Raw genomic sequence first — 1153433 nt, forward strand, 5'->3', positions numbered from 1 at the left:
ACACTGTCCCCATCAAACACTCCCAGGACAGGTACAGCACGGGGTTAGATACAGAGTAAAGCTCCCTCTACACTGTCCGCATCACACACTCCCAGGATAGGCACAGCGCGGGGTTAGATACAGTGTAAAGCTCCCCCTACACTGTCCTCATCAAACACTCCCAGCACAGGTACAGCACGGGGTTAAAGACAGAGTAAAGCTCCCTCTACACTGTCCCCATCAAACACTCGCAGGGCAGGTACAGCAAGGGGTTAGATACAGAGTAAAGCTCCCCCTACACTGTCCCCATCAAACACTCTCAGGACAGGTGAAGCACGGGGTTAGATACAGAGTAAAGCTCCCTCGACACTGTCCCCATCAAACACTCCCAGGACAGGTACAGCACAGGGTTAGATACAGAGTAAAGCTCTCTCTACACTGTCCCCATCAAACACTCGCAGGACAGGTACAGAACGGGGTTAGATACAGAATCAAGCTCCCTCTACACTGTCCCCAGCAAACACTCCCAGGACAGGTACAGCACGGCGTTAGATACAGAGTAAAGCTCCCTCTACACTGTCCCCAGCAAACACTCCCAGGACAGGTACAGCACGGCGTTAGATACAGAGTAAAGCTCCCTCTACACTGTCCCCATCAAACACTCCCAGGACAGGTACAGCACGGGGTTAGATACAGAGTAAAGCTCCCTCTACACTGTCCCTATCAAGCACTCCCAGGACAGGTACAGCACAGGGTTATATACAGAGTAAAGCTCCCTCTACACTGTCTCCATCAAACACTCGCAGGGCAGATACAGCAAGGGGTTAGATACAGAGTAAAGCTCCCCCTACACTGTCCCCATCAAACACTCCCAGGACAGGTGCAGCACGGGGTTAGATACAGAGTAAAGCTCCCTCGACACTGTCCCCATCAAACACTCCCAGGACAGGTACAGCACGGGGCTAGATACAGAGTAAAGCTCCCTCGACACTGTCCCCATCAAACACTCCCAGGACAGGTACAGCACAGGGTTAGATACAGAGTAAAGCTCTCTCTACACTGTCCCCATCAAACACTCGCAGGACAGGTACAGCACGGGGTTAGATACAGAGTAAAGCTCTCTCTACACTGTCCCCATCAAACACTCGCAGGACAGGTACAGCACGGGGTTAGATACAGAGTAAAGCTCCCTCGACACTGTCCCCATCAAACACTCGCAGGACAGGTACAGCACGGGGTTAGATACAGAGTAAAGCTCTCTCTACACTGTTCCCATCAAACACTCCCAGGACAGGTACAGCACGGGGCTAGATACAGAGTAAAGCTCCCTCGACACTGTCCCCATCAAACACTCCCAGGACAGGTACAGCACAGGGTTAGATACAGAGTAAAGCTCTCTCTACACTGTCCCCATCAAACACTCGCAGGACAGGTACAGCACGGGGTTAGATACAGAGTAAAGCTCCCTCTACACTGTCCCAATCAAACACTCCCAGGACAGGTACAGCACAGGGTTAGATACAGAGTAAAGCTCCCTCTACACTGTCCCCATCAAACACCCCCAGGACAGGTACAGCACAGGGTTAGATACAGAGTAAAGCTCCCTCTACACTGTCCCCATCAAACACCCCCAGGACAGGTACAGCACGGGGTTAGACACAGAGTAAAGCTCCCTCTACACTGTCCCCATCAAACACTCCCAGGACAGGTACAGCACGGGGTTAGATACAGAGTAAAGCTCCCTCTACACTGTCCCCATCAAACACTCCCAGGACAGGTACAGCACGGGGTTTGATACAGAGTAAAGCTCCCTCGACACTGTCCCCATCAAACACTCCCAGGACAGGTACAGCACGCGGTTATATACAGAGTAAAGCTCCCTCTACACTGTCCCCATCAAACACTCCCAGGACAGGTACAGCACGGTGTTAGATAGAGAGTAAATCTCCCTCTACACTGTCCCCATCAATCACTCCCAGGACAGATACAGCACGGGGTTAGATACAGAGTAAAGCTCCCTCTACACTGTCCCTATCAAACACTCCCAGGACAGGTACAGCACAGGGTTATATACAGAGTAAAGCACCCTCTACACTGTCCCCATCAAACACTCGCAGGACAGGTACAGCAAGGGGTTAGATACAGAGTAAAGCTCCCCCTACACTGTCCCCATCAAACACTCCCAGGACAGGTACAGCACGGGGTTAGATACAGAGTAAATCGCCCTCTACACTGTCCCCATCAATCACTCCCAGGACAGATACAGCACGGGGTTAGATACAGAGTAAAGCTCCCTCTACACTGTCCCTATCAAACACTCCCAGGACAGGTACAGCACAGGGTTATATACAGAGTAAAGTTCCCTCTACACTGTACCCATCAAACACTCGCAGGACAGGTACAGCAAGGGGTTAGATACAGAGTAAAGCTCCCCCTACACTGTCCCCATCAAACACTACCAGGACAGGTACAGCACGGGGTTAGATACAGAGTAAAGCTCCCTCTACACTGTCCCCATCAAACACCCCCAGGACAGGTACAGCACGGGGTTAGATTCAGAGTAAAGCTCCCTCTACACTGACCCCATCAAACACTCCCAGGACAGGTACAGCACAGGGTTAGATACAGAGTAAAGCTCCCTCTACACTGTCCCCATCAAACACTCCCAGGACAGGTACAGCACGGGGTTAGATACAGAGTAAAGCTCCCTCTACACTCTCCCCATCAAACACTCCCAGGACAGGTACAGCACAGGGTTAGATACAGAGTAAAGCTCCCTCTACACTGTCCCCATCAAACACTCCCAGGACAGGTACAGCACGGGGTTAGATACAGAGTAAAGCTCCCTTTACACTCTCCCCATCAAACACTCCCAGGACAGGTACAGCACGGGGTTAGATACAGAGTAAAGCTCCCTCTACACTGTCCCCATCAAACACTCCCAGGACAGGTACAGATCGGGGTTAGATACAGAGTAAAGCTCCCTCTACACTGTCCCCATCAAACACTCCCAGGACAGGTACAGCACGGGGTTAGATACAGAGTAAAGCTACCTCTACAATGTCCCCATCAAACACTCCCAGGACAGGTACAGCACGGGGTTAGATACAGAGTAAAGCTCCCTCTACACTGTCCCCATCAAACACTCCCAGGACAGGTACAGCACGGGGTTAGATACAGAGTAAAGCTCCCTCTACACTGTCCCCATCAAACACTCCCAGGACAGGTACAGCACGGGGTTAGATACAGAGTAAAGCTCCCTCTACACTGTCCCCATCAAACACTCCCAGGACAGGTACAGCACGGGGTTAGATACAGAGTAAAGCTCCCTCTACACTGTCCCCATCAAACACTCCCAGGACAGGTACAGCACGGGGTTAGATACAGAGTAAAGCTCCCTCTACACTCTCCCCATCAAACACTCCCAGGACAGGTACAGCACGGGGTTAGATACAGAGTAAAGCTCCCTCTACACTGTCCCCATCAAACACTCCCAGGACAGGTACAGATCGGGGTTAGATACAGAGTAAAGCTCCCTCTACACTGTCCCCATCAAACACTCCCAGGACAGGTACAGCACGGGGTTAGATACAGAGTAAAGCTCCCTCTACACTGTCCCCAGCAAACACTCCCAGGACAGGTACAGCACGGCGTTAGATACAGAGTAAAGCTCCCTCTACACTGTCCCCATCAAACACTCCCAGGACAGGTACAGCACGGGGTTAGATACAGAGTAAAGCTCCCTCTACACTGTCCCTATCAAGCACTCCCAGGACAGGTACAGCACAGGGTTATATACAGAGTAAAGCTCCCTCTACACTGTCCCCATCAAACACTCGCAGGGCAGATACAGCAAGGGGTTAGATACAGAGTAAAGCTCCCCCTACACTGTCCCCATCAAACACTCCCAGGACAGTTGCAGCATGGGGTTAGATACAGAGTAAAGCTCCCTCGACACTGTCCCCATCAAACACTTCCAGGACAGGTACAGCACAGGGTTAGATACAGAGTAAAGCTCTCTCTACACTGTCCCCATCAAACACTCGCAGGACAGGTACAGCACGGGGTTAGATACAGAGTAAAGCTCTCTCTACACTGTCCCCATCAAACACTCGCAGGACAGGTACAGCACGGGGTTAGATACAGAGTAAAGCTCCCTCGACACTGTCCCCATCAAACACTCGCAGGACAGGTACAGCACGGGGTTAGATACAGAGTAAAGCTCTCTCTACACTGTCCCCATCAAACACTCCCAGGACAGGTACAGCACGGGGCTAGATACAGAGTAAAGCTCCCTCGACACTGTCCCCATCAAACACTCCCAGGACAGGTACAGCACAGGGTTAGATACAGAGTAAAGCTCTCTCTACACTGTCCCCATCAAACACTCGCAGGACAGGTACAGCACGGGGTTAGATACAGAGTAAAGCTCCCTCTACACTGTCCCAATCAAACACTCCCAGGACAGGTACAGCACAGGGTTAGATACAGAGTAAAGCTCCCTCTACACTGTCCCCATCAAACACCCCCAGCACAGGTACAGCACAGGGTTAGATACAGAGTAAAGCTCCCTCTACACTGTCCCCATCAAACACCCCCAGGACAGGTACAGCACGGGGTTAGACACAGAGTAAAGCTCCCTCTACACTGTCCCCATCAAACACTCCCAGGACAGGTACAGCACGGGGTTAGATACAGAGTAAAGCTCCCTCTACACTGTCCCCATCAAACACTCCCAGGACAGGTACAGATCGGGGTTAGATACAGAGTAAAGCTCCCTCTACACTGTCCCCATCAAACACTCCCAGGACAGGTACAGCACGGGGTTAGATACAGAGTAAAGCTCCCTCTACACTGTCCCCAGCAAACACTCCCAGGACAGGTACAGCACGGCGTTAGATACAGAGTAAAGCTCCCTCTACACTGTCCCCATCAAACACTCCCAGGACAGGTACAGCACGGGGTTAGATACAGAGTAAAGCTCCCTCTACACTGTCCCTATCAAGCACTCCCAGGACAGGTACAGCACAGGGTTACATACAGAGTAAAGCTCCCTCTACACTGTCCCCATCAAACACTCGCAGGGCAGATACAGCAAGGGGTTAGATACAGAGTAAAGCTCCCCCTACACTGTCCCCATCAAACACTCCCAGGACAGTTGCAGCACGGGGTTAGATACAGAGTAAAGCTCCCTCGACACTGTCCCCATCAAACACTCCCAGGACAGGTACAGCACAGGGTTAGATACAGAGTAAAGCTCTCTCTACACTGTCCCCATCAAACACTCGCAGGACAGGTACAGCACGGGGTTAGATACAGAGTAAAGCTCTCTCTACACTGTCCCCATCAAACACTCGCAGGACAGGTACAGCACGGGGTTAGATACAGAGTAAAGCTCCCTCGACACTGTCCCCATCAAACACTCGCAGGACAGGTACAGCACGGGGTTAGATACAGAGTAAAGCTCTCTCTACACTGTCCCCATCAAACACTCCCAGGACAGGTACAGCACGGGGCTAGATACAGAGTAAAGCTCCCTCGACACTGTCCCCATCAAACACTCCCAGGACAGGTACAGCACAGGGTTAGATACAGAGTAAAGCTCTCTCTACACTGTCCCCATCAAACACTCGCAGGACAGGTACAGCACGGGGTTAGATACAGAGTAAAGCTCCCTCTACACTGTCCCAATCAAACACTCCCAGGACAGGTACAGCACAGGGTTAGATACAGAGTAAAGCTCCCTCTACACTGTCCCCATCAAACACCCCCAGGACAGGTACAGCACAGGGTTAGATACAGAGTAAAGCTCCCTCTACACTGTCCCCATCAAACACCCCCAGGACAGGTACAGCACGGGGTTAGACACAGAGTAAAGCTCCCTCTACACTGTCCCCATCAAACACTCCCAGGACAGGTACAGCACGGGGTTAGATACAGAGTAAAGCTCCCTCTACACTGTCCCCATCAAACACTCCCAGGACAGGTACAGCACGGGGTTTGATACAGAGTAAAGCTCCCTCGACACTGTCCCCATCAAACACTCCCAGGACAGGTACAGCACGCGGTTATATACAGAGTAAAGCTCCCTCTACACTGTCCCCATCAAACACTCCCAGGACAGGTACAGCACGGTGTTAGATACAGAGTAAATCTCCCTCTACACTGTCCCCATCAATCACTCCCAGGACAGATACAGCACGGGGTTAGATACAGAGTAAAGCTCCCTCTACACTGTCCCTATCAAACACTCCCAGGACAGGTACAGCACAGGGTTATATACAGAGTAAAGCACCCTCTACACTGTCCCCATCAAACACTCGCAGGACAGGTACAGCAAGGGGTTAGATACAGAGTAAAGCTCCCCCTACACTGTCCCCATCAAACACTCCCAGGACAGGTACAGCACGGGGTTAGATACAGAGTAAATCTCCCTCTACACTGTCCCCATCAATCACTCCCAGGACAGATACAGCACGGGGTTAGATACAGAGTAAAGCTCCCTCTGCACTGTCCCTATCAAACACTCCCAGGACAGGTACAGCACAGGGTTATATACAGAGTAAAGCTCCCTCTACACTGTACCCATCAAACACTCGCAGGACAGGTACAGCAAGGGGTTAGATACAGAGTAAAGCTCCCCCTACACTGTCCCCATCAAACACTCCCAGGACAGGTACAGCACGGGGTTAGATACAGAGTAAAGCTCCCTCTACACTGTCCCCATCAAACACCCCCAGGACAGGTACAGCACGGGGTTAGATACAGAGTAAAGCTCCCTCTACACTGACCCCATCAAACACTCCCAGGACAGGTACAGCACAGGGTTAGATACAGAGTAAAGCTCCCTCTACACTGTCCCCATCAAACACTCCCAGGACAGGTACAGCACGGGGTTAGATACAGAGTAAAGCTCCCTCTACACTCTCCCCATCAAACACTCCCAGGACAGGTACAGCACAGGGTTAGATCCAGAGTAAAGCTCCCTCTACACTGTCCCCATCAAACACTCCCAGGACAGGTACAGCACGGGGTTAGATACAGAGTAAAGCTCCCTCTACACTCTCCCCATCAAACACTCCCAGGACAGGTACAGCACGGGGTTAGATACAGAGTAAAGCTCCCTCTACACTGTCCCCATCAAACACTCCCAGGACAGGTACAGATCGGGGTTAGATACAGAGTAAAGCTCCCTCTACACTGTCCCCATCAAACACTCCCAGGACAGGTACAGCACGGGGTTAGATACAGAGTAAAGCTCCCTCTACACTGTCCCCATCAAACACTCCCAGGACAGGTACAGCACGGGGTTAGATACAGAGTAAAGCTCCCTCTACACTGTCCCCATCAAACACTCCCAGGACAGGTACAGCACGGGGTTAGATACAGAGTAAAGCTCCCTCTACACTGTCCCCATCAAACACTCCCAGGACAGGTACAGCACGGGGTTAGATACAGAGTAAAGCTCCCTCTACACTGTCCCCATCAAACACTCCCAGGACAGGTACAGCACGGGGTTAGATACAGAGTAAAGCTCCCTCTACACTGTCCCCATCAAACACTCCCAGGACAGGTACAGCACGGGGCTAGATACAGAGTAAAGCTCCCTCTACACTCTCCCCATCAAACACTCCCAGGACAGGTACAGCACGGGGTTAGATACAGAGTAAAGCTCCCTCTACACTGTCCCCATCAAACACTCCCAGGACAGGTACAGATCGGGGTTAGATACAGAGTAAAGCTCCCTCTACACTGTCCGCATCACACACTCCCAGGATAGGCACAGCGCGGGGTTAGATACAGTGTAAAGCTCCCCCTACACTGTCCTCATCAAACACTCCCAGCACAGGTACAGCACGGGGTTAAAGACAGAGTAAAGCTCCCTCTACACTGTCCCCATCAAACACTCGCAGGGCAGGTACAGCAAGGGGTTAGATACAGAGTAAAGCTCCCCCTACACTGTCCCCATCAAACACTCTCAGGACAGGTGAAGCACGGGGTTAGATACAGAGTAAAGCTCCCTCGACACTGTCCCCATCAAACACTCCCAGGACAGGTACAGCACAGGGTTAGATACAGAGTAAAGCTCTCTCTACACTGTCCCCATCAAACACTCGCAGGACAGGTACAGAACGGGGTTAGATACAGAATCAAGCTCCCTCTACACTGTCCCCAGCAAACACTCCCAGGACAGGTACAGCACGGCGTTAGATACAGAGTAAAGCTCCCTCTACACTGTCCCCAGCAAACACTCCCAGGACAGGTACAGCACGGCGTTAGATACAGAGTAAAGCTCCCTCTACACTGTCCCCATCAAACACTCCCAGGACAGGTACAGCACGGGGTTAGATACAGAGTAAAGCTCCCTCTACACTGTCCCTATCAAGCACTCCCAGGACAGGTACAGCACAGGGTTAGATACAGAGTAAAGCTCCCTCTACACTGTCTCCATCAAACACTCGCAGGGCAGATACAGCAAGGGGTTAGATACAGAGTAAAGCTCCCCCTACACTGTCCCCATCAAACACTCCCAGGACAGGTGCAGCACGGGGTTAGATACAGAGTAAAGCTCCCTCGACACTGTCCCCATCAAACACTCCCAGGACAGGTACAGCACAGGGTTAGATACAGAGTAAAGCTCTCTCTACACTGTCCCCATCAAACACTCGCAGGACAGGTACAGCACGGGGTTAGATACAGAGTAAAGCTCTCTCTACACTGTCCGCATCAAACACTCCCAGGACAGGTACAGCACGGGGCTAGATACAGAGTAAAGCTCCCTCGACACTGTCCCCATCAAACACTCCCAGGACAGGTACAGCACAGGGTTAGATACAGAGTAAAGCTCTCTCTACACTGTCCCCATCAAACACTCGCAGGACAGGTACAGCACGGGGTTAGATACAGAGTAAAGCTCCCTCTACATTGTCCCAATCAAACACTCCCAGGACAGGTACAGCACAGGGTTAGATACAGAGTAAAGCTCCCTCTACACTGTCCCCATCAAACACCCCCAGGACAGGTACAGCACAGGGTTAGATACAGAGTAAAGCTCCCTCTACACTGTCCCCATCAAACACCCCCAGGACAGGTACAGCACGGGGTTAGACACAGAGTAAAGCTCCCTCTACACTGTCCCCATCAAACACTCCCAGGACAGGTACAGCACGGGGTTAGATACAGAGTAAAGCTCCCTCTACACTGTCCCCATCAAACACTCCCAGGACAGGTACAGCACGGTGTTTGATACAGAGTAAAGCTCCCTCGACACTGTCCCCATCAAACACTCCCAGGACAGGTACAGCACGCGGTTATATACAGAGTAAAGCTCCCTCTACACTGTCCCCATCAAACACTCCCAGGACAGGTACAGCACGGTGTTAGATACAGAGTAAATCTCCCTCTACACTGTCCCCATCAATCACTCCCAGGACAGATACAGCACGGGGTTAGATACAGAGTAAAGCTCCCTCTACACTGTCCCTATCAAACACTCCCAGGACAGGTACAGCACAGGGTTATATACAGAGTAAAGCACCCTCTACACTGTCCCCATCAAACACTCGCAGGACAGGTACAGCAAGGGGTTAGATACAGAGTAAAGCTCCCCCTACACTGTCCCCATCAAACACTCCCAGGACAGGTACAGCACGGGGTTAGATACAGAGTAAATCTCCCTCTACACTGTCCCCATCAATCACTCCCAGGACAGATACAGCACGGGGTTAGATACAGAGTAAAGCTCCCTCTACACTGTCCCTATCAAACACTCCCAGGACAGGTACAGCACAGGGTTATATACAGAGTAAAGCTCCCTCTACACTGTACCCATCAAACACTCGCAGGACAGGTACAGCAAGGGGTTAGATACAGAGTAAAGCTCCCCCTACACTGTCCCCATCAAACACTCCCAGGACAGGTACAGCACGGGGTTAGATACAGAGTAAAGCTCCCTCTACACTGTCCCCATCAAACACCCCCAGGACAGGTACAGCACGGGGTTAGATACAGAGTAAAGCTCCCTCTACACTGACCCCATCAAACACTCCCAGGACAGGTACAGCACAGGGTTAGATACAGAGTAAAGCTCCCTCTACACTGTCCCCATCAAACACTCCCAGGACAGGTACAGCACGGGGTTAGATACAGAGTAAAGCTCCCTCTACACTCTCCCCATCAAACACTCCCAGGACAGGTACAGCACAGGGTTAGATACAGAGTAAAGCTCCCTCTACACTGTCCCCATCAAACACTCCCAGGACAGGTACAGCACGGGGTTAGATACAGAGTAAAGCTCCCTCTACACTCTCCCCATCAAACACTCCCAGGACAGGTACAGCACGGGGTTAGATACAGAGTAAAGCTCCCTCTACACTGTCCCCATCAAACACTCCCAGGACAGGTACAGATCGGGGTTAGATACAGAGTAAAGCTCCCTCTACACTGTCCCCATCAAACACTCCCAGGACAGGTACAGCACGGGGTTAGATACAGAGTAAAGCTCCCTCTACACTGTCCCCATCAAACACTCCCAGGACAGGTACAGCACGGGGTTAGATACAGAGTAAAGCTCCCTCTACACTGTCCCCATCAAACACTCCCAGGACAGGTACAGCACGGGGTTAGATACAGAGTAAAGCTCCCTCTACACTGTCCCCATCAAACACTCCCAGGACAGGTACAGCACGGGGTTAGATACAGAGTAAAGCTCCCTCTACACTGTCACCATCAAACACTCCCAGGACAGGTACAGCACGGGGTTAGATACAGAGTAAAGCTCCCTCTACACTGTCCCCATCAAACACACCCAGGACAGGTACAGCACGGGGTTAGATACAGAGTAAAGCTCCCTCTACACTCTCCCCATCAAACACTCCCAGGACAGGTACAGCACGGGGTTAGATACAGAGTAAAGCTCCCTCTACACTGTCCCCATCAAACACTCCCAGGACAGGTACAGATCGGGGTTAGATACAGAGTAAAGCTCCCTCTACACTGTCCGCATCACACACTCCCAGGATAGGCACAGCGCGGGGTTAGATACAGTGTAAAGCTCCCCCTACACTGTCCTCATCAAACACTCCCAGCACAGGTACAGCACGGGGTTAAAGACAGAGTAAAGCTCCCTCTACACTGTCCCCATCAAACACTCGCAGGGCAGGTACAGCAAGGGGTTAGATACAGAGTAAAGCTCCCCCTACACTGTCCCCATCAAACACTCTCAGGACAGGTGAAGCACGGGGTTAGATACAGAGTAAAGCTCCCTCGACACTGTCCCCATCAAACACTCCCAGGACAGGTACAGCACAGGGTTCGATACAGAGTAAAGCTCTCTCTACACTGTCCCCATCAAACACTCGCAGGACAGGTACAGAACGGGGTTAGATACAGAATCAAGCTCCCTCTACACTGTCCCCAGCAAACACTCCCAGGACAGGTACAGCACGGCGTTAGATACAGAGTAAAGCTCCCTCTACACTGTCCCCAGCAAACACTCCCAGGACAGGTACAGCACGGCGTTAGATACAGAGTAAAGCTCCCTCTACACTGTCCCCATCAAACACTCCCAGGACAGGTACAGCACGGGGTTAGATACAGAGTAAAGCTCCCTCTACACTGTCCCTATCAAGCACTCCCAGGACAGGTACAGCACAGGGTTATATACAGAGTAAAGCTCCCTCTACACTGTCTCCATCAAACACTCGCAGGGCAGATACAGCAAGGGGTTAGATACAGAGTAAAGCTCCCCCTACACTGTCCCCATCAAACACTCCCAGGACAGGTGCAGCACGGGGTTAGATACAGAGTAAAGCTCCCTCGACACTGTCCCCATCAAACACTCCCAGGACAGGTACAGCACAGGGTTAGATACAGAGTAAAGCTCTCTCTACACTGTCCCCATCAAACACTCGCAGGACAGGTACAGCACGGGGTTAGATACAGAGTAAAGCTCTCTCTACACTGTCCCCATCAAACACTCGCAGGACAGGTACAGCACGGGGTTAGATACAGAGTAAAGCTCCCTCGACACTGTCCCCATCAAACACTCGCAGGACAGGTACAGCACGGGGTTAGATACAGAGTAAAGCTCTCTCTACACTGTCCCCATCAAACACTCCCAGGACAGGTACAGCACGGGGCTAGATACAGAGTAAAGCTCCCTCGACACTGTCCCCATCAAACACTCCCAGGACAGGTACAGCACAGGGTTAGATACAGAGTAAAGCTCTCTCTACACTGTCCCCATCAAACACTCGCAGGACAGGTACAGCACGGGGTTAGATACAGAGTAAAGCTCCCTCTACACTGTCCCAATCAAACACTCCCAGGACAGGTACAGCACAGGGTTAGATACAGAGTAAAGCTCCCTCTACACTGTCCCCATCAAACACCCCCAGGACAGGTACAGCACAGGGTTAGATACAGAGTAAAGCTCCCTCTACACTGTCCCCATCAAACACTCCCAGGACAGGTACAGCACGGGGTTTGATACAGAGTAAAGCTCCCTCGACACTGTCCCCATCAAACACTCCCAGGACAGGTACAGCACGCGGTTATATACAGAGTAAAGCTCCCTCTACACTGTCCCCATCAAACACTCCCAGGACAGGTACAGCACGGTGTTAGATACAGAGAAAATCTCCCTCTACACTGTCCCCATCAATCACTCCCAGGACAGATACAGCACGGGGTTAGATACAGAGTAAAGCTCCCTCTACACTGTCCCTATCAAACACTCCCAGGACAGGTACAGCACAGGGTTATATACAGAGTAAAGCACCCTCTACACTGTCCCCATCAAACACTCGCAGGACAGGTACAGCAAGGGGTTAGATACAGAGTAAAGCTCCCCCTACACTGTCCCCATCAAACACTCCCAGGACAGGTACAGCACGGGGTTAAATACAGAGTAAATCTCCCTCTACACTGTCCCCATCAATCACTCCCAGGACAGATACAGCACGGGGTTAGATACAGAGTAAAGCTCCCTCTACACTGTCCCTATCAAACACTCCCAGGACAGGTACAGCACAGGGTTATATACAGAGTAAAGCTCCCTCTACACTGTACCCATCAAACACTCGCAGGACAGGTACAGCAAGGGGTTAGATACAGAGTAAAGCTCCCCCTACACTGTCCCCATCAAACACTCCCAGGACAGGTACAGCACGGGGTTAGATACAGAGTAAAGCTCCCTCTACACTGTCCCCATCAAACACCCCCAGGACAGGTACAGCACGGGGTTAGATACAGAGTAAAGCTCCCTCTACACTGACCCCATCAAACACTCCCAGGACAGGTACAGCACAGGGTTAGATACAGAGTAAAGCTCCCTCTACACTGTCCCCATCAAACACTCCCAGGACAGGTACAGCACGGGGTTAGATACAGAGTAAAGCTCCCTCTACACTCTCCCCATCAAACACTCCCAGGACAGGTACAGCACAGGGTTAGATACAGAGTAAAGCTCCCTCTACACTGTCCCCATCAAACACTCCCAGGACAGGTACAGCACGGGGTTAGATACAGAGTAAAGCTCCCTCTACACTCTCCCCATCAAACACTCCCAGGACAGGTACAGCACGGGGTTAGATACAGAGTAAAGCTCCCTCTACACTGTCCCCATCAAACACTCCCAGGACAGGTACAGATCGGGGTTAGATACAGAGTAAAGCTCCCTCTACACTGTCCCCATCAAACACTCCCAGGACAGGTACAGCACGGGGTTAGATACAGAGTAAAGCTCCCTCTACACTGTCCCCATCAAACACTCCCAGGACAGGTACAGCACGGGGTTAGATACAGAGTAAAGCTCCCTCTACACTGTCCCCATCAAACACTCCCAGGACAGGTACAGCACGGGGTTAGATACAGAGTAAAGCTCCCTCTACACTGTCCCCATCAAACACTCCCAGGACAGGTACAGCACGGGGTTAGATACAGAGTAAAGCTCCCTCTACACTGTCACCATCAAACACTCCCAGGACAGGTACAGCACGGGGTTAGATACAGAGTAAAGCTCCCTCTACACTGTCCCCATCAAACACTCCCAGGACAGGTACAGCACGGGGTTAGATACAGAGTAAAGCTCCCTCTACACTCTCCCCATCAAACACTCCCAGGACAGGTACAGCACGGGGTTAGATACAGAGTAAAGCTCCCTCTACACTGTCCCCATCAAACACTCCCAGGACAGGTACAGATCGGGGTTAGATACAGAGTAAAGCTCCCTCTACACTGTCCGCATCACACACTCCCAGGATAGGCACAGCGCGGGGTTAGATACAGTGTAAAGCTCCCCCTACACTGTCCTCATCAAACACTCCCAGCACAGGTACAGCACGGGGTTAAAGACAGAGTAAAGCTCCCTCTACACTGTCCCCATCAAACACTCGCAGGGCAGGTACAGCAAGGGGTTAGATACAGAGTAAAGCTCCCCCTACACTGTCCCCATCAAACACTCTCAGGACAGGTGAAGCACGGGGTTAGATACAGAGTAAAGCTCCCTCGACACTGTCCCCATCAAACACTCCCAGGACAGGTACAGCACAGGGTTAGATACAGAGTAAAGCTCTCTCTACACTGTCCCCATCAAACACTCGCAGGACAGGTACAGAACGGGGTTAGATACAGAATCAAGCTCCCTCTACACTGTCCCCAGCAAACACTCCCAGGACAGGTACAGCACGGCGTTAGATACAGAGTAAAGCTCCCTCTACACTGTCCCCAGCAAACACTCCCAGGACAGGTACAGCACGGCGTTAGATACAGAGTAAAGCTCCCTCTACACTGTCCCCATCAAACACTCCCAGGACAGGTACAGCACGGGGTTAGATACAGAGTAAAGCTCCCTCTACACTGTCCCTATCAAGCACTCCCAGGACAGGTACAGCACAGGGTTATATACAGAGTAAAGCTCCCTCTACACTGTCTCCATCAAACACTCGCAGGGCAGATACAGCAAGGGGTTAGATACAGAGTAAAGCTCCCCCAACACTGTCCCCATCAAACACTCCCAGGACAGGTGCAGCACGGGGTTAGATACAGAGTAAAGCTCCCTCGACACTGTCCCCATCAAACACTCCCAGGACAGGTACAGCACAGGGTTAGATACAGAGTAAAGCTCTCTCTACACTGTCCCCATCAAACACTCGCAGGACAGGTACAGCACGGGGTTAGATACAGAGTAAAGCTCTCTCTACACTGTCCCCATCAAACACTCGCAGGACAGGTACAGCACGGGGTTAGATACAGAGTAAAGCTCCCTCGACACTGTCCCCATCAAACACTCGCAGGACAGGTACAGCACGGGGTTAGATACAGAGTAAAGCTCTCTCTACACTGTCCCCATCAAACACTCCCAGGACAGGTACAGCACGGGGCTAGATACAGAGTAAAGCTCCCTCGACACTGTCCCCATCAAACACTCCCAGGACAGGTACAGCACAGGGTTAGATACAGAGTAAAGCTCTCTCTACACTGTCCCCATCAAACACTCGCAGGACAGGTACAGCACGGGGTTAGATACAGAGTAAAGCTCCCTCTACACTGTCCCAATCAAACACTCCCAGGACAGGTACAGCACAGGGTTAGATACAGAGTAAAGCTCCCTCTACACTGTCCCCATCAAACACCCCCAGGACAGGTACAGCACAGGGTTAGATACAGAGTAAAGCTCCCTCTACACTGTCCCCATCAAACACCCCCAGGACAGGTACAGCACGGGGTTAGACACAGAGTAAAGCTCCCTCTACACTGTCCCTATCAAGCACTCCCAGGACAGGTACAGCACAGGGTTATATACAGAGTAAAGCTCCCTCTACACTGTCTCCATCAAACACTCGCAGGGCAGATACAGCAAGGGGTTAGATACAGAGTAAAGCTCCCCCAACACTGTCCCCATCAAACACTCCCAGGACAGGTGCAGCACGGGGTTAGATACAGAGTAAAGCTCCCTCGACACTGTCCCCATCAAACACTCCCAGGACAGGTACAGCACAGGGTTAGATACAGAGTAAAGCTCTCTCTACACTGTCCCCATCAAACACTCGCAGGACAGGTACAGCACGGGGTTAGATACAGAGTAAAGCTCTCTCTACACTGTCCCCATCAAACACTCGCAGGACAGGTACAGCACGGGGTTAGATACAGAGTAAAGCTCCCTCGACACTGTCCCCATCAAACACTCGCAGGACAGGTACAGCACGGGGTTAGATACAGAGTAAAGCTCTCTCTACACTGTCCCCATCAAACACTCCCAGGACAGGTACAGCACGGGGCTAGATACAGAGTAAAGCTCCCTCGACACTGTCCCCATCAAACACTCCCAGGACAGGTACAGCACAGGGTTAGATACAGAGTAAAGCTCTCTCTACACTGTCCCCATCAAACACTCGCAGGACAGGTACAGCACGGGGTTAGGTACAGAGTAAAGCTCCCTCTACACTGTCCCAATCAAACACTCCCAGGACAGGTACAGCACAGGGTTAGATACAGAGTAAAGCTCCCTCTACACTGTCCCCATCAAACACCCCCAGGACAGGTACAGCACAGGGTTAGATACAGAGTAAAGCTCCCTCTACACTGTCCCCATCAAACACCCCCAGGACAGGTACAGCACGGGGTTAGACACAGAGTAAAGCTCCCTCTACACTGTCCCCATCAAACACTCCCAGGACAGGTACAGCACGGGGTTAGATACAGAGTAAAGCTCCCTCTACACTGTCCCCATCAAACACTCCCAGGACAGGTACAGCACGGGGTTTGATACAGAGTAAAGCTCCCTCGACACTGTCCCCATCAAACACTCCCAGGACAGGTACAGCACGCGGTTATATACAGAGTAAAGCTCCCTCTACACTGTCCCCATCAAACACTCCCAGGACAGGTACAGCACGGTGTTAGATACAGAGTAAATCTCCCTCTACACTGTCCCCATCAATCACTCCCAGGACAGATACAGCACGGGGTTAGATACAGAGTAAAGCTCCCTCTACACTGTCCCTATCAAACACTCCCAGGACAGGTACAGCACAGGGTTATATACAGAGTAAAGCACCCTCTACACTGTCCCCATCAAACACTCGCAGGACAGGTACAGCAAGGGGTTAGATACAGAGTAAAGCTCCCCCTACACTGTCCCCATCAAACACTCCCAGGACAGGTACAGCACGGGGTTAGATACAGAGTAAATCTCCCTCTACACTGTCCCCATCAATCACTCCCAGGACAGATACAGCACGGGGTTAGATACAGAGTAAAGCTCCCTCTACACTGTCCCTATCAAACACTCCCAGGACAGGTACAGCACAGGGTTATATACAGAGTAAAGCTCCCTCTACACTGTACCCATCAAACACTCGCAGGACAGGTACAGCAAGGGGTTAGATACAGAGTAAAGCTCCCCCTACACTGTCCCCATCAAACACTACCAGGACAGGTACAGCACGGGGTTAGATACAGAGTAAAGCTCCCTCTACACTGTCCCCATCAAACACCCCCAGGACAGGTACAGCACGGGGTTAGATACAGAGTAAAGCTCCCTCTACACTGACCCCATCAAACACTCCCAGGACAGGTACAGCACAGGGTTAGATACAGAGTAAAGCTCCCTCTACACTGTCCCCATCAAACACTCCCAGGACAGGTACAGCACGGGGTTAGATACAGAGTAAAGCTCCCTCTACACTCTCCCCATCAAACACTCCCAGGACAGGTACAGCACAGGGTTAGATACAGAGTAAAGCTCCCTCTACACTGTCCCCATCAAACACTCCCAGGACAGGTACAGCACGGGGTTAGATACAGAGTAAAGCTCCCTCTACACTCTCCCCATCAAACACTCCCAGGACAGGTACAGCACGGGGTTAGATACAGAGTAAAGCTCCCTCTACACTGTCCCCATCAAACACTCCCAGGACAGGTACAGATCGGGGTTAGATACAGAGTAAAGCTCCCTCTACACTGTCCCCATCAAACACTCCCAGGACAGGTACAGCACGGCGTTAGATACAGAGTAAAGCTCCCTCTACACTGTCCCCATCAAACACTCCCAGGACAGGTACAGCACGGGGTTAGATACAGAGTAAAGCCCCCTCTACACTGTCCCCATCAAACACTCCCAGGACAGGTACAGCACGGGGTTAGATACAGAGTAAAGCTCCCTCTACACTGTCCCCATCAAACACTCCCAGGACAGGTACAGCACGGGGTTAGATACAGAGTAAAGCTCCCTCTACACTGTCCCCATCAAACACTCCCAGGACAGGTACAGCACGGGGTTAGATACAGAGTAAAGCTCCCTCTACACTGTCCCCATCAAACACTCCCAGGACAGGTACAGCACGGGGTTAGATACAGAGTAAAGCTCCCTCTACACTCTCCCCATCAAACACTCCCAGGACAGGTACAGCACGGGGTTAGGTACAGAGTAAAGCTCCCTCTACACTGTCCCCATCAAACACTCCCAGGACAGGTACAGATCGGGGTTAGATACAGAGTAAAGCTCCCTCTACACTGTCCCCATCAAACACTCCCAGGACAGGTACAGCACGGGGTTAGATACAGAGTAAAGCTCCCTCTACACTGTCCCCAGCAAACACTCCCAGGACAGGTACAGCACGGCGTTAGATACAGAGTAAAGCTCCCTCTACACTGTCCCCATCAAACACTCCCAGGACAGGTACAGCACGGGGTTAGATACAGAGTAAAGCTCCCTCTACACTGTCCCTATCAAGCACTCCCAGGACAGGTACAGCACAGGGTTATATACAGAGTAAAGCTCCCTCTACACTGTCCCCATCAAACACTCGCAGGGCAGATACAGCAAGGGGTTAGATACAGAGTAAAGCTCCCCCTACACTGTCCCCATCAAACACTCCCAGGACAGGTGCAGCACGGGGTTAGATACAGAGTAAAGCTCCCTCGACACTGTCCCCATCAAACACTCCCAGGACAGGTACAGCACAGGGTTAGATACAGAGTAAAGCTCTCTTTACACTGTCCCCATCAAACACTCGCAGGACAGGTACAGCACGGGGTTAGATACAGAGTAAAGCTCTCTCTACACTGTCCCCATCAAACACTCGCAGGACAGGTACAGCACGGGGTTAGATACAGAGTAAAGCTCCCTCGACACTGTCCCCATCAAACACTCGCAGGACAGGTACAGCACGGGGTTAGATACAGAGTAAAGCTCTCTCTACACTGTCCCCATCAAACACTCCCAGGACAGGTACAGCACGGGGCTAGATACAGAGTAAAGCTCCCTCGACACTGTCCCCATCAAACACTCCCAGGACAGGTACAGCACAGGGTTAGATACAGAGTAAAGCTCTCTCTACACTGTCCCCATCAAACACTCGCAGGACAGGTACAGCACGGGGTTAGATACAGAGTAAAGCTCCCTCTACACTGTCCCAATCAAACACTCCCAGGACAGGTACAGCACAGGGTTAGATACAGAGTAAAGCTCCCTCTACACTGTCCCCATCAAACACCCCCAGGACAGGTACAGCACAGGGTTAGATACAGAGTAAAGCTCCCTCTACACTGTCCCCATCAAACACCCCCAGGACAGGTACAGCACGGGGTTAGACACAGAGTAAAGCTCCCTCTACACTGTCCCCATCAAACACTCCCAGGACAGGTACAGCACGGGGTTAGATACAGAGTAAAGCTCCCTCTACACTGTCCCCATCAAACACTCCCAGGACAGGTACAGCACGGGGTTTGATACAGAGTAAAGCTCCCTCGACACTGTCCCCATCAAACACTCCCAGGACAGGTACAGCACGCGGTTATATACAGAGTAAAGCTCCCTCTACACTGTCCCCATCAAACACTCCCAGGACAGGTACAGCACGGTGTTAGATACAGAGTAAATCTCCCTCTACACTGTCCCCATCAATCACTCCCAGGACAGATACAGCACGGGGTTAGATACAGAGTAAAGCTCCCTCTACACTGTCCCTATCAAACACTCCCAGGACAGGTACAGCACAGGGTTATATACAGAGTAAAGCACCCTCTACACTGTCCCCATCAAACACTCGCAGGACAGGTACAGCAAGGGGTTAGATACAGAGTAAAGCTCCCCCTACACTGTCCCCATTAAACACTCCCAGGACAGGTACAGCACGGGGTTAGATACAGAGTAAATCTCCCTCTACACTGTCCCCATCAATCACTCCCAGGACAGATACAGCACGGGGTTAGATACAGAGTAAAGCTCCCTCTACACTGTCCCTATCAAACACTCCCAGGACAGGTACAGCACAGGGTTATATACAGAGTAAAGCTCCCTCTACACTGTACCCATCAAACACTCGCAGGACAGGTACAGCAAGGGGTTAGATACAGAGTAAAGCTCCCCCTACACTGTCCCCATCAAACACTCCCAGGACAGGTACAGCACGGGGTTAGATACAGAGTAAAGCTCCCTCTACACTGTCCCCATCAAACACCCCCAGGACAGGTACAGCACGGGGTTAGATACAGAGTAAAGCTCCCTCTACACTGACCCCATCAAAAACTCCCAGGACAGGTACAGCACAGGGTTAGATACAGAGTAAAGCTCCCGCTACACTGTCCCCATCAAACACTCCCAGGACAGGTACAGCACGGGGTTAGATACAGAGTAAAGCTCCCTCTACACTCTCCCCATCAAACACTCCCAGGACAGGTACAGCACAGGGTTAGATACAGAGTAAAGCTCCCTCTACACTGTCCCCATCAAACACTCCCAGGACAGGTACAGCACGGGGTTAGATACAGAGTAAAGCTCCCTCTACACTCTCCCCATCAAACACTCCCAGGACAGGTACAGCACGGGGTTAGATACAGAGTAAAGCTCCCTCTACACTGTCCCCATCAAACACTCCCAGGACAGGTACAGATCGGGGTTAGATACAGAGTAAAGCTCCCTCTACACTGTCCCCATCAAACACTCCCAGGACAGGTACAGCACGGGGTTAGATACAGAGTAAAGCTCCCTCTACACTGTCCCCATCAAACACTCCCAGGACAGGTACAGCACGGGGTTAGATACAGAGTAAAGCTCCCTCTACACTGTCCCCATCAAACACTCCCAGGACAGGTACAGCACGGGGTTAGATACAGAGTAAAGCTCCCTCTACACTGTCCCCATCAAACACTCCCAGGACAGGTACAGCACGGGGTTAGATACAGAGTAAAGCTCCCTCTACACTGTCCCCATCAAACACTCCCAGGACAGGTACAGCACGGGGTTAGATACAGAGTAAAGCTCCCTCTACACTGTCCCCATCAAACACTCCCAGGACAGGTACAGCACGGGGTTAGATACAGAGTAAAGCTCCCTCTACACTCTCCCCATCAAACACTCCCAGGACAGGTACAGCACGGGGTTAGATACAGAGTAAAGCTCCCTCTACACTGTCCCCATCAAACACTCCCAGGACAGGTACAGATCGGGGTTAGATACAGAGTAAAGCTCCCTCTACACTGTCCCCATCAAACACTCCCAGGACAGGTACAGCACGGGGTTAGATACAGAGTAAAGCTCCCTCTACACTGTCCCCATCAAACACTCCCAGGACAGGTACAGCACGGGGTTAGATACAGAGTAAAGCTCCCTCTACACTGTCCCCATCAAACACTCCCAGGACAGGTACAGCACGGGGTTAGATACAGAGTAAAGCTCCCGCTACACTGTCCCCATCAAACACTCCCAGGACAGGTACAGCATGGGGTGTAGCTACACTACCCATTCAAAAACCAGTGGAAAGGTGGAGGGAGAATGATTCCCCCCCCCTACCCCCCCAGTCCTCTTCCCACCTCCCGTGCTGACAGCTGACTTGCCTCCAGGGCCTAGGTACAATAGTGGTTGAATGCTGGATTTGCTGCACAAAGCAGGCAGCCTGTATGGAGAATAGTTCAGCCTGATGTGCTGACTCAGTTTCCCTTGGGCACAGTTCCAGTGCAGAAGGCACCCCGTCGGCAGAAATCACTGCCGTTGTTTTCCGACAAGTTGCCCGTTTCCACTTTTTAATTACCTGCCTCTGACATTGACAGTCACTGTAACACACTGGGTTCCAGTACCGGTGGGGACGGGTCTGTCCCTGTATAACACTGGGGTTCAGTACTGGTGGGGACGGGTCTGTCACTGTAACACACTGGCGTACAGTACCGGTGGGGACGGGTCTGTCACTGTAACACACTGGGGTACAGTACCAGTGGGGACGGGTCTGTCCCTGTATAACACTGGGGTACAGTACTGGTGGGGACGGGTCTGTCACTGTAACACACTGGGGTACAGTACTGGTGGGGACGGGTCTGTCAGTGTATAACACTGGGGTACAGTCCTGGTGGGGACGGGTCTGTCACTGTATAACACTGGGGTACAGTACTGGTGGGGATGGGTCTGTTACTGTATAACACTGGGGCACAGTACTGGTGGGGACGGGTCTGTCATTGTATAACACTGGGGTACAGTACTGGTGGGGACGGGTCTGTCACTGTATAACACTGGGGTACAGTACTGGTGGGGTCAGGTTTGTCACTGTATAACACTGGGGCACAGTACTGGTGGGGACAGGTTTGTCACTGTATAACACTGGGGTACAGTACTGGTGGGGATGGGTCTGTCACTGTATAACACTGGGGTGCAGTACTGGTGGGGACGGGTCTGTCGCTGTACAACACTGGGGTACAGTACTGGTGGGGACGGGTCTGTCACTGTATAACACTGGGGTACAGTACTGGTGGGGACGGGTCTGTCACTGTATAACACTGGGGTACAGTACTGGTCGGGACGGGTCTGTCACTGTATAACACTGGGGTACAGTACTGGTGGGGACGGGTCTGTTACTGTATAACACTGGGCTACAGTACTCGTGGGGACGGGTCTGTCACTGTATAACACAGGGGTACAGTACTGGTGGGGACGGGACTGTCACTGTATAACACTGGGGTACAGTACTGGTGGGGACGGGTCTGTCACTGTATAACACTGGGATACAGTACTGGTGGGGACGGGTCTGTCACTGTATAACACTGGGGTACAGTACTGGTGTGGACGCGACTGTCACTGTATAACACTGGGGTACAGTACTGGTGGGGACGGGTCTGTCACTGTAACACACTGGGATGCAGTACTGGCGGGGACGGGTCTGTTACTGTATAACACTGGGGTACAGTACTGGTGGGGACGGGTCGGTCACTGTATAACACTGGGATGCAGTACTGGTGAGGACGGGTCTGTCACTGTATAACACTGGGGTACAGTACTGGTCGGGACGGGTCTGTCACTGTATAACACTGGGGTACAGTACTGGTGGGGACGGGTCTGTCACTGTATAACACTGGGGTACAGTACTGGTGGGGACGGTCTGTCACTGTATAACACTGGGGTACAGTACTGGTGAGGACGGGTCTGTCACTGTATAACACTGGGGTACAGTACTGGTGGGGACGGGTCTGTCACAGTTTAACACTGGGGTACAGTACTGGTGGGGATGGGTCTGTCACTGTATAACACTGGGGTACAGTACTGGTGGGGACGGTCTGTCACTGTATAACACTGGGGTACAGTACTGGTGGGGACGGGTCTGTCACTGTAACACACTGGGATGCAGTACTGGCGGGGACGGGTCTGTCACTGTATAACACTGGGGTACAGTACTGGTGGGGACGGGTCTGTCACTGTGTAACACTGGGGTACAGTACTGGTGGGGACGGGTCTGTTACTGTATAACACTGGGATGCAGTACTGGCGGGGATGGGTCTGTCACTGTATAACACTGGGGTACAGTACTGGTGGGGACGGGTCTGTCACTGTATAACACTGGGATGCAGTACTGGCGGGGATGGGTCTGTCACTGTATAACACTGGGGTACAGTACTGGTGGGGACGGGTCTGTTACTGTATAACACTGGGATGCAGTACTGGCGGGGACGGGTCTGTTACTGTATAACACTGGGGTACAGTACTGGTGGGGAGGGGTCTGTCACTGTATAACACTGGGGTGCAGTACTGGTGGAGACGGGTCTGTCCCTGTATAACACTGGGGTACAGTACTGGTGGGGACGGGTCTGTCCCTGTATAACACTGGGGTACAGTACTGGTGGGGACGGGTCTGTTACTGTATAACACTGCGATGCAGTACTGGTGGGGATGGGTCTGTCACTGTATAACACTGGGGTACAGTACTGGTGGAGACGGGTCTGTCCCTGTATAACACTGGGGTACAGTACTGGTGGGGACGGGTCTGTCCCTGTATAACACTGGGGTACAGTACTGGTGGGGAGGGGTCTGTCACTGTATAACACTGGGGTGCAGTACTGGTGGAGACGGGTCTGTCCCTGTATAACACTGGGGTACAGTACTGGTGGGGACGGGCCTGTCACTGTATAACACTGGGGTACAGTACTGGTGGGGACGGGTCTGTCACTGTATAACACGGGTACAGTACTGGTGGGGACGGGTCTGTCCCTGTATAACACTGGGGTACAGTACTGGTGGGGACGGGCCTGTCACTGTATAACACTGGGGTACAGTACTGGTGGGGACGGGTCTGTCACTGTATAACAATGGGGTACAGTACTGGTGGGGACGGGTCTGTCACTGTATAACACTGGGGTACAGTACTGGTGGGGACGGGTCTGTCACTGTATAACACTGGGATGCAGTACTGGTGGGGACGGGTCTGTCACTGTATAACACTGGGGTACAGTACTGGTGGGGACGGGTCTGTCACTGTATAACACTGGGGTACAGTACTGGTGGGGAGGGGTCTGTCACTGTATAACACTGGGATGCAGTACTGGTGGGGACGGGTCTGTCACTGTATAACACTGGGATGCAGTACTGGTGGGGACGGGTCTGTCACTGTATAACACTGGGGTACAGTACTGGTGGGGACGGGTCGGTCACTGTATAACACTGGGGTACAGTACTGGTGGGGACGGGTCTGTCACTGTATAACACTGGGGTACAGTACTGGTGGGGACGGGTCTGTCACTGTATAACACTGGGGTACAGTACTGGTGGGGATGGGTCTGTCACTGTATAACACTGGGGTACAGTACTGGTGGGGACGGGTCTGTCACTGTATAACACTGGGGTACAGTACTGGTGGGGACGGGTCTGTTACTGTATAACACTGGGGTGCAGTACTGGTGGGGATGGGTCTGTCACTGTATAACACTGGGATGCAGTACTGGCGGGGACGGGTCTGTCACTGTATAACACTGGGGTACAGTACTGGTGGGGACGGGTCTGTCACTGTATAACACTGGGGTACAGTACTGGTGGGGACGGGTCTGTCACTGTAAATCACTGGGATACAGTACTGGTGGGGACGGGTCTGTCACTGTATAACACTGGGGTACAGTACTGGTGGGGACGGGTCTGTCACTGTATAACACTGGGGTACAGTACTGGTGGGGACGGGTCTGTCACTGTATAACACTGGGGTACAGTACTGGTGGGGACGGGTCTGTTACTGTATAACACTGGGATACAGTACTGGTGGGGACGGGTCTGTCACTGTATAACACTGGGGTACAGTACTGGTGGGGACGGGACTGTCACTGTATAACACTGGGGTACAGTACTGGTGGGGACGGGTCTGTCACTGTATAACACTGGGATACAGTCCTGGTGGGGACGGGTCTGTCACTGTATAACACTGGGGTACAGTACTGGTGGGGACGGGACTGTCACTGTATAACACTGGGGTACAGTACTGGTGGGGACGGGTCTGTCACTGTAACACACTGGGATGCAGTACTGGCGGGGACGGGTCTGTTACTGTATAACACTGGGGTACAGTACTGGTGGGGACGGGTCTGTCACTGTATAACACTGGGATGCAGTACTGGTGAGGACGGGTCTGTCACTGTATAACACTGGGGTACAGTACTGGTGGGGACGGGTCTGTCACTGTATAACACTGGGGTACAGTACTGGTGGGGACGGGTCTGTCACTGTATAACACTGGGGTACAGTACTGGTGGGGACGGTCTGTCACTGTATAACACTGGGGTACAGTACTGGTGAGGACTGGTCTGTCACTGTATAACACTGGGGTACAGTACTGGTGGGGACGGGTCTGTCACAGTTTAACACTGGGGTACAGTACTGGTGGGGATGGGTCTGTCACTGTATAACACTGGGGTACAGTACTGGTGGGGACGGTCTGTCACTGTATAACACTGGGGTACAGTACTGGTGGGGACGGGACTGTCACTGTATTACACTGGGATGCAGTACTTGCGGGGACGGGTCTGTCACTGTATAACACTGGGGTACAGTACTGGTGGGGACGGGTCTGTCACTGTATAACACTGGGGTACAGTACTGGTGGGGATGGGTCTGTCACTGTATAACACTGGGGTACAGTACTGGTGGGGATGGGTCTGTCACTGTATACCACTAGGATACGGTACTGGTGGGGACGGGTCTGTGTCTGTATAACACTGGGGTACAGTACTGGTGGGGATAGGTCTGTGTCTGTATAACACTGGGGCACAGTACTGGTGGGGACGGGTCTGTCACTGTAACACACTGGGATGCAGTACTGGCGGGGACAGGTCTGTCACTGTATAACACTGGGGCACAGTACTGGTGGGGACGGGTCTGTCACTGTAACACACTGGGGTACAGTACTGGTGGGGATGGGTCTGTCACCGTATAACACTGGGGCACAGTACTGGTGGGGACGGGTCTGTCACTGTATAACACTGGGATGCAGTACTGGCGGGGACGGGTCTGTCACTGTATAACACTGGGATGCAGTACTGGTGGGGATGGGTCTGTCACTGTAACACACTGGGATGCAGTACTGGCGGGGACGGGTCTGTTACTGTATGACACTGGGGTACAGTACTGGTGGGGACGGGTCTGTCACTGTAACACACTGGGATACAGTACTGGCGGGGACGGGTCTGTCACTGTATAACACTGGGGTACAGTACTGGTGGGGACGGGTCTGTCACTGTATAACACTGGGGTATAGTACTGGTGGGGACGGGTCTGTCACTGTATAACACTGGGGTACAGTACTGGTGGGGACGAGTCTGTCACTGTATAACACTGGGGTACAGTACTGGTGGGGACGGGTCTGTCACTGTATAACACTGGGGTACAGTACTGGTGGGGACGGGTCTGTCACTGTATAACACTGGGGTACAGTACTGGTGGAGATTGGTCTGTCACTGTAACACACTGGGGTACAGTACTGGTGGGGACGGGTCTGTCACTGTATAACACTGGGGTACAGTACTGGTGGGGACGGGTCTGTCACTGTAACACACTGGGATACAGTACTGGCGGGGACGGGTCTGTCACTGTATAACACTGGGGTACAGTACTGGTGGGGACGGGTCTGTCACTGTATAACACTGGGGTACAGTACTGGTGGGGACGGGTCTGTAACTGTATAACACTGGGGTACAGTACTGGTGGGGACGGGTCTGTCACTGTATAACACTGGGGTACAGTACTGGTGGGGACGGGTCTGTCACTGTATAACACTGGGGTACAGTACTGGTGGGGATGGGTCTGTCACTGTATAACACTGGGGTACAGTACTGGTGGGGATGGGTCTGTCACTGTATACCACTAGGATACGGTACTGGTGGGGACGGGTCTGTGTCTGTATAACACTGGGGTACAGTACTGGTGGGGATAGGTCTGTGTCTGTATAACACTGGGGCACAGTACTGGTGGGGACGGGTCTGTCACTGTATAACACTGGGATGCAGTACTGGCGGGGACAGGTCTGTCACTGTATAACACTGGGGCACAGTACTGGTGGGGACGGGTCTGTCACTGTAACACACTGGGGTACAGTACTGGTGGGGATGGGTCTGTCACCGTATAACACTGGGGCACAGTACTGGTGGGGACGGGTCTGTCACTGTATAACACTGGGATGCAGTACTGGCGGGGACGGGTCTGTCACTGTATAACACTGGGATGCAGTACTGGCGGGGACGGGTCTGTCACTGTAACACACTGGGATGCAGTACTGGCGGGGACGGGTCTGTTGCTGTATAACACTGGGGTACAGTACTGGTGGGGACGGGTCTGTCACTGTAACACACTGGGATACAGTACTGGCGGGGACGGGTCTGTCACTGTATAACACTGGGGTACAGTACTGGTGGGGACGGGTCTGTCACTGTATAACACTGGGGTATAGTACTGGTGGGGACGGGTCTGTCACTGTATAACACTGGGGTACAGTACTGGTGGGGACGGGTCTGTCACTGTATAACACTGGGGTACAGTACTGGTGGGGACGGGTCTGTCACTGTAACACACTGGGATACAGTACTGGCGGGGACGGGTCTGTCACTGTAACACACTAGGGTACAGTACTGGTGGGGACGGGTCTGTCACTATATAACACTGGGGTACAGTACTGGTGGGGACGGGTCTGTCACTGTAACACACTGGGATACAGTACTGGCGGGGACGGGTCTGTCACTGTATAACACTGGGGTACAGTACTGGTGGGGACGGGTCTGTCACTGTATAACACTGGGGTATAGTACTGGTGGGGACGGGTCTGTCACTGTATAACACTGGGGTACAGTACTGGTGGGGACGGGTCTGTCACTGTATAACACTGGGGTACAGTACTGGTGGGGAGGGGTCTGTCACTGTAACACACTGGGAAACAGTACTGGCGGGGACGGGTCTGTCACTGTATAACACTGGGGTACAGTACTGGTGGGGACGGGTCTGTCACTGTATAACACTGGGGTACAGTACTGGTGGGGATGGGTCTGTCACTGTAACACACTGGGGTACAGTACTGGTGGGGACGGGTCTGTCACTGTATAACACTGGGGTACAGTACTGGTGGGGACGGGTCTGTCACTGTAACACACTGGGATACAGTACTGGCGGGGACGGGTCTGTCACTGTATAACACTGGGGTACAGTACTGGTGGGGACGGGTCTGTCACTGTAACACACTGGGATGCAGTACTGGTGGGGACAGGTCTGTCACTGTATAACACTGGGGTACAGTACTGGTGGGGACGGGTCTGTCACTGTAACACACTGGGGTACAGTACTGGTGGGGACAGGTCTGTCACTGTATAACACTGGGGTACAGTACTGGTGGGGACGGGTCTGTCACTGTAACACACTGGGATGCAGTACTGGCGGGGACGGGTCTGTCACAGTATAACACTGGGGTACAGTACTGATGGGGATGGGTCTGTCACTGTAACACACTGGGGTACAGTACTGGTGGGGATGGGTCTGTCACTGTATAACACTGGGGTACAGTACTGGTGGGGATGGGTCTGTCACTGTATAACACTGGGGTACAGTACTGGTGGGGACGGGACTGTCACTGTATAACACTGGGGTACAGTACTGGTGGGGACGGGTCTGTCACTGTAACACACTGGGGTACAGTACTGGTGGGGACGGGTCTGTCACTGTATAACACTGGGGTACAGTACTGGTGGGGACGGGTCTGTCACTGTAACACACTGGGATACAGTACTGGCGGGGACGGGTCTGTCACTGTATAACACTGGGGTACAGTACTGGTGGGGACGGGTCTGTCACTGTATAACACTGGGGTACAGTACTGGTGGGGACGGGTCTGTAACTGTATAACACTGGGGTACAGTACTGGTGGGGACGGGTCTGTCACTGTATAACACTGGGGTACAGTACTGGTGGGGACGGGTCTGTCACTGTATAACACTGGGGTACAGTACTGGTGGGGATGGGTCTGTCACTGTATAACACTGGGGTACAGTACTGGTGGGGATGGGTCTGTCACTGTATACCACTAGGATACGGTACTGGTGGGGACGGGTCTGTGTCTGTATAACACTGGGGTACAGTACTGGTGGGGATAGGTCTGTGTCTGTATAACACTGGGGCACAGTACTGGTGGGGACGGGTCTGTCACTGTATAACACTGGGATGCAGTACTGGCGGGGACAGGTCTGTCACTGTATAACACTGGGGCACAGTACTGGTGGGGACGGGTCTGTCACTGTAACACACTGGGGTACAGTACTGGTGGGGATGGGTCTGTCACCGTATAACACTGGGGCACAGTACTGGTGGGGACGGGTCTGTCACTGTATAACACTGGGATGCAGTACTGGCGGGGACGGGTCTGTCACTGTATAACACTGGGATGCAGTACTGGCGGGGACGGGTCTGTCACTGTAACACACTGGGATGCAGTACTGGCGGGGACGGGTCTGTTGCTGTATAACACTGGGGTACAGTACTGGTGGGGACGGGTCTGTCACTGTAACACACTGGGATACAGTACTGGCGGGGACGGGTCTGTCACTGTATAACACTGGGGTACAGTACTGGTGGGGACGGGTCTGTCACTGTATAACACTGGGGTATAGTACTGGTGGGGACGGGTCTGTCACTGTATAACACTGGGGTACAGTACTGGTGGGGACGGGTCTGTCACTGTATAACACTGGGGTACAGTACTGGTGGGGACGGGTCTGTCACTGTAACACACTGGGATACAGTACTGGCGGGGACGGGTCTGTCACTGTAACACACTAGGGTACAGTACTGGTGGGGACGGGTCTGTCACTATATAACACTGGGGTACAGTACTGGTGGGGACGGGTCTGTCACTGTAACACACTGGGATACAGTACTGGCGGGGACGGGTCTGTCACTGTATAACACTGGGGTACAGTACTGGTGGGGACGGGTCTGTCACTGTATAACACTGGGGTATAGTACTGGTGGGGACGGGTCTGTCACTGTATAACACTGGGGTACAGTACTGGTGGGGACGGGTCTGTCACTGTATAACACTGGGGTACAGTACTGGTGGGGAGGGGTCTGTCACTGTAACACACTGGGAAACAGTACTGGCGGGGACGGGTCTGTCACTGTATAACACTGGGGTACAGTACTGGTGGGGACGGGTCTGTCACTGTATAACACTGGGGTACAGTACTGGTGGGGATGGGTCTGTCACTGTAACACACTGGGGTACAGTACTGGTGGGGACGGGTCTGTCACTGTATAACACTGGGGTACAGTACTGGTGGGGACGGGTCTGTCACTGTAACACACTGGGATACAGTACTGGCGGGGACGGGTCTGTCACTGTATAACACTGGGGTACAGTACTGGTGGGGACGGGTCTGTCACTGTAACACACTGGGATGCAGTACTGGTGGGGACAGGTCTGTCACTGTATAACACTGGGGTACAGTACTGGTGGGGACGGGTCTGTCACTGTAACACACTGGGGTACAGTACTGGTGGGGACAGGTCTGTCACTGTATAACACTGGGGTACAGTACTGGTGGGGACGGGTCTGTCACTGTAACACACTGGGATGCAGTACTGGCGGGGACGGGTCTGTCACAGTATAACACTGGGGTACAGTACTGATGGGGATGGGTCTGTCACTGTAACACACTGGGGTACAGTACTGGTGGGGATGGGTCTGTCACTGTATAACACTGGGGTACAGTACTGGTGGGGATGGGTCTGTCACTGTATAACACTGGGGTACAGTACTGGTGGGGACGGGACTGTCACTGTATAACACTGGGGTACAGTACTGGTGGGGACGGGTCTGTCACTGTAACACACTGGGGCACAGTACTGGTGGGGATGGGTCTGTCACTGTAACACACTGGGATGCAGTACTGGCGGGGACGGGTCTGTCACAGTATAACACTGGGGTACAGTACTGGTGGGGATGGGTCTGTCACTGTAACACACTGGGGTACAGTACTGGTGGGGATGGGTCTGTCACTGTATAACACTGGGGTACAGTACTGGTGGGGACGGGTCTGTCACTGTATAACACTGGGGCACAGTACTGGTGGGGATGGGTCTGTCACTGTATTACACTGGGGTACAGTACTGGTGGGGACGGGTCTGTCACTGGATAACACTGGGATGCAGTACTGGTGGGGATGGGTCTGTCACTGTAACACACTGGGATGCAGTACTGGCGGGGACGGGTCTGTCACTGTATAACACTGGGGTACAGTACTGGTGGGGACGGGTCTGTCACTGTATAACACTGTGGTACAGTACTGGCGGGGACGGGTCTGTCACTGTATAACACTGGGGTACAGTACTGGCGGGGACAGGTCTGTTGCTGTATTACACTGGGATGCAGTACTGGCGGGGATGGGTCTGTCACTGTATTACACTGGGATGCAGTACTGGCGGGGACGGGTCTGTCACTGTATAACACTGGGGTACAGTACTGGTGGGGACGGGTCTGTCACTGTATAACACTGGGGTACAGTACTGGTGGGGACGGGTCTGTTACTGTATAACACTGGGATACAGTACTGGTGGGGACGGGTCTGTCACTGTATAACACTGGGATGCAGTACTGGCGGGGACGGGTCTGTCACTGTATAACACTGGGGTACAGTACTGGTGGGGACGGGTCTGTTACTGTATAACACTGGGGTACAGTACTGGTGGGGACGGGTCTGTTACTGTATAACAGTGGGGTACAGTACTCGTGGGGACGGGTCTGTCACTGTATAACACTGGGGTACAGTACTGGTGGGGACGGGACTGTCACTGTATAACACTGGGGTACAGTACTGGTGGGGACGGGTCTGTCACTGTATAACACTGGGATACAGTACTGGTGGGGACGGGTCTGTCACTGTATAACACAGGGGTACAGTACTGGTGGGGACGGGACTGTCACTGTAACACACTGGGATGCAGTACTGGCGGGGACGGGTCTGTTACTGTATAACACTGGGGTACAGTACTGGTGGGGACGGGTCTGTCACTGTATAACACTGGGATGCACTACTGGTGAGGACGGGTCTGTCACTGTATAACACTGGGGTACAGTACTGGTGGGGACGGGTCTGTAACTGTATAACACTGGGGTACAGTACTGGTGGGGACGGGTCTGTCACTGTATAACACTGGGGTACAGTACTGGTGGGGACGGTCTGTCACTATAACACTGAGGTACAGTACTGGTGGGGACGGGTCAGTCACAGTTTAACACTGGGGTACAGTACTGGTCTGGATGGGTCTGTCACTGTATAACACTGGGGTACAGTACTGGTGGGGACGGGTCTGTCACTGTATAACACTGGGGTACAGTACTGGTGGGGACGGGTCTGTCACTGTATAACACTGGGGTACAGTACTGGTGGGGACGGGTCTGTCACTGTATAACACTGGGGTACAGTACTGGTGGGGACGGGTCTGTCACTGTATAACACTGGGGTACAGTACTGGTGGGGATGGGTCTGTCACTGTATAACACTGGGATACAGTACTGGTGGGGACGGGTCTGTCACTCTATAACACTGGGATACAGTACTGGTGGGGATGGGTCTGTCACTGTATACCACTAGGATACGGTACTGGTGGGGACGGGTCTGTGTCTGTATAACACTGGGGTACAGTACTGGTGGGGACAGGTCTGTCACTGTATAACACTGGGGTACAGTACTGGTGGGGATAGGTCTGTGTCTGTATAACACTGGGGCACAGTACTGGTGGGGATGTGTCTGTCACTGTATAACACTGGGGTACAGTACTGGTGGGGACGGGTCTGTCACAGTTTAACACTGGGGTACAGTACTGGTGGGGATGGGTCTGTCACTGTATAACACTGGGGTACAGTATTGGTGGGGACGGTCTGTCACTGTATAACACTGGGGTACAGTACTGGTGGGGACGGGTCTGTCACAGTTTAACACTGGGGTACAGTACTGGTGGGGATGTGTCTGTCACTGTATAACACTGGGGTACAGTACTGGTGGGGACGGGTCTGTCACTGTCTAACACTGGGGTACAGTACTGGTGGGGACAGGTCTGTCACTGTATAACATTGGGGTACAGTACTGGTGGGGACGGGTCTGTCACTGCATAACACTGGGATACAGTACTGGTGGGGACGGGTCTGTCACTGTATAACACTGGGGTACAGTACTGGTGGGGACGGGTCTGTCACTGTATAACACTGGGGTACAGTACTGGTGGGGACGGGTCTCACTGTATAACACTGAGGTACAGTACTGGTGGGGACGGGTCTGTCACTGTATAACACTGGGGTACAGTACTGGTGGGGACGGGTCTGTCACTGTATAACACTGGGGTACAGTACTGGTGGGGACGGGTCTGTCACTGTATAACACTGGGGTACAGTACTGGTGGGGACGGGTCTGTCACTGTATAACACTGGGGTACAGTACTGGTGGGGACGGGTCTGTCACTGTATACCACTGGGATACGGTACTGGTGGGGACGGGTCTGTGTCTGTATAACACTGGGGTACAGTACTGGTGGGGATAGGTCTGTGTCTGTATAACACTGGGGCACAGTACTGGTGGGGATGGGTCTGTCACTGTATAACACTGGGATACAGTACTGGTGGGGATGAGTCTGTCACTGTATAATACTGGGGTACAGTACTGGTGGGGACTGGTCTGTCACTGTATGACACTGGGGCACAGTACTGGTGGGGACTGGTCTGTCACTGTATAACACTGGGGTACAGTACTGGTGGGGATGGGTCTGTGTCTGTATAACACTGGGGTACAGTACTGGTGGAGACGGGTCTGTCACTGTATAACACTGGGGTACAGTACTGGTGGGGACGGGTCTGTCACTGTATAACACTGGGGTACAGTACTGGTGGGGTCGGGTCTGTCACTGTATAACACTGGGATACAGTACTGGCGGGGACGGGTCTGTCACTGTATAACACTGGGGTACAGTACTGGTGGGGACTGGTCTGTCACTGTATAACGCTGGGGTACAGTACTGGTGGGGACGGGTCTGTCACTGTATAACACTGGGGTACAGTACTGGTGGGGATGGGTCTGTCCCTGTATAACACTGGGGTACAGTACTGGTGGGGATGTGTCTGTCACTGTATAACACTGGGATGCAGCACTGGTGGGGATGGGTCTGTCACTGTATAACACTGGGGTACAGTACTGGTGGGGACGGGTCTGTCACTGTATAACACTGGAGTACAGTACTGGTGGGGATGGGCCTGTCACTGTATAACACTGGGGTACAGTACTGGTGGGGACGGGTCTGTCGCTGTATAACACTGGGGTACAGTACTGGTGGGGATGGGCCTGTCACTGTATAACACTGGGGTACAGTACTGGTGGGGTCGGGTCTGTCACTGTATAACACTGGGGTACAGTACTGGTGGGGACGGGTCTGTCACTGTATAACACTGGGGTACAGTACTGGTGGGGATGGGTCTGTCACTGTGTAACACTGGGGTACAGTACTGGTGGGGACGGGTCTGTCACTGTATAACACTGGGGTACAGTACTGGTGGGGATGTGTCTGTCACTGTATAACACTGGGATGCAGCACTGGTGGGGATGGGTCTGTCACTGTATAACACTGGGGTACAGTACTGGTGGGGACGGGTCTGTCACTGTATAACACTGGGATACAGTACTGGTGGGGATGGGTCTGTCACTGTATAATACTTGGGTACAGTACTGGTGGGGACGGGTCTGTCACTGTATAACACTGGGGTACAGTACTGGTGGGGACGGGTCTGTCACTGTATAACACTGGGGTACAGTACTGGTGGGGACGTGTCTGTCACTGTATAACACTGGGATGCAGCACTGGTGGGGACGGGTCTGTCCCTGTATAACACTGGGGTACAGTACTGGTGGGGACGTGTCTGTCACTGTATAACACTGGGATGCAGCACTGGTGGGGATGGGTCTGTCACTGTATAACACTGGGGTACAGTACTGGTGAGGACGGGTCTGTTGCTGTATAACACCTGGGTACAGTACTGGTGGGGACGGGTCTGTCACTGTAAAACACTGGGGTACAGTACTGGTGGGGACGGGTCTGTCACTGTATAACACTTGGGTACAGTACTGGTGGGGACGGGTCTGTCACTGTATAATACTTGGGCACAGTACTGGTGGGGACGGGTCTGTCACTGTATAATACTGGGGTACAGTACTGGTGGGGACGGGTCTGTCACTGTAAAACACTGGGGTACAGTACTGGTGGGGATGGGTCTGTCACTGTATAATACTGGGGTACAGTACTGGTGGGGACGGGTCTGTCACTGTATAATACTGGGGTACAGTACTGGTGGGGACGGGTCTGTCACTGTATAATACTGGGGTACAGTACTGGTGGGGACGGGTCTGTCACTGTATAACACTGGGGTACAGTACTGGTGGGGATGGGTCTGTCCCTGTATAACACTGGGGTACAGTACTGGTGGGGACGGGTCTGTCACTGTATAATACTTGGGCACAGTACTGGTGGGGATGGGTCTGTCACTGTATAACACTGGGGTACAGTACTGGTGGGGATGGGTCTGTCACTGTATAACACTGGGGTACAGTACTGGTGGGGACGGGTCTGTCATTGTATAACACTGGGGTACAGTACTGGTGGGGATGGGTCTGTCAGTGTATAACACTGGGGTACAGTACTGGTGGGGATGGGTCTGTCACTGTATAATACTGGGGTACAGTACTGGTGGGGACGGGTCTGTCACTGTATAATACTGGGGTACAGTACTGGTGGGGACGGGTCTGTCACTGTATAATACTTGGGCACAGTACTGGTGGGGATGGGTCTGTCACTGTATAACACTGGGGTACAGTACTGGTGGGGACGGGTCTGTCACTGTATAACACTGGGGTACAGTACTGGTGGGGATGGGTCTGTGTCTGTATAACACTGGGGTACAGTACTGGTGGAGACGGGTCTGTCACTGTATAACACTGGGGTACAGTACTGGTGGGGACGGGTCTGTCACTGTATAACACTGGGGTACAGTACTGGTGGGGTCGGGTCTGTCACTGTATAACACTGGGATACAGTACTGGCGGGGACGGGTCTGTCACTGTATAACACTGGGGTACAGTACTGGTGGGGACTGGTCTGTCACTGTATAACGCTGGGGTACAGTACTGGTGGGGACGGGTCTGTCACTGTATAACACTGGGGTACAGTACTGGTGGGGATGGGTCTGTCCCTGTATAACACTGGGGTACAGTACTGGTGGGGATGTGTCTGTCACTGTATAACACTGGGATGCAGCACTGGTGGGGATGGGTCTGTCACTGTATAACACTGGGGTACAGTACTGGTGGGGACGGGTCTGTCACTGTATAACACTGGGGTACAGTACTGGTGGGGACGGGTCTGTCACTGTATAATACTGGGGTACAGTACTGGTGGGGACTGGTCTGTCACTGTATAACACTGGGGTACAGTACTGGTGGGGACAGGTCTGTCACTGTATAATACTGGGGTACAGTACTGGTGGGGACGGGTCTGCTGCTGGTGTGTTTTCTGTGAGATGGCAAAACCATTATTTTACGCAATTCCATTGTATTTGTTGGATTCCCCCAACGTGGCCTGAAATATAGCCAGTGTCATTACACACACAACAAACATTTTACAAGTATGTTTGTGGCAGACCCTTCAATTAAAATGCTTTTCAGATCCTGTTCAACATGACTCGGAGTGCGAGGGTGATAGATCCCTCCCAGTTTTGGAAGCAGTCTCTGTGAAATCAGAATGTGCATCTTCACCCAGCTTTCGAAAGTTGGACCCGCTGTGTCAGCGTGATACTGATTTGGCATCCACACACACATGCCCAGCCAGAAAATTAGTAACATTCAAAACCAATACTTATTGCTGAAAAACATTGTTGGACAGTATCAAGGGAGCTTTGCCCTGTATTAAACCTCGAGAGGAGCCTATCCACAGATTTGCATCAACTCTAAGACCGCATATTGCCACCTCCTTAATGTCGCCACATCTCAGCTCATCTGCCACAGGAGCCTTCACTCGCGCCTTTGTTTCCTGGAGATTTGAATATTTCCCATTCTCCTGGCGGGTCTCCCAACATTCTGCCATCTGTAAACTGAGTTCATTGAAAAACTGCAGCCTGTGACCTAACCTGCAGCAAACGTTGTTTACTTACAACTGTCCTTGCTGACCTGCACCATAGCCAGCTTCAACATTCTCATCCCTGTTCTCAACTCCCCACTGTGGCTTTGCCTCGCCCGATCTTTGTAATCTCCTTCAGCTCACATCCCTCTGAGACAACTGCACTCAAACTAATTCTGACCTCTTGTCCATCCCAATTTTAATTGTTCCACTATTGGCAGGCTATAAACTCTGAAATTCCCTCCCTGCACCTCTCGTATCTCAACCTCATTTCCCCCGTCAGACTCCCCGTATAACCCAACTCTGAACAATGTCTTTGTCATCTGACCCAATATCCCCCAATGTGGCTACCAAGTTGCAGGTTGTTTTATAAAGATTCTGTCAGGCACCCTGGGATGTTCTGTTAGGTTAAACAACGCAACATAAAAATAAAGAAAAAGAGAAAATGCTGTAGAAGGACAGCAGGTCTGGCAGGATCTGTAGAGATAAACAATTAACGGTTACAATAACTCTGTTCCTCTCTCCAAAATGCTGCCAGACCTGCTGAATTTCTTCAGCATTATCCGTATTTATTTTAGATTGCCAGCATCTGCAGTGTTTCGCTTTAATTTTGCGACATAAATATACATTATTGTTTCTGTTTTATCAACAAATGCTGTACCTGTCCTGGGAGTGTTTGATGGGGACAGTGTAGAGGGAGCTTTACTCTGTATCTAACCCCGTGCTGTACCTGTCCTGGGAGTGTTTGATGGGGACAGTGTAGAGGGAGCTTTACTCTGTATCTAACCCCGTGCTGTACCTTCCTGGGTGTGTTTGATGGGGACAGTATAGCAGGAGCTTTACTCTGTATCTATCCCCGTGCTGTACCTGTCCTGGGAGTGTTTGATGGGGACAGTGTAGAGGGAGCTTTACTCTGTATCTAACCCCGTGCTGTACCTGTCCTGGGAGTGTTTGATGGGGACAGTATGGAGGGAGCTTTACTCTGTATCTAACCCCGTGCTGTACCTGTCCTGGATGTGTTTGATGGGGACAGTGTAGAGGGAGCTTTACTCTGTATCTAACCCCGTGCTGTACCTGTCCTGGGAGTGTTTGATGGGGGCAGTGTAGAGGGAGTTTTACTCTGTATCTAACCCCGTGCTGTACCTGTCCTGGGAGTGTTTTATGGGGACAGTGTAGAAGGAGCTTTACTCTGTATCTAACCCCGTGCTGTACCTGTCCTGGGAGTGTTTGATAGGGACAGTGTAGAGGGAGCTTTACTCTGTATCCAACCCCGTGCTGTACCTGTCCTGGATGTGTTTGATGGGGACAGTGTAGAGGGAGCTTTACTCTGTATCTAACCCCGTGCTGTACCTGTCCTGGGAGTGTTTGACGGGGGCAGTGTAGAGGGAGCTTTACTCTGTATCTAACCCTGTGCTGTACATGTCGTGGGAGTGATTGATGGGGACAGTGTAGAAGGAGCTTTACTCTGTATCTAACCCCGTGCTGTACCTGTCCTGGGAGTGTTTGATAGGGACAGTGTAGAGGGAGCTTTACTCTGTATCCAACCCCGTGCTGTACCTGTCCTGGGAGAGTTTGATGGGGACAGTGTAGAGGGAGCTTTACTCTGTATCGAACCCCGTGCTGTGCCTGTCCTGGGAGTGTTTGATAGGGACAGTGTAGAGGGAGCTTTACTCTATATCTAACCCCGTGCTGTACCTGTCCTGGGAGTGTTTGATGGGGACAGTGTAGAGGGAGCTTTACTCTATATCTAACCCCGTGCTGTACCTGTCCTGGGAGTGTTTGATGGGGACAGTGTAGAGGGAGCTTTACTCTATATCTAACCCCGTGCTGTACCTGTCCTGGGAGTGTTTGATGGGGACAGTGTAGAGGGAGCTTTCCTCTGTATCTAACCCCGTGCTGTATCTGTCCTGGGAGTGTTTGATGGGGACAGTGTAGAGGGAGCTTTACTCTGTATCTAACCCCGTGCTGTACCTGTCCTGGGAGTGTTTGATGGGGACAGTGTAGAGGGAGCTTTACTCTATATGTAACCCCGTGCTGTACCTGTCCTGGGAGTGTTTGATGGGGACAGTGTAGAGGGAGCTTTCCTCTGTATCTAACCCCGTGCTGTATCTGTCCTGGGAGTGATTGATGGGGACAATGTAGAGGGAGCTTTACTCTGTATCTAACCCTGTGCTGTCCATGTCCTGGGAGTGTTTGATGGGGACAGTGTAGGGGGATCTTTACTCTGTATCTGGCCCCGTGCTTTGTCTGTCCTGGGAGAGTTTGATCGGCACAGTGTAGAGGGAGCTTTACTTTGTATCTAACCCCGTGCTGTACCTGTCCTGGGAGTGTTTGATAGGGACAGGATAGAGGGAGCTTTACTCTGTATCTAACCCTGTGCTGTACCTGTCCTGGGAGAGTTTGATGGGGACAGTGTAGAGGGAGCTTTACTCTGTATTCAACCCCATGCTCTCCCTGTCCTGGGGGTATTTGATTCTGAAACTGGTGCTTAAATTGGAAAGTAATCCAGTCCCAGCACTCAACATACACTCTGTGATAAAACATTTTCCATATATTTAGTGTTTAAAATGATCCACCATTATATTTGGGAGAGTAGAGAGCAGAGTGTGAGTGACCCTAAAATTAAAATCTGTCTGGTTCCATCTGTACTCACATGAACTCATTTTCAGTTTTCGAAGACATTTCATTCCAGCACGGGGACTGGGTGGGGTCTCTATCACTTTGGAGCTGGCTTCTAATTTTCTCTGTGTCTTCTTGCATCACTTGGCTACAATGCCAAATGCAACGTCCGGTGTTGTACCAAGGCAAACACAACAACATGTATTTATGTAGCACCTTAAGTGTAATAAAATATCCCAAGATGCTTCACAGAGCACGAGGAAACAGAATGTGACACCAAGTCACATCAGGATTATGAGGGCAGGCAACCAATCACAGCAGGACTTACAGCCCAATCCTGGTCAGCACTGAGCTGTTTGACCCAGACTGGTTTGGAATGGCCTAGTCGATATGGACTGAACTGGGCTGTTGTTCAACAAAGAATCACCGAATATACAGTGCAGAAGATTCCCTTCCGCGCATCGACTCTGCACCAACATTTGAAAGACACCTGGCCCACCTACCGAATCCCATTGGCCAGCATTTGGCCAATAGGCTTGAATGTTAAGACCTGCCAAGTGCTCACCCAGATACTTTTTAAAAGGATGTGAGGCAACCCACCTCTACCGCCCTCCCAGGCAGCGCGTTCCAGACCGCCATCTCTGGGTAAAAAGGTTTTTCCTCACCTCCCCTGCCCCTAAACCTCCTGCCCCTCACCTTGAACTTGTGTCCCCCTCGTACCGGTCTCTTCAACTGAGGGGAACAGCTGCTCCCTCTCCACCCTGTCCATGCCCCTCATAATCCTGTCCACGCCCCTCATAATCCTGTCCACCTCCATCAGGTCGCCCCTCAGTCTTCTCTGCTCCAGCGAAAACAACCCAAGCCTCTCCAACCTCTCTTCATAACTTATGTTCCATCCCAGGCGACATCCCGGTGAATCGCCCCTGCACCCCCTCCAGTGCAATGAAAAAAAAATGAAATGAAAATCACTTATTTAAAAAAAAACATTTTTATTCAAATTTTTCGGTCAAACAAAGACAGTACAAAATTTTCCCTTTTGCAACTTTAAAACAATATAAATAATGATGGTGACTGTTTTTTTTAAAAGAATAAATAATATATTAACTAGACGGCAACTGCCAGCAACAAAAATAAAAACTAGCCAATATCCAAAATAATAAAGTCACAAAAACCAATATAAATAACTCATATACAAACACCTGTACAAAACCCCTGAGGGCCCGGATGGGCCCTCCCCTCCCCCCTGGGTTGCTGTTGCTACCTTTCCCATTTCCCTTATCGTTCTGCGAGATAGTCGAGGAACGGTTGCCACCGCCTGGTGAACCCTTGAGCCGAACCTCTTAGTGCGTATTTTATCTGCTCCAGTTTTATAAACCCCGCCATGTCGTTTATCCAGGCCTCCACGCCTGGGGGTTTAGCTTCTTTCCACATAAGTAATATCCTTCGCCGGGCTACTAGGGACGCAAAGGCTAAAACATCAGCCTCTCTCGCCTCCTGCACTCCCGGCTCGTCCGCAACCCCAAATATCGCCAACCCCCAGTCTGGCTCGACCCGGACCCCCACCACCCTTGAAAGCACATTCGCCACCCCCACCCAGAACCCATGCAGTACCGGGCATGACCAAAACATGTGGGTGTGGTTCGCTGGGCTTCCCGCACATCTCCCACACCTATCCTCCACTCCAAAAAATCTACTTAACCTTGCTCCAGTCATGTGCGCCCTATGTAGAACCTTGAATTGTATCAGGCTGAGCCTGGCGCATGAGGACGAAGAGTTTACCCTACTTAAGGCATCTGCCCACAGCCCCTCCTCAATCTCTTCCCCCAGCTCCTCCTCCCATTTTCCCTTCAGCTCCTCCACCATCGTCTCCCCCTCGTCTCTCATTTCTCTGTATATATCTGACACCCTACCATCCCCCACCCATGCCCCCAAAATCACTCTGTCCTGAATCTCTTGCGCCGGGAGCCGCGGAAATTCCCTCACCTGTTGCCTCGCAAAAGCCCTCAGTTGCATATATCGAAATGCATTCCCCGGTGGCAACCCATATTTTTCTGTCAGTGCTCCCAGACTCGCAAACGTCCCGCCTAGGAACAAATCCTTCAATTTCACAATCCCTGCTCTCTGCCAGACTTTAAATCCCCCATCTATCTTCCCCGGGACGAACCTGTGGTTGTTCCTTATCGGGGACCTCACCGAGGCACCCGTCACTCCCTTATGTCGTCTCCACTGCCCCCAAATATTCAGCGTTGCCACCACCACTGGACTTGTGGAGTATTTTTTCGGGGAGAACGGTAAAGGCGCCGTCGCTAATGCTTTTAGGCTGGTTCCCCTACAGGTCGCCATCTCTAGTCTTTTCCACGCCGCTCCCTCCCCTTCCCCCATCCACTTGCATACCATTGATATGTTGGCGGCCCAATAATAGTCACTTAAACTCGGCAGTGCCAGTCCCCCCCTATCCCTACTATGCTGCAGGAACCCCCTCTTCACTCTTGGGGTCTTCCCAGCCCACACAAAACTCATAATGCTCTTATCCACTTTCTTGAAAAAGGCCTTTGTAATCATCACAGGGAGGCACTGGAACACAAAAAGAAACCGCGGAAGGACCACCATTTTAAGCGCCTGCACCCTACCCGCCAGTGACGGGGCACCATGTCCCATCTCCTAAAGTCCTCTTCCATCTGCTCCACCAATCTTACTAAATTAAGCTTATGCAAGGTTCCCCAGTTCCTGGCCATCTGGATCCCTCGGTACCGAAAATCCCTTGTTACTCTCCTCAACGGCAAATCATCTATTCCCCTGCCCTGTTCCCCAGGGTGCATCACAAACAGCTCACTCTTCCCCATATTCAATTTATATCCTAAAATTCCCCAAACTCCCTGAGTGTCTGCATTATCTCGGGCATCCCCTCCACTGGGTCCGTGACATACAACAACAAATCATCCGCGTATAGTGACACCCGGTGCTCTTCTCCTCCCCCAAGTACTCCCCTCCACTTCCTAGAGCCCCTCAGCGCTATGGCCAGTGGCTCAATTGCCAACGCAAACAGTAACGGGGACAGAGGACATCCCTGTCTTGTCCCTCTGTATAGACGGAAGTGGTCAGATCTCTGCCTATTTGCAATCACATTTGCCACCGGGGCCCCGTATAGAAGCTGAACCCATCTAATGAACCCCTCTCCAAATCCAAATCTCCGCAACACTTCCCACAGGTAATCCCACTCCACTCTATCAAATGCTTTCTCAACGTCCATCGCCACCACTATCTCCGCCTCCCCCTCCGGCGGGGGCATCATCATCACACCCAGCAGCCTCCGTATGTTAGTGTTCAATTGTCTCCCCTTAACAAACCCCGTTTGATCCTCGTGAACCACCCCCTGGACACAATCCTCCATCCTCGTCGCCATCACCTTGGCTAAAAGCTTGACATCTACATTCAGGAGGGAAATAGGCCTGTAAGACCCGCACTGCAGCGGGTCTTTGTCCCTTTTCAAGAGCAGCGATATCGTCGCCTCCGACATCGTCGGGGGCAATGTCCCCCTTTCCTTGGCCTCATTAAAGGTTCTCGTCAGAAGCGGGGCCAGCAGGTCCACGTATTTCCTGTGAAATTCCACCGGGAACCCATCCGGTCCCGGGGCCTTCCCTGCCTGCATGCTCCCAATCCCTTTTACCACCTCCTCCACCTCAATCTGTGCTCCCAGTCCTGTCCTCTCCTGCTCCTCAACCTTCGGGAATTCCAACTGGTCTAGGAAGTGCATCATTCCCTCCTTCCCTTCCGGGGGCTGAGCCTTATACAGCCTCTCATAAAATGCCTAAACACCCCGTTCACCCTCTCCGCTCCCCGTTCCATCTCACCCTCCTCGTCCCTAACCCCTCCAATCTCCCTCGCCGCCCCCCTCTTCCTCAGTTGTTGGGCCAGTAACCAGTTCGCCTTCTCTCCGTACTCATACTGCACTCCCTGTGCCTTCCTCCATTGTGCCTCCGCCTTGCCCGTGGTCAACAAATCAAATTCCGTGTGCAACCTTCGTCTTTCCCTGTATAGTCCTTCATCCGGGGCCACCGCATACTGCTTATCCACCCTCAAAATTTCTCTCAACAATCTCTCCCTCTCTTTGCTCTCTTGTTTCCCCTTATGGGCCCTTATGGAGATCAGTTCCCCTCTGACCACCGCCTTCAGTACTTCCCAGACCACTCCCACCTAAACCTCTCCGCCGTCATTAATCTCCAGATACCTTTCGATACATCTCCTTACCCTTACACACACCCCCTCGTCCACCAACAATCCCATATCTAATCTCCACAGTGGGTGCTGTTCCTTTTCCTCTCCTACTTCCAGATCTACCCAATGTGGGGCATGGTCCGAAATGGCTATAGCCGAGTACTCCGTCCCGGCCACCTTCGGGATCAGTGCCCTTCCCAGGACAAAGAAGTCTATCCGAGAATACACCTTGTGGACATGGGAGAAGAAGAGAACTCTTTACTCCTAGGCCTAGTAAATCTCCAGGGATCCACTCCTCCCATCTGCTCCATGAAGCCCTTAAGCACCTTGGCCGCTGCCGGCCTCCTCCCGGTCCTAGACCTGGACCGGTCCAGCCCTGGATCCTGCACCGTGTTGAAATCTCCCCCCATTACCAACTTTCCCGCCTCCAGGCCCGGGATACGCCCCAGCATACGCTTCATGAAGTTGGCATCATCCCAGTTCGGGGCATATACGTTCACCAGAACCACCGCCTCACCTTGTAATCTGCCACTCACCATCACGTATCTACCCCCACTGTCCGCCACTATGGTCCACGTCTCAAACAATACCCGTTTCCCCACTAATATTGCCACCCCTCTATTTTTCGCATCCAAGCCCGAGTGGAATACCTGTCCCACCCATCCTTTTCGTAATCTGACCTGATCCGCCAGTTTCAGATGCTTCTCCTGCAGCATGACCACATCTGCCTTTAATTTCTTTAGGTTCGCAAGTACCCTTGCCCTCTTAATCGGCCCATTCAGCCCTCTCACGTTCCACGTGATCAACCGGGTTGGGGGGCTCTTTACCCCCCCCCCTGTCGACTAGCCATCCCCTTTTTTAAACCAGCTCCTCACCCGGTTCCCACGCACCCACTTGTCCCCCCAACGGTGTCCTCCCGTCCCGACCATCCCATCCCGTAGCAGCTCCCCCTTCCCCTTAACAGCAGCAACCCAGTTACCACCCCCACCCCCCGCCCGCTAGATTCCCCTCTAGCGTGATTGCTCCCCCCATGTTGCTTCCAGAAGTCAGCAAAATCTGGCTGACCTCGGCTTCCCCCGTTTATCCTCAGCCTCCCATTGTGTAAGGCCCCCACCTTCCTGTGCCCCTTTTTCCCGCCACAATTACCATAGCGCGGGAGCAAAGCCCGCGCATCCCACTTGGCCCCGCCCCTAATGGCGCAGCTCCCTCTCTCCTTCCCCCTCTCCTTCCCCACCGGCGCCCACAGTTCATCATACCCCCCCCAATCGAGGGGAAAGAGAAAATTCCCCCCCCTTCCGATTCCCAGTCCCACGCAGTCACACCACTACTTGATTACAAAAGTTCTTTCTCTCTCCAGTCTAGTCCAGCTTCTCCTCTTCAATGAATGTCCACGCCTCTTCTGCCGTCTCGAAGTAGTGGTGTTTCCCTTGATGTGTAACCCACAGTCTCGCCGGCTGCAGCATACCAAATGTAACTTTCTTTCTATGGAGCACCGCCTTGGCCCGATTGAAACTCGCCCTCCTTCTCGCCACCTCCGCACTCCAATCCTGGTACACGCGGATCACCGCGTTCTCCCACCTGCAGCTCCGTGTCTTTTTCGCCCATCTCAGGACCATCTCCCTGTCTTTATAGCGGTGAAGCCTCACCACTATAGCTCGAGGTATTTCTCCCGCCTTCGGTCTTCTCGCAAGGACTCGATATGCTCCCTCCACTTCCAAGGGGCCCGTCGGGGCCTCCGGTCCCATTAAGGAATGAAGCATCGTGCTCACATATGCCCCGACGTCCGTTCCCTCTGCACCTTCGGGAAGACCCAAAACTCTTAGGTTCTTCCTCCTCGAACTATTTTCCAGGGCTTCCAGCCTTTCCATACACCTCTTATGCAGTGCCTCGTGCGTCTCCGTCTTCACCACCAGGCCCTATATTTCGTCCTCATTTTCGGCAGCCTTTGCCTTCACGCCACGAAGCTCCAATTCTTGGGTCTTCTGCGCCTCCTTTAGCCCCTCAAATCGCCTGCAGCATCGGGGCCAGCACCTCCTTCTTTAGCTCCTCAACACATCTCCGAAGGAACTCTTGCTGTTCTGGGCCCCATACCAAACGGCCTCCCTCCGCCGCCATCTTGCTTCGTGCTTCCCTTCCTTGCCGCTGCTCCAGAGGATCCTCTGCAATCTGGCCACTATTATCTCCTTTCTCCATGTACATCCGGGGGGGATTCCCTTCTGTTTCACCGCACAATGGGTTTAGCCGTCAAAAATTGCCGTTGGGGCTCCCAATAAGAGCCCAAAAGTTTGTTCAAACGGGCGGTGCCGAAACGTGCGACCTAGCTGGTCATCGCCGCACCCGGAAGTCGAAAATCACTTATTGTCACACGTAGGCTTCAAATTAAGTTACTGTGAAAAGCCCCTAGTCGCCACATTCCGGCGCCTGTTCGGGGAGGCTGGTACGGGAATTGAACCGTGCTGCTGGCCTGCCTTGGTCTGCTTTAAAAGCCAGTTATTTAGCCCTGTGCTAAACCATCGTAATCCAATCACCTCCTTCCTATAATGTGGTGACCAGAATTGCACACAGTACTCCAGCTGTGGCCTCACCAAAGTTCTGTACAACTCTAACGTGACCTCCCTGCTTTGGTAATCTATGTCTCGATTGATAAAGGCAAGTGTCCCATCTGCCTTTTTCACCACCCTACTAACCTGCCCTTCTGACTTTGGAGATCTATGGCCAAACACTTCAAGGTCCTTTTGTTCCTTCGAACGTACCAGTGTCAGGCCATTCTTTGAATACTTCTTTGTCACATTACTCCTTCCGAAGTGTATCACCTCACACTTTTCAGGGTTAAATTCCATCTGCCACTTATCTGCCCATTTGACCATCCCGTCTAAATCTTCCTGTAACCCAAGACACTGAACCTCACTGTTAACCACCCGGCCAGAAGGAAATGAAATGAAATGAAAATCGTTCATTGAGAAGGAAGAAAATCAGACTGAAATCTATTGGGTTCAGTGATCACGAGAGGTGAATGTGTATTAATGCTGAGAGGGGATGCGGTCTGTCACGACTGTGATGCCATATGTAGTTGAATAGCCCACCTACATGCACTGTCCCAGGCTGACGGGGGAGAGTGGGGCAAAGGGCATTTGAGGGGGGAGGAAGGGTCGATGGAGCGTGTGAGACAAATCCAAGAGGGTCGAAAGTGTTAAATTTTAAAGAAAATATTTCTCAGTGAAATTGCAATCCACAGCGAACCACCATCACCATGACAACAGACTGGCAGATTTCCATAGCCCAGTGGGTCAAGTTTCTTCATCCACTGACATTGCAGACAGTGTGAGAATCCTGGACCACACCCCTCCCCCTGACGACACCGGAGGTGGACATAACACCCGCCTGGGTCTCGTTGACTGTCCAGGAATTCCAAGCGTGTTGATCAGAATTTCCTGATAACACTCTCTCTTCAAGTGTTTCTCCTCCCCTGGGGGAAGAGGGGCAGAGGTGAGGGAAAAAGAGGATGGGGGTGAGGGTGAGGGTGAGGGGGAAAGAGGGCAGGGGTGAGGGTGAGGCGGGGGGAAAGAGAGGGGGGGAAGAAGAGAGGGGGGGAAGAAGAGAGGGGGGGGAAGAGAGGGGGGGGGAAGAGAGGGGGGGGAAGAGAGGGGGGGGAGAAGAGAGGGGGGGGAGAAGAGAGGGGGGGGAGAAGAGAGGGGGGGGAGAAGAGAGGGGGGGGAGAAGAGAGGGGGGGGGAGAAGAGAGGGGGGGGGGGAGAAGAGAGGGGGGGGGGAGAAGAGAGGGGGGGGAGAAGAGAGGGGGGGGAGAAGAGAGGGGGGGGAGAAGAGAGGGGGGGGAGAAGAGAGGGGGGGGGAAGAGAGGGGGGGGGAAGAGAGGGGGGGGGAAGAGAGGGGGGGGGAAGAGAGGGGGGGGGAAGAGAGGGGGGGGGAAGAGAGGGGGGGGGAAGAGAGGGGGGGGGAAGAGAGGGGGGGGGAAGAGAGGGGGGGGGAAGAGAGGGGGGGGAAGAGAGGGGGGGGAAGAGAGGGGGGGGAAGAGAGGGGGGGGGAAGAGAGGGGGGGGAAGAGAGGGGGGGGAAGAGAGGGGGGGGAAGAGAGGGGGGGGAAGAGAGGGGGGGGGAAGAGAGGGGGGGGGAAGAGAGGGGGGGGGAAGAGAGGGGGGGGGAAGAGAGGGGGGGGGAAGAGAGGGGGGGGAAGAGAGGGGGGGGAAGAGAGGGGGGGGAAGAGAGGGGGGGGAAGAGAGGGGGGGAAGAGAGGGGGGGGAAGAGAGGGGGGGGAAGAGAGGGGGGGGGGAAGAGAGGGGGGGAAGAGAGGGGGGGGAAGAGAGGGGGGGGGAAGAGAGGGGGGGGAAGAGAGGGGGGGGAAGAGGGGGGGGGGAAGAGGGGGGGGGGAAGAGGGGGGGGGGAAGAGGGGGGGGGCGGGGGGGGGAAGAGAGGGGGCGGAAGAGGGGGGGGGCGGAAGAGGGGGGGGGGCGGAAGAGGGGGGGGCGGAAGAGGGGGGGGGCGGAAGGGGGGGGGGCGGAAGAGGGGGGGGGCGGAAGAGGGGGGGGGGCGGAAGAGGGGGGGGGCGGAAGAGGGGGGGGGCGGAAGGGGGGGGCGGAAGGGGGGGGGCGGAAGAGGGGGGGGGCGGAAGAGGGGGGGGGCGGAAGAGGGGGGGGGCGGAAGAGGGGGGGGGCGGAAGAGGGGGGGGGCGGAAGAGGGGGGGGGCGGAAGAGGGGGGGGGCGGAAGAGGGGGGGGGCGGAAGAGGGGGGGGCGGAAGAGGGGGGGGCGGAAGAGGGGGGGGGCGGAAGAGGGGGGGGGCGGAAGAGGGGGGGGGCGGAAGAGGGGGGGGCGGAAGAGGGGGGGGGGCGGAAGAGGGGGGGGGGCGGAAGAGGGGGGGGCGGAAGAGGGGGGGGGCGGAAGAGGGGGGGGCGGAAGAGGGGGGGGGCGGAAGAGGGGGGGGGCGGAAGAGGGGGGGGGCGGAAGAGGGGGGGGGCGGAAGAGGGGGGGGGCGGAAGAGGGGGGGGGCGGAAGAGGGGGGGGGCGGAAGAGGGGGGGGGCGGAAGAGGGGGGGGCGGAAGAGGGGGGGGCGGAAGAGGGGGGGGCGGAAGAGGGGGGGGCGGAAGAGGGGGGGGAGGAAGAGGGGGGGGGAGGAAGAGGGGGGGGGGAGGAAGAGGGGGGGGGGAGGAAGAGGGGGGGGGAGGAAGAGGGGGGGGAGGAAGAGGGGGGGAGGAAGAGGGGGGAGGAAGAGGGGGGGCGAAAGAGGGGGGGCGAAAGAGGGGGGAATGGAGGGGGGGGAATGGAGGGGGGGAATGGAGGAGGGGGAATGGAGGGGGGGAATGGGGGGAGGGAGAGTAGGGGAGGTGGGAATGGGGGGCGGAGGTGGGAATGGGGGGCGGAGGTGGGAATGGGGGGCGGAGGTGGGAATGGGGGGCGGAGGGGAGGGGGGAATGGGGGGGTAGGGGAGGGGGGAATGGGGGGGTAGGGGAGGGGGGAATGGGGGGGAGTGGGGGGGGGGAGGGGGGAGTGGGGGGGGGTGGGGGGGCTCTTCAGATGTTTCAGAGACGAAACCGTCTCCTTCCTGACCTTGTTACTGCCGCTCCAGAGTGCAACATGAGTGATGTACATTTCAGCATTGTGCTGGGACACAAATCCTGCCTGTTTGTAATGTCTGTCACCAAGCAGCTCAGAGAGCCGTGTGATCTTTGTAGAAAACGGGAATATCATTGCAACTTTCTCGTCGTGACAATTTGACGGATTTGGTCATGATTTCTTCCAGATTATTTATGAATAAAGTATGGGGGGAAAAAACCGACTCTGCTGGTGCCCAGAACCAAACTCCTCCTGGCCTCGGATTTCTGTCCAGCTCCTTCCATCTTTGTGGCCTCTTCTTTTCACCAGCTTGCAGCTTTCTGGCTTCTGCTCATTCATCACCCGAGTTGCCAACCGGGCTATTGAGCCAGAGGGGGCATCGCTCCGGGGGGCGGGGACACACCCAAGGAGTCATTTGAATGAACTCAAGGCTCTCGGTAAACAGGGGCTGGGGACGTCAGCTGGGCTGCACCGGGCCACCTCAGCAGCTCAGAGTGATAGAGAGCTCGTCTAACCCTCCACAGGACCCTCCCAGTTTAAACAACCCACTCAGCTCTTTATCACAGCGCAACTGTAGGGAGGGAGCCCCCTCAATGACTTCAATCCAATTAAAACACATCGTCAGTTATCCCCTTACCGTGCCGTGTGGGTGGTCAGCAGAACGGACGGGAAATCAAGACAAAGAATATTCACGCTGCAAAAACCCCACCACCCCTTTAAAAACCCGATTGCAAAGGAGAGATAAGGGGAAGACGGGATTTCCAAGGCAATGCTCTTTATACCTAATCTGCAGGAACCAAACTGGCAGAGATACAGTGACACATCTCACCCCCTCCCTGTGCAAGGTGGGGTGACAGAGGGTGTTTGCCCCCCCCTCCCCTGGGGGTAAGGAGTTATTGAGTGCCCTTACCTGGGCTCCAGGCTAAGCAGCGGCCGCCGCGATCCTGCGGATTTGTTACATTCACCAGTGGAACTTTGATACATTCCCTGCTTGTCTGTTACATTGTGTCAGCCTCCCTGCGTCATGACCTCAGCACGTAAACTCCAGGGTCCTGACCATATTCGGGAGAAGACTGGGTGTTGGGAGAGGCGGGTTGGAAAGTCGGGCCGTCCTGGAAAGTCCTGACAGTTTTAATCGTTGCCCTGGAAACGGTGCATGTTACTGAGCACCCAGGAAGTTCCTGTGCCAGCATGCGCTTTTACATGTATGTTGCAGTCTGGAGCAGGATCCAACATTCCTTCTCCATTACATGGCTGCCCAGGAATCTCTCCCACTCTTGCCATCGGTGTGTGTTTGGGAGGGTTTACAGGTTGACACACTCAACCTGTTTGGCTGCGTTATGAACGCACCTTCCTTGTTCATCAAGCCCTGGGGTGGGAATCGAACCCAGAGCTCCTGGCTCAGAAGCAGAGACGCTAACCCACTGCACCACATACCTCCTGGAAACATTGTACATGTATGTAAAAATTAATATCACCTCCCCCCCACAACCCAGGAATTCAAAGTTACAATTCTCTCGGGTTCCAAAGCCTCCCAAAATGCAATAGTCCCACCAAGGGGCTCCCACTTGTCGGAAGGCTGCTGTGTCATGGTACGACAGTATGTTGGAGGAAAGGACAGAGTTATCCATGGAACCCAGATCCAGTATCAAGAGTATAATTTTATAATAACCTTGAGCTCCCTCTCTCTCTCTGCTTGACTCCTACCTGGAGCTCTGTTTTCAACATAGGGCCTGAGCCACATCCTTCCCCAGCGGCCTCATCTCTCCAATAGTTGTTCTGAGTGCTTTAAGTTTAAGGACATTGATTCAACCTGTCAAATATCTACTTGCCCAGTTGCCCGATGGAGGGATACAGGAAATAAAGAACTTGCATTTCTGTAGAACCTTTGACATGTGAACTTGTCTACTTTTGCAGGAAGACTAGTGAAGCAGTTTCTTATTTAAATGGAGAAAGATTGTAAAACTCTTCATTGCAGAGGGATCTGGGCGTTCTGGTACATGAATCACAAAACGTTTGCCTGTAAGTACAGCAAGTGATTAAGAAGGTAAATGGCAGGTAGCATGGTGGCACAGTGGTTAGCACTGTGCCTCACAGCACCGGGGTCCCAGGTTCGACCCTGGCCCTGGGTCACTGTCCGTGTGGAGTTTGCACATTCTCCCCGTGTTTGCGTGGGTTTCGTCCCCTGTGGTATTATAGGTATTACGGTACCTGATAGGCGAAAGCCTTTCCCCTAAGTGGAAACTGTATGCTTTCTATTGGTTAGAATGCATGATAGCTCCGTCCTGCTAGATGGGGTATAAGAACCAGTGCCGCCCCAGCAGCCTTCATTCTGTACCTGAGCTGCTGGGGGAAACATCAATGTTATTAAAGCCTTCAGTTGGACTACAACCTCGCTTTAGTGGTCATTGATCGTGTATCAATTTAATAAGCTTTTTTTTTTAAGAAAGGATGGAGTTCCGAATCAAGCAGGAGTGTCTGCAACTTAGCCCCCATGCGGCAAACTCAGCGGCAATCTTTAAGCACTGGCAGGCGTGCTTTAAAGGGTATCTTGGGATGGCCGCAAATGCACCCACGGGAGAGCAGAAACTGAACGTCCTGCACTCAAGGGTGAGCCCGGAGATTTACACTCTCATCGAGGAAGCGGAAGACTTCAATGCAGCAATTCAGAGCTGCTAAAAGGACACTATATTCGCCCGGTAAACCAGGCCCGCAGGTTTCGGCGAGCGAACACACAGAACTCTTAGTCCGGGAAGCTTTCGTGGCAGGTATGCTATCTTCACAAATCCGCCAGCGTCTGTTGGAATAGGACACCGTGGGTCTCAGGGAGGCACGGGCCCTTGCAGGCTCCCTGGATGTGGCCTCCAGGAACGCCCGCACTTAGGTTCCCGACCACGCGGTAGCCCCCTGGGCAGCGTGGAACCCCTCCGCGGCCGACCCCGAGACTTCCCCCATCCCCCCACAGGCCAGCGCTGCAAGGCGGCCTGGCAACCCCGAGGAGCCCCGCTGCTACTTTTGCGGGCAGGCCAAGCACCCCCGCCAGCGCTGCCCGGCCCCCGCATCCACCTGCAAGGGATGCGACAAAAAGGGCCATTTTGTGGGGGTATGTCAGGCGGTTGCCGCGGTCTCCGGCGGCGAATGCGGACCGCAACCACAAACCTCTCCACGGGCCCCGTGCGGCCAGCGGTCGCCACCATCTTCATATCCCAGGGCCACGTGCGGACCCCGGGCGCCGCCATCTTGTTCCGCGGATGCCACGTTGGAGGGATGGGCGACGCCATTTTGAGCACCCCCAGCCATGTGCGACCAATTTGAGCCGCCATCTTGGATGGACCCCAGCTCGGCTGACCACGCACTGCCCGAAGAGAACTCTCAACTGCTGCGATTAGCCTCGGTGACTCTGGATCAGTCCCGGCCTCGAACACTCAACTGCTACGACGACCGTATTCATCAACAGGCACGAGACGTCCTGCCTAATCGACTCTGGGAGCACGGAGAGCATCATACACCCTGACACGGTAAGGCGCTGTTCTCTCCTCATCCACACCATTAACCAAAAAATCTCCCTGGCCTCCGGTTCCCACTCAGTGGAGATAGAACATAGAACATAGAAAATACAGCACAGAACAGGCCCTTCGGCCCACGATGTTGTGCCGAACCTTTGTCCTAGATTAATCATAGATTATCATTGAATTTACAGTGCAGAAGGAGGCCATTCGGCCCTTTGAGTCTGCACCGGCTCTTGGAAAGAGCACCCTACCCAAACTCAACACCTTCACCCAACACCAAGGGCAATTTGGACATTAAGGGCAATTTATCATTGGCCAATTCACCTAACCTGCACATCTTTGGATTGTGGGAGGAAACCGGAGCACCCGGAGGAAACCCACGCAGACACGGGGAGGACGTACAGACTCCGCACAGTCAGTGACCCAAGCCGGAATCGAACCTGGGACCCTGGAGCTGTGAAGCAATTGTGCTATCCACAATGCTACCGTGCTGCCCTTGAGAACAAATAAATCTACACTATATCATTTAACCGTAATCCATGTACCTATCCAATAGCTGCTTGAAGGTCCCTAATGTTTCCGACTCAACTACTTCCACAGGCAGTGCATTCCATGCCCCCACTACTCTCTGGGTAAAGAACCTACCTCTGATATCCCTCCTATATCTTCCACCTTTCACCTTAAATTTATGTCCCCTTGTAATGGTTTGTTCCACCCGGGGAAAAAGTCTCTGACTGTCTACTCTATCTATTCCCCTGATCATCTTATAAACCTCTATCAAGTCGCCCCTCATCCTTCTCCGTTCTAATGAGAAAAGGCCTAGCACCCTCAACCTTTCCTCGTAAGACCTACTCTCCATTCCAGGCAACATCCTGGTAAATCTTCTTTGCACCTTTTCCAAAGCTTCCACATCCTTCCTAAAATGAGGCGACCAGAACTGTACACAGTACTCCAAATGTGGCCTTACCAAAGTTTTGTACAGCTGCATCATCACCTCACGGCTCTTAAATTCAATCCCTCTGTTAATGAACGCGAGCACACCATAGGCCTTCTTCACAGCTCTATCCACTTGAGTGGCAACTTTCAAAGATGTATGAACATAGACCCCAAGATCTCTCTGCTCCTCCACATTGCCAAGAACTCTACCGTTAACCCTGTATTCCGCATTCATATTTGTCCTTCCAAAATGGACAACCTCACACTTTTCAGGGTTAAACTCCATCTGCCACTTCTCAGCCCAGCTCTGCATCCTATCTATGTCTCTTTGCAGCCGACAACAGCCCTCCTTACTATCCACAACTCCACCAATCTTCGTATCATCTGCAAATTTACTGACCCACCCTTCAACTCCCTCATCCAAGTCATTAATGAAAATCACAAACAGCAGAGGACCCAGAACTGATCCCTGCGGTACGCCACTGGTAACTGGGATCCAGGCTGAATATTTGCCATCCACCACCACTCTCTGACTTCTATCGGTTAGCCAGTTCGTTATCCAACTGGCCAAATTTCCCACTATCCCATGCCTCCTTACTTTCTGCATAAGCCTACCATGGGGAACTTTATCAAATGCCTTACTAAAATCCATGTACACTACATCCACTGCTTTACCTTCATCCACATGCTTGGTCACCTCCTCAAAGAATTCAATAAGATTTGTAAGGCAAGACCTACCCCTCACAAATCCGTGCTGACTATCCCTAATCAAGCAGTGTCTTTCCAGATGCTCAGAAATCCTATCCTTCAGTACCCTTTCCATTACTTTGCCTACCACCGAAGTAAGACTAACTGGCCTGTAATTCCCAGGGTTATCCCTAGTCCCTTTTTTGAACAGGGGCACGACATTCGCCACTCTCCAATCCCCTGGTACCACCCCTGTTGACAGTGAGGACGAAAAGATCATTGCCAACGGCTCTGCAATTTCATCTCTTGCTTCCCATAGAATCCTTGGATATATCCCGTCAGGCCCGGGGGACTTGTCTATCCTCAAGTTTTTCAAAATGCCCAACACATCTTCCTTCCTAACAAGTATTTCCTCGAGCTTACCAATCTGTTTCACACTGTCCTCTCCAACAATATCGCCCCTCTCATTTGTAAATACAGAAGAAAAGTACTCGTTCAAGACCTCTCCTATCTCTTCAGACTCAATACACAATCTCCCGCTACTGTCCTTGATCGGACCTACCCTCGCTCTAGTCATTCTCATATTTCTCACATATGTGTAAAAGGCCTTGGGGTTTTCCTTGATCCTACCCGCCAAAGATTGTTCATGCCCTCTCTTAGCTCTCCTAATCCCTTTCTTCAGTTCCCTCCTGGCTATCTTGTATCCCTCCAATGCCCTGTCTGAACCTTGTTTCCTCAGCCTTACATAAGTCACCTTTTTCCTCTTAACAAGACATTCAACCTCTCTTGTCAACCATGGTTCCCTCACTCGACCATCTCTTCCCTGCCTGACAGGGACATACATATCAAGGACACGTAGCACCTGTTCCTTGAACAAGTTCCACATTTCATTTGTGTCCTTCCCTGCCAGCCTATGTTCCCAACTTATGCACTTCAATTCTTGTCTGACAACATCGTATTTACCCTTCCCCCAATTGTAAACCTTGCCCTGTTGCACGTACCTATCCCTCTCCATTACTAAAGTGAAAGTCACAGAATTGTGGTCACTATCTCCAAAATGCTCCCCCACTAACAAATCTATCACTTGCCCTGGCTCATTACCCAGTACTAAATCCAATATTGCCCCTCCTCTGGTCGGACAGTCTACATACTGCGTTAGAAAAGCTTCCTGGACACACTGCACAAACACCACCCCATCCAAACTATTTGATCTAAAGAGTTTCCACTCAATATTTGGGAAGTTAAAGTCGCCCATGACTACTACCCTATGACTTCTGCACCTTTCCAAAATCTGTTTCCCAATCTGTTCCTCCACATCTCTGCTACTATTGGGGGGCCTATAGAAAACTCCTAACAAGGTGACTGCTCCTTTCCTATTTCTGACTTCAACCCATACTACCTCAGTAGGCTGATACTCCTCGAACTGCCTTTCTGCAGCTGTTATACTATCTCTAATTAATAATGCCACCCCCCCACCTCTTTTACCACCCTCCCTAATCTTATTGAAACATCTATAACCAGGGACCTCCAACAACCATTTCTGCCCCTCTTCTATCCAAGTTTCCGTGATGGCCACCACATCGTAGTCCCAAGTACCGATCCATGCCTTAAGTTCACCCACCTTATTCCTGATGCTTCTTGCGTTGAAGTATACACACTTCAACCCCTCTCCGTGCCTGCAAGTACTCTCCTTTGTCAGTGTTCCCTTCCCCACTGCCTCATTACACGCTTTCGCGTCCTGAATATCGGCTACCTTAGTTGCTGGACTACAAATCCGGTTCCCATTCCCCTGCCAAATTAGTTTAAAAATAAAGATAAAGGGGTTTTGTGTAGCAAACCTCACAGTCCAGGGAAGGGAGTTCAAAAATTTCTGTCTCTACGTCCTTCCCCACCTCTGTGCGGCTACACTCCTGGGTTTATACTTCCAGTGTTCCCTTCAAAGTCTGACCTTCCAATTCGGCGGCCCTATACCCCCCCTTACTGTCTGTGGCCTCGCGACCCTTAAGGTCGACCCGCCTTCCCTGTTTGCGAACCTCACCCCGGATTGCAAACCCATCGCCTCCAGGATCAGACGCTACAGTGCCCAGGACCGGATCTTTATTAGGTCAGAGGTCCAAAGGCTACTGAGGGAAGGGGTCATTGAAGCCAGTAACAGCCCCTGGAGAGCTCAAGTAGTGGTGGTAAAGACCGGGGAGAAGCATAGGATGGTCATCGGCTACAGTCAGACCATCAACAGGTTTACGCAGCTGGACGCGTACCCTCTCCCCATTATTGCCGACCTGGTAAACAGGATAGCGCATTATAAAGTCTTCTCCACGGTGGATCTCAAGTCCGCCTACCACCAGCTCCCCATCCGTACTAGGGACCGCAAATACACTGTCTTCGAGGCAGATGTAAAAAAATGTTTTTATTCTCCATTTTCACATTTTCCTTCAAATTTTACACCCCACCCACAAACAGTAAATGGTAACAAATACAAAATCAATCCCCTTAACAATACCAACGATCCCATCCTCCCACCACCCCAAACAACGGCCCACCTGTCAATATATGCATCCAATAAAACAAACCCTCCCACGGTGGCAACAAAAAACAAAGGAGAAAAAGAAAAAGGAGTCTGGGACCGCCCATGGTCACCATTAACCTATAGAGTCCCCCCCACCCCCTACACTCAACACCCTGTTCTGCCAGGCTCCGATGGCCGCAGCCCCTCCCCCCACCTCACTCCCATTCACTGGCCGGCTTAAACCAGCCAGCATGGAGGCCCCCGCCCGGGTCCCTTTCCCCCTTGCCCGGCCCTAGGAAAGCCCAAAGATCCCCTTTTAGCGCACAAACCCCGCATATCCACCTACACCCCAAAGAACCCTCATTTCGAGTGAAAGTCCCGTCCCTTCCCTTGTCCAAATATATACAACATTGGATCCTTTAGTCTCTACACCCGCGCGCAGTGAAGCAAAAAAAAAGAAAATACAGTCATGAGGTTACATCGGCACATGGCCATTCCTCAGTTTGTCAGTTCTGCCACAGTCCTTCTGCCTTCGCAAACTCCTCCGCTGCTTCCGCCGTTCCAAAATAAAAGTCCCTGAGCTTGTCAATTACTAGGGGGCATAGGTTTAAGGTGAGAGGGGCAAGGTTTAGAGTAGATGTACGAGGCAAGTTTTTTACGCAGAGGGTAGTGGGTACCTGGAACTCGCTACCGGAGGAGGTAGTGGAAGCAGGGACGATAGGGACATTTAAGGGACATCTTGACAAATATATGAATAGGATGGGAATAGGAGGATACGGACCCAGGAAGTGTAGAAGATTGTAGTTTAGTCGGGCAGTATGGTCGGCACGGGCTTGGAGGGCCGAAGGGCCTGTTCCTGTGCTGTACATTTCTTTGTTCTTTGTTTGTTCTTTGTAAGTCACCCTCAGCTTCGCTGGATATACAATGCCGCACCGCACCTTGCTAATGTACAGTGCCCTCTTCACCTGGTTGAAGGCAGCCCACCTCCTCGCCAGCTCCATCGTAAAGTCCTGGTATACACGTATACCAGCTCCAGCCCACTGCACCACCCGCTTCTGCTTGGCCCAGCTCAGGACCTTCTCCTTCACTCTGTACCTACGGAAGCACAGAGTCACTGCCCTTGGCGGCTCACTCGCCTTTGGTACAGGCCTCCACGACCGATGAGCCCGATCCAGTTCATATCGGGAGGGATCCTCCCCCTCCCCCAATAGTTTCGCCAACATCGCGGCAAAATACTCAGTCGGCTTCGGTCCTTCAACTCCTTCGGGCAGCCCCACAATCCTCAAGTTCTGTCGCCTGGATCTGTTTTCCAGGTCTTCCATTTTCCCTCGCAGATCCTTGTTAGTATCCATCACCTTCCGCATCTCCTTCCCCATCGAGGCAAGTTGATCACCGTGCTGCAATAACGTCTCCTCCACTTCCTTCAGTGCCTCCCCTTGCTCTCGCGCCTCCCCTTGCTCTCGCACCTCCGCCACTGCGCTCACCACCGCCGTCTTCAACGGGGAAACCGCCTCCTCCACCAGCGCACTCAAAACCTCCCTCATCTCCTTCCTCACAGTCTCCATGCATTTTGTAAACTGCCTTTCGAATTCCACGGCCATCACCTTAGTTATTTCTTCAGCCGTAAGCACTGCGGCCTCCCCGGGTGCTCCAGCCTCCATTTTCCTTGGTGACCCCGTGGTGACCTTTCCACTCCCCGACGGACCTTCAGCTGTTTTCTTTACGGATGATTTTTTGCTCACCCTCGACATTTTTCTTCACTGTGCCTTCACTGTTTCTTCCTGCTTTTGCCGCCTCCGTGGACCCTGGGACCGGGCTTAAAGCCCCGAAAATGCCGTTCCCGAACGGGAGCCCTCCATTGTGCGGCCGCCTCCCGCCCGCCGTCACCAGAAGTCCGGCTCTATCACTTCTTAAAGGTTCCCTTCGGTGTCACCAACAGGGTCTCGTCTTCCAGCGCGAGATGGACCGAATGGTTGACCGGTACGGTTTACGGGCAACATTCCTGTATCTCGATGATGTCACCATCTGCGGCCATGACCAGCAGGACCACGACACCAACCTCCGAAAATTTCTCCAGACCGCTAAAATCCTTAACCTTACATACAACAAGGATAAATGCGTGTTTAGCACCGACCATCTAGCCATCCTCGGCTACGTAGTGCGAAATGGAGTTATAGGCCCCGACCCTGAACGCATGCACCCCCTTATGGAGTTCCCCCTCCCTCACTGCTCCAAGGACCTGAAACGTTGCCTAGGGTTTTTTAGCTACTACGCCCAGTGGGTCCCCAACTACGCGGACAAGGCCCGTCCCCTGATCCAATCCACAGTTTTTCCCCCGTCGATAGAGGCCCGCCAGGCCTTCAGCAGCATCAAAGCAGACATTTCAAAGGCCACGATGCGCGCCATCGACGAGTCCCTCCCCTTCCAGGTCGGGAGCGATGCGTCCGACGTAGCTCTGGCGGCCACCCTCAACCAAGTGGGCAGACCTTCTTCTCTCGTACACTCCATGCTTCCGACATTGGAGGCATGACCTAGCCGGCAGGAGATTCACTCTCCTCACGGACCAACGGTCGGTTGCTTTCATGTTCGATAATGCACAGCGGGGCAAGATAAAAAACGACAAGATCTTGTGGTGGAGGATCGAACTCTCCACCTACAACTATGAGATCTTGTACCGTCCGGGGAAGCTAAACGAGCCTCCTGATGCCCTGCCCCGCGACACATGTGCCACCGCACAAGTGGACCGCCTCCGAGCCCTCCACGAGAACCTCTGCCACCCGGGGGTCACTCGCTTTTTCCATTTTGTCAAGACCCGCAACCTGCCTTACTCCATCGAGGAGGTCAGGACAGCCACCATGGACTGCCAAATCTGCGCGGAGTGCAAACCGCACTTCTACCGACCAGAGAAAGCGCACCTGATAAAGGCTTCCCGTCCCTTTGAACGCCTCAGCATGGACTTCAAAGACCCCCTCCCCTCCACCGACCGCAACACGTACTTCCTGAACATGATTGACGAGTACTCCCTTTCGCCATCCCCTGCCCCGACATGACCGCAACCACCATCATCAAGGCCCTCCATAGCATCTTTGCAGTGTTCGGGTTCCCGCTTACATACATAGTGATAGGGGGTCCTCCTTTATGAGTGACGAACTGCGTCAATTCCTGCTCAGCAAGGACATCACCTCGAGCAGGACGACCAGTTACAACCCCCGGGGTAATGGACAGGTAGAGAGGGAGAACAGAACGGTCTGGAAGACCGTCCTACTGGCCCTACGTTCCAGGAAACTCCCAGTCTCCCGCTGGCAAGAAGTCCTCCCGGATGCCCTCCACTCCATCCGGTCACTGCTTTGTACGACCACCAATCAGACACCTCACGAACGTCTCCTTATCTTCCCCAGGAAGTCCTCCTCTGCGACCTCGCTCCCGACCTGGCTCGCAGCACCCGGACCCATCCTGCTCCGAAAACACGTGCGGGCGCACAAGTCGGACCCGTTGGTCGAGAGGGTCCATCTGCTCCATGCTAACCCCCAGTACGCCTACTTGGCGTACCCCGACGGCCGACAAGATACGGTCTCCCTAGGGGACCTGGCGCCCGCCGGAACCCCGCGCACATCCCAGCCACCAGTCCCACCCTCCACTCCACCGCAGCACCTTACAGGAGGATCGGTCCTTCCGCCGCCCCTGTCTAGGCCCCCCCCACCCACCCTCCGACGCCCCCCGCAGGCGTTCCCTTCCCAGGTCAACCGTTTTCCCCACCAGTGCCGTCTAGGGGTGCCAAAGCTGCCATGGAGATCGAAGCCACGCTCCCAGAGTCACAGATGCCCGAGCCTCCACCGGAGTCACCACCGAGGCTCCGACGATTACAAAGGACGACCAGGGCCCCCGATCGACTGATTGCTTCATTTTAATTGTAAACTGTAAATATAAACCATCAAATGTACATAGCTATCAGAATTGTAAATAGTTACTAAACACTGTACGGAGGTATTACGGTACCTCCATAACTAATTATACCATGATGCTATGTTTTGTAGTTTCAGGCCACCAACCCCGCCGGACTCTTTTTTTAACAGGGGGTGAATGTGGTATTTTGGTATTACGGTACCTGATAGGCTGGAGCACCATTGGTGGAAACTGTATGCTTTCTATTGGTTAGGATGTATGATAGCTCTGCCCTGCAAGGCGGGGTATAAGAACCCGTGCCGCCCCAGCAGCCTTCATTCTGTACCTGAGCTGCTGGGGGAAACATCCAGCTTATTAAAGCCTTCAGTTGGACTACAACCTCGCTTTCGTGGTCATTGATCGTGCATCATCCCCACAACCCAAAAGATGTGCAGGCTAGCTGGATTGGCCATGCTAAATTGCCCCTTAATTGGAAAAAAATAATTGGGTACTCTAAAATTTAAAAAAAAGAAGGTAAATGGGAACATTGGTGTTTATTGCAAAGGGGAAGAATGGAATATAAAAAGTAGGGAAGTGTTGCTACAGCTGTACAGGGTGTTGGTGACGCCACATCTGGAGTTCGACAGGCAGTTTTGGTCTCTTTAGAGAAGAAAGGGCATAATTGCATTAGACACAGTTCAGAGAAGGTTCACTCTACTGATTCCTGGAATGAGGAAAGGTCAGACAAGTTGGGCCTGTCTTTAATGGAGATTAGAAGAATGAACAGCAATCTTATTGAAATATAAGACCATGTGAGGAATGGACAGGGTGGATCCTGAGAGGGTGCTTCTCCTTATGGGAGAGACTAGAATTAGGGGGCGCAGCATAAAACTTAAAGGGTCTCCCATTTTTGCTACAGAGATGAGGAGAAATCTTTCTCTCAGAGGGCCGTTAGTCTGTGGCATTCTCTTCGCGAGAGTGCAATGGAGACTGGGTCACTGGATATTATTAAGGCAGAGCTGGATAGATTCTTGATTAACAAGGGGGTGAAAAAGTTATGGGGCAGGAATGTGGGGTTGGAGTTACAACCAGATCAGCCAATGGTCTTATTGAATGGTGGAGCAGGTTCGAGGGGCCAAGTGGCCTACTCCTGCTCCTAATTTGCATGCTCATTTGTTTGTACATCATCAGGACATTCCAAAGCACTTTACAGCCAATGGAGTGTTTTCAAAGTGCAGTCACTGGAAGGCAGGAAACGGGGCTGTCAATTTGTGGACAGCAAGCTCCCTGCAAACAACAACACTCTTGATTAAAGAAGATATTGACGCAATATTGGGGAAAGACATTAGCACAGACAATGTTGCATCACTATGGGTCAAGTTAAGAAACACCCCGTGTGGAGTTTGCACATTCTCCCCGTGTCTGCGTGGGTCTCATCCCCACAACCCAAAGATGTGCAGGCTAGGTGGATTGGCCACGCTGAATTGCCCCTTAATTGGAACAAAAGGAATTGGGGACTCTAAATTTATTTTTTTAAAGTTAAGGAACACCAAGGGGCAAAATACATTCGTACGGGTGGTATTCAGACCACAAGTGGCTGGACAGTTGCTTCATGATGCAGAGCGAGGCCAGCAGCGAGGGTCCAATCCCCGTACTGGCTCAGGTTATTCATGAAGACCCCAGCCTTCTCAACCTCGCCCCTCGCCTGAGGTGTGGTGACCCTCAGGTTAAATCACCACCAGTCAGTTCCCTCCCTCAAAGGGGAAAGCAGCCTATGGTCACCTGGGACTATGGCGACTTTACTTTTACTGTATGCTGCAGTGGTAATGTTGGGAATAGCATTAGACAGGAAATCAGATATGCATGTGATAAAGGGCCATCTGTGATTATGGGTGACTTTAATCTGCACACAGATTGGGTGAGTCAAATTAGTCACAGTACAATAGAGGAGGAATTTCTGGAGTGCATACGGGATGGTTTTCTGGACCAATATGTTGAGGAACCAACAAGGGAACAGGCCATCTTGGACTGAGTGTTGTTCAATGAGAAAGGATTAGGTGGCAATCTAGTTGTGTGAGAACCATTGGGGATGAGTGACCATAATATGGTAGAATTTTTTATCAAGGTGAATAGTGAGGTCGTTGATTCTGAGATTCGGGGCGAAATTCTCCCGAAACGGCGCGATGTCCGCCGACTGGCGCCCAAACCGGCGCCAATCAGACGGGCATCGTGCCGTCCCAAAGGTCCGGAATGCTCCGCATCTTTGGGGGCCGAGCCCCAACATTGAGGGGCTAGGCCGACGCCGGAGGAATTTCTGCCCCGCCAGCTGGCGGAAACGGCCTTTGTTGCCCCGCCAGCTGGCACGGAAATGACATCTCGGGGTGGCGCATGCGCGGGAGCGTCAGCGGCAAATTCGGCAACGTCAACCCCCTCGACCACCTGTCCCTCTGCAAAAACACTGTCCAAATCCCGAGGTGTCTCTCCTGCCCAAACAAACTCTGAAATCAGCTTATTAATCTTCCCCAAAAAAGATTTAGGTAAAAAGATCTGGAGATTCTGGAAAATGATTAAGAATTTTGGGAGGACCGTCATTTTCATCATTTGATCCCGCCCTGCCAACGATAGTGGCAGAACATCCCGCCTCTTCAAATCTCCCTTCTCCCCTTCTACCAGACTGGCTAATTCAGCTTATGCAACAATGCCCAGACGCAAAGTCACCTGTGCTCCCAAATACCTGAAGCTCGACCTAGCCAGTCGAAATGGCAGCTTCTCCAGACTCCTCCCTGTCCTGAGGGCTCACTGAAAACATCTCACTACTTCACACACTAATTCGATACCCCAAATAGGAGCTAAACTTACTTAACACCTCCATAATCCTTCCCATACTGGAGAGGGGGTCTGTTACGTGCAACAGCAAGTCATCTGTGTACAGGGACACTTAGTGTTCCATACCTCCCCTCTCTATACCCCTACACTCACCGGTCGAACCTTTTCTCTGCATCCAGGGAGATTATTAACTCCGGCTCCGAAGCCAAGGGAGCGACATTGCCACATTCAATAATCTCCTTATATTGGCCGACAATTGTTGGCCTTTCACAAACCCCGTCTGATCCTCAGCTACTACCCCCGCGGACATTCCTCCTAGCACGTTGCCAGCACCTTGGCCAATAACTTTGCATCTGCATTTCAATAGAGATATGGGCCGATATGACCCACACTCTCTTGGGTCCTTCTCCTTTTTCAGGATTAGAGAGATAGAGGCCTGTGCCAATGTGGTTGGCAACTCTCCCGGGATAACAACTCATTAAACGTCTCCCTTAGATGAGGTCCCAGCTCCGTTGCAAATTTTAAATAAAACTCCACTGGGAATCCGTTCAAGCTCGGATCCTTCCCAGACTGCATGGAACCGATGTACCTGACCACCTCCCCCAGCCCAAGCACAGTCCCCAGCTCCTGTACTTTCTCCTCCTCTAACACCAGGAAGCCTAATCCATCCAAGAACTGTGCAGTGTCCGAGTCCCTCTCCGGGAGCTCCGACATTTACAACGCCCGGTAAAAGGTCTCAAACATCCCATTTGCCTTTTCTGGATCAGAACCCCCCCCCCCCCCCCCCCCACCCCCAGGTCCTTCATGTGCACTATCTCTTTGCAGGGTCGACGTGGCTGGTTTTCCGATTGCTGTTTCCAGTGCTTAGCTCGATGCCAGGCGGTCTGTCTGGCTTTGTTCCTTATTGACTTTTCTCTCTCAGTTTGATGCAATGGAACGGCTCGTTGGGTCTTTTCAGAGGGTAGTTAAGAGTCAACCACATTGCTGTGGGTCTGGAGTCACGTGTAGGCCGGACCGGGTAAGGACGGCAGATTTCCTTCCCTCAAGGACATTAGTGAACCTGTTGGGTTTTTACAACAATCGACAACGGTTCACAATGGGATCTTTTACATCCACGTGAGGGGTCAGGTGGGACCTCAGTTTAAAGTCACACCCAAAAGACTGCGCCTCCGACAGTGCAGCACTCCCTCAGCACTGCACTGGGAGCACGAGCCATGTACTCAAGTCTCTAAAGTGTGGTTCAGTCCTCCTGCCTCGGAGCTGAGCTACCCACTGAGCCAGACATGACAACAGGTCACATTCCGAGTGTAGCCTTTGCTGCTGATTATTTATAGACCCGCCAACGTCCACAGTGTAACAACGGCAAGTTTCATTTCCCAAACCACTGGGTTATTGACAAAGCTTTCTGTGTCATTTGCAGACCAGCTCCGTGTACGGGAGCAGACAGCAGCCAACTACAAACTCACTCACAATTCAAATCACCGCAATGGAGCCGCGCACAGGATGCGGGCAGTATTTCAGCCACAGAACATTCCAATTGGTGGCACAACAGTGGAGCAGCGAAGGGGAAGAGAAATCAGCTGTCTGGCCACTTTATTACAGCTGGCAGCGACAGCACAGAGTTAGGTACAGAATGGTTACAACTCAGAAAGAGGCCATTCGGCACATAGTGTCTGCACCAGCTCTCCAAACGAGCTTCATGACTTTGTGTCATTCCCCTGCCCACGCCGCCTCGAACGCCTCGATTGAACCTCCCTCCACCACACTTCCAGGCTGTGCATTCCGGACCCCAGCCACTCGCTGGGTGAGAAGGTTTTTTTCTCGCATCACATTTGCTTCTTTTGCAAATCACCTTGAAACTGTGCCCCTCTCGTTCTCGAGCCTTATACCCGAGCGGGAACAGTTACTCCCTAACTACTCTGCCCAGCCCCTCATGATTTTGAATATCTCTATCAAATCTCCTCAGTCTTCTGCTCTCTAAAGAGAACAACCTCTCCAACTAATCCTCAGAACTGAAGTTTCTCCTCCCTGGAACCATTCCTGTCAACCTCTTCCGCACCCTCTCCAATGTGTCCACCTCCTTCCTACATTGTGGCCCCCAGAACGGTGCACAATTCCCCACCTGAGATCTAACTAGTGTCTTGTGTAAGTTCAGCATAACCTCCTCGCTCTTGTACTCAATGCCCCTATTAATAAAGCCCATGGTACTCAACATTTTATTAATTGCTCTCTCCACCTGTCCACAGAGTAAAGCTCCCTCTACGCTGTCCCCACCAAACACTCCCAGGACAGGAACAGCATGGGGTTAGATACAGAGTAAAACTCCCTCCACACTGTCCCCATCAAACACTCCCAGGAAAGGTACAGCACGGGGTTAGATACAGAGTAAAGCTCCCTTTACACTGTCCCCATCAAACACTCACAGGACAGGTACAGCCCGGGGTTAGATACAGAGTAAAGCTCCCTCTACACTGTCCCCATCAAACACTCCCAGGACAGGTACAGCACGGGGTTAGATACAGAGTAATGCTCCCTCCACACTGTCCCCATCAAACACTCCCAGGACAGGTACAGCACAGGGTCAGATATAGAGTAAAGCTCCCTCTGCAGTGTCCCCATCAAAGACTCCCAGGACAGGTACAGCACGGGGTTAGATACAGAGTAAAGCGCCTTTTACACTGTCCCCATCAAACACTCACAGGACAGGTACAGCACGTGGTTAGATACAGAGTAAAGCTCCCTCTACACTGTCCCCATCAAACACTCACAGGACAGGTACAGCACGGGGTTAGATACAGAGTAAAGCTCCCTCTACACTGTCCCCATCAAACACTCACAGGACAGGTATAGCACGGGGACAGACACAGAGTAAAGCTCCCTCTACACTGTCGCCATCAAACACTCCCAGGACAGGTACAGCACAGTGTTAGATACAGAGTAAAGCTCCCTCTACGCTGTCCCCATCAAACACTCCCAGGACAGGTACAGCACGGTGTTAGATATAGAGTAAAGCTCCCTCTACACTGTCCCCATCAAACGCTCCCAGGACAGGTACAGCAAGGGGTTAGATACAGAGTAAAGCTCCTTCTACACTGTTCCATCAAACACTCCCAGGACAGGTACAGCACGGGGTTAGATACAGAGTAAAGCTCCCTCCACACTGTCCCCATCAAACACTCCCAGGACAGGTACAGCACAGGGTTAGATACAGAGTAAAGCTCCTTCTACACTGTCCGCATCAAACACTCCCAGGACAGGTACAGCACGGGGTGAGATACAGGGTAAACACTCCCAGGGAGAGCTGTAGTGTGATTGGCTGAACAGTCTCTCCATGCTCAATAATTCCAGGCTTCTAACCTTGGACCAATCAAATGATGGTCAGAGTCACTTGACTACTCTGATTATGTTGGTCAAGGAATGGATGATCCCATCCAATGACAACTTATGCATTGTGTCACTTGAGCCTTTACATTAATAATGACGTTAACATTAAATATCAGTTTCGTAGTTCATTTTTAACACAAACAACGACTTGTATAGCCGTTCAAAATTCAAGGGTTAAAATCAAAGATCTAAATAATAATAATCTTTCTTAGTGTAAGAAGTAGGAAATGGAATAACTCAGAAAGAGCAGTGATAAGTCGGAGTATCCATGGGGAAGGATCCAGGACGGCATGGTTAGCTCTGCTGCCTCACAGTGCCAAGGACCTGGATTTGATTCCGGTCGTGGGTCACTGTCTGTGCGGAGTCTGCACGTTCTCCCCGTGTGTGCGTGGGTTTCCTCCGGATGCTCCGGTTTCCTCCCACAGCCCAAAGATGTGCAGCTTCGATATATTGGACATGATAAATTGTCCCTTAGTGTCCAAAAAGGTTGGTGGGGCTGTGGGAATAGGGCGGTGGCGTTGGCCTAGGTGGGGTGGTCCTTCGAAGGGTTGGCGCAGACTCGATGAGCCGAATGGCCTCCTTTTGTACTGTACGGATTCTACGATTCAGTGTGAGCTGACCTGGCAGAACGGGAAGGGGCGGGGAAAATGGTGCTTCACGTGTCACAGAGATCACTGTGTTTTCAGCCCCAACCCCCACATATGTTGTCATGGAAACGGCTAAAACAAAGATGTCTTGTTTTTAGCACGGCTGAAAGAAATCGTCAAATAACTGTAAACCCCTCGGCAGTGTTGGAAATGGGGTGATGTCACAAAGTGTTGTGTGAAAACAGGCCAACAGCAAAGATGTGTTTTGGAAAAGAAGCCTTCAGCGTAGGCCTCAGGTCATCTGAACTGAACACTCACCTCACAACCGGGGGTTGCCAACCCTCCAGAATTGCCCTGGAGCAGTCCGAAATTGAAGATTCATCTCCCCAAACACGGAATCATACAAAACCCAGGGAGAAAAGTCAATGAGGATATAAAATAATTCATTTGTCTTGTTAGAAACATTTGTTCATTAATTATAATAATATAGAAGGAGGTTTGACCAACAGTGAAGAATCGTCCAATGGGAGGATGACAAAGAGTTCAGCTGCTTCCGGATTGGCGGTGGCAATGACAGATATGTTGGGTGACCAATGGCAGAAGCTGGAGGTGATAGGATCAGGCTCCAGGAATCAGTCCAGTGAGTTGTGAACCCCCGCTTGCGGCTTAAACGAGGAAAAGCAGAATTTTAACGTTGAAACAGAAAGCACATACAGTAAACACTTAAAGATAAATGGTCTCGGTTTGGATGTTCTTGCTCAGGCGGAGTTCTCCCAGGAGTTTCCAGCCCCGTCACTTCCCTGGCACCCCTTCATGGCGGGCGGTCGAGTGAAAAGTGTTTGAAGAGCGAGTGAGTCGGAGGGAGGACGTGGGGAGGGTTGGCGTTCCGTGCCCGTGGAGACGGTGTCGAGGGCGCCGATGTTCCTTTGGCCTCTGGGATCCCTCTCCGGTCGCCCGTGGACCCACTCTGTGAAGGGTCGCTCTGCTGGTGGCGATCGGTGAGAGCAAGATGTTGGGCGAACCGGTGCTGTGCGCAACTGCTTTTGACACCAAATGGAAATCCACCTGGGAAGAGATCAGATTTTTTTTTTTACAAGTCGAGGAGAAATTCAGGCGCGCACTGAAGAAGCAGAGTTAAATTCTTGCCTCAGAAGACCAGAAAAGAACAGCTTGCATTTACATAGCGCCTTCAAAGTTGCAAAACATCCTAATATGGTTCACGGGAGCACTCAAGTAAGAAAAACATGACAGCCAGTCGTAAAAGGAAACATCAAGACGTAACCAATAGCCCTTGTCGTTAAGGAGGAGAAGTGGAACAGAGAGTTGGAGAGGTTTGGCGATGGAGTCACGACCAACGGTGGGGCAATTTAAAGTCAGGAATGTTGAATGAGTCCAGAATTGGAGAGGCACAGAGATCCAAAAGGACTGCAGATTGGAGGAGGTCACAGAGACAGGGAAGGAGCGATGTCATGGAGGGGTTTGAAAAGAAGGGCGAGAATTTGAAAACATGCACTGCCAGAACAGAAGATGTGGAGATGCCGGCGTTGGACTGGGGTGAGCACAGTAAGAAGTCTTACTACAACACCAGGTTAAAGTCCAACAGGTTTGTTTCGAACCACTAGCTTTCGGAGCACTGCTCCTTCCTCAGGTGAATGAAGAGGTATGTCCAGAAACACATATATAGACAGATTCAAAGATGCCAGACAATGCTTGGAATGCGAGCATTAGCAGGTGATTAACTCTTTACAGATCCAGAGATGGGGTAACCCCAGGTTAAAGAGGTGTGAATTGTCTCAAGCCAGGACAGTTGGTAGGATTTCGCAGGCCAGATGGTGGGGGATGAATGTAATGTGACATGAATCCCAGGTCCCGGTTGAGGCCGCACTCATGTGTGCGGAACTTGGCTATAAGCTTCTGCTCGGCGATTCTGCGTTGTCGCGGGTCCTGAAGGCCGCCTTGGAGAACGCTTACCCGGAGATCAGAGGCTGAATGCCCTTGACTGCTGAAGTGTTCCCCGATAGCATGGGTCATGGAGCATGAGGGTGAAGGGGACTTGCCGTGACTCAGGACAGGGGGCAGCAAGGGTTTGTACGAGGTGAAGTTTACAGAGAGTAGAATGTGGGAGTGCAGCTGTGGAGTGTGTTGGGATAAGTGGCGGCTCTGTGTCGAACCTTCTCTGATAATAAGACTGCAAAGTGCCTCAGGACAGCATCCTGCATTAGAGGTGCTATATAAATAAAGATTGTTGCTGTGGGGATCAATAAATAAATATCGGGAAGAATGACTCACCAACGTTGCTTCATTGGCGCCAACATCAACCACAATGGCTTGGTCCTGATAACCTGGCGCCGACACGGTGACCGCATATTCGCCCGGCAACAACAGACGGAAATAGTCCCCACCGATACCTGGAAACAAAACAAAACTATCTTTACCCAAATGTATCTTGGAGTGGAGGCTCCCTGCATTGTACAAACCAGTGGGGAAACTGGGATAATTCCCAGCTCTCCAAGCTGCAAGATTAAGTATGAACATAGAAACAAACAAATTAATTAGGAGGAGTTGGCCATTCAGCCCCTCGAGCCTGCTCTGCCGTTCAATAAGATCGTGGCTGAGGTGATTGTGATCTCACCTCACATTCCCACCACCCCCAAGGTCCTTTTGAGTCCCTCGCCAGTCAAGAATCTATCTAAATCAGCCTTTAAAATATTCAACGAAGCAGGCTCCAAATTTCTCTGGGGAAGAAAGTTCCTCAGCCTAACATCAGAGGAAAGTTTCTGTCAGCTGCGTCTAAACTAGGAAACTATGTCCCCTATTTCTACACTCTCCCACAAGATAGCACAGTGGTTAGCACTGCTGCCTCAGAACTCCAGGGACCCAGGTTCGATTCCCGGCTTGGGTCACTGTCTGTGCGGGGTCTGCACGTTCTCCCTGTGTCTGCGTGGGTTTCCTCCGGGTGCTCCGGTTTCCTCCCACAGTCCAAAGAGGTGCAGGTTAGGTCGATTGACCGTGCTAAATTGTTCTCTAGTGTCCAAAAGGTTAGGTGGGGTTAGGGGGATAAGGCAGGGGTGTGGGCCTAGGTCGGATATTCTTTCGAAAGGGCTCCTGCACTGTAGCGATTCTGTGATTCCATCCACACTGTCAACTCCCCTCAGGATCATGTATGTTTCAATAAGATCACCTCTCAATCTTCTAAACTCCAATGGAGACAGGACAAGCCTATGCAACCTTTCCTCACAGATTAACTTCCCATTCTGTTCCTGTGCTGTATTTGTTCTTTGCTCTCACAGCGAAAGAAGATGGCCCAGGAACACTCTGAGGCTGAACAATGGGCTTCCTCGATGGTACTGAATCTGGGAGGTCCACCTGTTGATACTCCCCACCCCCACGCTGCGGTGGTCTTCCAGGGTCCAGGGGTGCTGTCAGTCTCCATCCCAAGCTCTGGAGGCAATCCCAGGCATTGTTCGGTGACCCCGCCCCGTTGTGTGATCTCGCAACGTCTCGCGAGATTACGTTGAACCAGTTTGTGAGAACGATAGGACCAAGGCCTGATGGGAAGTTACATCCTCCTGTTTCCTCTCAGCTGTCCCAGACGGTCATGGCCTTTGCCTGGGATTTTCTCACTTGGAAGATGTTTCAGAGGATGTGGGCGTCGCTGGCGAGACCAGCGTTTATTGTCCATCCCTAATTGCCCTCGGGAAGGTGGTGGGTGAGCTGCCTTCTTGAACCGTTGCAGTCCTTGTGGTGTAGGTACACTCACAGTGCAGTTAGGCAGGGAGCTCCAGGGTTTTGAATATATTTCCAAGTCGGGATGGTGAGTGACTTGGAGGGGAACCTCCAGGTGGTGGGTGTAGCACCATTGATCACACACGAGGCGAGACGTAAAGAACTTCAATCGAGGCTTTATTGAGCAGACTTGTTCAGACTTGTTCCCCAGCAGCTCAGTCACAGAATGCAGCTGCGGGGATTAACCCAGGGTCTTATACCCCGCCTATCTGGGTGGAGCCCAGTAGGCGGCAGATCCAATCAGGACCCAGCATCTGTCCTCCAATAGCTCCTCGGCATTCATGGTGTACCGTATTACCCCTAATACATACCACCACATTCTCCCCTTGTTAAAAAGGAACCCGGCGGGGTGGTGGGTGGTATGGTGGTAGGGGTTTACAGGGTCGGTGCCTTAACCATTGAACTATATACAATCATGCCGCTTTTACTGGGCCACTGAATTATTCACATTTTACCCGATTTGCAGCGTTAACTATTTACAACAATGCCGCTTTACTGGGCCACTGAATTATATACATCTTAAGTCGATTCGATGAGTCAAGATGGTGCTCTGGTCGCCCTTTCCGATCGTCCCAGCCCGGGTGGTGGTGGTGGTGCTGGCTCGGGTCCGGTCGACTCTGGGAGCATCGCGCTGTCCCCCTCTGTCTCCTTACTCCTGGACGGGCCTGGGAGGAGAACTGATCCCCCGGGAAGGAGGTGGCTGTGGGGTGCACCGGCGGGAGTGAGGGGGAGGTGATTGGTGTTGGGGGGGTGTGGGGAGCTCCGGCGGGCGGCAGGTCCCGCAGAGAGACCATGCCCTGTCGGCCGTCTGGGTACGCCATGTAGGCGTACTGCGGGTTTGCGTGGAGTAGATGTACCTTCTCCACCAGTGGGTCTGATTTGTGCGCCCGCACATGTTTCCGGAGCAGAATTGGTCCCGGGGCTGCCAGCCAGGTCGGAAGTGACGTTCCAGAGGAGGACTTCCTGGGAAAGAGGAGGAGGCGCTCGTGAGGCGTTTGGTTAGTGGTGGTACACAGCAGGGACCGGATAGAATGAAGGGCATCCGGGAGTACTTCCTGCCAGCGGGAAGTTGGGAGACTCCTAGACCATAGGGCCAGTAGGATGGTCTTCCAGACCGTTCCATTCTCCCTCTCTACCTGCCCGTTCTCCCGGGGGTTGTAGCTGGTCGTCCTGCTCGAGGCTATGCCCTTACTGAGCAGGAATTGACGCAGCTCGTCACTCATGAAGGAGGACCCCCTATCGCTCTAGATGTAGGCGGGGAAACCGAACAGGGTAAAGATGGTGCATAGAGCTTTAATGACCGTGGCCGCGGTCATGTCGGGGCAGGGGATGGCGAAGGGGAAACGGGAGTATTCGTCAACGATGCTAAGAAATTCCGTGTTGCGATCGGTGGAGGGGGGGGGGGGGGGGGAGGGGGGGGGCCTTTGCAGTCCAAACTGAGGCGTTCAAAGGGATGGGAAGCCTTTATCAGGTGCGCTCTATCTGGCTGAAAATGTGCGGTTTGCACTCTGCGCAGATTTGGCAGTTCCTGGTGACTGTTCGGACCTCCTCGACGGAGTACGGGAGGTTGCGGGCCTTTATGAAGTGGTAGAAACGAGTGACCCCCGGGTGGCAGAGGTCCTCGTGGAGGGCTTGGAGACGGTCCACTTGTGCGTTGGCACAAGTGCCGCGAGATAGGGCATCGGACGGCTCGCTCAGCTTTCCGGGACGATACAAGATCTCATAATTGTAGGTGGAGAGTTCGATCCTCCACCGCAGGATCATGTCGTTTTTTATCTTGCCCCGCTGTGCATTATCGAACATGAAGGCTACCGACCGTTGGTCAGTGAGGAGAGTGAATCTCCTACCGGCCAGGTAATGCCTCCAATGTCGCACAGCTTCCACTATGGCTTGGGCCTCCTTTTCCACTGAGGAGTGGCGAATTTCTGAAGCGTGGAGGGTCGGGGAGAAAAAGGCCACGGGTCTGCCCGCTTGGTTAAGGGTGGCCGCCAGAGCTATGTCGGATGCGTCGCTCTCGACTTGGAAGGGGAGGGACTCGTTGATGGCGTGCATCATGGCCTTTGCGATATCCGCTTTGATGCGGCTGAAGGCATGGCGGGCCTCTGTCGACAGGGGAAAAGTAGTGGACTGGATTAGTGGGCGGGCCTTGTCTGCGTACTGGGGAACCCACTGGGCGTAATAAGAAAAGAAGCCCAGGCAGCGTTTCAGGGCTTTGGCACAGTGGGGGAGAGGGAACTCCATGAGGGGGCGCATGCGTTCGGGGTCAGGGTCTATCACTCCATTACGCACTATGTAGCCAAGGATGGCTAGACGGTCGGTGCTAAACACGCATTTTTCCTCATTGTAGGTGAGGTTGAGGGCGTTAGTGGTCTGGAGGAATTTGCGGAGGTTGGCGTCGTGGTCCTGCTGGTCGTGGCCACAGATGGTGACATTGTCGAGGTACGGGAACGTGGCCCGTAAACCGTGCTGGTCGACCATTCGGTCCATCTCCCGTTGGAAGACTGAGACTCCGTTCGTGACGCCGATGGAACCCTTAAGAAGTGGTATAGCTGCCCATCTGCTTCGAAGGCAGTGTACTTGCGGTCACCGGGGCGAATGGGGAGCTGGTGGTAGGCAGACTTAAGATCCACGATGGAGAAGACCTTATACTGTGCAATCCGATTGACCATGTCGGATATGCGGGGGAGAGGGTACCTATCTAGCTGCGTGTACCTGTTGATGGTCTGACTGTAGTCTACGACCATCCTTTGCTTCTCCCCTGTCTTCACTACTACCACCTGGGCTCTCCAGGGACTATTGCTGGCCTGGATTATGCCTTCCTTCAGCAGCCGCTGGACTTCGGACCTGATAAACGTCCGGTCCTGGGTGCTGTACCGTCTGCTCCCTGTGGCGACGGGTTTGCAATCCGGGGTGAGGTTCGCAAACAAGGAGGGCGGTTCGACCTTGAGTGTCGCGAGGCCGCAGATAGTCAGTGGGGGTATTGGGCCGCCAAATTTGAATGTTAAGCTCTGGAGGTTGCATTGGAAGTCCAACCCCAGGAGGGTGGGAGCGCAGAGGTGGGGAAGGACGTACAGCCGGTAATTTTTGAACTCTCTCCCCTGCACCGTTAGGTTTGCGATGCAGAACCCTTTGATTGCAACGGAGTGGGACCCCGCCGCCAGGAAAATTTTTTGGGTGCTTGGCCGAATTACAAGGGAACAGCGTCTTACCGTGTCCGGGTGAATAAAACTCTCCGTGCTCCCCGAGTCGATCAAACACGGCGTCTCGTGCCCGTTCACCAGCACCTTTGTCGTTGTCGTCTGGAGCGTCCGGGGCCGCGACTGGTCGAGGGTCACCGATGTCAAACGTGGTTGGTGCATCTGATCGTTGTCTTCAGGCAGTGTGGAGCCGTCCACGCTGGGGTCCTTGCCTGCCAGCCAAGATGGCGGCTTCCATGGATCGCACGTGGCCGGGGGTGGACAAAATGGCTGCTCCCATGGATCGCACGCGGCCCGTGGGTAGTAAGATGGCAGCGCCCGTCCCCCCGTCGTGGTGTCCGGGGCCCAAAATGGCGGCGCCCGTTGGCCGCCCGTGGGTCGCTGGGGGGGTTGAGTCCGTGGTCCCGTTTCTTCCCCGGAGATAGCGGCGACCCCACGGGACTGGCACACCGCTGCGTAGTGCCCCTTTTTACCGCAGCTTTTACAGGTGGCCGAGCAGGCCGGGCAGCGCTGGCGGGGGTGTTTCGGCTGCCCGCAAAAATAGCAGTGGGGCCCCCCCGGGTGGTCTGGGATTCTGGCTGCGCACGCTTGCGGAGGGGCGGGGGGTGCCGGGGGGTCGGTCGCGTCGGGGGTCCACGGAGCCCAAGGGGCTGTAGTGCGGTCGGGGGCATAGGCGTGGGCGTTTTGGGAGGCCACGTCGAGGGAGGCTGCAAGGGCCCGTACCTCTGTGAGTCCGAGAGAGTCTTTCTCTAAAAGTCTCTGGCGAATTTGCGACGATGCCAAACCTGCTACGTAAGCGTCTCTGATCAGGAGGTCCGTATGTTCGTTCGCCGTAACCGCTGGGCAGTTGCAGTTTCGTCCCAGGATCGTTAAAGCATTGAAGAAATCGTCTAGCGATTCCCCGGGGATTTGTCGTCTCGTCGCGAGCTGGTAGCGTGCGTAGACCTGGTTGACGGGCCTAATGTAGATCTCCTTCAGCAAGTTGATCGCCGCTGGGAATTCTTCCGTGTCCTCAATGAGTGAGTAGATTTCGGGACTCACCCTGGAATGCAGGACCTGCATCTTCTGGTCTTCTGTTGGTCTGCCAGGGGCCGTTCGGAGGTATCCCTCAAAGCACGCCAGCCAGTGTTTAAACGCCGATGTTGCGTTAGCTGCTTGGGGGCCGATTCGCAGGCACTCCGGGGCGATCCGGAGCTCCATATTCCCTTTTAAGTCTGCTCAATAAATTGTAGCACCATCGATCACACACGAGGCGAGACGTAAAGAACTTCAATCGAGGCTTTATTGAGCAGACTTGTTCAGACTCGTTCCCCAGCAGCTCAGTTACAGAATGCAGCTGCGGGGATTAACCCAGGTTCTTATACCCCGCCTATCTGGGTGGAGCCCAGTAGGTGGCAGATCCAATCGGGACCCAGCATCTGTCCTCCAATAGCTCCTCGGCATTCATGGTGTACCGTATTACCCTTAATACATACCACCACAGTGGGGTTCCCAGGTATCTGCAGCTCTTGTCCTTCGAGATGGTCGTGGTCGTGGGTTTGGAAGGTGCTGTCGAAGGACCCTTGGTGAGTTGCTAAAGTGCATCTTGCAGATGGTACACACAGCTGCCACTGTGCGTAGGTGGGGGAGGGTTTGCCAATCAAATCGGCTGCTTTACTTGGATCGTGCCAGTCTTTGGCCAAAGGGTAGCAATACAAGCCATGGATCGAGTCATTAATGATGCATTGAGAAGGTGAAGTGGAGGCAAGGGAAGTACTTCCACAGGAGAATTCAGTATTGAAGCAGATCGCATGAACCTGGCACCCACCTGAGGTAACATCGTGATTGATACCAGAAACTGAAATAACAGCCTTGTGAATTCCATTGTTATTTTCATCCAGGACCATCCCTTTAATCCCCTTGTGAACCTGGAACAAATACAAAATGTACAGGCGGTAATCATCTATCATCTTGCAATTGACAAATCCACACAGAGCATCAGAGTGAAACTCCCTCTACACTGTCCCCTCAAACGTTCCCAGGACAGGTACAGCACGGGGTTAGATACAGAGTAAAGCTTCCTCTACACTGTCCCCATCAAACACTCCCAGGACAGGTATAGCACGGGGTTAGATACAGAGTAAAGCTCCCTCTACACTGTCCCCATCAAACACTCCCAGGACAGGTACAGCACGGGGTTAGATACAGAGTAAAGCTCCCTCTACACTGTCCCCAACAAACACTCCCAGGACAGGTACAGCACGGGGTTAGATACAGAGTAAAGCTCCCTCTACACTGTCCCCATCAAATACTACCAGGACCAGGTACAGCACGGGGTTAGATACAGAGTAAAGCTCCCTCTACACTGTCCCCATCAAACACTCCCAGGACGGGCACAGCACGGGGTTAGATACAGAGTAAAGCTCCCTCTACACTGTCCCCATCAAACACTCCCAGGACAGGTACAGCACGGGGTTAGATAAAGAGTAAAGCTCCCTCTACACTGTCCCTATCAAACACTACCAGGACAGGTACAGCACGGGGTTAGATACAGAGTAAATCTCCCTCTACACTGTCACCATCAAACACTCCCAGGACAGGTACAGCACGGGGTTAGATACAGAGTTAAGCTCCCTCAACACTGTCCCCAGCAAACACTCCCAGGACAGGTACTGCACGGGGTTAGAGACAGAATAAAGCTCCCTCTACACTGTCCCCATCAAACACTCCCAGGACAGGTACAGCATGGGGTTAGATACAGAATAAAGCTCCCTCTGCACTGTCCCCATCAAACACTCCCAGGACAGGTACAGCACGGGGTTAGGTACAGAGTAAAGCTCCCTCTACACTGTCCCCATCAGACATTCCCAGGACAGGTACAGCACGGGGTTAGATAGCGAGTAAAGCTCCATCTACACTGTCCCCATCAAACACTCCCAGGACAGGTACAGCACGGGGTTAGATACAGAGTAAAGCTCCCTCTACACTGTCCCCATCAAACACTCCCAGGATAGGTACAGCACAGGGTTAGATACAGAGTGAAGCTCCCTCTACACTGTCCCCATCAAACATTCCCAGGACAGGTACAGCACGGGGTTAGATACAGGGTAAAGCTCCCTCTACACAGTCCCCATCAAACACTCCCAGGGCAGGTACAGCACGGGGTTAGATACAGGGTAAAGCTCCCTCTACACAGTCCCCATCAAACACTCCCAGGACAGGTGCAGCACAGGGTTAGATAGAGAGTAATGCTCCCTCTACACTTTCCCCATCAAACACTCCCAGGACAGGTACAGCACGGGGTTAGATACAGAGTAAAGCTCCCTCTACACTGTCCCCATCAAACACTCCCAGGATAGGTACAGCACAGGGTTAGATACAGAGTGAAGCTCCCTCTACACTGTCGCCATCAAACATTCCCAGGACAGGTACAGCACGGGGTTAGATACAGGGTAAAGCTCCCTCTACACAGTCCCCATCAAACACTCCCAGGACAGGTACAGCACGGGGTTAGATACAGAGTAAAGCTCCCTCTACACTGTCCCCATCAAACACTCCCATGATAGGTACAGCACAGGGTTAGATACAGAGTGAAGCTCCCTCTACACTGTCCCCATCAAACATTCCCAGGACAGGTACAGCACGGGGTTAGATACAGGGTAAAGCTCCCTCTACACAGTCCCCATCAAACACTCCCAGGGCAGGTACAGCACGGGGTTAGATACAGGGTAAAGCTCCCTCTCCACAGTCCCCATCAAACACTCCCAGGACAGGTGCAGCACAGGGTTAGATACAGAGCAAAGCTCCCTCTACACTGTCCCCATCAAACACTCCCAGGACAGGTACAGCACGGGGTTAGATGCAGAGTAAAGCTCCCTCGACACTGTCTCCATCAAACACTCCCAGGACAGGTACAGCATGGGGATAGATACAGAGTAAAGCTCCCTCTACACTGTCCCCATCAAACACTCCCAGGACAGGTACAGCACGGGGTTAGATGCAGAGTAAAGCTCCCTCGACACTGTCTCCATCAAACACTCCCACGTCAGGTCCAGCATGGGGTTAGATCCAGAATAAAGCTGTCTTTACACTGACACATCATATACTAGCAGCAAAGACATAGTGTCAGATTAACACAAGTTTAGAAATGAAGTGTTATTGTTAATTCTATTCTCAGTTTGGAGCCAACAGTCCAAGTTTCCAGCTTGTTAAGTTTTGATGTTTATAGCAATGGAAAGTTGTGACATCTCTCAATGTTTCCGACAGTGCAGCAGGGACAGGCTCTGTGCTGACACATTTTCCTGTATTGTTGCAGTAACATATTACACACAGATATTATGTAAAAACATAGATATTATATTACACACAGATGGTGTATTACACACAGATAGTGTATTACACACAGATTACAGGACAGCATTCTCAATTGAATAGAGCAAAGCAGCTGACATGGCCCCATCAGGCTGATAAATAGGATTACTTTGGTCTTTGAAATTCTGGCTGAGATTGTGCCTGTATTTGTTTTAAGTCAAAGAGCCTGACAGTTATCCCACTGGTTGTCATGATATGCAGACATGCAGATAATGATATACAGACAGGCAGCTCATGAACACAGAGAACAGGACATGACCAATGAGCAGGCAGGACACTCAGGGGTGGCATCTCACTATAAAAGGCACGAGGCACTCACACTCCGCCTCTTTCCGCTGATGAACACGAGCAGCACGATAGCACTGTGGCTTCACAGCGCCAGGGTCCCAGGTTCGATTCCCTGCTGGGTCATTGTGTGGAGTCTGCACGTTCTCCCCGTGTGTGCGTGGGTTTCCTCCGGCTGCTCCGGTTTCCTCCCACAGTCCAAAGATGTGCAGGTTACGTGGATTGGCCATGATAAAATTGCCCTTTGTGACCAAAAAGGTTAGATGGGGTTATTGGGTTACGGGGATAGGGTGGAAGTGAGGGCTATGTGGGTTGGTGCAGACGATGGGCCGAATGGCCTCCTTCTGCACTGTGTGTTAAAATTGGAAACATCTACAGAGTGAGTCAGGGTGTATGTACAGTATCACACCTCCAACACGTGGCTAAGAGCTAGTCTGGTTCAGTCAGACAGAGTAACCACACTTAGGTTAGCAGAGAGTCGAACTCATAGAGATCTGTGCTAACTGTGCTACTGGTTCAATAAATCAGATTGAACTAACTTCAAGGTCTGGAGTATCTTTTGGTTAAAGCTGCATCCAGTTGCAGCCTGTGTTATCCCAGAGTACATAACACGACACAGGTGAGTGTATTGATCTCGAACTTGCCAACTCCTTTGTGCCAATAATCAAACCGAGGTGTTGGATTATCTCTGATTCGGAATCATCAACTCAATCGATCGAGAAACCCGGAGCCATCTCAGCTTCTCACCTCCTCAATGAAGGCCAGTAGCGCCTCTCGATTTCCGTACCACTCTCTCTGCAGCTCACTCTCTGGTGGGAACTTCTTGCAGCTTAGCTCCAACGTGATTTCAAAGCAGTTGGTGTGTAGGTAGTTGAAGTCCTGCATCCCTGCGCCAACAGGGCCCAAGGGGGAGAAGAGCTTGATAACCGAGGTACAGTGGAAATGTGAAGAATTAAGATACAAAATCACCCAAGCAACACAATTGAAGTCGATATCTGCAAGACCCCCCAAGCCCCCCGCCACACACACATGGCGTGGTGTTGGGTTGATGTCCCGGGGGCCAGGGTGTGGTTGACGGCGTGGTGTTAGACCACGCTGGTTGTCAGCTGGTACAGCAGGAGTGACATCTCTGAACTTTGAGGGAAAACAAGATTGTTGGATGAATTGTAGGACAGGGGGGGGGGGAATTGGACATGAAGAGAGTGGAGATTACAGCCTTAAAATTGGACCATTCCAATGGCATCGATAATAATAATAATCTTTATTATTGTCACAAGTAGGCTCACATTAACACTGCAATGAAGTTACTGTGAAAATCCCCTCGTCGCCAAACTCCGGCGCCTGTTCGGGTACACAGAGGGAGAATTCAGAATGTCCAATTCACCAAACAGCACGTCTTTCGGGACTTGTGGGAGGAAACCGGAGCACCCGGAGGAAACACACGCAGACACGGGGAGAACGTGCAGACCCCGCACAGACAGTGACCCAGCCGGGAATCGAACCTGGGACCCTGACGCTGTGAAGCAACAGTGCTAACCACTGTGCCATGTGTCGGGGGAACAGAACAGCTGATTGAACCGGAGGGCATATTGATTTTGGCAGCGGGAAGTTGGTGGGATGTTTCCTGCCCATGCCCGCACACCCCAGGAGGTGCTTTGGGGGGGGGGGGGGGGGGGGGGGGTGGTGGTACTTACAGAATCCCAAACATACACACCCAGGACTGACCCAGTGAGACAACATCTGCAAAGTCCTGGGCACGTGTTCGCACTGGGACTGAAACTAGGCTGAAAGTTGGAATTTCACTCACTGAGGCCTCATTGCCCCCTGGACAGGACCTTGTGGCTCCCGAGTATCTGCGTCCCCACGCTTACCCTCGTCCGCACACCTGGCTCAAGGCCGGCTCAGCAGCTCGGGTGTCTGAGGAAGCGGAGAGACCTGCCCTCTGCCCCCCCCCCCCCCCCCCGCTAGCCACTGTTCAACGACTCTGCCTCCCCCAGGGCTGGGTGAATGGGGGTTTTGCCTCGGCACATCCCCAGAACGGGCCGCTGCCTGGGCTGGCATGGTGCACGATGGGCTAAACTGGCTCATTCTCTGCAGGAAAGGTTGGAAGATGCTCGAAGCAGAGGGAGGGGGTGACGCCTCACCTCTCGAAAGCGAATACCAACTGGCACCATTTGTGATCCCATCAGGAAAGTAGTCTCCGCAATTGGTTCCGCTGTGCATCCAGCCATGAGAGTAGGAATAGACCTTCGCGAGCTGAAACGAGAGGGAACTTTATCGGGGACAGAAAGAAGCAAAGTCCGCATCATGCAGCAGCATTGAGATTTCCACACAAAAAACCCCCTCAATTATTCAAAGTTGAAACTCCTTCGTCGTATGTTGTTGCTTCACTGAAACCCGGGGGTGATGGTCACAAACTGCCCCACTCAGGGGGCGCGATTTTCCGAACTGGAGACAGAGTGTTCGCTCCGTCGTGAAGGCCGTCGCGGTTCACAAAGGTGCGAAATGGGCGCGGGCAGTAGCGATTCTGGCCCCCATAGGCGCTGGAGCGGTTCAAGCTGCCGCAGCCTCCCTTCCTGGCATCAACAGGGCGCCGCGCCAACCCGTGCATGCGCGGGGGACGTCTCCGACGCCCCGACCCAACATGGCGTGGGGGTTCAGGGACCGGCCGCATAATAAAATAGGGCCAGGGTGGAGAGGCCGGCCCGTCGATCAGTAGACACCGATCATGACCCAGACCCCATCGGAGGGCCCCCCCCCCCCCCCCCCCCGGTGAAGGAGCTCCTCTCCGCCCCCCCCCCCCCACAGGCCGCCCCCCCCCCTCCCCGGGGACGGAGCCCCCCCCCCCACAGGCCGCCCCCCCCCCTCCCCGGGGACGGAGCCACCCTCCCCCACAGGCCGCACCCCCCAGGGACGGAGGCCCCCCCCCCCACAGGCCGCCCCCACCCCGGGGACGGAGCCCCCCCCCCCCACAGGCCGCACCCCCCAGGGACGGAGGCCCCCCCCCCCCACAGGCCGCCCCCACCCCGGGGACGGAGCCCCCCCCCCCACAGGCCGCACCCCCCAGGGACGGAGGCCCCCCCCCCCCCACAGGCCGCACCCCCCAGGGACGGAGGCCCCCCCCCCCAAAGGCCGCCCCCCCCCCCTCCCGGGGACGGAGCCCCCCTCCCCCCCCACAGGCCGCCCCCCCACCCGGGGACGGAGCCCCCCCCCGCCACAGGCCGCCGCCCCCCCCGGGGACGGAGCCCCCCCCCCACAGGCCGCCCCCCCCCCCTCCCCGGGGACGGAGCCCCCCCCCCCACAGGCCGCCCCCCCCCCTCCCCGGGGACGGAGCCCCCCCCCCACAGGCCGCCCCCCCACCCGGGGACGGAGCCCCCCCCGCCACAGGCCGCCGCCCCCCCCCGGGGACGGAGCCCCCCCCCCACAGGCCGCCCCCCGACCCTTTGCGCAGAGTTCCCGCCGGCAGCGACCGGGTGTGAATGGCGCCGGCCGGACTCTGCTTTCTCTGCATGGCCGCTCGGCCCATCCGGGCTGGAGAATCGGCGGCCTCGCTTCGCACAGCGGCCCGCCACCGGAGGCGTGCCAAACGCACCGGCGCAAATGGCTCTTGCACAATCGCGCTCCGGCGTCGGGGTGGCGTGGTGTCGTTGCGGCGATTCTCCGGCCCGGTCCGGCTCGGGGAGAATCACGCCCAGGGGTTCTGGAATAAAAACTCTCAAACAGCAATACAGCTGCTCCCTCTGGTGGACAATAGAAATACAGCAGGCGCAGGGAGTGCACTTCTGTGAAATATTTGACCCAAGAATTCCAGCAAAACACACGGTTAACATCAATCTTTACGGAAACGGATCTGTTATTCAATATAAAAAACACCCTTGATTAGATTTCAGTCAGTAACTCACCCCCAGGTATCTGTTATTCTATATATAAACCACCCTGAACCCCTCGATTAGATTCCAGTCAGTAGCTCACCCCCAGGTATCTGTTATTCTATATATAAACCACCCCGAATCCCTCGATTAGATTCCAGTCTGTAACTCACTCCCAGGGATCTGTTATTCTATATATAAACCACCCAAACCCCCCGATTAGATTCCAGTCTGTAACTCACTCGCAGGTATCTGTTATTCTATATATAAACCACCGCGAACCACTTAATTAGATTCCAGTCTGTAACTCACTCCCGGGTATCTGTTATTCTATATATAAACCCCCTGAACCCCTCAATTAGATTCCAGTCTGTAACTCACTCCCGGGTATCTGTTATTCTATATAGATTTCATCTAATTTACAGTGCAGAAGGAGGCCATTCGGCCCATCGAGCCTGCACCGGCTCTTGGAAAGAGCGACCTACCCAAGGTCCACACCTCCACCCTATCCCCATAACCCAGCAACCCCACCCAACATTATGGGCAATGTTGGACATTAAGGGCAATTTAGCATAGCCAATCCACCGAACCTGCACATCTTTGGACTGTGGGAGGAAACCGGAGCACCCGGGGGAAACCCACGCACACACGGGGAGGATGTGCAGACTCCGCACAGACAGTGACCCAAGCCAGAATCGAACCTGGGACCCTGGAGCTGTGAAGGAATTGTGCTATCCACAATGCTACCGTGCTGCCCTGTAACTCACTCCCGGGTATCTGTTATTCTATATATAAACCACCCAAACACCTTGATTAGATTCCAGTCTGTAACTCACTCCTGGGTATCTGTTATTCTATATATAAACCACCCAAACCCCTCGATTAGATTCCAGTCTGTAACTCACTCCCGGGTACCTGTTATTCTATATATAAACCACCCAAACCCCTCGATTAGATTCCAGTCTGTAACTCACTCCCGGGTATCTGTTATTCTATATATAAACCACCCTGAACCCCTCGATTAGATTCCAGTCTGTAACTCACTCCCAGGTATCTGTTATTCTATATATAAACCACCCCGAACCCCTCGATTAGATTCCAGTCTGTAACTCACTCCCGGGTATCTGTTATTCTATATATAAACCACCCCGAACCCCTCGATTAGATTCCAGTCTGTAACTCACTCCCGGGTATCTGTTATTCTATATATAAACCACCCAAACCCCTTGATTAGATTCCAGTCTGTAACTCACTCCCGGGTATCTGTTATTCTATATATAAACCACCCAAACCCCTCGATTAGATTCCAGTCTGTAACTCACTCCCGGGTATCTGTTATTCTATATATAAACCGCCCCAAACCCCTCGATTAGATTCCAGTCTGTAACTCACTCCCGGGTATCTGTTATTCTATATATAAACCACCCAAACCCCTCGATTAGATTCCAGTCTGTAACTCACTCCCGGGTATCTGTTATTCTATATATAAACCGCCCCAAACCCCTCGATTAGATTCCAGTCTGTAACTCACTCCCGGGTCTCTGTTATTCTATATATAAACCACCGTGAACCCCTCGATTAGATTCCAGTCTGTAACTCACTCCTGGGCATCTGTTATTCTATATATAAACCACCCAAACCCCTCGATTAGATTCCAGTCTGTAACTCACTCCCGGGTATCTGTTATTCTATATATAAACCACCCAAACCCCTCGATTAGATTCCAGTCTGTAACTCACTCCCGGGTATCTGTTATTCTATATATAAACCACCCAAACCCCTCGATTAGATTCCAGTCTGTAACTCACTCCCGGGTATCTGTTATTCTATATATAAACCACCCAAACCCCTCGATTAGATTCCAGTCTGTAACTCACTCCCGGGTATCTGTTATTCTATATATAAACCACCCAAACCCCTCGATTAGATTCCAGTCTGTAACTCACTCCCGGGTATCTGTTATTCTATATATAAACCGCCCCAAACCCCTCGATTAGATTCCAGTCTGTCACTCACTCCCGGGTATCTGTTATTCTATATATAAACCGCCCCAAACCCCTCGATTAGATTCCAGTCTGTCACTCACTCCCGGGTATCTGTTATTCTATATATAAACCACCCTAAACCCCTCGATTAGATTCCAGTCTGTCACTCACTCCCGGGTATCTGTTATTCTATATATAAACCACCAAAACCCCTCGATTAGATTCCAGTCTGTAACTCACTCCCGGGTATCTGTTATTCTATATATAAATCACCCCGAACCCCTCGATTAGATTCCAGTCTGTAACTCACTCCCGGGTATCTGTTATTCTATATATAAACCACGCCGAACCCCTCGATTAGATTCCAGTCTGTAACTCACTCCCGGGTATCGGTTATTCTATATATAAACCACCCCGAACCCCTCGATTAGATTCCAGTCTGTAACTCACTCCCGGGTATCTGTTATTCTATATATAAACCACCCAAACCCCTCGATTAGATTCCAGTCTGTAACTCACTCCCGGGGATCTGTTATTCTATATATAAACCACTCCAAACCCCTCGATTAGATTCCAGTCTGTAACTCACTCCCGGGTATCTGTTATTCAATATATAAACAACTCCAAACCCCTCGATTAGATTCCAGTCTGTAACTCACTCCCGGGTATCTGTTATTCTATATATAAACCACCCGAACCCCTCGATTAGATTCCAGTCTGTAACTCACTCCCGGGTATCTGTTATTCTATATATAAACCACTCCAAACCCCTCGATTAGATTCCAGTCTGTAATTCACTCCCGGGTATCTGTTATTCTATATATAAACCACTCCAAACCCCTCGATTAGATTCCAGTCTGTAACTCACTCCCGGGTATCTGTTATTCTATATATAAACCGCCCCAAACCCCTCGATTAGATTCCAGTCTGTAACTCACTCCCGGGTCTCTGTTATTCTATATATAAACCACCGTGAACCCCTCGATTAGATTCCAGTCTGTAACTCACTCCTGGGTATCTGTTATTCTATATATAAACCACCCAAACCCCTCGATTAGATTCCAGTCTGTAACTCACTCCCGGGTATCTGTTATTCTATATATAAACCACCCAAACCCCTCGATTAGATTCCAGTCTGTAACTCACTCCCGGGTATCTGTTATTCTATATATAAACCACCCAAACCCCTCGATTAGATTCCAGTCTGTAACTCACTCCCGGGTATCTGTTATTCTATATATAAACCACCCAAACCCCTCGATTAGATTCCAGTCTGTAACTCACTCCCGGGTATCTGTTATTCTATATATAAACCACCCAAACCCCTCGATTAGATTCCAGTCTGTAACTCACTCCCGGGTATCTGTTATTCTATATATAAACCGCCCCAAACCCCTCGATTAGATTCCAGTCTGTCACTCACTCCCGGGTATCTGTTATTCTATATATAAACCGCCCCAAACCCCTCGATTAGATTCCAGTCTGTCACTCACTCCCGGGTATCTGTTATTCTATATATAAACCACCCTAAACCCCTCGATTAGATTCCAGTCTGTCACTCACTCCCGGGTATCTGTTATTCTATATATAAACCACCAAAACCCCTCGATTAGATTCCAGTCTGTAACTCACTCCCGGGTATCTGTTATTCTATATATAAATCACCCCGAACCACTCGCTTAGATTCCAGTCTGTAACTCACTCCCGGGTATCTGTTATTCTATATATAAACCACTCCGAACCCCTCGATTAGATTCCAGTCTGTAACTCACTCCCGGGTATCTGTTATTCTATATATAAACCACCCCGAACCCCTCGATTAGATTCCAGTCTGTAACTCACTCCCGGGTATCTGTTATTCTATATATAAACCACCCAAACCCCTCGATTAGATTCCAGTCTGTAACTCACTCCCGGGGATCTGTTATTCTATATATAAACCACTCCAAACCCCTCGATTAGATTCCAGTCTGTAACTCACTCCCGGGTATCTGTTATTCTATATATAAACCACCCGAACCCCTCGATTAGATTCCAGTCTGTAACTCACTCCCGGGTATCTGTTATTCTATATATAAACCACTCCAAACCCCTCGATTAGATTCCAGTCTGTAATTCACTCCCGGGTATCTGTTATTCTATATATAAACCACTCCAAACCCCTCGATTAGATTCCAGTCTGTAACTCACTCCCGGGTATCTGTTATTCTATATATAAACCACCCTGAACCCCTCGATTAGATTCCAGTCTGTAACTCACTCCCGGGTATCTGTTATTCTATATATAAACCACTCCAAACCCCTCGATTAGATTCCAGTCTGTAACTCACTCCCGGGGATCTGTTATTCTATATATAAACCACTCCAAACCCCTCGATTAGATTCCAGTCTGTAACTCACTCCCGGGTATCTGTTATTCGAGATATAAACCACTCCAAACCCCTCGTTTAGATTCCACGCTGTAACTCACTCCCGGGTATCTGTTATTCTATATATAAACCACCCGAACCCCTCGATTAGAATCCAGTCTGTAACTCACTCCCGGGTATCTGTTATTCTATATATAAACCACTCCAAACCCCTCGATTAGATTCCAGTCTGTAACTCACTCCCGGGTATCTGTTATTCTATATATAAACCTCCCGAAACCCCTCGATTAGATTCCAGTCTGTAACTCACTCCCGGGTATCTGTTATTCTATATATAAACCACCCAAACCCCTCGATTAGATTCCAGTCTGTAACTCACTCCCGGGTATCTGTTATTCTATATATAAACCACCCAAACCCCTCGATTAGATTCCAGTCTGTAACTCACTCCCGGGTATCTGTTATTCTATATATAAACCACCCAAACCCCTCGATTAGATTCCAGTCTGTAACTCACTCCCGGGTATCTGTTATTCTATATATAAACCACCCAAACCCCTCGATTAGATTCCAGTCTGTAACTCACTCCCGGGTATCTGTTATTCTATATATAAACCGCCCCAAACCCCTCGATTAGATTCCAGTCTGTCACTCACTCCCGGGTATCTGTTATTCTATATATAAACCGCCCCAAACCCCTCGATTAGATTCCAGTCTGTCACTCACTCCCGGGTATCTGTTATTCTATATATAAACCACCCTAAACCCCTCGATTAGATTCCAGTCTGTCACTCACTCCCGGGTATCTGTTATTCTATATATAAACCACCCAAACCCCTCGATTAGATTCCAGTCTGTAACTCACTCCCGGGGATCTGTTATTCTATATATAAACCACTCCAAACCCCTCGATTAGATTCCAGTCTGTAACTCACTCCCGGGTATCTGTTATTCTATATATAAACCACTCCAAACCCCTCGATTAGATTCCAGTCTGTAACTCACTCCCGGGTATCTGTTATTCTATATATAAACCACCAGAACCCCTCGATTAGATTCCAGTCTGTAACTCACTCCCGGGTATCTGTTATTCTATATATAAACCACTCCGAACCCCTCGATTAGATTCCAGTCTGTAACTCACTCCCGGGTATCTGTTATTCTATATATAAACCACCCAAACCCCTCGATTAGATTCCAGTCTGTAACTCACTCCCGGGGATCTGTTATTCTATATATAAACCACTCCAAACCCCTCGATTAGATTCCAGTCTGTAACTCACTCCCGGGTATCTGTTATTCTATATATAAACCACTCCAAACCCCTCGATTAGATTCCAGTCTGTAACTCACTCCCGGGTATCTGTTATTCTATATATAAACCACCAGAACCCCTCGATTAGATTCCAGTCTGTAACTCACTCCCGGGTATCTGTTATTCTATATATAAACCACTCCAAACCCCTCGATTAGATTCCAGTCTGTAATTCACTCCCGGGTATCTGTTATTCTATATATAAACCACTCCAAACCCCTCGATTAGATTCCAGTCTGTAACTCACTCCCGGGTATCTGTTATTCTATATATAAACCACCCTGAACCCCTTGATTAGATTCCAGTCTGTAACTCACTCCCGGGTATCTGTTATTCTATATATAAACCACTCCAAACCCCTCGATTAGATTCCAGTCTGTAACTCACTCCCGGGGATCTGTTATTCTATATATAAACCACTCCAAACCCCTCGACTAGATTCCAGTCTGTAACTCACTCCCGGGTATCTGTTATTCTATATATAAACCACTCCAAACCCCTCGATTAGATTCCAGGCTGTAACTCACTCCCGGGTATCTGTTATTCTATATATAAACCACCCGAACCCCTCGATTAGAATCCTGTCTGTAACTCACTCCCGGGTATCTGTTATTCTATATATAAACCACTCCAAACCCCTCGATTAGATTCCAGTCTGTAACTCACTCCCGGGTATCTGTTATTCTATATATAAACCACTCCAAACCCCTCGATTAGATTCCAGTCTGTAACTCACTCCCGGGTATCTGTTATTCTATATATAAACCACCCTGAACCCCTCGGTTAGATTCCAGTCTGTAACTCACTCCCGGGTATCTGTTATTCTATATATAAACCACCCGAACCCCTCGATTAGATTCCAGTCTGTAACTCACTCCCGGGTATCGGTTATTCTATATATAAACCACCCCAACCCCTCGATTAGATTCCAGTCTGTAACTCACTCCCGGGTATCTGTTATTCTATATATAAACCTCCCGAAACCCCTCGATTAGATTCCAGTCTGTAACTCACTCCCGGGTATCTGTTATTCTATATATAAACCACCCAAACCCCTCGATTAGATTCCAGTCTGTAACTCACTCCCGGGTATCTGTTATTCTATATATAAACCACCCAAACCCCTCGATTAGATTCCAGTCTGTAACTCACTCCCGGGTATCTGTTATTCTATATATAAACCACCCAAACCCCTCGATTAGATTCCAGTCTGTAACTCACTCCCGGGTATCTGTTATTCTATATATAAACCACCCAAACCCCTCGATTAGATTCCAGTCTGTAACTCACTCCCGGGTATCTGTTATTCTATATATAAACCGCCCCAAACCCCTCGATTAGATTCCAGTCTGTCACTCACTCCCGGGTATCGGTTATTCTATATATAAACCACCCTGAACCCCTTGATTAGATTCCAGTCTGTAACTCACTCCCGGGTATCTGTTATTCTATATATAAACCACTCCAAACCCCTCGATTAGATTCCAGTCTGTAACTCACTCCCGGGGATCTGTTATTCTATATATAAACCACTCCAAACCCCTCGACTAGATTCCAGTCTGTAACTCACTCCCGGGTATCTGTTATTCTATATATAAACCACTCCAAACCCCTCGATTAGATTCCAGGCTGTAACTCACTCCCGGGTATCTGTTATTCTATATATAAACCACCCGAACCCCTCGATTAGAATCCTGTCTGTAACTCACTCCCGGGTATCTGTTATTCTATATATAAACCACTCCAAACCCCTCGATTAGATTCCAGTCTGTAACTCACTCCCGGGTATCTGTTATTCTATATATAAACCACTCCAAACCCCTCGATTAGATTCCAGTCTGTAACTCACTCCCGGGTATCTGTTATTCTATATATAAACCACCCTGAACCCCTCGATTAGATTCCAGTCTGTAACTCACTCCCGGGTATCTGTTATTCTATATATAAACCACCCGAACCCCTCGATTAGATTCCAGTCTGTAACTCACTCCCGGGTATCGGTTATTCTATATATAAACCACCCCAACCCCTCGATTAGATTCCAGTCTGTAACTCACTCCCGGGTATCTGTTATTCTATATATAAACCTCCCGAAACCCCTCGATTAGATTCCAGTCTGTAACTCACTCCCGGGTATCTGTTATTCTATATATAAACCACCCAAACCCCTCGATTAGATTCCAGTCTGTAACTCACTCCCGGGTATCTGTTATTCTATATATAAACCACCCAAACCCCTCGATTAGATTCCAGTCTGTAACTCACTCCCGGGTATCTGTTATTCTATATATAAACCACCCAAACCCCTCGATTAGATTCCAGTCTGTAACTCACTCCCGGGTATCTGTTATTCTATATATAAACCACCCAAACCCCTCGATTAGATTCCAGTCTGTAACTCACTCCCGGGTATCTGTTATTCTATATATAAACCGCCCCAAACCCCTCGATTAGATTCCAGTCTGTCACTCACTCCCGGGTATCTGTTATTCTATATATAAACCGCCCCAAACCCCTCGATTAGATTCCAGTCTGTCACTCACTCCCGGGTATCTGTTATTCTATATATAAACCACCCTAAACCCCTCGATTAGATTCCAGTCTGTCACTCACTCCCGGGTATCTGTTATTCTATATATAAACCACCAAAACCCCTCGATTAGATTCCAGTCTGTAACTGACTCCCGGGTATCTGTTATTCTATATATAAACCACCCCGAACCCCTCGATTAGATTCCAGTCTGTAACTCACTCCCGGGTATCTGTTATTCTATATATAAACCACTCCGAACCCCTCGATTAGATTCCAGTCTGTAACTCACTCCCGGGTATCTGTTATTCTATATATAAACCACCCCGAACCCCTCGATTAGATTCCAGTCTGTAATTCACTCCCGGGGATCTGTTATTCTATATATAAACCACTCCAAACCCCTCGATTAGATTCCAGTCTGTAACTCACTCCCGGGTATCTGTTATTCTATATATAAACCACTCCAAACCCCTCGATTAGATTCCAGTCTGTAACTCACTCCCGGGTATCTGTTATTCTATATATAAACCACCCGAACCCCTCGATTAGATTCCAGTCTGTAACTCACTCCCGGGTATCTGTTATTCTATATATAAACCACCCGAACCCCTCGATTAGATTCCAGTCTGTAGCTCACTCCCGGGTATCTGTTATTCTATATATAAACCACCCTGAACCCCTCGATTAGATTCCAGTCTGTAACTCACTCCCGGGTATCTGTTATTCTATATATAAACCACCCTGAACCCCTCGATTAGATTCCAGTCTGTAACTCACTCCCGGGTATCTGTTATTCTATATATAAACCACCCGAACCCCTCGATTAGATTCCAGTCTGTAACTCACTCCCGGGTATCTGTTATTCTATATATAAAGCACCCTGAACCCCTCGATTAGATTCCAGTCTGTAACTCACTCCCGGGTATCTGTTATTCTGTACATAAACCACCCAAACCCCTCGATTAGATTCCAGTCTGTAACTCACTCCCGGGTATCTGTTATTCTATATATATACCACCCAAACCCCTCGATTAGATTCCAGTCTGTATCTCACTCCCGGGTATCTGTTATTCTATATATATACCACCCAAACCCCTCGATTAGATTCCAGTCTGTAACTCACTCCCGGGTATCTGTTATTCTATATATATACCACCCAAACCCCTCGATTAGATTCCAGTCTGTAACTCACTCCCGGGTATCTGTTATTCTATATATATACCACCCAAACCCCTCGATTAGATTCCAGTCTGTAACTCACTCCCGGGTATCTGTTATTCTATATATATACCACCCAAACCCCTCGATTAGATTCCAGTCTGTATCTCACTCCCGGGTATCTGTTATTCTATATATAAACCACCCGAACCCCTCGATTAGATTCCAGTCTGTATCTCACTCCCGGGTATCTGTTATTCTATATATAAACCACCCGAACCCCTCGATTAGATTCCAGTCTGCCACACAGAATGTATATGAACCATCTTAGTTCTGCCTTGTGATATTTGGCAGTTTATATTCCAGGCTGACTCTCCAAGTGCAGCACTGGGGGCGTGCTGCAGTGTCAGAGGTTAAACCAAGGCTGTGTCCCCCCTTTTAAGTGGATGTGAAAGAGGTCACTACTTTGAAGAAAATTACCGCTAAAAGAGGTAATGTGGTCATTGTCACATTGTTATTTGTGGGATCTAACTGTGCACAAATTGGCTGCAATGTTTCCTAGATTTCATCGGTAATCACTTCAAAACTACTTCATCAGCTGTGAAGCCATTTGAGAAGGCCTGAGGATGTGAACGGTGCTATTGAAATGCATAGTATTCTTTACCTTTTGGAAGAGGTTGTGGTCAGGTGTGATGGAGACGGTCGATCTGTATGGGCTGCGGCCGAGCGCTTCCTGGGCCTTGTCAAATGGGTAATTTGCCACCACGGCCCCTCCGTGCAGGTTTGCCGACAGGATAAAGTTGTAACTCTGCATCCAGCGGATCACAGCAAAGGTTTCCTGTTCAATCTGAGAGAAATTCGTCCACTGAAAATGTGGTCACTGACCCCTCCCCTCCCCCACCTCACCCCTCCGCCACCCCTCCCCTCCCCCACCCCTCCCCCCCCCCACCCTCACCCCTCCCCCACTCCTCCCCAACCCCTCCCCTCAATCGAACCCTAACACACTCCTCCTCTCCCACCTCAACCCAACCCTAACGCACTCTGCCTCCCCAACTTTGCCCCTCCCCTCCCCAACGCTGTCCTAATGCACACCCCACCCTCTTCCGAACCCCAAGCTTTCTCCACCCACTCCCTTATCCAACCCTTATACTCTCCCCCTCATTCTCCCCACCCTTCCCCCCACCCCACCCTTCCCCTCCCCGGCCCCAACAGTAGTGATATCATAGTTTTGTTGTCATTCACTGACTTCATTAGTATATAAGTGAATGTCAGAGTCAAGTGACCTCAGACTGACTAGGGAGCTGGGAGAGAGGATGTTTGTGCATGGTCATACTGTTGTTTATCTATTGTTTGTATATATTTGATCCACAGTTAATGTTAATAAATCATTTATAGCTTAAGCTACAAGTGTTCTTGTAATATAAATCAGGCCATCTGACAGGAACATTACATCAACCACACCCTGTCTCCGTTCACACCCCCTACCCAGCCATCCCCACTACCCCTGCCCGACCCATTCCCTAATGCCTCCCCCCCCCCCCATGAACAACTCCCACACCCCTCCCCAGTCCCAATCACAGACCCTCCATCCCATCCTCTACCCAACCCACAGCCCCTTCCCTATACCCAACCCCACCCGCTCCGAGGTACAGCACGGGGTTAGACACAGAGTAAAGCTCCCTCTACACTGTCCCCATCAAGCACTCCCAGGACAGGCACAGCACGGGGTTAGATACAGAGTAAAGCTCCCTCTACACTGTCCCCATCAAACACTCCCAGGACAGGCACAGCACGGGGTTAGATACAGAGTAAAGCTCCCTCTACACTGTCCCCATCAAACACTCCCAGGACAGATACAGCACGGGGTTAGATACAGAGTAAAGCTCCCTCTACACTGTCCCCATCAAACACTCCCAGGACAGGTACAGCACGGGGTTAGATACAGAGTAAAGCTCCCTCTACACTGTCCCCATCAAACACTCCCAGGACAGGTACAGCACGGGGTTAGATACAGAGTAAAGCTCCCTCTACACTGTCCCCATCAAACACTCCCAGGACAGGTACAGCACGGGGTTAGATACAGAGTAAAGCTCCCTCTACACTGTCCCCATCAAACACTCCCAGGACAGGTACAGCACGGATTAAGAATTAGGGATCTGCTCCCACCTCACATGTCGGTCGGTCAGTGTGAACTACTGCCTTGTGCTCTGTGCCACTTGTGGTGATGTGCATCAATGTAAATGCATGTAGCTAGCTAGACACTAGAGGGAGTACCAGAAAAATCACACACACACACACTCAACCAATAGACATGTTAGATAGGACACAACCAATGGACATTCACGATACACACAGAGGTGACACCACCACCGGGGGGTATTACACCAACCCATATATAAAAGACACCACACACATGATCTGCGTCTTTCCAGTGGAGACAGTCAGTGAGTACAGACACAGGGTTGATTCAATATTACACCCACCACGTGGATTGCAGCAGCTGGTTAGTCAGTCTGGGTAGCTATAGTAGGATTAGCAGTAGTGTCGAACCCGAGTAATACAAGTGTAAATAGTTTAATAAACGTGTTGAAGTTATCTCCACGTCTGAACCTTCCTTTGTCAAGTGCACCACCAGGAAGCCGCTTATATTACACCTACAACATAACAAATCATGGTACCAGGACTGAACTGTTTCAATCGGGCAGCACGGTAGCCTTGTGGATAGCACAATTGCTTCACAGCGCCAGGGTCCCAGGTTCGATTCTGGCTTGGGTCACTGTCTGTGCGGAGTCTGCACATCCTCCCCGTGTCTGCGTGGGTTTCCTCCGGGTGCTCCGGTTTCCTCCCACAGTCCAAAGATGTGCAGGTTAGGTGGATTGGCCGTGATAAATTGCCCTTAGTGTCCAAAATTGCCCTTAGTGGTGGGTGGGGTTACTGGGTTATGGGGATAGGGTGGCGGTGTTGACCTTGGGTAGGGTGCTCTTTCCAAGAGCCGGTGCAGACTCGATGGGCCGAATGGCCTCCTTCTGCACTGTAAATTCTATGTTCTATGTTCTAATCCAGATAGCCATACCTCAGCGTACAGTGACAACCAGCAACGATACCCAGGCAAGATGGTTGAGATCCGGGTTCCGCAGCAGCTCCAGTGCCACGGCGATCTCCGCGAAAACTGGCGGGCATTCCGGCAAATATTTGAAATCATCCTGGTGGCAGCCGAACTAGAAGAAGTGGCCGATCCTGAAAAAACAGAGCTTCTCCTCACCATCGCCGGTGCCAGAGCAGGAGAAATCTTTTAAAAATTCAAGTTCTCCAAGGGGCAAAACAGGAGCGACTTCCAGGCAGTCCTGGACAAATTTGGCAAATACTGTGAGGAAAACACACTCCAACCAGCAAGAAAAGTTAAGAGAAGCGCCAGTACTCACCTCGAGGCCAAAATCCTGGAGCAGAGAACAAGTTTGATCTGCGGCCATCTTTCTAAAGGGACTGCACTTGCGCAGTGGCGAGGCATCGCGCTTGCGCAATCACAAAAACGGCCCCCGGTACAGGAACAGTGATTTGCACATGTGCAAACGCTTCCTACGTGTGATGTCACATGCGTCATGACGTTTGAAGCCCCGAACCACGCCCATTTAAAGGGGAAACGTCCCAATTCAAAGAAAAAATCTTTTAAAGCCGTAAAACAACCTTCCTTCACCTGGAATGACAGCACAATGCCTCAAATTGAACCAGGGAATGAAATTAATCTCCGAAGAATCCTGCAACAAGCAGTTACCTATTCCCAAACCGATGACTCCGACCTTGAATACTTCACATTTTCTCTGGACTTCGCGAGCCCAATGTCAGCTCCGACGCAATCAGTGATGATATGGTCCTAGAAGACTACGACTCGGACAAACCTTTCACTTTGGGAGGCTACCCCAGTACCAAATCCGAACCGCAACTAGACGTGTTGCACATTGGTGACCCCCGATTCGAATCCGACGCAGACGCGGATTCGTTCTTCGGATTTGAGGATCAGATATGACATCCCGACTCGTGAGTGCAGGATGATGCTGCGGCCTGAAGCCAAGAGACAGAGAGCGGTACAAGCCCACAGAGAGCAGCCTGCTGCCACACAGAGCGTGGCCCACGCACCGCTCCGGGTTCCCGACTCTACGAAAGAAGACACGCAAGACTCCACACCGCAGTCCTTGCATGAACAAGAAGTGACTCCAGTGTCACAAGCCTCCACAGCAAGCTCGTGGACAGCCTCCACGATAGAAGCAATGCAAGACTCCGACGCGCAGTCCGTGCAGGAACAAGACCATGAGGGTCTAGCAACCTCCTCTGGCCAACTAGCGGCAGATGATGCAAGTCTGCCATGCTCAAGTAAACAGCAAGAAGGCTGTGACAGTCTACCATGCTCCAGTGCACAGCAGGACGACCATGACGGTCTATCATGCTACAGTGAAGAACAAAGCGACGATGACAGTCCAAGCCCAAATGAAGGACAACAGCAAGACAAGGACAGTCCACCCACATTGTTTGCACCACCAGATGAAGACTCTGACAATTTACCCAACCCAAGTGAAAAACAAGCAGCTACTGAGGATCTACCCACGGTATGTGAGACGAGTGACGACAGCATCCCACTTCCCATGCAAGATGTGCAAAGTGACAGACCTCAGCTAGTGTGTACAGAGGCACTCGACGATCACTGTGAGACCACTGGTGACTCCGGTGACACCACGATTCTTCCACCCTCATTCGCTCAAACCTCTCCACAAGTCAATGCATTCCTGCATGTTCCGACTCCAGACGTGCAGCTTCAAGAAATCTCAGCTGACTCCAGTGAACCTGCTAAGATTCCAGACGGGGAGCATCAACAATCCAACACTGACTCAGTTAAAACAGACCAGGCTCCAGATGGGGAGCAACCAAACGCCGACTCTGATTCACATAAGCCGGATTTTACTCCAGACAGGGAGTGCCGCAACCTCAGTGATGGCACGCTCAGGGTGACAGCAGATGCCACAACGACAGGAAATGGATCACTTAACAATTACACTGGGTCAGTAATAACAAGCAGCGGCTACAGTCCAAGAGGAATACACCAATATTCACCACAGCTATATCCACACATTGTTTCCACACCAACAGTGCAGCCAATGACAGCTCATGCTGGACAAACCCAGTATTCAGGCATGCAGCAGCCAGCAGTCTATGCAGCATATTCTCAAACAGGCCAGCACTGCGGATTGCCCACTAATGGAATCAAGACCGAAGGAGGACTACCGCAAGTGCAATCTGCACTACAGACTGGATGCCTTAGTTACAGCCCAGGATTTGCTGCACCCCAGCCTGGCCTGACGGCATATTCCTATCAGATTCAAGGTTCTAGTTTCACAACATCACCAGGTATTTATGCCAGCAGCAATTCTGTTTCCAATTCGACAAGCTTCAACGGTTCTCAGCAGGATCACCCTTCCAGCACAGCACGTGGCCAGAACCAGTATGTACAGTCTTATCCAACTTCTACATATGGCACATCCATGACCTCGAATGATACTGTTGATGGTACCTTTTCAACATCACCACCTTATCAGCCACAAGATGCCATCCGACAGCACCATCACAAACATCGAAAAACGAAAGGGACTCCGAATCAGACAGCGAAGTGATTTGACCACTTCTTGGTTCCTGTGGCACAAGGACGTTGATGGCGTTCATAACCAAGAGAGACATTTGACCATGATGATTGATGGTTTTTGGACTCACACAAATGATTTGGACTTATTGTTTAATCACTGTTCCCATGACTTGTATGTACCTTAACCTATCTACCTGTTTTTTGTTCAATTTTCTTAAAGTGTACAGAAACTATGTAACATATAAAAAAGGGGGATGTGGTGATGTGCATCAATGTAAATGCATGTAGGCTAGCTAGACACTAGAGGGAGCACCAGAAACATCACACACACACACTCAACCAATAGATCAGGTAGATAGGACACGACCAATGGACATACACACGGAAGTGACTCGGCCACAGGGGGGCATTACACCAACCCATATATAAAGGACACCACACACATGATCTGCCGCTTTCCAGTGGAGTCAGTCAGTGAGTAGAGACACAGGGTTGATTCAATATTACACCCACCATGTGGATTGCAGCAGCTGGTTAGTCAGTCTGGGTAGCTATAGTAGGATTAGCAGTAGTGTCGAACCCGAGTAATACAAGTGTAAATAGTTTAATAAACATGTTGAAGTTATCTCCACGTCTGAACCTTCCTTTGTCAAGTGCACCACAAGGAAGCCGCTTATGTTATACCTACAACATAACAAATCAGCACTGACCTGTGCCTGCCAGTTGGAAGCGAGTGAGACATGGTGGTTTCTGTGTTGCTGCTTCTGGAGGGCAAGGTGGAGATCAGGAAAGTTACGGTTCAGATCCACCCCTCGGGCGTTGGCACGGCCTGTCAGGTAGGTGTTAGCCTCGGAGCCCTGGGGAGTGAAAGATAGAAAGAGCAGCCAGAAACAGAAAGAAATGTGGGGCAGGAGCCAGTGTCTTTGTGACACCTCCCTAGACAGCACATAGCTCCTATTCCCCCCACCCCCTCACTGATCCACATCGACTCGCCGTCCAGCAAAAATCCCGGGTTTAAGCTTTTCCATGGAGCAGAGAGGGAGATTTCCTGGAATAGGAGGACTGGTTTGATGACCCCAGTACATAGCAAATTACAGCCAATGACTTTTTAAACTGTAATTGTTGCTGGGAAAGGGGGAGCCGGGGCAAGCTCCCACAAACAGCAATAGATTAACCTTTCCCGAGATGTTGATTGGGGCATAAATATTGGCTCAGGACATCGGGGGAACTCCCCTGCTTTTCCATGACGCAGCTCCATGGGATCTTTTACATTCACCCGAGGAGGGGGTGGGGGTCAGGGCCACAGCTTAATGCCTCTTCAGGAAGATGCCGGGTAATCGGAGAAACCAGGGTTCTTCTTCCGAGAGCCGATGGGGAACGGGAAATGTAATAGGTTCAAACTCAGGAAGAACGTTGATCGAGTCAGAGAAATTGTCTCCGGCGCTGGAGGGTTGGTACCGACAGATTAAAAAATAATTGGATAAGAAACCTAGTGGGTGGAGGATGAAGGTAATTTGCTTTTATTGAATAATTTTCTGGGCGGCCGAGTGACAGGGGAGGTTCAATGTGCGTTTCGCCGCTAGTTGCCGGCACTGGCAGTGCTGACAAACACGTGGCTATTCAACGTGACCCGGGTTGAATAATGGGCCTGAATGGGGATCGCGCGGCCGAGGTCGCACACAGCCCCGTTTCGTACAGTGGGGAGCTCCGCTCGCCGGAACACCCCCGTGTGGCGAGAGACCGATCGCCGAAGCCTCCGAAACAATCCTCGTGCTCCCCCCCCACCCCCCACACAATATGGGAGGGTCCCCCGTCCCAGCTGCAACCCCCGCAACATCCATGCAGGGCAACCCCGGTCCGATCAAGTGTGCAGAAAATGCCAGCTTGGCACCTTGGTAGTGCCAACATAGCACCCTGGCAGTGCCCTTGCCAGTTACCCGGGTGCCAGGATGGCACTGCCAGGGTGCGCACGTGGCACCAGCAATGCCAGGGCACCGCCTTGCCCAGGGGGCACGCCCCTCTGGGCCTCCGATCTCGTGGGAGACCCCCATGGGTGCCGTTCTGTCTTGTCCCCATTTGTGACCGCACGCTAATATGCAGATTTGCTAAAAGGTGATCCTGCCCATTGTGAGCGGGATTCACATTGCAACGTGTCGGGAGGGGTTGCAAGCCGGGTAGATCCTGGGGCAGGGATAGATCCCGGAAGTGGGGTAGATCCCAGGAGCGGGGTAGATCTCGGGAGCCGGTTAGGTCACGGGAGCGGGATACATCCTGGCGGTGGGGTAGATCCCGGGAGCAGGGTAGATCCTGGGAGCCGGCTAGATCCCGGGAGCAGGGTAGATCCCGGGTGCTGGGTAGATCCTGGGAGCGGGTAGATTCCGGGAGCGGGATGGGTCCTGGAAGCGGGATAGATCCCGGGGGTGGTGTAGATCCTGGGAGCAGGTTGATCCCGGGAGCAGGGTAGATCCCGGGTGCCGGGTAGATCCCGGGAGCGGGTAGATTCCGGGAGCGGGATGGGTCCTGGAAGCGGGGTTGATCCCTGGGGTGGTGTAGATCCTGGGAGCAGGGTAGGTCCCGGGAGCAGGGTAGATCCTGGGAGCGGGGTAGATCCCGGGAGCGGGGTAGATCCCGGGAACGGGATGGGTCCTGGGAGCGGGATAGATGCTGGGGGCGGGGTAAATCCCGGGAGCGGGATAGATCCTGGGGGCGGGGTAGATCCCGGGAGGTGGTAGATCCCAAAACGAGTTAGATCCCAGGAGCGGGGTAGTTCCCAGGAGCGGGGTAGATCCTGGGAGCGGGATAGATGCCGGGGGTGGTGTAGATCCTGGGAGCAGGGTAGATCCCGGGAGCGGGGTAATCCTGGGAGCGGGGTAGATCCCGGGAGCAGGGCAGATCCCGGGAGCGGGGTAGATCCTGGGGGTGGTGTAGATCCCGGGAGCAGGGTAGATCCCGGGAGCGGGGTAATCCCGGGAGCGGGGTAATCCCGGGAGCGGGGCAGTTCCCGGGAGCGGGGTAGTTCCCGGGAGCGGGGTAGATCCCGGGGGTGGTGTAGATCCCAGGGGTGGTGTAGATCCCAGGGGCGGGGTAGATCCTGGGAGCGGGGTAATCCTGGGAGCAGGGTAGTTCCCGGGAGCGGGGTAATCCCGGGAGCAGGGTAGTTCCCAGGAGCGGGGTAATCCCGGGAGCGGGGTCTCCCAGTTTTCCACAGCAATGCTGCGCCGCAGTGAGCTGCTGTTCGGGCGCAGAGTGACCGTAGGATTAGGCCCTTAGAATTATTTCCGTCATTGAGGAGCTGAACTCACTGGCCAGACAGAGAGCATATGAGGCCGGATCCTCAGAGATCACTGGCCAGACCGGATCCTCAGAGATCACTGGCCAGACCGGATCCTCAGAGATCACTGGCCAGACCGGATCCTCAGAGATCACTGGCCAGACCGGATCCTCAGAGATCCGTCCGCCCTTTTGAAAGGGTGTCCCCATCTCTAAGTGAGATTGTGGGCCCCCCACACCTCCCACACACATGGGCAATGTCACCCTCCACACACATGGGCACACACCAACGCACCCCAAGTGATGACACCCTGGAGTTGCTGAGGGCCCCCCCCCTTTCAGGCCATCCCCCTCCCATTTTCGGTGGAGGCCTTTTCAGGTCCCCCCCTTTCACGGCCCCCCCCACTCTGGCCCTGATCCTTGGCCATGCCACCTGGGCACCCTAACAGTGCTCCTGTAGGGCTTGCACTGCCACCCAACACCTTGGCAGTGCCAGTGTAGAAACACCAAGGTGCCCGCATTCCAGGGCGACACCCAGGCATCACACTGCCCTGACCAGAGGCCACCGATGGCCCGGGAGACCCCCCTGGGTGCCATTCTGCCGGGCTGGGGTCTTTCTGGGGAGGCTGTTAGACAAGTGGGTCCTTCCCATTAACGATATGCAGATTGGCCTTAACTGGTGATTAATGGTTTCTCGCCACGTCAGGGCGGGGTCCGGATCGGGACACTGGAGCGAGCCGGTTAGATCAGAAACTGATCGGTCTCGATTTGGACCTTTCCTGCGATCTGACCAGCTTGCTCCAATTTGCACCGAGCGTAAGACGGCCTTTAAATCACACCTAATATACAGGGTACTGCTCTAAGTGGGTGCAGGGGCAAAGGGACCGAGCGGTAAATGTGAACAAAGCATTGAAGGCAGCAGGTAGGTTGAGGGAGCAGCATACGATATCCTAGGCTTTATTAATAGAGGCATTGAGTACAAGAGCAAGCTGGTAATGTTGAACTTGTCGAAGTCACCAGTTCAACCTCAGCTGCATCATTGTCTCCAGTTCTGTGCATCACATTTCAGGAGAGATGTGAAGGTGTTGGAGCGAGTCAAGGAAAAAAAAATCAGAAATATAATTCTGCGGTGAGGAGCTTCAGTTATGAAGGTAGATTGCAGAAGGTGGAACTGTTTTCCTTGGCAAAGAGAAGGCTGAGAGGAGATTTTGATGGAGGTGTTCAAAACCATGAGGGGTCTGGATAGAGTAGACAGGGAGAAACCGTCCCCAGTGGAGGGAGGATCGAGACAAGAGGCAGAGACAGAGGGCAGAGACAGAGAGCAGGGACAGAGAGTAGGGACAGAGAGCAGGGACAGAGAGCAGAGACAGAGAGCAGTGACAGAGAGCAGAGACAGAGAGCAGGGACAAAGTGCAGAGACAGAGAGCAGTGACAGAGAGCAGAGACAGAGAGCAGGCACAGAGAGGAGAGACAGAGAGCAGGGACAGAGAGCAGGGACAGAGAGTAGGGACAGAGAGCAGGGACAGAGAGCAGAGGCAGAGAGCAGGGAGAGAGAGAACAGACAAAGAGCACAGACAGAGAGCAGAGAGAGAGAGCAGGGACAGAGAGCAGGGACAGAGAGCAGGGACAAAGTGCAGAGACAGAGAGCAGTGACAGAGAGCAGAGACAGAGAGCAGACACAGAGAGTAGAGACAGAGAGCAGGGACAGAGAGCAGGGACAGAGAGTAGGGACGGAGAGCAGGGACAGAGAGCAGAGGCAGAGAGCAGAGAGAGAGAGCAGGGACAGAGAGCAGAGACAGAGAGCAGGGACAGAGATCAGGGGCATAGTGCAGAGAGAGCAGAGACAGAGAGCAGAGACAGAGTGCAGAGAGAGCAGCGACGGAGAGCAGAGACAGAGAGCAGAGACAGAGAGCAGGGACAGAGAGCAGGGACAGGGAACGGGGACAGAGAGCAGGGACAGAAAGCAGGGAAAGAGAGCAGAGTCAGAGAGCAGGGACAGAAAGCAGGGAAAGAGAGCAGAGTCAGAGGGCAGAGACAGAGAGCAGGGACAGAGAGCAGGGACAGAGAGCGGGGACAGAGAGCGGGGACAGAGAGCTGAATCAGAGAGCAGGGACAGAGAGCAGAGACAGACAGCAGAGACAGAGTGCGTGTACAGAGGGCGTGGACACAGAGCAGGGACAGAGAGCAGTGACAGAGAGCAGAGACAGAGAGCAGAGAGAGCACAGACAGAGAGCAGGAACAGAGAGCAGAGAAAGAGAGAAGAGACTGAGAGCAGGGACAGAGAGCAGGGACAGAGAGCAGGGAGAGAGAGCAGGGACAGAATGCAGAGACAGAAAGCAGAGATAGAGAGCAGAGACAGAGTGCAGAGAGAGCAGAGACAGAGAGAAGAGACAGAGTGCAGAGAAAGTAGAGACAGAGAGCAGAGACAGAGTGCAGAGAGAGCAGAGACAGAGAGCACGGATAGAGAGCAGAGACAGAGAGCAGAGACAGAGAGCAGAGACAGAGTGCAGAGAGAGCAGAGACAGAGAGCAGGGACAGAGAGCAGGGACAGGGAGCAGGACAGAGAGCAGAGAGAGCAGAGACAGAGTGCAGAGAGAGCAGGGACAGAGAGCAGGGACAGAGAGCAGAGACAGAGAGCGGGGACAGAGAGCGGGGACAGAGAGCGGGGACAGAGAGCGGGGACAGAGAGCACAGAGAGAGAGAGCAGGGACAGAGAGCGGAGACAGAGAGCAGAGACAGAGAGCAGAGACAGAGAGAAGAGAATGAGAGCAGAGACAGAGAACAGAGACAGAGAGAAAAGACTGAGAGCAGAGACAGAGAGTAGAGACAGAGAGCAGAGAGAGCAGAGACAGAGAGCAGAGAGAGCAGAGACAGAGACAGAATGCAGAGACAGAGAGCAGGGACAGAGAGCAGAGATAGAGAGCACGGACAGAGAGCAGGGACAGAGAGCAGAGACAGAGAGCAGGGACAGAGAGCGGGGACAGAGAGCGGGGACAGAGAGCGGGGACAGAGAGCACAGAGAGAGAGCAGGGACAGAGAGCGGAGACAGAGAGCAGAGACAGAGAGCAGAGACAGAGAGCGGAGACAGAGAGCAGAGACAGAGAGCAGAGACAGAGAGCAGAGAATGAGAGCAGAGACAGAGAGCAGAGACAGAGAGCAGAGAGAGCAGAGACAGAGAGCAGAGAGAGCAGAGACAGAGACAATGCTGAGACAGAGAGCAGGGACAGAGAGTAGGGACGGAGAGCAGGGACAGAGAGCAGAGGCAGAGAGCAGAGAGAGAGAGCAGGGACAGAGAGCAGAGACAGAGAGCAGGGACAGAGATCAGGGGCATAGTGCAGAGAGAGCAGAGACAGAGAGCAGAGACAGAGTGCAGAGAGAGCAGCGACGGAGAGCAGAGACAGAGAGCAGAGACAGAGAGCAGGGACAGAGAGCAGGGACAGGGAACGGGGACAGAGAGCAGGGACAGAAAGCAGGGAAAGAGAGCAGAGTCAGAGAGCAGGGACAGAAAGCAGGGAAAGAGAGCAGAGTCAGAGGGCAGAGACAGAGAGCAGGGACAGAGAGCAGGGACAGAGAGCGGGGACAGAGAGCGGGGACAGAGAGCTGAATCAGAGAGCAGGGACAGAGAGCAGAGACAGACAGCAGAGACAGAGTGCGTGTACAGAGGGCGTGGACACAGAGCAGGGACAGAGAGCAGTGACAGAGAGCAGAGACAGAGAGCAGAGAGAGCACAGACAGAGAGCAGGAACAGAGAGCAGAGAAAGAGAGAAGAGACTGAGAGCAGGGACAGAGAGCAGGGACAGAGAGCAGGGAGAGAGAGCAGGGACAGAATGCAGAGACAGAAAGCAGAGACAGAGAGCAGAGACAGAGTGCAGAGAGAGCAGAGACAGAGAGAAGAGACAGAGTGCAGAGAAAGTAGAGACAGAGAGCAGAGACAGAGTGCAGAGAGAGCAGAGACAGAGAGCACGGATAGAGAGCAGAGACAGAGAGCAGAGACAGAGAGCAGAGACAGAGTGCAGAGAGAGCAGAGACAGAGAGCAGGGACAGAGAGCAGGGACAGGGAGCAGGACAGAGAGCAGAGAGAGCAGAGACAGAGTGCAGAGAGAGCAGGGACAGAGAGCAGGGACAGAGAGCAGAGACAGAGAGCGGGGACAGAGAGCGGGGACAGAGAGCGGGGACAGAGAGCGGGGACAGAGAGCACAGAGAGAGAGAGCAGGGACAGAGAGCGGAGACAGAGAGCAGAGACAGAGAGCAGAGACAGAGAGAAGAGAATGAGAGCAGAGACAGAGAACAGAGACAGAGAGAAAAGACTGAGAGCAGAGACAGAGAGTAGAGACAGAGAGCAGAGAGAGCAGAGACAGAGAGCAGAGAGAGCAGAGACAGAGACAGAATGCAGAGACAGAGAGCAGGGACAGAGAGCAGAGATAGAGAGCACGGACAGAGAGCAGGGACAGAGAGCAGAGACAGAGAGCAGGGACAGAGAGCGGGGACAGAGAGCGGGGACAGAGAGCGGGGACAGAGAGCACAGAGAGAGAGCAGGGACAGAGAGCGGAGACAGAGAGCAGAGACAGAGAGCAGAGACAGAGAGCGGAGACAGAGAGCAGAGACAGAGAGCAGAGACAGAGAGCAGAGAATGAGAGCAGAGACAGAGAGCAGAGACAGAGAGCAGAGAGAGCAGAGACAGAGAGCAGAGAGAGCAGAGACAGAGACAATGCTGAGACAGAGAGCAGGGACAGAGAGCAGAGATAGAGAGCACGGACAGAGAGCAGAGACAGAGAGAGCAGGGACAGAGAGCAGAAATAGACAGTGGGAACAGTGAGTGGAGACAGAGAGCAGGGACAGAGAGCAGAGACAGAGAGCAGGGACTGGGAGCAGGGACAGAGAGCAGAGACAGAGAGCAGTCACTGTCTCTGCTCTCTATCTCTGCGCTCTGTCTCCGTTCTGTGTCCCTGCTCTCTGTCTCTGCTCTCATCTCTGCTCTCTGTCCCTGCTCTCTATCCCTGCACTCTGTCTCTACTCGCTGTCCCTGCTCTCTGTCTCTGCTCTCTGTCTCTGCTCTCTCTGCACTCTGTCTCTACTCTCTGTCTCTGCTCTCTGTCCCTGCTCTCTGTCCCTGCTCTCTGTCCCTGCACTCTGTCTCTGCTCTCTGTCCCTGGTCTCTGTCTGTGCTCTCTGTGTCTCTGCTCTCTGTCCCTGCACTCTGTCCCTGCTCTCTGTGCCTGCTCTCTGTCTCTGCTCTCTGTCGCTGTTCTCTATGTACTCTGTCTCTGATCTCTGTCTCTGCTCTCCGTCTCCGTTCTCTGTCTCTGCTCTCTGTCTATGCTCTTTGTCCCTGCTCTCTATCCCTGCTCTCTGTCTCTGCTCTCTGTCCCTGCTCTCTGCCTCTGCTCTCAGTCTCTGCTCTCTATCCCCGTTCTCTGTCTCAGCTCTCTGTCTCTGCTCTCTGTCTCTGCTCTCTGTCTCTGCTCTCTGCCTCTGCCTCTGCTCCTGCTCTCTGTCTCTGCCCCTGTCTCTCTGTCTCTGCTCTCTGTCCCTGCTCTCTGTCCCTGCTCTCTGTCTCTGCTCTCTGTCTCTGCTCTCTGTCTCTGCTCTCTGTCCCTGCTCTCTGTCTCTGCTCTCTGTCCCTGCTCTCTGTCCCTGCTCTCTGTCCCTGCTCTCTGTCCCTGCTCTCTGTCCCTGCTCTCTGCCTCTGCTCTCTGTCCCTGCTCTCTGTCTCTGCTCTCTGTCTCTGCTCACTGTCTATGCTCTCTGTCCATGCTCTCTATCCCTGCTCTCTGTCTCTGCTCTCTGTCTCTGCTCTCATCTCTGCTCTCTGTCCCTGCTCTCTATCCCTGCACTCTGTCTCTACTCGCTGTCCCTGCTCTCTGTCTCTGCTCTCTGTCTCTGCTCTCTCTGCACTCGGTCTCTACTCTCTGTCTCTGCTCTCTGTCCCTGCTCTCTGTCCCTGCTCTCTGTCCCTGCACTCTGTCTCTGCTCTCTGTCCCTGGTCTCTGTCTGTGCTCTCTGTGTCTCTGCTCTCTGTCCCTGCACTCTGTCCCTGCTCTCTGTCCCTGCTCGCTGTCTCTGCTCTCTGTCGCTGTTCTCTCTGTACTCTATCTCTGATCTCTGTCTCTGCTCTCCGTCTCTGCTCTCCGTCTCCGTTCTCAGTCTCTGCTCTCTTTCTATGCTCTCTGTCCCTGCTCTCTATCCCTGCTCTCTGTCTCTGCTCTCTGTCCCTGCTCTCTGCCTCTGCTCTCAGTCTCTGCTCTCTATCCCCGTTCTCTGTCTCAGCTCTCTGTCTCTGCTCTCTGTCTCTGCTCTCTGTCTCTGCTCTCTGTCTCTGACTCTGCTCCTGCTCTCTGTCTCTGCCCCTGTCTCTCTGTCTCTGCTCTCTGTCCCTGCTCTCTGTCCCTGCTCTCTGTCTCTGCTCTCTGTCTCTGCTCTCTGTCTCTGCTCTCTGTCCCTGCTCTCTGTCCATGCTCTCTGTCTCTGCTCTCTGTCGCTGTTCTCTCTGCACTCTGTCTCTGATCTCTGTCTCTGCTCTCTGTCCCTGTCTCTCTGTCTCTGCTCTCTGTCCCTGCTCTCTGTCCCTGCTCTCTGCCTCTGCTCTCTGTCCCTGCTCTCTGTCTCTGCTCTCTGTCTCTGCTCTCTGTCTATGCTCTCTGTCCCTGCTCTCTATCCCTGCTCTCTGTCTCTGCTCTCTGTCTCTGCTCTCATCTCTGCTCTCTGTCCCTGCTCTCTATCCCTGCACTCTGTCTCTACTCGCTGTCCCTGCTCTCTGTCTCAGCTCTCTGTCTCTGCTCTCTCTGCACTCTGTCTCTACTCTCTGTCTCTGCTCTCTGTCCCTGCTCTCTGTCCCTGCACTCTGTCTCTGCTCTCTGTCCCTGGTCTCTGTCTGTGCTCTCTGTGTCTTGGCTCTCTGTCCCTGCACTCTGTCCCTGCTCTCTGTCCCTGCTCTCTGTCTCTGCTCTCTGTCGCTGTTCTCTCTGTACTCTGTCTCTGATCTCTGTCTCTGCTCTCCGTCTCCGTTCTCTGTCTCTGCTCTCTGTCTATGCTCTCTGTCCCTGCTCTCTATCCCTGCTCTCTGTCTCTGCTCTCTGTCCCTGCTCTCTGCCTCTGCTCTCAGTCTCTGCTCTCTGTCTCTGCTCTCTGTCTCTGCTCTCTGTCTCTGCTCTCTGTCTCTGCCTCTGCTCCTGCTCTCTGTCTCTGCCCCTGTCTCTCTGTCTCTGCTCTCTGTCCCTGCTCTCTGTCCCTGCTCTCTGTCTCTGCTCTCTGTCTCTGCTCCCTGTCCCTGCCCTCTGTCTCTGCTCTCTGTCCCTACCCTCTGCCTCTGCTCTCTGTCCCTGCTCTCTGTCTCTGCTCTCTGTCTCTGATCTCTGTCTCTGCTCACTGTCCCTGCTCTCTCTCTCTGTCTCTGCTCTGCCTCCCTGCTCTCTGTATCTGCTCTCTGTCCCTGCTCTCTGTCTCTGCTCTCTGTCCCTGCTCTCTGTCTCTGCTCTCTGTCCCTGCTCTCTGTCCCTGCTCTCTGTATCTGCTCTCTGTCTCTGCTCTCTGTCCTTGCTCTCTGTCCCTGCTCTCTGTCTCTGCTCTCTGTCTCTGCTCTCTGTCTATGCTCTCTGTCTCTGCTCTCTGTCCCTGCTCTCTGACCCTGCTCTCTGTCTCTGCTCTCTCTGCTCTCTGTCTCTGCTCTCTGTCCCTGCTCTCTGTCCCCGCTCTCTGTCCCCGCTCTATGTCTCTGCTCTCTGTCTCTGCTCTCTGTCTCTGCTCTCTGTCCTTGCTCTATCGCTCTGCTCTCTGTCTCTGCTCTCTGTCCCTGCTCTCTGTCTCTGCTCTCTGTACCCGCTCTCTGTCCCCTCTCGATGTCCCTGCTCTCTGTCTCTGCTCTCTCTGCTCTCTGTCTCTGCTTCCTGTCCCTGCTCTCTCTCTCTGCTCTCTCTCTCTGATCTCACTCTCTGCTCTCTCTCTCTGCTCTCTCGCTCCGCTCTCTATCGCTGGTCTCTGTCTCTGCTCTCTGTCCCTGCTCTCTGTCCCAGCTCTCTGTCCCAGCTCTCTGTCCCTGCTCTCTGGCTCCGTTCTCTGTCTCCGCTCTCTGTCTCTGTCTCTGCTCTCTGTCTCTGTCCCTGATCTCTGTCCCTGCTCTCTGTCTCCGTTCTCTGTCTCCGCTCTCTGTGTCTACTCTCTGTCCCTTCATCTGTCTCTGTTCTCTGTCTGTGCTCTCTGTCCCTGCTCTCTGTCTCTGCTCTCTGTCCCTGCTCTCTGTCCCTGCTCTCTGTCCCTGCTCTCTGTCCATGCTCTCTGTCTCTGCTCTCTGTCGCTGTTCTCTCTGCACTCTGTCTCTGATCTCTGTCTCTGCTCTCTGTCCCTGTCTTTCTGTCTCTGCTCTCTGTCCCTGCTCTCTGTCCCTGCCCTCTGTCTCTGCTCTCTGTCCCTACCCTCTGCCTCTGCTCTCTGTCCCTGCTCTCTGTCTCTGCTCTCTGTCTCTGCTCTCTGGCTCTGCTCATTGTCCCTGCTCTCTCTCTCTGTCTCTGCTCTGCCTCCCTGCTCTCTGTATCTGCTCTCTGTCCCTGCTCTCTGTCTCTGCTCTCTGTCCCTGCTCTCTGTCCCTGCTCTCTGTATCTGCTCTCTGTCTCTGCTCTCTGTCTCTGCTCTCTGTCCCTGCTCTCTGTCCCTGCTCTCTGTCTCTGCTCTCTGTCTCTTCACTCTGTCTATGCTCTCTGTCTCTGCTCTCTGTCCCTGCTCTCTGTCCCTGCTCTCTGTCTCTGCTCTCTGTCTCTGCTCTCTGTCCCTGCTCTCTGTCCCCGCTCTCTGTCCCCGCTCTGTGTCTCTGCTCTCTGTCTCTCTCTCTGCTCTCTCTCCCTGCTCTCTCTCTCTCTGCTCTCTGTCTCTGCTCTCTGTCTCTGCTCTCTGTCTCTGCTCTCTGTCCCCGCTCTCTGTCCCCACTCTCTGTCCCCTGTCTCTGTCACTGCTCTCTGTCCCTGCTCTCTGTCTCTGCTCTCTGTCCCTGCTCTCTGTCCCTGCTCTCTGTCCCTGCTCTCTGCCCCTGCCCTCTGTCCCTGCTCTCTATCTCTGTTCTCTGTCTCTGCTCCCTGTCTCTGTTCTCTGTCTCCGCTCTCTGTCCCCTCTCTCTGTCACTGCTCTCTGCTCTCTGTCCCTGCTCTCTCTCTCTGCTCTCTGTCCCTGCTCTCTCTCTCTGCTCTCTGTCTCTGCTCTCTGTCTCTGCCTCTGCTCTCTGTCCCTGCTCTCTGTCCCTGCTCTCTGTCCCTGCTCTATGTTCCTGCTGTCTGTCTCTGCTCTCTGTCCCTGCTCTCTGTCTCTGCTCTCTGTCTCTGCTCTCTGTCTCAGCCCTCTGTCTCTGCTCTCTGTCCCTGCTCTCTGTCTCAGCTCTATGTCTCTACTCTCTGTCTCTGCTCTCTGCTCTCTGTCCCTGCTCTCTGTCCCTGCTCTCTGTCCCTGCTCTCTGTCTCTGCTCTCTGTCTCAGCCCTCTGTCTCTGCTCTCTGTCCCTGCTCTCTGTCTCAGCTCTATGTCTCTACTCTCTGTCTCTGCTCTCTGCTCTCTGTCCCTGCTCTCTGTCCCTGCTCTCTGTCCCTGCTCTCTGTCTCTGCTCTCTGTCCCTGCTCTCTGTCTCTGCTCTCTGTCCATGCTCTCTGTCTCTGCTCTCTGTCGCTGTTCTCTCTGCACTCTGTCTCTGATCTCTGTCTCTGCTCTCTGTCCCTGTCTTTCTGTCTCTGCTCTCTGTCCCTGCTCTCTGTCCCTGCTCTCTGTCTCTGCTCTCTGTCCCTGCCCTCTGTCTCTGCTCTCTGTCCCTACCCTCTGCCTCTGCTCTCTGTCCCTGCTCTCTGTCTCTGCTCTCTGTCTCTGCTCTCTGGCTCTGCTCATTGTCCCTGCTCTCTCTCTCTGTCTCTGCTCTGCCTCCCTGCTCTCTGTATCTGCTCTCTGTCCCTGCTCTCTGTCTCTGCTCTCTGTCCCTGCTCTCTGTCCCTGCTCTCTGTATCTGCTCTCTGTCTCTGCTCTCTGTCTCTGCTCTCTGTCCCTGCTCTCTGTCCCTGCTCTCTGTCTCTTCTCTCTATCTATGCTCTCTGTCTCTGCTCTCTGTCCCTGCTCTCTGTCCCTGCTCTCTGTCTCTGCTCTCTGTCTCTGCTCTCTGTCCCTGCTCTCTGTCCCCGCTCTCTGTCCCCGCTCTGTGTCTCTGCTCTCTGTCTCTCTCTCTGCTCTCTGTCCCTGCTCTCTCTCTCTCTGCTCTCTGTCTCTGCTCTCTGTCTCTGCTCTCTGTCCCCGCTCTCTGTCCCCACTCTCTGTCCCCTGTCTCTGTCACTGCTCTCTGTCCCTGCTCTCTGTCTCTGCTCTCTGTCCCTGCTCTCTGTCCCTGCTCTCTGTCCCTGCTCTCTGCCCCTGCCCTCTGTCCCTGCTCTCTATCTCTGTTCTCTGTCTCTGCTCTCTGTCTCTGGTCTCTGTCTCCGCTCTCTGTCCCCTCTCTCTGTCACTGCTCTCTGCTCTCTGTCCCTGCTCTCTCTCTCTGTTCTCTGTCCCTGCTCTCTCTCTCTGCTCTCTGCTCTCTGTCTCTGCTCTCTGTCTCTGCCTCTGCTCTCTGTCCCTGCTCTCTGTCCCTGCTCTCTGTCCCTGCTCTCTGTCCCTGCTCTATGTTCCTGCTGTCTGTCTCTGCTCTCTGTCCCTGCTCTCTGTCCCTGCTCTCTGTCTCTGCTCTCTGTCTCAGCCCTCTGTCTCTGCTCTCTGCCCCTGCTCTCTGTCTCAGCTCTATGACTCTACTCTCTGTCTCTGCTCTGTCTCTCCCTCTGCTCTCTGTCCCTGCTCTCTGTCCCTGCTCTCTGTCTCTGCTCTCTGTCCCTGCTCTCTGTCTCAGCTCTCTGTCTCTGCTCTCTGTCTCTGCTCTCTGTCTCTGTCCCTGCTCTCTGTCTCTGCTCTCTCTCTCTGCTCTCTGTCCCTACTCTCTGTCTCTGCTCTCTGTCCCCTCTCTCTGTCCCTGCTCTCTGTCTCTGCTCTCTGTCCCTGCTCTCTCTCTCTGCTCTCTCTCTGCTCTCTGTCTCTGTTCTCTGTCTCTGCTCTCTGTCCCTGCTCTCTGTCCCAGCTCTCTGTCCCTGCTCTCTGTCTCCGTTCTCTGACTCCGCTCTCTGACTCTGTCTCTGCTCTCTGTCTCTGTCCCTGTTCTCTGTCTCTATTCTCTGTCTCCGCTCTCTGTCTCTGCTCTCTGTCCCTTCTCTCTGTCTCTGCTCTCTGTCTCTGCTCTCTGCTCTCTGTCTCTGCTCTCTGTCCTCGCTCTCTGTCCCCGCTCTCTGTCCCCTCTCTCTGTCACTGCTCTCTGTCCCTGCTCTCTGTCTCAGCTCTCTGTCTCTGCTCTCTGTCCCTGCTCTCTGTCCCTGCTATCTGTCCCTGCTCTCTGCCCCTGCCCTCTGTCCCTGCTCTCTATCTCTGTTCTCTGTCTCTGCTCTCTGTCTCTGTTCTCTGTCTACGCTCTCTGTCCCCTCTCTCTGTCACTGCTCTCTGTCTCTGCTCTCTGTCTCTGCTCTCTGTCCCTGCTCTCTCTCTCTGTCCCTGCTCTCTCTCTCTGCTCTCTGTCTCTGCTCTCTGTCTCTGCACTCTCTCTCTGCTCTCTGTCCCTACTCTCTCTCTCTGCTCTCTGTCTCTGCTCTCTGTCTCTTCACTCTGTCTATGCTCTCTGTCTCTGCTCTCTGTCCCTGCTCTCTGTCCCTGCTCTCTGTCTCTGCTCTCTGTCTCTGCTCTCTGTCCCTGCTCTCTGTCCCCGCTCTGTGTCTCTGCTCTCTGTCTCTCTCTCTGCTCTCTCTCCCTGCTCTCTCTCTCTCTGCTCTCTGTCTCTGCTCTCTGTCTCTGCTCTCTGTCTCTGCTCTCTGTCCCCGCTCTCTGTCCCCACTCTCTGTCCCCTGTCTCTGTCACTGCTCTCTGTCCCTGCTCTCTGTCTCTGCTCTCTGTCCCTGCTCTCTGTCCCTGCTCTCTGTCCCTGCTCTCTGCCCCTGCCCTCTGTCCCTGCTCTCTATCTCTGTTCTCTGCTCCCTGTCTCTGTTCTCTGTCTCCGCTCTCTGTCCCCTCTCTCTGTCACTGCTCTCTGCTCTCTGTCACTGCTCTCTCTCTCTGCTCTCTGTCCCTGCTCTCTCTCTCTGCTCTCTGTCTCTGCTCTCTGTCTCTGCCTCTGCTCTTTGTCCCTGCTCTCTGTCCCTGCTCTCTGTCCCTGCTCTCTGTCCCTGCTCTATGTTCCTGCTGTCTGTCTCTGCTCTCTGTCCCTGCTCTCTGTCTCTGCTCTCTGTCTCAGCCCTCTGTCTCTGCTCTCTGTCCCTGCTCTCTGTCTCAGCTCTATGTCTCTACTCTCTGTCTCTGCTCTCTGCTCTCTGTCCCTGCTCTCTGTCCCTGCTCTCTGTCCCTGCTCTCTGTCTCTGCTCTCTGTCTCAGCCCTCTGTCTCTGCTCTCTGTCCCTGCTCTCTGTCTCAGCTCTATGTCTCTACTCTCTGTCTTTGCTCTCTGCTCTCTGTCCCTGCTCTCTGTCCCTGCTCTCTGTCCCTGCTCTCTGTCTCTGCTCTCTGTCCCTGCTCTCTGTCTCAGGTCTCTGTCTCTGCTCTCTGTCCATGCTCTCTGTCTCTGCTCTCTGTCGCTGTTCTCTCTGCACTCTGTCTCTGATCTCTGTCTCTGCTCTCTGTCCCTGTCTTTCTGTCTCTGCTCTCTGTCCCTGCTCTCTGTCCCTGCTCTCTGTCTCTGCTCTCTGTCCCTGCCCTCTGTCTCTGCTCTCTGTCCCTACCCTCTGCCTCTGCTCTCTGTCCCTGCTCTCTGTCTCTGCTCTCTGTCTCTGCTCTCTGGCTCTGCTCATTGTCCCTGCTCTCTCTCTCTGTCTCTGCTCTGCCTCCCTGCTCTCTGTATCTGCTCTCTGTCCCTGCTCTCTGTCTCTGCTCTCTGTCCCTGCTCTCTGTCCCTGCTCTCTGTATCTGCTCTCTGTCTCTGCTCTCTGTCTCTGCTCTCTGTCCCTGCTCTCTGTCTCTTCTCTCTATCTATGCTCTCTGTCTCTGCTCTCTGTCCCTGCTCTCTGTCCCTGCTCTCTGTCTCTGCTCTCTGTCTCTGCTCTCTGTCCCTGCTCTCTGTCCCCGCTCTCTGTCCCCGCTCTGTGTCTCTGCTCTCTGTCTCTCTCTCTGCTCTCTGTCCCTGCTCTCTCTCTCTCTGCTCTCTGTCTCTGCTCTCTGTCTCTGCTCTCTGTCCCCGCTCTCTGTCCCCACTCTCTGTCCCCTGTCTCTGTCACTGCTCTCTGTCCCTGCTCTCTGTCTCTGCTCTCTGTCCCTGCTCTCTGTCCCTGCTCTCTGTCCCTGCTCTCTGCCCCTGCCCTCTGTCCCTGCTCTCTATCTCTGTTCTCTGTCTCTGCTCTCTGTCTCTGTTCTCTGTCTCCGCTCTCTGTCCCCTCTCTCTGTCACTGCTCTCTGCTCTCTGTCCCTGCTCTCTCTCTCTGTTCTCTGACCCTGCTCTCTCTCTCTGCTCTCTGCTCTCTGTCTCTGCTCTCTGTCTCTGCCTCTGCTCTCTGTCCCTGCTCTCTGTCCCTGCTCTCTGTCCCTGCTCTCTGTCCCTGCTCTATGTTCCTGCTGTCTGTCTCTGCTCTCTGTCCCTGCTCTCTGTCCCTGCTCTCTGTCTCTGCTCTCTGTCTCAGCCCTCTGTCTCTGCTCTCTGTCCCTGCTCTCTGTCTCAGCTCTATGTCTCTACTCTCTGTCTCTGCTCTGTCTCTCCCTCTGCTCTCTGTCCCTGCTCTCTGTCCCTGCTCTCTGTCTCTGCTCTCTGTCCCTGCTCTCTGTCTCAGCTCTCTGTCTCTGCTCTCTGTCTCTGCTCTCTGTCTCTGTCCCTGCTCTCTGTCTCTGCTCTCTCTCTCTGCTCTCTGTCCATACTCTCTGTCTCTGCTCTCTGTCCCCTCTCTCTGTCCCTGCTCTCTGTCTCTGCTCTCTGTCCCTGCTCTCTCTCTCTGCTCTCTCTCTGCTCTCTGTCTCTGTTCTCTGTCTCTGCTCTCTGTCCCTGCTCTCTGTCCCAGCTCTCTGTCCCTGCTCTCTGTCTCCGTTCTCTGACTCCGCTCTCTGACTCTGTCTCTGCTCTCTGTCTCTGTCCCTGTTCTCTGTCTCTATTCTCTGTCTCCGCTCTCTGTCTCTGCTCTCTGTCCCTTCTCTCTGTCTCTGCTCTCTGTCTCTGCTCTCTGCTCTCTGTCTCTGCTCTCTGTCCTCGCTCTCTGTCCCCGCTCTCTGTCCCCTCTCTCTGTCACTGCTCTCTGTCCCTGCTCTCTGTCTCAGCTCTCTGTCTCTGCTCTCTGTCCCTGCTCTCTGTCCCTGCTATCTGTCCCTGCTCTCTGCCCCTGCCCTCTGTCCCTGCTCTCTATCTCTGTTCTCTGTCTCTGCTCTCTGTCTCTGTTCTCTGTCTACGCTCTCTGTCCCCTCTCTCTGTCACTGCTCTCTGTCTCTGCTCTCTGTCTCTGCTCTCTGTCCCTGCTCTCTCTCTCTGTCCCTGCTCTCTCTCTCTGCTCTCTGTCTCTGCTCTCTGTCTCTGCACTCTCTCTCTGCTCTCTGTCCCTACTCTCTCTCTCTGCTCTCTGTCTCTGCTCTCTGTCTCTGCTCTCTGTCTCTGTTCTCTGTCTCCGCTCTCTGTCCCCTCTCTCTGTCTCTGCTCTCTGTCTCTGCTCTCTGTCCCTGCTCTCTCTCTCTGCTCTCTGTCCCTGCTCTCTCTCTCTGCTCTCTCTCTCTGCTCTCTGTCTCTGCTCTCTGTCTCTGCTCTCTGTCCCCGCTCTCTGTCCCCACTCTCTGTCCCCTCTCTCTCTGTCACTGCTCTCTGTCCCTGCTCTCTGTCTCTGCTCTCTGTCCCTGCTCTCTGTCCCTGCTCTCTGTGCCTGCTCTCTGCCCCTGCCCTCTGTCCCTGCTCTCTATCTCTGTTCTCTGTCTCTGCTCTCTGTCTCTGTTCTCTGTCTACGCTCTCTGTCCCCTCTCTCTGTCACTGCTCTCTGTCTCTGCTCTCTGTCTCTGCTCTCTGTCCCTGCTCTCTCTCTCTGTCCCTGCTCTCTCTCTCTGCTCTCTGTCTCTGCTCTCTGTCTCTGCTCTCTGTCCCTGCACTCTCTCTCTGCTCTCTGTCCCTACTCTCTTTCTCTGCTCTCTGTCTCTGCTCTCTGTCTCTGCTCTCTGTCTCTGTCCTCTGTCTCCGCTCTCTGTCCCCTCTCTCTGTCTCTGCTCTCTGTCTCTGCTCTCTGTCCCTGCTCTCTCTCTCTGCTCTCTATCCCTGCTCTCTCTCTCTGCTCTCTCTCTCTGCTCTCTGTGTCTGCTCTCTGTGTCTGATCTCTGTCCCTGCTCTCTGTCCCCACTCTCTGTCCCCTCTCTCTGTCACTGCTCTCTGTCCCTGCTCTCTGTCACTGCTCTCTGTCCCTGCTCTCTGCCCCTGCCCTCTGTCCCTGCCCTCTGTCCCTGCTCTCTATCTCTGTTCTCTGTCTCTGCTCTCTGTCTCTTTTCTCTGTCTCCGCTCTCTGTCCCCTCTCTCTGTCACTGCTCTCTGTCTCTGCTCTCTGCTCTCTGTCCCTGCTCTCACTCTCTGCTCTCTGTCACTGCTCTCTCTCTCTGCTCTCTGTCTCTGCTCTCTGTCTCTGTCCTCTGTCTCCGCTCTCTGTCCCCTCTCTCTGTCTCTGCTCTCTGTCTCTGCTCTCTGTCCCTGCTCTCTCTCTCTGCTCTCTATCCCTGCTCTCTCTCTCTGCTCTCTCTCTCTGCTCTCTGTCTCTGCTCTCTGTGTCTGATCTCTGTCCCCGCTCTCTGTCCCCACTCTCTGTCCCCTCTCTCTGTCACTGCTCTCTGTCCCTGCTCTCTGTCACTGCTCTCTGTCCCTGCTCTCTGCCCCTGCCCTCTGTCCCTGCCCTCTGTCCCTGCTCTCTATCTCTGTTCTCTGTCTCTGCTCTCTGTCTCTTTTCTCTGTCTCCGCTCTCTGTCCCCTCTCTCTGTCACTGCTCTCTGTCTCTGCTCTCTGCTCTCTGTCCCTGCCCTCACTCTCTGCTCTCTGTCACTGCTCTCTCTCTCTGCTCTCTGTCTCTGCCTCTGCTCTCTGTCCCTGCTCTCTCTCCCTGCTCTCTGTCCCTGCTCTCTGTCCCTGCTCTATGTTCCTGCTGTCTGTCTCTGCTCTCTGTCTCTGCTCTCTGTCCCTGCTCTCTGTCCCTGCTATCTGTCTCTGCTCTCTGTCTCAGCACCCTGTCTCTGCTCTCTGTCCCTGCTCTCTGTCTCAGCTCTATGTCTCTGTCTCTCTGTCTCTGCTCTCTGTCTCTCCCTCTGCTCTCTGTCCCTGCTCTCTGTCCCTGCTCTCTGTCCCTGCTCTCTGTCTCTGTCCCTGCTCTCTGTCTCTGCTCTCTCTCTCTGCTCTCTGTCCCTACTTTCTGTCTCTGCTCTCTGTCCCCGCTCTCTGTCCCCTCTCTGTGTCCCTGCTCTCTGTCTCTGCTCTCTGTCCCTGCTCTCTCTCTCTGCTCTCTCTCTGCTCTCTGTCTCTGTTCTCTGTCTCCGCTCTCTGTCCCTGCTCTCTGTCCCCGCTCTCTGTCCCCGCTCTGTGTCTCTGCTCTCTGTCTCTCTCTCTGCTCTCTCTCCCTGCTCTCTCTCTCTCTGCTCTCTGTCTCTGCTCTCTGTCTCTGCTCTCTGTCTCTGCTCTCTGTCCCCGCTCTCTGTCCCCACTCTCTGTCCCCTGTCTCTGTCACTGCTCTCTGTCCCTGCTCTCTGTCTCTGCTCTCTGTCCCTGCTCTCTGTCCCTGCTCTCTGTCCCTGCTCTCTGCCCCTGCCCTCTGTCCCTGCTCTCTATCTCTGTTCTCTGTCTCTGCTCCCTGTCTCTGTTCTCTGTCTCCGCTCTCTGTCCCCTCTCTCTGTCACTGCTCTCTGCTCTCTGTCCCTGCTCTCTCTCTCTGCTCTCTGTCCCTGCTCTCTCTCTCTGCTCTCTGTCTCTGCTCTCTGTCTCTGCCTCTGCTCTCTGTCCCTGCTCTCTGTCCCTGCTCTCTGTCCCTGCTCTCTGTCCCTGCTCTATGTTCCTGCTGTCTGTCTCTGCTCTCTGTCCCTGCTCTCTGTCTCTGCTCTCTGTCTCAGCCCTCTGTCTCTGCTCTCTGTCCCTGCTCTCTGTCTCAGCTCTATGTCTCTACTCTCTGTCTCTGCTCTCTGTCCCTGCTCTCTGTCCCTGCTCTCTGTCCCTGCTCTCTGTCTCTGCTCTCTGTCTCAGCCCTCTGTCTCTGCTCTCTGGCCCTGCTCTCTGTCTCAGCTCTATGTCTCTACTCTCTGTCTCTGCTCTCTGCTCCCTGTCCCTGCTCTCTGTCCCTGCTCTCTGTCCCTGCTCTCTGTCTCTGCTCTCTGTCCCTGCTCTCTGTCTCAGGTCTCTGTCTCTGCTCTCTGTCCATGCTCTCTGTCTCTGCTCTCTGTCGCTGTTCTCTCTGCACTCTGTCTCTGATCTCTGTCTCTGCTCTCTGTCCCTGTCTTTCTGTCTCTGCTCTCTGTCCCTGCTCTCTGTCCCTGCTCTCTGTCTCTGCTCTCTGTCCCTGCCCTCTGTCTCTGCTCTCTGTCCCTACCCTCTGCCTCTGCTCTCTGTCCCTGCTCTCTGTCTCTGCTCTCTGTCTCTGCTCTCTGGCTCTGCTCATTGTCCCTGCTCTCTCTCTCTGTCTCTGCTCTGCCTCCCTGCTCTCTGTATCTGCTCTCTGTCCCTGCTCTCTGTCTCTGCTCTCTGTCCCTGCTCTCTGTCCCTGCTCTCTGTATCTGCTCTCTGTCTCTGCTCTCTGTCTCTGCTCTCTGTCCCTGCTCTCTGTCCCTGCTCTCTGTCTCTTCTCTCTATCTATGCTCTCTGTCTCTGCTCTCTGTCCCTGCTCTCTGTCCCTGCTCTCTGTCTCTGCTCTCTGTCTCTGCTCTCTGTCCCTGCTCTCTGTCCCCGCTCTCTGTCCCCGCTCTGTGTCTCTGCTCTCTGTCTCTCTCTCTGCTCTCTGTCCCTGCTCTCTCTCTCTCTGCTCTCTGTCTCTGCTCTCTGTCTCTGCTCTCTGTCCCCGCTCTCTGTCCCCACTCTCTGTCCCCTGTCTCTGTCACTGCTTTCTGTCCCTGCTCTCTGTCTCTGCTCTCTGTCCCTGCTCTCTGTCCCTGCTCTCTGCTCTCTGTCTCTGCTCTCTGTCCTCGCTCTCTGTCCCCGCTCTCTGTCCCCTCTCTCTGTCACTGCTCTCTGTCCCTGCTCTCTGTCTCAGCTCTCTGTCTCTGCTCTCTGTCCCTGCTCTCTGTCCCTGCTATCTGTCCCTGCTCTCTGCCCCTGCCCTCTGTCCCTGCTCTCTATCTCTGTTCCCTGTCTCTGCTCTCTGTCTCTGTTCTCTGTCTACGCTCTCTGTCCCCTCTCTCTGTCACTGCTCTCTGTCTCTGCTCTCTGTCTCTGCTCTCTGTCCCTGCTCTCTCTCTCTGTCCCTGCTCTCTCTCTCTGCTCTCTGTCTCTGCTCTCTGTCTCTGCACTCTCTCTCTGCTCTCTGTCCCTACTCTCTCTCTCTGCTCTCTGTCTCTGCTCTCTGTCTCTGCTCTCTGTCTCTGTTCTCTGTCTCCGCTCTCTGTCCCCTCTCTCTGTCTCTGCTCTCTGTCTCTGCTCTCTGTCCCTGCTCTCTCTCTCTGCTCTCTGTCCCTGCTCTCTCTCTCTGCTCTCTCTCTCTGCTCTCTGTCTCTGCTCTCTGTCTCTGCTCTCTGTCCCCGCTCTCTGTCCCCACTCTCTGTCCCCTCTCTCTCTGTCACTGCTCTCTGTCCCTGCTCTCTGTCTCTGCTCTCTGTCCCTGCTCTCTGTCCCTGCTCTCTGTGCCTGCTCTCTGCCCCTGCCCTCTGTCCCTGCTCTCTATCTCTGTTCTCTGTCTCTGCTCTCTGTCTCTGTTCTCTGTCTACGCTCTCTGTCCCCTCTCTCTGTCACTGCTCTCTGTCTCTGCTCTCTGTCTCTGCTCTCTGTCCCTGCTCTCTCTCTCTGTCCCTGCTCTCTCTCTCTGCTCTCTGTCTCTGCTCTCTGTCTCTGCTCTCTGTCCCTGCACTCTCTCTCTGCTCTCTGTCCCTACTCTCTTTCTCTGCTCTCTGTCTCTGCTCTCTGTCTCTGCTCTCTGTCTCTGTCCTCTGTCTCCGCTCTCAGTCCCCTCTCTCTGTCTCTGCTCTCTGTCTCTGCTCTCTGTCCCTGCTCTCTCTCTCTGCTCTCTATCCCTGCTCTCTCTCTCTGCTCTCTCTCTCTGCTCTCTGTCTCTGCTCTCTGTGTCTGATCTCTGTCCCTGCTCTCTGTCCCCACTCTCTGTCCCCTCTCTCTGTCACTGCTCTCTGTCCCTGCTCTCTGTCACTGCTCTCTGTCCCTGCTCTCTGCCCCTGCCCTCTGTCCCTGCCCTCTGTCCCTGCTCTCTATCTCTGTTCTCTGTCTCTGCTCTCTGTCTCTTTTCTCTGTCTCCGCTCTCTGTCCCCTCTCTCTGTCACTGCTCTCTGTCTCTGCTCTCTGCTCTCTGTCCCTGCTCTCACTCTCTGCTCTCTGTCACTGCTCTCTCTCTCTGCTCTCTGTCTCTGCTCTCTGTCTCTGTCCTCTGTCTCCGCTCTCTGTCCCCTCTCTCTGTCTCTGCTCTCTGTCTCTGCTCTCTGTCCCTGCTCTCTCTCTCTGCTCTCTATCCCTGCTCTCTCTCTCTGCTCTCTCTCTCTGCTCTCTGTCTCTGCTCTCTGTGTCTGATCTCTGTCCCCGCTCTCTGTCCCCACTCTCTGTCCCCTCTCTCTGTCACTGCTCTCTGTCCCTGCTCTCTGTCACTGCTCTCTGTCCCTGCTCTCTGCCCCTGCCCTCTGTCCCTGCCCTCTGTCCCTGCTCTCTATCTCTGTTCTCTGTCTCTGCTCTCTGTCTCTTTTCTCTGTCTCCGCTCTCTGTCCCCTCTCTCTGTCACTGCTCTCTGTCTCTGCTCTCTGCTCTCTGTCCCTGCCCTCACTCTCTGCTCTCTGTCACTGCTCTCTCTCTCTGCTCTCTGTCTCTGCCTCTGCTCTCTGTCCCTGCTCTCTCTCCCTGCTCTCTGTCCCTGCTCTCTGTCCCTGCTCTATGTTCCTGCTGTCTGTCTCTGCTCTCTGTCTCTGCTCTCTGTCCCTGCTCTCTGTCCCTGCTATCTGTCTCTGCTCTCTGTCTCAGCACCCTGTCTCTGCTCTCTGTCCCTGCTCTCTGTCTCAGCTCTATGTCTCTGTCTCTCTGTCTCTGCTCTCTGTCTCTCCCTCTGCTCTCTGTCCCTGCTCTCTGTCCCTGCTCTCTGTCCCTGCTCTCTGTCTCTGTCCCTGCTCTCTGTCTCTGCTCTCTCTCTCTGCTCTCTGTCCCTACTTTCTGTCTCTGCTCTCTGTCCCCGCTCTCTGTCCCCTCTCTGTGTCCCTGCTCTCTGTCTCTGCTCTCTGTCCCTGCTCTCTCTCTCTGCTCTCTCTCTGCTCTCTGTCTCTGTTCTCTGTCTCCGCTCTCTGTCCCTGCTCTCTGTCCCCGCTCTCTGTCCCCGCTCTGTGTCTCTGCTCTCTGTCTCTCTCTCTGCTCTCTCTCCCTGCTCTCTCTCTCTCTGCTCTCTGTCTCTGCTCTCTGTCTCTGCTCTCTGTCTCTGCTCTCTGTCCCCGCTCTCTGTCCCCACTCTCTGTCCCCTGTCTCTGTCACTGCTCTCTGTCCCTGCTCTCTGTCTCTGCTCTCTGTCCCTGCTCTCTGTCCCTGCTCTCTGTCCCTGCTCTCTGCCCCTGCCCTCTGTCCCTGCTCTCTATCTCTGTTCTCTGTCTCTGCTCCCTGTCTCTGTTCTCTGTCTCCGCTCTCTGTCCCCTCTCTCTGTCACTGCTCTCTGCTCTCTGTCCCTGCTCTCTCTCTCTGCTCTCTGTCCCTGCTCTCTCTCTCTGCTCTCTGTCTCTGCTCTCTGTCTCTGCCTCTGCTCTCTGTCCCTGCTCTCTGTCCCTGCTCTCTGTCCCTGCTCTCTGTCCCTGCTCTATGTTCCTGCTGTCTGTCTCTGCTCTCTGTCCCTGCTCTCTGTCTCTGCTCTCTGTCTCAGCCCTCTGTCTCTGCTCTCTGTCCCTGCTCTCTGTCTCAGCTCTATGTCTCTACTCTCTGTCTCTGCTCTCTGTCCCTGCTCTCTGTCCCTGCTCTCTGTCCCTGCTCTCTGTCTCTGCTCTCTGTCTCAGCCCTCTGTCTCTGCTCTCTGGCCCTGCTCTCTGTCTCAGCTCTATGTCTCTACTCTCTGTCTCTGCTCTCTGCTCCCTGTCCCTGCTCTCTGTCCCTGCTCTCTGTCTCTGCTCTCTGTCCCTGCTCTCTGTCTCAGGTCTCTGTCTCTGCTCTCTGTCCATGCTCTCTGTCTCTGCTCTCTGTCGCTGTTCTCTCTGCACTCTGTCTCTGATCTCTGTCTCTGCTCTCTGTCCCTGTCTTTCTGTCTCTGCTCTCTGTCCCTGCTCTCTGTCCCTGCTCTCTGTCTCTGCTCTCTGTCTCTGCTCTCTGTCCCTGCCCTCTGTCTCTGCTCTCTGTCCCTACCCTCTGCCTCTGCTCTCTGTCCCTGCTCTCTGTCTCTGCTCTCTGTCTCTGCTCTCTGGCTCTGCTCATTGTCCCTGCTCTCTCTCTCTGTCTCTGCTCTGCCTCCCTGCTCTCTGTATCTGCTCTCTGTCCCTGCTCTCTGTCTCTGCTCTCTGTCCCTGCTCTCTGTCCCTGCTCTCTGTATCTGCTCTCTGTCTCTGCTCTCTGTCTCTGCTCTCTGTCCCTGCTCTCTGTCCCTGCTCTCTGTCTCTTCTCTCTATCTATGCTCTCTGTCTCTGCTCTCTGTCCCTGCTCTCTGTCCCTGCTCTCTGTCTCTGCTCTCTGTCTCTGCTCTCTGTCCCTGCTCTCTGTCCCCGCTCTCTGTCCCCGCTCTGTGTCTCTGCTCTCTGTCTCTCTCTTTGCTCTCTGTCCCTGCTCTCTCTCTCTCTGCTCTCTGTCTCTGCTCTCTGTCTCTGCTCTCTGTCCCCGCTCTCTGTCCCCACTCTCTGTCCCCTGTCTCTGTCACTGCTTTCTGTCCCTGCTCTCTGTCTCTGCTCTCTGTCCCTGCTCTCTGTCCCTGCTCTCTGCTCTCTGTCTCTGCTCTCTGTCCTCGCTCTCTGTCCCCGCTCTCTGTCCCCTCTCTCTGTCACTGCTCTCTGTCCCTGCTCTCTGTCTCAGCTCTCTGTCTCTGCTCTCTGTCCCTGCTCTCTGTCCCTGCTATCTGTCCCTGCTCTCTGCCCCTGCCCTCTGTCCCTGCTCTCTATCTCTGTTCTCTGTCTCTGCTCTCTGTCTCTGTTCTCTGTCTATGCTCTCTGTCCCCTCTCTCTGTCACTGCTCTCTGTCTCTGCTCTCTGTCTCTGCTCTCTGTCCCTGCTCTCTCTCTCTGTCCCTGCTCTCTCTCTCTGCTCTCTGTCTCTGCTCTCTGTCTCTGCACTCTCTCTCTGCTCTCTGTCCCTACTCTCTCTCTCTGCTCTCTGTCTCTGCTCTCTGTCTCTGCTCTCTGTCTCTGTTCTCTGTCTCCGCTCTCTGTCCCCTCTCTCTGTCTCTGCTCTCTGTCTCTGCTCTCTGTCCCTGCTCTCTCTCTCTGCTCTCTGTCCCTGCTCTCTCTCTCTGCTCTCTCTCTCTGCTCTCTGTCTCTGCTCTCTGTCTCTGCTCTCTGTCCCCGCTCTCTGTCCCCACTCTCTGTCCCCTCTCTCTCTGTCACTGCTCTCTGTCCCTGCTCTCTGTCTCTGCTCTCTGTCCCTGCTCTCTGTCCCTGCTCTCTGTGCCTGCTCTCTGCCCCTGCCCTCTGTCCCTGCTCTCTATCTCTGTTCTCTGTCTCTGCTCTCTGTCTCTGTTCTCTGTCTACGCTCTCTGTCCCCTCTCTCTGTCACTGCTCTCTGTCTCTGCTCTCTGTCTCTGCTCTCTGTCCCTGCTCTCTCTCTCTGTCCCTGCTCTCTCTCTCTGCTCTCTGTCTCTGCTCTCTGTCTCTGCTCTCTGTCCCTGCACTCTCTCTCTGCTCTCTGTCCCTACTCTCTTTCTCTGCTCTCTGTCTCTGCTCTCTGTCTCTGCTCTCTGTCTCTGTCCTCTGTCTCCGCTCTCAGTCCCCTCTCTCTGTCTCTGCTCTCTGTCTCTGCTCTCTGTCCCTGCTCTCTCTCTCTGCTCTCTATCCCTGCTCTCTCTCTCTGCTCTCTCTCTCTGCTCTCTGTCTCTGCTCTCTGTGTCTGATCTCTGTCCCTGCTCTCTGTCCCCACTCTCTGTCCCCTCTCTCTGTCACTGCTCTCTGTCCCTGCTCTCTGTCACTGCTCTCTGTCCCTGCTCTCTGCCCCTGCCCTCTGTCCCTGCCCTCTGTCCCTGCTCTCTATCTCTGTTCTCTGTCTCTGCTCTCTGTCTCTTTTCTCTGTCTCCGCTCTCTGTCCCCTCTCTCTGTCACTGCTCTCTGTCTCTGCTCTCTGCTCTCTGTCCCTGCTCTCACTCTCTGCTCTCTGTCACTGCTCTCTCTCTCTGCTCTCTGTCTCTGCTCTCTGTCTCTGTCCTCTGTCTCCGCTCTCTGTCCCCTCTCTCTGTCTCTGCTCTCTGTCTCTGCTCTCTGTCCCTGCTCTCTCTCTCTGCTCTCTATCCCTGCTCTCTCTCTCTGCTCTCTCTCTCTGCTCTCTGTCTCTGCTCTCTGTGTCTGATCTCTGTCCCCGCTCTCTGTCCCCACTCTCTGTCCCCTCTCTCTGTCACTGCTCTCTGTCCCTGCTCTCTGTCACTGCTCTCTGTCCCTGCTCTCTGCCCCTGCCCTCTGTCCCTGCCCTCTGTCCCTGCTCTCTATCTCTGTTCTCTGTCTCTGCTCTCTGTCTCTTTTCTCTGTCTCCGCTCTCTGTCCCCTCTCTCTGTCACTGCTCTCTGTCTCTGCTCTCTGCTCTCTGTCCCTGCCCTCACTCTCTGCTCTCTGTCACTGCTCTCTCTCTCTGCTCTCTGTCTCTGCTCTCTGTCTCTGCCTCTGCTCTCTGTCCCTGCTCTCTCTCCCTGCTCTCTGTCCCTGCTCTCTGTCCCTGCTCTATGTTCCTGCTGTCTGTCTCTGCTCTCTGTCTCTGCTCTCTGTCCCTGCTCTCTGTCCCTGCTATCTGTCTCTGCTCTCTGTCTCAGCACCCTGTCTCTGCTCTCTGTCCCTGCTCTCTGTCTCAGCTCTATGTCTCTGTCTCTCTGTCTCTGCTCTCTGTCTCTCCCTCTGCTCTCTGTCCCTGCTCTCTGTCCCTGCTCTCTGTCCCTGCTCTCTGTCTCTGTCCCTGCTCTCTGTCTCTGCTCTCTCTCTCTGCTCTCTGTCCCTACTTTCTGTCTCTGCTCTCTGTCCCCGCTCTCTGTCCCCTCTCTGTGTCCCTGCTCTCTGTCTCTGCTCTCTGTCCCTGCTCTCTCTCTCTGCTCTCTCTCTGCTCTCTGTCTCTGTTCTCTGTCTCCGCTCTCTGTCCCTGCTCTCTGTCCCCGCTCTCTGTCCCCGCTCTGTGTCTCTGCTCTCTGTCTCTCTCTCTGCTCTCTCTCCCTGCTCTCTCTCTCTCTGCTCTCTGTCTCTGCTCTCTGTCTCTGCTCTCTGTCTCTGCTCTCTGTCCCCGCTCTCTGTCCCCACTCTCTGTCCCCTGTCTCTGTCACTGCTCTCTGTCCCTGCTCTCTGTCTCTGCTCTCTGTCCCTGCTCTCTGTCCCTGCTCTCTGTCCCTGCTCTCTGCCCCTGCCCTCTGTCCCTGCTCTCTATCTCTGTTCTCTGTCTCTGCTCCCTGTCTCTGTTCTCTGTCTCCGCTCTCTGTCCCCTCTCTCTGTCACTGCTCTCTGCTCTCTGTCCCTGCTCTCTCTCTCTGCTCTCTGTCCCTGCTCTCTCTCTCTGCTCTCTGTCTCTGCTCTCTGTCTCTGCCTCTGCTCTCTGTCCCTGCTCTCTGTCCCTGCTCTCTGTCCCTGCTCTCTGTCCCTGCTCTATGTTCCTGCTGTCTGTCTCTGCTCTCTGTCCCTGCTCTCTGCCTCTGCTCTCTGTCTCAGCCCTCTGTCTCTGCTCTCTGTCCCTGCTCTCTGTCTCAGCTCTATGTCTCTACTCTCTGTCTCTGCTCTCTGTCCCTGCTCTCTGTCCCTGCTCTCTGTCCCTGCTCTCTGTCTCTGCTCTCTGTCTCAGCCCTCTGTCTCTGCTCTCTGGCCCTGCTCTCTGTCTCAGCTCTATGTCTCTACTCTCTGTCTCTGCTCTCTGCTCCCTGTCCCTGCTCTCTGTCCCTGCTCTCTGTCCCTGCTCTCTGTCTCTGCTCTCTGTCCCTGCTCTCTGTCTCAGGTCTCTGTCTCTGCTCTCTGTCTCTGCTCTCTGTCTCTGCTCTCTGTCTCTGTCCTCTGTCTCCGCTCTCTGTCCCCTCTCTCTGTCTCTGCTCTCTGTCTCTGCTCTCTGTCCCTGCTCTCTCTCTCTGCTCTCTATCCCTGCTCTCTCTCTCTGCTCTCTCTCTCTGCTCTCTGTCTCTGCTCTCTGTGTCTGATCTCTGTCCCTGCTCTCTGTCCCCACTCTCTGTCCCCTCTCTCTGTCACTGCTCTCTGTCCCTGCTCTCTGTCACTGCTCTCTGTCCCTGCTCTCTGCCCCTGCCCTCTGTCCCTGCCCTCTGTCCCTGCTCTCTATCTCTGTTCTCTGTCTCTGCTCTCTGTCTCTTTTCTCTGTCTCCGCTCTCTGTCCCCTCTCTCTGTCACTGCTCTCTGTCTCTGCTCTCTGCTCTCTGTCCCTGCTCTCACTCTCTGCTCTCTGTCACTGCTCTCTCTCTCTGCTCTCTGTCTCTGCTCTCTGTCTCTGTCCTCTGTCTCCGCTCTCTGTCCCCTCTCTCTGTCTCTGCTCTCTGTCTCTGCTCTCTGTCCCTGCTCTCTCTCTCTGCTCTCTATCCCTGCTCTCTCTCTCTGCTCTCTCTCTCTGCTCTCTGTCTCTGCTCTCTGTGTCTGATCTCTGTCCCCGCTCTCTGTCCCCACTCTCTGTCCCCTCTCTCTGTCACTGCTCTCTGTCCCTGCTCTCTGTCACTGCTCTCTGTCCCTGCTCTCTGCCCCTGCCCTCTGTCCCTGCCCTCTGTCCCTGCTCTCTATCTCTGTTCTCTGTCTCTGCTCTCTGTCTCTTTTCTCTGTCTCCGCTCTCTGTCCCCTCTCTCTGTCACTGCTCTCTGTCTCTGCTCTCTGCTCTCTGTCCCTGCCCTCACTCTCTGCTCTCTGTCACTGCTCTCTCTCTCTGCTCTCTGTCTCTGCTCTCTGTCTCTGCCTCTGCTCTCTGTCCCTGCTCTCTCTCCCTGCTCTCTGTCCCTGCTCTCTGTCCCTGCTCTATGTTCCTGCTGTCTGTCTCTGCTCTCTGTCTCTGCTCTCTGTCCCTGCTCTCTGTCCCTGCTATCTGTCTCTGCTCTCTGTCTCAGCACCCTGTCTCTGCTCTCTGTCCCTGCTCTCTGTCTCAGCTCTATGTCTCTGTCTCTCTGTCTCTGCTCTCTGTCTCTCCCTCTGCTCTCTGTCCCTGCTCTCTGTCCCTGCTCTCTGTCCCTGCTCTCTGTCTCTGTCCCTGCTCTCTGTCTCTGCTCTCTCTCTCTGCTCTCTGTCCCTACTTTCTGTCTCTGCTCTCTGTCCCCTATCTCTGTCCCCTCTCTGTGTCCCTGCTCTCTGTCTCTGCTCTCTGTCCCTGCTCTCTCTCTCTGCTCTCTCTCTGCTCTCTGTCTCTGTTCTCTGTCTCCGCTCTCTGTCCCTGCTCTCTGTCCCCGCTCTCTGTCCCCGCTCTGTGTCTCTGCTCTCTGTCTCTCTCTCTGCTCTCTCTCCCTGCTCTCTCTCTCTCTGCTCTCTGTCTCTGCTCTCTGTCTCTGCTCTCTGTCTCTGCTCTCTGTCCCCGCTCTCTGTCCCCACTCTCTGTCCCCTGTCTCTGTCACTGCTCTCTGTCCCTGCTCTCTGTCTCTGCTCTCTGTCCCTGCTCTCTGTCCCTGCTCTCTGTCCCTGCTCTCTGCCCCTGCCCTCTGTCCCTGCTCTCTATCTCTGTTCTCTGTCTCTGCTCCCTGTCTCTGTTCTCTGTCTCCGCTCTCTGTCCCCTCTCTCTGTCACTGCTCTCTGCTCTCTGTCCCTGCTCTCTCTCTCTGCTCTCTGTCCCTGCTCTCTCTCTCTGCTCTCTGTCTCTGCTCTCTGTCTCTGCCTCTGCTCTCTGTCCCTGCTCTCTGTCCCTGCTCTCTGTCCCTGCTCTCTGTCCCTGCTCTATGTTCCTGCTGTCTGTCTCTGCTCTCTGTCCCTGCTCTCTGTCTCTGCTCTCTGTCTCAGCCCTCTGTCTCTGCTCTCTGTCCCTGCTCTCTGTCTCAGCTCTATGTCTCTACTCTCTGTCTCTGCTCTCTGTCCCTGCTCTCTGTCCCTGCTCTCTGTCCCTGCTCTCTGTCTCTGCTCTCTGTCTCAGCCCTCTGTCTCTGCTCTCTGGCCCTGCTCTCTGTCTCAGCTCTATGTCTCTACTCTCTGTCTCTGCTCTCTGCTCCCTGTCCCTGCTCTCTGTCCCTGCTCTCTGTCTCTGCTCTCTGTCCCTGCTCTCTGTCTCAGGTCTCTGTCTCTGCTCTTTGTCCATGCTCTCTGTCTCTGCTCTCTGTCGCTGTTCTCTCTGCACTCTGTCTCTGATCTCTGTCTCTGCTCTCTGTCCCTGTCTTTCTGTCTCTGCTCTCTGTCCCTGCTCTCTGTCCCTGCTCTCTGTCTCTGCTCTCTGTCCCTGCCCTCTGTCTCTGCTCTCTGTCCCTACCCTCTGCCTCTGCTCTCTGTCCCTGCTCTCTGTCTCTGCTCTCTGTCTCTGCTCTCTGGCTCTGCTCATTGTCCCTGCTCTCTCTCTCTGTCTCTGCTCTGCCTCCCTGCTCTCTGTATCTGCTCTCTGTCCCTGCTCTCTGTCTCTGCTCTCTGTCCCTGCTCTCTGTCCCTGCTCTCTGTATCTGCTCTCTGTCTCTGCTCTCTGTCTCTGCTCTCTGTCCCTGCTCTCTGTCCCTGCTCTCTGTCTCTTCTCTCTATCTATGCTCTCTGTCTCTGCTCTCTGTCCCTGCTCTCTGTCCCTGCTCTCTGTCTCTGCTCTCTGTCTCTGCTCTCTGTCCCTGCTCTCTGTCCCCGCTCTCTGTCCCCGCTCTGTGTCTCTGCTCTCTGTCTCTCTCTCTGCTCTCTGTCCCTGCTCTCTCTCTCTCTGCTCTCTGTCTCTGCTCTCTGTCTCTGCTCTCTGTCCCCGCTCTCTGTCCCCACTCTCTGTCCCCTGTCTCTGTCACTGCTTTCTGTCCCTGCTCTCTGTCTCTGCTCTCTGTCCCTGCTCTCTGTCCCTGCTCTCTGTCCCTGCTCTCTGCCCCTGCCCTCTGTCCCTGCTCTCTATCTCTGTTCTCTGTCTCTGCTCTCTGTCTCTGTTCTCTGTCTCCGCTCTCTGTCCCCTCTCTCTGTCACTGCTCTCTGCTCTCTGTCCCTGCTCTCTCTCTCTGTTCTCTGTCCCTGCTCACTCTCTCTGCTCTCTGCTCTCTGTCTCTGCTCTCTGTCTCTGCCTCTGCTCTCTGTCCCTGCTCTCTGTCCCTGCTCTCTGTCCCTGCTCTCTGTCCCTGCTCTATGTTCCTGCTGTCTGTCTCTGCTCTCTGTCCCTGCTCTCTGTCCCTGCTCTCTGTCTCTGCTCTCTGTCTCAGCCCTCTGTCTCTGCTCTCTGTCCCTGCTCTCTGTCTCAGCTCTATGTCTCTACTCTCTGTCTCTGCTCTGTCTCTCCCTCTGCTCTCTGTCCCTGCTCTCTGTCCCTGCTCTCTGTCTCTGCTCTCTGTCCCTGCTCTCTGTCTCAGCTCTCTGTCTCTGCTCTCTGTCTCTGCTCTCTGTCTCTGTCCCTGCTCTCTGTCTCTGCTCTCTCTCTCTCTGCTCTCTGTCCATACTCTCTGTCTCTGCTCTCTGTCCCCTCTCTCTGTCCCTGCTCTCTGTCTCTGCTCTCTGTCCCTGCTCTCTCTCTCTGCTCTCTCTCTGCTCTCTGTCTCTGTTCTCTGTCTACGCTCTCTGTCCCCTCTCTCTGTCACTGCTCTCTGTCTCTGCTCTCTGTCTCTGCTCTCTGTCCCTGCTCTCTCTCTCTGTCCATGCTCTCTCTCTCTGCTCTCTGTCTCTGCTCTCTGTCTCTGCACTCTCTCTCTGCTCTCTGTCCCTACTCTCTCTCTCTGCTCTCTGTCTCTGCTCTCTGTCTCTGCTCTCTGTCTCTGTTCTCTGTCTCCGCTCTCTGTCCCCACTCTCTGTCTCTGCTCTCTGTCTCTGCTCTCTGTCCCTGCTCTCTCTCTCTGCTCTCTGTCCCTGCTCTCTCTCTCTGCTCTCTCTCTCTGCTCTCTGTCTCTGCTCTCTGTCTCTGCCCTCTGTCCCCGCTCTCTGTCCCCACTCTCTGTCCCCTCTCTCTCTGTCACTGCTCTCTGTCCCTGCTCTCTGTCTCTGCTCTCTGTCCCTGCTCTCTGTCCCTGCTCTCTGTGCCTGCTCTCTGCCCCTGCCCTCTGTCCCTGCTCTCTATCTCTGTTCTCTGTCTCTGCTCTCTGTCTCTGTTCTCTGTCTACGCTCTCTGTCCCCTCTCTCTGTCACTGCTCTCTGTCTCTGCTCTCTGTCTCTGCTCTCTGTCCCTGCTCTCTCTCTCTGTCCCTGCTCTCTCTCTCTGCTCTCTGTCTCTGCTCTCTGTCTCTGCTCTCTGTCCCTGCACTCTCTCTCTGCTCTCTGTCCCTACTCTCTTTCTCTGCTCTCTGTCTCTGCTCTCTGTCTCTGCTCTCTGTCTCTGTCCTCTGTCTCCGCTGTCTGTCCCCTCTCTCTGTCTCTGCTCTCTGTCTCTGCTCTCTGTCCCTGCTCTCTCTCTCTGCTCTCTATCCCTGCTCTCTCTCTCTGCTCTCTCTCTCTGCTCTCTGTCTCTGCTCTCTGTGTCTGATCTCTGTCCCTGCTCTCTGTCCCCACTCTCTGTCCCCTCTCTCTGTCACTGCTCTCTGTCCCTGCTCTCTGTCACTGCTCTCTGTCCCTGCTCTCTGCCCCTGCCCTCTGTCCCTGCCCTCTGTCCCTGCTCTCTATCTCTGTTCTCTGTCTCTGCTCTCTGTCTCTTTTCTCTGTCTCCGCTCTCTGTCCCCTCTCTCTGTCACTGCTCTCTGTCTCTGCTCTCTGTCCCTGCTCTCACTCTCTGCTCTCTGTCCCTGCTCTCACTCTCTGCTCTCTGTCACTGCTCTCTCTCTCTGCTCTCTGTCTCTGCTCTCTGTCTCTGTCCTCTGTCTCCGCTCTCTGTCCCCTCTCTCTGTCTCTGCTCTCTGTCTCTGCTCTCTGTCCCTGCTCTCTCTCTCTGCTCTCTATCCCTGCTCTCTCTCTCTGCTCTCTCTCACTGCTCTCTGTCTCTGCTCTCTGTGTCTGATCTCTGTCCCCGCTCTCTGTCCCCACTCTCTGTCCCCTCTCTCTGTCACTGCTCTCTGTCCCTGCTCTCTGTCACTGCTCTCTGTCCCTGCTCTCTGCCCCTGCCCTCTGTCCCTGCCCTCTGTCCCTGCTCTCTATCTCTGTTCTCTGTCTCTGCTCTCTGTCTCTTTTCTCTGTCTCCGCTCTCTGTCCCCTCTCTCTGTCACTGCTCTCTGTCTCTGCTCTCTGCTCTCTGTCCCTGCCCTCACTCTCTGCTCTCTGTCACTGCTCTCTCTCTCTGCTCTCTGTCTCTGCTCTCTGTCTCTGCCTCTGCTCTCTGTCCCTGCTCTCTGTCCCTGCTCTATGTTCCTGCTGTCTGTCTCTGCTCTCTGTCCCTGCTCTCTGTCCCTGCTATCTGTCTCTGCTCTCTGTCTCAGCACCCTGTCTCTGCTCTCTGTCCGTGCTCTCTGTCTCAGCTCTATGTCTCTACTCTCTGTCTCTGCTCTCTGTCTCTCCCTCTGCTCTCTGTCCCTGCTCTCTGTCCCTGCTCTCTGTCCCTGCTCTCTGTCTCTGTCCCTGCTCTCTGTCTCTGCTCTCTCTCTCTGCTCTCTGTCCCTACTTTCTGTCTCTGCTCTCTGTCCCCGCTCTCTGTCCCCTCTCTGTGTCCCTGCTCTCTGTCTCTGCTCTCTGTCCCTGCTCTCTCTCTCTGCTCTCTCTCTGCTCTCTGTCTCTGTTCTCTGTCTCCGCTCTCTGTCCCTGCTCTCTGTCCCCGCTCTCTGTCCCCGCTCTGTGTCTCTGCTCTCTGTCTCTCTCTCTGCTCTCTCTCCCTGCTCTCTCTCTCTCTGCTCTCTGTCTCTGCTCTCTGTCTCTGCTCTCTGTCTCTGCTCTCTGTCCCCGCTCTCTGTCCCCACTCTCTGTCCCCTGTCTCTGTCACTGCTCTCTGTCCCTGCTCTCTGTCTCTGCTCTCTGTCCCTGCTCTCTGTCCCTGCTCTCTGTCCCTGCTCTCTGCCCCTGCCCTCTGTCCCTGCTCTCTATCTCTGTTCTCTGTCTCTGCTCCCTGTCTCTGTTCTCTGTCTCCGCTCTCTGTCCCCTCTCTCTGTCACTGCTCTCTGCTCTCTGTCCCTGCTCTCTCTCTCTGCTCTCTGTCCCTGCTCTCTCTCTCTGCTCTCTGTCTCTGCTCTCTGTCTCTGCCTCTGCTCTCTGTCCCTGCTCTCTGTCCCTGCTCTCTGTCCCTGCTCTATGTTCCTGCTGTCTGTCTCTGCTCTCTGTCCCTGCTCTCTGTCTCTGCTCTCTGTCTCAGCCCTCTGTCTCTGCTCTCTGTCCCTGCTCTCTGTCTCAGCTCTATGTCTCTACTCTCTGTCTCTGCTCTCTGCTCTCTGTCCCTGCTCTCTGTCCCTGCTCTCTGTCCCTGCTCTCTGTCTCTGCTCTCTGTCTCAGCCCTCTGTCTCTGCTCTCTGTCCCTGCTCTCTGTCTCAGCTCTATGTCTCTACTCTCTGTCTCTGCTCTCTGCTCTCTGTCCCTGCTCTCTGTCCCTGCTCTCTGTCCCTGCTCTCTGTCTCTGCTCTCTGTCCCTGCTCTCTGTCTCAGGTCTCTGTCTCTGCTCTCTGTCCATGCTCTCTGTCTCTGCTCTCTGTCGCTGTTCTCTCTGCACTCTGTCTCTGATCTCTGTCTCTGCTCTCTGTCCCTGTCTTTCTGTCTCTGCTCTCTGTCCCTGCTCTCTGTCCCTGCTCTCTGTCTCTGCTCTCTGTCCCTGCCCTCTGTCTCTGCTCTCTGTCCCTACCCTCTGCCTCTGCTCTCTGTCCCTGCTCTCTGTCTCTGCTCTCTGTCTCTGCTCTCTGGCTCTGCTCATTGTCCCTGCTCTCTCTCTCTGTCTCTGCTCTGCCTCCCTGCTCTCTGTATCTGCTCTCTGTCCCTGCTCTCTGTCTCTGCTCTCTGTCCCTGCTCTCTGTCCCTGCTCTCTGTATCTGCTCTCTGTCTCTGCTCTCTGTCTCTGCTCTCTGTCCCTGCTCTCTGTCCCTGCTCTCTGTCTCTTCTCTCTATCTATGCTCTCTGTCTCTGCTCTCTGTCCCTGCTCTCTGTCCCTGCTCTCTGTCTCTGCTCTCTGTCTCTGCTCTCTGTCCCTGCTCTCTGTCCCCGCTCTCTGTCCCCGCTCTGTGTCTCTGCTCTCTGTCTCTCTCTCTGCTCTCTGTCCCTGCTCTCTCTCTCTCTGCTCTCTGTCTCTGCTCTCTGTCTCTGCTCTCTGTCCCCGCTCTCTGTCCCCACTCTCTGTCCCCTGTCTCTGTCACTGCTCTCTGTCCCTGCTCTCTGTCTCTGCTCTCTGTCCCTGCTCTCTGTCCCTGCTCTCTGTCCCTGCTCTCTGCCCCTGCCCTCTGTCCCTGCTCTCTATCTCTGTTCTCTGTCTCTGCTCTCTGTCTCTGTTCTCTGTCTCCGCTCTCTGTCCCCTCTCTCTGTCACTGCTCTCTGCTCTCTGTCCCTGCTCTCTCTCTCTGTTCTCTGTCCCTGCTCACTCTCTCTGCTCTCTGCTCTCTGTCTCTGCTCTCTGTCTCTGCCTCTGCTCTCTGTCCCTGCTCTCTGTCCCTGCTCTCTGTCCCTGCTCTCTGTCCCTGCTCTATGTTCCTGCTGTCTGTCTCTGCTCTCTGTCCCTGCTCTCTGTCCCTGCTCTCTGTCTCTGCTCTCTGTCTCAGCCCTCTGTCTCTGCTCTCTGTCCCTGCTCTCTGTCTCAGCTCTATGTCTCTACACTCTGTCTCTGCTCTGTCTCTCCCTCTGCTCTCTGTCCCTGCTCTCTGTCCCTGCTCTCTGTCTCTGCTCTCTGTCCCTGCTCTCTGTCTCAGCTCTCTGTCTCTGCTCTCTGTCTCTGCTCTCTGTCTCTGTCCCTGCTCTCTGTCTCTGCTCTCTCTCTCTGCTCTCTGTCCCTACTCTCTGTCTCTGCTCTCTGTCCCCTCTCTCTGTCCCTGCTCTCTGTCTCTGCTCTCTGTCCCTGCTCTCTCTCTCTGCTCTCTCTCTGCTCTCTGTCTCTGTTCTCTGTCTCTGCTCTCTGTCCCTGCTCTCTGTCCCAGCTCTCTGTCCCTGCTCTCTGTCTCCGTTCTCTGACTCCGCTCTCTGACTCTGTCTCTGCTCTCTGTCTCTGTCCCTGTTCTCTGTCTCTATTCTCTGTCTCCGCTCTCTGTCTCTGCTCTCTGTCCCTTCTCTCTGTCTCTGCTCTCTGTCTCTGCTCTCTGCTCTCTGTCTCTGCTCTCTGTCCTCGCTCTCTGTCCCCGCTCTCTGTCCCCTCTCTCTGTCACTGCTCTCTGTCCCTGCTCTCTGTCTCAGCTCTCTGTCTCTGCTCTCTGTCCCTGCTCTCTGTCCCTGCTATCTGTCCCTGCTCTCTGCCCCTGCCCTCTGTCCCTGCTCTCTATCTCTGTTCTCTGTCTCTGCTCTCTGTCTCTGTTCTCTGTCTACGCTCTCTGTCCCCTCTCTCTGTCACTGCTCTCTGTCTCTGCTCTCTGTCTCTGCTCTCTGTCCCTGCTCTCTCTCTCTGTCCCTGCTCTCTCTCTCTGCTCTCTGTCTCTGCTCTCTGTCTCTGCACTCTCTCTCTGCTCTCTGTCCCTACTCTCTCTCTCTGCTCTCTGTCTCTGCTCTCTGTCTCTGCTCTCTGTCTCTGTTCTCTGTCTCCGCTCTCTGTCCCTGCTCTCTCTCTCTGCTCTCTGTCTCTGCTCTCTGTCTCTGCACTCTCTCTCTGCTCTCTGTCCCTACTCTCTCTCTCTGCTCTCTGTCTCTGCTCTCTGTCTCTGCTCTCTGTCTCTGTTCTCTGTCTCCGCTCTCTGTCCCCTCTCTCTGTCTCTGCTCTCTGTCTCTGCTCTCTGTCTCTGCACTCTCTCTCTGCTCTCTGTCCCTACTCTCTCTCTCTGCTCTCTGTCTCTGCTCTCTGTCTCTGCTCTCTGTCTCTGTTCTCTGTCTCCGCTCTCTGTCCCCTCTCTCTGTCTCTGCTCTCTGTCTCTGCTCTCTGTCTCTGCTCTCTCTCTCTGCTCTCTGTCCCTGCTCTCTCTCTCTGCTCTCTCTCTCTGCTCTCTGTCTCTGCTCTCTGTCTCTGCTCTCTGTCCCCGCTCTCTGTCCCCACTCTCTGTCCCCTCTCTCTCTGTCACTGCTCTCTGTCCCTGCTCTCTGTCTCTGCTCTCTGTCCCTGCTCTCTGTCCCTGCTCTCTGTGCCTGCTCTCTGCCCCTGCCCTCTGTCCCTGCTCTCTATCTCTGTTCTCTGTCTCTGCTCTCTGTCTCTGTTCTCTGTCTACGCTCTCTGTCCCCTCTCTCTGTCACTGCTCTCTGTCTCTGCTCTCTGTCTCTGCTCTCTGTCCCTGCTCTCTCTCTCTGTCCCTGCTCTCTCTCTCTGCTCTCTGTCTCTGCTCTCTGTCTCTGCTCTCTGTCCCTGCTCTCTCTCTCTGCTCTCTATCCCTGCTCTCTCTCTCTGCTCTCTCTCTCTGCTCTCTGTCTCTGCTCTCTGTGTCTGATCTCTGTCCCCGCTCTCTGTCCCCTCTCTCTGTCACTGCTCTCTGTCCCTGCTCTCTGTCACTGCTCTCTGTCCCTGCTCTCTGCCCCTGCCCTCTGTCCCTGCCCTCTGTCCCTGCTCTCTATCTCTGTTCTCTGTCTCTGCTCTCTGTCTCTTTTCTCTGTCTCCGCTCTCTGTCCCCTCTCTCTGTCACTGCTCTCTGTCTCTGCTCTCTGCTCTCTGTCCCTGCTCTCACTCTCTGCTCTCTGTCACTGCTCTCTCTCTCTGCTCTCTGTCTCTGCTCTCTGTCTCTGTCCTCTGTCTCCGCTCTCTGTCCCCTCTCTCTGTCTCTGCTCTCTGTCTCTGCTCTCTGTCCCTGCTCTCTCTCTCTGCTCTCTATCCCTGCTCTCTCTCTCTGCTCTCTCTCTCTGCTCTCTGTCTCTGCTCTCTGTGTCTGATCTCTGTCCCCGCTCTCTGTCCCCACTCTCTGTCCCCTCTCTCTGTCCCTGCTCTCTGTCACTGCTCTCTGTCCCTGCTCTCTGCCCCTGCCCTCTGTCCCTGCCCTCTGTCCCTGCTCTCTATCTCTGTTCTCTGTCTCTGCTCTCTGTCTCTTTTCTCTGTCTCCGCTCTGTCCCCTCTCTCTGTCACTGCTCTCTGTCTCTGCTCTCTGCTCTCTGTCCCTGCCCTCACTCTCTGCTCTCTGTCACTGCTCTCTCTCTCTGCTCTCTGTCTCTGCTCTCTGTCTCTGCCTCTGCTCTCTGTCCCTGCTCTCTGTCCCTGCTCTCTGTCCCTGCTCTCTGTCCCTGCTCTATGTTCCTGCTGTCTGTCTCTGCTCTCTGTCTCTGCTCTCTGTCCCTGCTCTCTGTCCCTGCTATCTGTCTCTGCTCTCTGTCTCAGCACCCTGTCTCTGCTCTCTGTCCCTGCTCTCTGTCTCAGCTCTATGTCTCTACTCTCTGTCTCTGCTCTCTGTCTCTCCCTCTGCTCTCTGTCCCTGCTCTCTGTCCCTGCTCTCTGTCCCTGCTCTCTGTCTCTGTCCCTGCTCTCTGTCTCTGCTCTCTCTCTCTGCTCTCTGTCCCTACTTTCTGTCTCTGCTCTCTGTCCCCGCTCTCTGTCCCCTCTCTGTGTCCCTGCTCTCTGTCTCTGCTCTCTGTCCCTGCTCTCTCTCTCTGCTCTCTCTCTGCTCTCTGTCTCTGTTCTCTGTCTCCGCTCTCTGTCTCTCCCTCTGCTCTCTGTCCTTGCTCTCTGTCACTGCTCTCTGTCTCTGCTCTCTGTCCCTGCTCTCTGTCTCAGCTCTCTGTCTCTGCTCTCTGTCTCTGCTCTCTGTCTCTGCTCTCTGTCTCTGTCTCTGCTCTCTGTCTCTGTCTCTGCTCTCTCTCTCTGCTCTCTGTCCCTACTCTCTGTCTCTGCTCTCTGTCCCCGCTCTCTGTCCCCTCTCTCTGTCTCTGCTCTATGGCTCTGCTCATTGTCCCTGCTCTCTCTCTCTGTCTCTGCTCTGCCTCCCTGCTCTCTGTATCTGCTCTCTGTCCCTGCTCTCTGTCTCTGCTCTCTGTCCCTGCTCTCTGTCCCTGCTCTCTGAATCTGCTCTCTGTCTCTGCTCTCTGTCTCTGCTCTCTGTCCCTGCTCTCTGTCCCTGCTCTCTGTCTCTTCTCTCTATCTATGCTCTCTGTCTCTGCTCTCTGTCCCTGCTCTCTGTCCCTGCTCTCTGTCTCTGCTCTCTGTCTCTGCTCTCTGTCCCTGCTCTCTGTCCCCGCTCTCTGTCCCCGCTCTGTGTCTCTGCTCTCTGTCTCTCTCTCTGCTCTCTGTCCCTGCTCTCTCTCTCTGCTCTCTGTCTCTGCTCTCTGTATCTGCTCTCTGTCCCCGCTCTCTGTCCCCACTCTCTGTCCCCTGTCTCTGTCACTGCTCTCTGTCCCTGCTCTCTGTCTCTGCTCTCTGTCCCTGCTCTCTGTCCCTGCTCTCTGTCCCTGCTCTCTGCCCCTGCCCTCTGTCCCTGCTCTCTATCTCTGTTCTCTGTCTCTGCTCTCTGTCTCTGTTCTCTGTCTCCGCTCTCTGTCCCCTCTCTCTGTCACTGCTCTCTGCTCTCTGTCCCTGCTCTCTCTCTGTTCTCTGTCCCTGCTCTCTCTCTCTGCTCTCTGCTCTCTGTCTCTGCTCTCTGTCTCTGCCTCTGCTCTCTGTCCCTGCTCTCTGTCCCTGCTCTCTGTCCCTGCTCTATGTTCCTGCTGTCTGTCTCTGCTCTCTGTCCCTGCTCTCTGTCCCTGCTCTCTGTCTCTGCTCTCTGTCTCTGTCCCTGCTCTCTGTCTCTGCTCTCTCTCTCTGCTCTCTGTCCATACTCTCTGTCTCTGCTCTCTGTCCCCTCTCTCTGTCCCTGCTCTCTGTCTCTGCTCTCTGTCCCTGCTCTCTCTCTCTGCTCTCTCTCTGCTCTCTGTCTCTGTTCTCTGTCTCTGCTCTCTGTCCCTGCTCTCTGTCCCAGCTCTCTGTCCCTGCTCTCTGTCTCCGTTCTCTGACTCCGCTCTCTGACTCTGTCTCTGCTCTCTGTCTCTGTCCCTGTTCTCTGTCTCTATTCTCTGTCTCCGCTCTCTGTCTCTGCTCTCTGTCCCTTCTCTCTGTCTCTGCTCTCTGTCTCTGCTCTCTGCTCTCTGTCTCTGCTCTCTGTCCTCGCTCTCTGTCCCCGCTCTCTGTCCCCTCTCTCTGTCACTGCTCTCTGTCCCTGCTCTCTGTCTCAGCTCTCTGTCTCTGCTCTCTGTCCCTGCTCTCTGTCCCTGCTATCTGTCCCTGCTCTCTGCCCCTGCCCTCTGTCCCTGCTCTCTATCTCTGTTCTCTGTCTCTGCTCTCTGTCTCTGCTCTCTGTCCCCGCTCTCTGTCCCCACTCTCTGTCCCCTCTCTCTCTGTCACTGCTCTCTGTCCCTGCTCTCTGTCTCTGCTCTCTGTCCCTGCTCTCTGTCCCTGCTCTCTGTGCCTGCTCTCTGCCCCTGCCCTCTGTCCCTGCTCTCTATCTCTGTTCTCTGTCTCTGCTCTCTGTCTCTGTTCTCTGTCTACGCTCTCTGTCCCCTCTCTCTGTCACTGCTCTCTGTCTCTGCTCTCTGTCTCTGCTCTCTGTCCCTGCTCTCTCTCTCTGTCCCTGCTCTCTCTCTCTGCTCTCTGTCTCTGCTCTCTGTCTCTGCTCTCTGTCCCTGCTCTCTCTCTCTGCTCTCTATCCCTGCTCTCTCTCTCTGCTCTCTCTCTCTGCTCTCTGTCTCTGCTCTCTGTGTCTGATCTCTGTCCCCGCTCTCTGTCCCCTCTCTCTGTCACTGCTCTCTGTCCCTGCTCTCTGTCACTGCTCTCTGTCCCTGCTCTCTGCCCCTGCCCTCTGTCCCTGCCCTCTGTCCCTGCTCTCTATCTCTGTTCTCTGTCTCTGCTCTCTGTCTCTTTTCTCTGTCTCCGCTCTCTGTCCCCTCTCTCTGTCACTGCTCTCTGTCTCTGCTCTCTGCTCTCTGTCCCTGCTCTCACTCTCTGCTCTCTGTCACTGCTCTCTCTCTCTGCTCTCTGTCTCTGCTCTCTGTCTCTGTCCTCTGTCTCCGCTCTCTGTCCCCTCTCTCTGTCTCTGCTCTCTGTCTCTGCTCTCTGTCCCTGCTCTCTCTCTCTGCTCTCTATCCCTGCTCTCTCTCTCTGCTCTCTCTCTCTGCTCTCTGTCTCTGCTCTCTGTGTCTGATCTCTGTCCCCGCTCTCTGTCCCCACTCTCTGTCCCCTCTCTCTGTCCCTGCTCTCTGTCACTGCTCTCTGTCCCTGCTCTCTGCCCCTGCCCTCTGTCCCTGCCCTCTGTCCCTGCTCTCTATCTCTGTTCTCTGTCTCTGCTCTCTGTCTCTTTTCTCTGTCTCCGCTCTCTGTCCCCTCTCTCTGTCACTGCTCTCTGTCTCTGCTCTCTGCTCTCTGTCCCTGCCCTCACTCTCTGCTCTCTGTCACTGCTCTCTCTCTCTGCTCTCTGTCTCTGCTCTCTGTCTCTGCCTCTGCTCTCTGTCCCTGCTCTCTGTCCCTGCTCTCTGTCCCTGCTCTCTGTCCCTGCTCTATGTTCCTGCTGTCTGTCTCTGCTCTCTGTCTCTGCTCTCTGTCCCTGCTCTCTGTCCCTGCTATCTGTCTCTGCTCTCTGTCTCAGCACCCTGTCTCTGCTCTCTGTCCCTGCTCTCTGTCTCAGCTCTATGTCTCTACTCTCTGTCTCTGCTCTCTGTCTCTCCCTCTGCTCTCTGTCCCTGCTCTCTGTCCCTGCTCTCTGTCCCTGCTCTCTGTCTCTGTCCCTGCTCTCTGTCTCTGCTCTCTCTCTCTGCTCTCTGTCCCTACTTTCTGTCTCTGCTCTCTGTCCCCGCTCTCTGTCCCCTCTCTGTGTCCCTGCTCTCTGTCTCTGCTCTCTGTCCCTGCTCTCTCTCTCTGCTCTCTCTCTGCTCTCTGTCTCTGTTCTCTGTCTCCGCTCTCTGTCTCTCCCTCTGCTCTCTGTCCTTGCTCTCTGTCACTGCTCTCTGTCTCTGCTCTCTGTCCCTGCTCTCTGTCTCAGCTCTCTGTCTCTGCTCTCTGTCTCTGCTCTCTGTCTCTGCTCTCTGTCTCTGTCTCTGCTCTCTGTCTCTGTCTCTGCTCTCTCTCTCTGCTCTCTGTCCCTACTCTCTGTCTCTGCTCTCTGTCCCCGCTCTCTGTCCCCTCTCTCTGTCTCTGCTCTATGGCTCTGCTCATTGTCCCTGCTCTCTCTCTCTGTCTCTGCTCTGCCTCCCTGCTCTCTGTATCTGCTCTCTGTCCCTGCTCTCTGTCTCTGCTCTCTGTCCCTGCTCTCTGTCCCTGCTCTCTGAATCTGCTCTCTGTCTCTGCTCTCTGTCTCTGCTCTCTGTCCCTGCTCTCTGTCCCTGCTCTCTGTCTCTTCTCTCTATCTATGCTCTCTGTCTCTGCTCTCTGTCCCTGCTCTCTGTCCCTGCTCTCTGTCTCTGCTCTCTGTCTCTGCTCTCTGTCCCTGCTCTCTGTCCCCGCTCTCTGTCCCCGCTCTGTGTCTCTGCTCTCTGTCTCTCTCTCTGCTCTCTGTCCCTGCTCTCTCTCTCTGCTCTCTGTCTCTGCTCTCTGTATCTGCTCTCTGTCCCCGCTCTCTGTCCCCACTCTCTGTCCCCTGTCTCTGTCACTGCTCTCTGTCCCTGCTCTCTGTCTCTGCTCTCTGTCCCTGCTCTCTGTCCCTGCTCTCTGTCCCTGCTCTCTGCCCCTGCCCTCTGTCCCTGCTCTCTATCTCTGTTCTCTGTCTCTGCTCTCTGTCTCTGTTCTCTGTCTCCGCTCTCTGTCCCCTCTCTCTGTCACTGCTCTCTGCTCTCTGTCCCTGCTCTCTCTCTGTTCTCTGTCCCTGCTCTCTCTCTCTGCTCTCTGCTCTCTGTCTCTGCTCTCTGTCTCTGCCTCTGCTCTCTGTCCCTGCTCTCTGTCCCTGCTCTCTGTCCCTGCTCTATGTTCCTGCTGTCTGTCTCTGCTCTCTGTCCCTGCTCTCTGTCCCTGCTCTCTGTCTCTGCTCTCTGTCTCTGTCCCTGCTCTCTGTCTCTGCTCTCTCTCTCTGCTCTCTGTCCATACTCTCTGTCTCTGCTCTCTGTCCCCTCTCTCTGTCCCTGCTCTCTGTCTCTGCTCTCTGTCCCTGCTCTCTCTCTCTGCTCTCTCTCTGCTCTCTGTCTCTGTTCTCTGTCTCTGCTCTCTGTCCCTGCTCTCTGTCCCAGCTCTCTGTCCCTGCTCTCTGTCTCCGTTCTCTGACTCCGCTCTCTGACTCTGTCTCTGCTCTCTGTCTCTGTCCCTGTTCTCTGTCTCTATTCTCTGTCTCCGCTCTCTGTCTCTGCTCTCTGTCCCTTCTCTCTGTCTCTGCTCTCTGTCTCTGCTCTCTGCTCTCTGTCTCTGCTCTCTGTCCTCGCTCTCTGTCCCCGCTCTCTGTCCCCTCTCTCTGTCACTGCTCTCTGTCCCTGCTCTCTGTCTCAGCTCTCTGTCTCTGCTCTCTGTCCCTGCTCTCTGTCCCTGCTATCTGTCCCTGCTCTCTGCCCCTGCCCTCTGTCCCTGCTCTCTATCTCTGTTCTCTGTCTCTGTTCTCTGTCCCTGCTCTCTGTCTCTGCTCTCTGTCCCTGCTCTCTGTCCCTGCTCTCTGTGCCTGCTCTCTGCCCCTGCCCTCTGTCCCTGCTCTCTATCTCTGTTCTCTGTCTCTGCTCTCTGTCTCTGTTCTCTGTCTACGCTCTCTGTCCCCTCTCTCTGTCACTGCTCTCTGTCTCTGCTCTCTGTCTCTGCTCTCTGTCCCTGCTCTCTCTCTCTGTCCCTGCTCTCTCTCTCTGCTCTCTGTCTCTGCTCTCTGTCTCTGCTCTCTGTCCCTGCTCTCTCTCTCTGCTCTCTATCCCTGCTCTCTCTCTCTGCTCTCTCTCTCTGCTCTCTGTCTCTGCTCTCTGTGTCTGATCTCTGTCCCCGCTCTCTGTCCCCTCTCTCTGTCACTGCTCTCTGTCCCTGCTCTCTGTCACTGCTCTCTGTCCCTGCTCTCTGCCCCTGCCCTCTGTCCCTGCCCTCTGTCCCTGCTCTCTATCTCTGTTCTCTGTCTCTGCTCTCTGTCTCTTTTCTCTGTCTCCGCTCTCTGTCCCCTCTCTCTGTCACTGCTCTCTGTCTCTGCTCTCTGCTCTCTGTCCCTGCTCTCACTCTCTGCTCTCTGTCACTGCTCTCTCTCTCTGCTCTCTGTCTCTGCTCTCTGTCTCTGTCCTCTGTCTCCGCTCTCTGTCCCCTCTCTCTGTCTCTGCTCTCTGTCTCTGCTCTCTGTCCCTGCTCTCTCTCTCTGCTCTCTATCCCTGCTCTCTCTCTCTGCTCTCTCTCTCTGCTCTCTGTCTCTGCTCTCTGTGTCTGATCTCTGTCCCCGCTCTCTGTCCCCACTCTCTGTCCCCTCTCTCTGTCACTGCTCTCTGTCCCTGCTCTCTGTCACTGCTCTCTGCCCCTGCTCTCTGCCCCTGCCCTCTGTCCCTGCCCTCTGTCCCTGCTCTCTATCTCTGTTCTCTGTCTCTGCTCTCTGTCTCTTTTCTCTGTCTCCGCTCTCTGTCCCCTCTCTCTGTCACTGCTCTCTGTCTCTGCTCTCTGCTCTCTGTCCCTGCCCTCACTCTCTGCTCTCTGTCACTGCTCTCTCTCTCTGCTCTCTGTCTCTGCTCTCTGTCTCTGCCTCTGCTCTCTGTCCCTGCTCTCTGTCCCTGCTCTCTGTCCCTGCTCTCTGTCCCTGCTCTATGTTCCTGCTGTCTGTCTCTGCTCTCTGTCTCTGCTCTCTGTCCCTGCTCTCTGTCCCTGCTATCTGTCTCTGCTCTCTGTCTCAGCACCCTGTCTCTGCTCTCTGTCCCTGCTCTCTGTCTCAGCTCTATGTCTCTACTCTCTGTCTCTGCTCTCTGTCTCTCCCTCTGCTCTCTGTCCCTGCTCTCTGTCCCTGCTCTCTGTCCCTGCTCTCTGTCTCTGTCCCTGCTCTCTGTCTCTGCTCTCTCTCTCTGCTCTCTGTCCCTACTTTCTGTCTCTGCTCTCTGTCCCCGCTCTCTGTCCCCTCTCTGTGTCCCTGCTCTCTGTCTCTGCTCTCTGTCCCTGCTCTCTCTCTCTGCTCTCTCTCTGCTCTCTGTCTCTGTTCTCTGTCTCCGCTCTCTGTCTCTCCCTCTGCTCTCTGTCCCTGCTCTCTGTCACTGCTCTCTGTCTCTGCTCTCTGTCCCTGCTCTCTGTCTCAGCTCTCTGTCTCTGCTCTCTGTCTCTGCTCTCTGTCTCTGCTCTCTGTCTCTGTCTCTGCTCTCTGTCTCTGTCTCTGCTCTCTCTCTCTGCTCTCTGTCCCTACTCTCTGTCTCTGCTCTCTGTCCCCGCTCTCTGTCCCCTCTCTCTGTCTCTGCTCTATGGCTCTGCTCATTGTCCCTGCTCTCTCTCTCTGTCTCTGCTCTGCCTCCCTGCTCTCTGTATCTGCTCTCTGTCCCTGCTCTCTGTCTCTGCTCTCTGTCCCTGCTCTCTGTCCCTGCTCTCTGTATCTGCTCTCTGTCTCTGCTCTCTGTCTCTGCTCTCTGTCCCTGCTCTCTGTCCCTGCTCTCTGTCTCTTCTCTCTATCTATGCTCTCTGTCTCTGCTCTCTGTCCCTGCTCTCTGTCCCTGCTCTCTGTCTCTGCTCTCTGTCTCTGCTCTCTGTCCCTGCTCTCTGTCCCCGCTCTCTGTCCCCGCTCTGTGTCTCTGCTCTCTGTCTCTCTCTCTGCTCTCTGTCCCTGCTCTCTCTCTCTCTGCTCTCTGTCTCTGCTCTCTGTATCTGCTCTCTGTCCCCGCTCTCTGTCCCCACTCTCTGTCCCCTGTCTCTGTCACTGCTCTCTGTCCCTGCTCTCTGTCTCTGCTCTCTGTCCCTGCTCTCTGTCCCTGCTCTCTGTCCCTGCTCTCTGCCCCTGCCCTCTGTCCCTGCTCTCTATCTCTGTTCTCTGTCTCTGCTCTCTGTCTCTGTTCTCTGTCTCCGCTCTCTGTCCCCTCTCTCTGTCACTGCTCTCTGCTCTCTGTCCCTGCTCTCTCTCTCTGTTCTCTGTCCCTGCTCTCTCTCTCTGCTCTCTGCTCTCTGTCTCTGCTCTCTGTCTCTGCCTCTGCTCTCTGTCCCTGCTCTCTGTCCCTGCTCTCTGTCCCTGCTCTCTGTCCCTGCTCTATGTTCCTGCTGTCTGTCTCTGCTCTCTGTCCCTGCTCTCTGTCCCTGCTCTCTGTCTCTGCTCTCTGTCTCAGCCCTCTGTCTCTGCTCTCTGTCCCTGCTCTCTGTCTCAGCTCTATGTCTCTACTCTCTGTCTCTGCTCTGTCTCTCCCTCTGCTCTCTGTCCCTGCTCTCTGTCCCTGCTCTCTGTCTCTGCTCTCTGTCCCTGCTCTCTGTCTCAGCTCTCTGTCTCTGCTCTCTGTCTCTGCTCTCTGTCTCTGTCCCTGCTCTCTGTCTCTGCTCTCTCTCTCTGCTCTCTGTCCCTACTCTCTGTCTCTGCTCTCTGTCCCCTCTCTCTGTCCCTGCTCTCTGTCTCTGCTCTCTGTCCCTGCTCTCTCTCTCTGCTCTCTCTCTGCTCTCTGTCTCTGTTCTCTGTCTCTGCTCTCTGTCCCTGCTCTCTGTCCCAGCTCTCTGTCCCTGCTCTCTGTCTCCGTTCTCTGACTCCGCTCTCTGACTCTGCTCTCTGTCTCTGTCCCTGTTCTCTGTCTCTATTCTCTGTCTCCGCTCTCTGTCTCTGCTCTCTGTCCCTTCTCTTTGTCTCTGCTCTCTGTCCTCGCTCTCTGTCCCCGCTCTCTGTCCCCTCTCTCTGTCACTGCTCTCTGTCCCTGCTCTCTGTCTCAGCTCTCTGTCTCGGCTCTCTGTCCCGGCTCTCTGTCCCTGCTATCTGTCCCTGCTCTCTGCCCCTGCCCTCTGTCCCTGCTCTCTATCTCTGTTCTCTGTCTCTGCTCTCTGTCTCTGTTCTCTGTCTACGCTCTCTGTCCCCTCTCTCTGTCACTGCTCTCTGTCTCTGCTCTCTGTCTCTGCTCTCTGTCCCTGCTCTCTCTCTCTGTCCCTGCTCTCTCTCTCTGCTCTCTGTCTCTGCTCTCTGTCTCTGCACTCTCTCTCTGCTCTCTGTCCCTACTCTCTCTCTCTGCTCTCTGTCTCTGCTCTCTGTCTCTGCTCTCTGTCTCTGTTCTCTGTCTCCGCTCTCTGTCCCCTCTCTCTGTCTCTGCTCTCTGTCTCTGCTCTCTGTCCCTGCTCTCTCTCTCTGCTCTCTGTCCCTGCTCTCTCTCACTGCTCTCTCTCTCTGCTCTCTGTCTCTGCTCTCTGTCCCCGCTCTCTGTCCCCACTCTCTGTCCCCTCTCTCTCTGTCACTGCTCTCTGTCCCTGCTCTCTGTCTCTGCTCTCTGTCCCTGCTCTCTGTCCCTGCTCTCTGTGCCTGCTCTCTGCCCCTGCCCTCTGTCCCTGCTCTCTATCTCTGTTCTCTGTCTCTGCTCTCTGTCTCTGTTCTCTGTCTACGCTCTCTGTCCCCTCTCTCTGTCACTGCTCTCTGTCTCTGCTCTCTGTCTCTGCTCTCTGTCCCTGCTCTCTCTCTCTGTCCATGCTCTCTCTCTCTGCTCTCTGTCTCTGCTCTCTGTCTCTCCTCTCTGTCCCTGCACTCTCTCTCTGCTCTCTGTCCCTACTCTCTCTCTCTGCTCTCTGTCTCTGCTCTCTGTCTCTGCTCTCTGTCTCTGTCCTCTGTCTCCGCTCTCTGTCCCCTCTCTCTGTCTCTGCTCTCTGTCTCTGCTCTCTGTCCCTGCTCTCTCTCTCTGCTCTCTATCCCTGCTCTCTCTCTCTGCTCTCTCTCTCTGCTCTCTGTCTCTGCTCTCTGTGTCTGATCTCTGTCCCCGCTCTCTGTCCCCACTCTCTGTCCCCTCTCTCTGTCACTGCTCTCTGTCCCTGCTCTCTGTCACTGCTCTCTGTCCCTGCTCTCTGCCCCTGCCCTCTGTCCCTGCCCTCTGTCCCTGCTCTCTATCTCTGTTCTCTGTCTCTGCTCTCTGTCTCTTTTCTCTGTCTCCGCTCTCTGTCCCCTCTCTCTGTCACTGCTCTCTGTCTCTGCTCTCTGCTCTCTGTCCCTGCTCTCACTCTCTGCTCTCTGTCACTGCTCTCTCTCTCTGCTCTCTGTCTCTGCTCTCTGTCTCTGTCCTCTGTCTCCGCTCTCTGTCCCCTCTCTCTGTCTCTGCTCTCTGTCTCTGCTCTCTGTCAATGCTCTCTCTCTCTCTGCTCTCTATCCCTGCTCTCTCTCTCTGCTCTCTCTATCTGCTCTCTGTCTCTGCTCTCTGTGTCTGATCTCTGTCCCCGCTCTCTGTCCCCACTCTCTGTCCCCTCTCTCTGTCACTGCTCTCTGTGTCTGCTCTCTGTCACTGCTCTCTGTCCCTGCTCTCTGCCCCTGCCCTCTGTCCCTGCCCTCTGTCCCTGCTCTCTATCTCTGTTCTCTGTCCCTGCTCTCTGTCTCTTTTCTCTGTCTCCGCTCTCTGTCCCCTCTCTCTGTCACTGCTCTCTGTCTCTGCTCTCTGCTCTCTGTCCCTGCTCTCACTCTCTGCGCTCTGTCACTGCTCTCTCTCTCTGCTCTCTGTCTCTGCTCTCTGTCTCTGCCTCTGCTCTCTGTCCCTGCTCTCTGTCCCTGCTCTCTGTCCCTGCTCTATGTTCCTTCTGTCTGTCTCTGCTCTCTGTCTCTGCTCTCTGTCCCTGCTCTCTGTCCCTGCTATCTGTCTCTGCTCTCTGTCTCAGCACCCTGTCTCTGCTCTCTGTCCCTGCTCTCTGTCTCAGCTCTATGTCTCTACTCTCTGTCTCTGCTCTCTGTCTCTCCCTCTGCTCTCTGTCCCTGCTCTCTGTCCCTGCTCTCTGTCTCTGTCCCTGCTCTCTGTCTCTGCTCTCTCTCTCTGCTCTCTGTCCCTACTTTCTGTCTCTGCTCTCTGTCCCCGCTCTCTGTCCCCTCTCTGTGTCCCTGCTCTCTGTCTCTGCTCTCTGTCCCTGCTCTCTCTCTCTGCTCTCTCTCTGCTCTCTGTCTCTGTTCTCTGTCTCCGCTCTCTGGCCCTGCTCTCTGTCTCTGCTCTCTGTCCCGGCTCTCTGTCCCTGCTCTCTGTCTCTGCTCTCTGTCTCAGCTCTCTGTCTCTTCTCTCTGTCCCTGCTCTCTGTCTCAGCTCTCTGTCTCTACTCTCTGTCTCTGCTCTCTGTCTCTCCCTCTGCTCTCTGTCCCTGCTCTCTGTCACTGCTCTCTGTCTCTGCTCTCTGTCCCTGCTCTCTGTCTCAGCTCTCTGTCTCTGCTCTCTGTCTCTGCTCTCTGTCTCTGCTCTCTGTCTCTGTCTCTGCTCTCTCTCTCTGCTCTCTGTCCCTACTCTCTGTCTCTGCTCTCTGTCCCCGCTCTCTGTCCCCTCTCTCTGTCCCTGCTCTCTGTCTCTGCTCTCTGTCCCTGCTCTCTCTCTCTGCTCTCTCTCTGCTCTCCGTCTCTGTTCTCTGTCTCCGCTCTCAGTCCCTGCTCTCTGTCTCTGCTCTCTGTCCCTGCTCTCTGTCTCTGCTCTCTGTCTCCGCTCTCTGTCCCTGCTCTCTGTCCATGCTCTCTGTCTCTGCTCTCTGTCTCAGCTCTCTGTCTCTGCTCTCTGTCCCTGCTCTCTGTCTCAGCACTCTGTCTCTACTCTCAGTCTCTGCTCTCTGTCTCTCCCTCTGCTCTCTGTCCCTGCTCTCTGTCCCTGCTCTCTGTCCCTGCTCTCTGTCCCTGCTCTCTGTCTCAGCTCTCTGTCTCTGCTCTCTGTCTCTGCCCTCTGTCTCTGTCCCTGCTCCCTCTCTCTGCTCTCTGTCCCTACTCTCTGTCTCCGCTCTCTGTCCCCGCTCTCTGTCCCCTCTCTCTGTCCCTGCTCTCTGTCTCTGCTCTCTGTCCCTGCTCTCTCTCTCTGCTCTCTCTCTGCTCTCTGTCTCTGTTCTCTGTCTCCGCTCTCTGTCCCTGCTCTCTGTCTCTGCTCTCTGTCCCTGCTCTCTGTCCCAGCTCTCTGTCCCTGCTCTCTGTCTCCGTTCTCTGTCTCCGCTCTCTGACTCTGTCTCTGCTCTCTGTCTCTGTCCCTGCTCTCTGACCCTGCTCTCTGTCTCCATTCTCTGTCTCCGCTCTCTGTCTCTGCTCTCTGTCCCTTCTCTCTGTCTCTACTCTCTGTCTCTGCTCTCTGTCTCTGCTCTCTGTCTCTGCTCTCTGTCCCCGCTCTCTGTCCCCTCTCTCTGTCACTGCTCTCTGTCCCTGCTCTCTGTCTCAGCTCTCTGTCTCTGCTCTCTGTCCCCGCTCTCTGTCCCCACTCTCTGTCCCCTGTCTCTGTCACTGCTCTCTGTCCCTGCTCTCTGTCTCTGCTCTCTGTCCCTGCTCTCTGTCCCTGCTCTCTGTCCCTGCTCTCTGCCCCTGCCCTCTGTCCCTGCTCTCTATCTCTGTTCTCTGTCTCTGCTCTCTGTCTCTGTTCTCTGTCTCCGCTCTCTGTCCCCTCTCTCTGTCACTGCTCTCTGCTCTCTGTCCCTGCTCTCTCTCTCTGCTCTCTGTCCCTGCTCTCTCTCTCTGCTCTCTGCTCTCTGTCTCTGCTCTCTGTCTCTGCCTCTGCTCTCTGTCCCTGCTCTCTGTCCCTGCTCTCTGTCCCTGCTCTATGTTCCTGCTGTCTGTCTCTGCTCTCTGTCCCTGCTCTCTGTCCCTGCTCTCTGTCTCTGCTCTCTGTCTCAGCCCCCTGTCTCTGCTCTCTGTCCCTGCTCTCTGTCTCAGCTCTATGTCTCTACTCTCTGTCTCTGCTCTCTGTCTCTCCCTCTGCTCTCTGTCCCTGCTCTCTGTCCCTGCTCTCTGTCTCTGCTCTCTGTCCCTGCTCTCTGTCTCAGCTCTCTGTCTCTGTTCTCTGTCTCTACTCTCTGTCTCTGCTCTCTGTCTCTGTCCCTGCTCTCTGTCTCTGCTCTCCCTCTCTGCTCTCTGTCCCTACTCTCTGTCTCTGCTCTCTGTCCCCTCTCTCTGTCTCTGTTCTCTGTCGCTGCTCTCTGTCCCTGCTCTCTGTCCCAGCTCTCTGTCCCTGCTCTCTGTCTCCGTTCTCTGACTCTGTCTCCGCTCTCTGACTCTGTCTCTGCTCTCTGTCTCTGTCCCTGCTCTCTGTCTCCATTCTCTGTCTCCGCTCTCTGTCTCTGCTCTCTGTCCCTTCTCTCTGTCTCTGCTCTCTGTCTCTGCTCTCTGTCTCTGCTCTCTGTCCTCGCTCTCTGTCCCCGCTCTCTGTCCCCTCTCTCTGTCACTGCTCTCTGTCCCTGCTCTCTGTCTCAGCTCTCTGCCTCTGCTCTCTGTCCCTGCTCTCTGTCCCTGCTATCTGTCCCTGCTCTCTGCCCCTGCCCTCTGTCCCTGCTCTCTATCTCTGTTCTCTGTCTCTGCTCTCTGTCTCTGTTCTCTGTCTACGCTCTCTGTCCCCTCTCTATGTCACTGCTCTCTGTCTCTGCTCTCTGTCCCTGCTCTCTCTCTCTGTCCCTGCTCTCTCTCTCTGCTCTCTGTCTCTGCTCTCTGTCTCTGCACTCTCTCTCTGCTCTCTGTCCCTACTCTCTCTCTCTGCTTTCTGTCTCTGCTCTCTGTCTCTGCTCTCTGTCTCTGTTCTCTCTCTCCGCTCTCTGTCCCCTCTCTCTGTCTCTGCTCTCTGTCTCTACTCTCTGTCCCTGCTCTCTCTCTCTGCTCTCTGTCCCTGCTCTCTCTCTGCTCTCTCTCTCTGCTCTCTGTCTCTGCTCTCTGTCTCTGCTCTCTGTCCCCGCTCTCTGTCCCCACTCTCTGTCCCCTCTCTCTGTCACTGCTCTCTGTCCCTGCTCTCTGTCTCTGCTCTCTGTCCCTGCTCTCTGTCCCTGCTCTCTGCCCCTGCCCTCTGTCCCTGCTCTCTATCTCTGTTCTCTGTCTCTGCTCTCTGTCTCTGTTCTCTGTCTACGCTCTCTGTCCCCTCTCTCTGTCACTGCTCTCTGTCTCTGCTCTCTGTCTCTGCTCTCTGTCCCTGCTCTCTCTCTCTGTCCCTGCTCTCTCTCTCTGCTCTCTGTCTCTGCTCTCTGTCTCTGCTCTCTGTCCCTGCACTCTCACTCTGCTCTCTGTCCCTACTCTCTCTCTCTGCTCTCTGTCTCTGCTCTCTGTCTCTGTTCTATGTCTCCGCTCTCTGTCCCCTCTCTCTGTCTCTGCTCTCTGTCTCTGCTCTCTGTCCCTGCTCTCACTCTCTGCTCTCTGTCCCTGCTCTCTCTCTCTGCTCTCTCTCTCTGCTCTCTGTCTCCGCTCTCTGTCTCTGCTCTCTGTCCCTTCTCTCTGTCTCTGCTCTCTGTCTCTGCTCTCTGTCTCTGCTCTCTGTCCTCGCTCTCTGTCCCCGCTCTCTGTCCCCTCTCTCCGTCACTGCTCTCTGTCCCTGCTCTCTGTCTCAGCTCTCTGTCTCTGCTCTCTGTCCCTGCTCTCTGTCCCTGCTATCTGTCCCTGCTCTCTGCCCCTGCCCTCTGTCCCTGCTCTCTATCTCTGTTCTCTGTCTCTGCTCTCTGTCTCTGTTCTCTGTCTACGCTCTCTTTCCCCTCTCTCTGTCACTGCTCTCTGTCTCTGCTCTCTGTCTCTGCTCTCTGTCTCTGTTCTCTGTCTCCGCTCTCTGTCCCCTCTCTCAGTCTCTGCTCTCTGTCTCTGCTCTCTATCCCTGCTCTCTCTCTCTGCTCTCTGTCCCTGCTCTCTCTCTCTGCTCTCTCTCTCTGCTCTCTGTCTCTGCTCTCCGTCTCTGTTCTCTGTCTCCGCTCTCAGTCCCTGCTCTCTGTCTCTGCTCTCTGTCCCTGCTCTCTGTCTCTGCTCTCTGTCTCCGCTCTCTGTCCCTGCTCTCTGTCCATGCTCTCTGTCTCTGCTCTCTGTCTCAGCTCTCTGTCTCTGCTCTCTGTCCCTGCTCTCTGTCTCAGCACTCTGTCTCTACTCTCAGTCTCTGCTCTCTGTCTCTCCCTCTGCTCTCTGTCCCTGCTCTCTGTCCCTGCTCTCTGTCCCTGCTCTCTGTCCCTGCTCTCTGTCTCAGCTCTCTGTCTCTGCTCTCTGTCTCTGCCCTCTGTCTCTGTCCCTGCTCCCTCTCTCTGCTCTCTGTCCCTACTCTCTGTCTCCGCTCTCTGTCCCCGCTCCCTGTCCCCTCTCTCTGTCCCTGCTCTCTGTCTCTGCTCTCTGTCCCTGCTCTCTGTCCCAGCTCTCTGTCCCTGCTCTCTGTCTCCGTTCTCTGTCTCCGCTCTCTGACTCTGTCTCTGCTCTCTGTCTCTGTCCCTGCTCTCTGACCCTGCTCTCTGTCTCCATTCTCTGTCTCCGCTCTCTGTCTCTGCTCTCTGTCCCTTCTCTCTGTCTCTACTCTCTGTCTCTGCTCTCTGTCTCTGCTCTCTGTCTCTGCTCTCTGTCCCCGCTCTCTGTCCCCTCTCTCTGTCACTGCTCTCTGTCCCTGCTCTCTGTCTCAGCTCTCTGTCTCTGCTCTCTGTCCCCGCTCTCTGTCCCCACTCTCTGTCCCCTGTCTCTGTCACTGCTCTCTGTCCCTGCTCTCTGTCTCTGCTCTCTGTCCCTGCTCTCTGTCCCTGCTCTCTGTCCCTGCTCTCTGCCCCTGCCCTCTGTCCCTGCTCTCAATCTCTGTTCTCTGTCTCTGCTCTCTGTCTCTGTTCTCTGTCTCCGCTCTCTGTCCCCTCTCTCTGTCACTGCTCTCTGCTCTCTGTCCCTGCTCTCTCTCTCTGCTCTCTGTCCCTGCTCTCTCTCTCTGCTCTCTGCTCTCTGTCTCTGCTCTCTGTCTCTGCCTCTGCTCTCTGTCCCTGCTCTCTGTCCCTGCTCTCTGTCCCTGCTCTATGTTCCTGCTGTCTGTCTCTGCTCTCTGTCCCTGCTCTCTGTCCCTGCTCTCTGTCTCTGCTCTCTGTCTCAGCCCCCTGTCTCTGCTCTCTGTCCCTGCTCTCTGTCTCAGCTCTATGTCTCTACTCTCTGTCTCTGCTCTCTGTCTCTCCCTCTGCTCTCTGTCCCTGCTCTCTGTCCCTGCTCTCTGTCTCTGCTCTCTGTCCCTGCTCTCTGTCTCAGCTCTCTGTCTCTGCTCTCTGTCTCTGCTCTCTGTCTCTGCTCTCTGTCTCTGTCCCTGCTCTCTGTCTCTGCTCTCCCTCTCTGCTCTCTGTCCCTACTCTCTGTCTCTGCTCTCTGTCCCCTCTCTCTGTCTCTGTTCTCTGTCGCTGCTCTCTGTCCCTGCTCTCTGTCCCAGCTCTCTGTCCCTGCTCTCTGTCTCCGTTCTCTGACTCTGTCTCCGCTCTCTGACTCTGTCTCTGCTCTCTGTCTCTGTCCCTGCTCTCTGTCTCCATTCTCTGTCTCCGCTCTCTGTCTCTGCTCTCTGTCCCTTCTCTCTGTCTCTGCTCTCTGTCTCTGCTCTCTGTCTCTGCTCTCTGTCCTCGCTCTCTGTCCCCGGTCTCTGTCCCCTCTCTCTGTCACTGCTCTCTGTCCCTGCTCTCTGTCTCAGCTCTCTGCCTCTGCTCTCTGTCCCTGCTCTCTGTCCCTGCTATCTGTCCCTGCTCTCTGCCCCTGCCCTCTGTCCCTGCTCTCTATCTCTGTTCTCTGTCTCTGCTCTCTGTCTCTGTTCTCTGTCTACGCTCTCTGTCCCCTCTCTCTGTCACTGCTCTCTGTCTCTGCTCTCTGTCCCTGCTCTCTCTCTCTGTCCCTGCTCTCTCTCTCTGCTCTCTGTCTCTGCTCTCTGTCTCTGCACTCTCTCTCTGCTCTCTGTCCCTACTCTCTCTCTCTGCTCTCTGTCTCTGCTCTCTGTCTCTGCTCTCTGTCTCTGTTCTCTCTCTCCGCTCTCTGTCCCCTCTCTCTGTCTCTGCTCTCTGTCTCTGCTCTCTGTCCCTGCTCTCTCTCTCTGCTCTCTGTCCCTGCTCTCTCTCTGCTCTCTCTCTCTGCTCTCTGTCTCTGCTCTCTGTCTCTGCTCTCTGTCCCCGCTCTCTGTCCCCACTCTCTGTCCCCTCTCTCTGTCACTGCTCTCTGTCCCTGCTCTCTGTCTCTGCTCTCTGTCCCTGCTCTCTGTCCCTGCTCTCTGCCCCTGCCCTCTGTCCCTGCTCTCTATCTCTGTTCTCTGTCTCTGCTCTCTGTCTCGGTTCTCTGTCTACGCTCTCTGTCCCCTCTCTCTGTCACTGCTCTCTGTCTCTGCTCTCTGTCTCTGCTCTCTGTCCCTGCTCTCTCTCTCTGTCCCTGCTCTCTCTCTCTGCTCTCTGTCTCTGCTCTCTGTCTCTGCTCTCTGTCCCTGCACTCTCTCTCTGCTCTCTGTCCCTACTCTCTCTCTCTGCTCTCTGTCTCTGCTCTCTGTCTCTGTTCTATGTCTCCGCTCTCTGTCCCCTCTCTCTGTCTCTGCTCTCTGTCTCTGCTCTCTGTCCCTGCTCTCTCTCTCTGCTCTCTGTCCCTGCTCTCTCTCTCTGCTCTCTCTCTCTGCTCTCTGTCTCCGCTCTCTGTCTCTGCTCTCTGTCCCTTCTCTCTGTCTCTGCTCTCTGTCTCTGCTCTCTGTCTCTGCTCTCTGTCCTCGCTCTCTGTCCCCGCTCTCTGTCCCCTCTCTCTGTCACTGCTCTCTGTCCCTGCTCTCTGTCTCAGCTCTCTGTCTCTGCTCTCTGTCCCTGCTCTCTGTCCCTGCTATCTGTCCCTGCTCTCTGCCCCTGCCCTCTGTCCCTGCTCTCTATCTCTGTTCTCTGTCTCTGCTCTCTGTCTCTGTTCTCTGTCTACGCTCTCTTTCCCCTCTCTCTGTCACTGCTCTCTGTCTCTGCTCTCTGTCTCTGCTCTCTGTCTCTGTTCTCTGTCTCCGCTCTCTGTCCCCTCTCTCAGTCTCTGCTCTCTGTCTCTGCTCTCTGTCCCTGCTCTCTCTCTCTGCTCTCTGTCCCTGCTCTCTCTCTCTGCTCTCTCTCTCTGCTCTCTGTCTCTGCTCTCTGTCTCTGCTCTCTGTCCCCGCTCTCTGTCCCCACTCTCTGTCCCCTCTCTCTGTCACTGCTCTCTGTCCCGGCCCTCTGTCCCTGCTCTCTGTCCCTGCTCTCTGCCCCTGCCCTCTGTCCCTGCTCTCTATCTCTGTTCTCTGTCTCTGCACTCTGTCTCTGTTCTCTGTCTACGCTCTCTGTCCCCTCTCTCTGTCACTGCTCTCTGTCTCTGCTCTCTGTCTCAGCTCTCTGTCCCTGCTCTCTGTCCCTGCTCTCTCTCTCTGCTCTCTGTCTCTGCTCTCTGTCTCTGCTCTCTGTCCCTGCACTCTCTCTCTGCTCTCTGTCCCTACTCTCTCTCTCTGCTCTCTGATCTGCTCTCTGTCTCTGCTCTCTGTCTCTGTTCTCTGTCTCCGCTCTCTGTCCCCTCTCTCTGTCTCTGCTCTCTGTCTCTGCTCTCTGTCCCTGCTCTCTCTCTCTGCTCTCTGTCCCTGCTCTCTCTCTCTGCTCTCTCTCTCTGCTCTCTGTCTCTGCTCTCTGTGTCTGATCTCTGTCCCCGCTCTCTGTCCCCACTCTCTGTCCCCTCTCTCTGTCACTGCTCTCTGTCCCTGCTCTCTGTCTCTGCTCTCTGTCCCTGCTCTCTGTCCCTGCTCTCTGTCCCTGCTCTCTGCCCCTGCCCTCTGTCCCTGCCTTCTCTCCCTGCTCTCTATCTCTGTTCTCTGTCTCTGCTCTCTGTCTCTTTTCTCTGTCTCTTTTCTCTGTCTCCGCTCTCTGTCCCCTCTCTCTGTCACTGCTCTCTGTCTCTGCTCTCTGCTCTCTGTCCCTGCTCTCACTCTCTGCTCTCTGTCACTGCTCTCTCTCTCTGCTCTCTGTCTCTGCTCTCTGTCTCTGCCTCTGCTCTCTGTCCCTGCTCTCTGTCCCTGCTCTCTGTCCCTGCTCTCTGTCCCTGCTCTCTGTCCCTGCTCTATGTTCCTGCTGTCTGTCTCTGCTCTCTGTCTCTGCTCTCTGTCCCTGCTCTCTGTCCCTGCTATCTGTCTCTGCTCTCTGTCTCAGCACCCTGTCTCTGCTCTCTGTCCCTGCTCTCTGTCTCAGCTCTATGTCTCTACTCTCTGTCTCTGCTCTCTGCTCTCTGTCCCTGCTCTCGGTCCCTGCTCTCTGTCCCTGCTCTCTGTCCCTGCTCTCTGTCCCTGCCCCTGCTCTCTGTCTCTGCTCTCTCTCTCTGCTCTCTGTCCCTACTTTCTGTCTCTGCTCTCTGTCCCCGCTCTCTGTCCCCTCTCTCTGTCCCTGCTCTCTGTCTCTGCTCTCTGTCCCTGCTCTCGCTCTCTGCTCTCTCTCTGCTCTCTGTCTCTGTTCTCTGTCTCCGCTCTCTGGCCCTGCTCTCTGTCTCTGCTCTCTGTCCCGGCTCTCTCTGTCCCTGCTCTCGCTCTCTGCTCTCTCTCTGCTCTCTGTCTCTGTTCTCTGTCTCCGCTCTCTGGCCCTGCTCTCTGTCTCTGCTCTCTGTCTCAGCTCTCTGTCTCTTCTCTCTGTCCCTGCTCTCTGTTTCAGCTCTCTGTCTCTACTCTCTGTCTCTGCTCTCTGTCTCTCCCTCTGCTCTCTGTCCCTGCTCTCTGTCACTGCTCTCTGTCTCTGCTCTCTGTCCCTGCTCTCTGTCTCAGCTCTCTGTCTCTGCTCTCTGTCTCTGCTCTCTGTCTCTGCTCTCTGTCTCTGTCTCTGCTCTCTCTCTCTGCTCTCTGTCCCTACTCTCTGTCTCTGCTCTCTGTCCCCGCTCTCTGTCCCCTCTCTCTGTCCCTGCTCTCTGTCTCTGCTCTCTGTCCCTGCTCTCTCTCTCTCTGCTCTCTCTCTGCTCTCCGTCTCTGTTCTCTGTCTCCGCTCTCAGTCCCTGCTCTCTGTCTCTGCTCTCTCTCCCTGCTCTCTGTCTCTGCTCTCTGTCCGCGCTCTCTGTCCCTGCTCTCTGTCCCTGCTCTCTGTCTCTGCTCTCTGTCTCTGCTCTCTGTCTCTGCTCTCTGTCCCTGCTCTCTGTCTCAGCTCTCTGTCTCTACTCTCAGTCTCTGCTCTCTGTCTCTCCCTCTGCTCTCTGTCCCTGCTCTCTGTCCCTGCTCTCTGTCCCTGCTCTCTGTCCCTGCTCTCTGTCCCTGCTCTCTGTCTCAGCTCTCTGTCTCTGCTCTCTGTCTCTGCTCTCTGTCTCTGTCCCTGCTCTCTCTCTCTGCTCTCTGTCCCTACTCTCTGTCTCTGCTCTCTGTCCCCGCTCTCTGTCCCCTCTCTCTGTCCCTGCTCTCTGTCTCTGCTCTCTGTCCCTGCTCTCTCTCTCTGCTCTCTCTCTGCTCTCTGTCTCTGTTCTCTGTCTCCGCTCTCTGTCCCTGCTCTCTGTCTCTGCTCTCTGTCCCTGCTCTCTGTCCCAGCTCTCTGTCCCTGCTCTCTGTCTCCATTCTCTGTCTCCGCTCTCTGTCTCTGCTCTCTGTCCCTTCTCTCTGTCTCTGCTCTCTGTCTCTGCTCTCTGTCTCTGCTCTCTGTCCTCGCTCTCTGTTCCCGCTCTCTGTCCCCTCTCTCTGTCACTGCTCTCTGTCCCTGCTCTCTGTCTCAGCTCTCTGCCTCTGCTCTCTGTCCCTGCTCTCTGTCCCTGCTATCTGTCCCTGCTCTCTGCCCCTGCCCTCTGTCCCTGCTCTCTATCTCTGTTCTCTGTCTCTGCTCTCTGTCTCTGTTCTCTGTCTACGCTCTCTGTCCCCTCTCTCTGTCACTGCTCTCTGTCTCTGCTCTCTGTCCCTGCTCTCTCTCTCTGTCCCTGCTCTCTCTCTCTGTCCCTGCTCTCTCTCTCTGCTCTCTGTCTCTGTCCCTGCTCTCTGTCCCTGCTCTCTGTCCCTGCTCTCTGTCCCTGCTCTCTGTCTCTGTCCCTGCTCTCTGTCTCTGCTCTCTCTCTCTGCTCTCTGTCCCTACTTTCTGTCTCTGCTCTCTGTCCCCGCTCTCTGTCCCCTCTCTCTGTCCCTGCTCTCTGTCTCTGCTCTCTGTCCCTGCTCTCGCTCTCTGCTCTCTCTCTGCTCTCTGTCTCTGTTCTCTGTCTCCGCTCTCTGGCCCTGCTCTCTGTCTCTGCTCTCTGTCCCGGCTCTCTCTGTCCCTGCTCTCGCTCTCTGCTCTCTCTCTGCTCTCTGTCTCTGTTCTCTGTCTCCGCTCTCTGGCCCTGCTCTCTGTCTCTGCTCTCTGTCTCAGCTCTCTGTCTCTTCTCTCTGTCCCTGCTCTCTGTTTCAGCTCTCTGTCTCTACTCTCTGTCTCTGCTCTCTGTCTCTCCCTCTGCTCTCTGTCCCTGCTCTCTGTCACTGCTCTCTGTCTCTGCTCTCTGTCCCTGCTCTCTGTCTCAGCTCTCTGTCTCTGCTCTCTGTCTCTGCTCTCTGTCTCTGCTCTCTGTCTCTGTCTCTGCTCTCTCTCTCTGCTCTCTGTCCCTACTCTCTGTCTCTGCTCTCTGTCCCCGCTCTCTGTCCCCTCTCTCTGTCCCTGCTCTCTGTCTCTGCTCTCTGTCCCTGCTCTCTCTCTCTCTGCTCTCTCTCTGCTCTCCGTCTCTGTTCTCTGTCTCCGCTCTCAGTCCCTGCTCTCTGTCTCTGCTCTCTCTCCCTGCTCTCTGTCTCTGCTCTCTGTCCGCGCTCTCTGTCCCTGCTCTCTGTCCCTGCTCTCTGTCTCTGCTCTCTGTCTCTGCTCTCTGTCTCTGCTCTCTGTCCCTGCTCTCTGTCTCAGCTCTCTGTCTCTACTCTCAGTCTCTGCTCTCTGTCTCTCCCTCTGCTCTCTGTCCCTGCTCTCTGTCCCTGCTCTCTGTCCCTGCTCTCTGTCCCTGCTCTCTGTCCCTGCTCTCTGTCTCAGCTCTCTGTCTCTGCTCTCTGTCTCTGCTCTCTGTCTCTGTCCCTGCTCTCTCTCTCTGCTCTCTGTCCCTACTCTCTGTCTCTGCTCTCTGTCCCCGCTCTCTGTCCCCTCTCTCTGTCCCTGCTCTCTGTCTCTGCTCTCTGTCCCTGCTCTCTCTCTCTGCTCTCTCTCTGCTCTCTGTCTCTGTTCTCTGTCTCCGCTCTCTGTCCCTGCTCTCTGTCTCTGCTCTCTGTCCCTGCTCTCTGTCCCAGCTCTCTGTCCCTGCTCTCTGTCTCCATTCTCTGTCTCCGCTCTCTGTCTCTGCTCTCTGTCCCTTCTCTCTGTCTCTGCTCTCTGTCTCTGCTCTCTGTCTCTGCTCTCTGTCCTCGCTCTCTGTTCCCGCTCTCTGTCCCCTCTCTCTGTCACTGCTCTCTGTCCCTGCTCTCTGTCTCAGCTCTCTGCCTCTGCTCTCTGTCCCTGCTCTCTGTCCCTGCTATCTGTCCCTGCTCTCTGCCCCTGCCCTCTGTCCCTGCTCTCTATCTCTGTTCTCTGTCTCTGCTCTCTGTCTCTGTTCTCTGTCTACGCTCTCTGTCCCCTCTCTCTGTCACTGCTCTCTGTCTCTGCTCTCTGTCCCTGCTCTCTCTCTCTGTCCCTGCTCTCTCTCTCTGCTCTCTGTCTCTGCTCTCTGTCTCTGCACTCTCTCTCTGCTCCCTGTCCCTACTCTCTCTCTCTGCTCTCTGTCTCTGCTCTCTGTCTCTGTTCTCTCTCTCCGCTCTCTGTCCCCTCTCTCTGTCTCTGCTCTCTGTCTCTGCTCTCTGTCCCTGCTCTCTCTCTCTGCTCTCTGTCCCTGCTCTCTCTCTGCTCTCTCTCTCTGCTCTCTGTCTCTGCTCTCTGTCTCTGCTCTCTGTCCCCGCTCTCTGTCCCCACTCTCTGTCCCCTCTCTCTGTCACTGCTCTCTGTCCCTGCTCTCTGTCTCTGCTCTCTGTCCCTTCTCTCTGTCCCTGCTCTCTGCCCCTGCCCTCTGTCCCTGCTCTCTATCTCTGTTCTCTGTCTCTGCTCTCTGTCTCTGTTCTCTGTCTACGCTCTCTGTCCCCTCTCTCTGTCACTGCTCTCTGTCTCTGCTCTCTGTCTCTGCTCTCTGTCCCTGCTCTCTCTCTCTGTCCCTGCTCTCTCTCTCTGCTCTCTGTCTCTGCTCTCTGTCTCTGCTCTCTGTCCCTGCACTCTCTCTCTGCTCTCTGTCCCTACTCTCTCTCTCTGCTCTCTGTCTCTGCTCTCTGTCTCTGTTCTATGTCTCCGCTCTCTGTGCCCTCTCTCTGTCTCTGCTCTCTGTCTCTGCTCTCTGTCCCTGCTCTCTCTCTCTGCTCTCTGTCCCTGCTCTCTCTCTCTGCTCTCTCTCTCTCTGCTCTCTGTCTCCGCTCTCTGTCTCTGCTCTCTGTCCCTTCTCTCTGTCTCTGCTCTCTGTCTCTGCTCTCTGTCTCTGCTCTCTGTCCTCGCTCTCTGTCCCCGCTCTCTGTCCCCTCTCTCTGTCACTGCTCTCTGTCCCTGCTCTCTGTCTCAGCTCTCTGTCTCTGCTCTCTGTCCCTGCTCTCTGTCCCTGCTATCTGTCCCTGCTCTCTGCCCCTGCCCTCTGTCCCTGCTCTCTATCTCTGTTCTCTGTCTCTGCTCTCTGTCTCTGTTCTCTGTCTACGCTCTCTTTCCCCTCTCTCTGTCACTGCTCTCTGTCTCTGCTCTCTGTCTCTGCTCTCTGTCTCTGTTCTCTGTCTCCGCTCTCTGTCCCCTCTCTCAGTCTCTGCTCTCTGTCTCTGCTCTCTGTCCCTGCTCTCTCTCTCTGCTCACTGTCCCTGCTCTCTCTCTCTGCTCTCTCTCTCTGCTCTCTGTCTCTGCTCTCTGTCTCTGCTCTCTGTCCCCGCTCTCTGTCCCCACTCTCTGTCCCCTCTCTCTGTCACTGCTCTCTGTCCCTGCCCTCTGTCCCTGCTCTCTGTCCCTGCTCTCTGCCCCTGCCCTCTGTCCCTGCTCTCTATCTCTGTTCTCTGTCTCTGCACTCTGTCTCTGTTCTCTGTCTACGCTCTCTGTCCCCTCTCTCTGTCACTGCTCTCTGTCTCTGCTCTCTGTCTCTGCTCTCTGTCCCTGCTCTCTCTCTCTGTCCCTGCTCTCTCTCTCTGCTCTCTGTCTCTGCTCTCTGTCTCTGCTCTCTGTCCCTGCACTCTCTCTCTGCTCTCTGTCCCTACTCTCTCTCTCTGCTCTCTGTCTCTGCTCTCTGTCTCTGCTCTCTGTCTCTGTTCTCTGTCTCCGCTCTCTGTCCCCTCTCTCTGTCTCTGCTCTCTGTCTCTGCTCTCTGTCCCTGCTCTCTGTCCCTGCTCTCTGTCCCTGCTCTCTCTCTCTGCTCTCTCTCTCTGCTCTCTGTCTCTGCTCTCTGTGTCTGATCTCTGTCCCCGCTCTCTGTCCCCACTCTCTGTCCCCTCTCTCTGTCACTGCTCTCTGTCCCTGCTCTCTGTCTCTGCTCTCTGTCCCTGCTCTCTGTCCCTGCTCTCTGTCCCTGCTCTCTGCCCCTGCCCTCTGTCCCTGCCCTCTGTCCCTGCTCTCTATCTCTGTTCTCTGTCTCTGCTCTCTGTCTCTTTTCTCTGTCTCCGCTCTCTGTCCCCTCTCTCTGTCACTGCTCTCTGTCTCTGCTCTCTGCTCTCTGTCCCTGCTCTCACTCTCTGCTCTCTGTCACTGCTCTCTCTCTCTGCTCTCTGTCTCTGCTCTCTGTCTCTGCCTCTGCTGTCTGTCCCTGCTCTCTGTCCCTCCTCTCTGTCCCTGCTCTCTGTCCCTGCTCTCTGTCCCTGCTCTATGTTCCTGCTGTCTGTCTCTGCTCTCTGTCTCTGCTCTCTGTCCCTGCTCTCTGTCCCTGCTATCTGTCTCTGCTCTCTGTCTCAGCACCCTGTCTCTGCTCTCTGTCCCTGCTCTCTGTCTCAGCTCTATGTCTCTACTCTCTGTCTCTGCTCTCTGTCTCTCCCTCTGCTCTCTGTCCCTGCTCTCTGTCCCTGCTCTCTGTCCCTGCTCTCTGTCTCTGTCCCTGCTCTCTGTCTCTGCTCTCTCTCTCTGCTCTCTGTCCCTACTTTCTGTCTCTGCTCTCTGTCCCCGCTCTCTGTCCCCTCTCTCTGTCCCTGCTCTCTGTCTCTGCTCTCTGTCCCTGCTCTCGCTCTCTGCTCTCTCTCTGCTCTCTGTCTCTGTTTTCTGTCTCCGCTCTCTGGCCCTGCTCTCTGTCTCTGCTCTCTGTCCCGGCTCTCTCTGTCCCTGCTCTCTGTCTCTGCTCTCTGTCTCAGCTCTCTGTCTCTTCTCTCTGTCCCTGCTCTCTGTTTCAGCTCTCTGTCTCTACTCTCTGTCTCTGCTCTCTGTCTCTCCCTCTGCTCTCTGTCCCTGCTCTCTGTCACTGCTCTCTGTCTCTGCTCTCTGTCCCTGCTCTCTGTCTCAGCTCTCTGTCTCTGCTCTCTGTCTCTGCTCTCTGTCTCTGCTCTCTGTCTCTGTCTCTGCTCTCTCTCTCTGCTCTCTGTCCCTACTCTCTGTCTCTGCTCTCTGTCCCCGCTCTCTGTCCCCTCTCTCTGTCCCTGCTCTCTGTCTCTGCTCTCTGTCCCTGCTCTCTCTCTCTCTGCTCTCTCTCTGCTCTCCGTCTCTGTTCTCTGTCTCCGCTCTCAGTCCCTGCTCTCTGTCTCTGCTCTCTCTCCCTGCTCTCTGTCTCTGCTCTCTGTCCGCGCTCTCTGTCCCTGCTCTCTGTCCCTGCTCTCTGTCTCTGCTCTCTGTCTCTGCTCTCTGTCTCTGCTCTCTGTCCCTGCTCTCTGTCTCAGCTCTCTGTCTCTACTCTCAGTCTCTGCTCTCTGTCTCTCCCTCTGCTCTCTGTCCCTGCTCTCTGTCCCTGCTCTCTGTCCCTGCTCTCTGTCCCTGCTCTCTGTCCCTGCTCTCTGTCTCAGCTCTTTGTCTCTGCTCTCTGTCTCTGCTCTCTGTCTCTGTCCCTGCTCTCTCTCTCTGCTCTCTGTCCCTACTCTCTGTCTCTGCTCTCTGTCCCCGCTCTCTGTCCCCTCTCTCTGTCCCTGCTCTCTGTCTCTGCTCTCTGTCCCTGCTCTCTCTCTCTGCTCTCTCTCTGCTCTCTGTCTCTGATCTCTGTCTCCGCTCTCTGTCCCTGCTCCCTGCTCTCTGTCTCCGTTCTCTGTCTCCGCTCTCTGACTCTGTCTCTGCTCTCTGTCTCTGTCCCTGCTCTCTGACCCTGCTCTCTGTCTCCATTCTCTGTCTCCGCTCTCTGTCTCTGCTCTCTGTCCCTACTCTCTGTCTCTACTCTCTGTCTCTGCTCTCTGTCTCTGCTCTCTGTCTCTGCTCTCTGTCCCCGCTCTCTGTCCCCTCTCTCTGTCACTGCTCTCTGTCCCTGCTCTCTGTCTCAGCTCTCTGTCTCTGCTCTCTGTCCCCGCTCTCTGTCCCCACTCTCTGTCCCCTGTCTCTGTCACTGCTCTCTGTCCCTGCTCTCTGTCTCTGCTCTCTGTCCCTGCTCTCTGTCCCTGCTCTCTGTCCCTGCTCTCTGCCCCTGCCCTCTGTCCCTGCTCTCTATCTCTGTTCTCTGTCTCTGCTCTCTGTCTCTGTTCTCTGTCTCCGCTCTCTGTCCCCTCTCTCTGTCACTGCTCTCTGCTCTCTGTCCCTGCTCTCTCTCTCTGCTCTCTGCTCTCTGTCTCTGCTCTCTGTCTCTGCCTCTGCTCTCTGTCCCTGCTCTCTGTCCCTGCTCTCTGTCCCTGCTCTATGTTCCTGCTGTCTGTCTCTGCTCTCTGTCCCTGCTCTCTGTCTCTGCTCTCTGTCTCAGCCCTCTGTCTCTGCTCTCTGTCCCTGCTCTCTGTCTCAGCTCTATGTCTCTACTCTCTGTCTCTGCTCTCTGTCTCTCCCTCTGCTCTCTGTCCCTGCTCTCTGTCCCTGCTCTCTGTCTCTGCTCTCTGTCCCTGCTCTCTGTCTCAGCTCTCTGTCTCTGCTCTCTGGCTCTGCTCTCTGTCTCTGTCCCTGCTCTCTGTCTCTGCTCTCTCTCTCTGCTCTCTGTCCCTACTCTCTGTCTCTGCTCTCTGTCCCCTCTCTCTGTCCCTGCTCTCTGTCTCTGCTCTCTGTCCCTGCTCTCTCTCTCTGCTCTCTCTCTGCTCTCTGTCTCTGTTCTCTGTCTCTGCTCTCTGTCCCTGCTCTCTGTCCCAGCGCTCTGTCCCTGATCTCTGTCTCCGTTCTCTGACTCTGTCTCCGCTCTCTGACTCTGTCTCTGCTCTCTGTCTCTGTCCCTGCCCTCTGTCTCCATTCTCTGTCTCCGCTCTCTGTCTCTGCTCTCTGTCCCTTCTCTCTGTCTCTGCTCTCTGTCTCTGCTCTCTGTCTCTGCTCTCTGTCCTCGCTCTCTGTCCCCGCTCTCTGTCCCCTCTCTCTGTCACTGCTCTCTGTCCCTGCTCTCTGTCTCAGCTCTCTGTCTCTGCTCTCTCTCTCTGCTCTCTGTCCCTGCTCTCTCTCTCTGTTCTCTGTCTCCGCTCTCTGTCCCCTCTCTCTGTCTCTGCTCTCTGTCTCTGCTCTCTGTCTCTGCTCTCTGTCCCTGCTCTCTCTCTCTGCTCTCTGTCCCTGCTCTCTCTCTCTGCTCTCTCTCTCTGCTCTCTGTCTCTGCTCTCTGTCTCTGCTCTCTGTCTCTGCTCTCTGTCCCCGCTCTCTGACCCCACTCTCTGTCCCCTCTCTCTGTCACTGCTCTCTGTCCCTGCTCTCTGTCTCTGCTCTCTGTCACTGCTCTCTGTCCCTGCTCTCTGCCCCTGCCCTCTATCTCTGTTCTCTGTCTCTGCTCTCTGTTCTCTGTCTACGCTCTCTGTCCCCTCTCTCTGTCACTGCTCTCTGTCTCTGCTCTCTGTCTCTGCTCTCTGTCCCTGCTCTCTCTCTCTGTCCCTGCTCTCTCTCTCTGCTCTCTGTCTCTGCTCTCTGTCTCTGCTCTCTGTCCCTGCACTCTCTCTCTGCTCTCTGTCCCTACTCTCTCTCTCTGCTCTCTGTCTCTGCTCTCTGTCCCCTCTCTCTGTCTCTGCTCTCTGTCTCTGCTCTCTGTCCCTGCTCTCTCTCTCTGCTCTCTGTCCCTGCTCTCTCTCTCTGCTCTCTCTCTCTGCTCTCTGTCTCTGATCTCTGTCCCCGCTCTCTGTCTCCACTCTCTGTCCCCTCTCTCTGTCCCCTCTCTCTGTCACTGCTCTCTGTCCCTGCTCTCTGTCTCTGCTCTCTGTCCCTGCTCTCTGTCCCTGCTCTCTGCCCCTGCCCTCTGTCCCTGCCCTCTGTCCCTGCCCTCTGTCCCTGCTCTCTATCTCTGTTCTCTGTCTCTGCTCTCTGTCTCTTTTCTCTGTCTCCGCTCTCTGTCCCCTCTCTCTGTCACTGCTCTCTGTCTCTGCTCTCTGTCCCTGCTCTCACTCTCTGCTCTCTGTCACTGCTCTCTCTCTCTGCTCTCTGTCTCTGCTCTCTGTCTCTGCCTCTGCTCTCTGTCCCTGCTCTCTGTCCCTGCTCTCTGTCCTTGCTCTCTGTCCCTGATCTATGTTCCTGCTGTCTGTCTCTGCTCTCTGTCTCTGCTCTCTGTCCCTGCTCTCTGTCCCTGCTATCTGTCTCTGCTCTCTGTCTCAGCACCCTGTCTCTGCTCTCTGTCCCTGCTCTCTGTCTCAGCTCTATGTCTCTACTCTCTGTCTCTGCTCTCTGTCTCTCCCTCTGCTCTCTGTCCCTGCTCTCTGTCCCTGCTCTCTGTCCCTGCTCTCTGTCTCTGTCCCTGCTCTCTGTCTCTGCTCTCTCTGCTCTCTCTCCCTACTTTCTGTCTCTGCTCTCTGTCCCCGCTCTCTGTCCCCTCTCTCTGTCCCTGCTCTCTGTCTCTGCTCTCTGTCCCTGCTCTCTCTCTCTGCTCTCTCTCTGCTCTCCGTCTCTGTTCTCTGTCTCCGCTCTCAGTCCCTGCTCTCTGTCTCTGCTCTCTGTCCCTGCTCTCTGTCTCTGCTCTCTGTCTCCGCTCTCTGTCCCTGCTCTCTGTCCCTGCTCTCTGTCTCTGCTCTCTGTCTCAGCTCTCTGTCTCTGCTCTCTGTCCCTGCTCTCTGTCTCAGCTCTCTGTCTCTACTCTCAGTCTCTGCTCTCTGTCTCTCCCTCTGCTCTCTGTCCCTGCTCTCTGTCCCTGCTCTCTGTCCCTGCTCTCTGTCCCTGCTCTCTGTCTCGGCTCTCTGTCTCTGCTCTCTGTCTCTGCTCTCTGTCTCTGTCCCTGCTCTCTCTCTCTGCTCTCTGTCCCTACTCTCTGTCTCTGCTCTCTGTCCCCGCTCTCTGTCCCCTCTCTCTGTCCCTGCTCTCTGTCTCTGCTCTCTGTCCCTGCTCTCTCTCTCTGCTCTCTCTCTGCTCTCTGTCTCTGTTCTCTGTCTCCGCTCTCTGTCCCTGCTCTCTGTCTCTGCTCTCTGTCCCTGCTCTCTGTCCCAGCTCTCTGTCCCTGCTCTCTGTCTCCGTTCTCTGTCTCCGCTCTCTGACTCTGTCTCTGCTCTCTGTCTCTGTCCCTGCTCTCTGACCCTGCTCTCTGTCTCTGCTCTCTGTCTCTGCTCTCTGTGTCAGCTCTCTGTCTCTGCTCTCTGTCCCTGCTCTCTGTCTCAGCTCTCTGTCTCTACTCTCTGTCTCTGCTCTCTGTCTCTCCCTCTGCTCTCTGTCCCTGCTCTCTGTCCCTGCTCTCTGTCCCTGCTCTCAGTCTCAGCTCTCTGTCTCTCCCTCTGCTCTCTGTCCCTGCTCTCTGTCCCTGCTCTGTCTCTGCTCTCTGTCCCTCCTCTCTGTCTCTACTCTCTGTCTCTCCTCTCTGTCCCCGCTTTTTTTCCCTTCTCTCTGTCCCTGCTCTCTGTCCGTGCTCTCTGTCCCTGCTCTCTGTCTCTGCTCTCTGCTCTCTGTCCCTGCTCTCGGTCCCTGCTCACTGTCACTGCTCTCTGTCCCTGCTGTCTGTCTCTGCTCTCTGTCTCTGCTCTCTGTCTCCACTCGCTGTCCCTGCTCTCAGTCCCAGCTCTCTGTCCCTGCTCTCTGTCCCTGCTCTCTGTCTCTGCTCTCTGTCTCCGCTCTCTGTCTCCGCTCTCTGTCTCCACTCTCTGTCTCAGCCTCTGCTCGCTGTCCCTGCTCTCTGTCCCTGCTCTCTGTCCCTGCTCTCTGTCCCTGCTCTCTGTCCCTGCTCTATGTCCCTGCTCTATGTTCCTGCTGTCTGTCTCTGCTCTCTGTCTCTGCTCTCTGTCCAGGCTCTCTGTCCCTGCTCTCTGTCTTAGCTCCCTGTCTCTGCTCTCTGTCTCTGCTCTCTGTCTCTGCTCTCTGTCTCTGTCTCTGCTCTCTCTCTCTGCTCTCTGTCCCTACTCTCTGTCTCTGCTCTCTGTCCCCGCTCTCTGTCCCTGCTCTCTATCTCTGTTCTCTGTCTCTGCTCTCTGTCTCTGCTCTCTGTCCCTGCTCTCTGTCTCTGCTCTCTGTCTCAGCCCTCTGTCTCTGCTCTCTGTCCCTGCTCTCTGTCTCAGCTCTATGTCTCTACTCTCTGTCTCTGCTCTCTGTCTCTCCCTCTGCTCTCTGTCCCTGCTCTCTGTCCCTGCTCTCTGTCTCTGCTCTCTGTCCCTGCTCTCTGTCTCAGCTCTCTGTCTCTGCTCTCTGTCTCTGCTCTCTGTCTCTGTCCCTGCTCTCTGTCTCTGCTCTCTCTCTCTGCTATCTGTCCCTACTCTCTGTCTCTGCTCTCTGTCCCCGCTCTCTGTCCCCTCTCTCTGTCCTTGCTCTCTGTCCCTGCTCTCTGTCCCTGCTCTCTCTCTCTGCTCTCTCTCTGCTCTCTGTCCCTGTTCTCTGTCTCCGCTCTCTGTCCCTGCTCTCTGTCTCTGCTCTCTGTCCCTGCTCTCAGTCTCTGCTCTCTGTCTCTGCTCTCTGTCCCTGCTCTATGTCTCTGCTCTCTGTCTCAGCTCTCTGTCTCTGCTCTCTGTCGCTGCTCTCTGTCTCAGCTCTCTGTCTCTACTCTCTGTCTCTGCTCTATGTCTCTCCCTCTGCTCTCTGTCCCTGCTCTCTGTCCCTGCTCTGTCTCTGCTCTCTGTCCCTGCTCTCTGTTTCAGCTCTCTGACTCTGCTCTCTGTCTCTGCTCTCTGTGTCCCTGCTCTCTGTCTCTGCTCTCTCTCTCTGCTCTCCGTCTCTACTCTCTGTCTCTGCTCTCTGTCCCTGCTCTCTGTCCCCTCTCTCTGTCCCTGCTCTCTGTCCCTGCTCTCTGTCCCTGCTCTCTGTCCCTGCTCTCTGTCTCTGCTCTCTGTCTCTCCCTCTGCTCTCTGTCCCTGCGCTCTGTCCCTGCTCTGTCTCTGCTCTCTGTCCCTGCTCTCTGTTTCAGCTCTATGACTCTGCTCTCTGTCTCTGGTCTCTGTCTCTGTCCCTGCTCTCTGTCTCTGCTCTCTCTCTCTGCTCTCTGTCTCTACTCTCTGTCTCTGCTCTCAGTCCCCGGTCTCTGTCCCCTCTCTCTGTCCCTGCTCTCTGTCTCTGCTCTCTGTACCTGCTCTCTCTCTCTGCTCTCTCTCTGTCTCTGTTCTCTGTCTCCGCTCTCTGTCCCTGCTCTCTGTCTCTGCTCTCTGTCCCTGCTCTCTGTCTCAGCTCTCTGTCACCGTTCTCTGTCTCCGCTCTCTGACTCTGTCTCTGCTCTCTGTCTCTGTCCCTGCTCTCTGACCCTGCTCTCTGTCTCCATTCTCTGTCTCCGCTCTCTGTCTCTGCTCTCTGCCCCTTCTCTATGTCTCTGCTCTCTGTCTCTGCTCTCCCTCCCTGCTCTCTGTCTCTGCTCTCTGTCCCTGCTCTCTGCTCTCTGTCCCTGCTCTCTGTCCCTGCTCTCTGTATTTGCTCTCTGTCTCTGCTCTCTGTCCCTGCTCTCTGTCCCTGCTCTCTGTCCCTTCTCTCTGTCTCTTCTCTCTGTCTATGCTCTCTGACTCTGCTCTCTGTCCCTGCGCTCTGTCCCTGCTCTCTGTCCCTGCTCTCTGTCTCTGCTCTCTCTGCTCTCTGTCTCTGCTCTCTTTCCCTGCTCTCTGTCCCTGCTCTCTGTCCCCGCTCTCTGTCCCCGCTCTCTGTCTCTGCTCTCTGTCTCTGCTCTCTGTCTCTGCTCTCTGTCCTTGCTCTATTGCTCTGCTCTCTGTCTCTGCTCTCTGTCCCTGCTCTCTGTCTCTGCTCTCTGTCCCTGCCCTCTGTCCCTGCTCTCTATCTCTGTTCTCTGTCTCTGCTCTCAGTCTCTGTTCTCTGTCTACGCTCTCTGTCCCCTCTCTCTGTCACTGCTCTCTGTCTCTGCTCTCTGTCTCTGCTCTCTGACCCTGCTCTCTCTCTGTGTCCCTGCTCTCTCTCTCTGCTCTCTGTCTCTGCTCTCTGTCTCTGCTCTCTGTCCCTGCACTCTCTCTCCGCTCTCTGTCCCTACTCTCTCTCTCTGCTCTCTGTCTCTGCTCTCTGTCTCTGCTCTCTGTCTCTGTTCTCTGTCTCCGCTCTCTGTCTCTGCTCTCTGTCTCTGCTCTCTGTCCCTGCTCTCTCTCTCTGCTCTCTGTCCCTGCTCTCTCTCTCTGCTCTCTCTCTCTGCTCTCTGTCTCTGCTCTCTGTGTCTGATCTCTGTCCCCGCTCTCTGTCCCCACACTCTGGCCCCTCTCTCTGTCACTGCTCTCTGTCCCTGCTCTCTGTCTCTGCTCTCTGTCCCTGCTCTCTGTCCCTGCTCTCTGTCCCTGCTCTCTGCCCCTGCCCTCTGTCCCTGCCCTCTGTCCCTGCTCTCTATCTCTGTTCTCTGTCTCTGCTCTCTGTCTCTGTTCTCTGTCTCCGCTCTCTGTCCCCTCTCTCTGTCACTGCTCTCTGTCTCTGCTCTCTGTCCCTGCTCTCACTCCCTGCTCTCTGTCACTGCTCTCTCTCTCTGCTCTCTGTCTCTGCTCTCTGTCTCTGCCTCTGCTCTCTGTCCCTGCTCTCTGTCCCTGCTCTCTGTCCCTGCTCTCTGTCCCTGCTCTATATTCCTGCTCTCTGTCTCTGCTCTCTGTCCCTGCTCTCTGTCCCTGCTCTCTGTCCCTGCTCTCTGTCCCTGCTATCTCTCTCTGCTATCTGTCTCTCCTCTCTGTCTCAGCACCCTGTCTCTGCTCTCTGTCCCTGCTCTCTGTCTCAGCTCTATGTCTCTACTCTCTGTCTCTGCTCTCTGTCTCTCCCTCTGCTCTCTGTCCCTGCTCTCTGTCCCTGCTCTCTGTCTCTGCTCTCTGTCCCTGCTCTCTGTCTCTGCTCTCTGTCTCTGTCCCTGCTCTCTGTCTCTGCTCTCTCTCTCTGCTCTCTGTCCCTACTTTCTGTCTCTGCTCTCTGTCCCCGCTCTCTGTCCCCTCTCTCTGTCCCTGCTCTCTGTCTCTGCTCTCTGTCCCTGCTCTCACTCTCTGCTCTCTGTCCCTGCTCTAAGTTCCTGCTGTCTGTCTCTGCTCTCTGTCTCTGCTCTCTGTCTCTGTTCTCTGTCTCCGCTCTCTGGCCCTGCGCTCTGTCTCTGCTCTCTGTCCCGGCTCTCTGTCCCCGCTCTCTGTCTCTGCTCTCTGTCTCAGCTCTCTGTCTCTTCTCTCTGTCCCTGCTCTCTGTCTCAGCTCTCTGTCTCTGCTCTCTGTCTCTCCCTCTGCTCTCTGTCCCTGCTCTCTGTCACTGCTCTCTGTCTCTGCTCTCTGTCCCTGCTCTCTGTCTCTGCTCTCTGTCTCTGCTCTCTGTCTCTGCTCTCTGTCTCTGCTCTCTGTCTCTGTCTCTGCTCTCTCTCTCTGCTCTCTGTCCCCGCTCTCTGTCCCCTCTCTCTGTCCCTGCTCTCTGTCTCTGCTCTCTGTCCCTGCTCTCTCTCTCTGCTCTCTCTCTGCTCTCCGTCTCTATTCTCTGTCTCCGCTCTCAGTCCCTGCTCTCTGTCTCTGCTCTCTGTCCCTGCTCTCTGTCTCTGCTCTCTGTCTCTGCTCTCTGTCCCTGCTCTCTGTCCCTGCTCTCTGTCTCTGCTCTCTGTCTCAGCTCTCTGTCTCTGCTCTCTGTCCCTGCTCTCTGTCTCAGCTCTCTGTCTCTACTCTCAGTCTCTGCTCTCTGTCTCTCCCTCTGCTCTCTGTCCCTGCTCTCTGTCTCTACTCTCTGTCCCTGCACTCTCTCTCTGCTCTCTGTCCCTACTCTCTCTCTCTGCTCTCTGTCTCTGCTCTCTGTCTCTGCTCTCTGTCTCTGTTCTCTGTCTCCGCTCTCTGTCCCCTCTCTCTGTCTCTGCTCTCTGTCTCTGCTCTCTGTCCCTGCTCTCTCTCTCTGCTCTCTGTCCCTGCTCTCTCTCTCTGCTCTCTCTCTCTGCTCTCTGTCTCTGCTCTCTGTGTCTGATCTCTGTCCCCACTCTCTGTCCCCACTCTCTGTCCCCTCTCTCTGTCACTGCTCTCTGTCCCTGCTCTCTGTCTCTGCTCTCTGTCCCTGCTCTCTGTCTCTGCTCTCTGTCCCTGCTCTCTGTCCCTGCTCTCTGTCCCTGCTCTCTGCCCCTGCCCTCTGTCCCTGCCCTCTGTCCCTGCTCTCTATCTCTGTTCTCTGTCTCTGCTCTCTGTCTCTTTTCTCTGTCTCCGCTCTCTGTCCCCTCTCTCTGTCACTGCTCTCTGTCTCTGCTCTCTGCTCTCTGTCCCTGCTCTCACTCTCTGCTCTCTGTCACTGCTCTCTCACTCTGCTCTCTGTCTCTGCTCTCTGTCTCTGCCTCTGCTCTCTGTCCCTGCTCTCTGTCCCTGCTCTCTGTCCCTGCTCTCTGTCCCTGCTCTCTGTCCCTGCTCTCTGTCCCTGCTCTATGTTCCTGCTGTCTGTCTCTGCTCTCTGTCTCTGCTCTCTGTCTCTGCTCTCTGTCCCTGCTCTCTGACCCTGCTCTCTGTCCCTGCTATCTGTCTCTGCTCTCTGTCTCAGCACCCTGTCTCTGCTCTCTGTCCCTGCTGTCTGTCTCAGCTCTATGTCTCTACTCTCTGTCTCTGCTCTCTGTCTCTCCCTCTGCTCTCTGTCCCTGCTCTCTGTCCCTGCTCTCTGTCTCTGCTCTCTGTCCCTGCTTTCTGTCTCTGCTCTCTGTCTCTGTCCCTGCTCTCTGTCTCTGCTCTCTCTCTCTGCTCTCTGTCCCTACTTTCTGTCTCTGCTCTCTGTCCCCGCTCTCTGTCCCCTCTCTCTGTCCCTGCTCTCTGTCTCTGCTCTCTGTCCCTGCTTTCTCTCTCTGCTCTCTCTCTGCTCTCCGTCTCTGTTCTCTGTCTCCGCTCTCAGTCCCTGCTCTCTGTCTCTGCTCTCTGTCCCTGCTCTCTGTCTCTGCTCTCTGTCTCAGCTCTCTGTCTCTGCTCTCTGTCCCTGCTCTCTGTCTCAGCTCTCTGTCTCTACTCTCAGTCTCTGCTCTCTGTCTCTCCCTCTGCTCTCTGTCCCTGCTCTCTGTCCCTGCTCTCTGTCTCTACTCTCTGTCCCTGCTCTCTGTCTCAGCTCTCGGTCTCTGCTCTATGTCTCTGCTCTCTGTCTCTGTCCCTGCTCTCTGTCTCTGCTCTCTCTCTCTGCTCTCTGTCTCTACTCTCTGTCCCTGCTCTCTGTCCCCGCTCTCTGTCCCCTCTCTCTGTCCCTGCTCTCTGTCTCTGCTCTCTGTCCCTGCTCTCTCTCTCTGCTCTCTGTCTCTACTCTCTGTCCCTGCTCTCTGTCTCAGCTCTCTGTCTCTGCTCTCTGTCTCTGCTCTCTGTCTCTGTCCCTGCTCTCTGTCTCTGCTCTCTCTCTCTGCTCTCTGTCCCTACTCTCTGTCTATGCTCTCTGTCCCCGCTCTCTGTCCCCTCTCTCTGTCCCTGCTCTCTGTCTTTGCTCTCTGTCCCAGCTCTCTGTCCCTGCTCTCTGTCTCCGTTCTCTGTCTCCGCTCTCTGACTCTGTCTCTGCTCTCTGTCTCTGTCCCTGCTCTCTGACCCTGCTCTCTGTCTCCATTCTCTGTCTCCGCTCTCTGTCTCTGCTCTGTGTCCCTTCTCTCTGTCTCTACTCTCTGTCTCTGCTCTCTGTCTCTGCTCTCTGTCCCCGCTCTCTGTCCCCTCTCTCTGTCACTGCTCTCTGTCCCTCCTCTCTGTATCAGCTCTCTGTCTCTGCTCTCTGTCCCTGCTCTCTGCCCCTGCCCTCTGTCCCTGCTCTTTATCTCTCTTCTCTGTCTCTGCTCTCTGTCTCTGTTCTCTGTCTCCGCTCTCTGTCCCCTCTCTCTGTCACTGCTCTCTGTCTCTGCTCTCTGTCTCTGCTCTCTGTCCCTGCTCTCTCTCTCTGTCCCTGCTCTCTCTCTCTCTCTGCTCTCTGTCTCTGCTCTCTGTCCCTGCTCTCTGTCTCTGCTCTCTGTCCCTGCTCTCTGTCCCTGCTCTCTGTCCCTGCTCTCTGCCCCTGCCCTCTGTCCCTGCCCTCTGTCCCTGCTCTCTATCTCTGTTCTCTGTCTCTGCTCTCTGTCTCTTTTCTCTGTCTCCGCTCTCTGTCCCCTCTCTCTGTCACTGCTCTCTGTCTCTGCTCTCTGCTCTCTGTCCCTGCTCTCACTCTCTGCTCTCTGTCACTGCTCTCTCACTCTGCTCTCTGTCTCTGCTCTCTGTCTCTGCCTCTGCTCTCTGTCCCTGCTCTCTGCCCCTGCTCTCTGTCCCTGCTCTCTGTCCCTGCTCTCTGTCCCTGCTCTATGTTCCTGCTGTCTGTCTCTGCTCTCTGTCTCTGCTCTCTGTCTCTGCTCTCTGTCCCTGCTCTCTGACCCTGCTCTCTGTCCCTGCTATCTGTCTCTGCTCTCTGTCTCAGCACCCTGTCTCTGCTCTCTGTCCCTGCTCTCTGTCTCAGCTCTATGTCTCTACTCTCTGTCTCTGCTCTCTGTCTCTCCCTCTGCTCTCTGTCCCTGCTCTCTGTCCCTGCTCTCTGTCTCTGCTCTCTGTCCCTGCTTTCTGTCTCTGCTCTCTGTCTCTGTCCCTGCTCTCTGTCTCTGCTCTCTCTCTCTGCTCTCTGTCCCTACTTTCTGTCTCTGCTCTCTGTCCCCGCTCTCTGTCCCCTCTCTCTGTCCCTGCTCTCTGTCTCTGCTCTCTGTCCCTGCTTTCTCTCTCTGGTCTCTCTCTGCTCTCTGTCTCTGTTCTCTGTCTCCGCTCTCTGGCCCTGGTCTCTGTCTCTACTCACTGTCCCGTCTCTCTGTCCCTGCTATCTGTCTCTGCTCTCTGTCTCAGCTCTCTGTCCCTGCTCTCTGTCTCAGCTCTCTGTCTCTACTCTCTGTCTCTGCTCTCTGTCTCTCCCTCTGCTCTCTGTCCCTGCTCTCTGTCACTGCTCTCTGTCTCTGCTCTCTGTCCCTGCTCTCTGTCTCAGCTCCCTGTCTCTGCTCTCTGTCTCTGCTCTCTGTCTCTGCTCTCTGTCTCTGTCTCTGCTCTCTGTCTCTGCTCTCTCTCTCTGCTCTCTGTCCTTATTCTCTGTCTCTGCTCGCTGTCCCCGCTCTCTGTCCCCTCTCTCTGTCCCTGCTCTCTGTCTCTGCTCTCTGTCCCTGCTCTCTCTCTCTGCTCTCTCTCTGCTCTCCGTCTCTGTTCTCTGTCTCCGCTCTCAGTCCCTGCTCTCTGTCTCTGCTCTCTGTCCCTGCTCTCTGTCTCTGCTCTCTGTCTCAGCTCTCTGTCTCTGCTCTCTGTCCCTGCTCTCTGTCTCAGCTCTCTGTCTCTACTCTCAGTCTCTGCTCTCTGTCTCTCCCTCTGCTCTCTGTCCCTGCTCTCTGTCCCTGCTCTCTGTCTCTACTCTCTGTCCCTGCTCTCTGTCTCAGCTCTCTGTCTCTGCTCTCTGTCTCTGCTCTCTGTCTCTGTCCCTGCTCTCTGTCTCTGCTCTCTCTCTCTGCTCTCTGTCTCTACTCTCTGTCCCTGCTCTCTGTCCCCGCTCTCTGTCCCCTCTCTCTGTCCCTGCTCTCTGTCTCTGCTCTCTGTCCCTGCTCTCTCTCTCTGCTCTCTGTCTCTACTCTCTGTCCCTTCTCTCTGTCTCAGCTCTCTGTCTCTGCTCTCTGTCTCTGCTCTCTGTCTCTGCTCTCTGTCTCTGTCCCTGCTCTCTGTCTCTGCTCTCTCTCTCTGCTCTCTGTCCCTACTCTCTGTCCATGCTCTCTGTCCCCGCTCTCTGTCCCCTCTCTCTGTCCCTGCTCTCTGTCTTTGCTCTCTGTCCCAGCTCTCTGTCCCTGCTCTCTGTCTCCGTTCTCTGTCTCCGCTCTCTGACTCTGTCTCTGCTCTCTGTCTCTGTCCCTGCTCTCTGACCCTGCTCTCTGTCTCCATTCTCTGTCTCCGCTCTCTGTCTCTGCTCTGTGTCCCTTCTCTCTGTCTCTACTCTCTGTCTCTGCTCTCTGTCTCTGCTCTCTGTCCCCGCTCTCTGTCCCCTCTCTCTGTCACTGCTCTCTGTCCCTCCTCTCTGTATCAGCTCTCTGTCTCTGCTCTCTGTCCCTGCTCTCTGTCCCTGCTATCTGTCCCTGCTCTCTGCCCCTGCCCTCTGTCCCTGCTCTTTATCTCTCTTCTCTGTCTCTGCTCTCTGTCTCTGTTCTCTGTCTCCGCTCTCTGTCCCCTCTCTCTGTCACTGCTCTCTGTCTCTGCTCTCTGTCTCTGCTCTCTGTCCCTGCTCTCTCTCTCTGTCCCTGCTCTCTCTCTCTCTCTGCTCTCTGTCTCTGCTCTCTGTCTCTGCTCTCTGTCCCTGCTCTCTCTCTCTGCTCTCTATCCCTGCTCTCTCTCTCTGCTCTCTGTCTCTGATCTCTGTCTCTGCTCTCTGTCTCTGTTCTCTGTCTCCGCTCTCTGTCGCCTCTCTCTGTCTCTGCTCTCTGTCTCTGCTCTCTGTCCCTGCTCTCTCTCTCTGCTCTCTGTCCCTGCTCTCTCTCTCTGCTCTCTCTCTCTCTGCTCTGTGTCTCTGCTCTCTGTCTCTGCTCTCTGTCTCTGCTCTCTGTCCCCGCTCTCTGTCCCCACTCTCTGTCCCCTGTCTCTGTCACTGCTCTCTGTCCCTGCTCTCTGTCTCTGCTCTCTGTCCCTGCTCTCTGTCCCTGCTCTCTGTCCCTGCTCTCTGCCCCTGCCCTCTGTCCCTGCTCTCTATCTCTGTTCTCTGTCTCTGCTCTCTGTCTCTGCTCTCTGTCTCTGCTCTCTGTCCCTGCTCTCTCTCTCTGCTCTCTGTCCCTGCTCTCTCTCTCTGCTCTCTGTCCCTGCTCTCTCTCTCTGCTCGCTGTCTCTGCTCTCTGTCTCTGCCTCTGCTCTCTGTCCCTGCTCTCTGTCTCTGCTCTCTGTCCCTGCTCTCTCTCTCTGCTCTCTGTCCCTGCTCTCTCTCTCTGCTCTCTGTCCCTGCTCTCTCTCTCTGCTCGCTGTCTCTGCTCTCTGTCTCTGCCTCTGCTCTCTGTCCCTGCTCTCTGTCCCTGCTCTCTGTCCCTGCTCTATGTTCCTGCTGTCTGTCTCTGCTCTCTGTCTCTGCTCTCTGTCCCTGCTCTCTGTCTCTGCTCTCTGTCTCTGCCCTCTGTCTCTGCTCTCTGTCCCTGCCCTCTGTCTCAGCTCTATGTCTCTACTCTCTGTCTCTGCTCTCTGTCTCTCCCTCTGCTCTCTGTCCCTGCTCTCTGTCTCTGCTCTCTGTCCCTGCTCTCTCTCTCAGCTCTCTGTCTCTGCTCTCTGTCTCTGCTCTCTCTCTCTGCTCTCTGTCCCTACTCTCTGTCTCTGCTCTCTGGCCCCGCTCTCTGTCCCCTCTCTCTGTCCCTGCTCTCTGTCTCTGCTCTCTGTCCCTGCTCTCTCTCTCTGCTCTCTCTCTGCTCTCTGTCTCTGTTCTCTGTCTCCGCTCTCTGTCCCTGCTCTCTGTCTCTGCTCTCTGTCCCTGCTCTCTGTCTCTGCTCTCTGTCTCTGCTCTCTGTCCCTGCTCTCTGTCCCTGCTCTCGGTCTCTGCTCTCTGTCTCTGCTCTCTGTCTCAGCTCTCTGTCTCTGCTCTCTGTCCCAGCTCTCTGACTCAGCTCTCTGTCTCTACTCTCTGTCTCTGCTCTCTGCCTCTCCCTCTGCTCTCTGTCCCTGCTCTCTGTCCCTGCTCTGTCTCTGCTCTCTGTCCCTGCTCTCTGTCCCTGCTCTGTCTCTGCTCTCTGTCCCTGCTCTCTGTCTCAGCACCCTGTCTCTGCTCTCTGTCCCTGCTCTCTGTCTCAGCTCTATGTCTCTACTCTCTGTCTCTGCTCTCTGTCTCTCCCTCTGCTCTCTGTCCCTGCTCTCTGTCCCTGCTCTCTGTCTCTGCTCTCTGTCCCTGCTCTCTGTCTCTGCTCTCTGTCTCTGTCCCTGCTCTCTGTCTCTGCTCTCTCTCTCTGCTCTCTGTCCCTACTTTCTGTCTCTGCTCTCTGTCCCCGCTCTCTGTCCCCTCTCTCTGTCCCTGCTCTCTGTCTCTGCTCTCAGTCCCTGCTCTCACTCTCTGCTCTCTCTCTGCTCTCTTTCTCTGTTCTCTGTCTCCGCTCTCTGGCCCTGCTCTCTGTCTCGGCTCTCTGTCCCGGCTCTCTGTCCCCGCTCTCTGTCTCTGCTCTCTGTCTCTGCTCTCTGTCTCAGCTCTCTGTCTCTTCTCTCTGTCCCTGCTCTCTGTCTCAGCTCTCTGTCTCTGCTCTCTGTCTCTCCCTCTGCTCTCTGTCCCTGCTCTCTGTCACTGCTCTCTGTCTCTGCTCTCTGTCCCTGCTCTCTGTCTCTGCTCTCTGTCTCTGCTCTCTGTCTCTGCTCTCTGTCTCTGCTCTCTGTCTCTGTCTCTGCTCTCTCTCTCTGCTCTCTGTCCCTACTCTCTGTCTCTGCTCTCTGTCCCCGCTCTCTGTCCCCTCTCTCTGTCCCTGCTCTCTGTCTCTGCTCTCTGTCCCTGCTCTCTCTCTCTGCTCTCTCTCTGCTCTCCGTCTCTGTTCTCTGTCTCCGCTCTCAGTCCCTGCTCTCTGTCTCTGCTCTCTGTCCCTCCTCTCTGTCTCTGCTCTCTGTCTCTGCTCTCTGTCCCTGCTCTCTGTCCCTGCTCTCTGTCTCTGCTCTCTGTCTCAGCTCTCTGTCTCTGCTCTCTGTCTCAGTTCTCTGTCTCTACTCTCAGTCTCTGCTCTCTGTCTCTCCCTCTGCTCTCTGTCCCTGCTCTCTGTCTCTACTCTCTGTCCCTGCACTCTCTCTCTGCTCTCTGTCCCTACTCTCTCTCTCTGCTCTCTGTCTCTGCTCTCTGTCTCTGCTCTCTGTCTCTGTTCTCTGTCTCCGCTCTCTGTCCCCTCTCTCTCTCTGCTCTCTGTCTCTGCTCTCTGTCCCTGCTCTCTCTCTCTGCTCTCTGTCCCTGCTCTCTCTCTCTGCTCTCTCTCTCTGCTCTCTGTCTCTGCTCTCTGTGTCTGATCTCTGTCCCCGCTCTCTGTCCCCACTCTCTGTCCCCTCTCTCTGTCACTGCTCTCTGTCCCTGCTCTCTGTCTCTGCTCTCTGTCCCTGCTCTCTGTCCCTGCTCTCTGTCCCTGCTCTCTGCCCCTGCCCTCTGTCCCTGCCTTCTGTCCCTGCTCTCTATCTCTGTTCTCTGTCTCTGCTCTCTGTCTCTTTTCTCTGTCTCCGCTCTCTGTCCCCTCTCTCTGTCACTGCTCTCTGTCTCTGCTCTCTGCTCTCTGTCCCTCCTCTCACTCTCTGCTCTCTATCACTGCTCTCTCACTCTGCTCTCTGTCTCTGCTCTCTGTCTCTGCCTCTGCTCTCTGTCCCTGCTCTCTGTCCCTGCTCTCTGTCCCTGCTCTCTGTCCCTGCTCTCTGTCCCTGCTCTATGTTCCTGCTGTCTGTCTCTGCTCTCTGTCTCTGCTCTCTGTCTCTGCTCTCTGTCCCTGCTCTCTGTCCCTGCTCTCTGTCCCTGCTATCTGTCTCTGCTCTCTGTCTCAGCACCCTGTATCTGCTCTCTGTCCCTGCTCTCTGTCTCAGCTCTATGTCTCTACTCTCTGTCTCTGCTCTCTGTCTCTCCCTCTGCTCTCTGTCCCTGCTCTCTGTCCCTGCTCTCTGTCTCTGCTCTCTGTCCCTGCTTTCTGTCTCTGCTCTCTGTCTCTGTCCCTGCTCTCTGTCTCTGCTCTCTCTCTCTGCTCTCTGTCCCTACTTTCTGTCTCTGCTCTCTGTCCCCGCTCTCTGTCCCCTCTCTCTGTCCCTGCTCTCTGTCTCTGCTCTCTCTCTCTGCTCTCTCTCTGCTCTCTGTCTCTGTTCTCTGTCTCCGCTCTCTGGCCCTGCTCTCTGTCTCTGCTCACTGTCCCGGCTCTCTGTCCCTGCTATCTGTTTCTGCTCTCTGTCTCAGCTCTCTGTCCCTGCTCTCTGTCTCAGCTCTCTGTCTCTACTCTCTGTCTCTGCTCTCTGTCTCTCCCTCTGCTCTCTGTCCCTGCTCTCTGTCACTGCTCTCTGTCTCTGCTCTCTGTCCCTGCTCTCTGTCTCAGCTCCCTGTCTCAGCTCTCTGTCTCTGCTCTCTGTCTCTGCTCTCTGTCTCTGTCTCTGCTCTCTGTCTCTGCTCTCTCTCTCTGCTCTCTGTCCTTATTCTCTGTCTCTGCTCTCTGTCCCCGCTCTCTGTCCCCTCTCTCTGTCCCTGCTCTCTGTCTCTGCTCTCTGTCCCTGCTCTCTCTCTCTGCTCTCTTTCTGCTCTCCGTCTCTGTTCTCTGTCTCCGCTCTCAGTCCCTGCTCTCTGTCTCTGCTCTCTGTCCCTGCTCTCTGTCTCTGCTCTCTGTCTCAGCTCTCTGTCTCTGCTCTCTGTCCCTGCTCTCTGTCTCAGCTCTCTGTCTCTACTCTCAGTCTCTGCTCTCTACCTCTCCGTCTGCTCTCTGTCCCTGCTCTCTGTCCCTGCTCTCTGTCTCTACTCTCTGTCCCTGCTCTCTGTCTCAGCTCTCTGTCTCTGCTCTCTGTCTCTGCTCTCTGTCTCTGTCCCTGCTCTCTGTCTCTGCTCTCTCTCTCTGCTCTCTGTCCCTACTCTCTGTCCCTGCTCTCTGTCCCCGCTCTCTGTCCCCCTCTCTCTGTCCCTGCTCTCTGTCTCTGCTCTCTGTCCCTGCTCTCTCTCTCTGCTCTCTGTCTCTACTCTCTGTCCCTGCTCTCTGTCTCAGCTCTCTGTCTCTGCTCTCTGTCTCTGCTCTCTGTCTCTGTCCCTGCTCTCTGTCTCTGCTCTCTCTCTCTGCTCTCTGTCCCTACTCTCTGTCTATGCTCTCTGTCCCCGCTCTCTGTCCCCTCTCTCTGTCCCTGCTCTCTGTCTTTGCTCTCTGTCTTTGCTCTCTGTCCCAGCTCTCTGTCCCTGCTCTCTGTCTCCGTTCTCTGTCTCCGCTCTCTGACTCTGTCTCTGCTCTCTGTCTCTGTCCCTGCTCTCTGACCCTGCTCTCTGTCTCCATTCTCTGTCTCCGCTCTCTGTCTCTGCTCTGTGTCCCTTCTCTCTGTCTCTACTCTCTGTCTCTGCTCTCTGTCTCTGCTCTCTGTCCCCGCTCTCTGTCCCCTCTCTCTGTCACTGCTCTCTGTCCCTGCTCTCTGTCCCAGCTATCTGTCCCTGCTCTCTGCCCCTGCCCTCTGTCCCTGCTCTTTATCTCTGTTCTCTGTCTCTGCTCTCTGTCTCAGCTCTCTGTCTCTTCTCTCTGTCCCTGCTCTCTGTCTCAGCTCTCTGGCTCTGCTCTCTGTCTCTCCCTCTGCTCTCTGTCCCTTCTCTCTGTCACTGCTCTCTGTCTCTGCTCTCTGTCCCTGCTCTCTGTCTCTGCTCTCTGTCTCTGCTCTCTGTCTCTGCTCTCTGTCTCTGCTCTCTGTCTCTGCTCTCTGTCTCTGTCTCTGCTCTCTCTCTCTGCTCTCTGTCCCTACTCTCTGTCTCTGCTCTCTGTCCCCGCTCTCTGTCCCCTCTCTCTGTCCCTGCTCTCTGTCTCTGCTCTCTGTCCCTGCTCTCTCTCTCTGCTCTCTGTCTCTGCTCTCTGTCTCTGCTCTCTGTCTCTGTCCCTGCTCTCTGTCTCTGCTCTCTCTCTCTGCTCTCTGTCCCTACTCTCTGTCTATGCTCTCTGTCCCCGCTCTCTGTCCCCTCTCTCTGTCCCTGCTCTCTGTCTTTGCTCTCTGTCTTTGCTCTCTGTCCCAGCTCTCTGTCCCTGCTCTCTGTCTCCGTTCTCTGTCTCCGCTCTCTGACTCTGTCTCTGCTCTCTGTCTCTGTCCCTGCTCTCTGACCCTGCTCTCTGTCTCCATTCTCTGTCTCCGCTCTCTGTCTCTGCTCTGTGTCCCTTCTCTCTGTCTCTACTCTCTGTCTCTGCTCTCTGTCTCTGCTCTCTGTCCCCGCTCTCTGTCCCCTCTCTCTGTCACTGCTCTCTGTCCCTGCTCTCTGTCCCAGCTATCTGTCCCTGCTCTCTGCCCCTGCCCTCTGTCCCTGCTCTTTATCTCTGTTCTCTGTCTCTGCTCTCTGTCTCAGCTCTCTGTCTCTTCTCTCTGTCCCTGCTCTCTGTCTCAGCTCTCTGTCTCTGCTCTCTGTCTCTCCCTCTGCTCTCTGTCCCTTCTCTCTGTCACTGCTCTCTGTCTCTGCTCTCTGTCTCAGCTCTCTGTCTCTGCTCTCTGTCTCAGTTCTCTGTCTCTACTCTCAGTCTCTGCTCTCTGTCTCTCCCTCTGCTCTCTGTCCCTGCTCTCTGTCTCTACTCTCTGTCCCTGCACTCTCTCTCTGCTCTCTGTCCCTACTCTCTCTCTCTGCTCTCTGTCTCTGCTCTCTGTCTCTGCTCTCTGTCTCTGTTCTCTGTCTCCGCTCTCTGTCCCCTCTCTCTCTCTGCTCTCTGTCTCTGCTCTCTGTCCCTGCTCTCTCTCTCTGCTCTCTGTCCCTGCTCTCTCTCTCTGCTCTCTCTCTCTGCTCTCTGTCTCTGCTCTCTGTGTCTGATCTCTGTCCCCGCTCTCTGTCCCCACTCTCTGTCCCCTCTCTCTGTCACTGCTCTCTGTCCCTGCTCTCTGTCTCTGCTCTCTGTCCCTGCTCTCTGTCCCTGCTCTCTGTCCCTGCTCTCTGCCCCTGCCCTCTGTCCCTGCCTTCTGTCCCTGCTCTCTATCTCTGTTCTCTGTCTCTGCTCTCTGTCTCTTTTCTCTGTCTCCGCTCTCTGTCCCCTCTCTCTGTCACTGCTCTCTGTCTCTGCTCTCTGCTCTCTGTCCCTCCTCTCACTCTCTGCTCTCTATCACTGCTCTCTCACTCTGCTCTCTGTCTCTGCTCTCTGTCTCTGCCTCTGCTCTCTGTCCCTGCTCTCTGTCCCTGCTCTCTGTCCCTGCTCTCTGTCCCTGCTCTCTGTCCCTGCTCTATGTTCCTGCTGTCTGTCTCTGCTCTCTGTCTCTGCTCTCTGTCTCTGCTCTCTGTCCCTGCTCTCTGTCCCTGCTCTCTGTCCCTGCTATCTGTCTCTGCTCTCTGTCTCAGCACCCTGTCTCTGCTCTCTGTCCCTGCTCTCTGTCTCAGCTCTATGTCTCTACTCTCTGTCTCTGCTCTCTGTCTCTCCCTCTGCTCTCTGTCCCTGCTCTCTGTCCCTGCTCTCTGTCTCTGCTCTCTGTCCCTGCTTTCTGTCTCTGCTCTCTGTCTCTGTCCCTGCTCTCTGTCTCTGCTCTCTCTCTCTGCTCTCTGTCCCTACTTTCTGTCTCTGCTCTCTGTCCCCGCTCTCTGTCCCCTCTCTCTGTCCCTGCTCTCTGTCTCTGCTCTCTCTCTCTGCTCTCTCTCTGCTCTCTGTCTCTGTTCTCTGTCTCCGCTCTCTGGCCCTGCTCTCTGTCTCTGCTCACTGTCCCGGCTCTCTGTCCCTGCTATCTGTTTCTGCTCTCTGTCTCAGCTCTCTGTCCCTGCTCTCTGTCTCAGCTCTCTGTCTCTACTCTCTGTCTCTGCTCTCTGTCTCTCCCTCTGCTCTCTGTCCCTGCTCTCTGTCACTGCTCTCTGTCTCTGCTCTCTGTCCCTGCTCTCTGTCTCAGCTCCCTGTCTCAGCTCTCTGTCTCTGCTCTCTGTCTCTGCTCTCTGTCTCTGTCTCTGCTCTCTGTCTCTGCTCTCTCTCTCTGCTCTCTGTCCTTATTCTCTGTCTCTGCTCTCTGTCCCCGCTCTCTGTCCCCTCTCTCTGTCCCTGCTCTCTGTCTCTGCTCTCTGTCCCTGCTCTCTCTCTCTGCTCTCTTTCTGCTCTCCGTCTCTGTTCTCTGTCTCCGCTCTCAGTCCCTGCTCTCTGTCTCTGCTCTCTGTCCCTGCTCTCTGTCTCTGCTCTCTGTCTCAGCTCTCTGTCTCTGCTCTCTGTCCCTGCTCTCTGTCTCAGCTCTCTGTCTCTACTCTCAGTCTCTGCTCTCTATCTCTCCGTCTGCTCTCTGTCCCTGCTCTCTGTCCCTGCTCTCTGTCTCTACTCTCTGTCCCTGCTCTCTGTCTCAGCTCTCTGTCTCTGCTCTCTGTCTCTGCTCTCTGTCTCTGTCCCTGCTCTCTGTCTCTGCTCTCTCTCTCTGCTCTCTGTCCCTACTCTCTGTCCCTGCTCTCTGTCCCCGCTCTCTGTCCCCCTCTCTCTGTCCCTGCTCTCTGTCTCTGCTCTCTGTCCCTGCTCTCTCTCTCTGCTCTCTGTCTCTACTCTCTGTCCCTGCTCTCTGTCTCAGCTCTCTGTCTCTGCTCTCTGTCTCTGCTCTCTGTCTCTGTCCCTGCTCTCTGTCTCTGCTCTCTCTCTCTGCTCTCTGTCCCTACTCTCTGTCTATGCTCTCTGTCCCCGCTCTCTGTCCCCTCTCTCTGTCCCTGCTCTCTGTCTTTGCTCTCTGTCTTTGCTCTCTGTCCCAGCTCTCTGTCCCTGCTCTCTGTCTCCGTTCTCTGTCTCCGCTCTCTGACTCTGTCTCTGCTCTCTGTCTCTGTCCCTGCTCTCTGACCCTGCTCTCTGTCTCCATTCTCTGTCTCCGCTCTCTGTCTCTGCTCTGTGTCCCTTCTCTCTGTCTCTACTCTCTGTCTCTGCTCTCTGTCTCTGCTCTCTGTCCCCGCTCTCTGTCCCCTCTCTCTGTCACTGCTCTCTGTCCCTGCTCTCTGTCCCAGCTATCTGTCCCTGCTCTCTGCCCCTGCCCTCTGTCCCTGCTCTTTATCTCTGTTCTCTGTCTCTGCTCTCTGTCTCAGCTCTCTGTCTCTTCTCTCTGTCCCTGCTCTCTGTCTCAGCTCTCTGTCTCTGCTCTCTGTCTCTCCCTCTGCTCTCTGTCCCTTCTCTCTGTCACTGCTCTCTGTCTCTGCTCTCTGTCCCTGCTCTCTGTCTCTGCTCTCTGTCTCTGCTCTCTGTCTCTGCTCTCTGTCTCTGCTCTCTGTCTCTGTCTCTGCTCTCTCTCTCTGCTCTCTGTCCCTACTCTCTGTCTCTGCTCTCTGTCCCCGCTCTCTGTCCCCTCTCTCTGTCCCTGCTCTCTGTCTCTGCTCTCTGTCCCTGCTCTCTCTCTCTGCTCTCTGTCTCTGCTCTCTGTCTCTGCTCTCTGTCTCTGTCCCTGCTCTCTGTCTCTGCTCTCTCTCTCTGCTCTCTGTCCCTACTCTCTGTCTATGCTCTCTGTCCCCGCTCTCTGTCCCCTCTCTCTGTCCCTGCTCTCTGTCTTTGCTCTCTGTCTTTGCTCTCTGTCCCAGCTCTCTGTCCCTGCTCTCTGTCTCCGTTCTCTGTCTCCGCTCTCTGACTCTGTCTCTGCTCTCTGTCTCTGTCCCTGCTCTCTGACCCTGCTCTCTGTCTCCATTCTCTGTCTCCGCTCTCTGTCTCTGCTCTGTGTCCCTTCTCTCTGTCTCTACTCTCTGTCTCTGCTCTCTGTCTCTGCTCTCTGTCCCCGCTCTCTGTCCCCTCTCTCTGTCACTGCTCTCTGTCCCTGCTCTCTGTCCCAGCTATCTGTCCCTGCTCTCTGCCCCTGCCCTCTGTCCCTGCTCTTTATCTCTGTTCTCTGTCTCTGCTCTCTGTCTCAGCTCTCTGTCTCTTCTCTCTGTCCCTGCTCTCTGTCTCAGCTCTCTGTCTCTGCTCTCTGTCTCTCCCTCTGCTCTCTGTCCCTTCTCTCTGTCACTGCTCTCTGTCTCTGCTCTCTGTCCCTGCTCTCTGTCTCTGCTCTCTGTCTCTGCTCTCTGTCTCTGCTCTCTGTCTCTGCTCTCTGTCTCTGTCTCTGCTCTCTCTCTCTGCTCTCTGTCCCTACTCTCTGTCTCTGCTCTCTGTCCCCGCTCTCTGTCCCCTCTCTCTGTCCCTGCTCTCTGTCTCTGCTCTCTGTCCCTGCTCTCTCTCTCTGCTCTCTCTCTGCTCTCCGTCTCTGTTCTCTGTCTCCGCTCTCAGTCCCTGCTCTCTGTCTCTGCTCTCTGTCCCTGCTCTCTGTCTCTGCTCTCTGTATCAGCTCTCTGTCTCTGCTCTCTGTCCCTGCTCTCTGTCTCAGCTCTCTGTCTCTACTCTCAGTCTCTGCTCTCTGTCTCTCCCTCTGCTCTCTGTCCCTGCTCTCTGTCTCTACTCTCTGTCCCTGCACTCTCTCTCTGCTCTCTGTCCCTACTCTCTCTCTCTGCTCTCTGTCTCTGCTCTCTGTCTCAGCTCTCTGTCTCTGTTCTCTGTCTCCGCTCTCTGTCCCCTCTCTCTGTCTCTGCTCTCTGTCTCTGCTCTCTGTCCCTGCTCTCTCTCTCTGCTCTCTGGCCCTGCTCTCTCTCTCTGCTCTCTCTCTCTGCTCTCTGTCTCTGCTCTCTGTGTCTGATCTCTGTCCCCGCTCTCTGTCCCCACTCTCTGTCCCCTCTCTCTGTCACTGCTCTCTGTCCCTGCTCTCTGTCTCTGCTCTCTGTCCCTGCTCTCTGTCCCTGCTCTCTGTCCCTGCTCTCTGCCCCTGCCCTCTGTCCCTGCCCTCTATCCCTGCTCTCTATCTCTGTTCTCTGTCTCTGCTCTCTGTCTCTTTTCTCTGTCTCCGCTCTCTGTCCCCTCTCTCTGTCACTGCTCTCTGTCTCTGCTCTCTGCTCTCTGTCCCTCCTCTCACTCTCTGCTCTCTGTCACTGCTCTCTCACTCTGCTCTCTGTCTCTGCCTCTGCTCTCTGTCCCTGCTCTCTGTCCCTGCTCTCTGTCCCTGCTCTCTGTCCCTGCTCTCTGTCCCTGCTCTATGTTCCTGCTGTCTGTCTCTGCTCTCTGTCTCTGCTCTCTGTCTCTGCTCTCTGTCCCTGCTCTCTGTCCCTGCTATCTGTCTCTGCTCTCTGTCTCAGCACCCTGTCTCTGCTCTCTGTCCCTGCTCTCTGTCTCAGCTCTATGTCTCTACTCTCTGTCTCTGCTCTCTGTCTCTCCCTCTGCTCTCTGACCCTGCTCTCTGTCCCTGCTCTCTGTCTCTGCTCTCTGTCCCTGCTTTCTGTCTCTGCTCTCGGTCTCTGTCCCTGCTCTCTGTCTCTGCTCTCTCTCTCTGCTCTCTGTCCCTACTTTCTGTCTCTGCTCTCTGTCCCCGCTCTCTGTCCCCTCTCTCTGTCCCTGCTCTCTGTCTCTGCTCTCTGTCCCTGCTCTCTCTCTCTGCTCTCTCTCTGCTCTCTGTCTCTGTTCTCTGTCTCCGCTCTCTGGCCCTGCTCTCTGTCTCTGCTCACTGTCCCGGCTCTCTGTCCCTGCTATCTGTCTCTGCTCTCTGTCTCAGCTCTCTGTCCCTGCTCTCTGTCTCAGCTCTCTGTCTCTACTCTCTGTCTCTCCCTCTGCTCTCTGTCCCTGCTCTCTGTCACTGCTCTCTGTCTCTGCTCTCTGTCCCTGCTCTCTGTCTCAGATCCCTGTCTCAGCTCTCTGTCTCTGCTCTCTGTCTCTGCTCTCTGTCTCTGTCTCTGCTCTCTGTCTCTGCTCTCTCTCTCTGCTCTCTGTCCTTATTCTCTGTCTCTGCTCTCTGTCCCCGCTCTCTGTCCCCTCTCTCTGTCCCTGCTCTCTGTCTCTGCTCTCTGTCCCTGCTCTCTCTCTCTGCTCTCTCTCTGCTCTCCGTCTCTGTTCTCTGTCTCCGCTCTCAGTCCCTGCTCTCTGTCTCTGCTCTCTGTCCCTGCTCTCTGTCCCTGCTCTCTCTCTCTGCTCTCTGTCCCTGCTCTCTCTCTCTGCTCTCTCTCTCTGCTCTCTGTCTCTGCTCTCTGTGTCTGATCTCTGTCCCCGCTCTCTGTCCCCACTCTCTGTCCCCTCTCTCTGTCACTGCTCTCTGTCCCTGCTCTCTGTCTCTGCTCTCTGTCCCTGCTCTCTGTCCCTGCTCTCTGTCCCTGCTCTCTGCCCCTGCCCTCTGTCCCTGCTCTCTGTCCCTGCTCTCGATCTCTGTTCTCTGTCTCTGCTCTCTGTCTCTTTTCTCTGTCTCCGCTCTCTGTCCCCTCTCTCTGTCACTGCTCTCTGTCTCTGCTCTCTGCTCTCTGTCCCTCCTCTCACTCTCTGCTCTCTGTCACTGCTCTCTCACTCTGCTCTCTGTCTCTGCTCTCTGTCTCTGCCTCTGCTCTCTGTCCCTGCTCTCTGTCCCTGCTCTCTGTCCCTGCTCTCTGTCCCTGCTCTCTGTCCCTGCTCTATGTTCCTGCTGTCTGTCTCTGCTCTCTGTCTCTGCTCTCTGTCTCTGCTCTCTGTCCCTGCTCTCTGTCCCTGCTATCTGTCTCTGCTCTCTGTCTCAGCACCCTGTCTCTGCTCTCTGTCCCTGCTCTCTGTCTCAGCTCTATGTCTCTACTCTCTGTCTCTGCTCTCTGTCTCTCCCTCTGCTCTCTGTCCCTGCTCTCTATCCCTGCTCTCTGTCCCTGCTTTCTGTCTCTGCTCTCTGTCTCTGTCCCTGCTCTCTGTCTCTGCTCTCTCTCTCTGCTCTCTGTCCCTACTTTCTGTCTCTGCTCTCTGTCCCCGCTCTCTGTCCCCTCTCTCTGTCCCTGCTCTCTGTCTCTGCTCTCTGTCCCTGCTTTCTCTCTCTGCTCTCTCTCTGCTCTCTGTCTCTGTTCTCTGTCTCCGCTCTCTGGCCCTGCTCTCTGTCTCTGCTCACTGTCCCGGCTCTCTGTCCCTGCTATCTGTCTCTGCTCTCTGTCTCAGCTCTCTGTCCCTGCTCTCTGTCTCAGCTCTCTGTCTCTACTCTCTGTCTCTGCTCTCTGTCTCTCCCTCTGCTCTCTGTCCCTGCTCTCTGTCACTGCTCTCTGTCTCTGCTCTCTGTCCCTGCTCTCTGTCTCAGCTCCCTGTCTCAGCTCTCTGTCTCTGCTCTCTGTCTCTGCTCTCTGTCTCTGTCTCTGCTCTCTGTCTCTGCTCTCTCTCTCTGCTCTCTGTCCTTATTCTCTGTCTCTGCTCTCTGTCCCCGCTCTCTGTCCCCTCTCTCTGTCCCTGCTCTCTGTCTCTGCTCTCTGTCCCTGCTCTCTCTCTCTGCTCTCTCTCTGCTCTCCGTCTCTGTTCTCTGTCTCCGCTCTCAGTCCCTGCTCTCTGTCTCTGCTCTCTGTCCCTGCTCTCTGTCTCTGCTCTCTGTCTCAGCTCTCTGTCCCTGCTCTCTGTCTCAGCTCTCTGTCTCTACTCTCAGTCTCTGCTCTCTGTCTCTCCCTCTGCTCTCTGTCCCTGCTCTCTGTCCCCGCTCTCTGTCCCCACTCTCTGTCCCCTGTCTCTGTCACTGCTCTCTGTCCCTGCTCTCTGTCTCTGCTCTCTGTCCCTGCTCTCTGTCCCTGCTCTCTGTCCCTGCTCTCTGCCCCTGCCCTCTGTCCCTGCTCTCTATCTCTGTTCTCTGTCTCTGCTCTCTGTCTCTGCTCTCTGTCCCCTCTCTCTGTCACTGCTCTCTGTCTCTGCTCTCTGTCTCTGCTCTCTGTCCCTGCTCTCTCTCTCTGCTCTCTGTCCCTTCTCTCTCTCTCTGCTCTCTGTCCCTGCTCTCTCTCTGCTCTCTGTCTCTGCTCTCTGTCTCTGCCTCTGCTCTCTGTCCCTGCTCTCTGTCCCTGCTCTCTGTCCCTGCTCTATGTTCCTGCTGTCTGTCTCTGCTCTCTGTCTCTGGTCTCTGTCCCTGCTCTCTGTCCCTGCTCCCTGTCTCTGCTCTCTGTCTCTGCCCTCTGTCTCTGCTCTCTGTCCCTGCCCTCTGTCTCAGCTCTATGTCTCTACTCTCTGTCTCTGCTCTCTGTCTCTCCCTCTGCTCTCTGTCCCTGCTCTCTGTCTCTGCTCTCTGTCCCTGCTCTCTCTCTCAGCTCTCTGTCTCTGCTCTCTGTCTCTGCTCTCTCTCTCTGCTCTCTGTCCCTACTCTCTGTCTCTGCTCTCTGGCCCCGCTCTCTGTCCCCTCTCTCTGTCCCTGCTCTCTGTCTCTGCTCTCTGTCCCTGCTCACTCTCTCTGCTCTCTCTCTGCTCTCTGTCTCTGTTCTCTGTCTCCGCTCTCTGTCCCTGCTCTCTGTCTCTGCTCTCTGTCCCTGCTCTCTGTCTCTGCTCTCTGTCTCTGCTCTCTGTCCCTGCTCTCTGTCCCTGCTCTCTGTCTCTGCTCTCTGTCTCAGCTCTCTGTCTCTGCTCTCTGTCCCTGCTCTCTGACTCAGCTCTCTGTCTCTACTCTCTGTCTCTGCTCTCTGTCTCTCCCTCTGCTCTCTGTCCCTGCTCTCTGTCCCTGCTCTGTCTCTGCTCTCTGTCCCTGCTCTCAGTCTCAGCTCTCTGTCTCTGCTCTCTGTCTCTCCCTCTGCTCTCTGTCCCTGCTCTCTGTCCCTGCTCTGTCTCTGCTCTCTGTCCCTGCTCTCTGTCTCTACTCTCTGTCTCTACTCTCTGTCTCTGCTCTCTGTCTCTCCCTCTGCTCTCTGTCCCTGCTCTCTGTCCCTGCTCTGTCCCTGCTCTCTGTCTCTGCTCTCTCTCTCTGCTCTCTGTCCCTACTCTCTGTCTATGCTCTCTGTCCCCGCTCTCTGTCCCCTCTCTCTGTCCCTGCTCTCTGTCTTTGCTCTCTGTCCCAGCTCTCTGTCCCAGCTCTCTGTCCCTGCTCTCTGTCTCCGTTCTCTGTCTCCGCTCTCTGACTCTGTCTCTGCTCTCTGTCTCTGTCCCTGCTCTCTGACCCTGCTCTCTGTCTCCATTCTCTGTCTCCGCTCTCTGTCTCTGCTCTGTGTCCCTTCTCTCTGTCTCTACTCTCTGTCTCTGCTCTCTGTCTCTGCTCTCTGTCCCCGCTCTCTGTCCCCTCTCTCTGTCACTGCTCTCTGTCCCTGCTCTCTGTCTCAGCTCTCTGTCTCTGCTCTCTGTCCCTGCTCTCTGTCCCTGCTATCTGTCCCTGCTCTCTGCCCCTGCCCTCTGTCCCTGCTCTTTATCTCTGTTCTCTGTCTCTGCTCTCTGTCTCTGTTCTCTGTCTCCGCTCTCTGTCCCCTCTCTCTGTCACTGCTCTCTGTCTCTGCTCTCTGTCTCTGCTCTCTGTCCCTGCTCTCTCTCTCTGCTCTCTCTCTGCTCTCCGTCTCTGTTCTCTGTCTCCGCTCTCAGTCCCTGCTCTCTGTCTCTGCTCTCTGTCCCTGCTCTCTGTCCCTGCTCTCTCTCTCTGCTCTCTGTCCCTGCTCTCTCTCTCTGCTCTCTCTCTCTGCTCTCTGTCTCTGCTCTCTGTGTCTGATCTCTGTCCCCGCTCTCTGTCCCCACTCTCTGTCCCCTCTCTCTGTCACTGCTCTCTGTCCCTGCTCTCTGTCTCTGCTCTCTGTCCCTGCTCTCTGTCCCTGCTCTCTGTCCCTGCTCTCTGCCCCTGCCCTCTGTCCCTGCTCTCTGTCCCTGCTCTCGATCTCTGTTCTCTGTCTCTGCTCTCTGTCTCTTTTCTCTGTCTCCGCTCTCTGTCCCCTCTCTCTGTCACTGCTCTCTGTCTCTGCTCTCTGCTCTCTGTCCCTCCTCTCACTCTCTGCTCTCTGTCACTGCTCTCTCACTCTGCTCTCTGTCTCTGCTCTCTGTCTCTGCCTCTGCTCTCTGTCCCTGCTCTCTGTCCCTGCTCTCTGTCCCTGCTCTCTGTCCCTGCTCTCTGTCCCTGCTCTATGTTCCTGCTGTCTGTCTCTGCTCTCTGTCTCTGCTCTCTGTCTCTGCTCTCTGTCCCTGCTCTCTGTCCCTGCTATCTGTCTCTGCTCTCTGTCTCAGCACCCTGTCTCTGCTCTCTGTCCCTGCTCTCTGTCTCAGCTCTATGTCTCTACTCTCTGTCTCTGCTCTCTGTCTCTCCCTCTGCTCTCTGTCCCTGCTCTCTATCCCTGCTCTCTGTCCCTGCTTTCTGTCTCTGCTCTCTGTCTCTGTCCCTGCTCTCTGTCTCTGCTCTCTCTCTCTGCTCTCTGTCCCTACTTTCTGTCTCTGCTCTCTGTCCCCGCTCTCTGTCCCCTCTCTCTGTCCCTGCTCTCTGTCTCTGCTCTCTGTCCCTGCTTTCTCTCTCTGCTCTCTCTCTGCTCTCTGTCTCTGTTCTCTGTCTCCGCTCTCTGGCCCTGCTCTCTGTCTCTGCTCACTGTCCCGGCTCTCTGTCCCTGCTATCTGTCTCTGCTCTCTGTCTCAGCTCTCTGTCCCTGCTCTCTGTCTCAGCTCTCTGTCTCTACTCTCTGTCTCTGCTCTCTGTCTCTCCCTCTGCTCTCTGTCCCTGCTCTCTGTCACTGCTCTCTGTCTCTGCTCTCTGTCCCTGCTCTCTGTCTCAGCTCCCTGTCTCAGCTCTCTGTCTCTGCTCTCTGTCTCTGCTCTCTGTCTCTGTCTCTGCTCTCTGTCTCTGCTCTCTCTCTCTGCTCTCTGTCCTTATTCTCTGTCTCTGCTCTCTGTCCCCGCTCTCTGTCCCCTCTCTCTGTCCCTGCTCTCTGTCTCTGCTCTCTGTCCCTGCTCTCTCTCTCTGCTCTCTCTCTGCTCTCCGTCTCTGTTCTCTGTCTCCGCTCTCAGTCCCTGCTCTCTGTCTCTGCTCTCTGTCCCTGCTCTCTGTCTCTGCTCTCTGTCTCAGCTCTCTGTCCCTGCTCTCTGTCTCAGCTCTCTGTCTCTACTCTCAGTCTCTGCTCTCTGTCTCTCCCTCTGCTCTCTGTCCCTGCTCTCTGTCCCCGCTCTCTGTCCCCACTCTCTGTCCCCTGTCTCTGTCACTGCTCTCTGTCCCTGCTCTCTGTCTCTGCTCTCTGTCCCTGCTCTCTGTCCCTGCTCTCTGTCCCTGCTCTCTGCCCCTGCCCTCTGTCCCTGCTCTCTATCTCTGTTCTCTGTCTCTGCTCTCTGTCTCTGCTCTCTGTCCCCTCTCTCTGTCACTGCTCTCTGTCTCTGCTCTCTGTCTCTGCTCTCTGTCCCTGCTCTCTCTCTCTGCTCTCTGTCCCTTCTCTCTCTCTCTGCTCTCTGTCCCTGCTCTCTCTCTGCTCTCTGTCTCTGCTCTCTGTCTCTGCCTCTGCTCTCTGTCCCTGCTCTCTGTCCCTGCTCTCTGTCCCTGCTCTATGTTCCTGCTGTCTGTCTCTGCTCTCTGTCTCTGGTCTCTGTCCCTGCTCTCTGTCCCTGCTCCCTGTCTCTGCTCTCTGTCTCTGCCCTCTGTCTCTGCTCTCTGTCCCTGCCCTCTGTCTCAGCTCTATGTCTCTACTCTCTGTCTCTGCTCTCTGTCTCTCCCTCTGCTCTCTGTCCCTGCTCTCTGTCTCTGCTCTCTGTCCCTGCTCTCTCTCTCAGCTCTCTGTCTCTGCTCTCTGTCTCTGCTCTCTCTCTCTGCTCTCTGTCCCTACTCTCTGTCTCTGCTCTCTGGCCCCGCTCTCTGTCCCCTCTCTCTGTCCCTGCTCTCTGTCTCTGCTCTCTGTCCCTGCTCACTCTCTCTGCTCTCTCTCTGCTCTCTGTCTCTGTTCTCTGTCTCCGCTCTCTGTCCCTGCTCTCTGTCTCTGCTCTCTGTCCCTGCTCTCTGTCTCTGCTCTCTGTCTCTGCTCTCTGTCCCTGCTCTCTGTCCCTGCTCTCTGTCTCTGCTCTCTGTCTCAGCTCTCTGTCTCTGCTCTCTGTCCCTGCTCTCTGACTCAGCTCTCTGTCTCTACTCTCTGTCTCTGCTCTCTGTCTCTCCCTCTGCTCTCTGTCCCTGCTCTCTGTCCCTGCTCTGTCTCTGCTCTCTGTCCCTGCTCTCAGTCTCAGCTCTCTGTCTCTGCTCTCTGTCTCTCCCTCTGCTCTCTGTCCCTGCTCTCTGTCCCTGCTCTGTCTCTGCTCTCTGTCCCTGCTCTCTGTCTCTACTCTCTGTCTCTACTCTCTGTCTCTGCTCTCTGTCTCTCCCTCTGCTCTCTGTCCCTGCTCTCTGTCCCTGCTCTGTCCCTGCTCTCTGTCTCTGCTCTCTCTCTCTGCTCTCTGTCCCTACTCTCTGTCTATGCTCTCTGTCCCCGCTCTCTGTCCCCTCTCTCTGTCCCTGCTCTCTGTCTTTGCTCTCTGTCCCAGCTCTCTGTCCCAGCTCTCTGTCCCTGCTCTCTGTCTCCGTTCTCTGTCTCCGCTCTCTGACTCTGTCTCTGCTCTCTGTCTCTGTCCCTGCTCTCTGACCCTGCTCTCTGTCTCCATTCTCTGTCTCCGCTCTCTGTCTCTGCTCTGTGTCCCTTCTCTCTGTCTCTACTCTCTGTCTCTGCTCTCTGTCTCTGCTCTCTGTCCCCGCTCTCTGTCCCCTCTCTCTGTCACTGCTCTCTGTCCCTGCTCTCTGTCTCAGCTCTCTGTCTCTGCTCTCTGTCCCTGCTCTCTGTCCCTGCTATCTGTCCCTGCTCTCTGCCCCTGCCCTCTGTCCCTGCTCTTTATCTCTGTTCTCTGTCTCTGCTCTCTGTCTCTGTTCTCTGTCTCCGCTCTCTGTCCCCTCTCTCTGTCACTGCTCTCTGTCTCTGCTCTCTGTCTCTGCTCTCTGTCCCTGCTCTCTCTCTCTGTCCCTGCTCTCTCTCTCTCTCTGCTCTCTGTCTCTGCTCTCTGTCTCTGCTCTCTGTCCCTGCTCTCTCTCTCTGCTCTCTGTCCCTGCTCTCTCTCTCTGCTCTCTGTCTCTGATCTCTGTCTCTGCTCTCTGTCCCTGTTCTCTGTCTCCGCTCTCTGTCCCCTCTCTCTGTCTCTGCTCTCTGTCTCTGCTCTCTGTCCCTGCTCTCTCTCTCTGCTCTCTGTCCCTGCTCTCTCTCTCTGCTCTCTCTCTCTCTGCTCTCTGTCTCTGCTCTCTGTCTCTGCTCTCTGTCTCTGCTCTCTGTCCCCGCTCTCTGTCCCCACTCTCTGTCCCCTGTCTCTGTCACTGCTCTCTGTCCCTGCTCTCTGTCTCTGCTCTCTGTCCCTGCTCTCTGTCCCTGCTCTCTGTCCCTGCTCTCTGCCCCTGCCCTCTGTCCCTGCTCTCTATCTCTGTTCTCTGTCTCTGCTCTCTGTCTCTGCTCTCTGTCCCCTCTCTCTGTCACTGCTCTCTGTCTCTGCTCTCTGTCTCTGCTCTCTGTCCCTGCTCTCTCTCTCTGCTCTCTGTCCCTGCTCTCTCTCTCTGCTCTCTGTCCCTGCTCTCTCTCTGCTCTCTGTCTCTGCTCTCTGTCTCTGCCTCTGCTCTCTGTCCCTGCTCTCTGTCCCTGCTCTCTGTCCCTGCTCTATGTTCCTGCTGTCTGTCTCTGCTCTCTGTCTCTGCTCTCTGTCCCTGCTCTCTGTCCCTGCTCCCTGTCTCTGCTCTCTGTCTCTGCCCTCTGTCTCTGCTCTCTGTCCCTGCCCTCTGTCTCAGCTCTATGTCTCTACTCTCTGTCTCTGCTCTCTGTCTCTCCCTCTGCTCTCTGTCCCTGCTCTCTGTCTCTGCTCTCTGTCCCTGCTCTCTCTCTCAGCTCTCTGTCTCTGCTCTCTGTCTCTGCTCTCTCTCTCTGCTCTCTGTCCCTACTCTCTGTCTCTGCTCTCTGGCCCCGCTCTCTGTCCCCTCTCTCTGTCCCTGCTCTCTGTCTCTGCTCTCTGTCCCTGCTCACTCTCTCTGCTCTCTCTCTGCTCTCTGTCTCTGTTCTCTGTCCCTGCTCTCTGTCTCTGCTCTCTGTCCCTGCTCTCTGTCTCTGCTCTCTGTCTCTGCTCTCTGTCCCTGCTCTCTGTCCCTGCTCTCTGACTCAGCTCTCTGTCTCTACTCTCTGTCTCTGCTCTCTGTCTCTCCCTCTGCTCTCTGTCCCTGCTCTCTGTCCCTGCTCTGTCTCTGCTCTCTGTCCCTGCTCTCAGTCTCAGCTCTCTGTCTCTGCTCTCTGTCTCTCCCTCTGCTCTCTGTCCCTGCTCTCTGTCCCTGCTCTGTCTCTGCTCTCTGTCCCTGCTCTCTGTCTCTACTCTCTGTCTCTACTCTCTGTCCCCGCTCTCTGTCCCCTCTCTCTGTCCCTGCTCTATGTCCGTGCTCTCTGTCCCTGCTCTCTGTCTCTGCTCTCTGCTCTCTGTCCCTGCTCTCTGTCCCTGCTCACTGTCACTGCTCTCTGTCCCTGCTGTCTGTCTCTGCTCTCTGTCTCTGCTCTCTGTCTCCACTCGCTGTCCCTGCTCTCAGTCCCAGCTCTCTGTCCCTGCTCTCTGTCCCTGCACTCTGTCTCTGCTCTCTGTCTCCGCTCTCTGTCTCCGCCCTCTGTCTCTGCTCTCTGTCTCTGCCTCTGCTCGCTGTCCCTGCTCTCTGTCCCTGCTCTCTGTCCCTGCTCTCTGTCCCTGCTCTCTGTCCCTGCTCTCTGTCCCTGCTCTCTGTCTCCGCTCTCTGTCTCCGCTCTCTGTCTCCGCTCTCTGTCTCCACTCTCTGCTCTCTGTCTCTGCTCTCTGTCCCGGCTCTCTGTCCCTGCTCTCTGTCTCTGCTCTCTGTCTCAGCTCTCTGTCTCTTCTCTCTGTCCCTGCTCTCTGTCTCAGCTCTCTGCCTCTACTCTCTGTCTCTGCTCTCTGTCTCTCCCTCTGCTCTCTGTCCCTGCTCTCTGTCAATGCTCTCTGTCTCTGCTCTCTGTCCCTGCTCTCTGTCTCAGCTCTCTGTCTCTGCTCTCTGTCTCTGCTCTCTGTCTCTGCTCTCTGTCTCTGCTCTCTCTCTCTGCTCTCTGTCCCTACTCTCTGTCTCTGCTCTCTGTCCCCGCTCTCTGTCCCCTCTCTCTGTCCCTGCTCTCTGTCTCTGCTCTCTGTCCCTGCTCTATCTCTCTGCTCTCTCTCTGCTCTCCGTCTCTGTTCTCTGTCTCCGCTCTCTGTCCCTGCTCTCTGTCTCTGCACTCTGTCCCTGCTCTCTGTCTCTGCTCTCTGTCTCCGCTCTCTGTCCCTGCTCTCTGTCCCTGCTCTCTGACCCTGCTCTCTGTCTCAGCTCTCTGTCTCTGCTCTCTGTCCCTGCTCTCTGTCTCAGCTCTCTGTCTCTACTCTCAGTCTCTGCTCTCTGGCTCTCCCTCTGCTCTCTGTCCCTGCTCTCTGTCCCTGCTCTCTGTCTCTACTCTCTGTCCCTGCTCTCTGTCTCAGCTCTCTGTCTCTGCTCTCTGTCTCTGCTCTCTGTCTCTGTCCCTGCTCTCTGTCTCTGCTCTCTCTCTCTGCTCTCTGTCCCTACTCTCTGTCTCTGCACTCTGTACCCGCTCTCTGTCCCCTCTCTCTGTCCCTGCCCTCTGTCTCTGCTCTCTGTCCCTGCTCTCTCTCTCTGCTCTCTCTCTGCTCTCTGTCTCTGTTCTCTGTCTCCGCTCTCTGTCTCTGCTCTCTGTCCCAGCTCTCTGTCCCTGCTCTCTGTCTCCGTTCTCTGTCTCCGCTCTCTGACTCTGTCTCTGCTCTCTGTCTCTGTCCCTGCTCTCTGACCCTGCTCTCTGTCTCCATTCTCTGTCTCCGCTCTCTGTCTCTGCTCTCTGTCCCTTCTCTCTGTCTCTACTCTCTGTCTCTGCTCTCTGTCTCTGCTCTCTGTCTCTGCTCTCTGTCCCCGCTCTCTGTCCCCTCTCTCTGTCACTGCTCTCTGTCCCTGCTCTCTGTCTCAGCTCTCTGTCTCTGCTCTCTGTCCCTGCTCTCTGTCCCTGCTATCTGTCCCTGCTCTCTGCCCCTGCCCTCTGTCCCTGCTCTTTATCTCTGTTCTCTGTCTCTGCTCTCTGTCTCTGTTCTCTGTCTCCGCTCTCTGTCCCCTCTCTCTGTCACTGCTCTCTGTCTCTGCTCTCTGTCCCTGCTCTCTGTCCCTGCTCTCTCTCTCTCTCCCTGCTCTCTCTCTCTCTCTCTGCTCTCTGTCTCTGCTCTCTGTCTCTGCTCTCTGTCCCTGCTCTCTCTCTCTGCTCTCTGTCCCTGCTCTCTCTCTCTGCTCTCTGTCTCTGCTCTCTGTCTCTGCTCTCTGTCTCTGCTCTCTGTCTCTGCTCCCTGTCTCTGTTCTCTGTCTCCGCTCTCTGTCCCCTCTCTCTGTCTCTGCTCTCTGTCTCTGCTCTCTGTCCCTGCTCTCTCTCTCTGCTCTCTGTCCCTGCTCTCTCTCTCTGCTCTCTCTCTCTCTGCTCTCTGTCTCTGCTCTCTGTCTCTGCTCTCTGTCTCTGCTCTCTGTCCCCGCTCTCTGTCCCCACTCTCTGTCCCCTGTCTCTGTCCCTGCTCTCTGTCCCTGCTCTCTGTCTCTACTCTCTGTCCCTGCTCTCTGTCCCTGCTCTCTGTCCATGCTCTCTGCCCCTGCCCTCTGTCCCTGCTCTCTATCTCTGTTCTCTGTCACTGCTCTCTGTCTCTGCTCTCTGTCCCCTCTCTCTGTCACTGCTCTCTGTCTCTGCTCTCTGTCTCTGCTCTCTGTCCCTGCTCTCTCTCTCTGCTCTCTGTCCCTGCTCTCTCTCTCTGCTCTCTGTCCCTGCTCTCTCTCTCTGCTCTCTGTCTCTGCTCTCTGTCTCTGCCTCTGCTCTCTGTCCCTGCTCTCTGTCCCTGCTCTATGTTCCTGCTGTCTGTCTCTGCTCTCTGTCTCTGCTCTCTGTCCCTGCTCTCTGTCCCTGCTCTCTGTCTCTGCTCTCTGTCTCAGCTCTATGTCTCTACTCTCTGTCTCTGCTCTCTGTCTCTCCCTCTGCTCTCTGTCCCTGCTCTCTGTCCCTGCTCTCTCTCTCAGCTCTCTGTCTCTGCTCTCTGTCTCTGCTCTCTGTCTCTGTCCCTGCTCTCTGTCTCTGCTCTCTCTCTCTGCTCTCTGTCCCTACTCTCTGTCTCTGCTCTCTGTCCCCGCTCTCTGTCCCCTCTCTCTGTCCCTGCTCTCTGTCTCTGCTCTCTGTCCCTGCTCTCTCTCTCTGCTCTCTCTCTGCTCTCTGTCTCTGTTCTCTGTCTCCGCTCCCTGTCCCTGCTCTCTGTCTCTGCTCTCTGTCCCTGCTCTCTGTCTCTGCTCTCTGTCTCTGCTCTCTGTCCCTGCTCTCTGTCCCTGCTCTCTGTCTCTGCTCTCTGTCTCAGCTCTCTGTCTCTGCTCTCTGTCCCTGCTCTCTGTCTCTGCTCTCTGTCTCTCCCTCTGCTCTCAGTCCCTGCTCTCTGTCCCTGCTCTGTCTCTGCTCTCTGTCCCTGCTCTCAGTCTCAGCTCTCTGTCTCTGCTCTCTGTCTCTCCCTCTGCTCTCTGTCCCTGCTCTCTGTCCCTGCTCTGTCTCTGCTCTCTGTCCCTGCTCTCTGTCTCTACTCTCTGTCTCTCCTCTCTGTCCCCGCTCTCTGTCCCCTCTCTCTGTCCCTGCTCTCTGTCTCTGCTCTCTGTCCCTGCTCTCTCTCTCTGCTCTCTCTCTGCTCTCTGTCTCTGTTCTCTGTCTCCGCTCTCTGTCCCTGCTCTCTGTCTCTGCTCTCTGTCCCTGCTCTCTGTCCCAGCTCTCTGTCCCTGCTCTCTGTCTCCGTTCTCTGTCTCCGCTCTCTGACTCTGTCTCTGCTCTCTGTCTCTGTCCCTGCTCTCTGACCCTGCTCTCTGTCTCCATTCTCTGTCTCCGCTCTCTGTCTCTGCTCTCTGTCCCTTCTCTCTGTCTCTGCTCTCTGTCTCTGCTCTCCCTCCCTGCTCTCTGTCTCTGTTCTCTGTCCCTGCTCTCTGCTCTCTGTCCCTGGTCTCTGTCCCTGCTCTCTGTCCCTGCTCTCTGTCCCTGCTCTCTGTCCCTGCTCTCTGTCCCTGCTCTCTGTCCCTGCTCCTGGTCTCTGCTCTCTGTCTCTTCTCTCTGTCTATGCTCTCTGACTCGGCTCTCTGTCACTGCTCTCTGTCCCTGCTCTCTGTCCCTGCTCTCTCTGCTCTCTGTCTCTGCTCTCTTTCCCTGCTCTCTGTCCCTGCTCTCTGTCCCCGCTCTCTGTCCCCGCTCTCTGTCTCTGCTCTCTGTCTCTGCTCTCTGTCTCTGCTCTATCGCTCTGCTCTCTGACTCTGCTCTCTGTCCCTGCTCTCTGTCTCTGCTCTCTGTCCCCGCTCTCTGTCCCCTCTCTCTGTCCCTGCACTCTGTCTCTGCTCTCTCTCCCTGCTCTCTCTCTCTGATCTCTGTCTCTGCTTCCTGTCCCTGCTTCCTGTCCCTGCTCTCTCTCTCTGCTCTCTCTCTCTGCTCTCTCTCTCTGCTCTCTGTCTCCGCTCTCTGTCCCTGCTCTCTGCCCCTGCTCTCTGTCCCTGCTCTCTGTCTCTGCTCTCTGTCCCTGCTCTCTGTCTCTGCTCTCTGTCTCTGCTCTCTGTCCCCGCTCTCTGTCCCCTCTCTCTGCCCCTGCTCTCTATCTCTGTTCTCTGTCTCACACATTTAGACTCTGTATTCAGTTCTTGCTCGCTATCTGCCTCCCCCTCAATCTCCAGGTTACCATTCACATCGCCGTGCATCCCTCACTTCCCTCTCTGTTCATTGGCCTATTCTGCCCACTTCCCATCTCTGCCATCCCCCTCCCCCTCTCTGTCCCTCCTGACTCTGTACCTTACCCACATCATCCTTCCCAATCTCCCTCGTCCATCCCATCTGCGACTGTGACCCTTTCATCTGTCACCTCCCCCAGCACAACTCGTCCTATCATCAATCCAACCACCTCCACTGCCTTGTTCCTCCTTTCCTCTCCTCCACCTCATTCCTCGCCCCCCCCCCCCCCGCCCCCCCCCCACCCCCGACGTGCCCCCCCCCACCCACCTCCCCCAGCTCCTCTCTCCGTTACCACATACTGGAGAAACAGCTTGAACATATCTAACAGTGAATTAAACCTGTAATTTTAACACTGCATGTCGAAGGTTGTGTCAGAGAGGAGCTGCCGGCTGCAGAGAGAGAGAGAGAGAGAGAGAGAGCAGCATTTAATCTGCTAAAATCCAACTGCGATGATGGGGTCAAAGATTGTGTGAGCTGAATGAAAGTGGAAGAATTTTAATCCAGCGATAAATTCCAGCGTACAGCCCCATGGATTTGGGGACGGGGAGATGTGGGGTAGGGAGTGTCCGGAGGGTTCTATAGCTCCAGTGAAAGATGAATTCCAGAGCGATGGTGCAGTGGGTTTTGATTCGTGTGAGGCTGTTTAATTGGTGTCCAGATGCAACTGGGGAAAGTGGTGGTAGTTGCACTGACGGATGAGGAGAGATCGAGTCGATTAGGATTATATTCACTGGAGTATAGAAGAATGAGCGATATCTCATAACCTATAAAACTTTAACAGGACTGGACAGGGTAGATACAGGAAGGATGTTCCCAATAGCGGGAGCCCATAGCCAAGGGTCATAGTCTAAGTTACTGGGTCAACTAGTTAGGACTGAGATGAAGAGAAATGTCTTCACTCAGAGAGTGGTCGGCCTGTGGAATTCGTCATCACAGAAAGCAGTTGAGGCTAAAGCATTGATTGGATTGGATTTGTTTATTGTCACGTGTACCGAGGTACAGTGAAAAGTATTTTTCTGCGAGCAGCTCAACAGATCATTAAGTACATGAGAAGAAAAGGGAATAAAAGAAAATACATAATAGGGCAACACAACATATACAATGTAATTACATAAGCACTGGCATCGGGTGAAGCGTACAGGGTGTAGTATTAATGAGGTCAGTCCATTAGAGGGTCATTTAGGAGTCTGGTGACAGTGGGGAAGAAGCTGTTTTTGGGTCTGTTCGTGCGTGCTCTCAGACTTCCGTATCTCCTGCCCGCTGGAAGAAGTTGGAAGAGTGAGTAAGCCGGGTGGGAGGGATCTTTGATTATGCTGCCCGCTTTCCCCAGGCAGCTGGTGGTGTAGATGGAGTCAATGGATGGGAGGCAGGTTTGTGTGATGGACTGGGTGGTGTTCACGACTCTCTGAAGTTTCTTGCGGTCCTGGGCCGAGCAGTTGCCATACCAGGCTGTGATGCAGCCCGATAGGATGCTTTCTATGGTGCATCTGTAAAAGTTGGTAAGAAGGAGTTTGGTACAATACTTGGGCCGAAGGGGATCTAAGGATATAGGGGTTGTGGGGGGGGGGGGGGGGGGGGAGTGGAAGTGGGAACAGATTACGGAGTTGGATGATCTGCTATGATCACAATGAATGGCGGAGCAGGCTCGAAGGGCCCAATCCTACTCCGATGTTCCGCGTTTCTACGTTCAATGAGGGTAGTGTTTGTGATGAGGGAGAGACAAGTTGGAGTGAGTTTGGGGCTGGAGGAAAGAGCTGGGCTGTTCCCCTTTTGTCTGAACCAGAATCTCTGGGTTCGAGCATTCAGAATGTGGCCCAAACCTGTCCGGTATCAACCTGCAAATCCCTCTTAACCCACACATGGCTGGGAGTGGGAGAGATTCCTGGTCAGCGATGCTTGGCGGAGATGGCACCCCTCAAGCCATAGTTTCCAGCTTCAGGTTAGTGACCCGTGCCGAGGAGAATGAGACGGGGAAAATGAACGCAAGCATGTGCGCAGTCTGAATCTCGCACCTTTAAACGTGGGAAGTCTTCGAAGTCCCGAGGCCTGTCAGCCGGAGTATTTGACCAGAGTTATTGAATGGTGGAGCCTGCTCGAGGGCCGGGTTTCCTAATTCTGCTCTTAATCCGTATGTTTGTACGTAAACAAGTAGTTACCTGATGGGCTGCCACCTCGTAACCATCGGGGTTCATGGAGGGGAGGATGTGTATGCGGGTCTGGTGGATGAGGTGGGTGATCCGCGGGTTCCGAAGGTTGTATTCCTCGCACAGGTACTGTGCCAACTGGATCAACAGCTCACGTCCCAGCACCTCGTTACCGTGCATATTGCCAACGTACTTAAACTCTGGTTCCACTGCAAACACAGCAAGTTACACACCGTCAACAGCAACGCCTGCCTGTTGGTCTCTTGCCAACTTCCTTCCCCCTCCCCCAGAGAATCTTACAGCACAGGAGGCCAATCAGCCCATTGTGTGTGTGCTAGCTCTCTGAAAATGCAATCTCTGAAAGTGGGTACTCTTTTCCCGCCACTTGTCAATGGGGTCTCCCATCTTTTATTCGCTTTTATTGGTAGAGGGATTGAGTTTCGGAGCCATGAGGTCCTGTTGCAGCTGTACAAAACTCTGGTGCGGCCGCATTTGGAGTATTGCATGCAATTCTGGTCACCGCATTATAGGAAGGATGTGGAAGCATTGGAAAGGGTGCAGAGGAGATTTACCAGAATGTTGCCTGGTATGGAGGGAAGATCTTATGAGGAAAGGCTGAGGGACTTGAGGCTGTTTTCGTTCGAGAGAAGAAGGTTAAGAGGTGACTTAATTGAGGCATACAAGATGATCAGAGGATTGGATAGGGTGGACAGTGAGAGCCTTTTTCCTCGGATGGTGATGTCTAGCACGAGGGGACATAGCTTTAAATTGAGGGGAGATAGATATAAGACAGATGTCAGAGGTAGGTTCTTTACTCAGAGAGTAGTAAGGGCGTGGAATGCCCTGCCTGTAACAATAGTGGACTCGCCAACACTCAGGGCATTCAAATGGTCATTGGATAGACATATGGACGATAAGGGAATAGTGTAGATGGGCTTTAGAGTGGTTTCACAGATCGGCACAACATCGAGGGCCGAAGGGCCTGTACTGCGCTGTAATGTTCTATGTTCTATCTTACGCCATCCGGAAACCTGCGGCCGGGGGGATGCGCTGCTAGTGGGGTAAGCGAATCCTGTGAATTCCGGCACCGATCTCTGGTTACTAACTCTCCTGCCATCAGAAACTGTCTCTTCTCATTTAACCGATCAAAACTCTTCCTGATTCCTGATCACCTCTTCACTCACCCTCCTCCGTTCTAAGGAGAACAATCGCAGCTTGTCCAGTCAACCCGCATCGACCAAAGACCCTCATCCCTGCTATCAATCCGGTACATCTCCTCTGTACCTCTACAAAACCTCCACATGCTTCCTAACAACTGGAGCGACGTCCTGGAGAACTGAGCTGGAACTTTTAATGCGGCTTCCTTTGACTTGCTTCTTGGGGGAGAGTTCCTGATTCTCCTCCCTCCCCTCCCCCCGCCTCCTCTTCCCTCCCACCCGAGGCTGATGCAAAGATCGCACCATTCAGGGCATTTTCTACTGAGGTGGGGTGTAGCAAGCCGGGAAATCTCCCGACTGGAGACACCCGCTTCAGTAGCAAAGCCCGGATCGGTAGGAGAACTGGGAACTCAGGATAAAGGAGACTGTGTTTTCTCTGGTGAGGGAGTGGTGTAGTGGTAGTGTCACTGGAGTAGTAATCCAGAGGCCCAGTGTAATGCTCTGGGGACCCGGGTTCGAATCTCGCCATGGCAGATGGTGAAATTTGAATTAAAAGTTTAATGGTAACCATGAAGCCATTGTCGGTTGTTGTAAAAACCCATCTGGTTCACCAATGTCCTTTCGGGAAGGAAATCTGCCGTCCTTACCCGGTCTGGCCTACCTGTGACTCCAGACCCACAGCAATGTGGTTGACTCTTAAATTCCCTTTGGGATGGACAATAAATGCCGACCCAGCCAGAGACGCCCACATCCCATAAACGAATAAAGGAAAAAAAGTTGCTGCAATAGAACGTTCTTCACTCAAAGGGTCGTTAATCTTTGGAATTATCTACCTCAGGGGCTGTGGATGTGTTAATGGAATATATTCAGACACAGACTATAGATATTTGCATTCTAAGGGAATTAAAGGGATGTGGGGATAATGCAGGAAGCTGGAGTTAAAGTGGAAGATCAGCCGGGATCTTTCTGAGTGCAGAACTGGATGGAGGGGCCGAATGGCCCCCTCATAATTCTAAACCTGATGTTCTTCTCATTCACCCGAGGGAGGAGCAGCGCTCCGAAAGCTAGTGACATTGAAACAAACCTGTTGGACTTTAACCTGGTGTTGCAAGACTTCTTACTGTGCCCACCCTAGTCCAACGCCGGCATCTCCACATCATGATGTTCTTGTGGTACTATTCCTCCAGCGAGATTGCCGATGTTAGAAATAAGAGTTTGTGTGTTTGCCCCTGACCTCAGTGACTCTACCTCCAGTCCCCAAATAAGGGCAGCAACAGACAGGTAGGGGCTTTGTGTAGCTTTCGTTTCCTGCCAATCTGCTCAGCCTGCCAGACAGACTCATTCCGAGACAGTGATCCCTTTATATCAGGCACACAGGGACTTCACTGCAGGGTTCTGGAGCAGGGAAGCCAGGAGTGAGACATCAGTGTGGCTGGAGTCCAGCCTGGATTTGGGTCGGCCAACCAGATGCTGAACAGGAGGGGCAGAAATATCCTGTGTTAAAATAAAAAAGGCACAGTTCAGCCTGTGCCCCCCCCAGTGAGTAACAGCACCATCCAATGTGGTGTTGCTCTTTACAGACCAGGGTCTGATCTCTAGGGTCCACTTGTTGAGTTTTCCTGGGTGCAATACCCTATTCCTACGTTAGGGCATCTTTCCCCCCCACCCCCCCCGTCTTTATACATTGCCATTCCCCTGGTAGTACTTCAGTGCTCCCTGATAAACAAACACACACAGGAGCATTTGGGCCACTGCATCGTGGATTCAGCCCTGTTTAGGTTGAATGTGTGGTTTTCCAATGACTCATTCTGTGATTGTTGGTCACCTATCAGCCAAGCTGCCTGGTGAGGATCCTCAAATCCGAGCTGTCCTCCAGACCCAATAAATCCCCTCCACGGTCACAAACTTCCCCCAGGAGCTCCCTTGCCCAAGGGATTGAGATGCTGCATCAATCACACACACCAGCCAACATCACCCAACTCGCAGAGTAGATTTGAATAGAGAGGAGCAGGAGACCATCTGAGACGGGCAGCAGTCTGCCTCAATGCACCCACAGAGTCAGGCACGCACTAGTGTGTAAATCAGTGCAAGGCTCCATGTCCCTGTCTACTGGTCAGAGTAAGGGGAACACTGCCCTCTGTCCCTGGCTTTTCTCACCTTTCTGTTTTATCAGTGTGGTTCCTGCTTCTCTCACATGAAACAACCTTTCATATAGCACCAATGGTTCATCACCCCCCCCCCCCCCCCCCGCCCCGCCCCCCCTCAACAGGGACTTGATTAGACAGGCACCATTTACATTACCAGAGCTGATTAGTGATGATTCACAGGGATCCTTGTTGGGGTCTCATTATTCTGAATGTTTTAATAACTTAGCTGATGGGACAAGGAACCAAAAGTCAAAATAAACTGGTTGTGTAAAGCGAGGCAGCTCTGTAAACAGCAGCATCAAATTACAGATTACGTGCCTGGGCAAAACGGTGACCAGCGAATTCAGTAAAGGTCAATGTGGATTCCCCACTTTGGATCACTGGCCTCGGTGGGAATGCGATGTGGATTTACCAGAATGGTGCCTGGACACCTTAGCTTGAATTAGGAGTGATGATGTGGAGATGCCGGCGTTGGACTGGGGTGAGCACAGTGAGAAGTCTAACAACACCAGGTTAAAGTCCAACAGGTTTGTTTCCATGTCACTAGCTTTCGGAGCGCTGCTCCTTCCTCAGGTGAATGAAGAGGTATGTTCCAGAAACACATATATAGACAAATTCAAAGATGCCAAACAATGCTTGGAATGCGAGCATTAGCAGGTGATTAAATCTTTACAGATCCAGAGATGGGGTAACCCCAGGTTAAAGAGGTGTGAATTGTCTCAAGCCAGGACAGTTGGTAGGATTTCGCAGGCCAGATGGTGGGGGATGAATGTAATGTGACATGAATCCCAGGTCCCGGTTGAGGCCGCACTCGTGTGTGCGGAACTTGGCTATAAGTTTCTGCTCGGCGATTCTGCGTTGTCGCGCGTCCCGAAGGCCGCCTTGGAGATCGCTTACCCAGAGATTGAATTATGAGGTTAGATTACACAGACGAGAGGTTGCATTGACTAGAATTGAGAAGGTTAAAGGATGATTGGATTACGTTTTTCAAGGTACTGAAGGGAACAGATTGGGGATACGGGGAGAAACTACTTCTGTTGGGTTGGGGAACTGAGGTTCAAGGGGCAGAGTGTAAAAATTAAAGCCAGGCTCCTCCAGGGTGAAATTAGGAAGCTTTTCACACATAGGCTGACTCTATTCTGGAAACAAATTGGCATTGGATCAACGGTTAATTTGAAAGCAGAGATTGGTCAACTCTATCAAAAACAAACCTCTAATCAAAGATATTAAGGAGGAACGGTGAGCATATGGAATTAGATCACAAATTAGCCATGATCTTATCGAATATGGGGACAGGCTTGAGGAGCTGAACTGCTCCTGTTCACAGGTAGCTCAACAAACTCTGTCTTCCTTACATCACCTTTCAGTTTAATTTCCTCCGCTTGCGTTTAAGATCTCGTTCACTGTTAATAATCAGCTGTTATGAACCCAAATCTCTCCCATGACCTGGGTATCAGAAATCATCTCTGCTTTTCCCAGCTCTCAGTTCAATCAGTAATTTGGTAACATTGGAAAGTCCCTGGTCTTAAACCACATTCGAAGCATCTGTTAGAATTAGAGCAAGGATCTAGTCAGCCATTGCTTCTCTCACCGCACCCCCCCCCCCTCTCCCCCCCTCTCTCTATCAATGGCCAGGGATTTTTAAAATACATTTGTTGTAAAAACCCATCTGGTTCACCAATGTCCTTTCGGGAAGGAAATCTGCCGTCCTTACCCGGTCTGGCCTACCTGTGACTCCAGACCCACAGCAATGTGGTTGACTCTTAAATTCCCTTTGGGATGGACAATAAATGCCGACCCAGCCAGAGACGCCCACATCCCATAAACGAATAAAGGAAAAAAAGTTGCTGCAATAGAACGTTCTTCACTCAAAGGGTCGTTAATCTTTGGAATTATCTACCTCAGGGGCTGTGGATGTGTTAATGGAATATATTCAGACACAGACTATAGATATTTGCATTCTAAGGGAATTAAAGGGATGTGGGGATAATGCAGGAAGCTGGAGTTAAAGTGGAAGATCAGCCGGGATCTTTCTGAGTGCAGAACTGGATGGAGGGGCCGAATGGCCCCCTCATAATTCTAAACCTGATGTTCTTCTCATTCACCCGAGGGAGGAGCAGCGCTCCGAAAGCTAGTGACATCGAAACAAACCTGTTGGACTAAGTTTGCAGACGACACAAAGGTTGGTGGAATTGCGGATAGCGATGAGGACTGTCTGAGGATACAGCAGGATTTAGATTGTCTGGAGACTTGGGCGGAGAGATGGCAGATGGAGTTTAACCTGGACAAATGTGAGGTAATGCATTTTGGAAGGGCTAATGCAGGTAGGGAATATACAGTGAATGGTAGAACCCTCAAGAGTATTGAAAGTCAAAGAGATCTAGGAGTACAGGTCCACAGATCACTGAAAGGGGCTACACAGGTGGAGAAGGTAGTCAAGAAGGCATACGGCATGCTTGCCTTCATTGGCCGGGGCATTGAGTATAAGAATTGGCAAGTCATGTTGCAGCTGTATAGAACCTTAGTTAGGCCACACTTGGAGTATAGTGTTCAATTCTGGTCGCCACACTACCAGAAGGATGTGGAGGCTTTAGAGAGGGTGCAGAAGAGATTTACCAGAATGTTGCCTGGTATGGAGGGCATAAGCTATGAGGAGCGATTGAATAAACTCGGTTTGTTCTCACTGGAACGAAGGAGGTTGAGGGGCGACCTGATAGAGGTATACAAAATTATGAGGGGCATAGACAGAGTGGATAGTCAGAGGCTTTTCCCCAGGGTAGAGGGATCAATTACTAGGGGGCATAGGTTTAAGGTGAGAGGGGCAAAGTTTAGAGTAGATGTACGAGGCAAGTTTTTTACGCAGAGGGTAGTGGGTGCCTGGAACTCACTACCGGAGGAGGTAGTGGAGGCAGGGACGATAGGGACATTTAAGGGGCATCTTGACAAATATATGAATAGGATGGGAATAGAAGGATACGGACCCAGGAAGTGTAGAAGATTGTAGTTTAGTCGGGCAGTATGGTCGGCACGGGCTTGGAGGGCCGAAGGGCCTGTTCCTGTGCTGTACATTTCTTTGTTCTTTGTTCTTTGTTCTTGCCCAATTCTTTGTTTTCCAATTAAGGGTCAATTTAACATGGCCATCCACCTACCCTGCACATGTTTGGGTTGTGGGGGTGAGACCCACGCAGACATGGGGAGAATGTGCAAACTCCACACGGACAGTGACCCAGGGCTGGGATCGAACCCGGGTTCTCAGCGCCGTAAGGCAGCAGTGCTAACCACTGCGCCACTGAGCCTCCGTTCAAAGGCCAGAGTTTTTTTTTTCCAGTTCAAGACTAGTTATTTAATGTTGAATAAACTGTGGGCAAACTGAACCATTGCTAACCAAACTGTGGATCTTTAACCAAGCTTCTAACTGTTTCTGTAACTCTGATCGCGACTCTGAATGGCCAGAGTTGTACATTACTCAGAAGGGTACGTGCCTGATCTGGAAGTGTGTAAAGTTGTGTGAGAAGGTGCTGGGCGTGTGCCCGACATTGCGCACTCACACAATAGTCCGGTCGGCAGGTGCACACAAACATCTTATGTGTGTTTGCTGACAATCAAGCAGGCAATTTAGCCCATTAAGGGGCCAATTGAATGCTATTTTACGCTTTCCGTGACTGGCACCGCAGGGGTTGGGGTGCTTTATTTGACCCCTTTGATTGCCCTCTTATTTGATGTTTCAAGTTTCTGTTGGTCGTTGTTATGTTCGGGCAGTGCCCCTAACAGGAGCGGCCTTTTTTTTGGTTTTGTCCCTAAGTTTGTTTCTGTTCTTGCGTTTTGTTGGCGGACCTCAAAAGAGTGACCCGTCTGCTTTTCGGGTTGGTGGATGGGCTGATTGGCCAAGAGGCCTTTACGTTTTAGCTGCAACCTCGATCCAGAGTGGGATGAACTGTCAGGGCAGAAATAAAATTCATAAATGTGCCTGGGAGCTGAGGTGTCCATCTGATTGTGTTGCCTCGAGACCCGTGGCATAGTTCACATTAGGAATGTCAGCCCTCACCCTCCCTGTTCACCAGCCCACTCCCCTCCCTCCCTCGCCGGCATCCCTCGGCTTTCACAAAGCCTGTTTGTGCTCCGGGGACAACTGTGGCTGGGAACATGTTTCAAGTCTGTTTCTGGGCCCGCTGTGTATGCGAGCCTAGTGGGTGAGAAATTCTGGCCAATGTCTAAGAAAGAGATTTCCCTGATCAGCACTTGGTGGCGGTACCAGCACACACATTACACACAGCGGAGACTCTTCCCGTACCAGCCTCCCCGAACAGGCGCCGGAATGTGGCGACTAGGGGCTTTTCACAGTAACTTCATTTGAAGCCTACTTGTGACGATAAGCGATTTTCATTTCATTTCTTCATTATCATGGCTACCCCTATGAACATTACCCCCTCTTGTTCATCCTGGGTTCCAACTCCTTTGTCTCTCACACACCCTCACCCAGCTCCAATTCGTAGAACACAGCTCGACACTATCTCCTTTGCCAACTCAGTCTTCCCCAGTATCTCCATTCGAAAGAACTCCAGTCCCGCCCCCAGAGATCTTCTGAAGCTGGGGGTGAATCGAAAATTCCGAAACTAAGAATGACAGATTTTTTTTTTTTGTTAAGAAAGAACATTGAAGGTGACGGAACCAAGACAGGTTCGTGACCAGGTCAGCCACCACCTAATTAAATGGTGGGACAGGTTGGAGGAGCTGAACGATCTCTTTCTATTTCTCTGTTTTGCATTTGACCCTTGAGCTAGATTTCTCAATGGTAGAATATCAACAGTTTTGCAATCTGTTGTTTAAATCAGCTACACCGAGAGCAAAGAAGTTGGTTTGAAGGCAAGCTGATGGAATATATTATTGTCACAGCCAGCTTTAAGAACGACATTGAAACTAGATCACTTTGAGGAACATTTGTGGGACTCCGATTAATAACCAGGCACCAAGCCCATTAAGGTTTGCAGCTCTTGCACTGTGCTGGGGGAATCATTGAATTTACAGTGCAGAAGGAGGCCATTCGGCCCATCGAGTCTGCACCGGCTCTTTGAAAGAGCACCCTACCCAAGCCTACACCTCCACCCTATCCCCATAACCCAGTAACCCCACCCAACACTAAGGGCAATTTTGGACACTAAGGGCAATTTATCATGGCCAATCCACCTAACCTGCACATCTTTGGACTGTGGGAGGAAACCGGAGCACCCGGAGGAAACGGGGAGGATGTGCAGACTCCGCACAGACAGTGACCCAAGCCGGGAATCGAACCTGGGACCCTGGAGTTGTGAAGCAATTGTGCTAACCACTATGCTACCGTGCTGCTGTGCTGCTGGTGGCGGGAGCAGAGATGGGGGGTGGGAAGGGAGCAGAGATGGGGGTGGGGGTGGGAAGGGAGCAGAGATGGGGGGTGGGAAGGGAGCACAGATGGGGGGGGGGGGGAGCAGACATGGGGGGGGGGGAGGGAAGAGCAGATTTTGGGGGGAGTTTCAGACATGGGGGGTGAGCAAACATGGGGAGCAGGGTGGGATCTGACATAGGGGGATGTTCTTGGGCCTGACCTCCCTCCCCCCCCCCCCCCCGGCCCCACACACACACACACACACTCCCCCCTCCCTCTCCCCCTCCCCCGGTACTTACACAGCTCATGCAGCCCGGGGTTGTCACTGAGCTCCAGGACATAGAGGTGCCTGCCCTGTGCGCTGCGGCCGATGCTGTAGAGGCGGCTGATGAAGGGACAGTCTCTCTGGACCCCGAGCAGCGCTTTAACCAGATCATTGTACCGATGATGCTTAAACTCAAGAGTCAGAGCCAAGTGCAGCAGCGCAGAGAGCAAGCCCAGGTTAAAGAGAGCAGCCATAGAGTGCGAACTCCTGTCCGCCTGCTCTTCCCAAACACCTCCCTCCCTCTCTCCCACTGACCATTGACAGGAAACCGGAGCAACAATCAGTGGGAAGGAAGCGAGTAACCCCTCCCTGGGGGGAGCAGGTCCCTGCACAGCAACAGCGCTGGAAGTGACAAAGATCAACTTGCAACACAGGGTCAATCTCTACTCCCCCCCCCCCCCCCCCGCCCCTCAATCACCCTCCTCACCCCTCTCACTCCCCTTCAACCTCCTCACTCCCTCACCCCCCTCACTCCCCCCACCCTCCCTCACTCCCCCTCACCCTCCTCATTCCCCCTCACCCTCCTCACTCCCCCTCACCCTCCTCACTCCCCCCCAGCACCCTCACTCCCCCTCAACCCCCCTCATTCCCCCTCAACCCCCTCACTCCCCCTCACTCTCCTCACTCCCCCTCACCCCCTCACTCTCCTCACTCCCCCTCAACCCCCTCACCCCCCACACCCCCTCAACCCCCTCACCCTCCCTCACCCCCCCACACCCCACTCACTCCACCTCACCCTCCTCACTCCCTCTCACCCCCCCTCACTCCCCCTCACCCTCCTCCTCACTCCCCCTCACCCCCCTCACTCCCTCTCACCCTCCTCACTCCCCCTCACCCTCCTCACACCCCCTCACCCTCCTCACTCCCCCTCACCCTCCTCACTCCCCCTCACCCCCCTCACTCCCCCTCACCCTCCTCACTCCCCCTCACTCCCCCTCACTCCCTCACCCCCCTCACTCCCCCTCACTCTCCTCACTCCCTCAGCCCCCACACTCTCCTCACTCCCCCTCACCCTCCCTCACTCCCCCTCACTCTCCTCACTCCCCCTCACCCCCCTCACCCTCCCTCACTCCCCCTCACTCTCCTCACTCCCTCACCCCCCTCACTCCCCCACACTCTCCTCACTCCCCCTCACCCTCCCTCACTCCCCCTCACTCTCCTCACTCCCCCTCACACCCCTCACCCTCCCTCACTCCCCCTCACCCTCCTCACTCCCCCTCACCCTCCTCACTCCCCCTCACCCTCCTCACTCCCCCTCACCCTCCTCACTCCCCCTCACTCCCCCTCGACCCCCTCACTCCCCCTCACCCCCCTCACTCTCCCTCACCCCGCTCACTCCCCCTCACCCCCCTCACTCCCCCCCAACCCCCTCCCTCCCCCCACCTCCCTCCCTCCCCCTCACCCTCCTCACTCCCCGTCACCCCCTCACTCCCCCTCACCCCCCTCACCCCCTCACTCCCCCTCACTCCCCGTCACCCCCTCACTCCCCCTCACCACCTCACTCCCTCTCACCCCCCTCACTCCCCCTCACTCCCCCTCACCCTCCTCACTCCCCCTCCTCACACCCCCTCACCCCCCTCACACCCCCTCATCCTCCTCACTCCCCCTCACTCCCCGCCACCCCCCTCACTCCCCTCACTCACCCTCACCCCCCCTCAGTCCCCCTCACCCTCCTCACTCCCCCTCCTCACTCCCCCTCACACCCTCACTCCCCCCCTCACTCCCCCTCACCCTCCTCACTCACCCTCACCCTCCTCACTGCCCCTCCTCACTCCCCCTCACCCTTCTCACTCCCCCTCACCCCCTCACTCCCACTCACCCCCTCACTCCCTCTCCCCCTCCTCACTCCCCCTCACCCCCTCACTCCCCCTCACCCTTCTCACTCACCCTCACCCTCCTCACTCCCCCTCCTCACTCCCCCCTCACCCTCCTCACTCCCCCTCACCCCACCCGCCCTCCTCACTCCCCCTCACCCTCCTGACTCCCCCTCCTCACTCCCCCTCACACTCCTCACTCACCCTCACCCCCTCACCCTCCTCACGCACCCTCACCCCCCTCACTCCCCTCCTCACTCCCCCTGACCCTCCTCACTCCCCCTCACCCTCCTCACTCCCCCTCACCCTCCTCACTCCCCCTCACCCCCTCACCCTCCTCACTCACTCTCACCCTCCTCACTCCCCCTCACCCCCTCACTCCCCTTCAACCTCCTCACTCACTCTCACCCTCCTCACTCCCCCTCACCCCCTCACTCCCCCTCACCCCTCACTCCCCTTCACCCTCCTCACTCACTCTCACACGCCTCACTCCCCCTCCCCCTCCTCACTCCCCCTCACCCCCCTTTCTCCCCCTCAACCCCCTCACTCCCCCTCACCCTCATCACTCCCACTCACCCTCCTTACTCCCCCTCACCCTCCTTACTCCCCCTCACCCCCTCACTCCCCCTCACCTTCCTCACTCACTCTGACCCTCCTCACACCCGCTCACCCCCTCACTCCCCCTTACCGTCCTCACTGTCTCTGACCCTCCTCACTCCCCCTCACCCCACTCACTCCACCTCACCCTCCTCACTCCCCCTTACCCCCTCACTCTCCCTCACCCCCTCACTCCCCCTCACCCTCCTCACTCCCCCTCACCCTCCTCGCTCCCCCTCACCCTCCTCGCTCCCCGTCACCCTCCTCACTCCCCCTCACCCTCCTCACTCCCCCTCACCCCCCTCACTCCCCCTCACCCCCCTCACTGCCCCTCATCCCCTCACTCCCCCTCACCCTCCTCACTCACCCTCACCCTCCTCACTCCCCCTCACCCTCCTCACTCCCCCTCACCCTCCTCACTCCCCCTCGCCCCCTCACTCCCCCTCACCCCCCTCACTCACCCTCACCCTCCTCACTCCCCCTCACCCCCTCACCCTCCTCACTCACTCTCACCCTCCTCACTCCCCCTCATCCCCTCACTCCCCTTCAACCTCGTCACTCACTCTCACACTCATCACTCCCCCTCACCCCCTGACTCCCCCTCACCCCCTGACTCCCCCTCACCCCCTCACTCCCCCTCACCCTCCTCACTCCCCCTCACCCTCCTCACTGCCCCTCACCCCCTCACTCCCCCTCACCCTCCTCACTCCCCCTCACCCTCCTCTCTCCCCCTCACCCTCCTCACTCCCCCTCACCCTCCTCACTCCCCTGACCCTCCTCACTCCACCTCACCCTCCTCACTCACCCTCACCCTCCTCACTCCCCCTCCTCACTCCCCCTCACCCTCCTCACTCCCCCTCACCCCCTCACCCTCCTCACTCCCCCTCCCCCTCCTCACTCCTCCTCCCCCTCCTCACCCCTCTCCTCACTCCCCCGCACCCTCCTCACTCCCCCTCACCCTCCTCACATGCTCACCCTCCTGACTCCCCCTCTTCACTCCCCCTCACCCTCCTCACTCCCCCTCACCCCCCTCACTCACCCTCACCCTCCTCACTCCCCCTCACCCCCTCACCCTCCTCACTCACTCTCACCGTCCTCACTCCCCCTCATCCCCTCACTCCCCTTCAACCTCCTCACTCACTCTCACACTCATCACTCCCCCTCACCCCCTGACTCCCCCTCACCCCCTCACTCCCCCTCACCCCCTCACTCCCCCTCACCCTCCTCACTCCCCCTCACCCTCCTCACTGCCCCTCACCCCCTCACTCCCCCTCACCCTCCTCACTCCCCCTCACCCTCCTCTCTCCCCCTCACCCTCCTCACTCCCCCTCACCCTCCTCACTCCCCTGACCCTCCTCACTCCACCTCACCCTCCTCACTCACCCTCACCCTCCTCACTCCCCCTCCTCACTCCCCCTCACCCCCTCACTCACCCTCACCCCCTCACTCACTCTCACCCTCCTCACTCCCCCTCAGCCCCTCACTCCCCCTCACCCCCTCACCCCCCCTCACCCTCCTCACTCCCTCTCACCCTCCTCACTCCCCCTCACCCCCTCACTACCCCTCACCCTCCTCACTCACTCTCACCCTCCTCACTCCCCCTCACCCTCCTCACTCCCCCTCACCCCCTCACTCCCCCTCACCCCCTCACTCCCCCTCACCCTCCTCACTCCTGCTCACCCTCCTCACTCCCCCTCACCCCCTCACTCCCCCTCACCCCCTCACTCCCCCTCACCCTCCTCGCTCACTCTGACCCTCCTCACTCCCCCTCACCCCCTCACTCCCCCTCACCGACTCTGACCCTCCTCACTCCCCCTCACCCCACTCACTCCACCTCACCCTCCTCACTCCCCCTCAACCCCCTCACTCTCCCTCACCCTCCTCACTCACCCTCACCCCCTCACTCCCCCCTCACCCTCCTCACTCACTCTCACCCTCCTCACTCCCCCTCACCCCCTCACTCCCCCTCACCCCCCTCACTCACCCTCTATCTCCTCACTCCCCCCTCACCCTCCTCACTCACTCTGACCCTCCTCACTCCCTCACCCCCTCACTCCCCCACACTCTCCTCACTCCCCCTCACCCTCCCTCACTCCCCCTCACTCTCCTCACTCCCCCTCACCCCCCTCACCCTCCCTCACTCCCCCTCACTCTCCTCACTCCCTCACCCCCCTCACTCCCCCACACTCTCCTCACTCCCCCTCACCCTCCCTCACTCCCCCTCACTCTCCTCACTCCCCCTCACACCCCTCACCCTCCCTCACTCCCCCTCACCCTCCTCACTCCCCCTCACCCTCCTCACTCCCCCTCACCCTCCTCACTCCCCCTCACCCTCCTCACTCCCCCTCACTCCCCCTCGACCCCCTCACTCTCCCTCACCCCGCTCACTCCCCCTCACCCCCCTCACTCCCCCCCAACCCCCTCCCTCCCCCCACCTCCCTCCCTCCCCCTCACCCTCCTCACTCCCCGTCACCCCCTCACTCCCCCTCACCCCCCTCACCCCCTCACTCCCCCTCACCCCCCTCACCCCCTCACTCCCCCTCGCTCCCCCTCACTCCCCGTCACCCCCTCACTCCCCCTCACCACCTCACTCCCTCTCACCCCCCTCACTCCCCCTCACTCCCCCTCACCCTCCTCACTCCCCCTCCTCACACCCCCTCACCCCCCTCACACCCCCTCATCCTCCTCACTCCCCCGAACTCCCCGCCACCCCCCTCACTCCCCTCACTCACCCTCACCCCCCCTCAGTCCCCCTCACCCTCCTCACTCCCCCTCCTCACTCCCCCTCACACCCTCACTCCCCCCCTCACTCCCCCTCACCCTCCTCACTCACCCTCACCCTCCTCACTGCCCCTCCTCACTCCCCCTCACCCTTCTCACTCCCCCTCACCCCCTCACTCCCACTCACCCCCTCACTCCCTCTCCCCCTCCTCACTCCCCCTCACCCCCTCACTCCCCCTCACCCTTCTCACTCACCCTCACCCTCCTCACTCCCCCTCCTCACTCCCCCCTCACCCTCCTCACTCCCCCTCACCCCACCCGCCCTCCTCACTCCCCCTCACCCTCCTGACTCCCCCTCCTCACTCCCCCTCACACTCCTCACTCACCCTCACCCCCTCACCCTCCTCACGCACCCTCACCCCCCTCACTCCCCTCCTCACTCCCCCTGACCCTCCTCACTCCCCCTCACCCTCCTCACTCCCCCTCACCCTCCTCACTCCCCCTCACCCCCTCACCCTCCTCACTCACTCTCACCCTCCTCACTCCCCCTCACCCCCTCACTCCCCTTCAACCTCCTCACTCACTCTCACCCTCCTCACTCCCCCTCACCCCCTCACTCCCCCTCACCCCTCACTCCCCTTCACCCTCCTCACTCACTCTCACACGCCTCACTCCCCCTCCCCCTCCTCACTCCCCCTCACCCCCCTTTCTCCCCCTCAACCCCCTCACTCCCCCTCACCCTCATCACTCCCACTCACCCTCCTTACTCCCCCTCACCCTCCTTACTCCCCCTCACCCCCTCACTCCCCCTCACCTTCCTCACTCACTCTGACCCTCCTCACACCCGCTCACCCCCTCACTCCCCCTTACCGTCCTCACTGTCTCTGACCCTCCTCACTCCCCCTCACCCCACTCACTCCACCTCACCCTCCTCACTCCCCCTTACCCCCTCACTCTCCCTCACCCCCTCACTCCCCCTCACCCTCCTCACTCCCCCTCACCCTCCTCGCTCCCCCTCACCCTCCTCGCTCCCCGTCACCCTCCTCACTCCCCCTCACCCTCCTCACTCCCCCTCACCCCCCTCACTCCCCCTCACCCCCCTCACTGCCCCTCATCCCCTCACTCCCCCTCACCCTCCTCACTCACCCTCACCCTCCTCACTCCCCCTCACCCTCCTCACTCCCCCTCACCCTCCTCACTCCCCCTCGCCCCCTCACTCCCCCTCACCCCCCTCACTCACCCTCACCCTCCTCACTCCCCCTCACCCCCTCACCCTCCTCACTCACTCTCACCCTCCTCACTCCCCCTCATCCCCTCACTCCCCTTCAACCTCCTCACTCACTCTCACACTCATCACTCCCCCTCACCCCCTGACTCCCCCTCACCCCCTGACTCCCCCCACCCCCTCACTCCCCCTCACCCTCCTCACTCCCCCTCACCCTCCTCACTGCCCCTCACCCCCTCACTCCCCCTCACCCTCCTCACTCCCCCTCACCCTCCTCTCTCCCCCTCACCCTCCTCACTCCCCCTCACCCTCCTCACTCCCCTGACCCTCCTCACTCCACCTCACCCTCCTCACTCACCCTCACCCTCCTCACTCCCCCTCCTCACTCCCCCTCACCCTCCTCACTCCCCCTCACCCCCTCACCCTCCTCACTCCCCCTCCCCCTCCTCACTCCTCCTCCCCCTCCTCACCCCTCTCACTCCCCCGCACCCTCCTCACTCCCCCTCACCCTCCTCACATGCTCACCCTCCTGACTCCCCCTCTTCACTCCCCCTCACCCTCCTTACTCCCCCTCACCCCCCTCACTCACCCTCACCCTCCTCACTCCCCCTCACCCCCTCACCCTCCTCACTCACTCTCACCGTCCTCACTCCCCCTCATCCCCTCACTCCCCTTCAACCTCCTCACTCACTCTCACACTCATCACTCCCCCTCACCCCCTGACTCCCCCTCACCCCCTCACTCCCCCTCACCCCCTCACTCCCCCTCACCCTCCTCACTCCCCCTCACCCTCCTCACTGCCCCTCACCCCCTCACTCCCCCTCACCCTCCTCGCTCCCCCTCACCCTCCTCTCTCCCCCTCACCCTCCTCACTCCCCCTCACCCTCCTCACTCCCCTGACCCTCCTCACTCCACCTCACCCTCCTCACTCACCCTCACCCTCCTCACTCCCCCTCCTCACTCCCCCTCACCCCCCTCACTCACCCTCACCCCCTCACTCACTCTCACCCTCCTCACTCCCCCTCAGCCCCTCACTCCCCCTCACCCCCTCACTCCCCCTCACCCTCCTCACTCCCTCTCACCCTCCTCACTCCCCCTCACCCCCTCACTACCCCTCACCCTCCTCACTCACTCTCACCCTCCTCACTCCCCCTCACCCTCCTCACTCCCCCTCACCCCCTCACTCCCCCTCACCCCCTCACTCCCCCTCACCCTCCTCACTCCTGCTCACCCTCCTCACTCCCCCTCACCCCCTCACTCCCCCTCACCCCCTCACTCCCCCTCACCCTCCTCGCTCACTCTGACCCTCCTCACTCCCCCTCACCCCCTCACTCCCCCTCACCGACTCTGACCCTCCTCACTCCCCCTCACCCCACTCACTCCACCTCACCCTCCTCACTCCCCCTCAACCCCCTCACTCTCCCTCACCCTCCTCACTCACCCTCACCCCCTCACTCCCCCCTCACCCTCCTCACTCACTCTCACCCTCCTCACTCCCCCTCACCCCCTCACTCCCCCTCACCCCCCTCACTCACCCTCTATCTCCTCACTCCCCCCTCACCCTCCTCACTCACTCTGACCCTCCTCACTCACTCTGACCCTCCTCACTCACCCTCACATGCCTCACTCACCCTGGCACTCCCCCCTCCCCCTCCTCACTCACCCGGACCCTCCTCACTTCCACCCTGACTCTCCTAACTCACCCTGACCCTCCTCACTCCCCCCTCACTCCCACCTTCACCCTCCTCACTGAGTGACCCTCCTCACTCACTCTGACCCTCCTCACTCACTCTGACCCTCCTCACTCACCCTCTCACTCCTCACTCCCCCCTCACCCTCCTCACTCACTCTGACCCTCCTCACTCACTCTGACCCTCCTCACTCACTCTAACCCTCCTCTCACCCTCACCCCCCTCTCTCCGACCCTCACACGTCTCACTCACCCTGACCATCCCCCCTCCCCCTCCTCACTCACCCGGACCCTCCTCACTCACCCTGACCCTCACTCACTCTGACCCTCCTCACTCACTCTGACCCTCCTCACTCCCACCCTCCTCACTCACCCTCACCCTCCTCACTCACTCCCACCCTCACCCTCCTCACTCACTCTGACCCTCCTCACTCAACCTGACCCTCCTCACTCCTCCTCCGTACAGTGTATTTGTATAGCGCCTTTAACATGACAAACTGCTCAGCAGCGAGTATAAAACAATATCTGACACAACACACAGAGAAACAATCAGACAAGTGGACAGGAACTTGGTCAGAGCTAATTTCTAAAGAGTGTCATAAAGGAGGGGAATGGGTGGAGAAGGTTTATATATAAAACCTATATAAATATTATCAGATACGCGGGAGTGAGTTACAGACTGGAATCTAATCGAGGGGTTTGGGTGGATTATATATTGAATAATAGATACCCGGGAGTGAGTTACAGACTGGAATCTAATCGAGGGGTTCGGGGTGGTTTATATATAGACTAACAGATACCCGGGAGTGAGTTACAGACTGGAATCTAATCGAGGGGTTCGGAGTGGTTTATATATAGAATAACAGATACCCGGGAGTGAGTGACAGACTGGAATCTAATCGAGGGGTTCGGGGTGGTTTTTATATAGAATAACAGATACCCGGGAGTGAGTTACAGACTGGAATCTAATCGAGGGGTTCAGGGTGGTTTATATATAGAACAATAGATACCCGGGAGTGAGTTACAGACTGGAATCTAATCAAGGGTTGGGTGGTTTATATACAGAATAACAGATACCCGGCAGTGAGTTACAGACTGGAATCTAATCGAGGGGTTTGGGTGGTTTATATATAGAATAACAGATACCCGGGAGTGAGTTACAGACTGGAATCTAATCGAGGGGTTTGGGGTGGTTTATATATAGAATAACAGATACCCAGGAGTGAGTTACAGACTGGAATCTAATCGAGGGGGTTGGGTGGTTTATATACAGAATAACAGATACCCGGGAGTGAGTTACAGACTAGAATCTAATCGAGGGGTCTGGGTGGTTTATATATAGAATAACAGATACCCGGGAGTGAGTTACAGACTGGAGTCTAATCGAGGGGTTCGGGTGGTTTATATATCGAATAACAGATACACGGGAGTGAGTTACAGACTGGAATCTAATCAAGGGGTTCAGGGAGGTTTATATATAGAATAACAGATACCCTGGAGTGAGTTACAGACTGGAATCTAATCGAGGGGTTTGGGGTGGTTTATGTATAGAATAACAGATATCCGGGAGTGAGTTACAGACTGGAATCTAATCGAGGGGTTTGGGGTGGTTTATGTATAGAATAACAGATATCCGGGAGTGAGTTACAGACTGGAATCTAATCGAGGGGTTCAGGGTGGTTTAGATATAGAATAACAGATACCCGGGAGTGAGTTACAGACTGGAATCTAATCGAGGGGTTCGGGGTGGTTTATATGTAGAATAACAGATACCCGGGAGTGAGTTACAGACTGGAATCTAATCGAGGGGTTTGGGTGGATTATATATTGAATAATAGATACCCGGGAGTGAGTTACAGACTGGAATCTAATCGAGGGGTTCGGGGTGGTTTATATATAGACTAACAGATACCCGGGAGTGAGTTACAGACTGGAATCTAATCGAGGGGTTCGGAGTGGTTTATATATAGAATAACAGATACCCGGGAGTGAGTGACAGACTGGAATCTAATCGAGGGGTTCAGGGTGGTTTATATATAGAACAATAGATACCCGGGAGTGAGTTACAGACTGGAATCTAATCAAGGGTTGGGTGGTTTATATATAGAATAACAGATACCCGGGAGTGAGTTACAGACTGGAATCTAATCGAGGGGTTTGGGGTGGTTTATATATAGAATAACAGATACCCAGGAGTGAGTTACAGACTGGAATCTAATCGAGGGGGTTGGGTGGTTTATATACAGAATAACAGATACCCGGGAGTGAGTTACAGACTAGAATCTAATCGAGGGGTCTGGGTGGTTTATATATAGAATAACAGATACCCGGGAGTGAGTTACAGACTGGAGTCTAATCGAGGGGTTCGGGTGGTTTATATATCGAATAACAGATACACGGGAGTGAGTTACAGACTGGAATCTAATCAAGGGGTTCAGGGAGGTTTATATATAGAATAACAGATACCCGGGAGTGAGTTACAGACTGGAGTCTAATTGAGGGGTTCGGGTGGTTTATATATCGAATAACAGATACACGGGAGTGAGTTACAGACTGGAATCTAATCAAGGGGTTCAGGGAGGTTTATATATAGAATAACAGATACCCTGGAGTGAGTTACAGACTGGAATCTAATCGAGGGGTTTGGGGTGGTTTATGTATAAAATAACAGATATCCGGGAGTGAGTTACAGACTGGAATCTAATCGAGGGGTTTGGGGTGGTTTATGTATAGAATAACAGATATCCGGGAGTGAGTTACAGACTGGAATCTAATCGAGGGGTTCAGGGTGGTTTAGATATAGAATAACAGATACCCGGGAGTGAGTTACAGACTGGAATCTAATCGAGGGGTTCGGGGTGGTTTATATGTAGAATAACAGATACCCGGGAGTGAGTTTACAGACTGGAATCTAATCGAGGGGTTTGGGTGGTTTATATATAGAGTAACAGATACCCGGGAGTGAGTTCCAGACTGGAATCTAATTGAGGGGTTTGGGTGGTTTATATATAGAATAACAGATACCCGGGAGTGAGTTACAGACTGGAATCTAATCGAGGGGTTCAGGGTGGTTTATATATAGAATAATAGATATCCGGGAGTGAGTTACAGACAGGAATCTAATCGAGGGGTTTGGGGTGGTTTATATATAGAATAACAGATACCAGGGAGTGAGTTACAGACTGGAATCTAATCGAGGGGTTCGGGTGGTTAACGCAAGCCTAAATGTGATTATGTGATGTGTTGTTTACTGCGCTGTAGAACCGAGTTTACTTTCGATCGCAAGGCCGCTGGTAATGACGTTGCAGTGAATGTTTGACGAAGGTTCAACAGTTGGCTGATGGCTTGAACTCATCGTCACAACAGAAAAGATTAACCCTTTAAGGCCTGCAGCTAATCAAATGGTGTTTTCTAAAATTCAGGATCTATGTTCCAAGGACATTGTGTGAGTAAAGGGGCCAACGCTGAATGGGTGTCCTGACAGAATATTGTGAGAGTAGGTATCATGACCTACGCTCCATTGGAATAGTCTTTAACCCTTAGTGCATTCAGTGCTCTGCTGTCTCAGTTTATCAACAATCCCTACATTGTTAGGTGAATTGGACATGCTGATTCTCCCACGTACAGAAAGCCTCTTCGCGCATCGTCTTCTGCATCGTGGGTAAGTCGGTGCTTCCAGGAATCGTAAGCACGGAATATTCTGTGATACTAATCGTGGACCATGCACCACACTACATGCATGTGAGGTTGGAGATGAGCTGGGCCCAGCGCCCCCCATGAAGGCTGGATACAGCCCTCCTCAGCAACAAGGCGTTCTGCGGGAGAATGTCACAAGTCATCGATGGGTAGGTAACGTGCAGCCAGAATGGGGAGGTCTCTCTCTCTCCACGGGCGAAATTCTCCCCCAACGGCGGGATGCCCGCCGACTGGCGCCAAAGCCGGCGCCAATCAGACGGACATCGCGCCGGCAAAAAGGTGCGGAAGTCTCCGCATCTTTGGCGGCCTAGCCCCAACATTGAGGGGCTAGGCCGACGCCGGAGGGATTTCCGCCCCGCCAGCTGGCGGAAATGGCGTTTGTTGCCCCGCCAGCTGGCGCGGAAATGCGGCGCATGCGCGGGAGCGTCAGCGGCCGCTGTCAGTTTCCCAGCGCATGCGCGGGAGCGTCAGCGGCTGCTGTCAGTTTCCCGCGCATGCGCAGTGGGGAGAGTCTCTTCCGCCTCCGCCATGGTGGAGGCTGTAGCGGAGGCGGAAGGGAAAGAGTGCCCCCACGGCACAGGCCCGCCCGCGGATCGGTGGGCCCCGATCGCGGGCCAGGCCACCATGGGGACACCCCCCGGGGTCAGATCGCCCCGTGCCCCCCCCCCCCCAGGACCCCGGAGCCCGCCCACGCCGCCTGGTCCCGCCGGTAAATACCAGGTTTGATTTACGCCGGCGGGACAGGCAATTCCTGGGCGGGGCTTCAGCCCATCCGGGCCGGAGAATCCAGCGGGGGGTCCCACCAACCGGCGCGGCCGGATTCCTGCCCCCGCCCAATCTCCGGGAGCGGAGACTTCGGCGGGGGCGGGGGCGGGGGCGGGATTCACGGCGGCCAACGGCCATTCTCCGACCTGGCGGGGGGTCGGAGAATGACGCCCCACGTTCTTGGAGGCATTGAAGGCAGTGATAAGAGGGGAAATAATAGCTGTAGAGCGCTTAGAGACAGGAGGGAAAGGGCGGCTAGGCAACGCCTGATCAGCTCCACATTGGCTGTGTATCGGCAGTACGCCGCAGACCCGTCCGTGGAATCACTGGCGGAGAGGAAAAGCTACAAATGGAATTTTGCTTGCTCTCCACTGGGAAAGCAGTGCACCAACTCCACCAGACATGGGGGGCCTTTTATGAGCACGGACACAAGTCCAGCCATTGCTGGCACACCAGCTGAGAAAGCAGGCGGCCACGAGGGAGGTAGCACAGGCAAGCTTCGGGAACGGTAGGGTAGTCACAGCTCCAGGCGAGCTCAACGGGACCATCACTAACCTTTTCTGGGGACTGTACACCTCCAAACCCCCAGTGGGGGACTGGTAGATGGATCAGTTCCTCGACGGGCTGGACATACCAGTCGCAGGGGAGGAAAGGAGACTGGGACTGGAAGCACCGCGAGGGTTGGAAGAGGTTATGGAATGCATTAATTCCATGCAGTCAGGGAAGGCACTGGGACTGGTCGGGGCCCCGGTGGATTTCTACAAGTCGTTCATGGCAGCGTTGGGCCTGTACCTAGGGGAGATGTTCAATGACTCGATGTCGAGAGGGGTTCTGCCACCCACGCTGGCACAGGCCTCAATCTCAACCCAAAAAAGACAAAGACCCGACGGAGTGCGGGTAATACAGACCCATCTCACTCCTGAACACTGACACTAAAGTTCTGGTGAAAGTTCTGGCGGGGGGACTGGTGAGCAGCCTGCCAGGAGTGACTGCGGAAAATCAGACCGGGTTTGTCAAGGACAAAGTGCTAACAACAAACAGCAGACGCCTGCTGAATGTGATCATGACCCCACCTGGGGAGGGGACACCCGGAGTGATCATCTCCCTGGACGCTGAGGAATCTTTTGATGGGATAGAATGGAGGTACCTCATGGTGGTGCTTGAATGGTTTGAGTTTGGGCTTGGGCTCACCTCCTGGGTGAAACCACTGTTGTACATTGCTCCCATGGCGAGCGTGCGGATGAACACCATCAGCTCTGAATATTTCTGGCTACACAGAGGCACGAGGCAGTGATGCATGTTGCCCCCGCTGCTGTTCGCACTGGCAATTGATCCACTGGCCATCGCTCTTAGATCAGCAAAGGGATGGACGGGCATCCAGAGAGGGGCGAGTAGGCACAAAGTCTCACTTTGTGTGGATGACGGGCAGCTCCAAGTCTCGAACCCTTTGGTCAACATGGACAGGTTAATGGAACTCCTGAGTGAGTTCAGCGCCTTCACAGATTACAAGCTCAACCTGAGCAAGAGCGAAATCTACCTGTGAGTCCCCGGGGGGGGGGGGGGGGGGGGGGGAGCAGAACTGGCGGAGTGCCGTTCAAACTGGCCCAAACCAAGTTCAGGTACCCGGGGATCCAGATCGCCCACGACTGGACAAGACTCCGCAACTGGAACCTGTCCAGCATGGTGGAGGTGGTCAACAGGGACCTGTGGAGATGGGACTCGCTCTCACTCTCCCTTGCAGGAAGAGTGCAGATGGTAAAAATGAACGTGCTGCCAAGATTCCTTATCCTATTCAAATCATCCCTAAATCCTTCTTCACCAGGGTCGATGAACTAACCATAGCCTTTGTCTGGGTAAGAAAGAACTCTAGAATTTCAGCGTCGGCTAATGGAGAATTCCGCCTATTGTATTTAGCCTGAGTGAGATGATGTAGTTAATGGAGGGAGCCAGGGATTGAAGGAATCAGGTGTCGAGTTCAATTAAATATCTGTCTGGAAACAGACTAACAACCTCTCTCAAAACAATGCGCTGAGATTTTGCCTGTGAACAGAATAGCAATTTCTGAAATGGCTGGCAGGTTAAACAATAGTGTGACACAGGCAAGAACATGCAAGCTGGTTCCTGAAAGATCTCTCTCTCTCTCAAAGCTGTTATCCAAGACAATTCTTTACAGCAAGTATTCCTGCATTTGCTAACTGTATATAAAAGTGGATTTTGACCGGAGATGGGTTTTGCTTGAGTGGAGACAAAAGAGTTAGGAGTTAGTGTTTTATTTTATTGTTAAGCATTGTTCGACTGGTAATTGTAAGTTATTTTCTTGCATGGTATTAAAGTGATTTTAATCCTGTGTTAGTAATAAAGTTTGGTGCGATATACCATGGGCTGGATTCTCCACAGCCCCGTGCCAAAATCGCGTTTGGCGCGGGGCGGAGAATCTAATTAGGTGTCGAAATCGGGCCCGGCGCCGGTCTGGTGATTCTCCAGGACCCGAAAATCGGCGTATGCGCGTAGTACTATGCGCGGCTGGGGGGCCATTGCCAGACGACCGCCCAGCGATCCTCCGCTCCCGACCGGCCGAGTTCCCGACGGCGGGGAACTAACATGCTATGGCCGGACGGGATGCTCGCGTAGCTGCTGCGGACTCAGTCCGCGGCCGCTCAGGTGGAGGGCGAGGAGATCGGGCACCGGGGGTGGGGCCGGGGATTGCTTGTGCACGATCGGATGCAGGGGGACGCAGCCGATTGGGGGAGGCCCACATTTCGAAGCTGCCTCCACGGTCCGAGTCAGTCATGGCGTTCAGCGGGCCGCTGGAGGCTCCCGCCGTGCGCATGCGCGGACTCCAGACCGGACGTGCGGGGGCCCCTATCCACAGCTAAAGCTGAGTGAATCACTCTGGGCCCCTGCTAGTCCCCTGCAGGTAAGTGAATCGACTGTTCTTTTTTATTGGAAACTCAGGAGTCAAACGCCAGCATTTTTACACCGGCATGGGGACATAGCCCATTTTGGGAGAATCCAGCCCCATATTCCTATTTGTGCATGGAATCACTTCTGGAACGAAGTATCTTTTCCTCACAGTCTTACAAAGTTAAAATAAAATATTGGGGTTGCTGTCCAGCATCCTAACCACTGGTCTGGAATCGTAATACTGGGGGTCAGAATTCCACATACTAATGACCCTCATCTCAAGCTTAAACAGTAGACGTCTTGTTAAACCTGCACCCCTGGTTCCAGCCTCTCCCACGGAGGAAACATCCTCCTGATATCTACCCTATCAATTCCCCTCAGTATCTGATATGCTCCAATAAGATCATCTTTCATTCTTCTGCACTCACCCAGGCAAGTGGAGAATATTCCATCATCACTCCTGACTTTTGTCTTGTAGATGAGGGAGTCAGGAGGTGAGTCCCTCATCACAGAATTGCCAGACTCAAGGAGTGACAGATTACATGGGCAATTTCCAATGCAAATGTTTACATAGAAAATCATAATGGAAAGAAGTTTAAAAAAATAATAATTTGGAGGACCCAATTTTTTTTCTTTCTTCCTAATTAAGGGGCAATTTAGCGCGGCCAATCCACCTAACCTGCACGTCTTTTGGGTTGTGGGGGTGAGACCCACGCAGACACGGGAAGAATGTGCAAACTCCACACACTCAGTGACCCGGGACCAGGATCGAACCCGGGTCCTCAGCGCCGTGAGGCAGCAGTGCTAACCACTGTGCCGCACGGAAATAAGTTGACAGGAAATGCACAACTTTTTCATAAAACATTGCAAAATGTTGTGCGCGAGCACAGTTTGTAAAGAAAACAGGAAGCTTTTCTTTGCATAGCAATTGTAATTTTTATTTATTTTTCTTACAAAATATACATATTTGGACGGATAAGCGTTGAATCTAGCTAGCGTAGCGAAGGAGATTATTGCACAATTAAATTACAGAGGAACCTCAGTAGAAGATCAGAACAGTGCATGCCATCACAAACACTTATATACGGTTTGTGAGTGAGATTCTGGATGCAGGGTGGGTAGTACAGGAAATAGATACGCCACGGATTCAATGAAACTCTTGGCAGAGGTGGGTGTTCTGTTCGTGCATCTTGTGGGAAGAAGTGTAGTTGGTGGGATGGGTTGCTGCGTGGCCAGCAATGGAGGAGCTTGGCATTAGGAGCCTGTGTTTGGATCTTTCCATGTACACTTGTGCGTCAGAGCAACATGATTTATTCTTCAGTTAAGGGAGGGGTGGAAGTGGCTCTCATGTAACCTCTTGGCCAATTCTGCCAGACAGATCATGGTGATTTGCGAGGTAAATGTAGTGCCCACCTTGGGAGGGGGGAGAGGATATTTCCAGTGACAGCACTGCCTTACAGAGTTAATGCACTGCCGTCTTAAAGGGACCGTTCACTCTCGTTAACCCACTCCGCCAACCCCCATGAATTAAATCATCGCTCCGATCGCAGGGAGAGAGCGTTGTGTGATTCCGCCCCACTTTATCTCCACTGGTCCAGCCTATGTCCTGCTGGTTTTCCTGGATCGCTCAGAGTCCCTGGAATATTTACAGTGAAAGGTCACATCCGTCATTCCAACTGGGAATGATGAAGGTGTTTCCTACATTTGCAGTGTGCAACTGCACAGTACAGTCCCTTCCCTCCTCCCCACGGAAACACCATTCGATCACCGCAGGAGGTGAAAATCAGCATTTATGTTTTGCACAATTTTGCTTTTATCATACAGTAATGGAAAATAGTACCCAGGGATTTGATACAGTAAAGCTCCCTGTCCCCATCACACTCTCCCAGGACAGGGACAGCACAGGGTAAGAAACAGAGTAAAGATCCCTGTCCCCATCACACACTCACAGGGCAGGTACAGCACGGGGTTAGATATAGAGTAAAGCTCCTCGACACTGTCCCCATCAAACACTCCCAGGACAGGTACAGCATGGGGTTCGACACAGAGTAAAGCTCCCTCTACACTGTCCCCATCAAACACTCCCAGGACAGGTACAGCGTGGCGTTAGACACAGCGTAAAGCTCCCTTTACACTGTCCCCATCAGACACTCCCAGGACAGGTACAGCACGGGGTTAGATACAGGGTAAAGTTCCCTCTACACTGTCCCCATCAAACACTCCCAGGACAGGTACAGCATGGAGTTAGACACAGAGTAAAGCTCCCTCTACACTGTCCCCATCAAACACTCCCAGAACAGGTATAGCACGGGGTTAGATACAGAGTAAAACTCCCTCCACAATGTCCCCATCAAACACTCCCAGGACAGGTACAGCATGGGGTTAGATACAGAGTAAAGCTCCCTCTACACTGTCCCCATCAATCACTCCCAGGACAGGACAAGTACAGCACGGGGTTAGATACAGAGTAAAGCTCCCTCTACACTGTCCCCATCAAACACTCCCAGGACAGGTACAGCACGGGGTTAGATACAGGGTAAAGTTCCCTCTACACTGTCCCCATCAAACACTCCCAGGACAGGTACAGCACGGGGTAAGATGCAGAGTAAAGCTCCCTCTACACTGTCCCCATCAAACACTCCCAGGACACGTATAGCACGGGGTTAGATACAGAGTAAAGCTCCCTCTACACTGTCCCCATCAAACACTCCCAGGACAGGTACAGCACGGGGTTAGATACAGAGTAAAGCTCCCTCTACACTGTCCCCATCAAACACTCCCAGGACAGGTACAGCACGGGGTTAGATACAGAGTAAAGCTCTCTCTACACTGCCCCCATCAAACACTCCCAGGACAGGTCGAGCACGGGGTTAGATACAGGGTAAACGTAGAACTGTACAACACAGTACAGGCCCTTAGTAAAGCTCCCTCTACATTGTTCCCATCAAATACTTCCTGTTAATGAAGAATCTGTTTGGATCGCAATAGTGTGTGGGATGGTGGGGCATCTTGGGGATAGACTTGTCAGGTGACCAATAGGAGAGAGGTGGTTCGAATCAGGAAGTCATGTGACGAAACCCCGAGAATCTGTCCAACCAACCCAACATGTCACAGGGTGCAAACGTTCCTCGCTGAATGATGGAATGATGCTGCTGCAGAGATAAACCATTTAGTCAGCAGGCCGCTGGCTCTTTCTGAGACCTATCCGATTAGTCCCAACTCTGCAAATCATTCCTTCGTGGGTGTTTACAGAGTTCCCTTTTGGAAGTTACAATTGAATCTGCTTCCAGCACCCTTTTGAGGTCCAGCATTGCTGATGATCACAACTCACTGTGTAAAATTATGTTTCCTCATGTCGCCTCTGGTCCTTTTGTCAGTCACCTTCAATCAGTGTCACTCTGCTCACTTCAATTGATATTCTCTGGTTCCCAACCCTTCGGCCTACTCTGTCTGCACCCCTCATGAATTCCAAGCGCCTCTCGACCTTCCGAGATTCTTCCCCCCCCCCCCCCCCCCCCCCCCCCCCCCCCTCAGCTTCTCCAATCGAAGACAAGCCCCTCATCTCTGGAATGGGTGGTTTCATTCTTCACTCTCAACTCCTTAATGTATCCTGTGTCCCAAGTGCCTAAGATTCAGCTCACCAAAAATCAGCTCAGGATTGTCGCACTGTCGTTCAAATATCCGGCTGGAAGATCTCTAAAGAATCAGCCAGAGTGGCTGATCTGAAATTTCCTCCGCCCCCACCTTCCATTCATTCCAACCTAAATTCTGCCATGATTTGGTTTCCTGTGTTGATTAACATCAAGGCCCCACAGGAAGATCTATGGATAAAGAAACGTGGATCGGTGGGCCCCGGCTGAAACCTTGGTCTGTAGTGCAGAGCAGGTGCAGGAGTTGTGGAATTTCTGTGGAGGGTAACGGCAGGAAATGCAATCAAATGGTTAAAATTTGTAAACACACCAATCAATAATTTGGAATGCGTTACTCACCCAAACTATCGATTCGTCTGTCGCAATTCAGGTTCATATTTTGGAGTGTTATAAATACAACATGAACCTGAGTGTAACCTTCAAAACTGGAGAATTAGTGGAAAACAGATTGTTAAAAACAAATTGTGCGAATGCAGCTTTTGAAGTTTCCTTCACTCTTGCAAAACCCAGTCCCTGCTTTTCTTTATGAAGAGTCCTCCCGCAGCCCATCCGGGCAACATTCCTTCCATTCCTTTTCCTTGCCGGTGCAGAACGTGAATCTCGCTGAAAAGAGTGACGTGTCGCGGAAGCTTTTCATCTGACACTCATCAGGACAAAGGCAGGAATATCAAATTTCAAACACTCGCCACAATTTATGCTGCAGAAGCAAAGGGTGCTGATGGGTTGGTGAGTCAATTCTGATTGGTCAAGGCATTAGCCATGGAGAAGACAACAGGGAAGTATTTTGAAATTTGGTATTCTTGTATTTGTCCAGATGAATGCCAGATGAAAAGATTCAACAACCTGTCTCTCTCTTCAGCGATGCTCCCGTCTTAACTTCAACTTCCTTAAGTTTTACCTGTATCCGTTGAGATTCATACATCCTCTGGACATGATCAGTCTTTACCAGGTGTCTCGCTCACTTGGCGTTCGGTGAGAGAGGAAATACTCTGTCAGTAGATTGTCTATCATGATCTTCAATTAGGGACGGGACTCTCTTAACTTGTATTCCATGAAAGCCGCAGCATGGGTTAGATGGTAAAGTGTTTTCTTTGTTTCATAAATAGTCAAGGATTTGTCTCTCGAAGCGACATGCCTTTGAGTTCTTCAAGTTCCCTCACTCCAAGTTGACAATTCTAGTTTGTGTTCAAATTCCTCATGGCTTTGCCCCTCCCTATCTCTGTGATCCCTTCCAACCCTCTGAGACCTCTACATTCCTCCAATTCTGGCCTGTTGTGAATCCCTCACCTTCTAACTCCACCATTGGCAGCTGCGCCTTCAGTCACTTTGCCTCTGAGCCCAGGAACTCCCTCTTTAAACCCCTCGTTCTCCGCCTCTCCTTCAAAATGTGCCTTGTATCCTACAGATATCACCTGTGCCAACATCTCTTCATGTAGATCAAATGTTGTTCGATAACGCTCTTGTAAAAAGCCTTGAGAAGTTTGACAATGTTGAAGGTGCGATGTGAATGCAAGATGCGGTTGTATAAAATCATAGATTTTTACAGCACAAAGGAGGACGTTCGGCCCATCGTGTTTGCACTGGCCCCCGAAAGAGATACCCAGCTAGCCCCATTCCCCAGCCCTATCTCCGTAGCCCTCTAAATTCACCACTTTCAAATATATATCAAATATATATTTTGAAACCTCCTATGGAATCCACCTCCTCCACTCTCCCAGGCAGCGCATTCCAAACCCCAACAGCTCTCTGGGTAAAGAAGTTTCTCCTCAGCGCACTCCTCCCTCTCTTGCTGGCCATCTTCAAATTGTGGCCACACTATTATTTTTAATTCCCCAAGTGATGGTCATCTTTTGTCTAACCAATAATAAAACCTCCATTTCATATAGACATCAAAGTTTAAGGATATTGCTAAATTCACAATGCAATTCCCCTACCACCCAGCTGGACTCTGAATTGTTGTACATCAGCTGACTGCTGTTGCCAACACAAGCAGAGGTTAGTGTCAGATACAGGCAGGCTCCACTCACACAACAGCTGAGGGAAAGAAATTCCAGCAAAATGCAAGACAAATATAAGATTGGAAAACTCTGATTAAACTTTTCTATTTTTTTCAGTCCCAGAATGGGATATCAGTGCAGAGGATGGAAGCACTTGCTTTTTTAAGCACCAAATGTCATCATTTACACTCCCAGAGAAGATTACGAAATTAATGAATCTCCCTGTATACAGACCCCATTAAACACTCTCAGGGCAGGTACAGCATAGGGTTAGATACAGAATAAAACTCCCTCTACACTGTCCCCATCAAACACTCCCGGGACAGTTACAGCACGGGGTTAGATACAGAGTAAAGCTCCCGCTACATTGTCCCCATCAAACTCTCGCACGCAGGTACAGCACAGGGTTAGATACAGAGTAAAGCTCCCTCTACACTGTCCCCTTCAAACACCCCCAGGACAGGTACAGCACGGGGTTAGATACAGAGTAAAGCTCCCTCTACACTGTCCCCATCAAACACCCCCAGGACAGGTACAGCACGGGGTTAGATACAGAGTAAAGCTCCCTCTACACTGTCCCCATCAGACATTCCCAGGACAGGTACAGCACGGGGTTAGATACAGAGTAAAGCTCCCTCTACACTGTCCCCATCAAACACCCCCAGGTCAGGTACAGCACGGGGTTAGATACAGAGTAAAGCAACCTCTACACTGTCCCCATCAAACATTCCCAGGACAGGTACAGCATGGGGTTCGATACAGAGTAAAGCTCACTCTACACTGTCCCCATCAAACATTCCCAGGACAGGTACAGCACGGGGTTAGATACAGAGTAAAGCTCCCTCTACACTGTCCCCATCAAACACCCCCAGGACAGGTACAGCACGGGGTTAGATACAGAGTAAAGCTCCCTCTATGCTGTCCCCATCAAACACTCCCAGGACAGCTACAGCACGGGGTTAGATACAGAGTAAAGCTCCCTCTACACAAACACTCCCAGGGCAGGCACAGCACGGGGTTAGATACAGAGTAAAGCTCCCTCGACACTGTCCCCTTCAAACACCCCCAGGACAGGTACAGCACGGGGTTAGATACAGAGTAAAGCTCCCTCTACACTGTCCCCATCAAACACCCCCAGGACAGGTACAGCACGGGGTTAGATACAGAGTAAAGCAACCTCTACACTGTCCCCATCAAACACTCCCAGGACAGGTACAGCATGGGGTTAGATACAGAGTAAAGCTCACTCTACACTGTCCCCATCAAACACTCCCAGGACAGGTACAGCACGGGGTTAGATACAGAGTAAAGCTCCCTCTACACTGTCCCCATCAAACACTCCCTGGACAGGTACAGCATGGGGTTAGATACAGAGTAAAGCTCCCTCTAAACTGTCCACAACAAACACTCCCAGGACAGGTACAGCACGGGGTTAGATACAGAGTAAAGCTCCCTCTACACTGTCCCCATCAAACACTCCCAGGACAGGTACAGCACGGGGTTAGATACAGAGTAAAGCTCCCTCTACACTGTCCCCATCAAACACTCCCAGGACAGGTACAGCACGGGGTTAGATACAGAGTAAAGCTCCCTCTACACTGTCCCCATCAAACACTCCCAGGACAGGTACAGCACGGGGTTAGATACAAAGTAAAGCTCCCTCTACACTGTCCCCTTCAAACACTCCCAGGACAGGTACAGCACGGGGTTAGATACAGAGTAAAGCTCCTTCTACACTGGCCCCATTAAACACTCCCAGGACAGTGTTGGTTTGCCGCTCTCGGTAGTTTTTGAGGAGGAAGCTGGAAGGGCAGTGAAGCTTTTTTGACAAAGGGAGGTTTTAGTTTGTTGACCCAATGTTTTAGAGCAGTTAATGTGACAGGTGGAACACATAACGGGGGTTTGACTATTTTTGGTACCATTATATCCAGTATTATTGTATAAAGATGCTTATAGTGTAATACAGTAACATGCTGTGAAGAGCAGCGTGTCGTCCGCGCTCTGAGATCAGGACATGTTAGTCTCACAGCCTCATTTCCATGAAGATTCTTGATGTCACACCCTTCACGTTCTCAGGCTGTTCATGGGGTCGGAGAAAGGTACAATCTGTGCGTTGCATAGGTCCTTCCCCCTCCCCCCTCTCTCTGTGGAACGTCCGACAATCAAACTCTGCCCCCCACAACCAAATTAATTATGATCGGAGAAGGTGTAGCTCCCCATTGGTCAAGTCCAAGACACAAGGTCCATTAATCAAGGTGTCTGTCAAGGGAGGAGGGCAAGGAGTCAGAGGTCAACCCACTGTTGACCTCAGCTCCACTCCGACCTCTAGATGACGTTCTCGAAAAGCTGCATCGACTTCATTATATTTTCATCCTGCGCAAAAAAATTAAGAGGTTAAACAATTAATGATTAACATTTACGCACAAACTCACATTCCTTCACGCATCCAGACAATCTCACTCCCATTCATATACACACTCCCCACACACACTCCCATACACAAACACTCCCCACACACACAAACTCCCGACACACACTCCCACACTCCCCAAATACACATTTCAGAACACGCAAATTGCCATTCACCCCCCCCCCCCCCCGCCCCCCCCCCCACCCCCACCCCCAACACACACAAACGTGGCAGTCACACACACCCTTGAAGAGGAACACTATGGAGGCAGTGCTGCACTGTCAGAGCGTCAGTACTGAGGGAGTGCGGCACTGTCAGAGGGTCAGTACTGAGGGAGTGCTGCATTGTCAGAAGGTCAGTACTGAGGGAGTGCTGCACTGTCAGAGGGTCAGTACTGAGGGAGTGCTGCACTGTCAGAGAGTCAGTACTGAGGGAGCGCCGCACTGTCAGAGGGTCAGGACTGAGGGAGTGCCGCACTGTCAGAGGGTCAGTTCTGAGAGAGTGCTGCACTGTCAGAGGGTCAGTACTGAGGGAGTGCTGCACTGTCAGAGGGTCAGTACTGAGGGAGTGCTGCATTGTCAGAGGTTCAGTACTGAGGGAGTGCTGCACTGTCAGAGAGTCAGTACTGAGGGAGCGCCGCACTGTCAGAGGGTCAGTACTGAGGGAGTGCTGCACTGTCACAGAGTCAGTACTGAGGGAGCGCCGCACTGTCAGAGGGTCAGTACTGAGGGAGTGCTGCACTGTCAGAGGGTCAGTACTGAGGGAGTGCTGCATTGTCAGAGGGTCAGTACTGAGGGAGTGCTGCACTGTCAGAGGGTCAGTACTGAGGGAGTGCTGCACTGTCAGAGAGTCAGTACTGAGGGAGCGCCGCACTGTCAGAGGTTCAATACTGAGGGAGTGCTGCACTGTCACAGGGTCAGTACTGAGGGAGCGCCGCACTGTCACAGGGTCAGTACTGAGGGAGTGCTGCACTGTCAGAGGGTCAGTACTGAGAGAGTGCTGCACTGTCAGAGGGTCAGTACTGAGGGAGTGCTGCACTGTCAGAGGGTCAGTACTGAGGGAGTGCTGCATTGTCAGAGGTTCAGTACTGAGGGAGTGCTGCACTGTCAGAGAGTCAGTACTGAGGGAGCGCCGCACTGTCAGAGGGTCAGTACTGAGGGAGTGCTGCACTGTCACAGGGTCAGTACTGAGGGAGTGCTGCACTGTCAGAGGGTCAGTACTGAGAGAGTGCTGCACTGTCAGAGGGTCAGTACTGAGGGAGTGCTGCACTGTCAGGGGGTCAGTACTGAGGGAGTGCTGCACTGTGGGAGGAGCCAGGCGTGGGACAGACGGACAGCTAAAGAGCGATATTGTTTTCTGCAGGCACAGAGTTTGTTTGTCCTTGTGGGTTTGATCTGAGGTGCCTCTCCAATCATTTAATTATTCTGTCCATATATTGCCCTGGGGTCTACAGTCGATTCCTGTATCCACATGAATCCTGCAGGCATCAGGACAAAATGCAAGGATTGATGTCTCATAACGTGCAGAATGAAGAGATGGTTTGCGGAGGGGCATTCCCCAGTTTTCAGATTGACTCGGGCTGTGTGAGTGCTGAGCTTTGAGTCTCTCAGTGAAGGTGCAAATGCACATTGTCGAGGTTGTGGGAACAACAGGAGAGCACAAATCAGAATTGGAAGGAGCAGAACCATCTCGATGAGGGGGAATGGGGTGAGCAAGTCCAGCAGGTTGTAGTTTGAAAGTGCAGCGATATCGCTTTCTGAGATTAAAACCCAGATAACTCTACAGGTCTTCCTCCGTCTCACCGTCCCTGAGTCCTATGTTGCTCTGCTTAACTCAGCTGGATACAGGTAGTACACCTGGGGTTTATCATCTCACCTTTTGGCAGGTTTCGATAAACTCCTCAATCGTAACCACACCATCCTGGTTCTTGTCCATTTTCTGTGAAAGGAAGAGAGATAGAGAATGAAATGACAATGTAGTTAATCACGGTCACTCAATATCACATTGTTGCAGATTTCAAAATTCAGCCTTGCTCCTCATTCTGTCTGCCTCACAAAATCATCAAACACTCCCAGGACAGGTACAGCACGGGGTTAGATACAGAGTAAAGCTCCCTCTACACTGTCCGCATCAAACACTCCCAGGACAGGTACGGCACGGGGTTAGATACAGAGTAAAGCTCCCTCTACACTGTCCGCATCAAACGCTCCCAGGACAGATACAGCACGGGATTAGATACAGAGTAAAACTCCCTCTACACTGTCCGCATCAAACACTCCCAGGACAGGTACAGCACGGGGTTAGATACAGAGTAAAGCTCCCTCTACACTGTCCGCATCAAACACTCCCAGGACAGATACAGCACGGGATTAGATGCAGAGTAAAACTCCCTCTACACTGTCCCCATCAAACACTCCCAGGACAGGTACAGCACGGGGTTAGATACAGAGTAAAGCTCCCTCTACACTGTCCCCATCAAACACTCCCAGGACAGGTACAGCACGGGGTTAGATACAGAGTAAAACTCCCTCTACACAGTCCCCATCAAACACTCCCAGGACAGGTACAGCACGGGGTTAGATACAGAGTAAAGCTCCCTCCACACTGTCCCCATCAAACACTCCCAGGACAGATACAGCACAGGGTGAGATACAGAGTAAAGCTCCCTTTACACTGTCCCCATCAAACACTCCCAGGACAGTTACAGCACGGTGTTAGATACAGAGTAAAGCTCCCTCTACACTGTCCCCATCAAACAGTCCCAGGACAGGTACAGCACAGGGTTAGATACAGAGTAAAGCTCCCTCTACACTGTCCCCATCAAACACTCCCAGGACAGGTACAGCACGGGGTTAGATACAGGTTAAAGCTCCCTCTACATTGCCCCATCAAACACTCCCAGGACAGGTACAGCACGGGGTTAGGTACAGAGTAAAGCTCCCTCTACACTGTCCCCATCAAACGCTCCCAGGACAGATACAGCACGGGGTTCGATACAGTGTAAAGCTCCCTCTTCACTGTCCGAATCAAACACTCCCAGGACAGGTACAGCACGGGGTTAGATACAGAGTAAAACTCCCTCTACACAGTCCCCACCAAACACTCCCAGGACAGGTACAGCACGGGGTTAGGTACAGAGTGAAGATCCCTCTACACTGTCCCCATCAAACACACCCAGGACAGATACAGCACGGGGTTCGATACAGTGTAAAGCTCCCTCTACACTGTCCCCATCAAACACTCCCAGGACAGGTACAGCACGGGGTTAGATACAAAGTAAAGCTCCCTCTACACTGTCCCCACCAAACACTCCCAGGACAGGTACAACACGGGGTTAGGTACAGAGTAAAGCTCCCTCTATACTGTCCCCATCAAACACTCCCAGGACAGGTACAGCACGGGGTTAGATACAGAGTAAAGCTCCCTCTACACTGTCCCCACCAAACACTCCCAGGACAGGTACAGCACGGGGTTAGGTACAGAGTGAAGATCCCTCTACACTGTCCCCATCAAACACTCCCAGGACAGATACAGCACAGGGTTCGATACAGTGTAAAGCTCCCTCTACACTGTCCCCATCAAACACTCCCAGGACAGGTACAGCACGGGGTTAGATACAAAGTAAAGCTCCCTCTACACTGTCCCCACCAAACACTCCCAGGACAGGTACAACACGGGGTTAGGTACAGAGTAAAGCTCCCTCTCTACTGTCCCCATCAAACACTCCCAGGACAGGTACAGCACGGGGTTAGGTACAGAGCGAAGATCCCTCTACACTGTCCCCATCAAACGCTCCCAGGACAGATACAGCACGGGGTTCGATACAGTGTAAAGCTCCCTCTTCACTGTCCCAATCAAACACTCCCAGGACAGGTACAGCACGGAGTTAGATACAGAGTAAAGCTCCCTCTACACTGTCCCCACCAAACACTCCCAGGACAGGTACAGCACGGGGTTAGGTACAGAGTGAAGATCCCTCTACACTGTCCCCATCAAACACTCCCAGGACAGATACAGCACGGGGTTCGATACAGTGTAAAGCTCCCTCTACACTGTCCCCATCAAACACTCCCAGGACAGGTACAGCACGGGGTTAGATACAAAGTAAAGCTCCCTCTACACTGTCCCCACCAAACACTCCCAGGACAGGTACAACACGGGGTTAGGTACAGAGTAAAGCTCCCTCTATACTGTCCCCATCAAACACTCCCAGGACAGGTACAGCACGGGGTTAGATACAGAGTAAAGCTCCCTCTACACTGTCCCCACCAAACACTCCCAGGACAGGTACAGCACGGGGTTAGGTACAGAGTGAAGATCCCTCTACACTGTCCCCATCAAACACTCCCAGGACAGATACAGCACGGGGTTCGATACAGTGTAAAGCTCCCTCTACACTGTCCCCATCAAACACTCGCAGGACAGGTACAGCACGGGGTTAGATACAAAGTAAAGCTCCCTTTACACTGTCCCCACCAAACACTCCCAGGACAGGTACAACACGGGGTTAGGTACAGAGTGAAGATCCCTCTACACTGTCCCCATCAAACACTCCCAGGACAGATACAGCACGGGGTTCGATACAGTGTAAAGCTCCCTCTACACTGTCCCCATCAAACACTCGCAGGACAGGTACAGCACGGGGTTAGATACAAAGTAAAGCTCCCTCTACACTGTCCCCATCAAACACTCCCAGGACAGGTACAGCACGAGGTTAGATACAGAGTAAAGCTCCCTCTATACTGTCCCCATCAAACACTCCCAGGACAGGTACAGCACGGGATTAGATACAGAGTAAAGCTCCCACTACACTGTCCCCATCAAACACTCCCCAGGACAGGTACAGCACGGGGTTAGATACAGAGTAAAGCTCCCTCCACACTGTCCCCATCAAACACTCCCAGGACAGGTACAGCACGGGGTTAGGTACAGAGTAAAGCTCCCTCTACAATGGTCCAGTTTGCTAAATGTTCTCAGTGTTACACATCTTACCTGGAAGAAGGTTTCCACATGCTCCTGTGGTGAATCATCCTTCACTGTTGGGTACGTGTATTTCCCCATCATATCATAAATCGATTTCATAATATCCAACATTTCCTAAAGAAATCAGATCAAAAAGGAAGATTGACGAGTAAATTGCCATTTCCCTTCCTATCAACTCTAATCCCCCTGTGAGGCCTTCGTGCAGAACACATTGGCGTCAATGTCATCAGGAAATTCTACTGATTCCTCAGTGTAGCATCGGCAGGTGCCTCAGTTCAGGCACCCAACTGGGATATCTGCTCCCTCCCGAGGAAACTGCAACATTCCCAATGTTGATGTTTCAGTTCCATTCTCCAAGACTGTCTTTATAATGCAGCTATAAATATTAAAGCATCACACGCACTTCACAGGAGATTTAGCAACTTAATCTGCCCCGAGTTGCTTAAGGAGGTATTGGGACAGATAAACAGACAATTGGTCAAAGGAGTAGAATTTAAGGAGCATCTTTAAGCCGGAGAGCGTGTTGGAGCGGTTTAGGGAGGGGATTGATGAGCCTCGAGTCCCAAACTGATAAAGACGCAGCCGCCAATGTGGGCGCGATTAAAATTGGGGACACTGAGAGAGCTAGAAGTGGACACGTTCAGATCGTTTGGGGCTGGAGAAGCTACCAGGGCTAGGACGGGCTGGGAGTGTGAAGAATGTAAATTTTAAGGTCAAGGAAATGGGAATTCTAACTGGAATAACACCACTCACAACGTCAGGACAAAGCGTTTTGCAGCCTTTTCCACAGGCCTGTCACAATGTTGTCAGGGAGGAAACATAGGAATGAACCCGTGCACAGCAAGCTCCCAGAAACAGCAACGTGATCATCATCTGATTGTCTGTTCAATGAAGAATAAATATCAGTCAGGACACTGGGGAGAACTTCCTTCGCTATGGAATATTTTACCTCCATTTGGGAGACCAGGTGGCTGGGTTACAAACTCACCTGAGAGACCGCACTCCTGACAGGGCAGCACTTCCTGTGTCGAGCACTGGGAATTCTACCCTGAATGATCTGCTCGAGTTTCAGGAATGGAATGTGAAGCCAGCAACCTGTGACTCGGGTAAGGGAGCCTCTCACTGAGTCACAGCTGATGCCACAGCAGAGAAGGTGATGTATATCGAAGCTACTCTCCAGATGGATACTCACCCAGGATCCAATTTAGGGTGGAATCTAATGGAGGCCAGATGGAGGGCTGGTGGGAGTCTCGTTTTGCCTCTTTCCAGCAAGGTCTTCCGCATCATGGGTCAATCAAGCACCCGACAAGCTGGCGGCGGGCCTAACCCCCTACCCCCAGATCAAGGACTCAGGGGTGAAAGACACACCCAATTGGCGCTGCCGGACAATCTGAGGCTGGTTGTTCTGTTGAATGGCAGCTCCACGGGGGAGGCCCTGTCAAAGGCTGGAGGTCATCACTGGATCTCAGAGCAGACGTGAGTGATGGAGAGGGGGGGGGGGGGGGGGGGGGGGAGTGTCAGCAGCAAGGGCATGGGGGTGGCTCTCAGCTTCCTTTCCAAGGCCGCGTTCCTTGATCAGGTACTGAGTGTCTTGGAAAGGGCCCCCCTCGCCCCCTGGGAGCCCAAAAGCAAACACGCACAGGTTAATACCCTTGTGCAGGCTCAAGTCAGAGGTGGGGTGGATAGGCCATCCTCAGGCCTTCCCTCTGCGGACTTAATTGGGGTGATGTGGAGATGCCAGCGTTGGAAAGTCCAAGAGGTTTGTTTCAAATCACTAGCTTTCAAAGCACTGCTCCTTCCTCGGGTGAATGAAGAGGTATGTTCCAGAAACATATATAGAGACAAAGTCAAAGGTGCAAGATGATGCATTGAGTGCGAGCATTTGAAGGTAATTAAGTGAAAATGAAAATGAAATGAAAATCACTTATTGTCACAAGTAGGCTTCAAATGAAGTTACTGTAAAAAGCCCCTAGTCGCCACATTCCGGTGCCTGTTCGGGGAGGCTGTTACGGGAATTGAACCATGCTGCTGGCCTGCCTTAGTCTGCTTTCAAAGCCAGTGATTTAGCCCTGTGCTAAACCAGCCCCGCTGGTCTGTACAGATCCAGAGATAGGGATAACCACAGGTTTAGGAGGTGTGAATTGTCTCAAGCCAGGACAGTTGGTAGGATTTTGCAAGCCCAGGCCAGATGGTGGGGGGTGAATGTAATGCGACATGAATCCAAGGTCCCGGTTGAGATCGTACTCATGTGTGCGGAACTTGGCTGTAAGTTTCTGCTCGGCGATTCTGCGTTGTCGCGCGTCCTGAAGGCCGCCTTGGAGAACGCTTACCCGGAGATCAGAGGCTGAATGCCCTTGACTGCTGATGTGTTCCCCGACTGGAAGGGAACATTCCTGCCTGGTGATGGTCGCGCGATGTCCGTTCATCCGTTGTCGCAGCGTCTGCATGGTCTCGCCAATGTACCATGCTTTGGGACATCCTTTCCTGCAGCGTACGAGGTCGACAACGTTGGCCGAGTCACATGGGGTGGGGGAGGGAAGTCAGCTGAGTCCCCACCTGGCACCCTCCTGCCTGATTAAATATACCCCACCCAACAAGAGAAGGCCAGATTCCACCCACAGATATCTTGCTAATCCTGTTTCTTATATTGCAGTCAGACCCTTACTAACGCTTCTCTGGCTTTCCCGCACATTACAACTACATTTCAAAAGTATTTCATCGGCTCCGAAGGGTTTTGGGATGTCCCAGTATTGTGAAAGAAACAATATAAATACAAAGGAATGTTTTTTTTCCTCTCGCTCTCTCCCCCTCCTGTGTTAAAGAGGGAATAACAAGTATCCAATCCATGTGCTCCCCTGTTTCCAGTTTACCTCTCTGGTTATGCAGCCATCTTTATTTAAATCATACAGGTTGAACGCCCAGCTGAGTTTGTCGTCGATAGTCCCACGCAGGATCACGGATAAACCTGTCACAAAGTTCTGCGAGAGAAGGAGAGAAGATGTGAAACAATGAGAGGGGCTCAGTCGACAGGGAGAATGTCTGGGGTGAACAGTTAACAACTGGAGCATTCCCCAGCTCCCCACAATCTCTTTGCTCAGACTGAGCGTGATCTGTACTCAACCTCGTTCCCACATCTTTGCTCTGAATCATCTAAGACAAAGTTAGCGCCCAGCCTGAAATTATCAATATCCTCCCCCCACCCCCCCTCCCCAACATCCACAACCTTTCATGGGACAGAGTTTCAAATTCCCATCATGTCTGTTTTGATGCTTTTGTTATCCATCAGAGGGACAACCCGAATCCCACCTCCTCACCACCAAACCCAGGAGAACTCACTGACCTCGAAACTGACGGAGCCGTTCTGGTCTGTGTCGAATGCGTTGAATAGAAAGTGTGCGTACATACTGGAGTCTGCAGAGAAAAAACTTCTGTCAGGAGACAACAAGTTCATTCATTCACTTATTTCGAAGGCACAAGGTGAAGGGGTTTCCCTCGACACTGTCCCCATCAAACACTCCCAGGACAGGTACAGCACGGGGTTAGATACAGAGTAAAGCTCCCTCTACACTGCCCCCATCAAACACTCCCAGGACAGGTACAGCACGGGGTTAGATACAAAGTAAAGCTCCCTCTACACAGTCCCCACCAAACACTCCCAGGACAGGTACAGCACGGGGTTAGATGCAGAGTGAGGCTCCCTCTACACTGTCCCCATCAAACACTCCCAGGGCAGGTACAGCATGGGGTTAGATACAGAGTAAAGCTCACTCTACACTGTCCCCAACAAACACTCCCAGGACAGGTACAGCACAGGGTTAGAAACAGAGTTAAGCTCCCTCTACACTGTCCCCATCAAACACATCCAGGACAGGTACAGCACGGGGTTAGATACAGAGTAAAGCTCCCTCTACACTATCCCCATCAAACACTCCCAGGACAGGTACAGCACGGGGTTAGATACAGAGTAAATCTCCCTCTACACTGTCCCCATCAAACACTCCCAGGACAGGTACAGCACAGGGTTAGATACAAAGTAAAGCTCCCTCTACACTGTCCCCATCAAACACTCCCAGGGCAGGTACAGCATGGGGTTAGATACAGAGTAAAGCTCCCTCTACACTGTCCCCATCAAACACTCCCAGGACAGGTACAGCACGGGGTTAGATACAGAGTAAAGCTCCCTCTACACTGTCCCCATCAAACACTCCCAGGACAGGTACAACACGGGGTTAGATACAGAGTAAAGCTCCCTCTACACTGTCCCCATCAAACACTCCCAGGACAGGTACAGCACGGGGTTAGATACAGAGTAAAGCTCCCTCTACACTGTCCCCATCAAACTCTCCCAAGACAGGTACAGCATGGGGTTAGATACAGAGTAAAGCTCCCTCTACACTGTCCCCATCAAACACTCCCAGGACAGGTACAGTACGGGGGTAGATACAGAGTAAAGCTCCCTCTACACTGTCCCCATCAAACTCTCCCAAGACAGGTACAGCATGGGGTTAGATACAGAGTAAAGCTCCCTCTAAACTGTCCCCATCAAACTCTCCCAAGACAGGTACAGCACGGGGTTAGATACAGAGTAAAGCTCCCTCTACACTGACCCCATCAAACACTCCCAGGACAGATACAGCACGGGGTTAGATACAGAGTAAAGCTCCCTCTACACTGTCCCCATCAAACACTCCCAGGACAGGTACAGCACGGGGTTAGATACAGAGTAAAGCTCCCTCTACACTGTCCCCATCAAACACTCCCAATGATTTTGATCAGCCATTTTAGAGGCTGATTCAGAGCCCACCACATTTGAAGTGGGCCTGGATTCACTTCTAGACACAGTGCAGACGAGACATATCCTTCCCCAGAGGGACATCACTGAATACCTTTCAGATAATGACATTGAGGCAGCTGCGCAGGTGCGGTTACTGAGGCTAGCTTATCGCTTCATTAGTTTTTAATAAACAGAGTTCCAGTTCTCAAACTGCCACTGGGGGGATTTGAAGTCACATTCCCTGGATTGTTAGTCAAGGCCTCTGTGTCAGTAGATCAGTAAAATAACATTGACAGTATTGTAGAACCCAGTGTTTACACTCACCGCCTTGAGGAAAGAATTGGGAATAAATCTGTTTAAACGTGTCTTCGTTAACAACACCACTGGGACATTCCTGGCAGCCAAGGGTAAAAGAAATATCAAATTCAGTTTGCAATCCATTTGGATTTGAATGTAACAATATGAATCTCAGCAGCTTCTTTCATGGAGTTAGGGAATTGAAAGGAGAAATATGGAGAATGAGAATTCGTGTCCAGTCACATTGAAAAGAACAAACTTGTATTGCTCGGGTTTCCTCCCACAGTCCCGAAAGATGTGCTGTTCGGTGAATTGGACATTCTGAATTCTCCCTCTGTGTACCCGAACAGGCGCCGGAGTGTGGCGACTGGGGGATTTCACAGCAACTTCACTGCAGTGTTAATGTAAGACTATTTGTGACACTAATAAAGATTATTATAATATTATTACACCTTTCACAGCCTTAGGATTCTTGATAGCCCTTCACAGACTATGAAGCACTTTTGAAATGTGGGTCACAATCGCAATGTAGGAAACAGGGTGGCCAATTTGTGCACAGCAAGCTCCCACAAGCAGCAATATGGTCAGGAGAAGGTCAGCAGTTTTTGTGATATTGATTGAAGGGTAAATATTGAGCAGGGCACCAGGGAGAACTCTCCTTTTCTGCTTCAAATATAGTGTCATGGGATCTTTCCCGTCCACCCGAGAGCAGACATGGCCTCAGTTTGTCCCATTTAAGAGGTGGTACCTCTGACAGTGCGGCATTCCCTCAGTACCGCACTCCAGAGTCAGCCTGAATCGTGTATTCAGGTCTCTGGTGTGGGCCCTGAGCCCACAACCTCCTGACTCGGAGGGTGTTTACAGTTATCGGAATCAATGGTTGTCCACCCCAGTCAAGAGCCGGAGGCTCACTTGATTCAGCCAGGAACTCACAGTTTTGAAGCCCCGATAGAGGACTTGGAGTTCCTTCTTGGTGAACTTTGTTTGCCCCTGAAGCTGTTCCAGGCCCTCAGGTCGGTGACACACTGTGGAAGGCTCAAATTCATCCTCGATGCTGTCTGTGAGGAGAAAAAGGAGCGACAAAAAAAGGCAAGAGAGTTAGAAATGAAAATGAAGGGTATCCTGTTGGCTGGCAAACTGGTAAAATGGACGTGAAATGGGTGAATGAACAATGGCTTTGTTGTCTACTCAAGTGCTAATTCTTATGAAAAAGATCGCAGGGTTTTTGGTCTGAGAGTGAGGTAATAGAGTCATAGAATGATACATCACAGAAAAACGCCACTCAGCCCATCGTGTTTGAACAGGCTCTTTTGTAGAGCTCCCCATTTAAACTGTCGTGTTTGTGGCATCTGTCCCTTTAAGACAGTTTAGCCAGAAAGGTTCACCTAACTTGAGGGACCAATGGGAACCAAGAGTGAATCATCGAAGCATGGAATTTACAGTGCAGAAGGAGGCCATTCGGCCCATCAAGTCTGCACTGGCTCTTGGAAAGAGCACCCCACTTAAGCCCACACCTCCACCCTATCCCCGTAACCCAGTAACGCCACCTAACCTTTTTGGTCACTAAGGGCAATTTATCATGGCCAATCCACCTAACCTGCACATCTTTGGACTGTGGGAGGAAACCGGAGCACCCGGAGGAAACCCACGCAGACACGGGGAGCACGTGCAGACTCCACACAGACAGTGACCCAAGCCAGGAATCGAACCTGGGACCCTGGAGCTGTGAAACAACTGTGCTAACCATTGTGCTACCGTGAGTGATCACCCCAGAGGGTGGAGTCCTCTCTTGGGCAGAATATATCTAGCAGCCATGTAGTAACCTTGTTAGGACTGTGCTCCAAGGCAGTTTAATGCTGCAATACCTCTTGTAAGTTACTCTTTATTAATAAACACCTTCTTGTTCCTAACAAAGTCTGAAGTCTCTTGGCAATGCAGAAGTGCACCACAATACATCACATTAACCCACTCCTCTGCTCTTAACGTCTTGTATTTTTTTCCCATTTAAATACGATTCTCTTTGGAAAGTTAGGATTGAACCTGTTTACACCCCCCTTTCAGGTAGCACCTTCCAGATCACAATAACTCACTCAATAAACATTCTCCTTTCCCCTCGTTAATTTACCAATTACCTTCAAACTGCTACCCTCTGCTCACTGAGCCTGCTGCCACTGGCAACCACGTCTCCTTATTTACTGCATCAAAGCTCTTCTTGATTTTCATCACCCCGAAGAAACCTCATCCCAACCGTTTCTGCTCTAAGGGCAACAATCTCAGCTTGTCCAGTGTCGGCAGTTAACTAACGTCCCTCATCCTCTGGTACCATTCTAGTAAATCTCCTCTGTACCATCGTCATGGCTGTAATAATGTTTTTTGGAAATATTTTTATTGAATATTTTTTGTATGTACAAAACAAAGAAAAGAACCCCCCCCCCCCCCCCCTGCACCCTCTCCCCCGCCCCCCCCCCCCCCAAAAAAAATTTGACAATGACCAGTTCCTTGAAATACGTGACAAATGGCTGACATCCAGTATAAAAGCTCCCAATTCAGTCTCTCAGCGTCTATTTAATTTTCTTATGATATGAAAACTCCATGAGATCCCCAGCCACGCCGAGGCACGGGGTGGAGTAACTGACCTCCACTCCAACAGAACCCGTCTGCGAGCGATCAGCGAGGCGAATGCTAAGAAGTCTGCCCCCACCCTCGCCTGCAGTTCCGGCTGGTCTGACACCCCGAAAATGGCCTCTATGGGGATCAGGCCCTAATTCCATTTGTAAGATCACCGACACGGTGCTGAAGAAGGAGCCCCAGATGTTCGCCAGCTTAGGACATGCCCAGAACATGTGTACATGATTTGCTGGGCCCCTCCCACACCGCGCACACTTATCCCCAACCCCCTCAAACAACTCATGCTAGCCAATGTTAGGTGTGCCCGATGAACCACTTCTAACTGTATGAGCCCGAGCCTCTCATCGGGCAACGTGGCATTCACTCTCCGTAGGGCTACGCACCTCACCCCCTCCTCCACCTCACCCCCTCCTCCACCTCACCCCCTCCTACACCTCACCCCCTCCTCCACCTCACCCCCTCCTCCACACCACCCCCTCCTCCACCTCACCCCCTCCTCCACCTCACTCCCATCTCCTCCTCCACCTCACCCCCTCCTCCACCTCACCCCTCTTCCACCTCACCCCCTCCTCCACCTCACCCCCTCCTCCACCTCACTCCCTCCTCCACCTCACTCCCTCCTCCACCTCACCCCCTCCTCCACCCCACCCCCTGCTCCACCTCACCCCCTCCTCCACCTCACTCCCTCCTCCACCTCACCCCCTCCTCCACCTCACCCCCTCCTCCACCTCACTCCCTCCTCCACCTCACCCCCTCCTCCACCTCACTCCCTCCTCCACCTCACCCCCTCCTCCACCTCACCCCCTCCTCCACCTCACCCCTCCTCCACCTCACCCCCTCCTCCACCTCACCCCCTCCTCCACATCACCCCCTCCTCCAACTTACCCCCTCCTCCATCTCACCCCCTGCTCCACCTCACTCCCTCCTACACCTCACCCCCTCCTCCACCTTACCCCCTCCTCCACCGCACCCCCTGCTCCACCTCACCCCCTCCTCCACCACACCCCCTCCTCCATCTCCCCTCCCAACTCTAATGGCTGTAACAATCTTAACATGGATTTCATTGCCTTATATACTTGAGACCACCTCCCTCCTGTTCACCAGTGGAGAGCATGTTTACTGAGTGCCCTTGACATCTTTGGGGAGGAAGAGAGTGAAAATGTTGTAACAACAAAACATTACCACTCATGAGGATTGCTATTGGACAGTTGGCAACTTGCTAAACAGCATGTTTTTTTTATAATTATACTTTCAACCACTTGATTAAAAAGCAGCATTGATTCCTCAGTAGGTTATTTGATAGATTGGCCAAAACATAAAATCCCAAAAGATCCCAGATCAAAGCTCTGGCCCCTGCTGAGTCTGCCAGTGCTCCAACCAGAGCCTTCCTGTCCTGGGCTGGGAAAGGGAGGACAGCAGCCAAGGTACTGATGGGTCGAATGGCCTCCTCCTGCACTGTAATAGTCTGTGGTTCTGTGAAGTGTACAAAGCGAGGGCAGCATCAGGATCTGAGGTGGTGCTCCTGCTCGGGAGGAGAGCCTAGTCTGGCATGAAATCCAAGGATCTGCAATCACCGGAAGGCTGGTGGCTGTTGGCGAAGGTCAAGGCATTGTACAGCAATTGGCTCATATCCCGACTACCCAAAGCCCCTTCAGCACCTACAAACTGTGATGGTGTCAAAGTCGAACCATCTTCCCTTGACATTCAATGGCATTATCACCAAATCCCCCACTATCAACATGCAGGGATCAGCATTGACCAGAAACTCAACTGAAGCAACTACCAGAGCTGGTCAGAGGCTGGGAATCCTGCGGAGAGTAACTCACCTCCTGACACCCCCCCCACAAAATCCTGTCCACCATCTACAAGGCACAAGTCAGGAGTGCGATGGAATACTCTCCACTTGCCTGGATGAGCGCAGCTCCAACAACACTCAAGAAGCTCAACACCATCCAGGACAAAGCAGCCCCGCTTGATTGCTCCCCCTTCCACCATCTTAAACATCCATTCCCTCCAATGCTGACTCTCAGTGGCAGCCGTGTGCACCATCTGCAAAATGCACTGTAGAAACTCAGCAAGCCTCTTCAATGCTTCCTTTTAAATCTGTGACTTCTATCATCTAGAAGGACAAGGGCAGCAGAAAGCTGGGAACCCCACCACCTGGCGGTTCCCCTCCAAGTCACTCACCATCCTGACTTGGAAATGTATCAGCCGTCCCTTCACTGTCGCTGGGGCAACATCCTGGAACTGCCTCCCAACAGCACAGTGGGTGTACCTACACCACATGGACTGCAGAGGCTCAAGAAGGCGGCTCACCACCATCTTCTAAAGGGCAGTATGGGAAGGGCAATAGATGCTGGCCCAGCCAGTGAGGCCCACTCCTGTGAGAGTATTACAACAAAGGAAAGAAAAATCGAGGCTCTCATGGGCTACCCACATCATTGTGACGAGAGAAATTAACTCTTCCTTTCTCTCAACACCAGCCATCCTGCCCTTTGGCCCAGTGCGGGGTGTCTGCTATGGTACCGTGGGGGATGGGCACTGCGTATCCATGGAAACCAACTGGATAAAGACCACAGGATTTCTCACAGGACACCTCACAGAGCTTCCACCCCCTCTGCTCCGCGATTTCTGCCACATAACTGAAAAGTACCTTAATTTCACGGCGGAGCTGCGAGAACATTCTGGAACCTCTGCAGAGGTTAAAGCACAAAAGTACCAGGTATGAATGTAAAATGGAAGGTATATTTGTCATCAACCAGTGGCTGATTGGGAAAGTTGAATGAACCGGGAAACATGGAAACATTGGGACGAGGAGTAGGAAGAGGCCGTTCGGTCCTTCAAGCCTGTTTTGCCATTCAATATGCTTGTGGCTGATCCTCTATCTCAATGTCATATTCCTGCTCTCTCCCGCACCCCTTAGTGCCACTAAAAATCTAAAATACTATCAACCTCTTTCTTGAATTCAGTGACTTGGCTTCTGCAGCCTTCTGTGATGGAGAATTTCACAGGTTCACTACCCTTTGAGAGAAGAAATGTTTCCTCATCTCAGTCCTAAATGGGCTATCCCGTATCCTGAGACTGTGTCCCCTGGTTCTAAATTCCCTAACCAGGGAAAAAATCCTCCTCACATCTAGTCTGTCCAACCTTGTTGGGATTTTAGATGTTTCCATCAGATCTCCTTTCATCCTTCTAAACTCTCGTGACCACAGGCCCAGTCAAACCAATCTCTCCTCATAGGACAATCCCGCCAACCCTGGTATCAGCCCTGCGAGCCTGCGCTGCACTCCCTCTATCAGATGAATGTCATGGGAATGTCCCTTTGAGAAAGGTTTTTGTATTATCACATGGCTTCAGTGATGTCATTTGTGTGGGTGGAGCTGGGCTGTGGCTCTGTGAGTTTTTACCTTTTGGACTGGTTTGAACTGCACAGGTTGAAAGAAGTGTCTCTCTCTATCTTCATTTTCAAAAGCTGTTTCCAGACTACTTGGTAACTTAAAAGAGATAATTGCTTTTTGGAAGGAATTCAAACCTGCTGTTTGAAAAGGGGAACAGAGTATCACTACCACATCTTATACCATTGAGAATGCCGTGTGCTCGGCCACGCCTTTGAAAATGGGTTTCTGGTTTTACTTGGATTTTGTTATTGAATTGGAACAGTTAAGGGGGAATTCATTAAAGTTTTATATATTACATATATTACTGTAGCTGGGCGGGGTCTTTATGTTTATAAGTTGGCGGAGTTACAACAGAAAGAAATAGAAATTAAACGGATTTTTCAGAAAGCATACACGGAAGAGGAATTTGAATGTATATCAGAATGTTATTACCTTAAAAATTATGTCTTACTGAGTAAATGGAGACCTTTACATATATGCAGGTGGATGAAAAGTGGGCAGAAGTTCATTAAGTGGTATTGCCGGTAGGCTATAGAAAGGAGGTGTTGCGAGTAGCACATGAGGTACCAGTGGGAGGTCATTTGGGAGTCAGGAAAACTTAAACTAAATTACAAAAACAATTCTTAAAGGGACACTCCCCTGACATGAATCAGGGGATGAGGAAATTGAAACAAGCAGGAGTTGGAGAAGAACATTCACTTCCTCACTGGGATCCCGATTTTCTTCATATCATCCCAACTTTATCCAAGGCACTTTGAGTCTGACCATTCTAGTTCAGATTCCGGGTCAAAGGCCCACAGGGATTGGGGGGGTGGGGGGGGGTGGCAGGGAACGCACAATCCTTCGTTCCCTCAGAGATGTTATGTAGGTTGGTACTGAGATGCCTCAGGACGTTGGCCACTTGAGGACAGAGCTCTGGTGAGGACCCACTGGAGCAGTTGTGTTTCGCTCTGGGTGTCACAGGAAGGTTCTCTTGGCCTTGGAGGGAGAGCAGTGCAATGTCAACTGAATAAAACTGGGGTTAAAAGAGTTAATCTAAGAATTGCCGAGATTGGGATTGCATTCCCTTGAATATTGAATATTGCAGGTGATCTAATCGAGGTTGTTGAGATGATTAAAGGATTTGATCGAGTCAAATCTGCTGGTGGGGACAAAACTGTGATTGATATGTTTTTTTTGGTAGACTTTTGGGGATTAAGGGTTCCAGAATCAAAAGGGTAAGATGATGCTAAGCTATCGATCAGCCTTGATCTGGCTGGGTGATGGAACATATTTGAGCAGCTAAATGACTCCTTTAGTTCCATGGAGCAAGACCTCCTCGACTGGCACTAAGTAAGCTTTTCACAGAACCAACTGCTTTTCCAATAATGCACCAGAAACATTAGCCAATTCTTCCTCTTCCAGGTGAATCTGTGAATCTCCAGGATTCTAATGGTGGAACATAAATCTCACCGTTCAACTTGCTCCAAAAACACGAGGTTCGCTATTTAGTTATTTGTCAGATTTTTAACCACCGTCAGTCCCAGCAGGGGAGTACAGGCAAATATCCCGAATAGGAATACTGTCCATCAGAGCAGTCCCACCCTGCACCCTTCAAAGGAAGTCCAAACCACTTATCCAGCCCCTGGCTCTAACCACAGGCAGGTGATGGTGGCAGACAGAATATGTTAACACGGCTTAGAGGAGGGATGAAAACAGAAGGAGAGGAGATAGTAGGAGGGAAAATGGAGGGCGAGGAAGAGGTATGGCTGGGGGTCAGGAACGGACGACAGGTAGGGGAGGAGCAGGGTCAGGAGGGGAAGGCAGAGGAGTGGTAAACGGTGAGGAGAGAGGTGGGTCGAGCAGGGAAGATGGAGGTGCGGGAGAGAGGAGATGCTCGGAGGTGACAGGAGGGGAAAGGAGGAGAGGGGACAGGAGCGAGATGGTAGTATGGGGAATGAAGGACGACGAGAGTAGGACTAGTGAGTGCAGGTGGAAAGGGGAGAAGGGAATTATACCCAAAGAACCTGACATCTGTCACCCGTTAGCAAATAATGACAGGTTGAATCTTCCGAGGCCTTGGCATTATGGCACAGCTGAGGCCAGACAAACTCCTGGGGTAATAACAAGACCAGCTGCTGAGAGTGAGCAATTGGGAGCCAGATGGAGAATAAAAGTTGGGAGAGAATGAGCTGGCAGATCACACGCGCACAGAGGGTTAGCAGCACAGCCTCAAGGTGGGGCCGCCACATCTGTTATATTCTCCGCCTTGGATTTGTTATTTTTAGCTGCATATCTTAAACTATCACATATCCTAATTCACAGGGAGACTGCTAAAGGGAGAAACATTAAACAGTCACTCACACTGCAAGTTAGACTTTGCCCACCTGTCACGCCAAGAAGGCATAAAGAAAATATCAATATTTAGATAATCCTGACTACTTTATAAGATTCTTTTTTTCTTCTTTTTAAAAAAATTTAAAGTACCCAATTAATTTTTCCAATTCAGGGGCAATTTATCGAGGCCAAGCCACCTACCCTGCACATCTTTAGGTTGTGGGGGCGAAACCCACGCAAATACGGGGAGAATGTGCAAACTCCACACGGACAGTGACCCACAGCTGGGATCGAACCTGGGACCTCGGCGCCATGAGGCAGCAGGGCTAACCCACTGCGCCACCGTGCTGCCTCGGAGAATGATAATGGAGAAAAGCTTCACACTGCCTGAAGCCATGCCTGGCTGTGGCCCACATAAAATAATTTCTAGCCTTCAGAAAACTACAACTACCTCGTTATTTCTAAAGACATGCTAATGAGCTCTGTGATTACAGAAATCAAATTCCAAGAGATGCACAAAAGCACTTTACATTTATAAGGCAGACCCGAGCCAATAGAAATGATTTCTCAGCGCGGACAAAGGACCCAGAAGCCTTTGGTAAACTTCTGAATGGGTGAAACATTTGAAGGATCCACACCAGGAACATATATCCTTGTCCAGAACGAGGCAAAGAAATGGGAGTTATGCCACAAGATGCCCACCCAGCTGCCAGAACCAGTAATATTGCCTTGTGCAGCTAAACGAGGCAATATTTAAATGCGGGACAGGCATTTTAGCGGGGGGACTTCGGCCCATTCGGGCCGGAGAATCGCGGGGGGTGGCCCCTCCAACCGGCGCGGCGCGATTCCCACCCCCGCCGAATCTCCGGTGCCGGAGAATTCGGCATCTGGCGGGGGCGGGATTCGCGGCAGCCCCCGGCGATTCTCCGACCCGGCGGGGGGTCGGAGAATCTCGCCCCTGATTCTGGACTCTGAACTCACTTGGAGCAGCAATTCTTATTTTGTCTGTGTCTTTGCCAGGTACCCCTTAGCCCTCTTTTATTGGATGAAAGTACTGGGGGTCACCGGGCGATATCCCTTCCGCCCCTGTGTGTAAAATAAAATCTCTCTGATTTTACCCGATGCTTTTAGTTTATGAATAACAGACTGGATCACTCCAAGATCTGGGGACAATCGGCTAGCACCTGGAAAGGTAGAGGTCAAAAATCGGAAATACCCTACCATTTAGCAACAGGCGATGAGGAGAGAAATCAATCAGTTTAGTTAAACCCCTCCTGTCTGTAACACTAACCCCATGCTGTGCCTGTCCTGGGAGTGTTTGATGGGGACAGTGTAGAGGAAGCTTTACCCTGTATCTAACCCCGTGCTATACCTGTCCTGGGGGTGTTTGATGGGGACAGTGTAGAGGGAGCTTTACCCTGTATCTAACCCCGTGCTGTACCTGTCCTGGGAGTGTTTGATGGGGACAGTGTAGAGGAAGCTTTACTCTGTATCTAACCCCGTGCTGTACCTGTCCTGGGGGTGTTTGATGGGGACGGTGTAGAGGGAGCTTTACTCTGTGTCTAACCCCGTGCTGTACCTGTCCTGGGAGTGTTTGATGGGGACAGTGTAGAGGGAGCTTTACTCTGTATCTAACCCCGTGCTGTACCTGTCCTGGGAGTGTTTGATGGGGACAGTGTAGAGGCAGCTTTACTCTGTATCTAACCCCGTGCTGTACCTGTCCTGGGAGTGTTTGATGGGGACGGTGTAGAGGGAGCTTTACTCTGTGTCTAACCCCGTGCTGTACCTGTCCTGGGAGTGTTTGATGGGGACAGTGTAGAGGGAGCTTTACTCTGTATCTAACCCCGTGCTGTACCTGTCCTGGGAGTGTTTGATGGGGACAGTGTAGAGGCAGCTTTACTCTGTATCTAACCCCGTGCTGTACCTGTCCTGGGAGTGTTTGATGAGGACGGTGTAGAGGGAGCTTTACTCTGTATCTAACCCCGTGCTGTACCTGTCCTGGGAGTGCTTGATGGGGACAGTGTAGAGGGAGCTTTACTCTGTATCTAACCCCATGCTGTACCTGTCCTGGGAGTGTTTGATGGGGACAGTGTAGAGGGAGCTTTACTCTGTATCTAACCCCGTGCTGTACCTGTCCTGGGAGTGTTTGATGGGGACAGTGTAGAGGGAGCTTTACTCTGTATCTAACCCCGTGCTGTACCTGTCCTGGGAGTGTTTGATGGGGACAGTGTAGAGGGAGCTTTACTCTGTATCTAACCCCGTGCTGTACCTGTCCTGTGAGTGTTTGATGGGGACAGTGTAGAGGGAGCTTTACTCTGTATCTAACCCCGTGCTGTACCTGTCCTGGGAGTGTTTGATGGGGACAGTGTAGAGGGAGCTTTACTCTGTATCTAACCCCGTGCTGTACCTGTCCTGGGAGTGCTTGATGGGGACAGTGTAGAGGGAGCTTTACTCTGTATCTAACCCCGTGCTGTACATGTCCTGGGAGTGTTTGATGGGGACAGTGTAGAGGGAGCTTTACTCTGTATCTAACCCCATGCTGTACCTGTCCTGGGAGTGTTTGATGTGGACAGTGTAGTGGGAGATTTACTCTGTATCTAACCCCGTGCTGTACGTGTCCTGGGAGTATTTGAAGGGGATAGTGTAGAGGGAGCTGTGGTATTACCATAACTATCAGCATTGCAAGGGTTAATGTAGTGTCGAGAGTAGCCACTAGAGGGAGCTACAGTTACAACTATACAAGGCAGTGATGCTAGACATTAGGGGAGGTGCGTATGCAGGAGTTAGCTAGTGAAGATTAGAAGAGCAGATAGTGCAAGTGAGTGTAGATCATAGATTAACCAGTAGTGAGAGTAGTTGCAGATGAGTGAAGTTTAGATGTTATTAATCATGTGTGTATTCTTAAGGAGTACGTGTCGAATCCAAGTTAATAGTGGAAATAAATTCATAGCTTTGTTTAAGTTAAAGCTACTTTGTGGTCTTTGTGAACACTATGCCAACCATCCAGAAATAAGAACACCACAGGAGCTTTACTCTGTATCTAACCCCGTGCTGTACCTGGCCTGGGAGTGTTTGTTGGGGACAGTGTAGAGGGAGCTTTACTCTGTATCTAACCCCATGCTGTGCCTGTCCTGGGAGTGTTTGATGGGGACAGTATAGAGGGAGCTTTACTCTGTATCTAACCCCATGCTGTGCCTGTCCTGGGAGTGTTTGATGGGGACAGGTAGAGGGAGCTTTACTCTTTGTCTAACCCCATGCTGTACCTGTCCTGGGAGTGTTTGATGGGGACAGTATAGAGGGAGCTTTACTCTGTATCTAACCACGTGCCGTACCTGTCTTGGGAGTGTTTGATGGGGACAGGTAGAGGGAGCTTTACTCTGTATCTAACCCCGTAATATACCTGTCCTGGGAGTGTTTGATGGGGACAGGTAGAGGGAGCTTTACTCTTTGTCTAACCCCATGCTGTACCTGTCCTGGGAGTGTTTGATGGGGACAGTGTAGAGGGAGCTTTACTCTGTATCTAACCCCATGCTGTAAGTGTCCTCGGTGTGTTTGATGGGGACAGTGTAGAGGGAACTTTACTCTGTATCTAACCCTGTGCTGGACCTCTCCTGGGACTATTTGAAAGGGACCATATAGCAGGAGCTTTGCTCTATATGTAACATCGTGTTGTACCAAAACAGAATAGTTGTGATGCATTCAAGGGTGAAAGGAAAGGTAGATCAATAATCTACCAAGCACCTGTCTCTGGAGTAATAAAATTGTCAATCACTGGCTAATGCAATGTATTGGTGTGTGAAATTGAATGGAAGATTTGAATTAACGGCTGCCATGGGACTTGAAGCCCTTTGAAGTTACTGGACTTTGGAGGAGGGCTATGACACTTAAAAAATAATAATTTAGAGTACCCAATTCATTTTTTCCAATTAAGGGGCCATTTAGCGTGGCAAACCACCTACCCTGCACATCTTTGGGTTGTGGGGGCGAAACCCACGCAGACACGGGGAGAATGTGCAAACTCCACACGGACAGTGACCCAGGGCTGGGACGATCCCGGGACCTCGGCGCCGTGAGGCAGCAGTGCTAACCCACTGCGCCACCATGCTGCCCTGGGCTATGACACTTTTAACAACATCTGCTTTCTTGGAACTTACAGTGCAGAAGGAGGCCACTCGGCCCATTGCATCTGCTCCGGCCCTTGGAAAGCGCACCCGACATAAGCCCATGCCTCCAACCTATCCCCGCAACCCAGTAACACCACCTAATCTTTTGGACACTAAGGGCAATTTAGCATGGCCAATCCACCGAACCTTCACACCTTTGGACTGTGAGAGGAAACCGGAGCCCCCGGAGGAAACCCATACAGAGACGGGAAGAACACTCAAATTCCAAAGTCACCTGGGGCCGGAACTGAACCGGGGTCCCTTGCGCTGTGAGGCAGCAGTGCTAATCGCTCAAAATTTATTCTGCTGCCTCTCCAACCTGCTCAACTCTCCTTGTCAATAAATTAAAGTAGAACTTGATTTTCCTGTGGACGTAACTGTTTGACTCTCTTTATTCTCAACTTTTCTCCCCTGTCCTCTTAATTTCTTAAGATTTCATCCTCGGGAAATGCATGTCGTTGATAATTCCGGCATTTATTGCCCGTCTTCAGTTGTCCTTTGATAAAGTGGTGGTGGGACAGCTTGAATCTCTAAGTAATGAGTTGTACAACCAAGTGGTTTGGTCGACACTCCAGAGGATGGTTACGGGTCAACCCCCTCACCGTGAGGATTGGAATTACACAACATCCAAAAGGACCAGGCTAGTGGGCTTCCTTTACATTCTCCCATTGGGGAAACTAGCGAACCAGCGGGCAACTGACACTTTCATGGTCCCTTTTACCGATATATTAGGGGCTGGAATTCTCGCCATCGGGAAACACGTGGCTGGGAGGCCGGAGAATCGCGCCTTCGGTGTTTCATTTACAACAAAAGCTCATCGATCTCTAACGGCCCTTCTCTGCGGGCGCTGCCTGACCTGCTCAGTGTTCCCAGTGGTTTCGGTTTTCATTCTAATTTACCTTTTATTTTTTATGAAAACTGAATTTGAATTCACAACCTACCCTTCATGCACAAGTTTGAACAGGACCTACTCACCGCACAGGACCTTCAACCGACGTTATACACCAGATACATCGATGACATTTTTTTCCTTTGGACCCACGGCGAAGAATCACTGAAACGACTACACGATGACATTAATAAGTTCCATCCAACCATCAGACTCACCATGGACTACTCTCCAAAATCAGTTGCACTCTTGGACACACTCGTCTCCATCAAGGACGGTCACCTCAGAGCATCACATTACCGCAAGCCCACGGATAGCCTCGCGATGCTCCACTTCTCCAGCTTCCACCCTAAACACATTAAAGAAGCCATCCCCTATGGACAAACGCTCCGTATACACAGGATCTGCTCAGACGAGGCGGAGCGTAACAGACATCTACAGACGTTGAAAGATGCCCTCGAACGAACGGGATATGGCACTCAACTCATCGATCGACAGTTCCAACGCGCCACAGCAAAAAACCGGACCGACCTCCTCAGAAGACAAACATGGGGCACAACCGACAGAATACCCTTCGTCGTCCAGTACTTCCCCGGAGCGGAGAAACTACGTCATCTTCTTCACAGCCTTCAACACGTCATTGATGACGATGAACATCTTGCCAAGGTCATCCCCACACCCCCACTACTTGCCTTCAAACAACCGCGCAACCTCAAACGAACCATTGTTTGCAGCAAACTACCCAGTCTTCAGAACAGTGACTACGACACCACACAACCCTGTCGTGGCAATCTCTGCAAGACCTGCCAGATCATCGACATGGATACCACTATTACACGTGAGAACACCACCCACCAGGTACGCGGTACATACTCGTGCGACTCGGCCAACGTTGTCTACCTCATACGCTGCAGGAAAGGATGTCCCGAAGCGTGGTACATTGGCGAGACCATGCAGACGCTGCGACAACGAATGAACGGACATCGCGCAACAATCACCAGGCAGGAATGTTCCCTTCCAGTCGGGGAACGCTTCAGCAGTCAAGGGCATTCAGCCTCTGATCTCCGGGTAAGCGTTCTCCAAGGCGGCCTTCAGGACCCGCGACAACGCAGAATCGCCGAGCAGAAACTTATAGCCGAGTTCCGCACACATGAGTGCGGCCTCAACCGGGACCTGGGATTCATGTCACATTACATTCATCCCCCACCATCTGGCCTGCGAAATCCTACCAACTGTCCTGGCTTGATACAATTCACACCTCTTTAACCTGGGGTTACCCCATCTCTGGATCTGTAAAGATTTAATCACCTGCTAATGCTCGCATTCCTAGCATTGTTTGGCATCTTTGAATTTGTCTATATATGTGTTTCTGGAACAGACCTCTTCATTCACCTGAGGAAGGAGCAGCGCTCCGAAAGCTAGTGACATCGAAACAAACCTGTTGGACTTTAACCTGGTGTTGTAAGACTTCGTACTGTACCCAGATGTGGGATTTGAACTCACGTTCCACTGGAGCATTTTTCTTGGCAGCTGGATGAATAGCACATGGGCGGCACGGTAGCAGAGTGGTTAGCACTGTTGCTTCACAGCGCCAAAGACCCGGGTTCGATTCCCGTCTCGGGTCACTGTCTGTGCGGAGTCTGCACGTTCTCCCCGTGTCTGCGTGGGTTTCTCCGGGTGCTCTGGTTTCCTCCCACAAGTCCCGAAAGACGTGCTGTTAGGTAATTTGGACATTCTGAATTCTCCCTCCGTATACATGAACAGGCGCCATAGTGGGGCGACTAGGGGATTTTCACAGTAACTTCATTGCACTGGTCATAGAAACATAGAATCATAGAATTTACAGTGCAGAAGGAGGCCGTTCGGCCCATCGGGACTGCACCGGCACTTGGAAAGAGCACCCTACTTAAGCCCATGCCTCCACCCTATTCCCATAACCCAGTAACCCCACCTAACCTTTTCTCGACGTTAAGGGCAATTTATCATGGCCAATCCACCTAACCTGCACATCTTTGGACTGTGGAAGGAAACCGGAGCACCCGGAGGAAACCCACGCAGACACGGGGAGAACGTGCAGACTCCGCACTGACAGTGACCCAAGCCGGGAATCGAACCTGGGACCCTGGAACTGTGAAGCAACTGCGCTAACCACTGTGCTACCGTGCTGCCCCTAGCTGTGTTAATGTAAGCCGACTTGTGAGAAGAATAAAGATTATTCTAAATTCTAAGTTCCGCACCACCCAACCTCAAAAGGTGGATTCTTCTGCTCTCAGAGATCAATCATATCCTCTGCCTGATTAAGTGCCCACAGGGTACACACTGGTCCCATTTTTAGTTCCAGGTTACGCCAATCCAGTGACAATATTAACTTCTGGTTGATCCAACGCAATAGACCAAAGCTAACGCAACTGGGCTCATTGATGGTTGCAGATAGTGACACCACTACCCCACCCCCCCCCCCCCCCCCCCCCCCCACCGCCCCCCCGCCAGAATGTAGATGACGGAATATTTCCCCTGACATATCATCCCACTGTAGTAGCTAACTGGGATTACTGTTGTACACTCACTGCATCCTGCTGGAGAAATCACTCTGCATTTATCGGGAGGCCCACTTCAGTTTTGGCCAATTTAGTCTGTTTGCTGTAGTTCATTGAGACTCATTGTAAGTAGATTCTGTAGACTGTCAGCTGTAATCTCTAGAGACTCATTGTAAGTAGATTCTGTAGACTGTTAGCTGTAATCTGTAGAGACTCATTGTAAATAGACTCTTTAGACTGTCAGCTGTAATCTCTAGAGACTCATTGTAAATAGACTCTGTAGGCTGTTAGCTGTAACTTGTAGAGACCCATTGTAAATAGACTCTGTAGACTGTTAGCTGCAACTTGTAGCGACCCATTGTAAATAGACTCTGTAGACTGTTAGCTGTAACTTGTAGAGACTCATTGTAAATAGACTCTGTAGGCTGTTAGCTGTAATCTGTAGAGACTCATCGTAAATAGATTCTGCAGACTGTCAGCTGTAATCTGTAGAGATTCAATGTAAATAGATTGTGCAGACTGTCAGCTCTAATCTCTAGAGTCTCATTGTAAATAGACTCTGTAGACTGTTAGCTGCAATCTGTAGAGACTCATTGTAAATAGACTCTTTAGACTGTCAGCTGTAATCTCTAGAGACTCATTGTAAATAGACTCTGTAGACTGTTAGCTGCAACTTGTAGCGACCCATTGTAAATAGACTCTGTAGACTGTTAGCTGTAACTTGTAGAGACTCATTGTAAATAGACTCTGTAGACTGTTAGCTGTAATCTGTAGAGACTCATTGTAAATAGACTCTTTAGACTGTTAGCTGTAATCTGTAGAGACTCATTGTAAATTGACTCTGTAGACTGTTAGCTGTAATCTATAGAGACTCATTGTAAATAGACTCTGTAGACTTTCAGATGTAATCTGTAGAGACGCATTGTAAATAGACTCTGTAGACTGTTAGCTGTAACTTGTAGAGACCCATTGTAAATAGACTCTGTAGACTGTTAGCTGTAACTTGTAGAGACTCATTGTAAATAGACTCTGTAGACTGTTAGCTGTAACTTGTAGCGACCCATTGTAAATAGACTCTGTAAACTGTTAGCTGTAACTTGTAGAGACCCATTGTAAATAGACTCTTTAGACTGTTAGCTGTAATCTGTAGAGACTCATTGTAAATAGACTCTTTAGACTGTTAGCTGTAATCTGTAGAGACTCATTGTAAATAGACTATGTAGACTGTTAGCTGTAATCTATAGAGACTCATTGTAAATAGACTCTGTAGACTTTTAGCTGTAATCTGTAGAGACTCATTGTAAATAGACTATGTAGACTGTTAGCTGTAACTTGTAGAGACTCATTGTAAATAGACTTTGTAGACTGTTAGCTGTAATCTATAGAGACTCATTGTAATAGACTCTGTAGACTTTCAGCTGTAATCTGTAGAGACTCATTGTATATAGACTCTGTTGACTGTTAGCTGTAATCTGTAAAGACTAATTGCAAATAGACTCTGCAGACTATTTGGTCCAGTGCCCTTTGAAAGTAGACCTTGCTTTCTTGGTACACAGAATTTACTTGCAGCAAATCAGATTGTTTCCTGCCGCAAGGTCCACCCCACCTCCAGCTCATTGGCTGAGACAGTCATGTCAATAGACACCCTGCGCATCGTTAGCCCCGGGGTGCTCCTGACATTGGGGGCACATCCACGCAAGAACGCACTGTGCGGATTGAGAGAAGTAAAAACACAACGGCATCATCATTTTAAAACAAAGACTTTGCAAGAAGAATGTGGATAGAAGGTTTCACTTGCATTCACTGAGTGAGGGGATCAGCCTAGGCCGACAGCAGGGTAAGATTTTCAGGAAACGCTGCCTTAGTGCTTTTGTGCTGTGACGAGGCTGGTTGCCTGAAAGTCATCAAAAAAAAATAACAAGAAAATTAACCAAAAACTAAAGGAAAAAATAAAATTAACCACCATCCCCCCCACTCTTAATTCTCTTTTAGAAAAGCAGAAATTTCAAATGTTTTGTGATATTTGCTGAGCGGAATATTGAACGAGACATGTCCACTGGCTTTCGAATCCCCTGGCACTTATTGTAGGGGAAGAAGCAGATACCAGGACTAATCATGCAGATGGTGCTTCCCTTTTTTCTTGGTACCACTGGATGTGACATTGCTCATTTCCATTGCAGTTCTGGAGGACGTTCAGGATGTTTAGCCGCTAACCCATGATGTCCCCTTTAAGGTCACTGCTCTGATTGGGCAAATTCAGCAATAGGGTGTGAATCATTTTGGCCAATAGGAATCTGGTGGGAAATTTCTGACTGCAGATCAATGGATTAGGTTTTCTTCCCCTTGGCTCATAATTGTTTTACCTCCGGGTCTGGTGCCCAGGATTGGATATTAACCCAGAGGTGGACACGTTCTCCCCGTGTGTGCGTGGGTTTCCTCCGGGTGCTCCAGTTTCCTCCCACAGTCCAAAGACGCGCAGGTTAGGTGGATTGGCCGTGGTCAATTGCCCCTTAGTGTCCAAAAACAAAAGATTAGGTGGGGTTACTGGGTTACGGAGATGGGGTGGAGGTGTGGGCTTGGGTGGCATGCTGCTTCCAAGGGCCGACGCAGACTCGATGGGCCAAGTGGCCATCTTCTGCACTGTAAATTCAATAAAAGATTCTATGAATGTGGGGTTGGGGTGCAATTGGGAGGGGTGGGGTATTCTGCGGAGGGGGGTGGGTGGGGGGGATTTGGAAGGGTCGGGGGGACTGGAAGGCTCAGGGGGGTATTGAAAGTGTCTGGGGTGGGTTGGAAGGGTCGTGGGGAGATTGTAAGGATGGGGAGTTTAGAATGTATGTGGGTGGGTTTGGAAAGATTGGGAGGGATTACAAGAGTCGGGGTGATTGGAAGTGTCAGGGGAATTGGAAGGATCAGGATGGATTTCAAGGATTGGGGGGGAGATTGAAAGGGAGGTGGGATTGATTCAGGTCAAGGGGGAATTGGAATAGTCAGGCAGGAGATTGAGGAGGATTCAAGGGGTTGGTGCGGTGGGATTGGAAGCATCAGTGGTGGCTTTGGAAGGTTCAGGGAGATTGGAAGGGTCATGGGAAAATTGGAAAGTTCCGGGTGGACAGCAAGGGTTGAGATTACAATGGTTAGAGGGATTGATAGTGTTGGGGGTGGGATTAAAAGGGTCGGGGGCGATTTTAAGGGTTGGTGGGGGAGATTGGAAGGGCTGGGGGTGGGGTTTGAAAGGTTCGGGGGGGTCATTGAAAAGGTCAGGGAGGATTGGAAGGGTTCGGGGGGGGGGGGGGGGGGGGCAATGGAAGAGTTGGGTGGGGATTAGAAGGTTTGGGGGTGGATTGCAAGGGTTGGATGTTGCAAGGGTCGGAGGTGATTGAAACTTTCGGTGGTGAACTGCATGGGCCAGGGAGCAGGATTGGAGAGGTCAAGAGAATCGAAAGGGTCGGAAGGTTGGAAGGGGCGGGGGCAATTGCAAGGTTTGGGGGGATTGGAAAGTTCAGGGGGGTGATTGCAAGGGTCTGGGGGGGGGATTGAAAGTTTCGTTGAGGGGGGGGATTGGAAGCATCCAGGGTTGTGATTGGATGATTTGGGTGGGATTGGAGGGGTCGGATGGGGGGCGGGGCAAGGGTCAGAGGCAGGATTGGAAGGGTTTGGGGCAGATTGAAAGGGAGGGGGGTGGGTTGGAAAGGTTGTGGGAGATTGGAAAGGTCGGGGTGGGTTGGAAAGGTTGTGGGAGATTGGAAGGGTCAGGGTGGGTTGGAAAGATCGGGGTGGGTTGGAAGGGTCGTGGAAGATTGGAAGGGTCAGGGTGGATTGGAAAGGTCGGGGTGGGTTGGAAAGGTCGGGGTGGGTTGGAACGGTCGGGGGGGATTGGAAAGGTCGGGGTGCGTTGGAAGGGTCGTGGGAGATTGGAAGGGTCAGGGTGGATTGGAAAGGTCGGGGGGGATTGGAAAGGTTGGGGTGGGTTGGTAAGGTCGTGGTGGGTTGGAAAGGTCGGGGGGGGGTTGGAAAGGTCAGGGTGCGTTGGAAGGGTTGGGGATATTAATAAGGGGATCAGGGATTATGGGGAGAAGGCAGAAGAATGGGGATGAGAAAAATATCAGCCATGAATGAATGGCGAAGAAGACTCGATGGGCCGAGTGGCCTACTTCTGCTCCTATGTCTTATGTTCTTATGGGGGGATTGGAAGAATGGGGGGGGCTGCAAGGGTCAGGGTTGCAAGGGTCGGAGGGGATTGAAATGGTCAGCGGCGAACTGCATGTGTCAGGGAGCAGGATTGGAGGGGTCAGGGGAATTGAAAGGTTCGGGAGTAATGGAAGGGTCGGGGGGGCACCTGGAAGGTGGGGGGGATTGTAAAGCTCAGTGTGGGGGGAATGGAAGGGTCAGGGATGTGATTGGAAGGATCAGAGGTCGATTGGAAAGGTTGGGGGGGATTGTAAGGGTCATGGGGATTGGATGAGTCCAGAGGAATTGTAAAGGTTGGCCGTGGATTGCAAACGTTGGTGAGGGGGATGTTGGGCAAGGTTCCGGGGGATTGGAAGAGTTGGGCTGGACTTCAGGGGGGATTGTGTGGGGCGAAGGTTTGGAAGGGTGTGTGTGGGGGGGGGGGGGGGGTGGAATTGGAAGTTGGAAGGGACGGGGGGGGGGGTGCATTGGAAGAATCGAGGTCGAGTTGGGGGAGATTGGAAGGGTTGGAAGGGTTAGGAGGTATTGGAAGGGGCTTGGGGCATTCGAATGGCTGGGGGATTGGAAGGGTTGGGGGGATGTGACAGCTTGGGGGGGATAGGATGTGTCAGGAGAAATGTGACGGGTTGGAGGAGATTGGAAGGATTGAAAATGAATGAAATGAAAATGGCTTATTGTCACAAGTAGGCTTCAATGAAGTTACTGTGAAAAGCCCATAGTCGCCACATTCCGGCACCTGTTCGGGGAGGCTGTTACGGGGGATTCGAATGGCTGGGGGATTGGAAGGGTTGATGGGAGGTTGGAAGAGCTGGTGGGGCTTTGAAAGGTTGGAGGAGTTTGGAAAGGTTGGGGTGGTTTTGGAAGGGTCGCGGCAGAGTGGTAGGGTTGGAAGTTAGTAATAAAAACGATTGGATGTTTGGGGGAGGTGCCTAAGATTGGTGGTGGAATTAGTAAAGGTCGCTGAGGGGATTATTATGGGTTGGTGGGGCAGTTTGGAAGGTTTGGTGTAATTGGAGGGGTTTGTAGTGGAATAGTTTGGAAGGAGAACAATAATGTTGGGTTGGGTGAAATACCTGGATTCAGATAAGTGGAAGTTACCTTCTGGTTCCAGAAGTCCTTGTCTCCATTTAGCTGCCAGGTTTCCCCAGGCCTTGCCTCCATTTAGCTGCCAGGTTTACCCGGGCCTTGGAGTGGGCAGGTTGAAAGTTGGTTTTAGATTTTTGATATTTTTTACAACACACTCAACCCAAACCCACCCATTAACAGCGATGAAAGTCCTTCCCAGAATCTGGTGGACCTGGAAAGGGGTCATTTATTTCTAAATAAGAGTCTTGATCAGACCAGGTAGGTGTCTTCTTCCTTTGCCCACCTACTCTGGGTGGACAAAGGGGAGAGTGATTCTTTCCCCAAGTTGGAGTAGTTATTTGACTGCTGGGTTTGCAACGTGCTGACGAAGGAGCCTTGGTGAGTTGCTTCAGTGAATGTCACACACGGCTGCTGGTGGATGGTGGAGAGAGTGATGGTTTAAGATGGTGGAAGGGGTGTCGATGAAGTGGGCTGCTTTGTCCTGGATGGTGTCGATTTTTTTCAGTGTTGTTGGAGCTGCTGTCCAATAACACTGAACATAGAACATACAGTGCAAAAGGAGGCCATTCGGCCCATCGACATTGCACCGACCCGCTTAAGCCCTCACTTCCACCCTAACCCCGTAACCCAATAACCCCTCCTAACTTTTTTGGACACTAAGGGTAATTCATCATGGCCAATCCACCTAACCTGCACGTCTTTGGACTGTGGGAGGAACCCGGAGCACCCGGAGGAAACCCACGCAGACACGGGGAGAACGTGCAGACTCCGCACAGACAGTGACCCAGCGGGGAATCGAACCTGGGATCCTGGCGCTGTGAAGCCACAATGCTATCCACTTGTGCTACCATGCTGCCCAGCTGGGGGACAGGCTTTGAGGAGTCAGGGGGTGAGTTACTTACCTCAGAATTCCCAGCTTCTGACCCGCTCGTGTTGCCAAAGTATTTCCTGGTGGCTCAACTCCAGAGCACACGAGAAGGCCATCACACAGTGGGGGGCAGGGAATGGGATTTTACCAGCTCACCAATGACCAGAATGTCTCAACTCATTTGCACAACTTGCCCTGTTGGAACTCAGCTGTCGCTCTGGAACCTGAACTACGACCCAGTGAAGCTGCTCGCAGGAAGTCTGCTGGGTGATCGGGGGCCGTCCTGTTCTCGTTTGCAGTTTTGGGCGAAAGGAGGGGAACATCTTTGTCGTGACGTGTGCGACAATTCTCACCCACCAAACACAAATACCCAAGAGCAATTGAAAGCCAGTGGACTCAGACATCCAATAATGAAAGCAACACTCAACACAACTTGTCTTTAAAGCAGTAAATCCCCGTTATCTTTCATTTGTTTCATTTTATCACATTTAACTAATTCAGATTTTTCTCTCTAACAGTCCCTCCTTCCTCGGGGTGTTGACTCCTTGCTGGGGTAGGTAGCTGGGTGGGGAGTGTGTGTGTGTGTGTGTTACAGGGCATAGGGCGGGAATGGAAGAGCTTGGTCACTGTCCTCCCCAAACTCAATCACATGACCATTCTGGATGGTGAGTGTAGGTTGGGCTGTTCAACAGCACAGGGCATCACAGCCTTGCTGGCTCCAGTTGTGTTGCGATGAAGTTGCAATGTATCTTTTATTATTTACATGTTCAAATCACAACCCTAAATCTGTCCACCATCACCCCGGTCATTCCGAGCAGTTGGGTCTGTCGGCCTTTTCATTGTCCATAATGCCGCCACACTGTGACCATCCCCTCTTTATCAATGTGACCAGTTGTGTATTGGAATCACTGCACAAAACAGGATCGAGATCTCACTGCTCTTACAGTTCACAATAACCAGGAGCAGTTTGGACTAAGGTGCTAACTCCCAACATGGAAATGTATGAATGGTAAAAGACCATTCAGTCCTTCCAGCTGCTTTGGCCATTGGTGAACATCAGGGCCGATCTGCTTCCTGTTCCATCTGCATTACTAATCTTAATTTGCACAGAAATATTCACTTGCCTGTGAGCTTCACAGCACAATGGAGGACAGAGCTCCAGTTTTCTTCTATTCTGTGCATGGAGAGTGAGCTTTACTCTGTATCTAACCCCGTGTTGTACCTGTCCTGGAAGTGTCTGATGGGGACAGAGTAGAGGGAGCTTTACTCTGTATCTAACCCCGTGCTGTACCTGTCCTGGGAGTGTTTGATGGGGACAGTGTCGAGGGAGTTTACTCTGTATCTAACCCCGTGCTGTACCTGTCCTGGGAGTGTTTGATGGGGACAGTGTAGAGGGAGCTTTACTCTGTCTCTAACCCTGTGCTGTACCTGTCCTGGGAGTGTTTCATGGGGACAGTGTGGAGGGAGCTTTACTCTGTATCTAACCCCGTGCTGTACCTGTCTTGGGAGTGTCTGATTGAGACAGTGTAGAGGGAGCTTTACTCTGTATCTAACCTCGTGCAGTACCTGTTCTGGGAGAGTTTGATGGGGTCAGTGTAGAGGGAGCTTTACTCTGTATCTAACCCCATGCTGTACCTGTCCTGGGAGTGTCTGATGGGGACAGTGTAGAGGGAGCTTTACTCTGTATCTAACCCCGTGCTGGACCTGTCCTGGGAGTGTTTGATGGGGACAGTGTAGATGGAGGTTTACTCTGTATCTAACCCCATGCTGTACCTGTCCTGGGAGTGTTTGATGGGGATAGTGTAGAGGGAGGTTTACTTTGTATCTTACCCCGTGCTGGACCTGTCCTGGGAGTGTTTGATGGGGACAGTGTAGAGGGAGCTTTATTCTGTATCTAACCCCGTGCTGTACCTGTTCTGGGAGTGTTTGATGGGGTCAGTGTAGAGGGAGCTTTACTCTGTATCTAACCCTGTGCTGTACCTGTCCTGGGGGTGTTTCGTGGGGACAGTGTGGAGGGAGCTTTACTCTGTATCTAACCACATGCTGTACCTGTCCTGGGAGCGTTTGATGGGGACAGTGTAGAGGGAGCATTACTCTGTATCTAACCCTGTGCTGTACCTGTCCTGGGAGCGTTTGATGGGGACAGTGTAGATGGAGCTTAACTCTGTATCTAACCCCGTGCTGTACCTGTCCTGGGAATGATTGATGAGGACAGTGTAGAGGGAGCTTTACTCAACCCCGTGCTGTACTGGTCCTTGGAGTGTTTGATGGGGACAGTGTAGAGGGAGCTTAACTCTGTATCTACCCCTGTGCTGTACCTGTCCTGGGAGTGTTTGATGGGGACAGTGTAGAGGAAGTTTTACTCTGTATCTAACCCCATGCTGTACCTGTCCTGGGAGTGTTTGATCGGGATAGTATAGAGGGAGCTTTACTCTGTATCTAACCCCGTGCTGTACCTGTCCTGGGAGTGTTGGATGGGGACAGTGTAGAGGGAGCTTTACTCTGTGTCTAACCCCGTGCTGTACCTGTCCTGGGAGTGTTTGATAGGGACAGTGTAGAGGGAGCTTAACTCTGTTTCTAAGCCCATGCTGTACCTGTCTTGGGAGTGTTTGATAGGGACAGTGTAGAGGGAGCTTAACTCTGTTTCTAACCCCGTGCTGTACCTGTCCTGGGAGTGTTTGATGGGGACAGTGTAGAGGGAGCTTTACTCTGTATCTAACCCCGTGCTGTACCTGTCCTGGGAGTGTTTGATGGGGACAGTGTAGAGGGAGCTTAACTCTGTATCTAACCCTGTGCTGTACCTGTCTTGGGAGTGTTTGATGGGGACAGTGTAGAGGGAGCTTTACTCTGTATCTAACCCCGTGCTGTACCTGTCCTAGGAGTGTTTGATGGGGACAGTGTAGAGGGAGCTTTACTCTGTATCTAACCCCGTGCTGTACCTGTCTCTGGGAGTGTTTGATGGGGACAGTGTAGAGGGAGATTTACTCTGTATCTAACCCCATGCTGTACCTGTCCTGGGAGTCTTTGATCGGGACAGTGTAGAGGGAGCTTTACTCTGTATCTAACTCCGTGCTGTACCTGCCCTGGGAGTGTTTGATGGGGACAGTGTAGAGGGAGTTTTACTCTGTATCTAACCCCGTGCTGTACCTGTCCTGGGAGTGTTTGATGGGGACAGTGTAGAGGGAGCTTTACTCTGTATCTAACTCCGTGCTGTACCTGTCCTGGGAGTGTTTGATGGGGACAGTGTAGAGGGAGCTTAACTCTGTTTCTTACCCCGTGCTGTACCTGTCTTGGGAGTGAGGGAATCAGTTCTCGACCCGCTTCCCTCACTCAGTGACAGGTTCTAACTGAGAAGGCAACAGCACTCCAATCAGATACCAACTGTCAATATTTGTTTCGGCAATTCACGTTAAGTTTGATCAGTGACCTGTCATTCCACCCTATCCCAAAGGGCAGCTGTTTCGCAACAGCTCCCTTGTATCAGCCGTGTGGCAATGGGTGGTGATGATGGGCAACCTGTGCTGACTGTCGAGTAAGCAAAGTCCGGCAAGCATTCAGACCCTTTACCAAAGCAGCCTTGAGCATTTCAAGCCCAGCATCCCCTCCCCGACAATCTTTTAGGTTTGATTGGACTTTTGCAACGCTGCAATCTGTGGAGAGAGGAAATGAAACAAAGAATATTTCTAATGGTGGGCCGTGGAACCAACATGTTTAAGCCTGGAGGGGGGATCTCACATTTGGTGTCCGAGAGGGTGGATTGAACAGGGAGGCCGGTTAGTTAAGCTCGATGGTCAGCATGTTGATCAGATTAACAACAAGAGCAACAGGATTCAAACCCTCCTGCAGCTGAGCTTGACCCAGGGCCTGGCTCCTCACCCAACCCGAGTAAAAACCCAACTCCCTTTGCCATACTTCGGCAAGTCATCGCCAAGGAAGCTGTCTTCAGGCAGAGAGACCAAGAATTGGGGTGAATTGAACCAGGCAGGGAGGGGAAGGTTTAATGCTGAGCACCGAGAGATTTTGGCAGAGGAAATGCAGCATATTAGTGGCATCTTTATTGGTTATAATTTATTCAAATGCCAAGCCTATTCATTTGACTCTCATGATTGTCCTCTATACATACACGAGGGAGTCTGGAATAATCGCAGTGACGGGGAATGGTCACTCTGCATCTGTCAAACCTGGAGGTTAGACCCTGCACACAAGCAGAAAGAATTTCACCCACTTCCACTTTTTAAGGTGCCTGCAGCTCGTGGGCGCCTCTTACAGGTTGTCCGTGGTACTGCAGTGACTGGCCACTCACTCAGCTTGGAGCGACAGAGCTGGCAGGGGGAATGGAGCGGGTGATAATTGAATAAGGAGGGGGGGCAGCAGAAAGAAAAAAAAAAATCAATGCATCACAAATTAGCAGCGTCAGTGCAAAGATGCACAATTGGGGTGGCAATAACAGACTGAAGGGCAGCTCAGAGAATGAGTACCCACAGGGAATTGCAGAAACACAATCAATCGACCATGGGGAGTGATAGAGAGACGCTATCAAACACATGCAGCACTCAGCAAACAGGAACTTTAATGACAAGTTGTGCTTGTTTTCCATCTTTTTCAATCTCCACAATGTTTCCCTTTAATACAGAAATCCCCCCCGTTAATCCCGACAAACAAATACTGCGTTGAAAACCATTAGAAACATGCAGGGAGGGGAGTTTGAGACAGCCAGGAAACACAAAGCTGAAAAATGAGGTGGGGGTGGGGTGGGGGAGCCTTTTGGAATCAGAGCAGGCCCAGGTTTCACACTTCGTCCCAGTGAGAAAATTCAGGTCAGAACGCCGGTTGCCAACTCTGGTTGGGAACATCCCTGGAGATTTTGCGACGTGATCGCCACCTTCCAACTGCCCCACCACCCCCGTCCCCAACTCTCACCCCATTGTTCGGCCGACACGTCCATCATTGCAACCCCCTGCCTTCCGCTGCCAATGAGACGGTGAGGTCTCGTCCATTGAATAGTTCTTGACCTGGCCTGGTGTTGGGACGAGGCCGTTGAACCTCGCGAGAAGCCTCTCATGGGATTCGCCCCGCTCCAAAACGTTTTGCGTGTTTCAACCGGACTTGGCGAGACGTTGTGGTCTGGATCTCGCCTTCGCTGGGTGCCCGGGTGGCACTGCCAGGCTGACAAGGACACTGCCAAGATACCAGAGTGGCAGCGCCAGGGCGCCCAGGTACCAGACTGGCACTGTCAAGGTCCAGGGCCTGAGGCGGGCCATGCCTTTGAAAGGGAGGATGGGGGGAGGGAATTATGAAGTGTGGAGGGGAGGGCGGGGGGGGAGGGGGGGGGGAATGAAGGGCTGAAGGGGGAGGAACTCCCAAAGGCCCCCAAAAATGACTTAGGGCTCAATCTAACGGAAATTAGAGTCCCATGTCGAGCATGTTTAGTCGGGTGTGTCCTGGTGCTCACAGTGCCTGCTATCTAACTGGACTCTGTGTTATTTCGGTGTCTCAGCGGCCAATGCCCCACCGAGGCTGCTCCTAGTCTCATTTCCAGATCTCGAGACTCCCCAAGGTGACCCCGGACCCCCCCCCCCCCCCCTCCCCAATCCACCCAAAAGTGGGTCAGTGAGCACCCCCCCCTCCCCACATCCCACCTAACGAGGGCAGGGAGCCCCCGGGCCTGATCCCCAGCACCATGACACTACCAGCCTGGTACCCGGTACTGCACCCACCAGGCTGGCAGTGCACCTGGGAACCCTGGCAATGCTGAGGTGGCACCCGGGTGGCACTGCCAGGGTGTCCACGTTGCATCAGGGGTGCCAACCACCCTGCCCAAAGCGCTGCGACCCGGGGGCCCCCCCGAGTGAGGGGCGCTGCTCCCTTTACTATGCAAATTTCCCAAATATGGATCCCGCCCACAAGATCCCATTAGATCTCACGACGTGGCGAGTCGGGTAAATCCCGCATGGGGCCTCTCGCAAGATTTACCCGGCTGGGTCGCGCCCCGAGTCTGGCGCGGCACAGCCGTTAGACCGCGCCCTAAATGTGGGTGAATACCGGTGTGGGTCTCTCCCAGAACGGCAGGGGGGGAAATACCCCACCAAACTCACCCAAAATGGCACTTACATGTTTTGGTTGAATTCCACCCAAAGCAAAATCTTCTTGAGCCAAATCAGTAATGAGGCCTGTGTGACGGGCAGCAGTCGGCCTAGTTCCTGCACAGTGCATGGCAAGTTGTTTGGCACTTTTCCAAAACTTGAGCTCTCAGAACTTTAATTCACTAATTAACAAAAACTCTTTCTCATTTAGATCACTGTTGAAACTGCCGGTGATTTAATAAACTGAAATTAAGCTGCCACTTCAGCTAGATTACGAGTTCCTACCATGGCATTAATTAATATTTTCCTGCAAGTTTAATTTTAAAGCTAACCTGACAAGAGATAAACCTCCCCCCCAGAAAGATTCTTTCACACCTCTTGCTGTCTGCTCTTCTGCTGTCACGAGTATCTGTTCCACATGCACCGACCACCCACCTCCATCTCAGCCCCAAATGTTTGCTCTTCGCCTGTGATTCCGAGAGGCGAAGAGGTCGTGGGCTGTTTGACTATCGGGGGCATCGCGGCCGAGCCTGATCCCATCTGGGCTTTCCCAGGATTGGATTCTCGTCTTCCTCCTCTCCCTCAGCACTCGGATTCCCGAGAGCCAGCTAACATCACCAGCTGGGATGGATGAGGGGTCCTTTAAGTGATCTCCATCATGTCTGGATTTCAACCCTTCAGGATTGTCCAGGAATTAAAGTTTATTCTTCTCAGACACTGATCTGAGCAAAAAAGACCTCAGGGGAATAATCATTAAAAAATGTACTTGGAAAAACATATTCCTCAAAGAGTTTATTTTTTAGTTACTAAAATATTGGAGATTTTGTGGGGAAACAGCATTTGTTGGACAGTCTGCTTGCTTTCCAATTGGCTGCAGTAAGTCGGGATGTGATGAAGATGGACCAATGAAAGGAGAGTGATGGGGTAAGTGGGGGGGGGGGGAATGTTTCCCGGTCATGTGATGAAACCTCCAGGAATATGTCTCACCAGAGTTGGCAACCCATACGCCACCATGTCTAATCGAGTGGCTGGTATTTCCGCTGTCTCAAAGCTCTCGCGCTTGGCATGCACGTGGGATCACTTCAAGCCAAATACAGCTTACAACACACGCCTTGCCCAACCTGCCAGTCAAGAAGCAAGAGGTGTTTATCCAGAAGGCACACTGTGACAGCAGACGGCGAGACAGGAGCAGACCCACCGGCTTCAACCAGAATCCAGTTGGACTGAACGCAACACAGAGGGGACAGACGATTGGTGAAATAAAAGGAGGACGACAGACAGCTTGGATTGAGATTGGGATGTGAAACCACAAGAGACAACGTCAGATGTCTTTTGTGATTATCATAGGATAGAATTGTTTGTTGCTGAGGAGACCATTCGGCCCATTGTTCATGTGCTGGTTCTTTGAGAGAGCCATCCAATCAGTACCACTCTCCCCCCCCCCCCCCCCCCCCCCCTCCAATTTCTTCCCCTTCCAGTATTTGTCCAATTCCCTTTTGAAAGTTCCGACTGAATGTGCTTCCCCTGCCCTTTCAGGCAGCACCTTCCCGATCGCACCATCGCTGTGTCAAAACAAAAACCTCCCGTGATTATCGTGCTCATAGCCTTTTGGCAGTTCTCTCGTGTGCCTGCCACATGGGCGGCACGGTAGCACGGTGGTTAGCACTGTGGCTTCACAGCGCCAGGGACCCGGGTTCGATTCCCGGCTCGGGTCACTGTGCGGAGTCTGCACGTTCTCCCTGTGTCTGCGTGGGTTTCCTCCGGGTGCTCCGGTTTCCTCCCACAAGTCCCGAAAGACGTGCTGCTCGGTAAATTGGACATTCTGAATTCTCCCTCTGTGTACCCGAACAGACGCCGGAATGTGGCGACGAGGGGCTTCTCACAGTAACTTCATTGCAGTGTTAATGTAAACCTACTTGTGACAATAATTATTATTATTACTATTTCTAATCTATACTCTTCCAGTATTAACCTGGTTTGCTGTTAGTTCCCTCTCTGCTTTGTTCCCAGAGCACCAGTCCACACTGCGAACATCCTCTCTCGAAGGTGCCAAATATCACTGAGGTAGCTTCCACAGACAGCGACCATTCTCCAAAGGCTGTTCGACCAGGTGAGCCTCTCACTAAGAGGCCAATCTTGATTTCAGCGGACATCCAAGTACCGGACATTTCCTGGCAGGAACCATCGGATGCGACAGACAGACAGAGAGGTCTGCAGCACAGAAATAGTCCATCGGCCCATCGCGACTGCGCCGGTCAAAAACAACCATTTTCCTATTCTAACCCCAAACAGGTCGTGGGAGTGAAAGCTGACCTTCCCTTCCTGGTGGGGTAATTGTGTCTGTCCACCCGCTGCACCCCCTCCCCCCAGCCCCGTAATTCCACCCCCATTCCCTCCCCTTCACTGTCCGGGGTCAGCTCCCTCAGCATGGACTGGGCGCTGCAACTGTGACCCTCAGGGGTCAGTGTGTGCTACTTCGAACAATGGCTTGCGGCCTGGCGGTCGGCATCATCTCAGGGTGCTGGAATCTCGATCGGTGGGGATTGAGAGAGATCGGCAATGCGGCAGACGGCAACAGGGCGAAGGGGAAAAGGGCCACCGGAAACCAGAACAAAATAGAGAAAACGGAAGGAGCAGAGGCAGGGGAACTGAAACAAATAAAACATCGAGAGGGAGAGAGAGAAAGATGGAACGAAGGAGAAGCACAGAAAAGGGAGATAGACAGAGAGAAAGAATGAGGGAGGCAAGGGGAGAGGAATAAAGAAGAGAGTTGGCACCAGAGAGTTAGCAAGAAAGTGACGGGGAGTAGAACAGGTTCTCAGTTTACCGCCGCGAAGATCGGGAATCCCGATTGGGCGGCGAATGGAGCATCGCCCGGGAAATGAGCAAAAATGAGCACCCGAAAGACAGGGCGAAATCGCTGGCTTTGAAAGCAGACCAAGGCAGGCCAGCAGCACGGTTCAATTCCCGTACCAGCCTCCCCGAACAGGCGCCGGAATGTGGCGACTAGGGGCTTTTCACAGTAACTTCATTTGAAGCCGACTCGTGACAATAAGCCATTTTCATTTCATTTCTAATGGGTTTAGTGCCGGGCACCAGTCCCATTGCCATTCTCTGTTCCTCCGCTGCCAGTCACAGCACCCGACCCACCCAGTGCCGACGGGAACTTGCAAAAAAAGTGATTTGTAATAAATTTGAATCTGCTTAACGGGCTGGAGACGCCCTGATGTCTCAGCGGTATAATCGGGGGATGGGCCTGGCCATGCTGAATCACCAGTTCAGCTGTTGGTCCTCATTGCACGGCCTAGATGCACAGCTCCACCCAGGAAGAAGCAGGGGGTGATCAAAGGACTGTGATGAACGGTTACTGTGTTACTGTACCCTTGTCATCATGTAAGGTGATGTCCCCTTTAAGACCGGGCTTGGAACCCTGGGGGACTCCGCCTCCGGTCCCGCCCATCTGGGAGCCGTATATAAGGGGCCGCCTGGTGGGCGGCACCCAGTTAGCACCCGTCTCGGCACCAGGCTAGTTCTTAGCTTATTAAAGCCTTCTTTACCGTTTACACTCTAAGCGCCGTTTTTGAGGGTACAACAAGGACACACGCACCAGTGCCACTGGGACCCTCCTTGGCACATTTGCCACACTCACTGCCTCACGAGCGAGACTATCCGCCAACCCTCTCCTCAGGATCTGGGTGTCCCCAGGCTTTGCCAGGCTGCCGGGCCCCATTGTTACCATCCCGGACCCGGCCAGGAACCTGACCAGATCCCTGTCACAACCTCTGTGTGAAATCCAAGCTCCACATCACACTGCAGCTCAGCTCCCAGCAAAGGCCCACATCCCTCGGTTACCCCCACCTGTAGGACGTGCCCGCCCGCACACCAGTCTCTCAGCACGGGCCGCGTGCCTGGTCAGTCTGAGTGTCTCCACCAACAACCAGCAGCCACCCGTCTGGCGGGAAGGCACAAGGGTCACCCAATGAGGACACCCTCAGTTGGCCTCACAGGGAGGGACAGGACAGGGGCCACAGAGCCCATCGCTAACATCTGCTGTGGCAGCCAGCGATTGCCCAGTTGGCAGGAACGGGCAGTGAGGACAGAGACTCCCCACCCCAAGGGCTGGGTGTCAATCACTGATGGGGACAGGGAGGCAGTTAGGACGACATGATGACGAAGGGCCCAGGGGAGGAGGGGGAAGGGGTGTGCCAAATGTTGAGCGTGGCACAGCCAGAGTGACCATATGGTCTGATGGCTTTGGATGGTCAAGCGAATGCTCACCTTGATGACAGTCCCTGGCTCTCCCCCACAGGGTAATGGCATTTGGAACTCAGCCAGCTATGCTCGCGATCGACCTGGTCACTGCTACTGCTGTCGGAATGCATGGGGTCAGGGCCAGCCCGGGGAAGACCCTGCAAAACAGGATCCTTCCCTAGGATAGCAGGGGGCCGCTGGTGAAGCTCAAGTACCGACCATACTCCAGGCCGAGGGGGAGGTTCGAAGACGGCAGTGCATCAGCTAACGTTTATACTGTTGCCGTTTGTCGTTCGAGGAGCTGCCCCCGTCTCCGGCTCTCCAAGCAGACAGTGTGCCAACAGTGCCAGGGTTAGGAGGAGGATACCCGCTCCTGGTGGCCATCGGGTTGATGGTGGCCCTAATCTCTGGCTCGTTCCAGGGCTCGAGCGGGGACGTGTATGGGATCTGACAATTGTCCACTCACAGGTGCATCCGAGATGTGGTGCATGCCCGATTCACCTGGGCATCTATCTACATCCACTTCAACTTGGACCAGGTCCACCGAGATGCCCGGACGCATTTGCTGCCATCGCTGGAATGCCCCATGTCCAGGGGGTTATTGATGGCACGGATGTCACCCTCAGATCACCAGCTCGACAGAGGGTGCCCTTCATTACAGCACCTCCCCTGCAGAAGACACTGGCATGGGCCTCATCACTGCCTCCTTAGTCGGGGAGCTCTCTGGCCCCGGGCTACTCCATGGGATGGAGGTGGGGCCGGAGTAAGCTCTGGAGGCGCTATCATCACCTGGTACTGCCAGTCCTGAAAGCCTGACCTTGTCTGAATCATGATGTTAATACCCTCAGCCATGGTGCACTGAGAAGGGGACATATCCTGCAGTGAGTGAGCCATGTCCCTCACTACCTCAGTCATGTCCCTCATTGCCTCGGTCAAGTCTGCGACTGGCCAAGGTCAGTCAGCACCCAGTCAATGTTTTCAATGCCCTCAGCCTTTGTGGGCCTCGCTCTGCAGCGCTGCAGCAATGTCCATGTGTCAGGACATGTCTGCCTGTGACTGGGCTCTCCTGTCCTGCTCTTTCAGCCATGGACAGCACAGTGTGCCCCAAGCCTTGGACATCCAGTCACATCGCTTTGACGTCATGCCCCAGGCCTTGCACCGCGGACGCCACCCTCTCAGTGTTGCCCTGGGTGCCACGCACTGTCGGCACCACCTTTTGCGCCCGAAGGCGGCTGGACTCCTCCCGCTGGAGGTGCAGGCACTGGAACGTTGCTGACACCCCCTCCTGTAGATTCTGGCTCTGCCTCTGCACCAGCGATGGGATCACCTCTCCAGAAGCGTAGTATCTGCCTGGGCGACAGATGTTCCCTGGAATCAGGCAGCTCTCTGACCGTCTGCTCTCTCGGTAGTCCCTGCCTCCACCCGATGTGCTGCAGCATGTGTGTGGTGTTCATCAGAGGGTGACACAGGAGCCTAATCACTAACATTGCCCACCGAGGTGATAGTCTCCGCGATGGTGAATGGTGCTGGTGAAAGCAGTGACAAGGCGTCATTGTCTTTCCCGGAGTTGTGAGTGTACCGACGGTCTGGAGGAGGTCTGCGATTCCAGACGTCCCGGCCTCGACTGATTGGGATCCCGGAAGATGCGGATGGGGTGGGATCTCGGGAAGGACAGGCCTGTGGGAGAGGATAGACTGACTGGAGATCAGATCTGCGTTGCATTGGACTTTCACTACCTTGCCGCATGCTGAACTCCATGTCAGCCACTGCCCTCTCCTCGGCCACCCCACGAGATCCATGACCCTTTCTTCAAAGGGGGTGTGGACCCGAATATCTGGAATCGCTCCGCTGTCTTCTGATGTTCCCACCTATTATGCCCAGCATTATCATTGGGGGCACATTAAGGGCATAGTGGGAGTTTGGCATGCCAGTTTAACGGGTGGAGGTTTCTAGCTGGTGCCATGTGTGGGCAAGGTTCCTGGCCAAAGAAGGCAGGGCATGGTGTTGGAGGTTCGTGGAGGGTGGGTTCTAGGGGAAATGTAGGTAGTTGAGGTATTGCTGGCATCTAGGGGATTGGGGGCAGATATGAGGGGTCCAGGGCGAGAGTGATGCCAGGGGGCACAGGGGGTGATTTCTCACCCGAGCTGCTCAAAGGAGGTCGTTCACTGTCTTGTGGCATTGCATGCCCAGCCCTCTTGGCGAGGCTGCCAACACTCACTGCCTCTGTCACCTCCTCCCAGGCTCTGGTCATTATTGATGGCTGCTGCCTCCGCCCCGCCCTGGGGAAGAGAGTGTCTCTCCTCTCCTCCACGGCGACAAGCATCTTGTTGCTATCAGCATCCAGAAATTTGGGAGTCGGTCTGTTCCCAGCTACCCTGTTGGTTGATATGGAGTGTGGGCTGGGTGGAGCATTTAACAGTGGCTCCAGTCTGTCAGCTCCCCGACACTAATCCCAGTTCCAGCGAATCAGCCGCCTGGGGATCCGGGACTCGGGTGGGTCGCATGTGGTCCATTTACATGCTGTGAATCGCTCCTCCCCGACGCTGCTGGGGGCAGCGCAAACTTGTTCTCTGATAGCGGGAGCACTTCCACTCCCGAATGGAGAATCCCAACCCGAATAAAAATTGGGACTCAAGCAAGAGAAACAAAGGTCAGGGAGAAAGAGAGAGAGGAAGAGAGAGAGAGAGAGAGGGTGGGGGGGGGGGGGGGGGGGGAAGAGAGAGAGAAATAATAAGAACGAATAATCGGGAGACACAGCACAAGACAGAAAGGAAGGGGACAAAAGATCAACTTCGGAAGCTCTTGCAGAGAAAATGAGATGATGGTCTCACCTGAATGAGTGATACACCTTCAATACATATCCAAACAGGTGCAAAATATACACACATAGACACGGGATACAGTCAACAGCAGATAACAACACCTTTACCTGTTAGAAACACTGAGCCACTTCAATTGAACATCATGCAAACAATTCCTTCAGGGATCGGAGTACCCTGGGCACATGCAGTCAAGGGAATTGTAATGAGATTATTTGCTGTCCAGGTTTATATAGAAATCTTTAAACTCTGCTTTATTTCGTAGGCACATGTCACCAACACAGCATCAAGAACAGGGTAACAAAGGCCAATTGCTACATCGATCCTGGTCCTCCCACAGCCCATACGCCTCAGTACCATGGACTCTACACACACATTTAACCTCACCCCACAGCCCAATCACAGTCCCCTCTCAACATGGGTTCATTCATTTAATATCCCCCGTGAAAAACCTCTATGAATATTCCCTGATGGTCAACCTTTACAGATGTTCATATTGGAAATACTATTGGAAAATAAACATACAGATTAGGGGTAAGAGGAGGCCATTCGGCCCCTCGAGCCTGCTCCACCATTCACTGATAGCATGGCTGACCTGATTGTGCCCTCAATTCCACTTTTCTTCCTGCCCCCCATAGCCTTTGACCCCCAATTGTCAGTGAAAAATCTATCTACTGTCGCCTTCAAAATATTCAGTGATTCTGCCTCCACCGCTCTCCTTGGGGAAAAGCGTTCCACTGCCCCCCGGCCCTCTGAGAGATAAAACTTCTCCTCATCTCCATCTTAAATGGAAGATCCCTTATATTTAAACATGTCCCCTTGTTCTAGTCTGTCCCACAAGGGGAAACAAGCTCTAAGCCTCCACTCTTGTCAGTCCCCTCAGTATCTTATATGTTTCAATAAGGTCAACTCTCATTCTTCTAAATTCCAACGGATAGGCTAAACCTATCCAAACTTTCCTCGTAAGATAAACTCCCATTCCATGGTAGGTGAGAACATTTATATGTTCCATCATATATTCTGTAATAACAGTGAGCAGATAAGAAGGGCCCTAGTTGATATTAGTTAATACTGGTTAATATTATTTGATATCAAATGATTAGGTTAACTTGCAGAGTAAGACATGGCAGGAGAGCTCCAAGCCATGATCTGCTCTACTTGCTGCATGTGGGAGACGAAGAATATTTCCTGTTCCCAGGACCAGCATGTGTGCAGGAAGTGTCTCCAGCCGCAACGACTGGCAACCCGAGTTTCGGAGCTGGAGCGGCGCCTGGGGACACCGTGGAGCATCCGCGAGTCGGAGAGTATCGTGGATAGCATGTAGAGAGAGATGGTCACACCGCAGGCTCAGAATCCACAGGCAGGAAGGGAATGGGTGACCACCAGGCAGAACAAGAGAGCGCGGCAGGCAGTGCAGGAATCTCCTATGGCCATTCCCCTGCAAAACGGATATACCGTTTTGGATACTGTTGAGGGGAATGACCTCTCAGGGGGTAACAGCAACAGCCAAATTTGTTGCACCATGCTGCTCAGGGGTGGAGCAAAAGGTGTAGAAATGCAATAGTTATAGAGGATTCAATTGAGAGGGGGAAAGATAGGCATTTCTGTTGAATTAGATATTGCTTTTGGGTTAAAAAGATCAAGAGATATGGGGGGAAGGCGGGATCAGGATATTGAACATGATGATCAGGTCATTTAAAAAAAAAAAATTGGAGTACCTAATTCATTTTTTCCAATTAAGGGGCAATTTAGCGTGGCCAATCCACCTGCAGTGCACATCTTTGGGTTGTGGGGGCGAAACCCACGCAAACAAGGGGGAGAATGTGCAAACTCCACACGGACAGTGACCTAGAGCCGGGATCGAACCTGGGACCTCGGCGCCGTGAGGCAGCAGTTTGATGATCAGCCATGATCATAATGAATGGCGGAGCAGGTTTGAAGGGCCGAATGGCCTCCTCCTGCTTCTATTTTCTATGTAAGTTTCTATGCAAGATAAGCTCCCATTCCCAGGCATCAGATGAGTGAACAGCTTCTATCGCAATTATATCCTTTTAAAAAAAGGAGGCCAAAAATGTACACAGCACTCGAGATGTGGCCGCACCAACGTCCTGTACAACTGTAGCAAGACATCCCTACTTATATATTCCATTCCCTTTGCAATAAACATTCCATTTGCCTTCCTAATCACCTGCTGACTAACATTTTGTAATTCATGTACCAGGCCACCTAGATCCCTCTGTACCTCAGAGTTCTGCAATCTCTCCCCTTTTTAAACAATAGACTGCTGTTTTATTATTCTTGCCAAAGGGGATAGGTGGATATGTTCATATTTTTCTACACTATACTCCATCTGCCAAATCGTTGGCCGCTCACTTAACCTATCCACGACCATCATTGTGTCCCATTTACAACTATTGTCCCTACCTATCTTTGTGTCATCAGCAGATTTAGCTGCTGTACATTTGCTTTCTTCATTAAAGTCATTAAATAGATTGTAAATAGTTGAGGCCCCAGCACTGATCCCTGTAGCACTCCACTCATTACATCGCCCCAACTTGAAAATGACCTATTATGCCCACTCTCTGTTTACTGTTAGCTAAACAATCCTCTATCCATATTAATATGCTACCTCCAACACCATTGTTTTGAGTTGTAACCTTTGATGTAAAAAGATGTTAGCTTCAGATGGCTGCCACAAGTCACCTGATACATTGCATTATGGGGAGGCAGTGGTGTAGTGGTATTGTCACTCGACTAGTAATCCAGAGGCCCAGGGTAATTCTCAGAGGTCCTGGGTTCGAATCCCACCACGGCAAATGGTAAAGTTTGAATTCAATAAAAATCTGGAATTAAACGTCCAACGATGACCATGAAATCATTGTCGATTGTCATTAAAACCCTTCTGGTTCACTAATGTCCTTTGGGGAAGTAAATCTGCCGTCCTTACCTGGCCTGACCTACATTTGGCCTTCCAGATCCACAGCAATGTGGTTGACTCTTAAATAAATGTCTTCTGAAATGGCCTAGCACATCACCCAGTTCAAGGGCAATTAAGGATGGGCAACAAATGTTGGCCAGCCAACGATGCCCACATCCCATGAATGAATTTTTAAAAAGGTTGCCATATTTCTGTAAGTTTCAATGTGAATTACAATTAAGACACATTAAGACTACGTCCTACAGAATTTCACACCTGCTGACATCAAGAATTACTTCAAAGGATGAACTAAAATTGCACTGTTTCTCACCAATAGCATTTATAGAAAACTACCTTTTAAGCAGAGACAGAAAATTTACCAGGACAATATCTATATGGAAGGTGTTTCTTCCTATCTCATCAAGGTAGATGATGGATCATTCAGAAGTTAATGGTTGGGACATTACAGAATTTTATTACTCAAACTTTAAAACAATAGCTATGGTCTATCCAGCCATGAACTAATCAATTACCACCTGAAATCATTACAGGGAGCAAGGTCACGGGACAAATGTATTTTATTTCAACACCCAACCTGTTAAGCGGCAGTCTGGAGCAACTCTACTCAGGGAGCAGCAACACCATAATCTCTCTCTCTTCTTTCCTAAGTTCAGAAGCCAGGATTTCAGCTCCCATGATAGGTTTTCCCATGGTGGACGCAGCGAGCCATTTGCCACCAACAGGATCTTCTGGTCCCGCCAGAGTCTATGGGTCTTTGTATGGCTTGCCTGCCCCGCCACTGGGGAACCTGCCTTACGGGGCTGGATTCAGTGGGACTGAAAAATTCTGCTCGCGGTGAGAGCCAGAAAATCCCACCCCTATCTCTATTACAATTTGAATCCAGCACAGAGATATAGAATTTTCAAATCAAAGAAACATCAGTTTCAAAAATCATTGACTTCTGGAATAGAAGTTTAAAGAAGAGACTTTCCCCAGAAATTGCAGTTACTGAACAAAGAACTATAACAAATTAGTCAAACATGATTTCCAATATAAAATCATGTTGACCCTGCTTGATTGCATCACGATTTTCTAGTTAACCCACTATAACTTCCTTAATAACAGATTCCAGCATTTCCCCTATGACAGATGTTAAGCTAGCTGGTCTGTAATTTACTTTTTCCTGTCGCCCTCCTTTTGTGAATGGAGAAGTCATATTTACTATTTTCCAATCTGATGGGACCTTTCCAGAATCTGGGGAATTTGGGAAAAGTAAAACCATCAACCACTTCTATTAAGATCCCAGATGAAGTTCATTAGGACCTGAGTTTTTTCATAGCGGTTAAGTTACGGGTCAGGAAGCTACGAATCAGCACTTTGCAGTAGCGTGGAAAATTGTAATATTTAATTCAATAAGCTGATAAGTTGTAAAACGGAAATGCAATCAACTCGATTGTCATAAAAAGCAACTAATACACTATTATCCTTCAGAGAGTTCACTCTGTTCCAGTCTGGGTAGATATTTCGAGAGACTTGGATATCCGCGTAGGTGGAGTGCACAAAGTTAACATACAAGTACAATTGACCTGTTGGCCTCTATTGCAAGGGGAATTAAGTACAGGAATAAAAACGTGGAGTTTATAGGATTGAGAGGTGATCTGAAACATATGAGATTCTTAATGGGTTTGACAGGGTAGACACAGGAGTTTAGGAATGGAGAACAGGGTTTTTCAAACAGCAGGCCGCAACTGGGCCGGGCCGGGTGTCGGGAGGGTCGCGGAGCGATCAGTCATGTCGTACCCGATTTATGAGAAGGGCCCAATGGCCGCAACTGGCTTTTAAATTGAGAATGCAAGAGTGGTGTGATGGCTCAGTGGTTAGCACTGCTGCCTCACGGCGCTGAGGACCCGAGTTCGATCCCGGACCCGGGTCACTGTCCGTGTGGAGTTTGCACATTCAACCCGTGTCTGCCTGGGTCCCACCCCCACAACCTAAAAGATATGCAGGGTAGGTGGATTGGGAAACCTAAATTTCCCATTAATTGAAAAATTAATTTTCAAACGAGAATGCGGCCGCGGCAGGCTTTTAATTGGAGCAACGTAGTCTTCCGGCCAGATGCAGCAGCAGAGAGTAGGTCATGTGTCCTGTACATCTGTACTTGTGGCACGGAATCATGAAGGAGAGATTCCTCCATTTTTGAGCTGCGAGCAAGCAAGGCAACAGACTTTGAAGATTGTTTTGTTATAGTGAAGAGAGGGACACAGACACAAACAGGCCAGGAGCTCACAACTGAATCTGCTGGAGAGAGCTGCTCAGGAGAGTCCACGGCAGGACAAAGCAGAGCTACTGTCAGCTGAAAATGGGAAAAAAGCAGAATACAGGTGATTTATTGGGGTACGGCTTTGTTAATTGTGCCAAAGCAAATCAGGATTCAATGCCCATGTGTGTAATATGCAGGGAAGCAAGTGAGAGTTTAAAAGCCTCAAAACTTCAAAAGCATTTGAAGACTAAGGCGTGGTAAGTTTGAGGACACACTTCTTGATTTTGAAAAGACTGGTAAGCCTTATTCAATTGCATCTGGCTGCGCTGGGGAACTGTTTCTGCAGCTACTTTTCCGAGGGAAGCTTCAGATTTTGAAAGAGAAGAGGTGAGTGAAAAATTCTTTTGCGTTTGAGACCCCGGAGTCAGTTATTAACTTACAGCTGACTCCAAGTAAAGAGACTGAACTTCTGCGCCTCACCTGTGACAGCACATTAAAACACAGCACAAGTCCATGAGGCTGTCAGCATTCTGGAGCAGAATCTCCAAGAAGTGTCCAGTGCTGAGTAAAACAAGCATTTTGTTGCTATTTCCCTTCACAATGACCTACATGTGTGCGAGGTTGGATTTTCCGTTCTCACAAAGGTGAAGACAGCACCAGGGAACTGGCTGAAGTCTGCCCCTGATATGCGCATTGACGTCTCCTCCTGTGAACCTGATTGGAGTGTGATCGTGAGGCCCAAGCAGGCTCACCTGCCGCATTAAAGAGAAGCAAAAATACTGTGTTGCGAAGATCAACCGGCATGGGCCATGGAGGTCACCCGGCATGGGTCGATAAGATCAGCTTGTAAAAGTGGGTGCCGGGGAAAAAAGTTTTTTTAAATATTAGTTCATGGGATGTGGGCGTCGCAGGCTGGGCAGGCATTGGTTGCCCATCCCTAATTGCCCTTGAGGGGGCAGTTAAGAGTCAATCACATTGGTGTGAGTCTGGAGTCACATGTAGGCCAGACCAGGTAAGGACGGCAGATTTCGTTCCCTAACGGACATTAGTGAACCAGATGGGTTTTCGCGACAATCGACAACGGTTTCATGCTCATCATTAGACTTTTAATTCCAGGTTTTTACTGAATTCAAATTTCACCCTCTGCAGTGGGGGGATTCGAACCTGGGTCCCCAGAGCATTACTCTGGGTCAATGGTTTATTAGTCCAGTGACAATACCAGTACATCACCACCTCGCCTCTTTGAAAAACACTAATTTGGAGTATTGGGGAACAGTTGTAGGGTTAGGGGATGACCAATTAGGACTGAGAGGAGGATACATTTCATCACATAGAATCGTGAATCTTTGGAATTCACTTTCCCCGAGTGTTGTGGATTCTCCTTTGTGGAATATTTTTAAGGCTTGGGAAGATAGATTTTTGGTCTCTCAAGGGATAAGGACACCGAGTAAAATAAAGAAATGTAGTTTTATTTAAAACGTGATATGTACTCTGCCCGGTAGATCTCCATCAGGTTCCTCTTCTGGTTGGTACCTTACTGGTCGACCTTTTATACAAAGGTTAACAGAGGTCCCGCGCCCCCTAGTGGGAGAGCTCGTGCAAGGAGTACAGAGAAGATAATCATCCCAATCCTGACGGTCCCATGCGGGATATTACACCAAGGATATGGGGAATGGGTGAGAAAATGGAGTTAAAGGACAATGATCAGTGACCATGGTGACGCAGTGGTTAGCACTGCTGTCTCACTGCGCCAGGGGCCCGGGTTCAATTCCAGCTTCAGGTGATTGTCTGTGTGGAGTTTGCACGTTCTCCCCGTGTCTGCGTGGGTTTCCTCCGGGTGCTCCGTATTCCTCCCACGGCCCAAAGATGTGCAGGTTAGGTGGGGTTACGGGGATAGGGAGAGGGAGTGGTGCTCTTTCAGAGGGTCGGTGCAAACTCGATGGGCTGAATGGCCTCCTTCTGCACTGTAGGGATTCTGTTGTTCTATGGATGGCTGAGCAGGCTCGATGGGCTGAATGGTCCACCCCTACTTATTATGCTCTTGTGCCTTGCTGTGAATCTGCATTGCTTCCTGTTCTATCTCAAAAAGGTTTGGCAACACCAACACCCGACTCTATACGGAATGTGTCCAAATGTCACCAAACTGCCTCTGGCTGGCTCACCAACATATAGGCAACAGGTAGTTGCCTCCAGGCATTAATAATTCATGACTTGTCAAACTAATTAACATATGAGTGATTCTATGGTAAACAGCTGCAAACATTTCCTTTCTCCAAGTCACTTTTAATTGCACTCAATCAGTCACTTCCTCTGAAGGGAGCAGCACGTAACTCATCCCAGCAAGGCCAGTACTAGAGTCATAGGCACCGAGATGGACCTCCAGCTCCCCCTAGAATTAACTTCAAAAGTGAATATTGTACATTAGTATGAAGAAAAATTCTACCTTCATAATTACAGATTTATTTTAAGAATAGAGAATAGATTGTACTTTCCCATTATCTTGAACTATTCACAGATTATGTAGCAGGCAAAATGCAGATTATAATGTGTAATATTACTCACACGATTTAATACTCTGTATTCCTGCAAGAGTTACTGGATGATTTTACACACCATTTGCACATCAATAATCATTATGGTAGAGTGGGATGGACCAAATGACCTTCTTTGATACTATTTTCTGGTTTGTAGTTTTGGAAGGGTCGTGTAGATGTACACATTTGTAAAACTGTCACATAAGCAGAATGAGGAACAGAGCATGAAATTTCAGGAAAGACTGCAATGTAAATAGCCAGAAATCTACGTGTACATCAGTGTGTGTGGGAGTATATCAGGAGATCGAGACATTGCGTTCCCACTGCTGAAGCCTGTCTGTTTACTCGTGTAGTTTCATGAATGGTTCATTCAAGGCCCCCCCCCCCAGGTTTTCCAACTCCTGGCAGCTCGATTTAGTTTGCCTGGTGGCTGCATTGGCCACGTCGAGACTCCCTCAGTCAAACACTGAAACTGCCCATTATTAACTATTTGGAGAGGAAATCTTGCTGATTGCAGGGCAGTGAGATCACAGGACTAAACCTACCCAAATGATGCGAAGAACAAGATTTGCCACACCGACCCCCCCCCCCCCCCCCCCCCCCCCAGAATGTGCACAGACTGTTATGCACAGCAGGAGTTTAACTGCTTTAGTCCCCCAATCCTTAAATTCTTAAGGAGAATGTGAGCGTATGCATATCAGAGTGTGGCTGTGTGTACCTGTGTGTGTGTGTTTGAGTGTGTGTGCACATGTGCGTGTGTCGGCGTGTGCGTGTGTCGGTGTGTGCGCATGTGTGTGTGTCGGTGTGTGCGCATGTGCGTGTGTCGGTGTTTGCGTGTGTCGGTGTGTGTGCATGTGTGTGTGTCGGTGTGTGCGCATGTGTGTGCGCATGTGTGTGTCGGTGTGTGCGCATGTGTGTGTGTCGGTGTGTGCGCATGTGTGTGTCGGTGTGTGCGCATGTGTGTGTGTCGGTGTGTGCGCATGTGTGTGTGTACGGTTTGTGCGCATGTGTGTGTGTTGGTGTGTGCGCATGTGCGTGTGTCGGTGTGTGCGCATGTGTGTGTGTCGGTGTGTGCGCATGTGTGTGTGTCGGTGTGCGCGCATGTGTGTGTCGGTGTGTGCGCATGTGTGTGTGTCGGTGTGTGCGCATGTGTGTGCGCATGTGTGTGTCGGTGTGTGCGCATGTGTGTGTGTCGGTGTGTGCGCATGTGTGTGCGCATATGTGTGTCGGTGTGTGCGCATGTGTGTGTGTCGGTGTGTGCGCATGTGCGTGCGCATGTGTGTGTCGGTGTGTGCGTGTGTGTGTGTGTCGGTGTGCGCGTGTGTGTGTGTCGGTGTGCGCGTGTGTGTGAGTCGGTGTGTGCGCATGTGTGTGTGTCGGTGTGTGTGCATGTGTGTGTGTGTCGGTGTGTGCGCATGTGTGTGTGTCGGTGTGTGCGCATGTGTGTGCGCATGTGTGTGTCGGTGTGTGCGCATGTGTGTGTGTCGGTGTGTGCGCATGTGTGTGTCGGTGTGTGCGCATGTGTGTGTCGGTGTGTGCGCATGTGTGTGTGTCAGTGTGTGCGCATGTGTGTGTGTCGTTGTGTGCGCATGTGTGTGTGTCGGTGTGTGCGCATGTGTGTGTGTTGGTGTGTGCGCATGTGTGTGTGTACGGTGTGTGCGCATGTGTGTGTGTCGGTGTGTGCGCGTGTGTGTGTGTCAGTGTGTGTGCATGTGTGTGTGCGCATGTGTGTGAGTCGGTGTGTGCGCATGTGTATGTGTCGGTGTGTGTGCATGTGTGTGTGTCGGTGTGTGCGCATGTGTGTGTGTACGGTGTGTGCGCATGTGTGTGTGTACGGTGTGTGCGCATGTGATTGTGTCGGTGTGTGCGCATGTGTGTGTGTCGGTGTGTGCACATGTGTGTGTGTACGGTGTGTGCGCATATGTGTGTGTACGGTGTGTGCGCATGTGATTGTGTCGGTGTGTGCGCATGTGTGTGTGTCGGTGTGTGCGCATGAGTGTGTGTCGGTGTGTGTGCATGTGTGTGTGTGTCGGTGTGTGCACATGTGTGTGTGTCGGTGTGTGTGCATGTGTGTGTGTCGGTGTGTGCGCATGTGATTGTGTCGGTGTGTGCGCATGTGTGTGTGTCGGTGTGTGCGCATGTGTGTGTGTACGGTGTGTGCGCATGTGTGTGTGTACGGTGTGTGCGCATGTGATTGTGTCGGTGTGTGCGCATGTGTGTGTGTCGGTGTGTGCGCATGAGTGTGTGTCGGTGTGTGTGCATGTGTGTGTGTGTCGGTGTGTGCACATGTGTGTGTGTCGGTGTGTGTGCATGTGTGTGTCGGTGTGTGCACATGTGTGTGTGTCGGTGTGTGTGCATGTCTGTGTGTCGGTGTGTGCGCATGTGCGTGTGTCGGTGTGTGCGCATGTGTGTGTGTACGGTGTGTGTGCATGTGTGTGTGTGTCGGTGTGTACACATGTGCGTGTGTCGGTGTGTGTGCATGTGTGTGTGTCGGTGTGTGTGCATGTGTGTGTGTGTGCGCATGTGTGTGTGTCGGTGGTGTGCGCATGTGTGTGTGTCGGTGTGTGCGCATGTATGTGTGTCGGTATGTGCGCATGTGTGTGTGTCGGTGTGTGCGCATGTGTGTGTGTTGGTGTGTGCGCATGTGTGTGCACATGTGCATGTGTCGGTGGTGTGCGCATGTGTGTGTATCGGTGTGTGCGCATGTATGTGTGTCGGTATGTGCGCATGTGTGTGTGTCGGTATGTGCGCATGTGTGTGTTGGTGTGTGCGCATGTGTGTGCGCATGTGTGTGTGTCGGTGTGTGCGCATGTCTGTGTGTCGGTGTGTGTGTCGGTGTGTGTGCATGTGTGTGCGTTGGTGTGTGCGCATGTGTGTGTGTCGGTGTGTGCGCATGTCTGTGTGTCGGTGTTTGCGCATGTGTGTGTGTACGGTGTGTGCGCATGTGTGTGTGTCGGTGTGTGCGCATGTGTGTGTGTCGGTGTGTGCGCATGTGTGTGTGTCGGTGTGTGCGCATGTGTGTGTGACGGTGTGCGCATGTGTGTGTGTACGGTGTGTGCGCATGTGTGTGTGTACGGTGTGTGCGCATGTGTGTGTGTCGGTGTGTGCGCATGTGTGTGTGTCGGTGTGTGCGCATGTGTGTGTGTCGGTGTGTGCGCATGTGTGTGTGTCGGTGTGTGCGCATGTGTGTGTGACGGTGTGCGCATGTGTGTGTGTCGGTGTGTGCGCATGTCTGTGTGTCGGTGTGTGTGTCGGTGTGTGTGCATGTGTGTGCGTTGGTGTGTGCGCATGTGTGTGTGTCGGTGTGTGCGCATGTCTGTGTGTCGGTGTTTGCGCATGTGTGTGTGTACGGTGTGTGCGCATGTGTGTGTCGGTGTGTGCGCATGTCTGTGTGTCGGTGTTTGCGCATGTGTGTGTGTCGGTGTGTGCGCATGTGTGTGTCGGTGTGTGCGCATGTGTTTGTGTCGGTGTGCGCGCATGTGTGTGTGTCGGTGTGTGCGCATGTGTGTGTGTCCGTGTGCGTGTGTGTGTGTCGGTGTGTGCGCATGTATGTGGATAGAACCATAGAATCATAGAAAAGTTACAGCACAGAAGGAGGCCATTCGGCCCATCTTGACCATGCCAGCCCGAGTCCACGCAGGTGTCCTTTCTAACCCCACCTTCCTGCACCCGGTCCATCGCCCTGTAGCGTACAGCACTGAAGGTGTAGATCCGCTTTTTAAATGAGTTTAGGGTCTCTGCCTCCACCACCAACCCGGGCAGCGAATTCCAGACTCCCACCACCCTCTTGTGTAAAAAGGTTCTTCCTCATGTCCTCTCCACACCTTCTGACTCTTATCTTGAATCCATGTTCCCTGGTTCTAGAATTCTCCACCAAGGGAAACAATTTAACTCAGTCCACCCTATCTCTTCTCCTCATAATTTGATGTACGGACAGCGCGCGACAATCGCCAGGCAGGAATGTTCCCTTCCAGTCGGGGAACACTTCAGCAGTCAAGGGAATTCAGCCTCTGATCTTCGCCTATGCGCTGTCCAAGGCGGCCTTCAGGCCGCGCGACAACGCAGAATCGCAGAGCAGAAACTTATAGCCAAGTTCCGCACACATGAGTGCGGCCTCAACCGGGACCTTGGATTCATGTCTCATTACATTCACCCCCCCCCCACCATCCGGTCTGAGCTTGCAAAATCCTACCAACTGTCCTGGCTTGAGACAATTCACATCTCTTTAACCTGGGGTTACCCCTCTCTCCAGTCGCACCGTCTGGACCTGTAAAGACTTAATTACCTGCAAAGACTCACATTCAAAGTATCGTCGTGCATCATTGACTTTGTCTATATACGTGTTTCTGGAACTCACCTCTTCATTCACCTGAGGAAGGAGCTGTGCTCCGAAAGCTAGTGATTCGAAAGTTGGACTTTAAGCTGGTGTTGTAAGATTGCTTACTGTACATCACACCTCATAATTTTGAACACTTCAATCAAGTCACCCCTCAGCTTTCTTTGTTCCAAGGAAAATAACTCCAACCTACCCAATCTCTCCTGGTAGCTACACTTTTCCTGCCTTGGCAACATTCTTGTAAACCTCCTCAGCACCCTCTCCAGAGCAATAACGTCCTTCCTGTAATGTGGTGACCGGAACTGCCCACAATACTCCAGTTGTGGCCTCACAGGGTTTTATACAATTCCAACATTATATCCTTACTTTTATATTCTATACTCTGCCAATGAAGATGAGCATTCCATAAGCTTTCTTAACAACCTTGTCTACTTGAACTGCTGCCTTTAGGGACCTGTGCACCTGTACACCAAGATCTCTCACTTCATCTACCCCTCCTGGTATATTCCCGTTTATTGTGTACTCCCTATAGCTGCTTGACCTCCGTAAATGCATGACCTCACACCTCTCTGTGTTAAATTCCATCTGCCACTTTCTCACTCACTCCACCAATCCATTTATATGTGAGTGTGCTTGTGTTTCTGAGTGAGTGTGCATGTGTGTTTGTGTGTGTGTGTGTGTGTGCGTTTGTGTGTGTGTGTGTGTGTGTGTATGTGAGTGTGTGTGTTTGTGTAAGTGTGAGTGAGTGTATGTGAGTGTTTGTGTTAGTGTGAGTGTGTGTGAGTGTATGTGAGTGTTTGTGTAAGTGTGAGTGTATGTGAGTGTGTGCCTGTTTGTGTAAGTGTGAGTGTGTGTGTGAGTGTATGTGAGTGTATGTTTGTGTAAGTGTGAGTGTGTGTGTGAGTGTATGTGAGTGTATGTTTGTGTAAGTGTGAGTGTGTGTGCGTGTGTGAGTGTTTGTGTAAGTGTGAGTGTGTGTGTGAGTGTATGTGAGTGTGTGAGTGTGTATGTAAGTGTGAGTGTGAGTGTGTGTGTGTGAGTGTACAAGGTGTGTTTGATATAAATATCTAAAATCTACATTAAAAATTTCCACTTTCAATTTGCTTTCCTCACGAACAAAGCACCGCTAGAAGATCGGTGAACACTCACTATCTGGAGCGTCCACCAATCCTACTCATAACATACAAGATCAAATGATATCGGAGCAGGGAGCTGATGATTCAGCCTCTGCAGTCTGAGCCACTAAAGAAAATCAAAAGATCTACAACCTAGGACAAAAGCAGCAGATACCTGGGAACATCGCCACCTGGAGGTTCCCCTCCAAACCACTCACCATCCTGACTTGGAAATACATTGGATTGGATTGGATTGGATTTGTTTATTGTCACGTGTACCGAGGTACAGTGAAAAGTATTTTTCTGCGAGCAGCTCAAACAGATCATTTAGTACATGGGAAGAAAATACATAATAGGGCAACACAACGGACACAAGGTACATCACCGTTCCTTCACTGTCGCTGGGTCAAAACCCTGGAACTCCCTCCCCACCAGCACTGTGGGTGTACCTACACCTGGACTGCAGCAGTTCAAGAAGGCAGCTCACCACCGCCCCCCTAAGGGATAATTAGGTATGTGCAACAAATGCTGACCCAGCCAGCGACACCCACAGCCCTTGAAAACATCCCTGCTTGTCCCCCATAACCTTAAACTCCCTTGTCAACCTCCCGAACTCAACCTTGACTCGGCCCAGCTGCTCGCTGGGAAAGAGAACTCAAATACGATGGTCGATCCTCCACTCTGAGGCCCCTTTGTATTAGAGTCCCGTGGGGCTGTCACACACATTTTGGAGGAGTGAGGGGGGGGCGAGGAAGATACCCCAGGACTGATGTTAATGGCTTTAATCTGCTCCCCCCCCCCGCAAGGCAGCGAACATTACCACAGTTAATCCAGTTGTTTTCATGAGGCCATTAAAAGATTAAAGTCTGAAGTTTCCAACTACCAACAAGGTTATCTCTGACAGGAACATTCATTAGCTAAATTGCAGACTTTATTTCACATAGCTCCAGTAGTTACCGTTGCAGGCCTATTTATTAATATAATACACTGGGCGGGACACAAACCTAATTTATTATCCATCTGCAGTAACATTGCAGGTGCCGCACTGAGGGAGTGCTGCATTGGCTGCAGTGCTGCCTTACTGAGGTTCTGCACTGAGATTCCCTCTGCCTTCACAGTGGGGGAGCAGATCCCACAGCGCGATTTGAAGCAGAGCAGAGAGCACACCCCAGTGTCCCGGGGCCAATTTCTATCCCTCAATCACTCTCACTGTAAACAGATAATCCAGTTATTTATTGCGTTGCTGTTTGTGGGAGATTTCTGAGTACCACATTCCCCAGGTCATAACAGCGGCCACACTTCAAACATATTTCACTAGTTGCAAAACGCTTTGGGACGTCCTGAGGTAGTGCCTGGCGCTATATAAATGAAGGCCCCCTCCTGCCTTAGAGAGGAAAGTGACCAGGGATTTCTGCTGCTGGTCACAATACATCAACCCCTTTAGCAGAACTCCAGGTGGCAGACAGCTATTTGCCTGCGGCAGGCATCGTAACTGAGCCCAGTCAGGTGACAACAGCACCAGAGTCTGACTGTCCAACTGGGTACCTGGAGGTGGCACAGGACGATTCGCAGGCGCTGGGATCCGTGCTCCGTCTGAGGAGCCAGCACCCACAGGAAGGCACTCAAGACAAGTTATTTAAACCCCAAAGTGATTACCATAGTGATTACCAGGCAGAGTTTTGCTTTGGGTGCTACAAGTTACAGCTGCTGCCCCTGGTGCCCTAGCAACATTCCATGGTTAAAATGAAGGCGGCACTTACGTTTAGCCCTCTTGCGAACCCGGTTGGGCAGCAGGATTCGAATGGTTTTGAAGAGGACTCCAGCTGTTTGAGGGATCAGAGCCATTTTGCCTCCAAAACCAGAGAGAAGCACCCAGAGAAACAAAATCAACACTGCCACTCTGCTGCCACGTTCAAACGGCACCGAAAACCACCCAGGAACCCCCCCTTTAGTTATCCCTCTGCCACCTTCCCTTTCTCCTTCCTGCTGGCTCTATCTTTCTCTGGGTCAGCCCAATCTCTTTCTCTATCTCTCTCTCTACCTTAGTCTCTCCACACTCCTCTCTTTCCCTCCCAACCTCTCTCTTTGGATTTTCCTTCCCTTCCTTTATTTGAAAGTTATTGTGCCCCTGTCTGTGCCTCCGTGTCTTTTCCTCTATGCCCTGTTTTCTGACCTTCCCTTTCTCCGTATCCTTAGTTTTATTGTCAGTCACTGTCTCTCTCTCTGTCTTTCTCTCCCTCTCTCTCGCTCCCTCTCTCTGTGTCTCCAGTGATGTTTTCTCCAATATTACCTGTTGCTGTGCTGTTGACTTTTCCAGTCTCTGATTTACTTTGTTTTTCTCTCTGTTTTTCTCACCACCTGTGTTTCTCCCTCTACTGCGACCTCCTCTCCATATCCATCTCTCTCTCTATCTCTGTCTCTCTCACTCTCTCTGTCTCCCTCAGGCTTTATCTACTTCTGTCTGTCTCTGCCTCCCCGTGAGTCTCACTCTGCCTCAGTTTCTCACTGTCGTTCTCGCTCTCTCTATCTCTGCCCCTCTGTTTCTCTCTGTCCATCCATCTCTGCCTACCTTAGTCCATCACCCTGTTTCTCTGTCTCCTTATCACTCTTTCTATCACCCTGGCTCTATCTATCCCCGTTTCTCTGTAAAGTTCTGTCTCTTTATCTCAGTCTCTCCTCCCTCAGGACAAGTCAGTGCGAGGTGTCTGACACGCTCGGCCCCTGCAATGCTTTTCTGTGTCACACATTCAGTAATAACTGCAGCAGTGAGGTGACACTGATTGAGAATCTCTGCTGCACCCGGAGAGGAGAGCAGGTGATGGTGTCATTGCAGACCACTGAGGGAGTGTTCGGATTAAATATAGCAACATTTAGCATGAGAGACGTGTTAAAAATAGAATCAAATGTGCAATATTAAAAAGAAAATGAGGGCATTGCCAAATATTGAAAAATACCAAGACTTTCAGAGTTACTCGATTATAAAAGGCCAATCAAAACAAGAGCACAAAATAGATTTGGGTGCGTGCCTGATGTTTTAGAGAAGTGATCACAGACTGACACTGCACGCTGATAATCAACAGAAGAAATAGGCGCAGGACGAGGCCACATTACCCCTCGAAGCTGCTCCACCATTCAAAATGATCGTGGCGAATCTGATCTCGGCTCAACCCCATTTTCTCGTGTCTTCCCCATAATCCTTTACTCCCATCAGGACTAAAAAACAAAAAAAAAATTTAGAGTACCCAATTCATTTTTTCCCATTAAGGGGCAATTTAGCGTGGCCAATCCACCCGCCCTGCACATCTTTGGGTTGTGGGGGTGAAACCCACGCAAACATGGGGAGAATGTGCAAACTCCACACGGACAGTGACCCAGAGCCGGGATCGAACCTGGGACCTCTGCGCCGTCAGGCAGCAGTGCTAACCACTGCGCCACCGTGCTGCCCTTGACTCCCCTCAAGACTTGACCATCTTCACTGACTCAGACTCCAAGGTTTAGAGGAGATGTACAAGGCAAGCTTTTGACACAGAGGGTAGTGGGTGCCTGGAACTCGCTGCCGGAGGAGGTGGTGAAAGCAGGGACGATAGTGGCGTTTAAGGGGACCCAGGAAGTGTACAAGATTTTAGTTTAGTCGGGCAGCATGGTCGGCACGGGCTTGGAGGGCCGAAGGGCCTGTTCCTGTGCTGTACTTTTCTTTGTTTGTTCTTCGTTCTAACCTGCACATCTTTGGGGTGTAGGGGTGAAACCTACGCAGACATGGGGAGAATGTGCAAACTCCCCACGGGCAGTGACCCAGGGCCGGTATTCAAACCCGGGACCTCAGCGCCGCAGTCCCAGTGCTAACCACTGCGCCACGTGCCGCTCATGCTATGATTTTCTAAGTACATTGCTAAGACTTCCTTAATAATAGATTAGGAGCTCAGTTGGCTGGATGGCTAGCGTGTGGTTTTAGATTTATGCGGACTGCAAATGTTTGATTCCTGCTCCGTTGAGGTAGACTTGGGATTTGCCCCTTTTTTTGTATTTATTCAAAGGGTGTGGGTTCCCCTAGCTGGAGCAGCATTTATTGGCCACCCTTAATTGTCCTTGAGAAGGTACCTTCTTGAACCATTGCAGTCCATGTGGTGTCGGTACACCCACTGTGCTGTTAGGGAGGGAGTTCCAGGATGTTGCCCCAGCGACAGTGAAGGAGCGGTGATATATTTCCAAGTCAGGATGGTGAGTGACTTGGAGAGGACCTTCCAGGTGGTGGGTTCCCAGGTATCTGCTGCTCTTATCCTTCTAGATGATAGTGGTCCTGGGTTTGGAAGATGTTGTCCAAGGAACCTTGGTGAGTTGCTGCAGTGCAGTGTAGATGGTACACACAGCTGCTACTGTGTGTCGGTGGTGGAGGGAGTGAATGCTTGTGGAAGGGGGAGCAATCAGCTTTGTCCTGGATCAGGGCAGTACGGTGGCACAGTGGGTTAGTCCTGCTGCCTCACGGCACCGAGGTCCCAGGTTCGATCCCGGCTCTGGGTCACTGTCCATGTGGAGTTTGCACATTCTCCCCATGTTTGCATGGGTTTCACCCCCACAACCCAAAGATGTGCAGGGTAGGTGGGTTGGCCACGCTAAATTACCCCTTAATTGGAAAAAATGAATTGGGTACTCTAAATTAAAAAAAAAAACTTTGTCCTGAATGGTGTCGAGCTTCTTGAGTGTTGTTGGAGCTGCACTCATCCAGGAAAGTGGAGAGTATTCCATTGCACTCCGGACTTGTGCCTTGTAGATGGTGGACAGGCTTTGGGGAGTCAGGAGGTGAGTTACTCTCCGCAGGATTCCCAGCCTCTGACCAGCTCTGGTAGCCACAATATTTCACACAATCTTTGCAGTGAGAAGGAAACCATTCGACCCATTGAGTCTGTTCTGGCTCGCTGAAAGAGCATTCTACCTCATCTAACTCCCAGGCTTATCCCCATAACGATGCACATTCTCTCTTTTGAGATAGCAATTCAATTCCCTTTTCAATATTGCCAATAAACCTGCCTCCACCACCTACTCAGGAAATTCATTCCAGATTCCAACCAGCCACTGGGTGAAAAAAAAGTTTCCCTCACATCATTTTGTCCATTATGTTGAATCTGTGTCTAGTTCTTGATGCTCTCTTTTTTTTTTATAAATGTTTTATTGAAATTTTTTTCCCAAACAACAATTTTTCCCCTCTTACAAAGCAAACGCAACAATAACAATACAGAAATTTTAAACAATACACAAGTAACAAAACCTCTTTATCTTTGACCTAAACTAACCCCCCCCCCCCCCCCCCCCCCTGGGTTGCTGCTGCTGGTCATCTGTCTTCCCTCTAACGTTCCCCTAGGTAGTCGAGAAATGGCTGCCACCGCCTGGTGAACCCTTGAGCCGATCCTCTCAGGGCAAACTTTATCTGCTCCAGTTTAATGAACCCCGCCATATCATTTACCCAGGCCTCCAGTCCGGGGGGTTTCGCCTCCTTCCACATGAGTAGGATCCTGCGCCGGGCTACTAGGGACGCAAAGGCCACAACGTCGGCCTCTTTCGCAACTCCAAATAGAGCTAACCCCCAGCCTGGTTTGACCCGGGCCTTCACCACCCGCGAAATCACTCCCGTCACTCCCTTCCAATACCCTTCCAGTGCCGGGCATGCCCAAAACATATGTGCGTGGTTTGCCGGGCTCCCACCACACCTCCCACATTTGTCCTCCACTCCAAAGAACCTGCTCAATCTTGCTCCCGTTATGTGTGCTCTATGTAGCACCTTAAATTGAATCAGGCTAAGCCTGGCGCATGAGGAAGAGGAATTTACCCTGCTTAGGGCATCAGCCCACATACCCTCCTCTATCTCCTCCCCTAGTTCTTCTTCCCACTTTCCTTTTAGTTCGCCCACCGACTCTCTTCCCTCATCTCTCGGTAAATCTCTGACACCTTGCCCTCTCCGACCCACACCCCTGAAAGCACCCTGTCCTGTATCCCCTGTGTCGGGAGCAACGGAAATTCCCTCACCTGTTGTCTAGTAAATGCCCTCACCTGCATATATCTCAAGAAATTTCCCCGGGGCAACTTATACTTTTCCTCCAATGCTCCCAAGCTCGCAAAAGTCCCATCTATAAATAAATCTCCCACCCTCCTAATTCCCAACTGGAACCAGCTCTGAAATCCTCCATCCATTCTTCCTGGGGCGAACCTATGGTTGTTCCTGATTGGGGACCCCACCAGGGCTCCCCGCACCCCTCTCTGTCGCCTCCACTGTCCCCAGATATTCAATGTTGCCGCCACCACCGGGTTTGTGGTAAACTTTTTAGGTGAGATCGGTAGCGGCGCCGTCACCAGCGCCTCTAAACTCGTCCCTTTACAGGACTTTCTCTCCAGTCTTTCCCACGCCGCTCCCTCACCCTCCATCATCCATTTACGTATCATTGCCACATTGGCGGCCCAATAGTAATCGCCCAAGTTCGGTAGTGCCAATCCTCCTCTGTCCCTACTACGCTGAAGGAACCCCCTCCTTACTCTCGGAACTTTCCCTGCCCACACGAAGCTCGTGATGCTCCTGTCTATTTTATTAAAAAAGGTCTTAGTGATTAGTATAGGGAGACATTGAAATACAAATAAGAACCTCGGGAGGACCATCATCTTAATTGCTTGCACCCTGCCCGCCAGCGATAGAGGCTGCATGTCCCACCTCTTGAAGTCCTCCTCCATTTGTTCTACCAACCGTGTCAGATTAAGTCTGTGCAAGGTTCCCCAACTCCTAGCGATCTGAATCCCCAGGTATCGGAAGTTTCTTTCCACTTTCCTTAGAGGCAAGCCTTCTATCTCTCTACTCTGGTCCCCTGGATGTATCACAAATAATTCACTCTTCCCCATGTTTAGCCTATACCCCGAGAAATCCCCGAACCCCCTCAAAATTCGCATAACCTCTATCATTCCCCCCGCTGGGTCCGACACGTATAACAATAGGTCATCCGCATATAACGAGACTCGGTGTTCTTCTCCCCCTCTAATCACCCCTCTCCATTTCCTGGAGTCTCTCAACGCCATGGCCAGAGGTTCAATTGCCAACGCGAACAACAATGGAGACAGCGGGCATCCCTGTCTTGTTCCCCTATATAGTCGGAAATACTCCGATCTATGTCGACCTGTAACTATGCTTGCCGTTGGAGCCCCATAAAGAAGTCTAACCCAGCTAATAAACCCGTTCCCAAACCCAAACCTCTTTAACACTTCCCATAAATACTCCCACTCCACCCTATCAAATGCCTTCTCTGCGTCCATTGCCGCCACTATCTCTGCCTCCCCCTCCACTGGGGGCATCATTATCACCCCTAATAGTCGTCGCACGTTAACATTCAGTTGTCTCCCTTTTACGAACCCTGTCTGATCTTCGTGCACCACCCCCGGGACACAGTCCTCTATCCTCGATGCCAGTACCTTTGCCAACAATTTGGCGTCCACGTTCAACAATGAAATGGGTCTATAGGACCCGCACTGCAACGGATCTTTATCCCTCTTCAAAATTAACGATATCGTTGCCTCCGACATCGTCGGGGGTAGAGTCCCCCCTTTCCTGGCCTCATTGAACGTCCTCACCATCAACGGGGCCAACAAGTCCACATATTTTCTGTAATACTCCACCGGGAACCCGTCTGGTCCTGGGGCCTTCCCTGCTTGCATGCTTCCCAGTCCCTTAATAACCTCGTCCACCCCAATCGGTGCCCCCAGGCCTACCACCCCCCGCTCCTCCACTTTCGGGAACCTCAATTGGTCCAGGAACTGCCGCATCCCCTCCTCTCCCTCTGGGGGTTGAGACCTATACAGTTCCTCATAGAAGGTCTTGAACACCTCATTTATCTTTCCTGCCCTTCGCACCGTGTCTCCCCTTTCGTCTCTAATTCCTCCTATCTCCCTCGCTGCTGCCCTCTTTCGCAATTGATGAGCCAACAGGCGACTCGCCTTTTCCCCATATTCATACCTCCTCCCCTGTGCCTTCCTCCACAGTACCTCCGCCTTTCTGGTGGTCAGAAGGTCAAATTCCGTCTGGAGTCGTCTCCTCTCCCTGTACAATTCCTCCTCCGGGGTCTCTGCAAATTCCCTATCCACCCTTAAAATCTCCCCCATTAATCTTTCCCTTTCCTTGGCCTCTGTTTTCCTTTTGTGGGCCCCAATGGAGATCAGCTCTCCTCTGACCACCGCTTTTAGTGCTTCCCATACCACTCCCACAGGGACCTCGCCGTCGTCATTGACCTCCAGATATCTCTCAATACACCCCCGCACTCTTGCACACACTCCCTCATCCGCCATCAGTCCCACATCTAATCGCCAGAGTGTTCTCTGCTCCCTTTCCTCTCCTAATTCCAGGTCCACCCAATGTGGGGCATGATCCGAAACCGCTATGGCTGAGTACTCAGCTTCTTCCACCCTAGAGATCAACGACCTTCCCAAAACAAAAAAATCTATCCGGGAGTACACTTTATGGACATGGGAGAAGAAGGAAAACTCCCTAGCCCTAGGTCTAAGAAATCGCCATGGATCCACTCCCCCCATTTGGTCCATAAACCCCTTAAGTACCTTGGCCGCTGCCGGCCTTCTTCCGGTCCTTGAGCTGGATCTATCTAGCCCCGGGTCCAGCACCGTATTAAAGTCCCCTCCTAAAATCAAGTTTCCTACCTCCAGGTCCGGTATACGCCCCAGCATCCGTCTCATAAATCCCGCATCGTCCCAGTTTGGGGCATACACGTTAACCAACACGACCTCCATTCCCTCCAGCCTGCCACTCACCATTACATATCTACCTCCGCTATCTGCTACGATGTTCTTTGCTTCAAATGCGACCTGTTTCCCCACCAAAATGGCCACCCCTCTATTCTTTGCGTCCAGTCCTGAGTGGAACACCTGTCCCACCCATCCTTTCCTTAGCCTAACTTGGTCCGCCACCTTTAGGTGCGTCTCTTGGAGCATAACCACGTCTGCCCTTAGTCCTTTCAAATGCGCGAGCACTCTGGCCCTTTTTATCGGTCCGTTCAGGCCTCTCACGTTCCACGTGATCAGCCTCACTAGGGGGCTACCTGCCCCCCTCCCGTGTCGACTAGCCATTACCTTCTCTAGGCCAGTCCCATATCCCGCCTCCGCGTTCCCGCTCGCTCCCCCAGCGTCGCACACCATCCCCGCCCACCCACTCTTTAGCCATTTCCTTTTGGATTTCCGCAGCAGCAACCCAGTTGTCCCCCACCCGCCCTCCCCTCCCTCCCCCCCTCCCCGCTAGATCTCTTTCTAGCATGATTGCTCCCCCCATATTACTTCCGTAAGTCAGCTGACTTCAACTGACCCCGGCTACTCCTGCTCACTCCTCGACCCCCCCCATGTGGGGAACTCCCATCCGCCTTGCGCCTGTCTTCCCGCCTTATTCTTTCTGGTGCGGGAACATCCCTTTACCTGACCCGCCTCTTATGGCGCAGCTCCCTTTCCCCTCCCCCTCCCCTTCCCCATTCTCCAACTATGTCCCGTCTTTCCCCCCTCACCGGCGCCCACATTTCCCCAATGTCTCCCCCCTTCCCTGTTTACTTCTCAATTAACTTCCACCGTAACATTAACAATAACATTTCCTGCAGCATCAGTCCCTCAGTTCCGATCCAATTTCTCTTCTTTGATGAAGGTCCATGCTTCCTCCGCCGTCTCGAAATAATGGTGTCTCTCCTGATACGTGACCCATAGTCTTGCCGGCTGCAGCATCCCGAACTTCACCTTCCTTTTATGCAACACCTCTTTGGCTCGGTTGAAGCTCGCCCTCCTTCTCGCCACCTCCGCACTCCAATCCTGGTATACCCGTACCACTGCATTCTCCCATCTGCTACTCCGCACCTTTTTAGCCCATCTCAGGACCTCTTCTCTATCCTTAAGGCGGTAAAATCGCACGATTATCGCCCTGGGTGGTTCTCCCGCTTTTGGTCTTCTCGCCGGAATCCGATTTGCCCACTCCACCTCCAAGGGGCCCGTAGGGGCCTCAGCACCCATCAGTGAGCTCAGCATCGTACTTGCGTACGCTCCACAGTCCACTCCTTCCACACCCTCAGGGAGACCCAGTATCCGAAAGTTCTTCCTTCGCGCTCCATTTTCTAGGGCTTCGATCCTTTCAGTACACTTTTTATGAAGTGCCTCGTGCGTCTGTGTCTTAACCGCCAGGCCCAGGATCTCGTCCTCAATATCTGTCACCTTCTGCTCCACCACGCGGAGCTCTGTCTCCTGGGTCTTTAATGTCTCCTTGAGCCCCTCAATTGCCTGTAGCAACGGGGTCAGCACCTCCCTCTTCAGCAGCTCCATGCACCGTCTCACAATTTCATGCTCCGGCCCCCATATCGCCTGCGCTTTCTCCGCCGCCATCTTGTACTTCTCTCTTTCTGACCCTTTGGTCGACGATTCCTCGCGCTGCAGCCGCCGCCGCCGGTTTTTTCCTCCTTCGTTTGGGGGGGACTCCCTTCTCACACACCCCACACCGGGTTGCGTCGTCGAAAAATTCCCCGTTGGGGCTCTTAAAAGAGCCCGAAGGTCCGTCGGAGCTGGAGCCGCCGAAGCGTGCGGCTAGCTCGGCATCGCCGCAACCGGAAGTCCCTTCAGTGGCCTTGATGAGGTCTTTTCACAGTTGTTCCCTCTGCTGCTAGAATTCACTTTTGATACAGGCCCTCAGGTCAGCTTGCAGCTTTAAGCTTGCCCTTCCCCCGCCTGCATGCTGGAAGAGGCCCTGTTTATCCTGCAGTTGCAGCCAAATCTTTTACTGTTTCTGCGTGTGTCTGGCAACCAAGAGACATACCCTTCCTGGGGGACACTGTCGGGGGAATATTGCAGCCTTCTTTCCACACCGGGAAATGTCAAACAAGTGCCGTGGGGGCCCTGTAAAAGAGCCCAAAAGTCCGTTCCAAGCAGGAGCTGCCGAATATGCGACCTAGCTCTGCATAGCCGCACCCGGAAGTCGTTCTTGATGCTCTCTTGAGAGGCAACAGCTTATCGCTTGTCCTGACCTCTCAGGATTTTAAATTCCTCTATCAAGTCTCCTCTCGGCCTTCATTTCTCCAAGAAAAAGAGTCCCAACCTTCCCAATCTATCCTCATAGCTACAATTCTGGAACCTTTCTTGTGAATCTTCTCTCTATTTTCTCCAAAGCCTTCACGTTCCAATCCCTCAAGGACAGTGCCCACAACTGGACGCAGTCTCAAGAAGGAGCCTAGCTAGTGTTTTATACAAGTTGAACATGACCTCCTTACATTTGTACTCAATGCTCCTATTAATAAAGCCCAATATACTATGTGCTTTCTGAACTGCTCTCTCCAATGCCCTGCCACCTTCATTGACTTATGTACACATACACCGAGGTCCCTCTGTTCCTGCACATTCTTTAGAGTTTCTCCCTTCATTGCACACATTCTTCCTGACAAAATGAATCACCTCATTCCTCTCTGTATTGAACTTCATCTGCCACTTGTTTGCCCAATCCACCAACAAGTTTGAGACTGTCCGCATCACAGTTTAGGACACTTCCAATCTTCGTATCATCTGCAAATTTTGAAATCATGCCCTGCACATCACAGTCTAGGTCATTAATATGAATCAGGAAGCGCAGGATACGGTGGTACAGAGGGATTCGGGGCCCCTTGTACATAGAACAAAGAACAAAGAAAAGTACAGCATAGGAACAGGCCCTTCGGCCCTCCAAGCCTGTGCCGACCATGTTGCCCGTCTAAACTAAAATCTTCTACACTTCCTGGGTCCGTATCCCTCTATTCCCATCCTATTCATGTATTTGTCAAGATGCCCCTTAAATGTCACTATCATCCCTGCTTCCACCACCTCCTCTGGCAGCAAGTTCCAGGCACCCACTACCCTCTGTGTAAAAAACTTGCCTTGTACATCTACTCTAAACCTTGCCCCTCTCACATTAAACCTATGCCCCCTAGTAATTGACCCCTCTACCCTGGGGAAAAGTCTCTGACTATCCACTCTGTCTATGCCACTCATAATTTTGTAGACCTCTATCAGGTCGCCCCTCAACCTCCGTCATTCCAGTGAGAACAAACTGAGTTTATTCAACCGCTCCTCATAGCCAATGCCCTCCATACCAGGCAACATTCTGGTAAATCTCTTCTGCATCCTCTCTAAAGCCTCCACATCCTTCTGGTAGCGTGACGACCAGAATTGAACACTATACTCCAAGTGTGGACTAACTAAGGTTCTATACAGCTGCAACATGACTTGCCAATTCTTATACTCAATGCCCCAGCCAATGAAGGCAAGCATGCCGTATGCCTTCTTGACTACCTTCTCCACCTGTGTTGCCCCTTTCAGTGACCTGTGGACCTGTACACCTAGATCTCTCTGACTTTCAATACTCTTGAGGGTTCTACCATTCACTGTATATTCTCTAGCTGCATTAGACCTTCCAAAATGCATTACTTCACATTTGTCCGGATTAAACTCCATCTGCCATCTCTCCGCCCAAGTCGCCAAACAATCTAAATCCTGCTGTATCCTCTGACAGTCCTCATCGCTATCCGCAATTCCACTAACCTTTGTGTCGTCTGCAAACTTACTAATCAGACCAGTTACATTTTCCTCCAAATCATTTATATATACTATGAACAGCAAAGGTCCCAGCACTGATCGCTGCGGAACACCACTAGTTACAGCCCTCCAATCAGAAAAGCACCCTTCCATTGCTACTCTCTGCCTTCTATGACCTAGCCAGTTCTGTATCCATCTTGCCAGCTCACCCCTGATCCCATGTGACTTCACCTTTTGTACCAGTCTACCATGAGGGACCTTGTCAAAGGCCTTACTGAAGTCCATATAGACAACATCCACTGCCCTGCCCGCATCAATCATTTTTGTGACATCCTCGAAAAACTCTTATCAAGTTAGTGAGACACGACCTCCCCTTCACAAAACCATGCTGCATCTCGCTAATACATCCATTCTCTCCAGTAATTTCCCTACCACTGACGTAAGGCTCACCGGCCTGTAGTTCCCTGGATTATCCTTGCTACCCTTCTTAAACAAAGGAACAACGTTTGCTATTCTCCAGGCCTCCGGGACATCACCTGAAGACAGTGAGGATCCAAAGATTTCTGTCAAGGCCTCAGCAGTTTCCTCTCCAGCCTCCTTCAGTGTTCTGGGGTGGATCCCATCAGGCCCTGGGGACTTATCTACCGTAATATTTTTCAGGACGCCCAACACCTCGTCTTTTTGGATCTCAATGTGACCCAGGCTATCTACACACCCTTCTCCAGACTCGACATCCACCAATTCCTTCTCTTTGGTGAATACTGATGCAAAGTATTCATTTAGTACCTCGCCCATTTCCTCTGGCTCCACACATAGATTCCCTTGCCTATCCTTCAGTGGGCTAACCCTTTCCCTGGCTACCCTCTTGCTTTTTATGTACGTGTAGAAAGCCTTGGGATTTTCCTTAACCCTATTTGCCAATGACTTTTCGTTATAGACCTCCTAACTCCTTGCTTAAGTTGAAATGAAATGAAAATAGCTTATTGTCACAAGTAGGCTTCAATTAAGTTACTGTGAAAAGCCCCTAGTCGCCACATTCCGGCGCCTGTTCGGGGAGGCTGGTACGGGAATTGAACCGTGCTGCTGGCCTGCCTTGGTCTGCTTTCAAAGCCAGCTCTTTAGCCCTGTGCTAAACCAGCCCCTACTTCCTTCCTACTTTCCTTATATTCCACTCAGGCTTCGTCTGTTCCCAGCCTTCGGGCCCTGACAAATGCCTCCTTTTTCTGTTTGACGAGGCCTACAATGTCTCTCGTTATCCAAGGTTCCCGAAATTTGCCGTATTTATCCTTCTTCCTCACAGGAACATGCCGGTCCTGAATTCCTTTCAACTGACACTTGAAAGCCTCCCACATGCCAGATGTTGATTTATCCTCAAACATCCGCCCCCAATCTAGGTTCTTCAATTCCCGCGTAATATTGTTATAATTAGCCTTCCCCCAATTTAGCACATTCACTCTAGGACCACTCTTATCCTTGTCCACCAGCACTTTAAAACTTACTGAATTGTGGTCACTGTTCCCGAAATGCACCTACTGAAACTTCTACCACCTGGCCGGGCTCATTCCCCAATACCAGGTCCAGTACAGCCCCTTCCCTAGTCTGACTATCTACATATTGTTTTAAGAAGCCCTCCTGGATGCTCCTTACAAACTCTGCCCTGTCTAAGCCCCTGGTACTAAGTGAGTCCCAGTCAATATTGAGGAAGTTGAAGTCTCCCATCACAACAATCCTGTTGGTTTTACTCATTTCCAAAATCTGTCTACCTATCTGCTCCTCTATCTCCCACTGGCTGTTGGGAGGCCTATAGAAAAACCCCAACATTGTGACTGCACCCTTCTTATTCCTGATCTCTACCCATATAGCCTCACTGCCCTCTGAGGTGTCCTCCCGTAGTACAGCTGTGATATTCTCCCTAACCAGTAGCGCAACTCCGCCACCCCTTTTACATCCCTCTCTATCCCGCCTGAAACATCTAAATCCTGGAACGTTTAGCTGCCAATCCTGTCCTTCCCTCAACCAGGTCTCTGTAATGGCAACAACATCATAGTTCCAAGTACTAATCCAAGCTCTAAGTTCATCTGCCTTACCCGTAATACTTCTTGCATTAAAACATATGCACTTCAGGCCACCAGACCTGCTGTTTTCAGCGACATCTCCCTGTCTGCTCTTCCTCAGAGCCCCACTGTCCCTATTCCCTAGTTCTCCCTCAATGCTTTCACCTTCTGACCTATTGCTCCGGTACCCACCCCCTGCCATACTAGTTTAAACCCTCCCGTGTGCCACTAGCAAACCTTGCGGTCAGGATATTTATGCCTCTCCAGTTTAGATGCAACCCGTCCTTCATATACAGGTCACACCTGCCCCGGAAGAGCTCTCAGTGGCCCAGATAACGGAAACCCTCTCTCCTACACCAGCTGTTTAGCCACGTGTTTAGCTGCTCTATCTTCCTATTTCTAGCCTCACTGGCATGTGGCACAGGGAGTAATCCTGAGATTACAACTCCAGAGGTCCTGTCTTTTAACTTTATGCCTTGCTCCCTGAACTCCTGCTGCAGGACCTCATGCCCCTTCCTGCCTATGTCATTAGTACCAATATGTACAACGACCTCTGCCTGTTTGCCCTCCCCCTTCAGGATGCCCACTACCCGTTCTGAGACATCCTGGACCCTGGCACCAGGGAGGCAACATACCATCCTGGAATGTTGTTCACGTCCATAGAAGCGCCTATTTGTGCCCCTGACTATAGAGACCCCTATGACTATTGCTCTTCTGCGCTTTGACCCTCCCTGCTGGACATCAGAGCCAGCCGTGGTGCCACTGCTCTGGCTGCTGCTGTTTTCCCCTGATAGGCTATTCACCCCAACAGTATCCAAAGCGGTATACCTGTTCGAGAGGGGGACAACCACAGGGGATTCCTGCACTGACTGCCTGCCCCTTCTGGTGGTCACCCATTTCTCTGCCTGCACCTTGGGTGTGACCACATTTATATGACTGCTATCTCTGACGTTTTCCGCCACCTGCATGCTCCTAAGTGCATCCAACTGCTGCTCCAACTGAAGCATGCGGTCTGTGAGGAGCTCCAGTTAGGTGCACTTTCTGCAGATGAAGCCATCCGGGACGCTGGAAGCCTCCTGGACCTGCCACACCTCACAGTCAGAGCACTGCACCCTATAATTGACTTTGCGTTAATTAATTAGTAAATTAAATTTAAATTTAAAAAAAAAAAGTTACTGTTAACTATATGTTACCTAGCACTACATTTCTACTATAAATGTGAAAGCTAAAGACAGTACTTTCTGATCTCATTTCAATTTTCATTTCATTTCTTTTCATGCTCCCTTCTTGCTTTTCTGATTATTTTTTTCACATCCCCTCCCCCTGCTTCTTCTATATTCAGCCTGATTCCCCATTGTATTTTCTACCTGCCACCATCCCTTCTTCCTTTTCATCGTCACTTTTATCTCTCTTGTTATCTCGGGTGTTCTAGATTTCTTTGTCCTACCTTTCCCCTTCACGGGAATACACCTTGACGTTTCCTGCAACATTCTCTCTTTGAAGGTGGCCCATTGTTCAGCTGCCGTCTTTTCCACCAACATTTGATTCCAACTCACTCGATTCAGATACATTCTCATCCCATCAAAGTTGGCTTTCCCACAATTAATTATTCATTCTCTGGATTGCTCCATGTCCTTTTCCATGGTCAACCTGAACCTTATGACACAATGGTCACTGTCCCCTAAACGCTCTTCCACTGATATTTGATCCACTTTGGACCAACTCATTGCCCAGAACCAGGTCCAACAGTGCCTGCCCTCTCATTGGGCCGGAAACATCTTGCTGCAGAAACCTATAGAACATAGAAAAATACAGCACAGAACAGGCCCTTCGGCCCACGATGTTGTGCTGAACCTTTGTCCTAGATTAGTCATAGATTATCACAGAACTTACAGTGCAGAAGGAGGCCATTCGGCCCATTGAGCACTGGCTCTTGGAAAGAGCACCCTACCCAAGGTCAACACCTCCACCCAACACTAAGGGCAATTTTGGACACTAAGGGCAATTTATCATGGCCAATCCACCTAACCTGCACATCTTTGGACTGTGGGAGGAAACTGGAGCACCCAGAGGAAACCCACACACACACGGGGAGGATGTGCAGACTCCGCACAGACAGTGACCCAAGCCGGAATCGAACTTGGGACCCTGGAGCTGTGAAGCAATTGTGCTATCCACAATGCTACCGTGCTGCCCTAAGAACAAATTAATCTACACTATATCATTCTACCGTAATCCATGTACCTATCCAATAGCTGCTTGAAGGTCCCTAATGTTTCCGACTCAACTACTTCCACAGACAGTGCATTCCATGCCCCCACTACTCTCTGGGTAAAGAACCTACCTCTGACATCCCCCCTATATCTTCCACCATTCACCTTAAATTAATTTCCCCTTGTAATGGTTTGTTCCACCCGGGGAAAAAGTCTCTGACTGTCTACTCTATCTATTCCACTGATCATCTTATAAACCTCTATCAAGTCGCCCCTCATCCTTCTCCGTTCTAATTAGAAAAGGCCTAGCACCCTCAACCTTTCCTCGTAAGACCTACTCTCCATTCCAGGCAACATCCTGGTAAATCTCCTTTGCACCTTTTCCAAAGCTTCCACATCCTTTCTAAAATGAGGCGACCAGAACTGTACACAGTACTCCAAATGTGGCCTTACCAAAGTTTTGTACAGCTGCATCATCACCTCACGGCTCTTAAATTCAATCCTTCTGTTAATGAACGCTAGCACACCATAGGCCTTCTTCACAGCTCTATCCACTTGAGTGGCAACTTTCAAAGACGTATGAACATAGACCCCAAGATCTCTCTGCTCCTCCACATTGCCAAGAACTCTACCGTTAACCCTGTATTGCACATTCGTAATTGTCCTTCCAAAATGGACAACTCACACTTTTCAGGGTTAAACTCCATCTGCCACTTCTCAGCCCAGCTCTGCATCCTATCTATGTCTCTTTGCAGCCGACAACAGCCCTCCTCACTATCCACAACTCCACCAATCTTCGTATCGTCTGCAAATTTACTGACCCACCCTTCAACTCCCTCATCCAAGTCATTACTGAAAATCACAAACAGCAGAGGACCCAGAACTGATCCCTGCGGTACGCCACTCGTAACTGGGATCCAGGCTGAATATTTGCCATCCACCACCACTCTCTGACTTCTATCGGTTAGCCAGTTCGTTATCCAACTGGCCAAATTTCCCACTATCCCATGCCTCCTTACTTTCTGCATAAGCCTACCATGGGGAACCTTATCAAATGCCTTACTAAAATCCATGTACACTACATCCACTGCTTTACCTTCATCCATATGCTTGGTCACCTCCTCAAAGAATTCAATAAGATTTGTAAGGCAAGACCTACCCCTCACAAATCCGTGCTGACTATCCCTAATCAAGCAGTGTCTTTCCAGATGCTCAGAAATCCTATCCCTCAATCCCTTTCCATTACTTTGCCTACCACCGAAGTAAGACTAACTGGCCTGTAATTCCCAGGGTTATCCTCTTTTTTGAACAGGGGCACGACATTCGCCACTCTCCAATCCCCTGGTACCACCCCTGTTGACAGTGAGGACAAAAAGATAATTGCCAACGGCTCTGCAATTTCATCTCTTGCTTCCCATAGAATCCTTGGATATATCCCGTCAGGCCCGGGGGACCTGTCTATCCTCAACTTTTTCAAAATGCACAACACATCTTCCTTCCTAACAAGTATTTCCTCGAGCTTGCCAATCTGTTTCACACTGTCCTCTCCAACAATATGGCCCCTCTCATTTGTAAATACTGAAGAAAGGTACTCGTTCAAGACCTCTCCTATCTCTTCAGACTCAATACTCAATCTCCCGCTACTGTCCTTGATCGGACCTACCCTCGCTCTAGTCATTCTCATATTTCTCACACATGTGTAAAAGGCCTTGGGGTTTTCCTTGATTATTCCCGCCAAAGATTTTTCATGCCCTCTCTTAGCTCTCTTAATCCCTTTCTTCAGTTCCCTCTTGGCTATCTTGTATCCCTCCAGCACCCTGTCTGAACCTTGTTTCCTCAGCCTTACATAAGTCTCCTTCTTCCTCTTAACAAGACATTCACCCTCTCTTCTCAACCATGGTTCTCTCACTCGACCCTGCCTGACAGGGACATACATATCAAGGACACGTAGTACCTGTTCCTTGAACAAGTTCCACACTTCACTTGTGTCCTTCCCTGACAGCCTATGTTCCCAACTTATGCACTTCAATTCTTGTCTGACAGCATTGTATTTACCCTTCCCCCAATTGTAAACCTTGCCCTGTTGCACGCACCTATCCCTCTCCATTACTAAAGTGAAAGTCACAGAAATGTGGTCACTATCTCCAAAATGCTCCCCCACAAACAAATCTATCACTTGCCCTGGCTCATTACCCAGTACTAAATCCAATATTGCCCCTCCTCTGGTCGGACAATCTACATACTGTGTTAGAAAAGCTTCCTGGACACACTGCACAAACACCACCCCATCCAAACTATTTGATCTAAAGAGTTTCCACTCAATGTTTGGGAAGTGAATGCTGAGGAAGGAGCAGTGCTCCGAAAGCTAATGATTTGAAACAAACCCGTTGGACTTTAACCTGGTGTTGTAAGACTTCTTACTATATTTGGATAATTGAAATCCCCCATTATAATTGCTCTATAATTCTTGCTCCTCTCTGTAATTTCTTCATATTACCAGTCCAGTTAAGTTTCTGGTCAATGGTAATCCTCACAACCTGCCCCTGAGAATGGAAGGCAAAGGCAAACGATTACCGACAAAGAAAATGGCTCAGGGTGAAGCTTCGGCAGACAATTAGCCAAAGATCAGCCTGTGTTTTCCCGCTGCCACTGACTGATGTCCTGCTCCTTGTTTCCCCTCTCCCTCCTTTCTCTGAATGGATACAGGTTCAAATTAGCACAGGGCTAAATCGCTGGCTTTTAAAGCAGACCAAGGCAGGCCAGCTGCACGGTTCAATCCCCGGACCAGCCTCCCTGAACAGGCGCCGGAATGTGGCGACGAGGGGCTTTTCACAGTAACTTCATTTGAAGCCTACTTGTGACAATAAGCAATTTTCATTTCAGTTCATTTCACCACAGCAGCTGGTAGAATCCAAATCCAATTAATCAATAAATCTTGAATATGAAGCTTGTCTCAGTAATGGCGACCAAGAAACTATCATCAATTGTCGTAAAATAAAAACATCTGGTTCACTCATGTCCTTTAGGGAATCTGCCGTCCTCACCCGGTCTGGCCTACACGTGACTCCAGACCCACAACAATGTGGTTGACTCTTAACAGCCCCTCTGAAATGGCCCAGCGAGCCTCTCAGTTCAAGGGCAATTAGGAATGGGCAACAATTAGCGAATCCCATGAAATAATTCAAAAACCTCCAATTTGTGGGATTGTTCCAGAAACAAGGGAATTTTCAAAAATCGTTATTACTGCATCCGCTACCTCTATTAGAAACCTCGAATGTAGGCCATCAGGTCCTGGGGATGTGATGAATCTTTGTCCCTCAAACTTCTCTGATACTTTTTCTCCAATTACCTTAATTTTCCCACTCTTTTTAGCCCCAGTGTTATCTTGGACTGACATAGTATGATTATAGATTACCAACAAGAAGCATTTGTGTCTGTCTAATATCACAGTTTATATTTAAGCTACTATTTATAAGTCTTCAGAAGTTCCTTAAACTGGGTTAACCTAGAAAAGTCAGAGAATAATAAATGAGGTGGCTCTCCCTGTCTGCCACTGCTTCCTACCTTCACTCGCGAAGTCAATTAGCCCCAGGAAATGCAACAGCTTCAGAGAACTTACGGCAAGAAAGACAATTCCTACAGTCTGCAGTCCTTCAGACTCCCATTCAGTATTTAAAACCATTCTGATAGCCCGCTCTCATCAGGTATAGGGACGGCACACGAGACAGGGACACAAAATCAACACAAAGGCACTCACTCTGTGTCAGAGACAGAATAAGAGATACAGAGTGAGAAATTCACAGTAGGGGATATAGAGAGACACACAGGGCGAGAGATATAGAATGATGAGCTCTCAGAGTGAAAGACAGATTGAGACACAGACAGAGCAAGAGACACAGAATGGCACACAGACAGGGAGATATGCAAACAAGAGATACAGAGCTTGACAGAGTCAAATGAGTAACTCTGAGAGGCACAGAAACAATGACAAAATGAGAGGCACACACAAGAGGAATGAGAAACAAAGAGATACACACACAGAGCGAGAGTCAGAGTGAGAGTCAGAAACAGACAACACAGAGTGATAAGCAGAGAGGCACACACAGAGTGAGAAACAGAGTGAGACAGAGACAGAAAGCACAGAGTGAGAGACAAGGAGACTCAAGGAGAAAAGTGAAAGACAGAGATGCAGAAGAGAGAGGGATCAACCGTGAGAAATACACACAGAGTTAGGGCCACAGACAGGGTGAGAGACAGAGAGTGAGAGGCTGATGAACTGTTAGAAGATGAGAGGATGCATTTCATCGTTGACAGATCTTTCTGCGCCTGCACCTTGTGCTGAAACATTCAGCAGCTGAGTCAGATTTCCCCTTTGGCAATTCCTGTTTCAAAGGAGCTGAGTTTCCTGCCAGTACCCGCACACTCTGCTGTGGCATTTCAGCAGCCTTTCACTCTGAAAGGTCTTTCCTCTTGAGAGAAGGTGGGTTCTTTGTGAAAGTTACTGCGTGACTCAGTGAAGGGCAAGAAGCTCGACCAGCCTCTGAACTGGAACTTTGGAGCAGAAGATCTAAAGGAAGCAAGAAGACAAAAAGCCTGTGGGCATCGGAGCAACGGAAGAAAGAACGGAAGTAGAGATGGACGTGCCCAGCAGGGCTCACAGCTTGAGAGAAAAGAAATGTCACTTTTGTCCAGAGCACTGAGAGAGTGGGGGAGAGGGACAGCTAAATGCATTAACAGGTAACCTCCAGCATGGTTATTAACCCCATGTACATCCTCCGTGTACCAAAACCACGCACATTGAACCTCTGCCCTATAACCTACTGGATGTCCTTCCTATCATTCTGTATATTTGACCTGTTCCTCTCTGAAAGCGATCGACGGATAGTGCTGGAAATATTAACTTTTCTTTTCTCTGTTAAGAGGTGATACATATACAGGATTTTCCAAACTTCTGCTGCCGGCATAATAATTCCCCTATCTTAACGCCATTCCCATTCCCCTATCTTAACGCCATTCCCATTCCCCTATCTTAACGCCATTCCCATTCCCCTATCCTAACGCCATTCTCATTCCCCTATCCTAACGTCATTCCCATTCCCCTATCCTAAACCATTCCCCTATCCTAAACCATTCCCGTTCCCCAATACTAACCCCATTCCCATTCCCCTATCCTAACGCCATTCCCATTCCCCTATCCTAACGCCATTCCCATTCCCCTATCCTAAACCATTCCCATTCCCCTATACTAACCCCATTCCCATTCCCCTATCCTAACGTCATTCCCATTCCCCTATCCTAAACCATTCCCCTATCCTAAACCATTCCCGTTCCCCAATACTAACCCCATTCCCATTCCCCTATCCTAATGCCATTCCCATTCCCCTATCCTAACGCCATTCACATTCCCCTATCCTAACGCCATTCCCATTCCCCTATCCTAAACCATTCCCATTCCCCTATACTAACCCCATTCCCATTCCCCTATCCTAACGTCATTCCCATTCCCCTATCCTAAACCATTCCCCTATCCTAAACCATTCCCGTTCCCCAATACTAACCCCATTCCCATTCCCCTATCCTAATGCCATTCCCATTCCCCTATCCTAACGCCATTCCCATTCCTCTATCCTGAACCATTCCCGTTCCCCTATCCTAAACCATTCCCGTTCCCCTATACTAACACCATTCCCATTCCCCTATCCTAACGCCATTCCCATTCCCCTATCCTAACGCCATTCCCATTCCCCTATTCTAACGCCATTCCCGTTCCCCTATCCTAAACCATTCCCGTTCCCCTATCCTAACGCCATTCCCATTCCCCTATCCTAACGCCATTCCCATTCCCCTATCCTAAAACATTCCCATTCCCGTATCCTAACGCCATTCCCATTCCCCTATCCTAACGCCATTCCCATTCCCCTATACTAACGCCATTCCCATTCCCCTATCCTAAAACATTCCCATTCCCGTATCCTAACGCCATTCCCATTCCCCTATCCTAAACCATTCCCGTTCCCCAATACTAACCCCATTCCCATTCCCCTATCCTAATGCCATTCCCATTCCCCTATCCTAACGCCATTCCCATTCCCCTATCCTAACGCCATTCCCATTCCCCTATCCTAAACCATTCCCATTCCCCTATACTAACCCCATTCCCATTCCCCTATCCTAACGTCATTCCCATTCCCCTATCCTAAACCATTCCCCTATCCTAAACCATTCCCGTTCCCCAATACTAACCCCATTCCCATTCCCCTATCCTAATGCCATTCCCATTCCCCTATCCTAACGCCATTCACATTCCCCTATCCTAACGCCATTCCCATTCCCCTATCCTAAACCATTCCCATTCCCCTATACTAACCCCATTCCCATTCCCCTATCCTAACGTCATTCCCATTCCCCTATCCAAACCATTCCCCTATCCTAAACCATTCCCGTTCCCCAATACTAACCCCATTCCCATTCCCCTATCCTAATGCCATTCCCATTCCCCTATCCTAACGCCATTCCCATTCCTCTATCCTGAACCATTCCCGTTCCCCTATCCTAAACCATTCCCGTTCCCCTATACTAACACCATTCCCATTCCCCTATCCTAACGCCATTCCCATTCCCCTATCCTAACGCCATTCCCATTCCCCTATTCTAACGCCATTCCCGTTCCCCTATCCTAAACCATTCCCGTTCCCCTATCCTAACGCCATTCCCATTCCCCTATCCTAACGCCATTCCCATTCCCCTATCCTAAAACATTCCCATTCCCGTATCCTAACGCCATTCCCATTCCCCTATCCTAACGCCATTCCCATTCCCCTATACTAACGCCATTTCCATTCCCCTATCCTAAAACATTCCCATTCCCGTATCCTAACGCCATTCCCATTCCCCTATCCTAAACCATTCCCATTCCCCTATCCTAAACCATTCCCATTCCCCTATACTAACCCCATTCCCATTCCCCTATCCTAACACCATTCCCATTCCCCTATCCTAACGCCATTCCCATTCCCCTATCCTAAACCATTCCCGGTCCCCTTTCCTAAACCATTCCCATTCCCCTATCCTAACGCCATTCCCATTCCCCTATCCTAAACCATTCCCATTCCCCTATCCTAAACCATTCCCATTCCCCTATACTAACCCCATTCCCATTCCCCTATCCTAACGCCATTCCCATTCCCCTATCCAAATGCCATTCCCATTCCCCTATCCTAACGCCATTCCCATCCCCCTATCCTAAACCATTCCCATTCCCCTATCCTAACGCCATTCCCATTCCCCAATCCTAACGCCATTCCCATTCCCCTATTCTAACCCCATTCCATTTCCCCTATCCTAACGCCATTCCCATTCCCCTATTCTAACCCCATTCCATTTCCCCTATCCTAACGTCATTCCCATTCCCCTATCCTAAACCATTCCCATTCCCCTATCCTGAACCATTCCCGTTCCCCTATACTAACCCCATTCCCATTCCCCTATCCTAACCCCATTCCCATTCCCCTATCCTAAGGCCATTCCCATTCCCCTATCCTAACACCATTCCCATTCCCCTATACTAACCCCATTCCCATTCCCCTATCCTAACGCCATTCCCATTCCCCTATCCTAACGCCATTCCCATTCCCCTATCCTAACGCCATTCCCATTCCCCTATCCTAAACCATTCCCGTTCCCCTATACTAACCCCATTCCCATTCCCCTATACTAACCCCATTCCCATTCCCCTATCCTAAACCATTCCCGTTCCACTATACTAGCCCCATTCCCATTCCCCTATCCTAAACCATTCCCGTTCCCATATACTAACGCCATTCCCATTCCCCTATCCTAACACCATTCCCATTCCCCTATCCTAACGCCATTCCCTTTCCCCTATCCTAAACCATTCCTGTTCCCCTATCCTAACGCCATTCCCATTCCCCTATCCAAACGCCATTCCCATTCCCCTATCCTAACGCCATTCCCATTCCCCTAGCCTAAACCATTCCCATTCCCCTATCCTAACGCCATTCCCATTCCCCAATCCTAACGCCATTCCCATTCCCCTATTCTAACCCCATTCCCATTCAATATCCTAACCCCATTCCCATTCCCCTATCCTAATGCCATTCCCATTCCCCTATCCTAACGCCATTCCCATTCCCCTATCCTAAACCATTCCCGTTCCCCTATACTAACCCCATTCCCATTCCCCTATACTAACCCCATTCCCATTCCCCTATCCTAAACCAATCCTGTTCCCCTCTACTAAACCCATTCCCATCCCACTAATCTAACCCCATTCCCATTCCCCTATCCTAACCCCATTCCCATTCCCCTATCCTAACCCCATTCCCGTTCCCCTATCCTAAACCAATCCTGTTCCCCTATCCAATCTCCATTCCCGTTACCCTATCCTAACCCATTCCTGTTCCCCTTTCCTAACCACCTTCCCGTTCCCCTATCCTAACCCCCCTTCCCATTTCCCTATCCTAACCCCATTCCCGATCCTAACCCCAATGCCATTTCACTATCCTAATTTCATTCCCATATCCTAATTCCATTCCTGTTCCCCTATCCTAACATTTATTGCTGTCCCCATATCCTAATTCCACTCCCGTTCCCCTATCCTAACCCCATTCCCGTTCTCCTATCCTAATTTCATTCCCGTTTCCCTATCCTAACACCATTCCCGTTCCCCTATCCGAATTCCATTCTCGTTCCCTTATCCTAACCCCATTCCCATTCCCCTATCCTAACCCCATTCTCATTCCCCTATCCTAACTCTGACCCCTCATATATACAGACACAAACACTCCCCTTTCACATACACACAAACACACACTCACTCTCTTACACACACAATCACACACTGTTATGGGCGAGGCGTTTTCAGAACCCCAAAATGTATCATGGAGATCAACCAACCTCTCCCTTTAATGGATTGTTGCTTTTGAAGCACACGGCTTGTTCCCCAGGTGTGATATTACAATTATGGACACGTGGTTTTTAACACAAAACAATGTTTATTCCATGAACTCAACTTAACCTCTTCAATAAACATTGCATCCCTTAACACCCCTTACTTCAAAATTAACCCTGAAAATGATACAACACTAAATAATCCCTCAAAATGTTCCTTCAAACATCCAAAAGCCTTCAAACCTTCAAAACAGTAACACACCAGATCACAGAATATATATATGTTCTGTTTGATGGCAGAGATATATCAGCTTGGTTGACTTCAGCTCCAGCGCCTTGCTTTTCTTCCTGCAGCTCTCTGGAAACACACAGACACACACAAGCTACTTTTTCAAACCGAAACCAAAAGCAGAAGTGAGCTCAGCTCCCCCCAACCTCTGACATCACTTCAGTAATATGATCATCTCCATTCCTTAAAGGTACATTGCTTAAACATCCATTTCTTAAAGGTACTCTCACATGACACCTCCCCCCAAGAAAAAAAATAAACCATCAACTTCAAGATGGTTTCATTTTTCACTTTTGCACCATCCACTAAGAAATGTACACAGTAAATATACCTTTTCGTTTTTCAAAACAAACACACGCAAACAGGCATAATAATATAGTCCATCTTTCCCGTTGTTCTTCCAGCTCCAACCGAAATCCTTCTCTATTGACAGTCTCTTTGAACAAGAAAGTCTCTGCACGATCCATCCATTCCTCTACTCCTCGGCATTTCTCTTTAGAATCAGATACTTTAGTTCAATCCGACCACAGAGACCCTTGCTATTCTCCAATACAGGAGCATTGGTGATCACAGCTTTCAGGCAGTCAAATGCCTGTTGAAAGTCCCCCGTCCATTGAAATTTTAAAAGTTTCTTCAGCAATTCCATCAGTGGAGCAACCACGCTACAAATCTTTTGCACAAAGGTGCGATCAAATTCATTCATGCTACGAGATCGCATTATTTCCCTTCGTCTTGAGGGTATCGGAAACTCCTCAAGGAAAGTGATTCGGGCTTCTCCAAATTGGTAGACTCATTAGGTGCATCCCTAATTGCAGTGGAAAAGAGATAAAAAGTTTCAACTGTTTTCACTGTAATAAACTAGGCTATGTAAAGTCACAGTGTTGGTGGTTGAAGAAAAGCACTGGGAAGGCTGATGTGGTAAAACAGGATAAGATAGTGGGGTTTGTTAGAGTGGTAAAGGAAAGCCCAAGGGAAGCGAAGGAGGTGCAAACAATTGGACAGCCTGTTCAAGAAGTAATTGTTCAGAAGGTGCCAGATGTCTTTAAAGAATTTACTTGTGTGGGTAAAGTTTACTCATGTGTATCAGGAGGAGCAGGTAAAGAAGTTACAATTTTAAGAGATACAGGGGCTAGTCAATCTTTAATGGTAAGAGCTGAGGAATTATGTAGTTTGGGAAGAATGTTGCCAAAAAGGTGGTGATATGTGGAATTCAGGGTGAGAGGTGTAGAGTTCCATTATATAAGGTAAGGTTGGAAAGTCCAGTGAAGAGTGGTGAAGTGGTAGTAGGAGTAATAGATAAACTATCTTGTCCAGGAATACAGTTTATCTTGGGTAATAATATAGCTGGATCGCAGGTGGGAGTGATGCCTACTGTGGTTGATAAGACAGTGGAAAATCAGACAACTGAAGGGTTGAAGGACGAATATCCTGGGATTTTTCTGGATTGTGTAGTGACAACAATACAGATTATTATTATCCAAGCAAAAATGTAAACCTAAACTGCCTGCTACAGACTTGGCACCTCTCATTAATTACATGATCTTTATCCTACTCAGACCCCGTGACCTACTTTCCTAAGTCTAAACACAATCCCTCAATTATCTAAACCTCAGGTTCTATAAAACAAATTCCATTAGCCCTATATAGTTAAACAATTTACATGGTTGGAATGAATGATGACCTCACTTTTATGACATTTTAATTGTACCTTTGAAGCTACAGAGTAGAGGGAGCTTTACTCTGTATCTATAAGATGCCTTAACCTAAATTCTTTAATAATATTACTGTAATGGATATATATATCTGAACAAAGGCTTTTAAAAACATTACTGCAACAGATCTAAAATATAATATATATACACCAGTCTCTTACATTCATCACAGTACACATATGCATGCATACACCCAGAAACACACACACAGAAACAGACATGCATGGACACATGCACTTGCATACATACACATGCACACACAGATATGCACACACAAGCCTCCTTTACACCTACTTACACACACAACTGCATACACGCATGCGCACACACACATACACATACATAAGCTTGTACACAGTTAATGCTAAAATCCATCTTCAATAAGAGTTTTAGCTTTAAGTAATCCCGATGTATTTCGGTGCCTGGGCGAAAGGGGAAAATCTGACGAAAAACTCTCCATTAAACTACTTTAAAAATACTGCATTTGGTTCCTGTATGTGACACGTTTTGCAGATAGCAGAATGTCAGTGCGAGGTACAAGGAATCATTACATTTATTTGTGCACATTGTCTCAATCAAACACTCCCAGGACAGGTACAGCACAGGGTTAGATACAGAGTAAAGCTCCCTCTACACTGTCTCAATCAGCCACTCCCGGGACAGGTACAGCACAGGGTTAGATACAGAGTAAAGCCCCCTCTACACTGTCCTCATCAACCATTCCCAGGACAGGTACAGCACGGGGTTAGATACAGAGTAAAGCTCCCTCTACACTGTCCCCATAAAACACTCCCAGGGCAGGTACAGCACGGGGTTAGATACAGAGTAAAGCTCCCTCTACACTGTCTCAATCAGACACTCCCGGGACAGGTACAGCACAGGGTTAGATACAGAGTAAAGCCCCCTCTGCACTGTCCTCATCAACCATTCCCAGGACAGGTACAGCACAGGGTTAGATACAGATAAAGCTCCCTCTACACTGTCCCCATCAAACACTCTCAGGACAGGTACAGCACGGGGTTAGATACAGAGTGAAGCTCCCTCTACAATGTCCCCATCAAACATTCCCAGGATAGGTAGAGCACGGGTTTATAGACAGAGTGAATCTCCCTCTACACTGTCCCCATCAAACACTCCCAGGACAGGTACAGCACGGGGTTAGATACAGAGTAAAGCTCCCTCTACACTGTCTCAATCAGACACTCCCGTGACAGGTACAGCACGGGGTTAGATACAGAGTAAAGCTCCCTCTACACTGTCCCCATCAACCATTCCCAGGACAGGTACAGCACGGGTGCTGAATTAACTCAAAAGTTGCTGTTTGGTTTAGAAGAAGGTGAATTTTCAATCAGCTTTAAACAAGCTTCTACTTGTAGGCATTTGCAGCTGGAGCTTGTTAATTAGTGAATTGGATTAGGCCAGTTTTCAGAGGCTCGATTCACAGTATAAAAGTGATCCCCGACAGTGCAGACTTTGTTTGCACTGAGTGCTGAATTTGGTGCATTTTGAGTGCTATAGTAAGAGTTTGGTGACCGAGGGAGTATAAGGCTTCATTTTTATTTAAAGTTTAGTCTTTCTTTTATTTAGTTAATTAACTTAAAAGTTGCTGTTTGGTTGAGAAGAAGGTGACTTTTCAATCAGCTTTAAACAAGCTTCTACTTGTAGGCACTTGCAGCTGGAGCTTGTTAATTAGTTAATTGGGTTAGGCCAGTTTTCAGAGGCTAGATTCACAGTATAAAAGTGATCCCCTACAGTGCAGACTTTGTTTGCACTGAGTGCTGAATTTGGTGCATTTTGAGTGCTATAGTAAGAGTTTGGTGACCGAGGGAGTGCTGAATTTGGTGCATTTTGAGTGCTATAGTAAGAGTTTGGTGACCGAGGGAGTGCTGAATTTGGTGCCTTTTGAGTGCTATAGTAAGAGTTTGGTGACCGAGGGAGTGCTGAATTTGGTGCATTTTAAGTGCTATAGTAAGAGTTTGGTGACCGAGGGAGTTAGGTGAGGAGGGAGTAAGGTGCTCCTTTCATTTTGTTTCCGACATTTCCGCAAAGAGTGAGAAGAGAGCCAGGAGTTTACAGAAAGTTTAGCTGACTGGGAGCAGAGTCGGAGGGCGGAGATCTAGTTAGTCCACAGGGCAGCTATATTCTGTCAGGTAAGAGGAGATGGAGGCTAGGCCAGTTGCATGCTCCTCCTGTAGGATGTGGGTGGTGAGGGATACCACCGGTGTCCCCGCTGACTATACCTGCGGGAAGTGCACCCAACTTCAGCTCCTCAAAGACCGTGTTAGGGAACTGGAGCTGAAGATGGATGAACTTCGGATCATCCGGGAGGCAGAGGGGGTGATTGAGAAGAGTTACAGGGAGGTAACCACACCCAAGGTACAGGACAAGAATAGCTGGGTTACAGTCAGGGGAAAAAAACAAACAGGCAGACAGTGCAGGGATCCCTCGTGGCCGTTCCCCTTCAAAACAAGTATACCGTTTTGGATGCTGTTGGGGGGGAATGACATACCGGGGGAAGGCCCTAGCGGCCAGGTCTCCAGGGCTCAGAAGGGAAGGGGGAAGAATAGAAAAGCAATAGTTGTAGGAGATTCAATGGTTAGGGGAATAGATAGGAGATTCTGTGGTCGCGAGCAAGACTCCCGGAAGGTATGTTGCCTCCCGGGTGCCAGGGCCAGGGATGTCTCGGATCGTGTCTTCAGGATCCTTAAGGGGGAGGGGGAGCAGCCAGAAGTCGTGGTGCACATTGGTACCAACAACATAGGTAGGAAAAGGGGTGTGGAGGTAATAAACAAGTTTAGGGAGTTAGGCTGGAAGTTAAAAGCCAGGACAGACAGAGTTGTCATCTCTGGTTTGTTGCCGGTGCCACGTGATAGCGAGGCTAGGAATAGGGAGAGAGTGCAGTTGAACACGTGGCTGCAGGAATGGTGTAGGAGGGAGGGCTTCAGGTATTTGGATAATTGGAGCGCATTCTGGGGAAGGTGGGACCTGTACAAGCAGGACGGGTTGCATCTGAACCAGAGGGGCACCAATATCCTGGGAGGGAGGTTTTCTAGTACTCTTCGGGAGGGTTTAAACTAATTTGGCAGGGGAATGGGAGCCGGATTTGTAGTCCAGCAACTAAGGTAGCCGATATTCAGGACGCCAAAGCGTGTAATGAGGCAGTGGGGAAGGGAACACTGACAAAGGAGAGTACTTGCAGGCACGGAGATGGGTTGAAGTGTGTATACTTCAACGCAAGAAGCATCAGGAATAAGGTGGGTGAACTTAAGGCATGGATCGGTACTTGGGACTACGATGTGGTGGCCATCACGGAAACTTGGATAGAAGAGGGGCAGAAATGGTTGTTGGAGGTCTCTGGTTATAGATGTTTCAATAAGATTAGGGAGGGTGGTAAAAGAGGTGGGGGGGGGGCATTGTTAATTAGAGATAGTATAACAGCTGCAGAAAGGCAGTTCGAGGAATATCACCCTAATGAGGTAGTATGGGTTGAAGTTAGAAATAGGAAAGGAGCAGTCACCTTGTTAGGAGTTTTCTATAGGCCCCCCAATAGTAGCAGTGATGTGGAGGAACAGATTGGGAAACAGATTTTGGAAAGGTGCAGAAGTCACAGGGTAGTAGTCATGGGTGACTTTAACTTCCCAAATATTGAGTGGAAACTCTTTAGATCAAATAGTTTGGATGGGGTGATGTTTGCAGTGTGTCCAGGTAGCTTTTCTAACACAGTATGTAGATTGTCCGACCAGAGGAGGGGCAATATTGGATTTAGTACTTGGTAATGAACCAGGGTAAGTGATAGATTTGTTAGTGGGGGAGCATTTTGGAGATAGTGACCACAATTCTGTGACTTTCACTTTAGTAATGGAGAGGGATAGGTGCGTGCAACAGGGCAAGGTTTACAATTGGGGGAAGGGTAAATACGATGTTGTCAGACAAGAATTGAAGTGCATAAGTTGGGAACATAGGCTGTCAGGGAAGGACACAAGTGAAATGTGGAACTTGATCAAGGAACAGATACTACGTGTCCTTGATATGTATGTCCCTGTCAGGCAGGGAAGAGATGGTCGAGTGAGGGAACCATGGTTGACAAGAGAGGTTGAATGTCTTGTTAAGAGGAAAAAGGAGACTTATGTAAGGCTGAGGAAACAAGGTTCAGACAGGGCATTGGAGGGATACAAGATAGCCAGGAGGGAACTGAAGAAAGGGATTAGGAGAGCTAAGAGAGGGCATGAACAATCTTTGGCGGGTAGCATCAAGGAAAACCCCAAGGACTTTTACACATATGTGAGAAATATGAGAATGACTAGAGCGAGGGTAGGTCCGATCAAGGTCAGTAGCGGGAGATTGTGTATTGAGTCTGAAGAGATAGGAGAGGTCTTGAACGAGTACTTTTCTTCTGTATTTACAAATGAGAGGGGTGATATTGTTGGAGAGGACAGTGTGAAACAGACTGGTAAGCTCGAGGAAATACTTGTTAGGAAGGAAGATGTGTTGGGCATTTTGAAAAACTTGAGGATAGACAGGTCCCCCGGGCCTGATGGGATATATCCAAGGATTCTATGGGAAGCAAGAGATGAAATTGCAGAGCCGTTGGCAATGATCTTTTCGTCCTCACTGTCAACAGGGGTGGTACCAGGGGATTGGAGAGTGGCGAATGTCGTGCCCCTGTTCAAAAAAGGGACTAGTGATAACCCTGGGAATAACAGGCCAGTTAGTCTTACTTCAGTGGTAGGCAAAGTAATGGAAAGGGTACTGAAGGATAGGATTTCTGAGCATCTGGAAAGACACTGCTTGATTAGGGACAGTCAGCACGGATTTGTGAGGGGTAGGTCTTGCCTTACAAATCTTATTGAATTCTTTGAGGAGGTGACCAAGCATGTGGATGAAGGTAAAGCAGTGGATGTAGTGTACATGGATTTTAGTAAGGCATTTGATAACGTTCCCCATGGTAGGCTTCTGCAGAAAGTAAGGAGGCATGGGATAGTGGGAAATTTGGTCGCCTCATTTTAGGAAGGATGTGGAAGCTTTGGAAAAGGTGCAAAGGAGATTTACCAGAATGTTGCCTGGAATGGAGAGTAGGTCTTACGAGGAAAGGTTGAGGGTGCTAGGCCTTTTCTCATTAGAATGGAGAAGGATGAGGGGCGACTTGATAGAGGTTTATAAGATGATCAGGGGAATAGATAGAGTAGACAGTCAGAGACTTTTTCCCCGGGTGGAACAAGCCATTACAAGGGGACATAAATTTAAGGTGAATGGTGGAAGATATAGGGGGGATGTCAGAGGTAGGTTCTTTACCCAGAGAGTAGTGGGGGCATGGAATGCACTGCCTGTGGAAGTAGTTGAGTCGGAAACATTAGGGACCTTCAAGCAGCTATTGGATAGGTACATGGATTACGGCAAAATGATAGAGTGTAGATTTATTTGTTCTTAAGGGCAGCACGGTAGCATTGTGGATAGCACAATTGCTTCACAGCTCCAGGATCCCAGGTTCGATTCCGGCTTGGGTCACTGTCTGTGCGGAGTCTGCATGTCCTCCCCGTGTCTGCGTGGGTTTCCTCCGGGTGCTCCGGTTTCCTTCCACAGTCCAAAGATGTGCAGGTTAGGTGGATTGGCCATGATAGGGTGCTCTTTCCAAGAGCCGGTGCAGACTCAAAGGGCCGAATGGCCTCCTTCTGCACTGTAAATTCAATGATAATCTATGATTAATCTAGGACAAAGGTTCGGCACAACATTGTGGACCGAAGGGCCTGTTCTGTGCTGTATTTTCTATGTTCTATGTTCTAGAGTAAAGCTCCCTCTACACTGTCCCCATCAAACACTCTCAGGACAGGTACTGCACGGGGTTAGATATAGAGTAAAGCTCCCTCTACGCTGTCCCCATCAAACATTCCCTGGTCAGGTACAGCACGGGGTGAGATACAGAGTAAAGCTCCCTCTACACTGTCCCCATCAAACACTCTCAGGACAGGTACTGCACGGGGTTAGATACAGAGTAAAGCTCTCTCTACGCTATCTCAATCAGACACTCCCAGGACAGGTACAGCACGGGGTTAGATACAGAGTAAAGCTCCCTCTACACTGTCCCCAGCAAACACTCCCAGGACAGGTACAGCACGGGGTTAGATACAGAGTAAAGCTCCGTCTACACTGTCTCAATCAGACAGTCCCGGGACAGGTACAGCACGGGGTTAGATACAGAGTAAAGCTCCCTCTACACTGTCCCCATCAAACACTCCCAGGACAGGTACATCACAGGGTTAGATACAGAATAAAGCTCCCTCTACACTGTCTCAATCAAACACTCCCGGGACAGGTACAGCACGGGGTTAGATACAGAATAAAGCTCCCTTGAAAGTGTCCCAATCAAACACTCACAGGACAGGTACAGCATGGGGTTAGATACAGAGTAAAGCTCCCACTACACTGTCCCAATCAAACACTCCCAGGACAGATACAGCACGTGGTTAGATACAGAGTAAAGCTCCCTCTACACTGTCCCCATCAAACACTCCCAGGACAGGTACAGCATGGGGTTAGATACAGAGTAAAGCTCCCTCTACACTGACCCCATCAAACACTCCCAGGAGATTGAAAGAGTTTAAATATATCAGATGGATACATTCCCATGTCTGAGCAGAAAATGTTCTCTACCTGGTGGGTCCCTGAACCCTTAAAATTATAGAACCATATGTGGGTAAGAATGGAACTAAACTCCGGGATGGAAATTAACATCCGGGATGCCAAGAGAGAATATCAAACCAAGCTAGAGACACAGACAGACTCTCGGCGGTTGTGGCAAGGACTAAACAACATAACGGGCTACAAAGCGAAGTCGAGCAGTATCTCTGGCAGCAGCGCACCCCTCCCCGATGAACTCAATGCATTCTATGCTCGGTTCGAGCAGGTAACCAACAATCCACTGGCGAGTGCCCCAGCAGCCCATAATTCACCCATACCCACCATCACAGCTTCCGAAGTCAGATTGGCCTTCCTGAAAGTGAACCCTCGGAAGGCGACGGGCCCGGACGGGATCCCTGGTCATGCACTCAGAGCCTGCGCGGACCAGCTGGCAGAGGTATTCGCGGACATCTTTAACCTGTCCCTACTCCACTCCGAGGTCCCCACCTGCTTCAAGAAGACCACCATCATACCGGTACCAAAGAAGAACCAGGTAACGTGCCTCAATGACTACCGACCAGTGGCCCTGACTTCAGTCGTAATGAAGTGCTTCGAGAGGTTGATCATGAAGCGCATCACCTCCATACTCCCAGAACGCCTTGATCCACTGCAATTCGCATACCGCTGCAACCGGTCCACATCAGACACCATTTCCCTGGCCCTACACTCATCCCTAGAGCACCTCGGAAACAAGGACTCCTACATTAGACTCCTATTTATTGATTACAGCTCCGCCTTCAACACCATAATCCCAGCCAAGCTCATATCAAAGCTCCAAAACCTAGGACTTGGCTCCCCACTCTGCAACTGGATCCTCGATTTTCTGACCAACAGACCACAATCAGTAAGAATGAACAACACCACCTCCTCCACAATAGTCCTCAACACCGGCACCCCGCAAGGCTGCGTACTTAGCCCCCTACTCTACTCCCTGTACACACACGACTGCGTGGCAAACTTGGTTCCAACTCCATCTACAAGTTTGCTGACGATACGACCATAGTGGGCCGGATCTCGAATAACGACTAGTCCGAATACAGGAGGGAGATAGAGAACCTAGTGGAGTGGTATAGCGACAACAATCTCTCCCTCAATGCCAGCAAAACTAAAGAGCTGGTCATTGACTTCAGGAAACAAAGTACTGTACACACCCGTCAGCATCAACGGGGCCGAGGTGGAGATGGTTAGCAGTTTCAAATTCCTAGGGGTGCACATCTCCAAAAATCTGTCCTGGTCCACCCACGTCGACGCTACCACCAAGAAAGCACAACAGCGCCTATACTTCCTCAGGAAACTAAGGAAATTCGGCATGTCCACATTAACCCTCAACCAACTTTTACAGATGCACCATAGAAAGCATCCTATCGGGCTGCATCACAGCCTGGTATGGCAACTGCTCAGCCCAGGACCGCAAGAAACTTCAGAGAGTCGTGAATACCGCCCAGTCCGTCACACGAACCTGCCTCTCATCCATTGACTCCATCTACACCTCCCGCTGCCTGGGGAAAGCGGGCAGTATAATCAAAGATCCCTCCCACCCGGCTTCCTCACTCTTCCAACTTCTTCCATCGGGCAGGAGATACAGAAGTCTGAGAACACGCACGAACAGACTCAAAAACAGCTTCTTCCCCACTGTCACCAGACTCCTCAATGACCCTCTTATGGACTGACCTCATTAACACTACACCCTGTATGCTTCATCCGACGCCAGTGCTTATGTAGTTACATTGTAGATGTTGTGTTGCCCTGTTATGTATTTCGGTACACGTGACAATAAACAAATCCAATCCAATCCAATCCTGGTGGAACCATCGCCGCTAAACAATCAGAAAGATGTCAGCTCAACTAACCATTTTAAATCAGAGTTTGAGAGCTTTCAGCTTTCAGGGTATTGGGGGATATGACTCCAGGACGGGTGTTTGGAGTTAAAGTACTGGAATGGGTGAATGGCAGGATCAGCCTCGAGGGGCCGAATGGCCTCCTCCAGGTCTCATTATCTTATCTGCACTGAGTTGTCAGTCAGTTGCCAATGGGAAGCGATGCTGAAGGTTAAGCAGCTGTGTGCCCTTTACTGAGTGAGATATTGGGAATGCCATCTCGTGTTATCAATATTGACATATCTGTGGAAATATCATCTTTATCTCCACAGTGTGGGGATCACAGAGCTGGCATCGAATGGAAGGTCCCAGCTGGCAGCTTCGATGCTTTGTCTGGAATCAGCTCCCTAAACAAATTCTGCTCTGTCTCCCAATCATAAGACAATAAGACAGCACGGTGGCGCAGTGGGTTAGCCCTGCTGCCTCACGGCGCCGAGGTCCCAGGTTCAATCCCGGCTCTGGGTCACTGTCAGTGTGAAGTTTGCACATTCTCCCCGTGTTTACGTGGGTCGCGCCCCCACAACCCAAAGCTGTACAGGCTAGGTGGATTGGCCACGCTAAATTGCCCCTTAATTGGAAAAAATGAATGGGGTACTGTAAATTAAACAAATATATAAGACCATAAGACATAGGAGCAGAATTAGGCCACTCGGCCCATCGAGTCTGCTCCGCCATTCAATCATGGCTTTTCACAGTAACTTCATTTGAAGCCTACTTGTGACAATAAGCAATTTTCATTTCATTTCATGGCTGATATTTTTCTCATCCCCATTCTCCTGACTTCTCCCATAACCCCTGATCCCCTTATTAATCAAGAACCTATCTATCTCGGTCTTAAAGATACTTAGTGATTTCGCCTCCACAGCCTTCTGCGGCAAAGAGCTCCACAGATTCACCACTCTCTGGCTGAAGAAATTCCTCCTCATCTCTGTTTTAAAGGATCGTCCCTTTAGTCTGAGATGGTGTCCTCTGGTTCTAGTTTTTCCTACAAGTGGAAACATCCTCCCCACATCCAGTCTATACAGGCCTCGCAGTATCCTGTAAGTTTCAATAAGATCCTCCCTCGTCCTTCTAAACTCCAACGAGTACAAACCCAGAGTCCTCAACTGTTCCTCATACGACAAGCTCTTCATTCCAGGGATCATTCTTGTGAACCTCATCTGGACCCTTTCCAAGGCCAGCACATCCTTCCTTAGACACGGGGCCCAAAACTGCTCACAATACTCCAAATGGGGTCTGACCAGAGCCTTATACAGCCTCAGAAATACATCCCTGCTCTTGCATTCTAGCCCTCTTGAACCTCCAACTGCGCCAAAAAAGACACCTGCTCCAGGCGTCCTCCTTAATTAGGTGTGAGCACTGCCGCTGTGGTCACAAACTAAGTCCGTATTTGTGGACACAAGACTCACCCCAGAGATTTGAGGACAGAATGCAGGTTTGCAGTCCGCGTGGCAACACTGCGAGAGTGCTGCATTGTTGGAGGTGCCGTCTTTCAACTGAGACATTGAGCCAAGCTCCCACTAGCCCTTCAGTGTGGATATGAATGATCCCTTGGCACTATCTCGAGGAAGAGCTGAGTTGCCCTGCCCAGCACCCTGGCCAGTATTTCTTCCTCAAGCACTAAGCAAACAGATTATCTGGGTCATTATCACATTGTGGGATCTTGCTGTGCATAAATGGGCTGCCAACTTTCCTACATCACAACAGTGGCTGCCCCTCAAGGAAGGTATTTCATTGGCTGCAAAGCACTTCTATGTGTTTGGAAGGTGCTGTCTAAGGAGCCTTGGTGAGTTATTGCAGTGCATCTTGTAGATGGTACACACGGCTGCCACTCTGCTTCGGTAGTGGAGGGTATGAATGTTTGTGGAAGGGGGAGCAATCAAGTGGATGCTTTGTCCTGGAGGGTATCGAGCTTCTTGAGTGTTGTTGGAGCTGCACTCATCCAGGCAAGTGGGGAGTATTCCATCACACTCCTGACTTGTGCCTTGTAGATGGTGAACAGGCTTTGGGGAGTCAGGAGGTGAGTTACTCGCCCCAGGATTCCTAGCATCTGACCTGCCCTGGTAGCCACAGTATTAATGTGGCTAGTCCAGTTCAGTTTCTGATCAATGCAGCAACTCCCCAAGGTTCCTTAGAGAGCACCTTCCAAACCTGGGACCACTACCATCTAGAAGGACAAGGGCAGCAGATACCTGGGAACCCCACCACCTGGAATCTCTCCCCCTCAAGCCACCCAGTCTCCCGACTTGGAAATATATCGCTGTTCCTTCACTGCCGCTGGGTCAGAATCCAGGAACTCCCTCCCTAACAGCACAGTGGGTGTACCTACACCACATGGACTGCAGCGGCTCAAGAAGGAAGCTCACCACCACCTTCTGGAGGCCAATTCGGGATGGGCGACAATTGCTAACCACTTGCTCCTTCAAGCTGTGGTCATCCGTCACACCAGAGCATAACTTCCAGTGATGTACTAAGAGCTTTAAACACATGATCCCTGGCTCTGGGATGGTTCAGTTGCTCCCCATAACCGGGGAATGGGGGGGTGGGGAGGCATGGGATTAGCGGATCCCCTAACCAGCCCTGGGCTAGAAAGAGGGAGAGGCAACCAGAGTTTCCCCTCACGATCACTATTGAGGGGCTGCTGGTAGAAGCCACAGACAGGATCTGTCTCTGATTGAATGACCCCATGCTGATATTGGCAGAAAATAGTCACAGCAAAACTCTGGTGCGGCCGCATTTGGAGTTTGCGTGCAATTCTGGTCGCCGCATTATAGGAAGGATGTGGAAGCATTGGAAAGGGTGCAGAGGAGATTTACCAGAATGTTGCCTGGTATGGAGGGAAGATCTTATGAGGGAAGGCTGAGGGACTTGAGGCTGTTTTCATTAGAGAGAAGAAGGTTAAGAGGTGACTTAATTGAGACATACAAGATGATGAGAGGATTGGTTAGGGCGGACAGTGAGAGCCTTTTTCCTCGGATGGTGATGTCTAGCACGAGGGGACACAGCTTTAAATTGAGGGGAGATAGATATAAGACAGACGTCAGAGGTACGTTCTTTACTCAGAGAGTAGTAAGGGCGTGGAATGCCCTGCCTGCAACAGTAGTGGACTCGCCAACACTAAGGGCATTCAAATGGCCATTGGATAGACATATGGACGATAAGGGAATAGTGTAGATGGGCTTTAGAGTGGTTTCACAGGTCGGCGCAACATCGAGGGCCGAAGGGACTGTACTGCGCTGTAATGTTCTATGTTCCATGTTCTAGGTGGAGGAAGGATGGTTCCCAGGAAAGTGAAGTCTCTCTCTGTGAAATTTGCAGCTCTGCACCTGTATTTCTGCCCACTGGCCACCAGGTGTCACCACGATGACAGTTGCCCCACAGACAGTATAACTGGGCCACGATTCCACAGGAGCAGTAAACAGAACAATTATTCTTGTACAATAAACTAGTTCTTCACTGCATTTGTCAAAAACCCTCACGTGGGCCATGCAGAACAAACATTGATCTCCCTGTGAGACTTGTGGAGTACCAGCTCCCCGGGTAGGGGGCGACAGCCAACCACCCGGGGCTCATTATGAGCAAAGGTTAACAGCCAGCCCAGCTCGGGGACGGTGAGATACATCGTTCCAGCTAATAATAATAATCGCTTATTGTCACAAGTAGGCTTTAGTGAAGTTACTGTGAAAAGCCCCTAGTCGCCACATTCCGGCGCCTGTTTGGGGAGGCTGGTACGGGAATTGAACCTGCGCTGCTGGCATTGTTCTGCATTACAAACCAGCCGTTTAGCCCACTGTGCTAAACCAGCTAGGATTACACTGGGAGTGAGATGCTGTGTTATGCAGACCATTGTAAATAAATCTACCTTACATTTACCGTCAGCATCAGGATATTATTCCAATACCTTCGCTCGGATCCTTATACCTCGATCCCCAACTCACAATACCGCAGAGACCTATACCCTGAATATTGAGAGCCTCCTCTTTGTAAACTAGAGTGGGTTTTGAACCCACAACCTCCTGCCCCTGCGGTGAGAGTGTTACCCAGCGAGGTTAAACTGGCACTGTGAAGGTTAAGCTGAAAGAGTGACAGCGATACTGTGTCTGGCCTCACTGAATTCCCGAGGGAATTTGTTCGCTTAGCTGTGCTCGTGCTCTGCCTTTCTGGTGGCTGAGCACATCGAGGTTCTGTGAAATTACAATTTTTTTCAGCTGTGAAACACAAAACAATCTTTTGAAATAGCTCATCGATGTCTGGTCTGTTTGTCGGTTCCAGCACATTCTGTAGCACTGCTTGGTAATAGATGAAGGTGTGCGGAGTGTGCAGGGACAATACTATACAGGTCCCCGTGTGGTAAATGCTGAGATTGAGTGTAGACCCGGGAAATAGACTCCCCATGGTGAATAACAATCAGAGACAGATTCAGCTGCCTGATAACGGGCATGGTATTTGATGCCGTCAATTGCAAATATCCCAGGGTGTTCATTCACAAAAAGGGCAACAGCTGTTCAGCCAGATGTGGTGAAGTTGACATTAAGTCGAGGCAAACTGAGGCTAGAGTTATCCCATAATACTGGTGGGATGAAGGTCCCCAGCCAGACTGGGGGTGCAGCAGTAAATCCTCCACATCGGGGAGATTTTACCCACCAGCAACATAAGAAACAGGAGCAGGAGGAGGCCCCTTGAGCCTGTGCCTTGGTTCAATAAGATCATGGCTGACCCCTGACCTCACCTCCACCTTCCTACACCCTCTCTTGTCTCTCATTTCCCGAAGAGTGGACAAATCTGTCCATCACTCAGTTTTGAATATAAATGACCGAGCAGCTCCAGCTTCCTGGGTGGAGAATTCCAAAGGTTCACAATCCCCTGAATGAACCCTCCTCACTATAACCCTAAATGATCTTCCTTTACCCTGACATTGTACCCTGGGTTGTAGACAACAGCCAAGAGGAAACATGCTGCCAGAATTTACCCTGCCAAGCCCCTTAATATTTTGAATAAGCTTTGTATTTTGCAAATTAAGGTGCCCCCCCCCCCCCCCCCTGCTGAGCAGTGGTGAATCTGCCGTCAACACTCAGACTCTTTCACTGCAATAGTTGGGTCTGTACTAAGTGAAGATTAATTTGATTTAAATATGTAAATGTGTGCATTTCTGAATCATATTCAAACATAAAACATAGCGCACGATTGGCTAAGTGTCTGGGATCTTGGCAGATTGGAAAGTGCTTTGTAAATTTCAGTTTTAAGTTAATGAAATCTCCTGAGTGATCTTCATCAGGGGAACAATTGGGGTGTGAACATCGAGTGTGTGCGATCCACGAGCACACAGCCAAGTAATAATAATCGCTTATTGTCACAAGTCGGCTTCAATTAAGTTACTGTGAAAAGCCCCCAGTCGCTACATTCCGGCGCCTATTCAGGGAGGCTAGTACGGGAATTGAACCGTGCTGCTGGCTTGTTCTGCATTACAAGCCAGCTGTTTAGCCCACTGTGCTAAACCAGCCCCAGGACCCAGCCTCCTTCCCAGCTCTGTAACAGCAGCCAACACAACGTCTGCCACAACAGATTGACACCCTGCCCCCCCCCCCCCCCCCCCCCATCATTCTAAGCTCTTCTAGCCCGATAACCATCCGAGGCTCCACATTTCTCTCATTTGTTTTTAACATTTCGAGTACCCAATTCGTGTTCCCAATTAAGGGGAAATTTAGCGTGTTCAATCCACCTACCCTGCACATTTTTGGGTTGTGGGGGCGAAATCCACGCAGACACGAGGAGAATGTGCAAACTCCACACGGCAGTGACCCAGAGCCGGTATCGAACCTGGGACCTCGGCACTGCGAGGCAGCAGGGCTAACCCACTGCACCACCCGTGCTGCATGTTTCTCTCATTTTAATCTCTTCTCCATCCCAACAAGGCCCCTGGCACTGGAATTCACTCATTAAACCTTGCTCCTTATTCCTCACTTAAAATGCTCCTTAAAACTTACCATGCCTGGGTGAGAATTTACTTGTGCATCACATGGCTCACAGGATAGGTACAGCATGGGGTGAGATGCAGAGTAAAGCTCCCTCGACACTGTCCCCATCAAACACTCCCAGGACAGGTAAAGCACGGGGTTAGATACAGAGTAAAGCTCCCTCGACACTGTCCCCATCAAACACTCCCAGGACAGGTACAGCACGGGGTGAGATACAGAGTAAAGCTCCCTCTACACTGTCCCCATCAAACACGCCCAGGACAGGTACAGCACGGGGTGAGATACAGAGTAAAGCTCCCTCTACACTGTCCCCATCAAACACTCCCAGGACAGGTACAGCACGGGGATAGATACAGAGTAAAGTTCCCTCTACACTGTCCCCATCAAACACTCCCAGGGCAGGTACAGCACGGGGTTAGATACAAAGTAAAGCTCCCTCTACACTGTCCCCATCAAACACTCCCAGGACAGGTACAGCACGGGGTGAGATACAGAGCAAAGCTCCCTCTACACTGTCTCCATCAAACACTCCCAGGATAGGTACAGCACGGGTTTAGATACAGAGTAAAGCTCCCTCTACACTGCCCCCATCGAACACTCTCAGGACAGGTACAGCACAGGGTGAGATACAGAGTAAAGCTCCCTCTAAACTGTGTGCATCAAACACTCCCAGACAGGTACAGCACGGGGTTCGATAGAGTAAAGCTCCCTCTACAATGTCCCCAACAAACACTCCCAGGACAGGTACAGCACGGGGTGAGATACGGAGTAAAGCTCCCTCTACACTGTCCCCATCAATCACTCCCAGGACAGGTACAGCACGGGGTTAGATACAGAGTAAAGCTCCGTCCACACTGTCCCCATCAATCACTCCCAGGACAGGTACAGCACTGGGTTCGATAGAGTAAAGCTCCCTCTACACTGTCCCCATCAAACACTCCCAGGACAGGTACAGCACGGGGTGAGATACGGAGTAAAGCTCCCTCTACACTCTCCCCATCAATCACTCCCAGGACAGGTACAGCACGGGGTTAGTTACAGAGTGTGGTAGTCTGTGTAGAGGTATTACATTATCTGGTAATGCTGGAACACCATTGGTAGATATTGTATGTTTCCTATTGGTCAAGCTGTATGGTAGCTCCGCCCTGCAAGGTGGGGTATAAGAGCCCGTGCCGCCCCAGCAGCCTTCATTCTGTACCTGAGCTGCTGGGGGAAACATCCAGCTTATTAAAGCCTTCAGTTGGACTACAATCTCGCTTTAGTGGTCATTGATCGTGCATCACAGAGTAAAGCTCCCTCTACACTGTCCCCATCAAACACTCCCAGGACAGGTACAGCACGGGGTTAGATATAGAGTGAAGCTCCCTCCACACTGTCTCCATCAAACACTCCCAGGACAGGTACAGCACGGGGTTAGATACAGAGTAAAGCTCCCTCTACACTGTCCCCATCAAACACTCCCAGGACAGGTACAGCACGGGGTTAGATACAGAGTGAAGCTCCCTCCACACTGTCCCCATCAAACACTCCCAGGACAGGTACAGCACGGGGTTAGATACAGAGTAAAGCTCCCTCTACACTGTCCCCATCAAACACTCCCAGGACAGGTACAGCACGGGGTTAGATACAGAGTAAAGCTCCCTCTACACTGTCCCCATCAAACACTCCCAGGACAGGTACAGCATGGGGTTAGATACAGAGTAAAGCTCCCTCTACACTGTCCCCATCAAACACTCCCAGGACAGGTACAGCACGGGGATAGATACAGAGTAAAGTTCCCTCTACACTGTCCCCATCAAACACTCCCAGGGCAGGTACAGCACGGGGTTAGATACAAAGTAAAGCTCCCTTTACACTGTCCCCATCAAACACTCCCAGGACAGGTACAGCACGGGGTGAGATACAGAGCAAAGCTCCCTCTACACTGTCTCCGTCAAACACTCCCAGGCCAGGTACAGCACGGGGTTAGATACAGGTTAAAGCTTCGTCTACACTGTAGCCATCAAACACTCCCAGGACAGGTACAGCACGGGTTTAGATACAGAGTAAAGCTCCCTCTACACTGTCCCCATCAAACACTCCCAGGACAGGTACAGCACGGGGTTAGATACAGAGTAAAGCTCCCTCCACACTGTCCCCTTCAAACACTCCCAGGACAGGTACAGCACGGGGTTAGATACAGAGTAAAGCTCCCTCCACACTGTCCCCATCAAACACTCCCAGGACAGGTACAGCACGGGGTTAGATACAGAGTAAAGCTCCCTCTACACTGCCCCCATCAAACACTCCCAGGACAGGTACAGCACGGGGTTAGATACAGAGTAAAGCTCCCTCTACACTGTCCCCATCAAACACACCCAGGACAGGCACAGCGCATGGTTAGATACAGAGTAAAGCTCCCTCTACACTGTCCCCATCAAACACTCCCAGGACAGGTACAGCATGGGGTTAGATACAGAGTAAAGCTCCCTCTACACTGTCCCCATCAAACACTCCCAGGACAGGTACAGCACGGGGATAGATACAGAGTAAAGTTCCCTCTACACTGTCCCCATCAAACACTCCCAGGGCAGGTACAGCACGGGGTTAGATACAAAGTAAAGCTCCCTTTACACTGTCCCCATCAAACACTCCCAGGACAGGTACAGCACGGGGTGAGATACAGAGCAAAGCTCCCTCTACACTGTCTCCATCAAACACTCCCAGGCCAGGTACAGCACGGGATTAGATACAGGTTAAAGCTCCGTCTACACTGTAGCCATCAAACACTCCCAGGACAGGTACAGCACGGGTTTAGATACAGAGTAAAGCTCCCTCTACACTGCCCCCATCGAACACTCTCTGGACAGGTACAGCACAGGGTGAGATACAGAGTAAAGCTCCCTCTAAACTGTGTGCATCAAACACTCCCAGACAGGTACAGCACGGGGTTCGATAGAGTAAAGCTCCCTCTACAATGTCCCCAACAAACACTCCCAGGACAGATACAGCACGGGGTGAGATACGGAGTAAAGCTCCCTCTACACTGTCCCCATCAATCACTCCCAGGACAGGTACAGCACGGGGTTAGATACAGAGTAAAGCTCACTCTATACTGTCCCCATCAAACACTCCCAGGACAGGTACAGCACGGGGTTAGATACAGAGTAAAGCTCCGTCCACACTGTCCCCATCAATCACTCCCAGGACAGGTACAGCACTGGGTTCGATAGAGTAAAGCTCCCTCTACACTGTCCCCATCAAACGCTCCCAGGACAGGTACAGCACGGGGTGAGATACGGAGTAAAGCTCCCTCTACACTCTCCCCATCAATCACTCCTAGGACAGGTACAGCACGGGGTTAGTTACAGAGTGTGGTAGTCTGTGTAGAGGTATTACGTTATCTGGTAATGCTGGAACACCATTGGTAGATATTGTATGTTTCCTATTGGTCAAGCTGTATGGTAGCTCCGCCCTGCAAGGTGGGGTATAAGTGCCCGTGCCGCCCCAGCAGCCTTCATTCTGTACCTGAGCTGCTGGGGGAAACATCCAGCTTATTAAAGCCTTCAGTTGGACTACAACCTCGCTTTAGTGGTCATTGATCGTGCATCACAGAGTAAAGCTCCCTCTACACTGTCCCCATCAAACACTCCCAGGACAGGTACAGCACGGGGTTAGATACAGAGTGAAGCTCCCTCCACACTGTCTCCATCAAACACTCCCAGGACAGGTACAGCACGGGGTTAGATACAGAGTAAAGCTCCCTCCACACTGTCCCCATCAAACACTCCCAGGACAGGTACAGCATGGGGTTAGATACAGAGTAAAGCTCCCTCTACACTGTCCCCATCAAACACTCCCAGGACAGATACAGCACGGGGTTAGATACAGAGTAAAGCTCCCTCTACACTGCCCCCATCAAACACTCCCAGGACAGGTACAGCACGGGGTTAGATACAGAGTAAAGCTCCCTCTACACTGTCCCCATCAAACACACCCAGGACAGGTACAGCGCATGGTTAGATACAGAGTAAAGCTCCCTCTACACTGTCCCCATCAAACACTCCCAGGACAGGTACAGCACGGGGTTAGATACAGAGTAAAGCTCCCTCTACACTGTCCCCATCAAACACCCCCAGGATAGGCACAGCACTGGGTTAGATACAGAGTAAAGCTCCCTCTACACTGTCCCCATCAAACACTCCCAGGACAGGTACAGCCCGGGGTTAGACAAAGAATAAAGCTCCCTCTACACTGTCCCCATCAAACACTCCCAGGACAGGTACAGCGCATGGTTAGATACAGAGTAAAGCTCCCTCTACACTGTCCCCATCACACACTCCCAGAACAGGTACAGCACGGGGTTATACAAAGAGTAAAGCTCCCTCTACACTGTCCCCATCAAACACTCCCAGGACAGGTACAGCCCGGGGTTAGACAAAGAGTAAAGCTCCCAGGACTGGAAGTAAGCTAAGGTCAGTTTGTGAGCCTTTCTTCAATGGCTGTCGGATCTTCTCCATCCAGCTTAGCAGACTGATCGGACCATGGTTTAATACCCATCTGAAAGATGTTGCTGCTCCTCAGGCTCATTCGCAGACCAACAGGGTGTGATGTGAATGCCGCTTCCATTCCAGAAACCCCCTCGGTCTCCGTTCAAGCCAGGACAGTCCCATTTAGTGGGGGATTTCTGAGCTTCGCACAACTTGTATGATGAGGTGGCTGGAGACACCCACACTCTTGGGGCACCGGCATCCTGTGGAACGGCGAATCAACATTCTGATCCAGAACTGCAGTCTCCACTTGTTGCAACGTTCTAGGTGGGATTCAAAACTCTCTTCTGCTGACTCAGAATGGGGGAACGCCAGCCTGAGATAATGGCCCACATCACTAACTCAGCTTCCTGGAGCTAACACAAACCAGTGTTGTCATTAATCGATAAACAGACCTCTCAAACCTTGAGGCAAGATGATTGATCCAGGATGGATCACAAAATCAGCAAGATGAACTCAAATCAAACTGGATGTCTTGGCATTTGTGGAGTTTGTCAGCACAGGGAGGTTCTGAGGGAGGCCTGTAAGTGACTACGTGGAACCTCCCACACTCTGACTCAAGGTAATGTCCTTGTTGTCTGACCTCTTGTCTGTTCTTTCAGATCAATAACAGCAAGGCGAGCCAGAGAGGAATGGTCGATCGCTGTTGGCACGATTCAGGAAAAGACAGTCATCCCTGAAATTTCTTCCTGGTCACCTTGACCGACTGGCGATCGGCTTCCTGCAGTCAATACCCCCAAGAGGCAGAGGGTTGCTGTTTTGCAAACCCCACACCCCCGGCTTCCCACATCCATTACTCTGTGCCTAACTCCATACCGGCTGAGGGTATTCCTCAGGGCCCAACCTTCTCAACTTTGCCCCTCACTTGAGGTGTGTCGATCTTCAAATTAAGTTACCACCAGTCAGCTATCCCCCTCAAAGGGAAAACCAGCCAATGGTCATCTAGGACTAAGGAGAGTTTTCTTACGCTGTATCTAACCCCGTGTTGTACCTGTCCTGGGAGTGTTTGATGGGGACAGTGTAGAGGGAACTTTACTCTGTATCTAACCCCGTGCTGTACCTGTCTCTGGGAGTGTTTGATGGGGACAGTGTAGAGGGAGCTTTACTCTGTATCTAACCCCGTGCTGTACCTGTCCTGGGAGTGTTTGATGGGGACAGTGTAGAGGGAACTTTACTCTGTATCTAACCCCGTGCTGTACCTGTCCTGGGAGTGTTTGATGGGGACAGTGTAGAGGGAACTTTACTCTGTATCTAACCCCGTGTTGTACCTGTCCTGGGAGTGTTTGATGGGGACAGTGTAGAGGGAGCTTTACTCTGTATCTAACCCCGTGCTGTACCTGTCCTGGGAGTGTTTGATGGGGACAGTGTAGAGGGAGCTTCACTCTGTATCTAACCCCGTGCTGTACCTGTCCTGGGAGTGTTTGATGGGGACAGTGTAGAGGGAGCTTTACTCTGTATCTAACCCCGTGCTGTACCTGTCCTGGGAGTGTTTGATGGGGTCAGTGTAGAGGGAGCTTTACTCTGTATCTAACCCCGTGCTGTACCTGTCCTGGGAGTGTTTGATGGGGACAGTATGGAGGGAGCTTTACTCTATCTAACCCCGTGCTGTACCTGTCCTGGGAGTGTTTGATGGGGACAGTGTAGAGGGAGCTTTACTCTGTATCTAACCCCGTGCTGTACCTATCCTGGGAGTGTTTGATGGGGACAGTGTAGAGGGAGCTTTACTCTGTATCTAACCCCGTGCTGTACCTGTCCTGGGAGTGTTTGATGGGGACAGTGTAGAGGGAGCTTTACTCTGTATCTAACCCCGTGCTGTACCTGTCCTGGGAGTGTTTGATGGGGACAGTGTAGAGGGAGATTTACTCTGTATTTAACCCCGTGCTGTACCTGTCCTGGGAGTGTTTGATGGGGACAGTATGGAGGGAGCTTTACTCTATCTAACCCCGTGCTGTACCTGTCCTGGGAGTGTTTGATGGGGACAGTGTAGAGGGAGCTTTACTCTGTATCTAACCCCGTGCTGTACCTGTCCTGGGAGTGTTTGATGGGGAGAGTATGGAGGGAGCTTTACTCTGTATCTAACCCCGTGCTGTACCTGTCCTGGGAGTGTTTGATGGGGACAGTGTAGAGGGAGCTTTACTCTGTATCAAACCTGTGCTGTACCTGTCCTGGGAGTGTTTGATGGGGACAGTGTAGAGGGAGCTTTACTCTGTATCTAACCCCGTGCTGTACCTGTCCTGGGAGTGTTTGATGGGGACAGTGTAGAGGGAGCTTTACTCTGTATCGAACCCCGTGCTGTACCTGTCCTGGGAGTGTTTGATGGGGACAGTATGGAGGGAGCTTTACTCTATCTAACCCCGTGCTGTACCTGTCCCGGGAGTGTTTGATGGGGACAGTGTAGAGGGAGCTTTACTCTGTCTCTAACCCCGTGCTGTACCTGCCCTGGGAGTGTTTGATGGGGACAGTGTAGAGGGAGCTTTACTCTGTATCTAACCCCGTGCTGTACTTGTCCTGGGAGTGTTTGATGGGGACAGTGTAGAGGGAGCTTTACTCTGTATTTAACCCCGTGCTGTACCTGTCCTGGGAGTGTTTGATGGGGACAGTATGGAGGGAGCTTTACTCTATCTAACCCCGTGCTGTACCTGTCCTGGGAGTGTTTGATGGGGACAGTATAGAGGGAGCTTTACTCTATCTAACCCCGTGCTGTACCTGTCCTGGGAGTGTTTGATGGGGACAGTGTAGAGGGAGCTTTACTCTATCGAACCCCGTGCTGTACCTGCCCTGCGGGTGTTTGATGGGGACAGCGTAGAGGGAGCTTTGCTCTCTATCTAACCCCATGCTGTAACTGTCCTGGGAATGTTTGTTGGGGACAGTGTAGAGGGAGCTTTACTCTGTATCTAACCCCGTGCCCTGGGAGTGTTTGATGGGGATGGTGTGGAGGGAGCTTTACTCTATCTAACCCCGTGCTGTACCTGCCCTGGGATTGCTTGATGGAGACATTGTAGAGGGAGCTTTACCCTGTAGCGAACCCCGTGCTGTACCTGTCCTGGGAGTGTTTGATGGGGACAGTATAGAGGGAGCATTACGCTGTATCTAACCCCGTGCTGTACCTGTCGGAGTATTTGATGGGGACAGTGTAGAGGGAGCTTTACTCTGTATCTAACCCCGTGCTGTACCTATCCTGGGAGTGTTTGATGGGGACAGTGTAGAGGGAGCTTGACTCTGTGTCTAACCCCGTGCTGTACCTGTCCTGGGAGTGTTTGATGGGGACAGTGTAGAGGGAGCTTTACTCTGTGTCTAACCCCGTGCTGTACCTGTCCTGGGAATGTTTGATGGGGACAGTGTGGAGTGATTGGGGATGGTAGGGGTGAGGGGAATGACAAGGGGGAATATTAATGACTTGTTTAAACAAGTTGCTTTTTTAAAGACCAGAGGCTGACATGGCCAGATGTTTAAATATTCATGACAGGCTGCTTGGGAACATCTGCTATGAAAGTTTAATGCTACAGATAGTTGTGGGTCTATCAGACAGACTTTGTTTAATGTGTACGGTACTTTAATTTGTCTATCACCTGCTGTTAAAAGCTCTCGCAATTAGTTCACAGCCAGAGTTCAACATGTCTCCAGTTTCAGTTTGTTCGGTCTTTACATCTCCTGCTTCCAAACCCATCAACTCTACATCCAGGAGAACAAGGCTGCGGATAACTGGGAACACCACCTGAAATCTCTCCTCCAAGTCACTCACCATCCTGACTTGGAAATATATCGCCATTACTTCACTGTCGCTGGGACAAATCCCTGGAACTCCCTCCCTAACAGCACAGTGGGTGTACCTGCACCACATGGAATGCAGCGGTTCAAGAAGGCAGCTCACCACCACCACAGGATAAATACGGCAATTTTCGGAAACCTTGGATAACGAGAGATATTGTAGGCCTCATCAAAAAGAAAAAGGAGGCATTTGTCAGGGCTAAAAGCCTGGGAACAGACGAAGCCTGTGTGGAATATAAGGAAAGTAGGAAGGAACTTAAGCAAGGAGTCAGGAGGGCTAGAAGGGGTCACGAAAAGTCATTGGCAAATAGGGTTAAGGAAAATCCCAAGGCTTTTTACACGTACATAAAAAGCAAGAGGGTAGCCAGGGAAAGGGTTGGCCCACTGAAGGATAGTCAAGGGAATCTATGTGTGGAGCCAGAGGAAATGGGCGAGGTACGAAATGAATACTTTGCATCAGTATTCACCAAAGAGAATGAATTGGTAGATGTTGAGTCTGGATGTTGGGTCACATTGAGATCCAAAAAGACGAGGTGTTGGGCGTCTTAAAAAATATTAAGGTAGGTACGTCCCCAGGGCCTGATGGGATCTACCCCAGAATACTGAAGGAGGCCGGAGAGGAAATTGCTGAGGCCTTGACAGAAATCTTTGGATCCTCACTGTCTTCAGGTGATGTCCCGGAGGACTGGAGAATAGCCAATGTTGTTCCTCTGTTTAGGAAGGGTAGCAAGGATAATCCAGGGAACTACAGGCCGGTGAGCCTTACGTCAGTGGTCGGGAAATTACTGGAGAGAATTCTTCGAGACAGGATCTACTCCCATTTGGAAGCAAATGGACGTATTAGTGAGAGGCAGCATGATTTTGTGAAGGGAGGTTGTGTCTCACTAACTTGATAGAGTTTTTCGAGGAGGTCACAAAGATGATTGATGCAAGTAGGGCAGTGGATGTTGTCTATATGGACTTCAGTAAGGCCTTCGACAAGGTCCCTCATGGTAGACTAGTACAAAAGGTGAAGTCACACGGGATCAGGGGTGAGCTGACAAGGTGGATACAGAACTGGCTAGGTCATAGAAGGCAGAGAGTGGCAATGGAAGGATGCTTTTCTCATTGGAGGGCTGTGACCAGTGATGTTCCGCAGGGATCAGTGCTGGGACCTTTGCTGTTTGTAGTATATATAAATGATTTGGAGGAAAATGTAACTGGTCTGATTAGTAAGTTTGCAGACGACACAAAGGTTAGCGGAATTGCGGATAGCGATGAGGACTGTCAGAGGACACAGCAGGATTTAGATTGTTTGGAGACTTGGGCGGAGAGATGGCAGATGGAGTTTAATCCGGACAAATGTGAGGTCATGCATTTTGGAAGGTCTAATGCAGGTAAGGAATATACAGTGAATGGTAGAACCCTCAAGAGTATTGAAAGTCAGAGAGATCTAGGTGTACAGGTCCACAGGTCACTGAAAGGGGCAACACAGGTGGAGAAGGTAGTCAAGAAGGCATACGGCATGCTTGCCTTCATTGGCCGGGGCATTGAGTATAAGAATTGGCAAGTCATGTTGCAGCTGTATAGAACCATAGTTAGGCCACACTTGGAGTATAGTGTTCAATTCTGGTCGCCACACTACCAGAAGGATGTGGAGGCTTTCGAGAGGGTGCAGAAGAGATTTACCAGAATGTTGCCTGGTATGGAGGGCATTAGCTATGAGGAGCGGTTGAATAAACTCGGTTTGTTCTCACTGGAACGACGGAGGTGGAGGGGCGACCTGATAGAGGTTTACAAAATTATGAGGGACATAGACAGAGTGGATAGTCAGAGGCTTTTCCCCGGGGTAGAGGGGTCAATTACTAGGGGGGCATAGGTTTAAGGCGAGAGGGGCAAGGTTTAGAGTAGATGTACGAGGAAAGTTTTTTACACAGAGGGTAGTGGGTGCCTGGAACTCGCTGCCGGAGGAGGTGGTGGAAGCAGGGACGATAGTAACATTTAAGGGGCATCTTGACAAATACATGAATAGGATGGGAATAGAGGGATATGGACCCAGGAAGTGTAGAAGATTGTAGTTTAATCGGGCAGCATGGTCGGCACGGGCTTGGAGGGCCGAAGGGCCTGTTCCTGTGCTGTACATTTCTTTGTTCTTGTTCTTTGTTCTCAAGGGCAACTAGGGATGGGCAACATATCCTGATCGAGCCAGCGACGCCCACATCACGCATAAGAATAAAAGGGAAGTGAGCTTTAATCGGGCCAAGGCGGTGCTTCATAAAAAGAAGATCAAATTTGGAATGCTGCAGCCGGCAAGACTGTGGGTCACATATCAAGGGAAGCACCACTACTTTGAAACGGCGGATGAGGCGTGGACATTTATTGTTGAAGAGAAATTGGAATGAATGGGTTTCTTAAAAAAGAACGTTTGAGACAAAGTGGTGGGGCGAATATGGGGGGCGAAGAGGGGGGAAAAAGGGGGAGAGATGATTTTTATGTTGTTAATCCTGCGACCCGGTAACTTTTCTCTCTTCCACAGGTTGTGGGGGAGGGAGGAAGGGAGGTGGAGGAGTTGGGGGCGTTGGCCATTGGGGGCGGGGCCAAAAGGGAAGCGCGGGCTTTGTTCCCGCGCTATGATAATTATGGCGAGAATAGGGAAGCAGGAAGGAGGGGGCGTCGCACGGTGCGAGCCGAGGTCACGGGGGGAAGCCGAGGTCGGCCAGAGTTTGCTGACTTCTGGGAGCAACATGGGGGGTGTAACTACGCTAGTGGGGGATCTAGCGGGGGGGCTGGGAGGGGGGGATTTACTGGGTTGCTGCTGCTGGCGAGAAGGGGGAGCTGGGATGGGGTGGGGTGGGCGGGGTGGGGGGGGCACCGCCTGGGGGGGACACAGCTGCGTGGGAACCGGGTGAGGAGCTGGGTGAAAGGGGATGGCTAATCGACAAGGGTGGGGGGGGGGTAAAGATCCCCCCAACCCGGCTGATCACGTGGAATGTGAGAGGGCTGAACGGGCCGATAAAGAGGGCACGGGTACTCGCACACCTAAAGAAACTTAAGGCAGATGTGGTTATGTTACAGGAGACGCATTTGAAACTGATAGACCAGGTTAGACTACGCAAAGGATGGGTGGGGCAGGTGTTTCATTCGGGGCTAGATGCGAAAAAGAGGGGGGTGGCTATATTAGTGGGGAAGCGGGTAATGTTTGAGGCAAAGACCATAGTGGCGGATAGTGGGGGCAGATACGTGATGGTGAGTGGCAAATTACAGGGGGAGGCGGTGGTCTTAGTGAACGTATATGCCCCGAACTGGGATGATGCCAACTTTATGAGGCGCATGTTAGGACGTATCCCGGACCTAGAGGTGGGGAAGTTGGTAATGGGTGGAGATTTTAACACGGTGCTGGAACCAGGACTGGACAGATCGAGGTCCAGGACTGGAAGGAGGCCGGCAGCAGCCAAGGTGCTTAAAGACTTTATGGAGCAGATGGGAGGAGTAGACCCATGGAGATTTAGTAGACCTAGGAGTAAGGAGTTTTCGTTTTTCTCCTATGTCCACAAAGTTTATTCGCGAATAGACTTTTTTGTTTTGGGAAGGGCGTTGATCCCGAAGGTGAGGGGGACGGAGTATATGGCTATAGCTATCTCGGATCACGCTCCACATTGGGTGGACTTGGAGATAGGGGAGGAAAAAGAACGGCGTCCACCCTGGGGAATGGACATGGGACTAATGTCGGATGAGGGGGTGTGTCTAAGGGTGAGGGGGTGTATTGAAAAGTACTTGGAACTCAATGATAATGGGGAGGTCCAGGTGGGAGTGGTCTGGGGGGCGCTGAAGGCAGTGGTTAGAGGGGAGCTGATATCAATCAGGGCACATAAAGGAAAGCAGGAGAGTAGGGAACGGGAGCGGTTGCTGCAAGAACTTCTGAGGGTGGACAGGCAATATGCAGAGGCACCGGAGGAGGGACTGTACAGGGAAAGGCAAAGGCTACACGTAGAATTTAATTTGCTGACTACGGGTACTGCAGAGGCACAGTGGAGGAAGGCACAGGGTGTACAATACGAATATGGGGAGAAGGCGAGCAGGTTGCTGGCCCACCAATTGAGGAAAAGGGGAGCAGCGAGGGAAATAGGGGGAGTGAGGGATGAGGAGGGAGAGATGGAGCTGGGAGCGGAGAGAGTGAATGGAGTGTTCAAGGCATTCTATGAAAGATTATATGAAGCTCAGCCCCCGGAAGGGAAGGAGAGAATGATGTGTTTTCTGGACCAGCTGGAATTTCCTAAGGTGGAGGAGCAGGAGAGGGTGGGACTGGGAGCACAGATGGAGGAAGTAGTGAAAGGGATTAGGAGCATGCAGGCGGGGAAGGCTCCGGGACCGGATGGATTCCCAGTTGAATTTTACAGGAAATATGTGGACTTGCTCGCCCCGCTACTGATGAGAACCTTTAATGAGGCGAAGGAAAGGGGACAGCTGCCCCCGACTATGTCAGAGGCAACGATATCGCTTCTCCTAAAGAAAGAAAAAGACCCGCTGCAATGCGGGTCCTATAGGCCTATTTCCCTCCTGAATGTAGACGCTAGGATTCTGGCCAAGGTAATGGCAATGAGGATAGAGGATTGTGTCCCGGAGGTGGTCCATGAGGACCAAACTGGGTTTGTGAAGGGGAGACAGCTGAATACGAATATACGGAGGCTGCTAGGGGTAATGATGATGCCCCCACCAGAGGGGAAAGCGGAGATAGTGGTGGCGATGGATGCCGAGAAAGCATTTGATAGAGTGGAGTGGGATTATTTGTGGGAGGTGTTGAGGAGATTTGGCTTTGGAGATGAGTATATTAGATGGGTACAGCTGCTGTATAGGGCCCCGATGGCGAGCGTGGTCACGAATGGATGGGGGTCTGCATATTTTCGGCTCCATAGAGGGACGAGGCAGGGATGTCCTCTGTCCCCATTATTGTTTGCACTGGCGATTGAGCCCCTGGCAATAGCATTGAGGGGTTCCAGGAAGTGGAGGGGAGTACTCAGGGGAGGAGAAGAACACTGGGTATCTCTGTATGCGGACGATTTGTTGTTGTATGTGGCGGACCTGGCGGAGGGGATGCCAGAGATAATGCAGATACTTGGGGAGTTTGGAGAATTTTCAGGATATAAACTGAACATGGGGAAAAGTGAGTTGTTTGTGGTGCATCCAGGGGGGGCAGAGCAGAGAAATAGAGGACTTACCGCTGAGGAAGGTAACAAGGGACTTTCGCTACTTGGGGATCCAGATAGCCAAGAATTGGGGTACATTGCATCGGTTAAATTTTACGCGGTTGGTGGAACAGATGGAGGAGGACTTCAAGAGATGGGACATGGTATCCCTGTCATTGGCAGGGAGGGTGCAGGCGGTTAAAATGGTGGTCCTCCCGAGATTCCTTTTTGTGTTTCAGTGCCTCCCGGTGGTGATCACGAAGGCTTTTTTCAAAAGGATTGAGAAGAATATCATGAGTTTTGAGTGGGCCGGGAAGACCCCGAGAGTGAGGAGGGGATTTTTGCAGCATAGTAGGGATAGGGGGGGACTGGCACTACCGAGCCTAAGTGAGTACTACTGGGCCGCCAATATCTCAATGGTATACAAGTGGATGGGAGAAGAGGAGGGAGCGGCGTGGAAGAGATTGGAGAGGGCATCCTGCAGGGGGACTAGCCTACAAGCTATGGTGACGGCGCCGTTGCCGTTCTCACCGAAGAAATACACCACAAGCCCGGTGGTGGTGGCTACTCTGAAAATCTGGGGGCAGTGGAGACGGCATAGGGGTAAGACGGGAGCCTCGGGGTGGTCCCCGATAAGAAATAACCATAGGTTTGCTCCGGGGAGAATGGATGGGGGATTTGGAACATGGCAAGGAGCAGGAGTAACACAATTGAGAGATCTGTTTGTAGATGGGACGTTTGCAAGTCTGGGAGCGCTGACCGAAAAATATGGGTTGCCCCAAGGGAATACATTCCGGTATATGCAACTCAGGGCTTTTGCGAGGCAACAGGTGAGGGAATTCCCGCAGCTCCTGACGCAGGAGGTGCAGGACAGAGTGATCTCAAAGACATGGGTGGGGGACGGTAAGGTATCAGATATATATAGGGAAATGAGGGACGAGGGGGAGATTATGGTAGATGAGCTGAAAGGGAAATGGCAAGAGGAGCTGGGGGAGGAGATTGAGGAGGGGCTGTGGGCTGATGCCCTAAGTAGGGTAAACTCATCGTCCTCGTGTGCCAGGCTAAGCCTGATACAATTTAAGGTGTTACACAGGGCGCATATGACTGGAGCACGGCTCAGTAAATTTTTTGGAGTAGAGGATAGGTGTGCGAGATGCTCGAGAAGCCCAGCGAATCACACCCACATGTTCTGGTCATGTCCGGCACTACAGGGGTTTTGGGTGGGGGTGACAAAGGTGCTTTCGAAGGTGGTGGGGGTCCAGGTCGAACCAAGCTGGGGGTTGGCTATATTCGGGGTTGCAGAGGAGTTGGGAGTGCAGGAGGCGAAAGAGGCTGATGTTTTGGCCTTTGCGTCCCTAGTAGCCCGGCGCAGGATACTGTTGATGTGGAAGGAAGCCAAGCCCCCGGGTGTGGAGACCTGGATAAATGACATGGCAGGGTTTATAAAGTTGGAACGGATTAAGTTCGTCCTAAGGGGATCGGCTCAAGGGTTCACCAGGTGGTGGCAACCGTTCGCCGAATACCTCACAGAAAGATAGAGGGAATGGAAAAGAAAGAAAAGAAGAAGACAGCAGCAGCAACCCGGGGGGGGGGGGGGGGGGGGGGTAGGGGGGGAGGGGGGTTAGGGGAGAGGGGGGGGGGGAGGAACCAGAAGGACTCTCAGGGATGTTAGTATACATGTATAATATGTATAGGTTGTTGTTATAGGTAATTGTATATTGGACTGTTGAATTGTATTTTCGGAGAGTATTTATTTGGGACAAGGCAGTTGCCATTTAGTTTTGTTTTTTAATTTTGATGTTGTTTATATATTATTTATTTCTTGCTTAAAACTGGCCATTGTTATTTATATTGTTATATTACTGTGTAAAGGATACACAATGTACTGTCATGGTTGGCCAAAAATTTTGAATAAAATATATATTTTTAAAAAGAATAAAAGGGAAGCGGTTTGTAGCAGGCCAAGAACATGACATGTGGGCATGGGAGCAGGGTTTTTTGTTAAAATGGCAAGCAACAGGAAGGTCAGGGTCCTGAATGCGCACAGACCGATGTTCCAGTGAAGCTCAACGCAAACTGGAGCAACAACATCTCATCTTCCAGTTAGGCACGCTACAGACTTCCGGTCTCAACATCAAATTCAACAACTTCAGATGATCAGCTCTACCCCACCTCGACCCATTTGTTTTCATTTCATTTTAACTGTCTTTTACCATTTCTTTCTTTCTTAATATATAATTAAATCCCCCCCCAATCTTATCCACCTTTCCTTCATCTTTCTCCTCTTTCCTTCCCCTCCCCCACATCTACAGTTCACCCTCTGATGTTAGTTTCTCTGCTGTTTGATCTTTCACACCTTTTGTTCTCTGGGGACTGCCATTAGCACTCTGTCCCCTTGGTTTCTGTGGCCATTAGCACCCGGTTTCCCTGGGTTTCTGTGGCTATGTCTCATCTTTCATTCTCACTCCACAGTATAAATATTTCCCACTTTCTCTGTCTGTTAGCTTTGACAAAGAGTCATTGGACTCGAAACGTTAGCTCTTTTCTCTCCCTACAGATGCTGCCAGACCTGCTGAGATTTTCCAGCATTTTCTCTTTCGTTTATTACAGTGCTAACCATTGTGCCACCGTGGACCTTGTTTTGAGAGATGGTCTCTATCTGAGGTCTTCTCCAATTTTTCTGTCCATAGCCGTTTGTTCCTTTTTCTGGTTGCCCCGGTAAGTACATTGCCACATTAAATGCATTACCTCTTTAAGACTCCCACCATTTTTCAGCTGTCACCAGATGCTGGGGCCGGGATTCGCCGACACGGCACCGGGTCAGAGAATCCCCAGGGGGCGCGAGAATCGCACCCCACCGCCCTGACGTCGGCTTCCCCATTCTCCGGCGCCGTTCCGGGCGCCGGCAGGAGTGCCGCCGCCAAACCCCCCCTCCCCCCCCCCCCGGTATTCTCTGGGCCCCGATGGGCCGAGTGGCCGATGAGTTCGGCCGACTCCCGCCGGCATGGATTACTCACCTCCCACATGGTGGGACCCGGAAGGCAATTGTGCGGGGGCCGAACTGGCGGGGGGGGGGGGGTGGCGGGGGGGGGGGAGGGGGGACGACCCGACCCCGGGGGGAGGTGGGGGGCCACGGTGCACTGGCCTGCGATTAGGGCCTACCGATCGGCGGGCTGGCTGGTTCCATGGGGCTTACTTTACACCATGCCACGCCCCTGTAGGGCTCCGCCATATTGCCCGGGGGCCGGCGCGGAGAAGGGAACCCCCCGCGCATGCGCGGAAATACGCCGGCCGTTCCCTGCCGGTGGAGCTGCGGGGACCACTCCGGCGGCAACCTAGCTCCCTAGAAAGGTGAGAATTCCTCACTTTCGGGGGCCGTTGACGCCGGAGTCGTTGACGCCGGTTTTCTCCCTGCATGGGGACATAGCCCCATTGTTAGAGAATCCCACCATGGTTCTCTGTTTTTTCCAGTCTTTTGAAGTTTTGGCGGGACTGGAAGGTTGTTGTTGTGTTTGGTCGTTTGTACTTTGTGAAGGAACACACCAAACACTGCGACTTGTCCAAACCAGAATCTTTTATAGAGTCTCGTGTGGTAAGATAGCAATCTGATACAGGGCATTTTATCATGGAGTCTGCTAACTACTCCTCTGGAACTTGCACCTAGCACTGACCATTCACATGTCTGTCTTATTACCCTCTCAGTCTTCTTCTAAAGGTGGCCGGATGTGTCTCCCTTTATATCCGAGTCACAAGTCACATGACCTTGGTCTAGCGACTGCATGGTGTGTCTGTACCACCACCTGCTGGTTGGAGGTCGCACACCATCCAACAATGAAATGGCCTGTAGGCATATCACCACAGTTGTTTCCAGTGGGGTTCCGCGGGGCTCAGTACTGGGTCCCCTGTTTTTGGTGGTGGGTATTAATGATTTGGATGTAGTTGTAGGGGAATCATTAAGGAGTTTGCAGATGGCACAAACATTGGCCGTGGGAGAGGCAGCCAGCAGGATCGCTGTAGACTGCAGGAAAATATCAATGGACTGGTCAGGGGGCCGAAAAATGGAATTCAACCCCGAGAGGTGAGGGCATCTGGGGAGGTCAAACCAGGCAAAGGATTAAATGGACGGATACTGAGAGGGGGAGAGAGAGTGAGGGACCTTGGAGTGAATGTCATCAGAGAAGGTGCAGGTCAGGTTGATAAAGTGGTTAAGAAGGCCTCGGGAAGCCTTTCATTAATTAGCTGAGGTGTAGAATATAAGAGCAGCGAGGTTGTTCTGGAAAGATATAAAAGACGAGTTGGACCACAATTTGGGTTCCGTGTGTGCAGATCCGGTCAGCTCATTACAGAGAGGATGGGATTGCATTGGAGAGGGTGCGGAGGAGATTAGTGAGGGTGTTGCCAGGGCTGGAGACTTGCAGCTATGAGGAAAGATTGGACAGGCTGGGGTTGTTCTCCTTGGAGCAGCGGAGGCTGAGGGCAGATTTGATTGAGATGTGGGAAGTTGTGAGGAGCCTGGTTAGAGTGGGTGGGAAAGGGAATGATGTACCTCAGCAGAGAGGTCAGAGACCGGGAGGCATAGATTTAAAATGATTGGTGGAAAGATCAGAGGGAAGACCATAGAATTAGCATAGAATTTACAGTGCAGAAGGAGGCCATTCGGCCCATCGAGTCTGCACCGCCCTTACAAAGAGCAACCCACTCAAGCCCACGTATCTACCCTATCCCCGCAACCCAGCAACCCCCACTTAGCCTTTTTGGACACTAAGGGCAATTTATCATGGCCAATCCACCTAACCTGCACATCTTTGGCCTGTGGGAGGAAACCGGAGCACCCGGAGGAAACCCACGCACACACGGGGAGAACGTGCAGACTCCGCACAGACAGTGATCCAAGCCAGGAATCGAACCTGGGACCCTGGAGCTGTGAAGCAACTGTGCTAACCACTGTGCTACCGTACTGAGACATGGAAAAGGTTTTTCACCCAGAGGGTTGTTGGGGCTCAGGAACTGAAAGGGGGGAGAGGCAGAAACCCTCAATCCCCGGATTTTCAGTCAGGGCAGGGTGGAAAATCAAAGACTATTTCTGTAAGTACAAACAGCAAGATAGGCGCAAAGTGTCACAAAATCCAGAAAATGTGACCCATGCCAGAAAGGTCAGGAACCTCATTATCAAATAAATGATAATGTAATTAAAGGGCTTCCCTCCACATAAGAACATAAGAACTAGGAGCAGGAGTAGGCCATCTGGCCCCTCGAGCCTACTCCGCCATTCAATGAGATCATGGCTGATCTTTTGTGGACTCAGCTCCACTTTCTGGCCCGAACACCATAACCCTTTATTCCTCTATTCTTCAAAAAACTATCTATCTTTATCTTAAAAACATTTATTGAAGGAGCCTCAACTGCTTCACTGGGCAAGGAATTCCATAGATTCACAACCCTTTGGGTGAAGAAGTTCCTCCTAAACTCAGTCCTAAATCTACTTCCCCTTATTTTGAGGCTATGCCCCCTAGTTCTGCTTTCACCCGCCAGTGGAAACAACCTGCCCGCATCTATCCTATCTATTCCCTTCATAATCTTATATGTTTCTATCAGATCCCCCCTCATCCTTCTAAATTCCAACAAGTACAGTCCCAGTCTACTCAACCTCTCCTCGTAATCCAACCACTTCTGATCTGGGATTAACCACATTGGGATCAAATTTTTAAAACGGGAACTAGGTGAAGGGAAATTGCCGGGAAAATTGAGGTAAATATAGACCCAGTGGAGAGGATGCTACAGCGAGGCGGGAAGACCTGGCTGTGCCCTCCCTAACAGCATTGCGGGTGTACCTACACCTCAGGGGCTGCAGCGGTTCAAGAAGGCAGCTCACCCCCACCTTCTCCAGGGCCACTCGGGAGGGGAAATAAATGCTGGCCTTGTGAGCGCTGGCCACATCCCATAAACAAACAAAATAAATGAAATGAAAATCGCTTATTGTCACAAGTAGGCTTCAAATTAAGTTACTGTGAAAAGCCCCTAGTCGCCACATTCCGGCGCCTGTTTGGGAGGCTGGTACGGGAATTGAACTGTGCTGCTGGCGTTCCTTGGTCTGCTTTCAAAGCCAGCTATTTAGCCCAGTGTGCTAAACCAGCCTCTGGTTAAAGCAGCAATATGCCCTTCACAAATCAATTCCCCTTTAATGCCACATTCTCCCACCCCTCTTTTGTGCTTCCTTTGTAGTCCTTTCATTTTTTTTTAGTATTAACTCTGTGTTTATTTGAGTATATTTGACTGAGAAATAAGGATCATAAAATCTCCTCAGAATAAAACTGTCTGCCTTTGGAATTGATGTCAAGGGAATGTATGAGTTCCAAATAGATGCATTAGCATTGCATCCACATTACTGCACCTTCCACAGACTGTGAATTAACACCAGCTAAACACAGGCTGGACAATCAGGTTGTGATGGCTTTGGGGTAGGCTTTTACACAAGGGTAATAAATAACAATAAGGGATCGCTCATTTTCTTCTGCTGCAAGTCATGACAATGAAACTCAAGCCTGCGAGATTCACGTCACAGAAACCTGCAAGCTTTCCTGACGCTATCCATCATTCTGCACAATCTGCGAGCAGCAGTTTCAGACTGAGGAATCCTCCAGTTCAGGTTTCTGATTCCAAAATGACCCACTCTGCTTGGAGAGGGTGAATGAGAAGGAGAAAAAGTCAAGGGAAGTGGAAAATTTTTGCTCTGAATTCATTAAATGGGTTGCAGGACCATCCATCACTCGATGAGGGGTCAAGGAGAAACGTCACTATCCTCTGCTTCAGTGTTGTCCAGTATTTGGTCAATGTCACATGGAGCTGATGAAACTTGCTGATTAGTGGAGAAAGAATGAGGAACAGACACTGTCGCTGGGCAAACATCTGGGGTCAACATTGAACCGTGAGCCAAAATCACCAAAGCCGACCTTTGCTGTTTGTGGGATCTTGCTCTGCACAAATTGGCTGCCTCGTTTTCCACTTGGCAAAAAAGACTATTTGCCAAAAAGGCTCCCATTGGCTGTAAAGCACTTTGGCACACCCTGAAAGGTGCTATATAAATGCAAGTCTTTCTTTCAATGAGAATGTGAACTTTAACCTTCTTGGTATAATGCGCACCTCAGCAATATTCAATGATCGCTGTGAGAGGCTTGCTTACTGAATGGTGGCCCATGTCGAGTAAATGTACACATTTTCCTGTGTTATGAAGCAGGCTGTGGAGGTATAAACATTTCATCATCAAAGTGTTAATCTCTCCATCGTGTCACGCAAGTGAAGAGTGTAAAGATGCAAAAAACATCATCCTATATTGGATTCTATATTGAATGTGGTGTGACAGGGGGGTAGACAACATTGCAAGTCAACCTCGAAAGACTTCCGGGTGCGGCGATGACCAGCTGAGTCGCACGTTTCGGCAGCTCCCTGTGAAACGGACTTTTGGGCTCTTGATAGGAGCCCCAACGGCAATTTTGACGGCTAAAAACACTGTGCGGTAAACCAGAAGGGAATCCCCCCTGGATACGGATGGAAAAAGGAGGAGAGAGTGGCCAGATTGCAGTGGATCCTTTAGAACAGCGGCAAGGAAGGCAAGCAAAAACCAAGATGGCGTCGGAAGGTGGCAGTTTAACATGGGGCCCTGAACAACAAGAGTTCTTGAAATGCTGTGTGGAAGAGATCAAAAAGGAAATGAAGAAAGAGCTGTTGGCCCCGATACTACAGGCGATCGAAGGGCTAAAGGAGGAACAAAAGACCCAGGAGCGGGAGCTTCGGGTTGTGAAGGCAAAGGCAGCCGAGAATGAGGACGATATACAGGGCCTGGTGGTGAAGACGGAGACGCAGGAGGCACATCAGAAACGATGTGTGGAAAGGTTGGAGGCACTGGAAAACAACGCAAGGAGGAACAACCTGAGGATTCTTGGTCTTCCTGAAGGTGTGGAGGGAGCGGACGTCGGGGCATATGTGAGCACGATGCTGCACTCGTTAATGGGAGCGGAGGCCCCGGCGGGTCCGTTGGAGGTGGAGGGAGCATACCGAGTGATGGCGCGAGGACCGAGAGCAGGAGAAATTCCCAGAGCCATAGTGGTGAGATTCCTCCGTTTTAAGGATAGAGAAATGGTCCTTAGATGGGCGAAGAAAACTCGGAGCAGTAAATGGGAGAACGCGGTGATCCGCGTTTATCAAGACTGGAGTGCGGAGGTGGCGAGAAGGAGGGCGAGCTTTAATCGGGCCAAGGCGGTGCTTCATAAAAAGAAGATAAAATTTGGAATGCTGCAACCGGCAAGACTGTGGGTCACATATCGAGGGAGGCACCACTACTTTGAGACGGCGGATGAAGCGTGGACTTTTATTGTGGAAGAAAAACTGGAATGAGCGGGTTATTAAAAAGAACGTTCGAACAAAGTGGTGGGGCGAATGTGGGGAGCAAAGAGGGGTTTTATGTACTAATCCTGCGATGTGGTAACTTTTCTCTCTCCCACAGGTGGTGATGGGGGGAGGAGGGGAGGTGGAGGAGATGGGGCGTTGGCCATTGGGGGCGGGGCCAAGGGAGAAGCGCGGGCTTGGTTCCCGTGCTATGATAATCATGGCGGGAATAGAGAAGCAGGAAGGAGGGGGCGTCGCACGGTGCGAGCCGAGGTCACGGGGGGAAGCCGAGGTCAGCCAGAGTTTGCTGACTTCTGGGAGCAACATGGGGGGAGTAATTACGCTAGCGGGGGATCTAGCGGGGGGGGGTGGGAGGGGGGAATTACTGGGTTGCTGCTGCTGGGGAGAGGGGGGAGCTGGTATGGGAGAGGATGGGCGGGGGGGGCACCGCCTGGGGGAGATACAGCTGCGTGGGAACCGGGTGAGGAGCTGGAAAAAGGTGATGGCTAATCGACAAGGGGGGGGGGGGTAGGAAGCCCCCCAACTCGGCTGATCACGTGGAACGTGAGAGGGCTGAACGGGCCGATAAAGAGGGCACGGGTACTCGCACACCTTAAGAAACTTAAGGCAGATGTGGTTATGTTACAGGAAACGCACCTGAAACTGATAGACCAGGTTAGGCTACGCAAAGGATGGGTGGGGCAGGTGTTCCATTCGGGGCTAGATGCGAAAAACAGGGGGGTGGCTATATTAGTGGGGAAGCGGGTAATGTTCGAGGCAAAGACTATAGTGGCGGATAACGGGGGCAGATACGTGATGGTGAGTGGCAAACTACAGGGGGAGACGGTGGTTTTGGTAAACGTATATGCCCCGAACTGGGATGGTGCCAATTTTATGAGGCGGATGCTAGGACGCATTCCGGACCTAGAGATGGGAAAGCTGATAATGGGGGGAGATTTTAATACGGTGTTGGAACCAGGGCTGGATAGGTCGAAGTCCAGGACTGGAAGGAGGCCGGCAGCAGCCAAGGTACTTAAAGATTTTATGGAGCAGATGGGAGGTGTAGACCCGTGGAGATTTAGCAAACCTAGGAGTAAGGAGTTCTCGTTTTTCTCCTATGTCCATAAAGTCTACTCGCGAATAGACTTTTTTGTGCTGGGTAGGGCATTGATCCCGAAGGTGAGGGGAACGGAGTATACGGCTATAGCCATTTCGGATCACGCTCCACACTGGGTGGACTTGGAGATAGGGGAGGAAACAGGAGGGCGCCCACCCTGGAGAATGGACATGGGACTAATGGCAGATGAGGGGGTGTGTCTAAGGGTGAGGGGGTGCATTGAAAAGTACTTGGAACTCAATGATAATGGGGAGGTCCAGGTGGGAGTGGTCTGGGAGGCGTTGAAGGCGGTGGTTAGAGGGGAGCTGATATCAATAAGGGTACATAAAGGGAAGCAGGAGAGTAAGGAACGGGAGCGGTTGCTGCAAGATCTTTTGAGGGTGGACAGACAATATGCGGAAGCACCGGAGGAGGGACTGTACAGGGAAAGGCAAAGGCTACATGTAGAATTTGACTTGCTGACTACAGGCACTGCAGAGGCACAATGGAGGAAGGCACAGGGTGTACAGTACGAATATGGGGAGAAGGCGAGCAGGTTGCTGGCACACCAATTGAGGAAAAGGGGAGCAGCGAGGGAAATAGGGGGAGTGAGGGATGAGGAAGGAGAGATGGAGCGGGGAGCGGAGAGAGTGAATGGAGTGTTCAAGACATTTCATAAAAAATTATATGAAGCTCAACCCCCGGATGGGAGGGAGAGAATGATGGGCTTCTTGGATCGGCTGGAATTTCCCAAGGTGGAAGAGCAGGAAAGGGTGGGACTGGGAGCACAGATCGAGGTAGAAGAAGTGGTGAAAGGAATTAGGAGCATGCACGCGGGAAAGGCCCCGGGACCGGTTGGATTCCCAGTCGAATTCTATAGAAAATATGTGGACTTGCTCGCCCCGGTACTGACGAGGACCTTTAATGAGGCAAAGGAAAGGGGACAACTGCCCCCGACTATGTCTGAAGCAACGATATCGCTTCTCTTAAAGAAGGAAAAGGACCCGCTACAATGCGGGTCCTATAGACCTATTTTCCTCCTAAATGTAGATGCCAAGGTCCTGGCCAAGGTAATGGCAATGAGAATAGAGGAATGTGTCCCGGGGGTGGTCCACGAGAACCAAACTGGGTTTGTGAAGGGGAGACAGCTGAACACGAATATACGGAGGTTGTTAGGGGTAATGATGATGGCCCCACCAGAGGGAGAAACGGAGATAGTAGTGGCGATGGATGCCGAGAAAGCATTTGATAGAGTGGAGTGGGATTATTTGTGGGAGGTGTTGAGGAGATTTGGTTTTGGAGAGGGGTATGTTAGATGGGTGCAGCTGTTGTATTGGGCCCCAGTGGCGAGCGTGGTCACGAATGGACGGGGATCTGCATATTTTCGGCTCCATAGAGGGACAAGGCAGGGATGCCCTCTGTCCCCATTATTGTTTGCACTGGCGATTGAGCCCCTGGCGATAGCGTTGAGGGGTTCCAAGAAGTGGAGGGGAGTACTTAGGGGAGGAGAAGAGCACCGGGTATCTTTGTATGCGGACGATTTGTTACTATATGTGGCAGACCCGGCGGAGGGGATGCCAGAAATAATGCGGATACTTGGGGAGTTTGGGGATTTTTCAGGGTATAAATTGAACATGGGGAAAAGTGAGTTGTTTGTGGTGCATCCAGGGGAGCAGAGTAGAGAAATCGAGGACCTACCGTTGAGGAAGGTAACAAGGGACTTTTGTTACCTGGGGATCCAGATAGCTAAGAATTGGGGCACATTGCATAGGTTAAATTTAACGCGGTTGGTGGAACAGATGAAGGAGGATTTCAAGAGATGGGATATGGTATCCCTGTCAATGGCAGGGAGGGTGCAGGCGGTTAAGATGGTGGTCCTCCCGAGATTCCTCTTTGTGTTTCAGTGCCTCCCGGTGGTGATCACGAAGGCTTTTTTTAAAAGGATTGAAAAGAGCATCATGGGTTTTGTGTGGGCCGGGGAGACCCCGAGAGTGAGGAAGGGATTCTTACAGCGTAGCAGGGATAGGGGGGGGGCTGGCACTACCGAGCCTAAGTGAGTATTATTGGGCCGCTAATATTTCAATGGTGAGTAAGTGGATGGGAGAGGAGGAGGGAGCGGCGTGGAAGAGATTAGAGAGGGCGTCCTGTAGGGGGACTAGCCTACAGGCTATGGTGACAGCCCCATTGCCGTTCTCACCGAGGAACTACACCACAAGCCCGGTGGTGGTGGCTACACTGAAGATTTGGGGACAGTGGAGACGGCATAGGGGAAAGACTGGAGTCTTGGGGGGGTCCCCGATAAGAAACAACCATAGGTTTGCCCCGGGGGGAATGGATGGGGGATATGGAATGTGGCAAAGAGCAGGAATAACGCAACTGAAAGATCTGTTTGTGGATGGGAAGTTCGCGAGTCTGGGAGCGCTGACCGAGAAATATGGGTTGCCCCAAGGGAATGCATTCAGGTATATGCAACTGAGGGCTTTTGCGAGGCAACAGGTGAGGGAATTCCCGCAGCTCCCGACACAAGAGGTGCAGGACAGAGTGATCTCAAAGACATGGGTGGGGGATGGTAAGGTGTCAGATATATATAGGGAAATGAGGGATGAAGGGGAGACTATGGTAGATGAACTAAAAGGGAAATGGGAAGAAGAGCTGGGGGAGGAGATCGAGGAGGGGCTGTGGGCAGATGCCCTAAGCAGGGTAAACTCGTCGTCCTCGTGTGCCAGGCTAAGCCTGATTCAGTTTAAGGTATTACACAGGGCACATATGACTAGAGCACGGCTCAGTAAATTTTTTGGGGTGGAGGATAGGTGTGCGAGGTGCTCGAGAAGCCCAGCGAATCATACCCATATGTTTTGGTCATGCCCGGCACTACAGGGGTTTTGGATGGGGGTGACAAAGGTGCTTTCAAAAGTAGTAGGAGTCCGGGTCGAACCAAGCTGGGGGTTGGCTATATTTGGGGTTGCACAAGAGCCGGGAGTGCAGGGGGCGAGAGAGGCTGATGTTTTGGCCTTTGCGTCCCTAGTAGCCCGGCGCAGGATATTGCTAATGTGGAAAGAAGCCAAGCCCCCGGGGGTGGAGACCTGGATAAATGACATGGCGGGGTTTATAAAGCTAGAGCGGATTAAGTTCGTCCTAAGGGGGTCGGCTCAAGGGTTCACCAGGCGGTGGCAACCGTTCGTCGAATACCTCGCAGAAAGATAGACGGAATGGGAAAAAGAAGGCAGCAGCAGCAGCCCAGGATCGGGGGGTGGGGGGGGGTGGGGGGGGGGGGGGGTGGGGGGGGGGGGGAGGAGGAACCAGAAGGACTCTCAGGGTTGTTAATATATACTGTATAGTATGTATAGGTCGTTGCTACAGATAATTATATATTGGACTGTTAAATTATATTTTTGGAGAGTGTTACTTGTGACAAGGCAGTTGCCAATTAGGGCTAGTTTTCATTTTTGTTATTTATTATTTATTCATTTTTTGTTTATAAAATAGGTCATTGTTATTTGTGTTGTTATAATATTGTGTAAAGGATGCACAATGTACTGTGTTGGTTGACCAAAAATTTTCAATAAAATATTTAATTAAAAAAAAAAAGTCAACCTCGAAAGCAAAAGAAAGAGATGGGATAAAACAGGGAATCTTCACGCACTGTTTCTCTCCTGGGTCAGCGCCTTTGTGCTCTGCAGTTCGAGGATTGGGTCAGTCACTCCTGGCTGAAGTTGGACACTGTGGGAGTGCTGTACTGTCAGAGGTGCTGCCTTTAAGACGAAATGTTTAATTCTGCCCCCCCCACCCCTCCAACTTCAAACATACCTAATTGCTCGCAAAGTGCTTTGTTGGAAGGTTCCTGATGAGAATAGGCTTCTTTAAACAGGATGTTGCTGGGAAGCTTTACTCCACCCTCCATCCCGTAATTCCCACTGCAAGGTGAATTCCCTGAACTTTATGGTTATGAGTGAAGTTTTCCTTTAGTCTGACCAACAGTACGTGCTCACAGAGTTATTCTACTGGTTCATGTTATTCCGCAATTGAGCAGATGCATTTTCGCTTTAAGTACTTTGAACTCTCCACTCAGACACTCTCTCCAGATGAAGGAGATTGTAGTCCAGCGATGTTTGTAACAGACTCTGTGTCTCCAACCCCATTCATTATCCTCCTCTTTCTGCACATTTCTTGTCAACTGCACTTTCACTTCTGGCCTCTATCTGTGGCCATGTGGGAAGTTATAATAAATGCAAATCACTGGCTCCATGACAATCTCTTTCTGAAAGTAGACTTGCTGTTAGAATCCCGATTCCAATGTATCAACAGCCCCCCCACCATGTTAAAGAAAACCTCCTTTATCAGACCCCTTCTAATGCGGGGCCCTAATGATTCGATTCCTTGTTAAAATGGGGGGTGCGATTCTCCCGTGCCGCGCCGTATGGGAGAATCGCCGTTCGCGCCATTTCTTCCCACGGCGCCGGTCTGACACCGGCAGGCGATTCTCCGAGGAGCGGAGAATCGGTGCCATTTGTGCCGGCGGGTTTGGTGCGGCGCCGGTCGCGGGCCGCTGTCCGGGGCCGGGCCGCGGATTCTCCGGCCGCGATGCGCCGAGCGGCCGTGCGGAAACGGCAGAGTCCCGCCGGCGCCGTCCACACCTGCTCGCAGCCGGCGGGAACTCTGCGCGTAGGGTCGGGGGGGGGGGGGGGGTGGCCTGTGGGGCGGGGAAAAGCGCTCCTTTACCGGGGGAGGGCCTCCGATGAGGTCTGGCCCGCAATCGGGGCCTGCCGATTGGCAGGCCAGCCGCTCCAGCCCCGGCCCTATTTTATTAGGCGGTCGGCCCCTGAACCCCCACACCATGTTGCGTCGGGGCCGGCACACTGAGGAAGTCCCCCCCGCGCATTCGCGGTTTGGTGTGACGCCCATTTGGCGCCGGGAAGGCAGGCTGGAGCGGCGACGGCATTCACAACGGTGCGAACACTCTGTCTCCATTTCGGAGAATCGCCCCCGGGGTCTTTAGAATCCTCAGTGTTATGACCCCGCCAGGAGGTCACAGTATAAGGACTATCAGATTCCCGTGACCTCCACGGAACATGAACTTCCCTGGTAACAGGGATTGGGGGGGGGGGGGGGCGGGTGGATGGGGGGGTGGGGGGGGGGGTGGGGGCGGGTGGGGGGGGGGGTTGACTGCAGCAGCTGAAGAAGGCAGCACAAAGGGTAATAAGGGAATGGAAAATAAATGCTGGACTAGCCAGCGATGCCTTCATCCAATGAAAGAATAAATAAAGTTTCCATGTTTAAGGAAAACACCGCCTTTCGACTTGCTGTTAAAGGCTTTTCTCATTATAAGCCGCTCTGTGTGGGGCTGTCTATCCCTGAGACTTGTGGACATAACGGTGGGTTGGGCGAGAAGTTTTGGAGAACTGTTAAAAGCCAATGGCTCTCCAAATTCTCTCGTCCCGTCCATGGTAGCATCTGCTGGCGTTGGGGCCAGAAAATCCCGCCCATCAGCCCAGAGAAGGCCGCATCGCTCTCTGTGGCCGATCGCTGTGCGCAATTAGCGACCGCGATTCCCTAGTGCAACAATGAACACACTCGGCAAGCATTTCATTGGCTGTTGAGCACTTTGGAATATCTGGAGGTTGGGGAAAATGTTCCAGGGTGGAGGACCTGACATCGTTAGGCACCGGCAGCCCAATATGGGATCACCCTGACCCGGACATGAGACCATGGCCACGGCTGGGGCCTGCAGTTTTAAGGACTCTTTTGGATGGTCGAGCAGATCTCTCTCCTGGTAGCTGGTGTATTGAAGGGCACCAAGAACAGAGACGGGAAAGGAACGGATGTAAATATAACCACGAGAGTCACTACATTCTTTTTTTCTGATGTGGAGATGCCGGCGTTGGACTGGGGTGAGCACAGTACGAAGTCTTACAACACCAGGTTAAAGTCCAGCAGGTTTGTTTCGATGTCACTAGCTTTCGGAGCGCTGCTCCTTCCTCAGGTGAATGAAGAGGTCTGTTCCAGAAACACATATATAGACAAATTCAAAGATGCCAAACAATGCCAGGAATGCGAGCATTAGCAGGTGATTAAATCTTTACAGATCCAGAGATGGGGTAACCCCAGGTTAAAGAGGTGTGAATTGTCTCAAGCCAGGACAGCTGGTAGGATTTCGCAGGCCAGATGGTGGGGGATGAATGTAATGCGACATGAATCCCAGGTCCCGGTTGAGGCCGCACTCATGTGTGCGGAACTTGGCTATAAGTTTCTGCTCGGCGATTCTGTGTTGTCGCGGGTCCTGAAGGCCGCCTTGGAGAACGCTTACCCGGAGATCAGAGGCTGAATGCCCTTGACTGCTGAAGTGTTCCCCGACTGGAAGGGAACATTCCTGCCTGGTGATTGTTGCGCGATGTCCGTTCATTCATTGTCGCAGCGTCTGCATGGTCTCGCCAATGTACCACGCTTCGGGACATCCTTTCCTGCAGCGTATGAGGTAGACAACGTTGGCCGAGTTGCACGAGTATGTACCGCGTACCTGGTGGGTGGTGTTCTCACGTGTAATAGTGGTATCCATGTCGATGATCTGGCATGTCTTGCAGAGATTACCATGAAAGGGTTGTGTGGTGTCGTGGTCACTGTTCTGAAGACTGGGTAGTTTGCTGCAAACAATGGTTTGTTTGAGGTTGCGCGGTTGTTTGAAGGCAAGTAGTGGGGGTGTGGGGATGACCTTGGCAAGATGTTCATCGTCATCAATGACGTGTTGAAGGCTGTGAAGAAGATGACGTAGTTTCTCCGCTCCGGGGAAGTACTGGACGACGAAGGGTATTCTGTCGGTTTTGTCCCATGTTTGTCTTCTGAGGAGGTCGGTCCGGTTTTTCGCTGTGGCGCGTTGGAACTGTCGATCGATGAGTCGAGTGCCATATCCCGTTCATACGAGGGCATCTTTCAACGTCTGTAGATGTCTGTTACGCTCCTCCTCGTCTGAGCAGATCCTGTGTATACGGAGCGCTTGTCCATAGGGGATGGCTTCTTTAATGTGTTTAGGGTGGAAGCTGGAGAAGTGGAGCATCATGAGGTTATCCGTGGGTTTGCGGTAAAGCGAAGTGCTGAGGTGACCGTCCTTGATGGAGACGAGTGTGTCCAAGAATGCAACTGATTTTGGAGAGTAGTCCATGGTGAGTCTGATGGTGGGATGGAACTTATTAATGTCATTGTGTAGTCGTTTCAGTGATTCTTCGCCGTGGGTCCAAAGGAAAAAAATGTCATCGATGTATCTGGTGTATAACATCGGTTGAAGGTCCTGTGCGGTGAGTAGGTCCTGTTCAAACTTGTGCATGAAGATGTTGGCGTATTGGGGTGTGAATTTGGTCCCCATGGCTGTTCCGTGCGTCTGAATGAAGAACTTGTTGTCGAAGGTGAAGACGTTGTGATCCAGAATGAAGCGGATGAGTTGCAGAATTGCGTCTGGAGATTGGCAGTTGTCGGTGTTGAGTACTGAGGCTGTTGCAGCAATGCCGTCGTCATGGGGGATGCTGGTGTAGAATGCCGAGACGTCCATTGTGACGAGGAATGTTCCTGGTTCAACTGGTCCATGGGTGCTGAGTTTCTGTAGGAAGTCCGTCGTGTCGCGACAGAAGCTGGGTGTACCTTGTACGATGGTGGGGGATGTGCATCTTCATGCACAAGTTTTAACAGGACCTACTCACCGCACAGGACCTTCAACCGATGTTATACACCAGATACATCGATGACATTTTTTTCCTTTGGACCCACGGCGAAGAATCACTGAAACGACTACACGATGACATTAATAAGTTCCATCCAACCATCAGACTCACCATGGACTACTCTCCAAAATCAGTTGCATTCTTGGACACACTCGTCTCCATCAAGGACGGTCACCTCAGCACTTTGCTTTACCGCAAACCCACGGATAACCTCATGATGCTCCACTTCTCCAGCTTCCACCCTAAACACATTAAAGAAGCCATCCCCTATGGACAAGCGCTCCGTATACACAGGATCTGCTCAGACGAGGAGGAGCGTAACAGACATCTACAGACGTTGAAAGATGCCCTCGTACGAACGGGATATGGCACTCGACTCATCGATCGACAGTTCCAACGCGCCACAGCGAAAAACCGGACCGACCTCCTCAGAAGACAAACATGGGACACAACCGACAGAATACCCTTCGTCGTCCAGTACTTCCCCGGAGCGGAGAAACTACGTCATCTTCTTCACAGCCTTCAACACGTCATTGATGACGATGAACATCTTGCCAAGGTCATCTCCACACCCCCACTACTTGCCTTCAAACAACCGCGCAACCTCAAACGAACCATTGTTTGCAGCAAACTACCCAGTCTTCAGAACAGTGACCACGACACCACACAACCCTTTCATGGTAATCTCTGCAAGACGTGCCAGATCATCGACATGGATACCACTATCACACATGAGAACACCACCCACCAGGTACGCGGTACATACTCGTGCGACTCGGCCAACGTTGTCTACCTCATACGCTGCAGGAAAGGATGTCCCGAAGCGTGGTATATTGGCGAGACCATGCAGACGCTGCGACAACGAATGAACGGACATCGCGCAACAATCACCAGGCAGGAATGTTCCCTTCCAGTCGGGGAACACTTCAGCAGTCAAGGGCATTCAGCCTCTGATCTCCGGGTAAGCGTTCTCCAAGGCGGCCTTCAGGACCCGTGACAACGCAGAATCGCCGAGCAGAAACTTATAGCCAAGTTCCGCACACATGAGTGCGGCCTCAACCGGGACCTGGGATTCATGTCACATTACATTCATCCCCCACCATCTGGCCTGCGAAATCCTACCAATTGTCCTGGCTTGAGACAATTCACACCTCTTTAACCGGGGGTTACCCCATCTCTGGATCTGTAAAGATTTAATCACCTGCTAATGCTCGCATTCCTAGCATTGTTTGGCATCTTTGAATTTGTCTATATATGTGTTTCTGGAACAGACCTCTTCATTCACCTGAGGAAGGAGCAGCGCTCCGAAAGCTAGTGACATCGAAACAAACCTGTTGGACTTTAACCTGGTGTTGTAAGACTTCGTACTGTTTTTTTCTGAAATGGATAATATTTAGATCACATTAGCACATCTCGAAACCATAAAGTGCACTTAATACCAAATATCATTAAAGTGAAATCCAATACTCATCAACACAGCTGCTTCAGTTTGAACACATTTTTTAAACTCTTTCAGCGCTGTCAGTGACAAACCCGGCTTCACACGGATTCCATCCTGCCCTATTGATGTTAGCTCCTTTTAACCGTCATTCTGCACTCACACACACACACGCAAAAACAGACACACACACACACACAGACAGACACACACACGCAAAGACAGACAGACATACACACACACACGCAAAGACATGATGTGGAGATGCCGGCGTTGGACTGGGGTGAGCACAGTACGAAGTCTTACAACGCCAGGTTAAAGTCCAACAGGTTTGTTTCGATGTCACTAGCTTTCGGAGCGCTGCTCCTTCCTCAGGTGAATCACACGCACGCAAAGACAGACAGACATACACACAAAGGCACAAAAATGATCTGCCTGGACTGTACGCAGAACAATACTTTTCACTGTACGTCGGTTCACGTGACATACACAATCAAAGAATCATAGAATTTCTAGTGCAGAAGGAGGCCATTCGGCCCATCGAGTCGGCACCAGCTCTTGGAAAGAGTACTCTACTTAAGCCCACGTCTCCACCCTATCCCAGTAACCCCACCTAACCTTTTTCTTTGGACACTAAGGCAACTTAGCATGGCCAATCCACCTAATTCAGACATCTTTGGACTGTGGGAGGAAACCGGAGCACCCGGAGGAAACCCACGCAGACACGGGGAGAACGTGCAGACTCCGCACAGACAGTGACCCAAGCCGGGAATCGAACCTGGGACCCTGGAGCTGTGAGGCAACTGTGCTACCCACAATGACAGACACACGCACACACACAGGCACACTCACAGACACACAAAGACAAACACATACACAAAGGCAGCCCACACACAGGCAAAGACACACAAATACACATAAAGACAGACACACACAGACAAAGCCTACAGACACATACGCAAAGACAGACACACACACACAGACACACATAGACACACACAAATACACACACAGAAAGACACACACGCACACAAAGAATGACACACACATGCACACAAAGACACACACACAAACAAACACACAAAAACACACGCACACAAAGACAGACACGCACACATACACAAAGAACAAAGAACAAAGAAAAGTACAGCACAGGAACAGGCCCTTCGGCCCTCCAAGCCCGTGCCGACCATGCTGCCTGACTAAACTACAATCTTCTACACTTCCTGGGTCCGTATCCTTCTATTCCCATCCTAAAAGACAAACATACACACAGAAAGACAGACACACAAACACACACACACAAAGACAGACAGACACATGCATACACACACACACTCAAAGACAGACACATCCTCACATGCACGCACAACACGCACAAAGACAAATACACACCCTCTCACACATGCACGCACGGATACACTCATAGACAAAAAGACATACACACAGATGTGTTTGAGGATGTTTCACTATATTGAGGAATAGATGTACAAGACGTTGCAATGAATTTCCATTTAGGCCCCTCCTTATCAGACCCAGGATGAAAGCTGCTAAAGATGAACCTATTGCACAAACCAGGGCATCCCCTGCCCTGCAACCTGAACAAAGCATCCTCGGCAGACAGTTTTCAACCCACGAAAACCCAAAATATAAATCCTGTTAAATATATCAGCCATAAGGAAATTGAGAAATGTCATGGAGTCCTCACGTCAACTCAGCCATCGCTAAATTGTCAGACTGTGTAATCAATATCCAGTAATGGATCAGCAGAAATTTCCCTTTGACTAAATATTGGGCAGATCAAAGCCATAGGGTGAACCTTCCAGCTGTTCATGCCTTCCGTGATCTTCCTGTCCCACCGATGGTGCATTCCTGCTGCAGTTTTCCCAGTGGCCCGGGGTGGATTCAATGTGAAGCCCCATTGACAACGGCCTGACCAGACGATCCCGCCAATGGGAGGGAGGGGCTTCCTCCCGCCACCAAGAAACACGCTGTGGGGAGGCCAGAGAATCTCACCCAAAGTCTTCAGATTGCACCACAATCTCCATTCTCCAACTATTCACTTCCTGCAATTGGTCCCAGCTGAACCTGGCTATCAGCGAACTCCATGTCATATTTGAGCTTCAGTTGACCTTTTGACCACTTAACCCTGGCCTCTGTTCCCAAAACCACCTCAGGAACATCCCCCTTCTCCTCAGATCCAAAACACATGAGCTGGAATCTGCGTCATGTTCTGCCAGCGAAGATAACTCAGCTCTGATTGGTGTGCCCACTGGGAGCCACGCCCAGAGGCGATTCTCCATCCCTTGTCATGCAAATCTATTGATGGCGAGGAGCGGAAAGGATTCCCTCGGGAATCCCGCCATGGGGCCGCCATTTGGAGCAGGCGGCCCAATAGTGAGGTCCAGCAGTCGGCCTCCATCCCCCCGCAATGCAAATCCTGCGCCCCCCCCCCCCCTCCACGGGATTTGCTGGGTCAACCCTCTCCCACAGCACACAAGCATGAGGGTGACCTGACCGCCTCCATCGACTCCCCACCGGAGACCCCTACAACAGTGACCCGACATAACAGAGACCCCCCCATAACAGAGACCTTCATAACGTGACCCCATCCCCCTTCAGCCACCCCTGACTGGAAGCTAAAGAACAGTCCAGACAGAAACTGCAAACAAACTATTTTAAATCTCACCTTTCCCTTGAAGCCACTGCCTCAGGCGGAGAAAACAGCAGCTGTAACTTCCTAGAAAGCGAAAACCACATCACCAGGGTTTAAACCCCCTCAAATTCTTTGATCAGAAAGGCCTCAATTCACACCAAAGAAAAATAGTTTTATTAGGCTGTGATTGACAGCTGTCTGGATTGATTAATTGAATTTCCCTTCCCAAGTATCCTGCTGTAAAACTAACCGCAATGTTGATAGACATTTAGCTATGGGCAGCAAGGTGACGCACTGGTTAGCACTGCTGCCTCACGGCGCCGAGGTCCCAGTTTCAATCCCGGCTCTGGGTCACTGTCCGTGTGGAGTTTGCACATTCTCCCCGTGTTTGCGTGGGTTTTGCCCTCACAACCCAAAGATGTGCAGGGTAGGTGGATTGGCCACCCTAAATTGCCCCTTAATTGGAAAAAGTGAATTGGATACTCAAAATTTATTTTTAAAAATGGCTAAAATAAAATCATGACCACATCAAAGGCAGCTAAGTTTTTTCACTTCCTCTTTTTCTCAGCAGAAGGCACATTACTGCTTTTGATGTTATTGGGGGAGTCTCTGTTATTGGGGTCTCTGTTATTGGGGCCTCTGTTAATGGGGTCTCTGGTGCAAGGCTTTGATGGGGTACTGGCGGGGTGGTCTGGTGGGGGGGGGTCAGCAGGATTTGCATTATGGGGGAGGGACCCACCGATGGACTTTGGGGCGCCGACCTAAAAGACTTACCCCCTTGACCCACCGCGGTGTCCACCGTGCCAGGGCCACGCTGACAAATACCTGCACCAATCCATGCCCACGTGATCCCGATCCGGTGACCAGAGAAACATGCAGGCGTGGAGATTCCAGTGTCCAGCCATTAATAGGGTGCAAATGGGTCATTTACATCCTCCCACTGGGGTGGGGCGCGAACCTCGATTCTGCCACCAGCAGGGGCCCAGAGCATCGGAGGCGCTGGTCCCGTATTTTTGACGACGCTGGATTCTCCGCCCAATTGCGGATCTGTCTCCTGGAGTCAGAAAATGGTGAATCCAGTCCACAACACAAGAAACATGAATAGACCATTCAGCCCATCAAGCCTGCTCCACCATTCAATATAACCTTGGCTGACCTCGCTCTTCACTTCCATTTCCCTGCCCACTCTCCATGATCCATCGATTCCCTGAGAGGCCAGAATTCGCAACGTAAAATATATCCAACAATGGAACATTCCATAATCCTCTGGTACAGAGAATTCCAAAGGTTCACAACTTTTTGAGTGAAGCAATTTCTCCTCAGCTCAGTCCTTAATCCCTCATTCCAGGGACCAATTTAGGGAACCTCGGCTATACTGCCTCCATTGATTTGATTTGATTTGATTTATTGTCACGTGTACCGAAGTACGGTGAAAAGTATTTTTCTGCGGCCAAGGGAACGTACACAGTACGTACACAGTAGACAAAAGTTGAATAATCAACAGAGAACATTGACAAATGGTACATCGACAAACAGTGATTGGTTACAGTGCGGAACAAGGGGCCAAACAAAGCAAATACATGAGCAAGTACCATTGCAAGTACCTTTCCTAACCACAGAGGCCAAATCTGAACACAGTGCTCCAGATATCCTTTGGCCAAAGCCCTGTACAAGTGCGACAATTTGGGGGCCGGTTTAGCTCAGTTGGCTGGACGGCCGGTTTGTGGTGTGGAGTGACACCAGCAGTGTTGGTTCAATCCCCGTACCTGCTGAAGTTATCCGCAAGGGCCCCGCTTTCTCAACCTCGCCCCCTACCTGAGGAGTGGTGACCCTCTGGTTAAATCACCACCACACAGCTCTCCCCCTAGGGGGCAACCTTGAGGGCTGTGGCGACTTTCATTTAATTTTTCACAATTGTAACAAGATTTATTTATTCCAGTCCTCAGTTTGCAATAAAGGAAAGAACAAACAAAATGCTCGTGGGACTCCATGGATGAATAAAGAGGTTCAGAAAGAACATTAAGTTTAAACAGGCAGCAGAGAAGATCAGGATAGCAGAGAATAAAAAGATAGTAGGAGAGAAGTAAATTAGGAAGGAAATGAGGATCAATGAAGATAAATTATCAAGGAAGTTAAAAGAAACTATGAAAATATTCTGCGGCACATCAATAAAAAAGGGTGCGAAGAAGACTGGGAATAAATCTTAGGAATTTCCTACCCCGGAGGGCTGGAAAAGTTCAATCAATGAGTTTGTTCAAAGCTGAAGTGGAGAGAATTCTAGATACCAATGTCATTTAGGGATACAGGGGTAGTGAGGGAAGATGGCATAGTGAGGTAGAAGATCAACCAAGATCTAGTTAAATGGTGGAGTGAACTCGAGGGGCCGACTAGTCGACTCCTGCCCCTATGTTCCTCGGCTATTAAAGGATAGGCAGGATAATATCACAGGTGATGATAGAGAGATGGCAGAAATACCAAATAATTATTTTGCTTTGATATTTACCAGGGAGACAGAACGGGTAAACATGACATTGAACGATGAGGCGAGATGAGCAATGAGGTAAACGCATATAAGATAAAAAAGTGGGACATACTGAACAATCGTAAGAAACTCAAAGGAGGGACAAAATGCCTGGTCTGGATGATTATATCCGCATATTTTCAAAGAATCTAGGGTTGGGATAGCAGAGGCAGTAATACTCATCTTTAACGATTTGTTAGAAAAAGGTGCAGTGACAGAGGTCGAATGGATAACTAATATAATTTCTGGATTGAAGGAGGGGGTCGCGGAACCTAACCAGGGAATTATAGGCCAGTCAGGTTCACAGAACCATACATTCATAGAATTTACAGTGCTGAAGGAGGCCATTCGGCCCATCGAGGTTAACAACAGCGGGAGGAAAGATGATGGAATGTTTGCCGAAGGAGAGAACTGAAGAACATCGAGAAATCAGAAGTTAATAACGAAGAGTTGGCATGGATTTCGAGAGGGATAGAATTAAAAATAGGGAAGTTTTAAGCTATAGAGGCATTGGGCAGAGAAGATTTAGAAGATGATATCACACCTGTGAGGATATTCATATCAGGTGATGATTGACAGGTTGGGGTCGTTTCTCTTGAAATAAAAGCAGCTGAGGGATACAGAATCGAGTTGTTTACGATTCTGAAAGGTCTTGATGGAGTGGAAATGGGGAGAATGTTTCCTCTTGATGGGAAGAACGTAGCTGGAGGCCATCAGTATAAGATCGTCACTAATAAATCCAATCGGGAATTCAGAAGGAGCTTCTTCACCCGGAGAGTGATGAGAATGTGGAACTCGCCTCTTCAGGGAGTGGTTGAAATGAATAGTACAGATGCATTGAAGGAAAAGCTAAACAAGTATTTGAGGCAGAAGGGGTTGAGGGTTATGATGGTTGATTTAGATGAGATAAGATGTGAAGAGATGAGTAAACGCCAGCATTCATTGGGTGGGCTGAATGGCCTGTTTTTTGCTGGATATCCTCTGTAATTCTATGAGGCACCCATAGACGAGAAAGTACCAGAAGGGAAGGATCATTCATCATAGAATCATAGAATTTACAGTGCAGAAGGAGGCTATTTGGCCCATCGGGTCTGCACCAGCCCTTGGAAAGGGCACCCTAATTAAGCCTATGCCACAACCCTATCCTGTAATCCAGTAACCCCAGCACCCTTTTGGACACTAAGGGGCAATTTAGCATGGCCAATCCACGTAACCTGCACATCTTTGGACTGTGGGAGGAAACCGGAGCACCCGGAGGAAACCCACGCAGACACGGGGAGAAAGTGCAAATTCCACAGTCACCCGAGTCTGGAATTGAACCTGGAACTCTGCAGCTGTGAGGCAGCAGCGCTAACCACTGTGCTACTGTGCCGCCCCTTACAGCGCCAGGTCCCAGGTTAAACTCCCGGCATGGGTCACAGTCTGTGCGGAGTCTGCACGTTCTCCCCGTGTCTGCGTGGGTTTCCTCCGGGTGCTCCAGTTTCCTCCCACAAGTCCTGAAAGGACGTGCTGTTAGGTGAAATGGACATTCTGAATTCTCCCTCAGTGTACCCGAACAGGCGCCGGAGTGTGGCGACTGGGGGCTTGTCACAGTAACTTCATTACAGTGTTAATGTATGCCTACTTGTGACAATAATTAATATTATAGTTTATGTTCAAATGAGTGAAGCAGAAAAGGACAGCAGGTTTGGGCGCACCAGTGGACAATCAATTTCTCGGGACCATGACATGCTCCACAGAAAGCAAAGTAATCCCCACGGTCGCAGTTGGTGACAATTTGTGAACAGCAGAGAAATGTTGGAGTTTGGAAGACAATCAGCTCAGCTGGCACATTGCCACATTCTGCTAACTGAATTATTTATTGCCTTTTCCATTTGTAATCGAGTTTCGCCTGGGGCTTCCAAAAGCTCACCTGCTATTTATCACTGACATGTATCTACACAGGATGTGTATGAACAACTATATTATTTATACTTGGAGAACTAGGATTCTATGGACAATCCATTGGCTTTAGGACACAAGGTCCTTCAGACATAAAGCGCAATGGAAAGTTTAATAAGTGCAACTTAGAACTTTAAACCCCATCCAGTAGAAACAATTCAACTCTGCAACCTTTTCAATGCTGGCAAGAGGTAAATATTACTTAATATGATAATTACGCAGGACGAGAATGAATAGGACATAGAGTAAAGCTCCCTCTACACTGTCCCCATCAAACACTCCCAGGTCAGATACGGTACGGGGTTAGATACAGAGTAAAACTCCCTCTACACTGTCCCCATCAAACACTCCCAGGACAGTTACAGCACGGGGTTAGATACAGAGTTAAGCTCCATCTCTACTGTCCCTATCAAACACTCTCAGGACAGGTACAGAACGGGGTTAGATACAGAGTAAAGCTCCCTCTACACTGTCCCCATCAAACACTCCCAGGACAGGTACAGCACAGGGTTAGATACAGAGTAAAGCTCCCTCTACACTGTCCCCATCAAAACTCCCAGGACAGGTGCAGCTAAGGATTAGATACAGAGTAAAGCTCCCTCTACACTGTCCCCATCAAACACTCCCAAGACAGGTACAGCACGGGGTTAGATACAGAGTAAAGCTCCCTCCACACTGTCCCCATCAAACACTCCCAAGACAGGTACAGCACGGGGTTAGATACAGAGTAAAGCTCCCTCTACACTGTCCCCATCAAACACTCCCAGGACAGGTACAGCACGAGGTTTGATACAGAGTAAAGCTCCCTCTACACCGTCCCCATCAAACACTCCCAGGACAGGTACAGCACGGGGTTAGATACGGAGTAAACGTTCCTCTACACTGTCCCCATCAAACACTCCCAGGACAGCTACAGCACAGGGTTAGATACAGGTTAAAGCTCCCTCTACACTGTCCCCATCAAACACTCCCAGGACAGGTACAGAACGGGGTTAGATACGGAGTAAACGTTCCTCTACACTGTCCCCATCAAACACTCCTGTAATGATATGTATATAGTCAGGTGAGCGAAGGGTTAATAATTACAACTATGTGTAAATCAAACACTAGGGGGTGTTACTAATTCTCAGTATTTAAGACAGCCTCTCAGAGGGAATTCTGCTAAGATGCACAAGGAGAGGCTGAGAGCAGATTGAATGTTATTCAGAGATAGAAAGCACAAGGTCAAATCATAGTGTAGTTAGTGACTAAATAGAATGTTGAATACTGTCGTACAGATTCAATATCATATATTATCATCTATAGCTCAGTAGAGTGTTCGAACTTCATTTAATTAGTAGCGTAAAAGTAAATTAATATTGTTTCAATCTTTTGATTGGTATATTCATTGTCAACACTACATCGGGACAGTCTGGAAGAAAACACAAAAAATACAACATATTACCAAACAGGGTAATATAACTCCCAGGATAGGTACAGCACGGGGTTAGATACAGAGTAAAGCTCCCTCTACACTGTCCCCATCAAACACTCCCAGGACAGGTACAGCATGGGGTTAGTAACAGAGTAAAGCTCCCTCTACACTGTCCCCATCAGACACTCCCAGGACAGGTACAGCACGGGGTTAGATACAAAGTAAAGCTCCCTCTACACTGTCCCCATCAAACACTCCCAGGACAGGTACAGCACGGGGTTAGATACAGAGTAAAGCTCCCTTTACACTGTCCCCATCAAACACTCCCAGGACAGGTCCAGCACGGTTAGATACAGAGTAAAGCTCCCTCTACACTGTCCCCATCAAACACTCCCAGGACAGGTACAGCACGGGGTTAGATACAGAGTAAAGCTCCCTCTACACTGTCCCCATCAAACACTCCCAGGACAGGTACAGCACGGGGTTAGTTACAGAGTAAAGCTCCCTCGACACTGTCCCCATCAGACACTCCCAGGACAGGTACAGCACGGGGTTAGATACAGAGTAAAGATCCCTCCACACTGTCCCTATCAAACACTCCCATGACAGGTAGAGTACGGGGTTAGATACAGAGTAAAGCTCCCACTACACTGTCCCCATCAAACACTCCCAGGACAGGTACAGCACGGGGTTAGATACAGAGTGAAGCTCCCTCTACATGGTCCACATCAAACACTCCCAGGACAGATACAGCACGGGGTTAGATACAGAGTAAAGCTCCCACTACACTGTCCCCATCAAACACTCCCAGGACAGGTACAGCACGGGGTGAGATACAGAGTAAAGCTCCCTTTACATGGTCCACATCAAACACTCCCAGGACAGATTCAGCACGGGGTTAGATACAGAGAAAAGGTCGCTCTACACGGTCCACATCAAACACTCCCAGGACAGGTACAGCATGGGGTAAGATACATAGTAAAGCTCCCTGTACACTGTCCCCATCAAACTCTCCCAGGACAGGTACAGCACGGGGTTAGATACAGAGTAAAGCTCCCTCTACATTGTCCCCATCAAACATTCCCAGGACAGGTACAGCACGGAGTTAGATACAGAGTAAAGCTCTCTCTACACTGTCCCCATCAAACACACCCAGGACAGGTGCAGCATGGGGTTAGATACAGAGTAAAGCTCCCTCTACATTGTCCCCATCAAACACTCCCAGGACAGGTACAGCACGGAGTTAGATACAGAGTAAAGCTCCCTCTACACTGTCCCCATCAAACACTCCCAGGACAGGTACAGCACGGGGTTAGTTACAGAGTAAAGCTCCCTCTACACTGTCCCCATCAGACACTCCCAGGACAGGTACAGCACGGGGTTAGATACAGAGTAAAGCTCCCTCTACACGGTCCACATCAAACACTCCCAGGACAGGTACAGCACGGGGTTAGATACAGAGTAAAGATCCCTCCACACTGTCCCTATCAAACACTCCCAGGATAGGTACAGTACGGGGTTAGATACAGAGTAAAGCTCCCACTACACTGTCCCCATCAAACACTCCCAGGACAGGTACAGCACGGGGTTAGATACAGAGTAAAGCTCCCTCTACACGGTCCACATCAAACACTCCCAGGACAGATACAGCACGGGGTTAGATACAGAGTAAAGCTCCCTCTACACGGTCCACATCAAACACTCCCAGGACAGGTACAGCATGGGGTAAGATACATAGTAAAGCTCCCTGTACACTGTCCCCATCAAACTCTCCCAGGACAGGTACAGCACGGGGTTAGATTCGGAGTAAAGCTCCCTCTACATTGTCCCCATCAAACACTCCCAGGACAGGTACAGCACGGAGTTAGATACAGAGTAAAGCTCCCTCTACATTGTCCCCATCAAACACACCCAGGACAGGTAGAGCACGGGGTTAGATACAGAGTAAAGCTCCCTCTGCACTGTCCCCATCAAACACTCCCAGGACAGGTACAGCACGGGGTTAGTTACAGAGTAAAGCTCCCTCTACACTGTCCCCACCAGACACTCCCAGGACAGGTACAGCACGGGGTTAGATACAGAGTAAAGCTCCCTCTAAACGGTCCACATCAAACACTCCCAGGACAGGTACAGCACGGGGTTAGATACAGAGTAAAGATCCCTCCACACTGTCCCTATCAAACACCCCCAGGACAGGTAGAGTACGGGGTTTGATACAGAGTAACGCTCCCACTACACTGTCCCCATCAAACACTCCCAGGACAGGTACCGCACGGGGCTAGATACAGAGTAAAGCTCCCTCTACATGGTCCACATCAAACACTCCCAGGACAGATACAGCACGGGGTTAGATACAGAGTAAAGGTCCCTCTACACGGTCCACATCAAACACTCCCAGGACAGGTACAGCATGGGGTAAGATACATAGTAAAGCTCCCTCTACACGGTCCACATCAAAGACTCCCAGGACAGGTACAGCATGGGGTAAGATACAGAGTAAAGCTCCCTGTACACTGTCCCCATCAAACTCTCCCAGGACAGGTACAGCACGGGGTTAGATTCGGAGTAAAGCTCCCTCTACCTTGTCCCCATCAAACACTCCCAGGACAGGTACAGCACGGAGTTAGATACAGAGTAAAGCTCCCTCCACACTGTCGCCATCAAACACACCCAGGACAGGTGCAGCACGGGGTTAGTTACAGAGTAAAGCTCCCTCTACACTGCCCCCATCAAACACTCCCAGGACAGGTACAGCACGGGGTTAAATACAGAGTAAAGCTCCCTCTACACTGCCCCCATCAAACACTCCCAGGACAGGTACAGCATGGGGTTAGATACAGAGTAAAGCTCCCTCTGCACTGCCCCCATCAAACACTCCCAGGACAGGTACAGCACGGGGTTAGATACAGAGTAAAGTTCCCCCTGCAATGTCATCATCAAACACTCCCAGGACAGGTACAGCACGGGGTTAGATACAGAGTAAAGTTCCCCCTGCAATGTCATCATCAAACACTCCCAGGACAGGTACAGCACGGCGTTAGATACAGAGTAAACCTCCCTCTACACTGCCCCCATCAAACACTCCCAGGACAGGTACAGCACGGAGTTAGATACAGAGTAAAGCTCCCTCTACACTGTCCCCATCAAACACTCCCAGGACAGGTACAGCACGGGGTTAGTTACAGAGTGAAGCTCCCTCTACACTGTCCCCATCAGACACTCCCAGGACAGGTACAGCACGGGGTTAGATACAGAGTAAAGCTCCCTCTACACGGTCCACATCAAACACTCCCAGGACAGGTACAGCACGGAGTTAGATACAGAGTAAAGCTCTCTCTACACTGTCCCCATCAAACACACACAGGACAGGTACAGCACGGGGTTAGATACAGAGTAAAGCTCCCTCTACATTGTCCCCAACAAACACTCCCAGGACAGGTACAGCACAGAGTTAGATACAGAGTAAAGCTCCCTCTACACTGTCCCCATCAAACACTCCCAGGACAGGTACAGCACGGGGTTAGTTACAGAGTAAAGCTCCCTCTACACTGCCCCATCAGACACTCCCAGGACAGGTACAGCACGGGGTTAGATACAGAGTAAAGCTCCCTCTACACGGTCCACATCAAACACTCCCAGGACAGGTACAGCACGGGGTTAGATACAGAGTAAAGATCCCTCCACACTGTCCCTATCAAACACTCCCAGGATAGGTACAGTACGGGGTTCGATACAGAGTAAAGCTCCCACTACACTGTCCCCATCAAACACTCCCAGGATAGGTACAGCACGGGGTTAGATACAGAGTAAAGCTCCCTCTACACGGTCCACACCAAACACTCCCAGGACAGATACAGCACGGGGTTAGATACAGAGTAAAGCTCCCCCTACACGGTCCACATCAAACACTCCCAGGACAGGTACAGCACGGGGTAAGATACATAGCAACGCTCCCTGTACACTGTCCCCATCAAACTCTCCCAGGATAGGTACAGCACGGGTTTAGATTCGGAGTAAAGCTCTCTCTACATTGTCCCCATCAAACACTCCCAGGACAGGTACAGCATGGAGTTAGATACAGAGTAAAGCTCCCTCTACTCTGTCCCCATCAACCACACCCAGGACAGGTGCAGCACGGGGTTAGTTACAGAGTAAAGCTCCCTCTACACTGTCCCCATCAAACACTCCCAGGACAGGTACAGCACGGGGTTAGATAAAAAGTAAAGCTCCCTCTACACTGTCCCCCTCAAACACTCGCAGGACAGGTACAGCATGGGGTAAGATACATAGTAAAGCTCCCTGTACACTGTCCCCATCAAACTCTCCCAGGACAGGTACAGCACGGGGTTAGATACAGAGTAAAGCTCCCTCTACATTGTCCCCATCAAACACTCCCAGGACAGGTACAGCACGGAGTTAGATACAGAGTAAAGCTCCCTCTACACTTTCCCCATCAAACACGCCCAGGACAGGTACAGCACGGGTTAGATACAGAGTAAAGCTCCCTCTACACTGTCCCCATCAAACACTCCCAGGACAGGTACAGCACGGGGTTAGATACAGAGTAAAGCTCCCTCTACACTGTCCCCATCAAACACTCCCAGGACAGGTACAGCACGGGGTTAGTTACAGAGTAAAGCTCCCTCTACACTGTCCCCATCAGACAGTCCCAGGACTGGTACAGCACGGGGTTAGATACAGAGTAAAGCTCCATCTAAACGGTCCACATCAAACACTCCCAGGACAGGTACAGCACGGGGTTAGATACAGAGTAAAGATCCCTCCACACTGTCCCTGTCAAACACTCCCAGGACAGGTAGAGTACGGGGTGAGATACAGAGTAAAGCCCCCACTACACTGTCCCCATCAAACACTCCCAGGACAGATACAGCACGGGGTTAGATACAGAGTAAAGCTCCCTCTACACGGTCCACATCAAACACTCCCAGGACAGGTACAGCATGGGGTAAGATACATAGTAAAGCTCCCTGTACACTGTCCCCATCAAACTCTCCCAGGACAGGTACAGCACGGGGTTAGATTCGGAGTAAAGCTCCCTCTACCTTGTCCCCATCAAACACTCCCAGGACAGGTACAGCACGGAGTTAGATACAGAGTAAAGCTCCCTCTACAATGTCCCCATCAAATACACCCAGGTCAGGTGCAGCACGGGGTTAGTTACAGAGTAAAGCTCCCTCTACACTGTCCCCATCAAACACTCCCAGGACAGGTACAGCACGGGGTAAGATAAATAGTAAAGCTCCCTCTACACTGTCCCCATCAAACACTCCCAGGACAGGTACAGCACGGGGTTAGTTACAGAGTGAAGCTCCCTCTACACTGTCCCCATCAGACACTCCCAGGACAGGTACAGCACGTGGTTAGATACAGAGTAAAGCTCCCTCTACACGGTCCACATCAAACACTCCCAGGACAGGTACAGCACGGAGTTAAATACAGAGTAAAGCTCCCTCTACACTGTCCCCATCAAACACACCCAGGACAGGTGCAGCACGGGGTTAGTTACAGAGTAAAGCTCCCTCTGCACTGTCCCCATCAAACACTCCCAGGACAGGTACAGCATGGGGTAAGATACATAGTAAAGCTCACTGTACACTGTCCCCATCAAACTCTCCCAGGACAGGTACAGCACGGGGTTAGATACAGAGTAAAGCTCCCTCTACATTGTCCCCATCAAACACTCCCAGGACAGGTACAGCACGGAGTTAGATACAGAGTAAAGCTCCCTCTACACTGTCCCCATGAAACACACCCAGGACACGTACAGCACGGGGTTAGATACAGAGTAAAGCTCCCTCTACATTGTCCCCATCAAACACTCCCAGGACAGGTACAGCACGGAGTTAGATACAGAGTAAAGCTCCCTCTACACTGTCCCCATCAAACACTCCCAGGACAGGTACAGCACGGGGTTAGTTACAGAGTGAAGCTCCCTCTACACTGTCCCCATCAGACACTCCCAGGACAGGTACAGCACGGGGTTAGATACAGAGTAAAGCTCCCTCTACACGGTCCACATCAAACACTCCCAGGACAGGTACAGCACGGGGTTAGATACAGAGTAAAGCTCCCACTACACTGTCCTCATCAAACACTCCCAGGACAGGTGCAGCACGGGGTTAGATACAGAGTAAAGCTCCCTCTACACGGTCCACATCAAACACTCCCAGGACAGATACAGCACGGGGTTAGATACACAGTAAAGCTCCCTCTACACGGTCCACATCAAACACTCCCAGGATAGGTACAGCACGGAGTTAGATACAGAGTAAAGCTCCCTCTACACTGTCCCCATCAAACACACCCAGGACAGGTGCAGCACGGGGTTAGTTACAGAGTAAAGCTCCCTCTACACTGTCCCCATCAAACACTCCCAGGACAGGTACAGCACGGGGTTAGATACAGAGTAAAGCTCCCTCTACACTGTCCCCATGAAACACACCCAGGACACGTACAGCACGGGGTTAGATACAGAGTAAAGCTCCCTCTACATTGTCCCCATCAAACACTCCCAGGACAGGTACAGCACGGAGTTAGATACAGAGTAAAGCTCCCTCTACACTGTCCCCATCAAACACTCCCAGGACAGGTACAGCACGGGGTTAGTTACAGAGTGAAGCTCCCTCTACACTGTCCCCATCAGACACTCCCAGGACAGGTACAGCACGGGGTTAGATACAGAGTAAAGCTCCCTCTACACGGTCCACATCAAACACTCCCAGGACAGGTACAGCACGGGGTTAGATACAGAGTAAAGCTCCCACTACACTGTCCTCATCAAACACTCCCAGGACAGGTGCAGCACGGGGTTAGATACAGAGTAAAGCTCCCTCTACACGGTCCACATCAAACACTCCCAGGACAGATACAGCACGGGGTTAGATACACAGTAAAGCTCCCTCTACACGGTCCACATCAAACACTCCCAGGATAGGTACAGCACGGAGTTAGATACAGAGTAAAGCTCCCTCTACACTGTCCCCATCAAACACACCCAGGACAGGTGCAGCACGGGGTTAGTTACAGAGTAAAGCTCCCTCTACACTGTCCCCATCAAACACTCCCAGGACAGGTACAGCACGGGGTTAGATACAGAGTAAAGCTCCCTCTACACTGTCCCCATCAAACACTCCCAGGACAGGTGCAGCACGGGGTTAGTTACAGAGTAAAGCTCCCTCTACACTGTCCCCATCAAACACTCCCAGGACAGGTACAGCACGGAGTTAGAGACAGAGTAAAGCTCCCTCTACACTGTCCCCATGAAACACACCCAGGACACGTACAGCACGGGGTTAGATACAGAGTAAAGCTCCCTCTACACTGTCCCTATCAAACACTCCCAGGACAGGTACAGCACGGGGTTAGATACAGAGTAAAGCTCCCTCTACATTGTCCCCATCAAACTCTCCCAGGACAGGTACAGCACAGGGTTAGATACAGAGTAAAGCTCCCTCTACACTGTCCCCGTCAAACACTCCCAGGACACTTACAGCACGCGGTTAGATACAGAGTAAAGCTCCCTCTACACTGTCCCCATCAAACACTCCCAGGACAGGTACAGCACGGAGTTAGAATCAGAGTAAAGCTCCCTCTACACTGTCCCCATCAAACACTCCCAGGACAGGTACAGCACGGGGTTAGATACAGAGTAAAGCTCCCTCTACACTGCCCCCATCAAACACTCCGAAGACGGGTACAGCACGGGGTTAGATATAGTGTAAAGCTCCCTCTACATTGTCCCCATCAAACACTCCCAGGACAGGTACAGCACGGGGTTAGATACAGAGTAAAGCTCCCTCTACACTGCCCCCATCAAACACTCCCAGGACAGGTACAGCATGGGGTTAGATACAGAGTAAAGCTCCCTCTGCACTGCCCCCATCAAACACTCCCAGGACAGGTACAGCACGGGGTTAGATACAGAGTAAAGTTCCCCCTGCAATGTCATCATCAAACACTCCCAGGACAGGTACAGCACGGGGTTAGATACAGAGTAAAGTTCCCCCTGCAATGTCATCATCAAACACTCCCAGGACAGGTACAGCACGGCGTTAGATACAGAGTAAAGCTCCCTCTACACTGCCCCCATCAAACACTCCCAGGACAGGTACAGCACGGAGTTAGATACAGAGTAAAGCTCCCTCTACACTGTCCCCATCAAACACTCCCAGGACAGGTACAGCACGGGGTTAGTTACAGAGTGAAGCTCCCTCTACACTGTCCCCATCAGACACTCCCAGGACAGGTACAGCACGGGGTTAGATACAGAGTAAAGCTCCCTCTACACGGTCCACATCAAACACTCCCAGGACAGGTACAGCACGGAGTTAAATACAGAGTAAAGCTCCCTCTACACTGTCCCCATCAAACACACCCAGGACAGGTGCAGCACGGGGTTAGTTACAGAGTAAAGCTCCCTCTACACTGTCCCCATCAAACACTCCCAGGACAGGTACAGCACGGGGTTAGATAAAGAGTAAAGCTCCCTCTACTCTGTCCCCATCAACCACACCCAGGACAGGTGCAGCACGGGGTTAGTTACAGAGTAAAGCTCCCTCTACACTGCCCCATCAGACACTCCCAGGACAGGTACAGCACGGGGTTAGATACAGAGTAAAGCTCCCTCTACACGGTCCACATCAAACACTCCCAGGACAGGTACAGCACGGGGTTAGATACAGAGTAAAGATCCCTCCACACTGTCCCTATCAAACACTCCCAGGATAGGTACAGTACGGGGTTCGATACAGAGTAAAGCTCCCACTACACTGTCCCCATCAAACACTCCCAGGATAGGTACAGCACGGGGTTAGATACAGAGTAAAGCTCCCTCTACACGGTCCACACCAAACACTCCCAGGACAGATACAGCACGGGGTTAGATACAGAGTAAAGCTCCCCCTACACGGTCCACATCAAACACTCCCAGGACAGGTACAGCATGGGGTAAGATACATAGTAACGCTCCCTGTACACTGTCCCCATCAAACTCTCCCAGGATAGGTACAGCACGGGTTTAGATTCGGAGTAAAGCTCTCTCTACATTGTCCCCATCAAACACTCCCAGGACAGGTACAGCATGGAGTTAGATACAGAGTAAAGCTCCCTCTACTCTGTCCCCATCAACCACACCCAGGACAGGTGCAGCACGGGGTTAGTTACAGAGTAAAGCTCCCTCTACACTGTCCCCATCAAACACTCCCAGGACAGGTACAGCACGGGGTTAGATAAAAAGTAAAGCTCCCTCTACACTGTCCCCATCAAACACTCGCAGGACAGGTACAGCATGGGGTAAGATACATAGTAAAGCTCCCTGTACACTGTCCCCATCAAACTCTCCCAGGACAGGTACAGCACGGGGTTAGATACAGAGTAAAGCTCCCTCTACATTGTCCCCATCAAACACTCCCAGGACAGGTACAGCACGGAGTTAGATACAGAGTAAAGTTCCCTCTACACTTTCCCCATCAAACACACCCAGGACAGGTACAGCACGGGTTAGATACAGAGTAAAGCTCCCTCTACACTGTCCCCATCAAACACTCCCAGGACAGGTACAGCACGGGGTTAGATACAGAGTAAAGCTCCCTCTACACTGTCCCCATCAAACACTCCCAGGACAGGTACAGCACGGGGTTAGTTACAGAGTAAAGCTCCCTCTACACTGTCCCCATCAGACAGTCCCAGGACTGGTACAGCACGGGGTTAGATACAGAGTAAAGCTCCCTCTAAACGGTCCACATCAAACACTCCCAGGACAGGTACAGCACGGGGTTAGATACAGAGTAAAGATCCCTCCACACTGTCCCTGTCAAACACTCCCAGGACAGGTAGAGTACGGGGTGAGATACAGAGTAAAGCCCCCACTACACTGTCCCCATCAAACACTCCCAGGACAGATACAGCACGGGGTTAGATACAGAGTAAAGCTCCCTCTACACGGTCCACATCAAACACTCCCAGGACAGGTACAGCATGGGGTAAGATACATAGTAAAGCTCCCTGTACACTGTCCCCATCAAACTCTCCCAGGACAGGTACAGCACGGGGTTAGATTCGGAGTAAAGCTCCCTCTACCTTGTCCCCATCAAACACTCCCAGGACAGGTACAGCACGGAGTTAGATACAGAGTAAAGCTCCCTCTACAATGTCCCCATCAAATACACCCAGGTCAGGTGCAGCACGGGGTTAGTTACAGAGTAAAGCTCCCTCTACACTGTCCCCATCAAACACTCCCAGGACAGGTACAGCACGGGGTAAGATAAATAGTAAAGCTCCCTCTACACTGTCCCCATCAAACACTCCCAGGACAGGTACAGCACGGGGTTAGTTACAGAGTGAAGCTCCCTCTACACTGTCCCCATCAGACACTCCCAGGACAGGTACAGCACGGGGTTAGATACAGAGTAAAGCTCCCTCTACACGGTCCACATCAAACACTCCCAGGACAGGTACAGCACGGAGTTAAATACAGAGTAAAGCTCCCTCTACACTGTCCCCATCAAACACGCCCAGGACAGGTGCAGCACGGGGTTAGTTACAGAGTAAAGCTCCCTCTGCACTGTCCCCATCAAACACTCCCAGGACAGGTACAGCATGGGGTAAGATACATAGTAAAGCTCCCTGTACACTGTCCCCATCAAACTCTCCCAGGACAGGTACAGCACGGGGTTAGATACAGAGTAAAGCTCCCTCTACATTGTCCCCATCAAACACTCCCAGGACAGGTACAGCACGGAGTTAGATACAGAGTAAAGCTCCCTCTACACTGTCCCCATGAAACACACCCAGGACACGTACAGCACGGGGTTAGATACAGAGTAAAGCTCCCTCTACATTGTCCCCATCAAACACTCCCAGGACAGGTACAGCACGGAGTTAGATACAGAGTAAAGCTCCCTCTACACTGTCCCCATCAAACACTCCCAGGACAGGTACAGCACGGGGTTAGTTACAGAGTGAAGCTCCCTCTACACTGTCCCCATCAGACACTCCCAGGACAGGTACAGCACGGGGTTAGATACAGAGTAAAGCTCCCTCTACACGGTCCACATCAAACACTCCCAGGACAGGTACAGCACGGGGTTAGATACAGAGTAAAGCTCCCACTACACTGTCCCCATCAAACACTCCCAGGACAGGTGCAGCACGGGGTTAGATACAGAGTAAAGCTCCCTCTACACGGTCCACATCAAACACTCCCAGGACAGATACAGCACGGGGTTAGATACACAGTAAAGCTCCCTCTACACGGTCCACATCAAACACTCCCAGGATAGGTACAGCACGGAGTTAGATACAGAGTAAAGCTCCCTCTACACTGTCCCCATCAAACACACCCAGGACAGGTGCAGCACGGGGTTAGTTACAGAGTAAAGCTCCCTCTACACTGTCCCCATCAAACACTCCCAGGACAGGTACAGCACGGGGTTAGATACAGAGTAAAGCTCCCTCTACACTGTCCCCATCAAACACTCCCAGGACAGGTGCAGCACGGGGTTAGTTACAGAGTAAAGCTCCCTCTACACTGTCCCCATCAAACACTCCCAGGACAGGTACAGCACGGAGTTAGAGACAGAGTAAAGCTCCCTCTACACTGTCCCCATGAAACACACCCAGGACACGTACAGCACGGGGTTAGATACAGAGTAAAGCTCCCTCTACACTGTCCCGAACAAACACTCCCAGGACAGGTACAGCACGGTGTTAGATACAGAGTAAAGCTCCCTCTACATTGTCCCCATCAAACTCTCCCAGGACAGGTACAGCACAGGGTTAGATACAGAGTAAAGCTCCCTCTACACTGTCCCCGTCAAACACTCCCAGGACACTTACAGCACGCGGTTAGATACAGAGTAAAGCTCCCTCTACACTGTCCCCATCAAACACTCCCAGGACAGGTACAGCACGGAGTTAGAATCAGAGTAAAGCTCCCTCTACACTGTCCCCATCAAACACTCCCAGGACAGGTACAGCACGGGGTTAGATACAGAGTAAAGCTCCCTCTACACTGCCCCCATCAAACACTCCGAGGACGGGTACAGCACGGGGTTAGATATAGTGTAAAGCTCCCTCTACATTGTCCCCATCAAACACTCCCAGGACAGGTACAGCACGGGGTTAGATACAGAGTAAAGCTCCCTCTACACTGCCCCCATCAAACACTCCCAGGACAGGTACAGCATGGGGTTAGATACAGAGTAAAGCTCCCTCTGCACTGCCCCCATCAAACACTCCCAGGACAGGTACAGCACGGGGTTAGATACAGAGTAAAGTTCCCCCTGCAATGTCATCATCAAACACTCCCAGGACAGGTACAGCACGGGGTTAGATACAGAGTAAAGTTCCCCCTGCAATGTCATCATCAAACACTCCCAGGACAGGTACAGCACGGGGTTAGATACAGAGTAAAGCTCCCTCTACACTGCCCCCATCAAACACTCCCAGGACAGGTACAGCACGGAGTTAGATACAGAGTAAAGCTCCCTCTACACTGTCCCCATCAAACACTCCCAGGACAGGTACAGCACGGGGTTAGTTACAGAGTGAAGCTCCCTCTACACTGTCCCCATCAGACACTCCCAGGACAGGTACAGCACGGGGTTAGATACAGAGTAAAGCTCCCTCTACACGGTCCACATCAAACACTCCCAGGACAGGTACAGCACGGAGTTAAATACAGAGTAAAGCTCCCTCTACACTGTCCCCATCAAACACACCCAGGACAGGTGCAGCACGGGGTTAGTTACAGAGTAAAGCTCCCTCTACACTGTCCCCATCAAACACTCCCAGGACAGGTACAGCACGGGGTTAGATAAAGAGTAAAGCTCCCTCACACTGTCCCCATCAAACACTCGCAGGACAGGTACAGCATGGGGTAAGATACATAGTAAAGCTCCCTGTACACTGTCCCCATCAAACTCTCCCAGGACAGGTACAGCACGGGGTTAGATACAGAGTAAAGCTCCCTCTACATTGTCCCCATCAAACACTCCCAGGACAGGTACAGCACGGAGTTAGATACAGAGTAAAGCTCCCTCCACACTGTCCCTATCAAACACTCCCAGGACAGGTAGAGTACGGGGTGAGATACAGAGTAAAGCCCCCACTACACTGTCCCCATCAAACACTCCCAGGACAGATACAGCACGGGGTTAGATACAGAGTAAAGCTCCCTCTACACGGTCCACATCAAACACTCCCAGGACAGGTACAGCATGGGGTAAGATACATAGTAAAGCTCCATGTACACTGTCCCCATCAAACTCTCCCAGGACAGGTACAGCACGGAGTTAGATACAGAGTAAAGCTCCCTCTACACTGTCCCCATCAAATACACCCAGGTCAGGTGCAGCACGGGGTTAGTTACAGAGTAAAGCTCCCTCTACACTGTCCCCATCAAACACTCCCAGGACAGGTACAGCACGGGGTAAGATAAATAGTAAAGCTCCCTCTACACTGTCCCCATCAAACTCTCCCAGGACAGGTACAGCACGGGGTGAGATACAGAGTAAAGCTCCCTCTACATTGTCCCCATCAAACACTCGCAGGACAGGTACAGCACGGAGTTAGATACAGAGTAAAGCTCCCTCTACACTGTCCCCATGAAACACACCCAGGACACGTACAGCACGGGGTTAGATACAGAGTAAAGCTCCCTCTACATTGTCCCCATCAAACACTCCCAGGACAGGTACAGCACGGAGTTAGATACAGAGTAAAGCTCCCTCTACACTGTCCCCATCAAACACTCCCAGGACAGGTACAGCACGGGGTTAGTTACAGAGTGAAGCTCCCTCTACACTGTCCCCATCAGACACTCCCAGGACAGGTACAGCACGGGGTTAGATACAGAGTAAAGCTCCCTCTACACGGTCCACATCAAACACTCCCAGGACAGGTACAGCACGGGGTTAGATACAGAGTAAAGCTCCCACTACACTGTCCTCATCAAACACTCCCAGGACAGGTGCAGCACGGGGTTAGATACAGAGTAAAGCTCCCTCTACACGGTCCACATCAAACACTCCCAGGACAGATACAGCACGGGGTTAGATACACAGTAAAGCTCCCTCTACACGGTCCACATCAAACACTCCCAGGATAGGTACAGCACGGAGTTAGATACAGAGTAAAGCTCCCTCTACACTGTCCCCATCAAACACACCCAGGACAGGTGCAGCACGGGGTTAGTTACAGAGTAAAGCTCCCTCTACACTGTCCCCATCAAACACTCCCAGGACAGGTACAGCACGGGGTTAGATACAGAGTAAAGCTCCCTCTACACTGTCCCCATCAAACACTCCCAGGACAGGTGCAGCACGGGGTTAGTTACAGAGTAAAGCTCCCTCTACACTGTCCCCATCAAACACTCCCAGGACAGGTACAGCACGGAGTTAGAGACAGAGTAAAGCTCCCTCTACACTGTCCCCATGAAACACACCCAGGACACGTACAGCACGGGGTTAGATACAGAGTAAAGCTCCCTCTACACTGTCCCTATCAAACACTCCCAGGACAGGTACAGCACGGGGTTAGATACAGAGTAAAGCTCCCTCTACATTGTCCCCATCAAACTCTCCCAGGACAGGTACAGCACAGGGTTAGATACAGAGTAAAGCTCCCTCTACACTGTCCCCGTCAAACACTCCCAGGACACTTACAGCACGCGGTTAGATACAGAGTAAAGCTCCCTCTACACTGTCCCCATCAAACACTCCCAGGACAGGTACAGCACGGAGTTAGAATCAGAGTAAAGCTCCCTCTACACTGTCCCCATCAAACACTCCCAGGACAGGTACAGCACGGGGTTAGATACAGAGTAAAGCTCCCTCTACACTGCCCCCATCAAACACTCCGAGGACGGGTACAGCACGGGGTTAGATATAGTGTAAAGCTCCCTCTACATTGTCCCCATCAAACACTCCCAGGACAGGTACAGCACGGGGTTAGATACAGAGTAAAGCTCCCTCTACACTGCCCCCATCAAACACTCCCAGGACAGGTACAGCATGGGGTTAGATACAGAGTAAAGCTCCCTCTGCACTGCCCCCATCAAACACTCCCAGGACAGGTACAGCACGGGGTTAGATACAGAGTAAAGTTCCCCCTGCAATGTCATCATCAAACACTCCCAGGACAGGTACAGCACGGGGTTAGATACAGAGTAAAGTTCCCCCTGCAATGTCATCATCAAACACTCCCAGGACAGGTACAGCACGGGGTTAGATACAGAGTAAAGCTCCCTCTACACTGCCCCCATCAAACACTCCCAGGACAGGTACAGCACGGAGTTAGATACAGAGTAAAGCTCCCTCTACACTGTCCCCATCAAACACTCCCAGGACAGGTACAGCACGGGGTTAGTTACAGAGTGAAGCTCCCTCTACACTGTCCCCATCAGACACTCCCAGGACAGGTATAGCACGGGGTTAGATACAGAGTAAAGCTCCCTCTACACGGTCCACATCAAACACTCCCAGGATAGGTACAGCACGGAGTTAAATACAGAGTAAAGCTCCCTCTACACTGTCCCCATCAAACACACCCAGGACAGGTGCAGCACGGGGTTAGTTACAGAGTAAAGCTCCCTCTACACTGTCCCCATCAAACACTCCCAGGACAGGTACAGCACGGGGTTAGATAAAGAGTAAAGCTCCCTCTACTCTGTCCCCATCAACCACACCCAGGACAGGTGCAGCACGGGGTTAGTTACAGAGTAAAGCTCCCTCTACACTGCCCCATCAGACACTCCCAGGACAGGTACAGCACGGGGTTAGATACAGAGTAAAGCTCCCTCTACACGGTCCACATCAAACACTCCCAGGACAGGTACAGCACGGGGTTAGATACAGAGTAAAGATCCCTCCACACTGTCCCTATCAAACACTCCCAGGATAGGTACAGTACGGGGTTCGATACAGAGTAAAGCTCCCACTACACTGTCCCCATCACACACTCCCAGGATAGGTACAGCACGGGGTTAGATACAGAGTAAAGCTCCCTCTACACGGTCCACACCAAACACTCCCAGGACAGATACAGCACGGGGTTAGATACAGAGTAAAGCTCCCCCTACACGGTCCACATCAAACACTCCCAGGACAGGTACAGCATGGGGTAAGATACATAGTAACGCTCCCTGTACACTGTCCCCATCAAACTCTCCCAGGATAGGTACAGCACGGGTTTAGATTCGGAGTAAAGCTCTCTCTACATTGTCCCCATCAAACACTCCCAGGACAGGTACAGCATGGAGTTAGATACAGAGTAAAGCTCCCTCTACTCTGTCCCCATCAACCACACCCAGGACAGGTGCAGCACGGGGTTAGTTACAGAGTAAAGCTCCCTCTACACTGTCCCCATCAAACACTCCCAGGACAGGTACAGCACGGGGTTAGATAAAAAGTAAAGCTCCCTCTACACTGTCACCATCAAACACTCGCAGGACAGGTACAGCATGGGGTAAGATACATAGTAAAGCTCCCTGTACACTGTCCCCATCAAACTCTCCCAGGACAGGTACAGCACGGGGTTAGATACAGAGTAAAGCTCCCTCTACATTGTCCCCATCAAACACTCCCAGGACAGGTACAGCACGGAGTTAGATACAGAGTAAAGCTCCCTCTACACTTTCCCCATCAAACACACCCAGGACAGGTACAGCACGGGTTAGATACAGAGTAAAGCTCCCTCTACACTGTCCCCATCAAACACTCCCAGGACAGGTACAGCACGGGGTTAGATACAGAGTAAAGCTCCCTCTACACTGTCCCCATCAAACACTCCCAGGACAGGTACAGCACGGGGTTAGTTACAGAGTAAAGCTCCCTCTACACTGTCCCCATCAGACAGTCCCAGGACTGGTACAGCACGGGGTTAGATACAGAGTAAAGCTCCCTCTAAACGGTCCACATCAAACACTCCCAGGACAGGTACAGCACGGGGTTAGATACAGAGTAAAGATCCCTCCACACTGTCCCTATCAAACACTCCCAGGACAGGTAGAGTACGGGGTGAGATACAGAGTAAAGCCCCCACTACACTGTCCCCATCAAACACTCCCAGGACAGATACAGCACGGGGTTAGATACAGAGTAAAGCTCCCTCTACACGGTCCACATCAAACACTCCCAGGACAGGTACAGCATGGGGTAAGATACATAGTAAAGCTCCCTGTACACTGTCCCCATCAAACTCTCCCAGGACAGGTACAGCACGGGGTTAGATTCGGAGTAAAGCTCCCTCTACCTTGTCCCCATCAAACACTCCCAGGACAGGTACAGCACGGAGTTAGATACAGAGTAAAGCTCCCTCTACAATGTCCCCACCAAATACACCCAGGTCAGGTGCAGCACGGGGTTAGTTACAGAGTAAAGCTCCCTCTACACTGTCCCCATCAAACACTCCCAGGACAGGTACAGCACGGGGTAAGATAAATAGTAAAGCTCCCTCTACACTGTCCCCATCAAACACTCCCAGGACAGGTACAGCACGGGGTTAGTTACAGAGTGAAGCTCCCTCTACACTGTCCCCATCAGACACTCCCAGGACAGGTACAGCACGGGGTTAGATACAGAGTAAAGCTCCCTCTACACGGTCCACATCAAACACTCCCAGGACAGGTACAGCACGGAGTTAAATACAGAGTAAAGCTCCCTCTACACTGTCCCCATCAAACACACCCAGGACAGGTGCAGCACGGGGTTAGTTACAGAGTAAAGCTCCCTCTGCACTGTCCCCATCAAACACTCCCAGGACAGGTACAGCATGGGGTAAGATACATAGTAAAGCTCCCTGTACACTGTCCCCATCAAACTCTCCCAGGACAGGTACAGCACGGGGTTAGATACAGAGTAAAGCTCCCTCTACATTGTCCCCATCAAACACTCCCAGGACAGGTACAGCACGGAGTTAGATACAGAGTAAAGCTCCCTCTACACTGTCCCCATGAAACACACCCAGGACACGTACAGCACGGGGTTAGATACAGAGTAAAGCTCCCTCTACATTGTCCCCATCAAACACTCCCAGGACAGGTACAGCACGGAGTTAGATACAGAGTAAAGCTCCCTCTACACTGTCCCCATCAAACACTCCCAGGACAGGTACAGCACGGGGTTAGTTACAGAGTGAAGCTCCCTCTACACTGTCCCCATCAGACACTCCCAGGACAGGTACAGCACGGGGTTAGATACAGAGTAAAGCTCCCTCTACACGGTCCACATCAAACACTCCCAGGACAGGTACAGCACGGGGTTAGATACAGAGTAAAGCTCCCACTACACTGTCCCCATCAAACACTCCCAGGACAGGTGCAGCACGGGGTTAGATACAGAGTAAAGCTCCCTCTACACGGTCCACATCAAACACTCCCAGGACAGATACAGCACGGGGTTAGATACACAGTAAAGCTCCCTCTACACGGTCCACATCAAACACTCCCAGGATAGGTACAGCACGGAGTTAGATACAGAGTAAAGCTCCCTCTACACTGTCCCCATCAAACACACCCAGGACAGGTGCAGCACGGGGTTAGTTACAGAGTAAAGCTCCCTCTACACTGTCCCCATCAAACACTCCCAGGACAGGTACAGCACGGGGTTAGATACAGAGTAAAGCTCCCTCTACACTGTCCCCATCAAACACTCCCAGGACAGGTGCAGCACGGGGTTAGTTACAGAGTAAAGCTCCCTCTACACTGTCCCCATCAAACACTCCCAGGACAGGTACAGCACGGAGTTAGAGACAGAGTAAAGCTCCCTCTACACTGTCCCCATGAAACACACCCAGGACAGGTACAGCACAGGGTTAGATACAGAGTAAAGCTCCCTCTACACTGTCCCCGTCAAACACTCCCAGGACACTTACAGCACGCGGTTAGATACAGAGTAAAGCTCCCTCTACACTGTCCCCATCAAACACTCCCAGGACAGGTACAGCACGGAGTTAGAATCAGAGTAAAGCTCCCTCTACACTGTCCCCATCAAACACTCCCAGGACAGGTACAGCACGGGGTTAGATACAGAGTAAAGCTCCCTCTACACTGCCCCCATCAAACACTCCGAGGACGGGTACAGCACGGGGTTAGATATAGTGTAAAGCTCCCTCTACATTGTCCCCATCAAACACTCCCAGGACAGGTACAGCACGGGGTTAGATACAGAGTAAAGCTCCCTCTACACTGCCCCCATCAAACACTCCCAGGACAGGTACAGCATGGGGTTAGATACAGAGTAAAGCTCCCTCTGCACTGCCCCCATCAAACACTCCCAGGACAGGTACAGCACGGGGTTAGATACAGAGTAAAGTTCCCCCTGCAATGTCATCATCAAACACTCCCAGGACAGGTACAGCACGGGGTTAGATACAGAGTAAAGTTCCCCCTGCAATGTCATCATCAAACACTCCCAGGACAGGTACAGCACGGGGTTAGATACAGAGTAAAGCTCCCTCTACACTGCCCCCATCAAACACTCCCAGGACAGGTACAGCACGGAGTTAGATACAGAGTAAAGCTCCCTCTACACTGTCCCCATCAAACACTCCCAGGACAGGTACAGCACGGGGTTAGTTACAGAGTGAAGCTCCCTCTACACTGTCCCCATCAGACACTCCCAGGACAGGTACAGCACGGGGTTAGATACAGAGTCAAGCTCCCTCTACACGGTCCACATCAAACACTCCCAGGACAGGTACAGCACGGAGTTAAATACAGAGTAAAGCTCCCTCTACACTGTCCCCATCAAACACACCCAGGACAGGTGCAGCACGGGGTTAGTTACAGAGTAAAGCTCCCTCTACACTGTCCCCATCAAACACTCCCAGGACAGGTACAGCACGGGGTTAGATAAAGAGTAAAGCTCCCTCACACTGTCCCCATCAAACACTCGCAGGACAGGTACAGCATGGGGTAAGATACATAGTAAAGCTCCCTGTACACTGTCCCCATCAAACTCTCCCAGGACAGGTACAGCACGGGGTTAGATACAGAGTAAAGCTCCCTCTACATTGTCCCCATGAAACACTCCCAGGACAGGTACAGCACGGAGTTAGATACAGAGTAAAGCTCCCTCCACACTGTCCCTATCAAACACTCCCAGGACAGGTAGAGTACGGGGTGAGATACAGAGTAAAGCCCCCACTACACTGTCCCCATCAAACACTCCCAGGACAGATACAGCACGGGGTTAGATACAGAGTAAAGCTCCCTCTACACGGTCCACATCAAACACTCCCAGGACAGGTACAGCATGGGGTAAGATACATAGTAAAGCTCCCTGTACACTGTCCCCATCAAACTCTCCCAGGACAGGTACAGCACGGGGTTAGATTTGGAGTAAAGCTCGCTCTACACTGTCCCCATCAAACACTCCCAGGACAGGTACAGCACGGGGTTAGATACAGAGTAAAGCTCCCTCTACACTGTCCCCATCAAACACTCCCAGGACAGGTGCAGCACGGGGTTAGTTACAGAGTAAAGCTCCCTCTACACTGTCCCCATCAAACACTCCCAGGACAGGTACAGCACGGGGTTAGATACAGAGTAAAGTTCCCCCTGCAATGTCATCATCAAACACTCCCAGGACAGGTACAGCACGGGGTTAGATACAGAGTAAAGCTCCCTCTACCTTGTCCCCATCAAACACTCCCAGGACAGGTACAGCACGGAGTTAGATACAGAGTAAAGCTCCCTCTACAATGTCCCCATCAAATACACCCAGGTCAGGTGCAGCACGGGGTTAGTTACAGAGTAAAGCTCCCTCTACACTGTCCCCATCAAACACTCCCAGGACAGGTACAGCACGGGGTAAGATAAATAGTAAAGCTCCCTCTACACTGTCCCCATGAAACACACCCAGGACACGTACAGCACGGGGTTAGATACAGAGTAAAGCTCCCTCTACATTGTCCCCATCAAACACTCCCAGGACAGGTACAGCACGGAGTTAGATACAGAGTAAAGCTCCCTCTACACTGTCCCCATCAAACACTCCCAGGACAGGTACAGCACGGAGTTAGAGACAGAGTAAAGCTCCCTCTACACTGTCCCCATGAAACACACCCAGGACACGTACAGCACGGAGTTAAATACAGAGTAAAGCTCCCTCTACACTGTCCCCATCAAACACACCCAGGACAGGTGCAGCACGGGGTTAGTTACAGAGTAAAGCTCCCTCTTCACTGTCCCCATCAAACACTCCCAGGACAGGTACAGCATGGGGTAAGATACATAGTAAAGCTCCCTGTACACTGTCCCCATCAAACTCTCCCAGGACAGGTACAGCACGGGGTTAGATACAGAGTAAAGCTCCCTCTACATTGTCCCCATCAAACACTCCCAGGACAGGTACAGCACGGAGTTAGATACAGAGTAAAGCTCCCTCTACACTGTCCCCATGAAACACACCCAGGACACGTACAGCACGGGGTTAGATACAGAGTAAAGCTCCCTCTACATTGTCCCCATCAAACACTCCCAGGACAGGTACAGCACGGAGTTAGATACAGAGTAAAGCTCCCTCTACACTGTCCCCATCAAACACTCCCAGGACAGGTACAGCACGGGGTTAGTTACAGAGTGAAGCTCCCTCTACACTGTCCCCATCAGACACTCCCAGGACAGGTACAGCACGGGGTTAGATACAGAGTAAAGCTCCCTCTACACGGTCCACATCAAACACTCCCAGGACAGGTACAGCACGGGGTTAGATACAGAGTAAAGCTCCCACTACACTGTCCCCATCAAACACTCCCAGGACAGGTGCAGCACGGGGTTAGATACAGAGTAAAGCTCCCTCTACACGGTCCACATCAAACACTCCCAGGACAGATACAGCACGGGGTTAGATACACAGTAAAGCTCCCTCTACACGGTCCACATCAAACACTCCCAGGAGAGGTACAGCACGGAGTTAGATACAGAGTAAAGCTCCCTCTACACTGTCCCCATCAAACACACCCAGGACAGGTGCAGCACGGGGTTAGTTACAGAGTAAAGCTCCCTCTACACTGTCCCCATCAAACACTCCCAGGACAGGTACAGCACGGGGTTAGATACAGAGTAAAGCTCCCTCTACACTGTCCCCATCAAACACTCCCAGGACAGGTGCAGCACGGGGTTAGTTACAGAGTAAAGCTCCCTCTACACTGTCCCCATCAAACACTCCCAGGACAGGTACAGCACGGAGTTAGATACAGAGTAAAGCTCCCTCTACACTGTCCCCATGAAACACACCCAGGACACGTACAGCACGGGGTTAGATACAGAGTAAAGCTCCCTCTACACTGTCCCTATCAAACACTCCCAGGACAGGTACAGCACGGGGTTAGATACAGAGTAAAGCTCCCTCTACATTGTCCCCATCAAACTCTCCCAGGACAGGTACAGCACAGGGTTAGATACAGAGTAAAGCTCCCTCTACACTGTCCCCGTCAAACACTCCCAGGACACTTACAGCACGCGGTTAGATACAGAGTAAAGCTCCCTCTACACTGTCCCCATCAAACACTCCCAGGACAGGTACAGCACGGAGTTAGAATCAGAGTAAAGCTCCCTCTACACTGTCCCCATCAAACACTCCCAGGACAGGTACAGCACGGGGTTAGATACAGAGTAAAGCTCCCTCTACACTGCCCCCATCAAACACTCCGAGGACGGGTACAGCACGGGGTTAGATATAGTGTAAAGCTCCCTCTACATTGTCCCCATCAAACACTCCCAGGACAGGTACAGCACGGGGTTAGATACAGAGTAAAGCTCCCTCTACACTGCCCCCATCAAACACTCCCAGGACAGGTACAGCATGGGGTTAGATACAGAGTAAAGCTCCCTCTGCACTGCCCCCATCAAACACTCCCAGGACAGGTACAGCACGGGGTTAGATACAGAGTAAAGTTCCCCCTGCAATGTCATCATCAAACACTCCCAGGACAGGTACAGCACGGGGTTAGATACAGAGTAAAGTTCCCCCTGCAATGTCATCATCAAACACTCCCAGGACAGGTACAGCACGGGGTTAGATACAGAGTAAAGCTCCCTCTACACTGCCCCCATCAAACACTCCCAGGACAGGTACAGCACGGAGTTAGATACAGAGTAAAGCTCCCTCTACACTGTCCCCATCAAACACTCCCAGGACAGGTACAGCACGGGGTTAGTTACAGAGTGAAGCTCCCTCTACACTGTCCCCATCAGACACTCCCAGGACAGGTACAGCACGGGGTTAGATACAGAGTAAAGCTCCCTCTACACGGTCCACATCAAACACTCCCAGGACAGGTACAGCACGGAGTTAAATACAGAGTAAAGCTCCCTCTACACTGTCCCCATCAAACACACCCAGGACAGGTGCAGCACGGGGTTAGTTACAGAGTAAAGCTCCCTCTACACTGTCCCCATCAAACACTCCCAGGACAGGTACAGCACGGGGTTAGATAAAGAGTAAAGCTCCCTCACACTGTCCCCATCAAACACTCGCAGGACAGGTACAGCATGGGGTAAGATACATAGTAAAGCTCCCTGTACACTGTCCCCATCAAACTCTCCCAGGACAGGTACAGCACGGGGTTAGATACAGAGTAAAGCTCCCTCTACATTGTCCCCATGAAACACTCCCAGGACAGGTACAGCACGGAGTTAGATACAGAGTAAAGCTCCCTCCACACTGTCCCTATCAAACACTCCCAGGACAGGTAGAGTACGGGGTGAGATACAGAGTAAAGCCCCCACTACACTGTCCCCATCAAACACTCCCAGGACAGATACAGCATGGGGTTAGATACAGAGTAAAGCTCCCTCTACACGGTCCACATCAAACACTCCCAGGACAGGTACAGCATGGGGTAAGATACATAGTAAAGCTCCCTGTACACTGTCCCCATCAAACACTCCCAGGACAGGTACAGCACGGAGTTAGATACAGAGTAAAGCTCCCTCTACAATGTCCCCATCAAATACACCCAGGTCAGGTGCAGCACGGGGTTAGTTACAGAGTAAAGCTCCCTCTACACTGTCCCCATCAAACACTCCCAGGACAGGTACAGCACGGGGTAAGATAAATAGTAAAGCTCCCTCTACACTGTCCCCATGAAACACACCCAGGACACGTACAGCACGGGGTTAGATACAGAGTAAAGCTCCCTCTACATTGTCCCCATCAAACACTCCCAGGACAGGTACAGCACGGAGTTAGATACAGAGTAAAGCTCCCTCTACACTGTCCCCATCAAACACTCCCAGGACAGGTACAGCACGGAGTTAGAGACAGAGTAAAGCTCCCTCTACACTGTCCCCATGAAACACACCCAGGACACGTACAGCACGGAGTTAAATACAGAGTAAAGCTCCCTCTACACTGTCCCCATCAAACACACCCAGGACAGGTGCAGCACGGGGTTAGTTACAGAGTAAAGCTCCCTCTTCACTGTCCCCATCAAACACTCCCAGGACAGGTACAGCATGGGGTAAGATACATAGTAAAGCTCCCTGTACACTGTCCCCATCAAACTCTCCCAGGACAGGTACAGCACGGGGTTAGATACAGAGTAAAGCTCCCTCTACATTGTCCCCATCAAACACTCCCAGGACAGGTACAGCACGGAGTTAGATACAGAGTAAAGCTCCCTCTACACTGTCCCCATGAAACACACCCAGGACACGTACAGCACGGGGTTAGATACAGAGTAAAGCTCCCTCTACATTGTCCCCATCAAACACTCCCAGGACAGGTACAGCACGGAGTTAGATACAGAGTAAAGCTCCCTCTACACTGTCCCCATCAAACACTCCCAGGACAGGTACAGCACGGGGTTAGTTACAGAGTGAAGCTCCCTCTACACTGTCCCCATCAGACACTCCCAGGACAGGTACAGCACGGGGTTAGATACAGAGTAAAGCTCCCTCTACACGGTCCACATCAAACACTCCCAGGACAGGTACAGCACGGGGTTAGATACAGAGTAAAGCTCCCACTACACTGTCCCCATCAAACACTCCCAGGACAGGTGCAGCACGGGGTTAGATACAGAGTAAAGCTCCCTCTACACGGTCCACATCAAACACTCCCAGGACAGATACAGCACGGGGTTAGATACACAGTAAAGCTCCCTCTACACGGTCCACATCAAACACTCCCAGGAGAGGTACAGCACGGAGTTAGATACAGAGTAAAGCTCCCTCTACACTGTCCCCATCAAACACACCCAGGACAGGTGCAGCACGGGGTTAGTTACAGAGTAAAGCTCCCTCTACACTGTCCCCATCAAACACTCCCAGGACAGGTACAGCACGGGGTTAGATACAGAGTAAAGCTCCCTCTACACTGTCCCCATCAAACACTCCCAGGACAGGTGCAGCACGGGGTTAGTTACAGAGTAAAGCTCCCTCTACACTGTCCCCATCAAACACTCCCAGGACAGGTACAGCACGGAGTTAGATACAGAGTAAAGCTCCCTCTACACTGTCCCCATGAAACACACCCAGGACACGTACAGCACGGGGTTAGATACAGAGTAAAGCTCCCTCTACACTGTCCCTATCAAACACTCCCAGGACAGGTACAGCACGGGGTTAGATACAGAGTAAAGCTCCCTCTACATTGTCCCCATCAAACTCTCCCAGGACAGGTACAGCACAGGGTTAGATACAGAGTAAAGCTCCCTCTACACTGTCCCCGTCAAACACTCCCAGGACACTTACAGCACGCGGTTAGATACAGAGTAAAGCTCCCTCTACACTGTCCCCATCAAACACTCCCAGGACAGGTACAGCACGGAGTTAGAATCAGAGTAAAGCTCCCTCTACACTGTCCCCATCAAACACTCCCAGGACAGGTACAGCACGGGGTTGGATACAGAGTAAAGCTCCCTCTACACTGCCCCCATCAAACACTCCGAGGACGGGTACAGCACGGGGTTAGATATAGTGTAAAGCTCCCTCTACATTGTCCCCATCAAACACTCCCAGGACAGGTACAGCACGGGGTTAGATACAGAGTAAAGCTCCCTCTACACTGCCCCCATCAAACACTCCCAGGACAGGTACAGCATGGGGTTAGATACAGAGTAAAGCTCCCTCTGCACTGCCCCCATCAAACACTCCCAGGACAGGTACAGCACGGGGTTAGATACAGAGTAAAGTTCCCCCTGCAATGTCATCATCAAACACTCCCAGGACAGGTACAGCACGGGGTTAGATACAGAGTAAAGTTCCCCCTGCAATGTCATCATCAAACACTCCCAGGACAGGTACAGCACGGGGTTAGATACAGAGTAAAGCTCCCTCTACACTGCCCCCATCAAACACTCCCAGGACAGGTACAGCACGGAGTTAGATACAGAGTAAAGCTCCCTCTACACTGTCCCCATCAAACACTCCCAGGACAGGTACAGCACGGGGTTAGTTACAGAGTGAAGCTCCCTCTACACTGTCCCCATCAGACACTCCCAGGACAGGTACAGCACGGGGTTAGATACAGAGTAAAGCTCCCTCTACACGGTCCACATCAAACACTCCCAGGACAGGTACAGCACGGAGTTAAATACAGAGTAAAGCTCCCTCTACACTGTCCCCATCAAACACACCCAGGACTGGTGCAGCACGGGGTTAGTTACAGAGTAAAGCTCCCTCTACACTGTCCCCATCAAACACTCTCAGGACAGGTACAGCACGGGGTTAGATAAAGAGTAAAGCTCCCTCACACTGTCCCCATCAAACACTCGCAGGACAGGTACAGCATGGGGTAAGATACATAGTAAAGCTCCCTGTACACTGTCCCCATCAAACTCTCCCAGGACAGGTACAGCACGGGGTTAGATACAGAGTAAAGCTCCCTCTACATTGTCCCCATCAAACACTCCCAGGACAGGTACAGCACGGAGTTAGATACAGAGTAAAGCTCCCTCTACACTGTCCCCATGAAACACACCCAGGACACGTACAGCACAGGGTTAGATACAGAGTAAAGCTCCCTCTACATTGTCCCCATCAAACACTCCCAGGACAGGTACAGCACGGAGTTAGATACAGAGTAAAGCTCCCTCTACACGGTCCACATCAAACACTCCCAGGACAGGTACAGCACGGGGTTAGATACAGAGTAAAGATCCCTCCACACTGTCCCTATCAAAGACTCCCAGGATAGGTACAGCACGGGGTTAGATACAGAGTAAAGCTCCCACTACACTGTCCCCATCAAACACTCCCAGGACAGGTGCAGCACGGGGTTAGATACAGAGTAAAGCTCCCTCTACACGGTCCACATCAAACACTCCCAGGATAGGTACAGCACGGAGTTAGATACAGAGTAAAGCTCCCTCTACACTGTCCACATCAAACACACCCAGGACAGGTGCAGCACGGGGTTAGTTACAGAGTAAACCTCCCTCTACACTGTCCCCATCAAACACTCCCAGGACAGGTACAGCACGGGGTTAGATACAGAGTAAAGCTCCCTCTACACTGTCCCCATCAAACACTCCCAGGACAGGTGCAGCACGGGGTTAGTTACAGAGTAAAGCTCCCTGTACACTGTCCCCATCAAACTCTCCCAGGACTGGTACAGCACAGGGTTAGATACAGAGTAAAGCTCCCTCTACACTGTCCCCGTCAAACACTCCCAGGACAGGTACAGCTCGGGGTTAGATACAGAGTAAAGCTCCCTCTACACTGTCCCCATCAAACACTCCCAGGACAGGTACAGCACGGAGTTAGATACAGAGTAAAGCTCCCTCTACACTGTCCCCATGAAACACACCCTGGACACGTACAGCACGGGGTTAGATACAGAGTAAAGCTCCCTCTACATTGTCCCCATCAAACACTCCCAAGACAGGTACAGCACGGAGTTAGATACAGAGTAAAGCTCCCTCTACACTGTCCCCATCAAACACTCCCAGGACAGGTACAGCACGGGGTTAGTTACAGAGTGAAGCTCCCTCTACACTGTCCCCATCAGACACTCCCAGAACAGGTACAGCACGGGGTTAGATACAGAGTAAAGCTCCCTCTACACGGTCCACATCAAACACTCCCAGGACAGGTACAGCACGGGGTTAGATACAGAGTAAAGATCCCTCCACACTGTCCCTATCAAACACTCCCAGGATAGGTACAGCACGGGGTTAGATACAGAGTAAAGCTCCCACTACACTGTCCCCATCAAACACTCCCAGGACAGGTGCAGCACGGGGTTAGATACAGGGTAAAGCTCCCTCTACACTGTCCCCATGAAACACACCCAGGACACGTACAGCACGGGGTTAGATACAGAGTAAAGCTCCCTCTACATTGTCCCCATCAGACACTCCCAGGACAGGTACAGCACGGAGTTAGATACAGAGTAAAGCTCCCTCTACACTGTCCCCATCAAACACTCCCAGGACAGGTACAGCACGGGGTTAGTTACAGAGTGAAGCTCCCTCTACACTGTCCCCATCAGACACTCCCAGGACAGGTACAGCACGGGGTTAGATACAGAGTAAAGCTCCCTCTACACGGTCCACATCAAACACTCCCAGGACAGGTACAGCACGGGGTTAGATACCGAGTTAAGCTCCCTCTACACTGTCCCCATCAAACACTCCCAGGACAGGTACAGCACGGGGTTAGATACAGAGTAAAGCTCCCTCTACACTGCCCCGATCAAACACTCCGAGGACGGGTACAGCACGGGCTTAGATATAGTGTAAAGCTCCCTCTACATTGTCCCCATCAAACACTCCCAGGACAGGTACAGCACGGGGTTAGATACAGAGTAAAGCTCCCTCTACACTGCCCCCATCAAACACTCCCAGGACAGGTACAGCATGGGGTTAGATACAGAGTAAAGCTCCCTCTGCACTGCCCCCATCAAACACTCCCAGGACAGGTACAGCACGGGGTTAGAAAGAGAGTAAAGTTCCCCCTGCAATGTCATCATCAAACACTCCCAGGACAGGTACAGCACGGGGTTAGATACAGAGTAAAGTTCCCCCTGCAATGTCATCATCAAACACTCCCAGGACAGGTACAGCACGGGGTTAGATACAGAGTAAAGCTCCCTCTACACTGCCCCCATCAAACACTCCCAGGACATGTACAGCACGGAGTTAGATACAGAGTAAAGCTCCCTCTACACTGTCCCCATCAAACACACCCAGGACAGGTGCAGCACGGGGTTAGTTACAGAGTAAAGCTCCCTCTACACTGTCCCCATCAAACACTCCCAGGACAGGTACAGCACGGGGTTAGATACAGAGTAAAGCTCCCTCTACACTGTCCCCATCAAACACTCCCAGGACAGGTGCAGCACGGGGTTAGTTACAGAGTAAAGCTCCCTGTACACTGTCCCCATCAAACTCTCCCAGGACTGGTACAGCACAGGGTTAGATACAGAGTAAAGCTCTCTCTACACTGTCCCCGTCAAACACTCCCAGGACAGGTACAGCACGGGGTTAGATACAGAGTAAAGCTCCCTCTACACTGTCCCCATCAAACACTCCCAGGACAGGTACAGCACGGGGTTAGATACAGAGTAAAGCTCCCTCTACACTGCCCCGATCAAACACTCCGAGGACGGGTACAGCACGGGGTTAGATATAGTGTAAAGCTCCCTCTACATTGTCCCCATCAAACACTCCCAGGACAGGTACAGCACGGGGTTAGATACAGAGTAAAGCTCCCTCTACACTGCCCCCATCAAACACTCCCAGGACAGGTACAGCATGGGGTTAGATACAGAGTAAAGCTCCCTCTGCACTGCCCCCATCAAACACTCCCAGGACAGGTACAGCACGGGGTTAGATACAGAGTAAAGTTCCCCCTGCAATGTCATCATCAAACACTCCCAGGACAGGTACAGCACGGGGTTAGATACAGAGTAAAGTTCCCCCTGCAATGTCATCATCAAACACTCCCAGGACAGGTACAGCACGGGGTTAGATACAGAGTAAAGCTCCCTCTACACTGCCCCCATCAAACACTCCCAGGACAGGTACAGCACGGAGTTAGATACAGAGTAAAGCTCCCTCTACACTGTCCCCATCAAACACTCCCAGGACAGGTACAGCACGGGGTTAGTTACAGAGTGAAGCTCCCTCTACACTGTCCCCATCAGACACTCCCAGGACAGGTACAGCACGGGGTTAGATACAGAGTAAAGCTCCCTCTACACGGTCCACATCAAACACTCCCAGGACAGGTACAGCACGGAGTTAAATACAGAGTAATGCTCCCTCTACACTGTCCCCATCAAACACACCCAGGACAGGTGCAGCACGGGGTTAGTTACAGAGTAAAGCTCCCTCTACACTGTCCCCATCAAACACTCCCAGGACAGGTACAGCACGGGGTTAGATAAAGAGTAAAGCTCCCTCTACACTGTCCCCATCAAACACTCACAGGACAGGTACAGCATGGGGTAAGATACATAGTAAAGCTCCCTGTACACTGTCCCCATCAAACTCTCCCAGGACAGGTACAGCACGGGGTTAGATACAGAGTAAAGCTCCCTCTACATTGTCCCCATCAAACACTCCCAGGACAGGTACAGCACGGAGTTAGATACAGAGTAAAGCTCCCTCTACACTGTCCCCATGAAACACACCCAGGACACGTACAGCACGGGGTTAGATACAGAGTAAAGCTCCCTCTACATTGTCCCCATCAAACACTCCCAGGACAGGTACAGCACGGAGTTAGATACAGAGTAAAGCTCCCTCTACACTGTCCCCATCAAACACTCCCAGGACAGGTACAGCACGGGGTTAGTTACAGAGTGAAGCTCCCTCTACACTGTCCCCATCAGACACTCCCAGGACAGGTACAGCACGGGGTTAGATACAGAGTAAAGCTCCCTCTACACGGTCCACATCAAACACTCCCAGGACAGGTACAGCACGGGGTTAGATACAGAGTAAAGATCCCTCCACACTGTCCCTATCAAACACTCCCAGGATAGGTACAGCACGGGGTTAGATACAGAGTAAAGCTCCCACTACACTGTCCCCATCAAACACTCCCAGGACAGGTACAGCACGGGGTTAGTTACAGAGTGAAGCTCCCTCTACACTGTCCCCATCAGACACTCCGAGGACAGGTACAGCACGGGGTTAGATACAGAGTAAAGCTCCCTCTACACTGTCCACATCAAACACTCCCAGGACAGGTACAGCACGGGGTTAGATACAGAGTAAAGATCCCTCCACACTGTCCCTATCAAACACTCCCAGGATAGGTACAGCACGGCGTTAGATACAGAGTAAAGCTCCCACTACACTGTCCCCATCAAACACTCCCAGGACAAGTGCAGCACGGGGTTAGATACAGAGTAAAGCTCCCTCTACACGGTCCACATCAAACACTCCCAGGACAGATACAGCACGGGGTTAGATACACAGTAAAGCTCCCTCTACACGGTCCACATCAAACACTCCCAGGATAGGTACAGCACGGAGTTAGATACAGAGTAAAGCTCCCTCTACACTGTCCCCATCAAACACACCCAGGACAGGTGCAGCACGGGGTTAGTTACAGAGTAAAGCTCCCTCTACACTGTCCCCATCAAACACTCCCAGGACAGGTACAGCACGGGGTTAGAGACAGAGTAAAGCTCCCTCTACACTGTCCCCATCAAACACTCCCAGGACAGGTGCAGCACGGGGTTAGTTACAGAGTAAAGCTCCCTGTACACTGTCCCCATCAAACTCTCCCAGGACTGGTACAGCACAGGGTTAGATACAGAGTAAAGCTCCCTCTATACTGTCCCCATCAGACACTCCCAGGACAGGTACAGCACGGAGTTAGATACAGAGTAAAGCTCCCTCTACACTGTCCCCATCAAACACTCCCAGGACAGGTACAGCACGGGGTTAGTTACAGAGTGAAGCTCCCTCTACACTGTCCCCATCAGACACTCCCAGGACAGGTACAGCACGGGGTTAGATACAGAGTAAAGCTCCCTCTACACGGTCCACATCAAACACTCCCAGGACAGGTACAGCACGGGGTTAGATACAGAGTAAAGATCCCTCAACACTGTCCCTATCAAACACTCCCAGGATAGGTACAGCACGGGGTTAGATACAGAGTAAAGCTCCCACTACACTGTCCCCATCAAACACACCCAGGACAGGTGCAGCACGGGGTTAGATACAGAGTAAAGCTCCCTCTACACGGTCCACATCAAACACTCCCAGGACAGATACAGCACGGGGTTAGATACACAGTAAAGCTCCCTCTACACGGTCCACATCAAACACTCCCAGGACAGGTACAGCACGGAGTTAGATACAGAGTAAAGCTCCCTCTACACTGTCCCCATCAAACACACCCAGGACAGGTGCAGCACGGGGTTAGTTACAGAGTAAAGGTCCCTCTACACTGTCCCCATCAAACACTCCCAGGACAGGTACAGCACGGGGTTAGATACAGAGTAAAGCTCCCTCTACACTGTCCCCATCAAACACTCCCAGGACAGGTGCAGCACGGGGTTAGTTACAGAGTAAAGCTCCCTGTACACTGTCCCCATCAAACTCTCCCAGGACTGGTACAGCACAGGGTTAGATACAGAGTAAAGCTCCCTCTACACTGTCCCCGTCAAACACTCCCAGGACAGGTACAGCACGGGGTTAGATACAGAGTAAAGCTCCCTCTACACTGTCCCCATCAAACACTCCCAGGACAGGTACAGCACGGGGTTAGATACAGAGTAAAGCTCCCTCTACACTGCCCCGATCAAACACTCCGAGGACGGATACAGCACGGGGTTAGATATAGTGTAAAGCTCCCTCTACATTGTCCCCATCAAACACTCCCAGGACAGGTACAGCACGGGGTTAGATACAGAGTAAAGCTCCCTCTACACTGCCCCCATCAAACACTCCCAGGACAGGTACAGCATGGGGTTAGATACAGAGTAAAGCTCCCTCTGCACTGCCCCCATCAAACACTCCCAGGACAGGTACAGCACGGGGTTAGATACAGAGTAAAGTTCCCCCTGCAATGTCATCATCAAACATTCCCAGGACAGGTACAGCACGGGGTTAGATACAGAGTAAAGTTCCCCCTGCAATATCATCATCAAACACTCCCAGGACAGGTACAGCACGGGGTTAGATACAGAGTAAAGCTCCCTCTACACTGTCCCCATCAAACACTCCCAGGACAGGCACAGCACGGGGTTAGTTACAGAGTGAAGCTCCCTCTACACTGTCCCCATCAGACACTCCCAGGACAGGTACAGCACGGGGTTAGATACAGAGTAAAGCTCCCTCTACACTGTCCCCATCAAACACACCCAGGACAGGTGCAGCACGAGGTTAGTTACAGAGTAAAGCTCCCTCTACACTGTCCCCATCAAACACTCCCAGGACAGGTACAGCACGGGGTTAGATAAAGAGTAAAGCTCCCTCTACACTGTCCCCATCAAACACTCGCAGGACAGGTACAGCATGGGGTAAGATACATAGTAAAGCTCCCTGTACACTGTCCCCATCAAACTCTCCCAGGACAGGTACAGCACGGGGTTAGATACAGAGTAAAGCTCCCTCTACATTGTCCCCATCAAACACTCCCAGGACAGGTACAGCACGGAGTTAGATACAGAGTAAAGCTCCCTCTACACTGTCCCCATGAAACACACCCAGGACACGTACAGCACGGGGTTAGATACAGAGTAAAGCTCCCTCTACATTGTCCCCATCAAACACTCCCAGGACAGGTACAGCACGGAGTTAGATACAGAGTAAAGCTCCCTCTACACTGTCCCCATCAAACACTCCCAGGACAGGTACAGCACGGGGTTAGTTACAGAGTGAAGCTCCCTCTATACTGTCCCCATCAGACACTCCCAGGACAGGTACAGCACGGGGTTAGATACAGAGTAAAGCTCCCTCTACACGGTCCACATCAAACACTCCCAGGACAGGTACAGCACGGGGTTAGATACAGAGTAAAGATCCCTCCACACTGTCCCTATCAAACACTCCCAGGATAGGTACAGCACGGGGTTAGATACAGAGTAAAGCTCCCACTACACTGTCCCCATCAGACACTCCCAGGACAGGTGCAGCACGGGGTTAGATACAGAGTAAAGCTCCCTCTACACGGTCCACATCAAACACTCCCAGGACAGATACAGCACGGGGTTAGATACACAGTAAAGCTCCCTCTACACGGTCCACATCAAACACTCCCAGGATAGGTACAGCACGGAGTTATATACAGAGTAAAGCTCCCTCTACATTGTCCCCATCAAACACTCCCAGGACAGGTACAGCACGGAGTTAGATACAGAGTAAAGCTCCCTCTACACTGTCCCCATCAAACACTCCCAGGACAGGTACAGCACGGGGTTAGTTACAGAGTGAAGCTCCCTCTACACTGTCCCCATCAGACACTCCCAGAACAGGTACAGCACGGGGTTACATACAGAGTAAAGCTCCCTCTACACGGTCCACATCAAACACTCCCAGGACAGGTACAGCACGGGGTTAGATACAGAGTAAAGATCCCTCCACACTGTCCCTATCAAACACTCCCAGGATAGGTACAGCACGGGGTTAGATACAGAGTAAAGCTCCCACAACACTGTCCCCATCAAACACTCCCAGGACAGGTGCAGCACGGGGTTAGATACAGAGTAAAGCTCCCTCTACACGGTCCACATCAAACACTCCCAGGACAGATACAGCACGTGGTTAGAAACACAGTAAAGCTCCCTCTACACGGTCCACATCAAACACTCCCAGGACAGGTACAGCACGGAGTTAGATACAGAGTAAAGCTCCCTCTACACTGTCCCCATCAAACACACCCAGGACAGGTGCAGCACGGGGTTAGTTATAGAGTAAAGCTCCCTCTACATTGTCCCCATCAAACACTCCCAGGACAGGTACAGCACGGGGTTAGATACAGAGTAAAGCTCCCTCTACACTGTCCCCATCAAACACTCCCAGGACAGGTGCAGCACGGGGTTAGTTACAGAGTAAAGCTCCCTGTACACTGTCCCCATCAAACTCTCCCAGGACTGGTACAGCACAGGGTTAGATACAGAGTAAAGCTCCCTCTACACTGTCCCCGTCAAACACTCCCAGGACAGGTACAGCACGGGGTTAGATACAGAGTAAAGCTCCCTCTACACTGTCCCCATCAAACACTCCCAGGACAGGTACAGCACGGGGTTAGATACAGAGTAAAGCTCCCTCTACACTGCCCCGATCAAACACTCCGAGGACGGGTACAGCACGGGGTTAGATATAGTGTAAAGCTCCCTCTACATTGTCCCCATCAAACACTCCCAGGACAGGTACAGCACGGGGTTAGATACAGAGTAAAGCTCCCTCTACACTGCCCCCATCAAACACTCCCAGGACAGGTACAGCATGGGGTTAGATACAGAGTAAAGCTCCCTCTGCACTGCCCCCATCAAACACTCCCAGGACAGGTACAGCACGGGGTTAGATACAGAGTAAAGTTCCCCCTGCAATGTCATCATCAAACACTCCCAGGACAGGTACAGCACGGGGTTAGATACAGAGTAAAGTTCCCCCTGCAATATCATCATCAAACACTCCCAGGACAGGTACAGCACGGGGTTAGATACAGAGTAAAGCTCCCTCTACACTGTCCCCATCAAACACTCCCAGGACAGGCACAGCACGGGGTTAGTTACAGAGTGAAGCTCCCTCTACACTGTCCCCATCAGACACTCCCAGGACAGGTACAGCACGGGGTTAGATACAGAGTAAAGCTCCCTCTACACTGTCCCCATCAAACACACCCAGGACAGGTGCAGCACGGGGTTAGTTATAGAGTAAAGCTCCCTCTACACTGTCCCCATCAAACACTCCCAGGACAGGTACAGCACGGGGTTAGATACAGAGTAAAGCTCCCTCTACACTGTCCCCATCAAACACTCCCAGGACAGGTGCAGCACGGGGTTAGTTACAGAGTAAAGCTCCCTGTACACTGTCCCCATCAAACTCTCCCAGGACTGGTACAGCACAGGGTTAGATACAGAGTAAAGCTCCCTCTACACTGTCCCCGTCAAACACTCCCAGGACAGGTACAGCACGGGGTTAGATACAGAGTAAAGCTCCCTCTACACTGTCCCCATCAAACACTCCCAGGACAGGTACAGCACGGGGTTAGATACAGAGTAAAGCTCCCTCTACACTGCCCCGATCAAACACTCCGAGGACGGGTACAGCACGGGGTTAGATATAGTGTAAAGCTCCCTCTACATTGTCCCCATCAAACACTCCCAGGACTGGTACAGCACGGGGTTAGATACAGAGTAAAGCTCCCTCTACACTGCCCCCATCAAACACTCCCAGGACAGGTACAGCATGGGGTTAGATACAGAGTAAAGCTCCCTCTGCACTGCCCCCATCAAACACTCCCAGGACAGGTACAGCACGGGGTTAGATACAGAGTAAAGTTCCCCCTGCAATGTCATCATCAAACACTCCCAGGACAGGTACAGCACGGGGTTAGATACAGAGTAAAGTTCCCCCTGCAATATCATCATCAAACACTCCCAGGACAGGTACAGCACGGGGTTAGATACAGAGTAAAGCTCCCTCTACACTGTCCCCATCAAACACTCCCAGGACAGGCACAGCACGGGGTTAGTTACAGAGTGAAGCTCCCTCTACACTGTCCCCATCAGACACTCCCAGGACAGGTACAGCACGGGGTTAGATACAGAGTAAAGCTCCCTCTACACTGTCCCCATCAAACACACCCAGGACAGGTGCAGCACGAGGTTAGTTACAGAGTAAAGCTCCCTCTACACTGTCCCCATCAAACACTCCCAGGACAGGTACAGCACGGGGTTAGATAAAGAGTAAAGCTCCCTCTACACTGTCCCCATCAAACACTCGCAGGACAGGTACAGCATGGGGTAAGATACATAGTAAAGCTCCCTGTACACTGTCCCCATCAAACTCTCCCAGGACAGGTACAGCACGGGGTTAGATACAGAGTAAAGCTCCCTCTACATTGTCCCCATCAAACACTCCCAGGACAGGTACAGCACGGAGTTAGATACAGAGTAAAGCTCCCTCTACACTGTCCCCATGAAACACACCCAGGACACGTACAGCACGGGGTTAGATACAGAGTAAAGCTCCCTCTACATTGTCCCCATCAAACACTCCCAGGACAGGTACAGCACGGAGTTAGATACAGAGTAAAGCTCCCTCTACACTGTCCCCATCAAACACTCCCAGGACAGGTACAGCACGGGGTTAGTTACAGAGTGAAGCTCCCTCTATACTGTCCCCATCAGACACTCCCAGGACAGGTACAGCACGGGGTTAGATACAGAGTAAAGCTCCCTCTACACGGTCCACATCAAACACTCCCAGGACAGGTACAGCACGGGGTTAGATACAGAGTAAAGATCCCTCCACACTGTCCCTATCAAACACTCCCAGGATAGGTACAGCACGGGGTTAGATACAGAGTAAAGCTCCCACTACACTGTCCCCATCAGACACTCCCAGGACAGGTGCAGCACGGGGTTAGATACAGAGTAAAGCTCCCTCTACACGGTCCACATCAAACACTCCCAGGACAGATACAGCACGGGGTTAGATACACAGTAAAGCTCCCTCTACACGGTCCACATCAAACACTCCCAGGATAGGTACAGCACGGAGTTATATACAGAGTAAAGCTCCCTCTACATTGTCCCCATCAAACACTCCCAGGACAGGTACAGCACGGAGTTAGATACAGAGTAAAGCTCCCTCTACACTGTCCCCATCAAACACTCCCAGGACAGGTACAGCACGGGGTTAGTTACAGAGTGAAGCTCCCTCTACACTGTCCCCATCAGACACTCCCAGAACAGGTACAGCACGGGGTTACATACAGAGTAAAGCTCCCTCTACACGGTCCACATCAAACACTCCCAGGACAGGTACAGCACGGGGTTAGATACAGAGTAAAGATCCCTCCACACTGTCCCTATCAAACACTCCCAGGATAGGTACAGCACGGGGTTAGATACAGAGTAAAGCTCCCACAACACTGTCCCCATCAAACACTCCCAGGACAGGTGCAGCACGGGGTTAGATACAGAGTAAAGCTCCCTCTACACGGTCCACATCAAACACTCCCAGGACAGATACAGCACGTGGTTAGATACACAGTAAAGCTCCCTCTACACGGTCCACATCAAACACTCCCAGGACAGGTACAGCACGGAGTTAGATACAGAGTAAAGCTCCCTCTACACTGTCCCCATCAAACACACCCAGGACAGGTGCAGCACGGGGTTAGTTATAGAGTAAAGCTCCCTCTACACTGTCCCCATCAAACACTCCCAGGACAGGTACAGCACGGGGTTAGATACAGAGTAAAGCTCCCTCTACACTGTCCCCATCAAACACTCCCAGGACAGGTGCAGCACGGGGTTAGTTACAGAGTAAAGCTCCCTGTACACTGTCCCCATCAAACTCTCCCAGGACTGGTACAGCACAGGGTTAGATACAGAGTAAAGCTCCCTCTACACTGTCCCCGTCAAACACTCCCAGGACAGGTACAGCACGGGGTTAGATACAGAGTAAAGCTCCCTCTACACTGTCCCCATCAAACACTCCCAGGACAGGTACAGCACGGGGTTAGATACAGAGTAAAGCTCCCTCTACACTGCCCCGATCAAACACTCCGAGGACGGGTACAGCACGGGGTTAGATATAGTGTAAAGCTCCCTCTACATTGTCCCCATCAAACACTCCCAGAACAGGTACAGCACGGGGTTAGATACAGAGTAAAGCTCCCTCTACACTGCCCCCATCAAACACTCCCAGGACAGGTACAGCATGGGGTTAGATACAGAGTAAAGCTCCCTCTGCACTGCCCCCATCAAACACTCCCAGGACAGGTACAGCACGGGGTTAGATACAGAGTAAAGTTCCCCCTGCAATGTCATCATCAAACACTCCCAGGACAGGTACAGCACGGGGTTAGATACAGAGTAAAGTTCCCCCTGCAATATCATCATCAAACACTCCCAGGACAGGTACAGCACGGGGTTAGATACAGAGTAAAGCTCCCTCTACACTGTCCCCATCAAACACTCCCAGGACAGGCACAGCACGGGGTTAGTTACAGAGTGAAGCTCCCTCTACACTGTCCCCATCAGACACTCCCAGGACAGGTACAGCACGGGGTTAGATACAGAGTAAAGCTCCCTCTACACTGTCCCCATCAAACACACCCAGGACAGGTGCAGCACGAGGTTAGTTACAGAGTAAAGCTCCCTCTACACTGTCCCCATCAAACACTCCCAGGACAGGTACAGCACGGGGTTAGATAAAGAGTAAAGCTCCCTCTACACTGTCCCCATCAAACACTCGCAGGACAGGTACAGCATGGGGTAAGATACATAGTAAAGCTCCCTGTACACTGTCCCCATCAAACTCTCCCAGGACAGGTACAGCACGGGGTTAGATACAGAGTAAAGCTCCCTCTACATTGTCCCCATCAAACACTCCCAGGACAGGTACAGCACGGAGTTAGATACAGAGTTAAGCTCCCTCTACACTGTCCCCATGAAACACACCCAGGACACGTACAGCACTGGGTTAGATACAGAGTAAAGCTCCCTCTACATTGTCCCCATCAAACACTCCCAGGACAGGTACAGCACGGAGTTAGATACAGAGTAAAGCTCCCTCTACACTGTCCCCATCAAACACTCCCAGGACAGGTACAGCACGGGGTTAGTTACAGAGTGAATCTCCCTCTATACTGTCCCCATCAGACACTCCCAGGACAGGTACAGCACGGGGTTAGATACAGAGTAAAGCTCCCTCTACACGGTCCACATCAAACACTCCCAGGACAGGTACAGCACGGGGTTAGATACAGAGTAAAGATCCCTCCACACTGTCCCTATCAAACACTCCCAGGATAGGTACAGCACGGGGTTAGATACAGAGTAAAGCTCCCACTACACTGTCCCCATCAGACACTCCCAGGACAGGTGCAGCACGGGGTTAGATACAGAGTAAAGCTCCCTCTACACGGTCCACATCAAACACTCCCAGGACAGATACAGCACGGGGTTAGATACACAGTAAAGCTCCCTCTACACGGTCCACATCAAACACTCCCAGGATAGGTACAGCACGGAGTTATATACAGAGTAAAGCTCCCTCTACATTGTCCCCATCAAACACTCCCAGGACAGGTACAGCACGGAGTTAGATACAGAGTAAAGCTCCCTCTACACTGTCCCCATCAAACACTCCCAGGACAGGTACAGCACGGGGTTAGTTACAGAGTGAAGCTCCCTCTACACTGTCCCCATCAGACACTCCCAGAACAGGTACAGCACGGGGTTACATACAGAGTAAAGCTCCCTCTACACGGTCCACATCAAACACTCCCAGGACAGGTACAGCACGGGGTTAGATACAGAGTAAAGATCCCTCCACACTGTCCCTATCAAACACTCCCAGGATAGGTACAGCACGGGGTTAGATACAGAGTAAAGCTCCCACAACACTGTCCCCATCAAACACTCCCAGGACAGGTGCAGCACGGGGTTAGATACAGAGTAAAGCTCCCTCTACACGGTCCACATCAAACACTCCCAGGACAGATACAGCACGTGGTTAGATACACAGTAAAGCTCCCTCTACACGGTCCACATCAAACACTCCCAGGACATGTACAGCACGGAGTTAGATACAGAGTAAAGCTCCCTCTACACTGTCCCCATCAAACACACCCAGGACAGGTGCAGCACGGGGTTAGTTATAGAGTAAAGCTCCCTCTACACTGTCCCCATCAAACACTCCCAGGACAGGTACAGCACGGGGTTAGATACAGAGTAAAGCTCCCTCTACACTGTCCCCATCAAACACTCCCAGGACAGGTGCAGCACGGGGTTAGTTACAGAGTAAAGCTCCCTGTACACTGTCCCCATCAAACTCTCCCAGGACTGGTACAGCACAGGGTTAGATACAGAGTAAAGCTCCCTCTACACTGTCCCCGTCAAACACTCCCAGGACAGGTACAGCACGGGGTTAGATACAGAGTAAAGCTCCCTCTACACTGTCCCCATCAAACACTCCCAGGACAGGTACAGCACGGAGTTAGAAACAGAGTAAAGCTCCCTCTACACTGTCCCCATCAAACACTCCCAGGACAGGTACAGCACGGGGTTAGATACAGAGTAAAGCTCCCTCTACACTGTCCCTATCAAACACTCCCAGGACAGGTACAGCACGGGTTTAGATACAGAGTAAAGCTCCCTCTACACTGTCCCCATCAAACTCTCCCAGGACAGGTACAGCACAGGGTTAGATACAGAGTAAAGCTCCCTCTACACTGTCCCCGTCAAACACTCCCAGGACACTTACAGCACGCGGTTAGATACATAGTAAAGCTCCCTCTACACTGTCCCCATCAAACACTCCCAGGACAGGTACAGCACGGAGTTAGAATCAGAGTAAAGCTCCCTCTACACTGTCCCCATCAAACACTCCCAGGACAGGTACAGCACGGGGTTAGATACAGAGTAAAGCTCCCTCTACACTGCCCCCATCAAACACTGCGAGGACGGGTACAGCACGGGGTTAGATATAGTGTAAAGCTCCCTCTACATTGTCCCCATCAAACACTCCCAGGACAGGTACAGCACGGGGTTAGATACAGAGTAAAGCTCCCTCTACACTGCCCCCATCAAACACTCCCAGGACAGGTACAGCATGGGGTTAGATACATAGTAAAGCTCCCTCTGCACTGCCCCCATCAAACACTCCCAGGACAGGTACAGCACGGGGTTAGATACAGAGTAAAGTTCCCCCTGCAATGTCATCATCAAACACTCCCAGGACAGGTACAGCACAGGGTTAGATACAGAGTAAAGTTCCCCCTGCAATGTCATCATCAAACACTCCCAGGACAGGTACAGCACGGGGTTAGATACAGAGTAAAGCTCCCTCTACACTGCCCCCATCAAACACTCCCAGGACAGGTACAGCACGGGGTTAGATACAGAGTAAAGCTCCCTCTACACTGTCCCCATCAAGCACTCCCAGGACAGGTACAGCACGGGGTTAGATACTGAGTAAAGCTCCCTCTACACTGTCCCCATCAAACACTCCCAGGACAGGTACAGCACGGGGTTAGATACAGAGTAAAGCTCCCTCTACACTGTCCCCATCAAACACTCCCAGGACAGGTACAGCACGGGGTTAGATACAGAGTAAAGCTCCCGCTATACTGTCCCCATCAAACACTCCCAGGACAGGTACAGCACGGGGTTAGATACAGAGTAAAGCTCCCTCTACACTGTCCCCATCAAACACTCCCAGGACAGGTACAGCATGGGGTTAGATACAGAGTAACGCTCCCTCTACACTGTCCCCATCAAACACTCCCAGGACAGGTACAGCACGGGGTTAGATACAGAGTAAAGCTCCCTCTACACTGTCCCCATCAAACACTCCCAGGACAGGTACAGCACGGGGTTAGATACAGAGTAACGCTCCCTCTACACTGTCCCCATCAAACACTCCCAGGACAGGTACAACACGGGGTTAGTTACAGAGTAAAGCTCCCTCTTCACTGTCCCCGTCAAACACTCTCAGATCGAATGCACTCTGCTGTCTGCAGTACATTGGTTGGGTGTCAAGCGCTGAGCTTGCCGCTGATGAACTGCAACGGAGATGGAAAGCAAACAATGTGAAGGAACAACAAGCAGAGAAGGAGAGGGCTTAAAATTCTAATGAAACCCAAGCCTCAGTCTGCCGTTGTGAAGCCGTTGTACTGAAGTCTGTCTGAGCAGGGGACTGGTAATGTGGATGTGAGGAATTGTGCAGATTGGAAATGCCGGATGGGAATGGCAGGGCCTGTGGGGCAGGAAAGGGTTAACATTTCATCTTGCCCACCTTTTACCAGAATGTTGCTGAAAGGTCACAGGCCTGAAATTCCAACTCTGTCAGCCTTCCCACAGGTGCTGCCTGACCGGCTGAGCGTTTCCAGCAATGTCTGCCTTTATTTCTGAGTTCCCACTTCCACGATAGTTTGCTTTTGTGTTTGAAGCAGGTGACTGGCCACAATCTCTATTTTGGTTCAAACACTTGCTGAGAGAAGCAGAGCGGTTGCGCGGGGGCGGGGGGCGGGGGGGAGCTGTGCCTGTGCAGTCTGGCATCAGCGCCAGTCACTGAATTAGTGACAAGGACCACTTCACATCTACTGAAGCCCTCTCTGTGTCATACATCTATTCATAGCTGTTGAAACAAACAGCGCTGGGATCCCCAGCCAGCCCAGTGGAAGCACAGATTACCCCAGGCACAGAAAGACTGTCTCATCCTCCACCATTCTGTCTGAAATCCTAATCCCTTCTGAGTAAAATCACATGAAGCCAGCACTTAATCAACTCTCCAAAGTGTCACACACATGTCAGGCGTGTCGGTGAACCAGGTTTAACTGATGCAGCCACTCTTCGGTATTCAGATAGGACACAGCAAGACCCCACAAGGAACAGTGAGGCGGATGATTAATTAATCTGTTCTTTATTAATGTTGTTTAAGGGATAGATATAGAGCTGGGCACTGGGCAGAACTCCCCTCCTCATGTCCACCTGAGGCAGGCAGAGTGGGAGTTGGGGGTCAACAGAAATGGAAGTTTGTTTCTCTCTCCAACTGCGTTACACAGACCTGGGGAAATACAGGGGCCATTCAGCCCATTGCATCAGCACCAACTCGTTCCGATGCCAGGGTAATCAGTTTGCCCATGTACTCCTCAATGCAATTCGCCCACTGAGAGGGTGACAGTATATTGGGGAAAAACATGGGCCAATTGGCATTGAGAGGTGTAAAACCCTTCTCCAGTCTCCCTGTTCAGCTGCATTAGCTAAACCCTACTTTATATATCGACGTATTGATGAACCTATGCCTTTCTAAACGCTCATTCTTAAAATGTTCAATTATTACTTAGCTTATTGACTTTCAATCTCACTCCATCTAAAATTCATTTTGTCTATGATTTGAAGTCAGCGACATTAAACCTGGCTCCTTCAATTTAAGAGGAACATTGATTGATTGACTGCAGAGTCTGCCAGGACAAATCAAAACGCAAAATGAAGGCACGATCACAAAACTTTGAGCAAAGTTGCAGATGGAATTTGAAGTACATTCTCTGGAAGCGTGTGTGGAAATGTGGGCTGCAGCTGACGAGGCTACCTGGCCTGTTCCTGCTCGGAATTCAGAGTTCAAACTGGTTGGGATTGAATGAAGCCGAGGGGGAGATGAAAACAAAGACAGCTGCAAATCTGTAGCGACTTCTCTGATTTTGGGATATCCCAAATTGCTTCAGTGGTCAATATTCTAATGTAGAAACATGACAGTCATCCAGCACACAGCAAGATCCCACAAACAGTAATGTCATAATGATCAGATTATCTGTTTCAGGTATTACAGGCTCGGGTACAAATGCCAGCCAGGATACTCCTGTCACTTCTTCAAATAGTGCCCAGCGATCTTCAATCCCGACCTCGGAGTGTTGGATGGGGACAGTGTAGAGGGAGCTTTACTCTGTATCTAACCCCGTGCTGTACCTGTCCTGGGAGTGTTTGATGGGGACAGTGTAGAGGGAGCTTTACTCTGTATCTAACCCCGTGCTGTACCTGTCCTGGGAGTGTTTAATGGGGTCAGTGTAGAGGGAGCTTTACTCTGTATCTAACCCCGTTCTGTTCCTGTCCTGGGAGTGTTTGATGGGGACAGTGTCGAGTGAGCTTTACTCTGTATCTAACCCCGTGCTGTACCTGTCCTGGGAGTGATTGATGGGGACAGTGTAGAGGGAGCTTTACTCTGTATCTAACCCCGTGCTGTACCTGTCCCGGGAGTGTTTGATGGGGACAGTGTAGCGGGAGCTTTACTCTGTATCTAACCCCGTGCTGTACCTGTCCTGGATGTGTTTGATGGGGACAGTGTCGAGGGAGCTTTACTCTGTATCTAACCCCGTGCTGTACCTGTCCTGGGAGTGTCTGATGGGGACAGTGTAGAGGGAGCTTTACTCTGTATCTAACCCTGTGCTGTACCTGTCCTGGGAGTGCTTGATGGGGACAGTGTAGAGGGAGCTTTACTCTGTATCTAACCCCATGCTGTACCTGTCTTGGGAGTGTTTGATGTCACAAACCGGGAATTAAAATGCAAATAAAAATGAATCATTAACTGAGTTGCAGTGAATGTTAAGTGAAATCTTTGTATTGTTACGGCTGCTTTTTCCTGGGAGCCAATTGGATTCTCAACGAATTGACCAGAACAAGAAAGGAAATGACAGATAGTCAGCGATCGCTGCAATTTCAGCCATTGCTCGCTAGAAACAGATTTACTCCGCATAGCAGTTCCTGAACGGAGTGGAGAAATCCTAACTGCAGCTTCCCTGTTTTCTAATCGGTTTTGTACTCTGGATTCCTGTTCTCCCGAGATGCATTTTTGATTTCATTTCTTTTTGGGACACTGTCTTGCTGAAAAGGTGAGGTGGTTCACCCTGCTGTCCGAGAGCTCTCTCTTCTAGCGGCAGCTGCTGAGAGAACCAACAAGAGGGAAAAACCTTCTTGACCTCATCCTCAATCTACCAGTTGCGATTCCTCTGTCCATGACAGTATGGCAGTGACCACCGCACAGACCTTGCGGAGACAAGGTCCTGTCTTCACATTGAGGATACCTTCAATTGTGTGGCACTACCACCGTGCTAAATGGGATAGACTTCAAACAGATCGAAGACTCAAGACTGGGCAACCATGAGGCCATCAGCAGCATCAGTAGCATTGCATTCAACCACAACCTATAATCTTGTGGTCCGTCATATTCCTCACTCCACCATTACCAAGGAGGGGGCCTAAACTGTTGTTCAATGAGTTTCAATGAAGAGTGGTGGAGAGCGTGCCAGGAGCAGCACCATGCAGACCGAAAAGTGAGGTGTCAACCTGGTGAAGCAACAACACAGGATTACGTTTAGGGGCCGGTTTAGCTCACTGGGCTAAATTGCTGGCTTTTAAAGCAGACCAAGGCAGGCCAGCAGCACGGTTCAATTCCCGTACCAGCCTCCCCGAACAGGCGCCGGAATGTGGCGACTAGGGGCTTTTCACAGTAACTTCATTGAAGCCTACTCGTGACAATAAGCGATTTTCATTTCATACCTCTGTGCCAAGCAGTAAAAGCAGCAAGTAATAGACAGAGCTAGCCAATCCCATATCCATAGTCTGTAGTTCTGCCACATCCGGTTGTGAATGGTGGTGGATCAATTAAACAACTCACTGGAGGAGGAGGCTCCACAAATATTCCCATCCTCAATGATGGAGGAGCCCATCACGTCAGTGCAAAAGACGAGGCTGAGGCATTCGCAACAATCTTCAACCAGACAGGCCGAGTGGATGATCCATCTCGGTCTCCTCCGGAGGTTCCAGCATCTCAGATGTCAGTCTTCAGCCAATACGATTCACCCCGCGTGATATCAAGAAATGACTGAAGGCACGGATACTGCAAATGCTATGGGCCCTGACAATATTCTGGGTAATAGTACTTAAGACCTGTGTTCTAGACCGAGCTGCACCCTAGCCAAGTTGTTCCAATGCAGCTACAACACAGGCATCTACCTGGCAATGTGGAAAATTGCCCAGGTGTCTGTCCACAAAAATCAGGATTAATCCAATCCAGTCAATTTCCACTCCATCAGTCTACTCTCGAGCAGTAGTAAAATGATGGAAGGAGTCATCAACAGTTACATCAAGAGGCACTTTCTTAGCAATAACCTGCTCACGGACGCTCAGTTTGGGTTCCGCCAGGGTCACCCAGCTCCTGACCTCATTGCAGCCTTGGTTCAAACATGGACAAAAGAGCTGAATGCCAGAGGTGAGGTGAGAGTGACTGCCCTTGACATCAAGGCAGCATTTGACCGAGTGTGGCATCAAGGAGCCCTAGCTAAACGGGAGTCAATGGGAGCTGCTTGGGATCATACCTGGCACAAAGGAAGATGGTTATGGTGGTTGGAGGTCAACTATCTAATTCCTCCTGACTCCCCAAAGCTCTATCACCATTTTCAAGGCACAAATCAGGAGTGTAATGGAATACTCTCTGCTTGCCTGGACGAGTGCAGATCCAATAACACTCAAGAAACTCAACAGAAACCAAAATATAGCAGCCCAGTTGGTGAGCGTTGCCTCCAACACCTTAGATATTAATTCCCTGCACTGCTGCACACAGTGGTAGCAATGTGTACCATCTGCAAAATGCCCCGGGGCAAGTTGCCAAGCATCTTTCAACAACATTTTCTAGGCCCATGACGTCTACCACCCAGAAGGACAAGGGCAGCAGACACATGGGAACGCCCCCACCTGCAAGTTCCCCTCCAAGCCACACACCAGCCTGATTGGAAATATATCGTCGCTACTTCACTGCCACTGCATCAAACGTTTTAAAAAGAACTTGTCTGTTCTCGAACTCACCCAATTTACAAATGATGATGAAAATCTACCCCAAGACTCCCTGAAATACACACACACTCACACACACGGACACTCCACATGTACACAGGCTGGCATTTTCTATTCCTGTTCACATTGGGCAGGTTTGGCGACAGGAAGAATAAAAGTATCACGAGAAGCCAAATTTGTTTCGGGATGATGCCAAACCAGAAAGCCATTGTCCTTCTCAGTGACGGGCTGCGTTTCCCAACGTTAAATGTTGGGAACCTCAATATAATTAATCATTTAATTTATTTATATTACTGCCACACAGTGCAAAGCCCGCAGACACAATATTAAAAATAAGAACATCAACAACAATATCAGACAATTCATAGAAATCACTTGTTTTCAACAAGTATTCTAAAAGTCACTACATTTTGAGTATTCACACCAAAATTAGGCAAAGCTTTCCACATGTCAACAATTCTATGTGGAGAAAAAACGGATGTCAAGACGAGAAGCACATTTCTGTAGTTTGTGCTGATGGCCTCGAAAATATTATAATTGCGAGAAAAGAACTTTTCAGGCTTCGAGGTAGTAAGGCCATGTATCAATTTAAACACTTCAACTAAATCAAAAATTAATCTTCTCTTCTCTAAAGATTGTAATCCAAGATTAATTAAACGTTCCTCATAATTATTGTATAATTATCAGCCCCATACTCTGGGATCATCGTCCTGAATCAAGAAATCATCACGCCTGAGTCTCCAAAGGCGTGACCCTGGCCAACTGTACTCCCAGGGGAGCGGAGAGGTGAGTGGAGCGCTCAGTCAAAAGTGGGGTGTGCCAGGGTAGTGCCAGTGTGGTGGCAGCTTGATGCCAGAGTAGTGCCGGGGGCATCCTGGGTTCCAGGGAATGCCAGGGTAGTGCTACCAAGGGTGCCAGAGGGGTACACCTGGGAGAACTGGTGAGCTTGCTGCGTGCTGAGGCAGTCTTTCAAAATGGCGCCATGGATCATCGAGTGTCTAGGTTGCGGGCTGCCTGCCAGAGATACATTGTGGAACCCTTGACGTTTGTTCGAACTGTTTGTTCGAACTGTTGCTCTATATGATGGAGAAAGCAGTCTTTGCCAATGCTGGAGAAAGTCCCGGCCACACTCTCACATTTCAGACAAAAGACATCACCCGTGGCAATGCTGCACCCCCTCAGTTATACACTATGAACCTCAGACCGAACAAAGAACAAAGAAAAGTACAGCACAGGAACAGGCCCTTCGGCCCTCCAAGCCCGTGCCGACCATGCTGCCCGTCTAAACTAAAATCTTCTGCACTTCCGGGGTCCGTATCCCTCTATTCCCATCCTATTCATGTATTTGTCAAGATGCCCCTTAAATGTCACTATCGTCCCTGCTTCCACCACCTCCTCCGGCAGCGAGTTCCAGGCACCCACTACCCTCTGTGTAAGACTTGCCTCGTACATCTCCTCTAAACCTTGCCCCTCGCACCTTAAACATATGCCCACTAGTAATTGACCCCTCTACCCTGGGAAAAAGCCTATGACTATCCACTCTGTCTATGCCCCTCATAATTTTGTAACCTCTATCACGTCGCCCCTCAACCTCCATCGTTCCAGTGAGAACAAACCGAGTTTATTCAACCTCTCCTCATAGCTTATGCCCTCCATACTAGGCAACATCCTGGTAAATCTCTTCTGCACCCTCTCTAAAGCCTCCACATCCTTCTGGTAGTGTGGCGACCAGAATTGAACACTATACTCCAAGTGTGGCCTAACTAAGGTTCTATACAGCTGCAACATGACTTGCCAATTCTTATACTCAATGCCCCGGCCAATGAAGGCAAGCATGCCGTATGCCTTCTTGACTACCTTCTCCACCTGTGTTGCCCCTTTCAATGACCTGTGGACCTGTACTCCTAGATCTCTTTGACTTTCAATACTCTTGAGGGTTCTACCATTCACTGTATATTCCCTACCTGCATCAGACCTTCCAAAATGCATTACCTCACATTTGTCAGGATTAAACTCCATCTGCCATCTCTCCGCCCAAGTTTCCAAACGATCTAAATCCTGCTGTATCCTCTGACAGTCCTCATCGCTATCTGCAATTCCACCAACCTTTGTGTCGTCTGCAAACTTACTAATCAGACCAGTTACATTTTCCTCCAAATCATTTATATATATAACGAACAGCAAAGGTCCCAGCACTGATCCCTGTTTCCATTAGCAGGGGAGACTAGGACCCGGGGGCACAGCCTTAGAATAAAAGGGAGTCACTTTAAAACAGAGATGAGGAGATATTTCTTCAGCCAGAGAGTGGTGGGTCTGTGGAATTCATTGCCACAGACGGCGGTGGAGGCTGGGACGTTGAGTGTCTTTAAGACAGAAGTTGATAAATTCTTGATTTCTCGAGGAATTAAGGGCTATGGAGAGAGAGCAGGTAAATGGAGTTGAAATCAGCCATGATTGAATGGTGGAGTGGACTCGATGGGCCGAATAGCCTTACTTCCGCTCCTATGTCTTATGGTCTTAACACCACTAGTCACAGCCCTCCAATCAGAAAAGCACCCTTCCATTGCTACTCTCTGCCTTCTATGACCTACCCAGTTCTGGATCCATCTTGCCAGCTCACCCCGTGTGACTTCGCCTTTTGTACCAGTCTGTCATGGGGGACCTTGTCAAAGGCCTTACTGAAGTCCATATAGACAACATCCACTGCCCTACCTGCATCAATCATCTTTGTGACCGCCTTGAAAAACTCTAGCAAGTTAGTGAGACACGACCTCCCCTTCACAAAACAGTGCTGCCTCTTGCTAATACGTCCATTTGCTTCCAAATGGGAGTAGATCCTGTCTCGAGGAATTATCTCCAGTAATTTCCCTACCACTGACATAAGGCTCACCGGCTTGTATTCCCTGGATTATCCTTGCTACCCTTCTTAAACAAAGGAACAACATTGGCTATTCTCCAGTCCTCTGGGACATCACCTGAAGACAGTGAGGATCCAAAGATTTCTGTCAAGGCCTAAGCAAATTCCTCTCTCGCCTCCTTCAGTATTCTGGGGTAGATCCCATCAGGCCCTGGGGACTTATCTACCATAATATTTTTCAAGACGCCCAACACCTCGTCTTTTTGGATCTCAATGTAACCCAGGCTATCTACACACCCTTCTCCAGACTCGACATCCACTAATTCCTTCTCTTTGGTGAATATTGATGCAAAGTATTAATTTAGTACCTCGCCCATTTACTCTGGCTCCACACATAGATTCCCTTGCCTGTCCTTCAGTGGGCCCACTCTTTCCCTGGCTACCCTCTTGCTTTTTATGTATGTAAAAAGTACATTAGAAGGATCTTGTGCTGGTGTGGGGTTTGAACCCTCCATCTTTTGGATCAAAATGATATCCACTGAGCCAGTTTCTATGGAGACTTGAAACATATCAAATTATAGTTTCTATAATTAAATCATGCAGCCTAGTGTTCCCCCCCTGGTGAACCTTGTCCTGTGGGGTCCAGCTCAGCTCTGTATTCTATTCACAAACTCTCTTTATGAACCATTGTTAATTGTAGAAATCTGATGCATTGAACGTCCTTCTAATTATATTCCCAGAACACCATCACCTTCAACAGATGTTCAGAGATCCCACATCGATGACCAGATCCGCAAAATGATGTTCACCCAGTATGATCGTTCTGACCCACTGCTGCCCCTACCCAGGGAGTTAGAGATAAGCTTGCTGCTCTGACTGGCTGCTTTCTGGGTTACGAGACTAATGGCATGTTGGGGTACAGGGTCATTGCCACTGAATCGTACTGAGGCACAGTGTTACTGTCTCTTTGTTGGTGTACAGTATGGCTGACACTAACTCTAACAGGAGTACAGTATGAGCTGCACACGCTCCAGACTGTGGACGCACTGACGAAGAATCTCACTGGGTTACAGTCACTATTGCGCCAGCACCTTCATCATCACTGAGTCAAAATCCTGGAACTCCCTCCCTGACAGCATTGTGGGTGTACCTACACCACATGGACTGCAGCGGTTCAAGAAGGCAGCTCACCCCCACCTCCTCAACAATAGGCAGTAAATGCCTTGCCAGTTTTTTCCACACCTCCGGAATGAATATTGGACTGAGATTGCCCTTTCAGCCAGAGTCAGTGGAGGATGAGCAAACTTTGCTGAAATCCTTCCTTTTGGTGCCATTTGCATTTCGGGAATTCCTATGAGCTCACTGATAAGTGGCAGAATAGGCTGAGTTGGTGATGTGCACAGGTTGGAGAGGAAAGGGTCAACGGATCTGGGGTTCGATTCCTCTCAGACAGAAAGTTTGTTTGGCCAGGGTGCAGGATATGGTGGGGGGCAAGGGGGTGGGAGGGATTAGCTGTACCATCGCCAGGGTGGCAGGTGTTTGGAGTTAGTTAGCAGTAATGCCTTACCCCGAGAGTACATTTTCTAATTACACCGAACGCAGGAGCTGTGTGTTGTGTCTGCTAATTATGGTTTGCTGTCTGAAACCTCCTGGAACAAGACAAGGAGGCTGGCAAGAGGAAATGTGAGCACTCTTTACAAGTCCGTTAAAATTCCTTGTCTTCCTCCTACAACACCCACCTTTCCCACCTCCACCGAAACCAACCCCACTCATCCCCTGGCAGGCGGGGGCCCAGTTTGTCCCATGAGGGTCTATAGCCTGACCTATGACCCTGTCCTGATGTCAAGCTGAGGCAAGGGCACAAGAATGGCTATCAGGTTGTGAGTGGCCTGTCACTCCGGCAACAGCATCAGGCCTTTGCCCGGCAACATAACGATAATGTCAGTCACTCTGTAAGTCTCCTCCCCCACCTTTTGAGTCGCCTGTGTTGCTAGATAAACGACAACACAGAAAGTACAAGCAGAAATCGACCATTCGGCCCCTTGAGCCAGCTTTGCCATTCAGTGCGATCTTTCGCCTCCGCTATCAAACCCGCTCCCCGTATCCTTTGGCTGGAAGATCAGAACTTGCCTTGGAATACATTCAGAAAATGGCTGACAATTGCTAATCAATACAGTGGCATTGAGACCCTTAACTACTATCTTTACTCCCCCTTAAACAAAACCATCTCCCACCCCAATCCACTTTTAAATGCAGTTAGCACTCAGGACGGTAGCACAGTGGTTAGCAGTGTTGCTTCACAGCACCAGGGACCCGGGTTTGATTCCCGGCTTGGGTCACTGTCTGTGCGGAGTCTGCGCATTCTCTCCGTGTCTGCGTGGGTTTCCTCCGGGCGCTCCGGTTTCCTCCCACAAGTCCTGGAAGATGTGCTTGTTAGATGAATCGGACATTCTGAATTGTCCCTGTGTGTAGCTGAACGGGTAGCGTAGTGTGGTGACCAGGGGATTTTCACAGTAACTTCATTGCAGTGTTAATGTAAGCGTACTTGTGACAATAAAGATTATTATTATTATTAACACTGAACCTGACCTTCTCACCCATAGAACCCTGCATTGGTTTAGCCAGGGGGCATGGGACAACACTGAGAACGAGGAGCGATGTGTAGAGGCTTGCTGTGGCCCGGTGGGTAGGAGTCTCACCTCTGAGGTGGAGGTTGTAGGCTCAGGACCCACTCGAGGTAATTGAGCACAGAATCAAGCCTACGCTCCGAGTACTGTGTTGAAGGAAAGTAGCAAGGATGAACTGCTGTGCTTTAGGTCAAGCTCCCATCTCTCCATTCAGCGGAATGCAAAAGATCCCAGAGCCTAAATTTCACAAAGGGCAGAGGAGAAGCCTCCAGGGTCGTGGACAACATTTGTCCATCAACCATCGTTAAAGAGGGTGACCAAATCACATCGCTGTATGTGGGATCTTGTGCACCAATTGGCTGCCATGTTCCTACATTGCAACAGTGACCACACTTCAAACAACTTCAACTTATTTTCTGCCTTTAATGAATGTCCCAAGGTGCTTTATAGGAGCGTTATAAAGCAACTGTCGATATCAGCCAATGGCCTTTAACATCCTTTCAAATGTTTCAATAAACCAATGTAATTGAACAAGATTTTGGTCATCTTGTTTCGCGTCCCCTCATGTAGCTCAGTGTCAGGTTTTATTCTGTGATGTGTAATTTTATTGGACTAAAGCTGCAATAGAAATGTTATTTTAATGCCTTTAATGTCCTGGGGCACTGATGACCATACAGCTCCCCAACAGGGATGCTGTTTTTGGGAGCTCAGAGCAGAGTGATGTTCAACACATTCATCACATATTCGAGATAGAACCAGAGCATACCCAGCTCAGAATGGAGCACCAGGAATCTCAGCATCAATGTTTCTGCAACTTTACAGATCTCAGCAGTAATGGTGCTGAAATAAATTATGGCTGGCAGAGACAAGGGAGTTAGTGAGAGGACAGATACAGCACGGGGTTAGGTACAGAGAAAAGCTCCCTCTACACTGTCCACATCAAATACTCCAAAGCCAGGTACAGCACGGGGTCAGATACAGAGTAAAGCTCCCTCTACACTGTCCACATCAAATACTCCAAAGCCAGGTACAGCACGGGGTTAGATACAGAGTAAAGCTCCCTCTACACTGTCCCCATCAAACACTCCCAGGACAGGTACAGCACGGGGTTAGAGACAGAGTAAAGCTCTCTCTACACTGTCCCCATCAAACACTCCCAGGACAGGTACAGCACGGGGTTAGATACAGAGTAAAGTTCCCTCTACACTGTTCCCATCAAACACTCCCAGGACAGGTACAGCCCGGGATAGCTACAGAGTAAAGCTCCCTCTACACTGTCCCCATCAAACACTCCCAGGACAGGTATAGCACGGGGTTAGATACAGAGTAAAGCTCCCTCTACACTGTCCCCATCAAACACTCCCAGGACAGGTAAAGCACGGGGTTAGATACAGAGTAAAGCTCCCACTACACTGTCCCCATCAAACACTCCCAGGACAGGTACAGCACCGGGTTAGATACAGAGTAAAGCTCCCTCTACACTGTCCCCATCAAACACTCCCAGGACAGGTACAGCACGGGGTTAGATACAGGTTAAAGCTCCCTCTACACTGTACCCATCAAACACTCCCAGGACAGGTACAGCACGGGGTTAGATACAGAGTAAAGCTCCCTCTACACTGACCCCATCAAACACTCCCAGGACAGGTACAGCACAGGGTTAGATACAGAGTAAAGCTCCCTCTACACTGTCCCCATCAAACACTCCCAGGACAGGTACAGCACGGGGTTAGATACAGAGTAAAGCTCCCTCTACACTGTCCCCATCAAACACTCCCAGGATAGGTACAGCACGGGGTTAGATACAGACTAAAGCTCTCTCTACACTGTCCCCATCAAACACTCCCAGGACAGGTACAGCATGGGGTTAGATACAGAGTAAAGCTCCCTCTACACTGTCCCCATCAAACACTCCCAGGACAGGTACAGCACGGGGTTAGATACAGTCCTATAACAGAGAAACCTCATTGTCTGCTTCCCTGTAACAGATGGCCTTCATTCCTGGGACTCCTTGTTGGAGAAAAGGCTTCATTGTGGTGGGATGTTGTTGTACACAAATTAGCGACTGTGTTTTCCTCTTGAAACAGCAACTGCACATCAAAAGGATTTCACCAGCATTAAAGCACTTTAGGAATGGCTGAAATACAAGCCTTCTTCACTCGTGTGGCTTTGCTGAGTGAGATTTTGGAGATGAATTAGGGGCTCCTCGGGAGCATGTGTCCAGTTTGAGTTTGGCTGAGGCCCCGAAACCCATTTCACATCCTCTGCAGACTTTCTCAGTGCCGTGTGACTGTGGCTTACCCAAGATCATTCTCCTTTGGTGATGATATCCTCTCCATTAGTGCACTTATGGCTCGTTATCAAGTTGACAATTGGCTATTAGCCCTATTAAGCCATAGTTCCAGCCACTCAGAGAATTGATTTTCAAATTGGATTGGCTTTCGCTGAGTAAACATTCAGCAGTGAGCTGCTCTGACTGACTGTCACTCAAATTCACAAATGACCTCTGGAGCCGTTATTGTTTCTGTAAACTAGCTTAAGTAGAATAATACTGGGCAGGACAGCGACTGAGCTGCTGTCGGCCCTGACAAACAGCATTTTTGGCCTGCACCTCAATGCATTTTCAGTCTTAAGCTCATGCAAGTGAGATCGAGTTTGCACCAGAATTCCAGGTGGCTGGAATCGAATGCTGTGCTCCCACTCTCCATCACCAATCCTGGTCACAAATAGACCCTCACAGTTTGGAGATTCACAGTGGGTCCAATTCAGTGCCAGTGGTGGAAGGTGAGTTGCAGCTTACGACCATTAGAAATAGGAGCAGGAGTAGGCCATTCGGCCCCTTGATCCTGTTGCACCGTTCAACCAGATCACGGCTAATCTCCTCCCTCAACTCCACTCTCCTGCCCACTTCACATATCCCTTAATTCCCCTTGTGTCCAAAAATCTGTTGACGTCTGTCTTGAATATGCACAGTGACTGGTCATTCCCAACCCCATGAGGTAGAGAATTCGGAAGATTCGCAACCCTTTTTAGTGAAGAGATTTCTCCTCACCTGAGTCTTAAATAGCCAAGCCATTATTCTGAGATGGTGACCCCCAGATTCTCGAATTCCCAGCCTGGGGAAATAATTTGTCAGCATCTATAATCCCCTTAAGAATTTTACATGTTTCAGTTAAACCACATATTCTTCTAAAGTCCAGGATATATCGACCTAGTTTTCCCAATCTCGTGGCAACCATGATCTCATGGTGCCAATAGATGTTCGATACACATTGAGGTCAGTCGCAGAGGGTTACAACTTGAGGTTCCTGAGAGAGCTGGTGGTCCTGAGAGGGGGTCAGTATTGTGGCTTTGCTGATGTGCTTGTTGATGCTAGAAGCTCAGAGATTGTTTCAATATTCTTGTGAAATAGAGTGTCAAGAACACATCGGAACCCCCCCCCATTTCCCCCCATTTGCCCCCCCATTTTGCCCCCCATTTCCCCCCCATTGCCCCCCCACCATTCCCCCCCATTTCCCCCCACCATTCCCCCCATTTGCCCCCCCATTTCTCCCCCCATTGCCCCCCCACCATTTCCCCCCATTTCCCCCATTTCTGCCCCCCATTACCCCTCCACCATTTCCCCCCCATTTCCCCTCCCATTTCCCCCTCCCATTTCCCACTCCCCCCCAATTTGCCCCCCATTTCCCCCCATTCCCCCCCACCATTTCCCCCCATTCCCCTCCATTTGCCCCCCATTTCTCCCCCATTGCCCCCACCATTTCCCCCCATTCCCCCTATTTGCCCCCCATTTCTGCCCCCCCATTTCCCCCACCATTTCCCCCATTTCCCCTCCCATTCCCCCCTGATTTCCCCCCCATTTCCCACCCCCCATTACCCACTCTTCGCCCCCCCATTTCCCACCCTCCCCATTTTCCACTCTTCGCCCCCCCATTTTCCACTCCCCCTCCCCATTTCCCGCTCCCCCCATTTCCCACTCACCCCCCCATTTCCCACTCTTCCCCCCCCATTTTCCACTCCCACCCCATTTCCCACTCCCCCTCCCATTTCCTGCTCCCCCCAATTCCCCCCCCCCCATTTCCCACTCCTCCTCCCCCCAATTTCCCACTCTCCACTGATCTACTCCCCCACCTCCATCCTGATCTGATGCCTCACCCATGACTCCGACTGAAAAATCCACCTGGCTGGACCTCAGGTGAAGACAGGGGCCTCAGTGGTTCAAGGAACACAGAGCCATAAAATCCCTGCAGTGCAGAAGGAGGCCATTCGGCCCATAGGGTCTGCACTGACTCTCTGAAAGAGCCCCCTACCGAGGCCCACACCCCCATGCTATACCCGTAACCCCATCTAACCTGCACATTGTTGGACTGCCTTGCAGGCAAGTCACCACCACCAACTCAAGGGCAATTAGGGATGGGCAATAAAGTCAAATGAATTTGAAAAAAAGATCAGTGAAGTTTCCCTTTCCTGGTTGAATAGACACCCAGCAGTTACACACACAGCTGGGCAGGAGGTGGAGGTACAGGAGGGCAGATGCGGGTGGTGGAATGAAGAGGATTTGTACAAATGGTGTTTTTATAGTTACTTCACAGGAGTGATGATCAAACACAATTTGACTCTGAGCCATGAAAGGAGATATTCGGAGGGGTTGGTTAAAGAGGTGGGTTTTAAGGAAGAAAGAGAGGTAGAGATGTTTCGGGAGGGAATTCCCAAATTTAGGACCAAGGCAGCTGAAGGCAGGGCCACCAATGGTGGAACAAAGAAAGTCAGGGGTGTGCTAGAGGATTGCAGAGATCTCAGAGAGTTGTAGCAGCAGAGGTGGCTGCAGAGATAGGCAGAGGTGAGGCTATTGCTAGTTCCCCAGTGTCAACATCCATTCGCCAGAAACTGAACTGGACGGGCCAGATAAACAATGTGGCTGCCAGAGCAGGCCAGAGACTAGGAATCCTGTAGAGAGTAACTCACCTCCTGACCCCCCTAAATCCTGTCCACCATCTACAAGCCACAAACCAGGAGTCCGATGGAATACTCTCTACTTGCCTGGATGAGTGCAGCTCCAAGAACAGTCAAGAGTCTCAACACCAATCAGGATAAAGCAGTCCGCTTGATTGGTACCCCATCCCCATCGTAAACAGTCATTCCCTTCACCACCACCGCACAGCCACAGCTGTGTGCATCATCTATAAGGGGCGGGATTCTCTGATCCTGAGGCTAAGTATTGGCGGTGTCGTAAACGCCGGCGCGTTTTGCGATGGCGTCAACAGGCCCCCAGGAGCAGCGATCCTGCGCCTCACAGGGGGCCAGCACGGCAGTGGAGCGACTCACGCAGCTCCAGCTGCCGATACCGGCGTCAAATGGGCGCCGCGGGTCTGTGCATGCGCGCTGCAGCCGGTGCGAATTTGCGCACGCGCATTACGACCGGTGCGCACTCGCGCATGTGCTCAAGTTGCCTTTTCCACGCTGGCCCCGACGCAACATGGCGGAGAGCTACAGGGGCCCGGCGCAGAGTAAAATAGGCCCCCACCAGGAGGAGCTGGCCCGCCTATCGTTAGGCCCCGATCGCGGGCCAGACCACGGTGGAGGCTCCCCCGGGTCGGATTACCCCCCTCCCCCCCCCACCAGGCCGCCCCCTGCAGGACGAACGCCAAGGTCCCACCGGGTAGGACCACACGTGAACGGCGCCGGCGGGACTCGGCCTATCTCGGCGGCCACTCGGCCCAACGCGCGCGGAGAATTTCCGGGGGGGGGGGACGCGTGGAGCCATGCACACCGTGCCGGCGCCAATGAGGAACATAGGCCCCCCTCCCCCCGCGATTAGCCCGCCTGCTGATCGGTAGGCCGTGCTCGCGGGCCAGACCACCATGGAGGCAGCCCCCCGGAGTCGGATCCCCCTCTCCCACACCTGGTCGGCCCCCGCAGCATGAATGCCGAGAGGCCGGAGAATCCCGCCCAAGATTCTCTGCAGCAACTCACGAAGTTCCTTAGACAACACCTTCCAAATCCACTACCATCTAGAAGGACAAAGGCAGCAGATACCTGGGACCATCGCCAACTGTAAGTTTCTCTCCAAACCACTCACCGTAATATCGTCGTTCCTTCACTGTCACTGGGTCAAAATTAAGGAACTGCCTAACTGCACTATAGATGTACCTACACCACATGGTCTACAGGGGCTCAAGAAGGTGGCTCACCATCACCTTCTCAAGGGCAACTACGGGTAGACAATAAATGCTTACCCAGCCAGCAAAGCCCATAGAAGAATGAATAAAGAAGCAATCTGTTTCGGAGCACTGAGCTGGAGCTTGGCGAGGACTGGTTGAAGGTCTTGGGCAGTTGCAGGATTTAGGGACTTGCCCAGAAGGAGAGGGGACAATTTTGACCACATCCATCCCGGCAGGAATCGGGGACATATAGATATATATTGCCATAGTCAATCAGTGCACTGTCTAAACTGGATTGGTCAGATATGTGGGTAGACTGGCAAAACTGAGATTGTTGACTTTGGAACAGAGAAGGTTCAAGGAGATTTGATAAAGGAATTCAAAATCATGCAGCTTATTGATAGATTCAATCAGGCAAAACTGTTCCCAGTGGCGGGTCGGTGGGCAACCAGAGGGACACTGAGTGAAGGCGTTTGGCAGAAGAACCAAAGGGGGAAATACGCCGATGGTCACTGTGACCTGAAACTCATTGCCTGAAAATCTGGTGCAAGTAGATTCAATGTCAACTCGCAAATGGGAATTAGAAGAATACTCGACAAGGATTAATCTACTGAACTGCGCAGAAGGAATAAGGGAGCAGGAGAAATTGGGCAGCTCTTTCAAAGGGATAGCACAAAGGGATGGGCAGATTGGCGTCTTTCTGTGCTGTGCAATTCCATGTGTACTGAGGACAGTTCTTGTACCTAATACTGACACAGTTTAACTCAGCCAACCAGCTGAAGAGACTGCACCTTGCATCATCCTTCTTGTGAGCATCATTCGGCTGTTTATTGCCCAAGACAACTATCAGGATTTCTCACTGACGCACACTGGTCCAGAAGGTGCATCTTTACTGGAGAACACACACTGACACAGTCCACTTACCTTTCATCACTTAGGCCACTCACTGCTCAGTGCTTTGGATCAATCACCCAAGACTGACAGCAGTGATGCAAACAAGGAAATCTCTTCACTAAGTCTGTGTGCACAGGAGCAGCAAATTAAAAATGTTCAATTCTGCAGTGAGAAAGAGAATACAATTTTTCTGCTGGTTCAAGATGGAAAATAAACCACATCAAATACTCCCAGGACAGGTACAGCACGGCGCCTGTTCCCGTAACAGCCTCCCCGAACAGGCGCCGGAATGTGGCGACTAGGGACTTTTCACAGTAACTTCATTTGAAGCCTACTTGTGACAATAAGCCATTTTCATTTCATTTCCCATCAAATACTCCCAGGACAAGTACAGCACGGGGTTAGATACAGAGTAAAGCTCCCTTCACACTGTCCCCATCAAACACTCCCAGGACAGGTACAGCACCGGGTTAGACACAGAGTAAAGCTCCCTCTACACTGTCCCCATCAAACACTCGAAGGGCAGGTACAGCACGGGGTTAGATACAGATTAAAGGTCCCTCTACACTGTCCCCATCAAACACCCCCAGGACAGGTACAGTACGGGGTTAGATACAGAGTAAAGATCCCTCTACACTGTCCCCATCAAACACTCCCAGGACAGGTACAGCACGGGGTTAGATACAGAGTAAAGCTCCCTCTACACTGTCCCCATCAAACACTCGCAGGACAGGTACAGCACGGGGTTAGATACAGAGTAAAGGTCCCTCTACACTGTCCCCATCAAACACCCCCAGGACAGGTACAACATGGGGTTAGATACAGAGTAAAGCTCCCTCTACACTGTCCCCATCAAACACTCGCAGGACAGGTACAACATGGGGTTAGATACAGAATAAAGCTCCCTCTACACTGTCCCCATCAAACCCTCCCAGGGCAGGTACAGCACGGGGTTAGATACAGAGTAAAGCTCCCTCTACACTGTCCCCATCAAACAATCCCAGGACAGGAACAGCACGGGGTTAGATACAGAGTAAAGCTCCCTCTACACTGTCCCCATCAAACACTCGCAGGACAGGTACAGCACGGGGTTAGATACAGAGTAAAGGTCCCTCTACACTGTCCCCATCAAACATCCCCAGGACAGGTACAACATGGGGTTAGATACAGAGTAAAGCTCCCTCTACACTGTCCCCATCAAACACTCGCAGGACAGGTACAACATGGGGTTAGATACAGAATAAAGCTCCCTCTACACTGTCCCCATCAAACCCTCCCAGGGCAGGTACAGCACGGGGTTAGATACAGAGTAAAGCTCCCTCTACACTGTCCCCATCAAACAATCCCAGGACATGAACAGCACGGGGTTAGATACAGAGTAAGGCTCTCTCTACACTGTCCCCATCAAACATCCACATCCCAGTGAGCGTCAGTGTCTGTGGCACTCCTTCGCCGTTAAGAGTCAGTGTGTGAGGGACACGTACCCCAGTGAGAGTCAGTGTGTGTGGGACCCATACCACAGTGAGAGTCAGTGTGTGAGGGACCCGTATACCAGTGAGAGTCAGTGTGTGTGGGACCCGTACCCCAGTGAGAGTCAGTGTGTGTGGGACCCATACCACAGTGAGAGTCAGTGTGTGAGGGACCCGTATACCAGTGAGAGTCAGTGTGTGTAGGACCCATACCCCAGTGAGAGTCAGTGTGTTTGGGACCCATACCCCAGTGAGAGTCAGTGTGTTTGCGACCTGTACCGCAGTGAGAGTCAGTGTGTGTGGAACCCGTACCCCAGTGAGAGTCAGTGTGTGTGGGACCCGTACCCCAGTGAGAGTCAGTGTGCGTGGAACCCGTACCCCAGTGAGAGTCAGTGTGTGTGGGACCCATACCCCAGTGAGAGTCAGTGTGCGTGGAACCCGTACCCCAGTGAGAGTCAGTGTGTGAGGGACCCGTATCCCAGTGAGAGTCAGTGTGTGAGGGACCCGTACCCCAGTGAGAGTCAGTGTGTGTGGGACCCGTACCCCAGTAAGTGTCAGTGTGTGTGGAACCCGGACCACAGTGAGAGTCAGTGTGTGTGGAACCCGTACCCCAGTGAGAGTCAGTGTGAGGGACCCGTATCCCAGTGAGAGTAAGTGTGTGTGGAACCCGTACCCCAGTGAGAGTCAGTGAGAAGGGATCCGATTCCCAGTGAGAGTCAGTGTGTGTGAAACCCATACCCCAATGAGAGTCAGTGTGTGTGGAATCTGTACTCCAGTGAGAGTCAGTGTGTGTAGAATCTGTACCCCAGTGAGAGTCAGTGTGTGTGGGACCCGTACCCCAGTGAGAGTCAGTGTGTGTGGGACCCGTACTTAAATGAGAGTCAGTGTGTGTGGGACCCGTACCCCAGTGAGAGTCAGTGTGTGTGGGACCCGTACCCCAGTGAGAGTCAGTGTGTGTGGGACCCGTACCCCAGTGAGAGTCAGTGTGTGTGGAATCTGTACCCCAGTGAGAGTCAATGGGTGTGGGACCCTTACCCCAGTGAGAGTCAGTGTGTGTGGGACCCCTACCCCAGTGAGAGTCAGTGTGTGTGGAACCCGTACCCCAGTGAGAATCAGTGTGTGTGTGGGATCCGTACCCCAGTGAGAGTCAGTGTGCGGGACCCGTACCCCAGTGAGAGTCAGTGTGTGTGGGACCCGTACCCCAGTGAGAGTCAGTGTGTGTGGGACCCGTACCCCAGTGAGAGTCAGTGTGTGTGGGTCCCGTACCCCAGTGAGATTCAGTGTATGTGGGACCCGTACCCCAGTGAGAGTCAGTGTGTGTGGGACCCGTACCCCAGTGAGAGTCAGTGTGTGTGGGACCCGTACCCCAGTGAGAGTCAGTGTGTGTGGGACCCGTACCACTGTGAGAGTCAGTGGGTGTGGGACCCGTACCCCGGTGAGAGTCAGTGTGTGTGGGTCCCGTACCCCAGTGAGAGTCAGTGGGTGTGGGACCCGTACCCCGGTGAGAGTCAGTTTGTGTGGGTCCCGTACCCCAGTGAGAGTCAGTGTTTGTGGGACCCATACCCCGGTGAGAGTCAGTGTGTGTGGGACCCGTACCCCAGTGAGAGTCAGTGTGTGTGGGACCCGTACCCCAGTGAGAGTCAGTGTGTGTGGGACCCGTACCCCAGTGAGAGTCAGTGTGTGTGGGACCCGTACCCCAGTGAGAGTCAGTGTGTGTGGGACCCGTACCCCAGTGAGAGTCAGTGTGTGTGGGACCCGTACCCCAGTGAGAGTCAGTGTGTGTGGGACCCGTACCCCAGTGAGAGTCAGTGTGTGTGGAACCCGTACCCCAGTGAGAGTCAATGTGTGTGGGACCCATACCCCAGTGAGAGTCAGTGTGTGTGGGACCCATACCACAGTGAGAGTCAGTGTGTGTGGTACCCGTACCCCAGTGAGATTCAGAGTGTGTGGAACCCGTACCCCAGTGAGAGTCAATGTGTGTGGGACCCATACCCCAGTGAGAGTCAGTGTGTGTGGTACCCGTACCCCAGTGAGAGTCAGTGTGTGTGGGACCCTTACCCCAGTGAGAGTCAGTGTGTGTGGGACCCGAACGTCTGTGAGAGTCAGTGTGTGTGGGACCCGAACCCCAGTGAGAGTCAGTGTGTGTGCGACCCGTACCGCAGTGAGAGTCAGTGTGTGTGGGACCCGTACCCCAGTGAGAGTCAGTGTGTGTGGAACCCGTACCCCAGTGAGAATCAGTGTGTGTGGGACCCGTACCCCAGTGAGAGTCAGTGTGCGGGACCCGTACTCCAGTGAGAGTCAGTGTGTGTGACCCGTACCCCGGTGAGAGTCAGTGTGTGTGGGACCCGTACCCCAGTGAGAGTCAGTGGGTGTGGGACCCATACCCCAGTGGTATTCAGTGTGTCTGGAACCCATACCCCAGTGAGAGTCAGTGTGTGTGGGACCCGTACCCCAGTGAGAGTCAGTGTGTGTGGGACCCCAACCCCAGTGAGAGTCAGTGGGTGTGGGACCCATACCCCAGTGGGAGTCAGTGTGTGCGGAGCCCATACCCCAGTGAGAGTCAGTGTGTGTGGTACCCGTATCCCAGTGAGAGTCAGTGTGTGTGGAACCCGTACCCCAGTGAGAGTCAGTGTGTGTGGGTCCCGTACCCCAGTGAGAGTCAGTGTGTGTGGGACCCGTACCCCAGTGAGAGTCAGTGTGTGTGGGACCCGTACCCCAGTGAGAGTCAGTGTGTGTGGGAACCGTACCCCAGTGAGAGTCAGTGTGTGTGGGACCCCTACCCCAGTGAGAGTCAGTGTGTGTGGAACCCATACCCCAGTGAGAATCAGTGTGTGTGGGACCCGTACCCCAGTGAGAGTCAGTGTGTGTGGGTCCCGTACCCCAGTGAGAGTCAGTGTATGTGGGACCCGTACCCCTGTGAGAGTCAGTGAGTGTGGGACCCGTACCCCAGTGAGAGTCAGTGTGTGTGGGACCCGTACCCCAGTGAGATTCAGTGTGTGTGGGACCCGTACCACTGTGAGAGTCAGTGGGTGTGGGACCCGTACCACGGTGAGAGTCAGTTTGTGTGGGTCCCGTACCCCAGTGAGAGTCAGTTTTTGTGGGACCCGTACCCCGGTGAGAGTCAGTGTGTGTGGGACCCGTACCCCAGTGAGAGTCAGTGTGTGTGGGACCCGTACCCCAGTGAGAGTCAGTGTGTGTGGGACCCGTACCCCAGTGAGAGTCAGTGTGTGTGGGACCCGTACCCCAGTGAGAGTCAGTGTGTGTGGGACCCATACCCCAGTGAGAGTCAGTGTGTGTGGAACCCGTACCCCAGTTATAGTCAGTGTGTGTGGGACCCGTACCCCAGTGAGAGTCAGTGTGTGTGGGACCCGTACCCCAGTGAGAGTCAGTGTGTGTGGGACCCGTACCCCAGTGAGAGTCAGTGTGTGTGGAACCCGTACCCCAGTGAGAGTCAATGTGTGTGCGACCCATACCCCAGTGAGAGTCAGTGTGTGTGGTACCCGTACCCCAGTGAGATTCAGTGTGTGTGGAACCCGTACCACAGTGAGAGTCAATGTGTGTGGGACCCATACCACAGTGAGAGTCAGTGTGTGTGGTACCCGTACCCCAGTGTGATTCAGTGTGTGTGGAACCCGTACCCCAGTGAGAGTCAATGTGTGTGGGACCCATACCCCAGTGAGAGTCAGTGTGTGTGGTGCCCGTACCCCAGTGAGATTCAGTGTGTGTGGAACCCGTACCCCAGTGAGATTCTGTGTGTGTGGGACCCGTACCCCAGTGAGAGTCAGTGTGTGTGTGGAACCCGTACCCCAGTGAGATTCAGTGTGTGTGGGACCCGTACCCCAGTGAGAGTCAGTGTGTGTGGAACCCGTACCCCAGTGAGATTCAGTGTGTGTGGGACCCGTACCCCAGTGAGAGTCAGTGTGTGTGGAACCCGTACCCCAGTGAGATTCAGTGTGTGTGGGACCCGTACCCCAGTGAGAGTCAGTGTGTGTGGGACCCGTACCCCAGTGAGAGTCAGTGTGTGGTGCCCGTACCCCAGTGAGATTCAGTGTGTGTGGAACCCGTACCCCAGTGAGAGTCAGTGTGTGTGGGACCCGTTCCCCAGTGAGAGTCAGTGTGTGTGGGACCCGTACGTCTGTGAGAGTCAGTGTGTGTGGGACCCGAACCCCAGTGAGAGTCAGTGTGTGTGCGACCCGTACCTCAGTGAGAGTCATTGTGTGTGGGACCCGTACCCCAGTGAGAGTCAGTGTGTGTGGGACCCGTACCCCAGTGAGAGTCAGTGTGTGTGGAACCCATACCCCAGTGAGAGTCAGTGTGTGTGGAACCCGTACCCCAGTGAGAATCAGTGTGTGTGGGAACGGTACACCAGTGAGAGTCAGTGTGTGTGGGACCCGTACCCCAGTGAGAGTCAGTGTGCGGGACCCGTACTCCAGTGAGAGTCAGTGTGTGTGACCCGTACCCCGGTGAGAGTCAGTGTGTGTGGGACCCGTACCCCAGTGAGAGTCAGTGGGTGTGGGACCCATACCCCAGTGGGAGTCAGTGTGTCTGAAACCCATACCCCTGTGAGAGTCAGTGTGTGTGGGACCCGTACCCCAGTGAGAGTCAGTGTGTGTGGGACCCCTACACCAGTGAGAGTCAGTGGGTGTGGGACCCATACCCCAGTGGGAGTCAGTATGTGTGGAACCCATACCCCAGTGAGAGTCAGTGTGTGTGGTACCCGTACCCCAGTGAGAGTCAGTGTGTGTGGAACCCGTACCCCAGTGAGAGTCAGTGTGTGTGGGTCCCGTACCCCAGTGAGAGTCAGTGTGTGTGGGACCCGTACGTCAGTGAGTGTCAGTGTGTGTGGGACCCGAACCCCAGTGAGGGTCAATGTGTGTGTGGGACCCGTACCCCAGTGAGAGTCAGTGTGTGTGAGACCCGTACCCCAGTGAGAGTCAGTGTGTGTGGGACCCGTACCCCAGTGAGAGTCAGTGTGTGTGGGACCCGTACCCCAGTGAGAGTCAGTGTGTGTGGGAACCGTACCCCAGTGAGAGTCAGTGTGTGTGGGACCCCTACCCCAGTGAGAGTCAGTGGGTGTGGAACCCGTACCCCAGTGAGAATCAGTGTGTGTGGTACCCGTACCCCAGTGAGAGTCAGTGTGCGGGACCCGTACCCCAGTGAGAGTCAGTGTGTGTGGGACCCGTACCCCAGTGAGAGTCAGTGTGTGTGGGACCCGTACCCCAGTGAGAGTCAGTGTGTGTGGGTCCCGTACCCCAGTGAGAGTCAGTGTATGTGGGACCCGTACCCCAGTGAGAGTCAGTGTGTGTGGTACCCGTACCCCAGTGAGATTCAGTGTGTGTGGAACCCGTACCCCAGTGAGAGTCAGTGTGTGTGGGACCCTTACCCCAGTGAGAGTCAGTGTGTGTGGGACCCGTACGTCTGTGAGAGTCAGTGTGTGTGGGACCCGAACCCCAGTGAGATTCAGTGTGTGTGCGACCCGTAGCGCAGTGAGAGTCAGTGTGTGTGGGACCCGTACCCCAGTGAGAGTCAGTGTGTGTGGAACCCGTACCCCAGTGAGAATCAGTGTGTGTGGGACCCGTACCCCAGTGAGAGTCAGTGTGCGGGACCCGTACTCCAGTGAGAGTCAGTGTGTGTGACCCGTACCCCGGTGAGAGTCAGTGTGTGTGGGACCCGTACCCCAGTGAGAGTCAGTGGGTGTGGGACCCATACCCCAGTGGGATTCAGTGTGTCTGGAACCCATACCCCAGTGAGAGTCAGTGTGTGTGGGACCCGTACCCCAGTGAGAGTCAGTGTGTGTGGGACCCCAACCCCAGTGAGAGTCAGTGGGTGTGGGACCCATACCCCAGTGGGAGTCAGTGTGTGTGGAGCCCATACCCCAGTGAGAGTCAGTGTGTGTGGTACCCGTATCCCAGTGAGAGTCAGTGTGTGTGGAACCCGTACCCCAGTGAGAGTCAGTGTGTGTGGGTCCCGTACCCCAGTGAGAGTCAGTGTGTGTGGGACCCGTACCCCAGTGAGAGTCAGTGTGTGTGGGACCCGTACCCCAGTGAGAGTCAGTGTGTGTGGGAACCGTACCCCAGTGAGAGTCAGTGTGTGTGGGACCCCTACCCCAGTGAGAGTCAGTGTGTGTGGAACCCATACCCCAGTGAGAATCAGTGTGTGTGGGACCCGTACCCCAGTGAGAGTCAGTGTGTGTGGGTCCCGTACCCCAGTGAGAGTCAGTGTATGTGGGACCCGTACCCCTGTGAGAGTCAGTGTGTGTGGGACCCGTACCCCAGTGAGAGTCAGTGTGTGTGGGACCCGTACCCCAGTGAGATTCAGTGTGTGTGGGACCCGTACCACTGTGAGAGTCAGTGGGTGTGGGACCCGTACCACGGTGAGAGTCAGTTTGTGTGGGTCCCGTACCCCAGTGAGAGTCAGTTTTTGTGGGACCCGTACCCCGGTGAGAGTCAGTGTGTGTGGGACCCGTACCCCAGTGAGACTCAGTGTGTGTGGGACCCGTACCCCAGTGAGAGTCAGTGTGTGTGGGACCCGTACCCCAGTGAGAGTCAGTGTGTGTGGGACCCGTACCCCAGTGAGAGTCAGTGTGTGTGGGACCCATACCCCAGTGAGAGTCAGTGTGTGTGGAACCCGTACCCCAGTTATAGTCAGTGTGTGTGGGACCCGTACCCCAGTGAGAGTCAGTGTGTGTGGGACCCGTACCCCAGTGAGAGTCAGTGTGTGTGGGACCCGTACCCCAGTGAGAGTCAGTGTGTGTGGAACCCGTACCCCAGTGAGAGTCAATGTGTGTGGGACCCATACCCCAGTGAGAGTCAGTGTGTGTGGTACCCGTACCCCAGTGAGATTCAGTGTGTGTGGAACCCGTACACCAGTGAGAGTCAATGTGTGTGGGACCCATACCCCAGTGAGAGTCAGTGTGTGTGGTGCCCGTACCCCAGTGAGATTCAGTGTGTGTGGAACCCGTACCCCAGTGAGATTCTGTGTGTGTGGGACCCGTACCCCAGTGAGAGTCAGTGTGTGTGTGGAACCCGTACCCCAGTGAGATTCAGTGTGTGTGGGACCCGTACCCCAGTGAGAGTCAGTGTGTGTGGAACCCGTACCCCAGTGAGATTCAGTGTGTGTGGGACCCGTACCCCAGTGAGAGTCAGTGTGTGTGGAACCCGTACCCCAGTGAGAGTCAGTGTGTGTGGGACCCGTACCCCAGTGAGAGTCAGTGTGTGTGGGACCCGTACCCCAGTGAGAGTCAGTGTGTGTGGTGCCCGTACCCCAGTGAGATTCAGTGTGTGTGGAACCCGTACCCCAGTGAGAGTCAGTGTGTGTGGGACCCGTTCCCCAGTGAGAGTCAGTGTGTGTGGGACCCTTACACCAGTGAGAGTCAGTGGGTGTGGGACCCATACCCCAGTGGGAGTCAGTGTGTGTGGAACCCATACCCCAGTGAGAGTCAGTGTGTGTGGTACCCGTACCCCAGTGAGAGTCAGTGTGTGTGGAACCCGTACCCCAGTGAGAGTCAGTGTGTGTGGGTCCCGTACCCCAGTGAGAGTCAGTGTGTGTGGGACCCGTACGTCAGTGAGTGTCAGTGTGTGTGGGACCCGAACCCCAGTGAGGGTCAATGTGTGTGTGGGACCCGTACCCCAGTGAGAGTCAGTGTGTGTGAGACCCGTACCCCAGTGAGAGTCAGTGTGTGTGGGACCCGTACCCCAGTGAGAGTCAGTGTGTGTGGGACCCGTACCCCAGTGAGAGTCAGTGTGTGTGGGAACCGTACCCCAGTGAGAGTCAGTGTGTGTGGGACCCCTACCCCAGTGAGAGTCAGTGGGTGTGGAACCCGTACCCCAGTGAGAATCAGTGTGTGTGGTACCCGTACCCCAGTGAGAGTCAGTGTGCGGGACACTTACCCCAGTGAGAGTCAGTGTGTGTGGGACCCGTACCCCAGTGAGAGTCAGTGTGTGTGGGACCCGTACCCCAGTGAGAGTCAGTGTGTGTGGATCCCGTACCCCAGTGAGAGTCAGTGTATGTGGGACCCGTACCCCAGTGAGAGTCAGTGTGTGTGGGACCCGTACCCCAGTGAGAGTCAGTGTGTGTGGGACCCGTACCCCTGTGAGAGTCAGTGGGTGTGGGACCCGTACCCCGGTGAGAGTCAGTGTGTGTGGGTCCCGTACCCCAGTGAGAGTCAGTGGTTGTGGGACCCGTACCCCGGTGAGAGTCAGTTTGTGTGGGTCCCGTACCCCAGTGAGAGTCAGTGTTTGTGGGACCCGTACCCCAGTGAGAGTCAGTGTGTGTGGGACCCGTACCCCAGTGAGAGTCAGTGTGTGTGGGACCCGTACCCCAGTGAGAGTCAGTGTGTGTGGGACCCGTACCCCAGTGAGAGCCAGTGTGTGTGGGACCCGTACCCCAGCGAGAGTCAGTGTGTGTGGGACCCGTACCCCAGTGAGAGTCAGTGTGTGTGGAGCCCGTACCCCAATTATAGTCAGTGTGTGTGGGACCCGTACCCCAGTGATAGTCAGTGTGAGTGGGACACGTACCCCAGTGAGAGTCAGGGTGTGTGGGACCCGTACCCCAGTGAGAGTCAGTGTGTGTGGAACCCGTACCCCAGTGAGAGTCAATGTGTGTGGGACCCATACCCCAGTGAGAGTCAGTGTGTGTGGTACCCGTACCCCAGTGAGACTCAGTGTGTATGGAACCCGTACCCCAGTGAGAGTCAGTGTGTGTGGGACCCTTACCCCAGTGAGAGTCAGTGTGTGTGGGACCCGTACGTCTGTGAGAGTCAGTGTGTGTGGGACCCGAACCCCAGTGAGAGTCAGTGTGTGTGCGACCCGTACCTCAGTGAGAGTCAGTGTGTGTGGGACCCGCACCCCAGTGAGAGTCAGTGTGTGTGGGACCCGTACCCCAGTGAGAGTCAGTATGTGTGGAACCCATACACCAGTGAGAGTCAGTGTGTGTGGAACCCGTACCCCAGTGAGAATCAATGAGTGTGGGACTCGTACCCCAGTGAGAGTCAGTGTGCGGGACCCGTACCCCGGTGAGAATCAGTGTGTGTGGGACCCGTACCCCTGTGAGAGTCAGTGGGTGTGGGACCCAGACCCCAGTGGGAGTCAGTGTGTCTGGAACCCATACCCCAGTGAGAGTCAGTGTGTGTGGGACCCGTACCCCAGTGAGAGTCAGTGTGTGTGGGACCCCTTCCCCAGTGAGAGTCAGTGGGTGTGGGACCCATACCACAGTGGGAGTCAGTGTGTGTGGAACCCATACCCCAGTGAGAGTCAGTGTGTGTGGTACCCGTACCCCAGTGAGAGTCAATGTGTGTGGAACCCGTACCCCAGTGAGAGTCAGTGTGTGTGGGACCCGTACCCCAGTGAGAGTCAGTGTGCGGGACCCGTACTCCAGTGAGAGTCAGTGTGTGTGACCCGTACCCCGGTGAGAGTCAGTGTGTGTGGGACCCGTACCCCAGTGAGAGTCAGTGGGTGTGGGACCCATACCCCAGTGGGAGTCAGTGTGTCTGAAACCCATACCCCTGTGAGAGTCAGTGTGTGTGGGACCCGTACCCCAGTGAGAGTCAGTGTGTGTGGGACCCCTACACCAGTGAGAGTCAGTGGGTGTGGGACCCATACCCCAGTGGGAGTCAGTGTGTGTGGAACCCATACCCCAGTGAGAGTCAGTGTGTGTGGTACCCGTACCCCAGTGAGAGTCAGTGTGTGTGGAACCCGTACCCCAGTGAGAGTCAGTGTGTGTGGGTCCCGTACCCCAGTGAGAGTCAGTGTGTGTGGGACCCGTACGTCAGTGAGTGTCAGTGTGTGTGGGACCCGAACCCCAGTGAGGGTCAATGTGTGTGTGGGACCCGTACCCCAGTGAGAGTCAGTGTGTGTGAGACCCGTACCCCAGTGAGAGTCAGTGTGTGTGGGACCCGTACCCCAGTGAGAGTCAGTGTGTGTGGGACCCGTACCCCAGTGAGAGTCAGTGTGTGTGGGAACCGTACCCCAGTGAGAGTCAGTGTGTGTGGGACCCCTACCCCAGTGAGAGTCAGTGGGTGTGGAACCCGTACCCCAGTGAGAATCAGTGTGTGTGGTACCCGTACCCCAGTGAGAGTCAGTGTGCGGGACCCGTACCCCAGTGAGAGTCAGTGTGTGTGGGACCCGTACCCCAGTGAGAGTCAGTGTGTGTGGGACCCGTACCCCAGTGAGAGTCAGTGTGTGTGGGTCCCGTACCCCAGTGAGAGTCAGTGTATGTGGGACCCGTACCCCAGTGAGAGTCAGTGTGTGTGGTACCCGTACCCCAGTGAGATTCAGTGTGTGTGGAACCCGTACCCCAGTGAGAGTCAGTGTGTGTGGGACCCTTACCCCAGTGAGAGTCAGTGTGTGTGGGACCCGTACGTCTGTGAGAGTCAGTGTGTGTGGGACCCGAACCCCAGTGAGAGTCAGTGTGTGTGCGACCCGTAGCGCAGTGAGAGTCAGTGTGTGTGGGACCCGTACCCCAGTGAGAGTCAGTGTGTGTGGAACCCGTACCCCAGTGAGAATCAGTGTGTGTGGGACCCGTACCCCAGTGAGAGTCAGTGTGCGGGACCCGTACTCCAGTGAGAGTCAGTGTGTGTGACCCGTACCCCGGTGAGAGTCAGTGTGTGTGGGACCCGTACCCCAGTGAGAGTCAGTGGATGTGGGACCCATACCCCAGTGGGATTCAGTGTGTCTGGAACCCATACCCCAGTGAGAGTCAGTGTGTGTGGGACCCGTACCCCAGTGAGAGTCAGTGTGTGTGGGACCCCAACCCCAGTGAGAGTCAGTGGGTGTGGGACCCATACCCCAGTGGGAGTCAGTGTGTGTGGAGCCCATACCCCAGTGAGAGTCAGTGTGTGTGGTACCCGTATCCCAGTGAGAGTCAGTGTGTGTGGAACCCGTACCCCAGTGAGAGTCAGTGTGTGTGGGTCCCGTACCCCAGTGAGAGTCAGTGTGTGTGGGACCCGTACCCCAGTGAGAGTCAGTGTGTGTGGGACCCGTACCCCAGTGAGAGTCAGTGTGTGTGGGAACCGTACCCCAGTGAGAGTCAGTGTGTGTGGGACCCCTACCCCAGTGAGAGTCAGTGTGTGTGGAACCCATACCCCAGTGAGAATCAGTGTGTGTGGGACCCGTACCCCAGTGAGAGTCAGTGTGTGTGGGTCCCGTACCCCAGTGAGAGTCAGTGTATGTGGGACCCGTACCCCTGTGAGAGTCAGTGTGTGTGGGACCCGTACCCCAGTGAGAGTCAGTGTGTGTGGGACCCGTACCCCAGTGAGATTCAGTGTGTGTGGGACCCGTACCACTGTGAGAGTCAGTGGGTGTGGGACCCGTACCACGGTGAGAGTCAGTTTGTGTGGGTCCCGTACCCCAGTGAGAGTCAGTTTTTGTGGGACCCGTACCCCGGTGAGAGTCAGTGTGTGTGGGACCCGTACCCCAGTGAGACTCAGTGTGTGTGGGACCCGTACCCCAGTGAGAGTCAGTGTGTGTGGGACCCGTACCCCAGTGAGAGTCAGTGTGTGTGGGACCCGTACCCCAGTGAGAGTCAGTGTGTGTGGGACCCATACCCCAGTGAGAGTCAGTGTGTGTGGAACCCGTACCCCAGTTATAGTCAGTGTGTGTGGGACCCGTACCCCAGTGAGAGTCAGTGTGTGTGGGACCCGTACCCCAGTGAGAGTCAGTGTGTGTGGGACCCGTACCCCAGTGAGAGTCAGTGTGTGTGGGACCCATACCCCAGTGAGAGTCAGTGTGTGTGGGACCCGTACCCCAGTGAGAGTCAGTGTGTGTGGAACCCGTACCCCAGTGAGAGTCAATGTGTGTGGGACCCATACCCCAGTGAGAGTCAGTGTGTGTGGTACCCGTACCCCAGTGAGATTCAGTGTGTGTGGAACCCGTACCCCAGTGAGAGTCAATGTGTGTGGGACCCATACCACAGTGAGAGTCAGTGTGTGTGGTACCCGTACCCCAGTGTGATTCAGTGTGTGTGGAACCCGTACACCAGTGAGAGTCAATGTGTGTGGGACCCATACCCCAGTGAGAGTCAGTGTGTGTGGTGCCCGTACCCCAGTGAGATTCAGTGTGTGTGGAACCCGTACCCCAGTGAGATTCTGTGTGTGTGGGACCCGTACCCCAGTGAGAGTCAGTTTGTGTGTGGAACCCGTACCCCAGTGAGATTCAGTGTGTGTGGGACCCGTACCCCAGTGAGAGTCAGTGTGTGTGGAACCCGTACCCCAGTGAGATTCAGTGTGTGTGGGACCCGTACCCCAGTGAGAGTCAGTGTGTGTGGAACCCGTACCCCAGTGAGAGTCAGTGTGTGTGGGACCCGTACCCCAGTGAGAGTCAGTGTGTGTGGGACCCGTACCCCAGTGAGAGTCAGTGTGTGTGGTGCCCGTACCCCAGTGAGATTCAGTGTGTGTGGAACCCGTACCCCAGTGAGAGTCAGTGTGTGTGGGACCCGTTCCCCAGTGAGAGTCAGTGTGTGTGGGACCCTTACACCAGTGAGAGTCAGTGGGTGTGGGACCCATACCCCAGTGGGAGTCAGTGTGTGTGGAACCCATACCCCAGTGAGAGTCAGTGTGTGTGGTACCCGTACCCCAGTGAGAGTCAGTGTGTGTGGAACCCGTACCCCAGTGAGAGTCAGTGTGTGTGGGTCCCGTACCCCAGTGAGAGTCAGTGTGTGTGGGACCCGTACGTCAGTGAGTGTCAGTGTGTGTGGGACCCGAACCCCAGTGAGGGTCAATGTGTGTGTGGGACCCGTACCCCAGTGAGAGTCAGTGTGTGTGAGACCCGTACCCCAGTGAGAGTCAGTGTGTGTGGGACCCGTACCCCAGTGAGAGTCAGTGTGTGTGGGACCCGTACCCCAGTGAGAGTCAGTGTGTGTGGGAACCGTACCCCAGTGAGAGTCAGTGTGTGTGGGACCCCTACCCCAGTGAGAGTCAGTGGGTGTGGAACCCGTACCCCAGTGAGAATCAGTGTGTGTGGTACCCGTACCCCAGTGAGAGTCAGTGTGCGGGACACTTACCCCAGTGAGAGTCAGTGTGTGTGGGACCCGTACCCCAGTGAGAGTCAGTGTGTGTGGGACCCGTACCCCAGTGAGAGTCAGTGTGTGTGGATCCCGTACCCCAGTGAGAGTCAGTGTATGTGGGACCCGTACCCCAGTGAGAGTCAGTGTGTGTGGGACCCGTACCCCAGTGAGAGTCAGTGTGTGTGGGACCCGTACCCCTGTGAGAGTCAGTGGGTGTGGGACCCGTACCCCGGTGAGAGTCAGTGTGTGTGGGTCCCGTACCCCAGTGAGAGTCAGTGGTTGTGGGACCCGTACCCCGGTGAGAGTCAGTTTGTGTGGGTCCCGTACCCCAGTGAGAGTCAGTGTTTGTGGGACCCGTACCCCAGTGAGAGTCAGTGTGTGTGGGACCCGTACCCCAGTGAGAGTCAGTGTGTGTGGGACCCGTACCCCAGTGAGAGTCAGTGTGTGTGGGACCCGTACCCCAGTGAGAGCCAGTGTGTGTGGGACCCGTACCCCAGCGAGAGTCAGTGTGTGTGGGACCCGTACCCCAGTGAGAGTCAGTGTGTGTGGAGCCCGTACCCCAATTATAGTCAGTGTGTGTGGGACCCGTACCCCAGTGATAGTCAGTGTGAGTGGGACACGTACCCCAGTGAGAGTCAGGGTGTGTGGGACCCGTACCCCAGTGAGAGTCAGTGTGTGTGGAACCCGTACCCCAGTGAGAGTCAATGTGTGTGGGACCCATACCCCAGTGAGAGTCAGTGTGTGTGGTACCCGTACCCCAGTGAGACTCAGTGTGTATGGAACCCGTACCCCAGTGAGAGTCAGTGTGTGTGGGACCCTTACCCCAGTGAGAGTCAGTGTGTGTGGGACCCGTACGTCTGTGAGAGTCAGTGTGTGTGGGACCCGAACCCCAGTGAGAGTCAGTGTGTGTGCGACCCGTACCTCAGTGAGAGTCAGTGTGTGTGGGACCCGCACCCCAGTGAGAGTCAGTGTGTGTGGGACCCGTACCCCAGTGAGAGTCAGTATGTGTGGAACCCATACACCAGTGAGAGTCAGTGTGTGTGGAACCCGTACCCCAGTGAGAATCAATGAGTGTGGGACTCGTACCCCAGTGAGAGTCAGTGTGCGGGACCCGTACCCCGGTGAGAATCAGTGTGTGTGGGACCCGTACCCCTGTGAGAGTCAGTGGGTGTGGGACCCAGACCCCAGTGGGAGTCAGTGTGTCTGGAACCCATACCCCAGTGAGAGTCAGTGTGTGTGGGACCCGTACCCCAGTGAGAGTCAGTGTGTGTGGGACCCCTTCCCCAGTGAGAGTCAGTGGGTGTGGGACCCATACCACAGTGGGAGTCAGTGTGTGTGGAACCCATACCCCAGTGAGAGTCAGTGTGTGTGGTACCCGTACCCCAGTGAGAGTCAATGTGTGTGGAACCCGTACCCCAGTGAGAGTCAGTGTGTGTGGGACCCGTACCCCAGTGAGAGTCAGTGTTTGTGGGACCCGTACGTCAGTGAGAGTCAGTGTGTGTGGGACCCGAACCCCAGTGAGGGTCAGTGTGTGTGTGGGACCCGTACCCCAGTGAGAGTCAGTATGTGTGAGACCCGTACCCCAGTGAGAGTCAGTGTGTGTGGGACCCGTACCCCAGTGAGAGTCAGTGTGTGTGGGACCCGTACCACAGTGAGAGTCAGTGTGTGTGGGACCCGTACGCCAGTGAGAGTCAGTGTGTGTGGGACCTGTACCCCAGTGAGAGTCAGTGTGAGTGGGACCCGTACTTCAGTGAGAGTCAATGTGTGTGGGACCCGTACCCCAGTGAGAGTCAGTGTGTGTGGGAACCGCACCCCAGTGAGAGTCAGTGTGTGTGGGACCCCTACCCCAGTGAGAGTCAGTGTGTGTGAGACCCCTACCCCAGTGAGAATCAGTGTGTGTGGAACCCGTACCCCAGTGAGAATCAGTGTGTGTGGGACCCCTACCCCAGTGAGAGTCAGTGTGTGTGGAACCCGTACCCCAGTGAGAATCAGTGTGTGTGGGACCCCTACCCCAGTGAGAGTCAGTGTGTGTGGAACCCGTACCCCAGTGAGAGTCAGTGTGTGTGGGACCCGTACCCCAGTGAGAGTCAGTGTGTGTGGGACCCGTACCCCAGTGAGAGTCAGTGTGTGTGGCTCCCGTACCCCAGTGAGAGTCAGTGTATGAGGGACCCGTACCCCAGTGAGAGTCAGTGTGTGTGGGACCCGTACCCCAGTGAGAGTCAGTGTGTGTGGGACCCGTACCCCAGTGAGAGTCAGTGTGTGGGGGACCCGTACCCCTGTGAGAGTCAGTGGGTGTGGGACCCGTACCCCGGTGAGAGTCAGTGTGTTAGGGTCCCGTACCCCAATGAGAGTCAGTGGGTGTGGGACCCGTACCCCGGTGAGAGTCAGTTTGTGTGGGTCCCGTACCCCAGTGAGAGTCAGTGTTTGTGGGACCCGTACCCCGGTGAGAGTCAGTGTGTGTGGGACCCGTACTTCAGTGAGAGTCAATGTGTGTGGGACCCGTACCGCAGTGAGAGTCAGTGTATGTGGGAACCGTACCCCAGTGAGAGTCAGTGTGTGTGGGACCCCTACCCCAGTGAGAGTCAGTGTGTGTGGAACCCGTACCCCAGTGAGAATCAGTGTGTGTGGGTCCCGTACCCAAGTGAGAGTCAGTGTGTGGGACCCGTACCCCAGTGAGAGTCAGTGTGTGTGGGACCCGTACCCCAGTGAGAGTCAGTGTGTGTGGGACCCGTATCCCAGTGAGAGTCAGTGTGTGTGGGTCCCGTACCCCAGTGAGAGTCAGTGTATGTGGGACCCGTACCCCAGTGAGAGTCAGTGTGTGTGGGACCCGTACCCCAGTGAGAGTCAGTGTGTGTGGGACCCGTACCCCAGTGAGAGTCAGTGTGTGTGGGACCCGTACCCCTGTGAGAGTCAGTGGGTGTGGGACCCGTACCCCGGTGAGAGTCAGTGTGTGTGGGTCCCGTACCCCAGTGAGAGTCAGTGGGTGTGGGACCCGTACCCCGGTGAGAGTCAGTTTGTGTGGGTCCCGTACCCCAGTGAGAGTCCGTGTTTGTGGGAACCGTACCCCGGTGAGGGTCAGTGTGTGTGGGACCCGTACCCCAGTGAGAGTCAGTGTGTGTGGGACCCGTACCCCAGTGAGAGTCAGTGTGTGTGGGACCCGTTCCCCAGTGAGAGTCAGCGTGTGTGGGACCCGTACCCCAGTGAGAGTCAGTGTGTGTGGGATCCGTACCCCAGTGAGAGTCAGTGTGTGTGGAACCCGTACCCCAGTTATAGTCAGTGTGTGTGGGACCCGTACCCCAGTGAGAGTCAGTGTGTGTGGGACCCGTACCCCAGTGAGAGTCAGTGTGTGTGGGACCCGTACCCCAGTGAGAGTCAGTGTGTGTGGAACCCGTACCCCAGTGAGAGTCAGTGTGTGTGGGACCCGTACCCCAGTGAGAGCCAGTGTGTGTGTGGTACCCGTACCCCTGTGAGAGTCAGTATGTGTGGGACCCATACCCCAGTGAGGGTCAGTGTGTGTGGGACCCGTACCCCAGTGAGAGTCAGTGTGTGTGTGGGACCTGTACCCCAGTGAGAGTCAGTGTGTGTGGGACCCGTACCCCCGTGAGGGTCAGTGTGTGTGGGACCCGTATCCCAGTGAGAGTCAGTGTGTGTGGAACCCGTTCCCCAGTGAGAGTCAGTGTTTGTGGGACCCGTACCCCATTGAGAGTCAGTGTGTGTGGGACCCGTACCCCAGTGAGAGTCAGTGTGTGTGGGACACGTACCCCAGTGAGAGTCAGTGTTTGTGGGACCCGTACCCCAGTGAGAGTCAGTGTGTGTGGGACCCGTACCCCAGTGAGAGTCAGTGTGTGTGGGACCCGTACCCCAGTGAGAGTCAGTGTGTGTGGGACCCGTACCCCAGTGAGAGTCAGTGTGTGTGGGACCCGCACCCCAGTGAGAGTCAGTGTGTGTGGTACCCGTACCCCAGTGAGAGTCAGTGTGTGTGGAACCCGTTCCCCAGTGAGAGTCAGTGTGTGTGGGACCCGTACCCCAGTGAGAGTCAGTGTGTGTGGGACCCCTACCCCAGTGAGAGTCAGTGTGTGTGGGACCCCTACCCCAGTGAGAATCAGTGTGTGTGGAACCCGTACCCCAGTGAGAATCAGTGTGTGTGGGACCCCTACCCCAGTGAGAGTCAGTGTGTTTGGAACCCGTACCCCAGTGAGAATCAGTGTGTGTGGGACCCCTACCCCAGTGAGAGTCAGTGTGTGTGGAACCCGTACCCCAGTGAGAGTCAGTTTGTGTGGGACCCGTACCCCAGTGAGAGTCAGTGTGTGTGGGTCCCGTACCCAAGTGAGAGTCAGTGTATGTGGGACCCGTACCCCAGTGAGAGTCAGTGTGTGTGGGACCCGTACCCCAGTGAGAGTCAGTGTGTGTGGGACCCGTACCCCAGTGAGAGTCAGTGTGTGTGGGACCCGTACCCCTGTGAGAGTCAGTGGGTGTGGGACCCGTACCCCGGTGAGAGTCAGTGTGTGTGGGTCCCGTACCCCAGTGAGAGTCAGTGGGTGTGGGACCCGTACCCCGGTGAGAGTCAGTTTGTGTGGGTCCCGTACCCCAGTGAGAGTCAGTGTTTGTGGGACCCGTACCCCGGTGAGAGTCAGTGTGTGTGGGACCCGTACTTCAGTGAGAGTCAATGTGTGTGGGACCCGTACCCCAGTGACAGTTAGTGTGTGTGGGAACCGTACCCCAGTGAGAGTCAGTGTGTGTGGGACCCATACCCCAGTGAGAGTCAGTGTGTGTGGAACCCGTACCCTAGTGAGAATCAGTGTGTGTGGGACCCGTACCCCAGTGAGAGTCAGCGTGTGGGACCCGTACCCCAGTGAGAGACAGTGTGTGTGGGACCCGTACCCCAGTGAGAGTCAGTGTGTATGGGACCCGTACCCCAGTGAGAGTCAGTGTGTGTGGGTCCCGTACCCCAGTGAGAGTCAGTGTATGTGGGACCCGTACCCCAGTGAGAGTCAGTGTGTGTGGGACCCGTACCCCAGTGAGAGTCAGTGTGTGTGGGACCCGTACCCCAGTGAGAGTCAGTGGGTGTGGGACCCGTACCCCTGTGAGAGTCAGTGGGTGTGGGACCCGTACCCCGGTGAGAGTCAGTGTGTGTGGGTCCCGTACCCCAGTTATAGTCAGTGTGTGTGGGACCCGTACCCCAGTGAGAGTCAGTGTGTGTGGGACCCGTACCCCAGTGAGAGTCAGTGTGTGTGGGACCCGTACCCCAGTGAGAGTCAGTGTGTGTGGAAACCGTACCCCAGTGAGAGTCAGTGTGTGTGGGACCCGTACCCCAGTGAGAGTCAGTGTGTGTGTGGTACCCGTACCCCAGTGAGAGTCAGTATGTGTGGTACCCATACCCCAGTGAGGGTCAGTGTGTGTGGGACCCGTACCCCAGTGAGAGTCAGTGTGTGTGTGGGACCTGTACCCCAGTGAGAGTCAGTGTGTGTGGGACCCGTACCCCCGTGAGGGTCAGTGTGTGTGGGACCCGTATCCCAGTGAGAGTCAGTGTGTGTGGAACCCGTTCCCCAGTGAGAGTCAGTGTTTGTGGGACCCGTACCCCAGTGAGAGTCAGTGTGTGTGGGACCCGTACCCCAGTGAGAGTCAGTGTGTGTGGGACCCGTACCCCAGTGAGAGTCAGTGTTTGTGGGACCCGTACCCCAGTGAGAGTCAGTGTGTGTGGGACCCGTACCCCAGTGAGAGTCAGTGTGTGTGGGACCCGTACCCCAGTGAGAGTCAGTGTGTGTGGGACCCGTACCCCAGTGAGAGTCAGTGTGTGTGGGACCCGTACCCCAGTGAGAGTCAGTGTGTGTGGTACCCGTACCCCAGTGAGAGTCAGTGTGTGTGGAACCCGTTCCCCAGTGAGAGTCAGTGTGTGTGGGACCCGTACCCCAGTCAGAGTCAGTGTGTGTGGGACCCGTACCCCAGTGAGAGTCAGTGTGTGTGGGACCCCTACCACAGTGAGAGTCAGTGTGTGTGGGACCCCTACCCCAGTGAGAATCAGTGTGTGTGGAACCCGTACCCCAGTGAGAATCAGTGTGTGTGGGACCCCTACCCCAGTGAGAGTCAGTGTGTGTGGAACCCGTACCCCAGTGAGAATCAGTGTGTGTGGGACCCCTACCCCAGTGAGAGTCAGTGTGTGTGGAACCCGTACCCCAGTGAGAGTCAGTGTGTGTGGGACCCGTACCCCAGTGAGAGTCAGTGTGTGTGGAACCCGTACCCCAGTGAGAGTCAGTGTGTGTGGGTCCCGTACCCAAGTGAGAGTCAGTGTATGTGGGACCCGTACCCCAGTGAGAGTCAGTGTGTGTGGGACCCGTACCCCAGTGAGAGTCAGTGTGTGTGGGACCCGTACCCCAGTGAGAGTCAGTGTGTGTGGGACCCGTACCCCTGTGAGAGTCAGTGGGTGTGGGACCCGTACCCCGGTGAGAGTCAGTGTGTGTGGGTCCCGTACCCCAGTGAGAGTCAGTGGGTGTGGGTCCCGTACCCCAGTGAGAGTCAGTGTTTGTGGGACCCGTACCCCGGTGAGAGTCAGTGTGTGTGGGACCCGTACTTCAGTGAGAGTCAATGTGTGTGGGACCCGTACCCCAGTGAGAGTCAGTGTGTGTGGGAACCGTACCCCAGTGAGAGTCAGTGTGTGTGGGACCCATACCCCAGTGAGAGTCAGTGTGTGTGGAACCCGTACCCCAGTGAGAATCTGTGTGTGTGGGACCCGTACCCCAGTGAGAGTCAGTGTGTGGGACCCGTACCCCAGTGAGAGACAGTGTGTGTGGGACCCGTACCCCAGTGAGAGTCAGTGTGTGTGGGACCCGTACCCCAGTGAGAGTCAGTGTGTGTGGGTCCCGTACCCCAGTGAGAGTCAGTGTATGTGGGACCCGTACCCCAGTGAGAGTCAGTGTGTGTGGGACCCGTACCCCAGTGAGAGTCAGTGTGTGTGGGACCCGTACCCCAGTGAGAGTCAGTGGGTGTGGGACCCGTACCCCTGTGAGAGTCAGTGGGTGTGGGACCCGTACCCCGGTGAGAGTCAGTGTGTGTGGGTCCCGTACCCCAGTTATAGTCAGTGTGTGTGGGACCCGTACCCCAGTGAGAGTCAGTGTGTGTGGGACCCGTACCCCAGTGAGAGTCAGTGTGTGTGGGACCCGTACCCCAGTGAGAGTCAGTGTGTGTGGAACCCGTACCCCAGTGAGAGTCAGTGTGTGTGGGACCCGTACCCCAGTGAGAGTCAGTGTGTGTGTGGTACCCGTACCCCAGTGAGAGTCAGTATGTGTGGGACCCATACCCCAGTGAGGGTCAGTGTGTGTGGGACCCGTACCCCAGTGAGAGTCAGTGTGTGTGTGGGACCTGTACCCCAGTGAGAGTCAGTGTGTGTGGGACCCGTACCCCCGTGAGGGTCAGTGTGTGTGGGACCCGTATCCCAGTGAGAGTCAGTGTGTGTGGAACCCGTTCCCCAGTGAGAGTCAGTGTTTGTGGGACCCGTACCCCAGTGAGAGTCAGTGTGTGTGGGACCCGTACCCCAGTGAGAGTCAGTGTGTGTGGGACCCGTACCCCAGTGAGAGTCAGTGTTTGTGGGACCCGTACCCCAGTGAGAGTCAGTGTGTGTGGGACCCGTACCCCAGTGAGAGTCAGTGTGTGTGGGACCTGTACCCCAGTGAGAGTCAGTGTGTGTGGGACCCGTACCCCAGTGAGAGTCAGTGTGTGTGGGACCCGTACCCCAGTGAGAGTCAGTGTGTGTGGTCCCCGTACCCCAGTGAGAGTCAGTGTGTGTGGAACCCGTTCCCCAGTGAGAGTCAGTGTGTGTGGGACCCGTACCCCAGTGAGAGTCAGTGTGTGTGGGACCCGTACCCCAGTGAGAGTCAGTGTGTGTGGGACCCGTACCCCAGTGAGCGTCAGTGTGTGTGGAACCCGTACCCCAGTGAGAGTCAGTGTGTGTGGGACCCGTACCCCAGTGAGCGTCAGTGTGTGTGGGACCCGTACCCCAGTGAGAGTCAGTGTGTGTGGGACCCGTACCCCAGTGAGAGTCAGTGTGTGTGGGACCCGTATCCCAGTGAGAGTCAGTGTGTGTGGGACCCGTACCCCAGTGAGAGTCAGTGTGTGTGGGACCCGTATCCCAGTGAGAGTCAGTGTGTGTGGAACCCGTACCCCAGTGAGAGTCAGTGTGTGTGGGACCCGTACCCCAGTGAGAGTCAGTGTGTGTGGGACCCGTACCCCAGTGAGAGTCAGTGTGTGTGGGACCCGTACCCCAGTGAGAGTCAGTGTGTGTGGGACCCGTACCCCAGTGAGAGTCAGTGTGTGTGGGACCCGTATCCCAGTGAGAGTTAGTGTGTGTGGGACCCGTATCCCAGTGAGAGTCAGTGTGTGTGGGACCCGTACCCCAGTGAGAGTCAGTGTGTGTGGGACCCGTATCCCAGTGAGAGTCAGTGTGTGTGGAACCCGTACCCCAGTGAGAGTCAGTGTGTGTAGGACCCGTACCCCAGTGAGAGTCAGTGTGTGTGGGACCCGTACCCCAGTGAGAGTCAGTGTGTGTGGGACCCGTACCCCAGTGAGAGTCAGTGTGTGTGGGACCCGTACCCCAGTGAGAGTCAGTGTGTGTGGGACCCGTACCCCAGTGAGAGTCAGTGTGTGTGGGACCCGTACCCCAGTGAGAGTCAGTGTGTGTGGGACCCGTACCCCAGTGAGAGTCAGTGTGTGTGGGACCCGTACCCCAGTGAGGGTCAGTGTGTGTGGGACCCGTACCCCAGTGAGAGTCAATGGGTGGAATTCTCCAATTGCCGATGCCGGAATCGCGTTTGGCGATTGGCCGGAGAATCCGTTTTTATGCCAAAATCGGAGTTGGTGCCGTTTCCCGGATGCCCCTGCCCCTCATAAACGGCTGGCCATGGGGGGCTTCGGCAGGGCTTGGGAAAGTGATGGGAGGTGGTCCAGCGGTGGTGAGGGGCGTTACCCGGGGGCACTAGCTGGCAGGCCGAGTCCGCGCGCAGCCCATGTTGTACAGTGCAGCCACCACAGGCCACCGCAGGTTTCCGTCGTGCGCATGCGTGACCACGGATCCGGCCATTCTCCATCCGTGTCTGCAGGTCAAGCCGGGGATATTCCGTGCAGCTGCCAGCCCCCCACCGGGTGGCCATCGGTGTGGGGGCGCCACCGGCATTTTGGTTGTAAGACCGGCCCCTTCTCCGGACATAGCTGCAAAACCGGAGACTCCAGGCCAGTGCGTGTGGAACGCGTCCCCCAGGGGCAGTTATTGGGCTGAATTCTCCGTCTGCGGGATCCTCCGTTTCGCCGGCAGCGCACTCGCACCCACGGATTTCCCCACGGCATGGGGGGAGGGGGGCCACAATAGGAAACCCCATTGGCCGGCTGCCAGGATGGAGAATCCCACTGCCGATGCGCACGCGCCGCACTGGGAAACGTGTCTGGCGGGATGCAGAATCAAATCCAATGTGTTTGTATCCCAGGGTTTCTTTATTCTTTGATGGGATGTGTGTGCGGCTGGCTGTGTCAACACTTGTCACCCATCCCTAATTGCCCTTGAACTGACTGGTTTCCTCGGCCATTTCACAGGGCAGTTAAGAGTCAACCACATTGCCGTAGGTCTGGAGTCACGTGGAGGCCAGACTGCGTAAAGGCAATTGGCTTCCTTCGCCGAAGGAGATCAGTGAACCAGATAGGCCTGCACATCAATCATTAATAATCGTCATGGTCACCACCACAGAAACAAGTTCATTTTCCAGAAAGTATTCATTGAATTTAAATTCCATGATGGGAGAATTCTTGTCTCCAAAGTATTAGTTTGGGTCTCTGTATCACCACATCACCCTTGAGTCAAGCTCCCTCTCTGGGAGACAAGGGTAAAAGTGGTAAAATAAACTTATTGAACAGCGGTATTTTGATGGAAATGCGTACGTTGGTGTAATACTCCTTTTAAATCTCTGGGGCACTGAGATCGCAGCTGTTGTCGGCCTCCTTTGATGTTGTGAAAAGTCGGACACTATCGAAGCTGAAATTAATAACAGCAATTCCCCTTTAAGGCATCAACAAGCTTTCTTAAGATGCATTTTCCGACATAACCACAGTCACTGAACTCCAGAAATGTGTTGTGTGAGACAGGTGGAGGTTTAAAGCACAGTGTAAGCACACTCCCTTCCTCAGACCAACTGACATCACTGTAGATATGTCACATGGAAAATGCAATGCAGAAACAGGCCATTTGGCCCAACTCATCTATGCTGGTGTTTAGAGTCTAGCTCACCTTATCGGCATAGGTGAGCGGGTGAGGTAGATTGGCCATGCTAAATTGCCCTTAGTGTCCAAAAAGGCTAAGTGGGGGATGCAGGGTTGCGGGGATAGGGTAGAGACATGGGCTTGAGTGGGTTGCTCTTTGTAAGGGCAGTGCAGACTCGATGGGCCGAATGGCCTCCTTCTGCACTGTAAATTCTATGATCTATGATAACCTTCTATCCCTTTCTCCATCATGTGCTTATTCAACTTCCCCTTGACTGTATCTATACTATTCACCTCAATTATGCCCTGTGGTCGCAAGTTCCGCGTTAGCAAAGAAATGTATTCCTGAACTATTTATTGGATATATTTGCTACCGTCTTATGTTAATGACCTCTAGCTTTCGACAACTTTAGAATATGAAAGTACCCAAATGCAGAGGGCTCTTTATTATCCATATCTTCTAACACCCTTGTTGCAGGTCAAGAAATTCATGCTTCGCCAACATTTGACTGAAAGTGAGATCCTTTCTTTTTCCAATGAGGTGAAACATAAGCTTATTGGAAAGTAATAAAATTGTCAGGCAAGGCGCACAGTCGCTAAACCGAAGGAAAAGCTTGTTGCTAATTTCTTGTTAGCGTCCCTCAGTGCCTTTGTGAGAAGGCTGTGTTCCTATTCCAACTTGTCTTTCACAAATAACTCCCCTCCCCGCAACTTATTCTGCATTTGATTAGCAAACCCCATCAGTGATTATTGCAGCAAGATGTTTTATCAGTCAGTGAAGTTCAAAGTCTCGTTAAAGCAGACAAATAAAGAATCGCTTGTCTTTCTGAAACAGACAAAACAGTAAACACAGAGGATTTGCTGTCGCTGTTCCCACAGGATTATCCTCAATATTCACTTCCTGGTCTAAACCTGGAGCCATTTCTGAGCGGGAAATAGAATGGGGTTTGTTGAAAATAAATTGCTTTACCTCCTTCAATGACCACAGGTTCAAAAAGTCCAAATTGCTCCAGTACTTTGACAAACAGGGCAAACACCACGAGAACTGCTATCATCTCAAGTCCATCGAACTCCATGGTGTGGTGTGACCATTCCGTCTTCCATCCAGCGCCACGACGACAGGCCCCTGCTCACCTTCACCCCGAGCCCTCGTCCCACTCTCCAACAATGAGGGGTAACATTTGCCGAGGAGAGTGAAGGGGACCATCGAACGCAGGCTGCAAAGAACACAAGGGACTTTCCCCTCTTGCCTCCCCTTCCCCCACCTCCCCGGACCTTGGTCGCAGCAATTAAATCCGCTGGGAGGGGGTGAGGAAGGAGGAGATGGGAACAGGGAGGGAGCCAGATCAAAGTTCCTCGGGCGAGGGGAGTACCTCCTTCCAACCAGTCAGCCGGGAGCTGCCAAGTGCTCCAGGAGTTTGACCTGAGGCTGTGTGATCTCGCCAGGTCTCCTGGTGCTGCACATTGAGACAGCTGCGCTGTCAGTGTGCGTGGCAGAGAGGAGCATGCCCTCCCATCTCAATGACACCACCTACATCGATTTGCTTAATGCAGTTGCCAGGGCAACTGCTGATGGATATTTAAGCTCCTTTCCCTGTCGTGATGATCCAAGTGGTTTTCCCTACTTGTCTCACACATACACACAGACACAAACACACTCACTCACAAACATGCACATAAACACACTCTCTCACACTCACAAACATTCACATAAACACACACAAACATACACTCAGGCATATTCTCACATGCACACACTCAAACACACTCACAGACACACACACGCACTTAGGCACAAACACACATTCTCACACACACACATATACAGACAAACACACACACTCACACACATTCTCACAAACACACACAAACACACACATTCTCACACACACAAACACATACACACTGGTCTCCGCCAGCGCCCTGGACCCCGCCAGACACAAGCACCTACCTTCCACAAGGTCAGACTTCTCCCATCGGATCCCAGGATCATCCAGCCGTAGCCGCCGACTGAGGAAGCGAGGGGAACGTGGCGGTCTGCAGGTTAGACTGAAGCAAGACCCCTCTCCCCAGCAAACGTCCAAGTGATCGAAAACAAGCTGGATGAACTTAACTCTAGACTTACCTCTCAGAGGGAAGTAAGAGACTGCTGTGTTCTCTGTTTCACAGAGACATGGCTCACCCCCGCCTCACCGGATTGTGCCATACAACCTGAAGGCTTCTCAATTCACCCGGCGGACCGCACGGCATCATCAGGCAAAGCGAAGGGTGGAGGGGTTTGCCTCCTCATCAACTCCTCCTGGTGCCTGGATGTGGCGACTCTGGCGACCTACTGCTCCCAGACCTGGAATATCTGACCGTGAAGTGCCGCCCATATTATCTTCCACGTGAGTTCACTTCAGCCATTATCACAGCGGTCTACATCCCACCCCAGGCAGAAGTGAGGAAGGCACTGGACGAACTGTACACAGTAATAAATAACTACGAAACAGAACACCCGGAGGCCTTGTTCATCGTGGCCGGAGACTTCAACAAGGCCAACCTCAAGAGTGTACTGCCAAAATTCCACCAGCACATCTCCTGTCCCACCAGGGGCGACAACACCCTTGACCACTGCTACTCAAAAATCAAGGGCGTCTACCGTTCCATCCCCCGACCGCACTTTGGGAAATCAGACCATAAGACGGTGCTCCTTCTCCCGGCATACAAGCAGAAACTCAAGCAGGAGAATCCAGCTAAGAAGGTTGTGCAGTGCTGGTCCGAGGAGACAGAAGAGCTCTTACGTGACTGCTTAGAGACAGTGGACTGGTCCATATTTAAGAACTCAGCAACCAGCTTAAATGAGTATGCCACCACCGTCACAGACTTCATCTGGTTTAGCTCATCTGAGGGGCTGGTTTAGCTCACTGGGCTAAATTGCTGGCTTTTAAAGCAGACCAAAGCAGGCCAGCAGCATGGTTCAATTCCCGTACCAGCCTCCCCGAACAGGCGCCGGAATGTGGCGACTAGGGGCTTTTCACAGTATCTTCATTGAAGCCTACTTGTGACAATAAGCGATTTTCATTTTCATCAGCAAATGTGTGGACGACTGCGTGCCAAAGAAAGCAGTACGTACGTTCCCCAACCGGAAACCATGGCTCAATCGCGAGATTGACTCCCTACTGAAGGACAGATCTGAGGCGTTCAAGGCAGACGACCCTGACCTATACAAGAAATCCAGGTACGACCTCCGCAAAGCCATCCGAGATGCCAAGAGAGAATATCAAACCAAGCTAGAGTCACAGACAGACTCTCGGCAGTTGTGGCAAGGACTAAACAACATAACGGGCTACAAAGCGAAGCCGAACAGTATCTCTGGCAGCAGCGCACCCCTCCCCGATGAACTCAATGTATTCTATGCTCGGTTCGAGCAGGTAACCAACAATCCGCTGGCGAGTGCCCCAGCAGCCCATAATTCACCCATACCCACCATCACAGCTTCCGAAGTCAGATCGGCCTTCCTGAAAGTGAACCCTCGGAAGGCGACGGGCCCGGACGGGATCCCTGGTCGTGCACTCAGAGCCTGCGCGGACCAGCTGGCAGAGGTGTTTGCAGACATCTTTAACCTGTCCCGACTCCACTCCAAGGTCCCCACCTACTTCAAGAAGACCACCATCATACCGGTGCCAAAGAAGAACCAAGCAACGTGCCTCAATGACTACCGACCAGTGGCCCTGACTTCAGTCGTAATGAAGTGCTTCGAGAGGTTGATCATGAAGCGCATCACCTCCATACTCCCAGAACGCCTTGATCCACTGCAATTCGCATACCGCTGCAACCAGTCCACATCAGACGCCATTTCCCTGGCCCTACACTCATCCCTAGAGCATCTCGACAACAAGGACTCCTACATCAGACTCCTATTTATTGACTACAGCTCCATAATCCCAGCCAAGCTCATATCAAAGCTCCAAAACTAAGGACTTGGCCCCCTACTCTGCAACTGGATCCTCGATTTTCTGACCAACAGACCACAATCAGTAAGAATGAACAACAACACCTCCTCCACAATAGTCCTCAACACCGGGGCCCCGCATGGCTGCGTACTTAGCCCCCTACTCTACTCCCTGTACACACACGACTGCGTGGCAAAATTTGGTTCCAACTCCATCTACAAGTTTGCTGCCGATACGACCATAGTGGGCCGGATCTCGAATAACGACGAGTCAGAATACAGGAGGGAGATAGAGAACCTAGTGGAGTGATGTAGCGCCTACAATCTCTCCCTCAATGCCAGCAAAAGAAAAGAGCTGGTCATTGACTTCAGGAAGCAAAGTACTGTACACACCCCTGTCAGCATCAACAGGGCCAAGGTGGAGATGGTTAGCAGTTTCAAGTTCCTAGGGGTGCACATCTCCAAATATTTGTCCTGGTCCACCCACGTCGACGCTACCACCAAGAAAGCACAACAGCGTCTATACTTCCTCAGGAAACTAAGGAAATTCGGCATGTCCACATTAATCCTTACCAACTTTTACAGATTAAATGAATGAAATGAAAATCGCTTATTGTCACAAGTAGGCTTCAATGAAGTTACTGTGAAAAGCCCCTAGTCGCCACATTCCGGCGCCTGTTCGGGGAGGCTGGTACGGGGATTGAACCGTGCTGCTAGCCTGCCTTGGTCTGCTTTCAAAGCCAGCGATTTAGCCCAGTGTGCTAAACAGCCCCTGCACCATAAGATACACCATAGAAAGCCTCCTATCAGGCTGCATCACAGCCTGGTATGGCAACTGCTCGGCCCAGGACCGCAAGACACTTCAGAGAGTCGTGAACACAGCCCAGTCCATCACACGAACCTGCCTCCCATCCATTGACTCCATCTACACCTCCCGCTGCCTGGGGAAAGCGGGCAGCGTAATCAAAGACCCCTCCCACCCGGCTTACTCACTCTTCCAACTTCTTCCATCCGGGAGGAGATACAGAAGTCTGAGAACATGCACGAACAGACTCAAAAACAGCTTCTTCCCCACTGTCACCAGACTCCTAATTGACCCTCTTATGGACTGACCTCATTAACACCACACCCCTGTATGCTTCACCCCATGCCGGTGTTTATGTAGTTACATTGTATATAAGAACATAAGAAGAACATAAGAACTAGGAACAGGAGTAGGCCATCTGGCCCCTCGAGCCTGCTCCGCCATTTAATGAGATCATGGCTGATCTTTGTGGACTCAGCTCCACTCTCCGGCCCGTACACCATATCCCCGAATCCCTTTATTCTTTCGAAAGGTATCTATCTTTTTCTTAAAAACGTTTAAAGAAGGAGCCTCAACTGCTTCACTGGGCAAGGAATTCCAGAGATTCATAACCCTTTGGGTGAAGAAGTTCCTCCTAAACTCGGTCTTGAATCTACTTCCCCTTAGTTTGAGGCTATGCCCCCTAGTTCTGCTTTCCCCGACCAGTGGAAACAACCTGCCCGCATCTATCCTATCTATTCCCTTCATAATTTTATATGTTTCAATAAGATCCCCCCGCATCCTTCTAAACGCCAATGAGTACAGTCCCAGTCTACTCAACCTCTCGTCATAATCTAATCCCCTCAACTCTGGGATCAACCTAGTGAATCTCCTCTGCACACCCTCCAGTGCCAGTATGTCCTTTCTCAGGTAAGGAGACCAAAACTGAACACAATACTCCAGATGTGGCCTCACCAACACCCTATACAATTGCAGCATAACCTCCCTAGTCTTGAACTCCATCCCTCTAGCAAGGAAAGACAAAACTCGATTAGCCTTCTTAATCACCTGTTGCACCTGCACACCAACTTTTTGCGACTCGTGCACCAGCACACCCAGGTCCCTCTACACAGCAGCATGTTTTAACATCTTACCGTTTAAATAATAATCCATTCTGCTGTTATTCCTCCCAAAATGGATAGCCTCACACTTGGCAACATTGAATTCCATCAACACATATCTTGTGTTGCCCTATTATGTATTTTCTTTTCTTCCCATGTACTTAATGATCTGTTGAGCTGCTCGCAGAAAAATACTTTTCACTGTACCTCGGTACACGTGACAATAAACAAATCCAATCCAATCCAAATACGCACTCACACACATTCTCACAAACACACACATTCACTGACGCACAATCTCATACATACACACACACACATTCTCACAAACACACACTCACACAAACACACACATTCACTGATATACATTCTCACACATAGACACACACACACACACACACATTACAGCAGTAAAAGTTCCGGCAGCCTCCCCTGTAGTTTATGATTATAATTAATACTAGACTGTTAAAAGTAAGGTTTCAGGAATGAAACCTCTCCAGTCTCCAGTATCAATGAGCAGACAACGCTCTGCAATGTTTACACCAACAGAACCAAACTGTGGGTGGCGATTAGAGTTGCCAACCCTTCAGGATAGGCTGGGAGTCTCCAGAAATGAGGAAAGACTGCAGTGAGGAACACCCTGGAGAAAAATCACTGTGGCATTAAAAAATTGCCCTGCTGTTTCCATTTCCTTTCAACGTTTTCATTTATTAGTTGTAAAAGTGTGGGAGAAAATCGACTGAACGATAGTCCTGAATCATCCAATCAAAGACCAGTGAGTAAAATCCGCCGTGAGACAGGTGGCCAGCATGATGCAGTGGGTTTGGCTGACCAATGGCAAATTGTGATGGGCAGGGCAATGGGAGGCGAGGAATCAACAGATGAAAACACCAGAAAAACCTCCAGCCAGAATATTAACCATAATCTGCTCACCTCCGAGTGGGAACATGCTGTGTTGAGAATAGTTGAATTCTATTCCACGTCCTATAATATTCAATTTGAAATGTTCTGGAAATAACTTCGACAAATTTTATGAACAAAGTATATTTTCAGGGTAAAACATGTCTCAGTTCACAGAGCCACCAAGATTTCAGTTGACCTCAGTACCCACGAAGCTGCAATACTGTGGATTTCAATCCCTATTTCTTTCTTCTCGTAATTTGGTCTGTCCTCTTACTTGTCTCAGTATTTTCTCTCCCCCCCCCCCCCCCCCGCCATGTGTCTCTGTCCCTTTCGTTCGCCTGGAGGCCAGGTTTGGGAGAGAGGAATGGGTGGGATGATTGTTCTGCTGTTGTGGTTGGTGTCCTGGGGGTGCTCCATTTCTATCCCCCCAGTGTTGGACATGGAGAGCACTCTGACCCCAAGCTCAGATCCATATGTTTGTAGGAATATGAATCCTGCCTCCGGTTTAACCTCTTCCAAGCATGGTTTGACCAAGGCTAGTTTAGCTGAGGCTAGACAGAGGGAAAACATTTACATTTATATAGCACCTTTCATCGCTTCAGTGTGTCCAAACAAGCTTTCGAGCCAATAAATTATCTAAGGGGTGGAATCTTCCAGCCCCCTCGCGGCATGCTTCCCGGTAGTGGAGCTGGCTCGCCATTGGCTGCCAGTGAGACCCTCTGGTCCTGCCGATATTGACGCTGTTTTGCATGGCTCACCCATCTTACCGCCAGGGGACCTTTGCCCGGGGTCACCTTCGATGAGACCGGAAGATCCCGGTGGCGGGAAAGTCTGGTAAATGCCTCCTTTGAAGCGCAGTTCAAAAGCATTTCATCGACTGTGAAGCACATTGAAATACCAAGGGTGGGATTCTCCGTCCCGTCACACCCGTTTTCTGGTGCGGCCCCCCTCCCCACGGCCCCGGCTGCTGGATCCTCCGTCCCGGCAGCTGGCCAATGGTGTTTCCCATTGTGGGCACACCCACGCCGTCGGGAAAACCATGGGCGTGAGTGCGCTGTCGGCGAAGTGAAGGATCCCACCGAAGGAGAATCCAGTCCCTGAGATTCTATGAGGCCCAATGTAAACCTAAGTTTTCTTTTTACTTCTTGTAATGTAGGAAACGGAGTTTGTGCACAGCAAGCTCCTGACTTGTGCCTTGTAGATAGTGGACAGGCTTTGGGGGGTCAGGAGGTGGGTTCTCATCACAGAATCCTCAATGCAAACTGGAGGAACAACATCTCATCTTCCAGTTAGGCACGCTACAGCCTTCCGGTCTCAACATCAAATTCAACAACTTCAGATGATTAGCTCAACCCCACCTCGACCCATTTGTTTTCATCCCATTTCATTTTAACTGTCTTTTACCATTTCTTTCTTTCTTGTCTTTCTTTATATATATTTAACCCCCCCCCCCCCCAATCTTATCCACCTTTCCTTACCCCTTCTCCCCTTTGCTTCCCCCTTCCCCTCCCCCCACATCTCCATCTGTCAGTTTAGCCTCTGATGTTAGTTGCTCTGCTGTTTGACCTTTCACATCTTTTGTTCTCTCTGGGGACTGCCATTAGCACTCTGTCCCCTTGGTTTCTGTGGCCATTAGCACCCGGTTTCCCTGGGTCTCTGTGGCTATGACTCATCTTTCATTCTCACTCCACAGTATAAATATTTCCCACTTTCTCTGTCTGTTAGCTTTGACAAAGTGTCATCGGACTCGAAACGTTAGCTCTTTTCTCTCCCTACAGATGCTGCCAGACTTGCTGAGATTTTCCAGCATTTTCTCTTTCGCAACAGGATCCTCAGTCTCTGACCTATTCTTGTAGCCATGATGTGGAGATGCCGGCGTTGGACTGGGGTGAGCACAGTACGAAGTCTTACAACACCAGGTTAAAGTCCAACAGGTTTGTTTCGATGTCACTAGCTTTCAGAGCGCTGCTCCTTCCTCAGGTGAATTCACCTGAGGAAGGAGCAGCGCTCTGAAAGCTAGTGACATCGAAACAAACCTGTTGGACTTTAACCTGGTGTTGTAAGACTTCGTACTATTCTTGTAGCCACAGTATTTATATGGCTGGTTCAATTAAATTTCAGATCAATGATAACCCCAAGGATGTTGATAATGGGCATTCAGGGATGGTAATGCCATTGAATGTCAAGGAACGATGGTTAGATTCTCTCTGTTGGAGATGGTCAATGCCTGGCACTTGTGTGGCGTGAATATAACTTGCCACTTCCCAGCCTGAGCCTGGATATTGTCCAGATCTTGCTGTATTTGGACAATACCTTGATAATATCATTGTTTGGTTTCTAACCATTGGCTATGTGGAAATGGCACCAAACACTTTGAGTGCCAATGTCCTTTACATCTGTTGCCCCCAAGGGTCATAGGCAAATCAGGTTCTGGCACTGGACACGGTGGAAGAAACCTCATTTAAATGGGTCACATAAACGGGATTTCATCTTCATGACAAGGTCTGTAAATGGGGCTCCCACTGCAAGGGAAGTCCTACTATTGAGAAACCCCCTCCAAAATGTGTCCTGATGATGGGAATCTCGCTCTGAAATGGGATACGGTGGTGGGAATCTTTCTCTGAAAATGGATCTGATGTTGGGAATCTCTCTCTGAAATGGGATCTGATGGTGGGAATCTCTCTCTGAAATGGGATCTGATGGTGAGACTCTCTCTGAAATGGGATCTGGTGGTGAGAATCTCTCTGAAATGGGATCTGATGTTGGAAATCTCGTTCTGAAATGGGATCTGATGGTCGGAATCTCGCTCTGAAATTGGAACTGGTGGTGAGAATCTCTCTGAAATGGGAACTGATGTTGGGAATCTCTCTCTGAAATGGGATCTGATGGTGGGAATCTCCCTGAAATGGGATCTGATGGTGAGAATCTCTCTCTGAAAAGGGATCTGATGGTGGGAATCTCTCTCTGAAATTGGATCTGATGGTGAGAATCTCTCTGAAATGGGATCTGATGGTGGGAATCTCTCTCTGAAATGGGATCTTATTGTGGGAATCTCTCGGAAATGGGATCTGATGCTGAGAATCTCTCGCTGAAAAGAGACCTGATGGTGAGAATCTCTCTGAAATGGGGTCTGATGGTGGGAATCTCTCTCTGAAAGGGGATCTGATGGTGATAATCTCCCTGAAATGGGATCTGATGGTGAGAATCTCTCTGAAATGGGATCTGATGGTGAGAATCTCTCTGAAATGGGATCTGATGGTGTGAATCTCTCTCTGAAAAGGGATCTGATGGTGATAATCTCGCGGAAATGGGATCTGATGGTGAGAATCTCTCGGAAATGGGATCTGATGGTGGGAATCTCTCTCTGAAATGGGATCTGATGGTGGGAATCTCTCTCTGAAATGGGATCTGATGTTGGGAATCACTGTCTGAAATGGGATCTGATGGTGGAAATCTCTCTGAAATGGGATCTGATGGTGGGAATATCTCTCTGAAATGGGATCTGATGGTGGGAATCTCTCTGAAATGGGATCTGATGGTGGGAATCTCGCTCTGAAATGGGATCTGATGTTGGGAATCTCGCTCTGAAATGGGGTCTGATGGTGGGAATCTCTCTGAAATAGGATCTGATGTTGGGAATCTCGCTCTGAAATGGGATCTCATATTGGGAATCTCTCTCTGAAATGGGATCTGATGTTGGGAATCTCTTTCTGAAATGGGATCTGATGGTGGGAATCTCTTTCTGAAATGGGATCTGATGGTGGGAATCTCTCTGAAATGGGATCTGATGGTGGGAATCTCACTCTGAAATGGGATCTGATGTTGGGAATCTCTCTCTGAAATGGGATCTGATGGTAGGAATCTCTCTGAAATGGGATCTGGTGGTGGGAAGCTTCCTGATATGGGATCTGATGGTGTGAAGTTCTTTTTGAAATTGGATGTAATGTTGAGAATCTCTCTGGAATGGGATCTGATGTTGGGAATCTCTCTCTGAAATGGGATCTGATGGTGGGAATCTCTTTCTGAAATGGGATCTGATGGTGGGAATCTCTCTGAAATGGTATCTGATGGTGGGAATCTCGCTCTGAAATGGGATCTGATGTTGGGAATCTCGCTCTGAAATGGGGTCTGATGGGAATCTCTCTGAAATAGGATCTGATGTTGGGAATCTCGCTCTGAAATGGGATCTCATATTGGGAATCTCTCTCTGAAATGGGATCTGATGTTGGGAATCTCTTTCTGAAATGGGATCTGATGGTGGGAATCTCTTTCTGAAATGGGATCTGATGGTGGGAATCTCTCTCTGAAATGGGATCTGATGGTGGGAATCTCTCTCTGAAATGGGATCTGATGGTAGGAATCTCTCTGAAATGGGATCTGGTGGTGGGAAGCTTCCTGATATGGGATCTGATGGTGTGAAGTTCTTTTTGAAATTGGATGTAATGTTGAGAATCTCTCTGGAATGGGATCTGATGTTGGGAATCTCTCTCTGAAATGGGATCTGATGGTGAGAATCTCGCTCTAAAATGGGATCTGATGGTGGGAATCTCGCTCTGAAATGGGATCTGATGGTGGGAATCTCTCTCTGAAATGGGATCTGATGGTGGGAATCTCTCTCTGAAATGGGATCTGATGGTGGGAAACTCGCTCTGAAATGGGATCTGATGGTGGGAATCTCTCTCTGAAATGGGATCTGATGGTGGGAAACTCGCTCTGAAATGGGATCTGATGGTGGGAATTTCGCTCTGAAATGGGATCTGACGGTGGGAATCTCTCTCTGAAATGGGATCTGATGGTGGGAATCTCGCTCTGAAATGGGATCTGATGGTGGGAATCTCTCTCTGAAATGGGATCTGATGGTGGGAATCTCTCTCTGAAATGGGATCTGATGGTGGGAAACTCGCTCTGAAATGGGATCTGATGGTGGGAATCTCTCTCTGAAATGGGATCTGATGGTGAGAATCTCTCTCTGAAATGGGATCTGATGTTCGGAATCTCGCTCTGAAATGGGATCTGATGGTGGGAATCACGTTCTGAAATGGGATCTGATGGTGGGAATCACGCTCTGAAATGGGATCTGATGGTGGGAATCTCTCTGAAATGGGATCTGATGGTGAGAATTTCTCTCTGAAATGGGATCTGATGGTGGGAATCTCGCTCTGAAATTGGATCTTATGTTGGGAATCTCTCTGAAATGGGATCTGATGGTGAAAATGTCTCTGAAATGGGATCTGATGTTGGGAATCTCTCTGAAATGGGATCTTATGGTGAGAATATCTCTGAAAAGGGATCTGATGTTGGGGGCCTCGCTCTGAAATGGGATCTGATGGTGCGAATCTCTCTGAAATGGGATCTGATGGTGAGAATCTCTCTGAAATGGGATCTGATGTTGGGAATCTCGCTCTGAAATGGGATCTGATGGTTGGAATCTCTCTGAAATGGGATCTGGTTGTGGGAAGCTCCCTGATATGGGATCTGATGGTGGGAATCTCTCTCTGAAATGGGATCAGATGGTGGGAAACTCGCTCTGAAATGGGATCTGATGGTGGGAATCACGCTCTGAAATGTGATCTGATGGTGGGAATCTCGCTCTGAAATGGGATCTGATGTTGGGAATCACTGTCTGAAATGGGATCTGATGGTGGAAATCTCTCTGAAATGGGATCTGATGGTGGGAATATCTCTCTGAAATGGGATCTGATGGTGGGAATCTCTCTGAAATGGGATCTGATGGTGGGAATCTCGCTCTGAAATGGGATCTGATGTTGGGAATCTCGCTCTGAAATGGGGTCTGATGGTGGGAATCTCTCTGAAATAGGATCTGATGTTGGGAATCTCGCTCTGAAATGGGATCTCATATTGGGAATCTCTCTCTGAAATGGGATCTGATGTTGGGAATCTCTTTCTGAAATGGGATCTGATGGTGGGAATCTCTTTCTGAAATGGGATCTGATGGTGGGAATCTCTCTGAAATGGGATCTGATGGTGGGAATCTCGCTCTGAAATGGGATCTGATGGTGGGAATCTCTCTCTGAAATGGGATCTGATGGTGGGAATCTCTCTCTGAAATGGGATCTGATGGTGAGAATCTCTCTCTGAAATGGGATCTGATGGTGGGAAACTCGCTCTGAAATGGGATCTGATGGTGGGAATCTCTTTCTGAAATGGGATCTGATGGTGGGAATCTCTCTGAAATGGGATCTGATGGTGGGAATCTCGCTCTGAAATGGGATCTGATGTTGGGAATCTCGCTCTGAAATGGGGTCTGATGGTGGGAATCTCACTGAAATAGGATCTGATGTTGGGAATCTCGCTCTGAAATGGGATCTCATATTGGGAATCTCTCTCTGAAATGGGATCTGATGTTGGGAATCTCTTTCTGAAATGGGATCTGATGGTGGGAATCTCTTTCTGAAATGGGATCTGATGGTGGGAATCTCTCTCTGAAATGGGATCTGATGGTGGGAATCTCTCTCTGAAATGGGATCTGATGGTAGGAATCTCTCTGAAATGGGATCTGGTGGTGGGAAGCTTCCTGATATGGGATCTGATGGTGTGAAGTTCTTTTTGAAATTGGATGTAATGTTGAGAATCTCTCTGGAATGGGATCTGATGTTGGGAATCTCTCTCTGAAATGGGATCTGATGGTGAGAATCTCGCTCTAAAATGGGATCTGATGGTGGGAATCTCGCTCTGAAATGGGATCATATGGTGGGAATTTGGCTCTGAAATGGGATCTGATGGTGGGAATTTCGCTCTGAAATGGGATCTGACGGTGGGAATCTCTCTCTGAAATGGGATCTGATGGTGGGAATCTCGCTCTGAAATGGGATCTGATGGTGGGAATCTCTCTCTGAAATGGGATCTGATGGTGGGAATCTCTCTCTGAAATGGGATCTGATGGTGGGAAACTCGCTCTGAAATGGGATCTGATGGTGGGAATCTCTCTCTGAAATGGGATCTGATGGTGAGAATCTCTCTCTGAAATGGGATCTGATGTTCGGAATCTCGCTCTGAAATGGGATCTGATGGTGGGAATCACGTTCTGAAATGGGATCTGATGGTGGGAATCACGCTCTGAAATGGGATCTGATGGTGGGAATCTCTCTGAAATGGGATCTGATGGTGAGAATTTCTCTCTGAAATGGGATCTGATGGTGGGAATCTCGCTCTGAAATTGGATCTTATGTTGGGAATCTCTCTGAAATGGGATCTGATGGTGAAAATGTCTCTGAAATGGGATCTGATGTTGGGAATCTCTCTGAAATGGGATCTTATGGTGAGAATATCTCTGAAAAGGGATCTGATGTTGGGGGCCTCGCTCTGAAATGGGATCTGATGGTGCGAATCTCTCTGAAATGGGATCTGATGGTGAGAATCTCTCTGAAATGGGATCTGATGTTGGGAATCTCGCTCTGAAATGGGATCTGATGGTTGGAATCTCTCTGAAATGGGATCTGGTTGTGGGAAGCTCCATGATATGGGATCTGATGGTGGGAATCTCTCTCTGAAATGGGATCAGATGGTGGGAAACTCGCTCTGAAATGGGATCTGATGGTGGGAATCACGCTCTGAAATGTGATCTGATGGTGGGAATCTCGCTCTGAAATGGGATCATATGGTGGGAATTTGGCTCTGAAATGGGATCTGATGGTGGGAATCTCGCTCTGAAATGGGATCTGATGGTGGGAATCTCTCTCTGAAATGGGATCTGATGGTGGGAATCTCGCTCTGAGATGGGATCTGATGGTGGGAATCTCTCTCTGAAATGGGATCTGATGGTGGGAATCTCTCTCTGAAATGGGATCTGATGGTGGGAATCTCTCTCTGAAATGGGATCAGATGGTGGGAAACTCGCTCTGAAATGGGATCTGATGGTGGGAATCACGCTCTGAAATGGGATCTGATGGTGGGAATCACGCTCTGAAATGGGATCTGATGGTGGGAATCTCTCTGAAATGGGATCTGATGGTGAGAATTTCTCTCTGAAATAGGATCTGATGTTGGGAATCTCGCTCTGAAATGGGATCTCATATTGGGAATCTCTCTCTGAAATGGGATCTGATGTTGGGAATCTCTTTCTGAAATGGGATCTGATGGTGGGAATCTCTTTCTGAAATGGGATCTGATGGTGGGAATCTCTCTCTGAAATGGGATCTGATGGTGGGAATCTCTCTCTGAAATGGGATCTGATGGTCGGAATCTCTCTGAAATGGGATCTGGTGGTGGGAAGCTTCCTGATATGGGATCTGATGGTGTGAAGTTCTTTTTGAAATTGGATGTAATGTTGAGAATCTCTCTGGAATGGGATCTGATGTTGGGAATCTCTCTCTGAAATGGGATCTGATGGTGAGAATCTCGCTCTAAAATGGGATCTGATGGTGGGAATCTCGCTCTGAAATGGGATCATATGGTGGGAATTTGGCTCTGAAATGGGATCTGATGGTGGGAATTTCGCTCTGAAATGGGATCTGACGGTGGGAATCTCTCTCTGAAATGGGATCTGATGGTGGGAATCTCGCTCTGAAATGGGATCTGATGGTGGGAATCTCTCTCTGAAATGGGATCTGATGGTGGGAATCTCTCTCTGAAATGGGATCTGATGGTGGGAAACTCGCTCTGAAATGGGATCTGATGGTGAGAATCTCTCTCTGAAATGGGATCTGATGGTGAGAATCTCTCTCTGAAATGGGATCTGATGTTCGGAATCTCGCTCTGAAATGGTATCTGATTGTGGGAATCACGTTCTGAAATGGGATCTGATGGTGGGAATCACGCTCTGAAATGGGATCTGATGGTGGGAATCTCTCTGAAATGGGATCTGATGGTGAGAATTTCTCTCTGAAATGGGATCTGATGGTGGGAATCTCGCTCTGAAATTGGATCTTATGTTGGGAATCTCTCTGAAATGGGATCTGATGGTGAAAATGTCTCTGAAATGGGATCTGATGTTGGGAATCTCTCTGAAATGGGATCTTATGGTGAGAATCTCTCTGAAAAGGGATCTGATGTTGGGAGCCTCGCTCTGAAATGGGATCTGATGGTGGGAATCTCTCTGAAATGGGATCTGATGGTGAGAATCTCTCTGAAATGGGATCTGATGTTGGGAATCTCGCTCTGAAATGGGATCTGATGGTTGGAATCTCTCTGAAATGGGATCTGGTTGTGGGAAGCTCCCTGATATGGGATCTGATGGTGGGAATCTCTCTCTGAAATGGGATCAGATGGTGGGAAACTCGCTCTGAAATGGGATCTGATGGTGGGAATCACGCTCTGAAATGTGATCTGATGGTGGGAATCTCGCTCTGAAATGGGATCATATGGTGGGAATTTGGCTCTGAAATGGGATCTGATGGTGGGAATCTCGCTCTGAAATGGGATCTGATGGTGGGAATCTCTCTCTGAAATGGGATCTGATGGTGGGAATCTCGCTCTGAAATGGGATCTGATGGTGGGAATCTCTCTCTGAAATGGGATCTGATGGTGGGAATCTCTCTCTGAAATGGGATCTGATGGTGGCAATCTCTCTCTGAAATGGGATCAGATGGTGGTAAACTCGCTCTGAAATGGGATCTGATGGTGGGAATCACGCTCTGAAATGGGATCTGATGGTGGGAATCACGCTCTGAAATGGGATCTGATGGTGGGAATCTCTCTGAAATGGGATCTTATGGTGAGAATTTCTCTCTGAAATGGGATCTGATGGTGGTAATCTCGCTCTGAAATGGGACTGATGGTGGCAATCTCGCTCTGAAATGGGATCTGATGGTGGAATCTCTCTGAAATGGGATCTGATGGTGAGAATCTCTCTCTAAAATGGGATCTGATGGTGGGAATCTCGCTCTGAAATGGGACCTGATGGCGGGAATCTCTCTCTGAAATGGGATCTGATGGTGGGAATCTCACTCTGAAATGGGATCTGATGGTGGCAATCTCTCTCTGAAATGGGATCTGATGGTGGGAATCTCGCTCTGAAATGGGATCTGATGGTGGGAATCTCTCTCTGAAATGGGATCTGATGGTGGGAATCTCGCTCTGAAATGGGATCTGATGGTGGGAATCACTCTCTGAAATGTGATCTGATGGTGGGAATCTCACTCTGAAATGGGATCTGATGGTTGGAATCTCTCTGAAATGGGATCTGATGGTGAGAATCTCTCTGAAATGGGATCTTATGTTGCGAACCTCGCTCTGAAATGGGATCTGATGGTGGGAATCTCTCTGAAATGGGATCTGATGGTGAGAATCTCTCTGAAATGGGATCTGATGTTGGGAATCTCGCTCTGAAATGGGATCTGATGGTGGAAATCTCACTGAAATGGGATCTGATGGTGGGACTCGCTCTCTGAAATGGGATCTGATGGTGGGAATCTCACTCTGAAATGGGATCTGATGGTGGGAATCGCTCTGAAATTGGATCTGATGGTGAGAATCTCTCTGAAATGGGATCTTATGTTCGGAATCTCTCTGAAATGGGATCTGATGGTGAAAATGTCTCTGAAATGGGATCTGATGTTGGGAATCTCTCTGAAATGGGATCTTATGGTGAGAATCTCTCTGAAATGGGATCTGATGTTGGGAACCTCGCTCTGAAATGGGATCTGATGGTGGGAATCTCTCTGAAATGGGATCTGATGGTGGGAATCTTTCTGAAATGGGATCTGATGGTGAGAATCTCGCTCTAAAATGGGATCTGATGGTGGGAATCTCGCAATGAAATGGGACCTGATGGCGGGAATCTCTCTCTGAAATGGGATCTGATGGTGGGAATCTCGCTCTGAAATGGGATCTGATGGTGGGAATCTCTCTCTGAAATGGGATCTGATGGTGGGAATCTCGCTCTGAAATGGGATCTGATGGTGGGAATCACTCTCTGAAATGGGATCTGATGGTGGGAATCTCACTCTGAAATGGGATCTGATGGTTGGAATCTCTCTGAAATGGGATCTGATGGTGAGAATCTCTCTGAAATGGGATCTTATGTTGCGAACCTCGCTCTGAAATGGGATCTGATGGTGGGAATCTCTCTGAAATGGGATCTGATGGTGAGAATCTCTCTGAAATGGGATCTGATGTTGGGAATCTCGCTCTGAAATGGGATCTGATGGTGGGAATCTCTCTGAAAAGGGATCTGATGGTGGGACTCGCTCTCTGAAATGGGATCTGATGGTGGGAATCTCACTCTGAAATGGGATCTGATGGTGGGAATCGCTCTGAAATGGTATCTGATGGTGAGAATCTCTCTGACATGGGATCTTATGTTGGGAATCTCTCTGAAATGGGATCTGATGGTGAAAATGTCTCTGAAATGGGATCTGATGTTGGGAATCTCTCTGAAATGGGATCTTATGGTGACAATCTCTCTGAAATGGGATCTGATGTTGGGAACCTCGCTCTGAAATGGGATCTGATGGTGGGAATCTCTCTGAAATGGGATCTGATGGTGAGAATCTCTCTGAAATGGGATCTGATGTTGGGAATCTCGCTCTGAAATGGGATCTGATGGTGGGAATCTCTCTGGAATGGGATCTGATGGTGGGAATCTCTCTGAAATGGGATCTGATGGTGAGAATCTCTCTGAAATGGGATCTGATGTTGGGAATCACGCTCTGAAATGGGATCTGATGGTGGGAATCTCTCTCTGAAATGTGATCTTATGGTGGGAATCTCGCTCTGAAATGGGATCTGATGTTGGGAATCTCGCTCTGAAATGGGATCTGATGGTGGGAATCTCTCTGGAATGGGATCTGATGGTGGGAATCTCTCTGAAATGGGATCTGATGGTGAGAATCTCTCTGAAATGGGATCTGATGTTGGGAACCGCGCTCTGAAATGGGATCTGATGGTGGAAATCTCTCTGAAATGGGATCTGATGGTGAGAATCTCTCTGAAATGGGATCTGATGGTGGGAATCTCTCTCTGAAATGGGATCTGATGGTGGGAATCTCTCTCTGAAATGGGATCTGATGGTGTGAATCTCTCTGAAATAGGATCTGATTTTGGGAATCTCGCTCTGAAATGGGATATGATGGTGGGAATCTCTCTGAAATGGGATCTGATGGTGGGAATCTTGCTCTGAAATGTGATCTGATGGTGAGAATCTCTCTGAAATGGGATCTGATGGTGGGAATCTCTCTGTAATGGGATCTGATGGTGATAATCTCTCTGAAATGGGATCTGATGGTGGGAATCTCTCTCCGGAATGGGATCTGATGGTGGGAATCTCTCTCTTAAATGGGATCTGATGTTGGGAATCTTCCTCTGAAATGGGATCTGATGGTGGGAATCTCTCTGAAATGGGATCTAATGTTGGGAATCTCTCTCTGAAATGGGATCTAATGGTGGGAATCTCTCTCTGAAATGGGATCTGATGGTGCAAATCTCTCTGAAATGGGTTCCGATGTTGGGAATCTCGCTCTGAAATGGGATCTGATGGTGAGAATCTCTCTCTGAAATGTGGTCTGATGCCAAGGAACAACTGTTGAAATTGGATCTTAATGTTGTGACTTATTTTTCCAATGGGCCATTGTTTTTGATTTCGACCTTCCTGTGACAGTGCTTCGTGGATCAGACCTGTCTCTCCCACTTGATATCCATGGTATCAGATCATCAGAGAATTTGGAATCTGAGCAAAGGGGTTGTGCATTTGTTTAAAACGCATCAACAAAGTTCCCATTTAAAAATAAATGTATCAGTGCATTGATTTTCCTTCTTAGGTGTCAGTTGTGGCTGAGTGGGTAATAGTCTCACCTCTGAGTCACCAAATTATGGCTTCCGATCCATCCCAGAGACTTGAGTAAAAACTCCAGGCTGACAGGAGGTGCAATACTGGGCAACGTTAAAAATCCCACTATTTTGGACAGGAGCTGAAGAATTCCCCCCCCCCCCCCCCCCCAGTCTCCTGGCCAATATTTATCCTGTAAACCGACACCTAAAACAAACCCAGATGATTTGCTCATGTTCTCATCACTGCTTGTGGAATCTTTCTGTGCATTCACCCATGTTGCAATAGTGGCTTCACACCAAAAGTACCTTATTGGCATAATTTGAGGGGCGCTCTGGAAATGGAAATTCTTTCTTTCAGTAACTGACCTATTTGACGTGAGCTCAGATGCCTTCCAGTTAGCAGATCTCCATTGAGATACTTGGATACTGATGAAGTGCAACAGGCTCATGCGATGGCAGTTCCTATACCCCTACTCCACCCCCATACAACCTTCATCAACTGTAGGAATGGTTCTCAGAGGCTGGAAGCTCCTCTCGACCAGTCCCTCATGATTGCACAACACTTTCAGCACACACCATTGGACCCAGCCAGGCCTTGCTGATGTTTAAGCTCTAATGAGCCTTGTTTTACTCAATCACATCCCACCCTATCAGAATATCCTTCTAATCCTTTCTCCCTCAAGTGTTTAATCCAGTTTCCCCTTAAATCTATCAACACTATTCACCCCAACCACTCTCTGAGGAAAGGTGATTTCTCCTGAATTCCCGGCCGGATTCATTAGCCACTGCCTGACATTGATGACCCCTAGTCCTGGCCTTGGCTACAATTGGAAACATGTTCTCCGTGTCTATCCCATTGAATAATTTTGTAGAACTCCATCAGGTTGCCCCTCAGAGAGAAAAACATTCCAGCCTGTTCAGTCTCTCCTGATCGCCTCACAGTTCTGACTTGGTCCTTGTAAATCTTTTTTCCACCTTCTCCAATGTCTTTATATCATTTTCATCATATGGAGATTGGAACAGTGCTCAAAGTGTGGCTTTACCAGAATTCTGCTCTACCCTTCTAGAATGAACCTCAGTGCTATTCTTGCTATTTTAAGACCTTATTAACCTGTGTTATTGAGCTGTGTGTCCGTGCCCCCAGCTCCCTCTGTTTCTCCACCCGATTTAGACACAGCAATTCCCTCTGGAGATCGTGCGACAAGAAAAAATTTATTTATTTATTTTCCAAGCAATAAGCGTCCCCTGTATTCTTTTTACATAATGTATTACCTCACACTTACCTCTGTTGATTTCATTTGGAAATTACAAGGCCAATCTGCAAGTTTATTAGTGTCTTTGTCTCTGCTCTCCTCTGTACTAACTGCACCCCTGATCTGGAGTCTTTTTCTTACTGTTTTGTGGTCAGTTTGACATCCTTTCTGCTGCCTGTACCCTGAATCAATATTTTCTGACTTCAGTCATGAGTCTGAGATGCTGCATCTTATCAAAGGCTTTAGGAAATCCAAACCTAAATAGGACATAAGAACATACAAAATAGGAGAATAAAAGGCCAATATAAAAGCAAATTACTGCGGATGCTGGAATCTGAAACAAAAACATAAAATGCTGGACAATCTCAGCAGGTCTGACAGCTTCTGTGGAGAGAGAGGGGAGCTAACGTTTCGAGTCTGGGTGACTCTTTGTCAAAGAATAATGGGCCATTCGGTCCTTCAAACCTGTTCTATCATCCATGGCTGATCATATATTTCAAGTCCACCTTCCTGCACTGTCCCCATTTCCCAAGATTCCCTTGGTATCCAAAAATCTATCAACCTGAATGATCATAGAATTTACAGTGCAGAAGGAGGCCATTCGGCCCATCGAGTCTGCACCGGCCTTTACAAAGTGCACCCTACTGAAGCCCACGTATCTACCCTATCCCTGTAATTCAGTAACCCCTACTTAACATTTTTTGGACACTAAGGGCAATTTAGCATGGCCAATCCACCTAACCCGCACATCTTTGGACTGTGGGAGGAAACCGGAGCACCCGGAGGAAACCCAGAGAACGTGCAGACTCCGCACAGACAGTGACCCAAGCCGGGAATTGAACCTGGGACCCGGGAGCTGTGAAGCAACAGTGCTAACCACTATGCTACTGTGCTGCCCCATAATCGAGCTTGAACATACTCAACAACTAAGCAATCACTCTTCTTTGGGACAGAGAATTCCAAAGGTTCCTGAAGCTCTGAGTACTGAACTGTCTATTCACCTTTGTTCCAAATGGTTGGCGCCTTATCCTGTGACCCCCTAGCTCTGGGCTGTCCAGCCAGGAGAGGAAAAAAATCCTCCCAGCAAGTTATCTGGTTAGTTTTCTTAACAATGTTGAATGTCTCAATGAGATAGTTTCTCATTTTTTGAAACTCCAGGGGAAATAATTCCAATCCATACAATCTCTCCTTGTAGTACAATCCTGGAATTAACTTTATCGCATTCTCTCTAAAACAAATATATCTTTCTTCAGAAAGGAAAACCAAAACTGTGCCGGGAAATGGGCGGCACGGTAGCACAGTGGTTAGCACTGTTGCTTCACAGCGCCAGAGTCCCAGGTTCGATTCCCGCTTGGGCCTCTGTCCGTGCGGAGTCTGCACGTTCTCTCTGTGTCTGCGTGGGTTTCCTCCGGGTGCTCCGGTTTCTTACCACAAGTCCCGAAAGACGTGCTGTTAGGTGAATTGGACATTCTGAATTCTCCCTCAGTGTACCTTAGCAGGCGCCGGAGTGTGGCGACTAGGGGATTTTCACAGTAACTTCATTGCAGAGTTAATGTAAGCCTACTTGCGACAATAATAAAAGATTATTAGATCATCACTTCAAGACTCTGTGCAAGTTGTTTTTTTGTCCCATTCATTTCTCCAGTACTATTTATTTACTAGTTTCTTTGAGCTCCTCATTCTCATCGGCCCTTTGACTCCCCAGTATTTCCAAATGTTTTATAGAAATGCAGATGCGACGCATTTACTCAATGTCGCTGCCAATTCCCCGTTTCCATGATAAATTCTCCTGTTTCTCTCTCTCAGGGACCCGTGCTTGCTTTGGCTAATCCCATTCCCGTCACAGACCTGTGAAAGTTCTTACAGCCTATTTATAAGTCTTGGGCTGTTTTACTTTCAAAATCTGTATCCTATGATGAACTCTTAAAATCCTCCCAAACCCCAGACATGTATTTTACGGGCGAGATTCTCCGACCCCCCGCCGGGTCGGAGAATCACCGGGGTCTGGCGTGAATCCCGCCCCCGTGGGTTGCCGAAGTCTCCGGCACCGGATATTCGGCGGGGGCGGGAATCGCGCCGCGCCGGTTGGCGGGCCCCCCCGCGTGATTCTCCAGCCCGGATGGGCCGAAGTCCCGCCGCTAAAATGCCTGTCCCGCCGGCGTAAATTAAACCACCGACCTTACCGGCGGGACAAGGCGGCGCGGGCGGGCTCCGGGGTCCTGGGGGGGGGGGGCGCAGGGCGATCTGGCCCCGGGGGCCCCACGGTGGCCTGGCCCGCGATCGGGGCCCACCGATCCACGGGCGGGCCTGTGCCGTGGGGGCACTCTTTCCCTTCCGCCTCCGCCATGGTCTCCACCATGGCGGAGGCAGAAGAGACTCCCTCCACTGCGCATGCGTGGGAAGCTGTCAGCGGCGGCTAACGCTCCCGCGCATGCGCCGCCCGGAGATGTCATTTCCGCGCCAGCTGGCGGGGCACCAAAGGCCTTTTCCGCCAGCTGGCGGGGCGGAAATTCGTCCGGTGCCGACCTAGCCCCTTAAGGTTGGGGCTCGGCCCCCAAAGATGCGGAGCATTCCGCACCTTTGGGGCGGCGCGATGCCCGTCTGATTTGTGCCGTTTTGGGCGCCAGTCGGCGGACATCGTGCCGTTTCCGGAGAATTTCGCCCCTGGTACTCCTTGATCATTAGATCAGGGTCTCAAAGTTATTAGGTTCAAAGTTTAACAGTTCAGGTCGTGCGGATGAAAATAACATTGGACTTCTCCTTTTTAAAATTTCCTTCATGGACTGCGAGCATTGTTTCATATTTTACTTCAGTTAATACCTTTGGGTTCCCTTGTTGGTAGCTACTGAGATCTGTCTGCAGTTAACAAATAATGGCATTTAAAGTTCAAGAACAATCTCGCGAAAGAATTGCAAAGTTAATGGCGCCAAGAGTCACACACACGTCAAATCTTGCAGATGCTGGAAATGTTGAAAATACTCAGCAGGTCAGGCAGTATCTTTGGAGATTGAACGGAGTTAATGGGCACAATTTAACATGCAAAAAGCAGAGCCCCGTTTTGGGCGTGTAAAGCGGGGTGTTTCTTGGTGCCTACAGCACCGAGAACGACCCCGCAATGTAACAGACTAGGGTGGGATTCTCTCTTTTGGGGGACTAAGTCCCCACGCCCACCAGAAAACGAGTGAGAATCACTCCAGACTTCTTCCTCGAAGGTCCGGGGTTATTCTCCGTTTTCCAGGGGTCTAGCAGGGACCTAGCGTGCATCCCGCAGCTCTGGCTGCCTGTGGGACCCTGCTGTCCAGACCGCACCGCTGCGCATGCGCACGGCGGCCCACCTCGGCGCGGGTGCCGCCGACATGGCGGAGCCAGACAGCGGGCCCGCGCGCAGGAAGGTAGGTCCCTCCCCGATCACGGGCCTGGCCACTGCAGAGGGCCTCCCCGGAGTCAGATGCCCCCCACCAGGACCCCCACCACGGCCGTGGGTCCCAGCTCCCGCCGGGTGATCGCACATGTAAACCACGGTGGCGGGAGTTCGGCCGGTCGACCGTGGAGAATCACCGCGGGGGCACCGGCGCCACGTCGACCGCGCGCGTGTGACTGGCGGGTCTGCGGAGAATTGCGGAAGCACCGTCGCGCCAGATTTCCGGCGTGAACGGCTATTCTCCGCCCCCGCGCCGGCGTGATTCTGGTGCGGAAGGTCGGAGAATCCCGCTCTCTACCTTTTCTTTTTGGCTTCAGACGGGAGTGTCCAACTGAGGCTGCACTTACCTAATTTCCTGCACTGATGTGGACAGCTTGTCAGTGCCGGAAGATGGCATGCGGATCGGGGGGGGGCATTTTAAAATGCCACCCTGGTCGACCCCCACCTCCCCCTCTGCGCCTCCACAGTAGCCTCGTGAACCACAAGTGCTTCAACGTACCTCTTCAGGGGTCCCCCCCCTCCCACCTCATAAAGGCAGGGCACCCCGGCTCTGATCCCTGGCATGAGCAACCTTGCACCCAGGCACCTTGGCACTGCCAGCCTGGCTGTGCCATCCATGCTCTGGGTTGCCCAGGTGGCAGTGCCAGGCTGGAAGTTCCAAGGTGCCCAGTTGCTAGTGGGAATTCCAGGGACCACCGTGCCCATAGCCCAACCACCCAGGGTCTCCAATGGGAGGAAACTCCCCCCTCCCCCCATCTCTTAGGTGCCGTCACACCTGGTCCACGTTTGTGTGGGCCAGTGCTCAACATCTCCCAGGCGAGGTCGTTAGATCAGGCGATTGGGACAAATTGAATAGATCTTTCAAAGAGCTTGTGTAGGCACAATGGGGCTGAATGGATTCCAATGGGTATTCTGCAATTCTGTGATTCATTAATTTTTTCTTTCACTGTCTCATTTGCGTTGATTTTAAACTCTCCCCAAAGATTCACAAAGTCACTGATCCCAAGGAATTGAAAGAACAAACGCAGAACCATCATTGAAACAATCTTTATGTTAATGACTCAAACTCCATTGACATTACTTCAATACCCATGGCAAATTGCCACTAATTGGTATTAAATTGACTGTCAACTCAAGGGAATTGAGAAGCTAACATGGTGTCAGCTGTAGCGCAGTGGGCAGGATTCTCAACGCTACATCAGAACGTTGTGGTGTTCAAATCCCACTCCAGTGGCCTCCTATATGTAGATACAGAGCACCGTACCAACAGAGTGCTGCATGGTCAGAGATGGTGACCTGTTCAACCGCACTCCCCCACCCCAGACAGTGTAAATGAATTCATGCCATTGCTGCAATGAAGCTTTGCCAAAGTGTATTGCTCATCATTCAGTAGAGTTCACAAGTTCGCTTCTATATTTCTCACATTACAATAAACACTTCAATACAAACACTGTCATTGGCTGCTGTGACCTGAAGGCCCGGGAGGTGCTACAGAAATGGAAATCTATTACTCTGTATCTAACCCCATGCCGTACCTGTCCTGGGAGTGTTTGATGGAGACAGTGTAGAGGGAGCTTTACTCTGTATCTAACCCCGTGCTGTACCTGTCCTGGGTGTGTTTGATGGGGACAGTGTAGAGGGAGCTTTACTCTGTATCTAACCCCGTGCTGTACCTGTCCTGGGTGTGTTTGATGGGGACAGTGTAGAGGGAGCTTTACTCTGTATCTAACCCCGTGCTGTACCTGTCCTGGGAGTGTTTGATGGGGACAGTGTAGAGGGAGCTTCACTCTGTATCTAACCCTGTGCTGTACCTGTCCTGGGAGTGTTTGATGGGGACAGTGGAGAGGGAGCTTCACTCTGTATCTAACCCTGTGCTGTACCTGTCCTGGGAGTGTTTGATGGGGACAGTGTAGAGGGAGCTTTACTCTGTATCTAACCCCGTGCTGTACCTGTCCTGGGTGTGTTTGATGGGGACAGTGTAGAGGGAGCTTCACTCTGTATCTAACCCCGTGCTGTACCTGTCCTGGGAGTGTTTGATGGGGACAGTGTAGAGGGAGCTTTACTCTGTATCTAACCCCGTGCTGTACCTGTCCTGGGAGTGTTTGATGGGGACAGTGTAGAGGGAGCTTTACTCTGTATCTAACCCCGTGCTGTACCTGTCCTGGGTGTGTTTGATGGGGACAGTGTAGAGGGAGCTTCACTCTGTATCTAACCCCGTGCTGTACCTGTCCTGGGAGTGTTTGATGGGGACAGTGGAGAGGGAGCTTCACTCTGTATCTAACCCCGTGCTGTACCTGTCCTGGGAGTGTTTGATGGGGACAGTGTAGAGGGAGCTTTACTCTGTATCTAACCCTGTGCTGTACCTGTCCTGGGAGTGTTTGATGGGGACAGTGTAGAGGGAGCTTTACTCTGTATCTAACCCCGTGCTGTACCTATCCTGGGAGTGTTTGATGGGGACAGTGTAGAGGGAGCTTTACTCTGTATCTAACCCCGTGCTGTACCTGTCTTGGGAGTGTTTGATGGGGACAGTGTCGAGGGAGCTTTACTCTGTATCTAACCCCGTGCCGTACCTGTCCTGGGAGTGTTTGATGGAGACAGTGTAGAGGGAGCTTTACTCTGTATCTAACCCCGTGCTGTACCTGTCCTGGGAGTGTTTGATGGGGACAGTGTAGAGGGAGCTTTACTCTGTATCTAACCCCGTGCTGTACCTGTCCTGGGAGTGTTTGATGGGGACAGTGTAGAGGGAGCTTTACTCTGTATCTAACCCCGTGCTGTACCTGTCCTGGGTGTGTTTGATGGGGACAGTGTAGAGGGAGCTTCACTCTGTATCTAACCCCGTGCTGTACCTGTCCTGGGAGTGTTTGATGGGGACAGTGGAGAGGGAGCTTCACTCTGTATCTAACCCTGTGCTGTACCTGTCCTGGGAGTGTTTGATGGGGACAGTGGAGAGGGAGCTTCACTCTGTATCTAACCCTGTGCTGTACCTGTCCTGGGAGTGTTTGATGGGGACAGTGTAGAGGGAGCTTTACTCTGTATCTAACCCCGTGCTGTACCTGTCCTGGGTGTGTTTGATGGGGACAGTGTAGAGGGAGCTTCACTCTGTATCTAACCCCGTGCTGTACCTGTCCTGGGAGTGTTTGATGGGGACAGTGTAGAGGGAGCTTTACTCTGTATCTAACCCCATGCTGTACCTGTCCTGGGAGTGTTTAACGGGGACAGTGTAGAGGGAGGTTTACTCTGTATCTAACCCCGTGCTGTACCTGTCCTGGGAGTGTTTGATGGGGACAGTGTAGAGGGAGCTTTACTCTGTATCTAACCCTGTGCTGTACCTGTCCTGGGAGTGTTTGATGGGGACAGTGTAGAGGGAGGTTTACTCTGTATCTAACCCCGTGCTGTACCTGTCCTGGGAGTGTTTGATGGGGACAGTGTCGAGGGAGCTTTACTCTGTATCTAACCCCGTGCCGTACCTGTCCTGGGAGTGTTTGATGGAGACAGTGTAGAGGGAGCTTTACTCTGTATCTAACCCCGTGCTGTACCTGTCCTGGGAGTGTTTGATGGGGACAGTGTAGAGGGAGCTCTACTCTGTATCTAACCCCGTGCTGTACCTGTCCTGGGAGTGTTTGATGGGGACAGTGTAGAGTGAGCTTTACTCTGTATCTAACCCCGTGCTGTACCTGTCCTGGGAGTGTTTGATGGGGACAGTGTAGAGGGAGCTTTACTCTGTATCTAACCCCGTGCTGTACCTGTCCTGGGAGTGTTTGATGGGGACAGTGTAGAGGGAGCTTTACTCTATATCTAAACTCCTGGAGGCTCCGGGAGTTGGCCCCTTAGACTGTTGAAGTAGACTTTGGGATTTTGGTACCTTTCTACTGACTTTTGTCTGTTTTGGAGAGTCTATCTGGGGTTTCTCCCGAGACATTGCCATGTCACCGGGTGGCCGTTTCCTGCTGGATTGTTGGTGAACTTTTCAAACTGTACCGGGTGTCAGCGAGTTTTGTGTCGGACACTGTTTTGTTGCACTAGGACTGACTTAGTGGACTTGGCGTTTGATTTGTTAATGTCGTCCCTGTCCATGTGGTTAAACTGCTCTGCTTGCCGGTTGGGCAGGTTACCACGGTGCTGTGAAGGAAGGCCCCTCTCTGCTCTGCCACACCCGGGTGTGTGTCTTTCCGGTGGTCTGTGCTCCTTGTGGAGGGAGCCTTTGCTCCGATGTGAGGCTACCGGGGTGGGTGGGGGAGGCGGGCGGGTGATGAACTAAGCGGCCGTTTGCCGGCTTTCTGGCTAGCGGCCTGGAACTGTTGTTTTGGATTTAACTGGGAACCCCTTCGGGGGGGGGGTGATTGTATACGTTTATGGGTGGTTTTCTGTATTTAGTAGATCTTTTTGACATGCTACTGGTTTCTGTTGCCTCTGATTATACTGTTTCTATATGTTGATGAATTGTTTCGATGTTGACAGACTATCCACGTGCTGTGAGGGAACAAATTGGCTGTATGCTGACTTTTAGCCAGTGGCCTGTTTCATGGCTCATTGTTTTGAGCTGCATTGTGGCCCCTATGTGGGAGGGGAGGGGAGGGGAGGGGGGGGGGGATATTTTCTACTCTCCCTCTCGTACTGTGCCCTGTGTGGACGTGCCCCTTGTCGGTGGTCTGCGTTGCCCGTTGGAGCTCCTTTTCCACCGGTGTGGGGCTGCCATTCGGGTCGGGGGTGGTTATCTGTGTGTGTGTACGGAAGATATTGTATCTTGTGACTGTTTTTGATGTGTAACTGTTGAAGTGTGTCGAGGCCCTGTGCCTTGCGACTGTTTTTGCTATGTGACTGTCGAATTGTTAATGAACCAAAATATTTAGAGCGGGAGTTATTATGGTCTAGAACATCAGAGGAGGTCTAGAACATCACTTTCTGAATTCCACTCTGCTCCTTTCACTCAATCTGGAACACCGCTGCACTTTTGTCAAGTGACCTCCTGACAAGGGATGGGGGAGGAAATTGCCATGCAGCATCTTCCTGAGGCTTTGTCGAGTGCAGCCTGGTGGCAGGAAATGATGCCACTTTCCCTTCTATGCCACCAGCTGCCGTAAAGCAGTTTGATTTAAAGGTTCAGCCACCTTGAGAAGCCACGGAGAAGGTCAGTAGGATGAGGAGGTTGGGGTTTGTTAGTCTTGGTGGAGAGGGGTCCAGGGATCGGTTACATCGTCAGAGGGGTCGATGTTGGATAGAGGGTGGGTGGGTAGCATGTGTCAGGGGTTCGGGTGGTCAGTGGGGATGAGGTAGAATTAATCAGGCATTCCGGGGTGGTCAGTGGGGGGTAAGGAAGCTGCGTTGGGGTGTGGTGGATGGTCAGTAGGGGGTATGCTGCATTGGGGGATGTTAGGTGGTCAGTGGGGGGTATGATGTGTCAGGGGGTGTTGGGTGGTCAGTGGGGTGGGGTAAGTGGGGGGTGTTGGGTGGTCAGTGGGGGGGTCAGTGGGGGGGGGTCAGTGGGGGGTATGGTGCATCGTGGTGTTGGGTGGTCAGTGGGGGGGGTCAGTGGGGGGGGGGTCAGTGGGGGGTGTTGGATGGTCAGTGGGGGGGGTCAGTGGGGGGTGCTAGTGGGGGGGGTTCAGTGGGGGGTATGCTGCGTCGGGGTTTTTTGGATGGTCAGTGGACAGGGGCTCTGTGGTTAGTGGGGTGTAGGATGGATGGATCACGTCATCAGTAGGGCGTCAGGATGAGTTAGGGAGGTTGGGTTGCCAGTCGTGTGGTTGGAGAGGTAGATGGGAGGGTGTGAGTTGGGAAATTGGGAGAGCAGTTGGGGGTAATTGGGTTAGTCAAGAGGTTGTGAGGATGATTGAGGGGTCAGGAGGGTAGTCGGGGGGGGGGGGTGGTAGCTGTGGGATTCAGGAGGATAGTCGAGATGTGGTCGGAAAGGTGGGTAATCGCGCTGAGGTGTAGTCGGGGGGTCAGATATTTTGTTAAAGGGGTCGGTGTAGTCGGGGGTAGGAGGGCGTGCTGCAGGAGTTGGGGGGATAGTTTTGGGGGGGTAATCTTGGGGCTGGTCCAGTGGGTGGTGGGGTGTGGGGGAGTCAGTAACATAGTTATCCAGTAATTAGAAGTGGTTTTAATTCTTCTAATTTTTCCTAGCTCTGCGCACACAGTCGGGACCACCCAATGCCTCCGAGTTAAACTGGAGTATCTAATGGACTGCAGAGTAATATCCCATTGGAAGTTTGAACTTCCCGAGCAATTCCTTGCATGAGGACCATATTCGAAGATTTGGTCAGAACACTGACCCCCTCATTTACGAGCCCTGTTTCTTAAAATCATAGAATTTACAGTTCAGAAGGAGGCCATTCGGCCCATCGAGTCTGCACTGGCCCTAAAGAGCACCCTACTGAAGCCCATGTATCTACCCTATCCCCGTAACCCAGTAACCCCCACTTAACATCTTTTGGACACTAAGGGCAATTTAGCATGGCCAATCCACCTAACCCGCACATCTTTGGACTTGTGGGAGGAAACTGGAGCACCCGGAGGAAACCCACGCAGACACGGGGAGAACGTGCAGACTCCACACAGACAGTGACCCAGCTGGGAATCAAACCTGGGTCCCTGGAGCTGTGAAGCAACGGTGTTAACCACTATGCTACCATGCTGCCCAAGCCTTTGAGGGTTGAGCTAGCCTACTACCCTGTTTCTTCATAATAAACAAATGATAATTGTCCTTCATATGTTACAAAGAACAAAGAAATGTACAGCACAGGAACAGGCCCTTCAGCCCTCCAAGCCCGTGCCGACCATGCTGCCCGTCTAAACTAAAATCTTCTACACTTCCTGGGTCCGTACCCCTCTATTCCCATCCTATTCATGTATTTGTCAAAATGCCCCTTAAACGTCACTATCGTCCCTGCTTCCACCACCTCCTCCGGCAGCGAGTTCCAGGCACCCACTACCCACTGTGTAAAAAAACTTGCCTGATACATCTCCTCTAAACCTTGCCCCTCGCACCTTAAACCTATGCCCCCTAGTAATTGACCCCTCTACCCTGGGAAAAAGTCTCTGACTATCCACTCTGTCTATGCCCCTCATAATTTTGCAGACCTCTATCAAGTCGCCCCTCAACCTCCGTCATTCCAATGAGAACAAACCGAGTTTATTCAACCGCTCCTCATAGCTAATGCCCTCCATAACAGGCAACATCCTGGTAAATCTCTTCTGCACCCTCTCCGAAGCCTCCACATCCTTCTGGTAGTATGGCGACCAGAATTGAACACTATACTCCAAGTGTGGCCTAACTAAGGTTCTATGCAGCTGCAACATGACTTGCCAATTCTTATACTCAATGCCCCGGCCAATGAAGGCAAGCATGCCGTATGCCTTCTTGACTACCTTCTCCACCTGTGTTGCCCCTTTCAGTGACCTGTGGACCTGTGGACCTAGATCTCTCTGTCAATGCTCTTGAGGGTTCTACCATTCACTGTAAATTCCCTACTTGTATTAGACCTTCCAAAATGCATAACCTCACATTTGTCCGAATTAAACTCCATCTGCCATCTCTCCGCCCAAGTCTCCAAACGATCGAAATCCTGCTGTATCCTCATCGCTATCCGCTATTCCACCAACCTTTGTGTGTTGTCCGCAAACTTAGCAATCAGACTAGTTACATTTTCCTCCAAATCATTTATATATACTACGAACAGCAAAGGTCCCAGCACTGATCCCTGCGGAACACCACTAGTCACAGCCCTCCAGTCAGAAAAGCACCCTTCCATTGCCTTCTATGACCTAGCCAGTTCTGTATCCACCTTGCCAGCTCACCTCTGATCCCATGTGACTTCAAGGTGGCAGCTCTGAAAGTCATGGCTTCAAATTGGAATCTGAGCCCCTGATGCTCTCAATGTAAATACTGGGGTGGGGGGTGGGGGGGGGGGGGGGGGGGGGATCGTGTCACATTGCTACTTGGGAGATCTTACTGTGGGAAAACTGACTTCTGTGTCCTGAGGCTGTGAAAGATTTTCTTTCTGTTTTAGTATCATTCGCTGATGCTCCTGGGACAGAGCTCAAGTTTCTCCACCTCTCCTGTGCCCCGTTGCCGCTCCCCCACCCCACTATACCCTGATCAGCAGTCCAGCAGCCGCTAGCCTGGTTCCTCAGGTACTTAGAGAATGAGACTGAGTGTGGAATCGATGGGGAACATTAGCCCAGTCTGATATCAGTCCAGTTGAGAACTGAGTGCAATTCCAGTGAGCTTGTGGTTGTATCAACTATCAGGATTCACAATCTCACAATGTGTGAGCTTTGTTGGTGCTGAGGATATTTTAACACAAAGATGGTTTGGGCATTTCCTCACTGAACAAGAATGTTTGTGATATACCCGTTCAGGGCACTCAGCTGATCTGCAATGACTCCAAGCCCGACAAGAATTGCTTTTGATTTTAATATTCTCATCCCCTCCCTATCTCTGTAACCTCCTCCACAGTACCTACAACCTCTCTATCTCTGTAACCTCCTCCAGCCCAACAGCCCTCCCTATCTCTGTAACCTCCTCCAGCCCAACAGCCCTCTCTATCTCTGTAACCTCCTCCAGCCCAACAGCCCTCCCTATCTCTGTAATCTCCTCCAGTCCAACAGCCCTCCCTATCTCTGTAACGTTCTCCAGCCCCCTACACCCCTTCCTATACCTGTAACCTCCTTCAGCCCCTACAATCCTCCCTATCTCTGTAACCTCCTCCAGTCCCACACCCCTCCCTATTTCTGTAACCTCCTCCAGTCCCACATCCCTCCCTATCTCTGTAACCTCCTCTAGCCCCTATACCCCAGTATTCTGCAATTCTTTCCCTAACCCCCTCAGCCTCTCGGTCTCGCTCCTCATTTATTATCCATCTTAAAAACTAACCTCTTTGACCAACCATTCGGTCACTTGTCGAAATGAGCCACCCTGACGCTCAGAGTTATTTTTTATCAGCTAATGCTCCTGTGATGTGTCTTGGAAAACATTACATTTTACCCCCTGAAGGTGCTATATGAGTGCATCTTACATATATTCTGTTCCCTCCACTACTTACAGCAAGTCTTTCGTCTCCTCCAGATGTCTGCCTGCGTGTCTGAGTGATGACTGTTGAGTCTATTCTGAGCATCGGTGGTGGAGGGAGTGAATGTTTAAGGTGGGTTGCTTTGTCCTGGATGGTGTTGAGCTTCTTGATGGTTGTTGGAGCTGCACTTATCCAGGCAAGTGGAGAGTATTCCATCGCACTCCTGGCTTATGCCTTGTAGATGGTGGACAGTATTTGTGGGGGTCAGGAGGTGAGTTACTCTCTGCAGGATTCATAAGTACATAAGAACATAAGAACTAGGAGCAGGAGTAGGCCATCTGGCCCCTCGAACCTGCTCCATCATTCAATGAGATCATGGCTGATCTTTTGTGGACTCAGCTCCACTTTCCGGCCCGAACACCATAACCCTTAATCCCTTTATTCTTCAAAAAACTATCTATCTTTATCTTAAAAAACATTTAATGAAGGAGCCTCAACTACTTCACTGGGCAAGGAATTCCATCGATTCGCAACCCTTTGAGTGAAGAAGTTCCTCCTAAACTCAGTCCTAAATCTATTTCCCCTTACTTTGAGGCTATGCCCCCTAGTTCTGCTTTCACCCGCCAGTGGAAACAACCTGCCCGGATCTATCCCATCTATTCCCTTCATAATTTTATACGTTTCTATAAGATCCCCCCTCATCCTTCTAAATTCCAACGAGTACAGTTCCAGTCAACTCAACCTCTCCTCATAATCCAACCCCTTCAGCTCTGGGATTAACCTAGTGAATCTCCTCTGCACACCCCCCAGCACCAGTACGTCCTTTCTCAGGTAAGGAGACCAAAACTGAACACTGATTCCCAGCCTTTGACCTGACCTTGTAGCCATAGTGTTTATATGGCCGACCAGTTCAGTTTCTGGACAATTGTGACCCCCAGGATGTTGACACTGGGGAACTAGCAAAAGCCTCACCTCTGCCTATCTCTGCAGCCACCTCTGCTGCTACAACTCTCTGAGATCTCTGCACTCCTCTAGCACATCCCTGACTTTCTTCGGTGGTGGCCCTGCCTTCAGCTGCCTTGGACCTAAGATTGGGAATTCCCTCCTTAAACATCTCTACCTCTCTTTCATCCTTAATACCCACATCTTTAACCAACCCATCCAGATATCTCCTTTTGAGGCTCAGAGTCAAATTGTGTTTGATTATCACTCCTGTGTGGTATCTTTAAAAATACAATTTGTATAAATCCTCTTCCCTTTAACCACCGGCATCTGCGCCCTCCTGTACCTCCTCCAACTGCCCAGCTGTGTGTGTAAGCAATAACTGCTGGGTGTCTATTCGACCAGGAAAGGGAATCTTCACTGATCCTATCTTCACCTGAGATCCAGATAGGTGGATGGTTCAGTTGTCGTCATGAGTCAGACATCAGGAACAGGAACCCTGACTTTGATTAGCACAGAACAGAGATTGGGCAAGGGAGCCCATTGCACTCTATGTGACTCAGCTGCCCACCATTGACAACAGGTAATGGTGTAAAGGATTGGAAACTGGAAGGCATTGGCAGTATCTCAATGTTGTTGCTCAGTCAGAAGGTTGTGGATCCATGGTCCAGAACTCAGGGAATTGAGCACAGAATCCAAGCTGACACCCCCAGTGCAGTACTGAGGGAGTGCTGCAGTGTTTGAAGTGCCATCTTTCAATGTGATGTTGAGCTGAAGTCTTGTCCAACCTCTCAGGCTGGCAATAAAAGATCCCATCGCACTTTTTCAAAAACAAAGCAAAGGGTTTTCCACAATATCCTGGCCAATGTTTAGTCCTAAACTGTTGTTAATGAAATGGATTATTGGTCATTTTTACATTGCTGTGTGTGGGATCCTGCAATACGCAAACTGGCTACTGCATCTCCGACGTGACAGCAGGTGAGTAGGCCACATCAGTGCTATGGAACATTCTGAGATTGTGAAAGACAGGAAGGGAATCGTCATGGGCAGGGCAGAGAATTTGATGGACAAGCGAAAGGTCCGTTAACCTCAGATGGGAAATCCAGGGGTAGGGGTGACCAGAAAATCCCGCCACCTCACCCCCAGCTTATGATTGGCCTGTCTCAATGAGCATTAACCAGTTGGTGGGATCTCGCCCCACTGCAAATGGGACATTCCTCGTTCATCACATTGCTGTCAATGTGATCTGGTGTGTAAACTAGGCTGCCACTTGTATTAAATATCGTCTGTTACGTGTGTGATATTAGGACTTGTTTCAGATCAATGCAGTGTTGTAAACACATGTTTCTCTGTTAAAACCTGTGTTCAACCCAACATGAGAGTTGCATCAGGCAAATTACTGTGCCCACCAAAATCAGCCGTTACATTTTACAATCTCATTGAGGTTTGCTCATTGAGGTGAGCTCATTGAGGTGAGCTCATTGAGGTATGCTGCTAACCTGTTGTGGATTGGGCCCAGTCGGGATGAGATTCCAATTTTCCGACCTACATTCCGCTCAGTACTACGATAGTTACAATGAGATCTGGGCCTGCAAGCTGGACACAACCCTTGATCACTGCGATGAAAGAAGAGTCTTTTACTAGTGTTCCCAACCCAGTCATTTGATCTGCTGTTGTCAGAACAACTAAATGAAGTGGCCTAAATGAAAACTGCCCTTGTTTCTACTGTAGTCCCCCTCACAGGCTGTGCCACCTAATGTGGAGCAACAGATTGATCAAGAACTCCACAGTTGAGAGACTCACCCTGCCGTCACGGCGGAGAGCCATAGTTGAGAGATTCTGCTACCAATCAGCTGACTATGAGGAGAATCAGGACATACTGAGTCACACATTAGGCTCCACATGTCTGACGCCCACAAACTCTGCTCTTTCATTTATTTTCATTGTCTTTCAAGGTTAGGAAGGTTAGTTCTGAAGATTGAAACTCCAGTTCTTTCAGCCAAGTGCAGCAAAGGTGAGAAGGACAGCATGGTGACACAGTGGTTAGCACTGCTGCCTCACAGCGCGAGGAGCCCGTGTTCAATTGCAGACTTGGGGTGACTGTGCTGAGTCTGCACCTTCTCCCCGTGTCTGCGTGGGTTTCCTCCGGGTGCTCCGGTTTCCTCCCACAGTCCGAAGACCTGTAGATTAGGTGGGGCTACAAGGATAGTGTGGGGTGGGGACCTAGGTAAGGTGCTCTTTTGGAGGATCGATGCAGACTCGATGGTGCAAGTGGCCGCCTTTTGCACTGTCAGGATACTATGGAAACAGAGTAAAGTTCACTCTAGGCTGTCCTGATAAAACACTTCCAGGGCAGCTACAGCATTGGGTTAGATACAGAGTAAAGCTCCCTCTACACTGTCCCCATCAAACACTCCCAGGACAACCTCGAGGGTTGTAATCTCGGGATTACTCCCTGTGCCACGTGCCAGTGAGGCTAGAAATAGGAAGATAGAGCAGACAAACACGTGGCTAAACAGCTGGTGTAGGAGGGAGGGTTTCCGTTATCTGGACCACTGGGAGCTCTTCCGGGGCAGGTGTGACCTGTATAAGATGGACGGGTTGCATCTAAACCGGAGAGGCATAAATATCCTGGCCGCGAGGTTTGCTAGTGTCACACGGGAGGGTTTAAACTAGTATGGCAGGGGGGTGGGCACGGGAGCAATAGGTCAGAAGGTGAGAGCATTGAGGGAGAACTAGGGAATAGGGGCAGTGTGGCTCTGAGGCAGAGCAGACGGGGAGAAGTTGCTGAACACAGCGGGTCTGGTAGCCTGAAGTGCATATGTTTTAATGCAAGGAGCATTACGGGTAAGGCAGATGAACTTAGAGCTTGGATTACTACTTGGAACTATGATGTTGTTGCCATTACAGAGACCTGGTTGAGGGAAGGGCAGGATTGGCAGCTAAACGTTCCAGGATTTAGATGTTTCAGGCGGGATAGAGGGGGATGTAAAAGGGGAGGCGGAGTTGCGCTACTTGTTCGGGAGAATATCACAGCTATACTGCGAGAGGACACCTCAGAGGGCAGTGAGGCTATATGGGTAGAGATCAGGAATAAGAAGGGTGCAGTCACAATGTTGGGGGTATACTACAGGCCTCCCAACAGCCAGCGGGAGATAGAGGAGCAGATAGGTAGACAGATTTTGGAAAAGAGTAAAAACAACAGGGTTGTGGTGATGGGAGACTTCAACTTCTCCAATATTGACTGGGATTCACTTAGTGCCAGGGGCTTAGACGGGGCGGAGTTTGTAAGGAGCATCCAGGAGGGCTTCTTAAAACAATATGTAAACAGTCCAACTAGGGAAGGGGCGGTACTGGACCTGGTATTGCGGAATGAGCCCGGCCAGGTGGTAGATGTTTCAGTAGGGGAGCATTTTGGTAACAGTGACCACAATTCAGTAAGTTTTAAAGTACTGGTGGACAAGGATAAGAGTGGTCCGAGGATGAATGTGCTAAATTGGGGGAAGGCTAATTATAACAATATTAGGCGGGAACTGAAGAACATAGATTGGGGGCGGATGTTTGAGGGCAAATCAACATCTGACATGTGGGAGGCTTTCAAGTGTCAGTTGAAAGGAATACAGGACAGGCATGTTCCTGTGAGGAAGAAAGATAAATACGGCAATTTTCGGGAACCTTGGATGATGAGTGATATTGTAGGCCTCGTCAAAAAGAAAAAGGAGGCATTTGTCAGGGCTAAAAGGCTGGGAACAGACGAAGCCTGTGTGGCATATAAGGAAAGTAGGAAGGAACTTAAGCAAGGAGTCAGGAGGGCCTGATAAAATATTAAGGTAGATAAGTCCCCAGGGCCTGATGGGATCTACCCCAGAATACTGAAGGAGGCTGGAGAGGAAATTGCTGAGGCCTTGACAGAAATCTTTGGATCCTCGCTGTCTTCAGGGGATGTCCTGGAGGACTGGAGAATAGCCAATGTTGTTCCTCTGTTTAAGAAGGGTAGCAAGGATAATCCCGGGAACTACAGGCCGGTGAGCCTTACTTCAGTGGTAGGGAAATTACTGGAGAGAATTCTTCGAGACAGGATCTACTCCCATTTGGAAGCAAATGGACGTATTAGTGAGAGGCAGCACGGTTTTGTGAAGGGGAGGTCGTGTCTCACTAACTTGATAGAGTTTTTCGAGGAGGTCACTAAGATGATTGATGCAGGTAGGGCAGTAGATGTTGTCTATATGGACTTCAGTAAGGCCTTTGACAAGGTCCCTCATGGTAGACTAGTACAAAAGGTGAAGTCACACGGGATCAGGGGTGAACTGGCAAGGTGGATACAGAACTGGCTAGGCCATAGAAGGCAGAGGGTAGCAATGGAGGGATGCTTTTCTAATTGGAGGGCTGTGACCAGTGGTGTTCCATAGGGATCAGTGCTGGGACCTTTGCTCTTTGTAGTACATATAAATGATTTGGAGGAAAATGTAACTGGTCTGATTAGTAAGTTTGCAGACGACACAAAGGTTGGTGGAATTGCGGATAGCGATGAGGACTGTCTGAGGATACAGCAGGATTTAGATTGTCTGGAGACTTGGGCGGAGAGATGGCAGATGGAGTTTAATCTGGACAAATGTGAGGTAATGCATTTTGGAAGGGCTAATGCAGGTAGGGAATATACAGTGAATGGTAGAACCCTCAAGAGTATTGAAAGTCAAAGAGATCTAGGAGTACAGGTCCACAGGTCATTGAAAGGGGCAACACAGGTGGAGAAGGTAGTCAAGAAGGCATACGGCATGCTTGCCTTCATTGGCCGGGGCATTGAGTATAAGAATTGGCAAGTCATGTTGCAGCTGTATAGAACCTTAGTTAGGCCACACTTGGAGTATAGTGTTCAATTCTGGTCGCCACACTACCAGAAGGATGTGGAGGCTTTAGAGAGGGTGCAGAATAGATTTACCAGAATGTTGCCTGGTATGGAGGGCATAAGCTATGAGGAGCGATTGAATAAACTCGGTTTGTTCTCACTGGAACGAAGGAGGTTGAGGGGCGACCTGATAGAGGTATACAAAATTATGAGGGGCATAGACAGAGTGGATAGTCAGAGGCTTTGCCCCAGGGTAGAGGGGTCAATTACTAGGGGGCATAGGTTTAAGGTGAGAGGGGCAAAGTTTAGAGTAGATGTACGAGGCAAGTTTTTTACGCAGAGGGTAGTGGGTGCCTGGAACTCACTACCGGAGGAGGTAGTGGAAGCAGGGACGATAGGGACATTTAAGGGGCATCTTGACAAATATATGAATAGGATGGGAATAGAAGGATACGGACCCAGGAAGTGTAGAAGATTGTAGTTTAGTCGGGCAGTATGGTCGGCACGGGCTTGGAGGGCCGAAGGGCCTGTTCCTGTGCTGTACATTTCTTTGTTCTTTGTTTGTTTGACAGTTACAGCACGGGGTTCGATACAGAGTAAAGCTCCCTCTACACTGTCCCCATCAAACACTCCCAGGACAGGTACAGCACCGGGTTAGATACAGAGTAAAGCTCCCTCTACTCTGTCCCCATCAAACACTCCCAGGACAGGTACAGCACGGGCTTAGATACAGAGTAAAGCTCCCTCTACACTGTCCCCATCAAACACTCCCAGGACAGGTACAGCACCGGGTTCGATACAGAGTAAAGGTCCCTCTACACTGTCCCCATCAAACACTCCCAGGACAGGTACAGCACGGGGTTAGATACAGAGTAAAGATCCCTCTACACAGTCCCCATCAAACACTCCCAGGACAGGTACAGCACGGAGTTAGATACAGAGTAAAACTCCCTCTACACTGTCCCCATCAAAACTCCCAGGACAGGTACAGCACAGGGTTAGATACAGAGTAAAGCTCCCTCTATACTGTCCCCATCAAACACTCCCAGGACAGGTACAGTACGGGGTTAGATACAGGTTAAAGCTCCCTCTACACTGCCCCCATCAAACACTCCCAGGACAGGTACAGCACGGGGTTAGATGCAGAGTAAAGCTCCCTCTACCCCGTCCCCATCAAACACTTCCGGGACAGAGGTTTAGTTACAGCGCTTGCTTTATTTTTGCACCTGTAGGCCATCTCCTCATGAATCCATTTTGACATCTTTCTAATCACATCCAAACACTGGCCGCTTGCTCTGAGGTATGGTCTGATATTCCTGGTAACTTGGTGCCTGTTCTATTGAATAAATGTCGTCAGTTGTGGGCAAGCACCATGAAAAACCCCTTCTGGCTGGGTTATGATGGGAGTGCATGGGTTGTGGCCAATTAAGTCGGGCTACTCCAACTTGGTCTGATATAAGAGCACATACACGACATGCAGAACCGAGTCCATCAAAACAACAAGGGTACAAGGCAGGAATTAATATCTCCCTTCAGTCTGAAATGTTGTTGGAGTGTGGGCAGTGTTAAAGAGATACTAATTATTGCCCGTCCCTCATTGTTCCTGACATTGAACCACATTATGTCGTGCTGTAATCTGATGTAGGTCAGACTCTGTATCGGTGACCTTTCCCTCCCTTGAGGTGAGCCTTTAGGGTTTGGTAACCTTTTGGTGATTTTTCCTGGTGTTTGCCCACAACTGACCACATTTATTTAATTATCTTTCACAATTTGCCACGCTGACATTTGGAATCTTGACCTTTTGGATTGCCAGCCCAGTACCCAGACCATGACCCTAACGTACAATCCACCAATACTCTTCCGTATGATCTGCTACACTCCTCCACTGAGTTACCAGGGGAGCTTTATTTCCTCCTCAACTCTCCATCGTTTTGAATTGTTGCCTGTGAGCGTTGTGCCCTCTGCCTCTGACCCGTCCTTTCACTTGAACTGATGTGTCGATTGGTAAAACAGTAACTTGGAGATTCTCCAGTGCTGGCTGCTACTTTCCATGCTCAGACAGGAAAGCACGAGGATCACTGGTTATGTGGCACCAGGTCCTGTAGGCAGCATGGAGAGGCCTTGCAAATCCACCCCCCACCCCACCCTAACCCCCGCCCCATACCCACCAGGGGTAAACAGGACAGATTGGCAGCTCTGACGGTGTTCACTCAGAGTTGGGAAAAGGGTTCGGCAGAATCTGCTTCGCGATCCAGGAAAATCTCCCACATTGAAATTCCCCACATGCACAGGCCAATCAATCATAAAATGATATCCCTGTGACACAGCCATCCTGGTGTGCATTATTGAGAAGATAAAAATTCTCACTTAAATATTTGAGTCGGTGGTTTGGAGGCTCATTTTCGGCTACAGTGAGGCAATCTTTAATGAATATTTGAGCTGCACACAGAGGTTTTACGTCTCCCTGTGAGAAGTCACACATTCTGATTATCCTGTTACAATCCGCTGCCGTTTCAGTGAAGCGTGACTGGTGGCGAGCAGCCACTTGAATCATGGAGCTTCCAGGTTAGAAAATAAATATTTACACTCTGTAAATCTAAAGCAGGAGCCCAGGGTGTGAACCTTTAACATTTCATTGTAATAATTCAGTGCCCATAATGGAAACAACCTCGCAACCTGCTTCCAACTCAGGCAGAAGAATAGTGCTTGAGAAATGGGCTGCACGGTAGCACAAGTGGATAGCACTGTGGCTTCACAGCGCCAGGGTCCCAGGTTTGATTCCCCGCTGGGTCACTGTCTGTGCGGAGTCTGCACGTTCTCCTCGTGTCTGTGTGGGTTTCCTCAGGGTGCTCCTGTTTCCTCCCACAGTCCAAAGACGTGCAGGTTAGGTGGATTGGTCTTGATAAATTGCCCTTAGTGACCACAAAGGTTAGGAGGGGTTATTGGGTTAAGGGATTAGGGAGGAAGTGAGGGCTTAAGTGGGTCGGTGCAGACTTGATGGGCCGAATGGCCGCCTTCTGCACTGTATGTTCTATGTTGTTCTAAATGGGTCCACAGTTCAGTCCATTGGCAGCACGGTAGCACAGTGGTTAACACTGTTGCTTCACAGCTCGAGGGTCCCAGGTTCGATTCCCGTCTTGGGTCACTGTCTGTGTGGAGTCTGCACATTCTCCCTGTATCTGCGTGGGTTTACTCCGGGTGCTCCGGTTTTCTCCCACAAGTCCTGAAAGACGTGCTGTTAGGTGAATTGGAATTCTGAATTCTCCCTCTGTGTACCTGAACAGGTGCCGGAATGTGGTGACTAGGGGGTTTTCATAGTAACTTCATTGCAGTGCTCATGTAAGCCTACTTGTGACACTAATAAAGATTATTATAGTGAGGCTGACCCAACCAACCTTTCCCTCTGTTCCTAAAGATGAAGGCGAAGAGTAATAATAATCGCTTATTGTCACAGGTAGCCTTCAATAAAGTTACTGTGGAAAGCCCCTAGTCGCCACATTCCGACACCTGTTGGGGAGGCCGGTACAGGAATTGAACCCACGCTGCTGGCATTGTTCTGCATTACAAGCCAGCTATTTAGCCCACTGTGCTAACCCAGCCCCGAGTGGTCACTCCACACTGTCCCCATCAAACACTCCCAGGTTTAGTATGGGTTCGATATAGAGTAGAATGGTTTGATGGAAGGTCATGCCCTGTCTACACTATCCTTTATCATCCCTGAATGAGATTGTAACAGTAAAAGAGAACAGAGAGATAGGTAATGCTTGAATATTCTACCCAAATGCAATAGGCGAAAGGTCAGTCGCTAAACTAATGCACCCACCGGTACCCAATCTGTCTGTCTTCAAATGATTTTCATTATTTCCCTTAAAGTAGAAATAAAAGTTCTGAGGAATTATCCCAGGTTTGTACTCTATTTATTGGCAATATAACACACTTGCACCTTGAATACCGTTCCTCAATCTACACTGCATATCTTAAACTAACATCTCCCAGTGGCCCACAGGTTTATCCCCATTGGCAGAGACAATTTCTTGTTTGCCTGCACTCTATTGAATCTCAATGGACCAAACCCCTTCCTGCTCAATCCCACTGTATGCGATCCCAATGGAACAACCTCTTCCAATTCACTTCCGTAATGCACAATCCCAATGGAGCAAATGATTTCCCAATCAGTCCCGTTCTGCAGTTACTTGCTTCGTGATGCACAATGAGGGGCTCTTTTGAATCATTAATGTTTAAACCATTAATGTGGTCGATCCAGAGACGGCGTTTCCTGGAGAAAGCACCATAGGTTAGAGATCAAACGACTTACTTGTACAATATATGTTTTTAGTCAGCTCTTACTGTTTTTCTTTGAATTAATTATTAATCCGGCTGCACTACAGAGATTTGTAACCTGACTCGCGCTCACTGTCTGTACAGCCTTGCTCTACCTTTATCCCAGATTAATGCAAAACAATTCTTGGTCTAAATAGTCAGGACTGATCAGCATTTTGTTGCCGATTGTTTTGCTCAGGATCTACATCCACTGAAGATTGGTGGACTCCAGAAAATTTAACTTCCCCTCTATCCACCCCGCAACGTTTCTGAATGAGATTTGGTCAGAATCTCTGGCCTCCTCTGTTTCTCAGCGCTGCCATTGGCCGGTGGTGGGATCTTCTGGGTCCTCTGCTGCCAATGGGATTTCCCATTGAATCCACCGCATGTCACCGGGAAAGCTGCAGTGGGGTGCGCTGTGGGTGGTCCCGGAAGGACTCGTTGACACGAACGGCCAGAAGATCTCGCTCTTGATCGCTGCCTTCGATTTGATGGGAATGGTGTTTGATGGGAATAGTATTTGATGGGAATGGTGTTTAATAACATCAGTTCTTTCTGGTCTCTGGGGACCACTTCATTACTGTCCGAGAGTGCAGAGTGAGTGCACCATCCACATCCTCAGATTCACCACCAAGCTACACACCATCCTGATTTAAATACCTGATTGGCTCAGTAGGTGGCATTTTATGCCTTTGATCCCCAAAAATATCAGTTTAAATCTCAGTCCAGTACATAATGCAGGCTGACCCCACCAGCGGCAGCATAAGTGCTTTGTGCTCAGAGGTGTTGTCCTCGGGATTTGAACTCATCACTCAACTGATGAAGGAGCTGTGCTCCGAAAGCTAGTGATTTGAAACAAACCCGTTGGACTTTAACCCGGTGTTGTAAGACTTCTTACTGTGCCCACCCCAGTCCAAGCCGGCATCTCCACATCATGGTCACCCATTCAAATACAGGACTGATAATTCTTATAATGTTAGTTATAAGTGTGTATGAGAGGGGTGAGTATGCGTGTGAGAGGAGTGAAAGTGTGTGTGAGAGTGAGGGATGATTGTGAGGGTGTGTGTGCAAGACCATAAGATGTAGGAGCAGAAGTAGGCCATTTGGCCCATCGAACCTGCTCTGCCTTTCAATTACATCATGACTGATCTTAAATGATAATCCTCAACTCCACCTTCTCACCTTATTCCCATATCCCTTGATTCCCTTACTGATTAAAAATCTATGTGTGTTTGTGAGTTTGTATGTGTGTGTATGTATGTCTGTGTGTGAGAGAGTCTGTGTGTGTGTGTTTGTATGTATGAGTCTGAGTGTGTGAGTGTGCGTGTCTGTCTGTGTGTGAGAGAGAGACAGTGTGTGCGTGTGAGAGAGACAGTGTGTGCGTGTGAGACAGTGTGTGCTTGTGGGAATCTGTGTGTGAGAGTATGTGTTTGTAGGAGTGTGTGTGAGAGTATGTGTTTGTAGGAGTGTGTGAAAGAGTGCGTGTGTGTGAGACAGTGTGTGCATGTGGGAATCTGTGTGTGAGAGTATGTGTTTGTAGGAGTGTGTGTGATAGTATGTGTTTGTAGGAGTGTGTGTGAGAGTATGTGTTTGTGGGAGTGCGTGTGAGAGAGTGCGTGTGAGAGAGTGCGTCTGTGTGTGTGTGTGTGAGAGTGTGTGTGTGAGAGTGTGGTGTGTGTGAAATGAAAATGAAATGAAATTAACTTATTGTCACAAGTAGGCTTCAAATGAAGTTACTGTGAAAAGCCCCTAGTCGCCACATTCTGGCGCCTGTTCGGGGAGGCTGGTACGGGAAACGAACCGTGCTGCTGGCCTGCCTTGGTCTGCTTTAAAAGCCAGCGATTTAGCCCAGTGTGCTAAACCAGCCCAGAGTGTGTGAGCGTATGTGTGTGTGAGAGTATGTGTGTGTGAGAGTATGTGTGTGTGAGAGTAGTGTGTGTGGGAGTGTGTGTGTGTGGGAGTGTGTGTGTGTCTGTGTGTGTGTGAGAGTGGTGAGAGTGAGGGGAGGGGAGTCTGTGTGGCTGTCCATCATGCACTCCCGTAGTGTGTGAGGGTGTGAATGAGCAGCCTAGACTGGGACTGAGCTGGACATTGACATTCTCACCATTTCATACTCGAATGGTCATCTCTATTTATTACTCATTTTTAAAAATTATCATTTTATTGTTTTATCAATTTTTTTTGCTTGGCAAGTTGTTTCTTTTCATACGTCAGCGTTCTAAAAAAAAAAAATCACTTTTTAATTTTGTGCAAACCGTACCTTTCTGAAATGTGCTTATCAGCCTCTTGAGTGAGAAACAAATTGGAAAGATGCCACCCCCCCACCATCTGGACCCCCCCCCCCCGCCACCATCTGGACCCCCCCCACCCGCACCCCTCCCGCACCCCTCCCGCACTCTCCCTGCACCCTCCCGTACCCCCTCCTGCACCCTCCCTGAACCCTCCCTGCACCACCCTTCATCCTCTCCCCCAGGTGAATAGGCTGGACACGTCTGCTAAAAAGGCACAAATGGCACAATATTTGACTCTTAATGCATTATGGATTGATCTTGCAGATTATTGTGCTAATTATCACTGTCAATGACACTGAAGTTTTCAACAATTGCAGCTGTACAATAATAAAAAAATTGAAAAACTGGAGTTTAGGTTCGCCTTGTGCTATCAATAGTTACGTCTTCATATTTCTTTATTCTTTCTGCCTTTTGCCAAGTCTTTCTGACTCATGGGCAACATGGGTGGCACAATAGTACAATGGTTCGCACTGTTGCTTCACAGCTCCAGGGTCCTGGGTTCGATTCCGGGCCTGGGTCACTGTCTGTGTAGAGTCTGCACGTTCTCCCCGTGTCTGCTGGGTTTCCCCCGGGTGCTCCGGTTTCCTCCCACAAGTCCCTAAAGACGTGCTGTTAGGTAACTTGGACACTCTGAATTCTCCCTCAGTGTACCCAAACAGGTGCCGGAATGTGGCAACTAGGGGATTTTCACAGTACCTTCATTGTTAATGTCAGCCTACTTATGACTCTAATAAAGATTATCATTATTATTATTATTATTAACGAGGGACACTAGTACCAAGGTTGGAATTCCCGCTCCCTCTTTGTTTGCTATATTAATCTCTCTTGAGTTTAGAAGGGCATAAGTAGTACTACCAACAAAATGCAACCACCTATGAAAGGTAGATGGGAGTACATGTATAGAACATACTTGTGCCTAGGCAGCATGGTAGCACAACTGGATAGCACTGTGGCATCACAGCGCCAGGGTCCCAGGTTCGATTCCCCACTGGGTCACAGTCTGTGCGGAATCTACACGTTCTCCCCGTGTCTGCGTGGGTTTCCTCCGGGTGCTCCGGTTCCTCCCACAGTCCAAAGATGCGCAGGTTAGGTGGATTGGCCATACTAAATTGCCCTTAGTGTCCAAAAAGGGTAGGAGGGGTTAGTGGGTTACGGGGATAGGGTGGAAGTGAGGGCTTAAGTGGGTCAGTGCAGACTTGATGGGCAGAATGGCCTCCTTCTGCACTGTATGTTCTATGTTCAACTCAGAAGTGACAAATGGAAGTCAATGCAGATGTCAGCCATGATTCATTTGGTGGTGCTCTTAGGCAGGATTCTCCAGTTGCCCAGTCATGTTTCTTGAAGACGTGATGTTTGCTAGCTTTTATTCTCCTGCCGCTTGTTCAATAGGATTTCCCATTGATGCCACCCCACACCACTGGGAAACCTGCAGGCGGGGGTGTGCAGCCGGCAAGGAAAGTGAATTGCAATGGGCAGAAATTCCTGGCCATCTCTGAAGATCAAGGATTCAATTCCCATCCCAAAGACATGAGCACATAGTCTAGGTTAACACTCCAGTGCAGTACTGACTGGGGGAGTGCTGTACTGTCAAGGTGCCATACTCCAGATGAGATATTAATCTAGAGCCCTCCTTGCCAACTCAAGTTGATGTACAAGATCCAATTCTACTGTGCGAAGGAGAGCATGGGAGTTGTCACACATGTCCTGGTCAATACATATCCCTCGACAAATACCTAAAACCAGTTACCTGGTCATTAATCGTCTTACTATGTGTGGGATCTTGCTGTGCACAATTGGCTGCTGTACTTGCTACATCCCAACAGTGACTACATTTCAAAAGTATTGGCTAGTTGGGAAGTACTTTTGGACTGAAAGGTACTATAGAAATCTTTATTTATTTATTAGTGATTCCCTTTGCTTCAATTTTTCACTTTGTCCCATTTTCATGGAAAATTCAGCAGAGATGTAATCACCTGAGGGATTAGTTTCTGCTGACATTTGCTCCCTTCAAAATGATTAACAGAATATTTTCCAATTGATTGAATTCTGGGTCAAAGTCAATTCATTCCAGGTTAGATTAATCTTATTTTAACATGGACCATCAAACATTCTTAGATGAGGTGCAGCTCAGACAGATGGAAAGTAAACAATGCTCCACACTGATTTAATGATGTACTCTGGATATCAAAGCTAAAGGGATAACTACAGTACCAGCTTGCCATTTCCATGTTTATGTCAGCCATTGTGATGGTGTTTCTATGTGTCACTGTAAAATTGTTCATCTCCCTCAATCACTGTTTCTATTTTTCATTTTTAAAACCAAAGCTTGATGTTGGCTAAACACCATAGCCTGACTTATTTTCTACTCTTCTCCAGCCTTGGTGGTGACCTGCACATGTGTCAATTAAATAACAAAAAAATCTTGGTTTTCGAAGTTAGACTGCCAATTTGGTTGACTTTAAAGCCAGGTGTCAGAATGTTTAAAAATATGTATTTCAGAGGATGTGAGTCACTCTGGCAGGGCCAGCATTTGTGGTGCATGCTGGATTGCGCTTGAACTGAATAGCTTGCTGGGCTATTTCAGAGGGCAGTTAAGGGTCAACCACATTGACGGGGGCCTGGAGTCACATGTAGACCAGACCAGGCAAGGATGGTAGATTTACTTAATGAAAGGACATTAGTGAACCAGATAGATCTTTATAACAATTGACGATAGCATCATGTTCGCCATGACTGAGAGTAGCTTTATATTCCAGATTTATTTTATTTATTTTATTTAAATTCCACCAGCTGCCAACACAATGTCACCATCACTGCTGTACATTCTGTGACATGCAGTCCCCTTTAAGTTGTGATTAATCGTCTTCCTTCAAACGTGAAATTATACAAATTGCCCGAGCAATGGGAGGTAGATTGTAATGACATCCTGACAGCAATGACGTTAGCCTGTTACCTAACTTATGATATCTAGTCATGTGTGCTCACTGTTCCATCAATATTATATTCTCATTTATTAACACAGTTATGATTTCTGCTGCAAAATTATATCCTTTAATTGGGCTTTACGCAATAGAGAAAAGGCAGAAAATGGATAACTGCGGAACTGTAACTAATCTATTGGTTAGAACTGAGAAAATGAGCAGGAAAATGTTCAGAACCATATTAGAATGCAGAACTATCACATTGTTCAACAAACCAACCGTTCCAATGCAAGAAGTGGTAATGTTCCCCTCTTCAGATGTGCCAATTTGAGAACGCCAGTTAAAGGAGCTGTCCATTCACACCAGCATACGGTGTCGGACATCTGCCCCGCTCCAGTTAAAGGAGCTGTCCAATCAGCACCATCACACGGTGCCGGACATCTGCCCCGCTCCCGTTAAAGGAGCTGTCCATTCAGCACCAGCACACGGTGCCGGACATCTGCCCCGCTCCAGTTAAAGAAGCTGTCCATTCAGCACCAGCACACGGTGCCGGACATCTGCCCCGCTCCAGTTAAAGGAGCTGTCCATTCAGCACCAGCACACGGTGCCGGACATCTGCCCCGCTCCAGTTAAAGGAGCTGTCCATTCAGCACCAGCACACGGTGCCGGACATCTGCCCCGCTCCAGTTAAAGGAGCTGTCCATTCAGCACCAGCACACGGTGCCGGACATCTGCCCCGCTCCAGTTAAAGGAGCTGCCCATTCAGCATCACCACACAGTTCAGTAAATCCACCCCGCTCCAGTTAAAGGAGCTGTCCATTCAGCACCAGCACACGGTGCCGGCCATCTGCCCCACTCCAGTTAAAGGAGCTGCCCATTCAGCACCGCCACAGAGTTCAGTAAATCCACCCCGCTCCAGTTAAAGGAGCTGCCCATTCAGCATCACCACACAGTTCAGCAAATCCACCCCGTTCCAGTTAAAGGAGCTTCCATTCAGCATCACCACACAGTTCAGTAAATCCACCCACCTTCAGTCCAGCAGCCCTCTATGCAATAAACCGCCAGCACCTTTGCAATGTCGTTCTCGAGAATGCTGTTTCACTTGGACTACTGTCATTTAAGTTGTTTTTCCAAGCAAGGACACATCACCATGATGTCCCCGATCCGATTAGGGCAGCACGGTAGCATGGTGGTTAGCACAATTGCTTCACAGCTCCAGGGTCCCAGGTTCGATTCTGGCTTGGGTCACTGTCTATGCAGAGTCTGCACATCCTCCCCGTGTGTGCGTGGGTTTCCTCCGGGTGCTCCGGTTTCCTCCCATAGTCCAAAGATGTGCAGGTTAGGTGGATTGGCCATGATCAATTGCCCTTAGTGTCCAAAATAGCCCTTAGTGTTGGGTGGGGTTACTGGGTTATGGGGATAGGGTGGAGGTGTTGACCTTGGGTATCGAGTCGGTACCAGCTTTCCAAGAGCTGGTACCGACTCGATGGGCCGAATGGCCTCCTTCTGCACTGTAAATTCTATGATTCTATGATCCTGGGCCCACCATGAAATTAAGGGGGATTTATTTATAACAAGAAGGACGGGTTGCATCTAAACTGGAGAGGCATAAATATCCTGGCCGCGGGGTTTGCTAGTGTCACACGGGAGAGTTTAAACTAGTATGGCAAGGGGGTGGGCACGGGAGCAATAGGTCAGAAGGTGAGAGCATTGAGGGCGAGCTAGGGAATAGGGCCAGTATGGCTCTGAGGCAGAGCAGACAGGGAGAAGTTGCTGAACACAGCGGGTCTGGTGGCCTGAAGTGCATATGTTTTAATGCAAGAAATATTATGGGTAAGGCAGATGAACTTAGAGCTTGGATTAGTACTTGGAACTATGATGTTGTTGCCATTACAGAGACCTGGTTGAGGGAAGGGCAGGATTGGCAGCTAAAAGTTCCAGGATTTAGATGTTTTAGGTGGGATAGAGGGGGATATAAAAGGGGTGGCGGAGTTGCGCTACTGGTTAGGGAGAATATCACAGCTGTACTACGGGAGGATACCTCAGAGGGCAGTGAGGCTAATGGGTAGAGATCAGGAATAAGAAGGGTACAGTCACAATGTTGTTGGTTTACTACAGGCCTCCCAACAGCCAGCGGGAGATAGAGGAGCAGATAGGTAGACAGATTTTGGAAAAGAGTAAAAACAACAGGGTTGTGGTGATGGGAGACTTCAACTTCCCCAATATTGACTGGGATTCACTTAGTTCCAGGGGCTTAGATGGGGCAGGGTTTGTAAGGAGCATTCAAGAGGGCTTCTTAAAACAATATATAGACAGTCCAACTAGGGAAGGGGCTGTACTGGACCTGGTATTGGGGAATGAGCCCGGCCAGGTGGTAGAAGTTTCAGTAGGGGAGCATTTCGGGAACAGTGACCACAATTCAGTAAGTTTTAAAGTGCTGGTGGACAAGGATAAGACTGGTCCTAGGGTGAATGTGCTAAATTGGGGGAAAGCTTATTATAACAATATTAGGCGGGAACTGAAGAACCTAGATTGGGGCGGATGTTTGAGGGTAAATCAACATCTGACATGTGGGAGGCTTTCAAATGTCAGTTGAAAGGAATTCAGGACCGGCATGTTCCTGTGAGGAAGAAGGATAAATACGGCAATTTTCGGGAACCTTGGATAACAAGAGATATTGTAGGCCTCGTCAAAAAGAAAAAGGAGGCATTTGTCAGGGCTAAAATGCTGGGAACAGATGAAGCCTGTGTGGAATATAAGGAAAGTAGGAAGGAACTTAAGCAAGGAGTCAGGAGGGCTAGAAGGGGTCACGAAAAGTCATTGGCAAATAGGGTTAAGGAAAATCCCAAGGCTCTTTACACATACATAAAAAGCAATAGGGTAGCCAGGGAAAGGGTTGGCCCACTGAAGGATAGGCAAGGGAATCTATGCGTGGCACCAGAGGAAATGGGCGAGGTACTAAATGAATACTTTGCACCAGTATTCACCAAAGCGAAGGAATTGGTGGATGTTGAGTCTGGAGAAGGGTGTGTAGACAGCCTGGGTCACATTGAGATCCAAAAAGACGAGGTGTTGGGCGTCTTGAAAAATATTAAGGTAGATAAGTCCCCAGGGCCTGATGGGATCTACCCCAGAATACTGAAGGAGGCTAGAGAGGAAATTGCTGAGGCCTTGACAGAAATCTTTGGATCCTCACTGTCTTCAGGTGATGTCCTGGAGGACTGGAGAATAGCCAATGTTGTTCCTTTGTTTAAGAAGGGTAGCAAGGATAATCCAGGGAACTACAGGTCAGTGAGCCTTACGTCAGTGGTCGGGAAATTACTGGAGAGAATTCTTCGAGACAGGATCTACTCCCATTTGGAAGCAAATGGACGTATTAGTGAGAGGCAGCATGGTTTTGTGGAGGGGAGGTCGTGTCTCACTAACTTGATAGAGTTTTTCGAAGAGGTCACAAAGATGATTGATGCAGGTAGGGCAGCGGATGTTGTCTATATGGACTTCAGTAAGGCCTTTGACAAGGTCCGTCATGGTAGACCAGTACAAAAGGTGAAGTCACACGCGATCAGAGGTGAGCTGGCAAGATAGATACAGAACTGGCTAGGTCATAGGAGGCAGAGAGTAGCAATGGAAGGGTGCTTTTCTAATTGGAGGGCTGTGACTAGTGGTGTTCCGCAGGGATCAGTGTTGGGACCTTTGCTGTTCGTACTATATATAAATGATTTGGAGGAAAATGTAACTGGTCTGATTAGTAAGTTTGCAGATGACACAAAGATTGGTGGAATTGCGGATAGCGATGAGGACTGTCAGAGGATACAGCAGGCTTTAGATTGTTTGGAGACTTGGGCGGAGAGATGGCAGATGGAGTTTAATCCGGACAAATGTGAGGTAATGCATTTTGGAAGGTCTAATGCAGCTAGGGAATATACAGTGAATGGTAGAACCCTCAAGAGTATTGAAAGTCAGAGAGATCTAGGTGTACAGGTCCACAGGTCACTGAAAGGGGCAACACAGGTGGAGAAGGTAGTCAAGAAGGCATACGGCATGCTTGCCTTCATTGGCCGGGGCATTGAGTATAAGAATTGGCAAGTCATGTTGCAGCTGTATAGAACCTTAGTTAGGCCACACTTGGAGTATAGTGTTCAATTCTGGTCGCCACACTACCAGAAGGATGTGGAGGCTTTAGAGAGGGTGCAGAAGAGGTTTACCAGAATGTTGCATGGTATGGAGGGCATTAGCTATGAGGAGCGGTTGAATAAACTCGGTTTGTTCTCACTGGAACGACGGAGGTTGAGGGGCGACCTGATAGAGGTCTACAAAATTATGAGGGGCATAGACAGAGTGGATAGTCAGAGGCTTTTCCCCAGGGTAGAGGGGGTCAATTATTAGGGGGCATAGGTTTAAGGTGCGAGGGGCAAGGTTTAGAGTGGATGTAACGAGGCAAGTTTTTTTACACAGAGGGTAGTGGGTGCCTGGAACTCGCTGCCGGAGGAGGTGGTGGAAGCAGGGACGGTAGTGACATTTAAGGGGCATCTTGACAAGTACATGAATAGGATGGGAATAGAGGGATACGGTGCCAGGAAGTGTAGAAGATTGTAGTTTAGTCGGGCAGCATGGTCGGCACGGGCTTGGAGGGCCGAAGGGCCTGTTCCTGTGCTGTACATTTCTTTGTTCTTTGTACTAATAAAATCTAATCCCATTACAAATAATATTTTAATTCCGGTATGACAAACTCTCTCATTAGAGTGTAATTAAAGGTAAGTTGCTTTCTTATTACAAATTATTATCTCGGGAAAAGTACTTTCAGTGACAGAGGTTGGCAGCATTATACTGAATAATGACCCTGAATCAGGGATGTTCAGGTGAGAATAATAATAATATTCGGCTACTCTCACTCAATTTAAAGTAGCAATCATGGACAACAGTTTACAATGTTCGCCATGGCATAGTTGATAGCACAGTCACTTCCAAGCCAGAAGCTTGTGAGGATGTGGCACACCAGACATTTGAGCATGAAATCTATACTGACACTCTCATAGAATTTACAGTGCAGAAGGGGACCATTCAGCCCATCGAGTCTGCACCAGCTCTTGGAAAGAGCACCCAAGCCCACGCCTCCACCCTATCCCCGTAACCCAGTAACCCCACCTAACTTTTTTGGACACTAAGGGCAATTTAGTGTGGCCAATTCGCCTACTCTGCACCTCTTTGAACTGTGGGAGGAAACCGGGGCACCCGGAGGAAACCCACGCAGACATGGGGAAAACGTTCAGACTCCACACGGACAGTGACCCAGTCAGGAATCGAACCTGGGACCCTGGAGCTGTGAAGTAACTGTGCTAACCATGCCAGTACTGAGGGATAGTTGCATTGTGAGGGGTGCCAACACTCAAACAGCTTTCTGGCCACTTTTACGAATATTGGCTTTACATTTCCAAATGTTTAAAATTGATTTCAAATTCTCAAACTGTCATGGTGGAATACAAAAGTAAATAGATCCCATGGTAAAATGTGAAGATGAATATGGGGGAGATCTGCTGGTGTCCTCATCAACATTTATCCCTCATCAGACAGCAAAACCAGATAATCTGGTGATCACATTCTCTGGATGTTAATCCAGGCTGATGTTTAACCTCTGTTTGCTGTGTGCAGCCAGCTTCATGTACTGCATGGTCCTGACACAATTGACAGATGGGAATGATGGAGTGCATCTCAAAGAGAAAATTGCTTGTGGGTGGCCAGTTTGTTCCCTGCACAGCACATTCCCAATTGATTGCAGGCCATGCAGCCACGCAGCTCAGATGGAATATTCATCCAGGTCTGTTTGATTAGTCCAAGGGATCAGGGGTTATGGGGAGAAGGCAGGAGAATGAGGATGAGAAAATATCAGCCATGATTGAATGGCGGAGCAGACTCAATGGGCCAAGTGGCCTAATTCTGCTCCTGTGTCTTATGGTCTTATGGTAACATACCAGTAGCTGCGAATATTTGGCAACAATTAACTTTGCCTGATAACTTTGTTAAGTACATTCCTGAAGATTATTTTTTCTAAGTGACAGAGACATCTTATGTCTCTGAGTTTTTTTTTAAACAAAAGACCACAAATTTATATAGATTTATATTATAATAAGGCTCATTAATATTCCTCAACTGACAGATCAATAATTGCTTGATGGCAATTATTCAGACAACAGGGCAAAGGAGAAGGTAGAAATGAAATATATCAGTGGCTTTCCAGCAGCAATAACCTGTGTCCTTTCATTCTCCTAAACTGGCCCATGAAAATGTTTAGGTTCGCATTAAAAAAATACAGAATTTCGTGCCTACATTTTGCAATTGTATGTTTCTTTCCCACTAACTGTTTCAGTCCTCAAACTGCAGTCATTACCTAGGTTTTTGGTTAGACAACTACCTCTCACTAATTCTTCCCTAGTCCTTTGCTAAAAGTTGTCTTCTAATTAGTCTGAGTCAGTCTGTATGTTTTTGCACCTCCTCGCCAAGTACAAATAACATGCCACTGCATGTTAGGACAGAGTCTGAGTGTTGTATCACTTGTGGAAACTGGGAATACATTGTATCATGATCCACTCCAGTACTTGTGTACATACTTTCCAGAGAGAAGGATTTGTCACAGAAAAAACAGAGTAGGAGAATCAGCTCTGGGTCTTTTTCTCATTAACTCAGGGGTTGGAGACCAGCTAAACTGTCTGTATTTGTACACCATTAAGATGAGCAGGCTCAGACTAGGGCGCAAACCTGTAAATGCTATTGCTCAGCACAAGCTACTAATTCATTGACATTACCCAGTGAACCATCAGGCCAACTTTTCAAATACTGATGAGAATGCACAGAGGGAGATATAATCTCTATCTACCCCCATGCTGTACCTGTCCTGGGAGTGTTTGATGAGGACAGTGTAGAGGGAGCTTTACACTGGATCTATCCCCGTGCTGTACCTGTCCTGGGAGTGTTTGATGGGGACAGTGTAGAGGGAGCTTTACTCCGTATCTAACCCCATGCTGTACCTCTCCTGGGAGTGTTTGATGGGGACAGTGTAGAGGGAGCTTTACTCCGTATCAAACCCCATGCTGTAATTGTCCTGGGAGTGTTTGATGGGGACAGTGTAGAGGGAGCATTACTCTGTATCTAACCCTGCGCTGTACCTGTTCTGGGAGTGTTTGATGGGGACAGTGTAGAGGGAGCTTTACTCTGTATCTAACCCCGTGCTGTACCTGTCCTGGGAGTGTTTGATGGGGACAGTGTAGAGGGAGCTTTACTCTGTATCTAACCCTGCGCTGTACCTGTTCTGGGAGTGTTTGATGGGGACAGTGTAGAGGGAGCTTTACTCTGTATCTAACCCTGCACTGTACCTGTCCTGGGAGTGTTTGATGGGGACAGTGTAGAGGGAGCTTTACTCTGTATCTAACCCTGCACTGTACCTGTTCTGGGAGTGTTTGATGGGGACAGTGTAGAGGGAGCTTTACTCTGTATCTAACCCTGCGCTGTACCTGTTCTGGGAGTGTTTGATGGGGACAGTGTAGAGGGAGCTTTACTCTGTATCTAACCCTGCACTGTACCTGTTCTGGGAGTGTTTGATGGGGACAGTGTAGAGGGAGCTTTACTCTGTATCTAACCCTGCACTGTACTTGTCCTGGGAATGTTTGACGGGGACAGTGTAAAAGGAGCTTCACTCTATATCTAACCCCACACTGTACCTGTTCTGGGAGTGTTTGATGGGGACAGTGTAGAGGGAGCTTTGCTCTGTATCTAACCCTGCACTGTACTTGTCCTGGGAGTGTTTGATGGGGACAGTGTAGAGGGAGCTTTATTCTGTATCTAACTCTGTGCTGTACCTGCCCTGCGTGTGTTTGATTAGACATTGTAGTGGGAGCATTACCCTGCATCTAAACCTGTGCTGTACCTGGCCTGAGTGTGTGTGATGGGGACAGTTTAGAGGGAGCTTTACTCTGTATCTAACCCCATGCTGCACCTGTCCTGGGAATGTTTGATGGGGACAGTTTAGAGGGAGCTTTACTCTGCATCTAACCCCATGCTGTACCTGTCCTGGGAATGTTTGATGGGGACAGTTTAGAGGGAGCTTTACTCTGTATCTAACCCCGTGCTGTACCTGTCCTGGAAGTGTTTGATGGGGACAGTGTAGAGGGAGCTTTACTCTGTAACTAACCCCGTGCTGTACCTGTCCTGGGTGTGTTTGATGCAGACAGTGTAGAGGAAGCTTTACTCTGTATCTGACCTCATCCTGTGAACCATCAGGCCAACTTTTCAAATACTGATGAGAATGCACAGAGGGAGCTATAATCTCTATCTACCCCTATGCTGTACCTGTCCTGGGAGTATTTGATAGTGCCAGTGTACAGAGAGCTTTATTCTGTATCTAACCCTGTTCTGTACCTGTCCTGGGAGTGTTTGATGCAGACAGTGTAGAGGAAGCTTTACTCTGTATCTGACCTCATCCTGTACCTGTCCTGGGACTGTTGGAGAGGACCTGTAAAGATTTAATTACCTGCAAAGACTTGCATTCAAAGTATCACCTTGCATCTTTGACTTTGTCTCTATATGTTTCTGGAACCCACCTCTTCATTCACCTGAAGATGGAGCTGTGCTCCAAAAGCTAGTGGTTCGAAACAGACCTGTTGGACTTTACCCAGGTGTTGTAAGACACCTTACCGTGCTCACCCAAGTCCAGTGCCAGTATCTCCACATCATATCCTGCGGGTGTTTGATGAGACAATGCAGAGGGAGCTTTACTCCGTATCTAACACCTGCAATACTTGGCCTGGGAGTGTTTGATGGGGACAGTGTAGAGGGAGCTTTACTCTGTATCTAACCCCATGCTGTACCTGTCCTGGGAGTGTTTGATGGGAACAGTGTAGAGGGAGCTTTACTCTGTATCTAACCCCGTGCTGTACCTGTCCTGGGAGTGTTTGATGGGGACAGTGTAGGGAGAGCTTTACTCTGTATCTAACCCCGTGCTGTACCTGTCCTGGGAGTGTTTGATGGGGACAGTGTAGAGAGAGCTTTACTCTGTATCTAACCCCATGCTGTACCTGTCCTGGGAGAGTTTGATGGGGACAGTGTAGAGGGAGTTTTACTCTGTATCTAACCCCGTGCTGTACCTGTCCTGGGTGTGTTTGATTAGACATTGTACAGGGAGCTTTACTCTGTATGCAACCCCATCCTGCGCCTTTCCTGGGAGTGTTTGATGGGGACAGTGTAGAGGGAGCTTTACTCTGTATCTAACCCCATGCTGTACCTGTCCTGGGAGTGTTTGATGGGAACAGTGTAGCGGGAGCTTTACTCTGTATCTAACCCCGTGCTGTACCTGTCCTGGGAGTGTTTGATGGGGACAGTGTAGGGAGAGCTTTACTCTGTATCTAACCCCGTGCTGTACCTGTCCTGGGAGTGTTTGATGGGGACAGTGTAGAGAGAGCTTTACTCTGTATCTAACCCCATGCTGTACCTGTCCTGGGAGAGTTTGATGGGGACAGTGTAGAGGGAGTTTTACTCTGTATCTAACCCCGTGCTGTACCTGTCCTGGGTGTGTTTGATTAGACATTGTACAGGGAGCTTTACTCTGTATGCAACCCCATCCTGCGCCTTTCCTGGGAGTGTTTGATGGGAACAGTGTAGAGGGAGCTTTACTCTGTATCTAACCCCGTGCTGTACCTGTCCTGGGAGTGTTTGATGGGAACAGTGTAGAGGAAGCTTTACTCTGTATCTGACCTCATCCTGTACCTGTCCTGGGACTGTTGGATTGGACCTGTAAAGATTTAATTACCTGCAAAGACTCACATTCAAAGTATCATCTTGCATCTTTGACTTTGTCCACATATATGTTTCTGGAACCCACCTCTTTATTCACCTGAGGAAGGAGCTGTGCTCCAAAAGCTAGTGATTTGAAACATACCTGTTGGACTTTAACCTGGTGTTGTTCAACATCTTACTGTGCTCACCCAAGTCCTACGCCGGCATCTCCACATCATATCCTGCGATGTTTGATGGGAACAGTGTAGAGGGAGCTTTACACCGTATCTAAACCGTGCAATACCTGTCCTGGGAGTGTTTGATGGGGACAGTGTAGAGGGAGCTTTACTCTGTATCTAACCCCGTGCTGTACCTGTGCTAAGAGTGTTTGACGGGGACAATGTAGAGGGAGCTTTACTCTGTTTCTAACTCCATGCTGTCCCTGTCATGGGAGTGTTTGGTGGGGACAGTGTAGAAGGAGCTTTCCTCTGTATCTAACCCTGTGCTGTACCTGACCTGGGAGTTTTTGATGGGGACAGTGCAGAGGGAGCTTTACTCTGTATCTAACTACGTGCTGTACCTGTCCTGGGAGTGTTTGATGGGGACAGTGCAGAGGGAGCTTTACCCTGTATCTAACCCCGTGCTGTACCTGTCCTGGGAGTGTTTGATGGGGACAATGTAGAGGGAGCTTTACTCTGTATTTCAACCCATACTGTACCTGCAAATATGAAATAGGCACATAACAGTTTTGTGGACTCACCATTGATTGGCTGTTATGTTTGCTGTTATTCCATCAGCCCTTTCTTTCCTCAAAACCTATTGCATCACGACCTCTAATGAAAGGTCGTTGGCCTGAAAGGTTAACTCTGTAGCTCTCCCCAGAAACTGCCTGATCTGTTGAATATTTCCGCCATTTGCTGTTTAATTCCTCTTCATCCCGGAATGTGGGCGGTTGCTGTTCATTTCAGCTTCTCAACTCAAAAACACAGCAAGGACGGCCCGTGGCGATTGCAACATCTTGCACCTTTGCCTCTTAACTTGGTCTGGAATTGGGATGAAGGAGCCATTCTCTTGGCTGGCGTTAAATTGGAGTTGGGATCAATCACTCTCCTGCATGAACCCATCTCTGGGAGGGGCAGGACATTGGTGGGTCGTGTAATCAGTGCAGCAGTTCTGGGAAGGAGGCAAGGGAATTAGAGAGGAAGATATTTAATTATTGATGCTGATCAATGTGAACATGTCTGCAAGACTTGTCCATCACAGGGGAAGAAGAAACTTGAGAAGAGAATTCTCTTCCAAGAAATCTCATCCACTCAACTAAATGACAGTCTCTGAATCCTCTGATCACTTCCAGGATGGTAACTATCTCCCTCCTGCTCAAAGGAAAGGCAAGCAGGTGCTGGCTTGGTCCATTAGACTCTGGATGAATAATATAAATTTAAAAAGGTGAACAGAGGGGATGGAAATAAATTAATTGAATTTGATGCACTCAGGCAGGACCACCATTCTGCAGCATCGATAATCTGCCTGCGCTCCTATACTGCACAACTGGTAGCACTAAAATTAATGCTCAAAAATGCATTAAGAAATAGAATTCTAGAACAGCACAGAAGGAATCTATTCAGCCCCCTGTGTCGCTGCCAGCTCTTTGACACGGCTATCCATTTGTTCCACTCTCTCCACATTTTCCTCAGAACCTTGCAATTTATTTTCCTTTTTAATTATTGATGTAATTCCCTTTTGAAATTACAATTGCATCTGCTTCCATCACCCTCTCAGTAAGCGCATTGCACAACCCGTGCTCTTTGGTGACCTGACCCTGCTGCCTGTGGAAACAATGTCTCCTTATTTATTCGATCAAAAATCCTTTGTAATTTTGAATAACTCTATTCAACTTTTCCTTCACCTTCTTTGCTCTAAAGAGGAAAATCCCAGCTTGTTTAATCCCTCCACATACCACTCTGGTCGATTTCCCTTGACATACAATGCAACCGACAGCATTTAATGGGACCGGTGCTCTCTATTCGTCAGAATGGTCCTGTGAGAATCTCATGAACTCAGCTGACATTAAGACACCGTTCTGTGACTCCACTGGCTCTGGCTTCCAGGAATTATTGAAAAAAATTCAGCGGACCAAAGTTAAACTCCTATTTTGGGCACATTAGCTGGAGAGTTTCATGAAGGACTCGTTGGCGAGATCTTTGGACTGTGGGAGGAAACCGGAGCACCCGGAGGAAACCCACGCAGACACGGGGAGAACGTGCAGACCTGGCGCAGACAGTCATCCAAGGCTGGAATCAAACCCGGGTCCCTGGCGCTGTGAGGCAACAGTGCTAACCACTGTGCCACCATGTCGCTCCTCCAGAGGACATCTGCCAAGGTCATCAAAAGCTACAGGGCGCGGAAAGCGCCAGGCTGCCTCCACCTCTGATATGCATCCTGGGGGCATCTGCCCGCCTCGACTGCCACAATCCCAGCGAGGGCAGCAGCCGCGGGGTCGACACCAGCAAACACAGTTTTATCTGGAAGGAATCAGAGAAGGAGAGAGATGGACAATCAGCTGGGGCTTCCATTCCCCAAGCCTTTCCCCCCGTCACCATGACTGTCCTGCCTTCTCTCAGCCATCCAGCGAGCCATTTGTGCTGAAAAACCGCGCTCTGCCCACTCAGCCCCGGCCTGATCAGGAGCCCCAAGGCCTAGAGCCCTGCCGGGAACATGAGGCAGGCTGAGCTCAGTTGTCCTCTGCTCATCCACACTTTGCCTGTGAGAGACTCCCCAGTGGGGAAGCACAGTTAGTGTTTGATTGTTGGCAGCTGGCGCTGAGGCAGCAGCTCCGTGCCCTTGAGCTGCACGAAAATGGCTCCTCATCTCCGCACTTCCTCTCAGCACGTGACTTCCCGCTATGGAGTCGGGTACTTCCCGGGAGGCTGCTGCATTCGACTTCAATCTCGTTAACGAGATTCAAATGAACGCAAATGAGGGTTAAAGATATTATCGCCATTTTGGGGCGAGATACGGAACTCGCCATCGGGAGCAGGCCGGGATCCGGAAATCACCATCGGGAGCGGGCCCGGATCCGGGAATCACCATCGGGAACGGGCCCGGATCCGGAAATCACCATCGGGAGCAGGCCCAGATCCGGAAATCACCATCGGGAGCGGGCTGGGATCCGGAAATCACCATCGGGAACGGGCCGGGATCCGGAAATCGCCATCGGGAATGGGCCGGGATCCGGAACGCGCCCTCAGAAGCGGGCCGGGATTCGGAACTCGCCTTCGGGAACGGGCCAGGATCCGGAATGCTCCCTCGGAAGCGGGCCGGGATCCGGAACTCGCCATCGGGAACGGGCCGGGATCCGGAACTCACCCTCGGAAGCGGGCCGGGATTCGGAACTCGTCATCGGGAACGGGCCGGGATCCGGAACGCGCCCTCGGAAGCAGGCCGGATGAATCACAAAATGGCTCACGCCAGGCACAAATCTCTATTTTGTCCTCTCCCGTTAGTCCCTTGCCGCGCAGGGATCCACGCCACCAGGCCCAATGCGGTCACTGAATCCCACTCACTGTGTTTTTCTAAAACAATTTGACTGGTTGTTGAAGTTCTTCAGCAGACAATGAGCTCAAAGGGAGCAGCAATTTATACAGCATCAGAACAGGAGGGAAAGGGGGATGGTAGGCTGAAAGCGACAGATTAATGCATGATAAAAATCTTCGATAGCGTGTCCCTTTTTCCAACAAGACTCAATGAAATGAAATGAAAATCGCTTATTGTCACAAGTAGGCTTCAAATGAAGTTACTGTGAAAAGCCCCTAGTCGCCACATTCCGGCGCCTGTTCGGGGAGGCTGGTACGGGAATTGAACCGTGCTGCTGGCCTGCTTTGGTCTGCTTTCAAAGCCAGTGATTTAGCCCTGTGCTAAACAGCCCAGCACTTTACTACCAAATAACTAATTATTATGCTGATTGGCTATGATATCCAGCACTCCCACTGAGTACTGTGACCACTGCTGTAAGGATGTGAGTATTACATTTATCCTCTGGTTCTCTGATCACAGCATGATCTTGATCTCTTCATGATTTAAATGGCTTTGCACCTTCCCTCTTATAGAATTATAGAATTTACAGTGCAGAAGGAGGCCATTCGGCCCATCGAGTCTGCACCAGCTCTTGGAAAGAGCACCCTTCCCAACCGCACACCTCCACCCTATCCCCATAACCCAGTAACCCCACCCAACACTAAGGGCACTTTTGGACACTAAGGGCAATTTAGCATGGCCAATCCACCTAACCTGCACATCTTTGGACTGTGGGAGGAAACCGGAGCACCCGGAGGAAACCCACGCACACACGGGGAGGATGTGCAGACTCCGCACAGACAGTGACCCAAGCCGGAATCGAACCTGGGACCCTGGAGCTGAGAAGCAATTGTGCTAATCACTGTGCTACCGTGCTGCCCAATCTATCTATAAGGAGCTCCAGGAAGGGGAGGAGGGGAAAGGGTATCCATTTGCTGCCCATTGTACATTGTCCTGTCCATCCATTTAATCTCTGCGTGCACCAGAACACGGAGACTGAGGAATTCATCGATGCCGTCATTCCAATTGGGTAGTTGAGACAGAGAGAGAATGGGACTGAGGCCGAGAGGGGAAATATATTGTAAAGGGGTTCAAAGAGAAATTTCCAAAATGACTACAAGTGGCATCACGTGTTGGTCAGTGAATATTGCAGAATCCACGATATCCCTGGAGTTCTCTGATTCTTTAGTGGAGCTGATTAGGGAGGGGTTGGTACACAGTGTGTGATGGGGAGGGGTTGGTACACAGTGTGTGATGGGGAGCAATTGGTACACAGTGTGTGATGGGAAGGGGTTGGTACGCAGTGTGTGATGGGGAGGGGTTGGTACACAGTGTGATGGGGAGGGGTTGGTACACAGTGTGTGATGGGGAGGGGTTGGTACACAGTGTGTGATGGGGAGGGATTGGTACGCAGTGTGATGGGGAGGGGTTGGAACACTGTGTGATGGGGAGGGGCAAGTACGCAGTGTATGATGGGGAGGGGTTGGTACATAGTGTGTGATGGGGAGGGGTTGGTACACAGTGTGTGATGGGGAGGGGTTGGTACACAGTGTGTGATAGGGAGGGGTTGGTACACAGTGTGTGATGGGGAGGGGCTGGTACACAGTGTGTGATGGGGAGGGGCTGATACACAGTGTGTGATGGGGAGGGGCTGGTACACAGTGTGTGATGGGGAGGGGCTGGTACACAGTGTGTGATGGGGAGCGATTGGTACACTGTGTGATGGGGAGGGGTTGGTACACAGTGTGTGATGGGGAAGGGCTGGTACACAGTGCGTGATGGGGAGGGGCTGGTACACTGTGATGGGGAGGGGTTGGTACACAGTGTGTGATGGGGAGGAGTTGGTACACAGTGTTGATGGGGAGGAGTTGGTACACAGTGTGTGATGGGGAGGGGTTGGTACACAGTGTGCGATGGGGAGGAGTTGGTACACAGTGTGTGATGGGAAGGGGTTGGTACACTGTGATGGGGAGGGGTTGGTACACAGTGTGTGATGGGGAGGGGTTGGTACACAGTATGTGATGGGGAGGGGTTGGTACACAGTGTGTGATGGGGAGGAGTTGGTACACAGTGTGCGATGGGGAGGAGTTGGTACACAGTGTGTGATGGGGAGGGGTTGGTACACTGTGATGGGGAGGGGTTGGTACACAGTGTGTGATGGGGAGGAGTTGGCACACTGTGTGATGCGGAGGGATTGGTACACAGTGTGTGATGGGGAGTGTAGCGCACAATGACTTACGAGAGACGAGTAGTGATGAAGTCGATGAGCCTTTATTAAGCGATGCTTGTCCCCAGCAGCTCCGTAACAGAATGAAGCGGCGGAGAGAAGCTCGGGTTCTTATACTCCGCCTTCAGGGCGGAGCCAGGAGTCGGCAGCCAACCAGGACCCGGGATCTGTCAGCCAATAGCATCACGGCTTCACAGTCCGACATGACCCCTAATACATACCACCACAGGGAGCAATTGGTACACAGTGTGTGATGGGGAGGGGTTGGTACACAGTGTGTGATGGGGAGGGGTTGATACACAGTGTGATGGGGAGGGATTGGTACACAGTGTGTGATGGGGAGCGATTGGAACACAGTGTGATGGGGAGGGGCTGGTACACAGTGTGTGATGGGGAGGGGTTGGTACACAGTGTGTGATGGGGAGGGGCTGGTACACAGTGGGTGATGGGGAGGGTTTGGTACACAGTGGGTGATGGGGAGGGGTTGGCACACTGTGATGGGGAGGGGTTGGTACACAGTGTGTGATGGGGAGGGGTTGATACACAGTGTGATGGGGAGGGATTGGTACACAGTGTGTGATGGGGAGCGATTGGAACACAGTGATGGGGAGGGGCTGGTACACAGTGTGTGATGGGGAGGGGTTGGTACACAGTGTGATGGGGAGGGGTTGGTACACAGTGGGTGATGGGGAGGGTTTGGTACACAGTGGGTGATGGGGAGGGGTTGGCACACTGTGTGATGGGGAGGGGTTGGTACACTGTGTGATGGGGAGGGGTTGGTACACAGTGTGCGATGGGGAGGGGTTGGCACACAGTGTGCGATGGGGAGGGATTGGTACACAGTGTGTGATGGGGAGCGATTGGTACACAGTGTGTGATGGGGAGGGGCTGGTACACAGTGTGTGGCGGGGAGGGGCTGGTACACAGTGTGTGGCGAGGAGGGGTTGGTACACAGTGTGTGGCGAGGAGGGGTTGGTACACAGTGTGTGACGGGGAGGGGTTGGTACACAGTGTGTGACAGGGAGGGGCTGGTACACAGTGTGTGGCGGGGAGGGGTTGGTACACAGTGTGTGACGGGGAGGGGTTGGTACGCAGTGTGTGACAGGGAGGGGCTGGTACACAGTGTGTGATGGGGAGGGGTTGGTACACAGTGTGTGATGGGGAGGGGTTGGTATGCAGTGTGTGATGGGGAGGGGTTGGTACACAGTGTGTGATGGGGAGGGGTTGGTACACAGTGTGTGATGGGGAGGGGTTGGTACACAGTGTGCGATGGGGAGGGGTTGGCACACAGTGTGCGATGGGGAGGGATTGGTACACAGTGTGTGATGGGGAGTGTAGCGCACAATGACTTACGAGTAGTGATGAAGTCGATGAGCCTTTTTTAAGCGATGCTTGTCCCCAGCAGCTCAGTAACAGAATGAAGCGGCGGGGAGAAGCTCGGGTTCTTATACTCCGCCTTCAGGGCGGGGCCAGGAGTCGGCAGCCAACCAGGACCCGGGATCTGTCAGCCAATAGCATCACGGCTTCACAGTCCCACATGACCCCTAATACATACCACCACAGGGAGCAATTGGTACACAGTGTGTGATGGGGAGCGATTGGTACACAGTGTGTGATGGGGAGGGGTTGGTACACAGTGTGTGATGGGGAGGGGTTGGTACACAGTGTGTGATGGGGAGCGATTGGTACACAGTGCGTGATGGGGAGGGGTTGGTACACAGTATGTGATGGGGAGGGGTTGGTACACAGTGTGTGATGGGGAGGGGTTGGTACACAGTGTGTGATGGGGAGGGGTTGGTACACAGTGTGTGATGGGGAGGGGCTGGTACACAGTGTGTGGCGGGGAGGGGCTGGTACACAGTGTGTGGCGAGGAGGGGTTGGTACACAGTGTGTGACGGGGAGGAGTTGGTACACAGTGTGTGACAGGGAGGGGCTGGTACACAGTGTGTGGCGGGGAGGGGTTGGTACACAGTGTGTGACGGGGAGGGGTTGGTACGCAGTGTGTGACAGGGAGGGGCTGGTACACAGTGTGTGATGGGGAGGGGTTGGTACACAGTGTGTGATGGGGAGGGGTTGGTATGCAGTGTGTGATGGGGAGGGGCTGGTACACAGTGTGTGGCGGGGTGGGGTTGGTACGCAGTGTGCGATGGGGAGGGGTTGGTACGCAGTGTGTGGTGGGGAGGGATTGGTACACAGTGTGTGATGGGGAGGGGTTGGTACACAGTGTGTGATGGGGAGGGGTTGGTACGCAGTGTGTGATGGGGAGGGATTGGTACACAGTGTGTGATGGGGAGGGGTTGGTACGCAGTGTGTGATGGGGAGGGATTGGTACACAGTGTGTGATGGGGAGGGGTTGGTACACAGTGTGTGATGGGGAGGGGTTGGCACACTGTGTGATGGGGAGGGGTTGGTACACAGTGTGTGATGGGGAGGGGTTGGCACACTGTGTGTGATGGGGAGGGATTGGTACACAGTGTGTGATTGGGAGGGGTTGGCACACTGTGTGATGGGGAGGGGTTGGTACACTGTGTGATGGGGAGGGGTTGGTACACAGTGTGTGATGGGGAGGGGTTGGTACACAGTGTGTGATGGGGAGGGGTTGGTACACAGTGTGTGATGGGGAGGGGTTGGTACGCAGTGTGTGATGGGGAGGGGTTGGTACACAGTGTGTGATGGGGAGGGGTTGGTACGCAGTGTGTGATGGGGAGGGGTTGGTACACAGTGTGTGATGGGGAGGGGTTGGTACGCAGTGTGTGATAGGGAGGGGTTGGTACACAGTGTGTGATGGGGAGGGGTTGGTACGCAGTGTGTGATGGGGAGGGGTTGGTACACAGTGTGTGATGGGGAGGGGTTGGTACACAGTGTGTGATGGGGAGGGGTTGGCACACTGTGTGATGGGGAGGGGTTGGTACACAGTGTGTGATGGGGGGGGGTTGGCACACTGTGTGTGATGGGGAGGGATTGGTACACAGTGTGTGATTGGGAGGGGTTGGCACACTGTGTGATGGGGAGGGGTTGGTACACAGTGTGTGATGGGGAGGGGTTGGTACACAGTGTGTGATGGGGAGGGGTTGGTACGCAGTGTGTGATGGGGAGGGGTTGGTACACAGTGTGTGATGGGGACGGGTTGGTACACAGTGTGTGATGAGGAGGGGTTGGTACACAGTGTGTGACGGGGAGGGGTTGGTATGCAGTGTGTGATGGGGAGGGGCTGGTACACAGTGTGTGGCGGGGTGGGGTTGGTACACAGTGTGTGATGGGGAGGGATTGGTACACAGTGTGTGATGGGGAGGGGTTGGTACACAGTGTGTGATGGGGAGGGGCTGGTACACAGTGTGTGATGGGGAGGGGTTGGCACACTGTGTGTGATGGGGAGGGATTGGTACACAGTGTGTGATTGGGAGGGGTTGGCACACTGTGTGATGGGGAGGGGTTGGTACACAGTGTGTGATGGGGAGGAGTTGGTACGCAGTGTGTGACGGGGAGGGGTTGGTACACAGTGTGTGATGGGGAGGGGTTGGTACGCAGTGTGCGATGGGCAGGGGTTGGTACGCAGTGTGTGATGGGGAGGGGTTGGTACACAGTGTGTGACGGGGAGGGGTTGGTACACAGTGTGTGATGGGGAGGGGTTGGTACGCAGTGTGTGATGGGGAGGGGTTGGTACACAGTGTGTGGTGGGGAGGGGTTGGTACACAGTGTGTGATGGGGAGGGGTTGGTACGCAGTGTGTGATGGAGAAATGTGTACATGGTCAACGTAGATTTTAAAGAATTCATTGACAAGATGTGTGTGTCGCTGGCTAATCTAGCATTTATTGTCCGTCCCTCATTCCCCTTGAGAAGGTGGTGTTGAGCCGACCTCTGAACCGTGCAATCTGGAATTTTGATGTTTCGGGATGCTGTGGTTCGGGTTTTTGAAAATATTAAGGGGAGGTGCTAGAGCTGAGGTAGAGAAACTGTCGTCACTGGTTGGGGGAGTCTGGGGCCAGGAGCAGGGTGGAACTATTAGAGACAGACCTTTCCGAGTTGAAATGAGGAAAGACTTGACACTCACACAAAGGTAGAAGTTTGGAACTCTCTTCCACAAGTGACATCTGCTGCCAAATGAATTGTCAAAGTTAGAACTGAGGCAGATAGAGTGTTGGTATTCCAATGTATTGAGGTATATGTGACATGAGGGGTGGGATTTTCCCCTCGTGGGTGGGGTGGGCCGTACCAGCGCCGAGGAGTGGCGTGAACCACTGCGGTGTTGGGCCGCCCGCAAGGTGCAGAGGCTAGGCCGGCGCCGGAGTGTTTGGCGCCAGGCCAACCTCTGCCGAAGGGCCTCCGCCGGCCAGAGCGGGTTGGCACATGCGCGGAAGCGCCAGCGTGTGCTGGTGTCATCCCAGCGCCTGCGCAGGGGGGTTCGTCTTCGTGCCAGCCATGGCGGACCGTTACACTGGCCGGCGCGGAGGGAAAGAGTGCCCCCACGGCACAGGCCTGCCCACGGTTCGGTGGGCCCCGATCGCGGGCCAGGCCACCATGGAGGCCCCCCCCCTCCCCCCGGGGCCAGATCCCCCGCGCCCCCCCCCGAGGACCTTGGAGGCCGCCCGATGAGGCAGGTCCCACCGGTAAGGACCTGGTGTATTTTATGGCCGGATAATCACCAGGGGGGCCGCTGCGAGCGGCCGCCGACTGGCGCAGCTCAATTCCCATCCCGCCGAGAAACCGCCGCCAGAGAATCCGGCAGCCAGCGTCGGGGCAGCGGGGCAGGGTTGACGCCATCCCCCGGCGATTCTCCGGCCCGGCGGGGGGGGGGTCGGAGAATCCCGCCCCAGGTCACAGACCCACAATCCCATTTAATGGCAGAATAGACTCCGGGGGCTGAATGGCCTCCTCCTCCTATCCCTGTGACTCTGTGTGTCTAATGTTGAGGCTGCTTGGCATGTGGTGCCTGAATGGGGGAATGGAATTGCAATGTGATAATGTGATTCACAGATCACAGGAGCATGGGGGACCGTTTTGCAGTTATCCAAACACCATCCGGATCCTGGGATTGTCCTTCTGGAAGATTCCTTGTTCCTTTGGCTTCAACCGTCAACATTCCGTGGAATGAATCCTTGATCACTCAGAATTTCTCAATCCATTGTGACACCTGTCTTGTTTCTGTTAATTACAGAAACTTGCAGACAGTCCCTGTTGCTGACTCCTCGGCAAGACCTATGCAACCACTGCCCCCTCCTGGCACAATATGAACCTTTCAGCAGTAGCTGCCGTGCCTGGATTGAAGTGTAAAAAAAACCATTAAACACCAGCAGTGGGTCATTTGGCTCAACGAGCTGTGCTGGTTACTTGGACCTCAGCTGATCTGCATCTTAATGCAATTTGCTCATGTTGGTTTTGTACCCTTACCTCGTAAAGTACAGAGGCACGTTCACCCGCTGATTGTGAATCAGGAGATACTGTGAGGGCCTTTCACATAAGCTGGAGGGTGTGCAGCAGGCATTGCAGTGGCCATTCAGTTCCTCCCTTCCTCACCATTAATGTGATGACAGCAGCAGACAGTTTTGCTGCTGTCAGCTTCAGTGATTTATTTTATTTTATTTCATACTCCCCCTCAAAAGACCAGACTCAGTTCCAGGGAGGAGGGTGAAACTCCAGCCCCTTATCCAGTGATTATCCATCAGATATGAGCACAGGTACAACCCAAAGATGTGCAGGGTAGGTGGATTGGCCATGCTACGTTGCCCCATAATTGAAAAAAATTAATTGGAAAAAATTAATTGGGTACTCTAAATTTATTTTTAAAAAGATATCAGCACAGAAGTACGGTTAACAATGTCATCAAGGGAAACATCACAGCCCATTGTGTCTCACACACACACACACCTACAGTCACAATCTCATACATATACACACAGTGACACTCACAAACATGCACATAAGGTTACACACTCACAAACACACAAAGCCACAATCTCGTATACACACACGGTCACACACTCAAAAACACACTCAATCACACACAGACTCACACACATGCAAAAACAAACACACACATCAACACACAAGCTCCCTCTACACTGTCCTCAAGAAACACTCCCAGGACAGGTACAGCACGGGATTAGATACAGAGTAAATCTCCCTCTGCACTGTCCCCATCAAACACTCCCAGGACAGGTACAGCACGGGGTTAGATACAGAGTAAAGCTCCCTCTACACTGTCCCCATCAAACACTCCCAGGACAGGTACAGCACGGGGTTAGATACAGAGTAAAGCTCCCTCTACACTGTCCCCATCAAACACTGCCAGGACAGGTACAGCACGGGGTTAGATACAGAGTAAAGCTCCCTCTACACTGTCCCCATCAAACACTCCCAGGACAGGGACTGCACGGGGTTAGATACAGAGTAAATCTCCCTCTACACTGTCCCCATCAAACACTCCCAGGACAGGAACAGCACGGGGTTAGATACAGAGTAAAGTTCCCTCTGCACTGTCCCCGTCAATCACTCCCAGGACAGGTACAGCACGAGGTTAGATAACAGAGTAAAGCTCCCTCTACACTGTCCCCAACAAACACTCCCAGGACAGGGACTGCACGGGGTTAGATACAGAGTAAATCTCCCTCTACACTGTCCCCATGAAACACACCCAGGACAGGAACAGCACGGGGTCAGATACAGAGTAAATCTCCCTCTACACTGTCCCCGTTAAACACTCCCAGGACAGGAACAGCACGGGGTTAGATACAGAGGAAATCTCCCTCTACACTGTCCCCATCAAACACTCCAAGGACAGGAACAGCACGGGATTAGATACAGAGTAAAGCTCCCTCTCCACTGTCCCCATCAAACACTCCCAGGACAGGTCCAGCACGGGGTTAGATACAGAGTAAAGCTCCCTCTACACTGTCCCCATCAAACACTCCCAGGACAGGTACAGCACGGGGTTAGATACAGAGTAAAGCTCCCTCTACACTGTCCCCATCAAACACTCCCAGGACAGGTACAGCACGGGGTTAGATACAGAGTAAAGCTCCCTCTACACTGTCCCCATCAAACACTGCCAGGACAGGTACAGCACGGGGTTAGATACAGAGTAAAGCTCCCTCTACACTCTCCCCAACAAACACTCCCAGGACAGGGACTGCACGGGGTTAGATACAGCGTAAATCTCCCTCTACACTGTCCCCATCAAACACACCCAGGACAGGAACAGCACGGGGTCAGATACAGAGTAAATCTCCCTCTACACTGTCCCCGTTAAACACTCCCAGGACAGGAACAGCACGGGGTTAGATACAGAGGAAATCTCCCTCTACACTGTCCCCATCAAACACTCCAAGGACAGGAACAGCACGGGATTAGATACAGAGTAAAGCTCCCTCTACACTGTCCCCATCAAACACTCCAAGGACAGGAACAGCACGGGATTAGATACAGAGTAAAGCTCCCTCTACACTGTCCCCATCAAACACTCCCAGGACAGGTCCAGCACGGGGTTAGATACAGAGTAAAGCTCCCTCTACACTGTCCCCATCAAACACTCCCAGGACAGGTACAGCACTGGGTTAGATACAGAGTAAAGCTCCCTCTACACTGTCCCCCTCAAACACTTCCAGGACAGGTCATCATGGAGTTGCTCCCTGAATACTGTTCCTGAAAGCAATATAGATGTCCATGTGTAGTTGTAATGTAAAGTGTTCCTGCCCTGGGAGTGTTTCTTGGGGACAGTGTCGAGGGAGCTTTACTCTGTATCTAACCCCGTGCTGTACCTGTCCTGGGAGTGTTTCTTGAGGACAGTGTAGAGGGAGCTTTACTCTGTATCTAACCCCGTGCTGTACCTGCCCTGGGAGTGTTTGATGGGGTCAGTGTAGAGGGAGCTTTACTCTGGATCTAACCCCATGCTGTACCTGTCCTGGGGGTGTTTGATGGGGACAGTGTAGAGGGAGCTTTACTCTGGATCTAACCCCATGCTGTACCTGTCCTGGGGGTGTTTGATGAGGACAGTGTAGAGGGAGCTTTACTCTGTATCTAACCCTGTGCTGTACCTGTCCTGGGAGTGTTTGATTGGGACAGTGTAGAGGGAGCTTTACTCTGTATCTAACCCCATGCTGTACCTGTAATGTATGATAAAAAATTTGGCAAAAGCAAAGGCTTTTGAATACGCTGTGATAACATCAATCAGGTTGATGAGAGCTCTTTCTCATTTTGAAAATATATTATTAAAATAAACAAACATGCAAAAGGTTGACTGTGCAAATTAGGCTGTGAATGAATGAACTCTGCCAGTATGTGGAATTGATCAGGGCTGATCATCCAGGGCTAATGTTCTTGGGACACGGGTTCAAATTCCACCAAAGCAGCCGGTGGAATTTAAATTCAATTCATAAATCTGGAGATGGATAGAAAACTGGTTGGCAGACGGGAAACAAACGGTAGAAATTAACGGGTCTTTTTCCACAAGGCAGGCAGTGACTACAGGGGTATCACACGGATCGGTGCTGGGACTACAGCTAGTCACAATATATATTAATGATTTAGATGTGGGAACTAAATGTAATATCAGCAAATTTGCAGATGATACAAAGCTGGGTGGGAGGGTGAGCTGTGAGGAGGATGCAGAGATGCTTCAGCGGGATTTGGACAGGCTGGGTGAGTGGGCAAATGCATGGCAGATGCAGTCTAATGTGGATAAATGTGAGGTTGTCCATTTCAATAGCAAAAACAGCAAATCAGATTATTCTCTGAATGGCTATAGACTGAGAGAGGGGAATGTGTAATGAGACCTGGGTTTCCAGCCACTGAAGGTAAGCATGCAGGTGCAGTAGATGGTAAAGAAGGCAAATGGTATGCTGGCCTTCATAGCGAGAGGATTCGAGTACAGGAGCAGGGATGTCTCGCTGCAATTATACAGGGCCTTGGTGAGGCCACACTTGCAATATTGTGCGCAGATTTGGTCTCCTTACCTCAGGAAGGATGTTCTTGCGATAGAGGGAGTTCAGTGAAGGTTTACCAGACTGATTCCTGGGATGGCGGGACTGACGTACGAGGAGAGTTTGAATCGGTTAGGATTGTATTCGCTGGAGTTTAGAAGAATAAGGGGGATCTCATGGAAACCTATAAAATTCTAACAGGACTAGACAGAGTAGATGCAGGAAGGATGTTCCCGATAGCTGGAGAGTCCAAAACCAGGGGTTGCATTCGAAGGATACAGGGTTAACCATTTAGGACATTGTGAGGAGAAATTTCTTCACCCAGAGAGTGGTGAGCCTGTGGAATTCGCTACCACAGAAAGCAGTTGCGGCCAAAACATTGTGGGTGGGATTGTCCGTCTCTGAGACTAAGTGTTGATGCCGGGGCAGGGTTTGCGTACTTTTATGACAGAAAAACTGGCGGCGAACCTGGATCGATTCCGCTACCATTGAGGGGCTCGCACCAGGTGCCTCGTGGAACACAATCGATTCCAATGAGAAGCGGCGCCTGATTCGCCGGGTCCGTGATTGACACTCGGGAGGCTGACAAGCTGCAGCCGCGCACACACATTACACTCCCCACACACACATTACACTCCCCACACACACTCAACCCAGCCAACAAGATGGCACTGGGCGTGCTGCAGTGCGCTCATACAGCTGATGGGGCGGCTGGGGCCCCTAGGGGGGGGGGTCCCTGGGAGGACTCCTCTCGGACCCATAGCCCTAAGTTCAAAGTGGGTTGTTAACGGCATGCACAGCTGCATGGCTGCCTTGCCAGCTGTGGCGATGGTGTTCCATGCCCATCCACCCTGACCCCACAGCCCACCTCCTGGCCACCCCCCACTACTCCCCCCGGACATGTTGGACACATTCCGTATGCTCTCGCTCTCCCTCAGCAGCCGCCACACCGGTCTCACGATTTTTAAAAGCACAAGTGAACCGTGCCATTGGGAACCCGACCCATCGGGAACCCGACCCATCGGAGGTGGAGAATCGTGGAGGCTCCGGAGAATACCGGGTGGGGCCCGCTAATGACATGCAAACGGTTGCACTACTGCACGTGTGTTCCGGAACGCATTGACGCCTCTGTCGAGGTTACGGAGAATCGCGATTTGGCGTCGGAACCGATTCTCCGCCCAATCGCGTTTCCCGGTTTTGGCGCTGGCTGACGGAGAACCCCACCTTGTGTGTCTTCAAGAAGGAGTTAGATGTCGTTCTTGGAGCTAAAGGTAGCAAAGGATATGGGGGGGGGAAAGCGGGGACAGGTTACTGAGTTGGATGATCAGCCATGATCATAATGAATGGCGGAGCAGGCTCGAAGGGCCGAATTGCCTCCTCCTGCTCCTGATTTCTACGTTTCTATGAATTAAAAGCTAGTTCCTATAACTGTGACTATGAAACTATTGTCATTTGTTGTAAAGACCCGTCTGCTTCAGTAATGTATTTTTGGGAAGGAAATCTGCCACCTGTCCATGAAAACATTGGTAGGAGTGACCAGCGCTCAATTCCTGTGGAGACTAAGTCTGTCTTCACATTGAGGAAACCCTCCATCGGAGTGTGTGGCACTACCACCGTGCTAAATGGGATAGATTTCAAACAAATCTAGCAACTCAAAAGTGGGCATCCATGAGACACTGCGGGTCAGCACGGTAGCATTGTGGATAGCACAATTGCTTCACAGCTCCAGGCTCCCAGGTTCGATTCCCAGCTTGGGTCACTGTCTGTGCGGAGTCTGCACATTCCCCCCGTGTGCGCGTGGGTTTCCTCCGGGTGCTCCGGTTTCCTCCCACAGTCCAAAGATGTGCAGGTTAGGTGGATTGGCCAGGCTAAATTGCCCTTAGTGTCCAAAATTTCCCTTAGTGTTGGGTGGGGTGACTGGGTTATGGGGATAGGGTGGAGGTGTGGGCTTGGGTAGGGTGCTCTTTCCAAGAGCCAGTGCAGACTCGATGGGCCGAATGGCCTCCTTCTGCACTGTAAATTCCATAATTCATCAGCAGCAGCAGAATTGTACTTAACCACAATCTGCAAACTCATTGCCCGTCATATCTCCCACTACCACCCAGCCAGGGGGTCAACCCTGGTTCAATGAAGAGTGCAGGAGAGCATGCCGGGAGCAACACCAGGCATACCTGAAAAAACAAGTGTAAACCTGCTGAAGCTACTTGCATGTCAGTGTGGAAAATTGCCCAGGTGAGTGCTGTCCACAGGACAAATCCAACCTGACCAATTATTGCCTCATCAGTAAAATGATGGAAGGGATTATCGGCAGTGCAATGAAGCGGCATCTATTCATCAATCACCTGCTCACTGAAGCTCAGTTTGGGTCCCAACAGAACCACTTAACTCCTGACCTCATTACAGCCTTGGTTTAAATATGAACAAAGCAGCGAGAGAGGAATTTAGAGTGAGTGTCTTTGACATAAGGGCGGCATTTGACCAAGTGTGGCATCAAGGGGCCCTCAAAAACCTGGACTCAATGGGAATCAGGGGGGAAGCTGGTTGGAGTCACACCCGGCACAAAGGTTGTGATGGTTGGAGGTCAATCATCTCAGTCCCAGGACATCACTGCAGGAGTTCCTCAGGGGAGTGTCCTCGGCCCAACCATCTTCAGCTGCTTCATCAATAATGTTCTCCCTTCGTATATTCAGAAGTGGGGATGATTGCACAATGTTCAGCATCATTTGTGGCTCCTCAGATATTGTCCACGTCTAAATGTAGCAAAACCTGGACAATATCCAGGCTCAGGTTAACATTTGTACCACACAAGTGCCAGGCAGTGACCATCTCCAACAAGGGAGAATCTGACCGTCTCCCCTTGACATTCAATTACTTTGCCATCAGTGAGCCCCCACAATCAACAGCCTGGGGGGTTACCAAAACCTGAACTGGACTTGCCATATTAATCCTGTGGCTACAAGAGACGGTCAAAGATTTGGTATCCTGTGGTGAGTAACTCAACCCTTGACTCCCCAAAATCTGTCCACCATCTTCAAAGCAAAGGTCAGAAGCATGATGAATACTCTCCGTTTGCATTAATGAGTGCAGCTGCAAATGATCGGAGGGGAGGAGAAAGGGGAAGAGGAGAGCAGAATGGGAAAAGGAGAGTAGAATGGGAGAACAGAGTGGGGAAAGGAGAGTGGGGGAGAGGAGAGCAGAGTGGGGAGAGGAGAAAAGTAGGGGGAGAGGAGAGCATAGTGGGGGAGAGAGCAGAGTGAGGAAGAGGAGAGCAGAGTGGGGGAGAGGAGAGCAGCATGGGGAGAGGAGAGCAGTATGGGGGAGAGGAGAGCATAGTGGGGGAGAGAGCAGAGTGGGGAAGAGGAGAGCAGAGTGGGGAAGAGGAGAGCAGAGTGGGGGCGAGGAGAGCAGAGTGGGGGCGAGGAGAGCAGAGTGGGGGAGAGGACAGAAGAGTGGGGGAGAGGAGAGCAGAGTGGGGGTGAGGACAGCAGAGTGGGGAAGGGAGGGGAGAGGAGGGCAGAGTGGGGGAAGAGGATAACAGAGTGGGGGAGAGGAGAGCAGAATGGGGGAGAGGAGAGGAGAGTGGGGGAGAGGAGAGCAGAGTGGGGGAGAGGAGAGCAGAGTGGGGAAGAGGAGAGCAGAGTGGAGTAGAGGAGAGCAGAGTGGGGGCGAGGAGAACAGAGTGGGGGCGAGGAGAGCAGAGTGGGGGCGAGGAGAGCAGAGTGGGGCGATGAGAGCAGAGTGGGGGAGAGGAGAGCAGAGTGGGGGCGAGGACAGCAGAGTGGGGAAGAGAGGGGAGAGGAGGGCAGAGTGGGGGAGAGGAGAACAGAGAGGGGGAAAGGAGAGCAGAGTGGGAGAGGAGAGCAGAGTGGGGGAGAGGAGAGCAGAGTGGGGGAGAGGAGAGCAGAGTGGGGGAGAGAAGAGCAGGTTGGGGGAGAGGAGAGCAGAGTGCGGGAGAGGAGAGCAGAGTGAGGGAGAGGAGGGCAGAGGGGGGAGAGGAGAGCAGAGTGGGGGAGAGGAGAAGAGAGCAGAGTGGGGAGAGGAGAGCAGAGTGGGGGAGAGGAGAGCAGCGTGGGGAGAGGAGAGCAGTATGGGGGAGAGGAGAGCAGAGTGGGGGAGAGGAGAGCAGAGTGGGGACGAGGAAAGCAGAGTGGGGGAGAGGAGAGCAGAGTGGGGGAGAGGAGAGCAGAGTGGGGGCAAGGAGAGCAGAGTGGGGGCGAGGAGAGCAGAGTGGGGGCGAGGAGAGCAGAGTGGGGGCGAGGAGAGCAGAGTGGGGGCGAGGAGAGCAGAGTGGGGAAGGGAGGGGAGAAGAGGGCGGAGTGGGGGAGAGGATAACAGAGTGGGGGAGAGGATAACAGAGTGGGGGAGAGGAGAGCAGAGTGGGGGGGAGAGAGGAGAGCAGAGTGGGGGAGAGGAGAGCAGAGTGGGGGAGAGGAGAGCAGAGTTGGGGAGAGGAGAGCAGAGTGGGGGAGAGGCAAGCAGAGTGGGGAGAGAGGAGAGCAGAGTGGGGAGAGAGTAGAGCAGAGTGGGGGAGAGGAGGGCAGAGTGGGGAAAGGAGAGAGGAGTGGGGGCAAGGAGAGCAGAGTGGGGGCGAGGAGAGCAGAGTGGGGGCGAGGAGAGCAGAGTGGGGGAGAGGAGATCAGAGTGGGGGCGAGGACAGCAGAGTGGGGAAGGGAGGGGAGAGGAGAGCAGAGTGCGGGAGAGGAGAGCAGAGTGGGGGAGAGGAGAGCAGAGTGGGGGAGAGGAGAGCAGAGTGGGGGAGAGGAGAGCAGAGTGAGGGAGAGGAGAGCAGAGTGGGGGAGTGGGGGAGAGGAGAGCAGAGTGGGGGAGAGGAGAAGAGAGCAGAGTGGGGGAGAGGAGAGCAGAGTGGGGGAGAGGAGAGCAGCGTGGGAGAGGAGAGCAGCATGGGGGCGAGGAGAGCAGAGTGGGGGCGAGGAGAGAAGAGTGGTGGAGAGGAGAGCAGAGTGGGGGAGAGGAGAGCGGAGTGGGGGAGAGGAGAGCAGAGTGGGGGAGAGGAGAGCAGAGTGGGGGAGAGGAGAGCAGAGTGGGGGAGAGGAGAGCAGAGTGGGGGAGAGGAGAGCAGAGTGGGGGCGAGGAGAGCAGAGTGGGGGCGAGGAGAGCAGAGTGGGGGCGAGGAGAGCAGAGTGGGGGTGAGGAGAGCAGAGTGGGACGAGGAGAGCAGAGTGGGGGAGAGGAGAGCAGAGTGGGGGCGAGGACAGCAGAGTGGGGAAGGGAGGGGAGAGGAGAGCAGAGTGGGGGAGTGGAGAGCAGAGTGGGGGGAGAAGAGCAGGGTGGGGAGAGGAGAGCAGAGTGCGGGAGAGGAGAGCAGAGTGCGGGAGAGGAGAGCAGAGTGGGGGAGAGGAGGGCAGAGTGGGGGAGAGGAGGGCAGAGTGGGGGAGAGGAGAGCAGAGTGGGAGAGGAAAGCAGATTGGGGAGAGGAGAGCAGAGTGGGGGAGAGGAGAGCAGAGTGGGGGAGAGGAGAGCAGAGTGGGGGAGAGGAGAGCAGAGTGGGGGAGAGGAGAGCAGAGTGAGGAGTGGGGGAGAGGAGAGCATGAGTGGGGGAGAGGAGAAAAGAGCAGAGTGGGGGACAGGAGAGCAGAGTGGGGGAGAGGAGAGCAGCGTGGGGAGAGGAGAGCAGCATGGGGGCGAGGAGAGCAGAGTGGGGGAGAGGAGAGCAGAGTGGGGAAGAGGAGAGCGGAGTGGGGGAGAGGAGAGCAGAGTGGGGGCGAGGAGAGCAGAATGGGGAAAGGAGAGTAGAATGGGGAAAGGAGAACAGAGTGGGGAAAGGAGAGTGGGGGAGAGGAGTGCAGAGTGGGGAGAGGAGAAAAGTAGGGGGAGAGGAGAGCATAGTGGGGGAGAGAGCAGAGTGGGGAAGAGGAGAGCAGAGTGGGGAGAGGAGAGCAGTATGGGGGAGAGGAGAGCATAGTGGGGGAGAGAGCAGAGTGGGGAAGAGGAGAGCAGAGTGGGGAAGAGGAGAGCAGAGTGGGGAAGAGGAGAGCAGAGTGGGGAAGAGGAGAGCAGAGTGGGGGCGAGGAGAGCAGAGTGGGGGAGAGGACAGCAGAGTGGGGGAGAGGAGAGCAGAGTGGGGGTGAGGACAGCAGAGTGGGGAAGGGAGGGGAGAGGAGGGCAGAGTGGGGGAAGAGGATAACAGAGTGGGGGAGAGGAGAGCAGAGTGGGGAAGAGGAGAGGAGAGTGGGGGAGAGGAGAGCAGAGTGGGGGAGAGGAGAGCAGAGTGGGGAAGAGGAGAGCAGAGTGGAGTAGAGGAGAGCAGAGTGGGGGCGAGGAGAACAGAGTTGGGGCGAGGAGAGCAGAGTGGGGGCGAGGAGAGCAGAGTGGGGCGATGAGAGCAGAGTGGGGAAGAGGAGAGCAGAGTGGGGGCGAGGACATCAGAGTGGGGACGAGAGGGGAGAGGAGGGCAGAGTGGGGGAGAGGAGAACAGAGTGGGGGAAAGGAGAGCAGAGTGGGAGAGGAGAGCAGAGTGGGGGAGAGGAGAGCAGAGTGGGGGAGAGAAGAGCAGGATGGGGGAGAGGAGAGCAGAGTGCGGGAGAGGAGAACAGAGTGAGGGAGAGGAGGGCAGAGTGGGGGAGAGGAGAGCAGAGTGGGGGAGAGGAGAAGAGAGCAGAGTGGGGAGAGGAGAGAAGAGTGGGGGAGTGGAGAGCAGCGTGGGGAGAGGAGAGCAGTATGGGGGAGAGGCGAGCAGAGTGGGGGAGAGGAGAGCAGAGTGGGGATGAGGAGAGCAGAGTGGGGGAGAGGAGAGCAGAGTGGGGGAGAGGAGAGCAGAGTGGGGGCGAGGAGAGCAGAGTGGGGGCGAGGAGAGCAGAGTGGGAGCGAGGAGAGCAGAGTGGGGGAGAGGAGAGCAGAGTTGGGGAGAGGAGAGCAGAGTGGGGGCGAGGAGAGCAGAGTGGGGGCGAGGAGAGCAGAGTGGGGGCGAGGAGAGCAGAGTGGGAGAGAGGAGAGCAGAGTGGGAGAGGAAAGCAGATTGGGGAGAGGAGAGCAGAGTGGGGAGAGGAGAGCAGAGTGGGGGAGCGGAGAGCAGAGTGCAGGAGAGGAGAGCAGAGTGGGGGAGAGGAGAGCAGAGTGGGGGAGAGGAGAGCAGAGTGGGGGAGAGGAGAGCAGCGTGGGGAGAGGAGAGCAGCATGGGGGCGAGGAGAGCAGAGTGCGGGCGAGGAGAGAAGAGTGGTGGAGAGGAGAGCAGAGTGGGGGAGAGGAGAGCGGAGTGGGGGAGAGGAGAGCATAGTGGGGAGAGGAGAGCAGAGTGGGGGAGAGGAGAGCAGAGTGGGGGAGAGGAGAGCAGAGTGGGGGAGAGGAGAGCAGAGTGGGGGCAAGGAGAGCAGAGTGGGGGCGAGGAGAGCAGAGTGGGGGCGAGGAGAGCAGAGTGGGGGTGAGGAGAGCAGAGTGGGGCGAGGAGAGCAGAGTGGGGGAGAGGAGAGCAGAGTGGGGGCGAGGACAGCAGAGTGGGGAAGGGAGGGGAGAGGAGACCAGAGTGGGGGAGTGGAGAGCAGAGTGGGGGAGAGAAGAGCAGGGTGGGGAGAGGAGAGCAGAGTGCGGGAGAGGAGAGCAGAGTGCGGGAGAGGAGAGCAGAGTGGGGGAGAGGAGGGGAGAGTGGGGGAGAGGAGGGCAGAGTGGGGTAGAGGAGAGCAGAGTGGGAGAGGAAAGCAGATTGGGGAGAGGAGAGCAGAGTGGGGGAGAGGAGAGCAGAGTGGGGGAGAGGAGAGCAGAGTGGGGGAGAGGAGAGCAGAGTGGGGGAGAGGAGAGCAGAGAGGGGGAGAGGAGAGCAGAGTGGGGAGTGGGGGAGAGGAGAGCAGAGTGGGGGAGAGGAGAAAAGAGCAGAGTGGGGGACAGGAGAGCAGAGTGGGGGAGAGGAGAGCAGCGTGGGGAGAGGAGAGCAGCATGGGGGCGAGGAGAGCAGAGTGGGGGAGAGGAGAGCAGAGTGGGGAAGAGGAGAGCGGAGTGGGGGAGAGGAGAGCAGAGTGGGGGCGAGGAGAGCAGAATGGGGAAAGGAGAGTAGAATGGGGAAAGGAGAACAGAGTGGGGAAAGGAGAGTGGGGGAGAGGAGAGCAGAGTGGGGAGAGGAGAAAAGTAGGGGGAGAGGAGAGCATAGTGGGGGAGAGAGCAGAGTGGGGAAGGGGAGAGCAGAGTGGGGGAGAGGAGAGCAGCGTGGGGAGAGGAGAGCAGTATGGGGGAGAGGAGAGCATAGTGGGGGAGAGAGCAGAGTGGGGAAGAGGAGAGCAGAGTGGGGAAGAGGACAGAAGAGTGGGGGAGAGGAGAGCAGAGTGGGGGTGAGGACAGCAGAGTGGGGAAGGGAGGGGAGAGGAGGGCAGAGTGGGGGAAGAGGATAACAGAGTGGGGGAGAGGAGAGCAGAGTGGGGGAGAGGAGAGCAGAGTGGGGGAGAGGAGAGCAGAGTGGGAGAGAGGAGAGCAGAGTGGGGGCGTGGAGAGCAGAGTGGGGCGATGAGAGCAGAGTGGGGGAGAGGAGAGCAGAGTGGGGGCGAGGACAGCAGAGTGTGGAAGAGAGGGGAGAGGAGGGCAGAGTGGGGGAGAGGAGAACAGAGTGGGGGAAAGGAGAGCAGAGTGGGAGAGGAGAGCAGAGTGGGGGAGAGGAGAGCAGAGTGGGGGAGAGAAGAGCAGGTTGGGGGAGAGGAGAGCAGAGTGAGGGAGAGGAGGGCAGAGTGGGGGAGAGGAGAGCAGAGTGGGGGAGAGGAGAAGAGAGCAGAGTGGGGAGAGGAGAGCAGAGTGGGGGAGAGGAGAGCAGCGTGGGGAGAGGAGAGCAGTATGGGGGAGAGGAGAGCAGAGTGGGGGAGAGGAGAGCAGAGTGGGGACGAGGAGAGCAGAGTGGGGGAGAGGAGAGCAGAGTGGGGGAGAGGAGAGCAGAGTGGGGGCGAGGAGAGCAGAGTGGGGGCGAGGAGAGCAGAGTGGGAGCGAGGAGAGCAGAGTGGGGGAGAGGAGAGCAGAGTGGGGGAGAGGAGAGCAGAGTGGGGGCGAGGAGAGCAGAGTGGGGGCGAGGAGAGCAGAGTGGGGGCGAGGAGAGCAGAGTGGGGCGAGGAGAGCAGAGTGGGGGAGAGGAGAGGGAAGCGGGGGCGAGGACAGCAGAGTAGGGAAGGGATGGGAGAGGAGGGCGGAGTGGGGGAGAGGATAACAGAGTGGGGGAGAGGATAACAGAGTGGGGGAGAGGAGAGCAGATTGCGGGAGAGGAGAGCAGAGTGGGGAAGAGGAGGGCAGAGTGGGGGAGAGGAGTGCAGAATGGGGGAGAGGAGAGCAGAGTGGGAGAGGAAAGCAGATTGGGGAGAGGAGAGCAGAGTGGGGGAGAGGAGAGCAGAGTGGGGGAGAGGAGAGCAGAGTGGGGGAGAGGAGAGCAGAGTGGGGGAGAGGAGAGCAGAGTGAGGAGTGGGGGAGAGGAGAGCAGAGTGGGGGAGAGGAGAAAAGAGCAGAGTGGGGGTCAGGAGAGCAGAGTGGGGGAGAGGAGAGCAGCGTGGGGAGAGGAGAGCAGCATGGGGGCGAGGAGAGCAGAGTGGGGGAGAGGAGATCAGAGTGGGGAAGAGGAGAGCGGAGTGGGGGAGAGGAGAGCAGAGTGGGGGCGAGGAGAGCAGAATGGGGAAAGGAGAGTAGAATGGGGAAAGGAGAACAGAGTGGGGAAAGGAGAGTGGGGGAGAGGAGAGCAGAGTGGGGAGAGGAGAAAAGTAGGGGGAGAGGAGAGCATAGTGGGGGAGAGAGCAGAGTGGGGAAGAGGAGAGCAGAGTGCGGGAGAGGAGAGCAGCGTGGGGAGAGGAGAGCAGTATGGGGGAGAGGAGAGCATAGTGGGGGAGAGAGCAGAGTGGGGAAGAGGAGAGCAGAGTGGGGAAGAGGAGAGCAGAGTGGGGAAGAGGAGAGCAGAGTGGGGGCGAGGAGAGCAGATTGGGGGCGAGGAGAGTAGAGTGGGGAGAGGACAGTAGAGTGGGGGAGAGGAGAGCAGAGTGGGGGTGAGGACAGCAGAGTGGGGAAGGGAGGGGAGAGGAGGGCAGAGTGGGGGAAGAGGATAACAGAGTGGGGGAGAGGAGAGCAGAATGGGGGAGAGGAGCGGAGAGTCGGGGAGAGGAGAGCAGAGTGGGGGAGAGGAGAGCAGAGTGGGGAAGAGGAGAGCAGAGTGGAGGAGAGGAGAGCAGAGTGGGCGCGAGGAGAGCAGAGTGGGGCGAGGAGAGCAGCATGGGGGCGAGGAGAGCAGAGTGGGGGAGAGAAGAGCAGGTTGGGGGAGAGGAGAGCAGAGTGCGGGAGAGGAGAGCAGAGTGAGGGAGAGGAGGGCAGAGTGGGGGAGAGGAGAGCAGAGTGGGGGAGAGGAGAAGAGAGCAGAGTGGGGAGAGGAGAGCAGAGTGGGGGAGAGGAGAGCAGCGTGGGGAGAGGAGAGCAGTATGGGGGAGAGGAGAGCAGAGTGGGGGAGAGGAGAGCAGAGTGGGGACGAGGAGAGCAGAGTGGGGGAGAGGAGAGCAGAGTGGGGGAGAGGAGAGCAGAGTGGGGGCGAGGAGAGCAGAGTGGGGGCGAGGAGAGCAGAGTGGGAGCGAGGAGAGCAGAGTGGGGGAGAGGAGAGCAGAGTGTGGGAGAGGATAGCAGAGTGGGGGCGAGGAGAGCAGAGTGGGGGCGAGGAGAGCAGAGTGGGGGCGAGGAGAGCAGAGTGGGGGCGAGGAGAGCAGAGTGGGGCGAGGAGAGCAGAGTGGTGGAGAGGAGAGGGAAGCGGGGGCGAGGACAGCAGAGTAGGGAAGGGAGGGGAGAGGAGGGCGGAGTGGGGGAGAGGATAACAGAGTGGGGGAGAGGATAACAGAGTGGGGGAGAGGAGAGTGGGGGAGAGGAGAGCAGAGTGGGGAGAGGAGAAAAGTAGGGGGAGAGGAGAGCATAGTGGGGGAGAGAGCAGAGTGGGGAAGGGGAGAGCAGAGTGGGGGAGAGGAGAGCAGCGTGGGGAGAGGAGAGCAGTATGGGGGAGAGGAGAGCATAGTGGGGGAGAGAGCAGAGTGGGGAAGAGGAGAGCAGAGTGGGGAAGAGGACAGAAGAGTGGGGGAGAGGAGAGCAGAGTGGGGGTGAGGACAGCAGAGTGGGGAAGGGAGGGGAGAGGAGGGCAGAGTGGGGGAAGAGGATAACAGAGTGGGGGAGAGGAGAGCAGAGTGGGGGAGAGGAGAGGAGAGTGGGGGAGAGGAGAGCAGAGTGGGAGAGAGGAGAGCAGAGTGGGGGCGTGGAGAGCAGAGTGGGGCGATGAGAGCAGAGTGGGGGAGAGGAGAGCAGAGTGGGGGCGAGGACAGCAGAGTGTGGAAGAGAGGGGAGAGGAGGGCAGAGTGGGGGAGAGGAGAACAGAGTGGGGGAAAGGAGAGCAGAGTGGGAGAGGAGAGCAGAGTGGGGGAGAGGAGAGCAGAGTGGGGGAGAGAAGAGCAGGTTGGGGGAGAGGAGAGCAGAGTACGGGAGAGGAGAGCAGAGTGAGGGAGAGGAGGGCAGAGTGGGGGAGAGGAGAGCAGAGTGGGGGAGAGGAGAAGAGAGCAGAGTGGGGAGAGGAGAGCAGAGTGGGGAGAGGAGAGCAGCGTGGGGAGAGGAGAGCAGTATGGGGGAGAGGAGAGCAGAGTGGGGGAGAGGAGAGCAGAGTGGGGACGAGGAGAGCAGAGTGGGGGAGAGGAGAGCAGAGTGGGGGAGAGGAGAGCAGAGTGGGGGCGAGGAGAGCAGAGTGGGGGCGAGGAGAGCAGAGTGGGAGCGAGGAGAGCAGAGTGGGGGAGAGGAGAGCAGAGTGGGGGAGAGGAGAGCAGAGTGGGGGCGAGGAGAGCAGAGTGGGGGCGAGGAGAGCAGAGTGGGGGCGAGGAGAGCAGAGTGGGAGCGAGGAGAGCAGAGTGGGGGAGAGGAGAGCAGAGTGGGGGAGAGGAGAGCAGAGTGGGGGCGAGGAGAGCAGTATGGGGGAGAGGAGAGCAGAGTGGGGGAGAGGAGAGCAGAGTGGGGACGAGGAGAGCAGAGTGGGGGAGAGGAGAGCAGAGTGGGGGAGAGGAGAGCAGAGTGGGGGCGAGGAGAGCAGAGTGGGGGCGAGGAGAGCAGAGTGGGAGCGAGGAGAGCAGAGTGGGGGAGAGGAGAGCAGAGTGGGGGAGAGGAGAGCAGAGTGGGGGCGAGGAGAGCAGAGTGGGGGCGAGGAGAGCAGAGTGGGGGCGAGGAGAGCAGAGTGGGGCGAGGAGAGCAGAGTGGGGGAGAGGAGAGGGAAGCGGGGGCGAGGACAGCAGAGTAGGGAAGGGATGGGAGAGGAGGGCGGAGTGGGGGAGAGGATAACAGAGTGGGGGAGAGGATAACAGAGTGGGGGAGAGGAGAGCAGATTGCGGGAGAGGAGAGCAGAGTGGGGAAGAGGAGGGCAGAGTGGGGGAGAGGAGTGCAGAATGGGGGAGAGGAGAGCAGAGTGGGAGAGGAAAGCAGATTGGGGAGAGGAGAGCAGAGTGGGGGAGAGGAGAGCAGAGTGGGGGAGAGGAGAGCAGAGTGGGGGAGAGGAGAGCAGAGTGGGGGAGAGGAGAGCAGAGTGAGGAGTGGGGGAGAGGAGAGCAGAGTGGGGGAGAGGAGAAAAGAGCAGAGTGGGGGTCAGGAGAGCAGAGTGGGGGAGAGGAGAGCAGCGTGGGGAGAGGAGAGCAGCATGGGGGCGAGGAGAGCAGAGTGGGGGAGAGGAGATCAGAGTGGGGAAGAGGAGAGCGGAGTGGGGGAGAGGAGAGCAGAGTGGGGGCGAGGAGAGCAGAATGGGGAAAGGAGAGTAGAATGGGGAAAGGAGAACAGAGTGGGGAAAGGAGAGTGGGGGAGAGGAGAGCAGAGTGGGGAGAGGAGAAAAGTAGGGGGAGAGGAGAGCATAGTGGGGGAGAGAGCAGAGTGGGGAAGAGGAGAGCAGAGTGCGGGAGAGGAGAGCAGCGTGGGGAGAGGAGAGCAGTATGGGGGAGAGGAGAGCATAGTGGGGGAGAGAGCAGAGTGGGGAAGAGGAGAGCAGAGTGGGGAAGAGGAGAGCAGAGTGGGGAAGAGGAGAGCAGAGTGGGGGCGAGGAGAGCAGATTGGGGGCGAGGAGAGTAGAGTGGGGAGAGGACAGTAGAGTGGGGGAGAGGAGAGCAGAGTGGGGGTGAGGACAGCAGAGTGGGGAAGGGAGGGGAGAGGAGGGCAGAGTGGGGGAAGAGGATAACAGAGTGGGGGAGAGGAGAGCAGAATGGGGGAGAGGAGCGGAGAGTCGGGGAGAGGAGAGCAGAGTGGGGGAGAGGAGAGCAGAGTGGGGAAGAGGAGAGCAGAGTGGAGGAGAGGAGAGCAGAGTGGGCGCGAGGAGAGCAGAGTGGGGCGAGGAGAGCAGCATGGGGGCGAGGAGAGCAGAGTGGGGGAGAGAAGAGCAGGTTGGGGGAGAGGAGAGCAGAGTGCGGGAGAGGAGAGCAGAGTGAGGGAGAGGAGGGCAGAGTGGGGGAGAGGAGAGCAGAGTGGGGGAGAGGAGAAGAGAGCAGAGTGGGGAGAGGAGAGCAGAGTGGGGGAGAGGAGAGCAGCGTGGGGAGAGGAGAGCAGTATGGGGGAGAGGAGAGCAGAGTGGGGGAGAGGAGAGCAGAGTGGGGACGAGGAGAGCAGAGTGGGGGAGAGGAGAGCAGAGTGGGGGAGAGGAGAGCAGAGTGGGGGCGAGGAGAGCAGAGTGGGGGCGAGGAGAGCAGAGTGGGAGCGAGGAGAGCAGAGTGGGGGAGAGGAGAGCAGAGTGTGGGAGAGGATAGCAGAGTGGGGGCGAGGAGAGCAGAGTGGGGGCGAGGAGAGCAGAGTGGGGGCGAGGAGAGCAGAGTGGGGGCGAGGAGAGCAGAGTGGGGCGAGGAGAGCAGAGTGGTGGAGAGGAGAGGGAAGCGGGGGCGAGGACAGCAGAGTAGGGAAGGGAGGGGAGAGGAGGGCGGAGTGGGGGAGAGGATAACAGAGTGGGGGAGAGGATAACAGAGTGGGGGAGAGGAGAGTGGGGGAGAGGAGAGCAGAGTGGGGAGAGGAGAAAAGTAGGGGGAGAGGAGAGCATAGTGGGGGAGAGAGCAGAGTGGGGAAGGGGAGAGCAGAGTGGGGGAGAGGAGAGCAGCGTGGGGAGAGGAGAGCAGTATGGGGGAGAGGAGAGCATAGTGGGGGAGAGAGCAGAGTGGGGAAGAGGAGAGCAGAGTGGGGAAGAGGACAGAAGAGTGGGGGAGAGGAGAGCAGAGTGGGGGTGAGGACAGCAGAGTGGGGAAGGGAGGGGAGAGGAGGGCAGAGTGGGGGAAGAGGATAACAGAGTGGGGGAGAGGAGAGCAGAGTGGGGGAGAGGAGAGGAGAGTGGGGGAGAGGAGAGCAGAGTGGGAGAGAGGAGAGCAGAGTGGGGGCGTGGAGAGCAGAGTGGGGCGATGAGAGCAGAGTGGGGGAGAGGAGAGCAGAGTGGGGGCGAGGACAGCAGAGTGTGGAAGAGAGGGGAGAGGAGGGCAGAGTGGGGGAGAGGAGAACAGAGTGGGGGAAAGGAGAGCAGAGTGGGAGAGGAGAGCAGAGTGGGGGAGAGGAGAGCAGAGTGGGGGAGAGAAGAGCAGGTTGGGGGAGAGGAGAGCAGAGTACGGGAGAGGAGAGCAGAGTGAGGGAGAGGAGGGCAGAGTGGGGGAGAGGAGAGCAGAGTGGGGGAGAGGAGAAGAGAGCAGAGTGGGGAGAGGAGAGCAGAGTGGGGAGAGGAGAGCAGCGTGGGGAGAGGAGAGCAGTATGGGGGAGAGGAGAGCAGAGTGGGGGAGAGGAGAGCAGAGTGGGGACGAGGAGAGCAGAGTGGGGGAGAGGAGAGCAGAGTGGGGGAGAGGAGAGCAGAGTGGGGGCGAGGAGAGCAGAGTGGGGGCGAGGAGAGCAGAGTGGGAGCGAGGAGAGCAGAGTGGGGGAGAGGAGAGCAGAGTGGGGGAGAGGAGAGCAGAGTGGGGGCGAGGAGAGCAGAGTGGGGGCGAGGAGAGCAGAGTGGGGGCGAGGAGAGCAGAGTGGGGCGAGGAGAGCAGAGTGGGGGAGAGGAGAGGGAAGCGGGGGCGAGGACAGCAGAGTAGGGAAGGGAGGGGAGAGGAGGGCGGAGTGGGGGAGAGGATAACAGAGTGGGGGAGAGGATAACAGAGTGGGGGAGAGGAGAGCAGATTGCGGGAGAGGAGAGCAGAGTGGGGAAGAGGAGGGCAGAGTGGGGGAGAGGAGTGCAGAGTGGGGGAGAGGAGAGCAGAGTGGGAGAGGAAAGCAGATTGGGGAGAGGAGAGCAGAGTGGGGGAGAGGAGAGCAGAGTGGGGGAGAGGAGAGCAGAGTGGGGGAGAGGAGAGCAGAGTGGGGGAGAGGAGAGCAGAGTGAGGAGTGGGGGAGAGGAGAGCAGAGTGGGGGAGAGGAGAAAAGAGCAGAGTGGGGGTCAGGAGAGCAGAGTGGGGGAGAGGAGAGCAGCGTGGGGAGAGGAGAGCAGCATGGGGGCGAGGAGAGCAGAGTGGGGGAGAGGAGATCAGAGTGGGGAAGAGGAGAGCGGAGTGGGGGAGAGGAGAGCAGAGTGGGGGCGAGGAGAGCAGAATGGGGAAAGGAGAGTAGAATGGGGAAAGGAGAACAGAGTGGGGAAAGGAGAGTGGGGGAGAGGAGAGCAGAGTGGGGAGAGGAGAAAAGTAGGGGGAGAGGAGAGCATAGTGGGGGAGAGAGCAGAGTGGGGAAGAGGAGAGCAGAGTGCGGGAGAGGAGAGCAGCGTGGGGAGAGGAGAGCAGTATGGGGGAGAGGAGAGCATAGTGGGGGAGAGAGCAGAGTGGGGAAGAGGAGAGCAGAGTGGGGAAGAGGAGAGCAGAGTGGGGAAGAGGAGAGCAGAGTGGGGGCGAGGAGAGCAGATTGGGGGCGATGAGAGTAGAGTGGGGAGAGGACAGAAGAGTGGGGGAGAGGAGAGCAGAGTGGGGGTGAGGACAGCAGAGTGGGGAAGGGAGGGGAGAGGAGGGCAGAGTGGGGGAAGAGGATAACAGAGTGGGGGAGAGGAGAGCAGAGTGGGGGAGAGGAGTGGAGAGTCGGGGAGAGGAGAGCAGAGTGGGGGAGAGGAGAGCAGAGTGGGGAAGAGGAGAGCAGAGTGGAGGAGAGGAGAGCAGAGTGGGCGCGAGGAGAGCAGAGTGGGGCGAGGAGAGCAGCATGGGGGCGAGGAGAGCAGAGTGGGGGAGAGAAGAGCAGGTTGGGGGAGAGGAGAGCAGAGTGCGGGAGAGGAGAGCAGAGTGAGGGAGAGGAGGGCAGAGTGGGGGAGAGGAGAGCAGAGTGGGGGAGAGGAGAAGAGAGCAGAGTGGGGAGAGGAGAGCAGAGTGGGGGAGAGGAGAGCAGCGTGGGGAGAGGAGAGCAGTATGGGGGAGAGGAGAGCAGAGTGGGGGAGAGGAGAGCAGAGTGGGGACGAGGAGAGCACAGTGGGGGAGAGGAGAGCAGAGTGGGGGAGAGGAGAGCAGAGTGGGGGCGAGGAGAGCAGAGTGGGGGCGAGGAGAGCAGAGTGGGAGCGAGGAGAGCAGAGTGGGGGAGAGGAGAGCAGAGTGTGGGAGAGGATAGCAGAGTGGGGGCGAGGAGAGCAGAGTGGGGGCGAGGAGAGCAGAGTGGGGGCGAGGAGAGCAGGGTGGGGGCGAGGAGAGCAGAGTGGGGCGAGGAGAGCAGAGTGGTGGAGAGGAGAGGGAAGCGGGGGCGAGGACAGCAGAGTAGGGAAGGGAGGGGAGAGGAGGGCGGAGTGGGGGAGAGGATAACAGAGTGGGGGAGAGGATAACAGAGTGGGGGAGAGGAGAGTGGGGGAGAGGAGAGCAGAGTGGGGGAGAGGAGAGCAGAGTGGGGGAGAGGAGAGCAGAGTGGGGGAGAGGAGAGCAGAGTGAGGAGTGGGGGAGAGGAGAGCAGAGTGGGGGAGAGGAGAAAAGAGCAGAGTGGGGGTCAGGAGAGCAGAGTGGGGGAGAGGAGAGCAGCGTGGGGAGAGGAGAGCAGCATGGGGGCGAGGAGAGCAGAGTGGGGGAGAGGAGATCAGAGTGGGGAAGAGGAGAGCGGAGTGGGGGAGAGGAGAGCAGAGTGGGGGCGAGGAGAGCAGAATGGGGAAAGGAGAGTAGAATGGGGAAAGGAGAACAGAGTGGGGAAAGGAGAGTGGGGGAGAGGAGAGCAGAGTGGGGAGAGGAGAAAAGTAGGGGGAGAGGAGAGCATAGTGGGGGAGAGAGCAGAGTGGGGAAGAGGAGAGCAGAGTGCGGGAGAGGAGAGCAGCGTGGGGATAGGAGAGCAGTATGGGGGAGAGGAGAGCATAGTGGGGGAGAGAGCAGAGTGGGGAAGAGGAGAGCAGAGTGGGGAAGAGGAGAGCAGAGTGGGGAAGAGGAGAGCAGAGTGGGGGCGAGGAGAGCAGATTGGGGGCGATGAGAGTAGAGTGGGGAGAGGACAGAAGAGTGGGGGAGAGGAGAGCAGAGTGGGGGTGAGGACAGCAGAGTGGGGAAGGGAGGGGAGAGGAGGGCGGAGTGGGGGAGAGGATAACAGAGTGGGGGAGAGGATAACAGAGTGGGGGAGAGGAGAGCAGAGTGGGGGGGGAGAGAGGAGAGCAGAGTGGGGGAGAGGAGAGCAGAGTGGGGGCAAGGAGAGCAGAGTGGGGGCGAGGAGGGCAGAGTGGGGGCGAGGAGAGCAGAGTGGGGGAGAGGAGAGCAGAGTGGGGGCGAGGACAGCAGAGTGGGGAAGGGAGGGGAGAGGAGAGCAGAGTGGGGGAGTGGAGAGCAGAGTGCGGGAGAGGAGAGCAGAGTGCGGGAGAGGAGAGCAGAGTGGGGGAGAGGAGGGCAGAGTGGGGGAGAGGAGGGCAGAGTGGGGGAGAGGAGAGCAGAGTGGGGGAGAGGAGAGCAGAGTGGGGGAGAGGAGAGCAGAGTGGGGGAGTGGGGGAGACGAGAGCAGAGTGGGGGAGAGGAGAAGAGAGCAGAGTGGGGGAAAGGAGAGCAGAGTGGGGGAGAGGAGAGCAGCGTGGGGAGAGGAGAGCAGCATGGGGGCGAGGAGAGCAGTATGGGGGTGAGGAGAGCAGAGTGGGGGAGAGGAGAGCAGAGTGGGGGAGAGGAGAGCGGAGTGGGGGAGAGGAGAGCAGAGTGGGGGAGTGGAGGGCAGAGCGGGGAGAGGAGGGCAGAGCAGGGGAGAGGAGGGCAGAGCGGGGGAGAGTAGAGGAGAGCGGAGTGGGGGAGAGGAGAGCGGAGTGGGGGAGAGGAGAGCGGAGTGGGGGAGAGGAGAGAGTAGAGCGGAGAGGGGAGAGGAGAGCGGAGCGGGGCGAGGAGAGCGGAGAGGGGGAGAGGACAGCGGAGAGGGGGAGAGGAGAGTGGAGCGGGGGAGAGGAGAGCAGAGTGGGGGAGAGGAGAGCAGAGTGGGGAGTGGGGGAGAGGAGAGCAGAGTGGGGGAGAGGAGAAAAGAGCAGAGTGGGGGAGAGGAGAGCAGAGTGGGGGAGAGGAGAGCAGTGTGGGGAGAGGAGAGCAGCATGGGGGTGAGGAGAGCAGAGTGGGGGAGAGGAGAGCAGAGTGGGGGAGAGGAGAGCGGAGTGGGGGAGAGGAGAGCAGAGTGGGGCGAGGAGAGAAGAGTGGGGGAGAGGAGAGCAGAGTGGGGGAGAGGAGAGCGGAGTGGGGGAGAGGAGATCAGAGTGGGGGAGAGGAGAGCAGAGTGGGGGAGAGGAGAGCAGAGTGGGGGAGAGGAGATCAGAGTGGGGGAGAGGAGAGCAGAGTGGGGGAGAGGAGAGCAGAGTGGGGGAGGGGAGTGCAGAGTGGGGGCAAGGAGAGAAGAGTCGGGGAGAGGAGAGCAGAGTGGGGAGGGGAGAGCAGAGTGGGGGTGAGGAGAGAAGAGTGGGGGAGAGGAGAGCAGAGTGGGGGAGAGGAGAGCAGATTGGGGGAGAGGAGAGCAGAGTGGGGGAGGGGAGAGCAGAGTGGGTGCAAGGAGAGAAGAGTGGGGGAGAGGAGAGCAGAGTGGGGGAGAGGAGAGCGGAGTGGGGGAGAGGAGAGTAGAGTGGGGGAGAGGAGAGCAGAGTGGGGGAGAGGAGAGCAGAGTGGGGGGGGAGAGAGGAGAGCAGAGTGGGGGAGAGGAGAGCAGAGTGGGGGCAAGGAGAGCAGAGTGGGGGCGAGGAGGGCAGAGTGGGGGCGAGGAGAGCAGAGTGGGGGAGAGGAGAGCAGAGTGGGGGCGAGGACAGCAGAGTGGGGAAGGGAGGGGAGAGGAGAGCAGAGTGGGGGAGTGGAGAGCAGAGTGCGGGAGAGGAGAGCAGAGTGCGGGAGAGGAGAGCAGAGTGGGGGAGAGGAGGGCAGAGTGGGGGAGAGGAGGGCAGAGTGGGGGAGAGGAGAGCAGAGTGGGAGAGGAAAGCAGATTGGTGAGAGGAGAGCAGAGTGGGGAGAGGAGAGCGGAGTGGGGGAGAGGAGAGCGGAGTGGGGGAGCGGAGAGCAGAGTGGGGGAGAGGAGAGCAGAGTGGGGGAGAGGAGAGCAGAGTGGGGGAGAGGAGAGCAGAGTGGGGGAGTGGGGGAGACGAGAGCAGAGTGGGGGAGAGGAGAAGAGAGCAGAGTGGGGGAAAGGAGAGCAGAGTGGGGGAGAGGAGAGCAGCGTGGGGAGAGGAGAGCAGCATGGGGGCGAGGAGAGCAGTATGGGGGTGAGGAGAGCAGAGTGGGGGAGAGGAGAGCAGAGTGGGGGAGAGGAGAGCGGAGTGGGGGAGAGGAGAGCAGAGTGGGGGAGTGGAGGGCAGAGCGGGGAGAGGAGGGCAGAGCAGGGGAGAGGAGGGCAGAGCGGGGGAGAGTAGAGGAGAGCGGAGTGGGGGAGAGGAGAGCGGAGTGGGGGAGAGGAGAGCGGAGTGGGGGAGAGGAGAGAGTAGAGCGGAGAGGGGAGAGGAGAGCGGAGCGGGGCGAGGAGAGCGGAGAGGGGGAGAGGACAGCGGAGAGGGGGAGAGGAGAGTGGAGCGGGGGAGAGGAGAGCAGAGTGGGGGAGAGGAGAGCAGAGTGGGGAGTGGGGGAGAGGAGAGCAGAGTGGGGGAGAGGAGAAAAGAGCAGAGTGGGGGAGAGGAGAGCAGAGTGGGGGAGAGGAGAGCAGTGTGGGGAGAGGAGAGCAGCATGGGGGTGAGGAGAGCAGAGTGGGGGAGAGGAGAGCAGAGTGGGGGAGAGGAGAGCGGAGTGGGGGAGAGGAGAGCAGAGTGGGGCGAGGAGAGAAGAGTGGGGGAGAGGAGAGCAGAGTGGGGGAGAGGAGAGCGGAGTGGGGGAGAGGAGATCAGAGTGGGGGAGAGGAGAGCAGAGTGGGGGAGAGGAGAGCAGAGTGGGGGAGAGGAGATCAGAGTGGGGGAGAGGAGAGCAGAGTGGGGGAGAGGAGAGCAGAGTGGGGGAGGGGAGTGCAGAGTGGGGGCAAGGAGAGAAGAGTCGGGGAGAGGAGAGCAGAGTGGGGAGGGGAGAGCAGAGTGGGGGTGAGGAGAGAAGAGTGGGGGAGAGGAGAGCAGAGTGGGGGAGAGGAGAGCAGATTGGGGGAGAGGAGAGCAGAGTGGGGGAGGGGAGAGCAGAGTGGGTGCAAGGAGAGAAGAGTGGGGGAGAGGAGAGCAGAGTGGGGGAGAGGAGAGCGGAGTGGGGGAGAGGAGAGTAGAGTGGGGGAGAGGAGAGCAGAGTGGGGGAGAGGAGAGCAGAGTGGGGGAGAGGAGATCAGAGTGGGGGAGAGGAGAGCAGAGTGGGGGAGTGGGGGAGAGGAGAGCAGAGTGGGGGAGAGGAGAAGAGAGCAGAGTGTGGGAGAGGAGAGCAGAGTGGGGGAGAGGAGGGCAGCGTGGGGAGAGGAGAGCAGCATGGGGGAGAGGAGAGCAGCATGGGGGAGAGGAGAGCAGAGTGGGGGAGAGGAGAGCAGAGTGGGGGAGAGGAGAGCAGAGTGGGGGCGAGGAGAGCAGAGTGGGGGAGAGGAGAGCGGAGCGGGGGAGAGCAGAGCGGAGAGGGGGAGAGGAGAGGGGAGTGGGGAGAAGAGAGGGGAGCGGGGGAGCGGGGGAAAAGAGAGGGGAGCAGGGGACATGAGAGGGGAGCGGGGGAGCGGGGAGAGGAGAGGGGAGCGGGGGAGAGGAGTTGGAGAGCAGGGGGGAGGAGGAGCGGGGGAGAGGGGGGGGGCGGGGGAGAGGAGGGCAGAGCGGGGTAGTGGAGGGCAGAGCGGGGAGAGGAGGGCAGAGCAGGGGAGAGGAGGGCAGAGCGGGGGAGAGTAGAGGAGTGCGGAGTGGGGGAGAGGAGAGCGGAGTGGGGGAGAGGAGAGCGGAGTGGGGGAGAGGAGAGAGTAGAGCGGAGAGGGGAGAGGAGAGCGGAGAGGGGAGAGGTGAGCGGAGAGGGGGAGAGGACAGCGGAGAGGGGGAGAGGAGAGTGGAGCGGTGAGAGGAGAGGGGAGTGGGGGAGAAGAGAGGGGAGCGGGGAGAGGAGAGGGGAGCGGGGAGAGGAGGGGGGAGCGGGGGAGAGGAGAGCAGAGTGGGGGAGAGGAGAGCAGAGTGGGGGAGAGGAGAGCAGAGTGGGGAGAGGAGAGCAGAGTGGGGGAGAGGAGAGCAGAGTGGGGGAGAGGCAAGCAGAGTGGGGAGAGAGGAGAGCAGAGTGGGGAGAGAGGAGAGCAGAATGGGGAGAGGAGAGCAGAGTGGGGGAGAGGAGAGCAGAATGGGGAGAGGAGAGCAGAGTGGGAGAGAGGAAAGCAGAGTGGGGAGAGGAGAGCAGAGTGGGGGAGAGGAGAGCAGAGTGGGGGAGAGGAGAGCAGAGTGGGGGAGAGGCAAGCAGAGTGGGGAGAGAGGAGAGCAGAGTGGAGGAGAGGAGAGCAGAATGGGGAGATAAGTGATCAGGAGGGATCTTGGGTGTCAAATCCAACACTGCATTTGACATTGGTTAAAATGTATTGATTGTTTCAGTGTCGAATTAATACCTCGTTAATATGTTCGTATCATTAGAGACAAAATAAATTAAAAATAGGCTCCAGCTTAATATCTAATTCAGAAATTTCCAAGCATATTACTCTAACATGGGACAGGAAGCAGCCTTAATTATCAGCATCAATCATTCCTATTTCAGGTACAAAAATGCTTAAATCTCCCTCTACAATTTCTCCATAAAACACTCCCAGGACAGGTACAGCACGGGGTTAGATACAGAGTAAAGCTCCCTCTACACTGTCCCCATCAAACACTCCCAGGACAGGTACAGCACAGGGTTAGATACAGAGTAAAGCTCCCTCTACACTGACCCCATCAAACACTCCCAGGACAGGTACAGCATGGGGTTAGATACAGAGTAAAGCTCTCTCTGCTCTGTCCCCATCAAAGACTCCCAGGACAGGTACAGCACGGGGTTAGATACAGAGTAAAGCTCTCTCTGCTCTGTCCCCATCAAACACTCCCAGGACAGGTACAGCATGAGGTTATACACAGAGTAAAACTCCCTGTACGAAACAGTATCTCCAGTCGCAAATGTGCTATTTCAATCTCAAGCTTAATGGTGTCTTTAATGCAACTTCCATGATATGAAGATGTGTCAAGGATCAGTTTAAGATTAAGCTACGTGTAATGTGACCCTCAGAAAGTAGTAGGTTGCAAGCACACACACAGGTGTGAAAGGTCTGTCCTGCCAGTGAGTTCCTTCACCCGGAATGGGAAGAGTCACATTTTACTCTGCCTTTCATTTTCTCATTCACTGCCTGTCAAACCATCGAGTTTGTGAATACAGTAACTCTGACAGTGCAAAAACATAGAGACAAACGGAGGGAGGGAGGAAGAAAGAAACAAAGGAATGAAGGTGGAAAGAAAGGGAGGGAATGAGTAGGTAAGAAAGGAAGGGCGGATGGCTGGTACAGACTACCAAGAGACAGGTGGAGGTTTACCTGTGATCTTTAATCTGAACGAGCCTCTGGTGGTCATTTTATAGCAGACAATGAGGAACATTGCTAGCAACATGACATAGAGAACCAGTTTCAGTGTTGTGATAGTGGAATTCTTGAGGGCTTCCTTCTTGGAGTTGCAAATTAATATAAATAGGAACAGAAACAGGGAACATAGATGGACAAGCAATCTCACTAATTGGATCTTTCTGTCAGGCGTGTCCTGTTCTATATCCTGTGAACTGATCCTCTTTACTATCTGCTGTTGGATTCATTACTGCCCTTTCCTCTGGGACATAAGGATGTCTCCCCCCCCCCTCCCCCCCCCCCCCCCCCTCCCCCCATTGGAAGTCCCTCCAGTTCCTCACTTGAATGATCATTCTCAGACAATGAGTGCTTGCAAACTCCTCCAATATCAGAGACAGACCCTGTCAACAAGGTCAACGCAAGGTGACAGGGCAGGGCATCTAAAAGTGGCTTGTAGCCAATGAAGCATTGTCTTAGCTTCGTGTCATCACTGTTGTCATGTAGGAAGTGTGGCAATGAAAGTTGGACACAGCAAGATCCCATAAAGAGCAATGGGATCGTGAGCAGATATTTTAGTGATATTGGTTGAGGGATGACGATCGAGCCAGTTCACTGGAGAGAACTAAACTGCTCTTCTTCAAAATAGTCACTTGAGAGGTCAAATGGGGCCTCGGTTTAATGCCTCATTGGAAAGTTGGTACCTCTGACCGTGCAGCACTCCCTCAGAATTGCACTGGACGTCAATATATTCCTAAAGTGGGACATGAATCCACCTCCTTCTGACTCAGAAGTAAGATAATAACAAGTGAGTAATGATGACAGGGAAAGCTGGGACCCAGATACTGAGAGAGACACTGATTAACTCCAGTTAATGACTGTGTTTAGTGATGTTAATTCAGCTCCCTTGCAACCAAAAGGGACAGAAATAAACTTTGTGATGTACAATGAATCATAAACCTTTCGGCATCATTTTCCAAAGGTCCCTGTCAACCCAGTCTCTCTTTCTCTTTATAGACTTCCCCAGAGGTCAGAACTTGGGCAAACCAAACGTAATAGAGCTGAATATGATAAGGTAGTCAATCCTCTAGTTCCATTCCAGCCTGTGTCGAATTTGTCGATCTCAATCCTGATGGCCGTTAGACACTAAAGTTGGCCTCAGCACCCCTGGGCTAGAAATGGAAACAATTCATCCCGGGTTCTCACTTCTGTCCATGGTCCAGTGTGCACTTGTGGGATGCGAAGACCATTGGGTTAGGCTGTGGTGGCTCTGACAATGTACACACCACCCACAGTGCAGCCTCCGAAATAAAGAATATCCAATTGAACAAGTTACCAGAGATGGACTGGCATCTTTGGAACCCTTATCCCAGAGGGTGATTGTTACCCACATTCCAGACAGTGACTGTTGCCCCAGGAACCCATCTTCAAGAGGGTACCTGTTGTGTCTCTATTCCAGAAAGATCAGGCCCCGCCAGGTGAAGGGGTGGAGAGAATTGGAGGTAAATAAAGCATTTCAAAGAGAAATGAAACAAAGTCAATGGAGGACTAAATATTAAACTCAAAATAGATAATTATCTTGAAAAACATCTGCAATATGTGAGTTCATAAATCTACCAGTGATGTGAATCAGGAACCTGCGATAGGAATTCCATCAAAATAGTGACTTTCAAGGCTGACAATTAAAGGCCATTGAATTTTAGTCCGAACTGATGTTTCTTTCTGGCGAATTGCCATATAATTCAAGATTCACTCTGTTGCTTCCTGCTCTTGGTAATCACATAACCTTGTAGCAGACAATTCCTGTCACAAGAGTGTTTGCTAATTGGGGCGTGTAGGTAGCTACAGAACGGTTTCACCAGAAGGGAATAATTTACAACTGTAACATCCTGGAAGTGAGGAGAGAAGAGGAAGAGGAAGCATGAAGAGAGAGAGAGATGGGCGAGAGAGCATGGGGAAAGAGAAAACGGAAGAAAATGTGGAGAGCGGAGGAGAGAGATGGGTCGAAGGGAAAGAGAACTTGGGGACAGGGGAAAGAGGGATAAAGGAAAAAGGGGTAGGGGAAAGTAAGAGAGAGGGTAGGAAAGGGATGTGCAAACAAAAGTAAGGGAGGCAAGTGGGCGCTTTTGTTAAATCATTTGCTGAGAAGGTGAGGGTGAAGTTGTTAACCTGAGGGTTTGTGTCAGAGCAGCTTCTGCTCAGCATTCTTGCACTTCACATTATAAAGGGAATTGACAAAGTTGACCCCAATAAACTGTTCCTTTGTGACGCAGGGTACAAATGCATGTGGACTTGTTATAACTGAGGGCATTACACAGAAACATACACAGAAAATAGAAGCAGGAGGATGCCATTCAGCCCTTCAAGTCTGCTCCGCCATTTATTATGATCATGGCTGATCATCAAATTTAATACCCTGATCCTTCCTACCTTCCCCCGAAATCCCTTGATTCCTTTAGCTCCAAGAGATACATAGAATCATAGAATTCCTACAGTGGAGAAGGGGGTCATTTGTCCCATTGTGTCTGCACCGACCCTCTGAAAGAGCATTCCACCCAAGCTCACTCCCCGCCCAATCCCAATAACCCCTTAATCTAACCTACACATCCCTGGACACTAAGGGGCAATTGATCATGGCCAATCCACCTAACCTGCACATCTTCAGACTGTTGGACAACACCGGAGCACCCGGAGGAAATCCACGCAGACACGAGGAGAACGTGCAAACTCCACACAGTCACCCGAGGCTGGATTTGAACCCAGATCATTGGCACTGTGAGGCAGCAGTGCTAACCACTGTGTCACCGTGCCCCACCTTCTCCAAATCACACAATTTTCGCCTCAGCTTCTTTCTGTGGTAGTGATTGCCACAGATTCACCACTCGCTAGGTGAAGGAATTTCTCCTCACCTAAATCCTGAAAGATAATGAACTCTAGCAACTTCCCCACTACCGATGTTAGGCTCACTGGTCTACAGTCCCCTGGTTTCTCTCTACCCTCATTTTTGAATGGCGGGATTACATTAGCTACCTTCCAAATGTGGGAACCATTCCAAAGAATTTTGGAAAATGACCACCAATGGATCTACTATTTCAATGGCCTCTTCATTAAGTACTCTGTGATGAAGATTATCCGGCCCTGGAGATTTATCCGCCTTTAATCCCATTAATTTTCCCAAAACCAATTCTCTACTAATTTCCTTCAGCTCCTCACTAAAACTTGTGTTTCTCTGAACCCCCGGTACATTATTCATGTCTTCCTTTGTGAAGACAGAAGCAAAGTCCGAATTTAGTTCCTCAGCCATTTCTTTGTTCCCCGTTATGAATTGCCCCGTTTCTGACTGTAAGGGGCCGACATTAGTTTTTGCCAATCTTTTTCTCTTTACTTACCTATAGAAACTTTTACAGTCAGCTTTTATGTTCCCCGCCACTTACTTTCATATTCTATTTCCCCCCACTTAATTAATTCCTTTATCCGCCTTTGCTGAATTTTAAACTGTTCCTAATCCTCAGGTCTACTGCGTTTCCTTGCTAATTTGTATGCCTCTTCTTTGAATCTAATACTATCTCCAATTTCCCTGGTGAGCCATGGTTTGGCCACAGTTCCCTTTCTACTCTTGCGCCAAGTGGAAATAAACAACTTTTGGAGTTCACCTATTCGTTCCTTGAATGCTGCCATTGCCTGTCCACTGTCCTTCCTCTCAGTAATGTTTCCCAGTCCTTCATAGCCAGCTCATGCCTCATACTATCATAGTTACCTTTATTGAGCACAGTAAGAAGTCTTACAACACCAGGTTAAAGTCCAACAAGTTTGTTTCGAATCACTAGCTTTCGGAGCACAGCTCCTTCCTCAGGTGAATTCACTGAGGAAGGAGCAGCGCTCCGAAAGCTAGTGATTCAAAACAAACCTGTTGGACTTTAACCTAGTGTTGTAAGACTTCTTACTGTGCCCAACCTAGTTCAACACCAGCATCTCCACATCATGGCTCCCTTTATTGATGTTCAGGACCCCGGTCTCAGAATCAACTATCTCACTATCCACCGAGGGGCTTTTCACAGTAACTTCATTGAAGCTTACTTGTGACAATAAGCGATTATTATTATTATTATTATTGATAAAGAATTCTACCATATTATGGTCACTCATCCCCAAGGGTTCTCTCACAACTAGATCGCCAATTAATCCTTTCTCATTGCACAACACTCAGTCCAAGATGGCCTGTTCCCTTGTTGGTTCCTCAACATACTGGTCCAGAAAACCACCCCCTATACACTCCAGAAATTCCTCCTCTATTGTACTGTGACTAATTTCACTCACCCAATCTGTGCAGATTAAAGTCACCCATAATCACAGATGTTCCCTTATCACATGCACCTCCTGTTTAATGCTATTTCCAACATTACCACTGCAGTTTGGTGGTCTGGATTACACCCCGACGAATGTTATTTGCCCCGTGGTGTTTCTTAACTTGACCCATACAAATTCCACATCGTCTGTGCTAATATCTTTTCTCAATATTGTGTCAATACCTTATTTAATCAACGATGCAACTCCACCGCCCTTTCCTTTCCGTCTGTCCTTCCTAGACATTGAACAATCTTCAATGTTTAGTTCCCATCCTTGGTCACCTTGGAGCTCTAGCTCCATAATCCCAACTATATCATATCCCTTTACATCTATCTGCACAGCTAATACATCCATTTTATTTTGAATGCTCTCCGCATTCGGGTACAAAACCTTCAGGCTAGTTCTTTTAAATTTCCCTGTCCCTTTTCAACTATATTTTACTGTGACATTATCTGTTACAGGCCCTTGATTAATCTGTCACTTTTCTTAGTCTCCTTGCTGTCTTTTTCTCTTGTTCTTGATTCCCTCTGCTCTGTATCCTTACGTAGGTTCCCACCAATGTGCCATATTAGTTTAAACCCTCCCCAACTGCTCTAGCAAGAACCCCCCTAAGGACATCGTTCCCAGTCCTGCTGAGGTGTAACCCATCCAGTACAGGTCCCACCACCCCCAGAACCGGTCCCAATGTCCCAGGAATCTGACACCTTCCCCCTCACACCATCTTTTCATCCACATATTCATCCGATATAACCTGGGCTGGATTCTCCGCCATCGGGATGCTCCGGTTTGCCGGCAGCCCGGGGGTTTCCCGACGGCATGGGGCTGCCCCACAATGGGAAACCCCATTGACCGGCTGGCGAAAAGGAGGATCCCGCCGGTGGGGTGAACCAGAAATCTGGCGCTGCGGGATGCAGAACCCAGTCACCTATTTCTCTCTGACCACCACGTGGCACTGCTGGTAATCCTGATATAACTACCTTTGAAGTCCAACTTCTCAACTTTCTTCCCAACTCCCTGGGCGCGATTCTCCACTCCCACGCCGGTTGGGAGAATCGCCTGGGCCGCCAAAATTTCCGGGGACGCCGGTCCGACGCCCTCCCGTGATTCTCCCAAGCGGCGGGAACGGCCCGGTCGGGTTTCGCGGGCCGCAGGCCGGAGAATCACCGGAGACACCGAAAATGGCGATTCTCCGGCACCCCCGCTATTCTGAGGCCCGGATGGGCCGAGCGGCCAGGCCAAAACGGCGGGTTCCCCCCGGCGCTGTCCGCACCTGGTCGCTGCAGTCGTGGGCGGTGCGTGAACGCTGGGGGGGGGCGGCCTGCGGGGGGGCGAGGGGGGATCCTGCACCGGGCTTCACCTGGAATGTGGGGTGGCCCGCTATCGGTGCCCACCGATCGTCGGGCCGTCCTCTCTGAAGGAGGACCTCCTTCCTTCCGCGGCCCCGCAAGATCCGTCCCCCATCTTCTTGCGGGGCGGACTTAGAGAGGACGGCAACCACGCATGCGCGGATGACGTCCGTTATGCGGCGCCGGCCGCGTCATATATGCGGCGCCGCTTTTACGCGGGCGACAAGGCCTGGCGCGTGTAGATGACGCGGCCCCGATACTGGCCCATTGTCAGGGCCTGAATCGGTCGGGACCGGGGCCGTTCCGCGCCGTCATGAACCTCGACGGCGTTCACGACGGCGCGGCCACTTCGGCGCGAGAGTGGAGAATCCCGCCCCCTATCTTCTGCTTTCAGGACCTTATCGCTTTTTTTGCTAATGTTGTTGGTACTGATGTGTACCACAGTCACTGGCTATTCACCCTCCCCCACCACAATGTCCTGTAACCACTCAAAGTCATCCTTTACCCTAGCACCAGGGAGGCAACACACTATCCAGGTGGAGAGCAGTTTGACAAAGACTAGTTTGTTGTCATTTCTCTGACCACCAGCCTGGTCAGGACAACTCGATGAGGCTAGTGACTGCTGCTCAAGTATTTCAAAAGGCTTCAGTCTCGAGCCCTTTTCATTGAGAATGTCTGATTTCATGATTCTTGTTAAAGCTTCTCCGATATTGATTCCAGAAAGCTATGGGGGAGATATTTTATTCATATCTGAATGCTGTTCTTGGAATAAGGTGTTTGCTACAGACTTCGCAGGTTCTCAAAGTGATGGATTTTGATGAATATTTTAACACAAACTCAACAGGGTAACAGAGCATGCTGCTGGATAGAATAATGAGCAAATCTGAGAGAGTTTGGGGATTGTGGCCGATAGATGCTGGCTTTGCCAGTGATACCCTTATGCTATCAACAAAAAAAATAAAAAATTCTACATCCTGTGAGCAGAGGTCATGGAATTGAAAAATTGGGACATGGCGCTAAATGTCCAGCCAAAGTCGGGGCAATTCTCCGAATTCCCCCTCTAAGTCTGTAATCTCCTTTAGCCCTCCAAACAACCCCAAGATCCCTGCATCCTCCAATTCACTTACACCTTCTCAATTACCAATTTCCTTCACCCCACTATTGGGGGCCATGTCCTCAGTTGCCTGGGCCATAAACTCTGGAATTCTCCCTGTAAACCTCAACAACGTCTTCTCTTCACCAAGCTTTTGACCTCCTCCTGAGGCTCACGGTCAATTTCTATCTGGTTTATTCTCCCGCGGAGCACTTTGGGATGGGTTTTACGACCCTGAAATTGCTTTGTACATGCAAGTTGTTGTTGTTGAATCGCCCTGTCCCATTATGGGGATGGCTTTTGGATGACCTTTTAATAACCTTTATTAGTGTCACAAGTAGGCTTACATTAGCACTGCAAAGAAGTTACTGTGAAAAGCCCCTAGTCGCCACACTCCGGCACCTGTTCGGGTGCACTGAGGGAGAATTCAGAATGTACAATTCACTTAACAAGCACGTCTTTCGGGATTTGTGGGTGGAAACCAGAGCGCCCGGAGGAAACCCACGCAGACACGGGGAGAACGTGCAGACTCCGCACAGACAGTGATCCAAGCCGGGAATCGAACCTGGGTCCCTGCCGCTGTTTGACTCTGCCCCAACTCAATTTCATGGCTGCCATTCACTGGGGCAGAAACTGGGAGCAGCCTGATTTTGTGCTGCATCCCCCTTTGCCAAAATGCCTTTATCCCCCCCTCTCCACACCCCGCCCCCCCCCCCCGCCCAATAAATCAAGTTTTACTCTCTACCCAGCCGAAAATTGTCATAGTCAATTAGCTAATTGAAGGCAGCAGAGGGATGAGTTTAGAACATCAGATCAGTAAGAGACCATTCAGCCCCTCAGTTTGATCATGGCTGATGTGTATCGTAACTCTATTTATCCTGAACACCCTTATCTAATGAAAACCCATGAACACCCATTTTGAAGTTTTCAAATCATCTCCAATCACAAAAACGTTTTGGTTGTTGGTGGGAGCGAATTCCATGTTTCCGCTCCCCTTTGAATGAGGAAGTGGTCCCTGATGTCCCCCCACCCGGCCAACCCCCCGAACAGCCGGGCCCGTCCCCAACCAGAGGAAATTGTTACTCTCAATCGATCTGAACAAATCCTTTAATCATCTTAATCTCCTCAGTTAGATTAACATTTAATCTTCTATATTTAAGTAAGCATAAACCTACAACATTAATTTGAACCGTTTATTGCTGGGAATGTTCTGTTGAACCTGTGCTGTACTCCCACCAAGGCCCACACTTCCTTCCTGACATCTGGGTCCCAGAACTAAACACAATTACTCCAAATGGGATCTGACCAGGGATCAGTGCAGCTGTAACATCTCTTCCAGCCTTTGTATCCCAGCTCCTTATGATAATTGCTAATATTACAGCCTTTTTCATTATTTTCTATCCTTGTCGACTCGCTGTTAGTGATTTCCATACATGAGTACAGAAGAAATAGAAGTAGAGGTAGGTCATATACCCCTTCCCTGTTCCACCAATCATGGTGGCTCAACTTCAGTCTCAACTTCACTTTCCCACCCATTCCCCAAATCCCTTGATTCCCTGAGGAATCAAAAGTATATCCGCCAATATCTCAGCCCTTAAATGCATTCAACGATGAAATATTCACCCAACTCTCTGGCCCAGAAAACTCCAAAGATTCCCAATCCTTTGAGTGAAGAAAGTTCTCCTCATCTCACTCCTAAATGAGTGACCCCTTAGAGCCTGTGCCCCCATGCTCTAGATTCCCCAGACAGGAGGAAGACCTGTCTGTCAAGCCCCTTCGGAATCTTGGATCCCAGAACTGCCCTGCTTCCTCACATCCCCTCAAGCCTCTGGCCTGTAAGTCAAAATAGATTTCCCCCATTGAACTCCACCTGCCGCAGTTTCTCTCACTCATTTTTAATCCATCGATATCCCTTTGTCATTTTCAGCTCCCATCAACATGACTCACTGTGCTCTCTAATTTAATCCCATCAGTAATTTAGATAAACCACTCTCCAATCCCTCATCCAAGTCGTTGATTGATAATTACGGTGTTAGAATATTAAACCACATCCTGCGGGCTTCTCCGTCGGCAGGATCCTCCGCTTCGCCGGCAACGCACCACGGCCGCGTTTCCCAATGGTGTGGAGCGGCCAGAAGGGGAAACCCCATTGGCCGGCTGTGGGAATGGAGAATCCCGCTGCCGGCGGGGGTGCGCTACGCCATAAAAGGGGGCTGGTGATTTGCCCGGAAATGAGTAAATCGAGAAGATAAGAGACTTTAAAAAAGGTGACCAATGTTTTATAAACCAGGATTGTTTGGACAGTAACCTATACTTTCATGAATGGGTCTGACAATGGGTGAAACATTCCAGGCTGTATTGTATCCTGATCCTCTGGTCTTGGGTTCATGTCCACAGCAGGATAGCAGGCGAGACACGTGGTGAACTGTCCAATCACTATGAATGTAGATTGGAGCAGCACCACCCACAGCTGCAGACTGGCTGTCCGACCTCGCGGAATCTCTCCAAATGGAGAAAATCAAATTCGCCATCCGAGGGTCAGACAACGGCTTCCACAGAACGTGGGAGCCATTCACCCAATTGTTCCGGGACCGGATTGTGGCCAATAAACAAGCAGAAGAATAGCCAGGTAGCCAAGAATCAGGGGAGAGTAGCCAAAGCATGAGAGGGAGAGATAGACGGGGGGGGGGCAGCTAAATCTAAGAGGAAGGAAAGGCGAACCATGGGGGGTGTGGGGGGGTGTGGGGGGAGCAGAAGCGGGGAGAGGGGGAGTAGAGGGAAGAGACAGGGAACAATAGAGGAGAGCCAGGGAGGGGGAGAGGGGAGGCAGGGGAACGTTAACAAACTTGGCATCCACAGAAACAGAGAGAATGGGGAAGACGGGAGGGCTGCAGAAGCGGAAGTGCGCACGAGACGACAACGGCAGTGAACTCCGTCTGGAAGAAGCAAGGGACGACAACACCACAAACAGGTGCCTACTTATGTTTGTAAATAATTTTGCCAAGTGTACAGAGCTGCTGCTGTTGAGCGGGGGCATAATACCGTCCGATGACTTCTCGGGGAAAATTAAAACGTCAGCAGCAGCGACCCGTAGGGGAGTGGGGGTGAGGGCTCCGTTGGGAGGGTGTGGGAAGACTGAGGCGCATGGGGCCACGTCTGGTCAATTGCTATTGTATATTCTCTTTTTGCACTATGATAATGTTCACTCTATTTTGCTGTGTTAGGATTATTACTATTTATTATGAAAAACTTTGCAAAACTTTAATTTAAAAATATTTTTAAGAAAAAGAATGTAGATTGAAGAGACCAGTTCACCCATTTCACAGTGCTTGTTATTACTGACTCTGTGTCGTAAGGTTCTACGTTGTGAGATCTTCACCCCAGCTGGTATCGATCCCAAACACAGGTGTAGAAGGTACAAGGCTTGGTCACATAAAGGAGACCTTCATTCCCTGGCATCACTATGACCTGGCTGAACCACACCATCCAGTGCTCGTATCAGCCTCCCACTGCCCACCCCATCCAATATACTCAGTCTCGTGTGACACCAGGTAATGTGCTGAAACCACCTAGAATAAGTCCAACGTTAATATGGACTAGCCATATTAATACTATGGCTACCAGGACATGTCAAAGGCTAAGAGTCCTATGGCAAGTAACCCACCTCCTGACACCCCACCCCCAAAGCCTGTCCACCATCTACAAAGCACAAGTCAGGAGTGTGATGGAATACTCTCCACTTGCCTGGATGAGTGTAGCTTAAACAACACTCAAGAAGCTCAACACTATCCAGGACAAAGCAGTCCATTTGATTGCACTCCCTTCCACAAACATTCACGCCCTCCACCACCAATGCACAGTGGCAGCCGTGTGTACCATCTACAAGATGCACTGCAGTAACTCACCAAGGTTCCTTAGGAAGCACCTTCCAAACCCACGCCCACTACCATCTAGGAGGACAAGAGCAGCAGATGCCTGGCAACCCCACCACCTGGAGGTTCCCCTTCAAGACCCTCATCACCCTGACTTCGAAATATATCGGCCGTTCCTTCACTGTCGCTGGGCCAAAATCCTGGAACTCCCTCCCTGACAGCAAAGTGGGTGTACCTACATCTCTGGGACTGCAGCGGTTTAAGAAGGCAGCTCACCACCCGCTTCTGAAGGGCAACTTGGAATGGACAATATATTCAGGCTTAACCAGCGACGGCCACATCCTGTAAATGAATAAAATAAATTGGCAACCCCATCTCCCGATTTCCTTTTTAAAATAAATTTAGAGTACCTAATTATTTTTTCCAATTAAGGGGCAATTTAGCGTGGCCAATCCACCTAGTCCGCACATCTTTGGGTTGTGGGGGTAAGACCCACGCAGACACGGGGAGAATGTGCAAACTCCACATGGTCAGTGAGCCAAGGCCCATCCTGATTTACTTTGGAACTCTTTCTCAGGAATGCGTTTCCTTGCTCCTGAATTCAGGAATGTCAGGCAGGAAGGGGGTCCTTAACCTCCTTCGAAGCCTGAATGATTTTATCACTGTTCCCTTCAATGGCTGCTGGGCCATTCCGTCATCCCCTAGATCCAGTTGGTCCAATAGCTCTCTGGAATCTAGCCGGCTGAATCCTGTAACCATCCGGCTTCCTTCACAAAAGCTTCCGCAAAATTCCAAAAATAACTGACCATCCTCAAAGAAAAACCCAGCATCACAAACATTCAGGCCAGGGATGAAGTTGGATTATAGTCATCACCATAAACGATGGTGTGATTAGGGCCTGTCATAATTCACACCTTGAGTGTGACGTTTTACATCCGCATCTGTTTGAGGTGCAGGTGGAAACACACAGAGGCATTTGGAAATATTTGACATTGCTATTTAATTCTGGCATGTGTCCCAGCACAGTGACAGAGTCCTGCAGCTGTGGAGCGAATCGAGGTGCCATCACTGCCCTGCTTTCATTCTCGGGGTGCAACGCACAGAACTGTACAGCAGTCACCCAAAACTCTGGGAGACCCGCAGATAAATAATATTTCACTGCTTTGTAACTCGGGGAGTTCAGTAACCTCCCTGGAAACATTTCAATCACCTGAGGGGGACTGACAATGTATTTTCCCCATTATTGTTTCCCCTTCATGGCCCTGGGGTTTTCCTGCCCTCGGGAGTGTGGTGATATGCATCACTGTACATACACAAGGGGTTAATGTAAATGCACGACAACTAAGTAACCACTAGGGGGAGCACCAGAGATGTCATGACATGCAGACATACAACCAATGGGTCATTACACCAGGACACAACCAATGGGTAATCAGGACACCCAGAGGTGGCATTACCACAAGAGGGCACTTCGCAACCCATATAAAAGGACAGGGCACACATGCTCTGCCTCTTTCCACAGACAGGCATCTAGAGAGTACATCAGAGTTGATCAACAGCATCACATCCAGCATGTGGCTTAGAACAGGCTGGTAAAGATAGACTGAGTTACTACAGCTAGATTAGCAGAGAGTTGAACTCATTTAAGAACTGTGTTAATAGTTCAATCAACAAGTTGAACTCATTTCATAGTCTGGAGCTTCCTTTGTCAAAGCATACATCAAGGAAGCAGCTTATGCTACACGAAGCAACATAACACAACAGGGAGGTTCAGTGGCTGTGGGGTTTCCAGGGCAAAGTGTTCAGCCAAGGAACACTGCCTGTCACTGAGCTCATTGTTACTGAGTCTCCAGCATGGAGCTCATTGTTACTGTGTCCCCACCATGGAGCTCATTGTTACTGTGTCTCCACCATGGAGCTCATTGTTACTGGGTCTCCACCATGGAGCTCATTGTTACTCTGTCTCCACCATGGAGTTCATTGTTACTCTGTCTCCATCATGGAGCTCATTGGTTTGTGTCTCCACCATGGAGCTCATTGTTACTGTGCCCCACCATGGAGCTCATTGTTACTGGCTCTCCACCATGGAGCTCATTGTTACTCTGTCTCCACCATGGAGTTCATTGTTACTCTGTCTCCATCATGGAGCTCATTGGTTTGTGTCTCCACCATGGAGCTCATTGTTACTGTGCCCCACCATGGAGCTCATTGTTGCTGTTTCTCCACCATGGAGCTCATTGTTACTGTGCCCCACCATGGAGCTCATTGTTACTGAGTCTCCACCATGGAGCTCCACCTGATGGCTCAGCTGATCCTGGTGAGTAACAAATCAGAAAGGGTTCAGATTCAACCTCACAACAACAACAGACTGCATTTATATAGCACCTTTACCATCATAAAACATCCCAAGGTGCTTCACAGGGCACATATTAAATAGAATTAGACAGATGAAGAGATGTTAGGGGAGGTAAATAAAAGCTTGACCATTGCAGTAGATTGTAAGGAGTATATTAAAAAGGAGAGTTTTTATTAATTCTATCACAGGAAGTCCCCAGAGACATGCTTTATAGATGAATTGGACATTCTGGATTCTCCCTCTGTGTACCCGAACAGGCGCCGGAATGTGGCGACTAGGGGATTTTCACAGTAACTTCATTGCAGTGTTAATGTAAGCCTACTTGTGACAATAATAAAGATTATTATTATTAGGCATCGTCAGCAAGGCCAGCATTTTTGCCCCTCCTTAATTGCCCTTAATAAGGGGGTGGTGAAGGTAGAGTGGTTTAGAAAGGGATTGCCAGAACTTAGGCTCCAGAGATGGCCATCATTGATGAAATGCTAAAAATTGGGGATCTGCAAGTGCCAGAGCTGGAGGAGCACAGAGGGGCGTTAGTGAGTTAGGATGGCTCACACCATACTGCAACATTGAAGGGGGAGTGAGGGTCTGCAAGTTTTGGAAATGACCTCTTTTAGACAGTTTTGTAGACCACAAATGAGTCTGGATCAAGCAGATTTAAGAAAACTTGGCCTTTAATAATAATCTTTATTAGTGTCACAAGTAGGTTTACATTAACGCTGCAATGAAGTTACTGTGAAAATCCCCTAGTCGCCACATTCCGGCGCCTGTTCGGGTATACTGAGGGAGAATTCAGAATGTCCAATTCACCTAACAGCACGTCTTCCGGGACTTGTGGGAGGAAACCGGAGCACCCGGAGGAAACCCACGCAGACACGGGGAGAATGCGCAGACTCCGCTTAGACAGTGACCCAAGCCAGGAATCGAACCTGGGATCCTGGAGCTGTGAGGCAACAGTGCTAACCACTGTGCTACCGTGCCGCCCTTATTAACACAAACTTATATTTACAATACACACCAGCGGGAGAGCTCCTATTCGGCTAGACTCACGGGGAGATTGATTGCTCCAACCCCAAAGGTCTCGTGCCAGTTAGGAAGTTAAACCAGAGCCAGTCCGTCATCAACAATGGGAAGTTGTTTCAATGTCCTGCGGAGCTCTTAGCCAACACTGCCCAATGTATTTAATTCAACACATTGCTGCTTATGGGATCGTGTTCTGTACAAAATGGCCGCTGGACTTGTTTACTTAACCACAACATTAATTTAATGGCTACGCAGCTCTTTCAAATGTTGTGGGAGATGTGATTAGGTAAAATATAAAAGCATCCTTCTGTCAAATTAAAGGAAATATTTCAAAGCGGTCTTCACAGAAAAGTGCTTCAGACACATGATATAATGGAGTAAATCACATTATCTGAATTGGCCATCATCCTTCAAAAGACTTTGTTATGTCTCTGTCCAAAAAAAAAAGATATTACAATAGCTGATAAAGTGATAGTCAGTAGTTAATGGGCTGAAAGCTGATTGGATGATAGGATTGATAGTTGATTGGATAATAGTTGGTAACTTGCATTAATCTTCCTGCTTTCAACAGCACTCCAATGTACATAGAAACATACGAATTAGAAACAGGAGTAGGCCATTCAGCCCCTCGAGCTTGCACCGCCATTCATAGAATCCCTACAGTGCAGAAGGAGGCCATTTGGCCCATCGAGTCTGCACCGACCCTCCGAAAGAGCACCCTACCCAGGCCCATACCCTGCCCCAACCTCCGTTACCTCGTAACCTGACTCACACATCTTTGAACACTGAGGGTAAATTTACCATGGCCAATCCACCTAACCCGCACATCTTTGGACTGTGGGAGGAAACCGGAGCACCCGGAGGAAACCCACGCAGACACGGGGAGAACGTGCAGACTCCACACAGAGTCACTGTGCCACCATACCGTCCCGATCAATAAGGTCATGGCTGATCTGATTGTAACTTCAACCCCACATTCCTGCCCACACCCCAGAACCTTTCACCCCATTGTTAATCAATAATGTATCTTGCTCTGCCTTAAAGATATTCAGACTCTGCTTCCACTGTTGATAAATGGGCGACCCCTTATTTTTAAACAGTGACCCCTAGCTCGAGATTCACCCACAAGAGGAAACATCCTCTCCACATCCACCCTGTCAATACCCCTCAGGATCTTAAAGGGTTTGATCATGTCGCCTCGCACTCTTATAAACTCTCACAGAAACAAAGCTAATCCTCCAACCTTAGTCTCGTAAATCTTCTCTGAACTCTTTCTATCACATTTAACTTTCTTTAGATCAGGCGACCACAGTACACAATACTGTACACAATACTGTACACGATACTCCAGATGTGGTCTCACCAATACCCTGTACAACTGAAGCATAACCTCCCTACTTTTGTAATCAATTCCCCCTTACACTAATTACATTCTATCCGCTTCCCTAATTATTACGTGTTTACCAGTCTTTTGTGATTCAAGCACTAGGACACCCAGATCCCTCTGCATCTCAGAGCTCTGCAATCTCTCACCACTTCGATTATATGCCTCTTTTTTATTCTTCCTGCCAAAATGGACAATTTCATATTTTCCTCACATTGTACTCCATTTGCCAGATTTGTGCACACTCAATTCACCAATCTAGATAATTTTGTAGCCTCCTTATGTCCTCTTCACAACTTACTTTCCTACCTACCTTTGCATCATCAACAAATTTAGCAACCATCCCTTCATCCAAGTAATTTTGAGGCCCCAGCACCGATCCCTGTGGCACACCACTGCCCACATCCAGCTGCCCAGAAAATATGCCAATTCTCTGTTTTCTGTTAGCTAGTCAATCTTCTATCCATGCTAATATGTTACCCCTACGCGATGAGCTTTTATTTTCTGCAATAACCTTCACTGTGGCACCTTATAAAATGCCTTCAGGAAATCTACGTACAGTACATCCACTGGTCCCCTTTATCCACAGCGCATGTGACTCCTTCAAATAAATTGGTTAAACATGATTTCCCTTCCACAAACTCAGACTCTGCTTGATTGCCGTGAATCTTTCCACGTGTCCTGCTGTAACGGGTGCGATCTATGTTAAAAAAAAAATCCATTCTGGGCAGGTTTAGCAAGTGCCAGGAATGATCCTCTTATCTAACGGCACTTCAGTTTTTTTGGTGCCCGGCAGGGAGCCCCCCTCTCCTGGCCATTCCCTGAGGCTGCACTTAGAGTCATTACCTGTACAGGAAGAGATCGAGGCGCCATTTATTTCTCGACCCCACTGCGCAACCCCCGGACTGCCCAATGTCCCAACTCACCTAAAAGGGGGTCATCAAGCCCCCCTGCACTCCACCTCGTATGGGCAGGACCCCCCCCCCCCCCCCAGGCCCATTGTGGGCAAAATGCCAGCCTGGCACCTTGGCAATGATAGCCTGGCATGCTGGCAGCGACACCTGTGTGGTAAACCACTGTATTGCATTGTGTTGTGTAGTTACAGCCTGGGCTTGTCCCGGCTGGCTCCGCCTGTGGCTCCTCCCCTCGGGGACATGTATAAAGGTGGCAAGTCTCCGCCTCCGACCCAGTTCGGGACCAGAGGCCAGGAGGCTTGCTGTTTAGTGTATTAAAGCCTCAGTTACATTCATCACTCGTCGTGTGTTTCTTGATGGTGTATCAATTTAATACACTAAACTTCTAAGATGAACTCATCACTCAAGCCTGATCACCTGAAGCTGGACCCACAGGCAGCCGACGACGCAGAAACATTCGAGCACTGGCTAAGCTGCTTCGAAGCGTACCTCGGATCCTTCACCGAAGACTTCACAGACCTCGAGAAGAAGCAGATCCTCCTCACACGGGGGAGCCCACGAGTCTTTCTTCTCATCAGGGACGCCCTTCGTACGCGGAGGCGATAGTGCTGCTGAAGGGACAATATGTGAAGTCCGTTAACGAGGTGTATGCTAGGCACCTCCTTGCCACGAGACAACAACGCCCTGGGGAATCACTTGCAGAATTCCTGCGTGCTATGCGTGTACTCTGCCGGAACTGTGATTGCCGGGCGGTATCGGCTACCCAGCACGCGGAGCTGCTGATCAGGGACGCTTATGTCGCGGGCATGAACTCGAACTATATCCGACAGCGATTACTAGAAGGGGGTACACTCGGCCTCCCAGAGACAGTACAACTCTCCAACTCGCTGGAGGTGGCCTCCCAGAACATGGCGGCCGACACCTCCGACCACGCGGCACCCTCGTTGGACCTCGTGGGCACAGCCATCACCCGATCCGGGTGCGGCCAGGCCTGTGCCGTGCAGCGGCCCGCCAACGCGGAGGCCCGCAGTGCTACTTTTGCGACCAGGGTAATCACCCCAGACAACGCTGCCCTGCACGGAACGCAACTTGCAACGGGCGTGGGAGAAGGGCCACTTTGCAAAAGCCTACCAGGCTTGATCTCCCCTAGAACTTCAATGCCCAGCAGCGCTGCCTGCTGCCTGTCGGGGCTGTCCCCAGCTGCCGTGCCACCCGTCATGCGCGACCCATGGGGGCCGCCATCTTGGACACCATCGCCGCTGCCACCCGCCACGCGTGACTCATGGGAGCCGCCACCTTGGGACCACTCCGCAGCCTCCCGGCAGCCCGGCTCACCCGACCGTACGCCGGCCGCCGCTACCTCCGACCGGCCTACCAACCACCTTCCGAAGCTCGCCTCCATCACGCTCGACCAGTCCCAGCCGCACCACCTCACGAAGTCTACGATGACCGTCTGGATCAACGGGCACGAGACAGTCTGTCTTTTCGACTCCGGGAGCACGGATAGCTTCATTCACCCAGAGACGGTAAGGCGCTGCTCCCTCCCAATCTTACCCGCGATCCAGAAAATCTCCCTGGCTTCCGGATCCCATGCAGTAGAAGTCCGGAGGTACTGTGTTGCGACCCTTACTGTACAAGGCGTAGAGTACACTAACTTCAAACTCTACGTCCTCCCCCATCTCTGCGCTGCCCTATTACTGGGGCTCGCCTTCCAGTGCCACCTCCAAAGCCTTACTTTAAAGTTCGGTGGATCCCTGCCCCCCTCACTGTCTGTAGCCTCGTGACCCTTAAGGTCGCCCCACCCTCGCTCTTCGCTTATCTCACCCCAGACTGTAAGCCTGTCGCTAGGAGGAGCAGGCGGTACAATGCGGGACAGGGCCTTTATCAGATCGGAGGTCCAGCGACTCATGCGTGAGGGGATAGGGGATAATTGAGGCTAGTACCAGCCGCTGGGAGCCCAAGTGGTGGTCGTCAAGACTAGGGAGAAGGACTGGATGGTCATCGACTACAGTCAGACCATCAACCGGTACACGCAGCTCGATGCGTACCCCCTCCCCGCATATCTGACGTGGTCAACCAGATTGCGCAGTATCGAGTCTTCTCCACAATTGACTTGAAGTCCGCGTACCACCAGCTCCCTATCCACCCAGAGGACCGCCAATACACTGCCTTCGAGGCAGATGGCCACCTCTACCACTTCCTCAGGGTCCCCTATGGCGTCACTAATGGGGTCTCGGTCTTCCAAAGATAAATGGACCGAATGGTTGACCAGTACGGGCTGCGGGCCACGTTCCCGTACTTAGACAATGTCACCATCTGCGGCCATGACCAGCAGGACCATGACGAAAACCTCCGGCACTTCCTCCACATCGCTGAATTCCTGAACCTCACCTATAATAAAGAAAAATGCGTCTTCCGCACAACCCGCCGAGCCATCCTCGGCTACGTCGTGGAAAACGGAGACCTAGGGCCCGACCCCGACCGCATGCGCCCCCTCCTGGAACTCTCCCTCCCCCACTGCCCCAAGGCCCTGAAGAGATGCCTGGGGTTCTTCTCGTACTATGCCCAGTGGGTCCCCAATTATGCGGACAAGGCCCGTCCACTTATCAAATCCACCATTTTTCCCCTGACGGCTGAGGCCTGACTGGCCTTAAATCGCATCAAGGCAGATATTGCCAAAGCCGCGATGCACGCTGTGGACGTGTCCATTCCCTTCCAGGTGGAGAGCGATGCGTCGGACTTTGCTCTGGCCGCTACCCTCTACCTGGCGGGCAGGCCCGTGGCTTTCTTCTCCTGTACCCTCCCTGCCTCCGCGATACGACACTCCTCCGTCGAAAAGGAAGCCTAGGCCATTGTAGAAGCTGTGCGACATTGGAGGCATTACCTGGCCGGCAGGCGATTCACTCTCCTCACTGACCAACGGTCGGTTGCCTTCATGTTCAATAACACACAGCGGGGCAAGATCAAGAATGACAAGATTCTGAGATGGAGGATCGAGCTCTCCACCTACAACTATGATATCTTGTATCGACCGGGGAAGCTCATTGAGCCCCAGATGCCCTATCCCGCGGTACATGTGCCAGCGCACAGGTAGACCGACTCCGGGCCCTCCACAATGACCTGTCACCCGAGGGTCACCCGTTTTTTTCACTTCATCAAGGCTCGCAACCAGCCTTACTCCATCGAGGAGGTCAGGACCATAACCAGGGACTGCCAGGTCTGCGCGGAGTGCAAGCCGCACTTCTATCGGCCAGACAGAGCACACCTGGTAAAGGCCTCTCGCCCCTTTGAGCGCCTCAGCATGGACTTCAAAGGGCCCCTGCCCTCCACTGACCGTAACATGTACTTCCTCAACATCGTTGACGAGTACTCAAGATTCCCCTTCGCCATCCCATGCCCTGACATGACCTCTGTCACCGTCATCAAGGCCCTGCACAGTCTTTTCACCCTGTTCGGGTTCCCCGCCTACATCCATAGTGATCGGCGGTCCTCTTTCATGAGCGACAATTTGCGTCAGTTCCTGCTCAGCAAGGGCATCGCCTCCAGCAGGACGACCAGCGACAACCGCCAGGGAAACGGACAGGTGGAGAGGGAGAATGTGACGGTCTGGAAGGCCGTCCTCCTGGCCACACGGTCCAGGAGTCTCCCAGTCTCCCGCTGGCAGGAGGTCCTCCCCAATGCGCTCCACTTCACCCGGTCGCTCCTGTGTCCAGCCACCAACGAGACTCCTCACGAACGCATGTTTGCTTTCCCCAGGAAATTCACCTCCGCGGTCTCGCTCCCGTCCTGGCTGGCAGTCCCAGGGCCCGGCCTCCTCCGGCAGTATGCGAGGAGCCATAAATCTGACCCCCTCGTCGAGAAGGTCCTGCTCCTCCTGCCAACCCACAATATGCCTACGTGGCACATCAGGACACAGTCTCCCTCCGGGATTTGGCACCCGCAGGCCCACCGGCGACCATCACCTCCGCCCATACATTGCCCCCCCCTTCACCGACTCAACATCTGGGTGAAGAAGAGGACGACACGCTCCCGGACACGCAGGTCTCGACACCGGTGCCCACACCACAGCCGGGACTGAGGCGATCACGGCGGAAGGTCAAGGCCCCCGATAGACTTGACCTTTAAGACCACTTCACCCCCACCGGACTCTTTTTTTAAACAGGGGGTGAATGTGGTAAACCACTGTATTGCATTGTGTTGTGTTGTTACAGCCTGGGCGTGTCCCAGCTGGCTCCGCCTGTGCCTCCTCCCCTCGGGCTCATGTATAAAGGTGGCATGTCTCCGCCTCTGACCCAGTTCGGGACCAGAGGCCAGGAGGCTTGCTGTTTAGTGTATTAAAGCCTCAGTTACGTTCATCACTCGTCGTGTGTTTATTGATGGTGTATCAACCTGGTTCCCTGGCAGTGCCACCTGAAGAAACAGGTCCAAGTTCCCCAGTGAGAGGAGACTTCAGGGAAACTCTGAGCATGGAGGTGTAAAGTATGGAAGATAAAGATTTATTCTACTTTCTCCACATCTTAGATTTTCCCCATGCTAATTGGCCTTTGATCCCTCCTCATTGGAGGATATGGGGAAGGAGTGTTGTCAAGGGACCAGTGTCTAAACACACACACTCTCCGCAAATAATGAGTGTTCAAAGTTTAGAGAGAGCTTGAGGAATAATGAGCACTGTGGGGAAGTTGAGCGTGCGAGCGAGAGAGAGAGAGCCTCTTCCTGGCTTCAATAATCAGGGTGTTAACATAGACATAGAATTTACAGTGCAGAAGGAGGCCATTCGGCCCATCGAGACTGCACCAGCTCATGGAAAGAGCATCAAATCCAAGGTCAACACCTCCACCCTATCCCCATAACCCAGTAACCCCACCCAACACTAAGGGCAATTTTGGACACTAAGGGCAATTTATCACGGCCAATCCACCTAACCCACACATCTTTGGACTGTGGGAGGAAACCGGAGCACCCGGAGGAAACCCACGCACACACGGGGAGGATGTGCAGACTCCGCACAGACAGTGACCCAAGCCGGGAATCGAACCTGGGACCCTGGAGCTGTGAAGCAATTGTGCTATCCACAATGCTACCGTGCTGCCCTAATAAGAGAACATTAATGGTGAGCAGAGGCTGCTTCATTATGGAATAATTCAGCGCAGCTGTTGTTGAATGGGAGCCAATTAACATTCTTTAATCAGGCCTTCAGTGACAAGCCAACCTTTCTGCAAAGTGATCATTGACTCAGTGCCTCTTCCCATGATTTGCAATGTGCACAAACAGAGTTTTTTCTTTCGGGGGTGGGAGGCAGGATGCTCCATAAGCAACACTTGTTCCATCGCTTCAGGTACTGCATTCAATCCTGTGTCCATGGAAACAGTTGCCCACCCCAAACATGAGAAACAAATTATTTTTCTCGGGGAAAGCAACGAGCATCAAAGAGAGAGAGAAAACCGTGCGTTTATTTAGTTCAAGAATCCTGCAAAATCTCCTCCCGTGGTTTCCATTGTCCCACCATTCAACTGCCTGGGTCCAACAATCTAAAATTCTCTCCCTAAATCTCTCTACTCTCTCCCTTCCTTCAACACACTCCTTAAAGCTTCTTATCTGATCAAGCTTTTAGTCAACTGTCCTAATACCTCCTTATATGACTCAGTGTCAATTTTTGTTTAATACCACTTCTGGGACGCACCTTTGGGCGGTTTACTGTATAAAGGCGATATAGGTTGTTGCAGTTTTGACAACCCTGGGACATCCCAAAGTGCTTTGCAGCTAATAAAACACCTTTTGGATTATTTTAATATGAGAAAGGTAGGAGCCAATTTGAGCACAGTAAGCTCCCGCAAACAGTAAAGTATTAGGGACTCGATCAGCTCTTTTGCTGGTGGCAGCCGAGTGTTAAATATTGAGCAGGACACTGGGGTTAACTGCCTGCTCCTTGAAGGATACCCTGGGGATCTTCTACAGCCCCCCGACAAGACAGTTTCATCTGAAAGGCAGTACAGGTTGACAGTGCAGCACTCTCTCAGTTCTGCACGGGGGGGGTGTCAGCCTGAATTACACGCTCAGGTCTGCGCAGTGGGACTCACACCCGCATTGTTCTGACTCCGAGCACCCCGCACAGAGCCAAGCTCACATTGGCACCATTCCAGGTGTCAGAAATGAAGACAGAAAGAAGTATTCAGTAATTTGCCAGCCTTGTTTTCTTGGGTGAAGAGGAGGTTGAATGTTCCTCTCAATGGTGAGATGGGGGTCTGTGACTGAGGTTTGAGGTTACACTGTCCTCTTTAAGATGCCGGTGAGTAGAGACCACAATAACATCATGATTGAGGCAGCTGAGATACCAGGGAGCGGTGGAAGCAGCACTGCACCTCGGCAAGAGGAGAATTTGACAAAGCAACAGCTGAAAATCTTTCACGTTCTTAGGGAGCGCTAGTTAAATATGAGGGCATTAGGACAATGAAGGAACCTTGGTGGTGGTGGTAGAAAACTTCAACCAAAGGGTGACTGATGGTATAAGACCTGAATGAATGGGATTGGAACAGACAATTTTAATAGGATCAATGTGTAAATGGTGTTTGGTCATAAATTCTATCCTTCTAGCAACTATCGGAGGCTGGATGAGACAACTGGAAACCGTGCGTAGTGGTATTGTCACTAGAGTCATAATCCAGAGAGCCATGATAATGGTCTGGAGATCTGCTTTCAAATCCCACACATAGCAGATGGTGGAATTTGAATTCAATAAAGATTTGGACTCTTAAAAGTCGAGTGATGATGATGAGCCCCATCTGGCTCAGGGCAGGAAATGTTTTGACTCTTAACTGCTCTGTGAAATGGCCAAGCAAGGCACTCAGTTCACGGGGCAATTAAGGATGGACAACAAGTACTAGCCCAGCCATGAAAGAATAAAAAACAACCTTGGAGCTATATTTGACTCCAAAATGAGTTTTATACCATACATCCCTGCAATCGCTATGACCGCCTATTTCCACCTCTGTAACATTCCTCAACTCTGTCCCTCGCTCAGCTGACCTGTTGTTGAAACATCTATCCATGCGTCTGCTTCCTCTAGAATTGATTAGTCTCATGCAGCACGGGCTCGTTGACCTGTCGTTCTAACCTCCACAGACATAACACCATAACTCGCACCGAGTCCCATCGGCACATCTCACTGTGCTTCCTCTCAGAGATAGTGAGAACGTAGGAAGATGAGGTAAATATCAGAAAGGAGAAGGCCTATTCTGCATCATTGCGTTTCCTGCCAATGGAAGATCGCTGAGCAAGATGACTGCTATACATGTCCGCGCATTCACAGAAGCGAATGTCATAATTTGCCTCATTGCACATGTTTCATGTCTTGGATGATTGATACAGGCGATAGCGATGAAAATATTAAAATAGCACAGTGTAACATCTTCCAAAGTTGAACATTAAGTTCACTGATGTGCCTTTCATATATTGAAATAGTCGAGCAATTTTGTTAAAGTGCCCCCTCTGCTGCCCTCTCTTAGTAAGGAGGTATAAATATAATTGTTCAAAAATGGCTGACTACAGTAGTCAACTCAATATAATACAGAACAGTGTAGCTTTACTCTGTATCTAACCCTGTGCTGTACCTGTTTGGGGAGTGTTTGATGGGGCCAATGTACAGGGAGCTTTATTCTGTATTTAACCCCGTGCTGTACCTGTCCTGGGAGTGTTTGGTGGGGACAGGGTAGAATGAGCTTTACTCTATATCTAACCCTGTGCTGTACCTGTCCTGGGAGTGTTTGATGGGGTTAGTGTAGATGGAGCTTTACTCTGTATCTAACCCCGTGCTGTACCTGTCCTGGGAGTGTTTGATGGGGACAGTGTAGAGGGAGCTTTACTCTGTATCTAACCCCGTGCTGTTCCTGTCCTGGGAGCGTTTGATGGGGGACAATGCAGATGGAGCTTTACTCTGTCTCTAACCCCGTGCTGTACCTGTCCTGGGAGTGTTTGATGGCGACCGTGTAGAGGGAGCTTTACTCTGTATCTAACCCGGTGCTGTACCTGTCCTGGGAGTGTTTGATGGGGACAGTGTAGAGGGAGCTTTAACCTGTATCTAACCCCGTGCTGTACCTATCCTGGGAGTGTTTGATGTTAAAAGTGAGGAAACATTTAATATCCATGAACTCTAACAGTGTAATGTAAAAATATAACACTGGGCACGATTGTATGGGCAGGTTTCACCCGAAAAGTAGCTCCCCACAGAGCAGCGTGGCCGATAGAAGTTGGGAGACCCCACCCCCACGGTCTATCCTGCTCGCAATCTAAAGCGATATCGTGGGACGTTGCGATGTAAATCCTGCCCATTGTTGGTGGGAAACCTTTCAGCAAATCTGCATATTGAAGCGAGGCAGTTAGTCTCATTTTAACGTGCAGATTCCCGACAAACCCGAGGTGTGAGATCTATCCCCTTAGCCTCGGTGAGCGCCGTTCGGTACTAGTCTCCACAGATGGAACGGCACTCATGGGGGTGTCCCAGGTGCGTGCTCTTTGGGCTGGGTAGTACCCTGGCACTGCTGGTGCCACCTAGGCATCCTGGCACTGTGAGCCGGGTGCCTTGGCAGTGCCACCTGGGTGCCAGCCTAGCATTGTTAAGGTGCGCAGGCGGCACTGCCTGCTAGTAGGACCATCTGACAAGGTCCCTAGCTGTTACTTATGGCATGGTGGTGATCGGGCTGTGTGTTGCCCTGCACGGATGATTGGAGGAGGCTGTAGGGGCGTGGACCCTCCCATAGTGTGTTGGTTCTTGGCGGGGGTGGGGGGGTGATCGTGGATCACTTTGGGGGCTCCATAGATCAGGACAATATTTAAAAATGGAGTCCCGATCTCTCGCTACATTGAGATGTTGCAGCAACCGGAATTCCTCAGGACACAAAACGGGACAATCTGCGGCCTCGGCATCGCTCCCTTATCTAACGCGGATGCCGTTTTATAGTTGTGTTTCTCTGCGCTATGAGCGTGGGGAAGCTCGCCGGCTCGCATGCTCACTATGGGACTTTGTTCACATTTTGTTAAATCGCGCCCTCTGTGTTCAGATGGACAATACTTAGTGGAAAATGTCTTATTTCTTGCAATTTGATAGTCAAGAAAACAGTGTGGGGTCTTCAGTGGGTTAATTACAATGCGTGAAACTGCTGTGAATTCAATCAACTTTAGCATAAATTTAGCTTGTGACAATGAACATCTGGTGACCTGGTTTACCGGCTGGTATTGTGCTCAGGTGTAAATTGTGCTGTGTTGTACAATATACAGGGCACCATACCATTCACACACACTGCGTTGTAATACAATAAAATAAACGAGCAGGGATGAAGCAAGGTGTTAGCAGGTACGCTTTGGGAGTCCTCCACCTCTGTCCACATCTCACCTCCACAACACCAGGAGCGAAATTCTCCATCCCGCCCCGCCACATTTCTGCCCCGACCCGCCGGCAGGATGCTCCGTAACACCGGCCGGTCAATGGAGTTTCCCAATGTGGGGCAGCCCCACGCCGTCGGGAAACCCCCGGGCGCCGGCAAAACGGAGACTCCCGCCGGCGGAGAATGACGCCCTTGATCCCGCTTTTCTCTCAACATTAACATTGGCTCTTTAGTGTCAAGGCTGACACGAGAGGTACTGGAAGGAACTATCGCATATTATCCAACACCTTCAGGAAAATGAGAAGCAGAGAGACGTGAAGTGAGAATCATCTGACTGTGAGTCAAGATGTGTTTGCTCTCAGGAGAGTTAATCTGGCGATGCTGGCACAGCAGAGTTATGCAGAGATGGATTGAATATGTACAACGCTGTGGTGTTGTCTGTAGAAATGGAAATGTTCACCCTCATAGCAGACTGTTTCAGAATGAAGATGTGGGAGGGAAGGAGGTCAAAGAATGTCTTACACAGAGAGGGAGAGGCAGAGATACACAGACTGAACGGAATTTTTTTTTTAAATTTTAGAGTACCCGATTCATTTTTTCCAATTATGGGGCAATTTAGCATGGCCAATCCACCTACCCTGCACATCTTTGGGTGGTGGGGGCGAAATCCACGCAAACACGGGGAGAATGTGCAAACTCCACACGGACAGTGACCCAGCGCCAGGATCGAACCTGGGACCTCGGCGCCGTGAGGCAGCAGCACTAACCACTGCGCCACCGTGCTGCTCGAATTTCATTTATTAAAGTGTTAGGAGCCAGTGAATCCACATTGTGAAACAAGGATTTCAGAATATTATAAATACTGTCCAGTAAATGTATCACTATCTTCACACAGGTTGTAAAAAAAAACCTCTTGGAAAGAACTTCAGTTGAATCACAGGAACCCATTCAGACCTTCAAGCCTGTTTTATCGGCATGCTAGCACAGTGGTTAGCACTGTTGTTTCACACCTCCAGGTCCCAGGTTCGATTCCCGGCTTGGGTCACTGTCTGTGCGGAGTCTGCCCGTGTCTGCGTGGGTTTCCTCCGGGTGCTCCGGTCTCCTCCCACAGTCCAAAGATGTGCGGGTTGGGTGGATTGGCCATCCTAAATTGCCCATAGTGTCCAAAAAGGTTAGGTGGGGTTACGGGGATAGAGTGGAGGTGTGGGCTTAAGTAGGATGCTCTTTCGAAGGGCCGGTGCAGACTCGATGGGTCGAATGGCCTCCTTCTGCACTGTTAATTAAATGATTCTATGATTATCGGTGTTCTGCACCTCAATTCCATTTGCCCAACTTTTTCTGCAATCCATGTCCTCCTCCGGTTGCTAGGCCTCAATTTGGGCTTGCAGAGAGGTACAGGAGGACAAACCGTTGCCCTGGAAACCAATATATAAAATGGGGAAAATAATTGAAGGCAACCGTTCAGGCCTGGAACGGAATGTGTCAGACCCGTATGAGAAGTTGTCCAGTAGGGAGTGACCGAGAGGCCGCATGTTCTGACTATACCTCAACAGAATTACCAGCACAAGAACGAGCTGTACAGTCCAACATAAGAACATAAGAACTAGGAGCAGGAGTAGGCCATCTGGCCCCTCGAGCCTGCTCCGCCATTCAATGAGGTCATGGCTGATCTTTTGTGGACTCAGCTCCACTTTCCGGCCCGAACACCATAACCCTTAATCCCTTTATTCTTCAAAAAACTATCTATCTTTATCTTAAAAACATTTAATGAAGGAGCCTCAAATGCTTCACTGGGCAAGGAATTCCATAGATTCACAACCCTTTGGGTGAAGAAGTTCCTCCTAAACTCAGTCCTAAATCTACTTCCCCTTATTTTGAGGCTATGCCCCCGAGTTCTGCTTTCACCCGCCAGTGGAAACAACCTGCCCGCATCTATCCTATCTATTCCCTTCATAATTTTATATGTTTCTATAAGATCTCCCCTCATCCTTCTAAATTCCAAGAAGTACAGTCCCAGTCTACTCAACCGCTCCTCGTAATCCAACCCCTTCAGCTCTAGGATTAACCTAGTGAATCTCCTCTGCACACCCTCCAGTGCCAGTACGTCCTTTCTCAAGTAAGGAGACCAAAACTGAACACAATACTCCAGGTGTGGCCTCACTAACACCTTATACAATTGCAGCAGAACCTCCCTAGTCTTAAACTCCATCCCTCTAGCAATGAAGGACAAAATTCCATTTGCCTTCTTAATCACCTGTTGCACCTGTAAACCAACTTTTTGCGACTCATGCACTAGCACATCCAGGTCTCTCTGCACAGCAGCATGTTTTAATATTTTATCATTTAAATAATAATCCCTTTTGCTGTTATTCCTACCAAAATGGATAACCTCACATTTGTCAACATTGTATTCCATCTGCCAGACCCTAGCCCATTCACTTAACCTATCCAAATCCCTCTGCAGACTTCCAGTATCCTCTGCACTTTTTGCTTTACCACTCATCTTAGTGTCGTCTGCAAACTTGGACACATTGCCCTTGGTCCCCAACTCCAAATCATCTATGTAAATTGTGAACAATTGTGGGCCCAACACTGATCCCTGAGGGACACCACTAGCTACTGATTGCCAACCAGAGAAACACCCATTAATCCCCACTGTACACTGCGACAATAAAAGCAAAGTACTGGAAAAACTCAGGAAGCAACTGTGGAGAGAGAAACAGAGTTAACATTTTGAGTCTGTATGACTCTTCCTCAGAGCTTCTGAGTGTTCCTTCTCCACAGATGCTGCCAGACCTGCTGAATTATTCCGGCATTTTCTATTTTTACCTCTCCGCTGCTGTTTATGCTCCACTCAAGGTCCTCCCATCCTTCCTCACCCAACCCCACCAACATATCCTCCCATTCCTCTCCCCAGGTGTTTATCGAGCTTAACCTTCAATGTATCTATACCACGCCACGTGGTGGTGGGTTCCACATTCTCACCGCTCTGAATAAAGACCTTTCTTCTGAATTTCCTGTCGAACTTATGAGCGACTATTTAATATTTAATGTCCCTAGTTCTGTCTCCCAGCAAGTGGAAACATATTTTCCATGCCTATCCTAACAAAACTTTTCATAATTTCAAAGACATTGTTAGGGTATCCTCAAACCTTTTTTTTTCTTGAGAGACGAACCCGCGATTATATATGATCCTTATGCTTGTAAACTAAGGAACTGGAGTTTGAAAAATGTAAACTTACAGCCGGATTTCCGGTCTATACAGCGATGCTAATGGCTGCCTTAACTTCATCCCTGCCTCAATGACTTGCTGCTGAAAATCTCATCCGGATCATTCTTACCTCCAAACTCAAATATTCCAACACGCTCCAGGCCAGCTTCCCGCCCTGCATAGATGCGGGGCTGGATTCTCCGCTGTCGGGATTCTGTGTAACGCTGGCAGCGCACCACGCCCGGGGATTTCCCGATGACATGGGGCTGCCCACAATGGGAAATCCCATTGGCCGGCTGGCGGGATGGAGAATCCCGTCCATGCCCTCTATCCATCACGTTTCTTTTATTTATTCGATCAGAAGTGGTGGCGAGGCCAGCATTTGTTGCCCAACCATTATTACCCTTGAGAAGGTGGTTGTGAGCTGCCTTTTTGAGCTGCTGTGCCACATATGGTGGAGGTACACCCACAGTTCCAGCATTTTGACCCAGCGACAGTGAAGGGATGGCAACATATTTCTTAATCAGGGTGTTGAGTGGCTTGGAGGGGAACCTCCAGTTGGTGGTGTTCCCAGGTATCTGCTGCCCGTGGTAGAGGCTGTGCATTTGGAAGGTGCTGTCTAAGGAGACTTGGTGAATTACTGCATGCATCTTGTAGGTGGTACACACGGCTCCTAATGTGCGTCAGTGGTGGAGACAATAAATGTTTAAGCTGGTGGATGTGGGGCCAATCAAGCGGGGCTGCTTTGCCCTGGATGGTGTTGAGCTTCTTGAGTGTTGTTGGAGCTGCACTCATCCAGGCAAGTGGGGAGTATTCCATTATACGCTTGACTTATGCCTTGTAGATGGTAGACAGACTTTAGGGAGTCAGGAGGTGCGTTACTCTTCACAGATTTCCCAGCTCCTGACCTGCTCTTGTAGCCACAGTATGAATGTGGCTGGGTCCAGTTCAGTTTCTGATCAATGTTAACACCCAGGATGTTGATGGTGGAGGATTCGGTGATTGTAATGCCATTGAATGTCAAGGGGAGATGGTTAGATTCTTTCTTGTTGGATATGGTCATTGTCTGGATCTTGTGTAACATGTATTTTACTTGCCACTTGTCAGCCCAACCCAAAATGGTCAAATGCTGCCTTGATGTCAAAGGCAGTTACTCTCACCTCTCCTCCGGAGTTCAGCTCTTTTGTCCATGTTTGGACCAAGAATGTAATGGGCGGCACGGTAGCACAGTGGTTAGCACTGTTGCTTCACAGCACCAGGGTCCCAGGTTCAATTCCCGGCTTGGGTCACTGTCTGTGCAGAGTCTGCACGTTCTCCCCGTGTCTGCGTGGGTTTCCGCCGGGTGCTCCGGTTTCCTCGCACAAATCCCGAAAGACGTGCTTGTTCGGTGAATTGAACATTCTTAATTCTCCCTCTGTGTACCCGAATAGGATCCGGAATGTGGAGACGAGGGGATTTTCACAGTAACTTCATTGCAGTGTTAATGTAAGCCTACTCGTGACAATAAAGATTAGTATTATTATTAATGAGGTCATGAGCTAAATTATTCTGGTGGAACCCAAACTGAGCGTCCATGAGCAGGTATTGTTGAGTAAATGTCACCTGATAGTGCTGTCAATGGTCCCTTTCATCACTTTATTAATGATAGAGTGTTGACTGATAGGGTGCTAATTGATATTGTTTGATTTGTCCTGTTCTTTGTGTACATTCTTGGGTAGTTTTCCACATTGCCGAGTAGATGCCAGTGTTGTAGCTGTACTGGAACATCCTGGCTGGGGGCATGGAAAGTTCTGGAGCACAAGTCTTCAGTACCATTGCCGGAATATTATCTAGGCCCATTAATTTTACAGCATTCAGTACCTTCAGTCATTTCTTGATATCACAATGAGTGAGGCAAATTAGCTGAAGACTGTGATACTCAGAAACTCAGTGGGAGGTCTACTGCCTGTATCTTAACTTGTACAAAGTCCTATTAACCTCTAACCCTTGCGTTCATCTCCGTAATTCCTTCCAGCCCAGCAAACCTTCAGAATATCTGCACTTCTCTACTTCTGGCCATTTGAGCACCCCGGGCTTAATCGCAACACCATCGGTGGCCTTGAGTTCATCTGCTCACGCCCCAAGCTCTGGAATTCCTCCTGTGAACACCTCTCGACCTCACTTTCACCCTGAAAGACATTCCTTGAAATCTACCCCTTTGACCAGTTTTGTTACATGTAGTTCCCATGAAGAGCGATGGGACATTTTGTTACGTCACAGAAGCTGTGGAAATGCAGGCTCTTGTTGAAGTACGATGGCGGAAGACAACACAATTCATTTGAATATGCCAATTTTAGGTTGTGTCAAATGCTATTTTAATGTAAGATCCAGCAGCTTTGTTAAAGAATGAAGCTGTCTCCAACTGCTTCCTGAGCCGCTGGACTAGGAGGTTTGAAAAGAATGATGACGTTATTAACTATTCTTAGGCAGATGTATTTTAATTAGAGATTAAATATTTTATAGAGTCATATTCTCTTTTGATGTGGGTCTTCTTTCATCTATCAGGCTTGCTAATTTGCACTTATATATTCTTACTAGAAAGAGACAAGTCAGTTCATCCTTCACTTCCAATTCAACTGTTACCATTATAATTCTACCTTGCACTCCCAGGACAGGTACAGCACAGGGTTAGATACAGAGTAAAGCTCCCTCTACACTGTCCCCATCAAACACTCCCAGGACAGGTACAGCATGGGGTTAGATACAGAGTAAAGCTCCCTCTACACTGTCCCCATCAAACACTCCCAGGACAGGTACAGCACGGGGTTAGATACAGAGTAAAGCTCCCTCTACACTCTCCCCATCAAACACTCCCAGGACAGGTACAGCACGGGGTTAGATACAGAGTAAAGCTCCCTCTACACTGTCCCCATCAAACACTCCCAGGACAGATACAGCATGGGGTTAGATACAGAGTAAAGCTCCCTCTACACTGTCCCCATCAAACACTCCCAGGACAGGTACAGCACGGGGTTAGATACAGAGTAAAGCTCCCTCTACACTGTCCCCATCAAACACTCCCAGGACAGGTACAGCACGGGGTTAGATATAGGGTAAAGCTCCCTCTGCACTGTTCCCATCAAACACTCCCAGGACAGGTACAGCACAGGGTTAGATACAGAGTAAAGCTCCCTCTACACTGTCCCCATCAAACACTCCCAGGACAGGTACAGCACGGGGTTAGATACAGAATCAAGCTCTCTCTGCACTTTTGGGTGGGGGTATGATATCCCAAGGCCCTATTCTGAGGAAGAATAGGGGTGTTCTCCCTGGTCTCTCAGGCAACATTTATTTCTTAGCCAACATCACTCAAACATCTTATCTGATCATTATCACATAGCTGTTTGTGGGAACTTGCTCTCCACAAAGTGCTGTCGTTTTTCTACATTGCAATAGTGATAACGCTCTAAAGGTACTTGTGTTGGCTGTAAGGCACTTTGGGTTTTCCTGAGGTTGTGAAAAGTGCTATAGAAATATAAGTCTCTCTTTCTTTTGCTCTTTGAACAAGACCAGTTTCATTCGTCAAGCCCTGGGAGTATGGTCCGGATATCGCTGCGAGTGACACTGCTCCTTGTAAGTACTTTGAGCTGAATTCCGTGGGCAAACTCAGCTAACATTTTACACACAGTGAAACCCCACAAACTGCATCGATGGCTGATGCTTATTCTCTTGTTGCCAGAAGGATAACTTTTGCGGAGCACATTGGGAGTAAACACAGCTGCTTTTCTTTGTAATGTATTCTGGGGCCTTTTGGATCAGGCCAGTGAACACATCGACAAGAAAAGGTCACCCTGACAGGCCAGTGAGTCTGATTCCCATCACGAACCTGCCACTGCACCCTGACCCTGTACCCTTCCTGTCAATAGCCCGGCAGGTCCCAGTGAGGGGGCATATCACAGGGACCGGCAGGAAGGTCTCCCACTTGATTCCCCGTCTATGCTGAGTTAGCTGACCTCAGCCAACCTCTGGCTAAATTGACCCCTGGGTAGGGTGAAGATCAGCCAGGGTTCTCTCTCCTGTTGGAAAATCCAGCTCGGTGCAGACAAGATCAGGCACAGCTACAATTCCCCACAACCCCAGGTCAAAAGAAAACCACCCCTCACTCTCTGGGCTCACACGCGGGTGGGGGCGGCTGACTATGGCCCAATGTGCAGCCAGATAGGAGGTCAGTATGTGTGGGGGAGGAGGGGACAAAACAGGAACAAAACGACACAGATCATTCCTGACTCAGCTTCAATATCAAGTGAAGCCACATAAGGAAACACAACCAAAGCCAACCAAACCACCTTCTGTCCTGACAGACGAACCCCTGTACAAAAACAGACCCGTTACCCTGCTCTCCACTGTGAAAATCTTGGCGGACAAACAACAAGCTTCCTGGACATTAAAGAATTTCATCTCACCGTCGCCATCAAAGAGACACATTTCATTTACATCACTGTAAAATAGATTCAGAGATTCTTACAGCACAGGAGGCGGCCATTCAGCCCAGCGCGCCTCTGCTAGCATTCTGAAAGAGCTGTCCCATTAGCTCAACCTCTCCTCTGCATCACCATACACCTTATAAATGCCATGCCAATGCTTTGCAAATTTACAGTTTGGGGCCACAAAGGGCCAGCAGAAAGATGGAGGTAGAAACACTTTGAGGTAACACAGCCTTTGACCAAAAGCTAGGCTATTGTTAGATGGTCCCTTACCTTGACTTAAAGTACCGGTAAGGACCCTGAAGAAGAAGCGAGCTACTTTAGTCAGTTGTCTCTTGCAGCGTTTCTTGCAGAGGCTCATTCTGAATGTAAGCTGGGTGAGATGTGTTTCTTGTTAAATACAAAATAATTTGAAATTTGAAATGCAAAGTCCACACAAGCATCGACAATGGTGAAGAGAGTTCTGCGATGCACCAAACACGCCAAACCTTTCCTTTCTTTTCCCTATTTGATTGAAATCCCTCTCACAGAGGCTCGTTACAGAACCATCCTGTGATGCATCCACAGCTCTGTTGCGGTCCACGATTCTAGGAAGTCTCAAATTGTTTTGTTTTTTTAATTGACGTATCTTTCACAGTCCCTCTCCCTCTCTCTCTCTCGCTCTCTCTGTGAAGGGTAGGCAGCCTTCAGCTAAAGCACCACTCACATACAAACATCTGCTTGTGGTTACAGCGAATAAAATGTGAATATGGTTGCCAAGGGAACCACAGACTCGATGGTTCATACGAGCCTCAAGTGAAAAAAAACAATATAGAATATAGATGGTGCTCAGCAGGCAAGGAGCTTATAGTATCTGGTCTAGCATGCTGTGTGTGAGCGAGAGAGATCATCAACTGCACACACGGCATTGGAATAAGTCCCAACTGCTGGCATTGACTGATCCCATCGTTCAGATAATGATCCCAGGATTGAGTCCCACGCATGCCTGAAGGTAAGAGCCCGCCACTGAATGCAGAATTAAAGAACATCCAAAATCTGAAATAGAAACTCCATAGATTTGAACTCCCCCGAAACTGCTGCTGATTTTTAAATCCTCATTCTGCCCCGCTCACCCGCACCTCCTGTGCTCACTGACCTACATTGCCTCCCAGTCCAGTAGCAAAAGAACATTCTTTGGCTCCCTTTTCAATCCAAAATCCGTTTGACTCAACCTGGAATATATTCCACGACCCAGCCTCCACTGATGTCTGTGAAAAACAATTCCAAACACCAGCGATCCTCCTCGTGTCCGTCTTAAATGGGAGACCCCCTTATTTTGAAACCGTGCCCACAAGTTGTAGATTCCCCCAGAAAGGAGACATCCCCTCAGCATTCACCCTGTCAAGTCCCCCTCAGAATCTTCTATGTTTTAATAAGATCACCTCGCCGTCTTCGAAACTCCAATGAGTATAGACCCAACCTGTTCAATCTTTCGCCATGAGGCAAGCTCCAGCTATCAGCTTAATTCTCACCCTTCTGTTCAAATCCCTCTTCCAGGCCTACAACCCTCCGAGATCTCTGCATCCCTTCAATTCTGGCGTCTTGAGCATCCACTCACTTCTTCCACCCATCATTGGCAGCCTTACCTTAAGCTGCTGAGTCCCCAAGTTCTAAACTCCCTCGGTAAACCTTCCGTCTCTCACTCCTTTAAGGTGCTCCGTAAAACTGACACGTCACCATGCTTTTGATTGTCCTGATAGCTCCTTATGTGGCTCAGTATTAGGTTTTATCTTGGTGTACTCCTGTGAAGCACTCTGTGTTAAAGGTGCTATATAAATGCAAGTTGTTGTTGTTCAGTGACCTGAAGGTGAACAGGTAGGTTAATAGTTTTGGGTGGCACCCTTCAACACAGCTGATGATGGACTCCTCCTGACCGCCCTATCCCTATGTGCTCACCGCTGTACATTTCCAATGGTTTTACACAGCTGGAATTGTAGCCGGATGCAGTGTGAGGTGGCAGTGATTACTGCCCACTCATTCCTTTCAGCTGAAGGTTTAAAATGTGTGGATAGATTCACACACTCACTCACAGTATTAGTCTGCAAATGATTGCTGCCAATCTTAGAAAGAAAACACTTGGGTAAATCTAATTGTTTTGCGGTTTGGAGTTTTTGCTAAATATTCTCTTGTGATTCACCATTCACCCTTCCAGCCTTCACTTTCCCACGAGCAAGTTGTCACCTAGTATCCGACCTGTATTTAGGCAAATGCAGCACATCCCAAGGATTCAACCGTAAGGCCAAAGGCCTCTGCGGTCAGTGGGAGCTATGGGAGGTCGGTGGGGCAGACAGGCCCCCGGGAACGGGAACACGCAGTTCAGGGGTTGGCATGGTGGATTCGCGCACGTTGTCCCCCACTACCCCACCGCCCGCAGACCCCCCCCCCCCCACCCCCTGCGCCCCCCACCCCCCACCCCCCCACCCCCCGCCCCCAGCCCCAATACCTCCACCTGAGCACAGGGGCAGCAAGTCCAGTGCCCCCTGGCTCATTTCCTGTGCGTGGAGATGGCTGATCACCTCCTCGGCCCCCCACAGAAGCCCATCCGCCAGGTTCACGTTTTTCAAAAGGAGTTCTAATCGGCGTCAGCGTGACCACTTGCTGGGGAGGCCGCTGAATGACCGGAGGCTATTGGATATGGGCTCGCTCATGTTAATTGTATGGAGATGGGGCTTAAGTGGTGCTAATTGGTTTCTTGCCTCGCTACGGCGAGATCCCGATTTCGCCTACAGGAGAAACTGTTTGCCACCTGGCGCAGTTCCTGATTTCCGCCTCCCCTGCTATTCACCGGCCATGTTTTGCGATTCTCGCGCAATGAGGCTGGAGAATCATGGTCGGAGTCTTTGAATCTTTCAGATCAAACAAAAATGCTTTAAATACACAATAGATCAGAGAGAGGAATTCACTCAATCAGAATGGGCAGCACGGTAGCACAGTGGTTAGCACTGTTGCTTCATAGCTCCAGGGTCCCGGGTTCGATTCCGGTTTGGGTCACTGTCTGTGCGGAGTCTGCACGTTCTCCCCGTGTCTGCGTGGGTTTCCTCCGGGTGCTCTGGTTTCCTCCCACATGTCCCAAAAGACGTGCTGTTAGGTGAATTGGACATTCTGAATTCTCCCTCTGTGTACCCGAACACAGGATCAGGGGTGAACTGGCAAGGTGGATACAGAACTGGCTAGGCCATAGAAGGCAGAAAGTAGCAATGGAGGGATGCTTTTCTCATTGGAGGGCTGTGACCAGTGGTGTTCCACAGGGATCAGTGTTGGGACCTTTGCTGTTTGTAGTATATATAAATGATTTGGAGGAAAATGTAACTGGTCTGATTAGTAAGTTTGCAGACGACACAAAGGTTGGTGGAATTGCGGATAGCGATGAGGACTGTCTGAGGATACAGCAGGATTTAGATTGTCTGGAGACTTGGGCGGAGTGATGGCAGATGGAGTTTAATCCGGACAAATGTGAGGTAATGCATTTTGGAAGGGCTAATGCAGGTAGGGAATATACAGTGAATGGTAGAACCCTCAAGAGTATTGAAAGTCAAAGAGATCTAGGAGTACAGGTCCACAGGTCATTGAAAGGGGCAACACAGGTGGAGAAGGTAGTCAAGAAGGCATACGGCATGCTTGCCTTCATTGACCGGGGCATTGACTATAAGAATTGGCAAGTCATGTTGCAGCTGTATAGAACCTTAGTTAGGCCACACTTGGAGTATAGTGTTCAATTCTGGTCGCCACACTACCAGAAGGATGTGGAGGCTTTAGAGAGGGTGCAGAAGAGATTTACCAGAATGTTGCCTGGTATGGAGGGCATAAGCTATGAGGAGCGATTGAATAAACTCAGTTTGTTCTCACTGGAACGAAGGAGGTTGAGGGGCGACCTGATAGAGGTATACAAAATTATGAGGGGCATAGACAGAGTGGACAGTCAGAGGCTTTTCCCCAGGGTAGAGGGGTCAATTACTAGGGGGCATAGGTTTAAGGTGAGAGGGGCAAGGTTTAGAGTAGATGTACGAGGCAAGTTTTTTACGCAGAGGGTAGTGGGTGCCTGGAACTCGCTACCGGAGGAGGTAGTGGAAGCAGGGACGATAGGGACATTTAAGGGGCATCTTGACAAATATATGAATAGGATGGGAATAGAAGGATACGGACCCAGGAAGTGTAGAAGATTGTAGTTTAGTCGGGCAGTATGGTCGGCATGGGCTTGGAGGGCCGAAGGGCCTGTTCCTGTGCTGTACATTTCTTTGTTCTTTGTTCTTTGTTTGAACAGGCGCCGGAATGTGGTGACTCGGGGATTTCCACAGTTACTTCATTGCCGTGTTAATGTAAGCCTACTTGTGACAATAAAGATTGGAAAAATAAAAATACCATCATTAACTGTTTTGTCTTCACAGATGCTGCCAGACCTGTGAATCTTTTCCAGCATTTTCTGTTTTTCCTTCATGTTTTTGCCATTTTCTCCAGAATGTTGCCTTTGAGCCTCTGTACCATTTTTTCTCTTCAGCCCTGTTTAACCTCACTACCCTATCCCTCAAGCTGCTGCCCCCTTGCTAGGAGAAGACTGCAGACACATCAGCAGCTTTTCGCCACACATCAATCCCCAGCTTGTTCACCATTGAGATCATCACAATTAACCTCAGTCTTGTTGGTGCTACACGATCCTGGATTTCAAACCTGGTCCCAGGTGGGAAAGGGCAGTGTCTACTGTGCTAATGAACTACTGTATATCATAAAACCTTGAATCGTCTTTTGGGGTTTATTTAATAAATGGAAGCCAAACATCAACAACGTTCCTCGGGGAGCCAGTGGTGGTCATCGAGGGCGATTCTCCCAGTAAATGACTCCGCGATTCATTGGCCACCCTGTGCCCGGAAAGCAGCTCACCGCAGCGCAGTGTGGCCAATAGAAGCCGGGAGACCCCGCTCCCGGGATCTACCTCACTCCTGAGGTCTACCCGGTTCGCAAGGTCTCGCGAAATCCAACAGGATCTCGCAAGACGTTGAAATGTAAATCCCGCCCTTTGTGGGCGGGATCACATTTTGGCAAATCTGCATATCACAGCGAGGCAGTGAGCCTCGCTCCAATGTGCAGATTCCCGGGGTACCTGAGGATTTGGGATTTATCCCCTTCACCTCGGGTGAGCGCTGTTTAGATCTGGACTCCACAAATTGGGACCAGATGGAATGGCACTCATGGGGGTCTTCAAGGGGATCAGAGGTCCCCAGCTGTGTGCCCTTTGGGCAGGATGGTGCCCTGGCACTGCTGGTGCCACCTGGGAACCCTGGCAGTGCCACCTGGTTGGCAGCCTGGCACCACCCCTGCTGCAGCACTGCCAGGGTGCCAGGTTAGTACTGCCAAGGTGACAACCTGGCAATTTTTATGTGTGCATAATTGGGCCAGGGGTGCCCTGTATGAATGTTGCAGGGGGTTCGGGAACCCTCCCATAGTGCATTGGGACTGGAGTGGGGTCAGGGTTCACTTTGGGAGCCTCAGAGTTCAGGGTGCCAGTTAAAGATGCTGTTCCAATCTCTTGCTACACTGAGGAATTCCGGCGAGCGGAGCTCCCCAGCGTGCAAGACGGGGCAATGTGGAGCCTCGGCCGCTCGTTTCCCGCTGAGGCCCCTTATACAACTCAAGTTACGTTGTGTAGCCTTGTGTTCCTCCGGGTAGTTGGCCTCCGGGCTGGGTGGCAGAGCCCACGTCGGGCTCATGCCCGGTGGTGGGCTGCCTGTGTGAGTTGGGGTCGATGACCCCCTTTTAGATGAGATGGGGCATTGGGACGGTCTGGGGGTGAGGTCAGCGGGTGAAGATGGACCCAGGTCACCCTCATGCCTGGGTGTTGGGGGGTAATGCAGACTGGGGCTTGGGTCACCTGGGGCTGTTTAGCACAGGGCTAAATCGCTGGCTTTGAAAGCAGACCCAGGCAGGCCAGCAGCACGGTTCAATTCCCGTACCAGCCTCCTCAAACAGGCGGCGGAATGTGGCGACTAGGGGCTTTTCACAGTAACTTCATTGAAGCCTACTTGTGACAATAAGCGATTTTCATTTTGTTTCATTTTCAAGAGATTGGGCCACCATCTGGTCCTCAGTGCAGGAAATGACGCTAAGCGTGGCTGCGGGGTGAGGGGGGTGGTGGGGTGGGGTGGGGATGGGGGGGGGGGGGAGAGGGTGCGGGGAGCGTACCCCGCCAGGTTACTGAAAAAGAAAAGAGTGCCGTTACATAGTTGGGCTGCTCCTCCCTGGAAAAGCCCACATTTAGAATTTTTTTGTGCAGTGGGGAACTAAAGTCGCCAACAAGATCGGTTCCTCAGAGATCGGGGCTCCCAGATCTCACAGTGAGGTGGGGGGACCTCTACATCCCGCACCCATGGACGTCGTGACCCCCCCCCCCGCCCCCCTCACCTCTCGACCCTGGAGAGGCAACCTCCCCCGCCCCCCATCACTAAACGTCTGCATCACCCCCCAACACCCAGGCATGAGGGTGACCTGGGTCCATCCATCTGGGTCTCGGGGGCATCGGGACATCGCCCCCCCCCCGCCATGTGGGCCGCTGTGGACCATTCCACCTCATATGGACTGCACATATTTAAATGAGCCTAATGATGAATTCAAACATGATTACCTGGATCACTCGCAGCGAGAGCCTAATCCAGATCGCCCCGGGCGTAACAGGTTGGGTGCATCGCGCTCGGCATCTGCCACAAAACCCCTTTTTGGCTTCTCCCGCTATGCCTCTGGCGCAACGGGATTGGCGCTGGGTGCAACGGGATGGGCAAATCGAGTTAATTGTCACTGAACTCGTAATCCTGAGGCCCAGGGTCACGCCTGGAGCCCCAGGGTCAAATCATGGCAGATGGTGGGATTAGAATTGAATAAATATCTGGAATTGAAGCCAAACGATGGCCGTGAAACCATTGTGATTGTCATTAAAAATATCTGTTCATTCTTGTCTTTTCGAGAAGGCCGTGCTCACCCGGCCTGGCCTACGTGAGACTCGGGTCGACAGCTGACTCTGAGCTGCTCTCTGAAATGGCCGAGGAAGCCACTCCGTTCAAGGGCAATTAGGGATGGGAAACAAATACCGGTCCAGTCGCCAACACCCACAACCCATGAACGAATAAAAAAACATTTGTAAAGCATCTGAAATGCAGTTAAACGTCCCAACGCACTGAAGGAAAGACTTGCATTTTTATATCGCCTTTAATAACCTCAGGACACACAACGGGCTCCAGTTATATTTAAATAGTTTTCTGAAGTGTTGCCACTGTAACAATGTAGGAAACATGGAAACATATCTGCACAGCAGGATCCCACGACATCAGTGGGATATGGACCAGATAATCAGTTTGGGTAACATTGGTTGAGGGATGGCTATTGGGCAGGACATAACGCCCCTGCTCTTCTTCAACATAGTGATCTTCAGATCTTCACCATTCAGCTGAAAGGGTAGATGCATCCTTTGCTTAACAGCTCACGTGCAGGACAGCACATCCAACACTTCCTCAGTACCATATCTGAAGTGACCAAATTCTGAGGAGGGGTTTGAACGTAAGACGACAAGAAATATTAGCAGGAGAAGGCCACTTGGCCCCTCGAGCCTGTGCTGACATTCAAATAGATGATGGCTGATGCGATTGTGACCATGTCCTACAACCCTCTGACTCAGGGGGGAGTATGCTATCGACAAACACTACAGACTCACTGCCAATTCTAATCTGGCAAACTAATTCAGAATAGCGACAGTACAGCTGGTACAGCAAGTGGGGGGGGGGGGGGGGGGGGGGGTATATGTCACACGGATAAAACAAAAATAGAAAATAAAGAACTTGCTGTTGATAAACTCTATTCCACAAGGATTTTACACCGTGATTTCCAGTCAAATGCACACAATGTTACTCACAGGTAACCATGACAGTCACACATCACACAACAAGAGCAATGTGAGAGCTAACAACGCGGACTCATGGTGCTGGCTCAAGCTGCAACGTTGATCAGGAAATCAGGAGAATTTGGTTCATCATCAACACAGGATCTCCGATTCTATCTATATGTGTTTATCCTGACACCCATGTAAATGCAGCATTCCTTTGTTACTGCGAGGAAAAATCAGCTGAGAATAGGCTGGAAATCTACTTGTGATATTGGGCACAAGATAAATTGTTGCATCAAAATAAAAAGAGCAACTCTGTATCTAACCCCGTGCTGTACCTGTCCTGGGAGTGTTTGATGGGGACAGTGTAGAGGGAGCTTTACTCTGTATCTAACCCCATGCTGTACCTGTCCTGGGAGTGTTTGATGGGGACAGTGCAGAGGGAGCTTTACTCTGTATCTAACCCCGTGCTGTACCTGTCCTGGGAGTGTTTGATGGGGACAGTGTGGAGGGAGCTTTAACGTGTATCTAACCCCGTGCTGTACCTGTCCTGTGAGTGTTTGATGGGGACAGTGTAGAGGGAGATTTACTCTGTATCTAACCCCGTGCTATACCTGTCCTGGGAGTGTTTGATGGGGACAGTGTAGAGGGAGCTTTACTCTGTATCTAACCCCGTGCTGTACCTGTCCTGGGAGTGTTTGATGGGGACAGTGTAGAGGGAGCTTTACTCTGTATCTAACCCCGTGCTGTACCTGTCCTGGGAGTGTTTGATGGGGACAGTGCAGAGGGAGCTTTACTCTGTATCTAACCCCGTACTGTACATGTCCTGGGAGTGTTTGATGGGGACAGTGTAGAGGGAGCTTTACTCTGTATCTAACCCCGTGCTGTACCTGTCCTGGGAGTGTTTGATGGGGACAGTGTGGAGGGAGCTTTAACGTGTATCTAACCCCGTGCTGTACCTGTCCTGGGAGTGTTTGATGGGGACAGTGTAGAGGGAGATGTACTCTGTATCTAACCCCGTGCTGTACCTGTCCTGTGAGTGTTTGATGGGGACAGTGTAGAGGGAGATTTACTCTGTATCTAACCCCGTGCTATACCTGTCCTGGGAGTGTTTGATGGGGACAGTGTAGAGGGAGCTTTACTCTGTATCTAACCCCGTGCTGTACCTGTCCTGGGAGTGTTTGATGGAGACAGTGTAGAGGCAGCTTTACTCTGTATCTAACCCCGTGCTGGACCTGTCCTGGGAGTGTTTGATGGGACAGTGTAGAGGGAGCTTTACTCTGGATCTAACCCCGTTCTGTACCTGTCCTGGGAGTGTTTGATAGGGACAGTGTAGAGGGAGCTTTACTCTGTATCTAACCCCGTGCTGTACCTGTCCTGGGAGTGTTTGATGGGGACAGTGTAGAGGGAGTTTTACTCTGTATCTAACCCCGTGCTGTACATGACCAGGGAGTGTTTGATGGAGACAGTGTAGAGGGAGCTTTACTCTGTATCTAACCCCGTGCTGTACCTGTCCTGGGAGTGTTTGATGGAGACAAAGTAGCGGGAGCTTGACTCTGTATCTAACCCTGTGCTGTACCTGTCCTGGGGGTGTTTGATGGGGACAGTGTAGAGGGAGCTTCACTCTGTATCTAACCCGTGCTGTACCTGTCCTGGGAGTGTTTGATGGGGACAGTGTAGAGGGAGCTTCACTCTGTATCTAACCCCATGCTGTACTTGTCCTGGGAGTGTTTGATGGGGACAGTGTAGAGGGAGCTTCACTCTGTATCTAACCCCGGGCTGTACCTGTCCTGGGAGTGTTTGATGGGGACAATGTAGCGGGAGCTTTACTCTGTATCTAACCCCGTGCTGTACCTGTCCTGGGAGAGTTTGATGGGGACAGTGTAGAGGGAGCTTCACTCTGGATCTAACCCCGTGCTGTACCTGTCCTGGGAGTGTTTGATGGGGACAGTGTAGAGGGAGCTTTACTCTGTTTCTAACCCCGTGCTGTACCTGTCCTGGAAGTGTTTGATGGGGACAGTGTAGAGGGAGCTTTACTCTGTATCTAACCCCGTGCTGTACCTGTCCTGGGAGTGTTTGATGGGGACAATTTAGCGGGAGCTTTACTCTGTATCTAACCCCGTGCTGTACTTGTCCTGGGAGAGTTTAATGGGGACAGTGTAGAGGGAGCTTCACTCTGTATCTAACCCCGTGCTGTACCTGTCCTGGGAGTGTTTGATGGGGACAGTGTAGAGGGAGCTTTACTCTGTATCTAACCCCGTGCTGTACCTGTCCTGGGAGTGTTTGATGGGGACAGTGTAGAGGGAGCTTTACTCTGTATCTAACCCTGTGCTGTACCTGTCCTGGGAGTGTTTTGATGGGGACAGTGTAGAGGGAGCTTTACTCTGTATCTAACCCCGTGCTGTACCTGTTCTGGGAGTGTTTTGATGGGGACAGTGTAGAGGGAGCTTTACTCTGTATCTAACCCCGTGCTGTACCTGTCCTGGGAGTGTTTGATGGGGACAGTGTAGAGGGAGCTTTACTCCATATCTAACCCCATGTTGTACCTGTCCTGGGCGTGTTTGATGGGGAGATTATAGATTTCATAGAATTTACAGTGCAGAAGGAGGCTATTCGGCCCATCGAGTCTGCACCAGCTCTTGGAAAGAGCACCCTACCCAAGGTCCACACCTCCACCGTAACCCCATAACCCAGTAACCCCACCCAACACTAAGGGCAATTTGGGACACTAAGGGCAATTTATAATGGCCAATCCACCTAACCTGCACATCTTTGGACTGTGGGAGGAAACCGGAGCACCCGGAGGAAACCCACGCACACACGGGGAGGATGTGCAGACTCCGCACAGACAGTGACCCAAGCCGGAATCGAACCTGGGACCCTGGAGCTGTGAAGCAATTGTGCCATCCACAATGTTACCGTGCTGCCCTGTAGATACAGGGAGATGTAGAGGGAGCTTCACTCTGTATCTAACCCTGTGCGGTACCTGTCCTGGGAGTGTTTGATGGGGACTGTGTAGAGGGAGCTTTACTCTGTATCTAACCCCATGCTGTACCTGTCCTGGGAGTGTTTGATGGGGACAGTGTAGAGGGAGCTTTACTCTGCATCTAACCCCGTGCTGTACCTGTCCTGGGAGTGTTTGATGGGGACAGTGTAGAGGGAGCTTTACTCTGTATCTAACCCCGTGCTGTACCTGTCCTGGGAGTGTTTGATGGGGACAGTGTAGAGGGAGCTTTACTCTGTATCTAACCCCGTGCTGTACCTGTCCTGGGAGTGTTTGATGGGGACAGTGTAGAGGGAGCTTTACTCTGCATCTAACCCCGTGCTGTACCTGTCCTGGGAGTGTTTGATGGGGACAGTGTAGAGGGAGCTTTACTCTGTATCTAACCCCGTGCTGTACCTGTCCTGGGAGTGTTTGATGGGGACAGTGTAGAGGGAGCTTTACTCCATATCTAACCCCATGCTGTACCTGTCCTGGGAGTGTTTGATGGGGAGATTATAGATTTCATAGAATTTACAGTGCAGAAGGAGGCTATTCGGCCCATCGAGTCTGCACCAGCTCTTGGAAAGAGCACCCTACCCAAGGTCCACACCTCCACCGTAACCCCATAACCCAGTAACCCCACCCAACACTAAGGGCAATTTATAATGGCTAATCCACCTAACCTGCACATCTTTGGACTGTGGGATGATACCGGAGCACCCGGAGGAAACCCACGCACACACGGGGAGGATGTGCAGACTCCGCACAGACAGTGACCCAAGCCGGAATCGAACCTGGGACCCTGGAGCTGTGAAGCAATTGTGCCATCCACAATGCTACCGTGCTGCCCTGTAGATACAGGGAGATGTAGAGGGAGCTTCACTCTGTATCTAACCCTGTGCTGTACCTGTCCTGGGAGTGTTTGATGGGGACAGTGTAGAGGGAGCGTTACTCTATATCTAACCCCGTGCTGTACCTGTCCTGGGAGTGTTTGATGGGGACAGTGTAGAGGGAGCTTTACTCTGTATCTAACCCCGTGCTGTACCTGTCCTGGGAGTGTTTGATGGGGACTGTGTAGAGGGAGCTTTACTCTGTATCTAACCCCGTGCTGTACCTGTCCTGGGAGTGTTTGATGGGGACAGTGTAGAGGGAGCTTTACTCTGCATCTAACCCCGTGCTGTACCTGTCCTGGGAGTGTTTGATGGGGACAGTGTAGAGGGAGCTTTACTCTGTATCTAACCCCGTGCTGTACCTGTCCTGGGAGTGTTTGATGGGGACAGTGTCGAGGGAGCTTTACTCTGTATCTAACCCCGTACTGTACCTGTCCTGGGAGTGTTTGATGGGGACAGTGTAGAGGGAGCTTTACCCTGCATCTAACCCCGTGCTGTACCTGTCCTGGGAGTGTTTGATGGGGACAGTGTAGAGGGAGCTTTACTCTGTATCTAACCCCGTGCTGTACCTGTCCTGGGAGTGGTTGATGGGGACAGTGTAGAGGGAGCTTTACTCTGTACTAACCCCCTGCTGTACCTGTCCTGGGAATGTTTGATGGGGTAAATTTTAGGGGAAATATCCCCTGCTTTGTGTTAACATCCCTGATTGAACATGAGAACGAAGCTGAAAATTGCTGCGTATCTGCAGCCGCTGATTGGCGGAATCCCACATCCACAGCAATTGCTCCATTTTTTGTTCAAATACAGAAGCTCGATTGGAATTTGTCCTGCGTGTGTCTAGTCTGTCAATACAGTGAAAGAGGACCTGAATGATTTGCTGTTCTTCTTGTAGGTCTGAGTGTATTGGATGCAACAGATGTCCATAAATCCTGACGAAGCAGGCACTTCTCCAAGCTGTTCTGATTAATAGGTAACATGTACAAGAGAGAAATAGAATTATTTTTGGTGATTCAGTCTGAAAATAGGTCTAGGGAAAGAGGAAACTGCAGATTCAGATTCTGCATACTGAGATATTTTGGAGTTTCAGATGAAAGCATCTGACAGTGCACTTGGCTGAGCGCCTCTACTGCTGAAACCTTTATTCATTACTTTGGCACCTTAGAGCTTGGCCCGTTCAACAAAGCCTAGATGGTGACTGGCATAATACCCTCCATAAACCTGAGGCACTGAAATCTCTGCTGGCAGTATCCTAACTTGCACCATATCCTGTTCTCTTTCATCCCTGTGCTCACTTGCCTGCGCTGGCACCTCACTATTCTCATTCTTCTTTTCAAATACTTCCATGGTCTCACATCACCCTACCTCTGGAATCTCTTCCTGCCCCACTGACCTCCAAGATCTCCACCATCCTCCAAATCTGGCCTTTTGATCTTCCCCAATTTTAAGCGTTCCTTCCCTAGTAGTTCCCTGATCCCTAAGCTCTGGAATTCGCGCCTTACACCTCTCCAACTCCCTCCCTCGCTGACCTCCTTCAGTATATTCCTCAATAGGGGGGGGGGGCAAAAAAAAAAAGTATATTCCTCAATACAACCTTTCAACAAGCTTTTGACCTGCTGCTTTTATCTTCTTGTGGTTTAGGGTTTAACTTTGCTTTCTAACTCCCTTGTGACGTGCCCCTCCAGTGCTCCTCAGTCCTGACTATCTAATAGTGGGCTGCCCTCAGCACTGCCAACTGTCCAGAATTCTCTCAATGCTGCCACTCCAACAGTGCATCACTCCTCACTACTACTGACCAGAAGGGTAGCACAATGGTTATCACTGTGGCTTCACAGCGCCAGGATCCCAGGTTCGATTCCTGCCTCGGGTTCACTGTCTGTGCAGAGTCTGCACGTTCTCCCCGTGTCTGCATGGGTTTCCTCCGGGTGCTCCGGTTTCCTCCCACAAGCCCTGAAAGACGTGTTGTTAGGTGAACAGGGCATTCTGAATTCTCCCTCAGTGTACCCGAATAGGCGCCGGAATGTGGTGACTCGGGGATTTTCACAGTAACTTCATTGCAATGTTAATGTAAGCCTACTTGTGACAATAAAGATTATTACTGTATAATAACAGTGCAACAGTGCAGTGCTCCTTAATACTGACCATACCGCAAAGCAATGGCCTCCAGACTGCCCCTCCAACAGAGCAGTGTTTCCTCGATACTGCTCCTCCAAAGGTGCAGAACTCCCTCAGTGCTGTCCAGGACTGTCCATCTGGATTTTTGCGCTCAACTTTGGAGTGGTCCTTGGATCAGAGTGTCAGTGTTGAGGGAGTGCTGCACTGTCGGAGGGGCCTTGTTGAACTGAGGTCTTGGTGGCCGTTGCAATCCTACAGCTACTATTTTGATGAAGAGCAGGGCAGTTGTCCCTGGTGAGCGGAGGCCAATTCTTATCCTTCAATCAATGTCCCAAAAACAGATGATGTGGCCAACAATACTCACATTGCTGTTTGTGGGATCTTGCTGTGTACAACTTGTCTGCCACATTTCCAACATTATAAGGATGTGAACGCATTGGAGCGAGTGAGGATGAAGTTTACAAAAGTATTCCCAGGGATGAGAAACTTCCGTCACGAGGGTAGATTGGAGAGGTTGGGACTGTTTGCCTTGGAGAGAAGAAGGCTGAGTGGAGGTTTGACAGGGATGTTCGAGATAGTGAGGGGGCTGGACAGAGTAAACGAGGAGCAACTGTTCCCGCTTGTGAAAGGATCAAGAACGAGGGGGGCACAGATTCAAAGCGATTTTCAAAATTCAGCAAATGTGACGTGAGAAAAAAACGTATTCACCCAGCGAGTGGCTCAGGTCTGGAACGCACGGCCTGGAAGTGTGGTGGAGGCCGGTTCAATCGAGGCATTGGAGAGGGCGTCAGATGATTGTTTGAATAGAAGCAATGTGCAGGGGTACGAGGAAAGGGCACCATGTCATGGGGGGTGATTCTCTGAGCCCCATGCCGGGCCGGAGAATCGCCGCAACCGCGCCACGACGCCGGCACGCGCGATTCTCCGAGGTGCGGGGAATCGGCGCCATTTGCGCCGGCGCATTTGGCGCGGCGCGGGCCACTGGAACCGGCGGGGCCGCCGATTCCCCGGCCCGGATGGGCCGCATGGACGCGCGGTTACGACAGAGTCCCGCTGCCGCCGTTCACCCCTGGTCGAACGGTCGGGGGGCAGACTGTTGGGGCGGGGGGCTTCTTCACCGGGGGGGGGGGGCCTCTGATGGGGTCTGGCCCGCGATCGGGGCCCACCGATCGGCGGGCCGGCCTCTTCCCCCCCCCCAGGCCTACCTCCCTGCGCGGCCGGCCCCTGAACACCGACGCCATGTTGAGTCGGGGCCGGCGCGCTGAAGAAGTCCCTCGCGCATGCGCGGGTCGGCGCGGCGCCCGTTTGGCGCGGGGAAAGTAGGCTGGAGCAGCGTGAACCGCTCCAGCGCCGTGCTGGCCCCCGGTGGGGGACAGAATAGGTTGTTCCCGGGCCCGGATCGCACCGTTGTGAAACGCGACGGCGTTCACGACGGCGCGAACACTTGGGCTCCATTTTGGAGAATCGCCCCCAAGTTATTCGTTTGGAGCAGGTGCAGACACGATGGAACAAAATGACCTCTTTCTGCGCCTGTGATTATAACGGTGACTATATTTCAAAAGTACTGAATTAGCTGCGAAGGGTAAAGTGCTTTTGGGTCATCCTGAGATTGTGTCAAACAGGAATGTGAAGCTGTATCCTGATTGGAAATCCTATAATCCTGTCCTGATGTGGTTCAGAGTCCTGAGCAACATTTCCACTTGTTGAGCTCCACAACGGGCTGATTATCACATTTCAGAATGATCGTGAGCTATTTCTGATACATTGTGGGGGGGGGGGGGGGGGGGGGGGGGGATTTTAATTCCGTGACATTTTGTAAACAATAGGGTGTTAGCGAATCAGCGGACAGTTTAACGCAGAGGCTCCCTGTTCACTATTGACCATTGGTTGCCTGTCAATAACATTTAAATTCACCCCCAGTGAGAACAGGTTAGGATTTGCTTTGCTGGCCAAATACTGGACCAACCCAAAGCAGTGAGTGTCACTGGGATGGGGAAAGAGTGAGAAAATGGACCCTGTGGACGAGAAGAGAATACAGGAAGATATATTAAAGGGCAGAAGTGTGAGAGAGAGGGGGGGCACTGAGTGAGGGAAGGGAGCCTGAGGGAAGAAGGCCTGGGGACAAGGCAGGAGAATGGGGATGAGAAAATATCAGCCATGATTGAATGGCGGAGCAGACTCGATGGGCCGAGTGGCCTAATTCTGCTCCTATGTCTTATCATAGAATATCATAGAATTTACAGTGCAGAAGGAGGCCATTCAGCCCATCGAGTCTGCACCAGCTCTTGGAAAGAGCACCCTACCCAAGGTCAACACCGCCAACCCATCCCCACAACCCAGTAACCCCACCCAACACTAAGGGCAATTTTGGACACTAAGCGCAATTTATCATGGCCAATCCACCTAACCCGCACATCTTTGGACTGTGGGAGGAAACCGGAGCACCCGGAGGAAACCCACGCAGACACGGGGAGGATGTGCAGACTCCGCACAGACAGTGACCCAAGCCAGAATCGAACCTGGGACCCTGGAGCTGTGAAGCAATTGTGCTATCCACAAGGCTACCGTGCTGCCCTTATGGTCTTATGGAAGGCATATTGCGGGACAGGAACATAGGAATTAGGAGCACAAGTCGGCAATTCAGTCCCTCGAGCCTGCTCTGCCATCCAATCAGATCATGGCTGATCTCGTCCTGGTCTCAAATCCACCTCCCCACCTGTTCCCCATATCTTTTTAACCCGTTTTTTAATCAGAAATATATCTGTCTCCCTCTTGAAACCACTTAATGACTCAGATTCCACCGCGCCGTGGGGGCAGCGAGTTCCACAAATTCACCACCCACTGCGAGAAGTAGTTCCTCCTCGTCTCAGTTCTAAATCTACCGCCTCTCAGCCTATATCCGTGACCCCTCGTTCTAGATTGCCCACAAGGGGGACCATTTGGTCTACGTTTACTGTAACAATCCCTCTTAGTATTTTTTATACCTCGATCAGATTCCTCTCATTCTTCCCACTCCAGCGAGGAGACTGCGGGGTGGGAAACCGAGGGAGAGGAAATTGAGGGGCCAGAGGCTGAGGAACGTGACAGCGTGGATACTAGGATTTTGTCTCCTCTTAATGGGAGAGACTAGAATGAGGGGGACAGGGGTTGACAATAGGAGGTCTCCATTTTATGATAGAGATGCAAAGGATATTTTTCTCTCAGAAAGTGGTTAGTCTGTGGAATCCTCTTCCCCAGAAAGCAGTGAAGGCTGGATGTCAAATATATTCAAGGCTGAGTGAGACAGATTGCTGGTACACAAGGGAGTCAAGGATTGTGGGGAGGGTAAATGACAAAGAGACACAAACAGGTCAGCCGAGATCTTATTGAATGGTGGAGCAGGCTCGAGGGGCTCCTGCTCTTAAGTCCGATGTTGCTATGAACGGGAGTCTGAGGGAGGGGGCGCTGAGGAATGGGGACCTGAGGAGAGGGGAGGTGGGTGCAGGCAGGGGGGGGGGGGTGGGTGAGAAGGGGACCAGATTCCTGGGGTGCAATAGGCTGGGGTAGAAACCACTTGAGATGGGAGGCTGAAGGTGAGGAGAGTGGGGGAAGGGCTGGGAGTGTGTGATGGGAGTCTGTACGAGGGGCACACGGACGTTTGGAGAGTATGATGGATGGGGTTAATGTTCTCACAAATTGTTCCATTGATTTGCTCCTCTGTCACTCTGCTACACCGAGAGAGGAATTTTAAAATAAACATTGGTTTACTGTCTTATTGATCTGGTGGCTAAGGAGAAGCTTCTCTGTATGAGGAACATCCGTTGACTTTGCTGGTTATTGCGGGCTAGGTTTGTTTACTCGTAAGGTTGCAGTCAGGTTTGAAATCTGGGTTGGAACGAGCTTCCATTATGTGCTATCCTTGTCCCTTTAATTGCTTCTCTGATGATTGATGTCGCTCTCACAGCTGCTGATAACCACCGTCTCTCTGTTAATTACCTTCCTCATCTCCAATTGGCCTTTTGAACTTGTTCCAACTCTGACTCTGAGAGATATGAATCCAGCTTCTTCCATCACATTCTTCCTTCAGCTTAGAACGCGTGGTATCTCAGTAATAAGCAGATCACGGAACTCTGACAGTCCCAGTTATTAAACAGTAAAGTATGAACTGTGACCTGCCAGGACCTGACACTTGGATTTGGGTCAGACCTTCATGGTTTGATGAAACTTGAAGACTCTTAATCTCCAAGTTTGAAGGATGTGGGTTCAAGACAAACTTCAGGGGCTTGAGTTCATAATCTAGGCTGAGGGAGTGCTGCACTGTCAGAGGGTCAGTACTGAGGGAGTGGCGCACTGTCAGAAGGTCAGCACTGAGGGAGTGCCGCACTGTCAGAGGGTCAGTACTGAGGGAGTGCCGCACTGTCAGAGGGTCAGTACTGAGGGAGTGGCGCACTGTCAGAAGGTCAGTACTGAGGGAGTGCCGCACTGTCAGAGGGTCAGTACTGAGGGAGTGCCGCACTGTCAGAGGGTCAGTACTGAGGGAGTGCTGCACTGTCAGAGGGTCAGTACTGAGGGAGTGCCGCACTGTCAGAGGGTCAGTACTGAGGGAGTGGCGCACTGTCAGAAGGTCAGCACTGAGGGAGTGCCGCACTGTCAGAGGGTCAGTACTGAGGGAGTGCCGCACTGTCAGAGGGTCAGTACTGAGGGAGTGCTGCACTGTCAGAGGGTCAGTACTGAGGGAGTGCTGCACTGTCAGAGGGTCAGTACTGAGGGACTGGCGCACTGTCAGAGGGTCAGTACTGAGGGAGTGCTGCACTGTCAGAGGGTCAGTACTGAGGGAGTGCTGCACTGTCAGAGGGTCAGTACTGAGGGAGTGCCGCACTGTCAGAGGGTCAGTACTGAGGGAGTGCTGCACTGTCAGAGGGTCAGTACTGAGGGAGCGCTGCACTGTCAGAGGGTCAGTACTGAGGGAGTGCTGCACTGTCAGAGGGTCAGTACTGAGGGAGTGCCGCACTGTCAGAGGGTCAGTACTGAGGGAGTGCCGCACTGTCAGAGGGTCAGTACTGAGGGAGTGCCGCACTGTCAGAGGGTCAGTACTGAGGGAGTGCCGCACTGTCAGAGGGTCAGTACTGAGGGAGTGCTGCACTGTCAGAGGGTCAGTACTGAGGGAGTGCTGCACTGTCAGAGGGTCAGTACTGAGGCAGTGCCGCACTGTCAGAGGGTCAGTACTGAGGGAGTGCCGCACTGTCAGAGGGTCAGTACTGAGGGAGCACCGCACTGTCAGAGGGCCAGTACTGAGGGAGTGCTGCACTATCAGAGGGTCAGTACTAAGGGAGTGCTGCACTGTCAGAGGGTCAGTACTGAGGGAGTGATGCACTGTCGGAGGGTTAGTATCGATGGGGTGCTGCACTGTCAGAGGGTCAGTACTAAGGGAGAGCTACAATGTCAGAGGATCAGTACTGAGGGAGTGCTCTCCGTCATTGGGGTACAGTTTCTGAAGGTGCTGACTCTCACTGGGGCACAGTTCCTGAAGGTGCTGACTCTCACTGGGAGACAGTTCCTGAAGGTGCTGACTCTCACTGGGATTCAGTTCCTGAAGGTGCTAACTCTCACTGGGGGACAGTTCCTGAAGGTGCTGACTCTCACTGGGAGACAGTTCCTGAAGGTGCTGACTCTCACTGGGGGACAGTTCCTGAAGGTGCTGACTCTCACTGGGGGACAGTTCCTGAAGGTGCTGACTCTCACTGGGAGACAGTTCCTGAAGGTGCTGACTCTCACTGCGGGGCAGTTCCTGAAGGTGCTGACTCTCACTGTGGGGCAGTTCCTGAAGGTGCTGACTCTCACTGGGAGACAGTTCCTGAAGGTGCTGACTCTCACTGGGGGACAGTTCCTGAAGGTGCTAACTCTCACTGGGGGACAGTTCCTGAAGGTGCTAACTCTCACTGGGGGACAGTTCCTGAAGGTGCTAACTCTCACTGGGGGACAGTTCCTGAAGGTGCTGACTCTCACTGGGAGACAGTTCCTGAAGGTGCTGACTCTCACTGGGAGACAATTCCTGAAGGTGCTGACTCTCACTGGGAGACAGTTCCTGAAGGTGCTAACTCTCACAGGGGTCAGTTCCTGAAGGTGCTAACTCTCACTGGGGGACAGTTCCTGAAGGTGCTGACTCTCACTGGGAGACAGTTCCTGAAGGTGCTGACTCTCACTGGGAGACAGTTCCTGAAGGTGCTGACTCTCACTGGGGGGCAGTTCCTGAAGGTGCTGACTCTCACTGGGAGACAATTCCTGAAGGTGCTGACTCTCACTGGGGGACAGTTCCTGAAGGTGCTGACTCTGACTGGGACACAGTTCCTGAAGGTGCTGACTCTGACTGGGACACAGCTCCTGAAGGTTCTGACTCTCACTGGGATAGTTCCTGAAGTTGCTGACTCTCATTGCAGGACAGTCCTAAAGACGCTGACTCTGACTGGGACTCAGTTCCTGAAGGTGCTGAGTCTCACTGCGGGACAGTTCCTGAACGTGCTGACTCTCACTGGGACAAAGTTCCTGAAGGTGCTGACTCTCACTGGGAGACAGTTCCTGAAGTTGCTGACTCTAACTGGGACACAGTTCCTGAAGGTGCTGACTCTAACTGGGACACAGTTCCTGAAGGTGCTGACTCTCACTGGGAGACAGTTCCTGAAGGTGCTGACTCTCACTGGGAGACAGTTCCTGAAGGTGCTGACTCTCACTGGGAGACAGTTCCTGAAGGTGCTGACTCTCACTGGGGGACAGTTCCTGAAGGTGCTGACTCTCACTGGGAGACAGTTCCTGAAGGTGCTGACTCTCACTGGGGGACAGTTCCTGAAGGTGCTGACTCTCACTGGGGGACAGTTCCTGAAGGTGCTGAGTCTCACTGCGGGACAGTTCCTGAAGGTGCTGACTCTAACTGGGACAAAGTTCCTGAAGGTGCTGACTCTCACTGGGAGACATTTCCTGAAGGTGCTGACTCTAACTGGGACACAGTTCCTGAAGGTGCTGACTCTCACTGGGAGACAGTTCCTGAAGGTTCTGACTCTCACTGGGGGACAGTTCCTGAAGGTGCTGACTCTCACTGGGACAAAGTTCCTGAAGGTGCTGACTCTCACTGGGAGACATTTCCTGCAGATTTGTTCTCATACTGCTGTCCTCTCAGATAAGTGATCAAGAGTGAAGAAGAAGGCAATTGCTCAATAATCTGAGGGACATCGGTTCCTGTTTAATAAACCCTCATATAATGAAATGTTGAAGTAAGTTTGAAGTGTTCTCAGCTGAATTTCTGGAAACACGGACTCTTCAAACGTTATATTGTCATAGCTGAACAGTGTCGCGTAGTGTCCGTCTATCATCGAGTTGTCACAGTCAGGTAGGTACCAGTCCTTCCAACATCTGTACACTCTGACAGGAAGCACTCTCTAATAATCATTCTGCATTAATCGGACTGTCAATACTGACTGAAGCAGCGACAGGAAAAATGGAAACAACTTGCAGTCAGAGCACCTTTCACAGGACAATTAAAAGCTTTTTCCAGCTCATGAAGTTTGTTTTAAGTACAGTTTTAGTTTATTCTCTCAGGGGAAGTGGGTGTCACTGGCAATTTCAGTATTTTTTCCCCAGCTCTTATTGCCCTTGAACGAAGTGGTTTGCTAGGCCATTTCAGAGGGCATTTAAGAGTCAGCCACTTTTCTGTGGATCACATGTAGGCCAGGCCAGGCAAGGATGGCAGATTTCCTTCTCTCAAGGATAATCGATGATGGATTCATGGTCATCAATACTGAGACTGGTTTTATATTCCACTTTTATCAACTGCATTTAAATTCTACCCGTGCCCCCAGAGCATTAGCCTGTCCCTCTGAGTTACTAGTCCAGTGACATCAAAACTCTCCCACCATCTCCTCTTGTAACATTGGAAATGTTGTGCACAACAAGAGACCAACAAGAGCAATGAGATGATGACCAAGTTAGCCGGCCTGATCAGTTTGTGGTCGATGCTGAAGCATTTGCATTTACTGCTGACCTCAAAGAAAACTGCCCACAAAGATGTCACAATCCCTGTGATGTGGATTTCTCTTTCCCGATGTTAGTCTGAATCTGACATCAAGTTAAGGGAACCTCCCGGTGTTAGACCATAAGACGTAGGAGCAGAATTAGGCCACTCAGCCCATCGAGTCTGCTCCGCCATTCAATCATGGCTGATATTTTTCTCATCCCCATTCTCCTGCCTTCTCCCCATAACCCCTGATCCCCTTTTTGATCAAGAACTTATCTATCTCTGGCTTAAAGACACTCAGTGATTTGGCCTCCACAGCCTTCTGCGGCAAAGAGTTCCACAGATTCACCACCCTCTGGCTGAAGAAATTCCTCCTCATCTCTGTTTTAAAGGATCGTCCCTTTAGTCTGAGGCTGTGTCCTGTTTCGAGTTTTTCCTACAAGTGGAAACATCCTCTCCACGTCCACTCTATACACGCCTCGCAGTATCCTGTACATTTCAATAAGATCCCCACTCATCCTTCTAAACTCCAAAGAGTACAGACCCAGAGTCCTCAGCCGTTCCTCATACGACAAGTTCTTCATTCCAGCGATCATTTTTTTAAAAAAAAAATGTTTTATTGAAATTTTTTTCCCAAACAACAATTTTTCCCCTCTTACAAAGCAAACGCAACAATAACAATACAGAAATTTTTAACAATACACAAGTAACAAAACCCCTTTATCTTTGACCTAAACTAAACTAAACCCCCCCCCCCCTCCCCCCCCTCCTCCCCCCTGGGTTGCTGCTGCTGGTCATCTGTCTTCCCTCTAACGTTCCCCTAGGTAGTCGAGAAATGGCTGCCACCGCCTGGTGAACCCTTGAGCCGATCCTCTCAGGGCAAACTTTATCTGCTCCAGTTTAATGAACCCCGCCATATCATTTACCCAGGCCTCCAGTCCGGGGGGTTTCTCCTCCTTCCACATGAGTAGGATCCTGCGCCGGGCTACTAGGGACGCAAAGGCCACAACGTCGGCCTCTTTCGCCTCCTGCACTCCCGGCTCTTCCGCAACTCCAAATAGAGCTAACCCCCAGCCTGGTTTGACCCGGGCCTTCACCACCCGCGAAATCACTCCCGTCACTCCCTTCCAATACCCTTCCAGTGCCGGGCACGCCCAAAACATATGTGCGTGGTTTGCCGGGCTCCCGCCTCACCTCCCACATTTGTCCTCCACTCCAAAGAGCCTGCTCAATCTTGCTCCCGTTATGTGTGCTCTATGTAGCACCTTAAATTGAATCAGGCTAAGCCTGGCGCATGAGGAAGAGGAATTTACCCTGCTTAGGGCATCAGCCCACATACCCTCCTCTATCTCCTCCCCTAGTTCTTCTTCCCACTTTCCTTTTAGTTCGCCCACCGACTCCTCCCCCTCTTCCCTCATCTCTCGATAAATCTCTGACACCTTGCCCTCCCCAACCCACACCCCTGAAAGCACCCTGTCCTGTATCCCCTGTGTCGGGAGCAACGGAAATTCCCTCACCTGTTGTCTAGTAAACGCCCTCACCTGCATATATCTCAAGAAATTTCCCCGGGGCAACTTATACTTTTCCTCCAATGCTCCCAAGCTCGCAAAAGTCCCATCTATAAATAAATCTCCCACCCTCCTAATTCCCAACTGGTACCAGCTCTGAAATCCTCCATCCATTCTTTGTGGGGCGAACCTATGGTTGTTCCTGATTGGGGACCCCACCAGGGCTCCCCGCACCCCTCTCTGTCGCCTCCACTGTCCCCAGATATTCAATGTTGCCGCCACCACCGGGTTCGTGGTAAACATTTTAGGTGAGATCGGTAGCGGCGCCGTAACCAGCGCCTCTAAGCTCGTCCCTTTACAGGACTTTCTCTCCAGTCTTTTCCACGCCGCTCCCTCACCCTCCATCATCCATTTACGTATCATTGCCACATTGGCGGCCCAATAGTAATCGCCCAAGTTCGGTAGTGCCAATCCTCCTCTGTCCCTACTACGCTGAAAGAACCCCCTCCTTACTCTCGGAACTTTCCCTGCCCACACGAAGCTCGTGATGCTCCTGTCTATTTTATTAAAAAAGGTCTTGGTGATTAGTATAGGGAGACATTGAAATACAAATAAGAACCTCGGGAGGACCATCATCTTAATTGCTTGCACCCTGCCCGCCAGCGATAGAGGCTGCATGTCCCACCTCTTGAAGTCCTCCTCCATTTGTTCTACCAACCGTGTCAGATTAAGTCTGCGCAAGGTTCCCCAGCTCCTAGCGATCTGAATCCCCAGGTATTGGAAGTTTCTTTTCACTTTCCTTAGAGGCAAGCCTTCTAGCTCTCTACTCTGGTCCCCTCCAGCGATCATTCTTGTGAACCTCCTCTGGACCCTTTCCAAGGCCAGCACATCCTTCCTTAGATACGGGGCCTAAAACTGCTCACAATACTCCAAATGGGGTCTGACCAGAGCCTTATACAGCCTCAGAAGTACATCCCTGCTCCTGTATTCTAGCCCTCTAGACATAAATGCTAACATTGCATTTGCCTTACTAACTGCCGACTGAACCTGCAAGTTAACCTTCGTGAACAAGGACTCCCAAGTCCCTTTGTGCTTCTGATTTCCTAAGCACCTCCTTCCAAAGTGCATAACCTCACACTTTTCCTGCCTCCCCAAACCCTGTTATATTTTTCCCTTCAAGTACTTTTCCAATCCGCTTTGGAAAGTCACGGTTGAATCTGCTTTCACTCCCTCTTCAGGTTGTGCATCCCAGATCACAATAACTCGCTGCGTAACAAAAATGCCTCTTCACGTTGCCCCAAGTTCCTTTTTCCAATCACCTTCGATCTCCGTCCTCTGGTTATATCACCCCCTCGCCACTGAAAAACCGCTTTGTCCTTATTCGCTTGACCAAAATCCTTCACGGCTTTGAGCGCCTCTATCAAACCTCCCTTCAAACCGCCACACACTGAGAGTATCACGGAATTTGCCTCTAACCCGAACAAGCGAATGCGAGATGTGAAGATTCTGTGGATTTTCTTTACCTGCTTCTGCCCCCTGGTGGCACATCAAAGATTTACAAGCATCAACACAACTAAATACCAGGGCAATGTTGCCCATCCTTGCCTGCCAACAGTGGGCATCATGAACTTTTTCTCTTTAATCCTCGCAAGTAAACGGGAGGTGCTATTTTGTTCATTTTACTTAAAAATAAAAATAGAAATATTATTGCCAATGTGCTCATTTTTCTGGAAATATTTTGTTATTTAAAACGGTTGATTTAAAAGGCAATATTCACACATGGGGATGTGGATATCACAAGTAAGCCCAGCTTTCATTCCCCATCCATTCCCAGTAACCCCACCCAACCTGCACATCTTTGGACTGAGAGAGGAAACCGGAGCACCCGGAGGAAACCCACGCAGACACGGGGAGAACGTGCAAACTCCACACAGACAGTGACCTAGCAGAACTAGGGGGCATAGCCTCAAAATAAGGGGAAGTGGATTTAGGACTGAGCTTAGCAGGAACTTCTTCACCTAAAGGGTTGTGAATCTATGGAATTCCTTGCCCAGTGAAGCAGTTGAGGCTCCTTCATTAAATGTTTTCAAGATAAAGATAGATAGATTTTTGAAGAATAGAGGAATAAAGGGTTATGGTGTTCGGGCCGGAAAGTGGAGCTGAGTCCACAAAAGATCAGCCATGATCTCAGTGAATGGCGGAGCAGGCTCGAGGGGCCAGGTGGCCTACTCCTGCTCCTGGTTCTTATGTTCTTATCTGCCACTTCTTTACCCACTCTCCTAGCCTGTCCAAGTCCTGCAGCCCGCCTGTTTCCTCAATGCTACCTGTCCCTCTACGGATCTTTGTGTCAACTTCAAATTTAGCAACAGTGCCTTCAGTTCCTTCTTCCAGATCATTAATGTATATTGTGAAAAGTTGTGGGCCCAGCACTGACCCCTGAGACACATCACTAGTCACCGGCTGCCATCCTGAAAAAGACCCCTTTATCCCCACTCTCTGCCTTCTGCCAGTCAGCCAATCCTCTATCCATGCCAGGATCTTACCCTGAACACCATTGGCTCTTAACTTATTTAATAGTCTCCTATGCGGCACCTTGTCAAAGGCCTTCTGGAAATCTAAATAAATCACGTCCACTGGTTCTTCTTTGTCTAATTTCCTTGTTACTTCCTCAAAGAACTCTGACAGATTTGTCAGACATGACCTTCCCTTGACAAAGCCGTGCTGACTCAGTCCTATTTTACCATGCACTTCCAAGTACTCCACGATCTCATCTTTAATAATGGACTCTAAAATCTTACCAATGTCCAAAGTAAGGCTAACCGGCCTATAATTTTCCGTCTTCTGCCTCCCTCCATTCTTAAACAGTGGTGTTATATTAGCCACCGCCCAGTCCTCTGGGACCCTTCCTGCCTCCAGTGATTCCTGAAAGATCATCACTAATGCCTCCACTTCCTCAGCTATCTCTTTTCGAACCCTGGGGTGTAGTCCATCCGGTCCAGGTGATTTATCCACCTTCAGACCTTTCAGTTTCCCCAGAACCTTCTCCTTAGCAATGGCCACTGCACTCACCGCTGCCCCCTGGTTCTCCTGGAGCTCTGGTATCCCACTGGTGTCTTCCACCATGAAGACTGATGTAAAGTAACTATTCAGTTCCTTTGCCATTTCTTTGTTTCCTATTATCACTTCTCCAGCCACATTTTCCAGTGGTCCAATGTCTATTTTTGCCTCTCTCTTGCCTTTTATATATTGAAAAAAACTCTTCCTATCTTCCTTAATATTACTAGCTGGCCTGCACTCATATTTTATCTTCGCCCCCCTTATTGCTTTTTTAGTTGTCCTCTGCTCGTTTTTAAAGGCTTCAATCCTCTGGTTTCCCATTAATCCTCGCCACTTTGAATGCCTTTTCTTTTGCTTTTATGCTGTCCTTGACTTCCCTCGTCAGCCATGGATGCCTTGTCTCCCCTTAGCATGTTTCCTCCTCCTTGGGATGAATTTCTGTTGTGCCTCCCGAATAATCCCCCAAAACTCCTGCCATTGCTGTTCCACTGTCTTCCCTGCTAGGCTCCCCTTCCAATCAACTCTGGCCAGCTCCTCCCTCATGTCTTTGTAGTTACCCTTATTTAATTGTAAAACCGTTACATCTGATTGCAGCTTCTCCCTCTCAAACTGCAGGGTCAATTCTATCACGGGCAGCAGGGTAGCACAGTGGTTAGCACCATGGCTTCACAGTGCCAGGGTCCCAGGTTCGATTCCCCGCTGGGTCACTGTCTGCGCGGAGTCTGCATGTTCTCCCCGTGTGTGCGTGGGTTTCCTCCGGGTGCTCCGGTTTCCTCCCACAGTCCAAAGACGTGCAGGTTAAGTGGATTGGCTATGCTAAATAGCCCTTGTGTCCAAAAAGTTTAGGAGGGGTTATTGGGTTACGGGGATAGGGTGGAAATGAGGACTTAAGTATATCGGTCAGACTTGATGGGCCGAATGGCTTCCTTCTGCACTGTATGTTCTATGTTATATATTGTGGTCACTGCTCCCTAAGGTCCTCAGGTTCCCTAATCAAGTCTGCCTCATTACACATCACCAAATCCAGAATTGCCTGTTCCCTAGTGGGCTCTGTCACAAGCTGCTCCAAAAAAGCATCTCTTAGACATTCCACAAATTCCTTTTCTTGGGATCCACTACCACCCTGATTTTCCCAGCCCACCTGCATATTGAAGTCCCCCATCATTATTGTGATATTGCCTTTTTTACATGCCTTTTCTATCTCCTGATTTATTTTCTGCCCCACATCCTGACTACTGCTAGGGGGCCTGGACATAACTCCCATCAGGGTCCTTTTACCGTTGCGATTCCTCAACTCTATCCACAGAGATTCTATGCCTTCTGATCCTATATTACTATCGATTTAACTTCATTCCTTACTAACAATGCAACCCTGTCCCCTTTGTCCATCTGCCTGTCCTTTCGATAGGACACATATCCTTGTATATTTAGATCCCAGCCCTGATCCCCTTGCAGCCACGTCTCTGTGATGCCCATAACATCGTACCGGCCAACTTCAATGTGAGCAACAAGCTCATTTACCTTATTCCGTATACTGCACGCATTTAGGTACAACACCCTCAATCCTGCATTGAACAGCTCCCTTCTCACATTTTTTGCTCTGCCTGAGGGTGATGTTCTTCTCTTATTTGAGTTCTCTATTTTCCCTTCAGTTATTACACCTTCTAAGCTAGCGCTCCGGTTCCCAACCCCTGCCATACCAGTTTAAATCCTCCCGAGTGACTCTAGCAAATCTCCCAGCCAGGATATTGGTGCCACTCCAGTTTAGATGCAGCCCATCCTTCTTGTACAGGTCCCACCTGCCCCGGAAGAGATCCCAACGGTCCAGAAGTCTGAAACCCTCCCTCCTACGCCACCAGTTTAGCCACGTGTCATCCGCAGGGTGAGCAACCTGTCACAATGAAGTATTCTCACAGGCAGTAAGTCAGGATGTAAACTGCCCTGATGACCATTTCCCTCGCATAAATTTTAACAAAAGCGAAACGCATGATTGCAACATACAATGCAATTCAAATAGAAACTGAAATGTTGTGAACAATCTTCTGAAAAATATGTTAAAAAATTTGGAATTTGTGATCAGAATGGAGAAATTTGATATTCGACAAACATAAAATTAGAATTTAATTGGCCAGAGAGTGTGTTTGGCATGAATGCATAGTCAGTACGGGGGGTATTTCATAGCCCACCCCATCTGCCCCCGGCCAGTGTATTTGAAGAATGGCATGTAAAATAGAACGGGTGCTGGCCCAGCACCTTCGGGCACCCCCCCCCCCCAAGCTGTCCCCAGTAAAACAGTGGGCAGGTAAGGTGTCAGCCCCCCTAAGGCCTATTGAGACCCTTAACTGACCGGGTAAGGATGAGATAAGGGCCTGTTTTCTTCTGTGTCGCCATAGCATGTTGGGCAAGGAAAGGTGGAGCCAAGGAGGCCAGTCTGCTCTTTCACAGCCTCAGACTGAAAGGCGGGAAGGGGGGGGGGGGGGGGGGGGGGGGTACCTCCTTTTGGAGTGTGTCCCGTGGTCTGTCCCCATCATTGTCGACCCCGAGATGGTAACCCCTCTTTGTAATCAAATTGCCTGACAGTTCTCGAGGGCGGCGCATCCTTTCCCCCAACTTTGCAATTCTCCGTCAGAGGGTTGCGGTAGGGACGTACCGGGGCTGTGTCTATATTGTGCTGTAAATAAAAACTTTCTTTCTTTAACTCGGTGTCGACTCCGCGTGTCAGATAGTATTACTGGGGGGGGGTGGGGATGGGGAGGGGTGTGTGTGTGGGGGGGGGGGGTCAGTTTTTTATTACAGTTGATCGGTTCAAGCAATACGGCCTCCCCCTCCCACCTGTCCAGTTTCCCCCACATTGTTGCAGATCCCCTGTTATGCCTTGATCAACATTTCAAAGCCTTTTACAGTAGAAGCAAATCACGTAAAAGTGGAACTTATGTCAGTTCGACGATTTCTAATTGACTGCAGTCTGGGGGAAGTTAATAATGCAGCAGGAGGGAAGAATCACTGAAGGTTGTGGGAGCTTGCTGTGCACAGATTTGCTGCTGCGATTCATACATTTATTTTTATTTATTTATTTACATTGTCACAGTAGCAAACACTTCAGAAAACGATTTAATCGGACCTGAAGCCCTCTTCCCGGGATCATGAGGCGATATAAAAATGTTAAAATGTATAAAAATGTAATTAAGTGCCTTGGCTGCATTTCTGATACTGTATACATTTAAAAAAGGTCGACCACGCGATGAGGGCACCGCTGGACCAGCCTATGTTGCCCATCCCAAATTGGCTTTGAACTGAGTGGCTTTCTGGGCAATTTCAGAGCAGCATTTAAGGATTAACCACATCGCTGTGGGTCTGGAGTCACGTGTAGGCCAGACCGGGTAAGGATGGCAGATTTGGGGGGGGGGGGGGGCACAGGAGGGAGGTCACAGGTTCTGAGCCAGATTGAAACATGGTGACACCATGCAGTGTTGCAGAACCAGAGGTAGACGTTTGGGGAATGAAAGTGACAGAATTCCAGGCAGGCACTGCCCTCTGCAGGCAGCCACCGGTAAGACGGTTCAAATCAGCTGCTCCAAATCCTGAATTCCTCCTCCTCCGGTTAGATCTTCTAATGTTGACCCATGCACAGGTGTCGGGACACGAGAAGGAGCTGACCAGTGTCTCGAGTGCGGCCCGAACATTCTGTTCCGCACCCTGTGTTATTTCTTGTTCTCCTTTTTCAGTAAAATAAGAAAGATTGCATTGCTATAGCCCCTTTCACTTCACGCAACAACACAAGGATTTGAAGAGAAAAGAGACCAATCAGCCCCTCGAGTATGCTCGCCCATTCAAGATGATCATGGCCGACCTTCTCCCTCAACTTCACTTTCCCGTGTGCACCCCATCCCTTGATTCCCCGGGGAAACATAAATCTGCCAAATCCACACTTTAAAAATTAAATGATAAAACTTCCAGTCGTCTGAGGTAGAGAAAGCTCACAATGCCCCAAAGTACTTTACGATCAATTAATTACCAATGAAATATTAAAAGGAAAACTCACCTGCTAGTTCCGGAATATGAGCTGCCGAACCTTTTACATCGATTAAAGGCACGGTTGGGGTCTTGGTTTAAAATCACAAACAAAGGATGGCATCTCTGACAGTGCGGCACTCCCTCAGCACTGCCCCTCTGACAGTGCAGCACTCCCTCAGTACTGACCCTCTGACAGTGCAGCACTCCCTCAGTACTGACCCTCTGACAGTGCAGCACTCCACCAGTACTGACCCTCCGACAGTGCGGCACTCCCTCGGTACTGACCCACTGACAGTGCAGCACTCCCTCAGTACTGACCCTCTGACAGTGCAGCACTCCCTCAGTACTGACACTCTGACAGTGCGGCACTCCCTCAGTACTGACACTCTGACAGTGCGGCACTCCCTCAGTACTGACCCTCTGACAGTGCGGCACTCCCTCAGTACTGACCCTCTGACAGTGCGGCACTCCCTCAGCACTGACCCTCTGACAGTGCAGCACTCCCTCAGTATTGACCCTCTGACAGTGCAGCACTCTCTCAGTACTGACCCTCTGACAGTGCAGCACTCCCTCAGTACTGACCCTCTGATAGTGCAGCACTCCCTCAGTACTGACCATCTGACAGTGCGGCACTCCCTCAGTACTGACCCTGTGACAGTGCAGCACTCCCTCAGTACGGACCCTCTGACAGTGCAGCACTCCCTCAGTACTGACCATCTGACAGTGCGGCACTCCCTCAGTACTGACCCTGTGACAGTGCAGCACTCCCTCAGTACGGACCCTCTGACAGTGCGGCACTCCCTCAGTACTGACCGTCTGACAGTGCAGCACTCCCTCAGTACTGAACCTCTGACAGTGCGGCACTCCCTCAGTATTGACCCTCTGACAGTGCAGCACTCCCTCAGTACTGAGCCTCTGACAGTACAGCACTCCCTCAGTACTGACCCTCTAACAGTGCAGCACTCCCTCAGTACTGACCCTCTGACAGTGCGGCGCTCCCTCAGTACTGTCCCTCTCACAGTGCAGCACTCCCTCAGTACTGACCCTCTGACAGTGCAGCACTCCCTCAGTATTTCCCCTCTGACAGCGCAGCACTCCCTCAGTAGTGACCCTCTGACAGTGCAGCACTCCCTCAGTACTGACCCTCTGACACTGCAGCACTCCCTCAGTACTGACCCTCTGACAGTGTGGCACTCCCTCAGTACTGACCCTCTGACAGTGCGGCACTCCCTCAGTACTGACCCTCTGACAGCGCAGCACTCCCTCAGTACTGACCCTCTGACAGTGCAGCACTCCCTCAGTACTGACCCTCTGACAGTGCAACATTCCCTCAGTACTGACCCTTTGACAGAGCAGCACTCCCTCAGTACTGACCCTCTGACAGTGCAGCACTCCCTCAGCACTGACCCTCTGACAGTGCAGCACGCCCTCAGTATTGCCCCTCTGACAGTGCGGCACGCCCTCAGTACTGACCCTCTGACAGTGCAGCACTCCCTCAGTACTGACCCTTTGACAGTGCGGCACTCCCTCAGTACTGCCCCTCTGACAGTGCGGCGCTCCCTCAGTACTGACCCTCTGACAGTGCGGCACTCCCTCAGTACTGACCCTCTGACAGTACGGCACTCCCTCAGTACTGACCCTCTGACAGTGCAGCACTCCCTCAGTACTGACCCTCTGACAGTGCAGCACTCCCTCAGTACTGACCCTCTGACAGTGCAGCACTCCCTCAGTACTGACCCTCCGACAGTGCAGCACACCCTCAGTACCTGACCCTCTGACAGTGCAGCACTCCCTCAGTACTGACCCTCTGACAGTGCGGCACTCCCTCAGTACAGACCCTCTGACAGTGCAGCACTCTCTCAGTACTGACCCTCTGACAGTGCAGCACTCCCTCAGTACTGACCCTCTGACAGTGCGGCACACCCCCAGTACTGACCCTCTGACAGTGCGGCACTCCCTCAGTACTGACCCTCTGACAGTGCGGCACTCCCTCAGTACTGACCCTCTGACAGTGCGGCACTCCCTCAGTACTGACCCTCTGACAGTGCGGCACTCCCTCAGTACTGATCCTCTGACAGTGCGGCTCTCCCTCAGTACTGACCCTCTGACAGTGCAGCACTCCCTCAGTACTGACCCTCTGACAGTGCAACACTCCCTCAGCATTGCCCCTCTGACAGCGCAGCACTCCCTCAGTACTGACCCTCTGGCAGCGCGGCACTCCCTCAGTACTGACCCTCTGACAGTGCGGCACTCCCTCAGTATTGCCCCTCTAACAGTGCAGCACTCCCTCAGTACTGACCCTCTGACAGTGCTGCACTCCTTCAATACTGACCCTCTGACAGTGCAGCATTCCCTCAGTACTGACCCTCTGACAGTGCAGCACTCCCTCAGTACTGACCCTCTGACAGTGCGGCTCTCCCTCAGTACTGACCCTCTGACAGTGCGGCACTCCCTCAGTACTGACCCTCTGACAGTGCAGCACTCTCTCAGTACTGACCCTCTGACAGTGCAGCACTCCCTCAGTACTGACCCTCTGACAGTGCGGCACACCCCCAGTACTGACCCTCTGACAGTGCGGCACTCCCTCAGTACTGACCCTCTGACAGTGCGGCACTCCCTCAGTACTGACCCTCTGACAGTGCGGCACTCCCTCAGTACTGACCCTCTGACAGTGCGGCTCTCCCTCAGTACTGACCCTCTGACAGTGCGGCTCTCCCTCAGTACTGACCCTCTGACAGTGCTGCACTCCTTCAGTACTGACCCTCTGACAGTGCAGCACTCCCTCAGTACTGACCCTCTGACAGTGCAGCACTCCCTCAGTATTGCCCCTCTGACAGCGCAGCACTCCCTCAGTACTGACCCTCTGGCAGCGCGGCACTCCCTCAGTACTGACCCTCTGACAGTGCGGCACTCCCTCAGTATTGCCCCTCTAACAGTGCAGCACTCCCTCAGTACTGACCCTCTGACAGTGCAGCACTCCCTCAGTACTGACCTTCTGACAGTGCAGCACTCCCTCAGTACTGACCCTCTGACAGTGCGGCACTCCCTCAGTACTGACCCTCTGACAGTGCGGCACTCCCTCAGTACTGACCCTCTGACAGTGCGGCACTCCCTCAGTACTGACTCTCTGACAGTGCAGCACTCCCTCAGTACTGACTCTCTGACAGTGCGGCACTCCCTCAGTACTGACCCTCTGACAGTGCAGCACTCCCTCAGTACTGACCCTTTGACAGTGCAGCTCTCCCTCAGTACTGCCCCTCTGACAGTGCGGCGCTCCCTCAGTACTGACCCTCTGACAGTGCGGCGCTCCCTCAGTACTGACCCTCTGACAGTACGGCACTCCCTCAGTACTGACCCTCTGACAGTGCAGCACTCCCTCAGTACTGACCCTCTGACAGTGCGGCTCTCCCTCAGTACTGACCCTCTGACAGTGCAGCACTCCCTCAGTACTGACCCTCTGACAGTGCAGCACTCCCTCAGTACTGACCCTCTGACAGTGCGGCTCTCCCTCAGTACTGACCCTCTGACAGTGCAGCACACCCTCAGTACCTGACCCTCTGACAGTGCAGCACTCCCTCAGTACTGACCCTCTGACAGTGCAGCACGCCCTCAGTATTGCCCCTCTGACAGTGCAGCACTCCCTCAGTACTGACCCTCTGACAGTGTGGCACTCCCTCAGTAATGACCATCTGGCAGTGCAGCACTCCCTCAGTATTGCCCCTCTGACAGTGCAGCACTCCCTCAGTACTGACCCTCTGACAGTGCAGCACTCCCTCAGTACTGACCCTCTGACAGTGCAGCACTCCCTCAGTACTGACCCTCTGACAGTGCAGCACTCCCTCAGTACTGTCTCTCTGACAGTGCAGCACTCCCTCAGTACTGACCCTTTGACAGTGCAGCAGTCCCTCAGTACTGACCCTCTGACAGAGCAGCACTCCCTCAGTACTGACGCTCTGGCAGTGCAGCACTCCCTCAGTACTGACCCTCTGACAGAGCAGCACTCCCTCAGTACTGACCCTCTGACAGTGCGGCGCTCCCTCAGTACTGGCCCTCTGACAGTGCGGCACTCCCTCAGTACTGACCCTCTGACAGTACGGCGCTCCCTCAGTACTGACCCTCTGACAGTGCGGCACTCCCTCAGTACTGACGCTCTGACAGTACGGCACTCCCTCAGTACTGACCCTCTGACAGTGCAGCACTCCCTCAGTACTGACCCTCTGACAGTGCAGCACTCCCTCAGTACTGACCCTCTGACAGTGCAGCACTCCCTCAGTACTGGCCCTCTGACAGTGCAGCACTCCCTCAGTACTGACCCTCCGACATTGCAGCACACCCTCAGTACCTGACCCTCTGACAGTGCAGCACTCCCTCAGTACTGACCCTCTGACAGTGCGGCACTCCCTCAGTACTGACCCTCTGACAGTGCGGCACTCCCTCAGTACTGACCCTCTGACAGTGCAGCACTCTCTCAGTACTGACCCTCTGACAGTGCAGCACTCCCTCAGTACTGACCCTCTGACAGTGCGGCACACCCCCAGTACTGACCCTCTGACAGTGCGGCACTCCCTCAGTACTGACCCTCTGACAGTGCGGCACTCCCTCAGTACTGACCCTCTGACAGTGCGGCACTCCCTCAGTACTGACCCTCTGACAGTACGGCACTCCCTCAGTACTGACCCTCTGACAGTGCGGCTCTCCCTCAGTACTGACCCTCTGACAGTGCAGCACTCCCTCAGTACTGACCCTCTGACAGTGCAGCACTCCCTCAGTACTGCCCCTCTGACAGTGCGGCGCTCCCTCAGTACTGACCCTCTGACAGTGCGGCACTCCCTCAGTACTGACCCTCTGACAGTACGGCACTCCCTCAGTACTGACCCTCTGACAGTGCAGCACTCCCTCAGTACTGACCCTCTGACAGTGCGGCACTCCCTCAGTACTGACCCTCTGACAGTGCAGCACTCCCTCAGTACTGACCCTCTGACAGTGCGGCACTCCCTCAGTACTGACCCTCTGACAGTGCGGCACTCTCTCAGTACTGACCCTCTGACAGTGCAGCACTCCCTCAGTACTGACCCTCTGACAGTGCGGCGCTCCCTCAGTACTGTCCCTCTCACAGTGCTGCACTCCCTCAGTACTGACCCTCTGACAGAGCAGCACTCCCCCAGTATTGCCCCTCTGACAGTGCAGCATTCCCTCAGTACTGACCCTCTGACAGTGCAGCACGCCCTCAGTATTGCCCCTCTGACAGTGCAGCATTCCCTCAGTACTGACCCTCTGACAGTGCAGCAAGCCCTCAGTATTGCCCCTCTGACAGTGCAGCACTCCCTCAGTACTGACCCTCTGACAGTGTGGCACTCCCTCAGTACTGACCCTCTGGCAGTGCAGCACTCCCTCAGTATTGCCCCTCTGACAGTGCAGCACTCCCTCAGTACTGACCCTCTGACAGTGCAGCACTCCCTCAGTACTGACCCTCTGACAGTGCGGCACTCCCTCAGTACTGACCCTCTGACAGTGCAGCACTCCCTCAGTACTGACTCTCTGACAGTGCAGCACTCCCTCAGTACTGACCCTTTGACAGTGCAGCAGTCCCTCAGTACTGACCCTCTGACAGTGCAGCACTCCCTCAGTACTGACCCTCTGACAGAGCAGCACTCCCTCAGTACTGACCCTCTGGCAGTGCAGCACTCCCTCAGTACTGACCCTCTGACAGAGCAGCACTCCCTCAGTACTGACCCTCTGACAGTGCAGCACTCCCTCAGTACTGACGCTCTGACAGTGCGGCACACCCTCAGTACTGGCCCTCTGACAGTGCGGCACTCCCTCAGTACTGACCCTCTGACAGTGCGGCACTCCCTCAGTACTGACCCTCTGACAGTGCGGCACTCCCTCAGTACTGACCCTCTGACAGTGCAGCACTCCCTCAGTACTGACCCTCTGACAGTGCAGCACTCCCTCAGTACTGACCCTCTGATAGTGCAGCACTCCCTCAGTACTGACCCTCTGACAGTGCGGCGCTCCCTCAGTACTGTCCCTCTCACAGTGCAGCACTTCCTCAGTACTGACCCTCTGACAGTGCAGCACTCTCGCAGTATTTCCCCTCTGACAGTGCGGCACTCCCTCAATACTGACCCTCCGACAGTGCAACACTCCCTCAGTACTGACCCTCTGACAGTGCAGCACTCCCTCAGTACTGACCCTCTGACAGAGCAGCACTCCCTCAGTACTGACCCTCTGACAGTGCAGCACTCCCTCAGTACTGACCATCTGACAGTGCGGCACTCCCTCAGTACTGACCCTCTGACAGTGCAGCACTCCCTCAGTACTGACCCTCTGACAGAGCAGCACTCCCTCAGTACTGACCCTCTGACAGTGCGGCACTCCCTCAGTACTGACCCTCTGACAGAGCAGCACTCCCTCAGTACTGACCCTCTGACAGTGCGGCACTCCCTCAGTACTGACCCTCTGACAGTGCAGCACTCCCCCAGTATTGGCTTTCTGACAGTGCAGCACTCCCTCAGTACTGACCCTCTGACAGTGCAGCACTCCCTCCGTACTAACCCTCTGACAGTGCGGCTCTCCCTCAGTACTGACCCTCTGACTGTGCAGCCCTCCCTCAGTACTGACCCTCTGACAGTGCAGCACTCCCTCAGTACTGACCCTCTGACAGTGCGGCTCTCCCTCAGTACTGACCCTCTGACAGTGCAGCACACCCTCAGTACCTGACCCTCTGACAGTGCGGCACTCCCTCAGTACTGACCCTCTGACAGTGCTGCACTCCCTCAGTACTGACCCTCTGACAGTGCAGCACTCTCTCAGTACTGACCCTCTGACAGTGCAGCACTCCCTCAGTACTGACCCTCTGACAGTGCGGCACTCCCTCAGTACTGACCCTCTGACAGTGCAGCACACCCCCAGTACTGACCCTCTGACAGTGCGGCACACCCTCAGTACTGACCCTCTGACAGTGCGGCACTCCCTCAGTACTGACCATCTGACAGTGCGGCACTCCCTCAGTACTGACCCTCTGACAGTGCGGCACTCCCTCAGTACTGACCCTCTGACAGTGCAGCACTCCCTCAGTACTGACCCTCTGAGAGTGCAGCACTCCCTCAGTACTGACCCTCTGACAGTGCGGCGCTCCCTCAGTACTGTCCCTCTCACAGTGCAGCACTCCCTCAGTACTGACCCTTTGACAGTGCAGCAGTCCCTCAGTACTGACCCTCTGACAGTGCAGCACTCCCTCAGTACTGACCCTCTGACAGAGCAGCACTCCCTCAGTACTGACCCTCTGGCAGTGCAGCACTCCCTCAGTACTGACCCTCTGACAGAGCAGCACTCCCTCAGTACTGACCCTCTGACAGTGCAGCACTCCCTCAGTACTGACGCTCTGACAGTGCGGCACACCCTCAGTACTGGCCCTCTGACAGTGCGGCACTCCCTCAGTACTGACCCTCTGACAGTGCGGCACTCCCTCAGTACTGACCCTCTGACAGTGCGGCACTCCCTCAGTACTGACCCTCTGACAGTGCAGCACTCTCGCAGTATTTCCCCTCTGACAGTGCGGCACTCCCTCAATACTGACCCTCCGACAGTGCAACACTCCCTCAGTACTGACCCTCTGACAGTGCAGCACTCCCTCAGTACTGACCCTCTGACAGAGCAGCACTCCCTCAGTACTGACCCTCTGACAGTGCAGCACTCCCTCAGTACTGACCATCTGACAGTGCGGCACTCCCTCAGTACTGACCCTCTGACAGTGCAGCACTCCCTCAGTACTGACCCTCTGACAGAGCAGCACTCCCTCAGTACTGACCCTCTGACAGTGCGGCACTCCCTCAGTACTGACCCTCTGACAGAGCAGCACTCCCTCAGTACTGACCCTCTGACAGTGCGGCACTCCCTCAGTACTGACCCTCTGACAGTGCAGCACTCCCCCAGTATTGGCCCTCTGACAGTGCAGCACTCCCTCAGTACTGACCCTCTGACAGTGCAGCACTCCCTCAGTACTGACCCTCTGACAGTGCGGCTCTCCCTCAGTACTGACCCTCTGACTGTGCAGCCCTCCCTCAGTACTGACCCTCTGACAGTGCAGCACTCCCTCAGTACTGACCCTCTGACAGTGCGGCTCTCCCTCAGTACTGACCCTCTGACAGTGCAGCACACCCTGAGTACCTGACCCTCTGACAGTGCGGCACTCCCTCAGTACTGACCCTCTGACAGTGCTGCACTCCCTCAGTACTGACCCTCTGACAGTGCAGCACTCTCTCAGTACTGACCCTCTGACAGTGCAGCACTCCCTCAGTACTGACCCTCTGACAGTGCGGCACTCCCTCAGTACTGACCCTCTGACAGTGCAGCACACCCCCAGTACTGACCCTCTGACAGTGCGGCACACCCTCAGTACTGACCCTCTGACTGTGCGGCACTCCCTCAGTACTGACCATCTGACAGTGCGGCACTCCCTCAGTACTGACCCTCTGACAGTGCGGCACTCCCTCAGTACTGACCCTCTGACAGTGCAGCACTCCCTCAGTACTGACCCTCTGAGAGTGCAGCACTCCCTCAGTACTGACCCTCTGACAGTGCAGCACTCTCGCAGTATTTCCCCTCTGACAGTGCGGCACTCCCTCAATACTGACCCTCCGACAGTGCAACACTCCCTCAGTACTGACCCTCTGAGAGAGCAGCACTCCCTCAGTACTGACCCTCTGACAGTGCGGCACTCCCTCAATACTGACCCTCCGACAGTGCAACACTCCCTCAGTACTGACCCTCTGACAGTGCGGCACTCCCTCAGTACTGACCCTCTGACAGTGCAGCACTCCCTCACTACTGACCATCTGACAGAGCAGCACTCCCTCAGTACTGACCCTCTGACAGTGCGGCACTCCCTCAGTACTGACCCTCTGACAGTGCAGCACTCCCTCAGTACTGACCCTCTGACAGTGCGGCACTCCCTCAGTACTGACCCTCTGACAGTGCAGCACTCCCTCAGTACTGACCCTCTGACAGTGCGGCACTCCCTCAGTACTGACCCTCTGACAGTGCAGCCCTCCCTCAGTACTGACCCTCTGACAGTGCGGCACTCCCTCAGTACTGACCCTCTGACAGTGCAACACACCCTCAGTACTGACCCTCTGACAGTGCAACACACCCTCAGTACTGACCCTCTGACAGTGCGGCACTCCCTCAGTACTGACCCTCTGACAGTGCGGCACTCCCTCAGTACTATGCTGTGAGTGTCAGAGTTGATTATACACTCAGGTACTTGGTATGGTTTACAATCTCACCATCACCCAATGCAGAAATTGTGGCGCAATCTAATGGCCTCGCTGCACCCGACTCGGAAAGTGATGATGTTCGTAAATATCCCGGGAGCCCAGGAAGCATCCTGCCCATGCCGGCGGGCAGGCCCGGGCGTGCTCTGCCCTTATGAGATGGGGGGGCTCGATGATCCCCCTATTGGTGCGTTGGTGGCGAGTCCGCGTCTGTGGTGGATAATTAGAGATTTTGGTGCCATTGCGGCGAGCGGAGAGAGTCAGACAGGACATGGGAGGAAGTGAGGCCTTGGTCGGGCGTTCCTCTGCACTGCCAGCGCCATGAAACACCCGGCTAATCGTGCTCGACGTGGGCCTCTGTTTCATTTCCGTTAAATCGCTCCCAATGAGTTCCATACGCGACACATATTCCAAGCCATTCAGCCCCTCAAGTAAGTTCTCCCATTTAATTCGATGATGGGCGGGGCATGTGAGGGGGGAGGGGGGGAGGGGGGGGGAGGCCTGCGAGTGGGGGGAAGGGTGGGGGCTTGGGAGAGGGGGTTGGGTTAGAGACCTGGAAGGTGGGCGGTGGGACATTGGGAGAGGGGGCAGGGAGGAAGCCTGGGAGATCGGGGGTGGGGGGACTCAGGAGAGGGGGTCGGCTTTCTGGGAGGGTGGTAGGGTGGGAGCTTGGGCGGGGGGTGCTGGGAGAGGGGGGGGAGGGGGGCAACGGGTTGGGGCCTGGGAGGATCGAGGGCGGGGGCCTGGGCCTTGGAGAGGGGGGGAGGGCTGGGGCTAGAGAGAGGAGGAGTGGTTGGGGGCTTAGGATGGGGGGGATATGAGGGAGGCCAGGAGCCTGGGAGAGGGGCGATAGGTGAGGGTCTGTGAGAGAGGGGCGAGGGTGGGGGCCTGCGAGGGGTTGCCTGAGGGTGGGGGGTTAGTGAGTTTGGGGGGAGAGGAGGCGCCTGTTCATCGTTACCTGAACAGGATGCCATTGTACATTGTCTCCAATTCCACTCCCTCGTTGTTTATTGAGGGACAGCAGTCCTCTGCTTCTATATTTATCTCTCTAATTGTAGCCAGGGAATCATCATCAATGGAGTGAATACAGAGTCAGAGAGGGGTGTTGGAGGTGAGAGAGGTCGTGGTGAGGTCGAGTTGGGTGTCTCAGTGAACGTGATTGAAAATGAATGAAAATTGCTTATCGTCACAAGTAGGCTTCAAATGAAGTTACTGTGAAAAGCCCCTAGTCGCCACATTCCGGCACCTGTTCAGGGAGGCTGGTACGGGAATCTGGGGCGCGATTCTCCGACCCGGTGGGGGGAGCTGGCGTGATTCCCGCCCCCGCCGTGTCCCGTATTCTCCGCCACCAGAGATTCGGCGGGGGCGGGAATCGTGCCAACCCCCGGCGGTTCTCCGACCCACGATGGGTCGAAGTCCCGTCGCTGTCATCCCTCGCCAGCCGGCATGGATTGAACCACCTACCTTACCGGTGGGACAAGGCGGTGCAGGCAGGCTCCGGGGTCCTGGGGGTGGCGCGGGGCGATCTGGACCCGGTGCTCCCACGGTGGCCTGGCCCGTGATCGGGGCCCACCGATCGGTGGGCGGGCCTGTGCCGTGGGGGCACTCCTTTTCTTCCTCCTTCGCCACGGTCTTCACTATGGCGGAGACGGAAGAGACCACCTCCCCAGCCGAAGTCCTTTCGGCGCCGGCTGGCGTGGCGGAAATCACTCCGGCGCGGGCCTCGCCCCTCAAGGTGAGGGCTTGGCCCCTAAAGGTGCCCCATTCACACCTCACCCTATTCACACCGCAACCCATTCACACCACACCCCGGGCGCGATTCTCCACTCCCACGGCAGTTGGGAGAATCGTCTGGGCCGCCAACATTTCCGGGGACGCCGGTCCGACGCCCTCCCGCGATTCTCCCAAGCGGCGGGAACAGCCCGGTCGGGTTTCGCGGGCCGCAGGCCGGAGAATCGCCGGAGACACCCAAAATGGCGATTCTCCAGCACCCCCGCTATTCTGAGGCCCGGATGGGCCGAGCGGCCAGGCCAAAACGGCGGGTTCCCCCCAGCGCTGTCCACACCTGGTCGCTGCAGCCGTGGGCGGTGCGTGAACGCTGGGGGGGCGGCCTGTGGGGGGGGCGAGGGGGGATCCTGCACCGGGCTTCACCTGGAATGTGGGGTGGCCCGCGGATCGTCGGGCCGTCCTCTCTGAAGGAGGACCTCCTTCCTTCCGCGGCCCCACAAGATCCGTCCCCCATCTTCTTGCGGGGCGGACTTAGAGAGGACGGCAACCACGCATGCGCGGATGACGTCCATTATGTGGCATCGGCCGCGTCATCTATGCGGCGCCGCTTTTACGCGGACGGCAAGGCCTGGCGCGGGTAGATGACGCGGCCCCGATACTGCCCCATTGTCAGGGCCTTAATCGGTCAGGACCGGGGCCGTTCCGCGCCGTCGTGAACCTCGACGGCGTTCACGACAGCGCGGCCACTTTGGTGTGGGAGTGGAGAATCCTGCCCCCGTTCACACCGCGCCCCGTTCACACCGCGCCCCGTTCGCACCGCGCCCCGTTCGCACCGCGCCCCGTTCGCACCGCGCCCCGTTCGCACCGCGCCCCGTTCGCACCGCGCCCCGTTCGCACCGCGCCCCGTTCGCACCGCGCCCCGTTCGCACCGCGCCCCGTTCGCACCGCGCCCCGGTGCAATTCTTTGCTGTTAAAACTCTTCTCTTCATGTTCGTATCCTTCGCCGGCATTGCCGCTCTGGAAGTGTAACTCCCTGCAGCCCTCTGAGATCTTTGAGCTCCTCCATCTCATGCCTCTTGTCCCTTCAGTCAGCACTGGCTGTGTTTTCAGCATCTGGGGCCTAAAGTCTGGAAGCCCCTTCATAACCCTTGCTGACTCTCCATCTCCCTCTCACCTCCACGACCGACTTCAAACCAAACTCTTTGACCAAGCCCGGTTCTGTCTGATTGAACTTTGGGGTATTTGCACACATTATAAAGGCGCTATGTAAATGCAATCGGCTGTTGTTGTTCGTTGGGTGCCCAGCGAGATCAGTCCTGACCAATAGCTAACTACTCTCACAGTTTGCACATTTTTGCTGATTGTTCAATCAGCAAAACAGATTTTGACAGTAATAATTATGGATATTATCGGAAGGATTTGGTTAATTAAGGCCACACAATCTAGCGTTCATTTTGTTATTCCTACTTAGGATCTGGGCTGTGTTGGTTCAGGCAGCATATGTTGCCATCCCTAGTTGCCCTTGAGAAGGTGTTGGTGAGCTGTCTTCTTGAGCCGCTGCAGTCCATGTGGCGTAGGTACACCCACTGTGCTGTTAGGGAGGGAGTTCCAGGATTTTGACCCAGCGACAGTGAAGGAACTGTTTCCAAGTCAGGGTGAGTGACTCGGAGGGGAACCTCCAGCTGGTGGGGTTCCCAGGTATCTGCTGCTCTTGCCCTTCCAGATGGTAGTGGTAGTGGGTTTGGAAGGTGCTGCCTAAGGAGCCTTGGTGAGTTACCTCAGTGCATCTTGTAGCTGGTACACACGGCTGCCACTGTTCATTGCTGGTGGACGGACTGAAAGTTTATGGAAGGGGGAGCAATCACGTGGACTGTTGGATGTTGACGCGCTTCTTGAGTGTTGTTGGAGCTGCACTCATCCAGGTAAGTGGAGAGTATTCCATCACACTCCTGACTTGTGCCTTGCAGATAGTGGACAGGCTTTGCGGAGTCAGGAGGTGAGTTACTCTCCACAGGATTCCCAGCCTCTGACCTGCTTCTTAAAAAGTCTTTCAGGGGATGTGGCATTGCTGGTCAGGGCAGCATTTATCACCCATCCCTAATCGCCCTTGAACTGTGGCTTGCTCGGTCATTTCAGAGGGCATTTAAGAGTCAACACCATTGCTGTGGGTCTGGAGTCACGTGTAGGCCAGACCGGGTAAGGACGGCAGATTTCCTTCCCTAAAGGACATTAGTGAACCAGATGGGTTTTCGCGACAATCGACAATTATTTCATGGTCATCATTCGACTTTTAATTCCAGATTTTTTATTGAATTTAAACTTCACCATCTATCCTGGTCCGATTCGAACCCAGGTCCCGAGAACAATGTAGAGTACAGGTCCTTCCTCACAATTCTCTTGTTTCCTTTTTCTTTATTTTTTGGCGTTATCATTTTGATCCACGGATGCATAATGGACATGCGTCTTTAAGTCAAGCGGAAAGAAGGGCATTCAGTAGGTGCAACATAGTACACTCTGCGAGCTTTGGACAGCAGAACCCAGCCTCTATGGCACCCAAGAGATCGGTGGGACTCGTTTTGATTGGTTGGCTGGTGTCCAATGAATAGGGGCTGGTCTAGCACAGGGCTAAATAGCTGGCTTTGAAAGCAGACCAAGGCAGGCCAGCAGCGCGGTTCAGTTCCCGCACCAGCCTCCCCGAACAGGCGCCGGAATGTGGCGACTAGGGGCTTTTCACAGTAACTTTATTTGAAGCCTACTTGTGACAATAAGCGATTTTCATTTCAGTTGGCGAAAAGACTGTATTCTGCCCGGTAACAGGTGGTGATTGGATACTGCCTGAGTGGGATGAATTTCAGACACCCAAGAAAAGCAGGATCAGGTTCCTGGACACTCAGGAGAAAAGACCTTCTCCCTCTCTCTCTCTCTCATGTTATCTCCAGAAAAGCTGACATATTTCTGAAACTGAGAGACCTGAATGAATCTACAGTGAAAACCATTACAGACTGGAAACAGAAATCCTCAAACTGAGAGCCTGGAATGAAGGAAAGCGTGCGAGAAACAAAGACTATCTTTTACTTTGACTAATTATTTTACCCCCTCTTCTCCCTCTGTGTTTGTCTGTCTTGTGTGTGTAGAGGGTGGGGAAAGTTTAAGTGGGAGGGGTTAGGAATTGGATAATAGTTAAACTGTTGTATTTTCTGCATGTTTAATTATAGTTTTTGTTATTAATAAACTTAATCGCGTTTAAATTTACAAACCTGGTGACTAGTTATTATTGGGCAGCCTAAGGGCCGAAGACTTTTCTGAGAATGATTGGTTAATTTAACATTGGAAAAACCGAAGCCAGAGTTTACTCCCTGAGCTCCTTTGAGATTCAGTTCATGAGGGCTCCTTGATGCCACCTCTGGCATTCAGCTCTTTTGTCCATGTTTGAACCAAGGCCGTAACGAGGTCAGGAGCTGAGTGACCCTGGCGGAACCCAAACTGAGCGTCAGTGAGCAGGTTATTGCTGAGTAAGTGCCGCTTGGTAGCACTGTTGATGACTCCTTCCATCACTTTGCTGATGATGGAGAGCAGTCTGGTGGTGTTTGCCTTGTTCGAACAAATTACCAGCAACAATATTCACTTATGTAGAGCTGTTAACAGAGTGAATTATCACAAGGGACTTCACAAAGCATCAGCAGACACAATTAGATGACAAACAATAGAAGCAGCAGTGGATAGACAGAGCTAACAAGTATACAACAACGCATCAGATCTAAGCTCTGTAGACCTGCCACATCCAGCCGTGAATGGTGGCGGACAATTAAACAACTCACTGGAGGACAAATATCCTCATCCTCAATGATGGAGGAGCCCAGCACATCTGTGCAAAACACAAGGCGGAGGCATTCGCAACACTCTTCAGCCAGAAGTGCCGACTCGGCCAACTTTGTCTACCTCATACGCTGCAGGAAAGGATGTCCCGAAGCGTGGTACATTGGCGAGACCATGCAGACGCTGCGACAACGAATGAATGGACATCGCGCGACAATCACCAGGCAGGAATGTTCCCTTCCAGTCGGGGAACACTTCAGCACTCAAGGGCATTCAGCCTCTGATCTCTGGGTAAGCGTTCTCCAAGGCGGCCTTCAGGACGTGCGACAACGCAGAATCGCCGAGCAGAAACTTATAGCCAAGTTCCGCACACATGAGTGCGGCCTCAACCGGGACCTGGGATTCATGTCGCATTACATTCATCCCCCACCATCTGGCCTGCAAAATCCTACCAACTGTCCTGGCTTGACACAATTCACACCTCTTTAACCTGGGGTTACCCCATCTCTGGATCTGTAAAGATTTAATCACCTGCTAATGGTCGCATTCCAAGCATTGTTTGGCATCTTTGAATTTGTCTATATATGTGTTTCTGGAACATACCTCTTCATTCACCTGAGGAAGGAGCAGCGCTCCGAAAGCTAGTGTTTGAAACAAACCTGTTGGACTTTAACCTGGTGTTGTAAGACTTCGTACTGTACTCACCCCAGTCCAACGCCGGCATCTCCACATCATAGATAGAAGCTTCAGGGGTGTAGTTGCTCCGAAGAATAAAGATAGATGGGTGACGGTGAGAGGGGCTGGGAGGAAGCAGTCAGTACAGGGGTCCCCTGTGGGCGTTCCCCTTAGTAACAAGTATACCGCTTTGGATACTGTTGGGGTGGGGGGGGGGGAAAACTTACCAGGGAAAGCCATGGGGTACAGGTCTCTGGCACAGAGTCTGTCCCTGTTGCTCAGAAGGGAAGTGGGGAGAGGAGTAGAGTATTAGTCATTGGAGACTCCATAGTTAGGGGGATAGATAGAAGATTCTGTGGGAACGAGAGAGACTCGCGGTTGGTGTGTTGCCTCCCAGGTGCCAGGGTCCGTGATGTCTCGGATCGTGTTTTCGGGATCCTTAAGGGAGAGGGGGAGCAGCCCCAAGTCGTGGTCCACATAGGTACCAACGACATAGGTAGGAAAAGGGATAGGGATGTAAGGCAGGAATTCAGGGAGCTAGGGTGGAAACTTAGATCTAGGACAAACAGAGTTATTATCTCTGGGTTGTTACCCGTGCCACGTGATAGCGAGACGAGGAATAGGGAGAGAGAGGAATTGAACACGTGGCTACAGGGATGGTGCAGGAGGGAGGGTTTCAGATTTCTGGATAATTTGGGCTCATTCTGGGGTCGGTGGGACCTCTACAAACGGGATGGTCTACACCTGGACCAGAGGGGTACCAATATCCTGGGGGGGGGAAATTTGCTAATGCTCTTCAGGGTTTAAACTAGTTCAGCAGGGGCTTGGGAACCTGAATTGTAGCTCCAGTATACAGGAGGTTGAGAGTAGTGAGGTCATGAGTAAGGTTTCAAAGTTGCAGGAGTGTACCGGCAGGCAGGAAGGTGGTTTAAAGTGTGTCTTCTTCAATGCCAGGAGCATTCGGAATAAGGTGGGAGAGCTTGCGGCATGGGTTGGTACCTGGGACTTTGATGTTGTGGCCATTTCGGAGACATGGATAGAGCAGGGACAGGAATGGTTGTTGCAGGTGCCGGGGTTTAGATATTTCAGTAAGCTCAGGTAGGTGGTAAAAGAGGTGGAGGGATAGCATTGTTAGTCAAGGACAGTATTACGGTGGCAGAAAGGACGTTTGATGAGGACTCGTCTACTGAGGTAGTATGAGCTGAGGTTAGAAACAGGAAAGGAGAGGTAACCCTGTTAGGGGTTTTCTATACGCCTCCGAAAAGTTCCAGAGATGTAGAGGAAAGGATTGCAAAGTTGATTCTGGATAGGAGCGAAAGCAACAGGGTAGTTGTTATGGGGGACTTTAACTTCCCAAATAGTGACTGGAAACGCCATAGTTCGAGTACTTTAGATGGGTCCGTTTTTGTCCAATGTGTGCAGGAGGGTTTCCTGACACAGTATGTAGATAGGCCAACGAGAGGCGAGGCCATATTGGATTTGGTACTGGGTAATGAACCAGGACAGGTGTTAGATTTGGAGGTAGGTGAGCACTTTGATGATAGTGACCACAATTCGATTATGTTTATTTTAGTGATGGAAAGGGATAGGTATATACCGCAGGGCAAGAGTCATATCTGCGGGAAAGGCAATTATGATGCGATGAGGCAAGACTTAGGATGCATGAAAATCGCTTATTGTCACAAGTAGGCTTCAAATGAAGTTACTGTGAAAAGCCCCTAGTCGCCACATTTCTGGCGCCTGTTCAGGGAGGCTGTTACGGGGATTGAACCGTGCTGCTGGCCTGCCTTGGTCTGCTTTCAAAGCCAGCGATTTAGCCCTGTGCTAAACAGCATCGGATGGAGGGGAAAACTGCAGGAGATTGGCACAATGGAAATGTGGCGCTTGTTCAAGGAACAGCTACTGCGTGTCCTTGATAAGTATGTACCTGTCAGGCAGGGAGGAAGTGGTCGAGCAAGGGAACCTTAGTGGTTTACTAAAGCAGTCGAAACACTTGTCAAGAGGAAGAAGGAGGCTCATGTAAAGATGAGACATGAAGGTTCAGTTAGGGAGCTCGAGAGTTACAAGTTAGCTAGGAAGGACCTAAAGAGAGAGCTAAGAAGAGCCAGGAGGGGACATGAGAAGTTTTTGGCAGGTAGGATCAAGGTTAACCCTAAAGCTTTCTATAGATATGTCAGGAATAAACGAATGACTAGGGTAAGAGTAGGGCCAGTCAAGGACAGTAGTGGGAAGTTGTGCTTGGAGTCCGAGGAGATATGAGAGGTGCTAAATGAATATTTTTTGTCAGTATTCACACAGGAAAAAGACAATGTTGTCGAGGAGAATACGGAGATTCAGGCTACTAGACTAGAAGGGCTTGAGGTTCATAAGGAGGAGGTGTTAGCAATTCTGGAAAGTGTGAAAATAGGTAAGTCCCCTGGGCCGGATGGGATTTATCCTAGGATTCTCTGGGAAGCTAGGGAGGAGATTGCTGAGCCTTTGGCTTTGATCTTTAAGTCATCTTTGTCTACAGCAATAGTGCCAGAAGACTGGAGGATAGCAAATGTTGTCTCCTTGTTCAAGAAGGGGAGTAGAGACAACCCCGGTAACTATAGACCAGTGAGCCTTACTTCTGTTGTGGGCAAAATCTTGGAAAGGTTTATAAGAGATAGGATGTATAATCATCTGGAAAGGAATAATTTGATTAGAGATAGTCAACCCGATTTTGTGAAGGGTAGGTCGTGCCTCACAAACCTTATTGAGTTCTTTGAGAAGGTGACCAAACAGGTGGATGAGGGTAAAGCAGTTGATGTGGTGTATATGGATTTCACTAGAGCCTTTGATAAGGTTCCCCACGGTAGGCTACTGCATGGGATTCAGGATGATCAGTTTGGATCAGAAATTGGCTAGCTGGAAGAAGACAAAGGGTGGTGGTTGATGGGAAATGTTCAGACTGGAGTCCAGTTACTAGTGGTGTACCACAAGGATCTGTTTTGGGGCCACTGCTGTTTGTCATTTTTATAAATGACCTGGAGGAGGGCGTAGAAGGATGGGTGAGTAAATTTGCAGATGACACTAAAGTCGGTGGAGTTGTGGACAGTGCGGAAGGATGTTAAAAGTTACAGAGGGACATAGATAAGCTGCAGCGCTGGGCTGAGAGGTGGCAAATGGAGTTTAATGCAGAAAAGTGTGAGGTGATTCATTTTGGAAGGAATAACAGGAAGACTGAGTACTGGGCTAATGTAAGATTCTTGGCAGTGTGGATGAGCAGAGAGATCTCGGTGTCCATGTACATAGATCCCTGAAAGTTGCCACTCAGGTTGAGAGGGTTGTTAAGAAGGCGTACGGTGTGTTAGCTTTTATTGGTAGAGGGATTGAGTTTCGGAGCCATGAGGTCATGTTGCAGTTGTACAAAACTCTGGTGCGGCCGCATTTGGAGTATTGTGTGTAATTCTGGTCACTGCATTATAGGAAGGATGTGGAAGCATTGGAAAGGGTGCAGAGGAGATTTACCAGAATGTTGCCTGGTATGGAGGGAAGGTCTTATGACGAAAGGCTGAGGGACTTGAGGCTGTTTTTGTTAGAGAGAAGAAGGTTAAGAGGTGACTTAATTGAGGCATACATGATGATCAGAGGATTGGATAAGGTGGACAATGAGAGCCTTCTTCCTCGGATGGTGATGTCTAGCATGAGGGGACATAGCTTTAAATTGAGGGGAGATAGATATAAGACAGATGTCAGAGGTAGGTTCTTTACTCAGAGAGTAGTAAGGGCGTGGAATGCCCTGCCTGCAACAGTAGTGGACTCGCCAACACTAAGGGCATTCAAATGGTCATTGGATAGACATATAGACGATAAGGGAATAGTGTAGATGGGCTTTAGAGTGGTTTCACAAGTCGGCGCAACATCGAGGGCCGAAGGGCCTGTACTGCGCTGTAATGTTCTATGTTTTATGTTCTTTTCATCTCTGTTTTAAAGAATCGCACCTTTAGTCTGAGATGGTGTCCTCTGGTTCTAGTTTTTCCTACAAGTGGAAACATCCTCCCCACGTCCACTCTATCCAGGCCTCGCAGTATCCTGTAAGTTTCAATAAGATCCCCCCTCACCCTTCTAAACTCCAACGAGTACAGACCCAGAGTCCTCAACCGCTCCTCATACAACAAGCTCTTCATTTGAGAGATCATTCTTGTGAACCTCCTCTGGACCCTCTCCAAGGCCAGCACATCCTTCCTTAGATACAGGGCCCAAAACTGCTCACAATATTCCAAATGGGGTCTGACCAGAGCCTTATACAGCCTCAGAAGTACATCCCTGCTCTTGTATTCGAGCCCTCTCGACATGAATGCTAACATTGCATTTGCCTTCCTAACTGCCGACTGAACCTGCACGTTAACCTTAAGAGAATTTTGAACGAGGATTCCAAATTCCTTTGTGCTTCTGATTTCCAAAGCCTTTTCCCATTTAGCAAATTGCATATGCCTCCATTCTTCCTGCCCAAGCGCACAACCTCACACTTTACCGTGTTGTATTCCATCTGCCACTTCTTTTTTGTATTCTATTGACTTCCTGGGGTCCAGAGTCGATATTGAGGACCCTCAGGTCAACTCCCTCCCGACTGTATATCACTGGTTCCTGTTGAGGGGACAGGACATACCCAGGAATAGTGATGGTGTCTGGGACATTGCCTGTAAGGTATGATTCCGTGAGTATGACTATGTCAGGCTAATGCTTGAATAATCTGTGAGTCAGTCCACCCAACTTTGGCACAAGCCCCTAGCTGTTATTAAGAAACCACTGATTACTATCTGTCTTTCAATTCTTTATAGAGAGATTAATTAATGGCTTGTAATCCATTCAAACACAGGTGATTGCCCGTTCCTTATGCTGTCTTCCACTTCACAACACATTACCTGTATTGATACCGAACACCAGTAGATGGCAGCAGATGCCAGCAGATTGCTGACCCAGGATTAGGGTCAGTCCCCACAAGGCGGCCGGAGGGGACACAGATCTCTGATCAGGAAGCAGACAGCACCGAGCATGGAGGAGGCCTTCGCTCAGCACAACACCACAGGGAGCTGAAAACTCGGGCTTCAGGCTGAGAGAGGACAAAGGCCAGAAACTGCCTCACAGCAAAGCAGGAAGAGACACCCACACAACACACCCAGACACACAACACACCACTCACACCCAGACACACAACACACCACTCACACCCAGACACACAACACACCACTCACACCCAGACACACAACACACCACTCACACCCAGACACACAACACACCACTCACACCCAGACACACAACACACCACTCACACCCAGACACACACCACACCACTCACACCCAGACACACAACACACCACTCACACCCAGACACACAACACACCACTCACACCCAGACACACAACACACCACTCACACCCAGACACACAACACACCACTCACACCCAGACACACAACACACCACTCACACCCAGACACACAACACACCACTCACACCCAGACACACAACACACCACTCACACCCAGACACACAACACACCACTCACACCCAGACACACAACACACCACTCACACCCAGACACACAACACACCACTCACACCCCAGACACACACTCACACCCCAGACACACACTCACCCCCCCAGACACACACTCACCCCCCCCAGACACACACACTCACACCCCAGACACACACTCACACCCCAGACACACACACTCACACCCCAGACACACACACTCACACCCCAGACACACACTCACACCCCAGACACACACACTCACACCCCAGACACACACTCACCCCCCCAGACACACACTCACCCCCCCCCAGACACACACTCACCCCCCAGACACACACTCACCCCCCCCAGACACACACTCACCTTCCCCAAACACAAACTCACCCCCCCCAGACACACACTCACCCCCCCCCAGACACACATTCACCCCCCCCAGACACACACTCACCCCCCAGACACACACACTCACCCCCCCAGACACACACACTCACCCCCCCAGACACACACTCACCCCCCCCAGACACACACTCACCCCCCCCAGACACACACTCACCCCCCCCAGACACACACTCACCCCCCCCAGACACACACACTCACACCCCAGACACACACACTCACCCCCCAGACACACACTCACCCCCCAGACACACACACTCACACCCCAGACACACACTCACCCCCCCAGACACACACACTCACACCCCAGACACACACTCACCCCCCCAGACACACACTCACCCCCCCAGACACACACTCACCCCCCCAGACACACACTCACCCCCCCCAGACACACACTCACCCCCCCAGACACACACTCACACCCCAGACACACACACTCACACCCCAGACACACACTCACCCCAGACATACACATTCACACCCCAGACACACACTCACCCCAGACACACACACTCACACCCCAGACACACACACTCACACCCCAGACACACACACTCACACCCCAGACACACACTCACCCCAGACACACACTCACCCCAGACACACACTCACCCCCCCAGACACACACTCACCCCCCCCAGACACACACTCACCCCCCCAGACACACACTCACACCCCAGACACACACACTCACACCCCAGACACACACTCACCCCAGACACACACACTCACACCCCAGACACACACTCACCCCAGACACACACACTCACACCCCAGACACACACACTCACACCCCAGACACACACTCACCCCAGACACACATGGGCAGCACAGTAGCATGTGATTAGCAGCTCCAGGGTCCCAGGTTCGATTCCCGCTTGGGTCACTGTCTGTGCGGAGTCTGCACGTTCTCCCCGTGTCTGCGTGGGTTTCCTCCGGGTGCTCCGGTTTCCTCCGGGTGCTCCGGTTTCCTCCCACAGTCCCGAAAGACGTGCTGTTAGGTGGATTGGATGTTCTGAATTCTCCCTCAGTGTACCCGAACAGGCGCCGGAATGTGGCGACTAGGGGATTTTCACGGTAACTTCATTGCAGCGTTAATGTAAGTCTATTTGTGACAATAAACATTATTATTATTATACCCACACACACACACACACCCAGACACAAACCCCAGACAGACACATATCCAGACACACACACCCCAGACACACACACAGACACCCTGACACACTGACACACACCCTCAGTCACCCCCACTCCCAGATACACACTCACCCCAGACACACATTCACCTCCAGTCAGGTACTCACCGCATACATCACTTGTCCCAAACAGACACTCACCACCAGACAGATACTGACCCTGAGACAGATACAGACCCCCAGACAGACACTATTTCCAGATAGACATTTGTACCAGACACTCCTTCCCAGACAGACACTGACCCCCAGACAGACACTGACCCCCAGACAGACACTTGCCACAAACAGACACTCGCCCCTGACAGACATTCGTCCCAGACAGACACTGACCCCCAGACAGACACTGACCCCCAGACACTGATCCCCACACAGATACTAGCCCCAGACAGATATTCCCCCCCAGACTGGCCCCGGCCCCAGTCAGACTCTCACCCCCAGATAAAAAGTGGCCCGCAGACAGACAGTGACCCGCAGCCAGACACTGACCCGCAGACAGACAGTGACCCGCAGACAGACACTGACCCACAGACAGACAGTGACCCGCAGCCAGACACTGACCTGCAGACAGACAGTGACCCACAGACAGACACTGACCCACAGACAGACACTGACCCACAGACAGACACTGACCCGCAGCCAGACACTGACACACAGCCAGACACTGACACACAGCCAGACACTGACCCGCAGCCAGACACTGACACACAGCCAGACACTGACACACAGCCAGACACTGACACACAGCCAGACACTGACACACAGCCAGACACTCGCTGCGTGCTGTATATGTACAAACACAGGGACACATGCAGGCTACATGGTAATCTGGTGTCCTGACAAATATTGATCCCAAACCAACATCACTAAAATCTGTGATTGGTTGTTTTGACAGTGCTGTCTGCGGGATCATGCTGTGCAAATCATTTCTTTCACTCAGAAAGCTGAGCAAAGCCAGTCGTTGGAACGGCAAACACAATCGCAGCATAAAAATCTCTCTCCCAGTCACGTCCTTGCCTCTCAAAACTTTGTGGGTGAATCTCTATCTATTTTCACATCTTCTCATTGTCCCTCACACATTCTCTACACGCAGAGATCCGAATAAACACAAACTAATCAGCAACTACACTACACCTTCCACCAACGCGCTGTGCTCGCTGATCACTGGCTCCTCGTCCGACACCACCTCCAGTTTAGAATTCTCATCCTCGTGTTCAAATCCCTCCACATCCTCTTCCACCTCCCGATCTCTATAATCTCCTCCAGCCCCACAACCCGTAGATGTCTCTGCTTCCTTCAATTCTAACCTCGATCATTCCCTGTAATGACCATGCTGATGACCTAATTGATCTCCGCATGGGGATCATAGACTACGAGCTCCCCCACCGCGGGGAGGAGGTTTAGTAACTGGGGCTCATCAACCAGGTACTTAAAGGCCGGCCCACAAGGGGACTGGTGGGGCCCGAGTGATCAGTGGTCCCGGCTGGGAATGATGGGCTGTTTGCCGCATTGCAGCCTTTACAAAGAACAAAGAACAGCACAGGAACACCCTTTGGCCCTCCAAGTTTACTTTTGTTTGTCAAAATAAACCCTTGTTGTTTGATCTTCTTGGGACTCCTGAAGATATTGGGCGCGATTCTCCACTCCCACGTTGGGAGAATCACCTGGGCCGCCAAGATTTCCGGGGACGCCGGTCCGACGCCCTCCCGCGATTCTCCCAAGCGGCGGGAACGGCCCGGTCGGGTTTCGTGGGCCGCAGGCCGGAAAATCGTCGGAGACACCCAAAATGGCGATTCTCCAGCACCCCCGCTATTCTGAGGCCCGGATGGGCCGAGCGGCCAGGCCAAAACGGCGGGTTCCCCCCGGCGCCGTCCACACCTGGTCGCTGCAGTCGTGGGCGGTGCGTGAACGCTGGGGAGGCGGCCTGTGGGGGGGCGAGGGGGGATCCTGCACCGGGCTTCACCTGGAATGTGGGGTGGCCCGCGATCGGTGCCCACCGATCGTCGGGCCGTCCTCTCTGAAGGAGGACCTCCTTCCTTCCGCGGCCCCGCAAGATCCGTCCCCCATCTTCTTGCGGGGTGGACTTAGAGAGGACGGCAACCACGCATGCGCGGGTGACGCCCGTTATGCGGCGCCGGCCGCGTCATCTATGCGGCGCTGCTTTTACGCGGGCGACAAGGCCTGGCGCGTGTAGATGACGCGGCCCCGATCCTGGTCCATTGCCAGGGCCTGAATCGGTCAGGACCGAGGCCGTTCCGCGCCGTCGTGAACCTCGACGGCATTCACGACGGCGCGGCCACTTCGGCGCGAGAGTGGAGAATCCCGCCCATTATATCCCCAATTTCCATCACTCCACCATGGGTTTCAGCTGCCTGGGCTCTATGTTCTGGAATTTGCTTCCTAAACCTCGCCACTTAGACCTCTCCTCCTTCCAGACGCTTTTGAAAACCTATGTCTGAAGTAGTTCATGTTCCCCGATCCCAATATCTCCTTATATGGCTCTGTGTCGAATTTTGTTTGTATTCTTTGATGTGAAGTGTCTTTGGGGTGTTTTATTAAGCTAAAGGCACTGTGAGGGCGGTGCAGTGGTTAGCACTGCTGCCTCTCAGCTCCCAGGGTCCCGGGTTCAATTCCAGCCTCGGGTGACTGCCTGTGTGGAGTCTGCACGTTCTCCCCGTGTCTGCGTGGGTTTCCTCCGGGTGCTCCGGTTTCCTCCCACAGTCCAAAGACGTGCAGGTTAGGTGGATTGGCCATGATAAACTGCCCCTGAGTGTCCAACGTTGTGCAGGGTAGGTGGGGTTACGGGGATGGGGCTGGGGAGTGGTAGCATGTTCTTTCAGAGAGTCGGTGTTGCCTCGATGGGCCAAATGGCCTCCTTCTGCACTGTAGGAGTTCGATTCTATATAAATGCAAGGTATTGACGCTGCAGTGTATTACCTAGGGAGCGCTGCAAAACTGTTCATATAAAACAGAGGCCACACTTGCCCATATAAGAGTAACATTAACCATTGCTATACCGGAATTGAGAAGCGTCTGTGACCAGGGATAACATTGGCTCTCGTTACTGGCTAAGAATGGCCCGTGATAGAGAAGGCGATACATTTCCACGTCAGGATGGTGTGTGGCTTGGAGGGGAACCTACAGCTGGGAGTGTTCCCCCTTCCTCTGCCGTCCTGGTCCTTCGAGGGGAAAGGTATGGAGTAGGTTCACAGGAGGATTAAACCCGGTGGATTCAGCAGAATTGGTTAAAAAGTACACAGGATTCTGAGTGTTATCAATAGGGGCATTGAGTACAAAAGCAAGCAGGATATGGTGAACCTGGAGGACTGGGTCCAGTTCTGGGCTGCACACTTTCGGAAGGTGTTAGCGGGAGTGTAGATGGGATTTATGCGATTGGAGGGATTTCAGCCATGTGACGAGATCGGAGAAGCTGTGGCTGTTTTCCCAATTGGACAAGAGAAGGTTTAAAGGAGGTTTAATCGAGGTGTTCAAGATGATAATGGACCTGGAAAGGGCAGACAGGGAGAAACCATTCCCTTTGGTGATCATCCCTGTGTGCAGTGATACATGATCAGGACTATTAAAAAAGGTTTCCCCCCACTTTCCTGGAGGAGAGTGTGTTAGGAGTGTGGAGAGTACAGAAGAGAGACAGCTAGAGAGAAGAAGTTAATAGCTACCAGTGTCATGATATGCAAACATGCACATAATGAGATACAGACAGGCAGCTAATGAACACTGGGGGGTGGTTTCCCACTATAAAAGGCACGAGGCACTCACACTCCGCCTCCTTCCACTGGGGACACCTACAGAGTGAGTCAGGGTGTATATATCACATAACACCTACAGCACGTGGCTAAGAGCTAGTCTGGTTCAGTCAGACAGAGTAATCACACTTAAGTTAGCAGAGTTGAACTCACAGAGAACTGAGCTAACTCTGTGACAGGTTCAATAAATCAAATTGAACTAACTTCAAGGTCTGGAGTATATTTCAGTTATAGCTGCATCCAGTTGCAGCCCGTGTTATCTCAGTGTGCTTAACATGACAACCAGTACACAGCATTACCTTATTTAATAGTTTAATCTACAGTTGTTTGTTTGTTTACTAGTTCAGCATTAAGTAAAAAGAACTCACGAGATTATTTTATATTATCCATAGAATTTACAGTGCAGAAGGAGGCCATTCGGCCCATCGAGTCTGCACCGGCTCTTGGAAAGAGCACCCTACCCAAAGTCAACACCTCCACCCAATCCCTATAACCCAGTAACCCCACCCAACACTAAGGACAATTTTGGACACTTAAGGGCAATTTATCATGGCCAACCCACCTAACCTGCACATCTTTGGACTGTGGGAGGAAACCGGAACACCCGGCGGAAACCCACGCACACACGGGGAGGATGTGCAGACTCCGCACAGACAGTGACCCAAGCCGGAATCGAAGCTGGGACCCTGGAGCTGTGAAGCAATTGTGCTATCCACAATGCTACCGTGCTGCCCACGGCATATTACTCATTAAATTACTTTATCATCACTGGAAGACTACGTCTATATTTGAACAACTCGGCTCGAAAAAAAGAGTAATATATATTTCACAATATCGTAATATAACAGGCTTGAAAATGAGAGGCACAGCTTTAAGGTTGTCACGATCTGTAGTCTGGCCGAAGTGAATGATGAACTACAGAACATCTAGTTTAAATAATTTATCATGAAACAACTGCTTGATAAGATAACTAGGATAAATAAAATAATAAACTAACAACACTAATTAACTATTGTAGAGCTACTGCTAAATACGCCTATCCTACAGCACAACCTACTCCCAACACCCCAGCCACAGAGTCACGTGGTGGGTTTACACTGCCACCGAGTGGTCGAAGGTGGTACATAACTTTATGTACAAACTTGCTTTATGCATATCATCACAAAGGCAAAAGAATCAATGGTGACATGAGGAAAACCCTCCTGGGACTCCGAACTGGCTGCCTGAGAGTGTAGTGGCGGCAGATACAATGGTGGATATCAAAACAGAATAGGATAATTATCTGAAGAAAAAAATATCACAGGGCTACGGGGAAAGGATAGGGGAGTGGGGCGAGCTAAATTGCTCTCAGAGACAGCTGACAGGGACATGCTGGGCTGAATGGCCACCATTTGTGCTGTAACAATTCTATGGTTCCAGTCTAATGTTGTGTGAAATGAGGGACACGACAGGTAGTGAGGGAGATTGGGCAGCACGGTAGCTCAGTGGTTAGCACAGTTGCTTCACAGCTCCAGGATCCCAGGTTCGATTCCCCACTGGGTCACTGTCTGTGCGGAGTCTGCACGTTCTCCCTGTGTCTGCGTGGGTTTCCTCCGGGTGCTCCAGTTTCCTCTCACAGTCCAAAGATGTGCAGTTTAGGTGGATTGGCCAAGATAAATTGCCCTTAATGTCCAAAAAATGTTAAGTGGGGGTTACTGGATTACAGGGCTAGGGTAGATACGTGGGCTTCAGGGGTGCTCTTTTTAAGGGCCGGTGCAGACTCGATGGGCCGAATGGGCACTGTACATTCTATGATATGAGAGAGAATGCCTGTCAGAAACTGGGAAGATACAAAATGCAGCCTTGAAAGATGTCAGCGTTGTTTTTTTTCTGCTCTCGTAGTTAATCCTGAAGAGACGACGAGATTGCAATTACTCATTACTGACGTCCAACTTTAGTCAATTCCCAGAAATTGACCCTATCGATTACATGCTGTTCTGCTGATGAAATTTTGAAGAATCCCTCTGCTTGCTAAGAGCTGCAATGCCAAAATACTGCTTTTCATCATGTCTTCCACACTCAAATTGACAATGAGAGATAGACAGTGCTGAGAGAGAGGGAGAGAGGGAGAGCAAAGGAAAGCCATGCCATTACCACATGAATTATTTAACCACCTATTCTCATAACTCAACAATGAGCCATTAGCCATCCTGAGAAATTGGATTGCAAACGGGTCCCTCTGATTCATTCCCTTTTAACCCCTGCACATACGAACTGAGTGAAGACTGAAGAGAGCCTCACCCCCTGTTAAAGAGGGAGTTACACTATCAGGGCCCCTGTTAAAGAGGGAGCCTCACTATCAGGATCCCCTGTTAAAGAGGGAGCCTCATTATCAGGATCTTCTGTTAAAGAAGGAGTCTCACTATCACGACCCCTGTTAAAGAGGGAGTCTCACTATCAGGACCCCCTGTTAAAGAGGGAGTCTCACTATCTGGGTCTCCTGTTAAAGAGGGAGTCTCACTATCAGGATCTCCTGTTAAAGAGGGAGTCTCACTATCAGGACCCCTGTTAAAGAGGGAGTCTCACTATCAGGGTCTCCTGTTAAAGAGGGAGCCTCACTGAGGTACCCTCAATAATGATGCTTAGAGATTAAACTGTAAAGAAGGCTTTATTAAACTAATAACTATGCTACAGCTATGGACGAGAGCTGACTGCTATACAGACCATGAGGCAGGCCTTTATGTATGGCTCCCAGATGGGCGGAGCCAGAGGCGGAGTCCCCAGGGTTCCAAGCCCGGTCTTAAAGGGGACATCACCTTACATGATGATAAGGCAGTAACCGTTCATCACATTCACCCCCTGTTTAAAAAGGAGTCCGGCAGGGGTGAAGTGCCATCATAGGTCCATCCGTCTCAGTGGCCGGATCGTCCTCCTCGATCTCCTCAATTCGGAAGGTGGTGCGGCGGGCACGGACGTCCCGGTTGAGGGCACATCCGGGAGCACAGCGGTCGGAGCTTCGGTCCGGGTCGGGGCAGAGGAACTAGGCAGGGCCGGGGGTAGCGGAGCCGGCGGGGTGTGTAAAGGGGGGCGCACGGTAGGAGCTCACCAACGAGTGGTAGGGCCGGAAGGGGGTGTGTTGTAGGGGGCGACGGGTCCTGCAGGGGAGCGGTGCGGGAAGGGGCGTCTGTGGTGGAGGATCCAGCGGGCGCCAGATCCCGGAGGGAAACCGTATCTTGCCTGCCGTCGGAGTACTCCACGTAGGCGTAACTGGGGTTGGCGTGGAGCAGTCGGACCTTTTCAACTAGGGGGTCCGTTTTATGGCTCCTCGCGTGCCTCCGGAGAAGAACAGGTCCCGGAGCCATCAGCCAAGGTGGAAGCAAGACCCCGGAGGTAGACTTCCTGGGGAAGAGAAACAATCGGTCGTGAGGGGTCTCATTCATGGCCGTGCAGAGGAGTGACCTAATGGAGTGTAGGGCATCGGGTAGGACCTCCTGCCAGCGGGTGGTTAGGAGATTTCTCGACCGCAGGGCCAGAAGGACAGCCTTCCACACGGTCGCGTTCTCCCTCTCCACCTGCCCGTTTCCCCGTGGGATATAGCTGGTCGTTCTGCTCGAGGCGATGCCTTTGCTGAGCAGATACTGACGCAGTTCATCGCTCATGAACGATGTACCCCTGTGGATATAAGCAGGGAAACCGAACAGGGTGAAGATGCTGTGCAGTGCCTTAATCACCGTGGCTGAGGTCATGTCGGTGCAGGGAATGGCGAATGGGAAACGGGAGAACTCATCGATCACGGTGAGGTAATAGGCATAACGGTTGGTGGACGGGAGGGACCCCTTGAAGTCCACGCTCAGTCGCTCAAAGGGGCCCGAGGCCTTCACGAGCCGAACCTTGTCTGGCCGATAGAAGTGTGGTTTGCACTCCCCACAGACCTGGCAGGCCCTGGTCATGGCCTTGACCTCCTTGGTTGAGTAAGGTAGGTTGCGGGACTTGATGAAATGGACGAGCCGGGTAACCACTGGGTGGCAGAGGTCATTGTGGATGGCTTGCAGGCGGTCCTCCTGCGCGTTGGCGCATGTGCCGCGGGACAGGGCATCTGGGGGCTCGTTGAGCTCCCCTGGACGATGCTTGATATCTTACGAGTAGGTGGAGAGTTCGATCCTCCACCTCAAAATTTTATCGTTTTTTATTTTGCCCCGTTGTGTGTTATCGAACATATAGGCGACCGACCGTTGGTCGGTGACGAGGGTAAACCTCCTACCGGCGACGTAGTGTCTCCAGCACCGCACAGCCTCCACAATGGCTTGTGCCTCCTTTTCGACTGCAGAGTGTCGAACCTCGGAGGCGGTGAGGGTTCGGGAGAAGAACGCTACTGGTCTGCCTCCTTGATTGAGGGTAGCAGCCAGGGCGATGTCTGATGCATCGCTCTCTACCTGGAAAGGGATGGTTTCGTCCACTGCGTGCATGGCGGCCTTGATGATGTCGGCCTTGATGCGGTTGAAGGCCAATTGAGCCTCAGCCGAGAGGGGAAAAGTCGTGGTCTTTAGGAGTGGGACGGCTTTGTCCGCATACTTGGGGACCCACTGGGCGTAATAGGAGAAAAGCCCCAAGCACCGTTTGAGGGCCTTGAGGCTGCGGGGGAGAGGGAGTTCCTTAAGGGGGCGCATGCGGTCGGGGTCGGGACCTAGGACCCCATCTTCCACGACATAGCCGAGGATGGCCAGCCGGGTGGTGTGGAAAACGCATTTCCCCTCGTTATAGGTCAGGTTAAGGGCTCGGGCGGTCTGCAGGAACTTTTTGAGGTTAGCTTCATGGTCCTGCTGATCATGGCCGCAGATGGTGACATTGTCCAAGTACGGGTATGTAGCCCGCAAACCGTACTGGTCCACCATTTGGTCCATCGCCCTTTGAAAGACGGAGACCCCATTTGTGACACCAAAGGGGACCCTGAGGAAGTGGAAGAGCCGGCCGGCTGCTTCGAAGGCAGTATAGGGGCGGTCTTTTGGTCGGATGGGGAGCTGGTGGTAGGCAGATTTGAGGTCGACCGTGGAAAAGACTCGGTATTGGGTGATCCGATTTACCATTTCCGCGATGCGAGGAAGGGGGTACGCATCAAGCTGCGTGAATCGGTTTATGGTCTGGCTATAATCCACGACCATCCGTTTCTTCTCCCCGGACTGGACTACCACCACTTGCGCTCTCCAAGGGCTGTTACTAGCCTCGATGACCCCCTCTCCCAGTAAACGCTGGACCTCTGACTTGATAAAAGCCATATCTTGGGCACTGTAGCGCCGGCTCCTGGTGGCGACGGGCTTACAGTCGGGAGTGAGGTTAGCGAATAGCGAGGGGGGTGCGACTTTCAGTGTCGCAAGGCAGCACACCGTGAGGGGGGGGGCAAGGGTCCGCCGAACTTCAGTGTCAGGCTTCGGTGGCTGCACTGGAAATCCAGTCCGAGCAGCAGGGGGGCACAGAGGTGAGGGAGGATATGAAATTTGAAACGGGTGTATTTGGCACCCTGGATCGAGAGATCCGCAATACAGTACCCCGTGAGTTGTACCGAGTGGGACCCAGATGCGAGGGCTATGGTTCAGGATGCGGGATGGGTGCATAGGGAGCAGCGCCTTACTGTTTCAGGGTGGATAAAGCTCTCCGTGCTCCCGGAGTCGAAGAGGCATGCAGTGTCGTGCCCGTTGACCTGGACCTGCATCATGGAGTTCTGCAGGTGTTTTGGCCGAGTTTGATCGAGGGTGATCGCACCCAGTCGCGGGTAGTCGGAGTCGTCAGCCGAGTCGGACTCGTTAAATTGCCCGCTCCCCTCGGTTGCACGTGTCGGGTCGAGAAGATGGCCGCCGACCAAATGGCCGCTCCCATGATTCGCACGAGGCTGATGACGCGTTAGAAGAGGGTGTGTCGGGTTGGTGCGCAGCAGCATTGCGAGGCCTGCGGGCCTGAGAGCCTGATTTTCGGGCCGGCTGTTCTTTGTTTTTCTGGCCCCTGGGTCTGGCCAGGCAGACCCTCGCAAAGTGCCCTTTCTTCCCGCAGTCGCTGCAGATCGCGGAGCGGGCTGGGCAGCGTGGGCGTGGGTGCTGGCCCTGCCCGCAGAAGTAGCATGGTGTGCCCCCATGGTGAGCGGGTCGCCGCATGGCGCAGGCCTGTAATACGGGTGAGTCTGAGGAAGTCCGGGGGGGGCTGGCAGAGTTCGCGGGGTACGTACCCAAGTTATGTCGGGCCACCGCCAGCGAGGAGGCGAGCGTTAGCGTCTCCTGGAGGTCTTTTGCCCCGTTTTCGAGCAGCCGCTGCCGGAATGAGGTCGAGCGGATTCCGGACACGAAAGCATCCCTGATGTGCAGGTTCATATGGACTTCCCCTGTCACACCCTGGTGGTCACAGTCCCTGGCCAGCGCGGTGAGTTTCTCAACAAACTCGTCGAGCGATTCCCCCGAGCGCTGCCGGCAGGTAGAGAGCAGATGCCGGGCGTGCACCTCATTGACGGGTTTGACAAACCGCTTGCGGAGCAACTCGATCGCTTCCTCATAAGTCGTCGCATTTTCGAGCGTGGCGGAGATTCTGTGACTCACCCGGGCGTGGAGTAGACGCAGCTTGCGTGGCCCCAGGATGGGAGTCTCTGCGGAGTCCAGGTAGGCCTCGAAGCACCGCAGCCAGTATTTAAAAATTTCCTTTGCCTCCGGCGTTCGTGCTTCCAGATTGAGCTTCTCTGGTTTTAGGCCTGCGTCCATCCTGAATCTAGTTTAGTCTAATAAATTGAGGTACCCTCAATAATGACGCTTAGAGATTAAACTGTAAAGAAGGCTTTATTAAACTAATAACTATACTCCAGCTAGAGACGAGAGCTGACTGACCATGAGGCAGGCCTTCATGTATGGCTCCCAGATGGGCGGAGCCAGAGGCGGTGTCCCTAGGGTTCCAAGCCCGGTCTTAAAGGGGACATCACCTTACATGATGATAAGGCAGTAACCGTTCATCACACTCACTATCAGGGTCTCCTGTTAAAGAGGGAGTCACACTATCAGGACCCCTGTTAAAGACGGAGCCTCACTATTAGGACCTCCTGTTAAAGAGGGAGTTTCACTATCAGGGTCTCCGGTTAAAGAGGGAGTTTCACTATCAGGATCTCCTGTTAAAGAGGGAGTCTCACTATCAGGACCTCCTGTTAAAGAGGGAGTCTCACTATCAGGACCTCCTGTTAAAGAGGGAGTCTCACTATCAGGATCTCCTGTTAAAGAGCTGTTAAAGAGCTAAAGGGGCTGTTTAGCACAGGGCTAAATCGCTTGCTTTGAAAGCAGACCAAGGCAGGCCAGCAGCATGGTTCAATTCCCGTAACAGCCTCTCCGAACAGGCGCCGGAATGTGGCGACTAGGGGCTTTACACAGAAACTTAATTGAAGCCTACTTGTGACAATAAGCCATTTTCATTTGAAAAGGGAGCCTCACTATCAGGACCTCCTGTTAAAGAGGGAGCCTCACTATCAGGGTCCCCTGTTAAAGAGGGAGTCTCACTATCAGGACCTCCTGTTAAAGAGGGAGTCTCACTCTCTGGATCCCGGTTAAAGAGGGAGCCTCACTATCAGGACCCCTGTTAAAGAGGGAGTCTCACTCTCTGGATCCCGGTTAAAGAGGGAGCCTCACTATCAGGACCCCTGTTAAAGAGGGAGCCTCACAATCAGGACCCCTGTTAAAGAGGGAGCCTCACTATCAGGACCCCTGTTAAAGAGGGAGTCTCACTATCAGGACCTCTTGTTAAAGAGGGAGTCTCACTATCAGGGCCCCTGTTAAAGATGGAGCCTCACTATCAGGGTGCCTGTTAAAGAGGGAGCCTCACTATCAGGACCCCTGTTAAAGAGGGAGTCTCACTATCAGGGTCTCCTGTTAAAGAGCTAAAGGGGCTGTTTAGCACAGTGCTAAATCGCTGGCTTTGAAAGCAGACCAAGGCAGGCCAGCAGCATGGTTCAATTCCCGTAACAGCCTCTCCGAACAGGCGCTGGAATGTGGCGACTAGGGGCTTTTCACAGAAACTTAATTGAAGCCTACTTGTGACAATAAGCGATTTTCATTTCAAGAGGGAGCCTCACTATCAGGTCCCCTGTTAAAGACGGAGCCTCACTATTAGGACCTCCTGTTAAAGAGGGAGTTTCACTATCAGGATCTCCTGTTAAAGAGGGAGTCTCACTATCAGGGTCTCCTGTTAAAGAGGGAGTCTCACTATCAGGGTCTCCTGTTAAAAAGGGAGTCTCACTATCAGGAACCCTGTTAAAGAGGGAGTCTCACTATCAGGACCTCCTGTTAAAGAGGGAGTCTCACTCTCTGGATCCCGGTTAAAGAGGGAGCCTCACTATCAGGACCCCTGTTAAAGAGGGAGTCTCACTCTCTTGATCCCGGTTAAAGAGGGAGCCTCACTATCAGGACCCCTGTTAAAGAGGGAGTCTCACTATCAGGACCTCCTGTTAAAGAGGGAGTCTCACTCTCTGGATCCCGGTTAAAGAGGGAGCCTCACTATCAGGACCCCTGTTAAAGAGGGAGCCTCACAATCAGGACCCCTGTTAAAGAGGGAGCCTCACTATCAGGACCCCTGTTAAAGAGGGAGTCTCACTATCAGGACCTCCTGTTAAAGAGGGAGTCTCACTATCAGGGTCTCCTGTTAAAGAGCTAAAGGGGCTGTTTAGCACAGGGCTAAATCGCTGGCTTTGAAAGCAGACCAAGGCAGGCCAGCAGCATGGTTCAATTCCCGTAACAGCCTCTCCGAACAGGCGCCGGAATGTGGCGACTAGGGGCTTTTCACAGAAACTTAATTGAAGCCTACTTGTGACAATAAGCGATTTTCATTTCAAGAGGGAGCCTCACTATCAGGGTCTCCTGTTAAAGAGGGAGTCTCACTATCAGGACCCCCTGTTAAAGAGGGAGTCTCACTCTCTGGATCCCGGTTAAAGAGGGAGCCTCACTATCAGGGTCCCCTGTTAAAGAGGGAGTCTCACTATCAGGGTCCCCTGTTAAAGAGGGAGCCTCACTATCAGGACCCCCTGTTAAAGAGGGAGCCTCACTATCAGGACCCCTGTTAAAGAGGGAGCCTCACAATCACGACCCCTGTTAAAGGGGGAGTCTCACTATCAGGACCCCTGTTAAAGAGGGAACCTCACAATCACGACCCCTGTTAAAGGGGGAGTCTCACGATCAGGACCCCTGTTAAAGAGGGAGTCTCACTATCAGGACCTCCTGTTAAAGAGGGAGTCTCACTATCAGGATCTCCTGTTAAAGAGCTGTTAAAGAGCTAAAGGGGCTGTTTAGCACAGGGCTAAATCACTGGCTTTGAAAGCAGACCAAGGCAGGCCAGCAGCATGGTTCAATTCCCGTAACAGCCTCTCCGAACAGGCGCCGGAATGTGGCGACTAGGGGCTTTTCACAGAAACTTAATTGAAGCCTACTTGTGACAATAAGCGATTTTCATTTCAAGAGGGAGCCTCACTATCAGGACCTCCTGTTAAAGAGGGAGTCTCACTATCAGGGCTCCTGTTAAAGAGGGAGTCTCACTATCAGGGCTCCTGTTAAAGAGGGAGTCTCACTATCAGGACAACTGGAGAAGAGGGAGTCTCACTATCAGGGCTCCTGTTAAAGAGGGAGCCTCACTATCAGGACCTCCTGTTAAAGAGGGAGCCTCACTATCAGGGTCCCCTGTTAAAGAGGGAGTCTCACTATCAGGACCTCCTGTCAAAGAGGGAGTCTCACTCTCTGGATCCCGGTTAAAGAGGGAGCCTCACTATCAGGACCCCTGTTAAAGAGGGAATCTCACTCTCTTGATCCCGGTTAAAGAGGGAGCCTCACTATCAGGACCCCTGTTAAAGAGGGAGTCTCACTATCAGGACCTCCTGTTAAAGAGGGAGTCTCACTCTCTGGATCCCGGTTAAAGAGGGAGCCTCACTATCAGGACCCCTGTTAAAGAGGGAGCCTCACAATCAGGACCCCTGTTAAAGAGGGAGTCTCACTATCAGGACCTCCTGTTAAAGAGGGAGTCTCACTATCAGGGTCTCCTGTTAAAGAGCTAAAGGGGCTGTTTAGCACAGTGCTAAATCGCTGGCTTTGAAAGCAGACCAAGGCAGGCCAGCAGCATGGTTCAATTCCCGTAACAGCCTCTCCGAACAGGCGCCGGAATGTGGCGACTAGGGGCTTTTCACAGAAACTTAATTGAAGCCTACTTGTGACAATAAGCGATTTTCATTTCAAGAGGGAGCCTCACTATCAGGGTCTCCTGTTAAAGAGGGAGTCTCACTATCAGGACCCCCTGTTAAAGAGGGAGTCTCACTCTCTGGATCCCGGTTAAAGAGGGAGCCTCACTATCAGGGTCCCCTGTTAAAGAGGGAGTCTCACTATCAGGGTCCCCTGTTAAAGAGGGAGCCTCACTATCAGGACCCCCTGTTAAAGAGGGAGCCTCACTATCAGGACCCCTGTTAAAGAGGGAGCCTCACAATCACGACCCCTGTTAAAGGGGGAGTCTCACTATCAGGACCCCTGTTAAAGAGGGAGTCTCACTATCAGGACCCCTGTTAAAGAGGGAGCCTCACAATCACGACCCCTGTTAAAGGGGGAGTCTCACGATCAGGACCCCTGTTAAAGAGGGAGTCTCACTATCAGGACCTCCTGTTAAAGAGGGAGTCTCACTATCAGGATCTCCTGTTAAAGAGCTGTTAAAGAGCTAAAGGGGCTGTTTAGCACAGGGCTAAATCACTGGCTTTGAAAGCAGACCAAGGCAGGCCAGCAGCATGGTTCAATTCCCGTAACAGCCTCTCCGAACAGGCGCCGGAATGTGGCGACTAGGGGCTTTTCACAGAAACTTAATTGAAGCCTACTTGTGACAATAAGCGATTTTCATTTCAAGAGGGAGCCTCACTATCAGGACCTCCTGTTAAAGAGGGAGTCTCACTATCAGGGCTCCTGTTAAAGAGGGAGTCTCACTATCAGGACAACTGGAGAAGAGGGAGTCTCACTATCAGGGCTCCTGTTAAAGAGGGAGCCCCACTATCAGGACCCCCTGTTAAAGAGGGAGCCTCACTATCTGGGTCTCCTGTTAAAGAGGGAGTCTCACTATCAGGGCTCCTGTTAAAGAGGGAGCCCCACTATCAGGACCCCCTGTTAAAGAGGGAGCCTCACTATCAGGGCCCCCTGTTAAAAAGGGAGTCTCACTATCAGGAACCCTGTTAAAGAGGGAGTCTCACTCTCTGGATCCCGGTTAAAGAGGGAGCCTCACTATCAGGACCCCTGTTAAAGAGGGAGTCTCACTCTCTTGATCCCGGTTAAAGAGGGAGCCTCACTATCAGGACCCCTGTTAAAGAGGGAGCCTCACTATCAGGACCCCTGTTAAAGAGGGAGTCTCACTATCAGGACCTCCTGTTAAAGAGGGAGTCTCACTCTCTGGATCCCGGTTAAAGAGGGAGCCTCACTATCAGGACCCCTGTTAAAGAGGGAGCCTCACAATCAGGACCCCTGTTAAAGAGGGAGCCTCACTATCAGGACCCCTGTTAAAGAGGGAGTCTCACTATCAGGACCTCCTGTTAAAGAGGGAGTCTCACTATCAGGGTCTCCTGTTAAAGAGCTAAAGGGGCTGTTTAGCACAGGGCTAAATCGCTGGCTTTGAAAGCAGACCAAGGCAGGCCAGCAGCATGGTTCAATTCCCGTAACAGCCTCTCCGAACAGGCGCCGGAATGTGGCGACTAGGGGCTTTTCACAGAAACTTAATTGAAGCCTACTTGTGACAATAAGCGATTTTCATTTCAAGAGGGAGCCTCACTATCAGGGTCTCCTGTTAAAGAGGGAGTCTCACTATCAGGACCCCCTGTTAAAGAGGGAGTCTCACTCTCTGGATCCCGGTTAAAGAGGGAGCCTCACTATCAGGGTCCCCTGTTAAAGAGGGAGTCTCACTATCAGGGTCCCCTGTTAAAGAGGGAGCCTCACTATCAGGACCCCCTGTTAAAGAGGGAGCCTCACTATCAGGACCCCTGTTAAAGAGGGAGCCTCACAATCACGACCCCTGTTAAAGGGGGAGTCTCACTATCAGGACCCCTGTTAAAGAGGGAGTCTCACTATCAGGACCCCTGTTAAAGAGGGAACCTCACAATCACGACCCCTGTTAAAGGGGGAGTCTCACGATCAGGACCCCTGTTAAAGAGGGAGTCTCACTATCAGGACCTCCTGTTAAAGAGGGAGTCTCACTATCAGGATCTCCTGTTAAAGAGCTGTTAAAGAGCTAAAGGGGCTGTTTAGCACAGGGCTAAATCACTGGCTTTGAAAGCAGACCAAGGCAGGCCAGCAGCATGGTTCAATTCCCGTAACAGCCTCTCCGAACAGGCGCCGGAATGTGGCGACTAGGGGCTTTTCACAGAAACTTAATTGAAGCCTACTTGTGACAATAAGCGATTTTCATTTCAAGAGGGAGCCTCACTATCAGGACCTCCTGTTAAAGAGGGAGTCTCACTATCAGGGCTCCTGTTAAAGAGGGAGTCTCACTATCAGGACAACTGGAGAAGAGGGAGTCTCACTATCAGGGCTCCTGTTAAAGAGGGAGCCTCACTATCAGGACCTCCTGTTAAAGAGGGAGCCTCACTATCAGGACCTCCTGTCAAAGAGGGAGTCTCACTCTCTGGATCCCGGTTAAAGAGGGAGCCTCACTATCAGGACCCCTGTTAAAGAGGGAATCTCACTCTCTTGATCCCGGTTAAAGAGGGAGCCTCACTATCAGGACCCCTGTTAAAGAGGGAGTCTCACTATCAGGACCTCCTGTTAAAGAGGGAGTCTCACTCTCTGGATCCCGGTTAAAGAGGGAGCCGCACTATCAGGACCCCTGTTAAAGAGGGAGCCTCACAATCAGGACCCCTGTTAAAGAGGGAGTCTCACTATCAGGGTCTCCTGTTAAAGAGCTAAAGGGGCTGTTTAGCACAGTGCTAAATCGCTGGCTTTGAAAGCAGACCAAGGCAGGCCAGCAGCATGGTTCAATTCCCGTAACAGCCTCTCCGAACAGGCGCCGGAATGTGGCGACTAGGGGCTTTTCACAGAAACTTAATTGAAGCCTACTTGTGACAATAAGCGATTTTCATTTCAAGAGGGAGCCTCACTATCAGGGTCTCCTGTTAAAGAGGGAGTCTCACTATCAGGACCCCCTGTTAAAGAGGGAGTCTCACTCTCTGGATCCCGGTTAAAGAGGGAGCCTCACTATCAGGGTCCCCTGTTAAAGAGGGAGTCTCACTATCAGGGTCCCCTGTTAAAGAGGGAGCCTCACTATCAGGACCCCCTGTTAAAGAGGGAGCCTCACTATCAGGACCCCTGTTAAAGAGGGAGCCTCACAATCACGACCCCTGTTAAAGGGGGAGTCTCACTATCAGGACCCCTGTTAAAGAGGGAGTCTCACTATCAGGACCCCTGTTAAAGAGGGAGCCTCACAATCACGACCCCTGTTAAAGGGGGAGTCTCACGATCAGGACCCCTGTTAAAGAGGGAGTCTCACTATCAGGACCTCCTGTTAAAGAGGGAGTCTCACTATCAGGATCTCCTGTTAAAGAGCTGTTAAAGAGCTAAAGGGGCTGTTTAGCACAGGGCTAAATCACTGGCTTTGAAAGCAGACCAAGGCAGGCCAGCAGCATGGTTCAATTCCCGTAACAGCCTCTCCGAACAGGCGCCGGAATGTGGCGACTAGGGGCTTTTCACAGAAACTTAATTGAAGCCTACTTGTGACAATAAGCGATTTTCATTTCAAGAGGGAGCCTCACTATCAGGACCTCCTGTTAAAGAGGGAGTCTCACTATCAGGGCTCCTGTTAAAGAGGGAGTCTCACTATCAGGACAACTGGAGAAGAGGGAGTCTCACTATCAGGGCTCCTGTTAAAGAGGGAGCCCCACTATCAGGACCCCCTGTTAAAGAGGGAGCCTCACTATCTGGGTCTCCTGTTAAAGAGGGAGTCTCACTATCAGGGCTCCTGTTAAAGAGGGAGCCCCACTATCAGGACCCCCTGTTAAAGAGGGAGCCTCACTATCAGGGCCCCCTGTTAAAGAGGGAGTCTCACTATCAGGGCTCCTGTTAAAGAGGGAGCCCCACTATCAGGACCCCCTGTTAAAGAGGGAGCCTCACTATCTGGGTCTCCTGTTAAAGAGGGAGCCTCACTATCTGGGTCTCCTGTTAAAGAGGGAGTCTCACTATCAGGGCCCCCTGTTAAACAGGGAGCCTCACTATCAGGGCCCCTGTTAAAGAGCTGCTAAAGGGACTGTTTAGCACAGGGCTAAATCGCTGGCTTTGAAAGCAGACCAAGGCAGGCCAGCAGCACTGTTCAATTCCCATAACAGCCTCCCCGAACAGGTGCCGGATTGTGGCGACGAGGGGCTTTTCACAGTAACTTAATTGAAGCCTACTTGTGACAATAAGCGATTTTCATTTCATTTCAAGAGGGAGCCTCACTATCAGACCCCTGTTAAAAAGGGAGTCTCATTATCAGGACCCCCTGTTAAAGAGGGGGCCTCACTATCAGGGTCTCCTGTTAAAGAGGGAATCTCACTATCAGGACCCCTGTTAAAGAGGCAGTTTCACCATCAGATTGAGGGCGTAACCAGCAAGGTGGATAACAGGGAACCTGCGGATGTGGTGTATCTAGACTTCCAGGAGGTGTTTGATAAGGTGCTGCATAAAAGCCTGATCCAGAAGATGAGATAATAGGGGATTGTGGGTGGACTACTAGACTGGATTGAGGATTGGCTGACTACCAGAAAGCAGAGGGTCGGGATAAACGGGTCCTTTTCTGGTTGGTGCACTGTAGCTAGTGGGAGGGGCACAGGGGTCAGTCCTCAGACCTATGCTGTTTACAATCTATATCAATGATCGGCAAGCAGGAACAGAGTGTAACATAGCAACATTTGTGGATGACACTAAAATAGGTGGGAAAACAGCCAGTGAAGAGGAGATAAAGATTTTACAGACGGATAGGCTAGGAGATTGGGCCAAAATTTGGCAGATGGAGTTTAATGTAGATAAGTGTCAGGTTATCCACTTTGGCCCCCAAAAATAGTCAGGCAAATTATTATCTAAATGGAAAGCAGATTCAAGATGCGCCTGGGCAGAGGGATCTGGGCGTCTTTGTTCATGAATCGCAGAAAGTCGGTTTGCAGGTACAGTGTGTAATTAAAAAGGCAAATGGAATGTTAGCATTTATTGCAAAAGGACTGGAGTATAAAAGTAGAGAAGTGTTGTTGCAATTGTATAGGGTGTGGGTGAGACCACATCTGGAGTATTGTGTCCAGTTTGTGGTCTCCTTATTTGAGGAAGGATGTGGTGACATTGGAGGCAGTTCAGAGGAGGGTCACCAGATTGATTCCGGGGATGAAAGGGTTGACGTGTGAGGAGATATTAAATAGTTTGGGCTTATACTCTCTGGAGTTTAGAAGGATGAGAGGGGATCTGATCGAGGAGTATAAAATACTAAAAGGGATTGAAAAATAAACGTAGACCAAACATTCCCCCTTATGGGGAATCTAGAACGAGAGGTCACAGGTAGAGGTTGAAAGGCGGTAGATTTAGAACTGAGACGAGGAGGAACTACTTCTCGCAGAGGGTGGTGAATTTGTGGAACTCGCTGCCCCATAGTGCTGTGGAATCTGAGTCATTAAATGGTTTTAAGAAGGAGGCAGATATATTTCTGATTTTAAAAACGGGTTAAGGGGATATGAGGAACTGGTAGGGAGGTGGCGTTTTTGCGGCAGGCGGGGGCGGAGGAATCCAGCCCTAAATCTCCTTAAACCACCAAAATATGATTTAGTCTTAATGTAAAGATTTCATATACTTCTGGTGTAATTAAATGTAACTGAGCACAAGGGGGCGTACTAAGCAGGTTGTGGATTTTAGCACACAATTGGGAGAGGGAGCTTCACTTTGGAAATAACACTGCTGTACCTGTCCTGGGAGTGTTTGATGGGGACAGTGTAGAGGAAGCTTTACTCTGTATCTAACCCCGTGCTGTACCTGTCCTGGGAGTGTTTGATGGGGACAGTGTAGAGGGAGCTTTACTCTGTATCTAACCCCGTGCTATACCTGTCCTGGGAGTGTTTGATGGGGACAGTGTGGAGAGCGCTTTACTCTGTATCTAACCCCGTGCTGTACCTGTCCTGGGAGTGTTTGATGGGGACAGTGTAGAGGGAGCTTTACTCTGTATCTAACCCCGTGCTGTACCTGTCCAGGGAGTGTTTGATGGGGATAATGTAGAGGAAGCTTTACTCTGTATCTAACCCCGTGCTGTACCTGTCCTGGGAGTGTTTGATGGGGACAGTGTAGAGGGAGCTTTACTCTGTATCTATCCCCGTGCTGTACCTGTCCAGGGAGTGTTTAATGGGGACAGTGTAGAGGGAGCTTTACTCTGTATCTAACCCCGTGCTGTACCTGTCCTGGGAGTGTTTGATGGGGATAGTGTAGAGGGAGCTTTACTCTGTATCTAACCCCGTGCTGTACCTGTCCAGGGAGTGTTTAATGGGGACAGTGTAGAGGAAGCTTTACTCTGTATCTATCCCCGTGCTGTACCTGTCCTGGGAGTGTTTCATGGGGACAGTGTGGAGACCCCGTGCTGTACCTGTCCAGGGAGTGTTTGATGGGGACAGTGTGGAGAGCGCTTTACTCTGTATCTAACCCCATGCTGTACCTGTCCTGGGAGTGTTTGATGGGGACAGTGTAGAGGGAGCTTTACTCTGTATCTAACCCCGTGCTGTACCTGTCCATGGAGTGTTTGATGGGGATAGTGTAGAGGGAGCTTTACTCTGTATCTAACTGCGTGCTGTACCTGTCCTGGGAGTGTCTGATGGGGACAGTGTAGAGGGAGCTTTACTCTGTATCTATCCCCGTGCTGTACCTGTCCAGGGAGTGTTTAATGGGGACAGTGTAGAGGGAGCTTTACTCTGTATCTAACCCCGTGCTGTACCTGTCCTGGGAGTGTTTGATGGGGATAGTGTAGAGGGAGCTTTACTCTGTATCTAACCCCGTGCTGTACCTGTCCAGGGAGTGTTTAATGGGGACAGTGTAGAGGGAGCTTTACTCTGTATCTAACCCCGTGCTGTACCTGTCCTGGGAGTGTTTGATGGGGACAGTGCAGAGGGAGCTTTACTCTGTATCTAACCCCGTGCTGTACCTGTCCTGGGAGTGTTTGATGGGGACAGTGTGGCGAGCGCTTTACTCTGTATCTAACCCCGTGCTGTACCTGTCCTGGGAGTGTTTAATGGGGACAGTGTAGAGGGAGTTTTACTCTGTATCTAACCCCGTGCTGTACCTGTCCAGGGAGTGTTTGATGGGGACAGTGTAGAGGGAGCTTTACTCTGTATCTAACCCCGTGCTGTACCTGTCCTGGGAGTGTTTGATGGGGACAGTGCAGAGGGAGCTTTACTCTGCATCTCGTCCCGTGCTGTACCTGTCCTGGGAGTGTTTAATGGGGACAGTGTAGAGGAAGCTTTACTCTGTATCTATCCCCGTGCTGTACCTGTCCTGGGAGTGTTTCATGGGGACAGTGTGGAGACCCCGTGCTGTACCTGTCCAGGGAGTGTTTGATGGGGACAGTGTGGAGAGCGCTTTACTCTGTATCTAACCCCATGCTGTACCTGTCCTGGGAGTGTTTGATGGGGACAGTGTAGAGGGAGCTTTACTCTGTATCTAACCCCGTGCTGTACCTGTCCAGGGAGTGTTTGATGGGGATAGTGTAGAGGGAGCTTTACTCTGTATCTAACCCCGTGCTGTACCTGTCCTGGGAGTGTCTGATGGGGACAGTGTAGAGGGAGCTTTACTCTGTATCTATCCCCGTGCTGTACCTGTCCAGGGAGTGTTTAATGGGGACAGTGTAGAGGGAGCTTTACTCTGTATCTAACCCCGTGCTGTACCTGTCCTGGGAGTGTTTGATGGGGATAGTGTAGAGGGAGCTTTACTCTGTATCTAACCCCGTGCTGTACCTGTCCAGGGAGTGTTTAATGGGGACAGTGTAGAGGGAGCTTTACTCTGTATCTAACCCCGTGCTGTACCTGTCCTGGGAGTGTTTGATGGGGACAGTGCAGAGGGAGCTTTACTCTGTATCTAACCCCGTGCTGTACCTGTCCTGGGAGTGTTTGATGGGGACAGTGTGGCGAGCGCTTTACTCTGTATCTAACCCCGTGCTGTACCTGTCCTGGGAGTGTTTAATGGGGACAGTGTAGAGGGAGCTTTACTCTGTATCTAACCCCGTGCTGTACCTGTCCAGGGAGTGTTTGATGGGGACAGTGTAGAGGGAGCTTTACTCTGTATCTAACCCCGTGCTGTACCTGTCCTGGGAGTGTTTGATGGGGACAGTGCAGAGGGAGCTTTACTCTGCATCTAGTCCCGTGCTGTACCTGTCCTGGGAGTGTTTGATAGGGACAGTGTAGAGGGAGCTTTAGTCTGTATCTAACCCCATGCTGTACCTGTCCTGGGAGTGTTTGATGGGGACAGTGTGGCGAGCGCTTTACTCTGTATCTAACCCCGTGCTGTACCTGTCCTGGGAGTGTTTAATGGGGACAGTGTAGAGGGAGCTTTACTCTGTATCTAACCCCGTGCTGTACCTGTCCTGGGAGTGTTTGATGGGGACAGTGTAGAGGGAGCTTTACTCTGTATCTAACCCCGTGCTGCACCTGTCCTGGGAGTTTTTGATGGAGACAGTGTAGAGGGAGCTTTACTCTGTATCTAACCCCGTGCTGTACCTGTCCTGGGAGTGTTTGATGGAGACAGTGTAGAGGGAGCTTTACTCTGTATCTAACCACATGCTGTACCTGTCCTGGGAGTGTTTGATGGGGACAGTGTAGAGGGAGCTTTACTCTGTATCTAACCCTGTGCTGTACCTGTCCTGGGAGTGTTTGATGGAGACAGTGTAGAGGGAGCTTTACTCTGTATCGAACCCCGCGCTGTACCTGTCCTGGGAGTGTTTGATGGGGACAGTGTAGAGAGAGCTTTACTCTGTGTCTAACCCCGAGCTGTACCTGTCCTGGGAGTGTTTGATGGGGACAGTGTAGTGGGAGATTTACTCTGTATCTAACCCCATGCTGTACCTGTCCTGGGAGTGTTTGATGGGGACAGTGTAGAGGGAGATGTACTCTGTATCTAACCCCGTGCTGTACCTGTACTGGGAGTGTTTGATGGGGACAGTCTACAGGGAGATTTACTCTGTATCTAACCCCGTGCTGTACCTGTCCTGGGAGTGTTTGATGGAGACAGTGTAGAGGGGGAGCTGAGGTGAATAGTACAGGTATCATGAGGGAGAAGCTGCATAATCACATGAGGGGGAAGAGATGGAGGTTATGCCAATCGGGTGAGATGAAGGAGGGAGGGAAGCGGCTGCTGCGGAGCTAAAACACCAGCTGGCCCATTGGGCCGAAAAGCCTGTTTTATTTTGGCGTAGAATCCATGTCATTCATCCACAACTCCATTGTTCTTGTATTATGTGACCGTCAGGGTGAGAGAGAGACGTCAGTCTCATTTACCTTGCAATTCCTATCTTCATTTTCAAATTTTTGACTCTTTGGGCACGGTCTAACGGAAAGGTTTCTCAGGGTGGGATTTTCCCATCACCCCGCCTCCTGTTTATCGGTGGCAGACATGGACCGCCAGCGGGATCTTCCTCTCCCGACTTTGTCAACGGGATTTGCCGGTGACTGCTCCCCTCATTGCCGGGAAGCTTGTGCGCCAGATTGGGACCGGAATATCCCACCGGTGTGTACAGCCGGTAAATCCCACCCTCAGTGTGATTTGTGCCGGGTTTTGCTGGGAGTCTCCCGCTGGCTCTATCGGCGAGTTCCCCACCGCTATCTAACCACACTTGGTCACACTTACAGCGGGATTCTCCGGCGGCCGGAACCTCCATTTCACCGGCACCACACCCACGCTCCGTGGCTTTCCCAACGGCGTGAGGTGGCCACAATGGCAAACCCCGTTGGCTGGCTGCGGGAACGGCGAGTCCCACTGCTGGGGGGGGGGGGGGGGTTCACCGCGCTGGAAAACGGGGCTGGCGGACCGGCGAATCCCACCCATTATTTTCGTCAGTGTGGAATTCACTGGCCAGACCGCCTCCTCAGAGAACAGGCCACCATTTTGAAAGGGTGCCCCACTCTCGAAGTGTGCTTTAGGGTCCCCCACGTACCCCACACATGGGCAATATCAGCCCCCACACACATGGGCATTACCCAACTCCCCACTGAGTGATGACACCGCTCAATGGGGTCGCTGAGGGCCCCCTTTTCAGACTGTTTCACCCCCCCTTTCATCTCCCCCCCCCCCACCATTTACAGGGTCTTGTGCAATAAAATGATGTACCGTCAATTTCCACGAGACGAGAAAGGTGAAACAATCGAGGTTTTATTGCACAAGATGTTGTGCCTCCTGCAGCTGGAAGCAGAATGGGAGCAACGCAGGAGAGCAGACACTTTTATACACCACCTGCTGGGCGGAGCCAGCAGGCTGGGATTTACCGTCGTACCTGTAATATACGGGCAGTGCCGTAATACATGCAATGTGTTACCAGTGGTGTTTACCACACAGGACCCCCAGTTTTAAACCCCCCCCCCCTCCCCGCCCCCCCCGCCCCCGCCCCACACACACTTCTGCAGGCCCCTCACAACCAGCTTTCACTTCCTGTACCCTACATCGCCTCTCATCCCTCCTATCTCAGGCATCGCTCCCATCAGGCCCTGACGCACGGCAGTGCCACCCCGGCACGCAGGCACATGTGCACGGGCATCCTGGCACTCTAAAAGTGCTCCTAACATCCTGGCTGGGTGCCAGTGCCAAGATGCCAGCTGGGCAGTGCCACGATGTCCGTGTGTGTTGGGGAGAGCTGCAATGCTACCCTGCCCTCTCCCTGACTGCCCAGCGGCCTCCAACAGCCTGGAAGACACATCCAGGTGCTGTTCCGCCTGGTCCTCATTTGTGTGGGCAAGCCCTAATCGTTGCTCACGGGACCTCTCACTGGTGAGCCGATTAGATCCCAGGGGTCTGTTAGATAGGGTGACCATATCCTCAATAAGATGGAGATTGGTCTTGATTGGTGATTATTGGTTTCCCTCCGCACCTAGGTGAGTTCAGAATCCACCCACGGGGGCGGGCTGGTTAGATCGCAAACCGCCTGGCGCCCGCCAAGTTTTCCAATTTAGGCCGCTCCCGCAATCTAACCGGCTCACACGGATTCTCGCCAGGCCGAACGCGGCCGTTACATTGTGTCCTCAATCTGGCAGAGTGCAGTGCAAGAGTGCACTTGTTAAATAATCCAGTTCCATCGTCTGGTATCACCTTGTCTGGCTTCTCTGGTGACTGTCCGAGGATTCAGGCGCTGGTTGAAGACGAGCAGCACAGCCCCCCCACATTGTCCTGGCTCCACATTTATTGTCTTGCTGACCTAGCTTCTCCCGGTCCCTGTAACACGAGTGGGCCATACAGCCCTTTGAGGCTGGCTCCACCATCTCTGACATCCACTCCACTCTCCTCACCCCCAGCTCATTTAATTCTCTTATTGTCTGAAATATGCTCAATGACTCCACCGTCCATGGGCTGGAGAATCTCAATCCTCTGAATGAAGAAAATCTCTTCACATCTCAGATGAAAATGGCTGACTCATAATCCCAAGTCTCTGACCCCTAGTTGTAGAATCTTCGGCTGGGGGGTTGGGAGCAACAGCCTCTCGTCGGCTACTCTGTCAAACATTCTAAGTAAGAAGTCTTACAACACCAGGTTAAAGTCCGACAGGTTTGTTTCAAGCACTAGCTTTCGGAGCGCTGCTCCTTCCTCAGGTGAATGAGCACCGCTGCTCTGCGCATGCGCACTGCGACCGGCGCGAATGTGGGCATGCGTGGTAACGTCCTCCGCGTCGGACCCCAGCGCAACATGGCGTACGGCTACAGGGCCCGGCGCGGAGCAAAAGAGGCCCCCACCACGAGAGGTATACCTCTTCATTCACCTAGGAAGGAGCAGCGCTCCGAAAGCTAGTGATTCGAAACAAACCTGTTGGACTTTAACCTGCTGGTGTAAGACTTCTTACTGTGCCCACCCCAGTCCAACACCGGCATCCCCACAAACATTCTAAGAACCTTGGGCGGGATTCTCTCAGCCCACGGCGGGTCGGAGAATCGCCGGGTGACTGGAGAATAGGCGGCATTGGCGCCGACGTGGTCGGCGTGGCGCCGGTTGGGATGGGGGTCCGACCTCGGGGGGGGGGGGGGGTCCTCCACCATGGCCTGGCCTGCGATCGGGGCCTACCGATCGGCGGGTCGGCCTCTCGTGGTGGGGGCCTCTTTTGCTCCGCGCCGGCCCCTGTAGCCGTACGCCATGTTGCGTCAGGGCCGGCGGGGAGAAGGATGCTACCGCGCATGCGCGCATTGGCGCCGGTCGCAGCGTGCATGCGCAGAGCGGCGGTGCCCATTTGACGCCAGTATCGGCAGCTGGAGCGGCGGGTGTTGCTCAGTGAGGGAGTGAAGGGGGTGGGGCATGGGTTTGAGGGGCTGAAGCGGGGAGGAGAGGTCATGATCTTGCGTTGTGCCTCCGATGGGCATAGGGAAACCACCCCCCCAACACGGGGCCTCCTGCCAGGGATCTCTTTTGTGGGGAGGTCTGTGGGGAGTCTGACTATTTAGGGAGTCACTGGGGTGTCCCCCTATTTAGGGGGTCTCGGTGAGGGGTCCCCCTGTTTAGAGCTCTCTGGGGGGGTGGGTGGGGGGGAGGGAGGCAGGTCGATCACCGCCGTGTTTGGGGGAAGGGAGTGACCCAGAAAATCCGGGGGTGCGTGGTTGATTTGTGATGCGGGGAGTGTGGGATGGGAGCTGATTTGCGATGTTCGCCGTGGGCGGGGGGGGGGGGAAACCAGCTGCTGGTCCTCACGATTGGGCCGCCCGCTCATAATGGCTGCCCGATAGCAGGATTAATCCTCAACATGCATAAATTTACATGGCAAGGTATACTGAATTGCCACCTGATCTGTGCTCCCAGTGGCTCACCACCGGCGGGACAACATAGTCTCCAAATGAAGCATGTCGGCCAACATCTCTGGAGCCATCATTAAGTCTCATTCATACTCTACTTAACAATAATTAATATTTAATGTGGGGCTTGTAATGGTTGAGCAGACTGGTTTATTTCAGCAAGCAGGCTTGATAAATACTTTAATAACTATAGCACTTCTCACAGTGAAACTGACCATCCTCACTGTGAAACTGACCATCCTCACAGTGAAACTGACCATCCTCACTGTGAAACTGACCACCCTCACTGTGAAACTGACCATCCTCACTGTGAAACTGACCACCCTCACTGTGAAACTGACCACCCTCACTGCGAAACTGACCACACTCACTGTGAAACTGACCACCCTCACTGTGAAACTGACCACCCTCACTGTGAAACTGACCATCCTTGTTCTTCAGAAGATTTGAAATTGCCTCTTGAGTGTCCTCTCATTTTTCAGGGTAAATGGCATTTAATCCCAGAGCCGCTAGCAAATTGCTCATAACTCTGGCTAACACTCCAGTACATTATCGTCAGGTTGCTGCATTGTCAGAAATGTCGGGCGAAGAATCAACGAGTGCGCCGAAATTGGGGACGGCGCCGCCTCCGCGTAGTGACGTACTCTAAGAGTACGCCACTCCGTATCGACGACCTCAGGACGTTGCCTGGGGCCCTCCCTCCGATGCGCCCCCCCCGCCGACTGGCCGAGTTCCCGACGGCGTGGGTCTCTCATGCTATTTTTTGCCAGGAGCTCGGATTGGCAGCTGCGGACTCAGTCCAGGGCCGCCACAGTCGGGGGAGAGCTGATCCGTGGGTGACAAAACATAAATTTCTTTACCCGTCAGTCTGGCCTCAATAAAAGTCGAGATGGATTTGCAGGTACAGCATTAGTTATTTTATTTGACTTGCAAGCCTGACTCAGTTCGCAGCGGTACAAAACACATCTTGCTTTCTCTACCTCCGGAATCAAATGAGTCTGTAGGACAAAGGAATCTCTACTGATAACACAAATGGCATCAAGTTTCACATACACGATTCCCATAGGCCATCCTATACCCCTCCTGACCTGGCCATACATCCTAATTGGCTCACTTCCAATCCCTTCCTCTGGCCCCCTATTACCCAGCATCATTTTCCCCTCCGTAGCTGGACACACCTCCTCCTTGCTTTGCCATGCGGTCTGAAATCCTTTGTCTGTGAACTCACCAGGATGAGACTGGCCTATCTCTACATTACAGTAACTAATATCTCTAAAGTAACTATTTTATATCACATTCGTCATGGGCAGGGGGGACTTTGGCAGGGGCTGGGGGCACTGTTGGGGAGTGGTCCTGGTTTTCGCGAGCCGGCCAAAGGGTTGGGTCACTATTTAACAGGCTGCGTCCACGTGCCGGGTGCTCTACGCAGCCTGCCTGCTAGTCCCCCGCCAAACGGAGGATCGGTGGCTGTTTTGCACCAAATTTTCGGTCGGAAAATGCCGCCGTTCCCATGCCGGCGTCAGGACATAGCCTGAGAATCGGAGAATCCAGCCCGTCAACAGGGGGGATGTACCCATCACACACGCGTTAATAATCATGCATAAAAAGAGCTGCCTTCTTGAACTGCTGAAATCCATGTGGTGTAGATACAACCACTGTGCAGTTAGGGAGGGAGTTAAAGAATTTCAATCCATCGATGGAATGACGATACATTCCCAAATAAGGATGTTGTGTGGCTTGTCACATTAACACTGCAATGAAGTTACTGTGAAAATCCCCTAGTCGCCACATTCCAGCACCTGTTCGGGTACACAGAGGGAGAATTCAGAATGTCCAAATTACTTAGCTGCGCGTCTCTCGGGACTTGTGGGAGGAAACCGGAGCACCCGGATGAAACCCACGCAGGCACGGGGAGAACGTGCAGACTCCGCACAGACAGTGGCCCAAGCCGGGAATCGAACCTGGGACCCTGGAGCTGTGAAGCAACTGTGCTAACCATTGTGCTACATGTCGCCCGATACCATGTTGTAGATGGTACACGCGACAGCCACTGTGTGCTGGTGGTAGAGGGAGTGACTGTTTAAGGTTGTGGATGTGGAGCGGGGCTGCTTCGTCCTGGTTGGTGTTGAGCTTCTTGAGTGTTGTTGGAGCTGCGCTCATCCAGGCAAGTGGAGAGTATTCCATCACACTCCTGACTTGTGCCTTGTGAAATGAAATGAAAACGAAGTGAAAATCGCTTATTGTCACACGTAGGCTTCAATGAAGTTACTGTGAAAAGCCCCTAGTCGCCACATTCCGCGCCTGTTCGGGGAGGCCGGTACGGGAATTGAAGTGTGCTGCTGGCCTGCCTTGGTCTGCTTTCAAAGCCAGCGATTTAGCCCGGTGCTAAACAGCCCCTTGTAGGTGGTGGACAGGCTTTGGGGAGTCAGGTGGTGAGTTAGTCCCCACAGCATTCCTAGCCTCTGACTTGCTCCCGTAGCCACAGTATTTATATGGCCGGGTCCAGTTTAGTTTCTGGTCAATGGTAACCCCCAGGATGTTGATAGTGAGGATGCTGGTGAATTTCCGATGTTTAGATTCCCTTTTGTTGGGGGGTGGACATTATCTGGCACCTGTATGGCATCAATTCTACTTATCTCTTATCAGCCTAATCCTGAATATTGTCGAAGTCACGCTGCATTTGGACACTGAGCGGCAGTATATGAGAATACTTCCTCTTCGATAATCAAGCATATTCTCTTCACAGTGACACCCGGTAAACAATTTTATACTGAAAATCCAACTCACAAGGGATCAAGAATCTAATTGCTAAAGCCATTCATCAGATTTGAGAATGAAAGTTCCACTGAAAAATTGCAATAACACTATTGCACGAATATAAAGGATTATGTTCCATAATTCATCAAAATTTGTCATTTATGAATGCTCGCAGCTGCTCAAGTCACATTGCACTCCCCGTGACAGATAGCAGTATGGATTCCAGTGCCATGTGCAGGATATTTAGGTTAGCACGGTGGCACAGTGGTTAGCACAGAGGTTCGATTCCGACCTTGGGTGACTGTCTGTGTGGAGTCTGCACGTTCTCCCCGCCTTGTCTGCGTGGGTTTCCTCCGGGCGCTCCGGTTTCCTCCCTCAAGTTCCGAAAGACCTGCAGGTTAGGTGGATTGGCCATGATAAATTGCCCGTAAGGGTGGAGTTGCAGCAAGGGGGTGGGGGATTGGGCCTAGGTCTTTCAAACGGTCGGTGCAGACTCGATGGGCCGAATGGTCTCCTTCGGCACTGTTGGGATTTTCTGGTTCTATGATTTGTTTTGGTTTCAAATACACCCCAAAAAGTCAATGGGGAAGGGTGGGTGCCGAGAGAGCACTGGGGCTGGTTTAGCACAGGGCTAAAGAGCTGTTTTTTAAAGCAGACCAAGGCAGGCCAGCAGCGTGGGTTCAATTCCCGGACCAGCCTCCCCGAACAGGCGCCGGAATGTGGCGACTAGGGGCTTTTCACAGTAACTTCATTTGAAGCCGACTTGTGACAATAAGCGATTTTCATTTTCATTTTTTCATTTCACTCTCCTCTCCCTCACTGGCTCCTGCATAACTTGAACTCATTGGGGGAGATCTTACCAGAATTTGGCAAAAGTGTCAGGCTTAAACTCTCCAGTCCCACAAACCACTTTCTCACGGAATCTTGAGCCTCTTTGCTGGAAGAAAGGGAGTGAGTGTGGTTTACGCCATCATTCTGGGGGGCAGGAGCTCTTAGAGACAGCAGCTGGCTGCAGACAGATTGGCGCGGCATCTTAAAAGGGCACCCCGACCAGCACTCCAATGCAATGGCCTCCAGCACACATAACCGAGATGCTGGTGTCTGTATCTCACCCTCCGATATTCATTCCCGGCACAACCCAACCCCCAGTCCCCCTTCACCCGCCATTCATCACCGGCATCCTCCCCCTCAGTATCTGCTCTCCCCCTTCCCTCTAACCACACCTCAAAGAACCTTCCCACCCGCTCCCCCACCATGGGTCTCCCACTAGGTTCCTCCCCGAGCACAGATTGCCATTGTCGACCTGTGCCAGGGGGCAGTGCCAGGACACCGCTCTGGCTTATCCCTCTACCCCCTGGGGGGCCATACATATCTCTGCAGCCCCCTGACCGCCTCGCGGAAGGCCAGACCTGTTGTGATGTCGCGTCAGCGAGGTTTCAATATTCCGTGAAGGGGCTCATTTGGCGGCTGCAACTACGGAATGCATTGAAATGAATTCAAATTTATTACGTCGCGTGATTCACGCCCTGAATCTCGCGACGTCGCCAGGCGAGAGGGCCGGGAAAATCAGGAAACGCGATCTCCCTGGCGAGAATCGTGTCTGCCGATTCTCGCGAGAATTCCCACCCTCGCCGCCAATCCCCTGGGCGACAACGGCAGCTTCAAGATTCCGCCCAATCAAAACACTGCTTCTCATTTCCCCCTCGTGCTCAGTCCCATTCGCCCAGCCCCGCCGTGTTCACTGACCTCCAGTCCCATTCGCCCATCCCCGCCGTGTTCACTGACCTCCAGTCCCATTCGCCCATCCCCGCCGTGTTCACTGACCTCCAGTCCCATTCGCCCATCCCCGCCGTGTTCACTGACCTCCAGTCCCATTCGCCCATCCCCGCCGTGTTCACTGACCTTCAGTGACTCCTGGTTTGGTCAGACCTCGATTTGAAAATTCTCATCCTTGTTATCAAATTCCTCTGTGGCCTCACCTCTCCCTATCTCTGTGACCACCGGCAGCCCCACACCCTCTGAAATATCTGCTCTCCTCTAATTATAGCCTCTGTGCATCTCCATTTAATCATTCCACCATTGGCAGCTGAGGCAGTAAGCTGTCGAATTATTTCGCTAAATATCTCCGGCTCTCTGTCTCACTCTTCTTCATTAAGGCGTTCCTTAAACTTGATCTCCTTGACCAAGCTTTTGGTGATCTGTCCCAATACCTCCTTATTTCGCTCAGTGTCACAATTTGTTGATCTCACTCCTGTGCAGCATGTTGAGACACGTTACGATGTTAAAGGCGCTGGGTAAGTTATTGTTGTTCTTTAATTCCTGATTTACCTCATTTTCTCTCATAATAATTGTAACCTTTGAGGTGCTCTGAATTGCCCCTTCATCTGTAGACTTGACCTAAAAGGAATTTCTTGGTTGGGGCAGTTGAAGACGAGACTAGAACGCTTTGCGATGCACTGGACAATTGAGGATCCCAGGATGGTAAGGTTCCATTGAAGACCTTCATCTCCCCCTATCCCGCCCCAACAGGTCACACAGTACGAGGGATGATCAGACTCCAGGCGAGCTCGAGGAGCTTTACTTTACCACTTCATCCAAATTGGATTACATCCAAGGAAACCTGACATCCACAATTGGTTCATCAATTATTGAGTTCATCCTACAGCTGACAGATCATCCAGATTGCTGATTAATATTCAGTGGCCGGAACTCCACTCTGCCAAGCTTCCCAAACATTAGAGAGTAGCTTCAGGTTGCCGGAAAAATAATCTCTTCACGATCGCCTCCCGTTGAATGATCAGTATTTTAAATGGCTTTGCTGCTTTTGACCAATATAGATTCTTAGTTTTGTTCTTGAAGATCAATGTAATGAGTCAACATGGGGGGGTGGGGAGCGCTGGTCGAGCTATTGCTTCGCATCTATATTTATTACCAGTTATCGAGAAAGTAGGACTGATGATCTAGGAATAGAAGCTTATAAATGACTGGGAAATGTAAATTATCGTCATTAAATCAATCTGGAATTAAAAAGCAAAGTTCACGAAAAGTTGTTGGGTGCAAACCCATCTGGTTCACTAATGTCCTTTAGGGAAGGAAATCTGCCGTCCTTACCCGGTCTCAAGAAAGTGATGCAACACCCGCCTTCTGAACGGTGAGTAGGGATGGACACCACATTCTGACCTTCTCAGCAACACCCTCATTCTGTAAGTCAATTGTATTTAAAAAAGAATACATAATGTCCTCATCCCTGGAGTGAACGCTTGTCATATGAGGAACAGTTGAGGACTCTGGGTCTGTGCTCATTGGAATTTAGAAGGATGAGAGGGAATCTCATTGAAACTTACAGCACACTGCGAGGCCTGGATCGAGTAGATGTGGAGAGGATGTTTCGACTTGTAGGAAAAGCTAGAAGCAGAGGACACCATCTCAGACTAAAGGGACGCTCCTTTAAAACAGACTTGAGGAGGAATTTCTTCAGCCAGAGGGTGGTGAATCTGTGGAACTCTTTGCCGCAGAAGGCTGTGGAGGCCAAATCACTGAGTGTTTTTAAGACAGAGATAGATAGAACAAAGAACAAAAAACAATACAGCACAGGAACAGGCCCTTCAGCCCTCCAAGTCTGTACCAGTCATGATACCACCCTTGGCCAAAACCCTCAGCACTTCCTAGTGCTGTATCCCTCTATACCCATCCTATCCGTGTAGAGATGACTTTTGAACGTCGTTAATGTATCTGCTTCCACAACCTCCCCTGGCAGCGCGTTCCAGGCACTCACCACCCTCTGTGCAAAGAACCTGACTTGCACATCTCCTCTAAACTTTGCCCCACGGACCGTAAACCTATGCCCCCTAGTGATTGACCCCTCCACCCTGGGAAAGACTGCCTGCCCATCCACTCTATCCATGCCTCTCATAATCTTGTTGAGAACTATTACTAAGAGTAATGTAAATTAGCAGGGTTTATTAGTATTAATAAGGCTCATTAGTATTAGTAGCTGTGGCAAGGTTATTAATGAACTAAGGAATGGCAGAGCTGCTCAAACCTCGAGTGCACACTCTGTGCTATGTGGGAACTCTAGTGTCCTGAATAGCAAGTATAGTCAGTTGCAGCAGCTTGAGCTCTGAGCAGCAACTGGCATCACTGTGGAGCAACTGTAAAGTTGAGAGCTTTGTGGATAGCATGTTTATAGATGTGGTAGTCCCATAGCTTAAGAGTACACAGTTTAAGAGTGACTCTATGACTGTACACAAGGCTATGGGCCAAGTTCTGGAAAATGCAAATATAATAGGTGGTTGTTTTTGACCGGCGCAGAAGCAATGGGCTGAAGGGCCTGTTCTGTGCTGGAGGACTCTATCAAGAGGGGATGGGTGACAGTCAAGTAGAAACAGACGGGTAGTGCAGGAGTCCCTTGAGTGCATCCCACACTCCAATAGTATCCAGTTGTCAATACTAATGAACGAATGAGAGTGATGGCTCATTTGAGGGAGTGCAGGCAGAGCCAGGTCCACGGCACCATATCTGTCTCAGCTGAACAGGGGAGGACCACTGAAAGGAAGGCTGGAAGAGCATTAATGATTGACGATTCAACAGTTAAGGGAATAGACAGGCATTTCTGTGCTCACAGAGGCTCTTGGGTAGTACTTTGCCATTCTGGTGGCAGGGTCAGAGCACCGACAGGAGGAAGAGTGAACAGTCAGCAGACATGGACACATTGGGATGAGTGACATTGGCAAGAAGAGGGATGCGGTCCTGAAGTCAGAATTTAAGATAAAGGGGTATTTTTTCAGGATGACAGCCAGTGACTAGTGGAGTGCCCCAGGAGTCAGTGGTGGGACCAAAGCTTGTCACAAAATACATTAAGGAAGACATGAGGGGACCGTTGCTAAGTATGCAGATAATACAAAGATAGGCAGAGGGACAGATAGTATTGAGGTTCTTCTTGATCAAGAAGGGGATCCGGGGTTATGGGGAGAAGGCAGGAGAATGGGGATGAGAAAAGTATCAGCCATGATTGACTGGCGGAGCAGACTCGATGGGCTGAGTGGCCTAATTCTGCTCCTATGTCTGATGGTCTCATGCTCTTCTCAAACACGCTCAGGACAGATACAGCACGGGGTTAGATACAGAGTAAAGCTCCCTCTACACTGTCAGGTACAGGACAGGTACAGCACGGGGTTAGATACAGAGTAAAGCTCCCTCTACACTGTCCCCACCAAACACTCCCAGGACAGGAACAGCACGGGGTTAGATACAGAGTAAAGCTCCCCCTACACTGTCCCCATCAAACACTCCCAGGACAGGTACAGCACGGTGTTAGATACAGAGTAAAGCTCCCTCTACACTGTCCCCATCAAACACTCCCAGGACAGGTACAGCACGGAGTTAGATACAGAGTAAAGCTCCCTCTACACTGTCCCCACCAAACACTCCCAGGACAGGTACAGCACGGGGTTAGATACAGAGTAAAGCTCCCCCTACACTGTCCCCATCAAACACTCCCAGGACAGGTACAGCACAGGGTTAGATACAGAGTAAAGCTCCCTCTACACTGTCCCCATCAAACACTCCCAGGACAGGTACAGCACGGGGTTAGATACAGAGTAAAGCTCCCTCTACATTGTCCCCATCAAACACTCCCAGGACAGGTACAGCACGGGGTTAGATAAAGAGTAAAGCTCCCTCTACACTGTCCCCATCAAACCCTCCCAGGACAGATACAGCACAGTGTTAGATACAGAGTAAAGATCCCTCTACACTGTCCCCATAAAACACTCCCAGGACAGGTACAGCACCGGGTTAGATATAGAGTAAAGCTCCCTCTACACTGCCCCCATCAAACACTCCCAGGACAGATACAGCACGGGGTTAGATACAGAGTAAAGCTCCCTCTGCACTGTCCCCATCAAACACTCACAACTCCCAGGACAGGTACAGCACGGGGTTAGATACAGAGTAAAGCTCCCTCTACACTGTCCCCACCAAACACTCCCAGGACAGGAACAGCACGGAGTTAGATACAGAGTAAAGCTCCCTCTACACTGTCCCCACCAAACACTCCCAGGACAGGTACAGCACGGGGTTAGATACAGAGTAAAGCTCCCCCTACACTGTCCCCATCAAACACTCCCAGGACAGGTACAGCACGGGGTTAGATACAGAGTTAAGCTTCCTCTACAATGTCCCCATCAAACACTCCCAGGACAGGTACAGTACTGGGTTAGATACAGAGTAAAGCTCCCTCTACACTGTCCCCATCAAACAATCAGAGGACAGGTACAGCACGGGGTTAGATACAGAGTAAAGCTCCCTCTACACTGTCCCCATCAAACACTCCCAGGACAGGTACAGTACGGGGTTAGATACAGAGTAAAGCTCCCTCTACACTGTCTCCATCAAACACTCCCAGGACAGGTACAGCACGGGGTTAGATACAGAGTAAAGCTCCCTCTACACTGTCCCCATCAAACACTCCCAGAGACAGGTACAGCACGGGGTTAGATACAGAGTAAAGCTCCCTCTACACTGTCCCCATTAAACACTCCCAGAGACAGGTACAGCACGGGGTTAGATACAGAGTAAAGCTCCCTCTACACTGTCTCCATCAAACACTCCCAGGACAGGTACAGCACGGGGTTAGATACAGAGTAAAACTCTATCCACATTTGGAACATTTGATCCTTGGACTTATAGCCTGAAATAGCTCAGCTGCTGATGGGCTATTTAACAACATACTGGTATATAAATGACTGAATTTGCTCTGTATAAACATCCATTTTACTGATCTCTTGATAAATTACACCATTTGCAAGTATTTGGTCCCTAAGCAGCAAATCCACTTCCCTGAAACCGAGCAGAGGATTGCTCTTGCCTGTCCTGCATCATGGCCTCATTAATCACTCAAGAACTGTCCCTCGGAGAATGTTAGCATCATGTTCTCAATTATCCAAGGATCAGTTAAAACCACAATTTGCTTTCCCTAACATGGAGGATTGGGCTAACCTAACGTGATATCTACTACCCAGCACACCAACACGATTAGCTCAGAGTTCATTATCCTAATGTTTGTGATGTACCATCAATTCACTGCAAGACGATGAGAGCGAGAGAACATAGGCTTTATTACCCAAGAACTTGCCTGCCTGAGATCGCTGTAACAACTGAGCGCCACCCCAGGCGCCACCTCCGTCCGGGGGGAGGAAGCCAGAGGCGGAGCTCACTAGGGTTCCAGTACAATACATGGCAAGGAGATCATATTACCATTCCCTGGCCATAGACCACAGTACTATACAGACAACTTGTCATATGGTGAATGGTGAATACATTCACCACATTCACCCCCTGTTAAAAAAATGAAGTCCAGCGGGGGTGAAGTGGGGTCATCGTATGTTCACTCTGTCTGGAGGCCTGATTATTCTATTGGACCTCCTCAGCCCTGGCAGTGCGGCGGGTGCTGAAGATGGCGGCCAATATGGCCGCCCCCACGGGTCGCACGTGTCGGACTGAGATAAGGATGGCGGCCCCCACGAGCTGCACGATGCGGATGACGCGTCTGAAGGGGGCGGTACCGGCAGGCACGCAGACACGTTGTGGGGTCTGCGGGCCTATGAGTCCGTGGATCGGGCCTGGTACGCTTTCGGCTTCGGGGCTTTGGATCGGGCCAGACAGACTCCGGCGCAATGTCCCTTTTTGCCGTAGTCGCTGCATGTCGCGGTGCGGGCTGGGCAACGCTGCCGGGGGTGTTGGCCCTGACCACAGAAGTGGCAAGACGGTCCCCCGTGCTGAACGGGCAGCCGTGCGGCACAGGCCTGGGACGTCGTCGGGTCTGGTGAAGGCCGCGACTGTGGTGCCCACGAGGGGTTCGCTGGGTCTGCCGGGAACACGCTAAGGCTCTGGTAGGCCACCTCTAACGAGGAGGCTAGCTTTACCGTGTCCTGTAGGTCAGTGGCCCCATTTTCCAGCAGTCGCTGCCGGACGTAGTTAGACCGGACCCCAGCCACGTAGGTGTCCCGGAACATCAGCTTCATGTGCTCGTCGGCCTTTACATCCCTGTAGTTGCAGTTGTGAGCGAGTAGGGTCAGGCTCTCTAGATACTCATCCAGTGATTCCCCGGCGCGTTGTCGGCGGGTAGTGAGGAGGGGCCGCGCGAACACTTTGTTCACGGGCTTCACGAACTGTTTCTTTAGAATCGCAACCGCCGCGTCGTACGTGGCTGCGTCCTCAATCGTACCCGAGATTCGGTGGCTCACCCGGGCATGGAGGAGGCGCAGCTTGAGGGCGTCGGAGGGAGGCGTTGCAGAGGAGTCGAGATAGGCCTCAAAACAGCGGAGCCATTGGGAGAAGATTTCCTCAGCTTCTGCTGCTCGTAAGTCGGGTTCCAGTTTATCAGGCTTCAGAGCAGCTTCCATAGTGATGTCCTTGGGTAATAAATTGATGTACCATCAATTCGCTGCAAGACGATGAGAGCGAGAGAACATAGGCTTTATTATCCAAGAACTTGCCTGCCTGAGATCACTGTAACAACTGAGCGCCCCTCACAGGCGGCTGGTCTATATACCACCCCGGGGGGTGGAGCCAGAGGCCGAGCTCACCAGGGTTCCAGTACAATACATGGAAGGAGATCATATTACCATTCCCTGGCCATAGGCCACAGTACTATACAGACAACTTATATTATGGTGAATACATTCGCCACAGTTTGTCTGATTGTTCTTCTAACATAGAGGTAAAAACATGCGCCCTTTTGGATCAGTTTGAAACAACTCCTCCCTCGCCACCAGACCTTTATCTCCACTGCAGCGTTCCTCTATTTGCTCTGTTTAACTATCTTCCACTCTCGCCTCTCAGTCAGAAGGTTGTGGGTTAAGTCCTACTCCAGAAACTTGAGCACAAAAGCCAGGCTGCCTCTCCTGGCGCCGTATTGAGCGAGGTCCACATCGTCGGAAGTTTCAGCTGAGGTTGTAGTACATTGCCAGGTCTGAAATATTTATGTGGTCTCGCCCTCTCTAGCTGCCACCTGAGTTGGGGAGATATAAATAACTGTAGTTCAGTAATGGCTGCTTGCTGTGAGTCCACATCTTGATCGTTTCACTATGCAATTCACAACAGAGACTTTAAGCTGAGTTCCCTCTCCCTGCAGTGGATACAGAAGATCCCAAGGTGCTATCCCAAAGAACTGCAGGGGGGTGGGGGGTGGGGGGGGGGGTGCGTATCTCAATGTCCTGACCAATATTTACCCTATCACAGCCGATGGCACAAAACCCATGATTTGGTCATAGTTACACTGCTACTTGTGGGATCTTGCTGTGTACATGTTGGCTACCGCGTTTCCTGCCTCCAAACAGTAACTGAACATCAAAATATAGGCTGTAAAACACTTTGAGACACCTGGGAGTGAAAGGCGCGATATCATCCGAAGACGTTGGGCACGATTGTCCAGCCTCGCCGATCGCAAACTCCCTCTATGGCTCCCCGCTGTGGCGGAATTTGCAAACAACAGGAAACCCCATTGACAGTGGCAGGACTGGAGGATCTCACTGCTGGCCAATGATGGGCCGCTTCCGCTGCACGTTGCGTGGGGGAGGGGGCGGGTGGAATCCCACTTATCCTTCCTCTAAAATTAACCAGGGGTTTCTCTCTGCTCTCCTGTGACTCCTACTGACAAGTCGATGTCAGCATGTTCAGCCAGGACTGGGCAGAGCTCAGTTACAGCTACTCAGGGTAAAGGCAGTCAAGTTGTGCACAGTAAGATCTCACAAACAGCAACATGATAATGACCCGATCCTTTAGTTGAGGGTTGAACATTGGGCATCTGTGATAGATATTTGCCCCAGCTCCTCTTCGGAATAGTGACATAAGGCCCTGCACAGCTACGTGATGGGGCTGGAGAATCTGAGTGTCGCGTCAGATTCCAAAAGGGCAAAGAAACATTCTACCAGCGCCATACTGAAGTATCAGCCGGGATTTTCTACTCCAGTCCCAACAGTGTGCCTTAAACCATAAATTTTCAGATCGAGAACCTGATAACACATAAATATTACTCGCAAAAGATCGATTGGTCTTGCAAAGGATAGACAGACACAGAAACAAACACAGACCCATTATGGAGTAATTTTCCTGTCTATATTGGTTTTAAGTAATTTGTAATTATGGTATCTTCAAACCGGTTAATGAGCTTGTTAAAAATATCAATTCATCAATCTGCAGGTCTGAAATGATGCATAGCTGTTCAATCCTTTTCATTATACGAAACGGAGAGTGAATACATTTCAGACTTGATCCACAGTCACTCTATAAATCATCCCCATATTAGAGAATGTTGCACTTGCAGTCAATAACATCCACTGATTGCCTCAGTGTTGAGCTCCAGGTATTCTTCAACTCCTTTATATTCCTATACCATTCAATTTCCCCTCCAATTCTGGCTCACCATGCATCCCTAACTTTCCATTACTGGCTGTGCCTTCAGCCACCCAAGCTCTGGAAATCTCTCCCTCAACCTCTTTAACTCTCTCTGTTCCCTTAATATAGTCCCTCAAACCTCCCTACTGGGAAAGAAGGCGGACGCTTCATACCCGGTGCAAAGAAGATGGTTGTGATGGTTGGAGGTCAATCATCTCAGTCCGGGGACATCACTGCAGGAGTTCCTCGGGGTAGTGTCCTCGGCCCCCAACCATCTACAGCTGCTTCATCAGTGACCTCTCTTCCAGCATAAGGTCAGGAGTGGGGATGTCCACTGCTGATGTTCAGCACCATTTGCAACTCCTCAGATACTGAAGCAGTCCGTGCCCATATGCAACAAGGCCTGGACAATATTGACTAACAACACATTGGTGGTTGCCAGTGACCAGAAACTGAACATGGCCAGCAATATAAATACTGTGGCTACAAAAGTAGGTCAGAGGCTGGGCTGCAGAGAGTAACTTACCTCTGACTCACCACAGCCTGTCCACCACAAGGTACAAGTCAGGAATGTGATGAAATACCCTCCATTTATCTGGATGCGTGCATTTATATGGCCAGTCCAGTTCAGTTTATGGTCAATGATAACCCCCAGGATGTTGATTGTGGAGGATTCAGCGATGGCAATGCCTTTGAATGTCAAGGGGCAATGTTAGATTCTCTTTTGTTGGAGATTGTCATGGTCAGGCACTTGTGTAGTGTGAATGTTAATTGACGCCTGTCAGCCGAACCCTCAATATTGTCCAGGTCTTGCTGCATTTGGACACGGGCTGCTTCATTATTTGAGGAGCCGTGAATGTGGCTGAACATTGTGCAGTCATCCGCAAACATCCCCACTTCTGACCTGATGACATACAAAAAGCCACTGATGAAGTAGCTGAAGATGGTTGGGCCGAGGACACTACCCTGAGGAACTCCAGCAGTGATGTCCTGGAGCGGAGATGATTGACCTCCAACCACCACAACCATCTTCCTTTGTGCCGGGTATGACTCCAACCAGAGGAGATGTTCCCCCCTGATTCCCAATGAATCCAGTTTTGCTAGCACTCCAGCAAGCTCTCCTCCAAGTCACACACCATCCTGACTTGGAACTATATCACCGTCCCTTCACTGTCGCTGGGGCAAAATCCTGGGCTCCCTTCCTAACTGCACTGTGGGTGTACCTACACCTCATGGACTGCAGCGGCTGAAGATGGTAGCTCACCACCACCTTCTCAAGGGCAATTAGGGATAGGGAGTAAATGCCAGTAACACTCACATCACAGGAAATAACAAAACTATACCTTTCTGTTCAAGCTTTTGGTTATCTGTGCTAATATCTCTTTATATGATTTGGTGTCAAATTTGGTTTGATAATTCCTCTGTGAAGCACCTTGAGACAGTGCCCTCTGTTATCTGCGCTTTATTGCTGCAACTTGATGTAAAAGGCTACTGGTAAGAATTGAGCCTCACAGAAACCTCCGGGAGATCCTTGTTCACTCACAAGGACGTAAAGCAGAGATTTATCATCAGCCAGCGTTGATGGGTCTGTGAGCTCTTTCTCATATGATTCAGTGTTTGGTTTCAGCAATTTCATATTACATATCTAACAATGTTCCCTTGACTGCTTCCAGAGTTGGACATCAAGATTAAGGGATGCCATGATCAGCTGCATTCCATTATGTTTGTAGATTTGGAAGTTGTCCAATGAATCCACCAGCTATGGGGGCATCTATTGGTAAGGTAACAGCGATAAAACAGGAGCGAAGAAAGAATCCAGTGAAGTGATAAACTGTCTGTCGGTGACTTTGGCAAGACGCAGTCACCAATAGAACTTGCTGCCGACCAGGTGTACACAGAAACGCTAAGTGATCTCAAAAGGGAATTGGATCGATGTTAAGGGAAATAACCTTGCTGATAGAGCGGGGGATGGGACTGACTGGATTGTTACTCTGAGAGCCCACATGGACTGGATGGGCTGAATGGTAACATTCTGTGCTGTCACGATTCTGTGTGAACGAACAGCGGGCGGAATCGGAATCCCGGTTCTGCCCGAGTACAATCCAAAATCGAGGCATTACTTACTTAAAAAATAAATTTTAGAGTACCCAATTCATTTTTTCCAATTAAGGGGCAATTTAGCATGGCCAATCCACCTACCCTGCACATCTTTGGGTTGTGGGGGCGAAACCCACGCAGACACGGGGAGATTGTGCAAACTCCACACGGACAGTGACCCAGAGCCGGGACCGAACCTCAGCGGCGTGAGGCAGCAGTGCTAACCACTGCGCCACCGTGTTGCCCCAGATCATGACATTACTTAAGTGGCAGCCAGCACAAACCTCGTCTGGCATCAGATGAGCGGGGCCAGGAGGGGGCAGGAATGCGGCGGACCTCCCTAAACTTTAAAAGCGGTGACCACAAGCCACAAGGGAATCCATGGCTGCAGAATGGCCACTGCAAAAGGCCACAACAGGTGGGGCGGGGGCTCCCGTGGTCAGTATTATGATCCGGGACCAAACCCCAACAGCTGCTGGGACAGCGGACAGGATGCCCAATATTCTGTTTCATTTGTAAGACTGAGGAAAGGATACTTCGCTCCCCGAGTAATTTCACGCACAATTGGGATGTGGTATATTAAAACAAATGTTATTACTAACACAGTTTTAATAACTTTAATAACGTAAAGACAATAGCTCACAATTACCAGTTAAACAATGCTTAAAAATGCAAAGAAACAATAACTCAACTGCTAACTTTATCTCCACTTAAACAACATCCATCTCAGGTCAAAGTCCATTTTTAAATAGTCAGCAGACCCAGTTTAATAGAGATGTCTTTGAGAAAGGGATATTCCTCAGGAACCAGCCTGCAGATTCGTGCCCGTCTCAAATTACTATACAAGCTGCCAGGCTTTGAGACACAGCTGCTGTCCTGTTCACAGGCAAATCTTGAACTCACTGACTTGAGTGAAACATCTCCTGTTCACAGACAGAACAAAACTCCCTGTTTTCAGAGAAGCTGCATGTCTGTCCCTTCCCAAACTATAACTGGATTTCAAAACTGAAAACCCAACTCCTGACTGCTTCAGCCCCTGGCTCCTTCCATTAACCACATCATTCATCTAAAACTGAACACAGTGGGTGCGATTCTCCGTCCCGCCGCACCCGTTTTCTGGTGTGGCGCACCCCCGCCGGCAGAGGGATGCTTCGTCCCTGCAGTCGACCAATGGGGTTTCCCATTGTGACCACCCCTGCGCCCTCGGGAAATCCGCGGGCGTGAATGCACTGCCGGCGAAGCGGAGGATCCCGCCCAATTACTCTAATTGTCTACTCCCTGAGGGAACTCTCTTTTTTTTTAAACAAAGTTCCATTGGCCCAACTTTTACAATGCTTTAGTTGTACCTCTTGGGCTGGATTCTCCGAACCCCGACACCGAAATCGCTTTCAGATGATGACAGAATCGGGGCAGCGGCGCTTTTGCAATGCTCTGCCTCCTGAAAAGGGCTGTACTTCCCGAGTACGCCACACGTCATATCCACAGCCTCAGGCCCATCCCGAAATGCTCCCTCCCCGACCGTCTGAGTTCCCTACGGTTTGGGACTCTCATGGTCTCATCCATCGGGAACTCAACGTGGGGGATGCGGACTCAGTCCAGCGCCACCACAGTTGGGGGAAGGACGATCCGTGGGGGGGGGGGGGGGGAGCATTATTTGGGGCTGAGGGTACTTTGGGGGGGGGGCTGCATGCTGGCCGAAGGGGAGGACTATTTTTGCGGGCCGGGTCCGCGAGCGGCACCCGCCATGAAGCAAGGCGCAGCCGCTGTAGGCCGCTGCTGTGCGCATGCGCAGCCAGGAACTCAGCAATGCTCCAGGCTCTACGCTGCCTGGCTGCTAGCCCCCCGCGCCTCCCCCCACCCCGCCCCGGAGCAGGGAATAGGTGGCCGTATTGCGCCAGTTTTCCTGGCATAAAGCACCACCATTTTCACACTGGCGCGGGGACTTAATCTCCCAAACGGAGAATCCAGCCCCTGGTCTTCAAAAGGTTTGCTGCCATTCAAACAAGAATTGTTAAAAACATGACTGCAGCAGTTATACACACTATCCCAGGCTTTTAACCCGACTGCATTGACTACATAAAATTATAATATATGTGAAAACATTCCTAAATTTGGCGCACCAGCAAGCGACCCATTACCCTGATGACTGCCTCAGAGCCCTGGTGGGGGCAGCAACGAAAGGGAAGGGGTCGATGCAGAGGGGTGGAAGGAGCAGGCCACGACACTGCACTACAAAAATCTGGCCTGAGGTGGTTACGGGGTCAGGAGTCCTGACTGTATCCAGAAAACCTGGATCCAGCGCTGGAAGAGGATCAGTAACATTCTGCACTCAGCAGCTGGCGAATATCCAATGAGTTAGCACTGTACTGAATGAGGCAGGGAGGAGGGGAGCCATCCATAGGTGTGATCATGTATGTGGGTTATAAGACATCTCAGAGTGCTCAAACTCAACACCCACCTCACACAGACCCTCAAACTCAACACCCACCTCACACAGACCCTCAAACTCAACACCCACCTCACACAGACCCTCAAACTCAACACGCACCTCACACAGACCCTCAAACCCAACACCCACCTCACACAGGCCCTCAAACTCAACACCCACCTCACACAGACCCTCAAACCCAACACCCACCTCACACAGACCCTCAAACTCAACACCCACCTCACACAGACCCTCAAACCCAACACCCACCTCACAGAGACCCTCAAACTCAACACGCACCTCACACAGACCCTCAAACTCAACACGCACCTCACAGAGACCCTTAAACCCAACACCCACCTGACATAGACCCTCAAACTCAACACGCACCTCACACAGACTCTCAAACTCAACACCCACCTCACACAGACCCTCAAACTCAACACCCACCCCACACAGAGCCTCAAACCCAGCACCCACATCACACAGACCCTCAAACACAACATGCACCTCACACAGACCCACAAACCCAACACCTACCTCACACAGACCCTCAAAATCAACACGCAACTCACGCAGACCCTCAAACCCTACACCCACCTCACACAGACACTCAAACTCAACACCCACCCCACACAGACCCTCAATCCCAACACCCACCTCACACAGACCCTCAAACTCAACACGCACCTCACACAGACCCTCAAACCCAACACCTACCTCACACAGACCCTCAAACTCTACACGCAACTCACGCAGACCCTCAAACCCTACACCCACCTCACACAGACCCTCAAACTCAACACGCACCTCACACAGACCCTCAAACTCAACACGCACCTCACACAGACTCTCAAACCCTACACCCTCCTCACACAGACCCTCAAACTCAACACCCACCCCACACAGAGCCTTAAACCCAACACCCACCTCACACAGACCCTCAAACCCAACACCCAGCTCACACAGACCCTCAAACTCAACACGCACCTCACACAGACCCTTAAACCCAACACCCACCTCACTCAGACCCTCAAACTCCACACGCACCTCACTCAGACCCTCAAACCCAACACCCAGCTCACACAGACCCTCAAACTCAACACCCATCCCACACAGACCCTCAAACCCAACACCCACCTCACACAGACCCTCAAACTCAACACGCACCTCACACGGACACTCAAACTCAACACCCACCTCACACAGACCCTCAAACTCAACACCCACCTCACTCAGACCCTCAAACTCAACACCCTCCTCACACTGACCCTCAAACCCTGCACCCACCTCACACAGACCCTCAAACTCAACACGCACCTCACAGAGACCCTCAAACTGAACACGCACCTCACACAGACCCTCAAACTCAACACGCACCTCACACAGACCCTCAAACCCGACACCCACCACACACAGACCCTCAAACACAACACGCACCTCACACAGACCCTCAAACTATTACCCACCTCACACAGACACTCAAACTCAACACCCACCCCACACAGACCCTTAAACCCAACACCCACCTCACACAGACCCTCAAACTCAACACCCACCTCACACAGACCCTCAAACCCAACACCCACCTCACACAGACCCTCAAACTCAACACGCACCTCACAGAGACCCTCAAACCCAACACGCACCTCACAGAGACCCTTAAACCCAACACCCACCACACACAGACCCTCAAACTCAACACCCACCTAACACAGACCCTCAAACTCAACACCCACCTCACACAGACCCTCAAACCCAACACCCACCACACACAGACCCTCAAACTCAACACCCACCTAACACAGACACTCAAACTCAATACCCACCTCACACAGACCCTCAAACTCAATACCCACCTCACACAGACCCTCAAACTCAACACGCACCTCACACAGACTCTCAAACTCAATACCCACCTCACACAGACCCTCAAACTCAACACGCACCTCACACAGACTGTCAAACTCAACACCCACCTCACACAGACACTCAAACGCAACACCCATCTCACACAAACTCTCAAACTCAACACCCACCTCACACAGACTCTCAAACTCAACACGCACCTCACACAGACCCTCAAACTCAACACGCAACTCACACAGACCCTCAAATTCAACACGCACCTAACACAGACCCTCAAACACAATACCCACCTGACACAGACCCTCAAACTCAACACGCACCTCACACGGACCCTCAAACCAAATACCCACCTCACACAGACCCTCAAACTCAACACGCAACTCACACAGACCCTCAAACTCAACACGCACCTCACACAGACCCTCAAACCCAATACCCACCTCAAACAGACCCTCAAACCCAACACCGACCTCACACAGACCCTCAAACCCAACACCATCCTCACACAAACTCTCAAACCCAATACCCACCACACACAGACCCTCAAACTCAACACCCACCTCACACAGACCCTCAAACCCAACACCCACCTCACACAGACCCTCAAACCCAACATCCACCTCACACAAACCCTCAAACTCAACACGCACCTCGCACAGACCCTCAAACCCAACACCATCCTCACACAAACTCTCAAACCCAACACCCACCTCACACAAACTCTCAAACCCAACACCCACATCACACAGACCCTCAAACCCAAAACCCACCTCATATAGACCCTCAAACTCAACACCCACCTCACACAGACCATCAAACGCAACACGCACCTCACACAGACTCTCAAACTCAACACCCACCTCACACAGACCCTCAAACTCAACACTCCGCCCACACAGACCCTTAAACCCAACACCCACCTCACACAGACCCTCAAACCCAACACCCACCTCACACAGACCCTCAAACCCAAGACCCACCTCACACAGACCCTCAAACTCAACACCCACACCAGGCAGACCCTCAAACGCAACACCCACCTCACACAGACCCTCAAACTCAACACGTACCTCACAAAGACCCTCAAGCTCAACAGGCACCTCACACAGACCCTCAAACTCAACGCCCACCTTACACAGACCCTCAAACCCTACACCCACCTCAGACAGACCCTCAAACTCAACACGCACCTCACACAGACCCTCAAAACCAACACCCACCTCACACAGACCCTCAAACACAACACGCACCTCACACAGACCCTCGAACTCAACACCCACCCCACACAGACCCTCAAACCCAACACCCACCTCACACAGACCCTCAAACTCAACACCCACACCACACAGACCCTCAAACGCAACACCCACCTCACACAGACCCTCAAACTCAACAAGTACCTCACAAAGACCCTCAAACTCAACAGGCACCTCACACAGAACCTCAAACTCAACACCCACCTCACTCAGACCCTCAAACTCAACGCCCACCTTACACAGACCCTCAAACCCTACACCCACCTCACACAGACCCTCAAACTCAACACGCACCTCACACAGACCCTCAAAACCAACACCCACCTCACACAGACCCTCAAACACAACACGCACCTCACACAGACCCTCGAACTCAATACCCACCTCACACAGACCCTCAAACTCAACACGCACCTCACACAGACTGTCAAACTCAACACCCACCTCACACAGACACTCAAACGCAACACCCATCTCACACAAACTTTCAAACTCAACACGCACCTCACACAGACCCTCAAACTCAACACGCAACTCACACAGACCCTCAAATTCAACACGCACCTAACACAGACCCTCAAACACAATACCCACCTCACACAGACCCTCAAACTCAACACGCACCTCACACGGACCCTCAAACCAAATACCCACCTCACAAAGACCCTCAAACTCAACACGCAACTCACACAGACCCTCAAACTCAACACGCACCTCACACAGACCCTCAAACCCAATACCCACCTCAAACAGACCCTCAAACCCAACACCCACCTCACACAGACCCTCAAACCCAACACCCACCTCACACAGACCCTCAAACACAACATCCACCTCACACAAACCCTCAAACTCAACACGCACCTCGCACAGACCCTCAAACCCAACACCATCCTCACACAAACTCTCAAACCCAACACCCACCTCACACAAACTCTCAAACCCAACACCCACATCACACAGACCCTCAAACCCAAAACCCACCTCATACAGACCCTCAAACTCTACACCCACCTCACACAGACCATCAAACGCAACACGCACCTCACACAGACTCTCAAACTCAACACCCACCTCACACAGACCCTCAAACTCAACACTCCGCCCACACAGACCCTTAAACCCAACACCCACCTCACACAGACCCTCAAACCCAACACCCACCTCACACAGACCCTCAAACCCAAGACCCACCTCACACAGACCCTCAAACTCAACACCCACACCAGACAGACCCTCAAACGCAACACCCACCTCACACAGACCCTCAAACTCAACACGTACCTCACAAAGACCCTCAAGCTCAACAGGCACCTCACACAGACCCTCAAACTCAACGCCCACCTTACACAGACCCTCAAACCCTACACCCACCTCACACAGACCCTCAAACTCAACACGCACCTCACACAGACCCTCAAAACCAACACCCACCTCACACAGACCCTCAAACACAACACGCACCTCACACAGACCCTCGAACTCAACACCCACTCCACACAGACCCTCAAACCCAACACCCACCTCACACACACCCTCAAACTCAACACGCACCTCACACAGACCCTCAAACTCAACACCCACACCACACAGACCCTCAAACGCAACACCCACCTCACACAGACCCTCAAACTCAACAAGTACCTCACAAAGACCCTCAAACTCAACAGGCACCTCACACAGACCCTCAAACTCAACACCCACCTCACTCAGACCCTCAAACTCAACGCCCACCTTACACAGACCCTCAAACCCTACACCCACCTCACACAGACCCTCAAACTCAACACGCACCTCACACAGACCCTCAAAACCAACACTCACCTCACACAGACCCTCAAACACAACACGCACCTCACACAGACCCTCGAACTCAACACCCACCCCACACAGACCCTCAAACTCACCAGCCACCTCACACAGACACTCAAACCCTACACGCACCTCACACAGACCCTCAAACTCAACACGCACCTCACACAGACCCTCAAACCCAACACCCACCTCACACAGACCCTCAAACTATTACCCACCTCACACAGACCCTCAAACTCAACACCCACCCCACACAGACCCTTAAACCGAACACCCACCTCACACAGACCCTCACTCTCAACACGCACCTCACACAGACCCTCAAACGTAACACCCACCTCACTCAGACCCTCAAACTCAACACCCACCTCACACAGACCCTCAAACCCAACACCCACCTCACACAGACCCTCAAACCCAACACCCACCTCACACAGACACTCAAACTCAATACCCACCTCACACAAAGACCCTCAAACTGAATACCCACATCACACAGACACTCAAACACAACACCCACCTCACACAGACCCTCAAACTCAACACGCACCTCACACAGACCCTCAAACCTAATACCCACCTCACACAGACCCTCAAACTCAACACGCACCTCACACAGACCCTCAAACTCAACACCCACCTCACACAGACCCTCAAACCCAACACCCACCTCACAAAGACCCTCAAACTCAACACCCACCTCACACAGACACTCAAACGCAACACGCCCCTCACACAGACTCTCAAACTCAACACCCACCTCACACAGTCTCTCAAACTCAATACCCACCTCACACAGGCCCTCAAACTCAACACGTACCTCACAAAGACCCTCAAACTCAACAGGCACCTCACACAGCCCCTCAAACTCAACACGCAACTCACGCAGACCCTCAAATCCAACACCCACCTCACACAGACCCTCAAACTCAACACGCACCTCACACAGACCCTCAAACCCAATACCAACCTCACACAGACCCTCAAACTTAACACCCTCCTCACACAGACTCTCAAACTCAACACCCACCTCACACAGACCCTCAAACCCAACACCCACCTCACACAGACCCTCAAACTCAACACGCACCTCACACAGACCCTTAAACGCAACACGCACCTCACACAGACTCTCAAACTCAATACCCACCTCACACAGACCCTCAAACTCAACACGCACCTCACACAGACTCTCAAACCCTACACACTCCTCACACAAACTCTCAAACTCAACACCCACCTCACACAGAGCCACAAACTCAACACCCACCTCACACAGACCCTCAAACGCAACACGCACCTCACACAGACTCTCAAACTCAACACCCACCTCACACAGACCCTCAAACCCAACACCCACCTCACACAGACCCTCAAACCCAACACCCACCTCACACAGACCCTCAAACCCAACACGCACCTCACACAGACCCTCAAACCCAACACCCACCTCACACAGACCCTCAAACTCAACACCCACCCCACACAGACCCTTAGACCCAACACCCACCTCACACAGACCCTCAAACTCAACACCCACCACACACAGACCCTCAAACACAACACCCACCTCACACAGAACCTCAAACTCAGCTCCCACCTCACACAGACCCTCAAACTCAACACGCACCTCACACAGAGTCTCAAACCCTACACCCTCCTCACACAGACCCTCAAACTCAACACCCAGCACACACAGACCCTCGAACTCAACACCCACCACACAGACCCTCAAACCCAACACCGACCTCACACAGACTCTCAAACCCTACACCCACCTCACACAGACCCTCAAACTCAACACGCACCTCACACAGATTCTCAAACCATACACCCTCCTCACACAGACCCTCAAATTCAACACGCACCTCACACAGACCCGCGATCCCAATACCCACTCACACAGACTCTCAAACAAAACACGCACCTCACACAGACTCTCAAACCCTACACCCTCCTCACACAGACCCTCGAACTCAACACCCACCACACACAGACTCCCAAACTCAACACCCACCACACACAGACCCTCAAACACAACACCCACCTCACACAGACCCTCAAACCCAACACCCACCTCACACAGAATCTCAAACTCAATACCCACCTCACACAGACCCTCAAACTCAACACACAACTCACACAGACTCTCAAACCCTACACCCTCCTCACACAGACCCTCAAACTCAACACCCACCACACACAGACCCTCAATCCCAACACCTACCTCACACAGATTCTCAAACACAACACCCACCACACACAGACCCTCAAACCCAACACCTACCTCACACAGACTCTCAAACTCAATACCCACCTCACACAGACCCTCAAACGCAACACGCACCTCACACAGACCCTCAAACTCAACACGCACCTCACACAGACCCTCAAACTCAACACGCAACTCACGCAGACCCTCAAACTCAACACCCACCACACACAGACCCTCAAACCCAACACCTACCACACACAGACTCCCAAACTCAACACCCACCACACACAGACCCTCAAACACAACACCCACCTCACACAGACTCTCAAACTCAATACCCACCTCACATAGACCCTCAAGCTCAACACCCACCTCACACAGACCCTCAAACTCAACACGCACCTCACACAGACCCTCAAACGCAACACCCTCCTCACACAAACTCTCAAACTGAACACCCACCTCACACAGAGCCACAAACTCAACACCCACCTCACACAGACCCTCAAACCCAACACCCACCTCACACAGACCCTCAAACTCAACACGCACCTCACACAGACCCTCAAACACAACACCCACCTCACACAGACTCTCAAACTCAATACCCACCTCACACAGACCCTCAAGCTCAACACCCACCTCACACAGACCCTCAAACTCAACACGCACCTCACACAGACCCTCAAACGCAACACCCTCCTCACACAAACTCTCAAACTCAACACCTACCTCACACAGAGCCACAAACTCAACACGCACCTCACACAGTGTCTCAAACCCTACACCCTCCTCACACAGACCCTCAAACTCAACACCCAGCACACACAGACCCTCGAACTCAACACCCACCAAACACAGACCCTCAAACCCAACACCCACCTCACACAGACCCTCAAACTCAACACGCACCTCACACAGACCCTCAAACCCAACACCCACCTCACACAGACCCTCAACCTCAACACCCACCCCACACAGACCCTTAAACCCAACACCCACCTCACACAGACCCTCAAACTCAACACCCACCACACACAGACCCTCAAACCCAACACCCACCTCACACAGACCCTCAAACTCAGCACCCACCTCACACAGACCCTCAAACTCAACACGCACCTCACACAGACTCTCACACCCTACACCCTCCTCACACAGACCCTCAAACTCAACACCCAGCACACACAGACCCTCGAACTCAACACCCACCACACACAGACCCTCAAACCCAACACCTACATCACACAGACTCTCAAACTCAACACCCACAACACACTGACCCTCAAACCCAACACCGACCTCACACAGACTCTCAAACGCTACACCCACCTCACACAGTCCCTCAAACTCAACACGCACCTCACACAGACTCTCAAACCATACACCCTCCACACACAGACCCTCAAATTCAACACGCACCTCACACAGACCCGCGAACCCAATACCCACTGACACAGACTCTCAAACAAAATACCCACCTCACACAGACCCTCAAACTTAACATGCACCTCACACAGACGCTCAAACGCAACACCCGCCTCACACAGACTCTCAAACCCTACACCCTCCTCACACAGACGCTCAAACCCAACACCCACCTCACACAGAATCTCAAACTCAATACCCACCTCACACAGACCCTCAAACTCAACACCCAACTCACACATACTCTCAAACCCTACACCCTCCTCACACAGACCCTCAAACTCAACACCCATAACACACAGACCCTCAATCCCAACACCTACCTCACACAGATTCTCAAACACAACACCCACCACACACAGACCCTCAAACCCAACACCTACCTCACACAGACTCTCAAACTCAATACCCACCTCACACAGACCCTCAAACTCAACACCCAACTCACACAGACCCTCAAACTCAACACGCACCTCACACAGACCCTCAAACGCATCACCCTCCTCACACAAACTGTCAAACTCAACACCCACCTCACACACCCTCAAACTCAACACCCACCTCACACAGACGCTCAAACCCAACACCGACCTCACACAGACCTTCAAACTCAACACGCACCTCACACAGACCCTCAAACCTAACACCCACCTCACACAGACCCTCAAACTCAACCCGCACCTCACACAGACCCTCAAACACACCACCCACCTCACACAGACCCTCAAACACAACACCCACACCACAGAGACACTTAAACCCAACACCCACCTCACACAGACCCTCAAACTCAACACGCACCTCACACAGACCCTCAAACCCAACACCCACCCCACACAGACCCTCAAACCCAACACCCACCTCACACAGACCCTCAAACTCAACACGCACCTCACACAGACCCTCAAACCCTACACCCACCTCACACAGACCCTCAAACTCAAAACGCACCTCACACAGACCCTCAAACTCAACACCCACCTCACACGGACCTCAAACACAACACCCTTCCCCACACAGACCCTTAAACCCAACACCCACCTCACACAGACCCTCAAACTCAATACGCACCTCACACAGACCCTCAAACGTAACACCCACCTCACTCAGACCCTCAAACTCAACACCCACCTCACACAGTCACTCAAACTCATTACCCACCTCACACAGACCCACAAACTCAATACCCACGTCACACAGACCCTCAAACCTAACACCCTCCTCCCACAGACTCTCAAACTTAACAGACACTCAAACTCAATACCCACCTCACACAGACCCTCAAACTCAATACCCATGTCACACAGACCCTCAAACCTAACACCCTCCTCACACAGACTCTCAAACTCAACACCCACCTCACCCAGACTCTCAAACTCAAAACGCACCTCACATAGATCCTCAAACTGAATACCCACCTCACACAGACCCTCAAACCCAACACCCACCTCACACAGATCCTCAAACTCAACACGCACCTCACACAGACCCTCAAACTCAACACGCACCTCACACAGACCCTCAAACTCAACACGCAACTCACGCAGACCCTCAAACCCAACACCCACCTCACACAGACCCTCAAACTCAACACGCACCTCACACAGACCCACAAACCCAATACCCACCTCACACAGACCCTCAAACTCAACACGCACCTCACACAGACCCTCAAACCCAACACCCACCTCACACAGACCCTCAAAACCAATACCCACCTCACACAGACTCTCAAACTCAATACCCACCTCACACAGACCCTCAAACTCAACACCCACCTCACACAGACCCTCAAACGCAACACGCACCTCACACAGACCCTCAAACGTAACACCCACCTCACTCAGACCCTCAAACTCAACACCCACCTCACACAGTCACTCAAACTCATTACCCACCTCACACAGACCCACAAACTCAATACCCACGTCACACAGACCCTCAAACCTAACACCCTCCTCCCACAGACTCTCAAACTTAACAGACACTCAAACTCAATACCCACCTCACACAGACCCTCAAACTCAATACCCATGTCACACAGACCCTCAAACCTAACACCCTCCTCACACAGACTCTCAAACTCAACACCCACCTCACGCAGACTCTCAAACTCAAATCGCACCTCACATAGATCCTCAAACTCAATACCCACCTCACACAGACCCTCAAACGCAACACCCACCTCACACAGACCCTCAAACTCAACACGCACCTCACACAGACCCTCAAACTCAACACGCACCTCACACAGACCCTCAAACTCAACACGCAACTCACGCAGACCCTCAAACCCAACACCCACCTCACACAGACCCTCAAACTCAACACGCACCTCACACAGACCCACAAACCCAATACCCACCTCACACAGACCCTCAAACTCAACACGCACCTCACACAGACCCTCAAACCCAACACCCACCTCACAAAGACCCTCAAAACCAATACCCACCTTACACAGACTCTCAAACTCAATACCCACCTCACACAGACCCTCAAACTCAACACCCACCTCACACAGACCCTCAAACGCAACACGCACCTCACACAGACTCTCAAACTCAACACCCACCTCACACAGACCCTCAAACGCAACACGCACCTCACACAGACCCTCAAACTCAACACGCACCTCACACAGACCCTCAAACTCAACACGCAACTCACGCAGACCCTCAAACCCAACACCCACCTCACACAGACCCTGAAACTCAACACCCACCTCACACAGACCCTCAAAGCCAATACCCACCTCACACAGACCCTCAAACTCAACACGCACCTCACACAGACCCTCAAACCCAACACCCACCTCACACAGACTCTCAAACCCAACACCATCCTCACACAAACTCTCAAACTCAACACCCACCTCACACAGACCCACAAACCCAACACCATCCTCACACAAACTCTCAAACCCAACACCCACCTCACACAGACCCTCAAACCCAACACCCACCTCACACAGACCCTCAAACTCAACACCCATCTCACACAGACGCTCAAACGCAACACGCACCTCACACAGACTCTCAAACACAACACCCACCTCACACAGGCTCTCAAACTCAATACCCACCTCACACAGACGCTCAAACTCAACACGCACCTCACAAAGACCCTCAAACTCAACACGCACCTCACACAGACCCTCAAACTCAACACGCAACTCACGCAGACCCTCAAACCCAACACCCACCTCACACAGACCCTCAAACTCAACACACACCTCACACAGACCCTCAAACCCAATACCCACCTCACACAGACCCTCAAACCCTTCACCCTCCTCACACAGACCCTCAAACTCAACACGCACCTCACACAGACCCTCAAACTCAACACGCACCTCACACAGACCCTCAAACCCAATACCCACCTCACACAGACTCTCAAACCCGACACCCTCCTCACACAGACCCTCGAACCCAACACCCACATCACACAGACCCTCAAACTCAACACGCACCTCACACAGACTCTCAAACCCTACACCCTCCTCACACAGACCCTCGAACTCAACACCCACCACACACAGTCCCTCAAACCCAACACCTACCTCACACAGACTCTCAAACTCAACACCCACCACACACAGACCCTCAAACCCAACACCCACCTCACACAGACCCTCAAAGTCAGCACCCACCTCACACAGACCCTCAAACTCAACACGCACCTCACACAGACTCTCAAACCCTACACCCTCCTCACACAGACCCTCAAATTCAACACGCACCTCACACAGACCCGCGAACCCAATACCCTCTCACACAGACTCTCAAACTCAATACTCACCTCACACAGACCCTCAAACTCAACATGCACCTCACACAGAGCCTCAAACGCAACACCCACCTCACACAGACTCTCAAACCCAACACCCTCCTCACACAGACCCTCAAATTCTACACCCACCACACACAGACCCTCAAACTCAACACACACCTCACACAGACCCTCAAACTCAACACACACCTCACACAGACCCTCAAACTCAACACGCACCTCACACAGACTCTCAAACCCTACACCCTCCTCACACAGACCCTCAAACTCAACACCCACCACACACAGACCCTCAAACCCAACACCCACCTCACAGAGACTCTCAAACCCTACACCCTCCTCACACAGACCCTCAAACCCAACACGCACCTCACACAGACCCTCAAATCCAACACACTCCTCACACAGACCCTCAAACCCAACACCCACCTTAATCAGACTCTCAAACCCTACACCCTCCTCACACAGACCCTTAAACCCAACACCCACCTCACACAGACCCTCAAACCCAACACCCACCTCACACAGACCCTCAACCTCAACACGCACCTCACACAGACCCTCAAACCCTACACCCTCCTCACGCAGACCCTCAAACTCAATACCCACCTCACACAGACCCTAAAACCCAACACGCACCACACACAGACACTCAAACTCAACACCCACCTCACACAGACTCTCAAACTTAATACCCACCTCACACAGACCCTCAAACGCAACACCCACCTCACATAGACTCTCAAACTCAATACCCACCTCACACAGACCCTCAAACGCAACACCCACCTCACACAGACTCTCAAACGCAACACCCACCACACACAGACCCTCAAACCCAACACCCACCACACACAGACTCTCAAACTCAATAGCCACCTCACACAGACTCTCAAACTCAACACCCACCTCACACAGACTCTCAAACTCAATACCCGCCTCACACAGACCCTCAAACTCAACATGCACCTCACACAGACCCTCAAACGCAACACCCACCTCACACAGACTCTCAAACCCTAAACCCTCCTCACACAGACCCTCAAACTCAACACCCACCTCACACAGACTCTCAAACTCAATACCCACCTCACACAGACCCTCAAACTCAACACCCACCTCACACAGACCCTCAAACTCAACACGCACCTCACACAGACTCTCAAACACTACACCCTCCTCACACAGACCCTCGAACTCAACACCCAGCACACACAGACCCTCAAACCCAACACCTACCTCACACAGACTCTCAAACTCAACACCCACCACACACAGAGCCTCAAACCCAACACCCACCTCACACAGACCCTCAAACTCAACACCCACCTCTCACAGACCCTCAAACTCAACACCCACCTCACACAGACTCTCAAACTCAACACGCACCTCACACAGACTCTCAAACCCAACACCCACCTCACACAGACCCTTAAACTCAACACCCACCTCACACAGCCCCTCAAACTCAACACCCACCTCACACAGACCCTCAAACTCAACACCCACCTCACACAGACTCTCAAACTCAACACCCACCTCACACAGACTCTCAAACCCAACACCCACCTCACACAGACCCTCAAACTCAACACCCTCCTCACACAGACCCTCAAACTCAACACGCACCTCACACAGACTCTCAAACCCAACACCCACCTCACACAGACCCTCAAACTCGACACCCACCTCACACAGACTCTCAAACTCAACACCCACCTCACACAGACTCTCAAACCCAACACCCACCTCACACAGACCCTCAAACTCAACACCCTCCTCACACAGACCCTCAAACTCAACACCCTCCTCACACAGACCCTCAAATTCAACACGCACCTCACACAGACCCTCAAACCCAACACCCACCTCACACAGACTCTCAAACCCAACACCCACCTCACACAGACCCTAAAACTCAACATGCACCTCACACAGACCCTCAAACGCAACACCCACCTCACACAGAATCTCAAACCCTCAACCCTCCTCACACAGACCCTCAAACTCAACACCCACCTCACACAGACTCTCAAACTCAATACCCACCTCACACAGACCCTCAAACTCAACACCCACCTCACACAGACCCTCAAACTCAACACGCACCTCACACAGACTCTCAAACACTACACCCTCCTCACACAGACCCTCGAACTCAACACCCAGCACACACAGACCCTCAAACCCAACACCTACCTCACACAGACCCTCGAACTCAACACCCACCACACACAGACCCTCAAACCCAACACCCACCTCACACAGACCCTCAAACTCAACACCCACCTCACACAGACTCTCAAACTCAACATGCACCTCACACAGACCCTCAAACGCAACACCCACCTCACACAGAATCTCAAACCCTCAACCCTCCTCACACAGACCCTCAAACACACCACCCACCTCACACAGACCCTCAAACACAACACCGACACCACAGAGACACTTAAACCCAACACCCACCTCACACAGACCCTCAAACTCAACACGCACCTCACACAGACCCTCAAACCCAACACCCACCCCACACAGACCCTCAAACCCAACACCCACCTCACACAGACCCTCAAACTCAACACGCACCTCACACAGACCCTCAAACCCTACACCCACCTCACACAGACCCTCAAACTCAAAACGCACCTCACACAGACCCTCAAACTCAACACCCACCTCACACGGACCTCAAACACAACACCCTTCCCCACACAGACCCTTAAACCCAACACCCACCTCACACAGACCCTCAAACTCAATACGCACCTCACACAGACCCTCAAACGTAACACCCACCTCACTCAGACCCTCAAACTCAACACCCACCTCACACAGTCACTCAAACTCATTACCCACCTCACACAGACCCACAAACTCAATACCCACGTCACACAGACCCTCAAACCTAACACCCTCCTCCCACAGACTCTCAAACTTAACAGACACTCAAACTCAATACCCACCTCACACAGACCCTCAAACTCAATACCCATGTCACACAGACCCTCAAACCTAACACCCTCCTCACACAGACTCTCAAACTCAACACCCACCTCACCCAGACTCTCAAACTCAAAACGCACCTCACATAGATCCTCAAACTCAATACCCACCTCACACAGACCCTCAAACCCAACACCCACCTCACACAGATCCTCAAACTCAACACGCACCTCACACAGACCCTCAAACTCAACACGCACCTCACACAGACCCTCAAACTCAACACGCAACTCACGCAGACCCTCAAACCCAACACCCACCTCACACAGACCCTCAAACTCAACACGCACCTCACACAGACCCACAAACCCAATACCCACCTCACACAGACCCTCAAACTCAACACGCACCTCACACAGACCCTCAAACCCAACACCCACCTCACACAGACCCTCAAAACCAATACCCACCTCACACAGACTCTCAAACTCAATACCCACCTCACACAGACCCTCAAACTCAACACCCACCTCACACAGACCCTCAAACGCAACACGCACCTCACACAGACCCTCAAACGTAACACCCACCTCACTCAGACCCTCAAACTCAACACCCACCTCACACAGTCACTCAAACTCATTACCCACCTCACACAGACCCACAAACTCAATACCCACGTCACACAGACCCTCAAACCTAACACCCTCCTCCCACAGACTCTCAAACTTAACAGACACTCAAACTCAATACCCACCTCACACAGACCCTCAAACTCAATACCCATGTCACACAGACCCTCAAACCTAACACCCTCCTCACACAGACTCTCAAACTCAACACCCACCTCACGCAGACTCTCAAACTCAAAACGCACCTCACATAGATCCTCAAACTCAATACCCACCTCACACAGACCCTCAAACGCAACACCCACCTCACACAGACCCTCAAACTCAACACGCACCTCACACAGACCCTCAAACTCAACACGCACCTCACACAGACCCTCAAACTCAACACGCAACTCACGCAGACCCTCAAACCCAACACCCACCTCACACAGACCCTCAAACTCAACACGCACCTCACACAGACCCACAAACCCAATACCCACCTCACACAGACCCTCAAACTCAACACGCACCTCACACAGACCCTCAAACCCAACACCCACCTCACACAGACCCTCAAAACCAATACCCACCTTACACAGACTCTCAAACTCAATACCCACCTCACACAGACCCTCAAACTCAACACCCACCTCACACAGACCCTCAAACGCAACACGCACCTCACACAGACTCTCAAACTCAACACCCACCTCACACAGACCCTCAAACGCAACACGCACCTCACACAGACCCTCAAACTCAACACGCACCTCACACAGACCCTCAAACTCAACACGCAACTCACGCAGACCCTCAAACCCAACACCCACCTCACACAGACCCTCAAACTCAACACCCACCTCACACAGACCCTCAAAGCCAATACCCACCTCACACAGACCCTCAAACTCAACACGCACCTCACACAGACCCTCAAACCCAACACCCACCTCACACAGACTCTCAAACCCAACACCATCCTCACACAAACTCTCAAACTCAACACCCACCTCACACAGACCCACAAACCCAACACCATCCTCACACAAACTCTCAAACCCAACACCCACCTCACACAGACCCTCAAACCCAACACCCACCTCACACAGACCCTCAAACTCAACACCCATCTCACACAGACGCTCAAACGCAACACGCACCTCACACAGACTCTCAAACACAACACCCACCTCACACAGGCTCTCAAACTCAATACCCACCTCACACAGACGCTCAAACTCAACACGCACCTCACAAAGACCCTCAAACTCAACACGCACCTCACACAGACCCTCAAACTCAACACGCAACTCACGCAGACCCTCAAACCAAACACCCACCTCACACAGACCCTCAAACTCAACACACACCTCACACAGACCCTCAAACCCAATACCCACCTCACACAGACCCTCAAACCCTTCACCCTCCTCACACAGACCCTCAAACTCAACACGCACCTCACACAGACCCTCAAACTCAACACGCACCTCACACAGACCCTCAAACCCAATACCCACCTCACACAGACTCTCAAACCCGACACCCTCCTCACACAGACCCTCGAACCCAACACCCACATCACACAGACCCTCAAACTCAACACGCACCTCACACAGACTCTCAAACCCTACACCCTCCTCACACAGACCCTCGAACTCAACACCCACCACACACAGTCCCTCAAACCCAACACCTACCTCACACAGACTCTCAAACTCAACACCCACCACACACAGACCCTCAAACCCAACACGCACCTCACACAGACCCTCAAAGTCAGCACCCACCTCACACAGACCCTCAAACTCAACACGCACCTCACACAGACTCTCAAACCCTACACCCTCCTCACACAGACCCTCAAATTCAACACGCACCTCACACAGACCCGCGAACCCAATACCCTCTCACACAGACTCTCAAACTCAATACTCACCTCACACAGACCCTCAAACTCAACATGCACCTCACACAGAGCCTCAAACGCAACACCCACCTCACACAGACTCTCAAACCCAACACCCTCCTCACACAGACCCTCAAATTCTACACCCACCACACACAGACCCTCAAACTCAACACACACCTCACACAGACCCTCAAACTCAACACACACCTCACACAGACCCTCAAACTCAACACGCACCTCACACAGACTCTCAAACCCTACACCCTCCTCACACAGACCCTCAAACTCAACACCCACCACACACAGACCCTCAAACCCAACACCCACCTCACAGAGACTCTCAAACCCTACACCCTCCTCACACAGACCCTCAAACCCAACACGCACCTCACACAGACCCTCAAATCCAACACACTCCTCACACAGACCCTCAAACCCAACACCCACCTTAATCAGACTCTCAAACCCTACACCCTCCTCACACAGACCCTTAAACCCAACACCCACCTCACACAGACCCTCAAACCCAACACCCACCTCACACAGACCCTCAACCTCAACACGCACCTCACACAGACCCTCAAACCCTACACCCTCCTCACGCAGACCCTCAAACTCAATACCCACCTCACACAGACCCTAAAACCCAACACGCACCACACACAGACACTCAAACTCAACACCCACCTCACACAGACTCTCAAACTTAATACCCACCTCACACAGACCCTCAAACGCAACACCCACCTCACATAGACTCTCAAACTCAATACCCACCTCACACAGACCCTCAAACGCAACACCCACCTCACACAGACTCTCAAACGCAACACCCACCACACACAGACCCTCAAACCCAACACCCACCACACACAGACTCTCAAACTCAATAGCCACCTCACACAGACTCTCAAACTCAACACCCACCTCACACAGACTCTCAAACTCAATACCCGCCTCACACAGACCCTCAAACTCAACATGCACCTCACACAGACCCTCAAACGCAACACCCACCTCACACAGACTCTCAAACCCTAAACCCTCCTCACACAGACCCTCAAACTCAACACCCACCTCACACAGACTCTCAAACTCAATACCCACCTCACACAGACCCTCAAACTCAACACCCACCTCACACAGACCCTCAAACTCAACACGCACCTCACACAGACTCTCAAACACTACACCCTCCTCACACAGACCCTCGAACTCAACACCCAGCACACACAGACCCTCAAACCCAACACCTACCTCACACAGACTCTCAAACTCAACACCCACCACACACAGAGCCTCAAACCCAACACCCACCTCACACAGACCCTCAAACTCAACACCCACCTCTCACAGACCCTCAAACTCAACACCCACCTCACACAGACTCTCAAACTCAACACGCACCTCACACAGACTCTCAAACCCAACACCCACCTCACACAGACCCTTAAACTCAACACCCACCTCACACAGCCCCTCAAACTCAACACCCACCTCACACAGACCCTCAAACTCAACACCCACCTCACACAGACTCTCAAACTCAACACCCACCTCACACAGACTCTCAAACCCAACACCCACCTCACACAGACCCTCAAACTCAACACCCTCCTCACACAGACCCTCAAACTCAACACGCACCTCACACAGACCCTCAAACTCAACACCCACCTCACACAGACTCTCAAACTCAACACCCACCTCACACAGACTCTCAAACCCAACACCCACCTCACACAGACCCTCAAACCCGACACCCACCTCACACAGACTCTCAAACTCAACACCCACCTCACACAGACTCTCAAACCCAACACCCACCTCACACAGACCCTCAAACTCAACACCCTCCTCACACAGACCCTCAAACTCAACACCCTCCTCACACAGACCCTCAAATTCAACACGCACCTCACACAGACCCTCAAACCCAACACCCACCTCACACAGACTCTCAAACCCAACACCCACCTCACACAGACCCTAAAACTCAACATGCACCTCACACAGACCCTCAAACGCAACACCCACCTCACACAGAATCTCAAACCCTCAACCCTCCTCACACAGACCCTCAAACTCAACACCCACCTCACACAGACTCTCAAACTCAATACCCACCTCACACAGACCCTCAAACTCAACACCCACCTCACACAGACCCTCAAACTCAACACGCACCTCACACAGACTCTCAAACACTACACCCTCCTCACACAGACCCTCGAACTCAACACCCAGCACACACAGACCCTCAAACCCAACACCTACCTCACACAGACCCTCGAACTCAACACCCACCACACACAGACCCTCAAACCCAACACCCACCTCACACAGACCCTCAAACTCAACACCCACCTCACACAGACTCTCAAACTCAACATGCACCTCACACAGACCCTCAAACGCAACACCCACCTCACACAGAATCTCAAACCCTCAACCCTCCTCACACAGACCCTCAAACTCAACACCCACCTCACACAGACTCTCAAACTCAATACCCACCTCACACAGACCCTCAAACTCAACACCCACCTCACACAGACCCTCAAACTCAACACGCACCTCACACAGACTCTCAAACACTACACCCTCCTCACACAGACCCTCGAACTCAACACCCAGCACACACAGACCCTCAAACCCAACACCTACCTCACACAGACCCTCGAACTCAACACCCACCACACACAGACCCTCAAACCCAACACCCACCTCACACAGACCCTCAAACTCAACACCCACCTCACACAGACTCTCAAACCCAACACCCACCTCACACAGACCCTAAAACTCAACATGCACCTCACACAGACCCTCAAACGCAACACCCACCTCACACAGAATCTCAAACCCTCAACCCTCCTCACACAGACCCTCAAACTCAACACCCACCTCACACAGACTCTCAAACTCAATACCCACCTCACACAGACCCTCAAACTCAACACCCACCTCACACAGACCCTCAAACTCAACACGCACCTCACACAGACTCTCAAACACTACACCCTCCTCACACAGACCCTCGAACTCAACACCCAGCACACACAGACCCTCAAACCCAACACCTACCTCACACAGACCCTCGAACTCAACACCCACCACACACAGACCCTCAAACCCAACACCCACCTCACACAGACCCTCAAACTCAACACCCACCTCACACAGACTCTCAAACTCAACATGCACCTCACACAGACCCTCAAACGCAACACCCACCTCACACAGAATCTCAAACCCTCAACCCTCCTCACACAGACCCTCAAACTCAACACCCACCTCACACAGACTCTCAAACTCAATACCCACCTCACACAGACCCTCAAACGCAACACCCACCTCACACAGAATCTCAAACCCTCAACCCTCCTCACACAGACCCTCAAACTCAACACCCACCTCACACAGACTCTCAAACTCAATACCCACCTCACACAGACCCTCAAACTCAACACCCACCTCACACAGACCCTCAAACTCAACACGCACCTCACACAGACTCTCAAACACTACACCCTCCTCACACAGACCCTCGAACTCAACACCCAGCACACACAGACCCTCAAACCCAACACCTACCTCACACAGACCCTCGAACTCAACACCCACCACACACAGACCCTCAAACCCAACACCCACCTCACACAGACCCTCAAACTCAACACCCACCTCACACAGACTCTCAAACTCAACACGCACCTCACACAGACCCTCAAACTCAACACGCACCTCACACAGACCCTCAAACTCAACACCCTCCTCACGCAGACCCTCAAACCCAACACCCACCTCACACAGACCCTCAAACTCAACACGCACCTCACACAGACCCTCAAACCCAACACGCACCTCACACAGACCCTCAAACCCAACACCCACCTCACACAGACCCTCAAACTCAACACGCACCTCACACAGACCCTCAAACCCAACACCCACCTCACACAGACCCTCAAACCCAACACCCACCTCACACAGACCCTCAAACCCAACACCCACCTCACACAGACCCTCAAACTCAACACGCACCTCACACAGACCCTCAAACCCAACACCCACCTCACACAGACTAACGATTTCTGGAGAACAGAAACAATTGATTCTCAATTGAGGACAGGGGCAAAGGGCAAAGGGCAAAGGCTGTAGTCAAGGGCTGAGCGAAGCTGCTAAGGCAAATCCAGAGAAAAGGGGCAACGTGCAAGGCAGGGGGCAAGAGCAGTGGATGGGACTCAGGAAAGGGCAGGGCGCAAAGGCATTGGATGGGACTCAGGGAAGGCAGGGGGCAAGGTCATTGGGTGGTACTCAGGAACGGGCAGGGGGCAAGGGCATTGGATTGGACTGAGGGAAGGGCAGGGGGTCTGGGCATTGGATGGTACTCAGGAACGGGCAGGGGGCAAGGGCATTGGATGGTACTCAGGAAAGGGCAGTGGGCAAGGGCATTGGATGGTACTCAGGAAAGGGCAGGGGGCAAGGGCAGAGATTTGGGGCAGAGGGCAAAATGCAGATGGTTGAAGCGACAGGGAAAGGGCCCCTGGCAGGGGTAATGATCGGGTGGAGGACATTTTCTCTTCATTTATCTGTGACACAGATTATTTCGCTTTCAGACAAACTGCATTTCAGTCTGGCCCTTGTCATGTGAGAGTACCTTTCAGAAATGGGTGTTTATAAATGGGTGTGTATATAAATATCTGTAGTGAGAGTACCTTTAAGAAATGGTGTTTATTATTGCAGCGATGTCAGAGAGTGGGTGGAGCTGGGCTGTCTGTCAGCTTTTTACTTTCATTTTAGGCTGTTTGCTGCAGGGTGTGTTTTAGTTTATTTTTCAGAGCTGGATAGCTGCAGTCACAGCCAGAAGGGGTATTAGTCTCTCTCTCTGTAATCTCGAAACTGCGAAACTGTAAATCAATCCTTTGGTGATTTAAAACTAATAACTGCTCTCAATAGTGACTTTAACCTGATGTACTTCTGTTAAAAGTTCTTTTTTAAGTCTAATGGATGTTAAAAGGACAGCTTAAGGATTACTTTGTGTTGTATTATTTGGGGGTTGTATTTGAATTGATGGTTGCTAAGATGTTCACTGTATGTTTTAAAAAGGTTAACTTGAGTTCAAAGAATAAACATTGTTTTGCTTTTAAAAAAAACTTTTCCATTTCTGCTGTCCCACACCTGTAGAGTGGGCCGTGTGCTCCCCATACCACAATCTATTAAAAGTTGTGGGTCAGGTGAACTCCATGTTACACTTTGGGGTTCTCTAAACCCTGGCCCATAACAACCTCTACTGATGATTTAACTGCTCTGTAAGGCCAATCTACCCTCTTGGTTGTAATACAAGCAGTACTGTTTCATTCAGCCCCTCACGGCCCTTCCCACATCTGCTGACGATACGACCATAGTGGGCCGGATCTCGAATAACGATGAGTCCGAATACAGGAGGGAGATAGAGAACCTAGTGAACTGGTGCAGCGACAACAATCTCTCCCTCAATGCCAGCAAAACTAAAGAGCTGGTCATTGACTTCAGGAAACAAAATACTGTACACACCCCTGTCAGCATCAACGGGGCCGAGGTGGAGATGGTTAGCAGTTTCAAATTCCTAGGGGTGCACATCTCCAAAACTCTGTCCTGGTCCACCCACGTCGATGCTACCACCGAGAAAGCACAACAGCGCCTATACTTCCTCAGGAAACTAAGGAAATTCGGCATGTCCACATTAACCCGTACCAACTTTTACAGATGCACCAGAGAAAGCATCCTATCTGCCTGCATCACAGCCTGGTATGGCAACTGCTCGGCCCAGGACCGCAAGAAACTCCAGAGAGTCGTGAACACCGCCCAGTCCATCACACGAACCTGCCTCCCATCCATTGACTCCATTTACACATCCCGCTGCCTGGGGAAAGCGGGCAGTATAATCAAAGACCCCTCCCACCCGGCTTACTCACTCTTCCAACTTCTTCCATCGGGGAGGAGATACAGAAGTCCGAGAACACGCATGAACAGACTCAAAAACAGCTTCTTCCCCACTGTCACCAGACTCCTAAATGACCCTCTTATGGACTGACCTCATTAACACTACACCCTGTATGCTTCACCCGATGCCGGTGCTTATGTAGTTACATTGTATACCTTGTGTTGCCCTATTATGTATTTTCTTTTATTCCCTTTTCTTCTCATGTACTTAATGATCTGTTGAGCTGCTCGCAGAAAAATACTTTTCACTGTACCTCGGTACACGTGACAATAAACAAATCCAATCCAATCCAATGTGTATAGTTCCGGCTTGTTGGCCTGCCTTACCCTGCCTCACATTGTGTAGATCTCCAGACAGCAGCAGCACCTGTCATTGGATCTGATTCATCACCAGTCACTGGGAGAGTGTCAAAAATTACAAAATGCCTCATTAGAGCTGGTTCCGCCTGTAAAACACGGAGTTCAGTATCATTATGTGAAGTGATTAACTTTACTCCTAAAGCTTTTGCATCTGTGATAATATGCATTATAGCGAAGGTTCGAGGGGACAACAAACTCACACTCACACACACACACACACAGATACTCACATACACACACTCACACTTACACACACACACAGACACACTTACACACTCACATTTACCCACACTTACACACTCACTCACCCATTCACACACTCACACCCACAATTTACACACTTAGACATTCACACTCACATACACCTATACACACATTCACACAAACACACACATTCACACACACATACACACACTTACATTCACACATATGCACACACACTTACAAACACACACATGCACTCACAGACACACACACACGCTCACACACGCATACACACACTTACACTTGCTCACACACACTCACTCACACACTCACACACACACTTACACTCACACATGCACTCACACACACACTCACACACACACACACACGCTCACACACACGCTCACACACACGCTCACCCACACACACACATGCACATGCTCACACACACACGCTCACACACACACGCTCACACACACATGTTCACACACACATGCATACACACACACGCACACACACACGCGCTCACACACACACGCTCACACACGCTCACACACACACGCTCACACACACACACACGCTCACACACACACGCTCACACACACACGCTCACACATACACACACACACACGCACGCTCACACACACACGCTCACACGCACACACACACGCACACACACGGGCACTGGTTTCACGCCAAGTCAACAGCAGAGTCAATGCGTTCCATTCCGCACATGCAGTAGCCACTGTTTGCATATCTGACCCGGTATTCTCCGGGGCCTCCGCAATTTTCCGCCTCCACATGGGGGGTGGGGGGGGGGGAATTCCCGACAGCGAAGTTCACTTGTGCTTTTAAAAGTCAAGAAGTAGGCGCCGTACATGAAAAGCGAGAGAGAGAGAGGTAATTCCATGGAGAGGTGCGACTGTGGGCTGCTGGGCTGGACACTGGCCAGGCTGGGTGAGGTGGGGAGGGGACCAGGGGACGGGCCATGGGGCCGGGGTGACCCCCCACGAGATTGAGGCGGTGTCCAGGCACGGACCGCCATTGCCGCGGCCTGCAAGGCAGCCAACTTGCTGCCCCCCCCCCCCCCCACTGACTGCACACCTTAGCCCCTGCTTCTGCAGAGTGGCACCTGCCATATGGGTACCCCCAACCCCCCACCCCAGCCTCCACTCTCCCACCCCACCACCCTCTGCACCCCCCACCCTCCACCATACCAACCCCCCAACTGGCCGCCACGCCGGTTGGTGGGGGTGGTGGGGGGGTGGGGCGGCGGGGGGGGTGGGGATGGTGGGGGCGGTGGGGGGGGTAGGGGGGTGGTGGGGGTGGGGCAGTGGGGGGGTGGTGGGGGATGGGATGGGGGGTGGTGGGGATGGGATGGGGAGGGGGCTGGTGAGGAGGTGGGGTGGGGGTGGGGGGGTTTGGATGTGGTGGGGGGGTGGGGCGGTGGTGGGGGGCGGTGGGGGATGGTGAGGGGGTGGTGAGGGGGTGGTGAGGGGGGTGAGGGGCTGGGGGGGGAGGATGGTGGGGGTGGGATGGGGTGGGGGTTGGTGAGGGGGTGGGGTGGGGGGGTGGGGGGTGGTGGGGGGGTTGGGGGGTGGTGGGGGGCTGTGGGGGGGCGGTGGGAGGGGGTGGGGACGGTGGTGGATGGTGGGGGGGTGGGGTGGGTGGGGGGGGTGGGGGAGGTGGGGGATGGTGGGGGCGGTGAGGGGATGGGGGGTGGGGGGGTGGGGGGCGGGGGGGGCGGTGGGGGATGGTGAGGGGGTGGGGGTTGGTGGGGGACGGTGAGGGGGTGGGGGGGGTGGTGAGGCGGGGGCGGTGGGGGGCGATGGGGGACGGTGAGGGGGTGGGGGGGTGGGGGGGGGACGGTGAGGGGGTGGGGGGGTGGGGGGGGGTGAGGTGGGTGGCGGTGGGAGACGGTGGGGGGTTGGGGGGGGTGGGGGGCTTAGGGGGTGGTGGGAGGCGGTGGGGGGCGGTGGCTGGGGTGGGGGTCGTTGGGGGGGTGGGGGGTAGGGGGTGGGGGGCATTGGAGAGGGTGGGGGGGTGGGGCGTCGGGGGGCAGTGGGGAGGGTGGGGCATTGTTCGATCCCTGTGACACATGAAAAACCCTTGTGTACAACCAGTGTGATGCTTCTGTCACTTTCTTCCGCAATGCGGGTCGACCTCCGAATCCTTGGCCCATATCGCCAGGCATCTCCCCCTCCCCGGGCATCTCCCCCTCCCCGGGCACACCCCCTCCCCGGGCACACCCCCTCCCCGGGCATCTCCCCCTCCCCGGGCACACCCCCCTCCCCGGGCACCCCCCCTCCCCGGGCACCCCCCCTCCCCGGGCACACCCCCTCCCCAGGCACACCCCCCTCCCCGGGCATCTCCCCCTCCCCGGGCACACCCCCTCCCCGGGCATCTCCCCCTCCCCGGGCACACCCCCTCCCCGGGCACACCCCCTCCCCGGGCACATCCCCTCCCCGGGCCCCCCCCTCCCCCGGCACCCCCCTCCCCCCGGCACCCCCCTCCCCGGGCACACCCCTTCCCCGGGCACACCCCCTCCCCGGGTACACCCCCTCCCCGGGCACACCCCCTCCCCGGGCACACCCCCTCCCCGGGCACACCCCCTCCCCGGGCAGGGGTCAGACTATGGCAGCGAGTGACGAGCACCATCGGCTGGCTCCCTGCGGGTGATTATCGCCCCCCTGCTGCCGGTGCCAACACCGTCCCAGCACCCTGGGGCCATGTGCCACAGACCCTGTGAGGGTGGGAGTCGGGGTGGGGGGATGGGTAAGGTAGCTATGACGGACCAGGCCACATCACATGTGAAGCGGGTGAGCATGAGGTTCCCCCTGGCCCTCCGGGTTTGCCGGACCCTCGCCGCTGCCACCCGTCCTGCAGCCTCTGATTGGTCCCCCCCCCATTTATCACCGGGATCGCCCTCCAGCCCCTCCTTCTCCTCCGAGGTGGCCACATGTTCCTCATCCCCAACCTCCAGCATGTCGCTGCGCTGCTGTGCCAGGGTGTGGAGGGCACAGCAGACCACCACAAAGCGGGTGACCCTGCGGGGGGGTGTACTGCAGGACACCACCAGAGTGACCGAGGCCTTGGAACCGCATTGTGAGCGGCCCGATGCCCCGCTCAATGACCCCTAATCCCCCAAGAGCCAACTGGCCATCCAGAGGTGGTCCTCGAAGAGGCCGCGATGTCTGGCTGCCCCAGGATGAAGCTGCCTGCACACTCGCTGGGTCGCAACAGCGTGACCAGAATATCTCAGTGGCGGCAAGAGACCAATGGATAAAATTCCAGCTCACAATAACTCACGGAATTAAAATTCTCTTCATATTCGCCGACCCCCCTGCCGGGTCGGAGAATCTGGCGCGAACCCTGCCCCCGCCGGGTGACGAAGATATTCGGCAGGGGCGGGAATCGCGCCGCGTCGGTCGGTGAGCGCCCCCCCCAGCGATTCTCCGACCTGCGATGGTGACGCGGGGTGACGCCTTCTAAAGGGTGAGTTTGGGAGTTGTGCGGACTGGCTGCAGGTGCCTGTACTGCCGATGTGATATCTGGGGAACAGGCTTGAGGGGATCCAGCAAACATCCACACAAAGGAAGTGTGGGGTGATCAGTGCTTGCTTTCCACTTGTCACTTTGCTCTGACCACTGCCCCAGGTTTGGAGTGCAGGATTGCTGTGTCCACCCCCTCCCCAACTTTAACATCATCTCTGCTCACGTTCTTTCCAAAAGTGCACTATGCAACAAACATGGCCCACTGTCCGTCTCTACATAGTCAGATCCAGCACAGTCCCATGATACATCCAATAAATCAATGGTTAATCTGTACACAACAGCAAGGAGCACAATATTACATATACATTCATCTATAATGAAAAGGTCAGTGTGTTTTATTTAGGAGCATTAATATTTATGTTGTAAATGCTTTTCTGTATTCAGAGCAAAAATTAATTTTCTTTACGTCAGTGCTTTCTGTACCGTGCTGTCGTGGAAAGGTCAGGCGCTGATTGCCCAATTAAAAGTATTGCTTCAAAGACAGATATTCACCCGTACACACACATGTACTCTGCCTCATTGACAAAGACTAACAAACCTGTACACACACACATACATGTGCACACACATGCATGAACACACACAAACAAACACACTCACCCACTCTCACAATAATACACACCCTCACACTCACTCTCACACCATACACCCACAGACACACTCACACACTCACAATACACACACCCTCACTCACACTCACAACCATACACACACATTCACAATCATGCACCCACACACACAGACACACTCACAAAATCATACACACACTCTCACAATCACACACCCACACACAGGCACACACACACTCACACAGTGACATACACACTCACACACTGTCTCACATACTCTCACAATCAGACATACAGGGCGGGATTCTCCGACCCCCCCCGCCTGGCCGGAGAATCGCTGGGGGGGGCGGCGTGAATCTCGCCCCGACGCCGGCTGCCAGATTCTCCGGTGCCGGCTTTTTGGCAGGGGCGGGAATCGCGTTGCGCTGGTCGGGGGGCGGTTGGAAGTGGCCCCCCGGCGATCCTGCGCTCCGCGATGGGCCGAGTGGCTGCCCGTAATTGGCCAGGCTTGGCGGCGTAAATCAAACAAAGTCCTTACCGGCGGACGTGGCTCTGCGGGTGGCCTGTGGAGTCCTCGGGGGGGCACGGGAGGATCTGGACCCAGGGTGGGCCCCACGGTGGCCTGGCCCGCGATCGAGGCCCACCGATCTGCGGGCGGGCCTGTGCCGTGGGGGGCACACTTTCCCTGTAACGGTCCGCCACGGCCAGCGCGTAGAAGAACCTCTCTGCGCATGCGCTGGGATCACGCCAGGACACGCTGGCGCTCCCACGCATGTGCCAAGTCCCGCCGGCCGGCAGAGACCCTTCGGCGCCGACTAGCGGGACGCCAACCCGGCCGGCGCCGGCCTACTCCCTGAAGGTGCGAAGGATTCCGCTCCTTCGGCCGGCCCAACGCCGGAGTGGTTCACGCCGCTCCTCGGCACTGGTACGGCCCGCCCCGCCGGATTCCGGAGAATCCCACCCCCACAGTCTCACAATCATACACACACTCTCACAATCACATACACACTCACACACTCTCACACACTCTCACAATCACACACACTCTCACAATCACATACACACTCACACACTCTCACACACTCTCACAATCACACACAGTCCCACAATCATACACACACTCTCACAATCACATACACACTCACACACTCTCACACACTCTCACAATCACACACAGTCCCACAATCATACACACACTCTCACAATCACATACACACTCACACACTCTCACACACTCTCACAATCACACACAGTCCCACAATCATACACACACTCTCACAATCACATACACACTCACACACTCTTTCACAATCACACACCCACACACAGTCCAACAATCATACAGAAACTCTTACAATCACACACAGCACTCTCACATTCGCATACCCACACAAAGACACACACACACTTCCACAATCATACATATATTCTCACTTCCACAATCATACACATACACACTCACACTCTCACAATTGTGCTCACAGTCAATGTTAAGTTCCTCACACACATGCTGTATACACTTTCTGTCTCTTCCAGCCATACCCTGATTCAAACCCTCCATTCCGACAAACCCACATTCAAAGCCAGGTACACAAACCTACTCACACTCACATCACAATCACATCACACGCACACTCACACGCTCACTCAAACTCACACGCACACTCACACGCTCACTCAAACTCACACGCACACTCAAGCACATTCTACAACATCTCTGCAGAAGCATACAAGGAAATACTTGCAGAATTGTTGCTGAAGACAGCAATCCTGTCCTCGCACACAGCTCATTAAGGGCTCCTCATCTAGTAATGAATCAAGTTGCGGGGGTCATTAGAGATAGATGCGCAGTGTCAAACTTTCCAGAACAAAGACAAATTATTAGGATCAGCAGAGAGCAGACTTAATAAATGGAAGGTAGGTTTTAAATTTAAAATAATTGCTGAGTTGTGAAAAAAGAATCATTGAAAAAGTGAATCATTATGTAACCTATGTTTCACCCAGTTACACACAGTTTGTTCTTATATAAAAAATGCAGTATTACATCCAGTAACATGCATAATATATACCCTTTCATTAGAATGTGAGATGTGGACATCTGATTTTGACCCGGCGACAGTGAAGGAACGGCGATATATTCCAAGTCAGGATGGTGAGTGACTTGTTTCTGCTGACCGTCTCCTTCTAGATGATAGGGGTCATGGGTTTGGAAGGTGCTGTCTACGGAACCTTGTTGAGTTCCTTCAGTGCATCTTGTAGAGGGTACACACGGTTTCTAAAGTGCCCTGGTTGTGGAGGGAGCGACTGTTTAAGGTGGTGGATGTGGGGCCAATCAAGCGGGGCTGTTTCGTCCGGGATGGTGTTGAGCTTCTTGAGTGTTGTTGGAGCTGCGCTCATCCAGGCAAGTGGAGAGTATTCCATCACACTCCTGCCTTGTGTCTTGTAGGTGGTTAACACGCAGTCTAAAGGTGTGCAGATTAGGTGGATTGGCATGGCTAATATTGCCCCTTAGTGTGCCGGTTAGGTGGGGTTACAGGGGTCGGGCGGGGGAGTGGGCCGAGGTAGGGTTTTCTTTCACAGGATACTGAAAAAGCCATGGGCCCTGCCAATATTCTGGCAATAGTACTGAAGACATGGGGCTGGATTCTGCGATGTTGAGGCTATGCACTGACGCCGGCGTGAGAACGGTGACATTTTGCGACCAAAGATTCGGCGTAAAATGGCCGCCGATCCTCCATTTGGCTGGGGGCGAGCAGGCACGCTGCGTAGAGGCCCCGGCTCCAGCTGCCGATGCGGCCGGACAATTGCCGGGTCCGTGGGAGCGCACGGCGGCGGCCTGCAAAATAGTGCCCCCACTTTGGCCGGCCCACGAGCCCTGGACCACCCCCCCAACAATGCCCCCAGCCCCTGCCAAAACCCCCCTGCCCGCGGATTGGCCCTCCCCCGACTGTGGCGGTGGTGGACTGAGTCCGCAGCCGCCGCGCCGAGTTCCCGATGGATGAGACTGCACGACGCCGTCGGGGACACGGCCGGTCGGGGACGGAGCATCGGGGCGGCATGCCTCAGGTAACGTCCTGAGGCTGTCGATGCGGCCTACTCTAAAACGCCGCTTTGGAGGGGGCAGATCATCCCGAAAGCAGCGCCACCCCCCCCCCCCCCCCCCCGATTTCGTCAGAAACGGGTATTCTCCAGCCGATCGCCGAATGCGATTTTGGCATCGCCGACCGGAGAATCCCGCCCAAGAGCTCTAGAATCAGCAGACTTGATGGGCCAAATGGCCTCCTTCTGCATTGTCGAGATTCTATTGATTCGAAGGAGTCAGGAGGTGAGTTACTCACTGCAGAACTTCCAGCCTCTACCTGCTCAGGTAGCCACAATATTGAGATGGCCAGTTCGGTTCAGGGGCGAAATTCTCCGGAAACGGCGCGATGTCCGCCGACTGGCTCCCAAAACGGCGCCAATCAGACGGGCATCGCGCCGCCCCAAAGGTGCGGAATGCTCCGCATCTTTGGGGGCCGAGCCCCAACATTGAGGGGCTAGGCCGACGGCGGAGGAATTTCCGCCCCGCCTGCTGGCGGAAACGGCCTTTGGTGCCCCGCCAGCTGGCGCGGAAATGACATCTCGGGGCGGCGCATGCGCGGGAGCGTCAGCGGCCGCTGACAGTTTCCCGTGCATGCGCAGTGCAGGGAGTCTCTTCCGCCTCCGCCATGGTGGAGACCGTGGCGGAGGCGGAAGGGAAAGAGTGCCCCACGGCACAGGCCCGTCCGCGGATCGGTGGGCCCCGATCGCGGGCCAGGCCACCGTGGGGGCACCCCCCGGGGCCAGATCGCCCCGTGCCCCCCCCAGGACCCCGGAGCCCGCCCACGCTGCCTTGTCCCGCCGGTAAGGTAGGTGATTTAATTTACGCCGGCGGGACAGGCAATTTATCGCGGGACTTCGGCCCATCCGGGCCGGAGAATCGCGCGGGGGGGCCCGCCAACCGGCGCGGCGCGATTCCCGCCACCGCCGAATATCTGGTGCCGGAGACTTTGGCAACCGGCGGGGCGGGATTCACGCCAGCCCCCGGCGATTCTCCGACCTGGCGGGGGTCGGAGAATGTCGCCCCAGGTTGTTGATTATGGGGGATTCAGCGATGGTAGGTTTTGTGAGGGCCGCAGAGAATCCAGCCCGAGTTTGTAGAGTCAAACAAAAAGTTACTTCATTTGCAACAATATGTGCACAGGGCCAGCAGTTCACTACTGGTTCCTTCTCGAGCCGATACCACACTGGCCAGCTCGATTTATACAGCTACACTGCTAATGATTGCCCCGCACCCCCTTCCCCCACCCCAATTGGGCGAGGTCATGTTCCCCAAGAGTCATGGAATCACCAATTTTCCCCAGCCAATAAGATCCAGGCAGGTTATAACAGTAATGCCATTGAAAGTCAAGGTGCAAAGGGTAGTGATGCACTATCAATTACAACAGGACGAGAGTAGAATGTAATCGAGGCTTTATTACACAGAGATGTGTGGCCTCCTACAGCAGCTTACGAAATGGCTGCTGTTCGGAGAGCACACACATTTATACTCCACCTCCTGGGTGGAGCCAGCAGGCAGGAATCTACCCCCATACCTGTAGTACAGGGGCCTTACCGTAATACCCATATATACAATATAATACAAAAGTGGTCACTACCACATTCACCCCCTGTTAAAAATGAGTCCAGCGGGGGTAGTGGAAAACTATATACATACAGATTGGTTTTAAAATTACAGAGAAGGTAACAAATTTAGACGATCAGGCGCCTTGATCTGTCGTCGAGAGCGCCGCAGTGCTGGTGGCGACTCAGGCGTCGGCTTGGTTTTCGGTGACTCCGGGAGCGTGTCGTCATCCTCTTCATCCCCGGGTGGGAGCAAGGGGAGGACGGATTGTCCTGGAGCGGGGCTGTGGTGGGGTGCACTGGGAGAAGGGAGGGTGCCGCTGGGGCAGTGGGGGGGGGGGGTTTGTGTGGGGACCCAGCTGGTGCCAGATCCCTGAGGGAGAGTGTGCCTTGGCGGCCGTCGGGGTACGCTACGTAGGCGTACTGCGGGTTCGCGTGGAATAGCTGTACCCTCTCAACCAACGGGTCTGCCTTGTGGAGCCGCACGTGCTTGCGGAGGAGAACGGGTCCTGGAGCTGCCAGCCATGTTGGGAGGGAAACCCCGGAGGTGGACTTCCTGGGGACGGCAAAGAGACGTTCATGGGGGGTTTCGTTGGTCGCGGTGCACAAGAGTGACCGAATGGAGTGAAGTGCGTCGGTGAGGACCAACTGCCAGCGGGAGGCCGGGAGATATCTGGACCGTAGGGCCAGCTGGACGGCCCTCCAGACTGTCCCATTCTCCCGTTCCATCTGCCCGTTTCCCCTGGGGTTGTAGCTGGTCGTCCTGCTTGAGGCAATGCCCCTGTTGAGCAGGAACTGGCGCAGCTCCTCGCTCATAAATGAGGATCCCCGGTCGCTGTGGACGTGGGCGGGGAAACCAAACAGAGCGAAGATGGTGTTGAGGGCTTTAATGACGGTGGCAGGCGTCATGTCGGGGCATGGGACGGCGAAGGGGAATCGGGAATACTCGTCGACCACATTAAGAAAGTACGTGTTGCGGTCGGTGGAGGGGAGGGGCCCTTTGAAATCCACGCTAAGGCGTTCAAAGGGGTGGGAGGCCTTCACCAGGCGCGCACGGTCTGGCCGGTAGAAGTGCGGTTTGCACTCTGCGCAGACCTGGCCGTCCCTGGTGACAGCCCTGACTTCCTCGATGGAGTAGGGCAGAATTCGGGCCTTAATGAAGTGGTAATAGCGGGTGACTCCCGGGTGACAGAGATCGTCGTGCAGGGTCCGGAGTGGGTCCACTTGTGCACTGGCACATGTACCTCAGGACAGGGTATCGGGGGCTCGTTGAGCTTACCGGGGCGATGCAAAATCTCGTAATTAAAGGTGGAGAGCTCGATCCTCCACCTCAACATTCTATAATTTTTGATCTTACCCCGCTGTGTGTTGTTAAACTTGACGGCATCCGACCGTTGGTCAGTGAGGAGGCCGGCCAGGTAATGCCTTCAATGTCGCACAGCTTCAACGATCGCTTGGGCCTCCTTTTCAACGGAGGAGTGCCGAATTTCGGAGTATGGAGGTGTGGAGAAATTTGGAAAGGTTAGCGTCGTGGTCCTGCTGATCGTGGCTGCAGATGGTGACATTATCCAGGTACGGGAAAGTGGCCCGTACCGGTCAACCATTCGGTCCATCTCCCGTTGGAAGACCGAGACCCCATTGGTGACGCCGAAGGGAACCCAAAGGAAATGGTAAAGGCGGCCGGCCGCTTCAAACGCAGTGTACGGGCGGTCCGTCTTGCGGATGGGGAGCTGGTGGGAGGCAGATTTCAGGTCCACTGTCGAGAAGACCCGGTACTGTGCAATCTGATTGACCATATCAGATATGCATGGGAGGGGGTACCCGCCGAGCTGCGTGTACCGATTGATGGTCTGACTGTAGTCAATAACTACAGGGGCAGCACGGTAGCATTGTGGATAGCACAATTGCTTCACAGCTCCAGGGTCCCAGGTTCGATTCCGGCTTGGGTCCCTGTCTGTGCGGAGTCTGCACATCCTCCCCGTGTGTGCGTGGGTTTCCTCCGGGTGCTCCGGTTTCCTCCCACAGCCCAAAGATGTGCAGGTTAGGTGGATTGGCCATGATAAATTGCCCTTAGTGCCCAAAATTGCCCTTAGTGTTGGGTGGGGTTACTGGGTTATGGGGATAGGGTGGAGCTGTGGACCTCGGGTAGGGTGCTCTTTCCAAGAGCCGGTGCAGACTTGGTGTGCCGAATGGCCTCCTTCTATACTGTAAATTCTATGTAAATTCTATGAATCCTGTTTTTCTCCCCGGTTTTCACCACTACCACTTGGGCTCTCCAGGGGCTGTTGCTGGCCTCGATGATACCTTCCCGCAGCAGTCGCTGGACCTCGGACCTGATGAAGGTCCTGCCCTGGGCGCTGTACCGTCTGCTCCTGGTGGCAACGGGTTTGCAATCCGGGATGAGGTTTGCAAACAGGGAAGGCGGGTCGACCTTAAGGGTCGCGAGGCCGAAAACAGTAGTGGGTGGTAGATGCCCGCCAAATTTCAGGATTAGGCTCTGGAGGTCGCACTGAAGTCCAGGCCGAGTAGCAAGGCAGCGCAGGGAGGACGTAGAGCCGGAAGCCGCTGAACTCTACGCCCTGGACGATGAGGGTGGCGATGCAGTACCCCCGGATCACCACAGAGTGGGATCCGGAGGCCAGGGAGATTCTTTGGTTAGCGGGGTGTACCGCGAGGGAGCATCGCCTTACCGTATCGGGGTGGATGAAGCTCTAAGTGCTCCCGGAGTCCAGCATGCAGGATATCTCGTGCCCGTCGACCTTCACCTTTGTCGAAGCGGTCGAGACTGGTTGTGCGGTCGAGACTGGTCGATCGTGACCGAGGAGAGACACGGCTGGTCGTCGGCGGTTGCAGGCGAATGGCGGCCTGATGAGGTGCCCAACGGGCAGGGGTCCTGAGGCGGATAAGATGGCGGCGCCCACGGGCCGCACGTGTCCTGGGGCAGGCAAGATGGCGGCGCCCTCGGGCCACACGTGACCTGGGGCAGGCAAGGTGGCGGTGCCCGTTGGTTCTGAGGCAAACAAGATGGCGGCGCCCACAGGCCGCACGTGGTCTGAGGAGAGGAAGATGGCGGCGCCCACTGGCTGCACGTGGGGGGTGCCAGGACAATAGCGGCGATTGAGCGGGCCTGGCACACTGCAGCGAAATATCCCTTTGTGCCACAGGCCTTGCAGAGCGCGCTCCGCGCCGGGCTTCACTGCCGGGGGTGTTTTGTCTGTCCGCAGAAGTAGCACTTGGGTGCCCCAGGGTTGGTTGGCTGCCACGCGGCGCAGGCGTTGGGTTGGCTGAGGGCGGTCGCTGATGGGGTCCACAATGGGGTGGCCGCTGGCGGGGTCCACGATGCACAGGGGGTGGTGGGCCGTGCGGTCAGGAGCATAAGCCTGTACGTTGCGTGAGGCGACCGTGAGCGAGAGCGCTAGTGTGATGAACGGTTACTGTGTTACTGTACCCTTGTCATCAATTAAGGTGATGTCCCCTTTAAGACTGGGCTTGGAACCCTGGGGGACTCCGCCTCCGGCTCCGCCCACCTGGGAGCCGTATATAAGGGGCCGCCTGGTGGGCGGCACCCAGTTAGCACCCGTCTTGGCACCAGGCTAGTTCTTAGCTTATTAAAGCCTTCTTTACCGTTTTACTCTCTAAGCGTCGTTATTGAGGGTACAACAATTTAATAAGCTAAACTACATCAGGGTGGACGCAGGCCTAAAACCAGAGAAGCTCAACCTGGAAGCACGGACACCGGAGGCAAAGGAAATTTTTTAATACTGGCTCCGATGTTTCGAGGCATATCTGGACTCCTCAGAGACCCCCATCCTGGGTCCACGCAAGCTGCGCCTTCTCCACGCCCGGGTGAGTCACAGAATCTCCACCACGCTCGAAAAGGCGACGACTTATGAAGAGGCGGTCGAGTTACTCCACAAGCGGTTCGTCATACCCATCAACGAGGTACACGCCAGGCATCTGCTCTCTACCTGTCGGCTGCAGCTACTCGAAAACGGGGCAAAAGGCCTCCAGGACACGCTAACGCTCGCCTCCTCGCTGGAGGTGGCCCGACATAATTTGGGTACATACCCCGCGTGTCATGATATTCAGGTAAACATCATGGTACAAACATACATACATACGGATGGACAGATCAACGGACCAATCAACACACACACAACACCACAGCCAATCACAGGCAAGAGCATACACAGTACAAAACAGGGAACACGACACTTCCTGAGCATTCCAGCAGGAGACAGCTCAGGGCACAGAGCTTAAAGCAAGCCACTCAGACATCCACCATGTGCTGAGTGCCACCACAAGATAGTATTAGGAATGGGTCCACAGGTTCTAGGGTTATGATCGAACCTCAGTAACCAGTTTACCACTGTAAATAAATGTTAGCAATAAAACTGAGTTGTACCATTCGCAACCGTGTTGGTTCGTCTGTGTAGCAAAGTACCCAACACATCACCGCAGACTTTGCGAGCCCCCCTCGGACCTCCGCAGACTCAGCCACGTTACGGGCCTGCGCAGCGCGGCGACCCACTCATCCTGGGGGCACACAGTGCTACTTCTGCGTGCAAGGCCAGCATCCATGCCCACGCTGCCCGGCCCGCTCCGCGATCTGCAGCAACTGCGGGAAGAAGGGGCATTTTGTGAGGGTCTGCCTGGCCAGGCCCAGGGGCCAGGAAAACAAAGAACAGCCGGCCCGAAAATCAGGCTCTCAGGCCCGCAGGCCTCGCAATGTGGCTGCGCACCGACCCGACACGCCCCCTTCTGACGCATCATCCGCCTCGTGCGAATCATGGGAGCGGCCATCTTCTCGACCTGACACGCGCAGCCGGCGGCGGCCATTTTACGAGTTTGACTCGGCTGAGGTCTCCGACTACCCGCGAGTGAGAGCGATCACCCTCGACCAAACCCGGCCAAAACATCTGCAGAACTCGATGATGAAGGTCCAAATCAACGGGAGCGACACTGCATGCCTCTTCGACTCCGGGAGCACGGAGAGCTTTATTCATCCAGAAACGGTAAGGCGCTGCTCCCTACGCACCCATCCCACATCCCAAACCATAGCCCTCGCATCTGGGTCCCACTCGGTACAAATCAAGGGGTACTGTATCGCGGCTCTCTCGATCCAGGGCGCCAAATACACCCGTTTCGAACTTTATATCCTCCCTCTCCTCTGCGCCCCCTGCTGCTCGGACTGGATTTCCAGTGCAGCCACCGAAGCCTGACACTGAAGTTCGGCAGACCCTTGCCCCCCCCTCACGGTGTGCTGCCTTGCGACACTGAAAGTCGCACCCCCCTCGCTATTCACGAACCTCACTCCCGACTGTAAGCCAGTCGCCACCAGGAGCCGGCGCTACAGTGCCCAAGACATGACTTTTATCAAGTCAGAGGCCCAGCGTTTACTGGGAGAGGGGGTCATCGAGGCTAGCAACAGCCCTTGGAGAGCACAAGTGGTGGTAGTCCGGTCCGGGATTAAGAAACGGATGGTCGTGGATTATAGCCAGACCATAAACCGATTCACGCAGCTTGATGCGTTCCCCCTTCGTCGCATAGCAGAAATGGTAAATCGGATCGCCCAATACCGAGTATTTTCCACGGTCGACCTCAAATCTGCCTACCACCAGCTCCCCATCCGACCAAAAGACCGCCCTTATACTGCCTTCGAAGCAGCCGGCCGGCTCTTCCACTTCCGCAGGGTCCCCTTCGGCGTCACAAATGGGGTCTCCGTCTTTCAAAGGGCGATGCACCAAATGGTGGACCAGTACGGTTTGCGGGCTACATACCCAGACTTGGACAATGTCACCATCTGCGGCCATGACCAGCAGGACCATGACATTTTGTCATACGATTGATGATGAATCTGTGCACACAAATCTGTGTGACAGGTTGGAAATAAATTCTTATCAGGTGAGAATGGCCCCCAAAAATTGTACCGTCCGATTGTTAAAAGTCTCCAATCCAACCACCATGGACCTTGTCTCGTTCGCTCAGATTGTTCACTTTCACCTACTTTTTTAGTTCCAGTAATGAATTTATCAATTAAGATTTTCTGAGTGTCAAGCTTGGGAATGTATTTTAGCGCATCATCCCAAGCATGATATAGTATTGACTTGGCCATCATTTCATTCCAGTTTATGAGGCCCACTGCATCATGATTTCGGTACAAACCCCAGGAATTCAAATCACCGACTGTCCATGTTTTGGGATGTCTATTAATCAAATCCCACATTATATAACTAACCTGCTGGTTGGTTTCTGCTGAATTGATGACACCTTTCGCAGAGGAGCAATAAACATGTGCATTATTAGTTTTTCTTCCGGCAGTGACATGTACTGGCAAATGCGAAATTGAAACACGTTTGTTTTCAGCATCATCATTTGTACAGATTTCAGTTGTGCCTGATACATCTTTTTTTACATACAATATGTTTAATTAATGAATTTAAATTACTTTCAGCTTTTTTGGATTGTTCTGCAGTGACTTTTGGCAATTTATTAAGCAGATGTCAAGTTCCTTTGCAGCTTGTGGGCTGATGCCTGGTTCAAAGTATGGATAGTCACCCCCGCAGTGACCTGGATAAGGCCCCTCTTGTTCCAGAGTTGTACACGTTCCTACAGCTGTAGGTCTATCATGTACGTCTTTACAGACGACAGGAAATGGCAATTTCTTGGGATTAATGTCATAATCTCTTAGCTCATGCCATTTACGTGCTTCCTGGGTAACATCACTATGTTGACTATCTTGATTAGGTTTGATTCTAGGTGGAATATCAGGATCTAATTTTGAACCCGGTTTAGTGTTATCAGGACCCCCTGCACATGGATCTACATTCTACACAACCCGGCTAGCCATTCTCGGCTATGTCATGGAAAACGGGGTCCTGGGCCCCGACCGCATGTGCCCCCGAAAGGAACTCCCCCTTCCCCGCAGCTTCAAGGCCCTCAAACGGTGCTTGGGGCTCTTCTCCTATTGCGCCCAGTGGGTCCCCAAATATGCGGACAAAGCCCGCCCACTCATAAAGACCACCATATTTCCCCCTTTGGCTGAGGCTCGATTGGCCTTCAACCGCATCAAGGCTGATATCACCAAGGCCGCTATGCGCGCGGTGGACGAAACTATCCCCTTCCAGGTAGAGAGCGATGCGTCAGACATCGCCCTGGCTGCTACCCTCAATCAGGCAGGCAGACCAGTAGCGTTCTTCGCCTGAACCCTCACCGCCTCCGAGATTCGACACTCTGCAGTCGAGAAGGAGGCACAAGCCATTGTGGAGGCTGTACGGCACTGGAGACACTACCTCGCCGGTAGGAGGTTCACCCTCGTCACCGACCAATGGCCGGTCGCATTTATGTTCGATAACGCGCAACGGGGCAAAATAAAAAACAATATAATTTTGAGGTGGAGGATCGAACTCTCCACCTACACGTACGATATCAAGTATCGTCCAGAGGAGCTCAACGAGCCCCCAGATGCCCTGTCCCGCGGCACGTGCGCCAACGCACAGGAGGACCGCCTGCAAGCCATCCACAATGACCTCTGCCACCCGGGGGTTACCCGGCTCGTCCACTTTATCAAGTCCCGCAACCTACCTTACTCAACCGAGGAGGTCAAGGCCATGACCAGGGCCTGCCAGATCTGTGCGGAGTGCAAACCGCACTTCTACCGGCCAGACAAGGCACAGCTCGTGAAGGCCTCGGGGCCCTTTGAGGACCTCAAGGGGCCCCTCCCGTCCACCAACGCAATGCCTATTTCCTCACCGTTATCGATGAGTTCTCCCGCTTCCCATTCGCCATTCCCTGCCCCGACATGACCTCTGCCACCGTGATAAAATCACTGCACAGCATCTTCACCCTGTTCGGTTTCCCCGCTTATATCCACAGCGGCCGGGGTACATCGCTCATGAGCGATGAACTGCGTCAGTATCTGCTCAGCAAAGGCATCGCCTCGAGCAGAACGACCAGTTATAACCCGCGGGGAAACGGGCAGGTGGAGAGGGAGAACGTGACAGTGTGGAAGGCTGTCCTTCTGGCCCTATGGTCGAGAGGTCTCCCAGCTACCAGCTGGCAGGAGGTCCTGCCCAATGCCCTACACTCCATTAGGTCGCTCCTCTGCACGGCCACGAATGAGACCCCGCACAACTGATTGTTTGTCTTCCCCAGGAAGTCTACCTCCGGGGTCTCGCTTCCACCTTAGCTGACGGCTTCGGGGCCTGTTCTTCTCCGGAGACACACGAGGAGCCATAAAACGGACCCCCTGGTCGAGAAGGTGCAAACCCCAGTTACACCTACGTCGTGTACCCCGACGGTAGGCAAGATACGGTTTCCCTCCGGGATCTGGCACCCGCTGGTTCCCCCACTACAGACGCCCCTTCCCTCGCAGCTCCCCTGCAGGACCCAGCGCCCACTACAACAGCCTCCTCCCGGCCCCACTCCCCATTGGTGGGCACCTACCGCACGCACCCCTAGCGCCCCCCCGTCTACACACCCCGTCGGCGCCGGCACCGCTACCCCCAGCCCCACCTATTTCCCCTGCGCCCCGATCCCCTACCCTGACGCGGACCAAGGCTCCGACCACTGTGCTCCCGGACGTACCCTCAACTAAGACGTCCATGTCCGCTGCACCACCGTCCGAGCTGAGGAGGTCGATAAGGACGATCAGGACACCAAGACGAATGGACTTATGATGGCACTTCACCCCCGCCTGACTTTTTTAAAAAACAGGAGGTGAATGTGATGAACGGTTACTGTGTTACTGTACCCTTGTCATCATGTACGGTGATGTCCCCTTTAAAACCGGGCTTGGAACCCTGAGGGACTCCGCCTCCGGCTCCGCCCACCTGGGAACCGTATATAAGGGGCCGCCTGGTGGGCGGCACCCAGTTAGCACCCGTCTCGGCACCAGGCTAGTTCTTAGCTTATTAAAGCCTTCTTTACCGTTTTACTCTCTGAGCGTCGTTATTGAGGGTGCAACAGCTAGTTTCTTGGTCGCCGCGAGGTCAAGCATGGCCCCTTCTAAGAGGCGCTGGCGGATGTAGTCAGACCCTATGCCCGTAACAAACGCATCTCTCATTAGCAGGTTCGAATGTTCAGTGGCTGGAACGGCCTGGCAGTCACAGTCTCTCACCAGGACGAGCAGGGCACAGCAGAAATCTTCCACAGGCTCTCCAGGAAGTTGGTGCCGCGTGGACAGGAGGTGCCTGGCGTAGATCTTGTTGGTCTGCTGAGCGTAATTCTCCTTCAGTAGCGCCATGGCCTCTGCATAGGTCGGCGCGTCCTGGACGAGGGGAAAAACGTTGGAGCTCAGCTGCGTGTACAGAATCTGGAGCTTCTGTGCTTCTGGGATTGGGTCTGTCGCAGATCCGATGTACGCTTCAAAGCAAGCTAGTCTTTTTGGCGTTGTCTGCTTGAGGATGCAGCTGCAGGCGATCCGGCTTGATGCGGAGATCCATCTCTGAATAATCTCTGTGTAATAAATTGATGCACTATCAATTACGACGAGACGCGAGTAGAGAGTAATCGAGGCTTTATTGCACAGAGATGTGTGGCCTCCTACAGCAGCTTACAAAACGGCTGCTGTTCGGAGAGCTCACACATTCATACTCCGCCTACTGGGTGGAGCCAGCAGGCAGGAATCTACTCCCGTACCTGTAGTACAGGGGCCTTACCGTAATACCCATATATACAATATAATACAACAATGGTGACTACCACAGTTAGATTCTCACTTGTTGGAGATGGTCATTGCCTGGCACTTGTGTGGGGTGAATGTTACTTGTCACTTACAAAATGGTCCTTGACAACCCAATTGGGTGTCCATGAACAGGTTATTGGTGAGTAAGTGCTGCCTGATAGAGTTGTTGATGACTCCTTTCATCTCTTTACTGATGATGGAGAATAGATTGATCGGACGGTAATTGGCTGGGTTGAATTTGTCCTGTTTCTTGTGTACGGGACACCCAGGGCAATTTCCCACATTGTCGGGTAGATGCCAGTGTTGTAGCTGTACTGGATCAGCTTGGCTAGGGATGCAGCAAGTTCTGGAGCACAAGTCTTCAGTACTATTGCCGGGATATTGTCAGGGTCCAGAGCCTTTGCAGTATCCAGTGCCTTCAGTCATTTCTTGATATCACGTGGAGTGTATCGTATTGGCTGAAGACTGACATCTGTGATGATGGGGACCGAGATGGATCACCCACTCGGCCTGTCTAGTTGAAGATTGTTGCGAACGTTTCAGCCTTGTCTTTTGCACACACGTGCTGGACTCCTCCATCATTGAGGATGGGGATATTTGTGGAGCCTCCTCTATAGTGAGTTGTTTAATTGTCCACCACCATTCACGGCTGGATGTGGCAGGACTACAGAGCTTGGATTTGAGCAAAGACGATAAGATTTGAATATTAAAGGAGCCTGTTTCAGGTGATTGTTCTGGATGGTTAACAACTGCCCAACCCCAATATTGCTCCTGAAACATTTGTGGCCCCAGTTCAGGCACCGTCACAATTGAAAATGTGGGGACATTTAGACTGGCAAAATTAATGAAACCTTCCACAGTACTGCTGCAAAATTATCATTGCTGACAATTTGCTATAATTAGCAAACACTTTCCCCAATGTGCTGTGTGAGGAACTGCGCCTGCTCTCTGTTCAAATTGTCACATCTATCTTCTCAAAGTATTCTCCTTCTGTATTCTTGTCATGTGACCCGTGATTGGTTTCGCTCCATTGCTGGTGCAGAAAAACCCAGAGTCTGACAGCCGGCCAGAGCGACATTGTGACAAATGGTCTCCGCTGTGGATTCACCTGCTTCACAAAACACTAAATATCTTACACATCAAAATCAACACAAACCTCCCCTCAACAACACACACAGACACACACACACACTCAGACACAGACACACACACACAGACACACACACATACATGCCCACACACACAGACACACACACACACTCAGACACACACACACACACACACGCCCACACACACACACACACACACACAGACACACACACTCAGACACACACACACATACACTCTGACACACACACGCAGGCACACACACAGGCACACACTCACACAGATACACACAGACAGACACACACACTCAGACACACACACTCAGACACACACACACATACACTCTGACACACACATGCAGGCACACACACACAGGCACACACTCACACAGATACACAGACAGACACACACACATACACACACACACACAAACATACAGACACACACACACAGACACACACACACACACACACAGACACACACACACACAGACACACACACTCAGGCACACACACACAGACACACACCCACATAAAGACACACACACACAGACATACACACTGACACACACAGATACCCACACCCACTTGCACACACACACAGACACACACACAGAAACACATACACACACACAAACACACATATCAAGCACACCACAGACACACACATACACACAGGCACACACATATACGCAGACACACACACAAATACACGCACACACACAAACACATGCAGACACACACACACTCAAACACACAGACACACACAAAAACCACCAACATACAAATGCCCACACACACACACCCACATGCACACACAGACACACACACACCCACGTGCACACACACATACCCACACACAGACGCACCCACACGCAGACGCACACAAACACACACAGACATACTCAGAGATACACAAAGACACACGAAAACACATAAACACACACACAGGCGCACAAACACAGACACATACACACACACATGCAGACACACATCACAGTCATGCTCACACAGACACACCAACACACACATGTATGCACACAGACACACACACATACACACAGAGAGGCACACAGACACTCACACACACACTCTCACACATACATTCATACACACTCACACAGATTCACACACAGATACAGACACACACGCACTGACACACACACACAGACACACACACATACAGAAACATTCACACACACAAACACACAGACACATGCACACACGCACTGATACAAACACACACACATGCACACACATTGACACATACAAGACACCCACCCACCCACACACAAAGACATATACACACAGACATACTCACTGACACACACAGACGCACACACATATCATTTACTGGAAGGGGATGTACGAAGATTCCAGATGTGGTGGGTGGATGTCCAAGTGGGGCATGGGCGCCTCGCGGGTGGTGAGCTCCTGGGGGGTGGTGGTTGGATCGAGGAAGACTTTGTTTGGAGGTGGCTGGCCTTTTCCCTCTGGGTTGCAGACATCCTACAAAGTCTGGTGAAGACAGGTGGACTGGAGGGAGCAATGAGACTGAACTGAGCTGGTGTTCAAATATGGTGCCGGGATCTTCGAACCCGCCAGCTGAGGGCGGACAGACGAATCAGCTGCCAGCCTGCAAGGAGAGTCAGCGGGGAACCTGCCGTGGGTTCCTGCCATTCTGATCGGCGGGCAGGGACCACGGGAGCCACCCGCCACCACACTCTAAATGGAGGCATTCGGCTCAGAGTCCGCTACCACAGCTGTCGGCATTAACAACAGCACTAAAAAAAATTGAGAAAGCACTCACTTTTACACAGGCCATAGCTGGTCCATAACTAATCCTAGTCCTTTGTGTTAATTTCCATTGAACATTGCTGACTGTTTAAGAGCTGGTCCAAATATTTCTGAAAACATAAATTATTGGCTTTAAATGAGGAGATATTATTAACATATTGAACACCAAAGCAAATTTCTAAATTGTGATTTTGGCTGTGTTCCTTCGTCTGTTGATTATTCCTGAACCTCGTTATAGAGACTAAGGTCATCGCCCCCGTGTGTCCTTCCTCTCAGCCGGATTCACCACGAGGCGGATTTTTATATTAATCCACAACTCATGGCTGTCCAGATTTAAAATCGATGCTTTCAGTTAAATCTCCTACTTTAGTTGGCTCTCTGTTAGATGGCTGTATCCCTCTGACGACCACAAAACTACAGCAGAAAGAGTCCGAGGTTATCGAGTGCGAATAACACAGATCTTCTGAGGGTGGCACAGTGGTTAGCACCGCTGCCTCACAGCGCCAGGGACCCGGGTTCGATTCCGGCCTCGGGTAACTGTCTGTGCGGTGTCTGCGTAGGTTTCCTCCGGGTGCTCCCGTTTCTTCCCACAGTCCAAGGATTAGGTTAGCTGGATTGGCCATGCTCAATTGCCCTTAGTGTCAAAAAGGTTAGGTAGGATTCTAGGGACAGGGTGGAGGCGTGGGTTTAACTAGGGTGCTCTTTCCAAGGGCCGGTGCTGACTCGATGGGCTGAATGGCCTCCTTCTGTACTGTGGGGTTCTATGATTCAATGTTTCTAATCTGACATTCCAACACACTGGCTCTGAAGAAAGGTTAGAGAACAGCACAAACATTGCCAGTGATGAATGAGAGGGAACATACAGTGAGGTACCAGATCTTAAGATAAGCATATCAAATTCCATATGGCGTCCAGCTCTATATCACTGACATCTCCCTTGATTCCTCCTTGGCCTCGGAAATGTCACAGTAAGAAGTCTTACAACACCAGGTTAAAATCCAACAGGTTTATTTGGAATCACCAGCTTGCGGAGCTCTGAAAGCTAGAGTTTGAAACAAACCTGTTGGACTTTAACCTGGTGTTGTAAGACTTCTTACTGTGCTCACCCCAGTCCAACGCCGGCATCTCCACATCTGGTATGTCACACTGCTGGTCCACCATCCGTTTCTGGATAAGAAGAAATTTATTTTGTGAAATATTGGGATCAGTGAAGCCAGTGCTGATGTCAAACTCCATTCCTTCTCCCGGGCAACATGTCTGAAACAATGCGCCGTGACGTGGAAGGTCCCGGTCAGCCCATCCACAATTTAAATTCTGGTCCATGTCATTACCACACAGCACATGATCATTTCAATGCTTATCAGAACGTTCTGATGAAGGAGCATTATTCTTGGTTTTGATTTCAGATTTCCATCAATGGCGGGTTTTAGCTGCTGTATCGGGAAACACTTTTTCAACGAGAATAAGCAATTTCTGATAGCGAAAGGTTCACTATCGTACACAAGGTAGTGTTGAGGGAATTAAGTTGGCTGGCTGCATGTGGGCTGGTGCTGATACAGTGGGCCGAATGGCCTCCTTTCGCACTGTAAATTTCAATGATTCTAATTTTATCAAGAGTAATGGAGGTGGAATAAGAGACTCTGGGCACAAAATTCATCTGACTGATTTTTGGGTATTCATACTGTATCTGCGAAGCAGCTAAGATCCAAAATTCATCCACCCCAACTCATGTCAATGATTGCAGAACTGTGTGCCTCTAATGCCTCTCTTTCTCAGTGCTGCCACTGAGCTCTGCTTACAGCAGGAGGCCCCAGCATTATTATTGGCAGATCATGTGGCACAGGCAGCCTGCTATTTCTTAAAGGCGTGCTGCTTCTTAAAGGGAAGCTGCACCTATATCGTGGGCGGCACGGTAGCACAGTGGTTAGCACTGTTGCTTCACAGCTCCAGGGTCCCAGGTTCGATTCCGGGCTTGGGTCACTGTCTGTGTGGAGTCTGCACGTTCTCCCCGTGTCTGCGTGGGTTTCCTCCGGGCGCTCCGGTTTCCTCCCACAAGTCCCGAAAGATGTGCTGTTAGGTAATTTGGACATTCTGAATTCTCCCTCTGTGTACCCGAACAGGCGCCGGAGTGTGGCGACTCGGGATTTTCACAGTAACTTCACTGCAGTGTTAATGTAAGCCTTTTCGTGACAATAATAAAGATTATTATTATGATAAAGATTGTTGCAATGGATGTTCTTGTAAGCTGAACCCCAGGGCAGGCAGAACGATCCAGGCTGACTGAGGCCTTGTTGGGTGAAATTATGATGCAGGTGGTGAGGACAAGAGACGCCACGGTCTCAGTTGGAGGGGGCGAGGAGATCTTCAATAACCACACTCAGGAGGGAGGGGAAGGAAGTGGCCAGTAAGGTCAGCTCTCCGTGTCTGAATCTGAGCTCCTGGCAATGGTAATTTATCACGTCCAATGATCTCACCAAAAAACCTTGAAAACACTCCAGATACATTCAGACACTTGGTAATGGGGAAAGTTGCAAAACTTTAATTAATTTTCAATCAGGGTGTGTGTCCCTTTAAATAAAGTTATTGCAGGACCACCTGGCATCATGTCAGTCGGTTGGGCTGGGTGACATCAGGATAGTGCAGATTAATATGTTCAGGTGCACACAGGGGATGCAGCAAGGTGCACCCATTTCCTCAGAGAGCGCCACCTTGGGAGTGCAGGTCGCTGCTCACATTGCAACCTGTCCCTGGGAAACTCGATGGGACAGCACAAGGCTGATACAAGTGGCGATATGTGATTGAATTTTGCACCCGATGCATTTTCCAACTCGTGAAGACTTTGTGTCATGGCTCATTGGACAGCACTCACGCTTCTGAACAAGAAAGCTGGTGGTGCTAGTCAAAAACATGAGCACATGTTCCAGGCTGACTCTCAGAGCCACCATGAGACACCCGCTGCACTGGCAGAGTGTGGGTGCGATGGTAAACCAGGGCAGCATCTGCACCCCCAGGTGGAGGTATAATATCCCACCCACACTATTCACAGAAGAACTGGTCAGCCAAAATCTTAAAATTATTGCATTGCTGTTTGTGGGATCCTGCTCTGCACATTTTGGCTGCCATTCGTGCCTAGATTACAACAATGACAACACTTCAAAAATCATTGACTGGCCATGAAGTACTTTGGGATGTTCTGACGATGTGAAAGCTGCTACAAATATGTGAGATCTTGCTCGAAAAGAATTCTCCAATCCAAATGGTTATTTGCCATTAATTCCAGAAGACTTCTTTAAAAGTCTTACCTGCAGAACTTTATCAAAAGTTAAGGGCAGGTGCGACTTTTCCTAAAACAATCTGCAATACCATTGTCATTGCAATGATATTATTTATTGTATAAGAATAAATATGTCTCAGTATGGTTGACATCATCCTACCATCTGTTTACTTAAGAAAAGTGTTGCTTATTAAACCTGAATGCAGCATTTCCTTTTTAATGGTTGCTACATCATGCCAGCTGTTGCTCAGTTGGCAGCACTTAAGTCAGGAGGTCCTTGGTTGAAGTCCCACTCCAGACACCTGAGCAAAGAAAATCTGCTGGAGCTCCCGGGGAAGTACTGGTGGAGTGCGGCACTGTTGGATGATGGGAGTGCGGCACTGTTGGATGGTGGAGTGCGGCACTGTTGGATGATGAGAGTGTGATACTGTTGGATGATGGAAGTGCGGCACTGTTGGATGATGGGAGTGTGGCACTGTTGGATGATGGGAGTGTGGCACTGTTGGATGATGGGAGTGTGACACTGTTGGATGGTGGAGTGCGGCACTGTTGGATGATGGGAGTGTGGCACTGTTGGATGATGGAAGTGCGGCACTGTTGGATGATGGGAGTGTGGCACTGTTGGATGATGGGAGTGCGGCACTGTTGGGTGATGGGAGTGTGGCACTGTTGGATGATGGGAGTGAGGCACTGTTGGATGATGGGAGTGTGGCACTGTTGGATGATGGGAGTGTGGCACTGTTGGATGATGGGAGTGCGGCACTGTTGGATGATGAGAGTGTGGCACTGTTGGATGATGGGAGTGTGGCACTGTTGGATGGTGGAGTGTGGCACTGTTGGATGATGAGAGTGTGGCACTGTTGGATGATGGGAGTGCAGCACTGTTGGATGATGGGAGTGCGGCACTGTTGGATGATGGGAGTGTTGCACTGTTGCATGATGGGAGTGCGGCACTGTTGGATGATGGGAGTGCGGCACTGTTGGATAATGGGAGTGTGGCACTGTTGGATGATGGGAGTGCGGCACTGTTGGATGATGGGAGTGCAGCACTGTTGGATGATGGGAGTGCGGCACTGTTGGATGATGGGAGTGTGGCACTGTTGGATGATGGGAGTGTGGCACTGTTGGATGATGGGAGTGTGGCACTGTTGGATGATGGAAGTGCGGCACTGTTGGATGATGGGAGTGTGGCACTGTTGGATGATGGGAGTGCGGCACTGTTGGATGATGAGAGTGTGGCACTGTTGGATGATGGGAGTGTGGCACTGTTGGATGGTGGAGTGTGGCACTGTTGGATGATGAGAGTGTGGCACTGTTGGATGATGGGAGTGCAGCACTGTTGGATGATGGGAGTGCGGCACTGTTGGATGATGGGAGTGTTGCACTGTTGCACGATGGGAGTGCGGCACTGTTGGATGATGGGAGTGCGGCACTGTTGGATAATGGGAGTGTGGCACTGTTGGATGATGGGAGTGCGGCACTGTTGGATGATGGGAGTGCGGCACTGTTGAATAATGGGAGTGTGGCACTGTTGGATGATGGGAGTGAGGCACTGTTGGATGATGGGAGTGAGGCACTGTTGGATGATGGGAGTGTGGCACTGTTGGATGATGAGAGTGCGGCATTGTTGGATGATGGGAGTGTGGCACTGTTGGATGATGGGAGTGCAGCACTGTTGGATGATGGGAGTGCGGCACTGTTGGATGATGGGAGTGTTGCACTGTTGCACGATGGGAGTGCGGCACTGTTGGATGATGGGAGTGCGGCACTGTTGGATAATGGGAGTGTGGCACTGTTGGATGATGGGAGTGCGGCACTGTTGGATGATGAGAGTGCGGCACTGTTGGGTGATGGGAGTGCGGCACTGTTGGATGATGAGAGTGCGGCACTGTTGGATGATGGGAGTGTGGCACTGTTGGATGGTGGGAGTGCGGCACTGTTGGATGATGGGAGTGTGGCACTGTAGAATGATGGGAGTGTGGCACTATTGGATGATGGGAGTGTGGCACTGTTGGATGATGGAAGTGTGGCACTGTTGGATGAAGGGAGTGTGGCACTGTTGGATGATGGGAGTGCGGCACTGTTGGATAATGAGAGTGCGGCATTGTTGGATGATGGGAGTGAGGCACTGTTGGATGATGGGAGTGAGGCACTGTTGGATGATGGGAGTGTGGCACTGTTGGATGATGGGAGTGCAGCACTGTTGGATGATGGGAGTGTGGCACTGTTGGATGATGGGAGTGTGGCACTGTTGGATGATGGGAGTGTGGCACTGTTGGATGATGGGAGTGTGGCACTGTTGGATGATGGAAGTGCGGCACTGTTGGATGATGGGAGTGTGGCACTGTTGGATGATGGGAGTGCGGCACTGTTGGATGGTGGGAGTGTGGCACTGTTGGATGATGGGAGTGCGCACTGTTGGATAATGGGAGTGTGGCACTGTTGGATGATGGGAGTGCGGCACTGTTGGATGATGGGAGTGTGATACTGTTGGATGATGAGAGTGCGGCACTGTTGGGTGATGGGAGTGCGGCACTGTTGGATGATGAGAGTGCGGCACTGTTGGATGATGGGAGTGTGGCACTGTTGGATGGTGGGAGTGCGGCACTGTTGGATGATGGGAGTGTGGCACTGTAGAATGATGGGAGTGTGGCACTATTGGATGATGGGAGTGTGGCACTGTTGGATGATGGAAGTGTGGCACTGTTGGATGAAGGGAGTGTGGCACTGTTGGATGATGGGAGTGTGGCACTGTTGGATGATGGGAGTGCAGCACTGTTGGATGCTGGGAGTGCGGCACTGTTGGATGGTGGGAGTGTGGCACTGTTGGATGATGGGAGTGCGGCACTGTTGGATAATGGGAGTGTGGCACTGTTGGATGATGGGAGTGTGGCACTGTTGGATGATGGGTGTGCGGCACTGTTGGATGATGGGAGTGTGGCACTGTTGGATGATGGGTGTGCGGCACTGTTGGATGATGGGAGTGTGGCACTGTTGGATGATGGGAGTGTGATACTGTTGGATGATGGGAGTGCGACGCGGTTGGATGATGGGAGTGTTGCACTGTTGGATGATGGGAGTGTGGCACTGTTGGATAATGGGAGTGTGGCACTGTTGGATGATGGGAGTGCGGCACTGTTGGATGCTGGGAGTGCGGCACTGTTGGATGGTGGGAGTGTGGCACTGTTGGATGATGGGAGTGCGGCACTGTTGGATGATGGGAGTGCGGCACTGTTGGATGATGGGAGTGTGGCACTGTTGGATGATGGGAGTGCGGCACTGTTGGATGATGGGTGTGCGGCACTGTTGGATGATGGGAGTGCGGCACTGTTGGATGATGGGAGTGTGGCACTGTTGGATGATGGGTGTGCGGCACTGTTGGATGATGGTAGTGCGGCACTGTTGGATGATGGGAGTGCGACGCTGTTGGATGATGGGAGTGCGGCACTGTTGGATGATGGGAGTGTGGCACTGTTGGATGATGGGAGTGTGGCACTGTTGGATGATGGGAGTGCGGCACTGTTGGATGATGGGAGTGCGGCACTGTTGGATGATGGGAGTGAGATACTGTTGGATGATGGGAGTGCGACGCGGTTGGATGATGGGAGTGTGGCACTGTTGGATGATGGGAGTGTGGCACTGTTGGATAATGGGAGTGTGGCACTGTTGGATGATGGGAGTGCGGCACTGTTGGATGCTGGGAGTGCGGCACTGTTGGATGGTGGGATTGTGGCACTGTTGGATGATGGGAGTGTGGCACTGTTGGATGATGGGAGTGCGGCACTGTTGGATGCTGGGAGTGCGGCACTGTTGGATGATGGGAGTGTGGCACTGTTGGTTGATGGGAGTGTGGCACTGTTGGATGATGGGAGTGCGGCATTGTTGGATGATGGGAGTGCGGCACTGTTGGATGATGGGAGTGTTGCACTGTTGGATGATGGGAGTGTGGCACTGTTGGATGATGGGAGTGTGGCACTGTTGGATGATGGGAGTGTGGCACTGTTGGATGATGGGAGTGTGGCACTGTTGGATGATGGGAGTGTGGCACTGTTGGATGATGGGAGTGTGGCACTGTTTGATGATGGGAGTGTGGCACTGTTGGATGATGGGAGTGTGGCACTGTTGGATAATGGGAGTGTGGCACTGTTGGATGATGGGAGTGTGGCACTGTTGGATGATGGGAGTGCGGCACTGTTGGATGATGAGAGTGCGGCACTGTTGGATGATGGGAGTGCGGCACTGTTGGATGATGGGAGTGCGGCACTGTTGGATGATGGGTGTGCGGCACTGTTGGATGCTGGGAGTGTGGCACTGTTGGAAGGTGGGAGTGCGGCACTGTTGGATGGTGTATTGTGGCACTGTTGGATGATGGGAGTGTGGCACTGTTGGATGATGGGAGTGTGATACTGTTGGATGATGGGAGTGTGGCACTGTTGGATGATGGGAGTGCGGCATTGTTGGATGATGGGAGTGCGGTACTGTTGGATGATGGGTGTGTGGCGCTGTTGGATGATGGGAGTGTGGCACGGTTGGATGATGGGAGTGTGATACTGTTGGATGATGGGAGTGCGGCACTGTTGGATGATGGGAGTGTGGCACTGTTGGATGATGGGAGTGCGGCACTGTTGGATGATGGGAGTGCGGCACTGTTGGATGATGGGAGTGTCGCACTGTTGGATGATGGGAGTGCGGCACTGTTGGATGTTGGGAGTGTGGCACAGTTGGATGATGGGAGTGTGGCACTGTTGGATGATGGGAGTGTGGCACTGTTGGATGATGGGAGTGTGGAACTTTTGGATGATGGGAGTGCGGCACTGTTGGATGATGAGAGTGCGGCACTGTTGGATGATGGGAGTGTGGCACTGTTGGCTGATGGGTGTGAGGCGCTGTTGGATGATGGGAGTGTGGCACTGTTGGATGATGGGAGTGTGGAACTTTTGGATGATGGGAGTGTGGCACTGTTGGATGATGGGAGTGTGGCACTGTTGGATGATGGGAGTGTGGCACTGTTGGATGATGGGAGTGTGGAACTTTTGGATGAAGGGAGTGCGGCACTGTTGGATGATGAGAATGTGGCACTGTTGGATGATGGGAGTGTGGCACTGTTGGATGATGGGAGTGTGGCACTGTTGGATGATGGGAGTGTGACACTGTTGGATGATGGGAATGTGGAACTTTTGGATGATGGGAGTGCGGCGCTGTTGGATGATGGGAGTGAGGCACTGTTGGATGGTGGAGTGCGGCACTGTTGGATGATGGGAATGTGGCACTGTTGGATGATGGGAGTGCAACACTGTTGGATGATGGGAGTGTGGCACTGTTGGATGATGGGAGTGTGGAACTTTTGGATGATGGGAGTGCGGCACTGTTGGATGATGGGAGTGCGGCACTTTTGGATGGTGGGAGTGCAACACTGTTGGATGGTGGAGTGCGGCACTGTTGGATGATGGGAATGTGTCACTGTTGGATGATGGGAGTGCAACACTGTTGGAAGATGGGAGTGTGGCACTGTTGGATGATGGGTGTGTGGCACTGTTGGATGATGGGAGTGCGGCACTGTTGGATGATGGGAGTGTGGCACTGTTGGATGATGGGATGTGTGGAACTGTTGGATGATGAGAGTGTGGCACTGTTGGATGAAGGGAGTGCGACGCTGTTGGATGATGGGAGTGTGGCAATGTTGGATGATGGGAGTGTGGCACTGTTGGATGATGGGAGTGTGGCACTGTTGGATGATGGGAGTGTGGCACTGTTGGATGATGGGAGTGCAGCACTGTTGGATGATGGGAGTATGGCACTGTTGGATGATGGGAGAGCGGCACTGTTGGATGATGAGAGTGCGGCACTGTTGGATGATGGGAGTGTGGCACTGTTGGATGATGGGAGTGTGGCACTGTTGGATGATGGGAGTGTGGCACTGTTGGATGATGGGAGTGCGGCACTGTTGGATGATGGGAGTGTGGCACTGTTGGATGAAGGGAGTGTGGCACTGTTGGATGATGGGAGTGTGGCACTGTTGGATGATGGGAGTGCAGCACTGTTGGATGATGGGAGTATGGCACTGTTGGATGATGGGAGAGCGGCACTGTTGGATGATGAGAGTGCGGCACTGTTGGATGATGGGAGTGTGGCACTGTTGGATGATGGGAGTGTGGCACTGTTGGATGATGAGAGTGTGGCACTGTTGGATGATGGGAGTGCGCCACTGTTGGATGATGGGAGGGCGGCACTGTTGGTTGATGGGAGTGTGGCACTGTTGGAGCATGGGAGTGTGGCACTGTTGGATGATGGAAGTGCGGCACTGTTGGATGATGAGAGTGCGGCACTGTTGGATGATGGGAGTGTGGCACTGTTGGATGATGGGAGTGTGGCACTGTTGGATGATGAGAGTGTGGCACTGTTGGATGATGGGAGTGCGCCACTGTTGGATGATGGGAGTGTGGCACTGTTGGATGATGGGAGTGCGCACTGTTGGATAATGGGAGTGTGGCACTGTTGGATGATGGGAGTGCGGCACTGTTGGATGATGGGAGTGTGATACTGTTGGATGATGAGAGTGCGGCACTGTTGGGTGATGGGAGTGCGGCACTGTTGGATGATGAGAGTGCGGCACTGTTGGATGATGGGAGTGTGGCACTGTTGGATGGTGGGAGTGCGGCACTGTTGGATGATGGGAGTGTGGCACTGTAGAATGATGGGAGTGTGGCACTATTGGATGATGGGAGTGTGGCACTGTTGGATGATGGAAGTGTGGCACTGTTGGATGAAGGGAGTGTGGCACTGTTGGATGATGGGAGTGTGGCACTGTTGGATGATGGGAGTGCAGCACTGTTGGATGCTGGGAGTGCGGCACTGTTGGATGGTGGGAGTGTGGCACTGTTGGATGATGGGAGTGCGGCACTGTTGGATAATGGGAGTGTGGCACTGTTGGATGATGGGAGTGTGGCACTGTTGGATGATGGGAGTGTGACACTGTTGGATGATGGGAGTGTGGCACTGTTGGATGATGGGAGTGCGGCACTGTTGGATGATGGGAGTGCGGCACTGTTGGATGATGGGAGTGTGGCACTGTTGGATGATGGGTGTGCGGCACTGTTGGATGATGGGAGTGTGGCACTGTTGGATGATGGGAGTGTGATACTGTTGGATGATGGGAGTGCGACGCGGTTGGATGATGGGAGTGTGGCACTGTTGGATGATGGGAGTGTGGCACTGTTGGATAATGGGAGTGTGGCACTGTTGGATGATGGGAGTGCGGCACTGTTGGATGCTGGGAGTGCGGCACTGTTGGATGGTGGGAGTGTGGCACTGTTGGATGATGGGAGTGCGGCACTGTTGGATGATGGGAGTGCGGCACTGTTGGATGATGGGAGTGTGGCACTGTTGGATGATGGGAGTGCGGCACTGTTGGATGATGGGTGTGCGGCACTGTTGGATGATGGGAGTGCGGCACTGTTGGATGATGGGAGTGTGGCACTGTTGGATGATGGGTGTGCGGCACTGTTGGATGATGGTAGTGCGGCACTGTTGGATGATGGGAGTGCGACGCTGTTGGATGATGGGAGTGCGGCACTGTTGGATGATGGGAGTGTGGCACTGTTGGATGATGGGAGTGTGGCACTGTTGGATGATGGGAGTGCGGCACTGTTGGATGATGGGAGTGCGGCACTGTTGGATGATGGGAGTGAGATACTGTTGGATGATGGGAGTGCGACGCGGTTGGATGATGGGAGTGTGGCACTGTTGGATGATGGGAGTGTGGCACTGTTGGATAATGGGAGTGTGGCACTGTTGGATGATGGGAGTGCGGCACTGTTGGATGCTGGGAGTGCGGCACTGTTGGATGGTGGGAGTGTGGCACTGTTGGATGATGGGAGTGTGGCACTGTTGGATGATGGGAGTGCGGCACTGTTGGATGCTGGGAGTGCGGCACTGTTGGATGATGGGAGTGTGGCACTGTTGGTTGATGGGAGTGTGGCACTGTTGGATGATGGGAGTGCGGCATTGTTGGATGATGGGAGTGCGGCACTGTTGGATGATGGGAGTGTTGCACTGTTGGATGATGGGAGTGTGGCACTGTTGGATGATGGGAGTGTGGCACTGTTGGATGATGGGAGTGTGGCACTGTTGGATGATGGGAGTGTGGCACTGTTGGATGATGGGAGTGTGGCACTGTTGGATGATGGGAGTGTGGCACTGTTTGATGATGGGAGTGTGGCACTGTTGGATGATGGGAGTGTGGCACTGTTGGATAATGGGAGTGTGGCACTATTGGATGATGGGAGTGTGGCACTGTTGGATGATGGGAGTGCGGCACTGTTGGATGATGAGAGTGCGGCACTGTTGGATGATGGGAGTGCGGCACTGTTGGATGATGGGAGTGCGGCACTGTTGGATGATGGGTGTGCGGCACTGTTGGATGCTGGGAGTGTGGCACTGTTGGAAGGTGGGAGTGCGGCACTGTTGGATGGTGTATTGTGGCACTGTTGGATGATGGGAGTGTGGCACTGTTGGATGATGGGAGTGTGATACTGTTGGATGATGGGAGTGTGGCACTGTTGGATGATGGGAGTGCGGCATTGTTGGATGATGGGAGTGCGGTACTGTTGGATGATGGGTGTGTGGCGCTGTTGGATGATGGGAGTGTGGCACGGTTGGATGATGGGAGTGTGATACTGTTGGATGATGGGAGTGCGGCACTGTTGGATGATGGGAGTGTGGCACTGTTGGATGATGGGAGTGCGGCACTGTTGGATGATGGGAGTGCGGCACTGTTGGATGATGGGAGTGTCGCACTGTTGGATGATGGGAGTGCGGCACTGTTGGATGTTGGGAGTGTGGCACAGTTGGATGATGGGAGTGTGGCACTGTTGGATGATGGGAGTGTGGCACTGTTGGATGATGGGAGTGTGGAACTTTTGGATGATGGGAGTGCGGCACTGTTGGATGATGAGAGTGCGGCACTGTTGGATGATGGGAGTGTGGCACTGTTGGCTGATGGGTGTGAGGCGCTGTTGGATGATGGGAGTGTGGCACTGTTGGATGATGGGAGTGTGGAACTTTTGGATGATGGGAGTGTGGCACTGTTGGATGATGGGAGTGTGGCACTGTTGGATGATGGGAGTGTGGCACTGTTGGATGATGGGAGTGTGGAACTTTTGGATGAAGGGAGTGCGGCACTGTTGGATGATGGGAATGTGGCACTGTTGGATGATGGGAGTGTGGCACTGTTGGATGATGGGAGTGTGGCACTGTTGGATGATGGGAGTGTGACACTGTTGGATGATGGGAATGTGGAACTTTTGGATGATGGGAGTGCGGCGCTGTTGGATGATGGGAGTGAGGCACTGTTGGATGGTGGAGTGCGGCACTGTTGGATGATGGGAATGTGGCACTGTTGGATGATGGGAGTGCAACACTGTTGGATGATGGGAGTGTGGCACTGTTGGATGATGGGAGTGTGGAACTTTTGGATGATGGGAGTGCGGCACTGTTGGATGATGGGAGTGCGGCACTTTTGGATGGTGGGAGTGCAACACTGTTGGATGGTGGAGTGCGGCACTGTTGGATGATGGGAATGTGTCACTGTTGGATGATGGGAGTGCAACACTGTTGGAAGATGGGAGTGTGGCACTGTTGGATGATGGGTGTGTGGCACTGTTGGATGATGGGAGTGCGGCACTGTTGGATGATGGGAGTGTGGCACTGTTGGATGATGGGATGTGTGGAACTGTTGGATGATGAGAGTGTGGCACTGTTGGATGAAGGGAGTGCGACGCTGTTGGATGATGGGAGTGTGGCAATGTTGGATGATGGGAGTGTGGCACTGTTGGATGATGGGAGTGTGGCACTGTTGGATGATGGGAGTGTGGCACTGTTGGATGATGGGAGTGCAGCACTGTTGGATGATGGGAGTATGGCACTGTTGGATGATGGGAGAGCGGCACTGTTGGATGATGAGAGTGCGGCACTGTTGGATGATGGGAGTGTGGCACTGTTGGATGATGGGAGTGTGGCACTGTTGGATGATGGGAGTGTGGCACTGTTGGATGATGGGAGTGCGGCACTGTTGGATGATGGGAGTGTGGCACTGTTGGATGAAGGGAGTGTGGCACTGTTGGATGATGGGAGTGTGGCACTGTTGGATGATGGGAGTGCAGCACTGTTGGATGATGGGAGTATGGCACTGTTGGATGATGGGAGAGCGGCACTGTTGGATGATGAGAGTGCGGCACTGTTGGATGATGGGAGTGTGGCACTGTTGGATGATGGGAGTGTGGCACTGTTGGATGATGAGAGTGTGGCACTGTTGGATGATGGGAGTGCGCCACTGTTGGATGATGGGAGGGCGGCACTGTTGGTTGATGGGAGTGTGGCACTGTTGGAGGATGGGAGTGTGGCACTGTTGGATGATGGAAGTGCGGCACTGTTGGATGATGAGAGTGCGGCACTGTTGGATGATGGGAGTGTGGCACTGTTGGATGATGGGAGTGTGGCACTGTTGGATGATGAGAGTGTGGCACTGTTGGATGATGGGAGTGCGCCACTGTTGGATGATGGGAGTGTGGCACTGTTGGATGATGGGAGTGTGGCACTGTTGGATGGTGGAGTGCGGCACTGTTGGATGTTGGGAGTGTGGCACTGTTAGATGATGGGAGTGCGGCACTGTTGGATGATGGGAGTGTGGCACTGTTGGATGATGGGAGTGTGGCACTGTTGGATGATGGGAGTGTGGCACTGTTGGATGATGAGAGTGCGGCACTGTTGGATGATGGGAGTGCGGCACTGTTGGATGATGAGTGTGCGGCACTGTTGGATGATGGGAGTGTGACTCTGTTGGATGATGGGAGTGTGCCACTGTTGGATGATGGGAGTGTGGCACTGTTGGATGATGGGAGTGTGGCACTGTTGGATGATGAGAGTGCGGCACTGTTGGATGATGGGAGTGTGACACTGTTGGATGATGGGAGTGTGGCACTGTTGGATGATGGGAGTGTGGCACTGTTGGATGATGGGAGTGCGGCACTGTTGGATGATGAGAGTGCGGCACTGTTGGATGATGGGAGTGCGGCACTGTTGGATGATGGGAGTGTGGCACTGTTGGATGATGAGAGTGCGGCACTGTTGGATGATGGGAGTATGGCACTGTTGGATGATGAGAGTGCGGCACTGTTGGATGATGGGAGTGTGACACTGTTGGATGATGGGAGTGCGGCACTGTTGGATGATGAGAGTGTGACACTGTTGGATGATGGGAGTGCGGCACTGTTGGATGATGAGAGTGTGGCACTGTTGGATGATGGGAGTGTGGCACTGTTGGATGGTGGAGTGTGGCACTGTTGGATGATGAGAGTGTGGCACTGTTGGATGATGGGAGTGCAGCACTGTTGGATGATGGGAGTGCGGCACTGTTGGATGATGGGAGTGTTGCACTGTTGCATGATGGGAGTGCGGCACTGTTGGATGATGGGAGTGCGGCACTGTTGGATAATGGGAGTGTGGCACTGTTGGATGATGGGAGTGCGGCACTGTTGGATGATGGGAGTGCAGCACTGTTGGATGATGGGAGTGCGGCACTGTTGGATGATGGGAGTGTGGCACTGTTGGATGATGGGAGTGTGGCACTGTTGGATGATGGGAGTGTGGCACTGTTGGATGATGGAAGTGCGGCACTGTTGGATGATGGGAGTGTGGCACTGTTGGATGATGGGAGTGCGGCACTGTTGGATGATGAGAGTGTGGCACTGTTGGATGATGGGAGTGTGGCACTGTTGGATGGTGGAGTGTGGCACTGTTGGATGATGAGAGTGTGGCACTGTTGGATGATGGGAGTGCAGCACTGTTGGATGATGGGAGTGCGGCACTGTTGGATGATGGGAGTGTTGCACTGTTGCACGATGGGAGTGCGGCACTGTTGGATGATGGGAGTGCGGCACTGTTGGATAATGGGAGTGTGGCACTGTTGGATGATGGGAGTGCGGCACTGTTGGATGATGGGAGTGCGGCACTGTTGAATAATGGGAGTGTGGCACTGTTGGATGATGGGAGTGAGGCACTGTTGGATGATGGGAGTGAGGCACTGTTGGATGATGGGAGTGTGGCACTGTTGGATGATGAGAGTGCGGCATTGTTGGATGATGGGAGTGAGGCACTGTTGGATGATGGGAGTGAGGCACTGTTGGATGATGGGAGTGTGGCACTGTTGGATGATGGGAGTGCAGCACTGTTGGATGATGGGAGTGTGGCACTGTTGGATGATGGGAGTGTGGCACTGTTGGATGATGGGAGTGTGGCACTGTTGGATGATGGGAGTGTGGCACTGTTGGATGATGGAAGTGCGGCACTGTTGGATGATGGGAGTGTGGCACTGTTGGATGATGGGAGTGCGGCACTGTTGGATGGTGGGAGTGTGGCACTGTTGGATGATGGGAGTGCGCACTGTTGGATAATGGGAGTGTGGCACTGTTGGATGATGGGAGTGCGGCACTGTTGGATGATGGGAGTGTGATACTGTTGGATGATGAGAGTGCGGCACTGTTGGGTGATGGGAGTGCGGCACTGTTGGATGATGAGAGTGCGGCACTGTTGGATGATGGGAGTGTGGCACTGTTGGATGGTGGGAGTGCGGCACTGTTGGATGATGGGAGTGTGGCACTGTAGAATGATGGGAGTGTGGCACTATTGGATGATGGGAGTGTGGCACTGTTGGATGATGGAAGTGTGGCACTGTTGGATGAAGGGAGTGTGGCACTGTTGGATGATGGGAGTGTGGCACTGTTGGATGATGGGAGTGCAGCACTGTTGGATGCTGGGAGTGCGGCACTGTTGGATGGTGGGAGTGTGGCACTGTTGGATGATGGGAGTGCGGCACTGTTGGATAATGGGAGTGTGGCACTGTTGGATGATGGGAGTGTGGCACTGTTGGATGATGGGAGTGTGACACTGTTGGATGATGGGAGTGTGGCACTGATGGATGATGGGAGTGCGGCACTGTTGGATGATGGGAGTGCGGCACTGTTGGATGATGGGAGTGTGGCACTGTTGGATGATGGGTGTGCGGCACTGTTGGATGATGGGAGTGTGGCACTGTTGGATGATGGGAGTGTGATACTGTTGGATGATGGGAGTGCGACGCGGTTGGATGATGGGAGTGTGGCACTGTTGGATGATGGGAGTGTGGCACTGTTGGATAATGGGAGTGTGGCACTGTTGGATGATGGGAGTGCGGCACTGTTGGATGCTGGGAGTGCGGCACTGTTGGATGGTGGGAGTGTGGCACTGTTGGATGATGGGAGTGCGGCACTGTTGGATGATGGGAGTGCGGCACTGTTGGATGATGGGAGTGTGGCACTGTTGGATGATGGGAGTGCGGCACTGTTGGATGATGGGTGTGCGGCACTGTTGGATGATGGGAGTGCGGCACTGTTGGATGATGGGAGTGTGGCACTGTTGGATGATGGGTGTGCGGCACTGTTGGATGATGGTAGTGCGGCACTGTTGGATGATGGGAGTGCGACGCTGTTGGATGATGGGAGTGCGGCACTGTTGGATGATGGGAGTGTGGCACTGTTGGATGATGGGAGTGTGGCACTGTTGGATGATGGGAGTGCGGCACTGTTGGATGATGGGAGTGCGGCACTGTTGGATGATGGGAGTGAGATACTGTTGGATGATGGGAGTGCGACGCGGTTGGATGATGGGAGTGTGGCACTGTTGGATGATGGGAGTGTGGCACTGTTGGATAATGGGAGTGTGGCACTGTTGGATGATGGGAGTGCGGCACTGTTGGATGATGGGAGTGCGGCACTGTTGGATGGTGGGAGTGTGGCACTGTTGGATGATGGGAGTGTGGCACTGTTGGATGATGGGAGTGCGGCACTGTTGGATGCTGGGAGTGCGGCACTGTTGGATGATGGGAGTGTGGCACTGTTGGTTGATGGGAGTGTGGCACTGTTGGATGATGGGAGTGCGGCATTGTTGGATGATGGGAGTGCGGCACTGTTGGATGATGGGAGTGTTGCACTGTTGGATGATGGGAGTGTGGCACTGTTGGATGATGGGAGTGTGGCACTGTTGGATGATGGGAGTGTGGCACTGTTGGATGATGGGAGTGTGGCACTGTTGGATGATGGGAGTGTGGCACTGTTGGATGATGGGAGTGTGGCACTGTTTGATGATGGGAGTGTGGCACTGTTGGATGATGGGAGTGTGGCACTGTTGGATAATGGGAGTGTGGCACTGTTGGATGATGGGAGTGTGGCACTGTTGGATGATGGGAGTGCGGCACTGTTGGATGATGAGAGTGCGGCACTGTTGGATGATGGGAGTGCGGCACTGTTGGATGATGGGAGTGCGGCACTGTTGGATGATGGGTGTGCGGCACTGTTGGATGCTGGGAGTGTGGCACTGTTGGAAGGTGGGAGTGCGGCACTGTTGGATGGTGTATTGTGGCACTGTTGGATGATGGGAGTGTGGCACTGTTGGATGATGGGAGTGTGATACTGTTGGATGATGGGAGTGTGGCACTGTTGGATGATGGGAGTGCGGCATTGTTGGATGATGGGAGTGCGGTACTGTTGGATGATGGGTGTGTGGCGCTGTTGGATGATGGGAGTGTGGCACGGTTGGATGATGGGAGTGTGATACTGTTGGATGATGGGAGTGCGGCACTGTTGGATGATGGGAGTGTGGCACTGTTGGATGATGGGAGTGCGGCACTGTTGGATGATGGGAGTGCGGCACTGTTGGATGATGGGAGTGTCGCACTGTTGGATGATGGGAGTGCGGCACTGTTGGATGTTGGGAGTGTGGCACAGTTGGATGATGGGAGTGTGGCACTGTTGGATGATGGGAGTGTGGCACTGTTGGATGATGGGAGTGTGGAACTTTTGGATGATGGGAGTGCGGCACTGTTGGATGATGAGAGTGCGGCACTGTTGGATGATGGGAGTGTGGCACTGTTGGCTGATGGGTGTGAGGCGCTGTTGGATGATGGGAGTGTGGCACTGTTGGATGATGGGAGTGTGGAACTTTTGGATGATGGGAGTGTGGCACTGTTGGATGATGGGAGTGTGGCACTGTTGGATGATGGGAGTGTGGCACTGTTGGATGATGGGAGTGTGGAACTTTTGGATGAAGGGAGTGCGGCACTGTTGGATGATGGGAATGTGGCACTGTTGGATGATGGGAGTGTGGCACTGTTGGATGATGGGAGTGTGGCACTGTTGGATGATGGGAGTGTGACACTGTTGGATGATGGGAATGTGGAACTTTTGGATGATGGGAGTGCGGCGCTGTTGGATGATGGGAGTGAGGCACTGTTGGATGGTGGAGTGCGGCACTGTTGGATGATGGGAATGTGGCACTGTTGGATGATGGGAGTGCAACACTGTTGGATGATGGGAGTGTGGCACTGTTGGATGATGGGAGTGTGGCACTGTTGGATGATGGGAGTGTGGCACTGTTGGATGATGGGAGTGTGGCACTGTTGGATGATGGGAGTGTGGAACTTTTGGATGATGGGAGTGCGGCACTGTTGGATGATGGGAGTGCGGCACTTTTGGATGGTGGGAGTGCAACACTGTTGGATGGTGGAGTGCGGCACTGTTGGATGATGGGAATGTGTCACTGTTGGATGATGGGAGTGCAACACTGTTGGAAGATGGGAGTGTGGCACTGTTGGATGATGGGTGTGTGGCACTGTTGGATGATGGGAGTGCGGCACTGTTGGATGATGGGAGTGTGGCACTGTTGGATGATGGGATGTGTGGAACTGTTGGATGATGAGAGTGTGGCACTGTTGGATGAAGGGAGTGCGACGCTGTTGGATGATGGGAGTGTGGCAATGTTGGATGATGGGAGTGTGGCACTGTTGGATGATGGGAGTGTGGCACTGTTGGATGATGCGAGTGTGGCACTGTTGGATGATGGGAGTGCAGCACTGTTGGATGATGGGAGTATGGCACTGTTGGATGATGGGAGAGCGGCACTGTTGGATGATGAGAGTGCGGCACTGTTGGATGATGGGAGTGTGGCACTGTTGGATGATGGGAGTGTGGCACTGTTGGATGATGGGAGTGTGGCACTGTTGGATGATGGGAGTGCGGCACTGTTGGATGATGGGAGTGTGGCACTGTTGGATGAAGGGAGTGTGGCACTGTTGGATGATGGGAGTGTGGCACTGTTGGATGATGGGAGTGCAGCACTGTTGGATGATGGGAGTATGGCACTGTTGGATGATGGGAGAGCGGCACTGTTGGATGATGAGAGTGCGGCACTGTTGGATGATGGGAGTGTGGCACTGTTGGATGATGGGAGTGTGGCACTGTTGGATGATGAGAGTGTGGCACTGTTGGATGATGGGAGTGCGCCACTGTTGGATGATGGGAGGGCGGCACTGTTGGTTGATGGGAGTGTGGCACTGTTGGAGGATGGGAGTGTGGCACTGTTGGATGATGGAAGTGCGGCACTGTTGGATGATGAGAGTGCGGCACTGTTGGATGATGGGAGTGTGGCACTGTTGGATGATGGGAGTGTGGCACTGTTGGATGATGAGAGTGTGGCACTATTGGATGATGGGAGTGCGCCACTGTTGGATGATGGGAGTGTGGCACTGTTGGATGATGGGAGTGTGGCACTGTTGGATGGTGGAGTGCGGCACTGTTGGATGTTGGGAGTGTGGCACTGTTAGATGATGGGAGTGCGGCACTGTTGGATGATGGGAGTGTGGCACTGTTGGATGATGGGAGTGTGGCACTGTTGGATGATGGGAGTGTGGCACTGTTGGATGATGAGAGTGCGGCACTGTTGGATGATGGGAGTGCGGCACTGTTGGATGATGAGTGTGCGGCACTGTTGGATGATGGGAGTGTGACTCTGTTGGATGATGGGAGTGTGCCACTGTTGGATGATGGGAGTGTGGCACTGTTGGATGATGGGAGTGTGGCACTGTTGGATGATGAGAGTGCGGCACTGTTGGATGATGGGAGTGTGACACTGTTGGATGATGGGAGTGTGGCACTGTTGGATGATGGGAGTGTGGCACTGTTGGATGATGGGAGTGCGGCACTGTTGGATGATGAGAGTGCGGCACTGTTGGATGATGGGAGTGCGGCACTGTTGGATGATGGGAGTGTGGCACTGTTGGATGATGAGAGTGCGGCACTGTTGGATGATGGGAGTATGGCACTGTTGGATGATGAGAGTGCGGCACTGTTGGATGATGGGAGTGTGATACTGTTGGATGATGGGAGTGCGGCACTGTTGGATGATGAGAGTGTGACACTGTTGGATGATGGGAGTGCGGCACTGTTGGATGATGGGAGTGTGGCACTGTTGGATGATGGGAGTGTGGCACTGTTGGATGATGGGAGTGCGGCACTGTTGGATGATGGGAGTGTGACACTGTTGGATGATGGGAGTGCGGCACTGTTGGATGATGGGAGTGTGGCACTGTTGGATGATGGGAGTGTGACACTGTTGGATGATGGGAATGTGGAACTTTTGGATGATGGGAGTGCGGCGCTGTTGGATGATGGGAGTGAGGCACTGTTGGATGGTGGAGTGCGGCACTGTTGGATGATGGGAATGTGGCACTGTTGGATGATGGGAGTGCAACACTGTTGGATGATGGGAGTGTGGCACTGTTGGATGATGGGAGTGTGGCACTGTTGGATGATGGGAGTGTGGCACTGTTGGATGATGGGAGTGTGGCACTGTTGGATGATGGGAGTGTGGAACTTTTGGATGATGGGAGTGCGGCACTGTTGGATGATGGGAGTGCGGCACTTTTGGATGGTGGGAGTGCAACACTGTTGGATGGTGGAGTGCGGCACTGTTGGATGATGGGAATGTGTCACTGTTGGATGATGGGAGTGCAACACTGTTGGAAGATGGGAGTGTGGCACTGTTGGATGATGGGTGTGTGGCACTGTTGGATGATGGGAGTGCGGCACTGTTGGATGATGGGAGTGTGGCACTGTTGGATGATGGGATGTGTGGAACTGTTGGATGATGAGAGTGTGGCACTGTTGGATGAAGGGAGTGCGACGCTGTTGGATGATGGGAGTGTGGCAATGTTGGATGATGGGAGTGTGGCACTGTTGGATGATGGGAGTGTGGCACTGTTGGATGATGGGAGTGTGGCACTGTTGGATGATGGGAGTGCAGCACTGTTGGATGATGGGAGTATGGCACTGTTGGATGATGGGAGAGCGGCACTGTTGGATGATGAGAGTGCGGCACTGTTGGATGATGGGAGTGTGGCACTGTTGGATGATGGGAGTGTGGCACTGTTGGATGATGGGAGTGTGGCACTGTTGGATGATGGGAGTGCGGCACTGTTGGATGATGGGAGTGTGGCACTGTTGGATGAAGGGAGTGTGGCACTGTTGGATGATGGGAGTGTGGCACTGTTGGATGATGGGAGTGCAGCACTGTTGGATGATGGGAGTATGGCACTGTTGGATGATGGGAGAGCGGCACTGTTGGATGATGAGAGTGCGGCACTGTTGGATGATGGGAGTGTGGCACTGTTGGATGATGGGAGTGTGGCACTGTTGGATGATGAGAGTGTGGCACTGTTGGATGATGGGAGTGCGCCACTGTTGGATGATGGGAGGGCGGCACTGTTGGTTGATGGGAGTGTGGCACTGTTGGAGGATGGGAGTGTGGCACTGTTGGATGATGGAAGTGCGGCACTGTTGGATGATGAGAGTGCGGCACTGTTGGATGATGGGAGTGTGGCACTGTTGGATGATGGGAGTGTGGCACTGTTGGATGATGAGAGTGTGGCACTGTTGGATGATGGGAGTGCGCCACTGTTGGATGATGGGAGTGTGGCACTGTTGGATGATGGGAGTGTGGCACTGTTGGATGGTGGAGTGCGGCACTGTTGGATGTTGGGAGTGTGGCACTGTTAGATGATGGGAGTGCGGCACTGTTGGATGATGGGAGTGTGGCACTGTTGGATGATGGGAGTGTGGCACTGTTGGATGATGGGAGTGTGGCACTGTTGGATGATGAGAGTGCGGCACTGTTGGATGATGGGAGTGCGGCACTGTTGGATGATGAGTGTGCGGCACTGTTGGATGATGGGAGTGTGACTCTGTTGGATGATGGGAGTGTGCCACTGTTGGATGATGGGAGTGTGGCACTGTTGGATGATGGGAGTGTGGCACTGTTGGATGATGAGAGTGCGGCACTGTTGGATGATGGGAGTGTGACACTGTTGGATGATGGGAGTGTGGCACTGTTGGATGATGGGAGTGTGGCACTGTTGGATGATGGGAGTGCGGCACTGTTGGATGATGAGAGTGCGGCACTGTTGGATGATGGGAGTGCGGCACTGTTGGATGATGGGAGTGTGGCACTGTTGGATGATGAGAGTGCGGCACTGTTGGATGATGGGAGTATGGCACTGTTGGATGATGAGAGTGCGGCACTGTTGGATGATGGGAGTGTGACACTGTTGGATGATGGGAGTGCGGCACTGTTGGATGATGAGAGTGTGACACTGTTGGATGATGGGAGTGCGGCACTGTTGGATGATGGGAGTGTGGCACTGTTGGATGATGGGAGTGTGGCACTGTTGGATGATGGGAGTGCGGCACTGTTGGATGATGGGAGTGTGACACTGTTGGATGATGGGAGTGCGGCACTGTTGGATGATGGGAGTGCGGCACTGTTGGATGATGAGAGTGCGGCACTGTTGGATGATGGGAGTGCGGCACTGTTGGATGATGAGAGTGCGGCACTGTTGGATGATGGGAGTGTGACACTGTTGGATGATGGGATGTGTGGCACTGTTGGATGATGGGAGTGTGACACTGTTGGATGATGAGAGTGCGGCACTGTTGGATGATGGGAGTGTGACACTGTTGGATGATGGGATGTGTGGCACTGTTGGATGATGGGAGTGTGGCACTGTTGGATGATGGGTGTGTGGCACTGTTGGATGGTGGAGTGCGGCACTGTTGGATGATGGGAGTGTGGCACTGTTGGATGATGGGAGTGTGGCACTGATGGATGATGGGTGTGTGGCACTGTTGGATGGTGGAGTGCGGCACTGTTGGATGATGGGAGTGTGGCACTGTTGGTTGATGGGAGTGCGGCACAGTTGGATGATGGGAGTGTGGCACTGTTGGTTGATGGGAGTGTGGCACTGTTGGATGGTGGAGTGCGGCACTGTTGGATGATGGGAGTGTGGCACTGTTGGATGATGGGAGTGTGGCACTGTTGGATGATTGGAGTGCGGCACTGTTGGATGGTGGAGTGCGTCACTGTTGGATGATGGGAGTGCGGCACTGTTGGTTGATGGGAGTGTGGCACTGTTGGATGGTGGAGTGCGTCACTGTTGGATGATTGGAGTGCGGCACTGTTGGATGATGGGAGTGTGGCACTGTTGGATGGTGGAGTGCGTCACTGTTGGATGATGAGAGTGCGGCACTGTTGGATGATAGGAGTGTGGCACTGTTGGATGATGGGAGTGTGGCACTGTTGGATGATGAGAGTGTGGCACTGTTGGATGATGGGAGTGCGCCACTATTGGATGATGGGAGTGTGGCACTGTTGGATGATGGGAGTGTGGCACTGTTGGATGGTGGAGTGCGGCACTGTTGGATGTTGGGAATGTGGCACTGTTGGATGATGGGAGTGCGGCACTGTTGGATGATGGGAGTGTGGCACTGTTGGATGATGGGAGTGTGGCACTGTTGGATGATGGGAGTGTGGCACTGTTGGATGATGAGAGTGCGGCACTGTTGGATGATGGGAGTGCGGCACTGTTGGATGATGAGAGTGCGGCACTGTTGGATGATGGGAGTGTGACACTGTTGGATGATGGGAGTGTGGCACTGTTGGATGATGGGAGTGCGGCACTGTTGGATGATGGGAGTGCGACACTGTTGGATGATGGGAGTGCGGCACTGTTGGATGATGAGAGTGCGGCACTGTTGGATGATGGGAGTGTGACACTGTTGGATGATGGGATGTGTGGCACTGTTGGATGATGGGTGTGTGGCACTGTTGGATGGTGGAGTGCGGCACTGTTGGATGATGGGAGTGTGGCACTGTTGGATGATGGGAGTGTGGCACTGTTGGATTATGGGAGTTTGGCACTGTTGGATGATGGGAGTGCGGCACTGTTGGATGATGGGAGTGTGGCACTGTTGGATGATGGGAGTGCGGCGCTGTTGGATGATGAGAGTGTGGCACTGTTGGATGATGGGAGTGTGGCACTGATGGATGATGGGTGTGTGGCACTGTTGGATGGTGGAGTGCGGCACAGTTGGATGATGGGAGTGTGGCACTGTTGGTTGATGGGAGTGCGGCACAGTTGGATGATGGGAGTGTGGCACTGTTGGTTGATGAGAGTGTGGCACTGTTGGATGGTGGAGTGCGGCACTGTTGGATGATGAGAGTGCGGCACTGTTGGATGATGGGAGTGTGGCACTGTTGGATGGTGGAGTGCGGCACAGTTGGATGATGAGAGTGCGGCACTGTTGGATGATTGGAGTGCGGCACTGTTGGATGATAGGAGTGTGGCACTGTTGGATGATGGGAGTGCGGCACTGTTGGATGATGGAGTGCAGCACTGTTGGATGATGGGTGTGCGGCACTGTTGGATGATGGGAGTGTGGCACTGTTGGATGATGGGAGTGTGGCACTGTTGGATGATGAGAGTGCGGCACTGTTGGATGATGGGAGTGTGGCACTGTTGGATGATGGGAGTGTGGCACTGTTGGTTGATGGGAGTGCGGCACTGTTGGATGATAGGAGTGCAGCACTGTTGGATGATGGGAGTGTGATACTGTTGGTTGATGGGAGTGTGGCACTGTTGGATGTTGGGAGTGTGGCACTGTTGGATGATGGGAGTGTGATACTTTTGGTTAATGGGAGTGTGGCACTGTTGGATGATGGGAGTGCGGCACTGTTGGATGATGGGAGTGCGGCACTGTTGGATGATAGGAGTGTGGCACTGTTGGATGATGGGAGTGTGGCACTGTTGGATGATGTGAGTGTGGCACTGTTGGATGATGGGAGTGTGGCACTGTGGGATGATGGGAGTGTGGCACTGTTGGATGATGGGAGTGTGGCACTGTTGGATGATGGGAGTGTGGCACTGTTGGATGATGGGAGTGCGGCACTGATGGATGATGGGAGTGCAGCACTGTTGGATGATGGGAGTGTGGCACTGTTGGCTGATGGGAGTGCGGCACTGTTGGATGATGGGATGTGTGGCACTGTTGGATGATGGGATGTGTGGCACTGTTGGATGATGGGAGTGTGGCACTGTTGGATGATGGGAGTGTGGCACTGTTGGATGATGGGAGTGTGGCACTGTTGGATGATGGGAGTGTGGCACTGTTGGATGATGGGAGTGCGGCACTGATGGATGATGGGAGTGCAGCACTGTTGGATGATGGGAGTGCGGCACTGTTGGATGATGGGATGTGTGGCACTGTTGGATGATTGGATGTGTGGCACTGTTGGATGATGGTAGTTTGGCACTGTTGGATGATGGGAGTGCGGCACTGTTGGATGATGGGAGTGCGCACTGTTGGATGATGGGAGTGTGGCACTGTTGGCTGATGGGAGTGCGGCACTGTTGGATGATGGGAGTGTGGCACTGTTGGATGATGGGAATGTGGCACTGTTGGATGATGGGAGTGTGGCACTGTTGGATGATGGGAGTGCGGCACTGTTGGATGATGGGAGTGTGGCACTGTTGGTTGATGGGAGAGCGGCACTGTTGGATGATAGGAGTGTGGCACTGTTGGATGATGGGAGTGTGGCACTGTTGGATGATGTGAGTGTGGTACTGTTGGATGATGGGAGTGCGGCACTGTTGGATGATGGGAGAGTGGCACTGTTGGATGATGGGAGTGTGGCACTGTTGGATGATGGGAGTGCGGCACTGTTGGATGATGGGGGTGCTGCACTGTTGGATGATGGGAGTGTGGCACTGTTCGATGATGGGAGTGTGGCACTGTTGGATGATGGGAGTGTGGCACTGTTGGATGATGGGAGTGTGGCACTGTTGGATGATGGGTGTGCGGCACTGTTGGATGATGGGAGTGCGCACTGTTGGATGATGGGAGTGTGGCACTGTTGGATGATGGGAGTGCGGCACTGTTGGATGATGGGAGTGTGGCACTGTTGGATGCTGGGAGTGCGGCACTGTTGGATGATGGGAGTGCGGCACTGTTGGATGATGGGAGTGTGATACTGTTGGATGATGGGAGTGCGACGCGGTTGGATGATGGGAGTGTGGCACTGTTGGATGCTGGGAGTGCGGCACTGTTGGATGATGGGAGTGTGGCACTGTTGGATGATGGGAGTGCGGCACTGTTGGATGATGGGAGTGTGATACTGTTGGATGATGGGAGTGCGACGCGGTTGGATGATGGGAGTGTGGCACTGTTGGATGATGGGAGTGTGGCACTGATGGATGATGGGAGTGTGGCACTGTTGGATGATGAGATTTCGGCACTGTTGGATGCTGGGAGTGTGATACTGTTGGATGATGGGAGTGCGACGCGGTTGGTTGATGGGAGTGTGGCACTGTTGGATGATGGGAGTGCGGCACTGTTGGATGATGGGAGTGTGATACTGTTGGATGATGGGAGTGCGACGCGGTTCAATGATGGGAGTGTGGCACTGTTGGATGATGGGAGTGTGGCACTGATGGATGATGGGAGTGTGGCACTGTTGGATGATGGGAGTGTGGCACTGTTGGATGATGGGAGTGTGGCACTGTTGGATGATGAGATTGCGGCACTGTTGGATGCTGGGAGTGCGGCACTGTTGGATGATGGGAGTGTGGCACTGTTGGATGATGGGAGTGTGGCACTGATGGATGATGGGAGTGTGGCACTGTTGGATGATGAGATTGCGGCACTGTTGGATGATGGGAGTGTGGCACTTTTGGATGATGGGAATGTGGCACTGTTGGATGATGGGAGTGTGGCACTGTTGGATGATGGGAGTGCGGCACTGTTGGATGATGTGAGTGTGGTACTGTTGGATGATGGGAGTGCGGCACTGTTGGATGATGGGAGTGTGGCACTGTTGGATGATGGGAGTGTGGCACTGTTGGATAATGGGAGTGTGGCACTGTTGGATGATGGGAGTGCGGCACTGATGGATGATGGGAGTGCAGCACTGTTGGATGATGGGAGTGCGGCACTGTTGGATGATGGGATGTGTGGCACTGTTGGATGATGGGATGTGTGGCACTGTTGGATTATGGGAGTTTGGCACTGTTGGATGATGGGAGTGCGGCACTGTTGGATGATGGGAGTGCGACACTGTTGGATGATGGGAGTGCGGCACTGTTGGATGATGGGAGTGCGGCACTGTTGGATGATGCGAGTGCGACACTGTTGGATGATGGGATGTGTGGCACTGTTGGATGATGGGAGTGTGGCACTGTTGGATGATGGGAGTGTGGCACTGTTGGATGATGGGTGTGCGGCACTGTTGGATGATGGGAGTGCGCACTGTTGGATGATGGGAGTGTGGCACTGTTGGATGATGGGAGTGCGGCACTGTTGGATGATGGGAGTGTGGCACTGTTGGATGCTGGGAGTGCGGCACTGTTGGATGATGGGAGTGCGGCACTGTTGGATGATGGGAGTGTGATACTGTTGGATGATGGGAGTGCGACGCGGTTGGATGATGGGAGTGTGGCACTGTTGGATGCTGGGAGTGCGGCACTGTTGGATGATGGGAGTGTGGCACTGTTGGATGATGGGAGTGCGGCACTGTTGGATGATGGGAGTGTGATACTGTTGGATGATGGGAGTGCGACGCGGTTGGATGATGGGAGTGTGGCACTGTTGGATGATGGGAGTGTGGCACTGATGGATGATGGGAGTGTGGCACTGTTGGATGATGAGATTTCGGCACTGTTGGATGCTGGGAGTGTGATACTGTTGGATGATGGGAGTGCGACGCGGTTGGTTGATGGGAGTGTGGCACTGTTGGATGATGGGAGTGCGGCACTGTTGGATGATGGGAGTGTGATACTGTTGGATGATGGGAGTGCGACGCGGTTCAATGATGGGAGTGTGGCACTGTTGGATGATGGGAGTGTGGCACTGATGGATGATGGGAGTGTGGCACTGTTGGATGATGGGAGTGTGGCACTGTTGGATGATGGGAGTGTGGCACTGTTGGATGATGAGATTGCGGCACTGTTGGATGCTGGGAGTGCGGCACTGTTGGATGATGGGAGTGTGGCACTGTTGGATGATGGGAGTGTGGCACTGATGGATGATGGGAGTGTGGCACTGTTGGATGATGAGATTGCAGCACTGTTGGATGATGGGAGTGTGGCACTTTTGGATGATGGGAATGTGGCACTGTTGGATGATGGGAGTGTGGCACTGTTGGATGATGGGAGTGCGGCACTGTTGGATGATGGGAGTGTGGCACTGTTGGTTGATGGGAGTGCGGCACTGTTGGATGATAGGAGTGTGGCACTGTTGGATGATGGGAGTGTGGCACTGTTGGATGATGTGAGTGTGGTACTGTTGGATGATGGGAGTGCGGCACTGTTGGATGATGGGAGTGTGGCACTGTTGGATGATGGGAGTGTGGCACTGTTGGATAATGGGAGTGTGGCACTGTTGGATGATGGGAGTGCGGCACTGATGGATGATGGGAGTGCAGCACTGTTGGATGATGGGAGTGCGGCACTGTTGGATGATGGGATGTGTGGCACTGTTGGATGATGGGATGTGTGGCACTGTTGGATTATGGGAGTTTGGCACTGTTGGATGATGGGAGTGCGGCACTGTTGGATGATGGGAGTGCGACACTGTTGGATGATGGGAGTGCGGCACTGTTGGATGATGGGAGTGCGGCACTGTTGGATGATGGGAGTGCGACACTGTTGGATGATGGGATGTGTGGCACTGTTGGATGATGGGATGTGTGGCACTGTTGGATGATGGGAGTGTGGCACTGTTGGATGGTGGGAGTGCGGCACTGTTGGATGGTGGGAGTGCGGCACTGTTGGATGATGGGAGTGCAGCACTGTTGGATGATGGGAGTGCGGCACTGTTGGATGATGAGAGTGCGGCACTGTTGGAAGATGGGAGTGCGGCACTGTTGGATGGTGGGAGTGCGGCACTGTTGGATGATGAGAGTGCGACGCTGTTGGATGATGGGAGTGCGGCACTGTTGGATGGTGGGAGTGTGGCACTGTTGGATGATGGGAGTGCGGCACTGTTAGATGGTGGAGTGCGGCACTGTTGGATGATGAGAGTGTGATACTGTTGGATGATGGGAGTGCGACGCTGTTGGATGATGGGAGTGTGGCACTGTTGGATGATGGATGTGCGGCACTGTTGGATGATGGGAGTGTGGCACTGTTGGATGATGAGAGTGCGGCACTGTTGGATGATGAGAGTGTGGCACTGTTGGATGATGGGAGTGCGGCACTGTTTGATGATGGAAGTGTGGCACTGTTGGATGATGGGAGTGCGGCACTGTTGGATGATGAGAGTGCGGCACTGTTGGATGATGGGAGTGTGACACTGTTGGATGGTGTATTGCAGCACTGTTGGATGATGGGTGTGTGGCATTGTTGGATGATGGGAGTGCGGCACTGTTGGATGATGGGAGTGTGGCACTGTTGGATGGTGTATTGCGGCACTGTTGGATGATGGGAGTGTGGCACTTTTGGATGATGGGAGTGTGGCACTGTTGGATGATGGGAGTGTGGCACTGTTGGATGATGGGAGTGCGGCACTGTTGGATGATGGGAGTGCGGCACTGTTGGATGATGGGAGTGTGGCACTGATGGATGATGGGAGTGTGGCACTGTTGGATGATGGAGTGCAGCACTGTTGGATGATGGGAGTGTGGCACTGTTGGATGTTGGGAGTATGGCACTGTTGGATGATGGGAGTGTGGCACTGTTGGATGATGGGAGTGTGGCACTGTTGGATGATGGGAGTGTGACACTGTTGGATGATGGGAGTGTGGCACTGTTGGATGATGGGAGTGCGGCACTGTTGGATGATGGGAGTGTGGCACTGTTGGATGATGGGAGTGCGGCACTGTTGGATGATGGGAGTGCGGCACTGTTGGATCATGGGAGTGCGGCACTGTTGGATGATGGGAGTGTGGCACTGTTGGATGATGGGAGTGCGGCACTGTTGGATGATGGGAGTGCGGCACTGTTGGATGATGGGAGTGCGGCACTGTTGGATGATGGGAGTGCGGCACTGTTGGATGATGGGAGTGTGGTACTGTTGGATGATGGAGTGCAGCACTGTTGGATGATGGGAGTGCTGCACTGTTGGATGATGGGAGTGCGGCACTGTTGGATGAGACATTGAACCAAGTCCCTGCCTGGCCTCTCAGAGGAATGCAGAAGATCCCACGACCACTATATGAAAGAGCCAGAGTGTTCTCCCTGGGGTCATGGGCAAAATGTCTCCCTCAACTGCAATCATTGAAAGCAAGATGATCAGGTGATTATCACATTGATATTTGTGGGATCTTGCTGTGTACAAATTGGTTGTACCATTTCCCAGGTTACAACAGTGACTAAGTACTTCATTGGCTGTAAGCAGTTTGGTGTGCTGCGAAAGGCGCTACGGAAATGAAAGTCTTTCTTTGCACATCAAAATTACAGCAGTGAATAAGGCCATTCAGCCCAGCTGGTCCATGCAGTTGCTCCGTACGAGGCGCATCCCACCCCCGACAGTGAGCTTTGAGTGGTAGAGACAGAGGCCGACGGCAAAATCGGGAAACCCAATTGGGCGGCAAATAGGTTCCGATGCCGAAATCGCGGCGGGTACTGATTTGACGCCAAATCGCAATTCTCTATCACCTCGACAGTGGTGTCAATGCGTTCCGGATCGCACGTACAATAAACACCGTTTGCATGTCATTAGCGTACCCTACCCTGGTCCGGGGCCTCTGCGATTCTCTGCCTCCGATGGGCTGAGTTTCCGATGGCGCGGTTCACTTCTGCTTTTAAAAATCGTGAAACCGGCGTGACAGCTGCTGAGGGGGAGAGAGAGGGGGGGGACGTAAAGTGCCCAACATCGCCATAGTTTGCTGACGGTTGTGCCACTGGCCGGGGGGGCTTCTGCCAGGGCCTGGGGGTGTAACAGGGGGGGGGGGCAGGAGTTGGGCTGTGGAGTCGGGGCGGACGGACACGGAACACCATTGCCGCGGCCGGCAAGACAGCCATGCAGCTGCGCGCCCCGCTGACTGCCCGCTGTCAACTTAGGGCCACGGGTCATATGGGTGCGTCCCCCAGGCGCCCCCCCCCCCCCCCACCCAGGGGAACTTCATAATACACTTTGGAGTTTCTAAGCCCTGGGCCAACACAAAATTCTTGGAATAAACCTTGTTTTGATTAAAGTATACTATGGAGTTCACCTGACCTACAACTTTCAATTTGACTGGGATCAGCACAAAAACCTTTCCTGCAGGTGTGAGTCATCAGACAGCCGAGACACTTTAATCAAAACAAGAATTATTCAAAGAATGTAGTTAGCATATATATATATATATATATATATGCATAAACACAGCAAGAATTTTTATCAATTAGAAACATAAAGAAGCCACACCGCTGCAGTAATATATGTTTAACACTTAATGAATCCCCCCTTAGCTGTTCCAATTCAATAACAAAATCCAATAAACCAAAACCCCTTTTGAAGGGTGTGGCCCAGCACTCTACATTCTCACTTGAATGGGAACTGGTCCCCTTCCTGAAATTCTGATCCAGTTCCAAACTGCAGGTCCAAACACCTTCCGGAAAATAACCGTATCTTTAAAGGTCCCAAGGCAGTTAGCCACAACCAATGCCAATGGGCTTCTTACTGGAACAGCTTTTCAAACGAAAACAGAGAAAAACAGGGAAAACACTTCTTTCTCCTTCTGCCGTCAAACTGAAATGCCCTCGCGCCTCACAGCCACAGCCCAATGTGCTCCAAGTCACACGATAAGAGACCGAACCTTTCTGAAAGAGACACTCACATGACACTGCATACTTTTGAAGTTTAACTGGTGTGTGAGACAGCTGAGTAATTTCAGCCCCTCTCGGCTCTATTTAAGAAAGGGGCTTCAAAGCATACTCATCGTCAGCTTTGAGCATGAGCAGTGGGAGAGACCAAATCAGGCACAGCCAGGGTGAGTTTGAAACTCAGGAATTTGAAACAGAGTGGGAATTCGGGACAGAGCATGAAGAGGCAGCACGGTAGCACAGCGGTTAGCGCAATTGCTTCACAGCTCCAGGGTCCCAGGTTCAATTCCCGGCTGGGTCACTGTCTGTGCGGAGTCTGCACGTTCTCCCCGTGTGTGCGTGGGTTTCCTCCGGGTGCTCCGGTTTCCTCCCACAGTCCAACGATGTGCAGGTTAGGTGGATTGGCCATGCTAAATTGCCCTTAGTGTCCAAAATTGCCCTTAGCATTGGTTGAGTGGGGTTACTGGGTTATGGGGATAGGGTGGTGTGGGATTGGGTAGGGTGCTCTTTCCAAGAGCCGGTGCAGACTCGATGGGCCGAATGGCCTCCTTCTGCACTGTAAATTCTATGAAATTCTAGGTGAGTTTTGCTTTTGGTAAGTAATGGGTATGGTCGGTAAGTCTTTACAACTTTCATTACTTATCGTTTGAAAATACATTTTGTGATTTATAATCTGTAAGCGCTATAATTGGTAGCAACAAGGAAGATAGAAGGGCCATAGAGAATTGGATTTAATCTAAAACCAAGCATCTTCCAAAGCTTTAATTTAAAGGGGTTTGTCATGGCAGGGGAGCTCAAAGCCTTGGCTTGCTCCTCTTGCTCCATGTGGGAAGTCGGAAACATTTGCAGTGCCCGGGACCAGCATGTGTGCAGGAAGTGTCTCCAGCTACAGCTCCAGGAAGGCCAGTTTTCAGAACTTGAGCGGTGGCTGGGGCCATTGTGGGAGCGGGACATGGATAGCATGAATAGAGAGGTGGTCACACCGCAGGCTCAGACTTCACAAGCATGAAGGGAATGGGTGGCCACCAGACAGAACAAGAGAGCTGGACAGAATCTCCTGTGCCCAATCCTCTGCAAAACAAATATACCACTTTGGATACTGTTCATGGGAATGAAGCACCAAAGGTCAAAAAACATTTGTAGGGGTGGTATACAGACCACCAAACCGCAGTGGTAATTAATGTTGGTAATGTTGGGAAATTAGACAAGAAATCGATGCTTCTGATAAAGGGACATCTGTGATTATGGGTGACTTTAATCTGCAAATGGATTGGGTGAGTCAAATTAGTCACAGTACAATAGAGGAGGAATTTCTGGAGTGTATAGGGATGGTTTCCTGGACCCAATACATTGAGGAACCAACAAGGGAACAGACAATCTTGGACTGGGTGTTGTGCAATGAGAAAGGATTAGTTGCCGATCCAGTTATGAGAGAACCATTGGGGATCAGTGACCATAATAGGGTAGACATCTTCATCAAGTTGAATAGTGAGGTTGTTGATTCTGAGACTAGGATCCTGAACTCAATAAAGGTAACTATGATGGTATGAGGCATGAACTGGCTATGATGGACTGGGAAACATTACTTAGAGGAAGGACAGTGGACAGGCAATGGCAGGTATTCAAGGAACAAATAGGTGAACTCCAAAAGTTGTTGATTCCTATTTGGCGCAAGAGTAGAAAGGGAACTGTGGCCAAACCATGGCTTACGAAGGAAATTGGCGACACTATTAGATTCAAAGAAGAGGCATACAAATTAGCAAGGAAACGCAATAGACCTGAGGATTGGGAACAGTTTAAAATTCAGCAAAGTCAGACCAAGGGATTGATTAAGAAGGGGAAAATACAATATGAAAGTAAGCTGGCGGGGAACATAAAAACTGACTGTGAAAGTTTCTGTAGGTAAGTAAAGAAAAAAAGATTGATAGAAACTAATGTAGGCCCTTTACAGTCAGAAACGGGGCAATTCATAATGGGGAAACAAAGAAATGGCTGAGGAACTAAATTCGGACTTTGCTTCTGTCTTCACAAAGGAAGACATGAATAATGTACCGGACGCTCTAAGAAACACAAGTTTTAGTGAGGAGCTGAAGGAAATTAGCGTTAGTAATGAAATGCTTTGCGGGAAATTAATGGGATTGAAGGTGGATAAATCTCCAGGGCCTGATCATTTTCATCCCAGAGTAATTAAGGAAGTGGCCCTAGAAATAGTAGATCCATTGGTGGTCATCTTCCAAAATTTTTTGGACTCTGGGATGGTTCCCTCAGATTGGAGGGTAGCTAATATAACCCTGCTATTCAAAAAGTGAGGTAGAGAGAAAACAGGGAACTATAGACCAGTGAGCCTAACGTCGGTAGCAAGGAAGGTGCTGCAGTCAATTATCAAGGATTTCATAGCCTAGCATTTGGAAAGCAGCAGTATAATCAGACAGTCAACATGTATTTACAAAAAGGAAATCATGCTTGACCAATCAACTAGAATTCATTGAAGATGTAACTAGTAGAGGTTATAGACCAAGGAGAACCGGTGGATGAGGTTTATTTAGATTTTCAGAAGGCTTTCGACAAGGTCTCACGCAGCAGATAACTATGGAAAGTTAAAGTGCATGGGATTACGGGTAGTGTCTTGAGATGGACAGAAAGCTGGTTAGCAGACAGAAAGCAAAATGTTGGAATAAATATTTTTTTCCCGATAGGCAGGCAGTGGCTAGTGGGGTGCCGCCGTGATTTGTGCAAGGACCTCAAATGTTCACATTATATATTAATGATTTGGTCAAGGGAACTAAATGGAATATCTCCAAATTTGCAGATGATACAGAGCTGGGTGGGAGGGTGAGCTGTGAGGAGGGTGCAGAGATGCTTCAGCGGGATTTGGACAGGCTGAGTGAGTGGGCACATGCATGACAGATGCAGAATAATGTAGAGAAATGTGAGGTTATCCACTTTGGTGGCAAAAATAGGAAGGCAGATTATTATTTGAATGGGTGTAAATTGAGAGAGGCGGATACTCAGCGAGACCTTGGTGTTTTCCTGCATCAGTCACTCATCTTTCATTCTCTCACTCCACAGTATAAATATTTCCCACTTTCTCTGTCTTTTAGCTTTGACAAAGGGTTATCTGGACTCGAAACATTAGCTCTTTTCTCTCCCTACAGATGCTGCCAGACCTGCTGAAATTTTCCAGCATTTTCTTTTTGGTTACTGAAAATATGCGTGCAGGTACAGCAGGCAGTAAAGAAGGCAATGGTATGTTGGCCTTCATATCAAGCGGATTTGAGTATAGGAATAGGGATTTTACTGCAATTGTATGGGGCATTGGTGAGGCCACACCTGGAGTATTGTGGGCAGTTTTGGTGTCCTTATCTGAGGAAGGATGTTCTTGCTATGGAGGGAGAGCAGCGAAGGTTTACCAGACTGATTCCTGGGATGGTGGGACTGTCATATGAGGAGAGACTAAATTGGTTAGGGTTATAATCATTGGAGTTTAGAAGGGTGAGAGGGGATCTCATAGAAATATATAAAATTCTAACAGGATTAGACAGGGTGGATTCAGAAAGAATGTTCCCAATAGTGGGGGAGTCCAGAACTAGGGGTCATAGTTTGAGGATAAGGGGTATACATTTTAGGATTGAGGTGAGGAGGAATTTCTTCACCCAGAGAGTGGGGAATCTGTGGAATTCACGACCACAGAAAGTAGTTGAGGCCAAAATGTTGTGTAATTTCAAGAAGGAATTAGATACAGCTCTTGGGGCTAAAGGGATCAAGGGATAGAACATAGAACATAGAACAATACAGCGCAGTACAGGCCCTTCGGCCCACGATGTTGCACTGAAACAAAAGCCATCTAACCTACACTATGCCATTATCATCCATATGTTTATCCAATAAACTTTTAAATGCCCTCAATGTTGGCGAGTTCACTACTGTAGCAGGTAGGGCATTCCACGGCCTCACTACTCTTTGCGTAAAGAACCTACCTCTGACCTCTGTCCTATATCTATTACCCCTCAGTTTAAAGTTATGTCCCCTCGTGCCAGCCATATCCATCCGCGGGAGAAGGCTCTCACTGTCCACCCTATCCAACCCCCTGATCATTTTGTATGCCTCTATTAAGTCTCCTCTTAACCTTCTTCTCTCCAACGAAAACAACCTCAAGTCCATCAGCCTTTCCTCATAAGATTTTCCCTCCATACCAGGCAACATCCTGGTAAATCTCCTCTGCACCCGCTCCAAAGCCTCCACGTCCTTCCTATAATGCGGTGACCAGAACTGTACGCAATACTCCAAATGCAGCCGTACCAGAGTTCTGTACAGCTGCAACATGACCTCCCGACTCCGGAACTCAATCCCTCGACCAATAAAGGCCAACACTCCATAGGCCTTCTTCACAACCCTATCAACCTGGGTGGCAACTTTCAGGGATCTATGTACATGGACACCTAGATCCCTCTGCTCATCCACACTTTCAAGAACTTTACCATTAGCCAAATATTCCGCATTCCTGTTATTCCTTCCAAAGTGAATCACCTCACACTTCTCTACATTAAACTCCATTTGCCACCTCTCAGCCCAGCTCTGCAGCTTATCTATATCCCTCTGTAACCTGCTACATCCTTCCACACTATCGACAACACCACCGACTTTAGTATCGTCTGCAAATTTACTCACCCACCCTTCTGCGCCTTCCTCTAGGTCATTGATAAAAATGACAAACAGCAACGGCCCCAGAACAGATCCTTGTGGTACTCCACTTGTGACTGTACTCCATTCTGAACATTTCCCATCAACCACCACCCTCTGTCTTCTTTCAGCTAGCCAATTTCTGATCCACATCTCTAAATCACCCTCAATCCCCAGCCTCCGTATTTTTTGCAATAGCCTACCGTGGGGAACCTTATCAAACGCTTTGCTGAAATCCATATACACCACATCAACTGCTCTACCCTCGTCTACCTGTTCAGTCACCTTCTCAAAGAACTCAATAAGGTTTGTGAGGCATGACCTACCCTTCACAAAGCCATGCTGACTATCCCTGATCATATTATTCCTATCTAGATGATTATAAATCTTGTCCCTTATAATCCCCTCCAAGACTTTACCCACTACAGACGTGAGGCTCACCGGTCTATAGTTGCCGGGGTTGTCTCTGCTCCCCTTTTTGAACAAAGGGACCACATTTGCTGTCCTCCAGTCCTCTGGCACTATTCCTGTAGCCAATGATGACATAAAAATCAAAGCCAAAGGTCCAGCAATCTCTTCCCTGGCCTCCCATAGAATCCTAGGATAAATCCCATCAGGTCCCGGGGACTTATCTATTTTCAGCCTGTCCAGAATTGCCAACACCTCTTCCCTACGTACCTCAATGCCATCTATTCTATTAGCCTGGGGCTCAGCATTCTCCTCCACAACATTATCTTTTTCCTGAGTGAATACTGACGAAAAATATTCATTTAGTATCTCGCCTATCTCTTCAGACTCCACACACAATTTCCCATCCCTGTCCTTGACTGGTCCTACTCTTTCCCTAGTCATTCGCTTATTCCTGACATACCTATAGAAAGCTTTTGGGTTTTCCTTGATCCTTCCTGCCAAATACTTCTCATGTCCCCTCCTTGCTCGTCTTAGCTCTCTCTTTAGATCCTTCCTCGCTACCTTGTAACTATCCATCGCCCCAACCGAAACTTCACACTTCATCTTCACATAGGCCTCCTTCTTCCTCTTAACAAGAGATTCCACTTCCTTGGTAAACCACGGTTCCCTCGCTCGACGCCTTCCTCCCTGTCTGACCGGTACATACTTATCAAGAACACGCAGTAGCTGATCCTTGAACAAGCCCCACTTATCCAGTGTGCCCAACACTTGCAGCCTACTTCTCCACCTTATCCCCCCCAAGTCACGTCTAATGGCATCATAATTGCCCTTCCCCCAGCTATAACTCTTGCCCTGCGGTGTATACTTATCCCTTTCCATCATTAACGTAAACGTCACCGAATTGTGGTCACTGTCCCCAAAGTGCTCTCCTACCTCCAAATCCAACACCTGGCCTGGTTCATTACCCAAAACCAAATCCAACGTGGCCTCGCCTCTTGTTGGCCTGTCAACATATTGTTTCAGGATATGGGGGGAAGGTGGGATCAGGGTATTGATGATCAGCTGAGATCATAATGAAGGATGGAGCAGGATTGAATGAAAAATGAAAAATGAAAACCGCTTATTGTCATGAGTAGGCTTCAATGAAGTTACTGTGAAAAGCCCCTAGTCGCCACATTCCGGCGCCTGTTCGGGGAGGCTGGTACGGGAATTGAACCGTGCTGCTGGCCTGCCTTGGTTTGCTTTAAAAGTCAGCGATTTAGCCCACGTGCTGAACCAGCCCCTCCTGGCCTCCTCCTGCTTCTATTTTCTATGTATATTTCGACAAAATCACCTTTCACTATCATCATAATCCTCTCTTCCTTGGGTGGTCCATTTAAAAAGTAAATGAGGAAGGAAGTTTTCCTATGATGGTTGAAGAATCTCCTATACGCAGCAATTTCTAAAAAAAAATGCGTTGAATGGAAGAATTTCAACCTTGTCAACTCAGAGACAGTAAATCTGTGTTAAAGATGACATAAATCCTCAGCATTCCCTCTTTGAATGAAGCCTATTAGCAGAGACACTAAGACTCTTAAACAGCACAGGGTAAATGATTTTCTGTCTGGCATATTGAGATAAGGAGAAAGTTACAGAATTTTACAAAGGAACAGAATTTAAAACCTGACTTCACCTCAGTGTTGATCATTCATCTTTACTTTCATTTTAATCTTGCGTTTGTCAGAACTGGTGAGTTATTACGAGGGAATTGGAATACTTTTCCTGAGATGTCAAAGTCCCCATCAAACACTCCCACGACAGGTACAGTACGGGGTTAGATACAGAGTAAAGTTCCTTCTACACTGTCCCCATCACTGTCCCCATCAAACATACCCAGGACAGGTACAACACGGGGTTAGATACAGAGTAAAGCACCCTCTACACTGTCCCCATCAAACACTCCCAGGACAGGTACAGCACGGGGTTAGATGCAGAGTAAAGCTCCCTCTACACTGTCCCCATCAAACATTCCCAGGAAGGTAGAACACAGGGTTAGATACAGAGTAAAGCATCCTCTACACTGTCACCATCAAACACTCCCAGGATAGGTACAATACGGGGTTAGATACAGAGTAAAGCTCCCTCTACACTGTCCCCATCAAACACTCTCAGGACAGGTACAGCATGGGGTTAGATACAGAGTAAAGCTCCCTTTACACTGCCCCCATCAAACATTCCCAGGACAGGTAGAACACAGGGTTAGATACAGAGTAAAGCACCCTCTACACTGGCCCCATCAAACACTCCCAGGATAGGTATAATACGGGGTTAGATACAGAGTAAAGCTCCCTCTACACTGTCCCCATCAAACACTCCCAGGACAGGTACAGCACGGGGTTAGATACAGAGTAAAGCTCCCTCTACACTGTCCCCATCAAACACTCCCAGGACAGGTACAGCACGGTGTTAGATACAGCGTAAAGCTCCCTCTACACTGTCCCCATCAAACACTCCCAGGACAGGTACAGCACGGGGTTAGATACAGAGTAAAGCTCCCCCTACACTGTCCCCATCAAACTCTCCCAGGACAGGTACAGCACGAGGTTAGATACAGAGTAAAGCTCGCTCTACACTGTCCCCATCAAACACTCCCAGGACAGGTACAGCACGGGGTTAGATACAGAGTAAAGCTCCCTCTACACTGTCCCCATCAAACATTCCCAGGAAGGTAGAACACAGGGTTAGATACAGAGTAAAGCTGCCTCTACACTGTCACCATCAAACACTCCCAGGATAGGTACAATACGGGGTTAGATACAGAGTAAAGCTCCCTCTACACTGTCCCCATCAAACACTCTCAGGACAGGTACAGCATGGGGTTAGATACAGAGTAAAGCTCCCTTTACACTGCCCCCATCAAACATTCCCAGGACAGGTAGAACACAGGGTTAGATACAGAGTAAAGCTCCCTCTACACTGGCCCCATCAAACACTCCCAGGACAGGTATAATACGGGGTTAGATACAGAGTAAAGCTCCCTCTACACTGTCCCCATCAAACACTCCCAGGACAGGTACAGCACGGGGTTAGATACAGAGTAAAGCTCCCTCTACACTGTCCCCATCAAACACTCCCAGGACAGGTACAGCACAGTGTTAGATACAGAGTAAAGCTCCCTCTACACTGTCCCCATCAAACACTCCCAGGACAGGTACAGCACGGGGTTAGATACAGAGTAAAGCTCCCTCTACACTGTCCCCATCAAACACTCCAGGACAGGTACAGCACGGGGTTAGATGCAGAGTAAAGCTCCCTCTACACTGTCCCCATCAAACACTCCCAGGACAGGTACAGCATGGGGCTAGATACAGAGTAAAGCTCCCTCTACACTGTCCCCATCAACACTCCCAGGACAGGTACAGCACGGGGTTAGATACAGAGTAAAGCTCCCTCTACACTGTCCCCATCAAACACTCCCAGGACAGGTACAGCACGGGGTTAGATATGTCGTGATCGAATGAAATCGTGAAGATTCTGACTCCAGAAAAGGAGCACAAAGAGATTCAAATGAACCTGAAATGACTCCAAAGGAGGAGCACCAAGAAATCAATGATGATTCAAGTGAACCAGAAATGACTCTAGAAGAGGAGTACCAAGTAAGCGAAGAAGAGGAATCGAATCCACCACAAATGACTGATGTCACAAACATCAATGCAACATCAGATCATTCTCACAATTCTCAAGAAGATACGCTCAATGACGCAGATACCACAAAGGACACTGACACCAATAACTGACAATGACTCAAATCATCCACATGGCACACTCATTGAGCGCAACAAGAACAACAAAAACCGCAAGAAGCACAGCAGAAACAAGAACAACAACAGCAACAACAAAAACAACATGCAGCGCAACAAGAATGACAAAAGCAACAAGAAGCATCCCAGAAACAAGCACGACACGAAAAAGAACAAGAATAAGAGCGAAAACAATGAAAACAGAATCAACAAGCACGACAAAAAGAACAACAAGAGCGACAACAACAAGAACGCCAACGAAAACAACAAAGACAGAAACGACAGAAACAACAACAATGAAACAACGACCTGTACAACATGGTACAACTCTGCACGTGAAGGACAATGCCACTGCACACTGCGAAACAATGACAAGACTATAAACATGCCATTGCATGATAAAGAATCTCACAAATTCACATCTGCTCCAGAACAAACAAGCAGAACAGCTTTCACGAACGATGACACACAGAATCAATACCACAAACACAAGGAAAAGTTGAGGTCAGACAACGATGCGACACGGGATTGCTACCCGCAATCAAATGGAACAGGGGAAAAAGGTGTCCACATCATTAAACTACTCATTAGCAAAGCAGCCGAGTTACGTTCCAACATCAACCTCGCTCTGTCGTACCGAGCAACCCCATTGAGCTCAGGACTGTCGCCAGCGCAAATGCTCTTCGACAGAGACATCCGGACAACCCTACCGGCAAAGCAATTCCGAGACCCCGGCAACGCACCGGTTCTCGACGACATGCGGGCACTATGCTCCAAACAAAAACTATACTACGATCAACATGCGATCCCACTCAAGCCACTGACAATAGGTGGCACCATCAGAATCAGGGACCCAGAAGGCGGATGGTCTGAGTCAGCCACGGTGATCAGGCAGGAGGCACCGTGGTCCTACATTGTCAAATTGTCTGTGGGAGTACTTTTTCACCATAACCGCCGGGATCTATTCGAGATTCGACCTACAACGCCAGTATTTCCCACACTGGACTTGACCGAGTCCATTTGTCCGCAGGACGTTCCTCACCACACAACGCCAGACAGCACTCTGGATGACATCAAACCATCATCTCTACTACCACCGTTAAGACGCTCCAGCAGAAGCCGTAAGGCACCCGACCGGCTAGATTTGTAACGACACTTCAACACACCCACAAGACAAATATGAACATTTCTCACGATGGACTCACAACACAGTTAATTGTTTCTGTGTTACTTTTATCATTTTCACAGTGTGCAGATTTGCATATTCTCACCACTTGTTATTTACAGTTTTCTTGAGGCCAGTCTAGAAAACATGTCCAATAAAAGGGGGGGGGATGTAGTGATCTGTACATCTGTACATACATCTGCACATACACCAGGGACTACAGACAGATGTAACAGCCACAGCATCACTAGAGGGCAGCATCAGAGACGGGTCTAAAGGGTCCAGCCCAAGGTAGGATCCGCCTCTTTCAGAAGCACAGGGCTAGTGAGCAGCAGCAGACAGAGACAGCTCAGCATAGGCAGCTTACCTTAGCTTCCCTGGTCATACCTCTTGACTGTATTATACCTAGTTAAGCTCTGGAAACAGAATGAACCCATTGAATAAAGTATTTGTGTTAACTGGAAGTCTACAATCTTTATTCAGACTTAGAGAATAACATAAGATACAGAGTAAAGCTCCCTCTACACTGTCCCCATCAAACACTCCCAGGACAGGTACAGAATGGGGTTAGATACAGAGTAAATCTCCCTCTACACTGTCCCCATCAAACACTCCCAGGACAGGTACAGCACGGGGTTAGATACAGAGTAAAGCTCCCTCCACACTGTCCCCATCAAACACTCCCAGGACAGGTACAGCACGGGGTTAGAAACAGAGTAAAGCTCCCTCTACACTGTCCCCATCAAACACTCCCAGGGCAGGTACAGCACGGGGTTAGATACAGAGTAAAGCTCCCTCCACACTGTCCCCATCAAACACTCCCAGGACAGGTACAGCACGGGGTTAGATACAGAGTAAAGCTCCCTCTACCCAGTCCCCATCAAATACTCCCAGGGCAGGTACAGCACAGGGTTAGATACAGAGTAAAACTCCCTCTACCCAGTCCCCATCAAACACTCCCAGGGCAGGTACAGCACGGGGTTAGATACAGAGTAAAGCTCCCTCCACACTGTCCCCATCAAACACTCCCAGGACAGGTACAGCACGGGATTAGATACAGAGTAAAACTCCCTCTACACAGTCCCCATCAAACACTCCCAGGACAGGTACAGCATGGGGTTAGATACAGAGTAAAGCTCCCTCTACACTGTCCCCATCAAACACTCCCAGGACAGGTACAGCACGGGGTTAGATACAAAGTAAGACTCCCTCTACAGTCCCCATCAAACACCCCCAGGACAGGTACAGCACGGGGTTAGATACAGAGTAAAGCTCCCTCCACACTGTCCCCATCAAACACTCACAGGACAGGTACAGCACGGGGTTAGATACAGAGTAAAGCTCCCTCTACACTGTCCTCATCAAACACTCCCAGGGCAGGTACAGCACGGGGTTAGATACAGAGTAAAACTCCCTCTACACAGTCCCCATCAAACACCCCCAGGACAGGTACAGCACGGGGTTAGATACAGAGTAAAGCTCCCTCCACACTGTCCCCATCAAACACTCCCAGGACAGGTACAGCACGGGGTTAGATGCAGAGTAAAGCTCCCTTTACACTGTCCCCATCAAACACTCCCAGGACAGATACAGCACAGGGTTAGATACAGAGTAAAACTCCCTCTACCCAGTCCCCATCAAATACTCCCAGGACAGGTACAGCACGGGGTTAGATACAGAGTAAAGCTCCCTCTACACTGTCCCCATCAAACACTCACAGGACAGGTACAGCATGGGGTTAGATACAGAGTAAAGCTCCCTCTACACTGTCCCCATCAAACACCCCCAGGACAGGTACAGCACGGGGTTAGATACAGAGTAAAGCTCCCTCCACACTGTCCCCATCAAACACTCCCAGGGCAGGTACAGCATGGGGTTAGATACAGAGTAAAGCTCCCTCCACACTGTCCCCATCAAACACCCCCAGGACAGGTACAGCACGGGGTTAGATACAGAGTAAAGCTCCCTCTACACTGTCCCCATCAAACACTCACAGGACAGGTACAGCATGGGGTTAGATACAGAGTAAAGCTCCCTCTACACTGTCCCCATCAAACACTCCCAGGGCAGGTACAGCACAGGGTTAGATACAGAGTAAAACTCCCTCTACACAGTCCCCATCAAACACACCCAGGACAGGTACAGCACGGGGTTAGATACAGAGTAAAGCTCCCTCCACACTGTCCCCATCAAACACTCCCAGGACAGGTACAGCATGGGGTTAGATACAGAGTAAAGCTCCCTCCACACTGTCCCCATCAAACACCCCCAGGACAGGTACAGCACGGGGTTAGATACAGAGTAAAGCTCCCTCCACACTGTCCCCATCAAACACTCCCAGGACAGGTACAGCACGGGGTTAGATACAGAGTAAAGCTCCATCCTTTGCATCTTTAGTGCAAATTACAACTTTATCAATGTTTTTACAACAGTACCAGTTATCCATTTGGTACATGTGGTAGTATGCATTAGGGGTCATGTGGGACTGTGAAGCTGTGATGTCATTGGCTGACAGATCCCGGGTCCTGGTTGGCTGTTGATCTCTAGCTCCGCCCTGAAGGCGGCGTATAAGAACCAGGAATTCTCCCCGCAGATCCAGTCTGTTGCTGAACTGCGGGGAACGAGTCACGCTTAATAAAGCCTCATCGACTTCACCTCTATTCGTCTCTCGGGAGTCTTTGTGCGCTACAGTACATTACTTGCTCCATTGTCATTATACCGATATAGAAATTAATAAGACAGACTCTCAGGTAGGTGTCTATTCATTTTGGGATGCACTCAACGTTCTGGATTCTGGCTACTCGAGACCTTTGAAGTGTCCTCACTTTCTCCAGCCGGTGGTACTTCCTGTGAAATAACTTCAGTGTCCGTATCCAATGGCGTTGACGATTCCTCAGAAACAGAATCTGAGTTTGTCTTTGCGATTGGAGTCCATTCAGAAGTGTCACTGCCTAGATTTTCCGATGGAAATACTTCCCGGGAAGTTTCAGTGATTTCACGTTGTGAAGCTGGTACTTGGTCGGTATGACGTCGCCAAACTCTCACCATCTGGCCGAACGCTGTACGATAAAGGAGCTGTTTTATCTCGGATAACTGCAGGTACCCATATCTCATTTGTAGTATAGCTTCTTGCTGGCACTCGCTCTCCTTGAGTAAATACTCTTTTTAGAGTTTTGTTCCCTCTGAACAATCTGTGTAGCTACCTAAGCCCTGCCCCCACCCGATCCTGTTGGACACTGAGGGGTAATTTAGCATGGCCAATCCACTTAACCGGCACATCTTTGGATGGTGGGAAGAAACCAGAGCACCTGAAAATATGGGGAGAACGTGCAAACTCCACACAGACAGTCACCCAAGCCAGAATCGAACCCGGGTCCCTGGCACTGTTCGGCAGCAGGACTGCCCATTGTGTCACCATACTGCCCTTTTTGACTGTGCATCTACAATCACTTGGAACATGTGTACGTCTGTGGGATAGCAATTGGTGGTTTTAATGGTTAAACATTGTCTCCCGTATCAATGATACAGCTGCGTCTCCACTTCCATTTTTACTTAGTCACCATCACGTTTTGGGAATACCCAGAAATGTTGCTGATCGCCTCATACCCACAAGACACCTAGTTTCAGCTCTTGACATTGTTCGGGTACATCACCTTCTGAAAAGTCTTGAACTCCATCTATTATCTTATTGACTCGCCTAGTCGGCTTAGATGTTTTCTTCCACTTACGCATCTTAGTCATTGATGGTGTTTGTCGTGCCCAGCATGCTTTTTGCCAAAGTTCCTTCACTTATTTTCTCTATTCCAGCATTTACCCACTGAGTGCACAATTTATGCACATAAAGAACACAAGAACAAAGAAAAGTACAGCACAGGAACAGGCCCTTCGGCCCTCCAAGCCCATGCCGACCATGCTGCCCGACTAAACTACAATCTTCTACACTTCCTGGGTCCGTATCCCTCTATTCCCATCCTATTCATGTATTTGTCAAGATGCCCCTTAAATGTCACTATCGTCCCTGCTTCCACCACCTCCTCCGGCAGCGAGTTCCAGGCACCCACTACCCTCTGTGTAAAAAACTTGCCTCGTACATCTCCTCTTAACCTTGCACCTCGCACCTTAAACCTACGCCCCCTAGTAATTGACCCCTCTACCCTGGGGAAAAGCCTCATCAATGTCACGGCTGTACTCTTGCAGACTTGTTTTCGGCTGTCTCCATCTTGTGGATCTCCGCTTGAGCTCCTATCTGTGAAGCCTCTTTTGTTGCTGCTTCCATAGACATGGCAATTTCTACAGCTGATTTGAGAGCTACAAATGCTCACAGCAAGCAGTTTGCTCTGCAAAGCTTCATTGCCGAGTCCACAATCCAGCCTATCTCAAAGGATGTCATCTAATGTTGCACCAAACTCGCAGTGTTATGCTAGCCTTCTTAAATGTACTAGGAATTGTAAAATGCTTTCACCTTCTTCCTGACTATGGCGGTGTAAACTAAAGCTTTCTGCAATTAACAGCAGTCTTGGTGGAAAATGCCCTTCTAGAATCTTCATTAGTTCATTCTCCAGGCTTTGCTGGATGGATTAAGTTTTGCAGCAGCATAAAAGTTTTACGACTTTTAGGTGCTCTGGTGTTTGATTCGTGTTGAGATAAAGTTGAAACCTCTCTTCCATGTGAGAGCCACCGCCTTCAACAAATGTATCCTTGTGCCTGGTTTTCCTCCCATTTCGAATACCGGCTTTTAGGGTCTATACTTCTTCAAACCTTCCTGCCTTCTGTTTCTCTCTAATGTATGAAACAAGAAGCCTCCGAATCCACAATGTAAAATAAGAATTTTTTCTTTTGCCAGGACTGAGATTTCTCTAATTTGAGTAGCGCCTCGCACAGAATCAGAAAGACCGCTCCCCATTTCCGTAGCCCATTTCTCTTCGCCATGTACGCATTCTGTGCAGCCGAGAGTCGACCCACTTCCAACGGTAAGCAAGTTTTTGAAACTGTTGTTCCACTTGCTCATGGTTTTTCTTTTTTTTGCCCAAACCTTCTGCACCGGTGTCTTTTCTTTCGATCGGCGTGTGAATCCTCTCCCAAGAATCTTCTCCTCTGCTCTCCTCACTGTTTTCACTTTTCTTTGGTGCCTCACCAGTTTTTTCTTGCTTCAATCCTCATCGCCAGTTTTTTCTGCCTCAATCCTCACCGCCCGTTTTCTCTGCCTCAATCCTCATCGCCAGTTTTCTTTGCCGCAATCCTCATCGACAGTTTTCTCTGCCTCAATCCTCATCGCCAGCTTTCTCTGTCTCAATCCTCATCGCCAGTTTTCTCTGCCTCAATCCTCATCGGCAGTTCTCTCTTGCCTCAATCCTCATCGCCAGTTTTCTCTTGCCTCAATCCTCATCGACAGTTTTCTCTGCCTCAATCCTCATCGGTAGTTCTCTCTTGCCTCAATCCTCATCGCCAGTGCTCTCTTGCCTCAATCCTCATCGCCAGTTTTCCCTTGCCTCACTCCTGAGACCAGGAAGAGATCAGCCATGATCTTATTGATTGGCGGAGCAGGTTCGAGGGGCTGAATTGCCAATTTCTGCTCCTAATTCCCATGCCTATGTTACAAACATAAAGCGAGGTTTATTCAGGAGATGTTGCTCATGCGATACAAGGTGGTGAACTAAAGCTTGCGCAAACACTCTACAGATCCCGTGATCTTCCACCACCAGGGATGTGTTTCCTAAACATAACACAGTCCTTCACCATTCACTGTCACAAAATCTTTTTTCAATTTGAAACCTTCCTTAGACTGGTCCTCAATTCAATCTTACTTTGAGGTAATTCTTTTTCCACCCTTCCTTCCTCACTTTAACTTCATTTCTGCATTCAGTCAAATGGATTTTCACTGGTTCCTTTCCATGTCCAATTGAGATTGATTAACCAATAAGTCATGTGGCTCTTGTACATTTATTCAGTGGAGTATCAGACCAGAATTATTCCAAAGTCGCAATGTATCAATGATAGGAAGAAAAAGACTTTCATTTATATAGCACCAGAACGTCTGAGAGCGCTTTACAGCCAATGAAATACTTTTTAAAGTGTAGTGGAAAACTCAGCAGCTCTTTTCTGCACAGCAAGATCCCACTGCCAGCAATGTGAAAATGGCCAGAGAATCTGTTCTTCTGATGTCGATTGAGGGATAAATATTGGCCAGGGCACCAGGCTGTCAGCGGCCTCAATGCCGCTTTCTCCGCCTTACACCAGCCTTTACCGATATCGGAGACATTCCCGCCCCTGCGTGTGGAATTAGAGAAATATTCACAGTAATTCGACCATGAGGGGAAGGTGGGATTTCCAATGAGGAACAAATTGACTGCTATGGTCCATCTCTTGTTTGAAAGACAAGTCCAGACTTCCGGTTGCGGCTATGCGGAGCTAAGTCGCACATTCGGCAGCTCCCGCTAAAAACGGACTTTTGGGCACTTTTTAGGGCCCGTAACGGCGCTTGTTCGCCGTTTCCCAGTGTGGGAAGGGGACAGCAACATTCCCCGGCTAGTGTATGGATTGGACCAGGAGTGGGGCGATTAAAAAAGTGGCATTGAAGCAAAGAAAGGTGTGAGGGAGGAGGACCAAGCTGGCGGCGGGCGGAGACCAGGCAGCGTGGAGGCAGTGGGCGCAAGAGCAGCAGGAACTTCTCCAGCGCTGTTTTAAGGAACTGAAAGCAGAGCTGCTGGAGCAAATGAAGACTTCAATCGATAAGCTGCTGGAGACCCAGATGGCCCAAGGGGCGGCGATCCGGGAGGTCCGGCAGAAGGTCTCGGAGAATGAGGACGAGATCCCGGGCCTGGCGGTGAAGGTGGAGGCGCACGCGGCGCTCCACAAGAAATGGCAGGCGAGGTTCGAGGAGGTGGAGAACCGGTCGAGGCGGAAAAACCTGCGGATCCTGGGTCTCCCGGAGGGGCTGAAGGGATCGGACGTGGGGGCCTACGTGGTCACCATGCTGAATTCGCTGATGGGAGCGGGGGCCTTTCAGGGGCCCTTGGAGCTGGAGGGGGCCCACCCAGTGCTGGCGAGGAGGCCCAAACCCAGCGAGCCGCCGCGGGCGGTGCTGATGGGGTTCCACCAGTTTGCTGATCGAGAGTGTGTGTTCAGGTGGGCCAAGAAGGAGCGGAGCAGCAGGTGGAAGAATGCGAAGGTCCGGATCTACCAGGATTGGAGCGCGGAGGTGGCGAAGAAGAGGGCCGGTTACAACCGGGCAAAGACAGTGCTGCACAGGAAGGGGGTGAAGTTCGGTATGCTGCAGCCGGCGCATCTGTGAGTCACCTATCAGGATCGACACCACTATTTCAAGTCCCCGGGGGAGGCGTGGGCCTTTGTTCAGGCCAAAAAACTGGACTCAGACTAAGGGTCGGGGATGAGGGGTCACGGTGGAGGGATGGTTGGGGATTGTTGGGTTGTGTTTCAGGGGGGTTCTTTGTTTTTTGGGGGTTGATTGGGAATTGTTTTAATTAGGTCCGCCGGGCGGGCTCGTGGGGGGGGGTAGGTAATCTGCTTGGGGGTTGATGGTCAGTAGGGGACATGGGGCCCCGCGGGGGGGGAGGAGAGGCCTCAGTTGGGAGTAGTGGGACCGGGCCTGGAAAGGGAGCTGCGCCAGGGGAGGCAGGGCCGGGCGACTGGAAAGCGCAAGCTTTTTTTCCCGCGATTAGGGCTGAAGGGGCGGGGCCGGAGCTGGGAAACGCGGACTTTTTGTCCCGTGCTGGGAGTGGAATCGATGAGTTCCCGCTGGTGGACAGGGGGGGGGAGAGGGGAAGTTCCACACTGGGGGGGGCCGATGGAGTGGCGGGAGTGGCCGGGGTCAGCAGGAGTCAGCTGACTTACGGGTGTGCAATGGGGGGAGCAATGCAGCTAGGGGGGGACCTAGCTGGGGGGCGCGGGGGGGGGGGGGGACCGGGTTGCTGCTGGAATGGTGAAGGAGGAGCTGGAGTCGGTAGAGGAGGTCGGGGCGGGGGTTTGCCGATGTGGGGAACGGGACGTGTGGGGACGCGGGCACGTGGCTGGCCTAGGAAGGGCTATGGCTAGTCGGCGGGGGAGAGGGGTGAGTAGCCCCCTGGAGACAGGGGGCCTGATAATGGGGGGGGGGGGGGGGGATTTCAACACGGTGCTGGATCCGACATTGGATCGCTCTAGGTCTAGGACGGGCAGGAGGCCGGCGGCGGCCAAGGTGCTGAGCGGGTTCATGGACCAGATGGGGGGGGGTGCATCCATAGACGTTTCCGAAGCCGGGGGCCAGGGAATTTTCAGTCTTCTCCCATGTTCACAAGGCCTACTCCCGGATTGACTTTTTTGTCATGAGCAGGGCGCTGATTCCGAGGGTGGAGGATACGGAGTACTCGGCGATAGCCATTTCTGATCATGCTCCGCACTGGGTGGACCTCGAGTTAGGGGAGGAGAGGGACCAGCGCCCACTGTGGCGTCTAGAGGTGGGGTTTCTGGCGGACGAGGAGGTGAGCGGGCGGGTCCGGCAGTGTATAGAGAGGTACCTGGAGGCTAATGACAATGGGGAGGTGCAAGTAGGGGTGGTCTGGGAGGCGCTGAAGGTGGTGGTCAGAGGAGAGCTGATTTCCATTAGGGCACACAAGGAGAGGGGGGGGAGGAGAGAGAGGGAGAGGTTGGTGGGGGAGATGGTGAGGGCGGATAGGAGGAACGCGGAGGCCCTGGAGGAGGGATTGCTTAGGGAGCGGCGTAGCCTCCAGGCTGAGTTCGATTTATTGACCACCAGGAAGGCGGAGGCGCAGTGGAGGAAGGCGCAGGGGGCGGTATATGAGTACGGAGAAAAGGCGAGCCGTATGCTGGCGCACCAGCTTCGGAAGCGAGAGGCAGCTAGGGAGATCGGGGGAGTTAGGGATGGAGGAGGGAACACGGTGCGAAGTGCGATGGGTATCAATGGGGTCTTCAGGGACTTCTACGAGGAACTGTACTGGTCTGAGCCCCCACTGGAAGAGGGAGGGATGGGTCGCCTCCTGGACCGGCTGAGGTTTCCGAGGGTGAAGGAGGGGCAGGCGGCGGGGTTGGGGGCGCCGGTTGGGTTGGAGGAGTTGGTCAAAGGGTTAGGGAACATGCAGGCGGGGAAGGCACCGGGGCCGGATGGGTTCCCAGTTGAATTTTACAAGAAGTATGCGGACCTGCTGGGCCCGCTGTTGGTAAGGACCTTTAACGAGGCAAGGGAAGGGGGGGCTCTGTCCCCGACGATGTCTAGAGCGCTGATTTCCCTGATCCTGAAGCGGGACAAGGATCCCCTACAGTGTGGGTCATACAGGCCGATCTCACTCTGAAATGTAGACGCAAAGTTGCTGGCAAAGATTTTGGCCATGAGGATAGAGGACTGTGTGCCGCAGGTCATACATGAGGATCAGACGGGATTCGTGAAAGGGAGGCAGTTGCATACTAATGTGCGGAGGCTCTTGAATGTTATTATAATGCCGGCGATGGAAGAGGAGGCGGAGATAGTGGCGGCGATGGATGCGGAGAAGGCCTTTGATAGGGTGGAGTGAGGGTACCAGTGGGAGGTGTTGGAAAGGTTTGGGTTCGGGGAGGGGTTCGTCAGGTGGGTGAGGCTGCTGTATGAGGCCCCGGTGGCGAGTGTGGCCACGGACAGATGGAGGTCAGAGTATTTCCGGCTACACCGGGGGACGAGGCAGGGGTCCCCCCTGTCCCCCCTGCTCTTTGCACTGGTGATTGAACCCCTGGCCATGACGTTGAGGGAGTTGAGGAACTGGAGGGGGCTGGTGCGGGGTGGGGAGGAGCATCGGGTGTCGCTCTATGCGGATGATTTGCTGCTATATGTAGCGGACCCGGTGGGGGCAATGCCGGACGTGAGGAGGATCCTTAGGGAGTTTGGAGATTTCTCCGGGTACAAGCTTAATATAGGGAAGAGCGAGTTGTTCGTAGTGCACCCGGGGGACCAGGAGAGGGGGATTGGTGAGCTCCCGCTAAAAAGGGTGGAGAGGAGTTTCAGGTACCTGGGGGTCCAGGTGGCTAGGAGCTGGGGGGCCCTGCAAAAGCTTAACTTCACGAGGCTGGTGGAGCAGATGGAGGAGGAGTTTAAGAGGTGGGACGTGCTGCCACTCTCCCTGGCGGGTAGAGTGCAGTCAGTTAACATGACGGTGCTCCCGAGGTTTTTGTTCCTGTTCCAGTGCCTCCCCATCCTGATCCCTGGGGCCTTCTTCAGGCGGGTTAACAGGAGCGTTATGGGGTTTGTGTGGGCGCAGAAGACCCCGAGGGTGAGAAGGGTGTTCCTGGAGCAGTGCAGGGATGGGGGTGGGGTTGGCGCTGCCTAACCTCTGTGGGTATTATTGGGCCGCCAACGTGGCAATGGTGCGTAAGTGGTTGATGGAGGGGGTGAGGCGGCATGGAAGAGGCTGGATATGGCGTCCTGTGTGGGCACGAGCCTGGAGGCGCTGGTGACGGCGCCGCTGCCGCTTCCTCCAACGAGGTATACCACGAGCCCGGTGGTGGCGGCTACCCTCAAAATTTGGGAGCAATGGAGACGTCACAGAGGGGAGGTGGGGGTCCCGGTGTGGTCCCCGATTCGGGGGAACCACCGGTTTGTCCCGGGGAGGATGGACGGAGGGTTTCTGAGCTGGCACAGATTAGGCATTAGAAGGATGGGAGACCTGTTTGTGGACGGGAAGTTTGCAAGCCTGGGTGAGCTGGAGGAGAAGTTTGGGCTCCCCCCGGGGAACACCTTCAGATATATGCAGGTAAGGGCGTTTGTCCGGCGGCAGGTGGTGGAGTTCCCACTGCTGCCGCCACGCGGGGTCCAGGACAGGGTGCTGTTGGGGGTGTGGGTTGGAGAGGGAAGGATCTCGGCAACGTATCAGGTGATGCATGAGGAGGAGGAGGCCTCGGTGGAGGAGCTAAAGGTTAAGTGGGGGGAGGAGTTGGGTGAGGAGATTGACGAGGGTATGTGTGCGGATGCCCTGGGGAGGGTGAACTCTTCCTCCTCTTGCGCGAGGCTCAGCCTCATACAATTTAAGGTGCTGCATTGGGCTCACATGACCAGAGCAAGGATAAGCCGGTTCTTTGGGTGCGAGGACAGGTGTGAAAGGTGCTCAGGGAGCCCAGCAAACCACACCCATATGTTCTGGGCCTGCCCAGCGCTGGAGGACTTTTGGAAGGGTGGAGCGAGGATGGTGCCGAGGGTGTTAGGTTACAGGGCCAAGCCGGGCTGGTAGCTCGCAATATTTGGGGTGGCAGAGGAGCCGGGAGTGCAGGAGGCGAAAGAGGCCGGTATTCTGGATCAGCGATATGGCGGGGTTTATTAAATTGGAGCGGGTGAAATTCGCCTTGAGGGGATCGGTGCAAGGGTTCTTCAGGCGGTGGCAACCGTTCCTAGACTTCCTGGCAGAACGCTAGACAATGGTCAGCAGCACCAGCAGCTCGGGCGGGGCGGGGGGGGAGGGGGCTCGGGGGGGGAGCTCGGCGTGTATTTTTGCCTTTGTGTTGATGAAGGTTGTTAATTTATTATTTTTGTATATGGAGGGGGGGGGGGGTTTGTTCTTTTCTTTCTGTATTTGTTGATATTTTGTGAAAATTTGAATAAAAATTATTTTAAAAAAAAAATGAAAGACAAGTCCATCCGTGCCGAGCTCAATGAGAGGTTCATGCCTTTAACACAGGTGAGTAATTTGCATGTGTGTATGGAGAGAAATTAAGTTGTAATCAGGCCAGCTTTATGTAGCTGATTTTGTAAATTGAATGGGCTGCCGGAGATAAAGGTCTCGTTCGATGAATCGAGAGCACATAAATCCCCTTTAAAATAGGGAGCTATTGTTACAGTTGTGAACATCTGTGACCAGGAATAAAAATTGTCCTCTTTTGGTGCCTCCAATACCTCCTATACTCCGGTGCCCAGGCCTGTACCTAATACCGATATCGTGAACAAAATATTAACATAATCTCCACACAATTATATTTAATGCCCTTTACATATAAACTCAGAGTTCCATTTGTCTCTATTACGGCTATGGTACTTGAACTCCCCTTCCTCTGAACGAGGCGACAGTATCATTGGACAATGAAACCAATTGCAGCTTCACTTCCTTCATGGACTGGTTGTAACCGTTTTGGTCGCTGGTTTTGAAATGACAAAACCCTCATTCTTTGGGAACCCCATTAACCTGCGACATCAATAGATCCCGAAAGCAAGTACCAATGGGAGGAGCTGGATTCCCATAGGCTCCGCCCAATGGTACGCAACATGGACGAACCAGAGAGAAAACTGCAAGTCACCTCGACAACAATTACAGACACGAATGTGAATGGTGTTGTCGGGGCTGAGAGGATATATTACTGTCTGTGTGGAGTCTGCACGTTCTCCCCGTGTCTGCATGAATTCCTCCGGGTGCTCCGGTTTCCTCCCACAAGTCCCAAAAGACGTGCTGTAGGTGAATTGGACATTCTGAATTCTCCCTCTGTGTCCGCGAACAGGCGCCAGAATGTGGCGATTAGGAGATTTTCACAGTAACTTCATTGCAGCGTTAATGTAAGCCTACTTGTGACACTAATAAAGATTCTTATTATTATTTGCGTTGGAGAGGATAGACTCAGCAAATGTCACTGGAGCTGAAGGGGTTACATTTATAAGAACGGGTTGCATCGGCTAGGTTTGCATTCCCTTGAGTTTAAAAGATTAAATGGTGGAGTAGATACTTAAGCTGATTAAAGGATTTGATAGGACAGATTGAGTAAAGCTATTTCCTCTGGAGCAGGAGGCGAGGAATGGAGTGCACAAAAAGGGAGTAAAAGCTGTAAGTTACAGCCAGGTTGTTGAAGGGTGATGGCAAGAAACACTTTCCATATAAAGAGGAATGAGAATCTGGAACTTTCTTTCCAAAAGAGCTGTTGACGCGAAGGATCAATTGAAAATTTAAAAACGGAGATTGATAGGTTTTGTGGTGCTAAGTTAATAATGGTTACAAAACCACGGTGCGCAAATGTAGTTCATGTACAGATCAGCCATAATTTAGTTGATTGGTGGACCAGGTGCTGAATGGCCTCTATGAGCATAAATTGAACCCTATAAATTCTAACCCTCCATGGTTCAGAGTCAGAGGGAGCCTTACCCTACTTTGGGGCAGCAGGGTGGCACAGTGGTTCATGCTGCTGCCTCACAGTGCCAGGGACCCAGCTTCCATTCCGGCCTTGTCCGTCCTTGGCCTGCTGCAATGTCCCAGCGAAGCTCAACGCAAATTGGACGAACAACATCTCATCTTCCGGTTAGGCACGCGACAGCCTTCCGGTCTCAACATCGAATTCAACAACTTCAGATGATCAGCTCTACCCCACCTCGACCCATTCGTTTTCATGCCATTAGCACTCTGTCCCCTTGGTTTCTGTGGCCATTAGCATCCGGTTTCCCTGGGTCTCTGTGGCTATGACTCATCTTTCATTCTAACTCCACAGTATAAATATTTCCCACTTTCTCTGTCTTATAGCTTTGACAAAGAGTCATTAGACTCGAAACGTTAGCTCTTTTCTCTCCCTACAGATGCTGCCAGACGTGCTGAGATTTTCCAGCATTTTCTCTTTCGTTGTACACAATACGCCAGATTTGCACTCAACAGCACCCTGATGCATAACCTCCTTACCTTTGTATTCAATTCCCCGCACAATAAACAATAACATTCTATTAGTTTTCCAAATTACTTGCTTTTCCTCCATACTGGCTGTGGTAGTAGAGGTATTATGGTACCTGCTAATGCTGGAACACCATTGGTAGAAATTGTATGCTTCCTATTGGTCAAGCTGTATGGTTGCTCTGCCCTTCTAGGTGGGGTATAAAAGCCAGTGCCGCCCCAGCAGCCTTCATTCTGTACCTGAACTGCTGGGGGAAACATCTAGCTTATTAAAGCCTTCAGTTGGACTACAGCCTCGCTTTAGTGGTCATTGATCGTGCATCAATTTAATACGCTAGATTTATAAGGATGGAGCTCCGAATCAAGCCGGAGTGTCTGCAACTCAGTCCCCCACGCGGCGAACTCAGCGGCAATCTTCAAGCAATGGCTGGCGTGTTTTAAAGGATATCTCGGGACGGCCGAAAACACACCCACGGGGGAACAGAAATTGCAAGTCCTGCACTCGAGGGTGAGCCCGGAGATTTACACCCTCATCGAGGAAGTGGAAGTGGAAGACTTCGATGCAGCCGCCATCCGGGCGCCGCCATCTTGTCCCGTAGATGCCTCTGGCTGCTAAAAGGACATTATATTCACCCGGTAAACCAGGTCTACGCCCGACATCTGCTCGCAATGAGGCGACAAATCCCTGGGGAATTGCTGGAAGAATTCTACCGTGCGCTCCTGGTGTTGGGGAGAAACTGCAGCTGCCCGCAAGTCTCGGCGAGCGACCACACTGGACTCTTGATCCGGGACGCTTTTGTGGCAGGTATGCTGTCCTCCCAAATCCGGCAGCAAATGCTGGAAAAAGACAGTCTAGATCTCAAGGAGGCACGGGCCCTTGCAGGCTCCCTGGATGTGGCCTCCAGAAACGCCCGCGCTTACGTTCCCGACCGCGCGGCAGCCCCCTGGGCAGCGTGGAACCCCTCCGCAGCCGACCCCGGACATCCCCCCTCCCCCCACAAGCCTGCGCTGCAAGGCGGCCTGGCAACTCCGGGGGGCCGCGCTGCTACTTTTGCGGGCAGGCCAAGCACCCCCGCCAGCGCTGACCGGCCCGTGCATCCATCTGCAAGGGATGCGGCAAAAAGGGCCATTTCGTGGGGGTATGCCAGGCCCGGGCGGTTGCCGTGGTCTCCGGCGGCGAATGCGGACCGCCACCACAAACCTCTCCACGATCCCCGTGCGGCCAGCGGGCGCCGCCATCTTCCTACTCCAGGGCCACGTGCGGCCCCCGGGCACCGCCATCTTGTCCCGTAGACGCCTCTGGCTCCTCCTCCCCGGGGCTGCATATAATGTTGCGTCCAGTGGGTGGCACTCAGTTTGTACTGAAGTCTCTGGCTAGCTAAGTTCTTTGCGTATTAAAGCCTTCATTCACTTGATCTCTCTGTCGTGTCATAATTGATGGTATATCAGTAATGTTACAGTCATAACTAGGGTAGAGAGAAAAGATCAACTTAATACGAGGTCGGTCCATTCAAAAGTCTGATGGCAGCAGGGAAGAAACTGTTCTTGAGTCGGTCGGTACCTGACCTCAAACTTTTGTATCTTTTCCTGATGGAAGATGGTGGAAGAGAGAATGTCCGGGGTGCGTGGAGTCCTTAATTATGCTGGCTGCCTTTCCGAGGCAGCGGGAATTGTAGACAGAGTCAATGGATGGGAGGCTGGTTTGTGTGATGGACTGGGCTACATTCACGAGGTTTCCTGCAGTCTTGGGCAGAGCAGGCTCCATACCAAGCTGTGATACAACCAGAAAGAATGCTTTCTATGGTGCATCTGTAGAAGTTGATGAGAGTCGTAGCTGACATGCCAAATTTCCTTAGTCTTCGAAGAAAGTAGAGTCATTGGTGGGCTTTCTTAACTATAGTGTCGGCATGGGTGGGACCAGGACAGGCTGTTGGTGATCAGGACACCTAAAAACTTGAAGCTCTCGACCCTTTCTACTTCGTTCCCATTGATGTAGACAGGGGCATGTTCTCCACTACGCTTCCTGAAGTCGATGACAATCTCCTTCGTTTTGTGGACAGTGAGGGAGAGATTATTGTCGTCGCACCAGTTCACCAGATTCTCTATCTCATTCCTGTACTCTGTCTCATCATTGTTTGAAATCCGACCCACTACGGTGGTGTCATCAGCAAATTTGAAAATCGAGTTGGAGGGGAATTTAGGCACACACACAGAGAAAGAGGATGAGCACTGTTTCAGTCAGATGTGGAACGATGACAAACATCACAAAGCACATAAGCTGCCAGATCTCCATCCAGGATCTAAGTCCAAGCTCAGCATGGACAGGTGGTTGAACAGACACTATATCCACAGTCTAACTCATTCAAACAGAGAATGGTAATGCTGAGACAGACAAACATGCACAATTTGCCGGACAGAAGCAACCTGCACACAGTCAAAGCAGTCATCTACACAATCGAACAGACCAGAAAGGTTGCATTCACTGAGAGACCCGATGACTACCAGACTGACGGCCCTGATTCATTTCTCACAGATTCACAGAATTGTTATGTCGCATAAGGAGGCCATTCAGCCCATCATGTCTGCACACCAACTCTCCAAATGAGCTTCATCCCCGATCGAGCCTTTTCCCCGTACCCCTGCACATTTTGTTCTATTCAAATATTCATCTGGTGCCCTCTCGAATGCCTCGATTGTACCGGCCTCCACCACACTTCCAGGCCGTGCATTCGCTGTGTGAAAAATGTTTTTTCTCACGTCACATTTGCTTATTCTGCAAATTGCTTTAAATCTGTGCCCTCACGTTCTTGATCCTTTGCAAGCGGTAACAGTTTCTTCTTATCTACTCTGTCCAGCCCCGGCTTGGAACACCTCTATCAAATCTCCCTTAGCCTTCTTCTCTCCAAGGCGAACAGTCCCAACCTCTCCAATCAACCCTCATAACAGAAGTTTCTCATCCCTGGGACCACTCCTGTGAAACTCTTCTGCGATCTCTCCAATACGTTCACATCCTCCCTATAGAGTTGTGCCCAGAACTGTACAATGTTCCAGCTGAAATCTAACTAATGTCTTGTGTAAGTTCAGCGTTGTTCTCCACAGGACTCAAATCCCCATTCACCCAGATATGAAAATCCTTCCCCGACCCACTAATCCCCATTCGCCACTACCTTGAATTCATCCTCCACCACTAGAAATCTTCTCAAAAATCATCTTTTTCACAAGGCTCTGGTCACCTCTCTGAACCTTTCTCACCGAGGCTCTGGGCCTATTACTTTCTTACATTTACCCTGTCCTTGAGGCACATTTTTGTTGTTCGTGGCACTGTTTCAATGCCCGTTGTTGTTACAGTGAGGGGCACGGTGTGAGGCAACACTGCCACGTCACCAGGCTAATTACAGATGTCCGAAAGCATGGCTTTTGGTGTAAAGTCAGTGGGAGGCTAGCGGGATAGCCCGTGGCTGTGCAATCAGCTAAAGGAGTCGGCCTTCATTTATCCCACTGACTATTGCATGGGTTTGGAATGATTGGAATTGGGATTTCACATGCTGGGGTCAAACCTGGGTCAAGTGAACGGAAGCACTTTCCGTGCTAAAATTAAACTTGGAGTTGATCCAAGCTCCATTCTTTTAGGCTGGGCTTGTAATATCATAACATAAGAACATAAGAACTAAGAGCAGGAGTAGGCCATCTGGCCCCTCGAGCCTGCTCCGCCATTTAATGAGATCATGGCTGATCTTTGTGGACTCAGCTCCACTGTAACAAAGAAGTTCCTCCTGAACTCAGTCCTAAATCTACTTCCCCTTATTTTGAGGCAATGCCCCCTAGTTCTGCTTTCCCCCACCAGTGGAAACAACCTGCCCGCATCTATCCTATCTATTCCCTTCGTAATTTTATATGTTTCTATAAGAGCCCCCCTCATCCTTCTAAATTCCAACGAGTACAGTCCCAGTCTACTCAACCTCTCCTTGTAATCCAACCCCTTCAGCTTTGGGATTAACCTAGTACATCTCCTCTGCACACCCTCCAGTGCCAGTACGTCCTTTCTCAAGTTAGGAAACCAAAACTGAACACAATACTCCAGGTGTGGCCTCACTAACACCTTATACAATTGCAGCATAACCTCCCTAGTCTTAAACTCCATCCCTCTAGCAATGAAGGACAAAATTCCATTTGCCTTCTTAATCACCTGTTGCACCTGTAAACCAACTTTTTGCAACTCATGCACTAGCACACCCAGGTCTCTCTGCACAGCAGCATGTTTTAATATTTTATCATTTAAATAATAATCCCTTTTGCTGTTATTCCTACCAAAATGGATAACCTCACATTTGTCAACATTGTATTCCATCTGCCAGACCCTAGCCCATTCACTTAGCCTATCCAAATCCCTCTGCAGACTTCCAGTATCCTCTGCACTTTTTGCTTTACCACTCATCTTAGTGTCATCTGCAAACTTGGACACATTGCCCTTGGTCCCCAACTCCAAATCATCTATGTAAATTGTGAACAATTGTGGGCCCAACACTGATCCCTGAGGGGCACCACTAGCTACTGATTGCCAACCAGAGAAACACCCATTAATCCTCACTCTTTGCTTTTTATTAATTTACCAATCCTCTATACATGCTACTACTTTACACTTAATGCCATCTTTATCTTATGCAGCAACCTTTTGTGTAGCACCTTGTCAAAGGCTTTCTGGAAATCCAGATATACCACATCCATTGGCTCCCCGTTATCTACCGCATTAGTAATGACCTCAAAAAATTCCACTAAATTAGTTAGGCACGACCTGCCCTTTATGAACCCATGCTGCTTCTGCCCAATGGGACAATTTCCATCCAGATGCCTCGCTATTTCTTCCTTGATGATAGATTCCAGCATCTTCCCTACTACCGAAGTTAAGCTCACTGGCCTATAATTACCCGCTTTCTGCCTACCTCCTTTTTTAAACAGTGGTGTCACGTTTGCTAATTTCCAATCCGCCGGGACCACCCCAGAATCTGGTGAATTTTGGTAAATTATCACTAGTGCATTTGCAATTTCCCTAGCCATCTCTTTTAGCACTCTGGGATGCATTCAATCAGGGCCAGGAGACCTGTCTACCTTTAGCCCCATTAGCTTGCCCATCACTACCTCCTTAGTGATAACAACCCTCTCAAGGTCCTCACCTTCATAGTCGCATTTCTATCAGTCACTGGCATGTTATTTGTGTCTTCCACTGTGAAGACCGACCCAAAAAACCTGTTCAGTTCCTCAGCCATTTCCTCAGCTCCCATTATTAAATCTCCCTTCTCATCCTCGAAAGGACCAATATTTACCTTAGCCACTCTTTTTTGTTTCATATATTTGTAGAAACTTTTACTATCTGTTTTTATATTCTGAGCAAGTTTACTCTCATAATCTATCTTACTCTTCTTTATAGCTTTTTTAGTAGCTTTCTGTTGCCCCCTAAAGATTTCCCAGTCCTCTAGTTTCCCATTAATATTTGCTACTTTGTATGCTTTTTCCTTCAATTTGATACTCTCCCTTATTTCCTTAGATATCCACGGTCGATTTTCCCTCTTTCTACCGTCCTTCCTTTTTGTTGGTATAGACCTTTGACGAGCACAGTGAAAAATCGCTTGGAAGGTTCTCCACTGTTTCTCAACTGTTTCACCATAAAGTCTTTGCTCCCAGTCTACCTTAGCTAGTTCTTCTCTCATCCCATTGTAATCTCCTTTGTTTAAGCACAAAACACGAGTGTTTGATTTTACCTTCTCACCCTCCATCTGTATTTTAAATTCCACCATCGATCGCTCCTTCCGAGAGGATCCCTAACTATGAGATCATGAATCAATCCTGTCTCATTACACAGGACCAGAACTAGGACCACTTGTTCCCTCGTAGGTTCCATTACATACTGTTCCAGGAAACTATCGCGGATACAATCTATAAACTCCTCCTCAAGGCTGCCTTGACCGACCTGGTTAAACCAATCGACATGTAGATTAAAATCCCCCATGATAACTGCTGTACCATTTCTACATGCATCCGTTATTTCTTTGTTTATTGCCTGCCCCACCATAATGTTACTATTTTGTGGCCTATAGACTACTTCTATCAGTGACTTTTTCGCATTCCTTTTCCTGATTTCCACCCAAATGGATTCAACCTTATCCTCCAGAGCACCAATGTCATCCCTTACTATTGCCCGGATGTCATCCTTAAATAACAGAGCTACACCACCTCCCTTACCATCCACTCTGTCCTTCCGAATAGTTTGATACCCTTGGATATTTAACTCCCAGTCATGAACATCCTTTAACCATGTTTCAGTAATGGCCACTAAATCATAGCCATTCACGATGATTTGCGCCATCAACTCATTTACCTTATTCCGAATAATACGAGCATTCAGGTGAAGTACACTTACGTTGGCTTTTTTACCTCTGTTTTGAATCTTAACACCTCGATCAGTAACCTCTCCTAAGTTATATTTCCTCTTAACTTTTCTCCTCATTTTCCTTGTCGTTGAACCCATATCTTAATGTAACAACCTGTTGCGTCGCTTACCATTAATGTTTTTACTTCCCTTTTTATTCCTTTTAGTATTCCTGGTCCTATTCACTGAGCCCCCTCAGTCACTGTACATTGTACTGTCGCCCTTTTTGATTTTTGACTATGGCTTCTCTGCCTTACACTTTCCCCCTTACTGCCTTTTGTTTCTGTCCCCGTTTTACTACCTTCCAACTTCCTGCATCGGTTCCCATCCCCCTGCCACACTAGTTTAAACCCTCCCCAACAGCTCTAGCAAACATCCCCCCAGGACATTGGTTCCAGTCCTACCCAGGTGCAGACTGTCTGGTTTGTACTGGTCCCACCTCCCCCAGAACCAGTTCCAATGCCCCAGGAATTTGAATCCTCCCCTCTTGCACCATTTCCCGAGCCACGCATTCATCCTATCTATCCTGACATTCCTACTCTGACTAGCTCGTGGCACTGGTAGCAATCCTGAGATTACTACCTCTGAGGTCCTACTTTTTAGTTTAACTCCTAACTCCCTGAATTCAGCCTGTAGGACCTCGTCCCATTTTTTACCTATATCGTTGGTGCCTATGTGCACCACGACAGCTGGCTGTTCACCCTCCCCCCCCAGAATGTCCTGCAGCCACTCCGAGACATCCTTGACCCTTGCACCAGGAAGGCAACATATCATCCTGGAGTCTCGATTCTGTCCGCAGAACCGCCTGTCTATTCCCCTTACGATTGAGTCTCCTATCACTTTAGCCCTGCCATTCCTTTTCCTGCCCAGCTGCGCAGCAGAGCCAGCCACGGTGCCATGAACCTGGCTGCTGCTGCCTTCCCCTGGTGAGTCATCTCCGTCAACAGTATCCAAAGCAATATATCTGTTTTGCAGGGAGATGACCACAGGGGACACCTGCACTGCCTTCCTACTCTTGCTCTGTCTTTTGGTCACCCATTTTCTATCCCCCTCAGTAACTTTCACCTGTGGTGTGACCAACTCGCTAAACGTGCTATCCACGACGTCCTCAGCATCGCGGATGCTCCAAAGTGAGTCCATCCGCAGCTCCAGAGCCATCAAGCGGTCTAACAGGAGCTGCAACTGGACACACTTCTTGCACGTGAAGGAGCCAGGGACAGTGGGCGTGTTCCTGAGCTCCCACATCGCACACGAGGAGCATGACACGGGTAACCATCCACCTTAAAATTCTACTGAGGGTTCACAAAAGAACATGAGCAGGATTAGACCATTCAGCCCTTCATACCTGTTCCGTACCCATTAATACCTGAGCCTGACAGAAATCGAGCAGAATACTGTGGATGCTGGAAATATGAATATGAATAAAAAATGCTGGAAAGTGTCCAACATTGGCATAGTTTGCTGTCAGTTGTGTCGCTGCCCAAGGGGCTTCTGCCAGGGCCGGGGGGAGTAGCAAGGGGCGGGTTGTGGGGTCGGGGGGGGGGCATGGAACACCATTGCTCTGGTCCCAGCTGACCCATCAGGGGGATGGGCGCGCTCCAGTGCAACCAGTGCCATCTTGTTGGCTGGGCTGGTGTGTGTGGGGAATGGTGTGTACGTGTGACTGCTGCTTGTCAGCCTCCTGAGTGTCAATGGTGAATCTGGTGAATCCGGCACCGTTTCTCATTGGAATTGGTTGTGTTCCTCGTGGCGCCGTTGCTAGCCCCTTAACGGTAGCGGAATCGGTCAGTTTTGCTGTTGTGGAAATCCACAAATCCTGCCCCGGCGTGAACACTTAGTCTCAGAAACGATGAGTCTGGCCAAATGTTTTGAGTCTAACTGACTCTTCTCCAGATGGGTCAACTGCACAGAGCATTGGGGATACCACACCTGGAGCAATAATAATAATCTTTATTATTGTCACAAGTAGGCTTACATTAACACTGCAATGAAGTTACTGTGAAAAGCCCCGAGTCGCCAAATTCCGGCGCCTGTTCGGGTACACAGAGGGAGAATTCAGAATGTCCAATTCACCAAACAGCACATCTTTCGGGACTTGTGGGAGGAAACCGGAGCACCCGGAGGAAACCCACGCAGACACGGGGAGAACGTGCAGACTCCGCACAGACAGTGACCCGAGCCGGGAATTGAACCTGGGACCCTTGGCTTTGTGAAGCAATAGTGCTAACCACTATGCCACCGTGCGCACAGTTTTGGTTGCCTTCTTTAATGAGGGATATAATTGCATCAGAAGCAGTTCAGTCAATATTCACCAGGCTGATTCTTGGGATGAAGGGGTTATGGGCGTCACGGTAGCACAGTGGTTACTCTAGGAGTACGCCGCACGCTGTATCCACGGCCTCAGGCACCTCTCGATGCTCCATCCCCGACCGGTCGAGTTCCTGATGGCGTGGGACTTTCATGGTCTAATCCGTCGGGAACTCAGCATGGAGGCTGCGGAATCGGTCCGGCGCCACCACAGTCGGGGAAGGGCCGATCCGTGGGCAGGCGGGGGTCATTATTCGGGCTGGGGACACTGTGTGTGTGGGTGGGGGGGGGGGGGGAGGTCCGGGGGGCACGAGCCGGCTGAAGGGGGGGGGGACTATTTTTACGGGCGGGGTCCGCGGGCTGCGTCCGCCACGAAGCACGGCACCGCCGCTGCAGACCGCCGCTGGCATGCCGTCCCCGAAGCAAGCAATCGGTGGCCGTATTGCGACCAGTTTTCCTGCCATACAACACCACCGCTTTCACGCCCGCATGGTGACTTAGTCTCCCAAACGGAGAATGCAGCCCAAGATTCTGAGTGGGCTTGACCAAGTGGGTGTTGGGAGGATTTACCCCCTTGTGGGGAACCCAAAATTAGAGGAAACAGCTTCTAAATCCCATTTGAGACACAGATGAGGAGGAATTTCTTCTCTCCGACGGTGGCTAGTGATAGGAATTCTTTTGCACAAAGGGCAGTGGGGACTGGGCCATTGAATGCATGAAAGCGGAGTGAGACAGATTTTTGATTGACAAGGCAGTCGAGGGTTTTGAGGCAGAGGCAGGAGACGGCCACAGTCAGATTGGCCATGACTTTATCGAATGGCCGAGCAGACTCGAGGGGCTGAATGGCCTTCTCCCACTCCAATTTCTTATCATATGAGCTCCCTAACTCTGTAACCTCCTCCATTCCTACAACTCTCCAGGATTTCTGCAATCCCATCATTCCGCCCTTTTTGTCCATTCCCAATTTTAACCGTTCCACAGTTTGACGTTGTGACATCAGCTGCCTGGGGCCTTAGTTACTCCGGAATTCCCTCCGTACACTTCTCCACCTCCTCCAATACGCTCCATAAACCTATCTCGTTGACCCATTGCTCGTCTGTCCCAACATCCCCTTAGGTGATGTAGTGTTCATTTTTATTTGACTGTACTCCTGTGAAGTGCTTTGCAAGGTCTTAGTGAGCGAAAGACGCGCTATAAATATTGATGTCATTGTAGAATTCCATATCGCATTCTTGTTTCTGCACGAATAATTGTTCAGCAATTCAGACATTTTCCTTGCTTCAGTCGAGAGATAATTTATAATGGAAGATCTTGCTGAACAACCAAATTAAGGCAATTCACACTTTCAACTGACTAAAGTGAGTGTGCTCTCCATGAGAATTATAATGACAAACGAGGACCAATTAGCATGGTCGCAGGAACCTCATTCAGCCTTTCAGTCAAGAGGTGGTAGAGAAATTAATTCAAATCGTAGGCAATTAACAACCAATTTTTCATCTCGATAGGAATAGGAGGAGGCCATTCAGCACCCCCCCCCCCCCCCAACCCGTTATGCCTTACTTTACCCTAACTCTATTTACCTGCTTTTGCTTCGTATTCCTCAATATCCTTAATTGACAAAAATCTTTCAAGCTCCACGTTAAAAGGTCAGGTCTTGATTTTAAATTGGAAATAAAAGATTTACAAGTGAATTTGATTTTAAACAGCGCCATTGAGTTCATAGCACAGTAAATAGGTGATCGAAAACGACAGGCCGTTGTCACTGAAAGCTTCAGTGAGGACGCAGGACCTACATAAATAATATAAAACTAGCCTGATACATAAAACATTGCGGTGCGATCTAATCAAGGTGTTTAATACGATTAAGGGAATTGATAGAGTCGGTACAACCATAATACTCTTTCTTTGTGTCAGTGGAACCCAGCAGAATGAACCCAGCTACTGAAGTTAAAGCCAGGGAATTGAAGAATGCAATTTGAAACTGCTTCTCCCCACGAAAGGGTGGAGGAAATCTCTCCATTAAAAGACCGGGAATTCTGGGAACTGATTGGCATTTCCAAGACTGAGATCTTGTTGGGCATGGGCTTCAAGGAATGTGGAAAAAGGATAAGTGAATGGGGCTTCGGTGCAAATAAGCCATGGACCAATTGCATGGCAGAGCTTGCTTAAGTGGCCTCCTGGGCCTGGAAATGCAAGTTCAGAACTCACACAAAATTCTGGGAATCTGAAATAAAAGCAGAACATTCTAGAAATGCCACTGGAAGGAAGGGATAAAAGGGAATGATTCACGCCCGAGGTTTCCCCAGTCCAAACGTTCAGTTTCACAAAATCTGTTGCATTTGCTGAAAGCCAAAGGGATGAAACAGAAGTGAGTGGCTCCTGTTGCCTGGGAAACAGCAGGCCACAGGAGGCCCTTACCCTTCCTGATCTGCTGATTCTGGAATCTGAGATCCCGCCCTGCTCCAACAGGCATTGCGATATGATGGGCAATGGGGCTCCGTCGCCATGGCTGCATATCTAAGAGTTGACCAGTGGCAGACAATTGATTTGGGGGGGTGCCTGATTCTTCCTGGTAAGTTGCAATATCATATGTGACTGCCATGACTTCAAAAGATCGGAGTGGATCCAAGGTTTGTGATGATGATGTTTGATGGAATAGATGTAAAGATATATTTCCACTTATGGGCGAGACCAAAGCTCGTGCCATAAATTATGAATCCAATAGGGGATTCAGGAGAAATCGCCTCACTCAGAGAACAGAGATAGTGTGGAACTCACTATCACAGGGGGTGGTTGAGGCAAATATTGTATAAATTGAAGGGGAAATTGGATAAACATGAGGGAGAAAGGAATAAGAGGATATAGCGGGGGGGAGATGAAAATGGGTAGAAGGAGCAACATATGGCCTACTTCTTCATAATTCTGTGAACCTTTCCTTGGATATTTGTCCATAAAGTGATGGTTACCAATAGATTGAAATCATTCCATGCAAAAGAAAACAAGATTTGCATTTATAAAACACCTGTCACAACCGCTAGTTGTCCCAAAGGGCTTTGTAACCAATGAAGTACTTTAGAATTGTTGTAAATGTCGTAATGTAGCAACAGGATACATCCAGAAAAGGGCTCGCACAAATTCTCTAACTGCAGCACCTAATATGTGAATCATACCCTTAGACCAACAAACCTCCGCTATAAGGGAGTCGGTTAGCTCATTTGGCTGGATGGCTGGTTATTGATGCAGAGCAAGGCCAGTAGCCCAGGTCCAATTCCCTGAGGTTATTCATGAAGGCCCCGCCTTCTCAACCTTGGCCCTCGCCTGAGGTTTAACCCTCAGGTTAAATCACCAAAGTCAGCTCTCCCCCCTCAATGGGGAAGAGAAGCCTCTGGGACTGTGCCGACATTTACATTTTTAATGTAGGAAATATGACAATCAATTTGTGACACCGAGACACATCTGATAATTCCAAGATTTTTAGAAAATGGTTCCTCACAGGATGGATGCAGGAATTTGGCTGAATGCAATGTACTGTCATAGCCAGAGACTGTGTTTAAATTGAATGAGATGTGCAGTGGTGAGTATCTGAGTGAGGGATAGGTGAGGAGAGGAGACAGAGGTGAGGGGAAACCTATTCCTACATTGAGGTAAGAATTCCTCTGTCTGGCGTTGCTGTTATCCAATTCCTCTCTTCAATATTCCGGACACCTTTTCCAAGAGCCTGTTTGCAATGTTATTATACAGAATCATCCAATCCCCAGCCCCAATCAAAGCAATTCAAAGGATGATCAACAGCAAAATCAGCTGCTGACATTGTCTTCAGCAGAGACAATGTTTTAATCAGGCATTAATTAAAACTCATCCCATTATTGACAGGCGGCCATCTCTCCATGCGATCTGGCACAAAGCCAAAGGTTGGAATAACTGTGACTGCGGCTGGTCAATGTTAAACACGTCAGGTTGTTTGCTGTCCTTCAGACTGCCTGAACCATTATTAGCACAATCTCTGCGACTTACCCAAAGATGCCAGCTCTTGCTGGAAATCAAATTCCACGGGCACTGCCAACTCTTTGTTACCTCACTCAAGGAGATCGGTCTGAACTAATAATCCAGAGAGCATGATATCAAATATGTGGGAAGCTTGAGAATTTCAATTCAGTTTTTTAAACTCTAGGATGTGCTGTTTGTAAGAGGAGTGGAGGCAGATTCACTCGAGGTACTCAGGAGGGAATCCGATTGTTATCTGAAAAGGGAGAATATGCAGGATTAGGGGGTGTAGGCGAGGGGATCAGACTTGGTGAACTGCTCTTGTGGAGATCTGGTGCAGACACAGTGACCAGGTGCGTTCTGTTCCGCAACAATTCTGTGATTCCGTGGAAATAAAACATCTGGGGTATCGGTAAATTGGAGCTGTCAGGTTGGCACGAAAACCCAGCTGGTCCATTAATATCCTTTGAGATAGGGAACGTATCCACAGTGAGCCTGGATAGGACTCCTGCCCCACACTGATGTGATTGATCCTTAACTGTCCTCAGAAATGACCTAGCAAAATGCTCAGGTTGTATCAAAGTGCCAGAAAGAATAAGCATTCTGAGAACCCCTCACCAAACGCTTCAAGGTGAGGCTCCACCACCACTCTCTTAATAAATACCAGCCTTTCCAGTAATGGTCATGGTCCCAAATTCATAGAATTCATATAATTTACAGGGCAGAAGGAGGCCATTTGGCCCATCGAGTCTGCACCGGCTCTTGGAATGAGCACCTTACCCAAGGTCAACACCTCCACCCTATCCCCACACCCCACCCTATCCCCACACCTCCACCCTATCCCAGTAACCCGCCCAAACCATTTTTGGCCACTAAGGGCAATTTAGCATGGCCAATCCACCTAACCTGCACATCTTTGGACTGTGGGAGGAAACCAGAGCACCCGGAGGAAACCCACGCACACACGGGGAGAACATGCAGACTCCGCACAAGCAGTCACCCAAGCCTGGAATCGAACCTGGGACCCTGGAGCTGTGAAGCAACTGTGCTAACTTGTCCCTGTGGGACAAGGTACAATTGTAGTGAGTGCTGGAGATGACCGGCTGTTCAGATGGAAAACTAAACCAACGCCCCAGCTGCCCTCTCAGGTGAACGTAAAAGATTCTACATCACTATTTCAAAGAAGAGCAGGAGAGCTTTTCCCGCTGGACCGGTCATTGAGTCAATGCTGTTCGTGGGAGCTTGCTGTGCGCAAATTGCCCGCTCCCTTTCCTACAAGAGTAAATGGCTTTTTGGGATGTGCTGTGGCTGTGAAAGGTGCTATCAAAATGCAAGCTATTCCTTTCTCTTCGATGGATGGTATTTGTCTGATGGGATCAGGCGAGCAGTGAGTCACACAGGGTGCAATCAGAGTTCAGCGTTTTGATCCACACAAGTGGAAACAATCTTGTTTATACCGCCGCAAATGGGAGATGATTTTTGAGACAGAGACGCAGATTGTGGTTGGATTTCAAGCGATCTTCACCCTGTTACTGCAGAAATGAATTAATTCCAGTCTGAAAATGGGCTGCATTATTCGAGTTCCACTTCACCAACTTTCACTTTGACAAATTTATATCCAGAAGAAAATAGAAAAATTAATGAACTCCACCCTGTTATGGGCCAGGGTTTAGAGAACCCCAAAGTGTATCATAGAGTTCACCTGACCCACAACTTTTAATAGATTGTGGTATGGGGAGCACACGGCCCACTCTACAGGGTGTGGTACAGCAGAAATGGAAAAGTATTTTTTAATAAAAACAATTTATTCTATGAACCCAAGTTAACCTTTTTAAAACATACAGTGAACATCTGAGCAACCATCGATTCAAATACAACCCCCAAAGAATACAACACTAAGTAATCCGTAAGCTGTCCTTTTAACATCCAGAAGACGTAAAAAAACCTTTAAACAGAAGCACATTGGGCGGGATTCTCCCAAAGGGAGTCTAAGTGCCGACGCCGGAGTAAAAACCGGAGTGTTTTACTCTGGCGTCGGTGCTCGTTCCCAGACTCCTAATCTCCCCCCTCCGTGGGGCTAGCAGGGACGTCGCGCGATTTAAGGGGCTGGGGCCTTCGCACGGCATCAGAGACCCAGCACGGTGTCAGAGACCCGGTGCCACGTAAAAGATGCGGCACCTTGGGTCCCGCGCATGCGCAGTTGGGTCGGCGCCAACTAGCGCATGCGCGGTGGCTGTCCTCCCCCAGGCCGCCCCGCAAAAACATGGCGGATGGATCCAGGTTCGCCGGCGGAAGAAAGGAGGCCTGCCGACAGAGAGGCTGGCCCGCCGATCGGTTGGTCCCGATCGCGTACCAGGCCACTCTGGAGGCCCCCCCCCCGGGAACGGAGCCCCCCTACCCCCCCCCCCCCCCCACAGGCCACCCCCCCCCAAGACTTTGCGATGAGTACCCGCTGGCAGCGACCAGGTGTGGACGGCGCCGGCGGAACTAGGCCGTTTACAAGCGGCCGCTCAGCCCATCCGGGCCGGAGAATCGCCGCTCGCCATTTGCGGCGATTCTCTGAGCGGTCCGGCGCAATTCGCACGGCGCTGGTTTCGAGGGGGTGGGAGAATCGCGCGCGGGGGTCGGGGCGGTGTGACACAATTCGCGCGGCGCCCCAGCGATTCTCTCACTGGGGGGGGGGGGAATACCGCCCATTAGGTTTACATTCACTACTGAGAACATTTCTCATTCTGAATTCACCAAATGATCAAGAGATAGTCTTTTTATGGCAGAGAGATCAACAGTACACCTGCTCTGTCTGGCTTCAGCCCCAACACTGAAAACGAAACTAAAACACACCCTGCAGCAAACAGCCTAAAACAAAAGTAAAAAGCTGACAGACAGCACAGCTCCACCCATACTCTGACATCACTAATAAACACCCATTTCTTAAAGGTACTCTCACATGACAACCCTTACCCTGCTGGATATAACACCTCACAGTTAAAAAGGGATTAATCCCTATCCTGCTGGATACAGAGTCACATATAATTGATATGGATTAGTGAAGATAAATGTAGGTCCCTTACAGACTGGAACAGGAGAATTTATAACAGAGAATAAGGAAATGGCAGAGCAATTAAACAATCACTTTAGTCCTGTCTTCATAGAGGGTGACAAATGTAACCCCGCTATTTAAAAAGGAGGGAGGGAGAAAATAGGGAATTGCAGGCCGGTTAGTCGAACATCAACTGTAGGGAAAATGCTGGCGTGTGTTGCAAAGAATGTGATAACAGGATGCTTAGAAAATATCAATGGGATTAGACAAAGTCTACATGGATTTGTGAAAGGGAAATCATGTTTGACAAACCTACTGGAGTTTTTTGAGCACGTAACCAGTAGAATAGATAAGGGTGAACCAGTGGATGTGATGTATTTGGATTTTCAGAAAGCTTTTGATAAAGTCCCACATAAGAGGTAAGTGTGCAAAATTATAGCTCATGGGACTGGGAGTAACGTATTGGCATGGATTGAGAACTAGTTAGCAGACAAGGAAAAGAGAGAATAAATGGCAGCATAAATAAAAGCAAAACACTGCAGATGCTGCAAATCTGAAATAGAAACAGAAAATGTTGCATAAACAGCAGGCCTGGCCACATCGGGGGAGAGAGAAACAGAGTTAATGTTTTCAGTCTATATGACTTGTCCACTGAACTGAAGAAAGGTTGAAATGTGGGGGCGATTCTCTGGCTGTGTTGTGCTCGAGCGAGAGCCAAAGCAGCCGGAGAATCCTGGGAGCGCCCTCTCACGGGCTTCCCGACAGCCTCCATCGCTCGCAGATTTCACCCACGTCCCGCGAAATGTTCGATTCGGAACGAAACGGCACACCTGGAAGAAGGTCTCAAACCTACCTAATATCGACTGACATGGGATCCACCGGCCTCCCTCGATTCTCCGGACTCCCGAGGGAGCTGCAGCCGGGCGCTGATCAGTGCTGGTCCACGCGATCGTGGACCAGGTGAGACAGCACCCGGGGGTCTCTCGGGCCATCGGAGATCGCTGGGTGGTCAGGATCAGTGCAAGGTGGCTGCCTGGCACTGTCATGTAGGCACCTTGGCACTTCCCAGCTGGCTCTGCCAAGGTGCCCGTGTGGCATTTCCAAGCTGGCTGAAGCACTGCCTGGGTGCCAGGGTGGCAGTGCCAAGGGTCAGGGCCTGAGGAGGCCATGCCCATGAAAGGAAGGTGGAGGGAGGGTTTGAAGGGTAGGGGTGTGCAGGGCAGGTAAGTAGGGGCCTCCGGGAGGTAGGGGGTGGGGGGGGGGGACGCACAAGCTCACTTAGAGATTGGGGCATTCTTTAAAAATTACGGCCCGATCTCTGAATTCAGTTCCCCACCCAGTGCTAAAAAACATTCTAAGGGCGCGATTCTGTGGCAAAAGTTTTAAAGTGTGGTAGCGAGCGGCAATTCCTGCGAGCTTCCCAGCGCTCGGTGCAACGAGGGCGGCAACACAATTCAACATTAATTAGTCCACTTAATGAGGCCTCACAGACTTCTCGCTGCAATGACGGCTCGCCAGCTGATTCACCGGCACCACACTCGCCAGCCTCCCGCTCACAAGGTCAAGCAGCACTTAAGCTGCACTTGCTCAGCCAACCCCAGCCAGCTCGCAACAATGGCACCCAGGAGATTGGCCCCAAGATTCAGGCACGCTGGAGGCCAGGAGGAATGTCCTGTTCCCCCGAGGGTCTCGAGGGTCTCGGACAGTCAGCCACAGGGCAGCCAGTGCTGCCTGGGATGAGGTGGCAGCAGCTGTCAGCTCGGGGAGTGTGACCAGGAGGACTGGCTTCCAGTGTCGGAAGAAGGTCAATGACCTCCCCCCCCCCCCCCACCCCCCCACTGTGAACAACGCGTGTGGCTAACGATGCCCCCTCAGTGGCTCTTCAGGAAAACCTCTCCCACAATCAGGTGAGGCCCAGACTGCAGGTGGGGTGCCGGACTTAGGAATTCTGATTTTCTTCGCGGAGCGGGCCCTGGAGGTGACTGGCGTGGCCGAGGACAGAGCGGTCACCCACACGGAGGCTGGCAGACGCCGCAGGGGTGAGGAACCACCGGGCCCCACCCGAAGGCCTGTCAAACGTGAGTTGTTGTTGCCTTACTGACTGACCCATCCCTCCCACTGACCACATGCCCATTCTCCCGCTGGTCCTCCAGCCGACGGTTCCGCCCATCCCGGGCAGCTCCCTCTCATGGTGACAGAAAACCTGGTGGTGAGGAAGATGTAAGAGGATTCAAGGTGATTTAGACAAGTTGAGTGAGTGGGCAAATACATGGTCGCTGCAGTGTAACGTGGATAAATGTGAAATTATCCACTTTAGACAGAGAAACAGAATGACAGAGTATTATTTAAATGGTGATAGATTGGGAAATGTTGACGTACAAAGGGACCTGGGTGTCCTAGTACACCAGTCTCTGAATACAAACATGCAAGAAGTTAGGAATGCAAATGGTATGTTGGCCGTCATTGCAAGAGGACTTGAGTACAGGAGCAAGCATATCTTACTGTTAGTTAGCACTGATGCTCCACAGCGCCAGAGCCTGGTTTCGATTCCTGCTTGGGTCACTGTCTGTGCAGAGTCTGCACGTTCTCCCCGTGTCTGCGTGGGTTTCCTCCGGGCACTCCGGTTTCCTCCTACAAGTCCCGAAAGACGTGCTTGTTGGGTGAATTGGTCATTCTGAATTCTCTTTCTGTGTACCCGAACAGGCGCCGGAATGTGGCAACTAGGGGCTTTTCACAGTAACTTCATTGCAGCATTAATGTAAGCCTACTTGTGACAATAATAAAGACAAAGCTGTCAAGGTGTTGGTGAGAACACTCCTGGAGTATTGTGGACAGTTTTATTCTCCTTATCTAAGAAATCGAGGAAGTGCAGTGAAGGGTCACCAGGCTGATTCCTGGGATGGCGGGATTGTCAAATGAGGAGAGATTGAGTCGACTGGGCCTGTAGTCACTGGAGTTTAGAAGAATTAGAGGGGATCGAATTGAAATGTATAAAATTCTGGCAGGGCTGGACACACTGGGTACAGGAATGTCATTTCCTTTGGCTGGGGGGTGGGGAGGGGTTCGGGAACAAGGGGTCACAGTCCCTGGATACGGGGTGGGCCAATTAGGTCTGAGATGGTGAACGTTTGGAATTGTCTACCACAGAAAGCTGTGGAGGCCAAGTCACTAATAGATTTATAAAGGAAATGGATAGATTTCTGGATTTGGGTGTTATGGGGAATGGGGAGAGCGTAGGTGCAAGTCATTGAGATAGAGCATCATGATGAATGGTAGAGTAGACTCGAAGGGCCGAATGGCCTACCCATGATCCTGTTTCTATAACTGTGACCTCCTGGATACAATGTTACACCGTTACATTAGGATTAACCCTCAATCTGCTGGATAGAATATGAAATGAAAATCACTTATGTCACGAGTAGGCTTCAAATGAAGTTACTGTGAAAAGCCCCTAGTCGCCACATTACGGCGCCTGTTCGGGGAGGCTGATACGGGAATTGAACCGTGCTGCTGGCCTGCCTTGGTCTGCTTTCAAAGCCAGCAATTTAGCCCTGTGCTAAACAGCCCCTATTTCTTACAGTTATGCAAGGATACACCCCATACACTGCTCGGGAACAACTGCACATTTACATAGGAACAAACAGAAAGACCGTCCTGTTCTGCAGTGAGTAACCAATCTCTCCATTAGACAAAAAAACAAACTGATTCCGCACCCAAACCCACTGATGGATTTGTCACTGTGTTGATTCCAGGGTAACGATCAAAACCACGACAGCTAACTATCTTCCACGCTAGTCCTGTTTCTCACTCTCAATATGGTTTTACCTGTCGGTCTCTCTCTCAGCCATTTTCCGCATTATGTAATTAACCATGTACATTATTAACAGTTGAAAAATTATTTGCAAGGAACGAGCACTAATTAAGTCATAACAAGCAATTAAACACAAGCACCTGCTCATTACAAATGGAAATTATGTGCATTACTCTAAGAGCTTAGCTACAGTTACTCAGAACCGTCTGGCTACATTTAATTTAACGGTATGGCTACAGTTACTACGAGGATGTATATACAATAGCTTCAGGGGCCTGGGTCTGGTTACCAAGTTGGTACAATGTTTATCTGCAGGGAAAGTGTAGAGGGAGTTTTATTCTGTATCTAACCCCGTGCTGTACCTGTCTCTGGGAGTGTTTGATGGGGACAGTGTAGAGGGAGCTTTACTCTGTATCTAACCACGTGCTGTACCTGTCCTGGGAGTGTTTGATGGGGACAGTGTAGAGGGAGCTTTACTCTGTATCTAACCCCGTGCTGTACCTGTCCTGGGAGTGTTTGATGGGGACAGTGTAGAGGGAGCTTTACTCTGTATCTAACCACGTGCTGTACCTGTCCTGGGAGTGTTTGATGGGGACAGTGTAGAGGGAGCTTTACTCTGTATCGAACCCCGTGCTGTACCTGTCTCTGGGAGTGTTTGATGGGGACAGTGTAGAGGGAGCTTTACTCTGTATCTAACTCCGTGCTGTACCTGTCCTGGGAGTGTTTGATGGGGACAGTGTAGAGGGAGCTTTACTCTGTATCTAACCCCATGCTGTACCTGTCCTGGGAGTGTTTGATGGGTACAGTGTAGAGGGAGCTTTACTCTGTATCTAACCCCCGTGCTGTACCTGTCCTGGGAGTGTTTGATGGGGACAGTGTAGAGGGAGCTTTACTCTGTATCTAACCCCGTGCTATACCTGTCCTGGGAGTGTTTGATGGGGACAGTGTAGAGGGAGCTTTACTCTGTATCTAACCCCGTGCTGTACCTGTCCTGGTTGTGTGTTGAAGGGGACAGTGTAAAAGGAGCTTTACCCTGTATCTAACCTTGCCCACCATGCTCTGTCCAGATACAGGAACCTTGACAGCCAAAAGCCCTCCTTCCTGCTAATGGTGAAGATGGTGTGAAGATGAGGGGCAGACGAGTGAGAAGACAGGCTGTCCTGGAAACACATCTAATGTTGTGTGTTGCATCACCATGAAGGTGTCTTTGGCCAGCTGTGGTGCCCAGAGCCCATCAGGACTCTGGCACATCACCATTGGAGCAGATGGTCATTGACACTCTGAGCTATACCCACAATGATCGTGTTATATCACCCACACCTCCTGCACCTCCACACTCTCCTCTGACAGTGGCCTTTTGCTGATTTGCTGGAGACAGCAGCCCAGTCAGGCAAATAGGTCATTCCTGGAATTTAGACAGGGTCATTGGGTTAGGGTCATTGGGGCTAGATGATGTCCCATTCCATCACGGGACTGGCTAAGCAGCCACTAATCCTGAATCTCTGGACTGTTACGGTTTTTAGATGTCAGCCGTTGCCCTTGAAGAACTTCCTTTCTCCCTGCTCCAGGACCTTGAACACAAAGCTCCAGGCCGACACAGAATGCTGCCATCTTTGGCATGAGATGTTAAACCGAGGCCCCATCTCTCCTCTCCGGTAAACGTAAAAGGTCCCGTAGCATTGTTTGGAGCAGGAGGGGAAATCTACCCAGTGTCCTGGGGCCAATATCAATCCCTCAACCAAGCACTAAATCAGGTCATCTGGTCACTACCATACTGTGGAATAAACAGTCACTGCTGGTCTGGCGTGGTCACAGAAGACAGAGGGTAGCAGTAGAAGGCAGTAGAATGGAAGGTTGTGACTAGTGGTGTTCCACAGGGATCGGTGCTGGGGCCTCTGTTGTTTGTGGTGTACATAAACGATTTGGAGGAAAATGTAGCTGGTCTGATTAGTAAGTTTGCGAATGACACCAAGGTTGGAGGAGTGGCAGATAGTGTTGAGGATTGTCAGAAGATACAGCAGGACATTGACAGGTTGGAGACTGGGGCAGAGAAATGGCAAATGGAGTTTAATCCGGACAAAGGTGAGGTAATGCATTTTGGTAGGTCTAACATCGAGGGGAAATATACCATAAATGGTAAAACTCTGAGGAATATAGAAAGTCAGAGAGATCTGGGCGTGCAGGTCCACAGATCTTTGAAGGTGGCAACACAAGTGGACAAGGTAGTCAAGAAAGCATACGGAATGCTTGCCTTCATTGGACGGGGCAACGAGTATAAAAACTGGCAAGTCATGCTGCAGTTGTATAGAACCTTGGAAAGGCCGCACTTGGAATATTGCGCACAATTCTGGTCGCCACACTACCAGAAGGATGTGGAGGCTTTGGAGAGGGTGCAGAGGAAGTTTACCAGGATGTTGCCTGGTCTGGAGGGTGTTAGCTGTGTGGAGAGGCTGAATAAACTCGGACTGTTTTCATTGGAATGACGGAGGTTGAGGGGTGACCTGATAGAGGTCTACAAGATTATGAGAGGCATGGATAGAGTGGATGGGCAGGCAGTCTTTCCCAGGGTGGAGGGGTCAGTCACCAGGGGGCATAGATTTAAGGTCCGTGGGGCAAAGTTTCAAGGAGATGTGCGAGGCAGAGGGTGGTGAGTGCCTTGAACGCGTTGCCAGGGGAGGTTGTGGAAGCAGATACATTAACAGCATTCAAAAGGCATCTTGACAAATACATGGATAGGATGGGGAGAGAGGGATACGGCACAACCTCCGTATCATGTATGTTTTGGTTCAAACATCCCTTATCTTGAGAAATGGAAAACACACAAAATTAAAAAAAACATTGTTAAAATTACACCAACCAGATAGGGAATATGAAAATGGACGTAATGCATCATTCAATGCTCCTGAACAATATTCCCTCCTGGGTTTCCTGTTGCTGCTCTCTGTGGCTGAACCACTCACACTAATGAACAGTTTCAGTCAATTGAGGGCAGTGATGAGGGAGACCTGGGGGTGTAAGTTGGCACCAACATTATCAGGCCTCCTCTGCCGACAGAGACTGGGCAGGCCAGGGAGCAGTCCCCACATTGCCACTGGGATCTTAATTAACTGTCAGTACATATTTTTGTGGTTATCATTTGCTCCAGAGGCATGTTTGGAGATAATGAATTTACCAGGAAATTAAAAGAGGTTTATTCCCAGGCGTTTAGGAGGTTGAGGGGTGATCTAATCAAGGTGTTTAATGTGATAAATGAATTTTGAAAGGATAGACAAAAATAAACCATATCCTTTTGGTGGGCGACTTCCAGAACAAGCGAGCATAATTTTACAATTAAATCTTGGTAATTCAATGGGAAATCAGTGAGTATTTCCTCACATAAAGGACAGTGGAAATGTGGAATCTTCTCCAAAACAATATGGATGTTGTTGAAAGAATCTAAGACTGATTTGTGTTAAAGGGGACCCGAGACATGGAGCAATAGTTGGTGAAGGGACGCAAGGTATGGATCAGGCGGGCAGCACAGTAGCACAGTGGTCAGCACTGTTGCTTCACAGCACCAGCTCCCAGGTTCGATTCCCGGCTTGGGTCACTGTCTGTCATGAGTCTGCATGTTGTCCCCGTGTCTGCGTGGGTTTCCTCCGGGTGCTCCGGGTTCCTCCCACAAGTCCAGAAAGACGTGTTGTTAGGTGAATTGGACATTCTTAATTCCCCCTCTGTGTACCCGAACAGGCGCCGGAATGTGGCGACTAGGGGCTTTTCACAGTAACTTCATTGCAGTGTTAATGTAACTCTACTTGTGCCAATAAATATCATTAGACGTGATCTTTGTGAAATAGTATGTGAATACACAGTCCTTAGCAGGCACTGTGGCATAGAATGATCGAAAGTTGCCCAGAGCTAGTTACCCCAATGCCATTTCTCTGCGCCATTTAATGTTGCATTTCAAATGCTGCAATTGATCTGTATCAATTGCACGTGTTGCAATTCATAACCCTCCACTTTCTAACCTACACGTTTACTCCCTGAATATTATCCCTGGGTTTATGGACATCAAACATCAAACTATTTACCCTCTCTAAAACGTTACAGTTTTGGATGTTTCTGTTGGGCCCCTTCTCAATCATAAATAAAAAAACTGAAAAAAACAAAATACCCTCAGCTGGTCAGGTACAGTTTATGGAGCGAGAAACAGAGTTAACATTACAGGTCAATGACCTTTCTTCAGAACCTTCTCTTAATGTTTTCTGCTCCAAGGAACAGGCTCCCAGTTTTAGTTCCATTGAATCTCTGCTATGCTTTTTATTCATTGTCCAATATCCTTTCGCAGGAGACCCCTAAAGCGTGGCACACATTTCTCCCTCAGTCTAACCAATTTCTTGCAAGGGCTCATCATCATTTCTTTACTCTACTCAGCAGCCCTGCACTTTTATTTGATTATTTTTGTGGCTTTTTCCACCAGTAACCTTGCTTTTAAAGATCTGTTTTTCTCCACACCCCTCAGCTTCCTAATGCCATTGGGAGTTTTAACATTTTACAAAGTCCATTCCCTCTAACAATAACACACAGTGACATCTTCTGCAAGATACACTGCAGCAACTCACCAAGGCTGCTTCAACAGCACCTTCCAAACCAGAGACCACGGGCCCGATTCTCCACTCCCACGCCGGTTGGGAGAATCGCCTGGGCCGCCAAAATTTCCGGGGACGCCGGTCCGACGCCCTCCCGCGATTCTCCCAAGCGGCGGGAACAGCCCGGTCGGGTTTCGCGGGCCGCAGGCTGGAGAATCGCCGGAGACACCCAAAATGGCGATTCTCCGGAACCCCCGCTATTCTGAGGCCCGGATGGGCCGAGCGGCCAGGCCAAAACGGCGGGTTCCCCCTGGCGCCGTCCACACCTGGTCGCTGCAGTCGTGGGCGGTGCGTGAACGCTGGGGGGGCGGCCTGTGGGGGGCGAGGGGGGATCCTGCACCGGGCTTCACCTGGAATGTGGGGTGGCCCGCGATCGGTGCCCACCGATCGTCGGGCCGTCCTCTCTGAAGGAGGACCTCCTTCCTTCCGCGGCCCCGCAAGATCCGTCCCCTATCTTCTTGCGGGGCGGATTTAGAGAGGACGACAACCACGCATGCGCGGATGACGCCCGTTATGCGGCGCCGGCCGCGTCATCTATGCGGCGCCGCAGTTACGCGGGCGACAAGGCCTGGCGCATGTAGATGACGCGGCCCCGATCCTGGCCCATTGTCAGGGCCTGAATCGGTCAGGACCGAGGCCGTTCCGCGCCGTCGTGAACCTCGACGGCGTTCACGACGGCGCGGCCACTTCGGCGTGGGAGTGGAGAATCGCGCCCCACTACTGCCTCGAAGGACAAGAGCAGCAGATACCTGGGAGCCCCACTACCTGGAGGTTCCCCTCTGAGAAACCCCCACCACCCTGACTTGGAAATATGTCACTGTTCCTTTACTGTCACTGGGTCAAAATCCTGGAACTCCCTCCCTAACAGCACTGTGGGTGTACCTACACCACAAGGACTGCAGTAGTTCCAGAAGGCAGCTCACCACCAGTTTCTCAAGGGCAATTAGGAATGGGCAAAGAATGCTGGCCTTGGCAGTGATACCCACATTCTGAGAACTAGCCTTTCTCTGATTCTGCAGAATTCCGGATTTTTCAATCGCAGTTGTCGTTTTGATATTTGTATCAAGTTCGCCTCAGTGCTTTCCCTCCTGTCCTTTAAAGAAATGGGTGAAAATACTTTATTTCCTCAATTTCCTACAGCAACCTTTCTTTGAATGTTCTGTGTTCTGTTGGCTCTGATATTAAAATAGACTGCCTACTTTGCAGGTCAGTGAAAGAATCAAGTTCTGATCTCACCAAGTTCTGCTTTCCTAATTGAAGTTAAGATGATTAAAATTCGACTTTTTTTTTTCTGCATCCAGGCAGCAATTTGTCTCATTTTTTCAAAAGAATTACAAAGAGTAAAATCACAGCTCCTTAATGGAACTCCTCTAAGGATATTCAAACTAAATCCCCGGTTAAAGTCTAACAGGTTTATTTGAAATCACAAGCTTTCGGAGCGCTGCTCCTTCATCAGGTAAAGTGGAGGCAGGTTCACAATCACAGCATATGTAGGAGAGACAAGAAATTACAGATTGGAATGTGACGAATGTTTGGAACGCGAGGTAAGCAAATCTTTACAGGTACAAACAGTGTGACTGGAGTGAGGGGTAATCACAGGTAATCGAGGTGTGAATTGTCTCAAGCCAGTTAGTAGGGTTCTCCAGGCAGTATGGAGGGTTACATGTCATGTTGACTACCACCCCATCACGCCCTCAAACGTCAACAGCTGGTTTGGGAAGTGAGTGCTGCACATTTCCACGAGACTATATGTGTTAACAAGTACTTCCCGATGCAGTAGCACAGAGCTTAGCACTGTTGCTTCACAGCTGCAGGGTCCCAGGTTCGATTCCCGGCTTGGGTCACTGTCTGTGAGGAGTCTGCAAGTTCTCCCCGTGTCTGCGTGGGATTCGTCTAGGGGCTCCGGTTTCCTCCCACAAGTCCTGAAAGACGTGCTGTTAGGTAATTTGGACATTCTGAATTCTCCCTCTGTGTACCTGAACAGACGCCGGAATGTGGCGACTAGGGGCTTTTCACACTAACTTCATTGCAGTGTTAATATAAGCTGACTTGTGACACTAATAAACATTATATCACCTTTGAATGAGCTAGCTCTACATTTAAGGTCTCTTTTGTTCTGGACTCTCCCCATCAGATTAAATAACGTATCTGGGTCAAACCTTTGCAATCCTTTCATCATCTTGAACAGCAGTAAAAAAGGGCAGATTTATTGGATCAATCGACCTGTTTATTTTGCTAACAAGAATGGTCAGACCACACTATCTACCAGACTAGATCAATTCAACAATGGCCCAGTATTCTCATTGAGAATAGAGTTGAGGACAGCAGCACTCTCTGTGGGATAAATTGGACAGCAACTTCTGGAGTATGCACAAGGCACAGTTAAATGTGGAAATTCAGAAATTCCGTCCAAGTTACCCTGCTCCTCCACACGCTGTGCTCTAACAGAACCAAGCTGTTATAACCTGCGCGGATCCTATTGGCTGGGGGAAATCCTTGGGGAATATGAACTCCACCAATGAGGAGGGAGGCGCGATCACTGGTAGTTGCATCTGGCCAGTGTGGTATCAGTTAGTGAAGGAACCAGTGGTGAACTACTGCTGCTGTGTAGATATTGTTGTAAATAAACTTTCTGTTTAATCTACAAACTCGTGCTGGATTCATCGTGCCCCTCACAAAACAAGCCAATAAACCCAACATTAAAATCTGTGTAAGGGTGTGAAGTTGCGATATTTACCCACTAATGTACCCACTAAACACAGCAGAGAAGGTTAGGGCTGGTGTGTACAGGTGGAAGTGAATTTTTAACGCCCTCACAAGCCAAGCAATCTCGCCAACCCCGAAAATGCAATTTTACAACTGATGAGTTTCATTCCTTCAAAATTTAATTATGGTTGGAGATCTTTTCTAAAACATAATTTTTTACCTTTTCTGCCTCTTACCTCTTTATCCATTAATCCTAACTTTCCTTTCACTCTCTTTATTTCGCTTTCTTTACATGACTTTACTAAAATAAATCCAAGTCATGTTTCATGGTTTATGCTCCCTGGTTTAACTCAGTGAGTATTCTTCAATCTGATTGCTTTTAGAGACGTGCTCTTGCTTGTCCTGCTCACAGAAACCACTGATTCCCTGTAGGATATGTCACACTGGAAATGATCCCCGACTATTGCACGTTGGTGACAGCCTGTGGAATTTTTCTGGGCAGCCACCTCCATGGGGAATGCCGGGCTCTGATTGGCTTTTTCTACGATGGAATCCTGATGGAATGGGATGAAAGTTTAATCTGTCTCGTGGAACAAGAGCTCAACCAGAAGGTCACATTCGGGGTCCAGGGTGAACTTAGTTTCTAACAATGAGCTAGTTCAATCTTCTTCAGCAACACCCCCCACTTCAATCAGTAGGAAATCTGCATCAATCCTTGTCCCAAAAATATTGGGAGCGGAATCTCCCAGCCCTGCCTGTAGTGTGAAGCTTGGCGGGTGGGGAACGTAATTTGGTGTGAGACCAAAAGTCAGTTTCCCGAAGGTGGGGTGAACTGCAACAGTTAAGTTCCCAGGAATTTAAAGGTGGATTAAAGGCAGGTGGAGCTTCCAAACAGACAATGTCAGGAAGACAATTTTCATACATTAACATCTGATCCATGTGGAATAAAAGACCAGCTCACCAGAATTACACTGCCCGCCAGTGGGAAATTACAACATTCACTTTTATGACTGCACATAAATGGAATACACCTTTGTGTAAATGCCAACTTGTACTTGAGACTGGGCGGTGACCGTGCAAGTTGCATGGAGCATGGCCAAAGAAGAGATGTGTCATTGGCGGGAAGATTGGAGCAGAGAGAAGGCACAGGTGGAAGGATAGTGCAGGGTGTCCCGTGAGGGATAGTGCAGGGTGTCCCGTGAGGGATAGTGCAGGGTGTCCCGGGAGGGATAGTGCAGGGTGTCCCGTGAGGTATAGTGCAGGGTGTCCCGTGAGGGATAGTGCAGGGTGTCCGGGGAGGGATAGTGCAGGGTGTCCCGTGAGGGATAGTGCAGGGTGTCCCGTGAGGGATGGTGCAGGGTGTCCCGTGAGGGATAGTGCAGGGTGTCCCGTGAGGGATAGTGCAGAGTGTCCCGTGAGGGATAGTGCAGGGTGTCCCGTGAGGGATAGTGCAGGGTGTCCCGTGAGGGATAGTGCAGGGTGTCCCGTGAGGGATAGTGCAGTGTGTCCCGTGAGGGATAGTGCAGGGTGTCCGGGGAGGGATAGTGCAGGGTGTCACGGGAGGGATAGTGCAGGGTATCCCGGGGAGGGATAGTGCAGGGTGTCCGGGGAGAGATAGTGCAGGGTGTCCGGGGAGAGATAGTGCAGGGTGTCCGGGGAGGGATAGTGCAGGGTGTCCGGGGAGGACTAGTGCAGGGTGTCCTGGGAGGGATAGTGCAGGGTGTCCGGGGACGGATAGTGCAGGGTGTCCCGGGAGGGATAGTGTAGGGTGTCCGGGGAGGGATAGTGCAGGGTGTCACGGGAGGGATAGTGCAGGGTGTCCCGGGGAGGGATAGTGCAGGGTGTCCCGGGAGGGATAGTGTAGGGTGTCCGGGGAGGGATAGTGCAGGGTGTCCCGGGAGGGATAGTGCAGGGTGTCCCGGGAGGGATAGTGCAGGGTGTCCCGGGAGGGATAGTGCAGGGTGTCCGGGGAGGGATAGTGCAGGGTGTCCGGGGAGGGCTAGTGCAGGGTGTCCTGGGAGGGCTAGTGCAGGGTTTCCTGGGAGGTATAGTGCAGGGTGTCCGGGGAGGGATAGTGCAGGGTGTCCGGGGAGGGATAGTGCAGGGTGTCCCGGGAGGGATAGTGTAGGGTGTCCGGGGAGGGAAAGTGCAGGGTGTCCCGGGAGGGATAGTGCAGGGTGTCCCGGGAGGGATAGTGCAGGGTGTCCTAGGAGGGATAGTGCAGGGTGTCCCGGGAGGGATAGTGCAGGGTGTCCGGGGAGGGATAGTGCAGGGTGTCCGGGGAGTGATAGTGCCGAGTGTCCTGGGAGGGAAAGTGCAGGGTGTCCCGGGAGGGATAGTGCAGGGTGTCCGGGGAGGGATAGTGCAGGGTGTCCGGGGAGGGATAGTGCAGGATGTCCGGGGAGGGATAGGGCAGAGTGTCCGGGGAGGGATAGTGCAGGGTGTCCGCGGAGGGATAGTGCAGGGTGTCCGGGGAGGGACAGTGCAGGGTGTCCGGGGAGGGATAGGGCAGAGTGTCCGGGGAGGGATAGTGCAGGGTGTCCCGGGAGGGATAGTGCAGGGTGTCCGCGGAGGGATAGTGCAGGGTGTCCCGGGAGGGATAGTGCAGGGTGTCCCGGGGAGGGATAGTGCAGGGTGTCCCGGGAGGGATAGTGCAGGGTGTCCCGGGAGGGAAAGTGCAGGGTGTCCCGGGAGGGATAGTGCAGGGTGTCCCGGGAGGGATAGTGCAGGGTGTCCGGGGAGCGATAGTGCAGGGTGTCCGGGGAGGGGGAGTGCAGGGTGTCCCGGGAGGGATAGTGCAGGGTGTCCCGGGAGGGATAGTGCAGGGTGTCCCGGGAGGGATAGTGCAGGGTGTCCGGGGAGTGATAGTGCAGGGTGTCCGGGGAGGGGTAGTGCAGGGTGTCCGGGGAGGGACAGTGCAGGGTGTCCGGGGAGGGATAGTGCAGGATGTCCCGGGAGGGAAAGTGCAGGGTGTCCCGGAAAAGGGATAGTGCAGGGTGTCCGGGGAGGGATAGTGCAGGGTGTCCGGGGAGGGATAGTGCAGGGTGTCCCGGGAGGGATAGTGCAGGGATCCCGGGAGGGATAGTGCAGGGTGTCCGGGGAGGGATAGTGCAGGATGTCCCGGGAGGGAAAGTGCAGGGTGTCCCGGAAAAGGGATAGTGCAGGGTGTCCGGGGAGGGATAGTGCAGGGTGTCCGCGGAGGGATAGTGCAGGGTGTCCCGGGAGGGATAGTGCAGGGTGTCCCGGGGAGGGATAGTGCAGGGTGTCCGGGGAGGGATAGTGCAGGGTGTCCGGGGAGGGATAGTGCAGGGTGTCCCGGGAGGGATAGTGCAGGGTGTCCGGGGAGGGATAGTGCAGGGTGTCCCGTGAGGGATAGTGCAGGGTGTCCCGGGAGGGATAGTGCAGGGTGTCCGGGGAGCGATAGTGCAAGGTGTCCGGGAGGGGTAGTGCAGGGTGTCCGGGGAGGGACAGTGCAGGGTGTCCGGGGAGGGATAGTGCAGGATGTCCCGGGAGGGAAAGTGCAGGGTGTCCCGCAAAAGGGATAGTGCAGGGTGTCCGGGGAGGGATAGTGCAGGGTGTCCGGGGAGGGATAGTGCAGGGTGTCCCGGGAGGGATAGTGCAGGGTGTCCCGGGAGGGATAGTGCAGGGTGTCCGGGGAGGGATAGTGCAGGATGTCCCGGGAGGGAAAGTGCAGGGTGTCCCGGAAAAGGGATAGTGCAGGGTGTCCGGGGAGGGATAGTGCATGGTGTCCGGGGAGGGATAGTGCAGGGTGTCCCGGGAGGGATAGTGCGTGGTGTCCGCGGAGGGATAGTGCAGGGTGTCCTAGGAGGGATAGTGCGGGGTGTCCCGGGGAGGGATAGTGCAGGATGTCCGGGGAGGGATAGTGCAGGGTGTCCTAGGAGGGATAGTGCGGGGTGTCCCGGGGAGGGATAGTGCAGGGTGTCCTAGGAGGGATAGTGCGGGGTGTCCCGGGGAGGGATAGTGCAGGGTGTCCGGGGAGCGATAGTTCAGGGTGTCCGGGGAGGGATAGTGCAGGGTGTCCCGTGAGGGATAGTGCAGTGTGTCCCGTGAGGGATAGTGCAGGGTGTCCGGGGAGGGATAGTGCAGGGTGTCACGGGAGGGATAGTGCAGGGTATCCCGGGGAGGGATAGTGCAGGGTGTCCGGGGAGAGATAGTGCAGGGTGTCCGGGGAGAGATAGTGCAGGGTGTCCGGGGAGGGATAGTGCAGGGTGTCCGGGGAGGACTAGTGCAGGGTGTCCTGGGAGGGATAGTGCAGCGTGTCCAGGGACGGATAGTGCAGGGTGTCCCGGGAGGGATAGTGTCGGGTGTCCGGGGAGGGATAGTGCAGGGTGTCACGGGAGGGATAGTGCAGGGTGTCCCGGGGAGGGATAGTGCAGGGTGTCCCGGGAGGGATAGTGTAGGGTGTCCGGGGAGGGATAGTGCAGGGTGTCCCGGGAGGGATAGTGCAGGGTGTCCCGGGAGGGATAGTGCAGGGTGTCCCGGGAGGGATAGTGCAGGGTGTCCGGGGTGGGATAGTGCAGGGTGTCCGGGGAGGGCTAGTGCAGGGTGTCCTGGGAGGGCTAGTGCAGGGTTTCCTGGGAGGTATAGTGCAGGGTGTCCGGGGAGGGATAGTGCAGGGTGTCCGGGGAGGGATAGTGCAGGGTGTCCCGGGAGGGATAGTGTAGGGTGTCCGGGGAGGGAAAGTGCAGGGTGTCCCGGGAGGGATAGTGCAGGGTGTCCCGGGAGGGATAGTGCAGGGTGTCCTAGGAGGGATAGTGCAGGGTGTCCCGGGAGGGATAGTGCAGGGTGTCCGGGGAGGGATAGTGCAGGGTGTCCGGGGAGTGATAGTGCCGAGTGTCCTGGGAGGGAAAGTGCAGGGTGTCCCGGGAGGGATAGTGCAGGGTGTCCGGGGAGGGATAGTGCAGGGTGTCCGGGGAGGGATAGTGCAGGATGTCCGGGGAGGGATAGGGCAGAGTGTCCGGGGAGGGATAGTGCAGGGTGTCCGCGGAGGGATAGTGCAGGGTGTCCGGGGAGGGACAGTGCAGGGTGTCCGGGGAGGGATAGGGCAGAGTGTCCGGGGAGGGATAGTGCAGGGTGTCCCGGGAGGGATAGTGCAGGGTGTCCGCGGAGGGATAGTGCAGGGTGTCCCGGGAGGGATAGTGCAGGGTGTCCCGGGGAGGGATAGTGCAGGGTGTCCCGGGAGGGATAGTGCAGGGTGTCCCGGGAGGGAAAGTGCAGGGTGTCCCGGGAGGGATAGTGCAGGGTGTCCCGGGAGGGATAGTGCAGGGTGTCCGGGGAGCGATAGTGCAGGGTGTCCGGGGAGGGGGAGTGCAGGGTGTCCCGGGAGGGATAGTGCAGGGTGTCCCGGGAGGGATAGTGCAGGGTGTCCCGGGAGGGATAGTGCAGGGTGTCCATGGAGTGATAGTGCAGGGTGTCCGGGGAGGGGTAGTGCAGGGTGTCCGGGGAGGGACAGTGCAGGGTGTCCGGGGAGGGATAGTGCAGGATGTCCCGGGAGGGAAAGTGCAGGGTGTCCCGGAAAAGGGATAGTGCAGGGTGTCCGGGGAGGGATAGTGCAGGGTGTCCGGGGAGGGATAGTGCAGGGTGTCCCGGGAGGGATAGTGCAGGGATCCCGGGAGGGATAGTGCAGGGTGTCCGGGGAGGGATAGTGCAGGATGTCCCGGGAGGGAAAGTGCAGGGTGTCCCGGAAAAGGGATAGTGCAGGGTGTCCGGGGAGGGATAGTGCAGGGTGTCCGCGGAGGGATAGTGCAGGGTGTCCCGGGAGGGATAGTGCAGGGTGTCCCGGGGAGGGATAGTGCAGGGTGTCCGGGGAGGGATAGTGCAGGGTGTCCGGGGAGGGATAGTGCAGGGTGTCCCGGGAGGGATAGTGCAGGGTGTCCGGGGAGGGATAGTGCAGGGTGTCCGGGGAGGGATAGTGCAGGGTGTCCCGGGAGGGATAGTGCAGGGTGTCCGGGGAGCGATAGTGCAAGGTGTCCGGGAGGGGTAGTGCAGGGTGTCCGGGGAGGGACAGTGCAGGGTGTCCGGGGAGGGATAGTGCAGGATGTCCCGGGAGGGAAAGTGCAGGGTGTCCCGCAAAAGGGATAGTGCAGGGTGTCCGGGGAGGGATAGTGCAGGGTGTCCGGGGAGGGATAGTGCAGGGTGTCCCGGGAGGGATAGTGCAGGGTGTCCCGGGAGGGATAGTGCAGGGTGTCCGGGGAGGGATAGTGCAGGATGTCCCGGGAGGGAAAGTGCAGGGTGTCCCGGAAAAGGGATAGTGCAGGGTGTCCGGGGAGGGATAGTGCATGGTGTCCGGGGAGGGATAGTGCAGGGTGTCCCGGGAGGGATAGTGCGTGGTGTCCGCGGAGGGATAGTGCAGGGTGTCCTAGGAGGGATAGTGCGGGGTGTCCCGGGGAGGGATAGTGCAGGATGTCCGGGGAGGGATAGTGCAGGGTGTCCTAGGAGGGATAGTGCGGGGTGTCCCGGGGAGGGATAGTGCAGGGTGTCCTAGGAGGGATAGTGCGGGGTGTCCCGGGGAGGGATAGTGCAGGGTGTCCGGGGAGCGATAGTTCAGGGTGTCCGGGGAGGGATAGTGCAGGGTGTCCCGTGAGGGATAGTGCAGTGTGTCCCGTGAGGGATAGTGCAGGGTGTCCGGGGAGGGATAGTGCAGGGTGTCACGGGAGGGATAGTGCAGGGTATCCCGGGGAGGGATAGTGCAGGGTGTCCGGGGAGAGATAGTGCAGGGTGTCCGGGGAGAGATAGTGCAGGGTGTCCGGGGAGGGATAGTGCAGGGTGTCCGGGGAGGACTAGTGCAGGGTGTCCTGGGAGGGATAGTGCAGCGTGTCCAGGGACGGATAGTGCAGGGTGTCCCGGGAGGGATAGTGTAGGGTGTCCGGGGAGGGATAGTGCAGGGTGTCACGGGAGGGATAGTGCAGGGTGTCCCGGGGAGGGATAGTGCAGGGTGTCCCGGGAGGGATAGTGTAGGGTGTCCGGGGAGGGATAGTGCAGGGTGTCCCGGGAGGGATAGTGCAGGGTGTCCCGGGAGGGATAGTGCAGGGTGTCCCGGGAGGGATAGTGCAGGGTGTCCGGGGTGGGATAGTGCAGGGTGTCCGGGGAGGGCTAGTGCAGGGTGTCCTGGGAGGGCTAGTGCAGGGTTTCCTGGGAGGTATAGTGCAGGGTGTCCGGGGAGGGATAGTGCAGGGTGTCCGGGGAGGGATAGTGCAGGGTGTCCCGGGAGGGATAGTGTAGGGTGTCCGGGGAGGGAAAGTGCAGGGTGTCCCGGGAGGGATAGTGCAGGGTGTCCCGGGAGGGATAGTGCAGGGTGTCCTAGGAGGGATAGTGCAGGGTGTCCCGGGAGGGATAGTGCAGGGTGTCCGGGGAGGGATAGTGCAGGGTGTCCGGGGAGTGATAGTGCCGAGTGTCCTGGGAGGGAAAGTGCAGGGTGTCCCGGGAGGGATAGTGCAGGGTGTCCGGGGAGGGATAGTGCAGGGTGTCCGGGGAGGGATAGTGCAGGATGTCCGGGGAGGGATAGGGCAGAGTGTCCGGGGAGGGATAGTGCAGGGTGTCCGCGGAGGGATAGTGCAGGGTGTCCGGGGAGGGACAGTGCAGGGTGTCCGGGGAGGGATAGGGCAGAGTGTCCGGGGAGGGATAGTGCAGGGTGTCCCGGGAGGGATATTGCAGGGTGTCCGCGGAGGGATAGTGCAGGGTGTCCCGGGAGGGATAGTGCAGGGTGTCCCGGAGAGGGATAGTGCAGGGTGTCCCGGGAGGGATATTGCAGGGTGTCCGGGGAGGGAAAGTGCAGGGTGTCCCGGGAGGGATAGTGCAGGGTGTCCGGGGAGCGATAGTGCAGGGTGTCCGGGGAGGGGTAGTGCAGGGTGTCCCGGGAGGGATAGTGCAGGGTGTCCCGGGAGGGATAGTGCAGGGTGTCCCGGGAGGGATAGTGCAGGGTGTCCGGGGAGTGATAGTGCAGGGTGTCCGGGGAGGGGTAGTGCAGGGTGTCCGGGGAGGGACAGTGCAGGGTGTCCGGGGAGGGATAGTGCAGGATGTCCCGGGAGGGAAAGTGCAGGGTGTCCCGGAAAAGGGATAGTGCAGGGTGTCCGGGGAGGGATAGTGCAGGGTGTCCGGGGAGGGATAGTGCAGGGTGTCCCAGGAGGGATAGTGCAGGGATCCCGGGAGGGATAGTGCATGGTGTCCGGGGAGGGATAGTGCAGGATGTCCCGGGAGGGAAAGTGCAGGGTGTCCCGGAAAAGGGATAGTGCAGGGTGTCCGGGGAGGGATAGTGCAGGGTGTCCGCGGAGGGATAGTGCAGGGTGTCCCGGGAGGGATAGTGCAGGGTGTCCCGGGGAGGGATAGTGCAGGGTGTCCGGGGAGGGATAGTGCAGGGTGTCCGGGGAGGGATAGTGCAGGGTGTCCCGGGAGGGATAGTGCAGGGTGTCCGGGGAGGGATAGTGCAGGGTGTCCGGGGAGGGATAGTGCAGGGTGTCCCGGGAGGGATAGTGCAGGGTGTCCGGGGAGCGATAGTGCAAGGTGTCCGGGAGGGGTAGTGCAGGGTGTCCGGGGAGGGACAGTGCAGGGTGTCCGGGGAGGGATAGTGCAGGATGTCCCGGGAGGGAAAGTGCAGAGTGTCCCGGAAAAGGGATAGTGCAGGGTGTCCGGGGAGGGATAGTGCAGGGTGTCCGGGGAGGGATAGTGCAGGGTGTCCCGGGAGGGATAGTGCAGGGTGTCCCGGGAGGGATAGTGCAGGGTGTCCGGGGAGGGATAGTGCAGGATGTCCCGGGAGGGAAAGTGCAGGGTGTCCCGGAAAAGGGATAGTGCAGGGTGTCCGGGGAGGGATAGTGCATGGTGTCCGGGGAGGGATAGTGCAGGGTGTCCCGGGAGGGATAATGCGTGGTGTCCGCGGAGGGATAGTGCAGGGTGTCCTAGGAGGGATAGTGCGGGGTGTCCCGGGGAGGGATAGTGCAGGATGTCCGGGGAGGGATAGTGCAGGGTGTCCTAGGAGGGATAGTGCGGGGTGTCCCGGGGAGGGATAGTGCAGGGTGTCCTAGGAGGGATAGTGCGGGGTGTCCCGGGGAGGGATAGTGCAGGGTGTCCGGGGAGCGATAGTTCAGGGTGTCCGGGGAGGGATAGTGCAGGGAGTCCCGGGAGGGACAGTGCAGGGTGTCCGGGGAGGGGTAGTGCAGGGTGTCCGGGGAGGGGTAGTGCAGAGTGTCCCGGGGAGGGATAGTGCAGGGTGTCCTGGGAGGGCTAGTGCAGGGTGTCCATGTGGCCTTTATATATGGCCACCTGGGCAGCACGGTGGCGCAGTGGTTAGCACTGCTGCCTCATGGTGCCGAGGAGTTGGGTTCGATCCTGGTCCCGGGTCACTGTCCGTGCGGTGTTTGCACATTCTCTCCGTGTCTGCGTGGGTCTCACCTCCTCAACCCAAAGATGTGCAGGGTAGGTGAACTGGCCTCGCTAAATTGCCCCTTAAAATTGGAAAAAAAGGAATTGGGTACTCTAAATTTAAAAACATTATGGCCCCTGGACCTTTGATCTTTGAGGTAGCAGCAGAGACCACAACCTCCTGCCTTCCCCAACCACGAGATCTGTCACGCTCCTCACAGATGCATAAGTAATGAGCTAAACAGTGCAGAATCGCACATGGTCAGCCATCCTACACTCCCAGCGGAAATCACTCCCACTTCCGAGGCCAGCACCAAACCTCAGCTTCAGAGCGGAAGATTCTGGCCATGGTTTAGCTGAGGCCATCAGCTGGTGTGTGGGACAGCAAGGAGGCCCCAGTCAATACAGGCAGTGAGTAGAGAATTCAGAGGAGCAGAGAAACAGATACCCCTCTCGATTCAGGCTGAGCACATCATTTTCTCCTGCTCTATTAAAGATGAGCAATGGCTTTTGCTCACTGGCGTGAAGCAGATTCCTCTAATGATAAGCTGAAAGACAAGGCAGCATGTTTCAGACGCCAGTTAGATGTTTAACTCCACATCCAGCTAATATCCCAACACAAGCTATTTCTGGCAGCACAAGCTCTGAGCTGACCTCGATGCTGAACTTGCACGATTACCCTTCTCATCCGGGAGCGCTTCCAAACCCCCATTGCAACAAAGCAAAAAGTGAAAGAAGAAACCATTGCTCGCATTTCTATAGCACCTTTCACATCCTCAGGACATCCAAGTACTTTACACCCAATGAAATTAAAGCATAGTCACTGTTGTAATGTAGAAATGCACAGCAAGGTCCCACAAACAGCACTGTGAAACCGATAGTTTATCGGGTTTTTTTGTGATATTGGTTGAATCATAAGCAATAGTCCAGGATACCGGAGAGAATTCTCCCCCTAGTCTTTGGATAAGTCTTGTGTGATCTTTAATTCCATGGATGGGTGGCTTAATTCATCTAAAAGACAGAACCTCCAACGATGCAGTGCTCTCTCGCAGGAGTGCACTGCTACACTGGAAGTCTCCCATAGACACAACCTCAACAGGACATACTGTACAATAATGTTACTGTGACACAAGGGTGTAACCACAGCAGTTTGCGACGGTAGCCCGCCACGAACACCACCTCAAAACCAATTAGGATTGGGCAACAAATGGTGACCTTGTCAGTGATGCACATATTTCATAAATGAATAAAATAATAATTGTGCACCTGAAGGTCTGGGCTGCGGGTGAGATAGAGATGTGGCTCCTCCCTCTCATGGGGGGTTGGGACATTGAGTTTCTCGGCCAATATGCAAAATGTTCTGTTGACATAAAATCAGAGAGAAGGAACACACAAAGATTTGTGCTGTTGAAATCTTGATTTGTGCCGGAGACCCACCGAAGGGGGGATATTAAGAACATTCTAAAGTGTTATCCCACTCCCTTGCCCTTCCCCATAGAAAGATATTTTTCCCGTTTCAAGTATTTACCCTTTTGAAAGTTTCGATTGAACCTGTTTCTACCCCTCATTCAGGCAGTGCCTTACAGATCACAATTCACTATGTAAAATCATTTCTCCTGAAATCTGCTTTCTCTTGTTATTGACCTTGCTACCAGTAGAAACAGGTTCTCTCTATCTACTCTATCAAAACCATGTATTATTCAGCAATTCGACTGGGCGTCCATGAGGCTGTGGGCCATCAGCAGCAGAATTGTATCAACCCCAATCTGTAACCTCCTGGCCCGGCATATCCCCCACTCCCCCATTACCACCCAGCCAGGGGGTCAACCCTGGTACAAGAGTGCTGGAGAGCGTGCCAGGAGCAGTATTGGGCATACTGATGAGGTGTCAACCTGATGAGGCAACAACACAGGACTACTTGCGTGCCAAATGGCAGCATGCGATAGACAAAGCTGAGTTTTCCCACAATCAACGAATCAGATAGAACATAGAACATAGAAAATACAGCACAGAACAGGCCCTTCGGCCCACGATGTTGTGCCGAACCTTTGTCCTTGATTAATCATAGATTATCATAGAATTTACAGTGCAGAAGGAGGCCATTCGGCCTATTGAGTCTGCACCGGCTCTTGGAAAGAGCACCCCACCCAAGGTCAACACTAAGGGCAATTTTGGACACTAAGGGCAATTTATTATGGCCAATCCACCTAACCTGCACATCTTTGGACTGTGGGAGGAAACCGGAGCACCCAGAGGAAACCCACGCACACACGGGGAGGATGTGCAGACTCCGCACAGACAGTGACCCAAGCCGGAATCGAACCTGGGACCCTGGAGCTGTGAAGCAACTGTGCTATCCAAAATGCTACCGTGCTGCCCTTAAGAACAAATTAATCTACACTATATCATTCTACCGTAATCAATGTACCTCTCCAATAGCTGCTTGAAGGTCCCTAATGGTTCCGACTCAACTACTTCCACAGGCAGTGCATTCCATGCCCCCACTACTCTCTGGGTAAAGAACCTACCTCTGACATCCCCCCTATATTTTCCACCATTCACCTTGAATTTATGTCCCCTTGTAATGGTTTGTTCCACCTGGGGAAAAAGTCTCTGACTGTCTACTCTATCTATTCCCCTGATCATCTTATAAACCTCTATCAAGTCGCCCTTCATCCTTCTCCGTTCTAATGAGAAAAGGCCTAGCACCCTCAACCTTTCCTCGTAAGACCTACTCTCCATTCCAGGCAACATCCTGGTAAATCTCCTTTACACCTTTTCCAAAGCTTCAACATCCTTTCTTAAATGAGGCGACCAGAACTGTACACAGTACTCCAAATGTGGCCTTACCAAAGTTTTGTACAGCTGCATCATCACCTCACGGCTCTTAAATTCAATCCCTCTGTTAATGAACGCTAGCACACCATAGGCCTTCGTCACAGCTCTATTCACTTGAGTGGCAACTTTCAAAGATGTATGAACATAGACCCCTAGATCTCTCTGCTCCTTCACATTGCCAAGAACTCTACCGTTAACCCTGCATTCCGCATTCATATTTCTCCTTCCAAAATGGACAACCTCACACTTTTCAGGGTTAAACTCCATCTGCCACTTCTCAGTCCAGCTCTGCATCCTATCTATGTCTCTTTGCAGCCGACAACAGCCCTCCTCACTATCCACAACTCCACCAATCTTCGTATCGTCTGCAAATTTACTGACCCACCCTTCAACTCCCTCATCCAAGTCTTTAATGAAAATCACAAGCAGCAGAGGACGCAGAACTGATCCCTGCGTTAGACCACTGGTAACTGGGCTCCAGGCTGAATATTTGCCATCCACCACCACTCTCTGACTTCTATCGGTTAGCCAGTTCTTTATTCAACTGGCCAAATTTCCCACTATCCCATGCCTCCTTACTTTCTGCATAAGCCTACCATGGGGAACCTTATCAAATGCCTTACTAAAATCCATGTACACTACATCCACTGCTTTACCTTTACCTTTATCTAAGCTCTGTAGTCCTGCCACATCCAGCTGAGATTGGTGGTGGACAATTAAACAACTCACTATAGAGGAGGCTTAACAAATATCCCCATCCTCAATGATGGAGGAGCCCAGCACATCTGTGCAAAAGACAAGGCTGAAACATTCGCAACAATCTTCAACCAGAAGTGCCGTGTGGATGAACCATCACAGATGTCAGTCTCCAGCCAATTCAATTCACTCCACATGAGACCAAGAAATGGCTGATGGAACTGGATACTGCAAAGGCTATGGACCCTGACAATATCCCGACAATAGTACTGAAGACTTGTGCTCCAGAACTTGCTGCATCCCTAGCCAAGCTGATCCAGTACAGCTACAACACTGGCATCTACCCGGCAATGTGGGAAATTGCCCAGATGTGTCCTGTACACATGAAACAGGACAAATTCAACCCAAATTCAGATTGGGGTCAGAGTGGATCTGTTTGGGGTCAGAGTGGATCTGTTTGGGTCAGGGTGGATCAGATTGGGGTCGGAGTGGATCAGATTGGGGTCAGAATGGATCTGTTTGGGGTCAGAGTGGATCTGTTTGAGTCAGGGTGGATCAGATTGGGGTCAGAGTGGATCAGATTGGGGTCAGCGTGGTTCAGATTGGGGTCAGAGTGGATCAGAGTGAATCAGATTGGGGTCAGAGTGGATCGGATTGGGGTGAGAGTGGATCAGATTGGGGTTAGAGTGGATCAGACTGGATCAGATTGGGGTCAGAGTGGATCGGATTGGGGTGAGAGTGGATCAGATTGGGGTCAGAGTGGATCAGATTGGGGTCAGAGTGGATCAGGTTTGGGTCAGAGTGGATCAGACTGGATCAGATTGGGGTCAGAGTGGATCAGATTAGGGTCAGAGTGCATCAGATTGGGGTCAGAGTGGATCAGAGTGGATCGGATTGGGGTCAGAGAGGATCAGATTTGGGTCAGAGGGGATCAGATTGGGGTCAGAGTGGATCAGAGTGGATCAGATTGGGGTTAGAGTGGATCAGAGTGAATCAGATTGGGGGTCAGAGTGGATCAGATTGGGGTCAAAGTGGATCAGATTGGGGTCAGATTGGGGTCAGAGTGCATCAGAGTTGTTGAGAGTGGATCAGATTGGGGTTAGAATGGATCAGAGTGGATCAGATTGGGTCAGAGTGGATCAGATTGGGGTCAGAGTGGATCAGACTGGGGTCAGATTGGAGTCAGAGTGGATCAGATTGGGGTCAGAGTGGATCAGATTGCGGTCAGAGTGGATCAGGTTGGGGTCAGAGTGGATCAGGTTGGGGTCAGAGTGGATCAGATTGGGGTCAGAGTGGATCAGATTGGGGTCAGAGTGGATCAGATTGGGGTCAGAGTGGATCAGATTGGGGTCAGAGTGGATCAGACTGGGGTCAGATTGGAGTCAGAGTGGATCAGATTGGGGTCAGAGTGGATCAGATTGCGGTCAGAGTGGATCAGGTTGGGGTCAGAGTGGATCAGAGTGGATCAGATTGTGGTCAGAGTGGATCAGATTGGGGTCAGAGTGCATCAGAGTTGTTGAGAGTGGATCAGATTGGGGTCAGAATGGATCAGAGTGGATCAGATTGGGTCAGAGTGGATCAGATTGGGGTCAGAGTGGATCAGATTGGGGTCAGAGTGGATCAGAGTGGATCAGATTGCGGTCAGAGTGGATCCGATTGGGGTCAGAGTGGATCAGATTGGGGTCAGAGTGGATCAGATTGGGTTAGATTGGATCTGATTGGGGTCAGAGAAAATCAGAGTGGATCCGATTGGGGTCAGAGTGGATCCGATTGGGGTCAGAGTGGATCCGATTGGGGTCAGAGTGGATCAGATTGGGGTCAGAGTGGATCAGATTGGGGTCAGAGTGGATCAGACTGGGGTCAGATTGGGTCAGAGTGGATCCGATTCAGGTCAAAGTGGATCAGATTGGGCTCAGAGTGGATCAGAGTGGATCAGATTGGGTTAGATTGGGGTCAGATTGGATCAGAGTGGATCCGATTGGGGTCAGAGTGGATAGATTGGGGTCAGAGTGGGGTCAGAGTGGATCAGATTGGGGTCAGAGTGGATCAGATTGGATCAGATTGGAGTCAGAGTGGACCCGATTGGGGTCAGAGTGGATCAGAGTGGATCAGAGTGGGGTCAGAGTGGATCAGAGTGGATCAGAGTGGGGTCAGAGTGGATCAGAGTGGATCAGAGTGGATCAGAGTGGATCAGATTGGGGTCAGAGTGGATCAGAGTGGATCAGAGTGGATCAGATTGTGGTCAGAGTGGGTCAGAGTGGATCAGAGTGGATCAGAGTGGATCAGAGTGGATCAGAGTGGATCAGATTGGGGTCAGAGTGGATCAGAGTGGATCAGAGTGGGGTCAGAGTGGATCAGAGTGGATCAGAGTGGATCAGAGTGGATCAGATTGGGGTCAGAGTGGATCAGAGTGGGGTCAGAGTGGATCAGAGTGGATCAGAGTGGATCAGAGTGGATCAGAGTGGATCAGATTGGGGTCAGAGTGGATCAGAGTGGATCAGAGTGGGGTCAGAGTGGTTCAGACTGGAGTCGTTGGGTTGAGGGGATGGAGGCCATAATGGAGATGTGGGATGGGTGTAAGGGGTTGGAGGAGGTTACAGGCATAGGGAGGGGTCCAGGGGGTCAGAGGAGCTTACAGGGATAGGGAGGGATGTAGTGGGTTGGAGAAGGTTACAGGGATAGGAAGAGATGTAAGGGTTGGAGGAGGTTACAAGCATAGGGAGGGGTCCAGGGGGTCAGAGGAGCTTACAGGGATAGGGAGGGATGTAGCGGGTTGGAGGAGGTTACAGGCATAGGGACGGGTGAAAGGGGTTGGAGGAGGTTACAGGGATAGGGAGGGATGTAGGGGATTGGAGGAGGTTAAAGAGATAGGGAGGGATGTAAAGGGTTGGAGGAGGTTACAGGGATGAAATTGAAATGAAATGAAAATCGCTTATTGTCACAAGTAGTCTTTAATGAAGTTACTGTGAAAAGCCCCTAGTCGCCACATTCTGGCGCCTGTTCAGGGAGGCTGGAACGGGAATTGAACCCGCGCTGCTGGTCTTGTTCTGCATTACAAGCCAGCTGTCTTAGCCCACTGTGCTGAACCAGGGAGGTTACAGGGATAGGGAGGGGTGTAAGGGGTTAGAGGAGGTTAGAGGTATAGCGAAGGGTGTAGGGGGTTGGAAGAGGTTACAGGGATAGGAGGGGTGTAAGGGGTTGGAGGAGGTTACAGAGATAGGAGTGGTGTAGGGTGTTGGAGGAGGTTACAGGGATAGGGAGGGATGTAAGGGGTTGGAGGAGGTTGCAGGGATAGGGAGGGGTGCAGGGGGTTGGAGGAGGTTACAGAGATAGGGAGGGATGTAAGGGGTTGGAGGAGGTTACAGGGATAGGGAGGGGCGCAGGGGGTTGGAGGAGGTCACAGGGATAGGGAGGTGTGTAGGGGGTTGGAGGAGGTTGCAGGGATAGGGAGGGGTGTAGGGGGTTGGAGGAGGTTACAGGGATAGGGAGGGGTGTAGGGGGTTGGAGGAGGTTACAGGGATAGGGAGGGGTGTAGGGGGTTGGAGGAGGTTGCAGGGATAGGGAGGGATGTAAGGGGTTGGAGGAGGTTGCAGGGGTAGGGAGGGGTGCAGGGGGTTGGAGGAGGTTACAGAGATAGGGAGGGATGTAAGGGGTTGGAGGAGGTTGCAGGGATAGGGAGGGATGTAGGAGCAGTCATAGGGAGGGATGAGTCAATGGGGGGATTTGATTACAAAGACGGCAATTTTAAACTTGAAGCGTTGCTCAACTGTGACCAGTGTAGGTCAATGAGTGCAAATGTGAATGATGAGCGAAGCCTGGTGTGAGTTAGGACAGGCAGCAGCCTTGGATGAGGAGGTAACAGGGGCCTGGCTGGTGGTTTCAGCAGCAGCTCAGCATGGGCAGGGTGAAGGAGGCCACAGTTTCGGAATTGGTAGGAGGCGATCTCAGTGATGTTCTAAAACGGATTTGAGGGGGAGCTCATTTTCCCTTAAAGCATCTGCTTCAAAATAATCAGAATGATCTCGTTTAGCCTGGGCTTCCTGATGCTGTCTTTTATTCCTCTGTCCAACATTTCAATTCCTCTGTATATCTCTTACCAACCTTTGAGTTAAAGTGTCGCTGCGAGATGAACAACTCTCAGAGTGAAATATATTCATCTCATCTCCCCATTCCTCCCCAAACCCCAGTTATTTTGCCAATTATTTGCCATCTGGATCCTCTGGTCACAGACCCTCCAAATAGCCCCAGTGTAAACACATCCTTAACTTCTGGCACACCGTTTTATATTCTCAAAGTTTCTGATATATTTCACTCAGGGAGCAGGTAGAACTTGACCTTCAAGTTCAAGTCGAACTGCAGAGATACAGTTTGGAAATGCAGGTATCTGTCAGAGACTCCTTCATCCCCGCTTTCAGTGGAATAGATTAATGCCTAGGTCATAATAGAGGACAAACAATTCGATACTGAAACATTAACGAGCCTTTCTTTATTGATGTCGCACAGCCGGTTTGCACTTTAATGACAATACTCGAGACCACCTTTCTCCACATGTGCTGCCACTAATCCCCTCTCCTGGGAGACACAATTGTATCTGAATCGAACACTCAACAAGAAGAAGTAACCCGCCTGAACCTGAAGTCTTTCTAATAAGCTGTGACCTGCTGTTCCCCCAACACCAACATTTATCGTGCTGTAAATTTAAATTAAATCTCTATTCTTGTTTAGCTCCGTGCAATAGCCCATCATTCAAGGGCATTGTGACAGGTAGAGAAATTATCTTACAATCCCACAGCCATCATATATCCGTCCCAAACAGTTTGTTTCCCTTGGGGAAACTTCTCACAATTCTTACCTGCCTCATCCCTATGAGTTGTTTTAATAATAATTATCTTTATTGTCACAAGTAGGCTTACTGCAATGACGTTACTGTGAAAATCCCCAAGTCGCCACATTCCGGCGCCTGTTCGGGTGCACTGAGGGAGAATCCAGAATGTCCAATTCACCTAACAGCACGTCTTTCAGGACTTGTGGGAGGAAACCGGAGCACCCGGAGGAAACCCACGCAGACACGGGGAGAACGTGCAGACTCCGCACAGACAGTGACCCGTGTCGGGAATCGAACCCGGGTCCATGGCACTGTGAAGCAACAGTGCTAACCACTGTACTACCGCAATAACATCTTTCAAATAGCGAGTTACTAGAACATGGAATAATTTACAAATGGCAACTGATGGAATAATTTACAAATGGAAATGATTGCAATTTCATTTGAAAAGGAGCTGGGTGAGATTTTGCAACAAGGCAATCTAAAACTACAGGGGGAGAAGACAAAAATAAATTTAGGGCAATTAGATCCAGCTAAGAGCTAGCACAGGTTCAGGACGATTGCCTGATTGGTCCCTTTCTACAGTCCTCCTCACCTGAATGTGTGAGTGTACAATCCCTTTGTTTGCTATTTTAACAACACACAGATCAGAGTCTTTCGAAACATGAATTAGATCATTAGGTTGAACAAATAACAGCAAATAATCCTCAGCAGGTCAGGCAGCATCTCTGGAGAGAGAAACAGAGTTAACCTGTAGAATACTAGGCCCATTATCGCCCCCAATCACTCAACCCCATCTCCCACCATATCCCCCAACCATTCAACCCCACTTACCACATAAGGGAGATGATGGCGTAGTGGTATTGTCACTGGACTAGTAAAGCAGAGACCCAAAGTAATGCTCTGGGGACCCAGGTTCAATTCCTGCCACTGCAGATGGTGAAATTTGAATTCAATACAAATCTGGACCATGAAACCACTATCAATTGTTGTAAAAACCCATCTGGTTCACTAATGTCCTTTAGGGAAGGGAATCTGCCATCACCACCTGGTCTGGCCTACACGTGACTCCAGACCCACAGACTCTTAACAATTAGGGATTGGCAATAAATGTTGGCACTGCCTGCAATGCCCACGCCACATGAACGAATAAAACAAAAACCACGCACAAACCCACTCCCCAACCAGTCAACTCCATCTACCCACCATCTCCCCCAACCACTCAACTCTATTTAATCACCATCTCTCCAACCACTCAACCCTACCTACTGTCTCCCCAAATCTCTCAACCCCATTTACCAACCTTTTGCCCTAACTCCTTAACCCTATCTTTGCTCTTATGCCCCCAACCTCATCTATCCCTCAAATGCATTCGTCCATTTCCCCGGAGAGAAACGTTCCTCCAATTTCCCGTCTTATTTCTAACTTTTTATTTTAGAACACGCGGCCCTGGGGATTTGAGCTCTTCACCATAATGAACATTTTTCACTGCAAAGCGTCATCATTTTAAAGGCGCCTCAGATCATCTCAAACTCCCTTCGTTGACAAAGAAACCTGCTTAAAATCTTCCTCTTTATCTGAATTCTTGAATTATATTGGACACTTCAATGTACTCTTTTCTAAGGCACCAAAATCCTCCATGTGTCAAGGTGGCCAATATATTCCGCTGTGCTTCAGGTGGGCTCGGACCCACTTTCAGCTTTCTTTTTCCATTAAATTACTCCCTTAATTACCCAGGTAGTCATTAGGTGATCCGTTGTGTTATTGTGCTCACCAATCGATTGAGACAAATCAAAATACACATCAATTAGATTCTTGACTTTGTTTCTCGCACTCTCTTTTCTGAATTTGAATGTTCAATTGCAAATCCAGAGATTTGAACATATAATATAGGCTGGCCTGACACTCCCTTGTGTAGTACTGAGGGAGTACTGCACTGTCAGAGATGCTGGGCTGCGTTCTCCGGTTCCTCCAGCTGCGTGTTTCTTGGGAGTCCCATTGTTCTACATTCCCGTGGCTTGTCAATGGGATTTCCCATTGTAACCACCCCATACCGCTGGGAAAAACACGGGGCAGGAGTGTGCTGCCGGAGGAAAAGGTGAATCACTACAACCCTAGAATTCTGGCCTCAACCTTTTGAATGAGGTAGTAAGCCAAATTCCCTCTCAGGTGGATTTATAAGATCCTTTGGCACTGCTCGTCGAAGGGCAGGAGAGTTCTCCTGGGTGTTCAGATTCATTTTTATTCCTCACCACCACTCACTAAAGCACATTATTTGATCATTATCACAATGCTGTTTGCAGGAGATTGCTACTCACCACATTTCCTAAATTAAAGAGTACCTGCACTTCAAAAAGTACTTAATTGGCTGTAAAATGCTTTGCGATGCCCGGAAGGTTGTGAAAGGTGCTATAGAAATGCAAGTTATTTCCTTCTTTCTATCATAGGTACCATACGTCCTGTCCTCCTACCCACAAGAACAGTGACTACAAATGGTGGTTTTACAACAATGTTCTTGTTTCTCAGGTTTTATTCCTTCAAATCAGTTTCTTGGGTTTCCTATTAGAGTTCCAGGGAATATCACATTCTGGATCATCACTTCAATTCATATCGGTCTCCTTCGGTTGTTGGTAAGGTTTTAGAGTCTATCACTAAGGATGAGATTGTGGAGTACTTAGAAGTACATGGTAAAATAGGACTGAGTCAGCACGGATTTGTCAAGGGGAGGTCATGCCTGACAAATCTGTTAGAATTCCTTGAGAGGGAACGAGAAAGTTAGACACAGGAGAACCAGTGGATATGATCTATTTGGATTTCCAGAGGATCTTTGACAAGGTGCCATACAGGAGACTGCTAAATAAAATAAGAGGCAAGGTACTGACATGGATAGAGGATTGGCTGACTGGCAGAAGGAAGAGAGTGGGGATTCAGGGTGCCAGCCGGTGACGAGTGGTGTTCCATAGGGATCAGTGTTGGGACAACAGCTATTCACAATATATGTTAATGATTTGGAAGAAGGAACTCAGGGCATTTTGCTAAATTTGCAGATTATACAACGGCATGTAGAGGGACAGGTTGTGTTGAGGAAGCAGAGAGGCTGCAGAAGGACTTGACTGGCTCGGAGAGTGGGCAAAGAAGTGTCAGCTGGAATACAATGTGAATACAATATGCACTTTGGTCGGAAAAATAGAGGCACAGACTATTTTCTAAATGGAAAAAAGGCTTCAGAAATCATTAGCGTAAAGGGACATAGGAGTCCGATTTCAGGATTCTCTTAAGGTTAACGTGTAGGTTCAGTCGGCAGTTAGGAAGGCAAATGCAATGTGAGCATTCATGTCGGGAGGGCTAGAATACAAGAGCAGGGATGTACTGTTGAGGCTGTATAACACTCTGGCCAGACACATTTGGAGTATTGTGAGCGGTTTTGGGGCCAGTATCTAAGGAAGGATATGCTGGCCTTGGAAAGGGTCCAGAGGAGGTTCCCAAGAAGGATCTCTGGAACAAAGGACTTGTCCTATTAGGAGTGGTTGATGACTCTGGGTCGATACTCGATGGAGTTTAGAAGGATAAGGGGATCTTATTGAAACTTACAGAAAACTGAGAAGCCTGGATAGAGTGGACTGACCTGATTAACACTACACCCCTGTATGCTTCACCCGATGCTGGTGTTTATGTGGTTTCATTGTGTACCTTGTGTTGCCCCATTATGTATTTTCTTTTATTTTCATGTACTTAATGATCTGTTGAGCTGCTCGCAGAAAAATACTTTTCAATATGCCTTGGTACACGTGACAATAAACAAAATCCAAAACCAAATGATCACTCGTCTATAGTCTTTGCAGCTCATTGGGTGCCTGAATGAGGTGGCCATCCTGGGGGGGAAAATCAGTTGGTGGTCAGAACTGATACAACCAATGGTAACTTCAACAGAGAGGGTTACAGCAAGGAGTAAAAGAATGTCGGATTTGGGGATTAGAATCATAGATTTTGCAGTGCAGGTGGAGAGGTTATCCGGTCGATCGAGTCTGCCCCAGCCTTTGGAAAGAGCATCCTATTTAAGCCCACGCTGCCACCCTGCGGTAAGGGGCACCTTCCCCTGGGAGGGTAGGGGAGGAGGTGGGGGGAGACAGAAAATGCACAGTGTGAGGCAGTCAGATGGGGGCAGCACAGGGAGTGGGCAGATGGTGGCCTGTGTGTGCAGGGCACCCAGCCATGGGGGGGGGGGGGGGGTGTACAGGTGTTGGCATGTGGTGCAGGGTGTGGTACGAGTAGGGGCACAGTGCTGGTAACTCACCCTGGCCGCCTTGAGGAGGTTGTGAATCTTTTAACGACACTACTGCCACAGTGGGGCCCACAGCGCTCACGGCCTCTGCCACCTACGCTCATGCCTGGTGAACGGTGGCAGGCGGCAGCCTCCTTCACACCCTGGATTAGAGGGCACCCCCGCCTCTCCTCCATGACATCCAGCAGGATCTAGAGCTCCGCATCTATGAAACGGGGTGCCGCTCTTTGGAGTGCCACCTTGTTGGCTGGAATAGGTGAATGCGCGGAGTGGAATGCGAATACGGGGCTGCAGCTTGTCAGCCTCTCGAGTGCCAATCCCGACCCTGGCGAATCGGATGCCCTTTTACAATTACACTAGTGGGAGGGACCATCAACATAATAGTATCAGTAAAATGGAGATGTGAGAGGGTGCAGTAGAGAGTCACCAAGCTTTGATCATTTCACTCTTCCTGGAGGCTCGTGAAACAAGTTAGAAGATTGATTCTCCTTGAAGTCATGGTATCGCCATCAAAGAAATGTTTAATGCAGAGGGGACTGTGCAGAAAGTAACCCTGGTTCATTACGTTAATCCTTTCACCAGTATTTAAGGATTAAATTGTGAGATTGTATGCAATAGGCATAATTATTTCATCTGTGTAAAAGCAAGCACTGCCTCATAGAATGACACTCTTCATAGGACTACTTCTAAATCAAGCACTTTTAAACATTCTCCTTATGTTTAATGTCATGCCTCAGTTAATACCGCTCTTGCCTCTGGACTACTAGGCTTCAGTCTGAACCTACGTCAGGATCTGAACTCATAATCCAGGCTGACTGTCCAGTGTGGTATCAAGGGAGTGTGGATTTGATGAAGTGTCGTTCTTTCGATGAGGCTCTACAGGATAAGCCACCTCCAGGCTTAAATTCTAGTAAACACTAAAAATCTCCGCGAATTATTAAAAAAAGGGAATTCTCCCAGTGCCCGACCAACGTTCCATCTTCAATTAACTCCACCATAAACTAGTTAACTGGTAATTCAGCTTCATTCTGGTCTGTAGGATCGTCGTGTGCAAACGATTAACTGTCATATTTGCCTACATAACGGCGATTGTTTGTCAAAATGATCTTTTGAAATGTTATACGAGGCTATAGGTTCTTACTTTTTTGCCCATTGAAAGCTATTGCAAAAGCCATGAAGCTATTGCAGAAAAGCATGTCAGCTACTGACAGGACGATGTAAAACAATACTAGAAACACTATTCTTTTTCTGTGTGAGATTGTAACCAGGTTACACCCAGAATGCTCGATCCAGTTTTGGTTTGCTCGAATGTCGGGTGGCACAGGAGTCTTAGACAAAGGCCAGTGGGTATTCCTAGTTTAAAGGTGCATAGTTTTCAGGATCGGTGGAAAAAGGTGGGTTTGTTCTTTACGTAGATGTAGAACGTTACAGCCCAGAAACGGGACATTCTGCCCAAAGGGTATATATTTCCTACGAGTCTATTCCCACATCACTTGATCCCATCTTGTCAATATCTTTGTGAAAAGTGTACACCTCTACAGGGTTTTATTGAGATCTATAAATCAATAGAGGATTAGAATCTGTCCAAGTAAAACGTCTATTCAAAACCGGTTAGTTTTGGAGGATCATTAATTGTGACAATTTAGATGCAGAAATTAGATAAAGAGCAGATAATCTGTTTTAGAGATGTTGGCTAAAGAATAACTATTGGACAGGGTGCCAGAGAGAACTCCCCCATTCTTTTTTCGGAAAAGTGGCCATGGGAATTTGTACATCTAACTGAGAGAGCAGGAGGCACATTGCGCTAACCTCTCTTCTAAAAGATAGCACCTCTGACAGTGCAGCACTCCCTCAGTGGGAGTGTCAGCTTGGATTATTCCTCCTGAATCCTGGAATAGCGTTCGCACCCATAATCCTCTGACTCGGAGGTGAACGTGCACAATAAAGGTGTTGGCCCTCACCAGGTTTTCATCGCGTACTGACTCTCCAGTAACTTGTCCATTCACTCCGCCAACAAGTGTTGGTAGACTAATCCATGATGATACCAACAGAGCAAAATATGACCTTCCTCTCAACTGACGCACCAACACACAGGCTCTGTTAGTAATCAGTGGAGGGGTTGTTGATTTAACACCCAAACTCAGTAACAATGAGACAAACAGTATCAATCCTATTGTTACCCACACTGGGCTCAGTCAACACAGTTTAGACTGGGGATTAACCTGGTGATGATTTCTACAATGGACCCCGAAACCTGCCCCAGCTTTAACCAGCGGAATGGTGAAAAATATCACCCCTTTGGTTTTGAGTGCATCAATATCATGAAAAATTGGGAAATGACAAGTCAACAATTTGGAGAGAGACAAATGTGGTCACCACATTTCCAATATTCTATTCCATGAATTATAAGGTGGAGGGCAACATAGTGTTGCCCACATCAAGGTCCTGGCAATGAATCATTAATCCTTGGAGACTTCAGAACAACCCGAGAGAGTTGGCAACCCATGGGCAGTACCGACATAGTGTGATAGCCAACAACCTCAGCAGCCTACATTCTCCTAACGTGGATCAAGGTGCCACATTTGGCATTGGCATTAGTGGGATGGAAAATTTTGCCACCCCACTGTACCCTTCGCTAAACACTGACCCACCAAATCCCCACAAAAGGGAAATTCCCAATGGAAAATCCCAACTCAGTCAGTGTGCAGCTGAAGGAAAACTGAGTCAGCCTCGTCAAGTATTCAGATCAAATCAAGGTGCAATTATGAGTAATGATCCAATTTGAATTTGCTATAAACCTGTGACAGCAAATCAACGAAGGCAATCACAATCCAAACAACGTGAAGAGGAAAAGCAGAGAAGCGAGACACTGGCCTGGGCTCCAGCATGCAATCATTCAAAGAGCATCTCAAACACTTTCCAATTTCAGCCAGGAAAGCAGAGCCCAGTCAATTCAATCCATTGTTGATTGTGTTAATAACCCTTACCTGCCAGCTGATCATACCCGTCCATGTCTCTCTGCTCCGGATTCGAGACGGAGTCGTTACCCTTCTTGTTTTTCCCTTTCATGATCCCGTTACTCAAGGAGACAGTGAGGGGGAGGAGGGAAAAATTGGGAAATGACAAGTCAACAATTTGGAGAGAGAGACAAAGAGAGGGAAAGGTGGCAGTTCCTCGGCTTCTACACTGACTCTTGCTGATGGGAAAATTAGTCTTTCCTGGAACTGAATAGGAAAACTGTTTTAAAAAAAATCAGGATCTCTTGCAGAGTTGGATTTTTTTGCCTGAATAGAAGTGTTGTCGGAGGGGGGGTGGATTATTCCTGGACTTTCTTCCTCTCCCGATGCGATAGATCCTGACTGCTAGCTCCTGGAGTTGTTGATCCAGTTCTGCCACCTTCACTCAGTACAGATTCTCATTCAGTCCCGATGAAGCTGGAGTCTTTTTTTTAATGTATCTTCTGGTTCCCTCTACATCCCTGCTGGCTGTTCCTTTAAAAATAGATTTTTGTCAATTCCTGATTTGACTTCCCCGAAGCGTCACAAAGTCCCCGCTGTACAATTTTCTGAGTATTATAATTCTCCAATCGTTCCCCCTGAATGGTTTTCTTATTCACCCCCCCGCCCCCCCCCCCCCCGCCCCGGGTTGCTTTGGAAGATGAAACCTCTCCCTCTTTATGTGACAGACTGTCACTCTCCACTGTTTCCACTGGATTGTTGGATGTCCACTCTGCTGGATAGCCAAACACCTGGGGCTGGGATGGAGCTGAACAGCCAGAGGGGAAACACACACAGAACACACCGCACAGAGAACACAGGGAGAGGAGCACACAATCTCATACACACGCACAGTGTGCGAGAGAGAGGCACAGACTGAGACACACACAGCTCTGGATTCAAACGGTGCTGAGGAGGCAGTTAGACTGGATGCTGAGAATTACCCTCACACACAGCCGGCAGGGCTGAGAAAAGGCGCTTGGATACACATTGAAACAGCACAGGGAGGGGCGTACACACAGACAGACAGGCAGCTAGGAGTCCACACACACACAAACACACCGAATCCATGCAAATACAGACAGCAGAGAGAGGCAAAAGGGGGGTTAGTGCTGAGAAAGATACAGTGAGAAAAACATTCCGGAGACACACACATACACACACACAGCACAACTGAGAGATAAGGCAAGACCAGATAGAGACAGGGGAGCCCGGGCCATACTTGGTGAGCAGACAACCCCTGGGGAAACCATGGCAATAATGGAAGGAAGCAGTATTAACGTCAACAAAAAAATTAGAGAGGCTTGAGAGGAACACAAGGTTTGGCGAGAAACGATATGATGATAACTTCTTCAGCGATGAAGGATGTCAGACCTTATCAAACACGTTGCTATGTGTCAGGTCATGAAGAGTGAATCATCAAAGTGTTGGAGATGTGTAACACGGGCAGCAGGATCACAAGCAGATCATCAGACTGATAACCACACTTGTGACTACCAATGGGGTCAGAAACATTGAACTATTTGGTTTATATCCGGTGGAGTGACTGGGAAAGGTTTTGAACCATTGGGATTCCACTGAGTGGGACTTTGTGGGAAGTTGTTTGATCCATTGGAATGCAATAGAGTGGAATGAATGCGAAGGGATTTACTCCATTGGGTTTCTGTGCAATGGGAATGAATGGGAAGGGATTTACTCGATAGGGTTTCTGTGCAATGGGAATGAATGGGAAGGGATTTACTCCATTGGGTTTCTGTGCAATGGGAATGAATGAGAAGGGATTTACTCCATCGGGTTTTTGTGCAATGGGAATGAATGGGAAGGGATTTACTCCACAGGGTTTCTGTGCAATGGGAATGAATGGGAAGGGATTTACTCCATTGGGTTTCTGTGCAATGGGAATGGATGGGAAGGGATTTACTCCATAGGGTTTCTGTGCAATGGGAATGAATGGGAAGGGATTTACTCCATAGGGCTTCTGTGCAATGGGAATGAATGGGAAGGGATTTACTTCATTTGGTTTCTGTGCAATGGGAATGAATGGGAAGGGATTTACTCCAGTGGGTTTCTGTGCAATGGGAATGAATGGGATGGAATTTATTCCATTGCGTTTCTGTGCAATGGGAATGAATGGGAAGGGAGTAACTCCATCGGGTTTCTGTGCAATGGGAATGAATGGGAACGGATTTACTCCACAGGTTTTCTGTGCAATGGGAGTGAAAGGGAAGGGATTTATTCCATTAAGTTTCTGTGCAATGGGAATGAATGGGAACAAAGAACAAAGAAATGTACAGCACGGGAACAGGCCCTTCGGCCCTCCAAGCCCGTGCCGACCATACTGCCCGACTCAACTACAATCTTCTACACTTCCTGGGTCCGTATCCTTCTATTCCCATCCTATTCATATATTTGTCAAGATGCCCCTTAAATGTCCCTATCGTCCCTGCTTCCACTACCTCCTCTGGTAGCGAGTTCCAGGCACCCACTACCCTCTGCGTAAAAAACTTGCCTCGTACATCTACTCTAAACCTTGCCCCTCTCACCTTAAACCTATGCCCCCTAGTAATTGACCCCTCTACCCTGGGGAAAAGCCTCTGACTATCCACTCTGTCTATGCCCCTCATAATTTTGTATACCTCTATCAGATCGCCCCTCAACCTCCTTCGTTCCAGTGAGAACAAACCGAGTTTATTCAATCGCTCCTCATAGCTTATGCCCTCCATACCAGGCAACATTCTGGTAAATCTCTTCTGCACCCTCTCTAAAGCCTCCACATCCTTCTGGTAGTGTGGCGACCAGAATTGAACACTATACTCCAAGTGTGGCCTAACTAAGGTTCTATACAGCTGCAACATGACTTGCCAAAGGATTGGATTGGATTGGATTTGTTTATTGTCACGTGTACTGAGGTACAGTGAAATGTATTTTTCTGTGAGCAGCTCAACAGATCATTAAGTACATGGGAAGAGAAGGGAATAAAAGAAAATACATAATAGGACTACACAAGGTATACAATGTAACTACATAAACACTGGCATCGGATGAAGCATACAGGGTGTAGTGTTAATGAGGTCAGTCCATAAGAGGGTCATTTAGGAGTCTGGTGACAGTGGGGAAGAAGCTGTTTTGTTCATGCGTGTTCTCAGAATTCTGTATCTCCTGCCCAATGGAAGAAGTTGGAAGAGTGAATAAGCTCGTGGGAGGGATCTTTGATTATGCTGCCCGCTTTCCCCAGGCAGCGGGAGGTGTAGATGGAGTCAATGGATGGGAGGCAGGTTTGTGTGATGGACTGGGTGGTGTTCACGACTCTCTGAAGTTTCTTGCGGTCCTGGGCTGAGCAGTTGCCATACCAGGCTGTGATGCAGCCCAATAGGATGTTTTCGATGGTGCATCTGTAAAAGTTGGCAAGGGTTAATGTGGACATGCCGAATTTCCTTAGTTTCCTGAGGAAGTATAGGTGCTGTTGTGCTTTCTTGGTGGTAGTGTCGACATGGGTGGACCAGGACAGATTTTTGGAGATCCTAAATGAACCCCCCCCCGGAATTTGAAACTGCTAACCATCTCCACCTCGGCCCCATTGATGCTGACAGGGTTGTGTACAGTACTTTGCTTCCTGAAGTCAATGACCAGCTCTTTAGTATTGCTGGCATTGAGGGAGAGATTGTTGTCGCTACACCACTCCACTAGGTTCTCTATCTCCCTCCTGTATTCTGACTCATCGCCATTCGTGATCCGGCCCACTATGGTCATATCGTCAGCAAACTTGTAGATGGAGTTGGAACCAAGTTTTGCCACGCAGTCGTGTGTGTACAGGGAGTAGAGTAGGGAGCTAAGTACGCAGCCATGGGGGCCCCGGTGTTGAGGACTATTGTGCAGCAGGTGTTGTTCATTCTTACTGATTATGGTCTGTTGGTCAGAAAGTCGAGGATCCAGTTGCAGAGTGGGGAGCCAAGTCCTAGGTTTTGGAGCTTTGATATGAGCTTGGCTGGGATTATGGTGTTGAAGGCGGAGCTGTAGCCAATAAATAGTAGTCTGCTGTAGGAGTCCTTGTTTTTGAGATGCTGTAGGGAAGAGTGTAGGGCCAGGGAAATGGCGTCTGATGTGGACCGGTTGCAACGGTATGCGAATTGCAGTGGATCAAGGCGTTCTGGGAGTATGGAATTGATGCGCTTCATGGTCAACCTCTCGAAGCACTTCATTACGACTGAAGTCAGGGCCACCGGACGGTAGTCATTACGGCACGTTGCCTTGTTCTTCTTCGGTACCGGTATTATGGGATTTACTCCATTGGATTTCTGTACAGTGGGAATGACTGGGAAGGGAATTACTCCATTGGGTTTCTATGCAATGGGAATGACTGGGAAGGGATTTACTCCATTGGGTTTCTGTGCAATGGGAGTGATTGGGAAGGGATTTCCTCCATTGGGTATCTGTGCAATGGGAACGAACGGGAAGGGATTTACTCCATTGGGGTTCTTTGCAATGGGAATGAATGGGATGGGATTTAATCCATTGGGTTTCTGTGCAGTGGGAATGAATGGGAAGGGATTTATTCCATTAGGTTTCTGTGCAATGGGAGTGAATGGGAAGGGATTTATTCCATTAGGTTTCTGTGCAATGGGAGTGAATGGGAAGGGATTTACTCCATTGGGTTTCTGTGCAATGGGAATGTATGGGAAGGGATTTACTCCTTTGGGTTTCTGTGCAATGGAAATGAATGGGAAGGAATTTACTCCATTGGATTTCTGTCCAATGGGATGAATGGTAAGGGATTTATTCCATAGGGTTTCTGTGCAGTGGGAATGAATAGGAAAGGATTTACTCCATTGGGCATCTGAGCAATGGAAATGAATGGGAAGGGATTTACTCCATAGGGATTCTGTGCAATGGGAATGAATGGAAAGGGATTTACTCCACTTGGTTTCTGTGCAATGGGAATGACTGTGAAGGGATTTACTCCATTGGATTTCTGTGCAATTGGAATGAATAGGAAAGAATTTACTCCATTGGGCATCTGTGCAATGGGAATGAATGGGAAGTGATTTATTCCATTTGGGTTTCCGTGCAGTGGGAATGAGTTGGAAGCAATTTACTCCATTGTGTTTCTGTGTAATGAGAATGAATGGGAAGGGATTTATTCCAAAAGGTTTCTGAGAAATGGGTGTCAATGGGAAGGAATTTATTCCATTGGGTTTCTGTGCAATGGGAAGGGATTTATTCCATAGGACTTCTGTGCAGTGGGAATGAATGGAAAAGGATTTACTCCATTGGGTTTCTGTGCCATGGAAATGAATGGGAAGGGAGTTACTCCATAGCGTTTCTGTTCAAATGTAGTGAAAGGGAAGGGATTTATTCCATTATGTTTCTGTGCAATGGGAATGAATGGGAAGGGATTTATTCCATAGGGTTTCTGTGCAATGGGAATGACTGGGTAGGGATTTATTCCATTGGGTTTCTGTGCAATGGGAATGAATGGGAAGGGATTTATTCCATAGGGTTTCTGTGCAATGCAAATGACTGGGAAGGATTTATTCCATTGAGTTTCTGTGCAATGGGAATGAATGGGAAGGGATTTATTCCATAGGGTTTCTGTGCAATGGGAATGACTGGGTAGGGATTTATTCCATTGGGTTTCTGTGCAATGGGAATGACTGGGTAGGGATTTATTCCATTGGGTTTCTGTGCAATGGGAATGAATGGGAAGGGATTTATTCCATAGGGTTTCTGTGCAATGCAAATGACTGGGAAGGATTTATTCCATTGGGTTTCTGTGCAATGGTAATGACTGGGTAGGGATTTATTCCATTGGGTTTCTGTGCAATGGGAATGACTGGGAAGGGATTTACTCCATAGGGTTTCTGTGCAATGGGAATGCAAGGTTCCCCATGGTAGGCTTATGCAGAAAGTAAGGAGGCATGGGATAGTGGGAAATTTGGCCAGTTGGATAACGAACTGGCTAACCGATAGAAGTCAGAGAGTGGTGGTGGATGGTAAATATTCAGCCTGGATCCCAGTTACCAGTGGCGTACCGCAGGGATCAGTTCTGGGTCCTCTGCTGTTTGTGATTTTCATTAATGACTTGGATGAGGGAGTTGAAGGGTGGGTCAGTAAATTTGCAGACGATACGAAGATTGGTGGAGTTGTGGCTAGTGAGGAGGGCTGTTGTCGGCTGCAAAGAGACATAGATAGGATGCAGAGCTGGGCTGAGAAGTGGCAGATGGAGTTTAACCCTGAAAAGTGTGAGGTTGTCCATTTTGGAAGGAGAAATATGAATGCGGAATACAGGGTTAATGGTAGAGTTCTTGGCAATGTGGAGGAGCAGAGATCTCTTGGGGTCTGTGTTCATACATCTTTGAAAGTTGCCACTCAAGTGGATAGAGCTGTGAAGAAGGCCTATGGTGTGCTCGCGTTCATTAACAGAGGGATTGAATTTAAGAGCAGTGAGGTGATGATGCAGCTGTACAAAACTTTGGTAAGGCCACATTTGGAGTACTGTGTACAGTTCTGGTCGCCTCATTTTAGGAAGGATGTGGAAGCTTTGGAAAAGGTGCAAAGAAGATTTACCAGGATGTTGCCTGGAATGGAGAGTAGGTTTTACGAGGAAAGGTTGAGGGTGCTAGGCCTTTTCTCATTAGAACGGAGAAGGATGAGGGGCGACTTGATAGAGGTTTATAAGATGATCAGGGGAATAGATAGAGTAGACAGTCAGAGACTTTTTCCTCGGGTGGAACAAACCATTACAAGGGGACATAAATTTAAGGTGAAAGGTGGAAGATATAGGAGGGATATCAGAGGTAAGTTCTTTACCCAGAGAGTAGTGGGGGCATGGAATGCACTGCCTGTGCAAGTAGTTGAGTCGGAAACATTAGGGACCTTCAAGCAGCTATTGGATAGGTACATGGATTACGGTAAAATGATATAGTGTAGATTTATTTGTTCTTAAGGGCAGCACGGTAGCATTGTGGATAGCACAATGCTTCACAGCTCCAGGGTCCCAGGTTCGATTCCGGCTTGGGTCACTGTCTGTGCGGAGTCTGCACGTCCTCCCCGTGTCTGCGTGGGTTTCCTCCGGGTGCTCCGGTTTCCTCCCACAGTCCAAAAATGTGCAGGTTAGGTGAATGGGCCAATGATAAATTGCCCTTAATGTCCAAAATTGCCCTTGGTGTTGGGTGGAAGTGTTGAGTTTGGGTAGGGTGCTCTTTCCAGGAGCGGGTGCAGACTCAAAGGGCCGAATGGCCTCCTTCTGCACTGTAAATTCAATGATAATCTATGATTAATCTAGGACAAAGGTTCGGCACAACATCGTGGGCCGAAGGGCCTGTTCTGTGCTGTATTTTCTATGTTCTATATTCTATGAATGGAAAGGGATTTACTCCACCGGGTTTCTGTGCAGGGGTATGACTGGATAGGGATTTATTCCATGGGATTTCTCTGCAATGGGAATGAATGGGAACGGATTTACTCCATTGGGTTTCTGTGCAATGGGAATGAAGGGGAAGGTATTTACTCCATTGGGTTTCTGTGCAATGGGAATTAATGGGAAGCGATTTATTCCATAGAGTTTCTGTGCAATGGAAATGAATGCAAAGGGATTTACTCCATTTGGTTTCTGTGCATTGGGAATGAATGGGAAGGGATTTACTCCATTGGGTTTTTGTGCAATGGGCGTGAATGGGAAGCGATTTACTCCATTGGGGTTCAGTGCAATGGGAGTGAATGAGAAGCGATTTACTCCATTGGGATTCTGTGCAATGGGAGTGAATGGGAAGCGATTTACTCAAATTGGGTTTCTGTGCAATGGGAATGAATGGGAACGGATTTACTCCACTGGGTTTCTGTGCAAAGGGAGTGAATGGGAAGGGAGTTACTCCATTGGGTTTCTGTGCAATGGGAGTGAATGGTAAGGAATTTACTCCATTGGGTTTCTCTGCAATGGGAATGAATGGGAAGGGATTTTCTCCATTGGGTTTCTGTGCAATGGGAGTGAATGGGAAGGGATTTACTCCATTTGATTTCTGTGCAGTTGAATGACAGGGAAGGGAGCTACTCCATTGGATTTCTGGCAAAGGGAATGACAGGGAAGGGAGTTTCTCCATTGTGTTTCTGTGCAATGGGAGTGAATAGGAGGGGATTTACTCCATTGGGTTTCTGTGCAATTGGAATTAATGGAAAGTGATTTACTCCATTGAGTTTCTGTGCAAAGGGAGTGAATGGGAAGGGAGTTACTCCATTGGGTTTCTGTGCAATGGGAATGACTGGGAAGGGAGTTTCTCCATTGTGTTTCTGTGCAATGGGAGTGAATGGGAAGGGAGTTACTCCATTGGGTTTCTGTGCAATGGGAGTGAATGGGAAGGGATTTACTCCATTGGGTTTCTGTGCAATTGGAATTAATGGAAAGGGATTTACTCCATTGGGTTTCTGTGCAAAGGGAGTGAATGGGAAGGGAGTTACTCCATTGGGTTTCTGTGCAATGGGAATGAATCAGATGGGATTTAATCTATTGGGTTTCTGCGCAGTGGGAATGAATGGGGTGGGATTTACTCCATTGGGTTTCTGTGCAATGGGAATGAATGGGAAGGGAGTTACTCCATTGGGCTTGGTGCAATCGGAATAAATGGGGTGGGATTTACTCCATTGGGTTTCTGTGCAATGGGAATGAATGGGAAGGGAGTTACTCCATTGGCTTTCTATGCAATCGGAATGAATGGGAAGGGATTTATTCCATTGGGTGTCTGTGTAATGAGAATGAATGGGAAGGGATTTATTCCGTTGTGTTTCTGGGGAATGGGAGTGAATGGGAAGGGATTTACTCCATTGGGTTTCTGAGCAGTGGGAATGAATGGGCAGGGATTTACTCCATTTGATTTCTGTGCAGTTGAATGACTCGAAAGGGATTTACTCCATTTGATTTCTGTGCATTGGGAATGAATGGGAAGGGATTTGCTCCATTGGGTTTCTGTGCAATGGGAATGAATGGGAAGGAAGTTACTCCATTTGGTTTCTGTCCAATGGGAGTGAAAGGGAAGGGATTTATTCCATTAAGTTTCTGTGCAATGGGAATCAATGGGAAGGGATTTGCTCCATTGGGTTTCTGTGCAGTGGAAATGAATGGGAAGGGAGTGACTCCACAGGGTTTCTGTGCAATGGGCGTGAAAGGGAAGGGATTTATTCCATTAAGTTTCTGTGCAATGGGAATGAATGGGAAGGGATTTACTCCATAGGGTTTCTGTGCAATGGGAATGAATGGGAAGGGATTTACTCCATTGCGGTTCTGTGCAATGGGAATGAATGGGAAGGGATTTATTCCATTGGGTTTCTGTGTAATGAGAATGAATGGGAAGGGATTTACTCCATAGGGTTTCTGTGCAATGGGAATGAATGGGAAGGGATTTACTCCATTGCGTTTCTGTGCAATGGGAATGAATGGGAAGGGATTTGTTCCGTTGGGTTTCTCGGCAATGGGAGTGAATGGGAAAGGATTTACTCCATTGGGCTTCTGTGCAATGGGAGTGAATGGGAAGGGATTTACTCCATTGGGTTTCTGTGCAGTGGGAATGAATGGGAAGGGATTTATTCCATTGGATTTCTGTGCAGTTGAGTGACTGGGAAGGGAGCTACTCCATTGGAATTCTGTTCAATGGGAATGCCTGGGAAGGTAGTTACTCCATTGTGTTTCTGTGCAATGGAAATGAATGGGAAGTGAGTTACTCCATTGGGGTTCTGTGAAATGGGAATGAATGGGAAGGAATTTACTTATTTGGATTTCTTTGCAGTGGGAATGAATGGGAAGGGATTTATTCCATGGGTTTCCGTGCAGTGGGAATGAGTTGGAAGGGATTTACTCCATTGGGTTTCTGTGTAATGAGTATGAAAGGGAAGGGATTTATTCCATTGGGTTTCTGTGCAATGGGAATGACTCGGAAGGGATTTATTCCATAGGGTTTCTGTGCAGTGGGAATGAATGGGAAAGGATTTACTCCATTGTGTTTCTGTGCAATGGGAATGAATGGGAAGGGATTTATTCCATAGGGTTTCTGTGCAGTGGGAATGAATGGGAAAGGATTTACTCCATTGGGTTTCTGTGCAATGGGAATGAATGGGAATGGATTTATTCCATAGGGTTTCTGTGCAGTGGGAATGAATGGGAAAGGATTTACTCCATTGGGTTTCTGTGCAATGGGAATGAATGGGAAGGGATTTATTCCATTGGGTTTCTGTGCAATGGGAATGACTGGGGAGGGATTTATTCCATTGGGTTTCTGTGCAATGGGAATGAATGGGAAGGGATTTATTCCATTGGTTTTCTGTGCAATGGGAAGGGATTTATTCCATAGGGCTTTTGTGCAGTGGGAATGAATGGGAAAGGATTTACTCCATTGGGTTTCTGTGCAATGGGAATGAATGGGAAGGGATTTATTCCATAGGGTTTCTGTGCAGTGGGAATGAATGGGAAGGGATTTACTCCATTGGGTTTTTGTGCAATGAGAGTGAATGGGAAGGGATTTACTCCATTTGGTTTCTGTCCAATGGGAGTGAATGGGAAGGCAGTTACACCATTGTGTTTCTGTGCAATGGGAATGAATGGGAAGGGGTTTACTCCATTGGGTTTCTGTGCAATGAGAGTGAATGGGAAGGGATTTACTCCATTTGGTTTCTGTGCAATGGGAATGAATGGAAGGGCGTTACTCCATTGGGTTTCTATTCAATGGGAATGATGGGAAGGGATTTATTCCATTGGGTTTCTGTGTCATGAGAATGAATGGGAAGGGATTTATTCCTTGGGTTTCTGGGCAATGGGAGTGAATGGGAATGGATTTACTCCATTAGGTTTCTGTGGAATGGGAGTGAATGGGAAGGGAGTTACTCCATTGGGTTTCTGTGCAGTGGGAATGAATGGGAAGGGATTTACTCCATTGTGTTTCTGTGCAGTTGAACGACTGGGAAGGGATTTATTCCATTGGGTTTCTTTGTCATGAGAATGCATGGGAAGGGATTTATTCCGTTGGGTTTCTGGGCAATGGGAGTGAATGGGAAGGGATTTACTCCATTGGGTTTCTGTGCAGTTGAACGACTGGGAAGGGAGCTACTTCATTGGATTTCTGTGCAATGGGAAAGAATGGGAAGGCAGTTACTCCATTGTGTTTCTGTGCAATGGGAATGAATGGGAAGGGATTTAGTCCATTAAGGTTCTGTGCAATAGGAATGAATGGGAAGGGAGTTACTCCACTGGGTTTCGGTGCAATGGGAGTGAATGGGAAGGCATTTTATCCATTGGGTTTCTGTGCAATGGGAAAGAATGGGATGGGGTTTACTCCATTGGGGTTCTGTGCAATGGGAGTGGATGGGAATGGATTTACTCCATTGGGTTTCTGTGCAATGGGAATGACTGGGAAGGAATTACTCCATTGGGTTTCTGTGCAATGGGAATGAATGGGAAGGGAGTTACTTCATAGGTTTTCTGTGCAATGGGAGTGAATGGGAAGGGATTTATTCCATTACGTTTCTGTGCAATGGGAATGAATGGGAAGGGATTTATTCCATCAGGTTTCTGTGCAATGGGAATGAATGGGAAGGGGGTTACTCCATTGAGTTTCTGTGCAATGGGACTGAATGGGAAGGGATTTATTCCATTGGGTTTCTGTGCAATGGGAATTAATGGGATGGGGTTTACTCCATTGGGGTTCTGTGCAATGGGAGTGAATGGGAAGGGATTTACTCCAATGTGTTTCTGTGCAATGGGAGTGAATGGGAAGGGAGTTACTCCATTGGATTTCTGTGCAATGGGAATGATTGTGAAGGGAGTTACTCCATTGTGTTTCTGTGCAATGGGGGTGAATGGGAAGGGAGTTACTCCATTGTGTTTCTGTGCAATGGGAGTGAATGGGAAGGGAGTTACTCCATTGGGTTTCTGTGCAATGGGAATGAATGGGAAGGGAGTTACTCCATTGTGTTTCTGTGCAATGGGAGTGAGTGGGAAGGGAGTTACTCCATTGGGGTTCTGTACAATGGGAGTGAATGGGAAGGGAGTTACTCCATTGGGGTTCTGTGCAATGGGAATCAATGGGAAGGGAGTTACTCCATTGTGTTTCTGTGCAATGGGAATGAATGGGAAGGGAGTTACTCCACTGGGTTTCTGTGCAATGGGAGTGAATGGGAAGGGAGTTACTCCACTGGGTTTCTGTGCAATGGGAGTGACTGGGAAGGGAGTTACTCCACTGGGTTTCTGTGCAATGGGAGTGAATGGGAAGGGAGTTACTCCACTGGGTTTCTGTGCAATGGGAGTGAATGGGAAGGGAGTTACTCCACTGGGTTTCTGTGCAATGGGAGTGAATGGGAAAGGAGTTACTCCATTGGGTTTCAGTGCAATGGGAGTGAATGGGAAGGGAGTTACTCCACTGGGTTTCTGTGCAATCGGAGTGAATGGGAAGGGAGTTACTCCATTGTGTTTCTGTGCAGTGGGAGTGAATGGGAAGGGAGTTACTCCATTGGGTTTCTGTGCAATGGGAGTGAATGGGAAGGGAGTTACTCCACTGGGTTTCTGTGCAGTGGGAATGAATGGGAAGGGAGTTACTCCACTGGGATTCTGTGCAGTGGGAGTGAATGGGAAGGGGGTTACTCCACTGGGTTTCTGTGCAGTGGGAGTGAATGGGAAGGGAGTTACTCCACTGGGTTTCCGTGCAATGGGAGTGAATGGGAAGTGAGTTACTCCACTGGGTTTCTGGGCAATGGGAGTGAATGGGAAGGGAGTTACTCCACTGGGTTTCTGGGCAATGGGAGTGAATGGGAAGGGAGTTACTCCACTGGGTTTCTGGGCAATGGGGGTGAATGGGAAGGGAGTTACTCCACTGGGTTTCAGGGCAATGGGAGTGAATGGGAAGGGAGTTACTCCATTGTGTTTCTGGGCAATGGTTGTGAATGGGAAGGGAGTTACTCCATTGTGTTTCTGTGCAATGGGAGAGAATGGTAAGGGAGTTACTCCATTGTGTTTCTGTGCAATGGGAGTGAATGGGAAGGGATTTACTCTATTGGGGTTCTGTGCAATGGGAGTAAATGGGAAGGGATTTACTCCATTGGGGTTATGTGCAATGGGAGTGAATGGGAAGGGAGTTACTCCACTGGGTTTCTGTGCAATGGGAGTGAATGGGAAGGGGGTTACTCCATTGTGTTTCTGTGCAATGGGAGTGAATGGGAAGGGATTTACTCTATTGGGGTTCTGTGCAATGGGAGTAAATGGGAAGGGATTTACTCCATTGGGGTTCTGTGCAATGGGAGTGAATGGGAAGGGAGTTACTCCACTGGGTTTCTGTGCAATGGGAGTGAGTGGGAAGGGAGTTACTCCATTGGGGTTCTGTGCAATGGGAGTGAATGGGAAGGGAGTTACTCCATTGGGGTTCTGTGCAATGGGAATCAATGGGAAGGGAGTTACTCCATTGTGTTTCTGTGCAATGGGAATGAATGGGAAGGGAGTTACTCCACTGGGTTTCTGTGCAATGGGAGTGAATGGGAAGGGAGTTACTCCACTGGGTTTCTGTGCAATGGGAGTGACTGGGAAGGGAGTTACTCCACTGGGTTTCTGTGCAATGGGAGTGAATGGGAAGGGAGTTACTCCACTGGGTTTCTGTGCAATGGGAGTGAATGGGAAGGGAGTTACTCCACTGGGTTTCTGTGCAATGGGAGTGAATGGGAAAGGAGTTACTCCATTGGGTTTCAGTGCAATGGGAGTGAATGGGAAGGGAGTTACTCCACTGGGTTTCTGTGCAATCGGAGTGAATGGGAAGGGAGTTACTCCATTGTGTTTCTGTGCAGTGGGAGTGAATGGGAAGGGAGTTACTCCATTGGGTTTCTGTGCAATGGGAGTGAATGGGAAGGGAGTTACTCCACTGGGTTTCTGTGCAGTGGGAATGAATGGGAAGGGAGTTACTCCACTGGGATTCTGTGCAGTGGGAGTGAATGGGAAGGGGGTTACTCCACTGGGTTTCTGTGCAGTGGGAGTGAATGGGAAGGGAGTTACTCCACTGGGTTTCCGTGCAATGGGAGTGAATGGGAAGGGAGTTACTCCACCTGGTTTCTGGGCAATGGGAGTGAATGGGAAGGGAGTTACTCCACTGGGTTTCTGGGCAATGGGAGTGAATGGGAAGGGAGTTACTCCACTGGGTTTCGGGGCAATGGGGGTGAATGGGAAGGGTGTTACTCCACTGGGTTTCAGGGCAATGGGAGTGAATGGGAAGGGAGTTACTCCATTGTGTTTCTGGGCAATGGTTGTGAATGGGAAGGGAGTTACTCCATTGTGTTTCTGTGCAATGGGAGAGAATGGTAAGGGAGTTACTCCATTGTGTTTCTGTGCAATGGGAGTGAATGGGAAGGGATTTACTCTATTGGTGTTCTGTGCAATGGGAGTAAATGGGAAGGGATTTACTCCATTGGGGTTCTGTGCAATGGGAGTGAATGGGAAGGGAGTTACTCCACTGGGTTTCTGTGCAATGGGAGTGAATGGGAAGGGAGTTACTCCATTGTGTTTCTGTGCAATGGGAGTGAATGGGAAGGGAGTTACTCCATTGTGTTTCTGTGCAATGGGAGTGAATGGGAAGGGATATACTCCATTGGGATTCTGTGCAATGGGAGTGAATGGGAAGGGAGTTACTCCACTGGGTTTCTGTGCAATGGGAGTGAATGGGAAGGGAGCTACTCCACTGGGTTTCTGGGCAATGGGAGTGAATGGGAAGGGAGTTACTCCATTGTGTTTCTGGGCAATGGGAGTGAATGGGAAGGGAGTTACTCCATTGTGTTTCTGTGCAATGAGAGTGAATGGGAAGGGAGTTACTCCATTGTGTTTCTGTGCAATGGGAGTGAATGGGAAGGGATTTACTCCATTTGGGTTCTGTGCAATGGGAGTGAATGGTAAGGGAGTTACTCCACTGGGTTTCTGTGCAATGGGAGTGAATGGGAAGGGAGTTACTCCATTGTGTTTCTGTGCAATGGGAGTGAATGGGAAGGGATTTACTCCATTGGGGTTCTGTGCAATGGGAGTGAATGGGAAGGGAGTTACTCCACTGGGATTCTGTGCAATGGGAGTGAATGGGAAGGGAGTTACTCCACTGGGTTTCTGTGCAATGGGAGTGAATGGGAAGGGAGTTACTCCACTGGGTTTCTGGGCAATGGGAGTGAATGGGAAGGGAGTTACTCCACTGGGATTCTGTGCAATGGGAGTGAATGGGAAGGGAGTTACTCCACTGGGTTTCTGTGCAATGGGAGTGAATGGGAAGGGAGTTACTCCACTGGGTTTCTGGGCAATGGGAGTGAATGGGAAGGGAGTTACTCCACTGGGATTCTGTGCATTGGGAGTGAATGGGAAGGGAGTTACTCCACTGGGTTTCTGAGCAATGGGAGTGAATGGGAAGGGAGTTACTCCACTGAGTTTCTGGGCAATGGGAGTGAATGGGAAGGGAGTTACTCCACTGTGTTTCTGGGCAATGTGAGTGAATGGGAAGGGAGTTACTCCACTGGGTTTCTGGGCAATGGGAGTGAATGGGAAGGGAGCTACTCCACTGGGTTTCTGGGCAATGGGAGTGAATGGGAAGGGAGTTACTCCATTGTGTTTCTGGGCAATGGGAGTGAATGGGAAGGGAGTTACTCCATTGTGTTTCTGTGCAATGAGAGTGAATGGGAAGGGAGTTACTCCATTGTGTTTCTGTGCAATGGGAGTGAATGGGAAGGGATATACTCCATTGGGGTTCTGTGCAATGGGAGTGAATGGGAAGGGAGTTACTCCACTGGGTTTCTGTGCAATGGGAGTGAATGGGAAGGGAGCTACTCCACTGGGTTTCTGGGCAATGGGAGTGAATGGGAAGGGAGTTACTCCATTGTGTTTCTGGGCAATGGGAGTGAATGGGAAGGGAGTTACTCCATTGTGTTTCTGTGCAATGAGAGTGAATGGGAAGGGAGTTACTCCATTGTGTTTCTGTGCAATGGGAGTGAATGGGAAGGGATATACTCCACTGGGATTCTGTGCAATGGGAGCGAATGGGAAGGGAGTTACTCCACTGGGTTTCTGTACAATGGGAATGAATGGGAAGGGAGTTTCGCCACTGGGTTTCTGTGCAATGGAAGTGAATGGGAAGGGAGTTACTCCACTGGGTTTCTGTGCAATGGGAGTGAATGGGAAGGGATGCACTGGAGTTCCAGTGGAAAATAATTTTTTGATAACATTTCTGGGGAGTGGTGTAGATGGTTAACCAATTGCTACAAGATAAATTGTTAATCCAAGCATATAATTAATGTCATTAATCTTGACCTTGTTTCAACATAACCCTGCCAGACTTTAAAATCTGAAATTATTTTCAACAGCTACAGTTACAGAAAGTTGTTTTGTAAATACTATTTGGCTGGATTGGCAAATCTGAATAGCGTGGCTTCAGACGTGTTGATGGGCTATGAGGATGAGGTCACTCTGACCACCTGACCGCACGACAATTTTGTCTGTCTTCTGGAGAGGGAGGAGATTGTGACCATCGGCATGCTTGATACAAATATCTAAAATTCTGAAGGATCCGAGTTGTGAAGTGGAGTGAATGAATCATTAACTCTGTTTCTTGCTCTACCAATGTTGAGTACTTCGAGCAATTTCTGTTTGTTTAATGTTTCGGGCACTTGGCAGTGTAGATGTTGCGATGCTGTCCCCCCGGCTAGAGAATCTAGAATTCAGAGTCACAATCTCAGGATAAGGAGGCAGCCAGGCTGGACTGAAATGAGGAGAGATTACCCCACTCAGAGGGCTGTGGCCCTTTGGGATTCTCTGCCCCAGGCAGCAGTGAATGCGGAGAAGCTTGAACGTTTGAGGACTCTGGATCTGTACTCGTTGGAGTTTAGAAGGATGAGAGGGGACCTTATTGAAACTTATAGGATACTGCGAGGCCTGGATAGAGTGGACGTGGAGAGGACGTTTCCACTTGCAGGAAAAACTAGAACCAGAGGACACCATCTCAGACAAAAGGGACGATCCTTTAAAACAGAGATGAGGAGGAACTTCTTCAGCCAGAGGGTGGTGAATCTGTGGAACTCTTTGCCGCAGAAGGCTGCGGAGGCCAAATCACCGAGTGTCTTTAAGACAGAGATAGATAGGTTCTTGATTAATAAGGGGATGAGGGGTTATGGGGAGAAGGCAGGAGAATGGGGATGAGAAACCTATCAGCCATGATTGAATGGCGAAGCAGACTAATTCTGTACCAATGTCTTAATGCCTTATGGTCTTATGGTTCAGTATATGCAAGACAAGGATCGATCGATTTTTGAGCACTAAGGCATTTGGGGAACGGGAGCTGGACTTATTGAATGGTAGAGCAGGCTTAAGGGATTATGGGATAGCAGCAATTTTTAGACAAAAATAAAAAGTTATGTGGCAAATTCGTGCTCCTTTCTCATTCTTAAACGAAATGTATCACAAATATTTGTGTAGCAATGAAAAATAGTTAATATATTCATAACTCAAAACATTATAAACCGTTTCATGAGATGAACTATTTTTGAAGTGCAGTGACTTGCGTTAACAAATGGCAGGAATTCCGTATCAGCTGTATCTTACGTAGAATCATAGAATGTACAGTGCAAAAGGAGGCCATTTGGCCCATCGAGTCTGCACCGGCTCTTGGAAGGAGCACCCTACCTAAGCCTACACCTCAATCCTATCCTCTTAACCCAGCAACCTCACCTCACTTTTTTGGACACTAAGGGCAATTTATCTTGGCCAATCCACCTAACCTGCACATCTTTGGACTGTGGGAGGAAACCGGAGCGCCCGGAGGAAACCCACGCAGACACGGGGAGAAAGTGCAGACTCCGCACAGACAGTGATCCAAGCTGGAAATTGAACCAAGGCCCCTGGAGCTGTGAAACAACTGTGCTAACCACTGTGCTATTGTGTTGCCCGTGTTACGAAGAACATTGACTCCAGTTTAAACCAGCACAGCCTTTTGGATTATTCTCCTAGAATTAAAGATATAGGATGACTGCCTTAAAGACAGAGCTCTCTTAATCATCCATGGTTTAACCAGTCAATCTATATTTTATTGATGTGGAGTTTCCTGCGTTGGACTGGGGTGAGCACAGTAAGAAGTCTTACAGCACCAGGTTAAAGTCCAATAGGTTTGTTTCGGAGCACTGCTCCTTCACCTGAGGAAGGAGCAGTGCTCCGAAAGCTAGTGATTCGAAGTAAACCTGTTGGACTTTAACCTGGTGTTGTAAGACTTCTCACTATATTTTAATGGTGTTCGATGAGGCACAAACTTTAGCAGGGCAGCAGGAAATTGCCCTGCTGTGTCCTTCAAGTAGCTGCAGCATCTTTCGGGTCTATCTGTGAATGCAGATAGGATCCCATGTTAGAGTTACAACCAAAGGATTGGCAGCTCTGACAATGCAACACTTGAGTTGGTGCCACATGTGCATGTCAGCCTACTTGAGGCGATCAAGAGACTAACAACTTAGCCAAGCTGCTGTCATGCCATTTCCACTTCAGTACAAAATGTTCCCAATTGTGAGATTGAGTGAGAAAGTCTTTGATCCATTGAAATTTTATACAACGAGAGTGAATTAGAACATAGAACATAGAACATAGAACAATACAGCGCAGTACAGGCCCTTCGGCCCACGATGTTGCACTGAAACAAAAGCCATCTAACCTACACTATGCCATTATCATCCATATGTTTATCCAATAAACTTTTAAATGCCCTCAATGTTGGCGAGTTCACTACTGTAGCAGGTAGGGCATTCCACGGCCTCACTACTCTTTGCGTAAAGAACCTACCTCTGACCTCTGTCCTATATCTATTACCCCTCAGTTTAAAGTTATGTCCCCTCGTGCCAGCCATATCCATCCGCGGGAGAAGGCTCTCACTGTCCACCCTATCCAACCCCCTGATCATTTTGTATGCCTCTATTAAGTCTCCTCTTAACCTTCTTCTCTCCAACAAAAACAACCTCAAGTCCATCAGCCTTTCCTCATAAGATTTTCCCTCCATACCAGGCAACATCCTGGTAAATCTCCTCTGCACCCGCTCCAAAGCCTCCACGTCCTTCCTATAATGCGGTGACCAGAACTGTATGCAATACTCCAAATGCGGCCGTACCAGAGTTCTGTACAGCTGCAACATGACCTCCCGACTCCGGAACTCAATCCCTCTACCAATAAAGGCCAACACTCCATAGGCCTTCTTCACAACCCTATCAACCTGGGTGGCAACTTTCAGGGATCTATGTACATGGACACCTAGATCCCTCTGCTCATCCACACTTTCAAGAACTTTACCATTAGCCAAATATTCCACATTCCTGTTATTCCTTCCAAAGTGAATCACCTCACACTTCTCTACATTAAACTCCATTTGCCACCTCTCAGCCCAGCTCTGCAGCTTATCTATATCCCTCTGTAACCTGCTACATCCTTCCACACTATCGACAACACCACCGACTTTAGTATCGTCTGCAAATTTACTCACCCACCCTTCTGCGCCTTCCTCTAGGTCATTGATAAAAATGACAAACAGTAACGGCCCCAGAACAGATCCTTGTGGTACTCCACTTGTGACTGTACTCCATTCTGAACATTTCCCATCAACCACCACCCTCTGTCTTCTTTCAGCTAGCCAATTTCTGATCCACATCTCTAAATCACCCTCAATACCCAGCCTCCGTATTTTTTGCAATAGCCTACCGTGGGGAACCTTATCAAACGCTTTGCTGAAATCCATATACACCACATCAACTGCTCTACCCTCGTCTACCTGTTCAGTCACCTTCTCAAAGAACTCAATAAGGTTTGTGAGGCATGACCTACCCTTCACAAAGCCATGCTGACTATCCCTGAACATATTATTCCTATCTAGATGATTATAAATCTTGTCTCTTATAATCCCCTCCAAGACTTTACCCACTACAGACGTGAGGCTCACCGGTCTATAGTTGCCGGGGTTGTCTCTGCTCCCCTTTTTGAACAAAGGGACCACATTTGCTGTCCTCCAGTCCTCTGGCACTATTCCTGTAGCCAATGATGACATAAAAATCAAAGCCAAAGGTCCAGCAATCTCTTCCCTGGCCTCCCAGAGAATCCTAGGATAAATCCCATCAGGTCCCGGGGACTTATCTATTTTCAGCCTTGAATTCTTTGTATTGATCGTGAGTTGACTATTTATGCATTGGCTACAAAAGAAACTTTTAAATGTCTGAATGCCGTGACCGAGCTGGTCCATTTAGAGTTAATGTGGGAATTGTGGATGTACCAGTGTGGTTATCTGTCGCTGAAAGTGCCACTGAGTTACTCTCCTGTAGCGTCTGTCAGAGTCATGAATGATAAAGAAATACTCAACTTCGTCTGTCAGCACGCGAGGCGATGATCAACCATGTCATCTTCCCCGACATAAATGAGCTCTGACAGGTGACACTGTGGGACTGGTATCTCTTCTCTGTAGTCTGAAAAAATTGGATGTGTTGCAAAAAAAAAAAAGAAGTGGGGTGAATCTTTCCGGGATGCCAGTGCTGAGGGTGCAAACTCTTCCTAATTGCAGACTCTGAAGGAGCAACTATTGGAACGCATTTTCGTGGCCCACAGAGCTTACCTCAGCAGGAGGAATATTGGAAATCCACAGACTAATGTGTGCACCGTGCTGCAGACTGAGAATGATATGCAGCTGCTCGAATCGTCTCTAAGTAGAACTTTGTTCCTCCACATTGATGACAAACCTTCCTCTTGCTCATTCTGTCAGTTTGGTAGATTTACATTTCAACATTCTTCTCTCTCTCGTTCTCCCTCCCCTCCCCCACCGCCAATACTTTACTAGAAGCCTCTAGTTGTTCAAGTCAGTCTCTCTGACTCACAATCAAGGCAGCAGGATAATTAGAAAGTCTGCACAGCCCTGATAGAAAATGCATGTTTTGACCTCAGTTTCAACTTTTGATTTTCATCTACAAATTGCTGCTATCCCATAATTTCAGGACTAGTAGTTGGCACAAATCCCAGGAAAAATATGGACTTGGAGTAGGAATACGGATCACATCATATCTTGGCCTTCTCCTCCTAGGCTTCAATGCAGTGATGATTGAATGTGGCTCAGTGGGCATCACGTTCACTCCAGAGATTTCAGTGCATTCTCTAGGCTGACAGTCCCCAATGTTGGAAGTGCCATCATTTGGATGAGCCACGGGAAGGTCCATCTCCTTCTGGAATGTGCATTTGCAAAGAAAGTGTGGAGCGAGATTAAGTGGCTTTTGTCGAGGTTCATCTTGAGCAGCTCTGTGACACAGGACTCTGTTCTCCAAGGGCCGTCCCCAGGAACACACACCAGGACAAACATCAACTGCGACTTGAGAATCAGCAACTCGGTGAAGGACGCTCTTTGGTCTGACCGAAACCTGTTGGACTTCCAGAGCAAAGAGTTGTCCCCGACTGACTGTTGCAGACTGGCACATTCCGAAGCCCACGACTACGTGCTGAGGGACGCACTAAAGCTTGGGGCAGCCACCACAGAGAAGCAGTGGGGAAAGGCTGCTGTCGAAGATCTTTCAGCCAGACCAAGGAGCTGGAAAATTTGTACAACTTCTAAGGTTGTATACTCAACAAGGTGCAAGGGTTCATTCCCTTATTTGCCATTTCTTTTAATTTTGCTGTTATATTTTTGACCCATGGATGATTAAGACAGCTCTGTCTTTAAGGCAAGTACCCTGTATCTTTAATTCTAGGAGAATAATCCAAAAGGCTGTGCTGGTTTAAACTGGAGTTGCAGACTGGCCGGCATCAGTGACAGAGAGATGGGTTGGAACTAAAGACCATGATTGATTTGGCTGGTGGCCAATGAATTGGCCCAAAAGGCTGTGCTTTGCCTGGTAACCGGCGGTGATTGGATCCTATTCCACTGGGATGCTTTTCAGAGTCCTGAGGTTTCAGTTTGGTTGAAGTTTTGATTCAGCTAACTCTATCCAGAAAGATCCAGCTAACCCTCTCTACAAGCCTGCTGCGAGCGCTGTCTGTCTCTCCAGAAAGCCTGTGGGTGCTGTTTTCCTGAAACAACAGAAGCCTGAATATAAATCAGGAACTGAAAGCAAAGTTTGAACAGAAGTAAGGGCCACCCTGGGAAAAGCTACGAGTAATACATTTCTAACTACAGAAAACCTGAATGAATGAATCTAGAGGGCGGCATGGTAGCACAGTGGTTAGCACTGTTGCTTCACAACGCCAGGATCCCAGGTTCGATTCCCAGCTTGGGTCACTGTCTGTGTGGAGTCTGCACGTTCTCCCCGTGTCTGCGTGGGTTTCCTCCCGGTGCTCCAGTTTCCTCCCACAAGTTCCAAAAGACACGCTTGTTAGGTAATTTGGACATTCTGAATTCTCCCTCAGTGTATCCGAACAGGCGTCGGAGTATGGCGACTAGGGGCGTTTCACAGTAACCCCATTGCAGCGTTATTGTAAGCCTACTTGTGACAATAATAAAGATTATTATTATGCAGAGAAGATCATTACAGACTGCAAACCAAATATTTTAATTTGCAAGCTTGCCGTGAAGAAAAGTGTGCTAAAGACCATCCACTTATGTTTTATTACCCCTTTCCACCCCTCTGTGTTTGTCTGACTTGTGTGTGTGTGAGTGTGTGTGTGTGTAGCGAGTGGGGGCAAGTTAAGGTGGGATGAGGCATTAGCTAATAGTTAACCAGTTGTATTTGCTGTATATTACATTGTAGCTCTTGTTATAAATAAACAGTAATTGTGTTTACACTTACATATATTTTTACAAACATGGCAACTGTGATTATTGGTCAGCCAAGGACCAATTTCTATAAGAATTGTTGGTTATTTCATTGTGTTGTGACCCCGGAGCAAACTGGCCCAGGGTGTTGTAACAATAGAATAAATATTGTGACTATCAAGAATATTGCAATTGTATTGAGAAGCCTCAGAAAAAAATCATGTTGTATGGAGAAAAAAAGTTCAAATCTTTTGTAATGTACTAGAAATAAAGTATATTTTTTGTGGAAAGAAAAGAGGACAAAATCCTTTGGATGAGGAACATAAGAACATAGGAACAGGAGTAGGCCATTCAGCCCCTCGAGTCTGCTCCACCATTCAATGAGATCATGGCTGATCAGTAGTCTAACTCCATATTCCAGCCTTTGGCCCATACCCCTTAATAGCTTTGCTGACCAAATGTTTATCTATTTCGCATTTAAAATTAACAACTGATCTGGCGTCAATTGCCATTTGTGGGAGAGAGTTCAAAACCTCGACTACCCTTTGTGTCCAGAAGTCTGATGTTAAACGAAAGGCTTTAAACTAAAACTCTTACTGCCCTCTTGGGTGAATGGGAGATCCCATCCATCTATTTTGAGGAACAGGAGAGTGCGTCCTCGTGTCCTGGTCAGTATTTACCCCTCAATCAAAATCATTGAAGCTTTCTGGTCATTACCAGCTTGCTGTGTGCAACGTGGCCGCAGGGTTTCCCACATTATAAAACTTTGAAAGTACTTCATTGCCTGGGAAACAAACATTAGGACACCTTCAAATTGTGAAAGAAGCTACAGAAATACTAATTCAATCTGTCTTCAAAGAAGAACTCACATGCTGAAAGTTTTTAAAATTCATTTTGAGGGGAATGTGGTCTTCGCTGACAAGGTCAGCATTTATTGCCCATCCCTAATTGCCTTTGCGAAGGTGGGGGTGAGATGCCTTCTTGAACCGCTGCAGTCCATGTGTTGTAGGTACACTCACTGTGCTGTTAGGGAGGGATTTCCAGGATTTTGACCCAGCGACAGTGAAGGAACAGCCGATATATTTCCAAGTCAGGAAGGTGAGTGACTTGGAGGAGAACCGCCAGGTGGTGGGGTTCCCAGGTATCTGCTGCCCTTGTCCTTCGAGTTGGTAGTGGTCGTGGGTTTGGGCGGTGTTGTCTAAGGAACATTGGTGAGTTACTGCAGTGTATCTTCTACACAGCACACATGGCTGCCACTGTGCGTCGATGCTGGAGGAAGTGATTGCTTGTGTAGGGGTTGCCAATCAAGCGGGCTGCTTTGTCCTGGATGGTATTGTGGTTGTTGACTGTTGTTGGAGCTGCACTCATCCAGGCAAGTGGAGAGTATTCCATCTCACTCCTGACTTGTGCCTTGTAGATGGTGGACAGGCTTTGGCGGGGGAAGGGGGGGTCATGTGGTGAGTTACTCACCCTAGGATTCCTAGTCTCTGACCAGCTGTTGTACCACAGTACAAATATGGCTAGTCCAGTTCAGTTTCTGGTCAGTGGTAACCCACAGGATGTTGATTGTGGGGGATTCAGTGATGGTAATGCCATTGAATGTCAAGGGCAATGGTTAGATCCTCTCTTATAGGGGATGGTCATTGCCTGCCACTTGTGTAATGTGAATGTAACTTGCCACTTGTCATCCCAAGCCTGGATATTGTCTAGGTCTTGCTGAATTTGGACACGGACTGCTTAATTATCTGTAGAGTCGCAAATGGTATTGAACATTGTGCCGTCATCAGCGAATATCCCTACTTCTGACCTTATGTTGGAAGGAGGGTCATTGATGAAGCAGCTGAAGATGGTTGGGCCGAGGACACCACCCTGAGGAACTCCTGCAGTGATGTCCTGGAGCTGAGATGATTGACCTCCAACCACCACAACCATCTTCCTTTGTGCCGGGTCTGACTCCAACCAGCGGAGAGTTTTCTCCCTGATTCCCATTGGCTCCAGTTTAGCTCGGGCTCCTTGATGCCACACTCGGTCAAATGCTGCCTTGATGTCAAGGGCAGTCACTCTCACCTCACCTCTAGCATTCAGCTCTTTTGTCCATGTTTGAACCAAGGCTGTAATGAGGTCAGGAGCTGGGTGACTCTGGCGGAACCCAAACTGAGCATCCGTGAGCAGGTTATTGCTGAGTAAGTGCCGCTTGGTAGCACTGTTGATGACTCCTTCCATCACTTTGCTGATGATGGCGAGTAGTCTGATAGGATGGTAAGTGGCTGGGTTGGATTTGTCCTGTTTCTTGTGCACAGGGCACACCCGGGCAATTTTGCACATTGCCGGGTAGATGCCAGTATTGTAGCTGTACTGGAACAGCTTGGCTAGGGGTGCGGCAAGTCCTGGAGCACAAATCTTCAGTACTATTGCTGTCGCCATCAAACACTCCCAGGACAGGTACAGCACGGTGTTAGATACAGAGTAAAGCTCCCTCTACACTGTCCCCATCAAACACTCCCAGGACAGGTACAGCATGGGGGTTAGATACAGAGTAAAGCTCCCTCTACACTGTCCCCACCAAACACTTCCAGGACAGGTACAGCACGGGGTTAGATTCAGAGTAAAGCTCCCTCTACACTGTCCCCATCAAACACTCCCAGGTCAGGTACAGCACGGGGTTAGATACAGAGTAAAGCTCCCTCTACACTGTCCCCACCAAACACTTCCAGGACAGGTACAGCACGGGGTTAGATTCAGAGTGAAGCTCCCTCTACACTGTCCCCACCAAACACTTCCAGGACAGCTACAGCACGGGGTTAGATACAGAGTAAAGCTCCCTCCATACTGTCCCCATCAAACACTCCCAGGACAGGTACAGCACGGGGTTAGATACAGAGTAAAGCTCCCTCTACAGTGCCCCCATCAAACATTCCCAGGACAGGTACAGCACGGGGTTAGATACAGAGTAAAGCTCCCTCTACACTGTCCCCATCAAATACTCCCAGGACAGGTACAGTATGGGGTTAGATACAGAGTAAAGATCTCTCTACACCGCCTGCACCTACACACACCCAGGCTGGTAAAACGGAATTTAAAAGCGAAGAAAATCAGCATTGTTCGTATTTTTCCCAGTTTCCTGGATTTTCTTTGATGTGAGCTTGAAAAAGCATCAAGTCCCAGTCCCGTCAGATCTTATCAAAAATTAAACAAAGATTTACTCTGGTTTTTAATTAACACTTACCCTTTTCCCTGAAGTGTTTGGAATTGAGAAATGGAGACAATTAGTTTTAAGATAACCATTCAAAGGAAATTAAATTATGCTGCCAACAGAGTGCATTATTAGAAGTTTGTGGAGATACCTCACTGGATGGGCAATGGCTTTATAGGATTCCTGACACGTCACCTTTCCATTTTCTCAGGCAGTTCAGTGTCAACCACATTGCTGTGGGTCTGGAGTCACTTGTCGGCCAGACCAGGTAAGGACAGCAGATTTCCTTTCCCAAAGGACATTAGTGAACCAGGCAGGTTTTTTCTGTTATATTCCTTGCCTTTTCCTCCAAGATAGCCAGATATGCAGTGTTGACAAAGAATATACAAATAAGAAGACGGAATCAAAACTAATTTATTTTACACTACTAAACTAAATGAAGTTCGCACACTCTACGGAATTACAGATAATAAACTAATGATTCTGAATTTGTAGTACAGTATTTTATATTCTATCTAACTTTTACACTACACTATGACAGGACCTCGTGCTATATTTCTCTATTCAACTTTCACTCTGCTCTCTTCATGTTCTCTTCAGCTTCTCCCAGAATTCCTAGAGATGCTGTCTTATATACAGTGAATTAGTAATGCCCTCTAATGTTTGATTTACACATAGTTTCAGATATTAACCCTTTACTGTACTGTCATTATACATATCATCACATTTACAACAATCCACTTGCTTAATTGTGACCAATACCAGATTTGTTTAATTAGACTTAAATCTCCCCGACTGCTTTTGTTTTATTTGAATTCATATTTTCAGATTGGTAACCCAGAATTCTGGATTGCTAGCCCCAGCGACATAACCATTATGCCAATATACCCCAGTATTTGGCCCTTTCCAATCTAGGGTCTTCACAGTTGCCAGTGCTACTTGGGCACCTTGGCAGTGTCAGGCTGGCACCAATGTGGAATTGCCAGGGTGCCAGGCTGGCACAGCCAGGGTGCCCAGGGAGCACCAGCAGGGCACACACTGCCCAAAGGGCATTCAGCTGGGGGCCTCCAATTCCCTTGGAGACTCCCTACGAGTGCCGTTCCGTCTGGTCCCCATTTGTGGAGTGCCGTCAGCGGCCGCTAACGCTCCCGCGCATGCGCCGCCCGGAGATGTCATTTCCGCGCCAGCTGGCGGGGCACCAAAGGCCTTTTCCGCCAGCTGGCGGGGCGGAAATTAGTCCGGCGCGGGCCTAGCCCCTTAAGGTTGGGGCTCGGCCCCCCAAGATGCGGAGCATTCCGCACCTTTGGGGCGGCGCGATGCCCGACTGATTTGCGCCGTTTTGGGCGCCAGTCGGCGGACATCGCGCCGATACCGGAGAATTTCGCCCCCGATTGTCATGAATGTTATATGTGGCACATACTACAAAGAATTCTGAAGAAATGTCTTTCCCCAGAGAGAGATGAGAATGTGGAACTCGCTATCACGGGGAATAGTTGAAGCGAATGGCATTGATACATTTAAGAGGAAGCTGGATAAATACATGAGGGAGAAAGGAATAGAAGGAAATGCTGACAGAGTGAGATGGAGCAGGAGGAGGCTCATTTGGAGTCTAAACACCACCAGACACGCTGACTAGCCTATTTCTGTACTGTCAATAGCATTTACCGTGAACCTCAGTCAGTTTTATCAAAGAATTGCCTTTAAATGTCTAAAAATAAACATCCATTTCTTCCCCCACTTCTTTTTGTGTCACATGGTGCGGAGACGTTACTGAGCCTTGAGTCTCTATGGTTCCTTTTAACATCTCTCAATATCTGACAACACTTCATGTTTATTGAATTAAGTTGAAGTGTAGCTGTTTCACAGCTAAACTCCACAGCAAAATCCTGCAATATCAACAACAAGTTGTATTTATATAAATATCCCAAGGTGCTTCAGCAGGGAGTTATTAGTCAAACATTGGCCCTTGGCCACGGGAGGAGATTTGAGGATAGGTGATCGAAAGACTGGCCAAAGAGGATCTTCAAGGAGGAGAGTGGGATTGAAAAGCAGAGAGGTTTGTGCAGTTCTGGAGAATAAATGAATGGCTGTTCTGTTTCTTTTTGATGGGTGGCGAGGAATAGAGTAAACAGCAAAGCTGAACATCCTAGCTGAGATTTAGATCCCAAAGCCCACCTCATGATCTCGCTATGATAGTGACATTTAAGGGGCATCTTGACAAATACATGAATAGGATGGGAATAGAGGGATACGGACCCAGGAAGTGTAGAAGATTGTAGTTTAGTCGGGCAGCATGGTCGGCACGGGCTTGGAGGGCCGAAGGGCCTGTTCCTGTTCTGTACTTTTCTTTGTTCTTTGTTTGTTCTTTGTTCACAGCTTCAAAGAAAAAGAACTTGAATTTCCAAAATGCCTTTTACATACTCCAAGAAGGCTCAAAACACTTTCACAGCTAATGGTTTTGCCACTGTTATAATGTAGTAACTGGTGTCCTGGTGGCAACATCACGTGACCACTAATCCAGTGGCAGTGACATTGAAAGGAAGTATGTCCTCCAATGTGGCACTCCAGAACAAAGGGGCTTAAAATTAGATCCCGGGCCATTCGGGGTCATGTCAGGTTAAACACTTCTTCACGCACAAGTAACAGAATCATCAACTCATGCAAAAAAGGAAGAGACATCTCAGTCTATTGTGCCTCTTTTGAAAGATTATCATAGATTATCATAGAATTTACAGTGCAGAAGGAGGCCATTCGGCCCATCGAGTCTGCACCGGCTCTTGGAAAGAGCACCCTACCCAAGGTCAACACCTCCACCCTACCCTCATAACCCAGTAACCTCACCCAACACTAAGGGCAATTTTGGATACTAAGGGCAATTTATCATGGCCAATCCACCTAACCTGCACATCTTTGGACTGTGCGAGGAAACCGGAGCACCCGGAGGAAACCCACGCACACACGGGGAGGACGTGCAGACTCCGCACAGACAGTGACCCAAGCCGGAATCGAACCTGGGACCCTGGAGCTGTGAAGCAGTTGTGCTATCCACAATGCTACCGTGCTGTCTAAGAGATAGTCACATTTTTCTCGCTCTTTGCAAATATTTAATTTTTAATTAAACATCTAACTACCTTTTGAAAGTTATTATTGACTGTGCTCCCATTCGCCTTCCAGACCGATTATTCCAGATCATAACAACAGCAGGTGTCAGATTTCTTATCAGTTTGGGGTAACAGCAGCAATCTACCTGTAATAGTGCCCTGGATTGCCAATCACCCTTGGCAAAGTGGCGAGCTAACTGGAGAGAGCTGACCCAGGAACTCTGCTATTGAAACTCTGCACCTCACCCATGCTGTCAGCTCACTGCAATCCTTACTGAATAAACATCACAAAAGCTGAAATAAATGCAAAGTTAGTAAATTGTTTGATTGAGTGGAAAGCTATCGGAGCACCATAATGACAGACAAAGGGAGACCTGCTATAAAATTGTTTATTGAACCATCAGTGAATTGTCAACGTTTAATGAAAATGGAATGAAATGTCTGCACGCTTCGCAGGATTGTGAGTAGACACTCAACATTTTAGTGGGTGACTTTATTAAATAAGCAATTCCTGTTTGAACATCAATCAGCAGTGTGGGTGACTCTTAACTGCCCTCAAAATGGCCTCGAGAGCCACTCAATTCAAGGGCAATTAGGGATGGGCAATAAATGTTGACCTTACCACCAATACCCACATCCCATCAGAGAACAAAACAACCCCCGCACCCCCACCCCCCCCGCCCCCCCCCCCCCCCCCCCCCCCATCCCCGCCCCACCTCTCCACGGCCCCATTGTGGCTTCTCTGAAGATCCAACTCCAAATCTGCCGTGGTTTCCAATTCCCCAACCCGAGCTGAGGACTGGGGTGTGGTACAAGTGGGTGCAAGTTAGGTTTCAGTTTGTACGAATCGCTAGTTGGGCCCCCGTTTCGGGTGTTGTGTTCAGTTTTGGGCAGTGCGTTTAAGATATGTAGACAGGCCTTGGAGGGGGTACAACATGGATTTGTAGAGGGCCGAAAGGCTGAAAAGATGAAGACAGGTCACATAGATTTGACCCGGGATTCTCTCAGCCCACGCCGGGCCGGAGAATTGCCAGGCTGGGCGCGAACCGCGCGACACCGGTCCGCCGATTCTCCGGTGAGCAGAGAATCGGCGCCGGTCGGGAGCCTCTCTACGTGGCCGCCCAGGCGATTCTCCGCCCGATTTGGTCCGAGTGGCAGCAAAACAATCCGAGTCCCACCGGCGCCGTCCACGTGTGGTTTTACCCGGCGGGACCTCGGCGTGCATCGTTTCAGGGGCGGCCTGGTGGGGGAGGGGGGGTCCGACCCCGGGGGGGGGGGCTTCCGCTGTGGCCTGCCCCCTGATCGGGGCCTACCGATCGGCAGGCCGGCCTCTCGGGCTGGCGGCGTGGGTCGCTCCAGTGACGTGCTGGCCCCCTGCAGGGCTCAGAATCGCTGCTCCTGGGGGCCTGTTGACGCCGTCAGTAAACGCGACGGCATTTACGACGGCGTCAACACTTAGCCTCAGGATCAGAGAATCTTGAGCTATAGCCCCTTCAGCAGAAAAGACATCTTCTGCACTGTAGCAATTCCATGGTTCTATGAATGATCTAATTGTGATGTTTATGATGGAAATAAAAACTTGACAGTGTAGATCAAGAGAAACTGTTTCATCTGACAGAATGTGTCCATAATAAAGGGACAGATTGGAAGCAGAATAAACCAGAGGAAAGATGGGAGGAGGTTCAAGTGGAACATAAACATCAGCATGGCTTGGTTGGGCGAAATAGCCTGTTTCAGTCCCGTGTATCCTATGTAATCATTTTTAAAAATGTTTTCTTAAATTTAGAGTGCCCAATTCATTTTTTCCAATTAAGGGGCAATTTAGTGTAGCCAATCCACCTACCCTGCACATCTTTGGGTTGTGGGGGCGAAACCCACGCAGGCACAGGGAGAACGTGCAAACTCCACACAGACAGTGACCCGGGGCCAGGATCGAACCTGGGACCTCGGCGCCGTGAGGCAGCAGTGCTAACCACTGTGCCACCGTGCTGCCCTATATCCTATGTAATCATATATGTTAACTCAACAACAACCTGCATTTATATGGTACTTTAATGTGGTAAGACAAAAAGCTGATTCAGAGCAACAGAATGAGAGAAGATTTGGCACTGAGCGGTATAGAAGCTATTTCGACACCTTCCCAAAAGCTTGATCAAAGGGGTAGATTAAAGGAACATCTCAAAACAGCAGAGAGAAGTCAAGCGGTTTACGGATAAAACAAATCACCCTGTTCAACTCTCTAGCAATTTGCTTTACTTAAACTGAAGCTGTCGTCAATGACTCTGTACCTTTTTTAAGATGAAGGTGTGTTCACAACTTTGTTGAATCTGATGTTCCAGCACTCGCCTCACTGGTGTCTCGTAGGCAAATATTAATAGACTGGAAATCATCTTCTCCACCCAACGCCTCACTATAGCTCGAAGATCTTATGGAATTTTTAAACCTTGAAAATGGTAAATGAATGGTAAGTGAAGGGGTCAATTGGCAAATTTTACAGTTGATGGCAGCCATTCATTTTGCACTTTAAAGAATTGATCACGTCACCTGTTAAAGGAAAATAAAAGCGGGGAAAGGGTGGGAGGGATTTATTGTTTATTATTGAAAAGGGAGAAAAGGAATTTATTACTATTATTGTTATTCTTTGTATTGTTTGTATTTATGTTTAATATTTTAAAAAGATGGAGAGTGATTCTGAGACTAGGGTCCTGAGACTAAACAAAGAAAACTACAATGGAGCGAGGTGTGAGTTGGCTGCGATCGATTGGGAAATGTTACTTAAAGGGATGGCGGCAGATAAGCAATGGCAAAGATTCAAGGAGCGCACGGGCGAACTGCAACAATTGTTCATTCCTGTCTGCCGCAAAAATAAAACGGGAAAGGCTGCCAAGGGAAATTTGAGATGGTATTAGATCCAAGGAAGAGGCCTGCAACTTGTTCAGGAAAAAACGGCAGCTCTGAGGATTGGGATCAATTTAGAATTCAGCAAAGGAGGACCAAGGAATTGATGAAGAAGGGAAAATAGAGTACGGGAGTTAGCTTGTGGGGAACATACAAACTGACTGTGAAAGTTTCTATAGGTACGTGAGGAGAGAACAATTGGTGAAGACCAATAATTGTAGTTCCTCACACTCAGAAATAAGGAAATTTTGAACGGGGAGCAAAGCAATAGCTGAACAAAATAGATACTTTGGTTCTGTCTTCACAAAGGAGGACACAAATAATACACCAGAAATGTTGGGGAACGCAGGATTTAGTGAGAGGGAAGAACTGAAGGAAATCAGTATCAGTAGAGAAATGGTGCTGGGGAAATTGATGGGATTGAAGACTGAAAAAGTGTGTAGAATTAAAGTGCACGGGATCATAGATTATCATAGAATTTACAGTGCAGAAGGAGGCCATTCGGCCCATCGAGTCTGCACCGGCTCTTGGAAAGAGCACCCTACCCAAGGTCAACACCGCCACCCTATCCCCATAACCCAGTAACCCCACCCAACACTAAGGGCAATTTTGGACACTAAGGGCAATTTATCACGGCCAATCCACCTAACCTGCACATCTTTGGACTGTGGGAGGAAACCGGAGAACCCGGAGGAAACCCACGCACACACGGGGAGGACGTGCAGACTCCGCACAGACAGTGACCCAATCTGGAATCGAACCTGGGACCCTGGAGCTGTGAAGCAATTGTGCTATCCACAAGGCTACCGTGCTGCCCGAATTGGGATAGTGAATTGAGATGGATACAAAACTGGTTGGCAGACAGGAAATAAAGAGTAGCAATTACCAGGTCTTTTTATGTATGGCTGGCAGTGAATAGAACATAGAACATACAGTGCAGCAGGAGGCCATTCAGCCCATCGAGTCTGCACCGACCCACTTAAGCTCTCACTTCCACCCTAGCCCCGTAACCCGTTAACCCTTGCTAACCTTTTTGGTCACTAAGGGCAATTTATCATGGCCAATCCACCTAACCTGCACGTCTTTGGAATGTGGGAAGAAACTGGAGCACCCGGAGGAAACCCATGCAGCCACAGGGAGAACGGGCAGACTCCGCACAGACAATGACCCAGTGGGGAATCGTACCTGGGACCCTGCCGCTGTGAAGCCACAGTGCCATCCACTTGTGCTACTGTGCTGCCCACAATAGTGGGGAATCACAGGGATCGGTGCTGGGACCCCAGCTATTTAGCTGAGGGAACAAAATGTAATATTCCCAAATGTGCAGATGACACATTGGGTGGGAGGGTGAGCTGTGAGGAGGATACAGAGATAGTTCAGTGTGATTTGGACAAGTTGAGCGAGTGGGCAAATGCATGGCAGGTGCTGTATAATGTGGATAAATGTGAGGTTATACACTTTGGTAGCAAAAACAGGAAGGCAGATTATTATCTCAATGGCTATAGATTAGCAGAGGGGAATGTGCAACAAGACCTGGGTGTCCTCGTACACCAGTCACTGAAGGTAAGCACGCAGGCACAGCAGGTAAAGAAGGCAAATGGTATGTTGGCCTTCATTGCGATTCGAGTACAGGAGCAGGATGGCTTGCTGCAATTATACAGGGACTTGGTGAGGCCACCCCTGGAATATTGATGCAGTTTTGGTCTCCTTATCTGAGGAAGGATGTTCTTGCTGTAGAGGGAGTGATTCCTGACTGATTCCTGGGATGGCAGGACTGACGTATGAGGATAGATTGAGTTGGTTAGGATTATATTTGTTGGTGTTTAGTTGGTGTTAAGTGGGATCTCATAGATACATATAAAATTCTAACAGGACTAGACAGGGTTGATGCAGGAAGGATGTTTCTGGTGGTGGGGGTGTCCTGGACCAGGGGTCACAATCTGAAGATACAGGGTAGACCATTTAGGTCACATTTAGGAGAAGGTTGCTCACCCAGAGAGTGGTCGGTCTGTGATTCTCTAGTTGAGGTCAATACACTGCGGCCAGAATTCTCCGGCCATGGGGATTCTGTGTCGCCGCCGGCAGCGCACCCCTGCCCCATGGGTTTCCTGGCGACGTGGGGCGGCTTAAATGAGAAATGCCATTAACAAGCGGGGGAAGCACAGTGTCTTGCCACCGGAAAATGGGGCGGCGCCCAGAAACACCCAGCTGGAGGGCTGGAGAAACCAGGCCTGTATGTTTTCAGAAATGAGAGAGATAAAACTCTTGGGGCGAAAGGGATCAAAGAGTAAGGGGGGAAAGGGGAACAGGTCCCTGAGTTGGGTGATCAGACGTGATCATAATGAATGGCAGAGCAGGCTCGAAGGGCCGAATGGCCTCCTCCTGCTACTATTTTCCATGACAGCAGCGAGAATGTGGAGCTCAGTATCATGGAGAGTGTAGATCTGCAGGTCAGGGGGATGTTTGATGTGAGGAGAGGGGAGACAGATATATCGATAAGATGAAATAAAGAGTTTCATCTGTAGAATAAATCAGGATTAGTTCAGCTGGGTGGCCTGTGTCCCAGCTCTGAAACACTGGGGAATTCGAGCAGTGGATGTTATTTTGCACCAATCTGAGCCCACACCCATTCAAACCAATCCCGAAGCATCGAGCATCCAGCGCATTTCCTTAAATTCCATAGTTCATCAAGGTTACCATTGATGAGGAACTGGGGCGAGATTCTCCGACCCCCCCCGCCGGGTCGGAGAATCGCCGGGGGCTGGCGTGAATCCCGCCCCCGCCGGTTGCCGAATTCTCCGGCACAGGAGATTCGGCGGGGGCGGGAATCGCGCCGCGCCGGTTGGCGGGCCCCCCTCCCGGCGATTCTCCGGCCCGAATGGGCCGAAGTCCCGCTGCTAGGATGCCTGTCCCGCCGGCGTGGATTAAACCACCTCTCTTACCGGCGGGACAAGGCGGCGCGAGTGGGCTCCAGGGTCCTGGGGGGGGCGATCTGGCCCCGGGGGGTGCCCCCACGGTGGCCTGGCCCGCGATCGGGGCACACCGATCCGCGGGCGGGCCTGTGCCGTGGGGGCACTCTTTTCCTTCCGCCTTCGCCACGGTCTCCACCATGGCGGAGGCGGAAGAGACTCCCTCCACTGCGCATGCGCGGGGATGCCGTGAGCGGCCGCTAACGCTCCCGCGCATGCGCCGCCCGGAGATGTCATTTCCGCCAGCTGGCGGGGCGGAAATCAGTCCGGCGCGGGCCTAGCCCCTCAAGGTTGGGGCTCGGCCGCTCAAGACGCGGAGGATTCCGCACCTTTGGGGCGGCGCGAAGCCGGACTGATTTTCGCCGTTTTTGGCGCCGGTCGGCGGACATCGCTCCGATATCGGAGAATTTCGCCCCTGAATTGGACTAGCCATGTAAATACTATGGATAAAAGAATGTTTTAATCAGTCATTGCCAATAAGCCCTCAGTACTGACCCTCCGAGAGTGCAGCACTCCCTCAGTACTGACCCTCTGACAGTGCAGCACTCCCTCAGTCCTGACCCTCCGACAGGGCAGCACTCCCTCAGTACTGACCCTCTCACAGTGCAGCACTCCCTCAGTACAGACCCTCTGACAGTGCAGCACTCCCTCAGTACTGTCCCTCTGACAGAGTCGCACTCCCTCAGCACTGACCCTCTGACAGTGCAGCACTCCCTCAGTACTGTCCCTCTGACAGTGTCGCACTCCCTCAGTACTGACCCTCTGACAGTGCAGCACTCCCTCAGTACTGACCCTCTCACAGTGCAGCACTCCCTCAGTACTGACCCTCTGAAAGTGAAGCACTCCCTCAGGACTGACCCTCTGACAGTGCAGCACTCCCTCAGTACTGACCCTCTGACAGTGCGGCACTCCCTCAGTACTGACTCTGACAGTGCAGCGCTCCCTCAGTCCTGACCCTCCGACAGGGCAGCACTCCCTCAGTACGGACCCTCTGACAGTGCAGCACTCCCTCAGTCCTGACCCTCCGACAGGGCAGCACTCCCTCAGTACTGACCCTCTCACAGTGCAGCACTCCCTCAGTACAGACCCTCTGACAGTGCAGCACTCCCTCAGTACTGTCCCTCTGACAGAGTCGCACTCCCTCAGCACTGACCCTCTGACAGTGCAGCACTCCCTCAGTACTGTCCCTCTGACAGTGTCGCACTCCCTCAGTACTGACCCTCTGACAGTGCAGCACTCCCTCAGTACTGACCCTCTGACAGTGCGGCACTCCCTCAGTACTGACTCTGACAGTGCAGCGCTCCCTCAGTACTGACCCTCTGACAGTGCAGCGCTCCCTCAGTACTGACCCTCTGACAGTGCGGCACTCCCTTAGTACTGACTCTGACAGTGCAGCACTCCCTCAGTGCTGACACTCTGAAAGTGAAGCACTCCCTCAGTACTGACCCTCTGACAGTACAGCACTCCCTCAGTACTGACCCTCTGACAGAGCGGCACTCCCTCAGAACTGACCCTCTGAGAGTGAAGCACTCCCTCAGTGCTGACCCTCTGACAGTGCAGCACTCCCTCAGTACTGACCCTCTGACAGTGCGGCACTCCCTCAGTACTGACTCTGACAGTGCAGCGCTCCCTCAGTACTGACCCTCTGACAGTGCAGCGCTCCCTCAGTACTGACCCTCTGACAGTGCGGCACTCCCTCAGTACTGACTCTGACAGTGCAGCACTCCCTCAGTACTGACACTCTGAAAGTGAAGCACTCCCTCAGTACTGACCCTCTGACAGTGCAGCACTCCCTCAGTACTGACCCTCTGACAGAGCGGCTCTCCCTCAGAACTGAGCCTCTGGGAGTGAAGCACTCCCTCAGTACTGACCCTCTGACAGTGCAGCACTCCCTCAGTACTGACCCTCTGACAGTGCGGCACTCCCTCAGTACTGACCCTCTCACAGTGCAGCACTTCCTCAGTACTGACTCTCGGACTCTGCAATACTCCCTCAGTACTGACCCTCTGACAGTGCAGCACTCCCTCAGTACTGACCCTCTGACAGTGCGGCACTCCCTCAGTACTGAGCCTCTGACAGTGCAGCACACCCTCAGTACTGACCCTCTAACAGTGCAGCACTCCCTCAGTACTGACCCTCTGACTGTGCAGTACTCCCTCAGTACTGGCCCTCTGACAGTGCAGCACTCCCTCAGTACTGGCCCTCTGACAGTGCAGCACTCCCTCAATACTGACCCTGTGACAGTGCGGCACTCTCTCAGTACTGACCCCCTGACAGTGCAGCACTCCCTCAGTACTGACCCTCTGAAAGGGAAGCACCCCCTCAGTACTGACGCTCTGACAGTGCGGCACTCCCTCAGTACTGACCCTCTGACAGTGCAGCACTCCCTCAGTGCTGACCCTCTGAAAGTGAAGCACTCGCTCAGTACTGGCCCTCTGACAGTGCGGCACTCCCTCAGTACTGACCCTCTGACAGTGCAGCACTCCCTCAGTACTGAGCCTCTGACAGTGCAGCACTCCCTCAGTACTGACCCTCTGACAGTGCGGCACTCCCTCAGTACTGACCCTCTGACTGTGCAGCACTCCCTCAGTACTGACCCTCTGATAGTGCAGCACTCCCTCAATACTGACCCTGTGACAGTGCGGCACTCCCTCAGTATTGACGCTCTGACAGTGCAGCACTCCCTCAGTACTGACCCTCTGACAGTGCAGCACTCCCTCAGAACTGACCCTCGGACTCTGCAGCACTCCCTCAGTACTGACCCTCTGACAGTGCAGCACTCCCTCAGTACTGACCCTCTGACAGTGCGGCACTCCCTCAGTATTGATCCTCTGACAGAGCAACACTCCCTCAGTACTGACCCTCTGACAGTGCAGCACACCCTCAGTACTGACCCTCTGACAGTGCAGCACTCCCTCAGTACTGACCCTCTGACAGTGCAGCACTCCCTCAGTACTGACCCTCTGACAGTGCAGCACTCCCTCAGTACTGACCCTCTGACAGTGCAGCACTCTCTCAGTACTGTCCCTCTGACAGTGCAGCACTCCGTCAGTACTGACCCTCTGACAGTGCTGCACTCCCTCAGTACTGACTCTCTGACAGTGCAGTTCCCCCTCAGTACGGACCCCCTGAAAGTGAAGCACTCCCTCAGTACTGACCCTCTGACAGTGCAGCACTCTCTCAGTACTGTCCCTCTGACAGTGCAGCACTCCCTCAGTACTGACCCTCCGACAGGGCAGCACTCCCTCAGTACTGACCCTCTGACAGTGCAGCACTCCCTCAGTATTGACCCTCTGATAGTGCAGCACTCCCTCAATACTGACCCTGTGACAGTGCGGCACTCCCTCAGTACTGACCCTCTGACAGTGCGGCACTCCCTCAGTACTGACCCTCTGACAGTGCAGCACTCCCTCAGTACTGACCCTCTGAAAGTAAAGCACTCCCTCAGAACTGACCCTCGGACTCTGCAGCACTCCCTCAGTACTGACCCTCTGACAGTGCAGCACTCCCTCAGTACTGACCCTCTGACAGTGCGGCACTCCCTCAGTATTGATCCTCTGACAGCGCAACACTCCCTCAGTACTGACCCTCTGACAGTGCAGCACACCCTCAGTACTGACCCTCTCACAGTGCAGCACTCCCTCAGTACTGACCCTCTGACAGTGCAGCACTCCCTCAGTGCTGACCCTCTGACATTGCAGCACTCCCTCAGTACTGACCCTCTGACAGTGCAGCACTCCCTCAGTACTGACCCTCTGACAGTGCAGCACTCCCTCAGTACTGACCCTCTGACAGTGCAGCACTCCCTCAGTACTGACCCTCTGACAGTGCGGCACTCCCTCAAAACTGACCCTCTGACAGTGCAGCACTCCCTCAGTACTGACCCTCTGACAGTGCGGCATTCCCTTAGTACTGACCGTCTGACAGTGTAGCGCTCCCTCAGTACTGACCCTTTGACAGTGTGGCACTCCCTCAGTACTGACCGTCTGACAGTGTGACACTCCCTCAGCACTGACCCTCTGACAGTGAGACACTACCTCAGCACTGACCCTCTGACAGTGCAGCACTCCCTCAGTACTGACCCTCTGACAATGCGGCACTCCCTCCGTACTGACCCTCTGACAGTGCAGCACTCCCTCAGTACTGACCCTCGGACAGTGCGGCACTCCCTCAGTCCTGAGCCTCTGACAGTGCAGCACACCCTCAGTACTGACCCTCTAACAGTGCGGCACTCCCTCAGTACTGACCCTCTGACTGTGCAGTACTCCCTCAGTACTGGCCCTCTGACAGTGCAGCACTCCCTCAGTACTGACCCTCTGACAGTGCAGCACTCCCTCAATACTGACCCTGTGACAGTGCGGCACTCCCTCAGTACTGAACCTCTGACAGTGCAGCACTCCCTCAGTACTGACCCTCTGAAAGCGAAGCACTCGCTCAGTACTGACCCTCTGACAGTGCGGCACTCCCTCAGTACTGACCCTCTGACAGTGCAGCACTCCCTCAGTACTGAGCATCTGACAGTGCGGCACTCCCTCAGTACTGACCCTCTGACTGTGCAGTACTCTCTCAGTACTGACCCTCTGACAGTGCAGCACTCCCTCAGTACTGACCCTCTGATAGTGCAGCACTCCCTCAATACTGACCCTGTGACAGTGCGGCACTCCCTCAGTACTGACCCTCTGACAGTGCAGCACACCCTCAGTACTGACCCTCTGACAGTGCAGCACTCCCTCAGTACTGACCCTCTGACAGTGCAGCACTCCCTCAGTGCTGACCCTCTGACATTGCAGCACTCCCTCAGTACGGACCCTCTGACAGTGCAGCACTCCCTCAGTACTGACCCTCTGACAGTGCAGCACTCTCTCAGTACTGTCCCTCTGACAGTGCAGCACTCCGTCAGTACTGACCCTCTGACAGTGCTGCACTCCCTCAGTACTGACTCTCTGACAGTGCAGTTCTCCCTCAGCACGGACCCCCTGAAAGTGAAGCACTCCCTCAGTACTGACCCTCTGACAGTGCAGCACTCTCTCAGTACTGTCCCTCTGACAGTGCAGCACTCCCTCAGTACTGACCCTGTGACATTGCGGCACTCCCTCAGTACTGACCCTCTGACAGTGCAGCACTCCCTCAGTACTGACCCTCTGACAGTGCGGCACTCCCTCAGTACTGACCGTATGACAGTGTAGCGCTCCCTCAGTACTGACCCTGTGACAGTGTGACACTCCCTCAGCACTGACCCTATGACAGTGAGACACTACCTCAGCACTGACCCTGTGACAGTGCGGCACTCCCTCAGTACTGACCCTCTGACAGTGCAGCACTCCCTCAGTACTAACCCTCTGACAGTGCCGCACTCCCTCAGTACTGACCCTCTGACAGCGCAGCACTCGCTCAGTACTGTCCCTCTGACAGTGCAGCACTCCCTCAGTACTGACCCTCTGACAGTGCAGCACTCCCTCAGTACTGACCCTCTGACAGTGCAGCACTCCCTCAGTACTGACCCTCTGACAGCGCAGCACTCGCTCAGTACTGTCCCTCTGACAGTGCAGCGCTCCCTCAGTACTGACCCTCTGACAGCGCTGCACTCCCTCAGTACTGACCCTCTGACAGTGCGGCACTTCCTCAGTACTGACCCTCTGACAGTGCAGCACTCCCTCAGTACTGACCCTCTGACAGTGCAGCACTCTCTCAGTACTGACCCTCTGACAGTGCAGCACTCCCTCAGTACTGACCCTCTGACAGTGCAGCACTCCCTCAGTACTGACCCTCTGACAGTGCAGCACTCCCTCAGTACTGACCCTCTGACAGTGCAGCACTCCCTCAGTACTGACCCTCTGACAGTGCAGCACTCTCTCAGTACTGTCCTTCTGACAGTGCAGCACTCCCTCAGTACTGACCCTCTGACAGTGCTGCACTCCCTCAGTACTGACTCTCTGACAGTGCAGCACTCACTCAGTACTGACCCTCTGACAGTGCAGCACTCTCTCAGTACTGTCCTTCTGACAGTGCAGCACTCCCTCAGTACTGACCCTCTGACAGTGCAGCACTCTCTCAGTACTGTCCTTCTGACAGTGCAGCACTCCCTCAGTACTGACCCTCTGACAGTGCTGCACTCCCTCAGTACTGACTCTCTGACAGTGCAGCACTCCCTCAGTACTGACCCCCTGAAAGTAAACCACTCCCTCAGCACTGACCCTGTGACAGTGCGGCACTCCCTCAGTACTGACCCTCTGACAGTGCAGCACTCCCTCAGTACTGACCCTCTGACAGTGCGGCACTCCCTCAGTACTGACCCTCTGACAGTGTAGCGCGCCCTCAGTACTGCCCCTGTGACAGTGCGTCACTCCCTCAGTTCTGACCCTCTGACAGTGTGACACTCCCTCAGCCCTGACCCTCTGTCAGTGCAGCATTCCCTAAGTACTGACCCTCTGACAATGCGGCACTCCCTCAGTACTGTCCCTCTGACAGTGCAGCACACCCTCAGTACTGAACCTCTGACAGTGGAGCACTCCCTCAGTACTGAACCTCTGACAGTGCAGCACTCCCTCAGTACTGACCCTCTGACAGTGCAGCACTCCCTCAGTACAGACCCTCTGACAGCGCAGCACTCTCTCAGTACTGTCCGTCTGACAGTGCAGCACTCCCTCAGTACTGACCCTCTGACAGTGCAGCCCTACCTCAGTACTGCCCCTTTCACAGTGCTGCACTCCCTCAGTACTGACCCTCTGACAGTGCAGCACTCCCTCAGTACTGACTCTCTGACAGTGCAGCACTCCCTCAGTACTGACCCCCTGAAAGTGAAGCACTCCCTCAGTACTGACCCTGTGACAGTGCTGCACTCCCTCAGTACTGACCCCCTGACAGTGCGGCACTCCCTCAGTACTGACTCTGACAGTGCAGCACTCCCTCAGTACTGACACTCTGAAAGTGAAGCACTCCCTCAGTACTGACCCTCTGACAATGCAGCACTCCCTCAGTACTGACCCTCTGACAGAGCGGCTCTCCCTCAGAACTGACCCTCTGAGAGTGAAGCACTCCCTCAGTACTGACCCTCTGACAGTGCAGCACTCCCTCAGTACTGACCCTCTGACAGTGCAGCACTCCCTCAGTCCTTACCCTCTGACAGTGCGGCACTCCCTCAGTACTGAGCCTCTGACAGTGCAGCACACCCTCAGTACTGACCCTCTAACAGTGCGGCACTCCCTCAGTACTGACCCTCTGACTGTGCAGTACTCCCTCAGTACTGGCCCTCTGACAGTGCAGCACTCCCTCAGTATTGACGCTCTAACAGTGCAGCACTCCCTCAGTACTGACCCTCTGAAAGTGAAGCACCCCCTCAGTACTGACGCTCTGACAGTGCGGCACTCCCTCAGTACTGACCCTCTGACAGTGCAGCACTCCGTCAGTACTGACCCTCTGTAAGTGAAGCACTCGCTCAGTACTGGCCCTCTGACAGTGCGGCACTCCCTCAGTACTGACCCTCTGACAGTGCAGCACTCCCTCAGTACTGAGCCTCTGACAGTGCAGCACTCCCTCAGTGCTGACCCTCTGACAGTGCGGCACTCCCTCAGTACTGACCCTCTGACTGTGCAGTCCTCTCTCAGTACTGACCCTCTGACAGTGCAGCATTCCCTCAGTACTGACCCTCTGATAGTGCAGCACTCCCTCAATACTGACCCGGTGACAGTGCGGCACTCCCTCATTCCTTACCCTCTGACAATGCAGCACTCCCTCAGTACTGACCCTCTGACAGTGCAGCACTCCCTCAGTACTGACCCTCTGACAGTGCAGCACTCCCTCAGTACTGACGCTCTGACAGTGCAGCACTCCCTCAGAACTGACCCTCGGACTCTGCAGGACTCCCTCAGTACTGACCCTCTGACAGTGCAGCACTCCCTCAGTACTGACCCTCTGACAGTGCGGCACTCCCTCAGTATTGATCCTCTGACAGCGCAACACTCCCTCAGTACTGACCCTCTGACAGTGCAGCACACCCTCAGTACTGACCCTCTGACAGTGCAGCACTCCCTCAGTACTGACCCTCTGACAGTGCAGCACTCCCTCAGTGCTGACCCTCTGACATTGCAGCACTCCCTCAGCACTGAACCTCTGACAGTGCAGCACTCCCTCAGCCCTGACCCTCTGACAGTGCAGCACTCTCTCAGTACTGTCCCTCTGACAGTGCAGCACTCCGTCAGTACTGACCCTCTGACAGTGCTGCACTCCCTCAGTACTGACTCTCTGACAGTGCAGTTCTCCCTCAATACGGACCCGCTGAAAGTGAAGCACTCCCTCAGTACTGACCCTCTGACAGTGCAGCACTCCCTCAGTACTGACCCTCTGACAGTGCAGCACTCCCTCAGTACTGACCCTGTGACAGTGCGGCACTCCCTCAGTCCTGACCCTCTGACAGTGCAGCACTCCCTCAGTACTGACCCTCTGACAGTGCGGCACTCCCTTAGTACTGACCGTCTGACAGTGTAGCGCTCCCTCAGTACTGACCCTGTGACAGAGTGGCACTCCCTCAGTACTGACCCTCTGACAGTGTGACACTCCCTGAGCACTGACCCTCTGACAGTGAGACACTACCTCAGCACTGACCCTCTGACAGTGCAGCACTCCCTCAGTACTGACCCTCTGACAATGCGGCACTCCCTCCGTACTGACCCTCTGACAGTGCAGCACTCCCTCAGTACTGACCCTCGGACAGTGCGGCACTCCCTCAGTACTGAGCCTCTGACAGTGCAGCACACCCTCAGTACTGACCCTCTAACAGTGCGGCACTCCCTCAGTACTGACCCTCTGACTGTGCAGTACTCCCTCAGTACTGACCCTCTGACTGTGCAGCACTCCCTCAGTACTGACCCTCTGACAGTGTGGCACTCCCTCAGTACTGACCCTCTGACAGTGCAGCACTCCCTCAGTACTGACCTTCTGACAGTGCAGCACTCCCTCAATAATGACCCTGTGACAGTGCGGCACTCCCTCAGTACTGACCCTCTGACAGTGCAGCACTCCCTCCGTACTGACACTCTGAAAGTGAAGCACCCCCTCAGTACTGACGCTCTGACAGTGCGGCACACCCTCAGTACTGACCCTCTGACAGTGCAGCACTCCCTCAGTACCTACTCTCTGAAAGTGACGCACTCGCTCAGTACTGACCCTCTGACAGTGCGGCACTCCCTCAGTACTGACCCTCTGACAGTGCAGCACTCCCTCAGTACTGAGCCTCTGACAGTGCAGCACTCCCTCAGTACTTACCCTCTGACAGTGCGACACTCCCTCAGTACTGACCCTCTGACTGTGCAGTTCTCTCTCAGTACTGACCCTCTGACAGTGCAGCACTCCCTCAGTACTGACCCTCTGATAGTGCAGCACTCCCTCAATACTGACCCTGTGACAGTGCGGCACTCCCTCAGTACTGACCCTCTGACAGTGCAGCACACCCTCAGTACTGACCCTCTGACAGTTCTGCATTCCCTCAGTACTGACCCTCTGACAGTGCAGCACTCCCTCAGTGCTGACCCTCTGACATTGCAGCACTCCCTCAGTACTGACCCTCTGACAGTGCAGCACTCCCTCAGTACTGACCCTCTGACAGTGCAGCACTCTCTCAGTACTGACCCTCTGACAGTGCTGCACTCCCTCAGTACTGACTCTCTGACAGTGCAGTTCTCCCTCAGTACGGACCCCCTGAAAGTGAAGCACTCCTTCAGTCCTGACCCTCTGACAGTGCAGCACTCTCTCAGTACTGTCCCTCTGACAGTGCAGCACTCCCTCAGTACTGACCCTGTGACATTGCGGCACTCCCTCAGTACTGACCCTCTGACAGTGCAGCACTCCCTCAGTACTGACCGTCTGACAGCGTAGCGCTCCCTCAGTACTGACCCTGTGCAGTGTGGCACTCCCTCAGTACTGACCCTCTGACAGTGTGACACTCCCTCAGCACTGACCCTCTGACAGTGAGACACTACCTCAGCACTGACCCTCTGACAGTGCAGCACTCCCTCAGTACTGACCCTCTGACAATGCAGCACTCCCTCAGTACTGACCCTCTGACAGTGCAGCACTCCCTCAGTACTGACCCTCTGACAGTGCAGCACTCCCTCAGTACTGACCCTCTGACAGCGCAGCACTCGCTCAGTACTATCCCTCTGACAGTGCAGCACTCCCTCAGTACTGACCCTCTCACAGTGCGGCACTTCCTCAGTACTGACCCTCTGACAGTGCAGCACTCCCTCAGTACTGACCCTCTGACAGTGCAGCACTCTCTCAGTACTGACCCTCTGACAGTGCAGCACTCCCTCAGTACTGACCCTCTGACAGTGGAGCGCTCCCTCAGTACTGACCCTCTGACAGTGCAGCATTCCCTCAGTACTGACCCTCTGACAGTGCAGCACTCCCTCAGTACTGACCCTCTGACAGTGCAGCACTCCCTCAGTACTGACCATCTGACAGTGCAGCACTCTCTCAGTACTGTCCCTCTGACAGTGCAGCACTCCCTCAGTACTGACCCTCTGACAGTGCTGCACTCCCTCAGTACTGACTCTCTGACAGTGCAGCACTCCCTCAGTACTGACCCCCTGAAAGTAAACCACTCCCTCAGCACTGACCTTGTGACAGTGCGGCACTCCCTCAGTACTGACCCTCTGACATTGCAGCACTCCCTCAGTACTGACCCTCTGACAGTGCAGCACTCCCTCAGTACTGACCCTCTGACAGTGCAGCACTCTCTCAGTACTGACCCTCTGACAGTGCTGCACTCCCTCAGTACTGACTCTCTGACAGTGCAGTTCTCCCTCAGTACGGACCCCCTGAAAGTGAAGCACTCCCTCAGTCCTGACCCTCTGACAGTGCAGCACTCTCTCAGTACTGTCCCTCTGACAGTGCAGCACTCCCTCAGTACTGACCCTCTGACAGTGCAGCACTCCCTCAGTACTGACCATCTGACAGTGCAGCACTCTCTCAGTACTGTCCCTCTGACAGTGCAGCACTCCCTCAGTACTGACCCTCTGACAGTGCTGCACTCCCTCAGTACTGACTCTCTGACAGTGCAGCACTCCCTCAGTACTGACCCCCTGAAAGTAAACCACTCCCTCAGCACTGACCTTGTGACAGTGCGGCACTCCCTCAGTACTGACCCTCTGACATTGCAGCACTCCCTCAGTACTGACCCTCTGACAGTGCAGCACTCCCTCAGTACTGACCCTCTGACAGTGCAGCACTCTCTCAGTACTGACCCTCTGACAGTGCTGCACTCCCTCAGTACTGACTCTCTGACAGTGCAGTTCTCCCTCAGTACGGACCCCCTGAAAGTGAAGCACTCCCTCAGTCCTGACCCTCTGACAGTGCAGCACTCTCTCAGTACTGTCCCTCTGACAGTGCAGCACTCCCTCAGTACTGACCCTGTGACATTGCGGCACTCCCTCAGTACTGACCCTCTGACAGTGCAGCACTCCCTCAGTACTGACCGTCTGACAGCGTAGCGCTCCCTCAGTACTGACCCTGTGCAGTGTGGCACTCCCTCAGTACTGACCCTCTGACAGTGTGACACTCCCTCAGCACTGACCCTCTGACAGTGAGACACTACCTCAGCACTGACCCTCTGATAGTGCAGCACTCCCTCAGTACTGACCCTCTGACAATGCAGCACTCCCTCAGTACTGACCCTCTGACAGTGCAGCACTCCCTCAGTACTGACCCTCTGACAGTGCAGCACTCCCTCAGTTCTGACCCTCTGACAGCGCAGCACTCGCTCAGTACTATCCCTCTGACAGTGCAGCACTCCCTCAGTACTGACCCTCTGACAGTGCAGCACTCCCTCAGTACTGACCCTCTGACAGTGCAGCACTCCCTCAGTACTGACCCTCTGACAGCGCAGCACTCCCTCAGTACTGACCCTCTCACAGTGCGGCACTTCCTCAGTACTGACCCTCTGACAGTGCAGCACTCCCTCAGTACTGACCCTCTGACAGTGCAGCACTCTCTCAGTACTGACCCTCTGACAGTGCAGCACTCCCTCAGTACTGACCCTCTGACAGTGGAGCGCTCCCTCAGTACTGACCCTCTGACAGTGCAGCATTCCCTCAGTACTGACCCTCTGACAGTGCAGCACTCCCTCAGTACTGACCCTCTGACAGTGCAGCACTCCCTCAGTACTGACCATCTGACAGTGCAGCACTCTCTCAGTACTGTCCCTCTGACAGTGCAGCACTCCCTCAGTACTGACCCTCTGACAGTGCTGCACTCCCTCAGTACTGACTCTCTGACAGTGCAGCACTCCCTCAGTACTGACCCCCTGAAAGTAAACCACTCCCTCAGCACTGACCCTGTGACAGTGCGGCACTCCCTCAGTACTGACCCTCTGACAGTGCAGCACTCCCTCAGTACTGACCCTCTGACAGTACCGGCACTCCCTCAGTACTGAGCCTCTGACAGTGTAGCGCGCCCTCAGTACTGACCCTGTGACAGTGCGGCACTCCCTCAGTTCTGACCCTCTGACAGTGTGACACTCACTCAGCACTGACCCTCTGACAGTGCAGCACTCCCTAAGTACTGACCCTCTGACAATGCGGCACTCCCTCAGTACTGTCCCTCTGACAGTGCAGCACACCCTCAGTACTGAACCTCTGACAGTGCAGCACTCCCTCAGTACTGACCCTCTGACAGTGCAGCACTCCCTCAGTACTGACCCTCTGACAGTGCAGCACTCCCTCAGTACTGACCCTCTGACAGCGCAGCACTCTCTCAGTACTGTCCCTCTGACAGTGCAGCACTCCCTCAGTACTGACCCTCTGACAGTGCAGCCCTACCTCAGTACTGCCCCTTTGACAGTGCTGCACTCCCTCAGTACTGACCCTCTGACAGTGCAGCACTCCCTCAGTACTGACTCTGTGACAGTGCAGCACTCCCTCAGTACTGACCCCCTGAAAGTGAAGCACTCCCTCAGTACTGACCCTGTGACAGTGCTGCACTCCCTCAGTACTGACCCCCTGACAGTGCGGCACTCCCTCTGACTGTGTGACACTCCCTCAGTACTGACCCTGTGACAGTGCAGCACTCCCTCAGTACTGACCCTCTGACAGCGCAGCACTCCCTCAGTACTGACCCTCTGACAGTGCGGCACTCCCTCAGTACTGACCCTCTGACAGTGCAGCACTCCCTCAGTACTGACCCTCTGACAGTGCAGCACTCCCTCAGTACTGACCCTCTGACAATGCAGCACTCTCTCAGCACTGACCCTCTGACAGTGCGGCACTCCCTCAGTGCTGACCCTCTGACAGTGCAACACTCACTCAGTACTGACCCTCTGACAGTGCAGCACTCCCTCAGTACTGACCCTCTGACAGTGCAGCACTCTCTCAGTACTGTCCCTCTGACAGTGCAGCACTCCCTCAGTACTGACCCTCTGACAGTGCTGCACTCCCTCAGTACTGACTCTCTGACAGTGCAGCACTCCCTCAGTACTGACCCCCTGAAAGTAAACCACTCCCTCAGCACTGACCCTGTGACAGTGCGGCACTCCCTCAGTACTGACCCTCTGACAGTGCAGCGCGCCTTCAGTACTGACCCTATGACAGTGCGGCACTCCCTCAGTTCTCACCCTCTGACAGTGTGACACTACCTCAGCACTGACCCTCTGACAGTGCAGCACTCCCTAAGTACTGACCCTCTGACAATGCGGCACTCCCTCAGTACTGTCCCTCTGACAGTGCAGCACACCCTCAGTACTGAACCTCTGACACTGCAGCACTCCCTCAGTACTGACCCTCTGACAGTGCAGCACTCCCTCAGTACTGACCCTCTGACAGTGCAGCACTCCCTCAGTACTGACCCTCTGACAGCGCAGCACTCTCTCAGTACTGTCCCTCTGACAGTGCAGCACTCCCTCAGTACTGACCCTCTGACAGTGCAGCCCTACCTCAGTACTGCCCCTTTGACAGTGCTGCACTCCCTCAGTACTGACCCTCTGACAGTGCAGCACTCCCTCAGTACTGACTCTCTGACTGTGCAGCACTCCCTCAGTACTGACCCCCTGAAAGTGAAGCACTCCCTCATTACTGACCCTGTGACAGTGCTGCACTCCCTCAGTACTGACCCCCTGACAGTGCGGCACTCCCTCAGTACTGACCCTCTGACTGTGTGACACTCCCTCAGTACTGACCCTGTGACAGTGCAGCACTCCCTCAGTACTGACCCTCTGACAGTGCAGCACTCCCTCAGTACTGACCCTCTGACAGTGCAGCACTCCCTCAGTACTGAACCTCTGACAGAGCAGCACTCCCTCAGTACTGACCCTCTGACAGTGCAGCGCTCCCTCAGTACTGACCCTCTGACAGTGCAGCACTCCCTCAGTACTGAGCCTCTGACAGTGCAGCACACCCTCAGTACTGACCCTCTAACAGTGCGGCACTCCCTCAGTACTGACCCTCTGACTGTGCAGTACTCCCTCAGTACTGACCCTCTGACTGTGCAGCACTCCCTCAGTACTGACCCTCTGACAGTGTGGCACTCCCTCAGTACTGACCCTTTGACAGTGCAGCACTCCCTCAGTACTGACCTTCTGACAGTGCAGCACTCCCTCAATAATGACCCTGTGACAGTGCGGCACTCCCTCCGTACTGACACTCTGAAAGTGAAGCACCCCCTCAGTACTGACGCTCTGACAGTGCGGCACACCCTCAGTACTGACCGTCTGACAGTGCAGCACTCCCTCAGTACCTACTCTCTGAAAGTGAAGCACTCGCTCAGTACTGACCCTCTGACAGTGCGGCACTCCCTCAGTACTGACCCTCTGACAGTGCAGCACTCCCTCAGTACTGAGCCTCTGACAGTGCAGCACTCCCTCAGTACTGACCCTCTGACAGTGCGACACTCCCTCAGTACTGACCCTCTGACTGTGCAGTTCTCTCTCAGTACTGACCCTCTGACAGTGCAGCACTCCCTCAGTACTGACCCTCTGATAGTGCAGCACTCCCTCAATACTGACCCTGTGACAGTGCGGCACTCCCTCAGTACTGACCCTCTGACAGTGCAGCACACCCTCAGTACTGACCCTCTGACAGTTCTGCATTCCCTCAGTACTGACCCTCTGACAGTGCAGCACTCCCTCAGTACTGACCCTCTGACAGTGCAGCACTCTCTCAGTACTGACCCTCTGACAGTGCTGCACTCCCTCAGTACTGACTCTCTGACAGTGCAGTTCTCCCTCAGTACGGACCCCCTGAAAGTGAAGCACTCCCTCAGTCCTGACCCTCTGACAGTGCAGCACTCTCTCAGTACTGTCCCTCTGACAGTGCAGCACTCCCTCAGTACTGACCCTGTGACATTGCGGCACTCCCTCAGTACTGACCCTCTGACAGTGCAGCACTCCCTCAGTACTGACCGTCTGACAGCGTAGCGCTCCCTCAGTACTGACCCTGTGCAGTGTGGCACTCCCTCAGTACTGACCCTCTGACAGTGTGACACTCCCTCAGCACTGACCCTCTGACAGTGAGACACTACCTCAGCACTGACCCTCTGACAGTGCAGCACTCCCTCAGTACTGACCCTCTGACAATGCAGCACTCCCTCAGTACTGACCCTCTGACAGTGCAGCACTCCCTCAGTACTGACCCTCTGACAGTGCAGCACTCCCTCAGTACTGACCCTCTGACAGCGCAGCACTCGCTCAGTACTATCCCTCTGACAGTGCAGCACTCCCTCAGTACTGACCCTCTCACAGTGCGGCACTTCCTCAGTACTGACCCTCTGACAGTGCAGCACTCCCTCAGTACTGACCCTCTGACAGTGCAGCACTCTCTCAGTACTGACCCTCTGACAGTGCAGCACTCCCTCAGTACTGACCCTCTGACAGTGGAGCGCTCCCTCAGTACTGACCCTCTGACAGTGCAGCATTCCCTCAGTACTGACCCTCTGACAGTGCAGCACTCCCTCAGTACTGACCCTCTGACAGTGCAGCACTCCCTCAGTACTGACCATCTGACAGTGCAGCACTCTCTCAGTACTGTCCCTCTGACAGTGCAGCACTCCCTCAGTACTGACCCTCTGACAGTGCTGCACTCCCTCAGTACTGACTCTCTGACAGTGCAGCACTCCCTCAGTACTGACCCCCTGAAAGTAAACCACTCCCTCAGCACTGACCTTGTGACAGTGCGGCACTCCCTCAGTACTGACCCTCTGACATTGCAGCACTCCCTCAGTACTGACCCTCTGACAGTGCAGCACTCCCTCAGTACTGACCCTCTGACAGTGCAGCACTCTCTCAGTACTGACCCTCTGACAGTGCTGCACTCCCTCAGTACTGACTCTCTGACAGTGCAGTTCTCCCTCAGTACGGACCCCCTGAAAGTGAAGCACTCCCTCAGTCCTGACCCTCTGACAGTGCAGCACTCTCTCAGTACTGTCCCTCTGACAGTGCAGCACTCCCTCAGTACTGACCCTGTGACATTGCGGCACTCCCTCAGTACTGACCCTCTGACAGTGCAGCACTCCCTCAGTACTGACCGTCTGACAGCGTAGCGCTCCCTCAGTACTGACCCTGTGCAGTGTGGCACTCCCTCAGTACTGACCCTCTGACAGTGTGACACTCCCTCAGCACTGACCCTCTGACAGTGAGACACTACCTCAGCACTGACCCTCTGACAGTGCAGCACTCCCTCAGTACTGACCCTCTGACAATGCAGCACTCCCTCAGTACTGACCCTCTGACAGTGCAGCACTCCCTCAGTACTGACCCTCTGACAGTGCAGCACTCCCTCAGTTCTGACCCTCTGACAGCGCAGCACTCGCTCAGTACTATCCCTCTGACAGTGCAGCACTCCCTCAGTACTGACCCTCTGACAGTGCAGCACTCCCTCAGTACTGACCCTCTGACAGTGCAGCACTCCCTCAGTACTGACCCTCTGACAGCGCAGCACTCCCTCAGTACTGACCCTCTCACAGTGCGGCACTTCCTCAGTACTGACCCTCTGACAGTGCAGCACTCCCTCAGTACTGACCCTCTGACAGTGCAGCACTCTCTCAGTACTGACCCTCTGACAGTGCAGCACTCCCTCAGTACTGACCCTCTGACAGTGGAGCGCTCCCTCAGTACTGACCCTCTGACAGTGCAGCATTCCCTCAGTACTGACCCTCTGACAGTGCAGCACTCCCTCAGTACTGACCCTCTGACAGTGCAGCACTCCCTCAGTACTGACCATCTGACAGTGCAGCACTCTCTCAGTACTGTCCCTCTGACAGTGCAGCACTCCCTCAGTACTGACCCTCTGACAGTGCTGCACTCCCTCAGTACTGACTCTCTGACAGTGCAGCACTCCCTCAGTACTGACCCCCTGAAAGTAAACCACTCCCTCAGCACTGACCCTGTGACAGTGCGGCACTCCCTCAGTACTGACCCTCTGACAGTGCAGCACTCCCTCAGTACTGACCCTCTGACAGTACCGGCACTCCCTCAGTACTGAGCCTCTGACAGTGTAGCGCGCCCTCAGTACTGACCCTGTGACAGTGCGGCACTCCCTCAGTTCTGACCCTCTGACAGTGTGACACTCACTCAGCACTGACCCTCTGACAGTGCAGCACTCCCTAAGTACTGACCCTCTGACAATGCGGCACTCCCTCAGTACTGTCCCTCTGACAGTGCAGCACACCCTCAGTACTGAACCTCTGACAGTGCAGCACTCCCTCAGTACTGACCCTCTGACAGTGCAGCACTCCCTCAGTACTGACCCTCTGACAGTGCAGCACTCCCTCAGTACTGACCCTCTGACAGCGCAGCACTCTCTCAGTACTGTCCCTCTGACAGTGCAGCACTCCCTCAGTACTGACCCTCTGACAGTGCAGCCCTACCTCAGTACTGCCCCTTTGACAGTGCTGCACTCCCTCAGTACTGACCCTCTGACAGTGCAGCACTCCCTCAGTACTGACTCTGTGACAGTGCAGCACTCCCTCAGTACTGACCCCCTGAAAGTGAAGCACTCCCTCAGTACTGACCCTGTGACAGTGCTGCACTCCCTCAGTACTGACCCCCTGACAGTGCGGCACTCCCTCTGACTGTGTGACACTCCCTCAGTACTGACCCTGTGACAGTGCAGCACTCCCTCAGTACTGACCCTCTGACAGCGCAGCACTCCCTCAGTACTGACCCTCTGACAGTGCGGCACTCCCTCAGTACTGACCCTCTGACAGTGCAGCACTCCCTCAGTACTGACCCTCTGACAGTGCAGCACTCCCTCAGTACTGACCCTCTGACAATGCAGCACTCTCTCAGCACTGACCCTCTGACAGTGCGGCACTCCCTCAGTGCTGACCCTCTGACAGTGCAACACTCACTCAGTACTGACCCTCTGACAGTGCAGCACTCCCTCAGTACTGACCCTCTGACAGTGCAGCACTCTCTCAGTACTGTCCCTCTGACAGTGCAGCACTCCCTCAGTACTGACCCTCTGACAGTGCTGCACTCCCTCAGTACTGACTCTCTGACAGTGCAGCACTCCCTCAGTACTGACCCCCTGAAAGTAAACCACTCCCTCAGCACTGACCCTGTGACAGTGCGGCACTCCCTCAGTACTGACCCTCTGACAGTGCAGCGCGCCTTCAGTACTGACCCTATGACAGTGCGGCACTCCCTCAGTTCTCACCCTCTGACAGTGTGACACTACCTCAGCACTGACCCTCTGACAGTGCAGCACTCCCTAAGTACTGACCCTCTGACAATGCGGCACTCCCTCAGTACTGTCCCTCTGACAGTGCAGCACACCCTCAGTACTGAACCTCTGACACTGCAGCACTCCCTCAGTACTGACCCTCTGACAGTGCAGCACTCCCTCAGTACTGACCCTCTGACAGTGCAGCACTCCCTGAGTACTGACCCTCTGACAGCGCAGCACTCTCTCAGTACTGTCCCTCTGACAGTGCAGCACTCCCTCAGTACTGACCCTCTGACAGTGCAGCCCTACCTCAGTACTGCCCCTTTGACAGTGCTGCACTCCCTCAGTACTGACCCTCTGACAGTGCAGCACTCCCTCAGTACTGACTCTCTGACTGTGCAGCACTCCCTCAGTACTGACCCCCTGAAAGTGAAGCACTCCCTCATTACTGACCCTGTGACAGTGCTGCACTCCCTCAGTACTGACCCCCTGACAGTGCGGCACTCCCTCAGTACTGACCCTCTGACTGTGTGACACTCCCTCAGTACTGACCCTGTGACAGTGCAGCACTCCCTCAGTACTGACCCTCTGACAGTGCAGCACTCCCTCAGTACTGACCCTCTGACAGTGCAGCACTCCCTCAGTACTGAACCTCTGACAGAGCAGCACTCCCTCAGTACTGACCCTCTGACAGTGCAGCGCTCCCTCAGTACTGACCCTCTGACAGTGCAGCACTCCCTCAGTACTGAGCCTCTGACAGTGCAGCACACCCTCAGTACTGACCCTCTAACAGTGCGGCACTCCCTCAGTACTGACCCTCTGACTGTGCAGTACTCCCTCAGTACTGACCCTCTGACTGTGCAGCACTCCCTCAGTACTGACCCTCTGACAGTGTGGCACTCCCTCAGTACTGACCCTTTGACAGTGCAGCACTCCCTCAGTACTGACCTTCTGACAGTGCAGCACTCCCTCAATAATGACCCTGTGACAGTGCGGCACTCCCTCCGTACTGACACTCTGAAAGTGAAGCACCCCCTCAGTACTGACGCTCTGACAGTGCGGCACACCCTCAGTACTGACCGTCTGACAGTGCAGCACTCCCTCAGTACCTACTCTCTGAAAGTGAAGCACTCGCTCAGTACTGACCCTCTGACAGTGCGGCACTCCCTCAGTACTGACCCTCTGACAGTGCAGCACTCCCTCAGTACTGAGCCTCTGACAGTGCAGCACTCCCTCAGTACTGACCCTCTGACAGTGCGACACTCCCTCAGTACTGACCCTCTGACTGTGCAGTTCTCTCTCAGTACTGACCCTCTGACAGTGCAGCACTCCCTCAGTACTGACCCTCTGATAGTGCAGCACTCCCTCAATACTGACCCTGTGACAGTGCGGCACTCCCTCAGTACTGACCCTCTGACAGTGCAGCACACCCTCAGTACTGACCCTCTGACAGTTCTGCATTCCCTCAGTACTGACCCTCTGACAGTGCAGCACTCCCTCAGTGCTGACCCTCTCACATTGCAGCACTCCCTCAGTCCTGACCCTCTGACAGTGCAGCACTCTCTCAGTACTGTCCCTCTGACAGTGCAGCACTCCCTCAGTACTGACCCTGTGACATTGCGGCACTCCCTCAGTACTGACCCTCTGACAGTGCAGCACTCCGTCAGTACTGACCGTCTGACAGTGTAGCGCTCCCTCAGTACTGACCCTGTCCAGTGTGGCACTCCCTCAGTACTGACCCTCTGACAGTGTGACACTCCCTCAGCACTGACCCTCTGACAGTGAGACAGTACCTCAGCACTGACCCTCTGACAGTGCAGCACTCCCTCAGTACTGACGCTCTGACAATGCAGCACTCCCTCAGTACTGACCCTCTGACAGTGCAGCACGCCCTCGGTACTGACCCTCTGACAGTGCAGCACTCCCTCAGTACTGACCCTCTGACAGCGCAGCACTCGCTCAGTACTATCCCTCTGACAGTGCAGCACTCCCTCAGTACTGACCCTCTGACAGTGCAGCACTCCCTCAGTACTGACCCTCTGACAGTGCAGCACTCCCTCAGTACTGACCCTCTGACAGCGCAGCACTCCCTCAGTACTGACCCTCTCACAGTGCGGCACTTCCTCAGTACTGACCCTCTGACAGTGCAGCACTCTCTCAGTACTGACCCTCTGACAGTGCAGCACTCTCTCAGTACTGACCCTCTGACAGTGCAGCACTCCCTCAGTACTGACCCTCTGACAGTGGAGCACTCCCTCAGTACTGACCCTCTGACAGTGCAGCATTCCCTCAGTACTGACCCTCTGACAGTGCAGCACTCCCTCAGTACTGACCCTCTGAAAGTGAAGCACCCCCTCAGTACTGACGCTCTGACAGTGCGGCACTCCCTCAGTACTGACCCTCTGACAGTGCAGCACTCCCTCAGTACTGACCCTCTGTAAGTGAAGCACTCGCTCAGTACTGGCCCTCTGACAGTGCGGCACTCCCTCAGTACTGACCCTCTGACAGTGCAGCACTCCCTCAGTACTGAGCCTCTGACAGTGCAGCACTCCCTCAGTGCTGACCCTCTGACAGTGCGGCACTCCCTCAGTACTGACCCTCTGACTGTGCAGTCCTCTCTCAGTACTGACCCTCTGACATTGCAGCACTCCCTCAGTACTGACCCTCTGATAGTGCAGCACTCCCTCAATACTGACCCGGTGACAGTGCGGCACTCCCTCATTCCTTACCCTCTGACAGTGCAGCACTCCCTCAGTACTGACGCTCTGACAGTGCAGCACTCCCTCAGAACTGACCCTCGGACTCTGCAGGACTCCCTCAGTACTGACCCTCTGACAGTGCAGCACTCCCTCAGTACTGACCCTGTGACAGTGCGGCACTCCCTCAGTATTGATCCTCTGACAGCGCAACACTCCCTCAGTACTGACCCTCTGACAGTGCAGCACACCCTCAGTACTGACCCTCTGACAGTGCAGCACTCCCTCAGTACTGACCCTCTGACAGTGCAGCACTCCCTCAGTGCTGACCCTCTGACATTGCAGCACTCCCTCAGCACTGAACCTCTGACAGTGCAGCACTCCCTCAGCCCTGACCCTCTGACAGTGCAGCACTCTCTCAGTACTGTCCCTCTGACAGTGCAGCACTCCGTCAGTACTGACCCTCTGACAGTGCTGCACTCCCTCAGTACTGACTCTCTGACAGTGCAGTTCTCCCTCAATACGGACCCGCTGAAAGTGAAGCACTCCCTCAGTACTGACCCTCTGACAGTGCAGCACTCTCTCAGTACTGTCCCTCTGACAGTGCAGCACTCCCTCAGTACTGACCCTGTGACAGTGCGGCACTCCCTCAGTACTGACCCTCTGACAGTGCAGCACTCCCTCAGTACTGACCCTCTGACAGTGCGGCACTCCCTTAGTACTGACCGTCTGACAGTGTAGCGCTCCCTCAGTACTGACCCTGTGACAGAGTGGCACTCCCTCAGTACTGACCCTCTGACAGTGTGACACTCCCTGAGCACTGACCCTCTGACAGTGAGACACTACCTCAGCACTGACCCTCTGACAGTGCAGCACTCCCTCAGTACTGACCCTCTGACAATGCGGCACTCCCTCCGTACTGACCCTCTGACAGTGCAGCACTCCCTCAGTACTGACCCTCGGACAGTGCGGCACTCCCTCAGTACTGAGCCTCTGACAGTGCAGCACACCCTCAGTACTGACCCTCTAACAGTGCGGCACTCCCTCAGTACTGACCCTCTGACTGTGCAGTACTCCCTCAGTACTGACCCTCTGACTGTGCAGCACTCCCTCAGTACTGACCCTCTGACAGTGTGGCACTCCCTCAGTACTGACCCTCTGACAGTGCAGCACTCCCTCAGTACTGACCTTCTGACAGTGCAGCACTCCCTCAATAATGACCCTGTGACAGTGCGGCACTCCCTCAGTACTGACCCTCTGACAGTGCAGCACTCCCTCCGTACTGACACTCTGAAAGTGAAGCACCCCCTCAGTACTGACGCTCTGACAGTGCGGCACACCCTCAGTACTGACCCTCTGACAGTGCAGCACTCCCTCAGTACCTACTCTCTGAAAGTGAAGCACTCGCTCAGTACTGACCCTCTGACAGTGCGGCACTCCCTCAGTACTGACCCTCTGACAGTGCAGCACTCCCTCAGTACTGAGCCTCTGACAGTGCAGCACTCCCTCAGTACTGACCCTCTGACAGTGCGACACTCCCTCAGTACTGACCCTCTGACTGTGCAGTTCTCTCTCAGTACTGACCCTCTGACAGTGCAGCACTCCCTCAGTACTGACCCTCTGATAGTGCAGCACTCCCTCAATACTGACCCTGTGACAGTGCGGCACTCCCTCAGTACTGACCCTCTGACAGTGCAGCACACCCTCAGTACTGACCCTCTGACAGTTCTGCATTCCCTCAGTACTGACCCTCTGACAGTGCAGCACTCCCTCAGTGCTGACCCTCTGACATTGCAGCACTCCCTCAGTACTGACCCTCTGACAGTGCAGCACTCCCTCAGTACTGACCCTCTGACAGTGCAGCACTCTCTCAGTACTGACCCTCTGACAGTGCTGCACTCCCTCAGTACTGACTCTCTGACAGTGCAGTTCTCCCTCAGTACGGACCCCCTGAAAGTGAAGCACTCCCTCAGTCCTGACCCTCTGACAGTGCAGCACTCTCTCAGTACTGTCCCTCTGACAGTGCAGCACTCCCTCAGTACTGACCCTGTGACATTGCGGCACTCCCTCAGTACTGACCCTCTGACAGTGCAGCACTCCCTCAGTACTGACCCTCTGACAGTGCGGCACTCCCTCAGTACTGACCGTCTGACAGCGTAGCGCTCCCTCAGTACTGACCCTGTGCAGTGTGGCACTCCCTCAGTACTGACCCTCTGACAGTGTGACACTCCCTCAGCACTGACCCTCTGACAGTGAGACACTACCTCAGCACTGACCCTCTGACAGTGCAGCACTCCCTCAGTACTGACCCTCTGACAATGCAGCACTCCCTCAGTACTGACCCTCTGACAGTGCAGCACTCCCTCAGTACTGACCCTCTGACAGTGCAGCACTCCCTCAGTACTGACCCTCTGACAGCGCAGCACTCGCTCAGTACTATCCCTCCGACAGTGCAGCACTCCCTCAGTACTGACCCTCTGACAGTGCAGCACTCCCTCAGTACTGACCCTCTGACAGTGCAGCACTCCCTCAGTACTGACCCTCTGACAGCGCAGCACTCCCTCAGTACTGACCCTCTCACAGTGTGGCACTTCCTCAGTACTGACCCTCTGACAGTGCAGCACTCCCTCAGTACTGACCCTCTGACAGTGCAGCACTCTCTCAGTACTGACCCTCTGACAGTGCAGCACTCCCTCAGTACTGACCCTCTGACAGTGGAGCGCTCCCTCAGTACTGACCCTCTGACAGTGCAGCATTCCCTCAGTACTGACCCTCTGACAGTGCAGCACTCCCTCAGTACTGACCCTCTGACAGTGCAGCACTCCCTCAGTACTGACCATCTGACAGTGCAGCACTCTCTCAGTACTGTCCCTCTGACAGTGCAGCACTCCCTCAGTACTGACCCACTGACAGTGCTGCACTCCCTCAGTACTGACTCTCTGACAGTGCAGCACTCCCTCAGTACTGACCCCCTGAAAGTAAACCACTCCCTCAGCACTGACCCTGTGACAGTGCGGCACTCCCTCAGTACTGACCCTCTGACAGTGCAGCACTCCCTCAGTACTGACCCTCTGACAGTACCGGCACTCCCTCAGTACTGAGCCTCTGACAGTGTAGCGCGCCCTCAGTACTGACCCTGTGACAGTGCGGCACTCCCTCAGTTCTGACCCTCTGACAGTGTGACACTCACTCAGCACTGACCCTCTGACAGTGCAGCACTCCCTAAGTACTGACCCTCTGACAATGCGGCACTCCCTCAGTACTGTCCCTCTGACAGTGCAGCACACCCTCAGTACTGAACCTCTGACAGTGCAGCACTCCCTCAGTACTGACCCTCTGACAGTGCAGCACTCCCTCAGTACTGACCCTCTGACAGTGCAGCACTCCCTCAGTACTGACCCTCTGACAGCGCAGCACTCTCTCAGTACTGTCCCTCTGACAGTGCAGCACTCCCTCAGTACAGACCCTCTGACAGTGCAGCCCTACCTCAGTACTGCCCCTTTGACAGTGCTGCACTCCCTCAGTACTGACCCTCTGACAGTGCAGCACTCCCTCAGTACTGACTCTGTGACAGTGCAGCACTCCCTCAGTACTGACCCCCTGAAAGTGAAGCACTCCCTCAGTACTGACCCTGTGACAGTGCTGCACTCCCTCAGTACTGACCCCCTGACAGTGCGGCACTCCCTCTGACTGTGTGACACTCCCTCAGTACTGACCCTGTGACAGTGCAGCACTCCCTCAGTACTGACCCTCTGACAGCGCAGCACTCCCTCAGTACTGACCCTCTGACAGTGCGGCACTCCCTCAGTACTGACCCTCTGACAGTGCAGCACTCCCTCAGTACTGACCCTCTGACAGTGCAGCACTCCCTCAGTACTGACCCTCTGACAGTGCAGCACTCTCTCAGCACTGACCCTCTGACAGTGCGGCACTCCCTCAGTGCTGACCCTCTGACAGTGCAACACTCACTCAGTACTGACCCTCTGACAGTGCAGCACTCCCTCAGTACTGACCCTCTGACAGTGCAGCACTCTCTCAGTACTGTCCCTCTGACAGTGCAGCACTCCCTCAGTACTGACCCTCTGACAGTGCTGCACTCCCTCAGTACTGACTCTCTGACAGTGCAGCACTCCCTCAGTACTGACCCCCTGAAAGTAAACCACTCCCTCAGCACTGACCCTGTGACAGTGCGGCACTCCCTCAGTACTGACCCTCTGACAGTGTAGCGCGCCTTCAGTACTGACCCTATGACAGTGCGGCACTCCTTCAGTACTGACTCTCTGACAGTGCAGTTCTCCCTCAGTACGGACCCCCTGAAAGTGAAGCACTCCCTCAGTCCTGACCCTCTGACAGTGCAGCACTCTCTCAGTACTGTCCCTCTGACAGTGCAGCACTCCCTCAGTACTGACCCTGTGACATTGCGGCACTCCCTCAGTACTGACCCTCTGACAGTGCAGCACTCCCTCAGTACTGACCCTCTGACAGTGCGGCACTCCCTCAGTACTGACCGTCTGACAGCGTAGCGCTCCCTCAGTACTGACCCTGTGCAGTGTGGCACTCCCTCAGTACTGACCCTCTGACAGTGTGACACTCCCTCAGCACTGACCCTCTGACAGTGAGACACTACCTCAGCACTGACCCTCTGACAGTGCAGCACTCCCTCAGTACTGACCCTCTGACAATGTAGCACTCCCTCAGTACTGACCCTCTGACAGTGCAGCACTCCCTCAGTACTGACCCTCTGACAGTGCAGCACTCCCTCAGTACTGACCCTCTGACAGCGCAGCACTCGCTCAGTACTATCCCTCTGACAGTGCAGCACTCCCTCAGTACTGACCCTCTGACAGTGCAGCACTCCCTCAGTACTGACCCTCTGACAGTGCAGCACTCCCTCAGTACTGACCCTCTGACAGCGCAGCACTCCCTCAGTACTGACCCTCTCACAGTGCGGCACTTCCTCAGTACTGACCTTCTGACAGTGCAGCACTCCCTCAGTACTGACCCTCTGACAGTGCAGCACTCTCTCAGTACTGACCCTCTGACAGTGCAGCACTCCCTCAGTACTGACCCTCTGACAGTGGAGCGCTCCCTCAGTACTGACCCTCTGACAGTGCAGCATTCCCTCAGTACTGACCCTCTGACAGTGCAGCACTCCCTCAGTACTGACCCTCTGACAGTGCAGCACTCCCTCAGTACTGACCATCTGACAGTGCAGCACTCTCTCAGTACTGTCCCTCTGACAGTGCAGCACTCCCTCAGTACTGACCCTCTGACAGTGCTGCACTCCCTCAGTACTGACTCTCTGACAGTGCAGCACTCCCTCAGTACTGACCCCCTGAAAGTAAACCACTCCCTCAGCACTGACCCTGTGACAGTGCGGCACTCCCTCAGTACTGACCCTCTGACAGTGCAGCACTCCCTCAGTACTGACCCTCTGACAGTACCGGCACTCCCTCAGTACTGAGCCTCTGACAGTGTAGCGCGCCCTCAGTACTGACCCTGTGACAGTGCGGCACTCCCTCAGTTCTGACCCTCTGACAGTGTGACACTCACTCAGCACTGACCCTCTGACAGTGCAGCACTCCCTAAGTACTGACCCTCTGACAATGCGGCACTCCCTCAGTACTGTCCCTCTGACAGTGCAGCACACCCTCAGTACTGAACCTCTGACAGTGCAGCACTCCCTCAGTACTGACCCTCTGACAGTGCAGCACTCCCTCAGTACTGACCCTCTGACAGTGCAGCACTCCCTCAGTACTGACCCTCTGACAGCGCAGCACTCTCTCAGTACTGTCCCTCTGACAGTGCAGCACTCCCTCAGTACAGACCCTCTGACAGTGCAGCCCTACCTCAGTACTGCCCCTTTGACAGTGCTGCACTCCCTCAGTACTGACCCTCTGACAGTGCAGCACTCTCTCAGTACTGACCCTCTGACAGTGCTGCACTCCCTCAGTACTGACTCTCTGACAGTGCAGTTCTCCCTCAGTACGGACCCCCTGAAAGTGAAGCACTCCCTCAGTCCTGACCCTCTGACAGTGCAGCACTCTCTCAGTACTGTCCCTCTGACAGTGCAGCACTCCCTCAGTACTGACCCTGTGACATTGCGGCACTCCCTCAGTACTGACCCTCTGACAGTGCAGCACTCCCTCAGTACTGACCCTCTGACAGTGCGGCACTCCCTCAGTACTGACCGTCTGACAGCGTAGCGCTCCCTCAGTACTGACCCTGTGCAGTGTGGCACTCCCTCAGTACTGACCCTCTGACAGTGTGACACTCCCTCAGCACTGACCCTCTGACAGTGAGACACTACCTCAGCACTGACCCTCTGACAGTGCAGCACTCCCTCAGTACTGACCCTCTGACAATGCAGCACTCCCTCAGTACTGACCCTCTGACAGTGCAGCACTCCCTCAGTACTGACCCTCTGACAGTGCAGCACTCCCTCAGTACTGACCCTCTGACAGCGCAGCACTCGCTCAGTACTATCCCTCCGACAGTGCAGCACTCCCTCAGTACTGACCCTCTGACAGTGCAGCACTCCCTCAGTACTGACCCTCTGACAGTGCAGCACTCCCTCAGTACTGAACCTCTGACAGCGCAGCACTCCCTCAGTACTGACCCTCTCACAGTGCGGCACTTCCTCAGTACTGACCCTCTGACAGTGCAGCACTCCCTCAGTACTGACCCTCTGACAGTGCAGCACTCTCTCAGTACTGACCCTCTGACAGTGCAGCACTCCCTCAGTACTGACCCTCTGACAGTGGAGCGCTCCCTCAGTACTGACCCTCTGACAGTGCAGCATTCCCTCAGTACTGACCCTCTGACAGTGCAGCACTCCCTCAGTACTGACCCTCTGACAGTGCAGCACTCCCTCAGTACTGACCATCTGACAGTGCAGCACTCTCTCAGTACTGTCCCTCTGACAGTGCAGCACTCCCTCAGTACTGACCCACTGACAGTGCTGCACTCCCTCAGTACTGACTCTCTGACAGTGCAGCACTCCCTCAGTACTGACCCCCTGAAAGTAAACCACTCCCTCAGCACTGACCCTGTGACAGTGCGGCACTCCCTCAGTACTGACCCTCTGACAGTGCAGCACTCCCTCAGTACTGACCCTCTGACAGTACCGGCACTCCCTCAGTACTGAGCCTCTGACAGTGTAGCGCGCCCTCAGTACTGACCCTGTGACAGTGCGGCACTCCCTCAGTTCTGACCCTCTGACAGTGTGACACTCACTCAGCACTGACCCTCTGACAGTGCAGCACTCCCTAAGTACTGACCCTCTGACAATGCGGCACTCCCTCAGTACTGTCCCTCTGACAGTGCAGCACACCCTCAGTACTGAACCTCTGACAGTGCAGCACTCCCTCAGTACTGACCCTCTGACAGTGCAGCACTCCCTCAGTACTGACCCTCTGACAGTGCAGCACTCCCTCAGTACTGACCCTCTGACAGCGCAGCACTCTCTCAGTACTGTCCCTCTGACAGTGCAGCACTCCCTCAGTACAGACCCTCTGACAGTGCAGCCCTACCTCAGTACTGCCCCTTTGACAGTGCTGCACTCCCTCAGTACTGACCCTCTGACAGTGCAGCACTCCCTCAGTACTGACTCTGTGACAGTGCAGCACTCCCTCAGTACTGACCCCCTGAAAGTGAAGCACTCCCTCAGTACTGACCCTGTGACAGTGCTGCACTCCCTCAGTACTGACCCTCTGACAGTGCAGCACTCCCTCAGTACTGACCCTCTGACAGTGCAGCACTCCCTCAGTACTGACCCTCTGACAGTGCAGCACTCTCTCAGCACTGACCCTCTGACAGTGCGGCACTCCCTCAGTGCTGACCCTCTGACAGTGCAACACTCACTCAGTACTGACCCTCTGACAGTGCAGCACTCCCTCAGTACTGACCCTCTGACAGTGCAGCACTCTCTCAGTACTGTCCCTCTGACAGTGCAGCACTCCCTCAGTACTGACCCTCTGACAGTGCTGCACTCCCTCAGTACTGACTCTCTGACAGTGCAGCACTCCCTCAGTACTGACCCCCTGAAAGTAAACCACTCCCTCAGCACTGACCCTGTGACAGTGCGGCACTCCCTCAGTACTGACCCTCTGACAGTGTAGCGCGCCTTCAGTACTGACCCTATGACAGTGCGGCACTCCTTCAGTACTGACTCTCTGACAGTGCAGTTCTCCCTCAGTACGGACCCCCTGAAAGTGAAGCACTCCCTCAGTCCTGACCCTCTGACAGTGCAGCACTCTCTCAGTACTGTCCCTCTGACAGTGCAGCACTCCCTCAGTACTGACCCTGTGACATTGCGGCACTCCCTCAGTACTGACCCTCTGACAGTGCAGCACTCCCTCAGTACTGACCCTCTGACAGTGCGGCACTCCCTCAGTACTGACCGTCTGACAGCGTAGCGCTCCCTCAGTACTGACCCTGTGCAGTGTGGCACTCCCTCAGTACTGACCCTCTGACAGTGTGACACTCCCTCAGCACTGACCCTCTGACAGTGAGACACTACCTCAGCACTGACCCTCTGACAGTGCAGCACTCCCTCAGTACTGACCCTCTGACAATGTAGCACTCCCTCAGTACTGACCCTCTGACAGTGCAGCACTCCCTCAGTACTGACCCTCTGACAGTGCAGCACTCCCTCAGTACTGACCCTCTGACAGCGCAGCACTCGCTCAGTACTATCCCTCTGACAGTGCAGCACTCCCTCAGTACTGACCCTCTGACAGTGCAGCACTCCCTCAGTACTGACCCTCTGACAGTGCAGCACTCCCTCAGTACTGACCCTCTGACAGCGCAGCACTCCCTCAGTACTGACCCTCTCACAGTGCGGCACTTCCTCAGTACTGACCTTCTGACAGTGCAGCACTCCCTCAGTACTGACCCTCTGACAGTGCAGCACTCTCTCAGTACTGACCCTCTGACAGTGCAGCACTCCCTCAGTACTGACCCTCTGACAGTGGAGCGCTCCCTCAGTACTGACCCTCTGACAGTGCAGCATTCCCTCAGTACTGACCCTCTGACAGTGCAGCACTCCCTCAGTACTGACCCTCTGACAGTGCAGCACTCCCTCAGTACTGACCATCTGACAGTGCAGCACTCTCTCAGTACTGTCCCTCTGACAGTGCAGCACTCCCTCAGTACTGACCCTCTGACAGTGCTGCACTCCCTCAGTACTGACTCTCTGACAGTGCAGCACTCCCTCAGTACTGACCCCCTGAAAGTAAACCACTCCCTCAGCACTGACCCTGTGACAGTGCGGCACTCCCTCAGTACTGACCCTCTGACAGTGCAGCACTCCCTCAGTACTGACCCTCTGACAGTACCGGCACTCCCTCAGTACTGAGCCTCTGACAGTGTAGCGCGCCCTCAGTACTGACCCTGTGACAGTGCGGCACTCCCTCAGTTCTGACCCTCTGACAGTGTGACACTCACTCAGCACTGACCCTCTGACAGTGCAGCACTCCCTAAGTACTGACCCTCTGACAATGCGGCACTCCCTCAGTACTGTCCCTCTGACAGTGCAGCACACCCTCAGTACTGAACCTCTGACAGTGCAGCACTCCCTCAGTACTGACCCTCTGACAGTGCAGCACTCCCTCAGTACTGACCCTCTGACAGTGCAGCACTCCCTCAGTACTGACCCTCTGACAGCGCAGCACTCTCTCAGTACTGTCCCTCTGACAGTGCAGCACTCCCTCAGTACAGACCCTCTGACAGTGCAGCCCTACCTCAGTACTGCCCCTTTGACAGTGCTGCACTCCCTCAGTACTGACCCTCTGACAGTGCAGCACTCCCTCAGTACTGACTCTGTGACAGTGCAGCACTCCCTCAGTACTGACCCCCTGAAAGTGAAGCACTCCCTCAGTACTGACCCTGTGACAGTGCTGCACTCCCTCAGTACTGACCCCCTGACAGTGCGGCACTCCCTCTGACTGTGTGACACTCCCTCAGTACTGACCCTGTGACAGTGCAGCACTCCCTCAGTACTGACCCTCTGACAGCGCAGCACTCCCTCAGTACTGACCCTCTGACAGTGCGGCACTCCCTCAGTACTGACCCTCTGACAGTGCAGCACTCCCTCAGTACTGACCCTCTGACAGTGCAGCACTCCCTCAGTACTGACCCTCTGACAGTGCAGCACTCTCTCAGCACTGACCCTCTGACAGTGCGGCACTCCCTCAGTGCTGACCCTCTGACAGTGCAACACTCACTCAGTACTGACCCTCTGACAGTGCAGCACTCCCTCAGTACTGACCCTCTGACAGTGCAGCACTCTCTCAGTACTGTCCCTCTGACAGTGAAGCACTCCCTCAGTACTGACCCTCTGACAGTGCTGCACTCCCTCAGTACTGACTCTCTGACAGTGCAGCACTCCCTCAGTACTGACCCCCTGAAAGTAAACCACTCCCTCAGCACTGACCCTGTGACAGTGCGGCACTCCCTCAGTACTGACCCTCTGACAGTGTAGCGCGCCTTCAGTACTGACCCTATGACAGTGCGGCACTCCCTCAGTACTGACTCTCTGACAGTGCAGTTCTCCCTCAGTACGGACCCCCTGAAAGTGAAGCACTCCCTCAGTCCTGACCCTCTGACAGTGCAGCACTCTCTCAGTACTGTCCCTCTGACAGTGCAGCACTCCCTCAGTACTGACCCTGTGACATTGCGGCACTCCCTCAGTACTGACCCTCTGACAGTGCAGCACTCCCTCAGTACTGACCCTCTGACAGTGCGGCACTCCCTCAGTACTGACCGTCTGACAGCGTAGCGCTCCCTCAGTACTGACCCTGTGCAGTGTGGCACTCCCTTAGTACTGACCCTCTGACAGTGTGACACTCCCTCAGCACTGACCCTCTGACAGTGAGACACTACCTCAGCACTGACCCTCTGACAGTGCAGCACTCCCTCAGTACTGACCCTCTGACAATGTAGCACTCCCTCAGTACTGACCTTCTGACAGTGCAGCACTCCCTCAGTACTGACCCTCTGACAGTGCAGCACTCCCTCAGTACTGACCCTCTGACAGCGCAGCACTCGCTCAGTACTATCCCTCTGACAGTGCAGCACTCCCTCAGTACTGACCCTCTGACAGTGCAGCACTCCCTCAGTACTGACCCTCTGACAGTGCAGCACTCCCTCAGTACTGACCCTCTGACAGCGCAGCACTCCCTCAGTACTGACCCTCTCACAGTGCGGCACTTCCTCAGTACTGACCTTCTGACAGTGCAGCACTCCCTCAGTACTGACCCTCTGACAGTGCAGCACTCTCTCAGTACTGACCCTCTGACAGTGCAGCACTCCCTCAGTACTGACCCTCTGACAGTGGAGCGCTCCCTCAGTACTGACCCTCTGACAGTGCAGCATTCCCTCAGTACTGACCCTCTGACAGTGCAGCACTCCCTCAGTACTGACCCTCTGACAGTGCAGCACTCCCTCAGTACTGACCATCTGACAGTGCAGCACTCTCTCAGTACTGTCCCTCTGACAGTGCAGCACTCCCTCAGTACTGACCCTCTGACAGTGCTGCACTCCCTCAGTACTGACTCTCTGACAGTGCAGCACTCCCTCAGTACTGACCCCCTGAAAGTAAACCACTCCCTCAGCACTGACCCTGTGACAGTGCGGCACTCCCTCAGTACTGACCCTCTGACAGTGCAGCACTCCCTCAGTACTGACCCTCTGACAGTACCGGCACTCCCTCAGTACTGAGCCTCTGACAGTGTAGCGCGCCCTCAGTACTGACCCTGTGACAGTGCGGCACTCCCTCAGTTCTGACCCTCTGACAGTGTGACACTCACTCAGCACTGACCCTCTGACAGTGCAGCACTCCCTAAGTACTGACCCTCTGACAATGCGGCACTCCCTCAGTACTGTCCCTCTGACAGTGCAGCACACCCTCAGTACTGAACCTCTGACAGTGCAGCACTCCCTCAGTACTGACCCTCTGACAGTGCAGCACTCCCTCAGTACTGACCCTCTGACAGTGCAGCACTCCCTCAGTACTGACCCTCTGACAGCGCAGCACTCTCTCAGTACTGTCCCTCTGACAGTGCAGCACTCCCTCAGTACTGACCCTCTGACAGTGCAGCCCTACCTCAGTACTGCCCCTTTGACAGTGCTGCACTCCCTCAGTACTGACCCTCTGACAGTGCAGCACTCCCTCAGTACTGACTCTGTGACAGTGCAGCACTCCCTCAGTACTGACCCCCTGAAAGTGAAGCACTCCCTCAGTACTGACCCTGTGACAGTGCTGCACTCCCTCAGTACTGACCCCCTGACAGTGCGGCACTCCCTCTGACTGTGTGACACTCCCTCAGTACTGACCCTGTGACAGTGCAGCACTCCCTCAGTACTGACCCTCTGACAGCGCAGCACTCCCTCAGTACTGACCCTCTGACAGTGCGGCACTCCCTCAGTACTGACCCTCTGACAGTGCAGCACTCCCTCAGTACTGACCCTCTGACAGTGCAGCACTCCCTCAGTACTGACCCTCTGACAGTGCAGCACTCTCTCAGCACTGACCCTCTGACAGTGCGGCACTCCCTCAGTGCTGACCCTCTGACAGTGCAACACTCACTCAGTACTGACCCTCTGACAGTGCAGCACTCCCTCAGTACTGACCCTCTGACAGTGCAGCACTCTCTCAGTACTGTCCCTCTGACAGTGCAGCACTCCCTCAGTACTGACCCTCTGACAGTGCTGCACTCCCTCAGTACTGACTCTCTGACAGTGCAGCACTCCCTCAGTACTGACCCCCTGAAAGTAAACCACTCCCTCAGCACTGACCCTGTGACAGTGCGGCACTCCCTCAGTACTGACCCTCTGACAGTGTAGCGCGCCTTCAGTACTGACCCTATGACAGTGCGGCACTCCCTCAGTTCTCACCCTCTGACAGTGTGACACTACCTCAGCACTGACCCTCTGACAGTGCAGCACTCCCTAAGTACTGACCCTCTGACAATGCGGCACTCCCTCAGTACTGTCCCTCTGACAGTGCAGCACACCCTCAGTACTGAACCTCTGACACTGCAGCACTCCCTCAGTACTGTCCCTCTGACAGTGCAGCACTCCCTCAGTACTGACCCTCTGACAGTGCAGCACTCCCTCAGTACTGACCCTCTGACAGCGCAGCACTCTCTCAGTACTGTCCCTCTGACAGTGCAGCACTCCCTCAGTACTGACCCTCTGACAGTGCAGCCCTACCTCAGTACTGCCCCTTTGACAGTGCTGCACTCCCTCAGTACTGACCCTCTGACAGTGCAGCACTCCCTCAGTACTGACTCTCTGACTGTGCAGCACTCCCTCAGTACTGACCCCCTGAAAGTGAAGCACTCCCTCATTACTGACCCTGTGACAGTGCTGCACTCCCTCAGTACTGACCCCCTGACAGTGCGGCACTCCCTCAGTACTGACCCTCTGACTGTGTGACACTCCCTCAGTACTGACCCTGTGACAGTGCAGCACTCCCTCAGTACTGACCCTCTGACAGTGCAGCACTCCCTCAGTACTGACCCTCTGACAGTGCAGCACACCCTCAGTACTGAACCTCTGACAGTGCAGCACTCCCTCAGTACTGACCCTCTGACAGTGCAGCGCTCCCTCAGTACTAACCCTCTGACAGTGCAGCACTCCCTCAGTACTGAGCCTCTGACAGTGCAGCACACCCTCAGTACTGACCCTCTAACAGTGCGGCACTCCCTCAGTACTGACCCTCTGACTGTGCAGTACTCCCTCAGTACTGACCCTCTGACTGTGCAGCACTCCCTCAGTACTGACCCTCTGACAGTGTGGCACTCCCTCAGTACTGACCCTTTGACAGTGCAGCACTCCCTCAGTACTGACCTTCTGACAGTGCAGCACTCCCTCAATAATGACCCTGTGACAGTGCGGCACTCCCTCAGTACTGACCCTCTGACAGTGCAGCACTCCCTCCGTACTGACACTCTGAAAGTGAAGCACCCCCTCAGTACTGACGCTCTGACAGTGCGGCACACCCTCAGTACTGACCCTCTGACAGTGCAGCACTCCCTCAGTACCTACTCTCTGAAAGTGAAGCACTCGCTCAGTACTGACCCTCTGACAGTGCGGCACTCCCTCAGTACTGACCCTCTGACAGTGCAGCACTCCCTCAGTACTGAGCCTCTGACAGTGCAGCACTCCCTCAGTACTGACCCTCTGACAGTGCGACACTCCCTCAGTACTGACCCTCTGACTGTGCAGTTCTCTCTCAGTACTGACCCTCTGACAGTGCAGCACTCCCTCAGTACTGACCCTCTGATAGTGCAGCACTCCCTCAATACTGACCCTGTGACAGTGCGGCACTCCCTCAGTACTGACCCTCTGACAGTGCAGCACACCCTCAGTACTGACCCTCTGACAGTTCTGCATTCCCTCAGTACTGACCCTCTGACAGTGCAGCACTCCCTCAGTGCTGACCCTCTGACATTGCAGCACTCCCTCAGTCCTGAGCCTCTGACAGTGCAGCACTCTCTCAGTACTGTCCCTCTGACAGTGCAGCACTCCCTCAGTACTGACCCTGTGACATTGCGGCACTCCCTCAGTACTGACCCTCTGACAGTGCAGCACTCCCTCAGTTCTGACCGTCTGACAGTGTAGCGCTCCCTCAGTACTGACCCTGTCCAGTGTGGCACTCCCTCAGTACTGACCCTCTGACAGTGTGACACTCCCTCAGCACTGACCCTCTGACAGTGAGACACTACCTCAGCACTGACCCTCTGACAGTGCAGCACTCCCTCAGTACTGACGCTCTGACAATGCAGCACTCCCTCAGTACTGACCCTCTGACAGTGCAGCACGCCCTCGGTACTGACCCTCTGACAGTGCAGCACTCCCTCAGTACTGACCCTCTGACAGCGCAGCACTCGCTCAGTACTATCCCTCTGACAGTGCAGCACTCCCTCAGTACTGACCCTCTGACAGTGCAGCACTCCCTCAGTACTGACCCTCTGACAGTGCAGCACTCGCTCAGTACTGACCCTCTGACAGCGCAGCACTCCCTCAGTACTGACCCTCTCACAGTGCGGCACTTCCTCAGTACTGACCCTCTGACAGTGCAGCACTCTCTCAGTACTGACCCTCTGAAAGTGCAGCACTCTTTCAGTACTGACCCTCTGACAGTGCAGCACTCCCTCAGTACTGAGCCTCTGACAGTGGAGCACTCCCTCAGTACTGACCCTCTGACAGTGCAGCATTCCCTCAGTACTGACCCTCTGACAGTGCAGCACTCCCTCAGTACTGACCCTCTGACAGTGCAGCACTCCCTCAGTACTGACCCTCTGACAGTGCAGCACTCTCTCAGTACTGTCCCTCTGACAGTGCAGCACTGCCTCAGTACTGACCCTCTGACAGTGCTGCACTCCCTCAGTACTGACTCTCTGACAGTGCAGCACTCCCTCAGTACTGACCCCCTGAAAGTCAACCACTCCCTCAGCACTGACCCTGTGACAGTGCGGCACTCCCTCAGTACTGACCCTCTGACAGTGCAGCACTCCCTCAGTACTGACCCTCTGACAGTGCGGCACTCCCTCAGTACTGAGCCTCTGACAGTGTAGCGCGCCCTCAGTACTGACCCTGTGACAGTGCGGCACTCCCTCAGTTCTGACCCTCTGACAGTGTGACACTCACTCAGCACTGACCCTCTGACAGTGCAGCACTCCCTAAGTACTGACCCTCTGACAATGCGGCACTCCCTCAGTACTGTCCCTCTGACAGTGCAGCACACCCTCAGTACTGAACCTCTGACAGTGCAGCACTCCCTCAGTACTGACCCTCTGACAGTGCAGCACTCCCTCAGTACTGACCCTCTGACAGTGCAGCACTCCCTCAGTACTGACCCTCTGACAGCGCAGCACTCTCTCAGTACAGTCCCTCTGACAGTGCAGCACTCCCTCAGTACTGACCCTCTGACAGTGCAGCCCTACCTCAGTACTGCCCCTTTGACAGTGCTGCACTCCCTCAGTACTGACCCTCTTACAGTGCAGCACTCCCTCAGTACTGACTCTGTGACAGTGCAGCACTCCCTCAGTACTGACCCCCTGAAAGTGAAGCACTCCCTCAGTACTGACCCTGTGACAGTGCTGCACTCCCTCAGTACTGACCCCCTGACAGTGCGGCACTCCCTCTGACTGTGTGACACTCCCTCAGTACTGACCCTGTGACAGTGCAGCACTCCCTCAGTACTGACCCTCTGACAGTGCAGCACTCACTCAGTACTGACCCTCTGACAGTGCAGCACTCCCTCAGTACTGAACCTCTGACAGTGCAGCACTCCCTCAGTACTGACCCTCTGACAGTGCAGCACTCCCTCAGTACTGACCCTCTGACAGTGCGGCACTCCCTCAGTACTGACCCTCTGACAGTGCAGCACTCCCTCAGTACTGACCCTCTGACAGTGCAGCACTCCCTCAGTACTGACCCTCTGACAGTGCAGCACTCTCTCAGCACTGACCCTCTGACAGTGCGGCACTCCCTCAGTGCTGACCCTCTGACAGTGCAACACTCACTCAGTACTGACCCTCTGACAGTGCAGCACTCCCTCAGTACTGACCCTCTGACAGTGCAGCACTCTCTCAGTACTGTCCCTCTGACAGTGCAGCACTCCCTCAGTACTGACCCTCTGACAGTGCTGCACTCCCTCAGTACTGACTCTCTGACAGTGCAGCACTCCCTCAGTACTGACCCCCTGAAAGTAAACCACTCCCTCAGCACTGACCCTGTGACAGTGCGGCACTCCCTCAGTACTGACCCTCTGACAGTGTAGCGCGCCTTCAGTACTGACCCTGTGACAGTGCGGCACTCCCTCAGTTCTCACCCTCTGACAGTGTGACACTACCTCAGCACTGACCCTCTGACAGTGCAGCACTCCCTAAGTACTGACCCTCTGACAATGCGGCACTCCCTCAGTACTGTCCCTCTGACAGTGCAGCACACCCTCAGTACTGAACCTCTGACAGTGCAGCACTCCCTCAGTACTGACCCTCTGACAGTGCAGCACTCCCTCAGTACTGACCCTCTGACAGTGCAGCACTCCCTCAGTACTGACCCTCTGACAACGCAGCACTCTCTCAGTACTGTCCCTCTGACAGTGCAGCACTCCCTCAGTACTGACCCTCTGACAGTGCAGCCCTACCTCAGTACTGCCCCTTTGACAGTGCTGCATTCCCTCAGTACTGACCCTCTGACAGTGCAGCACTCCCTCAGTACTGACTCTCTGACTGTGCAGCACTCCCTCAGTACTGACCCCCTGAAAGTGAAGCACTCCCTCATTACTGACCCTGTGACAGTGCTGCACTCCCTCAGTACTGACCCCCTGACAGTGCGGCACTCCCTCAGTACTGACCCTCTGACTGTGTGACACTCCCTCAGTACTGACCCTGTGACAGTGCAGCACTCCCTCAGTACTGACCCTCTAACAGTGCAGCACTCCCTCAGTACTGACCCTCTGACAGTGCAGCACTCCCTCAGTACTGAACCTCTGACAGTGCAGCACTCCCTCAGTACTGACCCTCTGACAGTCCAGCGCTCCCTCAGTACTGACCCTCTGACAGTGCAGCACTCCCTCAGTACTGACCCTCTGACAGTGCGGCACTCCCTCAGTACTGACCCTCTGACAGTGCAGCACTCCCTCAGTACTGACCCTGACAGTGCAGCACTCCCTCAGTACTGACCCTCTGACAGTGCAGCACTCTCTCAGCACTGACCCTCTGACAGTGCGGCACTGCCTCAGTACTGACCCTCTGACAGTGCTGCACTCCCTCAGTACTGACTCTCTGACAGTGCAGCACTCCCTCAGTACTGACCCCCTGAAAGTAAACCACTCCCTCAGCACTGACCCTGTGACAGTGCGGCACTCCCTCAGTACTGACCCTCTGACAGTGCAGCACTCCCTCAGTACTGACCCTCTGACAGTGCGGCACTCCCTCAGTACTGAGCCTCTGACAGTGTAGCGCGCCCTCAGTACTGACCCTGTGACAGTGCGGCACTCCCTCAGTTCTGACCCTCTGACAGTGTGACACTCACTCAGCACTGACCCTCTGACAGTGCAGCACTCCCTAAGTACTGACCCTCTGACAATGCGGCACTCCCTCAGTACTGTCCCTCTGACAGTGCAGCACACCCTCAGTACTGAACCTCTGACAGTGCAGCACTCCCTCAGTACTGACCCTCTGACAGTGCAGCACTCCCTCAGTACTGACCCTCTGACAGTGCAGCACTCCCTCAGTACTGACCCTCTGACAGCGCAGCACTCTCTCAGTACTGTCCCTCTGACAGTGCAGCACTCCCTCAGTACTGACCCTCTGACAGTGCAGCCCTACCTCAGTACTGCCCCTTTGACAGTGCTGCACTCCCTCAGTACTGACCCTCTTACAGTGCAGCACTCCCTCAGTACTGACTCTGTGACAGTGCAGCACTCCCTCAGTACTGACCCCCTGAAAGTGAAGCACTCCCTCAGTACTGACCCTGTGACAGTGCTGCACTCCCTCAGTACTGACCCCCTGACAGTGCGGCACTCCCTCTGACTGTGTGACACTCCCTCAGTACTGACCCTGTGACAGTGCAGCACTCCCTCAGTACTGACCCTCTGACAGTGCAGCACTCCCTCAGTACTGACCCTCTGACAGTGCAGCACTCCCTCAGTACTGAACCTCTGACAGTGCAGCACTCCCTCAGTACTGACCCTCTGACAGTGCAGCACTCCCTCAGTACTGACCCTCTGACAGTGCGGCACTCCCTCAGTACTGACCCTCTGACAGTGCAGCACTCCCTCAGTACTGACCCTCTGACAGTGCAGCACTCCCTCAGTACTGACCCTCTGACAGTGCAGCACTCTCTCAGCACTGACCCTCTGACAGTGCGGCACTCCCTCAGTGCTGACCCTCTGACAGTGCAACACTCACTCAGTACTGACCCTCTGACAGTGCAGCACTCCCTCAGTACTGACCCTCTGACAGTGCAGCACTCTCTCAGTACTGTCCCTCTGACAGTGCAGCACTCCCTCAGTACTGACCCTCTGACAGTGCTGCACTCCCTCAGTACTGACTCTCTGACAGTGCAGCACTCCCTCAGTACTGACCCCCTGAATGTAAACCACTCCCTCAGCACTGACCCTGTGACAGTGCGGCACTCCCTCAGTACTGACCCTCTGACAGTGTAGCGCGCCTTCAGTACTGACCCTGTGACAGTGCGGCACTCCCTCAGTTCTCACCCTCTGACAGTGTGACACTACCTCAGCACTGACCCTCTGACAGGGCAGCACTCTCTAAGTACTGACCCTCTGACAATGCGGCACTCCCTCAGTACTGTCCCTCTGACAGTGCAGCACTCCCTCAGTACTGACCCTCTGACAACGCAGCACTCTCTCAGTACTGTCCCTCTGACAGTGCAGCACTCCCTCAGTACTGACCCTCTGACAGTGCAGCCCTACCTCAGTACTGCCCCTTTGACAGTGCTGCATTCCCTCAGTACTGACCCTCTGACAGTGCAGCACTCCCTCAGTACTGACTCTCTGACTGTGCAGCACTCCCTCAGTACTGACCCCCTGAAAGTGAAGCACTCCCTCATTACTGACCCTGTGACAGTGCTGCACTCCCTCAGTACTGACCCCCTGACAGTGCGGCACTCCCTCAGTACTGACCCTCTGACTGTGTGACACTCCCTCAGTACTGACCCTGTGACAGTGCAGCACTCCCTCAGTACTGACCCTCTAACAGTGCAGCACTCCCTCAGTACTGACCCTCTGACAGTGCAGCACTCCCTCAGTACTGAACCTCTGACAGTGCAGCACTCCCTCAGTACTGACCCTCTGACAGTCCAGCGCTCCCTCAGTACTGACCCTCTGACAGTGCAGCACTCCCTCAGTACTGACCCTCTGACAGTGCGGCACTCCCTCAGTACTGACCCTCTGACAGTGCAGCACTCCCTCAGTACTGACCCTGACAGTGCAGCACTCCCTCAGTACTGACCCTCTGACAGTGCAGCACTCTCTCAGCACTGACCCTCTGACAGTGCGGCACTGCCTCAGTACTGACCGTCTGACAGTGCAACACTCTCTCAGTACTGACCCTCTGACAGTGCAGCGCTCCCTCAGTACTGACCCTCTGACAGTGCAGCACTCCCTCAGTACTGACCCTCTGACAGTGTGGCACTCCCTCAGTACTGACCCTCTGACAGTGCAGCACTCCCTCAATACTTACCCTCTGACAGTGCAGCACTCCCTCAGTACTGACCCTCTGACAGTGCAGTACTCTCTCAGCACTGACCCTCTGACAGTGCAGCACTTCCTCAGTACTGACCCTCTGACAGTGCAGCACTCCCTCAGTACTGACCCTCTGACAGTGCACACTCCCTCAGTACTGACCCTCTGACAGTGCAGCACTCTCTCATCACTGACCCTCTGACAGTGCAGCACTCCCTCAGTACTCACCCTCTGACAGTGCAGCACTCCCTCAGTACTCACCCTCTGACAGTGCAGCACTCCCTCAGTACTGACCTAGATTATCTGGTCACATTCTGGCTGGGAATTGAACCAATAAACTCTTGATTTAAAGAGAAACAATGTGCAGATTATGATTTCCGATAGACGAACCGTACATTCATCCCTGAAAGTGGGATATTTTGCTCTTAACCATTAAGGCATGACAATGTATTTTCACCACCGAAGCAGGCCATTCAGCCCTTCATATTCTATACAAACCTCATCCCACCTTTCGCCATGTAACACAGGCCTAGTCAGTAACGTAATAAGAACAAGTCTGGAGACTGAGATATTGCAGGGAACATTTTGTTTCCAGTCTTATTGGAATGTGTGGAATTGAACGCAGGGTTTAATAATGCAGGAGAGTTGTCAGCTTCATAAGCTGGAGCTCCCCTCTGATTGCATTTCGCAGAGGAGCAGCCAAAAATGTGTGATCTTTTTCTGCAACGTTTTCTTCACAATATTTCTATCTTTGAGACTTTGAGGGAATAAAGAGATATGGGGATCGGGCAGGAACGTGACGCTGAGCGAAGATCGTACCGATTGACGTTGTTTATCTTATTTTGACTGTTTGTCCTGTTGTACTCCCGAGGCACCTTTTGCCTTTATTTCGAGAACAGTCTGTGACAGACGGAGCGTCTTTGTTTTTGTTGTGGCCGCTGGCCCCCAGAGATGGTCACCCCCCATCCCACCTCAGCCTGGCTGGAGGGTCTATTCAGCCGCTGGTCTATTCCTGATTCTATTTCTTATTTCTTCAGATTAATTGGGTCGGACTCTCCGTCCCGCCAGCCCCCGTTTTCTGATGCAGCGCACCCACCGCCGACAGCGGGATTCTCCATTCCCGCAGCCGGCCAATGGGGCGGGGGGGGTGGCTGGATTCTCCGGTTGCCGACCCCGCAACCGCGTTCGGGGGCGCCCCCCAAATCGGGGGCGCCGCCGCTTTCGCGATTCTCCGGTCCCTCCAAGGCGGCGTACACTAGGAGTTGCCTGAGGCCGGAACCCCGATGCTCCGCCCCCGACGGGCCAAGTTCCTGGTGGCGTGGGTCGCGTGTGGTCTCACCCGTCGGGAACTGGGCGCGGTGGCTGCGGACTCAGTCCAGCGCCACCGCAGTCGGGGGAGGGCTGATCCGAGGCTGGGGGCACTGTATGTATGTGTGTGTGGGGGGGGGGGGGGGGGGTCCGAGCACGCGATCTGGCCGAAGGGGGGGGGCACTACTTTGCGGGCCGTGTCCGCGAGCAGTCTCCTCCATGAAGCACGGGGCGGCCGCTGCAGGCCCTGGACCCGGCAATTCTCCGGGGCGTATTGGTAGCTCGAGCCAGGTGCTGTACGCTGCCGTCCTTCTGGCCCCCAGCAATACTGGGAATCGGTGGACGTTTTTTGCGCCAGTTTTTCTGGCCGTTCCCACGCCGGGGTTGGGGACTTCGCCCCAGAATCGGAGAATCCAGCCCATAGGCTTTTGAAGCAACCAAGTGATCTCCAGGCAATTTTGTTGCTTTCCCACCTAATTCCTTCTTTTCAAGATGTACTTATTGGGAAAAATCACATGCTAGAGAAAGGAATAGCAGGATATGCTGATAGGATGAGATGTAGAGGGGTGGGTGAGGGCTGATGGGCCATAATGCACTTGGTTCCAACGGCCTGCTGTCAATTCTATGTAAAAAAGCTATTTTTAATTTTCCTTCATTATTCATTGATTTCTTCATGCTTTGTCTCTTTACACTGATCCAACAGCTCTGTAAATAATTCCATTCCTCACCATATCACAGAATTGTTAGGGGGAGAGGCCATTCAGCCCATCGTGTCGGCACAGACTCTCCAAACGGGCATCCTGATTCAGTGCCTCCACCCGGGCTCGGGGCCTCCTCTCCTACGCGCCGGCCCCTGTATCCCTGCACATTGTTCTTATTCAAATAATCATCCAATGTCCTCCTGAATACCTCAAAGGAACCTGCTTCACCACATCTCCAGGCTGTGCAATCCAGCCCCGAACCACTCGCTGTGCGGAAAAGCTTTTTCTCACATCACATTTGTGCCTTTTGCAAATCATAATATAACAGAAACACCAACCCTGCCGTATTCAGGAATTTTGACTGAAGGATAAAGGTACAGGACGGGATTCTCCCATCCCGCGGCAGAGTGTCCGTGCCGCCGTAAACGCCGTCGCGTTTTACGATTCGTGAACGGGCCGCTCCCAGGATTAATTCTGGCCCCTACAGGGGGCCAGCACGGTGCTGGAGCGGTTCGCGCCGCTCCAACTGCCGATCACGGCGCGAACGGTGCATGCGCCGTTGCGCCGGTGCCAACGCGCGCATGCGCAGTGGCCTCCTTCAACACGCCAGCCCCAACGCAACATTCCGCAGGACTCCAGGGGCCGGCGCGGAGGAAAGGAGGCCCCCAGCCACGGAGGCCGGCCCGCAGATCGGTGGGCCCCGATCGCGGGCCAGGCCACATCGGAGGCCTTCCACCGGGGTCGGACCGCCCCTCCCCGCCCCATAGGCCGCCACCCGACCCTTCCACGCTGAGGTCCCGCCGGCCCAGAGCAGGTTAGAACGGCGCCGCGGGACTCGGCTCTTTTCTTACGGCCGCTCGGCCCATCCGGGTTGGGGAATCGGCGGGCCAGCCGCGTAGAGCGGCCCACGACCAGCTCCGCGCCAACCACGCCGGTGCCAATGGCGCCGATTGTCCGCTCTGCGGAGAATCGCGTGCCGGTGCCGGGGCAGCATGGCCCGTTCGCAGGGATTCTCCGGCCCGGACCAGGGCTGGGAGTATCCCGCCCACAGTTCCTTCATGGCCAGCTCTTCACCAGCACAAAAACATATTTTAATCTGTTCACATCTATCCAGATTATATTTAGTTATTTCTCTGTGTAGTCAGAGTGATTTGACAGGTTTCTGCAATGTGAGCATTGGGTTTCAGGCAGGAACACACCAGATGCATAGAATTGAGGATAAACGAGAATGACAGCGTCAATGTGTGTTACCGAGACCAGGGCCACAATTGGCAGGTTACAGATGGGTTGATTCCGGATTTCACAGGAGAAGCAAATTCAGCCCAAAAAATAGAGAGCCAATCAACTAGATCCACATCTCTCAATTCACAAACCCACCAAATCTTCATTGTTGCTGAAGAGTGATTTCTCCAGTCTTTCAAGGCATCTCGTCTCTTCACCTATTGTCTTTTAAGATCACAGGTAGTTCTTCAAAGAGCTCGCAAAGGTATGATGAGCTGATTAGCTCTCCTTCTGTGCTGTCAGGTTCTATATTCTCTGTGGTACAAGGGAGTTCCCCTCGACACTTTGCACTGTCCAACATTTCAAACCGTCTCCTGTTTTCAGCCTTGTTTGGAAATTACATTTTGCAGGATGTTGGTCCCTGTGTGTTTCATCTTCATCAGAATGACAGGTTATGGGAGGAACTCCTGTCACTTTTAGTCCTGGGTTATATCTGTGGACATGTTTCAGTGTGATATGAGACAGCACCTCTCACAGAATAAGCCTCAAAGAGCCTCTGATACATAATTTAGTACAAAAAACAGACAATGCGGGAAAAGCCGGCAAAGCAGCATTGGTGACGAAGGAAACAGAGTTAGCGGGAAGGATCTTCAGGGCAATTCCGACCTCAGGTGACTGTCTGTGCGGAGTCTGCAGCTTCTCCCCGTGTGTGCGTGGGTTTCCTCCGGGTGCCCCGGTTTCCTCCCACAGTCCAAAGGTGTGCAGGTTAGGTGGATTGGCCATGATAAATTGCCCCTTTGTGTCCAAAAGGTTAGGTGGGGTTAGGGAAAGGCTGTAGGCATGGGATTAAGTAGGGTGCTCTTTCCAAGGGCCGGTGCACTCAATGGGCTGAATGGCCTCCTTCTGCACTGTAGGGATTCTATGAATCTAGCCCATTGTGCTGAGAATGTCCAGCATTTCTATTTTTATTCCAGATTTCCTGCATCTGTCGCATTTGTTCTTTGTGTTTAGTTTTGTTCTGCATCTATTTATACTCTCCAAATTATAACTAAATGTACTTGCATGTCTATGACGTTTGCTGGTTCAGAGGCAGTAGACTCTGGCAATTACCCAGTAACTTTCCAACTGGGATTCGGGCTGTCAGTCTGAACATTGAGTTCAGGCAGGTCATTAGCATGTAGATAGTAACATAGGAACAAGAGGAGGCCCTCCAGCATGTTAAAGCAGCACGGCAGCCCAGTGTTCAGCACTGCTGCCTCACACCGCCAGGGTCCCAGGTTCAATTCCAGTCTCAGGTCAGTGTCTGTGTGGAGTTTGCACTGTCTCCCCGTGTCTGCGTGGGTTTCCTCCGGGTGCTCCAGTTTCCTCCCACAGTCCAAAGATGTGCAGGTTAGGTGGATTGGCCATGCTAAATTGCGAATACGGGGTTACAGGAATAGGGCGGGCCAGTGGGTCCAGGTGGGGGGGCTCTTTTGGAAGATCAGTGCAGATTCGATGGACTGAATGGCCTCATTCTACACTGTAGGGATTCTATTCCATTCTACCATTCAGCTAGATCATGGCTGATCTCCATGGGAACTCCATCTAACTGCCTTGGTTCTATAACTCTTTGTGATGATGCACTTTCACAGACTTCATCAGAACCACAAAGGAATTTATTAATCAGAAGAACTGTATAGGAGTACGGCAGCCAAACGACTGCACCCAGTCCCCGACGTATGCTGCCTAAGAGAGGGCTCCAACCCCTGGAGTGATCACCCACTCTGCGCCCCAATTTGTCCCCCATGTCGCTCGCCCCTTACTCTGTTGTGTTTCACTTAAAGGGACGACCACCACACTCTTGAACACCTGACTCAACAAAAATTCACCAATCCCATTTGGACATTTTCCGATGACCTTCAGCCTCAGCATGATTTTGAAAGAGTTTCCGATTTCCACACCCCCTTTGTGCCACAGTGCGTTCTCAAACCAGCTCCGATGGGTCTCGCTCTCATTTCCGAGTTCTGCCCCGTGTTCCGAACTCTCTCAACACCAAATGCCCCCCCCCACCCCCGCCCCCTTTGCCCCACAAGAGGAAATAGTTTCGCTCTATTGACCCTATCAGCCTCTTCAATCACTTTCACCCCAAGTGTCTGTGAATCCAATTCTCGCAAGGTCACCCTTTTTGTACCGACCCCGTTCTGAAGCTGTCTTACTATTTGAGGGGGAGAGAGGACATGGGGGTTAGCGCAATCCTGGTTTCTATCAAAGCAAGAAAACATTTCTTCAGAGACGAGGCCTCCTCAACTTCCACTTGTGGTAGTACCAGGTATTGCGGTACATAAGAGGCTGATGACCCAGGAGTCTACCTTTGGCTGTATTACGTAGCTCCGCCCTGAAGGCGGAGTATAAGAGGTGGTGCTGTCCCAGCAGCCTTCACTTTCTGTACCGAAGCTGCTGGGGAACAAGTTCTAGTAGATTAAAGCCTTCAGTTATGAAATCACTTCGTCTTGAGTGTAATCGATTGCGCATCAATTTAATCTACTAGACTTAAGCTGGAAGGATGGATCTCCGAATCAAACTGGAGTGCCTTCAACTCAGCCCCCACGCGGAGAACGTGGCTGCAATATTTAAACACTGGCTGGCGTGCTTTAAAGGCTATCTCGAGACTGCAGGAGGCACCCCCTCAGAGGGACAGAAAATGCATCTCCTGCGCTCAAGGGTCGGCCCTGGGATCTACCCCCTTATCGAGGAAGCGGCGAACTATGATGCCGCGATCGAACTGCTAGAAGGACATTATATCCGCCCTGTAAATCAGGTCTACGCTCGTCACCTGCTTGCAACGAGACGGCAAAGCCCCGGGGAATCGTTGGAAGATTTCTACCGGGCGCTACTGGTGCTGGGCCGAAACTGTGGCTGCCCGCAAGTTTCGGGGAGCGAGCACACGGAACTTTTAATCAAGGATGCTTTCGAAGCAGGTATGAGCTCCTCAGAATCCGCCGAAGACTCCTACAAAGGGACACCCTGGGATTAGAGAGGTACGGGTCCTGGCAGGGACCATGGACGTTGCCTACAAAAACGCGCAGTCCTATACGCCTGACCGTGTGGCGGCCCCCTGGGCTGCGTGGCACCCCGCGGCGGCAGCCCCACAGACCTTCCCCCTGACCCCGCAAGCCTGCGTGGCGAGACGGCCCGCTAAGGCCGCCGGGCCCCGCTGTTTCTTCTGCGAGCAGGCGAATCATCCCCGCCCGCGCTGCCCAGCCTGCACCGCCACCTGCAAAGGGTGCGGCAGGAAGGGCCACTTTGTGGGGGTCTGCCTGGCCCGCGCCATGGCCGCGGTCTCCAGCGACTCCGGAGTGCCGCGGCTACCCCCCCTTCAGGCCCCGACCGGCCAGCGTTCACTGCCACCCCCCTATGCGACCCACGGGCGTGGCCATCTTGCCCCCCGGACACCACGCTGGACGGGTGGGCGCCGCCATTTTGTCCATCGCCGCCGCCATCTTGTCAATCCCCGGACACCATGTGCGACCCATGGGTGACGCCATCTTGGATGGGCCCCAGGCCCCCAGCACGGCCGGCTACACGCAGCCCGATCAGAACTCGCAACCTCTTCATCTGGCCTCGATGACACTGGACCAAAGTCGACCCCATACACTCGCAACAGCTACAACGACGGTCTTCATCAACGGCCACGAGACGTCTTGCCTGATTGACTCTGGGAGCACGGAAAGCTTTGTTCACCCCGACACGGTAAGGCGCTGTTCACTTGTAACCCACCCTGTAAACCAAAGGATCTCCCTGGCCTCCAGGTCACACGCGGTGGAGATAAAGGGGTTCTGCCTAGCGAACCTCACTGTCCAAGGCAGGGAATTTGACAATTTCCGCCTGTACGTCCTGCCGCACTTCTGCGCGGCCACCCTCCTGGGGCTGGACTTCCAATGCCATTTGCAAAGTCTGACCTTTAAATTCAGCGGCCCTATACCTCCCCTTACTGTCTGCGGCCTCGCAACCCTTAAGGTCGACACGCCTTCCCTGTTTGCGAACCTCACCCCGGATTGCAAAACCGTCGCCACCAGGAGCAGGCGGTACAGCGCCCAGGACCGGACCTTCATCAGGTCAGAGGTCCAAAGGCTGCTGGGGGAAGGGGTCATTGAAGCTAGCAACAGTCCCTGGAGAGCTCAAGTAGTGGTGGTAAAGACCGGGGAGAAGCACAGGATGGTCATCGACTACAGCCAGACCATCAACAGGTTTACGCAGCTGGACGCGTACCCTCTCCCCCGTATAGCCGACCAGGTAAACAGGATCGCACAATACAAGGTTTTCTCCACGGTGGATCTCAAGTCCGCCTACCACCAGCGACCCCTCCGTAGTAGTGACCGTAAGTACACTGCCTTCGAAGCAGATGGGCGGATCTATCAATTTTTAAGAGTTCCCTTTGGTGTCACTAATGGGGTCTCGGTCTTCCAGCGAGAGATGGACCGAATGGTTGACCGGTACGGCATATGCGCAACGTTCCCATATCTGGATAATATCACCATCTGCGGCTATGACCAGCAGGACCACGACACCAACCTCCGAAAATTTCTCCAGACCTCTAAAATCCTTAACCTAACATACAATAAGGATAAATGCGTGTTTAGCACCGACCGTCTAGCCATTCTCGGCTACGTAGTGCAAAATGGAGTTATAGGCCCCGACCCTGAGTGCATGCGCCCCCTTATGGAGTTCCCCCTCCCTCACTGCCCCAAGGGCCTGAAGCGCTGCCTCGGGTTTTTCAGCTATTACGCCCAGTGGGTCCCCAACTACGCGGAAAAAGCCCGACCCCTAATCCAGTCCACAACCTTCCCCCTGTCGACGGAGGCCTGCCAGGCCTTCAGCCGCATCAAAGCAGACATTGCAAAGGCCATGATGCGCGCCATCGACGAGTCCTTCCCCTTCCAGGTCGAGAGCGATGCATCTGACGTAGCTCTGGCGGCCACCCTCAACTAAGTGGGCAGACCCGTGGCTTTCTTCTCCCGTACCCTCCATGCTTCCGAAATTCGCCACCCCTCGGTCGAAAAAGAGGCACAAGCCATAGTAGAAATTGTGAGACATTGGAGGCATTACCTGGCCGGCAGAAGATTCACTCTCCTCATGGACCAACGGTCGGTTGCCTTCATGTTCGATAATGCACAGCGGGGCAAGATTAAAAACGACAAGATCTTGCGATGGAGGATCGAACTCTCCACCTTCAATTACGAGATCTTGTACCGTTCCGGGAAGCTGAACGAGCCTCCTGATGCCCTGTCCCGCGGCACTTGTGCCACTGCACAAGCGGACCGCCTCCGAGCCCTCCACGAGGACCTCTGCCACCCGGGGGTCACTCGCTTTTTCCATTTTGTCAAGACCCGCAACCTGCCCTACTCCATCGAGGAGGTCAGGTCCGTCACCAGGGACTGCCAAATCTGCGCGGAGTGCAAACCGCACTTCTACCGGCCAGAGAGGGCGCACCTGATAAAGGCTTCCCATCCCATCCATTTGAATGCCTCAGCATGGATTTCAAAGGCCCCCTCCCCTCCACCGACCGCAACACGTATTTCCTGAACGTGATTGACGAGTACTCCCGGTTCCCATTTGCCATCCCCTGCCCGGACATGACCGCAACCACCGTCATCAAGGCCCTCCAGGGTATCTTTGCACTGTTCGGTTTCCCCGCATACATCCACAGTGATAGGGGGTCCTCCTTTATGAGCAACGAACTGCGTCAATTCCTGCTCAGCAAGGGCATCGCCTCGAGCAGGACGACCAGTTACAACCCCCGGGGAAACGGACAGGGAGAGAGGGAGAACGGAACGGTCTGGAAGACCGTCCTGCTGGTCCTACGGTCCAGGAATCTCCCAGTCTCCCGCTGGCAGGAAGTCCTCCCGGTGGCCCTCCACTCCATCCGGTCGCTGCTCTGTACAACCACAAATCAGACACCTCATGAACGTCTCCTTGTTTTCCCCAGGAAGTCCTCCTCCGGGACCTCGCTCCCAACCTGGCTAGCGACACCCGGACCCATAGTGCTTCAGAAGCACGTACGGGCGCACAAGGCGGACCCGTTGGTCGAGGGGGTCCACCTGCTGCACGCTAACCCCCAGTACGGCCTACGTGGCGTTCCCTGACGGCCGGCAAGATACAATCTCCCTTTGGGACCTGGCGCCCGCCGGAACCACACGCGCGCCCGAACCATTACCCCCACCCCACCCCCCCCCCACCCCCACAGCAGTGGGAGGGGTCAGTACTCCCACCGCTCCTGCCTAGGCCCGCCCACCCACCGACGCCCCCTACAGGTGCCCCCCCCAATGTCAACCGTTTGCCCCAACAGCGCCGCCTAGGGGTGACGAAGCTGCCAGGGAGGCCGAAACCACGCTGCCGGAGTCGCAACCACCGGGACCCCCACCAGAATCACCACCGAAGCCCAGATGCTCCAGAAGGATGACCAGGCCACCCGATCGACTGATTGCTTCACTGTGAATACTTTGTAAATATCCTCAACACCACGGTGCCTCCATACCTGGTCATACCATGCTAAAGGCGACTATTACCACTGGCCACCACCCCAGCCGGACTCTTTTTTAACAGGGGGTGAATGTGGTAGTACAAGGTATTGCGGTACCTAAGAGGCTGATGACCATTGGTTAGACCCAGGAGTCCACCATTGGCTGTATTATGTAGCTCCGCCCTGAAGGCGGAGTATAAAAACCGGTGCCGTCCCAGCAGCCTTCACTTTCTGTACCGAAGCTGCTGGGGAACATGTTCTAGTAGATTAAAGCCTTCAGTTATGGAATCACTTCGTCTTGAGTGTAATTGATCGCGCATCACCTCTGAGCCAAGTTAATGAAATAAATATCGTGGAAGTATTGCTCTTGTGTATCTATTTCGATTGGGAGGAACCTGGCAGTACTGAGCAACAGGCCTGAAACTGAAATCTCCCAGTTCATCATTGCAGCATTCAGCAATGGGACACTCGATAATGTGTCAGTGAGTGAACTGATAGAACCTGACAGTGTCATTGTCCAAAAATCAATTAAAGATTGTATCAAGTTCTTCAACAACTGCTTCTCAGCGTAGGAACTAAACCAAAAACCCAGCTTATAAAGTTCCCCGGTTTCTGGATCTGTACCCCAGTCACAGTCAGTGTGTGTGGGGCCCGTACCCCAGTGAGAGTCAGTGTGTGTGGAACCCGTACCCAAGTGAGAGTCAGTGTGTGTGGGACCCACACCCCAGTGAGAGTCAGTGTGTGTGGGACCCGTACCCCAGTGAGAGTCAGTGTGTGTGGGACCCGTACCCCAGTGAGAGTCAGTGTGTGTGGAACCCGTACCCCAGTGAGAGTCAGTGTGTGTGGGACCCACACCCCAGTGAGAGTCAGTGTGTGTGGGGCCCGTACCCCAGTGAGAGTCAGTGTGTGTGGAACCCGTACCCCAGTGAGAGTCAGTGTGTGTGGGACCCGTATCCGAGTGAGAGTCAGTGTGTGTGGGGCCCGTACCCCAGTGAGAGTCAGTGTGTGTGGGACCCGTACCCCAGTGAGAGTCAGTGTGTGTGGAACCCGTACCCCAGTGAGAGTCAGTGTGTGTGGGACCCACACCCCAGTGAGAGTCAGTGTGTGTGGGGCCCGTACCCCAGTGAGAGTCAGTGTGTGTGGGGCCCGTACCCCAGTGAGAGTCAGTGTGTGTGGGACCCGTACCCCAGTGAGAGTCAGTGTGTGTGGGACCCGTACCCCAGTGAGAGTCAGTGTGTGTGGGACCCGTACCCCAGTGAGAGTCAGTGTGTGTGGGACCCGTACCCCAGTGAGAGTCAGTGTGTGTGGAACCCGTACCCCAGTCAGAGTCAGTGTGTGTGGGGCCCGTACCCCAGTGAGAGTCAGTGTGTGTGGGACCCGTACCCCAGTGAGAGTCAGTGTGTGTGGAACCCGTACCCCAGTGAGAGTCAGTGTGTGTGGAACCCGTACCCCAGTGAGATTCAGTGTGTGGGACCCGTACCCCAGTGAGAGTCAGTGTGTGTGGGACCCGTACCCCAGTGAGAGTCAGTGTGTGTGGGACCCGTACCCCAGTCAGAGTCAGTGTGTGTGGGGCCCCTACCCCAGTGAGAGTCAGTGTGTGTGGGACCCGTACACCAGTGAGAGTCAGTGTGTGTGGAACCCGTACCCCAGTGAGAGTCAGTGTGTGTGGAACCCGTACCCCAGTGAGAGTCAGTGTGTGTGGAACCCGTACCCCAGTGAGAGTCAGTGTGTGTGGGACCCGTACCCCAGTGAGAGTCAGTGTGTGTGGGACCCGTACCCCAGTCAGAGTCAGTGTGTGTGGGACCCGTACCCCAGTGAGAGTCAGTGTGTGTGGGACCCATACCCCAGTGAGAGTCAGTGTGTGTATGACCCGTACCCCAGTGAGAGTCAGTGTGTGAGGGACACGTACCCCAGTGAGAGTCAGTGTGTCGGACCTGTACCCCAGTGAGAGTCAGTGTGTGTGTGAACCGTACCCCAGTGAGAGTCAGTGTGCGTGGGACCTGTACCCCAATGAGAGTCAGTGTGTGTGGGACCCGTACACCAGTGAGAGTCAGTGTGTGGGACCCGTACCCCAGTGAGAGTCAGTGTGTGTGGGACCCGAACCCCAGTGAGAGTCAGTGTGTGTGGGACCCGAACCCCAGTGAGAGTCAGTGTGTGTGGGACCTGTACCCCAGTGAGAGTCAGTGTGCGTGGGACCCGTACCCCAGTGACAGTCAGTGTGTGGGACCCGTACCCCAGTGAGCGTCAGTGTGTGTGGGACCCGTACCCCAGTGAGTGTCAGTGTGTGTGGGACCCATACCCCAGTGAGAGTCAGTGTGTGTGGAACCCGTACCCCAGTGAGAGTCAGTGTGTGTGGGACCCGTACCCCAGTGAGAGTCAGTGTGTGTGGGACCCGTACCCCAGTGAGAGTCAGTGTGTGTGGGACCCGTATCCCAGTGAGAGTCAGTGTGTGTGGGACCCGTACCCCAGTGAGAGTCAGTGTGTGTGGGACCCGTACCCCAGTGAGAGTCAGTGTCTGTGGGACCCGTACCCCAGTGAGAGTCAGTGTGTGTGGGACCCATACCCCAGTGAGAGTCAGTGTGTGTGGAACCCATACCCCAGTGAGAGTCAGAGTGTGTGGGACCCGTACCCCAGTGAGAGTCAGTGTGTGTGGGACCCATACCCCAGTGAGAGTCAGTGTGTGTGGGACCTGTACCCCAGTGAGAGTCAGTGTGTGTGGGACCCAAACCCCAGTGAGAGTCAGTGTCTGTGGGACCCGTACCCCAGTGAGAGTCAGTGTGTGTGGGACCCGTACCCCAGTGAGAGTCAGTGTGTGTGGGACCCATACCCCAGTGAGAGTCAGTGTGTGTGGGACCCGTACCCCAGTGAGAGTCAGCGTGTGTGGGACCCATACCCCAGTGAGAGTCCGTATGTGTGGGACCCGTACCCCAGTGAGAGTCAGTGTGTGTGGGACCCGTACCCCAGTGAGAGTCAGTGTGTGTGTGGGACCCGTACCCCAGTGAGAGTCAGTGTGTGTGGGACCCGTACCCCAGTGAGAGTCAGTGTGTGTGGGACCCGTACCCCAGTGAGAGTCAGTGTGTGTGTGGGACCCGTACCCCAGTGAGAGTCAGTATGTGTGGGACCCATACCCCAGTGAGGGTCAGTGTGTGTGGGACCCGTACCCCAGTGAGAGTCAGTGTGTGTGTGGGACCTGTACCCCAGTGAGACTCAGTGTGTGTGGGACCCGTACCCCCGTGAGGGTCAGTGTGTGTGGGACCCGTACCCCAGTGAGAGTCAGTGTGTGTGGGACCCGTACCCCAGTGAGAGTCAGTGTGTGTGGGACCCGTACCCCAGTGAGAGTCAGTGTGTGTGGGACCCGTACGCCAGTGAGAGTCAGTGTGTGTGGGACCCGTACCCCAGTGAGAGTCAGTGTGTGTGGGACCCGTACCCCAGTGAGAGTCAGTGTGTGTGGAACCCACACCCCAGTGAGATTCAGTGTCTGCGGGACCCGTACCCCAGTGAGAGTCACGGTGTGTGGAACCCGTACCCCAGTGAGAGTCAGTGTGTGTGGGACCCGTACCTCAGTGAGTCAGTGTGTGTGGGACCCGTACCCCAGTGAGAGTCAGTGTGTGTGGAACCCGTACCCCAGTGAGAGTCAGTGTGTGTGGGACCCGTACCCCAGTGAGAGTCAGTGTGTGTGGGACCCGTACCCCAGTGAGAGTCAGTGTGTGTGGGACCCGTACCCCAGTGACAGTCAGTGTGTGTGGGACCCGTACCCCAGTGAGAGTCAGTGTGTGTGGGACCCATACCCCAGTGAGAGAGTCAGTGTGTGTGGAACCCGTACCCCAGTGAGAGTCAGTGTGTGTGGGACCCCTACCCCAGTGAGAGTCAGTGTGTGTGGAACCCGTACCCCAGTGAGAGAGTCAGTGTGTGTGGAACCCGTACCCCGGTGAGAGAGTCAGTGTGTGCGGGACCCTTACCCCAGTGAGAGTCACTGTGTGTGGGACCCGTAGCCCAGTGAGAGTCAGTGTGTGTGGGACCCGTACCCCAGTGAGAGTCACTGTGTGTGGGACCCGTAGCCCAGTGAGAGTCAGTGTGTGTGGGACCCGTACCCCAGTGAGAGTCAGTGTGTGTGGGACCCGTACCCCAGTGAGAGTCAGTATGTGTGGGACCCGTACCCCAGTGAGAGTCAGTGTGTGTGGGACCCGTACCCCAGTGAGGGTCAGTGTGGGTGGGACCCGTACCCCAGTGAGAGTCAGTGTGTGTGGGACCCGTACCCCAGTGAGAGTCAGTGTGTGTGGAACCCGTACCCCAGTGAGAGTCAGTGTGTGTGGAACCCGTACCCCAGTGAGAGTCAGTGTGTGTGGAACCCGTACCCCAGTGAGAGTCAGTGTGTGTGGGACCCGTACCCCAGTGAGAGTCAGTGTGTGTGGGACCCGTAACCCAGTGAGAGTCAGTGTGTGTGGAACCCGTACCCCAGTGAGAGTCAGTGTGTGTGGGACCCGTAACCCAGTGAGAGTCAGTGTGTGTGGGACCCGTACCCCAGTGAGAGTCAGTGTGTGTGGGACCCGTACCCCAGTGAGAGTCAGTGTGTGTGGGGCCCGTACCCCAGTGAGAGTCAGTGTGTGTGGGACCCGTAACCCAGTGAGAGTCAGTGTGTGTGGAACCCGTACCCCAGTGAGAGTCAGTGTGTGGGACCCATACCCCAGTGAGCGTCAGTGTGTGTGGGACCCGTACCCCAGTGAGTGTCAGTGTGTGTGGGACCCATACCCCAGTGAGAGTAAGTGTGTGTGGAACCCGTACCCCAGTGAGAGTCAGTGTATGTGGGACCCGTACCCCAGTGAGAGTCAGTGTCTGTGGGACCCGTACCCCAGTGAGAGTCAGTGTGTGTGGGACCCATACCCCAGTGAGAGTCAGTGTGTGTGGGACCTGTACCCCAGTGAGAGTCAGTGTGTGTGGGACCCAAACCCCAGTGAGAGTCAGTGTGTGTGGGACCCGCACCCCAGTGAGAGTCAGTGTCTGTGGGACCCGTACCCCAGTGAGAGTCAGTGTGTGTGGGACCCGTACCCCAGTGAGAGTCAGTGTGTGTGGGACCCATACCCCAGTGAGAGTCAGTGTGTGTGGGACCCGTACCCCAGTGAGAGTCAGCGTGTGTGGGACCCATACCCCAGTGAGAGTCCGTATGTGTGGGACCCGTACCCCAGTGAGAGTCAGTGTGTGTGGGACCCGTACCCCAGTGAGAGTCAGTGTGTGTGTGGGACCCGTACCCCAGTGAGAGTCAGTGTGTGTGGGACCCGTACCCCAGTGAGAGTCAGTGTGTGTGGGACCCGTACCCCAGTGAGAGTCAGTGTGTGTGTGGGACCCGTACCCCAGTGAGAGTCAGTATGTGTGGGAACCATACCCCAGTGAGGGTCAGTGTGTGTGGGACCCGTACCCCAGTGAGAGTCAGTGTGTGTGTGGGACCTGTACCCCAGTGAGAGTCAGTGTGTGTGGGACCCGTACCCCCGTGAGGGTCAGTGTGTGTGGGACCCGTACCCCAGTGAGAGTCAGTGTGTGTGGGACCCATACCCCAGTGAGAGTCAGTGTGTGTGGGACCCGTACCCCAGTGAGAGTCAGTGTGTGTGGGACCCGTACGCCAGTGAGAGTCAGTGTGTGTGGGACCCGTACCCCAGTGAGAGTCAGTGTGTGTGGGACCCGTACCCCAGTGAGAGTCAGTGTGTGTGGAACCCACACCCCAGTGAGATTCAGTGTCTGCGGGACCCGTACCCCAGTGAGAGTCACTGTGTGTGGAACCCGTACCCCAGTGAGAGTCAGTGTGTGTGGGACCCTTACCCCAGTGAGTCAGTGTGTGTGGGACCCGTACCCCAGTGAGAGTCAGTGTGTGTGGAACCCGTACCCCAGTGAGAGTCAGTGTGTGTGGGACCCGTACCCCAGTGAGAGTCAGTGTGTGTGGGACCCGTACCCCAGTGACAGTCAGTGTGTGTGGGACCCGTACCCCAGTGAGAGTCAGTGTGTGTGGGACCCATACCCCAGTGAGAGAGTCAGTGTGTGTGGAACCCGTACCCCAGTGAGAGTCAGTGTGTGTTGGACCCCTACCCCAGTGAGAGTCAGTGTGTGTGGAACCCGTACTCCAGTGAGAGAGTCAGTGTGTGTGGAACCCGTACCCCGGTGAGAGAGTCAGTGTGTGTGGGACCCTTACCCCAGTGAGAGTCACTGTGTGTGGGACCCGTAGCCCAGTGAGAGTCAGTGTGTGTGGGACCCGTACCCCAGTGAGAGTCACTGTGTGTGGGACCCGTAGCCCAGTGAGAGTCAGTGTGTGTGGGACCCGTACCCCAGTGAGAGTCAGTGTGTGTGGGACCCGTACCCCAGTGAGAGTCAGTATGTGTGGGACCCGTACCCCAGTGAGAGTCAGTGTGTGTGGGACCCGTACCCCAGTGAAGGTCAGTGTGTGTGGGACCCGTACCCCAGTGAGAGTCAGTGTGTGTGGGACCCGTACCCCAGTGAGAGTCAGTGTGTGTGGGACCCGTACCCCAGTGAGGGTCAGTGTGTGTGGGACCCGTACCCCAGTGAGAGTCAGTGTGTGTGGAACCCGTACCCCAGTGAGAGTCAGTGTGTGTGGGACCCGTACCCCAGTGAGAGTCAGTGTGTGTGGGACCCGTAACCCAGTGAGAGTCAGTGTGTGTGGAACCCGTACCCCAGTGAGAGTCAGTGTGTGTGGGACCCGTACCCCAGTGAGAGTCAGTGTGTGTGGGGCCCGTACCCCAGTGAGAGTCAGTGTGTGTGGGACCCGTACCCCAGTGAGAGTCAGTGTGTGTGGGACCCGTAACCCAGTGAGAGTCAGTGTGTGTGGAACCCCTACCCCAGTGAGAGTCAGTGTGTGTGGAAACTGTACTCCAGTGAGAGTCAGTGTGTGTGGGACCCGTACCCCAGTGAGAGTCAGTGTGTGTGGAACCCCTACCCCAGTGAGAGTCAGTGTGTGTGGGACCCGTACCCCAGTGAGTCAGTGTGTGTGGGACCCGTACCCCAGTGAGAGTCAGTGTGTGTGGAACCCGTACCCCAGTGAGAGTCAGTGTGTGTGGGACCCGTACCCCAGTGAGAGTCAGTGTGTGTGGGACCCGTACCCCAGTGAGAGTCAGTGTGTGTGGGACCCGTACCCCAGTGACAGTCAGTGTGTGTGGGACCCGTACCCCAGTGAGAGTCAGTGTGTGTGGGACCCATACCCCAGTGAGAGAGTCAGTGTGTGTGGAACCCGTACCCCAGTGAGAGTCAGTGTGTGTGGGACCCCTACCCCAGTGAGAGTCAGTGTGTGTGGAACCCGTACCCCAGTGAGAGAGTCAGTGTGTGTGGAACCCGTACCCCGGTGAGAGAGTCAGTGTGTGTGGGACCCTTACCCCAGTGAGAGTCACTGTGTGTGGGACCCGTAGCCCAGTGAGAGTCAGTGTGTGTGGGACCCGTACCCCAGTGAGAGTCACTGTGTGTGGGACCCGTAGCCCAGTGAGAGTCAGTGTGTGTGGGACCCGTACCCCAGTGAGAGTCAGTGTGTGTGGGACCCGTACCCCAGTGAGAGTCAGTATGTGTGGGACCCGTACCCCAGTGAGAGTCAGTGTGTGTGGGACCCGTACCCCAGTGAGGGTCAGTGTGTGTGGGACCCGTACCCCAGTGAGAGTCAGTGTGTGTGGGACCCGTACCCCAGTGAGAGTCAGTTTGTGTGGGACCCGTACCCCAGTGAGGGTCAGTGTGTGTGGGACCCGTACCCCAGTGAGAGTCAGTGTGTGTGGAACCCGTACCCCAGTGAGAGTCAGTGTGTGTGGGACCCGTACCCCAGTGAGAGTCAGTGTGTGTGGGACCCGTAACCCAGTGAGAGTCAGTGTGTGTGGAACCCGTACCCCAGTGAGAGTCAGTGTGTGTGGGACCCGTACCCCAGTGAGAGTCAGTGTGTGTGGGGCCCGTACCCCAGTGAGAGTCAGTGTGTGTGGGACCCGTACCCCAGTGAGAGTCAGTGTGTGTGGGACCCGTAACCCAGTGAGAGTCAGTGTGTGTGGAACCCCTACCCCAGTGAGAGTCAGTGTGTGTGGAAACTGTACTCCAGTGAGAGTCAGTGTGTGTGGGACCCGTACCCCAGTGAGAGTCAGTGTGTGTGGAACCCCTACCCCAGTGAGAGTCAGTGTGTGTGGAACCCCTACCCCAGTGAGAGTCAGTGTGTGTGGAAACTGTACTCCAGTGAGAGTCAGTGTGTGTGGGACCCGTACCCCAGTGACAGTCAGTGTGTGTGGATCCCCTACCCCAGTGAGAGTCAGTGTGTGTGGAACCCCTACCCCAGTGAGAGTCAGTGTGTGTGGGACCCGTACCCCAGTGAGAGTCAGTGTGTGTGGAACCCGTACCCCAGTGAGAGTCAGTGTGTGTGGGACCCGTACCCCAGTGAGAGTCAGTGTGTGTGGGACCCGTACACCAGTGAGAGTCAGTGTGTGTGGGACCCGTACCCCAGTGAGAGTCAGTGTGTGTAGGACCCATACCCCAGTGAGAGTCAGTGTGTGAGGGAACCGTACCCCAGTGAGAGTCAGTGTGTGTGGGACCCGTACCCCAGTGAGAATCAGTGTGTGTGGGACCCGTACCCCAGTGAGAGTCAGTGTGTGTGGGACCCGTACCCCAGTGAGAGTCAGTGTGTGTGGGACCCGTACCCCAGTGAGAGTCAGTTTGTGTGGGACCCGTACCCCAGTGAGAGTCAGTGTGTGTGGAACCCATACCCCAGTGGGAGTCAGTGTGTGTGGGACCCATACCCCAGTGAGAGTCAGTGTGTGTGGAACCCGTACCCCAGTGAGAGTCAGTGTGTGTGGAACCCATACCCCAGTGGGAGTCAGTGTGTGTGGGACCCATACCCCAGTGAGAGTCAGTGTGTGTGGAACCCGTACCCCAGTGAGAGTCAGTGTGTGTGGGACCCGTACCCCAGTGAGAGTCAGTGTGTGTGGGACCCGTACCCCAGTGAGAGTCAGTGTGTGTGGGACCCGTACCCCAGTGAGTGTCAGTGTGTGTGGAACCCGTACCCCAGTGAGAGTCAGTGTGTGTGGGACCCGTACCCCAGTCAGAGTCAGTGTGTGTGGAACCCGTACCCCAGTGAGAGTCAGTGTGTGTGGAACCCATACCCCAGTGGGAGTCAGTGTGTGTGGGACCCATACCCCAGTGAGAGTCAGTGTGTGTGGAACCCGTACCCCAGTGAGAGTCAGTGTGTGTGGAACCCATACCCCAGTGGGAGTCAGTGTATGTGGGACCCATACCCCAGTGAGAGTCAGTGTGTGTGGAACCCGTACCCCAGTGAGAGTCAGTGTGTGTGGGACCCGTACCCCAGTGAGAGTCAGTGTGTGTGGGACCCGTACCCCAGTGAGAGTCAGTGTGTGTGGGACCTGTACCCCAGTGAGAGTCAGTGTGCGTGGGACCCGTACCCCAGTGAGAGTCAGTGTGTGTGGGACCCGTACCCCAGTGAGAGTCAGTGTGTGTGGGACCCGTACCCCAGTGAGAGTCAGTGGGTGTGAGACCCGTACCCCAGTGAGTCAGTGTGTGTGGGACCCGTACCCCAGTGAGAGTCAGTGTGTGTGGGACCCGTACCCCAGTGAGAGTCAGTGTGTGTGGAACCCGTACCCCAGTGAGAGTCAGTGTGTGTGGGACCCGTACCCCAGTGAGATTCAGTGTGTGTGGGACCCGTACCCCAGTGAGAGTCAGTGAGTGTGGAACCCGTACCCCAGTGAGAGTCAGTGTGTGTGGGACCTGTACCCCAGTGAGAGTCAGTGTGTGTGGAAACTGTACTCCACATTCAAGCGAGATGGGACGGAAAGTTATTAGTCGGAATTTAAATCTCCAGGCCCTGGTTTCAGTACATAGGAAGATTGGGCAGTGTGAGTTGAACACTTGTGACAGGTTCCTGATGTACCATGTCAAACTGCGTTAAAAAGGCATAAAACAGAGTCGGCTAAGTCGGCTGAGATAAAAGATTCATGGTGAACAGGATTAAATACTTGATCGAATTTTCTGATACTGATATCTGAGGTGTGACTTGGGAGGCAACACAATATCCCACGGACTTAAATTGATATTTTTCTTGAACACTCTTGAAAGATGAACCCTTTAGACATCGCCATTTCCGGCTCCGTTAATATTTCTATTTTTCCCTGCCTCATGGAGAGTGACATAACCATTTCTTACCCTCTCCAGTAAATTAGAATTTCAACCAATGGGAACATATCCAGCAAGACAAAAACATATACCTCTAATAATCCCTTCACCTACCAATCAAACACTCCCAGGGCAGGTACAGCACGGGGCTAGATACAGAGTAAAGCTCCCTCTACACTGTCCCCATCAAACACTCCCAGGACAGGTACAGCACGGGGTTAGATACAGAGTAAAGTTCCCTCTACACTGTCCCCATCAAACACTCCCAGGACAGGTACAGCACGGGGTTAGATAGAGTAAAGCTCCCTCCATACTGTCCCCATCAAACACTCCCAGGACAGGTACAGCACGGGGTTAGATACAGAGTAAAGCTCCCTCTACACTGTCCCCATCAAACACTCCCAGGACAGGTACAGCACGGGGTTAGATACAGAGTAAAGCTCCCCTTACACTGTCCCCATCAAACACTCCCAGGACAGGTACAGCACGGGGTTAGATACAGAGTAAAGCTCCCTCTACACTGTCCCCATCAAACACTCCCAGGACAGGTACAGCATGGGGTTAGATACAGAGTAAAGCTCCCTCGACACTGTCCTCATCAAACACTCCCAGGACAGGTACAGCACGGGGTTAGATACAGAGTAAAGCTCCCTCTACACTGTCTCCATCAAACTCTCCCAGGATAGGTACAGCACGGGGTTAGATACAGAGTAAAGCTCCCTCTACACTGTCTCCATCAAACTCTCCCAGGACAGGTACAGCACGGGGTTAATACAGAGTAAAGCTCCCTCTACACTGTCCCCATCAAACACTCCCAGGACAGGTACAGCACGGGGTTAGATACAGAGTAAAGCTCCCTCTGCACTGTCCCCATCAAACACTCCCAGGACAGGTACAGCACGGGGTTAGATACAGAGTAACGCTCCCTCTACACTGTCCCCATCAAACACTCCCAGGACAGGTACAGCACGGGGTTAGATACAGAGTAAAGCTCCCTCTACACTGTCCCCATCAAACACTCCCAGGACAGGTACAGCACGGGGTTAGATACAGAGTAAAGCTCCCTCTACACTGTCCCCATCAAACACTGTCAGGACAGGTACAGCACGGGGTTAGATACAGAGTAAAGCTCCCTCTACACTGTCTCCATCAAATACTCCCAGGACAGGTACAGCACGGGGTTAGATACAGAGTAAAGCTCCCTCTACACTGTCCCCATCAAACACACCCAGGACAGGTACAGCACGGGGTTAGATACAGAGTAAAGCTCCCTCTACACGGTCCCCATCAAACACACCCAGGACAGGTACAGCACGGGGTTAGATACAGAGTAAAGCTCCCTCTACACTGTCCCCATCAAACACACCCAGGACAGGTACAGCACGGGGTTAGATACAGAGTAAAGCTCCCTCTATACCAGCGTTTCTAACTTTTTATTGCAAGTCCCACTTTTACCAATTGGCTGACCTTTGTGACCCACCATTGTCCCTTACCTTTAATGTGACAGGTCAGCCTGCTTGGTCCTCATGATATCACTTGCTTTGTCATTCAATGTTACATTTCTACTCAGGACATCAGATGATCAATTAAGTTCTCGCTGTATTCTTAGAAAAAGATCAAGAGGCTTGTCCTCAAACTTGCTATCCTTAATCTTGAAATGCCTTTGCAGTTTTAAGGGTGTTAAACTCTCATCTGCCAGTACTTCCCTGCATGTAACACACATGGGCTTTGCATTCTGATTTGTATTGGCACAATTAACCACGCCACGCCTCAAGAAATCATCTTTATTCTGCTTTGTTCCCGATTTCAGTTTTTCCTGTGTTTAAAACGATCCATCTTCAGTGCTTCACAGTCCTGTTGCCTTGCTTGCTCGCAGTTAGAAACTGATGGAATGTCTCCTCCCTGATTTTGCACCAAAAGCACAGCCGGACAGGGCTGGTGACATCAGTGTATGTGCCGGCCACGTGACCTGCTCTCTGCCGCCGCTTCTGGCCGGAAGACTCCATCATTCCAGTTAAAAGCGAGTGGCGCGCCAACATTCTCAGTTTGAAAGCTGGTCGCGGCCGTTGGGCACTTCTCTCACAATCGTGAACGGCGCAACCAATCTCTCCGCGGCCCTCCCGACACCCGCCCACACCCCTTCCGTGGGTCATGACCTGCAGTTTGAAAAACCCTGCTCTACATTGTTCCCATTAAACACTCCCAGGACGAGACCTCTGGTGGCGGCATAGAGAAGAAGATCGCACATGAGGTAGCTCCCGCCAAGGTCCTTGTGTTTTGGTCCTTTTTGCCCAGTTCCTGGGGGAAATGGGTGAACAAACCCACCCACCGAACTGTATTTGATGAAAGGATGTTGAAAACCACGAAAAAGTCTATTGGAAAGAAGGGTACGAGTGTTAGTCCTTCGATGGAGACAGAGAGAGTGCGGAGCTCATTGGGAGGATGGCGGAGGTGACCTTGGTGGGAGTGGCCGTTCCCATCACAGTGGAAACACTGACTGGGCTAACGGCGCTCAAATTCAAAAAGCAATTTGGGTAAACACTGAAAGGTAAGGAAGGGAGATGATGGAGACCCTCAAAACATCGATTGAGGAGGCCCTGATACCGATAAAAGAGAAGCAAATTGATGTGGATGCTGGAATTTGAAACCAAAGAGAAAATGCTGGAAAATGTCAGCAGGTCTGGCAGCATCTGTAGGGAGAGAAAAGAGCCAATGTTTCGAGTCCGATGACTCTTTGTCAAAGTCGATAAGGGAGAAGTTGGGAAAGACATTGGAGGCCATGGAAGAGCACGGAGAGTTGCTTCAGGGATTTTTTGTCGTGGCGTAGAGACCGGATTGCCTCATTCGAAGCCGTGAGGCTGATGGCGGAGAGAGGAATAAGGCCCCGAGGGCGAAGGTCGAGGTAGGGTTGTGGGAAGGAAGCACTTCTGGCATTTATAGACGGGTTTTGTTCGAAGATTCAATGTCAGTGAAGGATGTTGAGGCCAGGTGGGAGGAACAGTTTGGGGCCTATATTAGATGATGAGGTGTGGAGTGAGGCCCTTCACATGGTGAACTCCACGCCCTTGTGCGCGAAGATTGGCTTGTTCCAACTTAAGGTGGTTGTTGGGGTGCAGCTGACCATGTCCAGAATGAGTCGCTTCTTTGTAGGGGGGAAAGACAAGTGGGAGCGCTGTTCAGAGGGTCCAGCCAACCTGTGCACATGTTCTGGTCTTGCCCCAAGTTCGTGGGTTTCCGGATCTCCTTCTCTCGCACCATGTCGGAGATTCTGCAGATTGAGCTGGAGTCCTGACCTTTCGTGGTGTCAGACTCGCCCGAGCTGCAGAACGGTGTGGGGGCCGACATCCTGGCCTTCGCCCCGCTGATTGCCCGGAGGCGAGTACTGCTGGGATGGGGGGTCATCATCTCCACCCAGTGCCTCGGTCTGGCTGGAGGATCGGATAGAGTTCCTGTACCTCGAGGAAGTGAAGTAGACGGTGAGGGGAGCCACCCGGGGTTCTATCAGAGATGGCAGTCTTATTGTCTATTTCAAGGAATTGGTCACCATTAGTAGTTGGGGGGGTGGGGGGAGAAGGAAGGGGGGAGGGGTTAGATTTTGAGAAGGGTTATTTTATGCTTTGGTTTATTATATATGTAAGTGTGTTATTTTGTATTGTATAAAGTGTAAAATGTGATTAAAAATATCTATTTTTAAAATCACTCCCAGGACAGGTACAGCACAGGGTTTGACACAAAACTCCTCTTGCCCCAGTCTGATGTTAAGTTTATCTATCCTACTGTACAAGTGCGTCATTTACAATTCCCACACTCACCATCTGTGCTTTCTCTCTGTTGATGTTGCCAAGTAGTTGATAGTTCTGAGACTGTGTATATTTATGAGTTCTGTTTAAACGATCCAAGATTCACTCCCAATACTCGATATTTGGCTAAGATTATTTCCTTGTCAAATTCCACGTTGCTCAATAATAAACGTAGATTTGTAAACCTTCCTCTGTCTGACTATCTGCTATGACTCCGCAATTGTCCATCTATTCTGCCACTCTCTCTGCTACCTTTGATGCACCTATCCCGGATAAAATCCTTCCTCGCTCTGTTGGGCAGCACGGTGGCACAGTGGTTGGCACTGCTGCCTCACAACACCAGGGACCCGGGTGGGGTAGTCTGTGTAGAGGTATTACGGTACCTGGTAATGCTGGAACACCATTGGAAGATATTGTATGTTTCCTATTGGTCAAGCTGTATGGTAGCTCCGCCCTGCAAGGTGGGGTATATGAGCCCGTGCCGCCCCAGCAGCCTTCATTCTGTACCTGAGCTGCTGGGGGAAACATCGAGCTTATTAAAGCCTCCAGTTGAACTACAACCTCGCTTTAGTGGTCATTGATCGTGCATCAATTTAATACGCTAGATTTATAAGGATGGAGCTCCGAATCAAGCCGGAGTGTCTGCAACTCAGCCCCCACGCGGCAAACTCAGCGGCAATCTTCAAGCACTGGCTGGCGTGTTTTAAAGGATATCTCGGAACGGCCGGAAACACACCCACGGGAGAACAGAAATTGCAAGTCCTGCACTCGAGGGTGAGCCCGGAAATTTACACCCTTATCGAGGACGCAGATAACTTCGATGCAGCAATGGAGCTGCTAAAAGGACATTATATTCGCCCGGTAAACCAGGTCTACGCCCGACACCTGCTGGCAACGAGGCGACAAACCCCTGGGGAATCGCTGGAAGAATTCTACCGTGCGCTCCTGGTGTTGGGGAGAAACTGCAGCTGCCCACAAGTTTCTGCAAGCGACCACACAGAACCTTTGATCCGGGATGCTTTCGTGGCAAGTTTGCTGTCCTCCCAAATCCGCCTGCGATTGCTGAAAAAAGACACCCTAGGCCTCAAGGAGACACGGGCCCTTGCAAGCTCCCTGGATGTGGCCTCCCGAAAGGCCCGCGCTTACGTTCCCGACCGCGCGGCATCCCCCTGGGCAGCGTGGAACCCCTCTGCAGCCAACCCCGAGACATCTCCCATCCCCCCACAAGCCTGCGCTGCAAGGCGGCCTGGCAACCCTGGGGGGCCCCGCTGCTACTTTTGCAGGCAGGCCAAGTACCCCCGGCAGCGCTGCCCGGCCCCCGCATCCACCTGCAAGGGATGCAATAAAAAGGGCCACTTTGTGGTGGTATGCCAGGCCCGTGCAGTCTCCGCGGTCTCCGGTGGCGAATGCAGACCACCACCACAACCCTCTCCACGGTCCCCGTGCGGCCAGCGGGCACCGCCATCTTCCTCCTCCAGGGCCACGTGCGGCCTCTGGGCGCCGCCATCTTGTCCTTCGGACGCCACGTGCGATGGATGGGCGCCGCCATTTTGTGCATCCCCAGCCATGTGCGACCAATGGGAGCCGCCATCTTGGATGGACTCTCAGGACCCCAGCTCGGCTGACCGCGCACTGCCCGAAGAGAACTCTCAACTGCTGCGATTAGCCTCGGTGACCCTGGATCAGTCTCGGCCTCGAACACTCTCAACTGCGACAACAACCAAATTCATCAACGGGCACAAGACGTCCTGCTTAATCGACTCTGGGAGCACAGAGAGCTTCATACACCCCGACACGGTAAGGCGCTGTTCTCTCCTCGTCCACCCCGTTAATCAAAAAATCTCCCTGGCCTCCGGTTCCCACTCAGTGGAGATAAAGGGGTTTTGTGTCGCAAACCTCACAGTCCAGGGAAGGAAGTTTAAAAATTACCGGCTCTACGTTCTTCCCCATCTCTGCGCGGGCACACTTCTCGGGTTAGATTTCCAGTGCAATCTCCAAAGTCTAACTTTCAAATTCGGCGGCCCAATACCCCCTCTCATTGTCTGCAGCCTCGCGACCCTCAAGGTCGATCCGCCTTCCCTGTTTGCAAACCTCACCCCGGATTGCAAACCCGTCGCCACCAGGAGCAGACGGTACAGTGCCCAGGATCGGATCTTTATTAGGTCAGAGGTCCAAAGGCTACTGAGGGAAGGGGTCATTGAAGCCAGTAACAGCCCCTGGAAAGCTCAAGCAGTGGTGGTAAAGACCGGGGAGAAGCATAGGATGGTCATCAACTACAGTCAGACTTCCGGTTGTGGCTATGCGGAGCTAAGCCGCACGATTCGGCAGCTCCCGCTACCATGGACTTTCGGGCTCGTTAGAGGAGCCCCAACGGAATTGTTTTTGACGCAACCCGTGGGGAAGGGAAGAGAGAGGTCCCCCTCCAACTTCTATGAAACGGACCAGAAGTGTAACGGCCAAAGGAGCGGCACTGGAGCAACGGGAGAAGCGAGGGAAAGAAAACAAAATGGCGGCAGCCAGGGACAAAGGGGAGCTGCAGGAGTTCATCAAGCGCTACTTCAAGGAGGAGCGCGAGGAGATGCGCAAGGAGATGTTGGCGCCTATGCTTTCGGCAATTGAAGGACTCGGCCAGAAGGCCCAAGAAGTTAAGATCAGGAGGTACAGAAAAGAGTCAGTCAGAACGAGGACGAGCTCCTGGGCTTGGCGGTGAGAGTGGAGCAGAACGAGGCGCTACGCAAGAGGTGGGCGGGAAGACTCGAAGACCTGGGGAACAGGCCGAGGAGAAAGAATCTGCGAATCCTGGGTCTCCCTGAGGGAGTGGAGGGAGCTGATGCCGGGGCATACGTGAGCACGATGCTTGGGGCGATGATGGGCGTGGAGGCCCCTTCGAGGTCGCTGGAGTTGGACGGGGCACACCGGGTGCTGGCGAGCAAGCCCCAGGCAAATGAGCCGCCAAGGGCGATGGTGGTGAGGTTTCACCAGTTCACGGACAGAGAGTGGGTCCTGAGATGGGCCAAGAAGGAGCGGAGCAGTAAGTGGGACAATGCAGAGATCCGAATATACCCGGACTGGAGCACGGAGGTTGCAAAGCGGAGAGCGGGTTTCAACCGGGCCAAAGCGGCGTTGTACCGGAAAGGAGTGAAATTCGGAATGCTGCAGCCAGCGCGACTGTGGGTCGCATACAAGGGCCAACACTATTACTTTGAAATGCCTGAAGAGGCGTGGACCTTTGTACAAGCCGAAAAGTTGGACACTAACTGAGGGTTTGTGAGGGTGGGGGGGATGTTTGAGGTTTGATGTGTGATGGTTGTTGTATATAGGGGGTCAATCACGCGCAGGAAATGTTACATGGGCTGGGGGAGAGAGACAAGGCGGAGCGGGCTTTGGAAAGCGCAGGTTTTTTTTACCGCGCGCGGGAAGAAAGGCGGGAAGGGGAACGAAGGAACGCATATTGATTGGGAGACTGCCACACGGGGAGGTCAATGGGACGGCGGGGGAAGCCGGGGTCAGCAGGCGTCAGGTGACTCACGGGAGTGACATGGGGGGAGCAAAAAAGCTAGAAAGGGGTCTAGCGGCGGGGGGGGGGGGGGAAGAGCTGCTGCTGCACTGGCCGAAAGGGAATGGGACACAGAAGAGGTGGTCGGGACGGGGGTCCCCCGTCTGGGGGACTGGAGGGTGAGGGAGGCGTGGACACGGGACTGGTCCAGAAAAGGAGATGGCTAGTCGGCGGGGCGTGGGGGGATGAGAGCCCCTCCAATCCGGCTGATAACATGGAATGTGAGGGGCCTGAATGGGCCGGTGAAGAGGGCTCGAGTGTTCGCGCACTTAAAGGGACTGAAGGCGGACGTGGCCATGCTCCAAGAGACACATCTGAAGGTGGCGGACCAGGTCAGGTTAAGAAAGGGATGGGTAGGACAGGTATTCCACTCGGGACTGGACGCGAAGAATAGAGGGGTGGCAATATTGGTGGGAAAGCGGGTGTCATTTGAGGCCAAGACTATTGTAGCGGACAATGGAGGGCGATATGCAATGGTGAGCGGTAGGCTGCAAGGGAAGTGGGTGGTGTTGGTAAACGTATACGCCCCGAACTGGGATGATGCAGGATTCATGAAGCGCATGTTGGGGCGCATTCCGGACCTGGAGACAGGAGGCCTGATAATGGGAGGGGACTTCAATACAGTGTTGGATCCAGCACTGGACCGCTCCAAATCAAGGACTGGAAAGAGGCCGGCGGCGGTCAAGGTACTTAGGGGGTTTATGGATCAGATGGGGGGAGTGGACCCATGGCGGTTTGCAAGGCCGCAGGCCAGGGAATTTTCTTTCTTCTCCCATGTACACAAAGCCTACTCCCGGATAGATTTCTTTGTTCTGGGTAGGGCGCTCATCCCGAGGGTGGAAGGGACGGAGTATTCGGCCATAGCCGTTTCAGACCATGCCCCGCACTGGGTGGAACTGGAGCTGGGAGAGAAGAGGGACCAACGCCCGTCGTGGCGGCTGGATGTGGGACTGCTGGCGGATGAGGTGGTGTGTGGGAAGGTGAGGAGGTGTATCGAAAGGTACTTGGAGGCCAACGACAACGGGGAGGTGCGGGTGGGGGTGGTATGGGAGGCGTTGAAGGCGGTGATCAAGGGAGAGCTAATCTCCATTCGGGCTCATAGGGAGAAGACAGAGGGTATGGAAAGGGAGAGGTTAGTGGGGGAGATTTTGAGAGTGGACAGGAGATACGCAGAGGCCCCGGAGGAAAGATTACTTGGGGAAAGACGACGGCTCCAGACGGAGTTTGACCTGTTGACCACAGAGAAGGCGGAGGCACAGTGGAGGAAAGCGCAGGGGGCGACCTACGAGTATGGGGAAAAGGCTAGTCGGATGCTGGCACACCAGCTCCGTAAGAGGATGGCAGAGAGGGAATTAGGGGGAGTCAAAGATGGAAGGGGAGCCACGGTTTAGAGTGCGACAAAAATAAACGAGGTATTTAAGGCCTTTTATGAAGAGCTGTACAGATCCCAGCCCCCAGCAGGCGAAGAGGGGATGAGCCGATTCCTAGATCAACTGTGATTCCCGAGGGTGGAGGAGCAAGAGGTGGCTGGTTTGGGGGCACCAATTGGGTTGGAGGAGCTGAGCAAGGGTTTGGGGAGCATGCAGGCGGGGAAGGCCCCGGGACCGGATGGATTCCCGGTGGAGTTCTACAGGAAGTACGTAGATCTGTTGACCCCGCTACTGGTGAGGACCTTTAATGAGGCAAGAGAGGAGGGGACCCTGCCCCCGACAATGTCGGAAGCGACAATTTCTTTGATCCTAAAGCGGGACAAGGACCCACTGCAATGTGGATCGTACAGGCCGATCTCGCTCCTCAATGTGGATGCAAAGTTGCTGGCAAAAGTGCTGGCCACGAGGATCGAGGATTGTGTCCCGGGGGTAATCCACGAGGACCAGACGGGATTTGTAAAGGGCAGGCAACTAAACACCAATGTGCGGCGGCTCTTAAACGTGATAATGATGCCATCGGAGGAGGGAGAGGCGGAGATAGTGGCAGCTATGGACGCGGAGAAGGCCTTTGACCGAGTAGAGTGGGAGTACCTCTGGGAGGTGCTGCGTAGGTTTGGGTTCAGGGGAGGGTTTATCAGTTGGGTTAAGCTCCTTTACAGAACCCCGATGGCGAGTGTAGTGACGAACCGGCGGAGGTCGGAGTACTTTCGACTGTACCGAGGGACGAGGCAGGGGTGCCCCCTGTCCCCCCTGCTGTTCGCATTGGCGATTGAACCATTGGCCATGTCATTGAGGGAGTATAATAAATGGAGGGGGGTGGTCCGAGAGGGAGAAGAGCATCAGGTGTCGCTATATGCAGATGACCTGTTGCTGTATGTGACGGATCCAATGGAGGAGATGGTGGAGGTCATGCAGACTCTAAGGGAGTTTGGGGAGTTTTCGGGCTATAAGCCCAATGTAGGGAAGAGTGAGCTCTTTGTATTACAGGCGGGGGACCAAGAAAGAGGGATAGGGGACCTACCGCTGAGGAGGGCGGAGGGGAGCTTTCGGTATCTGGGGATCCAGATAGCCAGGAGTTGGGGGACCCTACATAAACTGAATCTGACGAGGTTGGTGGAGCAAATGGAGGAGGATTTCAAAAGATGGGACATGTTACCGTTCTCGCTGGTGGGTAGAGTGCAGTCGGTCAAAATGGTGGTCCTTCCGAGGTTTCTGTTTGTGTTTCAGTCCCTTCCCATCGTGATCACTAAGGCCTTTTTTAAGAGAGTAGGCAGGAGTATTATGGGGTTTGTGTGGGCGAATAAGACCCCGAGAGTAAGGAGAGGGTTCCTGGAACGCAGTAGGGACCGAGGAGGGTTGGCGCTGCCAAACCTGGGGAGCTACTACTGGGCAGCAACTGTGGCGATGATCCGCAAGTGGGTTGTGGAGGGTGAGGGGGCGGCATGGAAGAGGATGGAGATGGCGCCCTGTTAAGGAACGAGCCTGGGGGCGTTGGTGACGGCACCGCTGCCGCTCTCGCCGACAAAGTATACCACGAGCCCGGTGGTGGCGGCAACGCTAAGGATCTGGGGCCAGTGGAGATGGCATCGGGGTGCAATGGGAGCATCGGTGTGGTCCCCGATCGGGGTTACCACCGGTTTGTCCCGGGGAAGATGGACGGGGGGTTCCAGAGATGGCATCGGGCGGGGATTGGAAGATTGGGGGACCTGTTCATCGACGGGACGTTTGCGAGCCTAGGTGCACTGGAGGAGAAGTTCGAGTTACCCCCGGGAAATGCCTTTAGATATATGCAGGTGAGGGCTTTTGTGAGGCGACAGGTGAGGAAAGGTCGGTCAGCAGCAGCAGCAACCTTGGGGGGGCGGGGGGGGTGCGGGACGTCCTGGGAGGTGGAGGGGGAAGGAGGGGGGGGAAAGGGGGGACTGCCGGGGAGGGTGGGTGAGCAAGAGATAACATGAAGGGTTGGGGAAACTGGCACGTACGGGTGAGGGCCCGTGTACAAAGCTGTGTAAATATATCATTTTGCCATGTATATATCTTGCTCTGCGCGATTTCTTGCTTTTTTTTTTGTTACGAGGGGGGAGGGTTATTGTTTGTAAGGGAGAAAAATTGTGTTAAAAAACTTTAATAAATATATATATTTTTTAAAAATCAACTACAGTCAGACCATCAACAGGTTTACGCAGCTGGACGCGTACCCTCTCCCCCGCATACCCGACCTGGTAAACAGGATCGCACAATACAAGGTTTTCTCCACGATCCGCCTACCACCAGCTCCCCATCCGCACTATGACTGCAAATACACTGCCTTCGAGGCAGATGGGCAGCTCTACCACTTCTTAAGGGTTCTCTTCGGTGTCACTAACGGGGTCTCGGTCTTCCAGCGCGAGATGGACCGAATGGTTGACCGGTACGGTTTACGGGCAACGTTCCCGTATCTCGATAATGTCACCATCTGCGGCCACGACCAGCAGGACCACGACACCAACCTCCGAAAATTCCTCCAGACCGCAAAGATCCTTAACCTTACAGAAAACAAGGATAAATGCATGTTTAGCACCGACCGCCTAGCCATCCTCGGCTACATAGTGCGAAGTGGAGTTATAGGCCCCGACCCTGAACGCATGCGCCCCCTTATGGAGTTCCCCCTCCCTCACTGCTCCAAGGCCCTGAAACGTTGCCTGGACTTTTTCTCTTACTACGCCCAGTGGGTCCCCAACTACGCGGACAAGGCCCGTCCCCTGATCCAATCCACAATTTTTCCCCTGTCGATAGAGGCCCGCCAGGCCTTCAGCCGCATCAAAGCAGACATTGCAAAGGCCACGATGCACTCCATCGACGAGTCCTTCCCCTTCCAGGTCGAGAGCGACGCATCTGACGTAGCTCTGGCGGCCACCCTCAACCAAGCGGGCAGACCCGTGGCCTTCTTCTCACGCACCCTCCATGCTTCCGAAATCCACCACTCCTCAGTCGAAAGGGAAGCCCAGGCCACAGTAAAAGCTGTGCGACATTGGAGGCATTACCCGGCCGGCAGGAGATTCACTCTCCTCACTGACCAACGGTCGGTTGCTTTCATGTTCGATAATGCACAGCGGGGCAAGATTAAAAACGACAAGATCTAGTGGTGGAGGATCAAACTCTCCACCTACAACTACCAGATCTTGTACCGTCCCGGGAAGCTAAACGAGCCTCCTGATGCCCTGTCCCGGGGCACATGTGCCACCGCACAAGTGGACCGCCTCCGAGCCCTCCACGAGGACCTCTGCCACCCCGGGGTCACTCGCTTCTTCCACTTTATCAAGACCCGCAACCTGCCCTACTCCATCGAGGAGGTCAGGACAGCCACCAGGAATTGCCAAATCTGCACGGAGTGCAAACTGCACTTCTACAGGCCAGAGAAAGCGCACCTGATAGAGACTTCCCGTCCCTTTGAACGCCTCAGCATGGACTTCAAAGGCCCCCTCCCCTCCACCGACCGGAACACGTACTTCCTGAACGTGACTGACGAGTACTCCCGGTTCCCATTCGCCGTCCCCTGCCCCGACATGACCACAACCACCGTCATCAAGGCCCTCCATAGCATCTTTACGCGGTTCAGTTTCCCCGCTTACGTACATAGTGATAGGGGGTCCTCCTTTATGAGCGACGAACTGCATCAATTCCTGCTCAGCAAGGGCATCACCTCGAGCAGGACGACCAGTTACAACCCCCGGGGTAAAGGACAGGTAGAGAGGGAGAACAGAACGGTCTGGAAGACCGTCCTACTGGCCCTACGTTCCAGGAATCTCCCAGTCTCCCGCAGGCAGGAAGTCCTCCCGGATGCCCTCCACTCCATCCGGTCAATGCTTTGTACCACAACAACCAACCACCTCACGAATGTCTCCTAGTCTTTTCCAGGAAGTCCTGCTTTGGGACCTCGCTCCCGACCTGGCTGGCAGCTCCCGGACCCATCCTGCTCTGAAAACACGTACGGGCGCACAAGTCGGACATGTTGGTCGAGAGGGTCCATCTTCTCCACGCTAACTCCCAGTACACATACGTGGCGTACCCCGACGGCCGACAAGATACGGTCTCCCTACAAGACCAGGCATCCGCCGGATCCCCACGCACACCCCAGCCACCAGTCCCACCCTCCCTCCCACTGGTGCACCTTACAGCCGCCCCTTCCCAGGAGGACCGGTTCTTCTGCCGGCCCCGTCTAGGTCCCCCCACCCACCAATGCACCCCGCAGACGCTCCCTTCCCAGGTCAACCGTTTTCCCCACCAGCGCAGTCTAGGGGTGTCGAAGCTGCCACAGAGATCGAGGCCACGCTCCCGGAGCCACAGACGCCCGAGCCTCCACCGGCGTCACCACCTGAGCTTCGACGATCACAGATGATGACCAGGGCCCCCGATTGACTGATTACTTCATTTTAAAGTGTATATATAGTTAATTGTGAATCTGTAAATAGTACGACAATAAGACAAAAACACTGTACGGAGGTATTACGGTCCCTCCATAACTATAATTTCTACCACGTTACTATTTTGTAATATGAAGCCACCACCCCCGTCGGACTCTTTTTTAACAGAGGGGTGAATGTGGTAGTCTGTAACCTGGTAATGCTGGAACACCATTGGTAGATATTGTATGTTTCCTATTGGTCAAGCTGCATGGTAGCTCCGCCCTGCAAGGCGGGGTATAAGAGCACGTGCCGCCCCAGCAGCCTTCTTTCTGTACCTGCGCTGCTGGGGGAAACATCTAGCTTATTAAAGCCTTCAGTTGGACTACAACCTCGGTTTAGTGGTCATTGATCATGCATCACCGGGTTCAATTCCGGCCTTGGTCACTGTATGTGCGGAGTCCGCATGTTCTCCCCGTGTGTGCGTGGGTTTCCTCCGGGTGCTCCTGTTTCCTCCCACAGTCCAAAGATGTGCAGGTTAGGTGGATTAGCCATGCTAAATTGCCCCTTAATCTCCAAAGATATGCAGGTTATGTAGGGTTACGGGGATAGGGCGGGCATTTAATATTAACACACACCCCTCCCCACAAACCACCTCTCCTTTCCCACAAAGTCAAATTTCACCCACTACCTCCCACAATACAGCAAACTATCCACTTAAATGCAACATCTATCCATCTGAATCTTGAAAATATCAAAATATTAATACTCTCCCAGCCTTTTGAGGCGAGACTTTCCAATTTCCAGCACACTTTCTGAAAAAACACTTCCTAATATACCTTCGGAGTGCCCTGCTTTAATTTTCAGATTGTTCGCCTTTTTCCGGGACACCCCAGCAGAGGAAATCAATTCTTTGTATCTAGCCTAATATTTGAGGATTGTAATCATGCAATTGCTCTTAATATTCAACCCAAAAGGTGCATTTGATAATGATTAAATGGTCGCTTTCGCTACAATACATCCGTATATATCAGCTTGTTGGGGAGCCCTGAGTTTAGCACTGTACGGGGAGAGCTTTCGGTTTCTGAGGCATTCCTGGATCAAATCCTTGGTGCACAAGAAAATTGTCCAAATGACAGATTTGGAGATGCGCTGATTCTCACTCAAGAAAAGCTGCAAATTGCTGGACAGAGGACATTATACAGAGGGGCAACTTCTCTGTAACATGAAGGAATATTTTCAAACCCGGCGTCACTTTTGAATTACCCGGGAGCTTAGGGAGCCCCTCATTCCCTGTTTCTTTCTCCATGGCAACGGCTCGGTCAACCAGAGTTGACTTGCCGAATCAATCAGCTCCCTTTTTTCCTGTAGTATAAATTGTGGCGATAGTTTAAAATTTGGTATTCTTGTGTTTGTCCTGATGAGGGCAGGATTAAAAAGCTCTAGCAACACCTCTCTGTTTTCAACAATGTTCAAGGACTGGAAATTCTTCAACTTCACGAAGGCAATGTGATTTATTCTGTGCGGAAGCGCAGGCAATACAACTGGAGTCATCACTGAATGACATCCTGGACTTTGGGGATTCTTGCTATTTGGAGGAAAATAAAATGCAGCAGACTCTCAAATTGTTCAGGACTTCCCATGGGGAAAGCAGTGAAGTATTTGACTTCTTAGCAAGCAACACCTGCTTGTCACATTCAGACTGATTGATATTCCCTGTGGCAGCCGGGAATGAGCATGGCCATACAGCTGGCATAACCTTGACTGCCACAACTACAGCTGTGCTTTGCCCTGGGGTGTGGCTGCATGTCGCCCACCTGCGACCTGCAGCATGTCAGTCACAGTCTCGCAGTTCACACTCTGCTCCTCAGTCAAGTGCAGATAAGTCTGCCTTTGGTGAACTGTTGGAAGGGTAAGATTTCAGTCCTCCTTTGATGAAGGTGTACTGGCTCCATTCCTCTTCACCATCCTTGCTGCTCAGACACCATTGACCTGTCCTGGCTGGTGACTGGTAAGTAGTTTTTCTTTTCTTTTCCCTCAGGTGTTATCGTGCAGGGCGCAGAGGTTGCTAAGCGAGTTCTTGCTGAGAAGGTGAATAACAGGTAAGCTCTTTCTTTCTTTTTCTTTTTTTTTAATCTAGAGGGGAAGGCAGGGAAGGCAGTGCAATGTTCCTCCTGCAGAATGTTTGAGGTGAGGGACGCCGACAGTGTCCCTGCTGATTTCATCTGTGGGAAGTGCACCCATCTCCAGCTCCTCAGAAACCACGATAGGGAACTAGAGCTGGAGCTGGATGAACTTCGGATCATTCGGGAGGCAGAGGTGGTCACAGATAGAAGCTTCAGGGATGTAGTTGCTCCGAAGAATAAAGATAGATGGGTGACAGTGAGAGGGGCTGGAAGGAAGCAATCAGTACAGGGATCCCCTGTGGTCGTTCCCCTTAGTAACAAGTATACTGCTTTGGATATTGTTGGGGGCGGGGAACTTACCAGGGGTAAGCCATGGGGTGCAGGTTTCTGGCACAGAGTCTGTCCCTGTTGCTCAGAAGGGAAGGGGGGAGAGGAGTAGGGCATTAGTCATTGGAGACTCCATAGTTAGGGGGATAGATAGGAGATTCTGTGGGAACGAGAGAGACTCGCGGTTGGTGTGTTGCCTCCCAGGTGCCAGGGTGCGTGATGTCTCGGATCGTGTTTTTGGGATCCTTAAGGAGGAGGGGGAGCAGCCCCAAGTCGTGGTCCACATAGGTACCAATGGCATAGGTAGGAAAAGGGATAGGGATGTAAGGCAGGAATTCAGGGAGCTAGGGTGGAAACTTAGATCGAGAACAAACAGAGTTATTATCTCTGGGTTGTTACCCGTGCCACGTGATAGCGAGACGAGGAATAGGGAAAGAGAGGAGTTGAACGTGTGGCGACAGGGATGGTGCAGGTGTGAGGGTTTCAGATTTCTGGATAATTGCGGCTCATTCTGGGGTCGGTGGGACCTCTACAAACGGGATGGTCTACACCTGGACCAGAGGGGTACCAATATCCTGGGGGGGAAATTTGCTAATGCTCTTCGGGAGGGTTTAAACTAGTTCAGCAGGGGCTTGGGAACCTGAATTGTAGCTCCAGTATACAGGAGGTTGAGAGTAGTGAGGTCATGAGTAAGGTTTTAAAGTTGCAGGAGTGTACCAGCAGGCAGGAAGGTGGTTTAAAGTGTGTCTTCTTCAATGCCAGGAGCATCCGGAATAAGGTGGGTGAACTTGCGGCATGGGTTGGTACCTGGGACTTCGATGTTGTGGCCATTTCGGAGACATGGATAGAGCAGGGACAGGAATGGTTGTTGCAGGTGCCGGGGTTTAGATGTTTCAGTAAGCTCAGGGAAGGTGTTAAAAGAGGGGGAGGGGTGGCATTATTAGTCAAGGACAGTATTACGGTGGCAGAAAGGATGTTTGATGAGGACTCGTCGATTGAGGTAGTATGGGCTGAGGTTAGAAACAGGAAAGGAGAGGTCACCCTGTTAGGGGTTTTCTATAGGCCTCCGAAAAGTTCCAGAGATGTAGAGGAAAGGATTGCAAAGATGATTCTGGATAGGAGCGAAAGCAACAGGGTAGTTGTTATGGGGAACTTTAACTTTCCAAATATTGACTGGAAACACTATAGTTCGAGTACTTTAGATGGGTCCGTTTTTGTCCAATGTGTGCAGGAGGGTTTCCTGACACAGTATGTAGATAGGCCAACGAGAGGCAAGGCCGTATTGGATTTGGTACTGGGTAATGAACCAGGACAGGTGTTAGATTTGGAGGTAGGTGAGCACTTTGGTGATCGTGACCACAATTCGATTACGTTTACTTTAGTGATGGAAAGGGGTAGGTATATATCGCAGGGCAAGAGTTATATCTGGGGGAAAGGCAATTATGATGCGATGAGGCAAGACTTAGGATGCATCAGATGGAGAGGAAAACTGCAGGGGATGAGCACAATGGAAATGTGGAGCTTGTTCAAGGAACAGCTACTGCGTGTCCTTGATAAGTATGTACCTGTCAGGCAGGGAGGAAGTGGTCGAGCAAGGGAACCGTGGTTTACTAAGGCAGTCAAAACACTTGTCACGAGGAAGAAGGAGGCTTATGTAAAGATGAGACATGAAGGTTCAGTAAGGGCGCTCGAGAGTTACAAGTTAGCTAGGAAGGACCTAAAGAGAGAGCTAAGAAGAGCAAGGAGGGGACATGAGAAGTCTTTGGTAGGTAGGATCAAGGATAACCCTGAAGCTTTCTCTAGATATTTCAGGAATAAAAGAATGACTAGGGTAAGAGTACGGCCAGTCAAGGACAGTAGTGGGAAGTTGTGCTTGGAGTCCGAGGAGATAGGAGAGGTGCTGAATGAATATTTTTCATCAGTATTCACACAGGAAAAAGACAATGTTGTCGAGGAGAATACTGAGATTCAGGCTACTAGACTACAAGGGCTTGAGGTTCATAAGGAGGAGGTGTTAACAATTCGGGATAGGGTGAAAATAGATAAGTCCCCTGGGCCGGATGGGATTTATCCTCGGATTCTCTGGGAAGCTAGGGAGGAGATTGCTGAGCCTTTGGCTTTGATCTTTAAGTCATCTTTGTCAACAGGAATAGTGCCAGAAGACTGGAGGATAGAAAATGTTGTCCCCTTGATCAAGAAGGGGAGTAGAGACAACCCCGGTAACTATAGACCAGTGAGCCTTACTTCTGTTGTGGGCAAAATCTTGGAAAGGTTTATAAGAGATCGGGTGTATAATCATCTGGAAAGGAATAATTTGATTAGACATAGTCAACACGGTTTCGTGAAGGGTAGGTCGTGCCTCACAAACCTTATTGAGTTCTTTGAGAAGGTGACCAAACAGGTGGATGAGGGTAAAGCAGTTGATGTGGTGTATATGGAATTCAGTAAAGCGTTTGATAAGGTTCCCCATGCTAGGCTACTGCAGAAAATACGGAAGCATGGGATTTAGGGAGATTTAGCAGTTTGGATCAGAGATTGGCTAGCTGGAAGAAGACAAAGGGTGGTGGTTGATGGGAAGTGTTCAGGCTGGAGTCCAGTTACTAGTGGTGTACCACAAGGATCTGTTTTGGGGCCACTGCTGTTTGCCATTTTTATAAATGACCTGGAGAAGGGCGTAGAAGGATGGGTGAGTAAATTTGCAGATGACACTAAAGTCGGTGGAGTTGTGGACAGTGCGGAAGGATGTTACAAGTTACAGAGGGACATAGATAAGCTGCAGCGCTGGGCTGAGAGGTGGCAAATGGAGTTTAATGCAGAAAAGTGTGAGGTGATTCATTTTGGAAGGAATAACAGGAACACAGAGTACTGAGCTAATGGTAAGATTCTTGACAGTGTGGATGAGCAGAGAGAACTCGGTGTCCATGTACATAGATCCCTGAAAGTTGCCACTCAGGTTGGGAGGGTTGTTAGGAAGGCGTACGGTGTGATAGCTTTTATTGGTAGAGGGATTGAGTTTCGGAGCCATGAGGTCATGTTGCAGCTGTACAAAACTCTGGTGCGGCCGCATTTGGAGTATTGCGTGCAATTCTGGTCGCCACATTATAGGAAGGATGTGGAAGCATTGGAAAGGGTGCAGAGGAGATTTACCAGAATGTTGCCTGGTATGGAGGGAAGATCTTATGAGGAAAGACTGAGGGACTTGAGGCTGTTTTCATTAGAGAGAAGAAAGTTAAGAGGTGACTTAATTGAGGCATACAAGATGATCAGAGCCTTTTTCCTCGGATGGTGATGTCTAGCACGAGGGGACATAGCTTTAAGTTGAGGGGAGATAGATATAAGACAGATGTCAGAGGTAGGTTCTTTACTCAGAGAGTAGTAAGGGCGTGGAATGCCCTGCCTGCAACAGTAATGGACTCGCCAACACTAAGGGTATACAAATGGTCATTGGATAGACATATGGACGATAAGGGAATAGTGTAGATGGGCTTTAGAGTGGTTTCACAGGTCGGCGCGACATCGAGGGCCGAAGGGCCTGTACTGCGCTGTAATGTTCTATGTTCTATGTCCTGTACAAGTCTTTATTAACATTACTCAAATATACACATATTTACAGTCACGGGTACAGCTATGGTGAGGTCCCCAGGGCATGAGCTTACACGGTAGCACAGTGGTTAGCACTGTTGCTTCACAGCGCCAGGGTCCCGGGTTCGATTCCCAGCATGAGTGACTGTTCCCAGTGGAGTCTGCATGTTCTCCCCATGTCTGCGTGGATTTCCTCCGGGTGCTCCGGTTTCCTCCCAAAAGTCCCGAAAGACGTGCTGTTAGGTGATTTGGACATTCTGAATTCTCTCTCTGTGTACCCGAACAGGCGCCGGAATGCGGTGACTAGGGGCGTTTCACAGTAACTTCATTGCAGAGTTAATGTAAGCCTACTTGTGACAATAACAAAAAAACAATGATATAACATTTTGCTACTTAGCTTTACACTGCTGACCTAAGCTCACGGTCAGATGTCTTCTTACATCACTGGTGGGCAGTTCTGTACTCAGTCCCAGGTTAACCCTTCATGTACTGGATCCAACTTCTACACCTTCCCTCTACCTCTGAACAGTCTAAAGGCAGAGCCATTCGCATGGAAACAACCCTTGCCCAACCTTGTATGTGGCTAATAACAAAGTAGGTAAGATGGGCCTCGTCTTCTCCGACCCCTTCAAATATTCTCTTCTGCTACTAAACTTGTCATAAAAGAAACTGTAAGACCCTCCAAGAGAAATCCGTTCAGCTGTATAAAACCGCATTTGGAGTATTGCGTGCAGTTCTGGTCACCACAATATCAGAAGGACGTGGAAGCTTTGGAGAGAGTGCAAAGAAGGTTCACCAGGATGTTGCCTGGTCTCGAGAGTGTTGGCTATGAGGAGAGGTTGAATAAACTCAGACTGTTGTCACTGGACAGACGGAGGCTGAGGGGAGACCTGATAGAGGTCTACAAAATTATGAGGGTCATAGACGGTGTGGGCAGCCAGAGTTTTTTTCCAAGGGTGGAAGTGTCAATTACAAGTGGGCACAGATTCACGGTGAGAGGGGGAAAGTTTAAGGGAGATGTGCGGGGTAAGTTTTTCACGCAGAGAGTGGTGGGTGCCTGGAACGCGCTGCCAGAGGATGTGATGGAAACAGGCACATTCGCAACATATAAGAGGCATCTGGATGGGTCCATGAATAGGGAGGAAATGGACCGAGTAAGGGCAGAACGTTTTTTTCTTAGTTAGGGCATCATGATCGGCACAGGCTTGGAGGGCCGAAGGGCCTGCGCCTGTTCTGTACTTTTCTTTGTTTTTTGTTCTAAGTATTTGTGTTGTGAGTAACATAAGCCGCTACTTGGTGCAGGCGTTGCTGAAGGATACTCCAGACCTCGAGGTAAGCTGAACGTATTTATTGAGCGATTAACGAAGCTCCTAAATGAGTTCTACACTCTACTAATCTGACTCTAGTAACACAGTATACTCTACTCACTATATGAACTTGCTCTAGACCACGTGCTATGGTGTGACGGTGCTGCTAACCACACACATCTTGCTCTCTAGCTTTCTGCCGGTAGAAGGGGCAGGGCCTGTGTGCCTTGTCCTTTTTATAGAGGTCGTGTGGTGCCCTCTTGTGGTAATGCCACCCCGGGTGTTCTGATTACCCATTGGTTGTGTCCTGTTCTGATAACCCATTGGTCACATGTCTGCATATCATTCCATCTCCCACCTTTATTTTTGTTTTTGTTGTGTGCCTGTCTAATGTGCTGATGGTAGCAATGGTTGACAGTATTACAAAAAATAACATGATTTGCATGACTTGGATATACATTATACATAAGAAGGCAAATGTTCATAAGTCCAGTCTCTGGGGTCTCCGTCTTATCCTTTTTTAAAAATATATTTTTATTCAAATTTTTTACTCCGTCTTATCCTTGATGACCTCCTGAGAGGTGGCGGAGGGGATGCCGGAGTCTTGATACGTGTGTGGGAGTCACAACTGGTGGAATCGTGGTTCGTGATGCCTTCAACAGACGGAGGTGGAGGGGGAATTGGTTGTGGGCGTATGGTTTTCCGAAGTGCCCTTCGATTTCGTCAAATGATGGTGCCGTCAGCCGTTTTTATCACGTAGGATCTGGGCACGGCCTGCCGAACGATGACAGCTGGGGCAGACCACCCGCCATCAGGTGTTTTGATCCTGATGGTGTCTGCTGGGGATAGCGCGTCCAGATAGGTGGCACGTGCGTCACGGTGGCATGTGCGTCATCGTGCTGTTTCTGACTGTCACAAAGATGTTGCATTTTTTGTTGTACCGGTAGGTGATCTGGTTTGGGGAGGTGTAGGGCTGGAAGTGTTGTCCTCAGGTCCCTGTTCATCAGCAGTTGAGCTGGTGACATGCCAGTTGATAAGGGAGTCGCCTGGTACACTAGTAGAGCAAGGTATATGTCGGAGGCGGAGTCCAAGGCTTTGTGGATAAGTTGCTTGGCGATGTGCACCCCGTTTTCGACTTTACCGTTGGACGGCGGGTCGTGCGGCCTGGACGTAACGTGCTTGAAGTAGTAGCCTTTAGCAAACGTGATTCATTCTTGACTGTGGAAACATGGGCCATTGTCGCTTTGATGACGGTCTTTGAGGTGAGGTCGGACAGCTTCAGCACCTCAGGATAGTTTGAGAAGTAATCAATGAGTAGGATGTCGTCGTGACCATTCACGTGGAATAGGTCAATGCCGACCTTGGACCATGGCGAGGTTTCCAGGTCGTGTTGGAGCGTCTCCTTGCCCTGTGCTGGTTGGAACTTCTGACAGGTCTCGCAGTCCAGGATCATGTCCGTGATGTCCTGGTTGATGCCGGGCCAGTAGACGGCTTGTCGGGCCCTGCGTCTACATTTTTTTATGCCCAGGTGTCCCTCGTGAATTTGCCGCAGTACCATGCGCTGGAGACGCAGCATGATCACTATTCTGTCCACCTTTAGCAGGATTCCGTTGATCAGCGTTAGGTCATCTTTGAAATTATACAATTGAGGGCATTGCCCTTTCGACCACCCATTGTTGAGGTTGTGGATGACTCACTGCAGCAGGGGTTCTTTGTCCGTCTCTTCTCTGATGCGAACGTGTTTTTTGTCTGTTGCAGGGAGGTTGCTAGCACACATTTGTACCTACGATCCACCGTGCTGGATGATCTCCAGTGGCTCACTCGGTGAGGTGACGGAGCAGGCCAATGCATCTGCAATGATGAGCTCTTTGCCAGGCGTGTACACAAGATTGAAAGCGTACCTCCGGAGTTTGAGCAGAATTCTCTGTAATCGGGGCATCATGTCGTTCAGGTCTTTTTGGATGATGTGGACCAGAGGTCTGTGATAAGTTTCAACAGTGAATGTTGGCAAGCCGTAGATGTAGTCATGGAATTTGAGGATGCCGGTGAGAAGACCTAAACACTCCTTTTCAATCTGCGCGTACCTGGTCTCCGTCGGGGTCATTGCCCGTGACGCGTATGCTACTGGGACCCAGGATGATGTGTCGTTTTTCTGTAGCAGCCGCTCCAATGCCATCCTGACTCGCATCGGTCGAGATCTTAGTTTCGCGATCTGGGTCAAAGAACGCGAGGACGGGTGCAGTGGTGAGTTTGGCCTTCAGCTCCAACCACTCTGTCTGGTGTTCCGTCTTCCACTCGAAGGCGGTTGATTTCTTAACAGTTTTTTTAGGGACGTTGTGTGTGTGGCCAAATTCGGGATGAATTTGCCGAGGAAGTTTATCACTCCAAGGAAGCGCAGCACTGCTTTCTTGTCCTCGGGAACTTTCATTGCCTCAATGGCTTTTATTTTGTCCGTGTCCGGGCCTACACCGTGTTTCGATATCTGATCACCCAAGAACTTCAGCGTGGACGTCCAAAGCAGCACTTGGGTTTGTTTAGCTCGAGGCCATGCTCATGAATGCGTCGGAATACTCTCTTCAGTCGCGACACATGTTCCTCCGGAGTTGAAGACCAGATTATGACATCGTCAGTGTAGACATGAACCCCGTCTATTCCTTCCATCATCTGTTCCATGATGCGGTGGAATATTTCTGATGTCGAGATGATGCCAAATGGCATTCGGTTGTAGCAGAATCTGCCAAAAGGCGTGTTGAAGGTGCAGAGCTTTCTGCTGGATTCTTGGAGTTGAATTTGCCAGAATCCTTGGGATGCGTCCCGTTTTGTGAAGAAGCGCGCGTGTGCCATCTCGCTCGTGATTTCTTCCCTCTTCGGGATTGGGTAATGTTCCCGCATAATGTTGTTGTTTAGATCCTTGGGGTCGATGCGGATGCGTCGGTCTCCCGAAGGCTTCTTGACGCACACCATCGAGCTGACCCAGCCGGTTGGTTCAGTGACCTTAGAGATGATGCCTTTCTTCTGTAGGCTTGTGAGTTCTGCTTTCAGTCAATCTCTCAGTGGAGCAGGGACTCTCCTTGGTGGGTGGACCACTGGTTTTGCGTCAGGCCGCAGTAGAATCTTGTACACGTATGGAAGTGTGCCCATTCCGCTGAAGAGATCTGGGTATTGGGTCAGTATGTCGTCGATGCTGGCCTGAAGATCCTGGTGAGACGGCGCCATGGTGTAGACCCTTTGGATGAGGTTCAGCTGCTTGCAGGCTTGCCTACCTAGCAGGGACGCCCTGTCTGGTTGGACAATCTCGAATCTCAGGCTTGTCTGCATGTGTCGGTTGGACACTGTCAGGTGGCAGGACCCCAGTTGCGTTGCCATTGTAGTCCTGGAGTTTGCAAGCAGCTGGAAGGATTTTGGGAGCCTTCTTGATTTTTGTGAAGTCCAATTTCGAGATCAGGTTGGAGGAGGCACCTGTGTCCAGTTTGAACTGTATGGGGCATCGGTTGACATCCATCACTGCGTTCCATTCATCCTCAGAATCAACGGCAAGGATTGATTGGCCTTGCGAGGTGTCCGGTGTGGCGTTTTCGCACTTCGTGATGATGCCTACTCGGAATGTTTTATCCTGGTAGTCTGGATCTGCTGCACTACCTTGATCAGAGTCATGTGTTTGGTGTTGCACACTCCTGATGCGGTTCTGTTTGAACTGTGGTTGCTGATCCTGAATTGTGGTGCAGATCCGCACAGGGCTGCCTAGTGGTTGAGTTTCCCACATTGGAGACATTGTTTGTCTTTTGCAGGGCATTTTTTCCTAAAGTGGGCGGTTCCACAGTTTGCACACGTCATGACGTTGGCGTCATGACGTACCATGCGTCGTCGCGCATACGCAGTGCAGTTCTCGGCCGATTCGTACGCCCATTTTAAACTGTACGTCCTCCCTGACCTCTGCGCACCCTGACCTCTGCGCACCCTGACCTCTGCGCACCCCTACTGCTTGGACTCGACTTCCAATGCAGTCACCGAAGCCTGACCCTAAGATTCGGTGGACCCCTACCCCCCCCTCACTGTATGTAGCCTCGCGACCCTTAAGGTCACCCCCCCTTCGCTCCTCGCGAACCTCACCCCCGACTGTAAGCCCATCGCCACCAGGAGCAGGCGGTACAGTCACAAGACATGATTTTTATCAAGTCGGAGGTCCAGAGACTCTTGAGGGAGGGGGTCATCGAAGCCAGCAACAGCCCCTGGAGAGCACAAGTGGTGGTTGTCTGGACCGGGGAAAAGAATCGGATGGTAGTGGACTACAGCCAGACCATTAACCGGTTCACGCAACCTGATGCGTACCCCCTCCCCCGCATAGTGGAGATGGTCAACCAGATCGCGCAGTACCGTGTGTTCTCCGCGGTCGATCTGACGTCTGCCTACCACCAGCTCCCGATCTGCCCGGAAGAGCGCCACTACACTGCCTTTGAAGCAGCTGGCAGACGCTTCCACATCCTCAGGGTCCCTTTCGGCGTCACTGATGGGGTCTTGGTTTTCCGGAGAACGATGGACCGAATGGTGCACCAGTACGGGCTGCGGGCTACATACCCGTACCTGGACAACGCGGCCATCTGCGGCCATGACCAGCAGGACCATGATGCCAACCTTCAGAGGTTCCTCCAGGCCGCCCAATTCCTCAACCTCACATATAACAAAGAGAAGTCCGTTTACCGCGCAACCCGGCTGGCCATCCTCGGCTACGTCGGGGAAAACGGGGTCCTAGGGCCCGACCCCGACCGCATGCGACCCCTCATGGAACTTCCCTTTCCCCACAGCCTCAAGGCCCTCAAACGCTGCCTGGGGCTCTTTTCCTACTACGCCCAGTGAGTCCTCAACTATGCGGACAAAGCCCGCCCACATATCAAAGTCACTATATTCCCCCTGAATATTCCCCCTGACGGCTGAGGCCCGCGCAGCCTTCACCCGCATCAAGGCCGATATTGCCAAAGCCGCGATGCACGCGGTGGATGAGTCCATCCCTTTCCAGGTAGAGAGCGATCCGTCAGACGTCGCTCTGGCCACCACCCTCAACCAGGCGGGCAGGCCAGTAGCCTTCTTTTCTAGAACCCTCCACGCCTCCGAGATTCGACACTCCTCTGTCGAGGAGGAAGCGCAAGCAATTGTGGGGGCTGTGTGGCACTGGAGGCACTACCTCGCCGGTAGGAGGTTCACCACTGGAGGCACTACCTCGCCTTCATGTTCGACAACGCACAACGGGGCAAAATTAAAAAACGACAAATCTTGAGGTGGAGAATAGAACTCTCCACCTATACTTATGATATTAAGTATAGAATGTGGTAGTATGTATTGGGGGTCATGTGGGACTGGAAGCCCTAATGTCATTGGCTGACAGATCCCGGGTCCTGGTTGGCCGTTGACCTCAAGCTCCGCCCTGAAGGCGGAGTATAAGAAGCCGGAGTCTTCCCCCGCAGGCCAGTTTACTATCGAGCTGCGGGGGAACAGACACGCTTAATAAAGCCTCATCGACTTCATTCTATTCGTCTCACGGAGTCTTTGTGCGCTACAATTTATTAAGCGTGCCTAAAAAAAAAAGGACTATGGAGCTCAGGATCATTCCGGAATGCCTGAGGATCAGCCCCCACGCAGTGAACGTGGCAGCAGCCTTCAAGCACTGGCAGACTTGCTTTGAGGCCTACCTCAGAACGACCACCGGCCGAGTCTCAGAAGACCAAAAACTGCAGGTCCTGCACTCGAGGGTAAGCACGGAGATTTTCTCCCTCATCGAAGACTCGGAGGATTTCCAGACGGCGTTCGCAGCACTGAAAAGTCTCTATGTCCGCCCTGTTAACCAAATCTACGCTCGCTACCAGCTCGCGACGAGACGGCAAGCTCCCGGAGAATCGGTGGACGAGTTCTACGCCGCGCTGCTGATTTTGGGACGAGCCTGCAGCTGCCCGTCGGTGAACGCAAACGAACACACGGACATGTTAATGCGCGATGCTTTTGTGGCAGGTATGCAATCCTCCCAAATCCGCCAAAGACTTCTAGAAAAAGAGTCGCTAGGACTCTCAGAGGCACGGGCCCTAGCAGCCTCCCTAGACGTGGCCGCGCGTAATACCCGCGCCTACGGCCCCGACCGCGCGGCAACCCATTGGGCCCCGTACGTACCCGTCGCGGCAAACCCCCTACCCCCCCCGCACACCCCACAGGCTTGCGCGGTCCAAACGCCGAGTCGCACCGGGGGCGCCCGCTGTTATTTCTGCGGCCAGGCGAAACACCCCCAACAGGGCTGCCCGGCCCGCGCAGCCATCTGCAAAAGCTGCGGGAAAAAGGGCCATTATGCGGTTGTGTGCCGGTCCCGCGAGGTCGCCGCCGTCCCGGGAGCACAGGGAGCCCTGCAAGCCGTTTACGTTCCCCAAACCCCCCCCCCCCCGCGCCCCACGTCTGACCCGCCGGCGCTACCAACTTGGGTCCCGACCACCGCTGTCCCCGGAGATGAGGGAGCCCCGCGCGGTCCTAACGCTCCCCAACCCCCCCCAGCGCCCCATGTACGACCCGCAGGCGCAGCCGCTCTGGGTCCCGACCACCGCGGTCCCGGGAGAACTGGGAGCCCTGCACGCCGCCTACGCTCCCCAACCTCCCTCCCCGCAGCCCATGTATGACCCGCCGCAGGCGCTACCGTTTTGGGTCCCGGCCAACACTCTCCACAGAGAGGAGGGAGTTTTCCGCGTCCCTAATGCAACCCTAACCCCCACGCCTGACCCGCCGGCGCCACCTACTTGGGCCCCGACCACCACTGTCCCCGGTGAGGGAGCTCCACGCGGTCCTAGCGCTCGCGGTCCTAGCGCTCGCGGTCCTAGCGCTCCCCAGCCCCCCCAGCACACCATGTGCGACCCGCAGACGCCGCCATTTTGGGTCCCGGCCACCACGAGGGGAGGAGGGGCGCCGATGTGCGACCCGCAGACGCCGCCATTTTGGGTCCCGGCCACCACGAGGGGAGGAGGGGTGCCGCCATCTTGGACCGCCCCAGACCTGTACAACGCATGGGGTGGCCATTTTGTCCACCCCCGCCGCCATCTTGTGACCCCCCAGCCACGTGCGATGTATGGGGGCGGCCATTTTGTTCATCCCCGACGCCAACTTGGACGGCAACAACGGACCCCACTCCACTACTACAACCACGGCTCGCTTCGATTACGCTCGATCAAGCTCGGCCCCGGACACTCCAGACGACAACGACAACGGTACTAATAAACGGCCACGAGACGCCATGCCTAGTCGACTCCGGGAGCACGGAAAGCTTTATACACCCCGACACGGTAAGACGCTGTTCCTTGACCACCTATCCCAGCGCACAAAAGATTTGCCTAGCTGCAGGATCCCACTCCGTACAGATCCAAGGATTCTGCACAGTTACCCTAACGGTGCAAGGGAGGGAGTTCAAAAACTACAAACTAAATGTCCTTCCCCAACTCTGTGCCCCCACCTTGCTGGGATTAGATTTCCAATGCAATCTACAGAGCCTTACGTTCAAATTCGGCGGCCCCATACCCCCACTCACTATCTGCGGCCTCGCAACCCCCGCCCTTGTTTGCGAACCTCACCCCGGATTGCAAACCCGTCGCCACTAGGAGCAGACGGTACAGCGCCCAGGACCGGACCTTCATTCGGTCCGAAGTCCAGCGGCTACTAAAGGAGGGCATAATCCAGGCCAGCAATAGTCCCTGGAGAGCGCAGGTGGTAGTAGTGAAGACAGGGGAGAAACAAAGGATGGTCATTGACTATAGCCAGACCATCAACAGGTACACACAACTAGACGCGTACCCTCTCCCCCGCATATCCGACATGGTCAATCGGATTGCCCAATATAAAGTCTTCTCCACCGTGGACCTCAAGTCCGCCTACCATCAGCTCCCCATCCGCCCAAGTGACCGCAAGTACACAGCCTTCGAGGCAGACGGGCGATTATACCATTTCCTACGGGTCCCTTTTGACGTCACAAACGGTGTCTCGGTCTTCCAACGGGAGATGGACCGAATGGTTGATCAACATGGGTTGCGGGCCACGTTCCCGTATCTCGACAATGTAACCATCTGCGGCCACGATCAGCAGGACCACGACGCCAACCTCCAAAAATTCCTCCAGACCGCCAAAGCCTTGAACCTCACGTACAACGAGGACAAGTGCGTTTTTAGCACCGACCGGCTAGCCATTCTGGGCTACGTAGTGCGCAATGGGATAATAGGCCCCGACCCCGAACGTATGCACGCACTCATGGAATTTCCCCTCCCGCACTGCCCAAAAGCCCTGAAACGCTGCTTGGGGTTCTTTTCGTACTACGCCCAGTGGGTCCCCCAGTACGCAGACAAGGCCCGCCCCCTAATACAGACCACGACCTTCCCTCTGTCGACAGAGGCTTGCCAGGCCTTCAGCCGCATCAAAGCGGATATCGCAAAGGCCACGATGTGCGCCATCGACGAGTCCCTCCCCTTCCAGGTCGAGAGCGACGCCTCCGACGTAGCTCTAGCGGCCACCCTTAACCAAGCGGGCAGACCCGTGGCCTTTTTCTCCCGGACCCTCCACGCCTCAGAAATCCGCCACTCTTCAGTAGAAAAGGAAGCCCAAGCCATAGTGGAAGCTGTGCGACATTGGAGGCATTACCTGGCCGGCAGGAGATTCACTCTCCTCACGGACCAACGGTCGGTAGCCTTCATGTTCGATAGTGCACAGCGGGGCAAAATCAAAAACGACAAAATCTTAAGGTGGAGGATCGAGCTCTCCACCTTCAACTATGAGATTTTGTATCGTCCCAGAAAGCTGAACGAGCCGTCCGATGCTCTATCCCGCGGCACATGTGCGAACGCACAAATTAACCGCCTCCAAACCCTCCACGAGGACCTCTGCCACCCGGGGGTCACTCGGTTTTACCACTTCATCAAGTCCCGCAATCTCCCATACTCTTTAGAGGAGGTCCATACTGTCACAAGGGACTGCCACATCTGCGCGGAATGCAAGCCGCATTTTTTCAGGCCAGATGGAGCGCACCTGATTAAGGCTTCCCGCCCCTTTGAACGCCTCAGTCTCGATTTCAAAGGGCCCCTCCCCTCCACCGACCACAACGCATATTTTCTTAATGTAGTGGACGAATACTCCCGCTTCCCTTTTGCCATTCCCTGTTCTGACATGACCGCGGCCACAGTCATTAAAGTCCTGAACAGCATCTTCACACTGTTCGGTTACCCCGCATACGTCCACAGCGACAGGGGGTCCTCTTTCATGAGTGACGAGCTGCGCCAGTTCCTGCTCAGCAAGGGCATAGCCTCAAGCAGGACGACCAGCTACAACCCCCGGGGGAACGGGCAAGTAGAAAGGGAGAACGGCACGGTCTGGAAGGCCGTCCTACTGGCCCTACGGTCCAGGGACCTCCCAGTTTCACGGTGGCAGGAGGTCCTCCCGGACGCTCTCCATTCCATCCGGTTGTTATTATGTACGAGCACTAATCAAACGCCTCATGAGCGTCTCCTTGTCTTCCCTAGGAGGTCCTCCTCTGGAATGTCGCTGCCGACCTGGCTGGCGGCCCCAGGACCCATCCTGCTCCGAAAGCACGTGCGGGCACATAAGGCGGACCCGTTGGTCGAAAGGGTTCACCTCCTCCACGCGAACCCCCAGTACGCCTACGTGGAGTACCCCGACGGCCGACAGGACACGGTCTCCCTGCGGGATCTGGCGCCCGCCGGCAACACGCACACCCCCCCGACACCATCAACCCAACCCCCTCCTTCCTGCCACCGCCGCACCCCGCGACCGCCCCCTTCCCAGGAGGATCGGTTCCCCTCCCCTCAGCACCGACCAAGAATCAAGCCCGAGCTGAAACCGTACGGCTCCTGGAGGCGACAACACTGGTACAAGCACCACCACCACCGCCGGGGCCGAGGCGATCGACACGGACGACCAGACCGCCCGACCGACTCGTGGCGTCGATGTAAAACAAATATGGACTGTTCACAAGAACATTTTGCTTTTCTTCCTATACCCTCTGTAAATAGTTGCAACAGGACAAAATTGTCCAATACTGTATTGCCATGTGAATGTTTTGTCCTCCCAGGACCAGCCCTGTAAACCCTTACCACCATACGAAGCATCACCCCGCCGGGTTCATTTTTGACAAGGGGTGAATGTGGTAGTATGTATTGGGGGTCATGTGGGACTGGAAGCCCTAATGTCATTGGCTGACAGATCCCGGGTCCTGGTTGGCCGTTGACCTCAAGCTCCGCCCTGAAGGCGGAGTATAAGAAGCCGGAGTCTTCCCCCGCAGGCCAGTTTACTATCGAGCTGCGGGGGAACAGACACGCTTAATAAAGCCTCATCGACTTCACTCTATTCGTCTCATGGAGTCTTTGTGCGCTACATAGTCCTGGGGTGTTCAACGAGCCCCCAGATGCCCAGTCCCGCGGCACATGCGCCAGCGCGCAAGACGACCGACTTCGGGCTATCCACATTGTCCTCTGTCACCCGGGAGTCACTCGGCTTATATACTTTATTAAAGCCCGCAACCTGCCCTACTCCACCGAGGAGGTCAGGGCCATGACCAGGGATTGCCAAGTCTGTGCGGAGTGCAAGCTGCACTTCTACCGGCCAGACAAGGCCCGCCTGGTAAAGGACTCCCGGCCCTTTGAACGCCTCAGCATCGACTTCAAAGGGCCCCTCCCGTCCACTAACCGTAATATATACTTCCTGACCGTCAGTGCCGCTTCCCCTTCGCTGTCCCCGGACCCGACATGACCTCGGCCACTGTTATAAAGGCACTGCACAGCATCTTCACCCTGTTCGGTTTCCCTGCGTACGTCCACAGTGACCGGGGCACCTCGTCCATGAGCGATGAGCTGCGTCAGTACCTGCTCAGTAAAGGCATCGCCTCGAGCAGGACTACAGGCTGCAACCCGCAGGGAAACGGGCAGGTGGAGAGGGAGAACGCGACGGTATGGAAGGCCGTCCTTCTGGCCCTCAGGTCTAGAAGTCTCCCCATTCCCCGCTGGCAGGAGGTCCTCCCCGACACCCTCCACTCCATTAGGTCACTCCTCTGCACAGCCACGAACGAGACCCCTCACGACCGTTTGTTCGTCTTCCCCAGAAAGTCCATCTCCGGGGTCTAGCTTCCATCCTGGCTGACAACTCCGGGACCTGTCCTTCTCCGGAAGCACACGAGGAGCCATAAGACCGACCCCCTGGTCGAGAGGGTCCAGCTGCTGCACGCCAACCCCCAGCACGCCTACGTCGCGCACCAAGACGGACGGCAAGATACGGTCTCCCTCTGGGACCTGGCCCCTGCTGGATCCCCTGCCAATGCACCTCCCCCCACTCCCCCCCCCCCCAACTCTTTACTCCTCCCCGGGGCTCCTGTACTATCCCGAGCCTATGCTGCCGCTATCCACCACCCCCCTGCCTACCCCCACTCCTCAACCGTCGCCGACCGCCGGACCGAAGCTCCAGGTGACACACTCCCGGAGTCAACGACCACATCGGCAGCACCGCTGGGGCCGAGGAGGTCCAGTAGAACAATCCGGCCTCCAGACAGACTGAACATTTGATGACCCCACTTCACCCCCACTGGACTTCATTTTTTTAACATGGGGTGAATGTGGTGAATGGATTCACCAGAATACGTTGTCTGTAGAGCACTGTAATATGATCCCTCTTCCATGTAGTGTACTGGAACCCTGGTGGGCTCTGCCTCTGGCTCCGCCCCCCCCCCCCCGGACGGTATATAGACTGGCCGCCTGTGGGGGGCGCTCAGTTGTTACAGCGATCTCAGGCAGGCAAGTTCTTGGGTAATAAAGCCTATGTTCGCTCGCTCTCACCGTCTAGCAGTGGATTAATGGCACATCAATGCGTCAACCAGATTTCAGCAGAATAGAAAATAACAAACAAGCTAATTATATCCGATGCCTCAGGCACATTAATTGGGAGAATAACAACAAACTACTAAGACAATCAGTGAGAAAACTCAAGCCAAGACAGATTTAATTTCTTGTGGTCAATGTACTTCCTCACTTGACTGATGTTAGTGAGAAAAGAATCAATTGTCACACGTACTGCTCCTCTCCAAGGTCTGAACTTCATTGAAAATGACACAATTCTCCCTGAAGAAGGTTCCTCTCTCCTCACTCCATTTGTACAACGCCGTCAATGTGACCTCACCCGATCTGATTGGAATGAGAAACAGGCTCAATAATTTATTGAGCTAAAAGATAACATACTGACCGAAAACTTTGATTACTTCAGGCCTCATACCGAGGTTCACTGGGTCACACTTCTGTCTCAGAGACTAAATGTTGTGGGTTTGTATCACGTTCGGGAGGCCTCAGCACCAAGTTCAGACTGACACGAGGGAGGGTGTGCGGCGCTGAGGGAGTGTGATGGTGTGCGGCGCTGAGGGAGTGTGAGGGAGTGCGGCGCTGAGGGAGTGCGACACTGAGGGAGTGCGACACTGAGGGAGTGCGGCACTGAGCGAGTGCGACACTGAGGGAGTGCGGCACTGAGGGAGTGCAGCACTGAGGGAGTGCAGCACTGAGGGAGTGCGACACTGTGGGAGTACGACACTGAGGGAGTGCGACACTGAGGGAGTGCAGCACTGAGGGAGTGCAGCACTGAGGGAGTGCGACACTGAGGGAGTGTAGCACTGAGGGAGTGCGACACTGAGGGAGTGCGACACTGAGGGAGTGCAGCACTGAGGGAGTGCAACACTGAGGGAGTGCAGCACTGAGGGAGTACGACACTGAGGGAGTGCGACACTGAGGGAGTGCGACACTGAGGGAGTGTGACACTGAGGGAGTGCGACACTGAGGGAGTGCGACACTGAGGTAGTTTGGTACTGAGGGAGTGTGACACTGAGGGAGTGCGACACTGAGGGAGTGCGACACTGAGGGAGTGCGACATTGAGGGAATGTGACACTGAGGGAGTGCGACACTGAGGGAGTGTGACACTGAGGGAGTGCGACACTGAGGGAGTGCAGCACTGAGGGAGTGCAACACTGAGGGAGTGCGACACTGAGGGAGTGCGACACTGAGGGAGTTTGGTACTGAGGGAGTGTGACACTGAGGGAGTGTGACACTGAGGGAGTGCAACACTGAGGGAGTGCGACACTGAGTGAGTGCGGCACTGAGGGAGTGCGGCACTGAGGGAGTGCGGCACTGAGTGAGTGCGACACTGAGGGTGTGCGACACTGAGGGAGTGCGACACTGAGTGAGTGTGGCACTGAGGGAGTGTGGCACTGAGGGAGTGCAACACTGAGGGAGTGCGACACTGAGGGAGTTTGGTACTGAGGGAGTTAGGTACTGAGGGAGTTTGGTACTGAGGGAGTTTGGTACTGAGGGAGTGCGACACCGAGGGAGTGCGACACTGAGGGAGTGCGACACTGAGGGAGTGCGACACTGAGTGAGTACAGTACTGAGGGAGTGCGACACTGAGGGAGTGCGACACTGAGGGAGTACAGTACTGAGGGAGTGCGACACTGAGGGAGTGCGACACTGAGGGAGTGCGACATTGAGGGAGCAAGGCACTGAGGGAGTGTGGCACTGAGGGAGTGCGACACTGAGGGAGTGCAATACTGAGGGAGCAAGGCACTGAGGGAGTGCGACACTGAGGGAGTGCGGCACTGAGTGAGTGCGACACTGAGGGAGTGCGACACTGAGGGAGTGCGACACTGAGGGAGTAGAGTACTGAGGGAGTGCGACACTGAGGGAGTGCGACACTGAGGGAGTTTGGTACTGAGGGAGTTTGGTACTGAGGGAGTTTGGTACTGAGGGAGTGCGACACCGAGGGAGTGCGACACTGAGGGAGTGCGACACTGAGGGAGTTTGGTACTGAGGGAGTTTGGTACTGAGGGAGTTTGGTACTGAGGGAGTGCGGCACTGAGGGAGTGCGACACTGAGGGAGTGCGACACTGAGGGAGTGCGACACTGAGGGAGTTTGGTACTGAGGGAGTGTGACACTGAGGGAGTGTGACACTGAGGGAGTGTGGCACTGAGGGAGTGCGACACTGAAGGAGTGTGGCACTGAGGGAGTGTGACACGGAGGGAGTGTGACACTGAGGGAGTGTGACACTGAGGGAGTGTGACACTGAGGGAGTGTGACACTGAGGGAGTGCGGCACTGAGGGAGTGCGGCACTGAGGGAGTGTGACACTGAGGGAGTGTGACACTGAGGGAGTGTGGCACTGAGGGAGTGCGGCACTGAGGGAGTGCGGCACTGAGGGAGTGCGACACTGAGGGAGTGCGGCACTGAGGGAGTGCGGTGCTGAGCGAGTGCGACACTGAGGGAGTGTGACACTGAGGGAGTGCAGCACTGAGGGAGTGCGGCACTGAAGGAGTGTGGCACTGAGGGAGTGTGGCACTGAGGGAGTGCGCCACTGAGGGAGTGCGCCACTGAGGGAGTGTGGCACTGAGGGAGTGCGACACTGAAGGAGTGTGACACTGAGGGAGTGCGCCACTGAGGGAGTGCGGCATTGAGGGAGTGTGGCACTGAGGGATTTGGATTTCGGCGGGAACCGGAAGTTCGACCTCTGGCAAGTCCCCCCCCCCCCCCCCCCCCCCCCCAATAAATTCTGGTGGAGAGGAAACCCGAGACACTACACGTGTAGTGTCTCCCACCCACCCTCCTCCTCTAACCTAATAATAAGACCCATTGGTGTAAGGTAAGTGCCATATTATATTATTATATTATTAGCATTGTGCAGGTCAAGGATTGGAGGTGGAGGAGCAGTCTCTGTCAGCGAGAGAACCTGAGAACATCTCAGAAGGTAAGCAAGTGATTTTTACTTTTATACCTTTTTTTCAAATTGTGTGTGTCGGGGGGAAACTGAAGTGACATCACAGAAAAGCTGTGACCTGAGTGGCTGGTTGGGATTCTAACCTAAATTTTTTTGAGTATTTGGGAACTAATTAAACATAATAACTTAATTATAATTTAGAGGATATCTAAGCCAGAGATCGGAGAATATTATAGTTAGCTATCGCATTTCTATTAGAAATCTAGTGCTAGGAAACAGATAGTTGACAGTAACTTTGTAATTTAAAAAAAAAAAGTATTTATATAAAAAAAAAGACAAATTTTAATTTTAATTAATTGACGCAATGTCAGTTAGAGGGGTGCTGTGCTCTGACTGTGAGATGTGGCAGGTCCGGGAGGCTTCCAGCGTCCCGGATGGCTTCATCTGCAGAAAGTGCACCCAACTGCAGCTCCTCACAGACCGCATGGTTCGGTTGGAGCAGCAATTGGATGCACTTAGGAGCATGCAGGTGGCGGAAAGCGTCATAGATCGCAGTTATGTAAGTGTGGTCACACCCAAGGTGCAGGCAGAGAAATGGGTGACCACCAGAAAGGGCAGGCAGTCAGTGCAGGAATCCCCTGTGGTTGTCCCCCTCTCGAACAGATATACCCCTTTGGATACTGTCGGGGGGGATAGCCTATCAGGGGAAAACAGCAGCAGCCAGAGCAGTGGCACCACGGCTGGCTCTGATGTTCAGAAGGGAGGGTCAAAGCGCAGAAGAGTAATAGTTATAGGGGACTCTATAGTCAGGGGAACAGATAGGCGCTTCTGTGGACGTGAAAGAGACTCCAGGATGGTATGTTGCCTCCCTGGTGCCAGGGTCCAGGATGTCTCCGAACGGGTAGAGGGAATCCTGAAGGGGGAGGGCAAACAGGTAGAGGTCGTTGTACATATTGGTACTAACGACATAAGCAGGAAGGGGCATGAGGTCCTGCAGCAGGAGTTCAGGGAGCTAGGCAGAAAGTTAAAAGACAGGACCTCGAGGGTTGTAATCTCGGGATTACTCCCTGTGCCACGTGCCAGTGAGGCTAGAAATAGGAAGATAGAGCAGACAAACACGTGGCTAAACAGCTGGTGTAGGAGGGAGGGTTTCTGTTATCTGGACCACTGGGAGCTCTTCCGGGGCAGGTGTGACCTGTATAAGATGGACGGGTTGCATCTAAACCGGAGAGGCATAAATATCCTGGCCGCGAGATTTGCTAGTGTCACACGGGAGGGTTTAAACTAGTATGGCAGGGGGGTGGGCACGGGAGCAATAGGTCAGAAGGTGAGAGCGTTGAGGGAGAACTAGGGAATAGGGACAGTGTGGCTCTGAGGCAGAGCAGACGGGGAGAAGTTGCTGAACACAGCGGGTCTGGTGGCCTGAAGTGCATATGTTTTAATGCAAGGAGCATTACGGGTAAGGCAGATGAACTTAGAGCTTGGATTACTACTTGGAACTATGATGTTGTTGCCATTACAGAGACTTGGTTGAGGGAAGGGCAGGATTGGCAGCTAAACGTTCCAGGATTTAGATGTTTCAGGCGGGATAGAGGGGGATGTAAAAGGGGAGGCGGAGTTGCGCTACTTGTTCAGGAGAGTATCACAGCTATACAGCGAGAGGACACCTCAGAGGGCAGTGAGGCTATATGGGTAGAGATCAGGAATAAGAAGGGTGCAGTCACAATGTTGGGAGTATACTACAGGCCTCCCAACAGCCAGCGGGAGATAGAGGAGCAGATAGGTAGACAGATTTTGGAAAAGAGTAAAAACAACAGGGTTGTGGTGATGGGAGACTTCAACTTCCCCAATATTGACTGGGACTCACTTAGTGCCAGGGGCTTAGACGGGGCATCCAGTAAGGAGCATCCAGGAGGGCTTCTTAAAACAATATGTAAACAGTCCAACTAGGGAAGAGGCGGTACTGGACCTGGTATTGGGGAATGAGCCCGGCCAGGTGGTAGATGTTTCAGTAGGGGAGCATTTCGGTAACAGTGACCACAATTCAGTAAGTTTTAAAGTACTGGTGGACAAGGATAAGAGTGGTCCGAGGATGAATGTGCTAAATTGGGGGAAGGCTAATTATAACAATATTAGGCGGGAACTGAAGAACATAGATTGGGGGCGGATGTTTGAGGGCAAATCAACATCTGACATGTGGGAGGCTTTCAAGTGTCAGTTGATAGGAATACAGGACAGGCATGTTCCTGTGAGGAAGAAAGATAAATACGGCAATTTTCGGGAACCTTGGATGACGAATGATATTGTAGGCCTCGTCAAAAAGAAAAAGGAGGCATTTGTCAGGGCTAAAAGGCTGGGAACAGACGAAGCCTGTGTGGCATATAAGGAAAGTAGGAAGGAACTTAAGCAGGGAGTCAGGAGGGCTAGAAGGGGTCATGAAAAGTCATTGGCAAATAGGGTTAAGGAAAATCCCAAGGCTTTTTACACTTACATAAAAAGCAAGAGGGTAGCCAGGGAAAGGGTTGGCCCACTGAAGGATAGGCAAGGGAATCTATGTGTGGAGCCAGAGGAAATGGGCGAGGTACTAAATGAATACTTTGCATCAGTATTCACCAAAGAGAAGGAATTGGTAGATGTTGAGTCTGGAGAAGGGGGTGTAGATAGCCTGGGTCACATTGGGATCCAAAAAGACGAGGTGTTGGGTGTCTTAAAAAATATTAAGGTAGATAAGTCCCCAGGGCCGGATGGGATCTACCCCAGAATACTGAAGGAGGCTGGAGAGGAAATTGCTGAGGCCTTGACAGAAATCTTTGGATCCTCGCTGTCTTCAGGGGATGTCCCGGAGGACTGGAGAATAGCCAATGTTGTTCCTCTGTTTAAGAAGGGTGGCAGGGATAATCCCGGGAACTACAGGCCGGTGAGCCTTACTTCAGTGGTAGGGAAATTACTGGAGAGAATTCTTCGAGACAGGATCTACTCCCATTTGGAAGCAAATGGACGTATTAGTGAGAGGCAGCACGGTTTTGTGAAGGGGAGGTCGTGTCTCACTAACTTGATAGAGTTTTTCGAGGAGGTCACTAAGATGATTGATGCAGGTAGGGCAGTAGATGTTGTCTATATGGACTTCAGTAAGGCCTTTGACAAGGTCCCTCATGGTAGACTAGTACAAAAGGTGAAGTCACACGGGATCAGGGGTGAACTGGCAAGGTGGATACAGAACTGGCTAGGCCATAGAAGGCAGAGGGTAGCAATGGAGGGATGCTTTTCTAATTGGAGGGCTGTGACCAGTGGTGTTCCACAGGGATCAGTGCTGGGACCTTTGCTCTTTGTAGTATATATAAATGATTTGGAGGAAAATGTAACTGGTCTGATTAGTAAGTTTGCAGACGACACAAAGGTTGGTGGAATTGCGGATAGCGATGAGGACTGTCTGAGGATACAGCAGGGTTTAGATTGTCTGGAGACTTGGGCGGAGAGATGGCAGATGGAGGTTAACCTGGACAAATGTGAGGTAATGCATTTTGGAAGGGCTAATGCAGGTAGGGAATATACAGTGAATGGTAGAACCCTCAAGAGTATTGAAAGTCAAAGAGATCTAGGAGTACAGGTCCACAGATCACTGAAAGGGGCTACACAGGTGGAGAAGGTAGTCAAGAAGGCATACGGCATGCTTGCCTTCATTAGCCGGGGCATTGAGTATAAGAATTGGCAAGTCATGTTGCAGCTGTATAGAACCTTAGTTAGGCCACACTTGGAGTATAGTGTTCAATTCTGGTCGCCACACTACCAGAAGGATGTGGAGGCTTTAGAGAGGGTGCAGAAGAGATTTACCAGAATGTTGCCTGGTATGGAGGGCATAAGCTATGAGGAGCGATTGAATAAACTCGGTTTGTTCTCACTGGAACGAAGGAGGTTGAGGGGCGACCTGATAGAGGTATACAAAATTATGAGTGGCATAGACAGAGTGGATAGTCAGAGGCTTTTCCCCAGGGTAGAGGGGTCAATTACTAGGGGGCATAGGTTTAAGGTGAGAGGGGCAAAGTTTAGAGTAGATGTACGAGGCAAGTTTTTTACGCAGAGGGTAGTGGGTGCCTGGAACTCACTACCGGAGGAGGTAGTGGAGGCAGGGACGATAGGGACATTTAAGGGGCATCTTGACAAATATATGAATAGGATGGGAATAGAAGGATACGGACCCAGGAAGTGTAGAAGATTGTAGCTTAGTCGGGCAGTATGGTCGGCACGGGCTTGGAGGGCCGAAGGGCCTGTTCCTGTGCTGTACATTTCTTTGTTCTTTGTTCTTTGTTGGAGTGCAACATGGAGGGAGTGCGCCACTGAGGGAGTGCGGCACTGAGGGAGTGCGATGCTGAGGGAGTGCGACACTGAGGGAGTGCAGCACTGAGGGAGTGCGATACTGAGGGAGCGCGACACTGAGGGAGTGCGATACTGAGGGAGTGTGACACTGAGGGAGTGCGCCACTGAGGGAGTGCGATACTGAGGGAGTGCGGCACTGAGGGAGTGCGATACTGAGGGAGTGCGGCACTGAGGGAGTGCGATACTGAGGGAGTGCGGCACTGAGGGAGTGTGACACTGAGGGAGTGCGGTGTTGAGGGAGTGCGACACTGAGGGAGTGCGGCACTGAGGGAATGTCGTTCTGAGGGAGTGCGGTGCTGAGGGAGTGCGGTGCTGAGGGAGTGCGACACTGAGGGAGTGTGACACTGAGGGAGTGCGGTGCTGAGGGAGTGCGACACTGAGGGAGTGCGGCACTGAGGGAGTGTCGTGCTGAGGGAGTGCGGTGCTGAGGGAGTGCGGCACTGAGGGAGTGCGACACTGAGGAAGCGCGACATTGAGGGAGTGTGACACTGAGGGAGTGCGATACTGAGGGAGTGTGACACTGAGGGAGTGCGACACTGAGGGAGTGTGACACTGAGGGAGTGTGACACTGAGGGAGTGCGGTGCTGAGGGAGTGCGACACTGAGGGAGTGCGGCACTGAGGGAGTGTGACACTGAGGGAGTGCGATACTGAGGGAGTGCGGCACTGAGGGAGTGCGATACTGAGGGAGTGTGACACTGAGGGAGTGCGATACTGAGGGAGTGCGGCACTGAGGGAGTGCGATACTGAGGGAGTGTGACACTGAGGGAGTGCGACACTGAGGGAGTGTGACACTGAGGGAGTGCGATACTGAGGGAGTGCGGCACTGAGGGAGTGCGATACTGAGGGAGTGCGGCACTGAGGGAGTGTGACACTGAGGGAGTGCGGTGTTGAGGGAGTGCGACACTGAGGGAGTGCGGCACTGAGGGAATGTCGTTCTGAGGGAGTGCGGTGCTGAGGGAGTGCGGTGCTGAGGGAGTGCGACACTGAGGGAGTGTGACACTGAGGGAGTGCGGTGCTGAGGGAGTGCGACACTGAGGGAGTGCGGCACTGAGGGAGTGTCGTGCTGAGGGAGTGCGGTGCTGAGGGAGTGCGGCACTGAGGGAGTGCGACACTGAGGGAGCGCGACATTGAGGGAGTGTGACACTGAGGGAGTGCGATACTGAGGGAGTGTGACACTGAGGGAGTGCGACACTGAGGGAGTGTGACACTGAGGGAGTGTGACACTGAGGGAGTGCGGTGCTGAGGGAGTGCGACACTGAGGGAGTGCGGCACTGAGGGAGTGTCGTGCTGAGGGAGTGCGGTGCTGAGGGAGTGCGGCACTGAGGGAGTGCGACACTGAGGGAGCGCGACATTGAGGGAGTGTGACACTGAGGGAGTGCGACACTGAGGGAGTGTGACACTGAGGGAGTGCGACAATGAGGGAGTGTGACACTGAGGGAGTGTGACACTGAGGGAGTGCGACACTGAGGGAGTGTGACACTGAGGGAGTGTGACACTGAGGGAGTGTGACACTGAGGGAGCGCGGCACTGAGGGAGTGTGACACTGAGGGAGTGTGACACTGAGGGAGCAAGGCACTGAGGGAGTGCGACACTGAGGGAGTGTGACACTGAGGGAGTGTGACACTGAGGGAGTGTGACACTGAGGGAGCGCGGCACTGAGGGAGTGTGACACTGAGGGAGTGTGACACTGAGGGAGCAAGGCACTGAGGGAGTGCGGCACTGAGGGAGTGCGATGCTGAGGGAGTGTGACACTGAGGGAGTGCGGCACTGAGGGAGTGCGGCACTGAGGGAGTGCGGCACTGAGGGAGTGCGGCACTGAGGGAGTGCGACACAGAGGCAGTGCGATGCTGAGGGAGTGTGACACTGAGGGAGTGCGGCACTGAGGGAGTGCGGCACTGAGGGAGTGTGACACTGAGGGAGTGCGACACTGAGGGAGTGCAGCACTGAGGGAGTGCGACACTGAGGGAGTGCGACACTGAGGGAGTGCGACACTGAGGGAGTTTGGTACTGAGGGAGTGTGACACTGAGGGCGTGTGACACTGAGGGAGTGCAACACTGAGGGAGTGCGACACTGAGTGAGTGCGGCACTGAGGGAGCGCGACACTGAGTGAGTGCGACACTGAGGGAGTGCGGCACTGAGGGAGTGCGGCACTGAGTGAGTGCTACACTGAGGGAGTGCGGCACTGAGGGAGTGTGAGACTGAGGGTGTGCGACACTGAGGGAGTGCGACACTGAGGGAGTGTGGCACTGAGGGAGTGTGGCACTGAGGGAGTGCAACACTGAGGGAGTGCGACACTGAGGGAGTTTGGTACTGAGGGAGTTAGGTACTGAGGGAGTTTGGTACTGAGGGAGTTTGGCACTGAAGGAGTGCGACACTGAGGGAGTGCGACACTGAGGGAGTGCGACACTGAGGGAGTGCGACACTGAGGGAGTGCGACACTGAGGGAGTACAGTACTGAGGGAGTGCGACACTGAGGGAGTGCGACACTGAGGGAGTGCGACACTGAGGGAGTACAGTACTGAGGGAGTGCGACACTGAGGGAGTGCGACACTGAGGGAGTGCGACACTGAGGGAGCAAGGCACTGAGGGAGTGTGGCACTGAGGGAGTGCGACACTGAGGGAGTGCGGCACTGAGTGAGTGCGACACTGAGGGAGTGCGACACTGAGGGAGTGCGACACTGAGGGAGTACAGTACTGAGGGAGTGCGGCACTGAGGGAGTGCGACACTGAGGGAGTGCGACACTGAGGGAGTTTGGTACTGAGGGAGTTTGGTACTGAGGGAGTTTGGTACTGAGGGAGTGCGGCACTGAGGGAGTACAGTACTGAGGGAGTGCGGCACTGAGGGAGTGCGACACTGAGGGAGTGCGACACTGAGGGAGTTTGGTACTGAGGGAGTTTGGTACTGAGGGAGTTTGGTACTGAGGGAGTTTGGTACTGAGGGAGTGCGACACCGAGGGAGTGCGACACTGAGGGAGTGCGACACTGAGGGAGTTTGGTACTGAGGGAGTTTGGTACTGAGGGAGTTTGGTACTGAGGGAGTGCGGCACTGAGGGAGTGCGACACTGAGGGAGTTTGGTACTGAGGGAGTTTGGTACTGAGGGAGTGCTTCACTGAGGGAGCTTCTACCTTTCAGAGTTTATGGGAGCTTGCTGTGCACACGTTAAGTAACAGATACAATTGAGTAAGAGCGATAGAGGAGCAGGTTCAGATACCAGGGAACCCGATCTTCACACTCTGATCAATGAGCAGGTGTTCTGACGAGTTAGGTTTGGGATACAAGAAGGTTTTTTTCTCCTGCAATGGTTGATAATCCTGGAGCTCATTGAAAGCTTTGTTCACAAGGGTGACAGCAAGGGTGACAGCAAGGACACACGATGTGAAGATCACAGAGTAATTAATGAGCCAGTTGTGGAGGGCGGAGATAAATTGCAGCACAGAGCAAGTTTAAAGGAGGGATTGAGGTGTACGATTGGATTAAAGGCCAACAGAATGCTAAATAATGAGTTTCGGAATGAAAGGTCACACATCCAATTAATATTCATGTTATTTTGTATTTTCTTTTATCTTTTGGCCAGTTTCCCATGATGACGTTGTCAGCCCTGCTCACTCTAAATATCCCATAATATTCCCCCCTGTCTTACACTCCTCTCATACTGCCAAACACTTTCATCATCTGTCTGGACAGTGGAAGATATCGGACTGGCTGCTGTCCGTTTTTCACTCGATGTATATTCGAAACATGCAGGTTAGGTGGATTGGCCATGATCAATATGCAGGGTTATGGAGAGAGGGGCTGGACTCTCTGTTATTGGGACTATGGCTGAACGCCATCGTAAAAACTGTGGACTATCACGCCAGAGAAACTGGCGTGAAAGGGCCACATATTCCTCGCCCTGCAGGGAGCGAGCAGTGACCCGTCAGGAATCTCGCAGCTTTTGCTGCAGATACGGGCCCCCAGTCTTCTGGGTTGGAGGGCGCGCATGATCACGGCGGCGGCCCCAGAGGTCATGCCGTGCTCCATGGCGGACTCAGACTGCAGAGCTGGACCCGGAACATAGTGCCCCCGATCGGCCGTGGCTCCGACCCTGCCCGCCTGCCCAAAAATTGCCCGGCCGCGTATAAGGACCCCCCCCACCGCCCCCCCCCCCCCCCCGCCCTCCGATCGGCCCGCCCGCCACCAGGGTGGCTGCAGACTGAGCCACGCTAGTATCCCGACCGGCAGGACCACGCCGCGGTCTTCGGCTGGTCGGGGGCGGACAATGCCGGGCACGCCTCCAGCAATGGCCGCAGGTAGGGGATATGCGACACGGCGTACTCTCTGAGTACGCCGCTTTTCAGGACCCGGAGAACCGGGGAACCGACGCCGCTCCCAATTCTGTGCGGGGAAGTGGATTCTGCGCCCAGGCGCCAGCCGCGATTTCGATGTTGGGGTGCGGAGAACCAACCCAGGGCGTGAGAGTGTGTCTAGGTAGGGTGCTCTTTGAGAGGGTCGGTGCAGAGTAGATGGGCCGAATGGCCCTCTTCTGCAGTCTCGGGATTCTATGATTCTACAGTTAAAGGCTCTGGGCCATTGTTAACACATCTTGGTAAAGACCCTTGACTTGTATTTTTGAATGATGGCGCAAATTGTTCAGCCATTGGTTGCTGAGCGATTTGGAGCTGCTTTAATGTTTTGAATACTAATCCCATTGAAGTAATCTTCAAACTTGAGTCCCATTGTCAACTACAAGTTGCTCCGGCCTTTCGAAACTTACAAACACCTCATCTAGGCTCGCAATGGTTTGTCGTGAATTTCATGGTTGGGACTTCTGCTCATTTTAATTGTGCGTCAACCATCACGCGGAACACACTCCCCTCAATTGGACCAGTGTCTATGTGTATTCTCTGCCATAGCTGTGTCAGACATTCCCACAGGGGTAAGGGTTGCAGGGCTGGAGTATTCCTTAGTGTAGTACAGGATTGGCATTGCCCCACCTTCTTCTCAATTTGGAAACCTAATCCGGGCCACCAGAAATAACCGTGTGTTAGTCCATCCTCACCACACCAGGATGTCCTCCTGCAACTGATCAAGGAGGACGGAGGATGGATCACTCGAATTCCCCCTAGCAGAACCCCACTCGGAGCTGTTTTCTCGTGACGTCGAGCTTGAGGTCTGGATTCTCCTGATGCATGCATATTTGTCAACCTACCGTTTAGGGTTATATTCATAACCTCCCCCATCACTGGATCGGTTCTTCTGTACCTCTGTTCTTTAGATGAAGTCATAGGTACATTATCCATGTGAGATATAATTGGGCTGGATTCTCCGCAGCCCCGCCCCGAAATGCGTTCGGGGTCGGCGCCGGTCCGGCGTTTCTACGGGACCCGAAGATTGGCGTGATCGCAGAGTACGTCGCGCGGCTGGGGGCCCATTGCCAGAGGCCCACCCAGCGATCCTCCGCTCCCAACCGGCCGAGTTCCCGACGGCGTGGAACTAACCACCTATTGCCGGTCGGGATGCTCGCGTGGTGGCTGCGGACTCAGTCCGCGGCCGCCCTGGTGGGGGGCTGGGGGATCGAACACCAGGGGGTCTCATAGGCAGCCGGGGGTTAGATCTGCAGGGTTGGATGATAGGACGCGCGGCCAATTGGGGGGGGGGGGGTCTCATTTTTGCGTCTGAGTCTGCCATGGAGCTCGGTCCGAAGCCACTGGAGGCCGCCGCCGTGCGCATGCGCGGACTCCAAACCGGAAGTGCGGGTGCCCGTATCTGCAGCTAAAACTGTGAGATTTACTCCGAGTACCTGCTGTGGGGGGGTGGGGGGGGTGGGGGGGGGGCTCAACACGCCCATTTAAAGATCGTGGCACCCTTTCAAAATGGTCACCTGGTCAGTGAGTTCAGCTCCCCAGTGATGAAAATAATTCTAGGGGCGCGATCTGCCAACCGCATTGTGCCCGGACACCTGCACGCCTCTGAGAGTGAGTTGTGGATTGCGGGGTTTCGGGGGTCGCGCTGGGGGCTCGAGAGATCAGAACGGCCCCGCTCTTACCCTGCACCGACAGATTTCAGCAAGCTGCCCTTCGCTGTGCAGAAAACGTGACTAAGGGCGGTGACCCCGGCCACGCCTTCCTCGCTGAGGCCCGCGTCGAACCAGCTCCAGAAAGACGTGGCTAAATTCACTCGCTATGGGACATAATTCCCATTTGTGTGGGCGAGACCAGTGAGATACTACCCAGGGCCCAAGGAAATGATTAAGTGTGGTTAGGAGGCAATGGGGAACTCACTGAGTCCAGCTCAACCCGTCTGAAATTACACAAAGGGCGGGATCTACCTGAATGGGGACAGAGTCCCGTAGCGCAAGATTATCCGGGTGTTTACTGGCACTCAGAGCACCGAGAAACACCCCGTTATCTAATGCCCATCCGGGTAGATCAGTGGCGAGCTCCCCAAAGAGGCCACACTTAGCCCCGTTTTTTGCGAGAGACCATTTTTAAATGACGTCCTGACATCTCAAGCACCTGAGTGACCCCCAAAGCCCCAACTCACTATAAGGGGGGTCCCCCGGCCCCCCCGGGATCCCCCCGTCCACCAGTCTCTCTCTCTGCCCCCCTGCACCGCCACCCCCCCCCCCCCCCCCCCCCCCCCCCCCCCCCACTCGCTGCCCCACTGTTGTAATATGCAGATTTGGCAGAAAGTGATCCTGTCCACAATGGGCGGGATTCACATTGTGACATCTCGCGAGACGGTAAGTGGGATCTCCCAGCGTCCTCTGGTCGCGTTGCACCCAGCCACGCTGCCTTTCGGGCGCAATGTGACCGGCAAATCCCCCCCCCCCCCCCCTCAGAAATGCTTCCGTTAAATCGTGCCCAAAATGTGGATGAATAATGGTGTGGACCTCATCCAAAAAGCCAGCGGGAAACACCCCACCAAACCCACCCAAAATGACATTTAGGAATCTTTTGGGGTTGAATTCCGCCAAATATTTCAGTAGTTGAAGAAATTCTCTCACTGCTCAGTTTGTTGTAGCAGAAAGTAAACCTCATTAAAACGTTGTGTGACAAACTCCCGACCCCCGGTATATGTGCGAAAACATTCCACTCTAATTATTTGTAGAGGCATTCATAAATGTTACACACTGTTAACAAGGTTTGTAAAGTGTTTTTCTGGTGGATATCGGAATGACAAACTCAATGGTGTCGAAATTTAGTTGATGGCAGAATGGCGCAAACAGCCCGGGGATTGTTAATATTTGATATTCCGTCTGAGGAGCTAATGTTTCAACAGCTGCTCCTGAACAGGTGTCTCCAAATCCTCACCCCGAAATGTGAATCTGAATGGAAAGGGGGTGTGGGGCAGAGGGGGAAGGAGGAGAGGGCCATGGGACGGAAGGGTATGGGGCAGAGGGACATGGGGCAGATGGACGTGGGGCAGAGGGGCATGGGGCAGAGGGACATGGGGCAGAGGGACATAGGGCAGAGGGGCATGGGGCAGAGGGTCATGGGGCAGAGGTGCATGGGGCAGAGGGGCATGGGGCAGAGGGACATGGGGCAGAGGGACATGGGGCAGAGGGACATGGGGCAGAGGGGCATGGGGCAGAGGGGCATGGGGCAGAGGGACATGGGGCAGAGGGGCATGGGGCAGAGGGGCATGGGGCAGAGGGACATGGGGCAGAGGGGCATGGGGCAGAGGGACATGGGGCAGAGGGACATGGGGCAGAGGGGCATGGGGCAGAGGGACAAGGGGCAGAGGGACATGGGGCAGAGGGACAGGGGGCAGAGGGACATGGGGCAGAGGGGCATGGGGCAGAGGGACATGGGGCAGAGGGGCATGGGGCAGAGGGACATGGGGCAGAGGGGCATGGGGCAGAGGGACATGGGGCAGAGGGACATGGGGCAGAGGGACATGGGGCAGAGGGACAGGAGGCAGAGGGACATGGGGCAGAGGGACATGGGGCAGAGGGACAGGGGGCAGAGGGACATCGGGCAGAGGGGCATGGGCAGAGGGGCATGGGGCAGAGGGACATGGGGCAGAGGGACATGGGGCAGAGGGACATGGGGCAGAGGGGCATGGGGCAGAGGGGCATGGGGCAGAGGGACATGGGGCAGAGGGACAGGGAGGGAGAGGAATGGGGGACAGAGAGAGGTTTAAGAAAGGCCCTTGGACAGAAGAACATGTGTCTCCTTTACCAAGCTGCCCTCTGCCTCAAATCTCTCTGCCCCATGTACCTTTGATTTATTGTCATGTGTACTGAGGTACACTGAAAAGTATTGTTCTGCGTACAGTCCAGACAGATCATTCCATACATGAAAATAATATATAGGGCAGACATAAATACACAATGTAAATACATAGACACAGGCATCGGGTGAAGCATACAGAGTGTAGTACTGCTCAGTAGAGAAGATGTGTGGAGAGGTCAGTTCAGTCCATAAGAGGGTCATTTAGGAGTCTGGTGACAGTGGGGAAGAAGCTGTTTTTGAGTCTGTTCGTGCGTGTTCTCAGACTTCTGTATCTCCTGCCCGATGGAAGAAGTTGGAAGAGTGAGTAAGCCGGGTGGGAGGGGTCTTTGATTATGCTGCTCGCTTTCCCCAGGCAGCGGGAGGTGTAAATGGAGTCAATGGATGGGAGGCGGGTTCATGTGATGGACTGGGCGGTGTTCACGACTCTCTGTAGTTTCTTACGGTGTTGGGCCGAGCAGGTGCCATACCAGGCTGTGAAGTAGCCAGAATGGATGCTTTCTAAAATTGGTAAGAGTCAATGTGGTCATGCCGAATTTCCTTAGTTTCCTGAGGAAGTATAGGCGCTGTTGTGCTTTCTTGGTGGTTGCGTCGACGTGGGTGGACCAGGACAGATTTTTGGAGATGTGCACCCCTAGGAATTTGAAACTGCTAACCATCTCCACCTCGGCCCCGTTGATGCTGACAGGGGTGTGTACGGTACTTCGCTTCCTGAAGTCATTGACCAGCTCTTTAGTTTTGCTGGCATTGAGGGAGAGATTGTTGTCGCTACACCACTCCACTAGGTTCTCTATCTCCCTCCTGGCCTCTGACTCATTGTCATTCGAGATCTGCTCTTTTGTCTAAGTTCTGAATTGTCTTAAATGTTGAAGTATTTATGCAATTCTTTGTTCAAAGTTAATATTTGATCTTCTTCCTCTGGCCTTTCAGATAGTGTCAGAGCTGCTTTCCTATTATCCAGTGAGGTACCTGTGTGAAATACAGACAGTGATGAATCATTTACAAATTGAAAGAGATGTTAAGGTTGATCACTAGCCTGGAAACTAGAACATTAATGCAGCACCTCCCAAATGCGGAGGCCTGGCATATCTTATTTATTCTGCTGCATTTAATTTCTATCCCATCTTTCCATTATGGTCCATATGTGTATTGATTTTTGAGACATTTAAGAGCATGTATCTCCTGTATTGATAATGAACAGATGGCAGTAAGTCACACAATGACTAAATCATATCAAACTGCATCGGTGCTCAAGGCAAACAGGATGCAACAAGAATATTTGGAGTCATTCCTAACCGGTCTTTTTAAAATCTATTTGTTATCTGTTGTTTCTCTGTCTGCAAGGGATCCACTTCTATCCACTTCTGTCACTAACTTCATGAAATATCCTCACTTCCAACTTTTGTTCCCGGCTAAAAGAGCCCAACGGTTAATGAAACAGTCCGGGGGCACATGGAGCAAGGTGTAGACAACATTCAGGCTTGGGTTGATATGTGGCTGAATCCCTCAGTATCAACATTTGTTAACCAGGAACTGAATTGGACTAGCCACATTAATACTGTGGCTACCAGAGCAGGTCAGGGGCTGGGAATCCTGCGGTGAGTAACTCACCTCCTGACCCCCCAAAGCCTGTCCACCATCTACAAGGCACAAGTCAGGAGTGTGATGGAATACTCCCCACTTGCCTGGATGAGTGCAGCTCCAACAACACTCAAGAAGCTCGACACCATCCAGGCACCACATCCACCACCTTAAATATTCAATCTTTCCACCACCGACACACAGTAGCAGCCGTGTGTACCATCTACAAGATGCACTGCAGCAACTCACTAAGGGTCCTTCGACAGCACCTTCCACACCCACGGCCTCTACCACCTAGAAGGTCGGAGCAACGGATACCTGGGAACCATCCAACTGGACGTTCCCCTCCAAGTCATTCTCAACCATCGAAGGGGCAATTAGAGATGGGGAATAATTGCCGGCCTAGTCAGCAAGGCTTACATTCGCGAAAAGAATTTCAGAAAAACAGAGGCAAGGCTAATCAACATAGACATGGGATCAGAAGTCCCACATCTTAACACCCCCAACAAGGATGAATCAGTTAAAGTGACAGTCAAAGGCCGGGCTAAAATTCAACCAACTTCACCCCTGCCTCAGTTCAACTGTTGCTGAAACCATTATTCACACCCTTGTTATCTCTAAATTTGGCAACTCCAAGCTGAACTCCGATTTTCAACTCAACTTCAGCTCACCTGAAACCCGGCTGCTTGCATCCTTAACTTGCACCAAGTTCCAGGTACCCATCAGCCCTTCTGCTCACTGATGTCCATTCACTCCCGTAACAGCCTCCCCGAACAGGCGCCGGAATGTGGCGACTAGGGGCTTTTCACAGTAACTTCATTTGAAGCCTACTTGTGACAATAAGCGATTTTCATTCATTTCACTCCCTCATTGCTTTCGAATCCTTCACCCCTCCCTAATTCCGTAACCTGCTCTCCTCCAATTCAGCTCTCTTGAGCATTCCCACTCCCAGTCTTTCCACCATTGGCGGTTCTTCCTTCAGCTGCCTGGGCCCCAAGCTCTGGAATTCCTTCCTGAAAACCGGTCCCCCTCTTTCCTCTTTTGAGGCGCTTCCTAAAACCTGCGGGCGGGATTTTCCGACCAACCCGCCGGGTGTTTTGGCCGGCAGCGGGATCTACTGGACCCACCATGAAATCCGCGGCGGGGGTGCACATCAGCGGAACCAGAAGGTCCCGCTGGCGTGAACAGCTGGAAAGATCCAGGGTGGGATTCTCCGTCTCGCCAGCCGGCCATTGGGGTTTCCCATTGTGGGCAGCGCCACGCCGTCGGGGAATCCCCGGCCGTGGGTGTGCTGCCGGCGAAATGGAGAATGCCGACAGCGGAGAATCCAGCTCCCCAAGCTGCGTCTCTAACCAAACATTTGCTCAGCTGCCCTCATATCCCCGTCTAGGTGCTGATGTCAAAACTTTGTTTGAGAACATTCCTTGCGATGTTTTACCTGGTTCAAAGTGAGCTACAAACCCAACTGCTGCGGTTGAAGAAGTCACCACCACCTTCGCAAGGGCAATTGGCAATAAATGCTGCCCGAGCCAGCGATGCCTACATCACAAGAATGAATTCTTAAAGAAAGTTGCGAAAATCACAGCTGTCTATTTTCCACAGAACAAGAAACCACGGGTAATGAATAATAAGCCGATAATCTGTCTTTAAGGTATAAATGTCGGTCAGGATACCAGCACAATCTCTCTGCTTTTCTTCTTCACCCCTGGGCATTGGTGAGAAATGTCTTTTCTCTGTTATTTCACCGTCTTCTTTTCCTGTTTTGGTGAATCAGATCACGACATGGATTGAAGTTCCTTAACTCCAGCAGGGCCAAGAGAGGAGCGGTGCAGAGGAGATTGTACAAGGAGTGAAACTGGTCACCTATGCAAGCGCGCGACGGACAATTTTACACTGTCCCAAATACCCTATTGTAGAGAGCAAAGTGCACCACCGTGTGAAACGGACCAAGAAACCACTTGACGCTTTCTTCAAAGACCAAGTTCACCCCCACAACTTAGTGTCGGAGGGACAAAAGGAGACAAAATTCCTCCAGGAATGGTTTGGAGTCTCCAGGAATTGGAGGTCAAGCTCCAGGACACGGCTGTTGCAAACCTGGGGAAAAAAATCATTCGGGCATTAAAATTGATTGTTTTAAAAACAAAATTATTTGAACATTTCCATCTATCAGATAGAAACATGTTAAAAATGGAGGAAATGGCTGTTTGGCTGACAGCGAAATATCGTCCAATTAGGCACTAGATCTGCTTGTTTCTAATTGGTGTAGGGAGGTCAGTGTGTCACAAAGATGGATAGTATTGGTCGTCCAATGGCTCAAGCATGGGGGTAGGTCATGTGGTGAAACCTCCAGGAATACATGTCATCACCGTTGGCAACCCTAAGCCCTCAATAGGGGGTGGGCCTCGAAGAAACAGGGGCCATGCCTGGGAGGATGATTAGTGGACTGGATGTCCTGCAGTCTTTGATTGGATTGGATTTGTTTATTGTCACGTGTACCGAGGTACAGTGAAAAGTATTTTTCTGCGAGCAGCTCAACAGATCATTAAGTACATGAGAAGAAAAGGGAATAAAAGAAAATACATAATAGGGCAACACAACATCTACAATGTAGCTACATAAGCACAGGCATCGGATGAAGCATACAGGGTGTAGTGTTAATGAAATCAGTCCATAAGATGGTCATTTAGGAGTCTGGTGACAGTGGGGAAGAAGCTGTTTTTGAGTCTGTTCGTGTGTGTTCTCAGACTTCTGTATCTCCTGCCCGATGGAAGAAGTTGGAAGAGTGAGTAAGCCGGGTGGGAGGGATCTTTGATTATACTGCCCGCTTTCCCCAGGCAGCGGGAGGTGTAGATGGAGTCAATGGATGGGAGGCAGGTTCGTGTGATGGACTGGGCGGTGTTCACGACTCTCTGAAGTTTCTTGCGGTCCTGGGCCGAGCAGTTGCCATACCTGGCTGTGATGCAGCCCGATAGGATGCTTTCTATGGTGCATCTGTAAAAGTTGGTAAGGGTTAATGTGGACATGCCGAATTTCCTTAGTTTCCTGAGGAAGTATAGGCGCTGTTGTGCTTTCTTGGTGGTAGCGTCGACGTGGGTGCACCAGGACAGATTTTTGGAGATGTGCACCCCTAGGAATTTGAAACTGCTAACCATCTCCACCTCGGCCCCGTTGATGCTGACAGGGGTATGTACAGTACTTTGCTTCCTGAAGTCAATTACCAGCTCTTTAGTTTTGCTGGCATTGAAGGAGAGATTGTTGTCGCTACACCACTCCACTAGGTTCTCTATCTCCCGCCTGTATTCGGACTCATCGTTATTCAAGATCCGGCCCACTATGGTCGTATCGTCCGCAAACTTGTAGATGGAGCTGGAACCAAGTTTTGCCACGCAGTCGTGTGTGTACAGGGAGTAGAGTAGGGGGCTAAGTATGCAGCCTTGCGGGGCCCCGGTGTTGAGGACTATTGTGGAGGAGGTGGTGTTGTTCATTCTTACTGGTTGTGGTCTGTTGGTCAGAAAATCGAGGATCCAGTTGCAGAGTGGGGAGCCATGTTCTAGGTTTTGGAGCATTGACATGAGCTTGGCTCGGATTATGGTGTTGAAGGCGGAGCTGTAGTCAATAAATAGGAGTCTAATGTAGGAGTCCTTGTTTTCGAGATGCTCTAGGGATGAGTGTAGGGCCAGGGAAATGGTGTCTGATGTGGACCGGTTGCAGCGGTATGCGAATTGCAGTGGATCAAGGCGTTCTGGGAGTATGGAGGTGATGCGCTTCATGATCAACCTCTCGAAGCACTTCATTACGACTGAAGTCAGGGCCACTGGTCGGTAGTCATTGAGGCACGTTGCCTGGTTCTTCTTTGGTACCGGTATGATGGTGGTCTTCTTGAAGCAGGTGGGGACCTCGGAGTGGAGTAGGGACAGGTTAAAGATATCCGTGAATACCTCTGCCAGCTGGTCCGCGCAGGTTCTGAGTGCATGACCAGGGATCCCGTCTGGGCCCGTCGCCTTCCGAGGGTTCACTTTCAGGAAGGCCAGTCTGGCTCCGGAAGCTGTGATGGTGGGTATGGGTGAATTATGGGCTGCTGGGGCACTCGCCAGCGGATTGTTGGTTACCTGCTCGAACCGAGCATAGAATGCATTGAGTTCATCGGGGAGGGGTGCGCTGCTGCCAGAGATACTGTTCGGCTTCGCTTTGTAGACCGTTGTGTTGTTTAGTCCTTGCCACAACCGCCGAGAGTCTGTCTGTGACTCTAGCTTGGTTTGATATTCTCTCTTGGCATCTCGGATGGCTTTGCGGAGGTCGTACCTGGGTTTCTTGTATAGGTCAGGATCTTGAACGCCTCAGATCTGTCCTTCAGTAGGGAGTCAATCTCGCGATTGAGCCATGGTTTCCGGTTGGGGAACGCACGTACTGCTTTCTTTGGCACGCAGTCGTCCACACATTTGCTGATGAATTCTGTGACGGTGGTGGCATACTCATTTAAATTGGTTGCTGAGTTCTTAAATATGGACCAGTCCACTGTCTCTAAGCAGTCACGTAAGAGCTCTTCTGTTTCCTCGGAACAGCACTGCACAACCTTCTTAACTGGATTCTCCCGCTTGAGTTTCTGCTTGTATGCCGGTAGAAGGAGTACCGTCTTATGGTCTGATTTCCCAAAGTGCGGTCGGGGGATGGAACGGTAGGCGCCCTTGATTTTTGAGTAGCAATGGTCAAGAGTGTTGTCGTCCCTGGTGGGACAGGAGATGTGCTGGTGGAATTTTGGCAGTACACTCTTGAGGTTGGCCTTGTTGATGCCTGAACAGTGTGCCTGTACTCCAGGAAAGTCAGCACAATAGAGGCAGCTGCCAGCAATCAAACAGTAAAGAGCAGGGTTTCAGCACTGAGGACCCACTCACAGCCAAAGGGGAACTATCTGGATGAGCAGCGGGCAGCTGAGCACGGCCTCCCTGATGTTGCTGACAGAGATCGGGGGTCTCGGGGTCTCAGGGTTCCTGATCTGGCCAGGAGTGAGTGTACAGAGTGAGGTTCCCAGTACAGCTGGCTTGCTGGATGGCACTTTGAGAGAAGGCAGGACATTCATAGAATCTCTACAGCGAAGAAGGAGGCCATTCAGCCCAACAGGGAGACAGTAGGAATGGGAATGACACCCTGTGTAGGAGGAGGACATCCCCCCCTGGTGGTCATGAATGTTACTGCAGCCCTCAATTTCTACACCACCAGGTCATTCCATGGCTCAAGTGGGGACTTGTGTGGCATCTCACAATCATCAGCCCACTGGTATTGGGGAGTCGGCGGATGCTCTGTATGCCCAGGGTTTCAACTATACTACCTTTGATCTGGACCAGTCCCGTCAAGATGCCCGGGCTGCAGGATTCTCCATCACCACAGGGTGCCATCAGTCCAGGGGGCAATCATGCACGTGTCTGCCTGCTACCCTGGGAGTGTGCATGACAGCTACATCCTGGGGCAGTCGGAGTCACCCAGTGCCTTCGAGGACCATCCCATAATGACAGGTTGGCTCGTGGGGGACAAGGAATGCCCACTATGCTCCTGGCTGATATGCCGGTGCGGAGGCCGGAGACCAAGGCAGAGGCCCGTTACAATGAGGCCCATATTGCCACCCATGCTCTCAAATGTGGTTCTGCTGTCTGGACCACTCTGACAAGGCTTTACAGAGGGTCTCCCGATTTGTGGTGATCTGTTGTGCCCTCCACAACCTGGCACAGCATCGAGGTGACATGCTGGATGAGGAGGAACATATGGCCTCATCTGAGGAGGAGGAGGAGGACCATGAGGGGCTGGAGTACGAGCCCGAGGAGGAGCCAGAGGATGGAGAACAGGTGGCAGCAATGGTCCAATGTGCCAGGAGGGCCAGGAAGGCCCACACTCCCAGAGATGATCTCAGAGGATCAGACAGGCATCGTTAAGGTTCGGCAATTGTCGGCCAATATATGTTGCCTGCTGTAAGTTGTCCTTTTCTCCTCCTCGGTGCCCGAACCCTAGGTGATTGTTTCCCTAGATGCCAAAAAGACGTTTGATAGAGTGGAGTGGGAATATCTCTTTGAGATTCTGCGGAGGTTTGGATTTAGACAGGTTTATCTCCTGGATTTGATGACTGTACAGGGCCCCACTGCTAGTGTTTGTAGGAAGGCTCTGAACTCTGATTACTCCCCATTGAATAGGGGCACGAGACAGGGGTGTCCAATGTCTCTGCTCCTGTTTTCTATAGTGCAGAGGTCCTCTGTTAAGTGGAAGGGGATAAATCACGGAGGGGTGGACCATCTGGTTTCCTTTTACACAGATGACCTGCTTTTCTAATTGGAGGGCTGTGACCAGTGGTGTTCCGCAGGGATCAGTGCTGGGACCTTTGCTGTTTGTAGTTTATATAAATGATTTGGAGGAAAATGTAACTGGTCTGATTAGTAAGTTTGCAGACGACACAAAGGTTGGTGGAATTGCGGATAGCGATGAGGACTGTCAGAGGATACAGCAGGATTTAGATTGTTTGGAGACTTGGGCGGAGAGATGGCAGATGGAGTTTAATCCGGACAAATGTGAGGTAATGCATTTTGGAAGGTCTAATGCAGGTAGGGAATATACAGTGAATGGTAGAACCCTCAAGAGTATTGAAAGTCAGAGAGATCTAGGTGTACAGGTCCACAGGTCATTGAAAGGGGCAACACAGGTGGAGAAGGTAGTCAAGAAGACATACGGCATGCTTGCCTTCATTGGCCGGGGCATTGAGTATAAGAATTGGCAAGTCATGTTGCAGCTGTATAGAACCTTAGTTCGGCCACACTTGGAGTATAGTGTTCAATTCTGGTTGCCACACTACCAGAAGGATGTGGAGGCTTTAGAGAGGGTGCAGAAGAGATTTACCAGAATGTTGCCTGGTAAGGAGGGCATTAGCTATGAGGAGCGGTTGAATAAACTCGGTTTGTTCTCACTGGAACGACGGAGGTTGAGGGGCGACCTGATAGAGGTCTACAAAATTATGAGGGGCATAGACAGAGTGGATAGTCAGAGGTTTTTCCCCGGGGTAGAGGGGTCAATTACTAGGGGGCATAGATTTAAGGTGAGAGGGGCAAGGTTTAGAGTAGATGTACGAGGCAAGTTTTTTACACAGAGGGTAGTGGGTGCCTGGAACTTGCTTCCGGAGGAGGTGGTGGAAGCAGGGACGATAGTGGCATTTAAGGGGCAAATCTTGACAAATACATGAATAGGATGGGAATAGAGGGATACGGACCCAGGAAGTGTAGAAGATTGTAGTTTAGTCGGGCAGCATGGTCGGCACGGGCTTGGAGGACCGAAGGGCCTGTTCCTGTGCTGTACATTTCTTTGTTCTTTGTTCTCTGTATTATGGACCCAGTACCCTCTATGGACGAGAAAATGAAGCTGCTTGGGAGTTTTGGCTCCTTCTCTGGGTACAAGTTGAACTTGGACAAGAGCGAATGCTTCCCGGTCAACCCTCACGGGGAGCAGAGTCCAACTGGGGACGTTACCTTTTCATCTTGTTAAGACTAGCTTTCATTATCTGGGGAACCAGATGTCCCACAATTGGGCCTCACTTCATAAATGAAATTACACTAGTGTGGATGATCGTGTCAAGTCAGACTTCCAGAGGTGAGATAACCTCCCCCTGTCCTTGGCGGGCAGGGTTCAGGCTATTAAAAATAACATACTCCTGAGATTTTTATTTATCTTTCAATGTCTCCTCCCCCCTCCAAGTCCTTTTTTGTGAAAGTCAATAAATTAATGTCCTCCTTTATTTGGGCGGGTAAGACTCCAAGGATCCATGAGCTTTGCTCCAAAGAGACAGACATTTGGAGGGCCAGGCTCTACACAGTTTATTGTTTTACTATTGGGCAGCCAATATTCAGAAGATATTGTTGTGGTTCAGTGATCCAGGTTCCATGTGGCGACAAATGGAAGTGAGATCCTGCTCTGTTTCTAGCCTTGGTGGAATAGTAACCACATTCCTGCCTTGCTCTCCAGTACGATTTTCCCTGAATCCAGTGGTGGTGTCCATCCTGAGAACTTGGAAGCAGTTCAGGCAGCATTTCAAGCTCTGTTCCCTGTTTTTGCGAGCCCCCATGCAGCGGGTTTGGATTCAATGTTTAAGTCATGGGAGGGGAAGGGTTTGGAGAGGTTTGGAGACCTGCCTCTGGAGGGGAGATTTGCCAGTTTTAAGGAGTGGACGGAGAAATTCCAACTACCTGGTTCCAGACTTTTCAGAGGCAAGATTATTTTGTGCAAGGCTTTCCAATCCTTTCCCTTGGCACTACCCTATTCCCTGTTGAAGAGGATTTTGTTTTTGGCTGGGTTTAATAGAGGGACTATTTCGGGCAGAAATGCCATATCCTCCAGCAGAGTCAGCTCACTTGAGTGAGGTGAGGACGAAATGGGAGAGTAAGTTGGATCCCATTCTGGATAGTGAGGTGTGGAGTCAGGTCCTTCACAGGGTCAACTCCACGTCCTCCTGTCCTCAGTTAAGTCTGATCCAATTCAAGGTTGTGCACAGGGTGCATCTGACTAAAGTGAGGATGAGTGGATTTTTCTCTGGGGTGGAGGACAGGTGTGAGTGTTGCTCTCGGGGCCGGCTAACCACACTCATATGTTCTGGTCTTGTCCCAGGTTGGTAAGCTTCTGGGCCTCCTTCTTCAACGCCATGTCAGGGATGCTCAATGTTGATTTGGATCCATGTCCGCTGGTGGCCATTTTTCGGGGTATCAGACTCGCCGGTGGTACAGACGGGGTGAAGGCGGATGTCCTCGTCTTCAACTCTTGATAGCCCGGAGACGAGTTCTGCTTGATTGTAGGTCTCCTACTCTGCCCAGTGTCTCGGATTGGCTGGGTGACCTCATGTCTTTATTGCATACTCTGAAAGAGTACCCTACCTAGGCCCATTCCCCCGCCCTATCTCCGTAACCACACCAAACCTGCACATCTTTGGACTGTGGGAGGAAACCGGAGCACCCGGAGGAAACCCACGCAGACACGGGGAGGACGTGCAGACTCCGCACAGTCACCCGAGGCTGGAATTGTGCCACCTCTCATAATTGTATCGGATTTCAACTTCCAATATTAATTGGGATGAGCAAAGTGTTAAAGGCTTAGAAGGGGCAGAATTCTTAAAGTGCATCCAGGAGAGGTTTTTGGACCAGCCTGTAGAAAGTCCTATAAGGGGGTGGCACTGTACTTAATTTTAGGGAATGAAGCCAGGCATGTGGCAGAGGTGTCAGTGTGGGAGCATTTTAATAATATAATAATCGCTTATTGTCACAAGTAGGCTTCAATGAAGTTACTGTGAAAAGCCCCTAGTCGCCACATTCCGGCGCCTGTTCGGGGAGGCCAGTCCGGGAATTGAACGCGCGCTGCTGGCCTTGTTCTGCATTACAAACCATCTCTCTCAGCCTTGTTACAAAAAAAGGCAAACTAAGTAATTTAAATTCAAACGAAGTAATTTCTCCGCATCTCTGTTTTAAATCTTCTACCCCTTATCCTAAAACTGTGACCTCTCGTTCTAGATTGCTCCACAAGAGGAAGCATCCGCTCTACGTCTACTTTGTCAATGCCTGTTAGCATCTTATATACCTCAATTAGATCTCCTCTCATTCTTCTAAACTCAAGAGAGTGGAAGCCTAAGCTACTCAATATCTCTTCATTCAACAAAGGAACCTAAGGAAATGAAGATAAGTTTCCAAGAAGTTTGAAGTTAATGGAACAGAGGAAACTGGAAACCAGAACAGATTACTGTTCAGTAAAGTCACAGACAGTTGAAAAGACATCGGATAGTGAGAGGCCAGAAAGGTATTCGCAGTAGTGCTAATGTTTGTAAGAAATTATCACAGTTTGGGAGACATTATTTGAAATAATTGTGGAAATTGAAAGGCAGCTGGACTTCAGAGTTTGTGTAAAAGCCTTTAAGAGAAAGGAAAGCTGAAGGGAGAGGCGTAAAACCTGAAAGAGAAACCTTGACGGTAACAGTGGAGGGAAAATAGAATTGAAAAGAAGATTTCAAAGTGTGACTTTTGAAAGCAGAGTTCAAGGAGACAAGCTGACTCACGGTATAAGAATCATCTGGGGGGATTTTGAGGAGAAATCCATAGACATTCACTTGGGTTCAGAGAGGAATGTATCTGACCACAGTCATCCTGTGTGCTTGAAAGGGACTTTTGGATGTGACCATTGTAGTTTAAGATGTACTTTGTAATCCATGTTAATATTAAAACTGTGTGTAATTGTTAAGCTAGACAGGAATTCAAATAAGTATTGTATTATAATCCAATTTTTTCATGTTTAGTACTTTTTTTCTTGTTGTTAAAACATTTAAAAATAAATTTAGAGTACCCAATTATCTTTTTCCAATTAGGGGGAATTTGGCGTGGCCAATCCACCTACCCTGCACACCTTTGGGTTGTGGGGGCGAAACCCATGCAAACACGGGGAGAATGTGCAAACTCCACACGGACAGTGACCCAGAGCCGGGATCGAACCTGGGACCTCGGCACCGTGAGGCAGCAGTGCTAACCATTGCACCAACGTGCCGCCCCTACTCGTTGTTAAAACTAATTAGTGGTCTTGTGATTCTCTTCCTCCACATTGTATACAAAAAAAATAAAAGTTACGGGGCTGGATTCTCCACTGGCGGGATTCTCCATTGCGCCGGCAGTACGCCCCCGCCTGGGGATTTCCCGATGGCGTGTGGCTGCCCACAATGGGAAACCCCATTGGCCAGCTGGCGGGACGGAGAATCCTACTGCCGGCGGGGGCGGGCCGCATCAGAAAACTGGAGCAGCGGGGCGGAGAATCCCGCCTATGGTCTTTGAGCCAGGGTCCATTTTGGGATCTTTACGAACAGTTGTAACATCAACTGGGATCGTAACAAAAGTAATAGCCCATAGGAGCCAGGGCAATTTGGCAAATTGGATCCAAAGTTGGCTTAGTGGCAGGAGGCAAAGGCCTGTGTCCAGTAGCATTCCTCAGGGATCGGGTGCTGGGTCCCTTGCTGTTTGTAGAGGACGTGAATGATCTAGACATGGTGGGAGGTATGAGATTCGATGGTCTGGTAAATAATGAGGAGGACAGCCTTAGATTACAGGATGATATAGACGGGCAGGTCAGAACGGTGGCAAATGGAATTTAACCCTGAAAAGTGTGAGGTGATGCATTTTGGAAGGACTAAGAAGGCAAGGGAATACACAATGATCAGTAGGATGCTGGGATGTACAGAGGAACCTTGATGTGCACGTCCAAAGATCCCTGAAGGCAGCAAGTCAGGTAGATAAGGTGGTTAAGAAGGCATATGGGTCAGCTTGATCCAATTCAAGGTGGTCCACCGGGCCCACATGACAGTGGCCCGGATGAGCAGGTTCTTTGGGGTGGAGGACAGGTGTGTAAAATGTGCGGAGGACCAGCGAACCATGTCCACATGTTCTGGGCGTGTCCAAAACTTAGGGGATATTGGCAGGGGTTTGTGGACGTCATGTCCAGAGTATTGAAAACGAGGGTGGCAATGAGTCCAGGAGGAGAAAGAGGCAGATGTTCTGGCCTCTGATTCCCTGGTAGCCTGGAGACGGTTACTGTTAGCTTGGTAGCCCCCGATGTCGGAGACCTGGCTAACTGACATTGCGAGAGAAGATTAAGTTCGCCTTGAGAGGGTCACTGTTGGGGTTCGCCCGGAGGTGGCAACCATTCATCGACTTCTTCGCGGAGAATTAATCGTCAGCAGGGTGGGGTTAGGGTAGCGTAGAATAGGGGGTCAATTAGGCGGGTCTTGGTGGGATGGGAGTCGGTGATTGCACTATGTCTATTGTTCTTTGTACATTGTTTTTATACTGTTGCTGTTTGCAATGCCAAAAATACCTCATTAAAATTGTTCATTTAAAAAAAAAACAAGGCATATGGGACACTTGCCTTTATTAGCTGAGGCGTAGAATATAAGAGCAGGGAGGTTGTGACGGAGCTTTATAAAACACTCGTTAGGCCACAGCTAGAGTACTATGTGCAGTTCTAGGAAGGATATCATTGCACTGGAGAGGGTGCAGAGGAGATTCAGCAGGATGTTGCCTGGGCTGGAGCGTTTCAGCGAGGAAGAGAGGCTGGTTACCCAGGAGTTGTTTTCCTTGGAGCAGAGAAGGCTGAGGAGGGACTGGATTGGAAATATAAAGGATATATAGATAGAGCAGTCAGGAAGAAACATTTCCCCTTAGTAGAGGGGTCAATAACCAGTGGGCCCAGATTTAAGGTTAGGGGCAGGAGATTTAGAGGGGGGGGTGGCTGTGTAGTATATAGTAATCAGCAGGCGGTTTGATCTGACAACATGAAACTTCATGGGGTCGTGAGTTGACGTTCAGGCTCCCAGGGTAACTCCCTCCAGACTGTATACCACAGTGCCGCCGCCACCTCTGCTGCTTCTGCCTGCCCGTCAGATAGGGCTTACCCAGGAATAATGATGGTGGTGTCTGAGACATGATGTGGTATGATTCTGCGAGTATGACTATGTCAGGCTGTTACTCCACTCGCCTGTGAGACCGCTCTCCCAATTATGACACAAGCTCCCAGGTGTGAGCAGGGAGGATTTGCGGGGTCGCCAGGGCTGAGTTTGCTGTTGTCCTTCCCGGTGCCTGGGTCGATGCCGGGTGGTTCTGTCTGATTTCCCTGCTTTGAGACTTTTTAGCAGTTTGATAAACTGAGTGGCTTGCTGGGCCATTTCAGAGGGCATTTAAGAATCAACCACATTACTCTGGGTCTGTAGGCCAGACCGGGTAAGGACGGCAGATTTCCTTCCTTGAAGGACATTAGTGAACCAGATGGGTTTTTACGACAATCGACAATGGTTTCATGCTCATCATTAGCCTTTTAATTCCAGAGTTCTTTTTACATTGAATTTGGATTCCACCAGCTGCCATTGGGACCTAAGACCCTGGATTACTCGAACAGTGAATTTATCACTACGCCAGCACCCCTCCTGGCCTACTCCATATTCATATGTATGTCCAAATAATAACAATAAATAATCCACGCACAAGGGAGCTTGTAATAAAGAGAGGTTAGAGGTGCCTATTAAGTAATAAGCAATTGATATTGTGAAAACCAGGAGATAAACAAATAAATAACAATAATGAAATATTAAATATTGGTAAACAGGGAAGAGTCATAAACAAAATCATTGTAATTCTGTAAATGGAGCTAGCTCTGGGCTTCTGCATCACTTAAAGTGCAGGATGAATTGAGGTCTGGCAATAGCACAGTTCCTGCATCAATCTTTCCCTGTCCCTCATCAGCTGAGATTTCAGTGCTGTGAAAATTAAAAAGAAAATAGAAAGCAGCTTGTTCCTGCAGCCAGTATCCAACATTTGTCTTCACCTGGTATCGATTGAGATTCTAGCTGCAGACCTCAGCGTTGATCCAGCTCAGTAAAAATCAATGGTCAGGAGCTCGGAGGTTGATTGCAATTTATCAGGAGCAAAGAGACAGAAATCCAGAGCTTGTTCAAGTGAAAATCACCAACAAGTTCCAACTTCCTCCCTAGTCTCCAAGCTTCGCCCCTGGTTTCCCGCCTCACCCTCCTCAAGGAGCTGGCTTTTATTTGAAGGGACCGGTACTGATTTTCAGCACCTTTCCCAGTGACTATCCTTCATGTCTCTGGATAAGTGGCTGCAGGTTATCTGACCATAACGGGAATCTGAGCTGTTTGGCCCTCTCCTCGTCTGATAACCACCCTCGTGACCCCCTGGTTAGGGAGCTGATGATAGCACATTGTCTGCAATGTTGGATTTACACTCCATCCGGTTTGACTCAATGTTGAACATGTGCTGCGTGGAAAATAAGCATTTCACTAAATTCTGTGGGTCTCACTCCAGGTGAATTAGGTTCCAATGACCACCTTGTGGTGGAGAATTTTGCCTGATTGTTTGCCTCCTTGTCAGCCCACCAGAAGAAGCAATGTTGCCCAGGAGAGACTGATCAATCTTTGAAGCCGGGATCAAATGCATTCAGCACCACTAGGGCAGTATACAATCTCATGGCAGTATTTGAAGAGCAAGAGAGTTATCCCGCGGCCTGGACAATAACTATCCCTCAGCATGATGTGAAGATGCTGGCGTTGGACTGGGGTGGGCACAGTAAGAAGTCTTACAACACCAGGTTAAAGTCCAACAGGTTTGTTCCGAATCACTAGCTTTCGGAGCTTAGCTTCTTCATCAGGTGAGTGAAGTTAGTTACACAAATACAGCATATAAAGACAAAGTCAATGCTGCAAGATGATACTTTGAATGTGGGTTTTTGCAGGTAATTAAGTCTTTACAGGTCCAGACGGTGCGACTGGAGCGAGGGATAATCACAGGTTAAATAGGTGTGAATAGTCTCAAGCCAGGAAAATTGGAGGAATTTTGCAAGCCCAGGCCATATGGTGGGGGGGGGGGGGGGGGTGAATGTAATGAGACATGAATTCTTCAGCAAACATCATTACAACAGGTTACCTGGTCTCTTATCTCACAGCTGTTTGTGGGAGATTTGTGTGCACAAATTGCCTGCTGCATTTCCCTACGTTGTGCCCGAGGCCCTAACATCTTTAGCTGCTTCATCAAATACCAGGAGTGGGGTGTTTATTGACGTTTGCACAATGTTCAGAACCATTCATTGTTTCCATCTACCAATGCAATCTGTACCCATGCAGTAAGGCCAGAATACTTTCAAGCTTGTTCTTAGAACATCGTAACATTCATACCACACAAGTGCCAGGCAATAAACATCTCCAACAAGAAAACCTGAACCATCTCCATTTCACATTCAATGGCATTGCCATCACTCAATCCCCCACTATCAAATCCCGGGGGTTATCATTGATCAGAAACTGAACTGGACCAGCCACAGCAATACTGTGGCTACCAGAGCAGGTTGGAGGCTGAGAATTCTGCAGTCAGCCTGCTTGATCAGTATGGGAGAGAATCGAATCAGGGGACACCGTTTAAAAATAAGGGGTCTCCCATTTAAGATGGAGATGAGGAGAATTATTTTCTCCCAGAGGGTCATGAGTCAGTGGGACTCTCTTCCCCAGAGAGTGGTAGTGGCAGGGTGATGGAATATTGATAAAGCAGAGGGAGATAGTTTCTTCCGAAGCAAGGGCAGTACTTCTTCAAGGTAGACAGATCCCTGACTAACAAGCAAGTTAAAGGTTATTGGGGGTAGGCTGGAGAATGGAGTTGAGGGCACAATCAAATCAGCCATGAACTTATTGAATGGTGAAGCAGCCTCGAGGGGCTGAGTGGTTGCGCCAGCTCAGAATTTGTATGTTCATATGCATCCCATCAACAAACTTATTCACCCTGTTTACCATTGACGCACAGTGGCAGCCGTGTGTACCATCTACAAGATGCACTGCAGCATCACACCAAGACTCCTTAGACAGCACCTTCCAAACCCTCTACCGCCCTTGAAGGACAGGAGCAACAGGCACATGTGGACACCACCAACAGCAAGTTTCCCTTCAAGTCACTCAACATCCTGACTTGGAAATATATCGCCGTTCCTTCAATGTCGCTGGGTCAAAATCCTGGAACTTTCTCCCTAACAGCACAGTGGGTGTACCTACACCACATGCAGTTCATATCCAAACGCAGCAAGACTGGGCATTATCCAGGCTTGGACTGGCAAGTGGCAAGTTACATTTGCGCCACACAAGTGCCAGACAATGACCATCTCCTACAAGAGAGGATCTAACCATCGCTCCTTGACATTCAATGGCATTACCATCGCTGATTCCTCCACAATCAACATCCTGGGGGTTACTATTGATCAGAAACTGAACTGGACCCAGCCATACTAATACTGTGGCTACAAGAGCAGGTCAGAGGCTAGGATTCCTGTGGCGAGTAACTTACCTCCTGACACCCAAAGCCAGTCCACCATCTACAAGACACCAGTCAGGAGTGTAATGGAATACTCTCCACTTCCCTGGATGAGCGCAGCTCCAGCAATACTCAAGAAGCTCGACACCATCCAGGATAAAGCAGCCCACTTGATTTCTCCCCCTTCCACAACCATTCAATCCCTCCATCACTGACGAACAGTAGCAGCCGTGTGTACCATCTACAAGATGCTCTGCAGGAACTCAACAAGACTCCTTAGGCAGCACCTTCCAAACCCGCGATCGATACCATCTAGAAGAACAAGGGCAACAGATACCTGGGACACACCACCAACTGGGAGTTCCCCTCCAAGCCACACACCATCATGACTTGGAAATATATCACCGTTTCTTCATTATCATTGGGTCAAAATCCTGGAACTCCCTCCCTAACAGCACAGTGGGTGTACCTACACCCCGTGGATGGCAGCGGTTCAAGATGGCATTTCGCCGTCCCCTTTTATTGGCAATTATGGATGGCCAACTTTCCTGGCATAGCCGGTGACACCCGCATTATCTCCTCAAGTGCAATTGGCAACAGGATTAAACATGGTCCTAGACAGTGACATTCACATCCCGGGGAATGAATTAGAATATATGACAAGACCGAGGAGCTGAAGCAAAAGTGGGAGGAGGAGTTGGGGGGAGAGATAGAGGAGGGCCTTTGGGCGGACGCGTTGGGCAGGGTCAACGCGACCGCAATGTGTGCCAGACTCAGCCTGATCCAATTTAAGGTTGCTCACCGGGCTCACATGACAGTGGCCTGGATGAGCAGGTTCTTTGGGGTGGAGGAGACAGGTGTGCGAAGTGTGCGGGGGCCGGGGCCAGCGTGTTCTGGGCATGTCCAAACTGAGGGAGTTTTGGCAGGGGTTTGCCGACACCATGTCCACGGTATTAAATACGAGGATGACAATGAGTCCAGAGGTGGCGATTTTTGGGGTATCGCAGGATCCGGGAATCCTGGAGGAGAAAGAGGTGGATATTCTGGCCTTTCCTTCCCTGGTAGCCCGGAGGCAGATACTACTGGCATGGAGGGGCTCAAAGGCCCCAAAATCGGAGACCTGGCTTTCAGACATGTCTGGCTTCCTCTGCCTGGAGAAAATTAAGTTCGCCATGAGAGGGTCTCTGCTGGGGTTCGCCTGGAGGTGGCAATCATTCGTCGACTTCCTCGCAGACAATTACTCGTCAGCAGAAGCGGGGGGGGTTAGGTTAGCTTAGATTAGGGGGGTAAGCAATGGTAGGACCTTGGGAGAGGGAGGTGGTATTTGCTCTATGTTTATATTTTCCTTGGGCGTCATTCTCCGACCCCCCGCCGGGTCGGAGAATGGCCGTTGGCCGCTGTGAATCCCGCCCCCGCCCCCGCCGAAGTCTCCGCTCCCGGAGATTGGGCGGGGGGCGGGAAACCGGCCGCGCCGGTTGGCGGGACCCCCCGCTGGATTCTCCGGCCAGGATGGGCCGAAGTCCCGCCCAGGAATTGCCTGTCCCGCCGACATAAATCAAACCTGGTATTTACCGGCGGGACCAGGCGGCGTGGGCGGGCTCCGGGGTCCTGGGGGGGGGCGCGAGGCGATCTGACCCCGGGGGGTGCCCCCACGGTGGCCTGGCCCGCGATCGGGGCCCACCGATCCGCGGGCGGGCCTGTGACGTGGGGGCACTCTTTCCCTTCCGCCTCCACCACTGTGCATGCGCGGGAAACTGACAGCGGCCGCTGACGCTCCCGCGCATGCACTGGGAAACTGACAGCGGCCGCTGACGCTCCCACGCATGCACCGCATTTCCGCGCCAGCTGGCGGGGAAACAAACGCCATTTCCGCCAGCTGGCGGGGCGGAAATCCCTCCGGGGTCGGCCTAGCCCCTCAATGTTGGGGCTAGGCCGCCAAAGATGCGGAGCCTTCCGCACCTTTGGGCCGGCGCGATGCCCGTCTGATTGGCGCCGGCTTTGGCGCCAGTCGGCGGACATCCCGCCGCTGGGGGAGAATTTCGCCCCTGGTTCTGTACATTGTTGATTTTGTTGCTGTTACAATGCCAAAGAAATACCTCAATAAAATGTTTATTAAAAAAAGAATATATGACAAGAATCAAAAATATTTAACTGGCTTTGGGACATCACAAAGTGAAAGAAAATGTTTAAATCCTTACATTCCTCCAAACGATTCTACATCTAACGAGACCCTGGTTTGCTGTGGATTGTGCATTGGGAACTAACTGGAGCAAGACAGTCTAAGCTCAATTCTATCATTGCCTTCCCTCCATTCTCGAGAGATTCCTGGATGAAACACCATCAACAACAACCTTTAGCTACCAGCTTGTCAATCAATTCATTGTCTGGAGGGTAGAAATGAAGATGGTCCAATTAGTTTGGTCTGCTCTCTCAAGCAATACTGTACACGTTCCCTGGAGAATGTATCAGAAAACTGGACGCACCATCTCATTCAGACAGACTCAGAGAATTGAGAGAAAAGAAAATGAGTGTCCGAGGAGACACATTTCAAGTCTTTCACTGCTCAAAGCGTGGTCAGTGCCGACATAAAGTGGTTGTGAGATTGTGTGATTCAAACACAACCAGAAAGAATGTTTCACTCTCTAACCTGCTCTGCAACTAAGGTCAAATTGAATCAGGAAATAGTGAAAGGTCATCAACCTGAAACTTGGGGGTGGATTCTACGCTGCCTGATGGGATTGGGAGGAGAATCGAGCATTGGGCTAAAAACGTACTGCTTCTTCACAGCGCCCCGGGCCCCGGGTTCGATTCCCGGTTTGGGTCACTGTCTGTGCGGAGTCTGCACGTTCTCCTCATGTCTGCGTGGGTTTCCTCCGGGTGCTCCGATTTCCTCCGGGTGCTCCTACAAGTCCTGAAAGACGTGCTGTTAGGTGAATTGGACATTCTGAATTCTCCCTCTGTGTACCCGAACAGGCGCCGGAATGTGGCGACTAAGGGATTTTCACAATAACCTCATTAATGTGAGCCTACTTGTGACACTAATAAAGATTATTATTATTTAACCGGGTTCAATCCCATTCTGAACCAAAATCCATCCTCTTCACAGCAGGAGTCACCACATAGCGCGGAAACAAACGCTTGACTTTTTCTACCCTCCGTATCTCAGGCCAGCTGTCTTGTCTCTCAAGATAAAGCAAATTGCTGCAGATGCTGGAATCTAAAACAAAAACAGAAAATACTGGACAGTCACAGCAGGTCTGACAGCTCTCGAGGAAAGAGAAGGGAGCTAACGTTTCGCGTCTGGGTGACCCTTTGTCAAAGCTGGGGAGAACTGGAAATAGGGTCAGATTTATACTGTTGTTGGGGGGGGGGGGGGTGCAGTGTGGAACGGTGGGTCTGGATAGGGGGTTAGCGACAGATGAAGATTGACAAAGATGTCGTGGACAGAATGACGAAGGGAATGTAAATGAGATGATAAAAGCTAAGATGGGTGCTGATTGGGGCACATCGAGATTAGAATGTGTGAATGGCAGAACAAAAGTAAGCAGTGTGTCAAAGGACAACTTGGAACAGGGAGCAGACGCCCCTACTGGGGGGCGGTGAGGGTAAAACGGATCGATGGAAGAAATTAAAATGAATTGATAGAAATAAAAATGGGGTGAAGGTGGAGGAGCGAGTTCACAGTCTGGAGTTGTTGAACTCAATGTTAAGTCCGGAAGGCTGTAACGTGCCCAATCGGAAGATGAGGCGCTGTTCCTCCTGTTTGCGCTGGGCATCACTGGAACATTGCAGCAGGCCAAGGACAGACATGTGTCTTATCTCAAGTGCTACCTTGCCTAGGGTCAGCAAACACAGCACAGAAAAACTCTCAAAGCTGGGATTCTCTTCAAATGCTCTTCTACTTTATGGGAGCTATAAAAATGCAACTTGTTTTTTTTACTGATTTCAATCACCCACTTGGTGATTGTGAAACCTTTTTGCACCAATCAGGTCTTGACCCATCTGAGGGCCGGGTATTAGCTTTTGGAAGGTGGGCGAAGAATGTTTGAGAGGTGCAGAAAGGTTTTACAAGAACGGTTCCAGAGTTGAGGGAGCTCAGTTACAAGGATAGGTTGGAAAAGTTGGGTCGTGCTTACAATTAAGAAGAGATTTGATAGAGGAGTTCAAAATCGTGAGGGGTCTGGAGAGAGCATGTGGGGAAAAACCTTTCCCATTGTCAAAAGGAGAGCCAGAGGACTCGGATTTATGGCAATTGGCAAAATAACTAAAGGCTGTCAGGGTCCTTCCTGTTTATTCCCTTATTTCTCCTTTCTTTTATTTTTGCCATGACATTTTTGGTCCATGGATGATTAATGGACCTATGACTTTAATGAAAGTGACCTGTGCCTTTAAGTCAAGCAGAAGCCTCTGCTGGTTTGAACTGGAGTTGTTGATTGACCAGCACCAGTGGCAGAGATTGTCTGGGACTCGGTTTGATTAATTTGGCTGGTGCCAATGAATTGGCTCAAAAGACTGCACTCTGCCTGGTAACAGGTGTTGATTTGATCCCACTAGCCTGTTTTTCACAGCTCCAAGGGTTGAGTTTGGTTTCAGTTTTGATCTTGGCAGCCCGAGGAAGGACCTACGATTCTTCTCCTCCGTTTTGTCCCAGAAAGACTGTATTTCTGAACTGGTAGAGAGCCTGGATGAAGATGCGTCCAGGAGAACCATTACAGGCTGTGTAGACAAAGCCCCAAATCTGCCAACACGCCCCAGAAAATCTGGTGTGAATTGACTACCCTTCTCCAGCCGCCTGCTGCCTTTGATGAAACAGGGCCTGAAGGCAGGCCACGAACTGAAAGCAATCAGGAACTCTGTCTCTTCCGGAAAATTGAGAGTACAAGCTGCAAAGTCAAGACTGTAATCTGCAAGCTTACTGTGTAGAAAGCATGCTGGGAACTATCATCTGAAGCAAAAGACTCTTTTCTCTTTCACTTATGTTTTTTCCCCTTTTCCACCGTTACCACGCCCTGGGCTAGTGCGCGGTCAATTCCAGCCGCACAGACCCCGGAGTCCCAACATAAGGGAATTAACCAATGATTTGTGCATCTTCCTCAGCTCTCTGACCCTGACTGCTCCATTGAGTTTCAGACACCAGGGGGGCGATTCTCTGAGCCCCGATCCGGGCCGGAGAAACGGAGCAACGGTGCCATGACACCCACACGCGCGATTCGCCAAGGTGCGGCGAATCGGCACAATTTGCGCCGGCGCGTTTGGCGCGGCGCCGGCCGAGGGCCACTGGAATCAGCAGGGCCGCTGATTCTCCGGCCCGGAAGGGCCGAGCGGCCGCCCCGACACGACAGAGTCCCGCCGGCGCCGTTCACCCCTGGTCGCTGCCGGCGGGAACTCTGCGGGAGCACTCGGGGGGGGCTGCCTGTGGGGGGAGGGGGGGGCTCCTTCACTGGGGGGGGGGGGGGGCTCCGAAGGAGTCTGGCCCACAATCGGGGCTCACCGATCGGCGGGACGGCCTTCTGGCGGCGGGCCTCCTTTCCTACGTCGGCATGTTATAGCCCTGCGCCATTGTTGTGCGGGGCGGCCTGGGGGCGGACAGCCACTACGCGTGCGCTAGTTGGCGCCTGCCTAACTGCGCATTCGCCGGGTCTCCGACGCCACGCCGAGGCCCCCGCCCCTTCAAATCGTGCCACGCCCCTGCCAGCCCCACAGAAGCCCCAGAATAGGGGTCTAGGACCGGGCGCTGACGCCAACTCCGGTTTTTGAAATGAAATGAAATGAAAATGAAATGAAAATCGCTTATTGTCACAAGTAGGCTACAAATGAAGTTACTGTGAAAAGCCCCTAGTCGCCACATTTCGGCGCCTGTTCGGGGAGGCTGGTACGGGAATTGAACCGTGCTGCTGGCCTGCCTTGGTCTGCTTTCAGAGCCAGCGATTTAGCCCTGTGCTAAACCAGCCCCTAATCTGGCGTCGGCACTTAGACTCCCGTTGGGAGAATCCCGCCCAAAATTTGTACATAAAATCTTAACAAAACTATATTTATAACAAGAATAAAAGATTAAAATGGTAAGAATGGAATGATGGTCTGCTGATCTAATTATTCCCAATATCCTGTACCACCCTCCACCCACATGCACGCAAGACAGACACACAGGGGGAAAGGGAAAGGATCAAAATAATGGGGATTAAACTGGGTGTGAGATATTTGAGGGTCTTCGCTGCTGGGATTGAGGTCCTAGTAGGCAGTGATTTCTTCAGAATGCGAGGTGCTGAGCGTTCGGTAGATTTGGATCTCCAAGCTGGTTCACAGGCCGGATTGTCAGGCTGTGGGATCTCCTAATCTATCGGGACACGCATCAACCTGTGTTGAGCTGAGCCTTACCCTCAGAAGATGTACTTCAGGTCCACTCAGTTTCTGATATGTGATCAGCTTCAGCAGACTCCTAAAGGCTTGTCTCAGTTAAACAGAGTATCAGAGCAGCAGTTTTCGCGAGGTCTTCGAGTGGTCTGGTACCTTTAATGGGAGAGGAATCCTAAAAGTTCCCCCTGCCCAGCTCTATCTTTAAGGTTGGAATGCTCACTAGCTGTCCGGTTTACCTGAACAAAGTTCCAGCTGAGATTTCAGAGAGAATTCCACCCCTGCTGGAAGAGAGATTCAAAAGGATTCTTCTCCGTTCTGCAGGTCCAATCAAAACCCTAACTTGGAGAAACAGTCTCACAGAGAATGCCAACCAGCTCAGCTGATGAGAAAACAGAGCTCCAACTGGGGTTTTCCAGAGAGATCCACCCCTTCAGGGAGGGAGAACTTAAAGTCTTCTTCAGTTCTATCCCAAAAAATAAAACTGAAACCAAACAGAGAGAAACCCAGCAGGGCATTCCAGAATAAAAAGCACCAATCCACATCGAGGATATGCTTCAGCCGGGGTTTGCAATGGAGTTGATTAATTGAAATGAAATGAAATGAAAATCGCTTATTGTCACAAGTAAGCTTCAAATGAAGTTACTGTGAAAAGCCCCTAGTCACCACATTCCGGCGCCTGTTTGGGGAGGCTGGTACGGGAATCGAACCGTGCTGCTGGCCTGCCTTGGTCTGCTTTCAAAGCCAGCTATTTAGCCCAGTGTGCTAAACCAGCCCCTCAACCAGTTGCTAGCGAAGTCTATCGAAATGGCATCACGGGCTATGCCATCACGAGCATCAAAGGAGAGGCCTGGGTCAGTGCATTATACCGGGGGGTTTTCAGTTTGACCAAAGTCTGCAGTTTAAAACAAAACCTGTAATGTTGCAGGACAGAAATTTAAAAAAAACAAACATGGAACAGAAAAGGATTTAACAAGTTCCTTACATAAGAACACAAGAACTAGGAGCAGGAGTAGGCCATCTGGCCCCTCGAGCCTGCTCCGCCATTCAATGAGATCATGGCTGATCTTTTGTGGACTCAGCTCCACTTTCCGGCCCGAACACCATAACCCTTAATCCCTTTACTCTCCAAAAAACCATCTATCTTTATCTTAAAAACATTTAATGAAGGAGCCTCTACTGCTTCACTGGGCAAGGAATTCCATAGATTCACAACCCTTTGGGTGAAGAAATTCCTCCTAAACTCAGTCCTAAATCTACTTCCCCGTATTTTGAGGCTATGCCCCCTAATTCTGCTTTCACCCGCCAGTGGAAACAACCTGCCCGCATCTATCCTATCTATTCCCTTCATAATTTTATATGTTTCTATAATGAAATGAAATGAAAATCGCTTATTGTTTCAAGTAGGCTTCAAATGAAGTTACTGTGAAAAGCCCCTCGTCGCCACATTCCGGCGCCTGTTCGGGGAGGCCGTTACGGGAATTGAACCGTGCTGCTGGCCTGCCTTGGTCTGCTTTCAAAGCCAGCGATTTAGCCCTGTGATAAACAGCCCCCCTCATAAGATCCCCCCTCATCCTTCTAAATTTGAGTACAGTCCCAGTCTACTCAACCTCTCCTCGTAACCCAACCCCTTCAGCTCTGGGATTAACCTAGTGAATCTCCTCTTACACCACCCCTCTGTGTGTTTGTCTGCCTGGTGTGTGTGTGTGTGTGTGTGTGTGTGTGTGTGTGTGTGTATATATATATATATATATATATAAAAAGAGTGGGCAGGCAAGTTAAAGTAGGAGTTAGGTACTCATTAATATTTAAGCAACTGTATCTGTATTTCATTATATATTTTGTTATAGCGTCATAGATGTTTACAGCATGGAAACAGGCCCTTCGGCCCAGCTTGTCCACGCCGCCCAGTTTCTATCACTAAGCTAGTCCCACTTGCCTGCATTTGGCCCATATCCCTCTATACCCACCCTGCCCATGCAACCGCCACTACCACTGCCTCTGGAAGCTTGTTCCAGACACTCACCACCCGCTGTGTGAAAAATCTTTCCCTCTGGTCTCTTTTGTATCTCTCCCCTCTCACCTTAAACCTATGCCCTCTAGTTCTAGATTCCACTACCTTTGGGAAAAGGTGGTGACTATCTCTATGCTCCGCATTATTTTATGAATAAACCGCAATTGTGTTTAAAAGTACAACCCTGGTGACTGTAATCATTGGGCAGCCAAGGACCAAAGACTTTGTGTATTTTCATAAAGATTATTGGCTACTTCACTTGTGTTGTGACTCCGGTGCCTGTGGAGCTGGAATTGACCGGGCACTAGCTCAGGGTGTCGGAACAAGAGGAAAAGCATTTTTACACGGGAAGTGGGTGGTACCGGAATGCAGTGTGTGAAAGCGTGATGGAGACAAATTCAACAGAACTTTCCAAACAACATCGGGCAGTTGCCTCCCACAAATCCCCCCAAAAAGACGTGCTTGCTAGGTGAATTGGGCATTCCGAATTCTCCCTCAGTGTACCCGAACAGGCGCCGGAGTGTGGCGACTAGGGGTTTTCACAGTAACTTCATTGCAGTGTTAATGTGCAAGCCCACTAGTGACACTAATAAAAATGATTAATTACGAGCCTAGAAACAAATTTCCTGATTTTATGGGGATAGTTCAGGGTAGTGGGACCAGCTGTGTTGCTTTTCAGAGTGCGGGCCCAGGCTTAATGGGCGGGGTGGCCTCCTTCTGTGTCATAACCATGCTATCATTCTATGTGGAGTAAAATAGGTGCGAGGGGAGGTCAACATTTTCAAAATGGAAGCTCGGCAGTCACCCTGGACAAACAAACACAAATCAGACGGTTGATACTAAATGAAAAATGGCCGCCTCCTACAGATGTAGACTGCAGGACTGAGTGTAACAACACCAGTTTAGTTTATCTGGACCTCTCCATTGTGGGAAAAATCCACAGTCATTTCATGAACAACGCGGGGAAAAAAAATAGCAATACCGCAGGGGCAGATTAGTGCCAGAAAATGCGTGATGGGCCAAATGGCCTGCGCCTATTCTGAAATTTCTACAAATGCATCTGAATGTTTCTCAAATGATTGCATCAGTGCTCTGCCCAGATGTCACATCCATGTGATAGTCACGGGGGTAAGGAACGATGAAATCCTAAATTTAACTTCCACCAGTGTTTATGCCTGAAGCTAATCTGGAGGAACAATTGGGCTTCTATTGAGACAAAAAGAATTGAGAGTATGTCAGCAGAATTCTCTTGACTCAAGATATTGGCAACCACAGAGTGAGGGCCGTTGCATCCCTTGGGACTGGGTTTGTATGAGATGACAGGAGTGGCTCAGATACTCTCCGGGCTTTAATATAACGAGTTGCAGTTGAGAGAACGCACACCGATCAGCACAGCCAATTTCTCATCGCACGAATGAAATTTTGCTGAGGAGAAAAATCGATATTAATAAAGCAAAGGAGGGTTCAGGTTTGGTGACAGGTGGATCTTGGCCAAGGCAAAACAACAACAACTTGCATTTATTTAGCCTCTTTAAAGCAACAAGACGTCCCAAGGCACGCCACAGGAATGTTTTGGAATAAAACCTGACACCAAATAAAGTGATATTAGACCAGGTGATCAAAGGTTTGATCAAAAAGAGGTAAATTTTAAGGACCGTCTTAAAGAGGGAAAGAAGAGTGGAGGGGTCCCGGATGAGAATTCAAGAGCGTAGGGCCCAGAAGGTGATGGCTTGGCTGCCAATGGTGACATCATTAAAATATGGAATGCTCAAGAAGGCGGGGGCCGGGGGGGGGGCGGAGTATGCAGCACTGGAGCAGATAGTGTGTGCCGTGGAGCCGGGTGTATGGAACTTTGTGGCTAGCTGGGAATGTGCTGGAATAGTCAAGTCGAGTGGTAACAAAGGCCTGGTCTTTCAGCAGCAGGGGAGCTAAATCAAGGCTAAAGGCAGAAAATGTAACAGAGGTGGGAAGAGCAGCAGCACAGATTTTGTCTGACGCTCCTCTCAGAGTTTAATACCAAATGTGATTCCGCCTCAGAAGCTTGCCAGGGAGAGGGATGGAGAGTTTGTGTCAGGGACAATGCGTTCTGATTTGCCAATATTTAATTGGAGGGAATACTGGGTGCAAACAGTGGTCATGAGAGTGCAGTGGTGAGGTAGAGCTGGGTATTATCAGCATTGATGTGGAGACTAGCACCGTGATTATGGATGATGCCACTGAGCACCAAAACGTAGATGAGAAGTAGACGAGGTAAAGGATCAATCCTTGGCGAACACCTGAGTTAACGGCGTGGGAGCAGGAAGAGTAGCCAGTGATACTCTGGCTACATCAGGATCAATAGGAATGAAATCGGGAACATCCCATAGACAGCAGCAGAGACGTGCTGAAGCAGCATGTCACCGACAACCTTGCCAACAGGGCTAAATCGCTGGCTTTGAAAGCAGACCAAGGCAGGCCAGCAGCACGGTTCAATTCCCGTAACAGCCTCCCCGAACAGGCGCCGGAATGTGGTGACTAGGGGCTTTTCACAGTAACTTCATTGAAGCCTACTTGTGACAATAAGCGATTTTCATTTCATTTCATTTCAGATAGATCGAGAAGGATGATGAGGGAAAGTTTACCTTTGTCACAGTCACACAGGATGTCACTGAGACTTTGGGAAGAACCATTTCAGTACTGTACAGAACCAGGGGAGGAAAGGTGACTGGAGCAATTTAAACATGGAGTGTCTGGAAATGGGGAATGAATTTGGGAGACAGCACATTCAAGGACTTTGGTAAGAAATGGGAGATTTGAAATGGGGCAGCAACTTACAAATTTTAGCAGGAACAGTCCACTCAGCCCCTCAAGTCTTAAAATTATTCAAAGATGCTGCTTCCACCGCCACTAGAGCCTCAGAAAAAATTTCTCCTCATCGCTGTTCCCGATTCTCTGACAAGAGGAAATGTTCTCTCCACATCAACCTTGTCGACACCCCTCAGGATGTTTCAATAAAGTTGTGTCTTACTTTTCCAAACTCCTGTGGATACAACCTAACCTGACCATCCTTTCCTCATAAGACAACTCACCAAATTCAGCTATGAGTTTAGTAAACTTTCTCTGAACTGCTTCTAACACACTTACATCTTTCCTAAAATAAGGAGACCAATACTGTGCACAATACTCCAGATGTGGTCTCACTAGAACAAGAACAAAGTACAAAGAAATGTACGCACAGGAACAGGCCCTTCGGCCCTCCAAGCCCATGCCGACCATGCTGCTCGACTAAACTACAATCGTCTACACTTCCTGGGTCTGTATCCCTCTATTCCCATCCTATTCATGTATTTGTCAAGATGCCCCTTAAATGTCACTATCGTCCCTGCTTCCACCATCTCCTCCGGTAGCGAGTTCCAGGCACCCACTACCCTCTGCGTATAAAACTTGCCTCGTACATCTACTCTAAACCTTGCCCCTCTCACCTTAAACCTATGCTCCCTAGTAATTGACCCCTCTACCCCGGGGAAAAACCTCTGACTATCCACTCTGTCTATGCCCCTCATAATTTTGTAGACCTCTATCAGGTCGCCCCTCAACCTCCTTCGTTCCAGTGAGAACAAACCGTGTTTATTCAACCGCTCCTCATAGCTAATGCCCTCCATACCAGGCAACATTCTGGTAAATCTCTTCTGCACCCTCTCTAAAGCCTCCACATCCTTCTGGTAGTGTGGCGACCAGAATTGAACACTATACTCCAAGTGTGGCCTAACTAAGGTTCTATACAGCTGCAACATGACTTGCCAATTCTTATACTCAATGCCCCGGCCAATGAAGGCAAGCATGCTGTATGCCTTCTTGACTACCTTCTCCACCTGTGTTGCCCCTTTCAGTGACCTGTGGACCTGTACTCCTAGATCTCTTTGACTTTCAATACTCTTGAGGGTTCTACCATTTACTGTAGATTCCCTACCTGCATTAGACCTTCCAAAATGCATTACCTCACATTTGTCCGGATTAAACTCCATCTGCCATCTCTCCGCCCAAGTCTCCAAACAATCTAAATCCTGCTGCATCCTCTGTCAGTCCTCATCGTTATCCGCAATTCCACCAACCTTTGTGTCGTCTGCAAACTTACTAATCAGACCAGTTACATTTTCCTCCAAATCATTTATATATACTACAAGGAGCAAAGGTCCCAGCACCGATCCCTGAGGAACACCACTGGTCACAGCCCTCCAATTAGAAAAGCATCCTTCCATTGCAACTCTCTGCCTCCTATGACCTAGCCAGTTCTGTATCCAGCTTGCCAGCCCTTCCCTGATCCCGTGTGACTTCACCTTTTGTACTAGTCTACCATGAGGGACCTTGTCAAAGGCCTTACTGAAGTCCATATAGACAACATCCACTGCCCTACCTGCATCAATCATCTTAGTGACCTCCTCGAAAAACTCTATCAAGTTAGTGAGACACGACCTCCCCTTCACAAAACCATGCTGCCTCTCACTAATACGTCCATTTGCTTCCAAATGGGAGTAGATCCTGTCTCGAAGAATTCTCTCCAGTAATTTCCCTACCACTGAAGTAAGGCTCACCGGCCTGTAGTTCCCTGGATTATCCTTGCTACCCTTCTTAAACAGAGGAACAACATTGGCTATTCTCCAGTCCTCCGGGACATCCCCTGAAGACAGTGAGTATCCAAAGATTTCTGTCAAGGCCTCAGCAATTTCCTCTCCAGCCTCCTTCAGTATTCTGGGGTAGATCCCATCAGGCCCTGGGGACTTATCTACCTTAATATTTTTTAAGACACCCAACACCTCGTCTTTTTGGATCTCAATGTGGCCCAGGCTATCTACACACCCTTCTCCAGACTCAACATCTACCAATTCCTTCTCTTTGGTGAATACTGATGCAAAGTATTCATTTAGTTCCTCGCCCATTTCCTCTGGCTCCACACATAGATTCCCTTGCCTATCCTTCAGTGGGCCAACCCTTTCCCTGGCTACCCTCTTGCTTTTTATGTACGTGTAACAAGCCTTGGGATTTTCCTTAACCCTATTTGCCAATGACTTTTCGTGACCCCCTTCTAGCCCTCCTGACTCCTTGCTTAAGTTCCTTCCTACTTTCCTTATATTCCACGCAGGCTTCGTCTGTTCCCAGCCTTTTAGCCCTGACAAATGCCTCCTTTTTCTTTTTGACGAGGCCTACAATATCTCTCGTTATCCAAGATTTCCGAAAATTGCCGTATTTATCCTTCTTCCTCACAGGAACATGCCGGTCCTGAATTCCTTTCAACTGACACTTGAAAGCCTCCCACATGTCAGATGTTGATTTGCCCTCAAACATCCGCCCCCAATCTATGTTCTTCAGTTCCCGCCTAATATTGTTATAATTAGCCTTCCCCCAATTTAGCACATTCATCCTAGGACCACTCTTATCCTTGTCCACCAGTACTTTAAAACTTACTGAATTGTGGTCACTGTTACCGAAATGCTCCCCTACTGAAACATCTACCACCTGGCTGGGCTCATTCCCCAATACCAGGTCCAGTACCGCCCCTTCCCTAGTTGGACTGTCTACATATTGTTTGAAGACGCCCTCCTGGATGCTCCTTACAAACTCCGCCCCGTCTAAGCCCCTGGCACTAAGTGAGTCCCAGTCAATATTGGGGAAGTTGAAGTCTCCCATCACCACAACCCTGTTGTTTTTACTCTTTTCCAAAATCTGTCTACCTATCTGTTCCTCTATCTCCCGCTGGCTGTTGGGAGGCCTGTAGTAAACCCCCAACATTGTGACTGCACCCTTCTTATTCTTGATCTCTACCCATATAGCCTCACTGCCCTCTGAGGTGTCCTCCCGCAGTACAGCTGTGATATTCTCCCGAACCAGTAGAGCAACTCCGCCTCCCCTTTTACACCCCCCTCTATCCCGCCTGAAACATCTAAATCCTGGAACGTTCAGCTGCCAATCCTGCCCTTCCCTCAACCAGGTCTCTGTAATGGCAACAACATCATAGTTCCAAGTACTAATCCAAGTTCTAAGTTCATCTGCCTTACCCGTAATACTTCTTGCATTAAAACATATGCACTTCAGGCCACCAGACCCGCTGTGTTCAGCAACTTCTCCCTGTCTGCTCTGCCTCAGAGCCCCACTGTCCCTATTCCCTAGTTCTCCCTCAATGCTCTCGCCTTCTGACCTATTGCTCCCGTGCCCACCCCCCTGCCATACTAATGCTCTGTACAACTGAAGCATAACCTCCCTACTTTTGTAATCAATTCTCCTCATATTAAATAAGATACTATGAGCTTTCCGAATTCCCAGCCTTTTGTGATTCATGCACTCGGACACCCAGATCCCTTTGCACCTCAGAGCTCTGCAATCTCTCCACATTTAGTCAATAAGCTTCTTTATTTTTCCTGCCAAAGTGACATTTGCCCACATTATATCCCATTTGCCAAATTTTTACCCACTCACTTCATCTATTTGTGGCTTTATGTCATCTCCTTACATCCTCTTCACAATCTACTTTCCTACCTATCTGTTTGTCAGCAAATTTAGCAACTGTCCCATCCATCCCTTCATCCAAGTCAGTTATATAAATTGTGAAGAGTTGAGGCCCCAGCACTGATCCCTGTGGCAAGGAGGGATTAAGGGTTTCTTTTTTCAGGGAGGGATGATGACAGTAGATTTGATGGATGGGGGAAAGAAATCTTTGGACCCACGGTAAAGCCGTTCTGGAAATTCCATGGGTGTGATCATCAAGTTTGGGGCAGAATTAGGTCCGGAGTGAGTGTTATTTCCCAGATTGGCCTCCCTGGGATCACAAGAGGTATCGGAGGAAACAGCAAGGAAATGACATCCTCCTGCAACTCCTCCAGGAGACGCAGACCAAACCAGCTCTGTACCAATGGACTGAATGCTGTTGACTCAATTTCAACCTCCAGACTGTGTTCAGCTTCAGTAACCAAATTATCAGTGGCAGAATTAAAGAACATTAGCAGGCAATGAGATCCTTACTGGAAAGAACCAGCAACTCTCTACTTGACAAAACATTTACAATTCATTCAATATTAATGTGAAAGTGGAAAAGAAAGGCATGATCTTCTATATATTTATATCTGTAAACTAACTTCAGAAGCCAATTACATTTCTGTTATAAATATTCTATCTTTGAAGCCATAGCTCCCAGCCACATTGCCACGGAACAGGGATTTCTGGACACAAAACTCTAACACAGCCTGTGCTGTATAGCTGGCTGGTCAGCAGGCTGAGGGATAACAGTGCTGGGAGTGAAAACTCTGGCCATTTCTTCAGCAGCCGCCACTAAGGATTTCAAGTCTGGAATCGAAAGGGCTATATGTTCCAATAATTCCTTGACAAACTCAAACACAATCTATTCAGCGCTGATAGCTCCATTGGCCCTGAATATCCATAACTTTTTAGGGGCAAGAGGATTCCAGATTTGCACTATCCTCTTATCGGAAGAAGTGCTTCTTGACATCACGTCTACCTTTAGCTTACATCCACTTTCTCTGGACTCCACTTTCCCCCGCCAACAGAGGTAAGTTTCTCTCAAAAATGTCTGATCAGCTCATATCTTGATTCAGTCACCCACCCCTCTCTTCTCCCCAGCCACTGACTTTATCTCTGGATAAAAGCAAATTACTGTGTATGCTGGGTGATCGCTTTGCTGAGCATCTTCAGTCTGTGTGCATTCAGGACCCAGACCTTCCTGTCACTGCCATTTCAACTCACCGCCCTGCTCCCATGCCCACATGTCCGTCCTTGGCCAGCTGCAATGTTCCAGTGAAGCTCAACGCAAACTGGAGGAACAACATCTCATCTTCCGGTTAGGCACGCGACAGCCTTCCGGTCTCAACATCGAATTCAACAACTTCAGATGATCAGCTCTACCCCACCTCGACCCATTTGTTTTCATTCAATTTCATTTTAACTGTCTTTTACAATTTCTTTCTTTCTTAATATATATTTAATCCACTCCACCCCCCCCCCCCCAATCTTATCCACCTCTCCTTAACCTTTCTCCTCTTTCCTTCCCCTCCCCCCACATTGTTCTGCTGTTTGACCTTTCACATCTTTTGTTCTCTCTGGGGACTGCCATTAGCACTCTGTCCCCTTGGTTTCTGTGGCCATTAGCATCCGGTTTCCCTGGGTCTCTGTGGCTATGACTCATCTTTCATTCTCACTCCACAGTATAAATATTTCCCACTTTCTCTGTCTGTTAGCTTTGACAAGTCATCGGACTCGAAACGTTAGCTCTTTTCTCTCCCTGCAGATGCTGCCAGACCTGCTGAGATTTTCCAGCTTTTTCTCTTTTGTTTCAGATTCCAGCATCTGCAGTAATTTGCTTTTATCCCCCAGCGTCATTGTTACTGACTGTATCTCTGGTGATGTTAATTTAGCTCCCTCACACTGTCACTCAGTAACCCCTCTCCCCCAGCACCCTGTGTTACTGACTGTATCTCTACTGATGTTAATCTAGCTCCCTCACACTGTCACTCAGTAACCCCTCTCCCCCAGCACCCTGTGTTACTGACTGTATCTCTGGTGATGTTAATTTAGCTCCCTCACTGTCAATCAGTAACCCCTCTCCCCCAGCACCCTGTGTTACTGACTGTATCTCTACTGATGTTAATCCAGCTCCCTCATACTGTTACTCAGTAACCCATCTCCCCCAGCACCCTGTGTTACTGACTGTATCTCTACTGATGTTAATCCAGCTCCCTCACACTGTCACTCAGTAACCCCTCTCCCCCAGCACCCTCACACTGTCACTCAGTAACCCCTCTCCCCCAGCACCCTGTGTTACTGACTGTATCTCTGCTGATGTTAATCCAGCTCCCTCACACTGTTACTCAGTAACCCATCTCCCCCAGCATCCTGTGTTACTGACTGTATCTCTACTGATGTTAACCCAGCTCCCTTACACTGTCACTCAGTAATCCCTCTCCCCCAGCACCCTGTGTTACTGACTATCTCTACTGATGTTAATCCAGCTCCCTCACACTGTCACTCAGTAACTCCTCTCCCCCAGCTCCCTCACACTGTCACTCAGGAACCCCTCTCCCCCAGCACCCTCACACTGTCACTCAGTAACCCCTCTCCTCCAGCACCCTCACACTGTCACTCAGTAACCCCTCTCCCCCAGCACCCTGTGTTACTGACTGTATCTCTGCTGATGTTAATCCAGCTCCCTCACACTGTTACTCAGTAACCCATCTCCCCCAGCACCCTGTGTTACTGACTATCTCTACTGATGTTAATCCAGCTCCCTCACACTGTCACTCAGCAACTCCTCTCCCCCAGCTCCCTCACACTGTCACTCAGTAACCCCTCTCCCCCAGCACCCTCACTGTCACTCAGTAACCCCTCTCCCCCAGCACCCTCACACTGTCACTCAGTAACCCCTCTCCTCCAGCACCCTCACACTGTCACTCAGTAACCCCTCTCCCCCAGCACCCTGTGTTACTGACTGTATCTCTGCTGATGTTAATCCAGCTCCCTCACACTGTTACTCAGTAACCCATCTCCCCCAGCATCCTGTGTTACTGACTGTATCTCTACTGATGTTAATCCAGCTCCCCCACACTGTCACTCAGTAACCTCTCTCCCCCAGCACCGTGTTACTGCCTGTATCTCTACTGATGTTAATCCAGCTCCCTCACACTGTCCCTCAGTAACCCCTCTCCCCCAGCTCCCTCACACTGTCACTCAGTCACCCCTCTCCCCCAGCACCCTGTGTTACTGCCTGTATCTCTACTGATGTTAATCCAGCTCCCTCACACTGTCACTCAGTAACCCCTCTCCCCCAGCACCCTGTGTTACTGACTGTATCTCTACTGATGTTAACCCAGCTCCCTTACACTGTCACTCAGTAATCCCTCTCCCCCAGCACCCTGTGTTACTGACTGTATCTCTACTGATGTTAATCCAGCTCCCTCACACTGTCACTCAGTAACTCCTCTCCCCCAGCTCCCTCACACTGTCACTCAGTAACCCCTCTCCCCCAGCACCCTCACACTGTCACTCAGTAACCCCTCTCCCCCAGCACCCTCACACTGTCACTCAGTAACCCCTCTCCTCCAGCACCCTCACACTGTCACTCAGTAACCCCTCTCCCTCAGCACCCTGTGTTACTGACTGCATCTCTAGCTCCATCACACTGTTACTCAGTAACCCATCTCCCCCAGCGCCCTGTGTTACTGACTGTATCTCTACTGATGTTAATCCAGCTCCCTCACACTGTCACCCAGTAACCCCTCTCCCAAGACTTCAATAACAATCTGCTCGACCAGATATCATCAGTGGTCTCTCTTCAAGCATGTTAAAATGCAGATTGCTGCCGAGGTGGCACAGGGTGTGGTACTGAGTCACACATAAGCACTGGGTTCCACAATCAATCTCTGGCTGGCACACACTCTGGGGTCCAATGACAACAGTTCATGTCAGTGCTTCTAGGTTATTGAGGGAATGGTCTCCCAGGGTTCCTGTTCTTGACTATTATTCAGCGATTGACAACGTGCAATCACAATGTCAGCTGAGGGTTGGTTTACTCTGACCCCATTTACAGTCAGATAGAGAGCGTTAAGCTCAGTGGCGTGACAGAGAGATCAGAAAGTGCCCTGAAACCATCTTCTCAGCAATAGGAAGGGGTATAAACTGAGAATGTTAATCATTCTCTGTGAGGTTATCTTACCTTGGAGTCATACTGAGCTGCACCAGACGTGATCAGAATTACAGATTTGGGAGATGCTGCTGAATTCAATTGATCAAAGCTGCACAATGTGTATTAATACTCTTTGAGTGGCAGTAATGAGCAGTTTTTCACAGAGAAGTCAGGTGTTGGGCAGAGACCTGGTGGAAGAAGCTCCAAGGTTGGATAGAGCAGGGGAGGTGGCACATGTGCATGTCTTATCACACGCAACTTATAATTAACAGCAGGCGGTCCCAATGTGCAAATCACTCAGTGAGCTGTTGGCTCTTCCGCCTCCCGCTGTAGATCCTGCATTAATAAACACGGCCGACTCCTCACAAAGTAGCAGACTCAAATAAACATCTTTAGGAAATCACATCTTTGATTTTGCAATAAAAGATTTCAAGAACAATCTGCTGCTGTTTTAACCCCTCAGTTACACGCTCCCCTCACTTTTTCCCTGTTAACCAGCAGCCAATAATTTCATATTTCCTTTCCATTTTTAATATTTAACAGTGGAGAATGTTGGCATGGAGTAATAATTACCCATTGCAGCATAAAGTTTCCTCTACACTGTCCCAATAAAACACTCCGAGGTCAGGTACAGAACAGGGTTAGATACAGAGTAAAGCTTCCTCTACAATGTCCCCATCAAACACTCCCAGGACAGGTACAGCATGGGGTTAGATACAGGGTAAAGCTCCCTCTACACTGTCCCCATCAAACACTCCCAGGACAGGTACAGCGTGGGGTTAGATACAGGGTAAAGCTCCCTCTACACTGTCCCCATCAAACACTCCCAGGACAGATACAGCACGGGGTTAGATACAGGGTAAAGCTTCCTCTACAATGGCCCCATCAAACACTCCCAGGACAGGAACAGCATGGGGTTAGATAGAGTAAAGCTCCCTCTACACTGTCCCCATCAAACACTCCCAGGACAGGTACAGCACGGGGTTAGATACAGGGTAAAGCTTCCTCTACACTGTCCCCATCAAACACTTCCAGGACAGGTACAGCACGGGGTTAGATACAGAGTAAAGCTCCCTCTACACTGTCCCCATCAAACACTCCCAGGACAGGTACAGCACGGGGTTAGATACAGGGTAAACCTTCCTCTACACTGTCCCCATCAAACACTCCCAGGACAGGTACAGCATGGGGTTAGATACAGAGTAAAGCTCCCTCTACACTGTCCCCATCAAACACTCCCAGGACAGGTACAGCACGGGGTTAGATACAGAGTAAAGCTCCCTGTACACTGTCCCCATCAAACACTCCCAGGACAGGTACAGCACGGGGTTAGATACAGGGTAAAGCTCCCTCTACACTGTCCCCATTAAACACTCCCAGGACAGGTACAGCGTGGGGTTAGATACAGGGTAAAGCTCCCTCTACACTGTCCCCATCAAACACTCCCAGGACAGATACAGCACGGGGTTAGATACAGGGTAAAGCTTCCTCTACAATGGCCCCATCAAACACTCCCAGGACAGGAACAGCATGGGGTTAGATAGAGTAAAGCTCCCTCTACACTGTCCCCATCAAACACTCCCAGGACAGGTACAGCACGGGGTTAGATACAGGGTAAAGCTTCCTCTACACTGTCCCCATCAAACACTTCCAGGACAGGTACAGCACGGGGTTAGATACAGAGTAAAGCTCCCTCTACACTGTCCCCATCAAACACTCCCAGGACAGGTACAGCACGGGGTTAGATACAGGGTAAACCTTCCTCTACACTGTCCCCATCAAACACTCCCAGGACAGGTACAGCATGGGGTTAGATACAGAGTAAAGCTCCCTCTACACTGTCCCCATCAAACACTCCCAGGACAGGTACAGCACGGGGTTAGATACAGAGTAAAGCTCCCTGTACACTGTCCCCATCAAACACTCCCAGGACAGGTACAGCACGGGGTTAGATACAGGGTAAAGCTCCCTCTACACTGTCCCCATTAAACACTCCCAGGACAGGTACAGCACGGGGTTAGATACAGGGTAAAGCTCCCTCTACACTGTCCCCATCAAACACTCCCAGGACAGGTACAGCACGGGGTTAGATACAGGGTAAAGCTTCCTCTACACTGTCCCCATCAAACACTCCCAGGACAGGTACAGCATGGGGTTAGATACAGAGTAAAGCTCCCTCTACACTGTCCCCATCAAACACTCCAAGGACAGGTACAGCACGGGGTTAGAAACAGAGTAAAGTTACCTCTACACTGTCCCCAACAAACACTCCCAGGGCAGGTACAGCACGGGGTTAAAGCTCCCTCTACACTGTCCCCATCAAACACTCCCAGGACAGGTACACATTGCCTAACCTGCTGAATGTTTCCAGGACCTTTTGTTTTTATTTGGGCCACTGAGAGATTTGGGTGAATGGTGGGTTCGATTTCAAGTGAACCTCTGAGGCTTGCTTGATTCCGTTGTGAGATATATTTCCTATTGTTCCTGAAGTTGATGACAGTGTTCTGGTGTCCTGCCTCGCTGCAAGAGTCCAGATTGTTATAGGAAAGAGTGATGAGGGAGACTGCACCATCCAGTGGTAGTGGGACAGTGGAGTTCCTGTCTTTGTGTCAGCTGTGGCCTCAGAGGGAGAGGCTGCAGCACAGGTCACAGTGAAAGAGGAAGCAATTCAGAGACTTGAAATGTTTAAAATTGATAAGGAGATGGCATTAGATAGGCTGTCTCTTCCTAAAGTTTATAAGGCACCAGGACAGGATGAGATGCATCCAGAAATTGTGGAAGTGAAAGTAGAAATCGAGGAGGCACTGCCCATAATATTTCAATCTTCCTTCGACTCAGCAGTGGTGCAGGGCACTGAAGAATTACCAATGTTACAGCCTGGTTCAAAAACTGGTATCAAGATAAGGCCAGGAACGACAGGCCAGTCAGTTTAACCTTAGTGGTGGGGAAACTTCTTGAAACAATAATGTGGGACAAAGCACATGGACAAACGTGGGGTAATTAAGGAAAGCTAGCACAGATTTATGTTATGTATTCAAGTAGTAAATCCCTGTTGGTGGAATGTCATGTGATCGGAACAAGAGCACTTGAAGACCTCGGAAGTTACACTGGAACGTCTACAAAACCGTATTCTCGGACTTGAAAAGGAAGAGTGTGACTTTTTCGAGACATCCTTAAACTACTTGGGTCACAGCATTGATAAAGATGGCTGGCATAAGGACCCGAAAAAGATGATAGAAATCTTAGAAGCACCAAGTCCTCAAAATGTGACGCAACTGAGGTAATTTCGGGGATTAATAAACTATTACAATACATTAGTTCAAAATTTAGCAATGTCATCGATTTTGTTCTGTACCAAACAGGTATGGCACTGGACAGAAGCCCTTGGCTGCCCAATAATCAGTCACTAGGTTTGTAAATGTAAACACAATTAAGTTTATTAATAACAAAAACTCTAATTAAATATGCAGCAAATACAACAGGTTACCTATTCCCCAATTCCTAACCACTCACAACTAATCCCACCCTGTACACACACACACACACACAAGACAGGCAAACACAAAGGTATGGAGAGGGGGTAAAGTAATAAGTAAAAGGGATAAAGGTTTTGTTTCAGATGGTTGTCTTATAGCACACCTTCTTTCAATCCAGGCTTTCAGTTTGAGGTTTTCACTGTAGATTCATGCACATTCTGTGTTCAGCTATGCAGCTTTTCTGAAGAAAACACAAGGGAGAGCACCTTCTTTCCTCTGAGTGGCCAGGACTCAACTATCCTTCCCCCGATTCTCTGAAAATCATCCCACTCAGGCGGGATCCAATCACCGCCCGTTACCGGGCAGAATACGGCCTTTAGGGCAATTCGTTGGCCATCAGCCAATCACTCAAACAGAGACCTACCGATCTCTTGGATGCTGAAAAGTCTGAATTCTGCTGCACAAAAGTTAGCAGTGTTCTCTTTTGTAACTTTTGAGTTACTTTCTTCCCCTGCTCGAATTAAAGGTATCTGTCCAACAAGCATCCATAGATCAAAATGATAACAGCGAAAATAAAGAAATGAGAAATAAGGGCCCTTACACACCTCCGCAAAGGAATGAAACGTTAGGGCACGGACGTTTCATTATGAGGGACGCAATACATAATTTTTTGGAAGTCCAATTCACTTCCAATTTGCTGTCTTCTTCCTCAGCTCTGGAAGAATGACATGTTCAAGATCAGTTAGTGACAGGTCTATTCGATAGCAGATGTTTATCATTTCTTCATAATCAGAATCCAAATCAGATTCAGAACTCACGACTGAATCTTCATCACTGTTATTACCATTAGATTCGGTCTCCTCTTTCTGAAGAGTTCTCAGAATCTGGTTTTCTACTAGATTTTATCTTTGACAAACTTGTGTGTGCAATCATCCTTGTAGAGATAATTCCATCAGTATCAGCAGAATCGGATTCACTACCATTGCCATTTGATGCGATTCACATATTTCAATATTTCTTTCTTTAGTCATTTACTGCCCAATGGGTTTTCCTAATTCCCACATGCCCTACTGTTGGTATCTCATGTCCTATCTGCAGTACTTCCCATGGACTCTCTGTAATTATGGGTGAAGCTACAACCTTCACTCCTGCCAAATCATTCCTCCAAAGTAAGTCGACTCCATCCATTGGTAACTCTTTAACCACTCGGACAACTACTGGACCTGACACTAAATCACATTCCAATTGTACTTTATACAATAGAACCGGGATATAATCTCCATTTATCCCCTTCACTAATACCTTGGCTTTCATTGAGCTCGCTGAAGCAAAAACCAAATCCTACTCCAGTAAGAGAGTTTGCATAGCACCTGTGCCCCTTAAAATAGTTATGGGTTTGGCTACCCTTTAGGCAAAATCCCTGTAGAGCTCTCATCTACCCCATTCATCATACCTGCTCCCACAGTCGTGTTTACCTCAGGTCTAAGTCTGTTACAGCTACAGTCTGGCCTGTAGTATTTTCCACTTTTGTTCCCTTTTCAGAATTCTCCTTATGAACGCCAACAAGTCCATTGGGCCTCCTTGCAACTTCCAACATGCTGAACGAATGTGTTCCACCTTATTACAAAGGTAACACCTCGGCTTTCGAGTCTCCCCATGACCCTCAATACCTTCCTTCCTTGTTGGAGGAGATCTCGGAGAACTCCCAGCTATCCATTCTTTACCCTGCCTTCCTTTCAATCTCCCATTTCCTATCCTTTTCAAAATGGGGGCGATGGAACAAAGGTTTAAACTTATAGATCAGCTCATAGTCATCGGCCATAATTGTCTAATGGTTTTCACCTTTTGCTCCTCAACATGAAATTAAATGAAAAATGAAAATCGCTTATTGTCACAAGTAGGCTTCGAATGAAGTTACTGTGAAAAGCCCCTAGTCGCCACATTCCGGCGCCTGTTCGGGGAGGATGGTACGGGAATTGAACCGTGCTGCTGGCCTGCCTTGGTCTGCTTTCAAAGCCAGCGATTTAGCCCAGTGTGCTAAACCAGCCCCATGGTTCTTAAGAACATGGTTAAGAACATGGGTTCTTATCACACAAGGTAGGGAATTCCTCAATTCTTCTAAGAGAATGACCTCTCTCAGAGCTTCCGAATGCTCAAACCCATCTATTAAAACTGTTTTACTTAACCTTTTTGAATTCGACATACTTGTGTCTCGGCTGTCTCCTTAAATTCTGAAACTTTTGCCTATATGACTCAGGAACCAATTCATATGCACCCAGAATAGCCTTTCTTACCTCGTCATAATCCTTAGACACCCCCGACAGAGACGCATTATCCTCTTGAACTCGCCCCGTCGATTTACTCTGCATGGGTAATGTCCACTTTTCTCTTGGCCACTCCATTTGGGTTGCTATTTTCGCAAATGCCCTAAAAAACGGTTCTACCTCCTTTCTCTTCAGACGCTGGGAAGGTCTGTATAAATTTAAACATATCGCCACTGGGTTACATTCTAGAATTAAGCTTCCCTCTAGCTCTTTATTCCCCTTGCCTTAAACTGGAACTCTCTCTCCTTTGCGTTTTCCTCTCTCTAATTCCAATCTCCGCATTAATTTCCATTTGAAAAGCTTTCTTTTTGGTGCATCACCATTTCTTTTTGCTGCACTTACATTTCTTTGCCCATTGGTTTTAATTTCCTCTCATGCTCGAACAGCAACTCAGTTCTCTCCAGCTCAATTTCTCCACCAGAAGATGTCTTTGATGCTGCACTACTTCATGGGCTTCCCTGTGTTTCGAACAGGCCCCAGTATCAGACATCACTGCCTTCCTAGCTTTAGACTGGCGGGCGGGGGGGGGGGGGGGGGGGGGGGGGGGGGGGATGGTAGCACAGTGGTTATCACTGTTGCTTCACAGCACCAGGGTCTCAGGTTCGATTCCCGGCTTGGGTCACTGTCTGTGCGGAGTCTGCACATTCTCCCCATGTCTGCGTGGGTTTCCTCTGGGTGCTCCGGTTTCCTCCCACAAGTCCCGATATTCATGCTTGTTAGATGAATTGGACATTCGGAATTCTCCCTCTGTGTACTCGAACAGGTGCCAGAATGTGGCGACTGGGGGATTTTCACAGTAACTTCATTGCAGTGTTAATGTAAGCCTACTTGCGACAATAAAGATTATTATATAGCTGGCACCTCTATTTTTAATTTACCTGCCAATTCAATTAGTTTGTCTTTTTGAAGTCCTTTTAAATAAATCAAAGTCAAGTTGTCCACCTGAAGCTTCCAGAGTCATTCTGTTATATTACTACAAACCTGGTGTCTATTTAATTTATACTGAAACCCAAATGACGCCATCTACCGTTCCAAATATCCCGAACCAGAGTCCCTACATTATGTCATGACCCCCTGGGCTAGGGCACGGTCAATTCCAGTCCAAATTGACCCGGAGTCACAACACAATTGAAATTAAAAAGTAACTCTGAGAAAACCACCTGAACTGCCCAATAACTAGTCACCAGGTTTGCAAATTTAAACAAAATTAAGTTTATTAATAACAATAACTTTTATTAAATATGCAGCAAATACAACAGGTTAACTTTTATCCAATTCCTAACTCCCCCTACTTAAGCTTGTCCCACCCTCTACACAGACACGCACACACACAGACACGCACACACACAGACACTCACAGTCACACACACAGACACACATACAAGACAGACAAACACACACACACATACAAGACAAACACACACAAAGACAAACACATACACACAAAACACACACACACGACAAACACACACACACACACAAGACAAACACACACACAGAAGACAAACACACACACATAAGACAAACACACACACAAAACAAACACACACATACAAGATAGACAAACACACAACACACACACACATACAAGACAGACAAACACACACACACACACACACACTCACACTAACTGTCACACACACACACACACATATGGTTGCATTATAGCATGCTTTCCGTCAATGTGGGCTTTCAGTTCAAGGTTTTCACTGTAGATTCATGTAGATTGTGTACAGCTATGCAGCTCTTCTGGAGAAAACACGAAGGAGAGGAAAGCAGATTCCTTCCTCTGAGCATCCAGGACTCCAACTGCTCTTCCGCAGGCTCTCTGAAAATCATGACACTCAGGCAGGATCCAATCACCACCTGTTACTGGGCAAAATGCAGCCTTTTGGCCAATTCATTGGCACCAGCCAACTGATCGACCCGAGTCCCACCGACCTCCCGGGTGCCGAAAAGTCAGAGTTCTGGTGTTCTCTTTTGTAACTTTTGTTTTCCTTTCTTCCCCCGCACGACTTAATGTCCATTAAGCATCCATGGATCAAAATGATAACAGCAAAAATAAAGAAATGCCAAATAAGGGAATCAACAGGAAGGGTCCTTACAGGAGTATGGTTTCACCACTACCTTTGTGGACATTATTTTACTCTCTTGATAGATCACTGAGCCTTGACAACAATATTCGGGCCATTCAAAGTGCTCCTTCTTTAGGTTACAGCTAGTAGGTTACAGACATGGCCATTGACATTATCGGCATTCTAACATGTGACATTCACAATCGTAAATCGGAGCAACAAGTGAATGCGGATTCTTCGTCAAGATTGCCGTTACAAATCAAGCAAGACACCGAAGAAAATTTCGCCAACACTCTGTATTTCTCACAGGTGGATAATGTACCTGTGCATTAATCTCAAGTACAGAGATACATAAGAACCAATCCAGTGATGGGGAAGGTTATGGACGTGGTCCTAAAAGAAACAATGACAGACACACATGGTAAAAATCCAGATCTCAAGCCCAGCATCATAAGAAGACTGGAGCTGCCAGTGCAGAATGGAGTTTTATTGTAGGAAAGCCGAGTGATTATTCACCTGTGCTTGTGGAACAAAATCCTCAGTCAACTACATGAGGAACATCTTGGTGCGGTGAGGACGAAGGGACTGGCACGCTGTTATTTTTGGTGGCCAGGATTGGATGCTCAAATCGAAGAGAAAATGAGAAAATGTCAGTCCTGTGCAAAACTAAGAAACGCTCCACCACCTCAAACCGTACATCAGTGGGAATGGCCGCGCAGCCATGTCAGAGAATACACATAGACTACACTGGTCTAGTTGTAGATGCCCATTGTAAATGGGCAGAAGTAGTGATTATAAAATTCACGATGACAGAACAAACTATTGAAAAGGTGGATGAAATATTTATGAGATTGGAGAAGGTTGTAAGTGACAATGGAACTCCGTTCACTTCCAAGGAGTTTGAATACTAGTTAAAAGGAAATGGTACACAGCATATCAAGCCAGCTCTGCACCATCGCTCAACAAACGAATAGGCCGAGCGAATCATAGTCACTTAAACACTCAATCAAGACAAAGGATCAAGTTACATTGTCAAGACGAGTGAATCACTTCTTGATATCAAACCGAAACACCGCACACGCAACGACAGAGATCACCGACAATGCTGCTTTTCAAAAGAAAGCCAAGGACAAAGTTAGACTTTTTGATACCTCCTGATACTTCAGAGAATGCACAGAACAAGCACAGATTGCTCGGAGGGAACAAAACTCTAAAAAGAGTATTTACTCAAGGAGAGCGAGTGCCAGCAAGAAGCTATACTACAAATGAGATATGGGTACCTGCAGTTATCCGAGATAAAACAGCTCCTTTATCGTACAGCGTTCGGCCTGATGGTGAGAGTTTGGTGACGTCATACCGACCAAGTACCAGCTTCACAACGTGAAATCACTGAAACTTCCCGGGAAGTATTTCCATCGGAAAATCTAGGCAGTGACACTTCTGAATGGACTCCAATCGCAAAGACAAACTCAGATTCTGTTTCTGAGGAATTGTCAATGCCAATGGAGACGGACACTGAAGTAACAACTGACTGAAGAAAGAGAAGACACTTCAAAGGTCTCAAGTAGCCAGATTCCAGAATGTCGAGTGCATCCCAAAAGGAAAAACATCCACCTGAGAGACTGTCTTATCAAATCGTATAAATTTACAAAAAAAATAATGGTTCACAGTATCGAATGTTTAATTGGGTCTGTTGTTTAAATGTTTAGAAAAGTTGTCATTTGTCATAAAGTAGTAAAAGGGGAGGAGTGTTATGTATTTATGTAATACACCCATGCTGGTGGAATGTCACATGATTGGTAGTGACGGCAGCAGAATGTTTGCGCGGGTTTTAGTTATCCTCTCCGGCGTGCGTGAGCAACATCGCCTGAATAAACCTCGCATCGCGTTTTGAAGAAATCCAAGCTTGTGGCTCCTCCTAACCTTTTCTCTTTGCGGCAATTTAAGATTATAACAATTTGTTAAAGGAATTTGTTAGGGGGCAGCACAGTAGCCTTGTGGATAGCACAATTGCTTCACAGCTCCAGGGTCCCAGGTTCGATTCCGGCTTGGGTCACTGTCTGTGCGGAGTCTGCACATCCTCCCCGTGTGCGTGGGTTTCCTCTGGGTGCTCTGGTTTCCTCCCACAGTCCAAAGATGTGCAGGTTAGGTGGATTGGCCATGATAAATTGCCCTTAGTGTCCAAAATTGCCCTTAGTGTTGTGTGGGGTTGCTGGGTTATGGGGATAGGGTGGCGGTGTTGACCTTGGGTAGGGTGCTCTTTCCAAGAGCCGGTGCAGACTCGATGGGCCGAATGGCCTCCTTCTGTACTGTAAATTCTATGAAAAAAAAATTCTATGAAAATAGTGTTCAAATAACTTGCTTGAGCTTTTAGATGAGGTTAAGAGACAGAATTGATTAAGTTAATGCTGTTGATGTGTACATGGACGTCCAAAAGACATTTGAAACAGTCATGCACAACAGGCTTGTGTCCAAAGTTAGAGCTCATGGAATAAAAAGGACAGTAGCAACATGGACACAAAGCTGACTGAGTGACAGGAAACAGAGAGTGGTGGATAAGGGATGTTTTTCGGACTGGACGAAGGTATGCAGTGGAGTTCCCCAGGGGTCAGTGTTGGGACTTTTTGTTTTTCCTGATCTGTATGAATGACCTTGGTGTACAGGGCACAATGTCAAATATTTCAGAGGATGCAACCCTGAAGCATTCTAAACTGCGAGGAGGATAGTTTAGAACTTTAAAAGGACACAGACAAGTTGGTGGAATGGGCAGACAGGCAGCAGATAAAGTTTAACGCAGAGAAGCATGAAGTGATTCACTCTGATGAAGAGCGTGGAGAGAGAATATAAAATAAAGGATCCAATTCTAAATGGGGTGTGGAGTAGAGGGACCTGGGTGCCCAATAAATCATTGAAGGTGGCGGAGCAGGTTGAGAAAATGGCTAATAAAGCAGACATTATCCCAGGCTTTAGTCACAGGGTTATTGAATAAAAGAGCAACAAAGTTATTGTTAGACTTGCATAAAACACTATTTGGCCTGGGCTAGATAGAGTATTGCATCCAATTCTGGGCACCACACTTTAGGAAGCGTGTAAAGTCATTGGCGAGGGTGCAGGAAAGCGTCACAAGAATGATCCATGGGACGAGGAACTAGATTGGAGAAGGTGGGAATGTTTTCCTTGAAGAGAAGGTTGAGAGAGATTTGATAAAGGTATTCAAAATCATGAGGGGTTCGGACAGAGTAGATATGGAGAAACTGTCCACGCTGCTGGACAGATTGCGAACCAGAAATCAACATTCAAGACGGATTAGATTACCTGAAAAGGGAAAACGTGCAGGGTTATGCGGAGAAGGCGGGGAACTGACACTAGATGAATTGCTCCTTCAGAGATCAACACAGATATTATGACAGGCCGAATGGCCTCCTTCTGTTCCGTAGCTATTCTATGAATTAGACGGTCGTGTGGCCAAGTGCCACTCCACAGACCCGAGGACACTCAGCTTGACACTCCAGTGCAGTGGAGTGCTGCACTGTCTGAGGTTTCGTTTTTCAAACATGTCTGCCGCGTTGACTAAAAGATCCCACTATTTCAAAGCGCTAACAAAAAAATGGTTCCAGCATTACAACATTGTAATAGTGGGATCTTGCTGTGTGGAAATGGCTGATGCGTTTCCTACATTACAATGATCACACTTTAAAAAAAAATAAAAAAAAAATTGTCTAGCCCTTCGAGGTGCCCTGACTTTGTGAAAGGTGTTACAGAAAAGTAAGTTCTTTCTCTCTCCCTTCCTTGTGGGTGGTGATATTTTTTAACCCAAGCCGTGTGCTCCATGTCGGACGGTTCAGCTGTTAAATGTACCACTTCTTGTGGTACTGAGACAGACTGAAGAGGAATACCTGAACTTCAATACAAATGACACTGGCAGCGTACAATGCTACTGTCGCTGTATTACAATGCTATCAGCATAGAGCTCTAGTGATGCATTATAATGCAGCACTGTAGACCATGATATATGGTAATCTAACAGGGCTCACTCGCATGAAGCTGAGGACTGAATTATAACAAGCTTTTCCCTTGCCTTGAATTTTATCAGCAAGCGAAAGCCTGCATTCCCAACTGAGACCTGTCACTGGAGCAGCCTCGAACCCAGAGTCATATCCTCCCAATTAGACAAAAAAAGCACCTTTTCCTTCCATGCAGCTCTCCCACCCACCGCTGTGTCTCTCTTCCCCAGTAGCCATGGACTCACTGTGGGGCAAGGCTTCGTGGGCAGTGGGATACCCTCCGACGTCTTATAAGGGTTGAGTGTAGCCGGAGGGAATTGGCAGGGCGTCCAATCGTGGGCTGGGTGTTAGAGGCTGAGACCATCCTCTCATCATCCATTCGCAGCCCCCACTCCCTCTCACCCAGCACCCACGTGTTGAATATTGCTTCTTTGACCCAGAGATGCTGAAGTCGACAGTACATTCCCTTATCATTGCCCAGCTGCCTCTAAAAAGAGTAAAACCAAAGCGAGAACCTACACTGGAGCTCTATTAAATATGAGCAAACCTGTCCTTTCGCTTTTGGATTCTGATGGCCTTCTCTAGACTCAAACAGAGTTCTGAATTTTAACTGAATGACACCCCTAACCGGAGCTGGAAGAAAGATGGATGCCTAAAAAACATGATATGCTCTCTAATCTCCAAAACATGTTCCACACTAAAATATGGAAGCCGGAACTTCCAGTAAACACAGCAAATTGGGATCAGTGTGAAAAGTTTGAGCCAACACACAACGAACCGTCACACACTGGAGCGGCCCAGTTCAACTCCCAACACCAAGTTCAGATTGTCCGCAGGGATCCCGGTCCCGGCAGGGAGTCACCTCTCTGTAAACGTGTGCTGTGGGTTACCATGGGAGCTGGTTGTGAGCCTGACATTGGGACTTATAACTCTGAAACACACCAAGCCTCTCGCACACAATGTAACTGCAGAATCTAGTCACACAGCAGCTCTCAGCCCCGAGCAAGAGAAGAGAAGAAAAATAATACTCAGGTGACGGCAAGCCTGCATTGCACATTTGCGTCACCTCGCTGTGCTGCCAGTCCCAAGCTTTCAGCTCTAGAAAAATCAGCGGCGAGCAATTCAATGAGTTGAACGTAAGCCAGTACCGAGTGTCCGATCCCACGTACGCAGTGCAAGAGAGCATAGTTCGGGTCCCCCTCTGCCGCTGCGAAGGCAGGCTAGGTCTGATGGAATTCAGAATGCCACACACAACATGCACCGCAGGAAGTCAATCGCAGAATCCAACTGTATTTTTAAAAAAATAAATCATTACACAATAATCCACTGGAAAAAGAATCAGAACATTGGTGTGCTAGATAAACCAAAGGTAGAATACGAGGCTGACAGGCAGAGACCACTTTCAGGAGATGGTGGAGAATTCTTTAAGCAATATCTCCTGGCTTAATGTATTCACAGCAAGATTCTTCCTCACATTAAGGCTGATGGAGCGGACCTGTGGGAGGAGAGAGAATCAGCTCAGTGATAGAACATAGAACATTACAGCGCAGTACAGGCCCTTCGGCCCTCGATGTTGCACCGACCTGTGAAACCACTCTAAAGCCCATCTACACTATTCCCTTGTACAGTGCTGATAGAGAGAGGCTCAAAAAATACTCAGCGGGTCAGGCTGCATCTCTACACAGAGATAAGAAGAATTAACAACACCACATATAACTTCCCCCTCCGAGCCACACACCACCCTGTAACGGCCGTCCCTTCACTGTTGCTGGGTCAAAATCCTGGGACTCCCTCTCTAACAGCACTGTGGGTGTACCTACACACACGGGCTGCAGCGGTTCGAGATGGTGGCTCACCACCACCTGATCAAGGATGATTAGGGATGACCTAACCACAATGCCCACATCCTGTAAAATAATGTAAAATAAGTTTTAAAAATTCAGATTTGTGACCTTTCCTTAACTCACAGATCTGAAACATTCCCTCTGCTTCTCTCTCCACATCCGGCTGGATCTGCCGAGTTCTTCCAGCATTCTCCGTTTGTATTTCAGATCTTCAGCATCTGCTATATTTAAGCCCACTTGTGACAATAATAAAGATTATTATTATTATTGATTTTGCAGAATGTCCCTTTGTTTTACCAGAGATTTCTCGCCTTGTGCAGCCATGGCTCCGTGAGTAACACTGACTTCAGAGACAAAGAAACTTTGGGCTCCAGAGACTCGAGCATGAAATCCAGGCTGACCTTCCCAGTGCTATACTGAGGGAGTGCTGCCCTCCCAGGTAGGTCATAGAATCCCTACAGGGCAGGAGGAGGCAATTTGGCCCATCGAGCCTGCACTGACCCTCTGAAAGAACAATCCCCAACCTTATCCCTGTAGTCCCACCTAGGGGCAATTTATCATGGCCAATCCACCTAACCTGCATATCTTTGGACTGTGGGAGGAAACCGGAGCACCCGGAGGAAACCCACGCAGACACGGGGAGAACGTGCAAAACTCCACACAGTCACCCTAGGTCTGAATCGAACCCGGATCTCTGGCGTTGTGAGGCAGCAGTGCCAACCACTGTGCCACCATACCGCCCAATGTGCAATATTGTACTAGATGTACAAGATCGCTACTATTCAAAATATAGTAAGGAATTCTCCTGTGTTGTCTGACCAATATTTATTCCTCAATCAACATTACTAACACAATATTTAATAGGGGCAGCACGGTGGCGCAGTTTATTAGCAATGCAGTCTCACGCCGCTGTGGTCCCAGGTTCAATCCCAGCCCTGGGTCACTGTCCGTGTGGATTTTGCACATTCTCCCCGTGTTTGCGTGGGTTTCGCCCCCACTACACAAAGATGTGCAGGCTAGGTGGATTGAACACGCTAAATTGCCCCTTAATTGGAAAAATGAATTGGGTACTCTAAAAACAACACAATATTTGATCATAATTGCACTCCTGTTTGTGGGATATGCACAATATGTACAGTGCATATATTGGCTACTGCATGTCCTACACTCAAACAATGACTACATTTCAAGAAGCAATTTATTGCTGTAAAGAGACCTACAAAAAAGGTTTCGAAACACACAATCTTTCTTTCTGTTCTTTAATTGCATGGTTCGTGGTTGAACGGCTGAAAGTTGCCTTCTTACCAGCTCTTTGAAGAAGGCCGCCTCTTTGGGTTGTTCTGAGTAACGTTCGTACTGGTCCAGCCCATCTTGGAGTTTCAGCGTCAACGTGTCATAGTTGGAGCGGACCACCTCCAACACCTGAGGAGACAGGCACACTAGTTACTGACATATGGAGGCATTAACCTGGACACCAATCGGGACAAAGATAGTAAGACCAACAGGACCAATGATGTAATAACTGGTTCAATGATCTGAGGACCGTAAAATCCTGGAGAATGTGGGGGTAACTGAGGGAGCCTCGAGGTGCTGCGAAGGAATGAGTTAAAAAAACCAAGCACATGTTGTCTTTCGATTTGAACGCGATGTTGCTGTGGGGAGGGTCAGTTTGGAGTTTGGGAGAAACATTAGAGGTTCAGAAGAGTATGGATTGAGAGTAAGCTTCGATAAAATAAAAGCTGCCATCAAACTGATTTCCAAACAGCTCAGAGTATATCATTCTTACACTGTTGTGTGTTTAAACTTTATATTCGAAAGAGCTTGAATAATTCAGAATCACATCATCCCTAATATTTCCACAAACTACTGCCCTACAAGTAGCAATTTCAATTTCCATTGCAAGCAGGTTGTATGCTTTCAGACTAACAATAGGAGTGTGGGAACAGATCAGTTTGCGAGGCCTCTCTGCCATGATATTATTGTTCCTGTGTGACATCAAAACCCTCTTCCAGTGACATCACCGCCCCATGTGACATCATAGCCCTCTTGTCAGTGACATCAACATCCCACGTGACATCATAACCCTCTGCCAGTGACATTACGGCCCCATGTGACATCATAACCCTCTGTCAGTGACATCACGGCCCCATGTGACATCATAACCCTCTGGCAGGGGCATCATGGCCTCATGTGACATCATAACCCTCTGCCAGTGACATCACTGCCCCATGGGGGATCATAGTCCTCTGTCATTGTCATCACTACCCATTGTGACATCACAATCCTCTGCCAGTGACATCACAGTCCTGAAATTTTGCACTCTTGCATTTGTCCTGATGAACAGAAGACAAAAAGCTTCAGTAATCTGCCTCTCTTTTTTAGGAATAATGGTCATTTATGAGAGTGGGAGTTTTAACATTAAAAAGGAGAGAAAAATTGAACGCCAGAAATCTGGGGCATAAATTTTGAAAAAATTGTTAAACAGCTTTTTAAACTTAGAACACCTTAAACTTAAAATAAATTGCTATGTCAGAGTATTAGCTGGGTTGCTGGAATGAGACTTTGAGGGGTGGGGTGACGTGGGGCTGCTTTGAGAGGACAGGGTAGCTGGTGTTCCTCATGATCCAGAGCAATATCCCATTAAGCTGCCTCCAAACCAAACCTAACACAACTGTTGGATCAACTGCTTGAGAAGGCCATCAGTCCCCAATATGAATATTCTCTCCACAGCACTGATTTATACTGTTCCTTGATTTGTGCCAGGATATTTGTGATCTGGGTTGGTCAAAAATAAAACCCAGCTCCCATCAGCCTGTCCTCACTTTCTGATTCCTAAAGATACTGAGCTGTTAATAGGACAGAACCGTCCCATAATGCACACGGTGCTGCCTAGGGAACAGGAAAATATACGGTAATTAGAAAAGCCTCAAATTTCCCGAAGCATTGAATTGTCTGACATGTTCGGATATAATGTCAGGCCATTAGAAAACTGGCAAATAATAAATAACAAATATGTATGTGGAAATGCATGAATACATAAAATAATTCTAATTATTTTGAATAACATTAACATGTTGCTGTATTACAGGACCACTAATGTAGTAAATCGCTCTGAGGCACATCACGAGAGGGTTATCAAACAAAGTTTGGCAACAAACCATGTAAAGAGATATTAGGACAGATCAGGTAGGTTTTAAGGAGCATAGTTTTTAAATCGGCGTCAAATTCAACACTAAATGATCCCATTTTGGTCGGAGAGACAACGGGCGAGATTTTCCTCACCTCTTCCCCCGGGTCATGTTTTCAGGTGGCAGAGGTGGCTACCAGCGGGATCTTCCAGGCCCACCGATGTCTAAGGGGTTTTAGCGTGGCTCACGTGTCCCCCCCACCAAGGAACCCGCCGCCGGTGTGGAGGGGGGGGGGGGTCGTCATTTTCGGCTGGACCAGAAGATTCCATCAGCTGGAAGAGCTGGAAAATCCCACCCAAAGTAAAAATTGCGAGTCAAGTTCCATAATATTGGAATGCCTCACCATTGGAGATGAATTGCTCTTCAATTTGAATCTGATAGCTATGGCACAGCAGCTTTGGCTGGCCATACGATAAGTGACATTACGGGATGGCAACCTAATTGTTTTGCCACCAGACTAGCAACAAATGGGTGGAACTGTCAATTCTGATACTTGCACTTCCACTGTACAAGGCTCACCCTAAAGATCACTAAATAAACCCCTATGTGTTCACATCTACAATCTCCTCCCAAAGAGGCAAGAGTGCACCCATCAGAGACAAAGGCTGATACAGATCTACAGAGATCCACGAGAAGGAGGCCATTTGGCCCATCGTGTCAATACTGTATCAGAAATGTACCACCCAGTCTAATCACATTGTCTGGCTCTGATCTGTAGCCTTGTAGGCTATGGCACTTCATAGCCAAGTATTTTTCAAATGTTGTGAGGGTTGTATCCTTTCAGGCAGTGAATCCCAGACTCCCACTGCCCTTTGGATTAAAGCTTCCCCATCAAATTTCTCTAAACCTCCTCTTACTCTAAACCTATGCCCCCAATTATGGATCCCTCCAGCAAGGGAAATACAGCTTTCTCATCCACTTTATCTTGACACTTCATAATTTTATACACTTCAATTAGATCCTAAGCCTCCTTTACTTCAAAGAAAACAACTGTAGCCTATCCAATAGTTTCTCATAACAGAGGTTCTCCAGTCAAGGCAACATCCTCATAAATCTCTTCTGTACCCTTTCCAGTGCAATTGCATCTCCACTACGCCAGTGGTCTAAACTTCTTTGCCAAGAGAGTGGTGAGAATGTGGCACTCACTGCAGGAGGGAGTGGTTGAAGCAAGTGCTATAGATTCAGTTAAGGGATGCGGGGTGAACACATGGGGGGGAAAGGAATAAGGGGTTGGATGCGGAGTGAACACATGGGGGGAAAGGAATAGGGGGTTACAATGATGGGGGTTGGTTGGAGGAGACGCGAGTGGATCACATACACCAGCAGGGACTGGTTAGGCTGAATGGTGTCTTTTCCCATGTATTCAAAATATGAAATGAGAATCGCATCGCTGAAAACGAGAGATGTCTCTATCTTCAGCAATACTCAAGTTCCATGCTGCCAAACAACTACTTGAATGCGATAGACTTGCACAGATGCTTCATTGTAACATAGTGGGGCTGCAGGGAGGAAGGAATCCTATTGGAAGTTGAGGAGGAGTGCTCAAAGAAGCAACGATGTGAATATTCATGGCAGTACTGTCACTCTTTAAGCTGTCAGAGCAATAACCATGGCTAAAAAGCTGTAATGTATTCTAATGGATGGCTCCTACATAGTGACATTATTAGCAATACTGAACTGAAATAGAATAATGCGCAGTATAACAGCCCCCGTGTATCAATCTGTAAGAGTTACCAGCGCAGTTTAATGACAATGACCTTGTCACATCCTGTTACACAAGATCTGGAAAACGTGTTTGGTTTAAAAAAACTAAATTTTCCAATATTGTCCCTCCCAGCTGGGACAGAATCTGCAGCAGTTAAGACCACAGTGAGGTTTGAAACAGACGTCTATCCAGCCCATTAAGGGCATTCTTTCCTCAGAGATCATTATATTGATCGTGAAGTTTTTTCTTAAAAACAAAATTCCCATCTGCACCACCATCACCGCTAAACTCCCCGCCCCAGTGAATCAAATAGATCTACTGCTGGCTGTCTGGCATCCAATTCCCTTAAAATGTACTGAACTAGCTCCTTTTAAAGTTGAGCCAGAATGGGCTCCATTTACTGTCGGTCTAACAAAATGAGTAATTACATCAGCTGGTGAAGTACCAAGTTCCACAGATCAGGGAGTTCCTGGGCCTGAGTCAGCCATCCTCAGCCTGGGTGGCAGTCCCCAACTTTGCAAAGCCAGCAAGTCTTCTCTTTACCCTTCAATTCTAGTGACTTGCACTTGGGTTACAGGTCAGTGGCTGTGAGCACTAGCGCACCATGGCTGTAGTGTGTCCTATCCACAACATACAAGGGGGGGAGGCAGTGGCATAGTGGCCATGTTACTGCACTAATAATCCAGAGGGATGGGTCCAAATTCTACAGTGGTCGGGTTTGAATTCATTAATAAATCAGCCATGATCATATTGAATGGTGGGGCAGACTTGAGGGGCTGAGTTACATACTTCTTGTTCTTATGTTCTTATGAAGTTATTCTCAGTAATGGCGACCATAAAATAATTGTCGATTAACATAAAAACCCATCTGGTTCACTAATGCCCTCTAAGGGAAGAAAATCCCTTTCTGGAATTTCCATAAGGAAATCTGCCATCCTTACCTGGTTTGCCTCACATACGAGTCCTGACTCTTAAATGCAACTCAGTTGTAGCAAGTCACTTAGTTGTACCAAAAACTGCTACACGTCTAAAAGGAATGAATTCTGATGGACCCTCCACCATCGACTTTGTTACCAAAGTTACAACGGCAAACCCTAGCCCTGTCGACCCTGCAAAGTGCCCTTTACTCGCGTCTAGGAGCTTGTGCCAAAATTGGGAGAGTTGTCCCACAGACTAGTCAAACAATAAACCAGAACCTGCTGAAAAATCATGCTGGTCGTGGAGTGAGAAAGAGAGTTATTTCAAGACCAGCATGACTCCTCTTCATAAGGCAGCAGGATATAATCAGATTCCAAGAATCAGACCTTACAGACACAACCATCACTATCCCTCGGTGTGTCCTGTCCCATTAATCACCCACCAGAGGTGGCACACAGTGATATACACAGTCGGGAGGGAGTTGCCTTGGGAATCCTCAATTTTGACTCTTGGTCCCATAAAGTCTGACAGGGTCAAGTCAAGCTCCTTCTGAAGATCGCCACCACGCTGAAGAATTTGCAACTATCTTCAGCCAGAATTGACGAGTGGATGATCCATCTCGGCCTCCTCCTGAGGTTCGCAGCATCACAGATGCCAGACTTCAGCCAATTCAATTCACTCCATAATATCCCGAGCTGAAAGTACTGGATAATGGTTCACTCATGCCCTCTGAGGGAAGAAAATCCCTTTCTGGAATTTCCACTGTGTGCCCTCATTCTATTCCAACAACAGTCCTCAAAACATGCTCGAGAACTTGCTACACTCCTAGCCAAGCTGGTCCAGTACAGCTACAACACTGACATCTACCCAATAACGTGGAGAATTGCCCAGGTATGTCCTATCCACGAAAAGGACAAATCCATCCCGGCCAATTAAAGCCTCATCAGTCTTCACTCAATCATCAGCAAAGTGATGGAAGGGATCATCGACAATGCTCTCTAGTGGCACTTACTCAGCAACAACCTACTCACTGACGTTCAGTTTGGGTTCTGCCAGGGCCACTCAGCTCCTGACCTCATTATAATAATAATAATCTTTATTGTCACAAGTAGGCTTACATTAACACTACAATGAAGTTACTGTGAAAATCCCCTCGTCGCCACACTCCGGTGCCTGTTCGGGTACACTGAGGGAGAATTCAGAATGTCCAAATTACCGAACAGCATGTCTTTACGGACTTGTTTGGGGAAATCAGAGCACCCGGAGGAAACCCACGCAGTCACGGGGAGAACGTGCAGACTCCGCACAGACTTTGAGCCAAGCCGGGAATTGAACCTGGGACCCTGGAACTGTGAAGCAACAGTGCTAACCATTGAGCTACTGTGCCGCCCATTACAGCCTTGGTCCAAACATGGGAGGGGAGGCAGCAGCATAGTGGCATTGTTGCTGGACTAGTAATCTAGAGACCCAGGGTAGTGCTCTGAGGACCCACCACAGCAGATGGTGAAACTTGAATTTGAAAAATATCTGGAACTAAAAGTCCAAGGATGACCATTACGATCGTCGTAACAACTTCGCTCATGTCCTTTAGGGAAAGAAATCTGCCATCCTGACGTGTTCTGGCCTATATGTGACTTCAGATTCCCAGCAATGTGGCTGACTCTTAAATGCTCCTCTGAAATGGCCGAGCAAACCACTCAATTCAAGGGCAATTAAGGGATTGGTAATAAATGCTGGCCCCGCCAGTGACACCCACATCGAATGAATAAAAAGATGGACAAAAGAGTTGAATTTCAGAGGTGAGGTGACAGTGACTGCCCTTGACACCAATGCAGCACTCGACCGAGTATGGCATCAAAGAGCCCGGAAAGCAATGGGAATCAGGAGTAAAAACTCTCCACTGGTTGGAGTCATAGATCAATCATCTCAGTCCCGCAATGTCACTGCAGGAGTTCCTCAGGGTAGTGTCCTAGGCCCAAACATCTTCATCAATGACCTTCTTTCCATCATAACTTCAGAAATGCGGATGTTTTCTGATGACTGCACGAATGCTCCTGGGAGTAGCCATTGACCAGAAACTAACCAGACCGGCCATATATATACTATGGTTATAAGAGGTCAAAATTCTGACTCCCCTAAGCCTGTCCACCATTTACAAGACCCGAGCCAGGAGCTTGGACAAGTGCAGTTCCAACAACACTCAAGAAACTGGGCACTATCCAAGGCAAAGCAGTCTCGCTTGATTGGCATCCGATCCACCTTGTTAAACATTCACTCCCTCCACCACCGCTGCACAGTGGCAGCCCTGTGTACCATCTACAAGATGCACTGCAGCAATTCACCAAGGCTTCTTTGAACACCTTTCCCAAGAATACCACATGAAATTCTGCAGTTCAAGAAGACGGCTCACCACCACCTTCCCGAGGGCAACTAGGAATGAGCAATAAATTCTGACCGTACCAGCACACAGGTTAGGAACTTTCTGAAAAGCATCTTATAAGTGCAGTGAGGGTGGAAACCAAGTCCTGTGGCGGGCCTCAATCGGGCCTGCTTTCTCCTCAATTTTTTCAAGCAACTCAAGTGTTGTTGTTGCTGCATCCAGGCAAATGGAGATGGCTCCTTCACGGTCTTGCCTTTTAGATGGCTATGCTGAGGAGACAGGCCATTCAAAGCACAGCACCCACTCTGACTCTAGCCTGCACTTTTAGGCAGAGTGTTGGTCAGCTCAGTTATGCTTCTGGTCATGTTGGCAGTGGGGGAAAGTGTAACAGTGTTACTTTGGAAGATAAAAAGGAGGTGGCTGGATTATTGAGATGGCCATTATGATTCACGCTGACATTTCTCTGCACCCACTGTGCATGTTACAAAGGCTATGACTAGGTTCAGTTAGAAGAGGATGAAACCTGTATTAGATTGCACCATTTAATACAGATTTCCTCCCTTTTCTTACTCATGCCCCCAAAAAACATTTACACACAGTGAAGTGCTTTTGCAATGTAGAAAAAACGATTTAATGTGGAAAATTCAGCAACCAATTTGCCCACAAACAGCAATGTGATAATGGCTGATTAACATGTTTGAATGATGTTGGCTGGGAAATGAAAGATTTCCCCCACACTTCCTCTCAAAGTTTACACCATTTGAGAGAGGAGGCAGGGCTATAATTTTAAACCTCATCTGAGAGACGGTACCTCTGAGTGCAGCATTCCCTCTGACTGAAGTCTCATCCTGAATTTTGTGCTCGGGTTTCGCACGTGGGATTTGAAGCCATGACCTTCCGGCTTGGATGGGTGAGCACAACCCACTGGGCCACTGCTGGTACCAAATGACAAGCCAAGTAGCACTTGGAAGTAATAACCTTGTGTTCACTCTCCGAGCGTATTACAAAAGTGTTTCAAGTCTTGTTACTTTAGCTACAGGGTGTATAATCATAATTGTATCTTTATAAACCTGTGTATTTTGCTGCCTTTAAATACTTAAGGAAATGGGTCATTAATGTAAGTGACTGGAATTGTCTCTTCTTATTTCTGGAATGGATACCTCTGGAGGTGGCAGGGCAGAATGTCAGGATGATTCCTTTCATCTTGCTTTTATGGACTGGAACTGAGCCAAATCCCAGTCTCAGAAGGCAAATGTTCAGAAGGGTTGAACAATTACCAGCAATGTGCTCTTTTAACTCTGGCAACTGGCTTTCAATCTAACAGGAATAGGGAAAACTCATCTCACACCCCCCTGTGATCATGTTAGCAAATACCTTTCTCATCTTCAGACTCCATCTTCACTGCTGCCCATCTCAGATTTACTTTACAACTGTGTAACGTGTTCCTTCTGAGCTCCAAATCCACTTCTGTGCCCACTCTTCCTCCCACTCTGGATTAGACCATAAGACCATAAGATCATAAGACATAGGAGCGGAAGTAAGGCCATTCGGCCCATCGAGTCCACTCCACCATTCAATCATGGCTGATTTCAACTCCATTTACCCGCTCTCTCTCCATAGCCCTTAATTCCTCAAGAAATCAAGAATTTATCAACTTCTGTCTTAAAGACACTCAACGTCCCGGCCTCCACCGCCCTCTGTGGCAATGAATTCCACAGACCCACCACTCTCTGGCTGAAGAAATTTCTCCTCATCTCTGTTCTAAAGTGACTCCCTTTTATTCTAAGGCTGTGCCCCCGGGTCCTAGTCTCCCCTGCTAATGGAAACAACTTCCCTACATCCACCCTATCTAAGCCATTCATTATCTTGTAAGTTTCTATTAGATCTCCCCTCAACCTCCTAAACTCCAATGAATATAATCCCAGGATCCTCAGACGTTCATCGTATGTTAGGCCTACCATTCCTGGGATCATCCGTGTGAATCTCCGCTGGACCCGCTCCAGTGCCAGTATGTCCTTCCTGAGGTGTGGGGCCCAAAATTGCTCACAGTATTCTAAATGGGGCCTAACTAATGCTTTATAAAGCTTCAGAAGTACATCCCTGCTTTTATATTCCAAGCCTCTTGAGATGAATGACAACAACATTGCAGTCCAGTGGCTCGAATAGAAGGTATAGGTGAGGACCAGACCAGGCCCTCCCCTGGGCAAACTGAAGGATCTATCAACATTCACTGGGCTGGATTCTTCAGCCGCACCCGCCACAAGATCGCCACGGACGGGACGCGGACCACGTAAAGGCCCATTGCCCTCAGGCCAGAATCTCCGGTTGCCAGGTGGGTGCGGCCGGAGAATCCCGCCCACTGTCTCGGCCCACAGGTGGAAAAGAAATCGTTATCTGTATCTTGATCAGGAAGGTGGTTACTATTTCTCCATTCATTCCCCATTCACCTCGCCTCAACGTACCTCCAACTGGGCTCCAAACTCCGGAATTCACTCCCTAACACTCACCAATCTATCCAAGTGGCTGCGGTTTTAGTTAAAGGCCTCAATTCCTCATCATGTGTCAAATGTAGCCGGATAGCGTAACACTCCTGTGAAATGCCGTGGGAAATTTTCACTACATTGAAGGCGCTATATAAATGCAAGTTATTGTTGATACAGCAGAATCCAAGGGAAAGCCAGAATTTTGCAGGAGTGAAGCAATCAACACAGGAAACCCAGACACAGCACCTACTTCATGTAGATTGGAATATATGGAATGCAATGCCAGCTAGCTCCAGTGACATTATTCAGCTAGTGCAATATGTCAACTGCACTAAAGGACGAAAGCATTACACTGTGACAAGGCAGCAATCTTCAGAAAGGGGATGTTAGGATCAAATGCAGATTTAGGTGAACTGGATTGAGCATTTTATCTTCTCATTTTAATAGGCCAATAATATTTTTCATGTATGCATACTCATCCTCTTTATATTGTACTTCCAGCAACCAAGGCGAAGGATCAAAGTCAACAGCAAGGCTGAGAAGAGTAGAACGAGGCCAGCTGGGAATGAGTGGGTGGGTGACAGTGGGCTGAGCTTTCAAAAACTCTGTTGATTGAAAGAGGAAGGGGAGATATCGAAGTAATAATAATCATCTTTATTGTCACAAGTAGGCTTGCATTAACACTGCAGTGAAGTTACTGTGAAAATCCCCTCGTCGCCACACTCCGGTGCCTGTTCGGGGACACAAGAGGGAGAATTCAGAATGTCCAATTCACCTAACAGCACGTCTTTCGGGACTTGTTGGAGGAAACCGGAGCACCCGGAGGAAACCCACGCAGACACGGGGAGAACGTACAGACTCTGCATTGACAGTGACCCAAGACAGGGGAATCGAACCCAGATCCTTGGCGCTGTGATGCAACAGTGCTAACCACTGTGCCGTGAGGAGATTGACAGCTTTAAACTCAGCTTGTGGAAAATGTGCAGAATTGAGTATTTGAAGTTTGGAATCAACAAAAGGCAACATTCAAAGGGGCACTGACCCCAGAACTATAAACAAACCAGAATAAGGTAGGAAATGGTGCAACAGAGAGTTTGGAGGTGGGAGGTGACAGTGTGAACATTTATCAGTTTTTCTTGTGCCTTGCAGTATTATTGAACAAGACATGAGAGGAGATTTGCCGGAAAGGTGCGCCACAGGGATAAGGAACATCAATTATGTGGAGAAACTGGAAATTCAGACATGGCATTCCTCAGAGAAATAAAGAGAAACTATTTTCACTGGCAGTAGGCTCGGTTAATGGAGGAAATAGACAATACACTTGGTAGTGGTTGATGAGGAGAATTTTTTATTTTTCACAGTGAGTTGTTGTGATCTCGACTGTACTGCCTGAGAAAGCGATGGAAGCAAATTCAAAGGGAAATTGGATAAATACTTTAAAAAGGAAAGTTCACGGACTGTGAGGGAAGAACATGGGATGAAGGAGTGGAACTATTTGTGAAGCTTTTTCAAAGAGCTGGTGTTGTCAAATGGGTTCCTCTGTACTTTATATCTTTATGAAATAACATTAAAATGGCTCAACTTATGAGCATATCACCTAATTTCAGACTGATGGACGCCGGTATTTGTGGGATCTTTGTGTGCATAAATTCACCGCCATTATTGTTTTTTAATTCATTTGTAGAAAGTGGGTATCACTGACATGTGAGCATTTGTTGCCCTAATTGCCCTGGGCCATTTCAGAGGGCATTTAAGAGTCAACCACATTTCTGTCAGCTACATGTAGGCCAGACCAGTTGAGGGAGGCAGATTTCCTTCTCCCCGTGCCTGTGTGGGTTTCCTCCCACAGTCCAAAGAAGTGCAGGTTAGGTGGATTGGCCATGATAAATTGCCCTTAGTGTCCAAAAAGGTTAGGTGGGGTTGTTGGGTTGCGGGGATAGGGTGGAGATGTGGGCTTAGGTGGGGTGCTCGTTCCAAAGGCCGGTGCAGACCCGATGGGCCGAATGGCCTCCTTCTGCACTGTAAATTCAATGATAATTCTATGATAAAGGATGTAACTTTATACAATGATTTCATTCCAGACATTTTTTTTATTGGATTCAAATTTCTCAATTAGCAATGGTAGAATTTAAACCCAGGTCCCCAGATTATTACCCTGGGTCTCTGCATTACTAGTCCAGTGACAATACCACCACCTCCCCCATACTGTATTTTGGCTGAAGAATATTCAGGGGCATATGGAGGTTGTGAAAGGCATAATGCCCTCCAAAGTCAGATTTTCTGCTGATGGTCATTGTCTAGGCTCATACTGCCGAATGCTGATTGGATTGAAAAAGCAGAGTACCACTGGCATTCAGTCTCTGATGGCCCTGGGAGGAAACGAGAAACTCAAACTAAAAAAAATAAATCAGAAATCAGCAGAACTTCAAAGGGGAAAGCAAATTAGAGAGCTGATAATATTATTCAACAACAGCTTTAATAAATGTTTCACTGAATGTATCTCGGGAATAAGTGGCAGGAAACAGATTAAGCAGGAAGCAGAGACTAGCGCTCATCATAAACATTACTGAAAAGAGCGATATAGCAAGCATCAGCCAAACATGACACTTCAGAGAATCTGTGCCATTTAATTTCTTGATCCCCTAAGCTCACTCTGGGATTGAAGAATTTTAGTTGTCAATCACTGCTGGCTGTTGATCAACCAAAAGGATCGCTGCTACTTCATGTGAAGGAGGAGAAATGTTTATTAACCCTCGCAGCACCAGCTGCTCCAAAGGGTTGTGCTGCTCCCTTGGCCACCCTTTCTTTCTAACCTTCCTCTCTCCTGTCTGTCAGCACAACTCCTGACTGGGGTAAACGGTTCCATAAACTCAGATCAATTCTCTAGTATCGCGCTCATTTGGTCAAATGTCCTGCTGACACTCATACCTATGTACACATAAAGAACTTCATGTTTGTATGATCCCTGAACTGGTTTTGACTACCTGAGATATAAGGGGAATTTCCCCCAATTAGTTTTTGGCACAGGGATTTTTCACTCATTTTGTTTTACCTGAATCATAAGATGGGATGGTTGTGCTTAGTTAGGATGCTCTGGTCATCATGGCGTGAATGGCAGGCTTTCCTGTCTGACAATGTCATATGTTCATAACATGGGCAAGAGGGCCAAGGGTTCTTATTGAGATTAACAACTCCTCCATACATTGTTAACACGCCACCCATCATCTCCATCTCCACTCCAGTTATTTGGACCTACATTTATCATTTTAACTTTTGTGTTGGCCCACTCTTCCGCGATAAAGAATAATCTCCCCAGGCATTGCTTGGTTAGCACAACACCCTCTCACTGGAAACCACAGACTGTCCCACCGGGTTACACCTGGGCAGGACTGGAACTGATGTCCCAGGGGGGCTATTTGCTCGAGCAGTTGGGGAGTGTTTAAACTAATGTGGCAGGGGGATGGGAACCGATGCAGGAAGTCGGAAGGTAGTAAAACAGGGACAGAAACAAAAGGCAGTAAGGGGGAAAGTGTAAGGCAGAGAGGCCATAGTCAAAAATCAAAAAGGGCGACAGTACAAGGTACAGTGACTGAGGGGAGCTCAGTGAATAGGCCCAGTAATACTAAAAGGAATAAAACGGGAAGTAAAAACATAAATGGAAAGCGACGCGGCAGGTTGTTACATGAAGATATGGGTTTAACGACTAGGAAAATTAGGAGAAAAGTTAAGAGGAAAAATAACTTACGAGAGGTTACTGATCAAGGTGTTAAGATTCAAAACAGAGGTATAAAAGCCAACATAAGTGTACTTTACCTGAATGCTCGTAGTATTCGGAATAAGGTAAATGAGTTGATGGCGCAAATCATCGTGAATGACTATGATTTAGTGGCCATTACTGAAACATGGTTAAAGGATGGTCACGACTGGGAGTTAAATATCCAAGGGTATCAAACTATACGGAAGGACAGAGTGGATGGTAAGGGAGGTGGTGTAGCTCTGTTATTTAAGGATGACATCCGGGCAATAGTAAGGGATGACATCGGTGTTATGGAGGATAAGGTTGAATCCATTTGGGATAGTAAGGTGAAAAAGTCACTGATAGGAGTAGTCTATAGGCCATCAAATAGTAACATTATGGTGGGGCAGGCAATAAACAAAGAAATAACGGATGCATGTAGAAATGGTACAGCAGTTAACATGGGGGATTTTAATCTACATGTCGATTGGTTTAACCAGGTCGGTCAAGGCAGCCTTGAGGAGGAGTTTATAGAATGTATCCACGATAATTTCCGAGAACAGTATGTAATGGAACCTACGAGGGAACAAGCAGTCCTAGATCTGGTCCTGTGTAATGAGACAGGATTTATTAATGATCTCATAGTTAGGGATCCTCTCGGAAGGAGCGATCACAATATGGTGGAATTTAAAATACAGATGGAGGGTGAGAAGGTAAAATCAAACACTCGTGTTTTGTGCTTAAACAAAGGAGATTACAATGGGATGAGAGAAGAGCTAGCTAAGGTAGACTGGGAGCAAAGACTTTATGGTGAAACAGTTGAGGAACAGTGGAGAACTTTCCAAGTGATTTTTCACAGTGCTCAGCAAAGGTTCATACCAACAAAAAGGAAGGACGGTAGAAAGAAGGTAAATCGACCGTGGATATCGAAGGAAATAAGGGAGAGTATCAAATTGAAGAAAAAAGCATACAAAGTGGCAAAGATTAGTGGGAGACTAGAGGACTGGGAAATGTTTAGGGGGCAACAGAAAGCTACTAAAAAAGCTATAAAGAAGAGTAAAATAGATTATGAGAGTAAACTTGCTCAGAATATAAAAACAAACAGTAAAAGTTTCTACAAATATATAAAACAAAAAAGAGTGGCTAAGGTCCTTTAAAGGATGAGAAGGGAGATTTAATAATGGGAGATGAGGAAATGGTTGAGGAACTGAACAGGTTTTTTGGGTCGGTCTTCACAGTGGAAGACACAAATAACATGCCAGTTACTGATGGAAATGAGGCTATGACAGGTGAGGACCTTGAGATTATTGTTTTCACTAAGGAGGTAGTGATGGGCAAGCTATTGGGCCTAAAGGTAGACAAGTCTCCTGGCCCTGATGGAATGCATCTCAGAATGCTAAAAGAGATGGCTAGGGAAATTGCAAATGCACTAGTGATAATTTACCAAAACTCACTGACTCTGGGGTGGTCTCGGTGGATTGGAAATTAGCAAACGTGACACCACTGTTTAAAAAAGGAGGTAGGCAGAAAGCAGGTAATTATAGGCCAGTTAGCCTAACTTCGGTAGTAGGGAAGATGCTGGAATCTATCATCAAGGAAGAAATAGCGAGGCATCTGGATGGAAATTGTCCCATTGGGCAGATGCAGCATGGGTTCATAAAGGGCAGGTCGTGCCTAACTAATTTAGTGGAATTTTTTGAGGACATTATTAATGCGGTAGATAACGGGAAGCCAATGGATGTGGTATATCCAGAAAGCTTTTGACAAAGGTGCCACACAAAAGGTTGCTGCATAAGATAAAGATGCATGGCATTAAGGGGAAAGTAGTAGCATGGATAGAGGATTGGTTAATTAATAGAAAGCAAAGAGTGGGGATTAATGGGTGTTTCTCTGGTTGGCAATCAGTAGCTAGTGGTGTCCCCCAGGGATCAGTGTTGGGCCCACAATTGTTCACTATTTACATAGATGATTTGGAGTTGGGGACCAAGTGCAATGTGTCCAAGTTTGCAGACGACACTAAGATGAGTGGTAAAGCAAAAAGTGCAGAGGATACCAGAAGTCTGCAGAGGGATTTGGATAGGTTAAGTGAATGGGCTAGAGTCTGGCAGATGGAATACAATGTTGACAAATGTGAGGTTATCCATTTTGGTAGGAATAACAGCAAAAGGGATTATTATTTAAATGATAAAATATTAAAACATGCAAGCTGTGCAGAGAGACCTGGGTGTGCTAGTGCACGAGTCGCAAAAAGTTGGTTTACAGGTGCAACAGGTGATTAAGAAGGCAAATGGAGTTTTGTCCTTCGTTGCTAGAGGGATGGAGTTTAAGACTAGGGAGGTTATGCTTCAATTGTATATGGTGTTAGTGAGGCCACACCTGGAGTGTTCAGTTTTGGTCTCCTTACCTGAGAAAGGACGTACTGGCGCTGGAGGGTGTGCAGAGGCGATTCACTAGGTTAATCCCAGAGTTGAGGGGGTTGGATTACAAGGAGAGGTTGAGTAGACTGGGACTGTACTCGTTGGAATTTAGAAGGATGCGGGGGAGATCTTATAGAAACATATAAAATTATGAAGGGAATAGATAGGATAGATGCAGGCAGGTTGTTTCCACTGGCGGGTGAAAGCAGAACTCGGGGGCATAGACTCAAAATAAGCGGAAGTAGATTTAGGACTGAGCTTAGGAGGAACTTCTTCACTCAAAGGGTTGTGAATCTATGGAATTCCTTGCCCAGTGAAGCAGTAGAGGCTCCTTCATTAAATGTTTTTAAGATAAAGATAGATAGTTTTTGAAGAATAAAGGGATTAAGGGTTATGGTGTTCGTGCCGGAAAGTGGAGCTGAGTCCAGAAAAGATCAGCCATGTTCTCATTGAATGGTGGAACAGGCTCGAGGGGCCAGATGGCCTACTCCTGCGCCTAGTTCTTATGTAAAACAGCAACCACAATATCCTCAGGCATAACAAAGTTAAATTGCGCTATCTTACACTCCAATTCAGTTTTGAGATGGAGCAGTCCCTTCCTCGATGAGTTGACTGCAAAATCAGCTTACGATTTCTCCACTGCTAATGGGTGGCATGGTGGCACTGTTGCCTCACAGCGTCAGAGACCCTGGTTCATTTCAACCTTGGGTCACTGCCTGTGTGGAGTCTGCACATTCTCCCGTGTGTGCGTGGGTTTCCTCCGGGTGCTCCGGTTTCCTCCCACAGTCCAAGGATGTGCAGGTTAGGTGGATTGGCCATGATAAATTGACCCTTGGTGTCCAAAGATGTGCAGGTTAGGTGGGGTAAGGGGGATAGGGAAGGAGAGTGAGCTCAGGTAGAGTGCTCTTTCAGATGGTTTGTGCAGACTTGGTGGGCTGAATGGCCTCCTTCTGCACTGTAGGGTTTCTATGTTCTATCTTCTGCAAACCTACTTTCACCAGTAATTAATTTTTTAAAATAAATTTAGAGTACCCAATTAATTTTTGTCCCATTAAGGGGCAATTTAGCGTGGCCAATCCACCTACGCTGCACATCTTTGGGTTGCGGGGCGAAACCCACGCAGACACGGGGAGAATGTGCAAACTCCACACAGACAGTGAGCCGGGGCCGGGATCGAACCTGGGACTTTGGCGCTGTGAGGTAGTAGTGCTACCCACTGCGCCACCGTGCTGCCCTTTTCCACCAGTAATTATAATTATTAAGCTCCATGTGATACAAGATCGGCCTGATTAGCAATTTTGAAAATCGTCCCCGAGGCATTTGCAAGCCTGACATAGAAAGAGAGTGCATTAAAGTGTCCCTGATCACATCAATGGCCACTGGTTATTGTAGAAACTCTCAAGTGGGCCAAAGGCTGCTGATTTTAGATCTGAAAAATGCCCAGTCTACCTTAAGTTACTTGGGCAGAAAAATTATTACAAAAGTTTGAACAAGTTAAGCAAGCCCAACCATCTTCAGCGGTTTCATCCATGACATTCCTTCTGTCGAAGTGGGAATGTTCGCAGATGACTGCACAATGTTCAGCACCATTCCTCAGATACTGAAGCAGTCAAGAAGCAAGGCGAGGACAATATCTAGGCTTGGGCTGAAAAGTAACATTCATACCACACAAGTGCCAGGCAATGACCATCTCCAACAAGAGAGAATGTAGCCATCTCCTCTTGGCATTCAATGGCATCATCATTGCTGAATCCCTTGCTGTCAACATCCTTGGGGGGGTTATCATTAACCAGAAACTGAACTGGACCCAGCCATATAAATACTGTAGCCACAAGAGCAGGTCTGAGACTACGAATCCTGCGGCGGGTAACTCGCTTCCTGACATCCAGGACAAAGCAGCACACTCGATCGCTCCCCCTTTCACAAACATTCACTTCCTCCACCACCAACGAACAGTTGCGACAGTGTGTACCATCCACAATGGTACCATCCACCATGCACTGCAGGACTCACCAAAACAGCACCTTCCAAACTCCTGATTGCTACCATAGAGAAGGACAAGTGCAGCAGACACATGGGAACACCAGCATCTGGATATTCCCCTCCACACCACTCACCACCCTGACTTGGAAATATATCACCATTCCTTCACTGTCGCTGGGTCAAAATCCTGGAACTTCCTAACAGCACTGTGGGTGTACCTACACCACATGGACTGCAGAGGTTCAAGATGGCGGCCCACCACCTTCTCAAGGGCAATTAGGAATGGGCATAGAGCAGACATAGAATAGAAGGGCTGATGGTTTCCTTCTGTACTAACTTCTGTAGTTCTAATAGCTACCTTGAAAGCTGAATATTCAGAGAATAATTTTAGTCATGTCTCTAAATACTGTTTGAAATTCCCTTCTTTTGTACTTGTGTTTCATCTCAAAATAAATGAAAGTAAAATAATAGAATCCAGGCCGTGCTATCAGCTGTCACAGCTGGGATAAGAGCCAGTAAACCTCCCACAACAGCGCGCATTCTTATCAACATAATTTAGGGAAGTTGATTTATATTTATCAAGGTAAAGGGTGTCAGTTCTTGTGAACAGAATATGTCATCAGCATTGTCAGTATCAAAGACTGAGGGGGCAGGTACAGTTCCTCACTGAATACAATTTGAGCTCTACTTAATCCGAAAAGTCTTATGAGACAGCATAAAATTAGCTTTGCTCTGTATCTAACTTGGTGCTGTACCTACCTGGGAGCGTTTGATGGGGAGAGTGTAGAGGGAGCTTTACTCTCTATCTAACCCCGTGCTGTACCTACCTGGGAGTGTTTGATGGGGACAGTGTGGAGGGAGCTTTACTCTGTATCTAACCCCGTGCTGTTCCTGTCCTGGGAGTGTTTGATGGGGACAGTGTAGAGGGAGCTTTACTCTGTATCTAACCCCGTGCTGTACCTGTCCTGGGAGTGTTTGATGGGGACAGTGTGGAGGGAGCTTTACTCTGTATCTAACCCCGTGCTGTACCTGTCCTGGGAGTGTTTGAGGGGGACAGTGTAGAGGGAGCTTTACTCTGTATCTAACCCCGTGCTGTACCTACCTGGGAGTGTTTGATGGGGACAGTGTAGAGGGAGCTTTACTCTGTATCTAACCCCGTGCTGTACCTGTCCTGGGAGTGTTTGATGGGGACAGTGTAGAGGGAGCTTTACTCTGTATCTAACCCTGTGCTGTACCTGTCCTGGGAGTGTTTGATGGGGACAGTGTAGAGGGCACTTTATTCTGTAACCAATATTGCAGCTCATTTGAGAATGCTGCATACTAACACAAATTTCCGTAAATGATAAATGCTTCATTTCAGAGGCTTGACACCTCTTACCTTGATGGGCAAACATTTCACCAAAATATTTGAAAGAAATGAAGGTTCGTTTATGCTGCTTTAATCAACCAATATTCGATTATATCTGGGCAAACAGCCAGTCCCATCTTTCCTCGAGATATACAAAAAGACCTAGAAATAGCTTGGGCAGCACAAATGTAATGCAGTGAGTAATATGCCAGACTTCACTTCTGTTGTAGGAGCTAGCTCAGTTAACCTCCAAATGCCCTTTGTCGCAGGATTTTGTACTCTGCCGAGAGGGAAGTTTGAGTGAGGCAGCACTGTCACAATGGAGTCCCATAACCAGAATCCGGGTTGACAAATGGATTTACAGTGGTCAAGTGCAATCTCAGAGCTGCTCCCAAAACACTGCCTTTCTCAATTTGCCCTGACCTTACTGATGCTCCTGTGATCAGCACACCTCTGAAGATTCCTCATTTCTCTGCACTCTGAATTTTACCTACTCTTACTCACTTTGAATATCCAACCCTCAATATCTCAGTCTTCTTCACTCTCAATATTGCATCCTCCTTGATCTTCATCGTTCCTACATAATGCATACATCGTACACCTTTAATATCTCATCCTGCACAATCTTCCTCACTCTGAAGACCCAATCTCAAGTGCTCGTCCTTGCTCTGAATATTCTATCTTATACAACCTCCCTCACGGAATAGCTGATCATTCTAACTCTGTCGCTTCAGCAACCTCCTAATCATCAATAAAAAGATGGAAGTAGGCCATAATGCTGCCATTAAACAATATTACAAAGCAATAAGCAGCTCAGTATCAGAGCCATCATCATAGCCGTAATCTCGACACAGGCGCAAGAGCCAAATGCAGGAAGCGAGGTGATAGCAGCTGCGCTCAACCTCAATGCAGCAAATAACTGAATATGGCAACAAGGAGCTGACCCTCTGAAAGAGCACCCTATCTAGACGCACTCCCCCATCCTATCCCTGGAATCCCATAACCCCACCTAACCGTTGGGCAATTTAGGCAACTAAGGGGCAATTTAGCACAGCCAATCCACTTAACCTGCACATCTTTGGACTGTGGGAGGAAACCGGAGCACCCGGAGGAAACCCGCGCAGACATGGGGAGAACGTGCAAAGTCAATCGTCACCCGAGGTTGGAACTGAACCCAGGTCCCTGGCGCTGTGCTACTCGCTGTGCCACCGTGATATTCGCTGCCAATGAGACAGTGTCCAGCTCCATTCACAAGTCTCTTGACAATTAGACAGCCCATTCCCACATGAAGCAAGATCTGGTTGATAAGTGACATGAATTTTACCAAAAACCTAATGGTGGGATTTACCGGCTGTTCACGCTGGCAGGACATTCCGACCCACCCCCGCACGGGTTTCCCGACGGCAAGGGGTGCTGTCAATGGGAAATCCTGCTGGCGGACCAACTCCGCCGTCAAAAAACACGAGGCCCGGTGGTCGGTAAGTCCCACCCTAAATGCCAGGTAATATCCATCTCGAACGGGTGAAGGCTCATTAATCTACTCTTGATCTTCAATAGCATCACTAACCCCGAGTCCTCCACCACCAACATCGTGTGTGTCACTGACGATCAGAATCTCATCTGGACCAGTCAAATAAATAACATCGCTACAAGAACTGGGCAGACCCTTGGTGCTCTAACAGGAATGGCTCACTCCCTGATCCTGCAATAACTCCCCATATCATAGGTGTTTGTTTCTCTGGCAGCAACCCTGCCCCTTCTTCAACTCCCCCCATCTTCAACTCCCGTTCACCCCACCCCACACAAAAGCCCCCCCTCTGCTCACAACTGAAGCCTTCGCAACATCCCCTATTCAAAACAAAGCCACCAGCCCTCTCAAAAACCTGAAGCAAGCTCTCCCAGCCCCCATGTTAATGTTGTAATCCTGTCCCAATGACGTGCAAGCTCCAGCTCTAGTGAGAACAGCTGTTACTAACTGGGGAACGGTTAGGGCATTATTGTTAAGTATACATGAGAAACGGTTTCCACCCGTGTGTTGGGTGGAAAAGGGAGTCTGTGCTTGTGCTCTCGGAGTTATGTGAATAAACCCATGTTAAGGAAAGACTAGCTTCAGACTCCTCCTTTGCTCAGCGAATGAGCAGCAATTTATAATATCCTCGACTCAACAACTCCTATAACCTACCACGTTTTCACTCTGAGCTCACACAAAATTGGAGGCATTAAAATGGGGTCATACCAGGAAAAAGGTGGGTAGCACTTATCTGTGGGATATACTGCAACATTTTCCCAGTGCAGCAACCGAAACTAAGGAGGACAGGAGCCACAGTAACGTGTAAACATCATCAGATTCCCCTCCCAAGTCCTTGGCTGGGACATATATTGCTGGTTTTTTTCAGTTATTGGATCGATATCTTGGAAATCCCTACCTGACACAGCTATTGGAGAACCAGCACCACAAGAACCACAGTGACTGAAGGAAGAAGGTCCATCTCTACCTTTTCCAGGGAACTGGGAATTGGACAATAAATGCGTGTTTGCTAGTGATATGCCCCAGGAACAAACTGTTAAAAATCGCTAGGCTTCAAACTCCCTATTTGCTGCTTCCTCCAATCTGGCTCATCTCCTTTCTGCCATTACCTCTACATGGCTCACGTCCTTTACAACAAACTTTTACAAATATGTTGAAGCATTACACAACTGCAGCTCTTTCCTTCGGGTTTGAACCTTGCTAGGTTGCTGTATCAATCCCTTCAGAGGGGGAACAGGCAAATGGATGGAAAAACATCCAAACTTGCAGATGGTTCTTCAACTTCCCCCAACGGTCTCTTTCAGGAGGTCATTCTCGGACTTTCTTATCTCTTTCAGCCTGATCTTCCTGAAATCCAAGAAACCGCTGAGAATCACTTATTATTCTGCAAGTTGTGGTGGATTGGACAGGAAACGATGGGCTGCCCTGCTGGCACAAGCGACCCACTGTAAGTGGCCAATTGGGGTGCGAACGGATGCTTGGCATTTGAGCAGCAACCATCGCATCGTTTAAGGAGATAGTAAGTAAACATTAGCACTGGAACTATGGCGCCGAGGACCCGGGTTCGAATTCCGGCCCTGGGCCACTGTCCGCATGGAGTTTGCACATTCTCCCCATGTCTGCGTGGATTTCACCCCCACAACCCAAAGATGTGCTGGTTAGGTGGATTGGCCACGCTAATTTGCCCCTTAATTGGGGGAAAAAAAATAATTGGGTACTCTAAATCTATTTAAAAAAAAGTAAACATTTGAAATAAAGATCCAGGTTAGCAGAGCAGTGGCATTAGTAAGAGTTACTCTTGCAAAAAGGGACAGCTCAGGCAGGAGTGGATCAATCACCTCCTACACTGCTGCAAATATCCATGCTGGAAATATCCATAGTTTGGATTCTGTTGTTCTAATATCGCCTTACAGCACCGAATGTTAAATTTTGTTTTAATACTCATACGAAACACATCACAAAGTTTACCTATGTTAAGGGTGCAAGATAAATTCAGATCGTTATTGTCCTGACCAACATTCCTCCATAACTGACACCACAAAGCAGATTAATTGGGCATTAGCTACCTTTTTTAAGACCTTAGGATGAAGTCCATCAGGACCCGGAGACGTATCAGCTCACAGCTCCACAGGTTTGCTCAGTACAATGAGCAAATGATTGCAATTTCACCAAGTTCCCCTCTCCCCTCCACCACTCGATTTACAGCTATTACTGGAATCTTTTGTATCCTCTATAGTGAAGACACGGGCAAAATATTTGTTCCTCTCATCCATCATTTCACTATTATCTTCCAATATCTTCCCTTTGCCATCTCTAAAGGTTACAGAGAAAGGGAGGGGTGCGACAGACATTTGAACATAGAACATAGAACGATACAGCGCAGTACAGGCCCTTCGGCCCACGATGTTGCACCGAAAGATAAGGATGAGAGTTTTAAAATTCGTTGAGGCATTGATGGACCGCAGGGGGCGATGGGTGAATGGGACTTAGTGCTGCACTTAGTACTGATAACATTTTCCAGCGCATTGGATGAACAGAACACCTAAAAAAAAAAATCTCTTCCTGTGATTTACGACCTGCAGTTAGGAATTTTAATTGATCTATTAAAAAAATGAAGACATTTACAGAAATGAATGCCCAGTCCAAGAATGCTTGAAATGAGTGAATTAAAAGTGCTCATAATGATATGTGGGAGCGTTAATACCAGCTTGTGCAGTCTTTACGGACTCCTGCAGAATTTAGCAGATTTATCATTCCCCAAGCACAAGGATAATTTCAAACTTTGTTCCTAACCCATTAATTGTGACAGTTTAACATGAGGTGCGAGGAATTCATCACAGTTCTTCAATATTCATGTATAATTCTGGCTTTGAAAATAAGTAAAGATAGATTTGAAAGACATTTTGAAAGGCATCATCTAAATGCATGAATTTCATCTATAAATTAACGGAACTTAACTTTTCTTTAAAAATATTGCAATTGGGTGAAATTAAAGCCATTTTTTCTTTGAGCTGATTTTCTTCCCCTCCCCCCTCGACGGCAATGGATTGTCTGCCCATTTCCACACTGTTACCTTTGATGTCCTCCAAGGATCCTTTTGTGCTTCTTCTCATTTCCCATCTACATGCTTCCCCTTGGAGACATCATTTGAATATACAGCAGCAGTTTCCATTGTACGCAGGCAACACCTAGCTACACATCACCACAACCTCTCTACATTTCTCTGCTTTTCGTTTGTCCGACATCCAGTATTGCAAGAACTGAATCCTCAAATTAAACACTGGGAAGATCAACCTCACCACACACTTTGCTCCCTGGCCAACTTCATCCCTTTCTTTAGCACCTGAACCAGATTGTTTGCAATCTTGATGGGAGGTCGGACCCCAGAGATGAGCTTCTGTTGCATATTCCATCGTCACAAAGACTGCCTATTTCCGTCACTTTAAAAAAGAATTCCCAATTAAGGGGCAATTTAGCGTGGCCAATCCAACTACTCTGCACATCTTCGGGTTGTGGGAGTGAGACCCACACAGACACGGGGAGAATGTGCGACCTCCACACGGACAGTGACCCGGGGCCGGGATTCGAACCACTGCACCACCGTGCCGCCTCACAACACTATAACATTGCCCCATCTCTACCCTTGCCTCAGCTCAATGCTGCTGAAATCCTTATCTGTGCCTGCTACCTCGAAACTTTACTTTTCAAATGCACTCCGTGCTCGCTGACCTACACAGGCTGCCAGTTAAGTAAATCCTTGATTTTAAATTCTGCTCCTGGTTTTCAGATCACTCCGTGGCCTCACTCCTTTCTCTGAAATCTCCGAGGTATCGACACTCATCTAATTCTAGTCTCCAATTTTCCCGAATTTAATCTCTCCACCATTGGCAACTGCCTTGAACCTACACTCTTGCATACTTTTCCTAGATGTCTGCTGCCTCTCTTTCATCCTTTGAGACACTTTAAGACTATGTTACATGAGTTGTTGTACGTGACCAGTCTGGCTGGGTGCAGTTCCTGGGCAAGCCCGTTATCTGCCAGTCCAGTAGTCTGCTCCATGATTCAGAAAGACTATGGCTCAACCCCATTCTCCAGCCCGATTCCCCAATCCCTTCCTGACAAACTCTCATCGATCTCAGTCATGAATATATACAACTAACCGGAATGGCCAGTGCATGTAAAACAGTTCTTCTGGTCATCTGCTTATCTCCGCTCTGGTTCTTTTGTCAATGACCCTAAATCCCGGCCCCTCGGTTCTGATCCTACAGTCGCACAGTGGTTAGCACTGTCGCTTCACAGCACCAGGGAACTGGGTTCGATTCCGGCTTGGGTCACTGTCTGTGCGGAGTCTGCACGTTCTCCCCGTGTCTGCGTGGGTTTCCTCCGGGTGCTCCGGTTTCCTCCCTCAAGTCCCGAAAGATGTGCTGTTAGGTGAATTGGACATTCTGAATTCTCCCTCTGTGTACCCGAACAGGCGCCGGAATGTGGCGACTGGGGGATTTTCACAGTAACTTCATTGCAATGTTAATGTAAGCCTACTTGTGGCACTAATAAAGGTTATCATTATTAATGGAAACCTGTTTGGAATCCCAGTCAGACAAAGACAGGGGGAAAAAAAGCATTAATGCTAGCACAACTGCAGGGTGGTGTCTCAGGATTGATTCCACTGCTTTAAACCTAGCACAAAGCACAGTCTCAGATCAGGCTAATAAATGCATACAAAAACTCATTTTGATTTTGGAAGCTTTGAATTAATGGAGGGAATGAATGCATCAAGATGTCACTGAACTGAACCCAAGCTCCTGGCTGTCCCCCTTCAAACTGGCACTCAGTGGCACTGCTTCTTGATCCCAGTAACCTTCTGCTGCAGCATATCATTGCTCCTTTGAATCTTCCGGACAGATACTAGCTGTGCCTCAGTGGGTAACACTCTTGCCTCTGGGTCCAAGGATTGTGGATTCATGCCCCACTCCAGAGACCTGCGTGCATAAACGTGCCTGACACTCCAGTGCAGGCCTGAGGGGGTGCTGCACTGTCGGTGGTGCCATTTAATGGATGAGATGTTAAACTGAGGCTGTTTCTGCCCTCTCAGGGTAGATGTCAAACATTCAACAGCCACTATTCAAAGAAGAGCAAGAGTTCCCCCCAGTGTCCCTGAACTATCATGAAGAAAAACACATGAGACTTCCGCACCTTTGGGGCGGTGTGATGCCGGACTGATTCGCGCCGTTTTTGGCGCTGGTTGGCGGACATCGCGCCGATATCTGAGAATCCCGCCCCTTATATTTGCAATAAACACCAACATTCCATTTGCCTTCCTAATCACTTGCTGTACCTACAAACTAACCTTTTGTGACCATGGCACCCAGATCCCTCTGCACCCGAGTTCCATAACCGTTCTCCATTCAAAGAATATTCTTCCTGTCAAAGTGGACAATTTCACATTTCCCACATTATACACCATTTGCCAAATTTCTGTCCACTCACTTCACCTGCCTATAACCCTTTGTAGACATTTCAACTCCTTTTGACAACTTTCCTTCCTATCTACTTTGGTGTCTTCAGCAAATTTAGCTGCCATACATTCGGTCCCTACACCAGGCCATTGTATATACTGTAAATAGTTGAGGCCCCAACACTCTTACAGGTCTTATAGGAGAATGGGGATGAGAAAAATATCAGCCATGATTGAATGGTGGAGCAGACTCGATGGGCCGAGTGGCCTAATTCTGCTCCTATGTCTTATGGTCTTACTACTCCTGTGGTACTCCACTAGTTAGTTTGTGAATTCGAAAAAGACCCACTAATCCCTATTCTCTGCTTCCTGTTTTCAAACCAATCATTTATTCATGCTAATATGTTACTCTTTACACTCTGAGCTCTTATTTTGATGTGGCACCTCAGCAACTGCCTTTTGGAAATCCAAGTACACCACATTGACAGGTTCCCCTATATCCACCTTGCTTGTTACTTCCTCTAAAACCTTGAATAAATTAGTTAAATGCCATTTCCTTTTCACAAAACCATGTTGACTGTGCCTGATCCCATTATGATTTTCTAATTATCCAGCCATAACCTCCATAATAATGGATTCTAGCAGTTTCCCTATGACAGATGTTAGGCTAACTGGCCTATAGTTTCCTGCTTTCTGTCTCCTTTCTTGAATAAAGGTGTTAACATTTGCTATTTCCAATCTGCTGGGACCATTCCAGAATCTAAGGAATTTTGGAAGACTATAAACAATGCCTCGACGAATTCTACAGCCAGGATGCCAGCCATCAAAGTCTGGGGACTTGTCAGCCTTTAGGCCTTTTCCCAAGTGATTTGTTTTAAGTGCCTCCCTCCCTCTCGCCTCTAAGTTTTCATGTATCGTTGACAAGTTTTGCAAGTCTTCTACAGTGAAGACAGACACAGAATTTCTGTTCAATGCTCCTGCCATTTCCTTGTTTTCCGTTATTAATTCCCCAGACTCACTGTCCAGAGGACAACACTCGCTTTGGTTACTCTGTTCCTAATTTAAATACTTGTCGAAACTCTCAGTCTGTTTTTATATTTCTTGCTAGCTTTTTCTCATATTTTACTTTCTCTCTCCTGATTATTTTTAGTCATTCTTTGATGGTTCTTAAAATCTGACCAACCTTTGGGCCTGCCACTAATCTGCGCAGATTTGTACAGTGTTTCTTTCAATTTGATACCATTCTTGACTTCCTCGTTTAGCCATGGATGATGCATCCTTCTCAAAGAGTCTTTCTTTCTCACTGGGATAAATCTTTGCTGATGATTATTAAATATTTCCTTAAAAGTCTGCCACTGCATCTCTACTGGCCAATCTTTCAACCTAGTTTTCCAACTCATTTTAGCCAGCTTTGTCTTCATTGCCATAGAGTTACCTTTATTTAGGACTAAAACAATAGTCTTAGGTCCACACTTCTCACCTTCAACTGAACATGAAATTCTATTCTTATGATTGCTATTGCCAAGAGGCTCTTTCAGTCTGAAGCTATTGATTAATCCTGTTTCTTTGCACGTTAGATTAGTCTGCTCTCTGGTTGGAGCTGGAAGGTACTCTTCTAAGAAATTGTAGTAAATACACTCTATCAACTCATTTTCCAGGTTACCTTTGCCAATCTGAATCGCACAATCTACATGTAAAATCAAACATGATTATCGTGGCATCTTTCATACACACCATTTATTTCTTCCTGTTTACCCTGTCCTCCAGTGTAGCTACAATTAGGGGGCCCATAAACCACTGTGACCTCTTACCTTTAATATTCTTGCCTCTCTATCTAAACTGATACTACATCTTGCTTTTTCGAGCTAAGATCACTACTCCCTACTGTGCTAATGGCATCCTTAATTAACAGAACTACCCAATCATCTTTTAATAACTTCCTGTCTTTTACAATGTCAAATACCCTTCAATATTCGGGTCCCTGCCTTGGTAACGATGTCTCTGTAATAGCTGTTAGCCATTTCTATCAGTGCGAACAAATTCATCCATTTTGAATGCTATGCTTTCCGATACAAGGTCTTTAGCTCTTTTTTTAACCATTTTTTCAATCTCTGGTGTTGTCTACTTGTGTACTCATCGTTGTATACTTTGTCCCTTCCGCCCACGCTCTGTCCTTTCCTGTCACACAATGGTTATCATCACCCATATCGCTACCTTGCTCTATTTCCTTGTGATCTACCACAACTCCTCTCACATGATCCCTTCCCCCCAATATTTAGTTTAACTCTCTCTCTCTACCTCCATAATTATAAAACTCATCAGAACACTGGCCCCAGCATGGTTCATGTGAAGACCGTCCCAGTGGTACAGCTCCCACTTTCCCCAGTACTGGTGCCAGTGCCCCATGAATAAAAACCCATTTCTCCCACGCCAGTCTTTGAGCCATGCACTCATCCCTCTAAATGTATTTACTCTGCACCAATTTACTCATGGCTCAGGTAACAATCCAATCTTTGAGGTTTTGCTTTGAAATTTAGCTCACAGCTGCTCATAATCCCTTAATTAGATTTTGTGCTGGCCTTGGAAAGAGTCCAGAGGAGGTTCATAAGAATGATCCCAGGAATGAAGTGGCTTGTCATATGACGAGCGGTTGAGGATTCTGGGTCTGTACTCAATGGAGTTTAGAAGGATTGCGGAGGGGGGGGTTCATTGAAACTTACAGAATACTGAGAGGCCTAGATAGAGTGGACGTGGAGAAGATGTTTCTGTTATATTACTTGGGAGTAATATATCTTACTCATTTGTTATGCCAAGTTAAACTTAACTTTGATGATGAAGACTTGAAGTCTTCCAGTGATGACAAATTATTTATTGAGTAACAAATTAATATACTTGAGTTGTTTTCTTTAATATTTTTACTAGTAGTCGAATTAGCTAAGATTCAATTAAATTAACAATGAATATAGTACACTACACACTCTGAGCTTGCTACACTTCTGTTCTCCAGCTACAACACACACAAAGAGAACGGGAATTCAGCTAGAGCTTGCTTATATACTCCCTGTTAGTGTTGCCCTCTAATGATCATCTGACTGTACTGACTGCACATTAACCAATCATGTATTTACATATACAGAGATCACTACAGTTTCCACTGGTAGCAGAGTCTAGAACTCGAGGGCACAGCCTCAGACTTAAGGGACGATCCTTTAAAACTGAGATGAGGAGGAATTTCTTCAGCCAGAGGGTGGTTTTTTATCATAGAAGTTACAGTGCAGAAGGAGGCCATTCGGCCCATCGAGTCTGCACCGGCTCTTGGAAAGAGCACCCTACCCAAGGTCAACACCTCCACCCTATCCCCATAACCCAGTAACCCCACCCAACACTAAGGGCAATTTTGGACACGAAGGGCAATTTATCATGGCCAATCCACCTAACCTGCACATCTTTGGACTGTGGGAGGAAACTGGAGCACCCGGAGGAAACCCACGCACACACGGGGAGGATGTGCAGACTCCGCACAGACAGTGACCCAAGCCGGAATCGAACCTGGGACCCTGGAGCTGTGAAGCAATTGTGCTATCCACAATGCTACCGTGCTGCCCTATCTGTGGAATTCATTGCCTGTGGAGTCCAAGTCACTGAGTGACTTTAAGACAGACTAATAAGGGGATCAGGGGTTACGGGGAGAAGACCAGGGAATGAGGATAAGAAACATATCAGTCATGATCGAATGGCAGAGCAGACTCGATGGGCCGAATGACCTAATTCTGCTCCTAAAAAGTTTGGTCTTATGGTCTTATAATCCCTATGCAGACCCTCTTTCCTAGTCCCAGCTATGTCATTGGTTTCTAAGTGGGCCATGACAACTGGATCCTTGCCCTCCCACTCCAACTCCCTCTCCAGTTCTGAGCAGATGTCCCGCACCCTGGTACCAGGAAGTCAACACTGTCCTCTGGACTCTCACTCTTGGCTGCAGGGAATAGTGTCTATCACCATGACTATACTGTTCCCTATTACCACAACAATCCTATTTACTCCTCCCACTTGAACAGTGTTCTGTACCATGCAGCCATGGACAATTTACTCATCCATCTTGCAAGCCCCTGCTCACCCCCATGCCAGCAGTAGGAACCTCAAACCTTTTCAACAATTGCAAGGGCTGAGACTCACCCAGGCTTTCAAAACTTAAATTTAGGCGAACCTATCTTCTCACCGATCTCATCCTCACCCTGGTGCTTGTCCTGCACCACTGACCTTCACGCTGCTTCTAGCACTTCCCAGAAAAACAAGATGTAATTAAGGTAGAAGGGAATTTTACCCAGCCGTAGTCACTGATTCTGTCTATTTTACACACTGGAGTCAGGCTGATTGTTTAAGTGTAACACTGCTGTCACAGCCAAGACCTTGTGGGTCACGCTGCTGCTGGAGACCCGTTTCCATGGCTACACAGCCTTACATTTAAGGAGGTTAAAAAGTAAAAGCACAAGTGATAAAAATCTGAACCAAAGATTGAAAACACAGCCAGTCTTGGATACATATAAACACCCGCCCCCCCCCACCCCCCTCAATCCCCGCAATCTCCAGCAGTTGTGCAGGTGGAGGAGGAAACAGCAAATGCAAAAGGTTTCAAAAATAGATCACCAAAAAGAGAGAGAACTGGCCGGGGAGAATCACAGCTGCATATTGTATATAGGATTCATTCTTCGGCATCGATCTAGCCAAGGTGTTTGAAATATTAAATGCGTTTATGAGGTTGATAGAAAGAAATCATTTCCTCTAAGGAGCATCCAGGAGAGTTTTTTGGAGCAACTCTCCTGTAAATAGTCCAACTCGGGACGGGGCCATACTGGACCTGGTATTGGGGAATGATCCCGGCCAGGTGGTTGAAGTTTCAGTTGGTGATTACTTTGGTAATAGCAATCACAATTCCGTACGTTTTAGAATACTCATGGACAAAGACGAGAGTGGTCCTAAAGGAAGAGTGCTAAATTGGGGAAAGGCCAAGTATAACAAAATTCGGCAGGAGCTAGGAAATGTGGATTGGGAGCAGCTGTTTGAAATGTGGGAGTGTTTTAAGGAAAGGTTGATTAGAGTGCAGGACAGACATGTCCCTGTGAAAATGAGGGATAGAAATGGCAAGATTAGGGAACCATGCACGACGGGTGGAATTGTGAGACTAGCTAAGATGAAAAAGGAAGCATACATAAGATCTAGGCGACTTAAAACTGATGAAGCTTTGGAGGAATATCGGGAAAGTAGGACAAATCTCAAACGCGCAATAAAGAGGGCTAAAAGGGGTCATGAAATATCTTTGGTAACAGGGTTAAGGAAAATCCCAAAGCTTTTTATTTGTATATAAGGAGAAAGAGGATAACTAGAGAAAGGATTGGCCGACTCAAAGACAAAAGAGGGAATTTATGCGTGGAGTCAGAGGAAATGGGTGAGATTCTTAATGAGTATTAATTGATTCTTAATGACGGGACATAGCTTTAAATTGAGGGGAGATAGATATAGGACAGATGTCAGAGGTAGGTTCTTTACTCAGAGAGTAGTAAGGGCGTGGAATGCCCTGCCTGCACCAGTAGTGGACTCGCCAACACTAAGGGCATTCAAATGGTCATTGGATAGACATATGGACGAGAAGGGAATAGCGTAGATGGGCTTTAGAGTGGTTTCACAGGTCGGCGCAACATCGAGGGCCGAAGGGCCTGTACTGCGCTGTAATGTTCCATGTTCTATGTTCTACTTTGCATCGGTATTCACCAAGGAGAGGGACATGACGGATGTTGAGGCTAGGGATAGATGTTTAAATACTCTAGGTCAAGTCGGCATAAGGAAGGGGGAAGTTTTGGGTATTCTAAAAGGCATTAAGTCCCCAGGTCCGGATGGGATCTATCCCAGGTTACTCAGGGAAGCGAGGGACGAAATAGCTGGGGACTTAACTGATATCTTTGCAGCATCCTTGAGCACGGGTGAGGTTCCAGAGGACTGGAGAATTGCTAATGTTGTCCCTTTGTTTAAGAAGGGTAGCAGGGATAATCCAGGGAATTATAGACCTGTGAGCTTGACGTCAGTGGTAGGCAAACTGTTGGAGAAGATACTGAGGGATAGGATCTATTCACATTTGGAAGAAAATAGACTTATCAGTGATAGGCAGCATGGTTTTGTGCAGGGAAGGTCATGTCTTACAAACCTAATAGAATTCTTTGAGGAAGTGACAAAGTTAATTGATGAGGGAAGGGCTGTAGATATCATATACATGGACTTCAGTAAGGCATTTGATAAAGTTTCCCATGGCAGGTTGATGGAAAAAGTGAAGTTGTATGGGGTTCAGGGTATACTAGCTAAATGGATAAAGAACTCGCTGGGCAACAGGGGACAGAGAGTAGTGGTGGAAGGGAGTGTCTCAAAATGGAGAAAAGTGACTAGTGGTGTTCCACAGGGATCCGTGCTCGGACCACTGTTGTTTGTGATATACATAAATGATCTGGACGAAGGTATATAGAACAAAGAACAAAGAAATGTACAGCACAGGAACAGGCCCTTCGGCCCTCCAAGCCCGTGCCGACCATGCTGCCCGACTAAACTACAATCTTCTACACTTCCTGGGTCCGTATCCCTCTATTCCCATCCTATTCATGTATTTGTCAAAATGCCCCTTAAATATCACTATCGTCCCTGCTTCCACCACCTCCTCCGGTAGCGAGTTCCAGGCAGCCACGACCCTCTGCGTAAAAAACTTGCCTCGTACATCTACTCTAAACCTTGCCCCTCTCACCTTAAACCTATGCCCCCTAGTAATTGACCCCTCTACCCTGGGGAAAAGCCTCTGACTATCCACTCTGTCTATGCCCCTCATAATTTTGTAGACCTCAATCAGGTCTCCCCTCAACCTCCTTCGTTCCAGTGAGAACAAACCAAATTTATTCAACCGCTCCTCATAGCTAATGCCCTCCATACCAGGCAACATTCTGGTAAATCTCTTCTGCACCCTCTCTAAAGCCTCCACATCCTTCTGGTAGTGTGGCGACCAGAATTGAACACTATACTCCAAGTGTGGCCTAACTAAGGTTCTATACAGCTGCAACATGACTTGCCAATTCTTACACTCAATGCCATGGCCAATGAAGGCAAGCATGCCATATGCCTTCTTGACTACCTTCTCCACCTGTGTTGCCCCTTTCAATGACCTGTGGACCTGTACTCCTAGATCTCTTTGACTTTCAATACTCTTGAGGGTTCTACCATTCACTGTATATTCCCTACCTGCATTAGACCTTCCAAAATGCATTACCTCACATTTGTCCGGATTAAACTCCATCTGCCATCTCTCCGCCCAAGTCTCCAAACAATCTAAATCCTGCTGTATCCTCTGACAGTCCTCATCGCTATCCGAAATTCCACCAACCTTTGTGTTGTCTGCAAACTTACTAATCAGACCAGTTACATTTTCCTCCAAATCATTTATATATACTACAAAGAGCAAAGGTCCCAGCACTGATCCCTGTGGAACACCACTGGTTACAGCCCTCCAATTAGAAAAGCATCCTTCCATTGCTACTCTCTGCCTTCTATGACCTAGCCAGTTCTGTATCCAGCTTGCCTGCCCTTCCCTGATCCCGTGTGACTTCACCTTTTGTACTAGTTTACCATGAGGGACCTTGTCAAAGGCCTGACTGAAGTCCATATAGACAACATCCACTGCCCTACCTGCATCAATCATCAATCATAGTGACCTCCTCGAAAAACTCTATCAAGTTAGTGAGACACGACCTCCCCTTCACAAAACCATGCTGCCTCTCACTAATACGTCCATTTGCTTCCAAATGGGAGTAGATCCTGTCTCGAAGAATTCTCTCCAGTAATTTCCCTACCACTGAAGTAAGGCTCACCGGCCTGTAGTTCCCTGGATTATCCTTGCTACCCTTCTTAAACAGAGGAACAACATTGGCTATTCTCCAGTCCTCCGGGACATCCCCTGAAGACAGTGAGGATCCAAAGATTTCTGTCAAGGCCTCAGCAATTTCCTCTCCAACCTCCTTCAGTATTCTGGGGTAGATCCCAGGTCTGGGGACTTATCTACCTTAATATTTTTTAAGACACCCAACACCTCGTCTTTTTGGATCTCAATGTGACCCAGGCTATCTACACACCCTTCTCCAGACTCAACATCTACCAATTCCTTCTCTTTGGTGAATACTGATGCAAAGTATTCATTTAGTACCTCGCCCATTTCCTCTGGCTCCACACATAGATTCCCTTGCCTATCCTTCAGTGGGCCAACCTTTTCCCTGGCTACCCTCTTGCTTTTTATGTACGTGTAAAAAGCCTTGGGATTTTCCTTAATCCCTATTTGCCAATGACTTTTCGTGACCCCTTCTAGCCCTCCTGACTCCTTGCTTAAGTTCCTTCCGACTTTCCTTATATTCCACGCAGGCTTCGTCTGTTCCCAGCCTTTTAGCCCTGACAAATGTCTCCTTTTTCTTTTTTGACGAGGCCTACAATATCTCTCGTCATCCAAGGTTCCCGAAAATTGCCGTATTTATCCTTCTTCCTCACAGGAACATGCCGGTCATGAATTCCTTTCAACTGACACTTGAAAGCCTCCCACATGTCAGATGTTGATTTGCCCTCAAACATCCGCCCCCAATCTATGTTCTTCAGTTCCCGCCTAATATTGTTATAATTAGCCTTCCCCCAATTTAGCACATTCATCCTAGGACCACTCTTATCCTTGTCCACCAGTACTTTAAAACTTACTGAATTGTGGTCACTGTTACCGAAATGCTCCCCTACTGAAACATCTACCACCTGGCCGGGCTCATTCCCCAATACCAGGTCCAGTATCGCCCCTTCCCTAGTTGGACTGTCTACATATTGTTTTAAGAAGCCCTCCTGGATGCTCCTTACAAACTCCGCCCCGTCTAAGCCCCTGGCACTAAGTGAGTCCCAGTCAATATTGGGGAAGTTGAGTCTCCCATCACCACAACCCTGTTGTTTTTACTCTTTTCCAAAATCCGTCTACCTATCTGCTCCTCTATCTCCCGCTGGCTGTTGGGAGGCCTGTAGTAAACCCCCAACATTGTGACTGCAGCCTTTTTATTCCTGATCTCTACCCATATAGCCTCACTGCCCTCTGAGGTGTCCTCCCGCAGTACAGCTGTGATATTCTCCCGAACCAGTAGCGCAACTCCGCCTCCCCTTTTACATCCCCCTCTATCCCGCCTGAAACATCTAAATCCTGGAACGTTTAGCTGCCAATCCTGCCCTTCCCTCAACCAGGTCTCTGTAATGGCAACAACATCATAGTTCCAAGTACTAATCCAAGCTCTAAGTTCATCTGCCTTACCCGTAATACTTCTTGCATTAAAACATATGCACTTCAGGCCACCAGACCCGCTGTGTTCAGCAACTTCTCCCTGTCTGCTCTGCCTCAGAGCCCCACTGTCCCTATTCCCTAGTTCTCCCTCAATGCTCTCACCTTCTGACCTATTGCTCCCGTGACCATATGTGGTCTGATTAGCAAGTTTGCAGATGATACTAAGATTGGTGGAGTTGCAAATAGCAAGGAGGACTGTCAGAGAATACAGCAAAATATAGATAGATTGGAGAGAAATGGCAGGTGGAGTTCAATCCAGGCAAATGCGAAGTGATGCATTTTGGAAGATCTAATTCAAGAGCGGACTATACGGTCAATGGAAGAGTCCAGTGGAAAATTGATGTACAGAGAGATCTGGGAGTTCAGGTCCATTGTACCCTGAGGGTGGCAGCGCAGGTCGATAGAGTGGTCAAGAAGGCATACAGCATACTTGCCTTCATCGGACGGGGTATTGAGTACAAGAGTCGGCAGGTCATGTTACAGTTGTATAGGACTTTGGTTAGGCCACATTTGGAATACTGCGTGCAGTTCTGGTCGCCACATTACCAGAAGGATGTGGATGCTTTAGAGAGGGTGCAGAGGAGGTTCACCAGGATGTTGCCTGGTATGAGGGTGCTAGCTATGAAGAAAGGTTGAGTAGATTAGGATTGTTTTCGTTGGAAAGACTGAGGTTGAGGGGGGACCTGATTGAGGTCTACAAAATTATGAGAGGCATGGACAGGGTGGACAGCAACAAGCTTTTTCCAAGAGTGGGGGTGTCAATTACAAGGGATCACGATTTCAAGGTGAGAGAGGGATAGTTTAAGGGAGATGTGCGTGGAAAGGTTTTTACGCAGAGGGTGGTGGGTGCCTGGAACGCTTTGCCAGCGGAGGTGGTAGAGGCAGGCACGATAGCATCATTCAAGATGCATCTCGACAGATATATGAATAGGCGGGAAACAGAGGGAAGTAGATCAGGTTTAGATCGGCGCAGGCTGGGAGGTCCGAAGGGCCTGTTCCTGTGCTGTAATTTTCTTTGTTATTTGTTCTAGTGGGGAGCCCAGAACAAAGAGGAATAACCTTAAAATTAAACATTCGCTTGTTAGCACAGAATGTAACATTGCCAACAACGGAAGCACCTTGCCAAAGTTTTGCATCTTGGACTCATCACTCTTAAAATTAGAGCTGGGCTGTTCTGGCGTGATGGCAGGAAGCATTTCATAAAAAACGTGTGTGGAAATCTGGATCTTTCTGCCCCAAAAAGCTGTTGAGGCCAACTGAAATTGGCAGAACTGTGATTATTAATACCCTTATGCAAGTGGTCATGGAAGCAAGGAGGCTAAATGGAGCTGAGATACAGGATTGGCCATGATCAGGCTCACGCGTTAGTGAGTGACCTGGTCCTCTTCCAACCCAACCTTTTTCTCTGTGAATTCTCACCCGCACTGGGGCAGTGAAGTCACTGACCATCAATGGAACCGGTGAGTGATTACAGACAAGCAACTTCAGGCATTTTCCCTTTCACTGAAACGTCAGGGCTGGAGGCGTCATATATCTGAATTATATATCTGCAGAAGTGGGACTAATTTATTTTTGAAAAGGAACACAGCTAGGGTAGATTCTACACAATAGCGTCTTACTAATGCTATTTTTTTAACTCCTTTTCCTGAGGTGTTCGAGTTCCCCGAGTTAAATTGGCTGCCATGAGGCTTTTCTATTCCTGGACACAGTGGCTATAAGGTTTGTTCAATTCCCATTAATGGACAACAAGTACGAAGGTTTAAAGCTATACTCCTTATCCAGGTTGACCCCTTCTTTTTTCAGTTAATAAATCCATATTTAGGGCTACATTAGGAGTTGGCCTCAATTCTTCAGTTCAGAAATACATCTCTAGGGTTATATTATTGGTGTATGGGATCAAGCAAGCGATACGAGCCTTGCTGCCAGGAAGATGCGCAGGAATTTAAAACATGCTCACACAGAAGACAGGGCAGGGGCAGCACAGTCACATAGTGGTTAGCACAGTTGCTTCACAGCTCCAGGGTCCCAGGTTCGATTCCCAGCTTGGGTGACTGTCTGTGTGGAGTCTGCACGTTCTCCCCATGTCTGCGTGGGTTTCCTCCGGGTGCTCTGGTTTCCTCCCACAGTCCAAAGATGTGCGGGTTAGGTGGATTGGCCATGCTAAATTGCCCTTAGTGTCCAAAAAGGTTAAGTGGGGTTACTAGGTTACCAGGATAGGGTGGAGGTGTGGGCTTGAGTGGGGTGCTCTTTCCAAGGGCTGGTGCAGACTTGATGGGCCGAATGGCCTCCTTCTGTAAATTCTATGAATTCTATGATTCTAAGGCAGCAAAATTGCGATTGGCGGGTTTTTTCACGTTTGGAAAGGGTGACCACCTACACAAACCCCAGTAATTCACATTCTATACTCTGCTATTCCGGTTTTCAAAGTTTCAAAAGTTGACAAGACATTGCCGCCTACGGTAGCCAGGCTCCAATGGGGTGTTATTACGGTCCAAATCCTTAGCTCACAATGGAACACTTAAGACAATGCATCTTGGGGTAAATGCACATTGGTCGGATATTCCTGTCCCAAATCAGAGACCTCCTAATTGTCGCCCACCCCCATGGATCTCCATGGGGGACAGAATGGAGGTGAGACAGCAGAAAAATGGCACTGGCAACCTGTATGTGGCCTGCTGCATCTGTCCTTGATTCTGATGATTTCCCGAGGGGGGAGGAGGCGGGAAAGTGAAGTCACTTTGGTCATTGGCGGCTTGAGGTCATTAAGGCGGCATGGTGGCACAGTGGCTAGCACTATTGCTTCACAGCACCAGGAACCTGGGTCCGATTCCCAGCTTGGGTCACTGTCAGTGCGGAGTCTGCACGTTCTCCCCGTGTCTGCGTGGGTTTCCTCCGGGTGCTCCGGTTTACTCCCACAAGTCCTGAAAGACGTGCTGTTGGGTAATTTGGACATTCTGAATTCTCCCTCAGTGCACCCGAACAGGCGCCGGAATATGGCGACTAGGGGCTTTTCACAGTAACTTCATTGCAGTGTTAATGTAAGCCTACTTGTGACAATAAAGATTTTATTAAGGAGCTTGTTAAGAATTCATCTTCTGACACCGATATCTCCATGGGGGTGGGAGACAATTAGGAGGTCTCTGAAACTGACCAGCTACAACCCAGGTCTGTATTGCACCACCACCTGGGATCGAGGGCAGCAGCCCCGAAACAGTTTCATTTTATGCAACAACAAAAAGTGAAAGTTTGGACAGAAACGTCCTGAGCAGAACTAAAATTTTCCTAACCAACGTTTTCCCTACCCTATTTTCCCTGCCCACTTTCAGATCATGAAGATCCTCTCAATTTGTTTTATCCGCCATGCTCAGGCAGCATCCACAGCAATGGCTGGTGATTGGGGCCAGAATATGGCACATTTCCCCAGTGTCTAACAACCACTCCCACAAACCCGGCAGCTGACCATCTCTCATGCTGGCCTTGGGGGCCAATTTTGTGATCCAGAATGGAACCTGTCCTCCAGATTTCTACCGACCTCCAGAGGGAAAATCCAACTCGTGGTGTCAGCCATGGGTCACTTTGATTAGAAGGTTTTGGGTTCAAGTCCCACATCGGAACCTTGAGCATAAACAACCAGGATGAGTTGGGGAGTGCCGCACTGTCAGAGGTGCCACCTTTAAACCGAATCCCCGTCTGCCCATTCAGATGGCCGTAAAAAATCCCATGGCCACTATTTTGAAATGGTCAATATTCATCCCTCAACCCACATTGTTTGCAGGAGTTTTCTGAGCTCAAACGAGCTGCTGTGTTTCCTACAACAGTGGCTGGACTTGAAGAAGTATTTCACTGGCTTCAAAAGTGCTTTTTTATACAGGACTAAGTTCCCTGTAAAGTGCCTCCCTCCCCATTGGCACCAACACAATTCATTATCCTCCCGCCACTCAGCAACTTGCCACGGCTCCTTCAGTCAAACCTTCCAAACTAGCGACCTCGACTGCTTAGAAGAACAAGGGCAGTAGTCGCATGGGGACACCATTGTCTGCAAGTTGCCCTCCAACTCACTCACCATCCTGACTGGTTACCGCTGGGTCAGAATTCTAGAATTCTGTCATTGCACCACCATCTTCTCAGGAGCAATTAGGGTTGGGAAACAACAATTGCCACATCGCAAAAATGAATTTAAAATTCATTCCAGTGGGAAGTGCAGCCTGTGGTATCATACCCCAATCAGTCCACCCCCAGCATAGCAAGGAGGCAGAATATTAGGGAAAGATACATCTGCATTAAAAAATGATCAAGTGCAAGGAAAGTGGAAACACAGAATATTCAACGAAGGTTAAAAAGGAGTTTCAAGTCACAACAGAGAGGGCACGTAATGAAGTGCGACATCCCATAAATTTCTGCATAACCCAGTGTACTTTGCTGCCTGTTATGGGATGTCCCTGGGGCGATCAACATTGCCAATCCATGCAAGAGCAAATCATTTGCCCTATTTAACCTTCCCACAGTCAGTGACGGAATCAAGATACAAATGGAAAAGGTTTACATCTTCTCCAAGAGAAGACCAGAAATCAAGGGCTTGCAATCAGCTATCAGAGCTCACAATGACATAAACATTAAACACATTAAGCCTTTCAATCGGTGCTCTTACCGTTAAATTTCAAATGGGGAAACATTATCAACTATAGAAAATAGTATGTAATGCAATGCCAATAGCACAGGTGAATAGAAAGTAAGGTGAGAGTGACTGCCCTTGATATCAAAGCAGCATTTGACCGAGTGTGGCATAAAGGAGCCCCAGCTAAACTGGAGTCGATGGAAATCAGGGAGAAAACTCTCCGCTGGTTGGAGTGATACCCGGCACAAAGGAAGGTGGTTGTGGTGGTGGGAGGTCATTTCGGGACATCACTGCAGGAGTTCCTCAGGGTCGTGTCCTAGGCCCAACCATCTTCAGCTGCTTCATCAATGGCCTTCCTTCCAAGATAAGGTCAGATAGGGGCATGTTCGCTGATCACTGTGCCACATTCACCACCATTCACGACTCCTCAGACACTGAAACAGTGCACGTGCAAATGCAGCAAGACCTGAACAATATCCAGGTTTGGGCTGACAAGTGGCAAGTTACATTCGGACCACACAAATGCCAGGCAATGACCATCTCCAACAAGAGAGGATTTAACCATCGCCCCTTGACCTTCAATGGCATTACCATCACTGAATTCTGGGGTTACCATTGACCAGAAACTGAACTGGACTAGCCACATTAATACTGTGGCTACAAGAGCAGGTCAGGGGCTAGGAATCCTGTGGCAAATAAACTCACCTCCGGACTCCCCAAAGCCTGTCCACTATCTACAAGGCACAAGTCAGGAGTGTGATGAAATACTCCCCATTTTCATGGATGAGTGCAGCTGCAACAACACTCAAGAAGCTCGACACCATCCAGCCCACTTGATTGCTCCTCCTTCCACAAATAGGGGATGGTGCAAGAGGAGTTGATCAATGGACATGGGGAAGGAGGGTGGGAGGTAGGAGAGGGAGGGATGGGGCGGAGGACAGGGAGGGCGGGGGCTGGAGGGAGGTAGGAGGGGGCTGGAGGGAGGTAGAAAGGGGCTGGAGGGAGGTAGGAAGGGGCAGCAGAGTGGGGTGTGGATGGTGGGGAGGTCACGGGTCGGTGGTGTCACGAGAGCGGGTGAGGGGCGGTCAGCGGAGGGAGGGAGGGGCGGTCAGCGGAGGGAGGGAGGGGCGGTCAGCGGAGGGAGGGAGGGGCGGTCACGGGGAGGGGGGCCGGGGCGAGGGGAGAGGGGCCAGGGCAAGGGAATAGGGCCGGCGCGAGGGCAAGGAGAGACAGGTCGGGGCAAGGAGAGAGGGGTCGGGGCAAGGGGAGAGGGGTCGGGGCAAGGGGAGAGGGGTCGGGGAAAGGGGAGAGGGGTCGGGGAAAGGGGAGAGGGGTCGGGGAAAGGGGAGAGGGGTCGAGGAAAGGGGAGAGGAGTCGGGGAAAGGGGAGAGGAGTCGGGGAAAGGGGAGAGGGGTCGGGGCAAGGGGAGAGGGGTCGGGGCAAGGGGAGAGGGGTCGGGGCAAGGGGAGAGGGGTCGGAGCAAGGGGAGAGGGGTCGGGGCAAGGGGAGAGGGGTCGGGGCAAGGGGAGAGGGGTCGGGGCAAGGGGAGAGGGGTCGGGGCAAGGGGAGAGGGGTCGGGGCAAGGGGAGAGGGGTCGGGGCAAGGGGAGAGGGGTCGGGGCAAGGGGAGAGGGGTCGGGGCAAGGGGAGAGGGGTCGGGGCAAGGGGAGAGGGGTCAGGGCAAGGGGAGAGGGGTCGCGGCAAGGGGGAGAGGGGTCGCGGCAAGGGGAGAGGGGTCGGGGCAAGGGGAGAGGGGTCGGGGCAAGGGGAGAGGGGGTCAGGGCAAGGGGAGAGGGTACGGGGCAAGGGGAGAGGGGCTGGGCAAGGGGAGAGGGGCTGGGCAAGGGGAGAGGGGCTGGGCAAGGGGAGAGAGTTTGGGGCAAAGGGATAGGAACGGGCAAGGGGAGAGGGGTCGGGACAAGGGGAGAGTGGTCGGGGAAAGGGGAGAGGGGGTCGGGGGAGAGGGGAGAGGGGTCAAGGCAAAGGGATAGGAACGGCCAAGGGGCGGGGAGCAGGGTGGACAAGGAAAGATGGGGAAAAGGATCCGGCCAATATTGTCACTTCTTCGTGCTGTTTTCTGCAATGTTGTTGCTGTAGACGTCAAGTGAGGAAGGGACTTGGCTTGGGAGTGTTGCCTCCAATAGACGTACTACACCCCTGTATGCTTCACCCGATGCCAGTGTCTATGTATTTACATTGTGTACCTTGTGTTGCCCTATTATGTATTTTCTTTTTATTTTATTTTATTTTCATGTACGGAATGATCTGTTTGAGCTGCTCGCAGAAAAATACTGTTCACTGTACCTCGGTACACGTGACAATAAACCAAACCAAACCAATCCAATAATTGCTAAATGGAACAACAGAGGGTTAATAGAACCAAACTGCACTAAACATCAGAACTGTCGAGGCACGAAAGCAAACTGAACCAAACGTACATGAAGAATATCAGCAGTACATACCTGATCTTCAGAGAGCTGTGAGATGTGATTAACTGCCGCATACGACTCTATTTTAGGATTAAAATGGTTGATGATGGCTCTGAAACAGAAAGCGGCCAGCGATGAGCAAAATTGTCAATTGTATAAACCCCTTTATTACTATTCAGTTTGTGAAATTTGTTTTATATTAGCTCACACATGTGGTGATATTTAGGAACTGAATTCTCAAATCGCAATTTTGCCTTTAATTGATGAAACTGCACCAAGTGTAATCTGCAATGCCTCTGTTTGCATGAACCCAGAAGACTATGCATATAATACGACTCCCTGCATTTTAATAAAAATCAGGAGGAAAATAACATTTACCACGCTGACACAAGATTCCCTCATCAATCATCACATCACTTTGACATTACAACAATGACTACACTCCAAAAGTGCTGAATTAGCTGTGAAGATGAGGGAGAGAGAGTTTGGTGAGGAGAAAATTGATATATTTTTATATTCTTGGGCATCGCTCGTTCAGAGGATATTTAAGTGTCAACCGCATTGCTGTGGGTCTGGAGTCGTGTGTAGGCCAGACCGGGTAAGGACGGCAAATTTTGTTCAAAAGGACATTAGTGAACCAGTTGGGTTTTTACGACAATCGACAATTTCGTGGTCAACATTTGACCACAGCAATTGAAATTTCACATTCCGTGGTGGGATTCGAACTGACATCCCCACAGCATTATTTTTTTTAAAATATTTTTATTCTCCTCCTTTTTCACATTTTCTCCCCAATTTACACCCACCAACAATAAACAATAATCAATAACAAATATGTCAATCCCCATATCAATAACAACGATCCCATCCTCCCACCAAACCCCAAACATTAGCCCGCATGTTAACACAAACAAATGACAAAAAGGAATCAGGAATCACCCATAGTCGCCATTAACACACACAGCCCCCCCCCCCCCAACCCTCCCACCCACACGCCCCAACTAATATTCGATGTTATCCAGTTCTTGAAAGTGCATAATGAATAATGTCCATGAATTGTAGAACCTCTCCGTCCTTCCCCTCAGTTCAAACTTAACCTTCTCAAGAGTCAAGAATTCCAACAGGTCTCCCCGCCACGCCAGGGCTCAGGGTGGAGAGGCTGCTCTCCAACCTATCAGGATCCGCCTTCGGGTGATCAACGAGGCGAAGGCTACAACATCTGCCTCCGTACCCGTTTCCAACCCCGGCTGGTCCGACACCCCGAATATGGTCTCCCGAGGGCCCGGGTCCAGTTTCACGTGCACCACTTTATAAAGTACCCTAAAAACCTCCTTCCAGTAATCCTCTAGCTTTGGACAGGACCAAAACATATAAACGTGAATAGCAACCCCCCCCCCAACGTTCACACAAATCCTCTACCCCCTCAAAGAATCGGCTCATCCTCGCCCTCGTGAGGTGTGCTCTGTATACCACCTTCAGCTGTATCAACCCCAACCTTGCGCACGAGGTGGAGGCATTCACTCTCCGGAGCACCTCACACCAGACCCCCTCCTCTATAACCTCTCCCAGCTCTTCCTCCCACTTTGCTTTGATCCCTTCCAGTGGTGCCTTCTCCTCTTCCAAAATAGCTACGTAAATCGTTGACACTACCCCCTTCTCCAGTCCCCCTCCTGTTGTCAGCACCTCCTCCAGTAATGTAGCGGCCGGCTCCTCCGGGAAGCTCTGTATCTCCTTTCTGGCAAAATCTCGAACCTGCATGTATCTAAACATTTCCCCCTGCTCCAGCCCATACTTCGCTTCCAGCTCCTTCAATCCTGCAAACCGACCCCAAGAAACAAATCTTTTGGTTGTCTTAATCCCCTTCTCCTCCCATTTCCAAAAATTTCCATCCCACCTCCCTGGCTCAAATCTGTGGTTCCCCTGAATCGGCATTTCCCTTGACCCTGCCCCAACCCGAAGTGTTGGCAAAACTGCCTCCAAATTCTCAATGAAGCTATTATTACCGGACTCGCTGAGTATTTCCCTGGGGCTATCGGGAGCGGCGCTGTTGCTAGTGCGTTCAATCCTGACCCACTGCATAAACTATCCCCAGAGCATTATTACCCTGAGTCTCTGGATTATCAGTGCAGTGACAATATCACCATGCCACCACCTCTCCGGATATTGGATATGTCTAAGAAAACACGACAGAGATCCCAAAGAAACTGCAAGGAAGGCTTGCATTTATATAGCGCCTTTCACGCTATATAACGCAAAGTGCTTTGCAGCCAATGAAATACTCTTGGAGTGTAAACACTGTTGTAATGTAGGAAACACAGAAGCCAATGAACACACAGCAAGATCCCACAAATCTACAGGTAAGGGCGTTTGCCAGGCGGCAAGTGGTGGAAATTCCCGTTGCTGCCACCACGCACGGTACAGGACAGGGTGCTCTCGGGGGAGTGGGTTGGAAAGGGGAAGATCTCGGCAACATACCAGGTGATGCAGGAGAAGGAGGAGGCCTCGGTGGAGGTGCTGAAAGGCAAGTGGGAGGAGGAATTGGGGGAGGAGATCGAGGAGGGGACGTGGGCAGATGCCCTAGGGAGGGTGAACTCTTCCTCTTTGTGCGTGAGGCTCAGCCTCATACAGTTTAAGGTGCTGCACAGGACACACATGACCAGGACAAGGATGAGCTGTTTTTTTGGGGGTGAGGACAGGTGTGTTAGGTGCTCAGGGGGCCCAGCAAACCACACCCATAGGTGCTGGGCATGCCCAGCGTGGAGGAATTTTGGAAGGGCGTAGTGAGGACGGTGTCGAGGGTGGTAGGATCCAGGGTCAAACCGGGCTGGGGGCTCGCAATATTTGGGGTTGCAGGGGAGCCAGGAGTGCAGGAGTCGAAAGAGGCCAGTATTCTGGCCTGTGTCTCCCTGGTAGCCCGGTGAAGGATTCTTCTTCAGTGGAAGGACACGAGGCCACCAAGCGTGGAATCCTGGATCAACGATATGGCGGGGTTTATTAAATTGGAGAGGGTGAAATTTGCCTTAAGGGGATCGGTGCAAGGGTTTTTCAGGCGGTGGCAACCGTTCTTGGACTTCCTGGCAGAACGGTAGACAATGGTCAGCAGCAGCAACCCGGGGGGGGGGTTCTATTTTATTTTTGTTTGTCGATACTGGGGGATCTGAGGGGGTGTATATATTTGCTATGTGTTTCGGCGGGTGTTAATATATTATTTATGTATAGGGGGAGGGGGCACTAGGTTGTTTTGTTTTGTATTTAAGTCTATTGGGTTCCTTTTACATTTTGTTGTTGATATTTTGTGAAAACTTTAATAAAATTTTAAAAAACTTTTTTTAAAGCAAGATCCCACAAATAGCAATGTGATATAATCTGTTGAGGGATAATTATCAGTCAGGACACCGGGAAGAACACCCCTGCTATTCTTCGAAACAGTGCCACGAGATCGTCTACATCCGTCCGAGAGAGCAGACAAGGCCGCAGTTTAATGTCTTATCCAAAAGACAGGACCTTCTAACAAGACAGCATTCCCTCAATGAGCCTGAGATTTCTGCTCAAGTCCTGGAGTGGAACATGAACGCATGACCTTCTGACTTGGGAGCGAGAGAGAGCTAACTACTGATCCACAGCTGACAAGAATTTGGGACCAGGTCAGAGGGGGCGTGTACTCCTCAGTGTAACACCTACACAAGGCCCCTCCTTCGCCACACACACTATTTTTATAGCCTCAATTTCAAAGCTAAATCTCAAGATTTAAAAACAAGTATCTTTGGTAAGCCCTCTGTTGGATATGTTTACATATGTTTTGAATATCAATCATAGAATTTACAGTGCAGAAGGAGGCCATTTGCCCATCGAGTCTGCACCAGCCCATGGAAAGAGCACCCTACCTAAGCCCACGCCTACACCCTATCCCCGTAACCCAGTAACCCCACCTAACCTTTTTGGACACGAAAGGCAATTTAGCCCAGCCAATGCACCTAACCTGCACACCTTTGGACTTTTGGAGGAAACCGGAGCACCCGGAGGAAACCCACGCAGACATGGGGAGAACGTGCAGACTCCGCACAGACAATGACCCAAGCCAGGAATCGAACCTGGGGCCCTGGAGCTATGAAGCAACAGTGCTACCCACTGTGCGACTGTGCCATTCAGGGCTGCCTCACCTTTGGTATTCATGCTCATCAACTAACCCTTTCCTCTAACAAGTGTAGAGTATAACCAGCAACAATGTCCTGCACACGCACAGCACAACGCCGGTCTCTCTCTCTGCAATTGTTGAATCATTATGGCGGCAAATGTTCTCAAGAGGGACTCCCATTCTGCCAGCATAACCTCAACGCCATCGGATAGGTAGAAGAATTGAGTGTGCTGCAATGCCGCGATGCCAACTGCCTGCTATGCCAACCAGCTTGTCTGTCCCATGAAGCACTGTGACGGCAACGCGAGCTGAAAGAATCTCTCCCATGACATGCACTCTGGCTTATGAGCTACGCTGCAGCATAGTCTGCCTGCTGTGCATGTTTTCTCAGCTGAAAGACGCAGCACCAGATGGGTACATTAAAACTGGATCTATTTTTGAAGGAGAGATGGATTTGTCACAAGAGACAGCGGGACACAAGGCTGGTAGCTCGCCGAGCAGATAAAACAGCAGGATTCAGCCACAAAGTCATGGAATCAAAGACAAAACAAATGTGGCCCAGATAATTACAGGATGTTGTGCAAGATGGTTTACATCGTGCAGTCAGCTATTTACAAAGGACTGTCTTGTCGGGTAAACTTTCACTGTGCAGCAGTTGGATGCGAGACCTGAACTTGCTTATTTATTCACAAGATGTAGGTGTCGCTGGCAAGGCCACCACTTAAGGGCAGCACGGTAGTACAGTGATTAGCACTGTTGCTTCACAGCGCCAGGGACCTGGGTTCAATACCCGGCTTGGGTGACTGTCTGTACCGAGTCTGCATGTTGTCCCCGTGTCTGCGTGAGTTTCCTCCAGGTGCTCCGGTTTCCTCCCACAAGTCCAGAAAGATGTGCTTGTTAGGTAATTTGGACATTCTGAATTCTCCCTCAGTGTACCCGAACAGGCGCCGGAATGTGGCGACTAGGGGCTTTTCACAGTAACTTAATTGCAGTGTTAATGTAAGCATGCTTGTGACAATAAAGATTATGATTCTTATTAATGCCCATCCCGAATTATCCCTTGAGAAGTTGGTGGTGAGCCGCCATTTTGCACCGCTACAGTCCATATAGTGTTGGCGCACCAACAATGCCGTTAAGGAGGAATTTCTAGGTCTTTGACCCAGCAACAGAAAAGGAATGGCTATATAATTCTAAATCAAGATGGTGTGTGGCTTGGAGGGCAACTTGCAACTGGTACATCATTAGAACTTTCCCGATCTTATGTTTGAAAAAAGAATTGCACTTAGATTTCAAAGTCTATCTTATGGATGACCCACAGCTACTCGTCCCACATAATTATTCTGAACAAGAGCAGGAATTCTCCCCAGTGCCCTGGCCAATATTTATCCCTCAGTCAACATCACAAAAACAGAGGACCCATCATCACACAGCTAACCACATTCATAATGATAAAGAAATAGAACATGGAACACAGAAAAATACAGCACAGAACAGGCCATTCGGCCCACGATGCTGTGCCGAACCTTTGTCCTAGAATGTTGGTGGAATACGAGTGTTAGTCTGTGATGCCAACACAACCAAAACAGAAGTTAATTACTTGAAGTATAATTGCTGTTTTAATGCAGTGAACCAGTTCTGTGCACAACAAACCGACTGGCCAGGTGACACAGCTTTGGTGGGAAAAGAAAGCAGAAAAAAACTCTACTGAATACATCTATTCTCATTTCAGATTTCTGATTTCCAGCATCGACAGTACTTTCATAGAACATAGAACATTACAGCGCAGTACAGGCCCTTCGGCCCTCGATGTTGCGCCGACCTGTGAAATCACTCTAAAGCCCATCTACACTATTCCCTTATTGTCCATATGTCTATCCAATGACCATTTGAATGCCCTGAGTGTTGGCGAGTCCACGACTGTTGCAGGCAGGGCATTCCACGCTCTTACTACTCTCAGAGTAAAGAACCTACCTCTGACATCTGTCCTATATCTATCTCCCCTCAATTTAAAGCTATGTCCCCTCGTGCTAGACATCACCGTCCGAGGTAAAAGGCTCTCACTGTCCACCCTATCTAATCCTCTGATCATCCTGTATGCCTCAATTAAGTCACCTCGTAACCTTCTTTTCTCTAATGAAAACAGCCTCAAGTCTCTCAGCCTTCCCTCATAAGATCTTCCCTCCATACCAGGCAACATTCCTGGTAAATCTCCTCTGCACCCTTTCCAATGCTTCCACATCCTTCCTACAATGCGGCGACCAGAATTGCACGCAATACTCTAAATGCGGCCGCACCAGAGTTTTGTACAGCTGCAACATGACCTCATGGCTCCGAAACTCAATCCCTCTACCAATAAAAGCTAACACACCGTACGCCTTAACAATCCTCTCAACCTGGGTGGCAACTTTCAGGGATCTATGTACATGGACACCGAGATCTCTCTGCTCAGCCACACTACCAAGAATCTTACCATTAGCCCAGTACTCTGTCTTCCTGTTATTCCTTCCAAAATGAATCACCTCACACTTTTCTGCATTAAACTCCATTTGCCACCTCTCAGCCCAGCGCTGCAGCTTATCTATGTCCCTCTGTAACTTGTAACATCCGTCCGCACTGTCCACAACTCCATCGACTTTAGTGTCATCTGCAAATGTACTCACCCATCCTTCTGCGCCCTCCTCCAGGTCATTTATAAAAATGACAAACAGCAGTGGCCCAAAACAGATCCTTGTGGTACACCACTAGTAACTGGACTCCAGTCTGAACATTTCCCATCAACCACCACCCTTTGTCTTCTTCCAGCGAGCCAATTTCTGATCCAAACGGCTAAATCACCCTGAATCCCATGCCTCCGTATTTTCTGCAGTAGGCTACCGTGGGGAACCCTATCAAACGCTTTACTGAAATCCATATATACCACATCAACTGCTTTACCCTCATCCACCTGTTTGGTCACCTTCTCAAAGAACTCAATAAGGTTTGTGAGGCACGACCTACCCTTCACAAAACCGTGCTGGCTATCTCTAATCAAATTATTCCTTTCCAGATGATGATACATCCTATCTCTTATAAACCTTTCCAAGATTTTGCCCACAACAGACGTAAGGCTCACTGGTCTATAGTTACCGGTTGTCTCTACTCCCCTTCTTGAACAAGGGGACAACATTTGCTATCCTCCAGTCATCTGGCACTATTCCTGGAGACAAAGATGACTTAAAGATCAAAGCCAAAGGCGCAGCAATGTCCTCTCTAGCTTCCCAGAGAATCCTAGGATAAATTCCATCCGGCCCAGGGGACTTATCTATTTTCACATTTTCCAGAATTGCTAACACCTCCTCCTTATGAACCTCAAGCCCTTCTAGTCTAGTAGCCTGAATCTCAGTATTCTCCTCGACAAGATTGTCTTTTTCCCGTGTGAATACTGACGAAAAATATTCATTCAGCACCTCTCCTATCTCCTCGGACTCCACGCACAGCTTCCCACTACTGTCCTTGATTGGCCCTACTCTTACCCTAGTCATTCTTTTATTCCTGACATATCTATAGAAAGCTTGAGGGTTATCCTTGATCCAACCTGCCAAAGACTTCTCATGTCCCCTCCTGGTTCTTCTTAGCTCTCCCTTTAGGTCCTTCCTAGCTAACTTGTAACTCTCGAGCGCCCTAACTGAACCTTCATGTCTCATCTTTACATAAGCCTCCTTCTTCCTCTTGACAAGTGTTTCGACTGCTTTAGTAAATCACGGTTCCCTCGCTCGATCACTTCCTCCCTGCCTGACAGGTACATACTTATCAAGGACACGCAGTAGCTGTTCCTTGAACAAGCTCCACATTTCCATTGTGCCCATCCCCTGCAGTTTTCCTCTCCATCCGATGCATCCTACGTCTTGCCTCATCGCATCATAATTGCCTTTCCCCCAGATATAACTCTTGCCCTGCGGTATATACATATCCCTTTCCATCACGAAAGTAAACGTAATCAAATTGTGGTCACTATCACTAAAGTGCCCACCTACCTCCAAATCTAATACCTGTCCTGGTTCATTACCCAGTACCAAATCCAATATGGCCTCACCTCTCGTTGGCCTATCTACATACTGTGTCAGCAAACCCTTCATTGGACAAAAACGGACCCATCTAAAGTACTCGAACTATAGCGTTTCCAGTCAATATTTGCAAAGTTAAAGTCCCCCATAACAACTACCCTGTTGCTTTCGCTCCTATCCAGAATCATCTTTGCAATCCTTTCCTCTACATCTCTGGAACTTCTCGGAGGCCTATAGAAAACCCCTAACTGGGTGACCTCTCCTTTCCTGTTTCTCCCCTCAGCCCATACTACTTCAGTAGACGAGTCCTCATCAAATGTCCTTTCTGCCACCGTAATACTGTCCTTGACTAACAATGCCACCCCTCCCCCTCTTTTACCACCTTCCCTGAGCTTACTGAAATATCTAAACCCCGGCACCTGCAACAACCATTCCTGTCCCTGCTCTATCCATGTCTCCAAAATGGCCACAACATCGAAGTCCCAGGTACCAACCCATGCCGCAAGTTCACCCACCTTATTCTGGATGCTCTTGGCATTGAAGACACACTTTAAACCACCTTCCTGCCTGCCAGTACACTCCTGCAACTTTGAAACCTTACTCATGACCTCACTACTTTCAATCTCCTGTATACTGGAGCTACAATTCAGGTTCCCAAGCCCCTGCTGAACTAGTTTAAACCGTCCCGAAGAGCATTAGCAAATTTCCCCCCCAGGATATTGGTACCCCTCTGGTCCAGGTGTAGACCATCCCGTTTGTAGAGGTCCCACCGACCCCAGAATCAGCCCCAATTATCCAGAAATCTGAAACCCTCCCTCCTGCACCATCCTTGTAGCCACGTGTTCAACTCCTCTCTCTCCCTATTCCTCATCTCGCTAGCACGTTACACGGGTAACAACCCAGAGATAATAACTCTGTTTGTTCTCGATCTAAGTTTCCACCCTAGCTCCCTGAATTCCTGCCTTACATCCCTAACCCTTTTCCTACCTATGTCGTTGGTACCTGTGTGGACCATGAATTGGGGCTGCTTCCCCTCCCCCTTAAGGATCCCCAAAACACGATCCAAGACTTCACGGACCCTGGCACCTGGGAGGCAACACACCAACCACGAGTCTCTCTCGTTCCCACAGAATCTCCTATCTATCCCCCTAACTATGGAGTCTCCAATGACTAATGCTCTACTCCTCTCCCCCCTTCCCTTCTGAGCATCAGGGACAGACTCTGTGCCAGAGACCTGTACCCCATGGCTTCCCCCCCCCCCCAACAGTATCCAAAGCGGTATACTTGTTACTAAGGGGAACGACCACAGGGGATCCCTGTACTGACTGCTTCCTCCCAGCCCCTCTCACCGTCACCCATCTATCTTTATTCTTCGGAGAAACTACATCCCTGAAGCTTCTATCTATAACCACCTCTGCCTCCTGAATGATCCGAATTTCATCCAGCTCCAGTTTCCTAACGCGGTTTCTGAGGAGCTGGAGATGGGAGCACTTCCCACAGATGAAATCAGCAGGGACACTGACGGCATCCCTCACCTCAAACATTCTGCAGGAGTAACATTGCACTGTCTTCCTTGCCATCCCGTCTAGATAAAATGTGTACAAGTGTAGTGTCTAGAGTTTAGACACTGCCCAACTTAAATACAGGTAAAAATAAAACACTTAACCAGCAACCACTGCACCCCACAAAAAACAGCAATCAGCTGTTATGGGCCTGCGCAAACAATTTAAGTGACACTTGACAACAGCTCCTCCACAAACCACCTTCAAGTTACGGTGACCACAATGCACGTATGCAAATTTCCCCCGCAACAGCCAATCAGCAGCTGGCTCTACTGCCCTCTGCTGGATGCTTGCCTTCACTTGAGCAGGTAGGATCTCTTGCACAGGTACTCCTTCAAGTTACGGTGACCACAATGCATGTATGCAAATTTCCCCCGCAACAGCCAATCAGCAGCTCCGCTCTACTGCCCTCTGCTGGATGCTTGCCTTCACTTGAACAGCTAGGGTCTCTTGCACAGGTATTCCTTCAAGTTACGGTGACCACAATGCACGTATGAAAATTTCCCCCGCAACAGCCAATCAGCAGCTCCGCTCTACTGCCCTCTGCTGGATGCTTGCCTTCACTTGAACAGCTAGGGTCTCTTTCACAGGTACTCCTTCAAGTTACCTGACCACAATGCAAGTATGCAAAGTTCCCCCGCAACAGCCAATCAGCAGCTCTGCTCTACTGCCCTCTGCAAGTGAATCCTCCTCTTGTATTACGGGTTTGGTGGTATCTGGCATGAAGTGATGTGTTGGTCAGACAACATGAACTCTCCTCTTCTTTCAGCACAACCGTTGGGTCCAATTGTACTGCCAGCTAGGCCCCGGCTTTGAAACTGTGTCTGAAAAATAGAAGCCCAACGGAGCCGCTCTCGTCCGCGTGACATCCGACGTTCGGCCTGCAGTGGGGCCTGAACCCACAATCTCCTGACTCAGGAGGGGCGAGAACTTCCAAGGCACAGCTGATGCTCAAGACATTTAATATTTTCCTTTGATGAAGATGTAATTTCCTTCCATTCCTCTCCAATTTTCTTTCTTCCTGTCTTGGCCATATTGATCCAGAAGGGTAGAAATTCCAATCATCAAAGCTCAGACGCATGTTGGGTGCTCATCCTCCATCCCGAGTCTACTGTATTGATGGCACAATGAGAGCACTGGCAGTTCGTTATGGGGGCTTCAGCAACTGTAATTTCTACCCCATAAGATCTTGCATAAACAGGAGGTGGTGTTTATTTCCAGAAAAACATTATATTTTCATTGAGCTCAATCATACATCTCTCTATCTTATTCATATTAGATAACCAACAAGCGTGTCTTTCTGCAAAAATACATCGAGCTTGTGCTTTCGGTCATTTTATGCCATCTGCTTTATTGCATTCACTGGAAATTTAGCCTTGATCAATTTACCTTCTTACCCGTAACTTCCTGTATTTAACTGGTGTCCTTTTATCTAGGATCAGAAGGAGGCTATCGGCTGCTCGAGGAACAAAGGGACAGGAGATGGCAATTCATATCTTGTGGTGTCGGCCGCCAGCGGCTGTGATGTGGTTGGTCTGATTTGCTAAGCCAAGCCACCACATCATTTTGAAAAAGAACAGTCCTCACTGAAGACAGAAGAAGCAGGTGCACTTGGGGGAGTTGAGGATATTAATAAGAGTCTTGGCAGTCTAACTAATCTAGCTCAGTTATTGACTAACTGCCTGGACCCTTAAGTGAAATGGATGCCTTTGTTTTTTTCCCCCCATAGATTTAGTGAACGAGCCAGCACATTTGTTTTTGAGTTTTGGAAAATTAAGGAAAATAATTTTTAAGGGCATCCAATAGCGAGACGAGGAATAGGGAGAGAGAGGAGTTGAACACGTGGCGACAGGGATGGTGCATGAGGGAGGGTTTCAGATTTCTGGAAAATTGGGGCTCATTCTGGGGTCGGTGGGACCTCTACAAATGGGATGGCCTACACCTGGACCAGAGGGGTACCAATATCCTGGGGGGGAAATTTGCTAATGCTCTTCGGGAGGGTTTAAACTCGTTCAGCAGGGGCTTGGGAACCTGAATTGTAGCTCCAGTATACAGGAGGTTGAGAGTAGTGAGGTCATGAGTAAGGTTTCAAAGTTGCAGGAGTGTACCGGCAGGCAGGAAGGTGGTTTAAAGTGTGTCTTCTTCAATTACAGGGGCATCCGGAATAAGGTGGGTGAACATGCGGCATGGGTTGGTACCTGGGACTTCGATGTTGTGGCCATTTCGGAGACATGGATACAGCAGGGACAGGAATGGTTGTTGCAGGTGCCGGGGTTTAGATATTTCAGTAAGCTCAGGGAAGATGGTAAAAGAGGGGGAGGGGTAGCATTGTTAGTCAAGGACAGTATTACGGTGGCAGAAAGGACGTTTGATGAGGACTCGTCTACTGAGGTAGTATGAGCTGAGGTTAGAAACAGGAAAGGAGAGGTCACCCTGTTAGGGGTTTTCTATAGGCCTCCGAAAAGTTCCAGAGATGTAGAGGAAAGGATTGCAAAGATGATTCTGGATTGGAGCGAAAGCAACAGGGTAGTTGTTATGGGGGACTTTAACTTTCCAAATATTGACTGGAAACGCTATAGTTCGAGTACTTTACATGGGTCCGTTGTGTGGAGGGTTTCCTGACACAGTATGTAGATAGGCCAATGAGAGGCAATGCCATATTGGATTTGGTATTGGTTAATGAACCAGGACAGGTGTTAAATTTGGAGGTAGGTGAGCACTTTGGTGATAGTGACAACAATTCGATTACGTTTACCTTAGTGATGGAAAGGGATAGGTAGATACCGCAGGGCAAGAGTTATATCTGGGGGAAAGGCAATTATGATGCGATGAGGCAAGACTTAGGATGCATCGGATGGAGAAGAAAACTGCAGGGGATGGGCACAATGGAAATGTGGAGCTTGTTCAAGGAACAGCTACTGCGTGTCCTTGATAAGTATGTACCTGTCAGGCAGGGAGGAACTGGTCGAGCAAGGGAACCGTGGTTTACTAAAGCAGTCGAAACACTTGTCAAGAGGAAGAAGGAGGCTTATGTAAAGATGAGACATGAAGGTTCAGTTAGGGCGCTCGAGAGTTACAAGTTAGCTAGGAAGGACCTAAAGAGAGAGCTAAGAAGAGCCAGGAGGGGACATGAGAAGTCTTTGGCAGGTAGGATCAAGGATAACCTTAAAGCTTTCTATAGATATGACAGGAATAAAAGAATGACTAGGGTAAGAGTAGGGCCAGTCAAGGACATAAGTGGGAGGTTGTGTGTGGAGTCCGAGGAGTTAGGAGAGGTGCTAAATGAATATTTTTCGTCATTATTCACACAGGAAAAAGACAATGTTGTCGAAGAGAATACTGAGATTCAGCCTACTAGACTAGAAGGGCTTGAGTTTCATAAGGAGATGTTAGCAATTCTGGATTGTGTGAAAATAGATAAGTCCCCTGGGCCGGATGGGATTTATCCTAGGATTCTCTGGGAAGCTAGGGAGGAGATTGCTGAGCCTTTGGATTTGATCTTTAAGTTATCTTTGTCTACAGGAATAGTGCCAGAAGACTGGAGGATAGCAAATGTTGTCCCCTTGTTCAAGAAGGGGAGTAGAGACAACCACGGTAATTATAGACCAGTGAGCCTTACTTCTGTTGTGGGCAAAATCTTGGAAAGGTTTATAAGAGATAGGATGTATAATCATCTGGAAAGGAATAATTTGATTAGAGATAGTCAACACGGTTTTGTGAAGGGTAGGTCGTGCCTCACAAACCTTATTGAGGTCTTTGAGAAGGTGACCGAACAGGTTAATGAGAGTAAAGCAGTTGATGTGGTGTATATGGATTTCAGTAAAGCGTTTGATAGGGTTCCCAACGGTAGGCTACTGCAGAAAATACAGAGGCATGGGATTCAGGGTGATTTAGCAGTTTCAATCAGAAATTGGCTAGCTGGAAGAAGACAAAGGGTGGTGGTTGATGGGAAATGTTCAGACTGGAGTCCAGTTACTAGTGGTGTACCACAAGGATCTGTTTTGGGGCCACTGCTGTTTGTCATTTTTATAAATGACCTGGAGGAGGGCGTAGAAGGATGGGTGAGTAAATTTGCAGATGACACTAAAGTCAGTGGAGTTGTGGACAGTGCGGAAGGATGTTACAAGTTACAGAGGGACATAGATAAGCTGCAGCGCTGGGCTGAGAGGTGGCAAATGGAGTTTAATGCAGAAAAGTGTGAGGTGATTCACTTTGGAAGGAATAACAGGAAGACAGAGTACTGGGCTAATGGTAAGATTCTTGGCAGTGTGGATGAGCAGAGAGATTTTGGTGTCCATGTACATAAATCCCTGAAAGTTGCAACCCAGGTTGAGAGGGTTGTTAAGAAGGCGTACGGTGTGTTAGCTTTTATTGGTAGAGGGATTGAGATTCGGAGCCATGAGGTCATGTTGCAGCTGTACAAAACCCGGGTGCGGTCGCATTTAGAGTATTGCGTGCAATTCTGGTTGCCGCATTATAGGAAGGATGTGGAAGCACTGGAAAGGAGGAGATTTACCAGAATGTTGCCTGGTATGGAGGGAAGATCTTATGAGGAAAGGCTGAGGGACTTGAGGCTGTTTTCATTAGAGAGAAGAAGGTGAAGAGGTGACTTAATTGAGGCATACAAGATGATCAGAGGATTGGATAGGGTGGACAGTGAGAGCCTTCTTCCTCGGATGGTGATGTCTAGCACGAGGGGACATAGCTTTAAGTTGAGGGGAGATAGATATAAGACATGTCAGAGGTAGGTTCTTTACTCAGAGAGTAGTAAGGGCATGGAATGCCCTGCCTGCAACAATAGTGGACTCGCCAACACTCAGGGCATTCAAATGATCATTGGATAGACATATAGACGATAAGGGAATAGTGTGGATGGGCTTTAGAGTGGTTTCATAGGTCGGCGCAACATCGAGGGCCGAAGGGCCTGTACTGCGCTGTAATGTTCTATGTTCTAATAGCAGCTCGCAGGACAGGTTCAGCACGGGTTAGATACAGAGTAAAGCTCCCTCCACACTGTCCCCATCAAACACTCCCAGGACAGGTACAGCACGGGGTTAGATACAGAGTAAAGCTCCCTCCACACTGTCCCCATCAAATACTCCCAGGACAGGTACAGCACGGGGTTAGATACAGAGTAAAGCTCCCTCTACACTGCCCCCATCAAACACTCCCAGGACAGGTACAGCACGGGGTTAGATACAGAGTAAAGCTCCCTCTACACTGTCCCCATCAAACACTCCCAGGACAGGTACAGCTCGGGGTTAGATACAGAGTAAAGCTCCCTCTACACTGTCGCCATCAAACACTCCCAGGACAGGTACAGCACAGGGTTAGATACAGAGTAAAGCTCCCTCTACACTGTCCCCATCAAACACTCCCAGGACAGGTACAGCACGGGGTTAGATACATAGTAAAGCTCCCGCTACACTGTCCCCATCAAACACTCCCAGGACAGGTACAGCATGGGGTTAGATAAAAGAGTAAAGCTCCCTCTACACTGTCCCCATCAAACACCCCCAGGACAGGTACAGCATGGGGTTAGATAAAAGAGTAAAGCTCCCTCTACACTGTCCCCATCAAACACTCCCAGGACAGGTACAGCATGGGGTTAGATACAGAGTAAAGCTCCCTCTATACTGTCCACATCAAATACTCCCAAGTTATTCACATTCCATAGAATGCACAAAGCTTCTTGAATCAGTGACAGTTTGCCAGCGTCAGAATGTGGTCGAGATGGCCACACATTTGCATTGCTGATTGTCCAGAAGGCACAGGGACACAGTGTTGGTGCGATGTTGTTTGAACACGTACAGATTCTGTGATAACATCTGTACCCACAACAGCATGGCTTTCATACAAGGCACTGATTTAGTGAAAGTGGACAAAGTGATGATTGATAACTGGCAACGGTGAAGATTTGAAATCAAATAGTACTGCATGAACTTAATAAAATCTATCTGCTTTTGTTCATGACAATGCAAAGGTTTTTCAGCAGAGATATATCCTTATCAGACCGATTTGTGAATTATTCCAATTGCAAAATGCAGTTAATGGCACTAAAGCTGCCTCATTTATTATCTCAACGCAGAACAAGTAATGAGGGTGAATCTGTAACAGCTATAAATAGCATCTTTGTTCGAGAGAGAACGTCACTTTTTATAAGTCATAATTGGTGGTTTTGTTTTACGTGAGTAAAATCTATAATAAAGTTTTACTACAGAGAAAAACACATAAATCACGTCAATGGAATGAAGTACCCGAGGGCACGGTTTAAAATGGATCAAACAAGGGCATTAATAAAAAGCGAATGTAGATATTAAACTCGGTGAAACATGGGCAGTAAGAGCCTCTGGGTGTGGGTACTTGGAGCAGTGCGATGTGAATGATGATGGTTGATGGGTACACATTAAAAGTTTGGATTGTAAAACACAAAATAAATTTTAAAATGCGCAATTTCAAAGAAATTTTGAAACAAAATTAAGTTAATAACCAAATTAATTTCAATTGAATGTTGTTAATAAGTTACGAGCCGTATTCAACACTTAAGAGCATTGCTGATGAAATTTAATTATGTTATTGACTCAATCTAATCATTAAAGTCACTGGCTGGATTTCAAGGATCCATATGTTGAATTAAGTTTTGCCAATTAATAACCTGATGCCTGAAATTAATTCCTCAATGTATTAATTTGTAATCGGAGTTGAGATTGTGAACAGCACACCTTTTGTGCACAGCTGCAGAGCACCATTCACAGGATGGATCATCACATGAAAAGTGGGACAAACAATTCCTGGAAGTATCACACTAGCTTCAGCCTCTGTCTGAATGGCTGTGCACAGACCTGCAGACTGAGCCAGGAATAGCCGAGGAACAGCCTAGAAATAACCCAGTCTTGCCCCACAATACAACGTCAACTCAATAATATTTTAAACTTCTAGTTGCTGACAGTACAGAAGGTGAGTATTTCTGAAAAGAGAGACATGCATTTGAAGTTTTGCATTGTGCACTCATCAGAACAGACATAAGAAAACGATTTATATTGCACCAGAAAAGTGCTGATTAATCGGCGAGTTGCCTCTGATTTGTGGAGACATTGACATGTAAATGGTACCAGGGAACTACTGTCGCCCATGCGTTTGTTTAATCCAAAAAAAGGAGCAATGCATGGGCATGTCCCTTTTGCCTGCAGAGGACTGGTCGCTGTGAGAATTTTAAATTTTGCGCACGTTAGCAGTTTTTGTTTTTATAATTCATTCCCAGGAGCAGGCAAGGGCTGCCGGTGGTGGCTCAGTGCTTCACTTGGACACTTCAGAGTGCAGCTCAGAGTCAACCCCTGCGAGGTTGGAAATGGATGTGAAGCTCAGGGTCAGCCACGGTGGCACTGAATGGTGCAGCAGGCTCGACGGGCTGCATGGCCAGCTCCTCCTGTTTCTGGTGTTTTTGTACTCGCGACATGCTGGAACAGAGCGAGGCAGGATTCTGGAGAGAAGCAGCAATACTCACAATGGCTGCTAACACCTTAAGAACCAAGGAAATTGGAGAGAGGGAAGAGAAAACTAAACTGCAAAGGGGAGTATAAATGTCCAGAAATTAAGAGGAAAGTTTAGCTGGGCAGTCCTAAGGCAAGTTCAATAGATGAGGACAAGTTAATACTAGAATATTTGGGGGCAGCACGGCGGCGCAATGGTTAGCACTGCTGCCTCATGGCACCGAGGTCACAGGTTCGATCCCAGCTCTTGGTCACTGTCTGTGTGGAGTTTGCACATTCTCCCCGTGTCTGCGTGGGTTTCGCCCCCACAACCCAAAAGATGTGCAGGCTAGGTGGATTGGCCACGCTAAATTGCCCCTTAATTTGAAAAAATGAATTGGGTACTCTCAATTTATTTGTAAAAATATGAAAATATTTGTCTCCCCCCCCAAGCCACACACATCTGGATTTGGAAATATATCACTGTTCCTTCATCATCGCTGGGTCAAATTCCTCCCTAAGAGCACTGTGGTGTACCTACACCATATGGATTGCAGCGGTTTAATAAGGCAGCTCACCACCACCTTCTCAAGGGCAATTAGGGATGGGTAATAAATGCTGGCCAAGCCAGAGGGGAAGCTCTGTCACCTCTGAATCAGAAGGCCATAAGTTCAAGTTCACTCCAGGGGACTTGGGCACAAATGCAGGCTGACGCTTCCAGTGCTGAGGGAGTGCCGTGCTGTCAGAGGTACTGCCTTTTGAATGAGACGTTAAGCCAAGGCCCCATCTACTCTCTCAAGTGGACGTACAAAATCCCACTTCATTGTTTGAAGAGCATCTGGGGAGTTCTCCCTTGGTCTCCTGGCCAATATTTATTATATGACCAGCATCACTAAAACAGAGCATGTCCTTGTATTATTGATGTTTGTGGGATCTTGCTGTGCACAAATTGGCTGGTATGTTTCCTACATTGCAATAGGGATGGCACTTCAGAAAGCACCTCATTGGCTGCAACACAATCTGGGACATCCTGAGGCTGTGAAAATACAAAAGGTAAGTTTGTTTTTCTAACTCTCCTATATTTATACAATGTACTATGTTGTAATACATATTTGTGTGATAAGGGCTAGTAAACTGCACAAGTGATATAACATTTGTATCATAAGATTCAAATACTAGGTCTGTTAAACCAAAGGAAGACAGTGAAAGTGGTTCCTTCTTGCATTCAGTTTACACTGGTTCAGGCCAGCGTTTAAGCTCTCCACTTGCGTGGGTTCCTTACCTGACGTTGACAAGTGCATGCGTCACTTTGCTTGCTGGCTCCTTCCACTGACCACTGTTCGTCGAAAGTCTTAAAACTGTAACAGAACAAAAATAAGGACTCACTTCAAACTGGTCTGTGAATACATTTATTTGAACCTATGTAGACAAAACGTGTCTGACACGTCGAGAAACAACTGGCATTAATGTAACATCTTTGACAACGTCAATATGCAGGGAGTTTCACAGAGACACAAGGTAAAAATAATGGAGAGATTTAGGAGAGGTGGCGAAGTTTTGGGATAAACTTTCAGAAGGTTAGGGAAGAGGAGGAAGTTGAAGGGGGAATTCTAGGGAGTAGGACCTACCAGGCTTACAGCACAACCGACAATGGAGGAGTAAATCAAAAGAGACAGAGAGCCCATATATTAGAAGGCACTAAGGGTTTGGTGTGCCTTATCTTTCCTCAGATGAATCTAAGTTGCTGCGTACATAACCCAGGTTGACACTCCCACTGCCACACTGTCAGAGGTGCCATCTTTCAGTTGAGACATTAAACATAAGCTCCAGCTGCTCGCTTAGATAGATGCAAAAGATCCCACAACACTCAGGCTCGAAGGGCCGAGTGGCCTACTTCTGCTCCTAGGTCATGCTATTTGAAGAGGAGGAGCGGAGTTTTCCCCAGTGCCCTTGGATCAATATTGATCCCTCAAGCAGCAACATCACAAACAAAATGTATTTAATAATTATCCCATTGCTGTTTGTGTGATCTTGCTGTGTGTGAATTGGCTGCCACGTTTACTACATTATAGCAATGTCTACACTTAAAGAAGTGTCATTGACTGTGAAGCACTTTGAGATGTACCAGGGATGTGAAAGAAGCTACAAACTTTCAAGTCTGACTTTCAACTCAGCTTCTCAGTAAGAAAATAAACTCACCCATTGAATATAGGTTATCGAAGACTTGGTGCATTCGAATGATCTCGTAATAAAGTTCATCGTAACTACTTGGCGTGGGGAGGAAAGTGTCACCATACGTAATAAACACGTTGAATAAATTCACAACCTGCAACAAAAGAAAGCCATTCTATAAGTACATCAATGGGAAGAGGATAACCAGGAAAGAGGAGGGCCAATTCCGAACCAACAAGGAAATCTGTGGGTGGAGCCAGATGTCATTGGTAGGGTACAGAATGAATACTTCATATCGGTCTTCACCCAAGAGAATGCGGAGGTGAATATAGAATTCGGGGAGAGTGACTGTGAGGTTTTTGAGCAAATTGTCATCGGCAGTGAAAAGGTACTGGGAGTGTTAGCAGGCTTAAAAGTGGACAAACCTGCAGGTCCGGATGAATTGTGACCCAGGATGCTGTGGAAGCGAGGAAGGAGATTGCAGGGGCTCTGATCCAATTTTATAATTCCTCTCTGGTCTTGGTGGAGGTGCCAGAGGACTGGAGAACAGCTAATGTGGTCCCACTATTTAAGAAAGGTTGTAGAGATACGCCAGGGAACTACAGGCCAGCGAGTCTCACGTCAGTGGTTGGGAAACTACTGGAGAAGATTCTGAAGGAGAGAATCTATCTCCACTTGGAGAGGCAAGGTTTGATCAGGGATAGTCAGAGGGAGGTCATGTCTAACAAATTTGATTGAATTTTTTGAGCATGTGACCAGGTGTGTGGTTGATGTAGTTCAAATGGATTTCAGCAAAGCATTTGACAAGGTCCCACATGGGAGACTTATAAAGAAGGCAAATGCACATGGGGTACAAGGTAACTTGATAGGGTGGTTTCAAAATTGGCTTAGTTGTAGCAGACAGAGGGTGCTGACAGACGGCTGCTTTAGTGACTGGAGGCCAGTGTCCAGTGGCGTACCACAGGGATCTGAACTGGGTCCCCTATTGTTTATCATTTATACAAACAACATAGATGACTATGTGGGGGGTACGATCAGTAAGTTTACGGATGACACAAAGATTGGCCGGGTGGTTAACAGTGAGGTTCAGTGTCTTGGGTTACAGGAAGATTTAGACGGGATGGTCAAATGGGCGGATAAGTGGCAGATGGAATTTACCCCTGAAAAGTGTGAGGTGATACACTTCGGAAGGAGTAATGTGACAAAGAAATATTCAAAGAATGGCCTGACACTGGTACGTTCGAAGGAACAAAGGGACCTTGGAGTGTTTGCCCATAGATCTCTGAAGGCAGAAGGGCAGGTTAGTAGGGTGGTGAAAAAGGCAGACGGGACACTTGCCTTTGTCAATAGAAGCACAGGTTACAAAAGCAGGGAGGTCACGTTGGAGTTATATAGAACTTTGGTGAGGCCACAGCTGGAGCACTGTGTGCAATTCTGGTCACCACATTACAGAAGGATGTGATTGCACTGGAAGGGGTGCAGGGGCGATTCACCCGGGATGTTGCCTGGGATGGAACATTTAAGTTATGAAGAGAGGCTGGATAGGCTTGGGTTGTTTTCACTGGAGCAGAGAAGACTGAGGGGCGACCTGATGGAGGTGGACAGGATTATGAGGGGCATGGACAGGGTGGATAGGGAGCAGCTGTTCCCCTCAGTTGAAGGGTCAGTTATGAGGGGGACACAAATTCAAGGTCAGGGGCAGGAGGTTTAGGGGAGATTTGAGGCAAACTTCTTTTACCCAGAGGGATGTGACGGTCTGGAATGCACGGCCTGGGAGGGTGGAAGAGGCGGGTTGCATCACATCCTTTAGAAAGCACCTGGATGAGCACTTGGCGCGTCACAACATTCAAGGCTATGGGCCCATTGCTGGCACATGGGATTAGGTCGGCAGGTCAGGTGTTTTTCATGTGTCGGTGCAGACTCGATGGGCTGAAGGGCCTCTTCTGGACTGTACTGCTCAATTATTCTGGCACAGTTGTCGGAGGATGGTGGATGATGGAGCAGCACTGCCCCCCCTCAGTTAATGTGAATCAAAGAGATCTTCAGAGACATTTAGCATTGCCTCAAACTGAATGGAGTTCCTGCTCCATCTCATTTAGTATCACCTTAATCCAACCATCACCAAGGTTTTCATTACCCAGACAAACGGGAAACAGTCCTCTGGCTAAAAGAGTCAAATTCTAAAGGCATATTGGCTAGACTGGCACTCCCTTGCATTAGAGAATTAAGCGGTGATCAATTGTGGTGTTAAAAATGATTAAAGAATTTGAGTGGGCCGGTGGAAAGTGGGGGTGTTTTGAATTATAGTCAGGGGGGAGCAAATCTGGAACTCTGACTGGGAGACAGTTGAAAATTTCAAAACTTTGATTGCTAAGGTTTTTTTTTTTGTTGGGGCCCAAGACTTGACCGACACCCTACCCAGAGAGTCGGCTGAGGTAGTGACAGAGAGAGAGAGGGAGACAGAGAGAGAGAGGGAGAGAGAGAGGGAGACAGAGAGCGAGAGGGAGACAGAGAGAGAGAGAAAAAGAGGGAGAGAGAGAGAGGGAGAGAGACGGAGACGGAGAGAGAGAGGGAGACGGAGAGAGAGAGGGAGACAGAGAGAGAGGGAGACAGAGAGAGAGAGGGAGACAGAAAGAGAGAGGGAGACAGAAAGAGAGAGGGAGACAGAAAGAGAGAGGGAGACAGAAAGAGAGAGGGAGACAGAGAGAGAGAGGGAGACAGAGAGAGAGAGGGAGACAGACTGAGAGGGAGACAGACTGAGAGGGAGACAGACTGAGAGAGGGAGGGATAGAGAGAGAGAGACAGAGAGAGGGAGCCAACTTTGCCAGAACCTTACAAGTTTGTGCACAACACGGGAAGTATTAGTGGGAAGGTTCTCGGGCAGATAGACAGAAGTATTGTAGTCAATGTTAAATTAATTTACTTTAATTATTTGGGGAATAAAGTGCCGACTGTTTAAAAAAAAAAACTTTTTTTTTGTTGGGTAATGGTATTATGGGTTGCAGAACCCAAGACATGTAAATGGAATTAGGATGGCGATAGACCATGATCTAACTGAATGACAGATTAAGCTGGAGGTTGAATGGCCCCCTCTTGCTCCTGTGCTCTCTGCGTGCTCCTCTAACTCCAGCAATAAGCTCATTTTGTGCCCATGCAGAAATATCAGTCAGCAGAACTTCACAGAAGTGCATTAAACTATCGCCTGCTGATAGCCGGTTTAATTTGGTGGCTCAGATCATTTTTAAAAATCCAGCATGAAAAAAGAAGCCAAGGAGGAAGGTTGCAGGTTATACGGAGGCTCATGGGACAAGTGGATGTATTTCATTGGGGGGTGGGGGGGGGGGGGGGGGGTGAGAAAGGGACCAGGCATGGAGCGAGTGGGGGGGTGGTTCTGAGTTTGAGGTCAATGAAAAATTAACAAGCTGATCGGTCCGGCGGCCTTTCCCTCTTCCGACAGATTATACGTCAACTGTCCATGTGACTTCATCAGCCTTGTTGCTAGGTTTCTGTTGCTAGGTAACTCTGAACAGCAATCCATCACTTGCAAAAATCCTCCTTTTGCTGCAATCTGCAAACTTTAACATTTCATTTAGTGTAGTGGTTCTTTTTTTTACACCGTTAATACATACCACAAGCTGCAGAATTTCTACAGCCAAGTTCAGGGGGAGATCTGCAAGTTGTCCAATTAGAAATATTGCTACTGTTGGACAAACCTTCTGCTTTGTATTTTTAAGCCAATTCAGTATCCATTTGTATTGACTGCCTTCAGCCCACAAGCTTTAACTGCAGCCAAGAACTGAAGGAAGCATCTGTGCTCCCAGGGAAGTTTTCCACCAATCAGTCACTCACAGTGACAGGGCCACACTATCAAGGGTCAGTCAGTCACACAGTGATAGGGCCACACTATTGAATGTCAGTCAGTGACACAGTGACAGGGCCACACTATCGACGGGTCAGTCAGTGAGGCAGTGACAGGGCCACACTATTGAGGGGTCAGTCACACAGTGACAGGGCCGCACTATCGAGGGGTCAGTCAGTTATACAGTGACAGGGCCGCACTATCGAGGGGTCAGTAACAGGGTCGCACTATCGAGGGGTCAGTCAGTGACACAGTGACAGGGCCACACTATCGAGGGGTCAGTCAGTGACGGGGCCGCACTATTGAGTGGTCAGTCACACAGTGACAGGGCCACACTATCGAGGGGTCAGTCAGTGACGGGGCCGCACTATTGAGTGGTCAGTCACACAGTGACAGAGCCGCACTATCGAGGGGTCAGTCGGTCACACAGTGACAGGGCCGCACTATCGAGGGGTCAGTCACACAGTGACAGAGCCGCACTATCGAGGGGTCAGTCACACAGTGACAGAGCCGCACTATCGAGGGGTCAGTCGGTCACACAGTGACAGGGCCGCACTATCGAGGGGTCAGTCACAGTGACAGGGCCGCACTATCGAGGGGTCAGTCACAGTAACAGGGCACACTATCGAGGGGTCAGTCAGTGACGGGGCCGCACTATTGAGTGGTCAGTCACACAGTGACAGAGCCGCACTATCGAGGGGTCAGTCAGTCACACAGTGACAGAGCCGCACTATCGAGGGGTCAGTCAGTGACAGGGCCGGACTATCGAGGGGTCAGTCACACAGTGATAGGGCCGCACTATCGAGGGGTCAGTCGGTCACACAGTGATAGGGCCGCACTATCGAGGGGTCAGTGACAGGGCCGCACTATCGAGGGGTCAGTCACACAGTGACAGGGCCGCACTATCGAGGGGTCAGTCACACAGTGACAGGGCCGCACTATCGAGGGGTCAGTCAGTCATACAGTGACAGGGCCACACTATCGAGGGGTCAGTCAGTGACACAGTGACAGGGCCGCACTATCGAGGGGTCAGTCACAGTGACAGGGCCGCACTATTGAGTGGTCAGTCACACAGTGACAGAGCCGCACTATCGAGGGGTCAGTCAGTGACAGGGCCGCACTATCGAGGGGTCAGTCACACAGTGATAGGGCCGCACTATCGAGGGGTCAGTCGGTCACACAGTGATAGGGCCGCACTATCGAGGGGTCAGTGACAGGGCCGCACTATCGAGGGGTCAGTCACACAGTGACAGGGCCGCACTATCGAGGGGTCAGTCACACAGTGACAGGGCCGCACTATCGAGGGGTCAGTCAGTCATACAGTGACAGGGCCGCACTATCGAGGGGTCAGTCAGTGACACAGTGACAGGGCCGCACTATCGAGGGGTCAGTCACAGTGACAGGGCCGCACTATTGAGTGGTCAGTCACACAGTGACAGAGCCGCACTATCGAGGGGTCAGTCAGTGACAGGGCCGCACTATCGAGGGGTCAGTCACACAGTGATAGGGCCGCACTATCGAGGGGTCAGTCGGTCACACAGTGACAGAGCCGCACTATCGAGGGGTCAGTCAGTGACACAGTGACAGAGCCGCACTATCGAGGGGTCAGTCGGTCACACAGTGATAGGGCCGCACTATCGAGGGGTCAGTCAGTGACACAGTGACAGGGCCGCACTATCGAGGGGTCAGTCAGTGACGGGGCCGCACTATTGAGTGGTCAGTCACACAGTGACAGAGCCGCACTATCGAGGGGTCAGTCGGTCACACAGTGACAGGGCACACTATCGAGGGGTCAGTCAGTGACAGGGCCGCACTATCGAGGGGTCAGTCACACAGTGACAGGGCCACACTATCGAGGGGTCAGTGACAGGGCCGCACTATCGAGGGGTCAGTCAGTGACAGGGCCGCACTATCGAGGGGTCAGTGACAGGGCCGCACTATCGAGGGGTCAGTCAGTCACACAGTGACAAGGCCACACTATCGAGGGGTCAGTCAGTAACAGGGCCGCACTATTGAGGGGTCAGTCACACAGTGATAGGGCCGCACTATCGAGGGGTCAGTTACAGTGACAGGGCCACACTATCAAGGGGTCAGTCAGTCACCCAGTGGCAGGGCCACGCTGTTGAGAGGACAGTTTCATACTTAACTGTAAACATTTGCTGATGATACAATGATAGGTAGGAAAGTAAGTTGTGAAGGGAACATGAAGTGTCTGCAAAGGGATATAGTTTGGTTGCGTGTGTAGGCAAAACTTTGTCGGATGGATCATAATGTGGGAAAATATGAACTTGCCCAATTTGGCAGAAATAATAGAAAAGTAATATATTCTTTAAGAGATTGCAAAACTCTTGAGGGACGGGGATCCAGCTGGTCCTGGTACATAAGTCACAAAGTTAGTCTGTAGAAGGATCATTTAAATCCAAAACATTAACTGTTTCTCTCCACAGATATTGCCACACCTGCTGAGTTTACAGCGTTTTCTGTTTTCCAGCATCTACACAGCAAGTCTGTAGGTGCAGCAAGTGATCAGGAAGACGAATGGAATGTCGTTGTTTATTGCAATGAAATGAAAATCGCTTATTGTCACAAGTAGGCTTCAAATGAAGTTACTGTGAAAAGCCCCTAGTCACCACATTCCGGCGCCTGTTCGGGGAGGCTGGTACGGGAATTGAACCGTGCTGCTGGCCTGCCTTGGTCTGCTTTCAAAGCCAGCTCTTTAGCCCTGTGCTAAACCAGCCCCACAAATGGAACTGAATATAAAAGAAGGGATGTTTTGTTACAGTTATACAGGATGTTGGTGAGGGCACAGATAGATTGCTGTGTAGAGTTCGAATTTCCTTATTTAAGAAAGGACATAAATGCATTGCAACCAGTTCAGAGAAAGTTCACTCTACTGTTTCACAGAATGAAGGCGTTACCTTACGAGGAAAGTTTGGATAGATTAGGCCTGTATTCATTAGAGTTTGGAAGAATGAGAGGTGACTTTATTGAAATATATCGGATGCTTCGGAGGAGATGTTTCCCCTTGTGGGACAGACTAGAATGAGGGGACGCAGATTAAAAATAAGGGGCCTCCCATTTAAGATGGAGATGAGGAGAAATTTTGTCTCTCAGAGGGTCGGAGGTCAGTGGAAATCTCTTCCCCAGAGAGCGCGGTGGAGGCAGAATCATTGAATATTTTGAAGGCGGTGGTAGATAGATTTTTCACTAACATTGGAGTTGAAGGTTATTTGGGGAAGGCAGGAATGTGGAGCTAAGGCCAAAATCAGATCAACCATGATCTTGTTGATGGTGGAGCAGGTTTGAGGGGCTGAGTGGCTACTCCTGCCCCTAATTCCTATGTAATCCCGACTCTGTGCGTCAGAAAAGACTTAAACATCCGGACAAAAGCTTAGAGGGTTTTGCACTAAGTTGCCTCATTGCCCCATCATCTTGGGGTCACTGCGAGACCCTGGGGGGAGCAGCAAATGCTGACAAAGCGTACATTGAAAAATGATGGCTCACCATTAAGGCCAAAGCGAAGATGTTGTATTTTCCCAGGAGCACAGTCTCATTCGACATCAGGAATTTCAGCAGGTTGATTAGCGCTGAAATCACACGGAACACACAGTAAGGAAGGGAAGAAAACAAAAAGACATCTGCCAAATTTCTCTCCTACTCCCTTGATAGCGGTGCCTAATGGTAGGAAATGACTCACTGGTTTCAGATTCTCACCTGCATATTCACTTCCCAGGATCAGGTCAGAAGGATACTCAGACTCAACATCGACCCAGTCCAACAAAAAGCCACGGTGTACCTTTCACTCCTGTTTCCTGGCCGAGCTCTGCTGACCCATCATGGGCTGCATAACAAATTAAACCCTGGAAGTTTTCACAAGTTCCTCCAGAATCAGCAACAATCTGGCGATGAGGAATTTGTCCCGTGGACATTTACTGTGACATGCTCATCACTAAAAGCTTGTGCACTGGTACAAATGTTAATCAAAAAAGCAAAATGGACCTTCACCTTCATCTCAATGGGGTTGGAATTCAGAGAGGAGTAACTGGAACTTCAGTTGTCCAGAACTCTGGACTGACACCAACTGCAGTAAGTGTTCCGTTCCGGGCACCTCGCCTCAGGAAGGATAGAATAACATTGGAGCTAGTGTCGCGCAGGGTGATCGAATTGAAGTGCTTAAATTGATAACGGGGTTTGATGGGGGGAGGGGGGAGAGAGAGAAAAGAGAGAGAGAAAAGAGAAAGAGAAAAGAGGGGGAGAAGAGGGGGAGAAGAGGGGGAGAAGAGGGGGAGAAGAGGGAGGGAAGAGGGAGGGAAGAGGGAGGGAAGAGGGAGGGAAGAGGGAGGGAAGAGGGAGGGAAGAGGGAGGGAAGAGGGAGGGAAGAGGGAGGGAAGAGGGAGAGAAGCGGGAGGGAAGCAGGAGGGAAGAGAGAAAGAGAAGTGAGAGAAAGAGAGAGAGAAACAGACACTGAATAATAATAATAAAAAACGCTTCTTGTCACAAGTAGGCTTCAGTGAAGTTACTGTGAAAAGCCCCTAGTCACCTCATTCCGGCGCCTGTTCAGGGAAGCCAGTACGGGAATTGAACCCGCGCTGCTGGCCTTCTTCTGCATTACAAGCCAGCTGTTTAGCCCACTGTGCTAAACCATACCCTATTTCTCCTGCTTTGGAAATGCAGGATAAGGGCTAGTTCATTCAGGAACTAAATCACATTTAAAACAAAATGGGGAAAATATTAAATAAACTAATCAAGTTTAAAGAGAAAGAGAATTGCTTGCCCAGACAGAATGCATTCTGCTTTTTAAAAGAACATTGGGAAGCGACAGAGAGGCACGAGCACATATATTGACCAGAAAAACATTTAGTGCCAGAAGCCTGATGGATAGCTAACATTACACCCCCTAAGGCAGACAGAACATGTCAGGGAACTGTAGAAAAATCAGGTTAACATTGGGCAGTAGGAAAAGTAATGTAATCCCTATAAAAGGAGAAATCGGGAAAGCATCCAGAAACCAAATTTAAAAGAATTAATAGTCAGCCTGCATCGCCAAACGAAAACCTTATTAAATTATTTTGATGTGGCAATAGAGCAATTAAGTAAGAATAATAAAGTAGATTTAGTATATTTACATTTCCAAAATGTCTCACGAATGTCAGAGAATGCAAAGAGCAAAACAGCACAGGAACAGGCCCTTCGACCCTCCAAGCCTGTACCGGTCATGATACCACAGGCAGTCAGTGGACAAGTGGCAGAATGGATTGCTAGTTGACTTCAAGACACGGGCAGCACGGTAGCATAGTGGTTAGCACTATGGCTTCACAGCGCCAGGGTCCCAGGTTCGATTCCCGCTTGGGTCACTGTCTGTACGGAGTGTGCACGTTCTCCCCGTGTCTGCTTGGGTTTCCTCCGAGTGCTCCGGTTTTCTCCCACAGTCCAAAGATGTGCAGGTTAGGTGGCTTGACCATGATAAATTGCCCTTAGGTTAGATGGGGTTGCAGGGTTACGGGAATAGTGTGGAGGTGTGGGCTGAAGTAGGGTGCTCTTTCCAAGAGCTGGTGCAGACTCGATGGGCCGAATGGCCTCCTTCTGCACTGCAAATACTATGAAAAAGACAGAAAGCAGAGAGTGGAAGTAAAGGATAGTTTTTCAGAGTGGGAGGAGGTGAGAAGTGGGGTCTCCTCAGGATCAATACTGAATGGCAGAGGAGGCTCGAGGAGCCAAGTGGTCTACTCCTGCTCTTAGTTTGTATGTTCACATTGTGTATCACTGCAGGAGTTCCTCAGGGAAGTGTTCTTAACTCCACCAGCTTCAACTGCTTCATCAATTACCTACCTTCCATCATAAGGTCAGAATTGGGGATGTTCGCTGTTGATTACACAATGTTCAGCACCATTCACGACTCCTCAGATACCAGCAGTCCATGCCCACATGCAGCAAGGCCTGGACAATATCCAGACTTGGGCTAACTAATGGCAAGTAACATTCTTGCCACAGAAGAGCTAGGCAATGACCATCTCCAACAAGAAAGAATCCAACCATCACCTCTTGACATTCAATAGCATTACCATCACTGAATCCCCCACAATCAACATCCTGGGAGTTTATATTGACCAGAAACCAAATTGGACGAGCCATATAAATGCTGTGACTACCTGTGACTACATGAACAGGTCAGAAGCTGGGAATTCTGTGGCAAGTATCTCACCTCCTGCACCACCCCCCCCCCAAGCCTGCCCACCATCTGCAAGGCACAAGTCAGGTGTGTGATGGAATACTCTCCACTTGCCTGGATGAGTGCAGCTCCAACAACACTCAAGAAGCTCGATACCATCTAGGAAATGGAGCTCACTTGATTGGCATCCCATTCACCACCTTCAACATCCACTCCTTCTACCACCGACGCACAGTGGCAGCCATGTGTACCATCTACAAGATGCACTGCAGCAACTCATTAACACTCATTAGCACCTCCCATCCCGTGACTACCACCAAGAAAGACAAGGGTAGCAGATACCTGGGAACACCAACATCTGCAACTTCCCTTTCAAGTCACTCACCACCCTAACTTGGAAATATATCGCCCGTTTCACCACTGTTGCTGGATCAAGATCCTGGAACTCCCTCCCTAAAAGCACCCTGGGTGTACCACCACCTTCCCAAGGACAATTAGGGATGGGCAACACAAATACTGGCCGAGCCCACAACAGCCACATCCTGTGAAATAATAAAAAGTATTGATGTATTTAACGAGAAGCTCATCATACACACAAAGGAAAACAGAATAGTGGGCTAAGCTAACAAAGTTGGAGAAGGAAGGATGGGAGCATAAATGTTAGCCCGGTCTGGTCGGGCCAGATGGCCGGTTTCTGTGCTCCATAATCCTCATATTTCCAATGGAGCTTGGTCATTCAGCCTTCTGTGTACAGCAGAAACGCCTCTTCACATCAAGGTTTATCTGATGTACGGTAGCATTGTGGATAGCACAATTGCTTCACAGCTCCAGGGTCCCAGGTTCGATTCCCGGCTTCGGTCACTGTCTGTGCGCAGTCTGCACATCCTCCCCGTGTCTGTGTGTGGATTTCCTCCGGGTGCTCCGGTTTCCTCCCCCAGTCCAAAGATGTGCAGGTTCGGTGGATTGGCCGTGATAAATTGCCCTTATAGTGTCCAAAATTGCCCTTAGTGTTGGGTGGAGTTACTGGGTTATGGGGATAGGGTGGAGGTGTTGACCTTGGGTAGGGTGCTCTTTCCAAGAGCCGGTGCAGACTTGATGGGCCGAATGGCCTCCTTCTGCACTGTAAATTCTATGATAATTCTATGATTGGGGACCAATTGCCATCTTGAAGACCAATGTCGACATCATGAAGAAAAAGAGGGTGAAACAAGTTCAGGTACAAGTCAGCAATGATTTAGTAGAATGGTGGAACAGGTTCAAGGGGCTGGATGGCCTCCTCTTGGCCCCAATTCACTATTCCCCGGTCAGTAGCAAACAAGTTGAGATAGTGAGTAAGTCTCGCTCTACATCGCTTGCACACACTTTGACCCCAGCCCAGAAAAGTGCCCCATTCTTCAAACCAGTGTCACATATGTATTTCAGCTAACAAGGTGATGGTGGATGAACCACCAGAAGTAGTCTCCTTCAGATGGGACATTCAACTCCATTTTCTTCTGCACAAAACTTCTTTGAAGGTATTAGCTGAAAATTAACCTCAGGAAGTCAGGTATTTATTTTGCTGATTCCAAATAGTTTCCAACAAGAGAGGGATCAAATAGAGACCATGGCAGATGGTGGTAACAGATGTTCCGTGGATGTAGTGACTGAGCTTCACTGTTGCTGATCTGATTTGGCTACAAGGCAACCTGATCAGCAGCAAGGCAGCAGTAAGAGGCTGCAGGATGGAAGGCGTACAAAGAAAGGAGAGTTAACCAAACTGCAGGTGAGAAGGAAAAAGGGAAGAAAAGAGAGACCAAGCAACGTAAAAAGTGAATGAGAAAGAAAAATAAAAAGCAAAAAAAGCGGAAGAGCAGAAAAAAGATGGAAAAAAGGTCAGGACGATTAACAAGCACAAGGAATAGATTTGAGGATGTTGTAGCTTAGCATGATTGAGTGTAGGAAATGGCCATTGATGATGGAATGAAGAGAGAATGAACCTGCATTTCTGTAGCACCTTTCCTGACCTCAGGACATCCTAAAGCATCTTACAGCCAATTTCTGAAATACAATCACTGCTGACATGCAGGAAATGTGACAGTCAATTTGCAATCTCCCACAAACAGCAGCAAAGTTAAATCAGCAGCACTGCTCCCTCAGAACTGCAATGCGTTAGTACTAATCTTCCAGGAGTGCAGCACTCCCTCAGTACTGACCTTCTGACAGTGCAGCACTCCCTCAGTACTGACCCTCTGACAGTGCAGGACTCCCTCAGTACTGGCCCTCTGACAGTGCGGCGCCCCCTCAGTACTGACCCTCTGACAGTGCAGCACTCCCTCAGTACTGACCCTCTGACAGTGCAGGACTCCCTCAGTACAGTAGTATATATAAATGATTTGGAGGAAAATGTAACTGGTCTGATTAGTAAGTTTGCAGACGACACAAAGGTTGGTGGAATTGCAGTATAGCGATGAGGACTGTCAGAGGATACAGCAGGATTTAGATCGTTTGGAGACTTGGGCGGAGAGATGGCAGATGGAGTTTAATCCGGACAAATGTGAGGCTATGCATTTTGGAAGGTCTAATGCAGGTAGGGAATATACAGTGAATGGTAGAACCCTCAAGAGTATTGAAAGTCAGAGAGATCTAGTGTACAGGTCCACAGGTCACTGAAAGGGGCAACACAGATGGAGAAGGTAGTCAAGAAGGCATACGGCATGCTTGCCTTCATTGGCCGGGGCACTGAGTATAAAAATTGGCAAGTCATGTTACAGCTGTATAGAACCTTAGTTTGGCCACACTTGGAGTGTAGTGTTCAATTCTGGTCGCCACACTACCAGAAGGATGTGGAGGCTTCAGAGAGGGTGCAGAAGAGATTTACCAGGATATTGCCTGGTATGGAGGGCATTAGCTATGAGGAGAGGTTGAATAAACTGGTTTTGTTCTCACTGGAACGACGGAGGTTGAGGGGCGACCTGATAGAGGTTTACAAAATTATAAAGGGCATAGACAGAGTGGATAGTCAGAGGCTTTTTCCCAGGGTAGAGGGGTCAATTACTAGGGGGCATAGGTTTAAGGTGCGAGGGGCAAGGTTTAGAGGAGATGTACGAGGCAAGATTTTTACACAGAGGGTAGTGAGTGCATGGAACTCGCTGCTGGAGGACATGGTGGAAGCAGGGACGATAGTGACGTTTAAGGGGCATTTTGGCAAATTCATGAATAGGATGGGAATAGAGGGACACGGACCCCGGAAGTGCAGAAGATTTTAGTTTAGACGGGCAGCATGGTCGGCACAGGTCTGGAGGGCCCAAGGGCCTGTTCCTGTGCTGTACTTTTCTTTGTTCTTTGTAGTACTGACCTTCTGACAGTGCAGCACTCCTTCAGTACTGACCCTCTGACAGTGCAGCACTCCCTCAGTACTGACCCTCTGACAGTGCAGCACTCCCTCAGTACTGTCCCTCTGACAGTGCGGCACTCCTTCAGTACTGACCCTTTGACAGTGCGGCACTCCCTCAGTACTGACCCTTTGACAGTGCAGCACTCCCTCAGTACTGACCCTCTGACAGTGCAGCATTCCCTCAGTACTGACCCTCTGACAGTGCAGCACCCCCTCAGTACCGACCCTCTCACGGTGCAGCACTCTTTCAGTACTGACCCTCTGACAATACAGCATTCCTGCAGTATTTACTTTCCTTTGGAGCTATGAGGTTTTTCCTCAATCTCAAAAATAATTGTCCCCTTTCTGCAAAAGTGCACCATTCCAGTTCCATATTTTAAAATATGTTTACGGTGATTACAGGATTTGATCAGGTAGTTAGGGAGAAACTATGCTTTTTGGTGTGAAGTAGCCTTTTAATTAGCCTGTTTGGGAATGGGGAAGGGGAATCGGAAAACGCAACTTCACACCAAGGCCGATAAGTAGAACTGCAAAGCAGATCAGCCACGATCTGTCAGCACTGCTTTGAGGGGCTGAATGGCCTCTTTGTGTCCCTGTGCCGCACAGTGATGGACCTCTAGCCCCCTCTTGATGATTAATGTTGAAATTGGTCCAGTTTCCCATCCAGTCAAAGGCTCCTGTGCACCATATATCCCATTACAAACTACTGATTGTGTCCGACTGAATGTTTACCATGGAGTGTGGGCATACATTTTTCCAATGGAGACCCAAACTACTGGCCAATTGCAACAACTCGTCACTTTGTTTATTTTTCTTTAACTTCTTTTACAGCTTCAGGAAAACCAATGTGGAGTCTTATTCAGTTATGTTTCAGTCTTTCTGGAGCAATCAATTGCAGAACAGCCAAGAAACCTTTGAAGACCTGAAATCATGTGCTGCCTCATCAGGTTTCCAGTTTTATTTTAAAACTTGTGGCCCTGCATCGATTATCATAGAATCTACAGTGTAGAAGGAGGCCATTCGGCCCCTCGGGTCTGCACCAGCCTTTGGAAAGAGCACCCTACCCAAGCCCACACCTCCACCCTATCGCCGTAACCCCACTTAACCTTTTGGTCAGTAAGGGCAATTTATCATGGCCAATCCACCTAACCTGCACATCTTTGGACTGTGGGAGGAAACCGGAGCACCCGGAGGAAACCTCGCACACACGGGGAGGATGTGCAGACTCCGCACTGACGGAGAATCAAAACCAAGCCAGGATTCGAACCTAGGTCCCTGGCGCTGTGAAGCAACAGTGCTAGCCACTGTGCCTCCGTGCCGCCTTTGTTAAATTGTTTTAAATAAGTTGTGAGATCTCTATGCTCATGAAGGAGACAGAGTCCTTACATAGAATTTACAGTGCAGAAGGAGGCCATTCGGCCCATCGAGTCTGCACCGGCTCTTGGAAAGAGCACCCTACCCAAGCCCACACCTCCACCCTATCCCCATAACCCAGTAACCCCACCCAACACTAAGGGCAATTTTGGACACTAAGGGCAATTTATCATGGCCAATCCACCTAACCTGCACATCTTTGGACTGTGGGAGGAAACCGGAGCATCCGGAGGAAACCCACGCACACACGGGGAGAAGGTGCAGACTCCGCACAGACAGTGACCCAAGCCGGGAATTGAACCTGGGACCCTGGAGCTGTGAAGCAATTGTGCTAACCACCATGCTACCGTGCTGCCCTTACAGTATATAGGCCCACTATTCTACCCATTGTACCTGTGCAGAGCTGTCCCAGTGTTCCCGCTCTCTCTTTCCTGTAACCCGGCAAACATTTTTGTTTCAAATATTTATCCAACTTCCTTATGAAAGTGACAATTGAACCTGGTTCCAGCATTCTTTCAGAGAGCGCATTCCAGATTGTAATGACTCAACGATGAATAAAAATTCTCACCTCTCCTGGACATGCTGCCTATTACCCTTGCCCTCTGGTTACCGTCTGCCCTTGAAAACACTTTGCTTGATTTGTTTATCTAAACCCCTAATTTTGAACACCCCAATTGAATCTCTTCGTAATGATGTGTGACAGGAGGAGGGAACGCCTCGCCAGCTTGAAGTTCTGGCACCGTGGACAGCAATGATTCAGAAGCATGGACAATCCTGCCATATGCAGAAAATGAAAATGCCCTCCTGTTATTTGCAACGTATAATGTTTGTTCCCAGAATGCTGTCACCTCAATGCCAGCAGCAGTGGTTGTAAATAAGCTTTAATATTCAAGGGCTCGCCTTAACTGCCTCATGCACTCAGCAGTGCTCCCCACACCTCTGCTGAGTCACGTGGTCTCCCTGCTGGGGACACAGATCACCAGAGTTATTTTACCATGTGATTCAGCTGGGTTCAAAATGTAATTGTGATTGAAGCACAGAGGGTCTCTAGGTGCAATAGTTGGATGAGGTGTGGAATTATACCACAGGTGAATAACACAGGCACATTTAAGGGAAAGCAAAGGAGAAAGGAATAAAAGGACATGTAGACAGGGTAAGATGGAGGGTAGGAGAAAGCTTGAGGAGCATAAACACTGGCATGGATCAGTTGGGCCGAAAGGCCTGCTTCTGTAGACTCAATGTAATAAAGTTCACCCATATGACTGATTGGGAATGGGGTGTGTGATCTTTTAACATCCCATCTCCGCCCCATACCTGAATCATACCCAGTTTGTCCGATGCCCACGTGTGAGCTCATGATTGCACAGCAACTCTCTGCTCGGAGGAATTTCTAATATGTACAGGAAAGCATCTGCAGCTTGGCTAACACGAAGGATGATGGATGGTGCTTCTACCATTTAATTTTGCAAAGAAAGGCATTTTTCTTCAGTTGCGAAGGTCATGGAGGAACTCAGGGCTATAAATAAGGAACAGCGAGCATCGCAATCGAGCAGCTAATTCGTTTCAAACAGTTTAATTTCTGATGTTAAAATGATCCTACAGTAATCTGAGTTGGTATGGCGATGCGGTCACAAACACGGTCCTCAGTCTCCATGGGTAAAATCAGCCAGACTCTCTGATCCCGATGGTCATTCAGTGAAAAGTCACCAAGATGGGAGGACGAGGCACATTAATTGTAGCCCAATATAGGACTGACTTTATCGGCTCAATCACCACTAACTTGCATTTTGACACTGCCTTTCTCAATATCAGGACATCCCAAAGTACTTTACAGCCAATTAAGTACTTTTAAAGGTTAATCACAGCTGGGATGTAGGAAAGGTAGCAACAAATCCAAATACAGCAAGCTCCCACAACAGCAATGAAATAAATGACCAGATCACCTGTTCAAATGTTGCTTTCGGCATACATGAAAAAAATCCACTGTTCTCGCTTGAAACAGTGCCATAGGATTGTTATATCCACTGGAGAAGGCTGACAGGGGGCCTCAGTTTAATTTCGCACCTGAAGGTCAGCAGTTCTAACAGTGCAGCACTCCCTCAGTACTGTAGTGGGACGTTCAGCCTAGATTTAATTGCCAAAACCTCAAGGGGGCAACCTGGGCCCATGACTTACTGATTCAGGGATGAGAGTGCTACAAGATGATCAGCAGATGAGTGATATCTGCGGCAACGCGGCAGGAGGGGCAAGGGTGGTGGGGGTGGAAATGCTGACGTGGGGCAAGTACTACATGAAGAAATCTCTCCATGATCCATGAGCACTACACTCGTTCAGTGTTATAACCTGCACGGGATGATCCACCACCCCGTGGAGCCTGCAGAATGAGAGCTCACCCCCGATAAGGGGGCGAGTGATCCTTAACTAAGGCAATGTGCCATTGTATAAATAGACGGTCAATCAAGCACTGACTAGAGATGGAGCTGTGTACATAGTTAACATGTGAAATAAAAATAAGAAAAAACCTCATTGTGGACTTTCGTTGCCCCTTACGAAACTGGCAACGAGGATAAAGACCGGTTCGTTATTCACACTGCTGAGCTACCTTCCCAGATCTCTACAATACAGGTTGGAGATATGTTTTCTTCATTATGTCTCTATTTGGACGTGTTCGATGCCCGGCTGGAAGGTTAGAATCAGTATGCATAGATGCGGTAGCCATTTTGCTTACTGCCTGTGGCGCCCATACGTTCGGAGTGATGCGGAGCCTTACCTACCCAGCGGCCCCGGACGCTAAAACATTTGATGAGCTTGTGGAGCAACATTTTAATCCAACCCCGTAGGTATTCGTGCAGTGGCACCAGTTTATTACCTCTGAAAGAATTCCAGTTGAGTCCATCACCGAGTTTTATCAAGGCTGCGAAAAATTGCTGAGTTCTGTGCATATGGCATTGCCTTATCAGAAATGCGATGCAATCGCTGGGTTTGTAGAATAAACAATGCAGCCTGGCAGAAGCAGCTGCTGAGCCTTCCCTCACTCTGCAACAGGTCATCCAGATTGTGCTCTGCTGCGAAAGCGCGGAACGAGGGGTGCAGGAAATGCAAGGCATGGAGGTGAACGCCTTGGGGCATGCCCCCTCCCGTCCCACTGCTCTGCCCTGGGCTGAACATCATAAAGGCCCGGCCCAGTGGCCGACAATCAAGCTATCCTGGCGGGAGACTTCCCCGGAGACCACAGAGGGGAAGCCAGGTCGTTGTGGAGTTTGTGGTCACTGATTCTGGCGTGAGCCCAGGCTACGGGTAAACCAGAGGTCTGGACACCCCGGTAGGGCCGCCGCCAGCCCAAGGCCCGTACTTTCCACTTGAATGAGCCAGAGGAGGAGGACTGCATGCAGTTGCATTGTGTAGCAGCAAACTCCCCCCCCCCCCCCCCAATTCCCGAGTGGCCCCCATTAAGATCGCGGTACGTGTGAATGGACACTTGCTCGACATGGGAGTTGGACATCGAAGCAGCAGTCTCCGGGATCAGTCAGTGGATAATCCAAACCCTGGATTTGGTGAGTACCCAGACCAAATTGGGTACGTACACAAGAGAACCGTTTGATATTGCGGGTACTACAATGACCCCGTGGTTTATGGGCACACCTCCTGCTCATCGTGGGAAAAGGGCATGGGCCCAGCTTGTTGGGCTGTGACTGGCTGCGTCACCTACAGCTGCGGCATAGTCTTCAGACACAGTCCGATGGGTTGGCTGAGCTGGGCAAGTACCCAGAGGTGTTCCAACCCAGTTTGGGGAAGATAAAGGGGCCGTGGCCCGCATACAGGTCGACCCGGAAGCCCCACCTCGATATTTCCCCGTATGCCCGGTTCCCTATGCCTTTCTTGAAAAGGTGGAGACAGAGCTCAGTCGGTTGGAGTCCTTGGGTATTATAAAGCCCGTCCGTTTCGCTGATTGGGCAGTGCCGGTGGTACCTGTCATGAAGCTGGACAAAATAGTTTGTCTATGCGGAGACTGCTAGTCAATCGTCAACACGGCTTCTCAGTTGGACCGCTACTCCATGCCCTGCATTGAGATCTCTACGCAAAGCTTGCAGGGGGGAGGGGCAAGTGTTCACTAACTCAACATGAGCCATGCCTATTTGCAGCTGCAGGTGGATCCTGCCTCTCGCAAGTATGTCACCATCAACACACACCAGGCCTATACTCGTATACATGGCTGCCTTCCGGAGTGTCCTCTGCCTGTGCTATTATTCAGCAAGTTATGGAGGCCATCCTGAGGGAGCTCCCCTGTGTGGCTGTTTATTTGGATTATGTGCTGGTCATGGGTGCCTCCAAGCAAGGGCGCTTGGATAACGTGGAGGCTGCGTTGAAACAGTTTGTTGAAGCTGGTGTCCGCCTACAGTGAGCCAAGTGCATGTTTAATGTGCAGGAGATAGTCTATCCCGGCAATTGGGTGGATCGCAAATCTTTTGAGCATAGGCCGGGACCTCAAATTGCAAATGCAGACGCTCTGAGCCAATTGCCTTTAATCGACAGGCCCTTTTCGACCCCCACGACAGCCAAAGTGGTCGTAACCCTGAATTTCATGTACTCTTTGCCTGTCATGGCATCACAGATCCGTGAATGGGCCCTGATGGACTCGATTCTCTTCAAGGTTCGGCACGTGGTCATATATGAGGGACAGCAATGACAGCTCCGAGGCGAGTTGAAAGCATTTTCCTCGAAACTGTTTGAATTTATATTGAGGTGTGTATCCTGCTGTGGGGAAGGGCATAGTCGTTCCAGAAAAGAGGCAAGAGTTAATTCTGAAAGACATCCACAATTACATCCAGGCATGTCCAAGTTGAAAATGCTGACACGCAGTTACGTATGGTGGCCAGGCTTGTTACTGAAAACGGCACTCCTTCCACGGGTGAGGAATTTTCCGGGTTTCTGGAGGCAAATTGGGTGCGGCATGTTCGTACCGCCCCGTACCACTCAATTTCGAATGGTTTAGTGGAGCGACTGGTGCACACTTTTAAACGTGGCCTTAAGAAGCAGTCGTTGGGATCAATGGACACCGGGCTGACACGTTTCTTGTTTAGCTGCAGGATCACTCCACACGCAGTGACTGGGGTGGCCCCCACGGAATTGTTGAAGGGCCGGGCACTTCGTACTTGCCTTAGCATAGTTTTTCCAGGCATGGGTGCGAAGGTACGACACAATCAAGAGCAGCAAGGGCGTTGCCCCTATCGACATGGACCTAGGCATTTTGTACCAGGTGACTCGGTATTTGAAACTAGCTCTCCAGCGTTATCCTCCGCCAAACGGGGCCTGTGCATGCCAACGGTCATAATTAAAAAGCACCTCAACCATCTTCGGTCCAGGAGACCGCTTCTTCGGCACGTTCCTCATCCTCGGAAACTTCTGCCAAACCGCATCTGCTGCATGATCAAGCTCAGCGGCGCCTCATCCTCAAAGACCTCTTCCAGAGCCGCATCTGCGGATCTCCATGGGGCCCCAAGGGGGTCAGGACAGCAAGGTAACTGAGGTCGTTGACTCGGACTCTGAAATGGGGAACCTTCGGATCCACAACCTCTGGAACTGCAGCTATCACGGTGTGCGTGCCGGCGTTCGCCCTGGAGATATATGCCGCCCGATGCCCAGCCAAGCATCAAGAGGGATTCGGTGCCTCCCACACCACGGTCACCGGAGAATTCGTCAGACTTTGTGGGGGGGGTGGGAGGAGATATTATAACCCGCATGGCTCTTACGAGGGAGGAATGATCCAGCTATCCCATTGAGCTGGCAGAATACGAGCTCCCCCGATGAGGGGGCGGGAGACCCTTAACTTAGGCAATGTGCCTTTGCATAATTAGAGTCGGCCAGTCAGGCACCGACTTGAGAAGACGCAATAGGCAACTACTGCCGCTGTGTTTAGAGTTAACGTGTTAAATAAAAATAAATCAGGGCGGCAAGGTGGTGCAGCGGTTAGCACTGCTGCCTCACTGCGCCGAGGACCCGGATTCGATCCCGGCCCTGGGTCACTGTCCTTGTGGAGTTTGAACATTCTCTCCGTGTTTGTGTGAGCTTCGCCCCCACAACCCAAAGATGTGCAGGGTAGGTGGATTGGCCACGCTAAACTGCCCCTTAATTGGAAATAATGAATCGGGTACTCTAAATTTTTTGTCAAAAAAATAAGTTGTTTTTCTCTACAACTGGTTGAAAACCCCTTTTGTTGCCCCTTACAAAAGTACGGTATACAGCATCCTCAATTTCCAAATTTGACATCACTTCTTGATAAGAATCCGACCAGCACCCAATCCACAATCCTGGATCCTCTCTGACTGCTGTCTTCTCAGTACACCCACCCGCAATTCTACCACCCTCATCCAAACCACCCCACCCTCATCCACCCCACCCCCACCCTTATCCATCCCACACCACCCTCATCCACCCCACCCCCACCCTCATCCAAACCACCCCCACCCTTATCCATCCCACCCCCACCCTCATCCACCCCACCCCCACCCTCATCCATCCCACCCCCACCCTAAATCTGACCCCCATCCAACCTTCATCCATCACATCACTCCCTGAGCTTTACCCCCATCCCCATGCATCTCACTACACCCTTATCCATCCCACCCCAACCCTGACCCATACCATCCTCAACTCATGGGTGAACAAGACAATAGTGAAATGGCAGAACTGCCAGCAAATATTTGGAAATATTAAAGTATGGAATTCCTGCCTGTGGATGGCCAACCCAATTTTCTCTCCAGTAATGCTTCTTAAAGTGTATTCTTCTGATCCCAGCCTCAGACCATGCTACCTGAGCAGGTACAACAGGGCACTTACCTGACCAGAGCTCACGCCAGGTGTAATGCAATCGTACTCGACACTTCTTCTGATAACAGATAAGCTTGTGAACTATCTGAACGCACCGCCTGCAAACAAAAAATGGAGGAAGTATTACACTAATAACAAAAATATTTTTAAAAAGAGTTAACAAAGTGAGCGTCGGTCCTATAGAACATGAGTCTGGAGAATTGATAATGGAAAACAAGGAGATGGTAGATGAATTGAACAAGTATTTTGCATAAAGCTTCAGTATAGGAAATACAAAACATCCCAGAATCAGCTGTAAATCAGAAATGGAAGGGAGGGAAGACCTCAGGACAATGTCTCACCAGAATAGTGGTACTGAGTAAATTGTTGGGGCTGTGGGCTGACAAGAGCCCTCGCACTGATGGACTTCATCCAAGTCTTAAAATAAGTGGCTACTGAGAGATATTAGTGCGTTGGTTTTAATTTTCCAAAACTCACTAGATTCGGGGAAGGTCCCATTTGATTGGAAGCTTGCAAATGTAATCCATTATTGAAAAAGGGTGGGAGACTGAAAATAGGGTGTGACAGGCTGGTTAGCTTGATCTGTCATAGGGAAAATGTTAGAAACTGTTGTTAAAAAAATTATAGTAGGGCATTTGGATAAGGTCATGGTAATCAGGCAGAGTCAACGTGGTTTTGTGAAAGGGAATTCATGTTTAACCAAATTGTTGGACTCCTTTGAAGAAATAACGTGCTACAGATAAAGGGGAACAGGTGGATGTACTGTACTTAGATCTCCAGAAGGCATTTGATAAAATGGCACATCAAAGACTATGGCGGAAAAGTTCTTGTACAGGGGGTAGCATATTGGTACAGATAGAAGGTTGACTCGCTAAGTTGGCATAAATGAGTCTTCTTTAGGTTGGCAACATGTAGCGGGTTGTGTGCCACAGGGATCAGTGCTGGGACCTCAACTGCTTACAACTTATATAAAAGACTTGGATGAAGGGATGAATGGGTTGAAGGGGATGAAGGAATGAATGGGATGGTTACCAAATTTGCTAATGAGACAAATATAGGTAGGAAAGTAAGTTGTGAATAGTATATAGGGAGGCTACAAAAATATATAGATACATTGAGTGAGTGAAGATCTGGCAAATGGAGTATAATGTGGGAAAATATGAAATTGTCTATTTTGGCAGGAAGAATAAGAAAAGGCACATTATCAAAATAGGGAGAGATTGCAAAACTCTGAGGTGCAGAGGAATCTGGGTGTCCTAAGTGCATAAATCACGAAGTGATAGTATGCAAGTGCAGCAAGTATTTAGGAAAGTTACATAGAAATATAGAAACACAGAAAATAGGAACAGGAGTAGGCCATTCGACCCTTTAAGCCTGTTCCGCCATTCTTTCAGATCATAGTTGATCTTCCAATTGTTCCCGCTTTCTCCCGAATCCTTTGATCTCTTTCGCCCCAAGAGCTATATCTAACTCTTTCTTTCTTTTAAAAAAAAATATTTTATTGAAGCATTTGTAATTTTCACAATTTAACATATTGACATTTCTAAAACAACCACGCGGGTCGACGCACAAATTGCCCCTTTAAATAACACCCAATAAACCACGGACCCCACTTCTCCTGCCCTATCCCCAATTACCCGTGTACTAAATTCCCTGTACTTATTTAACATTACCCTGCCTCCAATTTCCGCCCCCCCCCCCCCGTTTCCCTTTCCCCCCTTACTGCTGACGTTCAGTTTTTGTTAAAGAAATCGATGACCGGCTGCCAACTCCGGGCCAATCCCTGGATTGATCCTCTTAAAAGTGAACTTGATTTTTTTTTCCGGACTGAGAAACTCTACCATATCGTTGACCCACACTCCTGATTTCGGGGGCTCCGAGTCCCTCCATCTCAGCAAGATCCGTCTCCGGGCCACCAGGGAGGAGAAAGCCAGAATATCGGCCTCCCTCACACCCCCTTTGCCCCCGGATCTTCCGACACCCAAATATTGCTAATTCTGGACTCGGAGTTACCCTACCTTCCAGGACTTCCAACATAACATCAGTACAGATTAACTTACTTACCTTGCAGGTCAGCTGTTGAGTTCGGGAGTGAGAGCTGGGACCTTAGAATCAGCGCGGGAATTTTGAAAAAGCGCGGGGGCTGCGAGGCAGAGGGGACCATTTAAAAGGTCGCTGCCTGTGGTGAGGTAAGTACAGATTAACTTACTTACCTTGCAGGCCAAGTCGATTTCAGCAGGAGCGGAGCAGGCTAGTCCATTTCAGGGAGGTAAGTTTCTCCTTTAAATTTTTTTTAAAATTCTAGTGTTTATGGTGGGAACAGGAAGTCGACCCGCGGACGTCTGGGAAGACCCTCACCAATAAATTCTGGTGGAGAGGAAACCCGAGACACTACACGTGTAGTGTCTCCCACCCGCCCTCCTCCTCTAACCTAATAATAAAACCCTTTGGTGTGAGGTAAGTACCATATTTTATTATTGTTATTAATATTTTTTTTTAATATAAAATTTTTTAATTTAGTTGTTAGCCAGATCTTGGTAGAAAGTTAGAGGAATGGCAGGGAAGGGAGTGCAATGTTCCTCCTGCAGGATGTTTGAGGTGAGGGATGCCGTTAGTGTCCCTGCTGATTTTACCTGCAGGAAGTGCTGCCATCTCCAGCTCCTCCAAGACCGAGTTAGGGAACTGGAGCTGGAGTTGGAAGAACTTCGGATCATTCGGGAGGCAGAGGGGGTCATAGATAGCAGCTTCAGGGAATTAGTTACACCAAAGATTGGAGATAGATGGGTAACTGTAAGAGGGACTGGGAAAAAACAGTCAGTGCAGGGATCCCCTGCGGTCGTTCCCCTGAGAAACAAGTATACCGCTTTGGATACTTGTGGGGGGGACGACTTACCAGGGGTAAGCCATGGGGTACGGGCCTCTGGCACAGAGTCTGTCCCTGTTGCTCAGAAGGGAAGGGGGGAGAGGAGCAGAGCATTAGTAATTGGGGACTCTATAGTCAGGGGCACAGATAGGAGATTTTGTGGGAGCGTGAGAGACTCACGTTTGGTATGTTGCCTCCCAGGTGCAAGGGTACGTGATGTCTCGGATCATGTTTTCCGGGTCCTTAAGGGGGAGCCCCAAGTCGTGGTCCACATTGGCACTAACGACATAGGTAGGAAAGGGGATAAGGATGTCAGGCAGGCTTTCAGGGAGCTAGGATGGAAGCTCAGAACTAGAACAAACAGAGTTGTTATCTCTGGGTTGTTGCCTGTGCCACGTGATAGTGAGATGAGGAATAGGGAGAGAGAGCAATTAAACACGTGGCTACAGGGATGGTGCAGACGGGAGGGATTCAGATTTCTGGATAACTGAGGCTCTTTCTGGGGAAGGTGGGACCTCTACAGACAGGATGGTCTACATCTGAACCTGCGGGGCACAAATATCCTGGGGGGGAGATTTGTTAGTGCTCTTTGGGGGGGGGTTTAAACTAATGCAGCAGGGGCATGGGAACCTGGATTGTAGTTTTAGGGTAAGGGAGAATGAGAGTATAGAGGTCAGGAGCTCAGATTTGACGTCGCAGGAGGGGGCCAGTGTTCAGGTAGGTGGTTTGAAGTGTGTCTACTTCAATGCCAGGAGTATACGAAATAAGGTAGGGGAACTGGCAGCATGGGTTGGTACCTGGGATTTCGATGTTGTGACCATTTCGGAGACATGGATAGAGCAGGGACAGGAATGGATGTTGCAGGTTCCGGGGTTTAGGTGTTTTAGTAAGCTCAGAGAAGGAGGCAAAAGAGGGGGAGGTGTGGCGCTGCTAGTCAAGAGCAGTATTACGGTGGCGGAGAGGATGCTAGATGGGGACTCATCTTCCGAGGTAGTATGGGCTGAGGTTAGAAACATGAAAGGAGAGGTCACACTGGTGGGAGTCTTCTATAGGCCTCCAAATAGTTCTAGGGATGTAGAGGAAAGGATGGCGAGGATGATCCTGGATAAGAGCGAAAGTAACAGGGTAGTTATTATGGGAGACTTTAACTTTCCAAATATTGACTGGAAAAGATATAGTTCGAGTACATTAGATGGGTCGTTTTTTGTACAGTGTGTGCAGGAGGGTTTCCTGACTGTTTGTTGACAGGCCAACAAGAGGCGAGGCCACATTGGATTTGGTTTTGGGTAATGAACCAGGCCAGGTGTTGGATTTGGAGGTAGGTGAGCACTTTGGGGACAGTGACCACAATTCGGTGACGTTTACGTTAAGGATGGAAAGGGATAAGTATACACCGCAGGGCAAGAGTTATAGCTGGGGGAAGGGAAATTATGATGCCATTAGACGTGACTTGGGGGGGATAAGGTGGAGAAGTAGGCTGCAAGTGTTGGACACACTGGATAAGTGGAGCTTGTTCAAGGATCAGCTACTGCGTGTTCTTGATAAGTATGTACCGGTCAGGCAGGGAGGAAGGTGCCGAGCTAGGGAACCGTGGTTTACCAAAGAAGTGGAATCTCTTGTTAAGAGGAAGAAGGAGGCCTATGTGAAGATGAGGTGTGAAGTTTCAGTTGGGGCGATGGATAGTTACAAGGTAGCGAGGAAGGATCTAAAGAGAGAGCTAAGACGAGCAAGGAGGGGACATGAGAAGTATTTGGCAGGAAGGATCAACGAAAACCCAAAAGCTTTCTATAGGTATGTCAGGAATAAGCGAATGACTAGGGAAAGAGTAGGACCAGTCAAGGACAGGGATGGGAAGTTGTGTGTAGAGTCTGAAGAGATAGGCGAGATCCTAAATGAATATTTTTCGTCAGTATTCACTCAGGAAAAAGATAATGTTGTGGAGGAGAATGCTGAGCTCCAGGTAAATAGATTAGATGGCATTGAGGTACGTAGGGAAGAGGTGTTGGCAATTCTGGACAGGCTGAAAATAGATAAGTCCCCGGGACCTGATGGGATTTATCCTAGGATTCTCTGGGAGGCCAGGGAAGAGATTGCTGGACCATTGGCTTTGATTTTTATGTCATCATTGGATACAGGAATAGTGCCAGAGGACTGGAGGATAGCAAATGTGGTCCCTTTGTTCAAAAAGGGGAGCAGAGACAACCCCGGCAACTATAGACCGGTGAGCCTCACGTCTGTAGTGGGTAAAGTCTTGGAGGGGATTATAAGAGACAAGATTTATAATCATCTAGATAGGAATAATATGATCAGGGATAGTCAGCATGGCTTTGTGAAGGGTAGGTCATGCCTCACAAACCTTATCGAGTTCTTTGAGAAGGTGACTGAACAGGTAGACGAGGGTAGAGCAGTTGATGTGGTGTATATGGATTTCAGCAAAGCGTTTGATAAGGTTCCCCACGGTAGGCTATTGCAGAAAATACGGAGGCTGGGGATTGAGGGTGATTTAGAGATGTGGATCAGAAATTGGCTAGCTGAAAGAAGACAGAGGGTGGTGGTTGATGGGAAATGTTCAGAATGGAGTTCTGTCACAAGTGGAGTACCACAAGGATCTGTTCTGGGGCCGTTGCTGTTTGTCATTTTTATCAATGACCTAGAGGAAGGCGCAGAAGGGTGGGTGAGTAAATTTGCAGACGATACTAAAGTCGGTGGTGTTGTCGATAGTGTCGAAGGAAGTAGCAGGTTACAGAGGGATATAGATAAGCTGCAGTGCTGGGCTGAGAGGTGGCAAATGGAGTTTAATGTAGAGAAGTGTGAGGTGATTCACTTTGGAAGGAATAACAGGAATGTGGAATATTTGGCTAATGGAAAAGTTCTTGAAAGTGTGGATAAGCAGAGGGATCTAGGTGTCCATGTACATAGATCCCTGAAAGTTGCCACCCAGGTTGATAGGGTGGTGAAGAAGGCCTATGGAGTGTTGGCCTTTATTGGTAGAGGGATTGAGTTCCGGAGTCAGGAGGTCATGTTGCAGCTGTACAGAACTCTGGTACGGCCGCATTTGGAGTATTGCGTACAGTTCTGGTCACCGCATTATAGGAAGGACGTGGAGGCTTTGGAACGGGTGCAGAGGAGATTTACCAGGATGTTGCCTGGTATGGAGGGAAAATCTTATGAGGAAAGGCTGATGGACTTGAGGTTGTTTTCGTTAGAGAGAAGGTTAAGAGGAGACTTAATAGAGGCATACAAAATGATCAGAGGGTTAGATAGGGTGGACAGTGAGAGCCTTCTCCCGCGGATGGAAATGGCTAGCACGAGGGGGCATAGCCTTAAACTGAAGGGTAATAGATATAGGACAGAGGTCAGGGGTAGGTTCTTTACGCAAAGAGTAGTGAGGCCGTGGAATGCCCTACCTGCTACAGTAGTGAACTCGCCAACATTGAGGGCATTTAAAAGTTTATTGGATAAACATATGGATGATAATGGTATAGTGTAGGTTAGATGGCTTTTGTTTCGGTGCAACATCGTGGGCCGAAGGGCCTGTACTGCGCTGTATTGTTCTATGTTCTATAACATCTGCAAATCCCTGCCAGAATTCCCTCAGTTTGGGACAAGCCCAAAACATATGAACATGGTTGGCCAGGCTACCCCCACACTGCCCACATCTGTCCTCCACCTCCTCGAAGAACCTACTCATCCGGGCTACCGTTACGTGGGCCCTGTGGACCACCTTGAACTGAATCAAGCTGAGCCTAGCACAGGACGAGGATGCTTTTACCCATTTCAAGGCTTTTTCCCAGTTCAGCTTCCAGTTCCCCTCCCAACTCCTCTTCCCACTTCCTCTTCACCTCTCTGATAGGGGCCCCTTCCCACTCTAACAATTCCCTTCATCTGTCCGAAACCTTCCCACCTCCAACTCCTGTTTTTGACAGCACTTTATCCTGTAGTCCCCTCAGGGGGAGGCGAGGAAAGCTTGGGACCTGCCTCCGTACAAAGTCCCGCACTTGAAGATACTGAAACCCGTTCCCTCCTGGCAAGTCAAACTCCTCCTCGAATGACTCCAAGGTCGGGAAGCCCTCCTGGATGAATAGATCCCAAACCTCTCAATCCCTGCCCGCTGCCATACCTTAAAGCCCCCATCCAGCCCCCCCGAGACAAACCGGTGATTGGAACAGATCGGCGACCACACTGACGCCCCCTCCAGTCTCATATGCTGCCTCCATTGCCCCCACACCCTCAGGGCTGCCACCACCACAGGACTTATGGAGTACCGAGCCGGCGAGAACGGCAGGGGCGGCGTCAGTAAAGCCTCCAGACTCGTACCTTTGCAGGATGCTGCCTCATCCGCTCCCAGACCAACCCCTCCCCCACTACCCACTTCCTGACCATCGCTATGTTGGCAGCCCAGTGATAGTTAATAAAGCTCGGGAGAGCCAATCCCCATGGGCCCGTTCCAGGAGTACCCTCTTTACTCTTGGGGTTAAACCTCAATATCGCCACAGTAATACTTCTGAAAAAAGCCTTTGGGACAATAGTCGGGAGACACTGAAAAAAGAAGCAGTCTTGGAAGGAGTCACCTTCACCGTCTGAACCCCCCGTGCCAGCGTCAGTGAGAGCTTGTCCCATCTACAAAAATCCCTTCTCATTTGATCCACTGCTTTGCCCAAATTTAACTTGTGAAGCTGCCCCCAATCCTTGGCCACTTGAATCCCCAGATACCTAAAACTCTTCCCAACCACTTTAAAAGATAGCTCCTTCAGCCTCCTTTCCTGCCCCCGTGCCTGAATCACAAACATCTCGCTTTTTCCCATGTTTAACTTATAGCCTGAAAATCGCCCAAATTCTCCTAATACCTCCATGATATCTAGCTCTTTCTTGAAAACACACAATGTTTTGGCCTCAACCACTCTCTGTGATAGTGAATTCCACAGGTTCACCACTCTCTGGGTGAAGAAATTTCTCCTCATCTCTGTTATAAATGGTCTACCCCGTATCCTCAGACTGTGACCCCTGGTTCTGGACACCCCCACCATCGGGAACATCCTTCTTGCATCTACCCTCTTCACCATCTTCCCTCTCATTCTTCTGAATTCCAACGAATACAATCCTAACCGACTGAATCTCTCCTCTTCCTGCCATCCCAGGATTCAGCCTGGTAAACCTTCTCTGCGCCCCATCAAGAGCAAGAACATCCTTCCTCAGATAAGGAGACCAAAACTGCACATAATATTCCAGGTGTGGTCTCACCAGGGCCCTGTGAAATTGCAGCAAGACATCCCTGCTCCTGCACTCGACTTCTATCGTTCTGAAGAGCAACTATGCCTCCTTCACTACCTGCTGTACCTGCATGCTTACTTTCAGCGACTGGTGTACGAGGACACCCAGGTCTCGTTGCACATTCTCCTCTCTCAATCTATAGCTATGCAGATAATAATCTGCCTTCCTGTTCTTGCTACTGAAGTAGCTAACCTCTAATTTATCAACATAATACTGCACCTGGCTTGGATTTGCCCACTCACTCAGCCTGTCTATATCCCACTGAAAAATCTCTTCATTCTCCTCACAGTTCACCCTGCCACCTAGCTTTGTGTCATCTTCAAATTTTGGGATATTACATTTAGTTCCCCCATCTAAATCATTGATACACAGTGTGAATAGCTAGCATTGAAGCCTGTGGTACACCATTAGTCACTGTCTGCCACTTGGAAAAAGATCCAGTTATTCCTTGTCTTTGTTTCGTGTCTGCCAACCAGTTTTCTATCCATCTCAATATACGACCCCTGATCCCATGCGGTTTAATTTTACACACTAATCTCGTATGTGGGACTTTGTCAAAAGCTTTCTGAAAATCCAAATAAACCACATCCACTGGGTCCCCCTCATCAACTCTACTAGTCATATCCTTGAAGAATTCCAGTAGCTTTTGTTAAGCATTGTTTCCCCTTCATAAATCCATGCTGCCTCTGTCCGATCCTGCCTTTCCAAGTGCTCTGCTATACAATCTTTCATAATGTACTTAAGCATTTTCCTCACTAATGGTGTCTGGCTTACAGGCCTATAATTCCGTTTCCCTCTCCCTCCCTTTTTAAATAGTGGGGTTATATTAGCTATCCCCCAATTTGCAGGAACTGTTCCAGAGTCTATAGAATCTAGGAAGCTGACCTCCAATGCATCCATTATTTCTAGGGCCACTTCCTTCCTTAAGTATTCCGTAGATTATCAGGTCCTTGGGATTTATCAACCTTCAATCCCATCAATTTTCCCAGCACCATTTCCCTATGAATACTTATTTTCTTCAGTTCCTCCCTCTGGCTAAACCCAGAACATACATTTCTGGTATGTTATTTGTGTCCTCCTTTGTGAAGACAAAACCAAAGGATATATTTAGTTGGTCAGCCATTTTGTTGGTCCCCATTATACATTCCCCTGTTTCTGACTGTAAGGGACCTACATTTGTCTTCACCAATCTTTTTCTCTTATCGTTACAGTCAGTTTTTATGAGCCCTGCAAGCTTACATTCATACTCTATAGTCCCCTTAACAAATCCCTTTGTCCTTCTTTGCTGATTTCTAAGCTGCTCCCAATCCTCAGGTCTGCTGTTTTTTCTGGCCAATTTGTATACCTCTTCCTTGGATATAGGAACAGGAGTAGGTTCATTCCGCCACTTTAGCCTATCCCGCCATTCAATTAGGTCATAGCTGATTGTCTGAGACCTAACTCCAGATACCTGCCTTTGGCCGATGCGCTTAATATCTTTGCTTAACAAAATTCTATCTCAGATTTAAAATTGACAACTGATCTCGCTTCAACTGCAGTTTGTGGGACTTCCAAACCTCTGCCACCCTTTGAGTGTAGAAGTGCTTCCTAACATCTCTCCTGAATGATGTGCCCCTAATTTTTAGACTATGCTCCCCTAGTTTTAGAATCCCCAACCAGTGGAAATAGTTTATCTTTATCTACTCTATCTTTTCCTGATTTCCTTATAGACCATGGTTTGGCCACCTTTCCTGTTATATTTTGCACCAGACAGGAATAAATAATTGCTGCAGTTCACCCATGCACTCTTTGAATGTTTGCCATTGCCTATCCACCATCATCCCATCAAGTACGGGTAGCACGATGACACAGCGATTAGCCTTGCTGCCTCACGGCACTGAGGACCCGGGTTCGATCCCGGCTCTGGGTCACTGACGGTGTGGAGTTTTCACATTCTCCCAGTGTCTACGTGGTTCTCACCCCCACAACCCAAAAAGATGTGCAGAATAGCTGGATTGGGAAACAAGAATTGCAAGAAAAATTTGTGTCTAGGGAGCAGAGTCTGATAGGGGTGACAAGGGGTGGCAAGTGGCAGGATCCCGGGTTCAATTCTGTCCTTGACCGACTGGCTGTGTCGAGTTCGCACTCCCCGTGTCTGCGTGGGTTTCCTCCGGCTGCTCCAGTTTCCTCCCACCGTCCAAAGATGTGCAGGTTAGGTGGATTGGCCATGATAAATTGTCCCTTAGTGTGCAAAGGTTAGGTGGGGTTACTGGCAGGAGAATGGGCCTAGGTAGGGTGCTCTGTCAGAGGGTTGGTGCAGACTTGATGGGCTGAATGGCCTTCTTCTGCACTGCAGCAATGCTTTGAAGGACAAAAGCTTTGTTTTTCCCAATACTTTATCTCCAGGAGGTTGCAACTCACCCAGAACGGACGTCAGACAATTAGACTGAAAAGGAGTCAAAAAAGATGGTTATGAAGAAGAGCTGGGAGTCTGAAATATAAACATCAGAAAAAATTGGATCTGCCCAGTGGGACTGCAAGCATCAGAAAGGACCCAAAATGTCAACTCTATTTATCTCTCCAAACGGCTGCCCGACCTGTTGACTATTTCCAGTATTTCTGTTTCGAATTTGCAGGATCTGCAGGAAGAGCTGCTTGTTGTCAGCATCAATGCATAAGCCGACTCCTTATCAACAGTTGTATCATCAAGAGGCAGGAAATAAATGAGCTTGTAGCAGAGGGCCAAAGAGGAGCTCAGGGGGTCATTGCCCCAGTAAGATTTTTTTGTGGTTGTGGTTTTAAAAAAAAATCTTTATTAGTTTCATAAGTAGGCTTACATTAACACTGCAATGAAGTTACTGTGAAAATCCCCATGTCGCCACATTCCGGTGCCTTTTCGGGTACAGAGGGAGAATTCAGAGTGTCCAATACACCTAACAGCACGTCTTTCAGGACTTGTGGGAGGAAACCGGAGCACCCGGAGGAAACCCACACAGACACGGGGAGAACGCGCAGACTCCGCACAGACAGTGACCCAAGCCGGGAATCGACCCTGGTGCTGTGAAGCAACAGTGCTAACCACTGTGCTACTAACTGCTGTGCAAAGCTGGGTATTTGATTTGAGGGATTCAAATGAAGCTGAAGGAACGGTGAGCACAGGTTTGGAGGCATCAACATGTTCAAGGAGTTTGGCTCAACATCTGAAGAGAGAGAAAGAATCATTTACCATGTTAGGGAGCATGAGAGTTAGAAAGAAAGATTTGGTGGTCAACAGTTTGCTGAGATTGGGTGAAGGGAGTGGAAGGTGGCTCTCAGGTCAAAATAAGCTCTGACATTATACAAAGGGAAATTGGGAGAAAAAGCAGATTAAGGTTCTGGTTCAACACCGGGACAATGAGGGGACAATTTTTGGGAGCTAATCAGCGGGATTCTCCGACCCCCCCGCCGGGTCGTAGAATCCCCGGGGGGGGGGGGGCAGCGTGAATCCCGCCCCGCCGCTCCGACGCCGGCTGCCATATTCTCTGGCGCGGTTTTCAGGCAAGGGTGGGGATCACGCCACGCCGGTCGGGGGCCGTTGGCAGCGCCCCCCCCGGCAATACTCCGGGCCCCAATGGACCGAGCGGCCGTCCGTTTCTGGCCAGTCCCGCCGGCGTGAAATGGACATGGTCCCACATGGCAGGACCTGGCTGGTAGGCCGGCTGGTGCGGTCCTCGGGGGTGCGCCGGGAGATCCGGCCCCGGGGAGGGCCCCCATGGTGGCCTGGCCCGCGATCGGGGCCCACCGTCCTGCGGGCGGGCCTGTGCCGTGGGGGCATTTCTTCCTTCCGTGCCGGCCTCTGTAGGGCTCCACCATGGCCGACCCAGAGAAGACCCCCCCCCCCCCCCTGCGCATGCACTAGAATACGCCGACCGGTCTGCGCATGTGCTGAACCACACCGGCGGTTCTGCGCATGCGCTAACTCGCGCCGACCTTTCGCCGCCTAGCCCCCGGAAGTGCGGAGGATTCCGCAACTTCCGGTTGGCCCGACGCCAGAGGGGTTTGCGCCATATTTTTACGCCGGCGTCGGGCCAATTGGGGGATTCAGGAGAATCCCGCCCAATGTGTCTAAATGCAGTGATATAATACACCCCACAGGAGGTGAACAGCTGCAGAACTATTGTGGTGACAATAAGGGTATTAAAGAGTCATGTTGTGCACAATAATGCTCACATTCATTGGAGCGATCCAGACTATAATTAATCCACTCCCAAGGGATCCAACAAATGTCATCAATGGTACTCTCACAGCCCGTCCTCACCAAGTGCACTGTGGCATTTGGGTAGCCGACCACACACAAACAGAAGGAGCTTTCAGAGTGGCTGGTTACAAAAGCAGAACTCATCAGTCACATTTTCTGCATCTTGATCATTAGCCAGAGACTTCAGAGGACTGTAGAGACGTTCCCCATTAACAGCCTCCCAATGTTTACCATTAGTCTGGCAGAAGGTTTGGGGAGTGACCTTTACAAGCAGGAGGGCTAAATGTATTTGGGGAGGTGCAATAAAGAAATGATGTTCAACTTACATGTAAAGGTCCATGGGGAACTCCTTCATCATGTGTGTGACCATAAATTCCACCATTAGATCTGAAAAACAGTGAGTTAAGCTTTGAAATGTCATAAGGGTTTTACAGCACAGCAAGAGGCCCTTCGGCCCACTGCGTCTGTGCCGCCTTCAAACACCCATCTATTCTAATCCCATTTTTCAGCACCTGGTCCGTAACGTTTTGTGCTGTGGCATTTCAAGTGCCCGTCTAAATGATTCTTAAATGTTGTGAGGGGCATCCACAATGCTACCCGCCTGGCTCCCCTGTCTAAGCTCATCTGTTGCTGAATCCCTCATCATGTTCCTGTTGCTTTCAGACAGGACTATTCCAATGCTCGCCTGGCTGGTCTCCCACCTTCCACACTCCAGAAGCTGGGGTTCAGCAAACCTTCTGCTGCCGACATTCTAACTTGCACCAAGTCTCATTCAATCACCACCCCTGTTCTTGCCGAGTCAGAATTTGTTCCTGGGTAAGCATTGATCTGTCTCCAAAGTTCTACCGGCTCGAAACGTTAACTCTACTTCTCTCTTCACAGATGCTGCCAGACCGGAGTCTTTCCTGCATTTTCGGTTCTTATTTCAAGATTCCAACATCTGCAGCATTTTGCTTTTATTCAAAATTCCCTTCCATCTTCAAATCCTTCTGTGATCTTTCTCTATCCTCTCTCTCTAACCTCCTCCGGCTCCAAGAACACTCAGATATCTGAGCGCCATTAACTCCGGCCTCTTGGGACATCCCCGAGACTCTTGAACATCCCTGATTTTAATCGCTCCACCAGTGGCAGACGTGCCTTCAGCTTCCTGGGCCTAAAGTTCTCCCAACCTCTTCTCTAAACCTCTTCATCTCTAATGCTTACTCTTCTTTTGAGACGCGCCTTAAAACCTACTATTTTATTAACAATCCGGTTATGTTCTGCACTCCCGGGACAAAATAACATGAAGTTGTAGCCCGTGGGGATGAATACGAATAACAACACAGGTTAATTGAGTAGCTGTTAACTCTACAAGGCTTGATTTAGACGGAGGCAAAGCCCGCGAAGCAGCCAATGAGGTCACTAACTATACACGTGACTAGACTATTAAAGTGACCATGCAACAACACAACAACCACCCCAAATGTATAACATCTCTCCCCCTTTTTTATTAAGGTCCTAGAACAACAACTAACCATGGTACTTTTACATAGTCATCAAAACATATATACAAGAGCGAGAGGCAGCTAGGGAGATCGGGGGAGTTAGGGATGGAGGAGGGAACACGGTGCAAAGTGCGGTGGGTATCAATGGGGTCTTCAGGGACTTCTACGAGGAACTGTACCGGTCTGAGCTCCCACTAGAAGAGGGAGGGATGGGTCGCTTCCTGGACTGGCTGGGGTTTCCAAGGGTGGAGGAGGGGCAGGTGGCGGGGTTGGGGGCGCCGGTTGGGTTGGAGGAGTTGGTCAAAGGGATAGGGAACATGTAAGCGGGGAAGGCACCGGGGCCGGATGGGTTCCCGGTTGAATTTTCTAAGAACTATGCGGACCTGCTGGGCCCGCTGTTGGTAAGGACCTTTAACGAGGCAAGGGAAGGGGGTGCTCTGCCCCCGACGATGTCTAGAGCGCTGATTTCCCTGATCCTGAAGTAGGACAAGGATCCCCTACAGTGTGGGTCATACAGGCTGATCTCACTCTTAAATGTAGACACAAAGTTGCTGGCAAAGATTTTGGCCATGAGGATAGAGGACTGTGTGCCGCAGGTCATACACGAGGATCAGACGGGGTTCGTGAAAGGGAGGCAGTTGAACACCAATGTACGGAGGCTCTAGTACAGTGGTGCCTCGGTGTGGTCCCCGATTCGGGGGAACCACCGGTTTGTCCCTGGGAGGATGGACGGAGGGTTGAGCTGGCACAGATTAGGCATTGGAAGGATGGGGGACCTGTTTGTGGACGAGACGTTCGCGAGCCTGGATGAGCTGGGGGAGAAGTTTGGGCTCCCCCCCCCCCCCCCCCCGGGGAACACCTTCAGATATATGCAGGTAAGGGCGTTTGTCCGGCGGCAGGTGGTGGAGTTCCCACTGCTGCCGCCACGCGGGGTCCAGGACAGGGTGCTGTCGGGGGTGTGGGTTGGAGAGGGAAGGATTTCGGCAACATATCAGGTGATGCAGGAGGAGGAGGAGGCCTCGGTGGAGGAGCTAAAGGGTAAGTGGGAGGAGGAGTTGGGTAAGGAGATTGTTGAGGGGATGTGGGCGGATGCCCTGGGGAGGGTGAACTCTTCCTCCTCTTGCGCAAGGCTCAGCCTCATACAATTTAAGGTGCTGCATTGGGCTCACATGACCGGAGCAAGGATAAGCCAGTTCTTTGGGTGCGAGGACAGGTGTGCTAGGTGCTCAGGGAGCCCAGCAAATCACACCCACATGTTCTGGGCCTGCCCAGCACTGGAGGACTTTTGGAAGGGTGGAGCGAGGACGGTGTCGAGGGTGGTACGTTCCAGGGTCAAGCTGGGGGCTCGCAATATTTGGGGTGGCAGAGGAGCCGGGAGTGCAGGAGGCGAAAGAGGCCGGAATTCTGGCCTTTGCGTCCCTGGTAGCCCGGTGAAGGATTCTTCTTCAGTGGAAGGATGCGAGGCCCCCAAGCATGGAATCCTGGATCAGCAATATGGCGGGGTTTATTAAATTGGAGAGGGTGAAATTTGCCTTGAGGGGATCGGTACAAGGGTTCTTCAGGCGGTGGCAACCCTTGCTGGACTTCCTGGCAGAACGGTAGAAGATGGTCAGTAGTGGCAGCAACCGGGGGGGGGGGGGGGGGGGGGGGGGGGGGGGGGGAGAAACAAGCTTCTTTTGAGGCTTATATATTGATAGAAGCATGCAAAAAACTAGACCATCTCACGGAGCGTTAGATGAAGGTCGGACAGCAGCAACAGCAACCCAGGGGGGGATGGGGGGGGGGGGCGGGGAGAGAGGAGGGAGGGAGGGGGAAGGGGGTTTCTCTGGGGGGGCATTTGAGCAAGAAAACACATGAATGATCTGGAAACTGACATATACGGGAAGAATCCAATGTACAAAGTTCTGTATTTTATTGACTTGCCATATTCATGTCTTGCCACGCGAGCTCTCTTTCTTTTCTTTGTTGGGGGGGGGCGGTTTGTTTGTAAGGTGGAAAATATTGTTGAAAAATTCTTAATAAAACATTTTTTTTTTTTAAAAGCATGCGAAAAATACAATTTAGCAGACCACCAAGCTCTGTGCCGATTTTTTAAAGAAAAGTTGCTCTCCCTTTCCCCATAAACCAGGGGCTGGTTTAGCACACTGGGCTAAATAGCTGGTTTTTAAAGCAGACCAAGGCAGGCCAGCAGCACGGTTCAATTCCTGTACCAGCCTCCCCAAACGGGCGACTAGGGGCTTTTCACAGTAACTTCATTGAAGCCTACTTGTGACAATAAGCGATTTTCATTTCATTAGTGTTTATCATTTCCCTTTTGAAAGCTGCCATTGAATCTGTATCAATCACCCTATCAGAATTTGCTTTCCAAATCCTAATCACTGACTGTGTTAAAAAGTGCTTCCCCATGTTGCCAATCACATCAAGTCTATATACCCTTTGGTTTTGACTTTTCAGCCACTGGGAACAGTTCCTCTGTATCTAGTCCATTTAAATACAAAACAAATAGTTCACCTAGCTCAGGTCATGTTGCTGCAACTACTGCTGTCTGATAAGGTGCTACATGAATGGAATGCTTTCTTTTTTCTGTTTTTTTTTAAAACAGCAGAAACAAGAGACCATAAACTACTGCTGTGAGTTCAAGAACCTTCAGAGGTTCAGACTGTGCCGACCCTTACTGAAGTTTGGACACGAGCAAACATGACTCTCTAATGATTCCAGCACCAAATCTTCCATCTCTTTAAAAGGGAAAAATATGGGCCACGATTCTGTCATCACCTCTTGTCTTATTAACAATGTTGAGATAATGTTCTGATACAGCCGTTTGCAAAGTCTTAAAATCACACTCCGATCACAATCCACACAAGGAACCTGGAAAGGCATCAATTGTTTTCATTTCATTCCTGATTAACAGAAGGGTTGCCGTACTGGGGTGTCTGTGATACGAAATCCTGAAAATCCAATTAATAAAAGTATCAGAAAGGTGGGGGTAGGGAGCAACGTGGTTAACAAGGGCTCCAATCAAATGTGGTGTTGAGGTATCACAGAGCTGATAGCTCAAGACTCGATCCCCAACCAGTCTGCACTGAGTTTGATGATCCCAGAAGGGGATGATGGAATAGTTACAGCACAGGAGGAAGCCATTCAGCCCATCAAGTCCATTCCTGCTCTTTGTAAGAGCAACGTAACTAGTCTCGCTCCCCCACTCTACTAACATAGCCCTTTAAAATGTTCTCTTCATTCCTCCTCCAATTCCCTTTTGAAATCCATGATTTGAATCTGCCTCCAGCACTCTCATGCCTCGCATTCCAGATCCTAACCACTCGCTGCACGAAGAAGGTTTTCCTCACGTTGCCGTTGCCCCTTTTGCCAATCACTTTAAACTGGCGTCCTCTGGCTCACGGTCCTTCCACCAGTGGGAACAATTTCTCTCTCTCCAATCTGTCTCGACTGATCATGGTTTTGAACACTTCCGTCACAACTCAAAATCTTCTCTTCCCCGAGGAGAACAACTCCAGCTTCTCTCGTCCATCCATGTAATTGATATAATTGTACTCAGTGCTCCAGAGCAGAAAACAAAGGTTGTGAGGAAAGCCACTCCCGATTGCTAACCACGACCGCAAGTTAAAGCCAGGAGAGAACCGGACCGGGCTTCACTGTGACAACTTTCAGAGATAGTTTGAAGAGAAAGAAAAAATTGCCTATCGCACCTTTCATGAATGATAAGAGCATTGATTTATTCACAGTTTTAGGTGCTAATTTTAATGCAGGTAGCAGAGAGGTAAAAATTATTAAAAGTGTCTTGACTGTGGGAATCCAGGCATTGTTTCAGTCAATGTTTCCCATGATAAATCAGCCATTGTATCCCAGTGGATTCAGCAATAAGAACGTATCAACTAATCATAAGAACATAAGAACTAGGAGCAGGAGTAGGCCATCTGGCCCCTCGAGCCTGCTCCGCCATTCAATGAGATCATGGCTGATCTTTTGTGGACTCAGCTCCACTTTCCGGCCCGAACACCATAACCCTTAACCCCTTTATTCTTCATCAGTTACAGCAAGGTCTCCGGGCCGAGCTGTGGAGTGAGAAACATATCCAGTAATTTACCTAAGACTGCGCGCGCAGATGCTGAGCTAGTATCATCATAGAATTTACAGTGCAGAAGGAGGCCATTCGGCCCATCAAGTCTGCACCGGCTCTTGGAAAGAGCACCCTACCCAAGCCCACACCTCCACCCTCTCCCCACAACCCAGTAACCCCACCCAACACTAAGGGAAATTTTAGACACCAAGGGCAATTTAGCATGGCCAATCCACCTAACCTGCACATCTTTGGTCTGTGGGAGGATACCGGAGCACCGGGAGGAAACCCACGCACAGACGGGGAGAACGTGCAGACTCCGCACAGACAGTGACCCAAACCGGGAATCGAACCTGGGACCCTGGAGCTGTGAAGTAATTGTGCTAACCACTATGTTACCGTGCTGCCTCTAATAGGCGTAATATCCAATGTTTGATTAATAAATCATCCTCTAAGTAACAGAAATCCATTTGAACAAACCAGGAGGTCTCAGCTGAAAATTAGAAACCAATGAGAGTAAATGAGAGATTAAACCAGAGTTAAGAATTCCCTTAAATGTAGGACCTCATGGTCGAGGCCTTGTCCCTGAATTCCTGCATACCTGTATTCTTGAATCATCTATCTGTTTGTTTATGTTTAAAGTGATTTCTTTATGCTTTTATGTTTTATGCTTTTTGCCATGAGTTTGACCCTTTTATGTATTGTTTGATATTTTGTTTCTAAAGTTTTGATTCAGTTCTTAACCAAATGTATTCAGGTAAATAATTAGCAATAAAATCATATTTTGATACCTCCAATCAACCGGAGTATAGACTCTTATTAGAAGGTAAAATAAGAGCCCCAACAATGACCTTGGGATGTCCCCAATTGCTTTACAACCAATGAAGTACTTTTGAAGTGCAGTCTCTGTTTTAATGTAGGAAATGCAACAACCTATTTGTGAACTTCTGGATCCCATAAACAGCAGACTAATGGCCAGATAATCTGCTGCTCGTAATGTTAACTGAGGAACAGACACTGACCCAGGACACGGTTCAACTCCCCTGCTCTTTTTCAAAGTTGTGCCATGGGATCTTTTACATCTACCTTATAAGGCAGATGGGATCCTGGTTTGAAGTCTTATCTAACAGACAGTGCAGCAGTCCCCCCAGTGCCTGGACTGTGTGCTCAGGTTTCTGGAGTGGAATTTGAAACCCTGACTTTGACTCCCGGGTGAGAGCATGATCCACCCCACTGAGTAACAGTTGGCACCACCTAGAAAAGACATTGGCCAATGGCTGTGGTATAAGCAATAGGTTTGTGGAGCTGTACTCCAGCAAACAGTAGCAGCTAAAGGAGACACAATATCACAGCTCGGATTCACTTGAATCATATTGCTTCCACTTCACAATTTTTAAAGTCCCAATGGCAGCAAACACCTTTTTATTGGGACTTGTTTTTCAGGAGTAATCAGTCTGCATTTCAGAAGCATCACAACTTCTGGCCTGGGGTAATACAGGCCCAGTGAGAAAGCAAGTGTAACTTCATTGCGAATTTTTAAAAAAAGAGACAAATCAAAAACTGGTCACATTTACGTCAAACATCAATATTTAGATTTTTATAAAATGAAAGAGACACCAAATTATTCAAGTATTTCAATATCACAGTAATTCTGATTCCTCTTCACGATGTCGACATGTCCCTAATTAGTTTTGTCCTATGTGGTGCCAGAGAAATAGCCACAGCCTCAGTTTGCATGCTGGCAAATTAGATTTAATTAGCATAATTCATTCATGTATATTCATCACAAGCTGCAATGAATAAATCCTTCGGTCTCAAAGTTGGACTTTTTTTAAAGCTTTCGGTGAAAGTCTGTCCTTAATTAACCTGATTTGCATAGGTATTAATCATACACAGCGGGAAGAGCTGGATACTAGTTGATCCCAGCCGTAGCAACACGACAAGGCATCTCAGGACCCTCAAACTGAGGGAGTGTTAAAGCTTCCCACTGCTAAACAGTGGCCCCCATTGGACAAAGAGAGGGGGTGAGGCTCAGTCGGTCAGCTGTGGTGCATTGGGCCGTTCTCTCACCAGGTCCTGGGATCAAGTCTCACCCCAGAGACCTGAACACAAAACCCAGGTTGCCACACCCAACAGCAGTACTGAAGGAGTGTTGCACTGTCGGGGTGGTGGTGGTGGTGGAATCTTTCTGTCGAGATGTTAAACCAGGTGTGTTGTGTGCAAACGTGCACCTGTGTGTGTGCATGTGTGTCTACGCGTGCATGCATGTGCAGCTGCAGTGAGATCTGCCTCAGAGTTAGATGATGCTTCCAGTCTGACTACGATCAATGCAGTGGGTATAGTTTTGATGAGTGAGTGCAATCAATCAGATAACAGCAAAAGCTAAACATAGCTACTCTTTACTCCTGAACGTGCCGGCTCATTTCAGCAGCAGCAGCCATTCTTTCTGAATCAGACCAGACAGTGGGTGTTGACAAGGATATTAAACTATGCAGGGGCATCATGGCTGAGCACAATCTTTACCTTCTCCATGTCCAAATATCATATCAACATCCTGGGGGGGGTTATCATCAACCAGAAACTGATCTGGACCAGCCAAATAAATACGGTAGCCACAAGGGTAGATCAGTGGCAGGGATTTTGTACCAAATAACTCCCCTCCTGATTCCCCAAAGTTTGCTCACCATATAGAAGGTTCAAGCCAGGAGTGTGATGGAATAATCTCCACTTGCTTGGATGATCACAGCTCCAATAACACTCATCAAGCTCAACACCATCCAGGACACGGGGCGGGATTCTCCCCTATGCGGCGGGGCGGGGGTTCCCGGCGGGATGGAGTGTCGTGAACCACTCCGGCGTCGGGCCGCCCCCAAAGGTGCAGATTCCTCCGCACCTTTAATCATAGAATTTACAGTGCAGAAGGAGGCCATTCGGCCCATCGAGTCTGCACCGGCTCTTGGAAAGAGCATCCTACCCAAGGTCGACACCTCCACCCTATCCCCATTACCCAGTAACCCCACCCAACACTAAGGGCAACCATGGCCAATCCACCTAACCTGCACATCTTTGGACTGTAGGAGGAAACCGGAGCACCCGGAGGAAACCCACGCACTCACGGGGAGGATGTGCAGACTCCGCACAGACAGTGACCCAAGCCGGAATCGAACCTGGGACCCTGGAGCTGTGAAGCAATTGTGCTATCCACAATGCTACCGTGCTGCCCTCACCTCGCCTTGCCCTCACCTCACCATGCCCTCGCCAAGCCCGCACCTTTAGGGGCTAGGCCCGCCCCGGAGTGGTTGGCGCCCTGACGGCTGGCGTGGAAGGCCTTTGGCACCACACCAGCCGGGGCCGAAGGGACTCCGCCCGCCGGCGGGTGTACGCGCGTGCGCGGGAGCGTCAGTGGCTACTGATGTCATCCCCGCGCATGCACAGGGAGGGGGTCACCTATGCGTCCGCCATCGGGGAGACCTACACGGCCGACGCGTAGTAAAAGAGTGCCCCCACAGCACAGGCCCGCCCGCGGATCGGTGGGCCCCGATCGCGGGCCAGGCCACCATGGGGACACCCCCCCGGGGTCAGAATCCCGGATCCCGCTCGCGCCGCCAGGTCCCGCCGATAAGGGACCTGATTCAATTCATGCCGGCGGGACTGGCATAGCAGCAGCGGGACTTCGGCCCATCGCGGGCCGGAGAATCGCCGGGGGGGGGGGGGGCCTGCCGACCGGTGCGGTGCGATTCCCACCCCCGCCAAATCTCCGGTGCCGGAGAATTCAGCGGCCGGCAGGGGCGGGATTCACGCCGCCCACCCCCCCCGGCGATTCTCCGACCCGGCGGGGGGTCGTTGAATCCCGCCCAGGGTAACCTGATGATTGGCACTTCATCCACCATTTTAACCATTCATTCCCAATATCGCTGACACATGGTGGTGGGAATGTGTAACACCTACAAGGTGCACTGCAATGACTCACTACTGCTCCTTTGGCCATAACGTCCAAACCTGCGATCCCTACCACAAGGGTGGCAGCAGACGTATAGTGTCATAAATTCCGCTCCAAGCCACCAAACATTCTGACTTGGAAATATATTCCTTCACTGTCGCTGAGTCACAATCTTGGAGCTCCCTCCCTAACACCACACGAGCTGCAGCAGTTCAACAAAGCAGCTTACCACCACCTTGTCAAATTAGGGACGAGCAGTAAATGCTTCTGCAGTTGACAGTGGAAGTCATAGGAATCATAGAATACAATATAATGCAAGAGGCCATTCAGCCCATCGTGCATGTGCCTGGAAAGAGCTATTTAATAATCCCACTGCATCTTATTATTTTTAATAGACCTGAAATTCTTTTCTTCTTTTCAAGTACCCTATATACCTATGTAAAACTTGAATTTTTGAGACTACTTTTTTGGCAAAAATTATGTGTGCGCTCAATTTGGGCCCATACAGCATCCTGCACACAGATTGGACATCTAGCGGAGTCCACTGATTGGCCAGTTCGCCTTGGTCTACTGCTCTGCCGCAGTCGGATTGGTTGCGTTGCTTGGCTCCAAACCCAGCTGCGGTGGAGAGAGTTCTGCAGATTGTTTGGTCTCCTTGGGGAACACTGTGATTTGGGCTGTCTGCAATGACAGTGTTAGCAGATGATGTGGAGATGCCGGCGATGCTCCGGGAATTCTTCCACAGACCCCAAGTGGCCAACAGCGAACCCAAGCAGACTATCAATGAACCGGAACAACAGACCGAGAGATCTGCGGTGTGGCAACCGAAGAGGAAAGAGTCGAATTGGACCCCTCCGGAAGGCCGCTGCCTTAGACTCGACATGTATGCTCAAGCCGTCAGGAGTCGCGTCAATGCCAGATTCATCAGTCGCATTCACAAGACAGCCCCGAACGTCACCCAAGCACAACGCAATGCCATCCGCGCTCTCAAGACCAACCGTAGCATCGTCATCAAACCAGCAGACAAAGGAGGGGCCACTGTCGTACTGAACAGAACGGACTACTGCAAAGAAGTATACCGACAACTGAACAACCAAGAACATTACAGACAGTTACCCGCAGATCCGACCAAGGAACACATCCACCAACTTAACAGACTGATCAAGACCTTGGATCCAGATCTTCAGAGCACCCTACGTGCTCTCATCCCACGTACTCCCCGCATTGGAGATCTCTACTGCCTCCCGAAAATACATAAGGCCAACACACCAGGCCGTCATATCGTTTCAGGCAATGGGACATTATGTGAGAACCTTTCTGGCTACATCGAGGGCATCTTGAAACCCATCGTACAAGGTACGCCCAGCTTCTGTCGCGACACGACGGACTTCCTACAGAAACTCAGCACCCATGGACCAGTTGAACCAGGAACATTCCTCGTCACAATGGACATCTCGGCACTCTACACCAGCATCACCCATGACGACGGCATTGCTGCAACAGCCTCAGTACTCAACACCGACAACTGCCAATCTCCAGACGCAATTCTGCAACTCATCCGCTTCATTCTGGATCACAACGTCTTCACCTTTGACTACAAGTTCTTCATCCAGACGCATGGAACAGCCATGGAGACCAAATTCGCACCCCAATACGCCAACATCTTCATGCACAAGTTTGAACAGGACCTACTCACCGCACAGGACCTTCAACCGACGTTATACACCAGATACATCGATGACATTTTTTTCCTTTGGACCCACGGCGAAGAATCACTGAAACGACTACACGATGACATTAATAAGTTCCATCCAACCATCAGACTCACCATGGACTACTCTCCAAAATCAGTTGCATTCTTGGACACACTCGTCTCCATCAAGGATGGTCACCTCAGCACTTCGCTTTACCGCAAACCCACGGATAACCTCATGATGCTCCACTTCTCCAGCTTCCACCCTAAACACATTAAAGAAGCCATCCCCTATGGACAAGCGCTCCGTATACACAGGATCTGCTCAGACGAGGAGGAGCGTAACAGACATCTACAGGCGTTGAAAGATGCCCTCGTACGAACGGGATATGGCACTCGACTCATCGATCGACAGTTCCAACGCGCCACAGCGAAAAACCGCACCGACCTCTTCAGAAGACAAACATGGGACACAACCGACAGAATACCCTTCGTCGTCCAGTACTTCCCCGGAGCGGAGAAACTACGTCATCTTCTTCACAGTCTTCAACACGTCATTGATGACGATGAATATCTTGCCAAGGTCATCCCCACACCCCGACTACTTGCCTTCAAACAACCGCGCAACCTCAAACGAACCATTGTTTGCAGCAAACTACCCAGACTTCAGAACAGTGACCACGACACCACACAACCCTGCCATGGCAATCTCTGCAAGACGTGCCTGATCATTGACACGGATACCACTATTACACGCGAGAACACCACCCACCAGGTACGTGGTACGTACTCGTGCGACTCGGCCAACGTTGTCTACCTCATACGCTGCAGGAAAGGATGTCCCGAAGCGTGGTACATTGGCGAGACCATGCAGACGCTGCGACAACGAATGAACGGACATCGCGCAACAGTCACCAGGCAGGAATGTTCCCTTCCAGTCGGAGAACACTTCAGCGGTCAAGGGCATTCAGCCTCTGATCTCCGGGTAAGCGTTCTCCAAGGCGGCCTTCAGGACGCGCAACAACGCAGAATCGCCGAGCAGAAACTTATAGCCAAGTTCCGCACACATGAGTGCGGCCTCAACCGGGACCTGGGATTCATGTCACATTACATTCATCCCCCACCATCTGGCCTGCGAAATCCTACCAACTGTCCTGGCTTGATGCAATTCACACCTCATTAACCTGGGGTTACCCCATCTCTGGATCTGTAAAGATTTAATCACCTGCTAATGGTCGCATTCCAAGCATTATTTGGCATCTTTGAATTTGTCTATATATGTGTTTCTGGAACATACCTCTTCATTCACCTGAGGAAGGAGCAGTGCTCCGAAAGCTAGTGACATCGAAACAAACCTGTTGGACTTTAACCTGGTATTGTAAGACTTCGTACAGTGTTAGCAGAGCACAAGGTCTAGAAGCTCTCAATGACAAGCAGGGCGTGTCAACGTCAGGGCTGTCCTGGACAGCGTCTCCTATTATCACCATTTTTGCAGTGAAGGGCGAATGGAAAGTGTGGTAGAGGAGTAGGGGAGAAAGACAGCCTTGGGAACCGAAGCCCAAAAAACTAAGATTGACTTTTACGTGAGGTTTATTCCCTTTTGAAAGCTACTGTTGAATAGTTTCCACCAATGCATTCTGATCACAAATACTTGTGCAAAATAGGAACTCTTCTTAGTTCCCACCAGTTACAGACCATCCAGCTACTGAAAACAGCTCATCTTCATTTACTCTTGTCAAAAAGGAGTTGGGGCCTTTTAATAAGTCCCCTTCAGAACTGGAGGAGAATAACTGTCTCTGTAACCGAGATCGGGTGCCTTGGCGGTGACCTGGGATGAGGGTGTGAAGGGGTAGGGGCCATGCCACATTTTGCATTTACTAGCAGACCCCCCCACAGGAAGCTGGTAAGCTGTTTAAAAGTACAGAATTCAGCCAGAGACATCGAGAATACAAATATTTCCCTAGCAACTCCAAGAATATATTTATATGATAATTGTACAATACACATACCCTTTACAGAGCAGTCAAGCAAAAGACATGTGAAATTTCAATCAAGAGCTGTCGGTGTGTGTGTAACAGCCTCAGGCTTTGATGTGCAGAGGCAGCTGTGAACTGCATTCTCCTATCATTAAATGAGACAGGATGTCAACACAGTTCCACATCAAGTCTGAGGCTGATACCAAAAGCATTCTCTGATTTTTGACAAAGTGAAGTCTTCACTTTCTTCTTTTTTTTCCCCTTTTCCCATCCGGATGGCTCCGGTTACTGGTGGAATGACAGCATCCCTCTCTCAGTTATCTGCTGTGGCTCAACACAGAGCACTCTCGCCTTTGAGTCATATTGGGAGAGGAGCATGGAGAGCTCCCTTCCGTCATGTCAGCCACCATTGCTAAAACAGTTTACCTGGTCATTTCAACATTGCTGATTGCAGGATCCTCCTGTGTGCAGGTTGGCCGCCACATTCCCTTCATTATAACATGTAGCTACACTTCAAAAGTACTTACTTGGCCGTGAAGCAGTTTGCGTTATCCTGACATTGCAAAAGGTTCTTTCTTTCTCTGTTATCTCACACAAGAGATTTTTCTTTATAGGTGAACTCTGGCTATGAGTAATGTTGGGTTATTTGAATGTTATTCAACTTGTTTACGTTGAGACAAGTGAACTCCAGCAAACTTTCCCCTCTCAAGCTCAGGGAGACGGAGACCAATTGCCGTGTCTTTACTGCCAACACCAGACAAATAGCCTCGCTGTGGGGTGCATTGCCACATGCTGCAATTTCCAATGGGTTTCAACTAAGGTTACATGAGGAGAATGCATCCAATCTGCCAGCACTATGGTAACAATACTTCTAACTGGATAAAGCAATATAAAGTACATCTAAACAAGATCCCAACACATTTACAGTTGTGTGTGTGTGTGTGTGTATGTGTGTGTGTGTGGGGGGGGGGAGAGGCTGAACAGGATACATGCCTCCAAGAACATGTTCATTCTTCCCAGCCAATACACTCTTCCCGATCATAGACTTTACCCACTGAATTATTCACCTCCCACACTCTCCCCAAACAGACATTAAATGTGCAATTTGACCTTTTTATGTTCCTGTCTTGGAAAGTGCGATCCCGATGTTACTGCATAAGAGTTCTTGGTGTCTCGGGTAACATAAATGAACGCAAATAGAGGATTGGTTAGCTAAAGGGAAGCTAAGAGTATGGTAAAGTGGGTCATTTTCAGGTTGGCAAGATGTAATCAGTCGAGTGTCACGGGGTGCTGGGATTTCAGTTATTTACAATCTACACCAATGACTTGAGTGAAGGAACCAACTGCATGATAGCTAACTTTGCTGACAACACAATACAGTTAGTAAGTTGTCAAGAGCAGGTAAAGAGTTTACAAAGGGATATAGACAGTTTAAATCAGTGAGCAAATCTTAGGCAGATGACATATAAAGTGTGAACTTGTCAAATTTGGCAGAAAGAATAGAAAAGCAGCAAATTCTTTCAAGGGAGAGAGACTGCAGAACTCTGAGGTACAGAGAGATCTGGGTGTCCTGTTACAGGAATCATAAAATGTTAGTCTGCAGGTACAGCAAATGATTAGGAAGGTTAATGGAATCTTGGTGTTTATTAAGAGGAATGGAATCTGAAAGTAGGGAAGTTATTGCACAGCTTTACAGGACTTTACAAGGCTGAGCAGGTGTGCCCCATACCCACTAGAATTTAGAAGAATGGATTGGATTGGATTTGTTTATTGTCAAGTGTACCGAGGTACAGTGAAAAGCATTTTTCTGCGAGCAGCTCAACAGATCATTAAGTACATGAAAGAAAATAAAATAAAAAGAAAATACAGAATAGGGCAACACAAAGTATACAGCATCGGATGAAGCATACAGGGATGTAGTGTTAATCAGGTCAGTCCATAAGACGGTTGTTTAGGAGTCTGGTAACAGCGGGGAAGAAGCTGTTTTTGAGTCTGTTCGTGCGTGTTCTCAGACTTTTGTATCTCCTGCCTGATGAAAGAAGTTGGAAGAGTGAGTAAGCCGGGTGGGAGGGGTCTTTGATTATACTGCCCGCTTTCCCCAGGCAGCGGGAGGTGTAGATGGAGTCAATGGATGGGTGGTAGGTTCGTGTGATGGACTGGGCGGTGTTCACGACTCTCTGAAGTTTCTTGCGGTCTTGGGCCGAGCAGTTGCCATACCAGTCTGTGATGCTGCCAGATAGGATGCTTTCTATGGTCCATCTATAAAAGTTGGTAAGAATCAGTGTGGACATGCCGAATTTCCTTAGTTTCCTGAGAAAGTATAGGCGCTTTGTGCTTTCTTGGTGGTAGAGTCGACGTGGGTGGACCAGAATTTTTGCTGATGTGTACCCCTAGGAATTTGAAGCTGCTAACCATCTCCACCTCGGCACCGTTGATGCTGACAGGGGTGTGTACAGTACTTTGCTTCCTGAAGTCAATGTCCAGCTCTTTAGTTTTGCTAGCATTGAGGGAGAGATTGTTGTTGCTACACCACTCCACTAGGTTCTCTATCTCCCTCCTGTATTCTGACTCGTCGTTATTCGAGATCCGGCCCACTATGGTCGTATCGTCAGCAAACCTGTAGGTGGAGTTGGAACAAAATTTTGCCGCGCAGTCGTGTGTGTACAGGGAGTAGAGTAGGGGGCTAAGTGCACAGCCATGTGGGGCCACAGTATTGAGTATTATTGTGGAGGAGGTGTTGTTGTTCATTCTTACTGATTGTGGTCTGTGGGTCAGAAAGTCGAGGATCCAGTTGCAGAGCGAGGAGCCAAGTCCTAGATTTTGGAGCTTTGATATGAGCTTGGCTGGGATCATGGTGTTGAAGGCGGAGCTGTAGTCAATGAATAGGAGTCTGATGTAGGATTCCTTATTGTCGTGATGCTCTAGGGATGAGTGTAGGGCCAGGGAGATGACATCTGCTGTGGACCGTTTGCGGCGGTATGCGAATTGCAGTGGATCAAGGCGTTTTGGGAGTATGGTGTTGATGCGCTTCATGACCAATGAGAGGTGATCTTATTGAAACATATAAAGGGACTCGACAGTGTGGATGCAGGAAGCCTGTTCCACCTTGTGGGGGAGTCTAGAAATAGGGGGCACAGTTTCAAAATAAAGGGTATCCCACATAAAACGGAGATGAGAATTTGTTCCTCTCAGATTGTCATTGGTCTGTAGGATCCTCCTCCCAGAGGATGGTGGAGGCTGCCTCATTGAATACTTTCACGGTTGAGTTAGACAGACTTTAGATCGACAAGGGAGTCCAGGATTATGGGGGTTAGGGAGGAAAGTGGAGCGGAGTTCACAACCAGATTAGCCATCACCATATTGAATGTCAGAGCAGGCTTAAGGGTTGAATGGCTCTTAATTCTTGTGATGTTCCATGTGGTGCTGTGCAACATTCTTCCCAGACACACTGGGTTCTGCTCTACAATACAGAGGGCCGAGATCTATTGACTGGTTCTTGACAAATAATCCCACAGCAGGGCTGTAGATTTTGAGTTTCCGATGGCATGGGGCCATTCACACCTCGGAATGAGGGACACATGTGAAACTCAGTTCTCTCAGATGGGCTACCCGTAAAGTAACATTAATCCCTGAGCTCAGCAGGCTGTATTCTTAACATTCATCATTTTTAACTCAGAATCCGGTGTCTTGCTTTCTATTTCCGCAGGGTCATTTTTTTAACAAACTCAGATCATCATTCACAGAGGGAAGAGACAAGTAAAGATACTTACCCAAGACAGCACAGACCAGAGGGCGTGAGGGGATGTTCTTCTCTGCAGCCTTCTTCCGATGTCTCATGGGCTAGAAAGTAATTTAAAAGTTACCAGACCGTGGAATAGTCCTTTTATGAGAGGTGAACGTCACCTCCTCGCTCAATCCCTTCACACATGAAACACTGAAATACTGTTATTGCAATACTTGCTGAACTCCAATCAAAATAAACATCTTTTAATAAGTTGAAGACCGACAGAGAAAGTAATAATCAACCAAAAAACAAAGCAGGCCCATGATATCTCCGAGAGGATTAGCAGGGTGAGTGGCGATCAGTAGTCAGGACTCCGATGGCGTCCTCATTCTAGATTTACCTTCTGGTTCTCTCTCAAAATCATGCTCGACTAGCAGAGATTTCCCTGTTCCCTGCTCTTGCTCCCAACTTTTCCATTCAGCTGTAAGTGAGGAAAACGCCCCACAAGGAATGGAAGAGTGTTGGGATCTGTCTTCCAGTGATCAATCCAGGGTTTAGTCAATATCAGCTGCATATTACTGTCCTGGATAAAGCTTGTCAACTTACTCATGGACAAGATGCCTCACGCGCCAGGGGCCTGCCGCACGGCGCCAGGGGCCTGCCGCACAGCGCCAGGGGCCTGCCACACAGCGCCAGGGGCCTGCCACACAGCGCCAGGGGCCTGCCACACAGCGCCAGGGGCCTGCCACACAGCGCCAGGGAGCCGCCGCCTCACAGCGCCAGGGAGCCGCCGCCTCACAGCGCCAGGGAGCCGCCGCCTCACAGCGCCAGGGAGCCGCCGCCTCACAGCGCCAGGAAGCTGCCGCACAGCGCCAGGGGCCTGCCACACAGCGCCAGGGGCCTGCCACACAGCGCCAGGGGCCTGCCACACAGCGCCAGGGGCCTGCCACACAGCGCCAGGGGCCTGCCACACAGCGCCAGGGGCCTGCCACACAGCGCCAGGGGCCTGCCACACAGCGCCAGGGGCCTGCCACACAGCGCCAGGGGCCTGCCACACAGCGCCAGGGGCCTGCCACACAGCGCCAGGGGCCTGCCACACAGCGCCAGGGGCCTGCCACACAGCGCCAGGGGCCTGCCACACAGCGCCAGGGGCCTGCCACACAGCGCCAGGAAGCCGGCGCCTAACAGCACCAGGAAGCATGGCTCAATTCCGACCTCGGGTCACTGTCTGTGCGGAGTCTGCAGGTTCTCACGTGTCTGCGTGGATTTCTTCGGGGTGCTCCAGCACCGTGCTGCCCCCTTAGTGTCCAAAGATTAGGTGGAGTTACTGGGTTACGGGGATAGGGTGGGTGGTGTGGGAGCAGGTTGGGTGCTCTTTCCATGGGCTGGTGCAGACATGATGGGCCAAATAGCCTCCTTCTGCACTGGGGTGATTTTATGATGCTAATACAGCACTAATTTAGTTATGGGATAGCAGTTAATGAGGGGTCATCCAATTTTGGTTCTGATGTCCATTGTTCGGAAAGTGTGAGGGAGCTTTACTCTGTATCTAACCCCATTCTGTACCTGTCCTGGGAGTGTTTGATGGGGACAGTGTAGAGGGAATAGCCAATGTTGTTCCTCTGTTTAAGAAGGGGAGCAAGGATAATCCAGGGAACTACAGCCTTACGTCAGTGGTAGGGAAATTACTGGAGAGAATTCTTCGAGACAGGATCTACTCCCATTTGGAAGCAAATGGACGTATTAGTGAGAGGCAGCATGGTTTTGTGACGGGGAGGTTGTGTCACACCAACTTGATAGAGTTTTTCGAGGAGGTCACAAAGATGATTGATGCAGGTAGGGCAGTGGATGTTGTCTATATGGACTTCAGTAAGGCCTTTGACAAGGTCCCTCATGGTAGACTAGTACAAAAGGTCAAGTCACACGGGATCAGGTGTGAGCTGGCAAGGTGGATACAGAACTGGCTAGGTCATAGAAGGCAGAGAGTACCAATGGAAGGATGCTTTTCTAATTGGAGGGCTGTGACCAGTGGTGTTCCACAGGGATCAGTGCTGGGACCTTTGCTGTTTGTAGTATATATAAATGATTTGGAGGAAAATGTAACTGGTCTGATTAGTAAGTTTGCAGACGACACAAAGGTTAGTGGAATTGCGGATAGCGATGAGGACTGTCAGAGGATACAGCAGGATTTAGATTGTTTGGAGACTTGGCAGATGGAGTTTAATCCGGACAAATATGAGGTAATGCATTTTGGAAGGTCTAATGCAGGTAGGGAATATACAGTGAATGGTAGAACCCTCAAGAGTATTGAAAGTCAGAGGGATCTAGGAGTACAGGTCCACAGGTCACTGAAAGGGGCAACACAGGTGGAGAAGGAAGTCAAGAAGGCATACGGCATGCTTGCCTTCATTGGCTGGGGCATTGAGTATAAGAATTGGCAAGTCATGTTGCAGCTGTATAGAACCTTAGTTAGGCCACACTTGGAGTATAGTGTTCAATTCTGGTCGCCACACTACCAGAAGGATGTGGAGGCTTTAGAGAGGGTGCAGAAGAGATTTACCAGAATGTTGCCTGGTATGGAGGGCATTAGCTATGAGGAGCGGTTGAATAACTTCGGTTTGTTCTTACTGGAACGACGGAGGTTGAGGGGCGACCTGATAGAGGTATACAAAATTATGAGGGGCATAGACAGAGTGGATAGTCAGAGGCTTTTCCCCAGGGTAGAGGGGTCAATTACTAGGGGGCATAGGTTTAAGGTGAGAGGGGCAAGGTTTAGAGTAGATGAACGAGGCAAGTTTTTTTTTTTTTACACAGAGGGTAGTGGGTGCTTGGGTCACTGTCTGTGCGGAGTCTGCACGATCTCCCCATGTCTGCGTGGATTTTCTCCGGGTGCTCAGGTTTCCTCCCACAAGTCCTGAAAGACGTGTTTGTTAGGTGAATTAATTCTGAATTCTCCCTCTTTGTAGCCCAACTGGCGCCGGAGTGTGGCGACGAGGGGATTTCTTGGTAACGTCTCTGCAATGCTAATGTAAGCCTACTTGGGACACTAATTAAGATTATTAGTATTAGAAAGTTCAGGACATCCAGATCAGACAACAACCGAAAATGGAGGGACAGGTTAGCATTTCAGATGGGACTCCACATACACACTATTTCCAGTCAGGACTCAATTTCACTTCACTTGTACTTGATGAATTCTTTTCAGGTTCCTTGGAAAGTTTAGCCATTAAAGAACTATGGCAGCGATGCTGGGAATTTCTACAGTGGGGAATTATTCACCCAGCATCTCAACTCAGTACTCACCATTCTGTGCAAGTTAACCCGGAAGTTCATGTTGTCGTCATGCAGGAAGGCATTCGCGTATTGGTCCTGAAATAGAACAAAACAGAAAGAGTGTAAATCATGGGCTTGCAGAGCAAATGTCACTGCAGCAGTGAGGTCTGTGCCATATTGTTGGGAACACATTAGATGAAACTACTGAATCCATCCTGTACCTGTCCTGGGAGTGTTTGGTGGGGACAGTGTTGAGGGAGCTTTACTCTGTATCTAACCCCGTGCTGTACCTGTCCTGGGAGTGTTTGATGGGGACAGTGCAGAGGGAGCTTCACTCTGTATCTAACCCCGTGCTGTATCTGTCCTGAGAGTGTTTGATGGGGACAGTGTAGAGGGAGCTTTACTCTGTATCTAACCACGTGCTGTACCTGTCCTGGGAGTGTTTGATGGGGACAGTGTAGAGGGAGCTTTAACCTGTATCTAACCCCATGCTGTACCTCTCCTGGGAGTGTTTGATGTGGACAGTGTAGAGGGAGCTTTACTCTGTATCTAACCCCGTGCTGTACCTGTTCTGGGAGTGTTTGATGTGGACAGTGTAGAGGGAGCTTTACTCTGTATCTAACCACGTGCTGTACCTGTCCTGGGAGTGTTTGATGGGGACAGCGTACAGGGGGCTTTACTCTGTATCTAACCCCGTGCTATACCTGTCCTGTGAGTGTTTGATGGGGATTGGATTGGATTGTATTTGTTTATTGTCACGTGTACCGAGGTACAGTGAAAAGTATTTTTCTGCAAGCAGCTCAACAGATCATTAAGTACATGGGAAGAAAAGGGAATAAAAGAAAATACATAATAGGGCAACACAACATATACAATGTAACTACAAAAGCACTGGCATCGGGTGAAGCATACAGGGCGTAGTGTTAATGAGGTCAGTCCATAAGAGGGTCATTGAGGAGTCTGGTGACAGTGGGGAAGAAGCTGTTTTTGAGTCTGTTCGTGCGTGTTCTCGGACTTCTGTATCTCCTGCCCGATGGAATAAGTTGGAAGAGTGAGTAAGCCGGGTGGGAGGGATCTTTGATTATGCTGCCCGCTTTCCCCAGGAAGCGGGAGGTGTAGATGGAGTCAATGGATGGGAGGCAGGTTCGTGTGATGGACTGGGCGGTGTTCACGACTCTCTGAAGTTTCTTGCGGTCCTGGGCCGAGCAGTTGCCATACCAGGCTGTGATGCAGCCCGATAGGATGCTTTCTATGGTGCATCTGTAAAAGTTGGTAAGGGTCAATGTGGCTTTACTCTATCTAACCCCGTGCTGTACCTGTCCTGGGAGTGTTTGATGGGGACAGTGTAGATGGAGCTTTACTCTGTTTCTAACCCCGTGCTGTACCTGTCCTGGGAGTGTTTGATGGGGACAGTGTAGAGGGAGCTTTACTCTGTATCTAACCCCGTGCTGTACCTGTCCTGGGAGTGTTTGATGGGGACAGTGTTGAGGGAGCTTTACTCTGTATCTAACCCCGTGCTGTACCTGTCCTGGGAGTGTTTGATGGGGACAGTGTCGGGGGAGCTTCACTCTGTATCAAACCCGGTGCTGTACCTGTCCTGGGAGTGTTTGGTGGGGATAATATACCAGGATGTTCTATTCTGCATCTAATCCCATGCTGG

General features: G+C 51.6%; 3 protein-coding genes across 7 annotated transcripts in view; all 3 read right to left on the reverse strand.

Moving 5' to 3' along the window:
- Positions 1–69047: 69047 nt before the first annotated feature.
- On the reverse strand, positions 69048–211019 carry cpn1 (carboxypeptidase N, polypeptide 1). The gene is made up of 9 exons (XM_072479701.1): positions 210675–211019; positions 201725–201921; positions 99808–99954; positions 94133–94315; positions 82384–82495; positions 80987–81126; positions 77412–77511; positions 70911–71029; positions 69048–69686 (listed from the first exon to the last, which is right to left on the reverse strand). The coding sequence occupies exons 1-9, from the start codon at positions 210892–210894 to the stop codon at positions 69414–69416; spliced, it is 1491 nt and encodes a 496-aa protein (XP_072335802.1). The 5' UTR covers positions 210895–211019; the 3' UTR covers positions 69048–69413.
- A 16029-nt stretch (positions 211020–227048) lies between these two features.
- Positions 227049–840922, reverse strand: LOC140393345 (A-type potassium channel modulatory protein KCNIP2-like). 5 transcript variants are annotated; one of them, XM_072479702.1, is made up of 9 exons: positions 840335–840922; positions 261953–262048; positions 245157–245281; positions 244251–244320; positions 242493–242563; positions 242023–242130; positions 239162–239266; positions 236045–236107; positions 227049–234132 (listed from the first exon to the last, which is right to left on the reverse strand). In XM_072479702.1, the coding sequence occupies exons 1-9, from the start codon at positions 840414–840416 to the stop codon at positions 234085–234087; spliced, it is 768 nt and encodes a 255-aa protein (XP_072335803.1). In that variant the 5' UTR covers positions 840417–840922; the 3' UTR covers positions 227049–234084. The 5 variants fall into 5 exon arrangements, with proteins under 5 accessions (XP_072335803.1, XP_072335808.1, XP_072335806.1 ...); XM_072479707.1 differs by lacking the exon at positions 261953–262048; XM_072479705.1 differs by lacking the exons at positions 261953–262048; positions 840335–840922 and adding an exon at positions 589583–589971.
- Positions 840923–1027970: 187048 nt separating this feature from the next.
- armh3 (armadillo like helical domain containing 3) overlaps positions 1027971–1153433 on the reverse strand; it is a 193922-nt gene continuing 68459 nt past the window's right edge. The window contains exons 17-26 of the mRNA XM_072479710.1: positions 1151804–1151869; positions 1148547–1148616; positions 1131932–1131992; positions 1119265–1119353; positions 1105016–1105098; positions 1097680–1097806; positions 1096763–1096838; positions 1078305–1078383; positions 1036011–1036127; positions 1027971–1034356 (exon numbers count right to left, since the gene is read on the reverse strand). Coding sequence (XP_072335811.1) covers positions 1034264–1034356; positions 1036011–1036127; positions 1078305–1078383; positions 1096763–1096838; positions 1097680–1097806; positions 1105016–1105098; positions 1119265–1119353; positions 1131932–1131992; positions 1148547–1148616; positions 1151804–1151869 — 861 coding nt within the window. The 3' untranslated portion in view covers positions 1027971–1034263. The remainder of the gene's footprint in view (positions 1034357–1036010; positions 1036128–1078304; positions 1078384–1096762; positions 1096839–1097679; positions 1097807–1105015; positions 1105099–1119264; positions 1119354–1131931; positions 1131993–1148546; positions 1148617–1151803; positions 1151870–1153433) is intronic.

The sequence above is a fragment of the Scyliorhinus torazame genome, chromosome 16 (assembly GCF_047496885.1).
Source record: "Scyliorhinus torazame isolate Kashiwa2021f chromosome 16, sScyTor2.1, whole genome shotgun sequence".
Taxonomy (NCBI): domain Eukaryota; kingdom Metazoa; phylum Chordata; class Chondrichthyes; order Carcharhiniformes; family Scyliorhinidae; genus Scyliorhinus; species Scyliorhinus torazame.

What these genes read in the sequence shown, in the direction of transcription:
- LOC140393345 (XM_072479702.1), bottom strand. Translation starts at nt 840,416, where the DNA reads ATGAAAGGGAAAAACAAGAAGGGTAACGACTCCGTCTCGAATCCGGAG. An exon ending in TCTATCGGGGCTTCAAAACT is followed by an intron (nt 244,321 to 245,156) that starts GTGAGTTCCTGG and finishes CTTGGCTGCCAG; the next exon opens with GAATGTCCCAGTGGTGTTGT. An exon ending in TTATCGAAACCTGCCAAAAG is followed by an intron (nt 234,133 to 236,044) that starts GTGAGATGATAA and finishes TTTTTTGCGCAG; the next exon opens with GATGAAAATATAATGAAGTC.
- cpn1 (XM_072479701.1), bottom strand. Translation starts at nt 210,894, where the DNA reads ATGGCTGCTCTCTTTAACCTGGGCTTGCTCTCTGCGCTGCTGCACTTG. An exon ending in ACCACAACCTCTTCCAAAAG is followed by an intron (nt 82,496 to 94,132) that starts GTAAAGAATACT and finishes CTCTCGTTTCAG; the next exon opens with CTCGCGAAGGTCTATTCCTA. An exon ending in TTGGTATTCGCTTTCGAGAG is followed by an intron (nt 81,127 to 82,383) that starts GTGAGGCGTCAC and finishes CTGTTGGCGCAG; the next exon opens with GGATGCAGGACTTCAACTAC.